This window comes from Syngnathus leptorhynchus, chromosome 21 (assembly GCF_054491065.1).
Source record: "Syngnathus leptorhynchus isolate UIUO chromosome 21, UIUO_Slep, whole genome shotgun sequence".
NCBI classification, from domain to species: domain Eukaryota; kingdom Metazoa; phylum Chordata; class Actinopteri; order Syngnathiformes; family Syngnathidae; genus Syngnathus; species Syngnathus leptorhynchus.
The window spans coordinates 4,051,007-5,140,000 of record NC_141215.1 but is presented as its reverse complement, the minus strand read 5'-3'; the positions used below and the strand labels follow the sequence as shown (position 1 = coordinate 5,140,000).

The following is a 1,088,994-nucleotide window of genomic DNA, read 5'->3' as shown; positions in this document are numbered from 1 at the left end:
AAATCCTTTTGGGTAGTTTGCGCAAAGAAAACTGTGGGTGTTTGGGGAGGAGGGAAAAAAAATGGAGTGAAAACGATGTCACATTAATGATTTAAAGTCGGTAATAGGATGTGCTGTGACGCTGAGCCGCCAGCTAAGCGGAGTTTAAGGCTGCGGCGTTAATGTATTCTTGAGGAGGAGGGATTACGGCGAGTGACGAGAGAAGAGCCAGTTGAGTGCGGCGAAGCGGCCTGGGCCAAAAGGACCCGTCCGTGGCGTTACGATGGGGGAAAAAAAAAACATCACTTTGGAAACTACAACCAAGTCGTACAAAATCCAAGGCAATAATAAAAGGAAGAATGTCAATCGGTTCCACACACCCATAAAAGTTTGAGTGAAAAATTAGGAGCTACTCATGAAGGTTTTTTTCTTTTTTGGAAGCCAATGGAGATTCCGATGTTTCGCTTTCAAAACATTTCGCAAAGTGATTTATTGGTTGTTTAATTCTTAAAAAATAACTAAAATAACTTGTTTTGGTCCTTTGACACTCGTGGCGTAATATGAATCCCTTATCATTTATTTAATTTTACAACAGAGCAAAAAAAAAATTGCCTTATTTTGGATTGAAGTAAACTAGAATAGGCTTCGGGGAAAAAAAACAATTACATACCCTAAGCACGTTAAGTTGCATTTTTTTTCTTTCTCTCTTTTCTTGCTTCATCAGCCATCCTACAACGTGACATGCGCCGGGTCGTTAAAAACGCGACGCATTCATAAACATCTCGTAAAGAAATTAATGATTCCGGGGAAGTAGCTAAGCTGCGAAAACATCCGTCAGTGCTCATCTAAAGAGGGAAGCCGTTAATATTGGGTGAATGATGCATTAAGAGTCCATAAAATGGTCTGCAGTCAGAAAAACACAAGCACTCAAGTCATAAAAATGAAATAACGTGACGCCGCAGTGCGGAATCAAATGTGCCATGTGCTGTTTAACCCTGATTTGGATCAAACTTGAGTTGTGACCCTGAAAATGGCAAGACTTTTTCCAAATGTGACCCAAGCTACACTCAAAATGAAAATCTGTTCCTACAAAAAAAAAATGGTAGAACGTGAGCAAGCACATATTAGGTGTCACCAATTTGAGCGACAGCCTAACGTGACGAGAGCGGCGGCGTGTGAGGGACAAGCGTGGCGCGCGACGTAGCGGTGAGGCCCGCGGGGTGTCTGATCCCGGATGAGGAGCCAAGAAGCTGGCTCGGTATCCCCCCCCCCCCCCATATCCCCGTCTCTGCCGCGTCACTCTCACTGCAATTGGCTGGCCTACTTTTGCCCTGGTCTCCCTGTCCATCAAATTAATTTTTCTGTGAGCCTTCCTCCTTGTTAAATAACATGCAGATATTTTTTTTCTGTTTCATTTTGCAGCAAAAAAAACTCGGTATACAAGCCTATCGTGAGTAGATCCACACAAAAAATACAGCAAGTCTGCGATTTTGGTTTGAAGGAGCCATTTTGGTTCATTTCAGGGATCCCTCAATGAATTCAAACACAGAAGTTGTTTTTACTGATCTGTCAGTCGACATGTCTGCAATGAGCAGACCCACAAAAAAAAAGTCTCAAAAACGCATGCCTAAAAAAAATAAATGAAAGAAATACCACAATGTTGGTTTGAAGCAGGGTTTTTTCAAAGAAAAGTTTCACTTCAGATAAAATTGGAAGTCTATTATGAGTGGACCCACAAAAAAAGCCTCAAGATCTTAAGTTTAAATAGACACTGGGAATCCAAGGTTTTGGTTTGAGGGAGCAATTTGAAGCTTAGTTGGGCCATTTTCCAAAGTTTCTCTTGTCATAAAAGTGAATACGTTGTCTATTATGTGCAGACCCACAAAATAAATCCCACAATTACACTCGGTCAGTCAAGAGTAGACCCACAAAAAAAACCTCGTGAGTGTCTGACAAGCGACACGAGCGTCTTCCGCTAATTTCAAACCGATCCTTCAAAGACGAACTTGAGAGAACTCTTGTCCGATTCCTGGCAAATGTTTACCACCTGTACTAGACAGATGGGCGACACAGAATTGAGGAAGCGTTTGGTTTTCCTCACCGCGCGTAGGCGTGGAGTGAAGTTTGACGACCGGGCCGTGAAAAACAACTACTGATGAAAGTCTTTTGCGGGAAGCGCGTTACAACATTTACCGTTATTGGATATGAAGAGAGGTGACGAGAGTGCAGATGCACTTCACAAGAAGCATTAAGACAGAAACGGTGATGCGAGACGATAAGAGGAAGTGATCTGATGGCTCGTCAGCTGTCGGCGTGTAGGTGGACCTGCGGGCAGAACTTTTCACAGTAAACTTGAAAACATGTTGTTCGCCGCGTGGAGCCCGTGGGCGCTTTAACGTCATCTTCCATGAAATGTATATCAATTTGTTGGCCACGTAGAAACAGGAGAGGGGGTGTGGGGGGGCTGTTATTCTCTGTTCCCATCAACACCCTAATGCACACATGCAAATATTATGCTAATGCTATGTTAATTGGCGGCATAGCTGCAAAGCAGCCCTGCTGTTCAAATGACTGGCGAGAAAATAGGTGGGGTCAGTCGCAAGCTGTAAAAGCGACTCGAAACACAAATAAACAAAACCCTCGGGGATTAGCGGAACAAGGGCCAGTGATAAACGGATGAGCGGTGAGACAGGGAATACAAGGGGCTGCCGGCGAGGTGGAGGGGGGGGGGTGGGCAATCGGCTCAGGGATACGGAACGGCGGAGAGGCAGAGGGACGAGGGAGATGGGAGAGGACGCTCTAAGAGGGATTAAAAGGGGGACATGGGATGACATGAGAAACGGGCCAGAGGTAAAACAAACAGACGAGCATGCGAAGGAGGAAGTCGGTAAATGCAAATGGAGGGCGGGATTAGGAAGGGGCGCAAAAGAGTCAAGATGAAACTCAGAGGCATAAGTATTTCAATTTATATGAGAGCACGAATTAAAAAGTTGCTGTTCAAGTGCTACGAAAGGTCATCAAGGACGCAAACACGAGCGGAAGTACGTACTCGGGAGATCGTCCATCCTATCGGGACGGACTCTCCCGACAGCCCGTGTCGCAAGACATAATTGTTTGGAGTATTGAGAGTTGTGAAACATTACAGTGGGCTCAATAAATAAGGCACCCAGTGGGGGTTTCTTCGGGAGGGGGGAGGGTGCCGGGCCTGGAGCGCTTGTGCTTGTGTGCTGTAACGTGTGAGAGCTCGGTGGGCCCTGGCAGGAGCGTCGCTATTTGGAAGCCGTCAGTGTCCTTCGCATGCCAAGCAGCCACGAGACGCCCCCCCACCCCCTTCTCAAAAACAACCCCCGCTGGAGCTCCGGTAGCTGCCAACTTCTCAGACAGCCCACCGCTGACCCCTCCAGGCCGGGAAACTGTCGTCCGGCCAAGGAAACCGACGAGTCCGCCGGGCCTTTTTTCCTCCACCCCCCCTCCCCGATAAATTTCGGAGATTGTCGCGCCCCCACCCTTCGCTCTGCCCCTGGAAAGACAGAGCGAGGAGGCTTGTAATTTTAATTCCATTGCCTCGGTCGCTTCATTTGGCTCCAAGATTTAAAAGCCCGTTTATTTGTCTCTTAGCTTTGGATGCTTCTTCGCCGCCACAAAGAATTCTCCCGCACGCGGCAAGTACACGGGTGCCAAAAGCCACAGCTGACAGCCATGTGTCCTGACAGTTGACTTTGAATCCCACTTGAGACCAACTTGCTTTGTTTTGCGCATTATTTTCATTTTTCCCAGACGAGAGCGGACAGAAAAAACTTGTCAGCACGCATTTGTAACCACATTTGCACCAGCTGGCTTTGGCTTGCTCCTTCCCCCCGGGCTGGAATTGTTAGCACTTTTGGCAATTGGGACAAATCCAGGACAATCCAGAATTGGACAACATTTTTTCCTCTCCGTGAAATTTCAGATAACACATACTAAAACCTCTTGATTTATGATTTTGTTGGGATTCATTGTCATTTTAAACAGTAGTAAACATTCGAAATAGCGACAGAAGTTAGTATAACAGCTAGCATCTACGCTTAAAGGGACGCTAGGCAATATTTCGCTTAAAATTTGAAAACTTTCATTTTAATAGACATCTTTAAAATGCAGTTTTGAAGTGTAATTGTCAATTTCTCCCAAATGTCGTCCAATTGCGGGATGACCCACGCGCGACGAAGAGGCTACGGGAAATATCATGCTAGCGAGTGGTTTACGGTTGAATTTGTAACAGCTGCTGCACTGTACGGCGAGGGTCAGAAGGATTTCCTGGATGGAAGTGTCCTAATGGCGTTAATGTCAGTCCACAGACGACCCATTAGTGGCTCTTCGGCAACCTCGCCAAGGCCACGCCGTAATGGCCTTGGCTGGCTTCGACCGCTAGTCTGCATGTAGCGGATCTAGCCATGGATTTATTCTGATGTTCTCGGGGATTACATCCTCAGTGATCTCTGTATTACGAGTAGATTTAGGGCCATAACTCCTGAAGATAAGTCAGGGGAGGGGGAGGTGGGCGGTTGGAGTGATTGTTTAAAATGGCACGTTAGCCACGAGTGCAATTTGGGACAATAAAATCCTCCATTTTGGCAGCCGTTTATTGGCACAAAGGTTATTTTTAATGATTCGAAGTGGAAGCTTTCCGATTGTATTATACTATGCAACCGATTCGGTATTGTTTACCCACGCTCCTTTGTTTGTAATTGTTCATAAAAGAGGATTGACTGCAGAATAATGGATGATTAAAGTGAATCAAGCAGGAAATTAAATAGAGGAATACAGCAGAGGCTCTAAGGACTGAGAATTCGGGTCAACTGCTGACTCGACATTTATAAGACTCATCTGAAGTCATTTAAACTCTCCAAAAATTCTCAAAAATTAATGTTTCAAAAGACGTAGGCAGTCAGCCATTTTTTAACTGAAGCAGCCATTTGAGGGCTATTTTGCCAATTTCCAGGAGTCCTTCCAAGAAAATCCAGTCTCCAAAGTCAGTTTCATGTCTTGACATTAAATTTGGTGGTCAGGTCTACCATGAAAAGACCCACACACACAAAAAAAAACACTCAGTAGCCCGTAATTAACAAGATGCAGGAAGTCAGCCATTTTGTTTTCAGGGTTGTTTTGCTACATTCGATGCAAGTTTACAGACTGAATGGATTGCGAGGAGGTCTTCTTATCATTCTTAAATATTACTCACTGTAATATTTTGTGAGGTATATAAACACAGTCGGAATCGAGCGTTATGGAGCGAGACATCGACTCTCCCTGAGCGTAGCTAACCCGCCTCGTGCCGAGCTTGTTTACAAGGCCCCGGAGAGCCCGATTGTGACCGCAAATGAACACAGGCCCATAAACGCCGACGGAGCTTGACGTTGACATAAGAGCGGGCCAGAACACTCCAGTTCTGTAGAATAGCTTGACCTAAAATGATGTTTGGAATTAGTGTGAAGGCGAAGTTGGTAGAGCATAAGACTCCCAACCTCAACGTCGTGGGTTCGAGCCCCACATTGGGCAATCTTGGCCTTTTTCATTTATTCATTTTATTTCTCATCATTTAACATCATAGTTTTCCCAAACTCATTTTTCCCGCTTTTCATTTTAACACATCATTTTACCCATTTATTTTATTCAACATCATTTCTCATCATTAATTTGCCATTTTCATTTTTCCCTTTTTTTCATTTTACGTAAAAAGTACAATAACAATAGTGTGAAGTGTCTTCGCCTTCACATGCAATTTCTTTATCATTATTATTTCAGAATATATCAACAGCAGGTTGTGTCCTTGTTTCTTTGCCAATCAATCAGTCTTGAAATGGAGCTTTGTGCCACTTTTTCTTCACGCCGTGCCAACTGTCACTTAACGGACAGAAGTACGTCGTCGACAAACTGTTCGGTAAATAAACACGGCAGTACAGAAGGACGTTTTTTTTTTTCTCCAAGCTCGCTAATGTGTCAAATGCATACAGACGGCGACAGACGCGGTGTACCTGTGTCACACAAACGCGTTCACACATAGAAAAAATTATTATTCAATTGATGGATTCTTTAAAACCATTCTGTTCTTTTTTTTTTTTCCGGTGCAGTGAAGACAGATTTTTCAAGAAAGCCGACAAACATTGACGTTAGGACCTCGGCTGACGCGGTCATCTTTTATCGCTGGATAAAAATTCATCGGTTTCTTTGTCGGAGGCACAAAAGAAAAGCGTTGAAAGAAGTTTGGAACTTGTGACTGGTGGAGACAAGGACAATGAACAGAGAAAAGAAATCTGACCTCAAAACGCTTCTGCTTTGGTGCGGACGGAAAAAAGAATTACTGAAATAATTTGTTGCTTTCACCATCTTGTGTTGAGAACTATTATATTAGTTTTGTGGTGATTGGTACTAACATGGCTGTTTCCGGAGGGAGGGGCACACAGGAATAAACAAACCTCAGGAGGCAGGAAAAGGAGGAAAGAACGACGGATGAGGCTTGACACTCGCTATGTCCGCAAAATCCTTTCGGGGTCTTTGGGAAAGCGATCGCCCCCCTCTGCCCGTCGCCCCTCGGTCAGGATTCCGGGGAGGTTGGATCGGGACCAGGACCCATCTGTCCTGGTCAAGTTGTCAAGTAGGACCCCGAGGTGGGGGAATGAGCCTGGAGATTTACTTAGATAAACACTCTTGGTTCAAAGTGACACGGGAAGCCACGCTCACTTGGAGCAAATAGATTTGTAAGTGGCAATCTAAAACCAGGCATAAATTTTTCATAAAGGGCTTCTGAAAAAAATTGTTCTTTTTCATAATTGTAGAAATCTACTTTGAATTTTATTACTTTCCAGTTTTTTTTCTCCTATTTTATTTTTCATAATTTTACAAACCTACTTTCATTTTTTCTCTTTTTTACTTTTAAATGCATAATTTTTTCTAAAGACTTATTGTTCATTTGTTTAAATGTACAGTCTTTTAGTAACATAGTGGGAGTGCATGTGGGGGCGCACCATTGTGTGTGTGCATGTGTGTGTAAGCGAAGATGTTGGATGTGTCCCCATTTTTATACATACGTCGCCTGTTTTCTCTCCTCTGCAAATCTCGCGGTGACATTTGGGAGCAATTTTGAAGTGCACCCGCAAAGGTTGTCAAGGGATTAATCTCATCTCACGCTGGGGCGAAAGGAGCAAAAAAAAAATAAAAAAATAGAAAAGAGTAAAAAAAAAAAAAAAAAAGGTTTCCTTCAAGAATTAAGCACAATTTACCCATCAAGACGAGTCTTTCAGGACAGGAGACAAGCATAAATAATATCTCCTCGGTCCAGATTTGCTCATTTACAAGCTTAGCATCTCCAAATGTTATTAAGAGCAATGACGAGGTTAGCAGAAGGCGCTGTAGGGAATGATTTGTTATCCGGGCGAGCAGCAGCCGGGAAAAAGAAAGCACATGTTGGAGCGCTCAGATAGAAACAGAGACATACCTGACACCACTCCCCCCCCTCCCCTTCCCTTCCCATCTCGTCCCACTCCCACAATGTAACTGCGCTCACCTCGCGGGCTGGCAGATCTCGAACTTGGCATGGCCCTCGCAAATGTTCTTTTCCTTCCCGTCTCATTCTCCTTTTTTTTTTTCTCTCTCCGTATTTCTTCCCACTCGAGGCTTCAAACATCAAATGGAACATTTGGGAATCTTGGCATCTCGCTCTGATGTTCAGTTCAAGCGAACAGCGAAAGAATAGTGTTCTTGTCGCTTCCGACCATCGATATCGGCAAAAAAAAAACTGTTTTCCTTAGCAAAAGCAAATGTTTTGATTTATATTCTGAACTGAAATGCATTTGGATACATTTAAATTGAAATATGTAAATGACTTAACTGTCCCAAAAAAAAAAATGAATTCGATAATCAGTATGTAATCGATTAATCGTGACACCAATCTCAGATTTTACACTGTGGGGGAGGTGTGTCATTTTTTTAAATGTAAAAAAAGAAATAATTTGGAGTAGAAAACCACGACTTTCTCGTGTACCTTCCAGCCAGATGGTAGCAAATCAACACGTTTTTAAGAAAAAGTCCCAAACTCGCAAAATAATGTTCCCGTCGCGATATTCACTCAACGTCTCTGAGGAGCTTCCAAAAATGTGTTTGTCACTTCGGTTTTGGTTCTCCCGCCAAATGTTTTGGTCCGATTCAAACTTTTTTTTTTTCTCCCCCCCCCTTCCCATAAATAACAAGGTGCCTCCTGAATTTGGAATGCTGCACCTTTTTTTTCTAAGCTGACAAGGCGCTAACACCCCGCATCTCGACGCCTTTTGTACGTGCGTGTGGGTGTGCGCGCGTATACATGTGTGTATTCTCAGGGAGAATATTTTTGATCTGCGCTGGCTGTTTATCTCGCCGGAACAGGAGTCTCCCGTCACTCCAGCCCCTTTCTGATCCTGACAGATGAGTTCAACCTGCAGCCCGCAGCCACCGAAGAGAGCGAGCGACAGAGAGGGGGGTGATTTCGCTTGGCGTCGGTTTGTGTGCAAGAGAATGAACAGATGGATACGGGGAATCCGAAATAGGGGTGAAAGTCAAGGAAAGAAAGGGAGAGAAGAGTGGAGGAGAAGAGAGAGGGTGCTTAGCCTCACCTGCCAGTCTGTGTTAGCGGGGATGAGCCAGAGTTGCTGCTTCTGGAAGCTTAGTGTCAAAGGTGGGACTGCAGGGCTCTGTCTGACACGCATGTGTGTGTGTAAGAATATGTGTGTGTCTTTGTGCCCAGTAGGGGTCCCCCCCCCCCCCCCACGCCCCGTACTGTTCCTCGCTTTCCGAGATCACCTCCGTCTGTCGCCGTCACTTGAGGGGGATGACTCGCGACTCCTTCATCTCCATCCGACTCATCGGCCGATACATTTGTTTCACCTTTTTAACGATAAGGATGATAAAGTGAAGCTTTTCCTTCTGCATACAAAGTTTGAAAACGGCGGTTTGTTTACATTCTAAAGATTTTGTGGACAATTTGTAAGCTTTTATGAGCGTCGGAGGTTTCGTAAGTACAGTAGCGGAGGAAAGAGGGGTGGGGGGGTTGTGGTTTTTGAACTAGTCTATTGAACCGGAGTAATTGGGAGCACGACCAACACGGCGCGCTGGATGTCAAAACCGATTGCTATTGGCGTTTGGGACCGCCATCCGTTCACCTCTTTCATCAGGGATCCGTTTTCTTTACATGAGCCGCGCTCACCTCTTGAACCGGCCATTCAACGCTCGCTTCGAGTCGGAGGCAAGCTCATTCCATTCGCCGGCGGATATCTTTGCCGTGAGGTCGTTTGGAGAACGTCGCCTAAGCGCTAGCGGTCGCACCTTTAGCCTCACCTCGGCCTGACCCCCGCGATGGAAAAAAAAAAGCAGGTGTCTAAACAAACCGAATGTGACATTTTTATTCCGCACAGTACGCTAAAGAAAAACCTTGACTCAGTCACCTTGTTGTTGTATCCGGCAGCTGTAGCGCAAATGTGGAATAATTTCATTTTCAAACAGCCTAAATTATCTGAAAAGCACCCAGCCAAGGTGTTTGTTGGCGGATATTTGATTAGAGCGCTTGCGTCTTGTTAAGTGGAGGAAAAACACTTCCAGGCCCGCGACCTCTTGGAGAGGGAACGACGCTACCTCGACGGTTAGGCTTTTCATCTCCATTCTGCTATTCACTCGAAAATTGTGTCTTGCCTTTGTTGCGGATGTTTTTTGTTGCGAATGTTTTTCTGCATCTCAAATGGGAGAATGCAAAGAAAAGTTTGCCCGAGACTTATATATATACACACACATATACACACACACATACATATTACAGCGCCTCTGCTGGTGTCAGCAGGTACTGCAACTCAAACCCAAATTTGTCTTCATGAAACAAATGCAGTATAAATCTCATGAAATGTTTTTGGACAAGATTCCGAAAAAAAATGACAAAACTTACCGTGTTACAAAAACGAGGGGGGGGGGGGGGGGGGGGGGGTCTCAAAAGTGAAAGCGGGAGACGGCGATGGAAACCAAGCTGACAGCGAACAGGCTTGACATTTGGCCTCTCGTAATTAGCCGAGTGCCAGATTCCGTCCCGCTAAATCTGCGTTGGGGATCATTATTCTCGACGGTGTTGACTCGGCTCGCTTAAGCCCTTCTCAGTGAGCGACTCTCCCCCCCCCCCCTCCTCATGCCCCAAGACCACCCCTCACTTCTTTCTCTTGTCCGTAAATATTGTGGCCAAAATTACATTACAGTTTTGAGCTTGCCTCCCCCTTAATTGCTTGCCCTCCAAACACAATCTGCTTTGGCAATAAATAAGATGCTATGGGAGTTAACAGCGACAGTGAGTTGGCAGCGAGGGAGACGAGCGCCGGTCTGGAGGGGGGGGGGGGGGGAGGCAAGGAGATAAAGTGTGGAGGAGAGTCGGAGAGGAAGTGATCACATGCAGACAAGCTGGGGAGAAGCGGACAGATGCCACCAGAGCGAGTTTGGAGGGAAGAGATAATTTCAAAAGAATAGGTGCGGAGAATATTTTTTTTGGGGGGGGCTGATAAAATAACATGCAATTGCACATCCACTGCAGTAGGTGGCAGTAGCACTCATTGTCAAGGAGCTGTACAATTTTTCAACCACAAAATACTGGCATTTCAACAAGGGTGTATAGACTTTTTCAAAAACGACTATCAATACATGAAATATGCCATGGTCTGAAATATGAAACCCGAGAGAAAGGAAATTCAAGATTTCATTTTACCTTAATCTGTAGCTGCCTTGAAGACCAACTTTAGAAGCTTGTGCAATGCCTGAAAACCCAAAAAAAGTTAAGTCAAATAGTGACAGGATAGACTAAGTTAGTTAGCTAGGTTTTAATGTAGATTTAGAATCAGGTGGACTATTTCGCACCGAGTTCTAAAAGGCCTGAATATTCATCAGTTGCGTTGCCACTTTCTCTGTTAGCGCCAGGTGCTGCGCATGACGCATGTGAGCCTTCGCACGTCGCTAATGCACACAAAACTCTCACTTTGTGCCCAAACACGATGATTGGAATAATGTAACAGATTGAACACATTTTTAAAAAGGTTAAACAGTCATTGAAAATTGCAATTTATTGCACAAATGCATAAAAAATTATCTTGCGCTCGACTAATGCTCCATACATATAAAAAAAACTAAAATTAATAAAAACAAAATGAAAAATATTTATTTTCTATTAAAAAAAGATATATAGAATAAAAAAATTAAAAAAACTAATGCCCACATCACAGTCAATCATTTGGGATCAAAATACAAATTTCCTCCAAAGCTAAAACCACCCAAGCATGCACTCCCCCCAAAAAATAAAAACGTGCTCCTTCAAGCTCAAAGTGTTGGGGAGACAAAGTTGCGAGCCCATCACAAAGCGTCGGCTAATCTGGGAGATGGTGACAGGGGCTCGCTTGCGCCGTAAGCCTGCCTGCCTACCATTAGACGCTAATCCTCACGGGTGATGATGAGCGAACAGGGGGAGGGAGGGGCGAGGAGGTTGCCTGTAAATATCAATAACAAATAAATGTGGCATGAGACCCTCATCCAGCCTGTTTCACCCCCCACCCCCCTTTATCATCCATAAAGGGGGGCTGGGAGTTAATCTCCCTCGCCGTTATGACAGTCAATTAGCGGAGAAGAATGAAGTTGGGCCGCTTAAAAGTAAACGTGCATGGTTTCATGTTTGAGTGGTGACAAAAGTGTGTGTGTGTTATATGTGTGTCTGTGTGTGTGGAGATGTTCTATAATGACAACTATCTCTCTGTCAGCTCCCCTGGAGAGCAGATGGGACATGAGCCTGCCAATGAGACAAAAAGAAAGAGTGTGTGTGTGCATGTGTGTGTGGATCAGTCATGCATATGCACACACACACACACATAAGTGCGTCTTTTTTGTACGTGCTGCAGCTTCCCGTATTTCCACATTTGGACAATTTGATGAGTGGAGTTGACAGCAGTACATTTTGTATGTGACATGAGTCATAGGAAGCAACGAACGAGGTGTCGTTAAGTGGACATGGTGTTGAATGTGCTCGAGGGAAAACTTTTGCAGAAACGGAAAGTTTGCGGTAAATATTGGCGAGGATTTTGCCTTATTTTTGGTCAACTTTTTGTTTTTCCTCACTTTTTTGGGTTTGACTGTGATCAATAGTGCCAATAATGAATGAACTAAGAGCAACAGATGGATCATTTTTGCCATCGGTGCCAATTTCCTAAAAAGTTTCCGTCTTCACTACGAGACAGATTGGTATTTTTTTTTTCTAAACGATTCCATTCAAAGAGCAGCATTTTATTTTATCTGTCATTTTTTTTTCTGTAATTAAATAATGAAATAAAAAAATACCTAATGAATAACTTTTTCCACGTTGGTCCATTTGTGCTGGGGAAAAAAATCATGTACGTACAAAAAAATTCTTTTAGCTTTGTACAAGGTTCTTTGGAACATTTTCGTACAAATACAGATGACTTCTAGAGGACAAAAAAAAGTGGATGTTTGCTTGTTTGATGTCAAAATCGAATAAACAGCTGCGAGCTTTAACTTGTCCATTGAGGTTAACTTATTTGCTTTTGATATGTCCTTAGCAGGTCTTGGAAAAAAAAAACGTTATCTTCAAACATGCCGAAAATAGGGACGAATAGGTCCGAGTTTGTTTATGTGGATGAAAGCGGGGCATAAAAGATGGCAGCGGAAACCATCTTTATCTAGCGCCTCAGGTCAGAGGTCAGGGGCAAGCATCCAGGTGCCCTGAACCCAAAACGAGGAGGCTAAACTGGGCCGCCGGGTGTCCTCCCGGTACCTTGGATGCCTTTCCCAGCGGCAGGAGGATCCGGAGGCAGGTCCACCCCCCCCCCCCCCCCAAAAAAAAGTCCGCCCAGGGGAGCGGGACAATGTCCAAGTATGCGTGTTCATGTGGTAATGCAATCAACATCACTTCCAAGTGAAAGTTTGGAAGGCTCATAAACCCCGCTGAACTACACGCGAACATACTTGTCAAGATAAGATGCGTCGTCATTTTTTTTTGGGTGGGTTGGACGAGGAAAAAATAAAAAATATCAATCGATTGATGCACTTCCTGTGGGCTTGAATCAAGCGTATGTCAAGGAGAGTTGAAATATTCGCGACCCCCGGAGGCGAAGGAACACGTCGAAGTCGTAAAACGATCGTTTACAAAGCGAGAAAAACATGCATGTGGTGGGCTGGATGATTAGTTTGAACTCGAAGCACACAGAGGCAGAAAAATGAGAACTAAAATGTTCGAATATTGTCATTTTCTCATTGATAATAAAGACGAGCGATGCTAGGTTAGCATTTAGCACCAACGAAACGAAGAGCCTTTAAATTTAACGGGATATTCGGAGAAGATCTATCAAAATATGGAACAACTTTTGCGCTTAAATATGTTTGCATGTCGGCAGAAAGTTGTGAGTCTTATAGGTCACGTTAAGTGCGTTTTTAAAATGAGCTTGTAAAATGTGTCACCAACACGCCACCGGTGTTTTTTTTATGTGCGCGCTAATCACCTGTAGGCTTCTGGTCGAAGGGGCTTGTCAAGTAAGGTTGACTGAGCACATGCACACACACACCAACGCGTGTCGATGCCAAGTCCACGCCAGAGCCAAGACTGTGTGTTTCGAATAAGAAAAACACTGTTTACGCTTTAGGCCGAAAGGAGGGGAACGTCATCGCTGCCTTCCCAACCTCCGTCAACACGTGGAGTCAACATCTGGCGGCCGACAGAATTACTTCGCAAAGTCCTTTTTTTTTTTGTTTGTCACACGGAAGCAGGTTGGGAAAATGACATTTTGGATGGAATTTTTTTTTTGTAAACATTAGCTCGCGGCTAACAAATAATGGGAATCTGCATAGATGGGCTAACGTATTTAGCGTAGTTGGTTGGGGACCTTCTCTGCCTCTTCCTCTGAATGATGTTGCTAATCTCCATGTCGGACTCAGTGCTGCTGCGGTGGCACAACGCGGTACTACACTGGAAAGGCACAACTCTGTTCCAAAATGAAATGTCTTTTCTTGGAAATCGTCCCGCAGGGCTTGGTGGGAGTACAGTTGTGGATAAGGATGCTTAATATCAGATGCTATTTTTTTTTTTTTTTTATCCCCTGAGAACATTCAGATAATAAGGACACGCCCACCCAAAACGCCCTCAATCTGATCAACACATACACACAAGCGTCGATTTATTTTTCCATCATTTATCCCTTGAGTCGCCTGTTTATTTTTTATTTTTTTTGTGTGTGTCCGTATAATTCCTTTATTCTTCACACCCAAATCAAGTGGCTCTGTGCGCGGCAGATAAATAGGAATTCCGAAACTCCAATGGTTCATTTGTCATGGTGTGAATTTCCAAGAGTGGAATCTGGAAATAGCTCGAGTGTTCAAGCGCAGTTGCAGCCTGGGGCTTGGTGGCATGTAGGAGGCTTTGGTGATATTTGCTTTTTGCATATTTTCTACTAGGGGGCTTTTTTTTTGTGGAGGGGGGGGGTTCCACTTTTCCCATTGCAAAACACATAGAATAGATGGTATGTGTGTTTTAAGCTGCTCGTCGTAGGAGGCCCGGCACCGTTATTTTGCTATGACATTACAATTTTAATTGAATTGAATGCAATTTATTCTTAAGAAAACTTTTAATGAAGTGCCATATGGACAGATTGCCGAGTAGTGGCCTCTATGATATTCCCGCGGGGACATTTGCTGCATAATTAAGAATATGAACTGTAATGACACACTGAGATTTCACCGGGGAAAAAAAAAAATCTCTCTAAATAAGCGACGCAGTGGGGAAGCCATTAGGAGCCAGCCACGTAGAGGTTTGGATGGGTTCTCCAGGGACTGTTGGATCCCTGGAGTGGAACCCAGGGAGTGAGGACAAGGAGAGCGATCAATGCCAGGGAAGAAGTGGACGGCCATAAAAATGAGGCTTATTTGGTAGTGGATGATGTTGAGGTCATGGTCAGTTGATTTTGGGTAATTAATAAATCTATTTGACAATAAGCAGTATTTTGGCAAATAGTGAATCATTAAAAAATATTCCCTTGGGAGCTGCATGCTAGCTAAAATACATTGACATGCTAACATTAGCTAGCACGGTTTTACAAACTTTTAAGGAGCCGGATATTTGAAACAACATATTTTGACGTGCATAAATTCTTCATGAATTAAAATATAAAATAAAATAAAAATCGGAATAATTAAAATCCAAAGCTTCCGAAATGCGCGGAAGACGTGCTAACCACTATGCTAGCCATCACAATATTAATTACACATTTTAACGCCATTTGAGAGACTTTAATCGTACATGAAACTGAATTTCCATCATCTCACTTATGTAGAAAATGGCGACCGACATGTCAGGGAAACTAAGCAAAAGAGATGAGAAAAGAAAGGACGGGTCGGTCCGGCTTCATCAAGAGAACAAGAACAAACTCGTTTCCAGAGCAGCAGCAGACTTGAAAACAATTATCAGGCGTCTCCATCACCGGCATGGAAGAGGAGCCTGTTTTGTGGTTGGGGCTCTTTGTTTTTCTCAAGGACATCTTCATTATTTCAGATGAGACCCATTTGAGACCAAATAAAGACTTTCTCTTTCGGCACTGTCACCCTCGCTGCGGCTGTGATGTTGCATCTGAGGGGATGTGAAAACATGTTTGAAAAGGAGTCTGATGAAAGCACTTCTAGGCCACTAATGCATGTTCATCGAGTTCAAACTCGCTTTTATTTACATCTCCCTTTCACATTTGAGTCCAGGTGCTAATATCCGCGTTGTTTCCCCCCCCCCCCCCCCATTCTTTCCTCAAAAGAAAAAACAAAACCCACAGTCAATGACATTCGTCCTCTTTTTGAAAAAAAAAAAAAAGCTCACGTCGGGTCTTTTAAGACACGCCGATCATTTATTTATTTATTTTTTTCTGCAGAAAGTGAGTCATCTAAATGGTCCGAGTCTTGCGTTGTACGGAAAAGTTGTTGGGCTGGGAGGTCAAGCACAAATGGAAAATAAACAGATAGGGGGGCCCGTCTCACCTGCCCGCCCGCGAGCTCGCACAATGAATGACCTCTATGTGTCGATGAATGCAATGCAAACACAAACTTTGCCACGTGCAAACACAACACACTTCAAATGGCCTTTGAGAGCGCCGCATACCACATTTAATTGGGAGTGGGAAGGAGGAGGGGGGAGAGAAAAAAAAAAAAAAAAAAGCAGCATACTGCCACCCTTTAAAGTAAACTCCTCGCAGCCAATCGGACAAGGCCAGGTCTCCGAGGGGGGGGGCACACATGACCTCTTGTTACTTACCCGAAGCTGGAGTGTAAACATGTTTTGTGCGTGGTAAAGTACATTGAAGTTCTTTGACGACCTTGAAAAAGTGTATGTGTGCTTAACGTTCAATTCCATTTTATTTCCTCAGCGCCAATTATCAAGTTATCTCAAGGCACTTTACATAATTACGGAGCAGAGTCTCCTGGCTAACTGAAAGTCTCGCTTTTAGAAATCTCAAACAGATGAGTGATATTAGCGCTTTTAACACTGGCAAAAAAGGAAAAGGTGGACTATTTTTTTGTTGTTGATTTACACATTTCTAAAAGACGACATGAGACAATCATAATGAGCATAAAAAAAAAAACCTGCAAAAAAATGTTGGTTGATTTTCTCTGTTAGGAGGCAAAGTATTCATTCTATAACTGTCAAATAGTATGCCTGTAATTTATATTTTTAGTGTTGTAAAGAAAAATAATGGACATTCCCTCATGGTTTCATAAATTACAGATCCAGTTGTATTTTTTTTTCAATTAATTTTGGAAATATATAAAGTTGAAAAATAAAACATGCAATGACCATTAATGAGAATTAACCACATACAATCCCATGTGGAAATCGTTTTTTTTTTTTCCACAAGATCTTGGAAGACTTGAAGTAATCCAAACATATGTGCTTTTTTTTTTTTTTTTATATATACATGTAGAAGAGGAGAGCAGCTATAGCGTTGGGGACATTATGATCTTTTAGTGTGGCATCATCACTGGAGTAATCTGTACACTTTAATTTACAGTTTGTGTCCACATGGGAAATTTGACGTAAGCTTGTGCGAGTACAAAGGGCACTTGAATTGTATTACATACATGGCATTATTAATTTTGACACTTTGTGGGCAAACGGACAAGTCGATAATGCCGTTTCAGGCTCACTCGTGATATAATCTGGGACATTTGTTATTTAGTTTAATTTTTCAATCCATGATTTAGACTGGAATAAATAAAAAAGTGTCTGAATGCAATCTGGATTTAAATCTTTATAATTGTGAGCATTTATCCATCAAAATCCACAGCTGAAATGTTATAAGAGGATGTGAGTTTTTATTTAACACACACACACAAATACAGGAAAGGGGGGGGGGGGACATCTGTGCTTGAACACTGACCAAAAAAAGAAAAAAAAAAATCCTCAGCGACTTCACTCACAATATAATTTTGTTGGAAGTGTGAGAATTTGTTTCAAGTTGATGGCAACAGCCTCCATTTTGAGTTGACTTTGATATCACTCTGCGAAGAGTGAAATGTGTGGAGAAGTGTTGCGTTCAGGGCCTGCCATCTGTACCGTCTCCAACTGCAAAGTACTTGAGATGCTCTCACAGTTTCACCACCCAAATACAAAGAGACTCTTAAGCGGGTCATTGCTGACATCTATCGGCCGGATGGAGAATGACAGGCACCACCACTAGAAAAATGACTCATTTTTTTGGGCATTAATCTAAAAAAAAATAAAAAATAAAATAAACCTTTCCTTATGTGATCTATTGAGCGTTATTATCTAAATCTGCCAAAAACAAATCAAGCTTCAAAAATTGGGATTCCCTCAGCAGAAAAAAAATAAATAAAATGAAAATAGCATCTCATCTATACCGTTTTTATTTACGCATTCCCGATGTTGATTTCTCCCGGGAAAGCACAACAGCGTGCATGAAGTGAGATTTACTGTGCGGTGAAAACATCTTGGCGTTTACTGACCATAGCATCAGTGACAAATCTGGCTGCTATACATAAATCCCTCTCTGTCTTAAGTCAGAAAAAAAAAAAAAAGCTTCTGACATGCACGCCAGAATGAGATAAAAGCAGGCTGAATGGGTGTAAAAATAAATAAATAAATAAAAACACGGAAAAGGGAGTGAAGGGGGGGGGGGCACTAATGCTTCCATAGAAACTGTCGCTTTAGACAACTCATCTGTCAGCTCGTCTGTTGAGGAATTAGTCCAACTGACTCACTAAGTATGGTGAAAATGCGGGGCGGGGGTGTTGGTGATGGTGGGGGGGGGGTCTTCTTTTATGAGAACTAAATCCACCAAAAACAAGTTCAAATGTATTGCGGTTAAATGACAATTGTACGTGAATATAGCCCGACTCCTACATTACTTTCATTTCATGTGGGTAATTAGGGATACTTTAGGTAATGGCTACTTTTGGGTCGTGAGGGGGGGGGGGGGGTTTGGTTTACGCACGTGCAGCGATCACATCGTGAACGGTGCACCTTGAGAAGATTTTTTGGTAATGCATGAATTGGAAATAAAAATGGCTCTCATTTGCATCCTTGCCTGAGTGCACCTGCAGTGCAGAAATTCCAAATAGGAAGTGGGGGGAAAAAAGGAAATCATGATTAAATTATTTTTCAAAATGGTTAACTTCCAGAATGGGAACTTTTTTTTTTTTTTACCACCTTTGTATTCTGATGAAAGCACAATTGCATTCTCACTAATTGTTGCCTCATAATTGCTGTCTGGGAGTTGACAATAAGCAACAAAGGGCCTCGATGGCGTCCGTCTCCGCCGTTTTCCGAGAATGCCAGTTAAACAATGTTTGGTGAAAATAAGATCGGGTTGTTGTTTTGACGGAAAAAAAACAACAACAATAGCTTCCGTAGGATGAGAGCCATTTGAGCTTCCGGGCCCCAAAGTGAAAAAACAAAACGGGCGACCTGACAACAGCCCAATTTGATCCTGAGGGGAAAACGTTTGAAGCTGACAATCCCTTTTGTGATGATTTGCTTTTTTTTGGGGGGGGGGGGGGGCTCATCCTCCCACTTGCCGCTCTTGCGCTATTGTATCGTGGGCAGCTGCGCGGGCATTGTAGCGCCCGCCGCTAATCTGGAAGGGAAATCTTTCAACTCGACGTGGTTACGAGCAGCTGTCTGCGTTGCGGGAAGCGCCGCTAATCTGCCTCGGTATCTTACAGCCCCCTCGTTTAGCTCTCTGATCCTCTCCCATTATGCTTCCCTTCCTCATCGAGACGCCCTTGGCAAGCTGTGTCGGAATTCTCCTCGGATGAAAAGGCTTGGAAAATGACACTGCGTTGTAATTTGGATTTATAGAAGTCAAAAACAAAAAGTCATAAGCTTATAAAAACTCATGAAAACTAGTTTAACCCTGCTAGGCTGATTTTTGCATTTGAGAAATCTTAATGCAGCTCTGCTTACCTTTTTGGCTTTGACGTCATGGTTGAGCGTATTTCAGACAACGTCATCCAGCAGATCGAAGTTGGCTCCGAAGCTTCGTCCATCCTAAATGATAAACATTTTGATACATTAATCAGAAAGAGAAATATTACTTGAGATTTGCTTTACTGTCCGACCAGACTTTAGCTCTTTTAAATATCTGAAAATAGTGTATTTTTTAATATATATATTTTCCTTAATACACAAGTTAACACATTACGACTTAAGGCAATGAAAATTAGCAGTTAAACATTCTGAATTGGAAAAGCATTAGTCAGAAAAAATACTAATAATAATTTGTGGGCCTTAGTCATTTCATTCTTTACTGTAGTTGCCTCAGCATATTTTTGACATGCAAGAATAGATCTGGATTTATTTATTTTTTTGTAAATGAGAACAAGTCAGTGTGAAGGCATTAATAAATGTCTGTGATATTTGTGCGGATGAGTGGAGGAGGAAGTTAAGTGAATTATAGTCAGCGTGCTGGCAATGCACCCTTATAATTATTTTTTGAATATATAATAATAATAATAATAAAAACATTCGCTTGAAGACAAAAAGTAGGTCTTACATTGTTACTGGAGAACGATAAGACAGTTTTGATTGCTTTTTAATTGGACTCCCAGGATTACATAACGCTATTGCGTTTTCCATGCAAAGTTTTTAGTGTTCCTCTAATTAGCAGTTGCACATTACTACGGAAATGTGAAGACTCACCTTTAAGCAATGGTCTGATGAAGCATGTCTACGGATTCATCGCTCGTTTTTTCATTTTTCCAAAAAACGTTTTGCATGTTTGTTGAGAACTTCAGAGCAGACCACTACATAAATTGTCCGTCATATTGAACTCAAGACGGGACAATTGCATTTAAAAAAAATGTAAAGTCGTGTGGCCGCTCTTAAAAACGTAAATACATGCTTATTTTTGTTTCCCGATTTCGCACGTAAACGTAGGTGCAAGGTGATTATCATGTGGCGCACCTGATGTCCGATTTTGTTTTGATGACTCTGCTGCCACCTTGTGGTGAATTGAGGCGTTGCTCACATTTTCCTACGGAAGACGATAGGTGTCAGCAAAGAGTTGTCAAAAAATAAAAAATAAATGGAAAGAAAGGCACACAGCGGATATGAGCGTAAATACTCTTTTATTTATTTTCTAGGTTTGTTTACAGTATTTAGTCAACCTTTTTGTTTCACTTCTATTCAGTTTTTAATAACCTTTTTTTTAATATGAAAGATTCAAATAAGCAAGATATTACATTTGTTTCCTGTACATTATAAACAATATACTACAATGGCCACAGAACGCATGAGAAAAAAACTTCATGCAACTAAAACCTGCCTTTGAGATGCTGTGTTTTAACCATAGTTCCAAAATTGTGACAGTAACTGTTCCTCTTTTTCCACATTATTTTCACATTTCAAAAAACCTTTGTGCGTGGATTTGTGATTTCACATTATGTCTGCTCTGCCACTGGCATAAATAAAGGATGGACCTTATTTCTCCATCCGGACGAGTAGAAAATAAGAGCACAGTGGCGAACCAACACTTAAGCATCAACTCATTTGTCAACTGTGGAAGATGAACAGTGCAAAATGAACATGTGAAAGGGGGGGGAGGAAAAAAAAAATCCAGTCTTCATCAAATCGATACATTGCGTTTCCATGTTTTAGCGGCTTGGGAAGCCCAAAGTCATTTTTAAAAAGCTGAAATTATTGCTGCAATATGTCAAACGCAGCTCTGGAAAAGAATATAGATTCTCTAGTAGTTTGGAGAATAAAACAAAAATGTGCATTTCAAGCAAATACATCTGTAACTAATATTTTTTTTTTTTTTTCCTAATCTAGTTTTAAGAAGCCTCCCTTTGGTGCCGGTTGTGGCAAAGTAACAACAAGCTCCTCCTTGAACTGCTTTCTATCTGTTGGTCCGTGTGTCAACGTCAGCCATTTTGTCTCGCCGATGATGTCGCGCTTTTCTCGATCGCAGTTTTGGTCTCATCTGAGTGCTCCCATATCAATGAACACGGAATGCAAAACCTGGCCGACTCGTTTTTGACCCTTAGCATACACGAGCGCCGCTACGGCGGATGACTGGATGGCAATTGGGGCACATCAGAAACGATGCTGGCCCGGAAAATAAGGGTTTCAAAACAAAAAGCCGCCAGGCATTTGTTGCGGCATTTTCATCGTAGAAATTTGACATTTTTAGTGATTAGCTCCCCTTCCTTATCTAGCTTCACATTCCGACGGGTTTTCGAATCGCGCGTTAACCCGTTAAGATTGACGCGCCACCCTGGCGCCAGGCACTGAACGCAAAAGTCTTTCCAGCGTGCGCCCATAGAGGGCGCTCTAGGCTCGTTGTAAGAGAGAGGCACTGAGCAGGGCGTGGAGGCCTGGAGGAAGCGCGGAAGGAACGAGAGGGGTCGGGCGAGGGGCGGGGTGTGTGGGGGGCGTGGCTTTTTATTCGGGTAGGCTCAACACGGCTACCTCGGGTTTCATCTTGAAGTACTGGTTGAAGCGCAGCACTGCGTATCTAGAACGGAAAAGGGGGGGTCAACGTCAGTCAGGTGTCATGTTTACGGTAAATAGCGCAAAGCAACTTACTCCAAGAAGTCAAAGTCAATGGTGGAGAATTTGGCTTGAATCAAAGCCCAAAGAGCCCAGAAGAAATGTGATGCCTGCCAGAAATGAAAGCAAAGAAAAAAAGATTAGGGTTGGGCGCTTGCGGCCTTTATCATTCCATCTCTCAATTTCCTTTCGTTTATTCCATCCCGGCACATTTTTTGTTCTTTTGTATCCATTTGGTCGGCCGTTCCTGTCATCGGAAACCGACCCGATGACGACGGCGCCGATTTCCCGAGAATTAGGGTCGCCACGGCGACTGCTGCTAACACCCGAACCGCAAGGGAGTTGAAAGTCACCATAGCAACTGTGACAAACACCTGAAACACAATCCCGGCCGCTCGCCCATCCTCCACGCTTGTCCTCCTTTCAACCTCCACAAGCCCGGCATCTTCTTGCGCCATAAAATTAGCCGTAAAATTGCATTTTTGACTTCACCCGACATGTGACCAAATGCATAAAAAGCAATCGGGCGCTCTTTAATCAGAGCGAAGCAATGGAAGCACTTACCAGGGCGAAGCGGTTGACTTGCACGTAAAGCGTCTCCACTTCTCTGTCTGTCACCTGGTCGCTCAGACCTTTGTGCTCCTTGTAGGCTTCCAGGTATGAGCGTAGCCATTGCAGCTGGAAAGGTCTCGCCGGGTAGTGACTATAATCCACTTCGTTCAAGCCTGCGGATCGACACAAATTTTTTTTCATTTAATTTTGTCAATGAATTTTGGTTTTGTTTTGTTCGACGAGACTCACCGGCAAACTCATTGAAATGATTCCCAATATCGTAGGCTTGGTAATTGTAGCCGGCGTACTCGTAGTCGATGAACTTTACGTTGCCTGCGTGGACAAGCGGTGTTGTTTACACAGAGTTGTGATGAGTCATGCAAAAAGATGATAATGTTGTTGTTTTTTTGTTTGTTTTTTTTGTCCCTTTGATAACTCAGAATGTCAGACTGTCAATTGGTTTCTTACTTGACCCCCCCCCTACCCAAAAAAAAATAAAAAAAAATAATAAAGTCAAGCGTGAGTTTGCATTTTGAGAAGCTTTTCATAAAAGAGCTTGTCGGTTTTAGACGGACAATGTTCTCAAACTGAGTTATCTTGCAAAGTTAAAGAGGAAAAGAGCGGAAAGAGGAGGCTGTTTGCTTTGGACGCATGCAAGTCCGGGACGTCTGCCAAGACTGGTCGGACGGGAATATGACAGGAGGAGGCCCTAAAAGGTGGAGCAGTAAAAAAAAAAAAAGAAAAAAAAAAAGAGAGAATTCGAGACACAAAATCTACTTAGTAGACAAAAAGCCCTCAGGGCCAAGTGCAGTTATATAAGACTGACTCAAAGGCCTCATGCAAATGTCAGCCATTTGTATTTTTGAGTTATTAATCTGCTGCATGCAATGTGAGGAATGGAAGCATTCGGTTATAACCAGCTTGCTCTCAAAATACAAACCCTTGCTTTGACATGTCCAGTTGTAACACAATTCAAATTTACAGGGAGACCAAATGAATGGGACTTTTAAAAATATATATATTTTTTTTTTGCCCTGACATTTTTTTTTTTTCCCCCTCAGCCTTTTTTTTTTTTTTTTTTTTGAGGTGGTGCTGGACTAGAGAGAAAGACACTTTGAGGTGGGTTACCAGGTGGAGAGTGGGTCCTAGCGGGACACAACTGAACACCTCCAGGCAGTGGCTATAGCCCCCCCTGCGCAGCAGATGAAAAGGTTGGGGCAAACATCGTTCACACATGCTCACTCGCTCGCGGACAGAATTTGCCTTGTTGCCTTATTACGCAACATTTATTCGCAAACGCACACCCCCCCCACCCCACCCTACAATGCTCCCGTCTCATTGGTCCGCTGCGATGTCATCTTTTGAGATGCTTTCCTGATATGAAATACTTTAGCATACTTTAGCATTGGCGCCTGAAGTTCGAACACTCTCCACTGTCTCGGCTGTTCCTTCTATGGGAGGGAGGCCCCGCCCCTCGCCGACAAAATGGAAGGTCAATGGCAGTGAATGAAGTTTAACACTTTGAAACGGAAACCACCTCGGATTACACACGCACGCGGGCGGCAAGGGTCAATGAGCAAAACGCACCAGGCGGGAGACGCTTCACTCGGCACGCCTCAAAGCAGCCACTCAGCAAAATTTGCAAGATGCACACTCGTGCGCCAATGACTCACCGGCCTGCTGGTTGTAGATAATGTTCTTGCACAGCAGGTCGTTGTGGCACAGGACCACGGGCGAGCCCAGCACCGATAAGCTCTGCTGCAGCCACACCAGCTCGTCTCGGAGGCAATGCGGACTGGGCACTTCCGTCTTCAACCTGATTGAGACAGAAATGAATGAGTCAGCAGTTTTGTTTCCTTGACAACGTTAGCACCTGAGTAGATAATCAGTGTTTGTTATGGATTCCTCTATGGTACTAACACACACAATCGTTTTGTTATTGCCAGCAGACTTCTCAAACACTAAAGACGCCTTTGGCATGGAGCTAAAAATAGCCGAGCAACAATAGGCGCCATTACTTTTGTAAAGGCGTCCCATTCATACTACTCAAACGTTGGAGCTGAAAACATACTCGATGTTTCCATGGGGGGGGGAAAACAATCATGCTAATGCCTGGCAGCACTTCAATGCTGTTTTACATTATATGTTAGCATTAAGCTAGCAGACAAATGATGGTCTAGCGTGCGACTCGTATGGTTGAGAAGCTAGCGGCCTTACCTCGCATTCTTCTCCGGATCCGTGAAGTACTTTGGGATGAGAGAGAAATATTTGCCCATCTTCAGCCACAAGTCCGACTGGGGCACCCAGCCGTTGTGGGCGTGGATGGCGTGATACTTGGCGAGCTGTCTGGCAATCAGTCTGGAAAAGCAATGAGAGTTCCTAAATGCCAAAAGAACCGGAGCGTGGCTTTTGGTGAAAATATAAAAGCGGAGATACCTGAAGACAGGCTGGCTACGGATGTGCTCCGGCTCCAAAGCGGCGCCTTCGAGGAACTCGTAGCACAAGCCGTTGTTGAAGGTGCAGTAGAGACGCGGGGCGCAGCGGTGGGCGTGTAGCACCCGGAAACTCTTCACCTCATTCTCGCGGTCAATCAAAAGCTCCGTCTTGTTACCGTAGATACGAACCAGCACCACGTCTTGCATGGCGGCGCCCACGTAGCAGCCCAGAAGCTTATTAGTGATGCCATCAGTAAAGAACTGCGAGTAGACAACAGGTATACAATTCTGAACATGTCTGCCTCTTTGCTTTGAGGCCGAGAGCATTTGTTAGAGCTGCTCTGCGTCGGGTGGGGTCAACATACCAGCTCTTGTAATTGTTGCCACTATGAGGCACCGACTGGGAATGACAGGAATTTTATTTTCATGTGGACGTATTTGCTGAGTTTTGCTCTTCAGTAGCTCATTCATGAAGATAGGAAAAAAAGGTTGAGGGCGCGTGACTAGTTCCAATCCTGTCTGTGTTGACATCCCTTACAACCCACCCATCCCAGTCACAACATAACTGCCGTCTGAGGGGCAGTGCAAAAATGCATGACAGCTTCCACCTCTTTAATGGATAACCACCAAGGTTGAACTAGTCAAGGTGGAAAAACATTGTCCATATTTAGTCAGGAATATTATCATGTTAATATAGTAGAAAACACTCAGGCAAATAAAGAGAGCAACGGTTTAAATAATCTATCCAAACTTGACTTTTCCACTTGTACATTGTGTTGTATTTTTACTATTCACTGATTATAATGCTGATTGTGGTCCTGGAAACACAGATAATCCAAATAATTGAAAACAAATTGTGTCTATATATGGCAGCAACATAAGACAGAATATTAATAAATGACATCACACTAGTTAGCAATAGATAAATAATAAGTGTATTCCATCTTGCGACATTTAAAAACCAGAGTTTCTGGTTAAGATGGTGTACCTAATAAAGTGACCGGCTGGAGCTGTCCACCGAAAGCTCGCGAAGGTTTCGATCGTGACTTGGAAGTGACGCAGATGCTTACTTAAAGGCCAAGAAAAATTACCCGTATCTCGACTGTAATAAAACCACTATTACAAAGTAACATTTCGTTATAAATTCATCGGTTGATACATTTTCCGGTATTCTAGATCTACAGTGGCCATTTTTAATAAGGAGGTTGTCGTTTGGAGCCACTCCGCGATCTTGGATGTGCTTCAAAGGGCTTTAAGCTAGCGTCACTGTGTTATAACCATCGAAGGCAGTTTTTTATGAGGAATCAAAAACAAAAAAGATATAAATTGCACCTTTATTTTGACCTCGGAGGGTTTCCAGTTCGGTCTCAGCTCCTTAACCAGTTTCAGTGCGCCGGTTCTGTAGTCACTCTCCTCAACTATCACGTCTATTTTGGGCACGGCTGGAGCCTCTTCGGGAACGTGAATGTAGTTAGCCATACTTTATTTGTATTTTTTAATGTTATTATCGTAACAAGGTAGTAATACGTGCGAGAAGCAAGCAAGGTATGAAGAACTCGTGACAGGTCTGCAGCATATAGAGTCACTGAGTGAAGACCGAATGCGGCAACGCCTCTCCAAATGACCCCGCCCACCACCAGGAAAAGTTCTCCCGGTGCATTATGGTCTAGAAATCTAGAAGCAGCGCTTGATTAACGTAAAGGCGTACACCGTTCTTGAAGACATACGCACTCACACTTGTCATCCATATCATAACGTACGTGATTAAAACCACGTTCACGTCGTTGTCGTGGGAAAATACGCCTATTAAAATGAATACTTAGTATTATATGAGACAAAAAGAACGATAACTGATATATTGAGAGTTACGTAACATTAACCGGCACTCCCAAGTGCCCTTACACAAGCGCATACCGGTTAAAGCGTTAATGCGCTATGCTAATGACGTCACATCCGCGAGCCACTTCGAATGGGGTGAGCTGTGCGTCAAAGTCTGGACGTTTAAAATGTCATCTGCTCTGAGCCAAGTAGGCGGGCGGACAGTGACGGCAAATCCACTTTACGTAAATGGATCGCACTGTCTGCATGGACAGCACTCCCCTTTTGTGCATTGTTCCTTTTCAATGCATAGAGGGCAAATGTTTCAGTGATAAGGCAACGTGTGTTTACATTTGACCTATATATGACGTCACACCTAATCATTGACATTAATACGTGTAATTATTATTTTGTTTCTAGATGCATGTTCCTGAGGAAACCAGGGCTCTGTCTTGACTACTGTTCCCAATGACCCTAAAAAAAAAAAAATGCAGGATGCAAATGACATAACCTCACAGCAACTCTTTTTTTCTGCACAGCCTGAACTAAAATGTGTCAATAAGATGACACAGCATATGTTGGTTGGCCACACATCCTGTTCCCTATCCAGCATAATAAGACCTTGTGGTTCCCCAGGCTGGATAAGAAAAACGTTTACATGTGATTCTTCATCAGAGGAGTCAAATGGCCCTTTGTGACATCATCAATTGAAAATAAACTCAAACCTAATTCCTGTGTGTACGCTATTGTCACACAGATTAGCTTTCTTTGAACACAAACACTGTCGCAATTTAGTGCTAATCTCAACCTTAACCACTGACCTGGAAAACATGTGACGCAAAACACAACAAAATGTGGAAAAATCTGTACGACTCTTGACTTGAATGGCTTAAATACGTCAATGTTTCCACGTGTCTTTTTATTTTTAAAACGAGCACGTCAGGGGATATTTCAAACAGACACATCCCCAAGAGCAACATATCCAGGCTAACAATAATAACCTTGTTTGTTAAAAGGTTTGTTGAGGCACGGGGGGAAGCTGTTTGGATTGAAATGTGATCTACATAGGAACAAAAGTTTTTGTTTTTGTTCACAAAGATAGGTGAGCTGAGTATCAGCTAGTTTTCCGCATCCAAATCAGAATACTACGCAGTGATGTGTCTGGTTAACATTAATGGAAACAAAACAAGGCAAAAGTGGAAATAAATTGAATTTTCCATCTTGACTTCCAATGGAAATTTACTGGAAACGCTCCACCCCTTTGCAAGTCTAATTAAACCAGACTCATTACTCATTAACTTGCAGTAACTCAAATGTCCTTTTCATATACACATTTAGAGTATTTTTATTTTTTTTTTGCCTTACGCTCAATCAAAGTAGTCCTCGATATCAATGTTGGGGTTGAGAAGATCCTCCCCGTACGGCGTGAGATCCATCTGGTTCAAGATGAGGTTCTCAAAGGTCTCCTCTAAGTCGGTTTCACCGATCAACACCGCCCCGACCATCCTGCCGCCTTGCAGAACCACCTGGACCCAAAAAAAGGAGTCGTTCCATTTCCTGACTTAAATTTGCAGTGGCTTCCTGTTCGAGTGCTGTCACCTTGACATACTCCTGGCCTTTTGTGTAGCGCAGTAGCAGCTCATAATCGGATCCCAGGCCTTGTGCGTTAAACTTTCCCAGTAAAACCACCTACAAGTTTGATGAATAACCTGACGGTAAGTACTCAACAAAAAAACAAAAAAAACATGTCACATACCTTGTAGTTAAAGAATTGAGTGATGTGTGAGAAGAGCTCAAAGCAGAAGTCCAGCTCGATAGCTTCGGACAGGACGCGGGCGGCCATGCAGCGGCCGGCGTGCCAGCCCATCTGACGAGCTTGCGTCCACAAGCGCATCTGTGAGGCAAGCGGAACATATCGTAATGGCGTCTGTGTCTGATATTAGACCTTGGCTTACCTGCTGCCACAGCGGGCTGTGCTCCCAGCATGCCGTGCACACGTCTCCGGCGGCGTAGACGTCCGGCTCGGATGTTGCCATGTGGTCGTCCACTCGGAGGCCGCCGTCTTCTGCCAGAGCGAACTTAACAACAATGTATGCATTTACACAAAATACTGGTTGCACTTGCTTCTGTCCTTTAGTGACTTAAAAAGACAACAAACAGAAATGTAATGAGTCTACGTACGTTGTTGCCGTGAAGAAATGGCTCCGTGTTGGGCGTGACGCCCGTGGCGCTCACGATAAAGTCGCAGCCGAATGTCTTGCCGTTGGTCAGCAGGACGTAAACTGGCCAGGTTGCTTCTGGAGTAAGAGGAGAATGTGAGGAAAAGGCAACTAGGACATTCTAACTTTATTTAGCGCCATAATGTTTTTTATAAGAGGGTGTGCACACTTGCGCAACTACATTATCAGTTGTTTATTTTTAAGTTGTACATTTTAGCAGTCACATTAATAATATGTTTTTTTTAAGCTTTATCTTTTTTTTATAACTGCTGACATTTGAACATGGGTGTGTAGACTTTCTATATTCAGTGAAGAACTAGTTCTCACCAGTATCGGGTTTTGGTTTTTGGGATTGGGAGTTGAGCATTTCCTCAGAGGTGAAGATTGTTTCCACCTCACACTGATATTCCACGGAAACCCTGCGGGACGTCTGATCGCAACACGAACGAAAAGGGTCAAGACGTTTTTAAATCCAACATAAATAATCCCTCAAAGTTTTGTTTCCCTCACCCAGTCCACTCCTTTGAGAACCAGTCCTTGGTGCCAGTCTGGACCGAGTGCGCTGCCGGACTCTGTGGGACCAGCGCCACGTCGTGAGTGTCGATCTGGAAGCAACGGCACATGTGAGCGGCGGGATGAGAAAAACATTCATTTTAGAATCCAGACCTGAAGTGAAGGTCTGAAGCTCGCCGGCTTTCGGGTCGTCTGTGGTGTAGCGAGCCCTCTTGCAGGGGGCCGCCCGCTCCGGCTTGTCGGCGCTCAGCGACGGGATGAGGAATTGGGCCGCCCCCGCGTCGAAGAAGGTGTTCCCAATGGCCTTGTCCTTCACGGCCCAGATCACCTCACAGCCCTCCACCTCATACCTACACATTGTGATTGATAACTTCACTTATTTCACTCAAAAGAAATTGCTTTGGCGCCCTCTTGTGGCATAGTCAAGGAACAAGCAACTTACACTAACTCCAAAGCAATCCCTCCATTTCCGACAACAACGATCCTCCTGGCTTGAGTTAACTGCTTTTGAAACTCCTGAAACAGAAGTGAGTGTGTTGAACTAGAAAGTTACACTTTCTGATTCAGATTTTAAACGGTGGTAGCTACCTGGGCACTGTCCGTGTCCCGAATGCCCAGCACGTACGGCCTGTCCTGGGTTAGTAGCTTCGGTCTAGCCCCGCTGCAAATGCAAAGCTTTTCGTAGCTGTAAATGTTTCCATCTGCAGTCTCCACCAACTGCAGATAAAACAAAAAACGATTCAAACACTTCTTGGGTGTGTGAATATTATGATTGTGGGGGTGTAGTGTAACCATGTTCCCACAAGGGGGAGACATTTTATAAGTATCGTGGCTGTAGTTCTACAGAATCGGAAGTTGCTGCATACATTATAGTTGTCCGGACAAAAAAACTAAACAAAAACTAAAGGAACCTTACATGTGATTGTGTGTGCAGTGTTTTAACAGCCGAGTGAATGACGGTCAAGTTGGGGAATTTCTCCTCCAGAACACTGGCTGGTTTCTCCACCACATCAAACTCTTCCAGAACTTTGGCGACCTTTGGAATAATACAGACATGTCACGAGGATGCATTCGAACGAGGTGTGTTCATTTAAGATCAATTGTGGGAGTAAGATTTGACAGTTTTTGCATGTTTCTCTGACCTGTTTATAGTTGGTGACTGTCTTTATCTGGAGGCCTGCGGTAATCAGAGCTACGTCAGCTGACGGTAAACTGGATGACAACTGTCGACACACACACAAAAGTCATGTTTAGAAATTCTCAACACGCTTATCACGGCTATATTGATAATTTGCTGCTAATATTTGACCTGCTCAACACACGTCACCCCCGCGATGCCACCTCCGACGACGACAAATTTGAACGTTTTGCATACTGCCATGGTAAAAACAAGCTAATGTTTAGTAAAACATTATCCGAGCGCTAGAATGCGCTTCAAAATTATATTTCCAGGTCATCCATGGCGATAATACGTAACACCCACACAGGAATTATTGACCAATTGTGTTTTAAAATAGTCCTATGGTAAATCAGAAGAGTTTTTATAAGGCTACACGCGAGCAGCAGGGTGATGATCAATTTACTTTTGTGTTTACATAAACTACGGCAAGCGATAAAGACATTTAAAAAACTACGGCAACCGGTAAAGAGCGATTTATTACGCGAATTGAAGTTTGAATCATAAAAATAATTTTCTAGTGGTATTGATGGTGTTTCAAGTAAAAGGGACTTTGAATATTTCAAAGATGTTGTATTTTTGTGAAAAATATCAATATATTGCCTTTTTTCACATTATTTTATTGATATTTTACCATGTAATGTATATTATTTATTCTTTCCCCATATTTAACATACAAATGATTCCTAAAAATGTAAGAAGACTAACTGTGTGTATTCAAGATGGCATTGCACAGTGTGTTGATATATAAACTCGTCCATTTCTATCTCTAGCCGCACGCTCCTGGATTAAAAAGCATACCTTTGGTTATGTTTCTCATTATTCCGTGTAATTTGAATTTAGATGACAAGTGTACCTGTAAAGTCAGAGACTAATGGGGCCACCAGTGCAAAATTAGACATGACACTTTCATCAGCCTACATAAGCGCAGTGATATAAACAACTCCACACCGAATGGCGGCTGAAGTGCAATGCAATTTGTGTTTTTTTATTTATTTATTATTTTTTGCTTGAAGTCATCAACCGACCTGGATGTTGTTTTTTTCAGAACATTATTATGTCCATTTTAACCAGTCTGAGCTGATCAGAATCGTGCATCATATTTCCTTCCCCTCTTGATGTTCATGATGCTACCCAAAATAAAGCCCGCAGGAAGTAAACACTTGACTCTTAGCAAATACAAACACACTGTGGCGTAACAAACTGGATTAACTGTTCCCCGAAGCAACGTAGCATTTTTTTAAACATTGTTATGCATCCGATATATTTCTCTGTGTCGCCTGCATTGTGTTATGAATGTTATATTTTAACGTCAACCCAGCCCAAATAAACAGATCCATCGAAAATAGTAGACTGTTATACCAACCGGATAAAGCATGTTCGAGATTTGTTGCTATATCTACAGAAATTGTTTGCGGGCTGATATTCTGGAAATAAAAAAAAATTATATATCATTCTCTGGCAAATGTAAGGTTAAAGCAAACCAGGGGAAAAACTACAGCATACAAATTCCATCATTCATTTGGACTGCTTGTTTCTGGTTATGACTAATATTATGAATTTGAAAATACAGCAATGATAAATCCAATACACAAAACTGTTTACAATCACAATATAAACAGCCAACAATATGACATAACTGACTTTCCCTCCTTAAATTAGTTATATAAGTAGTAAAATACAACAATATTTACCACAGATTTTTACCTCGAAATATGTCAGCTTCATAAGTTTCCGCTTTTTTTTATTGTTTGTTTTTATTTTCACATCATGCCACTGTGGAAGAGCACGAAAACAACTGAAGAAAACATTTTTGTACAGTTACCATATACTGGTTATCGAGTACTAGAGAGGAAAGTAGTAGTTAGGAGGCAGAAGTAGCTCCCTCTTGCCATAGGTGGCCGATCCCACGTTGGTCGGCGCGTACACCGTCCCGATGGTGTTACTGGAACGCACCAGAAAGTCCGCTAGTCTTTGGGTGACACAGGTGGCCGTGTTGCACTTTCTCTTTTGGATGACGTGGCTAAAAAAAAAAAAGAAAAGAAGATTGCCTTTCCATATAAAAACACCAAATGGACTTCACTCCGAGAGATAATCCACCTGTTCTTATCCGGGACCTCTCGTGAGGCCATGATCCCGAGGAAGGGGTTGGAGAAGGGGAACGCGGGCCATTCTCGGCCATTAGGCCGAGCACTATCCTCTTCGCCGAATGAGCTGGAACTGGAGTGTCTGAATCACAAATGAGAAATCAGAAAGTTGATGGCCGCCCTCTTGGAAAGACAGTCCCGAGGGGGAGAAGAAAAAGTGGCCACTTTAAAGGCCCCATTTGTACTTCACATCTTTTCAGACCAGCACAATTTGACTCAATTTTCACGACGCGCTGACCTCCGCTTATACGCCTACATTTCGTATGACGTTTACTGCAAAATAGAATATTTGAATTTGTTTCTCTCACCTGTTGCTCGGAGCAGCGGCGATGCACGGCAACAATCCAAACAGAATTAAGACGAGCGCAGGGGCCCTCGGATGATACATGATGATAGGTGACTGATCTGCGGGGAAAAACATTTTTCATGAGGCGTTATTATTTTTATTTTCCATAAAAGTGAAGTCAAAATACTTTTGGAATAATACCAATAAGCAAATATTTGAAAAAGTCAAGAAAATAAATAAATATAAACATTACTCAATATTTATTCACTGCAAAATGTAAAAGAAATATTTTTGTCCTAATATGGGGGACAAGAATATTGAAAATTAATTAAAATTAAAAAATCCCAAATTACGTCTGGCATTAGAATAAATATTAAACAGTGCAGATTTATTCCATAATAACAAAACAGTGTAACAATTTAGTCTAATTAAAATTGTAATTTTTCGCCATTTCTAACAATAACTAATTTTGCAGAAAAATTAAAGTAAAATATTTACTGTCGATCACTTTCCAATTGTATAATTGTTTAAACATACTGTAATAAAATATTCATCAATTATACATACAAAATAACAAATAAATATGAAATTATAACATTTGTAAATTCACAATCTATTTATATATAGTCCTAGACTCTGTTTCAACAAAAAGTAACAAAGCCAATGAACGTACGTACTGTCGTGCGGGTGATGCCAATTACAGCTGAATTTCCTGTGGAGCAGTCCAGAGCTTTGCCACGTCGTCTCCCGACGCGCCGACATTTATACGTGTTGCACTCAAACCACTTGTGACATCACGTCTCCAAATATAGCTGTAAAAAAAAGAAATTCATTCACAATGAATGAGATAGTGGAGGTTGGTGGGGGTGTAAGGCACGACCTTTCACCCTAACCCACACGCCGCAATCCGTCATACCTCACTATCGTCGTCATTGTCATTCGTGTGAGGAATGAAATTGACCCTTCGGTGGGTGAAAAAAAAAAAAAACAACCCTCAGTGGAAGGTTGATGCACCTCCAGATGCTTTCTGAAGTTTTCAGTCCCCTCAACTTTGCCCCTTCCTGCTTCCCTCCGGACTTTGCTTGCTGATGAATAATGAATAGCGTGCTATTACCATCATCAATAATGAAGAACGGCTCATTATTTTATTAGGTCAAGTCACAACAAGCGTAGCGATGAATAACTGATTACAGGGACCTTCAATTATATCGCTATATTATTATCATTATTTTTTTTTACCACTATCACAAATTCAAAACATACAGATTATGATATTTTGAAAAGATTCGCAAACCTATTTTGTTTAGCTTCAAACTAACTCTTAGCTAAAAACTGACCTTGTTCATGTGGGCTGATGTTTTGTTGAAGGTTTGATGTATAAATATGCAAAATTATGCCATTTTCACGGCACATTTTACAGCGTATAATGTATATAATACCCATATCTGTTTTGCATGTAAGATCTTTGGGCACATTAACGAGCTTGTGCAATACAGTCATGGCCACTGAAAGCTCCTATTTAGAGAGAGATTGCGCAACTATGGTCATTGGGTTCAAAACAACACAAGTTGAAACAGTGTTTTGTATCCTTTATGTTGCAAAGATTTGGAATGTTTAGAAACAATATAACAAAGTATTAAAAAAGGGGATGTCATCAAATTTTGGTCTAGTGCAAAAAAAGTCAATATCACAACTGGGACACCAAGACATTTCACAACTCTTGCTTTAATACTATAAAAAATATTTCAATACATAATGCTAAAAACAATACTGTTAGCGAATGGGAGGCTAAAACTTCATTGGTGGGATGTTTTCAAATGAGTTACTTTCACAATAGTTGATTTCTTTGCCGGATGTTCCGCTTCGACCTTTTTGACTACTTTGTGGTCGTCTTCGACGGCCTCGCTGGTGACGCGTTCAATGGCAAAACCATTGTTAGGAACTCCCTGGACCTCCATCGAAGCTTTCGCATTGAGTTGTTTGTTGTAGCGCTCATATTCCTCCTTCTGGAACTGCTTTCGGAGGAGGATTATCACGGCGAATGTGAAGAAAAAAGAAACGCCGCTGATACCCGAAACCAATCCCAGGAACACTACCCTGCAAATAGGACGAGGTTAATGTGACAAATTTATAGACATTTTCCAACTAAAATATTTCATGGATTGCTTATAGTATCTTGTCATGAAGTGTAAGACATTTGTGAATATTTTTTCAATTTCACCCACTCAAAATGTTCAGTGGCATCAGACTTATATATAAATATATATAATATAAAAACGTATATAATATATATATAATTATATATATATATAATTATATTATATAATATAAATTATATAATTATTATTATTAAATATAAATATAAAAATAATATACATAATATAATTCCAACCATAAAAAAAAATTGTATTTATAGTATTTAGGATGTCACCTGTACATATCGGCATTATAAAGGCGACAAGCCCCTCTACCACCGCACTTTTTAACCGACCACTGCAGGCACGTCATATCGATGAATGCCCCAAAATAAATAGGAGCTGGAATTCCACCTGTAGAAAAAAAACACATCATCAATCATTCATTCCAAATCATGAATAAAACCAATTTTATTCTTACCAAGGACCCGAATGATCAAAGTCTGCATACCCAGGGCGAGGGATTTAAGATGCGGCGAGATGCATCTGTAATAGCAATAAAAAATTAGATATCGATGAATATCAACATATCACTATTCAAAAACCCACCTTATAGTGACCATGTAAGCAGGCGTGATTCCCAGGGAGCTGATAAAGGCGCTGAGAACCGACACGGCCATGTAGGAACTGAAACTACGGCTGCAGCTTCTGGCTTGGGGGCACTGCCCCAGTTTCACTGAAGTGCTGCTGCCCGCCGGGAAGGAAGCGGACACGCAAGTACAGTTATGGAACACCTGTAGGAAGATGTTCAATTTGTTTAGAACTTGGGAATCCTGATAAGAAAATGTCAGGTCCTACAGTTTTTTTGCCGTATCCGCTGTAGTCGAGGCATCCAGCCATACATGGCGAAATGTAGGTGATGCCACTGTCTGAGCACACCGGGTCCCAGTGCTCTGCTAAACACGAACAGTTGCTATTGCACTCCGAGAAAAGAGTTTGACCTCCGTGTAACACTCCTGGCGTCCTGTCAGCGGAAATGCACAGATTGTATTAACTTTCTATAGCTTTAGTTTACTATGACGGTTAATTATACAGTACTGGAGGAACAATGATTGTTTTGGGCTAAAGTACAGACCCATTGTATGACACGGTGAGTCCAGCCACAGGAATGTTGTCGCACTTGGTGCCGAATTTGAGAAACATGAGGAGGTAGGCCCCGAGGGACACGGCGAATGAGAACTGAGCCCCCGACACGACGCTGAGCTTGTATCGCTTCATCACCACGCCTCCTAGAAAAATCCCCATGGCAACGGCCGGCAAGGTCAGAACCCCTGCAAATAAAAACAGAATAAAGACCTGGCTAATTTAGGATCAACTCTGTTCTACTCTTCTTCCTTTTTGGATGTTATTTGACTTCCTCATCTGATTGACAATACAGAAGTACTTGGAGCATAATATTAACTTGAGTTCCATTGCTCAGTGTTTTTTTATTTATCTCCCTAGAATCAACGGGCCAATGTTTGACCTTTCCTAGTTAAACAGACATTTGGAGCTGCCATGGTTGCATGTAAAGGTAACAAATCTGTCTACTTGCGCCTATAAAACCAAACTAATTAACATTATATATCTTCAGTGTGCCTAAAACATCTCCATGAAATGTCGTCTTACCTATGAGGAAGTTGGCTCTGGATGCCGATTGTCCAAACTGCTGCTCGATATATTTGGCATTGAAGGTGAACATGCCAATGAGCGAGTTGAATTTAAGCATACTGCCGCAAATGAGCAGGAAGTAGATGGGATTACCCAGCAGGTCCTTCAGCGAGGGAAGGAACCCTAGATTGAGATGATAAAACTGTGACATAAAATAGCGGTGAGAAAAATGAGATTCCATCAAACCTTTGGCGAGTTCTGTTGACTTTGTGAGAGGCTTGTCGTTGGGGGAATCCATTCTTTTCGGAATCTCTTCCTCGAATGCGGGTTTGTCCTCTTCAAGATCGGGCGAGCGGGGGAAGAACCAGAACGGAATGCTGGCGAGGAAGAGGAGGCCGGCGGACACTAGCATGCCCATCCACCAAGCTCCCACCCAACGAGCATCAGTAGGAGAGATGGTTACACTTTCTAAAAGGGATTAAAGATGCCACCTGAATCCACCAATCCCATTGGTATTCACATTTCAGACTCACCTAAATCAACAAACCCAATGTCAACGTATATATTGGCACAGTAGGACCCAAGGAGGTAGCCAAAAACAGGGCCGAGAAGAGCAATCGTCTGGATACAAGCTGCCAAACGAGAAAACCAATAGCATTCATGTTCTGATCCCGTCGTTCAAATCGGGAGATTAAAAAAATCACCTACCGATGTAGAAGGGAGAGTTCTCAGCTTTAGCAAAGTCGTCAATGTACGAGATGCCCAGTGGTGTGACTGGAGTCTCTCCGATTCCCCGTAACGCATTCCCCAAGAACACATAGATCCACATATTGGAACTGGATTCCTTTTCGCAGGCTGCACAGAGGGAGACACAGGAACTCAAAGGAGGTCTTGGCGGAACAACCGAGACTCACTAAACACTCAACCAATTAGTAGAGGACATAATACGGTCATCAGTTTCAAGGACCATGCAGTAGAAGCCATTAGCATAGATGCTAGTTTGACCGGCTCTTGATAGCTCATGTCTCTAAAGGAGTGATTTGATTCGTCAAGGTTAAGTTGACATACTGAAGGTGTCATGGACGTGAGGCCACGGCGTACCTCAAGTCGAAACCTTCGGGAATCACGCCGTGTGTGTGTGTTTGTATGTGAGCATGTCTGCCAGGACATTCCCGGAATTGTTGAAACGTAGCCAGTATTTGGATATTGAGCCAAGGCTTTGACATTCTGAATTAAATATTTCTTAACTCGTCTCCAGTGAGATTTCAAGTGATACTTCTGTTGGAATGTTGCTGTTCCTGCTCAGTGGGACTAAAAGGAAAGTTAATCCCCCAGAGATTGGCACGGTACCCGTACCTTGTGTCGTGTTACGTCCTATTTCGTGGCTCACGTCGTTCTCAGGACGGAGACAGGCGATGGTGCTCGTACTGTCATTCTGGAAAGCGGCGATGACCGTATCGTACTTGTAGCTGGAACGGAATATCTTGGGTTATAATCCAATTTTTTAAATGGGTCAATGAAGTCTTTAATGAGTGTCTACCCCTGGATTTTCTTACGGTCCCATGAAGAAGTGGGTCAGGCCAGTGAGAAGTGCCCCAAGGGCCATAAGAACGGAACCCCCGGCGATGAGCCTGGGACGATGCATCTTGGCGCCATAATGGCTTACCACGGCTAAAAACAACAAGTTGCCTTCCTCCAGGAAAGAAAATTGCATCCAGTTAGGAAACGAGCTGCTGTATTTTAGACCGGGGTAAAATGGTTTTACCCATTTCAAAACTTCCGTCTACGAGGCCAACGTGGGAGCTGGAGAGATCGAAACGTCTTTCGAGCTGCGTGATGGCGCTCTTGACGAAAGTTCCCGCCAGGGTCTTGCAGAAGTAGGCAAAGGATAGCGCTGCGATAAACATCTGGATAGACAACAAATTGACATCATTTAGGATTATGTAACCGTATTTGCAATACAAATCTCACCTTGAGAGTTGAGATACCATGCCGGCGTTTTCCGCGAATGTCCCCGTTGGAAACGTAGAGAGCCTGCTGGCTGGTCATTTTGGTTCTGTCCTCAAATGTTTCCGCCATCTTTAAATCGGGCCTTCACCACTTCAGGTTGCTGTTCTGCATGGAACTCCAACTGGGCTTTCTCTTCGGTAACAAAGAAATGAATCCATGTAAAAGCCTCGTTAACGTTAATTGTCACTTGAAAGTTCTTCAGCCATAAAAATCATCTGACTAATTGTTTCTTCCTAAATTTTTTGAACATTTTCTGACATAATTTCCTCGCTTAGTTGAGTATTTATTTCTATAACTCAGATTAAAACAGTAGTCAAATAGGGCCATTCGCTTTTATATGGTCTCAAATAAAGACCTAGATATTCAAACGATTAATTTTGATAGTGCAAAGCTGTGAAGTGAAAGCTATTGCAGGCATCATCCACATCATCAGTATAAATAAAATATCAGTCGGTAAAGTAGGCAAAAGAGGCCTATAACCTTAAATTATATGTCTCATAATGATTTCATAATACATGAAAAATGGAATCCAGTACCTAGTGCATCCTCAGGCTCATCTCGGGAGACTCTCCCTCCTGTCGAGGCTGCCGGCCATGTCGGGCTTTAAAAAAAAAAGAAAAATTGGACCTGCCGAGCGAGAGTTGCTATCCTGCCGCTTGTGGCGCGAGACAAAAGGCTGTGCGCATTTTTATTCCACAGGCATGCAAGCGCCTCCAGGAGGGCAGAGCAACAAGTAAGGAGAGGTGGAGCAGCCTGATTATTTAGAACTTCAGACCAAACCCTCTGCGCAAAAAAACTATTTATATTTTATTTGAAGATGAGTAACAATTTACACTCTATATCCACTGACGCACATTTAACAACACATTTACATTTTTTTGCTTCGACCTTTCTATCCTGTTTGTTTTCTATGCACACAAAATTGGCCCAAAAAAATCCCAGGATTAGGATTAACAATTTTCACATTCCTAAGAGTTTTTACCCATGAGAATGGACTTTACACTTTAAACCCTTCTAAAATACTCATTATTAATATGATTTATTTTTGGGGCATTTAATAATCATTTAAATGTTTTATTATTTGCTATTTTTTACAGTATTCAAGATTTAAAGATAAAGTGCCTCCACTGCTGGCGAAATGTGGCACTGCAAATGTTCAAAGCACAATTTGTTCTTATCTGCACTCCTGTAAAATATTAACACTGGTTATCATGACCATTCACAAATTATCATAAAATATATTAGAGGCCAAAGCAAACAAAAAGCGCCAACGTTTTGTTTGCACTGAAATAAAAACCAAACCATGTGGGAAAACAATAGTGATTTTTTTTTCTAAGGAAACAATCCATACATACAAAAAATGAAATGATGTCACAATACAAATACACTTGACTCAATCTATATCCTGTAAAGTAATTACAAAAATGCTGAGTGATTCACTCCCAAACGTTCAAGTCTTGACTCACTCGTTTCATAAAGTTGCGTAACAAGTCAGTGCGAAATGACGCACGGTTGTAACGAAATGATATGACACACTTTGGGTGTTTTTTTCCCCTCTTCTCCCATTCCTGTCTGTTACATTTGTCATCTTTTTCTCATACAACAACTCACTTGAAATGATTTTCCACCAAAATGTCACCAGATGGCGCCAAAGCAATCCTGTGATTACGTTGAGTACAAAAACAAGAAGCTTGAAAAAAAGAAGCATTCTTTAAATGGTACTCTCCTTTTCTGTGTCGTCTTTGTTTTGGACTATATTGATTTTAGCATGTCCGTTCACTCTGTTCTCCTCTTGTCCTTTTCCTTTGGCTTGCTCCCTCAAGGACAACTTCTTCTGCCTCTGCACAATTTTCCGGTACAAGCCTACCCACATCATGTTTGACAGGAAGTACAGTCCAGTGATCAACCCCATGAACGTCCACCTGGAATATATTTCATTGTAAAAATGACATCTTCCTTTTAGATTTTGTATCAAAATGTCACAGCACCTGAACGCATCGGCATCATAAAGTCGACATGCGCCGCGGCCCCCGCACTGCTTGGTTCCCCACTTCAAACAAGTCCGGTCAATCAGAGCCCCAAAATATATCGGAGGAGGTATCCCACCTGTAAAAGATTCACAGACCTTGACTTTCCGGTTTATTTACGACACGAGAGCCGACAAAACACGTGACCCCGTACTCACCCAGAGTCCTTACGATCAACGTCTGCATTCCTAAAGCCAGAGCCTTCAAGTCTTGTTGTATGGACCTGAGCAGCACGATGTACCCCGGGGTGCCTCCGCATGCCGATATGAAGGAACCAACCACGGACAGAGCCATGTAGATTTTAAACATCCGGTCGCAGTCGCTTTTCCTGGAACACTGGCCCAACACCGCTGACGTATTTTGGCTCGGCCGGATCATTTGGCTAACACAGGAGCAGTTATGGAACACCTACAGATGCAAGAGGAACCGAGGTGTAAACTGATGTTGGGTGTTGTCATGGCAACCCTTTCTCTCATACCATCTCCTTTCCAGTGCCCGAGGAGGTTTGACACCCAGCCAGGCAGGGTGAGGCATACGTCATCCCGTTGTAGGCGCAGACCGGATCCCACTGCTTCATCGAGCAAGAACAGCCGGCGTTGCATTGTGACAACAATGTCTGCGGCTCGTAGGATAAATCCGGGATTCTGGAGATAATTGATTTTATGACGCCGCTAACAGCAGTTTTGTTGGATGTTGTCACTCGTACATCAGAATACAGTAACCCCCCCGGTTCGAGGTTAAAGTTGGAAGGGGTTATCCCACTATCGACCACTAGATGGCGGCACATTTATTTAGTTTGAGAGAAGTAAGAAACAGTAAGTAGTGTCTTTAAGCGGAGCCAAGTTTTTGTTGAAATTATTGACTGTCATTTGCGAGTTAATAGGTCAAGTTTGGTCCCAAAAAAAAACTCCGGATTTGTTCATAGCTCAAATTGTTGACATAAATGTACAGTCCGTGCAGTCCTTGTCACTCACCCTTCATACGTGACGGTGAGGCCGGCCACTTCGGCGCTCTCGCAACGAAGGAAGACCTGCACGGCCAGCAGACAAAAGGCGGCGATTGACGCCGTTATGGACACCCTGGCCGCCCCGATCACGCCCAGTTTGAAACGCTTCAGAACGAAACCTCCGGTAATGATGCCCAAGGCCACGGCCGGCAAGTTGAATATACCTGAAGAAATGAATTGTAGAGTTTTGAATTCCTTAAGTACTATCTATACATTTCTTCCCACTGACCCAAATAAGCGTAGTAAGCTGTTACCCAACAATGACTTTAACTGAGAAACACAATCAAACTTCCCTTCAATAACATCATTGTTCCCGTTCGCTTGCATCCTGTGTGCATTCTACCTATGACGAAAATGGCCTTGGAGGCCGACTGGCCGTAGATTTGCTCCATGAACTTTGGCTTGAAGGTGATCATGCCCATGAAACCATTGACGGACACCAGGTAGGTTAGGATCATCAAGGAATAAATACTGTTCCTGAAGAGTCTCCTCAAAGATGGAATGAAATCTGAAAACAAGAACATTGAACGACAGTCCATGATACTCAAGAACCGGATTGATCTGCGACAACATGGTCAAGCGAACCGTTTTGTCTCTGCATTGTATCTTCTAGAACATTGAGGTTGTTACATCATTTTGGAATCCCAGAAACCTTTTTCCGCCAGTTTTTGACTTATCTAAGTATCCACGACTGAACTCTGATATAATTTCAGAGGTCATTCAACTTTTGCCCAGATTGCCTGGTATTTAAAGTCCATGGATTCTATCAGTTAATAATTGAACATGCTAATCCTCCAAATATCTCAAATTTCCTCTTTAAAATTGTTGCCTGTCCAATGTTTTTTGTAAGACTGCATGCTACCTTTAGCCATCTCCGTGAACGTCATTTCTTTCTCTTCGTGATCCTGATCCGGGAGGAAATGATCCTGCTCTGCATCTGCGTTGAGTTCTAGACTTTTGCTCTGGTCCTCCTTCCCCTGCTTGGGAAGAGACTTGGGCAGGAACCAGAAGGGGATACTGGAGAGCAAAATAACCGTGGCAGTAGCGATGAAGCCCAACCACCATGCCCCGACCCAGCGGGAGTCCTTGTAGTTGATGGTCACGCTATCTGGGAACGAGAAAGGTTAACTGTTTTTTGAGCCTCTTTATTGAGCATGGCGAAATATGAGGACCGTGATAAGGAGTCACTTGACAGACAAGTAAACCCTCCAAAGTGGGTTAAACGGTACCTAAATTTACGAATCCAATGTCCACGTAGATCTTAGCGAGGAAGGATCCCATCATGTAGCCAAACATGGGGCCCAGAATTCCCGTCGTATGAATGCAGGCTGGCATATCCAAGGAAGTATACATCAGAGTATTGCATTATTTATGTTTTGCCGTAGCAGTGACTTGAAATTCCGAAATATTAGCAACTCATAACGAACCCAAATAGAAAGGTGTGTTCTCTTCTTTAGAAAAGTCATCCAGGTAGGAAACTCCCAGAGGCATGATGGGGGTCTCGCCAATCCCTCGCAGCATGTTCCCAAGGAACACATAAACCCACATGGACGAACCGGCAGCTTTCTCACAATCTAAACAAGATTTAAAACAGGAAGTTATTGATATTGTAAGGGATCGCTCGCCATCTGCTTTACCTGCCCGGGCTGCTAAATCTGGTTCGTCGTCGGTCAAACTACGGTTGGACCAACACGGCGTGATGCTCTCGGTACTGTTGGTATCGATACTGTGAGTCATACTGGTCTCGTATTTATACCTAAAAAAAAAATAGACGGCGTCAGGCTTTTGCATATAAGACTGAAATTTTGAAACAAAAGTGTGTACTGACGGGCCCTGCAGAAAATGAGGAAGACTAATGAGGAAGGAGCCAGAAGCCATGATCAAGCAGCCAATCGCAATCAGTCTGGGACGATGGAGCTTAGCCCCAAAGTAGCTCACGAAGGTGATTACCAATAAGTTTCCTTTAAGAGAAGAAGCGTTGTTAATACGGAAAGGTGGTAGTTTTTCAATTTCAAAAAAGGAATGAGTGGACTAACCCATCTCGAAGCTGCCGTCGATCACCCCGATGAGAGAGCTGGGGATGTCAAAGCGCCTTTCAATCTGGGTGATTGAGCTCTTCATGTAGGCGCCACCAAAAGCTTTGGCGAAGTACGCAAAGGACATAGAGACCAGAAAGAGCTGGAGAACAGTCACGATATTATTCGGTACATAAAAAGACGTAAACTGTGTATTCTTTAAAGCACAAGTGTCAAAGTCAATGCCCAGGGGCCAGATACGGCCCGCCACTTCATTTTAGGTGGCAAATTCATGTCAATTACAAAATTTCAAATTTTCACTTTTAAAAAAAATAGAGATATTGTTTGCAATTTTTATTACCATTCATTTTTTAAAATAATGTTTATTTTCAAATATTTGATTTCAATATTTCATTTTTAAATATCAAAAATCACCTTAAAATCTAATCAGGTTTTTATTTTATTTTATTTTTTTGCAAAAGTGCGCATGAGAAGCAATCAATGAAGCAATCGTGCAAGTTTGATATTTAAACAAGCTTTTGAGTCTGTTTGCACTAACCTTGAGCTTGGAGCAGCGAGCATCACGCGGCTTGGTGGACTCTACACTCATGATGCTGCCGTGTTTTCACGCAACCTGTGTGAAAACATTTTTCTATCACTAAAAAAAAGACTTCATGCTTCTATGGTAAACTATAACTAAGCACCGACATCTTTCAACCGAACATCAAATCAAATCATGTTTTCTAGTGACGATTTTATTTTTGCATAACTAGAAAGCAAAAATCTTACCCTGAGAAGCAGCTGCGCTCCAAAGAGGGATGGAAGGGATGTGACCAAGTCGCCTGCAGACTCGTTCGTTGTACCTGGCAGGACTTTGCGCCTCGACTTGAGCCTTATCTCAAACTATAACATCACCTGTAATCAGTAACCTAAGCACTCTTGCCCGCTTGTTGATCGTGTTGAAAAAAAACAGCCCCTCGATGCGCTCTTTCACACACAAAAAAAAAAAAAACGTGACAGCTCTACCTGGGTAAGGTCCAGCCCAGGAAGACTCGGAGCAAACAAGCGGGGTTTTACACCCCCACTGTGAACTTCACTCACAAGTACACAGCACAACAAACGGCAACAGCGTGAAGCAAAGTTGAGTTTATTTGCAAAGCCCACGTGTGTCTTTTACTTTGCTGTTTTCTCAAACTCAAATGCTTTCCTCTCCTGGAGAAGAGCCGCTTTTGTGAGGCAGGGTGTTTCCCTCCCGTGCCGGATCAAAGTCTTCCTGCCCTATTGATCACTCCTAACAATGGCTTTCTCATACTTAATCCAATCATGCTTACATATAGTGTAGGATCAACTCCAGTCATAAAATGCTGATTGGAGGGATTCTTTTGAATGAATTGGTGAGATACGCCCAGTCGTTGGAAGTCCGAATTCTTCTATTCTTTTAATCGTAAGACAGCCACCTTATTTGATTTTTGGGTCACTTGTGTGATTTTTTTTCCACATTTTATCATGTCCTGTGTAGAGTACACAAACTGAATGTTTTTTAGAAATTTTTACGAATTTTTTTAGGTTTGTAAAAACTAAAAAAATGTTTAGCAGACCCCTTGGCCACCCCATGGAAAAAAAATCCTAGCTCCGCCAGTGAATGTACTTTATGCAAATTATTATTCAGCTTTTTCTTTTTTGCAGTAAGTGGTGCTTGATAAACTTGAGTATTACAGTAACCTATTGGAAACATTAGAGGCAAATCATGTCCAATTGAGTCTTGTTTAATCTTGTCTCATCCTAAACACGACGGCGTCAAAAGGTTACTGTAGTTCCGTTTCCCATTTTAGCCTTGCCACTCCTCGACAGGCCCAATCATGGCCCATTATCAAGCCCGTTCTCCATTTTCGCACTCAGCGGTCCGCACGCTGATTGTCTTGGCTCCAGAGTGCATTTATGTCATTCGGCGGTAGTCGTATAGCCACGCCGCATGTCCGCAGAGATTACTCGGACTGCGTGTCAGGAAGAATCAATATGAGAGCGGGCAGACAATAATGATGATAAGTATGTCGGCTGGGCTTGGGAGCACGAGGGACAGACAGAAAGGCTTTTTGCTGGAATCATGGACGCCATTTAGAGTTACCTAATCAGAAATATTGATGACTAACTGGCTGCGTATGTTTAGTCAGAATATAAATAAATATAAAATTATATTTATATATATAGATATTCTTATGAAATCCTGGTAACAATTTACCACGTCCGCTAGGGGGCAGTACCCTCACACGTCAAAATACCGCCACAATTGGACTAACCCTCTTCTTTAAAGAATGTACATTTGGTTAATGATCAACAAACATGATTAACACTTTGATTTGTGTGATTAAAAACTTGTATTAATGTGTTAAAAAATACTAGGTGAATCCTTAATGAGACTATTTTTAGAGTTTTGCCACCACGTGCTGTTTCTATTTTGGCATCAGACAAAGACTTGGTTCCCCCTCGCCCCACTCTTGGTTGAAAATAAGACGTCACGCCGACGCTATGGTGACGAAGTGCTCTGCTCCGCTCCTCCTGTCTTCTCCGTCTCTCATCAGGACCACAGGGAGGAGATGCGCTCAACTTTGCTGCAGCTCCGTCCGCTCAGTTTACAATCGAAAGTGGAGCGAAGCAAAAGCGTCGCTTAGTCAAGTGTTTGGAGTTGCGCATCCCTGATGTCGCGCAAGCAGGCGGATCATGATTACAACCTGCGGAGTATGAGCAACCTAATGGGTGAGCGCTGGAGGAAGGCGAGCGATGGAGAGCGGAGTCTCATCAAGGCTCCGTCCAACGCCAGCATCAGTAGCCTGCAGGTGGCCGCGTCCTCCTCCGCCAGCGGCGCTCCGGTGGCTTCTTCCTCTTCCGCCGCCTCCACCGGGGACCTGGAGAGAGCTGCGCGCAAGCAGTTCATGCAGGATGTCACGCCGGGCTTCGTCTACGTGCTGTCCGCCTTCTCCGCTCTGGGCGGGTTCTTGTTTGGCTACGACACCGGGGTGATCTCCGGGGCCATGCTGCTCCTCAAGAGGCAGATGGAGCTGAGCGCCTTGTGGCAGGAGGTGCTCATCTCAAGTACTGTGGCCGCGGCCGCCGTCGCCGCCCTCCTCGGCGCCTTCCTCAACGGGCTCTTCGGGCGTCGGGTGTGCATCCTCCTGGCCAGCTTCTTCTTCACCGTCGGCGGCATCGTGCTCAGTACCGCCCCCGGGAAAGAGGTGCTCCTGGCGGGGAGGCTTATCGTTGGACTGGGACTCGGTGAGAACCTGGTTGCACATGAACTGTTTGTCATATAAGTGAAATGTCGCAAAGTTCCAAAAAAGTTGCTCAAATAGATTCCAAATTGACATGTTGATTGTCATGTACAGAGTTAACAAAAAAAACAATCCAAGACATTTTGCAATGAAGAAACTTCAGAATGACATGTATGCAGTGGCGCTCCTAGTTAGGAATACAAGTGGCACCCCATCTTTGCCCCCTGACCCCCCCCCCCAAATCCTTTTAATGTCTCTTGCTTAACAGATTCAGGTAGGAAGTGCAAAGCACCTCCGCCCCATTAAATATAACAACAGATTAAATTTATTGGAAACAAAGCTCTCGTCAAACTTATCTTAGAGTGTCTCCATAAGGGGGCGCTAATTCTGCATACAAACGCTAATGACAAACACCATGGAGCCACTTTCATTCATTGTTTTTTTTTAATTGGTTTAATTGTAAAATGAATAATGAATAAAATGAATACAAATACAGATATACTGCATATCAATATATATTTATTATTTCTTAGAATATTTAATCAAATGTACTGATTGGAATTAAACATCAAATTATAACATTATTACAATCTCCTCACCAAATGACACCAAGCCCTTAGGTCATTTTGCCTGTTCTACTTTTCATCTTCCAGTTGCAGATGCGTTTATTACGCATATCCTGATGGAACAGGAAATACATTCTGCCACCGCAATTAACCGCCGGAGATGCTATTAGGGAAACGTTTTTCATCGCGCGCTATTATTCTGACCCCAGACTGTCAATTGCATTCTCACATTTACATTACAAAACCTAGACGCCAACATCTTAGCATTTCTGAACTGGACTAGCCTCAAAAAAAGGTCAGGCAAAACTGTTTATCCAACCAGGAAATGTCGCACACATCACAAGTCCTGCTCGTCTCGATTTGTTCCCCACTGGTTAGTCATTCCCTGGCCAGTTATTGTTAAAATGACCTTTTCAACGAGCACGTACGGTGTGTTCGCATGTTCCCGTGATTGACAAGAAATTAATCATGTCGCCATCTTGAAAGGAGTCGATTATCTTAACGGTTGATTTGCATACTTCGAATAAATGATAAGGTGTGCAGGTGCTTGTGGAAGAACACAAATTGGGAAAATGAACAAAACTACCGTGACACTAATTGCTAATGGCTTTAATTGCTAAAAATGTATATATATAAAAATATATTATTTTTCCTCTGCATAGATCGATGTATTAGCGCCGTACTGGTGAGCTTTATCAGCCTAGAGATATATTTCATTGAAATTCAGTTTGAGACAAAATTCTTCCCAAATTTGATTAGGACTGGACATAAGATCCTATTTTTATTAAATTAACACTCAAGGGCGGGTTTTCTCCTACGTTGTCGATTTGACGACTTCTTCATTTCCGAGAGTTTTGGCTCGGCGTTATTTTTGTGTGCCTTGTCTTGGAATCCTAATTAGATCCATCCAGCAATTACTTAATAGAATCAAAGCAGAAAATGGACGAATGGTGCTGTTTCACGAAGAGACAGCCTTACTCTCTCTTGTTTACCACCGCTGAAAATGTCAAGTGACTTTTGACCTTTCTGCCGGCGGCAGGGGTATTGGCTTGTACGTGTTTTGCTCTCGGAAAAGAAGCGAAACGGACACCATCATTAGTCAACGTCTGGCTGGTACGGGCGGTCCGCCGCGGAATCTGAACCAAATGAAAAGAAGAGTGCGGCAAAGAAGATAGAATACAAATTCCAGTCCGGTTATTCTTTGACTTAACAAAAACTTTCCGGTTGCTAGCCGACATTGTCCATCCGTTATGGCACACATGGTGTCGGATAAAGTAGCTTAGCCAATTGTTAGCTCAGCCAAGGCACGTCAAAATGTGCTCCTCGAATGTCGCAAATCCTCTTCCCGTTCTTGGATTTGTTCTTTCAAAAAGGCCTGGCTGATTTCCAGAGACGGCGTCGCCATAGCAACAGATAGCCAACTCTCTGCGCTCTTCCCTCTCTTTGTCAGGCATCGCCTCGATGACGGTACCCGTCTACATCGCCGAGGCCTCGCCGCCGCACCTACGCGGTCAACTAGTGACGGTCAACACCCTCTTCATCACCGGCGGCCAGTTTACCGCCAGTCTGGTGGACGGCGCCTTCAGCTACGTGCAACGTGACGGATGGAGGTCAGAACCGCATCCTCTCAAACCGGGGGTGCCCCGATACATGATATGATATCAAATGCCAGAAGATCTCCCTCGGGACTCAAACCTAAATGTCAACGTATCCACGAGGCATAAAATTGCCACATCAGCACATACTTTTATCTGATATGTTGCTGAAATTGTGAAATGTCAGCGTCGATAAAAACCGTCATTTCCTCTTCACGTCTTATACGGATGATTCGAGTCATTCCTGAATTATGAGTCGACATGATTCCTGCAGAAACGCCTTGATGAAAAGTATTTTTGTGTCGAGATTTAGTCGCTCGTGTCAGCACTACTTTTCATTTTCACGACCGCCCACCCCCCCACTCCCCTTTCAATTAGTCTCCCTATCTTATACTTGACTGTCCACCAATTTGGGGGATTTCCAAGAGCACTCTTTGTTGAACTTTGATTGTGTGCTTAAGTGCACGCAGAGAGAATTTCAGAGCAATTTTCCTCTCACGACAATCGTTCAGTGATTCAGCTTTGAGTGTGTGTTGGGTTACGTCTGTTCTGTCTAGACACGGCAAATTGTTACTTTGTAGTTTGGATTTAACATCCAGCGCCCTATTTACGTACCCAGCTCGAGTCTAGCGCCAAATGGAGTCAAACTCTGCGTATGGGTAGAATTTTGTATTTATTTTTTGCTAGGTATTTTCAGTTAGTAACTGCGCCGTTGCGGGAGTGAACACAGTCGACTTGCTCCCGGGCCAATAGATGCTTTTCATTTTTTGGGGGTATTTTAAATTGTTAAATTGAGGTTCCACATCAATGTATTTGTGAATTGGGCTAATTCATAGGTGTCAAACCCGAGGCTCGGGGGCCCAGATACAGCCCGCCACATCATTCTATGCGGCCCGTGAAGACAAATTATTTATCAATTTCATTATTAAAATCACAATTTACACGTGATAAAATAGAGATCATATTTTTGTCGTACTATTGATCTTTTTAAAATATTTGAACAGTTTTACTCGTCTCTGATTTCAAAACTAGTTATATCCGTTTGTCGCGTAGCCTATAATATCCATTATTCTGTACGTTAAATGGCAGGGTCAACGTTAAGGCGATTTCCAGGGTCTAAATTAAGCCTTGACATTTGTCCCCCGGGGTTTAATTTTAATGAGCCACCCGTTGCTCGCCACCAGTTGAAAGCTTCCCGTGGGATTACAATAGAACGATTCTGAAGGCGCTGTTTCCGCTCGGCCAGGTACATGCTGGGTTTATCGGTTCTGCCCGCCGTGCTCCAATTTGTGGGCTTCCTCTTCCTGCCCGAGAGCCCTCGTTGGTTGATCCAGCGCGGACTGACCCAGAAGGCCCGACGGGTCCTCAGCCAGATACGAGGCAACCAGAACATCGACGAGGAGTACGACGGAATCAAGAACAGCATCGAGGAGGAGGAGAAAGACGGCGGAGGAGGTGAGGACTCTTCTGTAATGTTGTCTTCAATTCTGTGGGAATGAGTTCAGTTCAGTTGTATTTAACTTTTTTTTGGGTATGCAATATACTGAATTATTTTGGGCCTACTGCCTTGACATGAATGAATATGATGTGATCAGTAATCCGGCCATTTTAGTTATACTTGGCACACACACACACATACACACTCTGGTTGCTGTGGCCAGTCACCGAGGAGAGGCGAGGGAATCACTTTCATGCCGCATCTAATCAACCTTGACAACTGAGAACACCATGTGTCTGCCAGGAGTGCCATCCAAACATCCTCTTGGGGCCGTGTGGCCTGCAGTGAAGAGGAACCTTCAATACACTCACACACACACACAGACACACACAGAGTGGCAGCAGGCTCATTGTGTACTCAGCTGGTTCTTTTTTATTTCGGCATCCCTCCCGCGGTTCCCGTCGCCATTTTCGGGTGGAGTTCTATACAGTTAACTGTGTTGGAACGGTTCCTGTTTGCTTGTCGCTTGTTTGTGGGTTGTTGTTTTTTTTGTGACGCATTTAGCCATGCTTGTGATTTGCATTATTTTAACAGGAAACTTTGTAGGACTTTTTGTATCGTTTTCATCTCTGTGTTTAGTTTGTGGGCGTCCGCCAAACACCTCGAAGCCATTAAAGAAAAGCAATTACATTGCAAAGTACATCGATTCCAGGGTGGAACTATTTTAGTTCTCTAATTTGCCGCTTTAATTTCCTACTTTATTTTGTGTACTTCCCTCAAAGTGCTTTAGGGGACTTTGAAATGCTTCTCTGCATTTATGAAGTCTATAACACCCTTCACGCTAACCTGGAAATGGTAAAATTTCTTTTTTCTACCATGGAAGAATTTATCCCATCCTGATTCATTAGCGTGGCTCGTGCTGTTAAGATTCAACATTTCACATCACAAAAGCTCACAATTAACCTCTGCCTTCGAGACATTCAGACTAAAATCCTCCTATCTGATTGTCCAAATTGTCTACTTCTGAATAAAGTGAGTGCGGGCATGCATGTTTTCACCATGCCCGTTACCGTGGCAACAACACCCCCTCCCATCTTTTTCATTTTTTCTCACCTCTGATGATTAAAGTGCATGTCGCCCTCTGATCCTTTCCCTCCAACACACAATAATTCCACGTTAGTGCGAAAGCCCCTCAAGTCAAAAATCTGATCATAATAATAATAATATTGTATTATTATTTTATTATTTTTATTATTTTATTATTTTATTATTGTATTATTTTCTAATAATAATAATATTAATAATAATAATAATAATGATGATGATTATTATGAAATGTTTTGAGGATAGCTTGAAATGACGTTGTTGGGTCTTCAACATTTACAAAGAATTTCACAGAGGCAGAGAGTTGTCTTCAATGGCGACAAAAGCTTTTGCAAAAGGACGGTAATCAAACAAGTGTTGCTAAAAAACCAGACCCTTCTACAGGCTGGCCACTTTTTATTGAGTAAATACAATGGGTGGGGTTTACACAAATGTATAGCTTCTCATTGGTTCACAGCAGTCAGTTTTTTTATTTTCAAAGCATATTTTTTTTAAGTAGATTTTTAATGCCGGTGACCAGCCGGCTTAGAATAGAGCTTTAGTTATCAATCCCGAAATCTAATCAAATGTCAATTGATTTCTGTTTCTGGGTATTGAGCAGTGCGTTTGACAAACGTTTGGTAATTCCGGACACGCCTCATCTTTATGCGGTCTGTGAGTTTTACCGTCTCCCTTTGCTGGAGCTTCTATTTCTCTGGGTGACTATTAATAATTCACAGTGTTTGAGCATTTTTATGAAACTCCACAGTGGACCTCAAGCCTGTTTAAATCCACACAGAAATCATAATGAGACCACTGCTGCTCTTGGTTTTCAATAAGGGATGACAAAAACATAGGGACGTCCTGCTGTCGTGAATAAGCACATTCTCGACTGTTGACTTGCTCCAGATGAATCTTTTGTGTGGCTTAGCGCTATTGCTAGCCGCCATCAATTGCCTATTCATTATATTTGGAGAAAGGCATTGATTTTTTTAGATATTAGCAGGTACTTCTGGGTGCTCAGTGTTCATTATCTTATTGTTGAACAAAAATCAATGCGCTCACGACACGTTGAGGCGAGGGAAAAAAATGCTTTAGACTAAATGCGTTCAAAGTAGCTGTGTCACGTTCAAGGCGCCGACATTCAATTCCGGCCCTGTTCGCTCGGTGCTATTGTAAGTCAGTAATTGGACTATTCACTCGCACAAACTGACTTCTTTTCAACTATTCAAAGTGACAAATTGGATGTTTTCCAAACTTATGGGAACCTTCGAAGGTACTTTTCTACAAAAGCAAGTCAAAATGTATTTTTTTTTTGTTTTTTTTTTGCATTGTATTTTGTGTTGGATGTGTCACCCTGAAACTGAATTGTAACAGCGATTCATTAACATACCACTAGAGGAAGCCCTTCTTCTCATTATGACAATTTTTCCGATGCAGAAACAAATGGTAACGATACACGAGACAAGCCAACAGAAAAGTACGATATCGCAATACGACTTCCTTTGTCCTTACCGGTTTAGTCGAGTTCCTCGATGATAAATGACAAGGAGACGGACTTGACAGAATGACCTCTTTTGATCCGCCGCCTCTACAAAGGCAAAGACGATGGAAGGAATGATGCATGATGAAGTCATTGATCAAGATTTCATTCAAGCCACTGCCAAGGTCATCTTGAGGCTTTCAAAATAAAATGCAAATCCCATTTATCTCCCCGCAAGGATCGCAAACGTCTTCCACCAGTGAGCATTTGAAAAGCAGATGTTGCCAATCAGAATTCTTTTGAAATACACCCTCTCACAGACTGGCTCACAGATTGTCGCCATTCTGAATGTGCGCCATCTGCTTTCGTGATTGAAGTCATTTGCCACTATTGTTTGTCATCTATCATTTTAGTTACGGTTGAGTGGTTTTCTCAGCTTTGTTTACGACTCTGTATGGTGCAGATTTAAAAAAAACAACTGATAGTTACAGATTGACATGAGTGATGCACGATAATTTCATGTCTGGTGTGCCTCAGGGGTCATGCATAAGTACCTTGTACTTCACACTTACTGCCTTGCAATGTTGTGAAGGGGCATAATATTTTTTCCCCCCCAAGCTATTCAGAGTCAGCGTAGAAAACAACGACTTTCTCCGAACTCTTCTCTCCTCTGGCACGCTCTCTTAAAGCAGCTCGTGAATAATTGAGCAAGCCTGATCTGGTCGTGATTCCTCCCTATGTGGTTGTCAGGATGACATTCATGGATGAAGGAATATTGAGGCAGCTTGCCTTACATACCTTCTATTTCTGGCCTCTGTTAATTTGAAATTGTAATTGGAATAATGGAATCAAGAATTCCTTCCTAGTTTCTATTCAGCCTGAGTTTTGACCCGCCGCTCTTGAATATGGCCGAGTATGAGGTGACACGGTCCCATTCTGACAAGTTGAGACGAGAAGGGTTGACCAGAGGGAGAAATAATTAGAGGGAAGAGTGACAGGTTGCCTGCTATGGCTTTCGCCTTTGATTCCTGACATGTTCGAGGTCCTCCTGTGCTTTGATTGGTAAGCATCAGCTACCAGTGTACAAAAACATGTCAACATGCTATTAGCACGAGTTGTTCCTGCGTACATCACGACGCTCGAGGCTTTGCTGGCTTGTTTTTTTTTTTCTTTCTTTTTTTACCTCACCACAGCCATCCAGCCGCTTTCAATATCTCATCTGATTGAATTACAGCAGGGTGGAGGAAATGAAGCTGCGTGTGCATTAACTTCAGTTGACGCACGTGCGTCAATGTCGCCCTCGAGCTCACATTTTTGTTCGGGGTTGGGGAAAAAGAAGCACAGTTTGATCGATAAAGTGTATTCGTGGAGCAAATGAAGCTCTTCTTCATGAGATGGTCCTCTGCGAATAGCTGATCACGGGTACATAAATCTTGATATCCCTCGAGGCTAATACGATAACGGTCGGCTTGGCAGGAAATCAAGCGATCATACTCCGCCAGGTTAGCGTCAGAGGAAATGGCCCATGAGCGTACCGATTTCTCAGTCAGAGCGCTTCTTCATATTGTGGCGCGACCTTAATAATAATAATAAAAAAAAACACACACGACAATAACAGACTCATGGGAAATATTTACACGAATTTGGGATAATATTTCTAACACCATTGGGCGACGGCGCTGATTTATGAGTTTAATGTTCCAGTTTAAAAAAAACTTTCAAAGCATTTATGAAACTTGTAAATCTTAATTTGTGTGTGTGTCACCGAGTGAGTCCGGGCTTCCCTTTGGAAAGGCGTGTGATCCAGAGCGAGCCCTCCTACACACAGCTGCTCCCCTTTTTTGACGCCATTGCTGTGCGGATGCATCCGTGTTGGGTTCTTGCAACTTCACCCTCCATAACTCCTCCGCTCGCAATACTTGTCCGGTGGCTCTCCCATCTTATTAAGACTCGGGTTCCCCAGAGGAGAGGGCTTGTCGGCATGCTGTCTGGAGATGAGATTGAGAGGCGGGAGTGGCAATTACCCGCTTGAGATAAGAGCGCAGCTGGGACAAAAATGAGACGAAAAGCAGCTCGGGTAGAGAGCAATCAGCACCATGGACAGTTCAGAAAAAAAGTCGCTTTCTGTTGTGTATTATCTTTGATTAGCTTCATTTGAACAGTGCCTACCTTATTATCCATTTTTTATTTATTTATTTATATTTTCATTTCTATTGAATCGTGCAAATTTGTACGTCTTCATATGGCCCGGTGAGAGCAATCAGCACCATGGACAGTTCAGGAAAAGGCACTGTCTGTTGTTTATTATTATCTTTGATGAGCTTGATTTGTACAATGCTTACCTTAATATCTTTTCTATTTATTTATTTATTTATTTATTTATTTATTTATTTATTTATTTATTCATTTATATTGAATCTTGTAAATTTGTACGTCTCCAGATGGCCCGGTGATCTGGCGCATGCTGACCTATCCTCCCACGCGGCGAGCACTTCTGGTGGGCTGCGGCCTCCAGATGTTCCAGCAGCTCTCTGGAATCAACACGGTCATGTGAGTACATCCACCCCGGCCCACTTTTGGGGTATTTTACTTTTCCAACTTGACTCTGAAGTGTGTTTAAATGTCATTGAGTATATAAGCCCAAACGCATTGAGACAGATGCACATAGTTTAGCGGCGCGCTATTAAATCACAACGCGTTTCATAACGCATCATCCGCCAAGCGGCCAGGAAAAAAACCGAACACTTTTTTTTTTCCATCCGCTGTTTTGTTCTTTAGATCTTCCCATCTGTGTCTGTCTCGCTGCCCCTTCGAGATGAACTATATTACCCGGCTCTGTAAACAATCTGGGGATGTGTGCTGTTGCCTAGCAACCGCCAGAGCAAAGGCGATGGGCTAAGTCCGTGTGTGCACGTCCTTTTCTTTTTTTTTTTAAACGCTTGTGTGGTTCACGCTGCGGATTGTTGTCCACACACACTGCCGTGAGCATGTGTGTGTGTGAGAAAGCTTGCAATATTGAATGTGACTGACGAGCTAGCCGAGGAGAATTTAGGCTGCTGTTAAGAGAAGTGACACATCGCACCTGTCGCAAATGGTGTTTGTGTCCTATCGAATAGCGGTCGATGGACTGTTTGCCTCTATAATTGTACATTTATCTTCATCTCGACCCTCACTGTGAGCAGTAGAGCTCAGGACTTAGCCTCCTCCTTCTTCACTCTCTCTCTCTCTTTCTCTCTCTTTCTCTCTCTCGTATGGATTAGATTGATTAGCCCCACTGTGGTAATCCATTTATATTGATGCGTCATCAAGATGGGGCCAAGGATTGCATTTGGTTTTGTAGCGGGTTTTCAAAAAGGGTTTTATTTTATTTTATGTCATTTTATTTATTTCATTTTATTTTATTTTCCATCCATCCATCCATTTTCTGAACCGCTTTGTCCCCATGGGGGTCGCGGGCGTGCTGGAGCCTATCCCATTATTTTATTTTATTTTATTTTATTTTATATGTAGATAATGTTAGGTAACCCCAAAATAATCCTGTGAATAAATATAATATAAATATATCCTGCGTGATAGTTCACAGTTGAGCTATCACATTTGATAACTGAATTATTCATGCATCTTTCAATTATTCGCCGATTTGTGTCTAGCCATACATACATTTGTATGTATGACCAGTTGCTTTCCAGGCCTCTTGTTATTTTTGAACACTTCTACCATGTGAGATCCTCTGGGTTTCATTAGCGGGACTCAGCTTTGATTCGACTCTCTTTTTGACGCTTTTTTTTTTTTTTAAACGCCAAATTTGAGGGGAGGTATCAACCCAGCGCTTGCTTGGTTCTCCAACTGAGGTCTTCACTTTCTATCAGGTTGACAGCCCATTACATCAAAACAAAAATATATATTTGAAAGCCAGAGTTTCTTATATATAATACACATGTGCAATAAAAGTAATCAATAAAAAAAATAAAAAAATAAAGGAAGTTAATAATCAAGAGACATTTTTGCAGCTTTCCATGTGCAATGTGGTTTCTTCAATCTGGTCTCTGACGTGTGTTATGGACGCAGATGGTCCCTCAGACAAATGTCACGTTGGAAATGTCACAAAATAAGACGACATGACCCGAAACTAAATTCAGGCTGTTTTTTTTTTTTTTTTTATTATTAGCTTTTCTTTTTGTGCAAGCGGTCTAATCACTTCCTCCTCCTCTTCATTCTCCAGTGGAAATTTTTAATGAGGAATGTTATTAAGACTCGGATCACACACACACACACACACACACACACACACACACACACACACACACACACACACACACACACACACACACACACACATTCTCAATACACAGCGAGCAGATGTCATTAATGAAGCAGCTTGTTTCAGATTTGAAGTGCTCACATGTGCATCACGCAAATGCAAATTTTCAGATGTCTTTTTTTTTATTATCATATATAGATATATTTATTATGCATTCTGCATGCATTATAAAAAAAAAAAAAGTAGACCACTTCCCAAGATAATATTCAAGACTCCCTCTTCGGCCCACTATTAAAAAAAAAAAAAAAACACAATTTCCAGCTCATTTATTTTCCATTTTGACACCTCCATCCATTACGGACTACTTTTCCTTTCTTATCTGTCCAAAGGAAAGAATTGATTTGCTTAAAGATACCACATTTGTCGTTTTGTGAAGAAGCAGAGTTTTCAGTGGGGAGAAAATGTGCCGGAGATGTGACTGTATTGCTATAAATGATCTTAACAAGTGTCTTCTCCGTCACACTTTTTTTTTTTTCCTTCTTTCACCTCTCTGTCTCAACATCCTTTCACTCTCATCAGTTTCCTTGCCTGCATGGTCGGGTCTGTTTTTTTTTTTTGTCTGTGTCACAAAACAGGCAAGAAGCTTCCAGCCTCGGGTCACAACCTTAATTTTTTCTCCATTTAGGACTTTTTTTTTTTGTGTGTGTGTGGCTGGCAGGTACTACAGCGCCACCATCCTGCAGATGTCGGGAGTGCGGGATGACCGTCTGGCCATCTGGTTGGCGGGACTCACCACCCTCACCAACTTTCTGTTCACTCTTCTGGGCGTGTGGCTGGTAGAGCGAGTGGGCCGGCGGAAGCTCACCCTGGGCAGCCTCGTAGGTAAGACAAAACCAGTGGCAGCAAAAGTGAGCACACCCCTGAGAGTTTTTTTGTTTTTGCGCAGGCACGTGTCTCGGCTTGTGTCTGCTAGCCGTGGGCTTCCTTCTATCGGCCCAGCACAGTCCCGCGGTCACCTTCCACCCGTTAGACCCCTCCATGGCTAACTCGACCTGCCTCAAGTATCAGTGAGTCCAAAATAGCAATCGGTTCTTCGCAGAGGATAAAGAATCAATGACTCCCGCGTGTTTCAGGCTGTGCGAGCCCTGCATGCTGGACCCCGCCTGCGGCTTCTGCTACCGCGAGAACGGCTCGGCGCTGCTCACCTCCTCCTGCGTGCCGGTCAATAGGGCCTCCACCGAACAGGCGGCGTGGGGCAGGTGAGTCACAGGACGCAGGTGTGTATGCTGTGGATGGCGGAGGATTACCTCAACCTGATGGATATAAAGCTCCTCTCATTATGCTTGCTACCAGGTGTTCTAATTCCAGCCAGATGAGGGAACACACTTACTGGGCCTACAACTACTGCCCCACCTCCTTCTCATGGCTGGTCTTACTTGGATTGATGTTCTACCTGGCTGCTTTCGCCCCGGGTAAGACATAATTGAAATCCACAATTGCTCATTTTTGGAGTTTCATTTGAGATGTTTGTCCACACTCAAGGAATGGGTCCAATGCCGTGGACTATTAATTCTGAGATCTACCCACTGTGGGCGAGGAGCACGGGCAACGCGTGTGCAGCTGGAGTCAACTGGACCTTCAACGTGCTGGTGTCGCTCACCTTCCTCCACTTGGCGCAGTACTTCACTTACTATGGTCAGCCGGATACGATGAATCGATACGTACTTTTCCTAGGACTGTATCTCGATAGCTCGACCGACACAATTCCATTCTGGACTCGAATATTGGCAAATGGTCAAAACATCATTTGTGTCTGGAACGCCGGCTGTCTATGATGATCACGAACGCGGCGTGTTTAATTATATCGGGAAATGTCATTGTTGCTAAACGGCGGGGAAAATTCAGATTGCATCTGCTTCATTAAACTTCCGTCAGTGTGTCGTGCCGTGACATTTTATTCTCTTGGTGTCTTCCCTGCAGGAGCGTTCTTCCTCTACTCCGGCATGGCCTTCCTGGGCTTCATCTTCGTCTACGGTTGCCTGCCCGAGACCAAAGCTCGCCGCCTGGAGGAGATCGAGGCCCTCTTCGAGAACCGCTTGTGCTCGTGCGGCGCGTCCGATTCGGACGAGGGGCGGCAGGTGGAATACATCCGGGTCAAGGGGTCAAACTACCACTTATCGGACAACGACGCATCCGACGTTGATTAGATGTTATGTTTCGGGGATTTGTTTTTTGGTCGGGAGCCTCCTGTTGACCTTGTGAATGTTCTAATCGACGCCAAATTTGGAGACGAATATCAAATATGTCAAGTGAAGACATTCTGTCATTTCTTCCCTCATGGACACTTGAACAAATAATGCACATCAGTTTACAAATCCATATCGAGCATTTCCGTAGCATAGCACACTCGCCACTCGTCTTTTTATTTGGAGTAGCTCCCGGTTTCTATTTTTACGATGACGTAGTGAGAGTGGGCAGCTGAAAACTAGTGGCACTAAACATGCTCACTCCCCCCCCCCCCCTAACTCATTTCTTCTCCTTGATGTTTCATTTGCCTCGAATGGTAAAGCTTTTGGAAGTGCAGTATTTCATCCAGTTGTATACAATCCTTTTTTTTTTTTCATTTTCTGTCTTCCACCACAGCCTTTTGTGCGAACTGATCAAATTGACCCGTAGGTAGAATTTGCTGTCTTCTGTTGTGAGAGTGCACCATTTTTTTTTTATGGTGAACTTGTTGTATTTCAAGTAAAATGTATTGCGCGTGAATGTTCAAGATTGTATTTAAATTAATGTTTGAAAACAAATGCTAAAGATTTAATGCAAATGTACTGTACTTAACAAATGTACAGTACTGGACTAAAAAAAAAATAATAATAGACGTTTAAACTACGGTAACATTATGCACAGTTCGAAGATTTATTTATGTAACTCTTCCTTGTACCACTAGAGGGAGCCAGAGTGCAACGAATTGGCATGGTACTTCAATTTCGAACCGAAAGTTCCGTTTCCAGGTTGTGCAATTGGTGAGCCAATATCGGCTGCACTTTGTGTTGCGTTAGCCTTTTTTAGCAGTTGTCCACACGCTTGTCGTATATCTTGCAGTGTTTCACGTGACTACACTTTTCGAGACGGATAGAGCGATGTATAGTATATTTAATTGTCTGAGTTGTAAAATGTTTTGCTAGAGTTTCTATTCTATTACGAGAGAAAACATATCTTTTGCGTCTGTGCGTCTGAGGCGGAAGAAATAAAGCGGTGAATCGGGAATGCTTTTGGAGTTTTATTTCTCTGTTGCTATGGCGACGGGAGGTTAACACAAAACGTTTAATTAGAACAGCATGCAAAGAACAGGTACGTTTTTGTTTTTTTTTGCCCTTATCTTCATTACTCCTCCTGTCTCCGCTTGAGCAGGAGCAAAATGTCGGCTATTTCCTGGAGTGCTTCCCCCTCCGCCCTCGTGGTGGTGGCCTCCGGCCTTGCTTCATCCGGTGGGGTCTTTTTCCAGGGCCTCTGCTGCATGCCTATTGAGAAGAATGACATATTTAGTGGTAGAGTATTTTAATTTTACTTAATGGTCTGATTTTACCCAACATGTCCTGAAGAGGCATTTGTGAACTCATTCTACAGCTACTTTGACGACTTGTGTTCGGATTTCCTAAAATGTTGGATTTCTTCTTCCTCCACAGGGTCGGCCTCATGTAAGTCTTTGCTTCTCGCTCGAAAGCAGATTCTGTGAAGCCAGGGTGTCCCCTTGTGGCTTCTCGCTGTAGTGACACAACAGACTGCTCTGAGAGCAAACTGCACTGAATGGCAACGTCGAATTTCTCGGAAGTGGACTCGTGGACGGTTTGAGTTTCTCCGTCTCTTTTTTCACCGGGTGCTTTGTTGCATGCACATATCTCCGGGCTTCTTGCTGGCACTCGTCTTTGAGGAAATCCCACAGGATGACGGCATTCTTCACTCTAATGAATAGCAAGAATTTCATTTGAAAATTTGCTGGACCGGGCTCACAATATGTCGGTTATTGCTCGAGCAAACCGTAGCGGGTTGGTGACTGACATCACTGGAGGCTGAACTCAGGTAACCTCTGTTGCAAGAGGAAGTTGGCGAATACCCCCGACCGTTCATTAGGTATTCCGGGCATGCTTGCAGGGAGGGAGAACAAACTTAAGCGCTTTTGCATAATGGATGAAGGGAGGAATGTGTTGAATAGGAGGGTGGTGGACTTACTGAAGTTAAAACTGCAATTGGGAAGCTGTGAAGGAATTAGACATGAGATTCATTACAGTGGTACCTTGACTTTATGCTGATACATCCCTGTGCTAAAAATAGAAAAAAGCGAATTGAATGTGGTCGGATGGTGCGAAGTTCACTGCTGGCACTTTTGAATAAAAAAAAAAAAAAACGTCATTTGGAGCACACGTGTAAATCATGGTACCACTTTAAAGTGAGTAATCTGATCTTGTTATTATGGTTCACCGCTAGGTGGTAGTATTGCTTCGCTTACCTGCGCTCCAATGTCGTTTGGCTGTGGCTCAGGGACAGTTCTGGACAGAACATGTGTTAGATGTAAATATTCACGTTATTGGATTAAAGTACTTACTGTGGGGTTGAAGTTTGGATTGAAGTTTCATCCTTGAGATTTATATTTGTTGTTTCACTCCCAAAATGAAAAGCTAAAGGGTTAAGGAGGATTATTAAGATATCTTTGCAAAACAAAATAATTTGGGGATTTTTACCATCAGTTTGATATTCGTTATTTGTATCACTTTTAAAGACGTCCGTTTCAAATGGCTGCTGGCTCCATGTCGGGTTTAGCGTGAAGTCCAGGGTGGGGGGCTCCATTTGAGACAAATGGCTAAGGAAAGTGTCTTTGGATCTCGGGTGATGAGTGGATGACCTGTAGCCATCAAAAAAAAAAAAAAATCAGTTTCTCTCGCTTCAGATGGGCCTTAAGTGGTCAAATTGTTACTTTGGGGTTCCAAAGAAAGCTCCTGATGGCGTGGCCGGGTTGGAAGACCAGACGATGTCTTCTCCCAGCATTGCGGGCACACAGAACGGCTGAAATGACAATAAATCGTGATTCATATCTCATTTGTGATCTTCTATTGAAGCTACCGTATTCTGATCCAGAGTCGATGTCTCCCAAGGTGTATGAGACCAGCCGGGAAGGGGATGGTTGTGCTCCTCCTGTGGAAATATTCTGCCTGCAGAGACAAATCCAATGTGTCATTCTCTATTTTTTTTTTTAAACTGCTGAAGATACACACCTGAGGACGAGGATGAGAAGGGGTTGAAGGGTTCCTCTATGGAAGACAGGTTTTCGGCTGCTATGTTGTCTGAGAAAGAGCACTCTGCAACTGGTGACGGCTTAAAATAGAAAAAAAAATGTTTTAGGTAAGTTCTTTTACTCAACAATCAATGATATGTCATGTTAATACCACAAGATGGCGCCAAAGCTTACTTCAATATATTCTTCAGCCACAAGATGGAGCCAAAACAGTATTTTTATATTAGCTATGACTGAGCCCAAAAACACTACTAAAAAAATATCCTCTCTGGATTATTTTGGTTTCTTTGTTGTACTATTAGTATGGCAATTTTGGGGCATCTTTAAAATTGTGGTTTTCCTTGAAAATGTGCCTGTTTTTCCCCTTATGTAATAATACGGCTTTGCTACTTACTTGCCGAATCTTGAAGCTTTGTGGGATAATCTGTTTTGTGGGGTAATCTTGAACTCTAAAACAACAACAATAGAGTAGCGGTCAAGGTTTACAGCATGACTGGGCAGTATTTGATTCTGATCATCTGATTACATCATTTTTAGCAGTCTGTTTGGGGATATAAATAATGCAGGGCAAAGGTGTCTAACTTCAGATTGCATATTTACAGTATGTGCTTTACGTATTGTTAACCTTTGCCCGAGTGCTTTGCTGTGGCCTTTGATAAAAACAACTTCATCATCCCATTTTTTTTTTTATACCTGCATTGAGGTTGGCTCTCAACTAAAATCAATTGGGATGGAGAACCGGGGCTCATGGGGAGCACCAAGGGGTTGTTGACATTTCGTTTCTTCCCGCCTCCTTTGGAGCTCAAAACTGATACTGGGGCAGGATCTGAAAGACATCATAGTATAGTAGACCAGTACACAGTACTAAGATGAGTTGATATGTCACAAAAAAATGGATTACTAAATGCCTTTTACCTTTAAGCTCTTTCTTTGTAGCTATCTGATTGACCACAAACAGTGTCACAAGGTCCATACTGGCGATGGAGCTGACTTTAGAGGAAGGTGTAGCAACTTCCAGGTTTTTCAATTTATTTTGCATTCTTCTCTTTTCAAAGAATTCCTAAAAAGGAGAGACAAAATCACATAATGTAAAACTAAGATGAAAATGGGACAGGATGTTAAATTGATTGTCTTACCCGCTGCTTTCTTGTATCATTTTTCATTATAAGCCGGTTCCTGTGTGGAATTTGGACAGGTATGCTTAGCACGACAAGTTATTATAGTTTTAATTAAAGATTAATTAACCTACCTCGACCCGCCTACCCAGTTCATTTTCAAAAAAAAAAAAAAAAAAGTCAGCAAAAAAACAATATCAAAATAACGTCTCTGCTAAGTCAATTTCTACTAACTGTAGTGTACGGGACACTTGCACGAGTTCAGAATCCTTCATAAAAACTTCTGATAATATATGAATGTAACTTGAATGCGTATTTTGCAATATTATGAAATATTAGTTTATATAAACACTATAAAACGGAGACCGACGTATTTTACCGCATCCAATCACAAGAGGCGGAAACCATCACAGGCCACCCAGAGTTGCTTTGTAAAATAAAAGCCTATATACTCATTTTTGCGAATAGTGCTTTATTTCGAAAAGTAAACCCGGAAGTGTAACATTTCGCCTACATGCCGGGGTAAGCTAAAGAGCAGGATGTAGCGGTTCGTCTTTGGACCGTCTTTTTATTTACTTTTTCGCTTCACCGCGGCCGTCGGAGGTCGGTCTCTCTTCTCTCGTCGACGTTGTGAGTAGATTTAAGGTGATGGGCGTTTGGGGGACCGCCATAAAAGCCGACTAACATCTTAAAAATGTCCAACATCCTTAATGCGACGTCCAAAGTGAAATGGGACCGCACGGCTGTAGCCAAGCGAGCCGTATTTCTTGCGGCTGCTGCCTACGGCATCAAAACGCTCTACCCGGTCATCTGTCGGCAGCTCTGCAAAAATCAAGCCGACAGACGAGTTGGAAACGGATCTGCGTGTTCGTTCAAACCCAGTAAAGACGCTGCCTATGCATCAAAGGCGTCCCCTGGGGTCAACGCGGAATTCTTCAAGCAGATCCTGGAACTTGCCAAAATCCTTTTCCCCAAATTGCTGTCCAAGGAGCTCGCTTTGCTTTCCTTGCACTCTGTGGCTTTGATCTCCAGGACCTTCCTGTCCATCTATGTGGCCAGCTTGGACGGCAAGATAGTGAAGACCATTGTGGAGAAGCAACCGAGGAGCTTCATGATCCAGCTCATCAAATGGCTCCTCATCGCTATCCCCGCCACCTTCGTCAACAGCGTCATCCGCTTCTTGGAATGCAAGCTGGCCTTGGCCTTCCGCACCCGCTTGGTGAACCACGCCTACCGGACCTACTTCACGGACCAGACCTACTACAGAGTCAGCAACATGGACGGGAGGCTGGCCAACCCGGACCAGTCCCTCACGGAGGACGTGATGATGTTCTCTCAGTCGGTGGCCCATCTCTACTCCAACCTCACCAAGCCAATCCTAGACGTGATCCTCACCTCCTACACGCTCATCCGGACGGCTCGGTCCCGTGACGCCAATGCCAGCGGGCCCACGCTGCTGGCCGGCTTGGTCGTCTTCGCCACCGCTAAGGTCCTCCGAGCTTGCTCGCCTAAATTCGGGAAGCTGGTGGCCGAGGAGGCGCACCGGAAGGGTTACTTGCGCTACGTGCACTCTCGAATCATCGCCAACGCCGAAGAAATCGCCTTCTATCGGGGACACAGCGTAAGTCCGATAATACGGCCGGCCCTACGGTGATGGAATCAAGTTTGTGATTGATTTCTCCTCGGCGACAGGTGGAGATGCGCCAGCTCCAGAAGTGCTACGGCGCGCTAGCCCAACAGATGAACCTGATCCTCTCCAAGCGCCTGTGGTACATCATGATCGAGCAGTTCCTCATGAAGTACGTGTGGAGCGCCAGCGGCCTCGTCATGGTGGCCGTGCCCATCATCACCGCCACTGGTTACGCCGACAGCGGTGAGGGCAAAGAAATAAATCACGTCGGTCAAGATGTTCACTCCAGTGTCTTCACAGACCTGTTGGATTTTTCTAGAAACAGCTGACGGCCACCCGCATCGGATGGTGAGCGAAAGGACGGAGGCGTTCACCACCGCCCGGAACCTTCTGGCCTCAGGAGCCGACGCCATTGAGCGAATCATGTCCTCCTACAAAGAGGTGACGGACGCTCACCGACCACCAAAATCAACACCTGAAATTGTTATTTATTATTATTTTTGATTGACAGGATTTCCATTACCGAAACCCAACCTCCATGAATTTGAACTTTACGAGCTGCGGGTCAGACTAATATTTATTTGTGGGACAGGTCACAGAGCTGGCGGGCTACACGGCGAGGGTCCACAACATGTTTGTGGTGTTCGAGGACGTCCAAAAGGGCGTCTACAAGCGCTCGTCGCTGACCGCCGCCGGCGGAGAAGACAAGAAAAGCAAACCGGGGATGCACATCGACGGGCCGCTGGAGATTAAAGGTAACACGCTCCATCGCGACGGCCGTGATTTCAACTCTTGACCGTGCCTCTTCTCAATGTCAGGCGAAGTGATCGACGTGGAAAACGGCATCGTGTGCGAAAACGTCCCGATTATAACACCCAACGGGGACGTCGTCGTGTCCAGTCTCAACGTTAAGGTGGGATACCTAATTAGAATTTTTTTAATGGGAAAATTAAAATGTTTTGCTTTCCAGGTGGATGAGGGCATGCATCTCTTGATCACGGGCCCTAACGGCTGCGGTAAAAGCTCCCTCTTCCGCATCCTCAGCGGTTTGTGGCCCGTCTACGGCGGGCGCCTCCACAAACCTTCCCCGCAGCACATGTTCTACATCCCACAGAGGTACACACACACACACAGACACACACTTCCTCTTATCGTCATTGTTTGACCCACCCCAGTGGTGAATCCTTGTGTAATCGAATCCATTGTAACAGGAGCTTTCAAATAAATATTGAACTACTTTGAGCGTAAAGGTTGTCAGCGGCTAAATTGCGTTCGCGCGTTGTGTAAAGCTACCTTCTGTTTGATCTTGTATGTTTTTTTTTTTTCTTTTATGCCCATGGGAAGTGAATAAAAGACAAAGACTTTCCGATAGTGAGAGATTAGTCGTCGTTAACCCACTGCAGCCAGCTTTGAAGGGGGAGAAAAAAATATATATTTTTGGACCAATTAAATATTTGTCTCCAGGCCCTACATGTCTATGGGCTCTCTACGAGACCAGGTGATCTATCCCGATTCGGCGGAGGACATGGCGGCCAGAGGCCTGCGCGATAAAGACCTGGAGGCCATCTTGGATATCGTCAACCTCAACCACATCGTCACCAGGGAAGGAGGTAATTCAAAACCTTGCCCAATCCCCCGAACAAAGAGGCCGATTGTGGCCGCTTAGTGCCGCCGGAGTAATTCCTTGATCGGTTAGGCAACGTTAAGAAGCGCAAAACAAAAAAAAAATGTGTCGGTCGGTCGGTGTCCAGGCTGGGATGCCGAGCTGGATTGGAAGGACGTGCTGTCCGGAGGTGAGAAGCAAAGGATGGGCATGGCTCGCATGTTTTACCATAAGTAAGGACATCCTAAACACACACACACACAGATTTTGTAATGATGACTCGTCAAATAAATGTTACGCGTTTGCGTCAGACCGAAATACGCCCTGCTGGACGAGTGCACCAGCGCCGTCAGCATCGACGTGGAGGGTAAAATTTTCCAGGCGGCCAAAGACGCCGGCATCTCCCTGCTGTCCATCACGCACAGACCCTCGCTCTGGTAAACACTCCGCCGTCTTTCCTTCTGGCACGTCCGTCCATCCGTTTACGTCTCCCTCCTACCCTGGCAGGAAGTACCACACGCACCTGCTGCAGTTCGACGGCGAGGGCGGCTGGCGCTTCGAGCAGCTGGACACGGCCACTCGCCTCTCGCTCACCGAGGAGAAGCAGCGGCTGGAGAGCCAGCTGGCCGGCATCCCCGAGATGCAGCAGCGCCTGCACGAGCTCTGCAAGATCCTGGGAGACGACTCGGTCCTCAGAGCCGACCGCGAGTGACGCACTGGAGCGGCTTTGGGTTTGACCGTCGCCGCTCTTTCGGCCACTCCGTTTTAAACGCGAACAAAGTCGTTTTTAGATCAAAAATAGCCGTAGACCCTTTTGCCACCTTCTAATATTAATGCCAGTTAGTCAAATGTTTATAGAAGGAAGAAAAATGTATTAACACATGCACTTTTTTTCAAAACAAGACAAGGCCATTTTTTTTTTGGGACACTCCTGCCCTCACTTCAAGGTCGTCGCCACAAGGTGGCAGTAAAAGCAATATTTTCTATTCAACCTTGCTTTGGCCTGAGCACAACAAAACAATGACTGTCATTGAATACACCTAAAATAATCATTTTACTTGGGCAAGGATGTCAGATCATGAATTTTAATTAGCTAAAATAGGGAGGAGTCATCGTTTCATTCTTTTTGTTTTATCGGCTCCCCATATGTATGGCTATGCGTTTTTTTTTTTTTTTTAAATGACGCAAATTTTATTGCAATTTTACGGACCCAGGGTTGAATTCCGTTTTTGAGAACCACTGCTTTAGGCAAGAGCACAGCTGAACGTAAGAGTGACATTTCATTTCACAAATTGATCATTTCTTTTTAAACATAGCACTTTACTTGGTTTTTTTTTCAAGTCCGATACATTTGACGACAACAACAATCTGTCATCGGAGCGGAGTCTGACCCCCTGCACGAAGGGGCCTTTTTGGTTTACCTAACAAACACAATGCACGAAAGAGGCCCCCTTCTCCTGCTGAGCGGGCAGCTCATTCGCATGCGTGTCATGTGACCACCAGTTAAAGAATCCAATATTCTTTCTGTGGTGGAAGCTGGTTGTAATGAGGCGTGAAGGGAAATTCCTACTTTTGCACCAAAATGGTTTTTTTTTGTGTGTGTGTAAACCTTATCAACTCAAATGTGACCCCTTGAGAACTAAAGTCACCCCGCCCTTGTTTCAAACTCCAATCTGACCCGGGGCTGCGTTCGAGTTGACTTTTGCTCCAGGAATTTGCATTTCCCAGAAAGCTGCTGGGCCCCCAAAAAAAAAAAAACATGTTAGATATTCCAGATTGCTGGTTATGACGGACAATCAGTCTCATCCTGAATTTAGTTTTTATTTGAGCAAGAATTGTAAACGCTGCTCAGGATTTGGGCCGCTGCTAGTTTAGTTTTTCCCACACAATGTGACTTTTATTGGCGTTTTAATGCCACTGTGAGCTTCTGATGCCACTATGCGACTTTATGAGGGTGTCTTCTTATTCATAATATTTTTAGCGGCTCTATACTCCACTCATTTGATAAAGCTTCACACAAGGTCGTGGGTTGTCGTGGCAACAAGATTCACACGTTCTATGCCAGACTGCCAACAGAGGGCGCGCTTGACACAGTCTGGACGCTGACTGAATCAATTGAGGATAAAGAATGTTTTTAGTACTGCTAATCTAATTAGTAGTGCCTGTAAAATTAACACAAAAGTCTAACTTTATTTAGTCATGCCTCTACTTGTAAGGAGGTGATGTTTTATTGCATGGTCGCTCTTTATCCCTTCAGAAAAAAAGTGGGCACATAAGTCATCCTTTTTTTTTGTAAATTGCAAATTCAATGTATTCTGTTCAAATTACGAATTATTACATTTGTCTGTACTAACCGTGCATGTAGCGTGTTACATAATTTGGGACTGGGCATCCTACTCTTGTGCATGCATTGGAGTTGACGTATTTTCATCTTAAACAAGAGCAAAGATGTATTTTCTTGTTAATAAAACAATTTGCTGAAAAACTTCTCATCTCGCACATTGTATTACATTTTAAGATTGATGTAGATGAGCAAGAAAGTATTCTAAGGCCATGAATTAGTTCTTCAGTGGCGATCCCCGTACAAATGTGCTGTTTGGGTGCAATAGTGTAGTTTGTCCGCAAGACGGCGACATTTCCCTACAAATAACGGTTTATGCAGCTAAGAGCTCGCTCTTTTTTTTTTTTTTAACAGTGCTTTCATTTGGTCAAAATAAAAATACATACGGAAAATTCCTGGTCGACAAGTTGATTGTTTAGATTGATCACACTTTAAAGACATGGAATAATTTTCTTTTGTTATATTTTTTGATGGCCATTGTATCTAAAAAAATACATCATGATGATACGTAATGATTACGTTCATGGTAACACAGTATGACTTACATTTTTTTTTACCTTGTAGACGATAAAGATTAAGGATAAAGGTAGAATGAAAAATTGAATTAAGGGAAACGCCACTGTGGAGCCAACAAAGGAGGAGGAGATTCTGACGTCACAGTGTCGCTCCCCTCACTCCCTGTCCATCCTCCTCCCTCCATCCCTCCCACTCGCACGCCGTCTGGTGGATCTCTTCCACGCTGATCTCGCAGAACCCGGCGAGGACGCATGCAGGTTCAGATGACAATGGAAGACCATCCTTTCCATGATCTTTAAAAACTCTTCAAATATAAGACTTGGATTGATTGATTTTTTGCACAGTAAATGACAAATGGAAGCTCCACGGACACGCGAGGAGGGAGGAGAAGGTGGGGGAAGACGGCGCTCCCTCTTCTTCTAAGAGGATAAAGGGGAAAGGGGGCTATTTTTAACCGGACTCTAGTGGACTCTTCCTCGGGGCACAATGAGCGGCGGGGCGGATGAGAGCTCGGTGCGTGTCGCACTAAGGTAAGGATGCTTCTTGGACCCACCTGCAAAAAAAAAAACACAAAACCAAACAATGCAACAATGCAACCATATACAACAATGCCTGAAATGTAATATTTGCATAAGTTGCACTGATTTCTGCACGCAGACGTGCCTTCGGGCTATAAGGCGTGTTTGCAGGTTGCTTTCAAAACAGTAACAACACAAATCAGCTGGCACTCACACAAGCAAGCCTGCTGTCCGATTGTTACCAATAGTATCAATGAAAGCATTGGCAGCCATGTTGAGGAGTCATGTGACCCTGCTTCATTCAACCTAGTGTACCTAAAGGTGTGATGAGGTCAAGTTTCGGTTTGTAAAAAAAAAAATAATAATAAAATAAACACTCTTGCAAAAAAAGAAATTGTGGTTTAAAAAAATAAGATTAATATTTTAAAAGTCAATTGATTTATGCTGGGACATCAAGTGGCTTCTTTGAACATACAACTAAATATCCATGGTGACCTAATAGTGCCTCTCCCTAGCTTAATAGTTTAGTTAGGTGTGTTGCCAGTCAGCACCTGCTTCAACCTGCAAAGGCCTTCAACGACAACAAAATACAAATTGAGGAAATGTATCGTCGTGCTGGTTACATAACTATGTTTGCTCACCTCCATATGAAAAAGAAGAAATTTAACAATCCGTCCAGAATCCAGTCAAAAAGTTGCCCGTCGCCATTCTTTTAATAATTGATCCTGTGCCGGTGCTGCGTCAAATGTCTTCTTTTGTAACATTCAGAACGTATCTTATTTCTGCAAGAGTAATGCAACGTGGGAAAATGCCATAGACGTGCTAACAAATAATAGCACCGATATATCTATATATAAAGAGCTAGCTTGCTACATATTTTCTATTGTCAATTCCAGGTTAAAGGTTAAGCACCTTTTGCCTGCCTGTGTGTGTGTGTGTGTGTCCCTAATGAATTTTTATGAAGCAACCCAAGCGAACTGAAGCGAAGCAGGCTGCTCACCATCTGCCAGCTGCTGTCACGTGATGGTGCAGATCACAATAATCATCATAATTTACAAAAAAAAAAAAATCTACTTCCTGTCCAATGACCTTTTGATACAAAGACATGTCAAGGATACAGATAACAATGACAATGCTGACTCAGCATAATACTTCCTTCCTTTCATCTTTTGGCAATAATTCACTCAAGTGGGTATTAATAATGAGCAATTTTATTTTTGGGTAATCACCAAATCCTCTTTTTCTCCTCTTTTCATCCTTCCACCTGCCGGTGAAAGAGCCCCTTATATTTGCTTGCTCTTATTACATAACAGCAACATTGTGGTGGACCTACAGGCAAAATGTTTTTTTATGCACCGGTGTGTCTCATCATGTACAAAAGGACACTGAGCCCTGCGGACAGCACTTCAAATAGTGTCGTGTCCTCCACATTTCACAATCTTACGGACAAATTATTATTTTTTTGTCCGTAATTCCGGTGCTGCAAAGTGACGACCTCCAATTGTGTGACTTCACCTCTGCGATTGATCAGCACTTATTTCCAGAAGTATGATGTCATCGTTGTTTCTCTGGTTTACCAGCATCGTCATTTGGAGAGTTTAGGTGGCTTTTTTTTTTGTCCGCCGGGCTTTCATGTGAGGGCGAGAAGTGTCCTGTTTCTGAGGCTGTCATTGTAATCGTAATAATGAGCCTGTGAGCCTTGAAACTTTCATGGATTGTTGGGGGGAGGTAGTCAAAGCCAGTGTGTGTGTGTGTTGAAAAAAAAAATTGTAATTAAAATGTGCAGTTTATTTTTCGAAATCGTTCAGCCCTAATCGAGTGCAGTCAAATTGAGTTCACTCCTCAGGAATTCACAGTGGGAAGTAAAAGTATCCCTTTAATCCTCTCCTCATGAGGCTTTAAGTTTTTTTTTTCTTCCACTTGAGTGAATCTGTCAGATGACTTTTACAGTTTTTTGTTTTTTTCCATTTAGTATGTGACTTGTCTCACAGTGCACGCGAGGGCCAGAGTGAGCGTTAAGGGTGCAGCAGTGTTGGATTTCCGAGGAAAAACATCGGACAAGGAGTCTGTGTGTGTGTCCGAGACGGACGGTTAGCGCTTGAAGGGCAAACCCTCGTTCAGCCTGCAGAGAAAAAAAAAATGTTTTGGGTTGAACCATAATCAAGATATTATTTCCACACACAAATAAAAATTGACCGTATATCTGTGTTAACCTGCCCCCTTGTGGCCTCAACGCAAACAAATATGCACACAAACACATATTGGAATGCCGCCATAATATTCATCATTATTTTCTCATTTGGTGGCTTCAGTTGTGAGAGCCTGAGACTTTTCCCAGCAGGAAATGATGTCATTTATTTAAGAAGGAACAAACTGAGATTCTTAATGAAATCCAGGGCGGTTTCTGTTTACTCTCGTGTGAATAGCGAGTGTACTGTGAGCGTATAGTCTTCTATTCAGGTTTTTGTGGCCTTTGAAAGAAAGAATGAAGTCCAACTGGATGTGACTCGTTGGTTCCTCTCTAACGAGACCACTCTTTTATATACAGTATGTATACATATAAATGTATTTTATATTTCTGTGTTACTAGAAAAACAGTGATTGTAAAAAGTAGGTCAACATCTCATTAGATTTGTCTTCCCCCAACAGGATTCGTCCTCAGCTGGCCCGAGAGAAGATCGAAGGCTGCCACATTTGTACTTACGTGATGCCCGGGGAGCCCCAGGTGGTCCTGGGCAAGGACAAGGCCTTCACGTACGACTTTGTCTTCGACATGGACACCCAGCAGGACGCCATCTACGGCCACTGCACCGAGAGTCTCATCGAGGGTTGCTTCGAGGGTTACAACGCGACCGTATTTGCATATGGACAGGTAGGGGAGGCAAATGAGAAAGTGCCTCAAAAGAATTTTTTGCTTACCCTCTGCTCGCCTTTTATTCTTCCGGAATTCCCGTCTGGTAGTCTTTCACACGCACAAGACAAATGATCCGTGCACACAGGTGACGCACACACTTCTTTCAGGGGATCCAGCAGGGAGTACCCCTCTTGTTACATTCCATTGAAATCACCATGATGACCACCCCATCCTCCCCGTTGTCGTCTTTCCCAGCCACTAACTGACTGCTTTTATTTATTTAAAGGAGAAATATTGTGCGCTTTTTTTTGTAATTTAAAACATGGCATGGATTAAGATTCAAGGGATTTTCATCCTGGTCAAAGCGAGTGCCCTGTCCATGACCACAAGGGGCGGAGTCAGGGCATTGTGGCAAGACAAGTAGGGAGTAAAGCATACCTTTGTTCTCCCCAAAGACCGGTTCGGGGAAGACGTACACCATGGGAACCGGCTTCGACGTCAACATCGGCGAGGACGAGCTGGGTATCATTCCCAGGGCCGTCAATCACCTGTTCCGGGGCATGGAGGAACGGAGGCAGGCTGCCACCGAGCAGGGAAAGCCCGTTCCCGAGTTCAAGATTAACGCTCAGTTTCTGGAGGTACATGGAAAATAAACAGAAAATATCACGGTTTCATTGTGCGATTCCTTCTAGTGTGTGAGTCTCAGCCACCAGGGGGCAGTATAACTGCTGAGTTGACAGCAGCAATATCAAAATTGCAGAGGATAAAGAATATATGCCTGCACCTTGGACCAATGTTTAAATTGATGTTGTAGCTATACAACGAGGAGGTGGTAGACCTGTTTGACGCTACGCGGGACGTGGAGGCCAGGAGGCAGAAGTCGAGCGTGCGCATCCACGAGGACGCCAACGGCGGCATCTACACGGTCGGCGTCACCACGCGCAGCGTCAACTCCGCGGCCGAGGTTGGTGAGACGCAGCATTGGAATTGAAAATTTTAGGTTAATAATGATTGTGAAATATATAGATGATCCAGTGTCTGAAGCTGGGCGCCTTGTCCAGAACCACGGCCAGCACTCAGATGAACGTGCAGAGTTCACGCTCCCACGCCATCTTCACCATCCACCTGTGCCAAGTTCGAATGTGCTCACCCGATAACGTAAGCGCAGAACTTCACTTTGCCGGGTTAGCTCAGCGATTCACGTGAACTTTGACTTCCAGGATAACACGGCTGACAACCGTCAGGCGAGCAACTCGGACATCGACGAGTTCGAGACGCTGTCGGCCAAGTTCCACTTTGTAGACCTGGCCGGTTCCGAGAGGCTCAAAAGAACCGGAGCCACTGGTGACCGGGCCAAAGAAGGCATCTCCATCAACTGTGGACTGGTTAGAAAAAGCGTCTTCAGACAATTGATTAAGAGTAATTGGCAAAATGAGTTTGTGTATTGATTGTGATTTTTTTAAATGTATTTATAAATTATAAAAAAAATTACCCCAAAAAACCCCAAAACATTTTTTTTTATAAATTATAAAAAATGTATTTTTGTCTCATTTTTTATTTGTAGTTTTTTTCTACAATGTGAGCAAAAATGTCCTATCTTTTAATAAATGTTTTCTTCAAATGACTCCATTCTTTTTTTTTTTTTTTTTGCTGCCTCAGCTTGCCCTGGGCAACGTGATCAGCGCACTCGGCGACAGAAGTAAGCGCTCCACTCACGTGCCTTACCGAGACTCCAAACTCACCCGCCTGCTGCAAGATTCACTCGGCGGGAACAGGTTTGCGAGCAACCGCCATTTTCAGAGCTCCGTTTCCACAAAGTCCGATCCATGGTTATCATTTTCACCTCCTTCAGTCAAACGGTGATGATCGCTTGCATCAGCCCGTCCGACCGCGACTTCATGGAGACCTTAAACACTCTGAAATACGCCAACCGGGCACGGAACATCAAAAATAAGGTGATGGTGAACCAGGATCGCGCTAGTCAGCAGATCAGCGCCTTGAGGACGGAGATGGCCCGGCTCCAGATGGAGCTGATGGAGTACAAAACGGTGAGGCACGTCCTGGTTATGGAAGAAATGAGCGGATAGCGTTTACCGTCATCCGTTTCGTTCAGGGTAAGCGAATGATCGGCGAAGATGGCATGGAGGGCATCAACGACTTGGTCCACGAGAACGCCATGCTCCAGACGGACAATAATAATTTGAGGGTGAGGGTGAAGGCCATGCAGGAGACCATCGACGCCCAACGAACCAGACTCACGCAAATCCTCAGTGATGGAGCCAATCAGGCGCTGGCCAAAGCAGGTGAAAATTAGAAAATATAAATCGTCAAACTTAGCCCACTGCATTTCTCCATTTGAAATGAGACTTCCGCTTTAAGGTGAAGGCAACGAGGAAATCGGCAACATGATCCACAACTACATCAAGGAAATCGAGGAGCTCAGGTACACGCCAACCACATGGGCGAATCACAATTTTGCCATGCGAAGAATCACTTCTTCTCCTCGCCGACAGGGCCAAACTTCTGGAGAGCGAGGCCCTCAACGAGAACCTGCGGAAGAGCTTGTCGCGCGCCTCCACTCGCTCGTCGCTGTACGCCGGCCCCGCCTCCTTCTCCCCGGCCCTCGAGAAAGAAGCCAACGACGTCATTGAGATGGCCAAGAAAGACCTGGAGAAGCTCAAGAAGAAGGAGAAGAAGAAGAAAAAGAGGTAGATGTGTGTTACCATAGCAACAGGTCATCTGGCGAGGGAAATAGGTCCATGAGCATCTTACGAGCAAATCATTTGTTTTTCATATCTATATATTTGCAACTGCTTCTCACTTTCTCTTCCTCTCTTGGTCTGTTGCAAACTTCCCTCACTTAAACTTGTCTGCCCCCCCATCCTCATCCCCCCCCCCCCCCCCCCCGAAGACTGAGGCAGTCCCAGCAGGACGATCGCCAACAGGACGTCAGGTTCGCTCCTTCCCATCCAGGGAATCGGGGGGACAAATACCTGAACCTCCTTTCAATTACAGGCTCTGATTTTAAGTTAATAAATTGGAATAAATAAATAAATAATTTCTAATAAATAAATGAATTTAAATATTTCTTTAATAAAGGGTAAATTGAAATAATTTTTTTTTTTTTGCAAAATACATTTATGCAGAATAAATTTATGAAATAAATACATTTGAATACCTTTATGACTATTACAAAGACAGTTTTCAATTTAAAAAAAAGCCAAGTAATTGAAATGAAGGATTTCAGTGGATTTTCCTCTTTTCACTATCAAATGACTGCTAATCTCCGACTTTTCCCACAGGTGGTTTTGCACTCCCGGAAGGGAAATCCTCTGTCTAATCCCTTTTTCATCACTTTTACTATGTGGCAACGCTGTGAAATTAGTGATTGTCACACCGAACGAACATCAACAAAAAGTGATGATATGTGATCCGCTCCTGATTGACTTGCATGTACCCTTCCTTTTGTGTCAAAACAATCAAGCACCAGTTAACTCAAAACTATTCCTCCTCCAGCGTTATTAAAGAAGAAACGCCGGACAATGATCAGGAACGAGGCGGCAATGAAGCAGAAGTGGTACGTTCAAAAATATTTATGTTGTTTCGACTCCAAAGTGTGAGTCCTGCATTTTGGTCGTACGTGACAAGGATGGAAGTGACCACGAGGAAGTCGAGGACGGCGACGAAGACGACTCGGACACAGCCGGGGAGGAGACGTCCGAGGAGTCCGGCCCGGAGGAACTGGATGACAAAGGTAAAAAAAAAAAAAAAAGACAAATAAGACCAAGGCGTGATCTGACGAATTTTGTAGAGGACGTCCAGGCCGACTTGGCCAACATCACGTGCGAGATCGCCATCAAGCAGAAGCTGATCGACGAGCTGGAGAACAGCCAGCGGCGCCTTCATACGCTCAAGCAGCAGTACGAGCACAAGCTGGTCATGCTGCAGAATAAAATTCGAGACACGCAGCAGGAGAGGGACAAAGTGCTACACAACATGGGTGAGAGAAAAAAATTACCAACAGAAATGCACATTCCTAATATATTTGGATACATTTTTTTAAATTCATTTTTGATTGCACCATCCAGGATCAGTGGAGTCCTGCACCGAAGAGAAGGCCAAGAGGATCAAGGCCGAGTACGAGAGGAAGCTGAGCTCCATGAACAAAGAGCTGCAGAAGCTCCAGTCGGCTCAGAAGGAGCACGCGCGTCTCCTCAAGAACCAGTCGCAGTACGAGAAGCAGCTCAGGAAACTGCAGCTGGATGTCACAGAGATGAAGAAGACGAAGGTTTGCTCTTTTTTTGTTGTTGGAATAGTTAATGCAGCAGAAGCTGGTCGAAATATACGTTTGTCCACTAGGTGGCACTAATGCGTCAGATGAAGGAGCAACAGGAGCGTAACAGAGCCACAGAGTGCAAGAGGAACAGGGAGATTGCATCGCTGAAGAAAGACCAACGAAGATCTGAGGTGCCCAATTAGTGAATCATTTAAATGCTAACCCGAGATTGTCATTCAAATCGATGCAATGGCAGACATCATCCTGTAGGGGGAGCTACTTGCATGTGGATTCACATTTTCACGAAATCTCTGAATTGTTCATTTTGCGTGACAGCATCAAGTAAAACAGCTTGAGGCACAGAAGAGACAGCAGGAGTTAATTCTTCGTAGGAAGAACGAAGAGGTAAGAACATTATTTGAGTTTTGCTCGTCATTGGAACTGAGAATTGGAAAGGCTTTTTCTGAACTGCAGGTGACTGCTCTGAGGCGACAGGTGAGGCCGGTGTCGGGCAAGCCGAGCAGGAAAGTCACCTTACCCGAAACCCCGGGAAGGCCATACTCCTCGGGAACGTCCAACGGTGCCAGGTGTGGAAACTCGACTCTATTTTGTTCGCATAACACCTCAAAAATCGGGAAAGAAAAAAACTCTTTGGCTTCAGGAGTTCGCCAATACGGACAGGAAGCAGATACCTGAGCCGGAACGCCAGGGCCAAATGGCAATCATTAGAGCGGCGGGTCAGTGACATCATCATGCAGCGAATGACCATCTCCAACATGGAAACAGATATGAATCGACTCATGAAGGTCAGATATTTCAAACAAATCAATCCAAGTATCCTTGATATTTAAACTCCCGGTACCACTCAAGCAAAGGGAGGAGCTAACCAAGCGTCGGGAGCGAGTGTCCAGGAAGAAAACCAAGATGGCGGCGGAGGCGGCCCCGGACGCCGAGCGTTCGCTGACTCCCTTGAACGAAGAGCTGGAGTCTTTGAGCGCTAACATCGACTACATCAACGACAGCATCGCAGACTGTCAGGCCAACATCATGCAGATGGAGGAGGCCAAGGTGAATACAGCAACATCTCACTATTTGTAAACAAACATACATGCTCGATTGTTTTTGGGTCGTAGGAAGAAGGCGACACCGTGGACGTAACGGCGGTGGTCAGCTCGTGTAATCTATCAGAGGCTCGTTTCCTTTTGGACCATTTCATGACTATGGCCATCAATAAGGTAAAACGGACTTCCTGTTATGTTCGTGGAGCATCAGACCAAAATTGTGTTCCTCGCAGGGCCTGCAAGCGGCTCAGAAGGACTCTCAGCTGAAGGTGATGGAGGGCCGGCTGAAGCAGACGGAGATCAACAGCGCCACGCAGAACCAGCTGCTGTTCCACATGCTGAAGGAGAAAGCCGAGATCAACCCCGAGCTAGACGCACTGCTGGGGAGCGCCCTCCAAGGTTAGCACGCCTTTTGACTTTTAACGAAGCTTCATGAACCAGTTGCTGTGTTTTTGACGCCTCACTGTACACTTGTTTTCTTAAAGCCCTTCATTTAAACCACCAGTGCCATCTAGAGGAATCCAAAAATACAGCAACTGGTTCATGAAGCAAATTTGAAGCTTCACTTTGAGCTGTGACTGTATAATTTCACTCTTTTGCTTTTTATTCGGGTTTCGATTTGATTTCTTTTTGTCTTTTTTTGTGTGTGAACTCAAGAGTTAGGTTACCTGTCACCAGGTGAGTAATAGTGTTTTGAGAACTGGACACTTCAAGATTTCCAATATGCAAATGAGCTGGGAGAAATCTTCAAGTGCAATTAATCGTGACCCTTGTTACAGTATCTTCAACTTCTTAATAGTTGTTTCCCTTTGTGTGACCTTTATCTCCTTTTTTACCCTTCTGTGCTTTGGACCTGCATATTTATTCCACTGTAAGAAATCCAGTAAAGAAATGTTTTTTTTCCGATTTGTAGAGAATGGAGACGAAAGCAGCAGCGATGAGTCCAACCCCAGCCCGGCTGCAGACGGAAGGTAATATCGGGGACATTCAAATAATTGAAATCAAGCTACTGATCGAAGCCTGATATTGTTTCAGCGCACTGCCGTCAGATCTGATGAAGTTTTGCGGCGACTCCCGTCCGAGAAATAAGGTGGCGCACAGCGACATGATTACGCCAAATGTCACTCATATTTTGTTATGTAATAATTGGTGTCAAATTGCCGCAGGCTCGGAGGAGGACCGCCACCCAGATGGAGCTTCTCTACGCCACCACGGGAGATTCGCCCTTCGACTCGCCCATTGGCGACTTCTCGGGTCCTTTGCTTCCTCTCGCCGAGCACGGGGACGGCCTGGCGGATCCGGGCCGCGAATCCCCGTCTTCCATCTCGGCTCGCTCGGCCGGCGTGTAAGCTTTAACACAAAGCTCCTTTCAAACGGGCCCGTCAGATGACTCGACACACTTTTGATTTCCGATAGCTTCCGATCGAGGTCACCGATAAGCAGCGCTGAGAGGCATCAGCTTGAGCGCTCTCCTCTTACCCGCAGGAAAATGCAAGAAACTGCAACGGCTACATCAGAGAATGCTAAAACGCGAGCGTAAGAAGTCGTACTTTGTCACCCCCTTGTGGCTTACATAGGCAATCACAACACTTTATTTGATTTGATTTGATTTATTTGGTTTTATTTTTCAGATTGGATGACTCTTCTGTATTTGACAGCCATAGGTACCCTTCTTTATTTACTTTTGTTTGATATCGTAGTAGTGGAAAAAGTAAAAAATTACATTTTGAAATAATTTCTGCCAACTGGAATTAAATTAAATTAGCCACTGGAAGTAGGCAATTTATTTATTTATTTATTTTATTTAATCAAAGAAATCATAATGTATCTATTTTAAATGGCACATTTTTTTTTGTCTTTCATTCCAGAGGCGTAATCAGCCCCATAGAACCGCCCAAGACCAGCCGGGCAGCCAAACTTCAATGTGTGCACGTTGCCGAGGGACACACCAAACCGGTCCTCAGTGTGGACGTCACCGAAGATCTCCTCTTTACAGGATCCAAAGGTAAATATTATTATTATTTTTTAATTAAAGTACACCATCCTCCCTGATTGCCCATTTTCTCTCAGATCGAACGTGTAAGGTGTGGAATTTGGTGACGGGTCAAGAGATCATGTCATTAGCGGATCATCCTAGCAGCGTCGTCTCAGTCAGGTATCAATCGATGTCATTAAATATGTATTTTATTTCCATTTATTTGAAGGACTACAGTCTGTTTTGATATTGCAGGTACACTTCCAGCCTGGTCTTTACCGTTTCCAATGCGTACATCAAAGTGTGGGATATAAGAGATTGTGCAAAATGTATACGCACGCTTACGTAAGTACACGTTCTGTTATGGCCGTTGTTGTCGAAGATATTCGTCATAATAATAATAATCTCGCTTGCTTTAGGGCTTCGGGTCAAGTTGCGACGGGCGACACCTGTTCTTCAACCCGGAGTTTCTCCATTCCTCCGGGTGAAAGTCAGATCAACCAGATCGGCATCAATCCCGCTGGTTCCTTCTTGTATGCTGCTGCCGGGAATGCGGTGCGCATGTGGGATCTCCGCAAGTAAGTTTAACATGTTTTTTTTTTTTAAAACACAAATCTCTCATTACTGTAAATTTCGCACTATAGTCCAGTGCGGTTTATAGTCTGAAAATTACGGTAAATGAATGAACATCAGTGATTTACCAGTGTAACAATTTTACAAACTTCATAAAATACTATACTACGCCTTTTCCCATAAAAAAAAAGACGGAAATTCATGTCATTGGTGTTAAAAGGGTAAAAGTCAAATATTAAAACGGGTCAAATTTGACTTGAATGGAAACACACTGATGCTAATAGTTGACTTTCATCTGTGATCTAGGTTTGCCTCCACCGGGAAGCTCACCGGCCATTTAGGAACCATCACGTGTCTGACGATCGATAAATTAGGTCACGGACAAGACCTGGTGCTCACCGGCTCGAAGGACCATCACATTAAAGTAGGAGACGCACACAAAACGATGTCACGACGATGTTCGAATTAAGTAAATGACAAATTGATGCTTGCCAGATGTTCGAGGTGACAGAAGGGGCTCAGGGGAGTATCGGATCCTGCCACACGTTGGACCCCGCTCATCAGGAGAGCGTGGAGTCTCTGGTCTTGCACGGGGACTTTCTCTACAGCAGCTCCAAAGACCACTACATCAAAAAATGGGACTTAGCCAGTAGGCGGTTGTTGCAGGTAAGATTGAAACGCCCACCAAATTATTTTGTTAAACAGAGTTGAAAATTCCAAATGGAGTCTCGGGTCTTTCTTCTAGAGGTCAGTCAGTTCCCAGACGGATTGGGTTAGCGCTTTGGGCGTGGTTCCCGGTACTTTGGCGTTGCTCAGCGGATGCAGAGGCGGGCTTCTTCGGCTGTGGCACGTCGACTCACTAGCGCCCCTAGGTGACATTCAAGGGCATGACAGCCCCATTAACGGCCTGGCTACCAACAGCAGTCATCTGTTCACCGCCTCCGAGTAAGTCATGTTACAAACGTCTTTCTGTCTGTCACTTCTAAATACTTTTTGTTTATTTTGCTCGCAGTGATCGCACAGTGAAGATTTGGGAAGCCAAAGGATCTCTCGGGGATGGAGTCCATTGACAGCTATGATTCTGCTTCAGTTCAAATCCTCCCATGCAAGCCTTAACTAGCTTGCATTGATTATTTTATTTTTTTTCTTCTTCCAAATGCTGGATGGTCAACTGTTTGCTTCACCAGGAACAATTTTGGACTTTCTGTGTGCTTCTTTTCTAGTCTTGACTGTGTGAATCCAAGGACCAAAATACTACTGAAGCTGCATTGTCTTATTATTATTATGTAAACGAGTTTTTATATACTTTGTATGGCCGGACACTTTGATGAGAGGTTTCTGTGTCCATCAAGTATCTTTGTTTTTTTTTTATTTACAGCTCACCACCCCGTCTAGTCTTTGCCTTGGTAAGTTGGGCGTTTCTTATCTTCCTGGAAATGTGATATAAATTTAAATATGGGTTGGTACTGGTCAAAAGAAGATATGTCAGTAAAAAAAAAAAAGAGTTATCAGCTGCCTTTTCATTTGCACTTGACTGACTACTGGGTTGTTGTTTTTGTAGCATTTAAGTGTGAATATCATTGTCGCTGTTTTCCTGTTGATTAACTGAGGCTGCAGCGTGAGAATAAATTTCAAATTACTCGACAGTCATTTTTGTTTTTTTGTTTTTTGTAACTGTATTAACGTCTGATAGCCACATGGTAGCAGCAAAATGCAGCGACAAGGCATATCAAAACGAATTCCCAACTTCCATCACAAGATAATAAAAACAGCTTTGGGTCATTTGAGCAATCCAATTATTCACACTCAAGAGAAATAACACATTTATTGTCTCGTATTTGGATGATTCACATTTCTTTATTGTTCATTCATGCCATCACTTAGCGTTCCAGTGATCAAGTTTCAGCAGACCACAGTAAAAAGGGGGTTAAAAAACAAGTACAAATTTAATTTAGCAACTTCGATCAATTTAATCTATGAAGATTTCAATTTGCTATGTTAACCTTTGGAGATGAATATGCAATTTAACACCGTTCGAAGTGTTATGACAGCAAGTATGAAAACAACCCAAAACAAAATAAAAGTGAGAAGGCCGTGAAATGAGAAGACAAATATCCAATTAAATGCCAGTTAAAAAAGATGCAAGCAGCAAGGTTCAGATGGACTGGGTCAATATCCACCCTTTGGCTTCTATCTCCCCACTGAGTGAATCCTGCGGCTAAAAATACTCACGCCGCTGCTGCTTTATGACCAGAACTGATGAGCCGTGATCGTGCGGCTCGCTTAATGCGCTCGCAGCTTGGATCATCACACGTTCCCAAAGATTATCAGAAGGAGGGGTTTCTTTGTTGTTAAAAGGCTTCTTACGTGGAAAATGACACAAAGAAATCACATCCGTGCCTATCAATTTGAGAATGAATGACAATGGGGCTTCTCTTGGGATTTGCCTGAGAGCAAACATCTACTCAATAAAAGAGCAGGTCAATAATAGTCATGTCCGAGGTGGAATCAGACAGTAAGTGAGGGCAGTAGTGGTTGTAAGAACAGCTTTGATATATGCTAGACTATTTGTTTGTAGAAAAAAAAAAATCCATCAAGAAATGGGGGGAAAAAAATCCTGCAAAATGTCCAAAAATAATTATCTGCCCAGGCACTTGAGGATTAAGAATAAAAAATGTTATTAAAAAAACTTGCGGTGGATTTCCGAACGCCTCGTAGTCCGGGCAACCTGCTCTTCAATTCAATTGAAAAGCAATTTCAAGAAGTACAGTAGCTTCTGTTCCATGTTCTTCTTTCAAGCGCCTCAACTTTGGTCTTGTACTAATCATTAGATTACCTCGTGAGATTCTCATGGTGTAATTTGAAACCTGCATTAAAATGAGGCCCCAGCGACCTTCAGTGCACTTTATTGTTAATTGTATTCCATTGCTGTGTAGTTAAAACTGCAGAGTTGTCAGGTTATTACCCGAATATTTCACCACAAATGAGTTTTTGTCAAATTAAACGTGTGCTTACTAAAATATAGGAAGCGCTCACATTCACAGCCGACGCATTCGTTTTCCTGGACATCTTAATGGAAACGTACTTTCCATGTGTAAAAAGAAAAAGTGCTGCATTCTTCAAATGTTCAAGCACATTACAAGTAAATGTACGCGTGCCCCCCGTGGCAAATCACAAGATGAATGGAATTCCTGCTCTGGTCGTGTGTAATAATTGTGCAATTTATTCTCAACTAATGGCTTCATGTATTATGCATGTCCGTGGAAGCAACCGCTGAATTATGATTCAGTGGTTTGATCATTGTTCCGATAGAGTTCAAAAGTTGTCGTCTGCTGGTGTATGTTTACATGCCTTCATTTTATTCGGTATTGGGAATTTGATTAGCCAAAGTAGGAAGAATTAAAAGTTTGACGGGCATTGTTTCTCGTGTAATACATTTGTTGTTTGGTTTTAATTAGTGTGACATAAGTGCTTCCTTCATTAATCTCTTCAGGAAACAAATACATCTTCATAATATCACACTCCTCCTTGTCTTGTCGCATTCATCACACGGTCTTTTTATCCTGTGCCAGCGGGAGGGTATTTTCAGTTCATTAAATCAGATGCACAGCAAAAGTAAACAAAAGCAAAAGTAAACAACGATGGTAATTGGTGTCTTGAAATAAAAAGCAGTAATACTCCTAATATTGGCTTAATAAAAAAATTAGCATGACAAGACAAGTGTGTGCATTCACAGTCATAGAAAATTGTAAAATATTGTGCACTAATTAGGTATTACTGTGTTTATAGTTACAGGATTGCACATTCGGTGTTAGCTGCTATGCTAACGTGTTTCAGGACAACAGTCATATGCATTAGTCCAGTGCATTTTTGTATTTTGTGCACACTTGGAAACACACTTAAAACATCATGTAATGATATATGTAATAAAAAATATATTTTCAATTATATTAAGTGTATGAACCAATAAAAGAAAAGGTGAGTGAGGAGGTAATTGAGCGCGCATTCTTGGCTGCATGCCGACGTTTGCTTCCGCCGCTGCGTCAAATAGTTCCTTCCCCGTTACCGAGGAATGTCATAACGTCAGACAACGTCGACGCACTCTCCACACTTATTAATCGTCACAATAATACTTTATTACTTAAAAAAAAAAATCAAGACAACTTAAGTGTGTAGGAAGTGTTGGAAAGAAGGTGGGCGTGGCGTGACGTCACAACTTCCCAGCCTGGAGCTGTCATCTGTCAGCGGTTCCCTGGTTTTGGTTCACGCCGGGGACGGCTCACATTCCACCGCGTCGCTCATTCGCCGCCGTCCGCTGAGGAGAGAAAAACAGGGCGGACCACAACAGAACAGCAAAGTGGCGTGAGATCTTTTTTTCCCCTTCGATTTTGGGACAGGATGAACAGTTTCTTGAGCATGGCGTCGATCGGCGAGTTCGACCCGCTCAACGCGTCGATACCTGCTACCAAAGTTGAAATCACAGTTTCCTGCCGGTAAGAATCTTTTCATATAAATATCAACAATTTCCGTTCTGTGTTTTTGGTCAGCGCTACGTGGATACCGTCAACTTTCCGTGTGTCATTCAATTTCCTTTAAAGTTGACAACGTATTATGTCACAAACAAGTTTGCAAAACAAACATTCGTGACGTCATCAACAGGACAAGCCAAAGTAAAGTCAAAGACACTGGAGTCTTTGTTGTTGTGACGTTTCCTTGCTGCAGCTGTGCTGTTTGAAATGCAAAAATGTGAGCATGTGTTGGACAGAAGGAACGTGGGCGCGTTTTGTGACATTGAAAAGAAAGAAGGCTGCAAAAGGGGTGGATTTTAACCTCTGTTGTCAACATGTCTTTGGGTGGGGATTTCCTCTGAGGCACGGTGAGGGACCTCAGGGGGGGGGAAAGGGACGTACGCCCAGTGGCTTTGAAGGATGGAAAACAAAAACAAACAGAACAGAATACTCCTTCAATGTCTTTAAAGTTGGTTGCCTTGGATGTGTAATGATGTTTTGGAATCATGGACGCTATTTGATATGTCTCATCTATTTCCAGACGGCTCCCAAATGGAATTCCAATTAAGAATTTTATTCCTATCAAATAAAAGGGCACATTTTACGAGCCTAATCTCTGTAACCTCTTTTACAATTTATATCTGAGAGTTCTGCTGTGGGATGTCGGATGTGACCTAGTAGTTGGTATCTCTGCTTCACAGTCTGCAGATCTGGGATTGAATCCCTTGATCTGCCTCTGCTTTGTTTTTTCACCCAGCTTCCTCTTCTCGACCTGAATTGGAACAAGTACGAGGAAAAATGGATGGATAGTAATAGCCATTGCCTTTCGGAGAAAGATGTTACGTTCCGACAGATTATATGAACGTGTTTTGGCGGAATTTGCTCATGTCCGAGTCACCTGAATTCTCAACCCTCCGGTAGGGTGAGGAGGAGGGGGGGGGGTCGCGTTTGTTTTGGTGGCCATCCACCCACTTCCAACCCGAGGCAGCGCTGAAATGCCTTCGCTCTACAAATGTCGTGCGTTTTATTTTTTTTCTTCTTCACACACCAGCCAGTGTACAAAGTCTCCATGGTTACGCAGGTTTTGAAGTTATTGTGTGCGAGGTGACAATAGGGAGGGAGTGTGAAATCTTATTCAGTATAGAGATATTAATATAACGGGGCTAATAGCGTGACACAAATGATCATATCTGTATTTCACAGAGGCGTCTAATTAGTGCGAAAAATGTGCCACAAGGGATTTTCCCATAGAAAATTCCACCCGTTTTAAGAAAACCTTTTTGTTTCGGACAAAAAGCGACTTGAATCATCTCTTGACTTCCATTTATTGATCACATATTCATAATTAATGGACTGAATGACTGGCCGAGTGTGGAGAGAGTGAGGCCCGCTGCTGGGAATATTGAGCAATCCAACCGAAACGTATTTGGATAATGTTTCTGATTCTAAGGGGATTGTAAATGATGCCGATCGATACCCGAGAAGTAGCATCAGCTCAAATCAATTGACTGTAACCAGCGCTTAGTGTACGGACAAGACAACCAAGTGGTACACTTTAGTTCAGGTTGTTTAGGTGGAATAATAATCTGATTTATATTGTTACAACACAGCGATGTAATCGGCCAATAAATTCAATGAATAAAAAAAAAACATGAGTTGATATTACTTGTGGACATTTTGTGTTCTTCCTGTATTGCTGCTAATTATCTTTGCTAATTTTATATTGGTAGTTCGAGCCGGATGTCACGCCTTCATTAGTTTTTAAAAATAGACTCGGGCGCCGGTTTTATCACTTTAATGAACAGACTAAACGCATTTATATGGCCATGACAAACGGCCGGGGACACAAACTAACCGTTAGCCATGCTAAGCTAAGCGCACAACATCCTGCAATGGCATTTTCTGACTCCCACATCACTCACCGGACCCTGCACTTCTTTTTTAAAGGCATATACATGAAAAAAAAGTACTGTTGGGTAAAAAATTTAAAATTAAAAAAACTAGCATACTCCTCCGCTAAGAACTTGTAGCTCCTGCAATAGCGCAGTGCACAGAAGCTATTCTTCACTCATAAAGTGAAGATTAAATTACTCCGAGGTGGAGTTATTGTCTGCTTCATAGGGCCGAGGGGACTCTGTTGTGGAGAACAGCCTCGAGTACAAATATTCCATCATCGTTTGTAGCTGCACATTTTAAAGCTAACATGGCTTTTAATTAAATGCCTTAGCTATTAGATATGAAAAATCGGGTTCAGTAAAAAAAATATCATTTTTTTTTTATTCTCCCCACTGTTGCATCTTATAAAAAGAGATATATAGGCTGTTCTTTAGTTGGCTTCTTGACAGTTTTCTTTTTTCTTTCACACCGCAGAGGAAATGTTTTTCTGTCAGCCCCCCGATCTCTCTCTGACTTTCGTGCCAGGGGCTTAGCACTGTCAGCAAACTTTGGAGCTGTTGACAATAATAACACGCAGGTTCTCGGATATTCTCTATGGTGCAGAAAAGAAGAAAAAAAAAAGTTGAAAAAGAAAACAAGCCTGTATTGCTGTTGACACAATAAAAGATTTGACGTTTTATTATGTTAGCGATCATTAAAAGGTGGCGTTCGCCCACTTCATTCTATAAGAAGGCATCATATTGACCTTTTGTAGCCCTCCAAGAGCTTCACTAATGGTCATCTTTTTTTAAAAAACAATACCGGAAAAGCGTCACGTTGGGGGTTTCCCGCTGAGAGCTGCGTCGATTGCCAGCTCCACGCACAAAAGGATGCGTGACGACGACGTAACCAAATTTTTCCACGTCTGTATAGAGGGGGTCCTTAGCAGCAGGGAGCTCGCTTGGTTTTGACAGAAAACACAAAAGGCAGCGGCAATCAGTCCGATAGCGCTACAGTGTATCGAAGAAACCTTTCAAGGCGGCCATGAATTGATCTCTTGGATTGGTGCATTGGACATGTGTGTGTGAGAGGTGTGTGTGATGTGCGTCTGTCTCGCAGGCCCGAATAGTGTTGTGTAATCGGGTTTTGCCTTTCAGACCCAAGGCTGTAAAGATTTATGCACCGGGAGGAAATTACAATCGACCCTTTTCCCTCTGTTGCTCTTTTTCCTTTGACTGATTCAGTGTTTGTGTCTCAGTGTCTCAGTCACTCAGTGTGCCTGTGTGTGAATTGCAAAAACTTCTGTGATCATTGCTGAAGTTAATAAATAATGTGATGATGACCTCCGGTAAAAGTATTTCGAACTGGACTTCAGCCTCTATGCCTTTCCCAATATTCAAGAGATATAGCATCACTTTATGTGAAATAATTGAGGTGTATTGACTTGCAGCTGGATGGTTACCATAGCAACAGACTGACAGCCTCGCTGAGGCGCCTTGACCAGTATCGTCGCTTTGAGCTATTTTATCCTTTCCGAAGAACCGTGCTCATTGAAATATATTTCTCATTGAAGAACTTGCGATTTTGAAATCAATGAAGTAGCGCTAGCTAGATATAGCAGACAGGTCATTCCTTTTCAAGTGGCGCATTTCTCCAGGAGAGTGTTTTGCTCTGATCACGAAAAAGGGATTTTCTAGTTCCTTCTCTCGGCCGCCAATTTGACCGTGACCTGAAAAAGTTGGATCTGGGGAGACTGAACTAAATACACTTCCACACATTCAGTATGGAGACCACATGCACACACTTTGTCCACGGTCTAGTGCTTATCCAGTTCGACACTCGTGCTCACCTTGTGAGTATGACTGCAAGCACGTAGTCAATTTTGAATGTCAAACCCCCACCCCCCCAAAAAATGGCTGATGCTCCTCAGCACATTTTTTTGTTTAATTGAAGGACATTTCGATTCATCTACATGTTGATTCACCGGCTCAGTGGCTTAGTGGTACAGTGTCCCCCCTTAGACTGGAAGGTTGTGAGTTCAAACCCCGGTCGAGTCATACCAGCGACAAATTTTGAATTGGTTCCATAACATCCCAAATGTTGATCAAAAGGGGTGCAAGAATTGACCCCTGAGGGACACCATATGTTATTTTAGCAAAATTCCAGTGGTCAAACAATAGCTCTTTTCCCTTCAGAACTATTTTAGGACTGTTCCATTTCGTGCTAGAACAGTTTCACACAAATGTTTGCAATTCGTTTTTCTATGCTGCACTCTGTTTACCATCGTTAGGAATTTTAGTGTGATTAAAACATGCGGGAGGGAGCCTGGAGGACTATTGGGAATAGATCCAGTACGCAGTTAATCATATCCAAACATTTACAAATGGCGTGGCGCACCTTAGTTAGCGACACGTGTTTATCAGCGGGTGCCTTTCCACCATATCAGATCAGGAAAAAGTGATAATGGCATCGTTGTCATCATTAAGTGAGATGAGATCTGTTTGTTTTATCGGCTCTACTAACTCCACAATTAACAGCGAAGGGCAAATGCCAACTTCAAATGCCAATGCTCATAAGATAGGCGCTAATATGCTGCACTGGAACTTTGTCCTGCATTTAATTTCTTTGCCATCATGGTTCTAACCTCTGTTTAAAAATAGTGAGACTTTTTTCTTTCCACGGAGGATTTGCGATTGGAGTGGCTGTACAGTATAACTACCAATATTCGGTGTGTAGTTGCGCCTAGCAACAGAGCAGAAATATTCTTGGAGACGCAGTGCACGAGGGAACCCAACTGGGCATGCTTCGATGTTCGCAACAGGCCATCGAGCACACAGCCACAAGTACCTGTCCCCCCCCCCTCCTCCTCCTCCCATCACACGTGGCGATTTCCACCTCCATCACTTCTTTCGCCTTGCATTTTTTATTGATCCATCCTATTTGATGAGCAACTCAGGCCACGAAAGAAAAAAGGAGGAGAGCATCAGCAGCTTGTATTTTTTTTTTTTCCTCTCCACTTCTCCGAGAGGGCTGCCCTAATTCTTCCTGACAAGGCTCGGGGAGAGCCAAGAGAACATCTCGGCGCACGCACACACGGCAAACTGCACATCCGTCATGTTGGGCGCACATCTGCGCCGGTGGCTTTTACCTTAATTGCCTTTGGCACGCCGCTTTCGGTGCAGTTTAGTCCGACTGGCCTCCATCGACGCTTTGGGGAAACATTAGATATCATACAAAAATGATGATGGGAATTTGTGCAGACTTGGATTTTGCATGTGAAGCATTTTTTTGTGAGCGTGACTCAGCTCCTGTGCGTCTCGATTGTACCACTAATCCAGTGCTTATAACTAACACGTCAACGGGGAGGTAGATGACTTTCCACATTCTCGTTCATGCAAACAAATGAGCTCATGTCTTTTTTTTTTTTTTTTTTGCTAAGTCCATGTACGATTAATCATCATGCCCCTCTTTATTTGGTGACTGTATAAGCGAGTACTTGAAAAGGGCAATGCCATGCATTCATGCAGATTGCAGAATATTTTAACATTTGACATTTAAATATGATTTCTAAATCGGGCTGGTGTTTGTTGACCATGAGCGATAATAAAAATGTGAAAGTTTAAACCCCCACTTTATCACTGCTAATGTTTTTTTTTTTTCCTGATTGTCAACCATAGTAAACAATTTGACAGTGTGAAATGGCAGCACGTTTCAGGTCCCAAAAAAAAAAATCCTAGAACTATTGGAGTCGGGCACCTTTTATCCCTGCAGACCTGTCTGAATCGGATGGCAGCTTTTAGTTTTCTGCCCCCTGCCTTGGGATAAAAAACAGGGAAGGAATGAGAGAGAGAAAGAGAGAGAGAGAGCCAGATGAATCATTCACGTTATCCTCTGAGGTGGAAATCCTGAAAATGTGTATTACACACACACACACACACACACACACACACACACACACACACACACACACACACACACACACACACACACACACACACACACACGCTGACAGGGGGAGCCCAGGAGCCCATTTGGAGTGCCACCACGCCTGATGTGCTTTGAGCAGCAGCCACTCGTACACCGTGGAGCTTTAAATATGCTCTGCAGGGGAGAATGTGGATTTTAACTTGTCCCTAAACTCCCCCTCCAACCCCTTCCGCCCCCGACTTGGCATGGGAAACTGACGCCAAATTCTCCAGCATTCAAGCCACGATTGATACTGACTACCGATTGGCTATTCTACCAACCGGCCAATTGATCAATAACATAATCAGATGAACATTTTTAAAGAAGCGTTATTAAACACTGTAAAGTCATTTCGTTAAATTCCCAGTGGTTGCCTCTAGGGGGCGCTATTTCAGCCTAGGGGTTCAAGTTGCATCCCCTTATAGCAGATGGCATTTGGACCTCGTTAAACTTCTGAAAAAAATAGCCTGGATGGGTCGTGTGAAAGGACCTTTGTAGATAATCTGAAATATCCGTTCCATATAGCTATCATCTTCTCATCAAAGCTTTTTCCGCACCGCACTGATTTAACCTCATTGACAATGGAGCGACCCCACTCTGCAAGATGCTTGAATTTTTTTTTTTTCCTCTCCAGCAAATGAAGTACCATCATCCATCACTCTATCCTCAAATTAGAAATCATCATTTCAGCTCACATACCACATTCATATACCAGCCGGTTAATTTTTTCCGAGCCGTCTGTCTCCTTCCGCTTCTTTGTAATTCCACTTTCTTACTCGTCTATCAATTGCAAATTTCTTTTGTCCGCCAGCAAGTGCAAACAAACGAATATATTTAGCTGGCAAAGTAGTCGGTGAGCTATGGTAACGGCGGCGCACGGTGAGCGGAATACATAAATAGTCCATGTGTGAAAATCCACTCACTGGCGCGAGCCAAGCAGAAACTGAATCATGCATCTGTTTCCATCTCCACAGAAACCTGCTGGACAGAGACACTTTCTCCAAATCGGACCCAAGTAAGACTATTTTTTGTTTTTGTTGCCAAGATGTAAACAAAAGGAAGGACATTTTGATCCACCAACTTATTAGATTCCATAACATCTCAAATGCTGATCAAAAGGGGTGCAAGAATTGACCCCTGAGGGACACCATATGTTATTTTAGCAGATTCCAGTGGTCCTTTCCCTCCTGATTTATGTTTTTTTATCTGTGCTACACTATGTTTACAATCCACTTTTTGTTGCCAAGATGTAAACAAAGGGGAGGGGCGGGGCAAGCGAGTTGTAAACACGGCACAATCATGTCAGCACGTTGGCGGCAACACGGATGACAAGGTGATGACGCTGACTGTTAGGATTAACGGAATGGTGGCAACGTAACGGCCCGTTGGGGAAAAGAGCAACTTGAAACTCCATCCACGATATATATATATTTTCCACCAATATGCAAATATAATACACACGTATCTGAAATCACATCAAAGAGCAAGGGCTATTAGTTATTTTCAAGAAACTCGCATAATACCCCAAAGTGCGTGTGTGATTGCGGCATCGTGTATAAATGTAGACTATTAGGCTTTGATGTTTTCCTAGCGATGGCGACGGGAAGCGTATTGTTATACATCCGTCGCTTGTCAACACGCATTGAATCTTTGATGATGGTTTTAATGTCGCGTGCACCGTTGTGTGTTTTTCAGTCTGCGTCCTCTACACGCAAGGCATGGGCAACAAGGAATGGAGAGAGGTGGGTGTTGAATTTTAGATACAAGGCCACGTGCACTTTTGGAATTACACCAGAGGTATTGTGGGTAAGAAAAACTAATAAAATAATATAAATACGTTTTTGTTTTAATTATTGAATAATATTTCTTAGAAAATGTAATATTCTCACATTTATTTTCTCACAAATGAGAAATATTTTCATACGATTAATTGACCGATACTAGCAATTATAACGATGCCGAAAATCTGCCATTTTTTTGCCGATTCATGCCGATTACATTTTTGCACATTTACAACATTAGTATTTAGTTCAACAACACAACATGCCAGACACGTCCATCCGTCGGCGCACATGTGCCACAATAAGTATTCAAATTCATAAATGGTAATGAGAGGCTAAATCTCTCGGCGCAATCATTTACGGTTATTCACGGGTCTGAGTAGTTCCGTCGCCCGCGCGCATTGTTAATAAGCTACGCTAAATGCCAAACCAGAGCCCGGCTGACCCTCATTGACATGATCTGTCAGCCGCTCGGCATTGATTACTCCAACGCTTGGTATAATAGTCTCACCAGCCACTTTTCCTTCCCGAGTAGAAACTGGAGAAATTATGCTCATGAGTCACCGCCACTCTCGTTAATGGCCTGTTAAAACACTTATCTCGCTATGTTATTTGGGTGAATTAGCTCCATTTGAGGTATCAAGTGTCTTAAGATCTACCCCTTGTTTGTCTTTGGATTTCAGTTTGGGAGAACCGAGGTGATCGACAACACGCTTAATCCGGACTTTGTGCGGAAATTCATTTTGGACTACTTCTTTGAAGAACGGCAGAACCTTCGATTTGACTTGTAAGTAAGCGTTCTCGGTGATGATCCCAGGTCGTTGGCCGCCACTTAAATCGAGTCTCGAGGTGTCACTTATTTCCCTAGGTATCGGTTCAAAGGAACGTACATCGAGATTGTTTTTATTTTTGAGCCGAGCCCACCGGCTATTTGGACTTCTTGGAAAATGAATTTTGCCCGCTTTGCCTGCAGATGCCCCCCCTCGTCCCATCTCCAATTTCATCCCTCATTGAATTAAGGCAGCATTTGGCCGGGTTTATTTTATTAGACACAGACTAATTATATTCTAAGGAGACGTGCCGACGAACCCGCCGGGATTTATAAAGTTATTCCTCGCTCAGAGTTGATTGAAAGTCTTGGCTTTTTGCCTGCTCAATAAGAGTGCTGAAAATATCATCTCAGCCGTCAAGGTAATGACTATCTTCTGCGGCGAATGACAGTTCTTTGTAGCATCCATCTTTTCGATTACGAGCATCGATCCGATAGCTTCTCCGCTGCGGTTTTTTGGCGTCTCGCTCGCCCGTCACACACAATCCCTCCGTTACCTGTAATAGCATTGAAGTGGGGCAGTTGGGAACGATTGTCGGGTTCAAGGTCGATCGATTGGAAGCATTTTCCTCTCCTTCTTGTTTTTGTCCAAACCGGGCAGCAACATGAATTAAAACAGCATGAGGATGTGTCCCAGGGGCGTGTCTCTTTTTGTGTATACATGGATTACCGTAGCGTACATATATCAGCTAACCTCGGCTGTCACACTCTGTTGCTCGAGGCCTCGTGGGGAGACGTTCTTATGTGTGTAAAGTATTCCCACGTACCTCGTGTGTCATGTTTCGGGCTATATGCACAGTGTAGCGAGGGTAACCATAACAACCGTGACCTGAGTATGATGGCTGCGATATCAAAGTAGACAGGGAGAAGCATTCGAATCAGATTCTTATGCATTTAAAAAGATTGTCTGCATATATTTAAATAAATAAAATAAATAAATAAAATATTATTTTATAATAATGACATCTTTATTTAATTCAATTAAGTATTATATTTTACATTTATTTATTTAAGATTTATTTAAGATGGGAAAAAAATGATTCAAGTCTGTGCTTGGTTGGCCAAATTTTAAGTTGTGCCCGACAAAATATTATCCAACAAACGGCAATTCGCTTTGAATGTAGCTGTGAAATGATCTCCGATTATCCCGCAAATGGCCTGTTTGATTGCGCCCAATCCTTTCAAGTAGCCTCTGCACTTTTGCGAGCTATTTCCCAGCAAATTTTTCTCTTGGCAGGTATTGCGCGGGTCGAGGTGTGGATAATACCCGACCATTGCACAGAATATAGACGATACCCAACAATCATACGTGTGACATCCAATTAGTCCGTTTAGTGTCAGTTTAGTGGGGTGATACCGCCAAGTGCATCCCCACCACTTTTGGTGCCATTGCTGGTGACAAGCTGCTTGACCCAGTTATCCGTCTGCAATCTCCCGTCGTGTTGAGCTCTTGTCCCCCCCCCCCCATCATATTGTAATCACGCCCGCTTTCCTCACTACGCAGGTACGACGTGGACTCCAAGAGCGCCAACTTGTCGAAACACGTGAGTACTCTGTTTCTGATCTAATCATGTTTTTTTGGGAGTTTTTTTTGGGTGACAGGCCGCTCTTGCTAATAACGCCCATTAGTTTCAGCCACACAACAGTAATCTACTCATTACACTGAGTGTGTTTATTATGTACTCAAGGAAAATACTCTTTGCACAGCTTTTGGTTCCTATGAAGACTCTTAAGTAAACGAGAAGATATTAGCGGAACAATAAAAGCCCGTGTTAGTGTGATAAATGTGACTTTGCCGACACCAGGGGTGCCAAACAAATTTTTGTCACGGGCCGCATCATCGTCATAGTTTCCTTCGGAGGGGCAACATATTTCAAAAAATAAATGGAAATAAAAATTGCTAGGACTAATTCTTATTTTTTAAAAGTGAACTCAATTTTTACTTTAGTATTGACGCATGAAGTCGACGTACAATTTGTCTTGGCGGGCCACACAAAATGATGTGGCGGGCCGTATCTGGCCCCCCAGGCCTCGAGTTTGACACCTATGAAGTAAACTCGCTAGTTTTCAGCCGACCAGCCGCCATTTTTATATGTATACGTCTACCGTATCTTTTTGGACGCAATCTCAATAATCAATTTGTCCGTCTTCGTGAAAGACAATTTGACGTTGTTATTATCTGGGAAAATGACAATTCTTGCCGCACTGTCTCTCTTTTTTACTAACTGCAACTGCAGTTAAACCTAATTTGCGGTGATAGATCATTGTAATACTTCTCCTAACACGAAGGTAATGATAGAAAATCAAATTCCAAGCCATCATTTCTTCCCCACTGTGGCTTTTCTGTCTCTTTCCTCTATCAATGTCTTTCTGTTTCTCCTTCTCGCCATCTCACTCCTTCAATCTGTCTTCCCCCCCTCGCCATCACATCATCTCGAAATCAATAATCCCGTACAAGAAGAGACAGGCACGACGGCTCGGAGGAGGCGGCGCACTCGCCGGGTAGCCCTCCTTAGATGGCGTGGCTCTCCGAAGGGGAGGGGGGGGGGGAAGCAGAAGCCACGGAGCCAATCCATTAGAAGTGTTTTAACATGGAAGGTGTAGGCTGCAGGCACACCTGGGGAGCCGGGTAAGAACCGCTCTGAAATACGCAAAGCCGACCTCAGGAGCTAAAAATAGATTTGGAAATTGGACTCTTGGTCAGCGAGCGTCTGTTTTTCGTCACATAATATAAACGTGCCTCAGCTCAGTGCCGTTATAGAGGTCAAAGATTAAAATGGGTTGGCAGTGAATGAGACACAATCTTTTTTTTCTGTGTTTTCCACGTCGTCCTCGCCTGCATTTCTGTCTCTTCCAATGCAAAGTCTCATCATGTGCACTGCAAAAATGGAATTTAATTGAGCGGGGCAGCTGTGAGGGCTAGTGGGAGGAAGACTCAATCTTCTTGCCAATATTATCTCCCAATAGGGAACATAAAGGGGCCCACGAAAGCATTTGGGCCCATCTGGCAGCAAGCCCTTTTGGTTTCTTTCGTTGCTTTTTTGGCCCTGAATACTGATTAAATGCGCTTTTTAAAATTGCTTCTTCTTTGTCAGGACTTTCTGGGCCAGGCCTACTGTACGCTAGGCGAAGCCGTCGGATCTTTGGGCAGCCGCTTAGAAAAGCCTCTCGGGTGAGTCCGCCTCAACAATACTTAATATAATAATAATATAAATAATACGAAAATAATTGTATAAATAATAAAATAATTACAGTCAAACTAATTGCTAAAAAAAAAAAAGTGCTGGTCTTGAGATGATTGACATGTCTTAAATTAGATGAAGCAAGTCACACAGGTGGTGAGACTTGATATGCCGTTCATGTTTTTGAATGCCACATTTGATTTGAGGGAAGGATAACCAATAATGTCAAAGTCTATTAATAATTCTGTATGTTTTTCCCGAGTGTGTGTGTGTGTGTGTGTGTGTGTTGGGCCTCGTGCGCACACCTGCTGCTCAACACATCAGGGGGTAATCTCTGACCATTTTAATGAGAGCTAATTTTATTGTTCAATCAATTTCCGGTTGGTTCCGGTGTGCATGAGGTCACAATTGTAACACCGTTGGCAGGTGTCAAAAATTTTCAAACTTAACTTATTGACCGTTCAATGTTAATGTGGTTATTGCGGCTACGTGCAGACGACAGTCGAGTGCCTCGAACGCGACGTTAATAGATCTCGCGAGGGCCCCTTTTTGACTCTTCACGTCTGATCCACTCCAATGTGTCACCCCGACTCATTGTTTGGGCAAATTTGCATGAGAGCACTCGTGTTTTTGCGAGCGCCTCTCGAGACACCGGCCTGGAAAATTAGCATTTTCATCACCGAAAACATTCCCACTCGGTATAACGTCCTTATGCCGTTGTCACAGAGGAGGCAATGACATTATTTTCTATTTTTCACCCAGATCGGGGTTGGGCTACTCACTGCCCCTCAGTCTCTGTAGTCTCTTAAATAAATAAAATATAGCAAAAATAGAATTACCAGCAAGAGCACACATTTGTCTGGTTTGGAAGTCAAGCGAGGTTCTGCAGTATGTGAAGAATTTTTTTGGGGGGGTAAATAAGCACGTTGGTATTCTCTACGCTCCCATTCGCTGATTACAAGATACACGGTAGCATCGTTGTCCTGGCTTGTGCTTGCGCAGCCCAAAACGTAATTACCTGTCTCAAGCTAGCCCCCTGATTGCAAATCCATGTCTCTTGATTAGAGGATTCACTGCTTCTCCCTCCCTCTCGCATGCTCACACTCGGAAAGTATTCTTAGCAGCGCTTTATCGTGTCGCGTCGAAACTAAAATGTGTCGAAAATGTCTTCTTTAACATGACCCGAGTGGAAATATTTGTAATTATTACTTTACTTACTCACTTAGCTAAAGTCGCTCCTTGCTTTTAATTAAATCCGTCTTTAGCGGCACAAACTAAGTTGTTTGATACTCTTGACTTTTCTTTATTAGTTTACTTTTTACTTTCGAGGGATATATTTGCAAAAGGTCAAAATCTGCAATATAGAACAAAAAAAACGATTTGATAGTTTTGCACCTCCCACACACTTTAAACATATTAAAAGACATTTTTCCAAAAGAGGTCCAGTGTGCTTGCTTCAAACGAGTCGTCCCCCATCACATAGATTTTAGCCGACAACAAAAACAAAACAGATGATAGTTGTTGAAACCCGCAGTGAAAGATGGCAAGAATCTCTGGGTGACATGTCGCTGTGGGCACTCAAAGGTGCCACAGTACAAAAGCTTGTCAAAAAAATCACAAAAAACTGTTGACAACAAGCTGCTGTCACCGCTACACGCTTGTCATATCCTGTGCTCTCATCACAAAAAGGCCAGAGGGATTTTATTTACTCAACTGCAGACGGGATGGGGGGGAGGACGACGACACCTTTCGACTGCTTTCGTCCTTGGGTGTGTACTGTTGGGTGTTTTAATGAAGTAGTCAAGTTCTCCTTCAAGGCGATGTTTATTCGAGAGGTGTGTGTGTGTGTGTGTGTGTGTGTGTGTGTGTGTGTGTGTGTGGTAGGCACATTTCCATGTCGTTATTCTCCCTCTGCCTCGCCTTTTCCTGGACAGCGTACCCGCAAACGCCACGCCCTCGCAACAGAGCGCCTTTTGTGACCACACCGAAACGTCGACTATGAATGCGTGTCTGTTTCGAGTAAACTAGTGCATTCACATTTTTCAAGGGACAGTACTTGCTTTCAACCTGCACTTTATATACATATATATATATAACATAACAATATAATATAATTCATATAAAATTGTATTTATTTAATTATTATATATATATATATAATATATATAAGTGTTGACTTTTTATATCAAATATCAATCATCCTCGGTAAAAGTTGGTGTGAGCGTATTCAAGATCTCCTGCAACCTTGATTTTTATTCTTCTTCTTATTTTCAATGGGTGTGTTTGTTTACAGAGGCATTACCGGCAAGAAATGCGGCACGATCATCGTGAACGCCGAGGAGCTGAACAACTGCAGGGTGAGCGGACGGAATGATGATTGAATATGCTCCTTGCTTAATTGAATTAATTTATGCCTTGTCCTTGTTGCGTGTTTACTAGGAGTCCGTCATGATGCAGTTTTGCGGGAATAAGTTGGACAAGAAGGATTTTTTCGGCAAGTCGGACCCCTTCCTGGTCTTCTACAGGAGCAACGAGGACGGCACGTGAGTTGAGGATGAAAATATATTTTTTTAAAGCGGGTTGGAGTTGTGCGATATGTAACCAAAGTGACTTAGCACCCCGCTAATCTTTTATAGCCCTTCTCTCTCTGCAGGTTCACCATTTGCCACAAAACAGAAGTAGTGAAGACCACATTGAACCCAGTGTGGCAGGCTTTTAAAATCCCCGTCCGGGCTCTTTGCAACGGCGATTACGACAGGTACGACCGCATTCTCTCAGCTATAAATGTAATCCAATGCATTGTCGGGAAACACCTTGTTATTTCTTCATTTCTGACAACAAAGAAATTGTTAGTCAGCGGAGCGCAAAAAAAACATATTTGCATGCCAGCGGCATCTATTTGAAAAATCTGCATTGCTTAATTAGGCAAATGTCAAGTTATTAAATGGCATTATTTATTTGATTCAAGCTGATATCAGATGACATTTACAACATGAAAATGCACATCATATTTTCATAATTCTTAACCTCTTGACTCTTTTTGTCCTGGAGTGTAGTTGTTCAAAAAATGTCATCCACAGTGGGACTGCGATTTTGTGGGCTTTTCAAAAAAAAAAAAACACCCTTAATATTATTGAAAATCAGGGCAAGCCGAGCATTTTGCGCCGTGGTGGATGTGAACTTGTTTCACAGCCAATGATGAACTAGAGAGTCGCTGTCCCTGGTGCTGATCTGGGGAGTGGGCTATTTAACAAACTTAAAAAAACAACAACAAAGCATTCACTGAATGTTCGTTTTTACAAACGAAAAGTGTGACATAAAGGGAAATATGTCCATTTTTTTTTTGTACACCTTGTCAGTCGTGAAGGAGTGCACCGCAGCGCTTTAGTACAGTGCAATTGTGGGCACAATAGGATTATTTGCGCGGTGGAGTCAAGCTAGGTCTTATCAATGGGTTACTCGGGAAACCAAAAGTGGACCCACTCCCACTCCTTCCCTCTGTGTCGCGTCTGTGATGTGAGATAAGAACTCATCCAATCTCGGAAACTACTAAGCCGCTTGTGCGGCGCGAGAAACTACTTCAAGCCTTCAAAACCGAGATATGCGCCGTTGTGGGTGTGAACACGGCTGAGATTTAGAAAAATATCTATTTTAAAATAATATCCAGGTTTATGAGGACCCCGCTCCTTGACTTTATTACACCTACTTCCCCGTAATGATGCTCATCCGGCCGCCTACGCCGAGCTCCGAGGACCATTAGATCCGCTTCGGGTTTCGACTCGCTCGCCTATATTGAAAGACGAGGAGGATGAAGAAAGGCTTCGGCTTCTGGTGTTTTCAATTAGATCCAATTTGTTTCGAGGAAGCCGAGTCACGCGGCGGTTACAGTAAAAACAAAGTCTAGCCTCATTAGAGGCACCCTCGGTTTTCGTTTAATAAACGTCCTCACTCTGTCGCTTCTACTCTCTCTTCATCCTTGTTTGTTTTTATTCCTCACCTCGTGAAATATTGAGAGATAACCACAATAATAATATCGGCCTCTGGCAGGATATTCTCTCGACGTACAGTAGATCCTCGTAAGCCGCGGCGGCGGTGCACGGAAATCGATAAATTACGATACGAAGCGAGTATATGACGGCAGATGTTTGGAGATGGAGATAAGCTGCCGAATAGATGCTGCGGCGACGGCGCCGCCAAAAGAAATTAGCATTTTTCCTATCAAATGGAGTCACGCGATACGCGATGATACATGGGTTCTCGTTTTAATGAGGGTCGCTCGCCACGCAGCAAGCAAAAGGATGCCTTTGTTTTGTTTTTTGGCGGGATTTAATGGTGGCGCCTTTTTGCAGCAACGGCAGCGCCTGGAGCACTGCGGAAACGATTTTTATCAGGATCAACAGAAAAAAAATCTCATTTAGATTTGAAGCAAGTGCTCATTATTATTATTATTTTTTTTTTTTTCTTTTACACAGAACAATCAAGGTCGAGGTGTACGACTGGGACAGAGACGGCAGGTAAATTTTGCACCACAGAGGTAATATACGTGTCTTCAAAGTTCATCATGAAGTCAAATGAATATGTGATCACAGATAAGTCTCAGGGGTTGGGACGGGTGATTACATTTCCAGGAGAATTTTCCGCCATTGTGAGCTGTGCGTCTGCACAAATATTGCCCTTATGAGAAAATTAAGTCACGTCATCAATTCCAATGTAATATATTTTATTTATTTATTTAGTATTATTTTTATTATTATTATTATTATTATTAATTTCTTTGCAATTTAATATATAAAGCTTTCAGATATTTTTTTTGTTATAGTAACATTTTCCTGGCTTGTTCACAAATTGAAAGCTTAACAAGGATTTGTATTTTATTATTGAAACTCCTCTTTTCATCACCATCATTTATCTCCTCAGAGAGAGCACAATGACATTTTTTGAAAATTTCAATAGAACTCTTTGTGCTTTACAAATTGTTAGTCAGCCCCGAGTATTACATCGCATGAATTATCCCGCACACGTCTTGTCGGAGTCACTTGTTTTTTTTTTCCCCCCGCAGTCATGACTTTATTGGAGAATTCAGCACCAGCTACAGAGAATTATCCCGAGGGCAGAGCCAATTCAACGTCTACGAGGTGAATGCACGACCATTAGCGATAATGAGCTTTCCGCTAGGGCTGAACACTTAATCGAATTCGAACCGATATTGCCGTGTAGCGGAATGCAATTTTTAAATTGTAAAAAACTCTCTTTGCGTGTTCAAGCCATATTTTCCTCCTCACCTTCACTTGTGACACTCAATGTGAACACATAAATCCTCAACTTTCCACATGTTATTTTCCCCCCAGGCTCTCTCCTCTCTCCTCACTTTGACCATGTCGTTATATTTATAAGAGCGTACAACCTTGGTTGTTGGAATTCAACTTTGTTGTTTCCGCTTGCATGTATATTTTAAAACGGTCAGGTGTGAAGGACGTGAATATTTCTTTTTTTTCAGGTGGTAAATCCAAAGAAGAAAGAGAAAAAGAAAAAATACCTCAACTCTGGAACGGTAAAAAAAAATAAACATTCAAGTTTATTTTTGACACGGATTTAACCTTTCCTCTTTTTTCTCTCAAGGTAACACTGTTGTCGTTCCTCGTGGATATCGAAGTCACCTTCCTGGACTACATTAAGGGCGGGTAAGTGAAGGACCGCGTCTTTATTTGAAACACGCCGCCTGCAAAATGGTTGGGGTTGTATCCCTTTAATGAGCCTCGTCCCGCTTCTCCTCGTCTTCCGGTGGCCGACAGAGCTCGACTAAACGCACATAGCAAAATAGCCTGAAAGACAAACTCGTATTGACTCAGAAGTCACCACGACGATTTTATTTTTGACGTGGATTTCCCAAAGATTTCAAGATGGCCGAATTTTAAGCTGCTTGGTAAGTGATATTTACATATATCTGCATGCAATTGGAATATTACCTACCTAGTCGTTTTTTGCCCTGGCACCTGGGGGGTATGCAAGCATATTTCAGGGGGGGGGGGCAGTGTCCCCGCTGGCCCCCTCTACCTCCCCTAGTGGTTCAGTTGTATTTAACTTGTAAGTGCAATACATTTAATGTACAGCTGTTTGTTTTGCTATGCTAAGTGCAGTGTTAATGTTCAAACTCTGTCTTGTTTTTTGTTTTTTGCTTATAATTACCATTTATTGAACTTTTCTTTTCTCTTGCTTCTCCGGTGATGGTTGTAAATGACAATGAAGGTAGTATGCACGGAAGTTAAATCAGTGTGAACGCTTTTCCACAAACAGGCGCAATGTCCAGGATTCCGAGACTCCAGCAAGTCCTGATCCACTTTGACATTGCCATGGCACCAATGGCAAGTCCAGAAAAGGCGTGAGATGACGAAAGTCCGTCCTTAAAATTGAAAACATGACAGGATGCATTTCTGGGTGAATGCATTTGAATGACTTAGCTATATTTGTATTAGTTATTGGATATTTATTTTTGCATTGTCAATAAAAGACTTCAGTGTGGTCCTCGTCAGTCTTCTGTGCATTTGCCGTCCACGAACACACATAATACAAAATATGCTAAGTACATTTAGTCTGTCGACCCGTTCCAAAACCGCAATGAGCTCTGTCGGCCGCCGGTCAATAACCTCGCCACGGCATGCCATCTGCAGTCGGCCAAATATAATTATGCCTCGCAAATATTCACTTGCGAGCGGTAGCCAGAATGACCCGGGCCAAAGTCAGGCGGACCTCCAACTGAGATCATTTAATATCTTGTTGTTCATCTATCAACCAAATGTGACCATTTATTTTTTTTTTATTGGCTGCAAACCACTGTGGGTGTCTCATTACTTTTGTTCCACCTCAATTGAATCCAATCTCGCCTACTTTATCGTTGATTTCCAACAACGGAGGTCCTCGAAAGAAATCAATACGCTATTGAATCACATGGCAGGGGATGCACAAAGTGAATGTCACTGAGCAACTCGCTGTTCATTTTCCGGCCCTGACCCGGCACGTGCGTACCTCCGACTCCTAATGGAGAAATGTGGTCTCTCTCCACAAACCAGATTTTTTCTTTTTTCCCTCCCTCGCTCTTCGCAAGTACCAGCGCTTGTTGCGACCCAATAAAGTGCCAAGTGGTGTATCACTGCTTGAGACCTAAATGGAGCGTAATGGTCCACTGGCATAATGGAGGCCGACTTGTTCACACAAACATGACCACGCTTGCATACACAAATACTGCAAAATCACTCAAGCCATGTTCTGAAATCCCCAATGTGTGTCTATTTTTAAAATTCCCTTCTATCTCGTCTTAGTGCCGCCTTCCCTCGCCCCCCCCCCCTACTGCTCGCTTCTTCTCTGATTGGCAGCTCTTTACAGTGCTTCAACCCAATCAGCTAATTGCTCATTTGGACCTAATTAGGAGCGTGATCGGCTGGCTGCATTAGCATAAATGACTGATTTGGAAAAGGCTCCGTCTCAATCTGCAGCAGTCGCCGCGTTCATTCTTTTCACGGCGCCCGATAAAGCGTTGGAACCACCCATGGTTCTTCACAAAGAAGCTTCTATTCACCAGGTCTCGGGTGATAATGAACAGTTGTTGGCCATATCTTTCATTCCGAGTTGCGCCTTTGATGGCTGCTCTGTCACTCATGGTGACAGATATTGTCCCCCCCCACCCCAATCCCCCCTCTCTCCCCTTATTTTGCTTTCTGAATTGAAACCGGAATAGAAGCGGGAGGAAAGCGAACATATTGTGAGGAGATGTCATTTGTAAGAAGAGGCAGGCATCCAGAGGGAGAACAAAGATTTGTGGGCGGTGGGGGGTAGAATTACAATTTGAAAAGCTCATGTAAGCCCGTCAAGTCAAATTAGATTTCTCAAACTTCTTAAAGCGTATACGGACACTTGGACATTTGTTATGTTTCCCTCAAAAAATAAAATTAAAGTTGGATCACTAAAAAAAAATAAATAAATAGAATAAACACCTGCCCAATCTGACAAAGAAAGACGGCAATCGCGAGCCGTAATTAAAGTCAACATTGCTCGGCAGCCAAGGTAAATGCTGGCTACTTTTGCTGACTGTTGTTGCCTAGCAACCGTTATGGGGCCTGCCCGTCCAGCGACGCCGCAGGTGTTCTGAGGATGCAAAGGCTTTATTCTTTTCCTTGAGTGAATTGTTGTGTCTTATTATGACAGACCTTTTCTTAAAAAAAAAAAAAAAAAAGACCCTCCGGTCCCCGTCATGACAATTGACGACATTTGCCTCACGACAGCTTCTCAAAGCTCCTCAAGAAGAGTGTGACATTAAGACATTGTCTCCGTAAATCCCTGTCAGAATTTTATTTCTCCCCGGAACGTGTTTTTCCTAATCTTCTGAGTTGCCGCCTCTCGGTTAGTTCTGTATTTTTTTTTAAAAAAAACAAGTTGACAAGATTGATCACTGTCCATCCCTGACGTCCCCCTCCGGACCAATGAGTGTCCAGTCAGCACGACTGATGGCTTGTAGAGCCGCCCGCCACTTCTTCTGGCCCGCTGAGGTGACAAATAGGATGAAGCCGCCGGCTTCTTCCGACCGCGAGATGACATGTGAGCGCTGTGATGGAGTGGCAGTGAACAGAAGAAGAGAATTGGAGAGGGGAGATTTGATGCTTGGTGTAAAAAAAAAAAACATGACAGGCTGACCACATCCAGCCGCTCCACTAATTTCTAAACCATTGGTCCCAGTTTTGCTATTAACCGCTAAAACTGCAGGACCTTCTGTTTGCACTCTCGGCCAAGATAGTTCGATGGAGACTTTTGTTTACATGGTGATAAAAGAGGCCGTTGTTGATTAATGATTCTCCTCCCTGCCCTTGTCTTCCAAGGACGCAGATTAACTTCACAGTGGCCATTGACTTCACAGCTTCTAACGGTGAGTCTTGCCCTGCAGTCGTTTTTTTCCGACTCCTGATCATCATGGGCAAATGAAGCTTCAAATTTGCTTCATGACTATTTTTGACTCCACTAGATGGCACTGTTGGTTTGACCCAAAAAATACAACTGGTTCATGAAGCAAATTTGAAGCTTCAAAATGGCTTGAATTCATTTGAATTGACCTGCTTGTCATGTCCAGGTAACCCAGCCCAGCCCACCTCACTCCACTACATGAGCCCCTACCAGCTGAACGCTTACGCCATGGCCCTGAAAGCGGTCGGAGAGATCATTCAGGACTACGACAGCGACAAGATGTTCCCCGCGCTCGGTTTTGGAGCCAAACTGCCTCCGGACGGACGGATCTCCCACGAATTTGCTTTGGTGAGAACAAATCAAGTCATCAGTCAAGCAAATAAGGACAAACCTTGATCTTTTTTTTTTTTTTTTTTCTACGTAGAACGGGAACCCTCAGAATCCTTACTGTGCAGGAATCGATGGCGTGATGGAAGCTTACTACCAGAGCCTGAAGTCGGTCCAACTTTACGGTCCAACTAACTTTTCCCCCGTGGTTAACCACGTCGCCAGGTACAAATTCCCTCATATTTGCATTCTCAACTTGGAGCAGGACAAATAAGTAAATATTAATTACACAAAATATTGTGTATCCAATCTGAACCCCATAAAAAAAGTGAGGGGTCCTAATTTGAAGTGATTCAGAGGTGCTTTAAATCATCAATCCGCCTTTTTAGTCGAAAGGTCATATGAACACGGGAGAAAAGGAAAAGCCTTATTGAGCTGCCGAATCGACACTCGGCAGATTAACATCCTCCACAGTAGAACGAGGCGAGGTGGGAATCACATGACATTTACTCAGCGGGGAGCCAAGAAGAAAACAAAACAACTGTTTGTTCGAAAACTTGTAAATGTCTCATTGCTGTTTTATTATAAATAATGAGGTGGATATAAAAAAACATCACTTGGAAATTCTGAGTGTATTTTTTTTTTTTTTTTAAACCTCACTTGCAAATCTGAGTGTATTTATTATTATTTTTTAGGTATGCTGCATCTGTGAAGGATGGATCGCAGTACTTTGTCCTGCTCATCATCACCGACGGCGTCATCTCAGACATGGCCCAGACCAAGGAGTCCATAGTCAACGTAAGGGAACTTGCTCAAACTAGAACTGGAATGTTCCCCCCCCCATAAAAATCTCCAAGTGAATGAAACGATGATGCAATGTTGTTTTGCAATGTTGCCAGCCCCCTCAATCCATCTCCTCCATCACTGTCGAGTCGATGTATTCCTGAGGGGAGCCCGTGTGCTTGTGAAATATATGGTGGAACAACAAAAAAATTGAGAACGCATGGCTGAGTCTAGAGGTCGGCTAGCTTGATATGTGACCTTTTACAGAGAAATAAGAAAAAAAAATAACATCATCTCTGTAGGCTGAGGTCAACACGTTTTTTGTCGGTGGACTTCAGGGTCCATTATTATGAATATTATTATTTTTTTTCCTCAGGCTTCCTGTCTGCCCATGTCGATCATCATCGTGGGGGTTGGACCAGCCGAATTTGACGGTAAGAAAAGCCTTTGATTGACAAAGGCTGTGATTATATCTTTTTTTTTTTTTTTCTTTCCATCAGCCATGATTGAATTAGATGGCGACGAGGTCCGAATTTCATCCCGAGGAAGATATGCAGAGAGAGATATCGTTCAGGTACGTGTTTGAGTTTCACCATCGCAGTTCTCATTATCGGCAAACTAATAAGACACGGCGAAGTTGGCATCTGGCGGCCAAAAGGTTTCCAGCACAAATTGGTCTCCTTTATGGTCTTTATAATTGTAGGTGACAGCGGCTCATTAAGTGAATTGAATCGTCTCGTCGCTCCGTCTTCATGTAGGGCGGCCGTAACCGACAACAGAGTTACGCAATGGAGTTATTTACTGTACTTAACGCGACGAGCAAATGCCAAGTGGGCAAATCCAATTATTTTTTTATTATTATTATCATGTCATTTTTATTTGCTTTTTTTTTTGGGTGTTTTATTTATTTATTTATTTATTTATTTATAATGATTGTTACCACCACTGTTGGGTCTTCAACATTCACAAAGAATTTTACAGAGGCAGAGAGTTGTCTTCAATGGCCGCAAAGCTTTTGGGACGGTATTCAAACAACAACAAGTGTTGCTCAAAAACCGTGCCCTTCTACAGGCTGGCCACTTTTTATTGAGTAAATACAATGGGTGGGGTTTACACAAATGTATAGCAACATTCTATAACGGTTGGAAGCTCCCTGGACACAAGGTCAAACTGCCATACAGCGAACATTTTGCATTAAACCCATAGAATCTAATGATAATGTACCACATTTTTCCCAACAACCACTCTCATTTAAAAAAATAAATCTTATTGCCAACTAACACATGACCCAACTCCGGTTCAGCTGGATGGTTTTAAATACTTGATTTATTCTCCTTTCCAGTTCGTCCCATTTCGAGACTACATCGACCGGACGGGGAACCACATCCTCAGCATGGCCCGTCTAGCCAAAGACGTCTTGGCTGAGATTCCAGACCAGTTCCTCTCCTACATGAGGACCCGCGGTATCAAACCGGCGCCCGCCCCGCCTCCCTACACACCTCCGGGACAGCCCATCCAAACCCAAATATGAAGAAAAGTTTGATTTTACGCCCTGCGTTTTTTTCCAAGCCGCTCTATCGCGGTGGTCGTTCTCGTATTCTGGAACAGCTGCATGCCGGGCCGGGAGATTGGACTCGTATGAAGAAATCCTACCTGTTTACTTCCACTGGAATGTTCTCTTTGTATTTTTTAGCCTGGTGGAAAAAAAAAACCAGGATGACGACAAGAAAAGTTACTTTTGAAGGAATCTTACGGAAAGCTCATTTCGGCTGTAAATAACTATAACCTGTTTGTCTTGCTCTCAAACTAACCCACTGTTTACAGTAAGAATTTTTACTGTTCATACTTTTCTATTTTCACTATCAAGCCTGTGATATTCTCTCTTTCTCTGTCCTGACATGCGCGTCAGGTCACAACAGTGCAGGTCCCGGTAGCCCTTGTGTACCGTACCGTGCCGTACCGTACTCTACTGGTGTTTATGAAGCTTGTTTTTTTTTTGCATGAGTGTGGCCTGGACCACGTGCATGCATAGAAGCGGCCCTGCACTACCTCTTCCAACCATGCGTCTGTCTCGAGGTGGGTTGAGTGTGCGACAACGTGATGTCTTCCTCGGACAATCTCCCGCCCCTCTCGATTGTGTTTCCATTCATTTCGACTGATGTGCTAGTTTGAAGTTGCCAATATGTATGAATGTTTTATTTAAACACGACTATACCTCTGAAGTTAATGCCACGGTTGACATATTTGAGTTATTATTCGGAAGATTTAGTCATAATCTGGGAAAATTGCACTAGAAAATCGGCAGCTTTACACTTCTAAACATTATGGCCACAGACAAAATGTTTTGTAAAATTTGCCTATTTTTGAGAAAAGGTTTTAATTGTGCAACAACAAATTCTGATTTTGTTTTAGGATAAAAAAAACAGTGTATTTTTTTCCCCAATAAAAAAATGTAATATATGAATACAAAAAGTTTTTTTTTTTTAATTTAAAAATGTATTAGAATTTATTAATTTCTGAAATACAAGTTTAATCCATACAGTCTGGTATATATACATATTGGTCCTGTTTACCAATGTAAAAAAAAAAAATTATAATCAAAATTAAATTTTTGTTGCTTTTTCATTTTTTATTTTAATCCGTTATTATCTTAATGAATGGAAACACAGTTGTTTTCTGTCTCTTCTCGGCCTTGGCAGTAATGCCCACATGCTCGGGGGTTTGTATAAACGTACGTGCGTCTTTTATGTTACCATATCGTCATAATATCACTTCTCATGTTCAAAACGACAACATCTCCTCTCACGTTGTTTGAGCATAAAGAGCCCAGTGGTCAAAAACGCAAAGAATATACACATCTTGTTAGTTGTCCAAAAAAAAAAATGTCTATTTTTTCCTTCAATGTGAAGCGAGTGAACGATGTCTGAACTATATGGAACGTTGATGATCAAAATGTGATATCCTCCTTCTATATCAATTGAATTTAAAGCTGTGGGACCAATATGACATATCTTGCTAACATTGCCCGTTATTGTTTTGTATTGATTATGGTAGCAAATAGTGTGAACTGCCAAATTGTGACACTTTTCTATTGTAGCAGTGCCAACATGGCCGACACGTGTGTGTGTGTTTGTATTTGGTCGCCCACTGCGTTCCAGGCATAGCTGGACACATCATTAGGACGGCAGGTCAGCATAAAGGAGCTCATTACAGCGCTCGGAAAAATACGATCTGTTTTTGATCCGCTGCCACGGGGGTTCAGAGTTGACTTTATTTTTACTGTCACTTCCAGGAAGGCCACAACATTTTTTTTTTTTTTCTTAACCCGGCCAGCTGCACGACGCCGCCTCGCTCGGCCAGTCGTTTATATTTTGATGGCGAATTGAAATTTGAAATTGACAAAATAAGCTACAAATTCAAAAAAGGTTCACGTTCATCTTTCCTAATTCCATGTTTTGTGAAAAGAATGTACTCGGATACAAAAATTTCCAAGCCTGTTAATTGAAAAGATTTGATATGAGCTCAACTTGTGTGTATGTGCGCGTGTTGCCTTTCTACAAATGATAACGTGAGGTGTTTAACACACTAAAGACTTTTGTTTACTAAAAAGCGATCCAAATAATATATCGTATGCTCATCATATCTTCTGAACAATGTGCACTATGTTTGCATGTACAGTTTTGACAAAGGATGCTCCGGTTCGTTTTTTTGGGGTTTTTTTTCAATACAACTGTGTGTACCGAAATATATGATATGAAAAATAATTGTACAAAAATGGCCTTAACTGATCTTTTCTGGAAATTGTGCGATGCCTTCTCTCGAGAAATGATTTTCGTCAGTGTTCTATTGTGATTTCTTTGCACTTATTTTTGAAGAAGTGGAAATGCATTTTTTTTTTAAACAGTGATTAATAATCGGAGAAAGCATGGCTGAATACTGATTGTCTCATTATATATGATAGATGACTATTTCTGTATTGAACTATGGATTTTTAAATAAATATTCATATGAAAAAGTGCTATTAATCTGTGAATGAGGTCGACGCTGGCTTTGAGAGTCAATTAGAGTGAATGTGACCCCCCACCGGGAGATATAAAGTACCAAAATACTCTGCGTTTATCCGTCGGAGGTTGATTGGGCTGGCAATAACTCGGCAGGCACTTTTGCGATGAGCCATCCTGATTGGCACAAAATTGCAAAGTTAAATAGGTGAGCTCAGCACTACTGTTGAATCTTGTTTAATTCAATTTTCATGACTAACATTTATTTATTTTTACATTTAGGAGAATTGTTGGAGAGGCAGCAGATGGCATCCAAAGATTAAGCAACGCTAGAACCAAACTAGCAAAATCAATCAGACCCGATACCTAAGTGCCGATACCTTTTCCAGGTGTGAATTTAAGCATGCTGACCACGTTACCACCTTAGACTTCCGTCAATGTCACACGTTTACATTCCTGCAATTTTGGCAACATATGGATCGCCTACCGATCATCTCACCTTACATTTATTTCCAGATGGTAAATTCTAGGAGCTTTATTCATCGCCGCATCAAGCGAATGCCTCGACGGGAAATGGAAAAATGTCATCGAGTTGGTGTCACGGCGGGATTTAATCACGTAATCCAATCCGTCACCATCATGCCACTTGCGTATATTAAGACATGTCGTCGGGGCGACTGTCAATTTAGTACCCTGGACTGAATTAGCCATATAGCATGCGATGTAAAAGTGTCATGTAACAGACAGACGGACAAATGTCGGGACAGCTGAAGTCATTCTAATTAATAACTCCCATCTTGTATCAGTGTCACGCTGATGTCAAATATATTCTTGAATAATATCTTAGATACTCAGCCATGTATCGGATATTCGCCGGTGCGATATCAGTTTGATACCGGAAGCTGATATCGTCAAATTGTGCTATTCTTTCGACACTAACTTCTAATTCTGATCTAAAAGCGATAGCTGATATTTAAACAATACGATATCAATGTGTTATCGTTATTATACCGATAAAACTGCACATATTGAAGTCGACATCGACAAAAAAAAAGTGTATTTACACCAAGCTGGAGTGCCTGGGGTTGCCATAAATAGCTTCATTTTCCCAGCATCCCTTGAGGCCAGGGGAGGAGATGGCTCGATTGATGGAGGAGCGCGGAGGATGTGGTGTGTGTGTGTGAGGGGGGGTGCAAAGCAGAGAAAGGTGCTAATATCGCTGTCAATCAAACATCTGACGCGAGAGGGAGAATGCGTTTTTCAGAAGCAACATGCACAAAGACTGAAGAGCTGAAGAGCAAAAGCACTTATCATTAGGTAGGAATTAAAAAATAAACCAGAGACACATTATTGTCCGATGGCTGATAATTGTTTAAACTCTTGACTGGAATGATTATATGGTGATCAGTGTAGACAAAAAGTCGTGTAATTTTTTTTTTTCATAGACCCCAAAAAAAAACAAAAAAAACAAGACATGATGTCTAATGAACACTGTCAAACAGGGGCGCAATTATGTGCGCTTGTCACTTCCTGACACGGCCTGTCGCTTAGCAACGCGCAGCTGAGACGCCCGAAGAGTTGGAATTCGGTTGGAATTTGAACAAAATAAAAAATACAAAAGGAAAGGGTGTCATTTAAATAATGACATCATACTATTATTTATTTCGAGTACGATTCCAAAATCTTTTTCCAACTTTATTTTCCCGACAGGTGACTGAAATGGCCGTAGGCAGCTTTTATAATTACTGTGCCATTAAAGGAAAAATAAATCAAAACACATCATTTAGCCTTTCCACCCGCTGCACTCCCACGTTTTTTTTTTTTATATAAATAGTACATTTTCTTGTCCGCTGTAATTGTTTTCTTCCTTTGAGATGGCACGTTCTGTAACTGGGACCTACGGTAGCTATAGAATGTCCTTAACTTACCTGCGTGCTTCATTAACAACTTTACCTTAATAACCGGAAATTAAAACTTATCAGTGTTGCTAATGTTTCACTGATTGTAACAAATGCATTTTAATACAAGGTCCAATTTGAAGGCCGGTGTTGTGCCAAAGTCTGGCGGGTACCTACTTTGGCATAACACGGTCCGCAGTTTTTAGATTACTTCTTGTAAATTCTTGTACAACAGCACCTCGCTGTGGCTCAGTTTGGTACTGATTATTTGGCACGACACCGTCTCCAGTTTAATTACTTCTTGTAAATTCCTGTGCAACAGCACCCCCAGTGGCTTATTGTGGTACTGATTTATCGTAAAATTAAACCTACATTATATTGTAATTGATCTAATAAATCATATATTTAAAATATTACAATAATACTATTATTTGAATTTTAATCAAATATAAGCGCTTAATAAACAAACACAGATTTTTTAAAATGTATTTCATTCCTTTTATTGATGACAGCAATCATATGTCGTTGGACAGAAAAAGAAAACCGTTCATGAAAAGAATTTGAGAATGAAATAGAAAAAAACAAACACTGAATTTGCAAGAAATACATACTGGGGGAAAAGAGTTCAAAACAACACAGTGGATAGAAAATGTCTCCTTGACTAGTACACATAAAAAAAGCTAATGGGTCTCCATAATGACAATAAAGCCACCAAAAATGAATTACATGATGTCGTGCAATGTCTCATTGCGCCTTCCTCCATTGAGTTCACCACATGAACCTCTGCGTGGCGGCGCTGTCCGGCCACCGGAACGTCTTGGCCACAAAGACGTAAATGGTGACGGCGTTGACGGCCGTGTACAGCAGCAACTCCAACGCTAGCCTGGCCAGGGACGGCAGGGGCATGTGCAGGCGGTACATCAGGTACGGCACGATGAAGTAACGGAACTCCAGGAGCTTCTGCGGGACTGTGGCGGCCAGGAGACACGTCAGGAACGCCAAGCTCCAGAAGAGCGATCGCGCCTTGAGCGAGTCCAGGAAGTGCCAGCCGGCAAAAATGTACACGGGGATCAGGAGGAAGCGCAGCATCTCGTGGCTTCGGAAGAACCTCTTCCACACGTAGAAGGTGAAGTGACGATTGTCAGCCAGCAGGTACTTGTGCACGGCGGTGAACTTCCACACCAGGAGGACGGAGACCACGGTGGCCACGAGGAAGAGGACGGGCTGCTTTTTCATGGCTTGCAAGAAGCGCCGCACGCGGTGACGACACAGCGTGATGGGCAGGGAGAAGAAGAGGGCGAAGGAGAGGAAGTAGAAGAGCTGCGGGAAGTTGAGGCAAGCTTCGTGGTTGGCGCGGTCGCCCACCACCACGCCGCCGTTTTGCCACAGGAAGACGAAGAATCCCGTCGCCACCAGGGCGTAGGGCCACGCCGCCAGCAGCGCCGCCTTCAGGTGCCCGGCTGAAGTGAAAAAATCCACACTGAAAAGCACAACCCGTTTGGCGCCGCTGAGGGAAAACGGGACCTGAAAGGCAGCCGACTTGTCGTCAGACTTTTTGGAATGCGCCGCCCGCCACGCCTCGTCCATATGGGCGGCCACCAGAGTGCCGGCGCAGAAGGCCAACCACACCATGTTGGTCTGGCGGAAGAGGACGGCGCAGGCGCCGAGCAGCGCCGACGCCTTGTGGCAGCCGTGCAGCGTCATGAGATACGTGAAGAGGATAAAGAAGGTGGACCCGGCGTCCGTGTAGTAGAGGAAGTTGAAGAAGTACAACACCGGGAAAGTGGACAGCGACAGGGCCGAGAGGATCCGCCTCGTAGCCGTTCGCGTCTGCAAGAAAAGCTTTTTCTTTTACAGTCAACTCTGAAAAAGATATTCGAGGCTCACCTTCTCCTTCGGGTGCAGCTTGCAAATGAGCCGGTAGAGCAGGTAGAGATTGCCGCAGTTGAAGAGGAGGTTGATGAAGCGCAGCATGGCCGTGGAGCACACCACGTCGCCAGTCATGTCGGCCAGTCGTACCACTGGCTTGATGATGCCCACGGAGAACAGGTAGAGGCCCGGGAGAGTCGTAATCATTGGGTCCCACTGCACCAAAAAAAAAAAAAAAAAAAGGGGGGATGAGAGTTTGCAAGTGTCCATAATTATCAGTTAATTATCTGTACTAGCATCTCTTTCTAATTATTTATTTGCATTGTAGAGAAGAACATGAACACGAATTAGGGATGGGGGGGGAAATCAAGTGGTTTAATTCAGTTGTCTCCGGATTAGCTCCGTTAAGTAATCCGCTAGTTACTATAGCATTTAAGAGGATTAATTACCCTACCTGGTTGAATTTCCCGTGGCAATAGTTTTGAGCTTGGGGCACATGGAAAATCTCGTCCATGTAAGGTTCTCGTTGCTCTCGGGTGATTTTAGAGAAGAGCAGGCAAGACACCAGAAAGTTGGTGCTGCACAATGCGGTGAAGATGTAGCCTTCATATTTATCCATTTTCCAAACGCGATGTAAAACGCAATTGCTACTGGAAACTATCTGTGAAAGATGCGAACTTTTCGTTTTATCCGCATTACTAGAATATGCACGATTGAAAAGCACCTAAAAGTAAGAGGAGATGCCTATTGTTTAGATTGCAGGTAGAAAACGGAAGCGCTTTTGTTGACGACGGCGAGCAGTCCGTTACAAAAATAGGCTCGATGTGGTAACATGTACGAGATATTTGTTGCAAATGTGTTTGGACGTCGTATTAACATGTAACCAAGCTGAAAATACGTTTGTAATTTTATGTCAGGTTTTAGAATTGTGCACAGAATGTAATTTCTATTTTAACAAAATTATTTTTGTAAATTAGAGTTACCCAAATGCGTTCTTCCGGTGTTTCGGTATTTCCCCCCCCCTATGTTTCCCTCATGTGCAATGTCAATTTCTCTTTATTGTGCTCATCATTGGTCTAAAAAAAAACATGCATGTATCTCAGACGCTGGAACTTTACCCCGAGCTCAATGTCACGCAAATTCTTTTTAAAGACGTGCAAAATGCCGCCGAGCTACGGCAAAACGCCATGGATGGGAAAATAAAAGGTGCCCTGATCAAGCCAACTATGGTGAGTTGAAACCTTTGCTGAAATATGTGTCATGCAGCTTTTTAAATGAGATTTTCCCTTTGCATTAGCTGGTGAGTCCTTTCCAAGTTCTGGTGGCTGCAAATAAGGCTGTGCACTTACACAAACATAATCAAATGAAGACAAGAGGCTTGTTTTCAGAGATCATCTTCAACCTGTCACCTACTAATAATGTAAGTTTGCTCTTCATTCATACAAACTGCTTGTTTGGATCCGAGCAAATTATTTCTCTGTACAGATCTCGGAGGCCTTTAAAAGATTTGGCATCTCGGACGGTGATGGCACCGTCCTGGTGGTCTTGGTCCACACCAAAGAAGAATCCCACCTTGTGAGTGACATGGTGACCAAAGTGGATGGAGTGCAGATTCCAGTGGAGGACATATCATCCTTGTCAGACCTTGAACAAATTAAAAAGGTACTGTTGGATAATGGATACATTTGTCCCAATGAATGTTTTTATCTTTCTAATTGTCTTGTTTTTTTTCAGCTGTACAAAATCAACCCAGAGGAGGAGAAGTGTGGAACTCTTCTGGATGCAGTTGTATGCAGAATGGCCACTAAGGATGTAATGTAGCTGACATTTGTCATTGTCAGATGCAAACAAAAAAATGCCATGTTGCAATTTACTGTATTTGTTATAAAATGATTTAAAAAAAGAAATCAAGTACGTGATTTTCTTCCTTGACTGAGTAAATTACACACCTGTCAGGCGATACGCGCTTTGTCCCCCGCCATCTGAAAGAAAGGTTCCGCCATCAGTATGGTTTCAAGCCGGACAGTTATCCGCAAAGGACCACAACAATGGCCGTCGTCCCGAGTGACTGATGAATGTTTAAGGCAATTTCTTTTACATGTTATAAGTTTGTGAGCGGAATTTGTCGAATAAGATGGGTGTTATACGGCACGTCGTTTGTGCCATGTCGGGCGGCGTCGACAGCTCTGTCGCGGCTCTATTGCTAAAGAAAAGAGGTAGGTCGAAGTCACATTGACAGGTCACTTTATTAGGTACACCACTACCATTACCAAACAATACAAACTTGAATGTTTCTCATTCCAGGCTACAATGTGACCGGGGTTTTCATGAAGAACTGGGACTCCCTGGATGAAAGTGGGGTGTGCAGCACAGAGAAGGACTGTGAGGATGCCTACAAAGTGTGCCAGATGCTGGACATTCCCTTCCATCAAGTGTCATATGTTAAGGAATACTGGCATGAGGTTTTTAGGTATATTCGAAACATCAACATCCATGTTATAAGTGCCTTTTCCTGCCTGTCTAATTGTGGTCTTCTGCACCTTTTTTTAGTAATTTATTAAAGGAATATGAGAAAGGAAGAACCCCCAACCCAGATATACTCTGCAATAAGCATATCAAATTCAACCATTTCCACAAGTATGCCATCATAACTCTAGGTATGTTCTAGTCTACAACATGGGTGGGTAACAAAAATATAATAATCTGACCTTTTTGGGTGCTTTTTGGCATGTAGGTGCTAACGCAATGGCAACCGGCCACTACGCTAGGACCTCGCAGGAAGACGAGGAGGTCTTCCAGCAGACCCCCAAAACCGGGCCCCTGGTGCTCTTCAGAAATCGATTTGACGTCCGAAACCGTACGCGTTGCCCGCCCGCCTTCCTTCTTCATTCCCACTTTTTGCACCCTAATTCTCCTCACCGCTCTGCCCCCTTTGCAGCCGTGAGACTGCACAAGGGGGCCGACCTCGTCAAAGACCAGACCTTCTTTCTCAGCCAGATCTCCCAGGATGCCCTACGGCAGACCGTGTTCCCGCTTTCCGGTCTCACCAAGGACTTTGTGAAAAAGATGGCGGCTGAAGCGGGCTTTCACCATGTGCTGAAGAAGAAAGAGGTGACTCAAAATAAGAGCTCGCATAAACCACATTTGTGTTTCATTCATCCCAATTTGTTATTTCAGAGCATGGGCATCTGCTTCATTGGCGAGAGGAACTTTGAAAACTTTATTTTGGAGGTAAGGGAGCATTTCTGATTTCCTAAACTGCTCATGATTTATTTGTCAGTCAATATCTTTTCGCCCTCAGTACCTCAAACCTAAACCTGGCAACTTTGTATCCATCGAGGATGGAACTGTAATGGGCACACACAAGGGCTGGTTCACCTTGACGCTGGGCCAGCGGGCACGGATTGGGGGACAGAGGGATGCCTGGTTTGTGGTGGACAAGGATATCAATACTGGCGATGTGGTGGTGGTAAGGCGGTCAGACTGTTCAAATATCACTCGGTCGATATTCCTTCAAATGCCTTTGGTCTTAGGCGCCGTCGACCAATCACCCGTCTCTTTTCCGCGACATCCTGCGGACCGACCGCTTCCACTGGATCGCCGAGGAACCTCCGCCCCAACTGGTCCGGACTAAGATGATGGAGTGCCATTTCCGCTTCATCCACCAGATGCCGCTAAGTGTGTATATTTATTGATAAAGAATTTCAATTAAAAAAAAAAACTTAGTCAACATCATTTCGATTGCTTTCCAGCTCCCTGCACCGTGACGCTTAACATGGACGGCTCTGTATGGATTTCACTTGCGCAGCCGCTCAGAGCTTTAACGCCTGGACAGGTAAAGAAAAAAAAAGAAATCAATGCAACTTTTCAACTGTTTTCATACAGTTTAGCAACTCCCTCTCTCAGTTCGCAGTGCTCTACAAAGGTGACGAGTGCCTGGGAAGTGGTAAGATTACCCAGTTAGGGCCCAGTGACTTTACCATCCAGCGAAGTCAGCGTTTAACAGCTGCTCGGCTCAGTATAGAAAAGAAGAAGCCAGAACCAGTCAGATGACACGGCCTTGTATTTAAAAAAAATAAAATAAAATACATGAAAATGGCCTCAAAATGTGAAACAAGTTCTCTTGTAAATATAATGCAGATATAAAGCATAAAATGCTATTTTAGAACATGTAACGCAAAAATAAAGCAACTTGTTAAGAAAAGAACTTTTTTTTGCGTTGGTGTGCATCTTTTGTCCATCGCGTAGTGCTGTTTCACAAGCTAAACTCCGAGTTGGACTTAATTGTCGCATGTTTCATATTTAATTAGATGAAATCAAATACTGTGCACGGTAAATGTACATTGCAAAGGTCATATTTCACTTTGAGCCTCATAAGATTGCACATTACAATTTCTGAACAATATCAACCATAGAAAATTAAAAAAAAATTTTTTATTTCAGACATATCTAGACGGTAAGTTTCCTAAAAGAGAAAACAACTCTTTTGCCTTATTTAAAGTGATTAGACTTTTTCCTCAATGCACTTTGAAGAACTTTTTCATTTGTTTCAGTGAAGTTACAAAGGCAGCAAGGTTCTTTTAAAGTGCGTTAAGGAATTGAAAGCCTACCTCAACTTTTTGTCATAACAATACACTTGTGCGCATTGGTCACCCGGTCAGAGACACTTCCTAAATCTCCATGAGAAGAAGGGGCGGAGGGGGGGGGGAGACGCCCCTCTGTAAGCATCCCAGTGGGGAACCCAGCAGGTTTATTCTAATTTGCTCCTCAAGGAAGAGGAGGGTGTGGAAAAAGGGTGAGCTGCGGAGCCATTTTGTACTCATTTCAAACTACGTAAGCCTGGAGTGCGCTCCGTGGATCCACCGGCACGATGGATACGCAGCGTCTTTTTCCACGATGAAACTTCCAACATGAAGGATACGAGTAGAACGCGACGCCGGGAGTGGGAAGACATCCTCGGATGAGATTCACTGCAATTCACTGGGATTTGTTATTTGCCAAGCATGGTGCTGTGGAGCGCGTGGATTTGGGTTTTGGTCCTGCTCAACGCGCCGCCTGTGGCGTGCTTGCAGCTTCACCTCACGGAGTCTTTACTACCCGGGAGCGTTTTGGCAAACCTGTCCGCTGGACCGGGATGGACGCATAAACTTGACAGGGCTATGTCTCCCGAATCCACACGGAGTCTTTTCCAAATAGACAAGCGCAGTGGAATTATTGAACTGTCACGAAGTGTGGAGTGTGCGCGCACGCGTCTCAACCCCGCGCCCGTGCACTTCAGAAGCACCTCATTGACTTCTGGAGATGTGATCCTAACGCATCTGAACGTATTCGTCCACGGACAGGACTGCTTTATTAAATACAGGAGAAAGACATTTCAAAGCAAGCCTGACATCCACATTAAGCACAATTTAAACCTGAAGGAAACTTCCTGCCTTCTTATGGGTGATTTGCTATTCAATGCTGCAGAACTTTTGCCTTCTTTAACAAAAAGAGACTATTTGGACACAATGTGCACGGGACAGCGTTTGGCTGCACTGTTTAGACACGGGGCTTTGTTTCTAGCTGATAACTTGTGTCCCGAGAGCATGAGAGCGCAGCCCGAAGTGGATTTGGAATGTCTCCTGCACACCTCTGGAGGCAGCCGGCTCAGCCTGCTGCTCACATTGCGGTTTGGAAAATTGCCTAGACATGGATCTGTGTCGGAAACCGTTCATGGAAACACTGGGGAGTCCACCCGAAGAGGTAAACGGCAGGTGAACGTGTCCCCGCAATTCCAGCTCCCCAACTACCAAGTGTCCGTGCCTGAAAATGAGCCAGCCGGGACACAGGTCATCACCCTCAAAGCCACCGACCCAGATGACGGCGAGGCAGGTAGGCTGGAGTACAGCATGGAAGCCTTGTTTGACAGAAGGTCCAATGACTTTTTCACAATCGACTCCCAGACGGGCAGCATCACAACCATTCAGGCATTGGACAGAGAAGTCAAAGACACGCATGTCTTTAAAGTGACTGTTAGTGATAATGGCACGCCAAGAAGATACGCCAATTCTTACCTGACCGTCACTGTGAGTGACACCAACGATCACAGCCCCGTGTTTGAGCAGACAGAGTACCGGGTTACTATACGGGAGAATGTAGAAGTGGGCTTTGAAGTGATGACCATCCGGGCTAACGACGAGGATGCCCCCGCCAATGCTAATATGGTCTATAAAATTGTCAACGGCAACGGCGTCAACTCCATCTTCGAGATCGACCCACGGAACGGCCTGGTGAGAATCCGAGAGCGGCCCGACAGGGAGACCAGGGCGTATTACCAGCTGACAGTCGAGGCAGACGACCAGGGCAAAGAACCGTGTCCCCGCCGAGCCACCGCCACCGTCCACATCATTGTCGAGGACGAAAATGACAACTACCCTCAATTCAGTGAAAAGAGGTACGTCGTGCAGATCCAAGAGAACGTGGCCATCAACACCAAAGTCATCCAAGTGGAGGCGACAGACAAAGACCAAGACAACAATGCTAAAGTTCATTACAGCATCATCAGCGGCAATGTTAAAGGTCAGTTCTACATTCATTCCCCAACTGGCGTGATTGACGTTATCAACCCTCTGGACTATGAAATGGTTCGAGAGTATAATCTGAGGATTAAGGCACAGGATGGTGGCAGGCCTCCTCTGATCAACGGCACTGGGATGGTGGTAGTCCAAGTGGTGGACGTGAATGACAATGCCCCCATGTTTGTCAGTACACCTTTCCAAGCGACTGTTTTGGAGAATGTCCCCGTCGGGTACTCCGTCATTCACATTCAAGCGATCGATGGCGATTCGGGGGAGAACGCCCGGCTGGAATATCGTCTGACAGACACCGTTCCTGGTTTTTCGTTCACCATTAACAACAGCACCGGGTGGATTACAGTAGGTGAGGAGCTGGACCGAGAGACCACCGAGTTCTACAGCTTTGGGGTGGAGGCCAGAGATCACGGAGTCCCTGTGATGTCGTCCTCTGCCAGCGTCACCATCACGGTACTTGACGTTAACGACAACGTCCCCACTTTCACGGAGAAAGTCTACTCGCTGAAGATCAACGAGGACGCCATCGTGGGGACAAGCGTGCTCACGGTGACTGCTCTCGATCGGGACGTCAACAGTGTGGTGACTTATCAGATCTCCAGCGGCAACACCAGGAATCGCTTCGCCATCACTAGTCAAAGCGGTGGTGGTCTCATCACTCTCGCCCTCCCCCTGGACTACAAACAGGAGCGCCAGTATGTGTTGACAGTCACAGCCAGTGATGGAACCCGATCGGACTCTGCGCAGGTGTTTATTAACGTGACAGACGCCAACACGCATCGGCCTGTCTTCCAAAGCGCTAACTACCAGGTGATGCTCAATGAGGAGCAACCAGTGGGGTCCACAGTGGTGGTGATTAGCGCGACGGATGAGGACACGGGAGAAAATTCTCGCATCACATACATTATGGAGGACAGCGTCCCTCAATTTAAAATCGACCCGGATACCGGCGCCATCACGACCCAAATGGAGATAGACTATGAGGACCAGGCTTCCTTCACCTTAGCCATCATCGCTAAAGACAATGGCATCCCTCAGAAATCCGACACCACCTATGTGGAGATTATCATCGAGGATGCTAACGATAATGCTCCTCAGTTCCTTCGAGACATGTACCAGGGGAGCGTGTTTGAAGATGCACCTATCTACACCAGCGTCCTCCAGATTTCTGCTTCTGATCGAGACTCCGGTTCCAATGGCAGACTGAGCTATACATTCCAGGGTGGGGATGATGGAGATGGCGATTTCTTCATCGAACAGTACTCCGGTATCATCAGAACTGCTCGCAAGCTGGACCGGGAGAACGTTCCTGTTTACGACCTCAAGGCCTTTGCTGTGGACAGGGGAGTCCCGCCTTTAAAAGCAGCTGTTCCCATACATGTGGTAGTCCAGGATATCAATGACAATGCGCCAGTGTTTGAAAAGGATGAGCTTTTCATTGATGTAGAGGAGAACATTCCCGTCGGGTCCGTTGTAGCTCGGATTACCGCAACAGACCCTGATGATGGCACAAATGCTCAGATAATGTACCAAATAGTGGAAGGCAACTTTCCAGAGATTTTCGAGTTGGACATTTTCAACGGCGACCTCGTCTCCCTCATCGATCTTGATTATGAGACCAGAACAGAGTATGTCATAGTGGTCCAGGCCACCTCGGCTCCGCTCGTGAGCCGGGCCACCGTACACATTCGTCTGATGGACATGAATGACAACCTACCGGTACTGAAGGATTTTGACATCATTTTCAACAACTATATCACCAACAAGTCCAACAGTTTTCCATCAGGAATAATCGGGAGAGTACCGGCTCATGACCCGGACGTGTCGGATAAATTGCGGTATACATTCGAATCCGGGAATGAGCTCAATCTGCTCTTGCTAAATGAGGACACGGGGGATCTGCGTCTCAACAAGGCCCTGGACAACGACAGACCGCTGGAGGCACCCATGATCATCTCTGTCACCGGTAAGACCCCTAAGTCAGAGTTATTTCTGTTGATATTTTGAAACAATGTCAAATGTGTCTGCGGGGTGAGGGTCCGAATCAATTATGCTAACTGATACGGCGGCAGGTTTTTGTTGTCTTGACAGTACGTTCAGGAAGTGTGCTGCAGGCTCTTTGCGTGATCCGGTTCAGCTGCTTTTGTGCCATTTGGGTGAAGCGTGTATTGTGTAGAGGTGGATGGTTGAGGTCGTAAAATGTGCTATTTGGAGGGCTTCCACATAGCTGCTTTGTTGTTGCAGTCGTAATTTCGTGTCAAATCTTTGGTTCTCGCCCTTCGGGGAAACTCGGTGTTGTTTAGCTCCAGAAGCAGACTTTGTGCTTGAAGAGTTAAAGATTAGACAACTGCAAAGTGCAAACATGTGGACATCCCCACTCAACCAACCCCGGTGTTGGCAAGCACACACAAGCAAGTGTAGCAAGTCTCATTAATCAGGCAGTCAGATGGGATCAATCTAATACCCTGATAGAATAAACTAGCCAGTCATCTGCTGACAGCTGCTTGCTCAACCTCCTTTGTCTTGCTTCATGTTAACCCCCCCCCCCCTCCCCTTTTCTTGCTCTCTGCTAAAGTTGGCAAACAGCCCAACCCAGCTAGATCTCCTTCACTCTTGTCATCTATTTCCTCCCAAAGCTGAGCAATGCCAGCATGGGAAACATTCAACCAGGCTTGCATGCTCGGTCTTAGGGGCTTGTTTGGTCAGGATTCAAGAACTGCCTAGAAGAAACTTTAAGGAACTGAGACAATGGTGGTGGTATAATGCACACATCAGGTGGTGGAAGTCTTTCACCTTGTTTGAGCGGTGGTGTTGTTTTGCTAAGTGACTAGCTCCCTGGCTTTGTCTCAAACAAAAGACACACTGTCCTTTTTATTACCCTTAAAGACAACCCATCGAGGGTCCAGGGGTGGGTGAGGGAGGCTGACCTCAATAGTTCCAGACCTTATAGCCCCCTCCCACTTGATTCAAAACCCCCTTGCCCTCCTGTTTGTCAATAACAGCTGACAGCTCTTTGTGTATCCCTGACAACAGTGATGACCTCATGATGGTCCCAAAGGGGGCTCCATTAGTTGTTGCCAGTGCCTTTTAGACCTTTCTGGGTGACTGGTTGAGGGTAAAGGCACAATTTCTATACTAGGAATTAGTTGGAAATTAACTTTTTTTAATTGGACTTATGTTCCTGCTTTTGTTTTGGTGCTCATAAGGCCTGGGAATGTTTCGCCCGAGCACGATTCCTTCCTATCTCTCCTGAGATACACTCTCTTAACACATTGAGCTAGCCACAACACTGCCCCATCTGTACTCGCGAGATAGAGCAAAAGAGTGCCCCGTTAGCCAAGGCTTCTGTGTTCTTTTTGTTAAAGCCCTTATCTCAGCTCGTCGAATTTCACATTCGAGGGGTTCTGGAGGCGATAATAATCTGCCGAGGTCTCCTCACTGTAATGCACCTTGCTTGCTTCTACTCTTGCCGCTCTGTTTTATCTGGGTTTTTAAAGTTATGTATTTTGAATATTTGCATGCACCTGGTGGGAGCTCCTTGCAGTCTGTATAAATTTTGATGTGGTAAACTTAGAAGATTAGCAGTGATTGATGCTTTACTGTCTTCTGATCTTCTTCTCTATGGCCTTGTTGAAAGATGACGTGCTGCTACATGCGCCACCTCCCCCCCCCCCCTCTCCATTCTTTTCCCCCTGTGGGGCTTGACTGCCATGCATCTGGTTTGTCTTTTAATCCTTCTCAAGGAGTTGCATAGCTCGGCTTTTTTTTTTCCCCTGTTCTCAATGGGCACCCCCCTCCCACTACCACAATCCCTACTTTCACTCTCTTCTTTATGTTTGGGATCTACTAAGACGTTAGAGCAACAAATAATTAAAATTCTTTGGGTGGTATCTGAGATTCCCGATATGCTGTGAGGTTTGCCAGTTGTGTAGTGTTCAATTCTTGGCATTTTTGGCACGTATTCAGAAAGATAGTTCCTGTTTTCTTTACTGTCTGGACGTCAAGAGAAATGTTCTGACCCAATACATCCAGACATTGGGGCGTTCCACCTGTGAGATCAAAGTGACCCCGAACTGCTCGGCACACAACCTCTCACCTCCAACCGATGTAGGTCCTGCTAATGAGGGGGCTGACCATAACAGATGTCAAGCCAAACACCTCACAAAAAACTTTGAATTTAATATGTGTGTCCTGAATGAACTGGACATTTTTGAAATTCTGAACCAGCAGAATGTCAAAGATATTCCTGTATTTCTTCACGGACCATTACCGACCCCTCCCTTGGTTTAACCATCCCAATGTTCTTGTTCCTGCCTTTTGACTGCATACTTGTCTGCTCAAACAAGTTCACCAAACTCGACATGCCGGTATCTTAAAGCAATTGTATTTTTCTTTCAAATACACCGAGAGTGAATTGTGTGTTTGCCTTCAGGCTGCAGGTTTGAAGTGTAAATACCAAGTGACCTGGACTGGTCACTCTGAATGCTCAATTACAGGCCAGGATTGAAATTAGAACACCACAAACCGGATGCATCCATTTTCTGTGCAAAGGTCAACTGGTCAGCAGGAAATCTTCGTTTTGGGGCCGACTGGCGGAAAGTGGATGTTCCAGTGAGGTGTTGTCTCGTCATGCTAGCGTGTTTGCTGTGGGGATTTCAAAGAGCGGCGTTGTTTGTTTGCAAACGTAAGGGCCTTAGGCCAAGGGGGAAAAGGTGAAAGGTGGGGAAGGGGGGGGGTATGTTTTCAGAAGGTTCTACCTTCATTGGTCTTAAAGATATCAATACCTTTACTACTTTTGTTGCTCTTTACTTGTCTTTTCTGCTAAAGTACCATAAATGTGTCTGGATCATCTACATCGATTTCCCCACTTAGATCCCAAAAGGTCGTAACCTGAAACATATTTGCTCTCACTCAAACGACACAGTGCTCTTCTTTGTTTTCACTCACCGCTGATAACATTTCAAAAAAAGGGTCTGTAAGCGCTTCACGAGTGTGACATTACAAACGTGGCGTGATGACTCGCTGTAGGAATGTTAAGTAATGGCAAAGGGAGCAGGAGGAGGGCGGGGGCTGACTTTACAGTATGTCAGCAGACTGAATGACAAGTGTGGGAAAAAAATAATCCTCAAATAGTACATGAGGATTTAATTGAATGGTTTTGGAGTTCATGGATCCGTGAACACAATCTTATGGCATTCAAAAGAAACCATCCAAAAAAATGTCCTTAAAGAATCTGCGCTACTGTTTTGACCTTTCAACTCTTGGCAAGCAGACATTGCCCTGAGGTGATGAGATTGTTGTCTCAAAGGGAGGAGTACCCATACAGTTGAAAGACTCTGGACAAGCTCAGTTACTGACCACTGTTTCCATGACAGCTAGTGGAACATTCACTGACTGTTTATTGGTTCTGAATTTCTATTGGCATTGACAGTGAAAGTTTCTGAAGCGTCACCTGGTTTTTCAGACCAGTAATCTGTCAGATTTAATTTTTAAGTGTATACCAGTAATGAAAGATCAAGCTGTGGATGAAAGCTGACACTGTGTAATGACGCCGTCTTTAATTGGAGCTTAAATGCTGATCTTCTCGTTGATCTCGACGGAGAAATGTCGGTGACAGCTGTGCCGCCCGTCAGGCGATATTTGTTTTCCTTCAGCGGGCTCGCCGATGCTATTGCTTTTTGGAACGATTATCCTCCAGAATCTTATTCCAGGCAGCTTTTTGAAACCTCTATCCAACCCTGCAGGCCTCATATTTTATCTTTTCAGAACTGGAGTTTACGTTTAGATATATTAGGTTCCCCTTTGGACGACTTTGAAGTGACGTTTTTATTTCGGCAGCAATGACTCGTGTGTGTACAAGAGATGTTTTTTGAGCCCGGTCGACCTCAGATGGCAGTTGAACGTCTTTGCCTTGCGGTGTCGAGGCCAAGTTTCACACACGGATTCCTTTGCATCTTTTATCTAGCGCACAAAAAAGCACCCAACCCTTCCAAAAATGTCTTCAGTTTCACATCTATCAAAGCAGATAGGGCTTTATCCTCCCGCTTGAGGTTTTTTCTTCTCAAATCTGGACATTGCACAGTGTAAATTAGATTCCCGCAATTCTCCTGACACATTTTGTCAAGGCCCACAAGCAGCCCATACAATGCTTCTCTGTCTCCAGGTGAAATTTGAAAATGAGTTGCCTGCTGCTGTCTGTCATCCCACATCTCTATATCAAGTTAGCGCCTGGTTCCTTAAAGGAAAATAGCTTTCCCCTGACTTCCAGACAGTCATAAGCACTCTGTCACTCATGTTCTTGTCGACTGTCCAAGTCCCTCGCCTGATCATGCGTCAGCTCCGATTCAAGACTGACCATCTGAATCGTATTGGTTCTGTTCTTCGGCATCATCGTAGGAGTCGAGTAAGGCTCCCGAAGTTCCTATCATTAATACATCCCTACTTCCGTTATTGTTCCTGCACACTGATGTCAGCTCGATGTAACACAAGAAGCGAGCTGTTGCGGTTTAGCCTCGAGGCAGTGATCACACACACGATTCTTCGTACGTTATATGCCCATCCATTCCTGCACACGGTAGTCACTCATGTCGTTTTGGGGGGGAGGGAGGGGCGGAGGGGCTGATGCGTTAAAATGCCCTGTTATTACCAAAGGGATGACAGAATCTTTGGGCACATACCTTTGACACTGTGTAACTGATACGCTCTCTCTTGAACTCTTTGTCTTCCTGATCTATCATAGCTTCTACCTCTCCCACTGAATTCTGATTCTCTTCTGCATTTGACTCAAATTAAAGGTCCATGATAGAATACAACGGTGGCCCGATTCTAATTATATATCGTGCTGTAGACTTACGAACAGACGGATCGAGCCACCCACATTGAGGACGCGGCGGCCTGTGTGTATCACCAAGCCTTCCACCACAGGAATGTCAAGAAACCTCCTTATAATTGAAGCGGCTATAAAACGTGGGTGCATGTGCTGTCATGCTCGTATGACGAACAGTTTGGTTGAGCTTTTTTAAAAAGATGTGCCAGTATGAGAATTTCCTTGCGGTGGTAAATATGATTCGGTGAATCGGATGGTCGCCCGGTCGAACGAAGTCAACAAGACGAACATAGCAGCTTTTGGTCCGTGGGGATTCTCAGTCCTCCAGCTCATGGTAATCCGCAAAAGATGAAACAATGCAACTGGACTCTTCTCCGAAATGTTTATTCAGTTCTAAAGTCAGTTCTAGTTGTGGTTATATGGGAACTCCACACCTAACATTAAGAATTGAAGACGCCTTTTGGAATGTCTTCAACGACTCAGAGAGTTCAGCTGCCTCGATTACAACTTTTGTGGAAGTTACCTTTTGGTGGTGTTACATTATGACCCCCGTTTCCAAAGTTGCTTCTCTTCTGAAAAAAGGATTCCGACATGTCATGACACCCCTTTCAATCAATTTTTGAAATGTTTTTTTTTACTTTTTCCTGATGGATGGACTTCACGTGTGAAAAACTATAAACGTGTCTCGTCTTTGGGGCGTGTCTATGCAAGTTGTTGAAGTCGAAAGATTTACCGTTCTTCTGCGCTTTGAAAGGATCAAGCTAGTCTGAGTGAGCTGATGAAGAAAGCTTGAGGTGACACCCGTCTCTTTGAGTAGGGAAGACACCTGGAAAGCATTGCATGCGATGATTGGTTTATTGATGGATTTTGAGGTTTTCCATCTTTTAAGTTCTTGTTAGGTTCTGCCGTGCAAGTGAAAAGTTGTGATGCTACGATGAGCCACGCCATGCGGTGACAGTAATTGCTACCTTCAGTGAGGAACACTGCAGTTTGTCAAGTCTCGGTCCAGGTCCACTCGCACATTAGTTTTGACAAATTCCTGTCACAATGCAAAGGATGGTTTTAGAACAGTTCAGACTCAACATGGCATCCTTAAATTTTATTCTTATGTGCCGGAACGAACATTAGTGTGACACGCTTGAAGCTGTAAATTCAAGAGTGAAGTACGTCATTTTAGCAAATGAATATAAAATGTAAAAATATACAAAAAATATATTGAAAAAAATAGATTTTAACTGAAGTTGTGTATTTGAGTTGCTGTTCCACTACAGGCCTGTAGGTGTCAGTAAAATGTGGTTGAAGATTTTTAGTTTTTGGGTGACCCTGACGGATAAAAACGGCAAGTGACAAGATGGCCACCGCATCTCTAATAAGAGTGTGAATAAGAGAGAAGCAGCCTGTTCATTGAAGAAAAGCAAGGAAAATAAGTAGGGGGGTTCTATTTTTACCCTCACATTCCCTTTCCCCCCCTCTGACTTCAAAGACGTTCCCGGTGAGAGGGAATTATTCCCCTCCACTCAAGCGTGCCGTAGTTCTCTCCTCCACTTCACCTTTTCAACACCCCCCCATCAAAAAGGCACAACGCATTGGGGGTATGACTTCTTGTCATAGCAGATTGGCCGTGAGTTCCATTCCCGCTGTGACATGTGTGTTTACGTCAAAATTCTCGACTCATAAGCACGATTAAATCGATGAATTTTTTTTCCACTTGACCAGCTGCCCCTCTAACTTACTTAATGACTGAATGGATGACTGTCGGAGTCATTGTTTGGGCTCACGCTTGCGCGATTTACCAGCTGGCTCGGTCTTGCCAAACAGCTGACAACATGAGCTAAAATTGTGTCATCTTCCAAATGGTGTTCAACATGCGGTGTGGGTCGTGTCCAACAAATTACATTTTTTTTTAAAATCACTTTTTTTACTTTTTGCCTTTTAGCTTCAGGCCGAACAATTAATCAAATTAAAATCGACCTCTCATAAAAGCAGAATGATTACATAGTATTTATATTTTTGTGAAAAATTAGATGAAATATTTCTGATTTATAATTTCTTCAACTCAAGCTGTTTTTCGAATGACACCATCTCATCCAAACTCTAGCACGGAGCTTATCTAGTGGCAACACATCCCACTTGGACAAACATAGACTGGGATCTTAATCCAGTTCGCCCGACCGGTGACTCATCGTCTCATGCTACACACATTACAAGAGCGACATAGCGGTTTTGCAAGGCAACACGGGCTGGCCTGATCTTGTTCGCCGCCATGAATCACTCCAAGGAGAACGTTCAATATCGACACCCATACCACTAGCATGATTTGGAATCCCTAACTGTTTTTTTTGCCGTCACAATTCAAATTTCAATTGCCCAAACAAAATATTTGACATTTCCCAGCTACCGTCTAACCCTATCCCTAACCCTAACCAAATATTTGACACTTCCCAGCTATCGTCACTCGACTAGGAAGATGGCGGATCATTCAGCAGGTGTCTGCGGGGGTGTCGGAAGGGTCAGCGTCTCCTCAGCTTTGTCCGACCAAAACAAGTTGAGGAGCTGCTCGACTTTCTATTGAAGCACATTTCGACACGAGTCTCGCGGTTTCCCGTGACGACGACCCCCCCCCTTCATCCCGACCATTCCGCCTCCTTCCCAAGCGCTTTGTTGAATGGAGCCAATGGCGTGCCAGTTGGTAACCAGGCACCCTATTTATCAGTAACCAGCACCAACAATAACTGTAACCAGACACCTCCTTGGAGAAAAGGAGAGGAAGGCACAAAGAGCTGGAATGAAGGGTGGAGGTAGAAAACCAAAAACAAAGAAATTCTGATGAAGTTTTAAACATGAATCGCTTATTTGGAGCAAGTGGAGCGAGGAAAAAAAAATCCACCAATCGCCGGGAGACTCGATCTGGTGTCAGTGAAATAGATCCTTGACTCCGATTAGTCCATTCATGGCTGGATGGCTCTTTGCAGTTCAACCTGGGAGGGAAAGTTTGATCATGAGACCCCCCCCCACCACCTCCAAAGCTACTATTTGTAAGCTTATCGAACCAGATCAGGTCCGATTAGTGCATTTGTATAGCGGTGTGAACATATTTATTTGCGTGTCACCGTGGTGATTTAGCTCGGCGGTGCGTGACTAACTACTGATTAGGCGTTGCGGTCTTTGCATTGTTTGTCCGGGTTCTTGGTTATAGTTGAATGGTCAGCCTTCTTTGTGGGCCAGGAAGGAGCGTTTGACTCTTCACCTTGATATAATGTGATGGGGGGGTGGGGGAGCTGACCACACACCTGCACATGCAAAGTGGCTGAGCACAGAGAATTAATTATTGCATTTAATAAAGAAATTAAAATATTATTTTAATCAACTTAAAAGATGAATAAATGTACTTATGAATTTATTGTAAAGTAAAATACTGACACAATTAAAATTACAATATAAAAGACATTTTTACAGGGCATTTTATAGAAAAAAAAATGCAGTTAAAAATCTAAATTTAATTGCACATATATTACTAGAAAAAAAATAACAGCAGAAGGTTAAGAATTAAATATAAATTTGAAAAAGTTATTTAAAATAAAAGCTGTATTATATGAAATACAAAATGTTTTAGTTTAGTGTTTTGGATTTTTTTTTTTTAAATATGGAAGCCTTCATTGATTATCATACTGTTGGTCGTCGGTCTGAGTCAAAACAGTGCCGCCATTCTGCTCACATCGACATTCTAGCCAGGTCGGATCTCCTCCCGAGCGCTTGGCTTTAAAGTGCGGCCGACCGAGAGCGCTTGTCTGAGATTTGCTTGTGAGAGGCCCATTCAGCTGGCACTCGATATCGCAGAACCGGCCGAGGGGCGTCCAATTCAAGCGCCTGTCAAGTGAAAGGTTAAAAGTTTGGCTGGGTACGGCATGAACTCCATGAGACGGCGCTACTTCAGCATGGTTGGGCATTCATTGACATCTCAGTCAACAGTAGAAAGAAATTTAGAGAAGGGACTTGGGTGTTCTTGTTGCCTCCCTGAAGACTCGCAGGTGTTGAAGAGGAAATTGGACAGTAACAGCTGTGTGTGCTGATATATGGGTCACACTTGCAGACATAATTCTTCCAGTCAAATACTCAGACGCAGCCTCGCGCTTGATCTTTATGACCATTTAATTTGACATTCTCACGTCTGAAACGTCCATATTGTGTCTTTCTAGTTCCTGCCTTCGATTGGCTGCAAGCAGCTCCTACTTCAGTTTGTTTTCTTTTAAATGTTACCAATGGAATCCAGCGGAGAAAGTTTGAGGCGTTTAAAACATCCGTAACAGGAAGTTCCTGTTGCTTAGTTTCTGTAAAATAATTAACTGTGCTGTAACAGAGTTCACGTTTCCTGCCTTTAATAATGTCAGGACCTCTCTTGTGGGTTTAACATTTTTTGCCTCGCATCTACTATTGTCTTTCGGGGTGATAAATGTCAACAATAATCGTATGTGTGTGTGCTAATAGTCAAACAACCCTTGTGACCACCAGTGTTGTGTGTGTGGAGGAAGCATGAAATTCAATTGATCAAAATTTACATTTAAAAATATATACATCAATATATATTTGTATGATATAAATAAATATATACACATACATTCATTTGACGTGTTAAACGGGAACATTTAAAGTATGTCACGGATTTTCACCTGTGGTGGTCGGGCGTGGAAAATACCATATCCCAACGGGGTTAATTGTAAAGATTTATGTGTGTCAAAGACAACCATGCAGGGAATGCATTATGTATAGAAAATGGATGCGTGCACACGTGGAGTGTGTTTGTACTTGTCACTCACAGACAGTTGCTACAGAAGTCTGTCCTCATGGCATTCAATGTGTGTGTGGTCACCAATGACATCATATGGAGAGCGCTATACGTCGGGCCGCTCTTATATTTAAATGCTTCAAAAGTGACCTTTATATTTTTCCACCCGTGCGTTCCATGGTTCAGCCCATCCCTTCTGCATGTGTGTGTTATGCTATGTCAGCAGCTGGTGGGCTCTATAAATAACACAGGTGGCCCCCCGGAATGAGAGAAGATCCATCTACTTAATGTTAATTAGCTTCAATGGGTTGTTGCTTGTTTTTGTTTATATCCTTAACCTTTGTAAACTTCAATTACTGTTGTAGGCCAAATAGGAAAAAAAATACTTTTTGACCCTAAGAGTGTCAAGGCGCCTCATCAAACACTGATCATAGCGCCACCTGTTGCCCCGGCATGCACTTATCAGCTTCCAAATACCTTACGGTGTGGACAATTTTTGTTCCCCCACAACAGAGTGTGGACATAACCGCAATCGTCCCCTCATTGCATTGCCTCAACAATCTGATCCATTTCATGCCGCCCCCGCCACCTGTTGTCCATTTTTTGTCACCGAGGCCTTTTGGTAACCCTCCAACATTCAGTAATTGGTATGCGGCCAGATGCACGAGATCAAATTACATGACATAGCTATTACATAGTACATAAAGCTGATGTGGAAAGTATTGTTCTGGAGACGGGAACATCACAAATGTAATGTGATAGATGTAAGAAAATACGCTGACACACCTGGACATGAAAGACACAAGTGCAGTTTTGTGCTGATTGCTTTGTTTTGTATTGTGACACCTTGTGCCTTCAGTCCAGAGATTTTTTTTTCCCCAGCGGGCAATGAGATCTATTTTATTTAGCGTCACGGTTTCTTTCCAGATGGTCTCCACACCATCTCGGCCCTCTGCACTCTCCGCGTCACCATCATCACCGACGATATGTTGACCAATAGCATCACGGTGCGCTTGGAGAACATGTCCCAGGAGCGTTTCCTGTCGCCCCTGCTCGGTCTCTTCGTGGACGGCGTGGCGGCGGTGCTCTCCACCAGGCCCGACGCCGTCTTCGTGTTCAACATCCAGAACGACACGGACGTGCAGGGCTCCATCCTCAACGTCACCTTCTCGGCTATGCAACCCGGCGGAAGCCCCGGCAAGGGGACCTTCTTTCCTTCGGAGGAACTGCAAGAGCAGATTTACCTGAACAGAACTCTGCTCAGGCTCATATCATCTCAGGAGGTAATTTTCCATTTGGATGTTTGTACATATTTGAGAGTCCAGTCAAAAATTTCCGTCCCTTTGTAGGTTTTGCCGTTCGACGACAATATTTGTCTGCGGGAGCCCTGCGAGAACTACATGAAATGCGTGTCGGTGCTCAAGTTCGACAGCTCGCCGCCCTTCATCGCCTCCAACACAGTTTTGTTCCGACCCATCCACCCCATCAACGGGCTACGTTGCCGTTGCCCCGTCGGCTTCACGGGCAACTACTGCGAGACGGAGATCGACCTTTGCTACTCGGGGCCATGCAAGAACAACGGCCGGTGTCGAAGCCGCGAGGGCGGCTACACCTGCGAATGCCGGGAAGACTTCACCGGTGAGAGACTCTTCTGGACTTTTCTGGAATATTTCCCCGTGTTCACCTGATACCCGCCAGTCTCTTCTCCCGTATCTCTCTCTAATAGAGACAGCCTTCATCGACCTGTCCTTCCTTCTCTTCCTCCATCTTATCTGATCTAATTATCCCATTATACCTGTCACTGCCCCCCCTGTCCCCGCTCATACCCCCAAGCATGTTTTGCGTACCAAAAACCAAGTGACGGTTCCTCTTTTGGAGGTCACAGTTCAACACTTGGAACCATCACTGTCCCATAATTGGCTCGATGACAGCGTTCTTCTCGGGTTTCCGCATAACAGGGAAACAGATCCTTATAATTTACCTCATGGAAAATGGGATTATACCGTAGAGAGAAGGGCCATTACCTGGTTCCAGGCTCTTGCAGAAGGTTTGGGGGTCCTGATCTTGTCTGGACTGTGTGACAAAAATGTCTCAGAATGTCTCGGCCCAACTATCTCGTTGCAAAACGACCTTCGACTAATTCTCGTTTCTCTTTTCATAGGCGATCACTGTGAAGTGAACGCCTCGTCGGATAGCTGCGTCCCAGGCGTGTGCAAGAACGGCGGCCAATGTGTCAACAGACTAGCCGGCGGGTTCACGTGCCGGTGTCTGCCCGGCGAGTACGAGAAACCGTACTGTGAGATGACCACGCGCAGTTTCCCCGGACTGTCCTTCGTCACCTTCAGGGGTCTGCGGCAAAGGTTTCATTTTACCGTCTCGCTCATGTGAGTTGCTTGTCGTTTTGATCAAGCTGGTTTCAATGTTTTTCCGTTTATTGTACATTATTAACCATATTGATGGAAACAAAACAAAAATAAGAGACAAGGGGTTGGTTATACTCTGTTGATATCATAATAGAACATTCTTGGTTGTTTTGCTTCCTGTACAAAGGTAGGAAAGTTGGAGCAATAATAATGGGAGTCGATCAGTGGTGTGACGGTGAGAAACAAAAAAAAAAACTTGCGCTGCCCTCAAAACAGGAAAGTCTTTGTGATGGGTTTCCCTTATCAGCGTCTGGTTGCAGCCCTGCCGACTTCCTGGCTCGCTGGCATCTGCCGGCTGACTCCTCTGCCCTCACCTTGCATTCCCAAACGGCTCGCACGTGAACTTTGCTCGTTGGACGTTTTTCTTTTTTATCTTACGGGCACATGTAATGAACAGTAGGGGGAGGGGGCAGCTTTCCTGTCCAAAGCCCATACGCTACACATTTCCTGCTTTCGCTTAATGACTTTTCTTCAAAGAGACATTCCATCATTAAGATGCACAGAGACAAAAGTATTGGGACAGATTACAGTGCTAGTGTTAGTCAGCTAAATTGTAGTTTTTGCGTCGTTCATGCCCCGCCCACCGACATTTTTGTGCTGTGATTTTTATATATATTTTTTAAAGCAAAATAAAAAATGTTGGTGTGGTTTTTATCCAGGTTTGCAACACGAGAACGAAACGCGATGCTCCTCTACAACGGCCGATTCAATGAGAAACACGACTTCATCGCTTTGGAAATCATCGACGAGCAGATTCAACTCACCTTCTCTGGAGGTTAGGCCGCATTTAACCTGATACGATTCAAAATATTGTATATTTTAGGTAACATCCCAATTATGAAATATAATTCCCAAATTCCATTTAAAACGTAGTTTTTTTTTCTTTCTTAATTACAAAAATTTATTGTAACTATGCTCGTTTTGTTTACATGTTTTTGGGGGGGGGTTCAGGATTAAACCTGAGTGAGCCATATTGTGGAATGCCGATATTTAGTTGTTGATTTTACTGTTGACAAATGGCCGCTTGCTTTCTGAAACCACACACACGCGCACACACGAAATAACACTCTTGTCAGGGTTGTGGATTCTTGCCCGGGGCCGCTCCTGCCTTTGACAAACAAAGTAATTTATCAGTCCTTGTGCCTTGCCCCCTGTTTAAGTCAGAGACGCTGACAGCGCAGACAAATACCGCCCATTCCCAACTAGTGATTTGGCGTCAAGTTGGGGCGCCACTATTTCAAATTTTGTTTGCTTCACCTTGTATTGTTTCTATTTCCAGGTGAGACCAAGACCACCGTGTCCCCCTTCATCCCAGGCGGCGTCAGTGATGGTCAATGGCACTCGGTGCAGCTCCATTATTACAACAAGGTACGGAGCTGCCAGTGTGGATCTACTCGTTCAGTTTTCTTCTCACGGGGGTCCTCTTGCCATTTTTTTTTTTTTTTAATCAAGTGCTGTCATGTATCTACTTTGCGGTGTAATAATATATCGGAAGAGCTTCTCCGTCAAGTCAGGTGTTATTTTCCCAACAAATTTCCAGAGCCCGCAGCTATTGTTCAAATAAGTAAGCTTGGAATGAGAGGTAACTCGGAGTTCAATATATGCTACTCACAAAAATAATAATAATAATAATTCTACAAGAAAGCCAACATGGCCACTTTAGAGTGCCTCATTGTTGCGGCGGGGAGTTAATCACATTCGCCAGCGTCTTTGAGTGAATTTTTTTTTTTTTAGCTTCTTTTAACTTTTTTTGACCATGGTTTCACATTTCACCGATGCTTTGTCTCAAGTACGAACACCCGTCGCAAACCAGGGGAGCTTTCACCGGTCATGACAGGCCGGCATTCATCACACGTGACGAATAGCTGGCGAACACGACGATCCCGTGTTAGCTGCGGGGTCACTTTAGTGCTCATTGTCAGGACTTGTGGAATGACAGTCACTTTTACAGCTTTGGAAACAACAAAGTTGCCGCCCCCGTTCGACGTGGCTTTCCTTTTTCCCCTCATCTTCCTCGCTTTGTTATTTTGCTCCTTTTCTTCTTCCAGAGTATATAATCACATGTACCAACGGGTGGATCCGTAACAATGTCACGTAGTGATTTACAAAGCGACCGACGTTCGCCCAGAGGCCGACCATCTTTTTCTTCACGATCAGAAGCAATCGCTTCCTGGAGGGCTTTTTTTTGTAAACGTATACAGCAGAAGGCTCACAATAGTGTTGATGAAAAGATACGCAGAATTTTTATATCGTCTTGCCAAGCCCTAAAGGCGACTTCTGAAGATGATGTAAGCCAGATTCATGTAAGCCAAGCTTTCCCCCCCCCCCCCCCCTACGCAGATAACGCTGACTTTGATCCGATGCTGGGAGCCTTAAAGGCTTTCAAATGGGTTAGGGTTAGGGTTAGGGTTGACCCAAAAACTGATTGGACACACTGTATGAAGAAACTAATTTATACTTAATCATAATTATGGAAATCTCAAAAGCGCTCGCTAGGTTTGAATAGAGGCTTGTTATTGTCCCACGAGTCCCCTCATGTGTTAACGACCCCTATATTGATGCACAAAGCGCCCTCGCACGCACAGAAGGTAATTTAGTGGGTCAGATGATGAGACGGTTAAAGATTGCGCGACCGCCCTCCCCTCCTTTTTCAATTTTTTATTAGAGCCACTCTTCAGAAAACCCCGGGGTGCCTCGACTCAAAAAAACAATAGGTCAAACGTTTAAGGGAGGAGGGGTCGCCGTGGAAACAGACCAGGATTTTGCCATTGTTGTTGCCATCCCAAGCAGTTGGAGAGCTGGAGTGTCCAAATTTTACCCCCCCCCCCCCCCCCAACCCCATTGCTATATACAGTACGCCGACAACATTCCCAGACGGGCTGAGCCGAGTCTTATCACCAACCAAACCAAAAGTTTCTGCTTCTTCTTTTTGCTGGCTTCTCGCTCTCTCACTTGCGTGTGGCTTCAGGCAGGCGTTTAATCATCCGAAACATACTGTACATGTGAAGTGACTTCACAATACGGCGTAACATACTTAAGCTAGCTATAGCCGTATACCGTCGGTATGTGCTTTATTGGTAGTGGCCTCCTTTGCGGTGTTGTCACGTTGAAAAGTTGCCGTTTCCCGGGTAATAAAACAGAGCACAAGGAAAAGAATGATCCTTATTTGGTGGTTTAACTGCATCCCAGTGACGACTTTATAAGCTCCACATAAATACAAGTATGTTAAGAGGAGAGACGATGACATCAAGTTGTGGCTTTGAAGAGAGCTGAGGTAGTTTTGTTTTTTCGAAGGAGGGTCGTCAGAGATAAACACACGTCTATCTAATGTGGTGTCTCTCTCTTGCGCTAGGACGGGGGGAGTCTGGTGGACTCCAGCGGGCTTCTGCGGCTCCCGCTCTATACTGCCTGGCTGGAGCTTACGCAGAAGGAGGTAACCATTGACCTCTTGACCTGGTGCTTTTTTTTCACCCCCCCCCCCCCCTCCTGGTGACTCGCATGTCGTAGAGGATGTTGTAGTTTAGTGGTTTTCTGGTTTGGAAGTTGCTTGTGGACTTTTCTCGGAATGCTGCTTGGCTTTCAAATCGGTGTTTCACCTTGTAGTGACGCTTATCTGTTTTTTGATCATCCCAATGATATTTCCTATCTCTGACAAAAGCGCCATCAAGGATACATTTATGGCAGTCAAACATAAACAGAGATTGGGAATATGGTGTTATCTTACAGTTTACAGTGTCTTAAAACTTTTCAGATAGCCTGTCGCTAGATTAAAAGTCATTGTCGCTTGCCAAAGTAATTCACAATTGGAGTTTAATTAGTTGTAAGTTTTCGTGTTAGCTAGCTAGCTTGCTATCTTTTGAACTTGCCTATCACTGGACACATAGTTTGTAAAATCATACCATGACTTTTATTTAGCCGTTCCAAAGAGGATACGATTACCTCTACCTTTTGTTTTGCACCGTCCGAACATTTCTTTCGCGACTTTGAAAGCTTCCCGCCGACAATGGCCGCCATCCATCTGTTACGCTGATGGGTAGAAGCTCGAGCAAGTAACGTATAGTCTTGAACGTAGGACATTGTAGCCCTTTGTGCGTATGAATTATTCACACTTCTAGGTTTACACAGCCACGGGGCAGGTGAGGTAATGCGGACATGAGCCTGTTGCCGAAGGTCTGACACGCTAACCTGTGTGTCGAGACGACAAATCCTTATCAGGTTGTCTCTGTGTAAAATCTTCCAAGAGCCCACCAAACAATGGCTTTTCCTTCGGTTGCTCCAAATCAAATAAAACTCTTCCTTTATTATCAGACGGGAGCGGGTGGTCGTCTGCTGCACGGCCGGCTCGCTTCCTTCCTCGGACGTAAACACACTCGTTGGCTCAACACACACATTTGTGCAAAGCAATTCCTTCCTTCTATTCGTCTTCACGCATTTTCCCAGCTTCTTAGTCTCTCATTTTGATGCTTCTTTGACAAGCCCGTGGAAGTGTTTTTGCATGAAACCCAATCTGTGTTCTTCCTTTTTTTTTTTTTTATTATTATAAATCCTGGCCTCAGGCGACTTGGCAGGTTCATCATGTTGACAGGAAGCTGATGGTGTCAAAGATGCAGCTGTAGCTGTGGTTTGGCCGCAGTATGTTGTGATATCATTTTGGCGTGTAGCGTCCTCCCCCCCCCCCCTCCCTACCCCTCCCCTACCCAAGCTGGTCTATTGTGGCTCGCCGCGGGGGTTCAAGTGCGTCGTCATAGCTGCGGCAAGCCTATCGCCCCTGGAGATGACACCTTGAAGAGAGAGAATCTTCAACCGCCTGCATTTGGCTGTCGGGTCAATAGTCTCATGGGAGGGAGGGGGGGGGCATTTGATTTGCCCCAGTCCTGCTCATGGTTACGGTGCGCCTGCCCCTCCTTCCTACTGCTTTTGTCATCTTCATCTCATCTGCTTCTCGCTTGACTGAGCTCAAGAGGGATGCTGAGATCCTAATCGCTGACATGACATGTTTCTCTGCAGGTGGCCGCACAACCCTTGTATTTTTTTTTTCTCCTCAACTTCACCACACTTTCCCCTCAATTGTCTGATTTTTGATTGGTTTATTTGCTCCTGGCGGCACAAAGTGTGTCATTTCCTGTTATCTTTGTGGAAAAGTATATGGGAGGGAAAAAAAACACCCTGGGGAGTTGGTAACTTTTGTCTTTCAGGCTCTCATTTCCAGACTTGCCCGCTTTGGCCTTTTCTATATTTGCCTTTTTTTTTTTCTTTCACCCGTCTCTTTTGTTTACAGCCCCGCCTGTATCTCATTACTCTAATCCCATGTATGTAGAGGACTGCTGACTTTTTTTTCTTTTTTAGAGCGCCACTTGTCATATAAACAAAAAATAGCGACTGTATTCTTGCAATTCAGCAAATCCTGCACATTAATTAGTGGAAACATTAAACTCCCAAGACCAGAGTTGTTCATAAACTCATGTTTGATATTTAAAAGAAATAATAATACAAACAAATAGATTGGAAGCCTTGTTTTCTAAGCTGATTCACATTTTTTGCAGATCAACATTAGCCGAGTCCCGCTGGAGGTATTAGCCTAGTTTGTAACTTGTAGGTGTGAGCGAGTAACAATGGGCCTTTTTTTCGGTCAAAGAGAAGAAGGATTGGGCGACAGGTTAAAATGAAGCTGTTGAAGACTTCATGAAATCAATTTTATTTTGAGAAAAAAAAATCCAATTTATTTCAGCCCAACATCGGGCGCCTGGGGATCCCCCACGGACCATCCGGAGAGAAAGTGGCAGTGGTGGCCGTTGACGACTGCGACATCTCCATGGCGATCCGATTCGGGAAACAGATTGGGAACTACTCGTGCGCCGCTCAAGGAACGCAAACCGGACAGAAAAAGTAAATACACAACACACACAAAGACCTGAATGTACTTAAATAAATACTTGATTACTTCCTCACACATGATACATCCTGCCTGAGCCAATCTTGACCTGAGAATGCACCGTTTATGCAAACATCTGAGCATTCAGAGGTTAAAGCTTTCTTTGTTGGTTATTGTATCACATAAAATCTCCGTTAAGCCGTCGGCGTTTGATGTTTAGTAAGCGGCCTATCCGTCTTACTTGACCTACAATGCTCAATCTGACTCTTGCTGCTGTGATGCTAGCAGCTTAGCCTTGTGACAAGTTTAAGACCTTTACCTCACTTGCCTTTTTTTTTTTTCGTGGGAAGAAAACACAACTGGCGGTTTCTCATTTATTTGTTCATTTATTTATTTATTTATTTATTTATTTTTTATTTTATTTTATTTTATTTTTTACAGATCGCTGGACTTGACAGGGCCGCTGTTACTCGGGGGCGTCCCCAATTTACCCGAGGACTTCCCAGTGCGAAATCGGGATTTTGTGGGCTGCATGAGGAACCTGAGCATCGATAACAGGGCCGTAGACATGGCGAGCTACATCGCCAACAACGGCACCACAGCAGGTCGGTCACATTTAACGTGGTGGAATTACATTCGCTTGAAAGCTTTTTAACCTTTGTGGTGATAATTTTTCGATTAGGTTGCCCTGCAAAGAGAAACTTCTGCACACCTGGTGTGTGTATAAACGGAGGGGTGTGTGTCAGCAAGTGGAACACGTACAGCTGTGACTGTCCCACCGGCTACGGCGGAAGGAACTGCGAACAAGGTTCAGAAATGTTTTATCATTTTTGCGATTTTTTGCGATTGCTTATTTTTCTATTACTGCCAACAGTGATGCCGTCACCTCAGTTCTTTGACGGCAAGGCGTTGGTGTCCTGGAGCGAGCCGGACATCACCATCGCGATCCCCTGGTACATGGGCCTCATGTTCCGGACGCGGCAACCGGCCGGGACCTTGATGCAAGCCAACGCCGGCACCTCTTCCACTATCAGCCTCATGGTGGGCGATCCTGAAACCGTAATTCCCGGGTTCCTTTTTGTTTTTTTTTAATCCTTTTTCTTGGGACAGGTGAGCGAGCAACAGGTGAGAATGGAAGTGCTGCTCATGGAACAGATAGTGGCGTCGCTGAGCTTTCCGCAAGTTCGGGTCAACGACGGGGAGTGGCACCACCTACTGGTGGAGCTTAGAAGCGTGAAGGATGGCAAGGCGCTCCGATACGTGGCGGCTGTTTCTTTGGACCACGGAATGTACAAGGTAGCATTTGGGCCGATTCGGTTTTAAATGTGTGTGCGGATTTTAATTGTGCTTTTCCTAAGCAGAAGTCAGTGGTGATCGGGAACGACCTGCCGGGTTTGAAGCTTCAAACTCTTCATGTCGGAGGTTTGCCTGGAGAGGGCAACCACGTCAGGGAAGGATTTGTAGGCTGCATACAGGTGAGTGAACTTGGATTTCTAACTCGACGTTGGATGATAACGCTTTGTTGTATTAGGGCGTCCGCATGGGCGAGACGGCCACCAACGTGGCCAACGTGATCATGTCTCGCGGCTTGAAGATCCGCGTGGAGGAAGGCTGCGACCTGGCCGACCCGTGCGACGCCAACATCTGCCCCGAGAACAGCCACTGCAGCGACGACTGGAGTACGCACACGTGTGTGTGCGACCCAGGTACACCTCTTAGCACCCCCACCAAATCAAAATATCCCGACTTATCTGCGCTTTGTCTTGAAGGCTATTTTGGAAACGAGTGCGTGGACGCCTGTCAGCTCAACCCGTGCGAGCATGTTTCCACCTGCGCTCGCAAGCCCAGTTCCTCTCATGGTTATACTTGCGAGTGTGGTCACAACTACTACGGGCAGTACTGCGAAAACAAGTAAGTCCGTACGCAAGATAGGTCAACCTGATGCGATGGCGTGACAGCAACGATTTCTGTGAAACCAGAGTGGAGAAATCGTGTCCTCAAGGTTGGTGGGGCAGTCCCGTGTGCGGCCCCTGCGGTTGCGACATCAGCCGGGGATTTCATAACGACTGTAACAAGACGACGGGAGAGTGTCGCTGTAAGGTATGATCACCGGGCAGGAAATTATTATTTTTTGATGATTTTTGATGATTTTTATTTCATTATTTTTGATTGTGTGTCAACATTTGCCGCCGCAGGAGAACCACTTCCGACCGGAAGGAGAAGACACCTGCTACCCGTGCGACTGCTTCTCTGTCGGCTCTGAGTTTCGAACTTGCGACCCGCTCACGGGCCAGTGTCCCTGCAAGGGCGGCGTCATCGGCCGCCAGTGCAACCGTTGCGATAACCCCTTTGCCGAAGTCACACCCAACGGATGCGAAGGTATACAACATTCATATTGCCGGCGTAGACGGTTAGGGTTAATGGCCGGTGTCAAAACAAAAACACAAATGGTTTCGCTCACATCTGCCGATCCCGCAGTTGAGCTCGCTTTCTGCCTTTGTCGCCGGCCAGTCAAGCAGAAGAGGCGAGCTTGCCGTTTGGGCTTTCTTGGCAGTGGGTACAATACTGTAGGGCTGAATGGAAGACAGGAGAAGAATGCCACTGGCGCTCAGTGTTTGACCTTAGCGAACGTGCGGGGACTTTGAATTTGGGACATTTTTTGTCCTGGTGTCACATCCTCAGCAAGTACTGACTAGAGTCTTCCTCCCACAGTGGTGTACGAAGGCTGCCCAAAAGCGTTTGACTCCGGCATTTGGTGGCCCAAGACCAAATTTGGACGCCCGGCTGCCATGAACTGTCCCAAAGGTTCTATCGGTGAGTGAGTCGAGTTGCCTTAGGGACAACTGAGGTGAGCGCGTTGGCTGCGTCGCCATGACAACATCTTTGTTGTCACTGCAGAGTCGTTGGACCGTTTTGCTGACTTTGTTCCCTGACATTCAGCCTTGAATGAAAACAAGGACACTTAAAGCTCCTTTTTTTGGCATGGAATTTAATGTGCTTATTAAATCCTTTGTGTTTTAGGCACGGCCATTCGCCACTGTAGCGACGAAAAAGGCTGGTTGTCGCCCGAGCTGTTCAACTGCACTGCCGCTTCTTTCGCTCAGCTCACAAAACTGGTGATTACTTGGCAAAATGTAGAATTAATTACCCGAAGCAATATCCAACTCCACTTACTGTTATTTAAAAAGGGCCTGCTTTTTGTTCAGAATGAAGAGTTACGTCGAAACACCTCCAGGATGGACGGCGAGCGCTCCAAGAGTATCGTGCGCTTGCTCCACGGCGCCACCAACGACGCTAGGAGCTACTATGGAAATGACGTGAAGACGGCCGCCCAGTTGCTGAATCACGTTCTGCGATTCGAGAGCCGCCAGGCGGGATTCGACCTCACAGCCTCCAAGGACGCCGAATTCAATGAGGTAAGGGAGACGATTGTAAAAAAAATAATTACAATTATTTTTTTTGTGTGATGGTTTCCTGTTTTTATAATTGACCCTTAACTAGAATTTGATCCGAGCCGGAAGTGCCATCCTGGACCCGGACACGAAAGCCCACTGGGAGCAAATCCAGAAGACAGACGGCGGCACTGCCCACCTACTTCGGAATTTTGAGGATTATGCAAACACTCTTGCACGGAACGTGAGGAAAACCTACCTAAAACCCTTCACCATTGTCACGGAAAACATGAGTGAGTAATATTACAAATTAATTATTATCTATTTATGTATTTATTTATTTTTGAATTATTTTATTTTCATTTATTTTTTATTTTTATTTTCATTTATTTTTTATTTTTTTTATTTATTTTCATTTTTAATAATATGACATGATGGCCTCATCAACTTCTGTCCACGCTTCCATTTTCTTTCCTTGCAGTATTTTCCGTGGACTACCTGGACGTGTCGGACCCCCAGAAGGCAACATTCCCCCACTTCCATGACATCGATGAAGAATATTCAGAAGAGCTTGAATCCTCTGTTCACTTCCCTCACTTCAATCTACTTGGTCAGCGACACAAAGGTACGAAAAACACTCACCTCGATTAGTCTGTAGTGCTTACGTCGCTTCTTCACCTCGATTAGCGGAACCTACTACCGCGCCGGCAGCCCAGACCGGGACGCCCCTCGTGGAGGGCCACACTTCATATGACAGGAGCCGCCGTCATCTGGAATCTGCTGTCCATCTCCCGGTTGCCGTAGTGATAGTGTACAAATCCCTGGGGAAGCTGCTTCCGGAAAGATTTGACCCGGATCGCAGAAGTCTAAGGTAGACAGAATTGGCATCTTCTCACCGTGTATAGATCAGAATGATTTTGGATTATTTTTTTTTTTTCTCAGAGTCCCGAACCGCCCGGTGATCAACACAGCGATTGTAAGCGCCACGGTCCACAGCGAGGGTCCCCCTCTCCCGATGGTCCTGGACCCTCCCATCACTCTGGAGTACTCGCTTCTGGAGACAGAGGAGAGGACCAAGCCCGTTTGCGTCTTCTGGAACCACTCCATCGCGTGCGTTGGACACAGAAAATCCCACGTTGGTATGTCGTGTTAACACGTGTGTGTGCGTTTAGGATCGGAGGGACGGGTGGTTGGTCCTCCAAAGGTTGCGAGGTGCTTGAGAGGAACAACAGCCACATTAGCTGTCAATGTAACCACATGACCAGCTTTGCCGTGCTCATGGACGTGTCTAAACGAGAGGTAGCGACCGAGGTCACGTTTTCATTTCAATGGAATATTCCGGCGAGCTTTTCTCACGTCTCTCGGCTCTTCTCACAGCACGGCGATGTTCTTCCCCTGAAAATCGTCACCTACGCCACAGTGTCCGTCTCCCTGTTCCTGCTCCTGCTCACCTTGATCCTGCTGTGCCTGCTCCGCCGACTGCGCTCCAACCTGCACGTCATTCACAGGAACCTGGTGGCGGCGCTCTTCTTTTCCGAGCTCGTCTTCCTGCTCGGCATCAATCAGACGGACAATCCGGTGAGAAGAAAAAAATATATTTCTAAAAAGGAGGGTAGAGACGCCCCCCGGCCCCAATGTAGTGATATATATAATATAGATATCATATAAATCATTTTTGAATAAAAACAACGGTCTCAAGTAAAATAATGTCTTGGAACGTTTACAGTAGGCACCGTGCACACACACACACACTGTTGGATCATAAGATGTCGGAATACTTTTGAAGTCTCCACACACACGCACACACACTTCCCTGGAGACATGCCGCGACTGGTACCTGTCTCTTAAAGGAGGCCACGGCGGTAGACCCTGAGGCAAGCATTCTAATTCAACCTGATAAATCTCTCCCATGTGTGGTGGTGGTTTTTTTTTTTTCTCTCAGGTTGGACACTTAGTCTTGGGGAGGCATTAGAGTAGGATTTAAAAGTGCTTTTAGTCCACCCTAATGGAGATAAGACCTCCAGAGGGGATAATGGGTCATTGTTGGCACTTTTCAGATGCGTCCAGAGCTTGACTAAGTGTGTTTGAATTCTTTCTTTTGCAGTTTGTTTGTACAGTCATAGCCATCCTCCTGCACTATTTCTACATGTGCACCTTTGCGTGGATGTTTGTGGAAGGGCTGCACATCTACCGCATGCTGACCGAGTTGCGCAATATCAACCACGGTCACATGAGGTTCTACTACGCCATGGGCTGGGGCATCCCGGCAATCATCACCGGTAAAATTTTGTCTCGAACGAGCAACCGGGAGTCTTCGTGTATTGACATCGTTTTTTTCGTGTTTTAGGTTTGGCTGTCGGCTTGGACCCTCAAGGTTACGGAAACCCTGATTTTTGTTGGCTGTCTGTGCACGACACGCTCATTTGGAGCTTCGCGGGACCCATATTTGTCGTGGTCTTGGTGTGTTTTTGCCCTCAAATAGTCAATGCGGTGGCAAAGCATCAGCACAGAATTGCTTATGTTGGGTTTTTTTTAATCCATAGGTGAACATTGTGATCTTTATTTTGGCTGCCAAGGCTTCCTGTGGTCGCAGGCAGAAGGCGGTTGAAAAGTCAGGCGCTATGTAAGTTCTGATATTTCAATATGGCCTTAAAGTTGCTGATTAAAAATAATGACTTTTTATGCGAATCCTTCTTCAGCCCAGCACTACGCATGGCCTTCCTACTGCTGCTACTCATCAGCGCCACCTGGCTGCTCGGCCTGATGGCAGTCAACAGCGACGTGCTTACCTTCCACTATCTGTTTGCCGGTTTCAGTTGTCTGCAGGTGAGTTCCTGCTGTAACTGTATCCCAAATAGTGTATTATCTCAATATGGTGTTCCGCAGGGTTCAATCTTGAGTCCCCTGCTGTTTTAATTTTCTGTTTTCTGGCTTTGTTGTTTTTCGGGGACCACCTCACTCATTCCCTTCTATTTCCAGGGCATCTTCATTTTCTTCTTCCACATCATCTTCAACAAAGATGTGAGAAAGCATCTCAAGAACATCTTCACAGGGAAGAAAAGCCTCCCGGATGAGACGGGCACCACACGGGCATCCTTGCTCACAGTGAGGGACCGCTCGCATTCTAGACTCTTTTGTTGACGCTTTTTTTTTGCTAACTAGTCACGGTGATTCGCAGCGCTCCCTCAACTGCAACAACACGGACGACGGGCTCATGGCCGTGGGCGAGTCCAACGTTTCACTGGACAGCACGCTCAGGTCAGGAAAGAGCCGCAGCAGCTACCTGGCTTACGCACTCAGGAGGTACAGCACGCCCACTGACCGCATGGCCGCTTCTACTTACGCATGTGTGGCTCACAATCACTAACACACCACAAACTCACTTTTTTGTGCCGATCAGATCAAAGTGAGTCAGGACACTCGTTCAGTAGCTTCGGATTCCTTACTGGGGGGGTTTAACAGGTATTAGATTATGGCTGTGCTCATAAATCTGTCATATGAGCTGACCCCGAGGTTAACGGATGGGCTGGGTGGACGTGGCGTGCCGCCTGGTACCGGAGGCGAGCAAGTGGGGTCGATGTAGGCATAAGATTGGAGCATACCTGCAGAGAAGGGAATTTATGACTGACACACGCATGCATAGTTGTCCGTGGCTGTTGGCTCGCCAGGAACGTATTTGTCCTCCAGCCAGATTCAGGTGGAGAGGATGGAATGCAAAAACTGACATCAATCTTAAGAAAATCCTTTTTCGTCTCTTTTGGGTCCAAGCAGGGAGGAGTCGGGCCAGAAGCCCAGCGTGTCATCCGGAACGGCCAAAGGACACACGGATCTTGATGGACCTCTCTTCCGAAGAAGTGGCTCCAAGGCAGATGGTGAGTGTCACGGGATTGGAAAAGATTCAAGGGGAAAGTTTCATCTGACCGCCCGTCCTTCCTGGCCTCAGACTCCGACTCGGACAGCGAGCTGTCATTGGAGGAGAACAGCTCCTCCTACGCTTCGTCTCACTCGTCGGACAGCGAGGACGACGACATCGACGTCAAGCCCAAGTGGAACAACGAGAGGCAGCCGGTTCATAGCACACCGAAAGGTAGAGGTGTGTTTTCATGCAGGACAAAGTATTTCGGATTATCTTTTAAACAGCCCTATTTAACAAGCAGTATATGTTCTCCTAAATTTTGAAGTGGACTCGGTGTCCAATCACGTGACGCCGTACTGGCCGACGGACGCTACCACGGCCAGCGACAGCGAGGAACCTGGCGCTCCGGAGAGGCTGCGTGTGGAGACCAAGGTGAACGTGGAGCTGCACCCGGAGACCAAGATCAACCACATTGGAGAGCGGGACAGGCTGGAGACGCTTCAAGACCGAGACAAGCAGGCGCCCGTCAAGGAGGTCGTGACGCCGACCGGTCAAGCAAACAGCAACCACCAGCCAGAACAGAGAAAAGGTCTGAGATTTTTTTTTTCTAACCTTGTGTCCTAAGTGAAGAACTAAAAAGGACAACTTTCTGTTTCTGTCAGGGATCCTGAAGAACAAGATCAGCTACCCGCCCCCGCTGACCGACAAGAACATGAAGAACCGTCTCCGGGAGAAGCTAAGCGACTACAACTCGCCCACCATCACCTCGCCGCCACCGAACTACAACATGGCCGCCTCCCCGTCTCCAACGTCAGTCAACATCATGGCGCCGTCGTCCCGCCGGGCCTCGCTGGCCTCCAGCGACGGCGGTCGCCCCGGCAACAACGGCTCACTGGTCAAACCGGCCGTGCCGCCGCGGCCGCAGATCGCCATCAGCTCGTCGCCGGCGGGCGTTTATCGGGACACTAACGGCGGGATGGCCATGCACTTGAAGTCGGGGGCGGTCAACGGCGGCAACGGCACAGACTCAGAGTGAGTAGTGCCCTCTAGTGGTATGCGAAAGAATCACTGCCTAGTTATTTCCCAGCCTTTTCTCAACGCTAAGCTACAATGCTAACGTATTTTCATAACATCCCGCATAACCACTTCCTTCACCCCTTTGCATTCACCCCGCATGTTTTGTTTTCCCTGCACCCCCTGTGCACCCCCCCCCCCACCTTTCCTGAAATCCCCGCATGTTAACAGTGGCAGTAACGAGACTTCGATCTGACCTGTTAGGGACATCCAGACCAGCCCACCATTATGAGAAGAGGAGATGGGACCCAGGGAGACCCGCGTCCATCCGCCATCTTGTGGCCTTTCTCCGGAGATCAGTATTAGCCAGTAGAAGGAAAGAAGGAATGATAAAGGGAACAAAAGAGAAGAAAGAGGATGGAACCTGAGTGCCAAATGCATCAGAGGATTAAAAGGGGGAGAAGAGACTGAAGAAGATGAAGACGTCCCCCCCTTGGAATGTATTGCAAATGTGACTCTTAGGAAACACGTTGGTACATTAGTCCGATAGGATTTCAAGGAAGGCAACTAAACAAGTGCTCCTTTTTGTTTCACTTTTGAACTCAAACGAAAAAGCTCTCAAGTTTGGGGAAACGATGGCGGGAATCCATCTGTATTTCTTTTCTTTATCCGACTCGAACAATCAGGAGATGAACGCCGAGGCCTTCCAAATGGATTTTAAGTTGAAAGAACGAGAGCACTAATGGAAGGATGGAAATGTTGAAGCACTATAAAGCCGTTTCTCACACTTGTCGTGAAGATTTTGCCCGTTCTCAGCGGGATTCTCCAGTTCAAACGCCAGAATCCACCTCGCAGCTAAACTTTGAAGTTATGTTTACCACTCACAAAGGTGCCTTCGTCTTGTTTCCGCCCGTGTTCTGCCTGTGTGATCAATATTGTTAATACGTAATTTTTGTAATGTTTGGACACTGGAAATATTTTGTAACATAATGTATATTTATTTTTTATGGTTCTATGACACTGGAGTTAAACATTGGTCAAATTAAATATGTTGAATTTGTACTTTGAGTGTGTGTGTGTGCCATTCTAGAAATGAAAGAATAATATCAGTGCAGATAAGAACGTTACCTTACAAGGTTATGAAGCTGTTCGACATTATTTGCATTTTTTTTCCACAGCTCAGAGCACTCACTCGAGGCCCGCCGGCTTTCCGAGGTAAGCCCTAAGATATTGTCAAGCATGTTAATGAGTGGAATTTTTCTCAAGAGTTCACGCTGCAGATTAGGGGAGATGCAGTATGGAGTTATCAATGAGGTCTGTAGTATTTATAAATTGGCCTAAAATCCACATTTGACTAGATACTGTTTATGCACGCATGTTGTCTGCTGCCACAAAGCACTGCCAAGCTTATTATGTGAAAGGTTAGAAGGCCGGCTCAAGTTGCAAGCCTATTTGGACGTTTGTTGCCAAGGCGACCGATATCTCCACATAGTTTGGAAAATAATATAAGTGCATCTTATGTTCGTTCTTGGTGCATTTATTTGCTTAATTAGTTTCAGGTATCTTGTCGTATCCGCACTAAATAGAGCGACGCTTTAAAAATTAGAAATACAATGCTGCCATCTCGTGGAAAAACAAAACATTACACTTCACTTTTAAGGCGGGATGCTGCCCTCTCGCGGCCATACGTTCGAACGATCTTATCTCCCGTCCCATTGTGATGTAACATTGATCTAATGAGTATAACAAACCCTGGATTTAATGGGACAAGTTTTGAAAAACATCAGTGATTTTTTTAACGCCAGTTGAGTGCATTTATGACTAATATCAATTTAATTTTTGTTTATTTGACAAATTCATGTGGGGTATCCCTCCCTCCCTCCCTAGGCCCCTTTAAGAGACCCCTCTGACGTCACTTCCGCGGCCCTTCCCTCACTGCCACCAGTGCGAAAGCAACAAGAGGCGAAGGTAGCGTCTCCGCTACAAGCCCCGGGCTAAGGCTAACGGTGCAGTTCTCGCTCCCGGGTGGAGGGACGACACCGCCGTTATTTGTTTGTCTCCATCTTCTAGGACACACAAAAGAAGAGAAGAGGCTCCATTTTGACGTTATCGTGATGTATTGAGTGAAGGGAGCAGCTATTTTTTTTTCTCACTGCAACACTGGCGTGGATTTGGACGTCCTGAGCAGCAGGTGTACTGACGGATAAACGAAGGCCAATCTCAGTGTTCATGAAACTTTGCTACGATTTGCGCGCAGGGTAAGTAAATGTGTGTTTTTTTTTTAAATTCACACTTTATTTGAAAATGCGCACTTAGGGGGGTATTAATCTGTGGCGCGTGCCATGGTGCGTTTAAGGAACCTGTCAAAATGACGGTAAATTTCTGTGTCTTAATGCGCGATTAAAATAAAGTAATTTATAATTGTTGAAATTGTTCACTAAAAATGAAACGTTTACGGGAATAGAATCATACCGACCATAATTTATGCTAGTTTGGCCTTCTGTGGTGGTTCAAAAGCAGCAAAACAATGATCGTCCACCTCCAAGACGCCCTAGTTAATTAATGACATGTATTCAATGTTATATGAAATATTCTTTTTAATGTTTCTTGGAGGGGAGGGTACTGTTTTTGGTAAACAGTATAACTTTTTTTTGGTGTTATAATCCCCCTCCAATAAACTGGGAAAAATATTTTGAAAACTAAATCAGAATCAAAACAAATGAAAAATTGGCAAATTATGAAAAACAGAACAAAATATTTCAAACAAAAAACTGATACAAAATTATTACAAAGAAACAAACAAATATGCAATTGCAATATGAATTCGTACAATTACAGTATCTTAAAATAAATAAATAAAAGTGCAGATAGTTCTAAAGTGTTGTTGTGCTTAATAATATACGTGGGAAGCTCGGATACTTCAAATGACAGGACGCCTCCCTGTCACATTCCGAGAAAATGTACTCCCACTTGACATTGGAAGAAAAACAGATTCACTCTCAATCACTATTATGACCCATACTTCACATTTTGTTGTATATTGCAATATGTATCTGAACACAACTAGGGTTGTCCAGTCTGATAAATTCCACTTGAGAAATTGACCAGCTGTTCACAACCTATTGATCATCGCTGTTTACGTAACCTCGGTGATGTAATCGCAACATTCGAGTTGGCAGAACTAATTCATTTATGAAAACAAAATGTCGTGCTGAGTGACTAAAATAATCCCACGGACCCGGTGTTGCCTTTTCACACTTTGTGGTTGCTCAGCCATGTTGATGTAGCACCCCGGAGGGATTCCATTAGAGGGCCCGCCATTTCTTTAAAAAAAAGTACAATACGCCGTATTCTATTTTTGACACTATAATATAGGGCAGGTTTAGTTCTTGTGTGCCTTTTTATAGCATGTAATCCACGAGCGGCTGTGATTGGCTGCTGCACCGTCTGTGACCTGCAAGGCCACTACAGGAAGAAGATTACACAGCCTGATTTGTGTACTGCACATCATGAATAAAATGGCGACAAGTTATTTCCAAATTGTCCGTTTTCAGATGTCTTCATCAGGAAACAACTGCCCACTGCAGTCACAGCAGCCCCTGTGTGGGTGGGGGACTGTTCATAGAATTCTAAAAACTGAACAGGTTGCTACTATCACATAGGAAAACGCTCGACTAGACTCTGTTTGCTTTCAGGTGCGTCTCGGTTCACTCGGGGCACACGCGTTTTATCGGCAAGTCTCTGCGTTTATATTTCTATTCTGCTCCGAGCCGCTGTATTATATAAGGACATGAAAGTTTGATAAGCGTCACTTCGAGTCATATCAAGAGGCGGTTGCAGCAGAAGAGTGAATGAGCGGGACTATTCTTGTCGTCCATCAGATTGGGACCGAATAATGGACACACTTTTTTTTTTTTTTGCCGTTAGTTAGGTGTTGTTGGAGTGAAAATGAGAATTGTTGAAAATGAGATTTATTTCCTAAAATAACGTAGGCAATTTCAAATAAAGAATTGAGCATTGCTAAATTATTTTTTTTTTCACTGCTTGGAGCTCTTGTTTCATTACTGCCACCTACAGGACTGGAGTGGAACATGCTACGGCTTATCTCTGGTCAAATTTAGTGCCCCAGCTTTTCCTATATTATATATCCTTGTTTCCAATGGACAGGCTGAACTAGTTTGTCAACAGTCAATAGAGTATGATAGCACAACGCAGCCGTTATGTCTGCAATCACTCCCGCCACGGAAATGAGGCCAACTGATGCGATGCGGTCACAGACGTGTCAGGCGGGTTAAAAGGATACGCTTGTCACGGGTTCCGACACACACACAGACACACACACACATCCTGTGCAGGCCGACTTGAAGAAGCTGACTCTGCTCCGTCTTCCCCCAACAGGGTTGCCGTCCGCCATGTTAAGCTAAAGCCCAGGTGCGCGGTGTTGACCATGCTCAAGCGCCTGGACAAGATCCGCTTCCGAGGCCCGAGGACGCGGGACGACTTCCCCGAGCTGGGAGACTCGCCGCCCGCCTCCGACAACGAATGTAGCGACGAGGTGGCGCCCAAGCGCCCGGCCAACGACGAGCCTCCGCGAGACCCCGTAGGTGCTCCTCTAAAACACGACGCTCATTTTTAGATGATCTGTTTTCCAATATCAATGACGGAATCCCGATAATGGCATTTTGAGGTTTTTCTCGCGCCAGTGTGTCAGCCCATCAGGGAGCGCATCATTTACGTCACCATGCCGATGACTCACTCTCAGAAAACCCAGCTCAGCATTGTGCCAAGTCTCGAGAATATTCACCTCGGAGACGGCGAGGCGAGGCGAGGTTCGACCTAACGTAACCCTTCCGCTGAGGCAGAAGCAGCCAATTGATTGAAAAAGGAAATTACAATCGCTATTAATACCCCGCCGCCACAGCAACCTCATTAAATGATGCTTTTTCATCCGTATACATCACGTTCAGGCATGGGGATTTTCTTTTCTTTTTTTTTTTTGCCCCCCTATTTATTTAGCGTCCCTCCCCAAATGCGTGTCGCTGCCTGTCTGGCGCTGGTTTTGGGCGAGGGTAAAGCTTCCGCAGTGCGCGAGTGTGTGTTCCTCTTAAAGGAGCCGAGCGGCGCATCACCCTGCAGTGGTCGTTTGCGCGAGCATCCATCTTTCCCCGCCTTGCACGTTCCCTCATCGCTCGTGTTGCGCGCCTGTTGCTAAAAAAAAACGGGAATCCTCTTCTTTCTCTCCTCCCGGCTGGATCTGAACCAGGAAAGAGGAAACGCTAGTGTGAGTCACGCGCGGCGCGGTGTGCGTCTACTAAAGCCATCCTGAGAGACGTTTTGTAATGGAAGCCTTACATTTGAAGATGGGGATGTATTTTTCAATATTATGTATGGATGTTTTTTTTTTTGTTTGTTTTTTGCACAGGCTGGCTCAGGGTCTCCCATCATGGCAGTGGCCATCCAGGACTTCCAGAGATCCGAATCGGAACGACTGAATGAAGTGAAAGGACACTTGGAAATTGCCTTACTGGAGAAACACTTTCTGCGTAAGTATTCCGCATGGTGACTTAAAAGTAGAACTTTGGCGTCATCACAAACTATGTCGAAGTGAATTGAAGCCTGGCAGCCATTTTGTGACATGTTGACGTGGACCCAGTGTAGCGTCTCACCTTAGAGCATGTCGGTAGCGTTCTATAATGGACCGTCCGTCCTTTCTTCCATTTTCTTCACTTTGTATCTTTTAAGGCAACCAATGTGAAAGCGAGAGAGCACTTCAGGCTATGTCCTCCCCTCTCCTGCCCCTCATAATGCTTCCTACCGGAGCCAAAAGAGTCCGATTTATTGTCAAGATGCACGCTGTGGGCTCGTCTTCCTTCTTCCCCAGCTTCTCTTTTTGCTTGTCATCTTTCTTGCTGACCTTCACAGCTCTTTGGGGTACTCTGTCGCCACCAAGCTTTTGCTTTCAAGGGCTCGATTTTGTGTCTGAGATGTCATAGTTGCCATGATTCACTGCAAAACTTACTTATTAGCTGTTTTGCGCACTGGCGAAGAGAAAAATAGTGCTTCGGTGCCATTTTTTGGCATCTAGGGGCAAAGGAACCAAGCCTTGTCGAATATTTTGAAAAAAAATGTCGCCCTCTTGTGGAAGCAGCAGGCAATTACACACCTGTCTTCGCAAAGTATTAAGCTACTCTGTAGTGATGGCTAAATTATTCCCGAAAGAACAATTTGATGTCCTTTTTCAGAGTCAGAGTTGTAGGCGTTGGCGCTCTCGCTTTCTTTCGCACGTCTTTTGGCTCTCCTTCCCAAAATAATACCGGGACCCACGCTGCATGCTAAAACAAACAACCCCAGTCCGAGGTGTATTGTGTTCTGACCCACACCGGGACACATAAGTTTCCATTCGAAACGGTGTGTGTGTGTGTGTGTGTGTGAACACGGTGACCCATGCCCTCCCTTTGCCATTGCTCGCCATTGGCCGGGGGCTATTTTGAGGGAACTTAATCGGTTAATATGTAACCATGTGGACATGAGATCCCATAAATGTTGCCTACTTCATTTTTTTTGCCCGGAAGGATTTCATTACACTTGGAGGTGTAAGCTGTGACTTTTGTTGACCTTGGGTTAGCATTTACTTCCTGTTTCCTCGCCCACTGACTGTTCCTATTGAATTGTTCTTGGTCGGGTTGGACGCTTGGTGTCATGCCACCCACCCCCACTTTCCTCTTTCCAACCGTTGCGTTCTATTTTTTGATCAAGGTGTCTTCCTGTTTGAGTCCACCCCCCCCCCCCACCCACCCCCCCCCCATGTGCGTGTGGATTGCGGTGCAGGCACCTTGTAAAAACGTCAATGTGACTCGCAACACCGAGATTTGGTCAATTATGCAAGTGAAACGCCGTCTGCAAACAAAGTTGCCGACGCGGCCGCGTGTGCTTGCCGCATATGAATGTGCAGCCGCAGATTTACGGGGCAGTCTAAGATGATTCCCTTTTATGTGAGCTACAAATTGGTTTTTTTTTTTTCTATCGGCTTGGTTTGAGCATTGTTGTTTTCTGAGAGCTGATTGAAAGTGATCGCGTCATTGCGGCGGAGCACGCCAGGCCGCCCGTTCTATACTGACCCGGTCGATCAATGCGCTGTCCCAGCTGCTGTTCCACTTCACGCTGGGATGAAAACACACACACACACACACACACTGCTGCGGTGGAGCATCATAGTGCAACTGAAGGTCAGAGATGAATTGAATTTGTACACTGGTCCACCATTTTCTTTTTTTTTTTTAAAGCTTTGATTAAATGTGCAACAGTGCACAGTCTTCCTCAAATTTACTTGGAAATGTTCCCTCATGCTTTCTGGCAAACAATAAGTCCGGGTCGCCTTTTGTTTTTGTGTTGTTGGTGGAAACAAGTAGACGTGAAGCTCCAAGCTTGCACAACATTACTGGTGTCACGCGGAGGAGTGCAGTCAGCAGCTTGTGGCGACAAAGGCAAAGTGAAACTAAGAGACAAAGTGGAATTTAGGACACTCGGAGAGCGTAAGAAGCCAATGGCAGTCACGAGATAAAATAAAGCCCGATTGCGTCATAGCCGTGGCAAGTTGTGCGCTGAGACTTCCCTCTGTCTCCGTGAACCTTAATGACCCCCCCCAGCATCACCTCATGAAAAGCGCCTTTGTCCATGTTCTTGAATGCCAAAGTTCTCACAGTACTTTCCCCTTTTGAGGCCCAGCCAAACCTTTGCTGGAAACGTGCTCGATGCAAAAGTCTGCTTCGTTATCAGAACAATATTTGGAATGGATTACAAATTCCAGGCCTTCTTACGGGGCAGGCCCCACCTCTTGCAACCTCCAGTACCCCCCCCCCCTCAACTCCTCTAGTTCCTCATTCCCTTTCTGAGAGCGAGCAGAATAAGTCTTCCATCACGTCGATTCAACGAGACGATGGCATTTAAAGACTTTGGGACGTGCTAATCGAAAAGGGCAGCCGTGGCTCTGTTTCAAGATCGACCCAAAGCGGCCTCCCTGCCGAGCAGCTCCGGCGTCCCGACGAGCGGTCGGCTCCAGAGGCGGATGGGGGTGTGCAAGGTGGACGACTTTAGCTTTGATAGCTTCGATCTGCTCTACGCCGGAGCGGTCGATAGGTTGAAGAGCCACAAAAGTAAGTTCGTCGCTTTCATGGTCCAGACACGGTGATTTCTTTTTTAGAAGCAAAACATCTGATGCAAAAATCTGGATTCGGTTCTCAAGCACATCGTCGCAGGTTCGACTTCTGGTTCCCTCACTCCAGTTCGCTAATTTCCTAATAGGTTTACCTAACAACCGCAGCTCTCCTGGCACCGCTAAGCTAGCTACCGCTAAGCTAGCCATCCGCTAAGCCGCTTAGCTCGTTGAACCCTTTGGCGACCTTTCCACTCTAGGCACGCTCATAGATTGGCGTCAACAAAGGAAGTAGCTACCGTGATCAGAATCAGTATCAAATGTTTGAAGTTCATTTTGAAACCCAAAGGCCTTATTATATTAAAAAGGGCACCCGCACGTTGTCCCCTGGGGGGTTTTGCTCTTTTGTTCTGACTTTATTGCCTTCCGTCCTTAAATATTCATGCATCCCTTTAGTGGGCTGACAAAGGACAGAGAGGAAACGCAGCCCGTGTTGTTCTCCTAAGTCCCGACACCCGAGACCACTCGCTGTCGGAGGCCGGTGGGTTGACCTAATGGGACAGAGCTGAAGGTGAAAGACTGAAAGTGGCACGATAAACAAAGCCGGGCTTCTGCGTCACGTGATTTGGAGTAGCAGGAACGTGGCGTCAAATTCCAAAATGAATGTATCGGATTGAAACAGTTTGAAAAGGAAGTTGTCCGCTCCAACTTGAAATTGGGGGTTTGTATAATGAGCTTTTCGGTAATGTCTTCCAGAGGAGGAGTTGAGGAAGCTGCGCGAGGAGACCAATGTGGACTCCCTGCGGCAGGAGTTGGAGAGGGAGCGAAGCAAGCGCCTCGACCTGGAGCAGAAGATGGGCGACGTGCTTAAGTCCAGGTAAAAAGACCGTCAATCAACGGCAGCTAACAATGCTAAAGCTTGCAAATTATTTCTGCTCTACGAGAGATATTTATACCCATTTGGATTGTGATCAGTTTGAGATTGGAGAAGAAAATGTCACGACACAGCCGTTTTTAGCTTTTTAATGTGTTCACCGTTTGAAGAAAAAATCATTTAAATTGTAAAACTAGATAAAGCACAACGAATTAGCCGTGTTTTGCAAATACGACGCCTTGGTGAGGGATACGCAAATGGAATGCATCTAATATTAATGCGAGCCTCTTAACCGGCCAATAAAACTCACCATTGCGCAAAATGAAAGGCCTCTTATGTTGTGGCTAATGCTAATGTTTATCACATACTTAAAAGCCACTTTAGCGCTCGTGGTGCTTATTTATCGGCCACCGCTACATTGCCAGCATTAGCAACCTCCGATTGATGAGCCAAAGTGGTTTGCACAAAATATTTAATCTGCTCCAAATATTCGAATTGTAAGTCTTCAACCAAGATATTGAAAGGAACTTTGATGTTCTCGCCACGGAAACATCAACTCGAATGTCCAAGACAGTTCAGCAGATTTTCCCGTCCTGTTGGGAATTCTCTTGGAGTAAACATCCATCGCGAGCGAGGCGTCGGAGGAGCTTGACGGCTAAAAATAGACCGTTCTGGTCACGCGGGGAAGTTTCCATGTGGGAAGAGAATAGTCTTAGTTAAATTTAGTCACTAACGCCGTCAGCCGACTGAGCTGGCCTAGATACGGCGTATGAAAATTTCCGGAATGTTACGAGCGGGAGCGGCACCTGATGTTACGATTGATTTAAGTTTATTTTTTTTTGTGGATTTAGGAGATGCGAACTGAAAGTGAGATTAAAAAAAATCCACTTCCACATTTCTTTTTTTTCCCCTTGACTTCCCCCAGGCTGGAGGATTCCCCGCCGCAACCTCCTCGAAAACAACAGTCACCATCTAATAATGGAACAGGTAGGCCCCCGAGGGAGGGAGGAGAAATAAATAGCTTTGCAGGGAAAGTCCATCCAAACAGGAAATGACAAGGTGTGTGTGTGTGTGTGTGTGTGTGTGTGTGTGTGTGTGTGTGTGTGTGTGTGTGTGTGTGTGTGTGTGTGTGTGTGTGTGTGTGTGTGTGTGTGTGTGTGTGTGTGTGTGTGTGTGTGTGTGTGTGTGTGTGTGTGTGTGTGTGTGTGTGTGTGTGTGTGTGTGTGTGTGTGTGTGTGTGTGTGTGTGTGTGTGTGTGTGTGTGTGTGTGTGTGTGTGTGTGTGTGTGTGTGTGTGTGTGTGTGTGTGTGTGTGTGTGTGTGTGTGTGTGTGTGTGTGTGTGTGTGTGTGTGTGTGTGTGTGTGTGAGATAGAAAGCGGGAAAGGAAAGGGAGTGTTTGGGAAGTGTGGGTTATTCTTGACATCATTAAGAGAAGGACATGCACAATAGCAAGAATGCCGTTTGTTATTTTTAGCATGTATTGACCTAGCGTGTGCTTCTGTACGTACCACCTTTAAGTGTGAAAAGTTAAATACGACAGAATTATTATTTTTGCGTGGTAGCGGACAAGCAGCAGCAGAAGGAAGTGTGGAGCTCGCGGCTGCAGAAATGGTTGTACGAGCGCTTCGGCGTCTACATCGAAGATTTCCGCTTCCAACCCGAGGAGAGCACCGTGGAGGCCGAGGAACCGCTAAGTGCTAAAAGGTGGGAAGGAAGGGAGCCGCCGAGTAACGAGAAGATGGCTGCTCTTTTGTCCGCTATTGATTTTTGCCTTGTTATTCAAGCAGATTTATGGTCGCTCGGAGGATAAATTGTGTTGTTTGTGCATTCTAAGTTTCCGTGTTTGTCTCCCCCGTCCAGGTTGACAGAAAACATGAGGCGACTCAGTAAGTACTCACAAGAGCGATCTTTGAAAAATATTCTATATGGTCGATTTCAGTTGAATCATATTTATCCTTTCAGAGCGAGGAGCTCGGCCTGTCACCAACTTCTTAAGGAACCTCTCGGCCTTATCCAATTGGCACTCTGTCTACACCTCAGCTATCGCCTTCATTGTGAGCATCACTGGCAATTTATTCTTTTTTTGATTTGCATTACCCTAAAATATGTTTGTCGTATTGTATTGCAGATCTACATGAATGCTGCTTGGCATGGCTGGGCCTTCCCCATGTTCCTCTTCCTGGCCATTTTGCGCTTGTCCTTAAATTACCTCATCGCTAGGTAACGCCTTAGAGAACCGCTGAAGTTTCTCCTCAGCGTTGAGGATAAGTCTGAAAAGGACATTTCGAAGCTAATGTGTTTTTTTTTGTTTTGCTGCAGAGGTTGGAGGATACAGTGGAGCATTGTGCCTGAGGTCTCTGAACCCATGGTAGGTGCTGTTTTTCCCGTGTGTGATGTCACAAGCTAGCACGCTAGCTGCTGTTATTGATATGAGCCTCGTGGTTTGTTTGTGACAAATACATTTCCCCTCTGGCTTGTTGATGTAACATGCTAGCCGCGTTTGTGCCCCCTCAGGATCCCCCAAAGGAAGACCTGACCGTGTCCGAGAAGTTTCAGCTGGTCCTTGACGTTGCTCAAAAAGCACAGGTGCTGCCGCAAACGAAACGATTGCGCAATATCGTGCGTCGTAAATAACGAAAGCTTTATCGAGCAGCTAATTTGCAAAGTGACATATCTGCTGTAACTTTGAAATGCAAGCTGTTGACCTAGTTTTTTTTTTTTTTCTTTTCACAGAACCTTTTTGGTAAGATGGCGGACGTTTTAGAGAAGATCAAAAAGTGAGTTGAACTAGTTGCGCTTTCTACTGAGACTTCCTGCCGAGCCGTCGTGAAAGTCGACATCTGTTATTTCTTTTTTTTTTTTTTTTTTTTTTCTCCCTCCCTGCAGCCTTTTCATGTGGGTGCAGCCAGAGAGCACCCGCAAACTGTACATCTGCCTGTGGGTGGCTTTCATCACCTCCTGCGTGCTGCCGTACAAACTCATGGGCTTCATGATGGGTAAAAAAACCAAGCGGCGCTTTATTCCGACCCGTTCACACTGTCATCGCTATTCTTCTTTTCAGGCCTCTACGCCGGCATCAAGTTCTTCATCATAGACTTCCTGTTCAAGAGCTGCCCCAAGCTGCGCGACAAGTACGACACGCCGTACATCGTGTGGAACAGCCTTCCCACCGACCCCCAGCTCAAGGAAAGGACCAACGCCACCGTGTCTCGAAGGGTAGGCCACGCCCCCTCCCCCCCCCCATCTGAAAGGGCTTAGCCGTGCAAAAGAAATATGCCTAATGCCGTCAACGGGGATTATTCCCACTTCTCATTTCTGTGGCGGCTAATGTAAAAAAAAAAAAGCTGACGTTTGATCAGGTGTGTACCTGTGAAAGGCTTTGTGGTTGCGTCACAATCCGGCTGCGTTGGGTTACATCATTCAGGAGCGTGTTATTATTATATTATGTTAGTTATGAGCACAAAATCAGTCCAAGTATGTGGAAAAAGTGGAATATCAGAATGTTCATTCATTCCTATTGTTACATTTTGCACATCATTCATATTTTTAATCATCTGCCTCTCGCTACTGCCCTCCTGTGGTCGTCTCTGGGTATCACAGGCATGTGTGTTGTGGCCTCAGTCACAGGATGTCCTCTGTCCTTTTTTTTTTTTTTCTCTCTCTCTTTCTCAGCTCTCTGCCACAGAGAAGGTAGGGCCTTTGCTCTGTCTCCCTTTGGTTCCTCTACCGTGTCAATGGGAATTCAATAGTTCCTCCCTTGCTACTTTTAGTTTAGTGTTTATTAGTTGTCCTTTTAGTTTATTTTGTTTTTTTAAAATCATATCGGGAGTTCAGTGCAATATAAAGAAAAGGTCACTCGATATTGTGTGTCCCGAAACTACAATTCGCAAATGACTATTCGACCTTGTTTCTTCCGTATAATAATTCCATAAAAGCTCGTGTATGAAGATGACGGAGATGCTTTTTAAACGACTTGTTGCCCCCTCATAATTCCCCTTTTGTCTTTTTTGTTTGTTTTTTTTGTCGTGTTCAGGTGCAGCCCGTGGCTTCCCGAGGCAGCTTGGCCGCGGTGCCGTGCGGCGTGAGCCGCGAGGAGGATGCCGGCCGCTCCCACAGCACCAAGAAGGGCGCTTTCCATGAGGTCTTCAACCTGTCTGAGTCAGAGCGCCCTCTGCCAGGTGAGAGCCTGCCACTGCGGCTTGGCAGGTTGAGAATATGTGCAGGTTTTTGATTTTTTTTAATGCTTCGGCAGTGTGCGAGAACGGCTGGAGGTGCTGCCTGATAAACCGAGACCGAAAAATGCCCACCGACTACATCAGGAACGGAATGCTGTACGTCACAGAGAAGTAAGTAGAACATGTCTCCAAGGAAATTGTCCCCCCCTCATCAAAGTGCCACACAGAAAAGACCAATTAATGATGCCACCTTCTCTGTGTCCTCCAGTTACTTGTGCTTTGAGAGCTCCAGTTCCAGGTCGGGCTCCTCCAAGAAGAATAAAGTCATCAAACTGGTGGACATTACTGACATACAAAAGGTGACGACTGCTTGGAAAAAAAAAAAAAAAAAAAAAAGATGAAATTAACCTCTTTTTTTGTTTTTGTTTCCTCCAGTACAAGGTGCTTTCTGTCCTACCAGGAAGTGGAATGGGCATCTCAATCGCAACTCCTTCCACTCAGAAGGTACCAAGAAATGACATTAAAATATATGAATAACATAATACATGAACTCATTTCAACGCTTTAGGTTCCAAAATGACCCCAAAGTAAAAAAAACAAAACAAAAAAAAGAGTGGCTTGCGAATGATAGATTTGACTCTTCCGTCTCCTCCAGCCGCTGGTGTTCGGCGCCATGATCCACAGAGATGAGGCCTTCGAGGCCATCTTCACGCAGTACACCAAGGTGATCACCACCAGCAAGCCGCCGGCAGCCGCTGCCGCCGCCTCTGCCGAAATTTAGACGCCGACCGTCGAAGCTGCGACTGCCATCCCACTTCTCCCTGGGCGCATTTTATTTTCTTTTTTTTAATTTAACACAATGCTAGCGAGGGGAGGCTGGTCCTCCCCCGTTCAACTGACTGCGTCCCTCAGTGTCGTTCCTGTCGTATGCGTGTTGCATGTGCGACAAAATTGTTTTTTTTTTTGTTTTAAATCATCTTCCAGTGATGTGAGTCTTCACGATCATGACTGGAGCTTGAAGGAGAAATTCTCAACTGACCATTTTTGGAGCATTTTATCTGATCTCAAGTGTGTACCGTACAAAGCCTTTGTCTTAGTTCACGGTCGGTCGCTTTGCTTTGGTGTTTTTGTGTAAATGTCAAACTACTTTGTCGCTTTTTTTTTTTTTTTTTTTTTTCGGGTCCAGATATGCCTTTTCTTTACCCGTTTGGACTGATGACTGACTGAGCACAACAGAGAACATCTCTCATTTCAGCACAACGTGGTACTAAAATAGGCTCTTATTCCATTGACTGCTATTTTCTCCCTGCACTTTATTATGACAGTCATTCAACTGGACATTTTCAATGAGGTGATTGAACAGCAGAGAAATTGTGCTTTTGTGTAAGAGTAAAGCTGGTCTTTAACTCCTCCGAGGTGTGGAAATGTACTGCCAAACTCAACTTGGCTTCTGTTGAGTGTTTTGAGGTCATTAGTCCCCTCCAGATTCAGACACACACACACACACACACACACAAAAAAAAGCCTTGACATTTGAATATTTATGATGCTAAATCATGGCTAAACCCGAAGGTTCCACATAAAAGGACATTCAAAAATGTCAAGGTTGCACAAATCATTTTGGAAACGAGTAAACTGGATATGACATTGCCACACATGCAATTGACCGGTTTGAACAGTGACATTTTATTTTTTTTATTGTTGTTTTTGTCTTGTTAGCACGATGTGATTGGATGTCGTCTTAAAAGCTTTCTACCAGAAGCCTTTTTGTTGTTGGTTTCATACGAGAAGCACAGAATGTATCATGTTGTTTTCTTTCTTTTTAATTTTTTTTTTTGCCAAATGTTTTATCTGCCATGTTCTGCCTAAGCTCATGTTTACACTGGCTTGTAATTTTATTTTATTTCGTTTTGTTTGCAGTTTGAATTCCTTTCCCGTTTTGGGAGTTTTGACAACTGCTGTAGTTGAATTCTCGTTGGATCACGTGATTTGCTTTTTAACCAATAGGAAACCAGGAGGTAATTACCGCTCGACGCCGTGTTTGTTTGTTTTCTTAGTAGTCGATTCGACATTTTTACGTGATTTTTATTTGAAATATCCTTTTGACTTAATGACTCACTGAAACACTGTGAGCTGTTTTTGAAGTAACAAAAAAAAAAAAAGTCATTTGCGCTCATAATTATTCTAGGCACTTTAGACCGAAACATGCATCGAGAGGCTCCAAAGCCTTTGAGAGACGCCACGCTTGGTGTCAAATGGCCTCAATGTGACTCAAAAGGTAAAATTAAATCTCAGTTCTGTTTTATGGAGCTGAAATGATACTGTCTGGTGTATTATAATGTGCTAGGCTGACGTTCATTAACATGACTACCTTCATTTCCTTGTTTTGGACTCGCTATCGTGGTTTGTTGAATTTGGATACAAATGTACAGTGAAGTCAATTAAAACCGCTGGGTTTTCAAAAACATACGTTTATTGTAACGCATAATGTGATGTACATTTTTTTTAAGTAAACGGATTTAAGGTATGTTTTGTTTCCTGTGTCCTTTTGTGGCTGTCACCGAACATGCTAACAGGTGTGTAAATTGAATTATTATTTACGTCACTCAAGTCTAACACCATTCAGTCTAAATGAATACAAAATGTCTATTTTCTCAATTTTGTTTGAGTTAATACCAGGACTTCTAATTTATTTAGTATGCTAACAAAATAGAAGTAATATTTATTTATTTATTTATTTATTTATTTATTTATTTATTTTTTCACCCTGCAGTACCACATGTTGCCACAGGAGGGCACAAGTTGTCGGTTCAGCCATTCGAAGTCACAGGTCAGTTCCCCACTTGTTTTATACATTATGCTTTTTCTTTACGGAATATATCATTATAATGGTGCCACAAATTAATATAATGAGTGGTTGTGCTGTGAAATGTGTTGATTTTTAGTCCCAGAATGATAACTTAACGGAACTGTCATTTTCTTTCGTACAGTACCACAGCTCGCCACTAAAGTGCACTGCTGTACAAGTCATCATTAGTTCAGCCCAGGTCAGTTGTCCACTTGTTTTGTACATTATTTTTTGACGTTAATTATAATTAGAGTGGTGCTTTCAAACACCAAAATAAAAAACAATTTTCCTATGACTTTCTATGACCTTAAAATTGTATTGGAAAGGCTCCATTGTGTCAAATATTTGCTGCTACTCGACTATTGTTTTCACATTTGTAACTATAAAATGAGTTGTTTGGCGCATAAATGACTGAATATGTAATTGCTCAGAGCTGTGGGAGTCAGTGTATTGCAGTTCTCTTTATTTATTTGCGTTTTGATTATTGGGGGAACTAGCCTTTGCAATCATGAAAAGTCAAACTATTGCTATTCAGATGATAAAATACACTGCATAATTTACAACAAAGTATAAAATAATAAAATAGCTGCAATTAAAAATAACTCAAATATTTCACCTTTCCAGAATAAGTCATTTGACCCCAACCATTAACTGATCATTTTCCTCTCGGCGCTAATATTAGAAACACTAACATTAGCCTGCGAAGATTAACCACGAGGGAGGCAAATTTCTTATCGGGATGACAGGTCGACACCGTCCGGGGATGATAGAAATATGCAATATAGATTAGCCGGGACCAGAATAAACGAGGGGCCACTTGAGCTGCTTAATGTCCCGCGTGTCTCTGTGATGTATCGAACACAAGAAGTTATGTTAATGAGGTCATTAATTAAGCTAATTTGCATTCATTAGAGAATAATTCCAAGTCAGCGTGCTTGTCCTCACATAATGGAACGTATTAATGGGACTTCTACATTGTTACTTATGTCGCCCCCAATGCGACTCGTACATTATTGTCTAAATTTATCTGGGGACCTTTTTCACCATCTTATTAAGTTTGGTGAAATTAGTTGAAAATTAGACTTGACAACTTTACGTTTTGTTTCTGGATGTGAATTTTTTTTAATTGATCTCGTCAGTTGACCATACGCCCCCCCCCCCTCCCCACCAACATATTTGCTGTTTATTTTAAGTTTAATTCAACCCCCCTGTTTTAATGAAGTCATTTACCAAAAGTAGGGCTTTTCTTTGCCATTTCCTCATACCGCCACTGGATGGCAGTGTTGTAACATGTGGGAAAAAATACAAATAATATGAAATGTGTCTCATATCAGTCAGGGAAGGTGTGTTGATTGTCTTTTCTTAACATCGTGTGCCCATCACTCTGGAACAGTGTAAATTGTGGACGTGTCAAACCATTTTTCTTTTCTTTGCCGTTGTTCCACAGCCCAGAAGCAAATGGAACCATTGTTAGCCTTTTCTCTCCACATAGTGGACGTTCTCCTCTCAAATATCAAACACAGGCTTGACTTCTATTGTTGATTCAACTCAAAAGCACTTAAGATTGTGTGCGCTTGACTTCTCGGGAGCGTAGCGCTTCATGACCAGATATACTCTTGCATTAGACATTATGTTAGGGTAAGCCTGATATATAATACCACAATCATTTTTTTTGTTGTAATAAAGACTAATTGTGTTTGTAAAAAAAAAAAAAAAAAGTCCATGCAATATGTATCACATATTAAATCCTAATTGTAACTTTAAGGAGAAAAAAAAAAAGCAACTATGCTATTTATCAAAATCGTTCCGATGTACTCTTTGCAGAGGATAAAGAATATGCGCTAGTGAATATTGTTGTATTTTCTGTTTACATGTACCGCAAGACAAATGCTATTTGTTAGCCCGTTGATGGCGTTTTGCATTGTTTGTTAGCATGAAGCTATAAGTGGGAAGAAGGAAATATCTTGTCTGGAATGTGGCACATCCTACGTATTCATCTCTGTGTGTTTGGAGCTTCGTGTTACCATGGCAACATGTGGCGCGTAGGATAAGTGTAGGGAGGAGGTGCCTGTTGGAAGAGTGAGTGTCGAAGATGAAGATGAAAGGAGGTATAAGGCCGTAATCAGATTGTCTCCTTCGCTCACACTTTGGATCCATCTTCTCCCCTTCGCTGGCCCGCGTCCCGCTCACCCGAACCCACCACCACATAAATCACAATCGGCCCACGAGTCACCTCTTATTGCCGCGCCGCAACACACATCCACAAGGGGAGCCTTCAACCTTGGGCGGGGCTCGGATTCAGGCGTGGGAGGCCGGCGAGCAGCGAGCGGACCTCGGCCTCGCCCCACCTCATTTCCACAGCCGACTTGAGGCGGGCTCCTCCGCTTGTTTGCCCATGCTTTCTCACGGCGCTCTCGGATGAAGATGGATCGGAGGTTAGCGCTGTAATGATTCTGATTTACAGACACCTCGCAGGCACTTTTCTCTGCGCCGACAGGGCTGCGGCCCACGGACGCTGCTTGTTTCGCTCAAAAAGTTCTCAGCAAGTTCTTTGTTCAGCCCCTTTTTTTTTTTTTTTTTTTATTCTTCAAGTCTAGCCGGCGTAAAGTTTTTGGTGGCCGGTGCAGAACCACTGTAGAGCCTCATAATCACAGAATGGCTCATAATTAGCGTGGTCACAGGCTGTTAGCTAACTCGCGCAGCTGCCCTGTTTGGCCTCGCAGCGAGTGAGCGGGCACACGGGCACCTTCCCGTCCCGACGGCCCCTCGCCAAACACGTCGTGCTGCCGTGTCCGCCATTGCGGCGGAACATCTGCCCCCCCCCCCCCTTTTCCGGATTTTCTTTCCATCCTCTGTGAGCGTGTGCCAAGCCACTGATGGCCATATTTGTCTTTGCCTCCCAATGTTGTGGCCCAGGAAGCATTTCTTTCAAATTGAGCAGCATCATCGTACTTTTCGGTTAGCAACAAACAACAAGACGGTGCCCTTGACCTTTTCCGCTTCCGACGCCGCGCTTAGCTGCAAACGATGCTGCAAATTGAGCGTGCGGCAAAAAAAAAAAAAAAGTTCAGAAGAGTGTGTGCGCGTTTACCCGGCAACGCCACCCGCACCTCCCTTGACATTTCGCTAGCGTGTCTGCGACGCCTCGCCTAATGATGCCTCGGCTCTCCCTCGTGTGGCAAAGCTAACAATTAGTGCCACTCCCGTCACCATGTTGGTTTCATACTCGGTTGATCACGTCAGCGGCAGCCGACGCCATGGCAACGTGCTGACGGTCTCGGCATGGTGCTCACATCCGGGCTGGATTATTAAAAAAAAAAAAAAATAGAGTCAGTCAGTGCATCAGATTTTCATACGATCATAAAATAGGAATAAAAGTTCTGCTCCAGGTCGTTGTGTTGTAAATAGATCCAAGTATCTAGCATGCGACATCATCACTCATTAAAAAAAAAAAAAAAACGATTTCTAGAAATCAAATTACTCGGAAAAATAATCTTTTTTTTTTTTTCCTCTTCTTTCAAACCCATTGCGACTAGTCAAATGAGCATTCGGAAAATTGGCTCAATGCAGTCTGACTCATTTTGCGATCTGGCACTGATGAATGATCGGTGAATTTTTGTTAAGAGAGGTCGGTTTCTTGGAAGACTTTCTCCTGGACTTAAAAAGTTTGAGCCCCGTCCCAATCGATTTTAAATTTGCTCTCTAGTCGACTGATGTTGTTTTTAAAGAGACAAGGGCGCTCTCACATCTCAGCTGGGTACATTTCCACCCATCTCAGTCCTTTCTCACATTCCTCTCCCACATAAGATTATTTTAGTATTCATCCATACCTGACAAAAAATATATTATTATATTGTCTCACTCCTTCATCCGTTTCCCCCCCCCCCCTTCTTTTCCGGGCACCCTCAAGCCGATCACCCTTGAACTCCGCGAGCGGCAAATACATATGTGACGATAAGACGGGTCCTCGCACGCTGGCTGCAGGCACGACGTGCCATCCGCCTTGACTTTTAATGACCTGCAAGGCTCCTCCGAGGGCCTTCATCCTATATCCCTGAATGTCACGGAGCTAGTTCTTCGCACCCTGACTAGAACACGGGCTGCTGTGAGGATGGTAATGAAGGAGTGTGACTTGTGCGTGTGTGCGTCAGACGTGTGTATTCTCTCAAAGGTGACGTGTCTTCTAGATTGGCTTGTGTTTTGAGCCCGGATTCTACACCTCCTGGCACCTGGCGTCCCCTTTACCGTGACACCTGTGTCACACTTATTCTTTGTATTTTGGGGTAATAAGATCCAACCACCTTGTGCAGCCTCATTACCGATCTGGTGGAATCTGTCGATTTTCTTTTTAATTACGTTTAAGAACACAGCGAGTGACGTCGGGTGCAGCTTTGAAATCATACGGTCGGAATAGAAACGTATAAAAATGAACGATTAAATGTATATGTCACTATTTTGTCGAATGTGATGTAAGCAGTACGGTGAGACCGATTCATCGGCCGATATTGCCGATTATGTATACGTACGTCCGCCATTGTTTGACCCCCCCCCTCCCCCACCTGTGCGCCATATGCAGTTTCATCTGTGTGCTCGTCAAATATGGTTGAGAGTCGGTCCCGGCGGAAGCACGTAATGATTCCTGTCTGTTAGCTCTGCAGCACCACGACGTCGGCGCCGCGAGCGCCGCTGTTTGCAGAGCCGTCGAGTGTGTTTGCCGTTTAGTAATGGCTTCACGTGGTGCCGATACCTCGGGATTTTCCACACTTGTTCAGCAAAGAGTCAAAAAAAAAAAAAAAAGGACAGGATGCTTCTCCTATGGAGGAAGATGCAATAAGATGTTTGTGTTGGAGGATGTGGAAACACTTTGTGATCCTGAAGGGGGCACTCTTGGACCTATTGGAGAACGGGAAGGCTATTTGTGAAAGTCCTGTGAATTTGTGAGAGATGCCTGCACGTTTCTGACACACGCGCTGTTGCTCCTAGTGGCTTACATGTGGTTGTTTTGTGCTCTCAACCGTGTCCTACTCAGCCCATTTCCACTTTGTGTTGAAGTGGGGCTAAAGTGGTCGACGAACATTTGACTCTGCCATAGAAATGATTTTTTTTTTAAACTTATTCACAAGTCAAGGACGATTGATGTCTGTTATTGCCAATGGTTTGCATCTTGTTTGTAGTCATCCAGATCGTTCTCGTGGCTGTCAGTCAGCACACTCATCCCTCAGTGGCAGCCACTTTCGAAGGTGACCACTTTTGTTTGTCCGAATCCCCCGCTGCGATTTCGCTCCGGAGCACAGCGCGTCACTTCTCAGTCACTCGCAGTCCTTGATGGGAGAACAAGCCTGTGACATCACACCGATGGAAGGCAGCAAAGGACTTGAACAAAATATCCCCCGGGATGGGCCGTGAGGGTGAATAGAGAGCGGCGAGATCGTTTGGGATTTTTCCTGGAGGACAAAGTGCCTCACGCCGAGAGACATTTGAGTCGCACCGAGCTGAGGTGCATTAATATTGGATTGTGTTGCATCCCGCCTCGACACAGGCCAACAGGCAGCCGGGAATCACATCTACCTTGTGTGACCGAATAAAGTTCGAGGTTAACTGGAAGACTTGGAATACTTGAGGCACAGTCTGTCTGATTGTTTGAAAATGTAGACAATTAGTCAATCACTTTTTCCACCACTATAAGTAAGCAATGAGATATTTGTTTGTTTGTTTGGACTCCACTGTTGCTTTGGTTAAAAAAAAAAAAAAGTCAGTCTTTCCCACCCACGCTCCAGTAAGCTATAAGTCATAATCACAATGTTTACTCCTGCTGACCCTTTTATGCAGGCTGAGTTATTCCACATACACTGGATGGTGAGTGAGCTACAGCAGATGCCTTCTGGCTAATGGCGCCATTCAGGGCAAGAATGTTAGTCTGCCCGCGCGTGTGCGCGCTACTCCGGGACGACCACGTTGCGGCCTGCGAGCAACAATAGAGAGTGTAATTACTTCAAGCACCATTAGCAGCGCAATAACTTTGACGCCGCGCAGGAAAACAAAAGTCCCGCGTCGTGCGTGCGTGCGTGCGTGCGTGTGTTTGTCTGGCTGCCCGGGCGGTTTCGTTTTGTTTTCTGATTAACAAGTCATGAGCGGGCTCTCGTATGTTTGCGAACGACGCACTAGCTGAGGTAATGGCTTCTCGCTCACTCTCAGGGTTCGGCGAGCTCGTGGAGAGGTACAAATAAATAATAACTTTGACCTTGGCTACTCGAAGCATCTTGAACCGTTCCGACATGATTGTCCTCTTACAATAACAATAATCCCTGATGATGGAATAGCCTAAAATTGTACTCAGGTAAAAATAATAGTTGCTTTAGAACATTACTCAATATTTCTCAAACCGCAAACATTGCTGCTCATTTTTTTTTGTAGTCATCGTCCTCCCCCTGAGGATTTTGGATTGGCTATTGAGCCAACAAGGAACATAAACCTTCCGAGTTGACCTTTTACTGTCATTTGGAATGTCCTTTGCGGGCATCATTCAAAGTCAATGGCATTCTTGCTTTGATGTAAAACAATAACCTCTGAAGAACGCTATTACGCACCATTAACATATCTCGCCTTGACGTGAGCCAATTCTGAAAATATTTTTCAGTCAGTCATTTGTCATCCAAAATCAATACGGTTCCACAGCAATCATGTCTAATATTAGGACATGTCCATCTTTTCCTCTAACATAGCAAGCACTGATTTTTTATTTATTTTTTTGCTAGGGAATTGCCTACATCCAAAAGACAAATGAATCCAGTTATAATGCAAAAAAAAAAAAGAAATACCACAGGCTCATCTTTATAGTCTGACCTTTAGCATCTACAAGTACATTATAGTGTGTATGAGAGGTTGAAGGGAGGGGAGCAGGGCGTGTGCAAAGAGCGAATAGTGGCTCCTGACCAAGAAGATGTAGCATCATTGATCTAGCGCTCTCACAGGAGGCCCAGTGCAATCAATACAGCTCCTCGTCTTCCTCCATCCTATTTATCTGTCACTGAAATTTACACGTTAGTCCGCTCGGACGCTACATAATGACACATTTAATGAGACTGGCCAGGATGTTTCTTATTTGCTTAGTGTACTACTTTACTCCGTTTTCCTATTTAGCAAGCCTACCTAATGATCTGTCCAGTCAGTGATATATCTCCTACTTTGCACCGGATTGGAGAAACTCGTTTTTAAACAAGATGGGCAACATGAGCAGGAAGAGGAAATAAAAGTCTTAATGCCTTTTTGAGCTACTCAGTTGTTTACTTTGGCAAGCAATTTTTATTTCACATGTTTTGTTACAGTTGACCGACAACAAGGTTTTAGGATTGCCTTTATTTAACCCTTCGGAGTATATTATCTCAATATGGTGTTCCGCAGGGTTCAATTTTGTGCCCCCTGCTGTTTTAAATTTTGTTGCAGCTGTTGGGAAAGCACGATATATAAATAATGATGTGTTGGTTATTTAGTTACTCAATAGGAGTCAGTGGACTTCAAGGTCAAACACTTTATTTCCATCGGGAAAGCAAAAGAACCTTTGATTGGCTCTGGGTCCGAGACGTGAAGATACAACAGTAGCATAAACGCTAACTAAAAATAGTCTTCAAATTTTCCGTAACCTTTCCGCAGAGACATCAAGACCAGCTTGACATCTGAGCAAAAAAGTCTCTAATGACAGCAAAAATGTCTCATTTGGACTCATTTCAGCCGAAACGAGGCAGCGCTTGGCTTTGCTTTTAGCCGCAGTGGAGCCACAGGTTTTTCCTCAACGCTGAGACACACAAACTCCACTTAGCAACCACTTTACCTTATTATCCAAAATACATCATCGGGGCCTTGTTAGTCTATCAGATGGGCTCTTTACAAGAGTTCCTGACTCACATCTGGTCCCGCTTGGATCTCAGATGAAACATTTTTTTCTTCTTTTGTCGTCATCAAAAAAAAAAAAAAAAAAGGAAATTACTTCGTTTTTCAAATTTATCTCCTCTGTTGTTCCGTAAGAGGGAAATAGCCTTCATCTTCGCTTATGGCTCCTTCAGGCTGGAACTGCTAATAATGACCCCGCCAAAGTTCTATCCCGCTTAACTTTCAGTCCACAGATTGGTGTGCTGTTGCTTCCAGAAGCCACAGCGGCGTTTGGTTGCGGTTGTTCTCCTCGATGCCGCGGGCAAACAGTCTGATCAGCTGGCATTGGACACTGCAACAACAACAAACGCACACGTCGTTTAACGATTCCATCTCATGTGGTTTTATCGCCCGTGCGGCGCACCCTCTGACATGACAGATGGGGCGGACACGCTTCGACAATTGTGATCCATACGAGCTAATCAGACTCAAAACAACAGCCCTTTCGAAAAACTCCATTTTCACGCCGGCTAGGTGATAAAATAGACGCACAAACTTCCCCCCTAAATTAAAAGGGAGTACATGTTAAAGACGGGGAGGGTTGTTAAATTAGCATCATTACAGCGCCTCGTAAGTGGAGGACAATAACGTGTGAAACAGAAGTCGCTTCCCTCATTTGACCTTCATATATTCTGAAGTTTCAGCACCTGACTTGGACGGCGACGTAAGGCAGGATCTCGCCGTCACACGTCCAGTGGCTGTAGGCGAAGTTGCGCGAGCAAATTGGACTCTCGTCCGCTGTCTTTTGGGGCCCGCTCAGGTCCTCCAGCGACACTGGCTCATTGTGAAGGGGCTGGAAGCGGAACTTGCGCACCCGGTGGACCTCTACGAACGAGTGGTCGAACTGCGGACAAATTACAAATCCCAGATAAAAAAAAAAAAAAGTTAATTTCACCCCCCCCATTATATTATAACACATCCCCGGTGATTCTTTAATAAAAAGTTTCTCCGACTTTCCTGCTCGTTTACAAAAACAGCAGGAAGGTAAAATGGAGGCGCATTAAAGCAAATCAGCATCAGAGGAGCGAGAAGACGGCGGGGTGAAAAAAAAACAAAAAAAAAACGAGAGAGAACGCATTAAAAAGTCAGTCTCCCTTTTCATCTCAGTCAGCGTCGCCAAAAGGTTCACTCGTGCCCCGCAAACAATTTTCTCCAACTTCACGGGATGCCACTTTTTCTCTATTCTCATCTTCTTTCCTGTCGCCCGCTCTTGTCCGTGCACCTCCCAAAAAAAAAAAAAGTGACAGCCGTTTATTTGAACATCGAACTCACTTTATGACGGCGCTCTCGCTTTGTATTCACGCCGGACGCTCGGCCTAAAAGTCTTTGTGACAAGGCCATGAATACGCTTAGTGGCTTTTCACTTTTTGTTTTTCTCCGCTCGACCGAACATCGCCACTGATACGAATTGAATCGTCGGCCTGTCTCGTTTATTCGAGTAGGAAACACCGAGTTAGAAAATGCCAGAGAATTGTTTTGCAATTGTTCTCGTTTCGTCACGACGACTGAAACAATTTAAAAAAAAAAAAATGGACGTGACGATATTAATTGAACCATATAACGCCTCGCAACCCAAATATTGATTTCACTCTTTGACTTTGTGTTGACTTTAAGCACATTTGACCAAGGCAGCTGCACAGTTGATCCACTTCCTGAGGTAATAATTACTAATCGCCCAAGTTCCACCGCTATCCTGAGAGGGCCTTAGTCTGGTTCTTATGTTCCACATCGCACCCATGCAGCCATTAGCGGCATCTCCACGGGCCCACCGGGTGAAGGTTATTTACGACACGTAGGTGAGGGCACTCGAACTTAAGTGAACCGGCGTTTGCCGAGTCAGCCGCTAGCGCAACGAGTGGGCGGGCGGACCTAAAATGATTGACAGGAGGCTACCTGGTCTTCATTGTTGGTGTGGCGGAGGAGGTGTTTGAAAAAATCCAAGCGGGAGCACTTGCGGACCAGGATGAGGTCGGCGGTGCCGTCGGCCAAGTGGGCGGAGGGCGACAGGCCTTGCGGACTGCGGGGACACGCGCAGCTCATGTTAGCCGCGTTGATGGCGATGAATTTCCCGCGGATTTCCGTCCAGGTGTCAAAGACTAGACAGAAAAACAAAATGGCAGTTTTATTTCAACAGATTTAGAGTAGACTAGAGCAGACTAAAGAAGGAGCCAACGTGGCGGCCATGTTGGGAGGGGCGATACGGATATTAGTTCAGCATCGACGTTAGCGCGCAGGCTCGTATCGAGTTTTACATTTCCGTGGCTGTTTTTTTACTCAAGCGCGATGCTATCGAGTAAATGATTTTGCTGTATCCAACGCAAAAGGCACCTTTCAAACTCAAACCGCCTCCGCTCGGAAGCACTTAAACATCCTTGAAGTCATTGCTGTGTTAGCTTTTGTGTCGCTCTCCTTGATACCTTTTCCATTTCCTGAGAACCTCATGAGTCGTAATCAACTTGACAGTCCGACAAAAGTCAAGTGTGCGACAAGAGCAAGTAACTAAGTAACTAACTGGAAAAGGCTCGTAGAACTGCGTTAAGTATAACTAATTACAGTGTGGAAATGTGCCGTTAAGTCAATTGACACATCTTGACATCATAATAACTCGGTTTTTGTAATTATAAAGTCGTGAAGCTTAGCCTCAGTGACAAGTAATTATTGTTGACGTAGGAGAGACGCAAGTCAGCTCCAGAGTGTGCGGGTATCTTCTTTTAGTGGATTAAACCGAGTCTGTACTATTGACAAGTGTGTATTCCCACTTGGTGTGAACTTCACCGCAAATAAAGAAGTCCAGCAAACGGAAGAGTGAGCTCCATTTCCTCGTTATAAACCTCCATTGACGAGACACTGACGTTCCTCTGAGAATCACCCCCTCCTTTATTATTTTTTTTTCCTTGTTTGTCAGCTTATCAAAACGAGCGGCGGCGAAAACGTGATCGCAGACTTCTAAACGATTCATTAAAGTCACTCCGCCGAAGCGCCTTGCGAGGTGATAACACGCCTCGTGACAACAAGCCCACCGAGGCCTTTGTACAAAACAATTCTAATTAAAGTATAAAAGTAGAAATGAGGAACATAATTTGTGAACGCAAATGAGTTTTTTTTTTTTTTTTTTTTAAATGTGCTTCATTCCGTTCCTCGGTTCGGTTTCCGTAAGTTTTTCATAATGGCGGTTAGATTTCATCTATGATTCCAAAACCTTTTTTTTACCTGCGTCTGACGGCTCGTCATTGCTCGTCTCCTGTAACGAGGTTTGGCGGTGGCAAACGCGGCACCTGCAACACAAGTGTGACCCGCTTTTACATTGTGGTCACATTCAAAGCCTTAACAAGCATTGTGTTCTATTTTGCCTCCATTAAGATTGGACATCAGAGCTCCTGTCCTTCTATGATTGCTGTTTGCTATCAGCTCTTGTATTGTGTTTGGTTTTATTTACCCGGCCCGACACTGCTCCTTGTCCCTGGGGTTGCCCACATTGTCCTCAGCCGGAACGAACGAGACGGTGCCTTCATAATAATTGTGACTCAGAAAGGTCTTTACCCCTGAAATAAAAAAAACAAAACACAAGAGCGCGCCTTGAGAATTGCCGCCGATACCCTTCTGTCGGCTTCTCTCAGAGCTGAAAAGACAATTTGGAGTGGCTAATTGTGCTGCCGTTGCTCTCGTTTGGCTGAAATGATAATAGCGTGAGAGCCCGCATTGTTTGGCATCCCGGGATGCGGTTCACTTATCAGGTTAGCTGCTAAAAAAAAAAAGGATGCCGATTACCGATTTGCGCTTGACCTCGAAAAACCCTGTTTTGGATGGCTGAATATTATCGGATATATAAATATTTTTTGGGGCAGCGGGGCAAGACAGTTCAGATAAGTGAGTTCATTCACAGAGGCCATTGTTGTTTTTGTTACCCGACAGGTCATAGCGAGCCGGGCCCAGCCATCTCTGCCTCTCGCTGTCAGTCTGAATGTCGGCGTAGAATCCGTAGCCCAGCAACGACACGGAATATCTGAGGAACGTGTTGTTGTGGTGCACCGAGCACACGTCCATGGCTTGGGAGTCACCTGTTGACAAAGGTGAGTCTTCACATCCGCGATTGTTATTCAACCGTGACAAAAAAAAAAAGTCGGGAAAAGTCGCACCCACCTACGATGATGTGCAAGGCGGACGTAACGGGATCGTTGGTCCCCACCGTCGCAAAGCAGATGCAATCAGTGGAGCCTGTTCAAATAACAACATAACAGGCGTCCATTTTAATCCCTCAGCGTAACATATCGAAATGACTTTCTTTTTTTTTTTTTCCGACCAGAAACATTCCCAAGCTGTCAAAGTCAAATGTTAAGCGTACACTTAAGACGACTACCCATTCGACAAGCCCATAAAAGTACGTTCGGGGCCATTTATCTTTTCGTATTTAGACGAGCAGCCATATGTTCACATTAAAAGAAAAATACTTAATGTCTTGTCACAGTATGTTCCAAAAAAGCCCCATCGGGTACGATTAAATGTACATATTTTTTATCGTCTTTGACCATTAAAAAGGTTGTAAAAACAATGTGAGCTAAAAAATATGATAGCTTTCATACGTCATACAAAATAGGGTTATAATAGTATGGGAGTTTTTTTTTTCCTTGGGGTGACCGACCCTACTCGAGCCCCCGGTGGGAGCGCCTGCCCTGTTGCCATGGTAATGCGGGAACGCAGCGCGATCGAGTTATTTAGCCGTCATCCGATACAGACGTAGGCCCCTGAACGCGTCAGTTCTCACAAGCGCCTCATGACGCCGGTGTCGACGCGGATTCACCTGCAGGGATGATCCCGATGCGGAGGGAACACGGCGCCAAACGGGCGTCGGGCGGGTTGGGGTCAATGCCGCGCTCCATTTGGGTCCTGGCGACCAACCCGTGTAGGATCTCGCTGAACATCCCGTCTCCGCCCACGCACACCACTCTAAAAACATAAACAGAAGACTTTTTGTATTATAATTGTTTGCAGTGTAAGCTGGAACACGTTTGAATGAAATTATAATTACAATACATTTGCAGTGGGCAGAACATTTTGTGCAGTTTCCTGCTAAATGTTTTATAATAGGCAGATATTTTTCCCATTGACACGTTAAAAGCATCATCTTCTGTCAAGGACTCACCCGTCATATTTCTCCAAATTTGCTTCTGTTTTCAAATGATCTCTGGCATGATTGGCTCGCTCCGTAACTATGGAGACAAATAAATAAAATAGTCATTTCCGATTAGCCCGATGACAAGGAAAAGACAATAACCGGCAGACAAGAAAAAGAACCGCAATTTGAAGTATTTACTAGACCCACGTTGCACAGATTGATGTACGGGACAAAAGTGGAAGCGTGCGGGCAGCAGCAGCAGCAACAACAAGAAAACCTAATTCGGGGGTCGTATATCATCCCTGCCCCCAAAAGGGGTCTCGGAGCCCAGAAAAATAAAACAAAAATTCCAACTGTAAATCTGCGTGGCGCCCTTCTAATAACAACACAAATAAAAGAGTTGCAAGCGGGCTTGCCGGTACTCCAGAGCAAAGCGTATTCACTCCGACGGCCCATCAATAGCGCCGACTACGTGTAGCCGCTGCAAACACTTATTGAATAATAGATGTGTTTGGATACCCGAGCTTATCAGCTATCAGCGCCTCCATTAAGGTGCTGGCATGATTAATGGCCGCCATAAGCCAAATCATATTCTCGCAAGCCTCTTCACGCCGACACGGGCGGCCGGCGAGAGTCATTTTTTATTGAAATGTTTAAGGTACACCTCACGATAGCCGCTCACCAATCACGTCCGTGGCGATGCAGGCTCGGCAAAACAGCGGCGCCACCTTCTGATCGTAAATGTGCTTCCCTTGCCGCTTCCCGCCGAAGGGATTGATGTAGACCAGCAGGCTCTTGGGACGATTGGCTGCGGGGAGAAACGTATGAAGATGAATCTTTTTTGATTTGATTTTTAAACAAATGTGCACTTTGACATCAGCTTGATGAAGTTTTCATTAACAAGAGAACCTTTCAAACGGGCCTGCCGGAGAAATAATGAGGGGTGTACGAAGCAATCGCGAGGCGCTGCATCATTTGGTGATAAAACTTGCAAAAAGCGTCCAGACGGAAAATGCTAAATGGCTTGTTTATGGCCCACGGAATGGCCCGGCTCACGCACGACAAACGGCGATACGACGAGCCCGTCGCGGGAATTGCAAATGAACGCGTCGGGATTGAGGTGCGGTCACGACTCAAACGGAATCCAATCAAGCGAGTAAAACATTCAAAATGTCCTCCACGTTGTGGTTCCTAATGTAATTACGCCGCTGGAAAACGTTCAACGGTAGAGCACTCAAGAGCGGGCGGGCCCCGCCAAGACTTGTCACCTGCAAAACGAATGAACGCACGTTAACAATCAGTCCTTTTAAGAGTAAAGTTTCGTCCAATACGACTGACTATCCATCCAGAAATAAAACGTGTTGACAAAAGCACCCGTCAACATCAGTTACGTACTTTAAAATCATTCTCAATCTCGTTTGTCACAGGAAAGAAAAAGCACTGTCAGCAATAAAATGTCGGTTGGTTCCTGACCAAAAATGCAAAAAAAAAAAAAGGTTTCTGATTTTGTGATGCCACAAACATATTTAATTTTAATATTTATCTTCTACTCAAAAACTGTGCTAATCTCAAAATGTAAAAGAATGCAATGGCGCCATCTATGGGGATCTGCGAATTGTGCAGTTTAGAAAATAAAGCAGGATCTCAATTGCAATGCCGCCATTTATACGCCTGAGCTTTTCTTTCCCAGATTTGCCTCGGGACTTCCCTCGGGGACGTCGACAAAAGAAAGAAATCCATGTTTTCCAAGGATAGTATTAGCCTCCCCGCTTTGCCGAACGGGAAGACTTTGCATTCACATTCGTACTTTGCGTTGACACTTGATCATTGATGGTTTGGATCCAGTGACTGCAAAGTTCCAGGTTGTCGCTGTAAAAAGTGACGTCGTCACATCGCCACTGATGAGCCGTCGTCGCCCTCCTGACGTAGAAAACTGCATCAAAACAAACGATCACAATCAGTGTCATCAACGCGTAGGCGTCGTCATAAATGACATGAGTCATCATGATTTTTTTTTTCCACTCTATATTGTCTCACAGATATGAATCACAATAGTGGATTTTTTTTTTTTTTGGGTTAAAACATTCCCACGCCGACTGTTTCCTCATCGCCAAGGTCAACCTGCCAAAATCTCCCGCGGCAAAACTTTTCCGGAATATTTACAGTCGTCACAGGCTGAAAAATGTGCACGCCGAGCGTTTTTAATGCTCGGCTGACTTGCTGAGCATTTCTTTTATCAGTAGTTTGAGTTGGATAAATGTTTTAAGAGTGGGCGGCAAATCTTTCTTATAGCCCTAAGTGGGAATGTGACGTGCCAAGTTTTTTTGCGAAAAAAATATGATGGCGAGCTTTAATGCATACATTAGCTGAGTCCTTTCTTTTGGGTAGTCGCTCCAATGAGTTACGTTAATCCGATCATCTTGTTTGGCGACGATCTAATGGCTGATTGATATCTTCGACTTCCCCATCTACAAAGTAGCTACTTTAGATTCTTGTTAATGTATTGCCTTTATAACTGCCCAGCCGTTTGCGGGCTTAGCATTAAGAAGATTGAACGTTCGCATTCATTCTTTTTTTTTTTTTTTTCCCCGTGACATTGAAGCAGCGTGGTCTGAAAAGTTTTTCCCAATACCTGTGAACGCGTGCGGATTGAGCTGAAGGTGCTTCGACGTGGCCTTGGTCTGGTCGCCGGTGTCCGTCTTGTGCGCGGCGATAATTTCACACACGTGCACGGCGTGGCTGCGAGCTGCAATAACACGGTTTCATAAACACGACATGAGTTTTCACACCTACGTATTCCCACCTCGCTGGGAAATATTTCACATTTGCCCCTTTGTCTAGTCATCTGCTGCTTGGATTGTGATGGACGGGCGGGCCCAGAGCAAAAGAAATGTACAGGTAGTGGGGAAAAAAAAAAACCCGAGGGATGCCATCAGTTAGGCAGCCCTGGTCATTAAAAGAATTTTTTAAGTAGAGCGCGATCCCGTTCCGCAAGTCCGTGGAGAGCCAGACGGAAGGCTCGCTTGCTGGCGGGTTACATCAAAGAATTTAATAAGGACTAATGTTGAACTTGAAAGGAAGCGAGCGTGGAAATTAAGGGCGGCGTCGCGCTGCCAATTTTTTTGCCAATTCATTATTTTAAGGGAGACTCTGCCAGATGTTCCTAAAAACTCCTGCAAAATGTTGAGAGCAAAAAAAAAAAAAAAAAAAAATCGCTCTTCCGGGACTTGAAAGCTCATTTGCATAGAGTTTTGGGGATAAGTTTTATATTTTTCCCAACTCGGAAGCAGCTTGACTAAGTGATGGGGGAAAAGACGTCACTGGCGTGGAGTTAAAGTGACCTCTTCAACTCTGGCGTATTTATTCCTCCCCAAATTATGAAGTTGATATGGCCAAATGGATGGCGGGCGGGCGGACGCCGCGACATATTATTTCTCTCCGGGGAGTCTGGCCAGGAATGGGATTTCATTTCGTTCTCAAATAAAGATGATGCGGCGTGCGGGCATGAATAAGTTTACGGCCATCGATATTCACACTTTGACAAACAGGCAGAAGAGTGATGGCCTTGAGGGAGACGGCGGCGCGGCGGTAATACGACATTCACTCGGGCAATTTCAACATAATGTCAATGGAATTCCGTCGCCGCGTATGTGATTGCATTACCCTCAATTACGCTTTTCCTCAATTTATACGGCAACGAAATGAAAACCGCACGCATATGCCGACGCCTAATTCGACGCGAGTGGAAATGATAAGCAAACGTAGATGATTAATGGTGGAAAATAATCAGAGTAAACATACAAGATAAGTTAAAGTGAGTGACGTGTTATCTCGCCCGTTGTTATCATGTTTCCGATAGCGCCGATAATGCTTCTCCTCCCTGTCTTAAAGTGACACTCAAGAGGAAAGCGCCAAAGGAGTATTTTCTGCCTAGCGACAAGTGACATCACACTCCATAAGAGCTGATTTTGGGTGAGTAATTTGAATACAGTATATATTTTTTTACACACACTTGGATATGCGCACCACAATAATCCCATCAGCGCACACACACACACACACATCCAGAACACATCCCCTCCACATGCACATTTGCCCAAGTTCGGAGCCGAGCGAAGTCCTCTAAGCTACACTCTAAGCCCCTCGGCCGTACAAGGCCCAGATCCTCTCCGCTCCGCTCTGACATCCTTCCCTTTGTGCTCCGAAAGGATCTTAGTAATGGCGCCGGGCCACAGCGAGTCTCCTATTCACGCCGCGCCGCTCAGTGTGGCGCTTTTGAGCTCAATAGGTCGCCTCGCCGCTCAATGTCAAGTTTTTTGAGGAAGCGGGATGTGTTTGTGTGCCCGTGGAGAGAGATTATGGCAAAAAATAAATTCTTGGTCTCAGACTGAAAAAGTAGGTTGTAAACGGGACTAGCTATCGGTGCGGTATCGATGTAAGCGAGGCGTTGGCGCGTTCCACGTTGGCTCTCACAATGAATGTAATCCACTAATCTGTCTTCATTGGGACCGCACTTGATTTAAATCCTCAGGCTTCTTGTTCCCATCCTGTCACATGAGCCAGATCATTGCAATGTTAGACAACACCAAAAAAAAAAAAAAAAATCCAGTTGTTTGATTCCCTAATAGAAAAAAAAGCATATGACGTAACTCTCCCCGTAAAAAGATACATACGGCAATTTGTCGTGTCGCATTGAATGTCGGCTCCAATGTGATCGAACGGTAATTAAGAAAGACAAAAGTGCTATTTTATAACAGCCAAACAAAGAGGACCTTTATGTTCTGGGAATGGGACTCAGAATACATTTGGGAGTAATTGCGACCGCCGTAAGAGCGCCGTTCGGCATTCTCACAATTGATGTGCTTTAAGCTACACCGCCTGACAAAATTCCTCACATAAACATAAAAAAAAAAAAAAAAAAGAAGGCTTGTCTCGTCACACCTTCCTTCAGCCTGACACACACAAAAAAAAACATATTGATATTCCACTCCACTCCCATGCCCTGTCCGCCCCCCGCTTGTACACAGTGGATGGCTATGTAATCCCTTTTCCGCCACTGCGTGTTGGTACCAGCAACGTGTTGGAGAGCAAGCCGGCGCAAGTTGAAGGAAAAGCCGCCGCTCGCTGTGTCGCTGAAGTCCTTGCCATTTTCCTTTTTTTCACGTATCTGCCTCCAAGCCGCGTGCGTGCGAGCGACAAGATAAGTGATGCGGACATCCATACAAAAAAAAAAAGTGCTAAAATGTGAATGATGAGGATAGCGATGCACCGCCGCCGGAAGGTCTCCACCCTTTTGCGTTGATTCATTGTGTAATTAGCTTTCTTCCTCTGTCTATTGACCCCAGCTGCTGCAGGTAAATAAATACAATCACGGCAATAAAAAAAAAAAAAAAAGGCCCGTAATGCGGTATAAACCGGCGCTTTACCCAATCTCCAGCTGTCTGGCATTCCAAAGACCATATCCCTCTGCGGCCGTCTCTTTACATACGGACAGGGCTGTGCATTGAGCGGCGGTTTTAGATTACAAAAGCGTTAGATCTGCTTGGGTACACTTGGCAGCGGACTGTCAAACAGGCCGCCCGGCTTCGCTCGACCGGCGCTTAGGCAAACAGATGGAGACGAGAGGACAGGCAAGGTGGAAGGTGTAACGGGAGCGCCGTCGGTTGCTCGCTCGCTCGCTCGCGTGCTTAAGCTACAGCTGGTTAGTCGTGGAGAGATTTCCAGATCGACCTGCTCCATCAGTTCCTAAAAAAAAAAAAAACACGGCCTAGCCAAACAATGTGGTTAAACTTGCGCGGCTACAGACAATAAGTCCAATGAAAACTTACTCTACCTGTTGTGGTTGCCAAAACAGGTAATACTGAAGCGAAGTGATTATGCAACTAGAATGCACCGGATCTGTATAAAGCAAATATCTCGACCCCCCCCCCCCCCCCCCCGAGGTAACGTCGCTCACTTCGCATAGTGATTTGAAGCCTCGAGAGTTTTTCAAAGCTCTCCCTACCAGGTGGTAGCTTCCATTCAATATCCTCGGAAGGTTCACGGCATGATACGAACGTTAGCTGTGGATTGTGTGTTAAAATAAAAACTCAGGCTAAACCCCCCCCACCTCCCAAACCCGCCCCTACATTTGATTGACAGCTGCTCTGATTCAAGAAAATCCACTTAAATGTCAACAGCGCCGTTGCGGACCGTAGCCACGACGCGCGAGTGATGTTTACGACTCATAACGAGTCTTCTTGATGTTTACACGCGCTGGATGTTTGGTTGAAGGGGAGGACAAACATGAGAAACAGGCCAAAGTCAGGCTGTCGTGTCAAACGTATGACGCGATTCCCCCGATGATACAATCTGCGAGTAATTGTCCTACTCTGGTTAAACCCGTATCTGCTTTTCCATCCATCAGCCGTGTCATTTGGATGCACGCATTTGGGATATTCAATGTGACAAAAACAACCCCCCCTCATCATTTGCATACCAAACAGGATTACTTCCAAAACGCTGGGCATAAAACTAGTACAGTATCCTGTATCTTGAAAAAAGCAGACAAATGTCCTCGGGGATGTTTTTTACAAATTAGAATAAGACCGCTGCAAAAAAGAAAATCCCATTGGCATTAATGGAAAGTGAATATGTTTCATGCTCACATGACCTTTGTTAGACTCATTGCACTGCTGAATTCTTTATTTCAAATCATGTAGCCAGAACCTTGCTAACATACCCATAAGGTATTTACGCTATATCACACATTTCCAATTTTCCCCTCAAAAAGAAATTAGAGTAGAACTACCCCCATTAAAGACTATTAAGGCGCCATGCCACTACTTTGATCCAATTTGTCTCCAGTTTTGAGTCCCACCTCCAAGTTCCCGGTGACACGCTCCGGTCGCAACGATCACCGGGAGACATTTTGATGTGACCAACTTGGAACATTGGTTCAATAAAAAGAAGTGTTTATGGCGGCATATTATCGGGCGCTTGATACCACTTTGAAGAAGGTCAATGGCCAGGTTTAAAGTGAAGTGTACCAACGATAATTGCCCCGCCGGATACGCTACAATGATCTTGGGCTGGGGAACTCGTTTACATGAGCAAACATTAACCCTTCTGCTAATACTCGTGTTTGCTTTGATGGGGCGTGCCCCAAAAAACAGAAGATTATTAATAACTACGAATAAATTAAGATTCGTATCTAAAAAAAATATTTTAAAAATATGGATAGATAGCTGGATTGATGGAAAAAGTCGACACACCCCTGTTCAAATCACAGGTTTTTGTGATTTGAGAAATAAATACGATACAGAGGTGAAGTCAAAAACAAAACAAGTGAGACAATGTGGTTGCATCAGTGTGCACACCCCGTAAATGTCATAAACTTTTAGTAGAGGTTGTTATAATGGATGATGTCATACAATTACAAATATGCAAAATAAATATAAGTTCCTACGAGGTACATACAGTCAACTTACCCGTTGGGGAAGTGCTGCCAGAACTTCTCCTCCAGTTCTTTTTAATATCCTTCCATGCAAGAAAATCCCGATAAAGAGCCACCTGTACCTGCCCGTACTTGTGGAAAAGGTCTGACAACAACACTATACTGCCATTATCCATTATTCAGTCAACGCTTGCAGCTGCCACCATAACAGGCTGAGCTCTCTCAGTACATGCGGTTTTGTGTGTCTTGTCTCATGCTGTCAGGGGAACTCGTTTGGCTCAAAGATTTTGTACAAGCAAGAGGTGATTCACACCAGGAAGAAAAAAAAAAAAAAGTTTCTACACCTCAGAGTGCAGCTTGTTGAGCCACTATCATATCAGACTCATAAACCAACTCCCTATAATGTGTTGTTAATGCTTGTGTATCCCATTGTGTAGAATAAACCAAACTAAGGAAAGGGACCGAGTGAGTATTCATTGGCTTGAGTTTGACAGCGAAACAAATTCTACACATCAGCACAATAAGCTCTCATGACCCAAGGCAACGAGGCACCCTGCCACTAGGCCCCCCCCCAAACTTATAAAACATTTGTTTTTATATTTTCCCCATGATATGGTAACCTCAGGAGGTGTAATACCATTGCAAAATATAGTCCCGCTTGGAATTTGAGACCCCTGTGGAAAAATAATGTGATAAAGTTGCTTTGGGCTCCTAAAACCTACAACAACAAAAATACTAACCTACTAACTCTGCAAAATAGAAATAAAACAACACTGAGTCCTGTGCTATTACTACGTTTTACTAATGCAACAATACATTAATGATGTTTTGGCCTGTATATTTTGACTCAAAATATTTTTTTTCTGCTAAATTCCTAATGCTGGTGGTCTCCCATTTGATTGTTGACACCACTTTTTGCTTTATCAACAAAGCTCCAATATTGAATAACGACGTCATCCGCTCCTCAAACAGGTCTCACTTCTGATTGGCCGGCGAAGACGCGGCCAATCACAGACGCGCTTACTCGCGACGAGCCAGTATCAACATGGCGGCGCTCTGAGTTTAACAGGAAGCAACCCAGTGTAAATAAAAGCTGAATTTGACGGTTTGCCAGTAGCGACAGTGTCCGGGCGTCTTTGTTTAGGACCGGTCGGACCCGAAGGGGAAAATGTCGGGTGACGGAAACAAAAAGCAGTTCTGGAAAAGGAATGCGGCGAAGGTTCCCGGCAGGTGAGTGAGTGACGTGTTCCCCAACGAATAGCTACATTAGCCTAGCGAGGCTAATTCACGTTCAGTTAACACTTGCTGGGATACAGCCTTAAGGTTTAACTTGTCAAGCTGGCAAATATAACAATCGCGGCTTTCACACTGCTTGCGTGTGCTACACATTCGCCTCGTTGCGGGAATCACACGTTAGAAGCCGGCCGAAGATGCGATGCTAATAGCGGCTATCGCAATCACAGACTTGTCATTTCACAACAGCACAAATCAGATCAGATTTTACAATAACAAGGCTGCACTGGCTTTTATAGTCACGATCTCAGATCAGCATGTGCATGGACGCCCTGACAGTTCATTCGGTGTCTTTCTGTGTCACTTTCCTCAGCATTCAGCATGTGTATGGCGCACAGCATCCCCCTTTTGACCCACTTCTTCACGCTAAGTAAGTGCAACTAGTGTGTGTGTGGGTTAGGTGTGGTGCATTGACTTCTTTCGTCCTACAATTGCTTGGTATTTTGGTATCAGTTGTCTTGGAGGAGGAAGTGGCCTTACCAGAAAATCAAGTTGTGGTTGAGCTGCTTTGTATGACCTAATGAAATCAGGCTTCCAGACTATTTGTTTGTTTTTGTTTCCTGGGTGCACAGTGGCCCCTAAGATGACATTTAAGTGTGCAACAAGAGTTTCTGAGATTTGATTGACTTCCATGTTGAGACGATCATGTGCTCTATACGGCCCCAATAATCATCCTCATGATATGTTTTTTGTCAGTTTGATTAAAGCTGGCCAGAGGCCATCTCCCTCCACGCCGGGCAAACCAAAGAAGGCCACTACGTTCCAGGAGTTTGAGAGCATCACAAGTGACGCCTGGGACGTCGGTGACGACGACGACGAGCTGCTGGCCATGGCCGCGCAGAACCTCAACATCGAGGTCGTCATGGAAACCGCCAATAAGGTAACCCTGGCATTCTCCGATCGCCCGGCGAGCGACACGTCAAACTTTGGCCATCCTCTGCATAGGTGATTGAGAATCACAGCAAGTTGCAGGAGAGACAAAAGCTGGACGACCCCCAGAGGGACGACGACCCGCAGGAGGAGACGGCGTACGACGATGAGGAGGATGAGGAAGACGAGGAGGGAGACTTGACCAGTCCGGAGGTTTCCTTCGCTTTCCCGGGCAGCCTCGACACTGAAGGTCGCCTGGTAAAATCCCACAGCGAAGCTCCCGTCGGATCACCGAAAGGTTAGCGCCTCTTTTTCCCCTGCCTTTTTCTTTTCAGTCCTCTGTGATGCTTTGATTTGCAAGCCAAGAGGCCACAGATCAAGCCAAAATGTGCAAAGTCCTCTTACTTAGATTGGCGTCTTTACAACCCAAGCTGTCAACTGGAGTGATCTTCATATTCTCATTATTATATCATTACGTTTAGTTGTAAGGGAGGGGGGAATTAGGGCTGAAGGGGGGGAGAAGGAAAAAAAAAATCATTGAAACTGGAGTTGAGGTGAGCAGCAGACATGCCATTAGATGATGCAAATGATTTTGGCAGCGCATCGTCAGAGAGAAGTGCCGGAGCAACTTGACGACAGGCCAGAATTGAACTCGTCTGATGTTTGTAGCGTTCTCGGCAGCCGCCGTCTGCGCTCGCGTTTATGGCGTTTCAAATGATTCGGAAGCGGGGAGCTTGTTGTTTGGGGGCGCAATTATCGCTCGGCAGGCATTCGTATAGCAGAACTTTCAAAGTTAAGAGTTGAACCAAAATGTTCTGGGGGTGAAAAATACTGGAAACCTTGTTAAAAAGTGCAATGATACTGAGAAACAAAAATGTGATGTTGGGTGTGGCTGCGCAATAAAATTTGACATTAGATTCACAGATTAATTTAAATCAATTCGTAATGGTTTACTGATATGCTTCTGAATAAAGGCACGGAGGGTCAACAAAGATTTTTCAAAGGTTTGCGATCTACATTGGACTCTGCAGCACTGCAACGTGTTATTAAAACGGTATTAAAAGAAAGTAATTATCAATACAGTACAGATCGTAACATGTACAATCGGGCTGCCGCTTTGCCCGCCTGCCATGTTATGATTAAATAAACAGGCCGCTGCTCTCCGGCGCTACTTCTCATCTCCTTGGAGACGACGCGGCCCCGAGCTGGCACGCGCCGTCGGATCGCACAGAGATACGCATATGTAAGACAAGATATTGTACACCTACATGATGCAAAAATTCGATGTTAGAGATGTAAACCTGAATAAATAAATAAATGGCGGGTGCATCCAGCAGGTGGGCAAACAATACGCCGTGTTTCAAGTTTGTACCCGATGGCGTGGTGGCTTCACACACAATCACGCGCATTGTGGTGGTGGGGGTGAGGGTGGGGGGCAACCGCCAGTAATTATCATCATTTTCACCAGGCGACGCGCTTGGAGCGAAACGACATTAAAAGAAAAATGGTCACATGCATCGTTTTCATAAAGGAGATTTGGATGGCATGCTGCAATGTAGTGCGTAATCTTGCCTTTGGCGCATTTTCCTCCTCTAATGTAAAATGGGTCATTCTTTTGAAAAGAACCTGCCAGCTTGAAATGGCCCCCCCACCCACACACACACACACAAAAGCAACATTTTTATTCATTCATAGCAGACTTGTGTACTATGTATGGATATGATGTAATGTATAAAATGTTCTCTTTCAGATGCAGCAGGTGAGCACGCAGCCCTGTACAGACAGGGCTCTCTGCCACACCGGCCGGTCATCCCGCTCGTGGCGCGCATGGCCGACCAGAACACATCAGGCACTCCGGCCATGACGGAAAGGGAAGCGTCACGTCTGGATAAGTTCAAGCAGTTGTTGGCTGGCCCCAATACAGATCTCGGTAAGAGACGAGTCTAAGTCTCGGTTGTACTCCGCACACAGCTGCTATTTGCTCAGCAACCGTCGGTCTATTGTGAGAACGGCGTACTCGTTGAACTCCTCGCAAAATCTCCGCTCAAAGCCTCTTTCGTCGTCACGCCTCGAGTGGTTTCTGCGCGGCGCCTGGAGAGCACTCGAGAAAAAAGGAGCACGTGAAAGGAATTAGCGCTTAGCAACTAATGAGTCACGCGCTCGCACCCGACATGCAAAGTGTCGGGAATAGTTTGAAGCAGAAACGACATGTTTTAATTAGCTCGGGCGCCTGCCTTTGTTTTGTGAGAATGCTCTTTGTCCTCATTTATCGCAAAGGAAACATTATCAGCGAGCCGACCGTGTTGCGCAAGAGTTCCGCCGGTCCTTCCAAATTGGTCACCCGGGCTGCCTGTCTTCTGAGGCGCGTGCCAAAATGTCAACGCACTTAAGCATTGCGGTGTTCTTCATGCCTCGGACCATTTCATGTTTTGTAAAACTCCGTTGGCGACGGCAGTCTGCTTAGCATGTAAGGTCACGCGTAGGGCGATGACCTGTGCAGAAACGGGCTGATTGATGTCAGGTGGGTTGCGCCTCATTATGCCTAGTAACCCTAACCCCCCCCCCCATGTCCTGAGGCGAGCCTGTCTGCCGTGTGATACGAGCCGTGGAAAGCACCAGGAAACTGGAGGGAGGTGGTGGCTTGTGGGCCGGGGACAACTCGGACCGGCTTTAAGTCGCCGGCGTTTAAGCCACGTGATTTTTGCTCGTATGAGAGTCGGAGCAGCTCTTGCTTGGTGGCATAAATGCAGCTGTTGCCATGGCGACGCTCCTCCTCATCACTCCACTCTCAACTGATCCTAACTTTTCCCTCGTCCTTGTTGTATCAGGTCCTCTCGTTTGTCTTGTCGTTTTTTGCCGCCCTCTCGGCCCCCACGCGCAACCGGTAGCAAAAGTGCCGCGTATCAATTAAAATAAATGCACCCTTTTTTTTTTCTCTCTCTCTCTCTTCATCCTTTGCTCTGTTGGGGGTGCTGCAGCGCTTTGGTTTTCTTTTGCGGCAGCCACTGGCCAAAAGACCTCTCTCTCCTATTTGCATCTGCTCCACGATGTGGTCAGCACGTGCCAAAATGGTGATGTAACTCTGTTTAATGCAGTGCTGATGATGGCGGGCTTTGTGTGTGTGTGTGTGTGTCTGTGTGTCTGTGTGTGTGTGTGTGCGGGCGCGTGGCCTTTTTAGTGGCATCTGGCACGGTAAAAGTGCAGAAGCCCTAACGCGGCGTTCTACTTTGACGCAGCACTTTGATTCCAGGAAAAAAAAAAAAAAAAAGCAGTTAGATTATGTTTCTAAATCATTCAGCCCTTTTTCCTAGTCAAGGCTACGTGTGCCTGGAATGTTAATAATCCAAATAAATAGCCCATATAACCGAGGAAGAGCTTCGTTTGAATAAATAGATCTTTTTTTTTATTTTTATATATCGAATTATGAGCTCATGCTTAATCCACAGTGGCCGCAATCATCATATCTGACGCCTCGCCACGGTTATGATTCAGTGTGCGTTTTTTTCTCGAACTCGTTCAGATTGTGTCATTTGATGAGGCTTTTTCATTGTCAGTCACTCGATGAATGAATCGTGCGAGCCGGCGCTCACGTTTGCACGCCGCTTGTTCATTATCTTCTGATCTCACCGAGGATAATTCATTACGCGCTCTACTCTTCTTCAGCTGCCGCGCACCATGTCACTACATTGCCAAGTGAACGTAACGGAAGCTAAAAGCGAGGCTAACGCACGCACTCAATCGGGTAGGCTGAGCAGGTATAATCGGGATGGATGGAGGGGTGAGGTTTTTTTTTGTTTTTTTTTTACAAGTCTTGTGGGTTTATGAGCCTTCTGCTCCCTGGCGGCAGCGCGTCGTCCTTCCCAGATGAGTTAGGTGGTCCAAGAATGTCGCTGCATTGAAGGTTTATAGGCGGCGCTCTTAAATTTTTTTTTAACACACCGGATGGTAAAGATGTCACTTGTAACAACATTGTTTTTTTGACCTCTCACAATTGGCAACAATGGATGACATTCACCTACTTTTTATTTTCAAGAGGTGCCTTACATCATCGTCAAATTAAATTTGGTTGAGAAATTTCAAGTCAATTCAGCTTGTTTTGGTTTTCCGCCACTAAATTACAGCAACCCCCTTCTAGACAAAAAAATAGTCAATTTTTTTTTGCCCTTCTTATTTAATTCTACTGTAATACAAGACTGAGTTGTTAAAAAAAAAAAAAAGCTTGAGATTTTTATTTATATGGCTTTCTAGGCTTGTTCTTTTTGTTGTTTTTTTTTTAACAGGTGTGTGCAATACTCGCACAAGTGTGCCAAAACCTTGCTTTGCCCCAGTGATCCCGCTCCATCTGAATGATGCCTGAATAGTGCATGGCTCCGGCCCGCCAACCCCCTCACCTCCCGCGCCCGTCAAACTCGCTGCTCAGCCGACGCTGACTGACAGCTCTTCTTACGTCCTTGCTGACGTCCGGTCTTCTAACCGGACGCGTGTTGTGTTTTTCCACCAGTCGCAGGCGTAATGCATATCAGTCAACCCCTTGGCCTTGTAGATTGCTTATGTTACAGATGTTGTTGTTTTTTTTTACGCATTAGTTGACCAACCTTCTGGGGTCTGCCGGCAAGATAAACATCCACCATACGAATCACGCTAATTCCACAATAACGTGACGTTTTTAGCGGACCCACCGGGGAGATTCGGCCTTGACGTCCTCCCCCCACTCGCTGTACTTGGGAATGATTGTCTGCGGGCTAAATTGCCTGTAAAGTCTTCCTCTGCCTTCGTGAGCTGCCCCTTCATTTCTTTCTACAGAGACCGCTTAAAGAGACGCCTTGAAAATTGCAATTAGTGGAGTTTGCACGTTCCGACACAAATTAGAAAAAAAAAAGGGCTGGTAGACTTGGCAAATTTGGTCCGCCGCCACGCATTGTTAACTTTGCTCATCAAACCCGACAAGTACAGCTAGCCTCGCCGCCTCCGGGACAGTTGTAGAAACTTTCTCACCCACGACAACAGATTAATTTTCAAAAATGACATGAAATGTATTCCAGCGGTAGCCGGGGCACGGCCGTCTCATTCATAATGCACAAGAGGCGCCCTCAGAGTTGTCGGAGAGATGAGTTAGCTTGGCGCTAATAAAACGACACGCGCATTTCCACCCCGCGTGTCCTGTACGTCTCTGCCTTCTGGGAAATTGAATTGTGCTCTTCTCAATTTCGGCAGAACAGGCGGCCAGATGCGCGCCGGCATGTCGCGCGTATTTAGAAATTATTTTCCCGACGTGTATAGCGGCTTGCAAATGATCTCGTGTGAGTGCTGCCTGCTCTGTCTCTAATGTAGCATATGAACGTTTATAACCGCATCGTATGGGCTGAGTGATTTGGATTCAGCATTGATCCAAAACCCCCGCCGGAGAGCGGAGGATAGGATTTTTTATTATTTTTTTGCCGCTGTGTTTGCAATCCCCCCCCTGCCATCATCCAAGAGTGCCGTACTCTCGGTGCCATCAGGATGTACCATTAACCGACTCTGCCCTCCTCCTATGGTGAGATTAATGCCAGGTGCGAGAAATATAACATAGTTTAATTAAGCCCGAGTCCACAAGATTCATGGACTCATTTCCTTGTCTGACAGTGCAAATGAAGGTTCAAAGGGTGCACGGTAAGAGAAGGGGACACCCTTGACTAGCTTTTAAAAGAATAATGAATGCAGAGCTGCTTGTAGGATAACGATTCCACCCTTAATGACTTCGGCTCGGGCGAAAACGGTACATAACTTCCCCGCGGCTGTCCCCCTACCACATAAAGGCGCATGTCATTGGCGGCAAACTAATGACGCGTTCAAATAAAAAAAAAAAATGTCGTGAGCGATTCTGCCGTTGAACTGCATTTTTAGCCTCACACCACCAAATTCCTCTCATGGTTGCGATTTCAAACGGCAGACAAACTTGATGCATGTATGCTTTTATTTTTTTTCAAACTTATTCCTTTAACTTTATGATTGACCGCACAATATAAGAGCCCGTTATCTAAAAGAAAACCAAGAAGTAGTAGTAAATCACTAGTGAATCTTTACAGAATTAAAATCTCGTCAGGCAAGGTAAGCGAGAATTATTATTTTTATTTTTTTTTTAGACGGAAGTAGCGCAAACAAATGGCCGCTTCCATCGAGCAAGCAAGCTCTAATGCATTTCACTCAATTTGGCCAATAGATCCAACCTCTTGCTATTTAGCTGATTTCTATTTCCCATCCCGCTATCTGTCTCGGACTTCATTGCGTTTTGCCTTGAAGAACAGGCCGGGCGCAGTCGTTTGGCAGCGCTAATCAATACCGTTCACTCTGCGTAAAGGCCTTATCAATTCCTCGACTCTGCTTTGAATGCAAGTCTTGGAACTATTTACTTTATTTATTAGGTAGGTATCTACCCTTTTTTTTTTTTTTGAAAAGTTTGTCTTGGGGGTCTTCCAAATCTTTATAAAAAGGAACCAGATTTGACTGTTTAATTTAATGAGCCACTAATGATTTTGTGGCTGCTCCATATTGATCAACATTTTTTATTTTTGCAAAAATGACTCGAGGCTGTTATTTAATTTTTTTTTTTTTTTTTTGCTGTTCCGCAGAAGAGCTTCGGAAACTCAGCTGGTCTGGAATCCCGCGACAAGTCCGTCCAATCGCGTGGAAGCTCCTTTCGGTAAGTTTGGATTCATGTTTTGGGCTTATAGATTTATGTAAAAAGAAAGACCAGTGAACCATAAATTGATACGACGGTTGATTTTTCTCCCCCAAAATTGCAGCCTTTGCGATATGAAAATTGCTTTCCGCTACACTGCGATGTCGATTTGAATTCGATTAATTAGCAAAACTTGCGTTTGTTTATCTGTAATCTTGGAAGAAACACAACTATGCAAACAAAAGTGCACACACAGCCGCTTGCGCTAATAAACTTGTACAAATAATAATAAACACATAACAGATGATCACCACACACACCCGCACGCAGGCAGGCACATAAAGTTGCTGTCATCATCTTTCTCCCGACCCTGCTCCCTTTTTTTTTTGATTTATGAAGACCGCTAACAGTTTGAGTTTGCTTTTTTTTTTTTTTTTATAAAAAAAAACTTGAATAGGGAAAATTAATTGCGAGGAACCAATAATTTATTCATGAGACACTCTGTGTGTTTACTCATTAAGCCATTGTTGTGTCGTACGGCTGTGAGTCTGCCGAGAGATGACGGGCTTTTGGAGCACCGTGACTCTCCCATTAATTACCGCACAATAGCTAATGTGCCGCAGAAAAGATGCCATTAAAGGTGTGAGCGCCTGGCTGCGTTGTGTGGCGCTAGCTAGCTGGCGTGACGCTAGCCGACTGGCGGGGGCGGGTGGGGCTAGATCACTGAGGGCGTCCTGCCACAGTATGGCAAACGTCCTCACGTTCGCAAGGGCTTCCCTGTGGAGAAATGAATGTTAGCGAAAGTACGAAGTAGGCTCGGGCACACAAGCAACACAGCAGGCAATGGAATTATGACTTGACCTTTTCGTCTGCAAGTTCTTCCCCATTTGGTCCAAAGCTTTGTCATTATTAGTCAGTACATTAGGGAAAAATGGCCTGAAGCTTTTTTTTTTGTTCTAATGTTGTATTACTCGATTAAAAAGAAGAGACGCATGTTTGCAGTATACACGGTCGTTATTAAACATGCCGTACAGGAATCGCTTTAGGCAACGAGCCACGTGCGATGTCTCAAGATAACGTCGTTGTTTGTGTTCACATGCAGTCTTCAACCGTTTTCTATGGGAATTGATGGATTAAAAATGGATTTATTATAAATGATCAAATGAATCATTTATTTCATAAAATAACGAGTTACAACAATTGGTAGAAGGTATGATGAAATAAATGTTGTCGTTATAAAATATGTATCGAACTTGTCCGTACTATCAATTATATTTTAAAATGGGAAAATACCATTTTTGCTGGTGACTATTTGAAGGTTTATTTGAATTTGAAATGTTTCTCGTCACTGTTCCAACCAGCTAAATATGAGTTTTCTAGCCCACCTGGTGAGGATTTCAATAGAGACCTTGATCTCGGGGCTATGAATTATCACAGGGTTAAATCCAAATCTGGGATTAAAGCTCGGCATCCAAAAAGCACTCGTATCTTCCGGAATGTCATAACACTTGACTGCCTTTTCTGTCCTGTCTGCGCCACCGTCGGATGGCAAGATGGATAGGAGGGATCAAGGCGGTAATCTATTCTCAATCTGTGCACACACACTCGGGCTCGCAGGCCTCGCTGGATGCCATAAACTTGCTAGAGACACCTAATAAAACTTCACTCCGCTGATGTCCCTTCTGCCCTTCCTCTGCTCACCAGCATGCACCGTCTTATTTCCCCCCCCCCCCTACCTTTCCACTAGGCTTTTTTTTTTTTTGTACCTGACAAAGATGAGAAACAAATTTCCCCCCCTCGCCTTGAGAGCCGGGCAATCCCACCACAGCGGCCCGGCGTTTACAGCCGCATCACAGCAAGCGATACGCAGCGCAACGTTGTTATTATTCAGCGTGGAAATGAAAAAAGTAGTCGACGGGAAATATTGCCAAGCGTATTGTTGCTCCACCTCATTTCACTATGCAAGCGAGGGGCTCCACAGGTTGCGCCCCCCCCCTCCCCTCAGGCTATCCAAAACGCGTCGCCTTGAACTTCCCATTATTTCAGAAACAACGCCATCTCATTCCATTTGTTTAAAGAGCGCTCGGCGTCCGAGCCTCAAGTGAAAGGCAAATGGATTTAATGACTTTTCTATTTTGTGAAAGAATGGCGGCCCGTGGCAATATGTACATTTGCTAATGGAGTGTGGCTGCAAAATGTGACTCATTGGGGGGGGTGCAAAAAAAAAAAAAAAAGAAGAAGCTAACCAGCTGTCTGAACTGTGATAAGACGGTGAGTTTATATGATATGTATCATAAAGCAGCGAGACTGATTTTTACAGATAATGACGTTAAACTGCTAGTTTGGTTACGGTCGGTGGAAAACACTTTTATTTTATTCGTCGGAAAACCCCCCTGCTGAATAAATCACTTAATATATATTATTCAGTTGGTCAAATTACGCACGGTATAAAAAGCTCGAGCAGGTTTTATCTCGATTCAGGACTCGAAAACACCAAGCAGTCTTAAATCGTATTTAAATCGTCAAGTATTTGTATGCAAATCTAAATCAGATATGGAATTGGGTATTTGCCCAAGCCGCTGTACCGTATCGGATTGGCTCTACCCGGTCAATTAAATCGTCAATGATATATTCCCACACATGTCCAAATAACACCCCCGCAATGAATTTTACAAAAAGCACCCAGTAGTGGCAAATAAAAGCAGCGGTAAATATCGTCTAAATATGCTACATTATCGGTGCGGAGAGCATTTAATAGGAAAATGATTGTAGATGGCGTCCTGATGTAGTTCTGTTTAAAACAATAGGGGGGGGATTATTTCAATAATCGTGTTTTTTTTCTTGTTTGCTGTGTGTTTGAAAATGCACAAAGTTTCAAGAAATAAATATTGAGGCCTCCAGTCAAGAGACAAGAAAAAATTCACACAAAGTTTTTGCTCAACTTTTACCCTGTCCCTGAGCGGGACCATTTGTTTTCACTCCCTGAGTCAAAAATAATTTGGATGGTGCAAAAGCTTCGTTAAAAAGAAGCCGCTTCATTTGAAAGTCCCCGAATGGATTCCCCAACATGTATTTACAGTTCTCTGCTTTTCAAGTGGAAAATCCATTAGAGAGATGGAAGCTTCGGCACGTAGATGCATTCCGAGGAGGACAACGAAAGCCTGAGATTTTTTTATTTTTTGATGTGGGCGGATAACACACATTCGTGCATTTACACCCTTTCAAGCTAGCAGACCACAACTAAATTCCAATTTAGCCACTTCAATCTAAGCACCGCACCAGTTCTCTGAGTAATGCACTTTACCGTGTGAAATATTTGATGATTTGAAAAGCGGCGGCTTCATCTTAAAACTTAACTACGACGACGCAGGTGCTCGGTCCCATCGAGCCGTAAAGCAGCCGCGCCATCGCCGACCTCCGCTGAGCTTTCCATTAACCTCATACACACACGCGAGCGCCCCGCCGTGACCCCCGACCCCGGCCTTCGTGATTCCCCCTTCACTCCCCTTGCATTTATCTGGCAGTCAACCAATTAGGACCCGGCCCGTTTGCGTGACATATGTGGTCCGGGTCCGCCTTGTTTGTTTAACTGAACAATAAGAGAAAAAAAAAAAAAATGAAGCTAAGAATCATATCAACAATTCAAAGCAGGCTTACGGTGTCTGAAGGCTGCGTAATGACATCATTTGCGGGGTGGAGACGTCCTTCCATCTGTCAAAGTGCTTTAAGAGAGTCATAGATAATTTTAACGGTCAATTTGGAGCTCGTAATTGGTCCGACGTACTGGCATAAACTGTGAGATGGCCTTCATATCCCGCCCGTCTAATTTGTCTGATTTAGTTACCGCTGCAATGTACTTTGTCGTTTATTCATGTGGACACGGGATTATGCTTGAGCTCTTCTGTTGGAAAGATTGAAAATAAATTATTTACAGTCTCAAAGGGCGGCGCGGTCGTGAGTTTGCTGTCTCTTTATACGCGTAAGCGACGACGACTGGAGAGCCCAAAGTAGCGTCGCGTTGTAGTTCATCACATCTTCAGTTTTGTTTGCGCTGTTCATACCTGGGAGACGAGACGGGCACTTTATTGACAGTTGAAAGCAGGTCGGAGCTTTAAAATAAAGACATAAAAGATATACTGTTTTATTATACTGACACACACGTATGAAAGAGAGAACACACCCAAAAAAAAAATGAATGGCAGTTGTAGGAGTTAAAAGAATTTAATGAGTCCCAAGTGGATGCTGCTTGTGTTTGTGCGCTTCGACTTAGCGTAGCCTCCAACTTGCTACTGCCTATTATTATTATTTGGACACTGTCGGAATATAAATAAAAATATTTGAAGTTGTTTTTATCTGTTTTGAAAGCTACGAGTGGGCGGATTAGTGATTTTGTTCAAAGCACTATAAAGAAAAAAAAATAATAATAAAGATATAAATTAATATATAGTATAAAAATGGATTATAAATACCTATATGATATAAATAAATCAAAATCTCAATAAAGAATTCTATAGTTTTGGATTAATAGTGATTTAAGAACACCCAAGAGGCAGTTTGCACTTGAGCAGAAGATGTGACTATACCTATCCAAATATATACCATGTGACTTTCCTCAGGGTTACCTGCCTGCCAACGCTGAAAGGAGAGAGAATGTCCTTCAAAGAAAGAGACAGGAATATTTTGGTTTCATCCAGCAGTACTACGACTCCCGCAATGACGAGCACCATCAGGACACGTACCGACAGGTACGCTTGTATTCATAGATTTCCTCGAAGGGATAAACAGGAGTTACAATTGTGTGTGTGTGTGTGTGAGCAAGTCTTGAGTGTGTGTAGCAGGATCAGCGAAACGGGTTATTTGAGCAAAAGTGCTTTTTCTCCCCCGGTTTGGCCTCCTTCTAAGTGAGGCGATGTGATCCAACTCAGGCACTCATTTGACCAAAACAAACACTGTTCTTTGGCTTTGAAAACAACTCCTTTCTCTTTGTTTATTGTCTAGTTGAATTCGGACCGATAACAAACATCACAGTGGGCTTGTCTATAGGGAAACACCTCGTCGTGTTTCATCCAATTTCGCCCAAGTGTCTCGCCGGCTTGTTTTGGTGATGACTTGGATGGTGTCTCGAAGCATCTGTTTGACTTTGCCAAACTCGTTGAGCACCGCTTTGTGTTTTCCTGAGAAGGAGTGTAACTTTCTGGCACTTAACAACACATGGCAGAATTTTTTTCTTTTAATTCATTTATAGTTTGTCGCCCCCTTTTGCTTCGTCAGCCATTTGGAATTTCTCCATTTTCGTCACAGGAATATCACACCGCTTGAAGATTAGGGTTCATCATTTTTGTCCAGACCTGTTTAATGAGTTGATTTTAATTTTTATTTTAGTTTATTCCTACTCTGAATAGCTGCGAACGTTGAAGAGGAGCGCTAATGGGTGCATGTTTTTGTGTCTAAAATGTTTTTTTCCATGTCAGATCCAAATAGACATTCCTAGGATGAGTCCAGAGTCTTTGGTGCTACAGCCAAAGGTGACAGAGGTAAGGCTGGACAGGACCATGAGTACTTCCATCCTGACTCGGTTGCCTGTAACAAGCCACGACATCCTTCAAAAAGAAAAATCAGGCACAATCTGGACTGTCCCAGTGGGCTTGCCTCCAGCCGCTGACCTGCATCCGTTTTTTTTCCCTTCTGATGATTCTGTCCGCCTGCCATGCCGCTCAGCCGCGAGGGCACACTCTGAAATTAGTGTGCCTTCAATCGCACACTTACTGTCCGTCGCTTGATCCGTGCTAACCTGCCCGTTGCTTCAGTTTGTCTTTTTTTTTTTTTTCTCTCCCTTCTCTCTCTCTCTCTCTGCAGATTCACATTGACATACCGAGAACTAATCCTCTTATTCCTCTCTTTCAACAAGCTTCTGTCCAAGAGGTGAGATCAGCCCCCATTACCCCTAGCACCAACTTTATGACTTACTCATTTGTTTGTTTGATCATTTTGGTGAAACTTTTTTTTTTTTTTTTGGAAGGCTACGACGGGGTTAAATTGACCAATGATCGTATCTAAAACCAAGGCGAAGTCTTTTAAACGTTATATATTGGTCTTGATCAGAACTTCCCCCGCGCAAAAGACTAATTTAAGAACTTGCAGCCACGTGGGGAATAAAAACAAGGCTTGTGTGGCTAATGAGGTAGCCAGGGCGGCGCTCACATCTCGAAACACACACACACACACACACACACACACACACACACACACACACACACACACACACACACACACACACACACCAACACTCATTAAGGCGAATGCACGGGTGTATTTTTTGCATGTACATAAAGCCAAGTTGGAGCGCATTAGTAGTCGCAAATACCTTTTGCCCCTCAGTTGTCAAGCATACGAGTCAAGGCTGGAAAGTATCAAATGATGATCCATATCATACAAGCCCCCCTCCCCTCCCTCTCCTTTTTCGCTTTCAAAATGAAAGCCACAAGCAGTGATTTGAAATACCCTCACTCCCTCCCTCCCTCCCTCCCTCCCTCCCTCCCTCTTTCCCGTATATGCAACAGACTCCAAAGGGCCCTTTTATATGGTTATGCTCGCTGCAGTGCCACCTGAAAATCACCTCTGCTTCATTTCATTCGGTTGTTTGTTTTCTGCGGCACAAAAACCTCCCCGAACCCCCCCTCCGCCTTCCCCTCGCGGGGCTCCGCTGAAATTTAGGCAGTCGACAGTCTGTTCCATTCCAGGCGGGATATCGAAGCGGTTCTGCCGGCATTCCATAAGTGCTTCCTAAGTGTTTGCTTGGTTTTCAAACAGTTCACAGGATACTGAGAGTCAGTCACGGGCTCCCCGTCGAAAAATATTTCCCACCCAGACGAGATTAGGATTTATTCGTCTTCGTTAAGCGGTCAACAATGGAGGGAAAATGGGAAGTCCCGGCTCGCTCGATATTACATGGCTAAACGTAAAGTTAAGAGGAGCTCAGAACATGCAGCGTTCGCCCCACCCCAAATCAGATAAATGGCCAGATTTCAATAAATTCAATAAATTCGGCCTTAGTCCAAACGTAGCCCTGAATACGCTTTGAGGGGTAAAAGTCGGGTTCAAACAAAAGACAACATTAGCTTCCATTTCAAGGCGCTTGTCGCGACGTGTCTTTTAAACACCCCCCCCCTCCCCCAAAGTTGGCTTATTTGCCCGTAACACATCTTGCGTGGGCAGGGGCTGCTGCCTTTTTCACTTGAAGCTCCTCTGTGTGTGAAATATGCATGTCAGCTTTTGAGGCGGCATGAAAAGCAAAGTGCCATTACCCGCTTCTCCCCTTTTTTGCTGGCACCAGCGCCTCCCTGTTTGATGGATGGGGCTTTGATAAACGTGTGGAGGCAGGTAAGGGGAGAGCTACAGCTTACAATCACCCCTGACTGCTTTAACTGTGATTGGACTTATTTAAAAGAGAGAGAGAGAGAGAGAGAGAGAGAAAAAAAAAGAGCCATATCACCATGTCTGTTTTCCCTAACACAATGAGCTATGAGGTTATTTAGAAAGTGACAGCAACATGACATACTCTCCTATATATTAAAAAAAAAAATAAATAAATGCGTGATGGGTCTGATGCGGGAAAGGTGCCGGTGAGATGTATGTGTTCCCCCGTGGAAATCCATTTGTGCGCGAGCAAAACAAAGCCAGCCAGCATCCAGCTCGCCTCTAATTCACCCGAACTGACAGCAAATGCTGGACCACTCAAATAGGGGATGGTGAGCAAAAATAAATAAACAGGAACAGGAACGACCGTGGCCAAACATCAACAAGTATTGCGGTTTAAAAAAACAAAAAACAAAATCTGCTTAGTTTCTCTGTTTTTGTTTTTGGTTTTTTTGCCGGGTTGGTCGAATGTTGTAGCTAATAAATCAAAAGTGTTTTTTCCGCCAGGCTCCCAGCGCAAAGCAATGTTCTTCCTATTTAATTCCATTTCATTTTGCAAGCTTGGCATGCCTCATATTATTCTTATTGCTCACAAGTGCCCCCTTGCATGCCTCACAAATTTACACAGACTGATGGGTTGTTTTTTTTTTCCCTTTACCCCGTTGGCAATGAACAGGCAATTGTTGACGCTCCGCTTTTCGTTTAGATATTCGAGCGGATCCTTTTCATTTGGGCCATCCGCCACCCGGCCAGCGGCTACGTCCAAGGCATCAACGACCTGGTCACGCCCTTTTTTGTGGTCTACGTCTTTGAGTACATCGGTGAGTAGCTCCCTCACGACTTCATTTTCGCTTTTCTTACCAAGGTGTCGGCCGTCTCTTTTTTTTTTTTTTTTTTTTTTTTTTTGCCACCCTCTGCTGCAAGTGGCTCCCCCTGGCACCTTTCACCTTTCCTAGCTGGGAGGACTCAGGGTTCATTTGCTGCTTCATCACCGCAGCTTACACCGGGGCTCTCATGTATTTCTTTCAACGGCTTCAGGGCCAACTCGGAATTCTCCCTCTATCCTATTTTCAAGTGAAATTTCTCCCGTGAAAATAGTTTGTCTGAAATTGGCTTCCCCGAGCAGCTGAGAGATTTAAATCTATTTTTAATTTCAGTCTACAGCGTATTGACTCCTCTCGAAGCAACAAAAAAAAAAAAAAAAATCGAATTACACAAAGGGTTCAGCAACCCTGTTTCAATATTCATAATAAGAGTAAGCTTTTGACACTGATGTTCATTTTTTTATGAAGTCATTTTTATTCTGTAGCCTTAATCTGTTTTCTCTGACTTTCAATCCATTCAAAATAGAAGTCGGGATGCTCTGCGGGGAACCTCGCATGCAAGAGACACATTAGGCCCCCATGTTAAGTGCTGGCTTGCATGCAAGAGGTTGGAGGTTTTGGACTCTCTATTTTGATGCCCCCATCCCACTTGTTAAGACTTTTAGTCGGTCTTATTTTTTCTGCATTTAAGCACTGCGGTATAGAGCACAACAGCTGCGTTACAATCTTTAAATACGGAAGGGAAGTTGCAATAAATGCGCATTTGCATCCAAATTGCAAGAATTAATGGCAAGTATCGGTATTTTGTATCGGCCGTGTTTAAGTATCAAAATGTAAACACTTATTGTATCCGTGCATCCCTAGAGGCAAATATTTTCACATGTCAGCGATGTCGACTTATTGCTCCACACTTTCATCATGAAATCTTTTGGTCTTTGCTTTTTTTTTTCCCCCTTCAACTCTTTCAATCTCTACCTTCCTCCCGTTTGTTCTGCCGGCCTCTGTGGGCGTGAACCGAGACCCGGGCTTCAAAGCATCACGCCGCGTCTCGGTTCCCCGCGTGTGCGCCGTCGTGCGCTGATGAGTCGCGGAACAACACGCACAACTAACAAACCTTGTGTGTGTTGTCAATGTTTGTTGTCGGCATTTTATTTTTTATTTTTTTTGCTTAGGCGTAGATCATATTCATTCAACATCAAGTAAAAAAAAAATTGGCTTCATAGAAGATTAGCTCCACGAACACGAGTCTCATTTTAATTATCAATGAGTATTTTGTTAGAAGAGACCACACGGAACATTTGCTGTTTATCCACCTGGAGTGTGAAGCAATTTAGCTGCTTTGCTTGATTTTAAAAGCATCTCCCGCTCTCATTTCCAATTTGTCAGCCATTTTGTTAGCCTTTTGTCTGTTCCAGCTCTCACGACATTAGTCGACATAATTGTCGGATACTTAGGGTGGCGATGGCTGAGTCAGCCCAACAAACATACATCATACGTCTTTCCCCCTTTGTCCTTTTTTTTTTTTTTTATATCGCAGACCTTGAATAAATTGTCTTTCGAAGTGCAAATATCGCAACAGACACACGCCGGCACACTGTAGCTCCATCTACATCACTTTAATGACACACAAGATAGGAGCGAATTGCTTCCAGGTAATAATAATACTTTGCATGACCTTGTGAGATAGCTGTTCGGTAAAAAGACACAATCTGTCACTTACTCCCTAAAAGTTTTATTTTTGCACCCGACTAAAATGTCTCGTAATTTTGTCCGCCATCCTTTTTCGGTAATCCAACCACACGGTCACTTGTTGCTCTGTTTTTAAGCGACATTGAGTACCAGCTGGGAAAACCGCCGGCTCAGCGCTTTCAAGGCTGGCCGCGCTTGACGTAGCGTCTATGAAGCACAAGTCGCCTGACAACAGGAAAATTCAAGGCCATCGAAATAGCCGAGCACAAGGCCTGATTGACTAATGGGGGAAAAAAAAAAAATAATTGTCAGCCCGCCTAATGCATCTTGAGGACAGAGTTCTCCGAGTGCTCCCTTTGCCCTCAAATTTAAAATCTTTACACCTCACTGAATTGGAACTTATTTTGATGAAAGCGCTAAGACCGAGCCGTCGACTTGGATGATTGTACATTAATTTCATAGCCACCAGATTTTTATAATAGCCTTCTTCGAAGAAACTCTATTGAATGTGAATGAGCTCTTTTTTTTTTTTATTTTTTTATTTTTAAAACATGTCTTTTTTTTATTTATTTTTTTATTTACTATACATTGATTTATTCTTGCCTGGTCTTGATAGTATTCCAATGGCGCCGACCGGCTCCAGGTTACTTGTTCCTTATCTACCTTTACTTCCTCTAATCCCTCCCATCTTTAATGATTCAATGAGATTATTGACTCTGCGAAAAGCATTGTCTTCTCCCAGACAGTTAGCCTCCCCCCCCCATTTGTATTACTCTCACAGCCCGAGCCTTTGCCTCGCCGCAATGTTCTATAGGCTTTAGAATGCAATCACCCTCTTTCTGGAGTTAAGTAATAGGACTGGGACCGGCCGAAATTGAATCAGCCGCTCGGTTCTGACCCTCGAGTCTCTGTCTTCACCCATCAATCGCCGCAATGTCTGTCTTTTCATAACACTTTATACGAGTCGCGTTGTCGATGCCCGCTCTGTCGGCTTCCATTTGCAACTCCTTTCGGTAATAGCTTGAAGTTGTGTATGCCGCGGCAGATTTTCAAAAATCAAGACCAAAAAAAATTGCCATTGGAGTTTATTTCAAACGGCAAGCGGCTTCACAAGAGGATTTATAAATCCGTAACTCGATAGACCGGCTCCTTTGCCGCATTGTAAGCAGATATGATCTCATTCCTTCTGATAAAAAGCAGAGCGCAGTCGAAATAGTTATGTCAAAGAGTGATTTATCGACTGTGAATAATCGTAAGTGGGGGTATTGAATATTTTTAGATCAAGTTAATTACTTGACTATAAAAAGCTTTAAATTGAAACTCGCCGAGACGCTTCGGATCTTTTCACGGCGCTCTTGTTCACCGCTACTCGATTGGGACAGAAAAACATGTTTTTTTGTTTTTTTTTTAATCTTTTGGGATGCGTCGCGCTTGACCTGATGCAATTGGATGCAACTGACATAATCGTGGCAGTTGGGTCGCTTGCGTCATAAATTTTCACCGAGGAGGATTTGCATAGATGTGTTGCCATAAATGGACAATGATGGTGCAGAAAAAAAAAAATATTACACAACAACAACAACAGGCCATCAGACATATCGAATCCAACTGTGCTGAGGCATTTCATCGCCGTTCAGCTTCACTTTTCCGGTCCTCAAACGTGTCCGCTGCTTCGCATAACGTCACCGTATGTCTTTTATTCCCAAACTAAAGCGGCAGATTACACACGGTAATCACTTAATGGACTTCGCCGGCAGGATCTCAAAAAAAAAAAAAAAACTCTTGTCAGCTCCCAAATGTGTCCGCTGTTTTATGGAGTCTGATTTACTTTGCTTAAGATGGAAATGAGCTTCAAAACGGAATTAACTTTGTAACACCAAACATCCACAACCGAAGCAAAATGCTAATTTCTGCCTTTCTGTATATGTTGTTCCAATCTGCCAGTATATTTGAGGGGGGGGGTGGGGGTGGGGGGAGATATTTTCGCCGCTCAATTAACATGACGCACTCGACATTAAACACTTGGAGCGAGCGTCTTCTCCCAAGAAACAATCTCACCCCGGGGTGAGTGGGTCATTATGTACAGATACCGTATTAATATCTGTATTGCATTTCATGTCAAGGACTTACATTATCTCGCGAAGAGCTTTGGCGCCTGCCTGCCATTTTGTTGCATGGGCTTGAGGCATTACCGCACACAAAATGTGATATGCGGTGATTTTATGGCTCAAGAGTTTCTTTATTACTTGTACAAGTTGATACTTGGAATAAGTTTGACAATGTGGACTGAGCTCATATCAAGACCCGCCCGCCCTTGGTTACAGTTGCTAAGTCCAATGTGGACTTAAAATATAGCGTTCTGATTGGCCGGTCTGTACGTCCGATTACTGTTTTAGCTAAAAGGTCAATTGGCAGTGGTTTTTTTTTGGGGAGATGCCGCTCTGCATAAAATTAATCGGCTTATTTCTCTGGAGAGTCGAGATTATCCTCTCAAGTTTGGGAAGACTTTACAAACACACCTCGAGCCCCCCCCCCACCTCTGTATCTTCACGTTATTGTCAGCCTAATCTCATGGCAACCTCCCGCCGCGATTCCCCACATCCCGTCTGTGAGTCAATGCGTCGGTGACGCCGCATCTCGCCAAGTTGACTCGCCTCCTAATGATACGACAGCTTGAACGCCACCTCTGGAAAAAGCCTCGTCTCTCATTAACGATGGCGCCGCGGCACTAATTGTACCGCAGTCGCCTTGCGTAACCCTCGGCTGGCGTGTTTCGCAAGCATCCTACGTGTGTCTCATCTGCAAGTGTTAGACCTCCAGCTTTTGCACTTTGAAGGTGGCAAGGAGAAAGTAACATGTTTAGAATCTTGGCCTTAATAGAAAGTCATTCAATTAATTGGATTAATCCTGAGCCGCCACTGTAAATTATAACTAGTGACTGCACCAATTGCTTTAATCTTATGGATGGGGAGATTCTGTTTAAACAATGGCGCCGCTCCCCGATGGTTTGCTACACGGCTTTGCCGGGGATTAATTTGAAGCTGTTTTAATTGAACAGGATGCTGTTGTTTTATTTTGATTTTTTTTTTTAAACGTGACTTTATGGTGACATCAGGCTAAATTAGGTCTTTTATCATCTTACATCACATTACCTTGTGGCCCGCAGAGGCCAGATGGCCACGCCGGTTGCGAGCGTGCGTGTCGGCGCCGACGCTCCGTCTCCCGAGGTGTGACCCGGCTCCGCGTGCCAGGCTGTGCCAAGTGCTCACAGCTGGCCGCAACCGAGCAGTTGGTCTCGATGGACATGTTGCCTGACCAACCCCCCCCTCTCTCTCTACACACACATGGGCCAGGACAAACAGGAAATGAGCCCTGGGGCTTGGCAGACAACTGAACCTGTGTCCAGTAGAGACAGCAACTAGAAAAGAAGGCTAACAGCTTGGAGACACGGGATAATGTCAAAGACTTGGGTGGGAAATTGGTTATAATGAACAATGTTGTAAGTGGATGTCTTTGGAAGTTGAGCTTTCGAGGATATAAATGACTCTCGCTTGCTATCACGTAATACGGAATCCAAAGTAGTCGAGCTCTTGTATTTTAATAGAACCCGGCTGGAGTCGTGGTATTTTTTTCTTCTTTTCCATCCAAATGTGTCGCTTGTTAGATTATCGAACGACCGGCAATTCTTCCACTTTGCCAGCGGATCAAGTGCGTCGTGACAAGTTAGCTGTTTTGTGTTAAATCCTCAAACGGCGGCGCCGCAAAGCTTCCTTTTGAGCCTCATCAAGCGTGAGGCCGCTTCTGAAGTGGCTGGATGTGAATTGAACTAATGGCATCAGGTTCAACTGCTTCTTCCCCCACCGGGTTTGGTTTTCCACCAGCCGTCGCAGGGGTCACTGTTGCCTCGCGGTCCTCCCGGCAGAATTCTTGGCTTCGGTCTCCGTTGCGGCGAGCTTTGCCCAATTCCCGGGCAACCGCTGGACTCTTGGTAGCCATTCCTTTCTAATCTGCTCCCGTCAAGGTTCACATTTTGGAGCTGAGCCGCCCCCACTGGAAGACACAGCAATGTGTCAAGACTTTGGGGTAGTCGGGGGAGGGGGGGGGTCTTCTGAAATAGCATTGCAGTGTCATTAAATCAAAGAGCTGTGGACGCCATTTTGGAGTCTACATACGGTGCAATTGTTAGTGGCTTTGTAGCCGTGGCCTGCTTCCAGCTCCCTGTCTGTCATTCTGTCAGACTGAGCATGCCCATTACCAACCTAACTACATTCCACCCAGGTTGCCAAGGATACCAACAGAGCTGCCAGACCGCCCCCCCCCCTTTTTTTTTTTTTACCGTCATACACGTTGTACAATTCTCGCAGTCTCGCAAAAATACCGAACCGTTTTTTCCTCCCCAAATCACCTGCCTAAAAATTTTCCCTTCTCTTTTGCCGTCTGGCCTGTGTGCTCCATTCGTGTCCACTCTGGATCACGCTTAATCAGTCCCGTCTCATCTGCTCTCCACTGGCTGTCAGTGGCTCGTCAGAATTCTGTCAAAGCCCCGCGCTGTCCGTCACACACGAGTGGCGTTAATGACGCGGTGCCACCCGCTGTTGTAGTCACCCGTTCCAAGAGGGCTGACTGTGCTTGAAGAATTTCTTCCCTGTGTTATCATTTTACATACACCTTAAAAAACTAATTAATCATTTGCAAAGTCAAACTGAATCAGTCTTGCCTGAATTTTTATTTTTTGTGAGGTCTGCCTCAGAGTGATCTTTTTAAGCACCGTTTCTATTACCAGCCTGTCCGTTCTTGTTTCCGCTCCCCCGTGTTGACGGTGTCGTTTTTTTTTTTTTTTCTCTCAAGACCTTCTCATAATAGTTTATAATGGCGACTCAAGTAAACCTGAATTTCTACGAGCTAACACACCTCCCTCCCTCCTCCTCCTCCATTCACACTCTCTCTCATTTCCCTCCTCCAGAGGAAGAAGTGGAAAACTTTGACGTGTCCAGTCTCCAGGAAGAGGCTCTGAGGAACATTGAAGCTGACAGCTTCTGGTGCATGAGCAAACTGCTGGACGGCATCCAGGTAAGCGTAGCCGTCATTGTGTGTTGAAAAGATAAGGGCTGGGGAACTCTCTTCACACACTTCCATACTTTTGCACCAATTTACTGTACACGCTGAATTTCCAAGTGTCTCCACCTACATGCTGCCCGAGGGGAAGATCTTCTAGTGTGGGCTATTGATACTGCCGACGTAGGCGGGAGCTGCTGAGCTCTTCTTTCTCATTGGCACTGTTTTCTCCTATCCCTGAAAGATATTTTATTTCCTGCTCATTCTAGAATGTGGCTGTAACGTTGATACCCAATGTTTAAACAACTTGACACCTGAAATTGATGATTGACAATTTGAGTTTTAAGAACATCACTCAAGGTGAAGGTTGGGAAAACAAAACAAACAAAAAAAATCTTTTCAAGAACTGGAATTTTACACTCCCACTTCAAAATTACAAATTGTGATATTTCCATAGTCTTTTATCAACGGCGATTGCGCGCACGCGAGCGTTAATTCATTACAGTCAATTTGTCGGCGATTCATTTTGAAAATTAATAGTCACTGTGCCCGTGTGGTTCCGGAGGGAGCCAAGCGGCGAGCCAGCTGAAGTTGCGAGGCGAAGAAGTAAAGAGAGAAGAATGGAGTGCGCTTTTAGTGTGTGCGCCGGACGCTGTCGTCTCGGCGCTTGTGTTTATTTGTGACCTTGGCTCCAAACTAATTACGTACAATGCATCTGGGAAACCGCGTTGCCCCCCCCCCCCCCTCCCCTTTTCTCTGCATCCTCCACCTTCCCTAATGCTTTTTAAACAATCCGGCGGAGGCTGAGTGCTTCGGCAGCGTAATTAGTTGGCGATCCTTTCTCTGACCTCGTCTCCAAGCCGCTCACATTCTCTATTAAACGACGCTGTGTCCTAAAGGTGGCCGTCTCGTGGGGTAGAGAGGAAGGGAGTCTTGTCTGTGTAATTACATTTATTCATTGGCTTTAAAGCGCCTCGTACATCCGCCGAAACTTGTCTCACTGTTTTGTTTCGGGCTAATTGCATCACTGTGCTCTTCGAAAAAAAATGCCTTTGAAAATCCTTGGGGGAATTTTGGTGTATTTTTTATTTTTACCCCCATCTCATCCATAAAACTTTGCATAATTTTGTTGTTGAAAATCACATTTTTTACCTCCTAAAAAGTTGCTTCTGAATTGGCAATATTAGCGGTTTAAGCCGTTTCTAACGCCGCGCACGATGATCCCAAAACAACGTTTGTCAAAGCTTTTTGTTGTTCAAACGGATTAAAGCACATCTCCAATGAGTGTCAGATTGAGTGGCAGACGTACGCATCCCGCACTCGTCTGTCCTGGCCCGACACGGAAGGCCTAGTTAAACAGACAAACAGCGCCGCCAGAGCGTGATCCCGGGGCCGAGCCTATCAACAAGATAAGCACGTAGTACCGCGTAGCCCCTTTCCACGTCAAACTGGCAGCTGACAGTAGCAACGTCGAGTTTCCCCCGCAAACATGTTTGAACTTCCTAATCCTCTCCGCTCACGTTCAAATAGTCTGCTCTTTACGCTAATCCAATAAGAGGACTCTACTTCTTGCCAAGCAGACCCTTGAAGAATCCAAGAATGAGTCAATTAGAGGATAAAATATTTGCAAAATGTGAACAGATCTTATCTAGATTAGTCGACGTCGCCGTTTGATCGAGCTATTTTTAAGTCCACCCGGGTCTAATTACTCTTGGGCTGTGCTAAATTGGACAGAGCTCGCAGACAACTTAACTCATTTAACGTGTTACAATGGTTCCACATCTCCGATCCATTAAAAACGCCGCTGTCGTCGCTGTCCGTCGGTATAAATATTTCAAGGTAATTTGCCAATTACGATCCGTCATTACGAAGTTGCGGCGTGAAATTCACAGGCGGCGGCTAAAAGCGCCTCCGACAGCATACGTGGCCGTTTTGCGTCTCACCTCCGTTTCTTGGGGAGGGAAAGCAAGTCAAAAAGTTCAAAAAGTCCATTACACAGTTAGCACGCCCCAGAGGGTGCTTAGTTTTCAAACCCAGCCGACGAACACCTGTTTTTTATGCTAATTCTAGTGAGCAGTGGCTTTTAAAAGAATTATTCAGCCCATGATTGAACATTGGATTTTTTTGGGGGCGACGGTCACATTGGGATAATAATAAAGGGCACAGCATGGAAATTGCCTTCTACTTTGATATGGAGATCAGACTACAATTAGGCACACTGCGCTCCGTAAAATAAATGCCAGCATCGAGCGACCTGACAAATATGTTACATAAAATGTAGCATGATTAAAGGCGCGTGACGGTTCTCTTTCCCGCTGCTCCTTGTCTGAGCTGCATCCAAGGCCTCATTTGGAGCGCAGGCAAAACCATGTGTGCCCGCTCATTGTCAAGGCAACCATCTGTTTCTGTGGTACCAGCTCGAGACGGGGACTCGGAGAAGGAGCAGGGCTCCGCCGTCTAATGTCGAGCAGAAGGTAGCAAGACCCAAGCAGAGGAGTCCCTGTGACACCTTGCCCACTTTTGCCTGCCTTAAATCTTTCCGTTTATCGTCTGGAACTTGAAAATACCCCCAAAAGAGCTAAAAAACAGAGCTTTGTGGTACCATGATAGTCTTTGACGTCTCGAACGTATGGTGAACTCGCTAGCCAATAAATGGTGCAAAAAGTAATAATAATACAGAAGACCAAGAAGCTACAAAACAATATTATTGGTCCCTCTGGAAGTGATGTGTGGTGCCCAGCCTCGACTCGCCCAATCCCGGCAATGGCGAGCCCATTACAGGTATGAGCGAGCCAATCCACATCTCGGAAACCCGTTCCATCAATCGCTCGCCGAAATCCTTTAATCCCTCTTGGATATTGTCTCCACTCTCGTCTTTTATCTCAACCTGTTTTATATAATCTTCCTTTTCTGTCACAGACATGCATCAGGCGTCTCGCCGATAACTGCCTGCACTGTCCTTTTGCTTTTTTCGACACAACGCGGCGGCATCTATTATCGTAAAGCCTTTATCTTTACCTGTCATCTGTCTCTTTGCCGCTCGCCAACACAAACGCCACGTCCGCTCGCCGCATTGTTGCGCCGCCGCTGTCCAACTCGCTGATAGACATCGGGCGCCACAATGGAAGGCAATCTGAGTCCAGTGTGGGGCCATTGTCGTCTCTAATAGAATGGACTTTAGAGGTGAAGAGGAGCTATTGATTCAGCTGAGAGCCAGTGGAGAGGCTTTTGACACCTTGCACAACTATTGGTTGGTTGGTGGGTGGGCACTTCCGCTTACATGACAGCCCACGATTTGCGGAGAAGTCAAGAGCGTATCGATAAGGAAATATGCGAGATTAGCTTCCTTCATAGTTTGTTTAGTGCCGCCCGTTTTAGAAGACTGTGTGTGAGGTAATCAAGAACTAATGTGAGAAAATGGGAATCTGATACCTGATTGGATTCATTTAAGGAGAATAATTTGAAATAAAGTCCAAATTGAGGAACTCTGTCAAAGAGATAAAGCAGAAATGAATAACTGGGAAATGTACGGCGGTGACTGAAAGCTGGGGAAACAACAAGCAGGTGAAAGCAGGAGAAGAAGGGTAGTTGATTAAAGCCAGCAGCCTCAATAATGCAAATGTAATTATTCTCCAACGCTTGCACCGCAGCGCACCAAATTAACACCGGTGTAGAAGAAGAGGCGACTTGGAAAATAGAGCCGAATTACAAAAGGCAAATGTGATTCAGATTAATAGATGGAGGAGGCTTGGTGAATTAGTAGGTTGACTAAATAGCTCTTGGGAATTTATCTTCTTATTCCAAATCATTTTAGGTCACGAGAACTAAAGAAGCCCTTGTTGTTATGACGACACGGGTCGCCTCCTCGACTCCCCTGACATTAACCTGCAAAGGCGTCAAAGCTGCAGGATTAATCGGCCCAGCATTCGGAAATGTCTTTTTGTCAACAGCACTGACCAGTCTTTGTTAGGGCTGTGATACTAACTCCAAATGTGGACTATAAAAGACATTAAAAAAAATTCAGTATATAATTGAGATCAACACAGCAAGTCATTTGACTTGTAAAAATACATTTCAGGTTAAACTGCAAGTGCTCGTCGACAGACCCCTGCGGAACTCCAAAAGCTTTTTTGATACTTTTCTTATGATAACAAAATCTAATGGGTATTTCTTCCCCTTTCTTACAACCATGCTATTAATTTGCTTCAAGACTCATTCAGGGAAGAATAATTATGATAAAAATTGAAAAACAAAAAATGGGGGGGGGTGCGAAGCCAACCAGTAAACTCAGGGGGATGCGCACACCTTCGTTCTGCTGATCCTGAAGGACAACTTGAGCTGTTTATTACTAAATCACCCCTCCTTCCCTCACCTCATTTTCTCTTTCCATCACTCTCTGCTTGTTGGATGGTTTGCCACATCAGCTGTTCTCCGGCCATACTGAAATGACCCCTCAAGGAAACTTAATCCTGGTTTTGTGTGTGTGTGTATGTGCTTGGAGTCGCCCACAGAATGCTTACAGGCCCTTCTCATGTGCACATCCCGCAAGTTTGACGTATCATTCTTGGCCGCTCTCGTGATCATTGTGACATTATTACAGTGTATCGTAGGTTTATTAGCATTTTCACATGCAGTTATTACACGTGTAATTGACTTTTTTTTTTTTTTTGCAAATGTACACGTTCCGTCTAATGTTCAATTTTTGCCAACCCGCCAGACAATCAGCTCTCCGCTTTGTCTTCAAGGCCATACGCTGATTTTTTAATAGACTTCTCGAGCGATGCACGTGACGCGCAAAACGAGTCCTGGCAAGCACTTCAAGCCTGTAATGGCTGCTGCTTTTTTCCCGTGACAAATGAACCGTCGGAGAAGGTAAAAAAAATAAAAATGGTGCAATTTCTGACCGTTTTGGATCTGCAATAGCTTCCCGACCGCCAGGGAAACAATTTTAGCAGTGGTTTCCAGCAAATTACCGGGAGACATGACAAGTATTTCTATCATGGCATTCCGTTTGATTGAATCGGCACTCTGCCAATAAGCTTACGTTTTCACCTGCATCTGTTGCGTCAAGGTCATGTGACGGACACCTGACCCATGTGACCGCCGCTCTTTCTTCCCAGGACAACTACACGTTTGCACAGCCGGGCATCCAGAGGAAGGTCAAGGCTTTGGAGGAGCTGGTCAGCAGGATTGATGGTTAGTCTCATGCATTGCCATTGAAACGTTCTCAGATTCGATGTGGGGAAATTCTTCCCAGCGAAGGACCATTTGTGTTCTAGGAAGAAAAAAAAAAAAGTACGTATACATCAAGCAGGTCTCATTGGAGCGTGACTTTGTATAATGGCCTTGTTATTGGATAACCTTGTAATGTCCCCCGATGCCGTCACCAGGAAGGGCGAGGTGAGGACTTAACTCAGCCCCCCCCCCCTTGAGTTTTGCACACGGGTGTCCAGGTCACGCTTTTGCTATGCGTGTTAATGAAAACAGATTGTTTGCATTTGGAGCGTGAATGTGGGTTTAAAAGGAAATAAATGAAGACAAAGCAGAACAATGTCCTTGCGACACTTGAGAGCACAGCACCAGCGAAAAGGCTGGAAAAATATGACTCGGCATGTTTCGCTTTGTCTTACTCCATAAGTGCCCTGTCATCACAAGCCGGGGCACGGACATTTTCTACCTCGCTGGTTTGACATTACCGCGCCTAATGAGATCACTGATAGTCTTTATCTTGTGTTACGCGATCGCCTTTCGCTTTGCTGTCGACTGAGCGTCTGTAAATTATATATTTTTTTTCAATAGCTTGTCATCTTTTCCAAATTGATTCCCCAGCACCTATCAGAAAGAAGTTTGCCTTTTGACACAAGCATTGTCAATCCGCGTACACATTGTTAGACCTCAATTTATTTTACTACAGAGCGTGAACATTTTTGACGAGTGAATACAGAAGTAGCAGTTTACTTCCTGGAGTTGATTGCTCTCGATTAAAAGCGACAGGATTATATATTTTTTTTACCTCTCTCTCTCTCACTGCCCGCCCCTCATAATTATTCCACTTGTAACGAGTCGCGCAAACTCCTGTTTGCCTTGTTCGACGCCATCCCGGGCATCCTACCTCCTCCAAAGACAAGCCATTTTGTCGGCACGTGTAAAACGCCTCTCTGATCTCTTTATCTCTCCCTTATCTTCTGTCTGTGTATTTGTCGCAAGCAAGTGCATTAGCACCGAGTTCATTAACATGCAAATTGCCCAAAGGTGAATTTAGTTATGCAAATGAGAGGAAAGGCACACTCACAGCGTGGATTGTTTTCAAAGCCTCCTAGTTGGCTTGAGATAGTATTTTGGAAGATAAGAGTGACACGGGAAAAAAAATAAAAAATCGATACTGCCATCGACGGCTATACACGTTAAAGATCTACTGTAAACTGGGCTACTACTACGCCCCCCCCCTCCCCACAAAAAAAAGTTTGTTTCCACCTTCTTCCATTTTGTCAGCAATCAGCGAAGCAAATAAAGGTCAGACAAGAAAAAGGAAGGAGCGTGTGGTTGCAATTATACTGCGCACCAAGGAGAGTCAAGCCGAAACGCCATCATCAGCACAATGGCGGGAAACACTCGCTCGTCATACGACCTCTGACCGTCCGGCCACGAGCCGTGGGCGCCCCCCCCCCCCCCCCCTTCGCTAGGAAAGAAGACAAGACTCATCAGTCAATCAGCGGCCATGAGCGATGTCATCCTCCACCTTGCTCGGCCCGCAGTAACCAGCCGACCCAGCGTGCTGAGCGCCGTGCCAGCTGGACGGCAGCCCAGAGTTAAAAAGCCATAAGTTTGTGTGTATGTGTGTGTTAGCCTTAATTTTAGCTCCTCGCCCACTGTGATAATTCGTCATGACAAACGGCAATCTAACAACCTGCACTTCCTCCTCAAGTCGCTAATACGAGACGGAGCCAGTTCATTAGCGTCATTTAACTTTGTCCAAAAAGTTATTTGGCACCCGGCCAAGCTCCGCCGTTAATAGGGCGGCCATGTTGTGTGCTCTGGCAGCTACGCTGCAGTTGTTGGGGAAAAAAGCAGTTGTATATTTTAGGATATCCAAATTATATTTGTTGTGGTGTTGCGCTTGTGCTTGTCAGTCAAAACGATGCCCCCCCCCCCCCCAACTGCCTTTTCTCGCAAACTCTGACAGCTCAGTAATTACAGCTCTATTATGAGACGCACACGTGTGTGTGTATGTGTGTGTTGATTGAGTGTCGAGGTTTTGATTGCTGCGAAATCTATCAGCCGCTGAATAAAGAGCGGTATTTTTAATCATTTTTTACATAAAGGCATTTATCGGCATCAAAGAAATGAAACAAATCAGCAAATTCTTTAAAATGTTAATTTTTATTTTGTTATACTTTTTGCCAGCAAGCTCAGCAACCAGCCTGCCCAATGATTTGAGCATTTTTTTTTTCAAACTTCCATTCCTAAACCTCCATCGCACCTTCAGACAGTGCAGCACAATTGGTCATCCATCGCCAGACAGGCTGCGCTGATTCAGCAAAAAAGACAACGCCATGAATACCAAAGCTGCCTTTCGCTCCGCATCAACACTCCGAAGCCGCCATGCCGTAATCAATACCTGTTGTGTGTGTTTGGATTGGATTGCGGGAATGAAGTCATTTTTCTTTTCCTGCACTAATCTCCCCCAAAATCAGCATGTCTTTTTTTCTTCCATCTTGCAGAGTCGGTGCATCATCACATGCAGCATTACGAGGTGGAGTACTTGCAGTTTGCCTTCCGCTGGATGAACAACCTTTTGATGCGGGAGCTACCGCTACGATGCACCATCCGACTGTGGGACACCTACCAGGTCATCACCTTTTCCTTCCAATGGCGTAACACTCGACAGAGGCTAAACTCCTCATCCTGTTCCAAACATGTCTCTCTGCTGCCCTTTTCACATTTCAACCCTTTTTTTCCATTTATTTTTTCCTTCATTGATTTAATAGCAACGCCTACACTTTAGCAAGGTGGTTAACCTCCTTTTTACATCGCCAATTAGGCCTAATGTTTGTTATTGATTCATCGCCCCGGCTCCTTGTGCGGCTAGCGCTCGAGTTCCCCCGCAGAGGTGAAGGAGTGCAAATGATGAGACGGGAAGAGCATTGCAATTAAATACAAATTCACTTTATTGGCTTTCATGTCACCATTTGTTCAATTGGGACCAGTGAGGCTAATTGTTGACAAAAAAAAAAGACGCCTATACCGTTTAATATAGTGGCATTGGAAAGAATGGAATTAATACCTAGTAAGTATTATTAGTATTATCATCAGAATATGTACAATAGAATTGCCTTGACAGTAATTTAGTCAATACGGGCATTTTGTGACTTTCGAGAGCGACGAGTAGGTATAATCAACTTGAAAGAGAAATGTATAGTACGGTAATTGCAGACTACAGAAGCACTTGAAAACGACAACCGGGAGACACGCTGCTGTATCGGAAGCCGGGGAAGAAGAAGGAAAAAAAAACAAAAAAACACAGGGCTCTGAAAGTTGGAAAATAAATGACGGTTGAGTGAGTTGCCCAGCCACACAGTGTACTTGTAATTCAACCCCTAAATATTTGATATTTGACAATACTTGTTTGGATGCGATGCACAAACACACACACATAGTACACCTGTTTTCTGGCAGGCTCTGTCACCTGTAGTCGGGGAATTTGGGCCATTTCCACTCATAAAACTTTCAGCACGACAGCAGCTATCAACCGCTTTTGTCTCTTCAACTCTCAGCTTTGCGCCTGTAAGTGATAAATGTAGCCAGTAAAAAAAAAAAAAAAAAAGTGCCAAACATCTCCAACTGTTAGCAATAGCACCAATGCTAACCTCCAAAACAGTTAGGCGTGCTCTTTTAAAAGTAACTTTCAGTCATATTTGTGATTTAATGACCTTTGTCAGCTTGCAGCCCCGTTTATTTATTTTTTTCTCGTCCGAATGAGCTAAATGCAAAGCGAGGCTGTTGGACAGACACAGACATGTTTTTTGGGGTCACTCCAAATGCCCCCTGATAAATAGGAAGCTCTTGCCCTTTGCCTCTCGGCATCTGTGCGCGTTCCAAGGGAGGCTTTAACCTGAGTGTTGTAATGTGTCCGCTGTGGTCTTCCTTCTGCGGCGTGACCATCTGTTCGGACGAGCTCGCTCGCTCGCTCGCTCCAACGCAAGCCAGCCTTTTTGCTCTTTCTCTGCGTTTCGCTCATATTCTCTTTGTGTTTTGCCATCATCTTCCTATTTACCTAGTTCTGTTCCTGTAAATGATCATTTATTATTCCACCCCCCCCCCCTTTTTTTTTTTTTTTTATGCCGCTAAGAGAAGGGATGGGAGTGACATTAAAAACACACTCAGACACATACACAGGAATCATGTAGCGGAGAAAAAAAAAAAAGTACGCACATTCACTATTCCTTCCCAGCAGGCGGGCGGGCGGGTAGGCAGACAGGGACCAAATTATCCCTGTTGCGTAGAGCATGAAATTAGCAAGTAACACTGTGTGGCAGCATTAGCATGGCTGGTAAAGAGATACTGTGACACTTTTCAGCTTCTGAATCACGCCGACATTTTGTTGGTCGTTGAGTGACCGCTACATGCGTGCGAAAATGTGTCTTTGCTTCTTTTGCCGTAGAAGAGCGACACCCGGGTGTGACGTTACATTCCAGTCATTCCGTCGTTCAAAAAGTGCTTTCCCAGCGTTTTTTTTTTGTCCTTCCCACGTAATTATTGCATCAGCGCTTGATGATCTTACATCACTCGGGTCGGCGGGGAATATCAATGAAGCTTCGTGTCACGCCGCTCGCTTTTTGCCAGATGCCGCGAATCCGGGCGCGAGACGGTTTGAAGCCGCTGTGACATTGCAGAAGTCCCGCATTCCCAGTCGCATCTTTGTTTACTTTGCGTCCCCCCCCTCTCCCCCCTTTCAACCCTCACCCATTTCCTCGCCGCTTTGATCAGCCGGTCGAGCGCGTCTCCGCCAATATGGCGGCCGCGGCGAGGCGTAACAACAGAGGAGATGCGCGCATTTAACTGAGTCACCTTGACTAGCGAGACAAACTTTATTTTCTAGTTCATAATGGCACGGACGTCATTGAAACGACGAGGCGGCAGCGGCGACGCGATAGGACAATAGGGAGGGATAGTGTGTCAGGGAGAGAAATTGATGCGGAACCAGACAAAGAGTGATGGATGATACAAATGCGGCTAACATTTATTACTGTCAACATTAATCTGTCGGGATGGTCGGCCCTGATGTTTTGCCTTTGCATGTATTGCGTTTGGACAATACACACTTATTGGAGTGAAGCGCACTTGATTTTCTTAAAATACCCCAAGATATTCTCAAAGCATTATTTTTATTCATGAAGCTCAAGATGTATTCAAAACGTCCGAATGAATCGATTCATCGGCAATTCAACTGTTTTAATAATTGAGCAAAACCTTTTTGTGTTTAATCAAACGGAGACATTTGCTTGTTTATTTAAATGCATTACTTGCATAGGTCAGCAGGGTATTTAATAATAAAAAAAAAAAAAAAGGATTAGACATGGAAGGGAGAGAAATCAGTGCCTTGCCAAGTACTGGCCTAGCAAGCATCCTACGAAGCTTTAAGACTTTTTTTTTTTTGCAGGGAGCGAGATAAGAGTGAATTTCAGTTTTATAGTCGGTAGAAGTTTACCAGTGCCCTCAGCCGTGAACTCCAAAACCCACACTCGGGAGAAGAAAAGAAAATTAAAACGACAAATCTTTTGGCCCGCTGATAAACATGGTGTGTCACTCATCTGTGTTTGCTCGCTAGGTCAGACCAACAAAGTGTGCAGGAGACGCACTTTAATTCCCCGTTTTTGTGGAAAACAAGAATTCCAGAACGAGTTCAACGCATTTCCACTTTGAATATCAGAAGACGTCCTTAAAGGGGCCACACGCGTTTTGAGAGTGACTCGCATTCAAAGAACCGAGTAATTATCCTTCATGTGATAGGGCTCGGGAGGAAAATGAATAAGAACAAGAAACATCTCATCCTTTGTCTCTCTCTCTCTCTCTCTGCTACTCTAAATCCCCACTGCTTATAATAAAGGGAAAAAAAAGCAAACTGCCAAACATAATGAGAGCTTGAAATAAGAAGGCGTGCAAAAGAAAAGAAGAATTGTGTCACTTGCTTCTTCTGCCTATTTGTGGATTGTGGCAGCAAATGTTCTCGCTAGCTTAATGGTTTAAATGTGTCAAAAATGAAACGGAAGGAAGCATTATTGACTTGCTCGATGTCGTCGAATCAACAGCAATTTTTTCATCTCCTTCCACTTTAGGCTGAACCGGAGGGCTTCTCCCATTTCCATCTCTACGTCTGCGCAGCTTTCCTGGTGAGGTGGCGGAAAGAGATTTTAGAGGAGCGAGACTTTCAGGTAAGAGAGGGACCCCCCCCCCCCCCAAAAAAAAAATATAAAAATATAAATATCAAATTAGTAGCGGAGCTCAATAAGGCGCGAGAGAAATCCACCGGGCTGTAATTGTAGAGTTGTTCATGGTCCGCATCCTTCTCCATTACCGCCATGGTCATTAACTGTAAGGTTCAGAAGTAGGGTGGCGCTAGACAGCTGCCAGAAGGTGACATTGCTGGCCTGCTCGCCGGGAAACACGACTCTTTTAACTGCGCCGGCGAGCTACGACCGCGGCGCTAGCCGTGCGCGCTTCCCGTTCAAAATGGCAAAACGCACCCGGCCAAATGTCATCATGGCATTTGACAACGGCCGTGCTCATTTGTTAACGTCTTCCACTTGATCCGTCACCAAATTCCGCTGGCAAATTGATCCGCCCCAAAAAGAACACCAAGTATTTTCGGGCGCAGATTAATGTCAGCGGGGGAGCGGAAAAAAAGTTCCCGCTCTTCCCTCGGCTTTAGCGGTTTAATTCGCCGAGATTTCTGTTTCTGATCCGGCGAGTGTGCGAGTTCAGACGTGGGCCTAGCAGGTTCTTAAGGGCCTGCTGAGCAACTTCTTATCAACTCGCACAGCCCACTCGTGCCACGACTGCTTTGCTCCCCTCCCCCAGCTCCCGATACTAATTTTGTCCGTCAGAAGCAAACGAGAGGCCGGCACGATAAATCGATTGAGGTGGAAGTTGACACGGAAACACGTTATGCTATTTACGTCTTGAAGCAGGCATTTAATCTTCGCGTATAAAACTCGAAAAGAAAACAGTCGGAAGAATAAAAATTCAAACTGTTTAAAAGCAAAGAGAAAAAGTGCATAATGAATTTCCCTACTTGTCAAAAACAAAGCAGCTAATTCAGTGTTCCGCCTAAGTAGGCTGTCACCGAAAAAGAACACGGCGAGTAAACAGGAAGGGGAGATGACAAAAAAATTAATTCCAATCGACTTCAGACCCAACTTGGTTTTGTGCCTCAGTAGGCCGTCATAGAATTTTAAACAGCAACTTAAATAACGGGAGCGTGGTTTTATGAGCGACAAATAAAAGTCCAAGCTAATGCAAATTTTAAATCCGGAGTTGTTTTTGTTCACCCAAAAAAGCCCGTCTTTCTTCACTGTACACAAACTTTGAGTGCGAGCTAATTGTTTTCAATGACAAATATCGAGCATCTGCGCCGTGTGACGTTGCGCCCGCCCGCCCGCCCGCCGCCGCCGCCCCACTTGGTGCGAGTGAATGATTGATTCACATTAATGCTTTTAATTAACCGACAGGAAGAAAATCATTTAAAATGATAATTTGCCGGCGGTTATCGGGCGTCGTACGCCGCCAAAAGCGTGAAACCTCCTCTGCCGAGTTGGCTGGGACCGGTTAAGCCGCTAAATGAAAATCGGGAGGGCGGGTTTCCTCCCCGAGCAATCCGCCCTCTGGCGTTCCGCGTGGCCGAGCGCGCTAACGGCTAACCGCCGACCTGGGATGCGTGCCCGCTAGCGCATGTGCTCGTCATACCCCCCCTCCTACGAGGCGCACTCAAGAGACCTCGACATGCCCATAAATAATGCCGCACATATTGCAGCGTTTTCTTTCCACTTGTCAGACACGTTAAAAAAAAAACACACGCTAACATCGAGGGAGATGCTGACACATTTTGATGTAGAAACAAAAAAAATTGATTTAAATTTCAAATAAAAATCCAGAGTGCTAAAGGTCTTTGGATGAAAACAGGTCGAGCAAATATGTCAGACGAAAATGTTTGTGTAGTCTTTGAATGACGTGCCGGCTTCCTGCTGGGGTTAAGGTGCCCATGTTAACGAACCAACTGTCCAGGATTTAGGGACTTCATGGAGTCTCGACTTGTTGCCTGGCAACTGCTCCTCGGTGTGTTTTTGTGTGTGAGCGAGCGGGTGTGTGAAGATGGAGCCAACAAGCTACAAAGAACAGGTTTAATTAGCCCGCTTCTCGGGACTTGCTGGGTGGCATTTAATGCGCTGCCGTTCTCCTTCGGGCTGCTCTAGCCCCGAAATATCGGGCACCTGCAGTCATTTAAGCCCCGGAATCTATTTGAGAAAATGAAATTCTAAGTGTCATAACAATCGCACAATAAAAGGCTAAGAAGTATTTTCCAAATGTGCAAAGCATTGCCTCATTAGCCATTGGAAGGACACATCCAGTCGGGGCTTTCACCCACCTGTCTTTTTCGTGACTCGGCCCGGCCATTTTCACGTCGCCACCTCTCCTCGCGTGCCACATGGCCGACTCCTCTTTTCGCGCCCACTGTTTGCCAGAGGGCCCATTTAGTGTAATTATATGAGCTACAGAAAGCTAATGGCCCTGACGGAGCAGTGCCTTTGCCCATTACACCTCAGGATGCCACAAAACACCATTACCAGCGCCGGCTACCTGGAGTGTGCGCACGCGGGTGACAGCCATCGCGCACGTGTGTGTGTGTGTGTGTGTGCAAGGGAGGTCAGGGGGTGGAATGATGCACGTCAGAGAAAACAGTGCACTTCTTACACCAGTTGGTTACAAGTGCACATCTTCCGAATGTGCGTCGAGGCACCTTGAAAGGCTTAAAGCGCCGGTATCCTCACTTCACTTAGCGCCGTTTCATCTCGCTAGCGACATGGCCCTTTTTGGTTTGATTGCTTTATTTGATGTGGCTTCTGAACATGTTGCTTTGGCGGAGGTCTGCGCCGCATGGGGGCGCTCCTTTTAACTGGATTAGTTGATGGCCTTTAAAACAAAACAAAATAAAAACAAATTTACTGTTTTAATTGACTAAATTCCCCCTTTCGATTATAGAAAAAGCAAATCACTATGGCGTTATTCCAAATAATTTTAAAACATTTTTTTATCATTATTTAAAAACATACACTGCTTTCTAAAGGTGCCAAGGCAGGATCATAAAAACTTAGACATTCTGTAAACTTGTTTCTCTTCACCAAAATTTAGACTAAACTTTAAACACTCTTTCTTTAAAAGTTGCACCCCTAAATAAAGCCCGAGATTGAAAAAATCCACAAAATAGCATGACCATCCATCCAGCATAATCAATACAAATAATAAAATGCATGGAACATCATAGCTAAAGCTGCGTATGCACCTCTTGATTAAAAACGCATTATCAACGTAAAATATGAGTTGTGAGGTGTCGGCAAGACCAAAACTGAAAATGCTCCAATGTGTGACAGCGAGGGAGGCGCGATTCAGCTCGCAACACGACAACATAAAAGCAAACGCAACCGTCTCTTCTCTTAAAGTAAGAGCCTCAGCGCCGCCGACTCTATTGGCAATCTGCTTTCCCCTCAATATCAATAGCCATTAAGCACTTTAAGGCTCGCCAAGTGAAGGGGATGGCGAGCTAATTGCCTTTTTTTGTGTGCGCGTGTAACACACCACGTACAGTCGTGTCGGATCAATGTGTTAGTGCTGCGGGACAAATGAATCTCCGTTCTTAAATAGCAGCGGGAAGCCACGCGCGCACATAATGAACACGTTTTATTTCTTTTACTTTGGGCCAAGGGAATATACAAGCTATTAAGAAACACTTCACGGAGGAGGCACCTATTAGATGCGACCACTTTGTTTGCAAACACCTTTTTTTTGGGAATAATATGAAAGCGGTTCACCGGTGACGCCACGCCACCTGCGCGTTTGAGCCCGAGCGCGCTCCTTCCCGAAAGCCGAGACGCGTGCAATTAAAGCCGATAGCCTCGTTGAAAGTGATAGCCGGCAGATGGTAAGCGAGCTGAAATATGGTCCTAATGAAGCTCCTCAGTCACCATCGATGGTGATTACACGCCGGCGATTAATAGACATATGCTAGCACATGCTAAGCTTCGTGCAGTTGCTATAAAAAAAAACAACTTTCCATAAACGCGACATAAATATCCATCAAGTGAACACGTGAGATATTTTTCTTTGAGTGATGAAGCGCACGCAGCGAAGAGCCTTGGGGGAGGCCGAAACATGTTGTTTAGCCCGGGGCTTCCAGAACCACCAGGGCAAAGCGTCCAATATTCAAACATTCAACACAACGTGAGGCACGCACTACTTCTAATGTCTCCCAGATCCACTTTCTTCACTTAGGACTCCGATTAACAACGCTCCAGTCGCCTAGCCCTCAGTCGAAAGCGTACGGCAAGACGTCGGCGGGCCAAAACACTTTCTTCTTTAATTGTAAACGTTATGTACGATTTGCCGCCGTATTGCGCTCGTGCGAGGACGGGGAATTAGCATAAATACTCGCGCGGCGGCGAAAGCGGCGAGCGGATGGTGGCGCTCGGCGGAATACAGATGAGCAAAAGGCTCGGCTGAAAGCCCATCAGGCGCCCTTTCTCTTCTTCCGCTCTTTTCTCCAAAAGCTTCCAGTCGAGACTCTTCAGAGGAAGTGTGTCTTTGTGAACGCTGCCCGGGGGTCGTAGAAGGTCAGCCCCTCAAAAGGTCCAAGTTTTTTTATGTGGCATAAACAAGCAGTCATACATTTTATTTGGGTTGACAGTCATAATGGCCCTCCGAAAGAAGCTATGACTACAATGAGGCAGGCGAAAAAAAAAAGAGTTTGACACCCCTGGTTTAATGAGTTTCTCATTGCTTTTGTCTTCTCACTAAAACGTCGAAAGGCCCGTGATCCGCCGTTCATGTTTACTTAATTATCTCGTCGCTTTTAAACCCCACGCAAACATGTCGCCAAACTTTTCCCTGTCTCCCGCTCACCTTTTAAAGTTAGTCACGATGCGAGAGGTGAAACACAGCAAAGTGCCTGATGGGCGAAAAGGGGAAAAAAAATGAATGGCAACTTAATTAGTGAGAGAAAAGTTGGCTTTTTTATTTATTTATTTTTTTTTTTTTTTAAAGGCACCACTCAGAATATAAATGCCCCCGGTTGCGAAGTCATTAAGGTTGTCTCAGCTCATTAAAAACACAAGGAAGAAAAAAAACAAAACAATCATGGAACAAGTTTGTTTTAATATGGCGAACACAACCATAATACAAAGTGCCTCCTCGTTGTAAACATCCGATACGTGCAGCGGAGCATGAATTTTGGTTGGACATTTTTGTTTATTTATTTTTTTTTTTTTTTTACTCCCACCTGTTTACTTTTGAAATTTCCTATTCAATCCGATTGTGTGACTTTAAGGGTTGTGCTGATTTCTGTTGTTTTAACCTATCAGCGACGTTTACCAATGTTTACTTTTCTTCTTAGCCTAACCTTAAATAAGTGGAATTAGTCGTTCCATTTGCAAAAGTAGAGATGTAAACAGCAAATAATGGGTCATATTCGGCAAGTGTTTTGTGTGTCTGCATGAAAAATGACTTAATTACCACCCCTGGGGAGATAATGTTTCCACTATCAATTCTGTGTGTGCCGTATTGAACAAAAAGGTTTTTAGCATGGGATAAGAAGCCCATTATAAGTCAGTGCAAAAATAATTACACTTTTTATTTTATGTATGCATTAAATCTGTTTTTACAAACAAAATTAATTTGAAAATCAATTTTGGAGGCAATAATGTCTTCCAAAGGGCTTTTATTGCTGATTACATCCCCCCCCCCCCGTAATACAATGTGAAATATTTAAACGATCATTCAGTCGTGTACTGTACATGGCCGCCTCCATCTAAATGCGCTCGCTCTTCTTTCCAAAAGGGCCTAATGATTCTCCTGCAGAACCTTCCCACCATGCACTGGGGCAACGAGGAAGTCAGCGTGCTGCTGGCAGAGGCCTACCGGTTGAAGTTCGCCTTTGCCGACGCACCCAACCACTATAAGAGATGATGGCGCCGCCCTCCAACCTGAAGATTCTTCCGTGGAAGGACCACATTGCCCTAGGGAGATTTGAGAAACTGACTGGATGTAGCACTGAACTTTTTTTTATTTGACTCAAAAATTCGCATTCTACTCATGGGGAGACATTCAGGAGAATTTTTTTTTTTGCTGACCTTTTTTGACTATTGTGTCAAGTCAACAGAAGACGGCGAAAAGGGCAAAGTGTGCAAGGAATCCCCACCCCGTTCCATCCAGACCATTGCGTCCAGAGAGCTTCGCCAATATTGAGAAAAGGTACCGTCAGAAACGAAAATGTTTGACGTGAAACTTTTTTGTAGGGAGAATACTCTTTGGAAAGAAGTTCAAAGTGGACTTAAAACAATGTGCTGTTCTTCTGGAAGGCAAATGCAATTGAAATCCTCATGTCATATCCTTTATTTTGTTTACATTATGATTTTGATACTGATCCATTAGGTACACTTGAGCCTTGTTTGAAAAGGATGGGGGCGGGGCTTATCAACATGTCGCTTTTGTTGCCTTATTCCACACTGCAAACTGAAAGATGAACACTTTGTTGAAACTTGTGGGGGGGGGAAAAAAAAAATCTGACTGTGATTTTTTTTTTTTTTTTACATACTGTAAATGTTCCTCTTTCAGTTCTATGGATTTAGTGTTAATTTAATGCCAGTGTGCTCTCACAAGCTTCCCTGCAGTGAGGAAATGGTTGCAGCCCTCCCTCTTCAGCCTACAACAAATTCACTGAACTTCAAACCATCATTGAAGAATCTCCTGCAATGACATCCCCCATAGTAGGTCTTGCTCCCCTCAGTTGAACAAAAATAAATAAATAAATAAATAAATCCCTTACATTTGCTCACAGAAGGGTTCCCGAACGGACAAAAATGTACAGAAATTTTTGAAATGAAGAAAAGTGTAAATAGAAAATGTAAATAAATCATCTATATGATAACCTGTCATATATATTTATTTATTTTTTTGAAGCATGTCTTTTCTGACAACTTTTCCAGATTAGTGGCAACCACCCAGACATTGTTTTCTCATCAATGTATTTTTCCCGCCAAGCGATGAAGTGCAACGTAACACCCCGAGGTTTGTGCCCATGCGTGTTGATCCTTCCCGCCTCTTGTTAAGCTGAGCGATGTTCGCGCAGGCAACCAATTATGGCGTAGTGGTCGCATGAGTCCTCCAGTCACTTCATGGGAAATTAAAAATACATTAGTAGCAACAATGGTTGCAGGGAACTTCTTGCTATTCATCTGTCCTTCCTTGCCTTAGGGAGCATTACATCATTATACAGCAAAACCTCGCATTAGCCGTGGAACCCTGCCCAAAAACAATTTTGCTCATTTTGAACTGCCTTAGCCCAATTTGTCTACTCAGAAACTAATTGGAAACTGTACATTAAAATTGCACAAAATGTAGGACGCCACTACAAATATTATATTCCTGCGTCCATTTTAAATTTACAAATGAGATGAAAGCAAAAATGTCAATCTCCCAAAGTATTACAACGTTTGAGGAGGAATCATTGACAAATTACTTGCACAATTGGCTAAGGCCAATTGAATCGGATATTGCTCTTACTAAGGAGCTGTATTGAGGCTTTTATTCCTTCTTGCAAAGTAGCTTAGCAGCATGGGGACTGTTAAGCCACTGACATTTCCCCTGCGCTCGGCGAAGCAGGCCTGCCCGCCTTCTCTTCCGAGGCTATTTAAAGAATGCAGTTGGTGTGAACTCAACGCGACAAAAAACAGAACAATTGCCTCCCAGTGAGTACTTGTGACCAACGCTTCGACCCAACGTATGAAGTATCAACATGAATCCACGAAAGCCACTGAAAAAATCGACTTGTGACTGTTGAACTGGCCATGTAAATTGAAGCAGTATGTGTGGAAAAATAGTAGATGTGTGTATGCTACCTTGACGACAACTATTACCTCTGTTCTGCAGCATAATGCATCCTGCCAGCTGGATACAAATTGCATTATTGACCTTTTTTAATGACAGTGAATTACGTGCATATTTTGAATTCTAATAAAAGCTGCAGACTCCTAAAATGTGTCAATATCCTTATGTACATTGTTTACAATTTCAATTAAGATGACCATGGATAGTACGTCACAAACCTTTTTATTCATTTCATTTTTTTACCTCGTGGAGTGTACCTATTGTTTTTTTCCCCTAATGAAGTGGCCTGTCATTAGGTACACTTCATGAACACTTCAATAGGTAAAATAAACGAATAAATAAAATAAATAAGAAAGTGTTCTGGAGGGACACGAGCGGTCTCAGTTGAGCGCTTGAGCCTTACATTTTATATTGTAAGCGGACAGTCAGCGAAGCAATCCCCTCCACGGTAGTCACATGACAGGTCACCCGGTGGCGCTCGTGTGCAAAGCGCCGTTGGACGAGCAAGAGAAGAAGAATATTTGAATAGGCGAAAGTGACGTCACGTCTTCAAGTTAATTGGAGACAGGTGTGCTCAATAGGAGTTATCAAATGCAGGTGCCACCGAGCGGGTGGCGGGTGGTTTGTCAGGTAAGCTAGCAAATGTTTGTCGTTTCTTGCCGTTTCTCGCGACGGACGCCACGTTTGTTTGTTGCAGGGTTTTCCCGCTCAAGGGGAATTGTCAAATGCAGGCGCAACCGACCGTGCGGCGTTTTCTCAGGTAAACGAGCAAATGTTTGTCGTTTCTTGCCGTCTCTCACGACGGACGCCATGTTTTGTTGCAGGATTTTCACACTCGCCACGGTGACGTTAACTGGAGGCCGCAAGGTGAGTTTTCAAATGCGCCCCAAAAATGTGTGGTTTATTGCCTTTTCTCACAAGCCTTTTTCATTTAATTTGTTGCAGGATTGTCGAAATCTCGTGAATCTGCAACGTCACCGCGTTCACCGCGACGCTAGGCCTCGAGGTAAATTGTAGGCCGCAGGCCATCGAGTAAATGTTTGGTGTTTTTTACGATGCCTTTGACTATTTATTGCAGGATTTTCGCTCTCCAGGGAGTGTTTGAGGTTTGGCCACGGCACGCCACAATCCACTTTGCGCCGCGTTGTTGCGCGCTTTGGTCGTTTTTTCGCTACAGTATTCCAAATGTCTTTCGCGGTTTTTGTTTTTTTTAATGCTGGCCAGCATTTTTTTTGTTAGTTTGTTGAAGGTTCGTAAATGGCGCCGCCGATAAGCGCGCGTTTGTCTTACCTTAGAAAATATTAGTTTGACTATCGTCAATCAAACAATTCTGTATTTTATATTATGCGTGTGCCATTTCCGTGTTATGCAAACTGAATGTAACGAATTTAAGTAATGTCCAAATCAGACCAAATCTATTCCAAGATGGCGCCCGCCCGCCCGGGTCCCGTTGTGCAACAAACATTTGCGCGCGTTATTTTCGCCCGTTTTGGACGCCGCAAACGTGGATCATCTGTCCGATGTGAGGTGAGTTGAAGATAACATTTAAATATTAATTATAGTTAGGATAAATTTAAAACTTCAATATAATGCTAATTATATATATACATATTTTTTTCAAATGTAAAACTCTACTTAGTATGTATAATTGTAACAAAATTATCATGCCACTGGCACTCTACTCTATTTTTGTTGCAATAATTTGTTTCTTTTGTAGCGCTAAAAAAAAAAAAAAGGCTGCCCAGCCAGCATCCTTCTATACAAAGCAAACAAGAGGCTCTTGAGGAGGAGTCATTTGAGTGATGTTGAGGACACTGAGGAAGCGTAGTCCTAAATCAGGTGAAAACTCGTTTTTGTAAAGTTTCAGCTTCCCAACACGCAATTAATGGCTGTGTCGGGTTTTAGCTTCCCAGTATACAATTAATGGCTGTGTTTTTGCAGGCTGCAAGAATGGGATGAGGAAATGTATAATTCCTCATCCAAAGGCGCAACGCCCCTATCCCAAGGAGCAACGCCCCTATCCCAAGGAGCAACGCCCCTATCCCAAGGAGCAACGCCCCTATCCCAAGGAGCAACGCCCCTATCCCAAGGAGCAACGCCCCTATCCCAAGGAGCAACGCCCCTATCCCCAGGAGCAACGCCCCTATCCCCAGGAGCAACGCCCCTATCCCCAGGAGCAAGCGCCCCTATCCCCAGGAGCAAGCGCCCCTATCCCCAGGAGCAAGCGCCCCTATCCCCAGGAGCAAGCGCCCCTATCCCCAGGAGCAAGCGCCCCTATCCCCAGGAGCAAGCGCCCCTATCCCAAGGAGCAAGCGCCCCTATCCCCAGGAGCAACCAGCGCACTGCAAAAGTCGACATGTGTGCGGATCATGTGCCCAGGAGGGGACAGTGTGGTTGCCTTTGGTTATGGGTGTTTAAGGTTGCAGCTGTGGCCAGTGTTTGGGGGGGGGGGGTTGATGGTTGGTCTTGGTTAAGAGGTGTGCTGTGGTTGTGGCTTGTCTGGATCCAGCGTTGTCTTGCGCTTGGATTGCCATTGACGGCTCATTTGGTCACGTGGATGGCGAATTTTGCCATCTGACTTGTAACATTTAGTCTTTTTCAAACCTGCCATTGTCTTACTTGCTGCGTTCTCTGTTCTCCCCCTTCGGTGTAGGGCGGCGTCGGAGCGAGCCGGTCCCGGGTGTCCAATTTTGCAATACGACTCGTGACATTTTGTCTTTTTCTAACTTACCACTGTTGTACGTAATCTAACCCTAACCTACCACTGTGGTACTTGATTTCTCTTTTCTCCCTTAGGTGTAGGGCGGCGTTGGAGCGAGCCGCTAACATTGTGTGTCTTTTTCTAACCTATCACTGTCGTACTTCATCTCACCCTAACCTACCACAGTGGTACTCGTGTTCTTTTGTTTTTTCCCCCCTCCCCTCGGTGTAGGGCGGCGTTGGAGCGAGCCGGTCCACGAGGAAGCAGGGGTGGCGGCGGGTGCTCAAGACATAATGACGCAAGCAGTGCACAACTCATTGCATGTTCTGCCTTTTGCGGGCCGGACGGTGAAGGGGTGCGCACGGCCCGGCCAGACTCCCCAAGACTGTCACCAAGAGTAGCTCGCCGCTGTGATCTACAACTCGGGGTGCTCTTTGAGTTTCCTGACATTGTTTCTGTGACTGTCTGCAGTTGGCGACTGGGACCCGATCAGAGGTGGACCACTTCCATCGCGCTGAAGTATCGTGCCTTGACCGAGCTCTGGGCTCTGAGAGAGACCCACTTCCCTGGAGGTGTCAACGCGTAAAATGGAGGTTTCTTTCTTTTTTTTTTTAAATTCACACCAGCGGTGTTCAAACGTCAGTTTGAGGGCACCATACTGAAAGAAATTCTGAAATCTTTGAGACAAATTCATAAAAATTAGGAAATGTTGCCATTTATATTTTGTGCTACTGCGCTAAAGTGGTGTTGTCCATTTTGAAGGTCATTCATGCGATGCGTTGATCAAGCGGCTCCTCGGCTGCCGTTTGGACACCAATGGTGACGTGCGTAAGGCTGCGCGGGTATTGGAAAACTGTCATATGGTGGTATGTTATTGACATGCACTTTAAAAAGGAAAGTTTTTTTTTTGAATGTGGCAAATGAAACAAGCTCCATGTTTTCTTGCCTCTTAACTATTTGTAATGAGTTTAGAAGATGACAAGTCATTGATGCAAGTTAAAGATAAGTGATCTAACGCATCTCGTTGCGATCAAATAGTTCATTTCCGTCCAGGTTTTTGCACGACTTTGCTTAATGCAATGGTTTGGCCCAATACTGCCATAGCACAGATTTTCCAATATGTTGTGCAACCCTGATTGAGTGCAAACGCGCAGCGATAGCAAGCGACTGCGCAAGCGAAAGCAAGCGCGCAAGCAAAAGCGACCGCGCAGCGACGGCAAGCGCAAGCGACCGCGCAGCAACGGCAAGCGACCGCGCAAGCGACGGCAAGCGCAAGCGACGGCAAGCGAAGGCAAGCGCAAGCGAAGGCAAGCGAAGGCAAGCGCAAGCGAAGGCAAGCGCAAGCGACGGCGCAGCGAGACCTTTGTGCTTGTGTCTTGCTAGGTGGAAGAGAAGCTGCACGAAACCAAGAGCCGGCGGACGGAGGCCACCAGACCTGGCTGATGATTGATCTCCCCAAAGGAAGCGGTCGCCATGTGATGAAGAGCAGCCTGATGCGTGACTGGCCAAGGCTGGCCAGAGGTGACGTGTCAATCGAATATACAAGAGTAGCGTACACACTTGGTTGTGAATTTGATTTCCTTATTTGTCTGCCTTTCAGCGGACGGGACGAGCGCCAGCCTGCACCGAGAGGGAACGGGGGGCAGGTAATGAGTAGGTCCGCAGAAGTCAACTGCAACCGCGTGCCACTGAGCACCGTTTGTCTCTTTATTGCAGTCGTTGCCAGGCGGAAGATGAGTCACATCGGCCCGGAGCGGACCCGAACCTTCCTACAGATGCGGCGAGGCCAGGAGGGCAAAGTGCCCAGCCAGCGTTTAGGGGGGAGTATGACTGTTTTTTTGTCCTTTTGCGGTTTCCCTCCCTCCCTCCCTCCCTCCCTCCCTCCCTCCCTCTCTCTCTCTCGCTCTCTTTCTCCCATGCGCCCGGCAGTACCTGCATGGCCTGGTGCAGCCAGGGTGGAACGTTGCTATACCTTGCCCTTTGTGGAATAACAGGGTATAATGTATGCCTGCCTGGTTCCCAGTGTCGTCGACGGTGTCGAGGACGAGGAGATTCTCCGTGACGCCCTCCGTGACGTCACGTTTTCCTTTTTTTTCCCCCCCTCCAGGGGCCAAGCTATCTCTCTCTCCCTCTCCCCCCCTCGCTCTCGCTCTCTTTCTCCCATGCGCCCGGCAGTACCTGCATGGCCTGGTGCAGCCAGGGTGGAACGTTGCTATACCTTGCCCTTTGTGGAATAACAGGGTATAATGTATGCCTGCCTGGTTCCCAGTGTCGTCGACGGTGTCGAGGACGAGGAGACTCTCCGTGACGCCCTCCGTGACGTCACGTTTTCCTTTTTTTTCCCCCCCTCCAGGGGCCAAGCTATCTCTCTCTCTGTTCCCCTCCGTCCCTCCCTCCCTTTTCGTGAGGGGTTAAACCTTTCATAAACCGGATCGCTCCAATGCGGGAGTTCCGTCTGAGACATGTGCCAGTGCCTCTCGTTACCTGATTTAAACTTGCTTGAGTTAAGGTCGGGGGGCGGCTGCTAGTAAAATTTTTCCTCTTGCCGAAACCGCCACAATATGTCTGCCTTTCAGGATTGCCGGGGCAGCGGATCGGACCAGCGCCTGCACAGAGAGGGACTGGACCGCGAGACCAGGAGGTAGGTCATGAGTACGTCCGCAGAAGTGAAGCGACCGCATGCAACCGAGTGCCGTTTTTCTTGTTGCAGTTGTGCGAGGCGGATGATGAGTCCAGATGTCGCATACCGGCCGGGAGGGGACCCGAACCCTCGGCGGACCTTTCGCCAGTGACGAGCGGCCCACACGAGATGGCGGGAGATGTGGCAAGGGCAAAGCGCCCAGCCAGCATTTAGGGAGAGTATGACTTGATTTTCCTTTTACGCTTTTTCTTTCTTTCTTTCCCTCCCTCCACTTTTTCACTGGGTGTGCACACTGTGTCTGCATGATGCCTCTTTCTGGCTCAGCGCTGTCATGTTGCAATATTGTTGTTTTATTGTTTTTGTTGTTTTTTGTTAAATACAGAGTGAATTGTAAAGTTTGTACTGTAATTGAGTGTTGCTCAACCTGTATTGAACTGAATTGAAGTGGCCCATTTTAAACATTGGCAGAGTAAAATGACAAAATACAAAATGGAATTGTATGAGATATCATCAATGATACATCTGTCTCAAATATGTCATGTTAAATATGCAGTGTCAGGCTTTTTATTTTAACTGCGCAAAGAAAAGCTGTATGCATTCTAAATTGAAGACAAAAGCCAAGTCGCCTGACATATTGATGCAAGTGACAGAACTCAAGTGTAAAACCAGACTGCTTAGTAAGCAGCAAAATTCATATTTTGCTAACCTTGCAACGTTGTAAAATGGCCACTGAAATGTGAAATACACTCCATGTTTGCAATCCAAAATGTCGGCAAACACCCTTAGATGCAAATGACCAGTGTAAGCATAAAAACAGTCTCTGTTGTAATCAAAAAGTCATCTTTGGCAAGCTTGCTTTAAAAATGGCCACTGAAATCAGAAATTGTAAGGGTAAAAGCTGTTTTGATTAAGGCTGAGCCCCTTTTTGTTTTTGAATAGTCATGAATTATGGTGGGCATGAGTGTGAATAAAGTCAACTTTGGTGTGGTTTTGTTGGTGTAAATTAACTCAACTTTGGTGTTAGCCTTCACTCACAATGTGCTTTGGTTGATGCTGCATATCTTCAATATGAAAATTATTGCATGTTAAGTTACAAGGCAAGATATCATTTACAGTTTGACTGCAAATATGGTCCTTGTACACCTCAGGATTTGTAATAGAAAATTGAATATGAGTCTGGCATGTAACTACCAGGACATTGGCATTCACTCTAAAGCACAGCTGCTTATCATGACCAGCCTTGGCACATGTAATGGGTGGTAGTACTCAGTTAAAGGCCAAAGCGCAACCTGCTTAGGTGGCACGCAAAAGTGAGGCAGATGTAATTTTGGTACCGCCATCTTTGTCAAATTAACCTTTTCGGACAGGTGAGATAAATCTAAGTGCTGCCACCTAGTGGCGGCACGTTTGCGTCAACGTGTCCGACGCTCCGTTTAACTGCGAAAATATTTCACTTTTAACTTGAAACAACGACACTATTACAAATGATAGGAGCCTTAATTTGACAGCTGGGTTAATGCGACGCATCTTTCGTTGTTTGTTTTGCCCAAAGCAACCTAAACAATACGTACACATAAGCACTGCCGCTATCTCGCCAATGTGCATGTGTGTACAAAGCAATGAAATGAATTTGCATGATGGACTTTTAAAACATGCTATTAACGTGCAAGGTATACTGATGCAAAATGTTTGTATTTTACAATTGAAGATTTCTCAGGATGAGCGTTGCCAGACTCGAACACGAGGCTGCGTATTACCCGTCTACGTGCCGAACCCCTCGGCCATCGGTACCTCTTACACTCAAGTTCCTACGACTCCTCATATCCTCAGCACTGCAAACCTTTGTGCCGGTAAATGACGGGATTTTTATTTTTTTTACCTCATCAAATATGTGTCAAGCATACCAGCTGGTGTTTTAGAACAGTCTCGAATCGTAAAGAAAAAAGAAAAAAAACTTACTAAAGTTTTAAAATCTTATTGCCACATATATTTTCCTGCTACGTTAGCACGTAGCATCTATATTTCGCAGCGCAGGAAGTAACGCAGGGGGCGCAGGAAGTAACGCAAGGAGCGCAGTGAGCAGGGGGGCGCACCGGGCGCAGCGGGCGCAGCGAGCGCAGCGAGCAGGGGGGCGCAGCGGGCGCAGCCAGCGCAGCGAGCAGGGGGAGCAGCGGGCGCAGCGAGCAGGGGGAGCAGCGAGCGCAGCAAGCAGGGGAAGCGAACCCGGGAGCTCCGGTGTTCAAGCGCAGCGACGGAGCCGTTCGCCAAGCGTGGCCAGCTCGGCACTGACCCCGATTTTACTTCGAGTCATTCTTATCCGTATAGTAGTACGTCCCGCGCGCGTAGGGTAAGTACAAAAGAGTGAAGACGGCCACCAACTTTCAGGTCGAAATAGCCCAATGGTTAGTGACACGGTCTCTTACCGTGAACAGACCTGGTTCGATCCCAGGCGCGGCCGAAGATCATGACCTCCTTTTGTTAAGTGTGAATAGTATTTGCATATATAAGTATTTATTTATATGTAAATACAGAAGGTGGCCCCGCCCACAAGTGGGCGGAGCAATGCAGCGGGCCCCGCCCCCGGCACACAGGGAACGCCCCCCAGGCAGTGGGCGGGGCAAATCCAGTAGCCCCGCCCCCAGCACACGGGCCCCGCCCCCTCCCTTCGATCAGGGGGCGGGGCGAGGGGGCGCGTCGCCCCGCCCCCTCCCCTTGGATAGGGGGCGGGGCGAGGGGGCCGCGTAGCCCCGCCCCCCCAGAAGTCTATATAAAGACAGTAGGGGAGGGGGCGGGGTGAAGCCCCGCCCCCTCCCCTACTGTCTCTATATAGTGCAGGGGGCGGGGCGAAGCCCCGCCCCCTGCACTATATAAAGACAATAAAAAGTCTATATAAAGACAGTAGGGGAGGGGGCGGGGCGAAGCCCCGCCCCCTCCCCTACTGTCTCTATATAGTGCAGGGGGCGGGGCGAAGCCCCGCCCCCTGCACTATATAAAGACAATAAAAAGTCTATATAAAGACAGTAGGGGAGGGGGCGGGGCGAAGCCCCGCCCCCTCCCCTACTGTCTCTATATAGGGGAGGGGGCGGGGCGAAGCCCCGCCCCCTCCCCTATATAGAGACAATAAAAAGTCTATATAAAGACAGTAGGGGAGGGGGCGGGGCGAAGCCCCGCCCCCTCCCCTACTGTCTTTATATAGACTTTTATAAAGACTTTTATATAGACTTTTATAAAAGCTTTTATAAAGACAATAATAAAAGTCTATATAAAGACAGTATACTTTTATATAGACTTTTATAAAAGCTTTTATAAAGACAATAATAAAAGTCTATATAAAGACAGTAGGGGAGGGGGCGGGGCTTCGCCCCGCCCCCTCCCCTACTGTCTTTATATAGACTTTTTATTGTCTCTATATAGGGGAGGGGGCGGGGCGAAGCCCCGCCCCCTCCCCTATATAGAGACAGTAGGGGAGGGGGCGGGGCTTCGCCCCGCCCCCTCCCCTACTGTCTTTATATAGACTTTTTATTGTCTTTATATAGTGCAGGGGGCGGGGCTTCGCCCCGCCCCCTGCACTATATAGAGACAGTAGGGGAGGGGGCGGGGCTTCGCCCCGCCCCCTCCCCTACTGTCTTTATATAGACTTTTTATTGTCTTTATATAGTGCAGGGGGCGGGGCTTCGCCCCGCCCCCTGCACTATATAGAGACAGTAGGGGAGGGGGCGGGGCTTCACCCCGCCCCCTCCCCTACTGTCTTTATATAGACTTCTGGGGGGGCGGGGCTACGCGGCCCCCTCGCCCCGCCCCCTATCCAAGGGGAGGGGGCGGGGCGACGCGCCCCCTCGCCCCGCCCCCTGATCGAAGGGAGGGGGCGGGGCCCGTGTGCTGGGGGCGGGGCTACTGGATTTGCCCCGCCCACTGCCTGGGGGGCGTTCCCTGTGTGCCGGGGGCGGGGCCCGCTGCATTGCTCCGCCCACTTGTGGGCGGGGCCACCTTCTGTATTTACATATAAATAAATACTTATATATGCAAATACTATTCACACTTAACAAAAGGAGGTCATGATCTTCGGCCGCGCCTGGGATCGAACCAGGTCTGTTCACGGTAAGAGACCGTGTCACTAACCATTGGGCTATTTCGACCTGAAAGTTGGTGGCCGTCTTCACTCTTTTGTACTTACCCTACGCGCGCGGGTACTACTACTATACGGATAAGAATGACTCGAAGTAAAATCGGGGTCAGTGCCGAGCTGGCCACGCTTGGCGAACGGCTCCGTCGCTGCGCTTGAACACCGGAGCTCCCGGGTTCGCTTCCCCTGCTTGCTGCGCTCGCTGCTCCCCCTGCTCGCTGCGCCCGCTGCTCCCCCTGCTCGCTGCGCTGGCTGCGCCCGCTGCGCCCCCCTGCTCGCTGCGCTCGCTGCGCCCGCTGCGCCCGGTGCGCCCCCCTGCTCACTGCGCTCCTTGCGTTACTTCCTGCGCTGCGAAATATAGATGCTACGTGCTAACGTAGCAGGAAAATATATGTGGCAATAAGATTTTAAAACTTTAGTAAGTTTTTTTTCTTTTTTCTTTACGATTCGAGACTGTTCTAAAACACCAGCTGGTATGCTTGACACATATTTGATGAGGTAAAAAAAATAAAAATCCCGTCATTTACCGGCACAAAGGTTTGCAGTGCTGAGGATATGAGGAGTCGTAGGAACTTGAGTGTAAGAGGTACCGATGGCCGAGGGGTTCGGCACGTAGACGGGTAATACGCAGCCTCGTGTTCGAGTCTGGCAACGCTCATCCTGAGAAATCTTCAATTGTAAAATACAAACATTTTGCATCAGTATACCTTGCACGTTAATAGCATGTTTTAAAAGTCCATCATGCAAATTCATTTCATTGCTTTGTACACACATGCACATTGGCGAGATAGCGGCAGTGCTTATGTGTACGTATTGTTTAGGTTGCTTTGGGCAAAACAAACAACGAAAGATGCGTCGCATTAACCCAGCTGTCAAATTAAGGCTCCTATCATTTGTAATAGTGTCGTTGTTTCAAGTTAAAAGTGAAATATTTTCGCAGTTAAACGGAGCGTCGGACACGTTGACGCAAACGTGCCGCCACTAGGTGGCAGCACTTAGATTTATCTCACCTGTCCGAAAAGGTTAATTTGACAAAGATGGCGGTACCAAAATTACATCTGCCTCACTTTTGCGTGCCACCTAAGCAGGTTGCGCTTTGGCCTTTAACTGAGTACTACCACCCATTACATGTGCCAAGGCTGGTCATGATAAGCAGCTGTGCTTTAGAGTGAATGCCAATGTCCTGGTAGTTACATGCCAGACTCATATTCAATTTTCTATTACAAATCCTGAGGTGTACAAGGACCATATTTGCAGTCAAACTGTAAATGATATCTTGCCTTGTAACTTAACATGCAATAATTTTCATATTGAAGATATGCAGCATCAACCAAAGCACATTGTGAGTGAAGGCTAACACCAAAGTTGAGTTAATTTACACCAACAAAACCACACCAAAGTTGACTTTATTCACACTCATGCCCACCATAATTCATGACTATTCAAAAACAAAAAGGGGCTCAGCCTTAATCAAAACAGCTTTTACCCTTACAATTTCTGATTTCAGTGGCCATTTTTAAAGCAAGCTTGCCAAAGATGACTTTTTGATTACAACAGAGACTGTTTTTATGCTTACACTGGTCATTTGCATCTAAGGGTGTTTGCCGACATTTTGGATTGCAAACATGGAGTGTATTTCACATTTCAGTGGCCATTTTACAACGTTGCAAGGTTAGCAAAATATGAATTTTGCTGCTTACTAAGCAGTCTGGTTTTACACTTGAGTTCTGTCACTTGCATCAATATGTCAGGCGACTTGGCTTTTGTCTTCAATTTAGAATGCATACAGCTTTTCTTTGCGCAGTTAAAATAAAAAGCCTGACACTGCATATTTAACATGACATATTTGAGACAGATGTATCATTGATGATATCTCATACAATTCCATTTTGTATTTTGTCATTTTACTCTGCCAATGTTTAAAATGGGCCACTTCAATTCAGTTCAATACAGGTTGAGCAACACTCAATTACAGTACAAACTTTACAATTCACTCTGTATTTAACAAAAAACAACAAAAACAATAAAACAACAATATTGCAACATGACAGCGCTGAGCCAGAAAGAGGCATCATGCAGACACAGTGTGCACACCCAGTGAAAAAGTGGAGGGAGGGAAAGAAAGAAAGAAAAAGCGTAAAAGGAAAATCAAGTCATACTCTCCCTAAATGCTGGCTGGGCGCTTTGCCCTTGCCACATCTCCCGCCATCTCGTGTGGGCCGCTCGTCACTGGCGAAAGGTCCGCCGAGGGTTCGGGTCCCCTCCCGGCCGGTATGCGACATCTGGACTCATCATCCGCCTCGCACAACTGCAACAAGAAAAACGGCACTCGGTTGCATGCGGTCGCTTCACTTCTGCGGACGTACTCATGACCTACCTCCTGGTCTCGCGGTCCAGTCCCTCTCTGTGCAGGCGCTGGTCCGATCCGCTGCCCCGGCAATCCTGAAAGGCAGACATATTGTGGCGGTTTCGGCAAGAGGAAAAATTTTACTAGCAGCCGCCCCCCGACCTTAACTCAAGCAAGTTTAAATCAGGTAACGAGAGGCACTGGCACATGTCTCAGACGGAACTCCCGCATTGGAGCGATCCGGTTTATGAAAGGTTTAACCCCTCACGAAAAGGGAGGGAGGGACGGAGGGGAACAGAGAGAGAGATAGCTTGGCCCCTGGAGGGGGGGAAAAAAAAGGAAAACGTGACGTCACGGAGGGCGTCACGGAGAGTCTCCTCGTCCTCGACACCGTCGACGACACTGGGAACCAGGCAGGCATACATTATACCCTGTTATTCCACAAAGGGCAAGGTATAGCAACGTTCCACCCTGGCTGCACCAGGCCATGCAGGTACTGCCGGGCGCATGGGAGAAAGAGAGCGAGAGCGAGGGGGGGAGAGGGAGAGAGAGATAGCTTGGCCCCTGGAGGGGGGGAAAAAAAAGGAAAACGTGACGTCACGGAGGGCGTCACGGAGAATCTCCTCGTCCTCGACACCGTCGACGACACTGGGAACCAGGCAGGCATACATTATACCCTGTTATTCCACAAAGGGCAAGGTATAGCAACGTTCCACCCTGGCTGCACCAGGCCATGCAGGTACTGCCGGGCGCATGGGAGAAAGAGAGCGAGAGAGAGAGAGGGAGGGAGGGAGGGAGGGAGGGAGGGAGGGAAACCGCAAAAGGACAAAAAAACAGTCATACTCCCCCCTAAACGCTGGCTGGGCACTTTGCCCTCCTGGCCTCGCCGCATCTGTAGGAAGGTTCGGGTCCGCTCCGGGCCGATGTGACTCATCTTCCGCCTGGCAACGACTGCAATAAAGAGACAAACGGTGCTCAGTGGCACGCGGTTGCAGTTGACTTCTGCGGACCTACTCATTACCTGCCCCCCGTTCCCTCTCGGTGCAGGCTGGCGCTCGTCCCGTCCGCTGAAAGGCAGACAAATAAGGAAATCAAATTCACAACCAAGTGTGTACGCTACTCTTGTATATTCGATTGACACGTCACCTCTGGCCAGCCTTGGCCAGTCACGCATCAGGCTGCTCTTCATCACATGGCGACCGCTTCCTTTGGGGAGATCAATCATCAGCCAGGTCTGGTGGCCTCCGTCCGCCGGCTCTTGGTTTCGTGCAGCTTCTCTTCCACCTAGCAAGACACAAGCACAAAGGTCTCGCTGCGCCGTCGCTTGCGCTTGCCTTCGCTTGCGCTTGCCTTCGCTTGCCTTCGCTTGCGCTTGCCTTCGCTTGCCGTCGCTTGCGCTTGCCGTCGCTTGCGCGGTCGCTTGCCGTTGCTGCGCGGTCGCTTGCGCTTGCCGTCGCTGCGCGGTCGCTTTTGCTTGCGCGCTTGCTTTCGCTTGCGCAGTCGCTTGCTATCGCTGCGCGTTTGCACTCAATCAGGGTTGCACAACATATTGGAAAATCTGTGCTATGGCAGTATTGGGCCAAACCATTGCATTAAGCAAAGTCGTGCAAAAACCTGGACGGAAATGAACTATTTGATCGCAACGAGATGCGTTAGATCACTTATCTTTAACTTGCATCAATGACTTGTCATCTTCTAAACTCATTACAAATAGTTAAGAGGCAAGAAAACATGGAGCTTGTTTCATTTGCCACATTCAAAAAAAAAACTTTCCTTTTTAAAGTGCATGTCAATAACATACCACCATATGACAGTTTTCCAATACCCGCGCAGCCTTACGCACGTCACCATTGGTGTCCAAACGGCAGCCGAGGAGCCGCTTGATCAACGCATCGCATGAATGACCTTCAAAATGGACAACACCACTTTAGCGCAGTAGCACAAAATATAAATGGCAACATTTCCTAATTTTTATGAATTTGTCTCAAAGATTTCAGAATTTCTTTCAGTATGGTGCCCTCAAACTGACGTTTGAACACCGCTGGTGTGAATTTAAAAAAAAAAAGAAAGAAACCTCCATTTTACGCGTTGACACCTCCAGGGAAGTGGGTCTCTCTCAGAGCCCAGAGCTCGGTCAAGGCACGATACTTCAGCGCGATGGAAGTGGTCCACCTCTGATCGGGTCCCAGTCGCCAACTGCAGACAGTCACAGAAACAATGTCAGGAAACTCAAAGAGCACCCCGAGTTGTAGATCACAGCGGCGAGCTACTCTTGGTGACAGTCTTGGGGAGTCTGGCCGGGCCGTGCGCACCCCTTCACCGTCCGGCCCGCAAAAGGCAGAACATGCAATGAGTTGTGCACTGCTTGCGTCATTATGTCTTGAGCACCCGCCGCCACCCCTGCTTCCTCGTGGACCGGCTCGCTCCAACGCCGCCCTACACCGAGGGGAGGGGGGAAAAAACAAAAGAACACGAGTACCACTGTGGTAGGTTAGGGTGAGATGAAGTACGACAGTGATAGGTTAGAAAAAGACACACAATGTTAGCGGCTCGCTCCAACGCCGCCCTACACCTAAGGGAGAAAAGAGAAATCAAGTACCACAGTGGTAGGTTAGGGTTAGATTACGTACAACAGTGGTAAGTTAGAAAAAGACAAAATGTCACGAGTCGTATTGCAAAATTGGACACCCGGGACCGGCTCGCTCCGACGCCGCCCTACACCGAAGGGGGAGAACAGAGAACGCAGCAAGTAAGACAATGGCAGGTTTGAAAAAGACTAAATGTTACAAGTCAGATGGCAAAATTCGCCATCCACGTGACCAAATGAGCCGCCAATGGCAATCCAAGCGCAAGACAACGCTGGATCCAGACAAGCCACAACCACAGCACACCTCTTAACCAAGACCAACCATCAACCCCCCCCCCCAAACACTGGCCACAGCTGCAACCTTAAACACCCATAACCAAAGGCAACCACACTGTCCCCTCCTGGGCACATGATCCGCACACATGTCGACTTTTGCAGTGCGCTGGTTGCTCCTTGGGATAGGGGCGCTTGCTCCTGGGGATAGGGGCGCTTGCTCCTGGGGATAGGGGCGCTTGCTCCTGGGGATAGGGGCGCTTGCTCCTGGGGATAGGGGCGCTTGCTCCTGGGGATAGGGGCGCTTGCTCCTGGGGATAGGGGCGCTTGCTCCTGGGGATAGGGGCGCTTGCTCCTTGGGATAGGGGCGTTGCTCCTTGGGATAGGGGCGTTGCTCCTTGGGATAGGGGCGTTGCTCCTTGGGATAGAGGCGTTGCTCCTTGGGATAGAGGCGTTGCTCCTTGGGATAGGGGCGTTGCTCCTTTGGATGAGGAATTATACATTTCCTCATCCCATTCTTGCAGCCTGCAAAAACACAGCCATTAATTGTATACTGGGAAGCTAAAACCCGACACAGCCATTAATTGCGTGTTGGGAAGCTGAAACTTTACAAAAACGAGTTTTCACCTGATTTAGGACTACGCTTCCTCAGTGTCCTCAACATCACTCACTCAAATGACTCCTCCTCAAGAGCCTCTTGTTTGCTTTGTATAGAAGGATGCTGGCTGGGCAGCCTTTTTTTTTTTTTAGCGCTACAAAAGAAACAAATTATTGCAACAAAAATAGAGTAGAGTGCCAGTGGCATGATAATTTTGTTACAATTATACATACTAAGTAGAGTTTTACATTTGAAAAAAATATGTATATATATAATTAGCATTATATTGAAGTTTTAAATTTATCCTAACTATAATTAATATTTAAATGTTATCATCTTCAACTCACCTCACATCGGACAGATGATCCACGTTTGCGGCGTCCAAAACGGGCGAAAATAACGCGCGCAAATGTTTGTTGCACAACGGGACCCGGGCGGGCGGGCGCCATCTTGGAATAGATTTGGTCTGATTTGGACATTACTTAAATTCGTTACATTCAGTTTGCATAACACGGAAATGGCACACGCATAATATAAAATACAGAATTGTTTGATTGACGATAGTCAAACTAATATTTTCTAAGGTAAGACAAACGCGCGCTTATCGGCGGCGCCATTTACGAACCTTCAACAAACTAACGAAAAAATGCTGGCCAGCATAAAAAAAAACAAAAACCGCGAAAGACATTTGGAATACTGTAGCGAAAAAACGACCAAAGCGCGCAACGACGCGGCGCAAAGTGGATTGTGGCGTGCCGTGGCCAAACCTCAAACACTCCCTGGAGAGCGAAAATCCTGCAATAAATAGTCAAAGGCATGGTAAAAAACACCAAACATTTACTCGATGGCCTGCGGCCTACAATTTACCTCGAGGCCTAGCGTCGCGGTGAACGCGGTGACGTTGCAGATTCACGAGATTTCGACAATCCTGCAACAAATTAAATGAAAAAGGCTTGTGAGAAAAGGCAATAAACCACACATTTTTGGGGCGCATTTGAAAACTCACCTTGCGGCCTCAGTTAACGTCACCGTGGCGAGTGTGAAAATCCTGCAACAAAACATGGCGTCCGTCGTGAGAGACGGCAAGAAACGACAAACATTTGCTCGTTTACCTGAGAAAACGCCGCACGGTCGGTTGCGCCTGCATTTGACAATTCCCCTTGAGCGGGAAAACCCTGCAACAAACAAACGTGGCGTCCGTCGCGAGAAACGGCAAGAAACGACAAACATTTGCTAGCTTACCTGACAAACCGCCCGCCACCCGCTCGGTGGCACCTGCATTTGATAACTCCTATTGAGCACACCTGTCTCCAATTAACTTGAAGACGTGACGTCACTTTCGCCTATTCAAATATTCTTCTTCTCTTGCTCGTCCAACGGCGCTTTGCACACGAGCGCCACCGGGTGACCTGTCATGTGACTACCGTGGAGGGGATTGCTTCGCTGACTGTCCGCTTACAATATAAAATGTAAGGCTCAAGCGCTCAACTGAGACCTCTCGTGTCCCTCCAGAACACTTTCTTATTTATTTGTTTATTTTACCTATTGAAGTGTTCATGAAGTGTAACTAATGACAGGCCACTTCATTAGGGGAAAAAGCAATAGGTATACTCCACGAGGTAAAAAAATGAAATGAACAAATAAGATTTAGAACATGGATGTTTTATTATTTATTTTTACCTCACGGATGTTTTTGAAAAAAAATCAACAGCTGTTATCTAGCATAGAGAGTACACTTTTAACAACAGAAGAAGCTTAATTGTCATTGTACAAAAGAAAAACAACACTTTGGCCACTTCCACAGCCTTCCTGGCACTCCATCCGGTCCTGCTGGTCAAAGCTCAAATTACAACTCCAATATATAAAATTACAAAAAAACTCACATTTAATTCACTAAGTACTCACTAAAGGTTTTTCATTCAATGCCAGTGACTTCATGAATAAATCATAAAAAAAGGCTCGCAAAAGTGCTTTCGTATCACAAAAGGGAGCAACGTGAACTCAAAGTATATTGAAAAATGTCAAAGCACCACAAGGAGGAACCAACTTGTCATATTTAGTGCCGCGAATCACAATATGACCCACTTTGTTTTGAGCTGGCGATCACTGATATCTCATTTTTTTCAGTTTCCTGTAACAGTTGGATTTTTAACTTTTCATAGGGTCCAGCAATAATAATAATAACATATCGGTTTTATATAGCGCTTTTTTAGACACTCAAAGTCGCTAATAATAATAATAATAATAATAATAGCTTGGTTTTGTCAGTCCAGTCGGTTCCCAGACGGAACAGAAGCAGCTTCCACGGAGAGCAAGAGAAAAGGGCTCAAGGGGTCGTCTTGGCAGGCTGCAAGAGAGAAGTGACAAATTAGAGGTTGGCAGCTTCAAAAGGAGCTTCAGCAGGCCGGCCCATGAGAACCCTTTTTTTAATAAGCGCAATCCCCGTCTGAAGTCTCGCGGTGTAATAAAAACGGATAGGGTGCCTACATTTCTAATCTTCTTTCATTTGAGTGTGGATTTGTTGCCGGCTCACGCTGTGCTCGCAGCGCCTCGTCCCATGTATTAAATTCGAAAGGCGGAGTCGGAACAGATGGCCAACGTTTGTCTTTGGCGCTACCAAAAAAAAAAAAAAAGTTTGCGCTCGCATCTGGCTTGAAATTTGACACACATCAGAATAAAAAGCAACAAGTTTAATCATTGTTAAGCATCTGCCTTTAAAATGTCAACGCGTCATCCCGTTTCCGATTCCGTTGTTCAACCGGCTCGTGCTTATTGATTGGCCGTAGCGGTAAAAGGTCACCGGATGGGCGATGCTTGCGAAACTTGGCTAACTGACGGATTACCTTGACGTGTGCATTCTACCAATCTACCCCCCCCCGCATACGCATTCTCTCGATAGCGACGTTAGCACGAGGATGATGTTACGTAATTGTACCCTCAACGACTCAATTTATCCACGCTATCCATCCATTCAAGGTTATGGGCACTTTTAAGCATCATAAATCTCATTAGTGGTGCAACATGTCTGTTTTGAAGCAATTTTCTGCTTCTCATTGCATCCTTTCATGCATAATGTAATGGTTTTACTCTGAGGGGAGAGAGGGAGGGAGGGAGGGGCCGTGTGGGTGGGATCCTCCCGCTAACGGCTCGTTACGCCACGCGTTCCAGTAGCTCATCAGCGAGCAGCCAGTCGGCCATTAAGTGTAATGCCTTATTAAATATTTACTTGGTCCGATGCCACCGCCGCGCAACGTTACAACGACACGTTTGTCATTAAAGGACATCGGCGCCATTACGCATGCACGGCGCCGAACGCGGCGAGCAAAGGTTGCAGAGGCCGTCTGAAAGCACGGCGGTGACGTTCTCGTCCATTCTAACGTCTGCTATGTTGCGTTCGGCATTTGGAGCATCTGTTGGTAGCTCCACGCGTCATAGGCGGGAATAATTCAAATTCTTACATATAATATGGCATTTTCCAGGAACAAAACCTACAAAATGGAGCACTATTATATTTTCTGAAGTCTGGGCTGAGCTGGCACCTTACCTCTATTTTGTGCCATATCACGTGGAGTCTCAATGTCTCAACCTTATCGCCTGAAAATTCCGCTGACATGCATTCAGAGACGATCCGATGACGTGCCTCTGTTGCGTTTTCAGAATTGTGCTTGTGTTTTGGGTTAAACATGTCAACAAATGGCTTAATTATAGTCATTTAGAGCTGCTTGGTGGAAGCACTTGTTGTAGCCGTGGGACTGCGGCGCACACAGCGCGCACGTGCGTGTGTGTGCGCGAGCACACTTTAGCGCAAGAGGGTTTGTTAATGATATTTACGGAGTCAATGAGGCTCGGGAGGAGTGCTACAAAGTGGCTTTCCTAGCACACAATTACACAGCGCAGTGACGTGCTGAAGGGGCGCCGCATGCTTCACGCTACGGGCCTCGTACTACAACGTGAGCGTGACTAGAGCGCACTGAGACTTTCTTGTTGTTTCAATATGTCAGCATGCACACGTGCGCTTTTGGCAGCAAGGTTAAAGAAATCTCGAGATGAATGACACAACCTGGACACGTGACGCGGCCAAAGGGAGGAAGGTTATCTATATCTACACACAGCAGCAAATTCCCTTCCAGCCTTATCAATATCCCGCTCTGCAACCCCCAAAAAATGCTCAAATTGCGACGGAAGCTGCAGGTTGCTTGTCAGAGCTACTGCACACTGTTGTGTTTGTTCATTGTTGACGCCACCAGCCAGCTGGCCTCTCGCTCGCTACAGGAAGGGAACGGGCAAGGATGGCGGGGGAATTAACTAACCCCCCCGCCCCGTTTGCTTTTCCTCTCCAAGTATGGCTGCACCGGAGCACGATTTGTCATCGAGGCTGCGGCGGGCGCGACAGAGCTTTACAGCTGTGAAATGTGGCCAGTAAACAGTATCTTGCGCTGGTGGCCAAAGAGCCCGTCCCGCTGAGGGACTTTGTCGCCTTTGTGACTTTGAGAGAAGCCACGCCGAGGACGCTATTCTCTTCGGCCCAACTGCATTCAGGAAGTTCTTGCACCTAAAGGGCAGGATTGGTGTTTGGCAGCCACGACGGGATATTGTTCCCCCAAACAGGAGAAGCGGCGAGTTTTGTATGGCATCCAAGGATTGAAGGATGGCCTTCCATTTACTCCACTTTATCTATGAAAAACACAAACATGGAAAAAAAAAAAGCCCTTAGAGAGTGTAAACGGCCACCCAACATTTGTCATTTGGCGGAAACAGATTATGTCCAATTATTGAAGATATTTTTGGTCAGTTTAAAGGGTTTGGCCTTTGTCTCCTGACCCTGATCTTCACCCGGGTTGACACTTTTAAAAGATTCATACTGATTGCCAGACCACACTGATTGAATAAAATATAGACTTAAAGCCATAAAAATCCTTTCAGGTCCTCCAGTTGAGGGCGAGGAACCGTAAACAAGTTTACAGGGCAAAGGGGATTGGATACTTGGCATATTTTTTACATAAAGCGTTTTCTAGTAAACATTTTGATGGTTTTACAAGATCATATTGTTGCGTGGAGAAGTGGCAAGAGTGCTTCCAGGGAGCCTCCATACGAGTTGTGCGTGTGCGGTCGGGCCTGCGGGGTCCTCTCCTCTGCACCGCCGGATCGATACTCGGCTTCAGCTTCACCGTCAGGACCGCCGGAGGAGAGTCGGGCTCGATAAACCAAAGATTTTTCTCCCCGACATTCTGAACTTTTGAACGTCCCCAGAGCAGCTTTTATCCACTTTTGAGTTCATGCGGTAAATACACAGATTTCCAACTGAGATTTTTATTTTTTTTTTAGCCAACGCGAAAGGCTAAATGTACTAAAAACATTTTTTGTTTTTGTTTGTTTCTTCTGCTGTGATCATCTCTTAATTAGTGCTCTCGATTTTCTGCAGTGTTCTACATGTTGATACAGTTGGAAGCATGAAATATTGATCTCGTCTATGTTCAGCCAAGTTTTTTTTTTTCCTACAGGTTTGAGTGGTTAAGAGAGTACATAAGCACGCTAACCGAGGATCAATATTTGAATATTTGTTGACAGCGGTGGAGCCATTTTTGAAATCAGGTTCTTCAACGCGATAGATCAAGAAATGTTGCTAGCGGATGCTAATGATCATTTCCTCTCAAGCATCTCGGCGTCTGCGAGAAAAATGGCTTTTCTTGCCGTTTCACAGCTCATCTAGTCGATACATGATTCCGTTTACACGCGGTGACGTGCAAAGCTAATTAATCCCGGCGCGCTCGAGTCTGTTGGCACTGCAAAGTGGAATGTCAAAGACACAAGTGATGGGGCGCTTAAATAAATTCATTTGCCATCATCCGTACGATACGATATCTAACAACAGCGGCGCTTCTCCGAGGCCGGCGGTTCTTCAACCAAGTGCAATTCACACTCGAGAATAAATGCAAATGCCTAGCAACTATCTTTTGATTTGAGCTGCTTTGAGACTCGCCATTCTCATTTCCACCACCCATGAAAGTAGATTTTGAATGAAAAGAGCGTCCATAAAAAAAAAAAAAAAATTGGGGAATTGTCAGCAGAAGCCTTTAACGACACAATCTCGGGGTGCTTGAAAACGAGTTGACGTGTAGCCCGCGATCAGCATCAGTGCTAACTGTGCATGAAAATGAGCCGCGGCCTCTCATTTTGGTCTCTCCTTAATCGAGTATCACACACACACACGCTGCCATGATGGACATTAAACACAGTTTAGAGAAAAGCAGAGGCCCCGGCAAAGAGCCGCTTCATTACCGCTGGCATTTAGCCGCCGTCGCCTTGCACCTTATCCAAGACAAATGCCAGCGTGCGCCACGCCGTGCCTCCCATTATATGATGACATCTGCGGAAAGGTTAATACACTTCTTAAGCACAGTAGATGCTCAGCTGCTCTCCAACACGCCGGCGTCCTCTCTCGCTATCATCGCTAGCTAGCGCACGGCTGACTTTATTAACGCGATAAACGGGACGACCGCGTGGCTGAAAAGGCGGAGAGGGAAAAATCATGGAGTTGATTTGGCAAACTTAAACATGCCTTTTTAAGATGCTGTCCTCGTGATGAACACAAGTCAAAGTGTTCTCATCCTAAGAGGACCTTCAATCTAAAAGCTACATTGGAACATTAGCTAGTTGCGGACTCTGATTTTGCCTGCAAATAAAGTACTCTGTATTCCCCCCCCCCCCGGCTTATTTAGTTGGAAATGAAAATAAAAGGTGACTGCTGAGGCGGAAAATGACACTATGAGAGCCGCAAGTCATACAATTTATGGGTCATTCTAGGATTGCTGGGCAATTGAGGCCTCAACATTTTGGAAAAACAGATCGTTTGTTTTACATTTGGATTCTTACCAACAATTTGATTTGTCATTTCTGCTGAGTCATGTTTCTTTCTCTTCTTCTCGAAGGCTAAAAGGCTGCTAGGAATGCAATTAGAAACTATTTTAGATTTTATGGATATGTAAATTAGTTATTGAGAGAGGGATGAAAGAAACAAAAACGAGGGTGCTCAAACGCTACTTGAACAATATTTAAGGGGACAGAAAAGGTCCAACGTTTCTGGACTGACTCATGCTCATGTTTTTAACATTCATATTTACAAATTATGAGAAGTACTGTAGTCACTAAAAAAAAAAATGCTGATTTTCAAAGTGCATTCCTTTTCTACCAAATCCAAAATTACCAACTGCTGCCGTTTTTAAACCAAGCGAGGAAATGTATAGAACAAAGGGTAAAAAATACGAACAGTGTGGGGGGGGAAAAAAAAAAAAAGCAGCGCGCTCGAAAGTGACAGCCTGCGTGGGTGCTGTGGGAATAAACATCTTTGTGCCACCTTAGAGAGAGCAAAGTGTTGAGCATCACTAGAAATTACACTTACATAACACTTTCATTTCTCACATTTCATAACTTATCAAAAGCAAATTCACGTCGTCTGTCTTTTCCATTTTTACCAAATGAAAACAAGTCGATAAGTCAAAGAATTCCCTTAAAGAATACTTGCTGCTCATTCAAATGTGGCGTCGAACGGAGCTCGCTCGTCCCTACGGGGATCCCCCCCCCCCGATAAGGCAAAGGAGAAACTGCATTGAGAACTAATTAATAGCCTATCGAGCCTCGTGTCTGCAAGACAATGTCACAAGTTGTAAGATCACCCTTTGAGGTATTCCCGGTGGTTTTGCAAAATAATAACGTTATCACAGACCCTTTTTCTCTTTATGGAATAAAATGTCAAATGCAAATTTTTCTACACTGCTCTCCAGAGGCTAGACATTTTTTTTTACTGACTATGGACGGGGATCGAACCCACAGCCTCCAGGTTTGGGAGACCCTACCATTAATCCACACCACCCCCATAAATGCATACAAATATTAAAAGCTCGATCAGTAACAGTAACGAGATGCTAGCACTTTGTACACCTGCTAGCTGGCTGTCACTTGATATTTACTGGAGCAGCATATCACAAGCTTCCCCAGGGATACCTTTAAGCGGAATCTTGCACAGACTGAGATGTACCTTTTTATTTCTTAGATTCAACGTAAATATGTAGCTCGGAGATTAAATGAGGGTTTTATCCACGGACACTTGAAGGTACGGCGGTCTCCGGAGGCGGCCATTGGTTAGCGTCCATCACATCTCTCGATTATTTAATCCCCTAAAGAAGTTATCTGTTCTGATTTAGTTGAGAGATTCTTCTTAATGAAACAGACGGTCCCGAGACAAAACGTGTCTTCTCTTTGTGGCAGCTCATATCAATGGCACCGATGAGTTTGAAGTTTTCCCATTACCCCCTCAGCCCCTTTCATAATCTCCGCTTTGCATTGGAAAGAGCGTCTAATGAAGACGCGGCGAAATAGCGCCCGGGATTTTTTTTTTTTTGCCACCGCGCTCCCCTTAATCAATTTACAGGTCGCGAGGTGGCGGCTCGGCGAGATGATTATTGTTCTAGCGAGGCGGGCGTGCTCGTCTCTCGCTTGTCTAACCTCGCTAACGCCTCCGGAGCGGGCGGCCAGATTGAACGATAAAGTCGTCTCGGCGAACCCGTCCTGATTTAGAGCCCTCGGAGAAATGGATACTTATTTTTCTCTTCGCCCATGTTCACTGGAGTGCGACATCATCAACCGCCTCACTCTTCTCATCGTTTTTTTTTTTTTTGGAAGATTTAACGGCTGCGGGTCCAAAGAGGTCACTCTCTCAATGTCAGTGATCATCAAGCGGCTGCCTCACAAGTTTGGAATTCTATTTGGCCGCCGTAAAATACCGCAGTCGCTTCCGTGCATGAGTCACGGCCTGAGTTGAAAATGGGACTCGAAAAAAAAACTTCTGTTCTCCGAGAAGATATTTGGTACCTATGACCACCACATTCAACCAGAGACGGATTTAAATTCGTGACTATCGCAATGGTCGGGTGAACATGCCTGAAACCTGCAAAGGAGCCCGAGCCGCTTGTAGAAACATCAAAACTTTGCGACGCATCCGTGCACCGACGTCCACAATCCCTTTGGGTCGTCTGCTTCGGTGTGAAGCCGGAGCCGTGTGCATGTGTAATGTGGTGGAAAGAACACAGCTTGGCCCTTCTACGCTGGAGATCCATAGAGGCTTCATAGCAGGCAGAGTTTGGTTCTGGGTCAGGGCATCAGAAGAAATCATCACTTCATCTACAATACCAGAGTATCTGATTTATGTTGATATCAAGTCATGCTTTGTGACCCCTTGACTCTTACTTCGGATTAGCTTTTGTTCATCGCAGATGAAATGCTAGCGATTGACTGAGCGGCTTTTTGTGTTTTGACAAGTGCAAGCCTGGGAAAGACACAAGGCGCACTTTTCTTGTACGTACAAGTCTTTCCATTTCTTTTCTAGTCTATATTTATTGTTCAAATAAGGAGCATTGTGCAGAAGCATGAAGGCACTTTTGAGTTTGCTGTTATCAGCAGACTAAAATGTGTCAGCGTTTGCTTGTCGGGTTGTTGCACAGACAAAACGTCCTCATGTTAGTTTGAAATACGTGTTTAAAACTGCAACGTGTGGGTTGAGAAGGGGGGGGGGGGTGATCATTTTTGTAACACTTACCAGACTGATTGAGATCCCCACTCACCAGGCATAAACAAACAGGGGGGGGGGGGGAATTCTTTTGTTGACGTGTAGAGAGTGCCAAGCAATTACAAACAACATTAAAAATGTAATGAACCCTATTTGCTTCGGGGCCAGGAGCGAAATAGACTGGGAGTGAAGGATGACGGGTGATGAACAGGAGGAGACGCTTTGCTCGGAATGTGTTGCCATACAAATGGGGAGGGCCTGCTCGGAATATTGAATCAAACTTTGGAGAGGGACGGCTGGATGGCGGCTCCGCTCGGTTATCCCGATGGAAGGATGCCAAAATGTGCTAACCTTCATTAGTTATGACAAACGGTGTCCAAGATTGTCGCTTGGTCGAAATGAGCTTTGCTCATTCTCCATATGCAATGGCAGCTTGTTATAGCAGAGCTACTATTAAAGGCCACTGAGGGAAATTGGATTTTTATGACCCCCCCTCTCTCATCAAATGTAATTAAAAGTCGCCTAGCACAGATATGCACCTTCAAGAGGTAGGAGGCTTTTCAAAAAGCCGAGATCGAATTAAAAGGATTTTTGACTTTGAAAAGGTTTATTCTGTGTTGTTTGATTTGTTCAAGTGTGACCGGGGTGCGTTCCTGCTGGGATAACAAAAAAAAAAAAAGAAGCTACGGCTCCCGTAAGCACTTGGCTGCAACTTAACCATTGCCAAGAGTCCGCATTCTACAGCCAGGACTGATGTTCAACACGGTAGATAGTGACGAAAAGAGCATTGTCATCTGGTTACGGTCTTCGTGTGATCTGATAAAGTGAAATTAGCATCGCCTCTGACCACGCGGGGAAAATAAAACGTGCGCAGTCATCTAACAATATAAGTCAACTCGACTCAGCCCAATGACCTCCCGAAAACATCTTAGCAGTTATTAGAAAGACATCATGGCGCTTGGATACTTTAGCTTCTTTGGATACTCCCCCTCAGGGGAAAATGTTTGTCCACCGGAGGCGCCCTGGAGCTCACGTTGGATCGCTCGGAGACTGCCAAAGAGCTTCAAAGGACCTGGCATCTTCTCCTGTTCTATTGTCTCGTCCGCCTCAGCCAGGAAACATCCTGTTTTTGGCGCGCCGTGCCCACGAGACTCGCCAGAGTTTGCATTCACAGCTTGCGGCATCGTTTCCAAAAGCGAGAACGGGCCGATGCCAATCTGCCCGTTTGCCAGTATTAATAAACGCGTCCCAAAAGTTTTTGATCCTCACTGAGAGCAAAATGAACAGCACATCATCGCCCTGCATTTTTTCCCCCCTCTACCTTTTTGGACACACTTCAATGCCGACAAATTGACCTACTTCATTTACACCGATGATTTATTCATTCATTAAGAGAGGACGAAGCGGTAGGAATTTTACAGACGTGCTATTGCTCGCCACAAAATTGGGTACACTTGAATAATCCAATGAGAACTAGAACTGAAACCAATGATGTCATGGTATTAGACACGTTGACATCATTGCATTTTTCTCATGAAATCTTCACCTCAGATGACCTCACCAGGAGGGGAGAAGAAAAGGTAGCAATACACTCAACAAAAGATTGAGTCGGTCCACTCAAACGTTTGTTTTTCCAACCCGCCTCAGCTGGCACTCATTTGTGTTAGCGTTTGAAATATCGCACGTCTTTTGAACAATCAAGTGAAACCGTCTCCCTTGTCACACCTCATTTTGTGCAAATAATTCATCCTTCTGTCTTGGCCCAGCCTGCTTGTGAATTTCCATCGTCCGTCTCTGCTCGCGACGACACTTTTGACACCTCGCTGAAGTCATTTCTTTCGTTCTGACCAAGTCGAGTAAATAAACCCATTTGTAGCACGGGCGATACGTCAGATTGAGTGAAAAATGGAAAATGCAAACATTAAAAAGCTATCATCCTTCCATCAGTCTACTCTGACCTCCAAAAGAGCTTTCGACGGCGGCTGTTTGGTTTTTGACAAGAGCGGCGTGGTGGAATCGTCTCCTCGCATTGTTTGAAAGCCACGCGATCCGGTTTTTTCCCCTTCATTTCTAAGCGTGGCGACGGGCGGAGAGCAGTGTCTCATGAATTACTTGCTTGCTAGGAGAAGGTTATTACAGAGAGATAAACAGAAAGATATAAAAAAAAAAAAAAAAAAAAATCTTCAAGTGATAAAGAAGATCGATGACTCTCCGGCGGGAGCCTGCGCCGATGACTCCATCACCTTTAGGTGTCTCTAAGTTATTTCCCTCTCTCCGTTTCTAATCATACCTTTCTTGCCTTCCCCTCCCCGACTCCCCCACTCGCCTCACCTCTAGCACCGATGTTAATAAACTCAATTGAAGCCCTTGTTGTATCCCCTCAATCATCACCCAACTTAAAATAACACCGGAGGGAACAAAGAGAACGGGGCTAGCGTGTCGTCGTTATTAATTGTCCAATGGATGAATATCCCATTACAGTTGGACTGAGGAATTGAGACGGAGCGGGGGGTTATCTCGTGATTAATGCTAAGTTCGCGCAATGCGTGATTAATTTCCAAGCGCGAGTGGGTGTTTAATCACGGCCACATGCGATATGATCAATTATAGGGTGGAGAAAAAGAGCAGGATGATTAGACTACCTTTCAGCGGACGGAACATATGTCAGCCGAGATTTAGTTGCTTCACTTGTAACTTGAGGTAAAAATGACAAATGGAAACACGGAGGCTCTACTAAATGGTGGGCTAAAAAAAGATGGACTTAATAAAAGGGCTCATTCGCTTTATTCTCAGCTATGGTATCGTAAAAGATAATTTCATGAAAACACTGCCTGCGTTCGAATGTTTGGCTTTTGCTCTGACAGCCGCGTTCCGCCCGTTAGCGACTTAAGCTAGCTGCTGATTGACAGGATCGAGCAAATCCCTGAAGGCCCGATTTCTGAAGCGTCAAGATAGATGCTTCAAAAGTTCAACCGAGAGATTCAAACTAGTTTGTCATCTCATCCAAGGCAACAATGGGCGCAACGACCGCCATGTTAGTAACAATCCCCGGTTCCAGAAAAGCCTTGTTCCTCCTCTCTTCCATCAGATCAACGTAAAATTGTATGACAGAATCAATTACCTCAACTCCACGGCCCTACTTGTGAATTTTAAGGGCGCAGAAGTTGTTCTGTACATGGAGGGAAGCAAAGCCCCCAAACAACAACAACTCAACACGGGAGGATTCTTACATGGCGATGGAGCGACAGCTGCCTTATGGACTGCGCCACAGCAGTCCCACGCCACAAAGCACGGCCATCTGGTAAGTGAGGCAAGAGAAAGCAAATAGGCAAACTTTCCGACTGAGTTTGTGTGTTACGGAGTCCTTGTGCTCACATTGAAACACATTTCACACTCTTTAGTCTCTTGTGTTTCTCGGCTGCTCCTTCTCAAAACTAAATGGATATAAGACAGCAAAAATGGACATATTCTGCGCGCCAAGCAAGACGTTAGGTTCAATAAAGCAGCGCTTTTATATGAATCCACTTCAAAGGCCAGGATTGCCGCTTTTTGCTTGCCGTCCCACATACGCACTCTAAAAAAAAATTCTTTTTGTTGTAACTTTGAACTGAGAATTTTCCACCGACGACTCAAGAATTATTTGAGTTTCAAAGGATGCCAACTCAAAACTTTTGTCAAAAAAAAGAAATATGCTAAACCCTATTTATCAGCGCACTTTATTATTTTGTCCATTATTTTGTGGCTTCTGTTTTTTTAGTTCATTCATCACTCTTCTGTCACGGTGAAGTCAAATCATGAGACCGAAGGGGGGAGGACTCCCGTCATCATTTCTGCCACAAATGGAAATATGGAAATAACCGTTACTGGAGGAAATCTAATTACAATAAGTGAAGACTTGCAAGCCTTGGTAGAGCTTGTTAACCTCCTGTCAAAGACAACCAATCAGCATACTGATGCAATTTTTGCACAATATTTTGCTTCAGGAACCACTGAGTTAAATGTTATTCGAAATGTCCCCCATTACTCTAGGCGGCCACTTTCTGTCATCAACGTGGATATTATTTGAAAGCGGAATTGCGGCAGTCAATCAAAGGGTTAAAGCATCACGTAGCCCGAGGCCTTCTGCCATTGTAATTGAAGCATCAGTTGGTGGAAAGGTCACACATATCTACGCAAAAGGTGATAGTACACTCATAACCGTTGTGCGTCATTTTTCCTGACCTTCTGCTCTGTTATTGCGCATATATGTCCCACATTCAGTGGCAGCCATTACTGGTACCTTTAGAATATAATTACACAATTGAGAATGGAAGGGCAGGGGCTAATGCGAGATGTTGTTCAACCCACAAATACTCATAATAACAAAAGAGAAGGTTGCGCTTCCCTCGAGAGCTCTTACGACATTCGCGCTGACTGTCCTTGAGTAAGGAAAAAAAAAAAGTCCTAAATATGTCCGTGTCGATGGGATCTGCACGACAATGACAGTACTGACAACTTTGTGCGACCCTGCTTTGGAAATTGGCTTCCTGTTAATTTAATGATATATTTATATAATATACATTCATTTAGATGGGTTTGAATCATGTGGGAGGGGTTACAATCTCTCAAAAAATAAATGGCTCGGAAAGATATTACCTGCAATAATGCAGGTGTGGTATTTACGTCTCCAATTCTAAAACTGGACAAGAACGGTATCGCGGTAAATCCCAGAGAGACGCGTCACGTTTCACCTTGTGACACCGGCAAGGTCCCGAAGATAGATGAGCGCGTAATCGTCCGTGTTCAAGCGTTACCCGTGACGCATCGTTGGTGGTCCGCAGCCGATGAATCATTCCCAATTTTCGTAACTTGCCGGAACAGGCAAAACACGCAGTTGTTCCCGAACTAAAAATGTTTTTTTTTCATTATTTATTTAAGCTTTGTGGATGGCAAAACAACAACGTAGCGCTGGTGTTTTCTTCCTAGCAAGGAGATTTCAAGTACACCAGCTGTTGGTGTATACTAATTAAAATCGTCTACGCTCATTAAAAGACGTGTTGCTGCGATCGTTGGCTTTTCAAGTTTAGTTTACTGTAAAACCTCTTACGTATATGGAATACAATTTATGACTACACTTGTTAGTTTATTATCATTGTTGTTATTATTTTTGACGATAAACACCAATCTATTCATCTATTATCGGAACTACCTATGCTCAAATGATTCCCTTGAATGGGTTTTAGTTCACCGTGCATGAAAACAGCACAGAATTATTTGAATGTGTAAATAGTTGTATCTTGTTCCATTTAATAAGCCTGACTTTGCATTCTCCTCAGGACATTTCTTTAGACTCCATGCCTGTAAATGGATGATGTTTTTTTGGCGCGCACACATACACATGCGGAGCCACACAAAGCAGGGTTATTGATTTGTCGAGCGCCGTGGTCGAGCAGACCCGACTGGTCTTGCCCCCTGGGTTAGACACACAATCGGCAGAGGATGTGCTGCTTCTAAACTGTCCCTGGGCACCATTTTAAATCCCCGTAGATGCCTGATATTGATTTGAACTATTTCTCTCACCGCCAGCATCTCCTCCACCTCCATCATGTCATCTTTTGCTTCTTGTTTTTCTTGTTTTTTTTTTCTTTTCCCGTTCCCCATACAGCCTCTGTTGTCTTGAGTCTTGTTCCCAGAGGAAATTCGGAGATAAATAAAAGACAGGCATCTTTAAAATTGCAGCTGCCGAAGATGGAAGGGGAGGGAGGGGGGGTAAAAAAACAAGCTAGCATGACAAGAGTCAAATCTACTTACTGTTGTGGCAGAGGCAGGAAAGCATTGTCATGCAAAAAAAGGTTGCGGGAGCGGCAGAAAAGAAAAATGCCAGTTTGATTTGAATGCATCAGGGCCTGTCACTGCAAAGCAAATAGCCACTTCCGCCAGCCGCTATATCCCTGTCAAAGCATGTTCAATCACGTGTGGAATATAAAGTCACACTGTATATGCGTCGGCGCCAGAGGTCGGTCCAGATATACCGGTAGAGGGAGACCCCCGGGGGCGATAAATACTTCGACTCGGTGCGAACGATTAATCGAAATTCAAATCGGCGTTGTCATCATACTCGCTCACGTGAGGAGCGATGGCGGCAGATCGTGCCCTTTCATTAGCTGGCATGGGAAAGACAAGGCAGCCGTGGCTTACGGGCACAGACAACCTCACCGTGGGGGTGCGCTAATTAGGATGACTTTGGGAGACCAAAATAAAATTAAAAAAAGAGGAGGTAAGGTGAAGAGGACATGGCGGAGATAAAGGGGCAAATGTAGTAATAGCCCAAGTGGCGACACTTTAAGAGGTTTGCAAAAAAAAAAAATATACAGGCGCATTTCCAAAGATAGATGTCCAAGAGGCTAGCTTTTAGCACAATCAGACAGGTCGCCGATGAGAGAGGCTTTCTAAAAATAATCCCCCCGTGTATGAAGCCGACAGGTACTTGGCAGCTGTTAGCTTTGAGGCCGCGAGGTCCAAAATGTCATTCATCACTCATTACTCGCTGTGATTTTAACCGGACGAGAAGGCGGTTGGCGGGAAATGTTGCAGCCGTTTACCGTAACAACGTTGTTTTTGGAGGCTAGTTTGACTTCTCTCGTTAGCTCGCCGCCATAATTTCGTCTATCTATATATAGCCTGCATACGGAAAGATCAAGAAAAAAAATGGCCGCCCACAAAAAAAAAAGAAAAACGCCTTCTGACCTTCTAGTGGGAACCAAAACAATAAAATTCAACAGTAACTCGCTAACAACAAACAGTTGCGTATTGCTTGTTAAGTCTCGATTTATTTGACTGGATTTAATGAGATTGTGTCGTTGGCCCGAGTATGTTTCAATGTTTGTGTGTGTCCGTTAGTGGCTATTAGCTTGTTATTCGGATAAATAGCCGAGCCGGAGTACCATTACCATTCGGGTCGGAGGGGTTTAAGTGACTTTTATGAACAGACTGCTATTGTCGCTTCGAATGAACTAGTCGTCGATCGATAAGTGACGACTGAACATGTAAAAGGGTTCCGACTATGAAAGCCATTTTGCCAAATCACCATTCAGCTCTTTTATGGGTTTCTTTAGTCGGCAGAGGACAGATGCCGTGTAGGCGTGCGACTTTCTCTGCCTAGAAGAGGCTGGCTACTTTGGCTGAGGGCCCCTTTGCGAGATACACACACACACACACACTGCACCGCATCTGGCTGCCTCTCGGCCATGTCAGTGCTCTGGCTGCCTCCTTCGGTAAATAACACCATTCATTATCTGCAAGAAGCCTCGGAAAAGAAGCCCCGTGTGGAATTGAAGAGTGTTTCACCAAACAACACCGGAAGCGGTCCAACATCATTACCCTTGTGTTCACCGGCACAGTCGGTCCAAGTATGACTGCCGTGCCCCCCGTGTACGTCTCTCGGCTTTATAAAATCCGAACCGGTAAAAATCATTGTTGGCAACTGTTGAACTGCAACAGCTTGTGAGTAAAGTGCTTTAAATACAATGAGAATGTAGACCAAAGCGAAGTTCCTTATTGAAATGTTTTAACCCTTTTGAAAAAAATCTTTCGTTACATTGTTTTAATAAATAAAATAGAAATACTTTAGCTAACCCACCGCCGGGTCTAAAAGCGAACAAAGCCAATGCTGGATTTGGGATGTTGGGTCACGATTTGATCCAATGAGACGTAAAAACGACCTAAACGGATGAATTAAAGTTAGTTCTAACAGTTAGTTCTAAAAGACTAATTCTAAACGTTTTGGGTAGATTGTAAACTAAAGTACAAGGTGTTGCAGAACAGGATTTTGTGATGCACAGTTTGTCGTGTTCTCCGAACGCTCCCGCGGCGAAAGTGTCGGCGGCTGCTCCATTTCGGCAGCTCGGTGTCAGCGCGCGTGGCGGCCACCCAGGACCTAGCCTGATTCTTTCACCTCGACGCTTCACACGAGGTTTTGCTTTGGTGAATGATGAGCCATACTCGTCTAGCGGGCTTCTGTCAGACGGCTCTCAAGGTCACTCGTCTTCATTTCAGACCACTTTTTTTTTTTTAAGTCACGCATTTGTATCCTCAACATTTGGCCTCTTACCGAATAGCTGTCATCGTTTCTTACACTTAGGTCACCGAAAATGTATCTTTTTTTTTATTTAGGGGGGGGGGGGGGGGGGGGCAGTTGGGATGAGTTTTTGTCAGAAACCAAGCAGATTTTGTAAAAAAGTTGGACTCGAAAAATTAAAAAATAAATATTTTGGAATCCACAGTGGATTTTACAGGTCAGACTGCTGAAAGGGAAATGTTCTGTGCGTCCTAGTTTATCTTATTTTATTGGACAAAAATGTGTTCTGAATGCAGCCCTTGTCTTGACCTAGTTTTCAACTTCCATAAAGTTCCCAAATAACAAACAACCGCTAACATATTAGACGTTATAGATGCTAACTAATGCATTGCGACGGTTATGTTTATTCAATTTTGGACACACAAAACAATATTTATCTCGACAATGTGACCTTTTCCCTTCTTTTAAAAAGAAACCCCACTATATTCCCCTATTTCCAAACCAAATAGTGACGGTCAGATAAATATTAATGGGATCAAGCTGCATTGGAATTTTCACCGAGGGACCGCTATGAATTTTTCATCCACGGCAAAACTGCAGCCGCGCTTTGGGACCTGTTCAAGGCATCCGAGTGAACTTCATGTCAGGAGCGGGATGATGTTGCGTTTAGACGCTACAACCTGAGCCGTGACATTGTGGGAGGGGATGGCGGACAAATGCACGCTCAGTATTTGAATTGCTTTGCGGCGCTCACTTTTTTTTTTTTTTCCCCCCGGCAACAAGGTGAGAGGTCAGACGGTGAGAAAATGAGATATCAGCCAAGCCGAAGGCCTCCCGTAATATACATTGGCCATATTTGGGTGTGCGTGTTGTTTACGGGGGTCACGATTTATTTGTGTACATCATTTAGCAACACAAAAACGTGCTAAACTTTACAGGATCCTAATAATGCAAACATCAGGCCGTTTTCCTCGCTTTGTGGTGTTTCGGGCGACTCGATTCCCTTCCCAAAGTAGTTTGTGTAATGCGCTTGGCGCACGAAGCAACAGCTCACCAGCACCGGCGGCGACGGCGGCATTTAATACGACGAGCCGCTGTGAACAAATGAGCCCGAACCGAACGCGGCCGCGCCGTTGTGTGAAGCTTTGCCGGCGATCTCCCTGGGAGTCGCGCTAACTTTCCCTAAAGACGCAAACTGAGCGAGAGATCCGATGCGGGGCCTATAAAAACGGCGATTAGAGCCGCTCCTCGGAACAAGCTTCCCGCAGAAACGGCCACGAGACAATCTGTTCCTCCGCTGCAATTATACAACACACATGCTGTTGCTTTGTAATGTTCACTCTGACCCCGTGCTGGGTGAAACGAGGAATTCTTACTGATCTACTCGCGACGACTTCTAAACAAACATCCTACACTTGGCGCGAGAAGCATTGAGGACAAAGCCATAGAACATGTCAACTAAATAATAACAAGGTAATGCAAAATAAAACGTGACAAGTACCCCTAACATATTTTCTCCCGGGGAAAACCCTCCTAAAAAAATGTGTTGAATCATTTGCCTAGTAAAAATTAACTTTTTAATTGGCGACAGTAGTTTTTTTGAGTAAACATTCAAAGTTTGCAAGACTTTTAAAGGACAATCTAAAGCGTCTGTTTTCCGATTCTGCTTTCGATTCTTTGCCATTTGAATGCGTGCCAATTTGTTGGGGTTGAACAACAACATATGTTGATCAAAGTACAAAAACGCAAATTATAAGTTTTCATCAAACAAAAACAAATTGATCATAAGTAAGATGGTGTTCAAAGTGTATTGAAAAACAGCGAGGGGCCATATTGCGTACCTCTAATGAGATCCAGCTTTACATTTTATTTGTATTTTTTTCCTTGAGCCACAATCATCAATTTAAATTGAACCGTCGGAGGCTTCGATACGCTCGCCATATGCTCCGCTGTGCTCGGGAAATTTGCCATAATGTAAATTAATTTGTGAAAGAAAGCTTTGCAAAAATATACCAACAAGTTAGGGAACTTATGTTAAAAGCTTTCGTTTAAATAAATGGAAACCTCCAGAAATATTGAAATTGGGCGGACTCTTTTTTTTTTTTTTTTCCCTTCTCTAGCTATATAGATTTTTTGAGATATTAACTTATTATTCAGTGGGCAATATCTAATCACACCTATCTCCACGTGTCTCCAACTCACCCACTGCTTTCTTGATCAGACTTTTGGCGCCACTCCTCGAATCGCCACAAAGAGTCCATTTACGTCCCGGAACTTTTGCCTTAATGGTTACCACCCGTGGAAGCGAGGTAATCATTGTGCGTGACCAGATTTAGAGACATCTCGGCGAGGGGCGCGTTTATTTTTTAAACGAAGCCCATCTCGCGGCTTTTTTTTAATCAGAGCCACAGCGGATGCTCAATCAAGTCGCATTACTTCTGATGGATTCGCAGAATGGAGAAGCCATTCGCTCAGTCATTTATGCAATCTCACCCACAGACTTTGAAATGAGATGCGAGAGAGGGGCCCTACTTTCTTCGCCGTCGACTTAATTGCAATTATTTAACTGTAAATGTAGCGAGACCGTCAAATGAAAACAACGGGTTGATTTTCGAAAGGACGCATGAAACGTACGGGTCGACCTCCATTTTGAACCAATTGATTATTTCGCCCTTTGAGTCATAATAACCTTCACTTCATCTGTGCGTTGTTATCATAACAATAACCAGAAGGTACTAATACATCTTTCGGGACTACGCTCTTGGGAATGCGTGAGCAAATATCCAGAAATGACTGATGTCTCTAGGGATAGCAAATCAAAGTCATTGTTTTGGAATGTGTGCTAAGCTAACGAGTCGCTTTTGCTAACACGGACGCCCACTTTTTCGCCTGCTGTTGATTCCGAGTCTGCTGTATAGTTTAACGAAAAGGTTACATATAAATGATTGCTTTAGGAGTAGCTTTAGGTTCATAGTTGACATTTTGCAGTTGGGGTTCGCACTGGATCAGAGTCAGTTAATATGTATGCAGTCGCTTTTCACAGTGCTTGAATGCTACTGGCCAACCTTTGCCTGTCAATATCTCTCCCACGACCCTTTTCTCCTCTGGCAGCCCCCAAGACCATATTTCTGCCGTCAGTTCACATCCAGAACGGGAAGGAGCCAGCTGGCTTCCATCTTCGTCGCTAGCCAGAAAGCCATAGGGCTCTCTATCCGCGGGAAACTGAAATTCCAAGCCAGAAGAATCACGTTGGTGTCGCTGTGCCAAATAGCAAAGAGCCATTAAGCTCTTGATGCATGGTGGAGCAACAAAAGAGCATGAAATGGGGGCGACGGGGACCACCATTTTCTGTTTTATTAAGATCATTGAAGGTGAAATGTTTGGTAAAACAAAATAAGATCCAGATTTCTATGCTCAAAAACACACCAAGCTTCCTAGTTGTTCAACTTTCAAATGCATTCACTTGAATAATCGCTTCCTCTGTGAGATAACCAGCCAATAAAATGTCGAGGCGCATGCGGCCGAGTTCCTTCCAGGAATCCGGCTTTGAATGATGTCCTGCGTAGCTTCATGCAGATAAGACGGCAAAGCGCAGCGCTTCATCCCGGCAGTCAAATGGGATCTGCTCGTTTGCTTATTCGCCCTTCCTGCAGGCCGACACTGACCGGAAACATTGTCACCAGGCAACTCTTGTATCTACCTGGCGAGTCCAATTCCATGTCTGCTACGCCTGCCATGATGAGTCCGCCTTCAAAGCAAACCTTTCCTCTGCGTTATGCCGCCGATGATAAAGTTTAAGAAGGCGTTTTCGGATTAACCGGATTGTTTGTTGTTCTCTACTGTCACGCGGCTTCTGGGACTGGCCCGCACAAGACATCCGAGGCCAAAACCGGGAGTGCGTCTTCAAAAAAGCCTCTATAGAAGTAGTCAGAAAATCTCCCAAGGAATTTTTGCTCTTACATAGATCAAACCCGCGTTGCCAAAGGGCCGCTGTGAAAGCTCGGCGTTTGAAAAGCAAGAGAACGGGCAAAATATAAGCAAGGCGAGGCTGAATGGCAATTTCAAAGCATTCTCTGTTGTGCGAATGCTTTTTTGTGCGGGGAGTACCATGGCGATCAATTCAGTACATTTCCGGCTTTTGTTGCCGTTTTGACTTTTTGAAAATGATTATGGGGCAGATTTTTGCCTTAAGGTATCCCGACTGAGCTCTGCTGTGATGGACGTAATTGACGCCCTGACCCTTGAACCCTTTATTCCACAGGCACCAAATACTTGTTCCGCGAATGACCGAGATCTGGAAACTGAGATAAGTCAACTAGTTACTGATGACATCATTGAGTCTGATTTCAGCAATCCGTGAAAACAGAGTTTACACATAGTATGGCTATTACAAAATCCAAAACCACTTTGATGAAAGACTAGTCAATATCACCCGGCTATTGGACTACTATACAATCTCGAATATGAATCTTCCCGGATTCAATTCAGACAACCCAATTTATTACTGTCAACTCCTACTAAAAAAAAAAAAACAAGACACAACACAACAATGTCATTTCCAAGTGCTGACAGTATGACATTGTCTATGCCACTGCCTGCTACCCATTAAGTGGTAAGGAAACGGGGCGCCGTACAAATATAACACTTTGGGAGCGGGTGGAGGCGGGCTTAAAAATGCCACAGTGGATTAATTCACCTGCTGCCAAGGCGGTTTAGATGTGCCACCCCACAGCTGTCCTCACTGGCTTTGATGTGTTAGGCAGATGCATAAAACTTGGAGGGACCACAGGGGAGAACCTGGCAAGAAAGTCCAGATTGGAGGGGCGTGCTTGTGATTGACAGCCCTTTTTTTTTTTTCTTCTTCTCCTTTTTTGCGTTTGATCAGTCATGGAAGAAACAGGATGGGACAAGTGAGCACCTGTGCGCATGTAGCTAGGAGACCGTCCCCATGGAGACCACTCCGCCAAGCAAGTGAATCAGGAGAACCCGGGAAGTAGTGCGTGGACTGTTCCCGCGGGTGCTTGAAATTCAACTGCATTGATCCAATTAATTTATTTTGGGTCTTGCGAGGGGCGGAGTCAGACATCGTGGTGGTCAGAGTGGCACAATGACTCACTAAGGTCTGATGGTAAGCTGGTCGGTGCTTTTAAAAAGGAATAAATCTGTATAGTTGTATTGAATGTGACTAAACCCATAAAAATCCACAAAACGACAGCATGGCCAAGACTGTGTGTAAGTGTTTGACGGAGCATCAGAAGAGATTAAGCCTCGTGATTTGTATTCACCACCCAAACATGTCAGTCGTCAGTAAAACAAAGGCAGCTGCTCCTCGGTGATACTCAATATCAGCCCCGGCTTGTTTGTTGTTTTTAAATTGTGTTTCATGCCAAATGTACTTCTTAATGTGCAAATTTGTTTCCAAGAAAGCAGCGAAAACAAAGATACTAGACGCTCATCTTGCCACCCACACTGCGGCACAAACAGCTTTACTTTGTCACTGCAAATCAGCCTGACAACTCGAAACTCAACTCTTAGTTGGTCTTGGAAGAACGGCAGACAAATAATCGCGACGAGTGGGAAGCGGATACGAGTACAACTCTCGGTTTGCTCCGAGAGCTGATATCTACTACGCCAGCTCAAAAAACCTTTTCTGTGTATTTAGTTTCAAGTACTTGTCCTTCACGTTGCAGCACAATGCAGCGTAATCGGGTCAATCTGCATTATATGATTTTCAAGTATGTATAATAAGCAGAGATTTGACCTGATCTGTCTTTTTTAGCTTTGATGAATTCCGTAGCAGCAAAGTAGCTCGAGATGTACTGCAGCAAGATGGCTGGAGTAAATTTGACACACAAACGGGATTCAACAAAACCGAAAAAGACGATTTCTTTCTGACTCAACTTTTTGATTTCATAACAGCGGGCGTTCATTCACCTTCACCGTAGGCTGAGAAAATCTCAAATCTCTTTGCACCTATAACGCACACCTCCGCGTACTTTTAAAGATTCCATCCAAGGTTACCCTGACCGGTCATTTCTCAAAGGCCTCGGCAATTTCCCACTCACAATCGCTGGAGCGGCGAAATTGTTGTGAGCGATGTGCTGTCTCTAAATAAGCTTTGGCAGAACAGTTCTGACGCTCAGAGCGTTTCGGGTTGGCCAGTAGGCAACAAATGACAGATGACAAGGATGGAATGTGCGCCAATGCGTGTGTGCATGCCTTCAAGCTAGCTAGCGTCATGATCCCAAGTGCCCGTGTTCGACAAACGCAAAGTGATGGGAAATCCCGTTCTTCTTGGAACACGCCAAACTTGGACTCGTCTGACCCGCCCGTGTGTATGCTAAGCGGATCAAGTGTTTTGTGCGACTTTGCGAGCATGTGTGTGTCATCTCTATAATGGCAGCCATCTTTTCTTTCCCCACTGTCCCTCAATATCGTTTCATGCTTGGTTGAAACATATCATTGGGCATCTGGACATTTCTTTTTTCTGGCACTGAATAAACAAGGCCTATGGGAGGAGAAAACAAACCACACTCAACTGGTAACCCAAACTGAGCTAAGCTAGCTATGCCAGTGGATCCGGCAAACCATAAAGACACATTACAGGCTGCAGTGAAATTTGACTGTCAAACAGTCTGACAAAATGGGGATCATTACTTAAGGATGACTGCCTGTGAATAAAAACATTCATTTTGATCATTTAAACACAGTAATGAAGGTATACAAACACGGCTTTGACTGCTTTAGCAAAAGCGCCGCGCGGGAAATGAATCATTTCCTCTCTTGAAGTCTCACAAATGAAAAGGCAAAAATATAAAGTAGGCTGAAAAGCAAATCAGCCCTTTACTACCACCACAGGCTCGTAAATGATGTGTTGCTATCGCTGACTGATTGCTCATTTCCATCGCCGGCGACTTTATGAGGCTTGATGGTTGAACATGTAAAATGCATGAAGGTGGTATAGCCGCACTACAGCGTTGTCTTGATTGGCTAATTAAACAGCCCGTGAATTCTACTGTTAGTTTATGCTCAACTTAATGAGCACCGTGTTGTCATCTTAAAGTACATTCCAACCTCCCGTCATTAGCACAGAATGGTCGATGCCTCTGATATAGCGTTTAGAGGCTAAACTGAAATTCTTCCTACGCTTCAGTTTGTTGGATTCTAAATTCCTATTTAGGAATCACAAAACATGTCAATCATCTATTTTCTGCACGTATCTAATTTTTGTTATTTTTTTACAATGTTTATTGTTATTTTTACTGTTTTCAGCGCACGTGTAGTATCAAGAGAGCATGCACATTGACTGAAATGGTCCAAAGATTTGGGTCGATACTGAATAAAAATGCTCCGATACCACAACACAGATACAAAAACTAAGATTGTGAACTACTGCCTTTAGACCCATTAAACAACATCTACCTTTCTTCGCTGTGGTCTTGAAAAATAGCAAATGAACCGAAATGCGACTTGAGATATTTTTCGGCTTCCTTTGTGTGCTTGCCGTCTGTTATTTATTATTTGCCAAACGCCGGCGACCTACCTCATGACCCTTCGACACGTGACCCCCTGCGTGGCACGTGCGCACACAAACACAGTCTCTTGTGTGTCCAAATCTGCCTTTCAGATGTTGATAAACAAGATACGGGCGGGCAAGCTTTGACCCCCTCTGTGTTAATCCACTCAATACGGCGACGCATACACAAACACGCACAGCGGAGAGTTTATTCGGGTTGCATCCGGCCGATCTGAGGAGCAGCCAAAGAAGGTAAAGCGACTTAAAGTCGACAAGTGTGTCGGGAATATTTCCAAGCGGGGATGATGGAAACCTTTATTTGGATATTCTCACACCCTGTCATTAAGAGAACGGCAATTTCCTAATGACATCATTTGGAATGGTATTCCATTTGCGCATATTTGTTCCGTTTGCATGGTATAATTACAAAACGGCGTGGCAATAGCCAGATGCGATGGTAATCACAAGTCGCGAACGATCATGACTGACTTTGTTGTTTTTGGCAAGTCGTTACAACCCAGATTGCTTTTCCGATGTATGCCAGGCCGTTAATAGTCGACAAGTACTGTGCAGTTGTGTTTTATTTGCGCAATTAGTATCGATGGTGTCGACCTCGGAGAGAAATAAGCAGCCTTGAGTGAGGGAGGGAGGGAGGGAGGAATTTGCTAGCATGTGAAGTGCAAAGGAAATAAAAGTAACTTGTAATTTAACCCAGATGACAAAAGTATTGGGACAAGAAGGTTGAATGGTTTTGATTGTACATCTAATGTGACATTTGTGCTCAGTGATACAATTTAGAGCTTTTTTTTTCGTGCCCTAAAAGTTCCAATTACGGAAGATGTTTCACAAAATGTCATGGAGCACGTAGCGTATTTACATTGGGCAGGCTTTACAACTCATTTGTACAATCCGTGATAGCAGTGTGGGAACCACTTTGGGAACGAAGGCCGAATGACCCCCCCCCCATGAAACCCAAGAGACACTGTCATTTTAAATTGGCTCTCAAGAAAGTGCAATATATTTATTTCTCTAATGAAAATCTTTTCAATGCCGATTGCCCTGAGAGCCCTTGAGGCTCACTTGAGGCTTTAATGTTCTGTGGCACCAATGGAACCCAAACCTTGGCTCTATTTCAGTTGCTTTGTGGTTTTACAAAACATGCAAGTGTTGCTTTAACCTCTCCTCCTTAATATTTATAGGCAGTAAATAAACCAACAATAAAATCAGCCAGCTCCCGGCGCAGTGCCGACCTCCACCAAGGCCTGCGGAACACACTTTAATGGCTTCTCGGCTAATGCTACGCGCCTGGAGCGTGTTTATTGACTACCGGGATGTTTTTTCACGTTTTTATTTTCACGCTGCCAAGAGTAAGCGAAAGCCTCATCGGCTAACTTTGGTTTACTTTACAAACATGGCCCGGGTTCATAATCGGCAGGCGGCGGGATCTCCAAGTATTTTCAACTGGCAAAACTTCAGGTTTGTTCATCTGAGCCCGTGTTATCGTTTGTCACTGCATTTGCATCCGTATGTATGAGTCCCGAGACTTGGATTATCTAAATGGACCCAGGTGGCGCTGGGCTGGAACCAATCAAACAGAGCCTCTGTGATAGGAGTCCACACACACACAAATGCAAACACAACCAAAAAAGAAAAATGTGATTTTTCTTTACTTTGCCACACACGAACGTTTTCAATAAAGGCGCTCATCAAATTGTCACAAAGATGTCTCCAAATGCATTGTAGCCGTCGTCTCAAAGAATCTTTTACCTTGACTTTGCAAATCCTACATTTCAAAGCTGCCTTAATTACAATCCCAAAAAAGTCTTGACAGAAAATGTCTTATTTTTGCTATTTCAATCGCCTTTTGTTTATCGCGGCATCTGTATCAAATCATGCCGTCCAGCTGTTATACCACATGGCCGACGAGGAGGAGAGTCCCGTTTTACCCGTGCACACAGATTAAGGGTGGATACGGCAAAAAAAAGCAGTTGCGCTGCTAAATGTTTCATGCGGCATGAATTTAGAATCCGCGCATCCCCCGAGGAAAGAACAGTTGGAGATTGTGTCGGGTTACATTCCTGGAAAGACACCGGACGGAGTTCATGTTACACGAAGGAACGTGGAGGCAATAGCAGCGCGGCTAATCCTCATCTAAACGCAAAGGCACGCTATTAGCGCAAGTCCACTCATGCGTATCACAAAAAGCTGATGATCTTGGAGTGTAATCCATCTTGAACAGCGGCTTTGCTGGTGTCATCAAACCCATTTCAAAGCATCTGCTTTTCTTTTTGCATTTATTCCGGGGCATCAAAATCTATTTAGCCGTGTTTTCAAGCGCCCTAATTCAAATCAATAACAAATAAATCTCTCCAAATCTCCCCGGGGGGGCTATTTGAGTGAGGAGATGGTGAGGAAGCAACGGGAATTACATTAAATTAAGCCAAAACTGCAACACAGAATTAAACCCAAGTTACAAATTACAGCATCCATTACAATGTTTATTGCCGGGAAAGAATCCACCGGAATGGATTCATTGGCTATCTTGATATATAGACGGAATTTGGCACGGATAACGTCAATGTTGACACAAACCATCCCGGAATTGACCGTTGCTGCAGTGCAGTGCTGATGTAATATTTCCGCAACACCTTCAGTCGTGACACAAATACCGATGTCGACGTCAATCAAGAAGACCACCCAAAAAAAATACTACAGAATGTTCTATTCACGTCATGTCGTTTAGTTGTTGGCTCTGTTCTCCACGCGTCGTATTTTTATGTAGCTGCCAAAGCTGTCAGAAAATCACAACGGCAATGCCAATGAGGGAATCCAGACCAATTGGCCCTGCTGGGCAGTCTTTCAAGGCCACACAGATGCATCCCAAATGAGCCTGAATGGGGCTCGTTGGATTTTTGGGGGGTTTTGTCGGACTACTCAAGCAAAGTGTTCATCAAAAATTAGAGGGCGTGTCATAGAGCCAGGTGGTACTCCACGCTGGGCTACATTTGATTTAAGCAAGTCATGAGAGAAAGCAAGAAATATATCAATGCTATTGATTATAATAGAATTATATTGAATTATAGCAAGACAAAGACTGGCCGGAGTTGCAAACTTGTCGAGCTGAAAGTAAAAAGTATCATTAAAAATAACTAACGAAGCTCGTGTGTGTTTCCCCGGCCTCAAAGTTAAATAGCAAACTTGTCTGTACTTTAACGAGATGGTAAACATGTTTTCTCGACGGTTGCCATGGCCAACGGCCTTTACATTAGAAAGTGCAGCTTTCATTTTATCATCAAATGTGCAAAACAACATTTCCGTGCAGATTACCTTGGAAATAGACAACTTCGTTTTTTTCTTGTAGTCGACGCTAAGGTGATCGTTAAATCAGTCGTTGTTGATTAATCGCCTCTAAAGACAAGCTCGCCTCTCCTCACTGTCCTTCATTACGGTCATGCTTATAAAACCGGCGCTACTTCGCAGTTTACGACTGAAATATCCGATTTTTATGACCGCAAAGCCTACAAAATTTGCTTGTCATCCGCTTTGAGTGGAAAACAAGTCGAGGTAAATCTCAATTTCATGCCCACACGCTCAAACAAACATGGAGACACGACACGGCGTTTCACGTGCTTGAACTTTACCGTCCATTCTAGTTTGATTTGACTCCCGCGACCAGGCACTTTGCAAAGGGCAGGCATAACAATATAGTGACATTTCATTTGACTCATTCATTCCCTGTTTGCGGCTGGCTGGCGCACTACTACCGATAGTGATCCCGACCGAGTAGGCTAGCAGAGAAGCGGCTGACAGAGTGGCTGTCCGCTAGACGCGCCGACTGTGCCCAGCGGCGGATTAATGCGGTTACTATCGAATCCACCGAGTTAGGAATCGATCGCTTCATTCGTGGCATGAATGCGTAAAGGGGCGGGGGTCCCGGTGATGCTTTTGTGCGACTGCTTTTACCTTTTGTGCGGCGTTATCTAGCCAAAGGCGGCCCTTTGTGAACTGTATGTTAACCCGTGTTAATTACATCTGCCGGCTTTGGTGATGTGTTTTCGGCGCCGTTGAATCTACTCTAATTTTATTTGGTCGGAGATTTGTGCATGTGGTTTTGACCACATGCTTCTGTCAATGAGCTCCTGATTGAATCGGGAAATGGCAACGTCGGTGTTGAGAAAGGTTATCAGTTAGCGAAATGTAAAACAAAGAATGTTTTTTTTTTTTGCGAACAAACCCCAAAAATCGGGGCATCTTTTGAATCAACACGGAGCCGTCGGTGATGGACTGGCCCATTTCTCGGCGACTATGTTTGCTTTTAGTCTCGGAGTATTTATCTGTTTGTGAGGCCTCATCTTCCTCCTGGGTACAAATTGCAGATGCCATTTTGTCCTACACCCCTGTCACTCAAGAGCGAGCGTTATCATCGTCGCAAAGGGAGAGTCGGTGAATCTTTCCGCCTCCTTCTCCTTGCATCATTCAAGTCGAGCCAACAGCGACCACTCCTCTCATTTAACAGCCACCACTCAGCATCCGTTTTCATCAAGCCAATTAGCCGTACCTGGAGACACAGCCTCCAGTATCTGATGCAAACATCCAGCTGTGTTTGTATTTCATCTGCCGCTTTCTTGTATTTCCTTTGACATGTTTGTATTTGTGAGGAGAGCTGCTTAGTAAATCTCCCTGGGCAATGCCTTTGTGGAAACCTGCTGTTGGATGCTTCCTGATGAAAGCGGGCTCCTTCAAGAAGGTTTAATCAAGGAAATTTAAGGCTTTGAGCCACTTGATCATTTGTTCTAAGTAGAAACAAAAAAATCTTCCGCTGCTGTATCACGGGAATTCCAAATCTATCGTAGGAAGAAATGCGATGCTAGACGAGCCAAAAGCAGGTCTAAGTTGTGGCGTAGGTGCCGTATGGTGATTTTGAGTGTGATGGGTGTCATCGTATTTTATTCATAAATATGACAACAGCGTGAGACTATTCAAGAGTCTTTTGGAATTTTCAAAAACCGAGCGCCAGCATGTGTGTCGGCTTTTTACGTTCTCACAGCGTCTTGCCGGACTACCCTAAGCAGCCCAGAGGCAACGAAACGAAAAATAACTCATCAAAGTTTTGTCACTGTTACCAATATGGATTTGATAAAGTATACGTAAATTTGATAGCACCGCACCAACCAGCATGCTGGAAGGCGGGGTAAACAAACTATCCCGCCGCTGTGCCAAAAACGCTTTGGAATTCCAGGAACATTTTTGAGAAAACAAGATTAACAGTGGTGTTAATGTTAGCAGCTCAGCCGGGGCTTTAGATAATCATATTTGCGCTAAAAGCAACATCCGCGCACCGCATGATGCTGTCAAGTCCTGAGAATGTTCAGCAGAATCCTCGCCATCTTTTAGAGGCTAAATAGTCGCAACTGTTTGCATTAAATATTGATCAGAAAACTGTTTAACGTACTAGTTCATTGGAGTAGCTCTGTCGATACGCGAGCCGCGACATGCTGCTGTGTGGCCTTGCCGCACAATATCAACGGAATAAAATATGAGCGAGGTCGCGATCGCTGTAGACTTCATCAGCGGAGAAGAAATGCATAAAATGCTTCAACAAAGCGCAGTCGTCATATCTAAGCATTTTTTTTTTTTATATCACGGCCACTGATTGGTAAATATTATGGCTTGGTTGTCATGGTTCCTCTAATAACGTGAAATAAGCACCAGTCTCATGATTTACTAGGGAAGCGTCACCATAAACATGTTTTCTCCTTGAGTCATCAATAGCGGAAAATATTGTCCGATGGGTGGTGTAAATTGATGAATCGTTTAAACGTTCCTACATGGCTTGTAGCGATTTTAGCTCCATGGCTGTACCAGCCGGTTAATTATATGAATGATTAACGGACTCAATTAGCAAATCGATAACAACCTGACAATGGTGCTTTTATATTTTATTCTGGGGTAAGAAAATTTGATTTTTATGAACACAAATATTGCTGCGCCACAGGCAACACAATGCCATCTGTTTAGATTTATAATTGAGCTCAGTATATCAGTCACAAACATGACCTGGTGAAATCAAAACATGAGCAGCGTTTTTTTTTTTTTCCTAATTAATTTGAACTATTGAGATTCTTTATTTTAAAAACATTCGGCTCGGCGTACAGTACCCAAACTACGAGAAACTCCAAACCTGGGTTAAAGACACTAATGTAGACAAAGACAGATGGTTTGAAAGAGAAGTGAAGGAGGCCATCTGTGTCCATGCGACGGACGCATCAGTCATCAGAAGAGGTAGTCGGCGGGCGACATTACTTATCAGTCATTTACGGCGACGACCCGACATGTCATTCCGGACACTTGAACACTTATTCACAGCCCACCTCGTGACTCTAATGACTCCGGCTTGACAGCCAGGTGGACAAACGACCCACGCGTGACCTCGGCGACTCTCAAAGGGGTTAAGCGACGCTCTGGAGGTTAAACGCCACGGACCTGCCTACCACTCGCTAAGATGATGATGAAGGAGGAGGCGACATGGAACATCTTGAGTGCGTGAGTCCATTTCAAAGCGGGTCATAGTTTTGATGATACTTTTCAAATAATGGCTTCACAATCACATAAAAGCGTCGTTACCATGGCGACCGTGCAATTGTATCAGAAGCGGTGAAGAGCTACTAGTTAATGAACCGACGACTTCTATATATCCAGTCTAAAATTGCACGCTGGGAAAATCGGCCGTCTTATCAGACAGCCCCCCTCGCAGCATAAAAATGGGCCAATTTAAAAGTACATCTTTATGGGAATCAGTGATAATGCGCTGCATAAATTCCCAGCCACAGTCATAAGGTCAGCGGCTTACAGTTGTGAGAGGATTGCCGATGCGGCGCCGAACGCGTTGGGAATGTCGATCGATGCCGATGGAAGAAAATCATTTCACGGCGTCAGTGAAATCCCTTCAATTACAAAAACTGCCTTTCATCGGCCTACTCATAGAACAAGTCATCTAGTGCGAGTCCATCTTTGCATGTCTCTCCTTTTTTTTTTTTTTTAAATCACATTTAGCGACTCTATTGTCAGCAATCGTGAATTGGCAAGCAACAGGACACAGCCAGAATGTTGTTTTGAGCTAATCACAGGTATCATTGATCTAATTGCTTGTGCTGCCATTCCAGTTACTTTGGCCCAAGCGATTTAGGACCTCCACAAAAAAAAAAAAACAAGACACTGGCTTGGCTAAATGACACCGCGTTGTAATTAGTGCTATTAATTGTGTCTGCCTTGCAACGGAATGCCAAGATGGCTCCTTTGCTGAGGGCTTATTTCAAAGATAAAAAAAAACAAAAAAACAAGGGTGCTATGCCAATGGCTGTAGTTGTTTTCCACTCAAATCTTTGTAGAGTCGGTTGTCTCTGTGGCTTTGTTTGCGGGTTGGCATTTGTCAACGGAAGGCACCCGCAAAGTTGGCCAGTAAAAGCAATTTGGGGGCGTACGGTGGGACGCGGCAAGGAAAAACGAGATTAGCCGCCTCTTTGCGTGATACGGCTAATCAGGCTCGCTGGCATTTCTCACCCGCCGAATCAAAATAGATCGGTCGGGATTGTTTGGCCGTGCTTTTTTTTTTTTTTTTGCGCTTGGCTGTCAAGCGATTGAAATAAAGTGAGGATTTCCGTTTGATTGGAACTTGGAAGGCCGAGCGTGTCGTTTCAAAAACGCACGTGGGAAAGATGATAGCGATGGTCCATTGCTTTCAAAGATCCCGATTTTTTGGCAAGTCCACTCTACATTTATTATTTATTTATCATTTTTATTCATTTATTTTTGTTATTTATCATTTATTTGTCATTTTTTTACTGTCATTTTTTTTTTTTTTTAAAGAAATAACCTGAGGATACTGACTCACGTCCTGCATTCCTATTCCGATGAATAAAGAAGGTGTTGGTGCGCTTGTGTGACGGACAGCGGAGCAAATTGTAAAAATGTACGCCGTTTGGATACTAGAGATGAACCCTTAGGCACGACTACGTTGGTGTTATAAGTTGAGTCGGCCTACGGGATGCTCGCCTGAACTGATCTTATAAACGACAAGGTGGTTGCATGTGATCTGATATGCACGACGAACCAACCGCCTGAAGAATCGAATCGAGCCCCGCCTCCCCCAAGCCCCCGTCGCCGCATGTGAATCTCACAAAGCTCATTTTCACGTCATTCACGTTTCCTCTACCAACACCGAGTCACATTACCGAGAAACAATGCCCACTGGTTAAGGAGCCGCTTCCTGCTCCACAAATGCTCTATTTATGGGCCTCAGACTGTGCCTGGCAGATTTAAAGCAACAGGAAAACACATACACACACTGCAGCTTTTGATTAGAACGCCGCTCATCTTTGGCTTCCAGGCGCATTTCCCCAAAAGCTCGTACGGACGCGTTGGGGATTTCCACACAAATATATTAATTACCATGCAAATGAGTTGGGGAGTCGTCGACTTAAAGCCTTTGCCATACTTCATTTCAAAGCCCCGCAAAGGCAATTAATGGCGCCTTGTTCAGAAGAAAGAGAATTGCCTGCAAATAATTGTCAAAGGAAAAAGCCGCCCCCCCTCCCCCCCCCAACGGTAGCCATCGTGTCAGTGCAACACGCAGCCCATAATAAGATAATAAAAGTTCTTTCATCAGGTGCGAATGGAGCAACACAAAGTCATTTCCGACATGATTTGCGAGCGCTCGCTATTCATTTACATTTTTTATTTTTTTTTTGGGGTACAATCCATGCAGTTGGACTACCTGCGGTGCTCAGCTGCGACGGATGCCGGAGCGAGTGGCAACCTGCTCCTATTGACTCACGCAGAAAAGCACACCACATCAATCAAACTTGCTCACCGCCGTCAAACCATAAGCGGGAAAGCGACGGGAAAAGAAAGGACGCCTCCGTGTTGAAAAATCCCAGCTAACCTGTCGCTATGGTGATTATCTCATATCGGATATGACTTCATATCTGGCATTGCAGGGGCTGAGAGGCAGGTGACAGGCTGTTATTGCATGTTGGCAGCTCAAACTGAGGAAAAAAGGAACTACGATGTCGAGAAAGAAAGAAAAAAAACAAAAATCGGACACACTGAGTCGTTCCTCTTTAATTCCTAAAATAACTTGCTCAATTGATGTGTCCCGTGGCAGTGTGCCAAATGGCGGAGTGGCAAATACACGCAAAGGCACCTGTTATCCATTTGTAAACGACAGCCTCCAAAACCGGCAGGAGGGGTAGGGGGGACAGGTGGGCCGCTCTGTTCCCACGCGCTTGTTTACCTGGGATCAACATTTAGCCCTGCTGCTGGAAGAAATATTGTCCTCTGGCTCTGCCGTCATTAGTCCAATCATGCCGTGCTAAATTTCCAAAGGATGAAAATGATTTGCAAGAATCAGATGGCATCTGGAATAACAACATGGCTTAATTTGGGTCTACTGATGAGTATTTTGGAAGGTGGGTGAACGAAGACAGCTCTTGCCTCGTGATAACAAAATAAAAATATTTTTTTCAGGAGAAATGCAAGAGCCAAGACAGACTGATTGAACTGTGAGACTAATGCTTGCTCCTCTGCATCTGAAAGTTCTCCTGCTCGGGAAAATATCCCAAAAGCTCTCGTAAATTTTCTTAATCCGCCGAAAGTAAATCAGAGACGCGACTGGTGCCACCGTGGCTTTGTTCGCTTAAATCACTCGAGTCGGCCATGTTCAAAGCGCTCCTTGGTGGACTAGCCGAGCAGAAGAAGAAGATGGTGGCGACGCTCGTGTCTGGCCAGATCAAAGCCGAGCGACGGCGGGAAAGGTCAGGTCTGAAGCTTAGCTCCGCCGTGAGAGACGAAGCTCCGCACCGGCTTTGCTATTTGTAGCACAAAAAGTCTGACGATAGACGAGATGGCACTTTTACAAGGCTTCCATTTTTGGACGTTCTCCTCGTGTCTGTGGTCCTCTTCACTCTCAATTTGCTTCATTAACAACATTCATTGCATACCGCCATCGATCTCATTGAGTTTGAGAAGGACATGACATAAGATGAATCACCGACAGGTTAGAATCCTCCACAAGGATTCATAATCCGAATCGTTTGAATCAAGTGTGTTGGAGGAGGGCAACATCAACTAGGAAAAGTTTAACAACCCTGCTAAAAAAAAAAACAAGATGCAGAGTGGAGTGATTAAAACTGGAATTCAACTGGCAGAGAGGCAGCTCAGAGTCAAAAAAAAAAAAAAAAGCTCCAAATCAAACAATCAAGCGGATGCACAGAACAAACTCGGGTAATCGGGCCCCAGTCCAAATCCCCGGAACAAACAGATTGGTTGGAAATGAAAAAGACAAAAAGCTCCGATAGCGACAATCTGGCAAGGGACAAACGAAGTGACAGGTAAACAAGTCACAAGGTTCTATCAAGGCATGATGGGCGTAATAAATAGAAATGGCTGGCAGGCGCCGACTTGATGAAGTTGTTCCGTTTTAACGAGAAGAGTCCACCAGAGCTGCTTTTCTCCAATGAGTCCTCGCGGAGGATTTGAAAGTAGTCAAACGGAGCAATTACACACAGATTTAGCGGATTACAAGGAAAGGCATATACTGCAATTAACCATTTTATTAGTGTGCTTTTATAGTCTGTTTTAAAAGACGCCCAATTTGGAGCTCATTACGGCGCTGAGGCTAAACGGGATAACTTGAGTATGTCCATTAATTAATCGTTCATTTGGTGGGAATGATACCCAAGTTCAACCGCTGTTTATACAAAAAAGGCGTGTGTCAGACGTTAGGTTGGGTTTCCAAATGGGCGGGGTCGGCTTCGAGCGTGCAATCGTAATTTCCATGACAACTTTCAACATGGGATCTCGTCATCCATTTTTGTTAATAATCGCTGATTAATAATATATTTTTATATTTTTTATTATAATATAATATATATATTATATATTACATTATTTATTTGTATTAATTACACACTAAGAATAGACATTATTTAATATTATTTAATTAAATAGTATTTTTTACTATATATTTTGAGGTTATCCTTCTATTTTTTTATATTAATTATAATCAAAATATCAAATGCATGTCTTGAAAACAGTGGACGAGGCTGTCTCAGGTGTGCCTAATGAAACGACCCGTTCCAGCCCGAATGTGCCCCGTGCACTCGGAGTATACATGCGAAAAAATCAAACGTACAGCACGCAATCTGTCAATAAACAAATCGTCAAAGCGGTTCATATTGTGACGTAGCCGGGGCTAATTACGTGACATCATATTGATTATCTTATGTGAGCATTTCACTTTGGACATCATTGGAGGTGCGCACTTTGCGCCCTAACTCTCTCCCTCCCTCTTCCTCGCTCTCCTCTCTCCTCTCCTCTCCTCTCTCACTCGCTCTCTCTCTCTCTCTCTCTCGCTCATCTCATCCGTTCACCGTCTTCCAGCATGCACGCTGTGATCTACTTTCTGCCCGGCTCCCTCGATGCTTAATCACTGGGTTGCATAGGACCTCGCTGTTATTTTGGAGTGGTGCCTTTTTTTGTGTGTGTGAGTGGGGGAGAGAAAAAAAAAAAGAAGAAAAGAAAAAATCAGCAGGCAGCACAGGTGGAAAGGATCTTTTACGACGCTGCGGTATAGATGATTGAACACTTGGAGCATCCACTCAGCGCAATCAGCCGCCGGCGCGTCCCCCTCGTCGGGAATTGAGATTCCGTGCACTTTTTGGGGGTCGACAACTAAAGGACATCATTTTTTTCCCGACCGGCGTGGAGGATGTAATGTTTCTTTTGCGCACCGGTAATCGGACTACCGCGGGAACAAATCAACCTTTTCCCTCCCGCCTTCTTCAGCCAGACATTTCTATTCTTAAGAGGAAATAACACGGAGAAATGAGCTTCACAAGAGCCCCATTTGGATTGTGAGCTGTTTTTTTTTTTTTGGTCCTCAAGTGCCCCCCCCCAAGTCTTTATCCTCTGCGTGCTCTTTCATGGCATCGCTGACCCGCTCAGCCAGACGCAAAGACGCCAGTCGCTGGCCGAGGATGTCATCAACTTTCTGGGCTTTTGTGCTCCTCACCGCGCTCTTGCTTCTCTACTGCGGTAAGTGCTGGTGCGCGCCGGGTTGGGCCCACACCCATGTGCGTAATGACGGACAGGCGCATGATAACCAGGGGCCCCCATACAACACTAATATATATATTCATGTATGGATTGCTCCAAAACACATTTTTTTTTCTCATGACGAGTGTCTTGTGATTTGATTGCTTCTGCAATGTGGACACCGATGCCACATAAGCAGTGTCATGTAATTCAGCTTGTCTATTGGACACACACACACACACACAGACACACACACACACACACACACAACATGTCCTGGGGGGCTATGCTGCTGTGGCAGACTTGCTGAGGTCAGACAGTCATGTGTCAGTCATTGGGCTATCAGCACCAAACAGCGACTTCCAGAGGATGCATCAAAGAGCAAACTCCTGACGAGCAAGTTCATTCAACCTTATTAGGCAAATGTATTCACACGCATACACACTTGGCCACACAGGGCCTGTGTGCCATTCTGAAGCCCACTTCTTCTGCGACTACATGTGAGTCACGCGTGAAGAAAGATCCAGATGGCATGCGGAGCTCCAGCCCACTGCTTGTGGAAAGGGGGGAGTATACCATTAGCCCCTCAGCTAATGATGAATATAATCATCCTGTCTTGAAGCACATTAAGTATTCATTATCTCCGTTGTCCTTTCATTTTCATGAAAGCAAGTTCAATTGGCTACCTGGAGATATGAGAGATTGGGTGCGGAATTCAAAAGCGCTCGGAATTCTTTTTCCAAACATGCTATAGACGCACAACCATAAGTTGGGAGCATGTGGGTAGTTCTCCAGAAGCGTGGTCCAATTGTATGAGTCATTATTTTCGTTCTTTTACAATCAATCGTCGGATTTTACAATATTGTTGCAAAATATTCTTGGGCTCCCATGTGACACTTCTGGACCACACTTCCGGAGAACCACCCATATCTGCGTCTTGGTCGTCATGGAAACCATTCAAACTGTTCCACGGGGTACAGTTGGACTACAATGGCTTGTGACGCTTCAAAAATTGGTTGAGACGGACTTGAATAGTTTGAAGCCATTTCGCATCAAATATGCAAATAGTGAGGGTATTTCATACACTTGAAGCCTAGGGGGCACTGCACCCTCTTCTTCTGCCAGTCTGAAGCAGCCACGTGTGCTTTTCTCCTTGAAAGATAAGCAGAAGATTGAGTTTGCTTTGCAATCACACCGATGCCGGCTCAATCAATGGAGAGGCCCGGTTTCTAAAAGACTGAGGGTCTGATCTGAAGCGGGAGCCTATTTTGTTTTTTGTTTTTCTCCTACGCCGTCTACGGCCGTGTCGATTGATCCCCTGCTTTGGGTCAATCAATGGTGACGCTTGGTTGTTGCAGTCAGCAAGTCTCGGCGTCCGTCCACTCCCCCTGGCCCTTCCCCCTTGTTCTTTCATAACATCTTTAGCTCGTACTATTTGCTGACCTCAAGCAACGGGAAGGGAAACTTTTGTTTATCACTTGCTGAAATGAAACTGATATTCCTGACTCTTTTTTTCTTTAGCTCCCTAGTGTCCGCGTTTCATCTTCTCTTGGCTTGTTCTTCTTACTTTGGCTCCCAATCAATTCAAGTGGATCTTCTGAAGACACTTTTCTTTTTTTTTTCTTCAACTTTCTTCTCAGTGCCTTTATATTTTTTTTCTGACCTTCCTCAATTTCCTCCTCTACAGACTAGCGCCAGTTTTCCCCGTTGCACTCATTTCCTTTTTGAGGCACTTCCAGCGTGGAAGGTCTGAGCTGACGACGGCATGCTATTGACTGAGGTCTCTGCTCGCTCAGCATTTCCCCATCAGCCTTGATTTTTTTTTTTTTTGCAGTTGGTAGATGTGCAAAGTCAGTGGCATTGTTCAAAGCGTTTATGTTTGTAAAAGTTTACGATTGTAAACGGCGGTGTACGGGGTTGGAGGCTTTTTATAATGGCTCATCGGAGGTTTGGATTTTTTTGAATCGCAAGGTAGGCGGATCAAATGCTTTTGTGGGTCATAAAGCTTCCACGCAGCAAGTTGCCCACGCTGCGCTGAGAACAAATTGAATGGTTACGCAAAGAAAATCATTTTCAGTCATCTAAAAAAAGAAACATAATGTTGCCGTTGCGACGGAGGACCAAAGCGGCTAGCGGGAGCTCTTTCATACCAGCTCGCATTCGTACGGTGCCCGTCACCTCGAATCAACATCCGACTTCTAACGTCCCCACTCTGGCCCTCCAGAGACAAAAAAAAAAAAAAAGACTGAGGAACTTGATGTCTTTTGATTGGAAAGAGAAAAACGCGCGAGCCGCTGGAGGAAAATGAGGGCGTTTAAAGGGGGATGATCCGCAGGAAAGAGGATAGAAAAGAGGCCCGGCGAAGAATAAGAAAGGCGAACCCCTGCTGAGAAGGAAGAGGAGGGCATGGTGAGAAGGGAGCAGGGAGCAAAGCCAGAAAGAAGAGAATCAGTCAGCGAGAGACGAGAGCGAAACACTGGCAAGATAAATGGCAGCTGCTCAACAATTTAACTACTCGAGCTGTAAGAGGCTGTTTGAAACTCTAATCACACAAGAATGCTTCACTAGCCGCTGATTACATTCTTAAAAAAAAAATAAAATAAAATCTGCCTCTAGCTCCCTCCTCTGGAACCTCTCGGCTGTACATTTTTTTTTCCCGCGTATCGCTCTTTATTCATGAGCCTGTCGTCTGCTCGGGCTGTGCGAGCTAATCAGTATGCTAATCTTAGCTGTCGGGTTAGCCGCAGTTTAGCATGCTTTAGGATGCGCTTCCTGGCGCTCGGAAACCCGCGGCGACTGCTGATGCATCGAGCTCCTTATAATGCGGTCTTGTGTGCCACGTTGTGACCGCGGGACACGTTAGCACGTTAGCGTACCTAATGAAGTGTCCCGTGAGTGTGCATGCCTCGGTGATCCAGATTTACTAAGATTAGCTCCATAAATGCATGTTGCATACATATCATATTCTACGCCTACTTCCCGTTTGCTTTGCTATTAAAACGCCAAAGTGCTCCGACGTGTCCTGATAGCAGAAGCTACGACCAAGCGTATACATCCACTTCCGATCGCTGGCTTCCAGACAAAACACTAGCTTTTTGTCTGCGATGTCTGAGAAGCTTCCGCCGGGGCTGATTCACCAGTCGGCGAGGGAAAAGGGAAAAAAAAAAAAAAAACGGGACTAGGCTGACCTCACTTGTAGGTGAACACGTGCACATATTTGAATATGTTATCCTATTTCCAGCGTAGCCCGGAGCCTTCTCCTCTGCAGGGAGGGGGGGCTGAGAGAAGAGCCGCTGTCAGGGAGTAGCAGAGCGGCCCCGCCGATGGCCCGGGGAGGTAAATTCATAAAGAAGTCAACTTGTTATGTCTTCTTGCTGCGAGAAAGGGAAACGCCACATTATGGAACCCCGGGAAATTGGGCCAGAGTGCGTATACATATTTGAAGAGCTTTTTAGACGGCGCTGTTGCAAAATTTAAAGAGTGATGAGGCGGAGGGTCGTATTTGTCGTTATCGCATAATGAAGCATTGCGCGTACGGAAGGCCTCGACTTTTGTAAATCAAGTAAGACATATGACTATTTTGCAACTTGGAGTATGAAATATTAAGTAGGCTTGGGATCTCTATCTGCGTGCTGAGATGAAATGGGCCTGAACACGAACGTTCCGACCGGAAGGCTTGCAGTGATCCTCGGGCCCGGTGTCTGGCGAGGCGCCGGCCCATCCGTCATCCCATCAGCTTTAAAATGTGCCGAGGTCAGCACGCTATGAGGCAATTACATTGCACCAGGACACGCTCATTTATGGCTGACGCCAACAGCTTGCGCCGTTCGGGGAACGTCTTCGGCGCTAAGAACCAGTTGAATTCCAAAGCAACTTTTCAATAATGGACGGCGGTTAAAGTTTGATGAGGAGCATCCAATCTGCAGCAATCTTTTTGTGTTGGTTTATTTTTCATTGGGTCAAATCACATGTTTAGTTGAGTTTTAAAACGTGCCCTTCCAAATTCGGTCATGTTCAAAAACCCTTCTCACCTCACACTCGTCTCTAAGACATGCCCGTGCATTCGTTACCAAATTGCCGCCGTCGCTAATAGCATGCAAATATGCGCTGACATTTACTTTACCAAAGCAAAAGAGTGTTTTTCAAGTCTGCCTACACGAGTGACGACGTGGTTAATTGCAGCCCTAAATGTTGGCGGTCCCGTTAGGAATTAATGTGCTATTGGTGTGACTCTTTAAAAATGCCACAGACTCATATTAATGGAAAACAACATGCAAATGCGACAATATTACGGGATCAATGACACAGGACAATTTGATGTTCGCAAATGGCAACATAATCCAGAAAGCTTTGTCAAAGTGACTTACTTTTTACCTTAAAACTAGTCCTTTAAGTTGAGCTAGGCTTGTGCTTAATTGGGTCAGAATTTAGACAGAAGTCTGGCTCTGTGCTTCCCTCTCAAGAGGATTCAGGAATGCACATTTGTGCATGTTTTGCCTTGGGCCAGTAAGTCCATCCAGAGAGAGATGCTAAAGCTAAGCCCCCCCCCCCCGCCCCGTTTCCCACTGTCACCTCCTCCCACCTCTTTTCCTTTATTACTACAAAAAGCAATTGCTTGGAAGAAAATGCCAGAATGGTGCTTTGAATTCCTGGAGGGGCCCATCACAGAGACACGGCCCACGGAGCTGAGACAGCTAGCATCTGGAGCAAAGACACGGCGGCGTGTGCGGGTCGGGGAGTGGAGGGGGGTGTCGAGCGAATGAGAAGACAACGAGATGAGCAGCCAGAGAAGCGACAGAGAGCCCGTGGAAGCGGCGAAATGGCGAGCGCGAGACAGACGGAGCCAGAGGTCGACAGGGGAGCCGTAGATAGTCGGGGTGAGGGGGGGGGGGGGGGGGGCGGCAGGTGATCCCACATGACAAAAGACAGACAGACGACAACATCGAGATGCTTGGGTAATTGACAGCCGGCCGGGGAATAAAGTCAACTAACGCCAGGAAGCAGACTGCCGACGGTAGCAGCCCGGAGGCTCTCTGAAGCGCAAACAAATATTACATTAGAAGAGACAGAAGCCATTTGTCACAATGGGCGGCCTGAGAGGTAGTTAAGGTGGCGCGCCTAAGCTTGATCTACACTACGGCGCCGACGCCGTGACAATTGTGCTGAAGTCAACTCCGTTCAATCAATTAGCTCTCTCGAGACCCCAAACTTTCACCACTCTCAAACTTGTTATTAGACCTCCAAGGCGTTCTTCGGTCCTACTCGAGGCGGCCGCCCTCCCCTTCCTGACCGCACACCTCAGCATCCGTGCTGACAACCACAATTCAAAGTTAATGTGTCTGCGAGCCAAATCCGCAGGACATTTACGGCCTCGTGACAGCTGCACTCTCGTTGCCCCCGCGTGTCATCAAGTACCGAGTCGGTTTAAGGAGTAAGCGGGAGAGTCGGGACGCCCGCGGGTCGGCCGGTCGGACGCTTGGCTCGGCGCCACGCGCCGCATTACCTCGACCGCTTTTACAATTTGATAAGCCCTGGGTCGACTCGTCGCGAGTCGTCATCGCTCGCCATTGTATCACCTCTGAATGAGTCGGTGATGAGATCACACCAGGGTTGATTTTAATGTGACTCAGAGCACCCGAGTGACTGCCGTTTTTCGCCAGAAAAAAAAGCAATCTCTTCACGAATTGCATCTTAATACTAAGAAATGCTCATTAGTGCCTCGCCGCATTTCATAGCGACTCCAAAATGCGCTCCCGGAGGCTATCATCAGTCCAGAGACGATGTTACACGCCTCGGATTGGATTCTTTTGATTTGGTATCGAGATCACCAGGCTCTATTTTTGTGACTATTTTTCTTGTGAGAACACACCATTTTTGCAGCGGTACTGTGATTTCCAGCTTTTGGCACTAATTGCCACGCGTTTCTGAACCTTTGAACCAACTTGGCTTGACCTGCCATTAGCCAGTTGTGACTCTGTTTGAACCGAGCAAAGGAGGTTTTACCAGTACTCCCCAAAAAAAATGCTTGTTAGTGGTTTTGTTTCTCCTCTGGCTTTCACTCTCTGGATGTGAGAATGATATGGAAATTGCAACCCGCCTGCCCTCATTTATCTCTACCGCCGCCGCTCCAACAGCCGTATTGGGATGCGGAAACAATGAACTGATTTGCGGCCGCTGCTGTAGTCGCGGTATACGGTTAAAGATTTGATTTGAGACCCCGCCTGGCTCGAAGCATTTGCTCCCAATGTGATCTTGCACTTGTTCTATTTAAGTTTCTTTGAGCGGTGCAGGTGGTGAGCGACACCCACATGGGTTTCCCTGCAGGGCTTTTCTGCGCGTGCGATCAGTGAACGTATATAATGGCCGACCTGATTCCTCATGCCAGCAGCTGACTCCTGCTGCCATACATGCTGTATAGTATCCGCCGACGCCATATGTCCAAGAAAGTTATTAGCGGTCATTAGCTATTCCTGGTTTATAATATAAAAGCCGCCCGACACGAGGTGAAATCAAATTAGCAGCTGGATGTCACTTTATAGTATCGTAACATTATTCTACCGAATCGGAGATTGACATAGACGCGAACGAGCCCATTCACTGACGACACGCAGACTCTCCACGCTTCCCTTTTTTTGCCACAGGTGACTATGAAAATCATATGTCATATGATGTCATAAGAAATCACATCTTATATTGTTTTCCTGAAAGAATAATCCGGCCTCTTCTCCACGCTGAAACGTGCCTCGGTTCACGCACTACATCCTGGAGGAGATTTATTTCATATTTCCATCATGCTCTCTCGCTATCTCAGCCTGGCTCGTCTCTTTTGTACACAATATCTCCTGTCTAGCCTCTGCTCGCGCTCCTTCCCTCCCGAGGCTTTGGCACTGATAAACCCTCCCATTGTTACAATGACGACGGAACATGTGAGTTGCGCCTGCTTCTCAAGGCTTGAGGAGCTCATTACGACGTCTCAGCGGGGACCCAATTGGCAACATCGTGCGTGTGGTTGTGACGCACATGGGACGACCTTCTCTCAAATTGCTACCATTGTGAATTGGACTGTTTGGTATCAGCCTCAGTTGCTGTGTGTCACTCATATGAGTCTGGCGACACACACACGCACAGAATATTTTGACATCCATCTTTTGCTACAACTTGTGTCGTACAGTTGTTAAGGGTCAACGGCGTCAGATTTATCGCTCCGTTTTATCCGTATGCTAAAATAGCCCATTAAGCAAATGACATCACGGACTTGAATTAAACGGCCACTCTTAAGACATCAATGTTTTTCCTTTTATGCTTTTAATGTCACTTCAGGCCTGAGTAACTTCCTCCAGGACCTCTTCCAGTGACAAAGTTCATCTTTTCCCCTTAAACGAGCATAATTTGTGCTCGTGTTAACAGCGGAGCCTCCGCGGAAAGCCTCGACCTTTGCGTGAGGGCGGCCGACAGCTTGCCTCCCTCGCAGGTCACTCGGCAACACTTAGCGACTCGCTCTCGATGCTAAGACGTGGTTGCGTAACCTGGCGGGCATGTCAAATTTAGGCACGATTCGAGCAGCAGCCTTTAAAATAAGCCATAGATTTTTTTTTCTTTTCATCAGGGTTAAGCAAAAACCATGGGATGATTCAGGCAGAATTGAATGCTCACTCTATTTTCTCCTACCCCTGAAGCTTCTTTCTTGAATAGAAGCTGTAAAAAGGAGAGCGGAGAAAATAAATAAAATAAAAAACTAGAGTGACATTGCGTGCTTACTGTAAGCCATGGGTGTCAAACTCGTTTATATATCAGACTAGTTAAAAACCGGTCCAAAAAAAATCTTTGATGCACAATTTGTCTCCGCGGGCCACATAAAATGATGTGGCGGGCCGTATCTGGCCCCCGGGCCTTGAGTTTGACACCAGTGATGTAAGGTCTCCATCGTTTGGACGCTACGTTAAGTCAAGAGTTGTCTTCGTTTACAACAATCCCCATTTCCGAGCAATTAACACCACTTTAGCAGAAGCTTTTTATGACGACTACACCTAAACACAACATTAAACCGCAGAGATTATACAAAACCCAGAGCCGGCAGCGTTTAACGGTTGCGTCATAAAAGTACTAAAAAAAAAAACCTATATATATATATCGTAAGTAAAGTCGAGCCTTTAGAATTAGCTGAAGCAAAGCTCACTTGCGCTGCAGCGGCTTACGATGATTGACGGCGACCGCCAAGCCATCGCACGGTCAGGTGGTTCGCCTCTTGTAAGCGTGAGCGAGACGGGTTCCGCCGCTCTGTCGCGCCATTCGGGAACTCTGCTCCCTGTACTAAATAAACACACATAAGTGGCTCCCTCAGGAAACCTCGTGGGCGGTTGGTGTCGGGGGGGCATTTTCGGAGTCGCTCGGAAAGAAAAAGTCCTCCGGAGTGAACTCGGTGGGAGTTAGTTTTGTGAACAGAATCAAAACAAAAAAACTAAGAGGACTCCAGCTACTCAGTTGGTTTGGGAATAAACAGCAGGAGTGCGTTCAAAATCATTTCGGGCCAGCTATTAGAGAAGGCAAGTGCTAGCTAAACAACTTTGTAATCTGCTGAGTAGACAGGTTAGCTTCCATCCAAACAACCACATTTGGGGTAAACTAGATGGGAGGTATATCCAAAATCATCTCTTTATCCCTTTTAGCCGAGCAGAGTTTTGCATTCCGCAGTCGCATCCACAAAGAGCCGCTGAGAGGATCGGCCCGGTCGAATGGTTTTCCGCGGCGAGTGCTGTTTGGGTTTTTAAAGAGCGTGATTGCACTTGTGAGCCTCTCGCTAAAAGGATGCGCCAAGTGAGAGCGGGATCAGGCGGAGCTCATTGGACACTCGGGAGACTTGCGGCGGGGGCTTTGCGAGGCGCGGGTTATCGGAATAGCCGAGTCCCCTTTCATCGTGTCCATCAATCAAAAAAAGGACTGATTTATCTGTTTGGGCACGTCAGCTTGAAAGTGGCTTTCAATCTGACAGGACCAAACCCAACTTTGACCATAAAACAAGCGGGATGTACTTTTATGGGTGGCGCGGAAGGCAAGCGGGTCGGCCTACGCGCCAAATCGATTCATCTTCTAACACATTCATACATCAACGACGTGTCCTGACCGAGTCCAGTCCTAAAAAGTTATTAGAGGAGTCTTAATCAAAATCAAACATAAAAGTGACAGCCAGCGAGTGGGGAAGGTGATAGAATAAAAATGTGATGTGATTATTGAGCTAAGTTTATTAAAGGCCCGGTGACATTGTGTTGTAAACTACAAGCGGGCGGTTGATTTAGGAGGAAATGACGGCGAGAAATATGAAGTTGGATTTAAAAGTCTTGGGTGCGGAGATCATTGTGAAAACCCGTGCGTGTTGGATTCGAAACCGATATCGATCGGATTCCGTCTCACTAAGGTGAATGACGTTTTTGCGCAGCCAAAGAAAAAGAATGAGGTCACTGGGGGTTACACGTATATTTCTGCTCTCCTGCACTTTCTGGATTTGAAGGACGCACTTGAGTGATTCTGGGGTGTGGGGGGGTAGCCGGACCCCTTTTGCAATCATAGAAATGTGATGGATTTCATCACTGAGGCAGAAGGACTCTGCTCTCTGGAGGTCTTTGCGAAGGTGGGATCATTGCGAGGTGTGTTGGCCTACTCTCAACGGCGATGAAGTCGCCGCAATTTTAGGGTGGGGGGGGGTCAGTGAAGCTTTATCTCAATGACCTCAGAGATCCACATTGCTTCCAACGACCAGGCTTAAAAAGTATTCCTGAAGTTAATGTGAAATACCCTAATATATACGTATATAGAGTAAACAATATATATGATATAACTAATGGAGGCATCAATGGCTTCATCCGAGGCGACTTCTACTCGGGTGTTTGATGTAAGAAGAGCAATTTGGCTCTCCGGCTCGTGTGGTTTGATTGGCAGCTACTTGTGAACTATTTAGTTCCTCCACTTGTGGCTTTTGGTGTCCCTCCGTGCATAAGTGATGTTTATTTTATTTTGAAAAACGGGGCAGACTGGGGGAGAAGGTTTGCGTGGTTGGAGCCATTTTTCACGAGGTTTCATGGCAACGGCGACTGCCACGTCCCGTTAAATTACATGGCTTGTTTAGACATATTTCTCCCAAACCGATTACATAAAAAGCCCACGTAGATATTTTTTGTTTTCCGCTTTTGTGATGGATGCCGCTCGAGAGGATCCTGAAGCTTGCCAGAACCAGTTTATCGTAAAATATAAGGGGGGTGGGGGGTGGATGGATATTGTCAAGCACATTAACGTCACATCAACGTCGTTAAAATCCACTTGAAAGTCCCTAAGCGGCACCGATCAATCTTCTTTGTGATCGGCTTGATGAGAGGGAAAGTCTAGTCAAAAAGTTTCTTCCCTTTGAGCAACAGTCACGTCATTCGCGTTACTTTTTTTTGACTGAAGCATAATTTCCCGTAGAGGGAATACGATGGCGTGGTGGTGCGGACGGGGATTTAAAAACCGTCCGAGCCCCGACATGTAAACAGGATCGGCATGAGCTCCACGGCTCTTTTTGAAGTCTCAGCCCTTCCCTGGGAGAAACACACACTCATGCCTGGATACATATTTGCTCACAACACGTGCTTTTCTGGGGTTATCAGTTCCATAATATCTGATGGATTCCCCCGGCTAACACGAGTAGCGACGCGCCAAACATGCTTTTTGCATCTTTACAGGAAAAGCTGATAAAGAGCAAGCAGGAAGCTCCCAGGGTGCACCTGGCTCTGTGATGATAAAGGGGCAGGTCAAGGCTCACAGCAGGATGTCCGGGTTTGGGCCAGGAGAAGAAGGATGAGCTCGAGGGAGAGATTTTTTTAGAAAATACTTCTTAGGCATCATCATCATCATTCCACAACTGTTGCCATTTTTTTTTTTTTTTACGGGCCTTTATCCCGGTGAAAATGTTATCAAAGAGATTTTGTTTGATAGCTACCGAATTGCACCCGTATAAACGAGACAGATGGGCGACACTAAAGCGGGACAAAAATAAATTTGTTCGTGACCAGAGTTTGACGACTCCTCACGGGCCGAGCATCTTCTGAACGTTCGAGGTCCCGTTTCTCACGTTTTGTAGTCAAATTTGACGAATTCTTTGCTTTCTTAAGCACTTCCTGTGGCATTTATGACGCGAGGTTATTTTACATGCTCATTTGGACTAGGCCGTATGCTAATTGATTAGCGCTAATCTGTCCAAATATGCGCAATGCGTTTTCCCTCAAGGCGGCACGGATTATGTCACGCCGCCGGCGCTTCGCCGAGGTTATTAGGACGGCGCGCTTGCGCTAAATGCGCCGCATTACTCATCCGTACGCCCTCGCGACTGATGTTTGGTGTATGGACAGCGAGACGGATGACGCGACGAACGGGAGGAAAGATTTAGAACGGGCTGGGAAGGAGACATAAATAAAGAGGCTGGGTGAAACAATGGAAAAGTGCAAGAGAGTTAAATGGAAAGTTAAAAGCAAAAAGGGTTGTGACACGGGCCAGAAATCAAGGGAGAATCAATGAGCAGGCAGAGGCCAGCAAAAGCTTTCAACCGGCTGCCAATCTTTGAAAGGGACTTCATCAAAATTGCTCTTCCCGCCCGTCTCTTTTTGAATGTGGGCCGCCGCACCGGGCAGAGGTTTGACGTCGCAGCTGCTAATGTTGCGGGTGGTGGTGGTGGTGGTGGGGTCATATTGATTTACTGATGGCAGGCCTCCTTGTTTACAAATGGGAATATGGCGGCTTCAAACTGTGACGGGTCAAGTGTCTGATCAGAGCGACGGCAGAAAATGGAGTTGAGGATAAAAGGGGCTGGATTATGATTGGCTGTTTTTTTTTTTTTTTTAAAAAGAAAAGCCCTATAAAATAAAATAAAATCGGCTTGGTCCCTTTTGGACCCAGTATTGGGTTAGCTATGTCACCCTACGTGGGTTACTTTAAACCCAGCAAGGGAAAAAAAGAGGGGGGAAAAAAAAACCATAGCCAGCAAATATATGTATAGTATTTTTGATGTATTACTTATTTGGAGGTGTTGAAAAAGCTGTGAAAACCGCTTAACACACAAACATGACACGGCGCAGTATGCGCAGCAACATGAAACTCCACAACAAGCTGTCCATGCCGTGCAGACGCGTTGGTCTCCTTGCACTCGATTCGTGCCAATCGGCCAGTCTGGGCCTCACGCAGCCACTGTACCAACACAACTCGGATGGATGCCAGCGGCTTGCGACTTCCGCCCGTCATGTGACACGAGGTGGTTCAGGATACAAGGGGCTGGGGGGGATATAAGGGGAGGGGCAATGGTGGTCAGTCACAAGCAGGGAAGGGTGGATTGGACTGAGACGGCTGCCAGACACCCGACTCGGCTGCACAGATGGCCTCCTTCTTTTGCTCCTGGCCAACTAGTCCTCAAAGTGTTTCCTTTCACTTTCTAAGGCCTAACGACATTTACTATAAGGGTGGCCCTTTCTCGTTACCCATGAGCATCTATTTATGTCCATTTAGTGTGTCCGTATAGAAAATGCTGAGACGTGAGGCTTTCGGAAGGATGGCAATGTGCGGGTAATGAGGGTGTAATGCAAATGGCCTTCTTTAAGAGAAAAGACGGGCTTCGGCTCATTTTCTAAGCTTTTTTTTGCGCTTACTGCGCTTAAATCAGTCAATAAATACAGCTCACGCGGTAAAAAAAGAAAACGGGCGGAAAATTGACGGTGGATAAATATGCAAATGCGCCGTGAAACATCGTCCGTGCCCTCTAAGCATTTTGGGAGGGCTACTTGATATGCACACACGAGAGCGATGGGAGCCTAGCGAGCCTCGTTTGATGGCTGTGCTCTTAAGGAAGCTTTTTATGACGCCGGTTCTTTTTGGCTTCTGTTCAATAACTTGCAAACATACCAAATAAACATGAAGCACTTGGCAGCCAGCAACCCGTAAAACTAATCTCATATCTCCCTTTTTTTTTTTTTGGCTGCCAGGAGATTGTTTGTATGATGGCCCTAAAGAGAGCCAGAGAAAGAGATCAGATTTTTTCAGATAAGTCGCTTCGATGCCATTGTTGATGTTTTTCGGCATAAAAGTAGGAAGATGGTGCCCTCACATCTCTATCGCGGAGGATCATGGAGTCTCAAGCCATATTTTCACTGTATCAAGAGACAAAGCCTGCGTGGAATTAGTGTTTATCCCCTCGTCTTTCGGGGAGATTTTAGAGGCAGCGCAACACCTGGAGAGGCTCGAAAATACACCGCTCTTCAATCTCACCACCTCTAATGTAAATCGATGCCTCGAGATACAACTGACCTGAAGATACGGCCAAAGAATTCAAACAGATTAAAGATATACGAGGTAGCAGGAGAAGCGGACGTTTGACAGCCAAACGATTCTTCAAAAAATAATTCTCAAGCTGGTTATTGCCAAGTCTGTTTAGCTTCATGCTAACAAACGCATCAAAGCTAGCTCGCTAGCTAATCCGTTTATAGGAAACTCAACTCCAGACAAGGATTTAATATCTTGCTCGGCCAAGGCCGTCCAGAGAGACTGACTAAAGACAACCCCATCTGTTCTGTCTCCTAAAGCTTCATGTATAAAGATAAACCGCAGACAGCTTCGGCCGTCAAGTGTAAGCAGAACACAACGCAAGTTTTATTAGGTTTCACGTCACAATTGAATCGTGAGCCCGGGCTGGCGGTAACCCCTCCCAAACGATTCCTCTGGCGAAGGCCACACGTCTCGAGTGAAGAAGTACAAGTGAGCAAAGGGCTGCTGCGAGGATCCAATAATGTGTCCATCAGCGGCCTGTGGTGACAGTGTTAGCGTTTGACGGGCTGCTACAGCATTATAAGAGCGAGCGAGTGAAAGAGAGAGAGAAAATCCTCTCGCCCTTCATGTCACTCCAAGCACTTTCCTCGCCGTCTTGCCGGAGTCCTGCGAGACAATAAATTTGCCTTCCCGCACGTGACCTCCATGATTTCGACTTTCTCTTTACCCTCCCGCTGTCTCTTCCAGGCCAACGTGCCCTCCATCTAATGATCACATTTCTTTACGGCTTTCTCCGTGAATACAAGCGTGGCGGGCGGGGTGACTCAAGGTTGTCGCAACCTCGAGGAAACTGCCCTTTTCTTTTGATTGCGCTCTACCTTTTGCCTTGACTAAGTTGCTATCCGGCTGGCTTTTCCATCTCCATCAAGCTAGCAAACAACTTTGGTCATCTTTCAATACAAGCCCTACAAATAAATTGTAAACAAAGGGGGACAAAAACTGCAATTCGGCATTTATCGTCATTCTTCAATCAGATTACAGAAGAACTTGGTGGAATAATGGTTCAAATCAATACCGAGTTGTTGTTTTCTTACCCCGTCCACATTTTCTCGATTGTTTTTGAACGCTTTGGTTGTGGCAAAGGCTCATGTTATTGCTTCTATCAGCGTGTCACCTTTCTTCCTTCATTTCCATACGCATTTTCCCGCCTCGTATGCAAAAAGTCTCGGTCTCGCCCAGACAGGCCGACGACGGTGGTTTCTTTGCCGTCCTATCGTGGACGGACGGACGGACGGACGAGGGGGGAGGGAGGGGGTTGATTCCGAGCAGGCCAGAAAGTGTGATCCATTTAATTTTGTCAGCGTATTGATTTTTAATTTCCGCCTAACAGATTTAATTTGACACCCTCGTTGCATAAAGTGATCAATAGTGATGAGTCAGGTGTCTTTCGGGTTCACTTGCACGGAAAGCATGAGAGTCTTCAAGGTCAAAACTATGATGGAGTGCCATGAGTGTTATTTTACAAAAATATATCTTTTTTGTTTCCTACAAAATGTTTTTGTGGTGCTCGTGTCCCAAGTGACGTTTTGGTGCAATTTGTGTCAGATTGTACATTCAGATTCATCACTTACTTGTTTTGGCGTTTCAGTGCAGCGTGTCCATTAGGTTCCTTCCGGAAATTACTTGTGTGTCTTTTGATTAGATAGATTTGCACAATCTTCTTAAGGCAAAGTGCTTGTTGGCAAATGGCGCACACTTGTCTCCATACGTCACCGACGTCTGTGGGCGGAGTGAAAAGTTAGAGACGCAATAGAGCGCACTTTTGTGGCAACGTAGCCCTTTGTCGCTAACTAATCACGTCGGCCATTTCATTTCCTGTAATGAGACTTAATAAAATGTCCGCCGTGTTTGCCCATGTGTGTTTACAGACGATAAATAATTCACCATCGGAAGAAGTTTGTTTTTCGAGTCGGCGTGAGTGACATTGATTCCAATTAAACAATACGGCGTGACGTTGCGGGTAGTTTACAAATTAATAAGGCGCGTATTTAATATCGGGAGTGTGATGAAGGGCTGACGCAAGTTTTAAAGCGTCGTTGCCGCTAACGTTTATTTTGCAAATGCCGCAGCATGTGGTCTGTGGAAAAGCGTTGCATTTATAAATGGAAGTGATGAGACATTTTCTGTGAATTTATCTCATGGCGAGGAAGATTAAAGGCTCGGCTAAGCAACACGCAGAGATGTGAGATATGAAGAGGAGTGGCTTGAATGACTCGCACGTTGGTCATTAGCGCTTCGAGGGGATTAGAAAGTTGTCAGGAACGCTTAAGGGACTTCCCAGAACGTACGTAGTGGATTCCATCTTGTCAATCAACTGAGACGTTTGACGTGAGAACTGGAATTATTTTTCACCGCTGATATACTCGCAGGGAAATATATTCTTTATCCTCTGCATTAAAAGTAACCTAATTTTGTGTTCCCATTCAATTCCAATGGCTCCATTTTTTTTGTGGGTTTTCCTTTGAGGAAAAACGTAGCCATCAAATATTGCGAGAGCAAATCTAATCAATGCGCCTTTCTCATGCAAAGGAGTTTACAACTATATATCGGCTTCAAAATCTTTATGTTGTCGTAAAAGAAGTCAAGTTATGGACTCCCGGATGCTGACCGCATATTTTTTTTTTCCCCTCCGCTCGGCATAGTTCCCAAACATATTGCAACAAAGCCGTTGTTGATTTCAAACAACGTTATGCGTGCGGTCTCCCGAGAGCGTCTCTGGGCTTTCTTTGACTAAATCAAATTATAAAATATTCATTCGACGCCATTTGGAAATGTGTTTATTCAGAGTTCACAAATGTTCCTCGCGTTTTTGGGACGCCTCAACTTTTTACCTCTGATTAAATTTGTGTCGTACACCTCGGTGGACATTTGCCTTCCGTTTTGGCTTTTCTCTCTGATTAAGCCCTCTCGCAGATTTATCGGCTATAGGAAATAATGGGAAACACAGCGAATGTCGAGATTTGAGGCCATTACTCATGGCTTTTATTGGCGAGGGCTCGTCCTGGCGCTCGGCCAATGACCTGCAAAAGGACAAAGCGGGGAACGCCTCTTCTCGAACAGCGAGGGGGTGTCAGGAAGAGGAAGAAGCAGCGGGGGACAGTTGCAACTAGGTGAGACGAGCTTTATTAATTCATACGGCAGGGAGGGGAGGGGCGGGGTAGAGGGATTTTCCGAAATTTATCTTTGTGTAGGAAGAAGGATTAGAACAAAATAAAAGATCATATCAAGACCACAGGCAGCAAACACAAGGCCCGGGGGCCAGATATGGTCCGCCACATCAGTTTATGTGGCCCGCAAACACAAATTGTGCATCAACTTCATGTGTCAATACTAAAATTACAAATGGTCTTTTCACCAATATTTACGACCATTCATCTTTTGAAAATATTTGATCGGTTTTTACTCGTCTCTGATTCCGATGATAGTTTGTTGCGTCGCCTATCTTGTATATAGAAGACGCTACTCCGAAGGAAACAATGACTACTAGCGTTAACACACGACTCCCTCAACTAACATGTTTGAATTTCCATCCCAAGCCAGCGCCGACGACAATCTGCACATTGATGAATAACTTAACGGGGTGGGAAGCCTAATTGCCGCTCGGTGTTGGCGAAGGCGGCGTATAAATATTTCCTCTCATTTACACAAACTGCTGGTGTCACTTTGAATTGCTGTGACAATTTTTTTTTTTTTTGAGGGGGGGTGGGGCGTTTTAACAGGTTGGCGCACGTTAAGTGTCAAAACAGGTGCCAAGTCACGTCAACCGTGCGAACGGTTCTCGTCGGCTTGAAACTTTTTGACTCTGTCGATGTACTATATTTAGCCGGTCCGCCGGGGCGTGCGCTGGCATATGCTCGGTCCATATGATCCTGTTTGACATGCACGCCGGAGCAGAATTCCCAGCCCCAAATCCTTGTCCGGGTCAAGTCTCGGGATGCATCACAAGTTAAACACGTGCGGCGCAATGGTGGCGGAACTGGAAAGCGTGCAGTTTGGCACTTGATAGCAGAGACTGTTATCAGCTAATTAGTGCTGGGAGCTGCGAGGGGAGGGGCGAGGGGGGTGGGGGCTCTCGGCTCACTTTTGCGGTGTGGGTGCTGCCATCACTTGTCATCTGCCTCAATTAGAAATGCACACAAGTGGGCACACGAGGAAGCCCCCCTAAAGAGTGTTAGTGTGGAAAAATGGCTGACCTACAAATCTTTTTTTGTGTGCGTGTCATTGTTGCAAATTTGCATTTTCTCTTTTAGCTTCAAACAACATGGCGGGATATAAATAAGAGGAAACAATTGCATTTGTTTTGCACTGCAGGGGCGGGATTATGCAAGCTATTGTTTGGATTCTTTGCTCTATATTGGATCCTCCTTCAGTCACGCTGCTTTCAAGGCATCCTTTTTAAATGCTTTTTTTTTTTTTTAAAGAATTTTTCTCGCCATCATATGATGACATCTGGGGCTAAATATGTCATGCTTTTCAGTTGGCGATAAATCGTTTTGGATCACAAACTGAGCGATGAAAATTCATATTGCCTGTTGCCAAAACACGGAGGCTTCGCCAATGCAGAAATGCAAAAAAAAAAAAAAAATGATGCCATTTCTACATCTGAATTCCTGATTTGAAAACAGTGACTCATTTGTACATTGAACATGTCAACACTAATCCTGGAAATGGTGCAATAATTTGCCCTGAGGGGTAAATAGTGTATTTAAGAGGTGGCTTCATTTGCCCTAAAAAAAAAAAAAAAAAAAATCATCTTGATAATTAATTTAATTTGTGTCCAATTTGTAAGGTACAATAATGAGACCATTTGTGCACTCTAGATAAAAGACAAAGTGTTGGCCTCCACTCTTATCGACTTGCTACTCTAATGGAACTAATTGGTAGCGTTCACAACTAGTCTTAATAATATGCAAAAGTGCAGAAATAACTGAGTGACGACACGACGAGCGAATTGGATGGAAACGCTTTCGACTCTCTCCGTGTTATTTGCTGAATACGTTTAGCCTGAGCTGTCACATAAGCCGGCCAATTGCCCAAGTCTTATCAAGCGTGGCCATTATTGAGGAGATGCATCTGACAGGCATACTTATCGCGCCTAAAGAAGTCGCATTGGACTGGTTGGAGAGGGAAGGGGGGGGGGGGGGGGGTAAGGAGGAGGAGGGAAGAGAAGAGCGCAGGGAGGGAGGGAGATGTACGGCAGCATTGTAAGGAGAGAGAGAGGAGAGAGAGAGAGAGAGAGAGACGTGGAAAAAGAAAGGGGCTGCAAGGGGGGGGAGACTTGGTGGCGAGTGTTTGTCTCTGCCTGAGCGGTGGCGACGGCGGCGGTGGTGGTGGCGACGCGCGCCTGACACGCGTTGGAGAGCGCTGGCCGTGGGCATCTCCTGCGCGCCTCGGAGAACCGCGCGCACGCTCGAAGGACCCTCTGCTGCCGATCTCATCGGAACAGCCTCGGGGGGCGGCAAACAAGTGAAAGACGATGGGCACCGTTTTGGAGTCGCTGTGACGCACTGACGCCAGTGCGCGTTTGTTTGGCTTTCAACACTTGGACTAACGCTTTGGATTGATTTTTTTTTTTTTTTTTGAAATACAAGACTGCTGCATTACAAGGCAGTGTGATTTTCTGAGTTTGGACGCCTCCCCCTCCTTCCCCGCCCCTATCTCCTGCACCGCCACCGGCGTACTCTCCGCCAGCATGCAGCTGCTCCGAGTTGCGTGGGCACTCACCGGAGCGGCGATCTGCTGCTTCCTCATCCTCCTCATCCACTCTCGTCTGCTCAAAGAAGGTAAAGCCACCACCTCGGCGCTTTTTGCGCCATCTCCGCTTCTTCGTCAAGTTGCCACCAAAAGTGTACGTGGGCGTCTGAAAACAACATTCATATGATTAGACGTTCACAAGCTTGATATATATATATATATATTTTTATTTTTTTATTTGAAATCACAGGCGGAATATTGAACACGTCCCAACATGGGCATGAAAAGAAAGCAGCGAGTGCTTTGTTTTAATCCGTCTCAATAGATGGCACTAGAGTCTAGCTTTAGGGGAACATGGAGGTCAAGCCACGCCAATGTTTCCTTCTGTTGTCCGCCCTTCTGATTCTCCAACAAGGTTGAATAGCAATTAAGATCATCACTCGCCCACCCCCTCCTCTTCCTCCAGGCCATCATCGCCGTCATCACGTCCACGCTTGCATGGTTGACACGTTCCTGCAGACAAGCTGCACTTTAGCTCCTTTTTTTATTTTTATTTTTTAAAGCTGATGATGGATTGATGGGATTTGATTGATTTCATTACTTTTATTGCTTCTGTTTCAACGCCGAGTAATCTCTCGGGGTGGGGGTGGGGCGAGTACATCGAAAGCTCCTGCTCCTGAAAGTCAAACGGTCGCCGGACTTGATGAACTTGGCGGAAAATATAAAGCAGTCGATTGTGTCCCCCCCCGTTGATTCTCTCGGAGCATTTTCTTTTTTTTGACGTACAAACTCGTACGAGGCAAAATGGTGGCGTTGAAGATTCTGTGCTGGACCTTTGGACCTCGCAATGTTTTATGACATGCTTGGGGTCAAAAGAGCATCCTGTGGCCACCTCAGAGTACGACAAAGCCGTCCCTCCGGGCTATTGTAATGCGATCAAGCATCCTTCCAGTCAGCAGCAATGTCGACTTGATATTTTTGACCTTTGGCGCTGTCATGTTGCGCGAGAGAAAGATTCCTCTTTTGTTTTTACAAGCTTAACATTGAATAGCTTGGAAGTGTTAGCTTGCGTGCGTGTGAAGAATGCTGCCTTTGTGAATGAACAAGGTCAGAGACAAGGCCTCATACATGGGAGGGCCTTTGGTTGGGGTGGGAATGGAGGAACAGGATTGCCTTGAAATCCACAAAGACAGACTTGTTTTTTAGCCTCATTTTAGCATGTCGCAGTTTGGCCATCTGTATATTTGCTGACACCCTGTTCAACACACACATATTTTTAGACGCCAGACTCTGCTGGCTCCAGATCTGCCATAGAGGGATTTGCAGTAATGCTGTTGAGTCCCCAGCTATGAACCATTTCGGCATGAAATGGGAGCGATCGTGCCATTTTTAAAAAGTACAGCTTTTAAACATTAAAGGTTAATAGGTGCCATCGCTCTTAAATGGCAAATGGTTTAGTCGGCCATCTTATTAAATGGACTCTTAAAACTATTGGGTGATAAGTAACCCAATTTAGTGCTGGGTCCAGAAGGGACCGAGCCAGAACCAAGCACATTGGGTCAAGATTCCGACGTCACGTCTCCGTCAACTACCTCCTTTCGTTTTTGTTTTTTTATATACTACGTGCAAGCCTTTGACACTACTTGACCCAAATCTTCCCGAGGCTGTGAGTAGAACCGCCACACCACACAGTCACTCCTATCTTTTTTTTTTTTTTTGTCACTCCGTATGTGCTAAATCATAACTGACGCGGGTTGCCTGGTGTCAGCCGCAGTGTATGAATACACATCTCTCTGTCGCTTTGGCCCATTACACCTAGCCTTGTGGTTTTTAGGATCAATAACTGCAGGTGTCAGGGCACACTGTGAGCTTTTTTTGCTAGCCGAGCGGGGTGGAGTGGAGGGAAAGGCTTTATGATTGAAGGAGAAATGATGTGTGGCTGAACTCGCATTCAACTTCTCATTGGAGCAGACACCATTTTTTGCCTCGCTTTGAAGTGGGAAGCTGCTTTGGGGGGGCTTTACTAAAACGGAACTGAGAAGTAGTCTGGCGCAGGTTTGCTGCCGATTCTTCTCATTAAACCCGGGCGTCTGGTTTTAACTACGAGGTAAAGAAAAATGATCATACCGATACGGGTCCAGTAATCAAATGAAGGTCTTCGTGTAAGGTTTGGAATTTGCCATCTTACAGTGGGTCAGTGGTGACAAATCCAGATCCAGAAAGACCACAGTTGAGTAGAAGCACCCCGGTGTCTAAAGCCAAAACTTTGGCAGGGTTTTGACTTTCTGGACCTGGATTTGGAACCTCTGAAAGTGCTGGTCCAGTATCTTTTTTTTCAGTGACTCGACCGGTCGATGACTTACCTTCAATGGACGAGGAGGAGAAATATCAAGAGCAGTCAAGAGCAAACTGCGCCATTCCGACCCAAACATGTTTGAGCAGCGTCGGCGGCGTCAGTCATTCTTCCCTTTTTTTTTTACACATCTATTATTCATCTGTAGAAAAAAAAAAAAGGGGATTTTACAGATCTCAGCCTTGAAGCATATTTGCAGGCTCCAGAGACGGAATGATAATGTACTTGTATTTAAAGCCGCAGTAATACTCCGTTGGCATACAGAAGCAACGCAAATCTACCGCCGCGACGACTCGGCCGCTACGTCGGCGTTCCGTGACGCATCTCAATCGGGGCGGTATCATCTGGAATCGATAAGGCCAATTGATTGATGACTTCAAGGCTTTGTTAATGAACGCCATTGGATTCATCGCTCCGAGACCCGCGGCGGCGTTTTCAAGGTAATCAAACCTTGAAATGACTTCTGTGTGTCGTGTGTCTCGGGGCGCTTGTATGAACTATCCGGTCTACTCGCGGCTCGGTATTTCACTTGCCGTATCGATTGCGGGGACAGTAAAAAAAAAAAAAAAAAGTGTGCGCTATTGCACCCTGTTTTCCTAAAGTCGTATCGATTATGTTTTGGCAGCGCGGTGGGACAATAAAAGATGACGGGGTAGGGCGCTAATGAAAAGCTGGCTGTGAGGAACCACTTTGCCGGTTTCGACTCGTCGGTCAGGAAGAAGACATCGACCATCCGGGCTGCGGTCAGTGCAGGCTGTATAGATCGTGAATGCGATACAAAGGGGGAGGGGCGAGCGGTTTCAGAGGTTAGAGACTAGTCGAGTCATTTGTCTATCTGCTTGTCAACAGGCGAGACAAAGAACCTCTCACATCAGCAGTTTCCTCCTCGGTCCATCGTCACATCAGTCCATCACAGTCATCGGGCCAATCCCACTAAAGCCCCGTGTGTGTATTTATTTAGATTGAAGGGCAACAAAATGGACCCTCGGTCGGTTTTATTCACCTTCCAGATTATCGATTCCGCGGCGGCGGAGTGCGTGGCGTCCACGCCTTCCCGGGGAAATGACGGCTGAGAAGTGTGCTTGCCCTTCTTTGCTTTCACTTTGCACATCCCCTGCCGTGCCAAAAGGTAACGATGAGGTCATTCCCCCTCCTGCGCTGGATCAATCGCCGCGTCTCTGTTCATCTCGCTAATCGATAGCTACTTAAGAAGTTTGATCGGCTTTGAATCTGCAGTCGTTTGAATGCATTTAGGAACAATGCGTTCTTTTTTTTTGGGGGGGGGGGGGGCACCCGAGGCCCCTTGCGCCCGGCAACTGTGGCGTCGGTGATAACAAGCTCGGTCATGCTTTATGGATCGTCCGCTTCGGAACATTTTTCCCTATTTCCATCTGACAGAAATCTGGGTTTAATCTGACATTAGCTCGGCGATAGCGGGTGAACTCACCTTGGGCTCAAAAAGGGGGCCGTAATATTAGCGATACGGCGGCGGTGCGCCACAGAGCGAAATGGCGTGTTTCTCTTTAGAAAACTAATGGAAGCTTTATCGATTCCAAAGAGCCCGAGCCGAGTTGCTTTGTCTCGCCTGTCGGATTGTGTCTAAAGCAATTTCATAAAGATCATTATTTTCTTTCTGGGGATAGCTGGCTGCTAAACAAGATCTCCCCAGCTTCGTTCCTGCCTTTTGTTGCCACATTCGGTTGTTGCGCACCAATAGAAAATGAATTAGAACCGAATGGCAAGTAATGAAAATCGCTAAATAGAAAAAGCCACGGCGCGACACATCCCGTTAGCTTGTCGCACCCTTGAATAAATTGCTCGCGAGGTTTTCCAATTGCTATCTCGCCAATGCGAAATGGATTTATCCGAGTGAAAGGGACAAGCTATAAAATGATGGGTCGTAAGGAGAAGGGGGATTCGTTTATTGTCTAACGTCAGCGCGTCGAGTGGCGGCAAAGGTGGTGACATGCCTGTTAGTCACGCGTGGCGCCGTTCATTTGTCCGCACCGCCGCGGCTTATCGTTGACAGAGCGTCAAAATGGAATCAATCACTTGCGAATAACAGCCGGGACGACGACATTATTTTTTTTGTCTCTGACAGAAAGGCCACTATTTTTATCTTTTTTTGTATTTTTGAAGTCTGGGCCTCATTGTTACTTTTTACGACTGATGAATTCAAAACTGTTGCCGTGGCGAGGCCATGAAAAATTCTGCAGATTTTAATAGAACATGCGTGAAAACTGTTGAAAATAAAATTTTCAGAGGGCTATTAGCTCGCATGATATTTTTATAACTTCCTTTAAATCAATTAACCAAACACCGGATATATGTTTATCCGAGGAAAGGGACCACTAAAGGGCCTGTTATTGCTGTTTTGCTCACATTGATGCATTTGTGGCAAAGGATATTTCTCCATTACTCATCACAGCGTTAGTTAACAGCCATGCACCCACAGGACACTTGATTAGGTACGGCTAGAGTGTCTAATCCAATGAGATCCAACGCACATAAGCCTTTTTAATGACAGCAATTACTTTGGGAATGTCGATTGTGTTCCTATTGTGTTCCCCTTACGGTACTGAATACGATTTAAGATGATGAACTTCAATTGCAAAAAGAAAAAAAAAAGAACACTCCAGCCATCCAAATGGAGTAACTATAGCAACTTTTTAGTTAATATTTTACACTTGGTGCTTTTAGCGCTGGGATATACGACAAAGAATGAAAAACAGCTGGGGATCTTGTTTCTTTATCTTCATCACGGTCCATTCCACACAGGGCAGACGGACTTTATTATTGTACCTGCAGGGACTATTTAAAGCAAACTCATGAATACGAAAAGCTTCCGTCTTTTTTTTTTTTGCTGCATTGTGTCGTTACAGTTGTGGGGGTGGCTTTCTCACTTAGAAGTAATGCATGCATTGCGTAGTGTAAAGACAATAATTTATGATGGGCGCATGGCTATAAACAGCTCGGGCCGCTCCGAACTTTTCTCATCATCTGAGACGTAATGCGCTTTTTTGTCCTCTTTGCTATGCATCGATGTGACCTGACTCACTTTTTTCCGCCTTTCTCTTTCAAATCAGCAAACTTCCTTTTGCCCACGCCGCTGCTTCTCCTTCCATATTTCAGCGCTTATTATCAACCGAGAAATTCACAATGAGGCGACAGAGACGATGGTTTTAGATGGGCTGTTTGAAGCACACGCGCTGACAAAAAGTCGCGACGGGAGGGTAAAAAAAAAAAAAATCATTTGATTTTAATAATCACATATATTCAGCAGAGGGAATATGCCGGCGTGGCACATTTGCCTTGCTGAACAGACAAGAAATTATACCTGGTGCGCCGCCACCTAAGCTAGACGCTAATACCACATCCAATGAGTTGAAAGGAAATAAGGCTTGTGGGATTCGGGGGAAAGGGAAATACTTGCTTAGATCAAAATATTGTACAAAGGGCCTTTGGGGTGCCACGATCAAGCAAACATTCGAAGTCCTGGCCTCAAAACACATCAAGTCACAAAACGTATATTGACGCACCTTTAAGCAAGGAGAAAACGTCATCGCAGTCATTTTAGTTGACATTGTGGGTAATTTCGATTTGGTTGAGTGAAAATAAACCTTTATTGTCAACCCTCTGCTTAAAATAAGTACCGTCATTATCTAGAACATGGCACTCAGAAACCATCTTTTCATTGATTGTTCAGCCAGGCGTTTTCTATTTTCCAAGGTTGCGACAGCCAATTTAATTATGTTAAAATGTCAGCGTCGCCAAGCGAGGTGCCAAGTCTGTCCGCGGACTTTTTGTATCATGAAATGCACACAGGTGCAAATAACATGGGCTGTCATTGGGTTGTCACACTTTTGCGGTTATTTAAGTGCTGACATCACAAAGTTGACCGGCAAGCGTGCCGGATGGCTAACGGAGCAGAACCGACTTGCTTTCTGGCTCAGGTAGAAGCACTTTTTTTTTGTCTTTTTTTACGCCTCCCTCATTGATGGACTTTGACTGGTTGCTGAGCTGGCACCTCGTGAGAACATGCATGTGGCGGGGATCCTCAGCGGCTAATGAAATAATTGACACCGAGTGCCTCAAACACACTTCCACAAACGGGTCTTTTATAGATTTACCGTCTCTTTGCACACATGTCTACGCGCACACACCAAGAATACAGATAACAACTGGTGGAGAAGCCCAATGCGCCTTCGGTTGTAGCTTGCAAATGAAGTAACCCGGTGGCAGAGTACGGCCGGTCGGTGACGGCAAATGAGGTGGAAAAAAGAACAGACGGGTAAAATGTCGAGCCAAGAGAAGACAAGGCGCAGTCTGCGCCCGCTCGCTCGCTCTCTCGTGTACGAGGACACGTTGGCCTTTGCTGTTGTATCTAACAAATTGTCCACCGAGCACGGTTGTATTTGAAAGCAAACAAATAGAGTGGCAAGAGATGGGAGACGAGTCGAGGCGAGTCATAGGTTGTTGCAAATTGTTTCCTTCCTGTTGGAGATTGGAGCTGGTCGACAGGGCAACTAAGTGTCAGTTACTTCCCCAAAAAATTGTTTATCAAATATTTTCTAACAACCGCGCTATGAGAGTTCGGCAGGTGCGAAAATGCCACTCAATTGGTACCGGACATTTTTTTTTTTTTCCCCCAGGCTGGAGAACCGTTCAAAATAATGTATGCATTGGCTCACCTTGACTGTTTAATATGTGGTGCTTGTAAAACGGTCCTGTTCCGACGAGGTGAAAGGTCAACTCTTAATGGCACGTCGCTCCCGCCCGCCCGTTTGCATTTTAATCACTCTCCTCGTTAATCCGGAACCTGATTGCGGAGAAGTCACACGGAAAGTCGCAGGTTATATAACGTTTGGCTCGTGATTAGTTGGATTCACATACAAATAAGAAGCGATTTGAATGCACCCCCAAAAAAAAAAAAGTTAGGTCACGTATGGGCTCGGGCGAGCGGCCATGATTGTTTTTTCATTGGGGGCCGCATTGTGGGTAGCGTGCGGAGGTTTGACTCGAGAGCCGCTTGGTATTTTTACCCAACGTCCTTAAAATAGTCCCGCGCGAGTACATGTGTCTTGCCGTGTCGCCCTGTGGAGCTGTGAGAAGACACAGCGTGCGAATATACCCGGTTTTTTTGGGGGTTTTTTCGTGCACACACACACGAGCAGTCAAAAATTAAGCGAAGTTTGGACAAGAAAACTAAAAAGAGCACCTACGATCTTGTTACCTTTGGAAATCCAGCCAGGGACGTTTCCTCCTTTCTTCCTTTCTTCTTCCCCCTAACTGGGCTTCTGCATTGGATCAGACGGCACCTGCATACCAATGGCGCCTCCGCTGGAGAAATTGGGGCTGTGGGAGCAGAAAAAAAAAAGATGAATGCGAGGCCGGGGAGGGACACGTGGACGAGATGGAAGACTGCGGAAGGTGTCCTCCACGCGAGACCGGATCGATACGGCGCTGCTTTCTTTCAGCGTTACGCTCCGTAGAGTCGTTACATGTTTCGGGAAGTCAAACAGAACAGAGCGCCGGCCCGGAGCTTGGTATCCACCCAGCAGAACAGTTCGATTCGAGGTTCCGAGTAAAAACGCGGAGAGTCCGACAGTCCTCGGGGTCCTCACTCGGCTTGTATTGATCGGTAGCAAGAAAACAAAATTAAGCATTTATGAAATGTGATGCTTTATGATTAGGCCCGAATGATTAATTGCACTTGCGAGAATATGGCGAAACCATAAAACACGGTTTTTGAACCGAGTTTTTCATCTCACGAGACCTTGAAGCAAATATTAAAATCGAAGGGTGACTTACTCCTGATATGACAACTCACCCTGCGTGCTCTAAAATAATAATACAACTTTTAAAAAAATAGGAAAATAAATAGATGATAAATAAAAGGAAAAAATGATTGGCCCACACGTGGGCTTGACTGCGTTGGACCAGTTTCTTAAAAGTCGAAGCCATTTCATCTGCATGTGTAAATGATGGCCGAGCGCCGCCTGGTAATAACAGCGGCCGCCTGATGTTGAAGCAAATGAATAATTTATCATTTATGCCGCACCGAAGTGAGCACATCGTCTCCATTAAAGCACATTGACTGTGTGCGCGCTCCAGCTTCTAGCCCCCGCTGGCTTTATTACTAATGCACACACACACACAGTCACAAATGTAGAACTTCCTTTCCGTACTTGACATGCACCATTTTTCCCTTCTGTTTTTTTTTTTTTTTTTATTATTCCTTTCCTCGCGTCCTTATTTCCTTCTCTTTTGTTATGCTAACTGCTATCGTGAGTGCCGCTATCTCCTCTGACTGAGCATCCAGTTTTGGCAAAAGGAGCCGAGAATCCAGGCCGGGATGGATTTCCATGCTGAGTTCTGCCTGCTGTGAACTATTTTTTTTTTTTTTTTGCAGTCAAACGTAACGCGTTTGTGACTGCGACACCATCAGGCCCTTGTCATCCTGCTGGTTGAGCACCTCGCGTACGGTCATGTCGTTTTTCTTGTGAGCGGAATATCTGGCGCTCATTAAATGGCGCAGGTGTGACTCTATAACAAAAAAAATACGAATGTGCAAGTGGGAGGCAAAAACGTGATGTTTGTCACATTTTAATTTCCGTTGACATTTGTAGAGGGGAATGTTGACATCAGCTGCCTGGAACCAAGTTAGCTGAGTTCAGAGCATTCCGCCGTGACTCACGTGCATGACAAATGAACTTTAATTAGCAGCCGTCACATATTATGCAGAGTTCATCTCAACGCGTCACCTTCATATTTGAAGTTAATGCAAACGTGCCACAGAGGGAGCCCTTGCGCCCTTGCTAAGGTTTGTTTTGCAATCATTCAATACCATTGACGGCTATAGATGTCAATTTGTAAGTGGCGATGAATAAGTTAATAACCGCCACGTAATAGAGTCAATTTAATTTACCCGCACAAACCCTCAGGCGTTAAAGAAAAAAAAACGAGTTCCACAAGTTCCCCGCTTGTTTCGTAATAGCGCACGTAATGTACGAGTGGCCACGCGAATGCGCGTCTCTCCGTGTGTGTGCTCCTCCTCATCATCCCAGCAGCCAGGTTATCCCCTCCTTCATCATTATCCGCACACCAGCTCATAAATCTACGCGCTGATAGCGGCGCTCCGGTGTCCTAATGCATATTCATAGCGACGCGGCCTAAATATTCATGAGGCAACGTCTGGCCAAAGCCGCTCCGATTGTGAAATATAAGGCGCACTTTGCCTTTTTATGGCCTTGTTTTCTCGGCGCTTTGTTGCAATACGTGGGGATACGGTTGATGTATTTGCATGTCTCAAGGAGAATTACCGTGAACAAGTTTTTGCCCCCCCCCCTCCCACGGCCTGCTACACGGAGGTACTCTTGGGCCCCAAAATTGTTCAGCAGCTTTTTTTTTTTTCTTTTACCGGTGATGAAAAATGAGGCGAGTAACCACTTTTGAAAGCTTTATTTTGCTGGGATGGCGCACATATATCACGCTTTTTGGCCAACGGATGACAGATTACCAAGCTGATAAGACTTTCCCCCCCCCCCCCCCCCCCAACTAATGAGTCAACTTAATACCTAAATTTCGTTGATTCACTTTGGGAATCAATCCTGATTTCTTGTTGGGTTGAATCCAACTTTTCAAAAGTCGTAAAGAACCAAAGCATATCCAATTTTCTTGAAAGACAACAAGTGAGCCCCCCCCCCCCAACCATCTGTCACGTTCTAAAATCCACGAAGGCTCCTCCGACTGGGGGTAAGCGCACTGTAACCCAATTATACATGCCGGCCATAACCAGCCTTTGGGGAAATGGCTCTATTAATGTCCTCGTTCCCTACTGACATCTAATGTGCTTTGATTTTTCTTCTCTCGCCTCTCGCACAAAGCATATTATAGCGTATAGGCTGGAAATGAGCCTGTTTATACGCCGTCTTTAAGACTTCCAAAGAGATCGTCGTCGCTAATTATGCCTTAAAACGCTCGCTCGAGTGTCCGCGGGCTCTCGTACAACATGCTTACGACATGTTGAAGTTTAATCCCCGTGTAACGTAACTCTTTGCTCGCGTTATATGCAAATCTTTGGAAAAATAGTAACTGCGATAGAATGTTGATGAGACGACTTTAGATGATTAAATAAGGACGTCAAGTTTTGATGGTCACTGTGGCCCGAGGCCTACGTCTCATCACGTCATTGTCCAAAGTCATCGTTTGTAATTACGAGGAAGGGCCGTGTTGCGCGAGTGACAACAACCGCATCGTGTTTGACAGCCTGTCGCTGTGTTTTGACAGCCTCGCACGTGCCGCACTCGGCAGCAGGCGCCTTTCTGCAATTTGACGTCGCTCAAACCAAACGCCACATTGGGTGTTTTAATTCCAGACGTGGCGAAATGGCTCCGCGCGTACTTCTACGTGAATGAAAGGCCCGCTCGACAATGGTTTGACACGAGATGAGCTCGGAGCTTCATTAGTCGTGGGTCTGTCGGCGGCGTTATTGATGATTAGGGAAAAGGAGCTTTTGTTCATGAGAGATCCAATCATCTCGCTCGCTTATTCAACTGGCAAGAGAGGAGCAATCTGGTTGACTTGAATAGCCAAACTTTTTTTTTCTCTCCCTGCTTTCCTATCTCTCTTTTGTCTCTTTGCTTCCCTTCTTCAAAAAGTTCATTTTCCCTTTCCATCTTTGGATTATTAACTCAAAGAAACAGCTAAATCCTGCCCGAAATGCTGTCAAGAGAGGTTTATAAGATGTTTTGTTTTCGAGGACTTTCTGTAATACTGAATATGAGAAAAGTGTGTGGGCCTGGAATGCATCCAGGGGGTTCACCACTTTTAAGTAAAAGCAGGCTTTTGGATCCACGAGATTCCATTGGCTCAGGTTTACCTAAAATTGTCTGTAATCGACACCTTCAGGGCGAAGCGTCCTAAAATTTTAAAGCCTCGCCAAACTACATTGAAAGCTGGTTTTTTTTTTTGCATCCCACTAACACGCGGCAGTAATGACTTTGGCCTTGAATTGATGCTTGGTTACTGGGCTAAGTAATTAGAAAATAAAGTTAATATTCCGTTCATACCCTCGTATTATTGGTAGAATAGCACATACGTGCTCGACGAACATTGTTTTCCCCCTCGTTGGGTTATGTAGCTTACGTGATCCCCACATTTGGAAATAAGGGTCTCTTCTAAAACATTAATGCAGCAATTAGCCTCAGCCCAAGTGTTGGTGCTTAATGAGGCCGCCGTGTTGCGCATCGAAATCTGTTTTCCTCTCATGTATCCAAATTAAAACTGTTTTTTTTTTTCTTTTCCTTTAGCCACCTCATCTCCCAAGCCGGTAAAAAAAAAAAAAAATCCGGTGTGCCTGCCAACTTATTTTTTTGTTTCTAATGGCGCATTCAGTCCTATCTGTTGACTCCTGCCAAGGCTCGCCGCTGCTGACTTGCTCACTTTGTATTTATGGAGGTCAATCATCTAATGGACTGTTTTAAATATGTATAAAAGTGTTAAAGCTGTCCACTTTAATTTACTGCGAAACGCTGAAGACCTCTTTTGGACCATACTCGTAAAGTTCCAGGAGAGGCGCTTACGAGGGCTGTTTTGCGAGTGAGCACAGGGGGTCGCCTCCTATATTTACTGGAAGCCTCGTGAATTATTAAACAGCCAAGGATCGTCGTCCTTTTCTTCTCCGCGCTCGGGTCAGAGGATTTTGCGCTCGTCTTGAAGAGCATGCAACCTTTAAAAAAAAATCTCCCGGTGCAACAAGTTGCACAAATATAACGAGAAAGGCATTCTTTATTGCCGGAGATAACAGTAAGCAAAACATATCGCAGAACCCCGCCGCTTGATTTTATTAAACGCCGTCGTGAGCGTTCCCCTTTGGCTAGTAAAATAAAAAAATAATAAAAAATATCGCACTGGCAAATTGGCACAACCCTCTAAAGAGTTCTCCCGTAATTGCTCTGAGATATGACAATTAGCCGCTTGTGACGCCACAGGTGTAAATCCAGGAAAAATACTAGAATTTGCAATTTCTGGAGAAATTGCGTGTGAAGGCGAGGACACTTCACACTATTGTGGGACTCGAACTCACGACATTCAGGGTGGAAGTCTGATGCTCTACCTACTGAGCTAAACAGTGACTTACTATTGATGTGGTGAAATGATGCTAAATGATGAGAAATAAAATGATTAAAAGAAATGAAAATGGTAAATTGATCATGATAATGATGTTGAATAAAATAAATGATTAAAATGATGTATTAAAATTAAACAAATAAATGAATAAAAAATAACGGTCAATGTGAGATTCGAACCCACACGGGAAAATGGCTCGAACTCACAACATTGAGGGTGGAAGTCTGATGCTCTACCTACTGAGCTAAACAGTGACTGACTGTTGATACGGTGGAATGATGTTAAATGATGAGAAATAAAATGATAAAAAAATAAAAATGGTAAATTATTTATGATCCTGATGATGTTGAATAAAATAAATGATTAAAACGATGTGTTACAATTAAATAAATAAATGAATGAATAAAAAATAACGGCCAATGTGAGATTCGAACCCACCCGGGAAAATGGCTCGTGTTGAATGTGCCATTAAGAATGAATGGGGGATTTTAAGGAACACATTTATTAATTACGCAAAAACGGTAAATGTTATGAACAAAAAAAATGGTAACAAACATGCCGTGAATGTTTGGAACGTGTGAAAGTTGGAATGGGGTGAATCGGTTAAAGCATGTGGGAGTAGTTAGGTGTAAGAAACGTGGGAGGAATAAGTTGTTTAATAAGAAAAATAATAATAAGAAAAATAATAATAATAAAGTAGAATAACAATAGTGTTATATCATACTAATTATATCAAAGTACAAGGACAAAAAAAAGTGGACTGAAAAAGCAAAAAGAAAGATAGGAAGTGTGCGTCTTTATGGCCCAGCTGAGCGGCGGCACAGAGGCCAAGTTAAACGGGGAGGGAGAGATTAAAGGCAACGCCGGGGCGGGCAGCCTCTGTATTCAATCAGCACGCTGGACCACACCTCAGCCTGCATGCTGATGGGGCTGCGGTGAAAGGAGCCATGCACTCGGCCACTCCCATACACCGGCGCCGAGGATACTGAACCGCTACAAAATCTCAGCCTTGTGTCGCAAGAGTGAATATTATTAACTTTCTATGGATGTCAAAGATCCATTTGAATCGGGCTGGTTTGTTTTCTACCGATAATTTGTTTTTGCTCATTTACTGCTGTATTGCGACAGTTTAATACTCTAACTGGATCCCAGAAGGGACAATTAACCTGTGGTTCCATTACTATTTAATAAAGTTGAGCCTCGGCTGTATTTTTGAGTAATTTGTTCTCCCAACTCAAAGTCCCACATTATTTTCAGTTCAAAGTCTTGACATGGCTATGTAAAACTCAGTCGCGACGGCTAGCTAGCAATAACAAGCGATCTGCCCCAGTTAGCAAATGTAAACGGTTAACGGTGAGAGTTTGACAGTTTTCAGAATTTGAATCATCTCAAAATGGTTTGTCATTATTTTTTGTAGAATTTTAACACAAACTTACCTTGGAAAAACCTCTTGCATCAAATAGAGAGTTGATCCGAATACATTTGTACAAAGTGGGTCAGGCTGCGACTATACACTGCAGCCTTACAGAACGAGCCTTCACAGATTCTCCGTGGTTTCAGAACGTGGAATGTTTTCCTGGCTACACAAAGACACACACAAGGACAAAAAATATAATCACACACAAGCGGTCAATGTTAAACAATTACACGATTCAAATTGGTGTGTTTTGCGGCGCCGAGAGGAGGAGAAACAGCTTTGTCGGTTGAAACGTCGCCCCAGTGAGAAAGGGGGCATTTTATTCCCTCTGTCTGTAAGGCCGAGGTCAGCGTAGCTCGACATGACCAGTCACGCTTGTTGTCGTCTCCGCACGGTGGCCTCGAGCTGCGGTTGCATTTTTGAAGAGGTGCACTGCTGCCTCTCAAGTCTCAGCGGCGCTCTGACTGCAGCAAACATAAATCCCGTTCTTATTTTGCGTCGCTGAGCCTAATGTGAGATTTGCCGTTTGTTCCTCTCTGCATTCCTCTCGCGTAGAATTTGAAAGAAGCCGCTGAAGTAGGCCAGCGTGAAATACCGTATTTCCTCAAATAGCGGCCCCCTCCTCGCAATAGACAACCCGTGCCCTAATTAGCCGCCGGGTGTGTCATCCGTTAAGACAAATAGCCTCCCTTTTCCCACGAGGAAAAAAAAAACTGACTAGTTATCTTAATTTCTAGATCATATAGTTCACAAATAATAAACAGTTCTGTTGCTAACCAAAACAGCAGGGCCGGAACAGTTTAAGATTTCCCTTAGTGTCCTGCATTCACCCAAAGGTCTTTAGTATGCAAAATGGCCGCCAGGACGTTGCCCCGCTGCGATGAGCCTCCCTCAAGCGGAGGGAGGCAAGTGCCCTTAATTGCGACGCTAAGTTGGCGCTCATATTTGTACGTGGGGTTACAAAGGGACATTTGTTTCCCCCTTTTTCTCCCTCGCAGTTTTAATAGATGATTGTTCATTGTTTTCGCGCCAGTGTTATTAAGCGGCGTTCATGATTATAAAGCACCGGGGGGGGCGGGGTGTCCCGCGGGAGAAAGCCATTCGGCGTGTGCTTTTACACAAGGTCACACAACAGCGAGAATGAGTCTCATTTATTCCGAGCACAAGTCAATTCAACGGTGAATCAAATGGAGACATGGCGACGATAAGAGAGGAATTAAAACCTTTGTGTTTTTCAGTTGTCGGAGAAACAAGGCGCCGTCTCTCCATAGATTCAAAGGCAATCAAAAAGAAAACGCGCTTGCGAGTGGGACACACGACAGATCTCAGACCAATTGCTTCCCAAATATTGGGCCTTACTCAAACAAAATCAGAAGAGAGATCACAGAAAAGCAATCATGCCGTCATGGAATTGACTAAAAGACGATCAGATTGTTTCTATATCGCAGACACTTGGGGGGGGGGATTTTATCAGCACGAACCAGCAGGTGTTTTTGTTATTTTATTATTTTATGTTTTTATTACCTCTTATTTTCTGTCCTGACTATACACGGTATTGTAAATTATTTTTATTTTTTTTACAGCGAGCCTTTGTACAAAAAAGTGGAGCATTTTTTGGGGGGGAAAGCAGAACAAAACAACAAGAAAAGGCAAGCAATTCTTTAAGTTTGGTTGTGACTGCTGTTGCGTGGCAACGACGGCTTAGCCGGGAGAATTTAGATGAGTCAGAGGAGGGCGAGAGCAAACTCTATCATGCGGCTGTGTTTGACATTCATATGCCGCTTATTTTCCAAGTGCATGTGCTGATGTTGTAGCGCGTCTACTCCTGCGCGCCGGCTGCTAGCCCAAATATTTTTCCTTTGTCCCCTCTTTTGGAGGGAAGTGAAGTAAAAAGATTTTTTGCACAAGGAGTAACTTAAAATAAATGGCGCGCCCCCCTCGTCGTGATTAGACTGCGCTCCTGGTGAGGATTGTCTACAGAACTTTCTCTGACTCACAGCGGCGGTATGAATAATTTCAAGGCCGGTCTTATGATGGCTTCTCAGTCAATCGATCAGCGCCGGAGGGGGAAAAATAAATGTGAGGCAGTGTGACATGAGCTTTCTTTCTTTCCAACAGCAATCAAACACACCGGTCGAGATTTGGTGACGTTATCTTTAACCTTTCATTCTGCCGCCACGTGTGAATTAAAACGTCGGGCCTAGTCTCGGAGTCAGGTTCAAGGCAGTCGACGAAAGTGATGGACAGTCGGTGGCGGCGTCTATACGTTAAATCGGGAGATTGCGGGCGAGGCGCCGAGCTGAAGTGACTGATGAGGCAGTAGAAAGTGCCACCGGGGGTAAATCTTTTTCATTGCTCGGTAATAAAACATCAGGTTGTCATTCAGCTTTACATTAGATTCATCATCCACAGAGCAATTGGTTGGTAATTTAACCAGAAACTTGACAATTTCAAGGCTTCAAAAGATATCAAAACTGTTGCTATTCAAATCAAATAATACAGAGCCGGGAAGCAATTATGGGAGATTGAATGGGGGGGGGGGGGGGGGGGTGGATGAACAAATGGCAAAAAAAAACTAAAAAAAAACTAATGGCATTTTAAAAGACGTCACAGGCGCGGACGTTTTGTTTGCTTTTCATTTAGCGCGAACCGACAGTATAACACGATAAGGATTTAAAAAAAAACTGCTTAGTATGAAAAAAAATAATTCAAACAAAATAGCGTGAATAATAATACGTTATACGGTCTGTGTATATATATATATATATATATATATATATATATATATATATATATATATATATATATATATATATATATATATATTAGGGTAGGACAAAAGCAGTGCTTGCAGGATAAAAAAAAAAAAAAAGGATTTAGAGTGTCGCAGCCAGCCAGACGCTCGCTCCTGGCTCATTTTTTGAGCAGCTGCAGTACGCAGGAGTGATGCAGCATCTTGGCTCGGGCTCGTGGCTCACGTTTACATGCTCGCTCGGCGCTCCTCCCCCAGCACAACAGATGCCAACTACATCGAGCTGTCATGTAATGTTTTTGGGTTAAGTGGAGATTATTTGGGGAAGACATTTTGTGACTGCGCCTTTTTGACAAGAAGATGTCTGTTTACACGTGTCCATATGTTACAAATTAAAATCCACGCACAAGCTGTGGCACCGAGAGGAAAAATAAAGTCATTGACACAAAAATGTGTCTACTTCAATGCACTGGAAGTAGAAAATATTATCATCCAATCAAATTTTTGCCAGGATCTCCCAGGCAGTCAAATTAGAGCGTTTTTTGAAAAATGACCGCCCGACCGTGCGTCCTGAGATGACGTGCCGAGACCTTTGGGCCAAACGGGAGGCGCGGTGAAAACAAATGCTTTGTCGCCGCGCCGGCCATTTGTCAAGACGGCCGGGCGATGACAGAGCAATCGTAATGTGCTGAGGAGTGGGAGGTGAAATAATAAGGCATGGGGGGGGGGGGTCAATAACGTGACGTCGTATTACGCCACGTTGGTTTCACTGGAGGGTGGCCACACATACATTTTAATCAGCCGTTTTGGCCGGCCGAGCTGACAAGCGCTCGACAAACTGAAGCTGATAAGTCTGATGATAAATCGTAGCGGCGCCGCTCGCAGCTTTGGATTCATTTCTGAGAAGGCTCGGTGATGTCGGACGGTTTCTACCGTTCAACGTCTTGTTTCGACGGCGTAACCAAATCCGCTAACCCTAACCCGACTTTGCCCGTTTCAACTCGGCTGTAGTTTAAAGCCTTCTGGGGAATGTTAGTTTTAAAGCGTAAGGAATATATCTGACGACGCACTGTAGCTCACCTAAGTTGAAACAAGCTCTTAAAATCTTTGATTCCTCGCCGCAATTCTCTGCGGCATCGCGCGTGCTACGGGTTGACACCCCAGACGGAGAGAATTTGTTTGATTCATGGGGATAAAATCAAAAGTCATCTCTAAGGGGCCCGCCGTACATATCAATGGAAATTTCCATCATCGGGCCATGTTGATATTGATGGTCGGGCCGGCTTTAGCGATCGCTCACCTTGGCCTTTCAGCACAGCCACCGGTTCCAAATCTTTTTAATAGCTCTTTAATAGCTGTTTTGTTCTTGTTGTTTGTTTTTCAAGTGACAAATCACCTCTCATGAGCTTCAGTGTCTCCGGCCATCCTTAAATCTTTCTACCCAGGGCCACCATCGGCTCCAGATTTCATCATTACTTTGATTTATGACCAAATACGGGTGACACGGACGTGTCACGGCGAGAACTTTTGGGCGGATATGACTAAACACGAGTGTGTTTCTATTACGGCTGGGTGATGTGGCCTTAAAATGAAACCTCACATTTTTCTCCCATCAATCATTTGTTTGGGAATTGGACTTCACTTCGCACACTGACCTTATATTTTTATCTTGCATTCAAAAAAGATTTTCATTCTTCAAGTCACATTGAAATAAAAACGACTTTGTATTACAGCCCGGGAAATGTCGCAACTCTACAAGAGAACGACGTTTTTCAATGTTTCTATTTTTGGAGATTCAGATTTAATGGTGACCAAATGAGGCTGATTTTATTGCCGTCAAATATCAAAACACGCAGATACAGTCATGCCCACACACGAAAATGTTTGTTTTCATTCCCTTATAGAAGCACTCATGGAGGGACAGAGTGCAACGCAGCATTAAGAGGATATTAATTTAGCTTCGCTGACAGCCGGAGCTCTGACAGCGCCGGCGCAAGGCCTCTGCTTGATGAAACGTGGGCGAGTCGGTGGGTAGCGGGAAGTTAAACGTGAAAACGTCGCCAGCCGCGCTGGAGTTTAGATGACAAGTCATTATCCGCCATCAGACTGAGAAGGCAGAGCGCTTGCGACGAGGAAGGCGGAGGAGGAAGTTAAGTAAACAGGAAAGGGGGCGGCGATGAAGGTGGAAGGTAGCGTCTTGATCTCCCAAGACGCGGCGCATTTGATATTGTTGACGTGCATTATTGAACAAAGTGATCTTGTGTTCAGTCTGCATAAGTCTCACGAGTCTTTGTCACGGTCGTCTACGTATTTCGCGCGACGCTACGAACCGTCTGACCATTTGAGAATTCTTTCAATGCCAAAAGAGAACATCAAAACAAACTATTTGCAGGTTATTTAGTAGTTCGGGGTGGATTCTGTTTTTGTGACTTTTCTGCTAATATTTGATTGCTTTTGTGACACCTCGAAATATGACAGCAAAAGACTGAGAAAGGCCAAATCGTGTTTTGACCGATGTACGACTTTGCACCGCACCACTTTTTGAGGTGAACCTACGCCTATTGAAGTGAAAACGCCACACAGTTGAACAATTTATCAGCAGAAAAGGCTTTCAAAGTCTTGAAAAAAAAGAAAATCCTTGAGGTTCTCTAGCTATCTATCTTCCTTATTCTACAGTTCAAACTCTTCCAAGCTGTTAGGGGATGTTTATTTATTCAAAATGTTCACGGGTGGCACCGTAGTTGGCTCTAGGAATTCAGTCGAAAAGCAGGTGAGCACTTTAATCTTGCCATTAAAAGTAGCGAGGGAACCCTAATTCGAGAAACTTTCCGCTTTATGCACAGGCGCCGTGTCACGGTCTCGGGCGCCGTGTGCATGAATCCTGATGGATCCTCATTACCCCAGGTGTGACCCCTCGCGGCTCAGTTCATTAAGCCGAGCGGCCGAGTGTCGGCGACTGGAGTCCAGATTTAATCACAACTTCCGCTCTCTTGCCAATCACAATTAGGTCCCGGTAAGCCTCTCCAGCATGGGGCCTCGGGGCTTCCATACACACACAAAGGTTAATTTGCGAGCAGCGAGGGCCTGGCTACGGAGCCAAAGGTCACCTGATTGAATACATGGAGTGTGTGTGATGGGGGGGGGGGGGGTTGCTCCGGTGCAATTACAAAGTTCATCAGTATTCATGCGGTTCCTTCATGGCTAATAGCTGTATTACCTTCAAAGCGATGCCACTGATTGATTGAAGCTATGGAAAGTCATTTGAGCGGTCCGTATCCTTACTAGCACGACAACGCTACATGCTACCACTTGACGACCGCGTGTTACTCACGCTAGCAGCGAAGTAGCTTAACTTCCGAACAGTCCGGGTGACGTGACAGAAAGTGTCACGGGATCGTCGCAAAAGCAGATTGCTGGATCTTGCCCCCGTGTCCGCTTGTGTGTGTGTCTGACCTCGCTTCCTGCCGTGTATTGTCGTTCGCAGGCCAGCTGGCGGCGGGGACATGTGAAATTGTGACGCTGGACAGGGACAGCAGCCAACCGCGGCGGACCATCGCCAGGCAGACGGCCCGCTGTGCCTGCAAGAAGGGCCAGATCGCGGGAACCACGAGAGCCAGACCCGCCTGCGTGGATGGTAAGGCTAACGCGCTTGTTCCGAGGCGAACGCGAGTACAACGTATTTATCAAACGTGGAAAGTCAGGTTCCACTTGAAAGCAAGAAATGAAAAGAAGCAATTTACATGTCATTCAAGGGCATTGCGGAAGTATCAAGTTTAAATTCTCGAGTTGAGTATTTCTTAGCTCGTGATCTAAAATTGATATAATTCCAAGGCTAATAGCAGTGCAGTCCTCGAAAGAAAGACGTGTCAGTTAAAGGCAATGCAAGAAAAATCACGTCTTTGGATAATACAACTTTGCTTTTTCACCTCCTTTTTCTAAGTTCGAAAGGGCGTTTGACTCATTCCGAGCACATTAAAAGTCGCCGAAATAGAAGTCAAGCAAACATTCATCCCGAGTACAAACCTGTCGAATAAAACGATGACTCCGCTATATATATATTTTTTTTTGTGGCGACGCTTCCCTCAGCAAGATAGCAGCGGTTTGGAATTTCATCTATTTTGACAACTCTTACACCGATGAATCAATGCTTCGTCAACATTCGACTTCCTGGTATTGATCAAAGCGCTTGACCGGAATAGGAAAAACATCAAATGTATGCACGGCGATGCCTACCGCGGACATAAAAGCAAACTTTGTGTGCACGCTGTTTTGCGAGGATGCTTGTAATTTACAATTTCCCGCTCGACGATATTGCCTCCCGTCGAAATAAAAACTTTATTGCGGGTTATATTTCAAAAACCCCAAGCCTTGCTATTATTGCCATGCAAATGTGCAAGTCTTATTTGTTCCCAGTTAGAAAGTGAGAGAGAATCAGCGCCGCCACCGATGACCCGGAATGTCGCAAATAGGAATTCAATCAGTTCTAATCCACCCGAGTCATTGAAGGTCTTCTTTTGCCGACACCTCCCGTCTGTGTCCTTTCGGTCATTCCGGGCTAATCCATAGCCGCCGCGTACAAGCTCTTGCCGTTTCCAGGTCACCGTGTCTTAATGGCGACAAAGACGGTCACGTTGAAAAGGGGATTGAGTTTTCTTTTTGCGTCTGTTTGGAAACCCTCCCTCACTTCGCCCTTGTTTTTGAAGACGACGGCGCCTATCTGTAATTTCCTCCCCTTTATCTCTGTGCTAGCTTGATGACTTTTGAGTAAGAGTCAGAGGGAGAACGCGGCGCTTCTATTCTGCCCTCAACGCTCGCAAAGCAAAATGCGCCGCTCTTATCTGGCAGTCACTTGTCAGCTGCGTGTTTGAGCACCAAAAAAGCGGAATGGTGTCATCCGTTACGCAAGTAAACAAAGAACCCGGGTAATGACGAGGTCATTTGAATCCGAGTTTCGATAAGTGTCGCTCTGTTAGCGATTGCTTGGTGAAATGAATAGCATGCTACGGAGCTGTCGCTAAATCCCACCAGCGCAACTTCGCTTTGTCATCCCTTTCGGGTCAGTGGGAGTCACGTTGCTTTGTGCCACCCGGAAGTACCCCGACGTCTATTGTTCGCCGACAATATGAAAAGATCTATTATTCTCTCGCACGAATGCCGAGATTACAGATTAATTGGACCTTCTGCCATGTAGCGGAAGAACATTTTATTCTTCCCCCTGTCACTGTACGTCACTGACATGGACAAAGCTACATTATTTTTGGAACGCTGCACAGCATCGTCTGCCCAACCGCCGTGTTGAAAGCAAAGCCTCTTCCAAAGTATTTTAACGTTCGGAAGGAACTAAGGAATCTCACGTCATCTATTATTGATACGGTCTTTCGGTTCAAAGACTTATTTTTTGTTTTTTTGCTCCGACGTGTGAATGACTGCATGCTCATTTCCATACAAACGCTAAGATGCATTAAGCGGTATTACAAGTGTGATCCTCGTCTCTGGCATGTTGTCCGCGAATCGGGCGGTGCTAGAAACAACAGCATGCCTCAGAGTGACTCTCTCTGGGCTTTTAGACATTACCAGTGCTGCAATCATACTGCATCAAGCCACTGGCTTGATTTGATCCCGGGGGGGAAGGAGGGGCCAATGGGCACAGGGGTCTGTTGGGGAAACATGTCATGTCAGCTCTAGCAGCCAGTTAGCAAGCTAGCCACTACCACGGAAATGGAACTATACTCCGGAGGGAGCCGGACTAGAAAAAGATGGTTTGCTGGAGAATGTGTAATGCAAAGCACGCAGTCCATTCTATGCTGTTTTATGACTTTTGACCACCCCTTTATTTATTTATTTTAAATCTCCCCTTGCACTATTTTACATTCACGTGCAAGCTGATGGCCGTGGGCTGCGGTCTTGTCGAAGGAGGTGCAAGGGGGCAGGCAGATGGGTACTGCAGCCCTGAGGTAGACCCCTTCTCCTTTTGCAAACGTGACACAAATTACATGGCGCCTATTTATTTGTTTTTATTTATTTTCATTTCTTTTTTATTTATTTGTTATTTTTTATTTCCTTTTTTTTATTTGTTATATTTATCTATCTAATCTCATTCAAGTCGAACAGCCTGCCGCCTCAATATATTGTCTTGTTGGAAAGCTTCCAATTCAGAATTCCAGGTTGCTATTCTATCCAAGCTAGAGGGATGAGATAATCTTTCATTTGCAGAGTGATTGCATTTTCCCCTTTGAAATGCACGCTCGATTGCTTTCTGGTGTTAGCGTGCATGATTTGCTTTAATTCGCGTCTGCTTTTCTTTCCATTCTCATAATTAATCATCGAGCAAAAAAAAAAAAAAAAAACAGCGTTTACCCGCCCCCCCTTCAATTTGCTGCCGATATGTTATAAAATGAACCAATCTCACTCTTATTATATCAGCGTGGGGTTGCTTGTGCGTCTGTGTTTGCGTCTGCCATTTAGCGTTGAAATGAAGAGCTTTGGTGTAGAAGTAGATAATAAAACAAGCATAAAGCAGAGGCGACGTTAGACACCATTTGATTAATTTTCAAAAATAAAACGGGCAGTTTGAAGTTGTAATACCAGTGTTCACCATTAGACTTAAGAACATCTCTTACCCCAAGACTACCTCACTAACAGAGAAGTGGAATTTCAATCTAAAAAGTCAACATTTGCATTTGTCAAACGCTTTTTTTATTACGATTCATACTCTTGAGGTAAATATTATTTTGAAAGCTTATTTGCTTCTTTTATTCGTTTTGAAAACAGATTGGACACGTCGGGAATGTTAAAACGATTCTGGGGGAATAAAAAAAACAATAATTTTTGTACATCTGTTTGTCGGGAATAATTTATTATTGCGTGAGCTTGTAGCAGAGTTTGGAAGCGGCTTTGCGAGAGAATGAGAACAAACCGCACTCCCAAATGAGCATCTCAAATCCCTTTTTCTATTTGTTTGCATTGTGTTAATATGAGTGCAGATCTCTCGCACTCTCTCTCGCTCTCCCAGTAGAGTAGCTGCTATGAAATTAGTTTCTTTGTGGGTTTACACAGACGCAAAGAGAAACACTGAGCTGGTTTGTGTTTTGGATTATGACAAGCATGAAAATGCAACAAAAGGATGCTTGTGCGAAGGCCTTCACACTATTGATATTCTACTTTATTAATATTTTTTTTCTTCTTCTTCTTCTTATTAAACAATTTATTCCTCCCACTTTTTTGACACCTAACTACTCCCACATGCTTTAACCGATTCACCCCATTCCAAATTTCACACGTTCCAAAAATTCACGGCATGTTTGCTACCATTTTTTTTTTGTTCATAACATTTACCGTTTTTGCGTAATTAACAAATTAGTTCCTTAAAATCCCCCATTCATCCTTAATGGCACATTCAACACGAGCCATTTTCCCGAGTGGGTTCGAATCTGACATTGGCCGTTATTCTTTATTCATTCATTTATTCATTTAATTTTAACATATATTTTAATAATTTATTTTATTCAACATCATCATCATAATTAATTTACCATTTTTATTTCATTTAATCATTTTATTTCTCATGATTTAGCATCATTCCACCGCATCAACAGTAAGTCACTGTTTAGCTCAGTAGGTAGAGCATCAGACTTCCACCCTCAACGTCGTGATTTCGAGTCCCACAATAGTGTGAAGTGTCCGCCTTCACACGCAATTTCTCCAGAAATTGCAAATTCTAGTTAAAATTTAAAATAATTTTTTTTTTTTTTTAAATTCTACCTGAAACTGACCTTAACTATATTGAACAACATTTAACGGCCTTTTAAGGAACTTGCATTACTCTGATATCCTCCCCAGCCCGGGCGCTCCGTCTCGGCCGGCATAAATTTACCAGGTGATGAAGTGGACGCAGGTGCTGGGTGACATCACGGGGTTATTGATGCCCCGCGGTGGCTCACATTGCCGCCCGCGTGTCTTTTATTTTCATTAATCCATCTTGAACGAGAACAAAACCGGCTAAATATTCCCGCGGACAATTTGCCGCTCTTTTTGGGCTTCTTGACGGCGCCGTCGTTACCGAAGCCTCCGCGTGCCATCTAAACGAGCGACGCCTCGGTCCTCATTTCATTGCCGATGACGTTTAGTTTTCGAGCTGAGTGCAATTCTTTGTCGGAAACGAAGCCTGTCAAGTAAGGTGATGAGGCCGAAGCGCTCCCTGTTTCCCAGAAGTCGGCTCACTAGCACTTGAGTGTTTGATGGGCCGTGCTCTCCACCTTGCCGGTCTAATTGGAAGTGAACAGTTCCCCTGCTGTGAGCACACATCCGAGGGGCCGCGTCTGTCCGCTCGCCCGGCCGGCTGGCCACGGGCGAAAAACAATTAATTAATAATTACTGCTTGTGCCGGCGCCTCAGGGCCGAAGCGGGAAAGGGCTGGGTGGTGTCAAGATTGGGAAGCAAATCGTTTTTTTTTTGTTTTTTTTAAGTGCGAGTTCACCTTACCTGCTCCCTTCTTTTAAACTAAGACTATTTTTTCCCCCTTCTATGAAGTGACAAAGATTGTAACGATAATACCCGACTCCAACGGCGTACATTGTCGTGGGCTAAAGTAGATAATCTGCGGTTGCCATGGCAATGCCTGACAATATTCTTCTTATCGCAAGGCGGTGTACCTTGAAATTGACACGTCGACACATAGCGGCCCATTTCTGTACCCGCCCCAAAAAACGATCGATTGTCTGAATTGAACAAATGAATAGTGACACGCACGCCGTCGTTACAGATTATGGATTGCGCCAGTGTGAATATGGAAGACGTCAAATCTGTCATGGCGGTTCGATACATGTGGCTCGGCATTGTTGTTGTTTTTTTTTCCAGTGAGCGATGAATGGACAATGTTCTCGCGTGAAACGTTCACAGTCTGGTCGCCAACATTACAAAAAGAAGATAAAATTGTTTGTACAGACGGAGGCCTCATTTTCTTATCATAATTCCACCATTAGCTTGTCATCGGATAGCATCTAAGACTTGACTCAGAGCGCCGTGCACACATCTAAACGTTTCTCCTTCTGGCTGCAATATGCGACAAGACAGCTTGTTCTCCAGTAATTCCATCTTTCGTGTCTTGGCGTGGTCTCGTGACGCAGCGAGAGCGGCGACCCCGCGGGACCGCAAATGGACTTTTATTGCTACTTCTTGACGGAAGGCGAGATAAGGCCGGCCAATGGTTTGTCGAGTTCCCCTCGCCGCAATCGGATTCCACCGCGCCGAGTATAGATGAGAGTAAATATGAGCAAATGTGTTATATGTAAATAACAAATAATAATTTTCAGGCCAATTAGACAATTTCCCGCAATGACCGCGTTGTTTCGTACAAAGGTTGCGGCCCATTGCCTCGTGACGTACCATTAGGCGCACGTCGGCTAATTTTCAGGCTAGCGTGGTTGTTACACACGTGCGCCGTAGACGGGAAGTAATGCGCTTGAAGCTAAATAAAGCGTGCCAGTGATTTTTCTTTATCTCTGTTATTAAAGAAGCAGCAGAGCAACAGCCGCACTGCTGTGCAGGGGCAAAAAAAAAAAAAAAGGAGGCACTCTATTGTGACTGAAATGATAAAATGCATAATTAGGTAGTCAATGTTGTGTTCCGTCTCTTCCCTCTTTGCTTTTACCCGCAAGTTGATGGACGCAACTTTCCGCTTCCCTTCCCATTTTAAGAAATGATGCTGTTCATTACCGCAATGGCGTTTTGTCATCGGGGCGCGCCGAGTTTTTTTTTCTGTTTTTGTCTTTGGTAATTTGCCTTTATTGGTCGGCTTAGCAATTCCGTGTCGGAGCGGCTTGGTTCAATAATGCATGCGTCTGGTTATTGTGCACGTCTGCGAACCCACCTGTAATTGCTGCGCAGCTGGGTGCACTCGGGTGGACGGATGGCGAACAGAACCCTGAGAGAGAGAGACAGAGAAAGAGGGGTCATTAAAAAACATGCTCACATCCTGTTGAGAGAAAATCATCACATGTTCAAAAAGAATCATTTGCCATCGAGGGAAATATGTGCTTTTGCTCTCTTGCTGGAGATTAATCGCCCTCTCGTTTCTTTTGCGTCGCTTAGCATCAAGAGTGCAGCAAAAATGAATCTAAGAATATTTACTCATTTATTTATTTACCTATTCATTATTAGTATTATTTCCTTTATCTTTTTGCATAGTTTTGCATCAAGAGTGCAGCAAAAATTAATTTAAGAATTATTTATCTATTTTATTTATTACTATTTTATTTGTTTCCGTCTTCCTCTATTTGACACAACTGCGATCAGCCTCCACTTCCATCTAATTGCTCTGCAAAAAGGAGCTTGGTGGTCACTGTTGTCTTTGCCCTTGGCTTGGAGCACCACTGGCTCACCTTGACAGCCTTAAAAGGAAAAAAAAAAAAAAAAGCCAGGCCGTCTGTTGTGTGTGTGGCAGGCTTGTAAAAAAAAAAAAAAAAAAAAAAAATGTGCCTGAGCGTTTGTGTTTGCATGCCCCCGTCTCGCCGTTTCTATAGGACAGACATCATTATCCCCACCTTTCTCACCGTCTTGTCCCTGGGAGACTTTTAATCTTCCCATAAAAAATAAACTGAATCAAATCAGATGAATGATATAAAATAAACCCAGTACCCCTCCCTCCTCCCGTGCATCCTGCTGCCGCACTGGGGCAATTTTTATAAGAGCCTGTTATGGAGCCGCACATGGCCAAAATAATATTAGCGTGGTGGCGACAGGCACGTGAAGGCCAGATGAATCCGGGATAAAAATAAAAGGCAAATGAATACAAATGGGGTCTCCTTCACCTAGAGGGGCGAATAAATCACACGTGCTCTAATGCAGTCGGCTCGCTCGCCCGCCCCCCCTCTCTCCCTCTCTTGCCTCTCCATCTCACTTCATCAGATTAACTTTGTGTCCTTCTCTATTAATAATACACTCACAGAGGTGAGCCGGGCTATTTACCGGAGACGCCGGTGTCAACATGTCATGACGGCACGGGCGTTTGAAATTTGGTGCGCGGGTTGGAGGCAACACCGAACGATTCCATCCGCGAATCGTTTTGTTGGAACGGGAGTCGGCGGAATGATGCGAGGGCGCCCAAGGAACATCACGACTGATAGATGTTAAGACGTGCGGGGGTGAAGGTTCACGTCAGGTTGTGTGTGGATTCCTGCAAATCTCTGGCAGGCTAAAGTGAGGCCAGAGGTTTTGTCAGGCAAGGAACAACACAAAGGCGCGGGCACTTTGAAAAGGGGCAAAGGTGGCTGAAACGTGTCGGACAGTTTTCTACTCTCTCCATTTTCTCGTCGGGATTGTCTGTTTGCGTTGTTCCCCGGGGACTTGACAAGTGTTTGGAAATCAAAATAATTCGTGCAGAAGTGAACGTGAAGGTCCTCGGGAGAATTGCGGCAAATAAACACAATGCACATTGGTTTTACAAAAATGTCCTAAGTGTGTGAAGGTAGAGTGAGGACTCGTTTTTGTGATACGCGCATGGAGAGCGCCGGTCCCGCGGGAGACGCCGCCATCTCCCGAGACAGGACAAAGTCAATACGGGCGGTTACACCGAGCCCGCGGGGAGCAGGCCACCAGAGGCCTGACTTATAGCGAGGGAGGAAGGAGACTTTATTCCGTGTGTGTGGATAAAAGCAAGGGAAGGTGAGCTACTGAGTTGCACAATAGGCAATAAGTACAAGCAAATCAGGCACAATAAAAAAAAAAAAAAGATGGACAAATATTTGGATTGAAGGTGGATAAAAGTTTGACTCATCTGCTGTACTTTTTTGTTTCCCTTAATGTGCAGCAATGCGCCTCCTAATCCGATGATGGAAATTTCCAATAAGAAGACCCGTCCGTTGAGACGACGCCTGATAATCCGGTTTGCCGAAAAAAAGACGGACGTAATAATTTGGGATTTCCATTACTTATGTTATAATGCCGCTCTATCCGCATTTTCTAGTCAGACGTTGCTATTTTTAAGAGGTGCATGTTTTTAAAGCGGCATATTTATCTCTAGCCTGAAAGTCTCTTCCTTTTACTAATGGCCCTTGGTCCCTCACGGCTTTGCTTTTGTGTGCCCTAAAATAGCACTTGCCCACTCAAAAACGCTCGAGTTTGGCTGATTCCCTCTGAGTGGCCGCTTATCTGCCATTCATCTACACTGGGAAAAAAAAAAAAAAAAAAAGATCAACTCTACTTGTACCCCCACTTTACCTTTTCAATGGCGTCTGTACGCATTACAAAAACATGGATGATTATCAGATTTTTGGCTCTGACCAGCAGTTGGTGTGCATTAACAACAACAAAAAAATGGAACGGGAAGATAGGCCAGCTCTCCCGTGTGCCGTGTTTGGGGGCTACCTGTAAATTTGTCCGGGGACAGAGCGGCACGAGGTATAATCCACCTGCCAGTGCCGTTCAGCATCAGCGGCCATGTGGCAGAAACATTCGGGCCCTTCTTCCACTTAACTACAAAACAGCATCAGTGCAGAACGGCAGAAAGCGCTCTCCCCCTCCCACTCGACACCCACTCCTTCCTTTCACTACAGATGTGTCAATGAAAAAGCCGGAAAGAACAAGAAAAAGCGCTCGGAAAAACCCACCAGCACTTTGTCGAAGCTGGTAAAAATATCAAACATGTTAAATTAGGAAATGTAACCGCTTATATTTTGCTATAGGGAGGTAATTTAAAAAAAAAATAATAATAATAATAATTGTGAGAGGTGAGCCAAGCGAGGTTGATTAAAAATGCTGGCAAGGAATGGAAAACTGGAGACTTCCTCACCACCCGAGGGAGAACAAAGAATGATTGGTTCATTTGGATTGGGAAAAGTGCATCTCTCCCAAAAGCTGCTTCCTTCCAACGTTAATGACAAATGAGCTATCGATTTTGTTGTTTACAATCCAGGGTTCAGATTGCCCCCCACCCCCTCCCCTTCAGTCCACATGATGGACCTCAGAATAGCTGCCTTGCCAACTGACAACATGTGTTTACCTCAACCTCGCCAACTAAAACTTAAAAACCCGCTTAGACAGCCACGACGGAGAACCGTGGGCGAAGCTTCCGTACCGTGCGTGGCGACCAACGTGGGGTTCTTGTTTTCCTGACCTTTGCTATTGATCTACGCTGATCCTCTGAAATGTCAGCCTCCGCAAGTCGGCTACACCACAAAAGTGCGGTCCACAAGACGCGGGAATATACGAGGGAGACGATGCTAGGTTCAGACGGCTACCAATGACGGGATATTCGTATTACATCGACTTGTTGGGATGATATAGTCGATTCTACCTCGTTCCCCCGCCGACCGAAACAGGCACCGAGCAATTTTAGTTCTGTCCAATGCATCAAAAGCATAAGTGGAAAAGTTTTGGCATCGAGTTTTTGTGTGTTTTTTTTTTTTTTTTTTTTTTTTTTTTTAAAGACCATAAAAATCTATCACGCAGGCAGATCTTGATGGGTTACGCTGCAGTTTTTCTGGCAAAGAGCGCGGAGGAGTTGCGGAGGAGTGCGAAATAGATGGCTTCCTGCTACGAGAAAACACGATGGAGGCAAATGAACAGAGAGGAGGTCACGGTTCGGACGAGGAAAGGTGCTCGGCCCGTCATTACTCTAAATATATAACTCGCCTTCCATAACTCTGGTTTGGTTATCGGTCACGGGAGGTTATGGGACTGACTTGTCCGGGTCCGGATTGGGTTGATTGGGTTCTGCCCTCTGCTATCATTCATTGCTGATAGGAGACAAGTGCAATTCCTTTAGAAATGTCATGTGAAAAGTCAAAGAAAGAAATCAATCGTAGTAATGGAGTACAGGAACAGGTACGGTGCGGAGTGCTGACCCGATAACAAGCACTAAAGATATTTTCAGTAAAAACTGCCATAAGCTGCCTTGGATATAAACACAGATGATTGTGGTCTTATCGTCTTCGGGGACGGTTCGCCGGCAAATTACTATTCACGCCGTATTGCAGTTTCACTTAATTGGAATTTGTTTAGCACAATTTATAAGGGTGGGGAAAAAGGGAATAAACAGATTTATCGGTGGACGGGCCTCAGCCAAGTAAAGGTTATGCATAATTTAAGGCGGATTAGTTTGGATGTAGAGGTGGAGAAGGCTAAGCGGACAATATTAGGGAGGCAAACTCTCGAAAGGCAGAGACACGTGCGAGCAAAATCCTCCGTGAGTACGTCCATCATCGGCGAATCGCCAGGCAAACTAATGACGTTACTTTTGTGTGGCGGCCTGCGGGGGACGGAGAATGATGTTTTCGTTCAAACTTAAGTATGTCAGCGTGTCATTCGCCATCATCTTCAAATGAGTCGCCTTCATTAGCGTCGCACGCATCACGGGATTGTCGTCGCACGATGTGTTTGACGCCAAACAGATTGAGTCTCAATTTTATCTCATTTTATTTTGTTTTATTTTGTTATTTATCGTATGTATTTTTATTTCATTTTACTTAACATATTGATATTCTACTTTATTATTAGTGGCGAAGGCCTTCACACTATTGTTATTCTACTTTCTTTTTCTTCTTATTATTATTAGTGTGAAGGCGAAGGCCTTCACACTATTGTTATTCTACTTTCTTTTTCTTCTTTTTCTTCTTATTATCCTACTTTATTCCTCCCACTTTTTTGACACCTAACTACTCCCACATGCTTTAACCGATTCACCCCATTCCAACTTTCACACGTTCCAAAAATCCACGGCATGTTTGCTACCATTTCTTTTGTTCATAACATTTACCGTTTTTGCGTAATTAACAAATTAGTTCCTTAAAATCCCCATTCATTCTTAATGGCACATTCAACACAAGCCATTTTCCCGAGTGGGTTCGAATCTCACTTGGCCGTTATTTTTTATTCATTCATTTATTCATTTAATTTTAACACATCATTTTAAACATTTATTTTATTCAACATCATCATCATAATTAATTTACCATTTTTATTTCTCATTTAATCATTTTATTTCTCATCATTTAGCATCATTCCACCGCATCAACAGTAAGTCACTGTTTAGCTCAGTAAGTAGAGAATGGCACATTCAACACGAGCCATTTTCCCTAGTGGGTTCGAATCTCACTTGGCCGTTATTTTTCAGACTTCACCCTCAACGTCGTGAGTTCGAAGCCCGTAATAACAATAGTGTGAAGTGTCTTCGCCTTCACACGCAATTTCTCCAGAAATTGCAAATTCTAGTTTATCTTATTGATCGTTTTACTTACAATAACGCACTTTTATTTCCATTATAATTTCCATGGTGGAATATGTAGCGACATGTCCAACGAGGTCGACGTGGCCGTAGATGCGAAAGCGCCATGTCAAGAGTGCAACGCTCGTTGCTGATGCGGCGCCGTCTCTGCAGACGCTGGTGTTAAATGATCTCATTTCCCACATGTGCTTGTTCACGCTGACATTTCCTCCTCTGGCTCACCGAGCCGCCGGGCCTCCGCTTCACGTGTGCGCAAAATGCGCCCGTCAACAAATCAGGGGGGGTTTAGTGTTGTCGTGGAAATGTCAGCGCGCATCTGCAACGGAACGATATCGCCGCTACCTGATGGTCACCGCGCACATACGCACGAGCGGTAAAATAAACACCTGCCTGAAGCAATGTCACGCCACACAAAGCGCCGGTTACCAAACCACAATGGCGTCGCACAAAAAAAAATTGCTAAATAATAAGCCGAAGATCGAACCGTGCGTACCGAGACTTCTCGTTCTCTCACGCTCTTTATTGGTCTTTGGCGTGAAATGATGTTAGCGCCTCCCTTGTTGACTGCGAAGAAGGAAGCGTGAGGAAAGACTTGGCGAGTGTTGCCGACGACTTTGCCTTGTCCTTGCCAGGCGGGGGAAAAAAAAAAACTTCTTGGACGGTATGATAAAGTACCGCTACAGCACAAATCTGCGCCACGGGGAATTATCTGATTTCACTCGATCGGGCTGAAAATGATCTATTTACGACATATTTTTTCCGTTTAGTTTGGCTCGGGCTAATATTTGACTTGAACGAGCAATGCCAGTAAAAAGTTGATTGTGTGACAGAAAACTTTGGAGGAATGGAATCAAAAAAAGTGAGTGAAGTTCGGGAAGACTGAAGAAGTCGATTAGCATCGGTGCTGCCTGCCCAGTCAGAAGAGTCCATGCAAAATATTCCGGATTCTCCATATGGTTTGTTGATGTTTATCACTTGCTCAAGCAGAGCCGAGTAGGAATAAATTGCCAATTTTCAACCAATAAAAGGAGAATGATGGGAGGGAGCAGTCTCTTTTGTGTGCCTCAGCTTGCTTGCTTGCTTGCATGTACCGCTGGGACATTTTACTCTTACAGTAGGACGAGGAGCTCGGGGAGAAAAAAGAAAAAAAAAAACCCTGGCAGATTCATCGTACTTCAGGTAAAATGAAGACACAGTGAATTGGCTGAAAAGGTTATTTGACTCGTCTGAGTTTGAGCAACATGGCGGCGCATTAGTGAGGAGAAGGAAGAGGAGGAGGAGGTGTGCGGGAGTGAATTGATGATGAGTGAGGAGAAGAAAACACACATACACACACAAGGATGCTTATTTGTATGCGCCAGCTCCAATTTACAAGCAGCTCATCGCAGGAGGGGAATGATGAATAATGTTGATTTGATGCTGCTGCTCTGCGCTAACCAATACGAGTGGCAGAAACTGCAACCTTGAAGCAATCATGGCTTCAATAAACGTATACATGCAAATATTGCCTTGTAGTCATTTCGACGGTGTGATTTTTATTTATTTTTTCCCCATGCATAGAAAGGTGTTGCGGAAATGGCGCATTATTTAAATGGACTTGGTAGAAAAGTGCGATTCCCTCAGGAATGCATCATCGCACATGTCCTGTCCTGGCCTAGCCTAGCCTGTCCTGTCTCTCAGTGACACCTTGAGATACAAGTGTAATATATTTTATGACAACGGTGGTAACTCAAAACAGCTTTATCGCGAATCAAGGCGGCGTCCCATACGATTCCAAACAAAGATGTTGCTCACCTGCTTGGGTCACAACCAATCTGTCTCCTTTCTAATTATCAAAACGCTTCATCTTGGAGTGGCGCACCGGCCGCATTCATCACGCGAGATCAGATCTGTCTGCCGCTCTCCCCCCCCCCTTCCTCCCCTTTGCGCAAGGCCCATCATTCACCGCCTTGGCATGGGATGAGACGGAATTTATTAGGCCAAGATGCTGGCTGTTGACACGAGTGTGAGCGACCATTTGGCGGGGAGATAAACGCCCCGACGGAGGCTTTAATAATGTCCTCGACGCTGATGAAACCTTCTTTTAGGCACCGCGGAGCAAATTGCGAAATTGCTAACACCGACTCTGTGCTATTGTAAACGACTACGGTGCATATTTCAACTGTTCACCGCTAGCCACGAAAAGTACATATTTCCAAATCGAAATATTTCACAGCATTTCAGTTCAATATTCACTTTCTCGAATCACTTATCTATTTTGTCATGACACGGGTGCGTAGCTATGGCAACGGCCTGGTGGGGAGAAGAAGAAAAAGAAAAAAAACTGAGTGAGAACACATAAGCGCCCAGCACGACATCGGTGTCGGTTGCCCCCCGCGGCGCTGAATGGATCGATCGCTTTTTTTTTTTTCAAATGATTCAAACTGCTCTTCCGTGTCAGTGTGCCAGAGTGAATCACTCATCACACTTTGTTTTTTTCCCAGCACCTTTAAAGTTGCCAACAGGAGCAATTAAGGCTACTCTGGCTTAATTTCGGATGTGCGGCTATTGCTCGACTTTCTTTGCCATCTCTGCAGGGGGGGGTGTAAATGCGGATCTTCGTTCATGACGTCCAATTTCACTTTCAATTCATCCTTTTCTCCGCTCAAATTTGCCATTAGACGCGGCGGTGCTTTTGTGCACCGCTAAGAAAAGACGTTTGTCAATGTCTATTTAACTTCAAAGTGCTCTCAGGTTTTTTTGAATGTTTTGAAAAAAATGTTTCAAAAAGGCTGATGTGCTTTTTTTTTTTTTTTTTTTGAGGTGTCGTTTGTACGGCGACATTTTGAACTTTGGAAGAATTTCTTTAATTCATATTATGTGCTCCCAAAATAAAAATAAAAAGTCCTATATTTCTCATTTCATCTACCATAGACTACCATACAATTTTTCTTGCACAAAATCACACCCAATTTGGAGCAGGTTATAATTTCCACCATGTGCAGCCGAATTACAGGAATGGCATAATGACGCATAAATTGCGCAATTTGGTGTTATTTGTTGTCTTTCTACTGAATGCATTGAGCTCTCCATCTGTCTGATTGCGGCCATCTTGGCCTCATCTCTCACTGTCAGCCCCTCATTTCATATCTTTCAATTGTGTGCGCGCTTCATTGCTCTTCATCTCGTCCAATCGTCGCACCCCCCCCGCCGACATTTACAGTGGTATGTTTATTTTTGAGTATTTCCCATCCTCTATCTCGCCCTTGCCATCGTTTTTCCATCATGTTCAACCCTTACGCATCCCTCCGCTTTTCTCTCTATGCTAATCTTAGGCTGTCTCGCTCACCCCCACCACCACCGCCACTTTAATCGTTCTCTCTATTTTCTCCACAGCCGCCATTGTTCGGAAAAAGCAGTGGTGCGAGATGGTGCCGTGTTTGGACGACGAGGGCTGCGACCTGTTAGTCAATAAATCCGGCTGGACTTGTACGCAGCCAGGAGGCCGAGTCAAGACAACTACGGTAAGCTCAGGCCGCCCCCATCTTCCAAATAAAATCTCTTCAAATGCTTCCTCTTATTTCCTTTTTTTTTGTAAACACCTAACAATCATTAAGGTTTGAATGCTAAGATTATCCTCATCTCGGTTCATCTTCGAAATTACCCGCTGTGGCAGAAATGTTTGTGATTGAACAATGATCGCGTGAGCGACGACGCAGGACACCTTTCGGGATAATGCCGAGCACTCAATGGTGTGAAGAAAGTGGGAGGCACTTTTCTTGTCAATATATGGAAAAGGTGAAATTCACATGCCGATGGGAAAACATCTTGTTCTTTTTCCACTTCTTTCACACGGAAACACTAGCCGGCTAGTTTATCTACAAACGTGGACGGGCAAAGGCCGAGGCCCGCCGGGGCATCATTAAATCATAATTTAGTCGTCAAGTGACTCACTTGTTTACGCCGCACCGCTGAGACTTAGCTCCGACCGCGACACGGATGTACCTGCTCGCCGTCGGCCGGGGTGACAGCAGCTCGATGTTTCGCCAACAAAGTCGTTTGCTATCCGGCCACATATCTGCGTCCATTTTTTATATTTGACAGAGTCCGCACGCGAGTACGGAAACGCTAGATACGTTTCGGCCTACTTGTACTTTTCATATCCCGCTCGAGGACGTCAGTCATGGGGGGGGATGACAGGTATTTCCCGCTCGGCTCATTGGCCGCTTTAAGCCCGCCGACAGCTCGTCAAACGGCCGGACGGCCGCGCGCACTCGACTGTCCCCAGTTGGCCGTGAATATTTAAGCGGCTTTCGCTGTCAGGGATTTTAGTAGTTGGCAGCGAGCAGTCATGGGTCACCGTTTAAAATTCCTTTCAAAATTTCCGTGTCGGGGACGAAACGGACGACGAGGAAAGTCGGGCGAATGTTTGATTTTTCCCCAAATACCCATTAAAAGAGCATCAAAGCTAAGTTTCAGACGGGAATCATCCACCGCCGTGTTTCTTTCAGACTCTTTGATACAATAACATGCAAAAGCATTTACTTCATTTGAACAAATGCCCTTTTCCCCGAGGCCTTTTCCGACTTTAAGCCCACACTGGCCCCGTATTTGGACGTTGCCGGAGGCTGAATGCGCCTCGTGCACGCTCGGCTGAGCATGTCCGACCTGTCCGTCAGGTGTTTGTGTGAAAACATCAATGCGGACAAGCGGGCTCAACCCTGAGGGGGGTCGTATGACGAAGCCGATCTGACTCAGCCCCCCCCCCCCCCAAGCCCTATAAAGGGCTATTTTGGATAAATGTCAGGAAGCAGTTTGCGTGTCTTGATTGACCAAACATATTCTCCGTCTATTTTAAATAGCTTCCGTGCATTCGTTTCTTCCACGTCAGGCTCCGCCCCCTCCCACCCGTCGCCACCCCTTCATTCATCTTAGTCTCAACCTGCTTTGTGTCGGGCCTCTCAATAAAACCACAATATTGATCGTGGTACAACATGAAGATTGATACGCGCGCGCTTATTATGGACCCTGACAGTGAGGCTTTGAACGAGGTTACTTTCACCTGCAATGACTGACAAAAAGGACAAATATCAAACAGAGGCAATGTTACGGGTCGGAATTTTTTGGGACTAGAATTTAATGTAGCCTTATTTATAGTACGGATTGTTATTTCCTATATTCTAAAGCACTCTCTTTTGGCAAATGCCATCTGAGTCATCATCTTCCGTCCTCGCCTTTGTGAGGCTCTCCCCGGAGAATGCTCGGCATTGTGCCCTCCGCCATTTCAGACTGGCAGATGAAACGACACAAGCCTCCCTATCTCTCTCTCTTTTTGTCTGTCTCGCTTTCTGCTGCATGGGGGGGCGACGCCGGGTGCTCAGTGAGATGGAGGCAGAGTGATTGCGCCATTAGAGGAGAAAAAAGCTAAATCACCGCAGGTGATCCGGCGGATTTTTTTGCGACAGCCTAATAAGACAAACAATTGGGACGAGACAAAAAGCAACGAAGGACTTGCGGTGGCGGCGGAAAAGAAAAAGTATTCGACCTTACTTAAGTTGTTTTCGTACTGGTGAGCATTAGGTGCCGTTTTTTGTCGCTCTAAGTGGCCTCGAAGTAAGCACTTAAATCGTCAACACCGGTACGTTATGGAAATGAGGCGAGTCAATACGGTTGTGACCGCGTCTTTTGTTGGTACAGGTTCATTGTCGGATGTCAACTCAGAAAGTTAGAAAATCATTTCTAAGCTGTCCTTGAAAAGACGGGAGAATCACAGTTGGCCGCTTCAGTGATGGAAATATAAATGAATCCTTCCACTGTTGGAAATGTCCCACGGTAGGAACTCGCAGTGGCAGGTCGAGTCAATACCCAATTTTCCTTCCGCTAAGCATTGTGGAGTGCTGCCGATTCCGCCGCACAGAATCGCCGGCACGTTCCGCAACGGAGAAGCAGCGGCGTGACTGCAATCATGACATTTTCACCTCTCAGGTGAGAGGGACGATCCTCAATACCTCTATGGGCAGAAGATAATTATGCGTCCGCAGTGAAGTACAGGTAGACTCGACCTGGTCCAGGCGAGTATTTGACCCTTCACGTGAAGACCGCGGACTTAAACGGCTGTCTGTCTGCTTTTTGGATATTTACGCAATCGCACGAATTTATCATCTGCATGTTCGTCTCTCCGTGGAACCGATTGAAGACGATCCTGACGGGATCTCCCCACGCTCCCCCTTCAGCATAGGTTCTGGGTTTGTACCAACTTGTGTAATTGATCCCTCTGGGTATTGCGGGCACATCCGAGTTGCGCATTGAACAGAATCACCGCTAAGAAGACAGCTGCTTGGTCGCCCCAGACATGCAGAGAGATGGCAAGACAAAGACCCGGTTCTGTTCCCAGCTTGCTTTTAGAGGGAGCCGAGTCAGCGCAGCTCACCCTCCATTTGGGGGACTTGGGGAAGACATTAGAGTGTTAGCGAGGGGCAAGAGGGAGATGCACCGAGAATAAAAAAGTGCTGTCTCCTCATGTTCTGGAGAGAGGATTGATGGACTAAGTGGGGAGGATTGCTCAAGTCTCCCCCGGCCAGTGAAATAGTGTGAAGAGCAAATGTTTCCAGCTCAAATTGCCAATCATGGCGTGTTTCAGCCATTTCGTTTTGGCAAAAACAGATAATTGATTTCATAAAGTAGGACGTGATTGATGGCTCGGGCTCGAGCCGCAAGCAGCTTGTCTTTATTCCGACGAGCAGACGGCTGCAAATGAACACAAGGCCGATGGACCATTATGTTCATTGTACAGTAGCCTAATTTTTTTTGAAGTTTCACAAAATGCGAGAGTAATTAGAGAAGCTAAAAGAGACTAAACGGGAGCTGTCTGGAAATACAATCGAAATCAAATTGGGCGCTCATAATTTGGAGGTTTAATAAGCGGTCAAGTATTTAAAACAGAATAGGAGACAAAAAAATATCAGTAAGGTATCACAATGAAGACTTTGTCATGTGGTTCCCGTCGAGTTTCACAAGTCAAAGTCAAGATGAGTCAATTATTCAGTAAGTTTTCGCTTGTCTCATCAAGTCCTTAAATTCGTGTGACTCGACTCTCCCGCCGCCGAAGACAAAAGCAAAAGATTACGTTTGAGTTACCACCTGACAATTACACAGCGCACAAGTGAATGCAAAGCAAATCAATCTTTTGAGCTACTTGTTTAATTCCCTCCCTTGGCTCCCTTCTGCGAGCGCAATAACTCCCGTAACTATTTTTCTACTCGGCTCGCGACGCTTTTGAAGGCGCTTAAATGTGACACTTTGATAAGCCGGGCTAATAATACAGCGACGCCGCTCAAGAAAAACAACAGTGTTGATTACGTTACATGTTGTTATTTTATCAACGTGATTTTGTTTTTTTCTCCCTACAGGCTCTATGACGCGACAGGACTCTCCCTCCACATTGTTGCACTGAGGAGAGCATTGACGACCCCCTTGACAGGCAGCCAGACACCACTCACCACCGCCACCTTAACGCCACTATCACAAGTCCGCCCATTTCCCGGAAGCTAACTATCCTGCGCCGCGGTCCTCGCGGAGGCGGAAAGGTACCGAACTCAAGAATGCCAAAAGTAATCCATCCAAAAATCTTGACAACAGGAGGGAGATTCATAACTGAAACAACCTGTATTTTGTTTTTTTGTTGTTGCTGGTTTTGTAATTAGCCCACCAGTTCCCAGCGTGCGCGTTAAGCTAGGCTAAATCCATACGCGCTCCGATACAAGATGGCTCCATCTGCATTTCCAGCTTGTTTCCGCTCTTGCTTGGCACGCCTTAAGCCTGCACTGGCGAGCCCTGACTCCGATGGCATCTGTTATTCGGAATAAAAACGAGGCGCCAGACAAGGGCGGATATTAATGCGCCTTACCGCGACGCTGGAGTAGCCACGCGGACATTTTTAACTTACAATGCAATAAAAAAGATTAGGACAAAGTCGTAAAAATGCCCGTTCGTGTTGAGCTTCAGAAAAGCAGGGTCCTCCACCAGTCAATATTGCTGGCAGTTTTATGATTTGCTTTTAAGAGAAAATCTGATCCTGCTGTTTCTTTCCCAACCAGGCAGCGAGGCCCTCGGTAGGCTTGCAGCTAAAAATAGACATTGAAGGAATCCATGCTCAGATACTTGCACAGCCCATCATAGAGCAGATCTGTTTAGCACCAGTTAAGGAAGACTGAAATGCAATTAGAACGATAGGCCCCATAAAGTATCGGACACTTTGTATCGGATATTGCTCCCAGAGGTCATATTTCGAGAGCGAGCTTTCTAATCATATCGTACAGACATCTGTTTGATGTTCCGAGGAATACCAAAAAAAAAGGTTTGATGGTGACATAACTCTGCAGATAGCAGCACGTGGGTTGAGCGTCTGGTGGCCCGTGCGTTTTGCGTGCACACGCGTGTGAACATTTTTGCTGCTTCGGGCGTGTAATGAGTCATTTCCCACCGCTCATTAACCTGTGGCTTATTGCTAACCGGCTCATGAATATTCATCGGGCCGTCTTCTACGGGGGAGGGAGATGCAACAAGAACGCCACCGTTACAATGACAAATGAGCAATTAGTGATATAGGTTTATTTTTATTTCTTATTTTTTATTATTAATTCTATATTAATTTATTTTTTTAATTTTTTTTATATATATATATTTTAAATGCATTGACTTCTGTCAGTGTGACGCATTTCCTTTCATAAGACCCTTAACACGTTTAGCGCGGGTCGGTGTGCGCTGACATTTCCGAGGGAGTCGGCCAGAGTACACACGCAGAGGAAATGTCAAGTCTCGGCCATATGTTGACGCGAATTTGCTTTCCATCCCAGCTGGAGAGTGACTACATACTATGTATTATAAATCGAGTTGTCTTTAGCGCCAACAGATGTGCCTGCGTTCACCTTCACTCCAGTGCACAATATGCGCTATGGAGAGCAGAATGTATACTTTGCTACACTCGACTGCGCCTCTAAACAGGAAGATGTACCCTACAAATTTGATGTGCACGGAATCCAATGTTTTCCTCTTCCTTGGATGAATATCGACATGTATCGAGTGGAATGCCCTCAAGCCAGTGTGCACAAATTAGACATAAACACGCATGGATTATTTACGTTCCGTTGCAGCCGGCACTCTTGGTGATGCCTTAAAGTTTGTCAGTCGGTTTACGGGCGGGACTTCATCTCTCTCTCATCGTTCGTGCATGCCCGAGAATGGCATCTGGTCGTTGGCCCTCGTAAGATATAAAATAGAGTAATATGGCAGTTTGCTGATAAACCCGAGGTAATTATCACCTAGGGCCGGGGAATTTTATTCATAGGGCAAATTCATCTGATATTCATCTGACGCTGGTTCCTCTTTTAATAGGGGACTCGCATTTCCCCGAGATGAGATTTGTGTGTAGGGGAGATTTATGGGAGGCTGTTTTCCACAATGCCGATGCCGGTTTGTGTATGTGGCGCGAGTAAGAGCAAAAAGGGGAGCATTGTGGGAATATGAGAAAATTACCATGGTCGACCGCTTCGTCTAACTATGTGGTAGTTTACAAAAAAAACAAGACCATTTCATCGCTAGCCATTTGCATTCCATTTCCTTGACTGCAGTTGTAGGATTTCCCAGTAGGACCGCCAGGATCGGCTGCAGTTATCTCGTGGGAGATAGCGACAAAGCAAAATAATGTTGACAATTGCCCCATTAATAATTAGCTGTGTTAATCGTTAAAATTCTTCCCAAAACGTCATGACAAGAAATTCTTTCAGCGTATTATTATTCTGTGCCTGGTCTGCATCCAACACCTTGATTCTCGCATGGCCTGTTCCATTCAAGTTCATTATTATTACATTCAAGCCTCAGTGACATTGCCAAGATCTTGAACGGCGACACTATTATTTTGGCTGTGTGGCGACTGCGAGCGGCCAGATGGTTTGCGGACGCTTCCAGATTTGTCTTTTTGCCCTAAGATTAATTGTTTCTCCGCGAGAGTCACTTTGTTCTTGTACACTAGGTGGAGAATGAATGCGAGTTGTAATGGAAATAACCTTCAACTGAGAAATTCCTATTTGCAAGTCGGACAGTAATTAGTTGTTTTTAGTCGGTCATGGCAGAACTACAAAGACGCACACAAATGTCATCTAGTGCAATAAAAATGATGTTGTTTTGTTGGCCAAGGGAGCTAATCCGAAATGAGATTTAACACCTTAACGTCTGTTTTCTTTTCAAAGTCTGGTTGTGCTCCAAGCAGGACAAAAATACCCCTAAGGAGAAAGCAAGATATACAATAGATCGGACTAAAATATAATACCATAAAATAGGAAACAGCAGGGGCTCCAAAATTGAACCCTGTGGAACACCATACGACAGTGAGGCTGTGGAATTCAGAGCAACCGCTGCCAAATAATATCTAAAGCATTTCCAATGCTCAACCTGGTGCTGCGAACAGGTCAACACGATAATGTGGTCCACCGCATTGAACGCTGCAGTCAGGTCCAACAAAATAAAACGTCTCCAGTGTCATTAGCCGGGGGGGGGGTGTCATTAAAAACTCATAACAGGGCTGACTGTGCTTTGCTATTAAAGCTCCGACTATACTTTGCTTTTGCATGATATAGCAAGGTTTATCTCAAGATTTTGCTGAAAAGTCAAAACACTTTAATCGACTCCTGACTGTGCTAACAAAATCTCGTCTGCTCTGTTCTTCGTCCTTCGTGACAGGTCTCGTAACATCATCAGAGCACCAGAACGGGAGTGTTTGCAGGAACACCCCCCTGTCCCCTCGAGGACATTGGGTAAATGACTCGCAATAAAACACTGTTCCCTGCGAGCGACTCCACGGGCTTTCTGACTTCTCCCACCCGGCGGGTGTCGTTGGGTCAACAAGGTCGTCTGCTCTCCACTTCTGCCTGCTCCGTCCAATTAGCAGCTTTCGCCCTTCGCCGTGGAGGGTGGGACCCCTGCCAAATGTCACGGGTGACTTGCGCCCTATCGGAAGTCCTCAGAATTGCTTTGACTGAAGACGAGAATTCCCCGCATTTCTTCACCTTTCTAGAACATCAGCAGGGCGCAAGGATCATTTAGAGAAGTGAGCGCTCGCTGCTGTGAATAGGCCTTCTGCTGGAGCAGACCTCCCATATTTTTATAGACCAAAGAGCAAAAGAAACAAATGCGCCAGGACTGACGCAGTAGACCCTCGCTGCTTGCGTGCCCACCAAGCAATCCGTGGACACCTCGTGGACTGGCACACAAACACACACACGGATCAAAGGAGTACTTTTGACCATTTCCTGACTGTTTTCTTTCCTCGGACCGAGCCCAACACTGTACTTTGGAACTGGAGATATAGGTACTACATAACGTATAACTGTGTATTGAGAACAAAAAATAAAAAATAAAAATAAATACAAAAAATGCGACGGTCGGAACGCAAGAAGGCGCATCAAAAAAACGCAAATGAAAAGACGGCGTGAAGAAATGTCATTAAATGTATTTTGAAAGTCCCTAAAAGTTATATATTTAACAGTTTTTATATGTTGTACCTTTGTAGAGAAGCTTATTGGACTTGTGGTCACAATGACAATTAGGATGTGCGCAAAATGCTGTTGTTCTCATTACCGCCGGCGCTCGTAGTCTTGGGTTTTTCGGTTCACACCTCACTAGCTGCTTTATTTTCATCTTCATTTCCAAGTCACTGTCCAGCAAAAAAGAAATCCCGAGGACTGACCCTGCCGCCGACTTACATTTTAAGTGTATAGTAGTCAGTGGAAGCCATTGAAGATTGCTAATTTGCTATGATATTGTATCGTACACAATGTGGAATACTGAATCGTTTCCCCTCGATGGCTTTTGATCTCTTAATTTATTTCCGTGCTCACGCCGACACGCGCGACAATCGGGCCTCGACGTCGGCGAGCGGAACGAGAGGGGAGATCGAACGAGGGAGCGGCGGAGATATTGCGGTCATTGACATACAGTACTTTTTTTAATCATGAAATATTTTAAGAATAAATTAAATACATTGAATGAAATGTCCCTTGAAAATGGAGATGGTGTTTGATCCGTGTGCTCTTCGACCGGAGTCCCGCAGGGTAACTGAAGTCATCTGTTTGATTTCAAGCACGTCGGACAAGATCCCAAGACGATCGACGGTGAATGTTAACAAATTACGACAAGAAATCAGTTGCCACAGCAACCGAATCCTACAGGCTTTGTTCTGATTCTAATATTGAGCCCCAGCGTCGGCATAATTGCGACCAAACAAGTTGTCGAAATGAACCGTCATTGCTCATGAGATGCGATTACCACAAATGCTTGTGATTATTTAATTCCTGAACGAAAATTAATAATCTCTTAATTAACCAGGAACTCATATAGCATATGCTTTAATATATTTCTCCACTGTATACATTTGAAGGATGTGGTTATTTTCGGATACGGTATCTGTCTATTTTTTCAGCCGACATTATTATAGCTGAATGCAAATAATGAATATGATTATGACTATTTTTAAGAAGCTCGTGTTATACCTTGAGCTTTTGTTTTTCTGACAGCGTACAGCAAACGTTGGACTACCAAGATGGAAAATGTCAAAGAATCCCCACGGAGGTTAAACCGGTTAATTAAATTGAACGACTTTAAATCAGTCTTATTTTGGCAAGAATTTAATTTAGGATTTTTTTTATGGGCCATCCTGCTGTTTTTTGCTTGCCTTTCCCCCCCCCCCCCACAGATGTAACATTATTGACATATTTGGCACCTAATTCATATTTCACACTAGGAGTCTTTCTTTACAGTATGAATTTGATGAAGTGCTGAAAAAAAGGATCGATAGATAATATGGCCGAGGCAGCTGCTTACTTATGGATGCCCCCCGCCCAGCTGCCAAAAAAAATAGTTACAATAATCTGTCATGGTTACAGCAACAAAGTCATTTGTTTTTTCCTGTCCATTCTTTATTTGTGTTATTTTTTGGCTCAACAGGTGAACGGTTCATTAAGGAGGTTTGTATCAGCATATCTAAAATGAGCAAATTCTTCTTTTGTTTTCACGAACACTATTAAAACATACACGCATAGTTATGCAAAGAATTCAGGAAGTGGAATCGATACGCAAATATGTTTTGCTATTTGATTTGATCTCTCATAGACACAACGGTAGAGACGGAGGAAAAAGACATGCTTGACGGCATATCGATCGGTAATCGAGACGTACGCCAATTCAACCGCAGGCCCTCTCCGTCTCCTCGACGAGGTTGACAGATGGCGACCGGCCTGACACACGAGAGCGCCGAATGAGAAAAAATGACGCGCTTTTCAGCAGCTCCTTTAAAAACTCATTTACATGCTGTCAGCTTCCATTACGGCCGCCGACTGTAGCCAAGGCGCCTGGGCGTAGCGCCGAACCTGAACCTTCGCTAACACTAGCACCACATTCTGGTCTTTGAAGGGCCATAGGTCACTCTCAAAACCAAGCACAGAGTCAAACAACATATGAATGATCACGCATATCCGACCTGAATAACAACCGGGGCGGAGCCACATCGTGGCGAGGGGTTGTTTGAGGCTAAGTGCACGCGTGTGTTCATTAGCTTAACAACAAGCTTCATAGCGGCTCGTCTGCTCCCAGGGGACACCTGCTGTGAGCATCTCACCACATGAGTTTCTATACATTGAGACGGGCTTTTATTAGCGGCGGCGGCGTGTCAAGCTGTGTGATTTACAGTACGGCTAAAAAAACAAACAGTCGTCATATTTCATCAAGGCCATGAGTCCTTTCGTATATCATAGGATCTGGTTATTTGAAAAATTCAAATACGTCCTTAATTAACCAGCTCTTCGCCTTCTGGACAAACTGCTCATTCTATTGAATGAAAGTTTTTCATCTTAATTTGATAGCCCAGGGTTTATCGGTCGGTCAAAATAACAGATATGATCATCTTGACTATTTTCTTTCCAATCTCGGAGTGTACATTTCAATCACTCTGACTTGAGCTGGCTTTCTACTTGAATGCTTTTAGGACTATAATCCCTTTTGGCTAAAATGATAAAGTACGATCCCGGGTGGGCCGCTGTTTTTTTTTTTCCCCACTTCAGCCTTTCCTTGATGCCCTCACCAATTTATTTACACTGTCCCCAAAAGAGCGTCTGAGAAATGATGGACTTGCGCTTACTGAGCCCAGGCACCTTGATAATGGAGTGAGGCTGAAGCGATTAGCGCACTAACAGCCCGTCGGTTCTCTTGAGGGAGGCCGGGCGGCGGGGAGACGGACTCTGAGAACCTCCTAAGAACCTCCGGTTCAAAGCCTGGCTATAGCGAGGAACTCTTAATTGACATCTTGACATCGGGTACCGACAATGTTACATAATTAATACGGTGTGCCTCGTGGTCCATGAAATATAGTCCAATCACAAAGATCAAAGCTGAAAATATCCAAGCGGAGATTTGCGAAGACCTTCGGCGTTAAATGAACCGTGTCATCAATCTTCTCCCCTTATGAGACGCATTTTCCAAAATGGGATCGTATAATTCCGTTACTGGGGAATAAGGAAATATCAGCAAGAATAGAAGAGTCCTTAAGTAACTTCTGCAAAGTTGAACAGAAATATTACATGACAAGTACTGAGGGGCCAACTTTTTCTTTCTTGATACCGAATCCGCAGGATGTAGCTTTTGATAAGCAGAAGCCTTGCGAGAGCCTGCTGAGGCTTAACGCAACCTAGCAAAGCTCAAAGCCCCCTCCTCTCTAAGGATTCTTTTATCTAGCCGCTAGCCGACTGGGGAAAACTACCAAGCGCCAGTCTTGTGCTGGCATGAAACAGAAGCACCACTGGACACTAGTAAACAACAAAGTTGGATGACCCAATCAATGCAACTTTGGAACGGTGACTTGTGTCCTGATCGAATTGCCGATAAAGACTTTGTTAAATGAGTCCATCTCTAAACCATTACACCCAGTAAGTGTCTCCAAAGGGCCTCACATTTCCATACACCCTCTGCTGCCAGCAGCCATGAATTATTGAAAAGGCGACACCGTTCTCGGCCTTCTCGAGTATGAGTGCTGTGTATCTGTCTCATAATGATGAGTGGAAGGGTCACACGGCTCAAGGCTCGGGTCCCCGGCATCCACCCTTAATCCCCCGTAATCCCCGAAACAATGGGTTGCACCACGCAGGAGGGACTGTCGATTTTTATCAGGGCGCTCGGAGGGGATCAACGTGCTTTTGCACAGCAAACACAACAATGAGAGCAGTTTAGCGCCGCGTGATCTTTGAGAAGTACCGTGTTTGAGAGAAATGTGACCCTGTCGGGAAATTGGAAAAAAAAAAAAAATGCTAGAGACGATCAAGTCATTGGTGTTGCCGAGCTAACACGTTTACTCGCTGGCTACCTCAGTTAGTATTTTAATTGGAACGACCACGGCTATTTGCAAACCATCAAGAAGATTCTGAGAAGTTTACTTTACCGGGGACGTCAATTGGAGTCTTTAGGATTACTTGGCACCTGATTACATTAGCCAGCGACTGCTGCCAGGCCTTTTGACCCACTCGAAGACGTTGGGTGAATACGAGAAAGCTTTATTTCAGTTTCGGGACACCTTCCACCCCTGTGCATTATGATAATCTATTCAGCCAGCCTTATTGCTTAAAAATGGCCCATAACACACACACAAGGAATCAGATATATGCACGCACACGCACACAACCCAAGCACCGGTTGGGTTTTATACCGAATAGATGCATAAAAATGTGTCATAACAACGATTATGATTTGGCATTTGGCGGCGACATCAGAGACAGCCATTCCGACGCCTCAGCCGGAGAGTGGATTTAATAGAGCGCGCTCTGATAAAGTCCCGGCTGAGATCACTTGGTGGCCAATAGGTTGCTCCGGCAGCTAATTGGTCAAAAAGTAAAACCTCTCACAGGAATTGGAGGCGGCGTTATCACGGCAAGTCAGCCACGCTATTAATGAGTTGCACCCCCCCTCCACCACCATCACCACCACCCCGTTTTTCTACATTTCCTCTCAGCCTGGGGATGGGGGGACTTACGCCCGGGCATAATTACGACAATGACGGCCGAATGTTTACCTTCGAAGCAAAGTCGGCACCGCTGGAGAGTTCTTACGAGAAGGGAGTAATGACGCATGCACCGGCTGTGTCGGGCCACGGCGACCTTGAATAACGTTCGGGGGTAGGGATCAACGGGTGGTTGTTTCCATGCAGGGCGTTTTCTTAGCGAGGAGAGCGAAAATGTTTATGGATGACAGCGGTAAATATTGCTGCAAAAGATCATCCTCATCTGCAATCTCGCCAGCCCTCCACTTTCTCCTCGTACGTCCTCGTGGCCACCGTGGCGTGACAGGTGACTGACGACGCTAACAATGGCGGGCGCGCCGCCGCCCGTCCCCCCTCCGAGCCGGCGGCATGATGAATTACCCTCATCAGTTTGTTTCGCCAACAGGCCCACGCAGGTCACCACCAAGGCCGGGCGTGACATTTTGTCGCGTACAGTATATGCAAATACCTGCCAATCAATTTAACCCCGCCCCGTCCTTCGGCTGGGCGCCGGCGCCCATTGTGATTAAAATGAATGGATTGCGAGTCGGAATCAAAACCCGCCGGCCTGCCAAAAAAAATCCCCAGGGGGAGGGGGGGTTGGAGGGGGACGGGGGGTCACTGGGACGTAAAATGCTATGTGAAATAAAACCTCCCATTATTCTTTATCACCGGCTCATAACTGCTGAAAGTACGGCGAAATGTGCTGAAAATGAGCAATACAAACAGAGCGACACTTTTAAAAGGGAGGCTGTTAAAAGGCTGCTCCAAAAGCCAATGCTCAAACGGGATATTCTGAGCGGTGTGAATTCCGAGCTCGTCAAGGCCGTTAAGCGTTGGCGCGCCGACGGATGTCGTTCAGAACCGACAAGAGTCGAGGGCGCGAGACGCCGGGCGGGCTTTTGGCTCCGTCTCCATGGCTTCAAAGGTGAAGTCTACACCTGGCGATTAAAGGAGCCGCTTATCATTCGAAGCCACGTCTGATTCTATAAACACACTTTGGTGTCATCTTTAAAAAGAAACAAACACACACACACACTTATTTCTCCCGTTTAAAGCTGAGCACATTCCAGGAGGCCATTTTATCGCTCGGCTTGAGGCAGATGGCCGCCCACCCACTCCGCCGTTCCTGTCAAATCATCGGCGCTGAATGATGAGGGACCGTTGAGCATTTCCAGCTAATTATATGTACCTGCATCCGAGCGAGAACCCGTCTTGTTGCCTTTTGTCATGAATTCCACGTTCATTGTAACCGCCGACGCGGTTAAGCCCGCCATCTGCCGCCATGTTTCGCCCGCGGCGCTGTATTCAACCACCAGACGCTCCTGCCGAACTCGGGCGTAGATGGGAGCGCGGTTAACAAACAAAGACAGACAACAGCGCGCCAATTTATCAAACGTTGAGATATACGAAAATTGTTTGGTGAGTCAGGCGGGGAGTTGCGTCACTACTATACTTGACTAAGTGGCAAAAAAAAAAAAAACATCACTACGCTGATGATCAAACTGAGCATTATAGTATTTTGGCAAATTGTGTTTTGTATTGTATTTTTTTCATTAATGACGTGCTTTTCATTCCAGATGGTGAGACAAGATGCAATTGCATATATGCTGTAGAGGAAATTGCCCTATTAAAAAAAAAGTCCTTTATAATTAATGATGAAACCGCCTCCACTGTGGTCCTGGTGACAAAGTGGAAAAATTAAAATAATAGAATTTTACATCAAAGCTCTGGGAATATTCTGGATGGAAATTGTCATCTTTAAATTGGGGTGGGGGGGGGGGGGTGAAGACTGCGCTATAGCAGACCATACATAATTTATAGCACTGCATTGAGCCATAATCTTTGCTCGGTGCACTAATGAAAGCTGCATTGCTGCATTTTTTACAGCGGGGCCATAATGTGGCAAGAGAGACAAAACGGCATCACGAGGGGGTGCGACGGCGTCTATAGCCGAGCTTGCCTTTCCAAAGCACGGCTTCACTCCAAGCGTCTTGATGTTTATGTGACAGAATCATTTGCATTAGCCTGAGTGGAACATTATTCACCATCTGCCCCCCCCTCCCCAAAAAAAACCTTCCTTCCTATTTCCGTCCCACTACCCATCAATTGCTCGACTCGGGCTCATCGAGTGCAACCGAGTGCAACCGACGCGCATGGTCGCCCGCGCTGGCGGCGCCGCGCCGTTTCGGCACGGGGGTATTAGTGTCGTCGGCCGCGGCGGCGATGGCGCCGGCTCGCCTGACCTCGCTTGAAAAGAATCGGCATTTGACACATATCAATATGTAACGCGTGGATATGTATTCGCAAAAATGTTATCGGTTGCCCTTTCACGCTGCGACTGCTATCAAAGTGCCCTTCCACGGACCGACTCGGTTGAGTTATTCATCCGCCAAATATTTTTTTTCACTCTAACAAAACACGAAGGCGGAATAGATTCGGTGGGCTGCCGCTGGTATCGCGGCAGGTGTGGGCATGGCTCATGAAGAGTCATCATTTAGCGGCAGCAAAATAGAGTGCTTACATTCTATCCGCATGTACTGAAGGTTGTCTGGAGGTGCGACTGTTTGAGAAGGCCTCATTACGATAGGCCAGGCCGTTCAAAGGCTTCCCCCGACACCTCACCACCTGAGGTTCTCCTCTCGGGTGGTTAATGTCAATCGCCTCGCCGTCGACGGGGGCCGACTTCTGAGGCAGGCGGCCTCCTGTCCGTCTCCCGCCACGAGCTCATGCATTATTCCCGGGCTAATTTGAAGAGCCGGAGAAGGAGCGCTTTGAAAAGTGAAGACGGCGGCGTGTAGACAGAACGCCGACTTGAAACGAGGCGAGAGATGACTGACGATTGCGTATGGCGCTGAAGCTGGATGCTTCTTGTCGAAACGCCGCGCGGCTAATCACGACTTCGCCTCCAGCGCAAAAGCTAGTTGGCTTACAAGGAGGACAGGCCCCCTACCACTCCAAAGTGCAAACACACAACGTGGTTGGCGCCGCCGGTACGACGTGAATATGAAACCCGTCGCTCCGAATATGCACATTTATGACTATCAGGAAATCAGACTACAAATCGTGTTTGAGTGACATCATCGTTTCCAGCGCGTTGACACCATAAACCGAGACTCGAACCCCAACCTCAAGGCAGACGTGCTGCCGTCATCCGTCTTTTGTGTTCTAAAAAAAAATCTAACTTTGACAATTAAGTCTAAACCTCGGCTAAGATACAAGAAAATAAATCTTTTGACGGTCACGCTAGGCTTTTAAAATCGCAGCTGCCTCGGTGTTGAGCACCCACGCATCAAATTAACTGTCTAATAAAACTGTGATGGACTGTTAACCACCTGCCATTTGTTAGCTGAGAAAAAAAACAAATCAGTTTGAGACTTTTGGCCATTAGCAGATTTCTTTTAAAACTCCGTTCGTCCGACAAACAACAAAGTCGAGTCTTTCCTTCCTGAAGTATTTTCAGCAGTGCACCTGACCGACCCGATGGCCGCGACCCGCCGCTTGGTCTACCTCTGCGGCACTTGACGGGATACTCGGTCCCTGCAGCAGCTGTGTCCCAATTAGAGAGCCCTGACTTGTGTGCCCCGTATTAGCATTCCATTTAGGCTCCCCCCCCCGCCGGGTCTCGGCAGCCCGCCGCAAACTGTCGCCTGAGGCCTCTCGGCTAAGGCTGCCCGCTCGCCCCGCTAATTGACTCTTGATCCACCTATGGCGCGCAGGTAAGCCCGCACCGCATTAGCGGGAATTGAACATAAAGTGCAAAGTGGAATATCATCTTCACTTCACAGGTCTTTTCCCTTTTACTGGTGCATTAAACCACTCCGGAACCCGGAGTCCGTTTCATCGACACCCGGGGGGGACGTCGCCGAACTTCCCGTTTCATATCGGTTAAAAGACGGCGCTCGTGGGGATCGTCATCAAAAGTTTGAGCGCACTTTCCGAAGAGTGACGTCATGTGTGGGAACTCGAACAGTGAAGTGCTTGCTGGTGACCTTACCTGTGGACGAGAAGACGTTTCTTGATTGGTTTGCATGCTGGCCGTGAGCTTTGTGAAGGGCCAGACAATGGAAGTGAGACCTAGAGAAAAAAAATAAACATTTGAGGATACGTCAAGCACAGTGTTTTGTGCACAAAACAATTGATTATGAAATTATCGAGGAGGAAAAAAAAGTATTTACTAAATGACAACAAAATCCGGTTCCAAGCCTGAAGCTATCACCACGGTTTCCTCACATCCCACCGTGTTGGAACCCAACCCTCCCCAACCTGTGGCTGTCCAAATTTTGTTGCTTCCATGAGAGAACGAGAGAGTCTGACAGGAAATGGATTGCGGTGCTTTCCCGCCCCAGTAAACAGGTTCCCCCGCTTGTGAAGGTATAGATGGGTTTGATATAGGATGCTGTTTAACCCAGAAACGACGCCCCGGCCCACGGGACGGCCCATTCCTCACATTGCACATCCATCATGCGGGGCAATCTGGAAGCAGGGCTCGCTCCCTAAGGGAGGCCCAAGAAAAAAAAAAAAGGAAGAAGGTGTCAGATTTCACCCATGCGTGTAGGTGGAGGTAGCAACTTGCCCCCCCTACACACACATACACACTTAGTGTTCAATTTTGAGCATTTTTTTTTTTTGGTCAGGCTCCATCACGGTGCGACTGCTAAACAGTGGAGAGAAGATCTGTGGCGGGAGCCGAGCCGGGCGCCACACTGGGGAAATCTCGCGTTTAGACTTGAAACACACAATTGTAGATTGTCGCGGGGCGTGCTGGATCGGCGGCGGCTGTGAAGACTCTTCTGTGTTTACCGGCTCATTTTGATGTGCCAGCCCCTTCGTAACGGCTTTTTAGGTGCCACGAGCCCCGCTGGAACTCGATTAAAAAAACAAAAAAAAACGCACAGCGGCGCAGCGTGACAGCTAAACGCTTATCAAGTCTGAAAAGCTTTGAGTGCAGGAGCCCATCTTGAGGATCCTTTTAAGAGTCACCTCTAAATTCACTCTTCGGAATTTGGAGGTATTTTTAGAACAATTACCTACGTGATACATTTGCTAGTCTATCAGAGCCATTGGTGACATTCGAGAGTCCTTTCCACTCCTCGTGTGGTCCTCAGCGGGCGCTTTGCTTGTCATTAAGAGACGTCGTGGCTTTGTCAGGTTGTTAACCTCTCTCCGGTGGGCCGTCATGTTGTCACTGATCGGGCCTCTCGATGTCACGTCACGTGCCAATTTCATTATGTTTCCGCCGAGCTGTAAGCTTAAGTTTTTTTTGGCCCATTTGGACAGGTAGAAGTCGTCTCTGGAGAAGGCGGGATTTAAACGGATGAAATTGTTGAATGCATCTTCCCGCACAAAAGTTAGCAAACAATACGACTCGACCGGTGAGTGATGTTTGTGACTGTATTTGACTTTGCATTGTAACCATGTGCGGCACCTTTTGAGTCAGCTCCTTGACAAGGGCTATATAAATGCTAATGCGGCAATTGTGTTACTACTGCTCTGTCGTGTAGACATCCCAAAAATTTAAAACTTTTGACAAATGATATAGCAAACTATGTGGGTCGGGAATAGAAAGAGGCTCGGAATGGTTCCCTGGGGAGCTCCTATTGTTGCACCAGCAGTTACCTGAATCTTATTATGAAATTCCTCGGACTGATAGTGAATAACTTGAATGCTTATTTGCCGGAACCCGACACAGACAACAGAATCAACCAAATTATAATTGATGTCTTTTGTCGATCCCGAACCGAGCGCCTCCCATCTGATTGGCTGAAAATGAATGTATGCGCTCGACCGTCTCTGCTTAAACCACTAAATCCACCTCTTCCACTCTGCTCATTAGTGAAATGGATTACTAATAGATTATTAATCTTTGAGGAGGAGGGAATATGCAGCGACCCAGCTCGGGACACCTGGAACGCTAACAGTAAATAAGCAGCGACACGGGGAAACAACACAGCCGGAGAACACAAATACGCCGCATGCGTGCACACACATCTTTCAGGCTAAAAATAACTTGACCATTTGATTTATGGTTGGCCCAGTAAATATAACGGATACATCTAATTAGCCGTAATTAATTGTCGTCCCGTCTTTCTTTGGTTTCGGCCTGCGACTGTACGGCCTCTGCTATGTCCTCTCTTCTTATCGCCACCGCTGGCAGATTTCCATCGCAAACAAATGGCAACGCGTACTCGTGACATAACATACATCTTCCCTCCCCCACCCCACCTTTTTTTTTGCTTCCGAGGCTACCGCTAGATTTGCTTTTGTCATCTAATTATTCCTCAGGAGAGGCAATTAGCCACCGCAATGCAACTAAGGCTGCGTGATGTGAAGCATGGAGTACACCAACATACGTGAATATGCAGGTGCGCACACACACACACACACGCTCTGCTGCATGGGAATGTGGGCACACACACACACAATCACTCAGGAGCACAGGTCCAAGGAGAGCACCCTGTTGGATAAAAAGAATCCCTGAAACAAATCAAGGGTTTATATTTAGAGTCACTTTAATCAGATAAATGATTTTACTTTATATGCAGAGGGGCAAAACATTGAGATAAATCTATGTACATATTCTCCATATCAAAGACGTACTTCAAAAGACAAGAAGTGCTGGTGCATGACCATTTGGGGGTTGTGCTTTTGAAATTAATCACTAACGGAAATAAAAGTGTTGTTTTTTTTGTTTCAACTTCCTACAATGGTGACAACATAATAGGCCACCTTTATTCTCTTTTTTTTTTTTGCCTTGTCCTAAAAATGTCACAGTGCTGTCAGTTGACTTGCACTCGGCCTCATGTGAGCTCATCGACTCTCTCGGGTACTTGCCAAGATGTCACTTCTAATCAAAGAGCGTTTATGCCTTCCGATGGGACCGGAACAGATTGGATTTAAAAATTTTTAAAAAAGCGACAAGTTGTCTGTTAAATAATTTTTCATCAATGTTAAAATTTGTTCATCGTTAACATTTATCAGATTTTTTTTTTTTTGTAGGGGATTGAAATGGATTAATGGCATTCCTATTCATTTTGATGGGGAAAGATTATTTGGTTTTTGAAGCATTTATTTTAATGCAAAAAAAAAACCTAGATATGCATGTATGTTTGAAAATGTAGGTAAATATTGAACATTGGGAAAGTACATAACAGAATGTGACTACACCAGCTGATTAATTCCAATGGCGTGTCTCGTCTAAGTTTGGCAAAATACGAGGGAGGTCTACGAGCACTCCATTGCCTCTGATTGCTTCCAAAGGTCCCCTTCTCAACATCATTTGGCATTGGCACGCAAGCCGTGTACACGTCGTCGTGTTGCAAGGGCAACGGAGACAACCCCACCTGCCCTCCCTCGTCCCACCCCTTCTCCATGGTCCACTTAATTTGGCTGAACGCGAAAGGCACTCTCCCTACACAATGTTGATTATGAGGGTGCGGTGTTTAGAGATGCAAGGGAGAGCGGATAAAGAATTTGAATTCCTGGCAGGGACTATCAGTAAAGGTTATGAAGCCGTTGTTGATGCATCCATTTGCTGCGGCTGTATCCAGCGTTGTGACATTTATCAAGTATGTCCAGTTAAATGTCACCCAGAGAGGTAGCGAGCTGTCCTATCCCTAATTAGGACCCTGAAAGTCACGCTGAAAGTCCCCCCTCTCATCTACTCCTCCACTTCGGGACAACATTGATCTCTAAATTCGGTGCCCTCTTGGCTGGGAGTGCATGTTAAGCAAACTTTGGGGTTGAACAATTGATTCTGTGATGGGGATAAAGTGCAGACAAATGGGGAGGGATGTAGGCCATCCGTCACGGACACGGGGCTCATTGTTTGCAGATTGCAAGCTATGGGGGAGTCGGCTCCTGGCCCCAGCGGGCTCCACAAATCACAGGCAGGCAGGCAGGCAGGCTCAGAGGCAGGCCCGGACTGGGAATAGTCGCAAAAGCGGGACGCCCCGGCCCCAGCTGTAGAGAACAAACTGCCGAGCTTGTACAAGCCGCCCCGCCCCCAAACCGCAAGACCCCGTTTCACTGGCCAGACTTTGAAATTGATTTCAGGGTGAGCGTTAGAAAGATAATAAGAAATTGCAGAATACGAGGGCATAAGCTGTCAACACGGCTTTTCTTGTTTTGTTTGGAGTTGCTGTGTTTGCGTTAATTAGTAAATTCACAAGAAGCCATTTTGAATACCACCACATCGTCTTCTGGAGTATAAAGTGAAATATTTGTGAGGCAGCTTGAACAATATTGGGGGGAACGATACAAATGAATCACTCTGGAAATTTACCGTCATATCTTTAGCGCAACTTGTTCAATACTTGAGCGTCTGGCTCTTTCATTATTGACATGTTTTTCATTAGTGAACAGCACCTCGACGTAATGAAATTTCCCACATGGCAGGTTAGACAGTGAAATCTGCACACGCGCCATTTAAATCCACGGTCAAATCTTTACCGCTCGCTAATGAACATCCTGATTATATGCTACTAAACCTCCCGACATCGTCGCCCTTGATGAACCTGGCACCGTGTCACGTTTGAAATCACGTTTGGGTTATATGGAATTGATCTGGCACAGGATTCGGAGGGAAATTTTTTTCGTGAGGAAATTCATCCGCAGTGTGGAAGAACGGTTATATACGGCATTGGATGGAGTTCTTAATGGGGAGGGATGTTGCATTAATGTGAAGTGAGCAAGCCCAGTGGTAAGTATCAGGAGACCTCCTACCTGCAGAGAGACAGAGCCAAAAACAGAGCCGAGGACTCAAGGGGGAGGGCATGTGAAGCCGTGAGATTGATGATGGGTAAAAACGTGTACTTCTACGGTTTATTCCGAGATAATAGTGAATTAGCTCCATCTTGTTTCCTTTGCTGTTTGTTAAGTAGCGACGCGACGCCAAAACGACAACAACTGACATGGGGTGATATTTCAGTCGGCTAGCTTATTCTTAGCATCGTCCGTGTTGTTGACAATGCGAGCTGCCTGTCTGGAGGTCGGCCTGGAATTATGCAAATAATTCTTTGGATTCTCACGCTTTGACGGAGCGGCGTTTGCCAGAGCGCAGAGAATATCAGCCAAGAGCAGGTTTACCTTGCAATAGTAAAAGCGTCGACGAATGAATGATGGTTTTTTTTTGTTGTTGATGGAATCACTGCCATGCCGCTCATGCCATGGAAAACCATTCCTTGGAGCAAATCCAAAGTTATTACACGACGTAACCTTGCCAGAATACATTGAAGTATTTTGACCCTCATTTGGAGGAGCTGGGAATGGAACTGTACTACTTTGTAAATCTCCATGTGGTGCCAAGAAAAACCAAGGACAAACAAGATGAAAGACCTTTTCTGTTCAAATATCCAGCTCGCTAAGAAAGAAACGGAAAGCAAGAAGTGGCCAATTAGCTAAACGGCGACAGATCATTCACTTTTCCTTTACGTTCGGTCTTGATTGGTCTTCGCTCTTTCTCGAAGCTCTCTAATCCTCTCTACCCGCCACGTTCTTTCATTAATTATTAAAAGCTGTCACGTCGAGGCCGGCCTTCGCTCCATCATCCCCGGGAGTTCCTGCCACTTGGCGTGGTTCGCAGGAGCGCCAGCATACCGCACACCATCTATTAAGCACAACCTGCGCTTAATAGATGAGCGGAATATTCATTCAGTCTCGCTGGGTGCTTTTAGACATTAGCATATTGCTAAAGAGCTACATTTGCTATGTATGGTTTGTTGCCCGGGAGCTTGGTTGAGGAGAAGTGTGAGGGGGGTTGGTTGCTGGCCAGAGCCCACTGTCAAATGCAGGCCCTGCAATCATTCATCAGACTTTTTAAAGAGTTCTCCAGATGGGGGATATTAGCAAGTGCATTTAGCGGCGCTAGTTTATAAGTTGCTATTTTTAGCGGTGGGCCAGCGTGGGTCCCGGAGGGGTGCCGAGTCGAGGGATTGGAGGTCTTAAGTGGAGACACGATATGCTCGAGTCAATTAACACGGTTGCCGTGCCGCTGAGCCGCATTCATGCATCATCCTGAGAGGGCGTGGCCTTAAGCCATAAAGAGAAATTGGCGGCGATGCCGAGCTATTACTTTGTTTGGTTCTTGCGATAGCAACTTTACCGAGCAATATTGGACAAGTTCAAACAGTAGTCAGTAGTATTTTCTTTCAGTTATGGCCCGGAGAAAATTCAAAGCCATGCAAACAAGCGACATGAGGATGGCGCGGTTATGACGGCGAAATTGTCGCTTATATTGAGCCCAATTGTCGAGCGACCTCGAAAGGCAACAATCGGCTAGCTTCCAATTAAAAAAGGGAACACGAGTAAGGTTTGCGTCTTACGGCCGCTGTGGCTCCCACAACTGTAGGGATTTATGGCTTTCAATTTCACACCTCTTCCCATTTGATGCCTGCTGTTTCGCTCCACTCCGCCTCTCCGTACGCTCGGTTTCGATTCCTAAATCTGCCGAGAGCGGCGATACACCGACGTGCTCGTATCGTCTTGGTCTAATTGCTTATTCAATGTCATCCCCTGATTTCAAGGATTTTTTTTTTTTTGGTGTCAGCATACATTCACTTTTATTGGTGCGTTTATCGTCTCACTTTCAGGCTTACAGTTTCTTTCTGGAGATCTAATTAAAAAAGGTTTGTCTGTTTTTTAAGGTAATAGACAAGGAAGTCTCCGCTTGAGAGATTTTTGGAACGTCCCCGAGGCAAAAATGTATTTACCATACGGCTGGCTCCGCATGATTTCGCAAAGAGAACACTTTCTTTTGTTTCAGTAGCTGAATCTGGGTCATGGAAATGAATTTCCACCTTCATTATGTCAATGTCAAACTACCACCTGTTTCACCGTGACTCCACCTGCTGTGGTAATAAAGTGCAATAATGTCACACAGATTTTGCGCAAATGCGGACGATAATTACAAATTTCACGCCGCATCTTCTTCTCCTGTCTGAGATCCTTCCTCTGTGGCATCACCGCAACTGACCCCAGGCTGAGGACCGGCGAGGCCCGGGACCATATGGCTCAGTCTCAGAAAGGAGCTAGGGATGGAGGAGTACGCCAGAGGATGCGGGACGCTTTGTTGGCAGACGGCGCCAGACCAAAGCCGAGAGCCGAGAAAGCGATGGAGAAAAATGGCCTCGCTCCTGGAACTTGGAAGAGGGGCGAAGAGAGAGAAGCGGTGGAGAGGTGCCCGATGACTTGTAAATGATGCGCTTTGAAGCCGGAGGCGACAGCGAGGAGCCGCAGGTGTTGCGCGAGTCAAGCGCTAGCTTCTGCGGCCCGGGATTGGAGATTTCAAATTCCGAGGTTGCGATGTGTGCAAAGATAACGAAGGGTTAAGTCTTCGGTGCTTGTCGAGAAGCCTCGGCTTCTTCTGCAGGTAAGAAGGGGATCGACAAAGTCAATACCGACTTGTATTTACAGAGCTCGGAACAAGACGCCTTGGATTTAGAGAGAGGTGAGCAATGCGACAAGAAAGTATAGACACGGAAAGATGAAAAGGTGGGAAATAGCCGAGGGAGGATAAATTAAGTAGAGAAGGAGGCCGGGATGAAAGTGAAGCTGGGTGTCATTCCAGTCTCAAGGGAAGGCTGATGATGAACCCCAGATCAATTCTGTCAGAACTGGGTTCACACCCCCGGGGCCACAGAACTGGGCTGGCCTGGGGAAAGAGTCAAAGTCGGCGGGGAAGAGCAGCGGCGCTGCTATTTTTGTACCGGACTTGAATGGAACGCAGAAAGAGAATCACTTTGTCATCTTTATGCATACGCAGGTGGCGCCTATGCATATTTCTATTTAGTCAATAAAGTGTTGTCGCCACGTGAAGGACACGCCAGATGAGCTGTTGTCATTGTGGGGGGAATGGTCACATGGCCCAGAGAGAGAGTGACACGGGCAAGAAGAGGCGGAGCCAAATGCCCCCGGCATTGTCCCAAGCACCAGGGGGAAATCTCCCAACTCCAAGGTTAATTAAGCACTGGAAATGAGATCAAGAAGCTTTTCCGTTCCGACTCATTAACCAATTACAATGCGTCTTCAAAACAGTCCGGGTCTCATCTCACATTGCGGAATTATCAACAATCCAGTCGCGCCGCAGACCGAGACAACCTCGGATGAGTTGAGTGCCGGCAAGAATTTGCACTTTGTACAGTGGAATGTCGACTTTACGGACTGTGAACCATTGGAGTAGCATCAAGGTAACAGCAAATTGGTTCTAAGGGATGGCCGACCACTTTCCTGTTAAATCAAGGCTCTGTGGTACCGGGATCATTTTTTAACCGGTGCCAGTCCAGCAGTTTTTGAGTAATCCGGCTAATCGAGTGAGTGATGTAGGTGCAAAACACAATGTCCTTGGTGGAGGTGATAATTAATTCTACTCAACAACTGGCAAAGCAGCAGTGGACAAAAAAAAAAAAGAGCCGTCTGTAGAAGCCTTTTGATTCTGTGGTTACTCTTGGGGACGTCAGAAGAAACCAAAGCAGTTTTTGTACGGAGGTCACAAATTCAAAGTTCACACAGCCTCTGATGCGTTTGTATCGTCACAAGATGGTGATGGGCATGATGTGATGGCCATAAATGAATAATGGTTTGCCTTTATGCTTCATTACTCATGATGATGCAAATAATGCGGATGTAGAGGAAGCCTGTTCAAAATTTAATAGCATTTCATTTAATTTTGATGGACAGAAGAAGAAAATTGTTATTTCCTAAATAATAAATGTATCACTGATATTGAAGTAAGTTTGAGGCAGGAAGTGAATCTCAACCTTTATTGAGCCAAAACTTGGACAAATTCCTTTTAAGTAACATCAGTGATCCGGTATGATTTATAGATTCTAAATGTGTGCAAAGAGGAAGACGTGATGTTTTGTGTTGTTATTCAAACTGGGAGGGGGTGGGGGGGGGCGAGCAGAGGAAAAAGGGCAAAAGACGGACTCGATAAATTCGCTGCTGTCTCTCCGGCGCTGCTCTGTACTGCTGTTCATTTGTCTCAATTAGTCAGCATACTTTTAGAATGTACCTGTTCTTCTTGCTCAGCCTCTTTCTTCATTGATTCTTTTTTTTTTTTTTTACAAGTTGAGGAACACAGCTATTTTTTGTATTTTTTGGGGGAGTGTTACACAAAATAAATGCAGCAAGCCACTTAGCTGAATTGTTTTTTTTACACGATCAATCTTACTTTTGAAGGAAAAAAAAATATTTAAATGTATTTAAATTTATTTAACAACCTCTTTAGCATTTTAGGTTGAATTGTAAAAGAGACATAATTGTCCCTTCAGAGAGGCTGAATGTCTCCGAGAGCATTTAAGGGGTGTGACGCAGATTATCCACATTCACATTCCTATTGTCGATCCTCCAGCAGAGACTATTATTGTTTGTGTGTGCCTTTATTGCAATGGCGGTTGTGATATTGGTCATTAATATTCCATGCGGTGTCGCTGGGTATTTTCCTGAGTTTATTAGCCTTTATCTACTGAGTCCACATTTGGACTTTACACTTGTTTAATATTGTATATTGCTTTTCTGTAGATCTACTTTTTAATTACAACTACATTATTATTTTTAGCTCACTAAAATGGCTTCGGATGCAGCGTCGACCTCACCGAGTAAAGCAAATACAATGTTGCTATTACGCTCACCATCAAAAGATCAGTTTCACCCCACAGTTGCGGGATATATCGACGCTAATAAGCAATGCCATCGTTTTTAGCAGCACTTTTGTTAAAAAAGCCTGCATCAAATCCAAGCGAGGCATCAGTGTACTGGCTCATTCTCCGACTTTCTCTCGCGCTCTCATCCTGCTGGTTCTAATCCCTGTTATCTATTTGATTGACCAAACCCTTTAATCAGGAACTATCTGGCAAATGGAAATAACAGTGGCTCGATAATTAGCTGCTAGATAATGGACGGCTTTTCTTCAGCCTCCAACAGCCGTCCTCTCTTCCCCTTATTCGCGGTCATTCTTGGAACAAGTTTGTACTTAATTGACTATTCATAGCGAGCCAGCCGATGCTCGCTTTTGTCAACATTCTGCAATTCTTACGGATGTACAATAATAATAATAACTAGAATTTGCAATTTCTGGAGAAATTGCGTGTGAAGGCGAAGACACTTCACACTATTGTGGGACTCGAACTCACGACGTTGAGGGTGGAAGTCTGATGCTCTACCTACTGAGAAATAAAAATGGTAAATTAATTATGATGATGATGTTGAATAAAATAAATGATTAAAATGATGTATTAAAATTGAATAAATAAATGAATGAATAAAAAATAACGGTCAATGTGAGATTCGAAGCCACTCGGGAAAATGGCTCGAACTCGGGACACGAACTCACGACATTGAGGGTGGAAGTCTGATGCTCTACCTATTGCGTTAAACAGTGACTTACTATTGATGTGGTGGAATGATGCTAAATGATGAGAAATAAAATGATTAAAAGATAAAAATGATAAATTAATTATGATGATGTTGAATAAAATAAATGATTAAAATGATGTGTTCAAATTAAATAAATAAATGAATGAATGAAAAATAACGGCCAATGTGAGATTCGAACCCACTCGGGAAAATGGCTCGTGTTGAATGTGCCATTAAGAATGAATGGGAGACTTTAAGGAACAAATTTGTTAATTACGCAAAAACGGTAAATGTTATGAACAAAAAAAATGGTAGGAAACATGCCGTGAATTTTTGGAACGTGTGAAAGTTAGAATGGGGTGAATCGGTTAAAGCATGTGGGAGTAGTTAGGTGTCAAAAAGTGGGAGGAATAAGTTGTTTAATAATAAGAAAAAAATAAATAAATAAAGTAGAAAAATAATGGTGTGAAGGCCTTTGCCTTCACACTAACAACTGTGCATTAGCGTACGACTACTACGAATGAATACTTGCACCAAGTATGCTAACTATTTTTGGGGGGGGACTGTTACTGTAAAAAGTTTGAGAAGCAACCCAGATTTCCACAGCCCAAGGTCCGTTAACGGGCCAATTGTCTCATCATGAAGCTAAATTGATGCTCTGAGATCTTTCATCAAGACCCCGCAGGATGGGCCATCAGGAAAACAGTATGACATTCTCGTTGCTGGCCCAATTAAAAGGCGAGGCTGTGTGGAAAGCGATGGGATAAATTGCCTCCTAATCAGGCAGGTGGGCTGCGAGGACCCGCCGTGTCAGAAGGCTTCAGATCATTCCATTTATTACCACGTTGATTTAATCAGCACTGCCCACTGATTTGATGAATTGCTCTAATAAGCCGCTTGGCGAAATGTTAATCTTAGGGGTGAGGCGCGGTGTTCAAATAGTCTTGTCGGGATGCAACTAAGATAAATAAAGCTGTGCTTTGAATGTGGACGCAAAAGTGGAGAAGAGGAACTGGATTCATTTTCATTCATACAATTAATTTCGGCTAGTGTGAAAATTTCCTGTTTTGATTGTTTTGGCAAATATGGAATATAAAGGAAAAAAAAACTAAGGGTTTGTGAGAAAAATAAACAGAATAAAAACTAAACTGAATAATCACACAAAGTGAATTTAAAAAACAGGAATAAAAACTCAACTACAAAACTGCCACGTTGCAACTCTGAACGACGCCAATTAATCATAATCAACAGCAAACACGTTGAGTGAGCACTGGTGACATTTCCACTCGAGTGGGGCCCTTCTGTCCAGAAACAGACAGAAGCTCGTTAACTTGCCTCCATCATCCCATTTATGACCGCGGGGTGCCCTTAAAGCGCCACATTCCAACTTTTTTTTAATGCTCCAAACAGTCCCTTTTCATGCCTAATTTACACATGCAGATGATTAATGAAAGAGTAGTTGGGTTTTTTTGCGCTTGTGTGTGTAGTGTGTGCGACGCGAGATGCTCTGGCACTAAAACGCGCCGCAGACTGCAACGGGAAGTCATGCGGAAAGAAGGCACGGTGGATTGTTAAGGGGTCCGTCCCATCTGTCTCCCTGAAGAGCGTCGGCGCCAAACACACGTTTGAATTTGGTTCAAGCTTCAAATTAGTGACGAGCGGCCAAAATTGTTTTTATTTGATCGGGTTTTTTTAAGCGTCGTTAATTGGAGTCGCCGCCATCTATTTGCACGCCCGCTCTGTCCTTTTGATAACGAATCCGTTTCTCTCCTTGTTTGTTCGCGCCAGGACTTGTCTCCATTGGGTCCGCCGTCCTACTTCATCAGAAGCAAGCGGGTCTTTGCGGGGCTTGTTTTGTTTTGTGTCGGGGAAGCCCGACAAATGTTACTTTGTTCCGCTAACTGACACGTGCGGGGAAAACCTCTTGAATAAATCAGTTATTTTGCTAGATGTGTGAAGACATGTGATTTTTTAGCGCTAATGTTGAGCCTCCATGCTAATTCCAACTTCACTGTTTGATTATGAATTAAAACTTACACAAGTGTCAAATTAACATTTAATTTCGTCAAAAGATATGTTAGGTCAATAATTGTTTGGTGTGTCTATGAACTGGAAAAATGGGGCTTCCCATTTCATATTTTAATTGGCCTCCTCATTATTTTACGCAGTCCTTGGCTCAAGCAAGGCATCGCTGCTGGCTTCCTCGCCGTTGCCTAATTTCATCAGCGGCCGGAAAAAAAATAAATAAATGTCATGTGCTAGAAATTGACTTTATTTCCAAATGCCACGAGGAGATAAGTGATGTAAACAGCGATGTCGCACGTATGTTTGCTGGCGACGTCGAGCCCGACTAAATTTTGTTTTTGTTCCTTAAACAGCAAGGACGCAATCGAACGTGTGAATTACTATCGGTGCTCGTTAATAAATATGCACACGCTCATAAAGCGGCACCTCCTCAAATCTTATATATATATAAAATTATATTGTCTATGGTATTCAAATGCAAATTCTTGTCTACGTCGCCAACTAGTGGCCTGGCAGGTATACTACGGTCGTTGCAATTTTGTTTTCTTCAACCTTGAAATGAACATTTAGCCAGATTTATTTTGTAAGCGATTGCTTAAAAAAAAAGCCTGGATGCAAAACAAATGCGAAGGACAGCGGTTTGCCTCTTTTTACAAGCTATTAAACATTGCCTAAATAATTTATCCGTAGAAAATAATGAGGTTGGCTTTAGGCACAAGACACACTACTTGTTTTTATTTCGTTTTCTGCTCCGGTACGGCTCCCTGAACACGTATGAAGCGTTATAGTCTTATTTTGTGAATGCTGAAAAGCATCACAAACTTTTATTTTTATTCGCGTATGTTTAATGCCATTACTTTGCGAGTTATTAAAAAAAAAAAAAAGTGCAATTACTTTGTGTTGCGTTAACTGCAGACTTGTTAAAAGATATTGAAGCAAAGAGAGCTCCAAATGGTGATTTTTTTTTAAATCAGACTTGTCCTGTATCGGTACACATCCCGGACCGGTCACCAAGCCGATCGCTGCCAAGGAAGTCGAGCTAATAAAGATTTTTGTTTGTATTTTTACGACGGGGGAGGAGTCTACCACGCCCCGGAGATCCAACGCGACGCATCCATAAACCCTAACGATACATATTTCAAATTGATTCATTATCGCGATATTATTTTGCTAATTAATGAGCCGAGGCTGAATTATTGAACTGATTAAACAAAACATCAATCACACATCTAACAAGATTGAAGCTTTAATTATATCTTAACATGATTGATGCGACACCGGAGACTGACGAATATTTTTTCGACACTTTTCACGACGGTTTATTTGCTCTGGAGCCACCTGAGGTAACCCGGCGTGACTCGAATGAGCTTTATTAGCAATTTACATACTAATTGAAGCGTTGATTGAAAGTGAGCTTTGAAAAATTGCTTCGTTCCGTAACAGGAAGTAGCCGATCGGCCGTCGTTTCCCCCTAGTGGCCGATTACATACGTTACACATAAGAGCGGCCATAAATATGGCAGCGACTCACTTTTGCCTCGCCTAATTATCAGACAACATATTGGCTCTCATCGGGAAGAGCTAATTTTGTTGCCGGGTCCTTTTGGGAAATTAATTCATTTTACTGATGTGACTCGGTAATTACAGTGACATCGAGGTTAATTGGCAAATCTGTATTGCTTGGGTGCCGTCAAAGAAATCTCTCCAATGGTAGACAACATAGGTAAACACACACAGAATCACGTGTGCACTTTGGTCCGGCGCGAAGATGAATTTAGCTTGTCGATTCAACCGGCGAATAAATACTTTGAAGAACCTTTGACGTGTTTGAGTGACATTACGCGTGTTTTTCTTTGGCAGAGAAAAGCCATAAATTAGAGCAGAAAAGTTTATTACAAAGCGAGGCAAAGTCATCAAGGCCAAACCTCAGAAATCATTATTACAAAATTGAACTCATTTGTTCTCGGAGGACCAAATCAACAAGCGAGTCCTCATTAACGGACCACGGCGAGGGTGCCAAACGCGGTCGTTAAGGAGGAATTGAAAGTTGCGTGCTCTTCCGCAAATATAAGTGCTGATTTGCAGTCCTAGCCTTTTTATCCTCGAATAATTTGAGTGGAATTCTTTTGGCTAATGTCGGCGCATCCTCATCAACGTACACTTTGATGTCTTCTTTAATTTGTTTTTCTTGTCCTCGTTTAGCATGAGCCGCTCGAGCGGATTCCTTCCATACAATATTGCTTTTTTTTCTGTCTTCATTGCACAAATTCCCAATGCTAGAAAAACACATTTATTTATTTTTCCGGCTGCTGTGCGATTTGTCATACTGCATTCCGAAAAAGTGCCGACAGCGTCAAACACAATTAAAGGTAATCAAACAAAGGCTGACAACTTAACAAGCCAGCCCAGGCATTCTGACATCTCGTTGCACTTGAATCACTTTGATTCTGGATGATTTTGTTTGCTCTTCTTCTTTGGACTGGAATGGACAGCAAAGCGCCGGGAAGATATGTCGCGGCCGTTGCTGTATAAACATTTTCGTGGATTTAAAAAAATGTAACGCAAATATGTTGCTAAAGTTATATTTGAATCTACATATCTCACTTTTTAATGCTTTATATCTTTTATTTTGCAATTTCAGGCAGGCTACGAGTACCAAAGTGTTTTCCACTCCAAGTTGATTTGCTATTTATTATCTTGTTAGTCTCTCCCACCTGAGCAATCTTGGTGGCGGCTTTTGGGAAAGTGTTTTTAATTCTCAATTTTGATTGTCATCTGCGAGCGAGCCCTGATTTTGCAATCAACAGAGCAATTAAATTGCCCTAGCGGGGGGTTAATGAAGGAATATTTGAATCAGTTAATATCAAGACTTAATTACAATGTGAATTTTATTTATTTGATGAGTACAAGATAAATGATAGACAACTATAAGGATATCGGTCGAGCTTGGCTCCCACCTTCCCAAATACATCGTTTTTCTTTGTTGCGTCAATACAACACGATTACATAGCTTTGTCCAAATGGGCTTCTGCCAAGCCTAAAAAGAAAAGATTGGCCATTATGATTGTAAAGATGAGGTGACCTCAACTCTTCATTTCTCTTCATTGCATCCAAATTCCCAATGTGCCAAGCTAGCGTTTAGCACTAATAAACTGATTCGCGCGAGGTTTCTGAATGAGTAATTAGTCGTAACCGAGCGACCCGTGTGGATCGTCTCGGCCAATCGGTGAGCGGCTCGAGGCCAGTTGATCCTTGATCGATAATAGGTGTTGATTTGCTCATTAGGACCCAGATGCGAGTTGTAATTAGGCTCACCAGTCACAATTGGCGTTATATTCCGACACGCACACACATGTACGCTCCCCCCCTCGACTCGGCCACCACCAGACAACGCTTGCTTCCCGGATGATCAATGTCTCTGTCATCCCGGGCCGTGTCCGGGGCGTCGGGCAGGGCCGGTGAGCCGCGGCGGCCGGGCTCGGGGCTGACATTAGCGGACGCCGGGTGAGTGATGTCAGGCTCCTACTCCCATGGGAGGAGGGAGAGGGGGGTGCGCAGGGGAAGGAAGCACGGGATACGGCTGAGCCCCAAGCAGTGGGCTCGGGGAAAGGTCACCGCTCAGCCTGGTGTGATTAATAAGACAAGAAGCTGAGCGTCCCCGATGCCATTATCAATATCCGCGGCCACCAGCTGTCCCAACTGCATATGCAGTCGGAATCAGACACGCACACCCAAGGCGGTTTACATGCAACGGGGGAGGGAGGGAGGGAGGGAGGGATAGAGGGGGCGTGATGCGGATGCATGCATAAACAGTTAAGTCTCCCTCGCCTTGGTCTCGTTTGCTTGTTGATGTGAGAGGTCAGCTATCAATTAGATCATATTTATTCACAAGCGGAGCTCCGACTCGAGCCGATCGTGGCTAAATGAGTCACGGCCAAACAAATCCGAGAGGTGAAAGTCTGGGACGGGAAATGTCAGCGCAGCTTCGGTGACAAACATGACATTTAAACAGACATCTGTTTGCCCCCTCCCCGTCACAACTAAAAATATTTATCCTTGCCACTGTTATCCTCATGTAAATCGGGAGAAGATAGATACAAAAAAATATATTTCTCTTGCATTAAGACTGCGAGTCATTTGGCAAAGTTGAACTTGAAGTTTTGTGGAAGTCACATTTTGCATGCAGTCTCCCCACGTTAGCAAAGCGATGAGACGACCTTTTCATTGTGTCCACTCATTGCTTTTCATCTCAAAAATGAGTACCCCGCAAATGAGGGAAAAAATGAAGGGGGGGATTCAGTGAGTTGTTTTCAGCCTTGCCTCAGGCGCCCCAGATGGCAAGGACTTCTCTTCGTTTTGGCCCGCGGAGAATTTGGCAGCCGCGACTCTCCCCACCGTCGGCTACTACCCACGGTGTTAGCCCGACAAAGGTTATCAGGCATGTTCGCGCTTTGCAAAGTCCTTTGTTTCGACGCCTTGACCTTTGTCTAGTTTCGACTGTCCATGAACTCTCTGAAACTGCAAAAAAAAAGAAAAACGCTAGCTAGCGAGCTATCAATCTAGCTAGCTATCAACCCAGCTAGCTCACTATCAATCTCGCTAGCTATCGAAACTACAAAAAGTTATGTCGTATAAATGTATTACACAATTGTGTCTTATTGGGCTGTATTTTGAAGTCAAATCCAAATCAAAGGAGAGAACAACATAGACAAAATCAAAAGCAAATCACAAAAACAACCTGACAAAGCATCAGCGACGTCAATAATGATTTCCGACTCTGTCCTTTTAAACTTAAGTCATAGATCATGTGGAATTTTTTGATGCTCAACGTCGGGAGGAATCAAACGGCGTTACAGCACTGTCGGACCGAAAGTGACGAGCGCTGCCTTTTTTTTCCTAGCCGCCCAATAAAAGCATCAGGAGCGCTCCATCACTGTGAGGGATGCTTTATGTTTCCCTCTGTCATCGGCGACAGTAGCGGGCCTCAGATTTAGAGTGGGCCGCACTACAATGACTTTTATCGATGATGTAAATATTAGTGCTGCTGCTGCTAGACCAAGAGCGAGATTCACAGCTCGAGTGGACACGTGACAACTAATGACGGAGGTTTCAGTGTTTTTTAGCAAAACCTGTCTTTTAAGAGCTTGCCAGTGCCGTGATAAAAATAATACTTGTTGACTCCCACTGCCTATTTGCGACCGCCAAATTTCACTTTAGCTCTGGTCCGGTTTAGTTCGGAAGCTTGTTAAACAGGCCGCTGGGGGAATCCTTCACCTGAGGACAAAGTTAACTGCGCTTTACTGAGGGCTATGTAGATTTCTAATTAGCTAATGAGCTGCAGCATGCAAATTTACCAGTAAATGTCACGTCGGTCCCGCAAGATGCCGTTGCTGGCCAACGGAGACCCAACCTGCTTGTCAAGAATTTAATTCCGCCGGTAAATATGGATGCAGAAATACTCTTTCGGGGGAATGGAAAGTACATTTTGATAAACAAGAATTTCTCATGTGGGCATGTATCCACCAAGCTTCATCAATTCTTTGCCCTGGAGGTCAAGTGTATCCCAAACGGAGGGGTCCCACCCACTCATCGCCTGTTCGACGGTTAGAACGGATGACGGGCGGCCATTTTGAGGCGGCTGTCCGACGACATGGCTCATTGGCACGGAAGATGATGGTTATTGCATGTTGTAGACAAAGAGGAGGAATCCATTGAGCAAAACGGGGAGGAACAAGGGCCAACAGATGGATAATAGCCGTAGAACAGATGTTTTTTCCCTTTTTTACCATCTCCATGAGGCAAGATTTGAATAAAAGAACCGGGGGAAATTCCCTCTGAAACTATAATATTTTTGACATCCCGGCTTATTAGGGAAAAGACATGTTTGGAGATAATGTCGAGTACTTGAATGCTTCGGAATAATGACGACGGCGTAACACTTATGAGAAACATCTCAGCGAGCATACTTTTTTTTTTCCTTTAATGTAAATGTCATCCAGAATTTCCCCTTTGGGAAATTGCAGTCATTGACTGCCTGCGTAAATGTTAAAGCAAAAAATGTACTGTATGTTGGCGGGTATAAATTTAGGACAGCCGACTGTCAGCGCACGGGCAAGCGTCGTATTGATTCCCGGGTAAATCACTTTTATTGACAGGGTATAAAAACGGCGCTCGTATATGTCAAGCGCGCGCCGAGAGGTAACTTATCAAGCGCCGCGGCGGTGATGGACACGACAAGATGTTGCACCCCACGTTCGGCGCCACGGAGGTGGCCGCGGGCACTTTGAGACACACGGGAGACCTCGGCTGTATGTCGTTGTTTTTGAGGAAAACAGAAAGGCCACACCAGCTGAGCGAAAGACTTCAAGTGTCGCATTCAAAGACCTTTTGAAGATATTTTTCTCTTGTTGTTCTAAGCGAATTACTCAAAAGTTTTCCCAATATCCTAATATTTGAGGTGACTCAGTGCAGTTTGATAAAAGTCTATTTGTGTGTTTACATTTTGATCTTGACCTTGCTATAACCCCGCCCCCTTCCCGTGTATTAATTAAGACAAATAGCCAGTGAGGACTTCTGTAAACGTTCCATGAAAGACATTTGAGCAGGTAAGCGATTTACTCTCCATTTCCAAGTTTATTCTGAAATGTAATTGGGGATAATGGGCTGTAATCTATTTAAAGCCTGAGTGCTCTTGTTAAGGGGGGGGGGGGGGGGGGGTTAAAAATGTACGTTTTATGTTCACAGAGCTTGCAAAGAGACCTGACAGGTTTGAAAAGTTTGCGACAAAGGATTCAGAGTGATTTGGCAGAAAAAAGGGGGAGGATTATCATCCGGGCAAGGTGCAGGCTGGGATTAAGACTGACAACAGAGTTCCTTTTGTGAGTCCACATGCTGTTGTAAAAAAGACGGTACAGTGTCCCCCTGATATGTTCTGTACAAACGGGTACGCTTTGTAAATTACGATATTCGGGTTCACTGTACAGTCGCTCGATGCGAGACGGCGATGACCTCAACGTTGACAACAAGGACGCCGGCAATGGATTACTTGTCAATTTGACGGCATAACAGAATCACAGAGTTGGGAGATGAATTACTCGCTAAAGCGAGCGAGACAAGTGGGGTGTGTGTTCATTTAAACCCGATTTATGTATTTAACGGCTTACGGTGCGGCGTACGTGACAGCGTGCCAGCGGCCGCCTTAATGCAGATGCATTACAGCCGAGGCGGCGTACTCGCGAGTGACAGCCAAAGCATAACGCCTGGCAACAATTATTCACGAGTCGGCGCAAGACGCTCATTTGGTTTTGATGATAAACGCTTTGGTTTTTGTTCAGATTGATTCACCCCATCAGCATCCAGCTGACACAGTCTTGGAAAACGGCGGCGGACGGGAGATTGGCGGCGACGTTGATAAGTGCCCGCGGCGTTATCATCATTGTCGTCAACAACGTGGCCGCCTCTCTTGATTTAATCACGGGTCTGTCAATGTGTCGGCACTGTCGGGAAGCTTTGTATTCCGTGTTGATCATTACGTGTTGCAGCTGAGACGCACAATTCCGGATCAATATGTCAAAAGAATGACAGCGGTGGCAAGTAACGAAAAACAAATATTCTGTTACTCGACTTTTTCAGGTACATGTCCTATACTTGAGTATTTGACACAAGTGTGGGGTCAACATATAGGAACACACTGTACTGTAAATCAGCATGACATTGAATTAAGGGGGTATGATGACGCAACATTGGCCAGGGCGTTGCCATTTGTTTACTTCTTTACAGTCTACTTAAATGTGTTGTTAATGAACATTTTGAAGAAGTAAAAGAATGTAGAGTACTATTTTTCCCATTACAAACACGTTACAAAAGAGTTTGATAGGGTCACTGGAATGGATTAAGGGCATTTCTATTCATTTCAATGGGGAGAGATGATTTGGGATACTAGACAAGTACTTTACTTCTTTGATCAAATATCCTTGTAACCTTTTTCAACCACAGCACATAAAGACACAACATTCAAAAAGTGAAATGCAAAGTAAACATTTTTTGTTAGCTTTTTTGGCTAATGATTTTGATTTGGCATATTGAGTTTAAAACATTGTTTTGATAGCATAAAAGGCAAGCCAACACTAGCTAACCTGTCAATGTAGGATGTTGCTCCAATTTAGAGTTTTTTTTGGGATAATTTTATGCATGGTTTTGCTTCCCGCATTTTCCACATGACTTCTTATCTGTTTGATATGCTCCACTCACCTCGGCCCTCCGCCCTCGTCGCGCTCTACCACGGCCCGCCGCTTCGTTCCCGGAGCATGCGACGCCGCCTTGTTATCTGATATCCTCTTCACGCCCCATCTTCTGGAAGCTTCATCAAGTGAGCGAGGACAAGAAAGGCACAAACAAAAACAACATTATTAAACGTAGAAATTCTCTCGGATTCATTCGAGCGTTCAGGCGCCGCGCATCACATCCATTTAGAGGCGGCAAATTGATTCAATTTGCCGTGTTTGCATCACTTAATTCGAGCGGCTGTCGGTGAGCTGTAAAACATGTATTGTCGGGGAGATGCTTTTGTTTTCGATTTTTTTTTTCCCCCTCCCGCCTTACTTTAATCGCAGATATGCCTTCCGATGAATTCTCATTTATTAATCTAGCTTTGCGGTGGGAGGCGACAAACAAAGCTGTAGATTAGATTGTCAACCGGCTCAAGTTGCAATGAATCTGATATGCAAATGGGTTTCCAGAAATTTGGAAAGTACCATTAAATGAGAAGGACTTGGATATGGTAATTAAACTGCCACATCTGGACAATCCGCTTATAATGAAGACAAGTTGTGTTAGCGCATCCGTTCGTTGTGGATGCCAATATGCAATTCCCAGAGTAGCTGTAGGGGGAGCTTGGGAGCAAAAGAACAATGATTCTTGGCTCCCACTTTGAAGACTTTCACAGGGATTCTGTATGAAATAAATCCCCGCGCTTCGACCCCAGAGTGCAGAGCCGTGCGGTCATTAATAACATTAACAATGGCTTTGTTCCGAAAGAATCCATAGTGACCCATGCGCAATACGAGAACCGACACGGCTTAGTTTCAGTCGACCGTTTTGCTTGAACGGCATTATGTTGCTAGCAAAATGTATTTGCTAACTCGATTTGGTTGTCATAGCGGCTGCCAGAAGACTTGATCAGTCGATGGACTTTTGAACCCCACGTACCGCATGCGGCTTATCGGCTGTTTCTCACGTGGTGTTCATCAACAATTAATTCCGCGATAATGAATCAGCTAATGAGAAAGGCCTTAAGGGAATTTGTGCGCATAACCCGTCATTCATAAAAGAGAGAAAAGGTTAGCGCTCAATATGTGTTCCGCGTGTCCTCTATGAAGCATCAAACAAGAAAACTTGTATTAGTATTCACAGCCTGACACAGGCAGTCAGGATGGTCTTGTGTTGTGCGACAACACGACTCCGGCTTTTGAAGACGGGCGCACATTCTGCAGAAGTTTGGGAGGAAATTCTTCACAGCCCTGATAAAAACTTGATGCTAATTTTAGCGCCAGCGACCGATTGAAGACGAGATTCTGGGAGACTGCAAGAACCCGTTTTGCATTCAAGAGTGTAACTGATGTTTCTTTAAGTGGGTCTGTTTCGCTGGTTCTTGGCTCAAAAAGGCATTCTGAGAAATATTGTTTTATCGGCAAGAAATTGTTTCCCCCCTCGGCATTGAGATGCATGCGACGAGTCGAAGAAAAAAAAACGCAAGTGTTCATTATGTTCAAGTGTTTATAGCTGCGATAGAAACGACGGGCTTCATGTGACAAATGTATTTGTATTATTAATTGCCATTTGAATCTCCGCAATGATTGATAGAAACCAAACAAAAAAAACGTGTATTGTGCATGGGAAGAGAAAATAAGATAGTCATTCTATCTCCCCGAGAGTCCAAGCTAGCCCAAATAAACAACTTCATCACAAAGAGCCAAGATGAAAAGAGGACATGTGTCAAATATAAATCATGTTTCCCGCTTTGGATGTGCGATGTGTGGCGTAAAAACGGATTAGGGACCCCTCGGAAGCAATTACCGCCACGAGTCCCACTGTGAAAAACACGTGTCAAAAGATACAAACCCCAAGGGTCACATCCATCCCATCTATTGTTAAAGGCAGCTGTCAGCCAAGTATGAAAGAGAGAAATGTTTCGGATTGCCGCAAAGTCTCTGGCGTTTGTTGGCCGCGAGTATTGGGAGTGACAGGAGACTTCCCTGATTGCCTCAATATTCTAGAAAGGTTATACATTATTTGACACATATAGATTTAGATATTTTTTGTGCTTATTTTATATATACGTGTATGTGTGAAAAAAAAAAAGAGTACACAGCAGCATTCAAGTTAGTGACTATGTAGTCTTTGGAAAAGGTCATTACTAATGCAAGCCGATCCATCAAGACACTGTACTTACAATGCACAACAAGGTAGTTTGTCATTAGACAAGTGCGGATGGCCTCGCAGCACTAATGAAGGCGGAGGGGCGGCTTTTCATTTCACTCTTGGATTCCTCGTCGCCACCTTATGTTGCTGTTTCACACGCCGGACTTTGCGTCAAGGTCGCTTCATATCTCCCAGCGGAACATCCGGAAGTCCAATCTGTGGTTATAGGGGAGCAAAAGACATAAATACGCTTGGCTGACGAGCGACGGTAACCGAGGAGGAAATATTGTTGCGGCTTTTAATGGAGCCGTCAACAATCGCTTTCCCGTAAAAAAGATGGCGTCACGTGGCAGGAGTAGAAGCCTCATTAGCATAGAAAACATTACGGGCGACGACGGACGTCCGGGCCATCAAAAACGATCATCGCATAAATCCCGTGCAGGCCATAATGGGCCTGTCACTCTTCAAGTCTGAAGGGAAAATAATGCCTGCGGCTGATCTTTATCTTCCACGGTGCTTCTGTTGATTACCGCCAAATAGGATTCAGGCGTGTTTAGCTAATAGACACCGCCGATGCACACCGACGGTTATATCTCGGCGCCCGGTTATATTTTCACGAGAGCTGTCCGATTCCATATGTCCCTTTCAATCTCTCGCTCCTTGAAATATAAGCGATGATTTGATGAGCAATTACGAGCGGCGGGCTAGAATTCCAGTATAGAACTGCGGCCGAAAAAGTCATCGGTAGAGAGCTGTGGTGAGACATCATCAGAGTTTAATTTAGAGCGGCTAAATAAAACGCCTTGGGTAGCCAAAACTCTCCTTGAATTAGAGGTCACAATTGATGGCTCACAAATAAATTTTTATTTTTGGGGGTTGCAGCAGGAAGGTGGCAACACGCAGGCAGTTCCCCGACCCCCCGTCTTGTTAATGACATGATTAAGCGCCGCTAAGGTTAAACACATTCAAAGCCCCGCATGGCTAATTGGGACACGAGCGGTGCCGCAGACTGGACTCCATCTCCTCGGTGAAGTCCCCCGAACACACAAGCGCGCCGACGCGTTTAATTTGCAAGTCGCTGCGCATTTGAATTTTAAAAGGGACACCCTGTTGTGGCCATTTAGCCAGAAATAAGCGTTTCCAACTGTGAGTAAAACCTTTTCATTGCTAAGATATCTTCACATAATCTGTAAATAGTCCTCTTGTATTATACTGTTATGTTACATTCAGTGATAAAATCAATTGGAATGGAACGAATTGATCGGTATTACTAAATGGTTACCAAAAAACTCATTTGAGCAAAAAAAAAAAAAAAAAAAAAGGAAAAAAATGCATTTAAATGTCTACTGTGCCAGTAAGATAATTTGTCGGGAAGACAGCAACAGGTGCTTCGAAAAGTCAACCGAAACACTAATGAGTCACCGAGGAGCTTTGGTGATGAACTGGAAATTTGCCACGAGTGACTCGGAGAGCTTTTAAAACTAAGACTCCTTCATTTCTTGTTCTTCACTTCAAGTTCGAGACAGAGACGAATGTACTGGGAGCGTGTAAATGGAGCAGAAAGCATTCAGAGAAGCAAGACAAATCCGGCACGGTTTGGGAACCCACTTTTACCCGGCACTTCGTCGAAATAGCTCCGTCCCTCGCCTCTCTCGGGCCGGCTGAGAGATGGTGATGTTTTCAAAGGTCATTTCAACCATTTGTCTTATCTGGGAGTTTCTTCAGCGAGACGGCGGCGAGCGCCACGGAGAAACTTTGCCTCGGGGCTTCCACTTTGTGCACTTCCAAAATCAAACCGGGCGGAAGAGCGGAAATGAAATCTCCCAGGGACGGCGATATTACTTTCACCGTTTGCTAATTATGACACGTTTAATACGGCGCGGCATCCGTTTCCCTTAACGAGCAAAGCAGTACGTGGAGCGTCGTGTGAATAATAACCGCCGCCCCCCTGGTGGTTGATTTATGTCGTGCGTGCTTTGCTGCCAAGACTTGCCCTTTTCCTTCCCACTTAATAAAAATTAGTGAAAGATTATCGGGGGCCACTGCCGCCGCCAGAGTCCCGCTGACAGGACGACCCAGTCACACTGGAGTATTTACCCGCTATTGCGACAAATGAGCGCTGATTATTACCTAGAGTGGGCCGGCAATATGTATCTTTGTGGCATTGTCATATTTGACAATGTGAATACCGTATTTTGCAGAATCTAAAGCACACTTGCTTAAATTGGCTCAAAAATGGGCAATCTGATCGGCTACGCTTTGTGTACTGAATCGAAGATGGAATTACATGCATCTGTTTGGAAATGAATATGAATAATCGATTGGATTTCAGGACAGGCCAGTCCCTTTCTCCTCCAACTATCTGGTTGAAGCAGGCTACCGTGTCGAGCGTACGCCTTTAATTAACCCGCTGCACTCGGGCCAATGACATTTAGGCGGAGACATGACCTGAATCAGAAAGTGGCTTCCCCTCTGAGCTCCGAATGGCTTACGCTCCTAATTGCTCTACCGACCAAAAGCAAACCGACTGGGGGGGATGAATGTAAAAACATCTCGGGCACAAAAATAGCTTCTTCTTTGATGTGAACGATATATGGCGGTCACAATATTAGTTACACCTCTAGCATTGGCCACATGGCACAATTTTGATCCGACACGAGTGATTTCTGTGTGCCTAATATTGCGGTTGGTGAGCGTTTCATCCAAAGCCGCTCCAAAGCTGGAATTTTCATCCTCTAATTAAATTAATGCAGCAAATGATTCATTTTGATTCCATTCCACGGTCGTGTGGTGTTCTCGAAGCGTGATTTGCACACAGCTCCATACACTGAGTTGGCCCTCATTGATTTTGGCTGCTAGTGCCACCAAGTGGTTGATTCCCAAAGAGTAGCAGAACATTTCTCAAGGCTCAGACCAGGTCTGATTCGGCATTAGGAGGAGAGAAATGTTTCTGTTTTGTTGTTTTGTTTCCCGTTCAGTTGCTTTGGCCTGCTGTCATCAGATCATTTGTATCACGAGAGGCGTCAATTGTTTCAGAATGACTTTTCGGTAAGCTCGGGTGATAGACGTGTTCATTACGGAGTGAACTGAGGAGCATACTTTCGGGCCTCGAGGGATAAAGAAGTGGGCGAGAGTGACGCATGAGACTGCCTGACAGAGCATTTATATGTCAATTAGTTACATACTGAAGATGATCTAACAAAAATCACAACCATAAACAAACTGTAGCAAGACACCCAACATCATTCGGAATTTTTCTTTAGATTGACAATTGGAATCCAGAAAACATACACGATTTGACACATTAATTAGCAAGGTCTTTGCCATGTAACCTGACCTGCTAGCTTTGAGTGAGTAGCCGCGCAGACTTTACGTGGGATTTTTTTTTTTTTTCCCAACTTTCAATTCCCAGACGAGCCCAGCTTGCAGAGGGCTGGCATGAGCTCTTAATATCATCGTCTTGATCATCCGCCTACTGACAGCCAGGGCTGCTTTTCCTTCGCGCTCGCATTACAGAAAACCAGTGAGAAGTGACAGTGTTGTTAAAAAATGCATGAGACAAACATAACGAAAATGTTTGCTGTTGATAGCTATAATGATTACTTTTAGCGGAAATTATATTTAGCGTTAGCGTGTTTTAGAGGATGCACCTTTTGGTTATTATCTTATTGTTAAACCACTAAAAATCACCCGCGACATTAGAGTTCAGGGTTCGAGTTACGCTTTGGTATGGTAGCTCTCAGGGGCCAAAAATGATCAAAGAAAATAAACATGTTAGGCTAATCTAAGGCTGGCACTGGAATAAAACAAGCTGCGCTGCAAAGCTAGCATCTGTTTTCTTCCCTGCAAGCGCCGCAACCTGCATCTTTCCTTCCTTTGTACACAAGTCCATTAAATCCCCAGCCCCCAGGCAACTTGACCCACGACTAACACCCCTCTTGTCTCGTGCTGTTTCTTGTTACCGCCACCGTCTTCGCCCGTCCCAAACGCCCTTCCCGCCGCCCGGCCTTTTATGGGCTTTTTAATACGCCACCTGCCTTCAAATGCCCACCTGGAATGTCATTAGACTTTTAGCAAGCGCCAGCTCCTCTGTGGGTATACCGCTGCGTCATCGTTCGGCGATTCATTTGATTCTCGAGTCTGGGACGCTTCTCGAAAGAATGCGCCATGAAATGATAGAGTTGGACTTAGTTCTTCAGCGCCAAAAAAAAAAAAAGGTATAAATATTCAAATGTCACTGGGCTCATTAGGGATGGCGGCGTCTTCCTTTGGGGTGGGGAAGAGCTGCTTGTGTTTGTTTCTTGTGTAAATTATTTGCATGATGTATTCTAGTGGATGGTGGGGAAAAGGATGGTGGGGTGATAGTGAGGCCTAAGGTGGGCACACACAGATTTATTCCTCGCAACGATCAAAAGGTGCATGCCGTCATCCCATGGGTGTTTAAACCTCAATCCATATTTAATGCTTTGTCTGTTTTCCTGCTAGCACACAAATAATCGATAATGACGACCCTTTGCGGTGACTAAGACATTTCAACGCTCATTTCACATTCCATAGGTCGGTGTTAAAGACAGGATGAGGTTTGTCAGGTCAATGGCCGGTTGACAACGACGTGTACGAGACGGCGACACCTCGATCTTAGCGGGTTCAACGGAGCGAGGCGGCGATGGCGAACGACATGCTTAAACACCCCTCCGAGTTAGATCCGAGAAACCCCATAACTCTCACGGTATCAAATCCAAAATTGAATTTGCTGCTCTGCTACCCGATGCTTGTTGAGATGGAAACGGGGCAAGTGGGGGAAGGAGAGGGGCTGGGCGGCGTGGTGGGGGCTGTTCTTTGAATCTCTTAACCTTTACGGCTTGTTGCGGTATCAAGCCCGGCGGACAAGATCGGACTCTGACACGTTTGTCGAGGGATGACAAATTAGCTGTCCTTCCAGATGCCTGATTGCCTGACCTTTATTCACTAAGTGGTGTTGCTGATGAGGGGTGCTGGGTGACAGCGGTAAATGGTGCCTATATCAATGAAGGTCTGCATGGGGGGGTGCACGTTTTACTAATCATTGAATAATCTTCTGGTACAGCAACTTTCGACAATACTTTGTTTCACGGGATTTGCATAAAATCTGCGGCGTCTGGTTTAGGCTTTAAAAGTAAACAAACCCCTCAACCTTGACATTTGACTATTCCACGATGCAAGCTGCATCGCCACATTAGCTTTGTATTGCATGTTAAGCAGTTCTACACAGAGTAAACTTTATCCAAGTGCATCTTCTGCTAACTAATTGAGTTAGAGGATGCCATCTCCTCAGAGAGCAGGACATTTAAGCACCTCTGCCTCGCAGGGATGGTGCGGAAAGTAAATCACTTTTAATTAGAATAAACCTAAAGATTAGATCTGGCCTCTCTCTCTCTCTCCCGGTCATTTGCATAGCTCCTCTCGATACGATCCCGTGGCCGGCGCTTGATAAGTGGGATTTGGGAGATGTGAGGAATGGCGAGTCAAAACCGCTCAACAGGTGATTTAAAAAGCTTCGGACCCAATCGCTTTCAAGGTACGACTGGACGTGCCGAGTTTTATTCCTTTTTCATCAGAAGACATGTCCGACGGCTTTCGGACTGTTGTCCAAATGTAGAGTGCCGGCTAATCCAATAATCCGGGCATGTTGAGAAAAGCCCTCAAAAGGAAATTCATTTGAAGTTTCAGATGAGAGAACAAGATATTTCTCCTTGCAAGACTAAAACCCACACACGCCACGCAGACACGGTCAAAGGGATCTGCTGGGGATAAGAATCGGTACAAGAGGTGATTTAAGAGACTTTTTAGGATAGCGTACTTGTTGTTGCCAGACCGCCTGAGTGTGATGCTTGTCAGGGCCCAAAGTCCTACACTGACAGTTAAGGTCACAGAAAAAGAATTGCGACCGATTCTGTGATATTAAAATAAAATCCAGCCTGGCAGGATCTATCTAAAATGTTCTCCGGATTGGCACCAAGACTGAATGTCGTCTTGTGCGTAAACCGGCAAGCTAACAAATCACCTCTTCAAAATCCTCTTCAGCGCTCCTGAGAAGACACAACGATAGTAACGACCCCCCCTTGCCTCATTTCATTAGTTACCATTAGTAAAGATCGACAAGTTACTGTCAGGACTGACAGCAAAAATGACAGATGGCAGGTGCAGGGATTCAAGCTGTAACCTTTTGAATATGCGGGAGACCCTCCAACTAGAGGCTGTGGGGGGGAAAGGGGAAGCAACTACGGAGCGGCAACACAAAGGGAGACCCACTCCGAGCCAAACTCAGTGGAGTGCAGTGACTGAGGAAGATGTGAAGGGACGTGTCCCAATCTCATCTCATTCGGAGGTGACAGTCCATCTGTCACCACCTTGGAAGTCTGCAGGGGGATCAATGTCTGCTGAGACGGCCAAAGCCAGAGCTATCTGCATCCCTATTAGTATTCGTCCATGGAGGAGTGGCGACCGTCTCCTACACCAGTGCAACCACAGGTGCCATGTCAATAGATTGATAAGACAAGCTTGACGTGACCCAGGAAATCCCATGATGCCACGAGTGATTGAAAAATTGTAGGTATTAGCTTGGCCCGCCTATAGCCACCTTAGCATAACACATACAAACAAGATGGCCGTATTTAACGGGGGGAGAGTTCGATTTTCTTTCAGTGATGACAATAAAATAAAAATAAATCCGAGTATCAATACTTATTGAGATGTGGGTGTGGCCAGTGGGGTGGCTGGAGAGCAGCACCCGGTACTAGCTCCGCCCCTGCTTGAATCTTTTTTTTTTTTTCCCAATAAATAGAAATCACACTACAAGCAGACTAGGTAACCTTTCCAACAGGTGCAAATAAAAACACACAGACAAAAAAAATGTGTTGTGTGAGATGAGATATATATTGTCAAGTGCGGTGTGCATATGAAAAATGACTCCAACAAGCACTCGCATGCACTCCAAGGATTATGCCCCAGTAAGCACACTAACAATGTGGTCAAGGGCAGGCATAATAATGAATTGATTGTCCTCTGAGAGTGTCATAATGAATGTGAATCAGACTGCGCGCCGCGTTTTGAGCAATCGATACGGCCAGGAATTACCACCACCATCCAAGTGATTGATTATATTCATTCCTATTTAGGCATAATTCCGGCTTCGATCAATTATGAATATCTTTTTTTAGTCTCTTTAGTAGTCATAAAAAAGGGTCCAATGTGAAATAAAGGCCCCCAAAAACAGCCATTAACCCTCCGCTGCTTGTAAATGAGAAGAAGCCAAGTCAAAACAGAAATGAATTGTCAGACATTTGTCAATGGTGCGAAAGTGCGGCACATGCGGCGCCATCCTATGGAGCTGCATTAAGCTTTCATGAAAGTGAAAGTTAATTAGATATGATGACTGAACTCCCGGGATTGTAATTAGCCAAACTGCGTGACTGCTCTCCTGTAATTAAATGTCATTTTCCCTCAGTTCAGTGAGCCTGAAAAAAAAATGGAGAAAAGATGAGGAAGAGAACCGTGAGGACTACGGCCGCGTCGAGACGGCTCGGGAGGACAAGCTGGTGTGAGCGGACTGGATTGTCGGCGGTCTATTTCAACAACTCGCCGTGACATTTAGATAGAGTGTTTGGGCAACGTTAAGTTCATAGCGGAGTGCAAACACTCAAGGTGAAGGTGGGGCGGTGTTTGAGATCGCGCCTGCGGCCGAGCCAGGAAATGTCAGATTACACTCAGGCATATGTGAAGAACCCCAGGAAGAGAGAGGAAACGGGCCGGTCCGACAGAGCTCGACCGGCGGGAGTCAAACTAGTGAGTGACATCAGAGGACGCACTGGGAGGACAACCGGAGCCTGACTTTGGTCGCAACTCGGCAGTAAACTCAGCCGGCGAGTTATAGGAACTCCAAGAGCTTGTGCATCAAGAATATGCGCCTTGAACCGTTTGTTCAGCCGACTGCATCTTGAATGTCGAAGCTTTCCTTGCAATAATGTGACTTTGCCGTACCGTATAGCTGATGAATCTCGCGGGAGACATTGGCCAACGCACCCCACGGTGGGCGTCACTGATAGGAATGTCGTCTATGATATTGGCTCATATAGCACGGCGAGAGAAACGAGCTAATTACCTCTGCCCAATGGACAGAAAAAGATCACTGTGAATCACTTCTTTGCCTGACAAAATGACTGCGGGCTGCCCCGCGGTGGTTTTGGATTAGGGTAACGACGGGCTGGAAAAGCCACCTGTGTCTCTGGCTAATGGCCGCCCAAGCCGTTCCGGAATGATTTCACTTGATTGCATTCGTTATCTTTACGAGAAAGGTTACGATGGACGTTTGAAATGAAATGACGGGTTATGACACGAGAGGCCGGGAGAGTTTTCCGAGTCCTTCAATCTTTTCATTTGTGCTAAAACGACGACGACGGTGGCGGCGGCGGCACCCGTGCTCATCTCGTATTGTTTTTAATCTGGTAGTAGCACATTTACGACTGCATCTGCCGCCTTTATCTCCTCGACGGACAATCAATCAATATTTGGAATTGTATTTCCCAAGTAAAGAAAGTTGGGAAATTGAAAACACTAAAAATAAAGAAAAAATAAAAACATATAGAAGCCCCAGCGGGGAGAAGGAGAGGCACTAAAAAATCCATCATGCGAAAATGATCCCCGGGGGAGCGTTTTATGTTTGCTTTAAATCGGCTGATTTTACGACTGCAGCAGGCTATGTAATGTAATCACAGCAAACTGCCCAAAAGAGCCTCTTCAATTCTCCTTATGTTCGCCCGATCGCTTATCAGCACCGACCTGTAATGGCAAACAAACCGCTATGATTTTTCCGGGCGAATCCTTGTCGACGGCCGCATTTCACCGACTGTCGCCCGGCGCGCTCCAAATTACATCGCCATCGAACGACGGCCGTCCGAGTTGACCTCCGCTCGGAAACCGCCGTCCGTCTTTGTAACGTTACGTCCCGGCGCCACTTATCTGAACAGCCCGAGGGCACTTAAGGTGTCTACCTTTAATTCAACCTGAGCCCTTAATTAGCTCATTAATTAGGGCTGACAGGGGAGGTTAAAGCACCCCCCCTCTGTGATCCCCACACTCTGGTATTAGCCACTGAACAAGAGGCCATAACTCGATTCCCTTTTTGAAGACCGTTAGGTATTTAACAAGGTTTACATCTAATCTGCGGCTTTATCTTTATAGATCTCGGCTAATTTTTCTTTTCTTTTTTTTTTTTAAATTAGGGTCTTAGAGTTGAACCAACAGCATATTTGCCTTGAAAAGAGGCTTAAGGGACATTTGCCAGCGCCAAGTACAAAAGCGGAGCTTGGATGGCCCCGCATTTTGAAACCATCTGTTGAGGATTTCCACTTTTGGCTTTGAACTAAAGGTACGTCTCACCCAGACAAAAAGACGCCCACTGAGGGGACAGAGAGTGCGAAAAAAAAATAAAAAAATCACAATGAAGATTCCTGAAGATGCTATCGAGACAGAGGAGTAATAAAGTGCCGGGCGAGACGAGGCTTATATTGGTCTAGCCGGACAGCCGTCACATGTCCAACCTTGACTGAAGTCGGGATTAGAAAGGGTGGTGGGCGAGCCGGACAGACCGAGGAAGATAGAGCACAGACAGAGGAAATGATAGTGAAGGGGAGCAGGAGAGGGCGAATAAGGCAATGACAGCAAAGGAAGATTGATGGCTGACTCTTCCTGGCTGGCTGATTTTTGCCCATCTTGCCGGTGTAAGATCCACCCCCACCCCGCCTCTGCTCGAGGGTGGGGTGGAGGGGGACGCGTGGTCAAAGATGGAGCGCCAGATAAAAACCACAGAGAAAAGAAATAGAAACAGGGACACGCTGTGTGATAATGGTGATGATTGTAAGAGTAAATGGTGCGGGGGGGTGGGGAAATGTTGAACAAACAGAAATTTCCTGCTAAGATGTTGCGTAAACAAAAAAATGATTAGCGAGGGAAGGAAATGTAAAAACACAAAGTTTTCTTTGACTTAAAACTTACAAATAGTCTATTTAAGGTCATTTTTATTTACTATACATACACAGAAAACGTGTCCAATTTACAGACTGAAGTGAACGTTTCGGCACCAAAAGGCATTAAAGCTGTTAAAAGGCACTTGTTACGTACGAAGCGGTACTAACGACACTGCGGAATGTCTTTCAAAGGCGGCGATTGCATAAGTACGACCTCGGGGGCTATAAGTGTAGCACGACACGTTAGCGAGGCCAATGTACCATGAGCCATGTATGACGGATGATGCGAGAACATGGGTTTTCGCCGTTCTATGACTTTCTTAGGACATCACATCCCGTCCAATTATGTAAAATGTGTCTCTTGAGTGAGTGAACATTCCCTCTAACGGGGAAGTCAAGTAAAAAAAAAAAATTCTTTATATGTTCTCTGTGGACCCATTAGCCTAAATGTACAAGGCCAAAAGCCAAACGTAAAATTCCTCAAAAATAACATTTTTAAATATATTCAATAAATAAAAAGTATTAAATAAATAAAAAAAAAAGACAAATTATTCCCTGGCTACCTGACTTCCGATGATACTGAATAAACAAGACTCCGTTTACAGGTGAAAGAAGGTTCGTGCGACAGAGTGGACAGGAAGCGGCATTACATTTGTGTTACAGGTAAAATACGGTCAGCCTCCGAAAGGAAACAAGTTAATAGCCAGCTAAGGCATGAAGAAGAGATGTGCCCTGGCTATGTCCTTCCTGATAAGTGAGTTTTCTCTCGCCTTCGACCGCCCCCCCCATACTGTAATAAGAGTTGACACCTATTTGTGACATATGACTGTATCTCTGATTGCCTGGGGCGCGATAGCATCCCGACACACGCTCAGCCGCCAATGGAGGCGTGGTGAAAGTGAGAGATGGAGAAATAGAGGGCGTTTGTGGCTCAAACGCATCGGTCGCTACGATATTCTCTATCGGGGCGGGAGATACCGAGGATGGGGGTAATGCTGAGATTGGGGGGGAAACATTTTGGAGCTTATGTGCGTTGTTTGGCATGAGCGGAGAGATGGATGGAGACCGCGGGGAATCCATTTATTCACATCGCTATTCCGTCGTCGCTCCGGGTCCGACAGAGCAGACACGGCTCCGCGGGGCGACTTCCTTCGGACGTGGGATAGCCGGGGTCGGAAACTAATCCCTTCTAAAAGTGCTCGTGTTGACTTACAGGTTGCCATTATATGTCTGCGGCCTCAGGGTGAGGCAAACTTTCCAAAGACAATGAGAGATTACCCTAAAACGTTTTTTTTTGCATGGTATATTTATTCGGCGGTGAGCTTTTAGCACGGCTTTTTACGCGTAAGACAGACTCTCCGATTGCGGCCTTGTCGTGCTTGAGCGCCAAAAGTAACATCTGGAGGCGGAGGAAATGCATTTCGGTCCACCTTGAGTCGCCATTAAGAGCAAGTTAGCGGCCGCCCGCCAGCGCCGCAACCTCGGCGGCGGTTTAAAATGAAAGGTTGCGATAATAAATCTCCAGACTGTTGAAATTGTAGCGCTCCCTATTCGGATTTATCCAAGGACTCTCAATTAAGAGACATTGCCGACACCGCGAGAGCTTTTTGCTCTAATGAAGTACTTCCCATTATTGTCGTGCTGGTAAATTATTCAAGGAAAACTCCTGATGGGAGGGCCGAGTGACGCCGAGGAGGGAGAGAAAATAAAAATGAGCCAAGTCTTCTCATCATTTCCAATTCATCACCTTTCTCCCCATATTGCCCTCCAGATCACAGAGAATATTCACCTAATCAGATTTATGATTTATCCCATTTAAATTCAGTAGACTTTCTCAAGCGCTGCGGGGGTGGTGGGCGGAAGAAGAGCAGGACAGACAGGGAGAAGAAATTTATAATCTAGAGGAAAAAAAAAAAAGATGCGGCGTGCGGGTGACCTCTATTTGAATGAATAATGATTGGCTCTTCATATATTCCGATAGCGTGCCGTTTCTAACGAGCTACAATGATTCTTTGCTAAGGCTAGATTCTCCCGATCTGCATCTCTCAGCTATTAGCGTGAATGTTTTTTTTTTTTTCATTTACCGTTGATAAGCATTCCATCAAAGTCTAGCAATTAGCATACATACGCTCGGACAGCGCCGGATCAGAAATGATTTACTTATTTTTCCTCATGAATACTGAATTAGCGCGCAAATGTCTGAGCCAATGCATCCCGTCCAATCAGCGAAGGAATTTCAATTGACTCGTTTCCACGTCGTCCGATATCTCCCCCTTTTCAAGTGTCTTAACTTGCGCTCGATAGAAATGTGCTCTGGTTCATTTTTGAAGATTTCACCCATTAATCATTATTAGTTCGACCTGACCGGCGTGATTGATACGGTTTAATTAGCTATTAATTGCCGCTTTTGTAATTCATTATGTGCCGCCGGCTTTGTGTTGAGCTGTGGCGGCGCGTGCCTTTTTGCAAAGATCATTTAACTCATTAAAACACTTGAAATGATGCAAAATTTACATTTAAGAGGGGCGGGGTCAGACAATAATTTTCAGAGTAGCAAATAAAACACAGTAGTAGGTTATGGAAGAAAAACACATTTTTCTAAATGGGTACCAGTCATGAAATTGAACACAGAAAGCTTGTTCATATTTTTGGGACGCATCTCCTATTTTGATTTTTGCACTGTGGTTAATTAGCAACATGCTCCTTCATTTAGCATCGATTTCTTCGCTATTGATCCGCTGGTCTCTCAGGTTATGGAAGTGGTTCGCAGGATGGATTGTTATCGATTCATCTGTTCACACGCAAGCACATTGAAAAGGTCCACGCGGCACGACCCGCCAACGACGTAATAGTAGACTTGACCCTCCCGTGTGTTATTTCGGTAAATCTCTTCGCGGCTCGGTGTAACCTCCGACCCGGAGAGAGTGTTATCGGAGATGAATAGCGACCTGAGTGGAATCTTGACTACACAAATGAACTCGTATGGATTCTAAGGAAAGAATCTAAGCATTAAAATGGAAGTTACAAGTTTATAAACACAAAAAATATAATAATAATTCAGCGGAGAAATGAATCCGTGGCTTGTTGCACAGCAGGAAGGCTTTTAGCGCAAACATAGTGCTTGGACACCGGCGCGCATCAAAATACACCTGCTGCTATTACTTAACCACACTTTTGAATCATATGCAGGGAGTCAGGATGTTCTTGGAGGGGGTCTGTACGTAAACAAAAACTATCGCCACTGAATCGTGTCAAATATTTGGTGGACAAAAAGAAGATGTTGACCTGATGGTGTAGCGCCATAGATGAAATGTCATGGAGGGGTTATTAGTGAGCCAGCTGGGGGGAACGTGACTGTCGAATGTAATGGCAAGTCCATTCAACAGCTGTCACAACAGTTTACGGGAGAAGGGATGACCTCATAGCGGGAGCGCTTGAGGAAAAGGCAAATGTACGGCAAAGTCATCAAGTCCGTCGCAAACTGAGAGTGTGGTACCGCTCGGCGAGACTGAAAATTAAATGATAAAAGAGCACTTAGGGTTTGTTATTCGGCTCTCACAAAATAAAATGGGAAAAATAAAGAATAAAAATAAATTTAAAAAATCACTGTTTGGGGGGGAAGGGTTGATGTGTGGGTTACGGAGAAAATATTTTCGGTTAAACTAAAACCAAAGTGGGATTTATCTGCGCCTCTCCTTTGAGTGCAATGTCAAAAGTCAACGACGCTGCCGGTATTTAAAGCACTCGGACAACTTGACGCCATATATTTCAAGCTAATGGCCGTAGCTGTCGCCGTGAGAAATGACAAATAGAAAATGGATCGGGACGGCGCAATCACCGTTATTACGGCAACAATAAAGTGTTTGCATTTTGCGTTTAAATTTTCTGATAAGGCTGTTCAAATTTTGGGCTAGAACAGAAACCCAAACAGCGTGATACAGCATCGGAAATGTACTTTGAGGTTTTTTTTTGCAGGCTCTCAAAATGGCTGGCAGCCAACGCGTTAAAAAGAACAGGAAGTGCACTTCCAGACTGATGCGCTGACATGATGAGCACGACTCCCGATTCAGAACGTGTGACAAATCGGATTCTGAATGCAAAATGACTCGGGAGGAGAGCGAGTGTGGCGTAAGTACGGAGATATTCGGGGGCGTGGCTTAGTGGCGGTTTTCTTATTTCTCTCACAGTGCTCGGCCGGTCCTCTCGCTCCTCCATCTATTTCGCCTTTGGTTTTTTTTTTTTGCTCCTACCTTTCCCCCCCGTAGGCCTCGCGTGACTGCTGTAATGAATTGTACTTAATTGCCGACTGGGAGCGGCGGCCTTAAATATAATTCTCAGGACACTTAACCGAGGTCACCGTGAATGATAAACACACCTTAACAAATGGTTCTTGAGCCGAGAGCAAAGCGGAAAACCATTTCTCTACTTAGAGCGGCAAAAGCACAGATCATGAAAATGATCTGGGCAATTATTAGCGTCGTTATCTTGAATTACAACTTGTGTACTTTGGGGCAGAATAGGCGAGAGAGATGGGCAAACAATGAGACTTGATTTTGGTTTCAAAGCAATAAAGAGGCCTCGCAGTCGTCTCGTAATTTGTCGCTAAGCAGGCTCGATCGTCACCCCGACGTTTTTTTGAGAAACGCCAAAATCGTATTTACAACTACGGTGCGGCGAATAATTTGTTTACCACCGTGGTATGCGCGAGCGAACACAAAACACCAAACACTTTAGATTTAGAAGCCGAGTGACGATAAAGACTTTATTTTTTGGGGGCTTTTCTAAAATGACAGGAATCCAAAAGCAATATACTTCCAGCTCTGTAAACAAAACCATTTGTTCTGCTCGCTGTTAACGGCAAATGGCGCTCCCGCAGATAAACACCATTAGCGGCGCTTCGTTCCCGCGGGTATTACCTCGAGGAAACAAGGCAAAGGAAATCCTTGTGCGTGATGTGTCGAGCGCCGACGCCTTGGCGGTGTGTTATTAATCGCCGCAAGATCATTTGAGCCTCTCCGGAAGCTTAATTTCATTTGTTGAAATCGATTGAACGGCTCGATACATGCTATCGATCAGTAACGGAATGACCTTGTGTACACTGTGACCGAAAGACAGCGAGGAGAATACATCAGCCAAACACTTTTAATATCTGGAGCCGACGTGCAAGACTTGCCCACGCATTACCCAGAGTGCAATTTATCTTTCTGTTCATATTTATGCAACACTTTGGCCACACTGTCATGACAAGCAATCATATTTTATGTTGGTAAAGCAAGTCAATTAGCTCCACCTAGCAACCTTTGGTCCTTCACCACATGAGCAACAATTCCCAGGTAGAGCTCAACTGGGTCTCTTGGCTCACAAACAAACGAGTTTTACAATTGTGAGATGATAAAGTACCGAGCTGAAGTACATGCATGTGTGTGTCTATGTGTGGCAGGTTACCGGATTAATGAGATTTCATTTTGTGAGGCCGCGAGGATGATTAACAGGGCGGGCGATCATTTCAATGTGCTCAATGTGAAATTGTGTCCAAAAAGAAAATATAGTGATGGTGTTGTTTTTGTTCAACATTTCCTTCTGGGAATTAAGAAGGAAATTCAACAGAAAGCTCCATCTAGATTAAGAAGTGACATTTTTCTCCCTACTTGCTTTTCATGCACAAATTCTCTGAAAGGAAGACTGTGGCGTTACCTTGGCCATATATCAAGACCCGACACACACATACAGGTAAGCACATTTGTGTGTTAAGTAGAGGAATGATGGATATATCTCGTTGCCCGCCTTAGCTTATCTGGAGAAGGGCCAGTATGGGTTTCATCAGGAGCTTGATGAAGTTGGAGATACAAGTAAGCCAGGCGAGCTTCGGTGGATGGCAACAGCTGCACAAAACAAGATTGGCTTGTCCGCCCGGCGAAATAAATGGCGGAGATAGTCAACGCAAAGGGAAGAGGAGGGAGGCTGGCTGCTTTCTTCTTTGATAAGGCCGCCATTATATAAAGCTAAGACGGAGCTTAATAGACTTGATGGGAAATATCGCAAACATTCTCAAGTAATTGAAAACAAAAAAGTTCGCCGTTTCGGGGAGTTTAGGATTAGGCCGAGAAATCCGGACGATTCCTAACAAACCAATCGGCGACAATTGCCGCAGTTCAAAATTACACTTGAGGGAAAAGCGCCGGTTCCCTTTTGCATTGTCAGCTCACTGTAGACTGGATTTATGATCTAGCACTGGGTTCATTTTATTTTTCTTTATCCCCTGAGTCTTTGAACCCCCGTGGCGATGGCAGAATTGGGGGACCGGATCCGGTGATTTACGACAGACCTTTACATAGCTCTTGACCAGGTGTGAAACCGAGGTTCCGGGTCCCTCTGCATATTTTTAATGCTTAACGCAACATATTCCGTCATTTTTATACAACTAACCGTGTAACCTTTTTTGTGGGTCTACTCTATATTTATAAGGGCTGTTTATCGTATGATTACTATCCATTATAAGACATTTGCTTGCAAGTAGTAACTGTTCCTGACTGAAAAAAGTACTCCGGCAATCTGAATCTAAGAGGCAAGGCAAGTTCATTCGCGGAAAAAAATGACGGTCTCAGCGCGACTTACACAACATCTCATCTTGTCACGGGGATAGAAAAGACAGGCCTTGGGAATTGGGGGCGGGGGGTGCATCCTCGACCCATAGTGGCTATCACTGTCACTCATGTCTGGCACTTCATCGTATTCTGGTGACATGCGATGATCCCCTGAGTATGCCGAGACGGGTTATTTTTTTTGGGTCGTCAGGCTACTCGTCTATTCCCAAGTGTTTGTTTCCTTCTGATCGTAACTGCACGGCTACAACTAAAGACTTTTATAAGGTCAGATAGACTTTTATAGGTCGGTAGATTATTAACATACAAAAACCCATGTGGCAGTTCCGGCAAGAAGTCTACACGAAGGGCGGTGAGAGCTTTTTTTTTCTCGTCCCGCATTCGTGAAATACAGTCGAGGTATTTTCAGATTGCAAGCGGCGTGTCGCTTTCACAAATTGCAGTAATTTGGCGGTCCTGTGATGTCCACTTCTATTTTCTTCAGAGAGTCAATTTAGCAATCTGGCAGACATTATTTGAAGTAAGAGCACTCTTTGTAGTGTCCTGCGGCTGTTTTCTGTTCTTTCTAATTGAAGTAACTTAACACTGACTGCTAGCTCACAGCTTATGAAATGTATTTTGCGGTAACTGTTGGATATGAAACTGCACTTACTTTGGAAGGTGGAGCCGCCATTGCGCTTTGGCTCCGGGCTCCTTTCCACTTTAATTACTTTTGTTCTTTGCCGTCAGTCTGATGGCTTTCCCCGTCGCTCTGCTATTAGCACATCTGCAAGCCATGTTGGTGGGTTCCGCTTGGTCGATCAAACACACACCGATGCCTCGAGCTGGAGCTCGACAGATCCGCTTGCTGTTTTTTAAACTGCACAATCCTAAACGGGGGGGAAAAAAAAAGAAAATGATATGATCATACGTTCTGGATTGTTCTGTTGCCTAGCAATATGCGTGTCACTGCAACGTTTCGAGCTAACGCAATTGTGTGTGGATCTGATCTGATGGCAACGAGGTCCTACAGCCTAAATGCCAAAGACGAGAAATAAGCGGATTCTAAAGTACTTAACTTTTACCTTAAGCAAAGCCGAACTTTAGCTTTATTGCTTTACTTGAAGCTTTATGGTGAGCCTGAAGGCAACGACTCCCGTGACACATTCCGGGTGTCTATTGAGGTTCAATAGCCTGCCGTAATGAGGGCACCAGAGGGGTTTTAAGTCTGATTTATTTTTCAGCTGGACTGGAAATCTTCCCTGCGCAGGCCGACATGCATTTGAAAGTGGTAAATTGAAAGACAACAGCAAACATGCAGTTGGCTCCATTGTTTTCAGTACACTGAATCGATAGTCAGCGCCATTCGCGTGCCTGATGGTCAAACAAACAAAACAGCATGAAGCCCGATTGATGGTTCCGCTGATATACGCTAATACACATATAAGGAAAGCATTTATCACGCTGCACTGCATTCTCTGTTTTGCCAAAGACATGATTTGAAGATGTGAGGAGCGAAAGGACGATCGGCACGACAAGCCAAAGCTAGCGTCAGCTACGGCCATTGAGCATCCCGAGCAGGTTCTTATCTGAGCTCAGCAAAAGTTGCCATCGATTGGCCCACTGATTGTACGTCCGTCAGCCTACCTGTCCAGACTGCTACCACCGTGACTGCCCCCCCTCCACTTCCCCACCCCCCGACCACCACTCAGCCCAAGGCCTCATCGATCAGCCCGGTTCTGGCTCCTATGCGCAGATCGGTCAACTTGATGCCTTTTGTGTGTGAGTGAAGTGAATCAACTATTGGGCCAATCAAGCAGGAAGTTCAGGGCCGAGAAAGCTGATTCTTGTTCATGATGAAGGATGGCAGGACAATATAAAAGATAAAGCAAGAAAAGTCCTTGAGTCCTTGATTGCCGACTTATTTCGAGATGGCCTATTTTCTAATTGCTCCACGGGGAAAATCAAAGGTGAATATCATTTCTTCCTCTCACCTAAATAATATTTATTCAGTCCATTTGTTATATTATGCGACACTTCGGACCCCAAAGCAGGAAAAGGCTTTCTGTAATAAATCAACAGTCTCCATTACAGAAATGAAAGTAACAAATTACTGTTGATGTATAAACGTCAATACAGTTACACAGTTAAAAACTAAGGCCAAAATTATTATGGCTCATTGAAAGCTGATCTGACTTTCTTGATGATGCTATGTAGATCAAGAGGACTAAGAGCCTTACCCATCAAGGCCAGAAGAGAGCAAATCCTAAAGACTGATGACAAGGTTCTGGGATAAACACCCGAGGCATGATCCAATCCGTTATGCGACTGTCAACATTCCCGTCGTTCTGTTATGATTTTGGACACAGTCGCGACGCGGCATAAATTAACCCACGCTTGTGGCAAATCTATAGATCAGCACCTCTTCAACTTGGCAGAAGGAATTTGGTATGCTATCCGAAGTAAGCTTTTCATGATTATGGTAGAGAACCATCTTGAAAAGCTCCAATAATCAAGAAAGACAATACAACTGGACCCACTCCAAATCCGGATTGCACCGCAGTGTCAAAGTCCAAGTCGTGCCAAAGCCGGCGCATTACCGGCACGCATCGCATTTATGATAGGTGAAGCGATTAACAAGCATTCACAGGCTTCCTCGCTTTCGCTTCCTGTCCTCGATGTTATTAGCCCACGCTTCTTAGATTAAAAAAAAAAAAAGATCTTGGACAGATTAGCCCCCTGGCTTGCATGCCATTATCATTAATCAGTGTGTTATTGACTGTTCTGTCCTTTCTCGTTTCAAGTTCAGGCCTCCCTTAATCCACACGTCCTGCCCAGAAGACACACGCTCGGCCGGGGCGGGGCAGCTCCGACCGCGCCCACCCTCGCAGGCAGGCGATCATCGATCGCCAGCCCCGCCGCTCCGCCAGCTGGACAAACATCAGTACGCGGAGGATATGCATCAAAACCGCCGCACGCTAATTAAAAGTTAACGCTCGTAAAAAATGTAGCGGCGCAATGCAAACAGGAAGGGATTATTGGAAGCATTCTCCACTAACGGCTAATTGTGATGAGGCCAAGGAATGAGGATTTGGCTGTTGATTACAGATTTGTACGCAGGATATTTAATTAAATCCGCACTAATGAATTCTAGTGTGGCTTTCAAGGTGCGTATTCGAATGCCAAAAAATGTCTACTGGTGTGTTAAAAGTCAAGTGTCAAAAGTACGAAGGCAGAACTTTTATTTTAGAGTTCCTGCCAAAATAAGAATATATAATCAGCTTCCAAAGGTTTCTATTTTGGCACTTCGGTCCGATTTGGGTTCTGCCATGCGTGGTCAACCTGACCCCGTACCAGGAATAAAAACATTGGCGTCTCACGAGAGAGCAAGTACTTTCCGAAGATAAGTCGTTGAACTTGCGAGCTTGCTATGCGGTTCAACCTTTCTAGCCAAAACAATATGTAAAAGGCACAGTGGAATTGCGAGGCATTTTACGAGTTCCTCCATCTAGCGGGAATTGATGTAGCCGGGCTTGTTTGCACCGCAGTACAAATCACCCTGTCAGTTCCGGCGTGCCTGTCAGAGCGGCGAGACGTCAACATGGGCAGACGGGGGCGGGGACGGACGGCGAGCGTACTGACATAGCGTGAGTCTGCGGGGATGCGAAGTCGCCTTGAGCTGGGATGCCGAAAAAAACGTGTTGTAATACGCCGTGTGTGCATCTACTCACCGCACTCCCACGGAGCTGCGAGGGAGCTTTAGGGATTGTGTTGGGAACAGATTGCGCCTGTTTGACAACAACCGCCAAATATCGGGCGATTACGCAATTCCGTGTATTTCAGGAATCACCTGATTTGGTTTAAGGTCGGTATGTCAGAATTCCTAAATTACCGTACATGGCAGGGAATGAAACGGCAGAGAACCGACAACTTGATTACCATCAGAAAGGTCCAGGTTTTTTTTCCAAGGCCTGATTACGGCTTACGGTACGATTTTAAATTTACTGATTTGAAAAGACAACTCGATGAAATGCAACGGGCAAGCGCAGCACTTGGCTCGACTCCCCACGCCAAAATGTAAGCACGTGTTCAAGGAGGGAAGAAGGCTGTCAAGCGTGACGGAGCGTTTTTGCGGCGGTATCGCGCAGGATAGCGATCGGAATTGCCGTCTCACCGTCAGGAGAGACGGCTTTGTATCACAAATGTTTTCAACCCCTCGCTTCAAACTTGTCTACCCTGAAATGATTGGAGATGGTGTTTTGACATTTTTGGGCTTTTTCTTTTTACAATGAATGTGGTATGTCCACGCAAAAAAAGGACTTTTTAGCCTGCTAAGGGATATAAGAGGAACATAAGCAGGGCAGTCACAGCTCGGAACTACTTTACATTGTTGGCAACGTTTCAAAACGTTAAATGGACGGCATAAATTGATGGCTGGGACGGGATACATTTGCATGTCTGGTATTAAATCTAATCTTCCCCGCTAACATTCCTTTGGGGGTATGAAACACTTTTGATATATGTCTCCTGGACACATTACGGCGTTGAGTGTCTGTCAGGTAAATATGAGCAAAGCCCGATCGATAATCTCCAGCAAAGAGAAGCTTAAGATCCTCCTAAATTGACTGTCAACGTCGGAATATATATCGTCTCCGTCGCCACCTCTGGGTTTAGACTCGAGCTAGCCGGTTTGATGCTTTTGGTGGGTGGGGTGTTCTCAAGTACTGCAGGCGTATTAGCATCATGTGTGCGGCTTCCCCGGCCGATGGACTGCAACTGTTTACCGTGCGTGCTTTGCTGACACATGCAGCCTGGTCAAATAGACAAAGATAATCCATGCAAATGTAACGAAGGGCGGGGGAGTCTCTCCATCAGAAGCTATTTAGCTGCCTGTGCATCGGGCCGTGTCGTGCGGCGGTGCTCATTGACACTGCTCCCCGGGAAGGGTTGGCACGGCGATACGAGGTTGATTAAAAACCTCAGGGAGTGGTTTGTTTAGCAGCGGGCTATTTGTGTGCTTTTGAGTGTACCCTGAATCCATTTGACAAAACCGTGACGATGTCGGTATGTTGACTTTTCTAAGGGCGGCTTTGTTTCAAATTTACTTTTGGCAGAGTACGAAGGGGAAGGGGATCGAAGCGGTATCCCTGCGACTCGATAGCAGCCCGGCAGGAATTTTCCCGCTACTCCAGACGGGTCACTGTGGGCCTGGTCAGCGGACTACGGTAAATTTCACCCCAAAGACCAATTTGACACTGTTCATTAAATGGGCTATGGCAGCTTTTAAGTGCTTTACAGCACCAAAATCAATCAGCACACATTTGAGGGTTGTTGTAACGAGAGTTAACGATCCCAGTATTCATCCCCGGTTACAGCTACGGTTATTGCTGTAATACCACGAAATGGATGCGTGTTGAAAATCCGCCATTTTTGGGCTAATTTAAAACAGTAAAGTGTCTCCCGCCTCCATCTCTCCATCCCCCCTCGCCCTTCTCGCCTCTCTCATCATCGTCATCAGCGGCACAACCGACTCCAAAGTCTCCTAATTTCTGTCATGCTAATTGGAGCTGACAGACACAGCTAATTACGTGCAGATAATCTGCCGCATCTGACTAATTATAATTCCCATTAGCTGCCGATAATGCTCATTAGATTAACTTTCTCCTGGAGAAATTGGAAATAATAGGCCGGGGCCAAGCAACTTTTTTTTTTTTGTTCTTCGGTAATGACGAAAAGCGGCAGAGCATGTGTTTGATAACAATTTGGCATTCCTGGTGGAAATAAACGCAACACCTGATCCAAACACTACGTGAAGCGAATGGACAACCACGGGAAGCCGAGGATGGGAAGGTGACTTACAAGCATGTTATTCCGAACAAATAATAACCTACGGAAAAACTTTTGAGACGAGTCTACCGCGTTGAAATATAGGTCAAGGATGCAAATTAAAAAATAAATAGAAGGTATTCTACTGGCATTGGATCCCAAAACCAAGGCCTTAAAACTAACAGATGGAATATTGGCTGCTCTTAAGATGAGGGGGTTGTATTTAACCATAAAGTGGCTCGTTTATTCCATAAAGGGTTTAAAAATCGAACTAAATTCTCTCTCTCTCTCTCTCTCACACACTCACACACACACACACACACACACACAAACACACACAAACATACTACTCAACAGTGTTCCTATGACAACTCATCAAATTGCCCATCGGGAGAAGTGCTGACAGCACCTCGGGGGTGTTTAAATGAAAAGCCTGTGATGAGAACTCGACAAGATTAGATGGCAGAGTGGATGTGCTCTACCTTTCACGGCGAGGGGGACAAAAAAAGGAACGCTCAGTTGGATGTATTCATCTTTTTAGCGCCTTCTCTCCCCCCCCGGGGCCGCTCGAAATCCGCAGTGACTACGACTGTATGCGTGTGTCGGCGACGGCGGCTTACCTCCACGTGTGTTCTCTTATTTGAAAGGTCCACCCGGCCAGCGCTTCTGACATTTGATTTAACGTCCACCGTGTTAGTGACTGCTAATCGGAAGCTAAGGCGCTCTTCTGTAAATTACTGGCAAAAAAAAGTCAAGGCTGACGCCATGGCAACAATGTTTTGGGAGAACAGTAGTTCGTAATGCCTGCCTTGACAATTTCATCAAACATAGCTTTTGTGTGTCTTTCAAAGAGCTTTTTTTTTTTCTCTTTTCCGAACCCCCCAAAAAAATGTCAACATTTCTAAACCGAGCGCATAATGGTGCCAAAATCAAGAGCATGTGAAATATTTAAGTGGGCAGATCTATTAATTGCTCCACGTGTGGCCAGATAGATGGGAATGACATTTGGTCGGAGGATCATCAGGCCCATTTAGGCTCTCGGCAAGGCCCTTAACTGCCGAATCGCAGACCTTTAACGACTGTGTATCTCATTGTGTCGGCTGTAACAAGCGACACGGTAACACTTGAAAGTGCAGCTGGCATTTTTATACGGCCGGGTATGAAAATGGGTTTTATGAGAGGCGCCGTGAGATGTCATCATTGGTCATTGCAAAACGGGAGGGGGGGGGGGGCTCCGAAGAGGGTGACTGAGGGAGACTAATGAGTATAATATAATATATTATTATTCGTGTGGAGGCGAAGGCCTTCACACTATTGTTATTCTACTTTATTATTAATGTGAAGGCGACTTTGCATTGGGCAACTTTCTCAATACCACTTTTATCATGATTTTTTTCCCTAACTCATCTTTATCATGATTTTATTAACGGGGCAACTTCATTTTTTATTCATTCATTTATCATCATTTATCATCATTTATCATCTCATCATTTATCATCATTTATCTATTGGATTCCAGCACTTCAATAGTAAGACACTGTTTAGCTCAGTAGGTAGAGCATCAGACTTCCAACCTCAACATCATGGGTTTGAGCCCCGCATTGAGCAACTTTCTCAATGTGCACTTTTATCATGATTTTTTTTCCCTAACTCATGTTTATCATCATTTTATTAACGGGGCAACTTCATCAATGTTTATTCATTCATTTATCATCATTTATCATCATTTATCATTTATCATCATTTATCATCATTTATCTATTGGATTCCAGCGCTTCAATAGTAGGACACTGTTTGGCTCAGTAGGTAGAGCATCAGACCTCCAACCTCAACGTCATGGGTTCGGCCCCGCATTGAGCAACTTTCTCAATATGCGCTTTTATCATGATTTTTTTTCCCTAACTCATCTTTATCATCATTTTATTAACGGGGCAACTTCATCATTGTTTATTCATTCATTTCATTTATCATCATTTATCATCATTTATCTTCATTTATCATTTATCATCATTTATCATCATTTATCATCATTTATCTATTGGATTCCAGTGCATCAATAGTAAGACACTGGCTCAGTAGGTAGAGCATCAGACTTCCAACCTCAACGTCATGGGTTTGAGCCCCGCATTGAGCAACTTTTTCAATATGCGCTTTTATCATGATTTTTTTCCCTAACTCATCTTTATCATAATTTTATTAACGGGGCAACTTCATCATTGTTTATTGATTCATTTAATTTATCATCATTTATCATCATTTATCTTTTGGATTCTAGATCACACGATTTCTCCAGAAATTGCAATTTCTAGTTATTATTATTGTTATTATAATTTTCAAGCAACTTGTGATATCTTCCCTAACAAGCGGCGTGTGGACCAAGACTTTAGCCTCCATTCATCAAAACTAAGTGTACCCGTGACCCCTTCTGCTGCGCACAGACAGACGCCGTCAACACTCAACTCGCACTCCATCATCGAGTCGGCTCTGTCTCCATTTTGTTCTTTCCAAACACGCCCTTCTGTTTGGGCCTTTTCTATTTTCTCCCGTATCCTCAAGTGAAATCCGACAGTAATTGAAGCGCGCCGTCCGGTCGATCCGTCTGCGTTCCGCCGCCCTGTTTGAATTTCTTCTCGCTTTCGACCTCTGACAAATGCCGCGGGATAACGCGGAGGAGAAATAAGAGCTCAACTGTTGGACGACGAGTGAGGTGGAAGGACTACGGTGTTGTATTTGCATGAGCAGACGGAAGGTTAATAACACAAGCCCTGTCCTGACAAAAGGAGGCGTGTGGGGAAGGTAGGAGGGATGGAAAGTGCTGATCCAGCACTTTATGCTCTTGAGAATCCATCAAAGACACGCGGGAGGAGTGTGGAAGTAATTAGAGCTGTGGCTATACGATCGCGTTCGTGTATGGCTCCGCCCACTTTCCTCCTCTTCTACCAAAATGAAAGGTGAAATGGGACAGCGATACCGAGCGCAATCGGGTTTTTTTCCGTCTTTGATATAACTATTGACTCCGATTACTGGCGAGAGTATGCAAATAAAGCAAACAAATCACATCTGGAAGGCAAAGGCAAACAAGATGGACTGTTTTACCCGACGGTGAGGGAAAGGATGAAAGCGTTTGCGGCGGCTACAGACGCGTGACAGGGATGCACGTTTTTGTGGCGTGGGAGCAGGCATCAAACCTCGCTCTCGCTCGCTGTTGCTTTTCCGTGAGGAGACCAAATTACTTTCTGACAATAAAGCGCGTGTGAGCTGAAGTCGCTTGAAAAAAAAAAAGACAAGAATACAAAGACAAACTGTGTTATCGGCATGACACCTTGTCGACGCAAAGCATAGCGCGAGGGCCTTTCTTGTTGTTGTTGTTTTTTGGGGGTTTTTTTAGGCAGAAAAGTGCGATTCACAATGAATTGATTATCAGCAGGCAAGGGACGAATAGCATAATGATGCTCCCTATTTTGGGACTGTTGTGGGGGGGGAGTTTCCCCCACTTGCTATTCCTAGACGTATCCTTGGATCATACCAACCTAGATATGTAAGCAGCGGGAATAGAAAGGAGCCCATTGTTCTGTCAAATCAGTAACAACATAATCATATAGTATGCCATAAACTGTAGTATTTATGGTTTAGTAACTCAGTCACAAAATGGGAGTGAATGAATTGAGGTTTAGGTTCAGCAACAGTTGGATTTTTTTTTTCTGAAACGTCATAAGCTTTTATAGGTCAAACTCAAAAACAAAACAAAACAAAAAAATCTAAAAAATCTGATCTGCTAGAAAGAAAATTTAAATCTATTTTTCTTCTACCAAGCGAAGGTGATAAATTAAGAAGCTATCGAAAGGCTGCCGACTATAAATAGAGGAGATCCATGGCAACCGGAGATTTGTTGTTTTGCTGTCAGACGCCGGCGAGAAGTTAAATAACGGCGAAAGATTGCCGAGGGGCCGAATCAAAGCAAATGACGTGTTTTCTATCACTTTGGGCCCGGGCGGGAAAGCACGCGAAATAGCCTCGCCTCGCCAATCGGCCGTCCTCCCGGGAGCTTCCAAACGGGGATGAGGAGCCGATTGGGAACGAGAGGTTTTACTTTCACGTCGGATCACAGGTGGCGTCTTGAGCGCCTAACTGTTTTCACTTTATTCTTCCCCGCTGCTCCGCCCCTCGCCTGTCTCTTCCCATCTCTTAGCGGCGTACTGCTGTCACGACAAAAATCTACTCTGGTGAAAACACAAACAAACAACAACAACAAAAAAACACAGAAAATACCCTTTTCCTTTTCTTCTTGCACAGGTGGTCCTGATCCAAAGTAGTCGTGAATTACGCGGCAATGAAACGAATATGGAATTCATACTGGGGCCGCCCTTGAGGGTTTGATCCAATTTCCATCAAATTCACCTTGTTGATTTAACTCATTTTCCAGGCAAACAAGCGGCAAAGCAACGGCTGCTTTTTCTGTGCTGACCTTCAACGGACCTTTCCTCTCTCATTCCCAACAACGGTGGCGTCACGTGCCCGGAGCGCAACCAGGGTGATACATACATCAGACTTTAATTGATTTCACTTTTGTGAGATAAAAATCGTCGGGAGCGGTTTTGGCAGAAATGTTTGTAAGCGCTTTCACGGGCGCCGGTCATTACTTTGCGGCCGTGCCGGGTGATACATCAAGTGAGCGCGGGTACGGATGACTGTGCTCAAGGACTTGGAGATAATGTAGCAGGATTGTACACAAAAAGGTAATTCTTAACTTCATTAAACGAATGGGGGGGGGGAATTATCACTTCCTGTCAATTTATCACATGATGATGCGCTAACGACACGAAGACCCCCGTTGATGTTGTTTGTGAGAAATGCTCAGTGCAAAAAGAGAAAAAGATTCCGTTGTCACAGCTCCGAGGTGTCAAACGCAATATTTTTTTATTTATTTGAAATTACAAAGTGAATAATAAAACCGTGGCTGGCAGGGGAATAGCTTTCACAAGTCGATTGTGGCGTTTCTTACCACGCAGCAGCTGCGTCGTTTGGTTTTGCAAATGAAAAGATGTGGCAAAAGTTCAAACTAGCATTCAGCCCCGTACTGAAAAGTTTTAAGAAATATCTATATTTAACATTTTTTTTCTCTCATTGGAGTTTTTAAATGCTTTTAATTTAAATGATTTATTATTATCTATATAAAAAAGGTGCTCTGTAAATAAAATTGCCTTTTGTTTGCTGGGCAGGTGTGTTTGTATTTGAGCAGACGGACGATGATATGAAAAGCAATAAAAGGGGAATCAGGGATTGGAGGGGGGACTAAAATGGAGCAATGCTCATTTTGGAGAACCCCGACACTTCGTGCCAACAGATCCTCAGAATGTTAAGCGGATATAGAAAGACGACAAATTGGTAGCCTTTAAAGAGCGCTTCGTCCGATCATACGACCGTTGCGAGCGGGAACATTTCAACACGTGAAATCAAACGCAAAATTCCGTCTGGCTGTCTCATTAGCGCCGAGTCGCTCGGTCCTTTCGTGTCGCGGCAAGATCCGAGCCGGAACCAATTTTAACGAAACGGCGATGAGACACCGACAAGTCATTCATATTGCACCTTTTGACATTAAGTTAAAAACTCCGGTACTGATACTTGTACCAAAATGTGAATTTCCTTACTGATGCGGTTTCCGAGGACTTTTAAGTAAGAGAAGCCCTGAGGCAGGCCTGCACACACACTATGCAGAGGAAATTGGGGGCGACGTTAATGGGTAAACACGGCAAAGTAAATAAAGTCCGTTAAAAAGCTGGCGTGTCTCATTTGGCCGCTCTCTTTGCCGGAGTTAAGCGGGACACGGGATGGCGGGGACCGCGGGTAATTATTCCCACACTTGGAGGTCAGCCTTGATATCTCCGCTTTGCTCGCTCCGGGAAGACACGAGAGGATGCTAGAAGCGTCTAATTTTAGTCCGGCGCCAAGTTGAAGCTTGCAGGTGCGCAACGTGGCCCTGAATCTGACAAGGGGCTGAGTTATGTTTTGGGTCAAGTTCAGGGCGCTTTGTCGGTGCGAGGCTGCCGGGGGCGAGAGACTTTCGAAAGTTGCAAACTCCGAGTTGGTGGAGGAAGAAGAGGTGTGGAAATATCTCTTGTATGGGATCGCATCAATTGGCGTAGCTAATAAAGTGCTGGGTGATGACACGGTACATAGCTCAAGGTATACCTCGCCTGTTCCGTTATGTGTGTATGCGGCGTCCTCGCACTCACGGACACAAACAAGATATAAAACCATTGTTTCCCCTCTCGGGCGGAATAGGAATCTATCTTGCATTTGCTTCCCTCGCCGCGAGGGAGAGATAAGGCGGGATGCGGCGCTAATGTCAGCCCCTCCACCAGATGAATAACCCGGGACGGCGGCGGGCTCTCGGCTTGTTTTAAAGGATGTTACCGCCGCGGATCTGTGACGGACGAGTCCGATATCATATGAGGTTGTTAAAGGCGGGCGCTTTAGGAATTGACGGCGGGACCGGTGAAGGGGAAACGACGTCTTTACCGTGTGCACGTGAGACATACTGGCATGGGTTGGACTGTCATTAAATCTTTTGATTATTCAGATTTTGGTTGACGAAAGAACAAGATGAAGGACGGAGACGCAAACAAGGCGAAGCAGCATTTGGCTGTTGTGCTGCGGCTGCCCCGAGCTGAGACACACGCCGCGAAACCCGCCTGTACGTTCTCTGAAAAAAGCGAACACGCGATTCAAGTCGCTTCACGTCAAGGCGAGCCGGCTTCTTTGCACAAATCCTCTCCTACACTTCCCCTGGAAAAACACAAGCGGGGGGCCAAGCACAATCATTCAGCGACACAGATCCGCGCATGATCTCGCTACAATGCTGCGAGCCGGGCTCGCGCGGGAGCGGCTCCAGAGAAGAGGTAATTCTGTTTCTATTTGTTCGACAGAGAAAGGGAGGGGAAAAGATAGGAGCCGCCGGCGGGGGCGACGGGAGGAATGGGGAGCGAGGGGGGGTGGGGGGCGTAAATCTAACATAGGGGCCTGTGGCAGAGCCCCCAGGATCAAATCCAATTCTGGCAAGATACACATTAAGCCCCGTCAATCACAACAGTGTCCTTGGGATGCGGCAGAATGGTGATGAGAGCGGAGGATGGCTGGCGGGGAGTCTCTCTTTTTTTTCCGCGAGAGTCGGGATGCGGCCGTGTTTCGGCGTGTTCGAACTCGGCTTAGTGCCACAAACAAGTGCTACGACTTAAATGTAGATTTTCTTTTGGAACATGTCAAGGCAAATCCCGCCCCCACACCAGGCTCACAAAGTCATTAGCTTTATTTGTTTACTTTCCTGACCGCCAATTACCTCTATTAATTATTTTCACATCAAAAAAGGCCACATGTACTCACCCCCCGCCCCTCCCCTACTTATTACCCAAGGAGCAACGCTTACGCAACCATCCGCGGCAAATCTCCAACCCCAAACCATAAGCGCATATTTGTGCAAACAAAATAAGCATTCCGATTGTTTGATAGCTGAAATGAGCCGCTAATCGGCCTAGACCAAGTCGGTTACAGATTAGCAGTAAATAAATGACACCCCAGGGGGCCATCGGCTGTACTCTCGCCCCCCCTTCTGAGATTTCATCAACTGCTTTCATCTCCCCCATTAGTAGGCCAGCTTCTGATCAATGAGCGCTGATCAATGAAAAAAAATTTACCCGGCGACTTGATTGGCATCCGGAATCTCCTTCCACGTGCACCTTTTTAGCTTTTCCCGTTTGGTGTAAAAGACACAATAATCAGGTCGACACGATCTCCGCAGAAGGCGTGCGACTGTGAGGCAGGGGGGGGGGGTAAATTTACATAAATTGCATTTCAATTCTTTTGAAGTTGTTTGTTTTGCTCACCTTGGAAATGCACTATTTCTACTTCTCCTCTGTGGTAAGACGTATGCGCACCCCATAAATATTTATCTACCCAGGGCCTGTGCTATTCTGGCCCAGTGTTTTGAACATAGCCACTGGAGATTGGACCTATCAGGGACTCGCAGTGAGAGAGAGAGAGAGGGAGACAAAAAAATAAAAAAAAATCGAGGAAAGGCGCTGGAAGCGAGCGGCGTAGGATAATATTTTTTGTGCATGTTCCAAAATGGAAAGTGGATGGTTTTGCGTGATGTTTAATGCAGAAGGAGCAGGCCAAGTTTCAGAGTGCGTTTACTTCACGAGTCACCCCACACGCCGCCAACTTTCAGGCACAAACGCGCCTCGGCAGTACTTTTTTTTTTTTTTGCAAGGTTAGAGACTTTAGCTTCCACTTTGAATTAAAAAGTCAAGACATTTTTGCGTGAACAAACAGGCAACGCCGAGAACTGGCAGGAAGTATATTAAAAGGGTTTACTTTTAATGAATAAATAAATCAGCTCTCTCTTTGAACAGTTTCGTTTAGGGTGGGAACAAAATGGCAGCCATTACACGACTTTCCCTCCCTAAAATCCACTCTTAGTGATTAGCAGGTGCAGATTAAAGCATTAAAGATTAGCAGATTAAAATAAAATCTTATTTTATATATTTGTAATTAATTGGCCTGTTTTGTATTTTTTTTCTCCTATAAATCTTTATATCGGTCGGACCATAATAACAATACATAATAAAACAACATAATAAAAATGTGATCCTTACCTTCCCAATAGTGTCCATCCAAACCACTCTTTATCTCTGCGAACATAAAATGATCTGATTATTATTTGATTCTTGTTAGCCTGTCAACAAAATAAATATCATATATGCATGTTAAAATACACACACACAAGATAAACACCAAGAAACAAACAAACAAAAAAAATCAACACAGAGAAAGCCAAATAAATATAATAAATGAAAACAATAATTTGGTGCCCATGTGGATTTTAAGGTGGGAACATACCTGTGTGGGAGCTTTTTTTCCTCTTGGACTCACACACACAGGTGACACTTGGGAGCAGGACGGCAGGCGGACGCAAGGACTGTCCTGTCACACACAGATCCATACGTTAGTTCGTTTGACTTTTTTAAGAAAGGAAAAAGAAGAAAGGGAGGTAGAAAAAAAGCGAGGGATGATAGAAGAAGAAATCGGGGGAGAAGGAAGCTTGGGTAGGAAGGAAATGCATCAAGTGTTTACGTACTTTTACCCCACTTATTTTTGTTTTGTTTTGAGGTGAGCTCTGCAGACTTTCTGGATGTTTTGGGGACCTGGACGTGCAACCAAATGAAGCCAACCTCGACTCCAGCCAAAGTCACTTGATGACCCTGAGAGAGAGAGATTGATATTCACGCTCAACTCTGTTTCCTATTCACTTGACTGTGGTGTTTACCTGCCTCCACAATTAGTCTCAGGTGAAGACAGACAGAAAGGATAGACGTTGCTATGAGTGTGTATGTGGACATGGCTTGATTAGAGGAAGCTGTTTATAAAGATGGGAGATGTCTTTCAAACATCTTCAAGGTGGCTCCCTTATAACTGAAGGGCCATTACTCGCTTGTTTAATCCCCATGATGCTACTTTCCCCTCATCCAAGTGCCTCTGGCTCAAAATAACAAACGCCGGGTTGGCTTGAATTGGAAATAAAATGCGTGTTTCATCATGTTTTAACTCGCATTTGCATCTTGGACGTGACTTGAATGTAAAAAAAAAACAAAGTTTAAAAATGTGAATACGATTTGAGTGTTTAAACAAATGCCAAATTTGACAAGACCGAAAGCACCAACGTTCGAAAAATAGTTTTAGCATACGCGCGTATGTTTTCACTAACGAGTACAGTGGAAATATGAATATAAATAAGTTTTATTTGCATCAATTTAGCAATTTCATCTTACCTGTTTGACGTCATATGAGCTGATTAACAGTCCCAATCAGGTGTGTGCAAAGGAAACCGACGTTGACGTAAAGGTCCTTCAACGGGGACACAGCGCCACCCGATGGCAAGCCTTGGAACTACAGCACTCCCTCCAGGGGTCACTTACTAACCAGGACGTTTTGTAACAATATTTGAAGAAAATACAGATGAAAATGTAAATTCAGCAGATAAAAGGCTCACAAAATGAATTCAACGATTTGAAAAAAAAAATGCATTTTATTTCAGGCGCTTTTCAAGTCGTCTCATTTTAGAAGATTAAACAAAAAAGAAAAAATAACCGACCTAACTAAAATATACAATTAAAATGAGATCAATTATGAAGACTTGGTAAAAGATGTGTTTTGAGTGATACGAATGTGAAGAGAACGTCTGCATTTCTGATATTTCTCTACTTGAGGATATGAAAGCCCCCCCCACAGAGCCTCAGAAGTCCTCATGATTAATAAAGTAGCCTTCCATCATATTTCATGTACTTCTTTTCAAGCTCTGTGGTGCATGAAACACTTGAGCGCATAAGAAGTTGGCCAATTTCAATTCAAACACATATTTCAACAAAATCCATGACGCTGTGTTCATATTTGGATATTTTTTATTTTTTTGCTTTGTGTTGATTTGACTTGATAAAAACAACTAAGGTTAAATACAAAATGAAATTAGCATAACCGATGCTACCCAGAAAAAAAAATCTGTATTCTGACATCTATAAAAAAAAAATAAAAAAAAAGTTAGAAAATCATAATTATGAAAAAAAATAAAAGGCAAGACTCCCTCACTCAAAATGTGCCACTTGGACAATTTCAACATTAATTCCTCAAATATAAAGTCATGAAAATGATTTACAGTAAGTTAGTGCAGGCAGGTATCCTACAACTATAGCAGAATTTTCAAACATCACCAAAAAAAAAAAAATGTTTTTTTTTTTAATTTTTTTTTGGGGCAACAAGTTGCTCACTGAAAACCTACAAAGAAAATCTGGGTAGCAAAGTTTTTGGTTCATTTGTTCACAATATCAGACACATTGTTGTATCCAAACCATATAAATATACTATATAGGAACAAAAATAGACTAAAATTATTCCATACAAAAGGATTAATACCAAATAGAGGCTTGATAATAAAGTTCAATAATTTAAAATGGGGGGAAAAAGGAATACTTTCATACACATAATTCACCCCTCACTCGTTTGAACAATTTGCTCTTTTTTTTTTCCCTCTTCCCCCTCTTTTTCTTGCTCAAAGCAATCGAGTCTCCATACAAAGCAAAATCGGTCAAAGCTGCTAAATAAGTTAGTGTCGAGTTAACTATACATATTTACAGTTTACATACAAAGGCGGGGCCGTATGGAAATTTCCACCAGGATAGTTGCCGCCGTTCGGAAGGAACGAAATCTTGAAATGTGAAGAAGGGAAACGGGTGGAGATATAGGGTGGTCATTCATTCCAGCAGCATGTCGGGAGGAGCGTGTATGAGCGGGCCGGTGGGTAAACATGAGCGTCTCCGAGAGAAGACAGAGGTACGTGAGGAGGTTCCCCGCTTGTGCCCGTCAGTCCACATCGCTGAGGTCGCTGACCGGCTCGTCCCGCACGATGCTCAGGTGATTCATGGCGCGGCTGAAGGCCACCTGCACCGCTTTACGGACGCCGGATGTGCGGCCTTCCATCATTTTGATCTTGTCGATGGTCTTATCCGCGCCCAGGGGAACCATCTTGGATCTAGGAAGCCACTGCCTTTGGAAGACAAGACATTTTTTTTTTTTTTTTTTCTTCGCCTTCATTCTCAAATGACATTTTGTAAGATGGAAGCTCGTGAATGGTCGCTCACCAGCTGCGCTTGGTGTCGAAGAAGAGCACGAGGTAGAGTTTCTCGTCGGCTTTGTACTGCATTTGTTCTCCGATGCGGAGCACGTCCATGGGGGGCATGGGGATGGACACGCCGTTGTGTTGGCAGCCCACGCGCGGCATGTGGGGGTCGATGATCTACGCGGAGGGGAAACAAAATACGTAAACCGAACATTTATTTAGTTCGGCGTCAATGTGCACATGCTTGCAGTCTGGCATGCATAGGTCGAGTCGACGACCAACTGTTAAATTGCGCCCCCTAGAGGGCCAAGCGTTTAGGTGCAAATCAGCTCGATTCATTGCAATTACCGATAGCTTTTAAGAATTGCCCGACCTTTGTGGCGCAGAGGCACATCTTTTTGAAAGAAATTGTGTTACAGATAAAGTTTTGTCAATTTTTCTTTCCAGAGGAAAATATATATCAATATTCAAGTTATGATGTGTGTTATTTGGTCCAAAACACTCACCAAGGCAGGATAGGAGGGGTAGCCACTACATTTGGCCCAAACTAGCTTTAGGGGTTCCAGTGCAACTGTTGCAGCACTAGCGGGCATCCAAATATTGCTGTTGCCAACTTCTACGGAAGCGGGAACACAACACCAAACAGGATACAGGTGGGTTTCAAAAAATAAAACGCACACGCACACACACACGGCAGAGGCACAGCAGGAGCACAGAGACCATCGGGGGCGGGAAATTCACATTACAGTTATTGCACTTCATCAGCCATGTTTTCTGTTCACTTAATGAGCCAAATGTGAGTTTTTCCAATGGGGGGGGGGGGGGGGTCCGGATGTTGCCACGGCGACAGACAGACACCGGTCACTGCCAAGTGCCACAACAAGTTGGCTCTGGAAGCTATTGACAATTCGCAACCTTGTGTCGTCCTACTCTTTTTTTTTTTTGTCAACATGCTTGTATTATTTTTTCACATTACATTAATTCTTTTATTTTGTTATATTTACTATATATTTTTATTTTATATATATCTGCCAAAAATAGCAAAATATCAGGATGGCCTTCCGTAAAAATGATTATCGCCAATAAGAATTGTTTTTTTGTATATCAACACGCAGTAGTAGGCAAATTTACCTGCGGCAATTCGTGCGGCTTTGGCAAAATTGCCATTTTCGATGCAGGCAATTAATTCATTCTTATCATCCACGGTGTTTCTCCGCAACAAGGCCGGTTTGCCTTTCCCGCACTTTGGAAGACTGAGAACGGTGCTGGAGACACAAATAAAAATATTTAGAGGGGATTTTGTAAGATTGCTGACACGGCGAGCGAGTTTGAGTTACCCGGGACCTCCTGGTAGACTGCTGCATGAGGAAATGGACGACTCGGAGGCGCAGCGCCGTCGGGGCTCCGCGGGTCTGCTGGGATGGCCGAGCTCATCCTCGGCCTCCAGGAAACCTCGCGACAGTCCTGAGAGGACGCAAAAATCGGACGCGAGTTGCCAAAGCCATCGCAGGACGTGCGGTCGAGTAGTTTGGATCTTACCCATGTCGAGTCTTTTACCAGGAGACTCGCCGTCCTCTTTGTGCTCGTCCTGGCCGTCGAGGTGCTTCCTCTTTTTGCTGTGGAGTAACGTCTCTAGCCTGGGAATCACCACCGACAGGAAAGATTTGGACGCCAGCTGCGCGTCGCCGCCGTCCAGCTCCTCGTCGCTGTCTTCGTCCTCGTCGTCTCGCCCTCTGCCGTCCTCGTGCGGAGCGGCGGCTTTGGAATTACGAAAGAGTACGGCGCTGCGACGAGCGACGGCGTCCGCCGGCTCGGCCAAAGTGGAAGTGGCCACTACGCTAACGTCGCCGTCGAATAGAGGATCCGGGAGGATGCGGCGGGAGTGGCCGTTGAGGAGCGGCGGGGATGGCGGCGGGTTTGGCGCCTCGCCGTCGTACGTCGCGCCCTCGCCGGGTGTTTTGCCCTCGCGATCCGGGGCGGCGTCGATGGGTTTGAGGGTCGGGGGTTCGGGGTTGGCGTCCGAGTGGATGAGAGGCGGAATGGCGTCGGAGGGCTCGAGTTTAGGCGGGAGAGACTTGTCTGCGGGGGGGGGAACAAAATAGTGACTGCTTGCGTTAAGGGTCCAAAATTATTCTTATTTTTTATTATAATTTGTTTTACTATTATTATTATTATCTGATAGAAATAAATAAATAAATAAATATGCATTTTAAGTACAGCACATGTTCCTAAAATACACTGCATACCCTCGTCGTCCGGGAAATGTCCGTTGAGCTTCCATTTCTCCTCTTTGGGCTGGACGACACTTCCCGCCGATGACGAAGGCGCCACAGAGGCCGAGCCGCTACTGCGGTTTCGGTTCCGGTGGTGGTGAGTGGAGGACTGGACCCGCGCCAGGCTCATGTCGCTGCGCACGTCATTGATGGTCTTTTTGAGCAGCTTGATGCGTTTGCTGCGCGACGGGCTGGACTTCATGGCGCAGGTCAGGTCTAACTTCTCCAGAAGTTGCTGCAGCTGCTTGTCCAGCGGCAAATGGCTGCGATTGGCCGACACCAGTAAGCGATCCACTGAGGGAAGAAAAAGAAATTCTGAGTGTTACCGTGACATCAAATAGACGTGGACCGCTTGTTCGGGCTTTACCGTCCTCCCACGAAAAAGCCGACGTCTTCAATTGGGGGGCCTGGTCCAGATGCATGCCGCTCACCGCGTCAAAGCCGATCTTCTCGGCGTCCCGCCGCGCTTTCCGAATCACCGCCCCGCCCTGATCCCGGAGTCGAACTGCGGCCCGGTAGAAGTAGGTTTCCTTGGAGTTGTACTTCATGCAGTTATCGACAATGAGGTCAAAGTCCTCCTGGAAGCGCTGGAAGTCGCAGTACTTCTGGGCGTCGATGCGCTGGCGCATGGTGGAGAAGTCCATCGGGCGCTTGATGTGGTCCAGGTAATCGGGCACCTCGTCCACGTCCACCGGCTGGGTGAAGATCCTGGCCTGGTCTTTGGACACCAGCTGGTCCAAAACGGCTCTGAGCAGGATGCTGAATGGCGTGAGCTGCATCTCCAGTAGGCTCTCTTGCAACTTTAACTTTTGACAAAGAACCGAGAAACATTGTGATTTTCCACCCCAGTGGCACTTTTTTTCTTTCTCCTCAATTACCTCTTCCCTCTTGAGTTTCTCCCTCTTGCGGATGAGCTCCAGCAGCAAGCGGGCCCTCTCGAGGTCGTGCCGGAGTCGGTGCCATTCCTTCAGCTGCTCCTTCAGCGCCCGCGTATCTTCCTCGGTCTGCTTCTGCAGGAAGAAGAAAAGGCCCATATTTGACAAGGCTTGACCCAAAAGTCCTCCTGACTGATGAACAAACCGGCTGCGCATTTTTCTGGGATTGCGAGCTCGTCTGCAGACGTCGGATCAACGGGAGCCCGTTCCTGGATTGACGTTTGAGGGTCCAGTAATTTAGAACCAGCTCCACGAAGGCTTTCTTTTTCTGGACCGAGACTTGGTTCAGAATGGTTTGCAACCTGGCCATGGACATGAAAAAAAAAAAAAAAGTTAGTGAAACAATAAAGTGAAGTTGATTTGTTGACCTATCTATCTATAGCGTCTGCATTATAAATGATGTACTTTACTGCCGTCTTGTGGACATGAGTGGTATTGCATGTTTTTTTTTTTTCTTACTGTACATGAAATTTGTTGGACACAATGCAGCAAACTAATCATCGATCTCTTGACATTTGCGCAAAAACAAGTTTGGAGTAAAAAAAAAAAAAAATTAACCTGTGAGAAGGAAACGTAGGCATAGCAGGAGGAGACGGCGCCTCACTTTCAACATCAGCTTCCGGTTTCTTGCTCTTCCTCTTATGCTTGCCTTTGCACTGTCCAGCTCCTCTGCTTTTATCCGATTTGGCGCCGAGCCCATTTTTGGCTTTGGCCCGGTCGTATATGGTGAGCTTCCTCCTCACGCAGCCGTTGGGCGTGTGCGCTCCGCAGTAGGCGGTCTTCTTGAGCGAGACGGTGGGCTCGCCCGACTCGGTCAGGTCTTTGACGGGCTCAATTTTCATGAAGAGGCCGGCCTTTTGGGCGCAGCTGACGTGGAAGGCGGTGTAGCAGTTGGCTTTGTGGCACTGGATGCACGCCCCCACGCCCTTTTCTTTGCACAGGTAGCAGGTGAGCTTCCAGCGGGCCGGCGGGATGTGGCGCACGCCGTCGATGGGCTCGATGAAGGTGGCGTTGGAGAAGCCCACTTCGGGGACCCACAGGGCGCACACCACGTGGCCCCAGCGCCCGTCGTCCGTCTTTTTCACCGCGCCGCCCTCGCTGGGGCAGAGGACGCAGCGGGCGGGTTGCGCCGGCGACTGCAGGCAATGGCGGCAAAGCCACTGACCCTCGGGGACGTAGGGGACGCCGTAGCACTCCTGGTGCACGGCCACGTTGCAGGCGTCGCAGAAGAGGATGGCGTTGCTGTTGTGAGCCTCGCCGTCCATGCAGATACAGCAGACCGTGTCCTCGTCCACCGACGCTTGCTTTTCGCTGCCTTTATCCAAGCCCTCCAGGTACAACTCTTTCTCAAAGCGGTCCACCAGGAACTCAAAGACGTTAAAAGACACCTGGCTGGCGCCTTCGCTTCGCCGCTTTTCGTTGACCAAATCCAGCCAGGCGTAATCTTCCTCGTCCATGTCGTACTCCGTTTCCTCGTCCAGCTCCTCCTCTGTCTTCTCTTCGTATTTGTAGTAAGAAGACGGGCGTTTGGGAACCGCGGGCAGGTTGTACTCCACGGTTCGAAATTTGGCCTCCGGAAGTTTTGGACCGGGATTTGCAGCGACGGGATGGCCGCCGCCGCCAGCGCCGCCTCCTTTGTGAGCAGCGATGCCGAGCGCAGCCTTTCTCTTCTCCTGATTGTTTTTTAACCGGACCGACCTCAGCAGAACCTGCTGCTGCGGTTTGTCGGCGTTCTCCTTGTTGTTGGCGCACTCCAGCATCTCCCGCAACATGGGGTCGCCGTCCGAGATCACGTCGAGGCGGTCGAAGACGCTGAGCCGATGGATGCGGCCGTCCAGTTCAAATTCTACCATTCGCTGCGCCTGGGCGTACGTCAGGATCTGTTTGTTGGGCGAGGGCTTGATAGGCGACGAAGGCCTCGGCGGAGCCGAGACTCGGTGGTTCCGGGCTTTCTTCTTCATCTCGCTGCTCCGTGTTTCTGCAGAGAAAAACACATTCAGCCACATGAGCATTCATAAACATTCATTAATAGCAAACAGTGCTGCCATTTTACATGAGAAAAATCTTATAGGAAAACAAAAAATGGATTTTGTGTGAAATCTGTGTCTGTTGAACAAAAAACACATCGGATATACTCACAGGAAGCTGCTCCCATTCATGCAACAAAATCGTGTGTACTGGCTTGGACACATTGAGTGTGTCTTTTATTGCAACACAAAAAGTTTTCTAAGTTAAAGTTGAGTGCGTAAAGAGATCGCACTGCAGCAGGAGGTGGACAACGATGGGCACTGCGCAAGTTTGCACTTGCACGACAAATCTCAATAGTCCAGTAAAAAAAAAGAAAAGAAATTAGATTCCCAAGTAGCAGAGCGGCTAACAATAACATTGACAAGCTAGCAGGCATTAGCACGAAGAGCTAACAAGCCTACTAAAAATGGAGTCAGGGCAAAATAAAAGCCTTTTAGGGTTGCAATGTTTGCACAAATTTGCAAAGTAATGCTGCTGTGAGATGCATTTTGCACGGCAGGGAATAAAGTGAAAGACACATACCTTTGCTTGTCAAACAGTTAGCTCGCCAGCAGCCAGCAATGGCGACACGGCCTGCTAAGTGGCTCTCTTCTGTACGCCGAGTTCTCATCCAATTCGGCGTTTGGATTCATATGCTAATGCAGACATGGATATGCTTGGCGTTTGGTTCCGTCCCGACAATCCCCTCCACGCTAGTTTTAGCTTTTAAAGGGTTATTCATAATCGAGCGAGCGAGCGATCGAGCCGGAGTGAAGAGCTGCAGCAGCCCGGGCGGCTCTTCCACCCCCCAACACAACAATGCATTTTCAGCAGACAACTCCCAGTGCACGCAGCGCTCGACGCGTGACGCTGGAGGTCATGTTGGTAGCGAGTCGTATTTCACACAAAAGCCCCATCTGTCACGCGATCTTTTGACGACGCTACATACACACAAACACACAAAGCTAAACCCAAAAAACAAAGCGTCCAACAGGGGCAGCAAACGCGAGCCACCGCGGTGAGTTTACGTCCCATCGCGTGCTGGGTCATTTGATTGATCGCTTCTCCCTAGCACAAATAGGACATAACTGACACATAAACATTTATTTCCAAACCAACCCAGTCCCTCATTCTTTCAACCACATTTTATTTAAAAAAAAAAACCGAATAAAAATAAACATATTTCACTTTCGCGTCTACCAACGCATTCTTAAGATGGAACCTGGATAGCGAATCCTCTTTAATTGACATTGAACGCAGCACACGTTGAAACGAACGAGCGAGAACCCCCTTTGCAGGTCTTTAAATGACGTCAACGGCGAGCGTGGTCATATCCCACATAAAGATTCACAGTCAAAGTCACGTACAAGTGCTTCTGGGACGAACATCAAAGTGGTGTCGTGTAAATGACTGACCCATACATCACACTCCCCCCCTTTTGCCGTTCCGCTGACATCACGAAAACCTGTTCCTTCCGTCGGACGCTGTGTGGAGCTGCTTCGGCCCAACGTGCAGACAAAAGCAACAAAGTGAATCCCCCCCCTCCGCCCCCGCGCCCGCCCCTGTCCGGATCACTCCAATGTGTCACATTTAACCGTTCGTGGGCCGAAACGGTGTGGCAGCACTTCACGGTAAGTCAGCAATCGGAGGCGAATCAATGCAAAGGGGTTTTAATCCCGTTTGGGAGCTTCGTTGTGGAGATTTGAGCCGGGTTGGGTTCGATTGGGTTCTGTCTCGCCGGGTTGAGCTACTTGGTCCGATGTATGGCCTAGCTGGTGGCTAACTAGAGACTAGAGCAGTCGCAGCGTGGTACCAAATAGTCGAGGTTCGTTTACGAATCCCTCAGAATCCCCAATTGGAGTCAAACGGGAGTCTATTGTGCGTCATAACTCGGTCAGAATCTCGTTAATCGCCCATTTGTTTTGGTGAGTGCATTAGCCTCCACACTGCTAGCCGAGTTAGCATCAGAATAGCCACCATGATGTTTACTGATGGTGTGTCGTTACTACATGTTTATTACTAACGCGTTACATGTTATGAACAGCGCGTCGTTTGCATTTTCTGCACGACAGGGGTTATTATTTAAGATTGGAACCAAAGCTATTAAATTATCATCTAATGCTGTTATCCTTCCGGACTAACACTTGAGTCAAACCCGGAAAAGCTTGTCTAATAGCACTTGCGAAATGTTTTGGTGTTTTTTTTTTTTCCCCTTATGTGACTATTAATATTCACCCACTATTTAGAAACGCAATCAAAATAACAAAAATGTTGCAGCTGCAAAAGCAGATTGACGTTTTATTTGTATCAGGGCAGTGTAGTGACCTTTTGGATATTTTGAGGTTGGATGTTCAAATCTCATCACTTTTCCCCTTGCTTGCTAATGTTTTGTATGGTTGCGTTGACTTATCGCCCCATTTAAAAAAACGGGGTCACCAAAGTAACCAAATGAGTCGGGCCGGCGTTTGAAGTGCTCATTCCGTGTTTATTTTCTTTTTTTTTTTTAGAAAATTCCACAAAGATGGCTGCCACTTGTCATGTTATAATTAAAGGTAATCCACACAGTAGTGAAAAGCATTGCACAATGTGTGTCAAGTCCCTCAACAGTTAAAGGTTGCACAAGAGCACAGGAAGTGCACAAGCGGCTCGCCGACAGCTACTTGAAACTTGTTTCGTGTCAAATCTGATGTCCTTTGGGATTCTCTACAGCCAAAAGTGTCACGAGTCGCCGTGTCAGTTGCGACTGAACGTGTAGACGGACTCATTTGAGCTGCTATTCAAGTGTTATTACCTGTTGTCATATCTGTGAAGAGAATATGGACTCTGACCTTGTTTGACTCTGTCTAGGTTGTGTGCGGCGAGGTGGAACTATTTGGGTCATAAATGGAGAGGGACAAGCTGGCAGCGTGTGACCCGCACAGCCACGTCAAACTAACAACACCTGCCTGAGAACCGCCCAGCCAATGACGAGAAGCGATCCCATCTGACCAGGCCGACCTGACCGCGAGAGAGAAACCTTTGGGCCGCTGCCGCCATGGACAAGGAGGACGACGCGTGCGGCGTGGGCGACGATTCGCTCGACGGCTCCGCGGAAAAGAAACGAGAGGCAAAAGGGACCTGCCTGAAAATCGAGGGTCAGGACGGATACGTCTTTAAATCCTACAGCATGAAGCCGCACGAGACCACGGAGGCAAATTCGTCTTGTTCGTCCAAAACACTGGAGAAAGCCCTTTTCCAATCAAGCCATCTTTCTTCTCAGGGTGATAAACAGTCAGAGTCCGACACGGATCCGGCCTCGCCGTCTCTTTCGAGCAAATGGCTCGGCGTGCACGCGCATGAAAATCCGGAGAATGAAAAATTCGAGCCCGGTCAGCCCATCAAAGAGGAAAGCCGGGACGCAAACGATTTAGAAGACGAAACGCAAGATTTTGAAAGACTGGCATTCGGTAATTCATTCGGCCCTTTTTTGAGTCGCGACGGCGACGACTATAGTAATTTATTAAGCGGCTATACGAGCACCCTCTATGACGTGGCCATGGATGCCGTCACCCAGAGCCTCCTGGCGTCCATGAGGAATCAAAGCAACCCGAGGAAAAAATCTCCCGCCTGGAATCATTTCTGTATCTCGCCCAGGGACAATACCAAAGCAATTTGTTTGTACTGCATGAAAGAATTTAGTCGGGGCAAGAACGAGAAAGACCTCAGCACCAGTTGTTTGATGAGGCACGTCCGAAGGGCTCACCCGACCATGCTTTACCAAGACGGAGCGGACTCGGCCGCACCCAATCTGAATCCCCTCGCCTCCATCCCCCCTTCCCCGAACTCGCCAAAAAACGGAGACTTGAACACGTATCCCGGCTCGAAGAACACGTCGCCGTCCGCATCGTCGCTTGACAACTCCGACCTGTCGTCCAAAGAAGTGCTGTCCAAAGCGAAAGTGAAACCCGAGCCGCTCGTCGACTCCATCTTTAACGCGCTTGAATCTTCACATTCCAGCGAGAATAACCTCGAGGAGATATCGGACGGAGGGCAGGAGCGTCTTCCGAGCAACCCCAAAAACTCCAGTTCCCGTCGGAGATCGGCCGTGTGGAAACACTTCTACCTTTCGCCCGTGGACAATTCCAAAGCCGTCTGCATCCACTGCATGAACGAATTCAGCCGAGGAAAGAACGGGAAAGATCTCGGGACGAGCTGTCTGATTCGTCACATGTGGAGGGCCCACAAAGAGGTGGTCATTGAGGAGAACGGATTGGGCAATCACATTCCTCCGCCCTACTCCAACCCGCCGTCGCTCTTGTCCCGCACGCTATTACACGACCCGCTGGACATCAAAAAGGAATCGCCTTTTCTTCCGTCTTCGCCCGAAACCATTTTAGACGAGTTGCCGCAGACGGCGGTGGAAAGCGGCGATATCAAAGACGAATCGGACGAGGCCATGCTCCTGAGCGAACGGGACTCCTCCCTCAATCTAGCCTTCGGCGCTCACGGGGACGACACGCCCTCGACCTCCTCGCCGTGCGATCTCTCCGACGCTCCCGGCCATAATCAGAATCACGTGGTGTTTGAGCAAAACAAGAAAATCATGAAACGGGTCAAGTCGGAGGTTTGGCAACATTTTATCGTGTCGCCGGTGGACCAGTTGAAAGCGCTTTGCCGCTACTGCCCGTGCGTCATCAGTCGGGGTAAACGGGGGGACTTTGGGACAAGCTGTCTCATGAGGCACCTCATGAGGCGCCACCCGGACGTCCTCCAAAACCAAAAAGTCGCCGACGACAAGGAGCCCGCCTCGCAACCTTTCGACACGGCAGCCAAAGCGAGCGAAAACCCCGGCGTCAGGAAAAAGCCCCAAACCGTTTTCAGTAAGAAGACGTCCAAACTGTGGAACCATTTCTCCATTTCCCCCGCCGATCCCACCAAGGTGGTCTGTTTGCACTGTAGCCGCACTATTAGCAGAGGCAAAAAGACGACAAACCTCGGCACCAGCTGCCTCTTCAGACACATGCAGAGGTTTCACGGACACTTTCTTGAAAGCAACAACGCTATCTCAGGTGAGGCGCCGCCGTCTGCTGGAAATCACGTCAAGCAAGAACCCGCCGCAATGTCCGTTTACAAAAGGGAACAGAACCACGGGAGCTTTGACCAACACCACCCGATTGCCCAAAAAATCACCAAACTTATCGCTGAAATGCTTGCACTGGATCTTCAGCCGTCAGCCATGGTGGAGAACGCCGGACTGAGCAGACTTCTCGAGTACTTCCAGCCTCAGTATTGCCTTCCGCCCTCTTCTTACTTCACCAGCACCGCCATACCGGAGATGTACGGAAAAGTTCGGGACGTCGTGCTGACGCATCTGAAAGAGGCCGAAGGAGGGGTCGTCCACTTCACCACCAGTATCTGGCTCAGTAGCCAGACAAAAGAATATTTGACCCTGACGGCCCACTGGGCCACGTACGAGTCCAGGGTCAGACCCCGGGGCCAGGACTTCCACTGTTCGGCTCTTCTCAGCGTCTCTCAGATAGACTGCGACCAAGATATGCACGACATCCCCAAGCAGCTGGAGTACCTGTGGGATTCCTGGATCACGTCGGCGGGTCTCAAGAGGGGCTTCACCGTCACCGATAACGCCAGCATAAGGAACAATCTGGAAGACCACGGCCACATCACCGTCCAGTGCTTTGCCCATACCATTGACCTCATTGTCAGCGAAGCCATAAAGAGTCAGAGGATGGTCCAGAACCTTCTGAGTATGGCTCGGAAGATCTGCGAACGCATTCACCGCTCGGCCAAGGCGAAGGAGAAGCTGGCCGAGCTTCAGAAGGACCACGGCTTACCCGAGAACCAACTCATTCAGGACATTCCCTCCAAGTGGAGGACTTCCCTCCTCATGCTGGAGCGGCTGGTGGAGCAACAGAAAGCCGTCGACGAGCTGTCGATCGAGTGCAATTTCAGGGAAATCATCAGCTGCGACCAGTGGGAGGTGATGCAGTCCGTCTGCAACGCCCTGAAACCTTTCGAGGTGGCCTACGGGGAAATCCGTAACCGCGCCGCCACTCTGGGACAAGTCATACCGCTCATCCACATCCTGAACAGAAAGATCGAGCTGCTCTTCGACGAGACGGTGGGCATCGACAACATGCTGAGATCTCTCAAAGAGGCCACGGTGAGCAGGATGTCGGCCACGCTCAACGACCCGCGCTTCACCTGGGCCACCATGCTGGACCCTCGATACAAGACGTCATTATTCACCGAAGAAGAGGCAGAGCGATGTAAGCTAGACCTGATCCAGGAGCTGGACCTGTTCTCTTCTACCTCGGCAGAAAGGTCTCCGCTGCTCAACGGGCGGGACGAGGCCCCGGCGTCGGACAAGGACAACATCTGGTCCCTGATGGCCGACTTGAGGCAAAAGGCCAAACACGAGGAAAAAGCAAAGTCCTCGGAGCTGGCCGTACTGGAGTACCTCGAGGAGGACATACTCGATCAAAGCTGTGATCCGCTCGACTACTGGAACCTGAAAAAGTTCCTGTGGCCCGAGCTCGCCAAAGTCGCCGCCCGTTACGTGGGCTGCCCTCCCAGCATCGTGCCGGCCGAAGCGCTGTTCAACACGGCCGGCGTCAATTGCGCCCCCAACCATCCGAGGCCCGCGCTGGAAAACATGGAGGGTCTGCTCTTTCTCAAGGTTAACCTTCCGCTCATTTTTTTTCAATACTGATGAAGCATTAACTTGAAAAAAAGAGAAAAAAAAATATTAAGGACCAAGAAACATAGCTGTGAATTGTGTGATGTACAGTCTCATGAATACACTGATGATTTATTTTTTTTTTGTTCAATGCTGCAGCCAGGGGGGCGGGGTTAATTCTATTATGTGTGTACTACTGTTTGAACACTGAAGAAGTTTTCAATGAAAAGTCTCAGCGAGAGTTGAATCAGGGAGGGAGGGGTTTTCTAGTTGTTAGGGGTTGAGTGTTTGTGTTTTTTGTTTCCTCTGCTCTCTCCTTGTGCCTTATCCAAATCTACTTCAGGTCAAAATGCTGTAAATATCATGTTGCGCAATCCACATTAGGTTTGCTTTTAAATATTCTCGATTTACTGATGCGGAGTTTTCTCGAGGAAAACACGGCCCAAAAAGTAAATGCTGTGACTGAAAGATGTTTTAAGTTAATGTTATTTAATTTTCATTATGAAATTGTGGCTCACGACACTGTCGTTTTGAGGGATTGACTTTTGTCTTTTTTTAAAGATGCTGAATTGTTTTAATGAGACTGTAAAATATTGCTGTTTTTACAGAATTGAGAAGTTTGGAATATACAATTTGTCTCATAAAGCACAATGTCGGTTTATGTTCAGGGGATTAATTTATGGGTTTGAGAAAAATAATGTTCTGTACATTTTTATAAGAATTTATTTACTTGATTTGATAAATGTTGAGCATTGAAACTGGAAACATGCAAATGTTGCAGCCATTTGTAAATAAAGGTTTTCCTTACATCACACGGGTGCATTTGATTTTCTTCTCAGATTGGAAATTAGAACTAGAAAAAAACGTTTTTATGAATACGTATTTGTTAGTTTGACGTCAACCTTGAGGAGATGAGGTGGGAAAGTCGGTCACCTGACTCCTTGATGAGACGGCGGCGATCCTCCGCATCAGCACAGTTTTGTTCGCCAACGTCACGCTGAAAGGCGGGACGCCAAACAAGTGGCGAGCGATGCCGTCGTATCCGCGTATGAACACCAGGGGGCGATGAGTGTCGCGGAGAAGCTCCATCTTGGTGACGTTTGCCTCCATCAAGAGGTGCGTGAACATTTCCACGTCGGGACTTGCTGGATGCAGATCCTCTCGTTTGTCGTATCTGTTGAGGACACTTGTGTGAGGAAAAAAAAAAAAAAAAAAACTAGCAAAGTTTTGTCTTTGTCGAACCTCCAATGCGGGTGCTGCTCCAAGAACCGAGACACTCCGCTTTCAGCAGCAAACGTGTCAATGTGAACAAAGACGTCTGAGGAGATAGCAAAAGTTTGAATCGGCTTTTACATCATTTATGCAGACGGCAAAATAATCCCTACCAGCCGTGGCCGGCAACAGCCTGTGCAGTTCCTGCATGCCTCGCCCTCCTGGGTAGTTGTGATGGGAAACGTAGAGGCAAACACCCGAGTATGCTGCGTTCATCACCAGATGGCCCACCACGACAGCTGATCCCAGTTTATACAGCCACGATTTCTGGTAGTTGCTTAAACTAAAAGAAAAAAAAATTACAATATGGCGGCATTACGCTTCATTTCGACTACATTCTGTTTGTATACAGACATAAAAGAGCAGCCTCGGGCGGCCACCAGAGTGAGCACGGGGAAGGTGTAGATGATGAAGCGCAGCTCTTTGTGCGGCAGAAGCGAATAGACCAGGATGAAGACGACGGCGGGTAGAAGTAGAAGCCTCGTGCGCCGGTCCAGCAGACCCAACGGGACCAGCGGCAGCGTGCAGCCCAGGCCACGGGGTAAAGCCGAGTAGAAATACCAAAGGAAGGGCGAGGTTTAAAAATGAGTCAAGGAGACACCGATTGAGAAATTCAGATCATATTCATCCCGTCCATTTTTTTTTTTTAACTTCACCAAATATATTTGAAAGGATATTCCCCAGTTGGAACTTTTGTTGAGGATAGCGTTGTACCATAAAACCTGGCCTTCTGGCCACAAAGGCTTCCTCCAAAAGAAAGTGTCGATGGCTACAGTAAGAGCTGCAAAACATAACAAATCAAAGTCCATCCTCAAAAAAAGCCAAACTGAATTCACACCACTTACCCAATGATAGCAAACCGGCGGGAACGGCGTAGTAGAAAAGATCCGATAAGCTCAGCTTTCTGCTCCACAGTGACACGAGCAACATGAGACCCAAAAAAATGCAGAGCTCAGAGCGGAACACGATGATGACGAAGGCGGAGAGGCTGATGAAGCTGCCGTGTTTGTGAGCCATCCAAGAGGTGAATGCAACCAGGACTGCCGAGAAAAGGTGAATTATTTCAACAATAATATCCGAATCAGCATATAAACTTACCAATCGGGAGCGCAAACACATTAGGCAGCGTCCTGGTGCTGTAGAACATGAGGTGAAACTGAGAGGCGCACATCAGGCAGAAGAGGAGCGCCACCGTGGAGCCAAATTGTCTCCTCACCTCTCGCTGCATGTGCCACAGCGCGGCCATCACGCATGCTCCCAGGGTGGCTCGGACTGGACGTGAGCAATAAACAACATCTTAATACGCTCTTCGGACTACTTTGTTAAATGCGAGTAATGTACCGATAAGCTGCGTGGAGAATTTTGGAGCGTCCAGCAGAGAAGACAGAAAAACAAGAGGGGAGCAAAGGATGCAGATGAGCAGTGGACCAATGAAGGTTCGTGGAACCACACCAGGGAACTCATGGTGGTCGTACTGAAAGAAATCATCAACAATAAGAAGAAATATTAGTGCTAGGAAACGTTCATATCATCATAGGCTTACCTGGACAACTATTTTCCATACTTATATTCCCACATGTTTCCAAGTTTTTTTATTTACTAACTTTTGTGTACAATTTTAGCCTAGCCTGCTAGCTTCCTCTGCAACAACTGCTGCTTCCTTACCTTATCAAAGTCAAACTTGTGATACAAGAGGTCGTGGGCCGCTTGCAAGTTGAAGCTTTCTTCCACTTTAGTGAATGGACAAATGAATAAGTGTAATAGAGCCACTGATGTTAATAAAAACAACAGTGGGAGCCCTACAACATTCATTTTGTCAGCCATGACAGTTGGTGGGTGTCGTTACTTCCGGTTTAAACCGGACGTGACCTACCAAGTTATTATTGCATCTTAGAAGTATTATTTTACTTTATGTATTATGTTAAATACCTCCATTTGGAATTTATTATTATACGTGAAAAGAAGGTGAGTTACATTATTAAATATCACGTTCGTGAATTTTTCACCAGTGGAACGCGCATTGTCCCGAGCGTGGCGGAAGGTGATTGGCTTTCCGTTTGATTGGCAGGCACAAAGAGCCAATGGCCGCAAGCCACAATTCGATCGAGGGGACTGAAGCGGAACACTGGAAGTCGTGCATCTTTTCCTCAGCCGGCATGTAAATATTACTTTACCGCGCGTTGTATTCAAACGCAATCTCTTATTTATTTTAAAAGGCGATACATTTCTTCGCTTTGTGCAGCGCTCCGAAAGTATCAATAATAACAAGTCAGTTGTGTAGTGGATTTCACTGTGTGTCCTGATGAAACGGTGAAATGCTGCCCATGGGTCCAGATTTGCGACTTCTCGGGCTTTTGTCCTGTTTTCTTTTACTTTTACAATTCACGAACGCAAAGAGGGATTTAAAAAGCTCCTGTGTTACCTGCCAGCAGATTACTGACAACTTCCAAAAGGTAAGCCATCAAGCTATTGCACCGTTCTAATGAATGAAGTCGAAATATAGATTGCATAATATGTATTATTTTTTTATATGGTTGTTTTTGCTTTTAGGGTTATCAGAGAACTGTAAAGCAAAATTTTGGTGGTGGCAACACAGCCTGGGAGGAAAGGACATTGTCCAAATATGAGACAAGGTATGAGCAATAATGCAAAAAAAAAAACACAAATCTGGGATCAAATTTAATTATGGCCACATTATAAGTAATCTTAATCACAGTTTTAGTTTTGTAACAATTTAAATTTTACAGTGAGATCCGACTGATGGAGATAATTGAGGGGCTGTGTGACAGCAGCAGCTTCGAGTGCAACAAGATGCTGGAAGAACACGAGGAATTGTTAGAGACGTGGTGGTTTAAAAGGTGAGTGAACGTGAACTCCAAATGTGACTCAAAACATCTCCTTGATCTTTTTTCTGTTTGTATCTGCTCGCAATAAAGGAAAACCAAGCATCCTGTTTTGCATACATGGTTCTGCATTGACACTCTCAAAGTTTGCTGCCCTAAAGGCACATTTGGACCTGACTGCAACGGTGAGGACATTTCTTGCTATAAAACCACACACAGGTTGCTATAAAAAAAAAATAATAATAAATCCGTGTCAAAGCTTGTGTCGGAGGCTCCGAGAAACCCTGTAACGGGAACGGCCAGTGTGACGGCGACGGAACCCGAGGAGGGGACGGCAAGTGCATATGCGACACGGAGTACAAGGGCGAATTTTGTCTGGACTGCATCGACGGCTACTTCAACCAATTGCGCAATGACACCTTCTCCCTGTGCATAAGTAGGAAATCACCGATTATTTATACTTCACCTTAAAATTCAGCAAACAAACAACCAAGTATCTCCTCTCCATTAGAATGCCACTCCTCCTGCAAGACCTGCAACGGGGCAACCAATCAGGACTGCGACGAGTGCGAGGATGGCTGGGAGGAGGACGAGCAGGAGGCCTGCATTGGTAGGACGACCTCATTTCCAGAACGTTTCCGACTCCTCCGACCACACGCCATGTGATTCCAGATGTGGACGAGTGCTCCAAAGATTCACCTCCATGTCAAGAAAACCAATACTGCGTCAACACGGAAGGCTCTTACTCCTGCAAAGGTAAACATCTCGATTCAATCCGATTGGCCTGGATGGAAGTGAACTCTTTTCTTCGGTCAGGTTGCCATAAAGCGTGCACGGGATGCGCTGGAGCCGGAGCGGGCATGTGTAAGGCGTGCGCTGGTGGATACCAGGACACTGAAAACACCTGCACAGGTTTGTAGTTTCATTGGAGGAAAGAAGCTCTCAAGATTTAAGCTTTGTAAAAAAAAAAAAAAAAAAAAGAATTCTTTTTGAACTAGATATTGACGAGTGTTCCCAAGCCGAGCCGATGTGCACTAAGGAGCACCAGCAGTGCGTCAATAGCAAAGGCAGCTACAAGTGCCTCTGCTCAGCGGGCTATGAGGACCACGAAGGCGAGTGCATCCAAAAGCCACAAGAAGGTTTGTGTCCACTCTTGAATGCTCTTAGAAGTTACTCATCTCTGTCTAAATCTTTGCTATTTGCGTCATCAGTACAAGAAGAGGAAGCAGAATCCGAGAGTCCTCGCACGGAGCTGTGATGAGGAAGATCTTTTTTGGGGGAATATTTGACGCTGGCTCATTTTAAAAACATTAAAAAAAACAGCAACACTTTGAGAACTTCAACAGTAGCCAGTCAGCGTTTTCTACCTATGGACCAAGGAGGAGTCATTGACATTTTATGCTGTTGTTTTTGCACTGCTCAATGTGTCCTGATTTGTCGTCTTGTTTTAAAGTGTTACAAATAAAGACGTGATTGAAATCCATTTTTGTGGTAGTGACCATAAATGTCCACAGGAGGGCAGTCTAACCATAACAACTAAACTTCCTTTGATTTGTCGTCTTGTTTTAAAGTACATAAACGTATTACAAATAAAGACGTGATCCATTTTTGTGGTAGTGACCATAAATGTCCACAGGAGGGCAGTCTAACCATAACTAAACTTCCTTTGATTTGTCGTCTTGTTTTAAAGTACATAAACGTGTTACAAATAAAGACGTGATCCATTTTTGTGGTAGTGATCATAAATGTCCACAGGAGGGCAGTCTAACCATAACTAAACTTCCTTTGATTTGTCGTCTTGTTTTAAAGTACATAAACGTGTTACAAATAAAGACTAGATCGAAATCCATTTTTGTGGTAGTGACCATAAATGTCCACAGGAGGGCAGTCTAACCATAACAACTAAACTTCCTTTGATTTACTTTCTGCATTATATTGCGTTAAGTGGTTTAAAAACTCACAGGGTCAAGCTGAAATGGACACCAGATATTTTCTAAGGTGTTATTGGTGCCTTCTGGACACCTCTTCTTCATCCAGACTATAAATAAACTCAAATCCACACAAAAGTTTTGAGCACTTTTGTCATTTAATGTATCACCTCTAAAGACAAATACACAATTTTTGACAACTTTTGTCCAGTCACAATAAATATAATGTTACAATGTCATGACATACAGTATTTACATTATCTTCAACGCAAACTTGTTTCCAAGGTACATGAGGCCATGATGGCGTCTACTTTTAGGGGAAGGTTCAGTGCATTGTATTTGTAGCTTTCAAGTCACCACAGATGAGTTTCTCTAATTTCAGCTATCACCTGGCTCGCTTTCTGCAGCGCCTGCATTAAAAAAAAAATATATAGACGGTGAAGGAATTTTACATCCAGGACATGAAGACCTGAACGTATTTTTACCTGCAGCATGTCGGCCGCTTCTTTGCGGCGCTGTGCCATGTCCTCCGACTCCGTCAGCAGATCGTTGAGGAGCCCCGACTTGTAGAGCTGGCCCACCAGCTCGCTCTGGAGGCTGTCCTTCACGTGATTGACCAGGAAGTGCATCACCGCCTTGGGCACGCTTGAGGAGCACATCAAATATATTTTCATGTGCCGCACTGTGACAAAAGCGTCTCTCTCTGTCCGCTTACCTGTCTTGGATGTTCTTGCGCACAATCAAGAAGTAGGACTTGATGAGGCGTTCGATGACCTCGCAGTCCCGCTGCTCACGTGACGACAGCTTCCTGGCTACCGGCACGGGCTAAGATTCCAAAGATTATTACTCCTCTTCCTGACAAATTAGGGCGGGAGGACAAGGAGGACGCCTCACCACGTCCAGCAAGTTGACGGCTCCTTTGAGAGGGCTTCCTGGACCCGAGCCTGCGCCTTCCTCTTCTTTCTTGAGCATCCCCCTCCAGGTGCCTGAGCCGTCCTGGTCGCCCTGCGGCCCTGCTGCCAGAGCCTGGTAACAAAAGAACCATCGTCGCAAAGCTTTCTTTACAAGCTTGGAATGCAAACCAAAAGCAGTTGCGGGGGGGAGAATTGGTCAAGACTGGAGGAAACACAAAGTTGTTAGTCCACACAGGGAAAAAAAAAAAAAAAAAAGAACATGACTTGGGGGGAAAATGAGGATCCGGCTACAAGCAAGCCATCCATCGATCCGGGGACGAGGCAAGAAGCTGCCCACCTTGGCGCCGTCCGCGTCTGCTCCGGACGCGGGGGGCTCGCCAGGAACCGCAACCGGGCCTTTGCCAACAGACTGGCACATAAATCAAATGAAAGCAAGAAAGAGATAGAGAGAAAGTAGGGGGCAGGTAATAATTTGGTTCTTTAGCTGAAACTTTTTGTCGGGCTTCACAGGAAAACCTTTGCTTGAATATTCAGGAAGAACTTTACCTTCTCTCGGGGCACTGCAGTGGGAAGTTCTCTCATCCGGTTTCTCCTTTGCTCCTGTGACACGATCGAATTCGAATGAATGAAGTTCTCTTGCGTAACAGATGACAAACAAAATACAACAAACACGCACCTCGATGTTGTTGTTCATGACCCCGCAGGCGTCTGCAAAGTCCGGATGCTTCGTATTGATGTAAGCCAGCTCGATGGCAACCAAGTTGTGGACCTTACGGAATGGCAAAATCATCTCAAATATGCCACGGGACAAAAAAATAATAAAACATTTCAGCGGATGTACCATCTCATTGGTGATGGGCAGCCTTTTCCTCAAGAGGGAAGTGACCACTTCCACGATGGCCTCGTGGAGCTTTGGGAATCTCTGCAGCTCCTGGTGGACAAGTTGGTATTAGCAGAAGCATGAATGCGACCCCGCCCCCTTTATGGACGCCTGTGACGACCTGTGTGCTGTAGTTGCTGCAGTGCTGGATAATCCTCTGCATCTCCTCGTGGACCAACTCCACACAACGCAAACTGGGCTCCTCCAAGCGCTTTACCTGCTTCTTCACCAGGAGCTCGAAGGAGATCTCGGGCACGAACAGAGAGGGGCGGGGGCCCTGACGCGGAGGAGAAAGGTCAGCTTTGAGAAGACACCAAAAAAAAAAAAAGAAGCCGCACTCACGGTGGCGTTCCTTATGGCTGTGAGGATGTCGATGGTGCTGAGGCCTCCCAGGGGATCCACGCATTCCAAAGTTCGGCCGAAAGTCTCGTGGAATATGTAACAGATCCGGGCGCCGCCGCATCTAAAACGGCCATACTCGATGAGATGGACTTCGCACGGGTCACGTTAAGAAATAAATACAAAAAGACACCGACAGCTCTGCCGTCTCGATGTACTTGGCCGTGCCCTCGATGGTGTTGCAGTACTCGGTGGCGAACTTGGTGATGAGCTGCAGCAAGGTGGCGCTTTGGTCCTCCACCGGCTCGCCGTAGCTGCCGAGCAGCGACTGGTACTGGGCGGCCAGCACGTTGATGCGGGTCTTCAGCTCCGGCAGACAGTCGCGGATGTGATGCATCAGGAGTCTGACGAGGCAAACGACGTCAAGCTCCACCGTCTTCATTACCCGGGTCGATAATCTGGATCTGACCTGTTAAGGGTCCTGGCCAGGTATTTGGTCCCGTTGCGATTAGCGAGCGAGGGATATTTCTTCTGCAGGAAGGCGTGTTCGTCACGGATGGCGTCGGCCACGGACTTTTTATTGTTGATGTCCAGCTGGCTCCTGCGCACATCGGATCGTCCACAATGTTCCGTGATTAATATTTAATGCCGAGTGCAAAAGCCTAGCTTTGATTAGAATCGTAGCTCATAAATAAACAACACGTATCGACCCACCTGTTGACCACGCCGATGAGTCCTAGTTTGACAGGAATGACTCGACCCATCAACACGTCCATGGCGTCGGTGCCGGCGTCCATCAGGTCCAGTTTGGTCACCACGGCCAATGTTCTCCTGCCTGCAAGGTGACAAAATAGTTGTTTGACTTCAATGGCCGCTCTAAGGGAAATACTTTTGGACTTTACCGTCCGGGTCCACCTGCCGGGCCACTTTGAGGGCCTCCGACGTGGCCATGTCGGTGTTGGCGGCGCTGACGGCTAATATGATGCAGTTGGGGTTGGAGATGTACTTCAGGATGAGCTCCAGGATCTGGAGCTCGATGTGTACCGGCTGATCTCCCACGGGCACCTGAGAGAAAACGGTATTAAGCCGCGTTGGAGTCGCGAAGGCCGGCGTTACCTTGGTGATGCCGGGCAGGTCCACCAGGGTGAGGTTGACGACGTGGGGAGAAAATATCTTCAGGTGGATGGGCTCATCACTGATGCCCTAAATAAAAACAGATTGATTGCTTCATTCTTAGTCCATGAATGCAGAATTAATCAGAACAGTATATCGATTTTGTTTTTTTGAAGACATCACATACAACTCACCTTATTATTCCCCGACACTCGCTCCGTTTCAGCTTCGATTTCTTGCCTGATTTCATCGAAATCAGTGTAGATCTGATCCCCGAAAGAAAAAAAAAATTAGATCAATTACCATGTATGATTAGGCAAATCTTGATACCTTATTTTTGGTGTGCAGAAACTTCCCCCACTCGTCACCTTCTCTGCCTGTACAACACAAACGCACATTTTAAAATATGACCGCATAGTTTAAGACATCGACAACACAAATATTGTGTGCGGGATGCGAGGCCACGAGAGGCAGGATGGCGACGGGGCTCCACTAAAGCTGGGGGATCAAATCAGGAGGAGGAAGAGGGTGGTTCAAATGTGATTCACATGACTACAATGCACCTTTATGGAGCTTTTTCACACCCCGGAATCTGGAGGTGATTCAACAGCAACAGAGAAAGAAAACTTCATTGTCAGGACACCAAAATGTGTGGTGGAAAAGATTGAGAACACAAATAAAGGAGGGAAAAGGGGGACTTCAAAATCGAGTGAAAAATTGACACCAACCGATGTCGTCGTTTTTGCGGGCATCTCCCGGATCGACGTGAACCAGCTGGAGGATGAGAGGCCGCCGAGTGACGATGCCGGTCCCGCGAGGGAGCAGGTCACGACCCACCAGGCTTTCCAGGACGGAACTCTTGCCGCTGCTCTGGAGATGGAACAAGCACAGATTTATACAGTTGACGTTTGTCGGACCGAGGTGTCACCGGACTCCATCCACCCGTTTTCCTTCTAACATGCCTAATAGGAAAGTAGTAATTGGTATTTTTACGGTGATGATGACGGCTACATCGCTAAAGGCACCTGTCTTTTAGTGGCCGTCATTGGCCAGCAGAGTCTTGGAATGATTCCTAAATTTAGCACTGAATGAAGGTTAACAGTCTTTCTAGTGTGGACGTGAAAGCACATCTAAATATGGGATTGTCTTGTATAATGCACTAAAATGCAAAATAATATGAAGCATTGACTTTTGATTTTTTTGGCAGTTAGCCGCTTACTGTACCTGGGTCCCCACCACAGCTATTTGCGGCAGCTGGATGATATCCGCGCCCACAGTGTTGAACACATCCTGGAGCTTGTTGATGACGGGAATGAGTGCCTCCATGTTTTCGGGTTCGCAAGGAGGGAAACGCCGGCTAATCGGCTATTTTTTGTGATGGAGCCAAAGTCATTCAATGTCTCGGCATCGCCACCATTGCGACAACAGCAGCTGCGCTTGAGAATAGAAGGATATGGGACTTGTAGTTTTTTTATGACATTCAATCGTGGCCCGTGATGAGAAAAGGACTACAAAGGTGGATCTCATACGACAACGCGAGTATACACGATTGGCTGCAACTCTCGCGCATGCGTAAACGTATTGTTATGTTTGATGGATTTATTATTCACAAGTTAATGTAAACCCAATACGCTTACTTTCATGCACGTTTACAATAAATTGATATCCTATATGCTTACTTTTATGCACGTTTAAAATAAATTAAACAAAATCCTGCAGCCAGTCCTTCAGTGTTTTTTTTATTGAGAATTTGAACAGTGTTGCAATCAGGGAATTTCGAAGTCCCTTGTGACGAATCTGCAGTCGCGAAACACAAAAGTGCGCAACTCGCCTTATCATAACAGTCGTAACTCGAGACGGGGTAAGTGGGAGCAACTTGACCTGTAACACCGGAAGTGAAAGCTCCGCTTCTGACAGCCTAGCTTTGACACACGGACATTAATTATTTTTCTTCAAATTAACTAAGTCTACCACCTTTAAGCCTTTAACGTTGCACTATGTTACAGTTCTTGGTGAGTTAAGTCTTTTTTTTTTTAGTTCTTCAACCATTAACGGGAGTCGAAACGATGGCTAATTGTTACACTAAAAGATCAACAGTGTCATGATTATGAACCCGAAGGTTGCTTGATGCTCTTAAAATTAATATGTGATCATCTTTCAGGCAGGATTCACCTTGGGCAACATTGTGGGCATGTACCTCGCTCAGAACTACGACGTAAGTTTATTAGCAAAGCTCCAATTCTTCAGTGTTAACTATATTTGTCTGTATTGCACTGGATTTTGTTTTCAAGGTACCCAACGTAGCCAAAAAAATCGAGGCATTCAAGAAAGACGTGGAGGCTAAGAAGAAGCCCCCCGAGTGACCAATGTGGAAGATGTTTCCATCAAGAATATGCACTGTGCAAATCATCTATTTATTTCACAGCGTTTTGCAACAAGCTTGCCGTTGATATAGTTCATATATACATACGCAGGAATAATGACAGTGTCTGAAACATTTTATCACACTCACAGGACTGTTACATATATTTTTACGAGATGGCTGGACCGTTTCTTGGCTTCTTTTGGGTGGTCTTGGTAGCCTTGGCGGGGGGGAAAAAAGTGTGGTTATTTGGTGAGGTGGAGGTGAGTTCCACAATCAGTTGATCTAAGATTAAAAAACTTTACAATTTTTTGAATGTCTTTTAAAAGCAAGAGAGTGGCCACAAAAACAGCTCACCAGTTCTTTGCATTTGCTGATATGCCAACAAAGGATTTCGATCAGCTCCTCGTTTGTTTATGTCCCGTTGTCATGGTAACGGCACATACTGGACTGACTTGGCCTCTCCCACAAAATTGTACAAGATTCACCAACAAAATGTCACAAAGAACCAAAGATGCAAATAAAAGCCAAGAAAAGTATCTTGCTTGTTTTATTTCAAATATCTTAAGACAAATTCTTTGGCGACTCCCCGATTCAAGAAGCCCTTGGTGGTCGCATTGCGAGCATGCAAATCCATTCATAAAAAGCATGCAGTCACTTTGGGGACAAGGCATCCAATATGGATCCTGGAAATCATAACCTGCCACATCATGCATAGCAAATGATTGTTTTTGTTGTTGTTTTTTTTACAATGGAAAAATGTTACCATGGTGAAATAGCAGCATAAATCTATATAAAAAAAAAAATGCTGTCGGGACCCAAGACGTTTGTAAACAACAATGGATTTTTTTTAGAGGGTTACTGAGTGGACACGAGGTTGACGATCATGTGGATGATGCTGGAGCCGCGGGGGCAGCTGCACAGGTCCATGCTGGGGTTCCGGATTTTGTCCTCCAGCAGGCGGTCCAGCTCCAGGCGCAGCTCCTTTATCAGCTCCGCCACCTGTATTAAGCGCAACCTCATGAAAAAGTGTTTTTTTTTGTTTTGTTTTTTTAAATAAATGAGCTGAGCGCTGACCTGGTGCGAATCGGCAGCGAATCGAATCCATCCGTCGTCCAGGGAGATGACAAACTGGCCCTTGCGCATGTCCACGTTGATCTCACCGCCTCCGAAGAGCACCAAAGCGTACACGGACACCATGCTGCAGTCCCGGATGAAGACCCGACTGGTTTTCACCTTCTCCAAATACACCAGGTAGGGGCTGGCGTACTGGCGGAACTTTAGCGCAGAAGGGGCACACGCTCGAGTCGGCCCGCTCCATCTTTGTCTCGATTCGTGGTGGCACTCACGGAGTAGTTGACGGACGAGGGGTGAACGTGGACGCAGCCGTCGCTCTTGGTCAGGAAGTGCAGCTCGTTGGGGTGCACCTTCACCGCTCCTTTGACGCTCATCTTGTAAACGTCCTGAGGGGCTTTAATCTGGACACCGAACAGCGCAAAGATATTTTCATTTTTACGTCACCTGATTCATTTTTTTTTTTCATTTATGTGAATGATTGCACAAGTACCTGCACCACATTGGGATAGAGGGCAGCACACAACATGGCAGACATGAGGTCCATGTTGTCCGCATTGAGGTTGGCCTAGAAGAGAAAGAATATATTTGAAATTTCATTCGAGTAAATCCAACATGCATGTAGCTAGGATGCGCTAGATACCTCGGGGCCCGTAGCCTCCAGAACACCGTCGGAGCCTTTGGAGCCGAGTCGCTCGATGTCCCTGGACCTCAGCCCCTCTTTGATGAAGCCAATGTCGGAAAGCAGCTCGGCAAACTGCCGCTTGACGCAAGCGATTTCCTGCAGAACCCGCCCGGACAGGAAGTTCTCCTGGCAATAACCGTGGCCAGACGCTTTGGTTGCCTTTTTAGCGCTGCACCAACCCTAGAAGACAAAAAGACAAAAGAAACTAATGATAAAAGCTCAAATCAACTCTGTTTCATCTGTAAATGAACACCTTGTAAGCCTGCAGCAGAGCCAGGTGGTCACTCCTGGCCACGGCAAAAGCCAGTTTTTTCAAGTTGGCCTCCTCCTGCTTGCCCCACGGTGAGACCTTGAAGAGTAAAGCAAAGCGATCAGCACACGTCCCTCCAACGACGCCTTTCCGAACGGGTTCTTACAAAAGGTGATTTAAAGGCGAGACTGGCAGCGATGGTGAGCGCCGGGTCGAGGCAGCGGAAGATGGCGCCAAACAGCATGAGCTTGCCGACGCGCACGTCGACGGGCAGGCGGGCCAGGTGGTAGCCCAGCGGAGTGAGCTTCTCCTCTGCCGTCAGGGCGCCAAGGTCCTGCAGGCGTCGCTCGGCCGCCTCCAAGCTGCCCGTGGCCGGCGTCTCGATGAGGCAACGGAAGACGTCCTCCAGCGGTTGCTCGGCGAACACGTCTAGGATCTTGATGCTGTCGGAAGCAGAAGGGAGCAAAGTGTGATTCTGGCTCGCGGAGAGCAGGACAGATGGATCTACCGGAGGCAGAGCTGCTCCAGGGGAACTCTCTGGATCTGGGGAATCTGTTGCTCGGCCAGATGGTGTCGGAAGCGGTGGCTGGTGAAAAGGTGGAAGCACACCCCGGAGGCCACGCGGCCCGCCCGGCCCTTCCTCTGGAGCGCGTTGGCCCGTGAAACCCACGACTCTTCCAGGCTCTCCATGCTTTTGGACGCGTCGTAGCTGAAAAGGGACACTTATCACGACAAAGGCATCCACCCGAACTCAGCCTTCCACGATCGAGAGTGGCAAAGTCACCTTTTCTCTTTCATCTTGCCGCAGTCGATGACGTACACCACGTCGTCGATGGTGACCGAGGTCTCGGCGATGTTGGTGGAGATGATGATCTTGGTGACGCCCTCGGGCGGGCGGTTGAAGACGGCCTGCTGCTCCTCGTTGGACATTGTGGAGTGGAGCGGGTACACCACGCATCTGTCAGTGCGCCTGTTGCTGAATTTCCTGTTTGACTGCAGCTGCTCAAAAAGCATCTTGATCTCAGCCAGGCCGGGAAGAAACACCAGCACGGCACCTGGAGCCCGCCAGAAGCGTCAAAGTCGTGACTTGACCCCCCGCTTCAGTGATTCTTACCTGGGGGGTAACTGTGCTTTCCATCCACAATCCACTCCAGCAGACTTTCTATCAGGTCCATATTGATCTTGTCCAGGTCCATGGCGCCAATGGTCTTCAGCACAGACGCTTTACAACCTGAACGGGCAGCAAAAACACCAGTCGGGTTTATGACGTCGTCTCCATAGCGACGGCGCCTTTCCCCGAGTTCACCTTTGAATCTAACCGTAAGTTCCTGCAAGCTGAGCTGCTGGTCAGGCACCGAGTCCTTGACAAAGTCCTTTTTAGTGAAAGACATGAAGTTCCACATGTCCCCCTCCAAAGTGTCCACGATGCCCTTTGGCGCTCCCCTTCCACCCTGCCGACTCGCAGCCGAGGAGTTTTGCCTGCTTGAGCGCATGTAAGGGCTCCCGTCCTCCAACACGTAGCTGAAAACACCGATGGAGATGATTACAAGCCACTCGTTCAGACTTCTATCCATCGAGAAGCACTAACCGGGTCAAAGAGATGGCGTCCTCCAGGAAGAACTGAGTCACGGGGAAAGTGTGACCTGGACAGATTTATAAATATTCACTGATAGGAAAATGGCTGCAAAAGATTTTATTTTTTTTACCAGGTATGTGTACAGTAGGACAGCCGTCGAAATATTCCGAGAAGAGGTTGGCATTCAGTGTGGCGCTCATCAGGATAATCTTCAAGTCAGGTCTCTGAAGAATCAGGTCTTTGAGGACCAAAAGGAGGAAGTCACTGCAAAGATAGAAATTGAAGTTTTTTTTTGTTTTGTTTTTTTAACGAGGTGGGACCTTGCCCTAAGTGAGCATCTATTTTTCAGACCTCTCGTCCGTGCGTTCGTGCACCTCATCCACGATGACGTGGGTGACGTCTTGAAGGTCCGCGTCGCTCTGCAATCTTCTCAGCAACACTCCCGTGGTGCAGTAAAGCAGCCTGGTGGCAGACGACTAAACGTAGCAGTGAGAGTGGGGAGATTAAAAAAATTGTTTTTTTTCATTCCTTTTTGCTCATGCAAATGTCAACACACCCTGACACTCTCCAGGCGAATCTGGTAGCCCACGGAGCGCCCGAGATTCTCGACGCGTTCCTGCGCCACCCGCCTGGCCACCGAGGTGGCGGAGATTCGTCGCGGCTGAGTGCAGACGATGTTGGCCACCTTATCGGCCGGACCGGCCAAGGAAGCGTCCAGAATGAACTGGGGGATCTGAGTGGTCTTACCGCACCTTCAGAGAAGACCAACATTCATTGAAGAGTGTCGTTTGACGACACGCGAGGCTGTATTTTGTCCACTGCCTCACCCCGTCATACCGCTGACGACCAACACTTGACAGCTTTCCAGCAGTTCCATAATGTTGTGTCTTTCATTCCAAGCCGGCAGCTTCGTCCTCTGCTCCAGCATTGATCTGAAGCTTTTGGAGGACTATCAAGTGATATAACGCGTCGTTAGCACAGAAACGCAGATGAAGCTTTTTTTTTTTTTTTTTCCTCGTGTCTGCACCTGTTTCTTGGCGAAGTCCCTGCACAGCTTGCCATTCTCTTGCAGTAGATTGGAATTATTGGTCACCCTCTTCCTCAGGTTGACGGAGCTGACGTTCTCGACGAGGACGGCGGAGACCTCGTTGTCTTCTGGCTCATCTGCTTCTCCGGCCCCTTTTGACAAAAATATGAAAGACACGGCGGAATTTAGAAAATGCCCATCCTTAAGATTTTGACTTCTGTGACAGAGCCAAATCTCTCGAATGGCGTACCACAGGGTTGAATTTTAGGTCCCCGGCTGCTTCCATTGTATTTGCTTCTCGGAATAGTGTCCTCACGGTCTACTGGCGGTGTGGTCCTTCTGCTGGGATAGACGCTTTCCACTAAAGCCTTGCTGGTCCCGACTTTCCGCTTTGCCGGGGCAACCGAGATAAGGGGAACCAGAACGGGCGGTGGCTTGCTGTATTTATGATGCACGACCCCCAGCAGCTCCTTCATTGTGGTCTCGTCCTCGCACACGCTGACCAGAGTGTAAACCACAGGTTCATTGTTGTGGGCGGCCATCAGCGCTTCCCCAAATAACCTTTCGGTCACGCTGAGCCTCCCGGCGGCGCCGACCGACTCGTCGTTGGTACTGTAGGCCACGACCGGTGCTTGAGACGGATAGCTGTTCCCTTTGGGAAAACGGATCTCCAGTTCGTAATCCGGAGGAGAATAACTGCTGATCTCGGTCTGAGCTGGCCCGTATTGGTCAGATGAGCCTTTATCGGGAGCTTGGTGCTTGAACTTGCATTTGCTGCCGTACCTACAGGCGTTTCCTTTCAAGTAGAACTGGCAGACATTTTTTGAAGACTTCTCGCTGTAGTTTTTTTCTATCTTGTTTGTGAGGAATGGTGGCTCCAAGGTTACCACCCAAACTGAATTGGTTATGCGCTCCTGGAAACGGTCACCAAAAATGGCAGCCAGCGCCAAGGCTTCCTCCTGCCTCTGGTTCAGGCACTCGTCGATGGGCGTGGCAGAGGGGACCGCGTTGGAAACCGCTTCCTGTCCGTAGCGCTCAGTGTAAACCTCATTAAGAAGTTTCTCCAATGTAATACCGAAATCTCCTCCACAGGACTCCAGTGCCTGCTTGCTGCGTTCACGATCAAAGCCATACCTAGACCCCAAAAAAAAAAAAAAAGGTGAAATTATAGTATGAATCTGCTAGAGCGTAACTAAAATACTATTTGGGAGAGCCACACGATCACCTGCTGAGTTTGCCGATAGCAAACAAGGACACGACAGGTTCGCTTGAGGGACGTTCATTGTCAGACTCGTACTCTTCCGGGCTCGCCGCTCTCTCCACAGGCTCGTCGGTGGTGGTCCAAAACTGGCCTTCCTCACGATGGTCCATCTCATCGTATTCCTCTGCTTCCTCCTCTTTTAAATCATTCAAACCGGTGTCACTGAGGACATAAATAAGAGCAATGTTTTTAAAGTGTTTTTAATGCTCCTCATGTTAAACGCTGGTCTTACGCGGGCTCGTCCAAGTTGCCAGTCCTCAAGTCGCACAGCAGGTCCTTGACGAGTTTTTGGTTCTTGTTGGTCATAAAAATCTTCTGCATAGGCATGCTGCTGGTTTCGGGCATCCTGCTGTCACTCGCCTTGGCGTATGTCCGGTTCTTTGCCAAGGGTTTGGGAGGAGCCCACTGTGTATGGTTGTATTTGTCTCCAGCTCCACCTCCTCGTCCGGGATTGCCATTCCTGATATGGCTGCCGCTATTTTGTGGTTTGTCGTGTCTGGAGGTGAAAATACAGATTTATGACGGAATAGATCAATCTTCTCACTGAAGGTTTATACCTGTTGGATGGGCGCTGGGGTGCAAAACAAAGGGTGAAATCGTCATCATCATCCCAGCGGCCACTTTCTCCTTTTCTACCTCCTCCTCCTCCTCCTCCTCCTCCTCCTCCTCCTCTTCTTCCTCCTCCTCCTCCTCTCCCTCTCGGTTTGTTAAATTTCCCTCCTCCTCTGTTGGGCTTCCCACCTCTTCTTGTACTCATTTTTCTGTCGACAGAACCAGCAACAAAATCAACCATCAGCACACCATAAAATAAATGACAAGGTTTGTGCACTCTGAGGATGTGTGGTGTCAAATTTGAAATGGGAATTATGTGAAACCCGAAAATCAATGCCAAACTCGGTTCTAAACACGTTTCAAAGCAAATACAGTGGAAGCAAAACTAAGTCAAACCTTTTTGTTCCAAAACTTTAAATAAAGAAAGACAAAACTTTTGACGCGCCGCTTAACGAAGCGGTGTATTAATTTACCACGAAGGGCTTGTGCTAAAATGCTTACCGGCCGGCTTCCAATGAAATAAGAGGCTTTCTTGGTTCTTCCTCATTGAGGAAAAGTGGAGGAGATTTTAATTTGAGCTATGCGTTTAAGTGACGTGTTAGAGGGAAATGTCACGATAAAAAATGAACTCTATAAGAACAAAATAAAACAAAACAACACAAAATACCGCATGAGGAAGTTGCTAGGCACTTACCGGTCGTTGATTGGTCAAAATGTGGAGGTCAAAGTTTTCACTTCCGGTAAAGTTTTTTTTTAATAGTTGTCATATAAGATGTGGAAAAAAATTAAAATTACATATGCTGGAGAACCAGAAAGCAAGCCTTTTTATTCCATGATAATTGTGCTATATTTTCTCCTTAGTCATAATTGCACCCCACACACTGCATATTTAAAAAAAAAAAAAGAAAATCAGGCACAGATGCAATTCACTTTAAAAAAAAAAGTTTAATATGGAACTGTCATTTTATTCACTTATATCTCGAATAAAGCCTCTGCTGATCTGTAATTGCACATACCCCCTGAAATACCCACTCAGCTAATATGTCATGGTCATAGCCACAATAATATTACATTTGAAATATTTTACTAGATACATTAAATGTCTAATTTCATAGACTGTACACTTTGGAAGTAGAAAATAAATAACATTTGGCATTTTAAAACAGCATGAAAACGAAGGTGAGAGTGAGAAAGTTAAAAAGCCACTCATATTTGGCACAACTGTAACAAAGTTCAGTATAAGAATGTGCAAGTGTCCAGGAGCTAAAAATGATCAAACCTTTGCGATATAAGATCTGTGGAAACCTGAGATTCTACATGTATATTATTATTTATAGATTTTGACGTAATAAAAACAGAGGGCGGGGGGGGAGTGATCACGCGTATTTGTGAACCGGACTGAACGTCAAGAGAATTGTTTGAAATACAATACGACATTAAACAATACATTGTGACCATTTTGCTTGTGCTCTGTGCGTGTGATTCACTGCCCTGAAGCTTTTATAGTTGGCAGGTCAGGTAGAGAAAAGAACAAATTGTGTCAACAATGTGCTTGTGAAGGTAACAGCAAGCTTTTTTTTTTTAATTATTATTTGTATTCTGCAGTTGTTGAGTGGCTGGCGGGTAACTCATCTCCTGCTGTAAGTCAATTGAGCTGATGTGATTGGGAACATTATGTTGTTAGTCTACAAAATGTCAAAAGTTTTTAGGACACCCTGCTTTTTAAAATCCTCATCCTGCCTCCTAAAAAAAAAAAACACATTTAAAAAAAAAAAGAAAATCACTTCAAATTCCAAAATTGTGTGCGAGATGTACAACTTGACACTACAAAGTTTACCACAGACATATATACAAACAAGTATCAAAGGGGTCAAAGCAGCACCCATGTTTTCAAAAGAGCTAAGAGAGGAAGGAGAAATTGCTTTACGATGTTTGCTCTCATCCCCGTGGTCTTTTTCAAAACCAACGACGTCATAATTTAATTTTAGAGTGGAGACCAAAGCTACCATCGCCGGTGGAAAAAAACTAAACAAAAAAACGCTACCTCAGTTTTTGGCTAGCTCGTCCGTGAGCGTTCAAAGCCGTCGTGTTTTTGCGTCACGGTTCCACCAGGAGGCCTTCCCACTCGATGGGCTGCGAGAACACCTCCCTCTCCAGCCACATTTCGTAGCTGTAGTGGAAGTCGTCAGGCAGGTCCACCCGCTGGCCCAGCACGCTCTGTAGGCAGTTGTCCACCGGGGCAAAGTCGCCGTTGCGGTTCTTGTCGTAGCGCCGGCTGTTGAACTTCTCGATGTTCTCGCGAAGGGCGCACTCCTCCGCCTGGAAGTCCCAAGGCCGCGCGTCGATGTCTGGCAGGGCGGTGACATCATCACTTGGAGCGTCAAATATATTTACCGGTGTTTTTTTGTTTTTGTTTTTTTTTACCATTCCCGTAGGCCCAGTCGTCATTAAGCCTGTGGCGGACCTTCTGGTAGATGGCCGACATGGTCTTCATGTTGCTCTTCCGCCATTGGCGGCCCAAGTACTTGGTCTGGATTTTGAGTAGCTTGAGCACATACAGCTGCATCATGGCCTGCTTGACCTTCAGGGCTCTCTTCAGGATGGGGGCTGACTTGAAGACCACCAACATCTGACAGGGGGTGGGGAGTGTGAGGAGAGGCGCCAAGGCACATATTTTACAGTAGAAAAACAAAGACCATGGTCCGAGAGTGTTTCCACTTTGTCAGCTTGTTGAGGATTCTCAGCAGGTTGATGCAAGAGAACAGATTGCGCCAACAGAACTGGTTGTTGTCTCCAGCTTCCTGAGAACCCAACAAACACCATAACGCAGTAACTTTTTTTTTTTTATGAGCGTAACATAATCAAACTCAAATAGGCGTTTGGACTCACCAGGCTCTCGGCGGTGAGCTCGGGCATTTCGTGGACGGCGCAGTGTGGAAAATCCAAAACACATATGCTGGGCAGAAAACACACAAGGGTAGCACTTGTGATCAAATAAATAAATAAATAAATAAATAAATATTATTTTAAAATAAATAAAAACAAACACATAAATAAATAAACTAATAAATCCAGCCTACCTGTTTTTGGCACTGATATAAGACATGATGTTCTGGTTGAAGAACTTGAGGATGAGTGGTATGCAGTTGGCAAACACCAGATGCTGGGAGACAATCTCAAACTGAAAGAGTCATTTTCAAAATTGTATTTCTTGACTCTAAAAAGGAACACGCCTTCACTTCAACTTTAAAGGTTAGCGCGGGCGTCACCTGGTAGACGTGGTTGAGTTTCAAGTGTTTGAGTAGGAGCAGCAGCAGAGCCGAGATGGCCTTGACGATGATTTCTTTGTGCCGGTTGACGTCAATGCCCAGCTTCATGCTCTGGAGGACTGTGATTCTGCAGGGAATCGTAAAATGTCACTAGATCCAATGTCAATAAGAAAAAAAATATTTGTAAAATTCATTATTTTAATCTAAAATGACCTGGCCTATCCGTCCCAATACTTACGGCATCTCCTCAGGCAGCACGTCGGCGAGGATATTAATAGAATCCGTTTTGGCTTTGGAGGTGGGTGCGGCGGCCAAAAGTAGCTTCAGGAGGGCGATCTAACGCGGGACGCCAAACGTGCTTTCACCATCACGCATTTGGATCACTTTTGATTTCCAAAACTCACCACATATTGGGAGAGGTTTGGAAGCATGCCCAGGTAGAGCATCTCCGCAGGCGTCTCGTCCACCTCCTCCTCGCCCTGCGTGGTGAGAATCGTTTGTAAACCAGCGTCGAGTAAGAGTTGATGAGAAACGCACCAAGCTCAGCGGACACTGTTGTAGCTCCTCCTCGCGCTTCATCTGCACTTCGGCGATGGACACGTATTTGTGCTGCGGGGAAAAGAGAGAAGGTCGAAAATGGTCACTGAAATAACTTGAATTTGATTAATGTAATAATCAAAAACCTGTTTGAGAGTCTTGACACTCTCGTGGATAGGTCGGGGCAAGCCTACGAGGGTCTCGATGTCACTGCAAAAAAATTCGGTCTCGGATCGATTAGGGGCATAGCGATCAATAAACGCTGGTGATTGAATACTGACTTTCCGAGGGTAAAGCCGATGAACTTGTTCCGACTGTTCTCCAGGAAGTGCTCGATGTCCTTCTCCCTGCGGGAGACACTTATGATGAATTATATTGGGTTTGCCTATTCTGGAATAAATTCTTCCATTTTTTTTATTTTATACATTTTTAAAAATGTATTGAAAATAATGTTTTAATTTATATATATAGTATTTTTTGGTTGTATCCATTTTTTATTGAAAATAATGTTTTAATGTTTTGAAATATATATATTTAATGTTTTTTATATTTGTTTTTTTAATGTAATTATCTACAGTAGTCCTGATTAAGGAATCTTGGATCTACACATGGAGAGCATATTGCTAGAGATGAAGCTGAGAAAGGAAAAAAAAAAAAAATCTTCACACATTCAAATTCAGGGTGTGAACGTGTCAGCCAGCTCAATTGTCAACATAGCATTTTCGTTCCAACCAATCTGACATTTTCGATTGATTATGTACCTAACTTTGGGGGCCCAAGGGAGGCCCTTGGGGAAGTTGACCTTCTCCGCGGGAGGCCGGAGAGGAGGCGGAGGAGGCGGAGGTTGGATGATGACATCGCGGTCCAAGGGGTCCACCTCGCCCTCCATGCCGCCGTCGCCGTCCTCGGGGTCCTCTTCCTCGTCGCGGACGTCGTCGTTCTTGAAGGGGTCCCGCTCGTTGTACGTGTCCAGGCTGTCCTGTTTGACTAGTGGCTGAGGGAGGCAGGGGGGGTGGGCGGGGCATAAACAATAACAAGATGCTTTGGTTTACACTCATGCAAATATGCACGCAAGCACAGCCGTCTTTCAGTCTTCATGCTAGCCAAAGCTAAGATAACAGCGTGGGGTGAGACGTTTTTGTTTCTGGGTCAACCGCATTCCATCAAGGAGGTGGCCGGTCGCTTGAATATCTGAAAGCATCAGCTCACCTCTTTGATGACTGCATTTTTTTTTCCATGACCCTTAAGTGTCTACAGTGCATGATTGTGTGGTGGTGATGGTGGGGGGGCGGGGCTACGACTGCTTTCATAGGACGGTGGGCCAAACAAGCTAGCAAGGCAGCCTCGCATCTCAAACTGGCTACTGTGCAGGTAGACGAGAAGGAAGGAGAAGAAGAAGACACGTTGAGGTGGTTTGGATGATATATATAAATAAATAAAAAAAGCAGAATATAGAAAGACAAGGCTCGAGGTAAGTGAGAAGAGCTCTTCTAATATTAATGCCAATTAAAATCATAATTGTATTTGTCAATAATTGCATTTGCTTTATATTTTAATTATATATATGTATGCAGAGAGAGAGAAGGGAAGAACGCAAACAGAGGTGAGGGACAGGAGTGCAACAAAAAAAAAATTTGAAATGCAAAAAGAAAAAAAAAAGAAAAAGGAAAAGAAACTAAAGAGGGAACTTGCGAGTAAAGACCTGCTTCTTGGGAAAGGGACTGTCTCCTTCCAAGCTATCAACAAAGGCACTCTGTGGGGACACAAGTGACACACCATGAGGGCAGTTAGCGGGCGAGTCTCATTTCAGCCCGATTAGCATCGGATCGGTTCGAGAATGGAATGAAAACAAACCCCAAAAAATTAGTCTCTGGTCAGTGTGTATGATGTGTTAATGCTGCCGTGTCAGCCATTTGTCTTTTTCATATCAAACCAGCTCGAGTCAATGACCTTGACACCAATGACTACTTTCCTATCTGGATGAGGCTTGCGGGCGTTTTTTCCGTACCCTGCGACTGCGCCGCCCCCTCTTTTGCTGTTGCTGCTGCTCGATGAGCTCCATGGCGGAGGCGGGCGGCGAGGCGGCTCTCATGGCCCGCACCACCTTGATGCTGTCCTCGGGGAGCGGCGGTAAGTTGAGACGCTGGCGGCCCCGCATCTTCATCTCCTGCAGCTCCTCGAAGCCCCCCAAGGTGAACTGGGAAATGGAGGTGAAGAGGAGGCGTTAGAATTTCTTTTGAATTTCTGAATGAACAATAATTGAATTCAAATGGGACTAACCAGAATGGTCTTCCATAGGAGAAGGAGCACTTTCTTCATGGGGAAATGTGGAGCGTTCATGCTGCAGAACTTGGTCACCATGGAGAACAGAAGCAGAGCAAAAGGTTCGCCGTTGTACAGCGGCGCACCTGAGTGGGAGAAAGACACGATTAATGGTTAGCAAACTCAAGCGTGCTAATCGTTTTTGCCCACCCAGCTCGTTCTTGAAGGCCTCCCTGGTCGCTCGCCACTCCGGGTTGTCGTCGTCCGTTTGAACTCGAACCGTCTCCACCATCAGGTACATGATGCTGAGCAACACTCTGGAGAGAAACACGTAAAATAATGAGTGAATGAGAATGAACGCAAGCGGCCATTTTGCTCACCTGAGCTCTGTGCTATCCGCGAGCGAGATGGCGGGCTTCCTCACAGCGCTGCTGCAGGCTTGGTTGTTACTGCAAAACATTTTCAGCGTCATAATGGACGTTGATATTTTTAATGACGCCGAGGCGTCTCACTCTATCTCCATGCTGAGGAGCTCCAGCAGGGCCGTGAAGATGCCCATGTCGTAGAGGAGGAAGACATTGCGCCTGGACCAGCGGAGCACGTCCGCCTCGGCGTCACATTCGTCGAACACACCTGCGCGGGAAACACGGGTCACACACAAACACGAGTCGCCGAGTCGCCGAGTCGCCGAGTCGCCGTACCCTGAGCGAGGTAGAGGATGGCCCGGGCCACCTTCAGTCTCTTGTCCCTGTCGGTCACCTCCAGCGCGTCCAGTAATCTCATCACGTACGCACGCCGCTCCTCCGCGCTCACATCGATCCATCGTCGGCCTCGGGCTGCGGAAGACGCCGACGAGGTCATTCTCAAGGACACACACACACGTCTGTGAAATATCGACCCCTATGCTCTTTGAACGGTACTACACATGATGATGAGGAGGAGGTCTGAACATCAAGTCCTGACTTCAAACGTCTTAAAAATCCACAGCGCTTTGAAACGCCGAGTTCCATCATCTTAAAGCAAATCGGCTTAACATTTTTTGAAACCACACACACACACACATACCGTGACTTTTGAAGTCTTCCTCAAAGTAGTCTCTGTTCAGGGCAAATTCGGGCTCCTCGGTGTAGCTGTACAACTCTGGCAAGGACAACAATGTGAACGACGAAAGGGAAAACCACAGGGAACACGTTGCGCCCGAGGGCAAACGCGGGCAAACGCTCGTTAGACGCGACGATGTCGAACAAGTTTACGAGTGTGTAAGAACACTTGTCGGTCGGGATCGCAAGTCTGCACAAATATGCTAGAGAAGCAAAACAAAGTCTGCATTTTTTTTAAATTGATAAATCTGCTGTCATTTGTAGATTAAGTAAAAAAAAATTATATTGATAAATAGATTTGTCAAAAATGATACCTGAGAGTTCGACGGTGAGGGTGTCGGTGTCGCCGTATTCAAACTCCAGGTTGGGAGACTCCATGGAGTTCTGCCAAGAAAGTAAATAATAGTGAGAAGAAAACACAAAAGAGCAGCAACGCCTACCGTGCTCACACGCAACAAACTCAGATGTTAAATTGTAAAAATGGTGAGACTAAAATTACTTCTGGAAGTCAAAGAAGAGTGAAGCCAGTGCAGCAGGAAGTAAGCCTCCATCTGCTCGGGGCAATGCAAATGAGTTCCAGTAAAAACAGGTTAAAAGAAAAACGGAACAGGTTAATAGCTATTGAAATGACTTTGTCCTGTGGACCTCAGACAGACAGATGGACAGACCTAGTTATTTTCCAGGGCAATGGAAAGACACTTAACTCCAACAGGGAATTAGGCCCCAATATTAGGGAACCGAATAGGAACTATATTTTTTTATATAAAATTCATATTTTGTTAAATGCGAAAAAAAAAATTATTTATAAAAAATGATCAATTACAATACCTCAATTTAGTTATATTTTTTAAATAAATTATGTTTTTTCAGATACCAATACGTATTCACTCTTTGCTTAGTCTTTTGTTTTCTAAAGTTTCATTAGACAGAAAAAAATGTGAACAAATAATTAAAAGCAATTACAAAAACAATTTAGATGTAATACAAGGTACAAGTAATTGTACCAAAACACACAAGAAGCTATTCATGTGACGTCAATGAAGGATTATCCATTATTCTCCTTTCAAATTAAATTAATCATGTGACCTTTGCAATGTTCAAACTAGGTCAAAATATCACAAAGGTAGAGCACAACACTTTTAATCTTAGAATCATTCCTGACACATGATATGGGTGAATTTACGAATGTAAATATTAGATGGCATCCATGAAGCACGCAGCCACATTTCACCACCTGCAGTCTACACGTCGAGCAACGCTGCAGGGTTATTTTTAGACGTTCACCAAAATAACCTCTCAAGTGTGCATGTCTGCATGCCATGCATGTATGTTTTAGAGAAACAGAGGCGCAGCTGTCCCGGAAAAAAAAAAGAAAAAAAAAGCTCCCCAGCAACAACCACGGGAGAAGGTAAAATGTTGCCGTTTCCGACTTACGCGAACGCCTCTCGCTTTTACCCACCTCGGACTCCTTCTGCTGCTCCTTGAACACATCTTTCCCTTTCGACCTCAACCTGCCGCCGTTGTCGTTAAGGTTATTGAGAAGAGGGACCTCTAAGTCCTCCGTCTGCATCTCGCAGGAAGGTTTTGGAGGACAAACGGGAAGGGGGGGACGAGAGACGACGGTCCCCGGCAAGAGGACAAGTGGGGAGTTTCTCTTTTCTCGTTTTCGCGTCCCCCGCCTCTCTGCTTAAAAACGGGCGTTGGATTTGTCGTCCACGCACGTCTAGCGAGGGCGGGGCTAGACAAATCACTACGGAAAGGAGCACTTGAATAAATTTTAACATCCCAAAAATAGCAATAAAATTCCCCTTGAATACTTTATAGTAAAGCAACAAAGATGATGAGGAGAAACAAGGATGAGTTTTTTTTTTTCTTTACATCTTTATTGGAGATTACAGATTATTGCTTGTCATCTACCGTCATCACTTTGCGTCCTTTATGGACAAGAGAGGTTTGGGAATTTTCAACACTTTTTTTTAATTTTTTTTTTAACAACAATAAATACATGAGATGATTTTCTTTCCGAGGATTTATAAAGGCTGTCCTATAGAATGTGTATATTCTATACATACACGATGCTGGTGTCACCCCTGCCCACCCACCCTCGGGGTCGATGGTCAGTTTGAGGCTGACAAAAACGGAAATTCTCCCACCCTCAAACGCACAGGCTTGGATCCTGAGGCAGATGTTTATGAAGCACGCATACACACGTAGATACACACACACACATTATCATCAGCAGTCTCTCAAGGCCACACACTTGTCAGATCACACAAAGGAGAAGATTCAGTACAGCACAAAAGCACGCATTTTGAATTTGAGCAGAATGAAAAGTAGTTAAGGGACGTTGGTTCCCAAAGAAGAATTTCGGCGTGGAAACAAAATGTTTTAAAAATCAAATTTGGATGCTTTTAGTTCCCAAGCCGACTTTCAGTATAATTTGGTATGTTTGTTGATATAATCACAGTATTCATTCATATATGTACATTTATTACACATAATTAGAATATTTAATTGCTTATCTCAATGACATGATTGAAGACAATGAGAGGGAGAGAAATGTAGAAAATTTGACGTTTCTATACAAATATGTAACTATACAATATGTAATGATCACTTTGAATACATTATGGTCCAAAATAAAGTTGATCTCCGAAATGCCAAACACATGTGAGCATCCGGAAGCCGAGAGGCAGTTTGAGTGACGGCCGGAAAAATCCAATCTGCCTTTTAAAAATGGACTTACTAGTAAATGAGGCGGAACCGACCGTGTGTTAAGAAATACTTAAAAAAAAAAAAAAAAAATCAAATGGATAAGAATGGATCGTCCCCCCTGGAATAAAATAAGAATAAAACAAAGTATAAAAGAATAATTACAAAAATAACAAGGGAGGGGAAAACACAAAATTTCATCTTCATTCCATTTTTTTCTTTTAAATCATTTTTTTTTTCTTATATAGCATATATATTGTCACATTTGTTGAAACGATAAAAAGGCGTGGCGATGGGAGGGGAGGATGGCGACGCGCAGCTAAAAACAAAAAAAGAGGCAAGTCTTCCCGGGGAGCGAGCAGACGGCCGAGAAGAGAAGGAGCCGCCCTCCTTGTTTTTTTTTTTTTTTTGCCGATATTAACAAGTGGGAATAAATTAAACATTTGCCTCCTCAGGCACGGCCCGAGACCCCCCCCCCCCCTCCACCTTGACAGCCTTGTAGGTTCTGTGCGCTTTGGGGAGTGCTGCCGTCTCCTCTTGGCCCCGCCTTCAAACTTCTTTAATACCTTGAGAAAAAAAAAATAATAATTTAGAATTTGGAAAAAGAAACAAAAATTGCTAAATCAGTAGCTACGCTAATTTCGCTACCTATAGTAGTTTGGCTTGAAGGGTCCGTTCTTGTTCAAGCCCAGATACTTGGCCTGCTCGTCGCTCAGCTCGGTGAGGTGGGCGTCGAACGTTGGCAGGTGCAGGCTGGCCACGTACTCATCTAAACACAAGCGGGCGTGAAATGTTTCTCCTCGCATTCTTCGGCTACAAACGCTACGCGCGACCTTACCCATCTTCTTGGGCAGAAGGTAAACATCCTGCTTGTAGCGTCCGTCTGGAGCGTTGTAGAGCTCGATCAGAGCCAGGGCCTGGCCGAGCAAACACAAAAATGAGTCCTCCTAATTGGCCCAAAGAAGCTTGGCAATAGTGCGGCGACGCTACCTGGGTGGTGGCCGTGATGGAGAGCACAAACGTGGGCACGGTGGAACAGCTGAGGTTCAGCAAGCGACCCTGCGAAACAGACGAGAAAAAAAAAAAAACAATAAATACAAATCGGGATTTCTCAAAGCGCACGTGAGCGAGCACCTCGGCCAGCAAGACTATCCTCTTGCCATCGGGCCAGATAACGTGGTCTACTTGCGAGCGCACTCGCTCCCAGGTCAGCTCGGGCGTCCGCAGACTGGCCTGCGAATTGGCGACAAAAAAAAAAAGATGCGGTTACCACGGCAACCAGCGCATAACTCATCTGTCCTTATTCAATCACTCGGCGGCTGCGTTACGAAAGCCGACGGGCTTTTAAGACGATTACTACTATGTCATATTTATTCGAAATTCAAAGACGGGAGCTGGAGTTGGTGACGGACCACGTCGATCTCAGTGTTGGAGTGGCCCATGTTGCAGACGATGCAGCTGTTCTTCATGCGGTCCAAGTTCTCTCGCACCACCACGTTTTTGTTGCCTGATGGGAAAAAAAATTAATCAGACAAGGGAAATGGCGGCCATGAGAGACCGACATGGGTTAATTAAACTCTAATGTTTAATTACTGTGACATAAATAGATGCGGTATATAGTTAAAGGTGACCGTCTAGCTCTTATGAACCAAATTTGTGGAAATTCCATGAAGAGGGAGAAGAAGCCAACGCACCGGTGCAGGTGATGACAATGTCCACTTGTCTGATGACTTCGTTGAGCTTCACCAGCCGGAAGCCGTCCATGCTGTCGTTGGGCAAAAAAAAAAAATAGCCAAGTGTCAAGAGCGGCCTCGGGAAAGTCAACAGACCGGGTCGCGGCCTACCAAGCCTGCAAGGCGCAGATGGGGTCGATCTCCGTCACGTAAACGATGGCGCCCATGGCTTTGAGGGCGGCGCAGCAGCCTTTCCCCACCTGAGGGGTGTTGACGGCAAACATTCAACCACGTGCATCGTCAATGTGGAGGTGTGTGTGTGGGGGGGGGGGCTTACCTCGCCATAGCCACACACCACCACTTGTTTGCCTCCGAACATGACATCGGTCGTCCTCTTCAAACTGCGAACGAGCGGCGGCGGTATTACTGGCTGATTTCATTACGAGTGCATCGGGGCTTCCTACCCGTCAAGGATGGACTCCCTGCAGCAGTAGAGGTTGTCAAACTTCTGCTTGGTCACAGAGTCGTTGACGTTCATGGCGGGGACGCACAGCTTCCCGGCCTTGGACAGCTGGTAAAGCCTGATAACAACAACAAGGCGGTGTGCTGAGCAGTTGCACACTTTCGCCACAAGAGGGAGACATGGCACCAGGACCCGACAGTTACCTGTGCACACCGGTGACGCTCTCCTCCACAATGCCCTTGATCTTTTTGAACATGTTGGGATACTTTTTGTAGATCCAGTGTGTCAGGTCGCCGCCGTCGTCCAAAATCTGAAAACAGTGAATGATTAGTGTCAAGTCTTCATTAAGGTTCATCCAAAAAAATCGAAACGCTGCTACCATGTTGGGCTGCCAGCCTTCCACGTTGACGCAGCGGTCGATGCACCACCAGAAATCGTCCTCGGACTCGCCCTTCCATGCAAAGACGCTGAAACCTGGACACGGTGAGATTTGCCGTGTTGAGAAAGAGGCCAGGAAGCAAGAAAAAGTCTCTCACCTCCTTCTGCCAGAGCGGCTGCCACTTCGTTTTGGGTGGAGTAGATGTTACAGGCCGCCCACCTGCACTGAGCACCCAAAGCTGACAAAGTCTCCATCAGCACCTGGAGGGAACAGTATAAATACATTAAAAATAATAATAATAAAAGATGGTGGCTTTGCAAACTCTACTCACAGCAGTCTGGGCGGTGATGTGGGTGCATCCCACCACCTTGGCGCCGGCGAGGGGTTTCTCACCCTGGGCTCGCTTCCTCAAAGCCATGAGGGCCGGCATCTCTGGAGAGAAGAAAAAAAAAAAAGAGCGGTGCCTGAAGGAATTCATTTAGATAATTGTTTAATCCCTTTAAGACTTCATGGCTAAGCTGAAAACGCACGTGCGTATTTGTGTGTTTAGGCGGCAGAGTTCAACTGAGGCTTCGTTTCCACCGACAGCGATGGAGTGTTTTTTATTTTCTAGAACAATACCACAAACCTTGCTCGGCTATTTCGATCTCCCTGCGTCCGAAGTCAGCTTGCTTGATGTTTTTGATGCAGAAGTCGCCGTTGCCCTTGGAGTTCTTCTGCTGTTTATCCCGAGGCGACGTCTCGTCATCGGAGCTGTCCGTGTATGACGCAGCTGGGGGAAAAAAAGATTGAGCAAGATTGAAAGAATCGAATCGGGCGAGGCGATTCCGGAAGAAATCCGACCAATTTACCTGAGCTGTAGCTGTCTGTGGACGATTGCGAGATGGAGCGCGACAAAGAGCGGCGACCGATCTTGGAGGGCCGTTTGTTGAACTCCTGCTTCTGGTCTGCGAACTGGATCTGTTGGGATTGGTCACAGTCAGAGAGTGGCAAAGGTTCAATACAAAGTTTTGGAGTCATTTGGGGATCTTAAGAGTTAGGACAATACTACCAATGGTTAGCTGTCGTTCCAGAGCGCATGACTCAAGTACAAAATCCTTCGACGGGCCAAGAGCTTTGTCAGCATTGATCGAAAATCTGGTATTAATCCGTTTTATAACGCGCTGCGATTAGACTTTAAGATCAAATTTCACGCTACGACTGAGCCGGTGTCCTAATCAGCCCGCTCGTTAGGGCCAAGTGCGAAGTGGAGCGTTCCGGCGGCTTAGCGTTCGGAGCTGAGACAATTAATTGAAAATAAATTAGCAGTTCTCACGGTGTGAACGCACCTCATGGATTCATTAGCGGCTCTTTGACAGATTGGATAGGAAAAGATTTGGATAGAGAAGGTGGTCTAGCGTGCTAGCTTGTCGCTAAGCGCTAACCGAAGTCATGAGCTCACACCGGCATTGTGGATGTGAAAATGCAAATTAGTTGACAGTGCAAAATTGACCCGTTTAGTGACATAACTGACAGATAAGGCTTCAGGTTTGACCGCTTTTCCCGGCAAAGAGAAACTAAAAAACAGGCGTGAAGCGTGGGAACTTTTCAGAGGTGCCTCGTGTCAACAAATTAATGACGGCTTCCCGCGCCTTCAATCATACAGCTGTGTTGTCTGCGGGTGGTTCCGTCCCATTTTGAGATCCTCGGCGGTAACGTGACTTGCTTCCCACGAGGGGAGAGCTTGGTTCTCCGTGGGTTTCTCGGCCCACAGAGACGAGGAACCTGAGTCTAATCAAACATAGCGGGTCACGGAACGAAGCGGGGGGAGCCTTACGGAAATATAACCTTTGACCGAGCAGCTGGTCCACCGTTGAGTTTCTACTGGCCATTTTCACAAAGATAGCGTAAATTCAAATTCATCCGCCTTGCAGCCGCAGTTACGCAACCCGATGGGCCAAAAAGCTGTGTATTTGCACGACAATACGAGTGAAAAAAGGACATCCGTCCGGTGTCGCGGGAGACTGATCCTCAAGCTCTGCCATCTGTTACTCAACGGTATTACATAAACGGCAGATGATTTGACGATATTTCCTATGCGCTGTCACGCTTTTAACAGCGACGGACGGCACAGAGCGTAACCGAGAATACGGCGCAGGCCTTGAGTTTTTTTTTTTTGGGGGGGGGGGGGGGGGGGGGTGAAATGCAGCGGATGACACAGTTGCCGTTCCCACATGACAATTAAACGGGAAGAATGCACTAAAATAAGACGCAGGCAGACAGCGAAGGGTGGGGGGGGTGGGGGGGGGGTACGTCCTTCTATGCATCGGCTCCCTTGAAACCTGATCAAACGCAATCTCAGCTAGTCCGGGATAAAACGTCCTCGGTTTCAACTTGCATTGGAAATATTCTCGTAAAAGAAATAAATCAAACGTGCTGCCATATAGGATGTCAATGGCGGTAAAAATAATGCGCGCTATAGGTGCCCAGTTGGTTCTGGCATGCATCATCAAGAAGAGTCTGGGATATTTTTTCCCTTGGGTGCTTTCAATCCTGCCATATGGTCAGGTGGTGTACCACAGGGGTCCATGTTGGGGCCTCTATGTTTTTCTATTTCTTCACTCTATGCAGTGATTTTAAAGTGCTCTAGAAATAAAGTTGTTTTGTGAAAAAAAAAATAATAACATTTTCATGAGGCACTATGTTAGCTAGCATGGGCCACGAGCTAGCTTCTCAGGTTCACGATATTTCTGCCTGACGCTCCTCATCGGCGACCACCCTCACCAACAGCCGTAGAAAAGAGGAGGAGGCAGCTAGCGTGAGGTGCCCCGAGGGCAGCTGTGATGTAAGAGCGCTCGCTCGCTGCTACTGATTTATGTGCAGCGACAAGCGCTTGCCTCGTAAACAACGGGGGCGCGTACATGCACGGCTACCGGTGGCCTCGCACGTGCATGGCCGGAAGCTTCATGTCAACTGGGCGTTCGCTAATACAGTACCAGCCAGGAGGAAGTCATCCTCTAGTCATTTCTACCAGGGGTTCTCAAACTGGGTACTCCTAGTGGTCCACACTCTGTACCTCAGGGGTCAAGAAAATAATTATCTTGGATCTGTTAAAAAAAAGTGCATACTTATAGGGAGTGGGAGTCTGTAAAAGAAACTAATTATTCCACCAATGTATCTTCAGGGCAACAAAAAGCTCTGATGTGATTGTGACATCACGAATCTGACATCACTGCATGAATACAGGAATAAAACGGCCTTTTTGAGTTTTTTTATTTTTGTTTGTTATGACGATCAACCTCAGGGGCAATTCACATGCGAACGGCGGTCAAAAGTCACCGCTGCGGATAATCTGTTACTCAGTGTTGAGATGTTTGACTAAGCAGTGGAAACATTGGATGGCGCGGCTTTCACGCTGTTGCGTTATTGAGCTGTAACAAATACGAGCATATGTTTACCCGCGGCCGGCCATCCTGTTACTTTTCGGGCTCCTAATGGCTCAATCGAGCCTTTCAGCGGACTGAAAGGCTAAATGGCTTGGGAATGAAACACGTCAAGGAGTTTTTACTTCATTGGTGGTCGCCATGTAACGACTGCGGGAGAAGCAAAACCCACTGTGGGAAAATTTGTCTGGCTTGAAATGAAGAAATGGAAGGAAAAAAAAACAGAAATGTCTTTTTCGATTGTTCTTTCCCCATTGTCGCACTTACCGTCACGCTACAAATTGTGTCCACTCCACTGGTCACATGGACACGGATTTTAACATCTCTCAGAACACACACACACACACACTCGTTTGTCAGTGATGAAATAGAGAGGGTTGAACATTTCACACTCGCGCACGGGTTCCTGGAAACATGGGTACGCTCCATTTCCTTTGAGACACTTGCAATTGGGCAACACGTGTCAGAGGGAAGGTGGCTACGGATTTTTTTTCTGCTCGACATTTTGAAACGGAGATTCGGTTCTCCGACAAGAACAATCCATCTGTGCAGTGAGAAGGAGACGTGTCAAAGTGTGGCCAACAGTCCATTTGCCAAGTTTGCCTCCAAGGAGGTGGTTGGAAGGGTGCTATTTTTTTTCTTCAAATACATAACCCATCCTTCCGTCCACTCCATTTGCCATGTAGGGCAGCCACAGGTCACACTAAGCCTGTTAGCCGGCAAGCAATACCAGGAACGCCAGCTTAGAGCGTGTGACATAACGTTACATCAAAGCGGGACGATTTAGAATCCTACATTGAATTTGCTGTGTTTTATTTTGTTGTTTTTTTTAGGAGGGGGGGGGGGGGCACCTGGTGAATATCAGAAAAAAAGGGCAATGGAGAATGATTAACCTTAGGTAACAGATGGTTTGTTGCGGAGAACCAAAAAAAAGAAAAATAGTGAAGTGGTCAGATGAGCAGACGCAGGATTCTCAAATGATCTTTTATTATGCAACCACTTGCGGGTCTGATATTTGTCCCAAGCACAACAGGTTACAATAAAACCAACGTCAGGGATGGAAACAGCACACATCTGGGCCCTGCTAACAACACAGCGCTGGCGTTGTAATCCTCTCATGAGGGCGACATGATGGAGATTAAATACGGTTGTCAACTCCTTTCCACTTTCTACTGGACCGGATGACCGCAACACATGGGCCTGCCGTGGTCATATATGTCCAAGGCTGTTTGTTGACGGCGACCTATAAATATACAACCTTCTGCCCTGCCGGATTTGAAATAATATTGCTTCAAAACAATCCCCCGTGGATCGCATCGCATCATCTAAATTACACGGTTAATAATTCCCTTGTAGGGAAATATCACAAATAATCCAGATGTTGCTCTCTGAGAGGGCCATGACCATAATGACAGGTGTCAATCAAAACCACTCATTTTGTTATTCATATTTTAGGATGGCAATAAGTGATCAATACTTACTGTTCAGTATTACAACATTACTAGATACTTTATGATTCTTTGTACTTTGACCTAAATGTATATTTTGTAAAGTGGGTTAGTTGGAAACAAGTCATTGGGTGATTTTATAAGCAGTTTTGTAGATGACACTATTTGAGGCGTTTTTATTCGGTGTTGTTACTTTTTAATGTAAATATTTGAAAATGGCAGCGCATATTAAATTGGCAGCAATTGGACGGCTCACCAAATAATCAGTCAAATGTGAAGAAGTTTAATAATGTTCAGCCTTCGCTGGACTAGTTTCAATGTTATTAAATATTCGAATTATGGCTGGAAGTCACACTGCTGAATCAGCCTGGTTGTTGGTTAGCATTGTTAGCTTAGTCACACGTTACACAGCGTGCGCTCGGAGGAAAAGGCAAAAAGGGAGGAAAAACACAACTCGCCTTTTTCATCCGCGGGGCCTCGGCCACGGTGCCGTCCCGATTGACAAACGCCTCGCCGCCGTTCTGCTGTGGGTCCGGCCGCTTCATAGCCGACGCCTGAGGCATCTTGGTGGGATTCGGGGCGAGCAAGCCCGGGCTGCCTTCCCCGGCTTTGACGGAGGGCTCCGCGCTCGGGGACGTAGCCGTGGAGGAACCGGCCTCGCGCGCGTAGTTCCTGGCGATAAGTCCTTCCGACGTTGGGGTAACCGGAGAGTCGGCGGGTAGTTCTTTGACGACGTCTTTGAGTTCGACCTCTGCCATTTTTGCTGCCACAACCCGCACTGACATCGTTACAGTTTTCACCAAGTCCCTTTTCTATGCAGGAGAAGCGGATGTGAGTGGAGGAGCTCAGCTGCGAAATGCATCATGGTACTTGTAGTTCTTTTGGTGTATTTGGACTACAACAGCCCATGCTCGCTTGCCATCAATGCTTATTACACTGCCGGGGTTGTACTACTTTCTATAATACGTTATAAAAAGACGTGTTAGTGTTTCGTTAAATCGGTAGCCCTGACAACATTTTGAAAAAGCGCAAACTTAAGGTGCATTCTGGGTAATGGTGTCGCTATGAAACTACAAAACAATTTTCACCACATCACGTCTGTGAAAACCAAACGATATGGAAAAATTATCATCGGCGTGTGAAACATGCCATTTCCCACAGTATTTACATTTTTACTGCATTATTTTTTACCAGGTGGTTTGGATTTGAGGCCTCGCAACGAGTCACGTTACAAACCTCACGTTGTGCATCTGCACTGCATCAAACGACAGCAAGGTCAAAAAGACGCATGTGAACAATAGCGACATCTAGTGGTCACAAAGAAAGGTTGAGTGAAAATTGGTTTATTCACAAAAGACCATGGCTTTTTTTGTAATAAAAAACAAAAAGACCATGTATATCAAGACTTTTTTTTAGCAAGTCAAGTCCCAGTTGAAGAATATCAGCATTAATTCCTACAGCTTTGAAAATAATAAAATAAAAACAGACCCACAATGGTAATTGCAGCCAATGTTCATTTGGAGAGCTATTACATTCAGTTAACTTGGACTTCCCAGTGCTTTTTTTTTTTTTTGCATGCCTCATAAAAAAGCAACAACAAAAATGACCTTGGAGCTGAAGTAAATACAAAAAATACGATTTGTGCTCTTAACTGTAAGCTGTCATACATTCAACCAAACCACGACTGAGCCCTTAAACACTACAGACAAATTTGAGGCCAATCTCATCATCAAAACGAGAAGAAATATGTTGCGTCTGAGTGCTAGTTTTCTGCTGTTCACTATTGATGGAAGGTGGGTGGGGTACCAATTTAAGTTGTCAGTCTTCAAAAATCCATAGAATGTTCACACCGGAGAGTCCGAGGTTTACTCGCCTGTGAGAGAATGAAATGCAACTTACTGAATAAAATGTCATTTTGACCTTCTTAAGTGTTTTAAATCAATAAAAATGGCTCACCCCAGCATTCCTGACTCCTTGGTTTTAATGACATAGAGGAACATGAGGATTGTATGGAACAAGTTATTCCTGCCCTGTATCAGAGGGAGGGGGGGGGGGGAACATTAATTTGAGATGCCATTCATTGAATCATGGAACACATAAAATTTCTGCAACCACTTCATTTTGAAAATTGGATTTGGTATTATGTTACGTCACCTTGGGCAGACTGAAGATGTGTCCCTGATAGATGAGCTGATAGTGAGGTGGCGTCGTGCAACTCTGGTGGATGCAGAAGAGGTTCTCCTTGGTCACATCTGTGGATGAGGACAAAAACAGATGTGTGGACGTGTGTTTGCATTTGCGTGTGTGTGTGTGCGTGTGTGTGTGTGTGTGTGTGTGTGTGTGTGTGTGTGTGTGTGTGTGCGCGCACTTACCAGGTTTGTCCGGGATGTGGCTGAAATGCTGCGAGGTGAAGGTCTTTCCGTCGGGATATTTTGGATGAGGAGGCAGTCTGGAGTCCAGGTATGTGCAAAATATGTGCGTGAGGATCTAGAGTGGAGACACTCAAGGTGAGGTGGCGTCATTTGTAGGAAAACCCCAAAAAACGATGTAAACTGTCACAATAATGATACACACCGCACAATCAGTGGGAAGGTCCGTGTCCCACTTGCGGTTCTTCAGATCACCTCCTCGATTCCAGCGAAAGGAGCTCATGCAGCCACTGTGCGCCAGCTCTGACGATAGCAAAACAAGAAAACGTTAGGCGGCGTATATGATGACTCATTTTCCACACACACGTGCAAGGAACCTTTGATGCGATCCACAAGATATTCTTGATTGGGAGTGATGTCGAGGTACTGGACCATGGAGTTCAAAGTAGGGATGGATGAGGCTTTCATCACGGCGGCTTGTTTGAGGCTGCTGATGCTGGCCTCTGGTGGGTGGAAGGAAAGAGGCGGTCAAAAACTAAATGTGTCCTCTGAGCGGAAACATTTGATGATTTACCTCCTATCTGAAGCTCAGGACAGCCCATTCTCCTGAGCTGAGTGTTGACCGAGTCCATTTCCTTCACAAGGGGCACCAAGATGGTGTCGCTGATCCACTGCAAAAAAAAATAAAATCACACACAGAATATTACTTATTTAAAAAACAAAAGGAATTCATATATGACTTACGTTTCGAAGCTTGGCTGTCCAGCCATCGATGCGGTCCACAACGGGGCGGCTGGTTGTGATCCTCGCCCACACCTGCATGGAATTCAAGAAAGGCGTTTTTTTTTTTTTACCTCAGTCACTCCCGCGTACAAATAAATCGAAGACATGTGAGTGACCTCCTCGGCAGCCTGTTTGGAACCTGGGTCTGCTTCATCCTTGTGGGCAGAGGGTGCCTGGGAGCGGCAGGCGGGCTGGTACAAGAACTTCCTCAGACTCTGTGCATAGTCCCCCACGGAGCGATTGTAGTTCCAAAACGACGGACTGTGACTCGGGGAGATGGATTCTGGACTCCCTAATGGGGGCGGGAGGTGAAGACTTAGAAAAGTGATTGTTTAAAAATTGCCTCCCAAAAAAAAAAAAAAAAAACGTCAATTAGTACCAAGCTGACTACGATGACTCTTCTCTTCCTCTGTACGCAAGAATCGTTCGAGGCTTTTCAAATCCTCCATGTAATCCTCCTCACTTCCGGGTGAGTTTAAAACTATGGGTGACGTACGGTACCGAGCCCTCAACACTGAGTTTTCCGTGCTGCTCGGGTAAGCCGGGGAGCCAGGGGACGGACTGTAACTCAATACCTGAAAAGGGGAGACAACAAATTAACATTATTGGTAAAGCTGGTCCAATTTTCGGAATTTTAGTAACGTACTTTCCCAAAGCTCACTGAGGGTGAATAAGGAGCACTACTTGGAGTGGTGGGATTACTCAGAGATGGGCTGTAGCCTGGCACACAGCTCGGAGAAAACTTGGGGCTAGTGGTGGCAGAGCGAGATGGGCTGAAACTCAAAACGCTCTGACCCTGCAAGAGGGATGACTCGGTCGGAGCGGGGCTCTCCTTTTTTTCTTCCTTCTTTGGAGGAGAGGCCTGAATACCTGTGAGAGGATTGAGAGACAACATGAGCCAGTATACTTTAAAAAGTGTCGGTGTATTCAAGACTCACTCGTGTTTTTCAGCCCCAGGAGCAGATGCTGTTGCGGGGTTACGTCGATGGTGGACGGAGCCATGGTGTACTTGAAATATTTCCAGAAATGAAGAAGAGCAGTAAGACTTAAAAGTGTGGCCAGTGCCAGTTCTGCCATGAGAAGAAAACATGTTAAGCTCGTTTTGAGTGGCAAATGTAACATTTACTAGTACAAGAGACTCACCTATGTACCAAATAGGCCAATAGGTGATGTTGTACAATCGGCTTAACAATTCCCCAGACCTAAAAAGTTGAATGATTACTGCATATACCATTCGTGTCCAGGGAGTTTGGGAAAATACCAAAGGTTATCTAAAACTGTGCAGTCATAAACTTACATTTCAGTGTAAATCATGCCAGCCAGGGAAATGTCGAGAAGAGCCCAGGCGAGCACCACCTGACGAGCTTGTTCCTCCCTCCTCATCCTCAGAGCCTTGTCAGTCATGCTGGCTATCTCCTCCTTCGGTGGGCTAAACATCTTCTACAAATTGAGGCCAAAAAAAGGACGAAATAAAAAGTAAAAAAGAAAAAAAAAGGTAATGTTCGCGTACTAGTGCTAGCTAACTCAGCTGCTAACTTAGCTGAAGTTAGCCCGGTGACATAATCAACAATGAATGGGCAAACGTTCAATATAAAGTACTATTCAAATGACGTTACATTACGAAATATAGTTTGCATGATACCGTACAGCATATTAATGCATTTATAGTTTGCTGACATAAAGAACTGCAAATGGCCTCATTTTTCTTTTAAATTCGACCCGGAAGCAGAGTTATCTACTTCCTGGTGTTGGCTCGTGAGTGAACGATTCGTTCAAAGGAACGAATGTTTTCAGTGAACGAGAGTGAACGAATCACTTCTTAAAGTAAGTCGTTCTTTTTTCCTGTTCATATGACCTCAACCAGTAGGTGTCAGTCATGCGTATTGAAGCTGGTGCCACCACGCTGCAAAACAAAACGAAGAAGAAAATGACGTAACTTCCTGTTCACGAACGAGTCGTTAATTGCATTTCCCGTTCCCCAACTGAACGGATCTATGAGTGAACGAGTCAGTGATTTGCATTTCCAGTTCATCGCGAGAACGTATCAGTGAGGTAACAAATCCTTAGTTTCCCGTTCGCGAACGAGTCAATGGGTGAACTACCTTCCCGTGCATCAACGGATAACTTGTCTGGTGTTTTATTCCTTGTTTTTATATTCCCCAAACAAAACATAAAAATCAGACATTTGGTTAACTGCTTTATATGACAATTTGTATACGTGTTTTACGTCGTTATGAGTTGGTGTCTCCAAAATTAACAAATGTTGGCATAACGTTTTGTTTCAACCTTTTATTCAAACACATTCGGTATAATAACACCAACTACAATCCAACAAATGCAAAATTAAAACATCAATGTCGGCATAACGTGTGTCAGCTGGCAATGGCATAGCGGCAATGCTGTCTGTCACTCATTCGTGAATCTTCACGAACGACCAATCAGCAGCGACTGAGAGATGGAGGAGGGACTTTACGAGTCATTGACGTAATTTCCCGTTTACGAACGAGTCCGTGACGCAACTTCCCGTTCAAGCCAAATTTCCCTGACAAAATGGCAGAAAGCTTTATAACTTTACCCGATGTTCGGGAGAGCATGGTTCGAGCCCTACCTACGCGAAGCAGACTTTGAGCTAAGGTTTGCAGTGTAAAGAGTGCTGTTCATGCTTTATGAAGCGGTTCATGTAATGACGCCAAGCTACCGCAAGACGGCAGTGCCCCATTCACTCGTATGTAACCCAGCGTAAAATGAACATGTCCATTTTTCCTTTTCGACCAGACGTCCTCTATGTACAATACACTACCTAATAAAAAAGCCGAATTTTCCCGGCAAAATGGTTTATAACTTTACCCGATATTCGAGAGAGAAATGTTCGAGCCTCACACGAAGCAGACATTAAGTCAAAGTTTGCATAGTGTAAGACTCGAACTCGGTTCTTCCGCGCTTAAGGCAAAATATTAACCCACTACACTATTGAATGCTATACCTTATATTGGTAAACTAGCATTTTTATCTTAAGCAAGTTGACATTTTAAAGTGCACTACCCAATTAAAAAGGCCGAGTTTCGCTGGCAGAATGTTTTTTAACTTTACCCAGTATTCGGGAGAGCATGGTTTGAGCCCTACACGAAGCAGACTTTGAACTAAGGTTTGCATAGTGTAAGACTGCGGTTCATGGTTTATGAAGCGGTTCATGTAATGACACCAAGCTACCGCAAGACGGCAGTGCCCCCATTCACTCGTATGTAACCCAGCGTAAATTGAACATGTCCATTTTTCCTTTTCGACCAGACGTCCTCCATGTACATGCAATACACTACCTAATAAAAAAGCCAAATTCCCCGTCAAAATGGCAGAATGGTTTATAACTTTACCCGGTGACCGGGACAGCATGCTTCGAGCCCTACACGACGCATACTTTGAGCTACAGTTTGCATAGTGTAAGACTGCGGTTCATGATTTATGAGGCGGCTCATGTAATGACGCCAAGCTACCGCAAGATGGCAGTGCCCCCATTCATTCGTATGTAACCCAAAGTAAAATGAACATGCTAAAGTTTGCATAGTGTAAGACTGTGGTTCATGCTTTATGAGGCGGCTCATGTAATGACGCCAAGCTACCACAAGACGGCAGTGCCCCATTCACTCGAATGTAACCCAATGTAAAATGAACATGCTAAAGTTTGCATAGTGTAAGACTGTGGTTCATGCTTTATGAGGCGGCTCATGTAATGACGCCAAGCTACCACAAGACGGCAGTGCCCCCATTCACTCGAATGTAACCCAATGTAAAATGAACATGCTAAAGTTTGCATAGTGTAAGACTGTGGTTCATGCTTTATGAGGCGGCTCATGTAATGACGCCAAGCTACCACAAGACGGCAGTGCCCCCATTCACTCGAATGTAACCCAATGTAAAATGAACATGCTAAAGTTTGCATAGTGTAAGACTGTGGTTCATGCTTTATGAGGCGGCTCATGTAATGACGCCAAGCTACCACAAGACGGCAGTGCCCCCATTCACTCGAATGTAACCCAATGTAAAATGAACATGTCCATTTTTCCTTTTCGACCAGACGTCCTCTATGTACAGTACACTACCTAATAAAAGAGCCGAAATTCCCCGCCAAAATGGCAGAGTTGTTTATAACTTTACCCGGTGCTCGGGAGACCATGGTTCGAGCCCCACCCAAAGCAGACTTTGAGTTAAAGTTTGAAAAGTGTGAGACTCGAACGCGGTTCTCCCGAACATAAGGCAAAAGCTTTATGTATTACACTAATGAGTGTTCTGGACTTCGTATGTGATTTAGTGTTTAGCTATTTCGTCAAACATATACTATAAATACATGACAAAACTCGAAAATTTTCAACGCCAAAATGGCTGAGTGGTTTATGACTTGGGTTGGTGTGCGGCAGCCTCGGGTTCGAGACTTGCCCTTTGCAGCATTTTCAAATTAAATAGCGCGGCATATAAGATTCGAACCCGCCTCTCCTATAGCTAAGATAGCTTCATAGTTTGGGATAATACAGAAAATTCTTTCGCAACTGACCAACGGACAATGGTCGAGGGGATAACACCATTGCCTCCGAGGTATACAGCGCTGGTTCGAGTCCAGGAACCTCCAGCGATTTTTTTTTTTTTTTTTTTAAACCTCTAGTGACGTCATCACAAAAAGACTATAAAAGGCGTCACGAACGCGACGCTCATTCAATCGCTCACCTCTGATAGCAAGCGCCACGCTGCTCTGGTCCACCTGCTGCACTCTTTTTCCATAACAGCGTTTAAAAGTGACAAGGTAGGTGTTCAACTTGAGTTAACCTTTTCGAACTAACTGCTTTTGCTCTCTTTCAGCATCAACTTGCATTTTGGGCGTGCTTCCATCTTGCAAGCTCAAAAGTTTGCAGAAGCTAGCGTTAGCAGTTAACATCTTCGACGAGCACCAAAACGCTGTTATTTGGCGTGCAACCAAACAATTGAAGCATTTAACGGTGGGTAAGTACATTTACAAAACTCAAGCACGCGTCGTGCAGAAAGACTACTAACAATTTTTGCACAAACATTTAGCAACGTCTGGACGACAGCGCCGTTTGGCCTAAGGTAAGTAGACAAATCAGCGTTTGCATAAATCCACCAGAGAATGAAAGAAACGGGTATTTCGATGCATTTGTGTTAATTTTCTACTTTCTGTCTGCAGGTGCGAATCTTCAAAACGAGCCCGACATGGCCGACTCACTTTCTGTGAGTTTTAAAGGTAACTCTTTCAATCGATTGCTTCTAATTGTCTTCTCATTTCTGTCCACAGGCCTGCATCTGGAACAGATTGACTGCAAAAAGATTTTTATTAGCAAGGCATTTTATCAAATTGACTCAAGCAAACATTTGTTCTTTTGTCTGCAGGGTCCAAGATGGCCGACTTGCAGTCCTCACATGGCTTCATGAGACACTTGCAGGTCAAGTCTTGCTCAACCCAATTTGCTTGTTAGGCTGAAAATGCAAAAGCAGAATGGTTGTAACGTTACCGTGTCTTTCAGACCAGCAAGCTGTGGTTGGAGAGACGTCCGGCGCTGCTCTCCATTCCTCACTGGTGAAACGCGCACGTCTAAATGTTTGACACGTGTCAAATGTAAAAGCAGAATGGTTGTAACGTTACCGTGTCTTTCAGACCAACATGCTGTGGTTGGAGAGACGTCCGGGGCTGCTCTCCATTCCTGACTGGTGAAACACGCACACGTGTAAGTGTGTGACACGTGTCAAACATTTGTGCTTGTTCTTCCTCTTTTTGTCCACTAGGTGGTGCCAAAGGACCTAGTTTCTGCAGCATGGGGCTACAAGGTCTTCAACCTGTGACATTATCAACTTCCACGTGGTGACAACTTACTACAAACTTGGCATTGTTTAAAAGCACTGACCTTTTTTATGCCTCCTTCTTCCTGCTTATCACTTTTCAGTAAGGATGCAGTTGGAAAATCTGCCACCTGCTGGACAAAGGAACCAGCCCGGCAAAACCATGCAGAGGTTCCTCAAGGCTGCCTCCATTTTCATAATTGACTCAATTAAAATGTACTTAATGGCTCCCTCGTTTGTGTTGTGTGCAGGTATCTATCCTGGAGAATCTTGACAACATTTCAGGAACTCTGCCTGTGCACCAGCGACCGACCGGCGGCTTCCAGTCTACAGTTAAAATAGAAGCAGTAAACTTAAATGTTCCTTTTTCTTTCCAGGCAGAGGTGGCAAATCCTGGTCCAGAAAGTCAAAAGCTTGCCACAGTTTACTCGTCTACCTAGGTCCATGCTGCCTGAAGAGCCCTCTGCTGGTAAGAGAAGAAAAGCAAATGACATTTTGGCAAGTAGGTTTCAAAATTTGAATGACTTTTTTTTTTTTTTTTTTTTTCCCCTGTGTCCAGTGTGAAGCACCATCAAGTACCTGCTCTTAGCAGAAGCTGACATTGCCACTTTGGTTTCCTTGTGACTTACTCGGCTCTAAGGCAACCTGAGAAGTGAGTCACTTTTAAATGCTCCTCATTGCACAATCCAGTTTTTTTTTTTCTCCAATTTTCTGACCGGCAGCAAGGAACAAGATCAACTCAATCCTCAATCAGCAAGGAACAGCTTCCTGGTCATGCAACTTGCAATACTCCACTTGCGGACTGGTATGTTTCATGCCAAAACATTTTCTGCACAAAACGTTGACTTAGCCTTTTACTTACCAATCTCTTTTTGTCTCAGGTCCAGGCATGGAGTAATACTCGTCTAACTGGCTGACCACTCTTCTCTCTGGCTGACCACTTCACCACTCGTCCCTCTGGCCGGCCTACCACTTCACCACTCGGCAACGAGCAGACTGCCATCCAACTTGTTACTTTGTTGTGATTGAATGTTTACTCTGCAAAAGAAATAAAGCTTCATTACAATTAACAAACTTTCAACTCTTCATTTTCAAACATCATGAAAAATAATTTTCTTTCCAACAAAAAATTTTTTTTCCCCATCCCTAAAAATTTCTGGATTTTTTTTTTTTTTTTTTACGGAATTTTTTTTTTCTGGTAATTTGGGAAAGGGGGTGGGCTCACGGGTGGAATACCGCTTCATGATTGGCTGAGAGCTCTAAAACTGGGCGGAGCAATGAGAATGAAAGGTTGTGGTTGGTTAAAAAGCGGGCGTGGATATGCAAATGAGGTAACATGTGATTGGTTAGGTTACGGGTGGGCGTGGTCTCATTAAAATGGAGCAATTTGATTGGTTGGATGTGTAAATGCTGCATTTTGATTGGCTGTCAGAAAGTGGGCGTGGTTATGCAAATTAGGTGACGAGACGTGATTGGTCAGTTTGAATTCTGGCAGAGGTAGGAGGCGGGCAAAGTGGCACTTAGGTTTTGGAAGGTACTTTTCAGCTTGGAGTTGAGTGTTTGCCTTAAGCCACTGAACAAAGCCAAGTGTTTGACTGCAATTGCATCACTTTGACTCATGTGGAGACAGAGAGAAGCAGTCAAAGACTTGGCTGTTGCAGTGACGCTCACCTCAAGGCTGAAAACTTACTTTAGGTCCATAGTAGTGGACACACTTAGGTTTTGGAAGTGGCCAACTCGAGACTTCAAACAGTACTTTGCCAATGCAGTGACCGACCACCGAGCATGAAAGACTTCAAATGAGCAAACAAAGACTCACATTCCACTTGAACAATTTCATGAATAGAAAAGCACTTTGAAAAAGGCCCTGCCTGCCTGCATGGAAGCAGATGAAGTGCTTGATGTCACTTACTTCTCGTGGCAGTCACTAGGGGGAAGGTGAGCACATGCAAACAGTTCTAACATCTCTCACTGGGACAAAACCGAAGTGCCAGCCAAGTACTGCACAGTACCACCACCACCACCACTCACTTTTCTGAGTTTTTCCATGACACTGACGCAAACCAAGTGAGTTAAATATATGTTTCTGACTAACTTGGTTTGCATCAATGTCATGAAAAAAAACACATTCAGATGAGTGTGATGATGATATTGTGCAGTACCTGGCACTTGGCTTTTGTGAGAGATGTCAGCTGCTTGCATGTGCTCACCTTCTCCCTGGTGTGCCATGACAAAATGACATCGCACATCAGCTCCTCAAGCACATAACACGACCACTAACTAACTAACTAACTAACTAACACAAAGTGGTACACTTTCACTTTTCATGTGTGCCAACTATGATCCAAAATATACTTTTTAAGTCCAAATGCAAATACATTTTTCAAAACTACGTGGAGCCTCCAGTCTTCAAGTTTGGACATGGAAAAACATAGAAAAACAACGTTCTAGTCAAACGCTGATTGATTGACAGCTGAGTGCTACTTGTGGGTGTGCTAGCTAACGCTCCACCTCTTGTTTCCCGAGAGCTAGCGAGTTTCCACTGACCTAACGACTAACAAATATTCCCCTTTCATGTCATTGTTTACATGTACGCATTTACATACATACAGCAAATCGAAAGCTTGGAAAAAAGTTGACATTACTCACTCGAAAGTCCAAACGGTAACAACCTGGAGAGCTAGCTGCTCGCTGAAGCGGAAGTGTACGGTAGCCGCGAAAGCTCAATTTAAAGATACAAACGCGCTTCTTTGGCAAAAGACACTCCCACATCATGCATACGACACTAGATTGAAAATTCAAGAGTTTTTATTCGCCATGTTTGAGCGTGCCAAACAAGGAATTTGACTTGGGTATATCCCAGCCTCTGTTTGGCGATGAAATGAGAGGTAAACATTGGTGTAATGTATAAATTAATATGAGCAGATATGCACTGCAGTCAATGAGGGGGTGAGAGTGACTTTTCAGAGTTATAGCCTCCAACGTCTTCACTCGTGGCCGACTCCAAAAGTCTCTCCCTTCCACTCCCCATGCTATCCTCGGCTTCCTCCTCCTCCTCCTCCTCCTCTTCGTCGTCGTCCTCCTCGTGAACGTGTCGCTCTTTCCGGGACGATCGCTCCGCCTTGGGCCCCTTGCATATCTTGAGGTGACGCGTGAGATGGTACTTGGTGAGGAAGGCTTTGTGGCATTTCTCGCAAACAAAATCCCGGCGACCCTCGTGGGAGTTCATGTGCTTCTTCAGGTGGTTGGGCTTCAGGAAGTGCTTGTTGCATTTGGGGCACTGAATCCGACGCTCGCTGTAAAGTATATAAAAAAAAAAAAAAGCCATGGATGAAATCAAATGAAAAAATAATCGGGTTAGGTTGTTTTGTGAAAAAATGACGGGCGTACTGGGTGTGAGAGAACATGTGCTGATTCAGGTCGTGCTTTCGGATGAACATTCGCTCGCACAGGTCGCACTTGAGTTTCTCGGCGCCCGTGTGGATGAGCATGTGAGAGGCCACGTGGGACTTTTGCGTGAAGGACTTCTCGCAAACTGTGCACCGGTAGTTCTTCTGACCTGTTGGTGGTGGAAGGAAAGTGACGTTAAAAAAAAATAAAATAAAAATCTATTTTCATGATCCTCGGTCGTACCCACCTGTGTGTATTTTGAGGTGCATCCTGAGGTTGCTGGGGTCGCTGAAGGCCTTGCTGCAGTATTCGCACTTGTGCGGTTTCATGCCGACGTGGCCCATGAAGTGCACGTTGAGCTTGGTGGACGTGATGAACGCCCGCGAGCACATGCTGCACTTAAATTTCTTCTCCCGCGGGTGCCTGGGACCTTTGGAGTTGCTGCTGGGATTCTGACTGCCGTTGGGGTTGTCCCCGTTGGTCTGTCCTGCCGCTTGAGGCCACGGTGAGGACGAGGAGCTCGACGTGCCGTTGGCGAGTTTCTCGCCCTGTTGCGGAGGCGCTTGTTGCTGCTCTTGCTGAAGCGGGAGGTCCTGCTGCGGCGGACTGTGAGGAGGCCGGTTGTGGTCAGGGTTGCTCATGTGAGGCTTGAGGTCGGAAAAAGAGGAGCAGTCTTTGCCGCACTGACAGAGATGAGCCTCGGGTAAAGGAGGAACACCTGAGAGATGGACGTACGATATCGTCAGTAAAGGAAGAAGATATGCGAGTCGCTTTCTCTGGATCTCACCCATGAGTCTGCAGTGGTCTCGGCTGTAGTAGAAACGCAGCTCCTCGTCGGGGTGGATCTCCATGGTGGTGCAGAAGAAGAGCTTGCCGTTAGCAGAGTAGGCCACCAGGTTCTGCTCTTCGCGGCTCCTGCAAGTAACGCGGATTCAAATTGAATGGAAAATATCGTTCGAGGGACGTTTTGAGTTCACACGTTCGTACCTTGCCTTGCGCACAAACATCATCCAGTTGCATTCGTTCTCATCTGCCGTCACGATGTAGAACTCCAGCACGTTGTTGTGGTACATCTATCACAATCCGGGGTTTATTCTCGATGATCCCCAGTCAAGGCTACAATGATGAATGCTGACCAACCTTCCAAATCTGAGGCGTGTCCTTTTCGGGCCAATCTGAGAGATCCACGTTGCTACAGTGCTGACCTATCATCGGACCGAAGCAGGTCCTGGCCGGGATGATGTCGCGTGCAAAAACACCTGACGTCAAACGGCAAAAAAGGAGATCAGAACGAAACCCCAGATGGAGTCCGTTGGCTTTTCTTACCGAGCGGCTCGTCGGCCACGGAGATTCGCAAGCAAAGCGGACGCGGGATGGAGAGGCGAGCCCGGCTTTGGATGGGCGTGTCTGGGATGAACGTGACCGGGCCGTGCTCCGGGCAGTCTGAGGTATACGAGCGCTCGCACAGAGTGCACCCTGCGTGACAGAAGCATATCGGTATTCATCTTTTATCCGTTTTTAAATCCATTCCTAATCAACTTACAAATACTGTAAGCAGCAACCAAGCTCTCCTTGTTGGGACTTGAATGATCCAGTTGTAGACTGGAGTTGACCAGCACCAGGTTGTTTTCCGGACCCAGCGATACTTCCGCGGTGATGGGGGAGACGTTCACAGAGTCCAGGCCCATCCCGGAGTGCCCGTGAAGGGACACGGGCCCCAACTGGCCCTGGCCGGACATGGAGCTTGTGAGGACCACGCTAACGACGCTGGAATTCAGTTCTCCGTTGGGGTGGAGCTGGTCCCCGAGTCCTCCTGCTGCTCCTCCGCCAGTATTGCCCACGCGGCCCCCCATGTGATCTGACTCCATCACCACGGGAAGTTCCAGCACAGGGGGTCCATGCAGAGGCATCACCCCGCCGGAAGAGTCCACCCCAGTCAAGGGTTGGCTCCCACCATCAGACACCGGAACCACCCCGACTCCGTCCATGGAGGCCAGCTCCTCTCCCATCCTGTCCGGGGTCATGGGGCTGCTGTCGCGAGACTCCATCGCTAACCCCGTAGAGTCTAAATCGTGGCCGCCAGTCTGGTGGAGATCTCCTTGGCCGCTGACTTGTCTCGAGTCCATGGGCACCAGGCCCTGCTCCAACGGGCCGCCCGCTCCGCTGTACGGGTCGAGACCCGACGGGTTATTGCTGGCAACAGACAGGGTCCCGTCCATGTTAAGGCTGCTTGGATGGATGTACTGAGGTGGTGGACGGTCAGCCAAATAGGACAAAATCCCTAGAGGAACAAAAACATCATTATACATAGAGAAAGTACGTAAATACATTTTTGTGTTTGTGAAGAATGACCTACCTGGTAATATATGTCGGAAGTAGCTGCTTTCCAAGTGGGGGTAAGGAGGAGGTGGCAGGGAATAATTCCTATCCGGGAGGCCACACATGACTCCTCGATCGCCAAGTGGTCCCATTGGAAGCATGAGGGACAGTGCAGAAGGAAGGGAGCCTAAAGAAGGACCCAAGCTGGGGATGGCCACTGGCATGCCTACAACGCAATATGGAATTGAAAAAAAAAAAACTGCAGACATCACAAATTGAAGTTGATGTTATCCTACCTGGGGTGGGGATGGTGTTATGAGGCGGTGAGGTGGCCAGACCCAAGTGGCTGGCACTCACTGAAGGCACACTCAGCTGGTCCATGCCCACTGGACTCAGGTTCATGTCATTCATCCTACAAAATGATCAATTTACTCTCATTTGGAAAAAAAAAAAACTCTCGTCATGGCAAGGCTACAACAGAATATATCATGCTAACAGTGATAGCTTACCTGAAATCAACAGGCTCTTTCCATCAGTGGACTGGACAATGGTAGAGTTACATATTTGAAGGTGTCAAGTATGTGATAAAGACAATTTCCATCTCCATTATGATTGCTTTACTCAGCAAAAGCATTCAGCAACTAGCTACTGTAGTTTGTTTACTACACTGCTAACTGAGCGTTAGCTTAGCTCTCGATGACTATTCTATATCCCCAAAAACGGATTAATGTGTGACAGTTTTAAAAAATGAATAGATAAATGTCGCGAATCGCGATCGAATGATAGCCAATAGCTTAAAAAACTCGGGTAGTTTAAGGAAAAGGTTGTGAAAAAACAATAACAAAGCAGCAGTGCAATACCTTCTGCCTCAAGGGGGCCATAGCAGCACTTTTACGACGCATGCGCAGTGATTAACCAGCGCTTTGGTCAATACGCATGCGCAGTGAAGTAGAGGATACCATTATTTTTGATATATTTTAATTAGGTAATTAATCTATTTCTGGGGGGTGTTAGAGTGAGTAGACGACCTTGTACTCCTTTCCACGTCTCTGGGCGTTTGCAAAGCAGGCCCTGACTTTTAATATACTAACTTATAAATAAATAACCCTAACCTTTTTTTTTTTATATATATAGGATAACTGACCAAAATGATCCCAGTAAAGTTTAGTGATGGTGAGATTTGCCTTGCACTTGCAAGTGACGTGCAAAAGCGTGACTCGTTTGCAAATCTCCTCCCCAAATCACACCCACCGCACAGCGTACCATCAGAAAAATAAAAATAAAAAGCTCCAATATTCTGTAACAAGTTGGCATACAAACTTGACTCCTCATCGAGAGGAGACTTTTGCAGTTTTATCCAATTGTTATTCTAAAGAAACTTGGGATGAGCATGACAAATAGGGTAAGTTATATTAACTTCATGCAAATAACAACATGCTTACAATTCTTGGATACTATTTTTTTATTTATTTTTTGGGATGACCTTACAGCGTTCCAGTTATATTAATTAAATGCAAATAAAATGCCTACAATTATGATCTACTAATTACATATTCTTTCAGGGATGAAAATGTCTTGTAATGAGATGACGGAGCATATTCCATATATTCCACCACTGGCGCTTCATTGCTTCTCGGTGGACATCACGGGTGCGCGCCACCACTTCAGTCTGCCATCCTTCCACCTGGAGCCAGCGTACCTCGAGCGCGTCCACCCCAGCTCCAAGTTCCCATACGGAGGTCTGCATTATTACTCGTGTCCGGGTCCGGTGAGCAGGTGTGAACATTCGCTGGAACCGGCGTTTATTCACAAGAGGAACGAGAGGGAGCGCCACCGGGTGCGCTGCGTCAACGAGGGTTACGCGCGCCTCCGGGAGCGCCTGCCCAAGGAGTTCGACGACAAGAGGCTAAGTAAGGTGGAGACGCTGCGAGCCGCCATTGACTATATCAAACATTTGCAGGGTCTTTTGGACCTGAACGTTGCTGGGATGTGACTGGAAGCTGGACACAAATGGCCAAAATGGACAACACTTTTCTGTATTGGGCCAATTGTAGTTCTCCAACTTTATTCCGAAGATAATGTTCAGTTTTGCGCCAGTATTTGTATTTACCTGATAGCATCATTAAAACTATAAGGATCATATTTCTATCAAAATTGAGCATGAACATATTTGGACTGATTTGAATTGCAGGTGTACCTAATGAAGAGTCTGGCCACTGTATATTACAAGCATGACAGGAAGTCATTTATCAAAGACCTCCAGATCTCTCCCCCCCGCTACGGACCTGCACGGAAGCGACTTAAGATTTGCGCTAAACCCACAAAATTGGAAGCAAAATAAAACCCGATATTGACATTGTACATAGAGGATTTGATCAGACCCGCACGGGGTGCATTTGAGCTGAACCGTGAGGCGTGACACGTCCAAAACAAAGTTTGTGAAGTGGAGCTGGTAAATCGACAAGTGCTGGTACCCGGGCCTTGATGGTTCAGTTGCAGTTTGAAGGCAGAAAGCATGAAGCTCCTTAAATGAAAGCCACCTCCATAATGGATGTTTTTCTTTTGGACGCACACGGGTTGATTTTAATCTGCTTACTTGCAGGAAGTGAGCAAAAAAAAAAGTGCTCACTAGGGCGTGACGGAGAGGTTAGACCTTTATATTCCTGTACAATTTCGTATGATATCACAAAATAGATTCTTCAAAACTGTCCAGTCGTCACATTTTTTATTCAAAAGAAATGCTAAAGACAAAATAACATGGTCAAAATGGTTTTAGACTCACCTCAAGTGGAGTTTTTGTTATGATGTGACCAAGTACAAAAAAAAGAGTGAGAGGAGGGGCTCGAAATTCCCGTAGACTCGCCTGATGACCGTGTTAGATAAATTTTATCGGCAAAACTAAGATCAGCACGGGACCACCGAGCCGGCTCGGCGTGTCGAGGCAGAGAGCCCGCCCGCATGCGCCCAACGCAAATAAGGATGCTACTTAATACGTGTCTGAAATTTGAAAATTTGAACTCAAATAATTGTCCAAATTCCTTCCCTTGACTGTACAATATTTTAATAACTTAAACATATTTTTACAAATGAAGCCAGGGGCACCTGACAGGTTAAACTTCATGAAGTTGTTCAATGAGTGCTTCTTTTTCCATCTCTAACATGGAGATTTGGCGATTCTTGTGACTCACTTCCTGTAAAAAAAAAATAAAAATAGTCAGACAATGTCACCATTTGAAGTCTTTTTTTTTTTTTTTAGTCCTGACCTGTGTGAGTAGGGTGTGTTGCCACCGGAGGGCGCTCTCTGCTGCAGCGCCATCATTGTTGGTGCCGGTGTCAAAGGGCTCAGCCATGACAGAAGCCAGAGATGCGTTCACCTGCTGCATACGTGACCTCAGCTGACAGGAAGTGACCTGTGGAGACATCAGAGGTGGGCGACAAGTCACATGACCCGACCTAAAACTTTGGTACCTTTGCTAGACCTTCTCGAGGGGAGTTGACCCGACTCTTGCCGTCGGCGTCGGCCTGCCGGGCCTTGTTCTTTTCTAGTTGATGGTGGTACCAGAGTCGAGCCTGGTCCAGAATCTCCAGACCACAGTACAGGATGTCTTTTTCCTTTTCTAGATCCTTGAGATGCCTGATCTGTAAATACAGAGCAGTTGGTGCCACATCTGTATTTATATTACGTACATATTCAGGAGTCAAGTTGGATTTTTTTATTTTTTTTGTAGCTCAGTGACAATATGTTTCCACTTGGTTGTTATTCTCAGCCTTAAACAGGAAGCTGACGTTGTCACAGCCAAAAGACAAAATGGAATAATAAAAATAGAAATATGTTATTTAAAAAAAAAATAGGACTTTTTAAATTCTGTTATGACTGAGAAATTTGTTTTTAAATCAATATACCTTTTAAATGTAATGGTTAATATAATGGTTGCAAGACAAATTTAAAGGATTATTTCAAATATTGTTAAGGATATTTTTATTTTTCTTAAAACATCACCAACCTTATATAAACAGCCAGAATCTAAGCAGAAGAACAAAAAGGTGTGGTGGCAAAGTGCTTTTGTTCTTTCTGCATGCGGAGCACACCCCCCTTTTCAGGTATATTGTGTCAGCGCTTAACGGCATTCGTACACGCCTGCATTTGCTTGAGCTGTTTCCGAGGAGTTTGACATTTTTGTCAAATAAAGACTTTTGCTTTGAAAGTCACTTTGGATTCAAAGTTTTCATCCTTGAACACAATGCGGCATACTTTTGTCTCTTGTTGTTTACGTGCGTCATTTACTACGAGATGATAACCGACAAAAAATATTTGGTCAATTTGGACATGTGACTCACCCACAAGTAGAAGCGAAGTGCGTCCAGACTGCTCCTGAGCGGGATGAGGACCACCGTGTAGGAGCAAGAAGCGGCTGGGGGACGGCAGGCCATGGACGGCAATAGCTGCTACAAACTCCTGGCTGATAGAGTACGACAAAAAAAAAAAAAAAGGGATGGGTGGAAACAAAAGAGAAAAAAAGAGAAGCAATAGCAGCAGGCAGGCAGGAACAGACAGCATGGTGCCCCTGGGGCGAGCCCATGAAACATTCCACACGTCCCCACCATCGCCCCCAATCGGACAAAATGCTCACATCAACATGCTGGAGAGGGAATTTAATTTATGGATTAAAAAAGCGCTGTGTATTTTTTGTTATTTTTGCGACGTGTATTTATTTACGAGACTAACAAACTGGCTCAGTGGAAAAGTGCTGTTTTCCAAAGCTGTTGTTATCATATTTCACCAGAGGAGGGTGCTGTAGTTCCAAAGATTAGGCAGTATTTTCAGCGCGTGTATTTACACCTTCAGCGCACCGATTAAAATGAACTATATGAATAAAACGTAAACGATTAAATTAAATCGTCAAATAAAATTCTAGATTAAAAATGCCAGAATAACTTACTTTGTCACAAATAACCATACGATGCGGTCATTTTGCTGTCATATCTGCACTGCTTATCCTGTCGGGCTTCCGTAGCAACTTTCTTAAATGGAATGTTGATTGCTAAGGGGAACATTTGCTAGTTTCAATATACCATATTAAAAAGTATAAATATTTGGTGCCTTGTAGTTTTTCTTTATTTCCATTATTTTTCTAAAAATATTTACGCCACTCAGTGAACTCAGATCTTGACCACTAGATGGCATTGTTTCCTATTCTTAAGATGTTTAATATAAAAATGCAGTTTTTTTTTGGACAACTCTGTCCAACATATGCAAGACTTTATTTGTCTTTTAATAGTAATGGAAGCTGTTTATGAATCAATTCATATTTTTTGATCAAGTAACAATATTCATATTAATGTTACCTACCTAATAGTAGGTATTGTATCAGAGAAATTACTCCTTTTAAAAAATAAAAAAGTTCACAAAATGTAAAACGTGGGTTCAGTATTTTGTGGAAGTGTATGAGTCCCTTTTTGGTGTGCTCTTATCTTCCTCACTTCACTTGTAGATGATGATGATTTTCCACCGTGGGCCCCACTAAAAGAGGAAGCTGACCACATTGCCACACATGAATTTGCACCTGTAAGCTACTCTCATTTTCATTTTAAAATCTGGTTCAATAAATACACACTGGAGTCACCCCCGACATCCTTTTACAGACTCTCCCGGCCAACTAGTCAGCTTTGCGGCGAAGAAAGGGCCCCCTTATTACTTCCTGTCTCACACATGGTTACACGCAAACACACACTTTCCAAAACCGCCGACGTTTTCTAGGAACTGCGACACGAGAAGGCGGGAAAGGAGCCGGGGCACACCCTCGTTCTGAGAGGCCCACTTCAGCTTAGAGGAATCTGGTTCAAATATGTCGTCCCACAGTCAACAAGCTCCTCGCTGAAGCAGCTTTGAACATCTTTTACGGATTTACATTTTAGTCGGGTACTTTTGACCCGCTGGCTGGTGCTTATTCAAAAAGTCTGGAGGTGGATCGCGACATGCCCCCGAATACCAAGGTTTATTAAAAGTTCCAAGGATGCAGAGTCTGTGGAATACTTCACCCCGGAGGTCGGATTTAGACTCTGACGTGAGCACACGCTATCATGCTGGTGCACATGCCAGTGCTACAGTAGACAGCTGGGCCCAGATGTGAACGAGATGTTTGCCAGATGGAGGAGATAAGGGCAAAAACGTATCAGCTTGAAACACAACAACGTTTTCACCTGAACAGACATTTTGCTACAGAAGCTATTTTTACAGTCCCACAAAGTGCTAGTGATGTTTGAAATTGCCCCACAATCATCATCCACTTTGCTATTTTTAAACTTCTGCATTAGGAAGTTCCTCGGAATCGTGCCACCGAAGTCAGAGGCCCCCACCCCCCCCCTCCCTCTCAGACACTTACGCCGGGACGAAAAGAAAGGATCAATTTATGGGGGAGATTGTTTGTAGTGTACCACTTCTCCGTTTTGGTTCTGCAATCGAATAACGAAAAGGATGTGGAAGGCCCCAAACGGCACCAGTGAGGCAACAATTTCCACTCCTTGGTTATTATTCCCTGTATGATTCCCTTTTTAAAATGATATTTTTACATTTTGTCGTCTTCATCGGGGTCAGCTAACTAATCGAAAAGGACACACGTGTGGTCCCCGATAAATCTACTGCAAATCTCTTCCCACTGTGACACTTGAATGGCAAAAAGATGAAGTGCTTTCCTCCCATTCACATTGTCGCACGGGACTGTTTTTCCGAGCGAGCTAATTTATTCAAGGGGTGAGAACTGCAGAAGGACAACAATGGCTTCAAATACTGCATAGTCAAGTGTAGCGCGCTCAGTCCCCTGGATTAGGAAATACGCAAGGGGTGGGAAAGGGGGCCCGAGAAAACAAGGAGAGGATTAGGATCTCAATGTAGCTGACTGTAAATACCAGGTCAGAGTGCCGGTAAACACTTTGTGAGCTCATGCAAACCCAGAGGCCTCATTTTCGAGCCACAGCCTCTCAAATATGACAGAGTATAAAAGGGACCACTTGGGAAACAGATTAGTGGGCTATTAGGGAATTGGGTCAGCATCGCTAACTATTATTCAGCAGCATGAGAGAGCTCCATTGGCACAGGTCTCAGGTTCTGGAAGGGTTGCTTCGTTTTGGGGAAGAAAAAAAAAAAAATCCATCATCAAATGGAGTGGGGGCTTCAAGATTGCTGCTCGCAATAAGCTGTCAAGTGAGCCACCTTGAAATTCAACCATAGCATGACCACGCCCCGTCCTCCCCTTTTTCGTCCCTCAACATTCCATTGGAGTGACATAAGTCGTCCTATAGCCATGCCAGTCACGTGGAAACAGAGGCCACTCGACAAAAAACAGTTTTTGCGCTGGTAAAATAAACGTAAGTGGAGGGCGTCGGCATTTCTAAAAGTTGACTCCGACTTGTAAGCCAACACCTGTGTCACGCTGGATAAGAGGTCAAGTGACACAACGAGGAAAGTCGAGACTTTGGGGAAAGTCTCCATTTTCATTGCAATCAAATGATCCATTAAAGCCTAAAGTCAAGTAAGTCATAGTCAAACATTTTCAAGGACGTTTTGCTAAACATGAGCGACTTTGTGAAGTGTTCCATCCAGCACAATTTACCAATGCATCCCAAAATGTTTATTTTCCTTTGCATACATAAAATACAGCATACAGTAGTGGCTATACATTCTGCAAAAGGAGTGCAAAAAAAAAAGTGTGCTCACGTTGCACTGCAACGTGACTAGAGGAGGTGGGCGCGGCTCCAGAAAACAAAAAAAACGTAATGCAAGGCCAACACGAGAATGTGTGTCACATTTTGCGGGAGCAGGGAAATGGCAACCCCTGCCAAGTTTCTTTGACCTACTTTCCGTGCAGGACTCAATGTAGCACAAGAGGAGGCACAGAGAGCACGGAACAACACGTCCAGAATTGCGCGCGCAAAAATGACCTTTTGGAACATGTCTACAGGGTAAGAAAACTTTTGAGAATACTTTTGTGCATATCATTTACAAATATCTCGAGTTGTAGTTATCAATTTTAACCTTTATTTAAATTTCTTAACTTTTTTTTTTTCCATTTTTGTCATTGTTGCGTTTAATTGCATTACGGTCATTTTAGCGTTGTTGAATCTAAGTCATACAATGTATGTTTTTAGTCCAACCACGTGATTAGATTCTCACGTGGGACGGCCCCCACCATAGCGACAGCCCTCCCCATCACGCCCGAGTCCCAGTCCATAACAAACAAGTGGTAGAGATAAGGGGACGGGAGCAAGCTTTCTCCGCGGATTGTTCAGTCGGACTTTCAACGTGACACTGTTTTCTCCGAGCTTGTCACGAACACATCTTATTCTTCTCGCGCTGTGTATTTTTGGTGCGTTTTTTTAAAAAAAAGAAAAAAAAACCGTCGGAATTTTTGACCGTGTCAAACTTCTATGGTAAGTTTTTAAAGTTTTCTTCCAATTATGTTGCACAAAATCTAGTTTTGTTTGGATGTGGGTGCGTGTTTCACGTTGTTTCGTGCGTTTGGTTGAAACTTTGACAAATTGCGGTTGTTTGTGTGTCGCATCTCATTGACCTACATCCTCTTGGCAAATCAAGTGCGTCATCTACTACTACGAGTACATCCGAATTTAATTTTAGGAGATTTTTTTTCAGCGTGAAATATTTGTTTTCAAATGCTGTCGTTGATATTTCCGCTATTTTGTGCGAAAAAAAAAACGGGACAACTTGGGCCAAGTGCGCACGTACTTGTACTATAATCTGATCTGCATGACGCAAACAACTTTCTCTCCAGGCACAAATTCCAACCGTGCATTTTGGATGTTGGTTTAACAATAGCAAAAAAATCAAGTGATTGGATTTGTTCAATTGTGCGGTGATTTCAAGCAATGCATTTTCAGTTTGACGTGCAACGTGCACTCACTGTACTTTTCTTCTTACTGTACTTTCCGAGTAGCACCAAACTCCACCCCCTTCTTTTTTTCGTCTTGGTTTCCTAACCAAAGACTTTCGGCGACTAAATCAACGCGACAAGGCTTTTTTTTTTTGGTGTGGGCTAAATTATGACTAAGCAGACCAACTGCTGTCGTATGTGTTGTAATTATTTTTTAACATGCAGGCAGACAGACCTAATTAAAACACCCCAGGAGTCATAATCTGAATAATCTGACCCCTCCCTCCCTTTACCCCCTAATTAATCCGAGATGACTACATTAGATGCAAATTTAATTTAGGATTATGCTGCAATTAGTAGTTGTGACAGATGATCTCACAATACAAAGAGTTTTTTGTCTCATTATTATTAGTGCTATATGGAATGTAATGGATCCAATTCTACATTTTCTTTGCCATACTTTAAGCCCCGCCCCCATAGACGGCGTACATAATAAAGTGTCTGGCGACTGTATAGATAACCTTATCTGCTCAAGCGTACGTTTGAAGGCTTCAATTTCTCCTGATAAAAGCTACACAGAGATTGTGTGTCAAATGTCAACTTTTCCAAGTTGTAGGTAAAACGGGAGATCATGACCTCTGAACCCAACAGCAGCACGCTAATTAATTTTGGTCAGAGAGCAGCATTCCTCATGGGTTTACCATATGTGCAACCACTCACCTTTAGTGGAACACCTTTAGCCTACAGACTCCAGAGCAGGTTGCGACGTTATGCTAGTCAACAGATTTATGTGGTGGTCGTGTACCTACCAGTTGCTGTTCACATAAAGTGGTCCAGGTGTACAGGTCTGATGCAACACAACTAATACAGTAGTGCTTCTCAAATTGGGGTCCTCAGATCTGTTGTTTCTGCAAAATAATTAGAAAAAAAAATGATTAAGTTGCATTAGTTTTACTTCCAAATACAACTTGAATAAAAAAGCCTGCAAAGTATAAAAAGGTCACGTCTCAGTCACAAGCACTCACCTTTGACACGCGTTTGTCATCCGACAGGAACATGGCAATGGAAACGCCATCAACGTCAACGACCCAGTCCGAAATCTCACGCCTGGGTGGCGTGGAGGCCCTGAGGCTAAAGATGGGTCCGGTGAGGAGGAACCTCTTCGGTCCTGTGGACCACCAGCAACTGCGCGAAGACTTCGAGCGGCTGCTGTGCATGGGGATCGAGACGGCCAACAAGCGCTGGAACTACGACTTCCTTGAAGACACCCCGGGCACCGGATCCAACGTCCAGTGGGAGGAAGTGCGGTGCCAAGACGTGCCGGGCTTCTACCGCGGCTGTACGTTGAGGCCGGCGGTGCGATCGGGCAAGCCGGTGAGGCGGAGCTCAACTTCGTCGGGCGAGGGCTCCCCTACGTCCAGCAGTTCTTCGGGATCCGGGGACGAGTACCTGGAGGTGACCACCAGGGGGTACTACAGGCTGAAACGGCCAGAAAAACGCAGACAAGCCCCCATCACAGGTAAATCCGAAAATCCAAATCATGTAAAAAAAAAAAAAAAAAAGAATATCAGTCACCAACCTCTGCTTTGTTGTGTCACTCCAGATTTCTTCAAGGTGAAAAGGAGGCGGCTTCTACATTACAAGGGCTCATCCCGACAATAGGACCTCCTTACAAATATCAAATGAACATATGTAGCATATATATATATATTCTATATACTGTTTTCTTCAGCTTCTTCGCTATACTGTGAAATTATATTACGTGCACTCTTACGAACAACAACTCTTACGGTGAGCTCGCCTTCAGAAGTTTTCATTCGATGAGTCACCATTCCTGGCCCCATGTCGTCATTTTAAAAAAAAAAAAAAAATGGCAGCATGCTCATGATTCGCTCCAGGTTAGAGATCAACGGTGGAGACTTGATGTGGGTTCACTAATAATCCAATTATAATGACTATTTATTTATTATTCACGATGCTAGCTCGTCGTCAAAATAAGTTAAAAAAAACAAAGAAATATAACACGCAATGTGGTAAAATAAGATGTTTGTGGATTCGCGTGCCATTGCCCCCAAAATTGTGTGACTATGGCTCCACCGTTGCCACTAGGAAATGTAGATTAAACATCACAACGCTGTGCAAAAAAAGAAAAATCACACACTAACTACGCTTCTAACGTTATATTATTTGCGTAAAGGGGTATTTAACATCATTTATATTTTGGCAGCAGTATAGACAAACCTTATTTAGTTATTATTTCAATGCTTTTCAATAATGTAGCATTTTGGTTGGGGCCTGCCTCACTTTTCTTGGCGGCAGCTGACACCAGTTTGTAAACTTTGGGCAAAAAGTATTGAGACGGTTGAATGCAATGGCGTCTCAAGCATTTTTTATTCATATGGTGTATGATTGATTATATTAAAGGAACCTATAGGGTTAAAATAATGTCTCTGTTCTCAAAACTACACAATTCAGATTTGTGGTTTACAAAGCCATACTAGACTCATTACTACCTCATTTAGTAAAATATATCAAAAGTATAAAAATAAATAAACATTGCAACTCAGGTTGTTTGCATCTGTTGGGTCAGTTAAGAGAAATTGAGAGACTTTTTTTTGTTTTTGCTGTCAGTTTCACATCGGCTAAAAGAGTCAGCGAGGGGCTCGGAGGGGCCCGCGCTGCTTTTGTTGTCACTCACTTGGCCTTTTGAGTTGCTTTGACAGCCAAGTGGGGGAAGGGACGCTAGCATGTCTGAGAAAATGCTTTGGACCCCTCCGGAATCATGTTTTTTTTTTTTTTTAAATATGACAGTATCAAGACAAATCTCTCAAGTCTCTCAGTCTCTCTTTGCTGCACCAACAAAGTCAGTCACTGCAAAAATCATTGTCTTGCTTTGAAAAGGGTATATTTCAGAAAACGATTGTTTGACTTGTATCTACGCGTGTGTGTGACAAATATTGACAAGAAAAAAGTTAACTTATTTGGAGTTTATATTGTGTGTGTATTTAGAGTGATGAATATCCCTTCTATTTGTTGCTATTACTAATTGTGTCATTTCTGAGATCTTTGCACTACTCCAACATTGATGACAGAGAGATATTTTTGTATGGTAATCTTTAAAAATAATGATGAAAAAAATACAATTCTTCTTTGACTCTTAAGCTTTTTCACACTTTCCACACTGAGCGCAATTCTCTCATTGTTGTTCTAATTTATCTGTCACAGCTATATCAGTCTCTTTTTTTTGTATTCTGCATAAATGTATGATAATCATTTTTTTGTAATCACCTATAACAAAGATTGAAAACTACAGAATCGTATATTTGTATGGAGTTGTTGAAAAGATTCTGAATATTGCTGGGCTGTTTGTACACTGCTACCTTTGTCTGTGACTTCTTTACATGTGCTCAAATGAATAAAAACAATTTTCGATTTACGGAGTTGACGCATTGTGAGATTTTTTTTCGGCTTACAGCACCATTTAGTGGTTGGAAAGCGACACTGCAATTTGACCTAGTTTTGGTAACTTATTCACTACGATGAAAAATACTAAATATTGGTTGTTTTAATAGCGTGTAGATCTGTCAACTGTTCCAAACTATGAATACCAAGACGAGTCACATCAATTGCTTATAAATTCACTTTACTTTTCAATTGGATGAAGTGCTTTTTTATCAAGTGCATTTACAAGGACGTTGGCACACCGATAACTCATTGGTGCTTGATAAAGCCACACATTCATCATACAACCCTCATTTGTCCAACACAAAATGCTCTTTCACACATTTGAAATGAAAATATAAATAATGATAAAACATTCCTTGCCTGTTTTGACTTCTACTGCGGTTGTCTCGACGCCCCCCCCCGAGCAAGTCGTCTGGGGCACGATAGGTCGCGACCGCAAACCATTGCGCAGCTCATGCAAATGAGTTTCCGGCCGACTGAAAGTAAACTAGACTTAAATTGAAAGAGCATTAGGGTTAGTATAAGGAAATTGGAATGATTGTGTGTGTGTGTGGGTGAGGGGGGGGCAAACTACGGACCCAACGCCAACAGTCAAAGGACACTTTACCTGATTATAAGAAACTGAAACTGTCTATAGTGCATCATCCATTTCCACATGGGCACCCCGTGAACTGCATTATGTGTCAAAGTAACACCACAGTGCATTCTTTTTTTTTGAAAGAATATACAAACTGGGCTGCTGTCCGTCCAATTGTAAATGTTGCGGGCGAGGCAAAAGAAGAGGCGCGAATGTTCATGTCAGTCTTTTCGAAAGGACGCCATCCTCTGACGCTTGGAGCAGCAAACTCAACCCACAGACCCTGGTTTGTTTGTTTTTTTCTCCAGCTAGGTAGTGAGGAGGAGTTATAAACTGCCTTCAGAGCTGGTGATGGCGGGTTTGCCGCTCTCTCCACATGGCGCTTGCCTCCGTCACGATTAGGGGAGCAATGAAAACAATGCTGCCCCCCGTCTGTAACGTCAACAAAGCTTTTTGATTCCCCCCCCCGAAAAAAAATGTGAGGAATGTAAAATTAGCTCGAGGTTGGTCTTACCATGACGACGAAGAAGTAAAACACAGACACCCAACCCAACTTGCTCTCGATGAGAGACACCAGATACTGGAAAACGAGCTCCGTTAATAAATTGAATTCCATTCGCACGAGAGGGAAATACGCACCTGTCCCCCGGCAGCTCCGATACTTCCTGTGCCATCCACGATACCGGTGACTGTGGCGAGAGCTTCCCGACTGCCCCTGATGGCGTCCTGCCTGCCCAGGTCAGCAGAAATAGCCGAGCTGATCATGTTGGACGGACCGCCGATCAAGAAGCCGGTGATGGCCAGCAGGGCTGCGTTGGTTGTCTTGTCGGCGGACGAGTCTACAAAAATACAAGTTCTTGTATAAATTCTATTTCCTCGCTGGTGTTATGATGCTACGTTGCGTGCGGGGGGGAAAAAAAAAGTGAGGACTCACGGCTGTACCCCACCAGAGAAGCCATGGCGAACAAAAGACTCAAGGCCAAGACCGGGGAGCGCTTTCCCATGAAGTCCGTTATCAGACCTTGAACGGTTCCACCTGACATTATAAAAAAATAAATAAAAAAAATGTAAACAAGGTTTAACTCAACCGTCGTTAACCTATATCGCTCACCTATAATTCCTCCGACGTCATACCACATGGACAGCCGGTCGGCCTCGGCTTCCTTCCAGCCGTAGTTGTTGCTCAAGTAAAAAGGAAGCCAGAAGAAGAAGGAGTAGTTGACCAGCTTCAGGCACGCGTACGCCAGCGAATACTAAAGCGAGCACAAAAAAAAAAAAAAAGGTCACACTCGGGGGGGGGGGGGGGGGGGGGGGGGATTATAAACCAGGACGCGCCAGAAGCTCACCGGCAGAACTCCGGGCAAGCAGAAAGCTTGGAAGAAGCCCACGGCTTTCGGGGACCCTCGGTCACCACGCTGCACTGAGTGGCAGTTTCGGTCGTCCTCCGCCTCTTCCTCCTCGTCGCTCATCAGAGGCCTGTGGGTGTCAGTGTCGACTGGTCCGAGTCCCGCCTGGCAATCCGTACTCAGACCTGACTCGCGCAAATATTTTCCGTTGGCCACGGGAAGCGGAAGAGGACTCGACGGCGTCTTCCTCACCGATTTCACTTGGGGAGGTGAGCAGGCCGAAGAAGAGCACGACGCCTCCGGCAAACTGCACCACCGACGTCACCAGGAAGGCGTACTTGCGAAACACAACACCCTCAGCTCGTCTTTTGTTTTCAAAATACGGCTAACGGGCGTTTTCTTACCTCGTAGCCGTACTTGAGCACACTGGACGCCAGGAAGGCTCCCAGGATGTTGCCCACGGACGCGCATGCGCTCCAAAGACCAAACACGAAGCCACGCCTGAAAAACAAAAAAACGCTTCCTCGTGAGTGACTTTACAAGTCCGGCTGATAAATGATCGTCTTTGTGTCGCACGCACCCAGTCTTGCCGAACCAGTTGGCCATGACGGCGACAATACAAGGCCAGACGGTGGACTGGAGCAACCCGTTCAGCACCCACAGGCTGCAGTAGAGGTAGACGTTGTAGATGTGGAGCCACTCGGTCAAAGTACCGAATGCAAAGTTCTGGCAAAAAATCCGCCGTGAATAAAAGTACACGCCTTGAAAAATATTCACAAAGTGTTTATGTGTCAACTCACAACAGCAGCGGAGCCGCACAGGCCAAAGCAGAGGACGTAGCGCAGGTTCACCCTGTCGCCAATCACGCCACTTAGATACAAACCCTGCGTGGAGAAAATAAAAAAAAATAATAAAAAAATCAAATGAGGTGAGAAGCAGATCTGGATGTTAATCCGCCTCACCACAGCGTAGGAGAAAAGGAAGATGGAGTCCAGCGCTCCCAGGAAGAGTGTCGCCTGCTCTTCATTGGAAAACAGTTGGTTCTTCTCCCATGTCTGAAAGACAAACAAGCATTCAAAAATGAGCCATCAATTAGCATTTTTTTGTTAAACCATCTATAGAAAGAAGCCGTACCTCGCCAGGCGAGAAAGCGGGAGCGCTGCCATTTTGGGGAGAAGGTGTCCACTGGGCGGAGATGCTCACTTTCACATTGCTGAAGGTCTTCCTAGATGCATGCAGGAACACATAGCTGGGGCGGCGACACAAAAAAAGGGATTCATATTATTTGTTTGAGCTGAGCGGCGCGTTTGTTTACTTTTTTTTTTTTTTTTTTATCACACATGAATTGCGGGTAACATGACATTAGAGTCAGCGAGCGTCTAAAAACAGGAAACGGAGCAGGAAACCGACTCAGCATTTCTGATGAGCTTCGCCCCGATTAAACATTAACGCAACTAGCGAACAGTCAACAAAGGAAGACGCAGCAGGTCGATAAAAAAACACTTTCCATTTGAACTTGCGGGACAGGCAAATAAATTCAACATCTGCACCTACTAAGGACACTGAAATTCAATATATATGGTTCACACTATCCTGACAACATGTGGGCGGAGAACTTTTGACCCGCGTAAATATCGTACATAGCTTCACACCTTGTTTCGAAACGACATTCCGGATGTCCAAGCGCAAGCAAGTAACACACAAGACAGTCAATATTCAACACCAAAAGAGGTTTGGGTGGAAAATTCCCCAAATTACCTAAAGAAGGTAAGGAGGAAGGCGACCAGGTGATGATGGGTGTACTGTGACAGGTAGCCACAGCATGAGGGAGGCATCACAGGGGTGACCGCAAGGTGGAGGAGAATTTGGAGGTCGGTTCTGGGGGGGGGGATGAGGATCTTCAGGGTGGGTGCGAAAAAAAGAAAGGGGTTGATCTAAAAGGTCAGGCGGGACAAGCACATCACAGGGGCGAACGAGACAATGCCTGGAAAGAGGGAACTCAATGTTAAGTGTTGCACAAGAAGAAAAGATTTCACTTTCAATTAATTTTTTTATTTTTTATGACTGTGTCCAAGTTTAATTTACTTGTAATATAACGTCAAAACTTGGGAGAGGAAGTGAAAGCAATTGGAAAAAAAATAAAAAACTCACTTGTTCTGCAGGACTTAAATGAATTTAATTATCAGCTACAGATCATTTTTCAAGCAAGGTAGTCTGAACTTTCAACTCAATTTCACTGTGCACAGGAAATGACAGTAGTAAAATATGCTTGCATGTGGCATTTTGTACCTTGAACGCAGCACCACTCTCTTGCCAAATTCGCAATGTTTAATTGACGCTCTTTTCAAGAATGAGGGTTTCTTACACACAATGCCCTTGTTATGGATTTAAAGTTATATAATCGTACCGCCTCGTATGAATATGTTCTCGTTTTGTTGTTGTTGTTGTTGGGACAAATAAGAATTAATACACGTCGATCATGTTATGCCTCATTCACCATTTAATTGTTGCGACAGAGCCTCTATTTACACCACCAGCGTTTTTTCTTGGAAAACAGAAACAACCCGCAAGAAAAGAAAAAAAAAGAAAAACAATTTTGGATAAGAAAGAAACCAACGACGGCTCTTACCTCCCAGCTCGAGTTGCGGTATAAGCTAGCAGCTCGCTCTGGCCATAAACATCTGTTTACAGTGGGTGTAGCGTCATAGTGACGTCACTACGCGGGTTTACGCTTGACTGAGGAGCTACCGCCCTCTGCGGGCCAGGGGTCGAATTACATCACCAAGTCACAATAAATCTCAAAATTCGCACTGCAGAAGTGGTAAAAGTATTCACTCAGTATTCACACTACAATTAAGTCGAAGAACTCGTGCCCAAAAATGTGTAAATCTATAAAAACAAAGAATTTCAGTATAGGATGTTAAAAATATAAGCCTAATTTGTTATGTTTGCAAATACATGCCTATCAACTAATGTAAAAAAAACCAACAACAATATTTGAAATCAAATGGCTGAATGGGAAAAAGCTTATCAAGAATGTCACGTGTGCAACCTCCCCAGAGAAAGAGAGCGAGAGAGAGTTCAGGCTCTGTGTAGAGAGAGTAAATGAGAGACGAAGGATGTCGTGGAGCAAATGAATGGAGCGACATCGAAAAATCCTCTTGGATTGCAACTGTCCACAAATCACAGTGATGGATTCTTTTGATGGAGCATCCACTGCGCTGAGTCGTCTTGTCTTATTAAACCAGCAGGTAAGTCGAAAACCTATCATTGTGAATTGTGTGTGTTTTGCCTTAAAATATTAACAATAGTAAAGTCTACAATAAGGATGGCACCCTAAAAATAGAAAAATGTATCATTCCCATGGTAGTAAAAGAAAAACTGCATATTTAAGTCATTCAGTATAAGATCGGTGGCTGTGATTCGTGTCGGAAAATGCAGAAAAGAAGAACAAAAATGTGTATTTCCGAATTACGAACAATTAACGCCTCAATATGTCAAGCCAGAGCGTTTGGGAAATAAAAGCCACATTTGCTTTGCGGTCGCCAACGAATCCATTCAGGAGCACAACGTTTCTCTAATTAGGGTTTCCCATTTCCTCTGGTTTATTTATTAAAACATAATAGTTTGCTGAAACGGGCCAGGGTCCAACTATGTGTTTATTTTGCAAAGACCGAGGAGAGGAAAACACTCGGGGTTCATAGGCCTCCCAGGCTCCATTTTCCCACCGTTGCTGGATAGCGACGCTCTCAAGTGACTCATTGGGGAGTTCAGGACAACTCTTAGAAGTCTGTTAAGCGTTTTATCGGCAGAATATGGTCAATTTTATTTATAGAGCATGACTGTTCTGTTCAACTTTTGAGTATTTGATTTTCTTGTTTCCTAATGTGTTTAGATCAAATCGGGATAGTCATTGCAGTGAGAGAAGTGCCGAAGGTAACCATGGCTCACCGGAGGCCCCACTTGGACCATCCAAGCGATGGCAACAGTTTTCTGGTGGGCAACAAGCTCCCCGGCACCATCAAGGCCAAGATCTCTCTTTGGGAGGAAAAAGAACCTTCCAAGTCCTCCTCTGCGAACTTGAAGAGTCCAGAGCAGATTGAGCCGGAATATGTCACAAAAGACCAGTTAGACAAATTCCCCAAAACATTCAAACAAAGTAATGAAGATACCAAGGCGGTGTTTAGTCTTTTTAAGAAGCTGGACGCCATGGGTTCCAATCACGGGAAGACCCCGCCGGAGCTTGGGAACTACTTTAGCCCGCCGAACAAGGACAAACAAGCGCAGGGGAAGAGGAAAGACAATTTGTACGCCGAGTCGGGGTCCCCCCCTGTTAACCCCCTCCCCAAACCCAAGCGCACCTTCCAGCACCCCGCTACAAAAGGGCAACGCAACCTCCCTCCACTACCCAAAACTGCCTCGAGACCTTTACCTGGTGCTGACAGGGGACGACAAAACTACCACGACAGGTAAAACCGGTGTGAATTTAGTCTTCTTTTATCCACAAAAATTAACATTTGTTTCAATTTTTTTTTAAACTAAAAGCTGCGGTGTTCCGCAAGGGTCTATTATTGCCCCCTTGGAGTTCTCGGAATACTTCCAGGATATAGAAAATTCACTTCTATTTCTGGTTACCTTACTGAAATGTTTTATTCTGTGATGCGCCAATGTCATAAACCACATTGCAATTGTTCTTTATTAACGTTTAAGTTTCATTTCCACAGGAAAAGACTTGAGCGTGACATTCCGGCTTCACAAGACTTACTGAGTCTGGAGCATCACTATGAAGACATACTTGGTAACTCCACAATAAAACTGAAATGTGACCTATTTTGATTTCAATTTGTCTTCTCCCAGACAAAGAGAACCCATACGAGGATATCGAGTTAGAAAGCCAATGCTCCCAGCAGTCATCTTTACCTTCCTCTCCGGGCGCTGACACAAGCAAGGTTACAATATCTCATCGGATCTTAATCAATAGCGGGGGTCGTCCTGTCGTGGAGCGATGGTTTCCCACTGAGAGTCCTTCTCCCCAGGCATCAAGGCCCGGATTCTTCAGGCAGAATTCCGCCAGGAGTTTTAAGCTGTTGGACCTGCGTCGGGGTAACCAACAGAACAGCGGCGTGGTTTCCCCGTCCCAGCTCAGCCCCCCGTCAACCCCGACTGACACCTCCTCGGACCCCTACAGCCGGACCTACCGCGGGATTCCAACGGTAGGTTTGGTGAAATAATTGAATTAATTCTATTGGAATTTAAAAACTATTTTTCAAGGTGGTGCTGAGGATCAACAATATCTTCGAGGCTCGGATTGGGAAAAAACATCTACGGAGGATTTATCATTATGCTGAAACCAGTTCAGGGAGAGGTAATCACTTTTGGACTGTTCAGTTCTATTGAACTCTAAAAAACCGACAGATTTCTTTTGTCCATTCGGGTTTTGTTCACAGTAACGGACGAAAACAGCGATTCTGAGAGTGAATTTGAAGAGCGAGCTAAAGGTAGGGAACTTCTCTGAAGGGTTTTGCAAGTTTTTCCTTCATGGACTCTTTGGTTCCGACGCAGCCCACCAACAGAGGCTGGTCTCCGTTCAGTCCATACTGAGCCCCCCGAGCCAGAGCAACAATCCCAAAGCCAGAAACTTGGATAAAAATCACCACCGGCAGCTTTTAGAGTACTTCTTGGTTGTGTCGCTACAAAAGGCCAAAACGGGTGGCCATTATGTCCCTGAAGTAACACAGCAGTTCCCCCCAAAGGTCAGAAATGGTTTGATCCATATTTGATTGCAGCCTATAATGACATTTTGATGTTGTTTTGTTGCAGTTGGAACGAAACTTCAAATTCTTGAAGGAGACGGAGAATCAGCTCAAGGTTATTCCCAAATTTTGTTTCCCAGATATGAACGACTGGGAGCCGGCAGACAGCTACCCAAGGTGAGGTCATCAAACATTTTAATTCATCAATTTTGTGAAAAACAGCAAAGACAAAAACCTATGGTGTTCCACAAGGTTCTATCATTGACCCCTTCAAGTTCTCTGAATCCTTAATTTACTATCATTTTCAATGTTTACTTAATGTGTCCCTCACTTACATTAGTGATTTATTCAGAATTCAGAATATAGAACAAAGTGGTCCATACGTGACCCCTAGTTCACCCTTGGATTATACAGTCATTAGCAATGTCTATTTTTAAACTGTGCAGTCATAACATACCAATCACGACTCTATTTGTGTATTTAACACAACTCGTCCTCCCTTAGTGAGATGTTCTCCTTCGTATTGACTGGAGACGATGGGAGCAGAAGGTTCGGATACTGCCGCCGTTTACTGGTAAATAACAATCGTTTGAAAAAAAAATAAATAAAGAAGAGCTGCCAGCGAACAGGAAGCGAGCAAATACCGACCATCACGGCTGAATAAATAACTGTGCCAAAAATGCTGGCATGTCTGTGGGAAAACAGGAAGTGTGTGTCTGGGAAAGTGTGTACGGCATGTGTGCGTTTGCATGCATTGTGTCGAGCACTGAATCGCAACTATTGTGTCTTACTTGGTGAAGATTTGTTTGTGACATATATCTATATCGTTTTTGTTTATCTGTGTGTTGGTTTCAGCCTACTGGTCGAGGAAAACGTCTGCCGGAGGTCTACTGCATCGTCAGCCGTCTTGGCTGTTTTAAGCTGTTCTCAAAGGTCCCCCCCCCCCCCCTTCTATTTGTGTGTTGGATGCGGTGATGTGTGTGACCACTATACCGTAGGTGCTGGATGAGGTGGAAAGGCGAAGAGCTCTGTCTCCCGCTCTGGTGCAGCCGTTCATGAGAGCCATCATGGAGGCCCAGTTTCCAGCTCCGGGCAGGACCATCACAGTCAAGACTTTCCTTCCCGGCTCGGGCACGGAGGTATAATGTGGTCTGTTGACGAAAAGGAGTGACTTTAGATGGATTTTCTTATTTGTAATTTTTACGTCCCTGGTAGGTAATGGAACTGTGTCGACCCTCCGACTCGCATTTGGAGCACGTGGACTTTGAGTGTCTCTTTTCCTGCCTGAGTGTGCGGCTGCTTCTCAGGGTGTTTGCTTCTCTGCTTCTGGAACGCAGGGTCATCTTTACTGCTGATAAACTCAGGTTTGGGCACTTTCTATGGAGAGTATACTAATTCACCACTAGATGGCAGAAGATAGAATTGAACTGTATGTCCAGTACCCTGTCCGAGTGCTGCCATGCGGTAGTGGCGCTTCTCTACCCGTTCGTGTGGCAGCACACCTACATCCCCGTGCTCCCCTCTGCCATGTTGGACATCGTGTGCACCCCCACCCCTTTCATGGTGGGCCTGTTGTCCGGTTCCTTGCCTCAGCTCACAGAGCTCCCCCTTGAAGAGGTCAGCCAAGTTTTCACAAACCAAACAAATCAAATCCCTCAAATGATGCCGATTTGTCACTGCGCAGGTTCTGGTGGTGGATCTGGGGAAAAGTCGATTTCTAAAACAGGTGGGTTCTTGATGAAAAGTTGCATGCAAAGAGCCTGAAGTATTTTTGGCCTCTTTTTAAGATGGATGACGAAGACTCCATCCTGCCTTCAAAGCTTCAGTCCGCTCTGGAGAATGTTTTGGAGAGGAGAAGGGAGCTTGCTGGTGGAGTTGACACCATCAATGGTAAAAAATATTCTTGATGAGAATATTGTATTTAGAGAACATGAAGGGACCAACAGTAGAGCCTTGCGGAACACCACATTTCTTCTGTCTTTATATTATTGTTGGATAATTACTGAGATAGTAGCGACTCACTTTATCTTTTTTTAGACCACCTTAGCACCGTTGTGTCCGAGGCCTTTGTTCGCTTTTTCGTGGAGCTGGTAGGCCACTATCCCCTCTTCTTCTTCAACGAACGGGAGGGCGAGGTCTGCACCACGCCGTCGCTTCCTTGCTCTTTCCAGAGGGAGGCCTTCCGGAAGGCCGTCCCATCCAAGACCACGAGGCGCTTCCTGGAGGTCTTTATGGAGACGCAGATGTTCTGCTGGTTCATCCAGGAGAGGGAGCTTCACGGGCCTAGCCTGAGAGGTAATGATAGTGGGGTTTTTTCTTAATGGGATTTTGCAGTATATAATACAATGAACATAGATTCACTTTTTCAATGTCTCCTCAGGGCTTTTTGAAATGAGGGTGCATGAATATCTCGACACCATCCACGAGAGTGAACACCGCAGGGTTAATAGGTTTCTCAAAGGTTTAGGTGAGGATATTTACTATTTTTAGCTTCAGAGATGTCAATGCTGATGCTGAAGCACGGTTGTATCCGATCCAAGTCTAACGTGATTTTTTTTTTCTTTCCCACAGGAAATAGAATGAAATTTCTGTCTAAGAAATAAAGACCTAGGGAAGACTCAAAGCACTTCCCAAAAAATTAGACTGATAATATCCAGCTGCATCCACTAGGAGGCAGTAGTAAGGTTTTTGTGATTGGGTCCGAGCAGCACAGTTTAATGCCAACACTCACTGGTCCAAACTTTAGGTACACCTGCACCTTTCTGAGGAATGGCAGAAATAGTCCTGGGTCAATTTGACCCGGCTTAACTATCAAAAAGTGTCTGAAATGGGAAAAGTAATCCCAATAAACCTTGTTAATATGTAATTATTTTCTTTCCTGATATTTGTTTCCCGGAATGAGTAAAGACGCTCCTGGGTCAATTTGACCCACATCAAGTTTTCTTATCGAAATATGTCAAATGGGATTGGGGGGGGGGCATATTAAACTCTGTTTCAATGTGAAAATAAAGCCTTCTGATATATTTATTCTCAGCCACAGCAAAACTTTTCCTGAGTCAGAAACGCGGCTTGTTAAAAGGCAACCCAAAAAAAAAAAAAATGATGTGCTCATTCAGCATTCACGTGCCAAATGTACCCGATGACTGATCCACATGCCACACATCCACTAACCACACAACTGCTGTGTTTGTGTGGTAAAAGGCCCCGAGGCCTCGTAGTCACAAAGCGTCGGTGGCCGCAAACACTATTCTTGTCATGTGAGTCATGGGAATAAAACTGGCCACAAAGAGGAAAAGCACATCTTTTGTCGCCGTGAAAGCATAACACAGGTGCGGAGAAAAGAATCTAGTAGCGTATTGTGTCGGCCTGAGAAAGCCTCGGGGGGCCTGCTGTACCTCCGCATCCAACCGTCGCCCTGATGGACATATGTTGATGCATAAACACAAATGGGCTGCAAACTCAATGCACATGCAGATTAAATAGGTTAACGAACCAGGAAAAAAAAAGTCCCAGAGTATCAGAAAATTGTTCTATTTGAGAATACTGTATGTATTTAAGGAATACGAGGGGACCCATAATAGAACCTTGCGGAACACCACATTTTATATCTATAGTAAAATAGAGTAAATCTGTCAGTGGTTAAGAAATCATCATGCTCCATCTGCTCCCCCCAGGTGGGAAAGCGATGACGCCACAGGCCGATTTCGTCAAGAGGGCGCAGAGAGAGAGAGAAAGCGAGAGAGAGAACTGACAGCTGCTGACAGATTGCTCGCTCGGGTTCTGGTGGTGGTGGGGTTGAGGGCACTTGTGGCCAGGTGCCATAACTCAAAACGGTCCCAGACAGCTTTTCCGCTATACACCTGGGCTTCAGCTCAAACCGACGGTCGCGTTATTGCGGAGGTAATTATGGTTTAAATCAATTCCAGTCAGTGAGGGTTGACCCCCCCCCCACCCCGGAGCTTTGCAACTTCTCTGCAGAATATCCTGCTCCACACGTGTGTCACATGTTTTTTGCTCACTGAGCGGGAGAATGCTTATCTTCCTCTCGGGGGTGTTTATACCAGTTTTAGTGTCTCACAAAGTCAATAAAGGGAAATGTAAAAGTCGTCCAGGTCCTGAAGTCGCAAAGCATCACCCTCCCACTGCCACCGTTATGTTTGAGTGAATGTTTTTAATCAAATTGGCTTGCATAGAAAAGAAGTTCTGGACGCTCTTAGAACTGAGAGCAGAGTTCTGTCTGTCTTTTGAGTGTGATAAGAATCAGGAAGGGAGGGGAGGGGGTCAAACTTCGACAGCACTGTATGTAAAGCATCAAGCAAACTTCACAGCTCATTAAAAGTCAACCACCGACTTGACATGACTTCTCTCTAGAGATTTATTGACCTCATTTTCAAGTTTGAGAACCACATTTGAGGCTCCCCCGAGGTGGCCTTGTACTAATTACATGATTTATGGAGTACGGCGCGCTTTAGGGAAGGTGCGGTAACCCGGCGTCACTTGTCATCAGTCACAACGGAAAGTGGGTGTCATTTTCCTTCGTACTTTTTAAAACCTTCCGCCACGCCCATCAATCACACAACCTGAATGGACATTTGGGTCAATTACGCTAATATCCCTTGTGCAATATGAGATTTTGTGTATATTCTTCTCGGTTGCCTTGGAGTATTTTCATCAAATGATAAATTTCTCCTCTAAACTGAGTTTGAATTACTGTAAAAGCGAATGGCACACGCAAGCGGTGTATTTCAAAAACGTCACGCGTGGCTGCTTGTTGTTCTGGCTGCAGGTGCAACGTCCAGCTGCGTGCCTGAGTCATTTCCGATGGCCATCAAAGCCCATTTGGGAATGCTGGCAATTGTAATTCCTACAGAAATTGCCCGTGAATGCTCGAGGATACTTTTGCCCAAAATCAGGAAATGAATGGGAGGACTGAAGTGAAAGCTAATTAAAAAAGATTTAGCAATTCAAATTGTTTTTCTTTACACCCTTAATGACAAAGATCTTATTGGAGTACTTTTGACTATACCAGCAGTAATAGAAAACGTACGATTCTTCTTCATTTGCGCCACTGTCTTACACTGCCCCCTGGTGGCCAAGATGGGCAAGTGAGAAGAAGCAGCACAATGAATGAATACACAAACTATTGAATACTTTATATTTAAGTCAATTTTGTCGTTACTCTATATTTCTAGACGGTATAATATTAAAGACAGCTAATTTTAATGATGCCCTCCTTTCAAAAGTATAAAAAAAAAACTGAGACGGAATTTCCACACAAGGAGGATGATGAGTCCGGCTTGGGCCACACACGTGGATTTCGCAGACCTGATGAGGTTGCGTCACTCCGGACTCCCGACTGTCTCCTCGTGGTCTGCAGCTGCATGTGTATTTCCACGTTGCTATTACACCAGAGGTTCAAAATATTACCCCCCTGCACAAACGGGCAAACAATTCTTATCCCACACTGTTGACAAGTCTCTCCCAGCATCTTAGGAGTGTGTGTGTGTAGCCTCTAGAGTGGACACGCACTCTTGCACTCCAAGTTGTGGGGAGTCTTTGTCAGCCCAGTTCCAGGGTGGTCCGCGCCATTGGTACATAAACTCATCTCTCCCCTTTTTGTGCTTTGTGTGTGTTCTCAAAAGTTCCTTTGAACGCATTTAAATGCTTTCTAGCGTTTGCTTTTAGCATCAGGATCCTAATTTGGATCAATTATATAGGATTCAAAAAAAGCAAGGTGGGTTTCTCCGACACTAGTTTTGTTTCCTCAAGGCCCCCAAAAAAAAAAAGAAATCAGTAATTGAAATTTATTTCTCCTCACTCCCCATGTGAACGATGAATGTCTCAACAAAAACGAGCCTCCAGTAGTTAAATTACGAGCCGGGTAACATTTCATTCCGAGCGAGCGCGGGGTTTATTAAATTCAACGCTCGAGTGCGGGCACGTTTACAAGCCCGGCCCGAAGTTTTCCTCCTTCTTCCTTTTTCTTTGCCGAGCCGCTCGCTGGCCAACGTCAACATGAAGACTGCCGGTCGGTCGACAACAATCTTTTTTTTTTTTCTCTCTCTCTCCACCATCTGCAAAAATTCTGCCTGGAAATGTGATCTAGTCAAGAACAGTCGAGAGTGGCCCTGCTTAAAAACTCATCTGGACGACTAAGTGTGGTGTTTTTAACAAAGCACTCAAGTTGGCGATGCGCCACTTGCAATTTGTCTTTAAGATGTCAACTTTGTCATCCATCATTGTGCGTCATCGTCCGCCTTATCTGCTGGTGGTTGTTTGTTTTAGCGCGGAGCTGTCACAAAGGCAGTCGGATCGCAAACAATTCGATTTGTCGACGTGGCCTCGGTCCAACAAATTAGACTACAGAATGTTAAAATGATTTGTTAGCGGCAGAACGGCACAGACAATTTGAGTTGGATTGTTACGATGATTCAATTGGCGTCAATTATGGGGGTCATAGCGTTTTCTCGCCCCAAAATACCTACCCAAAAACAAAAACATCGAAAAACGGTTAACTCTTTAACGCTTCTGTAAAAACGAGTCAATCAAAAGCCCCAAAATGTTTAGAAGCGAGACCAGTTGGTCCACATCTGGATCGCAATTTTCCATGTTTTTTGGTGCGCTCGTCATTTTCCATCTCAGTCGCCTCACTATGATTTGTGCTCCTCCATATCCGAACCACCGTCGGTCTGGAAAGTTCAACTTTTTCCGATGGAACCGACTGCAGATGGCACCGAGTCCGTTTTTAGTGCCACCGTGCTGTCACGTAACCGCGATCGATGGCGACCCCCCTCCCCCTCCCTTGGTGATTTACACAAAGCCGCGGTTTGGGAAGGGAAGCACATGGCGAATCCATCGGAGAAAATGTGCGTGATTCTGCTAAAGACATTTCCAGATCTGGGCTTGATCGAGAAAACCGGTCCTCGTGCCAAAACTGCTGCATCGGCTATAAATAGACAACATCTGACTGACATCTGCAAAATGTTGCCCTCTTTGGACTATTTGGACATCGTTTCACGAGGAAGCGACATCATGTGCTTTGTGGTTGACTCACGTCGCTCACATGAGGTCACCCGAGCGTGATGACAAATGTGGGAAAGGAGGAAGCGGCCTGCTGTTATCTGTGTGCCGCCCATGTCGCTAACAGCGTCCTCAAATAAAATACATAAAAATGAAATGAATAAATAGATACTCTATTATTTTAAGTCAGGGTTTGGAATACCGCAAAACTAAATGTGAGTATTTAATGGCCGCTCTGAGTATTTACAAAGTCAATGTACCTTAAAGCCATCTAGTTCTGCAGCTGCTTAGGGCAAAATTCCCCCCGTTTGTGGCTATCGGACTGGTCCATGGCCGCTAGCCAACGTGGCCTCATTTGAACCGTCATTATCCCAAAAGGCCGTCTCGATCGACGACGCTCTCTCTCTCTCTCTCTCTCTCGCCCAAAAACCGCAGCAGGTGGCCTGTGTTTGGGTTGTCCGCTAGCTCAGTGTCGCATTACCTTCTCATACACATGATATCAATTTGTGCAGATCCTCACTTGGATCGCTCATCCACTCTTGTCACGTCCAAAGAGTAAAAAGGATGTGTAGCGAGAAAGAATCACGAAGGCTGTTTGATTAAACTGCAATAAGCTACAAAAGTTATACTCGACGAGCATAGCAGAATTCCTGGGAAGTGAGGCAGGCGTCTGTGGAATCCGATTGGACTCTTTAAGAGAGGAAGGGAGGGGGGGGGGGGATTTTCGATTCCGAAAATCATCCATCACTCGGACTCATTGAGAAACGCACGCCGGAGCCGATCCTGTACGATACGCTTGAACAAACACAGACTTTGTCCTCGGCTCCCGGTCGCTCGGCCGAGCTACCTCCAAGTAAACGTCTGGCCTTCCCGTCAACGGGGATTACGAACCGGTGTATCCAGACCTGAGCACTTTGGACTTGAAAGCAGGTACATTTCAGCGGGATCGAATAAATTCAGCCATTTTGTTTTGGCGGCCACAACCAAAATGGCTGACGATTGTTTTGATGTAAACACAATAAAGAAAATAGTACTGATAAAAGAACGATAGCAAAAAAAAAAAAGCCTTTTAATTTTACACCGAGATCATTTCACCAAACACACTTTTTTTTTTTAAATTGTGTAATTTATATTACAAACTGGGTATGCCAGTAAGTATTTTTCAATGAGCGAGGGTAGATTATGTCGTTGCATACCTCGCATGCCAGCCTTTTTTTGGAGCAATCAGCACCTTGGCCTTAAAAACCGAGACATTCCTGGGTGATATACGAAGGATGCCGCCGACGGCTGACATTCTGGACTCCATCCCGGAACAGCACTCCTCATGTGTCTTGTTCCCGTCCAGCTTTGGACTCAACTAGCGCCATACTGACTTTGTAATGACTCAACTATAAGTTCTAATCTGTTTTTTTTTTTTCACAGAAGTGCACACTGGAAACTCTTCAGGTCAAAAGATTTTAAAAAAACGTATATATCAATTTTTTGACAGCCTGATCAAAACCATTTGAGTGATTAAAAACACAAGAGCAAAAGTGGGAAGGGGAGGACTCCTTCAGGTTGAAACCTTAAACCGTTTTGTTCCCAGGCTGCAGAATGTGCTAAACAGAAAAAAAAAAAAAAAAAAAGGGCTGGAACAGGGCTACACTGACAAATATTGTTTTTGGACGGCGGCCAGATTATTGTACTGGTGACTGCGCCAGAGGCAAAAGCTCATCCAAGTGCTCTGGAGTGGGCCTGAGTGTTGTTTTGGACATGAAGGCACAAGAGGATTGGCTCCTCCTTGCAGGCACGATGGGAGAAGCTGCGCAAAGTTACCAACTCGAGATACAATACGGTTGAATTTGTCTGAAATAACAACAACATCTGGACTATTGTTTCTCTTTTTTTGGAGCAATAATCAGTCGCACTTTGGCCATCGCGCCAACTGACTCATCCCGTGGTGTCCATCTGGACCGATATGAATTTCTTGAATTCAAATTCAGTGTGAGGTTAAAAAAAAAAAAAAAAAAAAAAAAGAGATCTCCGAGGTGTGACAGACAGCATTTTTTTTTTTTTTTTTTTTTTATATGACATACGTTGCACATAGAGGTCAGCGAATGCCACATGGTTCTCGGTAGTAAATCAAAGTGACAGAATCCGTCTTGTAGCTCGAGCGCAAGACAAAGAATCAGCCCTGGGGTGTGAAATCGCTAATTTATAGCATAGCTTATCTCCAAATCATCTCAGTCAGGAAAGAACTAAGGCGTCTCTTCTGACGGGGGTCACAAAGCATCGTTTAATCATATGCTTCAGTCTCATGGATAGCAAATTGTTCCGGCACACAAGAGTGTCGATTTTAGTTGGATGATTTGAGCGTTTATATTTGAATCAGATGAACACGCGGTTTATTTTTTTTGCATGAATTTTGCACAAGCCGCATGTGACATTTGCATACGAAAAGGTCAGCGTGGGTGTCGAAAGTATCTCGTTTGAGCTGCGATACAACAACAAGTTTGTCGACTTAAGATGCCAACAGAGTTGTTTTACATTGAAAAGAAATTAATTTACCATTTGTATTTTTTTTGTGGGCACATTTTTTTCCCCCACTTCTAAATCCAAATACTCACATAATAATAATTTATACATTTTGATTTAAGTATAAATATACATATATATTTTTTATTTTATTTAATAGCACAGTTTATAATGAATAAAAAATATAAAAATAATCATTATTAAATTTATAAATAAATTTTTAATTTATAGTCTTCTGCAACCAGCGTGGAATAAAAAAAATGTAATAGCACAATTTATAATTAATAATAAATATAAAAAATGAATTATTATTATTATTAAATTTATAAATAAATTTTAAATTGATGTTCCTCTCCAACCAGCGTGGACTAAAAAAAAAAAAATAGTGAGTCTATATGTCAGCAAGTACGCCGCAAGCAGGCCGCTCACAGCACGGCCTGCTGAGACGATGGCTGAAAGACGCCGTTTGGTTTTCATCTCGGGGGCGATGTGGCAAATTTCATAAGCGGTCCACATTGAGAGTCAGACCGTTGGTGTGTGGTAAGGCAAAGAGGAGGAGGAGGAGAGGGGGAAGAGGAGGGATTCTGTGGTAAAGTGGAGCGTGGAGGAACCCACTGACCTTCACATCCTTCTTCTTCTTCTTTCCCTCCCTCAACGCTGCATGGCTTTCACCACATGTCTATCATACACCCACTTTTAATAATAAGCTTGAGCGTGTGTGTGTGTGTGTGTGTGTGTGTGTGTGTGTGTGTGTGTGTTTGGCCCTGACACACTAATCCGACTATTCCGCCCCCACCGGTCAGAACTATCGAGTCATTGACATGGCGCGGTGATTCCGTATTGCCCTCACTCGGAGTGGCCCTCAATTAACAAAAACAAGTTCTAAGTTGTAATAGCAGTGTTCGCCACTAGATGGCAGAACTCACTAAAAAAAAAACAAAAAAAACTTACCGCCATTTTTGGACTCCCTCGCGTTGAACGTCAGATATTAGTGGCGTACTGATGACTTGAGAGGAGTGGAGACATCTCAACGATGCCACACCTATTCAGAAAAATAGTTTATTTTCATTTTAATTGTATTTCATTATATCAGTATATTTTGATATAAAGAGATATTTTCCTGATGACGAATCAACATTTTATGAGGGGGGTGTGGCGGCTGACTCTGGCCGTGGCAGTTCCAGTTCCTCATTATTCAGACCTCAACAGTGGTTTCACAGCCCCCTGCGTGGTTTTGCCGCTCCGCGCAGCGGTTATCGAGCCGCCTATCCGCGCCGTTGTCGCGGCTCGCCATGCAAAACTGCTAACATGGCGGCGGGCGGGCAGGGCCCGTTCTCACATGTGGCGCATGTGTTCGCATGGCTCATTCGTTTGTTTATGGAAATGACGCGCCGGTTCTTCTGCGTGAATGCTTTGTCAGGCAAATTAATCACAAAAAACGAAAACATCAGTGCATCACAGTGTAAGGGATCGATGCTATTTATATCGAGTTTGTGTACACAATGTGACAATACTAATATTTATTTTTAACAAAAGAAATTATTTAAAAAAATTGCTATCATTTTTTAGTTTTTTTTTAATTTCGTTTGTAATAATTTTTTAAATATAATTTACATTTTCTACAGCCAAGAATTCAGACAATAAAGTGGCAGTTGACTAGCGACGTTTCACATCTGAAGCGAGAGATTACAGGGCCCGGCCGGTGGGGTCAGAGGTCAAACGTGATCACATTGCAGACCTTTGAACCCGCCGACACGACGAAAAAGGGCCCCGTCGCCGACTCCATTGGAGAGCCTATTTATTTGTCGGTGTCTGATGAGAACAAAGGGTAAGGAGGACGTCGAGAGGGGCTCGGCTGTGCTAAGTGAGTCATTGGCGGAATTGTGGAAAAGCGTCTCGTCTGCTTCTCCGTGCGTTTTATGACGCATCATTTCCACTAGGGAAGTCGAAATGAAACGGCGGCAGACGACCACAACGCATCCTGGGTGACATCTGGATTTGTCATCTGCAGTCGAGAGTGACGAAATGACATTTTCTGGCACTCCTTTGCTCTCCTTTTCACTTTCATCCGCACTTTTTGAGATAAAGCTGTCATTCCAACAGATGGGTTGTCTGACCTTTAACCCCTTGGCCCCCCCCCCCCCCCCCTTCATCACATTAATGAGCGCTTATGTTGCGCCGTTAAGTTGAATCTTAAGTGTGCAAAGAGATTTGTGTGTGTCATGTACTCACATACCCGTTTCAAGGAATGTTGAAAAATTCCCATCGATTGCTATCTGGTAACATCACGTCCTCGGGCCGGACAAAAAGGACCTTTAGAATTCCTAAAATATAGAGAACATTTCTTAGCAGTATGAAAACAGAGAAACATTTGAACGGTTTGTCTTTGGGTAAAAAAAAAAAAAAAAAACGTGTGTGTACAACTACAGAAGTTGACACTTGAGTGAAAATTAATTCCAACGACAGACAACTTAATTTTTCACGGCCTGGTAACGAACGTTGCACTTGTCATTGCCCCAGGACATGGGAAATCCTATTTAATATGACAAAAGAAAAAAAAAACTATTACAACACCTTGGAATTGTTCTAAACTACAAAAAAAAAATTCCATCTTGTGTCTCCAATCAGTGTTCCTCCCCTCAAGAACAGCAGTTGGCAGGTTGCCCCGTGTTTTTGTCCCAGACACGCTACGCCTGGCCGGCCACTCGAGGCCAGGCGGGAGTCCCGGGGCCAATAGCGGCCCAGACAGGGCGGTGTCTTCCACGCAAAGCGAGCGGAGGACAGACGGGCGAGCTCACGTGAGGCCCGTTGACTCCTTGCCAGTAAGCAGGAAAAGGAGGGTAGAGTAGCGAGGAGGAAAAGGGAGCAGCGAGGCAGGAAACACACAAGCGGCACACATTATGCTCTTGACATTTCCACTCATCAGCTGCTCGGCACACATGGAAACCTGTGACCAATTATGGACTTTTTGGAGTTTACTGCGAAGGTTTGTCCTGTGATCACATTATGCGACGTAAAACACCTTTTTCTCGAAGGAAGAGAACATTGGAATTGGCACCAAATGTTTTTATGGGGTGTTTGGAGAGCCATCGGCAGGAAATGTGGACGGGGTTTGGGAAAGTTCAATTTTGGATTGGTTTTAAAACAATCTTGGAACATTCTAGAAATGGATCTTTTCAAATTCAAATTCAACAACAGCAATTCAATTGAAACCAATCTACAGCAAATTTAAATTTGTGCTGAACCACAACGGCCGAATTCCTGTGATTTTTTTAAATCCGGGGGTCATGTGACTTTTTGGTGGGTCTTCACATAATGCACATGACCAATTTTTTGTTTTTACGGACTCCTAAAAGAGCAGCTTTAAAGATCTGCCAAAATGGCCTCTTCAAAACAAAATGGCGGTGTTTTTTTAATATGGTCTCATGAGATTTTTTTTGGTGGGTCTACTCATGATGGGTGTGGCTATTTGATTTGATTTTACCCCCCCAACTAAAATATTTGTTATTTATGAAATAAGTCCAGTCAGCACGAATCACCTCAACGTCCATTTTGCCGACAAAACGTCATTTTGCCGAGTTCCACATGGCTGTTCTGTGTCAGGATCTGCGTGCGCTTACTGGGTGGATCAAATACGAAGCGTCTGCACAGCAGCTTGCCCCTGTTTTCCCGGCTCGGCGTTTTTTTGGTGTGCCTCCAACTAAAGCACTGGGCCCGTTCTCAGCCGCTGCCTCCACATCACTCGGCTGTTTGATTTCCCGAGGTCAGAACACGGCCGCAAAGATCCAAACCAACGGGGGGGAGGCCAAAAGTCCCAAATGAGCAAACATGCTTCTTTCTTTCACATTTGGAGGAGACAAATGGATGATGTCATGTCTTGATAAAGCAGATGAGCTGGTTCTTTGTGTTTCTGGCATAACTTCAGTCGCTTTGAAGGGCTCCCAGAAGCAACAAGGTCCAGGCTAGCAGAAACGGATTCCGCTACCCTCGTGTGACCCCGCGGCTCACGCTTCTTTTCTGTGTTTTAATGAAAAGCTCGCAAACTCGTTCACCTTAGCTTTGGATATTATTCAACACCCTCGGCTTGATGTATGGCCTTCCCGATGTTTACCTTTGCAATAAAACTACCGTAATGTACGACGTGAGAGTTTAACGGTTTCATTTAATGTGCGCTGCCAAAACATACCTAGCGTTATTTTCACAGTTGCTCGTTAGCCTTCGGTCACAGAGTTAGGGGACGCTACAGTAAAGGCTCGTTTGTAGCGCACCTGAATGCAAACATAAATTTGATACTGGGGGGAAAAAAAAACAGTCATGAATGCAAAATTATTGATTTTTCTGGAAATGCCCAAGATGGCCGCTTCCGTGTTTTGGTGGGCATGGCTTCCCGAGACTTTTTTTTTTGGTAGGTCCGCTCACATTAGGATGTATTTTGAGGGCCTGAATTTTTAAATGGCCGATATTATTGCTTAGTGAAAGCAAGTTCCAAGATCAATTTTTTTTATTTTGGGGACCAAAAACTTCCAAGCGAACATTTGGACCAAGATGACTTTGTTTTTGACGATGGGAAACGGGGATGACTTCACACCACATGTTCAGCCTGCAAAGAGTACATTAAGTGTTCTTCTGCCTGGAAGCTCCGTCGTCGATTTTTTTTTCATCTCATGATCTAGTGGCAACAGACAAACTCCTCATCTGTAGACCTCATTCACAAGAATTTCTTGTGCCGTTTTACCTGTTGCTTATTTCCAGACACATGACGCATCCCTGGCCACGGCCGGCCGGCGAACGCTACGCTTAGCCGGACGCAGACATAACACACGTCTAATATCTCGCATTTGGAGATTCAATCGATGGTACGGACGGCGAGCGTGTCACACACTCCAGATTGTCACGCTTGGGACAAGGCGTCACACATAATCCTCGGAATCTTATAGAATGTTATCGCAAGTCGGCCCGAGCATATATTTTACCGAGGGCCTCCTTTTTTCTTTTTTTCCGCCTCGGCGGAATTATGCGAACCACCTGTTGCTGATCCCGAGGCATTAATGGACGAGTGGAAGTCGCGTGTGCTGCCTGCCGCTCGGCCTCCCAGATTGCCCCGGGCGCTTCGAATGCAGACGTGTCTTAGCACAACAGTGCAAAAGTAGAAAACAGCTTTTGAAATATTAAACATGAGTGCCACTAATGGATTCATAAAATTTAGGGGATTTGTTGCATTCTGGACAGTAGGAAAAATGAAATTCCAGTTCATTTTGACAGACATGAATGGTCTGATGATCCTTTCCTTTGTGTTGTACGGCCAAATATTATTTTCCCAAACTAATTATAGCCTCGAGCGCAGTGACGGAAAACAAACAAGAGCGTGCAAAAAAAAATGTGTCGAATTTCCTCTTTTTGTTGACGTTGGCTTTGCGCAGCAGGTGCTGGGCCCACACTGGCGGCGGAATCAAAATGTGTGAATCGGGTTCTCATATTTGAGGACTTTGCGTGACGTTCAAAGTGCGTGTCAGCGGCGTTTAAGCGTGATTGACTACATAAGCCCGCTCGCACGCCACGGCTCAACGAAAGGCCTAACGTAGGCGAGGCGTTTATTGCGACTGGCTCCGGCCGTGCCGGGCAAAGATGGCTAACGGCGTGCCGTGGCGCTCGCCCTCTAATCCTCCCTTTTACTCACGTATGTACACAAAACGGGGGGGATGTCACACACGTGTGTGCCGTGACCTCTATCGCCGCGTTTCTTTCTAATTGGCTGCCTTCAGTAGCTATGACAGCGTGTTTGTTTATTATAACACATAGCTGTAAAAAAAAAAAAAAAAAAAGGCCCTCAGACAGAGGTAAACTTAAGTCCTCTATGTGTGTGTGTGTTTTTATGATAATTCTTATTTTTAGCCCAGGAACACAAAGTACGGTTTGTAGTCAAGAAGAGATCCTGCCTCAGGATGTTCTAGAAATATATTTTAAAAAAGTAACAAGGACCTGTGATTGGGATATTAATAACCTAAACCAGGCCATGAAAACATCTGCTGCTCGAATATGACCTCGGGGAAATGATCGAGTGTCCATGTGAGCATTGGAGGTAATAAATAATCAAATTGAGTTAACGATGACATTATGTTATAAATAGACATCATTGTAGTTGTGGTGTACCGCAAGGCTCCATCCTAGAACCATTGTCTTTCTAACAGTAATACATTCTAAAAAATGAAAGTGAAGGATAGGAACCTTGTGTGGGTGATGAAGACTTGCCAGAGATATTTTCTTGAGGGTGTGGCGCATCAGCTGACAAGGGTATGGCTAAAATATAAATCACAAAGAGAAAAAATGTCACCACGCCCTTGCCCACGTCGGAAAATACTTTTGAATTACACTCACCGTGCAGGAGTTTCATGTCTGTCACGTTATTCCTGCCACTTCAATTATTTTCTTTCTCTTTCTGTCTTCATCTTGGAATTCCCCTTGAAAAGGTAATAAAATCATAATTTAGCACATTGAATGACGATGGTGTCATTTATACAAGGACAATAAAGGCTTCTTATCTTATCCTATTATTTTATGATATATATATAGATATATATATATATATTTGTTTTTTCAAGAAGTGTGATGGTCGGCCTGCGAGATGTCACTTCCGCCTTGTGACTGTTTGGCGTGTGTCACCGAAGCAAGAATGTGACGGTTTGCCGACTGGGTGTTGTTCATGTGACAAATGTCACTGTGATCACATTGCAAACACTTCAAATTCAAATACAGTCTACCAGATAAAGCCTTTACAATTGTATATTGGTTAATTGGTTCCATTATTCCATTTTTATGCGGAGTATTTTATAGCGGGACGACTTTAGCCACAGTTAGCTAGCTATCGCGACACGAGAACATACTAGCTATAGCTAGCTATAGCCAGCTAGCTTCAGTGGTAAATACGGGCCGAAGAATTATAACAAATTTGAGTTATTTGCCGCACTATTAAGAGTTTGCTTGAATCGATGCCATTAAGGCTATCTATGTAACTATTTATTCATCTGATCATCGTGAAAATGATCACTTGACATCATGATGCACCTTTCGCCATGTGTTACGCGCACATACAACTGGAAAGAGGAGCGCCCTGTACTTACTTGATTTCTTTTTTTTTTTTTTTAAATACGCCTGACATCGTTTTGTGCTGTGGTCTGAGGTCTCTTGGCTCGCATCTATTTTCCTTCAGAAACTAAAAAGAGGGGGAGGACAAAAAAAAGGAACGCAGAGCGAGCTAAAAATGTCCAATTTCAACCGCAGTTGGCCAAAAATAGCCTCCAAAAGTGTGTTATTATCATTAATGAGTTAAGATTAGAGCCTTTTTTTTGGGGCTGATTTATATTCACTCGTTCCCGTTTTGCTGACTTCGGAACCGGTGTGGGCCACATGTTTTTTTTTTTCTTTGCACGCTTGCGATAATGCGTCACAATGCGTGCCAGACACAAGGTGCATTTTACTGTCGTGCAAACAAACGTGTTAACGTCGTTCGAAACACATTAAAGCACAAGTCATATGGTGTTAAGTGAACACACCTATCTAGACAAACACACCCTCATTATTACACACACATGCTTATTTACAGTATGTGCGGCTCCAATGAAAAGGTCCTGTCTGGAAATGTACTGCGTTGTAGTGACACTGCACCTGTGTCTGCCCATCCGGTTTTTTTTTTTTTCTCTTTTGAGAAGAAACAGTTTTGCCGCCGCTGAATGGCTGGTTGGACCAGTTTGGTCGTTAGTGGCAAAAATCATTTCCTGAGATGTGTTTTGCATATAATGCTTGTTGAGCTCGAAAGAGTCAACGGAATGAAAGTCAACAAGGTTTTGTTTGGTTCCCAAAAAATGTTATTTGTCTTTTCTTTTGTTTGTCTATAATTTCTGGCTACAATTAGATAACAGGACCGTACCAATTTTAGGACGGGGAGGGAACGGTTGCATAATGACTCAAAATCCTCAACTTTTGCAGGAATTTAGAATTTTCTTTTTCCACTACATTAAGTTTCATGGAAATCTCAAGTCATTTTTTTTTTTTTTGGGCATAAATCTAACAAATAAAGATTCGTGAGCAAATGTATGTTGCTTTGTTTGGTAGAGTCAAGTGCAGCCAATATTACAAATGCTGCCACAAGGCCGCCTACTGCTTTTTTTTTTAAGATTTATGTGAAATGTTTTTGGAATGCATTGAGGAGGGCTCGCACGTATCAGCCACATGTGGCGTCTACGTGTGGAAAACATTCCTTTCTTTAAATACGTTTGGCAAGAAGCAAAGTAAATGACATAGATATCAATCAGCTTAGCGTCCTTATTTGCATTGACCTTTAAATTGCTTTCTGTAACTGCAATGGTGTCAGTGTTTTGGATAACAGCTGTCAGATAACACGCGCGAGGTCACCAAATGAGAAACTGGAAATCTGGACTGGGGCCAAAGTCAGTGCCTTGGTTTGACACGGCCTCTTGAGCAGTGTGTGAATTGTTGAGCTCATAATCAACTTGGGAGCTCCCTTGGTGTGCTGTTTCTGTCTGCTGCTGACTTTTTTTTTTTTCAACGATGGGGCAGGTATCATTGCGCCCTATGGAATCCGCCTAGTAACAAGCGACGCAGGGAAAATATTTTGTTTAAAACAAAGTGGTTGGTTAGTGGTTCAAAAATGAAGTTGTTTTTTTTTTACTTATTCGCAACAAGTAACGTGGGAAAAATAAGGTCATCGGAAACTGGATCAACATTTGACTTTAATTGAGGTTCATCTCACTCGGGTTGTACAGTGACAGTGAAACATAATCACAAGCAGGTCATTTGTTCTGGCGTGTGTTTTGGTTTGTGGCGGAGAGATTAGCGTACATTCTAGCGTTTTGAAGGCCATGACCGCGGCGTGAAATCTGTCTGTACGTCTAAAGTGAAACTGTGAAACTGATAACGACGACCCTCCGATTTTATCGCACTAGGGCGCCGTCTGCACAAATGAGATGGTGGCGCACACGCGCGCACAAACACACCACGTTGAAATCCAATTGATCGTTTCCATCGTTCAATGGATGCGAATGGTTTGAATTTACCTTGACGGTGACTGGATGAAATTCAATTCTCTACGCTCCGCCGCGCTTCCTCCTCCATCTGTCATGTGAATTGAAACAAAGTTAATCATCGACTCCGATATTTTATAACACGATAGCGCTTATCACAATAATGAACAGCGATCATAAAATGAAGTCATGCTTTTTGATGCATGTGACGGGCAGTTTCGATGGCCGTATTGGCCCATTTTTGAAGAAAAAAAACAAAACAAAAACAAACACTAGCGTATTTGTGTGAGTGTGTGTGGATGGGGGAAAAAAAAACAAGAAATTAAGCCATCCTCGAAATCAGCCCTCAGGCGTGTTCGGAATATGGCAATCACATGGCTCTTGACATTTAGCTCACACTTTTGTTGACAGATTTGGCAACAATAAATAGTAGGAGTTAACTGACAAAATATACAAACATGTAAAATGGAATAAAAAAAATATAAAATGCAAAAATAATCCTTGGACACTTTGACCTGGTTGTGACCGCATCACTAACGCCGATACGTCCTGTAGCCGGCCGTCTGCCCTCGGGTCAAACATTAGTCACGGGAATTTAAGCGTGCTGACTCGGAGCAGAAGAGGGAGGGGGGGTGTCTAGAGGGATACAACTGTTCAAAGATCAACTAGTTTCAATTTTTTTTTTTTTTGCCGACTTGGTTAATTTGTTGTTGGGGTGACACACCGCCACGTGTATCTAAGCGACGGGTGCAAACATGCATTTGGGGAAAAGTTGTGGCCCGGGGATATTCGTGCGGTTGATTGGCGTTTCCTCGCAAAATCTTTGGCTCTCGAGGCCTAATGAAAAACATAAACTACAATCTTTGCGCTGTAATTTTTAGTCATGATTTTTAATTAATCGCGCCAAAATGATTTCTTCTTCTACTACTGGCCCTACTGCACTACACTGCCTCTTACAGGTCAGTTTTGATACTGCAACCAGTTAAGATGCGAAAGTTTGTAACCTGCTTTTGTATTTGGGTTCCAATCTGTGTTCTAACCTATTGGTGTACTTTCTATTCTATTTGAATAGGGTCAAATATTGTTGGTTCACCGCAAAAAAAAGCATATTCACAAATGGTAACGGCGCAAACGCTCACTTAAGCACATTTGTTTGTTTACATCCTGCACCACAAAAAAAGATCCGGCCAAATGTTCCCTTTTTAGCTCCGCTGTAACGATCGCGTGACCACAAAGCAATAATGATGCAGAAGAAGGGCTTAATTAATACCAGCTTACTCGGGGAAGTTGTATTTCCACACGAAAACACAATTTGAAAGAAATATCCGCACCCTGCCTTCCTCTATGGCAAAGATGGCCAAGAAGTGAGCTCATACTTTTATAGGCCTTCTGGTGAAGATCTATTCATAGCTTTATGGCCCTTGTTGGTTATCTGGAGCAACAATTATTGTATATTAGCTCGGCTAATGTGAAAGGGTTTCCTGACATGGCTGAAAAAAAAAAAAAAGGGAAAATGATGGAGAGGTACAAGCAGTTAATGTGGTGATGTCATAGCCGAAAAGTCACTAGATAAGAATTTTTCAACAATTATTGAGCTATTGCATTTATTTTACATTGAAATCTTTGTGGTATACAAAAAAAAAATGGATACACAGGTTAATTACGTACCTTTTGACTCTTAAGTAGAATTGTTTAGCCTGTCAAACGCTAAGCACTGCCCTAAAGTGACAAAAAAACAACTATTGGTTAGTATATTGTTGTTTTTTGGGGTTGTTGTTTTGGTTTTTATCTATTTATGTCACTTTTGACGGCTAATCAAGTGATGCTAACGGGCTATACTGTCAAAGGTTAAAAAAAAAATATCAAATTTAGGGCGCGGCTTTGAGCTCAGCACCCAAAAGAGCCGAGTGAGATACTACAGGAATAACTCATGCAGACATTTTGACTTACTAACCACTTATACACCAATATGAAAAGTGAAGAGCGAAAGAAACTAATTGTAGCGTACGTGCGTGTTTTATCAAAAGAACAGCCTGTACCGTACCGAAGTCCCGCCTCCGCTTTCTGATTGGCTGTTGTGTAACGTGGTCTGCTCTTCTACTCTGCGCTCTCATTGGCTGCTCGGCACGTCAGTCTTCTTAATCCACCTCCTTCAACTCACATGCCTTCACTGCAGCTTTTGCGAGGACTGTGCAGAGGACTGTGCTAGATTTTTTTTTTTTTTTTTTTTTTTTTCCGAGGGACATTTGTTACTATCGTGCAGTTGTTGCCAAGTGCATGTGTGGTTACACTGTAATGCAAATAAGCTCCCGGAGCATATCAGTAAGCTTTGATTAGTGGTTAGACTGCTTATAAATTGCCTAGAGAAGAATTTTGGCCCTCCTAAATTGACTTTGAAAGGACAAATAATATATTAAAAGCATCACAGGTTAAGTTTTTCAACAGTTTATTCATCTTTGAAAAACAATGATTCAAACATATTTACAAAAAAAAATAAAAAATGTTGCTTTGGAAAAGCCCTATAAACACCCACACGAACAAAACCATAAATAAGTTAGTATAATTTTTCAGTGTTTTTCCAAAAACAAAAAGGCACACAGGTACACTTCAGAGTTAAAACCCTCGCTGAGGCAGTGCAACTTTGTTTTTCTGCCTATTACACAAAAACTTTAGTGCAATTACATGTTCCACATGAATTTCACATATTTGCATAAGTAGCCCAGTGATTTTTTTTTTTCTTTCAAAAAAACATGTTTTTATCTGGACACCACAGTTCAACAAAAAACGGCTGCAGTATAAGCCGGTCAAATACAGACATCGATTTTTTCTTCCTTAGGATTATTGGCAAATACTGTGAAATTTGGTCAAATATTGCTTAGGCAAAAAAGGCACACACTTTGGCAAAACCCTGATTTTATACATATATAATTATGAAATAAAAAGGGGGCATATCAGGAGACCTTGTAAACGTTATCTTTTGTGGCCAGTTAAGATGGAACCTTGCCAGTGTAACAATCTAAAACACTGGCACACATAAAGCCGTAATAAAAAGATTTAAAAGAAAAGAAACAGAAACAAAAGACATTTAAAGTTTCCATACAACCCTGACTTGTTGAAATCTGCATTTACCTCCATAAAGTGGAATACCTGAATAATAATGACACATTAATGACCACTTGTACAAGAAACATCTTTTTAGGGTGGAAATTGCACTGCAACTCCCCCCCCGTGTCAAAATTCACACATGTTAAAAAAAACACAGGTATGAAAAGCAGAATGCTTTTTTATGTGCTACATATTTAAAAAAAAAATACAACAAACAAAAAAAAAACATACATAGGTAGTAAGAACACTAACTAAAGGGAGGGTCAGGGAAGATAATAATCAATTTGCACATGTCTTGCTACATTGTCTGCTGCTTCTGAGGCCATTTAAGAATATCAAATAATATTAATAAGAGCCAAACCTCGATAGTGTACATATTTCAGTGCTTGTGCAGCCTCCATTGCCTTCCTATGGGCTCTGCTGAGGGTTCTTCTCTGCAAAAAGAAGATATGACAAATGTTTTCCAGTCTGATTAAAGAGAGATGATGAGTTCAATGAGATGATGTGGTGCGTTCAATGACACGCTCTGACCTCTCACTGGACCTCTCCTGCTCGACCTCCAGCGCCCGTGGGCGGCTCGTAGTCGTCGTCTTCCCCGGAATGCGACCTCTTCGTTGCGCACTCGCTCGATAGACCTGGCGGGAGAGAAAAGAGTCGTCAGGGAGGAGGAAAGGGAGGATGAGGAAGGATTAGTAGGGTGGGGGTGTCGCTGTGCAGAGTTGCACGTCCTCGACGCCCCCCCCCCCCCTTAAAAAAAAAAAAAAAAAAAAAGAGTTCACCAAAAAGAAGGAAATGCAAAATCCGCAAAAGATGCTTGGGGAAGGCGTGTGGTTGTTTTTTTGTCACCTGCAGCATCCGACAGTCTTTTCTTCGAAGAGTCTCTGTTTTGGCCCCGAGCCGAATCCCGGGAGTCCTCCGCAAGTGGCCCCCGCCTCCTGTGCGGCGGTCGGGAGTAGAACTCGGGAGCCTCCGGTTCCTCCGTCCACTTAAAGTTCCCACCCGGGAGCGGACCTTGGACCGGGTCGAAATTGTAGTGGTCCACGAACCTGCGTGTGTCATCCTCCAGGGTAGCCGTCAAATTGGCATGGACCTCGTCAGGTTTACCGAAGAGGTTCCTGCACACCCGGGGTCGGAGGCGGTCCTGTTGCCGCGCGTCGACCCTCTCCAGCGGCGGACTGGCGTTGGAAAGGCGCACGTCTGACATTTTTCTTGCACATATGACAACAACAAATCTCAAATCCCTTGTTAATATTCCTTGCGATGTCACAACGGCAATGCAACGCGCGTACTCCAGTGCGCCATGCAAAAAAAAACAACAACCAAAAAAAGCTTTTTTTTAAAAATCCACAAAAAAAAGGCACGAAAGGTTTTTATAAAGCACTCCTGTCAAGTTCTGCAAAGCGCACACGCAGAAGTCAGGTCGCAAGAGCCAACATGGCGTTAAGAGTGAACCGTGAGTGAAGAAGGCAAGTTGACATGAAGGACTATTTAAACAGACGAGCGCGCTCATTGGCTTGCGCTCATATTTAGGCCCGCCCACTTAGCGAGACGCTCTTAAAGCAGCACGCTTTAAAACCCGGATTAAATCAACACGATCGTCTCAAGATTCTTTTCCTACCTTGTATTAAAATATTCCCTTTTTTTTTTGACAAATGGCTCCAAAAAAATTCATCTTGGGCCACAAAACCCTCCAATCAGATTGTTTTTAATACAAAGCAAAATCCAAAATACATCACAGCTTTTATCTGTGAATGGATTAAAAAGAGATGAACGAGTGGGCCGGTGATCACAAAACGTCATTTGCGTTTGTTTAAAAAAGGAAACAAGCGACTGGAGTTTTCTAACGACCGAAAAAAAAAAGGACATGACGTCGCGGCATCGCCACTAAATTTCTAATCGGGTTGCTTTGAGGTCACGCCTATGTTGCTGACAGCCACCAGGGGGCGTAAGAGGACAGATTTACTGTGATTTGTATTGTCATCATCAAAGACATTTTATTTTACATATATTTCATGTCAATAAAGAAAACTGATATAGTCCAAAAAATGTAATTGTAGCTACACTGGAATACAATTTAGTTTCTCTTTTGTTTACAGCAGTTTAATAATTGATCTGGAAGTGTAATCTTTTGGACTGTAAAGATTTGCGTTGTACTATCACAAGCATCAGCTGATCTGTGCTGGCCAGCTGACAAAAAAAAAGTACCGGTTGATCCAATTTCAGCAGCTCGTAAACAACTTGATTGAATCGTGGTAAATCCAATCAGTGTAGATAAGAGGCGTCACAAAAAAAAAAAAAAAACTGTTCCTGCAGTATTGAAGGTCAAAAACATCTTGTGACGGCCATACAGGTGATAAAAGTTCCAATGGGAGTTGAAATGTTCTTTTTGTAACAAAAATACATCATTTTGACATCATGATGCTGTTGAAGTGTCCCATGGTATGTTTACATTAAAAAAAAAAAGGACTGTAAAACTATTGCGGCAGCTTCTTGGCCAGCTCGGTCCGGATCTGGCGGGGAAACTGCTGCAGGTTTTTGTTGACACAGCGCAGGCAGAACCTCTTGGTGTAGAACAGACTGCAATCCTGCCAGTTGACAGAATCAATGGTCGCATGTGTTTACAGTCAATGCAGCAGGCAATATCAAATAAGTGTAATAAAAATAAAATAAAAAAACATTTCATTTATTTCACTCATGCAAACTCAGCACATTGCACCACGTGATCACCAAATGGACACTCAAGTGGGATTTAACGACAAATCATTTTAGTGTTGCCTTCAAATCCTTTATGGAGCATTTCAATCAGATTTTAACCAATCTTACCGAACCAACGCATACAGTGACGCCACACAAGCTGCACTTAGAACCCAAAACGAGAAATTTCTCCTTATCTGGACTGAAGGGGTCTTTCGTCACATAACACTCCTCCAGCAACCTGGTAAACGACATGATTAAATCAATAAATTATAGTGGGGGAGTAGCTAACAACGTTAGCATAGATAGCACACACACCGTACGATGCTTCTCGTTCTGCTTCTTTTTTCACTTACACAATGGCTCTGGTGTTTGGTGGTTTCTGTCCGTAGGAAGTATAAGGGCAGGTTAAATCGCACAACTGGCATGTAAATGTTTTTGGACGGTGTTCGCGTGTACTGTCTTCCATTGTTTTGCTAAGTGAAAGGCACAAATGAGCTGCAGAAATGTTGTTAGGTGAAGATTCACCGCCACCTAGCGGACTGGAGAGGAATGTCAATAATAACAGTCATACGTCAACGGTTTTGTGGCACGTTTTAAGCATAATATTGTATTCCTAATTTATCCTGCCATTGAAATTAATCCCAAAACATGCTAAGTGAGTGCAACACACATTTAAACGCATACAATTTAGAACAATATTATTTATATACAGTTTTAAAAATAAGTTTTGTACAGAATCATACAATTATTGTCTCGTTAAAACAAATGATTCACACTGGCACATAGTATTTTGTATTTATGAAAGATTGTACAAGGGGCATGCAAGTTTTAAATGATCGCTTCAAGTGGAATTCAGTGGTTAATTCAAGGGGGTTAGAATTACAGTTAAAAAAAAAAAAAAAAAAAAATGGAAGAAACTCAACTAATGGTTTCTTCGCTGATTTCACAGTGGTCACGCATCAAAAATAAGTTTGAAATATTAAACTTGAGTTTGAGACCTTGGCTGCAACACTATAATAACTCTCAGTACATGTCCCTGTAGATTTCCTGGAGGAGGGGGTGCAGCGAGGTATCCTCCGTGGTCTCGATATCGTGCACCAACTGAGCGTGCTCCGTCACCAGTTCCCGGAGGTCGGCTAATTTCTGCAACAGCCTCGGGAAGAGGAAGGCGTCGTCGGGGTGGTTGGCCTGCAGGTGGAGCCGTAGCGCCTGGACGATGCCTTCCTGGAGTCTCTCCACCAGAGTCGCGTTCACGAGACCCGGCCGGTCTACGAATACAAACGGGGGAGTGAGTATTCGCAACCCTCATCTCCGCCAGGTATCTACTCACCTCCGCAGCAGATGATGGCGGCCACGAAGAGAGCCAGGTCGCTGTCGTCCAACTCCAGGGAATTGAAGCGCGCGGCGAACTGGAACTTGGGCTCCATCATGTCGCCAAAGGGCCGCCGTAGGCTCTTGAGGAACTCGCGGGTGATGAAGCCGCCGCCGCGCGCCACCAGGAGGCCATCTTTGTTCATGCACGAGGCCAGTAGCGTGAAGAGAGCCTCGTAAACACCATACTTGAGGAGAGTCACCTATGGGGGGGGTCCAAAAACGATATTTAATCTTAAGCGTGAAGGATGATTGAAAAGCTCACAAGTACCTGATCATTCAAATCCAGGTTCTGGAAGCTGGGAATAGCTTTGGCGAACTCGGTGAGCTCGGTGACCGTCTCCACGGAGGTGCTCTGGCAGCAATGGAAGAGACGAGCTTCGGCCTCCCTCTGCTGGAGTCGGCCGCACCCCACGGCGGCAACCAGGACCCCCGCCGGGAGCCCGCACTCGGGTTCCGCGTCGTCCCCCTTGGACGCCGCCGCCAGCGTCCTCTCGGCGAGTTGGAACGTCTCCATGTCGTGGATGATGAACGGCTGAAGAAGAACAGGAGGTCAGGAGAGGTGAAGATGACGAGAACCAGCGCGTCCGTCGGCCGCATTTACCGGCTCGCTGCTCTTCCCGGTGAGTATGAGCCGCGCTTTGGCTTTGTTCATGTTGAAGTTCTTCATGTAGGCTCGGTGGATGCGCCCGACGAGCACCCGGTGGTCGAACAGGGCCGGGCTGGCCTCCTTCTTCTTCTCCGCCATTTTGCTCTCCGCCTTCAACTTGATCTTCTCCGCCTGGGGCATGCGGCCGAAGCGGATGGCTGTTGAGCCGAGACATCCATTCAGGCTTCCCGTACGTTAAACGAGCTGGCTAACGAATAGGGCAGGTCTCGGCTTTCTGAAGACGGCGGAGGGGGGGGGGGTGGACGAACCCCGCGACCTCGCGACCCCGCTGTTGATGACAAGCCAGATGTGCACCGGCTATACAGGGGCCCTGTGTTTTGTCAGCGGAACGCTCCAGCCATGTGAAACCCGTTGACCCGGGTGACCTCCTGCTGTGCTTGTGCACATGGGGCCGCATTCAGTGCTAACGCATACTTTGTTACGGTTACCGAGTGGATTTTTGTTTTACTCTCGTTTATCATGATTATTATTTTTTTATTGCTACACTTATTTAACACTCTGCACCTGCGACGGAATTGAAAACCCCAAATCCTCAACCTTACCGTTGTGAGACATGCCCACCGAAAGGCACTTGTGGAAGCGGCAGTACTGGCACTTGTTGCGGTTCTTCTTCTGGATTTTGCAATGGCGTTCGCACTTGTCGTACTCCAGCCCGAGCCGGATCGTTCTCCTGAAGAAACCCTGGCGGGGGACGTGAAAGACGAGTTGTCGTAAACACGAATAAATGACTGGATTAGAATGTGAGAGGGGGGGGGGGGGGAGAACGGAACCTTGTGGCACATTTTCCGCAACACAGGCCGCATTTGGAAAAAAAACCCAAAAACTGGTGGAGAGTGAACGGAGTGAAGTTCCCCTGGTCTATAACGTTAGCATCCTGTACAGCTGCATTTGGTAAATGCCGCGGTGACGCTCATTAGGCTTGCTCAGATGACTGCGCAATCAGTAGGAAGAAGCTCTCTTACTTTGTTACAGATGGCGTGAGCATTTGAGTGACTTAGCCCCCGAGCCGCAGGCCGCGTGTAATTTGAGGCTAACTGGCTCGCTGCCTAGATAGGCTGCGTAGAAAAAAAAAAAAAGTTTGGTGTAAAACAGAAATAAATGTGGCTGGATACTGAGATCTGGGAAAAAAATAATAATAATCTGCTTAATTGTAGCCATTTTAAATCAACGCAAAATGGCAGCGAGGAATAATACCAACACGTTGCTGACGGCCACACGTGGTGGATTTTTTTTCTTTTCCGTGACGGCGCAACCAACGGGACAGCTGTCGAATTTAGGACGTGCGCGGGCTAGCCGATCAAAAAAGGGTGGCCGGCTCACACCTCTCGTACGCGCCGACTACGGAAAAAGCCAACAAGCTCTGCCCGTTTACGCCCCTTGATGACATCCGGCCAATTTTCCACGAGAGGTGCTCGTGCATGAACGTCACTGAGGCTGGCCGGAAGCCAAGGTGGAGAAAGGTGACGAGTCAACTGAGGCCACGGCCTCGCCGACCTGGGCTCGCTGTCTCCGGGACTTTCCGTGAGATAAGTGAACATATCGTGACCTCACCTTGCAGCCCTCACAGGCGTGCACGCCGTAGTGGAACCCCGAGGCTTTGTCTGAACACACCCTGCACTCCAAGCTGAGGGGGCCCAAGACTTCACCGGGCCGCGATACATCCCCGCAGCCCCCCGGTGACGGACTGGAAGCCGGGGTTAAAGTGTCTGTCAAACAAGACAGGTACGTTCGTTGACCTTTTGCACAATTTTTAAAAAAAGGACTGCACGCTAACCTTTCACCACAGTGGACTTTTTTTTTTTTCAGGTTCGCTATTATGCAATAAATCAGGCGTGGGCAAAGTTTGGTTTTCAATGGCCACGTTTCTTTTTTTTTTTTTTTTTTGACAACTCACCCAGTGCAATGGAGCTCTCAGACTCCGAACCAGGATTCTGGTACTCCAGGAAATCAAGGCCCAGAGCCTGGTCTCTGACGGACTGGGATATATCCCCAAGATCGTCCATGAGGTCGGCGCACAGGGGGCTGTCCAAGAGGGAGTCCCCCAATGGGGACGGGGGGCAGTAGAGGTCCCCTGCCATGCCTGGATGCCCACCTCACTCACCAGACTACAAATAAAAATCAGACGTCAGTGAAACCTGATGAGTTTTGTGTTCAAGAAGATGGCCGTTCAAATTGCTGTAAAAAAAAAAAAAGAAACACTAATGTGGTGTAGCTAGCCGTGCCGGAACATCTGTTTGAGCCATTTTCCGACCCCCAACTTCCAGTAATTGACTCCGGCAGATGTTCCGACCTTAATGTAGAGCGGACCTCCATTCCAAATTACAACAACAGGGATGGGAATTGCGAGGCGGTGCCACTTTCTTCTGATTGGACCGTATCAGGCCCCCGAGCCATGAGTTTGACACCGTAACTTTTATACACCTACATCCATCCACTAATACAAAACAACCCACAAAACGAGGAGCTCTAAATCGATCCACTCACTCTTGTTTATTCAGTGCGAGTGCGTTCAGCACGTCTGCGGGACATGTCGCGTCCTGTCGACTAACAAGCAGAACATTGTAAAACCTCCAAACACGTAACTTTGGGGGGGGGGGGGGTAAAAAGCCAGGTGAGTGCGTCACATTAAAGTGGGATGATAATTTCCGGAGCTGGCATTGTGTAAGTTTTTTTTTTTTTTTAACCACTCGAGTAGTAAAACACCCTAAAAAGAGATTGATGTAAACATCTTTGTTTGAGGTCAAAGGTCAAATATCCACAAGTGGTAAAATACAACCCAAAAAAAAAACACGAGATTATTATTATCAAATAATCTCAAAAGAAGGAAGTTTTTGATAAAGTACTTAAGGTGTTATGACATTAGTGTAACCTGATCAGGCATTCATTGTGTTTTACTTCCCAAGCGGACAAAGTTGCTATCTTTAGGTCGCAGGAGAGGAAGCAAGAGCTTTGCAGAATCCATGTCAACAAAAAAACATGTATGCACAACAAACGAGGGGGAACAAAAAAATTGAGACATCGTGTGATCGAGACCCAACTGAGTACACTCTCCTTATTCTTGTTAGTTTTGAAGTTCTGCTGTAAGGGCTGTTTTCATGTCCAAACGCAAAATATATTGGCTTGAACTGCCCACTCATGTCTGACAAGGTCATCAAAGCACTCGAAATAGTTGCGAGAACAAAATGGTCCAAAACTTTCTAAGCCCATCACAAGCGAGGGCGGAAATCCTCTTAGGGGCTCATAATCACACTTGCAAAAAACAAAACGAGTCAATTTGATAATGTTTGTATTACCGCAGAGATTTGGCTGCCGAGCATTTCCAGATGACAAATCCCGGGGGCGCTCGTTTGACTTGCGGCGCGGACGAAGACGGAGACCGAGACGTTTAGATCAGCGGAGCCGCTTCGCGAGCGTCCTACTCCGGCCTGGATTCAGTCAACACCCTTCGCGCTTTCGGAGGAAATGACGTCAAAGGGGACAACTGAAAAGAGCACACCTCTTAACACACCTATAGTTTGGACCAATCACAAGGCAGGGAGCGCTAACACTTCCGGGTTGTAAAATGATTCAACTTCAAATCATCCTAACACAAGATAAAAACGTTTGGATTAAAAAACGTTGAATTTAAATTCAGGAAAATAACGTTTAGCGGGCTTTCATGTTTTAGCGTGTACTATGAATGCTTTAAAAAAAAAAAAAGGTATTCCATGCAGTGTGTTGCGCCCTCTACTGTTAGAGGATGGGAGTTAATGGTGTGATCATGATGTGGAGGATTTAATGGGTAAAGATGATTCATCATCACCAGCTAACCACAATTTCGAGGCGGAACGTTCCAACTACTAGCCAACAATGCACGCTACTTAAATGTCTCTAACTTGTTGACATTCAATATGTCACTTGTGGATTGAATGAGCTCATTCAGGCAATAAATGAGTCAAACTCTTTATTCATCTTCGAACAAAACAATACAGTTGTCATCCATATGACGCAAATAGTGAAATGATTCGGAGTAAAAACTCACCACGGGTGCGCTTGCTTGACGTCAAAGCACCGTTTTGACGCATTTGGAGCATGACGTGCGTCTCCTTGGACGAATTGCTGCCCTCCAGGGAAGGCAGTAGGTTGTATAGTTAGCTCCTGATGGGGGTAAAATCACAACCCTGAAACCACACAACCTACTACCTCACCCTGTACGAACACCGTTGAGTCACCGGCGCAAGGTGGCAAAGTGAAAAAATCAAATAACATTTACATGCTGGTGACGCCGCCGCCGCCGCCTTGACAGTCGCTTCAGGAAAGACAGTAAGTTGTATAGTCATGTGACAGTTTGGGAAGGACCCTAAGACTATACAACCTACTACCTCACCCCAAAGGACCGTTGGTTACTCATCTTCGCCTCCTACGGCTCCACGTCGAAAAAACACGCCGCGTTTTTGGGATCACTTACGCTCGTGCGCTGATCCGGACGTTCCGCCGGGCGGGCTCGGCCCTGAAGGACACAAGGGAGGAGAAGAGTGTCACACTTTCACTTGGCTCTCGCCTTACAACCCGAGAGGGATCGTGTAACTATTGTCGGCGCTCGGAGAAAAAAAAAAAAACGGATAGGGTGTAGTGGGCGCGCCACATCCTACTGGGAGCTCTTTCCCCAAACAAATTAGCAAACAATATTGCATCTCCAAGCATATTTTAGGTCAATGTGAGGCAGCAGTTTGGAAAAGTGACTCAGTGGCCTCATTACTAACCACTTTTTTTTTTTTTTTCTTCCCCCCGCCTCCCCTGTTGACTTCACCCATAAATGCCACAGCGGTACTACTTTATGTCCAGGCCTGTAAAGTACACAGAAGTCCTGACTCAGCATATGTTCACACAGGGCCACAGTTCACATAAAATAAAAACTCTCACTTCAGTTTTTTTTTTTTTTAATCGATGGCACGATTATCAAAGTCTTGCCTCGGTTTGGACGGAGGATCCCAACTAAAACCGCGTGTAATAAAACTAAACGTGACTAATGAGAGGAGAGTAAAATGGCCGCCCTGTTTGAGGAGCTCGCCATAAAGTGCTAAGCGGCGTTAAGATGTCACCGATGTCATTGTTCAAACGAGTTGAGATGAAGCGTTGCGGGCGGCCCGGCTGCAGTTGAGCAAGGCCGCCAACAGGTGTCCTCCCGAGCGCGCGAGGGGATCCCTCCCGTGACAACAAGGCCTTTGTGCAGTTCCGGCCGCCGTGCCTTCGTGCCCTCTAATCTTCATTTGACCTTTGCTTCCCTCCTTTGAGGAGATTATCGCAAGGACGTACCGCTTTGAGGCCGCTCGACGTGCCCTGCCCGTGGAGCTTCCGAAGGGTCGGGTGGAGTTCTCCGGACGGGAGTCTGAAAGAGGAAACCGCATTGGCGCCAGACTCCAGGGATGGGACCACGTGGTGGCGAGCGGCTCATCGCCTTCGGGACGATATTAAATGAGGGGAAGAGAGAAAAAAAAAAAAAAAAAAAGAACTAACCTTGAAGTTGAGGTTTGCCCAAGACGTACACTGCGCCTGCAAATGAAAGAGAACCAACTACAAGTCAGCTACGTGTGGTCGTACTGGGGGGGGGCACACACACACACACACACACACACACACACACACACACACACACACACACACACACACACACACACACAAAGGTGTCCATGATAGCCACACAACGCTGATGTCACACATGTTAGAGTGATCAGAGTTGAAGAAAAAAAAAAAAAAAAAAAAGGAACTGCGACTCACATTAGACTACATTGACCACTTTGTTATCGTTGAGTGCTGGCAACGAGACGAGGACGTTAATAGGCTCTTTCTGATTCATCAGCACACGCTCACTTTGTGGCTTTTGGCTTCAGCAGGAAGTTTTTTTTTTTTTTCCCCCTTCCTTCTTTAAATTGTATCTAATTATACTTGCTAAATATATAATGCAGAAATGACTTGCTAAATCAGGATTCCCTTTTCTGAAAATTGGAACAAAACACGAGAAATGTAAATAAAATTAGATTCGACGATTGGGGGGTGGGAGCAAAATAATAGAATTAGTTGAGCTGACACACACACACACACACACACTTTGTAAATACTGCATAATGACAATAGTTTTGAAAAAAATAAACATATTAAAATACACACTAGAATTTAATCAATTGACCCAAGAAAATTTTAACAACCCCTTAACGGCAAAAGCTACTACAGTTGCAGTGTTAAAAAAAATATGACCACGTTTTATATCATATTATGTACACGCATATGTGCGCGACACACACACACACACACACACACACGCACACACGCACGCATGCACGCCAAACACACACACACACACACACACACACACAATAAATGCAGGGCTTAAAAAATAAATATTTTGAAAATTATGTGTAAAGGTAGCAATTAAAAAAATACAAATACTCATAAATTAAAAATAGTACTACACTTAATGTAAATAATTAAAATGTGATCTATTCAAACTTGAAAACAAACACGACAAACACACACACACACACACACATGTTGAGGATTCCTCACCCGCACTAAGATGAACAAATCTGATCGACAAAGTTGTGTATTTGCCAAAGACGAGAAATAAGTATGACACTCTCTTAATTTGAACTTTGTCCGCTCAGCCTGGCCAAAGTGTGTGTGTGTGTGTGTGTGTGTGTGTGTTTCTAACTTTGCCCCCAATGCACCTGTGTGTGTTTAAGTAAGACAGTGGCCATCTGTATGGGGCCCATTGTGCGTGTGAATGCTGCGAGGAGGAGGCTGTGCCCTGCACTCCTTGGGAGAGGCGTGGGAACCCCATTCATCCGGGGAGCCGGGGCTTCATTGTGGGGCTGCGCACCATCAAATGCGTCTGGCTGACTGGCTGCTGAGAGGAAGTGTGTGCGTGTGTGTGTGTGTGTGTGTGTGTGTGTACGTTTTGCCTCAATTAATATTGATGTGTGAACTTTCGAAATCTTTCATTGATTTATGATGTGACCGCTTTTCCGACTGCACTCTTCCTAAGCGGCTTCACCGTCACCTTTAATTTTACTCGTAAATTCAAGCACGCTGGCATATTGCATTTTCCTCAATGTTTTTTTTTTAATGATTTATATATATTATATATATATATATATATATACATATATATATATAAAAATCATACAAAAGTGCAAGACTGCGTGCGTAACGACGCACCTGATGTATTTGGCGTCCTCCGAGAGGGAGGGGCCGAGACGTTTCGAGTGCAAATGTAACTTTTGGCGTTTCCTGCGGCGTACGGAGTGGCGGACGACGAGCGGGCGGTAGGTGTGACGGCTTTGACGAATCTCTGACGACGCACGCTGCCGCTACTCCTATCTGGTCAACACGGTCCGATCTCCGGCTACTGTGAAGGAATGCCACAATGGCTGCGATTATTAAAAAAAAAAAAAAAAAAAAAAAAAGGATGGCGCATTTAAAAACAAGCCGATATTCCTCTTTTCATTGCTAATATTGCAAATTTCAAAAACGTCTACGCCTGAACCCGTTTTCCGGTGCCGTGACTCGCAAGAAATGTTTCACGAAAACCAGAAGAGGCAAACGAAATGGTGGAACTTATTGCAAATACGAAGAGATTAGCGCGCACGTTGTTTTGAGAGAAAATACAAAACATCTCGGGCCTGCTCGTAGAAGCGTTAGAAAGCTATGTGTGGCCACGTGTCACAGATGACCCCCTTTTTTTTTTTTTTTGAAGTATTCGGCCTTCAGACACATTCCAGCTTTGAATGCAGAAACTCAAATCTAGTGCGTGATCGAATTGGGAGAAATAAATGGAAAAAAAAAAAAAAAAAAGGAGGAAGAAAGGGCGAAAAAGGATGCAGAGACGGAGCGTTGCGGCGGGGCCCGCCTGGAAGCAGGCCCAGCGCCGCACAGCTCGCAGCCTCATCTCTTTTCGGGAAGCACCACGACCGACATTAACTCGGTTCCGTCGTGTCGCCCTCGTGTTTGGCCTCGGGTCGCCTCTCCAAAAGCATCAAGCACACGTTTGCATTTTATAAAGCTACATATGTGCAGGAACACACACACACACACACACAAAGTGACTCACCCAGCAAGGTTTGACGCCGAGAGATCTGCGCCGTTCGTTTGTGGCGTACGGCTGGGCTCGCCACGCACGTCCGCACATCCGCTCTGTGGAGGAGAGGCAGAGAACCAAGTCGGGTTCAGTCACAGAGCTCTACACCAGCGTGCCGGCGGCGAGCGCCCCGTCCGGACTCCCGCAAAAGTCCACTGTGTGCATGTGTGCGCGTGTGTGTGTGTTGCCATCTGTTGGACACTCTGCCACCTTTGTCCGGACCGCCTGCGAGCACTTTTTCCTAATATTTGCAAGCGGGGCTTCCCTCTCGCCGTCTCTCCCCGTCTGCCAGCTTCTAGTCGGCCCCGCCACAATGGGGGAGGCCATGTGGTTTCCCGTGCAAGTCGCGTGTTCCTCCTGTCTGGCAGTTAACGAGGCTTTCAATGAGGAATGTTAGCAAACAGAGCCGCTGCGCGTCGGCCCAATGCTAAGCCCGGCGACCAGTCAGATCGCAGCGCCGGCCCGGGCGCATGAATAATGCAAAGGGAGCGGAGGAGGTGAAGCTCCTCCCCTCTCGCTGCTCCTGCCTGAGCCCGACGCCACCGCCTCACCCCCCCTTGCTCCAAAACTCAAATGCCTTCACGGGAGATTGAGGAGCTCAGCAGCAACTCGTCAAAAATCGACTAAAACAAAGTCGTGCACGAGGACGACGGAGGACGCACGCGCCAACCGGTTCCTGAAACATGCGACTTCCCCCCCCTCTGCCTCGGAATCATCTCGCTCCTTTATGGCTTTCTGTGCCTTTTGTTTAGAATTGGCACCTGTCCCAGGAAAAGAAAAAAAAAAAGCCCGGTCGGCCGCTCCGCCCTCCTGCTCTGCTTTCACTGGAGACTGCCCACGAGCGAGACAGAGGAGGAGAAAAGAGAGAGCGAGACACGCAGACACAAACAGAAAGCCAAGCGAGCGAGAGTGAGGGGAAAGGGAGAGAGGGTGGGGCAGAACACCCCCAAAAAAAAAAAAAAAAAAAAAAAGGAGGGAGAGGTCCAGAGATGGGAGACCAAAGGAGGGCAGATCGAAATATTTGCCAAAACTCCACAAAAGCACGGAACAAACGAAAAAAATCGGTCGAAAAATAGCCAGGTCCCAAAAATGCGTTCCGTGCAGAAGGAAGCCACTTGTTGCTTGGTGGTGCAGGCTCGGGTGCAGGCAGGGGGTTAAAATCCTGGGACTACGAGTAGTGAAATATCCCTCCCTCTTTTTGGCATCGAGGGGAGGGCCCGCCTGTAGAAATAGCAGCAGAGCCCCCCCCACAACCCTCCTCCACCCCCTCGCTCGTTCTCTCAGAGCTGCTGCGTCCGAGTCTACCCTCTCGCATGTGGCTGGGACCCAGGCAGAGAAGAGGAGGAGGGCGGCGGTGGATAGAAAAAGAGGCAAGGAGGGCGGGGGGGGGAGGCTGGGGTGAGGGGGGGAGTCGGGGTTAGGGCTGTGAGTGGAGGAGAAAGGGCTCAGCTGATGATGAAACAAGGACCAGCGGGAGTGGGTACGCACTACGCTTTTCATCACCGCTTCGAGGGACGAGGACGGGGGGGGGGTCGTCCAATAAACCAAACATATTTGTAAGACGCTTTGCGTAACTCCGAGCGAGCAAGTTTGAGAGCTCGCGAGGAGGCTGGCAACACCAAACCACCAACCAGGAAGTGGCAGCCAATCACCATCGCCGGTTTCATCCAAGGTCTTTTCTTTTTTTTTTTTCCCCCCCCCTCTATGCGCCATAAACACGCACCTGGCCGCGACGTCGCATCTGCCCGGATACGGCCGAACGTGCCCGCCCGCTATTACGAAGGAACAAACGGCGGGACGACAAAATGGACTCTGGTTGTGTCCTCCCCCCTCGGCGCCTCCCCCGTTTTGACTATTCTGTCCGTTTTGGTCCTTCCAAAGCGCGGATAACCAACATCCTGGCGAGCGTTACATTCAGGCCGTGCGCTGAGGGTCTTTGTGCCAACGACCCCCCCCCCCTTCTATCGTCTGTCGCCCTTGGTGAACACCTTTGCCGCATCCGCCCGGTCGTCGGCGCCACGTCCACTTCCCACCCAACTTCCACCTCCAAACTTCTTTCAGCGCTCAGAATGCTGTCATGCCCTTTAGCACTCGGCCCCACTGTAACACACACACACACACACACACACACACAAAAACACAACTTCCTCTCTTTCGGACAGCGTTCCCCTCCCCTTCGGTCTCTCCCGCAACTCGGCACCGGCAAAAATTTCCTCTCCTCCATGTTGCACAAAAGAGCGCCGGGGCGGTGGGAGGGGACGGGAGAGAAACACGACGCATCATGTAGCGCCGCTCGTCGCTGCGCTTCATTTCCAACGCTTACAGTAACGAATCAAAAAGCGAGGGAAAGCAAAGCAGACTTTTTTTTTTTTTTTTTAAAGTCGCAGCCTCTCCTTGCAAAAAAAGAAAGAAATTCTGAATTCAGGCCATTCGTATTCTGCCGAGTGGCTGTGCTATCTTCTCCCTCTCGCACACACACACACACTCTCAAACAAACACACACACAGGCAAGCTGTAAACACGGGCGACAAAAAATCCCGTCGAGTCGGGAGGCGAGCAAAGCTTCTTTGTGGGAGACACACTCCCGATGAGGAAAACACAAACGGTCGTTAGTTTGAAACCTGCTGACGTCATCTCTCGCCACGTCGGCTGAACCAATCGCAACCGGCGCCAAAATCCAAATTCAAACAATAGCGTATGAAAAACGCTTTAATCAGCATTTTTTTTTTTTTTTCCCAGAAACGATCACTCCCTCCCCTGATCAAGACGATGTTTCTGTCGGTTGTTTACAGTCTCAGGTGGCAGGAATTCCAAAAACTTGGCGGAGCCTGTTCCTCGGCCGGACGTTCAGCAGAGGATACGGCTCTGCCTTTTTGGCCCGGGCGCAACTTCTGACAGCGCGGGCCTCTCGCCTGCGCAACGCCACCGCCGCTCGATGACGCGGCGATATCAACAGTTTTTTTGCTCGCTGCGTCTCGGGAGTATTTGCAATTTCGGATGTCATCGCCCCACGACCGAAAATACACAAACTTTCAGAATACAGCCAATAAAGTTTCACTGAAGTTTTAATAAAAGATTTTACGATTAGAAAGCTAGCTAACAGTAAACAACTCGGTGATTCGGTTAGAATTGAAGAGATATTTCCGAGGTACGGAAAGTGTCAAATTAGGGCTGCGCAGTTTGACCTTTAAACAAAACGTCAATTTGTTTTTTCTGTCTCTTACATAGGAAAAAAAAGCTAATGACAAGGACATTCTTTTTTTTTTTTCTCTCCTAGGATTTGCTTTATTTTTTGCTTTATTATTACTAAGTTGGCTGTGCTTTTTTTTTTTAAAACTTAAAAATAGGTCATAATTGTAAAGTATAACTGGCACAAAAGCTGTTCTTTTCCAAACGAGCATGTTTGTCTGCAGCTGTGACACGTCGACAAATTCATCGATCGAATCCAATCGCGTCTGAATAAATCGGTCAAACTTTTCCGTTTCTGCTCTCACGCCGCTCGGCGGCGGAGCGGCCCCACGGCCCGCTCAAAAGTCTACAAGGTGGTCCGCCCGAGGGGCCCCTCGGCAGCACGCGCCGCGACAACTTCTCCATTACGAGCGTGACCTCAGGGGTCAGCCTCTGAAGGATTGCGCACAAAGGCCACGACCCCGGGGTCAGAAGCGGAACGCCAGGGGCAGGCCCGAGGGGCCCCGACGCAAAGAGAGAGCGTGCCGCCCGCTTTGAAAGGTAAGCATCGCTAACGCGAGGGCCTAATAAGGATTAAGGGGCCGTCTCCTTTGGAACGTCACTCGGGGGCCTCGTACATCAGTCTCTATTAGCCTCCGTGACCTTTGCCGGCCGTTATCGGGGCCCCGGGTCACGGGCGCACGCGCCGCAGAGCCGTCAAAGCAAACGCCGGCTGTGACCTCTCGCTGATAACGCTGACAAATTGTTTCAGGAGTAGAAAATAAGATACGATAGATTGCCTGGAGGTTGACCTGTTGAGGCAGTTTTCAACTTGTTCATGAGGTTGGCATCGGGCGGCCGAGACAAAAAAGAAAATAAAGGCCGATTGCCTGGGATAAATCAAAAAGGCAGACAAGTCCAAAAAAAAAAAAGATATAAAAGAAAGCACGAGTTTCCCCGCGTTTGATAAAGAGCCAGGCCCGAGTTGAGAGAAAACTTTGATGGAAGCAGCTGAGCTCCCTCCCGCGGAGTCACGAGCACAAAATGGAGGACGCCAAGAGACAACATGGCGGCCTGAGTGACGTTTTCAATTTGAATCAAGGGGAAAATAAAATTCCGTCAAGCCGCTAAGCCTGCAAGGTGCACTTTGGAAATCGTATTTCTGTTATGATGACACGACTGCCTGCAAAGCACAACTGATGCAAATGGAATGATTCTGATCAAAAATTGTGCAATGAAAGAAATCATGGCAGCAAGAAGGATAAAATACAAGTCATCTATAATGTATTGATAAAGGAGCGGAACACAAATAAAGCAAATTTAAAGACACAAAGGTAAAATAAAATTGCCCATTGCAGTATTACGTTATAATACAATCTTAAAGGTCTCATATTGAATTATTTTCTTTAATTAAATATATAATTAAGAAAAAGAATTATAGTTTTGGTTACTCAGGTCACTTCCTGAACTTTAAAAAAAAAAAAAAAATGTTTCCAAGTTACAAAATGTAACTTTCTGAAAACACAAGTTTGGAAAAGAAATCAAGTCATCATTTTAAAAGGCTAAAATGCAAATGAGTGTTTTAAAATTATAATGATAGTGAACTTTGCATTTTGTTGCTGCATAATTTCAAGGAAATGTTTTTAACTTTTGACACAAACCGGGAAATGAATCGACTCAATTCTTTGAAAGATTTCTTGAGCCACTTGACCAAAGTTGAGAGTGGATAAAATTTGAAATACATGTTGGGGAAACATTTATCGATAAAATGTTACACGCTGACTATATACCGACAATTAGTTGTTTTTTCTCCAGTATTATTAAAAGCAAGACATTTGACTTTGCCAACAGCGAAGCCGGCCGGGCGAGGCGAAGCCAGACTGATCTCGCTCCTTTTCTTTGGTCTAATTTCAATGTTGCGTGCAAAGTGCAGTAAAAACAAAACCAAAAAGTCAACAAACACTCACCGTGCATCTTGCCGGAGCGCTGGAGACGTCGGAGGACAAACGTTTTCCCGCACGTGCTCTCCGGGCTGCAAAAAAACAACGAGACGACTCTGAGGCTCAGCGAGACGAGCTTTAAAAGATCAGCTCGGTCCGAATGAGGCAGCGTGCGGGAAAGAGAGGTTCCCGTCTCTCGGGGCTTAAGACGCTGGCGGCCATGTGTCCGTCGGCCTCGACAAAAGCCGGCCTATGCGGGGTGCATATAGATGGAGCCGTCTCCTTTGTGTGCACCGCAGTCCGGCTCCCCGGGCCTGCCGAGCAGCTTGCGGCGGGCGCCTTGAGCGGTGCTCGCTCGCTCACACATGACATGACGCTCTCTCCATATTTTAACAAGAACTTTTGCCATATTAAATATTTTGCCAAACTCTCCATGATAGCGATGCCTTTCAAACTAAAGAAATGTTTCAAAATAGAAACCAGTATCATAGCTTATCAGGCAACAAAGGAAAAAAACAACGACTGTGCGATGTCCCCGGGGACATTTTTATTCCTCAAATGAGCAAGCTGGTACTTTTAACAAGATGTGAAAATATTTGGATGGAACCTTCAGAGCTTAAATATGGGTAATTACACACGCAAAAAAAATAAAATAAAACAATTTGATGACGGCTTGGGAGTTTTCGCCATCTTGAGGTGATGAGAAAAGCAGCCATTTTAAAAGCCATCTCAAAACTAATTCCCATAGGAAATTACTTTTTTTGTGTGTGCGAGATGTAAATCATTCCCGTTTTTATTTTGGATGATGAAACTTCAAGTCAAATATCATATCATATTCCCCGCTGCATGCGCATTTCTGCGGGATGACGTTAGCTGCTTTTTACATTTGGAAAAGATTTATTTCTTTTAATATCAATCGGTACAGACACCATCTTAATGATCCAAAGCAAAAAATGATACGTGATAAATAATTTGAGGGGCACTTGTAGTTTGACCTGAAGGACCTCAACATACAAAAAAAAAAAAAGCTATTGCAAAAAATTAGATGTCTCCGACAGCGGAGAGCACACGAGCCTCCCGGGAGGACTTTCTAGTTCGGGCTCTTCTCCGCAAAATAGCTGATAGGAGCCCGAGGATCTCTTTCCAGCACATCTGGATAACACCTGATCCCAACTGTGGAGGCCAACAAGATCTTTCTCTCCAAAATTGGTCCAAATTTGGGAAGGTGGGAGGGGGGTCAAGTCCGATAAATTTCAAAATGGACACTCGGAGAGGAAGTTCACGCACATTTTCATCCAACGTTGAGAAGAGGAACTTACCGACCGGTTGTCCGACGGGGCTGTTGCTCTCGAGGGCGTTCTCCGGTGGCCCTGCGGCAAACACAGGAAACACAAGTGGACTCAAAAACGGGAAAAGTGAGGCAAACGCCGACGGGTCGTGGAGTTATGAAGCCAGGAGAACGGCGAGTGGCACACAGAACGTGGCTGGCTGCGTGCAAGCCCAACGCACCACGTTCCTGCTGGAACATGTCACGCTGCTGCTTTTCCAAACTTTTTTTTGTTTTTGTATGCAACTTTTTCATATTTGACATAGCGATCAAAACAAGGGCTAGGAAATGAGACGGCACTTTTTTGTATTCCATTTGGAGCAAAATATTTTTTGGGGAATATTTTCTGCTGTACCGTGTGCAGCTCAAGTCTTGGTTGCTACCAATATGCAATAAACACTTTTAAAACTCATCATTGCCAAATATTCCATGACACTGCAATAAAAAGTTTGACTTTCGTCGAGTCATCGTCTCCTTCGATGGACGCGATGCCCATTTACCCTGCGCCCGAGTGAAAGCTGACTTGAATATTTCATCCGGCGCTGGCGCTCAAAGCGGTTTATCTACTATTTATAGCAACAAGGGGGGGGAGACACACGCAGCAATTTGTTTTCCCTGTGCGATCGACGATTGAAGACTCTCGATTGGGCTTACTAAAGCCGCGGGGGCGAGCTTTCCCGAGCAGGTCGGCCCGCATTTGAACTAAACTGGAAGAACCTGCACTGCTTGCCGCCGAGGTGCGTTTCATTTACTTTATGGTCTCTCCTTTCCATCTCCTCACGGGGCTCACTGACTGGCCGCACACTCAACAACGTGGGAGGGATGCGACTGAAAACGGGTGCGGGAAAAGGAGCGAGATGCTCGAAGATGAAGCGAGAGAAGGACAGATCGCAGGCGAGGCAGAAAATCCTGCTCGCTCTCGTTTCCCCCCACGGTGTCTTTTTGTCGTGGGTGGGTGGGGGGGGCAGTATTTTCTCCCTCTCGGTGTCTTTCGCTCTCAAATGATTCTCAGTGGAAAGAAAAGGCCTTTTCCTTGTCCTCGGTTGAACTCCGCATCAGCTTCCTGTTAGAAAGGCAAAGAGGAAACACCCAGAGCAGCAGGCGCATGCGCACACACACACACACACACACAGAGCCAGGCCTTCAACTGGTGGATTCTTTGCTGCCCGAGAAATTAGGTCAAGCACTTAAGAACCCTGCGCGGCGATGAACGCAGATTTCAAACGGCAACTGTGCGTGCAGAAAATTAAAGTTGCATCTATGCCCGTTACTGCATTTAAAGGTATCCGACTGCGCCTTAAAGGCACCGCAAAAGATCTCATTAGGGACAGAACATATTACACGGTGATATCAGCTGCTGAGTGTTTGCCGGGAAAAAAAAGATAAAAAATCCCCCGAACGCCACGTCCTGCCCACTGGCCTGAAATATCCTTAAAGGAACACCACGCCGCATTGCCAAGCACATCCCGATCAGCTCTTGGTTTGAATTAATCTCGCCGTTCCATCAATGACGAGCAAAAAAGGCCTCTTCGACTCGGTGCTGAGTCAATTCAGACTGCCAGTTTACACGGCGCGGGCACGATGGCATTTTTAGAGCTGCGAGTTCCCCTTATAATCAAAACATGCAACGTCGGAGTATTAATACATCACATGTGAGGGTGGGCGTCCCAATTGGGACAGCCCCCCCCCACCCCCCCACACACACACACACACTTGCAGTGAAAAAGCAAGTTGCTGGATCTTTTTCTTGGGAATCCCAGGTGTGTGGAACTATAAGGGTAGATGGGGATCTAAAAAAAAAAATGCACTGTTGACCTTTGCAAAGAACGATGTGTGTGTGACATCAGCCAAAACAAGGTCAACAAGCTATAAAGGGGGAAATTGCACAACTGTGCTTTGATAAATGCTTTGGATTAAAGTCGACAAAACAGTGTTTGATGCCTTTTTATAATCTTTATCCTTTTACAGGATCAGAAGTCGCCCTCCCACTCATCGCTAGGATCAATATTTTTATATTTTTGGGACTGTGTTAGGTTGGGGATGAATTATAGAAGCCTACGAAGGCGTTTTAATCGTTTATATAAAAAAAAAAACACATCCAGCAACAGCTGAGCAAGCCCAGCTCACGTTTCATTGAATTCGTTTTCATCAAAAACTCACAGGGGGGGAAACTACAGTGAAAGATCGGGGGGGCAGAGGGGGGGCACTCCTGGACGATATGTGACCATAGGTGAATCCTGTATCTCGTTTTTAAGCACTTTTTTCCGTTCCCTCCAAAGAGCGGCTCGCCTGTCACGCTCCCCCCGCGCGTAGGTTGCTTGTGAGCGGCTACCCCGGTGGAGCTCGCTTCGAGCGGATAACAAAGGGCAGGGAATCGACGTGTGCCAGTCGGAACTAGGGCAACAAGGCTAATTTCCCCTCGAAAAGCTTCTATTTATGCGATTAATATGTCGAACCGCAAAATGGTTTCGGCCACCTGCGGAAATTTATCAGCACGTCCTGTATTCGACACCAACAAAATAAACAAACCAGGAAGAGCACAAAAAAAAAGAAGTACATACCACGTTCAAGTTCAACGTTAATTCCCGTCTTCACAAAGACGACTTCCAGACGTCGAAGAGAAGGGAGGGGGAAAAAAAACGGCGTCCGTGTTCGGAGACAGCAACCCGGGTTAATGGTGACGCCGCTCTTCGCTCCCTCCTCCCGCGGCAAAAGGCTGCTCGGTTCAGCGGGGACACGGCGCGTCCTATACCCGCCGCTCAAGCAGATGCGTCAAGTTCAGCTGAGGTGAAAAGCAGCTCGTTATACAAGCAAACCCTCCTCGCTCCTCGATCTGTTTTAAGGTCGATCAAGAAAAGGGGACAGAAGAGGAGAGGAGGAGGGGGGGGCATTAAAAAAAAAAAAAGAGTGAAAAGCCACTTGACGTTGTAAAAGCTGCAAAAAGTAGGCTGCTGGGAGATGAATATTGAGGGCTCCCTCACACCCCCCTCCTTTTTCGCCTCATCCGCGAATTGGAAAAAAAAAAAAAGAACTATTTGATATTGCATGGTGCTTAGCTTTGTGCAAAAATAAGATTTGAAAGGGGAAAATAAGCGTACACGTCAAGTGGCGTTTAAAAAATACAATATGGTGAGATTAGAAACGTTTAAGTCGATTCTAGTCCTTGACTTTGATTCACTGCAATTTGTTTGAATAGGGGGGGATCTCCTACGTTTTAATATCGCTATTAAAAGTATTTCATCAGTAAATATGCGTGTGTATGACTTAACGTGGCTTTGAAGACACAAAGGCATTAAATATAAAGAATGTTAATTGCTAGCTACTTAGCCCAGTTTGGCTAATTAGCTTAGATAAGACATCAAAAGTGGATTTCCCCAAGTCTGTAAAACCGAGTTAATTAGCTCCACGTGCTTCATAAAAAGTTGATAAATATTCAAATAAGTTTTGATTTACCTGAACGCACACGCAAAAGAAGTTCAACTTTAAATTTGATGATCAAGACTCACCAAAATGTCGTCTTTCGAGAACATTCATAACCGGTTGATTGTGGGTCCAAATTGAGGCAGTGATAATGATATGGACATGATAAAGTTCCTTTTTTTTCTTTTTCTTTTTTTTGAAAGTGAAGTAGATATTTTTATATATCTTTCAAATCAATTGGACTCATGAGAATTATTTTCCTGAATACATTCAAAAAACAATGTTTCAATATTTGGTAAATATATTTTTTAGCTGCCATAACAATCAGGCATAATATAGGACATCAAAAAGTGGGGAAGCACACGTTTACATATTTTCCAAGGACCCAAATGTAAATAATACATCTATAACAATCATTCAGAAAAACTAAAGGAACTATCCAAGTTTTATAGTGTTAATAATTTCTCAACTAAATTTCTTAAATTTGCTTTCTGTGTATTTTTGTATATCTGTATTTAAAAAAGAAGTGCAAAAAAGAAAATGACTTTGATAGTTGTTTGAGATTTTTCATATTCTTAAACACTTTACTTACCATCTTGAATATTTAAGACAGTAGTTTATTATTTATCATATCTTCTAATAATATTAGTAAATTGGCATACCTATTTTGCCAAATTCTGCTGTGTTGTTCTCATTTTGAAGACGAATGGAAAGTTCCCTCATGGATAAGTGGATGAATAAAGTCTCTATCTCCAGTGCATTTTTCTTTCTATCTATCCATCTAACCTTGACTTGTCTACATGAAGCATGCAGGCTATACTTTAAAGGGATTAAAAGTCGATTAACTTTTATACTGATAAAGCTTCAAGTGCATCAAGACGAAGAATGATATTTTTTTTTTTTACTGGCTTCAAATAACTTGAAGTGTGTGTGTGTGCACAACCAAGCCGGTCCATCGGTTAAAGCGAAAGTCTCCAGTGTACTGTCAAAATTTCCATTAATTCCAAATGAATACCTGAAAATGTGTATTATTACAATATATAATATTGTTATGAACCTGTGTCCTGATTTATTACAAAACAAAGTAGAAACAGTCGGATAGGTTTGTCCACTTTGGCATTCATTTGATTAACCACCTGATTTTATGCATGTATATTTCAGGCATACATTATATTTTTGTTGATATGCTATTTATATATTCGGCACAATATTTTAATGTATGTTAATGTAAAATTACAGAATTGAATCTCATGCTATTAGAAGAACCCACAAGGTTCTATCCATAATAGTTTTGTGTATTTTCAAGGAATGAAATTTATTATTGTCTCCTATTTTAGTGACTTTATCGAGTCGAGTTTTGATCGATCGAGTAATTATCAAGTGATAGGAGGGAATAGTGAGCAAGGTAGGCGAGGCCGCTTTTAGTTGCATGCTAGATGCCCCCCCCCCCTCCAAATAAGTGCTGCAATGCGACACATGCCCCACCTTGCACCACGAAAAGATCCATTTTGTACTCCTGCAGACTGGCTCGACCGAACCGGGACGTGACCACGACTGAAATTTGTTCCTGGAGTTTGTGAAATGCAAGAAAAGTCATGTAAAAATGAGCCTTGTGCTTTTAAGTCATGTGGTGGGAGGGTCAGGGCCAGCAAGGCCTTCTCTGCTGGTCTGAATATAATCAGAAGCACTGACCTACATTTTATCATTCATTCAGCAAAACTGTATTTTTTAATTCCAGGTGGCTTATTGCATTTATTTTTTTATTTTGTCCAATCAAATGTCAGTTTTTAAGTGTTGCCTTGTCAATCCAATTTGCCTTCAGCAGAGCTGGCCGATGTCAATTCATCTAAATTTGCAATCGGACTGTTTCTTGAACCAAACAAATTTCTAATTTGTCCTCATTGAACCGAATGACATCATCATTTTTCTTTCTTCTGATTGGTTGAACAGAGCAAAACATGTCACAACTGGCAAGACCCCGTTTATAAGGATGTGCGCACATCAATACATTTAAAAATCAGCATCTCTGGTGAATGATTGTATTTTATTTACATTTTTTTTTTCCCACGAGCAACCCGTAATAATATGAAAATGCTCAAATATGGACTCGTATGTGTGTGTGCGCTGCCCGAGCAGGTATTATCGCTTTATTATCTGCGGCCCAGTGGTTGTACAGTATGTTGTGGCTTGGTTGCCGCGGGTAACGGGTCAATGATTACCCAGTGAGGCCTGAATTGTCCTCAAGTGCAGGTTAGAACCCTAAATGTTCTGCTACGCTAAATGTTGATACCAATTAGTATCAAGGCGGCGCTTCGGTTGCCACGTGTCGGGTGAATGGATGACACCGGCCGGCGCTTTGCACTTGACCTCAAAGACGAGGGACGGACGGACGAACGTTCTTTTCTTCGCGAGCACCTTCCTGCAACGGGTTGAGAAGAGCACAATGCCTTTCAGTGTGGTTCACACACAATGGCAGGAATGGCCGCGTTTACGCAGGCAAATGGCGTCTGTGAGGTTTCTGTGGTCACCCTTGACCCTTTGACCGCGACTGGCTCGAAAAGTGCTTCGGACGGTTCCAACCGGTCGTGTCTGGATGCTCGGAGACGGTTGGGGAAAACAGAATGGGGAGTATAGTTGTGCCATCTGACGTTGAATTTCTTTTTTTTGTTTTTTTTTAAATGCTGCCTGCCTGTCCTTCCAATGTTAGAGTCACATGACCAAGGGAACTTAACTTGATTGGCTGGACATTCAAAGAATTGAGAAAGATTCCATTGCTTCTCCCTGGTTTCTCCCCGGTTACCTGGATAGGACCTCTGGTGTTATTTTGTAGATTTTTTTTTTTAAATGTTTGTTCTACACATAAATTGAGATGCAGAATTTTTATTTGAAAACCAATTTTTTTTTTAAGTTTGTTTTTGTGCTTCTGAATTTTAATTAGGGCCTTTTATTTTTCGCTTTTTATGTATTTTTGGGGAAATTTTGAATATTCTTCAAGTTATCACACGTGTGAGCGTCAGAGTGTGAGCTGTGGCCAGCAGCAGTTTTGCATGATGTGTTTTATTGTTCAATAAACAGCTAAAAAGTGCATCAGTGCATTTTTCCCCAGATTTCAGCACCTCTGACGAGTATCACGCATTTTGTTTTCATTTCGGTCATGCGTTTTAAAGGCCCAGGTAGGCAAACGCACGGCCTGCCACCACATGCAGTCACAAGCACAAATGACTTGGATGGCATGGCTCTCCTTTCTCCCCCCCCCCTCCCCTCCCCTCCTCTTCTCTGGAGGACCACAAACAGCCATTGTCACTACAGACCGCGAGAACAATTGGGTTCTTATGCTGCGGCCCGTCCCGGCATGGGAGGGTAAACTTCAGCAATGACTGCGCTAAGTAAATTATAGCTCCAACAGCCTGTGCGCTTTGTGAGAGGTCCTACGACTTTAAAAAAAAACAAAAAAACGACAACAACAATTTGGCGCATTTGTCGCATCTTTTTGGAAAAGTCATTTTGGAGGCTGGCTTTTCATCTTATAAAATGATCACGTGACAGCAATGGAGGATGTGCTGGTTCCTCCCCTCCTTTCCCAGTACGGGATGGAGGCTCCTCCTCGCCCATCCGCCCGCCCGTCCGCCCTCCCGCCCCTCTCCTCTTTCGACATGACATCATCGACACATCTGTCGTCCCAACAGGGCACCGAATGAGACGAAGCCTTTTCTTTGGCCTATCGGTAGCCATTCGGCGAGCTCTTTTTTTTTTAGCGCATCGCGTCGAGTCAATAACGTGTGCCTCGTGCGTGCGAGCGGGCAGGAAGCGGCCGTTAAAGTAAATGATCCATGGGGCCTGACCCCGCCGTCCTGACCCGTGTGATTGAAAGAAAACACAATCAGCAAGGTCAGCGCAAACACGACGGGACTGTTTTCTTCCTTGGATGATTTGTTTGTGTTTTGAAACTTTGGCAATTGTTTCCCATGCAAATTACAATTGCGGATAAAAAAAAACAGCCGCGCTGACGTTATAAATGGATGCAATCAAACAAACTCAGCACGTTCAATCAACTCTATAAGATAGAAATTAACTGTCCATGTATGTGACGATGATTTTAAAAATAAAATCCATCTTCCTCACTTGGAAGGCAAAAAAGAGATTTAAATTCAAATAACCGATTGATTGGCTGATTATTTAAAAACTATATATTGAGTAAAAGCAAATTTAGTTTTAATGTGTACCAAAAAATAAATAAATCGTCCGATCGTATGTGGCCGAGTATTGATTATCTTAAGTACCTCAAATATTTGCATGAGTACTTGACAAAAAAAAAAAAGAACTGCTTGCATTCCATGTCAATTTGCTATTTACACACAAATTTTCTCTTTTGTGTATGATGTCATGTCTCTGTTATTCAATCATAATTCAAATAATTATTTATATTCTATAGGAGGATGAAATGGGGTCACAAATGTGTTTGCGTGTAGTTATACAAAAAAAAAAAAAAAAAGAAAAACTGGGATACCCGGGGCTTGCCGGAGCAAAAGGAACCATCTGGACTGTAGGAACCAAAATGGTGGAACTTCTTGCTGGAGCTTTCTGGGCTGCTGTGCAGCTTTGTTTGGTGCACCATGTGAAACGTGGGGGTGAAGAGCCCCCCTGAGGATATCGGCGGTACTTACATTGCTGAAGTGCTTGAGACCTGATGGTGGTATTCGGAGTGGATCAAAGTTGAAAAGAAATTAATATGACCACTTTTTTTAATTAACACCTCGTCTGTTAATTAAAACATGGCCATGGACTGTAAAATTTAAAAAACTAAGAAGATAAATAGTTTTGCTAATTTGAAAATCGGTTTTGCCACATTTTTTAAAACAGAAATAAAAGTTGACAAAATTAATTGTCCATTGTATTGTCCCCCAACGTAACATAAGATAAAAATTAAATTGTTTTGGAACAAACAAGTTGCTTCATTTGTTGCGATAAATGTCAATATTTTACATTTGAACGTCTTTCTTCATTAAATTCTTTAGCTACAAAAAGCAATTTGACATGTTAAAAAAATCAAAATCATGACAGAAAAAAAAAAATCAAAATAAAAACTTGTCAAATCAATTCCTCACTCGTGATATATCGTCCGCTTTTATGTGTCGTTCTTCTCAAAAAGGCTCCATTGTCACATCTCCACATCTGCAACATGTTTGCCACATAAATAAAAGCATTTGCTGCAGCAGCAAAAAAAATCACTTTAGTGGGATTCAAGCAGTGAAGACGCCTCAAAAACAACAGCTTGTTCTTTCTGGATTCAATTTCTGCCTTTTAAAAATCACCATAGCTCACTTTAGCTTCAAGAGAATTCACCACACTTACAAAAGCCAAATTCTGATTGACACCCACCGGACTGACACGATGACCCCGATTCTGCGCCAGGGTTCGACCTGCTTTCCTTAAACACCCGAGATTTGCCTTAAATGAGCTTAAACGCGCTTCACGCTGACACATCCCTGGCGCACGTCCTGCTCAAAGACAAACTTGGCAAAATCAATCGGAACAAGTGTTGCTACTACTTATGTTTGACTGCTAAATGAGCATTAAGTCGCTCTTCATGTCATCTCTGCTTGGCGACATGCTAAATATTTCCACCGCTTTTGACAGCCAATTATGTCCTGATTCCATTTTTTTTTCCCCCTCCGGCAAATAATGCGCATTTCGCTGCTCTCTCGAGAGACCCAAATGACGATGTGTTTGTGTCTCGCATCGTCAAATATTCAACAATTCAACGATCGAGATTATTATTTTTTTTGCTTCAATTCAATACCCATTGTGTTGGTCCTCCTGACCACCAGGGAGCAGCATAATAAAGTTGTCTGCACAAAATTCAGCAGGAATCGGCCATTTCATTTGCCGATTTTTGCCTATATTTTTCTCGACGTATGAACAACTACCGGGAGGAGGTCAAACTAAACGGATTGCGGATTTTAACCAATTCTGGAATGACCATCCAAAGACCCCGTAAAAAGATTTTATGAGCAGGATGATGCTTCCCTTGTCAATCACCATAACCGAGCAGATAATGTCTCATCTGTCAACACCCTTGACGGACATGAACTCATTAAGACTTTATGGCTCCTCTCATCCCTGATTTGATATCCTACTTGGCGCCACACGCGTTCCCAACATAAGGGGAAGTCGAGAAATGTGAAAAGAAACAGATCTTGCCGTGCAACTGCCAAGATTTGAACGCACACTATTAAGAGCTATTTTGGCATTTGGAACATGTGGTTAAGAAGGTCAGTCAGAGTGAAAGTCACAAAGGATTCAAGCACATCTGATTGGACATTTTTCAAAACAGCCAAATGAGCCCCTGACCAATCTTTTCAAAGAATAAACTGTAGTTTTAGTTTTGTTTACATTCTCAATCAATTGGAATTAAAGAGCTCCTTTTCCTCCGGGGGGGGGGGGAATCTCACATCATATTTGGGATTTATTTAAAAAAAAAAAAAAGAAAAAAATCGCCTTGTGGTTGTAAAGATTTGAAAGTACAGTTTGTGGACGGATAAAATATGTACTTTGTCCTCTTGTGAAGGGAACCAATAAAAAAAAAAGATCATCCTTTGTAGCTTCTGAGGAATTGAACGTAACACTCCCTTCTTATTATTTACAAAACAGGGAAAAGTAAGATGGTAATAACTAACTCAATAACTAACCTACACATTTAGTCCTGAAATGTGTATTTACCTGCGTTTGAGGCTGCAGATGTGTTTTCCCACTGTCGCCACACGAGGGCGCAAAAACGCTGACGAACTCAACATCCGGGGCCTGGAGAGAATAAAACGTGACCTCTCAACTCTTTGCTAAAAAAAGGATTAAAAGCAAAGAAGCATGTTAAAAGGGAGGCTCTGGTATGTGCATTAAGGCGACACGTTTGATTTGATTTATTTTTGTCATTTAAGACCGTACCTCTGCTCAATGACATTAATTATTCATTATTATTCATTGCATTTATTATTTGAATGCAATATTTCTCATAGCGTGGTACTGTGGTCGTATGCGAGCTCCCCCTCGTGGTAGACAAAAGAATAACTGCAAAAATGTTCAAACTATTATTTGCGTTTAGTCTTTTAATTTAATGCAAATTATTTATAGTTTTGAATGTTGTCGAATCATCAAATACCACAGAATGATGGCATTTTTACAAGTTTAGTGCTAATTAAATATTTAGAACATTGAATAGTCAATATTAAAGAACCCCCCACCCCCCCTCCATAAAATGTTCCTGAGGGTCCCATCCCACGGAGGCGTGGGCCGGGTCGGTATTGGAAGCTCGCGACAAAGTAGGATGTGCATGCCTTCCCTCGCAAAAGACCCACAGCGCCACTTTTCGGATGCTCACGAAGCGACCCACCCACCCTATCCACACCCGCACCACGCCCACCCACGCACTCTCACAGCCCAGGTGGGAGCGCGCACTTCGGCCTCGGGATGCAGCGGCTCACCCTCGGCGCACCGCCAGTGGAGCTCGGAATCGGGAAAACCTTGAATCCAACGCGTACCTGGACGTGTTAAAGGATTTTTTTTTATTACAAGAAGGAGTGAGGATCAAGTTGCGTTCAATGCGCAACCATGCTCATCATCTCGTCTCGCAGCGCGCTGCTCTCCGTGTATTATCCGCAGATCTTCCTCATCCTCACCAGCGGTAGCTACCTGTACGTTCCCCCACCTTACGCGCTGCTCCTTTTTTTCCCCCCCCGCATGTTAAACACACCTATTCTCGGATAAAATTTCTTTTTTACGCACGGCGAGGACGCAGGTGCTGAACACAAGGAAATAACGCGCACTGCTTTATTTCCACACTGACTTGTTGAGCTTCCTCTTTGGCGAGACAGGATATTTTTAAAAATGGGGGGGGTGGAAATGGGAATTGGAATATTTAGTCAGTCAAATTTCATGTTAGAGCAGAAACAAAAATCACAGATAGACATTTATTTATTGTTTTGCACAGTTCTTAATGAGCTTTTATCAATTAATTAGCAGCGATAATTATGTTCACGATATTGTAGATTTGAGTCGTGTCGAACATTTTGGAATTGAAACTACCTTGTGCGTCAAAGTCTTACAAGATCAAATTTGCATTTGATCAGGATTGGACAAAAGTAGCGATTTGGCATTTTGAATCAAACGACCTTATTTAATGCAGTTCTTCAGGCAAAGCTACGGAATGAAAACTGCATACGGTCTTATGTCTACATACAGGACGCTATCATCCGTGGTCGCTCTGGGCGCCAACATCATCTGCAACAAGATACCGGGCCTAGCGCCCCGTCAACGAGCCCTCTGTCAGAGCCGCCCGGACGCCATCATCGTCATCGGGGAGGGCGCCCAACTGGGCATCGACGAGTGCCAGTACCAGTTCCGCCACGGGCGCTGGAACTGCTCGGCCCTCGGCGAGAGGACGGTCTTCGGACAAGAGCTGAGAGTAGGTCAGTCCATTGGCGTGGTTAAATCTGCTAAGGCCCGGTAGATGCCCGGGTTTGGGCTGCCGTCCACGTTTTTTTTTTTTGCGAGAGCCTTTCTCTAAATTCTATCGCCATGTGAAATGTTTTGTTGCGGTTTTTGGACGGGCGTTTAATCTCGCAGCTCTGGGAGCAATCACTTTTGTTCCACAGAGACAGACATCTGGATCCTTTTCCTTTCTTTTTTGTCAAAAAAGGGAAATGTCTCCTTTCACTGGCCCGAGAATATGCTCTGGACTCCCCACGGAGACTTGTTAAGAACTTCCAGTCCTGTTGAAAAGTAACACTGGACCAAATTTGAAATCAAATAAAAAAAATAAAAAAAGGCTTAAGTGACACAAGTCACAGTTTTACTTCCTCATCTAGCATCTGTAGCATTTCATCTGCTTGACCGCGGCTCTTTTTTTGAACTCATTAAGCGTGGAGAAAAAAAAAAAAAAAAGCCGACTCGAATCACGCTAACCGCTAATTGAAGTCAGGCCTGGCCGGCAGCTGGATGGCAACAATGCGCTGCTGTGCAATCCAAACAAATCTCGACCCCCCCCCTTGTACAATATATGCGGATTGTACAGATTTAGCCTGATGAGAGAAGAATTTGTTATTAGTTATGGAACCCGATGGTTTCACTTTTTGTCAGGTTGGAGGGAAGCCATTAGAATGGCCCCCGTGCGTTAATACCGCGGCCTGTTGAGAGGACGTATTATACTGATTGGCGCGGGCGGATATCCCGTTACATCGACCCACCGTGGTGCCGGTAAATTAATTCCCCCCCCCACCCGTGAAGCATATCGTCAAATATAAGGGTGTTTATTCTCCGGTTCAAACGGTGACCCGAAAAAAAACAAAAAAATGGGCACGTGTCAGTCAAGTTTAGCCACGGAGGGTTTGGACATCGTCGTATCGCTTGCAAAAACAATGTGGACATTTAAGCTGTGTGAGAAATTCCATTCATGAAACATATAAAACATAACAGGAAAGGCTTATCCAGAAATCTTTTGCTCAGCCAGTAGATGTCACTTGTGTTTTCCTCAACTTTGGACAATAAGTCAACCAAAAACTGATGATGACGACTTCAGCCTGCACTTGTGGACGTTAATGAGTTGTTTAAAAAATTGGAGGAGAAGAATTCACCAGGAATGAAAATCCGACAAGTAGTAAGAGTGTCGTAATTGCTTCTTATGGGGGGGCGTCCTTGAAAGGGTCCAATGGTGTAAGAACAACAAGAAATAATTGTGGGGAATTTATGGGGATTCCATCATCGACAAGCCATAATAGCCAGAAATTATCCGAAGAATGTTTCAAAATCACAGCACGTACAAAAATAAAATAAAAAATAAAACTTCCCTCCCAGCGTTTCAAAACCTGACACCAGTCTATAAAGAATATTGGGAGGACTTTGGAAAGGCGTTTTAAGGAAATGCAATTTGTCACTGCCTCTACTAAAAAAAACAAAACAACTCAAGTCAAAATAGATATAAAATAATATATATAAAAATAAAAAAAAAAGACTCAAGTCTCGCAAAAAAGGGAAAAGCAATAACATCCAGAAGCGAGTTCTGGGCTCTGTCTGAGATGACGCAAAGTGGAAAAGTCCGCTGTGGTCAGACGAGTCCATGTTTCAAAAATTGCTTTTTGGAAATCTTGGCTTTTCATGTCCTCATTGACTAAAAAAAAAAAAAAAAGAGTCAGAAGGAGCATCCAGATGCTTCCCCATACAAAGTCAGCATCCGTGATGGTATGACCATATTTCGGTGGCCTACGGCATCACGGGCCCATTAAAAGCTAAGCTACGAGCGGGGGTCCGCTACTGCCAACCGGATGACGTCTTCTAATGGAAGCCACATTCTGCATGTGCTACATGAAAGAACTTCAGTCCTCAACGCTGACAACGTAATACCAGAGGTGGCCGGATTTGATCCGTTTTTCTTGATTTCCTACTAGGTAGTCGAGAAGCGGCCTTCACCTACGCCATCACCGCTGCCGGCGTGGCCCACGCGGTGACGGCGGCGTGTAGCCGAGGTAACCTTAGCCAATGCGGCTGCGACCGCGACAAGCAGGGCTACCACCACCGCGAAGAAGGATGGAAGTGGGGCGGCTGCTCGGCCGACGTCAAATACGGCGTGGAGTTCTCCCGGCGATTCGTGGACGCCCGGGAGATCAAGAAAAACGCACGGCGCCTGATGAACCTGCACAACAACGAAGCGGGGCGGAAGGTACGGAAAAATCGGAATCCATCCGAGTCGGAATTAATTCGGGGGTTATTTGTCAACAGATCCTGGAAGAAAGGATGAAACTAGAATGCAAGTGCCACGGGGTTTCGGGTTCCTGCACCACCAAGACCTGCTGGATCACCTTGCCTAAATTCCGAGAGATCGGTTTCCTGCTCAAGGAACGCTACGGCGCGGCGGTTCAAGTCGAGCCGGTCCAGGCCTCCCGTCTCCGCCAACCTTCTTTCCTACGTCTCAAAGAAGGCCGAGCCTATCAGAAACCCAGCGATACCGATTTGGTGTACCTGGAACGCTCGCCGAATTACTGCGAGGAGGACAAGGTCACGGGGAGCACGGGGACGCGGGGGCGACTCTGCAACGGGACGGCGGCGGCGGGTCACGGCGACGGATGCAACGAGATGTGTTGCGGCCGCGGTTTCGATACGCGTCACTATACCCGAGTCTGGCAGTGCAACTGCAAGTTTCATTGGTGCTGTGTGGTCAAGTGCAACACCTGTCGGGAAAAATCCAAAGTTTCCACCTGCAAGTAAAAAAAAACCCAGAGGGGTGAAAGGTCAGGGTGTCTTCATCAAAGTATTTATTCCAATATTTTGCACATTTTTTTGGGGATGACTTACCATATATGGGCGTTGAGAAACAACGCGTCCTGGAAGAGAACGGGAGATGTTATTAGAAGGTTTTTAAGAAAAAGTCCAAAAATATGGAAAAAGGTGTCGGATACAATAAATAGGAAGGGGGAGGGGGCGAGCAATGGAGTCCATATGGAAGGCTAACAAGCCGTAACTCAACACTGTATATTGTTTGAACACTGAATTGAAAAATAATTTATGTTGCGAAGGTGGAAACAAAAACTCACCTTTTTTTTTTTTTTTTCCTCGACTTGTGCAGTTATGGATGAACTCTTTTTCCCCCGGGTCACCTTTTCAAGCTATGGATTTTCTATTTCCATCCCGACTGTGTTCATTGTTTTGTTGTTTTTAAAAGGGGGTGAGAAAAGTACGCAAGGCAAGGCAAGGCAAGGCAAGCCCGCCAGCGCGGTGCAGCAGTGGACGTTCCCATGAATGGCTCATCACCCCGTCATGTGTTAAATGTTGATGTAACTGAGAAAACAATTTGTAGAGTATATTTTTATATGAGGGCACTTTATGTCATTTACAAAAAGGAAAGGACATTAGCCAAAAAAAAAAACAAAGTGTGTGTGTGTGTCGGGGGGGGTTGCATTTGAGAGCTATAAATTATTTGGGGTTTCTACCGTTGTTGCTAAATTGTAAATAATTGTGTCAGAATAACCCTTTGTCAAGAAAGTAGTGAAAAATTTGGAGTGTTTTTAGAATTGCTTTCCAAAAGCAACTTCCACACGCGGCTCATTCTGATAACATTTGGAGTCTGTTGTTTTTTTTTTTTTTTCTGGTCACATCTGGCCTTTTCGTGGCTTCAATAAAGTCGTTACAAAAAAACGTTACGGGTCGCAAACAAATGTCTTTATTCACTTTTTTTTTTTTTTTTTTGGGGGAACACAAAGCAACGTAAAACGCTGATCTGGGAAACTCCAGAAGTCGCGGCCCTGACTAATATGTCGGGAGGCGACCAGACGGGCGTGGCGGTGCTGAATGACTTTTTTTTTTTTTTTTTCCCGTGGGGGGGGGTGCTCAAAAGCATTGCAGCCGACCGTTGGAGCGCAAGTAAGCGCTGTTTTGTTAGCCGTCTGAAATGGTTGGCGACCGGAACCCCCGTAAGCTCCCCGCACTATGGCGGCGGATTGACGGCAGAGTCTGGCCGATTGTTTCAGCGCATCTTGTCATTAGCAAAAATGGGAGACAGAGCAAACAGGGCGGGGCAGCGCACGCATTGTTGAAGTGTCAGGACTGTTCAGCTTATCGGGTCGGGATTCTGTAAACCCGCTCCCCCTCCCTTCTCTGTTTATCTTTGGACTAGCTTGTTTAGCTCCTACTCTATAAGCGTCTAACTACGTGCAAGATTTTTCTTAAAACCTGCGCTCCAGCGAAGACCTCAAAGGTCCTTCGGGGTGGGTCTGAGCAAAAAGGCGCCGTCTCGCTCCTCCACGCGGAAGCCCAAGTTCTTAAGCGCCGAGTAGTCGGCGTCGCCGCGGCGTTCGAGAGAAGCCAGCAGCTCCTGGTTCTTCGGGTTGCGATCGAAGAGGTTCCGAATGGCTAAAATGGACCACTGGCTGATGACTGGGAGTGTTAAATCAGGAAGAATTTTCATAAAGGTATTGATGGAAATGATATTTTGTCAAGGATACAAGGGTTGTTGCTGTCGATTCTGCAGTTGTCCAGAATGAGCGGGATCCCTTCCAGTTCTCTCACCTGAGGGGGGACAAATTCAGTCGTTTTCTTTTCAGGACCGATACGAAACCATCTGCGTTAAATTTCAATTCTCCTCGGCCACAATTGCAAAACCAATGTTGTTGTCTCTTATAATAAGTCCGAAGGAAAAAAAAAAAAAAAGGGCCGGTGTTTAAAAATTCCGAGCGATTATTTGAAGGCAAGTGATACCTTACACTTGGGGGGGGGGGGGGGGGAAGTGAAAAAGACAAAAAACAAAACCAAAAAAAAGCAGCGGCATAGTTGTGGCTTCGCCTCTCACGACGCCATCATCTGCTTCTTATCATTTATTTGCGTCTATAGGCTCAATTATTGTATTTGCTTGCCGCTGACCTCCACTTGTCACGGCGGTTACTCTCCAAATAGAGTGCCAGAACTAATAGCCTGGTATAAAAAACAAAAAAAAAAAGTTGTCAAAGATGAGAACAAACAGCCCCCGCTCTGCATTTTCCACAGCAGCGACGGAACTTCATCCAATTGGCCGCTTGGCGGGGACATCTTATGCTCCCGTCTCTCCAGACGGGCGAACGGAGTAAAATGTGGTTTACTGGAACTTTGCGTGGTGAAAACAGATACGGGGGTGATTTCTGACCACTGACAGGCCGCAGATCAGCATCCATAAATATGACGGCGAGGCCAAACCAGGGTGTCCATCCCGCAAGCATTCCATCTATCGCTTCCTATTAAACGGGACGGGGGCCTTTATAATCGCCAGCTCCTCCTCAGACCGCCGTGATATTTATCTCCGTGTGCCGAGTGAGATGTTGACTGATAAAAATCACGGCTAGGGCTTTGTAAAAAAAAAAAAAAAAAAAAACAGTCCATCGACTCATTTCCTGTCTGTCGTCGTCCGGCTGAGTTGACGGACGCCTGTTGTAAAATAATAACACGCTAGAGAGCGGGTATGTCGGGAAAATTTCTATCTTGCAAAAAAAGGTACGTTACGAAAAAAATATGCTTTTTCTTTTTCTTTTTTTAGGCTTACCTTGTTCTGATTGTTAACGTGGCTGTAGCACATGTTGGCCACAAGCCTGATGAGGTGCGCCTTGAAGCTGACGACGGGCGACTGGTCACACGGGTCCGTCTGCACGTCGACCAGGGTGTCGAAATTCTGAGCCGGGCTGAAGATGTTCTTACCGTTCTTGCCGATGGTGTGAACCTGCTTCAGCAGCTCTGATGAGAATCAGGAGGGAGACACTTCAATTTTATATTTGATCGAGTGCGGGGGGGGGGCAGGAATGGGACCTGTTTTGCATCACGCCGCCTTTACGAAAAGATTGGGGACGGAATTGTGATTTGATTTACCTACAGTGGTCACCAGGAGGTCCGGATGGTCCTGTAGGAACATGAACTGTCCATGGTGTGACGTCATCTCACACAGCAGGTCGAGTAAACTGATCACTGTTAACGCCTCCTGCAGGACCTGCGGAGAATGACACGATATTGTCACTGTCCACCGCAGTGGATGGGGAAAGGTTTGAGAAGAAGTTAGTGCACCTCGTTGCTGGAGGCGGAGCCAGTGGCCAGGCTCAGCACGGCGCCGCAACCTTTCTGGAAGGAGGAGGCCAGGAAACGGGCCACGCCGGGAGGGATGCCGCAATCCGGCGACTCTCCGCCATTAAGCTGGGCGGAGATCAGCTCTAAGAGGGTCAGCCTGAATAAAAAGGTAGCAGATTAGCTGGCTCCATGTTTTGTCATCTGACAATTTTCCAAATCATCAAAATAAATGACCTTTCACTGGGCAACATTGCAGAATACATGTTTTCAACCAGAGCCGAAGACTTGAGAAAATGCTGAGTTGCGATAAGGACCCTGTTAATCAAGATAATGTGATCAAAAAAAAAAGACTCTCCTGTGACATGGACAAGTGTGGCAATTTTCTCTTACGTCCAGTCCAGCTCGGGCTGGCTTTGGCAGAGATCCACCACCCTGAGAGCCAGCTGGATGTTCTGCTGGGCCAGTTCCTCCACCTTGCTTTCATCCAGGCACGTGTGGAGCACCATGGAAGCGTAGCTCACCGTCTTCTCGTCGTCAACGTTGAGCAGCTGCCTGCTCGCAATGTGGAGAAATTGGGAGAAATTCTCTCCTTGATAGAATTCCTGATCTCTTTTTTTTTTTTTTTTGCATGAACTTACAAGAGCAGATCTGGAAAACTCATCCGCCAAATGTCCTCTTTACACATTTGGTTCCCCACGGACAGATTGCCAAGAAACTGGATCCCACAACGCAGTGCTAAAAGAGATCATTGAAGAAAAATAGGTCACAGTGAATAAAATAATCATTCCAAACTAATTTGCAATATTGAGACGGATTGATAACTCAAAACTTACACTCAAAAATGCCATCGTCGCTCTTTGAATTTGTGTGGAGGAATCTCAGGAGTTGAATGGAAACATGAACAAAACCAAGGTCCCTGAAAGACGAAACATATTGACGTATTGCCGCACATGAATTATGCATGTTGTTACCTGAGGAGGCTTTGGTTGCGAGCACTTTGCACGCAGGAGTTCCTCAGAGCCCGGAAGCACTCGGCGGCGAGTTGAAGCTGCAAGGCGGCGGATTTCAGGTCCCGATCGGCGCCGCTGGGAGCTTGAAGCTCGTCGCTTAGTCGAGATAAGACTTTCAGGATAGTGAGGAAAGCTTCTCTATCCACAGCATCCCTGGAGGTCGAGCAAATCAAATGACACAATTACCTAATAATAAGAATAGATTTCATTTGGAATTAACTCTAGTTTAATTGATCCCGTGAGCAAACAGCGGACTCTTAGGACCTTCAGGTCGTCGAGTGAATTACCGTGAATGAAATGGTGGACCATGAAAGCCATTTTAGACTGTAAATACTGTTTTGCTGACGTCATCAGGCGTGCTGCGCAAAATATAGTCACTCTCAGTTGAATAAGGTCACTTAAGGATCACTTTAAATAAATGTATATATATTCTGACCTGTCTTCCATCTGTACCGGTGTATTCAAAGAATGCTATTACAGTCAAATGGCTTGTTTAGTTGTATTCGTGACAGGTGAGTTAGCTTAGCAAACAAGCTAACATCTGCATAATCGTACTACGAGAAAACGCACGAATTTGTTCCCACCTGTATTGCTGGTCCCGTAAAGCGATCGTAAACCTTTTAAGAGCCTCCAAGTGTTCGGGGCAGTATTTTTCATTCAAAATACGCGCGATAGACACTGAAAGGTCATTTGGATCGGTAGTAGCTGCCATGTTTTCTTGCTTCATGTGTGTTAGGCAGGAGGGGGCGGGTACGGAAGTAGAACTGAAAGCTCATTGGTTGATTCTCAGTAAGGGGCGGAGTCAAAACATGTGCTAGTGTTTTCAAGCCTATTTCACGCAGTTCAATGAAAACAAACAGTCCAAAGTGTGTGAATGAATGGAGCAGATAACATTTATTGTAATCTTTACCCTCTCCTGACTTGACTTCTGCAACGTTTTAATTACACATAATTACTACCCAATCCGACATATGAAATCCATTCACTTGAGTGCAATGTTTAAAGTCTGCAGACCAGATTTTCATTTATCCGAGACAAGTTGTGGGACAGTTGTTGCCACAGGACAAGCATCTGGGATTTCCATGGAGTGTGGTGAAGTTTAGATCACAGGATTTTCCCCCCCGCTATGGTTGCCCCCTATGTTTTGGTTGGCCACGTGGAACACGACGGTGGTGGTCAAAGTCAGATCAGTTGATTATATACGTGGCATAAGTATTCGCCCTGGAGCCATTTTTCATCTTTAACGTGAGTTATTTACAGAACAAAACATTTCCAGTATTGTATATCTGATTATTCATCCCTGCGAGCGGTAATAAGTGGAAATATCCTCACCAAACTGGAAGTTTGTTGAGGAAACTGGCGGTGTGAAGTTACAGGGAAAAATTTTGGGAGACTTGGAAGTTGCAAGATGGCTGATTTCTGCAGGCAGTGGAGAATGCAAAAAAAAAAAAACAGTGACCTACTGACAATTGGTCTTTCATAGTCACAACTAATTGCACTTTGGAGAAATTCACATTTTCAGCACTCATTTTACATCAAAAATGTACAGTTGCTCCATGAAAAATACTTTCAAAACATACAGAGAACATTACAAAACTGATTCAGAACATTCTTGGTGTTGACAGTTATTGTTCACTTATTTCTTCATTTATCTAAATACTTTTATAAATAAAATTCACCTCCATTAAAAAAAAAAGAAATGACCATGAGCGATTGAGCTCAGAACCAGAACTCGGAGATGACGATGTAGATGACGACAATGTTGCGGTGCGAGACGAATCCCGACTTAAAGTAATTCAAAGCCACCCGCAGCTCCACGTCCCGAGGTCCGGCGACTGGCTTCACCTGCCTCACCGCACCTGGAAAAGCCCACATAAAAGTAGTGTTTCGACGCCATCTCAAGAAATGAATTTTGTCTTACCAATGACGTAACCCTGGTAAAAGCGCTTGACGACGTCGTAGGAGAAGTGCTCGTCCGTCTTCAGCATTTCAAAGACGACGTCATCGTCGCCGTTGGCGAAATGAGACGGCAGCGACGTCCGCAGGAAAACAATTTCTGTGAAAGGGAATTTTTTTTTTTTTTTATGGCATTGAGCGGAAGATTCAAACGCCGTCCGTTTCACCTTCGGGCTGTTGGAGGTCCCTGTAGCTGGGTAGAGAGTGGACGGTGTAGGTAACCTTTTGGACAGGTTCTTGCAAGCATTCCTGATTGTTGGGCTGGCAGGTCTTGTGGCAACGCAAGCTGAACGATTCCTCGTTGGGCAATCTGAATCGGGTTGGGGGAGGGACAAAACAAGCGGGAGACACGTGAGCAGAAACCGCAGAGAACCAATCCGTCCTTCGATATTAAAAAGCCGCCGTCTGAGTAATCCGCCTTTCCGAGGGGAACGAGCGTCCTCCGGATGAGTCCAAACCCGACGCTCCATCTCGAGAGTAACACTTACCCGAGTGAGTACAGTGGAGCTTTCAAAACCCAACCGCAGGAAAAAGCACACGGGGGCCGAGAGCCAGCTAGCAGGTGAGAGTCCAAGTCGCTCAGCGACTCCAACGCCAAGACCGTGTGGTCGGCCAGTCCGTGCCAAAAAAAAATCTATACCGATGCGATCCGGTGACATCACAAATCAAATCATACACATCCCAATAAACCTGGCTCCAAAAATAAGAGTCCAAAACAGAGATACTGTAATTATTGTCATGTTGTATGTTCAATGATTAATGCGCTATTTGGACAAGGAGGCCCCCTCCAACCCAAAGATTTAACCATCGCCGCAGTCATGCTATATTTTTTTTTTTCAATCAACCTCTCGCTGGAAAGTTGGAGTATCCCAAAAAGTGTCCGTTCGCGTTTACCCAGCTGAGCGACGCGCTTTTAGTGTTATTGACGGCAAAGCCAGTGTTAATCGCCTGACACCGACCCTCACGGACACCATCCATCATCGGCCGTTCCACCGCTAATTGGGTCGCCGCGCTGATGCTGGACGGGGTCCCGAGGTGCCCAAAAGCGGCGAGCTTATTTTTCCTGCTGGGGGAAAAAAAACAAAAAAAAACGTGCTCTCGGAAACAGGAATGTTGAAGAGAAGAAGCAGGTACTGTGTGTGTGTGTATGGAAAGGTCATTTTCATGTGCTTTTTTGACGGCTTAATTGCAAATACATATTAAAAAAAAAAAAAAAAAGGGCTCACAATGAGAAGCTGCCACACAGATGGGATGGAAAGAAGCCCGTTTTGCCAATAGAGCAGTCAACGGCTAACTAGCGCCCTCTGTCAGGTTAAAAAGTGTACTGCAACTTTTAACACACAAACGCTAATACAAGGTCTGCATTGAATATGTTGCCTGCTATTGTCATTTTTTTTTCCTATTTAAAATTCATGACCCAGATTTTAAAAAAAGCATACAAAAATAAATGAACAGTATGCTCACTCATGTGCTGCCGGCTGGTAGAAGGTTGGACACTGAAAGGTCACGCAGCGGTAACCTCCGTGGATGTTAAAGCAGCTATGCGAATGGTCGCAAGAGTGGCTCCCGCTTTCACACTCGTTGATATCTGAACACACAGCGCAAAAAAGATTCTATACAAATCAGCACGTTTGAGTCAAGGAATTGCTCGTTTACCTTGGCACGCGCGCCCATCCGAGGCCAAGGTGTAGCCCACCGGTGGGCAGGAGCAGCCGAAGCTCCCGGGCGAGTTGGAGCAACGGTAAGCGCACGCTTGGCTGCCGGTGGGCAATGCGCACTCGTCGATATCTGACGGTGAAAACCAGGCGGGATAATTGACATTATTTTTTTTATTTTTTTTCAACCGCATGGGTTCCCTTCACCTTCGCATGTTGTCCTATTGACGTGGCTCAGCTGGTAACCACGATAACAGCGGCACTGGTAGGAACCGTAGACATTGGCGCACTCCTGGCTGCACGGGTTGGACTCGCACTCGTTGATATCTGAACAAAAAAATCCGGTCCGACCCAAAAAATAGGTGAGATAAAAGCCGATATGGACATCGAGAATTTGAAGATCACCTTCGCAGTTGCGCCCATCGAAGGATAGCTTGAAACCGGCGGAGCAGCTACATCGGTAAGACCCTTCTGTGTTTTCACACTTCTGGGCACACAGCTTCCTGGGGTAATGCTTGCATTCGTTGACATCTACAAAATGGAGTGAGGTTTTTGGTTTTTTTTGGGGGGTTGGGAGAAGACGAGAGAGGCACGTTCAGGATGAAATATTATTTGGACCTTCGCAGAGCCTCTTGATGGTGTTGAACACAAAGCCACTTTTGCAGTTGCAGCGGTACGAGCCAATCAGGTTGACGCAGCCGTGACCCCGACACGCATCCGTCTGGCACTCGTTGACATCTAGAGGAGGAACGGCGAAGAAAGATCCAAACTGCAGTATTGAGATTTACAACCACTGGCGGAATTACAGGGTGGGGGACGCGGGAGCACTGCCTCCCCATATGCTGCGAGTCATTTTACGTACGTACCTTCGCAGCGCGTGTCATCCTCGTTGGGGCGATAGCCTCGTGCGCACGCGATGGTCCTTTTGCGACAAAAATAGGAGCCAATCGTGTTGACACACGTTTGGTTAGCTTGGCACACGCTGGAGTGGATCTCGCACTCGTTGATGTCTAAAGAGGAGTACGTGTGTCAAAAGTAGCCCAAATAAAAAGTTTAAGCATACTTTTAGAACCTGTCATTTTTTTTTTTAGCTTGGTCAAAAGTATTACTTTGACGTGTCATGTTAGCTACCAAAGCAGTTGCCGTTAGCATCTTCAAGGTACCCCAAGGGACACTTTTCCTTCGGGTGACATCGGAAGGAACCTTCGGTGTTATTGCATTCGAAATTTGAGCTGCAGTTGTGAATGTTCAAAGCGCACTCGTCAATGTCTGGAAGAAAAAAAAAAAAAGGTTGTCGAGCGGACGGCGTCGCCGCGAATGACGTCGTCGTTTCTTGGTTACCTTTACATCGGTTATCGTCCGTGAGCTCGTAGCCGGCGCCGCAGCCGATTTCCCGTTGGCAGCTGAACGAGCCTTCCGTGTTGATGCACGCTTGGCCGGCGACGCAGTTGTGGGCGCCGAGCAGACACTCGTCAACATCTGCCGACGGAATGGAACGGAATTTAGAAAAAGGTATTCATGATTTGAAAAGGGAACGTCGGGAGTCACCTTCGCAGGTCACGCCGTCGGGTCGCAGGCGATAACCGATAAAACAAGCGCACGTGCCTTCTTCGAGACAACGCTGGGTGCAATTCGTAACTGGAGAGTAGAGAGACAGGATTTATTTATTTTTATTGTTTTTTTTAAGGTTTTATCAAAATGATTAAGGTCAAACCTGAACAGCCGTTTGGTTCCATGAGAGGAACGATGGTCAGATTCACTGAAGGCACCATAGTAGAATCCATTGTAAATGGCTTGGTACAATTCACTAGGGAAAAAAAATAAAAAAAATATGAACACAACTCATCATTTGACATGAATTGTTGCGGTGACAATTTGAACGTGCAAAATTGTTTGGAACATGTCCTTACTTTCAATGATACACAGATAAGAGAAATACCAGACACGGCCTTTTCAAATCATCACAAAACAAATGATTTGTCGTTCTCTATAAAAGTCCACATGGCTCACTTTGGGGGGAGAAAAAAAAAAAAAAGATGTAAGCGTGCGTCACCTGCTGTGGAATTAAATCCCTCCGTCCCGTTATGGGCGCAGCAGTTTTGAGCTATTCGCTTGCAATCCTTCCCCAGCGACGTATAAGTCAAGCCGCAAGTCGGGTCGTGTCTTGACGCCGCCATGCCCAGCATGCAGCAGTCGCAGCACCTCTGAAGACACAAACAATTTGAAACAAAGGTACAAATAAATAGTAAGAAGGAGACGTGTCACCTTGGAGATCTGAACTTCCCAAGTCTTCCCAGTGAAGAAGTGCCTTTCGCAAGCCTGCTGCCAAGTGGCTAGGTTGGCGCCATCTTGGCACAATTTCTGTTCCACCACCGCTAGGCAGCACTGCTCTTGTGCCAACCTGCGACAAAAACACATTTTCTCCACAATAAGATATATATATTTTTTATTTTTTATATAATTGCCGAATTAAAATCTTCACCTGCACGCGTGGAAGTGGGAGATGAAGGGAAGGTTGTCGCAGTCGGGCACCATTCGAGCCCTTTCCTTGCCATCCTGGCAGCAGCCGTGTAAAGCGTGCGGATGAGTAAAGTCGGCGGAATCTAACAAGGATGACATTGGATGTGATTGGCGGGGAGAAATCCAAATGAAAGGAAAGCGTTCTTACCGTGCCCATGAGGAAAGAAGGATATGATAAGAAAGATAGTCCACAGCGCCATCGGGTCACTCGCTGGTTTCTGTTGAGTGTCGACTCCGTTGAGTTGCGCCTGGAAGCATCCGTGCCGTCTCGGTAATTGTAGGAGTGGGGGGGGGAAGGGGAGGGGCTTGGAATTTTCACGTCATCAGCACAGGCGAGGAAAAAAAAAGTGCATCATCACTGAATGAATAAAAAAAAAATAGAAGTTAACTTGCATGTAGAATCATCAATGAAAATGTCAAACTTGAAAAGTAGAAAAGTAAACATAAATATTATTGCATTCATTCGAGGTACATTTGTATCATTTTTTTGAATGAAACTAGTAATTATTTCATCTAAATATTGGCTTGATTTCTCCTACCTTAATTCATGAAATACATTTGAAGTACTCATCTGTCTTCATTTTCGCCAGAGTTTTCAAATTTTTATCTTTTTTGACCCAGAGAAACAAGAACTACTGATTTTTTGCTGCGTTTGTATCACGTTCGCCGCAATCTTATCCCGAGAGGAAGGAATTGCGATGTGTAATAAGAACAAGGACGTTCAGTGAGCGGCTTGCTCGCGTCTCGGAATTATCGGCAGCTGATAACGAGGCAAAAAAAAAAAAAAAACAAGGTTGCAAAAGATAAAACAAGGCTGCTGTTTGTATGATGAGCTCATAGGCGACGATAAAAAAAAGCAGATTAAGACGTTCGGTTTTGTTGTTCATCAAAAGGGATTATTTAAATGGATGCGCTTCCATCTGTACAGAGCATATATCGTCATAATGAATACAATACTGGTAAAAAAAAAAAAAAAAATAATCCCATTGCGGAAGAACAAAGACGTGTGAGGTATAAAACAGAAAAGATGACTCATGCGTGGATGAAGATTTTCGACTAGTTGCTTTAAACCTTCGCGTTGAAGGAAATCAGTCGTTGAGGTTGTTGACAATGATAAAATGTCCACCCTGCGGAATCTCTCAAAGAAATTCCAGTCCGTATTTAAATAACATGCTAGATGGAAAAAAGATGTCATCAGCCTTCTTTTTCCTTCACTTCTTCGCTGGTGCAATCCATTTTGTCCGCTGTCTCTTCCTGCATTTCTTCTTCTGGGACATTTTCCCGTCCGCTTTCCTGGCTTTTCGTGACATCGCAACTCTGCTCGTTCGGAAGCGGGGTGCGTTCCTCGTTGGGGGAGCCGATGGCCGCTTCGGACGCTTTGACTTCTGCTTCGTCCTCTTGTTTGACTTTGTCCTCTGGGAGCGGCTTCGCTCCGTCTTCAGTCGCCGCGTTTGTTCCCGCCTCGCTCATGTCGGTCGCCTGCTCCTTTGTCGGTAGCTCGTCTTCCGCGGCGACCTCCGACGGGGGCGCGCCCTCCTCCGCCGGTGGTGATGGGTTCGCCGCGGAAATGGCGGCTGCCTCCGAGGGGGCCGCGCTTTCCCGCTGCTGTTCGTCCTCGTCGTCGATCTCGTCCTCCAGCGGCGGGATCATGCCGCCTTCCCTTTCGCCGGGGAATATCTTGTCGGGGTAAAGCAGCCTCAGTTGCTCCTCAAAGTAGTCTTCCAAGTACAAGCCGGCGCTGCCCACTTCAGTAGTCGCCTGGAATCACCAAAACATAATCCAGAAAAAAAAAAATAATAATTAGCAATTCTCGTCTCTATCGTAATTGCGATTTGAACCCGTTTACCTTGTAGTACTTGGCACAGTTCATGAAAATGAGCCTCACGTCGGCGACAAACTCCTCGGGAGTAACGTAACGCTTGCCGTCGCTCGTCTTCCCCTCCAGCTTTTTCTTCACGAGAGATAAATCCATCGGCTTGGTGATCACCTCTTTATATTTTTTGGACTCCTGTAGGAGAGAGAAGAAAAAAAAAAGTTGTTCTATTTCCAAAACACTTTTTCAAATGTTCTACTTACGCATGCGTGCTGGAAGTGGGTGCTAAAGTCACTGCAGAAGAGAAGAAGAAGAAGCCGCTCGCATGTCTGCAAACGACAAGGAACAGTGGGGGTGTTAAAGCTGCTGCGGTGTATTTAATAAAATAAAATAAAAATCAATGCACCCTTTGGTCAACAGGTGGCAGTCTTTCTGCCACCTGCGTGTCCTGCTTGTCGCATTCGTATTGCATCTCGGGTGAGACCAGGTCTCGGCAGAAGGAGCAGAACCACTCGCCGCTGAGAGAGAGACAAGTGAGCGTTACACGAGGAGCACAAAAGACATCGAAGAAAAGTCGGCTTGTTACCTTGGCGACTCGTGCAGCAAGGGGATGTGGCAGGCCAGATGGAAAACTTTGGGACACTTGTCGCAGCACAGCAGCTCTCCTCCGTTCTGGCAAACGGCGCACCAGTCCTCGTTGGGGTCGTCCTCCGCCGCGGCGTTCTTCTCCGACGCCGGCTGGGCGCCGGGCTGAGGGCGGGGCTCGGTCGCCTGCTCCGACTCGGATTGGCGTGTGGAGAAAGGGGGGCCGATCTTGAGCTGCAGCGTGGGGCAAGCCCCCGTGCTGCTGTCGGGGAGATTCGACTGCACCTAGGCGAAAAGAAAAAAACTGCGTCTTGGCGGAGAGGAAATATTGGAACGCCTAAAGGGCGGAGTAGCGCTTACAAAACGGACTTCATCCTCGTCCTCCGGTTCGTCCTTGATGACGATAACGGGACCCGGGGACGACCTTCTCCGTCGCTTGGCTGAGGGAGCGGCTGGCGTCTCGGTGCTCGGCTTCCAGGACGGAGGCCTTCAATGTTTTGGAGGTACGTGTCATATTTCTCTAGTCGGAAATGCGGCTCTAACGTGACTCGACGTAGTTTTAACGGAGTCAAAATACAACTCGCGCGCTTGTCGTTGTTGCGACGTTCAACTCGTTTCAGTAGGGGTCACCAGACAGTCAAAATTATTGAACGAGCAGCACAAGGAATTCTTGCGTATGTTTCCAATTGTGTTCTAAATCGAGATGGATATGCTTTTGCAGTCTGAGGACGTTTAGAAAAGAAAACAGGAGCAGCTTGAGCGTTGTCTTACCCTCCGCTTTGTTCCGAAGATGTCGGTTTAATCATGGGCGAGTTGTGCCTTCCTTGAACTTGACAAATAAAAATAAAAAAAGGGGGGGGGGGGCGGTAATTACTTCTCTAGCCCATCACTTGCGGTGTGTTGTATTTATGGGATGAAACGAACCCAGTTTGTCAGTGTTTGCCGATGCTAGGCTTCTCGCCATTGTGATGGAAACGGACGGGCCGGGCCCACCGGCTTCGACCCTCTTCAGATAGGTGAAGTCTCCCAAGTTCCGCTGAAGAAAAAAAAAAAAAACTAAATCAAAACACATTGTGAAGGGAGGGGGGGGGCGTGACAAAAGCAGTGTATGGAATTGATCAGACTGACCTGGTTTGGCGGTCCATGCGAGACCCCTCCAGCGGACATGTGAGCCGGGTAGCGAAAGGTCCCCTGTGCGTTTAAAGGAATATAAGCCTTTATACTTCTAGGAGCCAAATTTAATTTCCACATCTGGTTTGATACCTGTGGAGTTGGGAACCCGGTGTTGGGCAGCATCGAGGAGTTGGGACTCCTCGTGTTGGCGTGTGCGGTCCCGAATCGGCGTCCCATCTGCGCCAAGCTGCTGTGGCCCTGAGATGGCGAGGAGCCCCCCTGGATGGGTCTGGTCGGCGGCGGTGGGCCCGGCGGGCCGTGGGATCCGTGCGGCCCGGGGAGCCGGGCGTTGGGGTACCAGGACCAATGATTGGATGCGGCCTGCCTGTGGGGCTGCTGGGAAATTTTTTCAACCTGAGACAGAGGATTTGTCAAAGCAAAGAGCGAATATATTCATGTCTGGCGTTATCCAATCAGCAGCGGCGAAGCTAAGGGAAGTCTTAACAACCTGCATCTGTAGCTGGGCGAGCGTGCTCTGGCGCTGCTGAGCTAGCGACAGCCCCCCGCTGGCCAGATCTCCTCTGGGACCTGCTTGTTGGTTGGGCATGGAGGGCTGGGCAGAGTTCCTCTCCACCACCAGAGAACCTGGAGAGCAGAAGTCAGTCGTGAAATCAGCAGGGACCCCCCCTGGTCCGTTTCAGAGGATTTACCCAGATCGACGTTTGAGGCCCAGAAACCGGAGCGACACTGGAAGCGGACAGAACTCTGAGGGATGGTGGACGGATTGCATCTGGTGCCCATCAGATAGTGGATCTGGAATAAAATCTGAAGAGATATATATATTTTTTTGATGACTCCCCATATCACGATTATTTGTTTTTTCCCGTTGAGTGTGACGTCATTCACCAATCTCTTGCAGTAGAGGAGCGCCGTGCCGCTGTGGCTGGCTGTGGCCCACTTGGTGAAACTGATCACGTGGTCCAGTTGCCGGCGTAGCAGGTTGACTTCGTCCTGCTGCTTTTTCAGACCCAGCTCGTGATCTTTGGTAAGAGTCTGCGGAAAGAACACGTTGGCGCCAAAGTCGAAAACGTTCCCAAGCTGGTTCGAGAGTCAAACCGACCTCAAGCTGGTTCGCGAGGACTTTCCCCTTTCTGTTGATCTCCATAATTAGATTGCAGATAGCCTTCTTTATTTCGTTGGTGACAGATTTTCGGTTTTCTTCAACTTGCTGCAGTCTAAAAAAAAAAAAAAAGAAATGGATAAAAATCAAACGAGGTTTGTTCCAAATTTAAAACACGACGACGGGAGAACATCAGACATACCCGCTGCTGATACAGTTGGAGACCTCCTCAATGGCCCTTCTTTTTTCTTGCAGCTGCTGCGTCATGTTCTCCAGATACTGTCGGTGGTTCCGGTACGCATCCTCCAAAAACTGATAGCTAGACACAAACCATATTTCAGCAAACTCAATCACTGATGACCATCTCATCGTTTAATTTTTTCACACGGGTAAGACAAGAACAATAAATAAAAAAAGGCTTTTTGATTGATAATATTCATACTTGTGATCTTTGTGTTTGAGCAGCTGACAGTCTCGACAGGTGAGTCGATCGCACGTCTCGCAAAAAAGTTTCAGCGGCTCCTGCTTGTGGATGTCACAAAAAACGGGCTTCTGGGATGAGACAGCTACTGCTTCTGCACGTGGGAAGGGAATGTCCATATATTAAAAAGAATCCTAAATGTCAAATTGCTTTATTGTTGCTACCTGGTGACATTTCCTTCTTTTGTTGTATCGTGTGATCCCTGGTGAACTTCACCCTCTGGTGCGCCTCGATACAGGTCACACACAAGAACTCCACGCACTCCAAACAGTAGCCCGTGGCTTCCGTGTTGTCGTCGCAACTCATACACACCTGCCGGAACAAATAAAGAAAAAACAAGTAAAGCCAGCGTTTGGACTTGAAGTCTCAAGTTCACCCGCCCAACCTGGCTGTTTTTCTCCATGGTGCTGCTCGGCACCTCGGCCGAGTCCTTGACGAAGAAATTGTCCAACATGTCCATTTCCCAGCATTCCTGTCGGCATACCGGGCAACGGATGGTACCCACTGGATGGAAAGATCATGTTATGAATCCTCTGAAATCCTCCAGGATTAATATCGATAGTGTAATGTTGGTGAGGATGTTTGACCCACATTGTTTGTTGTTTTCCACTTGGCCGAGGGGATGGAGGGAGTGGTCCCTTCTGGGTTCGACCCCCCTGAATGGTGCCGGCAGGCATCTCTTGCAGAACGAGTGAAGACAAGGAAGCAATTTGGGCTCTCGGTTGTGAAAACTCAACTTGCAGATGGGGCAGGTGTCCATGAGCCCGAATGCTCCTTGTGGTTTCGGTCTCTCCTCCCCAAGGGGCAAACTCTCTGCCTCGTTCTCCACGATGATGACTATGTCGTCATTGGCAGCAATTTTAACACTTTGATCCATTTCAATAACACGTATTGATTATTCCAACCGGTCAATCGATTGTAGCGTTACGTTGGGAAACAAAGGCCAGCCTACTTTGTGAGATGTTATACTTCGGGACATGGCAAACATATCATATTTATCATATATTGTCGGTATTAATCATATATTAGTCACGAGCTGCACTAATAACAAGCTTATATGAGAAGTATTAAAAACGATTCGGCACTGGGAGGCTAGCATCGTTAGCCACGTAGCTTCCACGTTCATTTGCTATTCAAGTCGTCCAATATAGACAATTACAAGATTTATGAATTAAAATTGTTTTTAACTAAGCCCCCCAGTGAACAACTAAACGTTATAATTCACGTTACATACGTTTTATTGAAGCCGAAATGTCAAAAAAAAGAGAGCCATCGGTTCTCTTTGACCATAACAGCCAGCCAAGCTACCCAGAATGCACCGCGGCGTCTTAAAGTGACAGTGCGCCGCTTAAGATTGCCAACTTTCATACGACACGGCCCCCATCATCCGATTTCACTAAAAAAAACAAAAACAAAAAACATGGATGGTTGGAGTTCAATAATTGTCTACGTAAGCGTGCTGTTCCACCTCCTATGTTTACATTTTCGCTCTTTGAACATGGGTGGGGTTTCCTACTGTGGCCAAAGGGCAGGCAGCACAGCTTGCTGCAAGATTTAAATATCAGATATTGCAGCGTGGAACGTTCCGTGCGCATGTTGCAGAGCTTGGGGAATTTTGATATTTTTTTTTTCCCTCATTTATTAAAAAAAAAATGAATTTGACAGCTGAGAGTCACGCTGTCCCTCTTTGCGACGGGATGAGCATGCCTTTGATAGGACTGGGTACTTACGCAGATCCACGCACGGTAAGGAACATTTGCACCACATCTGGAGATCATTATGAAATAACTGAAAATTATAACGGAGCTTTTTTTTTTTTTTTTTCCCAAAAGACCCCAAAAGACAGCGCATACAATGCTGTAAAAGTTGCTATCGAGACAGGATACAGACACATTGATGGCGCTTTGGTTTATTTCAACGAACATGAAGTGGGACAAGCCATCAGGGACAAAATAGCTGATGGAACTGTAAAAAGAGAAGACATTTTCTACTGTGGAAAGGTTTGCAATACACCAGAACTGCTCACTCACCTATTCGTGAACTGATCATCTGGAAACGGCATATTTTTTTCTGCAGCTCTGGAATACCTTCCATCCGCCAGAACTGGTCCGACCTGCTCTGGAGAGAACTTTGAGGACATTACAACTGGAATATGTCGACTTATACATCATCGAGTTGCCCACGGCGTTTAAGGTAGCGCTTTGACGCAACGCGGGTTGCATAATTAGTTATCGATGAATATTGATGACTTTTCTGCAGCCGGGAGATAACTTCTACCCCAAAGATGAGAACGGGAAGTACATTTATCATGACACAGATCTCTGTGCTACTTGGGAGGTGAGAATCAAACTGCACCCCTTAATTAATAAGTTAAGTATTAACTGTTAACTGTTAGGTAAGGGGACTACTGAGAATTCCGAATATTTGCTTAGAGTCTTTTTTTTTTTTTTTCCATTTTGTTTGCTTGCCTATTAACTATTTTCCCCTCCTGGCAAAATAAAAAAAAAAGGCTTTGGAAGCTTGCAAAGACGCCGGGTTGGCGAAATCTCTCGGCGTGTCCAACTTCAACAAACGACAGCTGGAGTTGATCCTCAACAAACCTGGACTGAAACACAAACCGGTTTCAAATCAGGTACAAATATGTACAGTAAAAAACAAAAAGGCACTTCCTGAACAAGGTAGAAGATTGCGCAACTTTGTCCGGCGTCCTTAAACTCAACAAAGGGAGCATGTTGCTGGACTAATTGTTTTGCTGTTACTAATTCTATCCTGATGATTACATCTTATCAGGTTGAATGCCATCCTTATTACACTCAGCCAAAGTTGCTGGAGTTCTGCAGGCAGAAAGAAATTGTCATCGTAGGATACAGCCCATTGGGGACATCCAGAGATGCATCCTGGTATTGCGGAGCATCTTTCTCAAAAAGCTGTTTTGTTTTAAAAAAAAATAAAAATAAAAATGGCTACGCTTAAGATGCATTTACCAACAGGGTCAACTTAACCTGCCCGCCGTTATTGGAGGACGAGCTTCTCGTGTCGCTGGCTAAAAAGTACAAGAAGACGGCAGCTCAGATTGCTCTCCGATTTAACGTGCAGAGGAGAGTTGTGGTCATCCCAAAGAGCTTCAGCCTGTCTCGAATTAAGGAGAACTTTCAGGTTTGTTTTATGAGTTAAGAAGCGTAACGTGGAATTTGGGGAAGAAAAAAAAAAAATCATCTGGCATTGCGCTATCTGTGTAGATCTTTGACTTCTGCATTTCTGAAGAAGACATGAAGGCTATTGAGGGTTTGAACAAGAATATTCGCTTTGTGGAACTCCTCATGTGAGTAAAACGTGTGTACTCTGACATTGGTATCCTTTGAATTCATCTATACGGAATATTTTTCTGTTATTCAACAGGTGGGCCGATCATCCTGAATATCCATTTCATGATGATTACTAAACAACAATTTTATGAAGTATGTGTCGACTCCTCCGCAATCATATCCCATGTGGTTTGGAGTATTCTGTATAAATCAGGGTGGGGGCAAACTTCCAAAAATATTATCTCAAGGGGGCCAATGATATAAAATATTGTATATTTAAATATGTATTGAAAATTTGACGATTTGAAATATTTTCCTTTCATTTTCGTTAAATATTTTGTTGTAATCTTGCCCAACGGGCTGGTTCAGTCCCACGGACACACCTATGATGATGTGATTTCAAATCTTTTGCAATCAGCTACATTTTTAATGATTGTTTTTGTTGTATCTCATTATTCCTGTGTGTTTTTATACTAACCATCCTTTTTTATGCATTATTATGAATACCAACCATGAAATATCAATCAATAAGCTTCATTTGACCTTTATTACGCTTGTCATGACATGTATGTACAACAAATGTACCTTGCTCGACATAGTAAAGTTTATTCAACAAAAAAAGTATGAAAATAATCATTTTAATCTCGTTTTCTTTTTTGTAGGTTTTGTTTATATTTTGAACAATTTAAACGCGTCAATGAGGACTCCACGCCGCTAGACGGCGCTAGCTCAACTAATGTAGCCCAAACAGGGACAGACGATGTTTAAAAAGTGACATCAGAAAAATAACAGTTCAATTTTTTTTTTACATTTTAACCACGACAAATATCAATTTCGTTGTCACAATATCTAAAATCAACCCTGGCAAATCGAAGTTTTTAGCCAACGTTAGCTGCGCAATGCTTGGTAGCTAAGCTAACTAAATTAGCCCCCTGATGCTAGTTTCCTGTACGCGTCAATGAATGGCGGAGGCAAATGAACGCATCAGTCAACAATGTACACTAGTAACCAATTTGGGAGGTTAGTGATGGATATTTTCAGTAACATCGAAATATCTTCAGTGGCTGAATACTGCTCGGCGTGAGTCCGCTCGGTTGGAAGTGCAGCATCGCGAAGAGATCATGTGTTACACAGGTACACACACCGAGCTAGGTTAGCATTCACAGCTAACGTCGCCATCCTGGATTGTGTTCTTTGAATTGACAAGAAGGTATGTGTTTTTCTATCAAATAATGGATAAAGTCGTCTACTCACCCCGATCGTCTATCTCCTCCGTGAGAGAAGCGTGATGGCGTTTTGGACTGACACTGCCCTCTTTGCCCTGTAGGTGAGGCGACAAAGCGCCGCAAAATCCAAGCTTTTTGCATGAATCCTAGCTGGAATAACGTTCAAAATAGCTCCATTTCATCCCTTATCCGAAACGTCATTGACGTTTTTTACACCAAGGAAGATGATGGAGGAAGTTCCGCGCGAGGAGGAACATTTGGATTTAGTCATGGCCTGGTGAAAACAACTTGGAAATATTTACTATAACACATTTACAAGACTTCTTGAGGGGGAGGAGAAGAAAAAAAAAAAAAAAAAAACATCCAAACATGTCTGCCATCGGCGAGTTTGTGCCCCCTCCGGAATGTCCCGTTTTTGAGCCAAGTTGGGAGGATTTCTCGGACCCCCTTGGATTTATCAACAAGATCCGACCCATCGCTGAGAAAACTGGCATCTGCAAGATCAGACCCCCGGAGGTAAATAAAAAAACAAAAAAACATCCACGTAACAACACGAAAACATCAACTCATATAAGTTGATTTCTAGGTGATTTCATATTTGGGCTTCTTTTCTTTTTGTCAATCTTTTCCATGGGCCTGTATTTAGAAAAACAGGACCACTTCCCATCAGTCCAATTAGAGGTCACACAAGGCTTACTGTTGTGGGCACCACCACTCAAACTCCTTCATTTTATGTTCCATAGCATAATTTTATAAGATCACCGCCCCAAAAACATAATAAAGGCGGAAAAGAGTGAGAAATTCCACTCAAATTTGATGTATTCAGCGAGCTAATTTACGTTAGCTACGTCAACTCGACGTTGGGCCTCAGGTAGCTCAGTCACGCCTCATTTTATTTTTGTCGGTTGTGCAGGCCTAAAAGGCAATATTATAAAGTTAGTTTTTTTCTCTCTCGATGGAATTGTTTTTATACGAACGATAAGTTTTAATCACAAAACAAAACAAACGAAAAAAAAATAAAACCAACGATGAAAAAGTGGGCAGGTCTTGTGATGACCACAACCCAGTCACCATTTCCTCAAACCGTCGGCAAGGGAAAGTGAATGCTAAAATTCGTATTACATCGCGATTACGCTTCTTATTTTACTTTTATGCGTCAACTTATTTCAATTTTTTTTTCTTCTCCTCTTCTACAAGGACTGGCAGCCTCCGTTTGCGTGCGACGTGCGTCACTTCCGGTTCACTCCTCGAGTACAAAGATTGAATGAACTTGAGGTGAGTTTATTATGATAAATAATAAATCAGAAAAATATGTTTCATTTTTATATTTTGGCTTGATAATTCAAATGAACCAACATTTTCCCCCACTAGATGCGCTGTACTTTTTTGGATCGCAATGCGTGAGGAAAATAAAAAGAATGGGAGGGTGCTATTCTTCACTTCCGGTTTTCTCTCATCTGCTTCCAGGCACTCACTCGGGTTAAGCTCAATTTTCTGGATCAAATTGCCAAATTCTGGGAACTGCAGGGATCCAAGATTCGTTTCCCCCACGTGGAGCGGAAGGTCCTGGATCTGTATCAACTCAGCAAGGTAAAACTGACATCTGTTGCATGCTATTTGTACAATATTCAACACCTTTTTTTTTCTGTTCAGGTTGTGTCATCCGAAGGTGGCTTTGTGACGGCGTGTAAAGAGAAGAGGTGGTCCAAAGTGAGCAGCCGAATGGGCTTTCCGCCAGGGAAAGGCACCGGCTCACTCTTGCGGTCCCACTACGAAAGGATCCTTTACCCCTACGAGCTCTTCCAGTCAGGAGCCACTCTAACTGTAAGCCATCATTTATTAATTTCTTCCCCCGGTATTTTGTTTTTTAAGCCGTTTGCACCTTTCCCGTCCCGTTAGGGCATCCAGCAACTGTACGAGGATGGAGACGACGGCGAGGAAGTGGATGAAGGAGTCGGCGAGGAGGCCGCGGAAGAGGACGAGCAAGAGGAAGACGAGGACAAAGACAAAGACGGAGAGGTTGATGCAGCGCAGGTGAAAGAGCGCCCGCTGGCTGAAAGACGCTCAAGGCGACTTAAATCAGAGGCGGGTGTCAAGAAGGATATTTTTTTTATCCTGTTGACTGAATTACGTCAGATAAATTGTTTTGTTTTTGTCTTACCAGAGGGAAAACAAAGAACCCAAAGGCCTCAAACTCTTCGGTGCCAGTCCCAAGATGGTGGACTTAGAAATTGTGTCAGCAGGTAAAAAAAAAAAAACACGGATCAAACCCGGCATTTTTGCTTTCCGTCGTGAAATGCAATCGTCATCTTAAAAGTGTTTCCCTTCGGCGTTTAGACGACGGCTACACCAAAAAACACCGTCACCTCAAAGCTCAAGCCTTCGCCATCAAAATGAGACCACGCAAGGAGACGCTGGAAGTCAACTTTGTGAGTGTGGGACTGCACTTTTTTTTTGTCAACTCCGGTGGCTTTCCTAACGTGGTGATCCGTATCCCCCAGATCGACCTATACTTCTGTCTGATGTGCGGGCGTGGCGACGAGGAGGATCGCCTGCTGCTGTGCGACGGCTGCGACGACAGCTACCACACCTTCTGCCTCATTCCGCCTCTGCACGATGTGCCCAAAGGTGACTGGCGTTGCCCCAAGTGTGTCGCTGAGGTAAACCCAACACGACAATGCTCAATTTCCCCTTCTGTATTATTATTTTTGGTTTCATTCCCCCCCCCCCCCCTCTTATGCTTACGTAGGAGTGCAGTAAGCCCAGAGAGGCGTTTGGCTTTGAGCAGGCGGTGAGGGAATACTCGCTCCAGAGTTTCGGAGAAATGGCCGACCAGTTCAAGTCGGACTACTTCAACATGCCAGTCCATGTATGCAAACAATTAGTCTTCATGACCTTGTGCACATATACTAAAGTTTTTTTTTTCCCCAGATGGTGCCCACCGAGCTTGTGGAGAAAGAATTCTGGCGCCTGGTGAGCAGCATCGAGGAGGACGTCATCGTGGAGTACGGCGCTGACATCAGCTCGAAGGACGTAGGCAGCGGATTCCCCGTCCGAGACGGAAAGAGGAGGCTGCTGGGAGATGAGGAGGTGAGCGAGATCTTTTTTTAAATGGTTACAAATAGTCACGGATCTCGTTCCTGTTAGGAGTACGCCAATTCTGGCTGGAATTTAAACAACATGCCGGTGTTGGAGCAGTCGGTCCTCGCGCACATCAATGTGGACATCTCAGGCATGAAGGTGCCTTGGCTCTACGTCGGCATGTGTTTCTCCTCCTTCTGCTGGCACATCGAGGACCACTGGAGTTACTCCATTAATTTCCTCCATTGGTAAGATTGTTAAAAAAAAAAAAGACGCTCGTCTTCGTCACCTGTCGCAAAAAAAAAAGGTTTTCACCTTTTCGGACATCAGGGGCGAGCCGAAGACCTGGTATGGAGTGCCGGCGTCGGCAGCGGAGCAACTCGAGGCGGTGATGAAGAAGTTAGCTCCGGAATTGTTTCAGTCCCAGCCCGACCTCCTCCATCAGCTGGTCACCATCATGAACCCCAACATCCTCATGGAGCACGGTGTGCCTGTATGTGACCTCCACCACACTTCATCCACTTTTATTTTGGATGACATTAATGACATTATGTTTCCTTTCTAGGTGTACAGGACCAATCAGTGCGCAGGGGAGTTTGTGGTGACCTTTCCGCGAGCTTACCACAGCGGCTTCAATCAGGGCTACAATTTTGCCGAGGCGGTTAACTTCTGCACCGCCGATTGGGTAAGGCGTCCTCCAAGGTTCACTAACGAGTCCCGTGGAAATCCGAATCCGATTTCGTCCTTCGCAGTTACCGATGGGCCGTCAGTGCGTGGCCCATTACCGACGCCTTCATCGCTATTGCGTCTTCTCTCACGATGAGCTGCTGTGCAAGATGGCCGCCGATCCCGAGAGCCTAGACGTGGAGCTGGCCGCCGCCGTCGTCAAGGAGATGGGGGAAATGATGGACGAGGAGACTCAGCTCAGAAAGACAGTGGAAGAAATGGTCGGTGATTTTTGTCAAACATTGTTTACAAAAAAATAACTTGTTGTCCTTTGCCTGTAGGGGGTGCTGTCCTCCGAACAGGAAGTTTTCGAGCTGGTCCCCGACGACGAGCGGCAGTGCCACAAGTGCAAGACCACCTGTTTCCTGTCGGCGCTCACCTGCTCTTGTTCTCCGGATCGACTAGTTTGTCTCCACCATGCGGCAGATCTCTGCGACTGCCCTCTCAGCAACAAGTGCCTCAGGTAAGTTCTTCAAAAACAATTTTTGGGGGGGGGGGCACGACTTAGCTTAAGTACACGTCGTCATGTTCAGATATCGCTACAATCTGGAGGAGTTTCCCGCCATGCTGTACGGCGTGAAGAATCGTGCGCAGTCGTATGACACTTGGGCAAAAAGGATCAACGAGGCCTTGGCTGCAGACCAGAAGAACAAAAAAGGTTTCCACCCATCTCGGTTATTCACAACCACTTTTTATGTGGGGAAATGATCCACTTTCACTACATTTGTACATCTCCCATAGATTTAATTGAGCTCAAGGTTTTGCTGGAGGACGCAGAGGACAGGAAGTACCCGGAGAATTCTCTATTCCGCCGCCTCCGAGAAATGGTGAAAGAGGCCGAGACCTGCTCGTCTGTAGCTCAGATGTTGCTCAGCCGCAAACAGAGACACAGGTAAGGTGACGCCACAAGCAAGATTCACGCGTTGACCACGCGCTAATTAGCTTTTTTTTTTATTTTTATTTTTTTTTCGCCAACCCACAGCAGCCGCCTGCGTTCGGAGAGCAGTCGGAACCGAAGCAAGCTGACTGTGGACGAGCTCAAGGCCTTTGTGGAGCAGCTTTACAAGCTGCCTTGCGTCATCAGCCAGGCCACACAAGTGAAGGTTCGTATCACCAAAAAATATGTTGACCAAAAAAAAAAAAAATGTGGAGTGATTGTTTGCCTGGCACGTGTTTACAGGAGTTACTTGAGAACGTGGAAGAGTTCCACGAGCGGGCCCAGGTCGCGCTGGCCGACGAACTGCCCGATTCCTCTAAGCTGCAGGCCCTTCTGGACATGGGCAGCGGCCTGGATGTGGAGTTACCTGAGCTTCCTCGCCTCAAACAAGAGCTCCAGCAAGCCCGTTGGCTCGATGAGGTTGGCCTTGAAATATCTGACGTAATAGCGGTCCTCAAACTGGGGTTCCCGGGGACATTAAAGGTCTTTCAGCTGTGACGTGGAGATCTTCAAATGACATTTGTGTTCTTTTCAAGGTGCGCGTCACTTTGACGGAGCCTCACCGCGTCACCCTGGAGCTGATGAAGAGGCTCATCGATTCCGGGGTGGGCCTCGCTCCCCATCTCGCCGTGGAGAAGGCGATGGCTGAACTGCAGGAGATCCTCACCGTCTCTGAAAAATGGGAGGACAAGGCCCGTGCTTGCTTGCAGGCCAGGTATTTCTCCACAGATGTGTGCTAAGTGTTGCTTAAAAGTAGCAAGATGAGTCACTCCCGCCTCATTGTCTTGAAACAAAAGACCTCGGCACAGTATGGTGACGTTGGAAAGTATCGTGCTGGAGGCCAGGAACATTCCAGCATACCTACCCAATATTTTAGCTCTACGAGATGCCCTGCAAAAAGCCAAAGACTGGACTGCTAAGGTGGACGCTATTCAGGTACCGAATATATTCCGTTACAAAAACAAAATATTTTCATCTGACTTCACAGTGACGTCGATCTTTTATATCTCCAACACAGAGCGGGAGTAGCTACGCTTACCTGGAGCAGTTGGAGAACCTGCTGGCTCGGGGTCGTTCCATTCCCGTCCGTCTCGATCCGCTGGCCCAGGTGGAGTCGCAAGTTGCCTCGGCGCGAGCCTGGAGGGAGAGGACCGGCCGCACCTTTCTCAAAAAGAACTCGACATACACTCTACTCCAGGTACGATGTCGCATCTCAGGTTAGTGCTGGGAACGGAAAAAAATCAAATAAAAAAAATTGAAGTCGTGATTGTAGTACTTCCTGTGATGATTCATATGGTCTTTTAAGGTTCTCAGTCCTCGCGTGGACATCGGCGTGTACGGCAACAGCAAGAGCAAGCGGAAACGAGTGAGGGAGCTGATGGAGAAAGACCGAGGAGGCTTCGACCCGGACAACTTGAGCGACGTGGACGAGAACCCGGAGGCGTCGCGAGACCCCTCCACCGTGGTCGCTGCCTTCAAAGCCAAAGAGCAGAAAGAGGTGGAAGCCATCCACTCGCTTCGCGCCGCTAACCTGGCCAAGATGGCCATGGCGGATCGAATCGAGGAAGTCAAGTTCTGCCTCTGTCGGAAGACGGCCAGCGGCTTCATGCTGCAGTGCGAGCTGTGCAAGGATTGGTTCCACGGTGTGTGCGTGCCTCTGCCCAAGACGGGAACGCAGAAGAAGCTCGGCGCCGGTTGGCAGAGCAATAGCAAGGACTCCAAATTTCTCTGCCCGCTGTGTCAACGGTCCAGGCGGCCGAGGTTGGAGACCATTTTGTCTCTGCTGGTGTCGCTGCAGAAGCTTCCTGTGAGACTACCAGAAGGCGAGGCCCTCCAGTGTTTAACTGAGAGGGCCATGAGCTGGCAGGTATGGCTTCTCAAAACATTTTTGGGGTCACCCCACACATCTCCTGGACCTTGAACATTTGACATATGTTAACTCATTGTCAACGTTGCTACCAGGACCGGGCACGTCGAGCTCTGGCCACGGAGGAACTTTCGTCGGCTTTGGCAAAGCTGTCCGTTTTGAGCCAGCGCATGGTGGAGCAGGCGGCACGGGAGAAGACGGAGAAGATCATCAACGCCGAGTTACAGAAAGCCGCAGCCAACCCCGACTTGCAGGTAAGACGACGGCCGAAATCCACCATAAGACGACACTTGAGAGAACCTTTATTGTTGTCTTCTAGGGTCACATCCAGACCTTCCAGCAGTCAGGCTTCAGCAGAGCCACGTCGCCTCGCCAGTCCGTGGACTACGACGACGAGGAGACGGACTCAGATGAGGACATCCGGGAGACGTACGGTTACGACATGAAGGTAAAACCCAGACATGAAATCAATCGGAGCTTCAACGCTCGTGCCTTATATATAATTCTTCATGTTGTGTTTTCCAGGACCCAGGTGAGGTGAAACCATACCTCTTCTGCGACGACGAGATCCCGGTTAAATCCGAAGAGGTGGTTAGTCACATGTGGCCGACGGCCACGCCTTCGTTCTGCGCCGAACACGCCTACTCCTCAGCTTCCAAGTCTGTCGTACAAAGTAAGGCGTTAGTGATTCCCAAACGATTGTTTACCATGATGGAAAATAATTTATTTATTTTTTCTTCCAGATGTGGGAACGCCAAGAAAGCAGCCCAGGAAGACTCCTCTGGTACCTCGCAGTCTGGAGCCGCCGGTGTTGGAGCTGTCTCCGCAAGCCAAAGCCCAGCTAGAGGAGCTGATGATGCTGGGTGACCTGCTGGAAGTGTCTCTAGATGAGACCCAGCACATTTGGAGGATCCTGCAGGCCACTCATCCCCCCTTGGAGGAGAGATTCCTACAGGTTATGGAGGTATAGGCACCATTTGCTTATTTTTTAACTGGATAGAATATTTTTGTAACTTCACTTACATTTTTTTTTTTTTTTCACAGCCCGATGACGGTCCGATGGAGAAGTCTTTGAAAATTAAGATCAAGGATTCAGAGAAGAAGAGGAAGAGGAAGCTGGAGCGAGCCGAGCACCACCACCATCACCACCACCATCACCATCACATGTTGATGTCCTCTGCCGGCGGGGCCGGGACGCATGGCGGCGTGCGACCGTCCAAGTCCAAAGAACTAAAAAGGGCCGGCTTGGAGCTCAGCCTCGGGGGTAAAGCCAAGAAGAAGAAGCTGAAACTGGGCTTGGATAAGAACCGGGAGATGAAGCAGCTGGCTAAACGTTTAGCCAAGGAGGAGAAAGAGAGGAAGCGGAAGGAGAAAGCCGCCGCTAAGGCAGAGGCCATCAGAGAAGGGCTGGAGAAGAGGAAGGAGAAGAAGATTCTCGACATTCCCTCCAAGTACGAGTGGTCCGGTGCCGAAGACTCCAACGACGAGAACGCCGTGTGCGCGGCCAAAAACTGTCAAAGACCGTGTAAAGACAAGGTGAAACACACACACACACAAAAAAAAATCACTAGATTACAAATAATTGATAGACACATTGACAGATTACATGTTAACAGATGTCAGCAATATGTTCCACCATGTTTATACTTAACTACGTATTAACTCGATTCACTGTAAAGCTACTAAGGAGCAAGGTTATTATAGTTAACTCAAAATTGAAGGGGAAAAAAAAAATCATTTGGTGTCCCACGCTTGTAGAATTTTCTTTGAGTTAATCTCAAACATGTTCCCGTAATGAACGCCATGGAATTTGATAGTATACGGACAGCTGACGACAGCACTAGAACACCTTAAAGAGAGTTACGGGTAACATATTAACAGGGCGAGTCGTCGCCGACGCTTTTGCGAGACGCCACGAGGCTCGCCACCGAGTTAACAAATGGCCAGTCTGCGACGGCCAATCACAGCCGTGGAATTTGGTAGGCTTGCCGCAGGGGCGGAATTGTATTTGTACTGGTGGTCTGAAAATATTTTGAAATAGGCTCACTCATATCTATTAAAATTCAATCTCGAGGCAACGTAACTTTCTTTTTGGTTTCCAAGGTGGACTGGGTACAATGCGACGGCGGCTGCGACGAATGGTTCCACCAAGTTTGCGTGGGCGTCTCCTGCGAAATGGCCGAGAACGAAGACTACATCTGCGTGGACTGCTCCCTCAAGGCCGTCGGATCCAGGCGGGGAGGGGGCTCGACCCAAACCCCCGAGGAAACCGTGGTGATGCTGGCCGCGCCAGGACTACTGGCGGCCGGCGCCTCTTGGCCCCGCCCCCCCGCCACCGCCGTCCATCTAAACCCGGCGGAGGAGCCTCCTCAGAACAGTTAGCACTACGTCGGGCCTGAAAAATCCAGAATGGCAATAGACCCTTTCCACGTAGAAGGCTATTTCTCGAACTTCCTGCATCATCAACCTCAACACACAAATATTTGTCAGCCTTCTCGGACCCGATCAGAGTTTTAACTCGAGCAACATTTCTCCCACGCTTTCAATAACCAATCAACAAACTCCTCCAGACTTGTCTGGTTAGGTTAAAAACAAAATGGTTGTAATGTAGTGGAATTATTTATAATGTATATAGCTTCCAAAGCAATTAAAATAATGGGTTGTGGCATTTTTGGTTTCTCACCTTTTAATAAACGATTGCTAGTCAAACAACTGATTATTCTGTAGTTTGTTTCGTCTTTTTCAGAAAGGAATGTGCTGGAGGAGGAAGAGGAGGAGGTGGGGGGGGGGGGGCTACTCATAACTTGCCCCCGGGTACATTCTGGCGTAAACTCGCCTCAACCGCTTTTGTCGTCTTGGTCGCAGTGAGTCGCCAGTACTGAGAACTTCTTGAATTATGATCGCTTGTCTTCTGTGTTATTTTCAGCTTCTGTGTCTTTTAGTTGAAAATAATAATAAATCACATTTGTAGTATTTTCTTGCATTTAAAAAAATATCTGATGTCACCAAAAAATTGAATTGTCACTCCAATCGACCAATGAATGAAATTAAAATGGCGATATTTGATATTATGCATTAGTGGCGCAAATGACAAGGTCAAACTTTTCTAGGTGCTTTTCCATCATTTTGAATGTCAAGTTTAAGCCATGCACTTTGACCTCAGGCGGGCGGCCACATGACGGCAAAGAATGGAGGCTGGCCTAAGTTTAGCGTTACAAGCCCCCGCCTCTTCCTCACCCCCCACTTTTGCTCTTGTCTTTAAATTCTAAATCTTGAGCATTTACTCAAGCACACGCGTGAGGCATAAGATGATGGGTAAGCTGGCTCGTTTCTCAACGCTCACCTTTGACTTCGGTGTGATGAATAAAATCCCAATTTCTCATTTTTAGCTGACGCCGCCAAGGTGGCCCTCCGGAATGGCGCCGCCGTCCCCGCACGAGAACCCACCTCGGAGGTGAAGATGGAGGAAAGGGGCCAGTGGAGCAACAAGGTGGAATTCATCTTGTCCGTCGCCGGATCCATCATCGGCCTGGGAAACATGTGGCGCTTTCCGTACCTCTGCTATAAGAACGGAGGAGGTGAGGAATTCGATTCTTAAAAAAAAAAAAACGTCCCCCTCCCAATGTTTTGTTATCACGCTCGGCAAATACAGAACAAAGACTTGCTTGTTTTTGACCCCTGCTGTTTTGTTGAAATGTAAATGAGCTCCTGTCTTCTTCATCCTTTAAAGAGATCATTTTCACCCCCTTTTTTTTTTTTTTTTTGGGAGGGGAGGGGAGGGGGGTGTCTTGAAACTCGCATGCGCTCCCTCTGCTTTGCCTCGGCGGGGTGGCAAGGTCAAAGTTCAGGTTCTAGCCGGGTCACACAGCTGTTGTTGCTCCTCACTCGCAACAGCTGTCCCCGCAGAGAGGTGGAAATGTGAGCGTGCCGCCAAACATCTCAGGCCACCCACCACAAGGGAAAGAAGACCCCTCCAGCTTGACTTTCACCAAGAAAGGAACCCCCCCGAATAACTAAGCGTCTGCTTTCTCCACTTCTCAGGTGCCTTCCTCATCCCGTACCTCATCTTCCTTTTTGCCTGCGGAGTTCCCGTCTTCTTCCTGGAGACGGCCCTCGGACAGTTCACCAGCCAGGGAGGAGTGACGTGCTGGAGAAAAATCAGCCCCTTGTTTGAAGGTACAAACAAGGATAGGAAAAGTCTACACACCCCTGAGATTTTTTTTCTAATACAATTTAAAAAAAAAAAAAAAAAAAAGTCTCATTTATGTACATTTTTTTAATTGTCTTCAGGTCTTGGTTATGGCACACAAGTGATCGTGACCCTGCTGAACTTCTACTACATCATAGTCCTGGCTTGGGGGATGTTCTATCTATCTTTCTCCTTCTCCTGGGATCTACCTTGGTCTTCCTGCAACAACTCATGGAACACAGGTAATAAAAAAAAGATTTAAATTTAGATTCGTGCCCTCAGAATGACCTCATGACTTCTCCAGAAAACTGCGTGGAGTTCCAGAGGAGAAACACCTCCGTCAACCAAACCATCTTCCTCAATGCTACATCTCCGGTCATGGAGTTCTGGGAGTGAGTTCTCAAGTCGTGATGGTCAATCATGTTGCCATGTGACTCCTCTACACTGATTTTTGGTCTGGTCAGGAGACGAGCTCTGAGGATCTCGCCCGGGATCGACCACATGGGCTCGCTTAACTGGGATCTGGTCCTGTGTCTGTTCATCGCCTGGGTCATGTGCTACTTCTGCATCTGGAAGGGGGTGAAATCCACAGGAAAAGTAGGTGGCGACTGAAAAAAAAGATTTACATCTATGGAAACACAACCTTTATGAATATTTAGGTGGTCTACTTCACTGCAACCTTCCCTTATCTGATGCTGATCGTGCTTCTGGTGAGGGGACTCACCCTACCTGGTGCAGGGATTGGGATTCAGTTTTACCTCTACCCTGATTTGGGACGTCTAGGAGACCCTCAGGTACCAAAATGCAACTTCAGACATAGTTTCAAATACAACTGCTTTATGAAGCAATTCTGAAGCTTCATGGAACAATATGACCTTCCCACTGCAAAAAATCCCCAATGAGAGCCTTTTTTAGTGTTGTGCCCCCTGCTGGTGAGGATGCAGCAGATGCAGGTTCCCCATGGTTTTCTGCTGTGGAAGCCCGCTGGGTCCATCTGCGCTGTAAACTGGGACTATAAACAGGAGAGCGAGTTGTCTTCTTGTTTTGCTCCTTTGTTGTGGTTGGGCCCTGTTTTGAAATCGCGGTTTGCTTGGTTTAATAATTATCCGAGTTATTACTTCTGCAATAGTCAATGATTGTCCTCGGATTGTATATCCGGTGCATGCCATGCGCACTTGTATACTTTTTTTTTTCCCCCCCTACTTTTTCATAACTTTCCTATTATTGTTTTTTTTTTTTTTTTTTTTGAAGGTATGGATGGATGCTGGGACCCAAATCTTTTTTTCCTATGCCATTTGCTTAGGCTCTTTGACAGCACTAGGCAGCTATAACAAATACAATAACAACTGCTACAGGTAGGATTGGCTTTTCCCCCTCGTGTATATTAATTCTGCATAAAAAAAAGGGGAAAAACTATAAATAAATTGTCTGTATTGCAGAGATTGCCTGGCGTTGTGCTTTCTGAACAGCGGCACCAGTTTTGTGGCCGGATTTGCCATCTTTTCCATTTTGGGTTTCATGTCTTACGAGCAGAACGTTCCCATCTCGGAAGTGGCGGAATCCGGTGAGACTGGACGCCTGTACGGTTAATTTTTCAAGCGAATGTAATTTCAAATGGAATCTGTTTATCAGGCCCCGGTTTAGCTTTCATTGCTTACCCACGCGCCGTGACCATGATGCCCTTCTCTCCGCTTTGGGCCGCCCTCTTCTTCATCATGATTGTTTTTCTTGGCCTGGACAGTCAGGTGAGGATTATTCCACGCTGCTGTGTCAATCGTGATGATTAAAGCGACACTCTTTTTATTTATTTTGAAAGTTTGTATGCGTGGAAAGCCTGGTGACCGCCATCGTCGACATGTACCCCGCCACTTTCCGCCGGAAAAACCGCCGGGAGCTCTTCCTCCTCCTTGTGGTCTTCCTCTCCTTCCTGGTGGGCCTTATCATGCTCATGGAGGTAAGCGTGGGGATGACGGACACAGCTCGGGGAGCCTCAGAGTGTTGGAGTCCATTTTTCTTTTTCAGGGTGGCATGTACGTCTTCCAGCTCTTTGATTACTACGCCGCTAGTGGCATGTGTCTTCTCTTCATGGGCCTCTTTGAGACTGTCTGCATTGCATGGGTCTACGGTAAGCCACCATCTTTTTTTTTTTTTTTTTTTAAAAGCTATCTCCAAAAAAAAAAAAAAAAATTAAAATGGGGACCCTTCAGGTGCTGATCGCTTTTATGACAACATTGAAGACATGATTGGCTACCGTCCAGGACCTTACATCAAGTACTGCTGGATGTTCTTCACCCCGGCTACGTGTATTGTGAGTTGACTTTTTTTTTTTTTTTTTTTTACAATGAATGACAATCATGCCTAACTTTTCGTTTTCTTGATTGTCTCCCCAGGGTACTTTTGCCTTCTCCCTTATTAAATACACACCCTTAAAATACAACAATGAGTATGTCTATCCGTGGTGGGGCTACGTGATTGGCTGGCTGCTGGCTCTCTCCTCCATGGTCTGCATCCCCCTGTGGATGGCCTATAAGATCAGCACCACTCAGGGAACGTTCAGGGAGGTAATCCTACTTTGGTCCTTGCTTTCATAAATGTTTATAGCGCACTTCGGCATCTCTGGACTTTTTGTGTCTTCCCTATAGCGCATCCGGCTGCTCATCACACCATCTGAGGACTTGCCCAAAACCAAGAGAGAGCAAGAGAGGTTGCTGGCCATTTTTGCCCCTGAGGAAGACACCGGGAGGAATAAAAATAGCTACCATCCTGTGTCGGAGCAAGATTCAAATTTATGAGGCGCCGGTGGAGCTACGCAGGTGGATTTTGGTTCAATTTTAAGAGCTGATTAGAATTAAAGACATATAAATCATTAATAGCTTGCTTGTGGATGCAGCCATCTCTAATTCCAATTACTGTGCATAGCCCCAAAGCCCTGTTTGTATTATAATATTATCTCATCATAAGTGATTTGTATTTCTAAGTATGCAGTTTTATTTTGCAATGTCAACAAGATTTCTGTGCTCACTGTTGTAGAACTAATGTCACTGTAGTTTTTTTCTTTTATACGTTAACAAATTGTCTGTACAAAGAAAATTTGAAGTCTCTTTTTAAATAAAATCCTCGGTGGATGTATCTATTGTCTGCGTTAATAATAATTGTACGCATTAACTGCTATGTTGTCCATATGTATAAAAGGATTTTTGTCATACATGATAATAAAGTGTGGCCCACTCCAGCATTTAAATTGCCCATCCAAATTACCCCGTTATGGCACGAATGATATATTTTTATCGTTTATTTAAAAAAAAAATGCATTTCTATGTACATAAAATAAACATGAAATGACTCGTCGGTGAGTACATTACAACATAAAAAACAATTGTCATCTTTTAAAAAAAAGAACTGACACCACCTAAATATGACGTATGCGCTCCATTTGAAAACATGCCGTTACTCCATTCCGATTGGCTCAAAACACTGACGTCACTCCCTTTCCATGCGCAACTTGCCTCTGAAACGCCTTCACCGGTTTTTTTCTCCCCCATCATGCACCGCGGCATGACTGAGGAAAGATGGCGGAAGGAGGAGCGGCCGATCTGGAAACCCAGAGAGGAGAGGTCGCGGCACTGATGAAAACACAACTAAAAAAGGGCGACACTTGGTAAGAGTCGACTGGGGGCCATTTTTAAAGCGGTGCGTAGGCGCTGCCGGCTTCAGCCGCGCCTGTCGACGTCACCGAGGAGGAGTAAAGTGGCGACTACAGCACCGTGTTGACAGTTAGCTTAGAATTAGCTGTCAGCTTCATGTGTCTCAGCTATCCTGCGTTGAGGCATTCTCGAGTTACGATGCCAGCCCCTTCTAGTTTATTCCGGCGCTTTTTTAATTCATGACATGTCTGTGGGACGCCCCGTTTATTGACTTCGCTATGGTCAAGCTAATTGCTAATTCCGAACCTGTCACTGGGTTCGTCCGTTGACTTGTTAAGGGCGGAGTCGGAAAAAGAAGCACCTGTCAAAATCACAGAGCCAGCTGGCCACACTTTGAGCAACCCGAACTCTACTCGGTTCGACCATCAAAACTCACGTTTTGCCTTTTAAAAGTTAACCGACAATGTAGTTTCCACATCAGTGACTCAAGTCGAATGTGACTTTTTTTTTTGTGTGCAGGTACCTCGTAGACAGTCACTGGTTCAAACAGTGGAAGAAATATGTGGGATTTGATAGTTGGGACAAATATCAAATGGGCGACCAGAACGTCTACCCAGGACCAGTTGACAACGCTGGTCTTCTCCGAGGTAAGACCCTTGTTGACTTACATCCTGACACGTTCTGGCAACTGGCAACAAAAAGCACAGAAGAGCACAAACAGCATTGTTGGACTGTCTCTTTTTTTTTTTTTGCAAGGTTCATGGAATTCTCCGCGGCATACCTTCTTTGTGTTTTGTTGTCATTGTCAGGTCGCTTTGTGTGTGCTGCTCATTGGGCCTTTCTGCGTATTTATCCACTCTCCCCCCCCTCATCTCCTTTCTTTACTTTTAGATAGGGATGTCCTGGCCATCAAGGAGCACCTTATCGATGAGCTGGACTACATCTTGGTTCCCACGGAGGGCTGGAATAAGTTGGTCAGCTGGTACGGGCTAACGGAGGGTCAGGAGCCAATTGCACGTAAGGTATGACTTGACGGGATTGTGTTGCACGTTGTGAGAGCATATCTGATCAAAAAAAAAAAAACAGTTGTCAATATTTTTAGGACTAGTTTTGTTTGTTGTACCAGAGAGGAAAACACAAAGATGTTCTCATTCTACTTTTTAACTTTGCTATTGTCAGATATCACCTGTACGTTTGGCTAGTCATGCTATCATGGCTGCCAATGGTGTTGCCCCCCCCCGCCCTGGTCCTCCCTCCCTCGCTGGTCCATTGACCCTCCCATTTTGCCGTATATGCGCTGGGGCGTATCGGGTGGCCGCGGGGTTTCTATTTTCAGGCAAGGTTCTGGATGAGTGAAAAGCGACATGGAGCGAGCTACGAGGCACAACATGAAGGAGGTTCATCGTGCTTTTTTGTTGATCTCGCACGTGTTCCGTGGCGCCGCCATCCCACTTTCTGTCTTTTAGAGGATGAAGGGGTGTCGGTGTCACACACGAGGACTCCGGTCACGACATCGGTGCTCTTTCTTTTTGCTGGCACCGGGCGCGTGATTGTCCTCGTTTTATTCGAAGCGCAGCGAGGCCCGCTGAGGTCACCGGATAAAAGCTTTTGGAAATTCTTCTCGGCTGTAACTTTTCCCGCTAGCTTTGAGATGCCGCCGGGAGTCTCGGGATTTGCCACGAGCGTGGAGACCCGGGGCGGTGATTCTGAGCTGGCCTGCGTGGCTCTTGTGAGATTCTACCGGACATATATTCAATCGGTTCCTTTGAGAATATGAATTCAAGAGCGAGCGTGCGGGTGTCGTAGTCGTGCGGTGTTGAAATAAATAGGCTCGGAGCCCTCAGCTGTTTCCACAAGGTGCTGCTAATTTGGGCCTTCCACTCTTGACCGCGCTGGTGTCAGACGAGTCGGCGGCTCTGTCAAACTCTGTCACCTAAATGAAACGCTTTAGCGTTAGCCGCTAGTTTTGTCAACGCAAAGGGAGTGACGTTGTCGTGTGTCCTTCCTAGGTGGTGGAGCAGGGTATGTTTGTGAAGCACTACAAGGTGGAGGTCTACCTGACCGAGCTGAAGCTGTGCGAGGACGCCAACATGGACAACGTGATCACCAGGCGCTTTAGCAAAGCCGACACCATCGGTGAGTCGCCCGTTGAAAAGTTGATTTGCTTCGCTGCGCTGAAGATGTTGTGACAGACAGGATATTTCAATGCTTCTCCACTAGATGGCAGAAGCTTGACATGTTTGTTTCTTGTGCCCTGACATTTCCAATGTCCAATTTCAGTGATTGTTGGTAAACATTAAACTGATGCAAAGAGTGGCTGATTTTCTCAGCTCCATTTTTTTTTTATTTATTCAAACAATCTGTGCTTTTTTTTCTCCCCCCTATCGCAGATGTCATCGAGAAGGAGATGCGAAAGCTCTTCAGCATCCCCGATGAGAAGGAAACCAGACTTTGGAACCGCTACATGAGCAACACCTTTGAACCTCTCAACAAGCCCGACAGCACCATCCAAGACGCCGGCCTCTATCAAGGGCAGGTAGTGACGTTTTTTTTGTTTTTCCAGCTTTTGGCCCCGCCCCCTTCTTTACACCTCACCATTTTCTCTTTTATGTCTCTCTTTTAGGTTCTGGTAATCGAGCAGAAGAACGAAGACGGCTCGTGGCCTCGAGGCTCCGACACAGCCAAGTGAGTGCAGTCCCGGCTTCTTTTTTATACCTTGTGGACCCCCCCCAAAAAAAAACGTTTCCCCACAGAAAGTGAAACTAGTTTGAGATTTGAGGTTACACTAAGACATGACAGAATCCAAATTAGATGATCATTTAGCCCTCCTAGCATCTCTCTCATTTGCTCAATTTGTCATTGCCGACACATTCCCACTTTGCTTTTTTATTTTTTTTCTCCACACCTTTTCTGTAGCTCCCCCCACCCCACCTCCTCTCCGCTAACTCATAATCTATTCTTTATCTTTTTTGAAGGTCATCCGGTGCTTCCAATCTCTCCGCTTTGCCAAAGATCTCGCCTTCATCTCTCACAAACAATCATAACAGCAGCTTCAACAGCAGGAAGTAAGACGTAGTAGTAGAAGGGGAGGGGGGGGGGGGGGCACTACTTGTTTGGATGCTCAACAGCCAGAGATGGAGGCCAGTGTCGTTGAGAATTCACTCGCTCTCGCTTTACGCCGTCCAAATTGTCTCTGGCTGTGGAGTCGTAGAGAAAATTGCCAAGGATGCAGTTTCAATCTTTGGGGGTGACAGCGAGGAAAAACCTGATTGATTTCTTTGGAATTGCGTGACAGCAGCGCTCTCCGCCCTCGGGTCATCTTAGTCAGCATTTTTATCCGGCAGTGGATGAGTTCAGGTAAAAGTGGGACTTTGACGCGCTTATAGGCGTCAATGGTAGTGAATGAGCTCGCATCGGGCTCGGGTTCCTTCAATGGATGACAATTGACATCTTTCAAGCTAAAATCAACTCATTAAAAAAAGCAAAAACTGTTTTTACGGTTCATAAATGATATTTTGCCTCCGCAAACGCGTCGGACCGCATGTTGACATTCCACAGCCACGCGTCATCTTTTCTCGGCTGCTGAGTTTGGGAATGTGGCAGAAGCTCCTCCGTAGCGGTTTCATCTAAATTATGCATGCGGCTTCTTTTTTTTTTTGTCTTTTGGCTGGCGACGCACGCTAGCAGTCACTGTCATTTCCAGCTCATTGCCATGCGCACCTTCTCGCGAGGCAAGTGACCTTCACGAGTCCTCCTCCTTCGTCTACTTTCCTCTTCACACGGGGCACAAGTCAGTCATAAAAAAAAAAAAAAGCACTTCTTCCAGATTGCCATAGCTCTCTTTTTAAAAAGGAGGCCCTGCCAAAGTGTGGCTTTGACCCAGGAGGCGTGGACATGACGATGGTGATGTAAGAACATGCATCAACGTACGTTTACAAGCTAGTGAATACTGCAGCCTCAGCTGGATGCAGTCGATTGCCCCCCCCCCCCCCCAAGTCCCGTCTGCCCCTCCTCTGCTCTCTCTTTCTCTGTGCACCTCGAGCTTCGGTACTCTTGAGCATCCTTGCCGCTGCTATAAATATCCGCTGGTAGCAGAGCGGCGGCAGCAGGCAAGCCGGAGGGAGGTGGCGGAGATCGGAGTACGGGACGGCAGATGATCACAGAAAGTACTTTGGAAATCTTTTAGTTGTCGGGAGGTCTCTTCCGGGCTGGATTCAAAGCGGCGTGGAGAGAATGGAGCCGCGTTCGTATGATGGCGGAACCGAACGGCTTTGCGTTTTGTAGAGACATGTGGGCCGGGGGTGGGGCTGAGATGTCATGCTACTGTGTTGCTGGTGGTGCCTGAGGTCTGAAACGGTAGAGCTGGAGAGCGGGCGGGTGGACCACCCTTCCGCCGCCATCACAGCCCTCGACCGCTGGGAGCCCCAAACCGCCAAAGCCGTCCCGCGGAGCTCTCAGAGGTCCGCTGGCTGCAGGCCTTTTTTTTTTTTTTTTTTTTTATTCAGACTTGCGCCAAAAACATCACTCCACCCCGTGTTGTCAATTTTATTTTCTTCGCTCCTCACCTGGTTGGGTGGATAAAAATTTTTTGACTTGTTTATTGCAGCGTGAAGAATTCAACCTTCAGCCTGCCTTCCTACCACAGCTACAGCAACAGCTACGACTACTCTGAGCAGAGTCGGCAAAGCCAGCACGCCGGACTTTGCGGGCTCTCCAACCTCGGCAACACTTGCTTCATGAACTCCGCCGTGCAGGTAAGAGTGACGCCGGCGATCGGAAATGCAAATGAAACCACGTCCCGTCCCCCCCCCCCCCCCCGGCCGTGACATTATCATTGTTCCTCTGCTCGCTCTGGTGTCCCTCTCAGTGTTTAAGTAATATCCCTCCCCTGACGGACTACTTCCTCAAAGACAAGTACACGAGCGAGCTGAACGAGGACAACCCGCTGGGCATGAAGGGAGAAATTGCCAGAGCCTACGCCGAGCTGATAAAGCAACTGTGGTCGTGCAAATACAGCTACGTGACGCCAAGGCCTTTCAAGGTTCATCACGAGCATCTTTTTCTTTTTTTCTCGTTGGCATGAGCTGACCTTGATTTCCCCCCCGAATCTCCTTCCAGACCCAAGTGGGCCGCTTCGCTCCTCAATTCTCAGGCTACCAGCAGCAGGATTCTCACGAGCTGCTGGCTTTTTTCCTGGACGGCCTTCACGAGGACTTGAATCGGATCAGGAAGAAGCCGTACATACAGCTCAAGGATGCTAACGGCCGGCCCGATAAGGTGTGTTGGGGGGGGGGGGGGGGGGGCGCTCGGCACGATCTCAACTCTACAAGTATGAAAACGTTTTCCTCGCTAGGTGGTGGCCGAGGAGGCTTGGGAGAACCATATCAAGAGGAACGACTCCATCATCGTGGACATTTTTCACGGCCTTTTTAAGTCCACCTTGGTGTGTCCTGTGTGCGCGAAGGTCTCTGTGACCTTTGACCCTTTCTGTTACTTGACGCTGCCTCTTCCCATGAAGAAAGAGCGCACCCTGGAGGTGTATCTCGTCCGACTGGATCCTCTGGCCAAGCCCACACAGGTAGCGCAAGTCTTCTACATCCTCTCGGCATGGTCTTTCATTATTATTATTATTTTTTTTTTCCCTTTTCTCAGTACAAACTGACCGTGCCAAAGGTGGGCTACATCTCCGACTTGTGTACCTCACTCTCCGCTTTGTCTGGGGTTCCTGCTGAGAAGGTACGGGCATTCCAATGTCGAAAAAAAAGCTCTTAAGAGCTGTCACATTAAAACGCCGACCCCCTTTTTTTTTTTTTTTTTCTTCCACATCGTGACACAGCCCGGCGTGGCCATTTAATCATTTTAAGCGTCCTTGATCATACACGACTCAGTCGCACGTCGGGCGGCGTTTCGCCCTTTTTGTCATTGCGCCGGAAAAAGCTCTCGGTGGAGCGCAGACCTCTGCCAAGGATGAAGCATCGTCATTTGGCAGCAAATTGCAAACCTAATAGAAATCCACTCTTTTGTTCCCTCGTCATCTTCCAAAGTTATCCAAAAAATGGAATGAAAGTCTTGGATCTGCACCAAAGTGGCTCATGTCCCCCCCCTTTCTTCTGACAGATGATCGTGACGGACATCTACAGCCACCGTTTCCACCGGATCTTTGCCACCAACGACAACCTCAGCAGCATCATGGAGAGAGACGATATCTACGTGTGAGTGGCCCGAGGGTCGAGTAATTGAAAAGCCATCAAGTCTATTGAAATGAAAAACCTCCGTAGGTTTGAGCTCGCCGTGAACCGAGTGGAGGACACGGACCACGTGGTGATTCCGGTGCACCTGAGGGAAAAATATAAACAGTCGGGATACAACCAGACCAGCACGCCGCTCTTCGGCCAGCCTTTCCTCATCGCCGTGCCGAGGACGTTGAACGAAGACAAACTCTACAACATGCTGCTACTTCGCCTTTGGTGGGTTTCGAGTCGGACGAACACTCGTCGCCGCTCCCGTGCCAAACAAAGCCGTCTCGTTTTCTCGCAGCCGCTTTGTGAGATCCACCGTAGCGGAAGACGAAGACGGCCGTGACGAGAGCCAGCCGAGCAAAGCGCACGCTGTCAACGGCAACGCCACCAATGGCGTGTTGGAGGAGGGGTCGCCGAGTGAGTCTATCATAGAAACTTTTTTTTTTTTTTTTTTCTGGCCGCTCCATTTAAAAAAATAAAAAAAAATTATTCATACTTGAGGCGAGATGGAGACGGACGAGCAGGACGACGAGTCCAGTCAGGATCAGGAGCTGCCCTCCGAAAACGACCACAGCCAATCCGAGGACTCCGTGGGCGGGGACAACGAGCTGGAGAACGGCCCGGTCATCCCGCCGAACTCCACCAAAGGCCAGCAGAGCAGCGGGCACGGCAAAAAAAGACTTTTCACATTCCAGCTCAATAACATGGGGAAGGAGGACACCAGGCAGATCCGCTTCGACGAGGGACACTTGAGGCTCAACGGTTGGGAGATTCATTTCGCCGCCGTGTGGGATTTCACAAAATGGACTCATCTGTCCTTCTCTTCCAGACCGATCTTACCTCTCTTTGGATTGGGAACCCGAGATGAAGAAAAAGTACTTTGACGACACGGCGGTGGAGGACTTCGACAAGCACGAGAGCACGGAGTACAAGCCTCAGAAGAAGGCCTACTTTAAATTGAAAGACTGCATCGAATTGTTCACCACCAAGGAGAAGCTAGGAGCCGAGGACCCTTGGTAAGCTCCTCGCTCTCTTCTCGCCGGGCCCCCGATATCCGTCTGACCTTTCCATCCGTGTCTCCAGGTACTGTCCAAACTGCAAGCAGCACCAGCAGGCCACGAAGAAGCTGGACCTGTGGTCTCTACCTCCGGTGCTGGTGGTCCACCTGAAAAGATTCTCCTACAGTCGCTACATGAGGGATAAACTCGACTCGCTTGTCGACTTTCCGCTCAGGTGGTGGATTCATCCATCATCTCACGTGGCGCCATCTTGGACGGTTGATTATTAAAAAAATTTTTTACATGCAGCGATCTGGACATGTCGGAGTTCCTGATCAACCCCAACAGCGGGCCGTGTTGTTACGACCTCATCGCCGTGTCCAACCACTACGGCGGCATGGGCGGAGGCCACTGTGAGTCTTTTTTTTTTTTTTTTTCAAATTCCCGCACTTTTGAACCATTTTTTTGGGTTTTTAACGTGTCGTCGTCTGGTCCAGATACCGCTTACGCCAAGAACACCAACGACGGCAAGTGGTACAACTTTGACGACAGCAGCGTGTCGCCGGTCGGCGAGGATCAAATCGTGGTGAGTATAGCTCATCATCCCCCGTCGAGTGAGTTTTACTAGCGCCACCCGGTGGAGGTTCATCAACAAACTCCACATAGTCCAGTTAAACGATGTCGTCAAGTCCCGTTTAAGCCGAGCACAGTCAAATGGAGTGGAACTTTCCGGGCCCATCTTGTAGGGGAGGGAGGGAGGGTGTCAAACGTTCTATCCTCATGGCTCCAACTGTGCTCATGTGCAGTCCAAAGCGGGCTACGTGCTCTTCTACCAGCGCCGGGATACCGTCAAAGGCACCGGCTACTTCGCTCTCGACCGGGAGAAAGAGGAGGAGGAGGAGGAGGACGGCGAAGAGGAGGATGGGGAGGGCGGTGATGAAGATGAAGAAGAAGAGGGGGAGGAGGAGGAGGAAGAAGAAGTGGAGGACGATGAGGAGAACGAAAGCAGACGGAGCAACTCCGCGGCGCGGGGCGCTGCCTCTCCCGTCGCCGTGAGCGAAGACCCCAACGAGAACCGGCGCGCTAAGAGCGACGGGTCGGAAGACGAGGAAGAAGAGGAGGCGCCCAGTCGAGATGTTACCATGAGCGCCAATTGATGAGCAATGGAGATTGGGATCTTTTCCATCCAAAGCCATATGGACAAACACAGCGTGGTTAGCCGGCGCCATCAGGGCCCACCCCGGGGCTCGCCAGGCGGAGCCAAAGTGGGCGTGACCTTTTTAACGGTACGCTGAGAATTCGGAGCCGTGGCTGAATCACTGTTTGCACACTTTTTTTTTTTTTTTTGTGGCCGTTGCGTTTGGAGGCTACGTCAAAGCAGTTTGAGCCTTTTTTTTTTTTTTTTATATATCTCTGAGAGAAATTTCTGATTTTAGTCTGGTTGCTTTGTACATATTTTTAAACACCCAGGTGTTGTCATTGTGGGCTTGAAGCATTGTGGACTCGCACAATCACCAACCATCCACTTTATTTTATTTAAATTCTTCCATTTGCCGGACACTGCAGTCATTCAGAGATGAATGTGACGTGACTTTTCTCTGAAAACTCCCCCGACAACGTGCACGGGAATCTGCCTTCATCCATTTCTTTTTATTAAATTGCCAAACTTGCTCTTGCTGTGACCTTGTTTTCATGTCCAGCTGTCTCTGGCGCCCTCTGTTGGCCATTTAGCACTCCTTTCACCCAAAGCATATCTTGCATCTTTGACAACCTTGAATCATGACGTGCCATCAATGCGAGAGAGAGGAACTGAAATCGCCTGCTATGCATTTTTTGCAGTGTTAGCGCCATCTTGTGTGTGTGCTCAGCCTTAACTTTTAAATTTCACCCCCCCCCCCCACCACCACCACCTTCTCCTTTTTGCATGGCCCCCTTTAAACACACTTGAATGTCAACATCATTTAAAAAGGTCTTGACCACATGTATTGCCTTTTTCTTTTTCCAATTTTCTTTTTCTTTCCCGGGTTGGTTGAATGTGACAGTGACTGCTTCTCTCGCCTTTGGCTGAATGTGTCCTTCTCCAAGAGGGGTGACATGCTTATTGTGCTCCTGACCTTTTGGGTCAGGTTAAAAGGGAGGGAGGGATGGTGGGGGGGGGGTTCAGCACCTCTGCTGCTTGCCTTGCTTTTCGGACTCCTCCCCCCCCCCCTCCCCTTCCGGAACGAGCGCGAACAAGACTGCTACGATAGATATACTGTACTGTACATAAGAGTTCACTCTGTGAGTGCACATTTGATAAAAGCTTATTTATTTATATGTAAGCATTTAATAAGGAGACATTTCAAACTCTGGCAAGAAATGAAAGATTGGGAACGGAGATGATGAGGTACTCTTGTCAGGGAGGGAATTCCTTTCTTCTTTATTTCAAAATAAAAGGATGGCTCAGTTTGGGACTTTTTTTTTTTTTGTATTAAAAAAAAAAAATATTCCAGGCGTCCTTGCATGTAAAGAGGTTTCCAGGTTTGGCTGCACTTGGGTTTACATTTGAAATGTGCATGTGTATTTATTTATACACAAGTCTTCAATAAAGTTGTATCAAGCTTCTTTACCTGTCCACCTGACTTGCAATGGCAAAAAAAAGCAATTTAGTAATAGTTGGACTAACCCAATGAAAACAACCCATAGAAAAAAAATCATGTCTTCTGTCTTAATGTGACTTTTTGTTGCCCCCCCCCCCCCCCCCAAGTAAAACAAAATATAAATCAGACACACATTTAATAATTATTTATTCATCCCACCTTCTGCAACAGTGTTGCACAATTAAGTAAACATTAAAATGTTTTTTTTTTTTTTGGGACTTCTGGAGGAACCTTATACAAAAGGTACAGTTGACATTCACAAAGCAGGAAAGTCACGAGGCCACTTCAATTTCCACCCGTGGCTGTTTTTGCTAAGAAGTTAGAATCCCCAAGAGAAAAAATAATAATAATAATAAGCACAGCTATTTCATTTTACAAGTACAGCAACTTCGGAGAGGGAAGCAAACCCGACATGAAGACGCCAACCTCGAGGATGTCTCTATCGACCCAACATTGAACCTGAGTTGATGTGCAGAAGTTGGGTGGCACAATGGGGGCGAGAAAAAAAAAAATTACATTCATCTAATGGACAGAAATGAAGTCGAGCGAGGATGAACATTCAACGCGAGCCCCGACGCCATCACGTCAAAGGATCCAAAACTTTCAAGACATCTTCTCGATGACCACAAAACGCATAATAAGAATTCTATGGAATTCTATTTCTCGTGGAATGTACATGAGGGAGAAAAAAAAAAAAAAAATGACACCCCCAAAAAATTCCACATTCTTCCCTCTGCACATCATTTCTAGCATCATGCCGCCATTTCTCCTTTAACCCCCCCAAAATATTTGAAAATGAACGGCGTCAGCACAACTCAAACTAAATGACGCTCAATTTAGCCGTACGACAAGTTACGAGAATACAAATTCAGTCGAGTCGACGCATGCACGGAAACAGCTCATCTTTTGAAGTGACGTCAGTCCAATTAAAGTGCAATTAAGTCCTTTCATGTCCGACCAAGCGGGAACTGTTGATGCTTAAAACCCGCCGTTGATTTAAATGGAATGAATTTTTCAATTTGCATCCATGCAAGTGATGCCAGGAAGTTGTTGTTTTTTTTTCTCGATCTGTTGAAGTAGATTCTCAAAAGCTACATTTTGGCAAAAAAAAACAAAAAACCTTAGGTTGTATTTTACGGGTTATTTGATGAGCACCGAAAAAGCTAAACTAGATGGACACAATAGGGACACCTGCGTCCCAAAACTTTCGTCCAGATTGTGTAGCTGCAGTCTCTTAGGTTCTAATGCCGCTTACGTCATCAAGAGGCAACGGTGAGCCAGTTTTTTGGAGCTCCTGTTTGCACCACGATATTTTTTTGGGGGGGGGTTGGTCACTCCAACAGAAACATGTGCAAAAAAAGATTCGGGGTTGTATCGAGAGTGGGGGGGGGGGGGGGCACTCAGGGCTGACGGTTGCCGTACATCAGCGGGATGATGAAAACGGAGATGTCGTCCCCGGAGCCCAAGCGCTCGTTAGTGATCCTCCAGCCTCGATCCCTTAGCACGCCGCGTGCTCGCATCACCAAATCTTGCGCTGCCATCGTATACCTAACCGTGAGAAATTTTAAATTATATATCAAAATATCATTTCAATAAGTATTTATTAAATTATGAATAAATAAAAAAATAATATATAAAAATGACATTTAAAAATTATTCATTACATTATTAAAGTATGAATTAGATTATTCATTTTAAAATATACATATAAAAAATTTATTTAATTTAAAAAATGTAGGGATTTGGTGCCTACCTATTTATTAATAAATACATAAAAATCATATATAAAAATTACATTAAAAAAGTATTAATTACATTATTAAAGTATGAATTCGATTTTTAATTTAAAAATATATATATAAAATAAATATTTAATTTAAAAAAATGTATTGATTTGGTCCCTACCTGTGAAGGTCATCTGGATCACAGTTGGCAAGGAAGGTGGAAACAGCTTCAGCAACTTCCTGATTGGACAAAACGTCCCAGAGGCCGTCCGTGCCCATCACCAGGACGTCGTCTGCGCCGTGCTCGTACTGCGTGAGGTTGTACACCTTCACCTGCGTGAGCCAAAATAACCCAGTATGTTTCGGAATCAACTTGGACTTGTTTGTCAATAGCGCTCACTTCGGGAAGGCAGGACAGGAAGGGCTTGATGTAGATGTTGGAGTCGTGAACTTTAAGGTCGTGGTCGCCGAGGCCGCGCGTCACGCCGATGGTCGCTAACACCCGAGCCTGGAAAATCAACCAGGTTGTTTTTTTTCTGTCAGAAATCCGACGTCCCAATCCGACCTGACCTTTTTTCCTTCGCCGTAGATGAGCGGAAATTTGAGATCTTCATCCTCAATGGTCTTGTACGCCCTGTTTGAAAGACAAGAGCACATTTATGACTCGTGGCCATCCAATGTAGCAGCCAGTAACGATTCCGCCGACCATCCGTTCATGGTGAAGTCCCGGTAGAGCATCCGTTTCCCGACTTCCTTCCGCTGGACCCTTCGCGGGAACTCCAGGTGTGTGAACTCGTTTCCCAACAGGTGAGGCTGCATGAAACCCTGACGGACAAAACCGTGTCATTTAAATCGTTTTTTTTTTTTTTTTTAAAAAAGCAAAACCAATTCGTACCAGGAATTGTAGCCTCTGTCTTTCGGATTCCGGCGTAAATTCCGTCGACATCGGAACGATCTCGTTGTTCCTGATAATGATGGCCCTGTCGATCGGAGACAAGTTAAACGGGAAACGCTTCGATTAAAATGAAACGCCCACACGGACCTGCTGTCGCCCGCGTTCCCCACGTAAAGCTTCCCCAGCATGTAGACCACGGTGAGAGCCGTGCATCCTCCTGTGATGTTGTAGCCTTGCTTCTCCCTCTCGATTTGTGCATCCTGAGAAGGGATTCCAGTAAACGTCCAAAAGTGAGACCCCCCCGGGATACAAAGGCCTACCATCTCTTTGAAGGCATTCTCCATGGCTCCGATCACCAAGCTCTCATGCTGGATCTTCTTCTCGGCGAAGAAACGCGGCGGTGGCGGCGTGTTGCTGGGTGAGCCCGGCGCCCCGGCCGCACCTCGTAGCGACGCCGCCCTCGTCAGGGAACGCTGATGAGGACCCGGCGTGTTGCCTTGGAGGTAAGGGTTGCCGTCGGGCTCCTCGCCCAGGATGGTCGGCGGCAGGGAAGCCAGGTTATGAAGGATCTCCATGACGGCTTGCAGCTGGCAGGCGATGTGGTGCTGGAGCAAGCGAGAGGCCACGACGGCGGCGCCGGAACCGGCGTGGCCGTCGAATAAAGCCCAGTAGTGGAACACGAGACCCTCGTCCTGGAAAGGTAAAGTAGTCTCTCCATCTCCATGCTAAGAAAAAAAAATATCTGGTACGAATTATACACTAAAGATTCAAATGAATGTAGTCACAAAGCAAAATGGCCGCACCTCCGCATGCTTGCCGTGTTCCAAGTAAAGTCCCGGGCCTTCGCCGTTGGGAAGGGAGTTACGTCTCTTGGCCGTGGGGGTCTTAGTGGGCGTCGAGGGGGGGCAGTAGCTCATGGGCCGTCTCCTCACCACCACCACCTCGCAGCATGCCTGGTCCTCGTTCAAAGCGCTTTTTCCAGCATTAATCACTCTGGATTAAAGAATACATTGAAAAATAATCAAATATATATAACGTATCGGCCCGAATATAAGACGACCTCGATTATAAGACGACTCAAGTTTGAAAAAAAGCCTTTTTGTCTAGACCCCCACCCTTTTTCAGTTTTATTTCAATGAAAATAACCTCGTCTTATATTCGGGGCAATAAAAAATCAGATATGTATCCTTTTATATGAGCAAGATGGCGATGAAAAGTGTGTCCTGCTTGCTTATCAGACATCTCTGGAGGGTGTGTGAGAGAAATTAGCATGACTATTTTTAGAAGGGAGACTGTGGGTTGTTTGGCGCTCGCTCGCTCGCTCGCTCGGCATCATCGCTGACTCACAGATGCATGCGACATTATATAAGGTCAACACATTGTTTCGCCGATATAAGTAGCCATTGTGAACTCCTTCCAATTCATTTTCCCTTGCTGTTCTTCCCCAAGCATGTTATTAATTTTGCTCCAGCTCTCAACTCATCTGCTCGACTCGTGTCGGATCAGCAGACGAGGCCTTGGAATAGAATACAATAGGTTCTTTTTTTTCATTTTCCCCTCTGAGCAAATATAGTTTGAATGAATTTAGGTTATCGATACCCCCCTGCAGAAGTGGAATTTAAATCATGTGTCCCTTATCTGCTAAGGCTTTATTGCGTGTTTTTTTTGGTTTTTTTTTTTCAGTTTAATGCAACATGCACGTAAAATGACGTGCAATGATGGTGAAGGGTTACGCATAGGCGCTCACAACAGGTGCAGCTTAAAGGTCTGCGCACTTTGCGCATGCGCTCCATCTGGATCATTGTTGTGATGCCCCCCCCCCCCAAAAAAAAAATCAAAGGCCGAGACCCGTTTTAGGGGGTGCGCTGGTGACTTACTCGGCATATCCGGTGGCCCACGGTAATCTCCTGGTCTCCTTCAGGATGAGGATGGGCCGGGCGATGTGATCCGCAGAGCATTCAATCTCATCCGTGGAGAGTCCGAGGAACTCCGGCCTCATATAGGGGAATTTAAGCGGCAGGTCCGAACCGGGGCTTCCACCTCCTCCAGAACCACCAGCGGTCATGATTCCACCCATAAAGCCGGCTACGGCTGACTTGACTCGGGTCAGCATGTTGCTGGTGCGCCGCGGTGGTGTGTCGGGCGGCCGGTGCGCGGCGCCGCGGCTCCCTTTCCCCGGATTGCCCCCCAGTTCGGCCGCGCTACTCGACGACGGAACTCGATGGTGATGACGCGAGGTCGTTCAATGCCGCATCGATGGAAGGGGAGGCTCGCACCGGGGACGAATAGCGCCTAGGATGGCTTAGTAGGCAAAGCCGGGCGTGCCTCCATGGAGAGCCGGAGAAAACAGCCCGGGTCGTCGGGAACGCGGAATTATCGGGTCACGTGACGCTTCCGTAAAACCACGCTGCAAGAAATGCACCCTCTGCTTTTATTTACGTCATGTCAATACGCGTTTACGTGTCATGACTAGTTCATTCAAAATACATCACAACCGTGGGACAAAAGTAGATATGCACATGATTAAATCGAATCCAAATGGTGAGTTGGATCGGTAAAAACACTCACAATAGTCACGGCAATCATAATCATAATTTATCGCATTGATTGTAGTTTGATTAGACAGACATTTTATTGTCATTTTCTCATGTCACGTGCAAGGCTTGTGTTGTGGTCGGCATTTTTTGCAGCGTGCAGAGGATGAGCACTCCACGGAAGCTGACAGCAGGATAAATCCAAACCGTAGATGCAACATTGAGATGCAAACGACATCTGAGTGCAGCATGACTGACTATTTCAAAAAAAGCTATGTCGTCAGACTCGACATTAATTTATTAAATAGGCTAGAAAAAGAACATATTGCGCAATACTGCAAATGGAAATACAAAAACAAATGAAAAAAATAGCCAGTAACCTACCCATAATAGTTTTTTTTCTAGCAACCAAAACATATTTATTCTCAAGGTCCGACGAAAGATTTATTGTCATGACGTAATTGGAACGGCATCCTGCAATACATTTCTCATCCTGGCAGAGGGCGCTATTTATCCACACTAAGTTAAAGGAAATGATGTTAGTGATAAATCAAGAGAAGATAAAAATCTCCATGGAGAAGAAATGAATTCCCTGTGATTTCCAGTAAATGGTCTGTGTTCTACTTTGTGTATTTCCTTTTATTGCATTTCCCGAGAACGTTCCCAGTGCTATTTATTGCTTTTTGTTTTACTGTTGCACAAGTCAAACATTTTGTGTGTATGTGTGTGTTTGTGTGTAACACCCTTTTGTTGTAAATACACATTGATCACCTAATTTCCATTCATCCATTGTCTGAACAGCTTCTCCTCACGAGGGTCACGGGCGTGATGGAGCCCATCTCAGATGACTTTGAGCCACCCAATCACATTGCACACATGAAAAAAGCCAACCACACTTACACAAACGGGCAATTTGGAGTACAATCAGCTGAGCTTACATGTTTTTAGAATGTGGGAGGAAGCTCCGCCCCCCATGATATCACCAATTATCACCAATTCCCTGACGCCATCACACCACCAGTGGAAGACACTGACATCACGAGCACATGACTCAAATAAGAGCGGGAGTCAAGACTAGACAAGTCCAAAGATGATCCTGTGGGCTGCTTTACTGATGTGCCATTTTGGGTTCGGAGGTGCTGGACCATACCTGGAAGTGGAAAGGATAAAAACATGCGGCACCAATTGTTCTCAGGTACGTCTGCTTCCTTCTTGATTGTTTTACACCCCCAAAATAATCCAAAGGGGTTTTCATTTTAGATTTATAATTGCTTAGCCACATTTAAAGTTGTATATTTTGACAGATTTTTCTGCTAGCTCAGACTAAACAAATATTTAATTGACTTTCCATGAATGCTTGCCCACCACCCTGATTTTGTTTTACATCATGAAAATACAGCTAAATAAAAACTGGAGTTGAAATCTTTTTTGTAACACTAAATAGAAACTGAAAGTCAATGAAATGATTTATTCAGCATTATATTATTAGGACCCCAGGAAAAGTAGTGCTGGCATTGCCAGAGCTAATGAGATCCTAAATAAAACAAACAAAAGAATATATCATATATTTTTTTTATTACAGAGGTCTCCTTTGACCATTTATCTATGTATAGTCTTATGTATTTATTTATGTATGTATTTATGTATTTCTTTATTTGTGAATTATTTGGTATTTATTTTTATATTCATTTTGAATTGGATTTTAATTTTATTTGTGACTTTTCTCCTCACAGGGCCTTCAATGCAAGACCAAGCCAGCTTGTGAGTAGCGACACAATCCAAAGTGGTCTCCTGTCCGGTTAAACAGGAACGACGTGATGATGGAGGAAGTGACCTGGTGAAAAGTGATTGGTTTTTCTTTTGTTTATTTTACAGATTTTGTTCCTCCTCCTTGCCGGAAGCCTATTGACGGACTTGACGTGACCACCGTTTTCCGCAACCTCAGTTTTTCCACTGTCATGATGTGCGAAGCGAGCCAGAAATGCTCCTTGCGTCTTCGGATCAAAACCACTGCACACCTTGCCAGTACGTCCCGATATTAAAAATACTAGCGGTATCGGTACTTGGTATCTACATTTGTGCTGCCATCTTTTCAACCTCCAGAGTCCATCCAGGGCTTTTCCGTTTGCTCCGAGACACCGGGAACGCCGCAAAAATGCCGAAGCGTCAGCATCTCAAAGGCGTCCAGGCGGAAAATGGCAGGGATGGAGGTACGGTGACCTTTAACCTCAGCACTGTTACCATTTGTTCAAATAATCCGCCTCGTCTTGCTAGGTGGAGGTGGAGAACGACTGCATTGATGTTTCTCCGCGGCAGAAAGTGAGAGTGAGCGTCACCACGTTGCCGAACTACTGTGGGATAACCCAGAGTGGGATTTACGTGGCTCCAGGTACTCGATCCACAGTATTTCAGTCTTATCTGTGAAACCTGTTTCATTTTTTGTGTGTGTCTGTCTGACTCCAGACTGCTCATGGAAGGATCTGAGAAGAAACATCCCAGAATGCATCAGTGAGTACCTGTCAAAATGTCACCTTTTGCGTTTGACCCCTCCGCCCCTCCCCTACCTGAGACTAACTAGCTATACATCAGCTGGTCAGCTCTGGCACGATGTCGACCTGGATCGAAAGGAAGTACGCGTCGGGGTCAGCGAGGCCCTCCAGGGTCACGACTACCACGTGAGACTGTGCCGGAAGGATTTCATCTGCGTCGGCACCGGCGCCAACACTATGGTAAGACCTCGGACTAGAATCGGAATTTTGAACTCCAACTCATCCTTGATCGTATCTGTCTCCCAGATCAAGAAAGAAGAGCCCGACAAGAGCGTGGTTCTGTCTTTCTCCAGACCGTTGCCGTGCCTGTGCATTGAGGTTAAACCTCCGGCGGAGTTTCCACGTGTGCGGTTGAACGCCGATTGATACGTTTCCGATTATCCGCAGGGTTGGCCGGCCGTGATCGACGCCCCCAGAGTGCAGGTCTGCCCTTTCAAAGACGGTGAGTCTTCTGTTGGGTGATGTGAGTTTTTTTTTTTATTTTGTAACCTTGATTGCTCATATTTTCCGTGAATCCTCGCAGGCTTGGAGGAGATGTGGCACGGGATCCGTTTTGACCGGCTGGAGGAGGCGCTGTCATGGGAACCTGCCTGTCGGCTTTCGGCTCGGGTGACGTTGTGCCAGAGGCAGGACAAAGACGGCTGTTCTGATCTGAAGAGCGTCTGGCGTGATATCAGCAGAGAAATGGTAAAAAAAAAAAAAAAAAAAAAAAGTTGATGAGTCATCAATGCTTTGTCATTCATTCATTAGAAATAGTGATGACTCAGGGCTTATTTATTACTATTGAGCTGAGTCACAATGTGGTTAGTATGACTCAGTTTCGATCATTAGATGTAATTCAGTGGCACAATTGTGAAATCCCGCTTACGTCATTTTTGGCGTGTGTGTTTAACCCAAGCATGCGAGTCTGCTGGCATTTAAGTTGTAAACATTCTTAAGGTGGAATTTTGACGTAAATCATTCGTGGCTCAAGTAAAACAAAACGTCATGAAGCTGCTGGAATGCTTTTTTTTGTGTGTGTGCATGGAATGTTGTTTGGCTCACAAGCAATATAAATATTGTTGCTTTTCAGATAACATTTGCAAAAGTGGACCCTCACCCTCAACTGTGCATGAAGGTAACAACTCGAGTTTTATTTTGCGGGGGACATTTTGAACATGACCTAAAATGTAATGGGGGCATTCTTGAATACAATAAATCTAAATGATTAAATAAACAAATACAATAAGTATAAATACAGCAAAAAATCTGAAATGTAAAAATAAAAGGTTTTTAATATATATATTTTTATTTTTTTAGTTCACGGCAGGCAACCAGTCTTGGATCAGATGTCCTTTTGTCAAGAGACTCCAAGGTACTATTTTTAAAAAATAATTTTAAATTCTTTATATTTAATAGGTGTTTGTAAAAATGCCCTTCAAGCAAGTACACATTACAATAAACTAGATTTTGTTGATTTGCGGTAAGACGCTTTATTTTGAAGGACGTTCTCAGGCGATACCACTTCCTGTTTCACGTTCGCCTACATACGTTATGTCGGTTAGAGCGGTACAGCTACCATTGACAATGTAAGTGAAAATAACAAAAAAAAAAAACTAAAAATGAACGATAACATGTGTCTAACCTATAAGACAGTGTAGTATTGCTCCAAATGTTCGTTTACATTCCTTTAGAGATCCATTTTCTTGAGTTAGCTCGATCGCGCTTTAGCATCTTCCCGCTAACTCGTTAGCCAGTACTCGTCAATATGTTACACGTATAATATTTATATTTTCGATACTTATACAAACCTTTCCGCATGTTATTTATACTATTAATGTATTATTTACGTGTTTGAAACAATTATTTAATGTTCTAATAATACAATATGCACTATACTGTTTTGTGGTTTTGGCGCCATTTTGTGGGCTACTTGTGCCAAGACACGATATGGAACTAAGTTGTTGTATTGCTTTGCGTCTCCTACCATGCTTTGCTGCCACCTTGTGGTATTTAAGTACAAAGTAAGCGAGTCGAGGAGCTTCGTGCGGCACGTTAACGTGGTTAAAAATAAAAACTAAGCGACATTTTATTTGCAGTATGGGACGTGACCTTGACGCCGCAAGGGTCAACGCTGACATCACGCATCAACGCCACTTTCTCCATTGACGCGTGTACGCCCTCCCAAGACTCGACCGTGTGTCACGCAACTGGGACCGGCGTGACCGTGCAAGTGGTAGGTCGCAAAGTGCGCCTCGCTCCGTCACGTCCGCAAGTAACCGTGGCGACCGTATTTGTCTTCTTTAGGGGGAGCTTTCATCCGTCAGCTTGAACCTGACAGACGTCCAGACTTGTGTTCGTGTGAGTTGCTCGAATAAAAATACTCGTCGGTTGCTCAAGAGCAGACTTGACTTATGTTTTGTGTTGGCACAGGTGAAGAGGACGGATGTGAATTACGCCGCCACCGTCCTTCACTGCCCCACCCGGCAAGTCAGTAAGGAAACTTTTTTTGCCGCCGCCTCGTGATGGCCATTTGTGTGATTGTCTTCTTTTCTTCACAGGTCAGGGGTCAACTCTCGCCACGCAAGCCCGCTGGGACGTCATCTCACTTGGTTTTGGGCTTGCCACGATCAGCGTGGTGGCCTTGGCGTTTCTTTTGACAATCGCAGGTAAAGTTCAAACCGCGCTGGCGGACTTTATGTGCTGACCGCTGAGTATATTTTCTCTTCTTAGTTGATCGAAGGAAAAAGGAAACAGAAATGAAGTGCGTTGGAAAACACAACAAGTAAGTGGGGGGGGGGCACCACCACCACCACCACCACCACAATCACCTTTTTCCTGTCACTAAGTCCTTTTTTTTGTTGTTTTTTTGGCAGATTCTACATTTCTTAATGATTCTGTGCGAAAATGAATAAAAGACAAGAAAAAGGTCAAACTATTTGCTTTCTTCCATGGATCCAAACAAGCCAGTGAGTCAGCGGCGTGTAAGTAAACACTCTTCATGAACTCTTTAAAATGTCCCAATAATATATCTTATGTCCACTTAGTTCCCGTCAATCTGTTTTGAACTTCTGCTTGTTTCTCACGTGTCTCTCCACTTGTTGATATGTTTGCGACATGAGTTGGATCTTCCCGTTCAAAGTCTGCACGTCAGTCATGCCACGTTTTTGTCATATAAAAAGTAACAAAGATAAATCAGCATGCACAAGTCAATTAAAAAAAGGAAAAATAACCAACAGTGATGTAGTAGCATAAGTTTGCACACCCGTTTATAACTGGGGAAATGGGAGTCAGAACCCACCTGCCTCCTTGTGAATTGTCTCAGAACAGGGGTGTGTAGACTTTTTATATCAAATAAATACTCAGAATACAACTGTACATCAAATAAGAGAATATGCGGCCTGCACACTCGGGATTTACTTAGAAACGTTGTGGTTCCTGCTGCTCTCTGAAACAACAAAAACAAGGTAGGTCTTTTGTAACCTGTATTAAATGTTTCCTTCAAACAATATGTGACACTTCCTTATTAAATGCCATTTATAGTTCCTGTCAGTTTGCATTGAAGGGGAATTACCAGTGTTATTTTGTCAAGTGGGATTTCCATGCATCACACAATGGTCATAGTCCTCTTGAAAAAATCTTGTTCCTATTCAAGGTGACAAAGGAAAAATGAACGTTAATTAAAATTATTTTGTGTGTGGACCAATATGTGCATTTATGATACAATTTATTCATTGAATATACTGATGAATTTTCTGTTTTGTTTAAAATAATCTTTTACTGTTGATGCTATATAATATTCTCCACCAAGGGGCAATCTTGACCAACTATTGGTCTAACTCAGTTGCGCCAACACGGGTGACCTAGTGGAACAATTACAGTGATGAAAGCAGTTTTCTTCTTATTTTAGTCCTATTATGTATTATCAAACACCATATTTGATCTATTTACATATTGATTTCATCAAAGTGGATATTTGTACTTCTAGTGATAGACAGCTTGTATTTGGGCCTTCAAAGGGTGCATCTTTTAGTCCAATAATGTCCGGACATCTGTGTAAATAGTACCTATTGTGCTTTGTATCGCTGTACGCTTATAAAGAGACCCCTTATTCTTGTATTTTGGAATATGCGGCACGAATCCTGTCTCTGATGTTGCTAATGGCTGAAAATGAAGGCTCCTCAGATCCAAATAATGACCCACTCGGCAAAAAAATCAATAAAAAAAGCCAGGTAACGGTGTCCAGAGGTTGTTTTTTTTTTTTTGCGAGGCAATGTAAGAGCGATAGTTGTGTGCAGCTCGGAGCCACTCCGGCATCTCAGGCCTTCAGGTTGGCCTTTTGTGTGCGAGTCCATCAGTTGGTCCATGTAAGCCTTCGCGGGGGGAAAGAATGACAAACACACAAGCCAGAGACAACAGACAGGGATGAGCTAATCCTTGTTGTGGAGAATTCCAGACATTCCGACAGGGTGTTGTTCCCCGGGCGAGTTCATCGGCGAGTGGGGCTCGCGTCCGGGCTTTGCGTTAAACAAACAGGCCTTTTAGAACCGCGCCGAGTGGAAATTTGATGTCAAACACACTGAGGAGGCACTCATAGCCTCAGGTATGCACGGAAAGACGCGCAACTGACAGGAGGAACAGGAGGGGACTAGGTGAAAGGTTCAAGGGTGAAAGACAAAATACAGGGAGCGGTATAACCTTCAATTTGCTTAATACCGTTTCAGTTTGACTTTACACGTGAACTTCCTTGCCTACTTTTAGTAGTTTATAACATTGGTGGACCAGCCAGGTGTTAGCGTCGGTGCTAGCATTACAGTTTAAGCTGCTCCTGTTGCCAGTTATAAATGGACCAGCACATTTTAAATAATCGCCATGGCGACCCTGATGGGTGGACCAGCCATGACACGCCACTCACAGTGTTGACATTAGCATCATAGCTAACATTCTGTTGCACGATGCTTCTGTTTTTTACCCTTGATAACTTTCTTCTGAATCAAGGCTAATGCTATCAATGCTAATGTTACCGTTTATAGTTGTGTGAACATTCCCACACATTCTGTATTTCAAGATATGGAATTGGAGGCCAGGGGGGGAGGAAGTTAATCAAGGTAGGGAGGGCTTTCGAAGAAAAAGTTTAGCGCTCTCGGGTAGGTCCTGTTGACAAGAAACGGAGAAGCTCTCTCACACACTCACAGAGGCCCCTTTGTTCCTTTGTGAGTCATTGTAGAAACGGAGCACAGCTGTAAACAGTCCAAATCAGTCCATTAGGCCCAGAGGTGCCGGAGCGCCTCGGCGTTGTCTGTGTATCCGGAAAGAAAACGGCAAGCTTGAGTCATCAATAAGCAGAACAGTGGGATGAGTGTGTGATATTGGGATAATAGAAGGCCGAGACAGGAGGAGTTTCCGAGTTTCGGGAGGGAGAACCGGCGCGGAGTTGCACGGGCCGATGAGCTCACGCCTCCCCCGGCTGGCAAACGTGGCCTTTTCTGTGGAACTCCCATCTTCACGCTATCCGTCAGCCGTCTCCTTTTTTGCTCTTCAACGCGTACTGTCGGAGGATTACCGTATTTGGATTTTCCACTTGGCGGGTGGGTGGCCGGCCGCCTGTTAGATTTTACTGGCACTCTTTGTAACGGAGACTGGCTAATATCTGCGTCAAGTGGGGTTGACATGACCGACCTCCTCAGCAATGACGACGTGAGGTGGCGTAGCCTAGCAACCATTGTCTGTTACTACGCTTTGTGATTGACATCTCAACTGGCTGTCCATTTCATTAAGCGACTCTGTAAATGTCAGCAAAGCACGACTTAATGCTAATGCTAAATAGCATCTGTGTTGTTGCATCACAATGGCCCGCGAAGAAAGTGTGCTCATATTCTTTATCATCTGCAAAGAATGACTATTAGTGCCGCACTGATTGACAAAGTAAAAAGTAGAAAGTACAGAAATCAATAATTATAAAGAAATAATATAATCTCTCACTTTCTATAAACACACATAATCAACTGTAACCTTTTCCTGCTTTTAAAAATGGCCGCCGTCACTCTCCTCCGTAAATGCCTGAGTCGCCGGGCAATATAATACTCGTGAAGAGCCAAAAAGGACCGCAGCAGCCGGCCCTTTTGTCTGCCCCGTCGACCTTTAACCCTCGCTGACCCCGGCACACGCCGGGCCCGCTGCCGGCACCCTTCCTATCATCCCTGCTTGTGTTTGTTGTCACTTTAAGAGCCACGTGAGTACACGGCCATAATTAACCCCCCCCCACACACACACACATGGTTGGAAGGCAACCTGTGACCCTTGCCGTTTCAGCCGCCGAGGTCAGGACACGTGCCGATCGGCCAGCTGCGACGGTCCCACACTCCTCTGTGTTTGTGTGTGTGTTTGAGACACTGGCAGGTGGAGCCGAGCGGCGTCCACACAACAATAGCAAAAGCACGAGTGGGAATACAAGTGGGAGCCAACTCAGCACAAACATTGTTGCCCAGAGACAATATAACCAAGAGGGATTCCAAAATGTCACTTTTAATGCCCCAAAGTCACTGCAAATACGGTTCGAAAAATGTTTACACACAGCCTCATAGGTAGGGTTGCCCCCCGCCTCCCCTTCCTGTGGACAAACCCAACAAGAAGACATCTTTTAAGATGGCTAAATTTCTTCTGTCTTCGCCAAATGAGTAAATGGCGTAATGCAGAAGCTGTGGTTTGCAGCAGGGGGTGAAAGCCTCACCCCCCCCTCCCACTGGGTGCTAAGCAGAGAGCAATGGGGACGGAAGAGAAGGGGAGGGGCGAGCGCCAGGCCGATAAGCTCCCCACTTGTTGGGCTTTGCTTGGTAATCGCTTATGTGCGTGCGTGCGATAGGTATGTACACAATGTGGAACATCATCCTGTGGCCCATTAATGCCACGCCATTGATGGAGCTTCCCCGTTTGGGGGAGCTGGCGGCGGCGTGGAATTGGGAGGCTAACCGAGGTCACCTTTTAGCCACCATAATGCTGTGCTTGCGTTTTCTGCTCAAATGTTTGCGGATGCACAATGCCCCGGCGAGCCCCCGGGGCGGAGGGTTGAAAGGTCAGAGAGGTCAGGAAGGGAGAAGCATGCAAGCTGTCAGCAAAGATATACTCTGACTTTATCATCACAATACTTTCTCCTTCGGGGAGGACGTCACATACGTGATGCCACCTATTTATTATTAGTGTGAAGGCGAAGGCCTTCACACTATTGTTTTTCTACTTTATTTTAATTTTTTCTTCTTCTTATTAAACAACTTATTCCTCCCACCTAACTACTCCCACATGCTTTAACCGATTCACCCCATTCCAACTTTCACACGTTCCAAAAATTCACGGCATGTTTCCTACCATTTTTTTTGTTCATAACATTTACCGTTTTTGCGTAATTAACAAATTTGTTCCTTAAAATCCCCCATTCATTCTTAATGGCACATTCAACACGAGCCATTTTCCCGAGTGGGTTCGAATCTCACATTGGCCGTTATTTTTTATTCATTCATTTATTTATTTAATTATAACACATCATTTAAATCATTTATTTTATTCAACATCATCATCATAATTAATTTACCATTTTTAACTTTTAATCATTTAATTTCTCATCATTTAGCATCATTCCACCGCATCAATAGTAAGTCACTGTTTAGCTCCGTAGGTAGAGCATCAGACTTCCACCCTCAATGTCGTAAGTTCGAGTCCCGAGTTCGAGCCATTTTCCAGAGTGGGTTCGAATCTCACATTGACCGTTATTTTTTATTCATTGATTTATTTAATTTTAATACATCATTTTAATCATTTATTTTATTCAACATCATCATCATAATTAATTTACCATTTTTATTTCTAATCATTTTATTTCTCATCATTTAGCATCATTCCACCGCATCAATAAGAAGTCACTGGTTAGCTCAGTAGGTAAAGCATCAGGCTTCCACCCTCAACGTCGTGAGTTCGAGTCTTCGTGTCTTCTCCTTCATTTTTATTATTGCTCTTATTTCATTCATATTTAACTGGATCGGAATCCGATCGGCGCGTTTACATAGTAAATTAAACTCAAATTGGATCTGGCAATTTGATCTAGCCAGTTGACAGTGTCTGAACAATAGTAGAAAATGTTGCGAAATGTGCAATCTGGATCAGGGATATGGATTATTTTTTTGACGCTGGAAGAAACAAGGAGGAGGGAAAATGGCGGGAGAAATGGATGTGCAAGGAGGAGAGGTTGTTTGTAGCAGGGAGGGAGGGGGGTCAGGAATCAGAGCAGATGGCAGACAGCGCCACCCCTCCTCCACTCTTTCACCCCCCCTCCCTCCGCTCAGCGGGTTATGGAGTAGGGGGCAATTAACGACAGAACCCCCCACCCCTACCCCCTCCACATGTGTCTGTCACTGAGGACCACTCTATCCTTCTTCCCCCCCTGCTCCTCCATTAGAGACGGTGCAGACAGGTGTAAGGTATCCTGACACCTGTCAATCAAAACGCACGCTGTTTGGCGTGCTGTTAAATATGCCACACGGGCCAGGAGGGCGGGTGCGCACGTGCGTGGAAAGCCACAGGCAGCTTCTACCAATGTTTTTTTTTTTTTTTTTCCTGGAAGGCAGACTTTCCAGGCTTCCCGGCGACCAATAATAAGCCTTCTATCTTCCCCCCTTGGAGCTCGAGCCGTCTTTTCCACCACCCCGTCCTTTGCCTTTTTCCTCCCTCTCGTTCCAGCGGCCGATGATTAGAATAATAGGAGTAAATCGTTTCTGTAAATTGCGTGGGAATGCTGAAAAACTGACGCCGAAGTCCCTTGCTGTAGATTTGATCGAATGATTCATTTGCAGTTTTCCAATATCCAAGATGTGATCTGAATATTTTTAATTTGCGTATTTGAACCGGTTGAGGAATCAATGATTGGGTCAATATGTAAAAAACGTTTCCATAGATTATTTTCAGTAGTTTTTTTTTTTTAAATGGAAAATGGAGAAATCGAATCAAATCTGGATCAGTGCGTATACATTGCGAATGAGGCTTGAATCGGATCTGATACAGATAAGTACCCAACTGCCGACAGTCGATCATGAAGGGGTCAGCTCTTATTTAAATCAGTGCAGTCGGGATCCAATTCAGTTTAATGCATTTACATACCAAGTCAAACATTGGTTTCGACAGAGATGATCATTCAATATCCAAGACGAGCCGAACCGGTTATTTTAAATTGTTAAGAAATATGGAAGGGTCAAGATTAGAGTTTGAAATCCGTCTCAACGAAGCTCTCCAGTCCAGAACGACGTCTCGGCTCCACCACAGTGGCCTAGTGTGGAAAGCCCTTTTCAGACATAAACAAACCATTCTAAATGCTCAGCTGTTCCAGCGGGGGTTCACAAACAAGCAACATAGAGCATAGGCTTCCCTTTTAAGGCCAAAGGGACACAGCAATAGACAGAGAAGCAATATTGGCCAAATGAGGGCGGGACGATCACAAAGAAGCATTCATACGCCGCCATATTTTGCTCGTAAACACTCGGGAGGGTGCTTTGATTTGATCCGAGGTGTTAACTACCCCCCATTATTTGATTTAGTGACACAGATTGAAACGGTTCTCTCGGAATTTGTGTTACGGACAAAAAAAGGATCGGGACATTCTTTTCTGGAAAGACTATCATAGGATCTTTCTGTGCAAACATGGCCGTCGTAATCTCGCATCCAAATGAGGACGTAAATCGTGAAATACGGCGAGCATAAAAAAAGGTGAAACGACCGCGTCCGAATCAATCACGTGAGCTCGTTTCTTCTTGATTTAAGAATACGCCATTGAGAAGGGCGACCGGGTTGAAGTGGGATTTTTTTCAGGGGGGCGAGGGGGGGGGGAACCCCGTCGCTAATCGTCGGCACGTCGGCGCGCGCTCGGAACTCCCCGCACAGTGGCGTTCTGTCAGTGTCGCAGACTGTCTGTCTCCTTGTCGATCCGGCGGTGACTGTAACTAGGTGTAATGGCCGACCTGTGGTTAGTCGCTCTATGGGCCTATTCACGAGCTCTCCGAACACACGCGTACACAAACACACACACGCGTGCGCCCATACTGTTTACAATGGTGAGTTTGGGCTGAGCTGCTAATTGAATCGTATTTCTTTTTCCATCCAAATGAGTAAAGGGCATCCCTATTTTCCGCAGTGTGGGATGCGTGTGTGTGTGTGTGTCAACAGCAGGGCCTACCTTGGCCGGGAGCCAAAAGCATTACTATACAAATCCAAGCGGCGCTCGCCTTCTTGTTATTTAGGGCACGGCGTGACACATATCTTGCGCTAATCTAAACGGCAAGTGCCTCAAAATGGAGTCGGCTCTAAAAAATAAAATAAAAAAATCGCTCGTCATCCGAAATGACGATCGGACGATATTATTTATTTTTAAACGATGGAAAAAAACGATTCACCATCGATTGCTTCGTCGTCCCATCTCTTTTCTTCCGCCTCGTTACTTTTTCTTTCGACCCCCGGGTCACGCCGGGACAAATGCAAATGATCGAGCTCTCCTCCGACGACCCCAACCGTCTCATTAGCCCCCTCCCTCTCCCTCCCCAAGTTTCATTGGGAGTGGATTTAACGAGATAAAAATGGATGAGAAGCTCTTAAAAAGGTTTCTCGAGCCAGGTCACGGTGACTACATCTGTTTTGCAGTTCGGCAAGGGAGCAGACAGTGATTTATTTTTTTAAGAGCTAACAGTCAAATCAAAGCTTTTTTATTTTTTTTAGTTCCGTCCACTTTTTTTTTACTGAGATCACATTTGTATACGTGCGGCTTGGCCTCGTACCTTTCCCCGCTGAAACAAAAGGAGCCATCTGTAGGCTTCAGTCAATCCGGGCCTCCCCGGTACTGATTTGTCCTTCCTAATCCGATTAGCGGCGGGGGCAATTCTCGAGCAGTATGGGCCCGATCAAATAAAGGGAAATACAAACTTGACTCTATTGTTGTATTGTCGCACCGAACGAAGCGCTTTCCGTTGTAGAAAAAGTTTGGCCATGTGATCAGAAAGGTCAAAGGCGGGGGGGGGTGACTTGTGACAGCTGTGTGTGTGTGTGTGTGTGTGTGTGTGTGTGTGTGTGTGTGTGTGTGTGTGTGTGTGTGTGTGGGCACACGTGCAAGCTGCTGTGTTATTGTTTTGGTCTGACGGCGCCCCGTCACCTGATTCTTCTCATGCACGTCTAGATGCTCACATTTCTTCATTTTCTCACACACACACACATCCCGTGGTGTGTCAGCTGCTGACTGCAAGCAGGAGACAAATAGCGAAGATGAGACGTCCATAATAGTGGAATTCATAACAAATAAATCGGGAGGGAAAGCAGGTGCTTGTCCTGGGAAACGGACTGATGTGACGGGGGCTTAAAGAAATATTTACCTCCGAGTAGGCGGAGAGAGCAAAACATGAGCTCAAGTATAGAAGGCAAGACCGAGGCGGCCATGTCTTTTCACGTTTCGCCATCAGAGATTGGAAATTGTAAATGTGATCGTTTATTGTTGTTATGGAGGAAAAAAATGACGGCAATGAGGCAGGGGAGCCAACCCTCATATTTCAGTGGTTTGACTCCTGCTGGTGGAAAGTTTCCCTTTTTTTTTTTTTTGAACAATATGACACCAGAACGCAGCGTTTGCCCTTCTTTTTCGTATTAATGTCACATTCTTGGCTGGAATGTTGCTTTTACTGGACTTTGGTGATATATATATATATATATTTTTTTTTATTCCAGCGTAATTTTTCTTGCCAGTGCTGTTTTGTGATGGTTGGCATGACCAGGGGGCAACCATCCTCCCACGTCAAATTCTTGTTAGTTGAGTGCATATAATTTGGAATTTTTCTTTTGCTATTACTTGGGGAAATTTATTAAGATATTTATATGTATTAAAATATGTTAGAGATGTTCTGACTCTAACTTATTTTTGCAAGAACCACAACGGGAGACAGTATGCCCTGTTTAAACACTTGCAAGTGGAGAGTCATTTGTCGCTGTGCATACAGCGATGATCGAATGAGGTCTGACTCGGGCCTCTTGCAAGAGCCTTTTTATTGAGAGAAACAGGGTGGGGGTGTGAGTGGGCAGGATGGGGGTGAAACCCCTGGCGTCTGATCACATCATAGCAGGGGTTGTTTTACGATGTTGAGTAGACAGAACAACTTTGATTGCGTCTTCTACAGTTGGTCAATCAGTGCAAAGGATCTTAGCACTTTGTTCTACTACTTTAAAACAGGACAAGCTTAGGTTAATGATTACAGATTACATTCCAACATAATAATATGATCAACCTAATCTATTCAACCCTAACAAAATACGTATTGATATATTTAAATAATTTGGATATTAATATTTAATTCAAAAAAAATTCAAGAGACGGTGACCTCAATCTCATCTTTCTAAAGACTCATATTTAAGAAATACATCAATGACAGGTCTTCATCTTTTTCAAAGACACGTCAAATTTGTTTTTTTTTTGACACCCACAAAATAACAGAGTCGAGCGTTTCTTTTTTCAGGCTGCGCACGTCTCACTCGGCACACAAAGTGCCAAGTACAATTGCTGAAAAGGATTTTTAAATAAGCAGAAACCGTAGGGGGAGGCGGGGGGGGTATGGCGTAGGCTGGCAGTCATGCGAGGCGAGTGTGGAACTTGGCGCTGGTTGGAGCGCTCCGATGGCAGGCGGGCAAACCTCCAGTGGGGGTGGGGGGGAGAGTGCTCACGGGTCAATTTTAAAGGCACAGTTATATTTGACACACGACTCGATCGGCTTTGTAATTGCTGCGCTGGACGGACGGACGGGTGGACAGATGGGACGGCCATCAAGCTGGCTGATTGACGGAAGCACAAACGCAAGCACATTCCCTCCCTTCCGGGAAGACTTGATTGATCGCGACGTGTCGAGAGGCGTGCCGCTCGCCTTTGTCTGCTCCTTTTTAACATCCACGTCGGCTAGCTCTCTGCGTTAATCGTCCATTAAAAAGTCTCAAATCTGCACAAAGCGAAATATCAGATCTGTCCCCGTCGCCGCCAGGTGGTTTCATCCATGTAAACGCACACACATGATCCTCTCATACATTATGCAACGGCGCCTCTGTGTTTACACTTGCCATTCACGGAATCGATACATTTATGGAACGCTTCCTCCGTCTCAACCCCCCCCCCCCCTCCTCCTCCTCTGCAAGTTTTAAATGTCACAGTGGATTAAGCAGATGGGCCGCACAAACAAAAACACCCTTCGGTGACCTCTCACCTCTCCGTGTTGCTCGGAGCAAAATGGCGGCAATGTCTTCCCCGAGGTTAGGCATTGACTTGGAATTTCACATGCAGTCGATCTTAATCCACACAAAAAAAAATCCTTCGAATTGACCGTGTTAAGGCACTAGAGGCAGTCTTTTATCTGAAGCCCGACGTTGTACAGATCTAACGGACTTGAAAGAAGTCTGACAGTTCTCACCGTCCTGATTAAAATGCTCGACCCAAAAAGTCCTTAATGCGTAGAACTTGGGAGATTTTTCCGTTGAAGCCCCACAAAAACTCGTCTGGCCGACTTGAAATTTTTCACACGCTCAATCTCAACTCCTTCACTTCGACGTCAAAATCCCGGGCTGGCAGTGAAGGAATTAATTGGTGCTGCATAAACATCGGAATTTGCCACCAGGTGGCGCTAAAATATATATTTTTTTACATCGAGCACAAATGTTGAAATTTCTCACACATTTCTATTTTCATACGTGGTATCGGTTATATCTGGGTTTCACAGCCTCGGCAGAAGGAAGAGCAGCGATGGCCGCTCATCTGGCTGCCTGACTGCGCTAGCTAGCGGTCGCAGGCACACAGATGGATGCGCCAAAAGTGTGCACGCCATCATGCGACCATTCCCACCCGCCGCATGTCCACATCTTTTTTTGGCGAGCCAAGCGCATGTAATTACACTTACATCCAAACGCACACCCGGCCGGACACGCAAGTTGACTCGCACTCGACGGGGGCTGACCGACATAATGCGCCTCAGTCACGCTACGCTACGGCTAACATCGTGCTGAGCTTAGCGCCAGCCCGTATGGATGGATCATGGTCTTAACTGACGGGACTTGGATTTTTAGACAAGGGGGGGGGGGGGATTAAGACGCCCTTATATGGACATAAAACTCAGATCGTGCCACTGAGCTAACAGGGCGACGTTAGCTGTCGTGTCACCGGCTCGCTTGTTGACTTTGAGTCCAGTGGCGGACTGTCAGGGTCAAAGGTTAAAACCTTATCAGAGTCACCTACATTGGCACGCCAAATTGTAACATTTGATCAGACCGGTTTGGGATTACATCCAATCCATGCTAGTGTTAGAATTTTTAGCTAGCTTTTGTCGCTGCCATGCTATGCTAAAGTCTTGGTATCAAGTGACAATCAGTTAGCTTTTTTGCTCTTTTATGCTCTGCTAAATTCATTGTATCATGTGACCTAATATATGCATTTATTCGCGTCTCTCCAAGTGATAAATATCAGTAGTGTGAAATCTAGCGGCCAAGCGTGACAGCGTGTGCGCGTGCAGGTGTGTCTGCCGCGACTCTCGGCGCTGATGTGACATTCTGTCTGCATGCCACGTCGATTTTAGTGTGTGTGTGTGTGTGTATTTTGCACGAGGGACATGTCTTTGCCACTGCAGCAGTGCTGTCTATCGTCTTCCTCCTCCACCCAGCTGCATGCACATATATCCACTCTTGACTTTTTTTTTTTTCCCCAGCTTCCGTCTCCTCAAATGATCTCTCTCTCTCTCTCTCTCTCTCTCTCTCTCTCTCTCTCTCTCTCTCTCTCTCTCTCTCTCTCTCTCTCTCTCTCTCTCGCTAGCTCGCTCTGTATCTGTGTACATTTTGTACTGCTTGTGCCAGACACAAAGCCTTGTCGCTCGTATTAAAATGGAGGCAATAAAAAAAAAAAAGCTCGTCTGTCTGGAAAGTGTTGCTTCTTAAGTGCTTCTTTGACTTTTGGCCATGCTTCTCCTCATTTGACCTCGCCATGTCTGCCGCCATCTTTTTTTTTTTTTTGTAAACCACCTCCCACGTTTGTCTGTCTTAGCGTGTGATCTTCCGCCGGTCATCCAGACTCTCGATGTGTTCGAAGCATTTTGTCTTGGCGTGTGTGTCGCTTCTTTTGGGTTTCAGACAGCACGAACGTGACCGTCGGGAACAGGCAGTTCAGACTCCTGCGCCATCCCTCCCTCCCTTCTCGCATCCTCCATCCTTTCCTCTCACCTTGCCTGCTCCTTTCTGTCTCACCGATGAATAATTCAAGCCGTGTTGCGCTGCAGGTTTCCCCCCCCTTTTTTTTTTTTTTTTGTTGCGCATCATCCCGGAATCAGGTTGTCTCGATAACACATTTCGCTCACGAGGGTGGGAAATTGAGGCTCTTCCGCTCGGCATCGTTTCGCCCTTCTCGTTATCGGAAGGAGTGAGTCACAGCGGAGCGGTCAGTCCACAATGTGACGCCCGCTCGGTGTCCGGGAAGAGCACACGTGGAGCTTTTCCAAGAATTCACAGCAACAACATCACCTGAAGTCATGTGTTTGAGGAGTGGGAGGGGCGGGGAGAGGTGTCATGATTTTCATCATAGTTGGCTTTGCTTTCCTTTTGTGATTGAATTAATTTGAATTAATTACTTTTTCTGACTGAAACAACCTTGGGGAATGATTACGAAAGTGTTCGCAGATTGATATCCTGACGTTGTCCGCCTCTGGAGACTTTAAATCGTTTCAAGTACGTCCCCCACTTGAATGCTGCTAATCATTTGATAGCCCACCTAGCAGAGGCTAATAACTGGCTGGCGGATGGACCAGAGGGAGGTGTGCGGCGCTGTGGGAGTGGTCGGAGTCCTCTTGAGTCACAGATTGGTTGCTTAAACGTGTTATGCTAGTAGCACGCTAAATACGTGAATAGGCAGACAAACTGTGAGAAATGATTCTGTTGCGCAGGATAACAATACATAAAGAAGTATGGCAGGAGGTCGGGATAAATTGAGGAAAAGGCAGAGAGCTTCACAGGAGGGGAGATATTTACACCAGGCTAGCCGCCTGACGTGGCCGTCGTCATGGCGACCAGGCCCGTGGTGTCTGAACCACTCCGGAGGCAAAGAGGAGGGGTTGGGATGATGGGGGGAGTGTGCCGGGCCAGCCAATCGCGGCCGACCACACATGCACACATGTGTCCGCCACTGTGATCTTTTACCTGACAGAGTAGTTGTGCAAATTTGATTTCAAGCTACAAATAGACACAACAAAAGCTGATTGATTTGTTTTCTTGCTTCCATTTTAATGAATGAGCAACCTTTAGACAATAATATAAGCAATATATATATTGCATAATATAATATAAAATAATACATATGAATATATATAATGTATAAAATGATATATATGAACGTAGAAACATTTTTGTTTACTTCCCGCATGTACATAAACGCACGCAAGATTAATAATCATAAGTCGACAGATGACAAATAAACTTCGCCCACCCGTCCGCCTTTGTCTGGTCCCGTCGTCATCTACGTTGTCATTTCAAAGACTTAGCTTGACGTTCAGATGCACGAATGGTCCCTAAAAAGATGGCTTCTCTGAACTCTTTTCCTATTTATAGCTTAAAAGCCCAACTCACTCCCACTCGCAAATTTCTCTCTGTGATCGCACTCCTGATATAGAAACGCTCCCGAGCTTCCGACACGTCATCTTGAATTCTGAAATCAAAGATGATTTGGGTTACGCCTGGATGATTCTCAACAGAAAAATGCAGAGGTGGCAATGCTCATAGTTTTTTACGTTGGAATTGGAGGCTTGTAATTTTTAAGGCTGGCAGAGGACATTGTGTTCTCACCACAAATTAGTCTTCAAGCTAACAACATAAAAAAAAAAAAGAATAATTAAGGCAATGGGCGGGGCAAAGTTGGTTTCTAAGACCTTAAAATGTCAATCAAGATCTGCTCGTTTTTTTTTTTTTTTAAACCACCTCATGTCGAGTCCTTATTCTCAGAGGCTGGTGCACAACCAATGACCTATTCCTGCTGATAAAAAAAATAAATAAAAAAACTAATCCCCATTGTCTAAAAGTTAGCTAGCGAAAGGCTAATCCATTCAACGCGACGTTCATCCAATGAGTGACAGATTAACTCGCCGCACACGCTCGTATTCCTCACTAAAAGCCGAGACTGTTTTTACGACACGTGTAGCGTCAAGTGAGAAAAGAAAAATTAAACTCATAAAACGTGGGAATCAATCGGCGCCAAAAGGTTCACAGTGCAGCCACCAGGGGCTCTCTCGCTCTCTCCCTCCCTTTCTGGTCGATGCAGCAGCCGTGAGGAGGGGCGCGGCTCTGCACCGATCCAGGTCAATGAGTTCCTTCTTGGGGAGGGAAGCTTGCCAGGGATGCACACACACACACCACACACACACCACACACACATCGTCAGTGTGTCACTACATGCAATCGTCTTATTTTTGGCCCTCGTAGCATTTTTAGCTAGCGCCCACACGCGGTAAAAAATTAGCTTATATGGTTGTTGCAAATGCCTCCTGCAAACCTTTGTTACATGACAAGATCCCTTAAGTAGCTGGAATATGTGCAATATGTGTGCGTGAGGTCGTTTTGATTGGATGTGTGTGTGTGTGTGTGTGTGTGTGTGTGTGTGTGTGTGTGTGTGTGTGTGTGTGTGTGTGTGTGTGTGTGTGTGAGAATGGCGGTACGGCTTGTGTTACATGTCTAAAGTGCAGGGCGGAGATCCGCCAGCTGGGCCAGCGCCACGACAGCGCACACGCTCCCCTAGTCGGGGGAAATGAGGTCGGCCTGGCGTTGTGTCAAAATTCTCGCTCTCTCCGCCTCTGCGTAGGATACGACAGCACTCGCGCAGCGGGGGCTCTGCTCCGCTGCACCATTTAAAAAAAAAAAAAAAAAAGACGGGGGCGTCCGGTGCACTCACATCACTCTCGCCTCAAAATGGATATAGTGAGTCTCGTATCGTTTAGTATTATGAGAGGCGATGAAAGGAAAACCGAAATAAATCACCGTCATATCTCCGTATGACGATTAATAAATGACCCGATTTCAAGTGGGTGATTCTATTTAGTTTGAATCAGTGATTTGATTGGGTTCAAATAAGTTATCGGCAACATTAAATCAATCCATATTTGTTGTACAGCTCTTTTTCGGGATGATTCAGAATGACGGTCACCGATTTTCAAATCCGATTTTCCGATTCACATCGGTTTCGGCAACGCGCCGGTCATAATTTAATTCCTTTCACCTTTCAGTGCTTTTAGCGTCATCTGAGCTTCTTTTTCTTTTTTTTTTGTGCTTAGCGAAGTTATTACTGCTGATAAGACAAGCAAGTGAAGCAACTCGTGCCCTTCTAGAACAATCTGGCCTGGCATCAAAAAGGACAAGATGATATTACTGTTTAGGAACTGAACGCTAAGTTAGCCCGCTTGTGATGACTTGGCTGAAAACAACAACAAAAAAATCCTTTTATCCCGCCGTCCAATAACGTCGAGCTCGGCTTTGCAACGCTAACCCTCGACTCCTTTGATCGTCCAAAACAAAGACCTGTGCCGGCCCGTTTTTCCTCAGAGATGGCAAAATAATTCCGGAAGCGACCTGACTCACACCATCCGATCGTCGATATTTATATCCAAACGGGGGCCATTTTCACAGCTGCGCATTACGCACGTTTAATCGGTTCCGCAGCCTTTTGATTCTTGGCTGTGGCTCGCTAACAACAACATTAGGAGCCCCGCAAAGGAAGCCCTAAACTGCACTTTTTACAAACCGGCGTGTATTTAAAGACTTGCAAGTGGTTCCTGTTGCAGGAAGTAGCGTAAACCCAAACAATTTTTTTTTTTAAAATAACTTATTGACTTGGTTGTATTTTTTCACACTCGAGTTTCCCAACGTTATATTCCCATCACGGAACTTGAATGATGGATTATACGACGCTCGCATGTTCACAAACTAGTCAAACATGCTTGCGGTGGGCAAAGCCAACGCTCGCAAGTGGTCCGGTCCGATCGTTTGTCACGGCCCGTGACTGCCGAGCCCACATCTGTGGCAGCGACACCGTTTGAAAAAAAAATCCAGAAGCCTCAAGGCGCAAATTGACCTCCGCCCGCGTTACGACGTCGCTCCGGCTTCCCCTGTAATTTACTTTTGCCGTCGCGCATTCCACCGCCAGACATGAAAGCCTCGGCCGCAGCTGTTCCAAAATGGTGGCGGTGGAGGGGAGGGGCCAATCCCAGATGCTTGCCACATAAGACGACGGTTACTGTACGAGTTGGCCTGAGTCATCTCCCCGAAGGGAGGACTGCCGCAGAGAGGGCGGGCGTGGCTCTGCTCTACTGTATGCCGGCCGGCCGAGCGTTGTGGGAAATCACGGTTTCATCGCTTACGCTGCGTCATGCGTGCTCGGTTATTGATCGCCGTGCTCCGCGCCTGCTTCATGAATGATGCATCAGGGAGATGTCAGTGGAGATTGCTGAGCTGTTTAAACAGCTCCAGCCAGCTTTATATCAAGCGCAATAGACTTTGCCGGTCGAGCCTTGTGATGAAGGCGACGCTTTTACAGTCTAATGCATGGTTTTAACACGTGTCGTGATGTCCGTGCCGTGTCCCTTGTGCATGCACATATGGACTCCTACACGTCTACTGTGTGCATCTAGATCAGGGGTGTCAAACTCGTTATTTTTTTCACGGGCCGCATTGTACTCATAGCTTTGTTATGACTGGCAACTCAAATGTATGAGCACCTCATATTATAGTAAAAGCTACAAAACAAATTGTTGCAATCCAAAAATTCAAAACAATTTGCAATTCTAGGAATGACACGAATTTGATGCACTGTTTGTCTTTGCGGGCCACCTAAAATGATGTGGCGGGCCGTATCTGGCCCCCGGGCCTTGAGTTTGAAACCTGTGGTATAGATTGTGTGTATATACATGTATTTATATAAAAAAATATATATGCAGATATATTTATATATTTTTAATTTATTCATTTCTTTTTTATTTCATTTTTCTATATATATTTTTTTACATTATTTTTTGCTCGTGTAGGTGTACCTAATGTTTTAGCCGGCGAGTGGGAGTGCATCTATATTTGCACGTCTGATCTTTATCGTCTGTCCTTCACTTGGAGGTCACAAAGACAAAGTGCTTCCCCGGTAAAAGTGGCCATAAAAGCACAGTGGTGAAATAGCAGCGACATTTCCGCAAGCAGTCTGGCTAGGGTGAAGCAACGAGTGGTGAAAGTTGACGCTCGCTGTCTGGCTCTTTTCAATCAAGGCACTTTCCAAAGAACCAAATAGAGGAATCGGGAATATTTGTAATGATTGGACACTACAGCGGCGCGGCCTTATTCGCTTTCAAAGCGGCCCCGACAGCGAGGCGCCGTCAGTATTCTCGTTTTCCCATCGGGCAAAGCGAGTGCAAACTAACTTTATATTACGCTCACACACGCCGTGATGTCATCCCAAACACGGCGCCTCATTTGCATTTCCCTTTTTGAAACTGACAGCATCTTTTTAAATGCTCCCCAGTAACGTTTTTTTCTCCCCCCTACACCCGCTTTCCTTTCTTTTCTTCGACACCCTTAACTTTTATCCGCACTTGCCACACACTTCCACAGAGAAGGGAGTTTAGAGAAAGAGGCGTCTGTGTAGCCAAGACAAAAGCTTCTCTCTGTGCAGAATGCTAAGGAGCCCAGTTTCCGGTTGGAGCTCACTGTGTCAGAGGGGAGAGGAAGGGCACACGACGGGCCCAGAATACGATATCCGTGTGCGGATTAAATCTCCGACATTATTGTGTGTTGAGAACCCCCCCCCCCCCCGACCGTTACTACATAGCCTTGAATATTTTAAAGCTACAAACAAAAAAGTTGTCTTTTCTGAGCGTGTGTGTGTGAGGGCATCGGGTTTGTGTCAGCTGGTGTGAACCGGTGCCACCCCACCCCCTTCCCCGTCTTCCCCCGCCAAGACACAAAGAGAATGATGGGCGAGCAGGGAGTGACAGGAGCCGGCTCAGCACGTCCTGCTCCTTGTCCACGCTTACATCTCAATGCTCTGAAAAATAAAACCAGATAAAACAAATTATATTTAAAAATAAAAAACAAAACAAATTATATTTATATAAATATCTTTACTCGTAATATATTTGATTAATTTTAATTATAAATATATTTTATTATATTATATATATCTATATACATATGTATGGCCGTTTTGCATTGGTTGTAAAAGTATTTCATTTGTCCAGGTTCAGTTGTTGTTCAAGCGAGGCTAATTAGTTTGGGATTGGCATCGATTGAGTCGCCCCTCTTTTGCATGCGCGTCGTTCATCCAGCACGTGCTTGGTTTGAAGACGCTTCGGATCAACTGCGCCGACCTGGATCGAACTCAAAACATGGTTCGGCTACCTGAACAACAACGCGGCTTCTCATCTCGTTTTTGATTTCGCTACTTTTGCGGCGACGGCCATTTCCGCACCCGAATCGCCTTTCCCACGCGGTTACGGTTTAAAAGTGCAACTTTCGTCAGCTTTTTACGGAAATACCGTACGAAACGAAACGGGGTCTCTTCTCCTTAGGGATTGCAGCCTATTGACACATTTGTTTTTCACTTGAATTGCATGTGTTGAGGCAAGATAAAGTCAATGCTGATGCAAACGCAGGCCGAGGCGGACGGAAACGGCAACGCTGACGCAATCCGCACTGTTAACCCCCCCCCCCTTCCATCTGCTGAAAAAAAAGGCGGCCGCTCTTTAAACCCGTCACGTGTTTTTGTTTCAAACATCAAGACGTTCATGTGATGCACACAAGGCCCCAGAGACAAATTGAAACCCCTGCTGGCGTATTCCCCATCCGGGTAAAGGATTCATTGCATCCAGCACATCACATCAACCCCCGCTTTCCCCCCCCGGACCTTTACGATTACCACAAAACAACCCCTCCTTTTTTTTTTGCCTTCGCCTTGTAGTTGTGCATTAACTAGCTTAGCAAGGGTCACGGAGATACAGAGATTAAAAAAAAACAAATCCTGACGTTAAACGCCATAAGATGAACCGGTGGGTGCTGATCTTATGCGCTAATAGGAAAACGGGGCAATCTCTGCGTCCAATCAAATAGGATTCCCTGGAATAAAACAGTTTTAAATCAGTAGATCCTTTATAGTGACGGAAAAAAAAATCTATATATATTAAAATATATATTTTTTTATGTATAATAAATGAATGACTTTAGATTGGCGTAAAAAAAAAAAAAACACAAAGTGTAATCTCCCTCTTGTAAAAATCACATCATTAATTAGCCCAAATTAATGGCAAGAGCTCAGAGTCCAAGGCGCCCTGCGCTAATTGTCACTGGCAGGTTCATTAAACGCTTTAGCACAATACAACACGCGTGTGGAAACATTTAGTGGAGAATGCTAATAAAGAGAATTCATTACGAGAAACAATGGCCGGGTTGTAATTAGCCCGCTTCGCAACCTTCGGGTCGTACCGTGTTAACGAACTGCGGGATTACGTATAGACAAACGTATATTCTTTTTAATCATAGCAAATCAGATTCATCGACTCGTTTCTATTCCCCCCCGTTGTCACGCGTGATCCGTTTCATAGTTTTACCTCACTGTTGCAGCTCATGAATAAATAAATCCCCGCTTTTTTTTTTTCCTGCAGGTATTTCTCACTTTTATTGGGCAGGTGTGAATTAATCGCACGGTGTGTTTCAGACATGCTTCATTTGAATGTGTGCAGGGATTCATAAATAAGTAAAAATATCAACTTTAGACGAGGCGTTCCTACGCCAAGTGTCGTATCGGAGTTCAATAAAACAAATATCGTAGTCTGTATGGTCGCAGTCTATCGAGCTGTGACGGACATTTATAGCCCTTATGGGAGACAATATGAGCTCCAATTGGATTTTCCGGCAATATACATGACGACAAAAGCAATGTTATTTCCGCATCTACTGAATGTGAGATTTTTTGATTAGAGCGCTATAAATCTCAAAGCCCCACCCCCCGAAGCACTATACATACATGTAGATGCACACACGGATGTAAACGTGGGCACCTGCGGCGGAAGATTGAAAAGCTATTAAGCCGCTCATTAGAAAGCCAGTCGCAGATGGTGAATGGTCTTTACACCATGCTGGAAAATCCCCCCCCCCGCCAGCCATACGTCGACCCCCCCTCTTCCGCCCCCACCAATCCAGATGACCGCCGCAATAAGCACAGGTGGCCATCTTTTATTGTCATATACGCTTCACATCCTGGAACAAGCCGGCCGGCGTAATAGTCCGGATGTTACGGGGATGAATCGTAAGCGAGTGGGCGGGGCTATTGAGGGATTGCTTGTCTTGGTCACAGCACTGATTTGAAATTTTATGCAGTCTAATCAACCATTTTCAAGTCTTCCTGTTTGTCTTTTCACACCCCTGCTATATTTTAAGACATTGGTGTCAAACCCAAGGCCGGGGGCCAGATACGGCCCGGCACATCATTTTATGCGGCCGGCGAAATTCTAAAATCACTTTTAAAAACGACAGCAATTTTTAGTACCATTCATCTTTTTAAAGTATAGTTTTTACTAGTTTCTTCATCTGGCCGCCATTCCCGATCGCCGCATCTTTCCCTCTCGGTTTCCCAGCTTGTCTCTCCCTCTGACAGCTTCTTTTCTTCCCCCCCCTCCCTCCTCCCGCCTCAACCCGTTCGTATCTGCAGCTGGCCCGAGGGGGAGCGTTATCAGCTTGATGCCGCCTCGCCCCGCGTGTCCCGTCTCCGGGGCGAGCAGCTGTGATAGGGCCTAATTCACTATTGATCCGTATGTCAGCCGGAATATACCTGCTCATGCACACGAGGGCCGACAGGCAGCATGACCGGCGGATGGGAAAAAAATATATATACACATAGACGGTTACGTCTTCACTAGACCGGCGGTGGGAGGAGGTCGATTTTATAACCGGCTCGAGATTCGGCATGTCAGTCTTGCACGTTCATACATATGTATTTTACGTGAACTATAAGAACACTTCATCAGCAAAGAATTTTACCCCTTAAGGTAATATATTGTACGGTATCTTTTACCTAAACTACCGTATTTTCCGGACTATAAGTAGCACTTTAAAACCTAAAATTTTCTCAAAAGCCGACACTTATAGTCCAGTGCGGCTTATATATGGACCAAATTCCTAAATTTAAACTGGTTCGAAGCATTGTGTCATGAAATCAATCATAAGTGGCCCGCTGAAGACTATGGATCATTATTTTGTGATTATAAAGTAATTTGTTGCGTCTGAAGTTGAAATAAAAAAGCTAAAATGGATTTGATTTGGATTAAAAATCTGACATGGTGCATTAATGGTGCGCCTTATAGTCCGGTGCGCCTTGTATAAGGACAACGTTTTAAAATGGGCCATTCATTGAAAGTGCGCCTTATAGTCCAGTGCGCCTTATAGTCCGGAAAATACAGTATTCAAGCCACGCGGCACCTTCAAAATGCCGACGCAGCGATTCATTTAAGCCCAATTCTAATGGATGATTTTATTTAGCATAGGGTGAAAAAGACAACAGCTTCTTCCTCCCACCTCGTAAATCTGATCGTTCATATAAACGTCATAACGCGACAGACGAATCCGATTTGCGTCTCGATGCCGCCGATTGTGCCAGACAGATTGATTCATGTGGCTTCAACGTTTTTTTTTTGTTGTTTTTTTGTTCCGCCTCTTGTGGGTTGAGGGCAATTGTGAAAAGTGCCTTTTTGGCTGTCACCTGAAGGACGCCGACGTGCTCCCGCAAAGCCACGGCTGACTCATCATCATCATGCAAAGTGATGAATACACAATGCGGGCATCCCTCAGCCGCCGCTGAATTAATGACTGGCCGCTAGAAAGCTTTGCGATCAATAAAACGAGAGCAACAGATGCAAAAAAAAAAAACGACACGCTTGCAGGATATCCTGGTCCGTTGACACACACACGTACGTGTTTACCTGAAAGGTGGGGTCGCGTTTACATTTCCACTCGGCACCACAGTGATCGGAAGGCCGCACGTGCACTCCTTTGAGGACTCAAATGTCAAAACTTTATTGACTATAAATTGTTATTCTTTGCGACACTCATGTTTAATTATAATAATTGTAAAAATATGCAGGATTCCCTCTCGTGTGGGCCGAGTGGAAATTCTGAATGATGACCACGATGGGTTACGCAAGCTTATTGACAACCAATCAAATCGAGTTAATCGTGTGTGTGGGCTGAGTGAAGCCAAACTGCTGGCGGAAAAAAAAATAAAAAAAGTTTTCCATTTTCTTTTTGTTCCTCTATTGAGTGACGCTCCCGCATGTGTGTACACGGCTGACTTGAATTCAGGTCGTGTTGTGATATTCCAGTCAGGAGCTCTTGACCTTTCCCCGTTCAGGTGACCCTCACTCCACTTTCCCGTTTTTTTTATCAAGTCCTTGACCGCATCTTTTTCTCCATTTGCCGTCGCGGCTCCGGCGTTATTTACGCGCCCGATAACCTCTGACCTTCATCCCTTTCATGTGCCGCCGTCCCCAAACAGTGAGACATAAAAGGCAAACATAGCACACACATGTTTTTCTTCTTCTTCTGTTATTTGCCGTCTCATGTTTATTCAGGCGCGAGCGGGTCTTTGGCGCCGTGACCTCAACACGCAACCGTCGACAACCGCCGTAAACATCAGTCACTTTACTGTTTTTTAAAGAAGCATAACAGCCATTTTTCCCCAATGTAAACATGCTCATATAATCCCATTATGTGTCGTTACATACACACACACACACACACACACACACACACACACACACACTCGGAGCAGCTTTTTCCAATAACACGTGGAGGCTCTCGTTGTTATGAAGACACAAGCCGCGGCGAACTCGCTGAACCAGAAAAACAATCGGCTCAGACTTCCTGCTGGCTTCCTCTATAGCAGGGTAGCCCCCTTTTGCCACTCTCACTCACACAAACACACACACACACACACACACACACACACACATGCACATAACCACACACAAACAAAAGGCAGGGTCACAAACCAGCGCATCTTCCCGCCATCCTGTTTTTAAGTTTATTTTGGTCACAGGGCGGATAAGAAGGCGGAGCCTCTTAGCGTATTTTAGGAAGGTGGGGGTCTACAAGGAGGAGGAGGGGGGGAGATCCCTAATATCGGCATAATATTAACACGTCCTTCCGTGGAGTGAGGGGATCACGTAAACAAACACACACAGACAAAGACGCATGCTAACGGTCGCGACAAAAATAGGCACCTCTTGTTTTGTCAGGCCTGACCTGTTATTGTTATTTGAAGACACATACTTAGATTTAGAATTATCGGCAGAGGTGTCACATGCTGGAAAATTTCCAATTTCCATTTTGAAATGTCGGGAAAAACTAATAGGCAAGTAGCTTTTTTGGGAAAGGATCGATATTGTTTATGTAGATGTAAATATTTTGTTTACTTTTAGATGTCCCAGTTCCCTTAAACGCATCGCGACGTCTTTCCTAAGCGCTCCAAAACACAAGTTATTCTGATATCTGTCTGATATCGACAAATATTATACGGTTTGTTTGGCAATGATGCATTTTTGTAATATTTACGAGGGCAATTCAAAATGTCCAGCTCATAAAGCAACACAACTCTCCGAACTCAAATTAGCCAAACATTGTTTTGCTACAGCGCGATGAAGCCGGAAAAAAACAAATCCACTTTTAACGATCAGATTTGAAAAAAAGTGTCGCATATAAAGCTCAGCTGTGGGATGCAGGCTGGCCTTTTCCACTCTTAATTTGGAAGATTTTAAGATACAGCGTGGGCCAAATTTGATTGTTAATGCAGTGACTCATCGAGGTAACGTCGGCGAAATGAGAAACGTTTGACATTTAGCTAACCCGTGGGTGAAAAACGTGCTTTTTTTTTTTTCATTTAAATATTATTATTGTCAACAAAAGTGTTTTTTTCAGTTGAGGTCATTCAGGGTGAAGTCAGGACTTTTTTTTGTCATGGACAACAACAGGAAGTCTATGTAGATGAAAGAATTTGCTTGGAAATTATTTCTTCGGGCGGGATCATCAAAGGCGGCAAGCATCAAGGCAAATTCTCTTGTGACACATTTTCTTGGTATGAACATTCTGTTCCTTTTTATTAGAACTGCGGAATTAATAACAAACCATACAAACACCTTTTGCTTCTAATTGGTTGTTAATTTTTCCGTGCGGTGGTTTCTTCAGAATCTAATTAGAAATCAAGCTAGGGCCAGAATGTTTGATAGTTTCTACTTTACAAATATCACAAAATGTTTCAAGCAACCTTCCCTTGTGATGCCATTCTGTTTTTCCCCCCCAGTCTCGATTTCAACACTTGACAAATATGAGCACACACACATGAGAACATATCGTCCCGGAAGCTCTCCGGCATTTTCTGAAGTCAATATTTCCTGCTGCGCTCTGATTTCATTCCTTGCTTTCAGTCGTGCAACTTGAATATGTTTTTTAAATAAAACTGGTCAATGGAGATTGAAAAGAAAAAAACACACCAAAAAACGACTTTTATTTCAAGGAGACTGTTTGAATGGTTCTTCTTTTAACCGCTCGTGCGTCACTTGTGCTTTCATAGACTGATTTGAAGGAAAATCGTGAATGGAATGCGACAGTGAAGTCAAAGTTATACAACACTTGAATTTTTTTTATTTAGGAATCTTTGAAGCTTTTTATTATTATTTTTTTTTTTGCAGCTTATGAAGACTCAAACAATAATCTATTTAAATCGCTTGAAAAGAAGACGAGTCATTGTCCAGAGTTGACTTCTTGTTTCGGCTTCAAACATTCTTGCTCTTCTCGTTCTTCAACGGATGAAAAACCTCGGATGATTAGGATTTTTGAACATGACTAATACTTAGTTCTCACTTTGACAAAAGGAAACAACCAGACTATCAAGCAGGTTTCCACCCCCCCCCCCGTCCATGCTAGGCGTACACGCCGCGTTCCTCACGTTCCTCGCATGCCTCTCGGCGTACACTCGTTGACGTTCCGACGCGAGTCACGGCACGAAGCGCCGACGGAAAGTGTTAATGAGTCCGTGTGAATCGTACCCAAGCAAAGGATCGTTTATACGTGCTGGGAAATGAGAGTTTGAGGCAAATATGGAAAAACACGGCTTCAGGCTAACACTGCCGGTCGAAGGTTATTTTGGCGGCCATGCTCGGCAGCCGCGTGTTAGCTTTACCGGAATACGCGTCTTGTGTAACTGTTGTCCTTCTTTCTGGGACGCAGGTAAACACGCCTACGGCTACGAGCGGGAACTGATAACAGGCCCGGATAATGAACCCGCTTTTTTATTTCTACTCTTCCTTGTGCCGTGAAATATGCCGTTCATTCAAAAGCTATTTTTATACTACTCACGACTTGGAAGAAACGCACGCTGCGAAATGGCTCATTGGCTCGCTAGTGCAGACACACTCAAAGTCCCACTGGGTCGCCATGGTAACCGAAGCCAAAATAAAGCGAGACGGCCTCGGCTGGTACCTCACACACACATAGACGCAAACCCTTCTGGCCTTGGCATCTAGAAACAAGCACAAAATTAGTTGTATTTAGCTAACGCTAACCATCCTTAGCCTACGGCTGGAAAAAGAACCCACAATGACTTAGTCATTGTATATTAATTCATTCCCAGATATTTTTATTTCTTTCAAGCATGACCTCAAATATACTGCAACGTAGTCATGGCTCGATAAGAAAAATAAATAGCACGTGAGTTGGATATGAATAAATGTTGCACACTGCAAATGATGCCAGCTGCTCTTGTGTGTGTTTATAAATAAAGGTGTGTGACTTCAACTGTGTCATTGTTGACAATTTAACAGGAACACGGCGAGCGTTTGACGTGCACTGGGAAGTTTCTCTTTGTTGACTTAATTATTGTTTTCAAACCACGTCGCTCAGCGTCTCGGTACGCTAATTGCCGAGGGTGAGTTTCACCTATTGTGGCCCCGCCCAGTGGTCTTGGTTGACCAATCAGATTTCTGCTTTACTGCACACACCTGTGCCAGGGATAAAAGGTCTTGTTGGACTTTTCGTTCAGTTACAGATTCTGTTTTTGAGGCTGATTTAAAAAAATTTTTTGAATTTATTTGCATTGGGGAAAGCTTTCGGGATGGGCTCAATGTCATTTTCCGAGCTGCGAATGGCAGGAACCGCTAGTGATTTGAAGTAGATGCTTGTGGAAACACACACAACACACACACACTGACTTGCACACATGCTCAAGTGCAGAACAAGTAGCAAGTCTGTCAAGAATGGGCCCCCTGAGAGATCTCACTTGCAGTTTGTGAGTCTTGTGCCTGATCTTTGCACCCTGACACACACACACACACACATACACATGATGCACAAATGCGAGCAATATCCATGACTAGAACATAAGTACAGCCATGAATATTCATGCATATGCCCCAGACATAGTAGAGCAGACATTCCCAGCAAGTGTGTGAGTGTTGTGTGTGTACTACGCAAAGCGACCTTGAAATGATTCGGATTTCACGTTCACGTGTCAGCAGGGCCTATAAAATGACTCCCTGGGTTTTTCTCGTACGCGCACGTGAGTCCCTTCACTTCCTGCCCCGCCTCCGACAATAAACAAGCATATGTCACAAGCGGACTCTGCACCTGCCAACATGTTCAAATGCGGACGTGTGAATTTTATTTTTTTGGTACGCCAGTTTATTGACATTGAGTGGCTGTTGTTGAAAGTTTTATTTAGTTTGCGTTTGAGTGCGAGAGCGATGCCCAATGGGGTCAAGCGGCGTATCGATAAATGTTTGAAAGTGGGCCGATGAGCTCTCGAGCCGGCTGCAACCTGCTGGGAACCGCACCGAGCAGGGTCAATTTCTCTCTAATGGCCTCTCATGCCGCCGCCGCGCTAATGATGAGCGATGATGCGCCGAGGCCGAGAGCGACAAACACCGGGAGGAAATCGCCGATAAACGGCAGCCGGGGCTGAAAAATATTTCCATGAATCTTAACATGAAACCCGTTTATAAATTCAACGCAGGCCTCGACACAATTTGACAAATTAGCCATCGCATTAGACGTTATTGCCCAAAATCATTTTCTGGTTGATGGCGGGCAATCAAATAACACCCCCAAAAAATGGCTGCCTGCCAGGTCAAAATGCTAACTGGAACCAAGTTAAACAATGCCAACTGTGCTTTTTTTTTTTTTTTTTGCTTCATTGATCACTCAGCAGTTACATGTCACTCGCAGCTGAGTCTTGATTTGGCACAGAGGGTTCGGATTAAGGTACCGAGAGTACGTCTGGATTGCTTCTTAGCCCCTTCAAGTGTTTTTGTCGCTTGTCTACTGGACCGGTTCAAGAATAGCCCTTTATGATGTTTCCAGTGTAAACACGGCGCTCGAAAACCTTACACGGAGGCGTCGGCGGACTCCGGGCTAAATATAGGAAGCTCGTGAGTACAAGGTCACCGTTTCAGAAGCACGTTGGAAAGAAAATGCGGTTGTAAAAAAAAAAAAATAGGAAGACTTCCTGGTTAATTACCGATTGGAATGTTTGTGGGCTTTGGTGTTCAAATTCATTTTCAAGGATGTCTGAATAGGACATCCGTTGCACATTTTGAACTTGAGGACGTTCTGGTCCAAAGGTTCACCCCCCCACATTGCCTCCAGCACTTTTTTTTTTTTTTTAAACACGTGCACAAGTGACTTGTACTCCATTTATGTAAAACAAACTTTAACACACTTCTTGTCGTTGAAAGATGCCAAAGATGGAAATCGCATGGAGCGACTTTTTTTTTTTTTTTGCATTAGGAAAATCGCGCAACCGTTTTCCTCCAGCGACGGTGAATAGATTAGACGTAGCAAAATGTTTGGTGACAGTCAAATCCCCGCTAGTATTTATAGTAAGCCAATTTTTTTGATACAACCTTTCGGGAATGTGCTGTCAAATCCAAACATGCCTGAGCGGGTCAATCATCTCGCGTGCGTGTCTCCATTCGGACAACTGGGCAGTTGGACCTTTTGGAAAAGGTCAACGGCTGGCGTGAGGTGGCTAAAGATAACACGCACACCAACACCGAGGGCCAAGACTTCACACTCGCAAAGTGCTGAGTCATCATGAGAATAAAGCTAAGGAAACATTAGCTAAGCCGACATGTGACTCTGAATTCAATGAACAAGGGATGACGACTAGTCAGGTTGTAGTGATGACCGTCTGATTTCACACAAATTCTCGAAAGATTTGCAAAGAACACATCGTGCACGTTGACTTGAGCTCGGTACAGAACATCATGTGAAGCCTTTTTCGATGAAATACCGAACTGTATCGAATCGAAAAAAAGGCTTGATTGTTCTTTTAGGCCGGCCCACGTTCCGTTTGCAGAGGTTTAAATATAAAAGACGCATGTTTGCGGTGTGACACACCTGCGAGTACATAACATTTATTTGTTAAGGGGCTTACGCTAGGTGTGTATCGTCTTAACTGCTGGACAAAGCCTAAGCTCACTCACACACACACCTCTGCGTCATCCCGTGCACGTGTGGCTGCAAGGATTTGATCGCGCGTGGCTTATTTGTAAGCTAGCTCACATGATAGGCGTCGTGCACATTCCAACCATCGTTAGCATTTTCCACAAAGAATGCTGTTGTTGTTTATTTTGTGTGTGTGGAGGGGGAGGGGGGAGCATGTGACCAGGAAGTAAGTCAGACGATATCTCCTTGAGTTCATTTGAGGGCAAATGCTCCTTTGTGGCATCCACATGCCGATGTCCTTCCGGGACCTGTCGTGTTTTTGACTGTTGGTCCCAGGTGTTGTGTGACCTGTCCTGCTCTTTGTCTTCAAATATCCAAGGCAGGGAGGAAATGAGGATACCATCTCGGTTGCATCTTTTGTGTCAGAAATTTCGAACACCGTGTTCCGTGGATGCTCTCGCCTAAAAAAAAAAAGTGAGGGAGGACATGATGAGATGTGAAGTGAGAGGAGGTAGGAAGCTGCAACGAGAGGAAGCGAGAGACGGTGGTGGGCGAGGGAAGGGGGGGGGGGGGGGCAGTCAGAGCTGACAGGGTAGCGTGACATTTTCCTGTGAGGACAAATTGTTCCCAAAAATCAACAAAGAGAGGCAGGGTGACACTGCGGCTCCAACTGCAGACATTTTTTTCGGAGCTCCCCTCCCCTCCTTTTTTTTTCGTCTTCCTCTGCATTCGGTTTGAACCTAATCAAGTCGTTCCTAATTGGCCCGCCGGTGCGGACGCAAACACTCGAATCGGCTATCGCGCTTAAATCCGTCATATGTGTCGGATTTGCGCGCACTAGATTAAACCGGCGCCATCTGTCCCCCCCGGCCGACCGGCATCTCGGTTAATCTGCTATTTTTCATTCGTCGTCACTTTCACGTGACGACGAGGCAGCGGCGAGGCTGTTATCCAATTCCAAACGGTTTACTAACCTCCTTCCCGACTACGCCGCACTGCTCATTCTCATCATCCCCTGCCTCCAGTTTCTCACAGGCCATTTGAGGACACGGCGCACTCCCCCCCTCCCCTCCCTGCTTCAGCATCCTCGGCCTGCATCACAGTCGCTTTCTTTTTGTGTGTGTGCGTGTCTTACATCTGCACGAGGTTTGCCCCGATTCCTCGTGGATGTCACACCCACAGAATGCAGAGAGACAGGAAATAACAGCCTCGTGTGTACGTGTGAAAAAGTGTCCCCCAACTGTAAAAAAAAAAAAAAGGGGGGGGGGGGGGATTTGGAGCAGTAGCAGACACACAACAAGAGGATTCGGAATTCCAGCACATGCGACAAAAGGGAAGCGTATATTTGGATGTAATGGCCGCCGGATGGAATTTGCAGAAAAGACGTCCGGTGGCGGGGCGGAGCCACAAGGAATGCGCACGACATGTTTTCATAGTTCACCGCATCAATGAGTTAATAAGAAGGGCAAGTCGGAAATCACATGCCGCAAACCAGAAAGTCGCTGATTAATAGATAAGACTTTGAGCATTTTATACAACAAAAATAATCAGATTTCTGACTTGAACGATGCCATGTGGAGATGCAACGATTATTCTACAATGAATCGATTATCACATTCATTGATTAAAAGATTTGGATCATCATTTAGGGATGTTTGTTTTAGTGGTTTGAGATTAAGAGGGTTTTTCTTTTTATATATATTTTTTAGCTCGCGCTTGAAAAATATTCCATATATTTTTAAAAATTCAAACTAAAGTGAATCATAAAAAAATGAAGCCTTTGAAAAAAAAACTTTAAAAAAAATGCTGTAAGAACTAGTTAAAACTGGATTTAATTTATTTAAACAAACAAATTATAGGTCACGTCATTTCAACGTAATCCTGCAAACTAACAAACTAAAAAAAGAACTCACTTGAGTTGTAAGGTGAACTCGGGTCACGCGAGTTCACGTTCAGGTTAACTTTGCAGTATTTGCATTTGCAAATCGCCAAATATTAATCAAAGGCAGGTTTTATTTGTACACATGCATTAATTATTCATCCAAAAGGGCCATAGGCCAACTTCCAAACGCTGACAGGAGGGTGAACTGAACCTGTTGTCACCACTTCTTGCTAACTTATTATATATATATTAGATATAAATATATTAACATTTTATTAAGGCTAAAAACCAGCATCAGAATGGATCCTTCAAATGGCTTCATGTAATAAAAAAAGCTGCACGATGATGCCAATTGAGTTTGCAAGGAGAAATCTCTTCGCTTGATTGTCCTTCCGTTCATGTTTATGCATGCAATCAGTCGTTTTTGAGCGCCGAGCGCCATTTGATAGGCGCCTTGAGCGCCATCGCCGCCTCAAACGATGATTGAAACGGAGGCTGCGGCGCCTGATTGACGGAACGGTGTCAGTCAGCATGCCGGCATGCGGGTCAGTGTAAAAAAAGAAAAAAAAAATGCACTGCAGCAACTTGTCTCAAGTGTAATTGCACATCCCGTATTTTAATTCTTCTTCTTTCTTTTTTTTTTTATTCGCTCACTAGCTTGAAATGACGCGCAGTGTGCAATGTGTGCTTGTGGTAGTAAAAAGCTTCAAACGGGCAGACGACTATTTACTATCAGCCTCTCGTTCCCTCTCTCGCTGCTGTTGTTATGCATCCTGCTTGACAGCTTTGGCGGCTCGTCAAGTCCACTCCGCGTACACGCCAATCATAACCCGGCCTAGCAAATAAGCAATTAATCATTAGCGCTGGCAAGCAGCTGACGCAGGGAGGAAGGAGGACAGCGAGGAGGCGGGAGGAGGAGGGATGGGCGAAGGAGTTCATGTGTCCTAATATGAACCCGCCCCGCTTCCAAACACAGCTCCCGGTTCCCTAGTGAATTCCTCCGCGGCGACCGTATAACAAGAGGATTATCTTCTTAATAAGTCAGCGGACAAATTATGGAAATGAGGGGGCGTTAAAAAAAATAAATAAAGTTGACACTAAATAATTGTGCCTGTACTCGCCGTAATGGCGATTGGATGATTAAAATGGCGCCGGCTTGACACACGGGGTCATCGCCGTGTGTAATTCCTACAAGACCGCTCGGCTAAAATTATTTGACAGCCAAGGTCATACAAAGGTAACGCATTAATAGCGTTGCTAAGATTATAGGCTAAGCTTTGCATTAAAAAGTAAGCCCCGAAATAAATTGACAAACTAGCTAGCATGAGGCTAATAGCAACATCGATTTAAAATGAAGACACCGGGCTACTATTTGGTCGCCTAGCAACCTGTACCAAATACGGGCATGATTTCACTCGGAAAGTCAAATCCGCCTTTTGTTTTCACATTTTGTTTTATTGATTTATCCAGACTTGCCGAGCTGTGTTGAATCTAGATATTAGTGGTGCAAACGGCTTTCGGCATCAACCTCTCTCTCGGCCGCACCTGTTTGTTTACACCCAATTGTCGAAATACAAAAGCGACTCGGTAATAGGAATTCCTGTGCGGGGCTGGGCGTTGTTGCATTTTTACCACCTTGAGTCACTCTGGCCAATCTAGGGCCTCTTATCACTTCCTTTTTTCTGTTTGCATGGCGTGGCATTGTTGGCAGCCTTGCTGATAGCAGCGCCCTTCCTTAACTAAGCGACCTCTAATTGGTCGCCTCCACGTGTCCTTGTCCACCCCCCCCCACCCCGCTTGAGGTGCCCCGGGTGGAACTCTGACCCTTGCAGATAATGTCACAGATCTAATTATATGCATCTGTCAGGTAGCCAAGTGGGAAATTGACTTGATGGAGGGTGAGTGATATGGATTGGAAAGGTTTTTAAAATATATATCTATATATCTTGTCATATAGATTCTCTCGGTGGTGCAGGTGCATGCCACAACAAGTTAAACAGGCCACCCAATGTGTTCATGACCCGCCCCCCCCACACACACACACACACACGCATGATTAAGAGAGCGACCCCCACATCACTTGGACGTGATAACTTTTAGTGACAGGCGGCTTGTAACAATAGCACCAGTACTTCCTCCTACCAACTCCCCCCACTGCTGTTGTCATACATGACCAGAACCAAGCATGGAATGAAACTATGAATTCCTTTTTTTTTTTTTTTGTCCAGTTATTTGTCCCTTGTGCGTCATGACAATGGCAGACAGTGTCTTTGCCAATATCAGTTTGTGGCATGCTAAGAATGAAGTGCGGCTGTGATGAATTCTTCAGATAAAGTCCGTGAGGGTGGTGGGGGGGGGGGGGGATTTTTGATCAGTAGGATTTGCAGTGTCTGTTACAAAACAAGTCACAAGAACAACATGAAGCAGATTCTTCAAGCAGTCGATGTTTAGATAATTCTCGGAGGGTGTCGGAGACAAGCAAAATACTTTGTTTTATCTGATCGAATGGGGGGGGGGGTCTGTCAACAAAATGTTGGATTGTGTTTTAATGATTAGCGCTACCAAGGTGACTCCTGAGGCAGTGAAAATAAAACCGTGTTAGCTAAAATGGAAGCAAGCAGGGTTATTCAAAAACTATTTTTACAAAGACATTTTTTGAACTAAAGCTATAATTAAAAACATGAACAAAAAAAGGGTAAGACATTTTAAATACCAATTTGTATTATTTTTTTAAACTCCAAATGATTAAAGAAAAGTGTAATGAAAATTCCAAAAGGATTCCAAGGCTGAGCACCACAATGTTGATCTTGGCGGCTGCTGATTTATCTGAGTTATGCTTGTGTTTTGAAGATGTGACTCGTCTGCCGTGGCGTTAACCTTCAGACGCGGCCGCCCGACGTGTCGACGCTCGTATCTGCACGCTCGCCGCTCAGCAGCTTTCAGCTGGTGTTTGTATCGAAATTATTAAAGCCCGTCCATTACTATTTGTATCTTCAAAAAGTCGGATTCCAATCTCGCTGGCGCCCAAAGTGTCATCCGTCAGATGAACTTGTTTGCTGGGATTTTCCATTTTGATGGCGAACAAACGTTTCAATCAAATCGATTTGAAAGGATAAAAGGAGTTGGGTTTGGTCGACGATGAAAGTTTGCTTTAAGAATTAACATTCAAAAGCAGCTGCAGTCGCATAAAAAAAAAGAAAAGAAAAAAAACTGGCTGCAGCTTCTGTGGTCTCGTTTTTTTTCCCTTCCCCTGAAGCAAAGGGGACATCTGCTTATCCCTGATAAATGCCTGGCATTTGGCGCCACGAGACAAGGGCGAGATAGCGGAGGAGGGAAGGTTTAGACGTGCATCGATCAAGACGGCGAGGAGTGAAAAAGGCGCTGCGGGATTAAAGATTTTTTGGCAGTGGCCATGGCAGGAGGGAGGAAGGGAGAGGACGGTTGGAAACCATGAGGTTGAATCCTGACCTAGATTCCAAGATGCTCAGACATAATAGGCAGTGCCTTACCCCCCACGTGAACCCGCTCACCCCCCGGCCCCTCCCACCCGGTACCCCTGCCCCCAAACTCAGTCAAAACAATAACAAGGGAGGAGAGCGAGCTGCCGGAGGAGTGAGGGTGGGGGCCTCCGTTTGGGGACGCTTCCAAGCCGCAGCATCGGCCCCTCCGCCGGGCCCCTCGTTCTGTCGCTAACGCTCAACATCTGCATGATGCTCTGGCCCACAAAAGTCTTTGGCAAAGAGCTCTGCGGATTTTGAAGGCGAGTCGGACCAACGACTCCAACCGTAGTAGAGCTCGATGAGATAATTTGGGATTTTTAGCGTCTTTCCGAGTCACACTCATTATTTTGACATGAAAACAAGTAATATTGGTTTTAAATGATATACTGCTGGATTGAGCCAGAGTGGGTGTGAAGATGAGCACATAAATCGTTTTTTTTTTTTATGTTTACGACACGCCCCCGGCACGTTGAGTAATTTTGTGACAGAAAGTAGAATAAACTCTAGACCACGTAAGAGCAGGTCTAATTTGCGGCGCAGGTCGTGTGACTCAATCACTACCGGAGCTTTTTTTTTTTTTCTTTATATCCAAAATATATGTTAATTAATATAATTAAGCACGTTCCCAGCGTTCAGAATGGTTATTCAGGCGCAGCTTTTTTTTTTTTTTGCTTCCCAGACTATTTACTCAGACACTCGCCGCCACTATGCAGCAACAACTAAGCGTTGCCGCCCACTTCCTTGACTGTAAGCAAAAGCAGACGACCACATAATGAAGATGAGACCAAAATGTGAGAACGTCTACACTCCCCCTTTCACCCCACCTCGGGCTTTTATAAATATCCTCCGATTGTCTACAATGTGGTTTTAGCATTGCGTCTGAACAGAAGTACAGTATGGTGTTTAAATCTAAACTCAGGCAAACGTAAAAAAAAAAAAAATTTCGGTCAAACTTCTGACATTTGAATCGGACCCAATGTGAGGCTTTTGCTTAATTCAAGTGGTTAAGCGGAGGCAACTTATTCGAGCAGATGCCCCCTTCTCGGCCGGCGTGCCACGGGGCGGATCAGAACCCGGGCTGAGGTCAGCGGGTTGGTTTGGTGTCCAACAGAATTTTGGTGCGGTGACTCAGCCACGGGGAGTTAGCGAGTGCAGGCGTGGGAGGATTGTGGCCGTGGCGTTCTCGGAGGGGTGCGAGAGAACCCGAGACACTGAGCGGCCCATTGGATATGCAATGTGCAATCATTCCAAATAGATGCGTCGGTAATAAGCACTCATGCTAAGGGATCATTCGCAAGCCTCGGACAATATGAGACTCTGTTTTGGACCCGTGGTCACACGAGGACGCAAATGTTAATACCGCCAAGCCAGTAAATGTCTTTTGACGTCTATAATCGTCAACGGCACTGAATGAGTTAAGCCTACGCGTCGAGTAAAGTCAAATAAAATCTAGTCTGCAGGATTTCATCTGGCACACGCCACTTAGAATATCAAACACGGTCAGGATATAGCGAAGCGGAATTAAAAACTCCAAGTGATTGTGAGCGCCTTCTCAACAATCACTCGCTCGTGGTTCTGATCTAAATCTGGCAGAATGGCGCCCGATATAACCCAAAGGCTAAATATAACTTTGTAAGACGCTAATGTCAGGGGCACTCTCTCCCTTTGTTGCTCTCTGGCTTTCCTTTGGGTAAAAAAAAAAAAAAAAAAGTGGAAAGGACTCAAGAGTGACTTCTAATGGCGCTCAATTTATTTATTTTTTTGCCTCAAATAAGCAAAGCCGAGCCAGGCGCAGTATTTAATTAGAAGAAACAAAGAACGGTCCGATTGCTGCCGGTGGTCCGCAAAAGGAAAGAGCTTGGCTGGATCCGTATTAAAACCACATGAGCATGTCCGCTCATAAAAAACAGACACGCTGGTGCTCATTCGATTTCGCGTACAGCCAATAAAAGTGACAACGCGCTGGCAGTCAGCTGACGATATAATTCCAGACGATTCGAAGCCAACCGTTTGACAAAAATAGCGCCGCTAAACGGCAAACGGTGCCAATGTGTCGTGTTTCTTATTCGGAGCGGGCCTTAAGATTCCTCCGTGGAATTAAAACGTCGCCCGATCGGGCTTTATTTCCTGAAAATGGATCGACTTTGATGTATGACATGGTTCGACTCGCTCATTACAGGGCGGGAGTTATTGGCGAAACTGGCGCTGAATAATAGCGGATTGACCGTCTGTGTTTTTTTTTTTTTGGAAAGTGAAGCGTCGGGCAGATCCACATCCGATCCTCGGCGGCAGACGTCAGCGCTTATGAACGTGTTTGAGTTGTGACAATCTGCAGCCTCCGTTTTTGAGAGTGAGCAACAATTAGCAACAGGTGCAGGAAAGTTGAAATCGAAAACCCCGGGGCCGCTCTCGAACCGCGGTCAAGTCTCCTCGCCCCCACCCATCCATTATCTTCCAAGAAAAGGGAGCGTGGAGAAAATAAATGGCCCACCACCACATGAAAGGAGGACCATTTTCTATTTTCCACCCAAATTCCCTGAAAGACAAAATGACTCCTTGAAAATGTCAACGTAAAGCGCGCACGTGCGGCAGAGTGCCTGGAAAGCAAATAGCTAAAAATGATAAATAAAGAAAAAAAGAAAGAAAGAAAAAAAGAAAGAAATAAAATACATACTTACATAAATAAATAAAATAAAAAAATATAATAGAATATATTTAAAAATAAAAATACAATATATAATTGAACAAAGCCTTTGTTTCCGCAAGCGTAAACAATCGGCCGTGCTGTGTACGCGTCGAGATGGCAACGTTTCAAACAAAGACGTGTCACCGTTCCAGAGTTCAGCTTGACCTGTCAATCAGCCACTTTTACAGCCTTTGAAAGTTTACAACAGCATGCCATAACCTTGTAAATCAGTCAGCGTGGGCCGGCGTCTCCCAAATCCAAAAAAGCCCCGCCTCCAATGTCAGAGCAACCTGCACCTGTTGGCGGCGAAACACTCCAAACCAAATATTTGCCCTTTTCTTGACATTTAAGTGTGTTTTACGGCAAAATGGGAGGTGGGGTGGGGCATAACCCAAAAATCGGAGCGGTATAATCAGGTCATGATGTAAATCGTTTGGTGCTTCATCAGTGAAAAGTGGCGCTAAGCCTTCCACCGTCTACCTGGAAGCAGCCATGCGTCCCACCAGTAAGTGATGGATGCTGATTGAAGGTCATTACTTAGCTCCCCCGTTGAACTCCTGACCCAAGAACCCCCCCCCCCACACACACACACGCACACACAAGGCCGAGAGTTTAAACACACACACACACAATAGCCACAGCCCAAAGAGGATTCAATATCATATGGCATAATCGGCCTTTAAGCCTGAACAAGGGGCGGGGGTCCCCACGATAGATGAGCTTAGAGCGCCGCAATCCTATTTTATCAGCTTCCACTCATAACTTTGCCGACTTATAACGAGCTCGGGTCAGTGTCAGGTCAACCCGGTGACGACCCCGGGGGAGTGGGTGTCACGAGTCTATTTACTACCCGTAGGATAACAATCCTCTACTGCGTTCTAATTCGAGGGGAATAGTCATCGTGATTTCCGTTAGCATAAAACAAAAACTAGCCGAGACCACACACTCCACGTAGCGTCCTGGGAACGGCTTTTGGACCAAAAACACAAACCAAGTGGGAGGTTATGGGGAGGTTGAAAATTGGATCACAACTTCTCCTTCATTTCCCTCTAAGCTTCCCTCACGTGAGATAGCAGGGGCTCCTCGGCGGCGGGTTAATCCCACTGCGGACCCCCAAGAGAAGATGGGAATGTGATGGGGGGGGGGGTTAGCCAAACACGGCAGTTGGAGCCATATCAAAGGTATCCTCCCTGAGCTGTTTTATCAAAGCCTCTCTTGTGTTTCAGGAATACCTTTGCTCTATCTTCATCCCCGCTGCTTCTCCTCCCCCCCTTCCTTAATGGACCTTGGGATCATTTCTTTCCCCTAAATAGACAAGCTGGCTTTCCCTTTCCCTTGCATTTAGTCAAACACACTCACCCGCTGCATACTTAGTGGCTATATGGCCAGAGACTCTAACAACATCTCATTTCTCTCCCGTGAGACACACCGCCAGGGCCGGCTTACCTTATAAGGCAGAGGAGAGGTGAAGCCGTGCTTTTTCGTGATGCATCAGCCTAAACAAACCTTCCCCCTATATATGTCACACACATAAAAAAAAGCTCTGCAGGAATAAATCAAAGGTTCTAGTGATGCACTTATGTAACAGAAGAAAAAAAAAAGCAAAGTGTGGGGAGTCCAGTAAAATATAAAATGTCTAGACTTGACCAGCCGGCCGCTATTTTAATGTTTGGTGTGAGTTCCAGAAGAGCGTGTCATCACGGTAGTGAGGAGTGTAAACAAGACAGGGCCGTGTTCTAATTCTCCTTGTATTGCTTTATTATGACTGGTCCAAAAAAAAGTGCAAGACCTACAAATGTATGGCTGTGCTAAGGTCACACTTGAATGTTTGCCCCACTGATGTCATCGTTGAGAGCTGTAAATTTAATTTGGGAATTTTTGAATAACTGGAACCAAAGTACCGTTGGAGACTTGTCGCTCAAGCTAATTTAGGATATTAACGTGCACTGTGAAAACTTGGATTATTATTATTTTTTGGGCTGAGTTACTTTGAAATGTAAATCATGGATGTCTGAAATATTTCAGATTTTTTTTTCTTTTTCGAGAATTATTTCCAACATTTTAACATCTAGCGTGAATCTTCATCAGCAGATTCTTTTTTTATATATATTTTTTATTTCGCAACCTCCCTTAGCCCCCCAGCCCCGAGGAAAAAAAAAATAATCCTAGCGCCGCCAGTGCTCATATAATAAAGCTTTACTTACTCAAGCCTTCCAGACTGCCAACTGTTTGAGTCTAAACAGCATTTTGATGGTCCCGCTCCGCCTCCCTCATACCATAATTTGGCTGTCTCGCTTCATCCTCCTGTTGTGCACACACACACAAGTGAGGAGTTGACCAGACGTGGAGTCACCGGCCCAAAGCGCCACTGGGAAAATAAAAAAAATAAAAAGGAGGGAGGGGGGGGGGGGGGCTCTGCCGCCAGCGCCTGGTCACTTTCTACTGTTGATCTTGGTGGTGGTCATCCAGAGCTAACAGCTGACGGCATAAACGTCAGCCGGCCCCGCCGACATGAGCCAGTGTCGTGGCTCCCGGTCACACACACACACACGAGTTATTTTGACGCATTATTAGCAAAAAGACGTGAGTGCTCCGAACTTGTCCAAATGCTCTTCATAAAGAACCACCGGGGCAAATAACATTACAGGCAGGCTCATAATTGCCCCCCAGGAAATTCAACATGATAGATGGCTGCCTCTCGCTACCATCCATGCTCAATAAATTGAATTGGCCCATAAATGTTTTTATTGGCACTAAACAACCATGTAGAGCTACATAGTAAGCATTATCTTCAGAAAATTGTATCTATAGCTCAGCGCAAAAAAAAAAAAAAACCTCTGACCGCCCAAGCATGCCAGATGATTTTTTTTTTTTTTTACCTATTTTGCATGCTACGACTTCTTGGCCTAGATTTTTCCGCCTGGATACACCAGGGGGGCTTTGATGGGAGTAGAATGATATCAGTGCAGATTTACCTGTGTGGTTAAATGGGATAAAAAAAGGGGGGATGAAGGTGTGGCAGGAAAGCTGATCGGTCAGGCTCGGATTCCCACCAAGTTATGTCGAAACAATTCCGAAACAATTTTGATTAAAAAGTCACATGGGGTCATTTTTAGCGGTATCGCACAATCTTTTTTTGGGGCCAAAATACCATTTTAGTTCCGGTCCATTTGGATTTGATTGGACTCAGCCAAGCACATATCAATTCCCCCTTTGATGTCCGCCAAAAATAGCATTATTTGAGTCGTCCACTCAAGCCGCGTTAGACACAGGGGGTCTTTTATGGAACATAATCAGAGCAACTTGTTGGCACGCCTGGAAAATCGGTCACTCTATCTGCGTTACGGTTCCGCATTCGCCGGGGGAGGACAGACGGAGACATTGTTCGTCTCAAATATCGTTGTGAGATTTCAAAGGCTTTGTAGTTTAGCAATTGAAAGAAACAACCCCGACTCACGTAAGATGGAAATGCGGTATACAAGTAGATACAAGTTGCATGTATAGTAAACACATCAAAGTGCGGGCCTGCTTTAAATCAGGCTCGCTTTATACGAGCATGTGCCTGCACGGCTAAATTTGGCACGAGATCAGAGAGAGGCGAGCGTCATTGTGAAGTTTAGAGGTGTTAATGAGTTTTGTGTGCAAATTGAATACAGCTAACAGAAGGGGAGGGGGGGGGGGGGGGTTGTCTCATCCTATCAGAAAAACATATTTGGACAAGAGTCCTTTTTGAGGAACGCTGAGGAGGTGAAAAGTTCAGGTCCAAAAACACCTGCCTTGATCATTGTGCAAATTCAGCACAAGCTGACCACCAAAAAAAAAACTTGGCCGCAGTTTCCCTTCACTCAACCAATTACAGGTTCCACCTCGGAGATACATAAAATGGCAAATAAACCTCAGGGGGTGGATCGATGCACTCAATCTATATGGGGAAAAAAAAATCCACCATTTGTTTTTTTTTCAACGTTAAAAAGTTGACACAATGTTAATTTAGTGAGTCATCAGCGCTCATGCATATTGCACACGAGTCAATATTGTCATGATTTGGAAAGTTGAGTCACGGCAGTAGCTAATACTGTATGTTTATCCAGTGAAGGCTGACACTCCATAGGGTTATCCCAGGGAATCGAGCGGGACACTCCTTCGACTAACTACCCCCCACACACACACACACACACTGTTACCCTCCGGCTTTGTTTTACTTTATTTATCCTGGGAGGGTCAACTTGAGCACTCCCAGCAAACACAACAACTGCTAAGCCACAGTAACACGATCAAGGAAAATAGCTAACAAGTCAAATTCCCCCCCCAAAAAAATCATCTATTTTGCTCCATAGAATAATTAGAGGCCAAGAAAAGGGAAAGTATGAAAGTTAATTGTGGAATGTTTCCGTTTGCGTGGTGTCATGTAAACATTGTCTGGATCACTCCACGTAACCTTTGCGTCGTCTCGGCTTGTTTGTTGCCACATCACGCGACGGCCGACGGCGTCTTATTGACACTCGACACAACTTGGAGTGGAAACATCGGCAATAAGTCTCGCCAGGTAACAACAAAAAAAAAGGCGTGCTGTAAAATCTACTTTTTAATTAGCTCACCTTTAGCCCCATTCCGCACCTTCCATCATCATCTAGTACATTTTGTGCTTCAGCATATTTGTCCCCCCCCATCCCCCGAGGGTGAATAGTTTTGCGCGTGCTGCAGCAGCACATAGTCGAAGTCATCCAGTGTTCACACCTCGTGATAGCGTAAGAGGTGCGAAAGGGGATTCGAACTTTATATCGGGACATGGATGTCTGCTTTCTATACATAGAGACATCCAGCCATAGAAGGGAACGCACAGCTGTTGCTTTTTTTTGGGAACCTCCAAGCATACGGCGGGACGAGGGGGCGCTGTTGAGCACAAGAACGCAATCCGTCAGCACCGATTTGAAAATTCACACGGATGCCCCCCCCCGATCGATAAATGCGTGAAGACTGTCCGTCGCATAATGGCGCCTTAGAAGAGTCATTGTGACCTCTGCGACCTCTTTATGTTTGCGCCCTGGGGGATAGAGGCTTTTTATTTTGTCATGACTAGCACACATTAGCTTCATTTCAGGTCTTGAAATCAATTAAAAATACATGAAGAGCTTTTAATAATAATAATAATAATACATTTTATTTGTATGGCGCCTTTCACGGCACTCAAGGTCGCCGAACACACATAAAATCGACACAACTACTTTCATTCTACTTTCAGGTGTTGTAATCTCACTTGACCTGCCCCCCCCGTTTCTTTTCATCCAAATGAAATGTATTTACCATGCAAATTTCTTAGTGGAGGCTGGCAAATAAGCAGCTATTCAAAAGCGCCTTCTCTGGGTTTTGTGACGGCGAAGGTTTTTTAGATTAAAAGGGAGACTTTGGAACAGTGTGAGATAGATAATGGGACATCTTGTTTTCAGCAGTTTACAGCTTAGTCATCAGACTCTGGACAGACTGTATGTTCTCAAGACAGCTTGCTAATATATAAGCACTCTAATGGGACTTAATGGGGGGAAAACAAAAATATATATATATACATACAAAAAAAATAATAATACATTTCAGGCAGAGGTTTTGAATCGGGCCCCAGAGTGAGTAATCTCTGGTGAATTCAATATCAATATGGTGTCCAAACGTATTTAAAATATTGCAGGCAGGCCATGACATCGTAAATGACATCATCTCATCAGTCCCGGGACTTCCTCCACCCCCATCATGGTGCTTTCCTTCCTTCCTTCCTTCTGAACTCAAGAGTGGCCTGGTTGGCTTTTATGGAGAGCAGAATGGATGAAGAAATCAAAACCTCCTCCAGGCTCTCTTATTTTCTTTTTTCGACGCGGCATCAAACGACGCGGCGGCGCCGCACAAGCTTTGATGGTGAGGGCGTGAGGGGAGGGGGGCTTCTGGCGAGAGAGCGCTCCCCTGCAATGAGCTCATAAAAAGACACAAAGGTGCCGGGACGAACGGGCGGAGGACACACGTGCGCTTTTTGGACATGCTAAGAACATGTGGCGCTGTTTGCTTTGATGCTCATGTGTGTGTGTGGACCTGAGGCAGTAGTGACGCTTTACTACGAAAACCACGAAGGAACTGGTCTTGATTAAACAGCGTACCTGGAAGGTTCCCAGCTTTGTCCAAAAAGTGTGGACTGGTCAATTTTATTTTTTTTAATCGTTGACATATGCAGATGTTGAGTTTTGTAAGACCTCGCTGACCTTCTCATTTCTCCTCGTCAGCTTGTCGCCCACCCAAAAGGTTTTGTGGACGACCTGGAGCTTGCGTTTAATGATCACGGCGACTTCCTGTTCAAAGTGACATCCAATTTGTGTGTGTGGCGCGTGTAATCAAAATGGAAGTTGAACTTTGCCGTGGCAGCGTGCCATTTATCAGACTTTCACACTTGTGATGTTTTGATTGCATCGGCGAGAACAAAGCCGCAGCTTATGTCCAAAGCGGCGACAGGTCAGCAAAGATTTCTATTACTTTTTCCGCGAAACCTCGTTACGACCGCTTTCATCAATCAGTTGGCACGGCGAGCTTCGCAGCGTGTTGACCCCCCCCCCGTCCGCACACACCGCCGCTGCTAATCCGAGTGCGCTAATACACCGCTGATATTGCTATGTCGCCGGTTATTGGACATGTGAGGCCGCTGAGCAGCTCGGAATGATGAACTTCCGAGTACCAAGTCATCCGGAGCAGTCAGGTTTTTTTTTTTTTTTTCCATTGACCTCTGCTTCCTGAAACTAAACTAATAATACTTAATGAAATAGTCCTTCTTAGTGTGTGTGTGTGTGGGGGGGGAGTGTGTGTGTGTGTGTGTGTAGAGGTTTTTTTTTTTTTTTTTTTTACGAACGTTCCCAATCCACACATGGTGCCATGTGGCAGTATTCCCAGTAGAGTTGTTTGATGATCCGCAACGATCCAATTCGAGGCTACTTCGGACAATTCCTTTTTTATTTTTTTATTTTATTACAAAACAGCCACATTCATCGTTATGGATTTCTGGTCATATAAATTAATATTGTAGAGTGACTGTGGAAAAGCTACACTACGAAAGCACAGTTAATATCAATAATATTAGAAATATGATTTTTTTAAAGAATCATAAATAGAAAAAAATGTCATAAAATACAGTTATTAATAAAATTTAATTATATATTTTGAAGTTATTAGAACAGTCAGTCTTAATAATGGTCCGAATTTTAACCAGAATATTGAAAAAATGTGTTAAAGACATGATTAAATACATTTTAAATCATTCTGTTACCAATTCTGAATTAATTCCCAATGCAAATGTTTTCTTTTTTTTTACAGCGTAAGCTAACCGACTCATTTTGTTGACAAGCCACAAGCTTTGCTTTCATTTCAATCTTTATTTATGTCAACTCAATCTTCTGTGTTGATGGAAAGAGTTACCTCTATTTATCTCCACGTGAAAGACATCATACGCAGAGGTTAGCGCAACACCACTTGTTTCAACGGAAAAGTCAAATGAGAGTCAGTGTTTGGATTGTTGTCACAAGCGGTGGGCGTTTTTTTTTGGGGGGGGGGCCGGGCCTGCAAAATGGAAAATCGGTGTGATAGATGCGAGCGAGCGCCTTTGTTTACCCGCCAACAGCGAAGACAAACATGTCAAGGTGTTTTCCGTGCATGTCGGGGGAAAGTTTGCGATAACCTTACTAGTAGATTCCTAATCAGCTAAGAGGGCGGGGGGGCAGAGTGCCCCGCCCCCTCCCTTTTGGAAAAACTTGGCCCCAGTCAACGTGGTCACACAGCCCTTCTGGTTTTGATGGGTTTGTGTGACTTTCTGTGCGTGTGTGTGTGTAGTGGAGCCGTGCACAAATAGAGACGGGGGGTCCTGTTGACGATCCAATTAAAGAGCAGGAAGGATGGGGGGTGGTGGACGTGTTTGGCCCATCACTCAAATTAAACATGGCAGGCAAGGTAAAAACAATCCGCTTGTTATTGAGTAGTGAAATGAAAATCCAGCTGATCACCGATGACAAAAAAATCAACAAATTGGAGATGAAATTAGTTTCTCATTAGAGAACATTATTGCCGTAAGATACTTTCAACGTACAAAACCGAGGCGGCGAGATGAAACGCGCTTTCGTGACTTGACCTCTCCCTCATTTCTAATTCAATGCGGTGTGCGTCATAGCTATTTGTCGCCCAAACCAGTTCCTCCGCCTTCCGGAAGATCATTTCAACAAAATCATTCTCATTCTTACCTCAAGCGCATTTGTATTTAAATGAGAAAATCTTTTGATGATAAGAGGAGTTGAACACAAATCCCTACAGACCTTGGATCACCATGATAGTCGCTAATATCATTTTTGAAAAAAAAAATTAAATAAAGAATTCCCACTCGGACGTTATTTTAGTATCTGTTACCAGTTCGTAGTGAATATTTGACAGTGCACAAACAAGCGATGAAAGAGTAACAGAGGAAGAAGCGGCGGCTAGCATAAGTGCTACCCAGCTAACATTAGCGCTACCGCATGAATTGAACCGTTGTTGACGTGTGTAAACAAACACGCATTTTAAAAATGACCCGTTTGGTCAAAAACAGGCCTGACGTGAAGAGGAAATTGGGAGAATAGGCAACGGAAAAAGGTTGTGAAAACAGAGAGAACCAGCGGAGGCAATAAAAAAAAAAAAAAAGAAACTGAGACTCGCAGGTGTTTCTTCTCTTTGAAGAGGGGATTCCGTCAAGGAAGAAAATAATTAACACCTCGCCGGTTGCCATGCCAACATGCTACTTCTCATTTGGTTTCTGGGCCGAGCGCATTCCTGGCCGTAATTACCCGCGGTTCAAGGACCCGCAACCCGTGTGCAGCACAATCCCAGGAATGAAGCGGCAAGGGGTGATTAGCATGTGACGCAAGACGCTACGCCACAAATGTAGCGGCGGGCGCGGCCGCTATCACGCTTTGACATCGTGTTCCCTTCAGCGCCTAATTTCCCATGACTTAGCCTGCAAGAAGGAATAATTGACTTTGTTCTTGACATTTCGGATTGATCTGCCGCCGTTGATGTCGACAAGGCTAGCGCACGGGGGAATAATGAGACATTTTGTATATAATTGTTACGTAAGCGCCAAGTCTCGTTTTGATTACGCGGCGAAAAAGAGAGCAATTATGGCGGTAAAATAAGGGGAGGCTTGTGTTTGAAAGTGCTGAGTGCGCGACGCTCATCGACGTGCAATTAGCTAGCCCCTCGTTAAGAGGACGGTTCATCACTAGCCGATGTATTCTCATTAACTCGGACGTGTGCGGACTTTGGCAGGGACAAGACGGAGAAGAGTGGCTTTTCAAAGCGGAAGGTCACCGTGCTAATCAGCATCATTAGCCCGTATCGACCCAAACGAAGTATCACGCAGAGCGGGAACGCAAAGCGACTTTAGCGCGTTAGCTTTCAATTTAGCGTGTAGCACGTGGACAGCGTTTGGAATTGGTGCCGCGGTTAGCACATCTGCCTCACATTTCTGAGGTTTGTGGGTTCGAATCTTGCCTTCCTGGGTGGCGTGAGGGTTTCTCCACGTGCTTATGGGAATTTTCGACAGGCAGTCAGTCCCAGCTTCTTCCCACATTTCAAGAACATGTACGTTAGGCCTGCTTGATCTTATTCATGGTCTACGCCGGTTTATGCTAGGCTAAGCTTACGCGACAAATCCAGGAAACGTCCGCTGAGGTTTACCCGGACGAACTGTCAATCACATAAGCACCTCACGGCCATTAATTACAGCGCTCATGTAAACCAAATTGAGTTAGGAGATAATGTAGCCCCCACTACCGCAACCACCCCCCAGGCGAAGGGGCTCGTCGGCGTGTGACGTTTCCATCGGCGTATCTACACATCGTGCTGCAATTTTTTTGGGGGAAAATAAAGACTGCTGAGCGGGCAACTCGTGTCCGAGCTCAGGCCCCTCGCAGACACACAGTCAGCAGTACGGCCGTCAAAAGCGTCCACCGGGGCGCCGGTCAAAGGGAATGTAAATCGACGAATATCCCCGAAAGAGGACGAAAATAATACATCTGAATATTTATTTTTAAACCCAAAAGATTACAACTGACCACCCCTCCCAGAGTCGATTGGGATTTAAAGCTTTGGTCTCGGTATCCTCTTAAGACGGGGATGGGCGGTTAAATGGATCAAGTCAGTGAAGGGAAGTGGAGCACTTAGCTCAAACTTGTACTGGATGTATGTGGAAATTATGGACCGATGAGGATTAAGCAACGACGAGTTAGGGCGGGTTACATCTCTTGACAGTTTGAGCAATAGACTTACTGAGTGATTACTGACTGGTAAATAACTATCACTTAATAGGGATAAGGGGAAATTCCATTTCGAGGACATTTATGGCAAATGGAAATATTTATGTCCACCTTGAGGGTGATCTATTAGTGAAGAAGAAAAAAAAACGGAAAAATGTATATTTTGGAAAATAGATATTTTGCGTCATTTACCGACAGAGTAAATCATTTGCCAAATGAACGTCAACATTTTGCATGACAAAACTAGGAAGGTGTTTTTAATCAAGTTGACATTTGACTGAAGAATATAGTCGTTAAGGTTAAAAAACAGATTTACTCTTATAAAAAGCAAAAAAAATGGTTTTGCCGAAGGCCGCCGTCGCTCATTCACTCACCGAGGGCATCATTAACCCGCCGGCTGGCGATGACGCAGAAATTAAATAACTCCCCGGCCGAGCCGCCCGACGCACTATTTTAATTTGTCTTTTCGCTCAACCTATTATTATTCGTCCGCTCTATGCAGAAGGCGATAAGCAACGCAAGGACGAGAAATGTCACTTTGCCCTACGCTTGACCCTCACGCCGGCTAAATTTACACGCCGCCGTGCACGAGTACAACTCCGGCTGAGTATCTCGGGGGGGACACAATGGTCGATATTATTTATTTAACACCAAATGCTAACACAAGTTATCTCCATATGTAGTATGTAGCATGTACGCTATTCTCCGGCCAAATCTGCATAGCGGGAAGGTGCAAAGAGAATGTGTTAAAAGCGCTAATGAGCTCTTACGCAATGTGGCCGGCAGATTACCAGACTGACCGGCCTGACGTCGTTGCGTAATGCCGAGACGGGGTCGTAATCCATACGGTGACCTGGCCGCCGCGCACGGCACATGACAAGCGCACAAAATTGCCAAACGAATGATTTTTAATGGCCGCCAATCACAATGAAAGCTTTATTGAGCCCTGTAAGGACATCCTGACTCGTTGTCACGTCGAGAGGACAGTGCACGACAAACGTCCCAGATTGAACCAGCAAAGCCGTGCTGGATGGAATTCAACCCGTCGGCTTACCAAAATGATGTGGTCGCTACTAACCGGCGCGGTGGGGCGCTAAAAATAACCACATGTGACTCCAGGACTCTGATGTGGCCACGTTACCCTCTGGCATGTCTGGTTTTATGTGTCCCCAGTGAAAGCCATCAAATTAGAGATGCAAATGCTGCCGGACCCCACCCCCTTTTGGGGCTGGCTGACACCCGTTACTAAGGCGGCAATTAGAGCAAAGGAAAAGTGGGAGGCATCCCAGGCATGTGCAGATATACGCCCAAAACGAGAGGAGGGCCGGACAGTGACAGCTCATCACAGTGCCGCTAGCCATTTTTCTTCTTCATGGCTTTTCTCTGAGAAGTGACGCGCATAAAAAAAAAAAAAAAAAACTGATGATGATTTCCCATGAGAGCTGTGAACGACTATTTGTATCAAACCTCAGCAAAAAGATGCTTGTCTGCATGGACCACAGGTTGAATGGGGAAGTTCACAATCATGAATACTTCATAAAGTTGACTGATCCTTGTTCAGGGCAAAGATTGGATCAATCTTGGAATAATCCACTCCAACATTTCAGAGCATAGGATTGAGAGATGCATACTGTCTATTAAATGCATTATTTAGTGTGTGAGGATATTTTTAGAGGCCGCTGGAAATGTAATGTTGGGTGCTTGTAAGGTCATTGCTGGTCGATTATGACCTGATGATGTCTTTTCATTTGCTTGTTCAGTTTGAGGAGGCCGGCCGGGAAATGGATTTTAAAATGTAAAATTTACAGTCATGTGATTGCACTACACTGGAATAAAACAACATTGGGTGAATTTTATGGCAACGTACTTTGATTAAAAAATAATTTTAAAAATTCGTTGTGCCGTTGTGAATATTGCTTTCCGACATTTTGCCACCAAGTGGTGAACTAGTAGAATGTATTGACCTCAATTAAAATCGCGTCCATTTTTAAGATCGCGCACTACGGTACCCCAGAAAGGACAAATTTTGCAATTGTTATTGTTAACGTCATTTCGTATTTTCGTAAGTCTCAATGTGCATTGCAATTTTTTCACACCATGAATTGCGATTCGCTATTTTTGTCCTCCTCAGCAGCCCGTCGCAGAAAATGGCAGCCGTACAGGAGGAAGGCGTCCCGGACGGTATGGTTTTATATATTTTTCAAAAATGAACGCCGACGTTATTGAATCAATTTCCACTGAGATTATCTGCGGGTTATAAAAATGACTAAAAATTAAAGAATCAAAACACCATACCGTCGGAAAAACGGCTCGGCTAATTGCTTTGTTATGCTAACTAACACGTGGAAATTATATATTTTAAAATTGCTCCGACTTAAGTGACTATTTAAGTTTTTTTTTTTTTTTACAGTGTAGACTAAAAGTCAAGAGCAGTTGTGACATTTATGACATCTCATCTATCGCGGGTCTCATTACAGCCACTTCGCTTCACCTCAGTCCACCCCCATTTGCACATTGCGGGCTTTCCTGACCGAGTATTATGTTGCATCTCCAAGACTGTTAATAGTTATGAAGTGTGACCTCATGAGAAACTGGGACATAAAAACTTCAACTCAACTGACTTGTATCTGGTGAAAAGTGAGACATTTTGGCTAGAAACTCCACAAGGTCATGAAAACATACTTGGTTTTAGTCCTTGAAGTGAAATTCTAGCTCAGGAAGCAATTTTGGGCCAGTTTGAGTCATTGAAAGAATGCACTCACTTAAATACCTGCAGAAAAACAAGGAGGACCACTTTTTGCTTTTTAAATGATGTTTTAAATGTGTTGAGCTTCAGGGTTAGAATTTACATTTGTACTCTGTTGCCTTTTTCCACTACTAATCAGATAATCATAATTGCTGTCAACACAACCGGGTACAAAGGAGCAGCAGTTTCCCTTTGACCTCCTCCTCCAGTATTGTGTTGTTTTTCCAGAATGTTGACCAAAGTGGGAATGTTAAATAATAAACATGTCATAAAAAACACTGTAAAACATAATAGACAATTTTATTCGACAAAAAATCTGGCGGTAGGTTTCAAGAAGAGATTTATACATGACATTAAGCAATGCATAACTTGTTCTTGTATGAATTTCGCCGATTAATATATGACATGAAATATAGAACATCGAAGCAAGTTACAGCCTGTTTTCATATTTGCAATTTACATAACTTTGCGCCGGCTTGGTCTGTGCCCCGATAACGTTCCGTGGAACTTTTCAAACGCTTCTTGTTTGGTTAGCGGTCAAAAATACACACATACACGCACAGGTTATCAGCGGATAGAGGAGATAAACAGTGGAAAGTTCACAGTGAGCCAAGGTCATGTTGCCATGTGTGACAGTAAACGTGGAAAGTTTGAACTCCACAATTGCACAGGCTAACTTTGCAAACTTCCATCGCTAACCTATTTTGCTCCCAAACTGTCAACAATGTCAAGTGACTTGTATACGTACCGAGTTTTAATGTTGCAAAGGCTGATATGTTTTGGATTTGAAAAATTCAAAAGACAAAATAAACAGATTTGCACACCTTATTGGCGTTAGTTACTGATGTTTATGGACTAGTTTGGGTTGCTAAGTAGACTTTACTATTTATTTGGGTTCCACGCCCTCCTGAACAAAGAACAGTGGTGATATGTTCATGACTAATTTGCTATGCGTTGTCTACAAAATGACTGTTTCTTTTCCAACCAGACTGTCTGTCTTTTGCTGCATAAGTAATGGTGTGTGTGGGGGGGTACAAATAAATAAGGGGGGGGCGTCCAAAATTGCCTCCACGTGCACTCAAATATTCGCTTTATTACAACAACTTTTACCTGATTGGCCAATTCCCAAAAGAAAGTATTTTTATACCACATCTGATTGGTTGCCGCCTCCAAGTCTATAGTGAACGTAGTGCAAATCTACCAGACAGGGATTCTTGCGCGTCTCCTACTATGACAAAATAGTCCCGTGATACAAATGGGACTTTCCAACCATATTTTGGACCAAAAGTGTGTTTTATGACATTTTTTGTTTTTGTCATACGTGTTTTGATATGTATTTTGGGAAACGTGGTGTTTTTTGTTTATCAGCGAGATTTGAACGAAAGAATCAGCGGGTATTGCGGCGGAGGGATACTTAACGTCCCACTGCGCGTCAAAATATTGGCTCGGGGAGAGCGCGTCAAAGCTCAGACAGCGGCAACACTTCAGGATAACAACACACCGCGGAGGACATTTTGACCTACTACACGCGTGTGCGTTTCCAGAAATTTGGGAGTTTACTTTTTTTCTTGTTCTTGTTGTTTCCTCGGAATCTACTATTTGGTTGTTGTTTTTTTGGGGTGCTACCTCGACCCCCCTTCCGACCCGCTTTCATGTCGGTTTTCAGGCACCGGTGTGCGACTTTACGGTCGTGACACGATTTGAACGGGCGCGGTGTGGCCGAGTTGGCGCACTGCTGGGTTGGATATACCCCAAGACGATCCACACTACTATTTAGACGGCGCCCGAACCCCTTAAAGTCTTTCTAGAAGTAGTCGAATCCCTTCTCTCTGGTTGCCTTGGATCACCCACCACCGGCTTTTCATTTTTACCTCCTTTTTTTTTTTTTTTTTATCTAATATGTTGCTGTCAAAGTTTGGTTCTTTTTCGCACATTTGCAACCCTTCGAGCATGGACCACCTCCCCGTGAAAATCCAGCTTCCGCCGGGTAAGTTCACCAGAACGTTGCAACGTCTCGGTCAAAGCCGTTTCAAAGACGGGCAAGGCAGCGGCGAGGGAGGGAGGGAGGGAGGGAGGGAGGGAGAGTTGAAAGAGGTTAACGGCTTTTGTGGATCTACTCGGGGAGCTAATCGCCCTCTTCCCCCCCCACCCCACCCCGAAAACAGTCAAAGTGGAGAAGGAGCCGTTCGAGAAGGTGTACCAGGTGGGCTCCGTGGTGGGGAGCGGCGGCTTCGGAACCGTCTACGCCGGCAGCAGGCTCTCTGACGGGGCACCGGTAAGTCGCGGACGGAGAATTTCTCTCGATGCGACTCTTATGTTTCTAAATGGTTCTCATTTTGATTTTTTTTTTCACTCCAGGTCGCTGTCAAACACGTTGCCAAGGAAAGGGTGACCGAGTGGGGCTCGATTGTAAGTGTTTGTTTTGATGTAACGGCGGGGCGGGCGAGCGGGCAATCCCCGCAGTCATCATCATCATCACGGAGTCCCTCAATTTCTGCTTTTAGAATGGAAGCATGGTCCCGCTCGAGATTCTCCTGCTGAAGAAAGTCAGCTCGTCTTTTCGCGGAGTTATCAAATTGCTGGATTATTACGAGCGCACCGACGGTTGGCTCCTGGTTATGGAGAGGCCGGAGCTCGTCAAGGACCTGTTCGACTTCATCACCGAGAAGGGCGCTTTGGACGAGGACGCGGCGCGGGGCTTTTTTCGACAAGTCCTGGAGGCGGTGCGGCACTGCTACAGCTGCGGCGTAGTGCACAGGGACATCAAGGACGAGAACCTGCTCGTGGATCTTCGCACCGGAGAGCTCAAGCTTATCGACTTTGGCTCCGGGGCGATCCTCAAGGACACCGTGTACACGGACTTTGACGGTAAGCTTCTGCGTTGTTTTGGTGGTGGTGGGGGGGGGGGGGGTCGGGCCCTTGATGCACTCGGTGCTATTTCCAGTCGCGGAGGCGTTTACTAGCTTGTGACGCAGTGATGTTTATGTTTTTTTTTTTAAGTTGGGGGGGGGGGGGGGGGCTTTCCTCTTATTAATCTATTTCTAATTGAATCGTGAGCGCTTGTGACGAAATGCATGACGCATGATTCGCGCGTATCCATACTGTACGGGAACCGAACAGCGCGAGTCCTAGTCGGGGTCGTCCGTCGAGTGCCACGTAAGGCGTTTGTTGTGAAACCCGAGCTGCGTCGTCACATGATGGGATCACGTTTCCTGCTCTGTGCCGATGAGGGAGGAGGAGGGAAAAAAAGAAAGGGGGGGGGTGGTATAGGTTGGCCGGTTTGTTGTGGTTGCACAGGGAGCTTCTCTCTCTCTTTTTGCATGACCTAGAAACACCAACCAATTTTGTGCACCCTCCATACTCATTGCCCCCCCTTCTGTTTGTAGGTACTCGTGTGTACAGCCCACCGGAGTGGATCCGCTTCCACAGATACCACGGCCGCTCCGCCACGGTGTGGTCGCTCGGCGTGCTGCTTTACGACATGGTGTGCGGAGACATCCCCTTCGAGCAGGATGAGGAGATCCTCCGGGGAAGAGTGTACTTCAGGAGGAGGGTGTCAGCTGGTGAGTTGGCAAAGATTGGCTGTGTCGCCCCCTAGCTGCGCTAAGTAGTACTAAATGGGATCCGGAACCAACTGGTGTGAAAAGAATGAATTGCAGCAGTGTTTCCAAGCGTTTATTGAGCCAAGGCACTTGTTTTATTAGGGGCGGGATCTCATGGCACACCAGCCCCGTATTATTTGCAGTTAATGAATCATTGTCCTACAAATAAAGTGAAAGCGGTATTTTTGAGCTCGCTCTCTTGATTCCACAGAGTGCCAGCAGCTGATCAAATGGTGCCTGGCCCTGCGGCCCTCCGACCGGCCCACACTGGAGCAGATCTGCGACCACGCCTGGATGCGGGCCACGGCCGAGGCGCCCGACTCCAATCCCGAGGAGCCGGCCGCCGGCGACATCCGCCTGCGGACCATCGCTACCGATTCGTCGTCGAGCACAACGTCGAGCAAGGGGAGCCTCTGAGGAGAAGTCTGAAGGACTCTAAAAAGACTTGCTGGGGGGGGCAACTCGTTGTTGTTGTTTCTCTTAAAAAGTTGTTTCCTGAAGGGGAACATGTTGCTGTTTGGTTGCAACTGTTTGTTGTTGCTTCTCTTACCCCCAAAATTCCCCTTTTTTTTTTCTTTTCCATTCAGTTGTTTCCTAAAGGGGAACATGTTGGCTGTTTGGTTGGTCTTACCAGCACTATTTATTCCCCTCGTTTGAACTTGTTTTTGTCAGTAGGCTGGTATATGCATCTGGCAAGGCCTTCCTATTCAGATATGGCTGCTCTCATAGAGCTTTGGGGAAAACACTTTTTTTTTTTTTTTTTTTTAAATTCAACGTTTTAATTTTGGAGTGCCTTTTTTTTGTTTGGAACGCTGCTTGTTCTGGGGGCTTTTCATCTCAGCAGTTTTCAACTTTTTTTCCTTTTCGGACTCAAAACCTCAGTGATGGGAGAGCGTCTCCATCACTACAAGCCAAGTAGCCCCCAGCTGAGAGATTGCGAGAGCATCAGAGAGGAGAGAATAGAATACTTGAAACACACACTTATTGCGCGACTGTGTAATCACTCTTGGAAGCTGCTCACTCACTCTATAGCCTGAACAGGTGTTTTTTTGGAAACTGGATCCTGTCTTTTTCTGAATGTCTACAACATGTCAACAGACGCATACACCTCGACCCCGCTCGGCCTTTTTTTTTCTCTCTCCCGCCGTGTTCAGCCATGCCTGTTGCGAGTTCTGTCGCCTCTTGAACGTTTTTTTTGCCTCCCGCCATCTCACCGCTTGACACGTTATGCCCCACCCCTCGGTCCCTCTCAAGGGGTGAAATGCACAATCAATGCAATATTCATAGACTGTGTTGTTGGGTTTTTCTTTCTTTTTTTTTTTTGCAAATATTGTACAGTGTGTTTCCTCCCGCCTCTTTTAGTGTGTATATTTTTTTCACCCCATCCTCCCCGTTTGCATTTAATTTATTTGTCAACAAAACATGTAGACATTCCACATTCTGTGGTTATTTATTTATTTATTGTCTGCTTAAACTCCCTTCCCTTTAAAAAAAGATTTTTTTTTTTGTTGCATATTCTACTTTGCATTTAGTTTGCATTCCTAACTTATTTTTACATATCGACAATTTTTTTTCCTTTTTGTAGATGTGGAGGATGCACTGACAATTGTCGATGTAAAGCAGAATAAAACAAGTTTACTTAAATTTAAAAGGATTTGAATGTTATTTAACTACTTTGGAGGTTGACTCCATCTGTACTTTGAAGTTGAAAACAATTAACGCTTTTCACACAACCGCGCCACATTCGACACCTTCGGGCTCACCGTTGCCACTCGGGGCTCCAAAGGATTTAATATTTGCTTTTTTTTTTTTTATATACCAAATTTTCAATTAAAATCCCACTTTTATGTACAGAAATAACTGGTGTTGTGATTATTTCAAAGTACAAGAATGCAATGCAACTTTTTTTTTTTTTTTTTATTTGACCACAAAGACTAGCATGACCGCGCCAAGACATCACAGCAGTCATTAACCGCACGACAATGTGCCGAAACCACGTTGCAAATAAGAGGCACATGTTCTACCAAGGAGACAGTCACAGCTGGAGTGTGAAATAGGCCTCTCTAGATCTGCTAACCCTTCTGACCTCCACATACCAAGTAGTGCTGTTAAAGCACTGTTCTTATTCATCAAGTTAATTTATTAACTCTGCTTAAGCGACCCTTGCTAATCCTCCCATTCATTGTCTTAACAGCTTTATCCATGTAAATGAGCGCCATCTTGTCTTCATCAAAACCTCACAGATGACAGTGAGGCCTCATTACTCTCACTGTGAAATCCTCATTAAGTGGAGATGGGTGGGCATATGGTCTCCAACCCCCCCACACACACTTTTATCAATGTCCATTCGTGTCTCGAGGAACACAACCATTTATATATTAAACGCTTAATGAAGTATATCATCGGTTTCGTATGATGTCACGTGATAAGTATGCCGACTAGTACGCAAAGCAATTCGGACAAGTCGAAGAGACTTTCGTAGGTGACGACGAGTCGCCAGACACAAGAGGGAGATGCCAGATGGTCTCCAGGGGCCCCGAAGGCCTTCGGCGGGCGCAGATGGGCCGGTGGGTGTCAACCCACACAGGCGGCACAGGCTGCCACGCTAGCTAGCGCCGAGAACAGGAAAAGACGAGACGAGAGATTGCACCGGCGTTGCCAGTGATACTACACTTCACACTAGCTTCTTTGTTTCTCCGTGGATCTAACTGTGAGTGGTTGTGTGTCCATCCGTCTTGACCCCGCTTTGAGGACACGCATGAGTTTGGATTGGCTATGTTGTGCTTCTGTGTGATGTCACAATTAAATCTATACTGACCCTAATGCCATCATACTTTAAAAATATCTATAATTATTGTTGCATTTTATTATCTATTGATTGTGGAACTTCACTCAGCTATGGTTAAATGAGGCAGTATAAATAATTTAATTTGTTTTTCTTATGTCGTTCTAACTTTTAGCGCCGATAAAACCTACTTTATGGATACAATGCCGTCTAATGTTTACAAAAAAAAATGTAACATGCATGCCAAGCCTTTAGGTGGCGATGTCACTTTTAGAAGAAACAGGAAGTGGTTTGCGTAGCAATTTCCTGTTCGCTTAGCCCAAATTTTAATCAACAAAATACACTTTTATCTTGGAGATTGTGGTATGTATTGCGGCTTTACTGGACACTTTCGTAAGACACACATTATTTAAATACATAACAAGTCGAAGTTTGTATTTTATTTTTTGATAACGAGTAGAAGTAGCGTTTGCTAAAAACAAAATGCTACTGTTAGCCACAACGCTAACACGTCACTCGTCATTAATACCGTTTTTCTTTTAACTTAACATAATGTCGTATTTCTTAATTCATTTCAACTCATTAATAGTTTATTTTTGGTCATTTATTCAGATCATTTTGAATGAAACTATCTTCAGCTTCAGTTCGAACATTGCCCCATGTGTTGTTTATAGATGAGTGTGGAGGCCTCCTGCTCGGGGCTTGCCGCCTCACGGTCTGGTCCTGGTGTTCATTAAAAGTTGCGCCAGTGCCAGCAGAGGACTACCTGGCTGCGAAGCTGGAGGCAACCTGCTGCTCACCCTGAAGGAACCCTTTGTTCTGTTGAACACCACGTATTCATGAGCGGTAAGTGTGGGCACACGCAGAGATCAAATGTAAGGCGTTTATAAACCTTCAAACAATGGCAATTTTAACAAACACACAAAGAGCTTACAATAGTTCTCACAGGCAGCCATTATCTGTGCTGTGTGTAAACAATGACTATTACTAGAGATTAGTTGAGGACGTTCTCTGCTCATGATTAAAAAAAGAAAAAAGAAAAACTAGTTCTGAAGCTTGGCATGACAACAGAAAGTCAAAAAGCTTGATCAGTACTAAGTGTAATGTAATGAATAGGCTGAATAAAATATTAATCGTTAAAATCTGAATCAAAGCAATCATTTCGGCCCTCGGGCTTCCAGCGAAGTGACAGAAGTGTTTGCGTGCTGCCAGAGTCCACCTCAATTTTATGGAAATTATTATTAGAATAAAATATCTTGCAGCAAAGTTATGAGACCATGACCGCACACTTAAAAAACAGATTGACAAATTTGACATCATCGTTGCGTAAGGTTCCAATGTAGTCTATAATAGCATTCGATCGATTAGAAATTCTTCAAGCTTTCTGGTCCGACGATGAATGACGATCTGGTCGGTTCACAATGCATGTCGGGATTGAGCCCAGCCGACCGTGACCTCCTAACTAAATAGTGACGACTCATTGCGGTCCCGGTTGAGAGTGCAGAAGGACTTCTTGTCAGTCACGTCTCACCTGTAGATTAAAAATGAATGTGTTTTGTTGTTTTTCCTGATTTCTTGACCAAAGGAAAACAATCAAAGAAACAAAGCATAGCCGGAACATTGCGAGCGAGCCATGCGATCACAGTTTCACCGACCTCAAAGTCTTTGAATTGAAAGAAATGTGAGAATGTTTCGCACCCTGAGGTGTATCAATGCATCAATTGTGTCGGCTCCTCAGCACCGGTTTCACTCGGACACTCCGGTTCAAACTCGATTTAAACAGCCTTTCATTTATGTTTTGAAATCACTTCGTCATTGTATCCCCCTCCCTCCCCCCTCCCCTTCTTGTTTACCTGTGACTCTGTATCCACGGCGATGGCCAAAGTCGTCACGGCGATTATGTTACAACCAGGACATTCAGTTCCCAGACGCGGCGGAAACGTGCTCGTCTGGATCATAATAATAATAATGTGACACTACAAAGGCTCGGCGGCGCAATCATAAAGCGAGAACGTACAGAACCTCCACGACATGCAATTCTGCTGCAAGAATTCCCACAGCAAAAAAAGCGAGCCAGTAAAGTGCATCGATGTAACCTGCGGCCCAGAAAGTCCGACGCGGGCCCAACATAACTAGGTCACGCGCGGCATCATAACGCGGCACGCACACACTCAAGTGCAAACACGGCGGGTCGTGTGCGACGAGGTCGCCGCTCCCGGCCTACTTTGCGCCCGCACGTCGCCGAGATGGAGTCAAAACGCTCGGCTAATTAAGGCAGTTGAGTTATCGTGCTGCCCGTCTTTAATTTAGGAAATCCAAATCAAGCCAGTGACATCACTTGTTGAATTCCCAAGCCTATTTTTTTTTCTTTTTTTTCTTTTTGAATTTCCACTTCGGCGTTAAAACCGAGCCTGCCCGGAGGTCAAAGCGATCAATCAAATGCGCTGGAAGGCTTCCTTCCAGTTGTAATTCTTTTCCCTGGCAAAGCCCGAGCAAATGGCAGCTGTCCAAAACGTGGGTGGCGAGGCGCTCAGGTGGATGGCAAAGGTCCCGAAAAAGGACTTTGTTACTCAACGAGCCGCCGCTCGCTCGCTCGCTTTGTTTTGTTTTAGAAGCAAGGAGGAGGAAGCCATTAGCTCAGTAGCTTAAAAGAATGCACTCAGTGAACGAGCCGAGATTACTTCCGCTCCGGCAACTTTGAGTCGAGCGAGCACGGCAACGCAGGCAGCGACCCCTCCTCCTCCCCCCCCCCCCCCCCCCCTCCTCCGATTAGCAAAGCACGCTCGGCTTCCTGTTTTCAAGCGGGGCTATCTGCCGTCACGGAGCCGTCACGGAGGCTCCGTGTGGCGCATATGGATGCGATTGCCTCACGCATAAGTGCATCAAGCCCATTATTGCGCTCGGCGCGTTTATTCATGTTTGCGTCTCGCCGGATTATCGGCGCTGACGTGGGGCCCGCCGAAGGTTACGACTATCAAGTAACTGTTGTCGTATGTCACGTCGGCGTCGGGACTTTTCCATTGTGTGTAAACAATGCGCTTAATCTTGTCAATTTGTGTTGGCAGATAAGGCGGCCGCCGCCCGGGCGTTACGGCGACCTTTAAAACGAGACGGCCGCCCGTCTCGCGTATTAGCTCGCCTTACGCCGTTGATAAAGTCGTAGGGAAGCTCATTTAGCGCTACGCGCGTACGAACGAGTGACATCATCTTCCGGAAGTGAAAGCCAAGCTGTCACCGAACATACCGATGACATCACGGAGAAGCAACATTGGTGGACAAAAGTATTTGGACACCTGGCCATCTTTTTCCATTCATGGAACGTACGAGCCGTGTCGGGAAACATCAGCAAACGTCCTCTTGTGAATTTACATTGAACTCGAAAATACCCAGACGGTTTGAAGGATTTGTAGCCGGCGGGCTTTTAGGAGGAGGAGGAAAGATGGAGTTCAGTGGTGGGCCAAAGCAGAAAGCGCCGGTCACTTGAAGCTGGAGGCTAAAAAGATACCATCTTGAAGCGTATAGGTCACTCCTATGCAGATTTGATGCCGTCACGCTTGGATGTACAGTATCTCTTTGAACGCAGTCAAGCGTGAAGTATTCTGAGTGAAATCATAAAAAAAAAAAAAAAAAAAACGTGCTGACTGTGATTTAAATTTCAATATGCGAGATGATCCCGGGGTCACCATGGCGACGGAAAAGCTTCTCTCCCCCAAAGTCAGAAACGTCGGACTGACTTTTTACGGGGTTGTTCTTGTGGTGTGTTAGCAAGTCAAAAAATGAAAACGTTCCATGGAAAATAAAACAAGTGGTGTGTTGGTCAAGTGACATTTATTGCTGTGCTGAAATCTTATTTTAAGAACAAAGCCAGTCCAACGCCTCGGGAAGTCATCCTCCATTGATGTTGTTGTGTCCGCCGGCGTCACGTGACGTGACGTTTATGTGGCGTGTTAAATAGCAACGCCTCGCTCCCGTGTATATTTGACACACGTTTGTCCGGGCTCTTGTTGCTAAAAATAGATTTGTAGTGAGCCGTTCATTGGATGTTTAATTATTCAAGAGCTGGAAAAGGCTACGTGTCGCGTTCACTTGCTGCCGTGTGATAACAATGTCTCCTAGATACCCCCCCACCTCCAATCCAAAACATCCCACGTCACCCGAGTAAGCGACGTCACGTTCTTTCCATATTTACCTCCTTAACTTGCCCCCGCTGTGACAAAGCATTTATTGGCTCTAGTTTACGATGTTGTCCGCACACTCAATGCTGTTTGCCTCATCGTATTTGGGAACATGACATTCTGTAAAAAATAATAAATATGTGAGCTTTTCCTATTTTTACGAGGACGAAAAAGCCTCCAGCAGAGGAAATAACATCTGCAGGCTTTATGAATTAAGATATGAATGTAGGTCATCGTTGACAACAAGCATTCTAAAAATAGGAAAATAAGTTTGGACTATTTTATAGACAAACGTAAGGTATATAAAAATATAGGCTACAATATTGTTATGTACTGCCCCCTACTGTTTTGGAGGATGTCCTACTGTGGGTTTTTTTGGCCTCAGTCCAGCATTTTGGTAAGATGAATGTATTCGGATGCTGCTGACACTTAATGGCGACTTCCTGTTAACTAGCGTCGCTGTAAAACAAAAGACAATCTTGGGAAAGGGGGCGGTCAGTACAGCAACGTGCCCGCGTGCATTCAGTCGGCCGAGTTCATTCGGGTCGCTTGTTGGCAGCGTCCATGAAAGCGCAGGCCCAAATGCATGAACCCCTCTGAACCAGCGCACGTAAACAGCGAGGCATGTCGGGAATGCCCACGTGCATTGACAGAAGAGGTTTTGTGCCCCCGGTGGCATTTGTTTGGTTAATCACGCCGGCGTCCATTGTTATTGGCCGGGCTGGGGGCGGGGCCTCCTTCATCCGTTGAAAGAACCTATGAGCATCAGCAACATACTGCGTCGCTTTCATCAGGTGGGGTTAGGCCGTGCTGTAATCTCGCGCAAAAGAAGCACCGTGTATTATTTCCGCTCCACCGATTTGATTTTTTTGGAACTCTCACAACGGCGCAAGCGTCCCTTTGTACCCGTCTAATATCCAAATTTTTTATGTTTAACACAAATGAAGAAAAAAAACGGCCATAGAAATTCCAGGAAATCCCGTAAAAGTGAATCTTTTGTCATTTGTCTCCAGATGTTTCACGGAACTGTGACCATCTGCCAGCATCGGGAGAGACACGTCCAAAACATCTGGCTCTCCAGAAAACATCCAGAGCATGTTCTCACTTGCCCAAATGTGGCGGCATCATCAATCAAGAAATCAAGGTAACAAAAAAAATAAAATCCCCATGACTCATCACGTATGAATTTCCGTTAAGAATGTTTTTGTTTGAATTTAAACCATCTGGAAAGAAGGGATGATATTCTTCCATCGACCAATCTGTCTCGAAGCGAATTATACAGAAGAGCATTTGTTGTCATTTGCATCTGAGCCTTTTTTTTTTTTTTTAATGGCAAAACACCTGGATGGGTGAAATGAGGTGACCGCACAATCCCTTCATTTCCCTCCTCTGTGCAATAGCGCCGACACAACAAGGCCATTGTGTTCATTTCCGTGTGATGTGGCCAGGTGGGGGATTTTGGAGAGACAAAAAAAAAAAAAAACGACAACCCACGCATTGTTTCATCTCAGGACAGGTGTGCGTAAACGTTTTACAAAACACACGCAAATTTGTCAAAACAAGCCCTTTTAAGATCATTCCTAGTTTCCCCATCATCTCCAAGTCGGTCGGGGTGGTTCCCCTTTTGACAAACAGAGTTGCCAGTGTGCAGCCGAGGAGCAAGGTGACGCCAGCGGGCCACACTGACGCCGTTGTTCCGAGGAACCGGTGAGGAGGAGGTGGGGGGGGGGGGGGGCTGCGAGGAGAAGGCCTGGGAATGTGCTGGTGGTGATGGCAGGAATTTAGGGGTGCGTGAAGACCCCCCCCCCCCCCCCCTCTCCCTTTCGAAAGGGAGGCCGCCGTTGAGACGCAAGGATTGGTGCATCTTAGCACGATGTGTCAGCGTGGGGGGTAAAAGTTACATCTGCTCCCAGTTTGGTTTGCAACACCCCTTAGCTTGCAAATACGGGAGGACCACTAACCAGAATTACGACAGAAAGTCCATTCAAGGACAGCACAAAAAAAAAAAAGTGCTGAACACGCAGCAACTCATTTCGCGAGATCAGCTTTTGCAATGGAGTAGCGTTGTCGTGAATTACGACTCGAGAGAGTCGCTTCTCGGGATGCGGAACTGGGCCGGCTTCCATCTGGCTGCGCCCGCAAACCTGTTTCAGAGCCAGGCCGTTGCTAGGATGGAACTGCCGGGACTCAATAGCCCCTTTTTTCGGGGGTGTGCGTCGAGTCGTGTAAAAAAACAAAACAAAAAAACAGCCGATTAAATTGGCCAGCCGATTAATCGGGTCTTAGATCCATTCAATTTTCTCCAAAATCAACAACGCGCTTTCTATTCCGGTCCGGCGTAATGTGTATGGAGTTCGCTTGAAGATGACAAGCGGAGCTCAAGTTGGGAGTTGTTACATAATTCCCGGGCTCTGCTAGCATCCATCTGGGAATACTCTTTTTTTAGGCAACGTGCGTGTAGGCGAGAGAAAGATGGGAAAAAGTCAAGTGAGTGTGTGTGCGTGCAGCCCTCGTACGCTTTCGCCGCACGGAAGCAATTTCGAAATACGTCGGAGTCACCGGATGGTTTGAATGGAGCGACAGCGAAGCCACACATGAGCGTAAGCGCCCACGGGGGCGGCGGGCAGGCTGGTGCGTGGGTTCCTCGCCTCCCGTTCGGCCTCCACGGCGGGCTTCCACTCGGCCGTGCCGTTCGCTGCCATCCGCTAAAGAAGCTCCAGAACGGCGGGAGCCGGGCCAAGCCGGAACCGCGCTGTCGTCTTTGGCCGCGGCGACGCAGCTCCGCTCCAGCGTTATGTAAAAACCGCCACATCAAGCTGTGCGGTCATTCGCTCGCACGCTTCATTTCCATTTCAAGTGACGGACGGACGGGCAGGGGCGGAGGAAGCCAGGGCCGCTTTGTTCGCCGTACGTGTTCCAATAAAACACAAAAAAAGGTGATCTTCGTCCCCATCGCCACTCGAGGGCTTGTTCCGAGCGGGGAGAAAAAAAAGCAGAATGGGAAGTTCACGCTATTGTTTTGTTTTTGTAACTACAGAAAAGGCTCGATGTCTTTCTCTCCATCGTGAGGTGTACCTAATGAAGTGACCGGCGAGTCGTGTAGCCGCTAAATGCTAAATTCCAAACGGGGCACAATGGGTGCCAATGTGGAGTGAGTGGCACGTGATTGGCCAGATATACAGGATGTCCAAAAAGCGCTGAGCGGACAGAGAGGCGCTGCGGCTTATGCGCTGAGCCAGCATCCCTAATCGCCGTTTGTCTGAATGTCAACTCCGGCAACGCACAAAATGTCCGCTCGTATCAGGTTCAACAAAAAAACAAACAAAGGTCGGCCTTGCAATTTGGAGCTATATTAAGCAGACAACTACAACAAGAGAACACCGCAAAATACAACGCGGAGACAAGCGCACGTGTTATTTGCAACCCGCTTATCTGCCCGAGTGCCAGCACGCACGTCTTCATTTACACTCCGCCTTCTATTTTTAATTCTTACCCTCAGTTGCACTCGAACGCACCACAGAGATGACAAGCAACAGGCGTAATTCCCCCCTTTTTCGGATGCAAACACTCCACACCTATAGGGGGCGCTAGTCTGAAGCCGAAATTCATCATCTCAATCCAATCAAACTTGACACGAGTTTATGATTTAATCGAATAAGAGTTCCCCCGGTCGGAAGCGAGAATTGTTGATGTTGAATGATATCCCGTTTTTTAATTGCAAAGTCTTTCTCCAGGCCAAAAGCTCTTGTTATTGTTAATTCAGGTGCAAGTAAACGGCTCGCTCATTGTTTACGACAGTCGATGTTATCGCGGCGACCGACCTGCATAGTCACGAGATGAATCGGCACCCGTGATATTTTGCTTCCCTGTCCAGAAATAAACCGGAAAATCTCAACACGTGTCCTTCCAGCAATACTAATCTCATCCAGAATCCCCTTCAGACCACCTCCTCCGTCCCCGCTCCTCGTCTGTTTACACCCGCCGGTATAAACAAAGCCCGAGCACCATGGCAGCGAGCGAGCGGGCGGCTACGTGGGGAAGCAAAACTGCCGCCGTGCCTGTCAGTGAGGTGGAAAAATGCTTTTGATGTGAAGGGGCCTCGCTCCTGCAGGTGCTAAATGGGGTCAACGATACAGAATAGTGCCTATTCATAAAAAAATAAAAATAAAAAGGTCAGGAAAAAAATGACAGAAATTAGGGGACACATAACTTTAATCATTCCAAAATACAAAAGCCCCAGGTTGGGAATTGTGGACTGTAGAATTCTGCGTGCTTGCCGACTCGCTCAGCTGTGTCTCCAGCTGCAGAGCGAGCCCAAATGAGCTTGACCGCATCACAGGGCGCTAAATTGAAGGAGCGTTCCGACTTCAGAGGCAACGCAGGGCCCGCTGACGTCCCGGTGCAAAAAAAAAAAAAAGCCAGCGCTGCCACATCTGGCTCACGGTTTTGCCTCGGCGTGCCTCGCCTCCTGTGATTATCTCTCCCTCTCCCACCCGTCTTCCAGTAGAACAAAGAGGATTGTTGTTGAAGGACAGCCATGGGAAACAAACTGGAGAATCACTCGGGGTGCCGGGGGAGGAGAGGGCACAGTGTTCCGGTTGGTTCAAGTTAAAAAAAAAAAAAAAAAGTTCCTGAATGGAGATTAAAGGGCTAACAGCGCACTTTGTTTCCCAGCATGCTTCTGGGTTTCCTCAGCAACCCCCCTCCTCCCTTCGTCCGTTTTGGTGTCCTCATCCTCACCCCTTTGAAGCATGTGCTCCGCAGATGAGATTTACTGGAAAACCAGCTCAAAGTCCACGAGGAAAAAAAAAAAAAATCCCGCCCGCTGTCCGTTAATGCACACGACGTGGATTCCGACGGCCGAGACACGGGCCAGTTTAAATAGCCCGGTGGTTCCAGGAGGTCTTACTCCCAATCTTCTCTCAACAATAACAATTGAGTACGGAGAAGAAAACCACCTGATCATAAGTCACAATATTTAGATAGTTGAGTCAAACTCCAACCTCGTGTGAGAATGACATATATCTAAAATCGATTGTAGTCTTGCTGTCCATACAATATATATATTCAGTATCGTACAGAATAAATAAAAGGGGAGGTACTGCCCTCACGGCTCCCCCCCTCTAGCTCCGCCGGTGCTTGTTGCCGCAAATTGGTGTTGACGTCTGTCTGGCTTCCGCTATCAAGATCCGATCTCTTCCCCCATCTGTCATTGTAACATGAGCTAATTTAGCCAACGCGGATTCCGTTATTAGTCACCACGCTGACTCACGGCACCTAAAGCCGTCTCCGCTTTTCTCGTCTTTGTGTCGGATTTTCTTCCAACACGCTCACGCAGGCAGAAATATGCCGCGATGCAACTGGGTCGACATGTTAAGCGTGTGTCACCAAACAACAGATGTTCAAAGGTTTCAGAAGCTCTGATGTGGCCTACTGTCCTTTTGGATCAGTCTTGCAACAAGGGCCATTATTAAGGGGCGCTTTTAGAGCATGAGTTTGGTTACCTGTTGCAACAGCTTTGGACCAGATGGCCCCCCCTTGCTTTTCTCGGGAACGCGCCACATTCCGAGATTCCTTCACTCGGTGAATCCAGAAGAGTCTTGTTAAGACATTCCTTCAGGAATGGTTCAGGTGTCTAGTCCATGACCTGGGCAGAAGCAGGAAATGTACGTTTGCATATAATCTCCTCATTCAATCCCCCAGGCGTGGGCCGGGGGGGTGTCAGAGAGAATGAATGTCCGACATTTCTGCACATGAAGCGTCAGATTTGAAATTGGCGTGAAATGGAGATTAAGGGGGACGAAGAAGGGTTTGGATTACAGCCCAGCACGGGCAGGTCTTGACTGGCTTGCCCCCCCCTGCACTTCGGCGGGCCGTTCAAGTCAAAACAGCTGACATCATTGCACAGGAAGTCTTATTGCAAACGCGGAAACCAAAGTTAGAAAAATATGCTTTGATCTAAAACAAACATACCACTCCATTAGGAACACCTGTAATGGCAGCCAATAAAGTTACCCAACTTTGACTAACACAGATGTATAGAAGTGTTTATTTAGCAATATATTATTATTATTATTATTATTATTATGATTGTGGTGGGAGATTTTCAGAGTAACTTCAGTGATGTATTTACATAGTTTACATGAATAACGGTTGGAAATAAATAATTGGCTCTTTTATTTTTCCTACAGTGAGCTTTTTCCGTGCCAATGCAAAGCAACCAGTGAGTCAATGCTGCACCCTGGTGGACAAGTAATAAAGAAGCAATAGATACAAAGTCACGCAATTTGGATGATCATTGTATCCTGTACTGGTGAGTAAAACATTTTCACTTATCAAGGGGAAATAATGTTTTGTTACTATGCAGCGGTGGGCAAGTCTTGGCCCATTAATGCTTTGATTTGGAAAATGATTTAAATATTTATTATTTTTTTACATCAACAAAAAGAATCCTTTTCACTCCCGAGACTAATTTTGCCGTTATTTCACACCGCTTAATGAAATGTTGACGTTTCATTGTAAAGATTTTAGGGATTCCGACTTATTTGAACGCAACGCAACAATGTGCCGTGTTCTCGCGACATTATGACGCGACACATGCGGAAGTCGCTTTCTCAACCGTGTTTTCCGGCCAGTGCATATGTCTGCACGTTAGTTTAGTTACTAACGAGTGTTTTTTGATGATTTCAACCGAGAGAATTAGGACAAAGCATGTCTTCTGTCACATGAAGCGATAATAATGGAATAAAATCCGAAATTGACCTAAAATTAAGGCGGTAATGTCATTGCATTATTATCGATGTGCTCTGCGTGCAACGCTGCCGTCTTGTGGCCAATTCGAGTAACCACACCCTGGTGTGGAATTAAAAAAAAAAACTACCGTTTGTCAGCTGATTGAGCCACGTCAACTAATGACCAAACAATGTTTTTACACAGTGGGAAAAAGCTATACACCTCTGAAAATTAAACGTTTGGGTTCTAAAATTATGCAGTGTTGGAATAGTTTCATTCGCTTTCTCCTACCACTAGAGGGAGCCCACATACAACTCTTCAATATTGTTTCCCTACAAAGTGGATGTGACGTCCTGCATGTCTCAGAATCACTTTCATTATTAAAAGAAATGTAGCAGACTAATGAAAAGCTTATGTCCTATCTGGTCAAGCACACTTTTTTTGGCACCATTTTAGTTACTTTTAATAGGCTTTGATGATAGTATCCCCATTATGATGAATAATTACCTTTTTTGGCAGATATAAATGGCGGCATTATTCAATTGCGCTTCAGGCTGCATGGAGGCGTGGGCCGGCTCCCAACAATCCTTATTTGGATGATTATTGGCACGTTGGTTTAATCATTGTTCACAACACCGCTTCAATACTGCCAGTCAGGAGCTCGTGGAATTATTGCCAACAGCGCTCCTGATTAGAAATCACCCAAATGGGTTGCTATTGGTTCAGGTTCATAGGCAAGGTAATGTGTATATGCAGTAGTGTGTGTGTGTTGGGGCCTCTCTCCAGCCCCTTGAGGTTGTGTATGGGCTTGTAACAGCAACATTCCTCTTCTCAGCTGCTTCTGAACGCTACATTCCAGAGAGAGAGAGGCGGAAAGATGGGAGGGGAAAAATAGTGTGTGTGTGAGGGAGAAAGTCAAAGCGGGATGATTTGGGAGCCATGTCAGCAGGATGTTGTCATAGCTAACTGTCCTGGGGCCCCTCAGCGCCACTGGCAGGTCAAATACAGTCAAGAGAAGAAGGCGGGCGTTGAACCCAGAAGACCACTTTCTTATAGGATTCCCATGCTAACACGCACGCACACACCATGGCCTGTTGTCTTGCTTTTTGATTTGTTTCCACTCTAGTGTGGAGGGAAGAAATAAACTTGTTGAGACAGTTACGTGTGAATTCAGGGGGTTAGTCACAAAAAATAAATTGTGTTGGGATGATGTCATGCTTCAGAAGGAGATTTTTGTGTGTGTGTGTGTGTGTGTGTGTGAGGATAACAAGTGTATTAGTGTTACTGGCACAGGAGCTCTTCTCACAGTAATTTGTTTTCAGTTTGTAGCTCCCTTTTCAAATTTCCACTACTGTTGCCATAATCCAGAACAGACAAAGGTCATGTTCATTTGTCAAATCAATTTACAAAATAGTTGAGAAAGAAAAGACTGGCTGTTCGCAATGTATTTGTTTCAAGTTATTTCTGGAGTTGTTTTAATCCAGAGTCGACATTTGACCCATTAATCTGCGTTTTAATTCCGGCCTTCACGTAATATCCAGCCACGCATCCCAACATCCTTAGTGGTGGAGATTAAAATCCCGTAATGGCTGCTTGGCTGGATTATTTAAGCGTTTGCTTTTGATTTTAGAACCATGGACGGGATTAACCTGCTCCCTTGTCTATTCTTGATCACATATTGTGGCATCTGGTAGGAGAATTGTGACTGTTACCAAAATACACACTTCCCGAGCGTTTTTAATTAATTAAAAAAAGAAAGAAAACAAACTGAAAAAATAGAGAATCCTATTGCTGTACTGTTATCCAATATGCGTGTAATAAAAAAAAAAAGAAAATTCAAAATGATGACGTACCAAACCGCGTCGAAACGACAGACAGGTGATCTATCCAATCAGAATCATCCTTTACACAGAGAGACATTCGTGTTTGCCAATGACATCTCAACATTTATCCGCTACCGCCAATCACCAGACTGAATTCTCTTGGAAGGGGCGGGTTCTTTTTCTCGTTGGCTAGCCGCGTCCGGATATTCCCCAGTAGCAAGTAACGAGCAAGCAGTGAATGTGGAAATCGAGCTAGACAGGGAGGGGTGGACAGAACCGGATCTTTTTCTCTTTTTAAAGTCTAATTGCTTTCTTGGAGGAAATAAAAATCATCTACAAGGAAGTTTGCATAGCTTGTGGTAATAAACTTCACCGTTGTGACGGAACCCCGGTCGCTGCTGCATTTTCCTCCGACTACTGTCAAGCATTGTGGAAAACAGCAAAGAAGAAAGAAGGCGAGACAACATGGGGCGATAATTAAAAAAAACAGAAGAAGACGAGGAAGGCTTGAGAACCGACGATGACTCCTTGGGAGGATCCGTGAAGCATATTTATTTTTTATTTATTCCCCCCAACCCCCCCACTTCCTTTTGTCTTTTTTTTTTTTGTTGCTTTTTTTTTTTTTTTCCTTTCGCCTCCTCTGCTACTTCAGGGAGGTTGTTTTTAATAGAAAGCGCCCACAAGCATGATGGACCAAGCCGGCATCCTGAGAAAGTTTATCCAGGACGTGAAAGCCATGACGGAGGGGGACGACGACAGGGGAGAGGACAACTTCGGCAGCGACTTTATGGTGGGTGCAAAATGATCGACAGCTAGCTCGTTAGCTCACGTAAAAGCCCTCCGTGCTCTGATCGCACCCCGTGTCCCGGTTCCGCTCTGTCCCGTAGAAGGCAGAGGGACGGCCGCCCTGCCCGCTGTCCCATTCCTCCCATGTCTAGGCTTCACACGTCGGCCTAGCTACAGACACGCCGCCGGCTCTACTTTCGTGCAATTAAGCAACCAAACCTGCATTGACGTCACTTTTTTGGCTAATACACAGTCATTATACTGAATAGCTCATTTATTAGCATAGCTTGTTAGTGCAGTTGTTATGTTCCTGTTATAAGCTAGCTTCTGTTCACCATAGACATAACTCATTCACTATTGAAATACACCCATGAAATACTAATTGATAGGTGTTCCCTATTTCTAAGAACTTTACATTAAGGCAGTTTAACAGTGACTACATATGCTATATTTATGTCTGATTTTTTATTTATTTTTTAGACACGTGCACACATAGACCCTTAGTGATGGATGCTCTGGCTCCAGCTCCTTTGCCCTTGATGGGGGGTAAAATGGGCCTTTCTGCTATAGTCCCCCCCCCCCCCTTATTCATCAACGAGAAATGCTTTGTATTGCACCTTTTAATCGAAGGTTAGTTTGTAGTTCCTAGCAACGGGTTGCAAATGTTTTGAATCTGTTAGTCACCATTTTATATATATATATATATATATATATATATATATTGCATCATATTTTGTATGAAGTATTGAGCACTTGTTTGATCGTGACGTACTGATTGGGATGGAGGCGTTGGGACACCCACACGCACATTACACACAAACACACACCCTCCCGTGAACTTTATGGAAGCTGCTTGCTTGCTGGAGCTTGCAACATTCTTTCTTGCGTTTATTTCATAACATTATATCCCGCCTTTTAAATCGCTGCGTATTTGCCTTTTGGACACACTTTGTTAAACCTCTTTCATAAAATTAGGCCAAACATCAACACACATTCGGTTGTTTTGGAGTTCTGTCCGGTAAATATGCGTTTCAAGTAGACAGAGACTTTAGGAAAGTAGCATTTGTAATGTTGGCTATTGCTAAGTAGCATGTTGTGATGTCACGTCCAAGCGCACCGATACCGAGATCCGATACTTTTTATATATAAAATTTCATACGTCACAATGCTCCAAAATTGTAAATTCTGTTATCAAAATTGATCGCTGAAGATACAATGATGATATTGACCTAACATTCACTCGTCTGGCCCCTCGCATGACCCCCCACAACATTCGTTATAGGCGAGAAAACGTTTGAATTGAAGCCCGCGTGCTAAATATTAATCCGAGGCCTCTGGCTGACTTTGCTCTCATCTGGCAACATTGTGCGCTGTTCTTCTTTAATTATTCATCCGAGAGCAGCTCGTAGTTGGTTAGGCCCAGTGCAAAAAAAAACTTGCACACCCACTTTAACCACCTATTGTTATTTATATATAGAATGTGTTTTATACACATAATGACAGTGCGCTTGCTAGGTCATCCAGTCACAGATTATATGGTTAGCCAAAACTGCGGGAGAATCTGAAAAATTCAGGCAGAGGTTTTTTTTTTTTTTTTTGAATGTCAAACCTATTTTTTTCTGGGCTCATCAGCACGTACTGGCAACGTGTGTGTTTTTCCGCGAGAACATCGGTGACTCATGAGGTGAACGGAAAGCCCGAAGCAGACGCCGAGTTGCCCCTTTACTCTCAACGCTACCAATGCCCACAGAATCAACCAAGAGTGCAAAAGATGCAATCTTGCCTGGAGGGAAACATCAAATCAAAATATATGCGTGCAATTTGCGTTAACGGTGTCCCTCAAGGTGCCGAGTCCCAAATTGGATATAAAAGCCAACATGTATTAAATTGATTTGATTGCTCTCCTTGTGCGATTTAGCATCTATATGAAGACTAAGTATAATGTGTCGGGCAATACTTTTTTTTTTTTTTTTCCGTGAAATACCGACTGAAGTTTTTTTCTTCCCACCCACGGTCTGCGGATGTTTTCAAGATGTTCGAGCCTCTCAGGTTCAAAACCGGAGACTCCCGCAGGCTGCCGAAGGAGTTTTTGTCATCTCGTTAAAACGGAATTTGCCGACGTGCGCGTGACGTGTGGATGTTTCATTAGCTTGCTTTTTGGTTAAGGGTGACACGGCAGGGGGGGTTGTCGCTCCTGCGCTTTAGCCTCACGTTAGTGTAAAAATACCTTCCCGTTTCTTCTGTAAGCCGCCCCCTCGTTGGGCTTAACCCAAAAAACAGGCCTTCTGCCCCGGGAGCTGGCCGAGGCGTATTTCCGCTCGCCGAGGTAGCTCGACAAAAGTTTGCTGACCCAGACCACACACTCGGGTGAAAGTTAGAAACATTGATTGACGCCTCACAAAAGTGTCTGGTCAGTGACAGATGCCTCGACAAAAAAAAAAAAAAAAGGCCACGGCCTACGACCGCAAGGTCAGCAGGTCGGCGTTTTAGATCTCAGCCGGTGAAGCGATGCGACGCGCAAGCGGATGATCGGGATTACGTGCGCCCGGTCCGCATCTGCTTCCTGCGGGCGGAGGGGAACAATAGCGACAAACGGTTTGTTTTGCGTAACAGACGAGCTGCGGGAATTCTATCAAGCGACTTGAAAATGAAGAGTGACAGACACGGAGGGGAAAAAAAAAACAAAAGTAAACACCGGTCGGTGGCTAATTAAAGGAGCGGACGCGACGGTGCTCCACTGACCTAAATTTGCTTTCACGGGATGTGACTCCAAACTTACTCGTCAAGTTCAACCTTGGGCCTCTCAATGCTCTCGCGGTGCATCTTTGCCTGCATGCCAGGTTTTTTTTTTGTTTTGTTTTGTAAGTGCTGACCTATTTTACCGTGGCTCTGAAAGTTGACCGTCAAGAATGAAACGGCTCCTCCTCAGCAGCTCGGCACCCCCACTTCCTGACCACACAAATCCCCTCGCACTATCCATATGCAGGAAGAACACATGCTCTGCCAATCAGCGCTCACGGCTGAACTGCAGAAAGAGAAAAGCGTCTAAATGTTTGAATTATTCAACATGCGGGGCAAGTACGCCCATGCTTATTCAGCCAGGAGACAGAAAGTAGGTTAGCTCGGCGGCAGCATCTCCGAGCAGCTTTACCTTTTTCCTCTTCAGTCAGTTCGCTTAGCTGCTAATGGCTTTTTTCTTTTTTTTTTTAAATCACATAGTTATTATGTCGGCAGCCCTCTGCGCAGTAACGGCCTTGGCATCCGCGAGTTATTTTCGACCCAAGTAATGTGTCTGTGAACGCCGGTGACTCACCCTGACGGGGGTCTGTGGAGGCGGGAAACGCCCTGCCTCTGTGCGTGTGTGTTTCTGTGTGTGTGTGTGTGTGTGTGTGCGCGCGCAGGAAAACGTGCTTCACTTCTCTATGATTGGATGCCGGGAAGGCGCATCTTGTCATTTCAGAGGCCTTCCATTCTTCGTCTCCCATTCAACAAAATGTGTCACGAAATCATGGGTGAATGAACGCAGGACGCCGTTAGCTTTGTTAGCAAGAGCATCTTTTCTTGTTGATCTTTTGTGCCGGGTCGGTTGGCTCAAGCCACGTTCCGACTCCCTCCGCTTGATTCTTCCTTTTCCGCCCTCCAGGCGTCCTCTATTATTTGTCCGGGTACACATGTGCGTGTGCGTTTTATGTAACAGGAAGTACGAGTAATTAGAAGCAGGGCCTGCGCAGACGGTAGCCAGCGCCGTCGTGGATGTGAAGTCGGTGTGTGCCCTGTGACCTCGTTTTACATCATTTTGGAATAAAAGCAATTTGGCTCTTCTTTGTGTGTCGAATTTATTTCCTGTCATGTGACTGTCGCGCTCCTCTTTCAACATGTCTTCCTCAATATGTCAACCACAAGGAGCTTTAAATGAGGAAATATTCATGCTGTTTTGTTTCTTTACAGCGTCTGCGGCGGCTTTCCACCAAGTATCGCACGGAAAAGATTTACCCCACCAACATTGGCGAGCGAGAGGAAAACATCAAGAAGAACCGATACAAGGACATACTGCCATGTAAGTCTCGCCCGGTGATCCTTTTTATGCCTTTTCGAACCACGTCTTTCCTTTTTTCTCCTCAGTTGATCACACCCGGGTGAAGCTGACGTTAAAAACCACCAATCAGGATACAGATTACATCAATGCCAATTTTATCAAGGTGTGAAGATTTAAAAAAAAACTTTTGTGGGAAATCTTCTGATGATTGATCTTTTTTTTTTTTTTTTTTTCTTCTTCTTCGTCTTCCCAGGGCATGGATGGCCCGGAGGCCTACATAGCAACTCAGGGCCCCCTCCCCAACACTGTGATTGACTTCTGGAGGATGAACTGGGAATACAATGTCGCTGTAAGTTGTCGCAAAGACTAAAACCGTCATCACTTGGGCTTCGCTACAATTTCGATTCTCGGTCTGGCTGATCCACCGGATTTTGAAGATATCCACTTTCTTATCAATAATTGAAAAAGGCTGCTAATTGTATAAGTAGCGGATAAATATTTCATATAGCCGAGAGAAATTGCCAGGCAGATGGGACGGAGCAGATGGGTCCCGTGTTTGCGGCGATTAAGCTGAGAAGCTTGCAGATGTGAGCGAGTCCTAATGCGTCCTCTCTTGCGTCCCTGCAGGTTATTGTGATGGCCTGTCGTGAGTTTGAGATGGGAAGGGTGAGCCATTTTTTAACTCTAATGAGACTTCTATCAATTTTTGCTCAGCTTTGTAATTTTTTGAATTCTCTGTGAACATTAAAAAGCAGCATGATTCCTTTTTGGCAAACTCCCCGCTTTTTTCTCTCCTCAGAAAAAATGCGAGCGGTATTTCCCGCTGTTCGGGGAGCCCGTGAGTTTCGGCCCTTTCAGAATCTCCTGCGTGAGTAGATCCATCTGCAGCTGTGCGAGGAGGCGGAGCCTTTCTCGCATTTTCTTCTCATGGACGTCGCTTGAGCTCTCGTCGTCTTGCCTTTCAGGAATCGGAGCAGGCCAGGACGGACTACTCCATCCGCTCTCTGGTGGTGGAGTACGAAAATGTAAGTTTGCGCTCAAACACAAAGCGGAAGGCAATCACCAACCGTCTCGTCTTCTCGGCAGGAAACGCGCAGGATAACGCAGTTCCATTACATCAACTGGCCCGATCACGACGTCCCTTCCTCGTTTGACTCCATCTTGGACATGATCGGACTCATGAGGGAATATCAAGAGAACGACGACGTCCCCATATGTGTGCACTGCAGGTGCGATACAGTTATGAGAGCGAGTACTCGAAAAAGGTGCTCGCCTCATCTCAGCTCATTTGTATGATTATTATTATTATTTTTTCACTGTTCAGTGCCGGCTGCGGGAGGACGGGAGCCATCTGCGCCATCGACTACACGTGGAACCTCCTCAAAGCCGGGGTAGCTGCATATCCAAATACTTTCCGCTTTGTCTTTCACGTCCAAATCAACTTTTTTTTATTTTTATTATTTACATTGTGTGTCCCTTAAGAAAATTCCAGAAGATTTCAACGTTTTCCGCTTGATTCAAGAAATGAGGACGCAGCGACACTCAGCTGTTCAGACAAAGGTTTGTCCGCCATTTCATCTTTTTTTTTTTTTTTTTACTATCTATTCGCAATGACACCTTTTAAATTTCATATCCACCGTATATTTGTGTTAGTACCTCTCGTCTGAATCAAAATATTATGCTTAACACAAAGCGAAGCAGTTTCCAGGAAGCCGGTAATGAAATTTAAAGAGAAAATAAAAAAACAAAAGCCCGGCGTACACTTCCTGCCTCACTCAGGGGGAGTAATGAGGTTAGCGTTCATCTGCCAGTGCTTGTTTCATCCAGCGTCAAAAACTTTTTGCTTTTCATTGATTTGTTGTTGTCTGTCTTTTGCCCCGCCTCCTCCCCAGGAGCAGTACGAGTTGGTCCACAGAGCGATAGCGCAGCTCTTCCAGAAGCAACTGCAGCTACTAGAGAGCCCCACCAACGTGAAGATCCACGACGTCATGGTACGACGCGCACGCACCCCGTGTCAACCCAATGTCGCCTAGTAGCACAATGGAAGCGAAACAAAAACACAAATAATGAGTCACATGGGAGGCAGCGTGTCAGAGTTGGCCTCCAGAAAACTCTCTGAAAGTTGTGGCGCCTCGGAGGACTCTAATCAAAAAGAACTTTTTTTTTTTTGTCCTCGCTGTCCTCTTTCGGCCCACATAACTGCTAACAAGCTACGTGTCGCCACTCGTTCATCTTCCTTCCCGTGGCCCTTGACGTCCGACCCAAGGAGAAAAAAAAAAAGTTCAGACACATGATTAGAAACGGCAACATTCTCCTCGCCCGAAAACAGTCACAATTATTGTTATATAATTATTGTTAGTGATTATAGAAGATTTGGGCGTGAAATGTCATTAGGGCAACAAGTGTGTTATTATCTTGTGCTTAACTGCTTCTCCAAACATTTTTAGCAGCCATTACTGACTCATGCCTTTAGCAGCTGAGTCACGGCTATTGTTTAGCGGCACAAACACCCACAAAGGTGCATTATGCAGCCCACATTTTTTTTTTTTTTTAAAGCAGGATGAAAGCAGTCCCGACAAAGCGAGCCACCAGTCGGATGACGACCGATGGGACACGCCTCCTCCCAAACCACCTCGTATACGCAGGTGAGATGCTTTTTCTGTCCGTGTCTTTTGAAAAAAAAAAAAAAAAAAAACACCACCATAGGGGGGAAAAAAACTCTGCTTCCTGCTGGCGTCTGTATTTTTCGATTATTTTGCAATAGTCTGCAATTTGAATGTAGCTGGCAGGCCTTTTCCAAACACTTGACTTATCATTGCCATAAGTGTATCCCGCCCGGCGCCCCCCCCCCAAAAGCGCGCGCCCGCCTGCTGAGCGAGACTCGCTCGTCTCGGCGTTTCACTCCCCTTCTCAATTTTAATTTCGCCGTATGGCCCCGGCAGGGATTCCGCTCCACTTTCTCCTCGCCGCTCGGTCCTCCTGATTCTCGTTGGCTTTTACGATCCACGCGCAGAAATGGCAACCTCGCCCGTGATGAATGCACGTACCTATAGACAAATATGCTTTAATTACCGCCACCGGGGAAATGAACACGTTAACACCCAAGGACGCTAAAAGATATGCGCATAAAAATGATGTCTAGCTCTTTCTTTCTTCCACCCCCCAGCGCAGAAATCAACCTCTTTTTTTATCTGACCAAAGACGGTTGATGGGAACGCAAACATTTTTCAAAGCGCTCCAACCCAAAGCCACAAACGTGCCGTTAAAAATGCCGCAAAATTACGACACTGTCAACTTATATGGGAATATATATGGAGCCGTTTCCCACAAATTCATCCTTCCGCTGCCTAAATACTCACTGCGTGTTTTAAGCCTCCTAAGACCATCCAAGTAGCTATTTTTATAATGCACACACACACACACACTCTGCGCTTGAACGTCAAGGTCACCGCTAGCGAGTCAGACACACCCCAAAATGGGCTCTATTCAAAAAGCTCATTTGCATACTTAACATGTAAAGCAAATCTTACTCGTGTTTGGTTTTTTTTGCCTCTGTATTATTTGCGTTTGCTCCTTTTTAGCCCCTCGGCATATCATCAAAGTTTCATCTTATCGAAAGGACGAATGTCTGGGATAAACTCTAGCTTTTTTAATAATTCATATCCCCATGGAAACAATCCGCTCCACTGGTGGGAATCATCTCTTTTATTTGCTTCAGACAAGGAAGACAATTTTCAAGTTGTTTGGAGGGAAAATTTCCGAGCAAAGTCTTTTTTTGTTTTTGTTTGTTTATCTGAAAAGAAGTTAGTGTCGCCACTCCAACGAGCAAGTCATGACTGCAATGAAGAGTGCCGAAGCAGGACAGTAAATTAAGATGGCGTGCAATCTGATCTCCCCGCGGAGGAGAGTCGTTAATTCCCCTTAATCAAGTCAAAAGGCATTTGAAATCATTTCCGAGAAGCCCCTGCGCGCTTGCACGGAAACTTGCTCCGTCTCATCGCTTAAAGAAATAATCCATAAAGTGGAATCCAAATTAAATTTGGAGAAAATAACCCACATGCCCTTTTGTCTGCAAAGTTGTCAAAGCAACGAAAATTGTCGTTTCAGCAAACACCTAAATGAATGCGTCGGCTCGGGGGTGACAACCTCAACTTCCTGTCAACGATTTTCACGTGCTGTCAGAAAACACGTAGCTCGCGCGCACAAAAACAATCCGCTCCCGCTTCTTCTGTTGGCTTTCTCGGAAATTTCAAATCGCATTTTGACAGGGCTCGGCGTCTGGTCGAAAAAAAACAACAACTGAATGTTATCTACTATTTGCGCCCTCTAGTGGTAGAAAAATAAAGTCAAATTCTTCTTGTGACTTTAGTGCTCAGGTGGAAGGCGACGTGAAAGAGGAGATCCTGCAGCCCCCCGAGCCTCACCCCGTGCCCCCCATACTGACCCCGTCGCCCCCGTCGGCTTTCCCCACCGTCACCAACGTCCGCCAGGACAACGACCGCTACCATCCCAAGCCCGTCATACACGTCCTGGCCAGCGCGCAACAGAACCTCACTCAGGTAAATGACCAGCTGTTGATTTACTTTGTGCCTACAAGCGGCAAAAATGTCACCCGGCCTTTGCGTCTTTCTTTCCAGAATAAAGGCACAGAGATGGAGAAGAACCTGTCAGAAGCAAGCGTGAAGAAGACGCAGAGCAGTCCATCCGAGCCAAATGACCAAAATCAAAAGCAGCAGATGTCCAATCTGGATCTGAACGAAAACTACAACAACAAACTGTCTGCGGCAACAGCAAAGTCGGAATCGGGCATGAGCGGGACTCCTCCCTTGCCCGTATCCCCGGCGGCCGACTGCGGCGGCGCGCCACGGGTGGAGAGGAAGCTCAGCATCGAGATTAAAAAGGTGCCTTTGCAGGAAGGACCTCGAAGTTTCGACACTTGCGCCTCTATGGGAGCGGCGGGCGGAGCGGGCGGCGCCTCGGTCAACAGCGGGAGCCCGCTGCAGAGGTGCCACGCCTTCAAGGCCCGCTCCGGACAGTCCCTGCTCACGTCCAGCTCCTCGCTGTCCGAGGACTCCGGCACGGAGGGCGGAGCGGGGGGATGCGGAGAGAGCCACGCAGAAGGCGGCGTCCTCGCCAGACCCAACCACCTCCCGGTCACGAGCGACGGCGGGGAGCGGGCGGAGCCGAAGGCCAGTCACGCGGCGTGGACTCATGCCAGCCCCGAAAAACCTTTCCCCAAGACCTCCTCGTCTTCGTCGTCGTCCGATCGCGTGGCCCCGTCCTCCTCCTCTTCTTCGCACCTCTCCTCCTCGTCCTCGTCCTCCTCGTCCACGCCGGTTCGGACTGCGCTGAGCTTCACCAACCCGCTGCACTCGGACAACTCGGACGAAGAGGGCGACGGGGAGATGTCGGCGTGCCGGGAGAGTCATCGCACCAGTATTTCCACGGCGACGGTCACGTCCCTTCACTTTGGAGATCATCAGCCTGTGCGGAAGGTGTCGCCCATGTCCATCGCCGGGCAGAGCTCCTCGACACCCGCCGCAGCCACAGCAAGTACGGCGACCGCCGGTCTGTATTTCACCATCGGGGCCGTTTCACACCGTACTTAGCAAAACCCGCTGATACAAGTTGAGCAAATTGCCCCCCCCCCTTACATACTTTCTGGGTCAGTGTGGGTTAAGAAAGTGTGTGTGGTGGTCGCATGTGGAATGGTGAAGGTTCAATAGCGCATGTGAAACACGTTTTGGATTGCGGTGGTTTTCAAGCGCAACGGAGAATCACGGAGCGTGTTGGACTGGGACACACTCAGGAATGCTTTTGGACACGCGTTGAGTGTTTGCCACTTTTTTTTAAATACGCCGAGGCTGCATGATGTCCATCCACTAAAGCGTTCAGTGACCTCAAAACATCTTCACGCTGGCCTCGAGTAGTTCCCGTATTTAAAGCCACCAGACGCAGATTTATGTCCATGGCATTTCTCAAAAGTGGTCCCGGGAGTGTTGTTTTTCTGCTTGGCTTTTTTTCTGGAGCGTTGTTTCCATAACGCGTCACGATGGGTCGCAAAAGATGGTTGTGCTTTTGGACGGGTGGCGCTCTGCTAATTTCTGCTTTGTGTCAAGCACATGGCTGGTGGCTGCTTGTTTTGCCGCACCGATTGCTCCCCCCCCCAATCAATCCATCCAGATTGACTTTTTTAAATTTTTTTTTTTTTTTTTGTAACCTTGCCTCTTATTTGACCTCTGACCCTTTTAACCCAGACAGCTGGGACAGTGACGACTCCCCTCCCCCCCTCCCAGAGAGGACCCCCGAGTCCTTCATACTGGCCACAGGTGCGTTTGCCTCGCTGGGGGAGGACGCTCACCCAGACGCCTCCTGGATGATGGCAGGAAAAGTACAAATAAGTCATCCCCTACTGTGAGACTCAAGTGAAGTTTATACAGTTGTACAACAGAGGGCGCTCTTGTCCCTCGTGCAAAGGAATGATGTAGGACAGTGAAGGGCAGGCATTGAGTCAGCATGTATAAATTTGTTCCCAAAGAGCTTGCAAGAGTACACATACAAAGTTTGTGTGGATGAGATCAATTTTTTTCTTTTTTTTCTTTTTTTAAATGCCTGTTTTCTCTCTGCCAGACCCTCTGGACGTTAGGACACCCGCCTCAGCTGAATGGAGTGGGTCACACAAAGGTGAGTCCCCTGTAATGGAACACCAAAAATGATTGTTCGACTCGTGGACAAAAAAAAAAAAATGCCTGCAGTACAAAATGAAACATTGACTTTGTGTGTTTACTTTTATGTAGATTTGTCCAAGTGTGTCAAGATAACCTCTGCAGCCGATAGTCAGTCTTCGGCCGCCGCAACAGCCAACAGCATGGCAGACCTGAGTGGGTAAGTCTGCTTTGTTTTTGTTCAGTCGGCGGTTCGATCATTCTTAAGTATCGGGTACACTCGGAGGCCTCCGATACCGATTTGTGATACTTAGGCTACTTTTTCATAATAGTTCAGCCCCGTTTTGGAGCATCTGAGACTCGGTCCTCCTCTCTTGGTTTTCTTAGCGTTGTGGTTGGTCTTCTGTCTCCAGGGTTCGATAACCGCTGCATTGCGCCCAAAGGCCCTCAACAATGCCCCCCCTGGAGTGGACACGACGGACCGCTCTGTCCACAACAATGTCCTCCCTCTGGAGACGGGCCAAGATCTCACCCGGGGTGGTCCCAAAGCGAGCTTCTAAGATGCCACCCTTGCCGGCTGTGCGTTTTTGCGAGTCGGAGTACCCCCCCCCCCCTCCTCCTTCACCCCCCTCCCCGTCCCCCTCTTCTCGAGAGGCTCGTCCGTTTGGCTCTCTGCCGGCGGATGTTTCAAGACGCTGCCGTAGCCGTCTGCTTCTTCCCCGGTTAGTCTGAAGCCTGAATATCTTTGACGTGAGCGCAAATAAGGAGCGCCATCTTTCTCTCTTGAGCTGGAGACGTTTTCCTTTTTGACCAAATGGAAGCCCTTCTTATTCGATGTTCTCCTTGAAAGCAACACTTGACTAGAAGGTGCCCTTCTACTGAATCAGCAACAATCTTCAAAGCGAAGTGAGATCATCTTAACCATGACGCAACCTCCTGGGTCGTCTCCCCGCCTCCCTCCTTCCTCTTCACTCTCTCCCTCACGTTCTGTCTGCTGATGCCTACGTTACCCGAGATGAGCGTAGAAGAAGAAAAACCTCTTGTCATGGTTTGCCTTTTTAGCTGCAGTACTTTGGACGATAGTCCTACCATGTTTTTAAACCCGAGTCCCAGAGTGACGTGCGCTTTGGTCCTAATAAGTTGTTAAGAAAGAACAAAAGTAGCCGTTGAAGTATTGAAGGTCCAAACGACGACGCTTGGAGACTCGGGTTCTCAGTGCTGGGACCATGAGCCGGCCTTAGTCTGTCTCTGGAAGAAGACCGCCAAGCGCAGTCCTCCTCAGCTTTCCAATCATGCGTCGGTATTCTTTTTTTTGCTTGCTTCATTTTCTGCTGCTTTTCTCTTCTTTATCGCCCCCTGGGGGAGGCCACGCAAGTCGACTCTCGTGGCAGTCGACTGACACCAGAACGAGCTCAAATCGGACTCGCGTTGTTTTCTCGCAACTTCTATTACAGGATGTACAATGTTTCTTTTTTTTTGTTTTTTTTCCCCGAAAGATCCAAAACTGTACAGGTGAGTTGAGATCTATTTTATTTCGGATTTTCTTTCCGTTGAAACAGAAGATGTAAGAAAATTCGTCAACTCTAAACAAAAGTGTAAATTATTTCTAGCTGCCTATTTGTTTTTCGGGGTTTTTACTTTTTGCCCAAAAAAAAAAACCGATTTGAATTGGTTGACAGAAAAGCAGCCTGTTGGCCCTTTTCTCATCATAAGATTGTAATAATAATGTTAATGACAGTAATAATAATAATGTGGCTTTTTTTTTTGTAAATTGTTTGAAATGTTATTTTTGTATACGCAGTTGTTTGTCGCTAGGTTTGCTCCACTTGGCTCAATTCCCGCCCGCCTTTCAACGCATTTTATTTCTCTTTCCTTGGCCTCGAGGTTTCGCCGACAAACTGTATGCGCACTGTCCTCGATTTCAGAAACAAGCCCACCTGTGCCTTTTACGAGACAGCCCCCCCCCCCTTCCCCTCGTCACCGCCCGCCACTCATTTGAGTGGCGCTGATATTTGCTGCTGAAGCTCTTGTTGTTTACCCCACCACCACCCTCGTGTAACTCACCCTGTTACCCCCCCTCCTTAAAACCACAAACACACATTGTATGTTGCAGAAATCAATCAGTAAAACAAACATATGAAGACGTGACTCCTTTTTTGTCGGAATGTGCTATTCAAGACTTATCTGCAAAGCTGACGCACGCTTTGGGCCGCGCTATCGCATTTCTGAAGAAATATTAACACAAATAGGTCAACATTGACATGGATACAGAAATAGAACTGCCAAATGGCATTCTGTGGCAAAACTCCAGTAAAGCACTTTTTAATGGAGTTGGATACCTTCCATTTGTTTGGCTCTTGTAAACTGATAATGTCATGACTTGCTAGAAATGTGTGCGTGGGCGTCAAGATGGCGCCGGCCGGCCGGCCGCCATCTGTACACACACACACATAGCAGGCGTTCATTCATTGATGTCATTTTGTAGACGATACCTTCAGTTTTATTCCCAGCATGTTTTTCCACAGTGAACTTTTGACTTTGCTATTAATGGCTTTGTTTACACTTTAATCCAGCCACGATAATCATTTCCTTGTGCTGTCAATCATCGCCTCGCTTCCCGGTTTGGATCTTTTATTCTGATATCATAGCCAATTTTGAATACAGTGAATCAAAGTGTACACAAGGCCCGGACGGTTCACAAGATGTTGCATAATGATGTGTTTTCTGTGTGTGAAAGGGAGATAAAATAATCCTCTTGGGGAAATTGGATCAAAGAGGCCAGCGGATCCCCCTGATGGATGCATTTTTATTTCCAGCCCACAGACAAAAAACACACGCCGTCATCCACTATTTCTCAGATTGGAGCAGTGTAAACTATTGGATTGTGATTAACGGCCCAAATATTGTGTTAAAATTGCTACGCAAATTGCTAGTCAAATGATTTAAAATGGAAGAAAAGTCAAAATACATATTTGCCCACAAGTGTTCTAAATATTATTACATTTGTAGATTAAGAATTCAGTAGATATTTTGGCATTATAGTTCCCCCTACTGTTGACTGGGCTCACATTACGAATGTCATGTGATAAAAATGACTTAATTTCCACTTTAAGATAAAAGCGTGGTCATGGAACAAAGTAATCTCTTATTTCAAGGCATAAACCCGTTTAGTTTAAATTACATCGGCTAGCACTTATTATTATGAATGCACTGGGCAGATTAGATTAACCTGGCAACACAGGAGCGAACATTTGATTGGATGAAAAATCTATTAACTCAGGAAGAAGTGCCGCCGAAGAAATGCGGTAAAATAGTGGCAACATGCGGTTTGGGATAAATTTGTACAATTCTATGGGGGGGGGGAAATACAATTTAGCTGTTACTATTGAGTATACCGTAAAAAAAAATATCGTATTATCTGCTCTGTACAGCGCCCCCTCCGGATCTGTCAATCAAAGCAAGTCAAGCCCCGCCCCCGCCTCTCCGCACGTCTCGCGCCAGTTGAGCGGAGCGAGTAAATACTAGCGAGAGAAGCCTCAAGATGGCGGACTCGCCGAGCTCCGTTCGCTTCAGCAGCGGAGCCACGGCGGCCGCCCCCGTTGGAAACCCGCTCCTTAAGTCCTCGGAGGTTAAAGGCGCCCCCGAAAACCGCCCGCAGTCTTCCCGAGACTTAAACGCGCCGCCGCCCAAGAAGCTCCGAGTCGAGGAGAGGAGCGTCAAACCAAAGAAAGTCGTCCGGGATGGAGGGCTGCTGGGAGGCAACTGTGGCGGCAAGGAGAAACTCCAGCAGCCGACGAAGCAACCGTGTCTCGCGGCGGGTTTATGGAGCCTCAGCCCAGCCAACGCCACTGCCGCTTTGGTCCACACAATCGGCGGAAGCCAAGCGACACTCTCTACCGGGCACAAAATCTTGAAGCAGAGCGATTTCTTCCTCCATAAGGCGACTAAAAGCAAGAAGCCGAGCAAGGATAAACAGCGCGAGAAGGGAGACGCAAAAAAGAAACTATTCGTGACGCCCGCTAACAACGACATTGGCAGATTCGACCACATTTCTCCAATCAAAAGACAAAATGGGGATGTCACGTTGCCACATAAAGGTAAGGCCATGGTGTCTTTGACACTATCTTTCACTCAACAATTCGATTAAGTTGAGTCAACTCTTATTTTCCCAAAGTACTACATTCAGCCACTTCTCTGGCATGTTCCCTCCCCCTTGACGACAATGTGCTCTAGTCTGCCGCCTAATTCGTCCGGACATTCTCGTTTTCGGACGTTTTGAAAGGGCGCCCGTCAAACTGGCTGGACTGGAACACAAGGTTGGTGGTGGTGGGGGGGAAGTTTACGCCACAAAGCCCCCCCCCCCCCCCCTCCCCTCGGCTAATGGCTGCCAGCTCTCGCTCCCCCGTCGCTGAACCTTCACGGTGGTAGCTAACGTATAGATCATTAAATAATCCTGAAAACAAAGCCAATGTGTCATGTGACTATCGGTTTAACACCCCGCAGGGTATTTAACGTCGAATTCTCGATTATCGGAGGAGGTTGTGTATTTAAAGTACACGCCGCTGTCATAACACGATGACAGGCGCCCGCCATTATGGACCAAGTGTTGTTTTGGTGGAGCACCACGCCCCCCTCTGCTCCATTCATGCTCGTTACTTTAGACACGTTTTGTGTCCTAACCTTCAGCAATTATTTCAACAAATGTCTTTTAGACAACGTTGCTATACAGTGGCAAATATATATTTTTAAATGCCTCCGATTTTTCCATCAGCTTGTTAACTTCCTCATGGAAAGTTCCATTTTCATCTCCTACCAGGTCGACAAGCGCTGAATCGAGAATCACGGCTTTGTCCTGATCCATCAAGATATCCTTTTATCTTGTTGCTTCTCAATCTTCTTTTCGTGATCAAAATCTGCAGAGGAGCGTGTAAAACCGAGTGTGGGTATTTCCCCATCGGGCCCATTTGCACCGTTGTCTTTACGCGAAAGGAATTACATCATTAGAGGTGTTTATGTATGCGAGTGTTGCCGCGTGAATGATGTCACCCTTTTCCAGTTGGTTCGTTTAAGAGGTCGAGCTGTGAACAGCCATGGCAGCTGTCCACAGATGCGTCCACAACCGTAGTCAAGATGTCAAAATACGATTATGTATTCACGCGGGCTGTCGGCTTTTACCAGGTGGTCAAATAGTGCCTTTCCAAAATTCTTCTGCGCCATTATTAGCGTAAACTTGTGCCACACAGCCTAGTTTTGCACATTGACCTCTGACCCCTATATATTACCATAAGGTTGTTGTTTTTTTGGTCACCTTTTCCTCCTTAAAGAAAATACACACTCGAGCCATCCGACACCCGCATACAAAGTGGAAGCAAAAGGATCCACTAAAATGTCAAACAGTATATTTTAAAATGGAAGGAGCGTCATGTCGCGATTTAAAAAAAAAACGTCATTGCACCTCTTCTCCCATTGCCCCTTCAAGCCTTCTTTTTAAGCCTCCATGAAAGCATTTTCCACTTTGATGGTGCGAGCGGCGGCCGCAACCCCGCCGTGTTCACTTTCACACTCCGCACGTCCGCGCTCTCCATGAGGGGAAAAAAAACCCATCTTTTCTTCTCAGGGTGGGAAAAAAAATGCTCCACGACGTCACCTTGGAATTGCACGTTACAATCATAAAATATCATAAGCGTATTGCGATATTCCAGGGAACATTGCGTGCTGTGATCATGCATCATAGCAAGTCTCGCTTTAATCTTGCGTACAAGGGATTGAAACATTTATTTATTTATTATAAAATATCACTTCAAGTTTCTTTTCTGTCCCCGCAGAACTCCTGAACAAGGACAAGACTAAAGATCAAGAGCGTGAGGAGAAGAAGAAGCACAAAGTGATGAACGACATCAAGCGGGAGAATGGAGAGGTCAAGCAACCCATTAAAGGTAGATATGGATTTTATTTTTTCTTTTTTTTGCCACCATCAAAAATTTGTAACCGAACGCCGGGCATTTGAAGGTCTCTCATACATTCGTAGCCGGTGGCTGCACATCAAATTAACCGTAGATAATTCTGTCCTTGTGGGGGCTCTTTTTTTTATTTTTATCTCTCATCCAGCCCTCCGCTGGATGAGAAGGAAAAAAAAAAAAAACATTATTAGGCATTAAATGTTGCTTCCGAGGCAACTCGCCAGTCATGTGAGCCAAATAGAAAGCAGGCGTGAATTTGACGCATCCAACGGAGTGTTTATTTTTTCAAGTCCGTTCGGAGCGGAAAGGGGGGAAAACAAAATCTTATCAGTTCTAGTTTACTGCTGAAGCGGGGGCCATCGGCGGCCGAAAGGAAATCAATAAGCAGCAAGCGGCTGCTTTACGAGCGCCGAGGCCATTTGTTAGCGTGTTTGTGTGTGGGAACGCATCAGATGCTGTTTAATATCGTCTAGTGGGTTGCACTTTTTTTTTTTTGTAACATACACACAAACAATAAATGAATCTGTATTTGAATAATAACAATAACATCAATGTTTTGGTTTGATCGGCTATCCCGAAATAAAGCGCAACCACTCACCAGCGTCGATCGTATCGTTTGCTTCCAAATAATTTTCTGTTGGGCCTTGAGGACACTTTCGGGGGGGGGGGGGAAAGTGTGTGGATTTGCAGAAAGGGGAATTGGGGGGAGGGCGCTTGTGTGTGTGTGTGTGTGTGTGTGTGTGTGTGTGTGTGTGTGTGTGTGTGTCGGGGGGGGGACCTAAAGAGCTTTTGGATTAGTAGCTTGTGTGCAAATCCTCGCTCTGTTGCTCTCTTTATTGTTCTCTCACACACACATTGTATTACAGTGTGCGCTCAGGCCGTCTCATTGCCGCCGTTATGTGCCATCAAAAAAAAAAAAAAACGTGCCCAGAGTGCAAACGAGACGGCGCAAGATTGCTGACGCGGCAGCACATATATTCCCGGCTTGCTATCTATTTCTACTACCTGTCCACTTTAGGTGAACAATTGCCACAGACGTCCCCGCCTCCGTGAACAGACCGCACTGGGGGCATAAATAACTAAAAGCCCGCGGCAATTTCGGGAGATGCGGCCCGACTCGTATCAGCCGCTCTCCAGGCTTTCCATTTCACACGATTTGATGACTCGTAAATGCCTCGGTTGAGTTCTGCGGGAGAACGTCCGCCGGTCGGTTGACAAAGTCGATCGCGAGCGAGTCACCGGCCGGACTGCAAAAAAAAGGTCTCACGGTCGGCTGACTCGTTTTCCCCGACAGATGGAGGCGTCCGAGCCGAGCTGGACTCGGAGCTGCTAATCAAAAAAGTCAAGAAGAAAAAGAAGAAGAAACACAAAGAGGGGGAGAAGCACAAGCGCGTGAAGATGTACCACCGCTCGTGCCAAACCGTTTGCGCCGGCTTGCTCCTCTTGCCGTCCCCGCCGCCTCACCTGGACAATTCCTCCACCGCCGCGGCGTCCCCGTTTAAACTGCCGCTGCCCGTTCACCCGCCGCCCAACAACAAGAGCGCCCACCTGCCCTCGCCGTACGTCAACTCATCCCCGCACAAGACCCCGGGACGTCACATCCATCCCGGCCTTTCGGGCCTGGAGTTCGCCCCTTACATCCACATCGAGACGCAGCCCAACGGCGGCGCTCTGGTGGCCCACGCCTACGCCTCGCAGCTGGCCTCGCTCTCGGCGGCCCAGAGGCGGCGATTCGCCCAGGAGTTTGTCACGCTGGCCTTCAGCGAGGACTCGCCGCAGGTATGTGATACAATGTCATTTTTTTAAATGGCAAAGACGACTTTTTTTTTTTTTTTCTTTTTATCTGTGGGTCCTAGGCCGCTCATTACGTCATGGGCATCGTCCACGGAGAAGCCTCCTACCTGCCCGACTTCCTGGACTACTTTTCCACCAAGTACTCATCGGCGCCGGTCAAAATGGAGATCCTGGGAAAGAAGGACATAGAAACCACCACAATGGCTAATTTCTACTCTCAGGTAAAGTCCCCAGCGTTAACTCGGCAGCCGTGTTTATTTTAGAGCATTTGCGGAAGATCAATAAAATGCGCCCGGTGGGCTAATGCGGCGCTTTTACGCTGAGCGCATTCGAGCAACTCTTTTGTCGCCAAGCGCGGCGGAGGGATTATGTAATCAAATGTGCGTTGGGCGACGCGCCGGCTTTTGTTGTGATGCAGTGCTCGAACGGACTTAGTACCATTGAGCCACTTCCGCGACCACAAGCCAGCACATAAAACCGCTCAGAGGTGAGGCGGAGGTTGTTGCACAAACTACATTTATGAGGTCGTTTGAAAAACCTGATCCTTCAGTATCTAGGTCATTGACTATTTTAAGTACAGCGGATACATATTAAAAATTTTTTTTTTTAAAAAGCGGGCTTGAAGCTACTTATCTTGCTGACATTTTACATCATCAGCCAAAATCTTGACGCAAGGCTTGCTTGTCGTCACCGCAGGTGAAGAGAACTTACAGCCACGGCACGTACCGAGCCGGGGCGATGAGGCAGATAAGCCTGGTGGGAGCCGTGGACGAGGAGGCGGGCAACTTCTTCCCGGAATTCCTCGGCATGCTGGAGGAGTCGCCCTTCCTGAAGGTGAGTCCCTTGCCTGCTTAATAAACAAAGCATGCGCAAATGTCACAAGTTGGGCGGCAAACAGACGTGATTTTTTTATTTCCCCAGCGCACACTTCCGTGGGGGACCATGTCCAGCCTGAGCCTGATGAGCCCCGACGAGAGCGACGACGGGCCCATCATGTGGGTGAGGCCGGGAGAGCAGATGATCCCGTTGGCCGACATACCAAAGTCTCCTTTCAAAAGAAAACGGTAAGAAGACCGCCAGAGCAGCTTCCACTTTTTATTGGGTTTTACTACTAGATTTAGTTTCTCTCACAGCTCCACCAACGAGGTGAAGAACCTCCTCCAGTCCCTGCCCAGGACCAGCGAGCCCAGGGAGATGCTCTTTGAAGACAGGACCCGGGCCCACGCCGACCACATCGGCCAGGGTTTCGAGCGCCAGACCACGGCGGCGGTGGGGGTGCTGAAGGCCGTCTGCTACAAAGAAGCGTAAGTAAGTAAGGACGGACGGACGGACGGATGGACGCTGACATCTGCGTTCCTTTGCAGCTTGGACCCTCCTCGCGTAACCAAAGACGTCGTGTGCTTCCACGCCGCCGATTTCCCCTACGTGGTTCAGCGGCTGCAGTTGGATCTTTATGAACCGCCGCTCTCTCAGGTCTCCAAACGTATCTTGACTATGATAGCGTTGAATTTTCAAGGTTCTAATCCCACCATGCCGCCGTCTCGTCTCCTAGTGCGTGCAATGGGTGGACGATGCCAAGCTGAACCAGCTTCGTCGGGAGGGCATCCGCTACGCCCGCATCCGGCTATGTCACGACGACGTCTACTTCATCCCGCGCAACGTGGTCCACCAGTTCAAGACCGTGTCGGCCGTCTGCAGCCTGGCCTGGCACGTCCGCTTACGGCAGTACGAGCAGGGAGGCCAGGGAGAGGAAGTGAAGGAGGAAGAGGAGGAGCTAGACCTGATGGGAAGAACCAAGAGCGAGGAACGGGAGAGGATCAAAGTGGAGGAGGGAGAGGAGGAGTTGGGTCCAGCCAGGAACAGGACGTTGCCAACACTGGAAGATCTTCCGCCTTCTGATTGTCCGCCGCCGATGCGCTCGGTGGACTCGCAAGCGAGGGACAAGCCGGAGGAGTACGAGGTTGCACAGGATGACGCGAGGCCCAAACGTCCACAGTCGCCGCCGAGTCGGGTCACAGCAGAACTGCCCAAAAGGAGCAAACCTTCATCACCTCGCCCTCACCAGCCTGACACGAAAGCCACCAAAAACACTCATCGCAACTCTCATCGTCATCCGCCGAGCGCCGCCACGCCGTCTTCCAGCCCGTCTCCGTTGTCCCCAATGACCTCCTCGCCGCACTCCTCATCTTTACGCCACCCGCTAGCTGCTGCCAGCCCTTCCTCCTCCTCCTCGTCTTCATCGCAGAGCCCCAAGCCCCCGCCAGACTCTCACCGGCACCCTTCCCCGGAATCCGCGTCTTCCCGTCTGGCCCCCTCCCCTCAAAAGGACAAAGACTCGCCGCGCTTCAACCCGGAAGCAGGCGCCGACTGGCGGGCTCCCGCGTCCTCGGACTTCCACGCCCACCTCGGTTGCCACGGCGACGCACGGACTCACACGCCGACAGAAAAGTGGACTCACGGCGTGGACATGATCCCCCGGACGTTCGCGCACGCTCACCACCTGCAGCAATATCCTCCCCCCATGCCGCCTCCCCATCACCTCCCCCAAATGTTCCCCCCTTCCTATTCGCCGCTCCTGCCTCACTCGCACCTCCCCCACAGACCTCCCCCCTTCCTCAGTCAGGTGCCGCCTCCCCACCCAGTTCACATCAGCCCACTGCACCTGCCCCCACCACACCCGGGTGACGCTACCACCCAGACGCAGCACTACTACCCCCAAATGGCCCCCCTCATGTCCCCCCACCACTTCCACCCCAAGCCCTTCTACCCCCCGCATTACCCCACGCACCCCTTCCTCCCCTCCCAGCCTTTCCCCAACCACCCTCCTCCCCCCCATTACCAAGCCATGGCACCGGCCCCGCCTCACCATCCTCCACCTCACACCTTCACCCCGCCTCCCCCGCCACCGCCTTCCTCTTCGGCCTCTCCCCCTCCTCCGCCGCCTCCCCCTCTCCCCCCACTCCCCCCAAACAACGAGGAGGAGGAGGAGCGGGGTTTTTCGACCTAACAATTTGCTTTCCGGATGAAATTGTGTACAGCTTTCCTTTTGCCGGTGTTGTAAAATGATGTAAAAAGGAAAGTGGTACATTGAACACCTTTTGGACGTCCACGATGTACAGCTCGTTTGTACGTGTTTGAAAAGTCCCAGTATGCTTTGAAAAGTGTTACAAACCAGGTAAGCCCAGTTTCATTTTGGAAGGCTGACGTTTTACCGTTCAACCTGCAGCTAATGCTTCCAATTGTGCCCGAGACGTTTTATGAAACAAACAAAAAAAACAAAACGCCACCTTACACAACACTCGCCCGTGTTGTCATACAATGGCCGAGACAATATTATGTAATATGATAACACTTCCTCCCGAGATGTTACTATTTTTAAATCGAGTGTCGCCCACGGTTACAGCCGTGTTGTCTTACCGAAGTGATGTCAACCAATGGCAAGTAGCCCAACAAATAATTATGTCATAATCACGCACTCTCGAAACCGCCGAGCGAAAAGCAACCCGTTTTTCAATATCGCATACATTCACGTCATTTCCGGCGTTCAGCGGGGGGAGATTTTGGGTTCTTCCGAGATTTTTTATACACACACCGCCAAGGTGTTTTTTTTTAAAGCTCATCACGAATGTCGACTTCCAAAAGCGCTTAGTGACGGACATTCTGCTTCCAAAAACTATTTGTCTCTCGTTGTCGCACAGTCGTGGAATGTTTCCTGTTTCTTCCTCCCCACTTGCTAATGTAGCCCACGACATTACCCCCCCCCCCCCCTCCCGAGTGCCTGTCCTCAACTGTAAACTATGGAATGTTCACACACAGATTTGGTTGTGTTGCTTCATCATCCTAAAATTTCCCACTTTGACCCCCCCACCGCCCACACACTGGAAAATTAGACCAAAGCCTTAAAAAAAATGGTCAGCAAGCCGAGTTGTGTTTTCTGCCATTTAGTTTCGCAGCTAGAGTGGCAAATATTTCCAAAATGTAAGCTAGTTCTCATGTTTGTTTTTTTTTTTTTTGGGGACTCGCGGGAGGCTTCACTTGAGAGGTGAAGGACAATATGAAGCTTTTTTTTTCTTTTTTTTTTTTTAAACAGTTCAGGTGTGGTCAGCCAGAAATGGGAAAAACCTGACATGATCTTTCTATTTGTGTTCAAACTCGCAATGACCGTAGAAAGTCTTCAGGGACTATTTATCAAGTGTGTGTTTTTTCTATTTGATTTTAGCCATTTTCTTTTGAACTGTCAGCACTGTAGTGTACATAAGAGGTTTTGTAAAGACAAACGCGTAGAAGGGTTTCTACTTTAAATAAATAAGAGCCAAACTAATAAAAGGCTCACTGGATGAAAATATTGACATTCTCAGAAGAAGTTTCTTTCGGTCAGCATATTCTTTCTATTTCTCGCTGATGAACGTTGACTGCATTATTATTTATTTACATTGGTACAGTGCAAAATAATGCAATTCATCTATGAGACATAATATCATTCATTGTTCATTAAATTCGGGGTCATTACTAAACAGCACGTCACATTTAGTCGGTTAGAGCCGACTTTTGACAATGTGTAACTTCAGCTACTAAATACAGTACTTGACTTTGGACGCAAAATTGAGCTTTAAAATTTGTGCAACATAAACATTCTCAAATCACAAATATTCAACATAATGGCAACAAATAAAAGTAATCATCCAGTGTGTTGTTCAAAGTAGTCTTAATTTTCAGTAGTCTAATTTTTTTTCTATCTTTGTTCCATCATTTGTCAGGCTTCTCTCCTCTCTGGAAAGATATTGAAGCCAAGCTCCACCAGCGCTCCCAGCAGCATGGTCCAAAGTGGGATGCACACCAACGTGAGCTTCACCTCTGCCAACTTCTCCAGCTTAGCGCACAGCGTCAGGCAAAAGGCCAGCTTGAGCAGCATGGCCGCCAGGTACCAAGCGCGCAGACGCAGGTCCGGCGAGCCGTTCCGTGGGTCAAAACCTGGCTTGCAGCGACCGGCCATCTTGATGGTGAGCATGAGGAGCAGGATACCGTCAAAGACCCACACAGGCAGGAAGATGAGGAACCAGTTCCACTGTACCTGAGGTCCACATGAACGATTCCTCATGATTGCATATTTGTTACAAAGTCATTTCTGCAATGATGTCCTACCTTCCCATCCAGTTTCAGTACGAGCATGATGAGGAAGACCAAGGTGAAGACCCAGGTCAGTAAGACCCTCTGCGCCAGGGACATCTTGACTTGGCAAGGCAGGAGACAAACAGGCTAGGATGGAATAACATTTCAACATTGTCACTGTCAAATATTAATACGCAATAACATGACTAAATGCATTGTCGATCATTTTATTATTGTAATCCAGTAAACATTTGTGCACATGTCTAATTTTTCAAATCCACTATGCTAACCTAGCTCTCATAGCGCATTAGCATGGAAGCTAGCCGCAGACGATGTCACTCACTCAGCGTGTTCCTACATCGGTGACCAGCCTCTCCATCTTCCCGTATGGCCTACATCATTACTGTTTGAATGTTTTTTTTTTTTTTTAATTCCAAAATTCAATTGTTTTTCGAAGGTTTTGTATTGACGACCGCTGGAAGATGGGCGAGAGAAAGTAGATCCGCTATCCGGGATTGGCACGCCCACTCTGAATCCCGATTGGTGAGCAAGGTATTGCGTCACGCGATAGCTTCCACCATAGTCCCCGTGCTCGTGACGCAGGGCACTTTTTTTTTCACCTGCAGCGATTAATAATGTCCGCTAGAGGGAGACAACCCACATTTTGTATGGGTATTAAAGCAGTTTAATGATGGTGAGTCGCACTTAGGACGTGTTTTGTTTCTCCACGGACACGCTTAAGACTGCTGAAAATGTGGAGGCGTCTTTGAGTGGGACTTTACGGTCGGGGCGAGTGAAGTCAACTTGTATTTTTGCTATTGCTCGTCACTCAGATTCGGAGGAGCTCAACAAGCCGAACCAGTGAGCAGATGCCGAGCCGCTGAACAACACCGTCTGGGCTGGCTAGCTCCGCACGTAAAGCTTTTCTTTTTAGCCATTGTGAGCGGCGGGAGCAACTTTGACCCGTCAGCGAGGTAAGACGCTGCAGACCCCGCTAGTTGCATGTCTGGGTCAAGAGCGGGGAAGGGGTGGGGGTGGGGGGGTCTTTGTGGCCGCCGGGTAGCATAGCCGTCTGGCTAGTTAGCTCCCGAGCTAGCTTCTCAGTTTGCAGGGAGGGGGGCGCTTGGAAAAGGGATAAAGGAGAAGAAGACGTTGTGTGTGTGTGTTGCTCGTTGAGTTATTATTGTACATCACGCTTTAAAACGGCAAAAAGGAACCATCTGTATCTTTGCACTTGCACTTGAACGTATTTGGTTGACTTAAGAGTTTGCTGTGAAGCTGATTTACTAGATGACCCATGACACGGAGAAAGTTGTCTAAAGGTAAACGCTTAAGGTTGGGTTCTCATACTTGAAAATGTTTTCTTTCCCAAGTTTGTGTAGATTGAGGCTATTTTTTGTTTTACTTAAAGGGATTAAGTTGTCAGGGAAGATTGTTTGTTGGGTGAGGTCAAAAGGTGACGGGATGGCACGGCCTTTATGTAGTCAGTGCTTCCTGAATGCTTCTTCTGTCATCGTGTGGGACATCTAGGTGTGTCAGTGCCTCGCTGACAGATGGAAGGTTAGACTAAAAATACACACACACAAAAAGAATCCCAACTTGTGTGAGATTGGTAGAAGATGTTAGTTGCCATGGATACAATGGCTTGCGATTACGGGTCACTTCTTGCGTTGCATTTGTTTTTGAGTTGTCATCGAGCACCTGCGATGCTCGGCCGAGCGAGCCCGTCGCACCGCTGGGCCGGTTACATCACTTGCTGCATTACTGTTACATCACCCACCCGCTGCCTTGTCTCACAGCTGCAGATGTTCAAAGTGTGAACGTAGAAGGAAGCATCCCTTTTTTTTTGAGTACCGCTGTTGTCCCTATCAGAAAAGCTGAGTCGCTATTGTCCCCAAATATCAAATCATTGATGTGTGATGCTCATTTCTTTTGCAGAGTCACCACCTGGAGCCTGTCAATCCCAGCGTCAAGACTTTCACCATCGCTGGTATGTTAATTCACTTTGCTGACTTGTCCCCTGAAACGCATTAGTCAATATTCAACGACACACTTTGAACGAGGCTGTTTTCTTCCAAGTGTCACTCCTGTCCCAATACTTTTGCTGACCGGAAGTCAATTTCTTTCCCAGCCACAGAGGATACGAGTCCACCCCTGTCCCCATAGCGGGCCGGACGGAAAGTCCCGACCCGTCATTGGGGTGCGCCTGTGTTTATTTGGCTCGCCCACCTTCATTTGGCAGCCCGGCGCTTTTTCCAATGTGGCGCAAGAGATGTAAGCGGCACCCATCATGAAATATAGAGCAGGGAGGGGAGGCAGCTCGGGTTCCACTTAACGAATTAGCCGAGTTAACTCAAACTCATCCAAAGGTGCCAATTAAAGTATCGTTCTCGATTGCACAACCCAATTATGACCCCCATTATGTGTATGAGATGAATTCCGTCTCATGCTCTCTCTCTTCCTCCATGCGTTTCTATGACACTTGACATGGTTTGCAAGTTAGAAGCTCTCAGTCAGTGGAATGTTCCATGTGAGGCTTGTCCCATTTGTATTCTTTTCTTAAATATTTCGTGTTTTTTTGTTGTTGTTTTTTACCACCCCGGGCTCGGGATGACTTTGCTCTTCTTAACGGCCTCCCGGATGTGTGCGCAGCAGTTGTTTATTTTTTTCCTCTCTCTCTCGAATGAATTTCTGTGGAAGTGGCCAGTGTGCTGCAACTTTGTGTTTGGTGTCATGTGACTCGAGTGCATTAAGACGTCTGCTTGTGCTCCCGAAATACACACCCAAAGCCGCAGTGTATTTTGGGACCATTTTCTTTTTAGGATCCTGCCATGTTTTTCCCCCCTTCAGTGCACAATCTGCAATTTTGAGGCCATATTAGGCCAACTGTGAGTTGCAGCCAACCGTTTGTGCTTTCAAGTGCCTTAAACTGGGAGGATTGGAAGTTCAGACACCGTCTTCCTGTCGTTATATCTTTTTCTTCCCGCCTGTTGTGTCAAGATAGACAGTCACTCCCCACCTGGCTTACGCTTGAACCAGCGAGAACGGCGGCCTTGCCACGTGCGCTTTTATCCCGCTTATCTGGCGGCGAGGTGGCATGTCACGGTCATCGTGAGATAGAGGAAGACCTTTTATGAGAAAAGTGACAAGAACAAGGAAGGAGCCTCACGCAGACACTTGCTGACCACATCTTCAAATTTAAACAAGCTGGCTTCCTTCCTGCTTGTTGTAGCATTAGTGGAGCTGGGGGGCGGGGGGGGCATTGCCCCTTTGAGGAATGCTTGGACCCTCCCTTTTTTTTTCATATTTTCCAACAATTTTCTTCAGCATTTCCACCTGTCCCCTCATTTTTTCAACTAATTTTGAGGGTTTGTAATCTTGAGATATCCTCCCAGCCAAGAAAAACATCCTCGATCCGGTTGGCCGTCACATAGCCTTGTGTCGTCTTTCCTGCTTTAGCACAAAGTCCAGCCTTCCTTTTAAATGTATGACATCATCCGCGGCGGGGGGTTCCGCCATTCGGCACCTGTTGAACGCTGACGTTGGCGTCAACACAACAAAAGGGGGGGGGAGTTGGAAGTGACTTGTTGCCCGGCCTTGATCCTCTGGAATTTTCCATCTTTTTATACATAGTAACAAGTAATAAAAACAAGAAGAATGTGCCTGTCAAAAGTGACACGTCTTGTGCACGTAACAAATTGATGTCAACGCCCAAACGGAAAGGGCGGAGCCCAGCGCCGCATTCTATTGCGAGAGTCGTACTCGGTGGTGTGACCGAGTGGCCTCCCAACCGCAAGTCTGCATTCGTACAACCATGTTACAAATATGCGTACACGTGTGCTCGGCGCGCAGGTCCGCCCCTCCCTCCCCCCCGAGTCATTAGTCTGGACACGCCTGCCGCCAAATTGCGTGTGCGCTCGCATTGCTCTGTCTCACTCGCCTTCTTCTCTCTCCTGTGTGATTTGTTGTTGGTTTTTTTTTGTTTTTTTTCCTTCCCCCTCCATTCCAGTCTAAGATGCCCCAGACGGCGAGAGGTGACATGTAAATGGCTTCCAAAGTGAAAGATGCCGTGGTGTGGTACCAGAAAAAGGTGAGAAGCTGCTTTTTATGGCCTGCACTTGTCGTTCCATCGTGAACTTTTGTGTACCGCGGTCGTTGGAAAAAAATTCTTTGATGATTTCATTCTGCAGCTCCTCCGACCCCTGATTGATTCATTATTGACGAGCCTGTGTCCCAATACATTTGCATGATCTCCATTCAAAGCAAAGGACCCGACACGTTCCGAATACAAAACGGGCTAGCAATCCGGCGTCGTGTATCATCTTTTTTTTTTCGTGGTTTCCGATATCCGATCCGCCGCTAGACTAATATTGATACCCACCGACCTTCTCCCCGCTTCCTCGCCTCTCACCTTACGTGTATCTCAGCCGGCTTAGCTTTCGTTATTTTTCCATTCCTCTCTGGCAGACACGGGTTAGCCAACGTGACTCGCGGTGCAATTAAAATGAAACAATTTCCTCGAACAGACATTTTTTTTTGTCTAACTGTATTCAACGGTGGTCGGAGCTTCGGGCAATCCAAATAGCTGAGTCAAGTTGTTGCGTCAAATGGTTGAGTCAAATTGGGCTTCTCCTTTTTCCATACATGCAAAACTGGAGTGAGATGTTTTTCATCTTGCAGGGGAAGTCGAGTCAAACATTTTATTTGCGCCTCCTCTCGTCTAAATGTGCTAAAGTTGCAAAATACAAACTCAGCAGAAAAAGCCACTTTTCTTTTTTTTTTTATCCTTCACGTGCGCGGCCATTTTGCCTTGCCGACGACTGAAATGAAGATGCCCCATTTGCTCTTGCAAAAAGATCACCCATGAGCTCGTAGTTAAGCTAATTTACACGCTAGCGGCGCCTAGTTCGCCGCGAATCGTCAGGATGTTCATCGTAATCCCCCTCCTCCGACTGCGTCGCCATGGCAACCCTCACCAAGTGCCGCAGCGGCACACTTGGCCCAGCCGCGGGAGTCCGTGTGGAAGAAGTAGGTCAAAATAGTTGAACCCTGCCAGGTCTCACGGACAGCTACGGCACTTATTTTGTCGCCACGGCAACGCCACGCCGGGTCTGTCGACTCCACGTGACACGGACAGATGACGCTGCCGATCCTCGTCACTCTTTTGTGTCTGTCTGAATACAATTAATCCGTGTTGTCAAACAAAGTTATTCTTCACGAGTCCGTGCTTGTGTTTGTCTGGTAGATTGGCGCCTACGACCAGCAGATCTGGGAGAAGTCGGTGGAGCAGCGGGAAATCAAGGTGCTCCTCTCTCCGTTTATTTTTGGCCACCGCCCGCCATTCATTTGTTTTCTCACTTTCTTCAAGTTGTCTGCTCCCTCTCACCTCCGTCCTCGTCCAGTGTTTGTCTTTTTTTTTTATTTTTTTAACCCATTTCCTTTCTGCCCCACTTCCTCCTCTCCATCTTCACCCATCCTCCCTGTCAATCGTCCTCATCTTCAGTTTATATCCCGGGTGAGTATTCAGCGGCGGCGGCCGGCGCGGTGCACGTGCGCTCGCTCGCTCGCTCACCCGCGGCGTAGACGTAGCGCCGCTTGTGTTTGGTCCGTCCCCCGAGCGGCCCGGCCTTGTGTTTGGTGTGTTTACCCTTCCACGCTTGCCCACGTGACACCCGAGTTTGATTTTGATCCGATGTTTATCTAAGGAGGACGTTTAGAGTCTCCGAAAGGCTTTTGACACGGCCGAGTGGCCGTTATAAAGATAAGAAGCCGCAAATAGCTCGCAGATAAGAACACGGGTTTGTTTGGAAGGGCAGTGGCAAGATAAATCTCCTGCCAACGAGGAACTATCGATCCTTTGGGTCAGCCTGAAGGAGGAACGAGTCGACAACACGTGACTCAAACATGCACGCGGCGTGTGCTTGATGTCTTTTTAACACGGGTTCGGTGTGGCTTGGTCGACTTAAAAAAAAAAAAAAAAAAAAATGGTAGAAATCAGCTGGCTTCTTGTCGCGTGGCTTCGGTACGCGCACCTCGATCCGACTCACCCAGTAGGAATGCATCTAACGCTTGTAGAAAGTACCGTGTGCCTCCCAAATGGAAACTCTTTTTTTTTTTTTTTTTTTTAATCCACCTCCATTCATGTTTTTTTTTTTTTTGCATCCTCCCCGCAGGGCCTGAGGAACAAGCCAAAGAAAACAGGTCACGTCAAGCCGGACCTCATCGACGTGGACCTGGTTCGAGGTGAGACGAGGCCGACTCTAAGCGCGTGCGTGCTGACGAGCGTCCGTTGTCATTCTTTCATCTTGCGTCCCTCCCCAAGGCTCCGCCTTTGCAAAAGCGAAACCGGAGAGCCCGTGGACCTCGTTGACTCGCAAGGGCATCGTGCGCGTGGTCTTCTTCCCTTTCTTCTACCGATGGTGGATCCAGGTCACCTCCAGAGCCATTTTCCTCTTGCTGCTGGCTCTCTACATCTTGCAAGGTGTGGCTCCTGGCGAGCTTGTTTGAACATTTCAAAACATTCGTAACTCCGCCTCCTCTGCATGTCCACAGCGGCGGCGGCCCTCCTCTACGCCAGCATCCCTCAGCCTCACGGCATCCCCGCCACCGAGGTGTTGGGCGCCATCTGGCTCATGCTGCTGCTGGGCACTGTGCACTGTCAGATCGTCTCCACCCGGACGCCCAAGCCGGCCTCCGGCGGCCTCGGCGGCAAGAGACGCAGGTGAAGAGAAAAAACTTGAATTAGTCATGGAGAGTCTCTTCGTTCAAATTTAGATTATTTTTTTTTTTTTTCAATTGATCATTATTGATCAGGCTCTCCATCACGATTGCAAAGTTTGAAGTGTTTTTGTGTGTTTTTGGAGCATCTGCATTTTCACTTTGGGAACGTCGCCTCGACGTTTCTCCTCTCTCGAGAAGGACGGTCGCACACCTGAAAATGGGCCGTGCAATCGTCGGACTTGGTTCGCAAAGGCTCCCAAGCGGCGGCCACTAAGTCTTTCTGTGCTCTATCCTTCTTTCCCCCGGCTGAAGGAAGTTGAGAAAGGCCTCCCAGATGGAGGTGCATAGGGAAGGCGACGGCTCTAGCACTACCGATAACACGCAGGAGGGGGCGCCGCTCTCCTACTCTGCCAGCGCCACCAAAAGCCTGGGCACTCTCTTCCACGGTTTCTGGCATGATCTGTGTAAAGCTGGGTGTGTATTTCCTTTCTTCCTCTCCGAGTGGCCAAAGTGAGGCATTTTCTTCTCGCTCGTCCGCTTGAATCCATTGAAGAAATCCTAAGCGCACTTCCAATTTCCCCCCAGGTCCAAGAAGTCCAAGCTGTCCATTGACAAGTCGACGGAAACGGACAACGGCTACGTGTCGCTGGACGGCCGCGTGACCAACCGCAGCAGCGAGGAAGGCCTGCAGCGCTGCGAGCTCTTGACCCGCCTGGATGAGGCCTGCTGGGCCGCCCGCGGGCCGCCCCCGCAGGCGCACGTTGCCCGCAGTGCCGCCGGCAAGGTGAGCCGAGGCGCCGCGCGACTCCCCCGCGCGACTCCCCTCAACGTCGCCGGTGTCTCACAGGGCCCCGCGTCGGATGAGGCGTCCAGCGAGGAGGACCCCGAGGCGTCTTACATCGCCCTCCGCAGGGGAGTCGAGAGACTTAAGGTCGACTGTGCGTTGCGAAACCGCAAGAGCACACACTACAAGAAACACTACACCGTGGAGGTCTGTCAAGTACGCCCCCCCCCCTGCCCCTCCCTCCCACCCCGGAGTCTCAATGTTTCTCTTGTGTCAGGATGTCCCAAAGTCGGGCACCAGCTGCAGCTCCAGGTGCTCCAGCCTGAGGACGCCCGACTCGGAGAGCACTCGCCACGAGTCGGAGACGGAGGACCTGCTGTGGGAGGACTTCTTGCACTGCGCCGAGTGCAGGTCGTCCTGCACCTCGGAGACGGGTCAGAGAGTCCGCCAACCCCCCCAAACACTTTTCCGCTTGCGTGCCTAACGTGAGAATCGTCCGCAGACGGAGAAGGAGGAGGCGCGCCGTTGTGTCCTCCCACCAAGAAGGAGTACAGAGACGACCCTTTCCACCAGGTCAGCGGAGGCAACGGCGTCCAGTTGATTGTTGGAAACGAAGCTTTTTGTTTCTCCTCAGGGCCACGCCCCCTGGCTGCATAGCTCCAACCCGGGCCTGGAGAGAGTGAGCGCCATCGTCTGGGAGGGAAACGAGTGCAAGAAAGCCGATATGTCCGTCCTGGAGATCAGTGGGATGATCATGAACAGAGTGAGCGCACCACCAACGCACCTTTTTTTCCATTTTGAATTGAATCTTAACGTCTTTGCGTGTTCCAGGTGAATCTTTACACTCCGGGAATTGGCTACCAGGTGTTTGGGAATCTGGTGTCAGTCACGCTGGGACTCACGCCCTTCGCTTACAGGTTGGCTTGATTGTTTTACGACGAGTCGGCACGATTATTTTTTTTTTTTTCCCTCACATTGTTTATTTTCTGTGTGGTCAGACTCGCTCAGCACGGCGACTTGGAGCGGCTACCCACGCTGTCGGCCAACGAGCTGCTGTCCGTGGCGCTGGGCGGCGGCTCCGGCTCGGAAGCCCTGGTGGTCACCATGGTGACGCTAAGCTTCATGGTGCGGGTGTGCCTCATCTGGCTCTTCTTCTTCTTGCTGAGCGTGGCCGAGAGGACCTACAAGCAGGTGAGGACCATACTGACGATGAATATTTATTGATTGTTGCCAAACCGCAGCGGATGAAATCAATGTGATTTTCAGAGGCTGCTGTTCGCAAAACTATTTGGTCACCTGACTTCAGCCCGAAGAGCCAGGAAATCGGAGGTTCCTCACTTTCGACTGAAGAAGGTCCAGAACATCAAGATGTGGCTGTCACTACGCTCATACCTTAAAGTAAAATAAGTCTTGATTGAGATGGGGAGTTTTTTTGGGTTGAACTCTTGTGAACGATGGCGATTCCGTTGCAGCGTCGAGGCCCCCAGCGCTCCGTGGACGTCATCGTATCTTCCGCCTTCCTGCTGACGCTCTCCGTCGTCTTCATCTGCTGCGCGCAGGTAACGTGCGCGAGCGCGCCCTCGTCACGGCCATTCCACTGACGTCGGTCCTCACGCAGTTGCTGCACGCTCAAGACCCGTTCCTGGAGTGTCACTACAACTGGGAGTTGGTGATCTGGTGCTCCAGCCTCTCGCTCTTCCTGCTCAGGTTCGTCACGCTGGGCTCGGAGACCAGCAAGAAGTACAGCAACACCTCCATTTTGCTGACTGAACAGGTGGATGAAAACACACACACACACACGCACACACTTTGCTTCTTAGTACTGATTGTGTGTGTGTGTGTCTCAGATCAACTTGTATCTCAAGATGGAGAAGAAGCCCAACAAGAAGGAAGAGCTGACGCTGGTCAACAACGTCTTAAAACTGGCAACTAAACTACTCAAGGTGAGTGCGCATGCGTGTGTTGTCACGTGAGCGTGCACGCCGGTAACGTTGCCACTTTTGTCGCCTGGCAGGAGCTGGATAGTCCGTTCCGGCTGTACGGTTTGACCATGAACCCTCTGCTGTACAACATCACGCAGGTGGTCATCCTCTCCGCTGTCTCGGGCGTCATTTCAGACCTGTTAGGATTTAACTTGAAGGTGAGCGTGACAAAAAAAAAGGCGCAAATACAAGAGCGTGTGTTTCCGTACGTCTTAACGTATGTGTGTGTGTGTGTGCAGCTGTGGAAAATCAAGTCGTGACATTGAGATGACTGAAGAAGAAGAAGAAGAGGACGACGTATCATCCGAGTGCTTTGTCCGTCAACAAGCTATTTTACCTGCTCAGTGTTTTCACCTTTTATTTAACTTTACTATTTATGACATCTCACATTGTGCCCTTGAGCTTAAGTTATTTTATTTTCTTGTCCTCAATATTATTTGGTTGCTTCTCAGTGCAGTGCGATACTTCATGGCTGTTTTTTTTGTTGTTGTCGGTTTTTATTTTGTTTTAAAAGACTGCCTACTTTTGATAATAATACAGTTACATTTTTCAACGCAGGTACAAATCCCCATATTGGATGACGTGAACAATCAGATTGGCAATTGGCTGACTCACTAAGATAGAAAGTAGGAAAAAGAAAGAAAACTACAAATATGGAAGATGGTTGCAGTAAGACTACAAATATGGATGGTCGTGTTGAAAAAGAAATGTCAAATCCAAACAAAAAGGGAAAGTAAATGAAGCCAAAAGTGTGAGTAGTTTTCTCACATTTTAAATCCACAAGTTATTAGATTTTATTTGCCCATTTCAATCAAAAATGTCTTCCGCAGTATTTTCTCTTCATATCCCCTCCGAGTCGAGTCAACACACAAAACAAACGGCGACGTAAACGGTAGTTTGGGGCAGGCAATCCGATTGGTCAATTTATGTGCATCAGTATTAGCTCGTCACGTCGAGGCAGCCGGGTTATTGAAAGAAAACAAACGTGCACTTTAAAGCTACAGCGGATCATTTGCATCAGTCTCGTCCAATTTAAATGCTGACAAATGTTGTGTTAGCATGTTGCTCATTCTATATTATTCATAATTGTGTGCGGTAGAAAGAGACCAAAGTGCTTGTATTGATTGTTTGAAAACAGTTTTTTCCTACGCTGGTAAAAGAATGTATTTGCAGCTTTAAATTTTGTCAGGTTGTACATTTGTGTGTGTTTTTTTTTTTCTTTTGTGGTCTCTTTATATTTTCAAGTTTGTTCCTCACACTTGTGGGGAGAAGAAGCATGTTTGAATATGTGTTTTATTTTTTTAAGGAGTAAAGAAGTGTATGTTGAAACATGAAGTTCAGACGGTCCAAAAAATTCACGTTTTTGAGGGGAAATTGGTCTGTCGACATTTTTATAATAAAATCCAAGCGCTGGATGATATAACGCTACTTGGTGTGTTTTTTTTGTGTATTTTCAAGTTGTATTTTCTTATCAAGTACAAAACTTGACCCCAATTTACCTCCATATGAATTATCAAGGCACCTTTCCTGGAGGTAAATAAAAAAATCTTTAACACGGAAGTGACGTTAGCGGAAGTGACGTTAGGCCGAAGCGACATACCGGCTCAGGCGGAAGTGACGTACAGACTGCGTCGACACATGTCGCTAACGCAAACATTCGTTAGCCTCTACTGAAATTGGAAGTTCCTTCAGAAATATATCATTTAATTAGTGTGGCTGTCGAATGTTCGTCTTCCCTTCTTTGTAAAAATGTTATTAAAAGCGGTGGACAACGATGAAACGACAGTGTTTCGAGACGTTGCCGGTAAGGATTGAATGACTGAGGCCAATGGGAGCTAGTCTGCTTAGCTACACTTCAAGAGTTTGTTAGCATGCTTGTTAGCTTAGCAATACGTTTCAAAACAGACAGAAAACATTGGGCTCATACCAAAAAGATGTTTCAGTTTGACTCATGCTATTTTAGCCTAGTTATGTGACTGTTGCATAACAGCAGCTCATTTTTTTGAGTGACACATTGATAGTCATCAGTCAAATTATTGTGCCGGTATAATAGCTGGTTATAGCACACAATTGCAATATACATACATGGTCGTAACTTATATTTTTACCGTCGACATTGTATTTATTAACTACTTCTGTCAATAGTGACCAGGCTTGACTGAGTAGCACAATTTGGGGGTCAATTTAAGTGTGACTAGTATTTGAGTACATATTTGTGAATACCTACATTTGCATCCTTCTGTCAGCCTCCGTGCGGGTTCAGGTGGAGCCAGTTGGCCGTTGGTTCGAAGCCTATGTGAAGAGGAGAAACAGGAACCTGTCCACCTCCTTCCAGGAGTTGGAAGAGGAGGAGGAGTCCTCTGAGGAGTCGGATGATGAGGACTTTCAGTTGCAAGAGCATCCGATGCTCCGAACGCTCGACCCAAAGGACTGGAAGGTGTTTTTTTTGTTTTTTTTTGTTTTTTTTAATAATGCTGGGCAAACGTATGCATAGTGAGAACATGGACTTGACTGTGATTTACTGAGACCAATACATTTGCTTACAACTTGCCTTCTGTTACTCTGTGTTAGAATCAAGATCACTACGCTGTCCTGGGTCTTCCACACTTGAGATACAAAGCTACTCAAAAACAGATCAAATCTGCCCGTACGTATGCTTTCTGCACGGTACTGGTCTCGTCGGTCGTGTTTGTTCCTGGGGTCACATTCTCGCTTGTCTCTCAACAGACAAAGCCATTGTGTTGAAGCACCATCCCGACAAAAGGAAAGCTGCGGGAGAGCAAATTTCAGAAGGCGATAATGACTACTTCACGTGTATAACTAAAGGTGCGTCGTTACTCGATTGTATTGGTTGGGGGTTGCTCTCTTTTGATGTCCTGCCATTGTCGCTTACCAACAGCCATCGAAGCCCTGTCCGACCCCGTGAAGAGGCGAGCCTTCGATAGTGTCGATCCCACATTTGACAACAGCGTGCCTTCCAAGGCAGAGGGCAAAGAAAACTTCTTCCAGGTGTTTCCTGCAGTTTTTGAGAGGAACTCCCGGTGGTCCGCCAAAAAGCACGTGCCCAACCTCGGAACCATGGCGTCTTCCTTTGAGGAAGTGGATAACTTCTACTCCTTTTGGTACGCCGTATCCCATTTCAGCGCTCCGAATATTTTTAACATTCAAGGTCTTAAGTCTTTGATTTGTGTTGTTGCAGGTACAATTTTGATTCGTGGCGGGAATTCTCGTACTTGGATGAGGAGGAGAAGGAAAAGGCCGAGTGGTAGAGCTTTTGAGCACTCAAATCAGATGCTTTGGTCCGAGCGTCTGTGTCTGACTAGCCCTTGGTATTTTCCCCTTGCAGTCGGGATGAGCGGAGATGGATCGAAAAGCAGAATCGAGCCTCCAGAGCTCAGAGGAAGAAGGAGGAGATGATCCGAATACGAACACTAGTTGGTACAGAGACGACAAATGTGAACGTTGCAGTACAGCGCGCACGCCGTGAAGGAATCACTCGAGTAAACCCGCTTCCGTTTATCCCACGCAGATACCGCCTACAGTTGCGATCCCCGGATCAAGAAGTTCAAGGAAGAGGAAAAAGCCCGGAAGGAGTCTGAGAAGAAAGCAAAAGTGGAAGCCAAGAAGAAAGAGCAGGAAGAAAAAGAGAGAGTAAGTCCCGACGGGAAAAGTTTAAGCAACAATAAAATTGCCCGCCCATGACATTTTCGTTTGTTTTCAGGCCCGACAAGCTGAGCTGGAGGCGGCTCGTTTGGCCAAAGAGAAAGAAGACGAAGAAGCCAAGCAGGCGGCCCAGCTGGCCAAGAAAGAAAAGGAGATCCAGAAGAAAGCCATCAAGAAGGAGCGGCAGAAGCTCAGGACAACCTGCAAGGTTGATTCCACACCAAGCGCGATTGTTCGCTGCCCATCCGTGGGCTACGCTAACGGCGCCTTTTCACGTGCCGCAGAACTGGAATTACTTTGCTGCCAATGAGGGCGAAAACGTAAAGATGATGGAGGAGGTGGAGAAGCTCTGCGATAGGCTGGATCTCAGCAGGTGAAAGAAAGCAAGCAGATCACAAGTGTTGAGCAACATGAAACGCAGTTTTCAAGTTTTTCTTCTTGCGTTCACTTCCAGCCTGCAGACCCTCAATGAGTTACTGGCCACTGCTTCAAAGGAGGACAGCAAGGTTGCAGTCGAGAAGCAGGTAAAAAAATAAAATCTCATCGCCATGTCCGTTCTTCTGAGCGCACCTTCCCTCTCAGGTGCAGGAGGTGAACGCACAGCTCCAGAAGGAGCGGGAGGCTGAGGTTCAGGCAATGCAGGCCTCTCGGAGCGCCGAGCACGGCGGCGGCGGCGGGGGGGGAGGGGGCGGCGGCAAAGGCTGGAACGAGGAAGACCTCCAGCTGCTCATCAAGGCCGTCAATCTTTTCCCTGCTGGAACCAATGCCAGGTAATCTGCCAGCGGATAAATGTCGAGTCAAGTCATTACAAGTCATGCTGCATATTATTATTTTTTTTTCTTCTCTTCAAGGTGGGATGTTATTGCCAACTACATGAATTTACACTCAACAAGTGGCATGAAGAGGACAGCCAAAGACGTCATCAACAAAGCCAAGAGTTTACAACGCCTTGGTAAATAAAATAAAAGTCCTTGAATAGCGTTTGCTTGACAGGCAATTAGGGCCAACACAATCCACATCTAACTGTCGCCTCTTCAGATCCATTACAGAAAGACGACATCAACAGAAAAGCCTTTGAGAAATTCAAGAAGGAGCACAATTCTGTGCCGCCCACCGTTGACAACGCTGTGCCATCGGAGAGGTTTGAAGGTGGGTGCTCAACTTTTGAAGTTCAACAATAAAATGATTTTTCTTTTGATTGATTCATTCTTGCTGTCCTTGTGACAATGGAAGCCCCAGGTGGCGATGGAAGCGCCGCTCCCTGGACCACAGAGGAACAGAAGCTTCTAGAGCAGGCCCTCAAGACATATCCTGTCAGTACGCCTGAACGCTGGGACAAGATAGCCGCATCCGTGCCAGGACGGAACAAGAAAGATTGTATGAAGAGGTACAAGGTGAGAGAAAGTGGCCGGCTGCGGTTTTAATGACACCAATTGTGCCACCGTGTTTTGTTGATATTTTTCATTTCTCTGACAGGAATTGGTGGAGATGGTTAAAGCCAAGAAAGCTGCACAAGAGCAAGTCGCAAGCAAGACTAAAAAATGACAACACAAAGAGGACATCGTTATTATTTTTATTATGACCGTAATGTGTTTGTCTTCTTTGTTTTATATGAAATGAATTAAAACAAAAATTGAGAAAAAACTTTTCACTTTCATTTAAGTTTTGACCATGATTTTTCCCTAATAAAATGGCCTGTGATTAGGTACACCTGAAAATGGTGGTGTACCTAATAGAGTGTCCTAATGACGTCACAGATCAACCAGCCAATCAGAAAGTGGGGGTGAGGGCGGGTGTGGCACTTTTCACTTTCATTTAAGTTTCGACCATGATTTGTCCCTAATGAAGTGGCCTGTGATTAGGAACACCTGAAAATCGCGGTGTACCTAATGGAGTGTCCGAATGACGTCCCCAATCAAACAGCCAATCAGAAAGTGGGGGTGAGGGCGGGTGTGGCACTTTTCACTTTCATTTAAGTTTTGACCATGATTTTTCCCTAATGAAGTGGCCTGTGATTAGGAACACCTGAAAATGGCGGTGTACCTAATGGAGTGTCCGAATGACGTCACCAATCAAACAGCCAATCAGAAAGTGGGGGGTTGTTTGGGTGTGGCACTTTTCACTTTCATTTAAATTTTGACCATGATTTTTCCCTAATGAAGTGGCCTGTGATTAGGAACACCTGAAAATGGCGGTGTACCTAATGGAGTGTCCGAATGACGTCACCAATCAAACAGCCAATCAGAAAGTGGGGGGTTGTTTGGGTGTGGCACTTTTCACTTTCATTTAAATTTTGACCATGATTTTTCCCTAATGAAGTGGCCTGTGATTAGGAACACCTGAAAATGGCGGTGTACCTAATGGAGTGTCCGAATGACGTCACCAATCAAACAGCCAATCAGAAAGTGGGGGGTTGTTTGGGTGTGGCACTTTTCACTTTCATTTAAATTTTGACCATGATTTTTCCCTAATGAAGTGGCCTGTGATTAGGAACACCTGAAAATGGCGGTGTACCTAATGGAGTGTCCGAATGACGTCACCAATCAAACAGCCAATCAGAAAGTGGGGGGTTGTTTGGGTGTGGCACTTTTCACTTTCATTTAAATTTTGACCATGATTTTTCCCTAATGAAGTGGCCTGTGATTAGGAACACCTGAAAATGGCGGTGTACCTAATGGAGTGTCCGAATGACGTCACCAATCAAACAGCCAATCAGAAAGTGGGGGGTTGTTTGGGTGTGGCACTTTTCACTTTCATTTAAATTTTGACCATGATTTTTCCCTAATGAAGTGGCCTGTGATTAGGCACACCTGAAAATGGCGGTGTACCTAATGGAGTGTCCGAATGACGTCACAGCTCAAACAGCCAATCAGAAAGTGGGGGGTTGTTTGGGTGTGGCACTTTTCACTTTCATTTAAATTTTGACCATGATTTTTCCCTAATGAAGTGGCCTGTGATTAGGAACACCTGAAAATGGCGGTGTACCTAATGGAGTGTCCGAATGACGTCACCAATCAAACAGCCAATCAGAAAGTGGGGGGTTGTTTGGGTGTGGCACTTTTCACTTTCATTTAAATTTTGACCATGATTTTTCCCTAATGAAGTGGCCTGTGATTAGGAACACCTGAAAATGGCGGTGTACCTAATGGAGTGTCCGAATGACGTCACCAATCAAACAGCCAATCAGAAAGTGGGGGGTTGTTTGGGTGTGGCACTTTTCACTTTCATTTAAATTTTGACCATGATTTTTCCCTAATGAAGTGGCCTGTGATTAGGCACACCTGAAAATGGCGGTGTACCTAATGGAGTGTCCGAATGACGTCACAGCTCAAACAGCCAATCAGAAAGTGGGGGGTTGTTTGGGTGTGGCACTTTTCACTTTCATTTAAATTTTGACCATGATTTTTCCCTAATGAAGTGGCCTGTGATTAGGAACACCTGAAAATGGCGGTGTACCTAATGGAGTGTCCGAATGACGTCACCAATCAAACAGCCAATCAGAAAGTGGGGGGTTGTTTGGGTGTGGCACTTTTCACTTTCATTTAAATTTTGACCATGATTTTTCCCTAATGAAGTGGCCTGTGATTAGGAACACCTGAAAATGGCGGTGTACCTAATGGAGTGTCCGAATGACGTCACCAATCAAACAGCCAATCAGAAAGTGGGGGGTTGTTTGGGTGTGGCACTTTTCACTTTCATTTAAATTTTGACCATGATTTTTCCCTAATGAAGTGGCCTGTGATTAGGCACACCTGAAAATGGCGGTGTACCTAATGGAGTGTCCGAATGACGTCACAGCTCAAACAGCCAATCAGAAAGTGGGGGGTTGTTTGGGTGTGGCACTTTTCACTTTCATTTAAATTTTGACCATGATTTTTCCCTAATGAAGTGGCCTGTGATTAGGAACACCTGAAAATGGCGGTGTACCTAATGGAGTGTCCGAATGACGTCACCAATCAAACAGCCAATCAGAAAGTGGGGGGTTGTTTGGGTGTGGCACTTTTCACTTTCATTTAAATTTTGACCATGATTTTTCCCTAATGAAGTGGCCTGTGATTAGGAACACCTGAAAATGGCGGTGTACCTAATGGAGTGTCCGAATGACGTCACCAATCAAACAGCCAATCAGAAAGTGGGGGGTTGTTTGGGTGTGGCACTTTTCACTTTCATTTAAATTTTGACCATGATTTTTCCCTAATGAAGTGGCCTGTGATTAGGAACACCTGAAAATGGCGGTGTACCTATTGGAGTGTCCGAATGACGTCACCAATCAAACAGCCAATCAGAAAGTGGGGGGTTGTTTGGGTGTGGCACTTTTCACTTTCATTTAAATTTTGACCATGATTTTTCCCTAATGAAGTGGCCTGTGATTAGGCACACCTGAAAATGGCGGTGTACCTAATGGAGTGTCCGAATGACGTCACAGCTCAAACAGCCAATCAGAAAGTGGGGGGTTGTTTGGGTGTGGCACTTTTCACTTTCATTTAAATTTTGACCATGATTTTTCCCTAATGAAGTGGCCTGTGATTAGGAACACCTGAAAATGGCGGTGTACCTAATGGAGTGTCCGAATGACGTCACCAATCAAACAGCCAATCAGAAAGTGGGGGGTTGTTTGGGTGTGGCACTTTTCACTTTCATTTAAATTTTGACCATGATTTTTCCCTAATGAAGTGGCCTGTGATTAGGAACACCTGAAAATGGCGGTGTACCTAATGGAGTGTCCGAATGACGTCACCAATCAAACAGCCAATCAGAAAGTGGGGGGTTGTTTGGGTGTGGCACTTTTCACTTTCATTTAAATTTTGACCATGATTTTTCCCTAATGAAGTGGCCTGTGATTAGGAACACCTGAAAATGGCGGTGTACCTAATGGAGTGTCCGAATGACGTCACCAATCAAACAGCCAATCAGAAAGTGGGGGGTTGTTTGGGTGTGGCACTTTTCACTTTCATTTAAATTTTGACCATGATTTTTCCCTAATGAAGTGGCCTGTGATTAGGAACACCTGAAAATGGCGGTGTACCTAATGGAGTGTCCGAATGACGTCACAGCTCAAACAGCCAATCAGAAAGTGGGGGGTTGTTTGGGTGTGGCACTTTTCACTTTCATTTAAATTTTGACCATGATTTTTCCCTAATGAAGTGGCCTGTGATTAGGAACACCTGAAAATGGCGGTGTACCTAATGGAGTGTCCGAATGACGTCACCAATCAAACAGCCAATCAGAAAGTGGGGGGTTGTTTGGGTGTGGCACTTTTCACTTTCATTTAAATTTTGACCATGATTTTTCCCTAATGAAGTGGCCTGTGATTAGGCACACCTGAAAATGGCGGTGTACCTAATGGAGTGTCCGAATGACGTCACAGCTCAAACAGCCAATCAGAAAGTGGGGGGTTGTTTGGGTGTGGCACTTTTCACTTTCATTTAAATTTTGACCATGATTTTTCCCTAATGAAGTGGCCTGTGATTAGGAACACCTGAAAATGGCGGTGTACCTAATGGAGTGTCCGAATGACGTCACCAATCAAACAGCCAATCAGAAAGTGGGGGGTTGTTTGGGTGTGGCACTTTTCACTTTCATTTAAATTTTGACCATGATTTTTCCCTAATGAAGTGGCCTGTGATTAGGAACACCTGAAAATGGCGGTGTACCTAATGGAGTGTCCGAATGACGTCACCAATCAAACAGCCAATCAGAAAGTGGGGGGTTGTTTGGGTGTGGCACTTTTCACTTTCATTTAAATTTTGACCATGATTTTTCCCTAATGAAGTGGCCTGTGATTAGGAACACCTGAAAATGGCGGTGTACCTAATGGAGTGTCCGAATGACGTCACCAATCAAACAGCCAATCAGAAAGTGGGGGGTTGTTTGGGTGTGGCACTTTTCACTTTCATTTAAATTTTGACCATGATTTTTCCCTAATGAAGTGGCCTGTGATTAGGCACACCTGAAAATGGCGGTGTACCTAATGGAGTGTCCGAATGACGTCACAGCTCAAACAGCCAATCAGAAAGTGGGGGGTTGTTTGGGTGTGGCACTTTTCACTTTCATTTAAATTTTGACCATGATTTTTCCCTAATGAAGTGGCCTGTGATTAGGAACACCTGAAAATGGCGGTGTACCTAATGGAGTGTCCGAATGACGTCACCAATCAAACAGCCAATCAGAAAGTGGGGGGTTGTTTGGGTGTGGCACTTTTCACTTTCATTTAAATTTTGACCATGATTTTTCCCTAATGAAGTGGCCTGTGATTAGGAACACCTGAAAATGGCGGTGTACCTAATGGAGTGTCCGAATGACGTCACCAATCAAACAGCCAATCAGAAAGTGGGGGGTTGTTTGGGTGTGGCACTTTTCACTTTCATTTAAATTTTGACCATGATTTTTCCCTAATGAAGTGGCCTGTGATTAGGAACACCTGAAAATGGCGGTGTACCTAATGGAGTGTCCGAATGACGTCACCAATCAAACAGCCAATCAGAAAGTGGGGGGTTGTTTGGGTGTGGCACTTTTCACTTTCATTTAAATTTTGACCATGATTTTTCCCTAATGAAGTGGCCTGTGATTAGGAACACCTGAAAATGGCGGTGTACCTAATGGAGTGTCCGAATGACGTCACAGCTCAAACAGCCAATCAGAAAGTGGGGGGTTGTTTGGGTGTGGCACTTTTCACTTTCATTTAAATTTTGACCATGATTTTTCCCTAATGAAGTGGCCTGTGATTAGGAACACCTGAAAATGGCGGTGTACCTAATGGAGTGTCCGAATGACGTCACCAATCAAACAGCCAATCAGAAAGTGGGGGGTTGTTTGGGTGTGGCACTTTTCACTTTCATTTAAATTTTGACCATGATTTTTCCCTAATGAAGTGGCCTGTGATTAGGAACACCTGAAAATGGCGGTGTACCTAATGGAGTGTCCGAATGACGTCACCAATCAAACAGCCAATCAGAAAGTGGGGGGTTGTTTGGGTGTGGCACTTTTCACTTTCATTTAAATTTTGACCATGATTTTTCCCTAATGAAGTGGCCTGTGATTAGGAACACCTGAAAATGGCGGTGTACCTAATGGAGTGTCCGAATGACGTCACCAATCAAACAGCCAATCAGAAAGTGGGGGGTTGTTTGGGTGTGGCACTTTTCACTTTCATTTAAATTTTGACCATGATTTTTCCCTAATGAAGTGGCCTGTGATTAGGCACACCTGAAAATGGCGGTGTACCTAATGGAGTGTCCGAATGACGTCACAGCTCAAACAGCCAATCAGAAAGTGGGGGGTTGTTTGGGTGTGGCACTTTTCACTTTCATTTAAATTTTGACCATGATTTTTCCCTAATGAAGTGGCCTGTGATTAGGAACACCTGAAAATGGCGGTGTACCTAATGGAGTGTCCGAATGACGTCACCAATCAAACAGCCAATCAGAAAGTGGGGGGTTGTTTGGGTGTGGCACTTTTCACTTTCATTTAAATTTTGACCATGATTTTTCCCTAATGAAGTGGCCTGTGATTAGGAACACCTGAAAATGGCGGTGTACCTAATGGAGTGTCCGAATGACGTCACCAATCAAACAGCCAATCAGAAAGTGGGGGGTTGTTTGGGTGTGGCACTTTTCACTTTCATTTAAATTTTGACCATGATTTTTCCCTAATGAAGTGGCCTGTGATTAGGAACACCTGAAAATGGCGGTGTACCTAATGGAGTGTCCGAATGACGTCACCAATCAAACAGCCAATCAGAAAGTGGGGGGTTGTTTGGGTGTGGCACTTTTCACTTTCATTTAAATTTTGACCATGATTTTTCCCTAATGAAGTGGCCTGTGATTAGGAACACCTGAAAATGGCGGTGTACCTAATGGAGTGTCCGAATGACGTCACAGCTCAAACAGCCAATCAGAAAGTGGGGGGTTGTTTGGGTGTGGCACTTTTCACTTTCATTTAAATTTTGACCATGATTTTTCCCTAATGAAGTGGCCTGTGATTAGGAACACCTGAAAATGGCGGTGTACCTAATGGAGTGTCCGAATGACGTCACAGCTCAAACAGCCAATCAGAAAGTGGGGGGTTGTTTGGGTGTGGCACTTTTCACTTTCATTTAAATTTTGACCATGATTTTTCCCTAATGAAGTGGCCTGTGATTAGGAACACCTGAAAATGGCGGTGTACCTAATGGAGTGTCCGAATGACGTCACCAATCAAACAGCCAATCAGAAAGTGGGGGGTTGTTTGGGTGTGGCACTTTTCACTTTCATTTAAATTTTGACCATGATTTTTCCCTAATGAAGTGGCCTGTGATTAGGCACACCTGAAAATGGCGGTGTACCTAATGGAGTGTCCGAATGACGTCACAGCTCAAACAGCCAATCAGAAAGTGGGGGGTTGTTTGGGTGTGGCACTTTTCACTTTCATTTAAATTTTGACCATGATTTTTCCCTAATGAAGTGGCCTGTGATTAGGAACACCTGAAAATGGCGGTGTACCTAATGGAGTGTCCGAATGACGTCACCAATCAAACAGCCAATCAGAAAGTGGGGGGTTGTTTGGGTGTGGCACTTTTCACTTTCATTTAAATTTTGACCATGATTTTTCCCTAATGAAGTGGCCTGTGATTAGGAACACCTGAAAATGGCGGTGTACCTAATGGAGTGTCCGAATGACGTCACCAATCAAACAGCCAATCAGAAAGTGGGGGGTTGTTTGGGTGTGGCACTTTTCACTTTCATTTAAATTTTGACCATGATTTTTCCCTAATGAAGTGGCCTGTGATTAGGAACACCTGAAAATGGCGGTGTACCTAATGGAGTGTCCGAATGACGTCACCAATCAAACAGCCAATCAGAAAGTGGGGGGTTGTTTGGGTGTGGCACTTTTCACTTTCATTTAAATTTTGACCATGATTTTTCCCTAATGAAGTGGCCTGTGATTAGGCACACCTGAAAATGGCGGTGTACCTAATGGAGTGTCCGAATGACGTCACAGCTCAAACAGCCAATCAGAAAGTGGGGGGTTGTTTGGGTGTGGCACTTTTCACTTTCATTTAAATTTTGACCATGATTTTTCCCTAATGAAGTGGCCTGTGATTAGGAACACCTGAAAATGGCGGTGTACCTAATGGAGTGTCCGAATGACGTCACCAATCAAACAGCCAATCAGAAAGTGGGGGGTTGTTTGGGTGTGGCACTTTTCACTTTCATTTAAATTTTGACCATGATTTTTCCCTAATGAAGTGGCCTGTGATTAGGAACACCTGAAAATGGCGGTGTACCTAATGGAGTGTCCGAATGACGTCACCAATCAAACAGCCAATCAGAAAGTGGGGGGTTGTTTGGGTGTGGCACTTTTCACTTTCATTTAAATTTTGACCATGATTTTTCCCTAATGAAGTGGCCTGTGATTAGGAACACCTGAAAATGGCGGTGTACCTAATGGAGTGTCCGAATGACGTCACCAATCAAACAGCCAATCAGAAAGTGGGGGGTTGTTTGGGTGTGGCACTTTTCACTTTCATTTAAATTTTGACCATGATTTTTCCCTAATGAAGTGGCCTGTGATTAGGCACACCTGAAAATGGCGGTGTACCTAATGGAGTGTCCGAATGACGTCACAGCTCAAACAGCCAATCAGAAAGTGGGGGGTTGTTTGGGTGTGGCACTTTTCACTTTCATTTAAATTTTGACCATGATTTTTCCCTAATGAAGTGGCCTGTGATTAGGAACACCTGAAAATGGCGGTGTACCTAATGGAGTGTCCGAATGACGTCACCAATCAAACAGCCAATCAGAAAGTGGGGGGTTGTTTGGGTGTGGCACTTTTCACTTTCATTTAAATTTTGACCATGATTTTTCCCTAATGAAGTGGCCTGTGATTAGGAACACCTGAAAATGGCGGTGTACCTAATGGAGTGTCCGAATGACGTCACCAATCAAACAGCCAATCAGAAAGTGGGGGGTTGTTTGGGTGTGGCACTTTTCACTTTCATTTAAATTTTGACCATGATTTTTCCCTAATGAAGTGGCCTGTGATTAGGAACACCTGAAAATGGCGGTGTACCTAATGGAGTGTCCGAATGACGTCACCAATCAAACAGCCAATCAGAAAGTGGGGGGTTGTTTGGGTGTGGCACTTTTCACTTTCATTTAAATTTTGACCATGATTTTTCCCTAATGAAGTGGCCTGTGATTAGGAACACCTGAAAATGGCGGTGTACCTAATGGAGTGTCCGAATGACGTCACAGCTCAAACAGCCAATCAGAAAGTGGGGGGTTGTTTGGGTGTGGCACTTTTCACTTTCATTTAAATTTTGACCATGATTTTTCCCTAATGAAGTGGCCTGTGATTAGGAACACCTGAAAATGGCGGTGTACCTAATGGAGTGTCCGAATGACGTCACCAATCAAACAGCCAATCAGAAAGTGGGGGGTTGTTTGGGTGTGGCACTTTTCACTTTCATTTAAATTTTGACCATGATTTTTCCCTAATGAAGTGGCCTGTGATTAGGAACACCTGAAAATGGCGGTGTACCTAATGGAGTGTCCGAATGACGTCACCAATCAAACAGCCAATCAGAAAGTGGGGGGTTGTTTGGGTGTGGCACTTTTCACTTTCATTTAAATTTTGACCATGATTTTTCCCTAATGAAGTGGCCTGTGATTAGGAACACCTGAAAATGGCGGTGTACCTAATGGAGTGTCCGAATGACGTCACCAATCAAACAGCCAATCAGAAAGTGGGGGGTTGTTTGGGTGTGGCACTTTTCACTTTCATTTAAATTTTGACCATGATTTTTCCCTAATGAAGTGGCCTGTGATTAGGAACACCTGAAAATGGCGGTGTACCTAATGGAGTGTCCGAATGACGTCACAGCTCAAACAGCCAATCAGAAAGTGGGGGGTTGTTTGGGTGTGGCACTTTTCACTTTCATTTAAATTTTGACCATGATTTTTCCCTAATGAAGTGGCCTGTGATTAGGAACACCTGAAAATGGCGGTGTACCTAATGGAGTGTCCGAATGACGTCACCAATCAAACAGCCAATCAGAAAGTGGGGGGTTGTTTGGGTGTGGCACTTTTCACTTTCATTTAAATTTTGACCATGATTTTTCCCTAATGAAGTGGCCTGTGATTAGGAACACCTGAAAATGGCGGTGTACCTAATGGAGTGTCCGAATGACGTCACCAATCAAACAGCCAATCAGAAAGTGGGGGGTTGTTTGGGTGTGGCACTTTTCACTTTCATTTAAATTTTGACCATGATTTTTCCCTAATGAAGTGGCCTGTGATTAGGAACACCTGAAAATGGCGGTGTACCTAATGGAGTGTCCGAATGACGTCACCAATCAAACAGCCAATCAGAAAGTGGGGGGTTGTTTGGGTGTGGCACTTTTCACTTTCATTTAAATTTTGACCATGATTTTTCCCTAATGAAGTGGCCTGTGATTAGGAACACCTGAAAATGGCGGTGTACCTAATGGAGTGTCCGAATGACGTCACAGCTCAAACAGCCAATCAGAAAGTGGGGGGTTGTTTGGGTGTGGCACTTTTCACTTTCATTTAAATTTTGACCATGATTTTTCCCTAATGAAGTGGCCTGTGATTAGGAACACCTGAAAATGGCGGTGTACCTAATGGAGTGTCCGAATGACGTCACAGCTCAAACAGCCAATCAGAAAGTGGGGGGTTGTTTGGGTGTGGCACTTTTCACTTTCATTTAAATTTTGACCATGATTTTTCCCTAATGAAGTGGCCTGTGATTAGGAACACCTGAAAATGGCGGTGTACCTAATGGAGTGTCCGAATGACGTCACCAATCAAACAGCCAATCAGAAAGTGGGGGGTTGTTTGGGTGTGGCACTTTTCACTTTCATTTAAATTTTGACCATGATTTTTCCCTAATGAAGTGGCCTGTGATTAGGCACACCTGAAAATGGCGGTGTACCTAATGGAGTGTCCGAATGACGTCACAGCTCAAACAGCCAATCAGAAAGTGGGGGGTTGTTTGGGTGTGGCACTTTTCACTTTCATTTAAATTTTGACCATGATTTTTCCCTAATGAAGTGGCCTGTGATTAGGAACACCTGAAAATGGCGGTGTACCTAATGGAGTGTCCGAATGACGTCACCAATCAAACAGCCAATCAGAAAGTGGGGGGTTGTTTGGGTGTGGCACTTTTCACTTTCATTTAAATTTTGACCATGATTTTTCCCTAATGAAGTGGCCTGTGATTAGGAACACCTGAAAATGGCGGTGTACCTAATGGAGTGTCCGAATGACGTCACCAATCAAACAGCCAATCAGAAAGTGGGGGGTTGTTTGGGTGTGGCACTTTTCACTTTCATTTAAATTTTGACCATGATTTTTCCCTAATGAAGTGGCCTGTGATTAGGCACACCTGAAAATGGCGGTGTACCTAATGGAGTGTCCGAATGACGTCACAGCTCAAACAGCCAATCAGAAAGTGGGGGGTTGTTTGGGTGTGGCACTTTTCACTTTCATTTAAATTTTGACCATGATTTTTCCCTAATGAAGTGGCCTGTGATTAGGAACACCTGAAAATGGCGGTGTACCTAATGGAGTGTCCGAATGACGTCACCAATCAAACAGCCAATCAGAAAGTGGGGGGTTGTTTGGGTGTGGCACTTTTCACTTTCATTTAAATTTTGACCATGATTTTTCCCTAATGAAGTGGCCTGTGATTAGGAACACCTGAAAATGGCGGTGTACCTAATGGAGTGTCCGAATGACGTCACCAATCAAACAGCCAATCAGAAAGTGGGGGGTTGTTTGGGTGTGGCACTTTTCACTTTCATTTAAATTTTGACCATGATTTTTCCCTAATGAAGTGGCCTGTGATTAGGAACACCTGAAAATGGCGGTGTACCTAATGGAGTGTCCGAATGACGTCACCAATCAAACAGCCAATCAGAAAGTGGGGGGTTGTTTGGGTGTGGCACTTTTCACTTTCATTTAAATTTTGACCATGATTTTTCCCTAATGAAGTGGCCTGTGATTAGGCACACCTGAAAATGGCGGTGTACCTAATGGAGTGTCCGAATGACGTCACAGCTCAAACAGCCAATCAGAAAGTGGGGGGTTGTTTGGGTGTGGCACTTTTCACTTTCATTTAAATTTTGACCATGATTTTTCCCTAATGAAGTGGCCTGTGATTAGGAACACCTGAAAATGGCGGTGTACCTAATGGAGTGTCCGAATGACGTCACCAATCAAACAGCCAATCAGAAAGTGGGGGGTTGTTTGGGTGTGGCACTTTTCACTTTCATTTAAATTTTGACCATGATTTTTCCCTAATGAAGTGGCCTGTGATTAGGAACACCTGAAAATGGCGGTGTACCTAATGGAGTGTCCGAATGACGTCACCAATCAAACAGCCAATCAGAAAGTGGGGGGTTGTTTGGGTGTGGCACTTTTCACTTTCATTTAAATTTTGACCATGATTTTTCCCTAATGAAGTGGCCTGTGATTAGGAACACCTGAAAATGGCGGTGTACCTAATGGAGTGTCCGAATGACGTCACCAATCAAACAGCCAATCAGAAAGTGGGGGGTTGTTTGGGTGTGGCACTTTTCACTTTCATTTAAATTTTGACCATGATTTTTCCCTAATGAAGTGGCCTGTGATTAGGAACACCTGAAAATGGCGGTGTACCTAATGGAGTGTCCGAATGACGTCACAGCTCAAACAGCCAATCAGAAAGTGGGGGGTTGTTTGGGTGTGGCACTTTTCACTTTCATTTAAATTTTGACCATGATTTTTCCCTAATGAAGTGGCCTGTGATTAGGAACACCTGAAAATGGCGGTGTACCTAATGGAGTGTCCGAATGACGTCACCAATCAAACAGCCAATCAGAAAGTGGGGGGTTGTTTGGGTGTGGCACTTTTCACTTTCATTTAAATTTTGACCATGATTTTTCCCTAATGAAGTGGCCTGTGATTAGGAACACCTGAAAATGGCGGTGTACCTAATGGAGTGTCCGAATGACGTCACAGCTCAAACAGCCAATCAGAAAGTGGGGGGTTGTTTGGGTGTGGCACTTTTCATTTTCATTTAAATTTTGACCATGATTTTTCCCTAATGAAGTGGCCTGTGATTAGGAACACCTGAAAATGGCGGTGTACCTAATGGAGTGTCCGAATGACGTCACAGCTCAAACAGCCAATCAGAAAGTGGGGGGTTGTTTGGGTGTGGCACTTTTCACTTTCATTTAAATTTTGACCATGATTTTTCCCTAATGAAGTGGCCTGTGATTAGGAACACCTGAAAATGGCGGTGTACCTAATGGAGTGTCCGAATGACGTCACAGCTCAAACAGCCAATCAGAAAGTGGGGGGTTGTTTGGGTGTGGCACTTTTCACTTTCATTTAAATTTTGACCATGATTTTTCCCTAATGAAGTGGCCTGTGATTAGGAACGCCTGAAAATGGCGGTGTACCTAATAGAGTGTCCAAGTGACGTCACCGATCAACCAGCCAATCAGAAAAATCATTTTTTTCTTTTCGACAAGACGTCCTTTATGTACTATACACTACCTAATAAAAATGCCGAATTCCCCGTCAAAATGGCAGAATGGTGTATAACTTTGCCCGGTGACCGGGAGATCATGGTTCGAGCCCTACACGAAGCAAACTTTGAGCTCCAGTTTGCATAGTGTAAGACTGCGGTTCATGCTTTATGAGGTGGCTCATGTAATGACGCCAAGGTACCGCAAGATGGCAGTGCCCCCATTCACTCCTATGTAACCCAAGGTAAATTGAACATACTAAAGTCTGCATAATGTAAGACTGCGGTTCATGCTTTATGAGGTGGCTCATGTAATGACGCCAAGCTACCGCAGGACGGCAGTGCCCCCATTCACTCCTATGTAACCCAAGGTAAAATGAACATGGTAAAGTTTGCATAATGTAAGATTGCGGTTCATGCTTTATCCCCATAGTAAAATGAATTTGTCGTGTCTTTAAAATGAAAGCTATTATCTGTCCGCCTCAAACTACTAGCCGATGTGCAAATATTCTCAACATGTTTTAGTGACTTCACATCGCGCAGTTTGTGTTGACAACATGGGCACGCACAGATCACCGAATGACGTCATCAAGGTGATCAGTATACTCATTGAAATGACACGTTTTGTCGTTTGGTTAACTAGCAGTTTATAAAGGCAAAATAGAAACACAGAACACCTACTTCAAAACACAATTCAAACACTGAGATATTTTCCATCAGTAACTTTAATGATTGTAACATTTTTGATTCAGTTGAAACAGAAAAATACATTTTCTTCATCACAAACAAAATTGAATTCATCATCCGAGTCAATAGTCCTTTTCATAAGTGGCAAGTGCCACGCAAAGTGAGACATGGTGTCAATGGTCAAGAAAACACGTTTAAAAAGGCACATATTTCCTGTCTGTATTCCAGAAATTAATACAGACATTGTAGTAAATGGTGTGAGGATTCAGTCGATTGCTGGGTTAGCATTTCCACAACGATGAGCAAGCAGGACTGGTAATCGCAGTTAAGTCTCTGGTCGCCTCATCACCGTGAGCAAGCAGGACTGGTAATCGCAGTTCATTCTCGCGTCCTCTCATCGCCATGAGCAAGCAGGACTGGTAATCGCAGTTCAGTCTCTAGTCCCCTCATCGCCCCTTAAAAGAAACAAATCGTGCAGTCATGCAAAACAAAAACAAAGAGCAAAAAGTGGCAAACTATACAAACACCCAAGTTCAAGGGAACATTTACTTTAAGTAATCTAGAATAAAATTCATTGAATTATTACACGGATCAAGCGTTTAACGAAAAACATGCTAAGCAATTTCGCTACTTCCGTAAACGCCCACTGATTACAAACGTCTCCAGTGTTCCCTTACCATATTAGGGAACTATAAAATACATGATCAGGAAAAACACAACGTCAAAGACGACAAAAAGCCAGAAGTCGAACCAGTAGGAGTGTTTCGGCAAAGACACGGTGGATTCTTTGGACTTTGCAGGGTCTTCATCTTGCTGCCGAAGTCCCATGTTTGCCTGGTGGAAAATGTTGCATTCAAATGACGGTGAGAATTCGGAATCGAGTCACAAACGACGGTGGGGATGGACGCATGATCCGCGATCCTAATTTCGACAAGAAAATAATTTGTACTCACATCTATAGATTCACAAGGGAAAATGTTAACATCAATCTATCAAATATACGTAAGTATGTGTGCTTAATATGAAAACAATTATCCCATTTCCGAGGTACTATGAACGCGACTCTTGCCCGAAACCGGAAGTAAACCTTCAGTTGAAGTGTTTATCAGAAACAGCAGAGGGCGCAAATAATTCAAACCAAACTGTTGCCGCTCCAAATGGACCTACGACTGCAATTATTAATCGTTATTAGTAAACCACTGTGCTGCACTACTGCACTGCTACTACAACAGCTACAAAGCTGTATACACTGGATTACAATCTTAAAATCAATTTACTCCTACTGCACATTCCTGCACACTAATACGTATATTAATACTTGTTTCCGTGATAGCGCCATTTACTAGGACGAAATTTAACTTACCCTAAACTATTGTTCTGCACTAATAATAGTATTGAGTCCAACTTGTGTCTTGTGCACGCACTGGTAGTGATCGTGCAGATGTCAAATGTAGTTTTGCCAGAGTTAGGCTTTGCCTGTAGCCACAAGAGGGAGACAAAGTCCAAGTTGAGGGAGACAAATTCAAAGTCGACAATAAATGCAAACTGTAAAATTGGTTAGCTAATCAAATTCCTTTGGATGAAATATGTTTTTTTTTTTTAAGACTGGGAATTTGTTTTGATGACAAACAAGAGCAGTTACAGTGTGAATCAACTGGTGTTTTTCGTGTTACAGGAAGACGAACTGTGTGTTCGTTGTGCGCGTGTAACAGGAACCCATCCCGGTGAGCAGGAAGCAAAAAGTATGACGTCAGTTCGCCGAGTGGCGTCCTGTTCGTGCGTGCGTTTCGCATGAGTGTGTGCGTGCGTGCGCGCCTTTACACAGATGGGAATAATGCGCCACAGGAAGTGCGCCCGATGTCCGTCTGCGCGTCCCGACTTCCTGCTCTGTGGTAAGCAAAGCACAGAGCAGAGCAGAGTCGCGGATCCGCTTTCGCGCACAGCGGCATGGAGCCACAACACAAGACGACACGCAGCCTGCTTTAGACTTTACGCGCATCTGGACGGGCCGAAAGAAGAGGATCAGCCGTGCCGTAAACGAGGGTAGGCGCGGGTTATTCCTAATTCTGTTGTGTCAACACACACACACAAAAAAATACTTCTTTAAAAGTTGTTTTAAGCAAGGTCGAGTCTGGGGTATCAGGTTAAAAATGACATTAGTGCGTAAAAATGGCGCAAAACTATTTTTTTCTCAGTCCTAGACACATTCACAAGTCAATATTTAATATTTTACACAGAGCAAAGGAAAAAAAAAGTGAACAATGCATAACTGGTTTTAAAAGTCCCTTTTAGATTCAGTTTTTTTCTGGACTTTATGGACTAATCGAGTCGCAACAATAAAAACACTTGTATTCAGTATATCTCCAAAACAGCATTGACTCAACAGGAAAAATGAGGCTTTGTGTGTAGGAGGATCTTAATTCTGCATCACATGAGGCCAAGTAAACTTCCTGTGACTCAAAAGCTTTTGGCATTCAACTGGTGAAAAGGAGCAGTTTTATTCCGACAGGACTAAATCAGAAATGTCATTTTGACATGAATCGATAGAGAAATGTATTGCATGGATGTGTGTGTGTGTGTGTGTGTGTGTGTGTGTGTGTGTGTGTGTTTGCTTTCTGGTGACAGGAAGTCCGGCCTTCCTCCGAGGCATGGCTTTAAATCCGGGAAAAACGCCCCTGAATGACAGGAAGTGTTCGTTTTAGGCCCGCACAGAAAGTTGCAGTTCCTCCCTCACTTAAATCAGAACGCAAACAGGAAAAAGCGCAGGACGTTAATTATGATTTATGGCAGCAATACTAAACCACTCGTCGGACTGTGACCGCTTTTGGTTGCTAAGGGTCTTCCCGTCTCTATTGTCAGAAAGTCGAGGCTGCAAATTGGATCGACCTACCGGTAGTTGTAAATGCGTAATTAAGGCTTGTCTTAATTAATTGCGGCCGTAGTCAAGGCAAGTTCAGAAAGCCGGGAGGTGAGTAAACACATAGACCGGCAGGCAAACGAGCCAGTTGAGCAAGGCTTTATCACCAGGGAGGCGAGTACACACATCATTAATAATAATCACAGGATGTGAACATTTACTGTTGCATTTTACTTTCTATGACTGTAAAAAATGCTACTATTTTAATTTAATTGTATTTCCAGTCACTGTACGTCACTGGCTTAGATAGCTGAAGACAGTTGCAATAGTTGTTGTGAATAAAATACTTTTCCAAAGTGCATCAGCTGTGCGTCAGTGCAAGTTCTGTAGCAAATGATGCTGTGTGTTACCAGTGGTTGATCGTCACGGATTGGCGCCGTCATGGAAAGCTCCAGCACACTGTGGCAGTTCCTCTTGCAGCTGCTGCTCGACCAAAGCCACAAACATCTCATCTGCTGGACGTCAGACGACGGCGAGTTCAAGCTGCTCAAGTCGGAGGAGGTGGCCAAGTTGTGGGGCCTGCGAAAGAACAAGAACAACATGAACTACGACAAGTTGAGCCGGGCCCTGCGCTACTACTACGACAAAGTAAGCCTTGTGGGCTTTTTAATTGGGTGGCGTGTGTTGAGTCGCCCGCTAACCCAAGCTTGCTCCTTTTTCAGAATATCATCAAGAAAGTGATTGGCCAGAAGTTTGTGTACAAGTTTGTTTTATTCCCCGACATTCTGAAGATGGACCCGGCTGCCGTGGAGGCCGGCCGGAGGACTGAAGACTGCAGAGGCGTGGCGTTGGAGGTTGAGGACGAAGATAGGAAACACTGCTACCTTCATGCCAGTCACACCCTGGAACGGCCCCGTTACATCAAAACAGAGTCCAGATACGATCGCCACGACGACAGCTCCACAGTCATCCGATTCGTCACCAACCGCGGCCATTCCTCCCTCCCTTCAGTGACTGAAAACTCTCCGGCTCGATCTTCGTCATCACAGAGTCCCGTCCATGCAGTGACTGATGATTGCGAACAAGGCGATGCGCCTTTAAACCTGTCATCGGGTCAGAGGGAGCGAGAGCGCTCCAAATTCAACAAACCCAAAGACCTGGAAATGTCATCCCCATCCCTCCTCGTGACGGGAAATGATCTCGTCTCCATCGCCCTGAAAAGTCCAGCCCTTCCCTCTGGGTCATTGACTCCAGCTTTCCTTACGGCACAGGTACAAAATAGTGTGGAACACATTTTTCAATGCAGGGAGAAGCATGCGCTAGTAGGAAACTCGCAGTCGGGGAGGAAATGGGAGAAGGGAGGGGGGTTATAAGTGATGCCATATGTTCCAGAACGTTTCCTGGCAACCAAGCCGCACTTACACTGTGAAGGGAGGGCATGACATCACAGTGTAGCATGGGCCGCCATATTCCATTTGGGCACGATAAACGGGTTATCAATTTACTAGAGAGCTTATTTTTCGGCAAAATGTCGCAGTTTAAGTATTCGTTTGGAAAACAAGCATCTAAAGAATACTAAAACTGGTATAGTGGTCGGAAAACAGTATTTATCGAAGACACATTCGCGGCTTACCAAACTTGGCGGGGTTCCTTCTTACTTCCTGCTTCGTCTTCTTCGGATGTCATTGTGGGACTCGGAATCAACAGACGTTATTTAATTACGCCCTCTGCTGGTCTTATTAAGTAGTACAAGCCATCGCAGGCAGATTAATGACTACTTGATCTTGATCTTACACGTTTTTGTGCTTTTGTCTTTGTAGACTCCTTCAGGTCTACTGCTCACCCCCAATCCGCTGTTGTCCAACATCCACATGTGGTCTAACTTAAGTCCAGTGGGACCTCTAAGCCCAGGACATCTGCAGAGCCATGCCACCTTCCAGGTAACATACACACCACCACTTTGATTTGGATCAACAAAGATGTTTATCCATCCGCTATTTTTTTCCCCACGCAGTTTCCTACCTTGTTGAATGGAGCCATTCCATTGCCTTGGCACAATGTGGACATTTCTTCTTCTTTGCTGATCTCCTCCCACAAGTCCTGTTAATGGAGACCTGCGCCAATCAGCCTTAAAAAAACAAAACACTGAAACTCTCATTTTATATTTTTGTAGGGGGGGGGGGGGGCGGCGGGAGACAATCAGATGCATTTTGTATATCACAGATAGTTTGAGGAAACTGCAAAGGTCAGCATTTTTTGTTGAACATAGTGAGGAAAAACAGGATTTTTGGGAGATGCAACTGGGTTTATGAACCAGTCAAATGACAATGACACACAGCAGTTGAACTGGCTTTAACTTTTTTTTTTAAACAATGAACATGCTTATTTTCAGGATACTGAAAAGAAATTGATCACATGATAATCAATATTTTGATCTGTTTTATATCTAACGCCTTATATCTGTTGTGCCTTCTATGATTCACTTTGTGAGTTATAATTTAGAAATGCTTATTAAACGATTATTTTATAGGGAATCAAGTGTTTTGTCTTGGCATGAGCTCTACTGAGGAAATTATGCATTATTTAATTTCTGATGACCCCTAGTGGTCAATAATAACATTGTCACTTTTTAAGGCCTTTTAATTGAGTCAGCTGTCAAAGGATTAGGAACGACGCAACCAAGAGAGAACAATCTTAGACTTGTTATATGAAACAGATTCAATTTACTTTGCGATGGTTATGAGAAATAAATAATTCCAGTAGAAAGAGTCGCATACACACCAACTGTTCACAGGCGGCTAGCTCAGTGTGCTTTCACAAACACAGCAGGCCTTGCATGCAGCAGGCAGACACCGTTGTTGTACACACACGCACGCGCACACACGCACGCGCACACACACACTCACACTCACATAAAAGTCAGGACATTCAAACATTTTTTTTGAAAAGTGGTACAACGATAAATAAAGCCGCGGTAGAAATCTCCTGTCATGCGCGTTACTGCGATTCATTTCAAAATATACGGACGCCATCAAAGTTAATAGTAACAGTATTTCACTTTTCTTTTGTGAATACATGTTCATGATGATGACCATTAATACATTGTTTCTTTTTTGTTTTTCTGCTTCTTCAAAGTGAACAAAACACTTACACATCTTTTTGTCTCACGGCTAGAAGACAACATCAGATTTACAACGTATTGGTAGAAAAAATAGTTTCACTTTGCCATGTCAAACGATGGGTCATAATATTTTGCATCTACTTGTGAAAGACGAATACAGTGTGCTTACGGGATTAGGACACCATTAGCTGCAAACAACAAGTCGTAGTAGTCGTTACTGCACATTTCGTGGACTCGGATCAAAATGTAGAACATTTACAGACGCTCGCATCATCTTTTCAATACATTCCCTGGGGTCGTTGTAGCTTTTACACTCTGCTACGGGGAGTGTACCACTTCTAGACAAAATATCTGCTGCCTGATCTAGCGCGGGAAAGCAAAGCACACTTCTGAGTCTGTGGCGAGAATCGAGGAGCTCTTCAGTAAACGCACGTCGACTAGGAATGAGACTTCGACACAAATGTCCATTGAACTACAATATCGGGTCGGGGCGTGGAGAAGCCCCGCTGCTCCACGACCCCACCCCCTCCCCTCCTGTGACTGTATGTTGACGCAAGATTTCACACATCTTAATACTGTTGGGTACACTCAGCCAACGCCTGCCAATATGTCTTAAAAAAAAAAAAGTGCAGGTCGAACACAAAGTTACTGCAGTGAAAGTTAGAGAGGGAATAAAAACAAAATCCTGAAACCACCCGCACTGCTTTTTTCCGAGAAGTATTGGGGCCACACTGAAAAGAAAATAAATACAAGTTGTCATTTTGTTTAAAGTCGCACTCATGTAATATTACAAGAAGAAAGTTGCATTATTCGGATGAGAATAAAGAAGTCGTCGTTCAAGTAGAGTCAGAGAACATTATGAGGAAATATGATAGAATGTTGCAGGGAGTGTTATGAAGAAAAGAGTTTGCACTGTTGCAATGAAGTCACGATGTTTTCAGAAAAAAAAAATAGAAATCCCTGTTTTAAGAGAATGAAACCATAGTAGATATAGAAAAAAATGCTGGAATTTTGCAAGAACAGAGAGAAAGTTGGACCATTAGAATTATAAAGTCAGCGTATTTTGCAAAAAATATACATATATTTTTACAAAAATAGCCTTCATAATAAATGTGTGAGAATGTTCACATTTATTATTTTTTCTTCAAGTTATTGTTAGAATATTGCAACTTTTAGTGTGACCTGACTATTTTTTTTTTTTTTTACCGTTTCAGTGTGGCTCCAAATTTTGATCCCAAATGTTCAAATTTGATCTAACTCAACCAAATAAAATATTAATGTCCTCCCACCGAGAGCCAAATTAAGACTTTGAAATGTGTCATTTCTGACAATAAAACCCAAAAATCGAAACTCTAAACACGTTCATATAAAAACAAACGAAGCGAGTGGTCTCCAAAAACTTGAATCACAGCTTGAACGCCATCCGTGGAATTTTGAAACAAAATTAATCGGGAGCCGAGGCGGGGAAGAAAAAAAAAATACCCAGCACGGAGGCTCGACTTCACACACAAACGAAGACACACGCTCACACAAATAAGGTTTGTGTTAAATACATACAGTAGAACTTTAGCAGCAAACAGCCCCCCCCCCCCCCATCCGGAAATAAATAAACACACCAATTGAACGGTCAAGCTAACTCAAGAGGCGTGTGTGCATATGGATGCGTGTGTGGTGGGTAAACCAGGAAGGGAGGGGCCGTGGGGAGGGGGGGGGGGGGGGTGTCACTGTGTCATGCTGGTCAGATGAGAGGGCGACGAAGTCTAGAAGAGCATGCTCTGCCTCCGGTTGATCTTCCCGTTGCCTGGAGGAAACGAAGGGAGGATTCGGATTAACTGTGAGAGATATTTCCTCCGATAGGTCGGCAAAGCAAATAAGAGTCACCTGACTCCGGGTACGAGGAGTTCCTGTAGCCCGGGTCTCTCTGCAGCTGCACCTCCTTCAATGTGAAGATGGACACACCTGAAACAGAGCGGCTCTCAGTTTCCTTCTGGATGGACTTTGACATTCATGATGAGAACGTTTTTGTTGTTGCGTGTGCGTGCTCACTCTCGTGCAACGTGTGAACTCTCATCCCAAGATGCCTGAAGTAGGAATGTTTCATGGCATCCTCAGCCGAGATCCTCTTCTTGGATTCGTACTGCGAAGCGGACAAAGGCGCTCGTTTTTTGATGCAACTCCATTAAAAGTATGATCGTTCATTTTGAATTTATGATCGTGCGTGTGTGTGTGTGTGTGTGTGTGTGTGTGTGAGAAGTTTCTCACTCTGAGGAAAGCCAGTAACAGCTCGATCCCTTCGCCATCCAGCCTGAAAGGAAGAAAAGAAAGAAAAAGGACAACAAGTTAATGGCTGTCTGCAGCAAAGGCTGATGGGAACGCGCAGACTTGCGGGAGGAAGGAAGCGGACGGCCGCCTTCACAATGTTCCACAGGATTTCCTCTCTTGCTCCACACACACACACACAAACATTCACGTGCCCACATTATTACTCAAGGTCTGTGTTTGCACGCGGTACTGCCACATGTTAAAAACAGAATGTCCGACTTTAACAACATCATGTGGGAGGACTTTAAAGCCGACAAAGAAAAAAAATATTTTCGGTTGATAGAAAGACACAATGGCGTGCGTACCTGGGGGCGTGGTTGATGAAGGGTTGAGGTTTGTATTTGGGGAAGTTGTAAGATTTGAACTCTTCGACGGAGGATATTCCCGGCCAGTTTTCCTCCGTGGGCGTGCCTGAAACGGCACGAGCGCAGACGGTCAGCACTGACGAGCGCGTTCGACTTGAACGGGCGGGTCGTCTGGACTCACCGAGTAACCTGAAGATGAGGTGGAGCTCGTCCTCCACCGCGGAGCCGGGGAAAAGCGGCCGACCGGCGGCCATCTCGTAAAATATACAGCCCACGCCCCTGCGAGGCAACAATCGTCACTGAGATTTGGATGGCGAGGCAAAACGGAGAAAGTGATTTTTTTTTTTTTTTTTACCACATGTCGATCTGCGTTGAATACTCGGAGGAGCCCAGCAGAACGTCGGGAGGTCGGTACCAAAGAGTCACCACTTCATTGGAGTACGTTTTAGTCGGGACCGACTTTGCTCTCGCCAAACCTGCCACGTCGACCAAAAACACGAAAAGAGGGGGGAAAAAAATAAATAGAAAATGAAGATGTATCCGAGTATCGCTTCCACATCTAAAATCTTGGCAGCACTCACCAAAATCAGCCAGCTTGAGCTCTCCCTTCTCGTTGATGAGGAGGTTCTGAGGCTTCAGGTCCCTGTGGAGAACTTTCCTCTTGTGACAATACGACAGCCCGCGCAAAATCTGGAACAAGAAGACCTGCGGCCAAAGACGTTCCGTGCCGTTAGGAAATAATCAACTTAGAAAACTTAGAAAAGAGCAACTTTTGTCAGTGATGCAACAGAAATGATAAAACGGTTTCCCCGACCTTCACGTTGTGCATGCTCATTATGTTTCCGCAGTCATCCATGTACTGCTTCAGATCTTTATCCTGCACAAGACATGGTATATTATATATATATTTTTTTCTGTTTTAAATTCACAGCAAAAAGCCGAGTTCGCTTACCAGGTACTCAAACACCAGCGTGAGGCTCTTGTCGGTGTGAACGATGTCGTGCAGTGTCACAATGTTGGCGTGTTTTAGGTCCTTCAGTAACGACACTACACAAAGGGGGAAAAAAAAAAAAATCATTGCCATGAAACCAAAATTGCAGCAATGAGTTTTCTCTGGTGGGTAAAAATGTGCAAACCTTCTCTGATGGCTGTACATGGCGCCCCCTCCTCGTGCTCCAGGCGGATCTCCTTCAGGGCCACCAGGTTGTCGGTGAGCTTGCTGCGTCCTTTGAAAACGGTGGCGTAGGTTCCCTGCAAAGCAGATGCAGTTGACTTCAGCAGTTCAATCGCCGCTCTGATTTGAATTTGCAGCTTTTCTCACCTCTCCCAGTTTGTCGAGCTTAATGTAGGTCTCCAATTTCCCAAAGCCAATCTCAGACTAACAAAAGAGCACAGAAATAATTACGATGGGGAGTCAAACAGTCAGGCAAACATGTTTTTGTTGAATAACTTAAAAAAAAATGGTGAAAAAATAATCTGACATGTATTGATATTTTAATTTATTATTCCTCTGAATTGAAATGATGTTAAAAGGTTTTTGACACCCACAAGTTGTTAATTTTTTGGTTGACTTATTTGACAATTGTTTATTTGTTTTCAATTTACCTAGCAAAAACATTTTATACATATTTTTGATAGTTTTTTTGTTTCTAGAAAATATTTTTTCATTTATAAAATTATCAGCAATCACCCTATTCGAAAACAATGTGACTGCAAGCGCTCGCTTCTCAAAATTTTACATCTCGGGCTCCCGCTGAGTCGGTTGTCATGGCAACTGGCACAGGCTGCTCCCAGTGCCGTGAGCACTGCGGGGCTATAAAAGTGGCACATGCGTGCGCGCGCACACACACGCGCACACACACGCACGCCGATACGCACCAGCGACGCGCGGCGTGAGCGGCGGCTGAGCGGCTGGTCGAATGAAGGACTGGTGAGCTGCAGCTTCTCCAAGTAGCCGTCAGGAATTCGGATGTCGGCCGGCAGCGACAAGCGCTTATTGAGGTCCTTTAACACAAACCCACGCAGATGTTAATCCCCGCCTAAATAAATATAGTCTGACATTTAATCCCGTCTCGTCCATTACGTGCAATTACCACACAGAGAGAACAGAATGTTATCCGCAAGACAAAAGCAGTCCACCCACGCTCTCCTGGAGACAGGCGTAAAAAATAACTCGCACTCATCTCTTCCTCCCATGCCAGCGAGACAAAACAGATTAGGTCCATCACATGCACATAGATGTGGACAGGGATGATTTGTGTGGAGGACCTGAAAATCTCATGGGACTGCGGCATCACTTTTTTTGTTTGAATGATATCGTATGTTCTGAGAGTAAAATAAGTCGAATCTTGATCAAATGTGGACTTGTGGAGTGAGGTGTGTAAAAATAGAATATCGCATTGGTTGTCAAAGTTGGCCTCGAAGCCAAAATTATATCATTGCGGCTTTGATCAAGGTGCTGTCTGAATTTTTTTTTTTTTTTTATTCCTCAAGATGCTAATCGTATTATGTAATTGTGCTTCCTGTTTGGACACAAAAAGGCTTTTCAAAAAGACTTATATAAAGACGCAGCAACAAAGAGGCTATTATTTCAGCCTAAAATAACAACTGAGGGATTATTTTGATAAATTAGTTCCTCGTTTGCGAACTCATGAGGAAGGGCCGAAATGCATTGCATTAAAAAAAAAAACGCTGAGTCACAAATAGTATGTCCTCGGTACATTGAGCCGATATTAAAGTTGTCTTCAAATTCACATCAGGACAAGGATGTGGGGGAAAAAAATACGCTTTTTTCCCTCCACCCAACATCTTTTTTTTTCCAGCAGGGGGCAGAAATCATCCGAGCTCAGCATCACACACAAACCCACTTCAACATTTTCAGGAATGGGCAATATTTTTACATTATCACGTGTTCTGTAATATTTGTGGCATTTATTTTCCCCCAGAATTAAATTTAAAACAAAAATGGTGCAGGAAGACATTGCACATAGGCGACCACATATTACCTCCATGGAGATTCTCCGGTGGACTCGGTTCCTCAAGCAGACGCCCGTTGGGGACTGGACCTCGTCCGACGACGTCCCCGACGCTTGGTCGCTCTCTCCGTCGGAGCCCATCTTAAGATTCTCGTGCACGATGTCTAAAACAGAACACACACAATATAAATGTGTTAAGCATTAATTAAGTGGATGTCGAGGCAGACAAAGTGGCAGTGTGATTTATTCTTTGCTCATAAAAGTGGGAATCCCTCGACAACCACAATGCACCGGGCTGACTGCCAAGCAGCAATTTTGTGCACTGGTTTCAATAAAAGAGGCGAGATTTCAAGTTGCTCTGCTCAACGACCCAGACAACAAACAGCCCACGTTCGTAATGCCAACGAAGTAAATAGCATTAGCCGCTTAGCATGTTAGCTTCATCTCTCAAAAATAAATCCAAACCTAAGAGTTTAAACACAACCTGAGCGTTTAAACAAGCTCATTATTTTGATACAATGGTCTCCTCTCAGGCCCTTGTAAATCCCGAGGGCCGAGTATAAATAAACACTTTAGCGCATCTTCCAGGGCCGTAAAACGACCACGGCTTGCCAAGCACAGCGTGAGCGAGGGCAATGATGCCCAAAGCAGATGCACAGTCCTAACCCTCCAAAGCTCCCGACTCAACACACACACATACAGTGAGTGAGAGCCCGCAGTTTGTTATCCGCGATCAAGACGGGATTTCTTTCAAATGTGTTCATTTCGCTAATAAATATTACAGAAACAGAATTAGAGAAGGATTAATCCGGGGAAACGACCAAAGTCATTTCTGTTCGTTATGTGATTGTACTTGGAGCCCTGAAGCTGTTAAAGCGCGGTGACTTTGCAGATTATAGGAATAAATGCCGGTCGATTTGGAGCAGCTCAAATGTTGCGATGGTTTGCTTGAAATGTTTGTTGGACAGGTGATATGTCTTTTGTTACGCAATCTGAAAGTATCACCGGGCACGAGGAAAGGAAGCAGGCAGGATGCGCGCAAAAACACATTCGACGCGGCGGCGAGCCTAGCTAAAATTAGCACACAAATTAAACTGTGGGTGTAGCGGCTTCAAAATTACAGCGTGGTTAGATTTCCTGGGGAGAAAAAGAAAAAAAAAAAGTGAAAAAGAAGTCACAGAGTTAATACGTCAACATACAACTAGCGGTGCTAATTAAAAGGTTCTTCCAACACTCAAAAGAAAAAGGCGCAGAGAGATGACGCAAATACAATTCCAGAAATTCACAAGGGCGTGCAAGAAAACCTGACAACAAATTTTGCCCCGAAAAAAACCTTTTATTTCACTTCTCTGTCATTTTGTTACATCCTCAAATATCCTCTCCTTTCACTATCACCCTCCTCCCACTCTCGCATCCTCATTTGCATGTCTCCATCATAGCTCCCTCCGTCCCATATTACCGGCGAACTACTCGGAGCACACATTTACCCTTCTGTCCCTGCAATATAGCGTTGGTATGACCATAGTAGCGCTTTGTCCTACAAAAGTGGCCCGTTTTGGCATCCGCATTCCTCCATCTGGGCCGGGTTCCAGAGCGAGGCCCAGTAGGCCTATCAAGCATACACAAACATAATAGCATCAAGGCGCTTGGTTGCACATTTTTAAAGAGTGATGTTTATCATACCACCGATAGCAAATCCTGTGTGATTTTAAACGGGCGTGAATGACTTCTTGCACGGATCGGTGGAGAGAGACAGGTTGGTTTTTTTTTTTTTCAGGAACTAGAAATTTGAAAAATAGAATCGAAAATTAACAAATACTCCATTTAATTTAATATCTGTTACATTTTTTGGGTGAAATTATATGTATCCAAAGTACTTGTATGGGTGATTGGTATCGGTGACCACTCCAAAATTGTACTCTGAAACATCCCTCGTCAAAACAGAACTTAGCAATCGAGCTTGGTGATGCTTGGTGATTATATAATTTTTTTAGACGGAGTAAACAAAATCTGGCCCAGTCTGTTCTTCAATCTGGCTCGCTGAGCGTTTATATAATCAAGAGTCCTGTAATCTAGTATGTTGACATTTTTTTTCTTTCCAATTTGACACTTTGATAATTTCCTCTTACGAAAGTGTGACTGATTGTTTCCGGGTTGCCCCGCAGAGCGAGATGGCGCGTCATCACCATGAGTCACGTCGCACCTCTCGGGGATTTGACAAGATGCTACACATCGGTTGTGAATCAATTCACAGGAAATTTCGTCATCTTTGGTCACGACTTAGGAAGGAGCAAAGGTGGGAAGGACGAACAGCCATCTCCCATCTGTGACTTTCTGTTAAGAGAATCGGCGTTTGCGTGGCTCACCCAAGCGACTGCCGTTGCGCGGGATGGACATGAACGAGCCCAAGGTGCCGCCGATGACGCTGTGCGGCCGGCGCAGCGGCGGCTTCTTAAAGGAGCCCGTGTACTGGTGCAGGAAGGAGTGCATGCTGTGGGAGGTGGGCGGGCGGCCGTTCCTCATGAAGGGCTCTGAAAGACAACAAGGACACTAGAAGCTTGGCCTTCAAGTGGAGCAGAGTTCATTACCGACACACGGCGGGATTACTCCGGCGGCGTATTTACCGAAGACTTAATGCGTGTCGTTATTTTGGCAAGCTCCCGCCAATCGTATGGCGGCGGCGTGGGTGGTGCCAAATTGAATACCAGGTTACGTCATCTCAGGAACCGAAACAGCCCACGAGCAGTACTGTATATTATTTTGAAGCAGATATGCTCAGCGGCTAAGCTCTCCAGGTGTAGATGCTGTTGCTCAACAGACGGTAAACGAAGTCTTAACTTTGCTAAGCTGACAGAGTCCCGGCTGACCTTCTCGCTGAGAGAGCTGAGTGTGTGTTTATGCAAATGCCCCTGTGTGTGTGTGTGAGACATTACTCTCGTTACATAACATCGCTGAACCGCTTCATCCCCATCGCGACCGAATGTTTTCATTCACTCCGCATCACCGTCAGTGTTTAATAATTTAAAGACCCGTGAGAGCAGGCAAGTTGCTAAAAGCACTTTTATAAAATGTCCGCAGATGGTCATGTACACTGTGTAGAGAGATTTAATTACCGTTCAAGGCATTTGCAAGGTAATAAATTAAAGGGTTTTTTAACTAAAGTGTGTTTTTATTGGAACCGCGGTTTAAAAAAAAAAAAAAAAAGCTTGTTCTATTTATCGTCTGGCGAAGTAGGTGTACATGTAAGTAAAGTGAGTCATAGGACTAAAATGCTAAATTATCATTATTATGTTGATTATGAGAACAACTATAAAAAAGAAAGTATGGATATTGTTGAAAAAAATTAATTGACTTGAGTGCACAGTTACAAACCGTTGTCCTTGGTGCCGCCGTCCTCGATGGTCATCTGCTCGGCCAGCTCGGAGAGCGACTCGTCGATGGTCTGACTCGAGCGGAGCGTTAAGGACAGACGCTTCTTAATCCTCTTCATCTTCTCCATGGCGGGGCGGTGCGCGGCCTGCGACACACACACGGTCAGCATTCATTCCCGAGTGTCGCACCAAAAGCCAAATTTCACGAGCGTTGGCGTTTGGGATTGCAGACAATCCCCGCTCTGCTCTGAGCCGCCCCATGAATGAAGGCTCCTTTTAATCCAATATTAATCCGCTCGACAAACGCGTGAGCGGCACATGCATAAAGCATGAACGAGGCATGAATAAAAGATGAATATCGCAGAATTGAATGAGGCTGTTTTCACTTTTAAACCGGGGGGGTGGAAGGTAGACTAATTGGAGGAGGAGAAAAGCGTGACGTCAAGTCTCGGTCGGGACGAGTGCAGGAAACACCTTGCTCAATCGCCCTCCAGCTGCTCCTTGCTCATTGTGCTGCCGTGTCAACGCCCCGTCAAGCGAGTCCGTGAAAAAAAGAGGGGGTGGGGGGCGTAAGGGAGGAAACAGACGCAGAAATGTCCCGCCTGCCCGTCTTGGCTGACCCTCGACGACAATCAAGCCGACCTTCCTTCCTCCTTCCCGCGAACAGCTCCCACTCATGACACATCCCCCTGGGCGGTGTGTCATCCGTGTCGCCGCACGGCACGAGCGATTAATCATCGCAGGGGTTCGCACAGTCGCCCATTCGTCCAATTATGTACCACCGAGGCACATTCGGCGAAAGGCCTCAATATAGCGCACTGGAGTCGATCCAATTTCAAAAGCCCACCGGGCTATGAAGGGGGCAATTTGGTCATTGTGGGAATAAAGTTTGCATTTATGTTCCGTAGCAACTGTAACTAGGTTGAGCCCTTTTATTTTTTTTTGCTTGGTATTAAAAGTTACAATTTGTTTGGTAGTTTGTCAAATTAAGATCCGAGTCAACCCCAGGAAAGGCTCACAAATGTATTTGACTTTGGCTAAAAATTAATATGATGTCAAAAATTAAATATGGTTAGACAGGGTGTCTTATTTTTTTAAGTAATGCATTCAGTTCACGCTTTTTCAACAGAGATACATTTGCATCAAAAGAGCAAACATTTCAATATTTAAATAAGCAAGTTTTGCTCACCCCCTCCCCATGACAGCACATTTAAAAAATTGAGAGCATTTGCCGCATACAGCATGCTCGTGGGATGAGCCTACTTTTGGAAGAGGAAGTGTGTCATGGCAACCCTGGTGGCTCTGCCATCATGCAGATCTGATGACCCTCACACACACACATTTATGTACACGACACAGTTAAAGGGGATGAAAATTATGTTTTAAAAGAAAAAAAAAAAAAAAAAGGATTGTGAAAGTTTAAAATGTATTCAGTCACGCAGGCAGATAAGTAGTCTTTGTCCCCCATACAGAGGAGTGTAACAAAGCCGGGTTTTATCTCTGCTGCAAAACAAAGACTAGTGACGTGTGTGTGTGTGTGTGTGTGTGTGTGTGTGTGTGTGTGTGTGTGTGTGTGTGTGTGTGTGTGTGTTGCGGCTTGTGCCTGCGATGGCGGTGTATGTGAGGGAATGTAAAATCTGGCATGAAAATCTGTGTACTTCTGCAAAAAAAAAAAAAAAAAGAGGGAATACTGAGCCCCCGACTGCGTCTCTTTCATCATAGGCAAATCCTGAAATTTTGACCCACATTCTCAGAAAAAAAATAAAATCTCACCGAACTACCCCCCCCCCCTTCCCCGAAGCATCCTGGGTAGTCAATGCAGGGGAACACTTCACAGGGGAAGTCATCAAACCTGAAAGACTAATTACAGCACTCGTAATAATTACTCCCCCCCCCGCTTCCCTCCTTCCTTCCACCTCCTTTCGAAGGATATCAGAGAGGAGATGAATGTGTCTTGAAAGTCAGTAGGAGAGTGTGAAAAGGAATTGGTGGAAGAGGGAGGGACGACAACAAGGAAAGGAGACATAATGGCGGGTGGGAATGGAGACAATCCAGCCCTGCCAAAGCAAGACTTGACTTTGGGCCGCTTTAAGAAGCTTGTGAGAAAAATAATGGGCGAGAGCTCCTATTAAGTTGTTACCATGTAATCTTGTGTGAAGCAGCCCATAATTTAACATTCTGAAGCGCCAAAGTAGTTTCAATCAATGGAGCGGAGATAAGCGAACATTCGACCTGTTGTGGAAGTCTGAGAACAAACTAATGCATTAGCGACCGACGAGACGTTTCAAGAAGCTGGAGGAGAAAGAAAGGCATCAGACAAGTACATCCGGCCTTTCTGACAGATGAAAACAAGCAAACGAAGGCCGCGCGCATGGATGGGAGACGGAGAGGCTCTTTGGAATGAGTCAGCCAAAGTAAACCCGAACCAGCATTAATGAATAAATTGAACTTGGAACCTCAAACAACTCTTATAGATTTTCCTCTGGGTTGGTACCATTCAAAATAAATAATAATAATAAAAAAAAAAACAGAAGGCAAGAACAAATCAATAAACGCCGAAAATAAATGGCGCTTTATTCTCATTAATTATCAGAATGTAAAACACTGCAAAGACTTGAAAGTCAAGCAGCCCAATGTAGTCATCTCTAAATTTATTACACTTTGTGGTCAGTCAACAGCCATTTTTTTTCTTTTCTTTAGTGGCCATCAGAAGCGTTTCAAAGGCTTCCAGTGCAGTCACAAGCATGTGTTTGTGTAGCCATGAGGACGCATACAAACAGCGTCGCCACTGCTGCCTGCCGCGGTGGGTGCTCTCAGCTCAAAGACCCTTTTGTTTGCTCCAGAGAAGCTCCAAAAAAAAAAAAAAAGGGAGCTTCAGCATGACTGACCCACAGGGGCTTCGCTGGGTTCTTGTGAGCAAGAAGCATAAAAGGCTGTAATGTTAATATTAATAGATGAAGGGATTACATAATTATAAAGAAATGTATCAATAAAACTACAGGCAGGACTCGTACTGTATGTCCCCTCGTGTGATGCTCCAGCAATTTCTGACAAAGCAGATGCTCTGAATAGGAGGAACAGTGACGAAAGAAGGAATGACGGCGGAAGAGTGGAAGGGTGAATTGAAGGCGACGTGTTATTTATAGATTTGGAAGCCTTGCAAAGTCGACCAGTCCCATACAAATGTCAACACAGCACGCCGCGAGCCGTTATCGCCCCGCAAAAAAGCCTTCGGGGACACAAAACAAGTGCGATTCTCAAATCGGACCGCTAAATAACTTTGGCCACACGTGTGTGTGGCGTCTGAGGTCGTGACAAAGGCGGGACACACTAATCCTCAATTACAAAGGCTGATCCTTCAAATCGGTGTATCAGGACGGTGAGGTTATCAAACCCGAAACACACACGGCGATGGAGGTCAAGCCCTCACATTACAGTAGCTAAAAATAGCTTATTTTTACCCCATTGTGGCTTTTTTTTTTTATCTGCAGTGAACAAACGATGCGGAGCGCTGAGGTGACGCATTAACATTGATGGCCTGTGTCTTTTCACATGCTCCCGCGTGATGTGCACTCGTTTCGCTATTAGGCAGTGGACTGGAAGACGATTACAGCCTGGTAAAAGCCTTGCTTCCCAGTCTGGTATTGACATAGTGCTCAATGCTTTGGAAGAAGTGGGGCGGGGGCTACTATACTGATTCAGTTTACAATCTTGGTTTATTATCACCGACATAGAAAAATCGAAAAATGCCCCCAGCATATTTCAGGGGTGGGGTGGCAGTGCCCCCCGCCCGAGGCCTGCCACTGCACATGCTTCACGGTATTCCATGATGTAACCTGCCACTCCTCTCGACAGTTCCAAATATCTCCACAAACCCTCAAGGGCATTAGGAACAGGTGGTGGATACTCAATGCGTCGTGTTGGGTGATTCGCTACGATGAGCAATTCCCCCGTCATTGGGCTAAGCCAGGTTTTTGTGAAGACCTTGGCGTCTTGTAACATTGTAGCTCGAGCAAAAAAAAAAAAAAAAACATTCATGCAGTTTTTCTTGAACTCCTAAACACCTTATTTTAATTGTACCTCCACCAAGCGCTCGAAGCGAGGGGTCGTTTGTGCCAATTTGTACAAACTGCGCGCGGCTCCATCCCGTATGGAATTCTGCACTCAAACACCTGCCCTGCTTTTATGTGCAAATGGAGGCGGCGCTTTCATTCCATCTGATGTTATTTCATCAGGAATGAGCGACAGCTTGTTTATGCACTGATGTGATTATCAGCCAGTGTCCCTCTCTCCGTTTGGACGGCGCACACATCTGGAAAGTGCGCCATGACAATGCGACTTGCGGCATAAAGTGGAAGATACACACGCGCGCGCGGCTGCTACAAGAGCGAATATCCCTTTCTGACATCCGACCACGCTCATGCGGGCTGACAAGCGCACGCACTCTATCATTACTCTGTGTCACATCAGTCTGATGCGGTATGGCCAGGATTGTCGCGCGCACACACAACACGCAAACAGGAAGACCGATAAAAAGATCGCACAGCACTCCACATTCCTTGCATAGTTCGCATCATTTTTCTGGGTGATTCATGCATCGCCCCACACGAATCGCAATCATTCTCAAGATGGAGAAAGCAACAAGACGAAAAGGAATTATTTTTAAGGTTATGTAAACGAGGGGGGACGAGGGGGGTAGAAAGAGAGAGCCGGAGCCGTTGTCAATGGCAACAGTGTTTTAGAGGCTGATCATAAAGCAAGCACAGTCTGCGCCGCAGCAAAGCATTGTGGGCAATTTAGGAGGCCTTACGTAACACATGACCATAGTTGGGGTGCATTTTTAAACATATAATTATTAGCATTAAGTCTTAACAATGATCGGTTTCAATTTCTAAGGGTTATAAGTGCATTTTGGCTTCCTTGCATATTCCAAGAGCGCCCAAATTGATTTCATAGAAGATTCTGGCTTGTGCAGAGGTGTCAATATGAGTTTGAACTTAATACTTTGGTATGGCTCTCAGAGAACAGGTAAGGTAGCATTCAATCAAAAAAAATATAAATAAAACACTGACTTGTCAACAACTGAAACTTGGTGCCGTCTTTCTGTCAAATATTTCTCGTCCCAGCAAAAGACAAAACACGATTATGTACCCTGCTTCTGTGAGCACGTTGACACTTTGAGGTGAAACTTCTCCAGAGTATTTTCAACCCTGAAAGCGTAATCGTGAGAAAAAAATACTATGTCAACTGCCAGTTCCATACGAGACATTGTGTGTGTGAGCTATAATGCAGATCAATGCAAGCACTCCCACATGACCTAACAATGGTCTGCTAGTGGGACGTCATGGTTAATGACTTTGTCCTCTGGGGGTGTGCTACCCTCAATACCCAACATCAGCCCTACATGTGGATGTGGGTCAGAACACACACTGGTTTAGACGTCAAATTAAGAGGTTACCATTGAAGGACTGTGAAAGCAAATTGGCCTCAAACAGGACTAGTGAGAGAGACATGCATCTATCAGATTAGAAAATTAAATAGGAGCAGGTGCACCTCACGTAACACACAAGAGCATCATAGGTATGCACAAAAAAGGTTGCAAGATTGCTTTACAATTCAGGGATTGGAAATACGACTCAAATTTGTGTTGACAATGTGTAAAAAGGAAAGTCAATTCAATAAGTTAGTTAATAATAAACGTGACGTTTTTACATTTTGTGATAGACGCAGAACCTGGACGGGAACATGAAGGCATTCATAATACACACTTTTATGTCAACAAAGTTAAATATTTGCACAGCACACAGCGAGTTCTGAGGGCAAAACGAAAAGCATTTGTCAAATGTCAAAACAGCGCACGCAATGTGGCATCTCAGTTTGCGCTTGTGTTGACGTTTTAGTTACCACAAACCACTCTGCTGCTTTCGTCTTTTCAGCCGAATTTACCAAAAGGTCATGAACTCTATTATTAGATAGAACGGATGGATTCCGTAAGTGTTTTCTGAAAGAATTTTACCTGTAAACGGTGAATTCCGTGGTTTTAAGCGGACCCTCCGGAGCTGCCAGGCCCGGATGCCCTCCTCCGCTGTATCCGCCCACAAAAGTAGACCGAAAAACACAGCTCCCGCTCGGTTCCGGTCCCAGGCGTTCTTGTAAAGAAATGGAATAACGTCCTCAGAAACTAAAAAGGGCAATGGGGACAAAGGACGACAGACGGAACCCCTCAAAAACGCTGTTTTTTGTGGCGGCGTGAGCCGATTAAAGAGTCGGGAGAGGCAGCTTCAGTTCCACAAGCGACTGAGGGGACGGGAGGGGTGCAATCAAGCTAGCTGCCATCAAGCTGTACTGGATAGCAACGCAGCTTCCTGTTTGTGTAGAAAATAAAAGCCACACTATCCGGTTACCAGGAGAGAAAATAAGTTCGTCATATTCAGTCAAATCTCGGCATTTATTCTAAAAAATAATTATCCAATGCACAAAATATTAAATGAAACAAACGACGCTTTTATTGTTTTAGCTTTAATTGATTGCGATCCACGTTGTCACCATTTATTTACAAATATTGATAGCTGGGCGGTTTCTAGTGACAGGGCGCCCTCTGCTGGTAAAGTTGAAACACGGGTGAAGCGTGCAGACCATTAGAATTCCGTTAAATTAATCAAGTTACGATGCAATTTATACAAATATAGCTGCGTTTAACTGTGCGGTATTTCAAGTTGTTGAACTATAAAGAGGACACGCACACCCAACACAGCAAAAGATGACGTGTGTTGTTGTTCTGCTCTTTGACCTAGTTCACATATTACTGGTGAAGTGACCGGACAACAGCGCCTACAAACCTGCTGCTCAATAATGTCACGGGCTGCCGAAAGGCTCAAATTGCTAATGGGGCATCTCGATCGGTCCCCCGCCGTGGTCGTATCCTTTTTTAATTCTTTGGATCTTTACCGCGGGTAACTTCATCTTCTATATTCGAGAGCTGTGCATCGAGACGAGGACTGCAGAGGTAACACAGGCCGGGGAGTCTCAGCGGAGACAACAAAGGTCGCCTGGATGATTTGCGCATAAGGATATTTCTATCAAAAGACCAATAAATGCTCCCAAGTAACGGTATTTTAAATGAATGATTAAATGTTCCCGACAACTGGAACCGTTATGCACGTAGTTACGACTAGCGTTATAACCTGCTACCTAAACTCTTGATTGCAAAGTGCAATAAATTTATATTCAAGTTTATTGTGATTTGAAACTGCAATATTAGATAAGAACCCGTTGCAATGTCGGAACATAACGGCAGAACTTGTTATTGCTGCGCTGCCTTTGCAAACAGCTAAGTGTCTGCTAAGTTGAGGAGAGCATTCTGGGAAATATGCAAAATGAGCTTCCATTATATGGCGCATCGTAAATAAAAGAGTTAAAGTGTCTCGAGATTTTAGTGGATTTAAATCTGCTATCATCCTTGACTTGAGCTATTCCAGGCAACACCGACGTCGGCTCAAAGCACCGCCCCTCATCCCCACAATCTAAGGTAAGGAAACACTTTTTGATTTATGCACTTATATAATATGATCTAAGTATTTATTGCCCTCTTTGACACATTTCAAACAATGACTGACTTTGACTCTGCATTTTTTTGTTACTTTTAGTTTTATGTGACTCAAAAGTTAGTCAATTAAATTATTTTCTCATTGTATTATCCATCAGATACACACTCGACAATGACCTGCTGAAGCCAGAAGAGCGGCTCTTCTATGAGCAAAATGGATTTTTGGTTGTCAAGAATCTTGTGGCCGATGAGGACATTGACTCGTTCAGGTGACGGCGTGAAACTTCAACATCAGCAATGGAAATGAAGCACGAAATAGAATGAGTTTTACCTGCGTCTTTCTGTCTTCAGGAAGGAGTTTGAGCGCATTTGTCAACGAAAAGTCAACGTTCCCGGTCTGGTGGTCATGAGAGACGTGGCCATCGCCAAGTCCGAGTTTGTTCCCGATCAGAAAGCCGTCACCAAACTCCAAGACTTTCAGGAGGATCCCGAACTTTTCCGGTACTGCACCTTACCGGAGGTACGAAACATTCGTTAATGTTATGCTTGGAGCACTAAGCGAAAATTAAAAACTGACCTTTCTCTTGTCAGATCCTGAAGTATGCGGGCTGCTTCATAGGACCGAACATCATGGCTATGCACACCATGCTCATCAATAAGCCCCCCGATGCAGGTAAGAGGATGGTCCCAAATTCACAACCAAAATGGAGGAGCTTTCGAAATGCTCATCTGTGTTTTCAGGAAAGAAAACGTCTCGCCACCCGATGCATCAGGACCTCCATTACTTCCCATTCCGACCGGCCGACCGCATCGTCTGTGCCTGGACGGCGTTGGAGCGGGTGAATAGGCAGAACGGATGCCTGGTGGTCCTGCCGGGAACGCACATGGGCACGCTCAAGGAGCACGACTACCCAGAGTGGGAGGTCCGAGCGCCGACGTACAATCATCACCTGGCTTGAAAACCTGATGTGAATTTCCTGACTGGCACCGCACTCAGGGTGGAGTGAACAAGATGTACCACGGAGTGCGTGACTACAACCCAGACCATCCCAGGATCCACCTGGAGATGGAGAAGGGCGACACGGTCTTCTTCCACCCGTTGCTGATCCACGGTTCTGGAATGAATCAGACGCAAGGATTCCGTAAGGTATGACATCAAATCCTATCAACGCTTGCAAAAAGTGTGACGATTGCGGGTTTTTTTTTTTTCGTTTCCAGGCTATCTCCTGCCACTACGCCAGTTCCGACTGCCATTACATCGACGTGAAGGGAACATCGCAGGAAAATATCGAGAATGAAGTGAAGGAGCTCGTGTCCAGGATGTACTCCGGGAATGTCAGTCTCACCTTCCAGGTGATTTCAGCATTTGACACCACTTGAAAGCGCAAAGGTAACAAAAGACTTAACTCATTTGTCGCCCCCTACAGGACACTTGGGCTTTCCGAGGCCGCCTGGTACAGGGAGAGCGACGCGGACTTTGAGACAGGCCAACAAAGCCGACTGAGGAAAATTATGTTTGAATAAGCAATCGGCTGCTGTGTTCACTTTACAAAAGATAATTGTGATAATTAGTCATAATTTGTGCACTTATACTTAACATTGACTGACAGTTTTGACAGACGATTTGTGGCATGTTGCTTCTGGGGAAAGAAAAAAAAAAAAACTTGAACTCAATCCTTGTGATTAAACTGCCTTAGAACTGAATTTACAGGGCACTTTAAATGAATGTACATTAGCTGTTTTTAATGTTTTAAGAATAAACTGCTTGAATTGCCATTTGTGTTGTTTAACATTGACTTGAAAGTCCCTCCTCACTTTCTCTCCTCCCACTCTTCCTCCCGCCTCTCATCCGCCCTTCTTACTTTTCTCCACACAAGTTTCGTCGGCAGTCTGTTCCCGCTCTCCAAGATGTCTCGAAGTCCGCTCTTCGCTCTGTCTTGCCTCATCACCCTCCTCATCCTCACTTGTGAGTTCATCCTGTAATTCTGTTTGGGGTGGGGGGGCAAAAAATCAGTCAAGTATTTGGAGTAGCTTGCAAAATATTTAAGGGAAAAAAAAAATTCTTACCTTCTAAGATGTCTTTTGCATGTGTTTACCAATATTAACTCAGCCCAAGCACATATTTTACATTTGAAAATATTTTAATTGTTCTGCCTGGCATCGATAAAAATACATTCCAAGTGAATATCTGTCTTCTTAGTTTCCAGTTTCTGTGAAAGTGCGGACGACCCAAAAGCAGCTGATGTCAAAGGTGATACTCTCTAAATACATCACATAAATATTCACCACTGTGGCTAACCTTCAAGCGTTGAACTCTGACCCCGCCACCACCACCAGAGACGGCGGGACGCGTGTTCATGCCCGAGGCGGACGCTGCCACCTTTTTCAAACGCCGCAGTCGCCGCTCAGTGAGATATTACGAGCGTCTCGGTGAGTCGTACACCGACTACAGATAGAAAAAAAGCTAAATTTGAGTCATGTGCGCCATAAGGGCAAAAACGGCTGCTTAGTCAATCATCACAGGCCTGCAGAAGGTGTCACGGGATATCGTGGCGCAGTGTCCTTTCTCACGCGAAACGCTCGGTCACCGTGTGTTTCCAGCTGAACAGAAGGTGTTTCGGATAAACGCGGAGCGCCGGAGGGAGCACAACGAAGAGAAACGCAACGAATACGAGAACTACGCCGAAGAAGATCGTACTGGTAAAATCTTTTATTTTACAAGAGAAAAATATAAATGTATAATTAACCTAATGTTGTGTTATGTAATAAATTTTGTTAGAAAAAATACATTGAAAAAAGAAATATTAAATCGCAATCACAATATTGATGGGGAAGGAAAAAAAAGAACAATGGCAATTATTTTTCTAAATCATTTGGCGCTACTTCACAATAAGAGCGAAATATTGTTTAAAAATGTACAGGTTTATAAAATGGTAAATACAAAATGAGGTCATGTTATGTTGTTGTCTCCTTTAAACGCACAGAACAAGGCGAACGAAGCAGAGAGAAGCAAGAGCAATATCGCGAGTACAACTATGACGGACGTTACCCTCGCTATCACTGGTTTCACTAAAATCAAGTGATCCATATATTCTAATAAAGCTTAAAATGTCTTTAAAAAAGCAGTTTTCTGCTTTTGTGTATAATTTTTTTTTTTATTGTACATGCTCGACAAATAAAGTCAACATTACGTAAGGCATGTTTGTTTGAACTGCTTTTTCCACGCACATACAAGGATTTATAAAAAGTTACCGTGATTGTGAGCCTGAGGCGTTTGAAAACGACATTTTAGACTCCCAACGCATTTGATTTCCTGAGCGGGGAAAGAATTGGAGCCCGACAAAGACACATTTTTGATGCATTTACCACAGAGCGGTCAGGAATTCAGAGTATTCAAATGGAAGAAGAGACGAGCTGCGCAAGTCATCAGGGTGAAATTATTTTCCGGATCGGAAAAACAGAAGAAGTAAAAGCAAAAAATGCACTCTGTAATTGCTAAAAGCTGATGTTGTCCTGTTTAAAATACCACCTGAGATTTCCGGGCTGGCGTGAGCCCCGACACCTGGAGAAGATTACAAAAATTTGTTTTGCCTTCACGCAGAAGACGAGAATCACATTTCATATTGTGTGGCGAGGGAGACGTGATTCACTGAGCGGCTCTCAAATGACCAAAAATGAAAGATGAATACATTTCTCATAAATGACCAACCTTAGATGTTCTTCCAAGATCTTTTAAAGTACAGAAACATGCCGAGTTTTTGCATGAAGGGATCCTCTCGGGCCCGCTGCAAAATTCTCGCTCTCTATTATCACAAAATCATAGTCAAGTATTTCCTTGTGGTGGAGCAATATTTAGAGGAAACACCCAAAAACGGAAACAATCAACCAAATTCTTTGCATATTTAGAACTTTTTCCTCCGGCAAATGCGAAAATCAGTGGTTTAACTTCTTCCCAAATGTCACATTTGTCCTCATGATCAAAATTAAAATGAGTTCTACTTTTAACTGTTGAGGAACCTTCCGTGTTCTTCCCCTCGCGGCTTGAGAAGCTCTCCGCCGATCTTTGGGCCCGTTTTCTCCTGTGGGAGAAAAAGAAGAAGAAGCAGCGATTTCATCCCGTGCAGACGGAAGGAATGTCTTGGATGCTTTTTTACATCATGACGCGTTTACCTTCAGCATTCCGTCACGTTGCCATTTGAAGAGGCCGCAATTGCTGGAAAAATGCGAGACAAGTGTTGTCGTTCCGATGCAGAAAAGATTCAAGGGATGCAAGGTCGCTTGCTACCTGCAGTGTTTGTGCGGCAGTCTGTCAAGGGCGATGGCTCTCTGGCCGCACGGGCACTTGAAGAAACGTTTGATGGCGTCGTGCCAGCGCAGCGGGTGACTCTCGGCCACGCAGCGATCGGCCGGTTTGAAATATGTGTAGCCGCACTGCGAGGTGAGCAAAGGAGAACTCGTAAAGCGTAAGCGGCGTCGTTCTATTTGTCGGCGGACAGGAAGTGACCTTTTGACAAGAAACAGCCCGACATTTCATCTCCCGGATGCCCTTCATTTTCTCCTCCATCTGTTCCTTCTTCACCAGCACGTCAAAATATCGCTCCTGGAGTTGATACTCAGCCTGCGAGGGGCGGCAAAAATGACCAAATTGAAACGAGACCAAAAAAAAATAAAAAATTGGGGAAGGTGATTCGTACCGCCTGTAGTGCCGCGCCGTGGAGAGATTTGGCGTTGAGGATTTTTTGAAACTCCTCCGACTGAATGTAGTCGCGTTCACCTCGCTGTTTCTTCTCAGCCGGCTCCAAGTCAGAATCGTCGCGCTCGACTGCGTGGATGATATTGAACGCAAAGTGGTTACTGCTTATTCATTCCATAAAAAACGGGTTACGTGTAGTTACCGTCGGGCGAGGTGAGATTTTTCTCCACCCGGGCGCTGATCTCGCCGCTGCTCGTCCTCTTCCTCTTGACAGCGTTGGGGTCTTCCTTCTCCAGCGCCATCCCCTTGGCTCTCAGCTTCTTCAGAGCCGCCAGCTTGGTGGTGGAGAGGCTCAGGGTGGTGGCGGGCGGGGTGGGACGCAGGCTTACGTCGAAGAAGAGGACGTCCTCGCCCTTTGCGAAGCCTCGACCCAGCGTGGGGGTTTGCGGCGTGGCGGGGCTTTGGGCGGTCGCGGGGACGCCTGCTTTGGGGGATGCCAGTAAAGACGACGCGGCCGACTTGGGCACCACGACCGCTCGACGTTGACGATTCAACAGGAACTCCCTTTGCTTCTGTTTCTGCTGCTTGAGAAGGTCTGAAGCCGTGATGGACTGAAGAGGAGCTCCTTGTGCGTCTTTAGGGACTGATAGACAAGACACAAACTCTGAGCCCGTGGTGACATTGGGTCGACATTTATCCGAGTCGCATACCGTGTCCTTGTATCAAATGCTTCTTGAGCTGCAGAGCTCCCGGCGACGGCACCGACATCAAGCTCTTGAATTCGTTGGAACAGTTTGACACCTCACCAGACAACTTCAGGGCTAACAAGATGGAAACAGATTGTCAGCGTGACACTTCACTCCGTCCGTGTCGAAAGGATCCAATGAAATGGCTGGAGTCGCGTTACCGAGCGTTTTCGCATGAAGGATGTGACGAGCGGAACCTTTCACAAAGAGCTTGTCCAAAGTTGTCTGTCCTGATTTTTGGGGTTTGGACGCAGATCTGCGCCGCATATGGATGCGATTAGGAAAATGTTACTTGAGAGCAGACGCCATCGTTGGACTCACAGTGATGCCGACGAGACGCCGCCGTAGTGAAAGCCGTTCTGACAGAGGCGCTCCCTGAGGCTGACGCCCTTCACCTTGCTCGGCGCCTTTCCGGAGAACGACGACTGCAGCTCGGAGCGCTTGGAGCTCATCTTCTTGTACTGGGCCTGGACGTGATATTGGCAGTACTGGCACTCGTACTGAAGGCAGAAAGAAGGATGGATGTCAAAGCTTATTTGAAGAATACAAGAATTGACTCATATTTCAATATTTGGAATTATAAATGACTCATCGAAGTCAAAAGTGTTTTAAATATTCCTATATTATATTGACAGTATTACCAAGTTAACAAGTTGAGAGCAGGGGTCTCCATTTTTCTTCATGGCTTTGCACGTGCCGTAATCTTGAGCTTCGCCCATCAGCAACACCTTCTGCGGGTGATCCACTGTCAAGCTGACCTGCATGTTATAAGATGGAAACTTTTTTTTTTAGAATGTCAATGAACTGCTTAAATCACTCCATGGCAGTAAACAAAGCCAAAGTTAATAAAAATAATATTGGCATTTTAATGTGAGATGTTTGCGCTCACCCCATCATATCCGTCTTTTTGTTTCATGGAGTTGGGGTTGAGGATTCCGATGACGCTGCCCGTTTCGGTCTTCCAGTGTTCCTTATGGACGTTTCCAAACAGCAAAAGCGACACGAACACATCCAGGTTGTGGAGGTCGTTCAACTTCCAGATGCTAAATGTTTTACCCTTTATTGGCAGAGATGTTGTGGCGTAAAAAAAAAAAAAAAAAAAAAAAAACCTTAAAAATCTCACAAGAGTTGTTGGATCGAATACGGGATTCTTACGCTGCTGCTGCTTTGCGGTGTTGCTTTGCTGACCAGCACGCCAAACGTCACCCAGTCGCTGTCCTCCAGCTTCTCGCGTTGCAGGCGCTCCGGCACCTGTGACAGGCGGATGAGGCGGCGGTCGGCCATTTTACGATCCATATCGCTGGATGAAACGCGTGGCTTTCTGAAAAGTAGACAAAAAGGCTGATTAAAAACCATGCAGAGAATTGAATGTACAATTCGAGCTTTCTCAAAAAAGACCTCAGTCGCAATCCGGAGTATTTTTCCATCGCCACATCTTTAGGAAGAGAATCCAGCTTAGGCGGTCCCGCTGAAGAAGAAGTCGGGCAGGGTCTGCTCTGGAAGGTTGTCGACGGACGATGAGGAGTGGCCGCCTTGCTTGTGCTTTCCACAGGCAGGAAGGAGCTTCCCATCTTAATCTCCACCAATGGTGCTCTGGCTTCTGGTATGAACAAATATAATACACTGAGAAATGAGCGGCGCAAATAACTCGGGTGATGAGTTTACCTGGTGAAGTGCTTTGGTGGGTCACTCTGGGTTTGCGTTTGACTGAGTCGGCGTTGCTCAGCTCGGCGATAAAGTCAGAGGACTCCTGGTCTCCTGTTTTTACTGGATCGGGCGACGATGTCACTGATATTTCAGTGGAACGTGAACATAATTATAAGCAAGCGTGACGATGAATTGTATTTGCGCATTTCACTTGTACCTGATTTATTTTTTAGCTTCTGTGTCACAGCCGCTGGCTTTGCTGGGATCCGCTTTTTGGGGGCCTGGCTGGGACGCAAAGGTTTCAGAGTGGGTGAGCTCCCTGATGGTTTCACCGAGGAAGAGGAGCAGGAAGCACTCTGGCTCGCTTCCAGCTGCTTCTGCAATGCCTGCATTTTCTCTTGCATCTGCCTCAACTCCTCTGAACATGATGGAAGGTGGAAAAAAAAATCCATGAAAAAAAAAAATAAACTTGTGGTGTGTTCTGCAAGAAATGACGCAGATACAAACCTTGTAGCTCCTCTTGGGACCTGTTAAGACTCTCGTTGGCTTTGCTATTATTTTCTTTCACCACCTGCTCTTCTTTTTTAATATCATCCACATCTCCAAATAGCTCAGTCAATTCATCCTTCGGCTCCACATCTTGTCCTTCCACATACTCTTCCCCATCGTCATTGTCAAACAGGTCATCCAAGTCATCTGCTTGCTGCTGGTCTTCTTCACAGCCATCATTTTCAGCCATCAGCGCTGTCAAAATGTCCAAATCGTCTTCACCTGGATGAAGAGTAAAAAATGTACCGTTCAACACACTGCTAAGAAATAGACACACAAATCATTCTTATTCACACCAATAGACAATATAGTCTTCAATGAGCCTGACTTGGATTTCTTCTAGAATGTGGAGGGAACTGAGAGGAAAAATGTCAAATAAAATAAAAAGTACTTACAATCCATGATCAAGTAGAGTCAACCTGATTACACCTGCCAAGCTACAGAACAAAGGCGGTTTAAGTGGCAGTATCATTACAAGCACAGTAGACATTTTACATGGGGACATTTTACACATTAACAAACCACCATTACGACAGGGACGTGAATATAATATGATTAGTTACAATATCGTCGGTCCATGAAATTCAACATACTAAGACAATCAACTTACCGCTTAGGTGCCAAATTTTCACCTTGTGTCTTCTATACTATTCAACGGATTGAAAAAGTTGTTTTAGTATATGACTATTATTTTTATAACACGTAAATATATCCGTGTTTTATCGTTTAACAAACCATATTTTGGCTGTTCTTCTTCCCAAAGCGAGGGAGAAACTCTAAACTGGCGCTAAACTGAGGACCCCGCAGTGTCAAATCATTTTTAGGTGGCTCAAATGTGCCTGACTGTGAAAGCTCTCTCGACATTGGATTTACTTCTTAGTCAAGACGAAAATTTTCAAAGATGTACAAAATTAAAACGGATAAGTGAATGGATAGCTGAATGCAGAAGGAGCATAGTTTACAATGTTTTTTATTTTACAGCAGCAGAAGGGCAAATGTTCGGGCAGCAAAGTAGGCGTGCTCTATTGTCGACGTCATAAAGAGAAGAACAAGCGTTTATAAATAGCATAATTAAATAGCAATTAAATAGCAAAAAGCATAATTGTAAATATATGCTGAACATGCAATTGTCAATGGAGATATCTGCATATTCATTTCACCTAAATGTGTTTGAGGGACATAAAGTCATTATATGATATGAATAAAAATAGAATTACCATCAAAGAGCAATACTGTATTTGTCTTCACAGGATGGAGGAAGGCGATGATGACCGGACCTTGAGGACTACAGCAAAGATGGGGACTACATTCACACCAGCTAAGATGAAATCATTTTGAAATGCATGGACATGTGCTCATTTATCACAGAGAAACCAATCCTCTGACCCAATGACATCAATTTATTCAACAGAACATTTTGAAAGAGCAGTGTACAGGTTCAAAAGGTTGTGAGCCTCCTAAAATTAAATATACCTGCTTATATAAAGTATATGTGCCCGATGATAAAGTTTCAAAGAAAAATATTACCCGATCGTACAAAAGCCCCCGAGTAACATATTTATTAAAGTCTCGATACTTGGACATTCCTTGCATATTGATCTGACACACGCAAACAAAAACTGCGAGATGACGTCAAACATGAAAAAGGTATCAACTCTTCCGAATCTTGCATTTGAACAAGCAAGGAGTCACTGACGAATCGTTCTCCTCTCATCACAGGAAAGAGTTTAAGTCCAGAGGAAGACTAAGATTAAAGTGCAATTACGGCTAACACTATCATAAACCAACGAGACGGGGCTAGTTGATGCAGTCCATGATGTGGATCTGCAGAGTGTCCAAATCTGGCAGTCGTTCGTCACACTTTGGACAAACGTGTGCGGGAATATCGCGCTGCTGCTGCCAGTCGGTACCTGCAAGACAAAAAAAAACAAAAACTGCTGAGTGGACAGTTTCTTCCACCCCCAACCACAGACTGTTGCTTGAAAGCATCAAGAGCAGACATGAACAAAAATCATACCTCTTGAAACTAAAGCTTGCCCTCGTGGACTTGGATTTGGCATATGTCTGCTTCGCATTTCACCTAATGTTTGCCTGTGGACACACACACACACAATACGGCAAGAGTGAAGAAACGGAACGTCACACCTTTAGTGCATTCCTCCTCAAACGGAGCAGTGCGTGTGAATAAGGTGTACTTGCGCATCTTCTACACAAGGTGGCAGCAGCGATGTGTATATCTATTTACTTTTTTGTTTATATTAGTAACAACACCGTGTTATGGAGAAGGGGGACTAATTATGATTTAACAACTGCAGAGGTGATAGATTTTCTTCTTCCTATGAGGGTGTAACAAAATAACTGAAGCATATTTGAGATGTGTTTTCAGCAAATGGGACAGTTTTGCTTCTTGCGTAGTGGTCATAAAAAAATAAAAATGTGTTTGCTGCTTTAATTGCCTGCCTGTAGCCACTTTGCATTGGCTGCTACCACCAGTTGCGGTGCTGTTTGTCAATCTTTCTCCATACCGGCTCATCTCCTCCTGCAGATGGATGTTCTGCTTCTTTACATATTCCAGCTGAACAGACAGACGCTCCCTCTCCTCGTGCAGTTTCTCCCTCGCCGCCCGCTCGGCGTAAAAATCAGCGGAGTAGACCTCGGCCTGGGGAGAGAGGGAATCGCCACGTCAAATTGGAAAATTAAGATGTAAAAAAAAAAAAAAAAAAGACTACAAATATGGCTTTCAAGAGCCACAAAATTGAAGTGTGCCCACCTGCGCTTCCAAGACAGAGATAGTCTCCAGCTCCTTCTCCTTCTTGAAGACCTCCTGCTTCAAGCTGTCGATGTGCTCCTGCTTGGTAGCCAGGGCCTTCTCAGCAGCGCTGAGCTGACCTCTAAGCTCGTCCACCACCTCCTTGCCCACCAACCCGGCCTGCGGCACCAATGACTTAATTGATTCAAAGCAAATAGCAAACCGGCAAAAAATGTTTCTGCTCCACACGTTACCTCTCTCTTCTTCTGCTCTTCCTGGAGCTCATTGTAGTCTTCGAACAGTTTAGCGTAGGCGTCCTTCAGCTGGGCCAGGTTGCTCCTGGACCAAAATTAATTCCATTACACGTCATTCAAAGGGACAAATTTGTGATGGGAAAATGAAGCTTCACAGTTGCTTTGTGAAGCGGTTGCTGTATTTTTTGATGCCTCTAGATGGCACTCTGTGTTTGAAGCTTTATTTTCCCATCTGCGAGTACAAGTGTTCACGGACCTCTCCTCCATGGTCTTCTTCTGCACGATTAAGTTCTGCGCCTGAATGCTGTCGAGTTGCACCTTGAGCTTTTCGTTCTGCAATTTAACAGCCTGCATGTTGACCAGTTGGGCCCTCAGAGTGGCCACGTTGTTCTCCATCTCGCGACATCTGCGAGGAGAAACAAGTTGAGGCATGATAGTGCCATCCTATATGCTTGTTTTCCCTCAAAGTAATTGTTAACAAACCGCTCCTGCAGGTTCTTCTTCATGCCTTCCGCTTCATCCTGCTTACTCTGGGCCTGCTGCAACTTTTGAACCAATGACATCATCTGCGATCTTATAAACTCGGATGCCACCTGGAACGCAGACAAATATTTCAGACATTTTTGATAAGTGATGTCCAACCGCTTCCTTGTGAGAATTCGGTAATACGTGACTCACACAGACACATTAAAACGTAAATACCTCGGCCTTCTCCGAATTGTCTCTGGTCTCTTCCGTCAAGCTGGTTTGTGTTGTTATGGTCGCATGTTGACTCCTCTTTTCCTCCATCGTTTTTATTCTGTTAAGAGTGCAACAAGGTTGAGGGAAAGAATTGATGGAATGCATATACGAATGATAAGAAAAACATTTTACATGTCGACGGTTGCCTGCAGTTCGGCCTGCAGCCGCTCGGCTCGTTGGGTCTCGTTCCTGAGGGACTGCAGCAGGTGGCTGACGGTCATCTCCTCGCTGTCCAGATGGGACGCCGTCATGCTCGCGTCGAGATGTTTGTTGCTCTCACTGACGTCTTTCATGCCGACGCCACCTTCGTCCTGAAAAGACACGGTTGTCTTTTGATCAACCACCACTAACGTGCGTCAAGGTAAATTTTTTTTTCTTCCTCACCGACACAGTTATTATCTCGATGAAAGAGTCTTCACAAAAGTTTGGCTTCCACTTCAGCTGCAACTCGGAGTTGAGAGCCACCAGGTCGTTCTTCTCCGCCTGCAGTCGGCTGACCAGAGCGCGCAGGGCGTCCGTTTCGGCGCTGTGACTGGAAGGCGCTACCTGGAAATGACATGTTGAGTGAAAATTAGGATTGCTGATTTTTTGTTCTGCCTAACAAGCGCACTCACTTGTGAGCCATCCAAAGCATTGGGTGACTGCACCACTTTCTTGCTGAGCTCCTGGTTTTGCATAGCCAGGACCTCCATCTGAACCCGGGCCTCCCCGAGCCTCGTCTCCAGGAACACCCGCTCCTGCCGCTGCTTCTCGCGCCACAAGAAGAGCTCCTCAAAACGCTCTTTCATCGACAGGTTGGTCTGACGCAAAGCCTCTGCGGGAAGGGGGAAAAGCACATAAAGCGGACCATTTAACAAAGCTCGATAACGTGACCACTACTTTCACTCACCTTTAAGGTTGCGGTTTTCCTGAATAAGAGTTTTCATCTGGACCAAGGCCTCCTCTGACGTTCCCACCATGCTGGGGGAGCCAGCAGTGTCCCCATTCAGCATGGGCTCGACGGAATCCATGATACTGAGAGAAATAAAAAACAAAACGTTTCTCTTTACAGCGATAATACTGTTTTGAAGGGTTGCAAAAAGGGAGGAAAGTCGGTAAACTACGGGATGAAGTAGCTAACAGAAAATTCCCCTCATTTTGCAAGCCTGGTTTCAAGCGATACTGTCATAGATGAAATAATTATTCTGGTTTGACATGGCATTGTTTAGTCTTAATATTTTGCGGTGTAGTGACAAAAGCCTTGAGTGACTCAGGACTTAAGCATGCTGCACGAGCAAGAAAAACAACGAGGCACTTTCACGTGAAGTCATGTTGTCAGCAGGCCACATGACATCTTAATCATGTCGTGGACCTCCACGCAACACATCGGGTCAGTTGGAATTGGAAAGGTCAAGATAAAAAAAAAAAAGGATGACAAGGGTGGTTCGTCTTCTATTCATCAAATATACAGTCAAGTTGAAAGCCCTCTCCATGAAAACACACTCCAATAGCAGTTTTAAATTTTAAGTCAATTTTGTGTATATTCTGATTTGTCTTGATGCGTTTATGTTTTCAATGTTGCTTAGTTACGTTACTTTCCTCAGTATTTTGTTTTTTACGGGTGCTGTATTGTTTTCGTTGTGGAGACAAGTCCCTACGATATTCCAGCAGAAGAGTAAACTTCACTTTTGGACAAACCAAGCATTACAGTCCATCGACTTTCTCTTTCGATACGTACTAAATGACGAGCCAAGTTTTCTATCGAAATGTATTTAGCAGTGAAGGCAACACATTTCCGAACTGCGTCACAACAAAACAAGTAAAGAAGCTTAAAACTGACCTTCAGTGGAATCCGGAACGCAAGTTTAGATGTTCGTGTTGAAAACAAGATAGCAACACTGATTAAAATAAGTGTTAGATTGTTGATGAACCTTGCAATGTCCGCTTCTGGTTTGGGTGAAATTCAAGTCCAACGTTGAAAACAAAGACAATATAGTTATTGACTTCAAAATAAGATACAAAACTCAACGACCCCTTTCATTGGAGCAGTGAGAATACTGATACCTTTTATTTTGAAGACGTCTTCGTTTGGTTTTCCTGTCATGAGAAACACCCTTAACGGAATCTGTTTCCTTTGAGTGACGTCACAAAGTCGTAGCTCCGAGGCGTCTGTTCTCGGTTTACGTCAATCACTAACGTCGCGCAGTGAAACATTTCGCTCAAATTTTAAGCATATTTTCCAAATTTACCAATACTATGCCTTAATCACAGCGTTATCACGGGTCAGTGATGGACGTTGTACAAATTCTGGTGGTGTCGCTGCTGTAGAAACAAAACACTGTCGTAAACCGAGCGATTATTTTATCTTTAATCTTCTGCAAGGTAAAATATTCAAACAGGTCCCCTTTAAAGTTCTCAAACATTTGGATTTTTAGTTGAATTCGCTGCATATTTTCTCAAGTTTCTCAAATTACAGCCTTTATTCAAGCATGTTGATATTCTATTTAAAATCCACTAGATGGCAGTGTTTCACACGCACAAACGGGTAATGGCGTTAATCTTGTCAAGGATGAAAGAGGAACTGATGACCTGATGTCATGACATGAGTCGACGTTCAAGGTTTAAATGTTCCTTTGTTATTCCAACTTTGCATAATACATAATGGATGGAAGGAAGGAAAGAATAAAGGAATTACAGGTATACGAGAAGGAAGGAAAAAGGGGGTCATTTTGAAACAATTTTTTGTAAGTGCATTCCCAGTTTGTGTAGCAATCTCAATATTTAACTCTGAATTGAAAAGTGAGTTATGCAACAGAGGAATTCCATGTGCACCAACCAGCTCACAAAAAATCACATAAACCCACTTTTTCATGCGTCCCTGAATGCAGCACCGGTGCTCCCTGCAGAGCTCTTAAAAAAAGGGAGGCGTGCGAGAAGGACACTTTGGAATTGGCTCCCAAAGTTTGCAGGAAAGCAGCAGGTTCTTTGCGCTTTACCAATTTATGGAGCGAACTTTTTATATTTGTAAGCGTCCAATTGTAACTCAAGCTGAACATCACTCCGGGCTCCGTGATGACATTCACGGTTATTCTCATTGCACTACTTAGCGTATTTACGCACCGAGACACTTTGACGCACGGCTGCCAGTTGCCGTCCGAGTGGCGGCCACTGAGCGAGGGATGCCGCGCGGAGCTGGCCGAGATTATCGTATACGCGCGGGTTCTGGCCATCCACCGGGAGCCCCTGGGCGGTGGGGTGGACAGCCTCTACAACTCGCTCCCCGTCGGATTCGGTTACGGGTACGAGGGCGCGGAGGAAGGGCTGCTGTACTCCGCGGAGGTGGAGCTGCTATGCGATCAAGCCTGGGGGAGCATGCTGGAGGTCCCGGCGGGGTCTCGGCTTAATTTCACCGGCCTGGGCTACCTCTCCTGTCAATCTCACACAGTGATGGAGAACTACTCTTACTTCTTCTTCCTCAGGTATGCAAATACGTTTAATTCATTGACAAGTGCACCCCCTAGGAATAATATTTGATTCACTCCATATATTGGTGATCTGATGAATAAAGAACTTCTCAATTCAATATTTTTTTCCATTTGTTGATGTGCACGAACAACACTAGGATATTTGGTTGCTATATTATTGGAGAACTCCAGCACCAATGGTGGAGACATAAAACAAACAACAAAGTATCTCACCAGACATGTGCAGCATCCTTTTTGAATGTTCATGATTTCTCCTCTAGGATGGATGAGAACTACAACATCTTGCCCCACGGCGTCAACTTCCAGGACGCCATCTTCCCCGACACGGCCGAGAACCGGCGTACCTTCTCCAGCCTCTTCCAGTTCTCCAACTGCACTCAGGGGAGCCAGCCGTTCCACACTTTCAGCCCTGAGTGGGACACAGTGGAAGACAGCAGGGTAGGGTGTTAATATTTAATGTTGTGGGGGCAAATTGTTAAGGAAAGAAGATACTCAAGGTTTGTTTCCAGCATGAGAATATAGCTAGCAAGCAAAATAACTAGCGTAGTGTAGATTACAATAATGCACTCAAGCAGGCTGGTCAGCTAAACATTTTTGTTCTTCTGCTGACTGCTCATGGGCAGCTCGAGAAAACATGCCATGACAAGTTAAAAAGGAATTGAATTGTTTTACTGGTTGTAAAAGTGTAGGGGGGTTAAGGCCCCCCCAACCCCCCTTGGAACTACGCTCCTGTAAGTTAACTATTTTGTTGCTATAGCAACACTAGCTTCTTCCTTGATTATACAGACATTAACACGGTGGGGAAAAAAAATAAAGATCAAATCGAGGGGGTCCAATTTTTGGTACCGATGGGAATACTAGAGCCCACTGGGGTAGAGAAACGTATTAATATGCGGCAAGCACGTGATTGGCCGCACACGCTGACATGTCAGCCGGTGAGGATTAAAGCAAGAGACTGAGCGGCGGCAGAGGTTAAAGGTCAAATAGCAGAGATGTTCATCTGTGACGGACATAAGGTCACTCACTCACTTACGTGACCCTGAGAACAAAGCAAAAGCGCATCTTTGGTCTGTGTGTGGCTTTGACCTCCAGGCTTATGGATGACAAGCGCTCGCACGTCTTTTAAGGGGGTCGTGCAGGTCAAGGCGAGGCAATACAGGTGTTTAGGAATTTCCCAAGATTTTTTTTTTTCGTCACCTCTTGCCATACAGTTTGGGGAAAAAGTAGAACGCTTTTTCATTCCCGGGTGGACACTTGAAGCTTTCAAGACGTGACTTCCTAAAATTGAGTGTGGGGGTGTTGTTGTTTCAGCCCCGTGGGAAGCAGACACCCCCTGAAGGACACACAAGAGACTTCCTCTCCTTTTCAAAACCCTTCATTAGAGGCTACCATGTAATCTTTCCACTGAAAGATAAGCCATTACCCCCCCACACACCCCATCCTATTATTATATAATGCGAAAGAAATAATTAACATTTGCTGATGAGAGAAATGCTCAAAGCTAGCACAATCTTTTACGGCTCTCGTAAATGGACGTTCATCAGGTAGTCAATACCAAAATAGTAGATTTTGTTCAAATGTTATCATTTACGTACGTGCCTTCGAGAGTTATTTTTACAGACGATGCTTTAACAGCTGGCAGGTAATATGCGGATGTTTTGACAGATGTGTGCATGTTTTAGGTATCCCACAGAGAATCAACTTTCTTGAGAAAGACTTCACAATTGCAAATATATTACAGTCTATTATGATTTGGACTAAAATTGTCACTGGAGGAGAAATAAATTAAAAAAAAAAAACACATCAGGGCGTACAATGGTATTCCTGGTGTGCAGTGATGAAAGAAGAAGAGTAATATACTCCAAGTGCATGCTGGGTAAATCACATCACTTACACAGCTAGACGCTGAGAGGTTTGTCCTCCAGTTTGGGAGGAAAATAAACAAGCAGCCTATTCGTTGACTCTGTGCTCCCCCCCCCCCCCCCCCCCAGCTGCTGTGCTCCTCCATGCAGGCGGCGCTGTTCGACGAGGAAGAGCGAGCCCGCGACCTGCAGGAGCGCCTGGCCGCCGCCGAGCGCAGGAACAAACAACTAAAGGCCCGCGTCCGTAAAGTCAAACGCTCCCTGAGGAACGCCCGTAAGGCCACGCGCAAGGCCGAGCAGGAGGCCCAGGACCTGCTGGTGAGGCTCACGGCGGCCGAGCGCCAAGTCGGCCATCACCTCAACACCATCACGCAGGAAGAACCCCCGCCGGGGCGATACGCCGGCTCGGCCCTACGGCAGAGAACTCGACTCTGATCAAACCTGAAGGTTGGACTATGAGAGACTGCTGGGCGGTCTTTGTGGACAAAAACCATCCCAGTATCTGGATTTCAGTCTCCATTCAAGATTTGAGATTTTCTCCATCCATGTTGGGTGGAAAATCAAGCTACTGGTTCATAACATTTATTCAAAATGCTCAAATGTATGATTCATATCCAATATCACCTATCACAATATATAGAATAAAATCTTGTGTCACTTTAAGCAGCAATCTGATTGGCTGCAAAGTATTGTGATGTTTTCATATTTTGAGCAAAATAAACTAGATGGAATGTTTCAACTTTGGAATCAAATGGCGCTGCCCGATGTTTATTAGGCGTGTTAAGAGAATTGTAGGTCAGGATACGCTGTAAAGTGCGGAGAGGACTATGTCTGCTTCATCAAGTGAATGGAATGTGTGTTGCGAGGAGGTCAAGAACAGCAGGACGGCGCTGAAATATTCCTCTAATTAAGCCTGAATGGAAAGTCTTATTACTCCTTTTGAGATGTAATGCAGGGAAAATACATTACTTCTGTATATCTACTTCCCATAATGACGAGGGAAAGAGGATCATTTTTTTTCCAGGTTTAACCGGCAGACATATAAAAAAAAAAAAAATGGAATATTTACAGGCCTTTGTAAATCATTCATAGATATATCAAGCCATCGGAAGCATCATAATTGTGGATTAGGTTTGGATGATGGTGAAAACATGTGGCGGAAGGTCCAATTTCTTTTTTCTAGTGGCCAAAGAGTAGAAAATCGTCAAAGCAGCATCTGCAAACAATGTGTTTGCCGGCTTCTGATGCAGAATTTCAACGAGAGCCAAGAAAGGTAACAATTGCCTGGAGAGTTTGCAGCATCTGTCTTTTGTCTGCTCAACATCTGTTTTACACCAAATACCTTAGATGCTCTATCCGGCCTTATTGCCACATGCATGGAACCTAAACCCTGCTGGTTGGAGAACAATTAGAACGATATCAAGAAGGAAACAAGTGTGATGAAAAGGAAGATGAAAAAAACAGATGTTTTAGTGATCATTCAGGATTTATTCCAGGAGACAAAGAAGAACAAAAGAGAATCCAGCCTGTGTCGTCATGGTAACTGATATGTGCACATGATTGTCGAAGGCATCCGATATACAAGCCCGGTGGACACGCAAAGTCAGAAGCATCAGGACGCCGCCGGGGTGTCGTTGAGCGACGCTGGCGTGCCGGATGGGCGAGGACCAACACAAAGACGACGGGGAGACACTGGGTCACCATAACAAGCATTGCAGAGAGAATTTCAGTCCTACAAACAATAGTCGAGGCCCTAATTCAGACCCATATTGAGTTAAGCGAAATATTTTCGTTGTTTGTTTTGTTTGAAATATTTTCATACTTTGTTTGATCTGTGGAGGCAATTTTTTAAAATTAAAATGAATATAATTGAGGCCACAAATAATAATAATAAAAAATAATAAATACATATTTTTTATTTTTATTTTATTTGTGGCCAAAATTATATTAATTTTAATTAAAAGAAATTGCCTCAACATATATTATATTATATATATATTTATAATGCATTTGTCTGTAGAACTGAAACTTCATTGTGTGACAAAATGTTGGACATCGGTGCCAGAATCGTTTTTTTTGTTTTTGTTTTTTACACAACACAGATACTGAGACGATACCGTTGTCGATGAGAGCCACTTGAATTCCATAACAGTGTGTTTCAGAGTTGTCACAGCTTTGGATTTCTTCATTTAGAATGGCAAAAAACGCAAGCCTGAGATCAATAAATGTTGTTCACTGACACTGAACTGGTACTGGAACACTAAACATTCGACTCCACTGTCAAATGTCAAAACTCTTAACAAGAACTTTAGTCCCGCCCCTTGCCCCATCCGAACATTCCAAAGACAATACAATCAAAACACGCAATCGCTCATCCACGAACTCAAGCCAGCACATCAAAACATTCGCAAATATCTTGAAAATGATCATTTATATTCACAATTTATATACAGAAGCATTTTAAACATTGCATTCAAAAGAAAAGACATACCAGCCCGGAGGAGTATGATCAAGAAGCTTCTGCCCGCAGTACAGCACATTCATCAAAATCTCTTTTTGTGAAATTACCGATAATAGTCGAGAAATCATTTCTTTCCTATAGAAAAAGCAGACGTGAATTTCTGGGATTTCTTCCTGTATAATATTCCAATTCATATACTTTTCAGGATTTCCTCCCCCCCTCCCCTCCCTGAAAAGAAAAATACGATAACTGAATTTTGAAAATGCATAGCAATCCATCTCCATATGTACAGCATACAGGTTCATCACAAATAATCAGATTCAGCCCTTATGTATAAACTTTTTTTTTTTTCTTCATTAATGACGCTTAGTTTCCTCTGAGAAAATCATGGAGCTCTAAAAAACGGTGTTTATGTTTTTTTTTTAGGGGTAATAAACGACTACTTTGACACATTCACATTTGAATGAAAAAATAAAAAACCGTCAAGACAGTTCACTAAGACAACATGCATCGAAAGATACGCTAAAATAAACGGACAAGACAGAGCCGGTTCAATTTCGGGGTTGTGGGAATATTACAGGTTGTCCTCCATGCAGTGGCTTTAAATAACATGTGCATAAATACTTACAATCATGGCAATCGAGAGCTCACAAAGCATATCAGCGACTCACCGCCATCCAAAAACCACACCCACAAAAGGAGACAAAACACGTCACTGTCACAAATCTCCAGGTGGATCCATGTCCGATCGAAACGGCTGCGGCACTATCGGGAGAGGAAATAAACACACTCCAAAAAAAACAAAAGATGGCAAATAACAACGATCATATCAAATCATATAAAATCTATCAAAGCATCATCGCTTTCCTGTCGAATTCTGCCGAGCCCCGTGTGAATTCACGTCATATATTTCACTCTGGTCTTTGGCTACATATTCACGAACAAGTACGGGAAGCGTGGAACAGCCATTGCGGCGGGAACACTTTGGATTGGCTAATAAGTTCCAATATATTAGAAAATTGCCATTTCAAAATGTTGACTTCACTTTGGTAATTCCACGCTTGCGTAATAAAGGGATAGCATCGAATGACAATCTGATATATTGCGTCGCTCTGCTTTTGCTGCAAACGCAAAGGCCATTATCGCCAGTCAAAAAAAGAAATAAAAAAATTTGCAAAAGTGAAATTCAAGCGGCGGGTTGCCGGCCGGCACGCCGTGCGGCTGCAGTTTTCCCTGAGCACGACTGAACTGGGTGCAGCGAGACGGCGCGCGGCGACATCATGGCTTCGATAGAGGGCGGCGAGGAACAGAGGCCATTTTGAAATTGGGGTGTCGTCACAAAACGATCAAAAACGCGATATGAACATAAGTATTGGGACGCCTCGAAGTAGTGGGAAATGAAATGGATTATTGAGGTATCCCAATACTTTTGTCCATGTAGTGTATACTTCTAAATGAGTCCATTCAAGGGCAACATTCATAAAATCATTTTTAAAGTATAATAAACAAGTACAATACTCAATACAATCTCTTCTCGGTGTCAAATCTGTGTCGGTTATCCGGCCCCTCGCCGCGCAAACTCGATAAAGCGCTAACTCATATTTTCCTCTCGCAACAGTCATAAGTTACTTTTTAAAAGCACTTCTCAAAGCACAATGATGGACGAGCCCCAAAGAAAAAAAAACATCTTAAAGGTGCTATGTGTTGCATTTTGAAAATGAACAAAACACTTTCCGAGAGCGGAGATGAGACACAAAAGCGGGGAAGTGGGGGGGGGGGGAACTCCATTTAGCATGAGGTAGTGGCCACCCATCGTCTTGATCATGATCTTTTGAAATTTGACGAGGATGGCCTTTTGAAAAAAGCACACATACCACCTTTAAGTGAAGATAGAAAAACATGAAAACATTCCAGTTTGAAAGAAAAGAATAAAACGGACATGGAATTCCATTGGTGAAGGGGAGATGAGATTCACATGTGACTCGGCGCCAGGCAGCTCATTTGGGGGGCGTGTTGCTGCGTGCTTACAAACGAAAGGTCCTCTGCTCACCTCGGAGCAGGGCGAGGAACCAGCTGAGGGGGAGGAGGAGGCATTCCTTCATCTCCTCCGTCTCACAGCGCCGTGGCCTCCCAGCTGGTCCCTCGCGTCACCTGGCGTCACTTGGTTTCGGCGAGCACGGGGGCGGGCACCGCCGAAGGGTGCGGTCGACTCAGCTCGGCCCCCGCCGCGGGAGATGCGGCCGCGGAGGCCAGGCTGCAGGGAGTGGCTGGCGTGGCCACACCTTGGGGAGGTGAATTGAATTTAGAAAATAGATTCAAAAGATTTTACATAATGTTCAATACTCACATTCCTTTCGCGGCGTCGCTAAGTTGTCAAAAGATGAAGTCTGGCCGGCGGCGGGCCCGTTGCGGTCCGCCTGACTCGGACCCTGCGCCGGCTTCGGTCTGGCGGGGGGGTTGGAAGCGTCCACGCTGCTTCCCATGCTGCTGCCCAGCTGGAGCCGCCTCATGTGGCGAACCACCACCGTGGCGTTGAACGCTTGCTGGTGCGGGCAGGAGAAAGAGCCCGTGAGCCGTCTCGGTAAACAACCGGCCAAGGAGCTTCATCACCTTACCCTCCATTTGCTCTTGGCAAAGTTTTTTCTAATTTGCCGGCTGACGGATTCGTGGATGTTCTTGCAGAGCGCCGTGTCCCCGGCGATCCTGGCACACGAGCGCATACTTTGTCAGCACTCATGACTCAATCAATACCGTTATTGATTTGATGTCAGCCTGCCTCCGCTGCGTCGCTCACCAGGGATGTCGGAGAGCCTGCTCGCAGGTGAAGCGCTTGGCTGGATCTTTTTCCATTAAGTTGCTAATGAAATCCTTGGCTGGAAAATATCAGGATGGAATCAGTGTGAAGAAGAGAATAAAGATTTAAGAGAGGCTCACCGGAGTCGGATATGTCGTCCCAGTAGGGCGCGTCAAACTCGTAGTCGGCTTTGAGGATTTGTTCAAAGAGCTTGGAGTCGTTCTCGTCGTAAAATGGAGGATAGCCGCACAACCTGTGGATGGGGAAAACTTCATTTCAAATTCATCAACTCATCCGCGAGATTCCACTTGAATCTTTCAGTCTGACGTCAATCAAGTTAAGTAGAGCCTTAATTGCAAGCACAAGATTCTCTCATCATTTTTCTTTTTTTTCTTTCTCCACAGCGCTCCATTTGGAGTGATTTCACAGTTACTTGCACCTTTGCCATCAAGCTGACACGAGATTCGGAGTGTCGAGGACAAACGGCCTCAATCTTCCACCGTAATTAATGCCGAGCCAACAAAACATCATCTGCACCTCATTACTAAAGTTTCCTAAAGACTCATTAAAATGCCGTTCCCCATCGATACACACTCGCGGGAAAATTATTCGAAGGAACCAGGAGGCCTGCTGCGATCCCTCCTCCGATCGGCCTGAAAACTTTTGTTGATCTCCTTTCACGTAATTCCGGGCTCACCTAGAACTCCCAGGTGGTTCGCATGGCTGATTACCTGATGTGATCTTTCCACCTGAGCAGCGCCTAAAAGCTAACAAGGTCGAAATCGCCGGACTAATTGTGCAAACTGCTAGCGGGGAGCCGCTGGTTGGCCACGCTCGTACGCACGCGCAAATTTCCGCGTGTTCTTTGAAGCCCATCTCTCGCACTTTGTCGTCTCGTTAACCTGCCCGTTGACCTTTGAACCCGAGTCAGGTGGAAAATACACAACAATGTGTGTGTGTGTTTCAGCAAAAGACAAAACAAGCAGAACAATATCATTTCCATATAAGGGCATCGTGCAGAGCAGCATCTGGTTGGGATGATGGCGCCTAGCAACAGCATCATCATCCTTCACCTCAATTAATAATCACGTGTGATTGAGAAAATGACTTACAGAATATAGGCGATGACTCCGATGGACCAGCAGTCCACTGCCTTGCTGTACGGCTTCTGGGCAAGAACTTCTGGTGCTGCAACAGACAGATGGAGTGAGTAAGCTTTTGGCACTTCTTAATTGCTGATAAGTCGCTTTTACAGGCACTTTGTGCTTGTTTATGTAGCATTAAAAGCGCGGCTTGAAGGTGATAAAGTAGGAGTGGAGTTTTTTAAATTTATTTGTTTTATGTGAAAGTGCAGCTGTTTTAAAAGGCCGCAGACTAATAGTGAGAAAAGTGATAAAGAAGCTGCGCGGATTCTTTTTTTGTGGAGTTACATGTTACATTCATGGTGGAACAGGAGGAAAGAAATGTGGGTCGAAATACGTTGTGTGCTGAATGAGAAAGTATTTGTTTATAGTTCCACCATGAGTCATTGTGATGTTGTCTGCTGCTTTTGCTCGATTCCAACATGTGAGGTCATCATGTCTGCTTTCTCTATTTTAGTACGCAAGATTAGCACCAGGATTGTGAAGGTTTATGTATTCTTGACAAATTAGCTAGATTGAAATCCTCTAATTATACCAAACTATGTTAAACAAGAGGACTTAGTACGGATCCCTGTGGTGTTCCAGTGAAGAACATTTGAAGCAGACTCTTCTTAACGCTTGAGGGCATTCTAAATTGAGCATTGAGGACCTCATTTGCACAGTGATGAGATGAGATTGTGTTACTGGAAGAAACGAGATCTTCAAAACATTAGCTTGGCAATGAGGCAAATATTTTGCACTTTGCTCTTTATCATTAAGATCTGACTTGGTGGGTTTACGGTTTATTGACTGTTGCATTATAGTTCGAGGCATGTGACTAAGGAAACCTCTGCAGGAGGCCAAAGAAGGCTTGATGGAAACAAGACAAGGAAAAAAAAAAAAAACTGAAGCATGTGTCTGACCATTTAAAGTCAAATGTAATTATTTATTTTTTCTCCAACATGGGATGAAAGCCCACATTCATAAACTATAAAGTTAAATCGAGGGTGAGTAGTCTGTGTACGCAATATTATAAAGTGAAATAAAGTTTTGAAAAACGATGTCTGCTCAAGACTTGACATGTCAACAAGTTGAGCAATGGCTTGTTTGTGCTAATGTGGATGAGTGTGTTGAACATCTGTGTCTTATCACAACAAATGCAAACACACAAAAGACATTATTCATGTCTGAGTTTTAGTCCAAAAACAAAAAGTGCAGCATCAATTTGGAAATCCGTTTCGAAATGAATCCAAATGACCTACCGACATATCCCGGTGTGCCACAAGCAGTTGACATGACATTGCCGCTTCCTTCCATCTTGGAAAGACCAAAGTCGCTGATCATGATTTTGGAACAATCGTGGGGATTAAAATACAACAAGTTCTCCGGCTGTAGCGACAAAAACAAAAAGACACAACAAAAAAGGTGATGAGCCAACTGTTTGTTTGTGTTTTTTTTACAAAGTAAAAATAAATTCACAGATGGATAAGGGTATTAGAGACGCATCTGGTGAGCTTAAGCTTTGTGCGACGACTAATCAGGCAGCACGCACCGCTTTGACCTCACAGAGCATAAGAGCGACTGACATTATTCCAGCGCTGAAAAAAACAAAAACAAAATTACTTTCAGGTCTCGATGCACGATGCCCATGTTGTGTAGGTAGTTGACAGCATCCAGGACTTGGCGGATGAGCGTGCTGGCATCTTTCTCTGTGTAGAAGCCTTTTTCCACGATTCTGTCAAAGAGTTCGCCGCCGGACACCCTGCACAAATCAAGTGAGTGTTATTAATCACATAAAAGTTTGCCGTTCAACTAAACAGGCACTTAGCTCCCCCTGCTGGACGAATCAATATCATAAAGTAAAAAAAATCAAAAGTGTGCAATTTGATGGAAAAGTAGTTAGCATTTACTTTAGCGACATCTTGTGCAGCAACTTCCTCCGCTACTTAGTTCAAAATTTGTCCATTTTTTTTTTTCCACAAGAAAAACATCAGTAGTTTCTCCGCCCTCATCGATTTTCATAGCGGCATGGACTGATTGCCTTCCCCGCGGCGGTGCTGCTTACATAAGGGGGAGCGGGGAACAAAGCAAACGTTGTCACGCCGCATTGATCTGCCGCGCTAGCTGCCGCTCGTTGCGAAGACATTGTTCCCGAGTGAATTTCAAACAATTTAGGCCATCGTGGTGAAATACTGCTTCGACTTCAGACGCGCGGTGTTCAATTGAAATTTGTACAAATTAACTGTAAAGTATTTCGATCAGTGTTTGAAGGAAAACAGTTTTCTCTTCGTCTGACATTGTGACATAAATGTTTTATGCTGCCACAGTCGAGCGCAGCCTGCGGCGCCAAAGGCCAGAACAAATAAAATCTGGAGTAATTCGATTTTATTTATTTATTATTTGCTGCTTGAGCAGAGACGTGTCACTGAAAGATATAAAACGTGTCAGGTCGATCTTTACATTTTGGTCAATTGTTGTGATGTTACCTTTGACCTTCTGAACATTTTCCCCCCCAAAAAAACATCATCGACTCACAGTTGCATAATGAGATAGAGGTGATCCGGACTCTCGTAGATGTCCTCCAGCGCCACGATATTTTCATGCTTAATCCTTTAAAGAACAAAGTGAGAGTTAAATGTGTTATTCCACAGCTGGGTCCTTAAACCGCGATCGTGTTTCTGCCGCTTCGGTAGAAATCATTTTGCCTCACTGACATCATCCCCCCCCCCCTTCTATTTAAGCCTGTCACTTCTCTTTTTTTTTTTTTTCCATGGTTACGAGAAAGGGGAGAAGTCTCTGTACATGCATTATTGTAATACCTCGCACGCGAATGATGGAGTGTGGGCGTGTGGGTTAATCGTGGCTGGCTTTGGTAGCGGCGGTAAATCCCCAACAGCTCGAGCCTTACCCACTCAGGCATTCCCAGGTGAGTATCGAAGAGTCACTATGAGTGCATAAGCGGCGATAAAGTAGAGTGCCGTGATGTGACTCATTCACTCACTCGATAATATACGCGAGTGTATTTAAGGACGGGATGATGGCGGCAAACAGAGCTGGCGGAAGAGACAATTTCATTCATTCTCTTTTAGAGATGTGAATGGAGAATGTGAATGTGATGAGAAATGTGAATGAATCCGATTTGGAGTCGATCAATGTTTTATTGGCCGTGATGATGCGACGACTGGAATATATATTGTGCGTGAAATGGGTTTTGGATTGTGACCCGGGGGGGTGGCTGATGGGAGGGGCTTGTCATGCGAGGAGATGCATAGTTGCCCCAGTAACCACCAATAAGATGGCTAACGCTGCTGTGTGTGTGTTTGTGGAGCTGCTCACTTTGTCAGCACGGCGATCTCGTTCTCAATGCTGCTCTCTTTCCCCTTGAGAGCCTTTTTTGGGATGCACTTCATCGCAAACATCCGACCCGTCAGCTTCTCCTGGGCCAGGACCACTTCGGAAAAGGCGCCTCTGCAAAAGACGGCAGTGTGATTTTCGATTTTGTCGCGTAGGGACGAAAACATTCATTGAAGCTCAATGTCGTAATAGTATACATATTGTTAAATTAATAACAAAAAGGTTTGGTTTTTTTTGTAGAGGCACTAGTGCTGATAAGGTTCATTATTTGAGCACGTGAACTTTGGCGGCTTCAGAAAGTGTCGTCGCGGTTAGCGTCGAGATTGAGAGCCTGCTCTCAAAACTTTATCAACTGGGCCCGAGGAACAAAGTGAGTGGAACGGCTTCTAACGGAGCAAATTAGCATTTTAATTACTGATTGACTGGAGGCATTCTTCCACTGACAATCCATGACACAAACATTGAAGGCAAATAAACTGAAAATGCAAATTCGACCATGTCTTCACGCGTGTTCTGGGAAGTGTGCGGCGTATCACAAAAACAAGTAGTGCTATGAATGACGATGAGCCCATCGTCAGATCATTTGCCTTTAGCGTCACCAATTTGCCGCCGTGCTGAACATCTTCCCATCCTTCAATATTCAACCTGCTCTCTTCCTTCTTTCACAGTAAAAAAAAAAAAAAGAAGATATAGCACAAAGGAGGATTAAAGCATCACAACATCGCGTCTACAATCGCTAACGCAAGCTAGCTAATTTAACACAGTTTATCACCGCTAGTTAGAACATAATTGTAGCACTCCCTCAAGTAATTAAAAGACACGCACAGCTACCAGTGGCACTTTCAATCGCTTTGATGGGCAAACATAATAAACACAAGCCAATAACGGGAAAGGGAGCAAATCTATTGATCAGCCCAGACTGTAACTAAAAAAGCTTCACAAACATTGTGACATTTCATTCATTGTGTCATTTGGGTGTGAAGATACACAAAACAGAAGGTTTCCTGCTCTCTGTGTTTTTCTCACGCCTTTCAGTTGCCTCCTCTCATGTCACCTTCACCTCCTCCTCTCCCTCTTTTGCTTCTCACCTCACGCTCGCCACCGTGACAAGTGATCATGCTGCCGGTTGCCCCTGGTAATGGGCCTAAGAGCGGGAATGTCCGTCACGCACCTGCCCGCACCGATAATGGTTGTTGTGGCTGTCGGTGACGTCAAATGTAGACAAAACATGTGCGTGGGATGTAGCGTTGCGCACTTGTGGCCGCTCGTATGTTTAAGACATGAGCCCACGCGGAAGCGAGCATCTATTATAAAGCCACAAAGGGAACGTACACACAAAGATAATTGTGTATTTAAAAACAACCCTCTGCTAATATACTATGAGAAATTTTAATTCTTCGAAAAAACAATATTACTGCCGTACTGAGAAGGCGGACGAGAGGCTGAGTCTTCAATACAGTCATGTAAATGTTATATATTTGTCTGTAATCATTGGTAAAGATAAGAGCCGATGTCAGCATCCATAGAAATGCTCATGAATATAATTTGCCCTCGAGTGATGCAAACGCTCATTGAATAAAATGTCAAGCTCAGTGAAATGAGGGGAAAAAGGTCAGGAGAGAGATAGAGAGAGAGAGAGAGAGGAAGGACGATCTTAAAATGTAAATGCCGCACAGCCGTAAAGCACGAACTCGGATACTATACACACACATTGTAAGAGCCATAAAATAAGATCAGCCCAACCCTTACATTTGATGTAATAAAAGAACTTAAGGGGAGGGAGGCGGGAGTGATTGATTGGACTAGACGAGCTGCTACAACATCTGGAAAGCCGGCTCATGCACTTCACCACATTTCCTCCTCTACGAACCAGTGTAATTGTGTCGGTTGAGCTCGGCTACCTCCGCCCGGGTGTATGTGTGCTTCTCAAACGAGCTCGCTTGCTCGCGAGGGAGGAAGGAAGGAAGGAACTCAAAAAGAAGGACAAGGTGACAGTGACACGTTTAACACGGAGACTGACGGCCGCCATCAGCGCTTGTCATTTTCAAAAGGATGAAAATCATCATACTCTTATGGAAATGGATGCCGTCGGCTGTATAGTTGAAAATAATTTTAAGAAATAATATAAAAATAGAATAAAATAAATATCAATTATTTATAGATATAATTATTAATTGTACAATTATATAATAATAATTTATAAATAAATATAAATAATAATGTTTATGATGGTGGAGGTTTGACACAATAATAATGAATAAATATGACTTGAAAACTACGCACACAAATGCGCCATGCATCACGCTGGGAGGAATAATGTCATCCCTGTAAATCTGCTCTTGCCATATAAATAATTAGCGGTGTAATCAAAGAGGTGGCAGTTGTCTCTGAATGGGTATGCGGTCACGCCAAGGCCCGATAATGACAGAGGCACTGGCGGAGATAACACGCGAGCGACGTCACTGGCGTGAGCGCACGTGTTCTTTTGATTTGATGCCAATACAATGGCCACCGCAAATCGTTGTCTGCTTTTTGTTCCTTTGTGCCCCCCCCCCCTGCTTCACGTGACATTACGTTAGTCCTTTCATGTAAGTGATGCGGAGGAGCCATCAAAGGACAATTTCTCATCAGTTCTTATGAATCGACCACAATTTAGCAGTTCCAGAACCCTTTCAAGGGTTTGTTGTCGGGGGTCTCACCCGACCCACATGTGGAAAAAAAAAAACAAAAAAAAACGCTTTGCTGAATCACTATGGCAACAAGAGAGATCGGCGTGATGGCTGCAGATTCTAATACAGCTGCAATAGAGGTTAAAAAGAATAAAACACGTACATGCACTCCATTTGTAAAAATATTTACCATGTAGAAGGAAAGAGCGTTAACAGCTCCCTTGTGTGCCTTTTTGGTGCACATTCACACAGCTTAAATAGCACTGTTGCCACGGCAGCAATTAAGAGCCAATTATAGTCTGTATCCTCACTGTGGCTCCGACGAGTGGGGATGAAGATGGCGGAACGCGCCCAAAGAAAATGCCTGCACAAAAACCCCCCAAATCTGCACAATTGGCAGAGAGTCGCTCTCAAAGTGCGTAATCGGCGCCATGGCCCATATGGGGCGGACCAGAAGGGGCTGGACTCTTAGCAGCAAATTCTGCGGCAGATGGAAGGTGCATGCTGGGGTCTGTGGGACGGAATTAAACATTAACGGGGAAAAACAAGAAGCGCGCACGCGTGCAGGCCAAATGGAGGAATCGATGTCGCAAACAAGAAAAGCACAGTCCGGATATATTGAGAGCCAATTACCCCCCCCCCCTCTTCCCTCCCCTTAGAGAAAAAACAACCAATCAGATCATGGCACAGCTCAGCGTTTCATTGATGAAAAAGGGAAAGCGACCGCATGAACGTATGACGGCGCTCAATGTCTGCTTTGTGTGTTCCTTTTCATAAGTACCCAAACGCGGCCATGGATGAATTCGCCATGGCAACAAGGCTGACCGCCGCAGGATATGAGGAGGCTTCGCTTCTGTTTACATTTTTCATCATAAGGCCAATTAAAAATGGAGTACAATGAGGAAGCAATGTCACACTCACCAATGCCATTCAGAGCAGAAACTGTTCAAAGATTGGTCAATGTTGGCACAGGGTTCCCTGGGAGTAATAACACACTGCCGCTTCTGAGTCAATCTTTGCTGACCTTATAAATCTTCACGATTGACAGCCGGGAAATTGGCACGAGTCAAAACATGCGTTTCACAAGTGGGTCGTACTTCAGGGCTAAGCTTTAGCAGAGCACCACGCGTGTTACAATATGACTATATGAGAGTGCTCGGAAATTTCTCAACGTATATATGCGTGTTTGAAAAAGACAAAGCGTGCGGCGGCCAGCCGTGAAATGACTGCGCTTGAATTACAAGAAAAAAAAATAACATGATCATTCATAATCGGTCGGGAAACGCCAGCTAGGGTGTTACCACGGCAACTGCCAATATTTGGACATATATTGCTATGAGTATTGTATTACACAAAGCATTTTTTTTTAAATTTCATTTTGCCGCTTGTAATTTGACTGCTCGGGGCTTCACGGGGAAATTCCGCATTCATATCGGTAGTTGGTTTGTGCTCACGAGAGAGCAAAAGCAGGCATGTCGCAGCATGCCGGCTTACTGATAGCAACTACACAATTACACTCCTTTGGAGCACGGAATAAACTTCTGTACAATAACGGAGAAGGAAAAACCAATCTAAGTTCCTCCTGCGAGCGACAAAATAGGTTGTATCGGCTCCTGTGTACTACAAGCAGTCCCGGGTCCTGATTTCCCTCAAGAACAACAAATAGCATCAAGACCCGGTGGGGTTGCGCAACATCACTGAAACCAAATCTTCCTGTCGCTTTAACATCTCGCTTGCCTCAGCTGCACACAGCACTTGAGTTTCTTCAATCAACATCAAACGTCATGTTTCTTATCTGTGCGCGAGGGAAGATAGATGGACAACCTTTTCGGACTGGGATTTTATTTTTTATTTTTTTTCTCGTTTCCTTAAATGACACAGCAGGAGATCAAGACAAGCTGTGCCAGTTGGAAAGGAAATGGATGGTAATAAAAGGGCCTGATGACTACATGGGTGAAAAATGAATTTATTCAAAAACTTCCTTCCCGAGCTTTTTTGGCTCAAAACACAAAGTGTTCTTAAATGACCTTTTCATGTGTCGCCGGCGCACACGTTCGTCAGCAAGCTTTTAGCTTGAAGGCCATTACGAGCTGGATGTGAGGCTTAAAATAGTGCGACGATCCGATAATGGACTATAGTTTATACTCATTAATACGCCGGACGCACGTGTCAATCTGCAAAGCGAGACCCCCGGCTCTCTGAGTGCAAAATAGTAAACTTACCTTCGCGTTTAGTCTGGAGTGAGCTCTAAGCAAGTGGTAAATGTAATTTATGCAATTTGGAAAATGACACAAAATACACTTTGGTCAAATTTAGAGCAGTTGCGCAATATATGGAGCGAGAACTATAGAGTAAGTGTGGAAGGGAGTTCCAGAAACTGAGGCGGCAGCAGGGAATTAGAGCAGCAATTAAGGGCAGGGTGCTCTGGGTGACACGGCAACATTCCCACAACGCATCAGCGCTATCGCTAACCACACCGGTGCGTCGGCGTCACACATTTTGTCTTTCTGGGGGCCTCTTGGTTTCACTTTCTTTATCATGAGCTGACACTTGGCTGTAATTGTTACTTTTTGTTTTTTTAGGACCGCTGTCCTCCTCTCACGTCTCTTGCTAAGCGGTGCGGGTGAGACACAAAAAAAAAACAAAAAAACAAGAAGCTAAGTATTGAATTATTGAGGAGTGAACGACAGCGGCATGAGGGTAAGGTGACATATTACAAAGAAGGTGATGTCCTGCTATCGTAGGCAAGAGTTTCGGATGCGCCGGCGCTCGAGTTGTTAGTAGAAAACCAAAATGGCCGCTTAGTGAATGGGACAAACAGCTAAACGTTCGATACCACTCGGTACTCGGCCGTGTGACAACCCATGCAAAGGGCAACGCTAACACTTGGCCTATTTGAATTTCCTTCTTCCGTCCGGCTGTACCTTGACACGGAAATGAAAGCATTGAAGCTAGACGACAAATAATTCCACGGCAGAATTCATGGAAGCTGCGGATACGCAGTCATTATGCCAAGGGCAGTGTGACCCGGAGAGGAGAGTCAAGCGTGATGGGCTCGATGGACGACATCACATCCTGTCTGTTTTAATTCACAGGAAATGCCCGTTCAAATGAATCGTCACACACATTTATCATTTCTGCCTCTCATCAAAAATCACTCCTCCGTGACCGCTTGTCGGCCACCCAGTTCTTGCCTTCTGCTAGCGGCACTTTTGCTTAGTTAATGTGTGGCTATTGCAAAACAGGGCTCGGTTCTACTCCGTATCCGGTCAACAGCTGAGGTTAAACCTTACGACACAACCGGCCCAAATGTTTGTCTTCTATTCAGGTTGAAGGCCCTCTAAATCCCGACCTGGTTAATCCCAATCTACATCCGTCCCATGTGTTCGTGAACCCCCCCCCCCACTGCTCCTCCAGGCTGCCATCCAAACCAGTCACAGGAGAGAGAGAGAGGAAAAAAAAAAAAGACCAGCAGACTGCGACTAGCTGTCAGGATTATGGGGAGCCTGGGGGCAGGAAAAAGGAAGAAGAGGAGGCGAGAAACATCCCTCTCAAGACACAAGTGTGTCAATTCAAGCGGGAAAAAAAAAAACGGGCAAGTGCGACGACAAAACTGTCACTTGTGCTGAGAGAGCGCCTTTCTTCAGTCTGTTAAAAGCTTGCTGTTGTCAACAAGAATCCCTCTCTCGGGGAATAGTGAGGAGATCACTTTTGAACAGGAGGTCACAGCCGTGTGCAAAAAAATGGCCCAGATGTTGTGGTCCTGGAAAAACTCCCATTTAGAATCTTAACGCCAATGTTAGCGGCACTGTTAGCTTTGCTTTATGAGCCTTGCTAATAGGAGTCGATACGACTAATAGGTCAGCGAGTAGCAAACTTTGTCGGGGGAACGGAACAACCAATTACATGTTTTGGGTAATAATCTGGAGACGAGTACAAAACAATATTGAACTGTCAAACCGCCGAGAATCATATCTATTGCTCATCCTCCATTAATAATAATAATAACAATAATGATAATAATAATATAAAGTGGTTACAATCATAACAACAATACATTTTGGGACAAACATAGTATTGAGATCCTAGTCATGTAATTCCACTCCTATGATTTGCATAATCTATACTATAAATATTTATGATTGTACTGTTATTACAATGAGATCAACAAGGGGAAAAAAATGAACTGACTTAGAAAAGTGAGAGTAATTAATGAGCCCTGTCAAGCTTCCGCAACGGCAGCCCATTATCCCAAATGAGAATATTTGACGGTCCGGTGCTGATCAAGTCCAAATGATGTTACCGCAAAGTCACTTTGTTTGCACGCTAGGACGGATGGATGCTCAAGGAACGTCAAGGACGGTGGAAGTTGTTTCTACTCACGTCCCGAGGACTTCCTTCAGATCAAACATCTTCTTAATGTCGTCGACCTGCTTCTTCCACGTCTCCCCCCCGCTGGTGTCTCCGTTCTCCCGAGCCATGGCGTTGCTCAAGGTGGGGTGGGGGGGAGGAGGGATGCAAGGGAAGAAAAAAAAGAATTATTGGAAATAACAAAAGGCGAGCCTTGTGAGTTTTGTGAGAGCTGAACCCGGTAGCGAGAGCTTAGCTGCGGCAGGACCATGTGAGTCCTCCAGCAGGTTGCCGTGTACCCTGCTTGTCTCGTCGCCCTCCCCCTTTCCATCGCTCTCTCACCTCCTCCTCTTCTTCCTCCCTCAGCTGTCAAATTTCCCGATGTTTTTCTACTTCCTGTCGCAGCCTTTAAAAATAAAAGCATAAGGTGGGTTTAGAATTTTCAGCCTGACCGGCACAAATTACATTTAGTTGACTAATCAAAAAAATTTTTAGGACTTTTTGCACTTTTTAACTGCCACATAAAAAACACATTTTATGTCTTTTGTATTTTTAGATTTGATGGAAATTTAGAAAATGGAGCATTAGTTTAATGGACTTTATTATGACAATTTCCTGTATTTACCTCGGCTTCTCTGTCAAACTTGACACAAGAAATGCTGTCACCTGGAGATTAATTGAAAAGCTGTCAGTGCCTTTCCAGTTTAAGCAATGCAGCATAATATGACAGCCAACAATACCCCGACCCCCCCCAATTTAGGTCAGTATAGTCCCACCTACATTACTTCATTGCTGTTAGCATACCAGAGGGAGGAGGGCATTTGATCTTCACAGTCGGTTGGGACAGCTGTAGAGGTCATCTCAGGCTGTAGGACGACAACAACTCACACTGGCCTTAATACTTGCATGGACACAGGCAGTGAAGAACGGGAGGGGGGGGGGGGGGGGGGGAAGAGGCGCAGTCCTGGCTGCTCATGAGTATTCTGACTGCAAAGCACTGCAGCCCTTTCTCAGCTGTAGCCAAGGAAAACACGGCTGGCTCCTCACCCCCTCCCCTCCCACTCGCCCTTTGGACTGAGTCAGCAAATTGTGGCCTGCTGGCATTATAAACCTTTATTAACTGTACGATGCTTTTGGAGTCCCATCCTGACTGTATACAAAGATGACCATACAAATAAAATAGAGTAAAAGTACTCACCCTTGAAGACTACTGGAGGTGTTTCATGGTGGTACAGTTGATTTCTGCAATATCTACCATATTGTAGGAATGGGATATATGTATTCAGTATGAAGCAAAGGGTCAAAGCAGGACGCTGCGGGTGTATGTCGGCCCGCATCCCATAATGATGATAAACCTGCAGTATTTTCCACACGCGAGGCCCTTTAACTAGAACTCCCAGCTCGCCAGCTTTTTCTACACTCCTGTAATTGCTATTTCAATTCAGCTGAGGGGGGGCGGAAATGAGGTGGGGTGGGGTGCGCCGGTGGGAGAGTACACACTCCAGCACACGCTACACGACACAAAGTGAAGAGGGCCGCTCGGAGCTCGTTTGGCTCGTGGCGTAATTGGAGCCGTTATGTAAAAGCACAATCAATTCCGAATGTGGTAGTTTGGGGGCATCCACCAGACGTGACAGCTCAGTCGATAAATGACAACAAGTTTAATGGGGGGGTCCGTAGGGCGGCGGTCTACAGAGATGCATGATGGGAAAACCGCACACGCGAAGAAAAATAAAAGGGGAGGAGGGGGGGCGCTGAAGGATGGAGGCAATGAGTTTGTCAGGAATGCTCAGACTAAATTTGTTGGGACGAACGGGAGGGCGGCGGCAAAGAAGCATTAAAGGTGACTGGGTGATCAAGAGCTTTAGTGTTAAATAAAGAAGTTTCCTCAGGGGTTGAGAAAGGCAGTCGGGATTTAAGATAAAAAGGGACTGAGGCTAAACATGATACGTGAGCTATGGTCGCCAACCGTAACAATTTTCTCTTATGTCCAGATTGGATTGCTTCAGGACACCTGAGGGGTGGGGCGGGGTGTCAAGTCACTTCGTGCAAGGAACTTAAAAGTCACTGCGGCGCCTCGTCGTCCTCTTCGTCCTCCTGTTGGCTTTTCTGCTGTTGGTTTAGAGAAAGTCGTTGTTTATTTAAAAAAACAGTGACACATTTTTAACCCTAATATTCTTATTGTTGATTTATAAAAAAAAAAGTGCCAGATGGGATAGGATGTAAAATTATGCGCTGCTCTTCCATGCAGCTTTCTTTGGATGAATCCACTCACCAGCTTGAGGAAGTCGATGAGTTTGTAAGCATCCTCTCCAGTGGACAGGTCCACAAAGTCGCGTGGGATTCGGTAGCTTAGGCAGGGGCTGGGCTGCACCGTCACCTCGCTAGCGGTGTAGCGGAAATCCGGCTTGTCCTGCAACCCACAACGGCGCATTAGAACGAAGACTGGGGTCACGCTGCGAGTGCTCCTTGGCTAACCTGCTGCCGGGCCACTTCCCCGCCGGACGTCAGCTCCTCCCAGCTGAACAGAAGGGAGTCAGTGACCTCCCCGAACGGGTTTAGATCAATGACCCACACTCTCCCCTTGCAAACGGCCACACAATAAAAGAAAGGGAAAAAAAATCGGCATGAATCTCCTGATGTCTTAGCTTGTCACAAATGTGCTCAGGCTTACCTGACTATCTCTGTAGACATCCAACACAACTGTTAAAAAAACAGATACACAAATCAATCAATTTGGTACTCAAATTCCACGAGGATAGTTCTTGAAACAAAATATACTCACAGTCCTCATCCAAGAAGTTGTACTGGATGTGCTGGCTAAAGAAGTGGTGGATAGCATGAACAATGGACTCCTCCTGCTTCAAGATGTGCGGATAATACTGAGTGTAGTCTCTTTGGCTGATTGCTGCATACGACAAATAAAATATGTGCTTCAACATTTTTTTTGGACCATATCCAAAATTAGTCTTTTAGCGCCACCTACTGGAGGCTGTAGTAATTGATCCTCTTTGCCTTTTTGATCCCATTTTATTTTTTGTTTTATGGCTTTGAACAATATTTTGTTTGATATAAAAAGGTACCTTACCTATCAGTTTATTTTCCTTAACAAAGCAGCGGAACTCTCCACCAGGGATCAGCTCGCTCCACTTTCTCAGGGCCAGCTGAAGAGAGGAGCACGGCACATTTATCAGAAAGACAAAAAAAAAAAAAGCACACTACTTCATTTGGAACTTTTTTACTACCTCATAATTGATGACAGGATCAGGCGAATCCTGGTCATTGCAGTGAAGGAATCTGCACACGACAAAGAAAGATTATGCGACACATCTTGATAAGTCTAAAAAAGCTAATGTTTGTGAATATGTGGCTTACGGCTGCGTGAGGTCACGAGTGATGAAGTCGGAGCTTTTAAAGAGGAGAAATATATCGCTTAAGCTCTGACACTGCAGAGAGCTGTTAAGTGCAATCCAATTGGCGTCCTAAAATGAAAAGACAATCTTCAAACTGGCAACAACTAAAATGTGCTTCAACACAATCTTGTTTACCCTTGGCGCACTCCAGTTGAGTTTGGGGAAAACACAACCACCCAGAGCATTTATTGCCTCCAGCACTTTGGCTGTGAATTCTGGGAACTCGGGAGCCTGGTAGAGATATGCACAGGGATCAACTGCGCAATAATCCATCATTAAAATGCGCGCAAGTTATGTTTTAGTTGCTTACTGTGACTGTGGTGGTTGTTTCATCATCTGACCACTACAGGGTAGTAGAGGAATAGAAATGTTACAAGACTCCTCGATCAAACAAGACAAATGCAGATACAAAACACTGCGGGGTGATTTGGCCTTATAATAAAAAGTAAAGTGAAATTAGAGAGGTCAGAAAAGTTACTAAAAACAGCAACCAAATGTCTAAATTAGCAACACAACCATTTCTTGAATTTAATCATAATTCATTTTTAAATGACAGTTTTACTCACTTGAATATCTTCATCAGCATCGGAGTCGTTGTTAATATGCGGCTGCTGTGCAATGTGATCACTTGGGAAATTGCAAAATGCAATCAACATTAGAATAATAATGGTTTTTTTTTGCTTTGGATGTTTAAGTGTGGTGCTTCATACCTCCCAGAAACTACCAGCGTCCCATCGTCCAGTAAATAATCTGTTACATTTTGAGGCAGTGGAAGAATCAGACTGTAAACAATAAAATAATGATTAGGAACATAATTGACAGCATTATGAAAGATAGCACAGCACCACCAGTAAACGTAATTTAGAGATGATGTCTGGAACTATGCTATGGTCAAGAAATAAAGAGGACATACAATAATACTATCTTTACACACATTAAACTCGTTACCTTTTAATTGTATGTTGCTTAAATATCGGATACCAGAGGGAAAATTGACAGTGAGCAACTTGCTCCTTCTTCATGCTGCAACTTCCTGTATCAGAACTGTGTCCGGCAATAAATATCTTCCGAACCCTTCTTGAGTACCCATTACTTACTATCGATATACCGTAGCAAAATATTGTTGCGAGTTATTTCCTATTGTAACAAACCTAAACCTATCACTTTTTCGTGTAGTATAATATGTTTGACAATTGTTGGTATCATAAACTACTGATATTTTGCAATAACATCAGTCGAAGGTTGTGAACTGAACTACGGAAATATTTTAGTGGTACACTCAAAATCAGAGATGTTCTACGAATAAGATGAGCCATAATAGTTTAGGTCACTTCAGGTTGCCGAAGGAGTAACAGACCTGACACAGATGTGAAGTGTGGGTGATAAAACTAAAACAACAATCAGACTAAACCGGATTGCGGAGCATGTGATAGCAGAAAGAATGCAAAAAAGTAATAATAATCTTACTTTTATAGCCACAAAAATCCAACGGTGATGGCGCCAAATAAGGATGTTGCGCAGCATCAGGCAATATCCGAGTACCTGGAAGATAAATAAAAAAATGAAATGCTGAAACCTCTTCCTGCAATTATAAACAAATAAAGCAGCATCTAATACGGATGAACGCTTGCATGGGGAGAAAATGATCAACCCCTCACTAGCAGAGTGGAAGGAAAAAAAGCATTACTTCAACATCGAATCAACTTATTTGACCTGACTAGACCAAAGTTTGAGATTTAGGTGACGTCATGGTACCCGGAAGTACAAACAGCGTGAGCGCTCAATTACGTCGTTGTCTTCTTCGGCTGGGTTGGTGTGGTTTCACGTGAGTCAAGTTTAAACATTTACCAATTCACGACTGTTTAAAGTCCAAAATGGAGGTGGCGTTAACTTATCTTCCAAATTAAAGATTAGACACACCAGTATATGTCCACGCAACAAAGTTATTTTATTTTTAAACCAATTGCTAATTGAGCAGCTCCTTAACACAAACATCCAACGCCTTAATCGAAATGGTGCCTGGAATTGTTCGTATTTCAGAAAATACAATGAACCACAGTGAAGATTCCAAGGAGACGACGGTGCCTCACGTCGTCAAAGAAGAGGTGTGTTTTAGTAACTTCTCAAATGTATAAAAAAAATCGTGAATGAGTTGTCACTTGTGTGGGTCACATCTGCAGATACGTGCATTGGGACGTAAACGCACCAGTTGTTTTGGATAATTTAAGAAATATAAGAGGGTGAAATTGTGTCATTTTGCTGCAGATCTTGGCATCGGGTAGATGGGTGAAGCTGGAGAAGACCACATATGTGGACCCGGCTGGAAACACGAGGTATGATTATCTTCTGCCACGACATAAGAAATCAATCATATTTTTCTAAGTTGTCTTCCTCCATCAGGATCTGGGAGACTGTGAGGAGGACAACTAGGCAAACCAACTCAGACGCAGATGGTAATTTTAGGAGGGGTTCTCAAACCTTTTGAAACCTAGTGGAGAGAACTTATTGAGCGAGATCTAACTCCAGGTGTCGGCATTATCGCGCTGCTGAAGAGGACACTGCACAAGGACTGCGTGGTGATGGTGAAGCAGTTTCGTCCACCGATGGGACACTTCACGTTGGAGTTTCCTGCAGGTGAGGACATTTGCCGTGCTGTTAAATGAAATGTTGACCCAAGTGGTGTATATAAAGAAGTTGAAGATGTTAAAAAATTGTGATTACATCTCAGGCTTGATCGACGAGGGTGAGAGCGCAGCGATGGCCGCGCTGAGGGAGCTGAAAGAAGAAACAGGCTACAAAGGCGAAGTCGTCGGAGTGACGCCGGGTAATGTTTTGTAATCACACGCTTCGGCGAACTACTAATTGTGCAATCTGGAAAGACATTTTGTTGTCGCTTAATGCAGTGACTTGTCTGGATCCTGGTCTGTCCAACTGCACCACACAGATCGTCATGGTCAACATCAACGGAGATGAAATGGAGAATATCAACCCGACACAGCAGCTGGGTGAGGGAGAGAGACATTTTTTGTTGTTGTTTTCTTGTTGTTATCAAACTAATATTCCCTCTTGTGCTTTTCTCTTCAGGTGACGGAGGTAAGTTGAGTCGTATATTTACAAAAATAAAGCTCCAAGTGAATAGTCAATAAACAAACTGGACTTTCTTTCCCACCCACCCCTCAGAATTTGTGGAAGTCATCCTTGTACCCCTTGATGAATTCCAGATGAAAATAGATGGTAAGCGCTTGGCGTCTGGACTCGTGTTTACTAAACTGACTCTGACTGTGTTTCATTCTGCAGAGCTGCTGAAGAAAGAAAAAATCATGGTGGATGCCAAGGTTTACATTTTTGCCATGGGCATGGTGCAGGCATTTTTCACGCCGAAGGAGCTCCCTGTGCTTAAGCAGTGAAACAACATAGGATCAAACTCTGAAGACCATTTTAAATTGCCTAAAGGTGATGATGTGCAACTTTCCAAAGTGACATTCCAAGTCCCTCAAAAGCCTCCAATTGTTTTTTTTTTTGTTTTTTTAATCACACATATCATGCTTGGAAATGTTTACTCTGATTTCAGATAATCACCACATGCATAGGAATTATGATCAACTTCATGTTTCAGGTTTTAATGACATTTTCGTAGTTAAACTTTTATACATTTCTTAACACGTTTTTGTTTATGAATTTAGTATGTTAAATACTTATTGAAAGAACGGTTTGGTTGTGCGTGTCCGTTTTTCCAAATATTAATCACGGTTGCTCGAGTCCCATTCATTTTCTTAATTCCAATGTTTTTAATCATGAATACTGTATGTTTCTGATCTTACAATTGTCAGGTTAACTATTAACATTACAGTACATGTCACTGAGGTTTTATTCTCTCCAAGTCTACTATAGGATACAAAAAGGTACTGTTAAACAATCCATGCTGTGCCATCATCTCAACATTGATGCTGTAGGGACGAGAATTTTGCTGATCAATTAATAAATGTTTACTACCTTTGATCTTGTGTGTATTTTTATACTGAAGTGTATAATCCAAGAGAATGTTCAACTATACATTTTTTTTTGTTTTTCTAGTAAATGTTACAAAAAAATTAATTGTGATGAATTAGTCTGTACCCAAGGTGTTATAATAACAAAATCTCTATTTTCTTAATTCCAATAAAACGTTCCAATGACGTCAAATAAAAAAAAACGGACGATTTAAATTTACTCAACTTGTCAATAGAATGCAGTTACATCTTCCATCCACATGGCGGCAGTAAGTGTCTAAAAGCAAAGGCGAAAGCCACCGCGGCCCTTGTGAATTCGTCACTTCCGTCGAAAACACTCAATTTTGTTTTGGTATTTACCTACGACGTAACAATTTTAACAATCATTTCTTCATGGTCTTTCTGTTATAATTTGTGAGTGCCCGCAAGTGTTTAGTTCTCAGCTTTAAATATTTTTTTGCGCGAAATGTTGAGGGTTTTTAAATCCAGGTACTGTGCAAGTTGAACAAAAAAATACTATGGAAGTGGCTGTAAAAGGTCAGTCCTCTCACCCAAGTCGAATGTCTATGGTTGTGTTTTAAATTTGTTATTTGTTTTGATCTAAGGGAGAGCCAAGAGGAAGCATTTAAATGCAGACGAGCTAGAGAAAAGTGAGGCAGGTCTTGAAGCCCTCACCAACCCCCAAAGTTTAAGCAGAAGCCGGAGTAGCACTTCCAATCTGAACCCAAGAACTACCAAAAGACCAAAATGTGGTGACTACTCTACATTACATTAGAATTTGGCTGTTGATGGCATATCGTGAAGAGGGTTAAGAGGGGAGACATGACTAATATGTTAAATTTACATTTCATGATAGCATCAATCACCTCTAGTGCGGAGACCGACTTCCCCCCATGCACAAATGGACTCCATGGCGAACCAGAAGATGAGGACGATGAGCAATCGTTGCCCTCAGACCTGGAGGAGGAGCCTGAAAACAAGAACATTGACTACTTAGAGGGAATAACCTCCGACATGTTTGAAGATGAGTTTGACTCTTCTGACGAGTTGATGCACGAGGAACTGGAAGTGGAGGCCCTGCCTGATGCCACCTACGGTCTCCTAGGGAGCAGCAAGGAGCTGCTGCAACCTCAGGGTTGTATTGACGACCTCCCGGAGGAGGTTCTCAGGCAGGTCCTCAGCCTCCTTCCTGCTCGAGACCTGTACAGGAGCGCCTTACTCGTGTGCAATCGGTGGCGCGACATGATTGAGGATGAAAAGGTGATGCGCACCACAAAGCCTTTGGCTGGGATGAAAAATCGAGGCACTTTTTTTTTTCTCTTCCTGAAAATAATTGTTCCATATTGCAGTTTATGCCCTTCAAGAAACAGTACTACCGTTTCATGATGAACGAAGAGGTTACAATGGCGGCGGTCACCTGCTCATTGATCGAGGGCCGCGTCATAAAGCCAGCAATGTCACAGCACGGCATCCGCAACCTCGTCATGTAAGTTTTTCAACGTCATCCGGGCCGCTTTCCAAACATTAATCTCTAGGCTCTTTGTCCGAGGGCAGTTTAATGTCGCACCATAAATTCGGCGCGATGGTGAATCCGACGGATGTTTTGGAGCAAGTGAAAAAGCATCGCTTTTTTCCCCATGCCGAGGCCGCCATCAGATTACGCATTCGGAATGTTCCCAAGTGCCAGAATCTGCACGTGGAGGTTCAACTGATACACTCGCACAATTTATATTGTTTCCGCGACTGTCTCCAAATGTTCCCTTTTTGATCCCCGCAGGGCCCCAACCCGTTTGCAGCCATGGCGGTGATCTTACTCCTCAGCGAGAGCGTGGAGGACGTGCAGGCGTTGGTGACCTTACTGAACGACTGCATGTCGTACAGCGTCGTCACCGAGTTCCTCAGTCACATGGCCACGGTGCTGCTGGCTGCCTTGAGGAACAAGGTGAAGATTAGCGAAAGGTGGGACTGGCTAACTTCTAAATGGAAGATAAAGTCAAATGTATTTTCTTAATCCCCTTTTTTGGGTGGTTTCCAGGTTGCATTACAACATCTACTATGTTCTTCACCTGAGGGAGAATGGCCCCTTTTCGGTTAGCTGCTCGGAAGGCCGGTGAGACTATCAGTTTACTCTTGGATATCTTCTTATGCGTTTTGGATTGACAGTTTTTTTTTGTGTGTGTTCCCGCCAGGAGCTCGCGCATGAAGTTGACCTCAGAACAGCTGAACATCCTCAGCCACGATATTCAGAAGGACCACTTGGTGAAAATTGTTGCCTTTGCAGGTACAACGAACCTCCACGCTCAACATTACGAGAATATAAATCGGACTCCCGTCAGGGTCTTGCCAGCTAACGTACCGTTTTTGCGTTGAAGGTACGGGAAAGACGACCACGCTGATCAAGTACGCCGAGCAGCGGTCGCACCTCCGCTTTCTGTATGTGGCCTTCAATAGATCGGTTGCTAGCGAAGCCTCGCAGCGTTTCCCGCTCAACGTGGACTGCAAGACCGTCCACTCGCTGGCCTATAAAGACATCGGGAAATTGTGAGAAGCTCGCACAGCCAAGTGTGCAATTCAGATCTTGAGATCTTTTTTTATTTTTTTATTTTTTATGACGCAGCTACCAAAAGAAGCTCACCTTCAATCTGAACATCTTCTCCATCAACACGGTCCTGCCCGAAGGTCGAGGGGGTTACGCCAAGGCCAAAGTGGTAGCCCAGACCCTCAAAAACTTCATGGCTTCCGTCAACGAGACCATCGAGCGTTGCCACGTGCCTTTCTCGCAAGTGAGTCTTCAAGGCAACAAGACGCTCATCGCTGAAGAAGAAAAAGAGGTGAGGAGCGGCCTGATTTCAATCGTCTTAACCATTTGTAGCATTCAAACATCAAAATGCTGAAATTCATCTTTTTGTCTGTAGTTGTATGTCCGAGATGCAAGAAACATTTGGATGAAAATGAAGGACCCTAATGTGATAGAAGAAAAAGGCTACCACATCACTCACGACGGTAAGACAGCGACTCACATAAGCCTCGTGAACAATTCTAAACTTTTCTTTTCTTCGCCAGGTTATTTAAAGTTATGGCAGCTCCAAAAGCCAAAGGCCAGACTCTCCGACCAATATGACGTCATTTTTATCGACGAAGCCCAGGACTGCACCCCCAGTAAGTTCCTCAGTCTTGAATTTTGGTCGTTGTTGCTTCCCTTCATTTTGGCTTTTATTTTTTCTCCCCCCTTAGCCATCATGGAGGTGCTGCTGATACAGAAATGTGGCAAAATGCTGGTGGGCGATCCCCACCAGCAGATTTACACCTTCAGAGGTGCCATCAACGCTTTGCAGACTGTGCCGCACACGCACATCTACTACCTAACACAGGTAGGTAGTAACAACAACACGAAGAATAACACCGGGATAGATTCCCAATCGAAAATTCTCTTATTGTCCAGAGTTTCCGCTTTGGCGCCGAGATCGCCTACGTAGGGGCCAGCATCCTCACAGTGTGCAAGGATGTCCGCAAAATTCTCGTCGGAGGAAGGCAGAAAGGTAAGACGGCTCAAGTTTAAACAAATAACCTCGCCAGACTCACTTTACGTGATCCGCTTTCCTAGGGGGCGTGTTTGATGAAAAAGCTGCCCAGGCCCAACAGGACATAGTCAATGGGATAAGCCCCAGTCAAGGAAACACGGCCATCTTGTTCAGGTGCAATTTTGGCGTGTTCAGCGAAGCCGTGCGGCTAATCGAGGCCAATAACAAGTGCAGCATCCACTTCATCAGCGTGAGTATTTTGTCTACACACAGATTATTGATTTTTTTTTTTTTATATTGACTAAAGGTACGATGGATATAATACTCTTGCTCTTGTTAAATACATAATTGTGGATGCTCTTTACCTGACAGGGTGTGGACAACATCGGGTTGAGTAAGATTAAGGACATTTGGTACCTAATGGAAGACAAAGATAACCGTAAACGTGAGGCCTCGCGCATATCGTTTTCATTCCGGTTGCACTGGCAAAGGAAATGATTGTCCTTCTTTTTATCAGTGATCAAGGACCACCTGATTGGATCGTTTGCAAAAATCCAACAAAACGCCTTTGAGGCGCTGAAGCTGTACGTCAACAAGACGGAGGACCGTGACCTGGAAGCCAAGCTGACCATTGTGACCAAATACAAAAATCGCATTCCCGATTTGGTGAAGTGCCTGAGGAGACACTCGCAGGACAATGTTAAAGAAGCAGGTGTGCTCTTTTGAGAATTGGAAGAGAAAAACACATGACCAGTCCTCCTCGTTTTTCTGCTTCCTTCCAGACTTCATACTTGGCACAGTCCATAAAGCCAAAGGCCTGGAATTTGATATCGTGATGATCGGCCAGGACTTTATCAACGTTCCCAGCCCCAGACACAACAGCCACCACTTCAACGAATTTGTTTTTAGTGAGTGTTTGCTTCAAAGTTCTTCTAGTTGGAGACTTCAAATTCAAATTGTCCAAACTATAAACTGTAATTCAGGTAACGTCCCCAACGACGAATGGAACCTGCTCTACGTGGCGGTGACTCGCGCTAGAACGACGCTCATCATCACGAGGAGCATTCAGTACATCATCACCCAGACTGGCGTAGGATATGATCACATGATCAAACAATTCTTAACGCACTAAATGCAAAGAAAACATTTGTTTACCTTGTCATCAACAGGAATACTTCTTGAAGTCGGTGATGCCCGCTACGCCGCTGAAAGCGGGCGAGACGCCGCCGTGCCTCGTTTCCGCCTGTCCCAATTGCATCACGCCCGGTTCCGCTTTCATGATGTGCAAAAGACGGATGACATATGTGAGGACACTCAGCAACTGAAATGAAAAATACAAATGGAAGTATGATTTACACGTGCATGTGTCTGCATCTAGACGAGTGGCCCGTCCGGCGAGGGCGCGCTGTGCGAGAGGTGCGTGTGGACACGCGTCGGCCCCATCGCTTATCTCATGACAGACGACGTGCTCTCCATGGCTGAAGTTCCAGAGCGCTTCAACCGGCATTTATTCCACATCATTTTCCACGCGCCGCTGTAGTCGGAACTGACTGGGAATATTTTGTTGTTTTTCTGTAAGAGAAAACTTGGGTTGGGTTGATTTACTGTTGGTTTGTCCGTTGAAAAAATGGGACTGAACGGTTTGATTTGAAATGACTGAAAAGGTTAAAAAACGACAAGTTGTTTGTAAATATGAAAATACAAAACAGTGAAGGCTTTCATACTGAGTTTGATGTTTTGTTGGAATGCTCTTATAATAAAACATTATTTCAATGGACGTTAGCATTTGTTTTTCAGATTGACAATAACACCAAGACGCCACAAGATGGCAGCAACAAATTATGAGCAATAAACTCGAAATACAAACAAGGAGTTTCCTTTAGTGATGTGCATTCCAGTTATTTTAAGTGAACTGAATCTTTAGAATCAGTTAACTCAATAGATTCGTTCAAACGAATTGTTCACCAAATCGTTTGCCACAGTTTCTTATTTATTTATTTACCTCATGTACCTAATCACAGGCCACTTCATTAGGGAAAAAGTGAAAAGTGACACACCCGCCCACACCCCCTCATAATTTAGCAAGGACAACATGTTTGTTTGAATCAAATGACACCAGATTTATAGCTTAAAAAACAAGGACAATGGTTGAAATGAAAAAAGAATCACAATATACAATTTGAGATCATTCATAAACAAAAACTAGCATGACACTTTGATCCAACTAAATGCATGACTTATTTTACAATTTTGCAGATTTGAAATATTCCATGTTGAGTACAAGTCCAAAATATTTTCAGACTACTAGTTGATTAAAGAAACTACAAACTTCTATGACACACTAACCGTGTAGATTGGACACAAATCGGTCACCTTGGACAGGCTCAAAGCTCTGCCAAGAAATCAAACTGAATTAGAAATCTGCACACAGGGTCATGAAATAAAACAATTGGTGTTTTTTTTCTCCCCCACGGGCTTTGTTTTATTGACTGGCTGTACAAACGTTTTGCCAGGCGTCTCCGTGGTTACCTGGGCATTTGAGGCAGTGGGCGGAGAAGGCACGTCGGCGATTTCAGTCTCAGGGCTACACACCGGGTTTTCAAAGGCGTCCTGCGACAGCCACACATACAAACAATTCAAACATGACGAAAAAAACTCTTGAATCTATAGTGTCGTATGCATGATGATGTGGGAGTGTCTTTTGTGCAAGTAGCCAAAGAGGCGCTTTCGTGTGACTTGAATTGAGCTTTCTCGGCTACCGTACACTTCCGCTTCAGCGAGCAGCTAGCTCTCCAGGTTGTTACCATTTGGGCTTTCGAGTGAGTAATGTCAACTTTTTTCCAAGCTTTCGATTTGCTGTATGTATGTAAATGCGTACATGTAAACAATGACATGAAAGGGGAATATTTGTTAGTAGTTAGCTCAATGGAAACTCGCTAGCTCTCGGGAAACAAGAGGTGGAGCGTTAGCTAGCACACCCACAAGTAGCACTCACTCGGCTGTCAATCAATCAGCGTTTGACTTGAACGTTGTTTTTCTATGTTTTTCCATGTCCAAACTTGAAGACTGGAGGCTCCACGTCGGCTGCTGGTCGACTATCTGCATATCTCGAAAGGTACCTCCCCATTTTGTTTGCCTCTTAAATGTAGAAGGTCGTGTCATATATGACTTCAAATATTCCCAAATGTTATCAAGGGACATTTGAATTGGTCATTTCCCAAATGAATAATGGGCCACAGTGAGAAGAAACAAAAGAATTGCTCTACAATGGTTAAAGTTACATGTCAATATAAGAAGTATAGTTTTGAAAAATGTACTTGCATTTGAACTTAAAAAGTATATTTTGGATCATAGTTGGCACACATGAAAAGTGAAAGTGTACCACTTTTTTCTTCTAAAATTATGATTTGAATCTAAAAAAAAGAAAAAAATTGGTGTTAGTTGGTCATGTTATGTGCTTGAGGAGCTGATGTGCGATGTCATTTTGTCATGGCACACCAGGGAGAAGGTGAGCACATGCAAGCAGCTGACATCTCTCGCAAAACCCAAGTGCCAGGTACTGCACAATGTCATCATCACACTCATCTGGATGGGTTTTTTTTTTTTCATGTCATTGATGCAAACCAAGTTAGTCAGAAACATATATTTAACCTACTTGATTTGCGTGTGTCATGGAAAAACTTGTCCAAAAGTGAGTGGTGGTGGTGGTACTGTGCAGTACTTGGCTGGCACTTCGGTTTTGTCCTAGTGAGAGATGTTTGAACTGTTTGCATGTGCTCACCTTCCCCCTAGTGACTGCCACGAGAAGTAAGTGACATCAAGCACTTCATCTGCTTCTATGCAGGCAGGCAGGCAGGCAGGCAGGGCCTTTTTCAAAGTGCTTTTCTATTCATGAAATTGTTCAAGTGGAATGTGAGTCTTTGTTTGCTCATTTGAAGTCTTTCATGCTCGGTGGTCGGTCACTGCATTGGCAAAGTGCTGTTTGAAGTCTCGAGTTGGCCACTTCCAAAACCTAAGTGTCCACTACTATGGACCTAAAGTAAGTTTTCAGCCTTGAGGTGAGCGTCACTGCAACAGAGCCAAGTCTTTGAATGCTTCTCTCTGTCTCCACATGAGTCAAAGTGATGCAATTGCAGTCAAACACTTGGCTTTGTTCAGTGGCTGAAGGCAAACACTCAACTCCAAGCTGAAAAGTACCTTCCAAAACCTAAGTGCCACTTTGCCCGCCTCCTACCTCTGCCCAAATTCAAACTGACCAATCACGTCTCGTCCCATAATTTGCATAACCACGCCCACTTTCTGACAGCCAATCAGAATGCAGCATTTGCAATTTGATAAAATGCCTTGCTAATAAAAATCTTTTTGCAGTCAATCTGTTCCAGATGCAGGCCTGTGGACAGAAATGAGAAGACAATTAGAAGCAATCGATTGAAAGAGTTACCTTTAAAACTCACAGAAAGTGAGTCAGCCATGTCGGGCTCGTTTTGAAGATTCGCACCTGCAGACAGAAAGTAGAAAATTAACACCAGTGCAACGAAATACCCGTTTCAGTCATTCTCTAGTGGATTTATGCAAACGCTGATTTGTCTACTTACCTTCGGCCAAACGGCGCTGTCGTCCAGACGTTGCTAAATGTTTGTGCAAAAATTGTTAGTCTTTCTGCACGACGCGTGCTTGAGTTTTGTAAATGTACTTACCCACCGTTAAATGCTTCAATTGTTTGGTTGCACGCCAAATAATAGCGTTTTGGTGCTCGTCGAAGATGTTAACTGCTAACGCTAGCTTCTGCAAACTTTTTAGCTTGTAGGATGGAAGCATGCCCAAAATGCAAGTTGACGCTGAAAGAGAACAAAAGCAGTTAGTTCGAAAAGGTTAACTCAAGTTGAACACCCACCTTGTCACTTTTAAACGCCGTTGTGGAAGAGTGCAGCAGGTGGACCAGAGCAGCGTGGCGCATGCTATCAGAGTTGAGCGATTGAATGAGCGTCGCGTTCGTGACGCATTTTATAGTCTTTTTGTGATGACGTCATTAGAAGTTTAAAAAAAAAAAAAAAAAAAGTTCAAACACATGCACTCAGTTGGAGGATCCTGGACTCGAACCAGTACTGCAAACTTCGTAGGCAATGGTATTATCCCCTCGACCATTGTCCGTTGGTCAGTTGTGAAATAATTATCTCTCTTATCCCAAACCATAAAGCTATCTTCAGGAAATGTTCAAAGTAACCTTCAATTACAAATATTTAACGTGACCTTTTAAAACCTCCATTGGCCTAATGGTTAGAGCTTTTGCCTTGACTTTGGGAGAGGCGGGTTCGATTCTTATGTGTCGTTCTATTTAATTTGAAAAAGCTGCAAAGGATGAGTCTCGAACCCGAGGCTACTGCACGTCAACCCAAGTCACAAACCATTCAGCCAATTTGGCGTTAGAAATTTAGCTAGTTTTGTTATGCATTTAAAGTATATATTTAACAAACTAGCTAAAAACACTAAATCACATACCAAATTCAGAACACTCACTGGTGTAGTACGTAAAGCTTTTGCCTTATGTTCGGGAGAACCGCGTTCGAGTCTCACACTTTTCAAACTTTAACTCAAAGTCTGCTTCGTGTGGGGCTCGAACCGTACACTCCCGAACACCGGGTAGAGTTATAAACCACTCTGCCATTTCGCCGGAGAATTTCGGCTCTTTTATTAGGGAGTGTACTATACATAGAGTACGTCTAAAATGGACATGTTCATTTTACATTGGGTTACATACGAGTGAATGGGGGCACTGCCGTCTTGCGGTAGCTTGGCGTCATTACATGAGCCACCTCATAAAGCATGAACCGCAGTCTTACATTATGCAAACTTTAGCATGTTCATTTTACCTTGGGTTACATAGGAGTGAATGGGGGCACTGCCATCTTGTGGTAGGTTGTTGTCATTACATGAGCCGCTTGATAAAGCATGAACCGCAGTCTTACACTGCAAACTTTAAGCATGTTCATTTTACATTGGGTTACATACGAGTGAATGGGGGCACTGCCATCTTGCGGTAGCTTGGCGTAATTACATGAGCCACCTCATAAAGCATGAACCGCAGTCTTACACTATGCAAACTGTAGCTCAAAATACGCGTCGTGTAGGGCTCGAAGCATGCTCTCCCGGTCACCGGGTAAAGTTATACACCATTCTGCCATTTTGACGGGGAATTCGGCTTTTTTTATTAGGTAGTGTGTAGTACATAAAGGACGTCTGGTCGAAAAGGAAAAATGGACATGTTCATTTTACGCTGGGTTACGGACAAATGAATGATTGTTCTGATTGGCTGTTTGATCTGTGACGTCACTTACACTCCATAGGTACACCGCCATTTTTAAGTGTACCTAATCACGGGCCATTTTATTAGGGAAAAATCATGGTCAAAACTTAAATGAAAGTGAAAAGTGCCACACCCGACCTCACCCCCACTTTCTGATTGGCTGGTTGATCTGTGACGTCACTCGGACACTCTATTAGGTACACCACCATTTTCAGGTGTTCCCAATGTGCATGCAACCTGTCTCACAAATAAATGGAGTTTGATAACCACGCGACTCGAATCATCTTACATATATGACTTGAGATGAGTGGATTTGTATTTCTTTATTTTTAGTACAAGTGATGGGTGTTTTTTTAATAGTTAACAGATCTGACTCATAAATTGGGAAGTTACGTCATTTTCATCTTCGTTTTGTTTTACGGGGAGGTGGCGCCAACTTCAATGCGCATTACCGATACTTACTGGTTGAAGTCATATGAACGGAAAAAAGAACGAATCACTTATGAAAGTGATTCGTTCACTCACGTTCACTGAAAGGATTCGTTCTTTTGAACGAATCGTTCACTCACGAGCTAACACTAGCCTCCTTGTTGCCGTTGTTAAACTACAGATAATGTTAACAATCTGACACATTGACAGAATACAGCTGCTGTCAAAGCACCACTTCATTTTCCTCACAGGATTAATAAAGGATCTTCTCGAGAAAGGGAATCTGTCCAGACGCGTTGCAGCAATCGTGCTGGTTATGACACATTCCACAGAGACGTTATCATCCATCATCAGATAACATCTGGAGAGGAAAAACTTCTTTTCAGAACTCATACAGAGACATAAATGACAAAATTCCAGATTAATTCAATACATATTTATTATGGTTGTAGTTTGCATGAGTGCAGAACACCAAGTTATAAAAAGTGCACTGACAAAAAAAGTCCATTTGGAAAAATATATGAATATATAAGTATAAGTAAGAAATTGCTACATGGCTACTTATTCAATATTTGAGGGAAAAAAGTAACTGATGAAAGGCTTTTTGAAACAATAGTGGGAATTAACTTTGACTTTTCTGAGATATGACCTATCGTTTGGCTAATTTTGAGTAAAGTCGTGAGAATTTTTTTAAAAGAAGCTTAAAGCTTTTTATTACCACTCCAATTTCATGTTTATATAAAACACAATATTAAAGTGGGCTGTTTGTCCTCATTACAATACACATTTTCAAAATATCGCTTGATTTTATTGGGAAGGCCGGAATGGATTCATGGCGCTTCCATTGATTTCAATGGTGAAAAATGATTTGCGATTGGAACGTTTCCAACGTAATCAGAAACGAAGCAAACCTGTTTCTCGAGGCACAATTGTATGTAAACACCTATTAAATGCATGTTTCCTGTGTTTTATCAACTTTGACAACTTCCAGTAAATGTTTAGCTGGGCGACACTCCTACTTGCTCGGAACGTGACCCGGTTGCTCACCACTGAGTCTTGATGGGCTGCGGGTGTTCAACAGTGTAGAAGCGTGAGGATTTGGTTTCCTTAAGGCAGCCAAGTGGTCCACACTTGGGGGCTTGACTCACATCCATAGCACAACGAAACCAGACAGTCGCAGCTGTCTCCTTTCTTCGGTACTTTCTACTGCCTGTTTATCAAGGCTATGACGTAGCTTCATTCAAAGGAATGCCTTCCGCTGACATCTGCAACGGCTGGCTGGTTCTCGCTCGTCTCCTGACAAAGAAAGAGGGAATAACACGGGTGAAGATTTCGTAGGACAAAATGGCGTTCAAAGTTGCTGAAAACGTTGCTCCCTCAGCTCACATTTGACAAAGGAGGAGGCGGATTCCGATAAGCGCCACGACGGCTACCAAGACGCTAACGACGGCCGCTATTGCGGTGATTGCAGGTCCTGCCGATGAGAAGGACTGATTAGAAAGAGTTTACAACAAAAACCAGTTTTCACAATCTTACATTAAAGAGCAGCTGACAGAGCGCAGTTTCTTCAGCTAGCGAGTGAATGCCAACTTAGAGCAAACTCACCACTCAAGGAGGAGCCGGTTTGCGAAAGAGAATAGTCATTGCCGGTTTCATTGATGAGCGAGTCGGCGGGCTCCGATATGTTTCGGCGTTTCTCCACACTCGTGCTGGCGGCGTCTGTAGTACGGACGCGTCGAGGGATCGTCAGGCACATTTGGCGGCATTTCGAGCCTTTTTGGAATACGACGCTACGAGATTAGCACGCCTCTCACCTGCCTCGGTGTCGTTGGACGCGTGCGCGGCGCTTCCTCTGGGGTCGCCTGGAAACACAATCGAGCCGTGCGTCCTGTAAGATGCAACGTAGGCGAGGCGATTTATTTCAAGACTTACGTTTGCATACGAGGGTGGGAGAGGACCAACGCGAGCTGCCGGGTTTGCATTTGATGAGGTTGGACGTGCCCGCCGTTCTCAGGTAACCTTGGCGGCAGATGTAGCGGAATGTTCTGTTGAGCTGGTGGCAGTCTTGCGGCGGAGGCTGGGTCTGAGGCCAACGAGGGATTCCCGAGCACGGGCATTCGCTTTGGCCTGAAGGCACAGGGCTGACAGTCAATTGTTGAGCTCGGTTGTTAGGCAATTAATAAACACTCAAAGTAACAATGAAGGAAACCGCAACTAAACCAGGAAGATAAAAATATCAAAGAATGCGCAAAAGTTGGTTGTTAACGGGTTGAACTGGATTTTTGACAATGTTAGTCAAGCAAGATTACATAATTCAGAGTTTTGAGTATGGGACACAACATATAAGTGAAACAAAAAAAAAAGTACAAATAATGGAAGCAATATTCCATTGTAAGCAGGGACAGCCCTTTTGTTATTAAGCCAGAAAAACAATTCATCAAGGCACAACAGTCAAACTAATTTCATACAATGATGAACAAAGTATTAGGTTAGGGATCAACACATTTTCAGACCTATTTTTGTCACATAACCCAAATCAGATAGGCAACAACGTATTGATGACCATTGAACTCACCACCGGTTATTTACAATTGCGTTACAACAGAAGATATGACTTTTGATAAGAGCCATATAATTTACATGGGAATAAGATTGAAGTAAAAACAGCGGTTAATATCCATACAAATAATACTTTACAAAGACTTATAGAGAGAGACAGCTAGAAACAAGTGTGAGCGTAGATGGTTTACCGCTGTCGGAGCAGCGCGCTTTGTCCAGGACGCACGCCACCACACAAACTACAAGCCAAAGTCCAAAGCCCAAAGCCATTCGACAGAATTTACGAGCGAGTTTGGCTGCAGAGTACCCATGCTCGTATTAACTTTCACTATTAGTCATCAGCGACAGTGGGGAGCCGCCTATATTCTGACATCAGCTGATTGTGCGGTCGTCCGCCATGTTTGTAGTCCCACGTCCCAAAAATCATTTGCTATAGTTTCCGGTTCAACAAAAACACATGCAAACAAGACAAGCCTTGTATATATAAAAAAAAAAGGGTTAGAAAAATTGCAAAAAGTCGATATAATCAACCGTCGTGGCTCAATCGGGGTCATCCGGCCGCTAGGTGGCGCGACAAGTAAAGAAAAAAAGACGTCACGGAGTGTTGACTGACGCGCTCGGTTTTTTGCTTCCGTCTTGCAAGAACATGCCTTTTTGTTCAATGTGCATCTAAAAGAAATCATTTCATTCAATTAATATCAACTTATCTCCAAAACGGTAGGTTTAACATTCGTTACGAACTGTATTTTGATAGAATTGCTACGTGGTAGGGAAAAGCCACTGTAACGAACTGTATTCAGCTAACATTAGCTATTTCTCGTGGCCTGTTCGGTTTCAAATCACTTAAATGGTGTGGGGAAAAACAAGCCTCATCCTGTTACCGTTCTGTTACAAACCTCACCTGTTCGTTACTGGCGACCATTTCTGTCACCATGCATTGAGAAAGTGCTGTCCAAATCGACTGAAATGGAGCATCTCTCTTAGGTAACAGCAATGTCGCTGTATGATGACCTCGGCGTGGGTGCAAGTGACACCAAAACCGAAGGATGGTCCAAAAACTTCAAGCTGCTGCAGTCCCAGCTGAAGGTGAAGAAGGCAACTTTGACCCAAGCTAAGGTACGGACAAGCACATCTAATGGTGTGGTTGAAACGAAAGCCCAGGTATCACTGGTATATATTTATCAATGTGTCTGGAAAACATTTTCCGTGTGTGTGCAGACCCATCGGGCGAAGCAAACTACTGTTTTGGCTCCTGTCATCGATCTAAAGCGAAGCGGCCCCACCATTGAAGACAGACAAATCCCAGACACTCCTCCAATTGTCGCCGCTGCAGTCAAGGTCCGATCACCTTTGACTTAAATGGTAAAGATCCCCATTAAAGCTACGATAACCATTTCAGGAGACCGCGCCCGCCGGTTTCTCCTCTGGAGATGTGCTGATCCCGCTTGCCGACGAGTACGACCCCATGTTTCCCAACGACTACGAGAAGGTGTTGAAGCGGCACAGGGAAGATAGACAGCGGCAGAGGGAGCAGGAACGCCAGAAGGAGATTGAAGACAGAGAAAAGTAGACTAAAGATAGTCCAAAATCTGTTCACAAGATTTTTTTTGAGGTGATTTCATCACACTTTCATTTATCCCACTAGGAAAAGGAAAGACAGACACGAAGGAGGAGCCCCAAGCGGCTTCTCGAGATTCCCAGCAGCAGAGGAGGACTCTGACGAAGACGAAGATTATGAGAAGGAGCGACGAAAACGAAGTGAGCGCGGGTTTTGCTTGTATTACCTCATGGATACAACTTTGATCAAAAAAAAAAAATCCATAAAATAATCACTAAGATTTTTGTTGAGGAACAAAGTAGACTTACTGTTTGTGTTTGTTTTTTCAGGTATGGGTGGTGCTGCCATTGCTCCGCCTTCATCACTTGTGGACAGAGATGGTGAGTGTGACGTCCCCTGTGGCCTATCAAAAAAAAAAAGAAAATCATAAAGACATCATACTTTAGTGGTCAGTTGCAACAGCTTGACGAGTAAATCTGACCCTGTATTGTAATAGCATTGTTTGTCCAGCAGAGGGAGGCATTGTCAGCATGATATCAATTTTATGACACTTCTTAAATTTATTCAGGGATGGGCAACTGGTGGGATCACACTTTGAGTGGCCCCTTGATTAAATTAAAAAAAAAAAAATGTTAGTTGCAGTGGTGAAAAATGAACCCTCCATCATTTAAATTGTACTTCCCTGATTTATATGAACAAGGTTCTTCGGCATATCCATACGAGGATGAAGGTCGTCCAAGCAGAGGCTCAAAGGCCGCCATCCCTCCGCCCATGTACGAGGACTCGGAGCGGCCGCGTTCCCCGCCCGGACCGACCAGTTCCTTCCTGGCCAACATGGGGTGAGTCAGAGAAATTATTTGACTGCATCGGTACACCACATACACGTTTGTCTCTGTTCCTGCAGGGGTACCGTGGCTCACAAAATCATGCAGAAGTACGGCTTCAAAGAGGGCCAAGGCCTGGGGAAGCACGAGCAGGGGCTGAGCACGGCGCTGTCTGTGGAAAAAACGAGCAAAAGAGGTGGCAAGATTATTATCGGGGACTTGGCGGAAAAACGTAAGAAGGATTTGGATACTGTGATACTCTTGAGTTTGAACATCTTCTAAATGCTTCTACTTTGTGGTGTCGCCCGAGCAGCAGGGGCTCCGGCGCCAGTTGCTCCTGAGACTCCCGGAGGAGGAGGTGGGACCACCCTGTTGCCGTTCTGTTCTTCGTTTTGGGGCTCAAGTCACAGCCGCTTATTTTTTTTTTATTTTATTAATACGATATGTTCAGGTGTAAGGTGATCCGTACATGCACTGCAGCTTTTGTGTAATGTTCTTGGAGAGGGGAGAAAGAAAAAAAAAAAGTATTACAAAACATGACGGGGGGAAAAAACTGATATCACACGAACTCCATAGAAAGTTCTCCAGATGAAATTACAACACGCCCACACTTGAACAATACGATTTGATACAATACAGTTTTATTTTTTTGTTATCAGCCTTTCGCTTGCCCCATGCAGAAGTTGGTAAATGTTTTCTCCATTCTAGTGGATTCCAAGAAGGCTGATGCAAACCCGCTGACAGAGATTCTCAAAAATCCCACCAAGGTGGTCCTACTGAGGGTACGTCTGTCATATTAAACAGTTACAAAATTTCCCTGAAAATCGTTAAAAACTCGTTTGGTGAGCTGTTGGGTTATGCTAACGTTTTGGGCTCCTGTTTTTTAGAACATGGTGGGCCGAGGAGAGGTGGATGAAGACTTGGAGGGCGAGACCAAAGAAGAGTGCGAGAAATACGGCAAAGTCATTAAATGCGTCATCTTCGAGGTGAGCGGCAAAAGGTTGAATAGGGACCGTCGTTGATTCGACCCAGCCTAACTGTGCTCTTTTTTTTTTTTTTCCCCACAGATCGCAGAAGTGCCCGATGACGAAGCGGTCAGAATATTTCTGGAGTTTGAACGAGTGGAGTCGGCCATCAAAGGTTTGTATCGCGTTTCGTCATCTCTGCGACTACTATTGTATAACGTCTCAATTACAGTGGGGTGAAAGTGTGTTGCTTTCTAATTGGGTTGGCCCAGATTGGAAACAAGGTGTGACGGGGCTCCCTGTGGTGTTATATCAGGATGTGGCCCAGCAACCTAGTCCGGTCTCCCAGCGGCACCGTGTAGAATTGGGCTTACATCACAATACGGGCAAAGCAGGACACGCAGGGGGGAAAAAAAAAAAAAAAATGACGCGGGATAAAGATAACTGTTACTGAATTGTCGAAGGAACCTCATTTGTATCGAACCACTTTTTGTCGCCATTCTTTGGGAGTAACTAATAGATTGATTTACCTTGACACGGTTTGACTGTCGCCTTCTGTGTTCCGCAGCTGTGGTGGATCTGAACGGACGTTATTTCGGCGGGCGGGTCGTCAAGGCCTGCTTCTACGATCAAGACAAATTTTGGGTTTTTAACCTGGGCGAGTAGTCACCAGGTCGTCGTCTCCTGTCATGTACATACATCCTGTTTTCTATTTCCCTCATCTGTGTAGTTTCAAATTTTTTTGGGGTCATAGTTTTGAGATGGAAAATACCTTTTGTCTCGAAATAATAAAGGACTATAATTCATCTTTATTTTGTCTTGCACAGTTTAGTTGTTGAGAAGACATTTTTTTTTTTTTAGGAGAACCTACTTTCCCTGCCGCAATTTTGTCTCCAGAGGGCAGAGAATTTTAACTTCGCCCCAAGTCCATTATGGGACAGAGCCTCAGCCTCATTCACAACTTATGTAAGCGCTTCTCTCGGGGGTTTTGTCTGGCAAGACGTCATTCAGGAGCAGATTTCATCATTCAGAAACAAATTAGATGGTGAAATGAGAAGTAACCCGTGAGGGATGTTTCACTCTTTTATTCATTTGCTCTTTCAATGTAAACAAAATGACACATATAATATGTGTAACTACATCCACGATGACTAAGTGCCGCAAGCCTGAGCAGTTGACAAATGACAATCTGCACATTTCACTTTGGAAGCCCAAAGTGTGGGAAAACAACTAAAAATAGAGAAGACCATAATTACATCATAAGAAATGTGCTCACACTTTTACTGTCATATCATAGTTTGAAGATGAGTAACTCCATTGCGCAAGCCTTACAAGCTCACCAAACATTCCTTGACAGATAATTATAACTAAAGCAACTTTACCCATTATTATTACTTACATTCCTACTGATATACTATTAAGTGACTCGTGAGATTTAGCGTAAGCTACCGTTCTTGCGACTTTCGGCTTGTCCCATCATTTAAAATACAGTATTGTTGAGCAACTAGTGGTCTAGTAGTAATGTCTATAATGACCGCAAGGTGGTGCTGTGCCCCACCCCCCCATCCCTCACGACGACGACGTTTGTGTCGTCATCCTAGTCACGTTTCCTCTCCACTAGGCAGGCTTAAATAGCGGATCGACGCCGCAGACCGGCAGATTAGCTCTACTCAACGCTCCAAGCGAACTCGACAGTCATTACCGGATCGTTTTTCTTGCTCAGGCAAAATTTACAACGCTTAATTTTATAGATTTGTTTTGGGGTGTGTTAGAATCGCCGTGCTTCCCACTTATTGTGTGCAGCTTTTCCAAGTCTTCAAGGAATGCCCAGAGAGCTGACCCAGAACAGGATCCAAAAGATCTGGGTTCCTACCAAGGATGATAAACCGGCACCACGTAGAGGTAAAGTACATGATTGAAATTAAGCAGTAGGATTTGATATTACCATGACCTCTTTAATGTGCTTTCAAGCTGCATTGTCGACGCCTCAGCCTCCCCAATTATTATCTTTATGGTTATACAGATGTGATCATTGAAGAAATACATCATATGAATAAGTAACCTCTAGAATTATGGGCTGCTGGTTATGAACGCGGGTGCCGGGTGCACTTGACCTACAACGGCATGCACGGCACGCCTCGACTAGTGCGTGACGAGACACAAGTCGCCATGGTAACCGCATTGCGTCGCAACCCGGAGTGGGATGCTGCAAAAAAAAAAAAAAACTCGGCCTTTCATTGGTCGGTGGGCAACCCGTGTCCATGGCGCGATACTGATGATTTAAACCCACGTTTTGTTTTTTTCTAAGCATAATAATTTTTTTTTTTTTAAAGCAGCTTCCAAAACTCGAACGGTAGTTTACAAAAGTCACAAAGAGTCGGTGTTGCTTATATTTAACCACTCTTCCAAAGCCTCCAGTGGCTATTATGACTCAAGTCTAAATCAGAAGTGTAAATTTCCCCGTTTTTTTTTTTAACATGTTGATATATTTTGAACCCAAGTATGTGCTTCCGACTGCTGTAGTGTCAAACCTAGGCCAGAGCTGCTGGCAGAGTCTGAATGTCAATTACCGGCCTTAATCCCTTCTTCCACATTCATGTGGTTCTTGTTTTCTGGAAACGAGCTTAGTAAATTGGCACTGACGATGTTTATTGCGGTGCGGTAACAGAGCCACTTAAGTTGACTTCAAGTGACGTAAAGAAATGCTTAGTAAGCTGCGGAATATGCCGAAAATTGGGTCATTCGTGTCACGTAAACCCGACGCTCTTTAGGAGTCACGCAACGTTATTGCAGCTGTGTGAATCGGACTGTTGTCCTTACAGCGGGCGGCGTCCCCCACGTCGCCAACCCCCCGACCGTCATCGTGATGGTGGGCCTGCCGGCTCGGGGCAAGACGTACATATCCAGGAAACTCACGCGCTACCTCAACTGGATCGGCATGCCCACCAAAGGTACGCACGTTGGGCGCCGGGCGACAAAGCCGAAGCGTCTTCTCATCACGACGTTTACCGCCTGCAGTCTTCAACGTGGGCGAGTACCGCAGGGAAGCGGTCAAAAACTACAGCTCCTTCGATTTCTTTAAGTCTGATAACGAGTGCGCTGTCAAGATCAGGGAGTAAGTGGATATATATATATAATGTTAGCGATTAAAAAGAAAAAAACTAAAAAAAAAAAAATCCATCTTGGCTTTTCAGACAATGTGCCTTAGCAGCCTTGAGGGACGTCAAGTCCTACTTGCAAGACGAGGGAGGCCAAGTCGCGGTAAGTTTCCCATGATGCATCAGCGGTACCAGAGAACCCAGAAACAAACTAAGACGGCACGTCTACGGCAGGTCTTTGACGCAACGAACACGACGAGGGATAGGCGGAAGCTCATCCTCCAGTTTGGCCTCGAGAATAGCTACAGGGTATGTGGTTACCGTGGCGACCGGATCAATTGGGGGGGGGGGGGGTCTGGTGTCTCTTGGACTTCATTTACCCCTTTTTTCTGTCCAGATTTTTTTCATCGAGTCCGTCTGCGACGACCCGAGCGTCATTGCATCGAATATCATGGTGCGTTACACACTTTCACGATAACGTAACTAACCACAGCTTTTGATAGTGACAAAAGAAAAAAAATCTGACCTTCTTCCAGGAAGTGAAGGTTTCCTGCCCAGATTACAAAGACTGCAACAAGACGGACGCCGTGTTGGATTTCCAAAGGAGGATTGAATGTTACAAAGCCAGCTATCAGCCTCTGGACCCTGATCAGCACGACAGGCAAGAAAGTCATTTTCCCCAAAAAAAAAAGATTGCTTCTCCAATGACATACTTTGTTTTCAGTTCCATTGTTAATCGGGTTTTTTTACCTGCAGGGACCTTTCGTTCATCAAGGTGATAGACGTGGGCCGCCGCTTCCTGGTCAACCGCATCCAGGATCACACCCAGAGCAAAATCGTCTACTACCTGATGAACATCCACGTCCAGCCGCGCACCATCTACCTGTGTCGACACGGAGAGAGCACAGACAACCTGGAGGGGCGGCTCGGGGGCGACGCCGGCCTCTCGTCGAGGGGCAAGCAGGTAGGGGATATTCCGAAGCTCCGGTGCCACGTTTGTACGAATCAGGCGGTGATTTTTCCGGCGCTCTCCATTGTAGTTTTCCAGCGCCTTGGCTGGATTCGTAGAAGAGCAGCAGATGAAGGATCTGAAGGTCTGGACCAGTCAGTTGTGCCGCAGCATCCAGACAGCCGAGCACCTGGGGGTCCCGTACGAGCAGTGGAAGGCCCTCAATGAAATTGACGCAGTGGGTGTCACTCTGGGTTGCAACATTTTTTTTTTTTTTTCCCTCACTGCATAAATATTCAACATTTACTGATGTTTTTTTTTAGGGATTGTGTGAGGAGATGACGTACGATGAGATTAAGGAGAAGTTTCCTGAGGAGTTTGCCTTGAGGGATGAAGATAAATACTACTACCGCTACCCCGCTGGAGAGGTAGGCTTCCACAGAGTTCTGTACAAACACTTTTTTTTTTTTAGCATCATTAGTCAAAATACTCAAAATATTACAACTGTCATTTATGTACAGTTGAAATAAACAAGGTTCCGAAATTGACCCTTGGGGTACTCCTTATGCTTAACCTGAGATGACATTCACTTTTGTTGACTCTAGTCCTACCAGGACCTGGTCCAGAGGGTGGAGCCGGTCATTATGGAGCTGGAGCGTCAGGAGAACGTGCTGGTCATCTGCCACCAGGCTGTCATGCGTTGCCTTCTGGCGTACTTCCTGGATAAAAGCGCAGGTGGGCACAGAAATGACACTCATCAATATGCTTATGTAACAACAAATCACCAATATATATATATTTTTTAATATTTCAGATGAGATGCCATACCTGAAATGTCCCCTTCATACTGTGCTGAAGCTCACCCCTGTGGCCTACGGATGCAAAATCGAGTCCATCTCTTTGAACGTGGAGGCAGTGAATACTCACAGAGACCGACCCGAGGTAAGACCTCCTCACAAGAGTACTGTTTATCTTTACCGTTGGATATTAAGTCGAATTTTGTACAGGAGGTAAGGAGAGGTCCGGGCAGCTTGATCCGGAGAAACAGCGTGACTCCTTTGACCACCCCCGAGACCAACATCAAGAAACCTCGTATCGACGACCTGGATGAAGCTCCTATCCAGGAGCTCCCCCGTTCGGTGGCTTCGTTGGCACTCTGCAGCCCGTCGCACCTCCCGCTAACACTGGCCGGCCAGGTGGGTGCTAGCATAAAGGAACACAAAAATCTGTCGTGGTTCACGCATCGTTTTTTTTTTAACTTCAAATCTTCCTGTGCTGCCTTCTCCTGCTCTGCAACTTGCAGTACTGGCTGGGCAAAGTTTGCCTGTAAGTATTCATACAGCAGCTAAGTGAGACTAAGGGGGGGAGAAAAAAAACAAAAAAAACAAAACAACTTTATTCAGTGTCACATTGCTATGTTTGCTACGCTATTACTTTCAATGGATGGAAATGAAAGCCGCCTTATAGAAGTAAAAGTTCTCATGCTCATCATTGTTGCGCTGAGTCAGACTGACTCATCAGTGTCTGGTTTATTTTGTGTTTAAAAAAAAAAAAGACGAACCGTCCTCCACTACCTGGAAGTGGTCTCGCTCTTCGTCTTTCAACGGTAAACAAACCAGCAGTTAGCGTTGCTGTTTATTTCGAGCTCCCCCTCCTAATGATGCTAGCTATTGAAAATCATTCTCTCGTTTTATGACAAAGTGCGAAGGCACGTGAGGATTATAAGTGTGTCAAAGTTTTTTTGCGCTTTCTAAAAATACCAGCAGGTGACATAACCGGTAGTTTGTAGACATTAGGCTAAATTGTACGTAGACCGCGAAGTGCATACCAAACATTACAAAAGCGGGTGGAGTTGAGTTTTAATGTTAGCTTGGCATATTTTGTGTTTGCAGAACCTGAGAAGACACTCCTGACCCCCCTTGCAGGTCACAATAAAGCGTCGACGCGGCATCCGGCGTCCTTTCACTCAATGTCTTGACACGATGAAAGTTCTTCTACAAAAAGCCTTTTCACATGGAATCATTTTTTTTCCCCCTTTCTCTCACATATTTTAAATCTTCCAAAAAAAGAGGGGAGTGATTTTTTTCCTTTTTTTTCTTATCCAAAGAAGCAAAACATTGTCACTTTTCATGCCTTCCTTCAAGATATTCCTACGGGGGATTTAAAAGTTAAATCAGTCTTGTCGTAGTTCACTGAATTGTATTTATTTTACACTGGAATTTTTTTTAATGTGGGTGTCAAGGCGGAGCCAAATTGTTGAATGGTTTTGCACATTTGGGATGCATTTTGAGATTTTTTGTTTGTTCTTGAATGTGCTTCAACACAAGCCGCTTGATTTTAACGGAGGTCATTCTTGCCGTAGAGTGCCTGTAGCTTGTTGCTTCGTCCGGTTCCGTTTTCCACATTTCATATGGAAATGTGAAATTTCCATTTGAATGATTTCGCCGTGTTGATTTCGCAAACAGGGTAAATGTTATTTTCGTTGCTGTCGTCCGCACACAAATAGAAGCACCTCTATTTTTCTGATAACAAAGCGTGCTGTTAATAATATCTTTGTAAATATGAGTATGTGAAGATGGATTTTGACTTTCTTGGAAGGTTTGAATGAAAATATGTCATTTGATTTTTTTTTTTTTTGTACCAATGTGGCGGAACTTAAAGAGCAAGCGGGGTTTGTGTATAGGAAAGAAACTGCTTCTCACACCGTTTATGTTAGTACAATCTACTTGAAGTGTTTCTCTTTTTTTTTTTGGTTACAATTTTATTATATTCTCTATTTATTTTCTATGTAGTTTTTGGCACACAAAAAGGGAGGAGGGGCCTACTATGCAGGCAAGGGCAGTATGTTGTACTTGATTTTGCATCTGCTGGACCAATAAAACAACTAAAAGTATTTTTGTGTATTTTTTTTTTCTATTGTGAATAACTGACAGTGCCACCTTGTCTTCTGACAACGTGACTGACGCAATTCAGGACGATGTTGCGGGGCAAATGACAGCAGAGTGAATCATAAAAACTTCAAATTCAAGGCTTATTTATGGCCACTGTGCAGAACAATTTGGATTTCCACCCCGCTCCTTACCGATACTTGGTGTTAATGCCAGTTGGATATAAATATAACTTGGCTCTCTGATGAGCTGAGAATGTGCCTGGCCTCCTATTTGGGTCTCTGTCCTACTCACTCAACACCTAAAGAGACCGCTAGTCAACATTTGTGGTGAGTCGTGTTTAGACTGGGCATTTCGGTGTCTATGTGCTCGCCATCAGGTTCTCCCTCTCAAGCGCACACGCTCATACACACGTACACTTTTGGTGACATCACTGCGGCGGTTCATTTCTCGTCACATGACTGCATTTGCTTTGCTGCCAGTATTTCACAAGTACTTTTTTTTTGTACCGCAAATTGGGCAACAACAATTTCCCCCGTCAAATTTCTTTGGAAAGGGAGAGTCCTTTTCTAAAACGTATCTTTGTTTGTCCTTCTCCGGTGTGGGCAGCACACGTTTGTTGGCAGGTATTGCCTGTGGTTGCGAGAGCACAGAGGAGCTGCTGTGTCAGGCCTTTGGACGGTAAAACGTGGAGCCGCTAAGCCGCCCGCTCCGCAAATAGCTGCCTTTAATGCCGCGTTAACGAAGGGGCCGGCGTTCTCAATCTCCCCGAGGGTTGGGGTCATGAAGGTGTCCGCACCTCAATACGTCCTCTACTTACGTTTCGCCCAAAACGACGACGGCATTTTACAAATTCCGGCAGACTGCGACATTGGACATCGCTGCCCTTTATCATGACTCAGCTTCTTTGCTTCTGTTATCTTATTAGCGCTTCCTTATTAGCCGTGCAATTGACCCCGATGTCCCGTCTGTGGACAAGATTACTTCAGGCTCAAACGCACGAGCGTGAATCGACTCTTTTGATCCGTTTCAAACGCATCGCAATGAGTTTCACAATTTCACAACATTATATGGATGAGTGGCACGTGCGAAGGTTATTGGCTCAAGGCCACCGGAGAAAGCGCCGCTTGGGCTCCGAACAAGCTCGACTGGTTTGAGCGACTACGTGATTCATTCTTTTAATCAATCAAATTCAAGAGTAAACAAAAAAATTATATGAACGAAAAGGCATCTTCCTTCCCAAAACAAGAAACTATTATGATTTTTTTTGTTTATTAATTTATTGACTATACCTGTTGTAGTTAAATAACTAAATTAATGATTAAAAAAAAAAATAGAGGTTGTTTCAAATGACTACAAAACTAAAAAGTTCATGTCGCAGTCTATATTGTGTTGTTCTTATGAACAATTCGTTGCGTGTTTGAATATGTCCAGTTTTACCTCGCTTCGCTCTTCGTGCAAATTGCTCGTTCTTTGTACGCTCAGGGTATTGACAGCGAGATTTCCCTGTGAATGGAGAGGATAAGCCTAACATGAATGGAGAGGAGGGGATTAAATATCCCCGATTACACCGGCTTGGAAATAAAAGAGCCTTTTATGGCATTCCACCGGGCAGTTATGCGTCCGACACAAAAGGCACAATACTCGTCTTGATGAGTCACCCTACGGTTTTTGTTGTGTGTCATGTTGACATTCTACTGACCTTGTGTGTTTCTACGTGGCTAATAGGGTTAATGGGATAGGTTTTTGTGGACACGCTAACATCGGGGGGGCAAGGAAATGAGAAGATGAAGGAGGAGAGAGAAAAGTCGAACCCACTTTAACTTCGATCCTAACCTCACCTCGTTCCCAATTCCCGCACCAGGAATAACCAACTTGAGAGATGGACATGCAGGAGGTCACGTACGTTCTAAAATGATGAACAAATGGGCCAATGTTTCAGAGATGTGTTGCTGTGGCACCATGATGACACTTCCTGCAACACAAGAGAGAAACTACTCAGTGTCGTCACACTCATCTCCTTCCTTCTGTGACCATAACAGGTACTCATAAAGTGTTCACGTTGCCTTGCGAATAAAGTGACGTGACAGTTTTGGTGGGACTTTGAACTTTTATCCAAAGTCCCACAAAAAAAAAAAGAAATAGAATCTAGCATCGTCCTTTTTCGGAATCTTCAAAAGAAATACAATCCCAACTAACGGAATTATAAAAACATAATTATACGTTGTTGTTGTTGTTTTTAAATAACATAACATCGTGAAACATTTCTCATTAATGGAAGAGTACTCCTTAAACGTTACGACATTGCTCCGAGGCCAACTTTAACAATGGTTAACAGGACTTGCCTAACAAATCGGAAGTGTCACAACAGAAAGTTGGTTTAGGGAATATGGGGAGTAATAAAGCCATAAAAACAAATGACGGTTTATAGTTTGGACGGGACATTCTGAGTGAGAAAGGGAAAAACACCGGAGTGAATTGAATTTGGCTCCATTGTGGACGCAGTGGCACAAGATTTCCTCAGAGTACCGAAAGTTCACTCATTGTTCTCCCATTGTGAGTCACTCACAATTTTGTAAGTGTGTATACACAAGAGCGGTGTACACAACATTTCCCTTCTACTGACCTCTGCAGAAGGGTCAAATATCAGTCGAGGAAAAAGGCCTTCAATGTACGAACATAAGTTTTGCTCAAAGCTAGACATGTGTCCATGCATTTTTTAAATTTGTTTGCTAAAATTAGTTGCTAGCTTGTGCTAACGCTAACTGTGTGATGCTCATTCGGGCGACGGGGCGAATCAGGTTGGCAGGGGAGCGGGGGGCTTATGTCATAGGTCCAAATCTAGCGCGAGGCCAATTGTGTCACCTGGTTGCTCTGTGTACAAACAGTGGCTCGTTGTTGACACTGCAGGTCGACGACTAATGATCTTACGCAACCTCGAGAACACGCAGTCCCGCTTGCCAGCATCTTAATTGCAAGGCTCAATTCGGATATTCGGCTTGGGTGGGTGAAATTTGGTCTCTTGGTGCTCAACTAGCCAGACGTGAGTCATTGTGATGTTAGCTTTTTGTGAGAAATCTGACGCTACTATGAACCGCCCAAAATTGAGAAAACGACTGTCAGGATGACGATCCGAAACGGCTTCCTGCCGTGGCGCCTTGTTGACACGACTCGGTGATTTGTTGAAGCGGATCGCTCACGTTTTGACACCACAATGCCCCCCCCCCCCCCCCCCCCGCACCAGACTTGACCTCCACTCTTCCCACGCCACCCGCCTCAGAGCAGCAAATAAACTTCACCGATGACATTGCGTTTTGTGATTTTCTGCTAAAAAAAAAAGTAGCTCATGTATAGCAAGCAGTATATTCCCTTTTTTTTTTTTCCGCATCTGTGTGCGAGTTTACAACCGACTCTCTCCAACACCCTTTGCCGTTAGCAAGACCATGCAAACGAGAGCAACAAAACTCTTTTCCTGTCTCTTTAACATGACAAGTTGTTGACTTTTGTCGAAGTGTGACTAAGCAGAGGAGTCAAACATTGACTTTCAACATGTGATCATTCATTTGCAAATGCTCTTAAGCATATGCTAACCGAGTTGACGCGAGGCTCTGTTTATTTTTTTAAAAGCTCATTCACTATGTGACCACCCAATCTGCAAATGATGGACACCGCAGAGGTCAGGAAGTGCGCGTCGGCCGTGACCCGGTGGTTGTCTGCGTGTGAACCTGCAGGAGCATCCCGTCCCGATTAATCCCCTAGTCCGAGCGTCTCGTGGCCAGATGATCGTGCTCCATAATCTACACTAAAAGCCTCCTGTCATATGATCTCATGCGAGTTTTCCATGGAAATAACCCACACGTGGATATTTTCAAAATGACTCACTTTTACTACAACCTCTTCTATTGTGAATGAGTCAGACCACTCGCTTTGCTGCCGCTTGTTCATATGAAGGGAAATTGCGCCCTCTTCTGGACATACAATAAAAAATAAAAAGCCCAATAAATCTAATGATTATTATGCACGTACTGACAAAGTAATTGAAAAGCAATGCTTTTCTTTCGTCAGTAATTTTTTTTTTTATTAAGTGTACATTGTAATGACACTAAGCATGGCAAGTTCTTGAAAATTCAGCACTAATGAATGAGGTTCCATTACAAATATTCTCTCTACCCCAAATTAAGCACACACTTTTATTGAAATATTTATACAACAATAATTAATACCACTTTGAAACAATTCTTGCAATTGCACTGGCGTATAAAAGACACATGCAGTCCCGCAATGAGCCACAAGGTGGCAGGAGGCTTGCACAAAATGACAGTTGATTGCCCTAAGAAATTAAGTTTTTTGAATTGATACGTCAGTATTACAAATAGTGGATTTAAAAAGTGTACACACCCCTGTTCACCATTTCTCATTTAACATGAGTTAATATTTGATTGGTTAATTCACAACAAACATTATTTCAATTGTATAGTCTTACTTCATATATTGAAAAATATTTAAATAGTCATTTCAGTAGGTTAAAAGCCACATTATGGTTGAAAATGTGTCTTTTTTTTTCATGTCACACCATCCTGGCATTCAAACTGGGGTGTGTAGACTTTTTATAACCGCTGTATCTATTTATTTTATATTAGTGCTTGTAAAATGAACGTAATTACAGTATATAATAACAATACCCGACATTTAAAGGACATAAAGTCGTATAAAGTCCCCTTGACGCCAACGAGTTTTAACAGAGCCCTAACAATCATTCGTCAAACATAAACACGTCAAATGCGAATGTCTAGAGCGGATTTTATTTGAAAATGTAAACTTGAAGTTTTCTTCGTCATAAACCTGTCATATGAACAGTAAATCGTTCGCATACGTATGAAAATTTAGTGGACACCACCTTGGGAACCGTACGCCTTTCCCTTGACACGTACAGTAAAAGTCACTATGCACTCCGGGGAATTCGTCTCTTTTAAAATTCCAGACCAAAATAGAGGCAACAAAAATATATACGTCTGACCTTACAGAATCCTTGAAGAGAATTATTGCTTCATTTCAATATCAAGAGTGAAGCTGATTTTCATTCATTCATTCATTCATTCGTTAGGAGGAACACTGTCTCACGGGCTTCTTTTTAATCCACTTGGAAATACTTGAAACTTTTCCAACAAGAAAAAAAAAAAAAGGTTGAATAACTATCTTCCCTCCCATCACATCAGTTACAAGGGAAGGAAGCCATAGGTTATTTTCATGTTTCTCACAGCAGGCCGTTTTTCCATAATTGGGCCTATAAAATGATTACGCAGTAAACAGACAACATCAGGAATAGCAAGCTCACTGAGAAGTCCGACAAAGCGCTCTTCCGACTATACTTGGAAAACCACTTTCAGATTGTGGAGTTTTTTTTTCTGATTGTATTTACAGACGCAAGGGGAGTCTGTCTCGGAGAATGTTAATGTACGGTATGAACACTGGTGGCTCAGACACTAAACCACACATGTAAACTGTGTATGGTGTGTGTGTGTGTGTTAAATCTAGCTCAAATGTTCATTTTATGACTCGAAAAGGCTTGCAATACCAACTACGTCCTTTAGGGGCAATAGTGAGCCACAATACAACACTATAAAAATCTACGTGGAGTTTCTACGTTTACCTGGGAATGGTAATGATAATTGACGTAATTAATGATAAAAAGTCACTCTTTGCAGAGGATAAATAATCTATGCACACAAGTGTTTGTGTTCCAATAGCTCAAGGCACCACTGTGCTTGTAGCTAGCAACCGCCATCGCAGTAATGTACGGATAAATTAAGGATTGATGCAAAATATACTCACGCTATGTTGACTGAGTGTAATCTCTGCGTGCGGTCAGATGAGCGGTGATTAACACTCATCTCTACTTCCTGATGGATTTAATACCGAGCGTAGCGTGACGACAGCATGGCGAGGATGTGACCCGATGTGGGCATAGTGGATGACCCCCATCCCCACTTGTCCATCTACTTTGCGCCTGACATCCAGACAGAGACATTTCATCCAATAATCATCATGATGCTAAATAATCATGAGTCTGGCCAGCTTGGAGGTTTTGGGATTTATGCTTGACACACATAGCGGATGTAACGTGAACAAGCCGGATGGCTAAATCGTCGTTTTCCTTTTGATTACAGCGTGTTATGGCATCATTTCGATCGGATTATGCGATGCGACAAAGCGGGTGGCATGGGGGCTTTTATTGTTGAATTTATATACTGTTTTTTTTTGTAAGATCAAGATAATTGAGAAGTGCTTCTCGGACAAAGCATTGGAGCCATCTTTGTCAAAAAAAATCCTAACTACTGTTGCTGTTTGTCACCACCGCTGATTGGCAGATGAAAAGCCTGCGGCCAAGTGCGTGGCTTGCAAAAATGCTCGTGAAAGCAGCTTCTTTTGTGTCACTTCGATTGCGTAACACTTTTTTTTGCGCCAAAAAATACCAACCGAGCACATCGCCGGTCCCGAAATGGCCTCAAATCAATCGACAAGTTCGGTGTATTTAATTCTTAGATGGGACAACTTACTCAAAAGCTCGACAGTGTTTATTTTTCAGCTCGACTCCGATGATAAATCTTCTCGATGGCGTTCATTCATTCCTTTCCAATGAAGAATATCATTCATTACTAGCATGATTAACGGCTCTGTTGGCATCATAATTGGAGCATTTATCGCGGCGACTGGGAAGTCTTCAAAACACAAAAATGTGCGACTTGTTCAGGATGAATAAAGACGTTACGTTTTCCGAGCCAAACACTGGACTTATTCAGTCAAACATCCGATCGTAGACATAAAAGCAACAGTGCTTAGCTTATAACGCTTAGTAACAAGACAATATGATGCTTTGATATCAGGCTTATACTATTTACAGCCACTCGAGGCTTATTTGTTTCGTATCGGAGGCTCGCCAATATATCCCATGATGTTACGATACAATGCGATAGATAGGACCGAGGTGGGGCACAAAATTCCAGCGTCCCTCGCTGGTTTCTGTCATGTAACGTAATTTTTTTTTTAAATATTTGAGGGGGAAAAAAAACAAACTTGTTATTCAAAACCGGATTACATAAAATGAGACTGGAGGCTTGGAGAACGTGATCGAAACAGCTCCGGAATCCCGAGACCGAGAACAACGATGCATTTGGTATCAACAAACAATCGTGAAACTTATTTTGACAGGACAGAAAAGTAGCAGAGGATTTGTCCGAAAAATGAACTCAATGGGTAAGTCTGTTTTTCCAATGCATTTTGGTAGAGTGACGTCACAATGCCAAAATCTTTTCACGCTGGCTCGGTCGATGACTTAGGGGAATTTTTTCAAATGAACTGTTATTATTGTTTCTCATGTTAAGATATATACAAATATTTTCGCCTTTAGGTTTTTGAGGATTTTAAGTATAGCAATAAATGAGTCGTTGTTGAATGTCCTGCTGGTGAAATTGAGCTAATTATGCTGGCTAGCCTAAAACATTTTGTCACGTTGGACTTTCGGGCTACTGAGTTCATGTCGAAGGAAACGCGTGACATTTAATCGAGTATATTAGGTGCTTTTATTTTCCACGGGCATTCAAGTTGCAACCGGATGGAATGATGTGAAAGGGGCTTAAGGGGGGGGGATGCGAGGAAGAGCAGATGGTTGAGCTGAGAACCGGACAGACAGATGATAGCATGCGCCAGGAAGCAATCAATAAATCCTTACTGCAACGACGACAACTCCAATTAAGACGCAATAAATCTTCCGTTACGTCTCAATAAAGAAATTAAAATATTCGCAACAATGTAGACTTTTTGTCTCAATGTCCGATACAAACTTTGATTGCTACAAGCTAGCAATTTTAGCATCAAGGCTGGTACGTTTGTGATCTGTCATGAGATATGAGAAACTGACATTTTAATGTTGTCGAGCGGTTGCTGCGGTTTGTGTTCATACATGGCGTAGCTTAGCTGACCTAGCTGAACTTTGAGCTTACGACGTGATAAAATCAGAACTCTTAGCGTAGCAGTTATACGTGTTAGTTGATCAACGGTGTCTTTGTTTTCCGAGTCCCTGAAACGAAGCTTTTTGTGTCCCCTTTTGGAAGTATCAATGTTGTGCGTCTGCGAAACATTTTTTGACGTTTGAGAGGCGGGACGGGATGACAGCGGACGGGCGGGGTGAAAGAGTGAGGCTGAGAGAGAGAGAGAGAGAGAGAGGAGCGTGTGAGAGACTTGTCAAAACTTGGCCCTGTCTGCTGCCTCACCAACTTCCTTTCAACATACCACTCTTAGCTAGAACACTGCGTGTGCTTGCGTGCTCGCTCTCAGACTATCGTCGGTGCGGCGCTTTTAAATGAAGGACTTGCTCCCGTTCCCGAACGTACTTGACAGCTTGGATTGACGCCCATTGATGTGAAGCATAGCAGAACGCATTACAGCCCATTAAAGTGCTGAAAAAATGATGGGGGTACTGTACATACAAAATCTTAAAAGTAAACAAAACAAGAACAAGTGTAAAAACTGTAAATTAGCCGCGCGCACGCACAGACACGTAGAAAATCGAGTTTGCGAGCAGCCTTTAAGAGCTCCTCGGGGACCCTTGAGAGTTCTCAGACGTCACTTTGTAAATGATTACGCAGGTTTGTTGTTGCGCATAAATCAATTCCCATCACAACACAATCATTTTTTGTCTATTTATGGTGCGGTATTCATTGTGGCCTTAAAATAATCTATTTAGTGGTTTTGCGCAATGTCGTCCCGTGGCAAAATGATTTAGCACGGCGGGGACGACGAGGACGAGGGACAATTTGAAATAAATAAGAGGAAGACAAAGAACGAATAATGGACATGAGGGGTAACTGGAAGAAAGATCAGGCGGTCTGAGATGCTAATTTGGTAATTGATCCTTGAAGGGTCTACTGCGCTCTCACTTTTTTTTTTTTGGAGTGACAAGTGAACAAAATAGTTGGTGGGAAATGAAAGTGCCAGGTCACAAAAAGCTCACAGGCAGATTATTACAAAGCCGAAATATGAGACCGGGGGTCAATGAGTTGGTGTGGTCCGGCAGGGTCAAAAGAAAGTCTTGGGTCAGTAAGCTTGTGATCACCACCTGGGGAAAGTTTAACGCCTGAACTATTTTAACTTAAGTCGTTCGGCGTTTATTGTAATGACCTCAGTGGTACAGTAAACGTGGTAGTGTATTTTTCTGACATAACTGATGTACAGAAAGTTGCTTGGGAAAAAGTCTGACCGAATCCCATGAGGGGAGGGGGGGGGGGGGGCGTTTTGGGTGAGTGGTTCGGGTTAGTCGAGCGGTTACCGTCTGGTGGTCGCGTATGACGTGAAAGACAGAAATGTTAACTGACAGAACAAGCGGTCTCAAAGGTTAAAGTTGAAAAATATCATCTGGCTTTCAAATCCCTGCAATGACTGACTCACTAAATAATAAGCAGGATGATTCGATTGTTGCCGTTTTCTATCAACCAGACCGGATTTAATTATTTTGGTGCGTTCCTCGGCATTGGGGAATTCGGGTGCTGAAAAATGTTCTCTGTGCAAATAAGGTCTGCTGTCACAGTTTGGTTGTGTCTTTTCAGCAGCGAGGGTCAAAAAAAAAAAAAAAAAAGGGGAAATTCCTTGTGCAAAGAAAATAAACTGGGTAAAAATGTTTTTTTTAAAACAGTGGGCACAACTTGACAGTTAATGAGGTGCAAAGAAAACACTGGAGTGCCATAAAAACATAATAAAAAAATATTAGTCAACTGGTGTATTGTGCTCCTGATGAAATTCCATGTCTAAAAATATGCTTAAGCGTTTTTTTTTTTGTGTGTTTTTTGTTGTGTTAACTTCTCCACTGCAAAAACAAATACATATGAGCCGATGCCAATTTGAGTGAACATCGGTGGCGGTACATCATGTCCGGAAATAATGAAAATCCCCTGTGGGAGCGGGAGATAAATAGCGCAGCTGCTTTGGCCTCCACAAGTAAGATCCACTTCAGGTCTGATCCGAGCGATACAAAGATGTCAATTATGGCTAATTTGAGCGCGCCGCCCCAACTTGCCCAACGTCGAAGTATACATGCCAAGCACGCTATCGTTTCAGAGTTTCCTTCCTCTGGATCGGAGGGAATGTTGGCAAATGTTTGATTTGTTACCAAGGATGACACAATACACTCAAAGGAGCCCAAAAAAAAAAAAGTAATCAACACGCCTTCTCAGCAACAACATAATCTGGGTGTTGCCTCGGACCCTTTAACCCCGCCCCCCTCCTCCTCCTCGTCTTTGTAGAAGACCCTCCAGCGGATGAAACCTTGACTGAGTGAACAAGAGATGGAAAGTCGAGTCAACAATAAAAAGCCGTCGCATTCCTTTCTCCGCCGGGTTCACCTTTTGTGTGCGGATCAACTTACGACAAACATGTCATCTTGAACACATATAATTATTTTTTTTTTTTAAATTAGATATAAAAAAAATTGAGCTGACTCAAGCAAAAGGTTTTAAGTCATCCCCACCCCGCCGCAGATGGCCGCCATCGCTCACCCCGAGGTGACGTTGGTCTTCCTCTTCAAAGGGACGACGTGACAGGCGCTTTTGTGTCGCGCAGTGAAGGTGTCATGTGACCTACGCGCGTTACAAACTTTTCTTTTCCCCGTCCACATTAAAATTGACAATTTGTCTTATCGTTCCGCTACTGAATACGGAGTCGGTATTACTCCTGCAAATCAGATTACGCAACATGCCGGACCGTCAAGTGAATGCATCTGTTGAGGATTACACGCTTCATTCATCCATCAAATACAAAGCGCAATCGTCGCAGACAGAATACGTTTTATAAACTCAACGATGAAACGTTCACGACACACTTTTGCGCCTCTCCCCTCTTTACAGTTGCCTTTACCTTTTTTTTTTGTTGAAAGGCTTTTATTTATTAGAGCACTTACTCTTGTGTTACATTCCTTCGACAATCCGAGAGTTGTTCGTGGACTTATCTGACCGGGCAATCTAACCCAGAAACTCTCTTCCACACACACCTCCTCTCTCTCTCTCTCTCTCTCTCTCTCTCTCTCTCTTTCTCAAACAAACACAGAGAGAAGAAAAAAAAAAACCTCCTTTCTCTTGTATTTGGCAAGTAAACCGAACCTGCGACCTTGAGTTAACCTTCCTTTTCTATCCTCCTTCTATGCCATCCGCTTACCCCACCCCCCCTTCCAAAATCTAAAGTCCTCTCTAGTTTCTCGCAATCATCTTGGTGGTCATGTCTTCTGAAATGTTCTCCTCTTGTTTCAGTTTTAAAAAATCCAACTTGTGTGTGATGGTTTAGTGTGTCGCCGCCAAGCGATGATCCATGAAAGTGGGAATTCGACCCAGACACCAGTAAAAAGCTCGTCTCGATACGTGAAGCCAAAAGCAACCGGTCCGTAAAACAAATGGCGCACAAAAATGGCAGAATGTGAATTATTGTAGCGAAAACAAGGGTGATGGATGCTCTCACCACAATAAATATTTTCCAGACTAAAACAGGAAGCAGTGCCATTATCAAGACAGAGTTATGACATCATCGCTCAACTACTGTAAATTTATTGCAAACGCTACTTGTAGCTACTCGTTGTCATTAACGTAGGGAAAGCCCTTTTTTCCATTTCTCTTCAACCCACCACAGGTACTTTGTCCTTTTTTTTTTTTTGTTAACACAGAACTCACGCTCCACTTTCCATGCTGGAATTTGTAACTAGTAGAAAGTAGGTCAAAGACTAGGAAACACCTTTGCCAGGATTGGCTGCTTTCATGTATTTTTCACGGAAAAAAGCATCTATTTAATTTTGAGCAAATAATTGATGGGAAATATGCATAATGTATGTTGTGTGTGTATAACATGGTTGGATATACGCATCATCCAAACAGAGGCTTGGCTAAGCTCTACTTTTTCCTTTTTCTTTTCATCCGACGCAAACTTTATTGACTCAGGGTAGGTTTGCCGAAGCGCCAATGTTCGCAAAGCAACGCCCTGTTTGGAAACGGTGTAAAGGTCGTGTGGGGACATCACGGAGGGATGCTGAGTCGTGAAAAAGTGACACAGCAAAGTCAATTGCTAAGTCGGGGAAAGTTGCTTGTATATAAAAAAAAAAAAAAAAGCTGGGTGAAATAAAAATTTCAAGGCAATTTCAACTTAAATTGTTGCTTTAATCCCCCCCCAAAAAATTATTATATCCATTTTTTACAGCGTGGTTCTTCATATTATTCTAGAATAAAATGTTATGATAAAAATGCTCTGAAATTCACAAGGACACACCCTGCTCAGCAATAAATAAAAAAAAATGCTTGGATTTTTCCTGACGTCAAAGCACTTTATTCCGAGTTGAAAAATTCAAAAGGCTTTATTAACCTTGCTACACCTTCCCTTCCATCCGCGATTCCTTCCTAATGCTTCTCTCTCTCTCCCAGATAAGAGCGTAGGATAAATAATGCAGTCTTCTGCTCTGATTATCATCGACGCGTTTGCTCTGAAAAATGGAGCGGAGGAAATCAACTCGCCTTCCATCAGCGGCAAAATGAAGTTCGCTAGCCTCTTGTGTACATTGCAAACACGTTCCCTGTTAATTTGCCATTGTCCACCTATTTGTTGACGAATTAATTATCGGAGTCTTGTTAAACAAAGTGCGCTGACGTCAACCATGTGCCCGACGATGACTTCAATAGGAAGCGTGTTTGCTGTTTATTGCTGCCGTTGTTCTCGATGCCCGATGTCAACAAAGATGTCAAAATGTACTTTTTTTTTCTGGTGAGGATTTCAAAATTGAAAAAGCGCAATCCAATTTTGCTCATTCTTCTAACATCACACTTCTCTTCATCTTTTCTGACTCATAGTTTCATCTGTCAGCTGACTTGTTTTTTCTTGCCCCTTAGCCCCCCCCCCACACACACACACAAACCTCCCCCTTTCGCCTTGCTGCTTTCATATTTGATGATTTCACTTTTGGTCCAGGAAAATAATTACTCAGCCCAGCTAGGCGTCATGCGGCGAGCCCGAGGGACTGCGTGAAGAAAAGCATTGCCATTGTGGACATTAAAAATGCAACGCACGCTACAAGGATGACGCTGGCAAAAGGGACGCCGAAACAGGGAGCTCTCGTGATGTATGATGAATGCTTTGTCATGGAAGGAATTTTCCAACAAGAAATATATTTTTCGTCGCATTTAAACGCACTGGATACTTGACGTAACAAACGAGGCTTGATTGAGCCCTTCGAACACTTCTATGTGCCGATTAAGTATCCAAAAAAAAAAAAAAAAAACGGTTTTATTACTGTTATATTATGTGCATTATAAATAAACTTCATTTTTATTATTATTATTATTATTATTATCATTATTATTTAATCTCATCCGTCCGTCAGCAGCAACTTAGCCATCGCTACAAAATACACGATGAGACCGTTCGATTTATTAAGAAAAATGCACGGATTAAAACTGAATTAAAATTCAATATTTCAAATGTATTTTTGCCATGTCTTGACGTGAAACCGGTTCGTGACACCATATTGCGGCTAAATCGATTAATTGACTTCCACTCGAATGTCATCACAGCGTAGTCAACTCCGGAAAATATGTCAATAAAACATAGATGAAAAAAATATTGTTCTCATGTTTACGCAATGTACATTTCCAAACTTCAGGTGCGCAGCGGCTTCATACGCGCGCATAGCAGCTCTTTGCGCCGAGAGCCATCTGTCCTGAATCAGAGTGTGTGTAGATTATGTTGGAAAGGGGTGAGAAAAGGGGGGGAGGAGAGAGGAAGAGAGCGGGAGAGGGAGAATTACGCACACCCTGATCCTCTCCTTCCTTCCTTCCTTCCTTCCAGAAGCAGTGTGGCGGCGGTGGTGCGCAGGCGCTCGGCAGCCCTCCTCAGATAGATAGAAGTTTTTCGCCAGAGGATTCTGTCCAAGAATTAAATCACCTTCATGTCGACTCTGTTGGATACTAACCGGCCGTTGCTATGGTTACCTTTATTACGGTAGGAGGACTAACTTTGGTTACTGATTAAAAAAAATAATAATAATAAAAAATTACAACTGTGGTAGTCTTCAAGTGGCGGAACTGAACTTGGCAAAGGCGGCGTTAAGATCTTTGAAAGGCTGCAGAGTAAATATTGACCTTTTTTTTTTTTTGGGGGTACAACACGTTATATATTTAAAAAGCTGCTCCCGGCCAATACAAAAGCACAGATGAGAGGGAGGAGAGATTTCTCCCCCCCCGTGTCTTTTGTGCAGGTAGAGGGGTTGGGTTTCGAGAAGTTACGCATAAATATTGTGAGCGTCCCCTGGAGCTGTGAGGAAAGGCGTGCGGACGTGTTCGAGGGAGTGGAACGAGCTGATGTGGTCGAGCTTGTATTTTGGGGAGGCGTGAAGCCTTGTCGACTCATATAAACACTTTATACTAAAATTTAAAAAAAGGCTTCTTTTGAGCTTTAACTTTTAGGAAAGTTGGTCAATGTGTAAAGTTCGGAAACGCGACGGCTTGACAGCTTGGCGATGCAGGTGTGAGGGTTTCGTTTTTTTTGTTTTTTTTTTCCCTCCGCGCTGAGAGTCAACTCGAGCGCTTGTCCGCGTGCAGGGGGCTGGAGAACAGCTGTTGCAGCGGCGGATTGGATGCCCTCCGGCCTGTGCCATGCAAGCGAGCAGCAGGGTGAAGGAATTAGGAGACGAGGCATGAGCCAGCGCTACATATGTCCACTTTATAGGCCCCGCGAAAAAGATGCCAAATCGTTTTGGGCGACAGCTGCGTCGATTCGGTTTGTTCAGGAGGGTTTGTTGACAATTTCTTTTTGCCATACTGCTGGAGTTCTCTGCATAGTTAGCAAAAGACAGCCATGTTAAAAAAAATCCCGGGTCGCTTTTCGAGACGATCTCCACAAAGTGTTTACTTTGGAAGGAGTCGTCAAATCTTCCCAAGAGTCTTAACAGTTTGCTTTTGCTTGCAAGAGCAGACACTTAGCTCTGTAAACTAAAAAAAAGCACGTGTCGATAAGGATCTGGATTCAAAATCATGTGGTTAGATGAGTCCAGATTTTACAGTAGCGATCAGGTTGCAACTGTACCGGTTTCACAACAAAAGACGAGAAGGAGAAGAATTTTCCTTCAATGTGTGTTCTTTGTTTCTCTCGGCCTCTTCGCGAGGCTCTCCTGGGAAGACGTCGAGATACTGGAGTGTTGGAATTTCAGTTGTCAGACAAGAGAATACCTTGATGGGCTTCTTTCACACACACAAAAAAAAAAAGACTGACCTTTGAACCCTATCGTCTTCGTGCCAACTAAAAACATCGCCGGCGCTTGGATCGGGTTGAGTCCTTTCATCTTACGCGGTTGTAATTTTCGCAGCCCCGCCGGCCCCGTCATTGTTTATCCTTTTTCGCAGAGTGTTTATACGCGGCGCATTCTTACGGCTTGTACGAGCGAAGAATGCATCGGGCGTTTGATTAAACGCATGCCGCGCGCGCGGCTTTCTCTCGGGCAATCACGCGGCACGATGGGCAAAGAAACGAACGACGCGGGTTATTGCCCGCGGACTCGCGTTTATCTTGATAGAATCCAAATACGTAACTCTGACGGTAAAAAGTGAATCATGAGCAGCGTCTTCGTTGCTCTATTGATCGTGACGGACGGGAAGCGCAGATAGCGATCGAGCGGTTCCGAGGTAGGCTAACGAATTCCCGACACTTCGGTCGGGTGACCGCCGGGTTCCGAGCCGCTAATCTATGCCTCTGTTTGGAATGATTGACTTTATCTCCCTCACTTTTGCTGCCCTAATATTTATGGAGCTCATTTTTCTTTTTACGGCCCCACTTTTCAACATCCCCATTCATCTTTTGTGTTTCCACTTTTCAAACGTGGCCTCTGCGACCTGCTGATAAGAGCGGTGGAATAACGCTGATAAATGGACTCCTGAATTCTACGGCATCCGTTTTCCGTATCGCCTAGCGACCGAATCCTAGTTGACTTTGGAAAGATTGTCAACGAGAGTATACAAGCGTAAACTTGGTGAACAAGTTGGCAGCAGAGTGCTGATCTGTCAAAGTGCCACGGGATACCCGTGGGTGATCTGTGGCAACGTGTTAGTCTGGTTAGTGGCCGCTTTGATATTTGAACTGACAGACGCTCGAATGGCCGCCGGGCACGATTCGCTGCCCAGTGTGTCAACCGCACACAAGCGCACACACACACACCTAATCCTTGCTTGTCCTGCCATTTGGTTTTAACCCGAACCTTAAAATAAAACTAATCCTAACTTTAATCTCTGCAATGAAGTTAAATATTGAATCCTAAATGTGCCGCCGATAAAACTCCTCTCAATGTTGCCGAATACGTGACATTACGATCCAAATGCATTCACGCAGACGAGAAGATCCACCCTAATGTGCATCTGCCCACTCATCTCCGTTTTATTAGTCAGTGGGAGAACAAAGTGAAAGTCCGACTCGTGCGGTCCCGGCGGAGAGTGGGATGAGAGGAATTGGACGGACATGTGCAACTAATCAGAATGATTTCGTCTTATTGTTTACATTGTGTCAGGGGTACATTAAATCATACGCACGACGGTACCGTTTGGTTTCAGCTGTATACTGTACAAACAGAACACGTTTTAAATGTTGAGAGTTCGAAAATATTATTGCTGTACATGAGATTCTTTGATTAGCAGAATGGCAGCTGACTCCTAGCATGCTAATCGCTATCTCGCCTTGAGGCTAATGTTAAGCAGTCATTTCCATTTTATTTAAAGTAAGACAAGTTGTCAGCTACATTCCAGGTTATAAAGTGAAAGTCTTTGCAGAAATGTAGGATTTATGGTGGCCACTTTAACATGTCAAGTCTGTCACTACACGCTTTCAACTTTTTAGATCTCAACGTAGCACATTACGGAACATTTTGATTGATTAGGGCTACACGGAAAAATAAAACATCAAATGAAAAGTATAGCTCATTCGGGGATCATAAGAATATCAACGCCACTGCATCTTGTATCGAGGCGCTTTTCCGAACGGAAACTTGAATATTATCTTCTATTGTTTTCCGTATTTTGAGGTGGATCATGTGCGCTCAGTGCGGCTTGCTACCAACTTTTTTGATTAGGATCGATCAACAATGAACAATTACGATTGTTTTCCACAAATTGGATCATTTTAATGTGATTGTTTGCTTGTACTTAGTAAAATAGATTAAAGCTGTTCCAGGAGTTACTGGGCCTCAGGATGTTCTTCAGATGTGACTGCTAAATATACAGTACCGTGAAAAAGAGTTGGATCTCTCCAGATCCCAGATTTTTTTTTTTCCACATTCGCCACACTCTTGTTTGATTTGAATATCACATAAAAACAGCCCAAGTAATTATGAAATGGAGTTCCTTAATCATTTAATTTATTATTGTAAAAAATTATCCCAGCCTACGTAAAAAAGCAATTTTGAATGACTCGTCACAGAATTGGTAATACAATAAATCCGAATTGGATTCAAGTCTGGATTTTGTCGAGGTCCTCAAGTAACAGAGCTGCCACAGACAAAATTGTTTTTCTATTTGGAAATATTGACAGAATATTTGTGAAAATGTCTGGGCGATCACCCAGACGTTTATTGGCAAATGTGAGCCAAGCCTTTGTATTGTTTTTGTCAGTAGTGGTTTTTGCCTCACTTATGCATTCTATTTTTGCCCGGTGTCGTCCTTATTGCTGAAAGGCCTGAAATTCTCAGGATTCCATTCAGGGTTCTTTTGTGAACTCCTAGATGAGTCGTCATAGCGCTCTTGGCACGATGCGTTGCTTTTTGAGATCTTCTGGCTTACTTCACTTTTGTCTGACTGACAGGACAGTCTTTTTCATTTAGAAACTGGAATTTGTATTTATTACTTGGGTTGTCCAAAATTGGCTTGATCCAAAACGCTCAAGCATGATATGTATATATATGCAAGAGAAAAATGTGAAATCAGTAAGGGGGTAATTTTTTTTCTCTTCACGGCACTAGAATAAAAAAAATAATTGTTAGGAAAAAAGGTGCCCAGTTTCAATGTCAAGTCAAAGTGAAGTACACTTGGTCACCCAACACAAAACTTTAGGCAGTTAATCATCTACTCACTCCCCCCCATAAAAAAAAAAAAAAAAAAAATCTATAGAATTAAATTCCTGCATTTGAATTTATGTTCTTTGTCTCGACAGTGGCGAAGCAGTTGTGCTCCTCGAGTTTGCTGGGCGCTGTGTCCAGATGATTAACAAGTGCAGAGGCTGCAGACTATAAAATACTACCAACACACACACAACTGAGGAAGGTCAAAGCCACTGTAGAGCCTTACCAGTCTATTCTTGTGTAGGTGATTCCATTAGGCTTGACGCTGGATTAACTTGCCCTGATCTCTGAGGGCGATTCGGTTATAATACCGAATCAACTGTACTCTCTGTTTTATACACACACGGCTTGTTTGGAGTCCAACAATTTTTTTCCTGTGAGTGCAAACAGGTCTCGGAGCTCACTGACATTGGAATTACGGGTGCCCGACAACTATTTGTCGGACACCGTGAAAAGGAACATTTCACTGGCTCATAGAAGCAAACTTTTGTTGATCACTAACCACATTGACAACAGCAACTGTTTTTTTTTTTATATAAGAGGGGTGAGGGGGATACAAATCTTGCCAGCTAATTGTGGCGTGATTATAAAATGAGCAGTTGGAGGGCGAGATAAACATTTTCCATGACAAGACTCCAACACCGTGTCATTGGGGAAAAAGTGGCAATGAATCACATTTTGGTATCGTACGATTCATCTCGAAACAAGATGTACTCCACGAGACAAAGAACAAAGGGTATGAAATAATGACGTTTCAAACAACAAGTGTGTAAACAAAGATCTGAAATCCATCAAATCAGCTGTTGCTAGCATAGCCGCTGACAACCTGCGTAATAGCTGGATGACTCACCTGCCTGAAGGTCGGTCGAAATTCCCTATTATCATTGGAATTTTGCCCTTCCCTCTTAACTGAGCTCGACAACCTCCTGTGCTAGGTCGGAGGACGAAACGTAGATCTGTATCAAATTCTGACTTCAAAACATAACTCTTGCGTTGAAGTGACCTGCTGTTCATCGTTCCTGGGCTTAATTTAGTCTGTGCTGTTTATTATTAGGATCATTAGAAGGATTTTAAAAAAACAAAAAAAAATTGGCAAGAAAACAAGCCGCGGATATGACCTCGCGCTTGACATTTTTCTCCACGTTTGACATTTTTTCTCGCCGTACAAACATCTGGAGTCGACTGGGCAGTATTAGTGCTCAGACGTCGCGGGGGTGAAAATCCCCGGGGAGGATTTGCTGCTTTGGCTGGCACACTGTCCCTGTAAAGCTTGGACACTAAGCGCCCGCCCGGTCTGTACTATCAACGGGAAGTGGCCGTGTTCACGTCGTCACTGTGGTGATGGCGATTATTCCTCCGGTGTTGTTTATTTGAACTCTTAAGCTCTATGTTTATATCCGCTGCGTCGTTACGCCACTTCAATAAGCAGTTTATAATTCATAGCCGCGCCTAATGTAATATCAGTGATGGAAAGGCTCCAATAAACACGAGGCTGCCTCCGAGCGCACGCCGTTCCGACCGTGAATGACAAATCTCTTACCTTTATAGCCATACCCACAAGTTCAATTACTTTGGTCTAAATTTCAATTGGAAAAAAAAAAAAAAGTACAAAGGCTCATTAAAATAATCTTACCTTCGTGTCCCGGCAAGGTGCTGCAATGGTTGGACAATTTCATTAGAACCTGCAGAACAAAACCAAACAGTGTTGTTGCATAGAAAAAATATATATATATATTTAATTTAATTTATAAAAAGTTACTCAAGCACTGTTTGCTACAATTTAATGGACACTGCACTGCTCCTTTTGATATTTACACTTTGGCCTCCTGGAGACTGAGTAATGAATACATGGAGATGTTTACTTGTTTTTTGCAGAAGATAAAGAATATATGCCTGTGAGTGTGGTTATATCCGTTATGTGAGTGTTCAAATATTTATAGCTCATCGCCTCAAGACTGACACCTTGTGTTGAGCCCAGCTATGAGTTTTGCCTTGTTTGTCAACATCAAGCTGAACAAGACTTTTCATTAAGTGAATGCTACGCGGTTATTTTGGGATATCGGAAATATATTAATCTCAGTTCGATGCTTAATTTGAGAGTTGTTAAACACTGCTGCATCATTGTGAGGAACGTTTACATTCCGTGTCACGCTGCAACCATGTGACTAATGTATATTTATGGCCTCGCAAACCCGATACTCGGAATATAAAGAAGTGAATTGTTGTACTGTTTGATTGAGCCGCTTTGTCATTAACAGCATGTGTGGGAATTGTCAGCATAAAATATTGCGGTTTCATCAAGCATCCGATCCATTAATCAGAGTCTTACGGGTGCGAAATGCAACTGGGAAATGTATTCCGAAAAGTTTTGCCAAAGAACAAAGAAGAGCTCCACATGAAACAAACTTATTTTGATGTGATTGGTTATTATGTTGACAAAACACTCCGCTTTGGTTCTGATATAAAAGAAAACATCCTTTTCTGCAGCTTGATGAGAATTATTGATAAGATCTTGATGCTGGAATCAAACAATGGGTTGTGTGGTTAACGCTGACACTGGGAAAAAAAAATTCATTAAGCCCTGGCCTGCTTTTATTTTAGTGACAATGAAAGACAGCAGGAGGGAAAACAAACAAACAAACAAATACACGTTTCATCAGGATATTAAACATGAAAATAAAAACGTGTTCCTTTCATATTCTGGAGAAAAATGGCCTTGAAATAATTTCAGTTCCTTACAGCCCTTGTTGACCCCCCCCCCACACAATTTTTTTTAACGATTTTAATCCACTCTGTACAACCCCGACGTGTTATCTGACTTGATCTATTTGACTTTTATTCGCTTGTCGAATCCGCCTCGTTTAGCCTTTGAGGAGACATCTGCACAATTAAACTTTCAATTGTCACCATCGATAAAACGGCCCAGATCATTGGCAAGACACCAGAAGAAGACGGAGCCAGTACTAATTATGAGTATTATATAAAAATTAAAAATTAAATCACATGGAGCATTGCGGCGGTGCTAGACAAAGCCCCCCGAAACTTAGCATTCCAGATTTGCCCGGTTTTATTTTGACCACAAAACCATCTGAATGTCACATGAAAAAACAAATTGTCCTTGAGCAAGTCTCACAGGCGCTTGATGACCTTCTTGTAAACATGTTTCATGCCGTTTATGACTCCATGACACTTTAGGGCAAAGCATTTTTCAGATGATGCCGATGACATGTCGTGATTTGATTTTAAAACGACCAGCGGGCGCTTCACGATCCTTGTAATGCGGGTGGATAGCGTTAAACTGTCGCCATGGTAACTCCGGCTCACCTACTTTCGAGAGCTAGGCAGAAAAACAACTGTTGTTTTAAGCTAGTAACCAAATAAAGTTTTAAAAGGCCGATCATGAGTTGACACTGAACGCAACTTTGCAAAACTCTTGTGAATGCGAGGAATTCTCTTTGGACTCCCCGAGGCTTCAAATGCTTCTTCCTGCCTGAACCTGCCACGGGGAGTAATTTACAGGATGTACAGAATGCATTTAGTCTTCGCAGAAAGCAACATGGAGGAAAAGTTTTGGATAATCACGCTCGGTCGGCTATTCAGTGATCACTCTTGTCGTTTCTTGAACAATGAAATCAGATTAGACCTCATCACTGCTTTTGGCAAGTCATTATTATACTAGAGGAAATTAAAATGGGCATTAAATGTGATATGCGCATGGAAATATAGCAGAACTTGAGGGTGTATGTAATTGTGAAATGAAGATCATGTCCACGTGACGTCAAGAGAATTCCGGGGTTTTGAACAAAACAGCTGTATAGCCTTGAGTCAAGCACTTATCAATGAGGCCAATAGGGGAAGATAAAATAAGACTTGAGGCTAAGCAACGGAAAGGGTCGATTAGGAGGCGGAATGGCGCCTGATCTGTATGCGTGTGTGTTGGGGGGTAGAAAACAGCTTAGTCAATTTGTGGCTCTGAAATAATGGAGGCAGAAAATTGGACATCTTTTTACACGGGTATTTTATTTTTTATTTTTACTATCACTATGTTTTCAAAGTCCTTTTGGAGTAAACGATGTTTCTTTCAAGAGGAAGTGGAGGAGGATTGTACCCTGGGGGGGTTTTACTTCCGGGGGCCTAATTTGCGACGGAAACAAGCACGTGTTGTCGAAATCGCCTCTGACATTGTGTACGTTTGTCAGCTGACGTGAAGTTTCATCCCGGGAAGAATTCAAACAACAAAATGACGACTTGGGTGTCGCTTAAAATCCTCACCTTGGAAAGTAAAAAGGCCGACAAAAGCCGGATTTGGGGCTTTTTGGTATGCAGTGAGTTGCCGAGCCGAGATAAACATCTCGTACATGGAGAACTGAATTCCCTTTCAAACTTGCTCTCTTCCTGTCTGTCTTTGCAGATCTTACAGGTGAATCTAGTGATGTCCATCCTGCTCTACATGATGGTCCTCGTGTACCTCTATGGTATCCAGGCAACCAACATGGACAACAGTCGCCAGGGGCAACAACAACAGCAGCAGCAACAGCAGCAGCAGCAGCTCCCGCCGACAAGTCCGGATCCGTTAAACTCCCTCATCATACAGCTTCTCCAGGCTGACCTGACCGGACGGAAGAACCGGGGGAACCAGAGCCAGCAGGGGAAAAGCAGGGACGCGGAGCACCGGGAATCACTGCCGCCTCCCCTCAGTGCCGACGGCGACGCGGAGCACTGGAGGGAGGAGGCGGGCCGGGGCGGCGAGGGCCAGGTGATGATGTTGAACTCGGAGCTACTGAGGCAGCACAAGCGTTTTAATTCGCCCCGGGTGCTGCTGAGCGACCGGGCGCCGCTGCAACCGCCGCCGCTGTATATGGCGGACGACTTTGTGAGCGGCGGACTGATGGGCCAAACGTCCGTGAACAAGACCCGGAAAAAGCGCTACACGGAGCACAAGAGTTATCGCGGGGAATACTCGGTGTGCGACAGCGAGAGCCAGTGGGTGACTGATAAAACTCAAGCGGTGGACACCAGGGGGACCCCGGTTACAGTTTTGGACAAAATTAAAACCAGCACGGCGCAGGATATTAAACAATACTTTTACGAAACGCGCTGTCGGACCCCTCGACCTTTTAAGGGAGGCTGTCGGGGCATCGACGACAAGAACTGGAACTCCCAGTGTAAGACCACGCAGACTTACGTACGGGCGCTGACGCAGCTTCGCAATTCGGTCGGCTGGAGGTGGATACGCATCGACACGTCCTGCGTTTGCGCACTGTCCAGAAAACGTCACAGGACGTAAACATCCCGGCCTACGTTCCGTTTCCAGCTCTCCGCCACGGGATCATGCAATTTGGTGGCCATCTAAAACGACACCTACTGAAGAAAGACGTGGGTCCGCTTTCATGCTGCAAATCGGCGAGCTGCTTGCAGCGTTGCTGTTTTGGAGGAACTCATCCGAGTCAGGGTGTGAAGGGGAACTGTATATATATAAGTTATTTAAATTATATGAAATGCATGTAGTTTATACATGTTTATCTAAATCTATACGTATGAATATATTTGTGTTATTTATTGAAAGAAGTCTGCTTCCAAAGGAACCAAAAAATATGACGAGGAATGAACGATAATGGACTACAAAGCCGAGCCGGGCTGCTAAGGTGCTTCACATGAGACTTATTATGTGCCTTGACCAGTGTGGCTGCATAGCAAACATGGGACACACACAGCAATTTCCACAAATGTAAAAAAAAAAAAAAAAAAAAAATAGCTGCAAACTATCAGCGACAATTTTCAGATTTGTTTGGGCACACACACAAAAGATTTATAAATTTGGCCAAACCATAACTTCAAACGGAACTCTGTGTAGCCATACACAAACGAAATCCACAATTTGCTGTCAGTGAATGAAGTGATGATAAAAAAAAATATTAAAAAAAAAAAAAAAAAGTTGTATTGTCTACACGGATGCCTCTCGTCACCTAAACTGATATCACGGGCAATATATGTTATTTCCTTTTAATAAAACCTAAAAAAATAAATAACTTCATGTTTTGAAATTATTTATTAATTATTATTTATTCCCAACCAGGTTCCTTTTATTTGGTTTGCAAAATAATAATAAAAGAAAAAAAAAAAAAGAATAAAAACATCACACTAGAAATTTATCGCTTGTGAAAATACATGTCTGGAATCAATTTGGGCTTCGGCGTTGTTTTTCAGAGGGATGTTGTCACTTTTTATTCTGTTCATAATATGATAATTTCCAAATTGGCAAGCGTGGGATCGGAGACGCTGGCGCAGGCCCACAGGCAGAACGTGAAACTGGCCCGACTGCACAAAGTCCAACACAACGGCCAATTTACATCAGATGATACTATACGCTTTGATACGGCGCACAGAAAAAGTGGGCGTGGTGAAACAGAAAAATAAATTCCCACAAAAAGCTGTCTCGGAAAGTCATACGAGGCCATGTCGAATTTTGCCACGTCTAATAAGCGAGGGTCTTACAAAGGGGGAAAAGCTGATTTAAGGAGATGCCCATATACTATGCCGAGGTGGGATTCAATTCCGTAATCTCCTATTCTGAGAGGATTTTATCATTTGCCAGGCTTAAGCGAGGAGATCAGCAACGCCTTCGATGTACTGGTCTGCGTGGATGTTAGCATTTAACAATTAGCATCCGGACGAAATAAAAAGGATGTTGCCTTAAAACTAGAGCTTGACTGATCCAAGTGTCTTTCGTGAATCAGTTTTCACAATGCTAAAAGAATAAATCTGCGACTCATCGCAGAAGCCATTGTTTTGGTCCCTTGGCTCGTGATTCAAAAGTGTTATTATCGTGGTTTTAAAATGTGACATGTCAAAATGATCAATGACTGTTCCCATTCTAATTTTGTACAATTTTGGGGGGGATTTGTACTTTGCCATAAACCATTGAGCATCCTTTCCTTAAACCATGCGGATCAATTACACGCTACGCTAATGTTGCGCTAATTTTCATCTTGGGCTGAGGTGTGACCGAACAAGCTTTTCCAAAGACATTTTCGATGTTCTCCTAACTTGTTAAAACAAACCCGCGGGTAGCCAAATAAGCCTTTTCGTCCAGCTGAAGCAGACCACGGTGCGAGAGTATTAACTTACATCCTTGCGTGCTTGACAAGCGAGAAGAGATTACTAAAGTCTTTCGGCATCGGGTGGCTGCGCTCTGACAGACGTGAGTGCAAAACATTTCTCGCTGAGGTTTTTAAAGTGTTGAGGCGAGAAGAGGTTTGTGTTTCTTGGACCTTGGCCATGTGTTACAAGATGGAAGACTAACAGTAATATTATAATCGGAGGTGTTAAATCAAATCTAATCAGAGCCAACGGCTACGCTTGTCGACATTACGTTTTGCTGCCAAGAACTTTTCAACAGCTTTCGGGTCATTTGGTGTCGCTGAATCTGAAAACGGGGGTTACTTTTGAAACAGCCATTTGGGAGATATTCCATAGTTTGTTGAAAGAAAAGTGATAGAAATAGATACATTTCCACTTCAGTATTGCCATTCAGCTGTTTAGCGGCGGCTCGGCCGCTATCTGTTAGCCGCTAACAAGGCAGTTTTACTAGGCAAAATATATAAGCCATCAAATTCTTGAACGCAGGGACGGTTTATGTTGTTTATGAATTGCCATTTTCTGCTTCTAATCATCACAGAGAGTTTCCATCTGCTGGAGAACACGATCATCTGGTCCATCTCGCATACTTGAGACTTTGTGGATTACCAAGCGCTTTAGAAGGCCGGGAGCCGATGCCTCCCTCGGCATCAGACATTCCGCGCGTCGGCTTTGATGGGAGCCCCTTAAATACCATCTTTTTTAAACTGCTCGGAATAAAAGTCCTAATATGGTCCTCGGGGAGGCCAACCATCAGTGTCTTGCCAAAAATAGGCCGTTCTACATACTTGTCTGGATGTATGCCGGCCTACGGGTCAAATGGAGATCTCGGGTCGAGGATACGAGCGTAAAAGGAGCATATGCGGATTTAAACGTTTTTAGAAGTAGCTATCAAAGCAGAGAGAGAGCATCCGAGCAAAATCTGACCCTATCGAACGGCGAAGTGTCACGGGATTTGCGTTTCGCGGGTCTTCCACATCGCAAATGTTTGATAGTTGAAGGGTGGGGAAAGGGTGGTCGTTATGCGGGCCCACGTTTAATTAGGTGACAAAGGAAGGCCTGTGCAGGCGGCGGAGGGCGAGACCGTCCCGGTGCGAGCACAAACACATCGGGGGATAGCGGGAAAGAGGGGGGGGGGGGCCGGAAACGAGAAGGTGCTTTGCGCACCAGATGACTTGCAGATGTGAAGGCGGCGTGAACATCTGGAGCTCGACGCGCCGTCGACCACCCAGTGAGATGTATGCGTGGACATAGAACAAAATAAAAAAATAAAAATCTTACGGACTGACAAAATTATTCATTTATTGATTTATTTAATTTCCACCAAAAAAACATTTGTTTTTGTAATGTCTACAAGCGGTGCCCTTTGGAATCCAATAACTTTCAGTTTGTTTTTACAAGGATCTTCACTACGCGTTTTAAGTTTACGAGATTTTTCATCCTCTGGTGACATTTCATTTGTCTGAGTCAAAGTTTTTTTTTTTAATGCAGCACAGGGGTGTACGATGGCCTGGTAATCACAGCACAAGCGTTCCCACAACTGTGACATAATATTATTTTAGCCCTTTGCCGAAGTGGTGTCATAACCCACTGACTCGAAATAATACCTCATATGAAGTTTTCTCACAAGTCGGGCAACACAGTTTCGGTCATATTTAAACCTTTCGAAGAATATATTCTTATTTTCAGGGATTTCTAAGCGTCAAATAATCAAGCTAAATCGTGCTTCATTTCGATTGGACGGATATTTGACCGAATTTTGTCAGTAACAGTAAAATAATTTCCATGTTATGTTATGTTATGCAGCGAAAGCGCTTGGAGGTCAGTTGTTTCCTGCGCCAAACAGAAAATGATGAATGATGTCATCGTTTGGGGGGTTTGGGACCCCCAAGGTCACCCCAGTGGTGCTGTTTTTTCGTTGCGGTTGTGTTCGTGTGAGCCCATCACTGCACGCACATTTTTATACTTTATTTATTTTTTGCTTACAATGTGTGCTCCGTCTGGTTTCATTAAAATTCCAATTTTTATTGAACATAGATGAGCCTAGGCGAGAAATGATTTAGAGGCTTTGTAAACACTTTCGGGGGTTACTTGAAAACACTTACCTCGGAAACATATTTTATAAAGAGAGACACATTTTATTGAATCAAAAGTAAGAGGAAGTTAGCACATACCTTCGCAACTATTGGAGCGACGTCGGCGTGTCTCGTCAAAATCTTTTTGTAACATCCTGTATGGAAGAAGAAACATATTAGGAAAAAATATAACAAAACACATAAACATTGTGACAAGGGATCGTGGAAAAAAAGGGTGGCAATCTCGGGAACACACAAATGACCGTACAGACGTAAATGTTTGACTGCCATTATGTCAAATTCAGTTGTATTTGGTTAATCCTACTCTCGTGGCAAGACGGTCAGATGGAGTCAGCGTAACCAATCAGCCGATTAGCTGACTTAGTTCAAACGCCGTGTAACTAATTTCGGCGATGAACTTTCGTGTGATCAGGCTGTTGAATAATCAACTTAATGGAAACAATGGGAGGACAAATCCAGTTAAGGCAGGAATGAATGAGGTTTCCTTGAGTGCTCAAATCCACGAATGAGCGTTTGTGACGTCAGCGTAAATCACGACCACTTAGCAGTTTGCCATTCAGGAAGTCGTGTTGCGTTCCGAGCAATGATGCGACAGATGGACATCCTCATGCGCATGGAATGCACACACACACACACACACTCACCAAACAGCTGTGGGTGCCTTGGGTAGCAGCCACATTCCCCTTAAGAGTGTGTGAGGTCAACAAGAGACGTGGGTTGTTGTTGTCGGTGCGCGCACGCGCACCGTTCACAATCGCGCCTCGCGCGTTTGTGAGTAAAAGTGACAGAAACAGACACAAACAGTAGCAAAAATCTAACAGAGTAATGGGTCCAATTTGAGGTCAGGGTTACACCGTAGCCGCACAGACAATTTTTTACACTTGAAAAGGGAGCCAGGAACTCGACAGTTGCTGCACTATTCATGACTTATTAACTGCCTAATTCTGTCTTTGTTATAAATTGTTCTTAAAATGGCTCCTGACACAAAGACAATACAAAATCAGAATGCTGCCAAGAAGGAAGCTAGTTAAAGCACACATATAATAACATCGCTCACAAGAAAGGCGAGAGAATCAATCAGCAAAGCACAATGGAAATTGTGTAAATCTATTTTTGTTACTGTTTTCCATTTAGATAGCGCCTCTAGTCTTAGGCAGCACTTTTTACTATAGTTTGTGACAAGACTACTCGATCTGAAAAGTCATATTAGTACGAAGGTAGAAGTAGAAAATTGGAACAAGAAATAAGCAGCCCAAAATTTTGGGGGGAAAATTTGTGAAAATTGTGAAATTTGAACTTACGCAAGAGTGTGACATTTAAGGCAAGCATCTGCATGTAAATAACCGGAAAGGTCTTTTTTTTTTTTTTCTTGTCACATCAGTCAACATCACTCAAAGGAGTTCTTTTGCTTACATTAAGAGGCACTTCTTGTTATTCTCCTCCTCGCCTGCCAATTCCATCCCATTTACACGGGGTAATTGTAACATTACCTCCTACAAATGGATTGACACAGTCATCTTTTGTCTCATCTTGACCAAGCTTGTTGCTGTTGTAACTTTTTAAACAAGGTATTGTGTTCTCTCGAGTTCTTTCAAAGCATCACGCACGGAATCACTGATTAATGTTCTGGTGCTTTTGAGAAATGGTATGGGGAAACAACACATTATCTTTCCCTTTTAGTGAGAACTGAAACAGATCTGGAATGACGCTTACCTGACTGATCTGTTTCCAGTTGGTTGAGCTTGAAATTTTCCAGGTTGCCTTCATTGTGTCCTTGAAAAGTGTCAAATCAAGAAAAGGAAAAAAAAAAAAACTTGAAGCATATCACATCACATACTATTTAGTTTACTCTATTGCTGATGATAAATATACAAATATCATAATTAAAATATCTCTGGTTTCACTTTACTGATACATCAAAAGAGAGTGGAAACGAATGATAGCAAAAGCATAAGCAATGGGGCAAAAATATGAATAGTAATTATTCAACTACGAATACAGAAACACACTTGTACATAAATAATTATTAGTATGAGTGTTAATTACATTGACGTATTTTCCTCACTTATGTTAATAGTACGTTCGGGGTTTACAAAATGGCGCCTGTTTACCCGAACAGGATTTCTTACGATACAAATACAAGCGGTGGAATTTCTCAAAAAACTGTCATCTTCACTTGTTTAAAGCGTCATTTTACAAATATTAAAATTTATATTATATAATATATACAAATTAATCATTTGTTTTTCATATACCTGCTGATAAATGTAAGGGAATCATCGTTGACAGCATCACATGAAGACCTTTACGCACACAGGTGTCACCAATCAGACCTGTCAATCAATAAAACAGGAAATGATGTCAGTGGTGCGTTTAGAAAAACTAGGAGATCTTGCAACTCAGTATGATAGCCAGAATTTGGTAGCTTATTCAGAGAAATTTCAATATACACAATATGCCAGAATTTATTCGAGATTTACAAACTCTTAATGCATTATTAAATGGATAATCCGAGATGTAAAAACGTTTTTGTCAAGTTTACACAGGTGAAAGGCTACCTGCACGTATAAACAAGCAAACGTGGAATGGAAAAAAACGGTAAAAGTATGTTAAATAAAATAAAAAAGCATGTCACAATAATCTTTGCATTCAGTCTGCTGAATTCTTGGATTCTATTTTTTAATCCTCATATACAACCAAAGGCATTTTTAGCAGATGCTTGTGACTCATTGTTGCCTCGTGAGGATGACAACGGTATTACATGAGTCATCATTGTGCCTTTAAAAATATGACAAATACAATCAATAAAAGAACAAAAAAAAAGGGAAAAACAATTCTTTACCTTTTTTTTAGGAACGGTTAGCCCCTATATACTTAATACTTATTTTGGACTTCACATTAGAGAAAGGCAGAAGAGATATAGAAAAAAAAAAGAACATAATGAGACAAAGTGTTCAAATGATTTTTTGTAAGACATCCAACAATTATGTATTTCATGTATCTCTATGTAGTCATAAGAATGTACCACAGTCACAATTTGCTTGTTTTAAGTCAATCTAAAATACATAAATAATTTAACAGTCTGCTGCTGGATAGTAAGTGAGCACACAGATGTTGTCATGACAAAAAAAACCAAAAAAAAAAACCAAAAACAAAGAGCATGTACAAGGCCTCTGAAACACAAATGACATTTTGCAGCATGTTATGACAGCAGCTATGACTTAACACTGTAATTAGCAAAAGTAAATGCTCTCAATTACTTCAAAATAGGAAAACAGTTGACTTGAACGTGACGACGATGAAAGTTCAAATGAGTCTGACTGTGCTCAGTTTCAGTGCTGCAACAAATAAGATTGTTTTTTCTAAAACAGGAAGTACATTACATCATATATCACTTTTAGCAAATTGGCATGTATCTCATAGTGTCAAACATGGAGGGTTGCGAATATACCCGAGGAACAATTACTGGCAATGGAAAAACAAAGAATCGAGAAAAAAAAACTTGAGACGTTCAATGTAAACAGAATATGTCATGGAAACAATTTGCATTTTCAGGAAACTCACAAGAGCTTTCGCTAACAATACATACGGTAAGTCTATCGAATCTGATGTTCTGTTTGCTACGAGTTGAAAATAAATATCGACATAGAGCATCATTAAGCACGTGAAGCAGAAATATTACAAAAGTGTACCGAGAAACGATTTCGATCCATTCATTTATCGATCACTGAGGAAAAAAAAGAACATTCTAGTAGGAGTCTGTTTGTTGTCCCTGAAGGTACGATCGACACTTTGGGGCTATTTCAAGCATTTGAGCTTATCAACCCTGAATCCTGAAAAGTACAATTCTATTTTTATTGATGTACCCACTGTGTTCAATTGTGAATCAATCTAAATGTAATTGTGTAATCTACAATCTCTTTCAGAATGTTATTCAGCCTATAACGATATTATTGCTTGTCTACGCAATGAAGCGAGAAGCTCCACTTAAAAAAAAAAAAAAAATGATCAGGTGAACGGCCAGCACAAGCAAGAAGGACAAAACCACATTTGAAGTGAAGCCACTTCTTTCACGCCAGAACATCAAAAAAATGGCATTTACAGGAAGGCATCACCCAAAACATGACGTTCTTGTAGCGATGTCACACAGCTGTGTGTCTGGAATTTTCGTTTCTGGGTGACGGGGGAACCTTCCTGGTGTATAAGCCGAAACTGGCCGCCCTGCACCTCGCCCTGGGCCCTCCGTCGTCATCATCTGGGCCCGGCGCCTGAGTCGGACACTGGGGCAGCGTGTTGTAGCGCCCCGGGAGGGGGAAGCCCTGAGCCGGGTGGAGGACATGGCCGGCCGGAGGGACGGGAGCCTCCTTGGCGAAGAGGCTCTGGATGAGCTGAAATTTGTCCTTCTCCTCTCGTAGGAAGAGATCAACCAGCAGCTTCTTCTCCCGCTTCAGCTGCTCCACGATAGTTTTGGGAATGTCCGGGATCACCCAGGCTACCACCAGGCTGAGGAACATCACCAGGTTCTACAGGAGGCCACCAAAAAAAATAATCTATGCAGCAAACTTGGAAACAAAGTTAAATAAAACTGAACCCTTGTCAACACCTATACTGTAATCGATTTAAAAATAAAAGTTCAAGCGCTGTTTGAACATGTAATACAGTAAATCTTTTACATACCACTAGGGGGAGCCCTTACATTGGTCTGATATTTACTCGGCATGATTCCGCAAGTTATGCACAAATAGGGAAGGTTCTCATTATCAAATCAACTTAACTCACTGAGACATCTTTAATGTTTCCCATCACGGGTGCTTAAAATAAACTGCGAGTGACTCACACACGGGTGTGCTGGATGTGATTAAGTACACCTTAACACTAATGAGATCCAGCACAAGAACATTTTTCCATCGACGGTGTGAACTTCAAAATATCTTACTCGTACCATCTCAGGGAGTTTTGATATTTTTTCTTAAGTGATTTCCTGTAAATCACTCACGATGAGAAGTCGGTCCAGCGTAGCAGCTTGATTCCATTTTCGTGTTGGCATATCTACTCCCCCCCCCCCCTCTGTTTGTTCCCCCCCCCCCCCAAGACATTTCAATGCGTGGGCTCCTACCTGAAAGAGTATGACGAAGGCTAACCTCGCCGCCAGGACGCACCAATACTGTTTGGAGAAGTGATACGCATCTGGAGACCAGGGGGGTTCTCTGTAGTCTTTATACCTGAAGGGGGGGGAGCAACTTTGAAAATATGCTTTTTTTTTTTTTTTTTTTTTCCTGTTTCTTACTAACAAGAATTATCTCATCTACAAAATGAGCGATTTCCTTTCAGCTATCCGGACAAAGAAACAAAGTGTCTAAAGCGTTTGACATGGAGCCTTGAGGCGTCCACTGGCAACACTCGGAGCCTTATCGGAAGCCTTGACGGCCAATTTCACGGCGCCGTGCATCATGCTTGAGACATGTCCTGGCACAAAGACTGGCATTCTTTTGGTATGTTATGTAATAAGGGTCGGATTCAACTGTCAGAATTCGTGCGCCCTTTGGCTCTGGAGCGATTTATATTGGGATTATGAAATAGTGGCATCGTTTGTGATTTTATCTCGTCATCAGTCGAGATAAAAAAAAAAAAAAAAGGGCGTTTTTTTGTGTGTTTTTTACCTGCAGACGGAGACGTCGGCGTGGTCGGAATTGTGCGGCGCCGTGCCGGGTTTAAAGTTGGACACGTTGAAGTAGGAGAGCGTATGGTCGATGAAGCCGTGCATAGTCCCCGACTGGCTGTACATGTACTGGTAGACCAGGCGAGGGATGAAGTCCGACGTGAAGGATATCACAAAGGCCTCCAAGAAGAAGGAGAGTGAAAAGATTGAGGAATCATAAAATTATAGACAATTAGTTCCAGATTTTTTTTTTTTTCCCCAGAATTGTAGAGAAACATTATTCTAAATGTGGGACAAAGAAACAATTGTTTTTTTTTCCGCTCTCACTTTTTAACAAGCGGTCTGATGAGATTTTCTTCTGGTTGGAAGATATTTAAAAAGACGATACTTGATTTCAGTAAGGCCTGTTCCCCCTCGTCACTCGTGACGGGGGAATTCACATCTCAATCGATCAGGTGGCAGCTCCATCGCTCAAGGCTTGAGTGGGATTATGAGTTCTAAATGCAAAACACTTCCAGGCATGAGCAGAACCCGCCTCTTTGTGTTTCTATATGAAACTGTAAATATAGTACTTGGGACATGATGTTGCCACGGTAACAAGAGGGAAGCTTACCAGCATAGCATGAAAAAAAAAAAAGTTAAATAAGACATATTGCTGCCGTTGCCTTTACTTACATTTATTATGACTGAGAATTTTCCCATGCCACTTAGTATGTTGTACCAAATACCTAAAAAAAAGAAAAGAAAATCAGTTAAAGGAGAAATCAATGGAGGTTGCTTTCATTAAAGTGAACTGGAGATATTCTTAATGCGGTACCATGAGTGGTATGTGGGCTCCCTCTAGTGGTACATGAAGGAAATACCAGGCTAATACTAAATCAATTCAACATTTTGGAGTGTCACGTGACATGATTTAAATGGATATGAATTTAACTTGTGAGGTTTTGTAAAGTTGCAAGATCTCGTACACTATGCGTAAATCGATTTTACCGATGTCTTTGGCGCGGGCAGCGACCGGCCGGCGGAGCTCAGTCACAAACTTCTTGGCGTCCAGTCGGATCTCGATTACGTTGTTCAGCAAGGCGAAAAGGGGAGCAAGAGGGAAGGAGGCGACGAACAGCGAGACAAATCCAAACTGGATAACTGTGGGAGAAAAAGATTCATTTTGGTTAGCTTGACCTAAACTTCAGCTTCAACCAATCACAGCTCGTGTGACATTGCCAAGGTGTGCCTTCAAAATTTGCTCACTCATTTCCATGTATTCAGGTGTGAGGCCTTCAAAAGGAGCGAGGGCGTAATCCAAGTTCCACTGTTGGGGAGGTTTCTCGTCTTCCTCCTTCTTCTCGACTCCTTTATCCTTCAGCGTACGCACTAACTTCTTCAACTTCCTGCCAGGATGGAAAAAGGAAAAATATACAAGACATCACCTGTATGTGATTCAAATTAAACGCTTGTATGTACGTACGGAATCCCGATTTCAAAGATGTTATTTTGGATGAGCTGCTTCCCGAGCATGATGATGCTGAGCTGGATGCACAACTCGATCAGGCAACCCCCCGGTGCACACTGAAGGAAACACACGTGGGCACTTTTAAAGGCGAGAACTTTCCATCGGGACGATTGACGTCAAAAGATCTACTCTCACCTCTTCCATTCGATAATCATTAAAGACATACACGTAACTTCCCGGTCGACCCGCAAACCTAAAAAACGCTTGGGAGTTAATGCAATGATGGGTCAATGTGATATTCCGGAAAAAGCAGCAACGTACCGTCCCTTGAAGAAGGCCACGTAAAAAATTGGCGCGTACGCATTCATGAACTTGAGTAAAAAGGCTTTAAGGATGAGACGCTCTTCAAAGTTAGTCTCCGTTTTGGGGATTTCTGCAAAACAGCAAATTAGACTTCATGAGATCTTACAGCTATTTTCATTTTCACCGGGAACCTTACCGAGCTCCGTCAGCCACACCGCCACGGCACCATAAATCTCATCCAGGATGAGAATCACCACCAAGTTAATGATGACCGCCGTGGCCGTCACCGTCACACGCACGTTGGACTTTGTCTCCGGGTCGGGGCTCATGGCCATCAGCGCCGATACTGTGATGCGGTAGATGATGACGCCGAAAACGGCCGAAAAGGTCAGACCGAACTATGGGGAGGGATAGAAAGGAGGTCATCAGGTATGCGTGTAGTTCACACATGGACTGAATCAAAAAAAAATTAGACTCACCATGAAAAGAATGGAGGAAACATTGATGCAATATCCAGGAAGGCGGTCTTTCCAGGTTAACTTCTCGATAGCAACCTAAAGGGAATGATAACATTTAGTACTTTGGGAACGTTTGAAGACATTCTCTGGCTCCCTCTAGCGGACATATTGAATTAATGCAGTTTTTTGCACAAATCGGCGACGGATAATAAAACAGCTATAAAAGGGCTAACTGCCACTACTCATCATGAATTTTAAAGCTGTCATTTTCGGATGAATTTAAAAAAAAAATCGTTTTGTCATTCATCTGATTGCACATTTCATTCGTCCCATGTAATTAATGTGTGAGGAGAGAGATGTCACCATAGTGACGGTCACTAATCTTACCTTCTGGCTTCCTGCCCAGCATGCATCACTCCCACTTAGCTGCCCTCCCGCTGTTTCTCACCATCCCTCGATTTTATTTTATTTTTTATCTGTTTTTTGTCCTTTCCTGTTTGTTTTTTTTAATATTCAATCAGACCCTGCACTGAAATTTTAAACACAATTTATTTGATGTTGATGAAAATGCACCAAATTTGGGTTGGATTAAATTATACATAATTAGATTACAATCTGGCAAAAAAAAAATTGACTCACTGCTGCTTCCTTATAAAAGTCGATTTATGTCACCCTGATCGGCTTTCATGTGTAAAATCGTGTAGGCTGAGCGGAACGCTGATGAAGGAGACGACAGAAACTTTTGGCACGGCGTCTGAATGTTGACAAAGGGCAAAGATAATTTCCCCGGATAGTACCGGCCAGTTGGAACGACATCCGAAACATCTCGGATGAATACTGACACAACTGGGTCATGTTATATAAAGCGGGCGCTCTATTTGCTTTTATTAGTGCGCAGACCTTGAAGACACTGTCGAGTTCGGCTTTGAGCCAGTCAGGCGAGTCAACAGGAGGGATGACGTGGAGACAATCCCAGCTGTTCACGCTCACATGCAAAATTAGCTTATGAAGCCCTAAACTAGAGGAAAAAAAATTCCAGCAGCAATGTGCCAAAACAATCAAATAAAATGACTTCAATTAATATCAATTTAAGACGTAACAAAATCACATATTGAAAAAAATAAACTTCAATAATGGAACGCAGTAAATAAAAAAATGGGCACAAATCAAAATAAACTACCATTAATCTAAATATTTAATTTGTCAATCTGTTCCTCCCTAATGCTAATCCCAAAAAATCAAAACAAAAAAATAACTCCAGGCTATGTTGCCCACAAATGGCATGCTGGCTCCCTCTTGTGGTGCACGTAAGAATAACCGCCTAAGCGCAGTTCAGTTGTATTTATTTGTACTTGCGTACAATTTTGTATTATGTTCACATTTTGATCATATAATTACTCTTAATATTATGACAGAAAATGGATGGATGAATAATTATGATATGGATTATTATTATTATCGATACACTCAATACCTGCGAGCACAGCAGTCAGAAGATGGAACAGGAAGAGAAGAACAGATAGGCCACCGTGTGCAGGAGAGGAAATGAAAGGAAGTGGAAGGAGGGGCAGGGAGGTGGTGGTGGTGGGGGGGGGGGGGTTACCAGTGGTCCTGCAGACAGGGCAGACAGCAGTTTTCTCCTCCATCTGTCCTTCCCTGTCACTGTCCCATCTTCCTGCTTCACAGGCTGCAGAACAGAGGGATACGTCTCACACACACACACAAAAACACACACACACGCACATAAAGACAGACTCACTGACGGCGGGAACACATGGGACATTTTTGGCTCGAGTCGTTTCGGTTTCCAGGACAAGGTGTTGAGCGAAATGTATTCATGTGGATGTGACAGAAGGACGTAACCCGTATGTGGGCCGACGGGGAATGGAGTGACCCGATTCGGAGACAATCTAGATCATTCGCTGATATGATTAAAATAAGCGCAAAGCAGTTGATGCGAAAAGAATTTGGCTTGTGTTGAATCGTAGGTGTACCTAATGAACTGTCCCCATTGAATCGATCACACTACCTGATTCTTTTTTTTCTTCTTCTTCTTCTTCTTGTTGTTTTTCTGCTTCCGTTGCCTCTTCTGGAGGAGGATGGTTTCGTATTTTGGTCTCGGGTGTTCCTGGAAGGGGAAGGAAGGGTTTATCGGGTCATCTGGACGCCGCCTTTGTGCGTTTGTACCTCGTCATCCTCGATGCCAGTCAGATCCCAACTGAAGCTTAAACTGATCTGGCGCCGCTTCCAGTGCTCCAGGAACAACACGGCTAACGAGTGTGGGGGGGGGTGATGTAAATGAATTGTATTTATTTCGGGAGGTCAAATTTGATGAAAGGCTCACCCCACAGCGACATGAAGATAGCGAAGAAGACGGTGGCGGGGTTGTCGAACAAGTGCGAGGCTCTGGCCGTGCCGCAGGCCGTGCTCAGCTGCCAGAAATCGCAGGCTCCGTCGCACAGGGGACACATGGTGAAATTGAAACGCTCGTCACACATCTCCAAGCTGGGGTAGAAACCAGAAGAGTAAGCAAATACACAAACGGACAATTAGCGGCGATCTACTCACCTGGGTATGTTTGTGTCCACCGTGGCTACCCCGTAGCCAAAAACGATAATTCCCACAATGGAAGCTGGCACGAGAAGCTGAGTGTAGACGCCGAGCCAGGCGAAATACAGGCCGATCTTTTCTCCAAAGTATTTCCTGTAAATTTGGTGATGCAAATCATGGAAGAAGATAAACAAACGTCGTAACGATGTCATCTGCTTACCTGACCAAATCAATGGGTTGGTATTTGTAGAACGCCGAGTATCGGGCCCACTCTTCGTGGAGAATCTTGAAAGACAGACAGATTGTTAGATCTTGACGAAGAGCTTTACTCGGAGCCGAGCAACTGCTCAGAGACATTTGGACAGATAATGAAGTGAGTCCGGTACCTGGCGGTCGTTCCTCTCCTCGGGATGTCCCGTGGCGTTGTAATCTCCCTGAGGAATGGAACGCGGCATAAATTAACAGACGGGTCGGTTGCTGCTGAAACGGAGCCAAAACTTACATCGTGAAGAGGGAAGGCAGAGTCGTAGACGCCCTTCGCTATCAAAGTCGTGATACCTGTGGGAGGTAAATAGAGCTGCCGTGTGTTTTGTCGTATGAACAGACGGGTTATTTTGGGTCAGGCAAAAGCGGGGGCGGCCTATTTAGGAGGAGAGGGCGGGGGGTGGGGGGGATGACCTGACCTGCGGACAGACCGATAGGTCCTCTTTCATCAAAGTGACAAGTCGACGATAAAGTGGCTCGGGGAGGACTGCGCCGTGATGAGATGGGCTATTAATGAAGCTCGCAGGCTAAGACGCACTCTTGAGGCTTTACGTGACCCACTTGTCGGGGTGGACGGGAAGCAACAAGAGGGGGGGGGGGTGATTTCTGTGTTTTTAGGCGGCAAAATGTATCTAACAAGATCTGAGGGCAAAGAGGAAATTAGGTTAAGGCGATGAATATTTTTTGGGGGGGTTTCCAGTTTCGCAATATCCTTCGGCGACAACCTTCTGTCGCGAAAAGCACACATGGCGAAATTGCTACTCGACTATCTGGCATTGTCGGCGTAGAAAAGCAAAGTATGGATCCTTACCGATGGTTTGACAGCTTCGTACGCAAACAGTCCTCCTCAAGATTTCGTACACCTAAACACAACACACGCTGGATTTGACATTGAATCCTCAGGAGGATCTTGATGCGGGCTAACACTTACGATGCGCCCCCTGGTGGCGTTGTCAAAGAAGGAGTCTTTCGATGTGATGTTGTACCTGACAACCATCAAGCGTATTTTCAATCTATCTATGCCGACGACATATACTGCAGTACAATTCGATATGCTTCCACTAGATGGCAGCAGTCGCAATTAAAATGATCCAATTATATAACACAATTGTAGAAGTGTGTGGTTTTGGTCTCACAGGTGGAGCTTGTCCCGGGAGAAGCAGTGAGTGAGGAACTTGGTGGGTCCGTGGTCCTGAGGGGGCACTTTGGGCTGGAAAAGCTGCTTGAGCTTCCTCCACACGCTACTGCTTAACGCACTTTCCTCTTTAATGTCGTAGCGCTGTCGGACACATTCGACCATGTGTTACAGAAACACATATTATGGAAACCACCAAGTAGAGAATTGAATGTGTGTATGGAAGTCAACATACCGTCTTGGTTGGGACTTTAATTTTGAGGAACTCCGCCTCCCTGCACAGCACCGGCCAGGGTGCGTGGAGGCGAGTGAAGCTCAGACCATGAGCCTTCACCTAAAAAAATACAAATCATAGTCAACTAGTATTAAATAGTTACCGGTTAAATTCATTCAAATCATCAATTCCCATTGAAATGAATGAGAAGGTTATTAATCCGTTCCCGGTCACTTTATCTGATATGCATCTTGGCCACCAGGCGGCAGAATAATACACAGATGGAGAGAGAAATAAAGAAGACTTTCACCAATAAGTGTCTCAATGAGCTGCAGTTAAAAAAAAAATAATCACAACACAAATAGATGCTACTTGTTAGCTTATCTATCTTGTTGTGCTTTAGCATTAAGGTAGCATTTTATGTTGTGTTGAGAGGAAACTTTAATTGGGTCAGCGACAAAAATTGCTCATTACATCTTCCAAATTGCTGCTTGTGGACACTCCAGATGCTCTTCCGCTTTAAATTTTGACATAGCAGTCCATTATCTGACCTATTTTAAATATCAATCCGGCGTAAGCGATTCCGTCCACGTCCCTAATCACACATTAACTTTAGCCCGACTTAGTAGAGAATTTGCGTTTTCGACACTCCTTGCACGATGCAGCCTGTTCCTGGCACATCATTTGGTCCTTTTGTCCAACATCATCACGTCCTGAAAAACACTGCATGCTAAATAACGTCCCGCTCTGCCGATGATGACTCACCCGTCCCTCGGCGGAATAATGAAGCATTTGCAAGCTCGCAAATAAATAATGCGTTGGGGATGGAGTACGTGACCGATTTGCGAATATCAAAGTGAGCCGCATTGTTTGCGACTCAGGTAACGTTACACTTACTCGGCCCCTCGATGGGCTACCGTGAGAGATAGAAACGATAGAAACCCGATTCCCTTTCTGGAGATCTTTCACTCGCCCACCCTCGTCTGTATGACTGTACCTTGTGTACCTGGCGGGGCGACGCTTGATTGACAGGCCGCCTCATTCAACTGCCACTCTCGCTGCTCTTGTGTTTCATTATCTCCTCTCTTATCAACGACTTCCTCCCCGCTTACCCCCGCTCGATACACGCGCAAAAAAAAAAAAAAAACGATGAACCTAAAATGCACAACTTCATCATCAAAATTGAATACTCAAAGATCATCACGTTCACCTTCTCCTGCCCTCTTTCTCTCCTCCCTCGCTTTGTGTCCAAAAAAGCAGCAGATATAAATACTTTTGAGTCTGGAGAAGGTTAATTAGTAGAGGGATTTCCAATTAGCTCTTTATCTCAGTAGGGGGGGGGAACTAGGACGAAGGTGGGGGGGGGGACGCGTATAGGAGAGGGTGATCATTTGGGCGCTGAGAGAGAGGCGGGAGTCAAGGAAACGTCAACTGTGAAAATTACTGAGGCGCAGTAGGTGTGAGGAGCTCAACACATCATCGAAAGAAAGCGAGATGTTGAATATTTCAAAGTTGCCAACCATCGGGGAAAATCGACCTGAGACTGTTCTCGCTGTTAGCTTCAATGCTAATACAGCTATTCATTTCTGTAAGAAAAGTGAGCACGTGTATCCAAATTGGATCCAGGCTTATCGTGACTGGCGCCCTAGTTTTGGTGAGCACTGCGGGGGTGTTTCCCGTCATGCAGGCTCCTCCCACCATCTGGAATGTTTGGATTCTCTCGCTCATAGTAGCTGCAGTCATCATTTACAGCGCTTAGCCTTGCACGTCATACTACTACTCTACTATTACTATGCACATTGTTCTCTCGTGCCTCCCCCTCATCCGCGCTCTCTTTGGCAATCGGACCGGTTGAGGCAGATGGTTTTTCCCGGCTCGATTTTTTTTTTTTTTTTCCATCATTTTTTTGGGGGGGACTTTTATCACTGTTGGCAAACCGCTCCAATTCTTATAATAATAATAATGACATTAGGATTATTCACCAGCCTTCAAATATCAAATGATTCATGTTTGTGAGCATCAGTGTTGCCATGGTTACCACCAAAAACTGTTACAAGTCACTTTAATAAATACTTTTGGCTAATAAAATGAATCTTTGATGTCTATTTTTAACAGTGATGTTTAATGATTTTTTATTTTATTTTATTATTATTAACAAAACACAGTCATTTTTTTTTTTTTTTAAATAATTTGTTCTATTTATTATCTTCATCAGACTCACCTCTTTGTCTCTTTCGATCTCCAAGCCGGCCTCCAGCAGGTTGGCCTCGAACTCTTGTCTGATCAGATGCATCTCGTGGTCGGCGGGCTCGGCCGCTTCGTTGGCGTCTCCGCTGTCCAGCTCCATGAACACCTCGCCGATGCTCACGGCCTCCCCGCCCACCACGCCGCCCCCGCCTCCTCCTTTGCCGTCCGAGCCCTGAGACGGTGGGAAGTTGCCGTTGGAAACGATGGAGAGTCGGTCGTGGGAAACCGAGGTGCTGGCGGGGGATCGGACGGAGGCGTGTCTTCGTTGGTGGAACACCAGGACGTAATCGACTTTCCGTCGGCCGTCCGAGAAGCGGAGGCCCTCGCCGTTGTCTTGGGGGCTTGACGAAGAACTGACAACCTGCAGAAGAGAAGCCGAAAGACACTCGAGTCAGATACGTCCCAAAAAAATATTCCAATCATTAGTTTGCTAGAATTGACCTCGACAATAAATAGACGGAACGAAATCGTCACTCGAAACAAATCCCGAGTGTGGTTGTTTTGTATCAATTACAGCAGCCGATTTTGCCCCCCCCCAAATGAAAAGCAAAGATTACGTAACCCTTTTGAATGAACTTGAACACGGACGGCTACGAACGCACAAAGTGGCTATTGGCAGGTTCTCAAAAACATTGAAGTGAGATTTTTTTTTCGCGGCAGAGTGGGCAGTCGCGTGGCCTTTGCCACTTGGATTCTTTATTTAGACGGATTGTTTGGAAGGAGACGGAACATTGAGGACACAAGAGGGAAGGCTCGATAGGCCGCGGGGCATGCTGGGAGATTTTCCTGCTGATTTCAGTTTAGCTTTAAAAAAAATGGAGGGCATTTATTATTGATTGATGATTAGCAGGATAATTCAAATTTCCAACCAGCTTCAAAAGTTCCATTGAATAGCTTTGTGAGAAATAAAGGAAAGCGCATATTTGCTGGATTTTTGTCGGCAGGCGGTCAGAAGAATAAAACAAACAACTGTGGCCAACGGGGACACATTGACAGGCGGAGTGAGGACCAGAAAGACAATAAAAAGAGAGCAACACCACAGCACAAAGACTCCCCTGCACAATACAGCCGCTCTAAAGTATGAGTGAGGTATGCACATTCTCTCTCACGCGTGGCCTTTTTTTTTTTTTCCCCCAAACGTCAGTTAGGTGTCCAAAAGAATGGAGGGGGGAGCCTTTTTTTTTTTTTTTTTTTTAGGGATTGTTTAGTACACAGACCCGCGGTGTTTCCCTTGGATACCATCCAAACGCGGTCACGTGTTGGGTCCCCTGCTGGATTAGCGTTCGGAAAAGCGTTACAAATTTTTTCTGCCTACGTGGGTGGAAGGAACACCTCCGCGTATTATGTATTCAAAAGCACAAAAAAGGAAGTAAACAAGAAGAAAAGGGGATTAGCAAAAAAAAAATACTAATTGTGGACAGGGGTGGGAGTGGAGGGACAGGGTTCCCTGACTCAGTAAATTGTCATTCTTTGCAGAGGATAAAGAATATATACCTGCAAGTGTTGTTATATTGTTTGTCTATATTCAAGTCTGCATTGTTTGTGTTCAAATATCCATCCAGAGATGCTATGTGTTAGCCTTTCTAAGGAATTTCCCATGATGTGTTAGCATCAAGCTAGCAGCTTTTAGGAAAAAAAGTGCTTTGGTTGTTTAGAATACTCAAACACCTGGAATTATCTTTGTTCTACTTTTAATTGGACGTGACAGTAAATTAAAGGAGGATAAAGCCGATATTCGAACGAATAAAATGTTGATAGTTGATCAATTGGCAGATTCATGAATAAAAATGAATAAGTTAACGTCTGGGAGAATGTTTTGCTTTCCTTCATGATAATAGCAACAGTTGCTATATTGGTGATTACCGATAATTGATAGTAAAAAGCAGGTTACTAGCACACACAGAACAAGAGCTGATGGCTAAAAGCGTAGGAGCAGATCTAAAACTCAAAAGAGCAAGCTGCTGTACTCACTGGGATCTTGTCATCAGTCTGCATGCTGTGACGCTTCAAACACAATCAGACAAGTTGAGGGAGACCATGAGTAAAAGTTGGCAAAAAGGCAGCCCAATTCATCCCAGCCGCCACCTCCTCCTCCATCCCTCCAAAAAAAACAAAAAAAAACAACACTACAGGTCACGCCACGTAATCCGCCGTGCCGATGCAACAGGTTTCATGGTGCCCAAATCCTACAGGAGCTTTCGGCTCAGATCTAAAAGGAAGCGTGGAGCTGGAGCATGATCCACACACCAGAGCAGGCATCCATCTAGTTTTCGCACTGAGTGTGTGATGAGTGTCTGAGTGTGAGTGTGTGTGTGTGTGTGCGGGCTGCGTGCGCACCGCCGGCGCGTTTGGCACTGTACGCTCGGCACTTTGTTTCGAAAAAAAAAAAAAAAAAGGGGAGGGTGGGAGAAAAAGGCAATCTGTAAAGTGAGTGCACTTAGCAGCCACTTCATTAGGAACACCTGGCTAAGTCAATTCAAGAGCTGCGGTAAGTATAAATGATGTATTTTGGCGCTAGTGCATTGCAGCATACTGAGAATTGTTTTTTCCGATATTTTCGATCTCATCGGGTCGTAGCTAGGGGACACCCTGAACTGCACTCGTACTCACACCTACGGGTAATTTGGAGTGCTCAATGTTTTTTGGGATGTGGGAGGAAACCAGAGTACCCAGAGAAAACCCACACAGGCGGGGGGGAGAACATGCAAGGGGGGGGGGGGGGGGGGAGTCTGAATCGAACCTCTGAACTGGAAATTATCTCTCTGGATTGTTAATGCAGCTCTTGTATTGATTAAAAAAAATAATAATCTGGAATGTATCAAGGAACTATGTCGAGATGAGAGGAGGAATTTCACTTCATCAAGCCATAGCCTCGTCTGAGGTAAAAAAAGTGCTTTGACGCCCTCCGGTCATCACTTAGTTACCTTAAGTAGACTTTGAGCCTCCTCGTTGTCAGGTTCTGCTTCCAGGATACTGTAGGACACGGGGTCCAGGCCCACCCGGGATACATCCCTGCTCAGGTGGTACAAGGTGTCGCTGTGGATGGACGAGGACTCGCTGAGAGCCGTGGCCACCGGCGTGAAGCCTCGTCCGTTCCCCCGTGACTCTGCGACACATTGGGTTGAAAGAAATATATATAAAAATTGAAGATATTGTATTTTCAGCAATGTTCTCATGATGTACAGTTTATTCTGAAAATAATTCCCACTCGGGACCAAAGTGGAGGATCTTGGATGATTCAGCTGTATTGATTTAAATGTACACTATCGTCTCACCAATTGTCCTGGCCAACATTCTTCTCATCCTGGAAAAAGCAAATCAGCGTATTTATGTGCTTCAAATACACACACATAAATTTATCATTTAGCTCAGGTTCATATCTCATTCCAAAAACTTGAATGAGATTTTGAGTCTAGTTATGAAAGCTCTTCTTTGGTTTACATTCGGTGGATCTAAAAAGTCTACACACCCCCTTTTCAAATATGTTTTAGTGAAATAATGAGCTGAAAATAACATTGAAATACTTTCGAGAGGGTAAGGAAACAACTTGAATGACGGGGTTGCAATAGTGTGCACACCCCGCCGTATAAATGTATTTGTCGGCTCTCTAGTATTTCTATTTATGACACGACTCTGTCGCTCAGCCAAAAGCGTTTCTCGAAAAGAGTTGCTCGCTTTCATGTCCATCTAACAGCCTTTCTTTTAATAATAAGGTTACGTACGACGAGTGGTTATTTAGGGAGACAGCCATCTGTAGCCATAGTAACAAACCCGGCATCTTACTGTGCTCTCATTTCAGTACCTTGGACAGCTCACTCTTTAGCGTCGCTTGAGTCGTCTATTCTGTAGTTCAATGTACGGGAAATGCGAATTAGAAGGTCGAGATGACTTTTATTTGTGCGTTCATTTCATGCCAGCAGTCTTGTACGGCTCATTTGGCTTGTGGTAGTCCGCCTGGGGTTATGTTGGAGAAGGAGGTCTCGCAACTGGAGGGTCGCCAGTTTGAAATACCCGAGGACGGACTTAGAGAATATCCCTCGTGCATATGTTTATGATGTCAGATGGGATATTCACGCAAAGCAGCACATGATCCAATGCTTTCACGCAATCGGATTTGACGATTACATAGTTGGAGATGCATTAATCTACCCCCCCCCCATCTGTATATAGCGGTAGCATGTTGGTGGTTGCTAATGTGACACTCACCTGTCCAGGTAGAGGAGGTTGATCGGCGGGAAGTCATCTTCCGTCCACTCCGAGCTCGACGACTCAGTAAATCAGTCGGGCATGTTGTGACCAGCAGGTGAGAGGAAATCCAGCAAACTCAGGCAGTGCAATCCCTTAGATCAGTGGAAGATTAGCTCGGCCGGGATTAGACTCCAACTGGCCTAGTGGGACGGACGGGGGCGTGGGACAACCACCGGGCTGATTGGATATTTGGAATTACAACCATGCAGAAACAAGAAAAGATTATTGGGACCTCTCGTGGGCATTAATTACTTGGCCTTCTGTTGATGTGCACAAACACAGAGGGATTAGTACAAAGGAGAAATTAAACAGAGGTGCACCATGATGCGTGAAACAAATCTAAAAAAATATCCAAAGATGTTAAATGTTGCAAATTCATTCAAATAGCATACATTGGAAAAAGAAGGGGATCGAACATTGAACCTTGAGGGACGCCAATTGCGGAATATTCTTTTTTTTTTTTTTACTTGGGAGTGAAAGCATCTTGTTGTATTGATGATATATTTATCCAAAACTTTATCTCAGCCTAGTTATTCGAGTATCCACTCGCATGCACCCAAACATTCTGTCAGTAAGAGTATCTGATGTGGCGCTGTGACCCATACACACCTCCATGTTCGATATCCAATTACAGCTGGTTTCGATATGTTCAGGGCATTAAATTTTAACTATTAACGGCTATAAGTAGTAATTGACAGTTGTGAAAAAGGTCAAGCTTGGACATCTCCAAGTCATTCATAGAAATAAATACATGTATGGAATTTATTGCTTAGGATGTGTTGGCATTTTATTTATAGTAGTATGAAATCATAGTTGGGGAAAAAAAAAATCTTTTGGCAAACTCTGATGAGAAGCGAGTGGGTGTGTTTTAATTAGATTTGACTGACAGTTCCCACGGCAACATACAGCGGGAAAGCTTGTCGAAAAATATCCCACAAAAACAAGACTAATGCTTATGTCAGAAGCTGATTGAGAAAATAGAATTCTGAAGCCTGTCAAAAAAGGCGACCTACTAAGAAATACAAAAAAAGAATTCATAATGTCAGCCTTAAATATAGCAAAGATATAGTTGCAATTCATAACGACAACACTAGATGGCAGTAACATGTAAAAATAGCTCCAGAAACGCGCTTGAGTTTTTCGTCAAACTCTCCAAATTAGTACGCTGAGGTAATAAAAAATATGACTATACTCGTTATGACAATTATATACATCTGCAATGTAAATCCGCAAATTCAAAGAATCGTACATCTCATTGAACATAAATAGAAGTGCATCACACCCACGGGTTATCACCATATGCATTGAAGTCAAGAATATTGTATGTTCATTTACATCTATGCATGCTAATTAGCTTCTTTTTTTTTTTTTTTTTACATGAATTCAATATTTGTTTTACAAATCACAAGACAAGCACGAACATGGATGATAGTTTGAAATGAATTTGTGGTGCAAAGTCATTAGAAACTGAAGTTGTCGCATTGGCGCGGGCGCGCACACACACACACACACACACACACACACACACACACACACACACACACACACACACACACACACACACACACACACACACACACACACACACACACAAATTCCCTTGCTGAGTGATCTGGTTCACAATTTCCTGGAAAGGAACCAGATAGATTAGAAGACATCATACTACTTTGCTCCCTGAAACTCAGTTGACACCGGCACATTTAGACCATTTCACAAAATGTGCTGTTCCTAATATTGTGAGCATGATATTTGATTTGTAATCATCAATTTGTGCCTTTGCCATGAGGCTTGAAATCACAAATGGTGAAGAACAACAAAGCGCTTTTTTTTTTTTTTTGCATTTCCATTCACAGTCGTGTGCGTTCAGCAAATCGCTTCAGCCTCCACACAAGTCACAAAGGCGTGCTAAAAAGCTTTAAGGAGCCATAAAGAGCTGAGGAGGCTTTTTTTTTTTCTTCCCTATACTGACAAATCCATTTGCAGTTCAAAGCAAGAGTGAGAAGAAAACAAGAAGAAAGGGCGTCAGGCTTGTCCACCTGCACCCACTCATCGCCTGGAACAATAATGTCAATGATTAAGATGGAAAGAGATGGGAGGAATGATGATAGGGAGGAAGAAGAGATGAGAGGGATGCAAGTAGGATGCTCGACAAGCCAGTTTTATGTCACACTGCGCCCTCTTGTGGTCAAAGTTTATACTAATAAAACAATATTGACTATGAAACCACAGACATGAAAAGAACCTCAATACAAAGCACAGAGGAAAGAACTAAAATTGAATAAGGTTTTGATTAACCATTTTTATTGATTTGACTATTTTGACTGCATCTCCCTGAGAGAGCCCATGTAAGGAAATATATTTTTCAAACATATTCGAAAGCATTTTTTGAACCAATCAAACAAATCTAATACTGTACTGGAACAAGTGCTGTGTGTTGTAAACACCACTAGAGGGCAGTAACGCCTAAGAATGGAGTTCAATAGGTAGTTGTTGAACGAGAAAGGCAATTAAGGTTCATGTAAAAAGCTGAAAAACCCAATGAAATTTAAATCGCGTTAAAAAAAAAACCAGCAAGTAGTTTAGCATGTCATCAATATTGTTGTTTTTATCATCGTTATTGTTCGACTGCCCTTTCACACGTCTTGCCTTATTTTTCCTCCTCATGTGGAGCGTTTCTCCACCCCCTGCTTGATCCCCAGCACCAAGTGAACAAACCAGTTTATCTGCACCATCCAGCCTTTCTCCCGGCAAATCTCAATCTGGTCCAGAAGGTGGCGCTGCGCCTCGTCCTCGCTACGGCCGACGGTGAGCGCTTCGCGGATGTACTCGATATCTTCTTTGCTGGTCAGCTGGGGCATGCCTATTAGGAAATTGCATTTCAACTTATTTTAGTACACAGTCAAATCTATACTGCCCTCTAGTGGCCAGATAGCACACAGCACTTATTGAATATAACAGCATTATGCACCTGTCATCAGCATCATGGAGAAGAGGATGATGAGCAGGTTGGTGTGGTGCCGAAGAGCTAGGTAAGCTTTCACGCACACGTCCTGATCCCCAAATGAAAGGAGCGTGAAATAAGTGCACAAATGGGAGAAATTGCTTCTGACGCACCTGGAATTTCTGGAAGTGGGGGCTGCTTTTTTTTCCCGACGTTCCCATGACGTACAGGAAGTCTGGAGTGAGCACAAAGGGAACCCACTCCTTACTGATTCCCATGAAGCTTTTGTAGTTCCCCAAGATGTGACCAAAGTCGATATGGAAGAGATTCCCTTGCCGCAAAAAAAAAAAAAAAAATGAATCTCATGGATATATTGTTTGCTTTGAAAGCCAACGTTGAGCGTGGTTACCAGATTCGGTGATCATGATGTTGTCATTGTGGCGGTCGCCTATGCCCAGGACGTAGGTGGCCACACAATAACCGCCACAGGAATACAAAAACCTCTCCACAGCCTGTTGAAACTGGGGAAAAATAACTTTGCGTGAAATTGTAATTCATAAAAGGCGGCGGGGTCTAAAAGTAGCTTGTGTGACAGGAAACCACCGAAGCTCACGGCCGCTTCCTGTCTGTTGTTTTTTGCGACTTCCTTTGAACAGTGAGAGGCAAACATGAACAATATTTGGCCTTATTAATAAAAAATACAAATAAATCATACCTTGTCTTCGCCCACACACTTGTCCCGCAGCCATTGATGTAGAATTTCATCTTTGAAAGCTCCGGTGCTTCCCACCACGCTCTGCTGGATGTTAGCGATGGTGGTGGCGTCCTTCACGATTTCGATCATACCTGAGAGAAAATTTCGGGATGAAACATGGAATGAAATGAAGGCGGTTATAATGACGGACCTATCCTGTTCCCGGTAGAGATGCAGCCGTAAGGCAGCAGGCACAGGTCCAGAGACTCGGTCTCCCAGATGGACTGCATGATCAGCAGAATCTGGCGGGAAACAAAACACAAAACTTAACACAGACAAAAAAAATAAAAATTGACAAAAGAGGTAAGGGGGGGGGGGGGGGGTGAGACTGTCCACCACCTGCAGGATGAGCATGTCCTGCCTGAGGTCATCCCCGTGCTTGAAGATGATACCAATGGGGTCCTTGGACAAGGTGGTGGGGTCGGCCCTTTCAAACTGTAGCCACAACGGCTTCTTCTTGGACGCCATCACTTTGCACTGCTCGATCTGAAGCCCCAAAAATAATAATAATTCAGTCAGGAATCCCCACGTGAGTATCGTCAGTGCGTCTCTGTTACCAGCAGGCGTCCGGCTCTCAGTCCGGGATCATAGGGGACCCTGAAACCTTGCGGAAGACCGGACGATTGCAGAGTCTCCAGCCTCTGACGCATCTGACCCACCACTGCATAAGGATTCTCTTGGTAAATTTGCAACATTATCAGCCTGATTTTGAAAACCAACCTTGTGTCGTGACGTCATATTTGTCCGGGGACATGGTCTTGATCTCTCGGGTGACTTTCTGCAGAGCCTCGGTCACCTCAACCTGGAATAAAGCAGTGGATGCTGTTAATTAATCGGTGATGTGCTTAAGAAGAATATTTGCGTACCTGTTTGCCGAAATCCTGCAGCATGGCCTCGCCACACCCTCGCAGGTAGGCCTCCAGTAGGACCGCAAACCTCTGCTGGTAATGCTTGGATTGGGCGATTTCGCTGCGTAGGAACCAGAAGAGGAAATGGCCGATACGCTTGCTCTGAAAGGTGAAAATAGACACGATGGCATTGTTTTTTTTTTTACCTGTACATGATATGTGATGCATTTTTCTTCCTGCTTACCCGCAGAGCTCTTTTGAGCAGAAATCTGACAAGGGCGCTGTCATGATAGGGCTCGAACTTGACCGCCTGCACACAAATATACTGCTTATGGAAGACCATAACTGCCAAAATCAAAAAAATCAAATAAAAGTGAAAATAAAAATGAATAGAAAAAAAGTATTAGAAAAATTCAATTTAAAAAAATATATGAAGATCTAAAAAAACCAAAGAAATCATACAAAATCAAAGTGAAAATAAATACAAAAATAAAAAAAAGTTTAAATATTAAGATTAAAAAAGTGGCAAAATAAATGTGGAAATAAAAACAAATATATCTATAATTGAATATTCATTTTTTAAATCATATTTTTCAGTTTTCTTTCAATTTATTTCGGATTGGTCCTGCATACATGCTGTTTAAAAGTCAAATTAAGGAAGCACTTGGCAATAAACAAACCTGAACAAGCTGCAGAAGGTATCGCAGCACGTCATCATCCTCCAGCGTCTCCAACTTCCTCACGGCCATGGAGCGAACTTGAGCGTCAGAGTAGTGGCAGTCCAGCAGCTGCATGGCCAAGCCGACGTCCAAAACGCTGACGTGCATCAAAAGCCGTCGTGAGAAACAAACTGACAAATACTAACGGCGCTTTCTTACCTGCTGTCCCATGCGGTGCAGCGCTCCAACAAGCGGTGCATCGCCAGGACGTCTTCTTGTTTCCCCCACCTGACTGACGACAGCAGCTTTGGATAGGCCCTGACAGGGTTGAAAGAGGGGTGTGTAGACTTTTTCAATCCACTACTGTTTGCGTTCCCCTATCCAAGTACCTGGGGTCACGTATACAGTCGTGTCGGAAATGCCAGAGCAGCTCTTTGTCTTCAGGACTCAACGGATGCAGGGGGTCAGTCGCCACGATGGCGGCAAACTGTTTCTTCAGGTGGTTGGGCATCTCCCTTTGACCTCGCTCGTGTCCGTCGGCGCCGTCCCGACCGGGTTCGCGGCTTTTGGGAAGCACCACGGGGTAGCAGTACTTATCCAGTAAGATGGCGACGGCCATGGAGGAAACCTTATCCGGGTTAGTGGCTGACGTCAGCTTGTCGGCGTTGATGCTGCTGCTGCTGCTCTCCTCGCTCTTCTCGGGCATTTTCCACATGTGTAGGACGAACTCGCCCTGGCGCAGCAGCGAGCGGTGGTCGATCAGTAGCAGGTTGACGTAGTACAAGAGGCGGCTCTTGGTCTTGCCTTGACGGACGACAGCGGGTGAGGATCGCTTCGGGAGGGTTCGGCGGCGGGATTTGAGACGGCCTTACCGTCGTGACTTCCGGATGTGTTGTCCTGGTAGGAAGAACTTTTGGAGGATGGAGGCTGGGGTTGTTTACTGCACACCACCTGGGATGAACATAAGATGGGATTTATGGCGGATGTGACGGACCATATTAAAATGATTAAAATAGATTAAGCCTTACCTGGAGGTTGAGACGAGACCCTTTGGGCAGGTCCTTGATTTTAATGTTAAACTCTAACCAGGAGTTCCATAACACTTCTTCATTGAAGGCTTTGGGAGTCGTCCGCTCCTTAAGTACAAAAATGAGGTTTAAAATTAGTCATGTTTATACATTTATTTTTTAGCTTTCTGTTTCACCCAAAAAAATTTCAGTCCATTTTTTTCCACCTGGGCAAGAAGTTGCTGACTGTGAAAGATGCTGGCCTCAATGTAGACCACAAAGTCGGAAATTTTGGGAAGAGCCGGGATGTCGATTCCCAGCACCTTCACCCGGAATTTCCTGTTACAATCCCACATGGAGACGGTGAACACTCGCTCGTGGTCCTTCTCGTCGATAGTCAGCTGCTCGTGCGTGCCTGGGAAAACACCCAAAATGACAAAAAATAATAAATGGCTGGCCCTCGCAAAAAAAAAAAATATATATATATAGGATTGTGAAGACCTGCGACACCAGTGCAATCGTCCACTTGGGCCCAGTCCTCTTCACGAACCAGATCCAGTTCAGGGTCAGGCGGGGTCTCCAAAGCCAAGTGGATCTCCTCCGCATTCTTCAGACACTGACGGATCCAGTTGAAATTGTGCAGCGGGTTCTCCCCATACAAGTACTCCTCCCTGCTCAAAAACAAACCCGACTAACTCACCCGATCCTGAGTCGATTGGCGACTCGATTTTGAACAAACCTGCCGCACACCCGCAGCACAAAATCCGTTTCGCAGGAGCTGTCGGGGATGCCCAGCAAACCTCTTTTATTTGCCATTTTGGAGAAGAAGCTGGACAAAACCTGCATGGGACGGACAATGAGATGAGACATTGAGAAGCAAATCGAGACGATGAAGCGGAACGCTTTGCAACACCTGTGCTGGTGTGTCGTGGATGGACACTTTGATGGTGTGACTGGCTGAGTGGATGTGGATCACCACCAGGACGTGGCCGTTGGTGACCTGAGAGGACGAAAAGAGCCGCCCAAGAACAGAAATGAATTCGAATTTATTTGTGGCTCTCAGATCTGAGTCCAAAAATTCAACAGACCTTTCCCAAAAGGTGCTCCGGCAACGTCTTGTGTGTCACCCACGGGTCCATGGAGTAAAGCTTCGCGTCGCGTCCCGACAACTCGATGCGTCTCGGCGTCAGCAGCTTCCTGCGGGTAAACTCCAGCTCGTCATCGTGTACGTTGCTAACGTCGGTGACATCGTAGCCGATCAGGTAGTTGAGGAAGCGCTGGTACTGGAGGGTCTGGTCCGAGGGCTGCGGACGAGGGACCAGTTTGATCCGGCCGACGTCCTTCTTCAAAGCTTTGGAAATTTTTTTTAAATAAAACCTTTATGATGTGGTTTAATCAAGGTTAGTAATCAAACAAACCTCTCCAGTAGCGAACGCAGTCCAACGTCTGGAAAACTTGATGTTTGTCGTAGATCTCACACGTGTTGCCTTTCTTCTGGTAGAGCAGTATGCAGTGGTCAGGAGAAAACCTTTGGTAGAATTCCGGACACAGGTTGGATGTCACTGCATTGAGCCAAACCTGAGCCTTCACCTGGGGAGGAGAAAAATTTAAAATCACCTTAAGTTGAGTGGATAATTAAATAGCAATGAGCAACCTGTTCCACTGTCCAGTTTCCCGCAACCTCCAGTTGCAGCGAGTCAGGGTCGTCGCCACCCTGTGTGGGTGTCGGGAGAATGAACTCCACGGCGACGTGATCCATGGAAGCGCAGGAGGACGACGTGATGGCCTTCCTTCGTCTCCGCCGACTGTTGTCCTCTCGCAACACTACTCGCTCTTCCTGGCTCGACTGGATGGGCTGCTCCTCCATCACCTAACTTGAGAAGCGATTAAAATGGGACAATTTTATTTGGAGTGGAATCATTTTTCACATCGCATAAACAATAGTCTGAGTGTCTTAAAGTAACAGGAAACAAAACTATAACATTTTAAAAACTTCCATTGCCATTTTATATGATTATTTAAATAAACAGGATGTAATGACTGGGGGGGTTGTTTTTTCCCCCCAAAAACAGGAAGCTTGTGTGGATAGTAGTCTTGAATGTAACACTACACAAAATGACACGACGTTGACACGTTTGTTTTACCTTGCACATAGTTTGGGCCAATTTGTTAAACTAATATATTACGAAATAATTCATTGAGAAAATATTGAGAAGGGGAAGCGGCACGCAAGAAAGCTATAACGGTACAAGTGGCAGAAAGTCGCGAAGGAATACTCACTTAAAAATGCAAAAGGTGATAACACCCGGAGCAAACAACCCAAGATTCGGCATTAAAATGAGGCGAATAGTGCACATTATAGAACAAAAATAACTGTTGTAAAAGAATCAACAATGTTGCCTCGCTGCCGCTGTAAAGTGGTGATCTGTTAACTTTGCTTGACAAGTTAACAGCATCCAGTGACTCCTTCAAAATAAGAGGCCATTCGGAAACAGAATAACTCTGTTGATTTAATCTTTGCTGCCATCTCGCGGTCGAATTGAGTAACTTCAGTGTTTACTTTTACTTTCTTTTATAACTAAATTGGTTTATTAAAACTCAAACCTATTTATTAATTTCCTACCTAACAATTTTATTGATTGGTTCCAATAACGAAAATGAAAGTTAGAATTACCGCAATCAAATCAATCGTGGTTTAGATACTGATTAATAAACAGTTTTAATTGCTCTGTTCAACGACAATAAAGACGTTCTATTATCGATTTTAATCTTTCATTTTTAATCTTTTATCTCGACTTAAAAATGCAAGGCCGTCTGCAAATAAACAGACCAATGAGGTTGCTGTTAGCTTTTGATTGACAACAGGTTGGACCAATAGGATGGGCGAGGACGATATGTTTATACCAACCTACTTTTCCGTACAAGGCCACTGTTTAGGTGAGTAAAGAAAAAAGTTTAATAAAACTTTTCCGCGTTTTAATTCGTCGAGTTCGACAAATGACCACACCAATGTACTGAGTATGCTTTAAACTTTAAAAATACGAGACAAGATCGAGATGACGAGGCCTGTCCTTTTCATAAATACGAGCTCCGCAGCTCGGTCGCTCTTAAAGCTTCATTGTTGACGTTAGTTGTTTTTGTTGAATCGGCCCTTTTCCCTAAACTCACTCGACGTATTTATTCTATTTATTCACTTTTTCTCAACACAGACATCGTTTTTCATACGAATAGATATAATTCTTAAGACATTTTTCTCGCATTCGTCGACGGAAATCCCAATTTTTAATCGCACTTTTATGTCATGACCGATCAAACTACTTCTTGTGCTTATGTCTCCCAAATATGACTTTTCAATACACATCGTCTGAAGAAATGGTTGTAACAACATTATTACGACTGCTCCTGCATTTGTTTTGTTTTTTTGCCGTCATTCACAGCCTTGAATGAATGGGTCGTTACGCGCATGCGCGGACGCTCTCGAAGTTTATAAACAAGACCCTGTCACATGATAACCATATTGTGCAACAGTTTTGGAGGCGGGTTAAAAAAAAAAAAAAAGGAATAAAAACTAGAAATTGTGGAAAGACATGTTTTGGTCTGTGTGATATTTTGCATTTCTAATTACATACTGTTTCAGTTGACATGATGATGTGGGAAGTGGTGATCCCCAAAGACCTGTCAAGTGGTAACCTCAAACAATTCAAGGAAACCGAGCCCCACTGCGAATGCACAGGTATTCGCCATCTCCGTGGCAACGGTCGGACATCTATTAATCAGCACTCCAACTCCAACTTAATTTATTTCCACTCACAGAAGAGATTGTAGAAGTGGATCAGGACCAATCACGTGACTCCTCACCTGCCCCAAAGAGTGCTATGGAATTAACGGAATATGGTAAATAACACCAATAATGACTTTAAAAGGCACATCATAAAGACACAAACATCCCTCTGCTCTTTCCTCAGCTGATCTTCCAAGCCTGGAGGAGGCTCCAGAGGAGAAAGAGATGACAGCGATTTATCAAATCGAGGCGGGCGCGGGGTGTCGTGGGCGGTCAGGTGACACCCGCTGGCTGACCCAGCTGGCTCACATTGCCACCGGGCCTCAAAGCCCCCTGCTACAGGATTCTCCCCACAGCAGGTACAATCACACACCATTTCATTGAAAGCACATGAGGAAAAGTACTTCACTCATATATTTCGGTTTGTTATTTTCAGTTCCTCTTCCGCCCGAAGTGATTTACATTCGTACGCCCGGCCTCCCCCGACGAGCTCCAGCAGAGGCAGGGTACAGCAAACCCACCATCGATGACGAGAGGGACCCACTTCAGAGGCGCTTTGTTGCTTGATGTTTTGCTTTATGTTTGCACAGACGAGCAGCGAATGCAGCTCGGCCGTGTCCACCAGATCCTCGCTGTCGGATGACGAAGACACGGCCTGGAGCGTCTCCTGGCCTGCCACCGCCTGGCATTGCTTTCTTAAAGGTACACACGCATCTATTGAAATGCAATTTTATTTCAAAAAATTCAAATGATCTGGTACTTTGATTTGTATTTTTTCTGAAGCATGTTTTGTTTGTGCAGGTACTCACCTGCGTTTCCACAGTGGCGCCAGTGTCGATTGGCGCAAAGTTGAGGACCTTCAGTCTGACATTGAGGAACAGTCCAACTTGGCGGTATTATATTTAAAAAAAAAAAAAAAATCTAAGTATGAGCATTTACTTGGCGGACTAAAAAGAAAACAAATCATTTTGCAGAATTACGGCTGTGAGGGTTTGCAGCTTGTGGCACACTCCGAAAACGTCTTGTCTGGTCAGGCCATTTTACAGCTGACCTTTGACCCCGGCGCTTTTGGACACAGCTTGTTAACTGCCCGCTGTGAACTTGACCACCCGTTCTACGTTAAAAACAAAGGTAAGCAAGCAAGGACATACGAGAGAGGATTCGCCCGTAACAACCTGCATTTGTTTTTTGTTTTTTTATTAATCAGGTTGGTCGTCATTCTACCCGAGCTTGACCGTGGTACGCTACGGTATCGCCGGTTACGAAATGGAGCTAGGCGACGTTTGCCTTCCCCCGAGTCACAGAGATGCCGAACATACAGATGACTCGCTTGTCTTTGACACATTTAAAAGGTATTTGAAAATGACGTAACAACGTACACGTATGACCGTGATGATCTTTTTTTTTTTGTGCCTTTTCCGCAGTTATGATTTCACACCACTGGACTCTTCCGCCGTTTACCTGCTCAGCAGCATGGCCAGACGGCGATATGCCTCCCAGTCCAGCGGGGGCGCCATTTCTCCACATCGAGACACATTACAAGGTTTGGCATCTTTGACTCAACTATTAAAAAAGAAGAAATAGTGAGAAAAAAAAAATCTTATTCAAAACCAACAGACGCCGACACGCCCGGTCGCTCCCGCTGTCCTCACCGCAAACCAATCAAAAGCCAAAATGTCCGCCAACCAGGAAGTAGCCAAGTCACACCCAAGTGTAAGCGGCCAATGAACGCATTCATGTTGTTTGCCAAGAAATTCAGGGTGCAGTACACGCAGATGCACCCGGGCAAGGATAACAGGTTAGTATGCGTCGCCGCCACCCCGGTATTGCGCAATAGTGTTCAACGTGTACGTGCGTTTCAGAGCCATCAGCGTGCTTCTCGGCGAGCGCTGGAAGAAAATGCGGACCGAAGAGCGTCGGGTGTTTACTTTACAGGCCAAAGCCCTCGCCGATGAGCAGAAGAGGCTCGACCCGGACTGTTGGAAACGCAAACGCACCGATTATGTGAGGACACACACATATATATATATATCTTCAAAAATGACTTCTTCTTGATAATAATAAATGCTTATTTTTGCCAACAGGTTATTTCCAGCGACAAGTAAAAAAAAAAAGAATGCTACAAGACGACAAGTTTTACCTTCTTTTTATCCATTCTTTTTAGACTTATCCACATTTTAAAAATCAAACCAGAGATGACAACTTTTTGTTCACTTTTCTGGCTTCAAATTGGTGCTTAGGAATAAAAGGAAAATAAATCGGGATGGCTACACTATTATCTTGCAATAAGCTTGAAGCAGGTGCCCCACCAGTTATAAATGCATTTTGTAATGTTTATGTGAATTTATTTTAACTACAACATAAATTGTAAATTTACAATTAGCTTGCTTATTAATGTACTTTATGTAAATATTGTATACACTCGTTATTAAGATGTGCATGCCAACTTCATTTAGATTTCACTAATAATCAGGTCAACAAAACATACATAAAAATGTGTCACCGATATAATGTACTGTATGTGCCATAAGTGAATAATACAAATATATTTTTAGCGTCACACATAAATTACATTTGAAGAAATGTTGCGTTGAGGCATCATAATTAGATTTCGGTCCATTTTAGTTGATTCAGTGTGAAATGTAAGAAGGTGCAGCGTTAAAAAAAATATCGCATTATTTTACACAGTCTATTATTTACGACTTTTATTTATGATGCACTGTATACACTTTATCATGTGTGACTGCGACATTATAATGACAAATATTTTTCATAACTTTTATCTTTGTGGATTATTTACTGCTCTGTTCTGCCATTTGTTGGCAATGCAATATAAAGTTTAAAAAAATAATAAAACATATTAAAGCTTTATTTGTCTTGAATGGGATCGCAACGAGAAGCCTTGGATCATTTGTGTAAAATAATAGACTTGGATTTTTTTTCCCAAAATTCATATTCAAGTCTTTTATTCAATCTTTTGCTATTTACAATACCGCACACATTTGTGGTTGCAGATAAATGTGTTAACTTGCTAGAATTACCGCAACGATAAAAAAGCGTTAACAATGAGTTAAATCTATGATCTGTACGTGGAATTATCAAATAGAATCCACATTGTTATACAATATGTGTAAATGACTAGAAAAATGTCATAGAAAATATACATAGCATAAAAACATACAGTAATTTGGCCTTTTGGTATTTAAGGGATATTTACACAAAAAAAAGGTTTCACTGTTAAAGTAAATTGATCGTGTCTGATCGGGGACAAAATACTGACAAAAATTGTTCAACACTGACGACGGAATGTCTAACTTTTTGATCTTAGACTTAACGAGTGCAAACGAGACAGTAGCCACCTTTAGTAAAAAGACGTGGGTCACGAAGCCATGATTTTGGTTTAGTCAAACAGTCGCGTTAGCAAAAAAAAAAAAAGTGAATTTGGCTTCACAGAATGAAGACTTTTAAGCGTGTAAAAAGTACTCACAGCTTTTGGATGCTTGCAGACGAGCTTTAACACTGATTTGTAATGATGGGCAAATGAAGCTTCAAGATGATTCATGAATCTGTTATTGTGTTTACTTAGACCTCTAGATGGCACTCTCTGTTCATTGACTTACCATTTCTTAAAACCCTCACTTTAAACCAACGCTGCCATCTAGAGGAGCCAAAGAATACAACAACTGGTTCATGAAGCTTCATTTTCCCATCACTACTGATTTGTTCTGTGTGAGTGTGTGTGTCATCTACATGAGTGACTCAAGGCTTTCGGCAATGTTGTTATTCCCCAGCAGTACTGATCCGTTGGTTTCTGAACTCTGGAGGGCTCGTTGGTCCTCCTGGCTGCTCACCAGACTTAGTACGGCCCGGTACAAATACTGATACTGCTCCTGTTGGAAAGGGGAGGAGGGAGGGGGGGGTCTCCTCATTATTGTGGATTATTGCGTGTTTGTCGAAACACTTACGATATCATTAAACACTCCCGGCCTCATGAGGTTGGTCATCCTCGCCACCTGGTAGACGTCGACTTGCCCTTCGTCCTGAAGCTGGTTGGACAATGTGGTGAGGGCACAAAAAAGACCCGAGGTAACACCTCCAAGTCTACCAAAAATAAAATCAAAGCAGTAAATTAGAAACAGGAAATAAAATGAGAAAAGTATAATGTGGTACTCACGGGTCGTGTACAACTGTCGGCCCTGGTGCACGTCTGCTGTGCTCGTTGACTATGTTGATGAATTCAAAGCAATTTCGAATGGGGCTGTCAGGGTTGGGCCAGCAGGGGGCGCTGTACAGACGCACATCTAGAGTGTATTCGTTCTAGAACAGAAAAAAAGGGTTGTATAAATTTGGGTCCAATTAGGAAAAGCACAAAAGTGTTTTTCAAACCTGCGTGGATTCTAACGTGACATCTTGCACAAGGACTTTGTCGTCATTGGACAGACAAACGTAGCTCTCCATTGATTGCGTCACAGTGAATCCCTCAAAGTTCATTATTTGTTCTTCACCAGGTCGATACACACACAGGTCCCGGTCCCCACTCTGCACATAAAGACGTGGATCAACATAAATTTGAAGATGTAAATGTGAATTTTTACAAAATTTCCCCTAACCTGACAATGGGGGTCGGATAGCTGGACCACAACACGTGTGTTGTGCTCCCAGATCATTCTCCAGAAATCCTCCACGGTGCTGCTGAGCGGTGTCTGACTCACAATGAATTCTTTACTGTGGCGATGGCCCTGCGATTCAAAAGATAGCAGCGGGATGGCGTAGCTTGAGAAAAAAAAAATCCGATCCGTGACCGTTGTCTTAACTTGAAAGCCTTTGAAGTTGTTTTACCAGAACGTAGGAGGCGTTGATGTAGCCTGAGGAGTTTCCTTCTGTGGCGGTGAGACAAACTCTTGATCGCTCCACTGCAAAAACAAGACGCATGCACTTCATCGTGACTTCAGAGTATTTCGGGGTTGGTTGATGTGAACGCGAGGCTAACCGGGCATCAACGCTCTGGCTCGGTTCCTCATAGCGTTGCCGTCTCGAAGAGCCGTGCTGTAGTCGGCGTGTTTGGCTTGCCGCTGACTGATCAACTGAAACAACCGTCGTCGTTATGATCCCATCAAAGTGAAATTCAATTTCTACGATATGTACCTTGAATTGCTTGTCCATGCGCGTCCGGCCGGACGCTCCAGGTGTGAGCAGGCCGGAAACGTACGAGTGGAGGTGGTCGCAGGTGACGGAGGTGTGGCGGCTCAATATGGCCTCTACTAAGACGTCGTGGATGAACACGTACTGCTCCTGGAGGCAAGACCGACAATAATATCATAACAAAATGATTTCAGTTTCAATCTTATGATATACATTTAAGACATCAGAGATCTTGCTCAGTTACAAGATGGTGGCAGTCAGTAATTTACAGCAGCACATTTAAGATGAAGAAGCAAAAAACTAAATTCCATCCTATTTGCTTCGGTAATATGTAATTATTTGTTGTTTTTTTTAAATGGATTTTAGGTTAAAAACTAATAATTGGAACAGCATCACATAGCTGCTAATCGTTAGCTTGTCTATGGCGTTTTGCGTTGTTTGTTAGCACTAAGCTAGCAAAGTCCACTTCCTTTTGTTTGAGTAGCTCAAGACAGTACACTACGTTCTGTGTTTGTTTACCTCCGTTTGAACCAGGAAGTTCCTCTGAGTCCGCACATGTTTCAAGAACCCGAGGACATTCACCGTCCCTTGATCCTCGATCTGCTGCAGCATGCTATCTATGACAATATAAGTCCCCGTTCTCCCTACGCCAGCACTGTGACGCAGACACAAAGATCATTCGCCAGTCCAACGATGTAAACATGTAAATACAAATCGGATACCTGCAGTGCACCAAAACGGGTCCCATATCCTGAGTTCTGGCCTGAGATGAAGTTCTGATGAAGGACAGGACTGGCAGAGTGTATTCTGGTACTCCCATGTCTGGCCACTGGGTGTAGTGGTAATGCTGGACTGTGTGTTCGACTTTCTTCTGGGATGCCTGGAGGATCAGAGATGTTGGTGGACTTTGAGGTTGAGAAGGATCAGGAGAGCGTTACCTTATTTGCCGTTTCTCTGACGATCAATGTCCGAAGTGTGTAGTAAGCGAGGGTCTTGCTGTTCTTCAAAGTTACTTGGTATGAACCGTATTCTTCCTGACCATCTTCTGGCCAGTATTGATCGCATTTGGTCTACAAGGAACGAAACGAGTGAGCAGGTGACCGAATCAGAAAATCCCATCACACGCTCTCACCCGTCCTTTCTCCTTCAGGTTGGTGATCATGACGATGATCCCGATGTTCTGCTGCCAGATCATTCTCCAGAAGTCTTCCCTGCCTGCTCGGAGAGGACCCTGAGCTGCGATGTAGGCCCGGGTACGTTCGTAACCCTGCGGACGAAAGCGTTAATGTTTTAAATATGCGCGAAATATGTTTTGAAATACAAAACCCTCACGTCAACAAAGTTTGCGTTGATGTAGTCTTCGCATTTCCCGTCTTTGTCCAAACTGTTAGTCAGCTTCACTCTGCTATGGTCATCTGTGATGGAGGAATATTTTCAGGTGTTACATCATATTTTGGTGAATTTAAATCATGCTGTATGGAATCGTACAGGCCAGAATGTTGATGTATCTGTTTTTGGATTTGTTCTCGGGTTGACTTGAGCTATCGGCGGTGATGCCCATGTCCACCGTGCACGCTTGCACCTCCTACAGGACAACATAAAAAAAACAATTAGTTTGTCATCTTTATTTCCCTTCATTTTCATTTGCTTGGTCCCCCAAACTTGAAAAAGGATGGCGAGCATCTTACCTCGTAGGAATCTTTCACAATCTAATGCAGGGTGGAAGTGAGGATGCGGAAAGCACAACGATGGCGGTGATGAGAGGAGAGTCGAGGGAGGGGGGGAAGGGGGGGGGAGGGGGGTGACACACAGGCAGACAGGGAAGTCAGTGCAGGTCCAGGTACAAAGGGGCTCATATACACACAGAGAGGTTGAGCGCAAAAAACAAAGCCGTTATATAATCCCCACTCTGCAAATTTGAGTGTTTTTCCGTGACTAAGGGGCCCAAAAAAAATGAAAATGTAGCCAATGTCCTTTCTGTGTGTTCCACTGGAGGTTCATGCTAGGAAACAGAGGGGGGACTGATGCCATGCAAGATGCACCCCGTTTGGACACCAATCCAAGAAGACAATATTTTTTCATTTGAACTTGTTATGTAAATCTTTACGCATACTAATAGCTAGCTTAATAGCATGATGTTAGCGGATATGGAAGTGTGTTATTAAAAAGCTATGACGGATGACGGGCTGTCTGATTCTAATTGCCCCCCCACACACACACACACACACACATATTACAACACAAACCTCAAACTCCTTGGAGAAGGTATTGTTGTTGTGGAGCTCCACGACGTTCTTCACAAATTGCTTTACCGTCAACGGCTCGTGACCGTCTGTCACACAACGGAAGGGAATTCCCCGTTTGAAATCATAACAGAGATTTTAGGAGGGTGTGATGGTTACCCGTGGCGAGCAACAGAGGGGTGGACGGGGCCGAGATGACTTTCGGTGACGTGCTGTCGTCGGGGTAGAAGTTAGCCGACTGGAAACAGTTTCTGTCACATGACCAAATAAAAAAAAAGTGTGATGCCGGTTGATGTGATGTCAACTTTGTGTTGTTGTTTTTTTTTACCTCCAATAGACCAGAATGCCCACCAGAAGCAGCAAACACAAAATGGTGAGAGTGGAGACAACAGCCAAAGGAATGATGGTCCTCTTTTCCCGTTCCACACTGCCGACCAATCCCACGTGAGATTCGTGACTGCTGTTGCTTCCCTCTGATATAAAACAAACAAACGTTTGGAACATGAAGCTCAGAGAGGTGGTCTTGAGGTCTTACCATTAAACATGGGCTGGGTGGTATGCATGAGAACCCTGAGGAGAGAGGAGGACGTAAACGATTTGTAGACGGTATCGGCGAGGGTGTTGCTTCCAGTCGTCGTCCTTTCGGAGATCCAAAAGGAGGTACTTGCTTCTGGAGGTTTGTTTACGGGTGAATCGGACTCGGTGGTTCCTTGAAGGATAAAATGTCAATTAGGAGGTTCTATTGTTAAAGCTGACATTTTTTTTAGCTGACCTTGCGATGTAAAAGTAGATCCTAGAGAAGAGGAGGCGGCCATTTTGGATGTGCTGTTGATTGTGTCTTTGTAGAAAACGTCGGTGGTTTGAATGTTCTTCACAGAGGAGTTTGACTTATTTGGATCCGTTGGGTTGAGATTTTGAGTCTGGAACAGAAAGAGATTTTCACAGTTTTTGAAACGTTTGCTGTGAGTAGTTTGGATACTACCTGAAGTGGCAAAGAGGCGTCTTGTGTGATTTGTTGGCGGACGCTAGGTAGCGTACTAGGCGCAGAAACGGGAAAGAGGAAACCCGGTTGCTGGGTTATGCTAGTTACCCAGATTGCGCCGTTGCCGTCCAAGCCGCCGTGGGTAAATATCCGTTGCGTTCGAGTTTTTCGCCCATCTTCAATCTGGTTTTTGCTGACCTCGTCATTTTTAGACTTATAAGGTTTCTTTTTTACGTCCGGGTTGAGTCGTGTTTTTTGTACGGGCGATTCGGGACGAGGAAATTCTGGGGTGGATTGAACGGCGACCTGGTCCGGCGGGTTCTGTGTTGTTTGGGGGTAATGTGTGGGTTGGTTTTGGTAAACTCTAGTCTGCTCTGCTGGGATTTCCTCCACTGGACTGTGATCGACTGGAGTCAAATCCAGAGGATCGGGATTCTCCGGCTTCTGCCATTTGACGTTAGGTGACATCTACGAATGACAATTTCATTTTAACAAATAAAGTTAACGTTTTGTGTTAGACGCTTTCTTACCTCTTTGGTGTTTTTCGAGTCATCGGGAAATGCTTCATTCTCTAGAGAGGGATTATTTAAAGACATAAATATGTTTTTCGGAAATGGAAAAATTCTGGCGTGTTCGTACCGGGATCTTCTAACGGCATGTCCACTATAATTTGGTCGCTCCATCTTCCTCGGAGGCCGTTGGTGCAAACAGCCACCACTTGAACAACGTAGCTACTGTTGCTTAGCAGGCTGGAGATAATGGCTCCCTGAAAAAATCCCAAATTTAAAAATCCAATAATTGACATATACCCACATGTGAGACGTACCACGTCCTGATCCCCGTCAGTTCTGTACTCCTGCTTTCTTTGGTTCGGACCTTGCAGTCGCTCATAGGTGACGGTGTACCAGTCGATAGTCGTGTCATAAACGACACGCGGACGCTCCCACGTCACCACGATGGTCGTTTCGTTCCGAGCGTCAGCTTGGACGTTTTCTGGCGCCGAACTGCAGGCTAGAGTCGGCGCATACATTTATTCCTATCAGATTATTTCAATTTAAAAAGAAGTGGAAAAAATTGTGATGGGGGAGCTACTTTATATTTCAGAAATGTATGCAGATGGAGAGGATAGCCAATCGCTGACCTTGGAGGTCGGTCAGCGCTTTACATCCATCGTGACTTACTAGGCGTGGGTACGTCCTCTACTCCCGTGTACGAGGCAAAGACCTGTCCCATGAACTGCTGTTGTTCTCTGAAGTTATTTTGCAGGTAATCGGTTAGCATCACGTAGCCGGCCTGCTCCACCGTCATCACCTCGCAGAACGCCTCCAACTACATAGAGGGGGGGAGGGGGACAAAAACAAATATGTCTCTTGTTTTGATGCCAAAGTAAACACTACGTGTAAGAGGATTGCGTTAGTGCCAGGCGGATGGACGAGCGCCGTTCTATTTTTAGTCATCGCCCATGTGCCCGTGTCACACCTCGTCACTCTCATTTCAATCATGCAAATGCACGCTAACACATGGCTCGACCCGTCTCGGCGACTCACCTGCGTTTCCGATATTTCCGCCGGGTGTTTGAAGACGACCCACTCGACCGTTTCCGAGCAAGGAGGGGAAGTCAGCGAACCGTTGTAGATGTAATATTTGTCGGTGTTGTTTGGAAGCAAGGATTGCAGGGTCAAGGCTTCCATTGAGCCGCTCTTACCTGCACAACAAAGAGTCAGAATAGGAACTACGCAAAATATTTTGAAGGTGACTCACCAAATCGACTAACAGTGTTGACAGCGTCGATGACGGGATTGAGCTTTTCGTTGTCGTCCAAGCTGATCTGCAGACAAACGCTTCTTCAGTAAATGATTACTTTAGGACTGACCTGAATATGTTGCCTTACCTCAAAGAGCACAGCTAATGCCGCAATCCTTCCACCCTCCCCGATGGCCTCTTCCAGACTTCGGAAAGCATTCGGATCGTAAGCGTAGATTTGCATCTGGGGGAAAAAAAAAAAGTCGTCGAGTTAGCCCGAAGCTAGCTGAGAGTAAATATTTTGTTTTTGAGTACCTCAAGTGGGTATTTCATCCCATTGAGGCTGTGCTCGGATCCATCGGATGTCGCATTGCAGCGCCCCCAGTGGAAGGTGACGGTACTCACGCGGAACCTGGAGCTCAACCCGCCTCCGCTTATATAAAAGTCGCCATCCACATTGATAGCCACTAAAAAAAACACACACACACATTTGCAACAAAGACCAGGACTAATAAATTCCAAGTAGCTTCTCAAGGACATAAAATGCTAACAGGATATGAAATGGAGTTAACTGTACAGCTCATCCATTATTCCTCATCTCCTCATTGCGGCTCTGGATCGCTACCTGCCCTGATATCTAATTTCCTCTTTGGCCTTTAAGAGATGGAGAGATTCATTTGAATGTATAGATAAGCGACTAATGAGATTGCTTCGACGAGATCGGTGTGTTTATTAGGCGAGACATAGGTCGTTATACTCCCGTCGTTCCTATTTTGCTATTTCTCGTCTATACATTCTGCCCTCCGGCTCCTTATTGACTCTTTTCTTATGCTCGGCTTCATCTCTGCCTCTTGACATTGATCTTAGTTTTTTTTTTCCGTCTTCACACGCTGGCTGTGTAGTGTTGTGCCTCTGGCTGCCTTCCCATCAATGAGTCCCTCGCTCTCGATTCGTTTATTTTGGAAATCAGCAACTGAACAATATCATCAAACCTGTTTTGCCGTTGTTGTGGATGGTGGTGGATTCGGCCATGAGTCTGTCCCAACCCTCCAGTCGCAGGTTCTGGTACTGAAGTCGGACTTGGGTGAAGGTTTCGTCGATATCCACGGGTGATTGTCTGGCGCTGTTGCAGGATGGGTACTTCTTACCCCAGTTGCGCTGATTCAAGGCACCTGCACATAGTGTTTAGCATGTGATGTAAATCGGAGCAAGCTAAGCAACACATTTCATATTTCATCCACGTAAAAAAATAAAAAAATCCCACCAGATTTGAAATCTAAAGAACTGCTGTCAGTCAGAGACTAATAGAAGTGTGGGAGGTAAAGTAATATCTCGAGAAGGTTGCATCAGAACCGCAACGGGAGCTCAAGCTAGCATGAATCCACAGTTATCAACGACAACTTTTGGCGAGACCAATCCCCTTCCATGCATTTCAAATGGTCAAGACTGAAAGTATTTCCACCTTCTGGTACTCCTCCTCATCTTTTCTACTCACTCTGCCGTCGTAAGCGAAGAAATGACGATAAAGAGGATGAGGCTCCGCGAAGCATAAAGGGAAGCAATGAGCGGGAAAAACTGTGGCGGAGGACGGCGTGGAGTGCAATCCCTGTGAAATTGAAGCGGCAAGTCTGACGAAAACACACGCAAACCGAAATGACCTTTGAGACACCAGTCTTGTGCTCTATAATTGAGAATTGCTTTCACAGAAATAGATGATGAACCATTGCCATTCAATGCTATTCATGAGCACGTCTATGGAGTTTTACATTGTTATTAGCGTGAAGCTAAGTGGACATTCTTAATGCAAATCTATTATTCTCTTTGAATCATATTTAGCTCAACTAGGAGTCATACTAGAGATACTTTTATGTTATTTATTTGGTTTTCTGAATGCCCAAAGAAGTGTTTTCATGCTTAATGATAGACAATGACATATTGAAATGCAGTTTCTCGCCTTCTGCTTACGCTTTAAGCAATTAAGCTCCGTTGGAAGGCAGACACACACACACAAAGTGCTAATTTCACCCTCTGTGAATAGGTTCTGCCCTGTTGAGCCAGAGTCATTCAAAAATACATGTAAGATTATGAAGTTGAATAATGTAAGGCTTAAGTTTTTCAGAGGGGGGGAGACTGTCTGCTTCTGTTTGCCTCAGCACTAGCAAAAAATAGCCGAAAACGTATCAAATATTAAAAGCCGGATCGTCGCTGTTGAAGCTGGTTAACCCGCCGCTAAAAGTTTGGAATATGAATTATCGAATCACAGGGAGAAAAAAAAGATCACAGGGAGTTTAGCCTCGTTTCACGCTAGCAGGTTTCCTCTTTTGAATCGGCTTTCATTTAAATAACTCGATATCTGGCTTTAGTTCTGATTAAAATAGAATTTGATTATTTGACAGAATTGAATTTTGAAAATTAACATGGAAAATTTTTCTTTTCATGATTCAAATGAATAATACATTCATGAGAGATGTTTGGGAGTAGAAAAAGCTAAGTTGTATTTTTAGCTTGTTAGCAAAAGAGCTTTGTTAGCTCATCCATCGGGCACGTTTTCACCTTGTAGTATTTCTTTGTCTGTTAGCAATTATTTTTTCTCATGTCGATTAATTCAAGTGCCTCTTCACGGGCGAGACATTCACATTGTTTGACATAAAAGGGTGAGCCTAAAGCTGACAAGACGAAAGCGGCACACCCACGCAGATGCAAGATGGCAAGCTATAGCAAGTGTTTCTTCTCCGCTTCGTCTAGACATAAAAACATGTCAAACTCCCAAGACGGCAAAAAAAAAAAAAGAAAGAATAACAAGACACTATCAGGCAGTGGTTGGCTGTATGAATTTTACATTAACAATATGGTTCATTAAGCTAACACTATTAGCTACTAGCTAAACCGCTAGTACCGCTTTGGGTACATGAGTTGTAATGTCAAAATTTCATCTTTAATTTACAGTCTGATTCAAATCTTTTTTTTTCTTCTGTTACTTAAACTTCATGAGGATTTCAGTTTCCTTCATTTTTACGGGTGACTAATATTAAACCGAAGTGAAGCTCTGAAGCCGCAGTCATTCCATTTCATTTTGTATAAATGAAGGTTGCATGAGGAGAGACAAGGAAGTGGCACGTGTACGAGCACACCTCTTCATCATTAACCCGTGTCTGAAACAAAGCTCTAGGAGCAGCCTCACCAGAATATTTAACAACTGGAGCAGAAGAAAGGCCAGCCTCAAGAATTTGGCGAGTGGGCGAGCGGTCGAGAGCTGCGAACATGTGCGTGCAGGAAAACACGGATAGAGAAGGAAGCGAGCCGCCAAAACAGCTCCCGGGCTTTTTCGGTTCAAATATTCAAGGTGGGATCTCCTATGACCAAGACAGGAAAAGCCCTTAGAAATATGACAGAAGGTAACAATGTTGACCTTTGACTTTGAGTGTGTGTGGCTTTAAAAAAATGAAGTCCAAGCCAAGCAGACGGCACAACTTCCTGCCAGTGAATTTCCAACAGTTCTGGCAGCTTGTATTTCGACACAAATTAACAGAGCAAAGTGGAACGCTGCGGGCTCCAGCTGCGAACGCTGGTCCGAGGTCAGTACATCACATCGCATCAATAGTCATACCAGGGAAAAAAAAAAAAAACGGTTTTCACTACGTTAAACAGATCTGACCCAAATTGGCTCGCCGTACTACATCCTGGCAAATAGTTTGTGGGGCACCACGCAAAGGCGGAATGGATAGAAAATTATTTTTGGTGGATTTAAGAAATGAGAAAATGTTTTATACACGCGTGCCATCGCCTTGCTGTGGATAATCTGTGCAAACTTGCATGCAAACAGAACAGATGGGACCCCCCCGGGTGTGGGGGGGGGGGTCCTCCAGGCAGAAGGATCCCAGGGCCACCAGGGACCATCATGATGAAGGAAGTGGAAGTTTGTTCAAAAACTCATGACCATGGCTTCCCGGAAAATCCAATTAACGTGAATCTAAGGAATATTATATTCTTGCACTGGAATTTGCAGCTAAGACTCACAATAACGACCCAGACTAAACTATTGTATGACTTTCAATATGTTTCCCAAAAAACTCCAAGCAATAAACTCTCATCCTTTAAGTTTCTCACACTACTTATCACCGTCATTTACTCTCCTGTGTCCTTTTCCACATATTTCCTTTCATTTAATCGTGAAACTCTCTCCCAACCATTCCCAAAAAAAAAAAAAAAAAAAAAGAAGCTGCCTCACAATGAAGTGCGCTTCTTTCACATGTTAATGTTTTTACTCACGGCTCAGTGAACAGCACAGGGCGAGGGAACAGAGCTGCTCAGAAAGACCCGATTGTGACCAGAACTCACACACACACACACATACACACTCTCTCATGCATATGGCAAGAGTGTCTCCGGTTACAGTGAAGCAACACGAATTGGAAACAGCTCGCCTTTCCCGTGTGATGATGAGCATCAGAGGCGAGGCAGACCAAAGAGTGTGGCGTGATAAACAATTCAAATGATTCAAGTTGGACTTATTTTAAATATACTCGCAAATGGTAGTGGATGATTTTTAAAAAAGCATCAAATCGTTGGAAATCCACGAGAGGTTAATATGTTTAATAGCCCTCCATTAGCCCAGTGATGACCCCTTCGGACCCGAGTGGCCTTTCCCAGTAAGAGGCCATAATCTCCTCTCCGACTATTATTCGTCTGTCTCTTACCACTCTTGTTTCTGGCTAGCTTAAGCGCAGCAGGGGCTCCATGCTGAGTTAGCTGCAGTCATGTGAGCATATGGCCCGAGGCAGATCAAGGCTCTCTTATGGGAGATGTCGACTGATACGGTAATTCCTACAGATCAACAGATCTGAGACTGACATACGCCGGGCTTGTCAGTGTGGGCACGGATCACCCTGAAGTGAAGTACGTGTTCATTTGTCAGGAATATTTCTGGCGGCGCATTTCCAATGTAACAATATGAGACAATATCATTGCGGTTTCTTTTAACATTCATATTTATATGTTAGCATTTAGAATTAGCCAAAGTAATAACACAGATGCTGGTCAGTCACCAGATTAGCTAGCAAGGTTAAATTTTTCCCGTTTCTATTTTACGCTTCATGCAACTCTCGCGTAGCTTGCTGAAGCTAGCATAATAGTGTTAAATTGATCAAATAAATGTGATACAATGAAGCTAGCATAATAGCGGTAAATTGATCAAATAAATGAGATATTCTACACAGTTTAAATATAATAATTTATCATTTTAAAAAATCTAAAAATATACATAATACTTTTTTTGAAATAGATTATATTGTGCCTAATAATATGGCGCGCCTAATAGTCCGGAAAATATTGCAAGTGGCAAATACCTGTGTACGACCAGTCGATATCTTCTTGGAATTTCTTCAAGTTGCGGACCAACGGTTCCACCATCGCCACTGCGGAGAAAACAAATACGACAATTGGTTTCCAAATACATACACATATTTTGAAAAAGTACGCTCGAGCTACATTTTGAATCCAGTCGTCACACACTGTGATGCATCCGCGAAGATACTCGGGGCCATTTAATTATGTCATTGAAGGGAAGAGCATGAGGAAGTAAGCAAATTAGGTGAGTCATGGCATGAAAACAACTGAAGGGGAAGGGAAAAGTCACCATGATGGGAATAACAAAATAAGATTATGATTACAGATGCCCGAATTACGCAGAACATGAATAAATCAAAAACAAGGTGAATAAAACAACATTGTTGTTTTCTTCCTTTTTTTTTTCAACCTCCAAGCACTCAGCAGAGTCAAATTTAGGTCAGAGGCAACTACTGTCATATCCACAACATGAAGTCAGCATAATCCTGTTGTTTACCGCAACGGGCTGAAAAAAGATACCATAAACATTGTGGACTTATAGCACCAAAATCCGGTTTAAAAAAAAAAAAATCATTTCAGCTCTTCTTTTAATATCTAACAATATATGCACATTGCATATAGAGGCATTACATATTATGGCTTTATATTACGATTCCATTAGAGGTTAAAATAAAACAACAGGTAATAATTGGCCTCGATGGTGTGTGTGTGTGTGCAGCAAAGAATACATTACATGAAACGCGGCTGTGGGATGTTAATGAGGCAATTAGCGATGCTATAGGCCTGCGGCGCCGACTTCTTTTCTTCTCCCTTTTATTGTGTCCTCATTCACTTATCTCGCAGTTATTCCGGCTCGACAAAGTCTGAATTTTATGGTTAGAATTTGGAAACGCATCAAAATTAAATAAATAGTCCGGTTGTATCTTTTTACATCATCTCATGTGACATATAAGTCTTTTTTTTAAAATATTAAACTACTAAATAAAAAACACGAAAGGTCCGAGTATTGATCCCTGCGGGACACCACATTTAACAATATTAAGCTTAGAACGGGTGAGATCTTTTTGTTTTTTTTGAATTGTCGGAAAGTCTGATGTGGAATACAATCTACAAACATGCCGAAGACTGAGTAATTCGTATAAAAGCACAAACGAGCCAAATCAGTCCGCTTTCCTCTAATTACAATGTAGTCGAAAATCCGTCTGGATTCCCATGAGCTCAAGCTGCGTGAAGATGCCTCAAGCAGGATTGTTGATCATTTTGGGATCACAGAGCCTGTCTCAGCAGAAATGGAACGAGCAGCGCAGCGCTGGATTAGCCGATTCCCCCGAGCTGATTTAGACCAAAATCCTTCCAATGAAGGGAATTGTCCGTCGGCCTCCTCTATAACCGATCTAGACTTGTCCCATTAAAGAAACCCCAAATACCGAGTCATCCTATTTAGCCTTATTTAAAACGTCGCTGTCATTGACAAAAATAAAATTCGGAATTGGAAAAACAAATCACAGCGAATTGTACCTCAGTGTAGCAGAAATTTAATGAAACGTCTGATGAGTGACGACAATTCTTATCGCTTGAGACTTGTCACAGGTTTCGACCAACTTTTTGAGCAGCCACAAAAGTTACCGATGCGACTTTTTAATGATAACCAAGCACCTGACGCGAGATGAATTCGTTTTTTGCCGTTCATTTACGGCCGACAGCACGACACAGACATTTACTGTTGGTTTCTTCATCGCTCAAGTCCAGCAACAGAAGGAAGCAGTTAATGGGATCAGACTTTATGTTAAGTGGAGGACAGTGGAGCTTTAAACAAACCGTACATTGTTCCGTCAGGCCTGGGGCGGTATTAAAAGCTGCAATTTAAAACCCAAGAAGACAAGCTTATCACTGGGATCTGTGTGTGTGTGTGTGTGTGTGTGTGTGTGTGTGTGTGTGTGTGTGTGTGTGTGTGTGTGTGTGTGTGTGTGTGTGTGTGTGTGTGTGTGTGTGTGTGTGTGTGTGGTGACCGTGAGAGTTTGGGGGCCCTGTTGGACAGCTGTACATGTGTCCATGTCCAAAAAGGGAGTGAAATGTAACACCCCGTTATAAACGGACATATGGGGTACAACATATCTGTCGTTTGACAATATGGCAGTCTCTGGGTTTTTTTTTTAGGTTTGAAATATTCATATATGATTTATGTGTAATTGCTGGTGTAATATGTGGCGCGTTTTTGTAAACACAGAATCATGCCATGTGTTTGTTGCCTTCGAAAGATGAAGAAAAATCAATGTTGCACTCTCTTGGTGCATTGTGAAGTACAGCGGGATTATTAAAAGGCAGTGTGTGTGTGTGTGTGGGGGGGGTTTAAACATGAATAAATACTCAGAAAGCCTGACACCACGCATGATGAAAGCTTAGCTTTTTTTCTCGTAATTATGTCGAGTTGAAGCGCCTTGAGGGTTGCTTTTAAAGTTCAACCCTTTCTTCATGCTGAGGATATACAAAAAAAAAAAAAGCCGCTCTTGAAAAAGACAAACACTGGCGGTGCACAGAAATGTTTAATAAATCCACAGGTGTATGATGTACTTATTTTGATAGCATTATGGGTTTTAATTAGTTAGCTTTGCGGTCATATAGGACAACTACTAGACTAACCCCCCCCCCAAAATAAAATATATATATTTCCAAGTATATTTCAAGGGAGACCGGTGCCCCAGCTACCCCCCCTCTAGCTCCGCCAGTGTCAGTATTGAGATATAGCCCCATCGTAATTAATCAGCGGGTGTGCACAGTTATGCAACCATAGCATTTCAGTTGACCTTTAAAAATATATTGTGCAGGTCACATTAAAATTGGGAAAAAATATTACATGACGTCAATTATAACAACAATGTGGCATTCGAACAGGGGTGTGTAGACTTTTGCTACTTGCTAGTTTCCACTGATTATGTTTATGCGTAACATCGACAAATCTTTGGATTGATGACATTTGCATTTAACAATCAAAACATCAGTTAGTTGAATATCATTATTATGATGAGACTCGGGCACAGTAGGATAATAAAATGCAGAGTCAAATTTCTGTCTCAAAAGCGCAACAAAAAATGCAATTACAAGCTTTCACCTCCGGCTGGTGTTCAGCTCAGGTGTAAAAAGATGAATAAGCATTCCTTCTTGCATTCTACCCTGAAGCTAAGACATATTTTTTTTTATCGGTTGTGAGTGCGAGAGGTGAAACTATTTAATTCGGAACCTGCGGCAAAGAATCAAACCACGCGAGCGGAACGAGTAATATCTGAATTGAAAAAAAACAATTCTAAATGACCTCTGCAAATATGTTAGGATGCTGGGAAACATCTATGTGCATACGGGCGGCGCGTTCTAGTTCACCTCACTAATCTGCCTGCTTGGTCTGAGCAGTGAGATGCACCAATCCCATCTGCTTGGCACAAAGTGGGGAAAATACGCGTGCGTGATTAGTAATCCTGCATCCGTTCGGCGGAGCCGTCCTGCATTCTAATACCGGCATAAAAAATAAATAAATCAGGAAACGACTTGTTACAAACATTGAAAGCATTTTATTTGCCATGTCTTCCAGTGGAAAATATTCAATGATGTTGTCCATCAACGTTTGATTTGAATGAATGGCGTTTCCATGACAACCAAAAAGCCCTCCATGGCGCGTGGAACACCCTGACTTCCTGTCAGCTTCCTGATCCGACTCTCGCCATCGCCATGGAGATGTAACAATCTCCCCTCCTCGCCGTCTTTCAGCCTGGGGTCATCTAAGCCCCCCCTCCTCCTCCTCCTCCTCCTCCTCATTTGTTGCTAGCCCCAAAAACCAAAATAGAGCACAGCTTCCAGAAGCTTAGCCTCGATTTAAAAAAAAAAAAAACTGGATCGCGGCGCTCTATTGCGTTCATTTCTATGATGGTCAGGGTGGAATGCTTTTTGGTTAAGATGTTTACCCCCTTGCTGTTCACTTGTGAAGGGCCACCACCCGGTTGAGGGCACTTGAGAACTCGGAGCAGAGCCAAAGGGGGGAGGGAACTGGAAACGGGCCAGACTGTCATTCTCTGAGCTTCTACTCATGGATTACTATCGGAATGTGAGTATGTTTTAAGGTTGGGGAGGGGCGTTCATCAACTGGCATTTGGTCACACTTGCCAAATGAGCCTCGCTACAAAACGTCACATTTTATTCAATTGATTGGCTTTGGGTCGGACTTCACTTTTTAATAACATTAACAATGACGCCGTCCCGGTTCCCACGGAACCGCGTCAGAACTTGGAAGAAAGAAGTCAAGCTCGACAAATGCCAAATGAATCGGTGTTAGTAAATGAAAACTCAACCTTTGCATCCAATTTGAGTGAACAAATTGCAAAGTGGGAAAGGACAAAAGGAAGGGAAGGCAAAAATATCCCAGCAGAACCGAAATGAATTATTTACTGGAACATCTGTGGTTCCTCTCGATGCAAAAAAAAAAAAAAAAAATCTGAAGCAACTCATGACATCATCTGAAAGCAACACCCTGTCTACTAGTTAATCAATACTTGAATCAATAATCTCCGAGTTAATTTCCACAATCCATCCAGTAATGTAAACGATGTCATGTAAATAAATGACACACATTTCATCCATACAATAATTCATGTCATCGGCACACTCTATATATTATTCATGCTTACACTTAGTGAGTGTGCCAAGTTTTTTTTTTTTTTTTTTAAGGCAATTACAATTACACCATTAGACATCCCATAATGCTGCCGGATACCTCGCTCAGTCCAAAGGAAGCGGGCCAGATGGTATCTCACAAGGACAACATATGATCCGGATTAGCATGCGGTGTACAATGCGGTGGTATGTTCACGTAGACTTGATTAGATATTTGTTTTGATCTCATTTGGATATAATCGGGAGGTACACACACACACACACACACACACACACACACACACACACATACACACATTGGCAGAGCTGCGAAATGATCGATAGCACGCTGGCTGTTTTTGTGAGAGTCCATCACACCCATTGTCACGCACTGGTGAGCCATCAATAGCCCGATGCGATAATTTAGTGTCATCGAGGGTGAGGCGCCAAATTCCAAAAACTGAAAAAAAATCTGCAAATATAAAATATAGAAAAGTGCACGTATAGTGAGAATATTTTTCACTTTATAGGGACTTTCAAAGTTAAATACAACTGAACTGCATTTTGGCTGTGATTCTTTAGCGCACCACTAGAGGAAGTCTGCACCGACTTTCTGTTCATTCACAATAAATGCCTGTCACTCAGATGAATTTGTTAGATCACAAGTGATAAAAAGTTGATTCAGCAACACTGAACAAGACTTTGTCATCCAACATCAGTGACCTCCGAATCCTGACAAATGCCGGACAACGACAAAAATCCCCGAAGGCGACACAGACTATGTTTGGAGCTCAAGGGACAAATAAGGTCACAACAAGCGGATGGGCCGCATTGCACAGATTTGGTGGTATGTGGAATACATCACGGGGTCAAACAAGAAACTGTTTTAGAGCGCTGACTTGGCGTACTGTGAGACAGATGGTTGGACGGCAATGTGGTCATGTAGCTGCAGGGGACAAAGTCTCACTATCTACAACTACAACAAAGAAAATTAGGAGCATTAGAAATAATGTCGATGATTAATATTGAGTTTTGACTGCTTTTACATTGGTGTAGCTAGAGAGGGGGGCTGTGGGGGGCACTGCCTCCCCGAAATATGCCATATAATTAACTATCTATTTTCAGATTTTTTTTTTTTCTTATCAACATTTTTCCACATCCCCTATAGGCAACATATAATAAATCAACATTTTTGGAACAATAACAACAAGAATGAAATGAGAGCAACCTAATTGGACATGAAATTCAATGATTTACATGTATGTTAAGTGAACGCTTGTATTTCCAGACGCAAATGAAAAATAATGAGGAATGGTGCCATGCAAATGTTTCCGCGCTTTGCACGCTAAACACGCTCATGAAAAAAATAGTTGGTGCTCCTCGAAGCGCACGAGTGTAGAATGGAGCACACATATGCACCACAGCAAGCCAAGCAAGATCTTCAACATGTGTCTTCAGACGATTACAAAAACACACCACGCAATGTTTGCCACGTTGGAGATGCTTTGCCATTAAAAAAAAAAAAAAAGTTTCATCCATTTCTACACAAATGCATATTATTATCATTGTAATTATTGACAGGAGCATCCGTAAGAAATATCGGATTTTTTCTTACCCACAAGGCTGAGGAGCAAAAGCCGGGCGAGGACTTGATGGACCCATATGTTCTCCATGGTCCCCCCTCCTCCTCCGCGAGAAAATGACACGCGAATTGGCAGAAAAAATATTGCAAAACGTGTGCGTAAAAGATGCGCTAGTAAGTCATCGTGCCGGTAAACGCGTTGACGCCGTTAATCGACGCTCGGGTTCGGAAGAGCGCCGAATGAATGTGGACGCGCACTTGGCAAACCGCAAACGGGGGATGAAGTGAGCGCCACCCACCCGCCTTAATGAAAATGAATGAGGGGCGTCTTGGTGATCTGACTCTAGGGATTTGGATATATGTGTGTGCGTGCACTTGACATCCAATCAGTGCCTTTCATCTCGGAGTTCTTGTTGCATAAACTGAATTTCTATCATGAAATTATTTGCGGGACATTAAATTGGATACAAAGGCTTTAGAAAAGATTTTTTTTTATCACTGTGTTAATTATGGTGGTTGTAGAATTGCCTCCAGGGGCGCTTCTAGTTAGAAAGGCACTTTATGCAAAGAACCCCCCCGGCACTCCACCCAACATCATTTTTAGCATTTTGCCTCCACAAGGGGGCGCAAGAATGTTATGAAGACAGGAACCGACAATGCTACTAATACTGTCTTGTTTTAACTAGTATTCAACCGCTTGATTTATTTTCTATACTCAAAAAAAAAGTTATAATAGATTAAAAAAAATAATAATTGCAGAATCTAATGTTGCCATGGTTGCAGACGACATCGATTTTCTCGCTAAGTGCTAAAGAAAGAAGTCTGTCTCTTTGGAGGACTTTTCACAAGAGGTTGCGTTCAAGGAACTCGGGATTCAACGGAATCATGGAGACCCCCGTTGATCACAGTATGCCTTGATGAATAATTTGCCCAAAAAGAAAGGTTGGGGTCCATCCAACTGGAGCAGCCCCACTCAGCGGAACACGACAAAACTCTCCCACAGCGGAAATAAAGTGTGTGTTGATGTAAAAGGATTAGGCAAAGGTTGGACAACAACATCGGCCCCAAGGACCCGAGTGAACGGCACCGAGGGTGTGCGCTGGGAAAAAAGAACCAAGGCGGGATCCCGGGTTCACATGCAACAGGCTTTTAAGCCATTGTGTGCGAGAATGCGAGAGACGGCCTTGAGCCCTTGCTACAACAAGCTGCTCTGCTTATTCCGTGTGCATTCATTAGCATAAATTAAGAGAGATAATCCCTCCTTCAATTCCACCAGGAGAGCCTTTGTGTCCCACTTGTAGGTCCAACATTTAGGTCCTAGTGTTTGGAATAACATCCTCTCAAATGCCTCGCGTTTCCGGAATATATTTGTACGTGGGAATGCGTCACTTGTGCTAGCTTATTAGCGACATGGCTACGTACAGAGATAAACATGAGACAGGTTCAAGTCCAATTTTTTTGTTGATAGCAATACATTTTTTGCAGGGTTAATAATAACTAAGGCTAAAACGCTAAGATCTGCCGGTCCTCATGTTACGCTATTGCCGTGTGCACGCGTGTGTGTGTGGTTGCCATGGCATTTAGTCTCGAGTCGGAGTTGACGGTAATATTGACTTCCAAGTGGAGGTCACCGTCATGGCCGCCGCATGCCTGACAGTTAACTGGTCGATGTTTAGCCTTTGCTATGTGTGTGTGTGTGTGTGTGTGTGTGTGTTCATGTGTGTGTGTGTGTGTATGTTAATGGCAAATGTGAGGCCATGCAGACTGTCTGGTATGTACAAATGACTAAAATAATGCCGAGCCGGATGTAATTTGCCGGATGCCTATTTTGTCATTTATCAGCGCCTGGGAGATTAGAAGAAGTTTATCTGTAAGCACTTTATTGATAGTCTCTCTGCTCGTATTAATTAAAAGGAAAAAAAAAAAAAAAATCTTCCTTCAGGGACACTCAGGCTCCATTTAATAATCAATTTGTTCCTTATTTTTTGAAATGTGGGGATCTTTTTCTATTTTTTTTTTTTTTTTCAAAGGGAAGAAAAAAAAGCTGGCGGGGTCGTTGTCATTTAACATTTGCGTCAAGCGACTTCAAAAAGTGCCAAAGATGTCCGCCTACATCTGTGTGTGTGTGCGCGAGCGTTTCACGTGTGTGTCGGTTTGTGATTTGACATTTACTTTCCTGGATCGTGAAAGGTTTCGCTGTAGATCTCAAAGACACACGACTCATCTCGTACTTTTATTGTATTTCTAAACGAGGTTTATGTTGTGATTATCTTGATGTCATAAACTACATAAATCTATTAAAAAAAAAAATTCTTACAGCACCAAAGTGAGGCAACGCAACAAAAATGCATAATTTACGATAAATGCAACACAAACAACGAGATGAAATAAACGAAATGAACCAATTCGAAGGTGAATCAATTGGCCTGAGAGAGAATCTTCCCAAACGAGCACTTTGTGAAGCTAAGCTGGCATTCGGTCAATAAACCTTTGCTGAGGATTTCACTTTCCTCTTCAATGAGCTGCTTTTTAAAAAAAAAAAAAAAAAGAGGTAACACGGCGAGTGTGAATTTGTGTCAGAGCCAAGTGAGAAAAAATTCCTTTTCAAAAACCTGCAAATATTTTTCATTGATTTGAAACGGTTAGGTCAGTAAACATATCCTTGTTATTCGCCATCGGGGAAAAAAACTTGAATGCCGTCACCTCAATCAAACGTGTAACCTTGAGCTCCAGCCGGATTCTAAACATGGTGGAGAGGTGTACCTCAGCTGGAGAATGAAGCGGCCATTTTGAATGGTCAGGGCTCGGTGCGAATGAGGTGCATTTATACATGAAAGCCATTTGCACGATTACTCACTTCATCGGCGCCGGAGCTCATCATAGAATAGATTGAACGTTTTGTGGACGCTGGAGTGGTTCCAAGAGATATTTACCAATCACAATAACAATTGATCCCTCCTCAATGAGCATAATCTGCTTCAACGGCAAATTTCGAAAAGAATTTATCCGAGACGATGACTCTGTCCATTACGTAACAGCGGGATGGAGGCGGGCTGTAGCTTGCTGTATTAAGTAGGTCATGAGATTAAAGGGAATCAAATCTGTCTTGTGGCCTCTTCTGTTTGCTTCCATTTAGCCCAGTGAAGATTTTTAATCGATAATCGGTGCATTAAATTGTTTCCCTTAATTGTACGATTTATTAGGCAATTTTTTTTTTTTGCTCGCTCTCTTCCTGTTTATTTTTTTTAAAAGACACAAGCAACATCATCATCTGTTATGACTATAAATCATATAAATAAAGGCAAATAAATCAATATGAAAGAGTTGATCAACTTCGATTTGAGCTGTGAACTTAACAAACGAGTGGGATTACCAGATATGTGACATGAAGTGTAAATTATTTATTATTTTACTTACTTTTTCTACAAATACTGCGAGCAACACATCCTCTGCAGAGGTTTGCATCTTTTTCATTCCCTCCCCACCTCGGTCCGAATGAGCACACAAACGGAGATGGATTGCTGCTGGGCGCCATGGCAACCTCTGGGGCTTTTCTTCATCGCTGTGGCTGAGAGGAAAAGCAAGGAAGGACAGAGGGGGGGAGAAGGAGAGAGTTAATCAACACGGTGCATTAATTTGGCCTTTACTCTCTGCAAAGCTCTCACACTCACTATTGTGAATCCAAATAACCTGGGAGACAAAAACAGCTTGCATGGGAAAATACTTTGATTTGAATGGGAGAAAACTAAAAAAAAAAAAAAGCTACATTTTGGAGAGAATGACCTACATTTGGATACAGTGTGTAAAAAGTCTACACAAAGTTGTATATTCATTTTAATCACTTTATAATTTATTTATGTTGGAAATATACGGAAAATTAATCGTTTAAATTAAGTTTTTGCTGTACTATAGTTTGAATGTTGCCATCTCAAATCATGGAAAACTGCAAGAGAATGAATTTAATTTTGAAGTCTTTCGGAAAAAGTCTGGCTCCTTTTAACACCCTCTCAATAGGGTTCAATGTAATGTGCTGCCATCTTGCGGATATAACGGAACACTGCAAGAGAATCAATTTAATTTGAAGTCAGCGCCAGCCTTGTGTTTCCTTAGAAGCGGCAGCGATTCGTTGACGAGTTTTTTTTTTTTAAAAAGTGACTGCAAATAATTATAAAAACGTCTAAAATTGTTAGAGGAAAAAAAAAAAACTTCTTAATCGCTCAATGTCTCAAAATCTGCTGACGTCATCAATGCGCGACAGAGACGCACTGTCCTTCACAATGCTAATGCTCCATAACAGCTTCCTCGTTAAATGTACATAGTTGGTGTTTTGATGGGAAAACAGTAGGTTTAAGTTGGACTATATCCCCGAAATTTGATCGAGTGAGTATTCACTTGCGAACAAACGTCCTGTTTTTTTTGCTCATTATGACACAAAATGTACAGTAATGCCTCGAAAGTGCTGCAAGTAGCAATACAAATAACATGTTTACCTTTTTCAATTCCTTCAATGCAGTCATGGCAGCTCCAAACGCAGTGGAACGAAAGGCCTGCTGGGATGCCAGGGATTTATTATGGAAATGTCTGGATGACAACAATGATAAAGCTACATCTTGTCAGAAATTCCAAAGCGAATTTGAATCCAAGTGTCCTGCTCAATGGGTAAATGATCCTCTCATGCAAATCCAATTTCTTCTCATCATCATCATATTGGAGGTGTTCTTACTTACGATGACCATTTTTTGCTTGCAGGTCAAGTATTTCAGTAAAAGGAGAGACTTCTTGAAATACAAAGAGAAGATGAATACAGAGGGGTTCACACCTTCAAATGGCCCCCGGCAGCCTTCGTAACCCTAAAATTTGCTGACTAGTGACTTTTTTGCCGCAATCGAGCCTTGACAACTTTGATCATTTCTACTTGTTGATTTATTTTGAAATATATTTATGTGAACAAAGCAAAGTTGCATTGGGTGTTCCTTTGAGCGCTTGACGTTGTGATCGTGCACACTTGAAACCAAAACGATATGTTTGTTTCATGTATTTTATTCTTGGTCTTCCTAACGTCTGTAAATACATGGAACCAGCTCTTTGTTGTATTTACAAAAATAGTCCGGAAGGCCTCGACAGCGACTCCACTGAGTCTTGAATAACAACTTGAATAAATTACAAATAAAAGAATAAATGCATACTAGCTAGTGATTCTGCCTGTCATTGTTAGAACTCATAAAAGTCACTCATTCCATGACGTAAAGATAAAAAAAAAAACATTTCTTTGTAGAGCACAAACATGATAATCATATTTGTATCTACCACCAGAACATTGATTATCATAAAATACAAATTTGTGCGCTCACCCTTTGTACCTTAATGTTGCATTCAAAAAAATGACTCCTTCACATCTCCAAGGCAACATTCATCCTTTAGCAGCTTAGCATTCAACTGTAAAGCATTTCTTGTTTTTATTTTCTTCTCCTAAAAATTAATGCACTGTATTTCATCCGTCACCATGGCGACTCTAAAAAGTCTTTGCCTTGTTTCCATGGAGCAAATGAGAATTTTCTTTTCTGTGCTTTCTCAAGATTGCATTGACATTTACTAAAAAAAATGTTTTCCCCCAAAATACTGTACAGGAGAAGAAAGTTTATGATGTCATCAAACAGCATTTAAGGATAGAAAATATTTGTGAATTGCCTCCATAAGCAGCATGCCCTTCCCTCTATTTACCTTCTTCCCATAAGTTCATTCAAACAAGGGGAGGGGGGGGGACTATAAACTAGTAGTGACGTTTGCGGCCACCGCCCAGTCCGGGAATTCAGTCAAATTAAAAAGGGGAACCCCCCACGTAGTGATAGCCAACATCACCACGGCAACGCCGATCAGGTTCACCCCGAAACCTGCTTTCACCTGGTAGATAAAAAAAAAAGAAGTAAAATTAATGCTGCATCTACTGCCCTCTAGTGGAGAAAGATTAAATATCATTTGCATAGCAACTTTTCATTTCCCTGGTTACATAAAACAAGCTTTTTGATGCTGCAGGTGCGAGACAGCATGTGATTTTTTCGGGAATGTGTGTGTGTGTGTTTCGTACCATGTCGCTAATCTGCAGGTGTCCGTAGCTGAAGACGATGGCGTTGGGTGGATTCCCCACAGGGAGCATGACCCCGAATGACACGCACATAGTGGAGGGGATTAAAGTGTGCAGTGGGTTGATGCGCAAGGTCTCGGACTGCGGAAATGCGGGGAAATTAAAAATGATTTATATTTGATATTTCATTTTATATATGTTGAAAGCCACGCACCAGTGCGGAGAGGATAGGCAGGAAGACGGTGAGCGTCGCCGGGTTGGAGGCGAACTCGGTGACCGCCGACACCAGCAGGCAAGCCAGTAGGGTGACGGCCCAAGGCGGGAGTCCGCTCATGGGCTCCAGCTGGCGACCGATCCACACCGACAAGCCCGACACCTGCGCGCCGCGACCGGTCGCTGAGATACATTTGCGGTTCTGCTGATTGATCTGCGTTGTACCTTGCAGCCGGCGGCTAACGCGTAGCCTCCGCCCACCAGGATGACGATCTCCCACGGCATGAGCCTCTGAAAGTCCTTCCATGTGATCATGGGAGCCAGTGGGTCTGATGCTACCAAATGGAATAAAGAACTTCATTGAAGTGAGTTGAGGAACTTCCTTTAGACAAAAGTAGTGCTTTGCTGCTATATTGTAGCCTTTTACGACTGAGAAACTAAGATATGGTGATTTTTTTTTTTAGACAAAAGCAGTGCTTTGCCGCCATCATAGTGGCAAGAGAGTGCTAGCGTTACCCTGATTTCTGTAGCTTGAAGAAGATGAGGAGAAAGGTCGCTTTGCCGGAATGAGGAAGAGCAAGAAGCCCAGGAGGACCGACACCGTGGCGTCGGTGCGATAACCTTTCCTAAAAGAGAAAAAGCCGATGTTAGCATTTTAATTGTACGAATAAATAACAACTCTTGGGAGGACTTGCTTCTCAAAAAGCGATGTCCATCCTGGCACAAAACCGGGTTCTCGCGTGAACCACAACAGAGTCATCAGGATGAAGAATACACCAGTGACCACTTCTGGGTAGCTGCACCAAAAAAATAATAATAATTAATAAGGAATTACGATAACGTGCTTTCCCGACGGAATAGAAATCCACCTGATCGGTCCTAGTTTTTCATACTCCTCATGGATTCTCTTCTCGGACATCATCTCCCTTTTGGATTTGCGTTTTTTACTCAGCGAGCACGTTTCCCTGAAGCTGGATGAACACCGATGACATCATCAATCACATGATGCGTGTGCGTGACGCTCGCCCGGCCCGATACTCACTTGCAACCCAGAAAGAGGAAGTGAAGCCACAACCAGGTGAGGACCAACATGATGATGGCGATTGGGAAACTGAAGATGAACCAGGTCCCGAAGTTGATCACCTTAGCATCCGGGTAGCGCCTGTTAATAAGAGCGACATTTTTTTTTTTGGAACGCTGAGCTAAACGCGTACGGCACGAGAAAAAAAAACGTACGTGTTGAACTGCTCGGCGAAGATGAGGTTGGTGGAGGTGCCGGTGATGGTGATGAGTCCGCCGATGGTGGCGGCGTAGGTGATGCTGAGTGTCAGACATTTACAGATCATGTGATCCCGTTTGGTGGGATACTGAGAGTCTCGCCGGGCCTTGACGCGTTTTACGTTCGAGATTTCTACAGCCACCTACAAAAAAAAAAAAAAAAAGAACCCGTGACTTCTTGATTTTTATTTTTTGTTAGCGGCTACTTGCTAACCTGCGGCAAGTGTCCGTTTGGATGTGTGATGCAATCTTGGTTGGCGTTTGGATTTACGCCATTAGGTTCTCCGATCTGGAGCTGAAGAGTCCCGAATAGATTGAGTTTTTGGATTAAAACAAAAACTAGTTGAGTCTTACCTCACTGAGTGTCGCCACTTCCTGTTTATTGCAATTGTTGCTACTGGATAATAAAAAAAAAAAAATTGAAGATTGGAATTTCAATCAAGATGACATGCAAAAAATAATAATAATCAAAAAAAAACAATACCCGTCATGACGGTAAAGCAGCGCCAGTTGGTTCTTATCGGGATTTTCCTCTTTTTCTGAAATGAAATTCAAAATGATAATCCAATAAAAGATACGAAAGAAAGATGATGAGCGGTACCGCTGTCGTCTTCGGCGGCGTCCGGTTCGAGGTTGTCGGCCATGCCGGTACAAATGAGTTGTTGCAGAACGGCTTCGGCGATGGGCATCACCATCGCCGTGGTGGACGTGTTGCTGAGCCACATGGACAGGAAGACAGTGCAACACATGAAGCCTAGGACTAACCTGCACGGATAAAAAAAAAACATTTTAGAGTGCCTCGTTGTCATTTGATTCTTTTTTTTTTTTTACAGTGCTCACATGCCAGGCTTGGCTCCCGCGACCATCACCATGCGCAAGGCGATGCGTTTATGCAGATTCCATTTTTCGATGGACGCGGCCAGACAGATGACTCCCATCAAAAGCAACGTTGTATCTTTCGAGTACTCGGCCGCCACCTTAAAAAGGCCAGAAAAACTCACAGCAGGAAATTGATACATTTGTTCTTTTCTAATCTGTAAACCCATGTCTCGTGACCTTTCACCTAATGCCGGCTGGACTTTGTTCTGCTTGACTGTTTGTCATATTTCATACATGACCACAATCAATTTGGTACTGGAAAAGTTGAAATTGAATCGTCAGCTTTTTTTTTTTTTTGCTATCTAAAGCGATCCGTGATGTCATCACTCTCTAAACACGGGTCAGGTGTTTTTTTTTCCCCCCGGGGTTAAATAAGAAACCCGAAAGCGTACCGACAGACACCAAACGTTACATAAAAGCTCTCCGCTCGCATATTTAACGACTCACAAGAGGCTTACCGTGCGGGTTAAGAGGCGGCTTTGTAAATTGGTCACATGGTCTAATTTTTATGTAATGCCGTGCTCGGGGGGGGAAAAAAGGTAAAGAAAATGAAGACTGAGTAAGAACCACTCAAAACAATCTGATCTGGACTTAGTGAAAATTCGATGACTCAGCGTGGCGTTTCTATGCATTGCTAGGAAGATTTGTATGTTGAAATATGAAAAACATACCTCGCTTGATTTGAGGACCCCAAAGAGTGGGTAGAGGAAAGCCGGGACGAGAGCGGCGGCCCCCAAAGGAACGGCCTCGGAGACCCAGTAGACTGCCGTCACTATTAGCACATATGCGCAACTTGCTTCCTGCAAACAGAAAATCACACATATTCAATGATGCAAGAAAGTTTGAAAAGGTAGGGGGCCCTAACATTGATCCCTGGGGTACTCCAAATTGATTTGAACTGATCAACCTTTGTTTAAAATGACTACACTCACAACAAATATACAAATCATGTCTTTTTTTTTTTTTTAAATAAATCGTTTTCTAGAGCTTTCCGTTTTAGTTCCGAGTTTATTTACTGATGATCGTTTGCGACTGTGTTCAATCAACACGACCCCCGTGACTGATTGAGCACTCACTGATTATTGATTATTGGCTAGTGTTTATCAGAGTAGCCCGGGAGACCTTCAAACACACGTCGCTGATTTCTTTGTTGCGATCGTTTAGCAAGTTAAAGTGCAAAGTTTTCTTCAATTGAGACAATTGATTAGCTCATCAACTCCTTATCAGGAAATGGTCGCAAGTGTCAAAGATCAATTGCTCCACATCAAAATGTACTGCAAATTAATTTTTGCTCCAAGAAATTTAACGAGCAAGTTTGACTGCATGTTTTGTTGCGTACACACAATGTCACATTCCCGAAACAGTTTGAGGTCGCCGGTGTCGTAAGAAGCCGACGGGACGCCGACCTAGCGTGTTGTCGCTGGCGGTACATGGATTATATAACTTCATTACTGAGATTTGTTTTTTTTTTTCTTTGTGTTGATGTTCTGGCAACTCGACTCTGGCTCGGCCTGATCCTGGGCCAACGGCGGACGCTGCCAAACACGCACGGAGAGCAGTGATTGGCCAGCGAAGCACGAAGAATACTTCGGTCTTGATTAGAATAAGACATTTGTAAAAACTAACAAAGCAGACTTGTGTACTTTTAATAATTACCTATGTGACCAGTCAATGCTGCCATCTTGTGGCAGAAGGATTGAAGCTCACTTGTAGTTAAAGTAAAAAAAAAAAAACTTTGTTAGCTTGCTAGCATAAATTGTCATTTTTAAAACATTAAAATGTCAAAAAAAAGACAATTCGACCACTATATTAGTTATGATTTAACCAACAGTCTTTTGTCTGATTTTCCAAGCAAACAACTCGGCACACAATGGATTAGATTTTACGATAATCCGATTGTTCTTGGAGAAATTTTTACATCTCTGAGATTTGCTTCCCCCCCCCCTTTTATTTTTTCATTCGGGTTTCTTTGGGCCTCATCTTCCGCTGATGTCAATGTGATCAACATAACGCGACATCTCCGCACAGATGCAGATGTGGGTGATCAGGATAAGCATTCATCACAACAAAAGGCTCTTTTGATTGCTTGGCACACAACAAAATCCCATCAGTAGAACTGCAGCTATCAAAAAAGGAGCTTCAACAACACTAACCGGATTTGATCTTGGAGGTATTTGGGGATTATTTGCTTTTTCTTGTATTCTTATGTTTTTGTAAAGCTGTTCTACAATATATAAAAGTGTATTGTATTTTACTTTTTTTTTAAATACACTACAAATTTTCTGTTTTTTTTTTTTCTAAATTAAATACAAAATGTAAATACTTTTGAATAGCTACGATTAATTAAAGTTTTTTTTTTAAACAACAGAATTTCTGTTCCAATTCTTTTTTTTTTTTTTTCACATCTCCAGTTCGTTTAACTCACGCTGGTGGGGTGGATGAGTGGAAGTGGCAACAGGGAGAGCGGGATGAAAACCACCACGATCAGATTCCTCGCCCTCCACAGCTTCCTGAGCAGATCCATTCTGGCTGCGGCCTCCAGCCTCATGGGTGAGGCTCTGGACTCAACAGAACCGGCCGTGAACGTCACCAAGCAGCCGAGCTGAGCGGGTGGAAGGCTCCGCTCACTGCACAACCTGGAAAGGCCCACAGTGCTTCCAAAAGTTCTCCTGGCTGTGCGCTTTTACGCATTAGTGGATTTGCACGATCTTCTCCTCTGCTGTGTCAGGTGAGACCCCAGGAGCTGATTTATGGGGGCTGCTTAGGTATGCTAATCAAGCATTGCTTTGTACCCACCTCTGTTGTGGGTCGGCCAATCATACTGGAGGTGTTTGCATAAGGTCGTGGGCGTGCACGCGGGTCCACGTGCACGAGGGATCTTAAAAAAAAAATCGGACCTACACTTAATCAAATCTATAATATTAGAGTGGGGAAAGCATTTATATCATAAATATAGTGGAAGTGTACACAAGAGTGAACAAAAAGTTTCTCTGTAGTAAATGCAGCTATCCGACACCGCCCTCTAGCGGAGGATTTATTGTGTAACGTACATGCATGCAATATCCGACTGAACCGTGAGAGGGCGTAGATTTGCGAAATTTATTGTTAGGATTAACTATGATTTCCACATACAAACACTTGACTAAGGACTAGGTAAAAAGGATTATCCTCTCGGTTTATTATGATGTGGTCAGAATTTTCAGCCTGTGAATAACTTCAGTATTAATTGTAAGCTCAGAGAATAGAAGTTTCCGAGTCCACGTGAAGTTCAACAACAACGTGAAATAAATATCCGTAACTGCAATTTAAATCCACAAGAGGGCGCTATGCACATGTTCCTGTCATTCCAGTGCCACTAACCAGTCAGATATTAAATTCCAGTTATATCTACTCACACTGCCCATTGAGATATCAAGATTTATTTTAGTTTATTTGATTTGATCTGTTTTCCCTCACTTTTGGTTTCATGTGGGATTGAATCAAAGCAAAGCGATCTCACATTGGAATTAAAATTGGAATTATACATCGGCCACATTAGAGGTCATATCCGCTTTATTATTATTATTATGATTTTTTTTTTTACGCGGTAGACACGTTTGTGGGTGTTCCAATGTGTGTGAGCCAAGAGAAGATGAGAGAGACTCAGACGGATTATGAACACACACGAAAAAGAATTGCGTCGGAATGCAAGTGTGTGTGTGTGTGTGTGTGTGTGTTATGTTTTGTATTACATAACAGTGTTTGATGTGCTTCAAGAAGGCTGCGTAAGGGATTAGGGTCATAATAATGATTTGCTCACTTTACGGCCGTCTGCAAACATTTTTAATAAGCTTCAACTCACAGTGTAGTCTTTAATGCAGAACTATCATATTTAGAAAAAGTCTACACCCCCCCAGTTCAACTCTGTTTCAAATCATGTCAAAACATTTCCGAATATAAAGATGATGTACAATTTGTACTACACAACTGTTGTTTTCTGAGTTGCACAAGTGCGCACACCCTCATATAACTATGACCACATTCAAACTCTTGTTCAGTGTTAGTCAGGACACAATGCTTTTGATGAATGAAGTTCAACTCTTCTAGTCGTTTGTGAGTTGACGTATGAAATTCCTCTTTTGAGACCTACCGAGAAGCATCTCAATTTCTTTTCAGCCTTCCTCCCGTGTATGATTGTTTTGCCTCTCTCATGTCATCACTCACCGCCCACCCCCCTTCTTTAGCCTCTTCCTATTTCTGGTCCCACGCGCATCAAAGATTCATGCGTTCTGGTGGACGTTCTGTCTGGAGAGACATCAACAAGAGCGATCACGTTTATAGTACACCTGAGCATCTATAGCTAGAATCCTAATAACACAAATAGTGAAGACAGTATAAAAGGGAATAGCTCATGTAAGAACTCAACGGCTAAAAATTTGAACCTAAAAAAGCAAATAGAAGCCAATTTGGTTCATTTGAAGTTAAAAAGTGATCGCTTGCCTCCATAGCATCATTAGCAGGGGTGCACGTGAAGGGGTCACAGCGGTGGACGCATGCAGCCACCGCATGAGCCAGAGCTCAACCGGCGAGTGGTTGTTACGTAAGAGCTCAGTCGGCCCAGCTGGAGATCAGAGAACAAGTCGGTGAGAGGGAGCCAGAAAGCTCAGCACGAGACAGAAAGGGAGGGAGGGAGGGAGAGTGAAGTAAAGCGCAGGAGAAACAAACGCTGATTCTTTCTCTGGTTTGCAGCCAGCATCATGAAGGAGATTTTTTCAAAGAAGACTTGAAGCAAAAAAAAAAAAAAAAAAAGGATCCTAGATGGGGTCAACACAGGTGACCTTGATGTTGTGAACTTTTCCACCGGTCCGCTCACATCACTTGTCTCCATGGTTCCCAACGTCGGACGCCGCCGCGTCTGCTTGCTGCTGAGCGCTTTGCTATGCGCACTGGCGCCGAGCCGAGGCTCGGAACTAAGTTCGGAGGAGTCGCGGAACGCCACCGCCGACGTGACCTCGCCGCCGGATGAGTGGACCGACACCACGGTTCAGATGCAGCCGGACCTGCAGACGGATGGCCGGGTGACGGAGGTGCAGACCGAGTTGGAGACGCAAACTCCAACTCGTAACTACTCAGGTGGGTCAGTCGCCGTGTAAACTTTTTTTTTTTTTTTTTTACCTGAACTACTTCAAATTGAAATAGTTGTTCCTTTAAACATTGCTGGAAATTTCATTCATGTTTTGAATATTGTCAATTTTACTTCAATTCAGTAATTCTTACTCATACCACTAGAGGGAGCCAATGTACTCATATCACACTTTAATAATAATTCCTTTTATTTCTTGTAAAAAAAATTCCAACTTCATGCCTGGCGTCCAAATACTTGTGAGTGATTAAGGAGAAGCTCCTCAACCTGCAGGGGGTCTCAGATTAAGGTCTAGGGGTGTTTGAATTACTGACTGGGCTTTTGGATCAAGAGTTGAAATGGAGGTGAGGCATTTATCTTTCATGCTCGCCGGACAGCGACACAGCGGTAAACGTCGGCAACGCTGTCTGGTGTCTTCTAAAAACCAAAGCGGTGTGCATGTGTGTGTATGCCGAGGCGTTTAAAGACAGTTGTCCGAAGTGGAGCATGACTTCACCTCCACTAGAGTCCGTTCTCATCCCTCCCTCATCTCTCCATCCATTCCCACATCTGTCTCTTGACTTTTTTTTTCCTGCCTATCAGCTCCAATGCAACCTTCTCTTTTTTTCCCCCCACTTATTCACTCTCTTCCCGCTTTATTCTTTTTTTTTTATTTTTTTATCCCCCCTCCTGCCCGCGGGGCTCACGTGGAAGCAAAATAGCCGTCAGCAGGAGACAAAATGCAAAAGCATCACGTGCCTCACACAAAAATGGACACGGTGAAACAACTGCAATCTTCTTAAAGGTTTAGAGAATAAACACAGTTGCTTGTTTCATAATGGCGACTCTGTTTCTCACAGAGGAGTAGTAAGCACTTTATGCTTTAATAACACACACACACACACAGATGTGATCAGCCGGGTTTACCACAAGCGTGAATTACCACAGCAAAGCCTCATTGAGTGTCCAAAATGTCCTAAATCCTGAAAGTGTCAGCATAAATGTCTTATTCCCACAGGCATTAAAAGCATTTGTGCATATTTGGTTTACTTTTTCTCTCCATTTTATTTGAAGCCCAATGGAATTAGTTTTCGGTAAATTGTCGTGTGCGCAGTGTTAGTGGTCTGAGCCAGGCGAATCTTTGCGTTAACACGGTAACACCTTCGATTAACCTCGGCAGGCAATGTGTGCGTGACATTTAGCGTTAGTGTAAATCTTTCTGTCAGGTCTCAGGAGCTTGCTTAGCAGGCGGTCGGGGTCTTGATCGGGTCAAACTTTAGTGTGATTTTTTTTTTTTTTTTTATCTGTGCCGGTGGAAAAACGTTGAACAAAACTCAAAAGTTGTTGTCGTGACTTCAAAATTAGTTTTCATTGTCAATTCAATTCAATGTCTATTTTGAGTAAAGCAAAGTGTGGAGAGTCTCTGTCCGTGCTCAATCATTGCTCAAAAAGGCCAAATGTTTTTGTGATTTGCCGTTTTATTTATTTTTTCCACTGTCTAATTTAGTCACGTTAGGCGACGTCAATTAGCATCGGCTCGATTTATGCTAACATATTCCGATGAGCTAACGCTAAAAACTTTAAAAAGTATTTTCATATGGTTACATCGCAACCATTAATAGAATCCAAAGAGTGATGGATAAAATCAGGCAAGGTATCCACTTTACGATAATGCTAAGCTGCTTATCCTCCGCTAATAAAGTCATCAGGTAGCCAAACGTCCATGTCAAATGTTTCAATGGCTTCCTTGCCGATTATCCTCAAGCCAATTACCTTTGTCTATCCCAGGCTATTTCGAGCGTCAGCAATCCTCTTAACGGCACGACAACACACGGGAATACCGAACGCACGGACACGCCCTCAATTAGTAGGTTGTAGCTTTGAAGCCAATTACTTCTGTCCATTTGAGTTCAGAGGACACCCCCCGGCGTAATCTGCCGCCATGTGTCTTTGCCAAAAATCCAGAAAACTCTTTAGCGTTTTTGACTTTGTCAGGATGAATTTTTCTTGTCGACTTTTTCCAGTTTGCGACACGAACGAGCTCCTGAAGAAAGTGCAATTTATGATCTCTTGTCTCTTTGTCATGTAACTTTAATGAGTGCTTTATCTGCTGAGATGTTGTTTTTTTTCTCGATGTGTCAGTAATTATATTTTCTGTCTGAATGGCGTCGTAATGAATTTGAGAGCAGTGGTTTTGAAACACGATTCCACGAAACGTCATATTTAATTACGAGGAATAAAAAAACAGGATAGTAGGTTTAGATTTGCAGTAAAAGTTAAATACAACTGAATTGTATTTGTAAAAATCCGTACATTTTAACAGAATTTAATTAAGCGATTAATTTACCTACCACTAGAGGGAGCCCTATACAAATGACACTATTTCTTCGCCCTCAAAAAAATGTTAGATTTCAACTCCTATGTGTACTTGATGGCAGAAATATGAACCCAAAAAGTTTGAGAACTTCTCTTAAACTGACATAGCGAAATTTAAGTTAAGCTAACACAAGCTTCGGTGTTGTTTCCAACTCAAGTCGTCCTTTCCTAACCCTAACTGGAAATTCAGGCATCTTTTTTTGCAGACACAGTTGCGTGTTAAAGCTTTTTCCTCTTTTTCACGCTCTGTTTCCTATCAAACACCTGACACCCACAGGACGAGCTAGCACCGGCAACTAACTCAATCATGCCACGGAGGTTCACATCAGTAGCGATAGAGCACATCAGAAATAGAGATAGTTGGTTTGAGGTCATATCACATTCACCCCCCCCCCCCCAAGAAAAACTAAAAAGACTACTTAGGAAGAAGCGGGTAACACAAAAGTGATGTGAAGCTAGTCCCCTGTTAGGGAAGAATGTCACCTCGTATCTGTGTCAACTTTGACTCTCGGCAGAAAAGCCCGAGCGTTTATTTTTAACTATAAATAAGGGAAAAGTGATATGGCATATCATTAGGCTAAGCTAAAAATCTGTATTTCCGTTTTGAAATGATATAATCTGTTGCAACAAATCTGTTGTTGTAAGAGTGATGCTATCCGTTAGCTAGTTAATGTCTATTAGCATTGAGCTAGCTGACTTTAGGGGTAAAGCCACATATAGTTTTAAATAAAAAAGGTATAATTTTCTTTGTTAAATGTTTAATTTGATGGGAAACTTCAAATGGGAGGAGTTAGAGGCCTGTTTTTAAAAAAAATATATATCTTCAAAATCTGCCAAACTGTTACTTGTTGTGAAGCACAACAAAGCTAGTAAGTCGTTTTAGATTAGTAATGCGCCGTGAGATTTTTTGGGGTTCAATAAAGGTTGGGAAACACAATTTTAAACACGACAGACATCGGGGGTCCGTAAAGCTAATCAAGTGAATTTTTGCTTGTTTGCGAGGGGTTGCCAGGATTTACGTTGAATAGAATACCAGCGCAAAACACAAACATCCCGACAACTCCCACACAAAGGTTTCCCGGCGAGAACACATTCTCAATCTTTTTGGCATTACATTCTTCCTACATGGTCTCCGCTGGCGGGCTAGTAAATGAGTTAGTTTACCCGCAACGGCGTAGCAACAGAGTCTTAAAACACACAGTCACGTAAGACACTCAATAATGGATGCGGCTTTACAGCAGCGTGTGTGAGAAAAAAGCTCAAGGAGGCACACACACTAAAGGTATCGGTACTCGGTATCGGTGTCAATATTTGTACTGGTCTGCAAACATCCCTACTTGTGTTTATTTTTTTTAGAATTGCACCATATTATATTTTTATTATATATATTATATTATTTATTTGTATTATTATTATATTTTCTTGTTTACAAACAGAGTCTGACAGCAGTGAGTCAGCTCGTCCTCGTTGGCATGCTTTGCCGCACGTGCGCCTTCATCTGTGTTTGTGCGAGCGGGAGAAAAAAAAAAAAAAAAAGTAGAGTGGATGTGCCGTCATCCTCACACAGGATGACGGGATCCTCTCTCAGCATTTCTCCCGCTGCAGAAATCCTCCCATCTGTCGTTCTTAATCAGCGGAAAAGCAGCTCACATGTTTCACAGGGTCTTAAACACAAAGTCAGCTCACACATATCCAGAATTAGTCCAGCCGACGTCGTTTGTGAGATGACGCTAATTAGCGTTGGTTCATAAGTTGCGCTTAAAGACACTCCGGGGGTAAACATTTCCATCAGGAGAATGAAATTAGAATAAAGTTGAAAAGGCTACAGAAATCATTTTTTTTATGCAAAGAATCATTTCACTCAACACGAATCAATAACATATCGAGTGACACCACTTTGGCTATGCGTGCAAGGTCCTGGGAGATTCTAACAATAGCGACTGTATCACGAAAACCTCGGAGCGTTATTTGTGTATTGCAGCATAAGGAGGATAAAAATAGAACTTTCCCTCCCTCTGTTGTACAGTATCGCCATGTCTTCCATGGAAGTGCCAGCGCCTGAGTAGAAAACAGACACTACACGGAAAAAGCATGGGGGAGAAAGATTAGAAATTGATTTTTTGTCTGCCCAGGTCTGTCGTGTATGCCCGTCCTGCCTCCACGTCGGGGTTCCTTCTACGTGGAGAGCGGTACCGGGGTTTCGGTTGGTAGCGCGTTGGCCTTCTGGTGCCGCGGCGGCTACCAGTTGGTGGGCAGCGAAAAAATCTACTGCAACGTCCGCAACGGAAAAGCACAGTGGAGCAACTATTTGCCCGTGTGTGAGGGTAAGACGACTCAAAGACGCAAATCTATCAAAGAACACTTTTGGATTCGGATTCCCCCCTGTCCTAGCTATCCCCAGGCCTGAGGACCGAGGGTTGAGAGTGGCGGTGTTAGCGTCGGTGGTGAGCGGCGTTGTCATCCTCGCTATGTCGCTGTCTTTTCTCGTCTGCTGTCTACAAGAACGATCCAGTAAGAAGAAAGCCAAAAAGGAAGTTCGGGCTAGGTGAGTGAAACGTTGGACTACCAATTTTGAAGTCCGGTTGAGGTGATAGTGAGAAGGTATCAAACTTAGGACGAGGATTAGCTAGCATGCTAGCATGTTATTACAAAATGGCGGCAAAGGAACGACACAGGTTTTCTTCACAGACGGAGGGGGAAGCGTTTAACTCGCCGCAACGAGCGATGGCTGGAGAGAGAAGAAGGCGAATGGGAAGCCTTCCCTCCTCCGAAGATCTTCCATCTATCCCAGAGGATGAACCCTCGCCTGGCACCCGACAGCCCACTCTACCTGACCGGGGGTCTCGGCGGATACGAGAACAGAGGATATCAAAGGTAGTCGAGGATTTGATCCGATTGAGTCAAAATATCTTTCGGACAACACCGTAACATGTTTTTGAACGCCTCCATCCAGGAGTCAGGAGAGTCTGCTGAAAGCCGCCCCCCCTGGAGTCTACCGCTCCGACTCCCAGCTCTACCCGCACGTAGTCCTCCAGAGGGTCCTGCCGCCAACCGCCCCCACGGCGCCGTCCGCCCCGTCCGCCCCGCTCTACCTCCACCTCCCCACCACCACCTCTTCCTCCACACCGGCCCAAACGACCGGCCACTCTCAAGCTCACCTCATGGGCCAGTACCCCACCTCGACATACCCGCCCAACCCCAACTCGTCGGCGCCCCCGTTCCATCAGCCCGTCCCGGCGCCCATCTATCCCAATCCCAACCCGAGGCCGCAGCAACCGTGGCAATGAGGTCATCCCGCCTCGTGAATGGAGACCGAACCAAAAATCGAGGGAGGGAAACGCTACACGGCTAACGGCTAATACGAACTCGGCAACCTTCCCTTATAGTGCATGCAAGTCGGACTTCTCCTCCACTTGGTGTCCAACAGGAAGTCAAGAAGGGTTTTGTATGCCAAGCTCAGCCGGTTGGGCGGAACAAGGGGGGTCAAACTTTGCCATCTATATTTTACTTCATGTATGCTAAGAATCCCATAAATATCGTAATAGCAATAAAAACATGACATGCTATAATATTTCTGGCAAGGCGAACTGATTGTTAAGGTCCCTTATCTAATACGATTCATGTGGGAGCCCTAATAATCGTATTAATCGTACATATTTGTTCCTCCATTTTGTTATTATCACGTTGATTCTCAATTTATCATCAAAACGGTTAGACAACAAATAATGTGAATATGTACAAAGTGTAAAAAAATGCACAAATTCGCTTTGAGAGACTGTAAAGGTGCTGCACTGGAAAAATGCACTGAATGGAGAGCAAGACAGGAAATTTCATATTACTACTTTCCTTTTGTTTACATTATGATTTCCTTGTATTATAAACTGAAAAAAAACATACTGTCGCTTTAGTCACTTTAACTGTGAGGCTTTTTATTTTTTCATATTAGCACTAAAGTAGCCAAACGATTAAATTTGCACTTTTTTTGAGAGTGTTCTTGTGGTTCATTTGAACATTTATGCTAATGTGAGTGTGCAATAAAAGCAGATGTTTCTTGAGTGGTACGTTCTTAGTACTCCATTTTTTTTCTTGGCCACGCTAACGTTGGGTATCGCAGACAAAACACGCCGTCGACGCCACGGAAAGAAATTATAATAACAACATTACGTTTTGCATCCGAGGCAATAAAACAACAACACCTGCTCATTTGCTTTCTGTATCTGGTGGGACATTTTAGGAGGCAGACATCAAATATAAACAGGAACACGCTAAAAGGCAATCTTTGCGATTGAACCAGCGTCCACACGATGAACCCACAAAGTAATCTCGATGAAATTGACGCGTATTGTCGAAATAGAGGCTGGACCAATTTTTGGTGGTTCACTTATGTTTACCTGATAGTCGTAGGTGGAACAGGCAACGGCATCATGCTTTGGTTACTTTTCGGCAAGATGAAGTCAAACTCTGCCTCAAAGGTCAGTTAATTGCTTAATGGCTGATTTGGGGTTTGTTTATATTTTAATTTTAGACAAAATCTTTGTTTCCTAGTTCCTTGGTATGAACCTTGTTCTGATGGATTTTCTGTACATCATTTTTGTTCCATTCAACTGTGCTTTTGATCCCTATTCATTTGCGCCAAATACGACAGGTGAGCTATATTGAACATTTTTTGAAAAGCATTGATTAAAAATACCTGATCATCAAGTCCATGTATGCGTACAACTCGGATCGGTGCTAACTGCGCTAACTGTACATGAGCTAATTGCTTTCAGAACTTGTCTACAACTATCCCATCAATTTGACAACAAACATATTCGAGATGTTCGTCTTGATCGGTTGCCCCTTGCTGTTGACCTGCATGTGTATCGAGCGCTACCTGGCTGTGGTCCAACCTGTGCTCTACCTAAAAATACGAAAGTGGGAAAACTACATGGGCATCTCCAGTGTGGTGTGGCTTATCACATATTTGTTCTGCCTGGCTTCGGGTAAGTTATGTTTGACTATCTACTACTAGGCTTAGCTCATCGCCACACACCTTTAGCTCTGTCCTTTAAGCATCACTAATGGTGGGAAACAGCACCCCCTTCTGGTGTGGAGTATTTCCTAGCAGAATTGTTATTCTACGCCATTTCACATTTCTCCATATATATATTTACAAAATTGAGGACATTCAGATTTAGATTTTCTAGTTGTTGTTTTTTTCGCAGGTATTGTCAACGACCTGTCCGTCATGCTAGCACCGGTGTGCATTGTCGTTTCCTGCCTGTTCTTCATCATGTTTGCCAGCCTCATGGGTGTGGTCCTGTCACTTCGTCAACAAAGCCCGGCATGCAAAAGTGGCAACAAAACCATCTCACCCCAAAAGAGCCAAGCGGTGGTGAACGTGCTAACTGTGGTGATCCCCGCTGTGGTTATCTACACGCCCGTTTGCGTCATGGTCCCTAGTCTTTTTTTGACTACCTACGGTCCGGCGGAATTAAACCAAACGGTGTGCTGCGCTTTTCAATTATGTCAGTTGTTTCCGAAGTACGGCGTGCTCATTGGGCCTTTGTTTTACCTCGCCAAGTACAAACAAATCTTTTGTGGGATGGCGAAGAAAATTCTATCATGAGCAGCTTTTGGGTTTAAATTCCGGGAATAATTAAATATGTGGTAGAGATTCAAGAAAGGAAAAACAACACGTGCATTGAAAGTTCCATAAAATCAATAAAGTTTTCCTCATTTAAAAAAAAAAATGTGTCTGGTTTGTTAGCTTTGCTAGCTAAAGTGCGGAACGACTGATTTTGTTTGTTGTATTTGAAAGTTTTGCTTCGAACAAAATGGCATCAAAGGAACTCAATTCCTACAAAAAAAAAAAAACTTTACTTACAAATTGAACTTTAACTCTTTACAGCAGAAACATCAACAACGGTTCGCACGTACAAACAGACAAGACACGCTTTCTTCCGGTAACGGGTTCGAAACCGACATTTTTTTTTTTTTCAAGGTGGTTTTGAAAGCCACATGGTATTGTTGATTCTACACATTCGAAAAACACAAGGCAACACAATCACATTATGGTTTTTTTTTTTCAAGATTCAAGGAGCCAGTGATAACCCGTGAAGTTTGCATGTGCTGGATGGAGGAAGAAAGAAGATTTTACAAAAAAAAAATAAAAAAAAAATATCCCCCTGCTGGTTTCTTTTGAATCCTCTAAAATTGTTTTTAATCTAGCAAAGGAGTTCTGGTAAAATCAAATGGACTTTTCAACGCAGTGGTTTTACGTAACCTCCAAAATACTAAACAATATTGCATATTCTCAGTAGCAAATTTGTTTTCGTTCACAAAAGGCTTTTATGGTATCGGGACATTCAGCAACATACAAATAAAGCGACGCTATTAAATAAGTTGAAAGTAACATCCAGACAATAGAGAAGTTGCTAACGTGCCTTTCAACCTGCACAAAAAGCTCAGTAAACATCGGCATACTAAATACATATTGGGCTTTCAAGTCTTTTCCCGTCCGTACGTTAAGATTTGTTTTTTTTTAAGTTATGGCCCCATTTGAATTGGAAATATTCTTCCAAGAGTCTATAATCATGATTTTTAAAATGAAACGTGTCAACAGAAGTGGAGCTGTTGCGGCAACCAACATTTTTTTGGTGGGAATTGTGGAAATTTCTTGCAGTGAATGTGTGGAAAGAGCAGTAGTAATGTTGTCGGCTGGAAATTAAGGCCTGAGGTATCATGTCCATATTTGCATATCGCAAAGAGTCTTGATTGATTCCAATGTAGAAAAAAAAATACATTTGGTGATGGACTATTAAAAAAAAAAAAAAGTTGTCTAGCAGCACTGCAGGTCCGTTGGATTTTTTTTCCCCTATAGTCAAGCCAAGGCGGGAAGAAAAAAAAAAGTGGTACCCTGTCTTTCGATCCCACCGGAAGACCCGTCCATTTCAAGTGCTGTTTCCTGTTTCACGAGCCTACGTGTCTTTTTTTTTTTTTGTCTCAGAAGGGCCAGTGTAAGTCATCAAAGTCCCCCGACTGCCCCATGTTTACGTCCGTCTCCAGTAAGCTCATGATGACCGCCATGGCCGCTTCATCGTTGCTAAAGCTGCTCAGGCCCGGCACCAGCATGCTGTCCAAGTCCTGCTGGGACAGCTCGCCTGGGACACGTAAAAATACACAGCCACAAGTCGGGCTTAATGTTCCCTGTCTGGACACCAAGGATGATTTTTGCGAGATATCTTAAAAGGTGCTTTATTTCTTAAGCATTTTTCACTGTTTTTAATTTATGTTGGGAGTTGATATATACATTTAAAATAGACATATATTTTATTCTTTTTGTTTTTCTTAAAAATATTGAGAGAAATATTGTTTTTTTTATACTTTTGACATTTCTATATATTTTTTAAATTTGTACATATTTTATAAAATTAATTAGTATTTTTTTAAATATTTTCCATTTTTATTTAATGTTTTTATATATTTAGAAATTTTTTTTCATCATAATTTATTTTTTATTTTTTGTCCAATTGGTTTCATTTGTACAGACAGCATCTGCGAATGATAATTTTTGCCATTGTTCCTATAATATTTTTTGGGTCATTTTTATTCTGATTGCCCTTGTCCTAGATTCCTCATCGCTTTTTCCAGTAGCGAATTTTTTTCCTTCTCGCTACCGGCTGCGGTTCCTCTTCTAATAGGATGACACAGTACCTGCACTTGCCGAAACGCTGGGGACCGTCTCAATCTTCAACTCGGACGAACTTCCTGCATCCTCTTCTCGGCTTGACAGCTGCAAAATAACATTTAAACGGAACATTAGCAATAAGTATGAATTTCTGAGCGTCACGTTAAATCACTCACACTTCCGCTTGCTTGAGGGGATTCTGATACACTCTGGGCTGCACCAAACGGGCTGGACACTCCACTTGATGGGGATGAGTTGGCCCTGATATGTAAAAACAAAATTAACATTCTGCAAATGCTCACACACTTACCGGAAAATGTAATAAATCTAACTTGAGCAGGAATTACCTGTAGGTATCGATGAGTTCGTTGGCAATTTGTGTACCGATACTACCCGCGTAGATCATTTTGCCCACACCACTTGTGAGGCCTGGAATAATGGGTAACTGTTTGGATTCTTCTGCTGGACAAAAAAAAATCATTTGAAAAAAATAGGAGAAAATACAATGTTGTGAACGAGATGATTTTGGTACCTTGAGGAGCTTTGGAGCTGCCTTCTGCCTCATCATCTTTTGCATGACTGGGCCCTCTGCTGGTGAAAAGAAGTAATACAAGCAGTGTAATATGAAAATGTGCGGCAAGTAAAAATGAGACGTGGATACTTACGGGACAACGCGGTTTAACGACACGACGAACTCGACCTCTTTGGTCCATGGGTTTGTAAAACTGAACCACTGACTTTGGAGTGAAACGTAAGGACCGTATTTTGTTTTGAATTTGTAGCACATTGTCTCCAGCTTCTCTTTGCTGTGGAGAACTGTAACGACAAAGGAGAGTGTCAAGAAATGTGCAAAGAGATTACGGAGCAATGTGAGTAAAATAATTTTATATAGGGTGGGGCCTAATAAGTGATGTCACTGCATGTGAGCATCTGGATGTGAGCTGTGGGTGATAGCAGCTCCTTGCAAGTGTTCTAATGTTGTATTTGGGCTTGACTGTTTATCCTGAGCAATAAACAGCCAAAAGTGAATTTTTTAAATTTCCAATATGTGCCTTGGCTCAAAAAAAAAAAAAAAAGGGTGTGAAACTCAAGCTAGCAATTGTAATGCACATGCTAGAGTGGGCTAACTCAATTTTTGCCATTTTGCTTAGTTGAGGATTTATTTTTTGGGTGAGGTATATGACAATGATTTTTCTTTTTTTTACATCAAGTGTGGGCTCAGTATTTAATCGTCTAAAAACCTATCAATAACATTTAATTGTACTACTTACTTTCTGGGTCTTCTATCAATCTCTGAGCCTGGTTTCATGGGCACGGCCATCTTGGAAATGGAAGCTGGCCCAGTGTTGGAACTGATGAATCAGGAAAAGTGCTGAGTGTAAAAAATAGACTGCCTCCTATATGTCCAAACTGGAACTTCAACTAGCATTTAACTTAAAACTAGCTGAAATTGAAGTTAGCCCACTCTTGTTCTCAGTGGTTGGAAAATTTGGGGTTAATTTTGTCAAATGGTTTATGGGAAACCTTTTGCTTGATACTTTTTGAATGCCCAGAATTCAAATGCGAGACACCCTGCTCCATCACCTTGCCTGTGTTTTTCTGCCAGGTGCTGCAAGTCATCCTGGTGGAAGTATTCGTAACAAGACGTGCCCAAAATTTCTTGTGGGAGATAACCAATGACAGTTGTTGCTCTATGTGCAAAAAAAAAAAAAAAGATTGCAATAACCCAGCCATCATGTTGGATTTAATAATAAAAGGCGGGACTCACTGTTGCTCCACAAAAGTGAACTTGCCGTCGATGGCGCAGCGAGTGACGAACTCGGTGGGCTTGACTTTGACGTCTTTGTGGGGCTGGCGGGACACGTGGCCCTGCACCCGGCACATGGTCACCAGGCAGCTGAGGCCCGAGGCGTCCTTCTCGGTGTCGCCGGGCTCGGAATCCAAGTCGCTTCTAGGCCAGCTCCGCATGTATCCCGTGCAGTGGAGGGTACAGTATCGGCTCGAGTCTAGAGACGCACAAGTGTGTCCATTTTAATTACATATACTTTGTATTATTATTTCTTTATTTATTTTAAACTTTTTTTTTCGATTTAATTTCTTATTTCTTATTTTATTTATTTTTTAAACAATTTTTTTCGATTTAATTTAGGAAGACAGCGCATAACTTTAGTAGCTGCAGTTCCAATATTTCCCCGCAGAGGTCGCTGTCTCCTGTTCTCTGTGCACAATTAACCGCCTTCTGCCTCATCTACTTTGCTATAACATTGACCTACTTTTATGTTCCTTCCTCTTTATTCGATCAACATTGTTCGGAAAAGGGAAACATCATTCATGGCGAGCCTCCATTCATATGTCATTGGCTGCTTTCTTTTTTTTTGTTTGGGAACTTTACCTTGACATAGCAAACATGAGTGATTCATTCAGAGAAAGTTCAATGAGGTCCTTCTAATAAAACCAGTTCTGACAATATCGTTCATATTCATCCAAATTATATTTCTTCGCGACGATACACGAGCCCATTTGCAGTATCCATCGCACCAATTTTATAAATGGCGATGACGTATGCTGTGCAGAAATCCAGGGCATGTATAATCGACATTTTCAGAATACATTATTGAGAATAAAATCTATGCCGGGAGACCATTATCTTAACAAACCTTTCTTAATGGAAGCAGTGGGCAGTATGCGCTTGTCCTTGTGTTTTGCCTCCACTCGATTGTGCTTCATACGGCAGAAGAAAGAACGCCTGGCTCCGGTGGATAAGTGAGACGCCGTGACGGGCGTGTCCGCGTGGACCGGGACTCCGGCTGCACCCAAAAAAATAATAATAATTCCATACAGCTGCTGACAGAAGGGGAGTCGGCTCGTCGTCATGACGACCAACTCACTGGCAGCGTCGATGAGGCGTTGGTGAGGGTTCAACTCGGTGGACGACAACTGCTCCTTCACCTTGCTGATGTCTTTAGGGTGGATGAGGTCGAAAAGACTTTGGCCCGTCAGCTCAACCTGAGCATAATATATGAAATATTGGCTGTTTTGATGAAAGAAAAAAATGATCGGAGAGTGGAGACATTTCTATTCATAAAACATACACACACCCTGCTGAAGCTGAGGATCTTGGAGACGGATTGGGAAATAAACAAAATTTTCCCTCGGTCGCAACTCACAACTAACAGGAAACCGTCTGCAACCTGTAACGGGGGCGTATAAAGCGACATTGAGGATTTTTTTTTTTTTTTTTATCGTAGAAAAAAAAAGATGTCACCGAATTGAGGCACGCACCCAAAGCAAAAGGTGTCTGAGGTCGTCATGAGGGATGATGGAAGGCTTGCGGGCGGCAGCGGCGAAGGCGCTGCTCGACCCAGCTGGAACGGAAATGAGAGTCGATTCAAATTCCCCGGAATAGCTTTGCGGCGTCGTACCGTACCTTTAAGGGCTTTTAAGTGCTGCACGGCCTTCCGCAGCACGGTCAGCTTGTCCAGTTTCCTCGGCATGGGCTGACAGGCGGGGATCATGGCGGCTAACTCGTCGATGAGGTTGTTCATTTTGTCTCGCCGCCGCTTCTCAATTTGACGGTGAGGTTGCCTAGAAGTAAGAAATATTGTTACTCTCTCTCTGGTGGCAACTCTGTGCCAAGAAATTGTTGAAGTGAGTTCAGGAGATTCATTGAGACTAACAGTACTATGTCGCCGTCTGGTGGTAGATAAAGGAATTACAGCATTAAAAATTTCAAGAGGGTGGGCATTATTTTAATATGAAATATAATCTGTGGTTAAAAATTACCTGAAGCATTTCATTTTGGCTTGCTGATCATCTTCTGATCTATAAAAGAGAACACACAATAATATTGAAATGGTTTCATCACAATAAGTGTGGACACGAGTCACTCCAGAATTGAATGCTAGAATAAAATCCGCCAATTCTGGAATGACTCACAAATAAATGTGTGTACCTGTCGAGATCTTCATCCATTTCGAAGTCAAGACTCTGGCTGTTAGATCACACGATATTTTAATATATTGACTCGTCTTAGGAATCATTTACAGTTTTTGTGTGCTTGTCTTACTGGACAAGGGCGTTCAACGTGTCCTCCACATCACCCTTGCGCTTCCTTGGCAACTCGCCGGCAGGCGGCAAAGTGTTGGCTTGGCTCGGCCCTTCCTCCTCCGCGTTGCCACCTAGCAAACACACACACACACACATACGCACCAACCTTGAGTCAGCCTCCCACTTCTATTATTAACACAGAGTGGTTTTGAGGTGCAAAATAAAAATGAGGTGGCAAAGAAGCACCAATACAAATAAATTTTATCGGAGTCATAATTAAAGGACCATGAGCAGGATTACATTAATGTTTTTTAAGTTAAAATGCAAATGTATTGAAGCCAAGTACAGTTCAGTTAAATACAACTGAACTGGACTGAGCCAGTGATTCTTTTGTCTGCCACTAGAGGGAGCCCATGTACAACACTGAGAATCACTGCAGTTGACAATTGCTGGTAAAATAGTAATTACTATAAAAAATACTTCTATTTTCTTTACTGACATTACTAGACGTGTTTTTCAAGGCAATACACTGTTTGAAATATTTGTTTACAATATTGATTTGAGCTTTGCACAGTTGTCATGTGTTGCAATAGGCGAGAATTTGCTAGTCTCAATTACGTGTCAATCCAGAAGGCACGTGAAGGTAAATTGGATTTGGGCTATCATTTCACCTAAATCTTATATAAGGTTGTTAGACTGACCTACTTTGCTTGGCCTGACTCACAATTTTTAGAAAAGTCTTCATAAGTGACGGAAGCGTCGACCTTCCCTGACCCACATTTATGTTTATTTTTCCCCCCCCACTTCATTTCGCACCAAGGTGAAGCCCTTTAACCAATATAGCACAGATTATTTTCATTTTCACTATAACTATTGACATAATTTTCATGAATCCCTTCTGGGGAGTTTTTTTTGGGTCATCAGTGACGCAAAACAGGGAACGTGGGAGCTCGCTGGCTCACTCTCTTCCGCCCACGACACACTACACGTTTCCTCGGGCCCTGCTCTGCGTCATCGTTTGCCTCGAACGCGAGCCAAGTGCAAACGTGCCATCGGGACAAACTGCCATTTGCAGCCAATGCGACATGAGAGAGGGGACCCGAATAAACGGAGCAAAGCATGCATGATATGAGTTTAGCTTGTGGATTAGTGCATCTCGCATGAATAACGATGAGGTATTTGGTACTGGAAATCACTGAAACACTTTTGCAAAACTTTTTTTTTTTTCACTCAAGATAAAATGCAACCTAAACATTTTGCTTCCTGGTATCATTAAAAGGGCATTATAATCTAATTTCAACATGTTTTTACTGCCCAGTGCTTCCAGCTGTTATTAACTTTCAGGAAGGGAACCACTGCTGTGTGCGTGTCCTTTTTCTAGATGCAGCCTTAAGCCTCGACACACGCTAAGTACAGTATGTTCTAGGTTATTTCTAGATTACACAATAACTCTGCCAAAGCCTCAATATGTTAAAAATTTCAAAAATTACTTATTATTTTTTTAAATCAGAGGTCACAAAAGTGACTAAGACTTTTGAACACATTAAAACCAGGCCAAAAAAACCTCAGCAAAATATTTCACACATTTTAACGTGTTTAGAGTTTAATTGAACAGAGATAATAAAATACCTTCCCAAAATGTGAGCATTTATTGAGTTCAGACTAAGAAAATAATTACACATTTAATATGGTTTCTCAATTTTGTCGACCTCTGTTGGTGAAAAGGAGGAAGTGCCGCTCCACTGATCTACTGACCCACTTTTTCTCGTGCCCGCACGTGACATATTTAAGCTCCTCATGAACAGTTAAATCAAAGTAAAAACAAATAGATTCGACAAGTATGCACGATAGACGTCAAAAGATTCATCCGAGGCAGATGGATCATATGTAGTCATCTATTAAGGACGTTATGTCGTCATGGTTACAATCACGTGCCGACGTGAGGTATGTCGGACAAGCAAGGCCATCACCCCTCCCTCCCAACTGCATGATGCGTTCTGGGACTGCTGGGAAGTCGGAAAATTCCGTGATGCAAGTTTCAAAGAATCTATTGTTGTCGTTTAAAATGAAGAAAAGCAGAGGTCATAATTTAACACTTTTAATTTGTTCTTTTTATGACGCTAGGGGAAACGAGTGATGCAGTTTACTGAATGTAATGTCAGACGTCCGAGTGCTCTGGAACGCAGCACAAAGACAAGCTTGTAGTACGAAATACTGAATGGGAAATTTGACCGGTTTCCAATTGGCGTTTTTGTTCGTTTTATTTTTAAGTTAAAGTATCTTACGCAGACAGAGTCCAACTAAAATTAACATAATAATTTAAAAAAAAATTGTCGACTATGACGATGATCTAAAGTTCCCTGCTGCCCAAAATAACAATTACATTTATTCCCATTACGTCTTAAATGTTGACACTATCAATTAAAACTATGCCAAAGTGTTTAAAAACTATATCATGAGTGATAAATCACGCCAAGCTGATGTTTCTGTAAATTTATGGATGCCCCTTACCTGCCAAGCGGTCCGCGGTCCCCCCGGAGCCTCCGTCCGACATGGCCAAGCGATGGGAGCCGATGTCCGGGTGAAGGCTTTACGGTGTACCGCGGCGCATGTGGAGGAGCCGAGCGAGAGAGGAAGGAGCCGCGAAAAGCCGGCGACTTGTATAATTGACTTCATTTTTGTCTTCCCCTCCCACTCTTTCTTGCGTGTGTGCGTTTTTTTCTGACAAAGGAGGCGGAGTGGGAGTGGGGTGAGGTCGAGAAGGACAGAAACGTGAGGGACAGGACAGCTGCCTAAACGAGGCGTGCGCCATTTTTTTCCACTTTCATTCATCCCTATTGCGATGACGTCACCGCCGTGCCATTGATTCCACACTTTAGCATCATTTTAATACCAACGCATCAAAAAAAAATCTTCCACAAGTGAACATTCTCTTACTTTTTTTTAAGCGTGCTATAAATGCGATTAAAAAAAAAAGACTTCATGGTTACGAGCTGATGTATTACAGATCATCATTTAATTTAAAGTTGATTTAGTTAACCAAATTATTTGGAGTGACCTGATATGCCACTGCTGTGTTTACGTGCCTGCAGATCTTCGTCGAAAGCAGCCTCGCTGAAGTAAGAGGTCTCACTCTGCCCTTTTCTCCAGTCAAAAAAATCGTGCCTTAATTCATGAGCATATTTTTTTTTATACCTTCATTCATTTTCCTTCCTTATACCATACTAACCTTGTTCTCTTAGTCCTTCAAAAAATTTATTGAAAGAAAGTTTAACCCGACTATTGCTTCATTAGCACACTGGGACAACCCCCTAAAAAATGTGCCCTTTCATTTTGTTTAAAAAAAAAAAAGTCAGAGCGATTAGTCGTCTTTTCATTAGAGGATCTTGGTGGCTCACCTACATCGCGTAATTTGAGACCTTTGTACGAGACTTTACATAAGAGCATCGGCTGCACGTGCCGCTTGTGCACGTGTTGACCTATATATGATATAACTTGTATAACTTTGACTTGTTAACCCATTTAAAGGGAAAGGCGTCTGGAGAAAGTACTACGGCGTCACGTTCGCCAGTGGAAAACACACAAGCACATCATCATCATGTCATTTTTTGGTGTAATGTACCTCATTAGAATGCATGTTGAGCTATTTCGATTTGTGACGTCATTTTATGAGCAGCTCCAACAAAAAGAAATGAAAAAGTGGAAACATGTATTCAAACAATGATTTGCTATTACTCACCATGAAGTTCAGTTCAAAGCTATGACGCACTTGATATTCATTTATGTGCACTAATTATGCTTCTAATAATTAGTTTACCTAATTAGTATAGTGAAAATTATTTTTGTATTAAATTGATTTTGTACTGTAGTGTGTGTGATTCGACTACAATACATGATGAAACATAACTGCCACCAAAATGTTTTGATAACATTTGTTTCCATGTTTTGCATTAAAAAAATTTATTGCTAGTTTATTTCAGCACTTATTTATCCTGAGGTTCTGAAACAAAACAAAAATCCCTTTAAACATGTTAAATGGAATAGTTGTACTTGAATATTTACGCGTTAGTATATTTGTCATCAAAATATACTTGTTAGTATGTATTTGTACTTGCGTATTAAATAAGAAACTCAATGCACTCAATGTTTTTTATTTTTTATTTTGCCATAATCGACATAAAAAGTTACCATGTGAATATACGACTAGCATTTCCCCTGTGACCTTTTTTCACCGAGCTACAAGAGATAGAATACGAACACGTCATCACATATATAAGCGAACAACCACTGTCCTGACTTACATTCTTTTTTTTTTAATATAAGCACCTAAAACAAAATGAGACTAGTTTGGTCCTTTACCCACTACAGTAACAAGGTTTTATTAACATTTGTACTCCTCTAGGTCCTTCTTTTTTTTTTTTTTACTCATCACAATAATTCATCTCACAGTACTGTCCTGTATATCCCCTATCATTTTATTTTATTTATCGTATGCGTTCAAGGAACAACACTGAATAAATGACAAAGAAATTGAACACACTTGCTCTTCAATCACAAATGACACTTTGTGCCCATTATTTTTATTTTTTCTCTCAGTGTACTCACTTTTGTTGCCAGTGTTTCGATAGTAATGGCTGTGTAACGAGTTAATTTGTCTATTTTTTTTTCAGTGTTACTCCATGAAAATAGTCTTTAAGAATCAACTTTGCTTTTATTAGTGACCTAAATAATAAGTAAATTGATTGAAAAGTATTCTAATTATATTCAAAGGGGGTAAAATACAAGGATTAAGATTTGATCCAGAGACATACAAATAATAAATAACGCTAAAATATACACATTGTAATCTATACAAGACTTAAACTACACTAACGACTGCATTATTTCAACAGAATAACGAAGTCCTCAATTTTTTTCTGCAGCAATAGCACCACCGTGTGGTGTAAACGGGAACAACATCGGAGTTTTTTCCCCCCCAAGACTGAATTTTAACACTGGAGGTGTTTGGGATTGTTGATGTGATTCATATTAAGGTAGTTTGAGGTTAAGTGCATCAAGCATGAGCTACATCTGGATTCACGGTCATGTGATGATCTTTGGTAGCTTTTTTTTTTTTCTTTCCATCTTGTACGAGCTGTGCAATTTGAAGCAGAAGTAAATTCAAAGGTTAATATAAATGAAAAGAAAAAGCAGTTTGATGCATATGGAGTGTCAAAATGAAATGAGGATATTTCCACGTCACATACACAAGGCATCTTTTGTCATCTATTGTTTGCTTTGACACACATTATTTTACGAGGATGATTTCTTATCAATGCCATAAAAATTTCCCTCAACCGACAGCTGCATCAACTTTATTGCTTCGTTTTGCCTGTAACACTGACCTAAAATCTATATTCCCTCATTTTTTTCTCCTTATTTTTCTTTTGCAGACAGTTTCATCGACTCCCGACAAGCTTTCCGATGAATTGGGAATAACATTGATACAATATTATTGACCGGTTATATGCAAAAGGCACTTCGAAGAAGGAAGTGATTTGATTGGACCTCGTCTGATTCGAATTCAAAGTCAAGGGGGGGCGGCAATATTGTGGAGATAGATTCAAGTGACACACTTTATATTGGGGCGGTGTCATCCGAATGAGCACCAGGAAGATTCCAGCATGAGTTGTTCCGCTTTTGGGTGATAATAAAGTGAAAATAATGGAATTACACCCCTGGTTCCTTAAAGCTGTTTCTATTTACCCTGTAACACCTAAAGACTTACCCTTACACATTCGGAGGCAACTAAAATCCCAAACTACACACCTAGCATATATCAGATGGATTAGTAGTGTTTTTTTTTTTTGAAACACGTTTCCTGAGATATATTTAACACGAATGAGAAATACCCTATTTCCTCAAATTGTGGCCTTGCAAAGAGAAATGATCCGGGTCATTGGTGTCAATGAGTTAATACTATTTTAATTTATGGATAATGAAAATTAAAGTCTGCCACAAGGTGGCGACAAAGCACCGCTTTTCTATTGCATGGCCATTTTTATTTTTGTAAACAATGAATTTTACATTTGCATTTTTGGGAGTAAATTGAACTAAGCACATCATTATTGATGATTTTTTTTTTTTTTAAAACAATAAATGTACATTACTTGTCATTTTTTACCAATCCTAAATATAGTCGAGTCTATTGAAGCGAAGTCCACGATTTGAGGAAACGCACGATCCCGGATGGACGAGTATAAAACTTCAAATCATGCTGAAACCTTCCACAGCGTACGTTCAGTAGCGAGTACTTTGTTTTGCATACGACCTTGTTACTAGCGACCAGTGTTGAAACTACTAAGCAGTAATTGGCACGCCGGTTCGCGTGCGGCATACAACGCAAACCCACCGGAGGTAACGTGGTAACTTAACTGTTGGCGGCAGAGCAGAGCTTAAGAACTTGGTGGGAGGGGCGAGGGCGGTTTACACGTAGACTGAGGGGCGGTTCGGCCTTCAGCACCGGCGGGGGCCCTTCCGAGAGCCCGACCCTGTTACATCCGTGAATGTCTTTTTTTTTTTTTTTATATATATATACTCCCTGTTCGAGGCTGTCAAGCCTTCCCTGGCTTTATGTATGTCGGGATGGTCCCTCGTTGAGTCAGGCCCTCGAAGCGTTTGTAAGTATAGTTGAGGAACACCCAATCCTTGGACTTAAAGTCTGGTTCTGTGGTGTTGGCTAGGAGTAAAAAAAAGAAGCATTGAGGTCAACACCAGCGGTAGAGTTATTTGAAAATGTAACCAGGAATGTGGAGAAACCTTTCAGACCTGGCTGGAGGATATCCGATTCTGGGAACTCGTCAAAATTGGACGTGTCGTCGATGCTTTTTATTTCGATGGAAATGGCTGCGGGACGCTCTCTGTTGGGAATTGTATTCATATTTAGAAAAAAACAGAACAGAGGGGGGGGGGGGGGTATATTAATGAAAGCAAAAGGTACCTGATGTGCTCCCAGTCCACAGGCTCAAAGAACTGCTGACTTTTAATCTCCTCCACGCTGCCTGCCCCAACTCTGTTTTCAGCATCGGTGCAATACCTGAAAAAAAAAAAAAAAAAATCACATTGCATTTCCTGAATATGAAATTTCAAGACGTCATATACCTCAGGATCATGTCCTTAGCTCTCTCCGAGATGGGGACTTCGGGTGGAAACACAAGAGTCTCCTTCCAGTTCATCACTTTCCTGTAGGTCTCCTGCGGCGTCTCCGAGCAAAATGGCGGATAGCCTGAAGAGAACCTCGTGGTTTTTTTTAAACATGTCTTTTGCCTTGGATGCAAAATAAACACGCTTTACCTATTAGCATCTCATACATGATGACCCCCAGAGACCACCAGTCACACAGCTTGTTGTACCCCGTCTGCATGAAAACTTCGGGGGCAATGTAGTCCGGCGTGCCCACTGTGGAATAAGCCTGAAATTTACAAAGTGACAAGACACGTTAGCATTTTTTTTTTCTTGTCTGAAATGCTCGCTATACTAAATGACCGACAGGGGGCACTACAGCATTAGAAAACATTTACCAGCTGTCTCCGGTTTTTCTTCCAGGTTTCTGCTTTCCGCTTGGAGTTCATGTTTTGGAAGGCTGCAGGAACATGAAAAATACATCAATGAGTTCGTTTTCAAAAAGTCTTCCACCTCAACATGGTATCAAAATAAGAAATGTGATACTAACAAAAGTCACTGGGTGGGTTGTGTGTGAGGTTTCTGTAAAATTCTGTCCGGTGGGCTTTCTTCAGTCCGGTACACAAGCCAAAATCAGATAACTTCACATGCCCCTATGAGAAAAAAAAAAAAAAAGGGGTCACATCGTTGAGTGCAAACTTGTTGAACGACATTGCGTCAGATCTCAGACGTGATATGAGCAGAAACTCACCCGTGAATCGAGCAGCAGATTGTCCGGTTTGATATCTCGGTGGATGAAGCCCAGTTGGTGGATGGAGTCGATGGCCAGGACGGTCTCGGCAATGTAGAACTGCGTGGCCTCTTCGGAAAGGGTGTCCTTCTTCATGAGTAGCGTCATCATGTCGCCTAGCAACCAGTAGGTAATGTTTGATTTCTTGTGCCTTGAAGGTATGAGCGTAAGACGCACCTCCGGGAAGGAATTCCATGATGAGGTAGAGGTTCCTCTTGTCCTGGAAGCTGTAAAACATCTTCACCACCCACGCACCGTCTGCCTCCACCAGAATATCCCTCTCGGCCCGGATGTGAGCAACCTGCGGAAATGGAAAAAAAAAAATTAAATCATAGCTCAGACGGCAGCGGGAGCTGCTCGAAATATTTACCTGCTCTTTCTCCAGCATGTCTGCTTTTCGTAAAATCTTCATGGCGTAAATGTGCCCGGTGTCCTTTTTCTGCACCAAACGTACCTGGACAGAGAAGCGTGATCAACATACTAAACAAAAAAAAAAAGTTTTTTTACAACATACCTCTCCGAAAGCACCACGCCCGATGACCTTAAGCGACTCAAAGTCATCCAAACCCAGTCGCGTCCTCTTTAACCTCAGAAATTCCGTCTCCTTGCGAGCATGTTGTGAACGCCGCATCACTTTCTGCCAACACATTAACAGAAAATATGGATGGTAAATATTATTTCTGATCTAAAATATCTTTTCACATATGTCACACACGCAAGCTGTACCTCCTCATCTGGCAGGCCTTCGTCATCCATGGCCTTCTCCAGCTTCTTCTGCCTAGCAACAGAAAAACAACAATTAAAAAGTGACAAATGGTTAGGCTTGGAAATTGTTTTTAATTTAAGAATAAAGCACACAAAAAAATCATCTCGCCTCATCTCGCGCTCCTCATGCTGGGTGAGCAGCGTGCTGTAGAAGTTCTCCAACATCAGTTTGGCAACGGTCACCCGCTCTCGGGTGTGGTTGCTCATGGAGAGGGCGGCTGCCGTCCCTCCAGTCATGGCCATGCTATCCTGTTGCAAAAACACAGAAAGAAAAGATGTCAAGAATGTAGTAAAGAAGGAAGCGGGGTATACATCATCAAAACCTTTTTTTTGCCAGGATGCCAGTAGAAAAGTATGATTGGTCTTGATTAGATTAGAGATAAAAAAAAATAGCTCTGCGGGGCAGAGATAAGAGGCAGTATTTGGTCTAGTCGTGACCACAACAATCGGCCCAAAACAAGACACTTCCTGATTTGCTTCGAAGGAAAAAAATAAATAATCTGTGACGTTTGAATGGGGAGGTTTGTGTTCAGGAATTAATGGGACGCAGACGTGGATGTTGTGCTGCTTTACCTGACCAAAAAAAAAAAAAAATCCTCTTGGAAATGGTATTTAGTACATTTGGTGTGACGTATCCATGCCATACATAGTACAGACAGAGGCCGACTCATGCACACACACTCCACCCTTAAAAGGACTTTAAAGAGACCTGCCAGGAAACTTTCCATCCCTGAATGAAAGAGTCCAGTCATGACACTGAGGAGAGGAATGGGCTACACTCACATGAGTTAAAAAAACAAAAAAACACGAGTTAGGAAAAAATAAAAAAAAGCAGGATGGAGCAGAAATCCTCATTACCGTCCTACTAAAAAATTTAATTTGCACATACATAAAGTTATCAACTGTAATCTTTTTTAAAAAAATTAAAAGTCTTTATTCAGTATATTTACATTGGTAAAATTTCTGAAGGAAAACACGTCAAGGGGTTGAAAAAAATTGTAAAATAATCAAAATATTTGAATCCACCATATAGCTCACTATTATTTTATTTTCAGACATAAATAAATATTTAAAGAGTTATATCTCATGCTTGCTATATTGCGTTTGCGCCAGACTAACAGGTTCCATTAGCAAACAGAGTAAAAATAGCCAGTGCTTTTTAAAATAACATGGGCTCAACCTACCTCCGTGTCCTGCTCCAGAGTCGATGTTTGGCTGGGCAATAGCCCCACAAGCCAGGAGAAAATAAAATCAATTGATTTAAAGCGTTTTTTTTTCTGCCTAAAATGTAGGCAGACTGAAGGCTCCAGTTATTAAGCTAACTGTCAGCCTTAACGGGAACCTCTACACCACTTTACACAGTAAACACAGCTGATATCAAAAACAAAATATGGCTCATTTCCTCAGCCGCAAAGAGCAGGAAAACATTCAATTATATTTAAAAAAATAAGATTTCTTCATTAGTCATCCTCTGGTGTCTGAGTATGGCGGCTGATCTGTCTTAAAGGTGCAAAATTGGGAAAAGGTAGCTTAGGTTTCCTCGGACCGTCGGACTCATCGGTCGCTGCAGTTACGCAATGGCGTAGCTCTGGAGTGACGTCAAGTCAAGCCAATCAGCGGCAGAGAATATGGAAACGGCCAATTGGGAGGGGAGGATTTTGGAGGATGAAATGCGCTCCAGCCAATAGGAAGCTGGGATCCGTCCCCTTCGTTTGGACGCAGATTCATCACTCGTCTGCGCGAATGAAAGAAGTCACTGTTTCCAATTATTTTATTCTTAACTGTCATTCTTGCATTATTTATCCATTTATTTTTTTTGAAAACATTCAACAATGAATTAAATTACACATTTTTCATTGAAAATATAATTGCATCTTTCTATTTACGAAGCAATTGAGGACAATAAAAGGTCATTTTGGACTTTTAAGTTCTTGACTATAAAATGGTGAAAATGACGTAACGAGGGACTGTTATCCATAAATGGCTTAGGGAGAGTCTATATTTGGGCAAGTTCATTTCTTTTTCATGAAAGAACCATGATGTCAGTATGCCTGGATGAGGCGTGACTTGCTGACACTTTATTTTGGGTGTGGTGCTAAGCACAGTAGGCTTTTTTAAAAGTCTAATGTCAACATTGGCCACCGAGCTGTGACGTGCCTTCTATTTTTAGTTTTTGGGCCAATAAACTCTGTAGCCCCTCAGGCCCAACTTTAATGTGTTGTTATTGAAGGTGCCCCAAACATGATCCTCATCACTCTTCTCCTTTTCCAGCTTGACATTTTCCCAAAGCTATTTATATAAAATCTAAAGAAAATGCATTTGCTTGCATGCAACAAACTCCAGGAACACATTTGGATAAACAACTGTTTAGTCAAACTTTATTTTTCCAAAAATGGCTATATTAGAGCATAGCATCAGTTTGTGGTCATAAATATTTACAAAATCAATATAGAAAATATACAAAAAAATGAACTGCAGCCAGACTATTTTTTTTTTCCAACCCAAGTAAACAAGTCTACCAGTGTGAAGTGATCAAATATGGCTTTTTTGTCACCCGACAGACAGATCCAGCATGGGTTTTGAGGCTCGCGGCTGAGTGTTATAAATAATACGGTAAGTAAGATGTGGAAAAAAAAAACGGCAGGTCAGGATTCAGCAGGCAAAGTCTGGCTGGGGGCTCCATTGCGGGTGCGCAGCTGAGACTGTGCAATGTCCGCCAGGGCACTCTGGATCTTCTCCAGCAGCATGTCGCCCCGGGTGACCACCTCTTTCAGACGGGCCGCGGCTTCGTGGTTCTCCTCCTCCAGTTGCCGCAGACTGGCCGCCTGGTGAATAGTAGCACAATCGTGTCACAATCTCGATTTGTATTAATTATATTATTGTTATCTGTTACGGTGTTGTTGTCACAGTCCCGATGAGGACTGCAAAACCACCGACCTGCAGAGCTGCCGTGGACTCCTCGCTCGGCAAAGAGTCAATTAGCACGTCCACATCTTTAGCTGTCCTGGCAATGAGGGCTGCAAACAGCTGAGCGTATTCTAAATGTAGAATGACATTTGTTCATTGTTTGAGTAAAGCTAACTTATTTAGTATGCATTTAACTATGCAAGGTTATTTATAACTGTCAGTAATGGGAAGTGATGAAGGCCAATATACTATAATTACTTTTTTTTTTTTTTTAAGTACTTTAATATTTTAGTGTTAAATGTCAAATTTTGTCAGTGTACACTGAAAGCATTGAACATCGCTGTGCTTTTTCGAACTTAGTCTGTTATCCAATTGCATATAAATGTAGAACTTAATAAAGGTAATGGAGAACTTTTAGAAATAAAGCACCTTCAGTTTGGTTTGCAGGCTGATCGTTGTTTATCGACGTCTGAATATTACTGAACGAGGCGGGCGGAGCACACTGTTGCAGGACACCGATGGCGTTACAAAACTGATCTGCAAGCTTCAAACACAATCGCATGGGTTATTAAAACACGTTTGCGAATCGGGTATGAATCAAAATTATGCATAAAAGCTTAGGAATAGCATACCGAATTGACAGCATCTTGTAACTGCGTTAGCCTATCCGCCATTTTTGCTATCTTCTTCGTTTCATGGTGAGCAAAATTCGACTCGATAGTGCCACCGTGTGCTTCATCGTTTGTATTAAAACATATGTATAGTTATTTAATTATAATAAATTATATCTGTGGTACTGTAACAAAATACAGAACAATGTTTAATCATTATTTTCCATAATTTGGTGATATTTTGTTATCATGGTTTTGTTTAGTGATTTGTATTTGAAATCACGCGAGATTGTGCGAGACGTGCGTTCTGCCATTAAATTCCGAAGAGTTGACGATACATGATAGTTTTGTCGGTTATAATCCCTGTTAATGATTTTAAGACTCTGTTTTTCAACAACGAACCAACTCTGTAAACCGTGCCACCGCGACGCGACTTTGTTTTTCACGTGATAACTTGTAATAAAACGAGGACGCACCATTTGTGACCTATTTATGTGGACGAGGTTGTAGCTGTAGCTAATGCTAGCTACCAAATATCAACAGGAAGTAGCGACCGGGCTAAAAGCTAATGTCTTGCACTTTGAGCTCTCCAGGTAATATCGATGTTGTTGATTCCACCGAGTTAAGAACTGTAGTGTTGTATTCTACTCGGTCTAGTAATAGATCGCTTCGAATTATATATCAGGCTTCTTAAATTTCTTGGTTCCTAATAGTGTGTTGTATCTTTTCAGACATGAATTGTACTTTGGAGAAAGTCCTGGCCGATGCCAAATCGTTGGTCGAACGACTTCGGAACCATGACAACGCTGCAGAGCTGTTAATTGAACAGACAACATTCTTAAATAAGCGGGTGGATGCCATGCAGCAGGTAGGGTGTTTTGGTGGAAGACATAATGACTGCATTAGGAAGTCTAACCCAATTTTGAGTGACAAATATTTGTTTTCATTTACCAGTATCAAGTCGAGATTGACACACTCAACCAGGTTGCACGTCATCGACCTCGATCCAGTCTGATCCTGGGCATCCAACAGGAAAATCGTCAAATTAGAGCTCTCCAGATGGAAAACAAAGGTTTACATTGAAAAGAGTAAGCCATTTTATGACTTATTTAGTTTTTAAACTAATCCTAGTCTCACTTTCTGTGCAGAGCTACGGACATCATTGGAGGAACACCAGTCGGCGCTGGGGCTCATCATGAACAAATACAAAGAGCAGAGGTCCAGGCTGCTCATGGCCAGGAAGCGAGATGACCCCACCATTGTGACACAACTGAAGGAACAGCACACAACAGTCAGTTCAAACTGAATTAACCCCGCACAAGCCAGACGACTCATAATTGAATTTCCTTCACAGGAGCTGCAAGCACACGCCGACAAAATCAACGAGATGGCCTCTGTGATGAGGAAAGCCATCGAGGTGGATGAGGGGCTGCTATGTCAAGATGAAGAGAGGATTAAACGGCTCGAGGTAAAAGCCAAGGAGCAATTCTCTCTCTAGAAGCAAAATAATAGCATCATCGTGTTTCCGTGCCGTAGCTGGAGAACAAAGGACTGAGAGAACTGCTCGGAATCAGTCGCGAAGCATTCCTGATCCTGAAGAGAGAAGACCCATCAGATACCATGTCACTCTCACCGCCGCCACTGACCAACATTGACGCCAGCTTACAGAAAAGCTAGAGTGATAACTGGACTTCCTTTCTATGGTTCCACCTCTTTGGGATGCACCAGTTTTTCCTCCATGGTTCCACCATCACCCTGACTACCAAATGACTGTGCATGCCTACTGTATCACCCTCCTCCAGAGCTGCAGTTGAACAATCATTTGTCATTTATTTGTTTTTTTTTTAGCTTGGCCAGTGTGGCAAGCAAAGCCTGTGGCACTTGCAATAACTTGAAAGTGTGTGTGAGATTTGAAAAAAAATATTGTGAGCTAAAATAAATATGGTTATCGAACACAGTATTCTCTTGGTTTTTATGGATTAGATTTTTTCCACTGCTCTGGTTGATGGACAATAACACAATTGAAGCGATAATCTCCTTTAATAAATCCGAATAGTGAAAGAAATAAACGTTCTACAGTAAAACCACAGTAATGAATATTTTAACTATTTCAATCAAAATAAAACTTAAATGCAAAATTTTGATGGCGATTTGTGACGTCACGCCGGTTACGTTTTTAATGTCATTGAAAAAGCGCAGGCACGTGGACAATAAAAAATAATTGTTTTAAAAATATTTAGTTGCATTTATTTAGCTGTAGCGTTTTTTAATCCTATTTTGATTATTTTCTTATTAAATGAAAAATAGTGGGGGTTTCGAACCAAAGTATCGCGCGACTTTGTAAATCTCGCACACGGCGCCTTCACAGACCTCCACGAGAATCGTAGACGGGGAGAGCGAGCGAGCGAGCGAGCAGAAGAACACTGAAGTTGTGTCACTCCGAAAAGCATGTCGCTTTTTCGCCCGCGGGGACTTTCACTAGCAAAACAGGCGAGTTCGAGGTTACAAATGACTGACGGGAGCTTTCGTAAAACTTGTTGGAGTCGATAAAGGAGATAAACAATGTCTCGGTGGATCTGCTGGCTGTTAATGTTGTGTTCAATATGTGAAGTTCAAGCTCAGGAAGAAAGTAAGTACATTATAATAACTATGTTGTCCGCTTTTACTTATTCACAAGAAACATAATCTATAAATAAATGAATCAATTAATTTGTTGTAAAGATTTTAAAATGATCTTATTTTATGAATTAAACCTGCTGTTTTTAAAATATGAACAATATCTATCGTGATTGATAATGAACGTTAATGTGACCCCGTACTTTTTAACAGCAGTGTATAAATAATAATAATAAAAAAAATGTAACAGCGTTATAAACAGGTGTTTATAAAGGTTAAAGTCTCCCCTCACCAAACAATCCCTCACACCATTCACGTGCTTCCACTTAAATCAGAAGTAGAACAAAAAAAAAAAAAATAGAGCAAGGAGTCTGACCTGCAAAAATGTCAGACGAGATAAAGCAATTTGTGCAGAAAATGACTTTGCATGCTTTTCCATCATTTTTTTAAATGAAGCAAAAAAACACACAGCTATGTTAAAGCTGCCATACAATAGATACGAAATGACTTGATTGAAATGTGTATGTTGTGACCTCAAATGGGCTCAGTCTCCTTAGGAAAAAAAAAAAAAAAAATCAATGAGCTACGATTCCAAAGAATTAACAGTGTCTGCTACAAACTCATCCTCATTCAACCCCAAAGGAACTTAATGTCATTTTAAGATGTGGACTCAGTCCAATAAAAGGTTTAGCGCAAAGAAAATCCCAAATGAAATTTAACAGTCTCCTTTTTTTTTTTTCACAGCTTTGGTTAATCTGAATAAAGTTTGAGTCGTTCAACCGCATCCAGCGGACAATGTGATTCTCGCGACTGCTCTCTTGTGACAGACCGGGTGGTTTTCCTGCCGGGAGCCTTTCAGAATGTCAGCGTGTCGGGGAACGAAACGCTCCAGGCCGTCGGAACCAGGATCCCCGCCGAGGTGGCCTTTGTCACCGTGCAGTTCCATACGCAACGGCACAACGTCACGCTCTCCTATAGCACCGTGAGACAATTATTATTTTTTTTAGCCCAATAGAATCCAAACGTGTGTTGCGAGAACGAGCACAAAGTGCGCCTTTTTCTCAAACAAAGCTGGTCTTCTTCTGGTCACATGCCGAGAAGGAAGAAAGAACAGCGCTGGCTGTCTTCCAGTGTTGTCCTTTCTTTGCAAACGTCATGTTTCTATTTTTCCGATGAGGATATTTGTCAAAACAACACCTGTCAGATAAATATCACATCAGGCGTGACTCTTACGTCAGCACACAGATGATTAAGAGCGCAGCGGTCACAACAGGGCCAGACCCTCAACCTTCCCAAAATGGTTTGTTTATTTTTTTTTGGGGGGGGGGGGTCAAAGGAAAACAGAAATGGGAGTTTAGAAAAGTGCAAATGAAGCTCAGAAGTTAGAGTGGATTTTAAAAGTAGCAGTTAAGCTCATTTGAAAGAATTGTCATTATTTCATAATCATATGAAATTGAGCTGTGGTAAATACGTTAATCCATGTTTAATTTGAATTTAAAAAAATCAATTTTTTGTGTTATGGTTCAAACGTAACCACTTAAGGGCTATTTTTTTGTCCAAAGCGAATGAGAAAAGAATTTTCTTGTGACTCGTAACCGCTTAGCCACCGCCGTGTCGCATTGGATAAATTCGGCGTAGACCAGATCAAACGAGCATTTTCCGGCTGTTGTTGTGTTGCCAAAACAAGGCCAGCTCTGTACAAAGGCGAGATTGTGAGAGTCGTCGCTGCGGATTGATCGCTTAAATATGCAAATTTGAGATTTGGAGGATTTTAGTGCTGATAGACCTTCGTTTGTGCATTTTTACGATGATTTGGGTTCTTTTTTGTCTTGGATTTTAAATGTAAAAAAAAAAAAAGATGTCTGCCATCTAGTGGCGGAAAGTGATATTACAACTTTGGGAGTTTCCGTTTAGACCCCAGTACTTGGTTTGTCATCAACGGCAGCGGACACGGGCATCCTGTTACCTCTCCTGCCGGGACAGACGTCCTTCATTTTGTTCCTCTTCTCTGCCGACGGAAGCGCGGTCACAGGCACGGGCGTTATTCTGCCATTCTCCAGCACAGGTACGCTATCAACCATGAGGCTCTTAAAAAAAAAAGTCGATTTTGGTTGTGTTGCATAAGATGTGAGGAAGTTGCATTGGCGCTTCCGCAAAAAATCAAGACTGAAGTTCTTTCATCATAAGATGAGGGGAGTCAGTTCATCTTGATTTTATTTGGGGTTTTTCTTTATTTTATTTATTTATTTTATTTATTTTTTATTTATTTTTTATTTTATTTATTTTGTTGTTATTTATTAGCTTGGAATGTGCTTCCTGCTTGACTTGTCACAACCTCCCCCCCCTCCCCCCCTGTTTTAGACCCCATACCCGGAGGTTGTAACTTGGAGTTCAACCTAAACGTGGACCCCAACATCTACCTGCGCTACAACCTCTTTGAGACCACCATCCAATTCGCGCCAGCCAACCTGGGATACGCGAGGTAAGCTAGCAGCCGACAGCTCACACGCGTTTTCCCGTCTGCGGCGGTCTCGTGCTCGGCCGTCTCCTCTTCCGTCGTTTCCGCCCTGAAGTGATTTTGCGGTATTAGCCGCGGTCGGTCAAGAAATGTCAACTGTCACAATTTGTCCACTAGGGGGGGCAATCCTCCATCCTGCGACACATCCACGGGGACAGACACACGCTGGCGGCTGCAATACGACGTTTATCAGTACTTCCTGCCCGAGAACGATTTTTCCGAGCCCAGCCTCTTCCGCGCCGTCCAGGCCGTGGCGGACGTGGACGGCATGATGGAGAGCGGGAAACTTGTACGGGAATCAGGCAACGTCAAAATAATCCTATAAATTCCGCAACGGCGGATTTAAAGACGTCTTTTGGTTCCTCGCAGATTGTAACGCTGTCCTCGACAGAAACGAGCACGGCTATTTTTAGCTCCATCCCCGGCCAGGGCGTGGTTTACTCAGTCACGGTTCGAGACCCCGTCCTCAATACGTCGGCTTCCTACGTCCCGGTCCACACGTACGCTTGCAGCTTCGCTTCCAAGTTGGACAGCTGTCAAACGCTGGGTATGACTTTCAAACTTTTATTTGTTGGAATTTTTGAAGATGGCTGATGTTGTTTTTTTTCAGGAAAGATAACGACCAAAATTTTCTTTACCATCGTCGGCTTCGCGGGGCTGTTCGTCTGCTTTTTTGGGCATCGATTCTTCAAATCTGGTAAGCGCTTTAACTTCACTTTAGATTTCATTTAGAAGACCTGTTTGCCATTCACTTGTTTGTTTTCCATATAGTAAAACGCCACAAGAGGGCGCCAAAGCTCCAAATACTTGAACAATACTGTAATGGCAATATTGTCATGTGGTTTTCCTGCATGTGATGTTGTATTATGTCCAAAATGAACCCATGATTATCCATCCACTTGTCTCCAACGTGACTCTCTCTCTTTTTTTTTTTTTTGTCTCGTCTGGAATATTATGGATTTCATCACAGCTTTGTTTCTTCTTCTCCTCACGACAGAGTTGTTTTGCATGGGCTTCAGCTTTTCCGCCTTCTTCTTCTTCGTGCTCATGACCAGGACCACCGGACTGGATTACGACAGTGAGTCGCTTCCCTCCATTTCCAGCTGCTAAAGCGTTCTAAGCCGTTTTGCTTTTTTGGCAGTCCGGCTGGCCGTGTCGACGGTGATCGGCGTGGTGGGCGGGGTCCTCCTGGTGATGAGCTGGTGGCGCTTCGGCTCGGTCTTGGCCTGCGTGGTGGTTGTCGGACTGATGCTGGGATTCTTGCTCGCCGCCACCGTCCTCTTCACTCCCCTCGGTCAGAACTCATACCGATCGAGTGTTTTTCGGGAACTAATATCCAAACAATAGAGGGCCAAGTACGGATCCTTGCGGAACTCCACTCAGCATGATCTTCTTTCAGGTGACCTCGACGTGTTCAGGCGCTCCGATGCCGTTTTCTGGGTGACCTTCTGCAGCATCATGATCATGGTCCCGCTCTTCTTCATGCGTTGGCCCCGAGAGGTAAGTGTGATGTCATCGATTGGAAAGGTTTCCATCGGCGCCTTCTCTCATCAGGGTAACATCACGACGTGCGGCGTCATCGGCGCCTACGCCGTCATCCTGGCGGTGAACGCTTACATCTACACCAGCCTTTCCTTTATCGCACTCAACATCCTCAAGCGCTTGCTCAACGACAACTTCAGCGCCGCGTTCACCGACGTGCCGTTCCAAACCATCGGTGAGTTCGTCGTAAATGTCAACTTTCGGGCAAATACCGAATTGCGGTTTTCTTTTTGTTCAGACTACATCATGATCACCGTCTGGGTGGTGCTGGGCTTCACCGGCATCGTCCTGCAGCTGTACCGGGAACGGACACGACCTTTCTTCCCGCCCAGCCCGTACCTCATGTGGCTGCAGGAACGCGAACGACGCAAAACTAACGTACTGGACCCGAGCCACCATTTCCCGCCGCTGCCCAACCGCCTCCTGGCCCGAGCGCGCCAGCTCACCAGGCGGATGGAACCGGCCGGAGAGCACACGCCGCTTTTGCTTTAGAAAACCACAGCTGGGTTGCGTTCACGTTGGACGTTCAAGTCGCCAGGAAGCCACGGTGGGTCATTCCGTGTCAAATCAATCAAGAACTTCAAACGGTGGAAGCTTTTTTTTTTTTGCGTTCCGGTCATTTTTTCTTCCACTACACCTCAAATATGGAAGGAAATCTGAGGGGTGAAGCGTTTTTACATAGAATGACCCTCGTCGTTTTGTTTACTATGTACAGATCAAGAACGGATCCAGAAAGAACTGAAGGAAAGCGAACGATAGAATAATAATAATAATGACATTGTAAGTTTTTATACTTTGGTCACTGCACTCGTCTATTTGCACTATAACACAAAATAGCACATTTTGTATCAGCAGTCGTCGATGGTTTTAAAACTCTGGCTTAACCTTTCATTTAAATCAATCGTTTATCGAGATAACTGAGCTCCTGGTTATAATGTCAGTGAATAACAAAAACGGACTCGTTTCTAATCGAATCTTTTTGTCCTGATCAAAAAGGAAAGTTGTTACACTGTTTGATTGTTTAGCCACAATTGTGTCATCATTTTTTTTTACGCAGAATTTTGGTGTGCAAAAACAACACGTGACATTATTCTGTCCATATTTTATTTAATAATTTAGATCAACATCCCAGCCTCATGGTGTATAAAATAAAATAATAGAATGTATAATTTAATACTGTAATAATAATAAATTGTCAAAATGTGTCATTTGTTTTATTTTATTATTTCCTTGGTGGTTTGTTGAGCACAAATTTTGAACCCAATGGCCTAAACACACAAATCAATCGTTTTTATACGTTATAGTTCCTTTTAGGACATCATGCACTCACCTTTATAATTCCATCAGGGTTCCTGGTGCAGTTTCAATCATGCAAGACAAACAAAAGTCTTCTTTAGAAAATAATCCACAGATATTTAAACAAAATAAAAGAATATTTATGTTTAAACTCTCGTTTTTAGATTTGTAATCATTATCTTTTGCATAAGGAAAAAAATCGCACAATGGTTTACACCTGTGTTCATTTACCCGGCATTTGGGATACCCTGCAGTGTTCCACTATTTCCGCAAGATGGCAGCACGTTACATTGAACCCTATTGAGAGGGTGTAAAAAGGACCAGAATTTTTCCGTGAAAATTTGTGTAGTCAGATTTCAAATTAAATTCATTCTCTTGCAATGTTCCATTATTTCCGCAAGATGGCAGCACGTTACATTGAACCCTATTGAGAGGGTGTAAAAAGGACCAGAATATTTTGTCAAAATTTGCGTAGTCAGACTTCAAATTAAATTCATTTTCTTGCAGTGTTCCATTATTTCCGCAAGATGGCAGCACGTTACATTGAACCCTATTGAGAGGGTGTAAAAAGGACCAGAATTTTTCCATCAAAATTTGTGTAGTCAGATTTCAAATTAAATTCATTCTCTTGCAATGTTCCATTATTTCCGCAAGATGGCAGCACATTACATTGAACCCTATTGAGAGGGTGTAAAATTGACCAGAATTTTTCCGTGAAAATGTGTGTTGTCAGACTTCAAATTTAATTAATTCTGGGAGTCGCTGATGGTTTCATTCATCAGAACTGTTTTTTATTAACTTTTTAATCGGAAAGAAAAGAAATATATTTCGTATTTTTGAGTATATTACTGGATAAGGAGAAAACGTGTTAAAATGCACACACCTTTTATTCCAAAGGCGTAAATCAACCATAAGGATTCGAAATACAGTCAAGATGAATTTTCACCAGTTTATTAAAAAACAATCACATAAAACAAACAGTATCTGGGACAAGAGACATGATCAACATTCAGTGTGACGAACAGAGGTTTCTGTAAAGTGCCAAACACAAACTTGGGAAAAGCCTTTTAATAATCTGTAAATACTCTATTTAGGAATATAGACAAACATCACATGGAAAACTAGAATTCAAACACACACATCAACATAGAAAACACAAAAAAACCAATGTTTTGAATGTGCACTGAAAGTGATGGCATGGCCTGATAAAATAAAATTAAAAAGTAGTTTGATCAGTAGTTTATCTGTAACCTTTGCCTCCTTAAAAAGTGTTTGTATACACTGTGCAAATTTCATTTAAAAAATAAAATAAAATCCCCTTCACCCATCTAATACATTCTAATGCCATTCACTCTGATTTGTGATGAAGGCACATGACCGAGGACTTTGATCTTGATGGCGCTAAGGTATCGTTATCCATCACTCTCTGGAGAAATCATATCATTCCAGTTTCGAAACGACACGTTATGACTTTGGTAGCCTTTTCTGCTTTTCGAAGCTCGCTTTGGACAAAGTATCTCGGACCGTTGCGACTGCTGCGTGTGTAAAAATGTAAACATTAGAAGTAACTGTTAAGCAGGTAGTTTTTAAAGAGGAACCGTCGATTATTCCACCACAAAGACGAGACGTAAAAACTGTCGATTTTTTGGGATGAAAAATATGGAATATACTCCCCAAAAAAAAAAAAGGAGGTGTCCAAACTACGGTCCGAGGGCCGCGTAATAAAACTTTTGGACACCCCCTGCTATAAACTAAAATTGCAGTAGACTTGATTCAATAAGGGTTAGTTTGAAAGGAGCAGAAACAAGTGCAGATTTTTTTTTTTCCAAATTCACCAGCCTGCTGGCAAAGCCCTTCCCATCAGGTCTTCTGTCTTCTTCGACAGTTCATTTCGAAATAAGGGTCTTCGCGCTTGCCTCTGTACTGGGGGATCTTCCTGCTGGTGCCGTGCTCCGGTTTCGTGATGGTCTTCTGAGGGGCCGAGACGTGAGTGGACTCGGCTTTGATGGGGTTAGTTAAAGCAGAGGTTTTTTGTCCTGTCTTCTGGGTTGTGGTGGTTTCTTTCTGATTGGCTTTGGTGTTAGTGGTGAGGGCACCGTTGCCGCCAGGGTGTCGCCAAGGGGCGGCGGGGCCTCGTTGGAAGGGGCCGGAATCCTTGGTCGGGGCTGGCACCTTGATTTTGGCTGGGGTGTCTTTGACGGGTTCTGGCGTCTTTGGGGAGGCCGGGCGAGCTTGCAGAACGGGCGTGGCCGCGTTACGTGCTGCCGCCCGGACCCTCCTCGCTGTCTCGAGACGGAGACGTGAGGCGGGGGAGCCGGGTCGGCGCTGTGCGAGGCGGGTACGTTGGCCGGTGCTCGTCGGGGGTCGGGCGTCTTTCGGGGCGGTGGCGGGGCGTGGCACGGCGATGGGACTGGACGGTTTGGGGCATTTGGAAGAAGGCTCGGGGCAGACCGGACTCCTGGGCTGAGAGGCGGGGATGCGAGTGGGAGGTCGCAGCCTCGGTCTGGACGCAGCGTACGGGTCTGCTTGGGGCGTCAAAGCTCTACGCTGGACCTGCGCTGGATTGTGGGACTGCTTAGAGCTGCCCACGGGTGTGGTGGGCAAAGAAGAAGAGGAGGAGGAGGACGAAGAGGAGACTTTGGTGGAGACGGGTAAAGGCAGCTGGGTGGGCTTCCTCGGGGCGGGCAAGGTTAACTGGAGGTTCTTCTTTGGCACCGCGCCAGCCCCTTTCCTGGCCAACGTGGGCGTGGAGGCAGGCGAAGCGGCGTAGGAACGACACGTCTGACCGGCGGCTGGCGGCGAGGTCTTGCAGACCGAGCCCGAGGAGGAGGAGGAGGACGACGAAGACGAGGAGATGAGGTCGTCGACAGCCGCCAAGGGGTCCATCTCGGGAGGCGGCGCCGTATTGCCGTGGTGACCTCCCAAGCCTGGCGGACCCTTTTGAAAGGCCAGGATCTTCTGCTCCAAGGTGGTGAACTGCAGCACGCGCAGCGGGTCGTATTTGGTGAGGAAGCCATGAAGCGTGTCCCAGCCTCCCCCGACGCGCACCATCACATGTTTGCCGTGAAGCATCTGAGGACGTGGAAAGGTTTGGGCGTCAATGTCAACCAATGGTGAAGAGGCTTGGCTCGTGATATAATGGGACTAACGCGGTCATCCGTTGGAAGATAACGAGCTTACCTGAGCCCGCACGGCTTTCCGGCGCTTTTAAAGTGGCGCTAACGTGTAAACGGAACTTCGGGACGTATCATTAAAATATTTATTTGGCTTTTTTTTTTTAATTATTATTATTTTCCAGAGGCGAAACAGCGACAATAAGAGAAAGCAATGTATGCGGGAAAACAAGGCTTACGGGTTTCGGGTAGTTATTCACTCGGGGGAGTATCGAATTTCTGATGGAACAACGAGATCCTTTCTCAATACACACTGTGTCCCTTTGAGAGTTTGGATTACCGATGCGGAGTGCTCTCACCCGAATAAAGATGGTCTTGTCCCCAAGTCGGTAGCGACCTTCTGACAGGTACTCAATGGACACCCTGTTGGAGCAGTTGCAGCAAAGCGGGTCGTCGGCGCCGTGTTCCTGGAAAAAAAAAAATGGGAGGGTTGAATTTGTGGAATTGGTTAAAAAACAAAATATAAATAAACAGTAGATGACTTGAAGTGAGTCGGATAATCCACGTGGATATCTCGATTATTGTCTCCGAGCTGCAAATTTGGAGCTACTTATATTTTGGAATTGATTCCGCTTGACTGACGAGGGTTATTATTAGAATCATAAATTGAGACGGGAAACTAAAATCCACCCAGATGGCACACAATAAAAAAAAAATAAAAAAAAATTCTGTGCGTTTATTTAACGCCACGTGCAGTAAGCGAGTCACATGGTCAGCTACGATGCGTCATGCCCCTTACGGCAGACCGGTCAAGCGGCAGGGCCGACCGGACACCATCTTGTGTCGGATGAATTTAGAGCTCACGTGCGATCATTCGAAAATATTTAAGACTCACCCCTGATTGGTAAAGTCCGCCGTGTTGGCAGCACACGCTGAAGGTCTGGACGGCCGGCGGGGGCTCCTCGGTCAGCAGCAGGGTCTCCTCCAACTCGATCTCCTTCTCCAATTTGACCAGCACGGGAGGTTCCACGCCGTACCTGCCGAACACGGATCTTTTCTCACAATCTGTTATGACAAAAAAAAATAATAAATAAATTGACCTACTTGGAAACGATGCGTCCGATTTGCAGCAGACAAAGGCAGACCTGCCTGGGCTCCTTATGCAGGACTGTAAAAATAAAAAATAAGGGAAAATTTATGATAAAGAAATAACACGAGGCAGCAGCTGTCCTTTCCGCTCTTGTTTCGATAACATCCGGCGGATAGAGCGGGATGACAGAGGTGCAACGCTTGAAAAACGTGACATGGAAGTTAACGATTCCCCGAAGGGAAGATGCTGGGTGAATCATGCAGAAGGGAACACAAATTTAGAGCGGAAAGCCGAAATATACGGATGGTAATAAAAGCGCTCGCAGCCACGCTTGCTTTTTTTTTTTTTTTGCTTGTGTGATTCGATTTGGGGAGATTTAGCACGACGAATGAAGTCATCGGCATTTTCAAATGAAATCCGAAGCAGGCTAAGAAAACAAGCCGCGATTTGGGATTTGAGAATGAAAGAAGCCCTTTTTCGTTTCGTTTCATAACAGATGAAAATCCACAATTATGCAAAAGTGTTTACGGGATTAGAAAAAGTTCGGCGGAGTCAACCCACCGAGCCCCTCGGACTCAAAGAGGTACGTCTCGTCCACGCCGATGCGCCGACACCAGGACAGGAAGTTGGCGGTGTTGTCGCGAGCGAAAAAGGAACCCGGAGACGCGTCATGCTTACACGCAACCTTCTGCGTTGGAAAAAGCTATTGGAATTATAAAAATAAAAAAAGAATTCAGATCATATAGCTCAATATAAAATCATTTTGAACTTGGATTTGATTGCTCACCTTGCCCAGCGCAGACGGGCAACTCTGGGCGATTTTATTCTGAAGGGCGCCGATAAGTTTGCAGAGCTTGACGCCGTTGTTGAGTTCCTCCATGAAGAACTCAGCTCTCACCTCCTCTTCTGTAAAAGTCAATCCATTGAAAAATTGATGATGAATAAAAGTCTGCACTTAATAAAAAGAAATAAAATCTCTCTTCTATGGGACCTGCTACTAAATTCTTATGTGGGACAAAATCCACAATGGGTACAAAGTGACAAAGATTGACCCACTTTTTTTTTTTTTAACCAACACAACAAAAGTAACTTAACCCTGCTGCATCTGACTTCCAGAGCTTCTAGTCATGTTTGAAAAGAAACACAGTAGTCGGGTCATTCCAGTCACGTTTCCAAGCGATACCAAAAAAAATAAAAAATACCACCACCACCACTAGGGGCACGTTTCGATTTCCTCTCTGTGAAATTATAAACGATTAAAACGTACCCAGCATGCCCGTGAGCCAGATGGCGAGATCCTCCTGCATGGGAACCAGGGTGGCTTCGTGCCGAACGGCCAGCCACTGGTCGTACTGGAAGACGTCGGTGAGTCCGGGCCCGCGGCCGTGCCGCTGGGCCAACGGGCTGCGGGGACTCCGCGGGCTCAGGACGGGGGCGTCGAATTTCTCGCCAAACCATACCTAGAATCAGTCCAAAAGAAAAAGGTTTTTTGTCAGGTCCATGCCTAAATTATCAGGGATTTTGAAATGATCTCGAGATATTCTGCAATAGAGAGGAAGACTGGCGCCCGTTTTCACTCCACTGCCTAAATGGGTGTCAAGCGATGCGCCAATCAAGTCAAGTCGAGTCAAGTCAAGTCAAGTTCACTGATCCCCGGCCGGCTCCTCGCTCTCATCTCCATCTCGTCGGTCGCCAGCGTAATATCAAAACCCTTCGATACATTCTTTCATTGTTTACAAGCTCTGGAAATGGCTAACAGATGTTCACGATGATGTTACGCAATTTATGACAAAAGCGGCCGCGCCCCCTCCGCACATCTCGATGTCCATTACGTACCGATATTACATTCCTTTCCATTGCCATGAGTTGAAAACAAGGCAGAGTCTTGTGCGGGTTTTGAAACATTCAAATTGTTTCTGGCAAAAAACAGGAAATCGTGTGGGCAGAGGCGAACAGAGACGGAATTATTTTACAATATTTTCTAGAATATTACTAAAATGGAGGTTGAAGGTTTTCCCACAGACTTATTGATACAATTAGAAGTCCACTGCGGGTAACTGATTAATTTCCTCGAATAAATTTGTTGTCTGATTTTATGAGGTTAAAAAAAATAAAAAATAATAGTCCCTGCAGGCAACACGTGAGCGGCGAGTTAGGCGAACAGCTGGAACAAACGCCTCCGGAATGACCTTTCCACCCGAGCGCGGCACATGCGGAGAAAGATGCACAAATACAAACACCTGATGTTCTGAAGTCAAAACCTGACCTTGCATCCAAAGAGTTGAATCGACCCAGCTGGACAAACGCGAGTTACGTAACAAAATTCCGCTTGGGAGCGCTTGGATGTTTTTTTTTAAATGACTAAGTATGTAAAAAAAAAAAAAAAAAAGTCCAAGTGCACTCGCTTAATTCAAATCTCCATTGCGGGCAGATTAGCGTTCTCCGATTAGCCATTTTCTTAAATCGCCTTTTTTTTTCTCAAAAGGAGGAATGTCTGCCGATAATCCGTCGACTAAATGCAACCTTACAGCAGAGAATTAAATCGGCATGCTGTACATTAGATCCCCCCCCCCTCGTGGAGTTGAGCTGATGCTCTTAACTCGATCCACTTATACCCGCAAGCCTGCTACGATTGTAATAGGGTCAAAGGTAAAGGCGACCCAAAACAATCCGGGAAGATGACGAAGACCGATCGATGTCTTGGTTCGTGTCGTCTATTACATAACTCGCACGTGAGACTTCAACTAGCAGATGCTCGCTTTTAATGATGTGTTCAGGGACACGCACTACTTGGTCCTTTTTTTTTTTTTTCAGCCTGAGCGAATGCGGTTCTGTTTATCGTGCGTGACGCAACCGGAAACTCGGTTGCGGAGTCATTGCAGTCGATTATGGATCGATATCAGCCCCTCGGGATTTCTTGGGTAACGGTTAATCAATATATCTGATTTAGGACTTCTTTATTTTTGGTTGATGCTGTGACTGATAATAAGACAATCATGTAGAATCGCCTGCCACCCAAATCGAAAAAAAATTTAAATAAAAAAATCTCACTGGGGTTGAGTTGGTAGCAAAACACGTCGCAATGCAAAAAAAAAACGTAACTTGACACTTTTGTTGTTTCGGATCTTCACGTGGTTGACATTGCTTACTGGGAGGGGTAGGAGAAAAACTTTGCATTCCGGCCGCCCCTCCCGAAAATGTGCTAAAGACACTCCTCGGGGTCTCCGAGATCGGAACGCCAGACACGCGTGACGAGAACGAGACTGCGTGCCGTGACAGAGGTGGGCTTGGTTGCTGGGTGAGAGACAGATGTCGAGATTTTTTTTTTTTTTTATGTTATCAAAATAACAACTAGGGAGCTGCTGCACATTGTGTTCTGCTAACGTCATGAAAACAAAGCCTGGCTCAAAAAGAAGCAGAATGCTATCAAATCCAAAAAATGTCCATGTCTGATATGAATTAATGCATGAATTTACCTGGATGCCAGTCTGGACAGCCATGACTGTGATCACAGATGATTCACTTCTTCATTCTGTGGAAATATGAGCAAAAAACATTTTTTTTTTTTTTTAGAATTCAACCTTTGGGGAATTAAAAAAAAAAAAAAAAAAAAGCATTCTTTCTGATGCAGTTGTTGATTCACTGCTTGTTGGTATCGGCAGCCTCCGCGAGTACCCCATACCTTTAAATCCGTTTGTATCGGCTCGATATCAACAAAAAAAGCGTGACGAGAAATCCATGACAGTTATGTCATCAAAGTTCTTCAAAATCAAACTCTATCGACAAATTTCCTTCTTTCTGACTGGCAAAATTCATTCACAAATCAAAATAGCCTGAAGGTTAAACATCCTCCCCGATTGGCTTTTGTTAGCGTAACAAAAGGTCCCACTGTCGTTTGGTCATCACGGCTTCCTGGCCTCCATTTACAACCGGCCTTAAGTTTCTTCTTCAAACAATTACCTTTTTGTTACTTTCTAATCCAACGAGAAATCCCGTTCATTTTGATACCTGCCGAGTCAAATTGAGCCAGCGTCGATTGACACGAGCAGAAATCATTCTTTTCATTTCGACGAAATAAAAAGCGACTCTTACGAGGAAATGACGTGGATGGCGCGAATGCTCCTCTCTTGCCCTTTCCCACACAGGATGTGAAGGACTACCCTCGACTCAACTGTGTGTATGTGTGAGAGCGTGTTTGTCAAACGGGGGGGGGGGGGGGGGGGAGCAATCACAGCATGGAGATCCTAATAACATTGATAATTTGGTCAACACAGCTGAGGCAATAGTGCAACCCCCCCCCCCACACACACACACACTGGCCCCTCCACCACACACAGCATCATCCCTCTCCAAATATGACCTGATAGATGTTGTCATGCAGGAACATTTCCAAAAGAGTCCATGAATGACACGCCGGCAATCGGAGATACAATCGGCGTAAGATGACATGAGCTCACTCACCTTAATGGAAGAGGAAAAAAAAAAAAAAAAGACCATGTGACAGAAAGCCTGGACTCTTCTCAGCACATTTCCCTCTCAGCTAAGATGCGTTAGCAAGCCGGTCAGAGTGGAGGCACACGAGTGAGTGGCGACGGAGAGCGAAGGGATGACGAGAAGGAGGGAGGGAGGGAGGGAGGGAGGGGGGGAGTTAGGGATGGATGGGAGCAGGAGGAGGTGCAGAAGGAGGGCTCTGACTGATGAAGTGCCGACGCTTGGCGAAACCAGGACTACCCATGCAACCCCCCCCCAAAGAAAAAATCCTGTCACAACGGGACATTCACAAAGCTTCCATTGTTTCCTTAGCACCCCCTCCCGACCCGACTCCCCCCTGCACCAACTACTTCCACTGATCTCAACCCAGGAACTCCCCAAACAGGCTGAAATGAAATATTGAGATAATCCTGAAAAAAAAAGTTCATTGAGAATTTCAACACTATTCAAGCATTGTGTTGAAATGTCACCCTTGTGCTAAAGAGCGAGAGAGCGGTTGACATTTGGAATTTTCAGAGGGAAGGAACAATCCGTGCCCTGAAAACAACACGGCAAATGTTCGTCACTGTGCAAACGGACTGGCGCGACTTCCCACACATGTCAACAAAAGGGCGAGATGGACGGAGGAGGCAACAAATAAAACTTGTGTTGTGGTAGCGGTGAACTTGGGAGTGGCCCTTAACTCTTCCGCACAAATTCCAAAATGGTTACCAAGGAAGGAAAATAACAGTAATCATCTTCACTCCTCATTTTTTTTTTTTTTCTCCCCTTCCTAACAAGAACGCTTTCTCTGTTCTACTCACGGACAAACTAGCTCTTCGTTCCCTCGCTTCATTTTGTGTGTTGTTCCGAATCCAGGGATTAAAAGCGTAAATGACGCACAAAAACCTCGGGATACAAAGATCGGATTTCGGTCGAGCAACCTGCACTTCTTGTTACGATGGAAATGACGCCTTTGTTTCAGGTCTAATCCTCTCGAGAACCAATGACTGATATTCGAGTCCTGACTCAAAGAACTCCGATGCGCTTTCCAGATGTTTTTTTTTTTTTTTTTATTATTTCTGGTTCATTTTGAGAGTTTCAGAAGTCGGTTAAAAAAGGAAAGGAGCTCATTAGAGAGTCCTCGGGGGTCTGAAATAAACAAGGAGGATGGAGGTGGGAGGGGAGGGGAGGGAGTAGACATCTGTCCGTACGCCTCCCACGCAGGTCCTCTTCTCTAGTCGCGGGCGGGCACTAATCAGTTAAGAGGATCAACGCTATTCCAGACAGCATCCACCTCTACGACGCGACGTCATCACAACACAAACTCAGCACGTGGCGCGTGCACGCAAGCCCGTGCCGTTAAATGAAGGGCGCATTATGTAAGGAGTTAAAAGTAGAACGTTCCAGACCGGTGTCCTTTTTGATTTTTACACAGCGCTGCCCTGGGAATGCCTGGGAGGGATTCCAAAGATGAGTAACAAATAAATCAAGAGTTGGCTCATGTGGAGTTTTTTTTTTTTTTGAACACTCCCAGGAAATGTCATGTTAGCTCTTTGGAAGTTAAATAAAACAAAAAAAAGATGACAAATGTTTTGAACATGAACAGCGTTTTCTCCATGGCCTTATATATACCCGAGCTGACGACGGCTATCTAGATTCTCGTGGACCAATTCAGCATGAGGGATCTGCAGCGGAATACCCTCCTAGAGGACACTGCCAGGACAATCGAAGGCACCTCCGACAGCTCTTCGCTTTGGCCTGGACATCCACTTTTTGATTTCCATATGATGTATTTTATGTGCCCTCTTTGCATCCATTGCAGCCTGGTGATCCTGAAAGGGGGATCCTTCCATCTGTGGTCCCTTCTCAAGGTTTCTCATTTTTCCCCTGGTAGGGGTTTTTGAGTTTTTCCTTGCCCTTTTGGGAGCCCAAGATCAGGGGATGCTTTGAGAATAATTGTCAATTGATTGTCTATGTGAAGCCCTTTGAGACTGCTTGTGATTTAGGGCTATACAAATAAACTTGACTTGACTTGACTTGACTTGACTTGACTTATATAATTATGAGTCACTTTTAAACGAATTAACAATTAAAAAAAGAAAAAGGCTCCAAGCACGCTACGACCTTCCTTCTGCGTGCATTTAGACCTCAATTATGTTTATGAAGTTGGGGGAAAAAAATAAATAAATTGATCAAACGATGAGCACGGGTAACATTTGGAAAAAGCGCACGTGAGATGGTCGGTGGCAAAATGAACCTTTCTGCAACCTTCCCCTGGGTTCCCCCCCTCCCCGAGAGAATACTAACTCCCCACTCGATTCAAGTCCTTCCTGCTGAGCCCATTGTGTCTGGACTTAATTATCCCGTCACAGGAGTGTTTCATTTACAAGCCAGCTTCAATACAGAAGGGGCCCCGGTTGATTTGAAAGGAGGAGGATGGAGTAAATATGTACAAGCGCTACCAAGTGCAGTGGGGAACCTCGAAGGTCAAACCATTCGATGATGTCACTCGGTTGATAAGCCGGGCATTCTTTAAAATGCGAGCGGGCTTATCTGGCAAGGCTCCCAGTCTGAGCCGTTACTGATGACCTTCTTCCCAAAACATGCAACTAATAGCCATTACTTGCGGACTCTCAGCGAATCAATTCCAACTTAGCCGACCACACGGGACAATCTAAAGAAGGCCTTGATGGATGACGGTGAGGGTCGTTACATACGAGTTACAGTCATTTGTGTCGCCGAGGCAAAAAAACGTACGGCGATGTACGATGTCGGGCTCATTGTTAAGACTCCAAGGTAACGGCACGTAGCCTCCAAAAATACACAGAAGTATCCAAGACACGCCAATGTAGGTCTACATATTCGAGGAATTGCTAAATCCTTATTCAAACTCGGTGAAGGTCAGGCCAGCAAATGGCAAAACAGGAATAGAAATCAAAACCCCCCAAACATGTGTCACGTAAATGAAGGGCAATCTGTGATTTCATTATCATCTCCATTGTGGCCATCATTAAGCTTGCTTTTGTCTCATCTGGGCCTCACAAGAATTTTACTGGCTCAAAATCCAAGGCCTGGTGCCAAAGATCAAGCAGATGGTGCCAATAGATAGATGAAGGCTGCCTTTGTACTATGTATTAATTTTTTTTATTTATTATTTATAATGCATTGGCTCACAAAAAATACATAGTTTTAATCATTTGTGAAACAATACTTAATAATGATTTTTGTGGCAAGAAATCATTTCAAATATACATACGTCGAGTCACAGTCACGTGACCAAGTATGCACACTGCAAAGGGCGTATACTGATGAGTGTATTTCTAACTAAACATTAAAATGACCAAAAAAAAAAGAATTCCATGACAAGTTCTTAAGTCTAAATTCAGCAAGTATCAGTTGCTAATACTTTTTAGTCTCCCTCATCCCCAAACATTCACGATCTTATCAGCAAGTGCAGCCTCCCACGTTAGATGGACTAGCGCTGATCCTCTTAACTATTTATTCCCATCTGACAATCAAGGACAAAAAAAAAAGAAATGCGCGTAAGCGTGTTTTCAAACTTTAAGATGTAGTTTTAACACGAGTACTTTCATATACCCCTAAAAGTACATTAAAAGCAGGAATGGGACTTTGCAATTTGGTTGCTACACTAAAGTAGGAGATGGAAGTTTTAATACAATGCAAGTTAAAGAGCGTTTTTTATATATTACAGTGAAATATAATAGATCGTCAATAAATATATTGAATACGGCGTGGCGTGCCTCACCACGAGGCATTTTCAGTGTTGAAAGCTTCTGATCAGTCTGCAAACTTGACTCCAAATTTCATCACGTTTTTCAAACAAAAACAAACACTTACCGGTTGCACAGTGGTGATGAGAGTCTTTCTGGGAATTCTGTCAATTTGCATCAAATCGGGTGACTTTTCCTGGTGGACAACTTGGACGTTGGCAAGGGAGTCATTTTATTTATTTTTTTTGTACGTCAACTTGCGCTGTTGCGCTGGTGCTGTTCGAACCAGCCAATCAGAGCGCGCCTGCCTCTGGAGGTGGGCGGGGTCTGGTTCACCTGCCATCAAAACCATACATAGAACGTTTTAATAGGGGCAAATATAACAGAATTTGATGAGAAATCACAAAAAAATGAATTAGCCCTAAAATATGACTATCACACACAATTTTTGAGAAGTCATTTAACCATAAGAGACATTTAAGTTGGGATGATCAAAAGTAGTTGAATGCAAAATGGTAGTGAATATAAAATAATGGCTTCCCTGCAGTATTGTCCTAAATGATGGCCCACTTTATAATAAACAATAAGGAAAGTGAATACTCTGTTTAGTCTCGTGAGAAAGCTGGAGGAGTATTGAGTGGGCCGCACCCTTCCCATACAGGATAATAAATACTTTGTGAAAGAGTCCAGTCTCACAGTTACCCCCTTTTGATGCTCCAAGTAACTAGATATTTCTTTGTTGTAAAGCATGTCAACTTAGAGCAGTTTTCTAAATATTGTTGGTACACATGCACGTGATGTCCCATTTGCAAAAGCATCCTGCCATGTGAATTATTATAATAAAATGTTTCACCACAACAAACTTAAATTACACTATTTGAGTTTTTTTTATTATTTTTTTTTTTTTTCTGTCTACTCTCCGAGATAAACAAGCAACAAAAACTTATTTGGGTCAAGTATTATTTTTATTAATAAAAAAAACTTTATGAAATACACTCAGGATATACTCAGAATGTATATTCGGATTATTTTTGTTTGAAAAAATGTAGAATGAATACCTCTATACACCGCTGGCTCCAAACATTGTACTGAGGCGACCCCTGGTGGTGGAAGATGGAGTGCATTTCCACACGGATATTGGACTGACATAAAAAGCAATGGATACATTTTCATTGTTTTCATTATTTAAATGCAATCAAAATTATAAAACGCTGCATGACTTTAGCTGCACGAATCTGTCAAGTAAAAAAAAAAAGGGAAAAAAAGAATATTGTAGGAGTGATGCTGAGTTGAACGTGTAAAGTGGTATGTTAAAACATTAATACATTATTATTTTTTGTGGGACATGGTGTATCGGTATTGTACGGTTTTAATCCGGGTTTGGGTTTATTTAACGGAAAGCTAAAAAAAAAAATAGTTGATAGATGCAACTTTCCAGACTGCCACAAGGCGGAGCTAGAATCCACAAAATAACTCCTTTGACTCCTCTGTAGTCTCACTGTGACCCAAAACTTTAAATTGAGGACTCCCTGGGGATGTGTAAGGACGTTACACACAGTTAGCGTCCCACTGAGCTCTTTTGTTTGGTTGCTTGGCCTATACTTTGCCCCTTTTGCGCCATATGCCATTAGTGGCCAGGCTGTCAAATCATATGTGATTCTCTAGTGTGTGACTGCTGCTGCATTAATCACTTTTTTTGGCACTGTTGGGTTTTGCATAACTAAAAGCTATGCATTCTGTGGTTTACTAATAACAAAGCTATCTTTCATCAATCTATGACAGTTATGTTTATTGACAGCAAAAAAAAGGAAATATGCTTTCAATATAGTAGAGTGGAGAAACATGCACAAATATCCAAAATTCTTTGAATGCATAATCATTGAAAAATTCATACTGTGAATGACATCTTTGACATATATAAACTTAGTGTATTACTTACAAGTCACATGGTGAGCTCCAATACAAAACTTCAATTTCCTTGCAGATATTATGTTGTATCTAAAAGTAGGTACAGTAAACATTCATTTCCTGTAAAGGGAGGAATCAAATTGACAAATGATAGACAAACAGTACAGTTCATTTAATGTTAATGATAGATCAATGCAGCCAAATGATGTATACACGTTAGCTATGAACTTGGGTTAACTAGTTGACCTACATCATGCTCTGACTGTCATGTCAACAAAGACCAAGTGACAAAAAAAAAATATGTATGCTTAACTATCAAGTTAATCGAACGTGTCTAACGTTTCAAGTGTTTTATTATCTGATATTGCACAAATTCATCTGCGTGCATGTTACAGTACAATGAGCTAACGTTAGCCTGTATTGCTAATACGTTAGTTGTTTGTTTATAACTAACAAAAACTTTCCATCCTGTTATTATTACGTTAATCCCGACAAAGTCGTTTTAACAAAATGCCAACGTTGATATTAAAAAACGTGAAAAATATCGGATAACTAGCTTGTTTACATGCACTGTAATTACATTAGCGTACATTACTAGCTTGACTATTAACTCTTAACGTGATGTTTACCTCAACAAATAAATAAAAACGTTAGTCTATGATTGTTTTTGAATTAATTGATTATAGTTACCATAATATTGATTTTTGTTTTTTAAATAAGTTGGCAGAGGGGAAAGACGGGGGTAGAAATAGCGTCAAGGCGATGCTACGGAATTGTATTGCTATTAAACTGCGTTTCGAGGCGTTATTAACTATTCCTCCATTACTAACATTAATACACTTGTAGATAACACTAGGTAGCAGCTAATAGGATTATCCCAATATCCTCACAGTGGCTCGGTAGAATCCTCGTCAAGTTAGCTTGGGACGCTAAGCTACCACGCTAACTAGCTAGCGGCGAACTCATGAGCTCCGAATTCGGTTGACGGGCGTGGGTTGTCCAAACGGGCGGCGGCCGAGGTGAACTCCGGTGCGCTCTGCGAAATTAAAAAAAGACATGCAGCCGAAGATGGCCCGCAACTCAAACACATATTTTTCCACCACATGCTTGTCAAATCTTCAAAATGGGGTCTGTTAACGTCCGTCTCCGCCATTTTGTGACAGGTTTTTTTTTTTTCATTGAGTAAAGGGGGTACGCGTAATGGTTGAATGTAACCCTGTCAAGAAGATAACATTTGGCAGTTACACTCAAAAGGGGTCGCGGGGTGAGGGGGGGGGGGCAAGCATCTCCTCCGTGCCATGAAAGTTTTAGGAGAGTCATGAAGGTGCAAAACATAAATTATACTTAATAACGAATTGCTTTTGCAAGAACGAAAATCAGTAGGCGATTTAAATAGCAAAAAACAGAGTTTGAAGAACCAAAACAAAGTAATTGGAATGATGGAATATATTAGTTAATAGGACTAGAACTGCACATTTGACTTGGAAATAATTCTTCAAACAAGGACCAAGCCTAAAAACACGGATGCGTTTTTATAACGCATAACATTACGGTATGGTTTAACCAATGTCATTAACAAGCAATGCACTTTAACTAGTTCTAAAGTTGATAAAGAAAACGAGTGAAATGCTGCATGGTAAGAAGACATGACATAAACAAACCTTTATTATTGGTTGCATGCATTTATTTTTTTGCCACATACTACAAGTATTTTAACATATGTCCCCCAAACTGTTTTAATTAGTCAAATACAACTATTCATTTTAATATTACAGTGTTTATAGAGGTGATGACTTGCAACCTTTTCTATATCTTATCTGCTTTTGTCCTGTGTTATCCTAAATGATGTCTAAGAGTGGAAAAAACTTTATTTCGAATAATGCAATCATAAGATCCTATGTTAGTTAACTGTACTGTATATTTGCAAGGATGATACTTTCTGACATTGTTTATCTGGAGTTTTTCTGTCTTGTCCCAAATAAGGACATCTACGAATAATAATATTATTATTTTTATAGCTCCTGTTCGTGTCATATCCTTTTCCCCGTATGATATTTACGAGTACAATATGTTTTGGGAGGGAGGGTAAAGTTTATGTGTAGTTTTCAAGTCCAAATATTCCCCATCCTAATGTCTTTCCCAATAATAAGATCCCCCGTTAATTAGTGCTATACCCTACCCCCACGGGACATTTACAAGTACCTCCTGACCTGTTTTTATCCGACAATTTGTCCGACGGTTTCTAAAAAAGAAAACAAGTCTATTGTTCCAGCAGCCAGCCAGCCGCTCTGCCTTGGACAGACAGTGGGGGGTGCAGTGCAAGGCTCGACCACAGAGGGCGCTGTACGCACGGCAGGCTGGCCTCCGCGGCCTTCTCATCTTTTTGTCTGAGAACAGGATCCCTCTGCCGCTCTACAGTGTGTGCGATAGCCTCGGAGCCGCGTCCGTACCACACTGTCAAACCACTCCAAACGAATACAACCGCGACCAAAAAGCATTAATCGAACACGTCCCGCTATGGCGCGTCTAATCCGCCGGTAGGTCGCTCGTATTTGGGACTGTTCGTTTTGGAACTTAGTCCGGGTTTGAATCGGGCTCGCTCGCTGGTGTGTGCATCAGTCTTTATTAGCGAGCTGCCGCTCTTCTTGCTACCAGCTATTTCTTTAACTTTTTAAACACTCAGCTTCGCGAATGACTGAGCGCCGGCGGAGTATGGGATCGTTGGTGTCTTAGGAAGCAACCGAAGTGGGCTTTAACCGTTTTTGCATGCAAAAACAATGGCAAATTCGACGGGGAAAAATCTTCCAGATCAACGAAGGAAGGGACAGGCTTTCCTGGACGAGCTGCGGCAATTTCACCAAAGCAGAGGGTGAGATTCGGGGGCGCTTTTATTTACACCAAATGCAACTTTCGCTTCACATCGAATCGCACTCGGACTTGCGCCCAAGTGTTATTGAGAGACATTTATGCTCATTTGTGACGTTATCTCCCCCCTTAGATCGCCGTTCAAGAAGATTCCTGTCGTGGGTGGAAAAGAGCTGGATCTGACCGCTCTCTATTACAGAGTCGTCTCTTTAGGTGGATTTGCTAAGGTGAGTGGGGGAACCCAAAGTGGATATTTTACACCCCGCTCCGTGCGGCTTGTGGACCCGCTCTGCGACTCTCGTGTGGGCAGCTCGGGACGATTGGATCACCCCCCCAACCCCCTCCATACTTCAGCAGACAGCCGTTAGTGGATCGGTGTTGGCCTTGTGCTAGTTTGCCATGTATCTCTATTGCAATGTGCTGCCTTGTGTTGTTGTACGCTTTCCATTGAGTGGCGAGCGCTGCGAGTCAGAGCGCACTCTGGAGCCACTCAAAATTAGCGGGCACGTTTAACATCGATTATCGCCACTTCGGAAAAGCCCAAGGAGGCCGGAACCGTGCTACCGGTTCCCCCCGCTCGGTGCTCCACTAGCCGGGGAAAGCCTTCGTTTTACCCCTCTCTTTCCCTCGCCATTTTCCTCGGCTTCATGGCTGCTCGCAAAATAACAGGCCTCGTAGGCCCGTATAGTAAATACTGTCAACGGCACCGCACCGAACCCCGAATAAACGCCTTAGCGCCAACTAATGCATTCTCCCTCTCCGTTGGCACAGTTTGTCGGGAGTTTAGCGTCGTTTGCGTGTCAAGCTAGCGTGGGAAAAGTCAACTTAGCCTGTTAGCCGTGTTGCTAACTAGCTTCAACTGAAACGTTAAGTCTTCCAACACTTGTACACACATTCATGTGTCAAATGTAAATACAATGCGTCGCATTTGTATACATTTACGGCATTCTACCGCGGGGGGGTATGTTTATTTCGCGTCATTATTTACACGTAGGTTAAATTGTATTTTTTTTACAAGGTTATTGATTTTCAACACGACTTATGGGGAGGGGGGGGAAAACCTGTAGATAGAAAACCAGATGGTTCCAATGTTGTTGCTCTCTCTCCATTTACTTTTATGATATTTTGCGGTGCTTTCCTCTAACCACCTCTTTTTTCTCTTTTGCAGGTGTCTGACAAAAACCAATGGAATGAACTCGGGGAAGAGTTTAATTTTCCAAGGAGTTGCTCCAACGCTGCATTCGCTTTAAAACAGTACTACCTTCGGTGAGTAGCTCTGTGCCTCCCAGGCAGCATGTGGGAAGTGTTTACAATTGTTAGGATGCAATCAACAGGCGTTTTTCTTTTTCTTCTTCTCCCATCCATTTGTTTGGAACCGGTGACTTCACGAAAAGCTTTGGAGGGGGGAAGAAAAAGAATAATGCATGGAGAGTTTTGTGGCCTTTTTGATTATTTCGCTGTTGTTTTGGTTTCAAGCTGCAGCGCTTTTGAGTCAGCTGCCAGTGATGGGGAGCATCTTGAACACCGCGCTCTCGTCATATCTCGTGTTAGTTCCTGTCTTAAGCGTCCGTTTGCTAGAAAATCCATCTTTGCAAGCAGGGAGCATTTTTACGCTGCAAGGTGGCCAAGCTGACAGCTTCCCCCCCCCCCGTCGTTTTGTGGTTGATGCTCTCAGTTCCTTTTAAGCGCCATAGATGTATCCCCATCAGCTTTTATTGCAGAGACAAATGTCTTTTTTTTTTTTTGTCTCGTGTGAAGAGCAGAGCATATAAGTTGGCAGAAAGGCGAATGACAAGACTGTCTGTTGTGCTAGTTGCCAGTGGGAAGCTGATGAACTCGTAGGCTCGGTAAATATGCAGAATTCCACTTTTGTTCCGGCATGGAGTTAAGGCGTTTTTTTTAAACAATAACTAAACTTGGCTGACCACGGGAGCAAAGTCATTTCCCCAAATGATGTCGCTAAAATACTCGGAGGTGCTGGTGAAATAGGGAGCAGCAAACGCAGGCTGACAGCTGAGGGGAGGCGGCATGCAGAATATATCACTCTGTGTGTCACAACAGCCGTTGGAACTAATTTGTTGATTTTTATCAAAGGAAGTTTGCTGCGGTGGATGGATGTCACAGGCAAGCGAGCGCTGCCGCGTTTTTTGCTGACTGCGTGAAATCGCTTATTGGATGAAAGGGGAAATTATATTTTCCTCTTAGCTTTTTTTTTTTTGTTAATGTAATCGGCGCAGGGTGAAGGTTTCCCGTTGTTCTTCTTCCAGGTCGGAGGTTGGCCACGCAAGAAGTTTTTTGTTGTTGTTGTTGATGTTTGCCAGCATCAAGTGTGGAAAGTATTTTCGATCTTAAAAAAAAAAAAAAAAGATGTGAGAAAAGCTGGTGTTTTATCGGACGGGGTCGTTTTGGGTTCATCATCCGAATTAAAGAGCAAGAGACAGAAGAGCGATGTGGGAAGACCCCCCCCCCCTCCCGAATAAAATTTCCCACCAGAGCTGCTTGTTTTAAAGGCCCAATAAAAACCTGATCCAAGCTGCCGCGGAATAAGCGCAAGCCATGATTTTTTAATGATTCTGTTTTTTAAAAATATTACTGTATAACATTGCAAATGCAAACTCTGCTATATGCTTGGTTTTATTTGGACCAATCTGTTCTCTCCCCTGTGATTTTTTTTTTTTTTTTTTTAACCCCGCAGCAGCTGCAGACTAGCTCACCACTCTGAGAACTGATTTGGTTTGATGGCTTTTCCTAAAACCGTTATGGACATATTTCAGTTCACATGTCCTCGGTAATTCTTTTCGCATGATTATTATTTTTTTGGGATGAGATTCAAGCAGGCAAGTTCCCCACCCTCGCGTCTTGATTTTTAGCGAAACCTCCCCGTAATCATCCAGACACACCTTCACGAGAGAATGAGCTCGTGGTGTCTCCCAAATGTAAACTTGACAAGTCAGGTGGCGCGAGCGTAACCTCAGTTTGCTCTCGCCGCCGCTTCCTCGGCAAGAGCCGCCCAGAGGGCAACGAGCGACTTCGAGGAACCGCTCGCTCGCTCTCTCTGTTGGTAGCTTAAACATGTCCATTGTTCGTACTCACGCTTAAGGCCTAGATGGAGTATTTTCTTATGTAATGAAGGAGCTTGTGAGGAATATGGGACAACAATTTTTTTCCCCCCCTCTCTCAGTGTAGAAGCCCTTAAAATGCACCGCATGAATCGATAGTCTTGTAAAAAAATATTTGCATCAGCCTTTGAACCAACTTGCATCAGTTTTTGAAGTCCATCGCCTCAGATTGTAGCTAGACCAGTTCTGGATAAAGACGAGACCCCGTCCGGCGAGAGCGATCCATCACGGACAACCCGAGGGCTTTTAAGACTTTGTATTTTGACCTGCCCGCAGGCGGTGTCAGCCACCACCTCATCTCTTCTTCTCGTCTCCTCGCCGTCCGGAAGATTGACGCATCCGCCTTGAACTCGACAGCGGAGGCTCGGGTTGCCGCGTTTTGTTGCTAGGGCTAAAATCACAAATCATCGGCGGAGAGTTTTTGTTCGGCCGGAGCTTTTAATAAACAATGGCAATAAATTCGATGGCAGAAAGACCGCTGTGGTGGAACAGCCACGCTGTCAAGGAGAAGGTCAGCTTCGGCTCTGTTGTGATTCAGCCTCGTTTCAAAATCTCGACTGTATGGAAGGCATTTTTTAGAAAAGGCATTTGTCAGCGGTTGCTCTTATGTCTGACAACATGCACCAGGTTTGGGCTCGAAAAAAAGAAATACCCCCACCCCCCCTCCTCTGACAACAATCACTGTTCCTTCCTCAGTGCTGCAGAGGAACTGGCATCATTTTTGAAAAAGTCTTTTTCGATTCACGAAGCTGCTCGCTCGCTCCGATGCAGATGTTTGCAGCTGTAAAAAATTTGAGCGGTATTATTGCGCCGGCTCGTGCGCTGACCTTTCCATGTGTTATGCTCCTGTCATACATTATCAGTAGAAGCCGTGGGGGCTGCATTTCCAGCATCACTATTTGAATCCTTGGAGGAATGTTTATTTTTATTTTTTTAGATAGATTACAGCCGTGCCAAATAGTGTCTTTACAGTTGGACTCTTTGCTGTCAATCATCTATGTTTGAAAGCGTTACGCTTGAAGCTCATGCTGGGATTATTGCCAAACACTTTTTTATTTTTATTTTGCATGCCGTCATCCACTTCCAGTAGGGGGCAGTGCACCCAAACACACCAGGGGCAATAGGGCAATCAAACCCAGACTTTGTTTTGGTTATTGGAAATTTTTTTCTGCAAGAATAAAACAAGTAGATGATTTTCACACAAATACCAGTTTAAAGAAAATGTTTACTAGCTGTAGTGTTATGATGCGGATGTGCAACCAGGTGGTGGGAGGATTTGTGTGCCCCCCCCCCCCCCCCCCCCACTGCGCCACTTGAGACGATACCACAAAATCGTTTAAAAGTCTAGATGCACACCTCTCTAACCGAATCTAGGCGATACGATCTTCAGTCTCTCGGCCAAGCTTCCTGTTAGCCTCTTTGAACAGGAGCAGGGTGCGACCCTTCACCCCTAAAGCATTCAAATCAGTGGACTGGTACCGTCAACCTCGGACTCAATGATTTTTTTTTTTTTTCTGTCATCATGAATGCACTAGAAAGAGAAATGGAGCCCTTCTCGCTTAAAAAAAAAAAAAAGGCTCCCACCCATGTATAGTCATTATCTGCTTTTGGCCAGACAGCGGTTGATGACGTTGCATCGAGGAGCCGGGCCCTATCTCTCCCTCCCGCTCGCCTCGTTCCCTCCCTCCCTCCTTCCTCTCCACGAGCGGCAAACGGCGTGTATTTATAGCCGAGCGTGTCACCCGGCAGCCAGCGGACGGGGGATTACCTCCACCGTGATGAACAAGCGAGGGCTTCATTCACTAACAGCCGCTGGCTGGCTGGCTGGCTCGCTCGGTGACTCACGGCCACACGCTCACCGTGGAGGTATTTCGTGCAGCTTGCTATGACCCAAGACGTGTTGCCTTATCGCGGGGGGGAAGGAGTGACTTCATTCCTCGTGTTTGTCAAGTTCCTTGCAAATGTTTGCCACTTGCATTTCTTGCGTGAAATTGCAAAGGGTGTTGAGATTTATTCATTTCTCAAGTGTCTAATTTCAGTACTGTCCGTGTTGACATATTGTTTTAGGAAATGTTGAAGTGATTAAGCCACAGAGTTGTTTGTATTTATTTTTTGTAATCTGATTTCTGACTTTGTGATTTATGTTTACGCCATACTTGTTTGGTAAAATTTTCGGAATATTTAAAAGACTGCAAGTCATAGCTAGTTTGAACAATTAATCATTTTGCTGGCTATGAATATTCCATTTTTTTCAAAATCCTGTCCAGGTTAGGTTTTTATTAGTATAATTTTTTTTTTTTTTAGATTTTTTTTTATTTATTTTTATTTATCTTATTTATTTGTATTTTTTTTTCTCCCTCCCTTAGCCACTCAGGCTCGGAGTGCAACAGGGTGCACTTTTCTCACCACTTTCTTTTTGCACACAGATACTTGGAAAAATATGAGCGGGTCCACCACTTTGGCGAGGACGATGACGAAGCGCAGCCGGGGAACACCAAGACCTTTCTTCCAGTTGGGGCGATTCCCACGTCTTACAACTACCAGCAGCATGTTGTCTCAGGTAAGCCCGACGCCCTCTTAAGAGGGTTTTCCCCTTTACATGCTTAGCAAGCTAAGTCGAGCTTAGCGTCCGTCACTGGGCTAGCGTGGTGTTTTATGCATCAGGTAGCTGGATTAAAAATCTTATTTGTGTGTGAACAAACTTGAAAAAAAGGGTTAATCCTCATGCTGATGTGATTACACTGTCACACTTTTTTTTTTTTTTCGCAACATATTGAAGGTTGCTTATCTAGCACCTTTATTGCAGCATGCCGTTTGCTTCACATTTCACCTCACAGTTCTTTTCGCTGGTTGGGAACCGCACCTGTGAGAAAAGCAAGTGTTTGTGGGAACCTGCTCTTAAAAATAACATTGATAAATCTTTTTTTGTTTTTTTTCTCAGAAACAGGGAAAAAGATGCAACTGAAAAAATAGAACACATATTTCTAACAAACTAACGGCCTTCCATATTTAAATTTCTACACAGAAATGTATTTTTTTTTCTCCAGGTGTTAATGGGTGCTTGAAAAAAAAAAGTCAGTGTGACTGTTGGCCTATTTTTTTTTTTTTTTTTGCCGCCTTTGCGTTAAACCGCGAATGATAGTCACACAAACGGATTTCTATTTTGGTCGCAGCTTTGCGCGAACGTTGTCGTACAGTCCCTCTTTTGTCCCGACCCCGATGCAGGTGTTCAGGGTCGAACGGCAAGTCGCAGGAATTGAATGGAGCGGTTGTAACCGTAAAAGGAACTCAGATGATTTACATTAACAGTTAAAGCCTGCCTGCCTTCCATTCAGCTCCTCTCAATCAAAATAAAAAAAAAAATTTTTTCCCCCCTCCCTCCTCGCTCGCGATTACCATCCCTGGCACGTTTGCTTGAATGTAAATCAAGAAAAAAGGCTTTCTTTGAAGCCGAGGCGGCTAAATAATAACCGCTGATAAAATCTCGCCCTCTGTTGATAATATGTAAATGCACAAAGTCGACTCGATTCCTTTAGATGTCCTCTGTGGCTTAAAGAAAAAAAGGTGGGGGGGCTCGACTGCATTTGCCGACTTGGCTTAGAAGCTTGCTGACCTGTGAACAAGGTTAAAACTTTATTTTTTGTTGTTGTTGAAAGGAGAACATTAAACTTGGATGAGGAAGGTAAATCAGAACTCGACTCTTGTCTCCTCAGACTATCTTCGCCAAAGCTACGGGCTGTCTACTGAATTCATCCCGCCGTGCGACTACAACAAACTGGTGCTGTCTCTCCTCTCGGGCCTGCCCAACGAAGTGGACTTTGCCGTCAACGTTTGCACTCTGCTCTCCAACGAGAGCAAGCACGCCATGCAGCTGGACAAGGACCCCAAATTGGTCACGTTGCTACTGGCCCACACTGGCGTCTTCGACGACTGTACGTCAGCAACTCGGTTTTATGTGTAGAAATCAAAAAAATAATAATTGTGTTCACCTCCTGCTCTCTTTTCGTAGCGCTAGGCAGCTTCTCCGGGGTTTTTGGTACCGACTGGAAGGCGAAAACGTCCCGGGATTTTATCAGGGTAATGATTTGACATGTTTAATAATTAAAAAAAAAAAACAACAACTATATTGATAGGCTAAGGTTTTTTTTTTTCTCCCCTGCTCGCTTTCAGTTTTGGAAAGAGGTGGTGCAGGATGCCGAAGTCAGAGAGCTGATCTGGGACAAGAGCAGTACAGCACAAGGTAAAGAAAAGAAAAAAAAAGACTCACTATTGAATCTTTTTAAAATCTGGTGAAATTCTATTTTGCATGAAAGCGTATTACGTAACCACGGCAACTTGTTTAGATGGTACATCAGTGGCGGAGCGTTGGCAGAGCCTCATCCACCCGCCGCGGAACCTGGGCATCGGCGACATGGAGGCCCAGCGGGTGCTGCAGGTGGCCGTCATCCTGCGAAACCTCTCCTTCGAGGAGGCCAACGTGAAGCTGCTGGCGGCCAACCGAACGTGCCTGCGCTTCCTTTTGCTCTGCGCCCACTGTAACCTCATCTCGCTCCGACAACTCGGGCTGGACACGTTGGGCAACGTAGCCGCCGAGGTGAGTCGATCGGCTCACAAATACTCGGGCGAGCGCGGGCGTCGGTCACATGAGAATGCCGAAAGGCTCGCGCATCCCTAAACTATTATTTCGACACCTTCCCGGAGCCTTAGTGAATGATTTATGTATGTTAATTTACTGCTGTGCCGGGAAATAACTCCTCATCAAAGTGCTATTTCTAGAAAATGTATGCAAAGAGCCCTGGATGCAATCAGTTAGAGCTTTGTCGCCAGGAACTCGAGGGGCACTTTTTGCATCCGCTTTAAAAGCACCGCTGCTTATTTGTTCGAGACGACATAAAGCGTCAATGAATGCTAATGAAAGCAAATGCTACTTTATGGAAAACATTTGTCCGTTTGAACTGTAGCGCCTTGGCCTTTTTTTTTTTTTTCTTGTTGAACTTGACTTTGCTTCTTCATCGGAATGCGCTTTTTTTTTTTTTTTTTGCCTCACAGCTCCAGCTCGACCCAGTTGACTTTCGGATGACCCATTTGATCTTTCACACCATCACCAAATGCTTAATGTCCAGAGACAGGTTCCTCAAAATGAGAGGTGCGCCTTTGCTCTTATATAATCAATCTATTTGTAGCCACAGCGATGTCAACATCTTGTATGGAATGTGATCTCCTTTTTTTTTTTTTTTTTTGTCGTGTAGCCATGGAGATCCTGGGCAACCTGAGCAAAGCGGAGGACAACGGCGTGCTCATCTGTGAGTATGTGGACCAGGACTCGTACAGGGAGGTAATGGTGCTCCTCACCCTGCCTGACCTCATGCTCCTCATGGCCTCGTTGGAGGTGCTCTACCTGTTGGCTCAGCTTGGGGAAATTCCCTGCAGCAAGATTGCCTCTGTGGACCGTAGCATAGGTAAGACAGCGGACGACGGCGAAAAAAATTTGAAATATAACTCGTGTCAATTTTTCTCTCCTCAGACCTGCTGGTGAGGTTAGTTTCTGTGGACCTTCATACGTTCGGACCCGATGCCCTCACGGCGGTGCGGTTAATCGAGCATCAGGCCAATACAGAACAGGCTACCGAAGTTCGACCGCAGCTGGTCGAGCAGGTCGCGGCGGCGGCGCAGGGAGCGCCAGCAACGAGTGAGCGTCCTTCACACACACACCAACCGTGACAGTTCAAATCAAATAAACGTAAAATATGGACTATTTATTTTACTGTTGCTCATTAAAGTCCAGATGCCGGCATGCAAGAAGAATTTCGGTGCGCAATAATTAAAAAGGCAACATTTTTTTTTTTTTTTATGTTGGAGCTTGATGAGATTTGTGATAATCTGATTTCAAAGTCATGCAGATTGAATTCCTTCCAGTTTATCAAGGAGTTGACTGTTGTACTTTTTTGGGGGGATAAATCATTTTTTTGCACCGTTTGCCAAGTTTTCTGGAGACTCATAAAAAGAACAATTTGTATGTAGTCATTAGTTTATGTGACATCTAGTGGACAGATTTGGGAAGACAGATTTTTTTTGCAGTTGAACTGAATCAGCACACCAACTATACATTTCGAGCACAGTCTTTCATAACAGCTAAACATTTGTACCGCTTTGTTTTTCTGCTCTTCAGCCGCACGGGCTCCGGTTCAGTCCGCACAGCCACCACCTGGCATAGTTGAACTCGATGGAGAGAAATTTACATTGCAATGGTGAGTCATCTTCACAACTACTACACTATTTATAAAAATTGTTTTTTTAAGCCCAAAATGTGAGCTCTGTTTTTTTTTTTTTTTTAACAGGCTAAATGCACACTTTGAGACAAACACTGAGGGCTCGGTGTCAAGGTCAGATATGTACTCGGAGTACCTTTCCACGTGCAGCAAAATGGGTCGAAGTAACATCTTGAACTCCGCTGGCTTCCTCAAATGTCTGCGGTCAGTCTTATTTACTGTTTTGCCCTAAGATGAGAAAAAAAAAAGTGAAAATGTTCCACAGAGTATTTACTTTTTACCTTGCCTCGTTACAGGACCGTCTTCCCCAATCACACGATGCGGCGGCAGGACGAGTCCAAAGCCAACGGACCGGTTCACATCCTCCTGGTGGGGATAAGGCGGAGGTCAATACCGCTGCCCGTTCAGTTGTACTACCAGCAGCCTCAACAACAGCAGGCGGCAGGTGGAGCGCCCTCTCCTGCGGTTCGAAGCGAAGCCCCTGCCGACCCCCAGGCGCCACCTCCAGGTAGAACTTTCAAATAATTGAAGTTGGAAATAGTAGGAAAGAAAATGAGTTTATGTTTTGCGTTAGGTACACCTCAGCTAGGCCGGCCGCCAGGCCCGAGCGTAGGTGGCGGGACGCCGTCTGGGAGCGCCAATGCGAAGGAGACCCCCAGTGCAAGCCACCCAGCTGCTCCCCATCATCCGGTGGCCCCGCACGCGCCTCTGCAGTCACCACCAAACACTCAGCAACAACAGCAGCAGCAGCAAGTCCGATCCGGTCCAGTTGTCCAGATTCCGACATCTGCACCGGCTTCCCAGAACCACAGCCCGCAAAACGCCGTGGCTTCACCTGCGCTTCAGCAGCACTCCCCCATGCTCCCCACCGGGACGCCAGTCACGCTTTTTCAACAGGTACCCCAAGGCCACATACTCACGGCTAGGGTGCAAGGCGTCTGCCCCCCAATTTCCCAGCACCCGCCCCTCGCCCCGACGCCACCTCTGCCCACGTCGCAGGGAGCCTCGCCTCACGTAGACCCTCGATGCGGGGGGGCGTCTTCACCCGCAACCACCTCTTCCATCCAAGCGGCGTCAAGTAATCCGGCGGCGCCCGCTTCCACGAGCTCCCGTGTCACATTTCAGAATATCGCCCCCAAACCAGCGCCAAGCCAGTCCACTGGGCCAGCAACCACGATAGCCAACCAGCAGCCTCAGACACAGGCGCAGAGTGTGGTCATAGTCGGTCCCGGTCCGCAACCAAGCCAAGCCTACACCCCGGCCATACACCAAATTGTTCTTGCCAACCCTGCCGGCGCCCAGTCCATTCAAATAGCCGGGCAGTCCGGAGCCCCTTCCAACCCGTGCCCGGCTTCGGCCACCCCCCAAGTCCATCCCAACCAAACAGTCAGCCACGCACTGTCCCTCAAACGACATCAGCAAATGATTCCGCAAGCTCCTCCCTCGCAGCCTACCTCCTCCGAGTCCAGCTTGATCAAACAGCTTCTGCTTCCAAAGCGAGGGCCTTCCACGCCGGGCGGAAAGCTCATCCTCCCCGCGCCGCAGGTGCCCCCTCCCAACAGCACCAGTTCGCAGGTCATCTACCAAACGGCCTACAACCCCCAGGTGCCCCCTCCCCAGCCGCAGCAACTGAACGTGCAGCTGGTTCCCAGTCAGGTCCAGCTCTTGCCTGGCCAGATCATCTCGACGAGTAGTCCGGCCGCCATCATCCAGGCCCCCATGGCGACCGGACAAGTCACTTTTACTGTGGTCCCGAACACTGGCTTTAACACCGTGGCCGCCGTCAGCCACGGCGCCGTGGCCCCGAGCGTCCCGTCGCCGCCGCTCTCGACGGGGACCGCGTCCCAGCAAGCTCCCGCCGTTCCTCCTCCTCCGCCGCCGGCTTCGCTCCGAGGCGACAAGATCATTTGTCAAAAGGAGGAGGAGGCCAAGGACGCCACCGGCTTGCACATCCACGAGCGGAAAATCGAGGTGATGGAGAACTCCTCCATGCCCGACGGAGACTCCTCCGCTAATGGGAAAACCAGTAACGGGGACGTCGGGGTCGGCGCCAAGCTGCTAAACGGTCGCAAGTGCATGGAGTCTAGTCTACCTCCGTACCACTCAGGGAACAGTCAGGGGACGCTAAACGGTCCGGCAGCGGAGAGTTCCCCCGCCAACGGGAAGCAGGCCCTCTCCCCCGGCCCCGACGCCGCCCCGGAGGGCAACTCCGATCCTAAAAGGACGCTGGTCAACGGGGTGTGCGACGTGGACCGGGGCGAAGGAGGCGTCATTAGCAAAAACATTCCAAATCACATTGCTTCCAAGCAGTACTTGGGGAACGGGGACGTGGGCCCCGCCGAGAAGAGCCCCCCTGCTCCCAGTCCTCCCCTCCAGCAGGACACTGCCAAAGCCCAGCAGGCAGAGCGCCTGGCCAATGGACCTCAGGCGATCGGCCCCAGGCCGCCCTCGGAATTAACAAACGGACCTTTCGGGCCCGGCCACGCCGTGCCCGCGCTAAGGCAGCAACTGCTCCCCAATTCCACCCCGCCCCCCGCCACCCAGAGCGCGTCGGCCCCGCCCGCAAACGGCGTGGCCTCGGAAGCCCGGGGCGTCAAGAGGCCGGCCGAGAGCGAGGATCGCGCGGCGGCCGCCGCGTCCTCGGGGATCCCCAACAAAGTGGGAGTGCGGATAATCACCATCAGCGACCCCAACAACGCGGGCAGCAGTTCCACCATGGTGGCCGTGCCGGCGGGAACCGACCCGAGCACCGTAGCCAAAGTAGCAATCGAGAACGCCAGTCAGCAGAGGAACTGCTCACCCACGCAGGCAGCTGGCACAACGGTGAGTCACGTCGCCCGCTATATATTTATTATTTGCGTGGGGTTTTTTTTTTTTTTCCCCCAATCGATCAATCGTCGCTACGACGCGGAGGTTAAGAAGGTGAGGCCAGTTCAGACCATTTGGCTTTCACTGATACAAACCTCCTGACAACAAAAGCTGCTGAGAGAACAACTTAGGCCTCCAGAGAGCGCTTCGGTTACATCTCAGCATACAAAACACTCGGACGGCGTATTTTAAAAAAACAGTAGAGCTCCCAATATAGTTTGACAATCCTCATCTCTTTTATAGCCGACCGTTACCCCGTCCCCGCCCCCCGCGACCCAACCTCCAGACAACAACGCCCCTCCGCCCCCCCAGCAAGCCCCCACGGCGCCGCCCGAGCCAACCAGGAAAGCGGGGCAGAACTTCAAATGTCTTTGGCAATCCTGTAAACGGTAAGTTTGGCCTCTTTTCTACGCGTCGCTTCCAAACTGTTTTTTTATTTTTTTTTATTTTATCGTCTTTTCTACTCCTAGGTGGTTCGAGACTCCATCCCAAGTGTTTTACCACGCCGCGACGCAACACGGCGGAAAGGACGTGTACGCCGGGCAATGTCAGTGGGAAGGATGCGATCCTTTCCCGCGACAGAGACTCTCGTTCATCACGCATCTACAGGTAGCAGCGTTTTATTTGTTAACGTCTCGATCGGAACTTAACGCTCTCGTTCCGTTAACTCGCTTTCAGGATAAGCACTGTTCTCGGGAAGCTTTGCTAGCTGGACTCAAACTGGAGGAACAGCAAGCGCAAAGCCCCAACCCAACTTCTTCCCAGTACGTGACACCGATGTGTCTTTTTTTATTTTTGACGCCCGATGAGAATTATTTTCAGCCCTAATTTGTAAACGTGTGCTTTGAAAGGACGCCGCCGGCGACAGGCAGTACTCCGGCGGCGCGACCGCCAAAAGCAATCGTCAATCATCCCAGCGCAGCTCTCATGGCCCTCCGTCGAGGTTCTCGGAATTTGGTCTTCAGGGACTTCACGGTGAGTTCAAGCGGCTCGAGCGAACCTCGGGGAAAGAACCCACGATTTAAATGTTCTCCTACCCTCGTCAGGACGAGAAGGAGGGACCAGTGACCAAACACATACGACTAACTGCTGCCTTAACGTTAAAGAACATCGCCAAGCACTCGGACTGTGGTCGCATGTAAGTATGGAGGCGGGGAAAAAAAAAATTGAATTTCTTTCTCGGCGAAAATCGGACCATAATTGAAATCCCAACCTTTCAGGCTGGTAAAGAAGCACGAGGCGCACCTCTCCGTGCTGGCACTGAGTAACATGGAGGTTTCCACCACGCTCGCCAAATGCCTTTATGAACTGACACGTTCGCTCCAGGCCTAATTTACGCCAAAAGGACAACCTCGAGAAAACTCCTCCGTCATCCTCACCCGCCCAACCGAGGGCGAGAGGAGGAAAGACGCCGCCGGTGAGCTGTAGCGAGTCTGGGGAGGAAGCGCAAGCGCAGGATCCGGACTGAAGAACCTCTCGGCCTGCTGCCCCGCCCCTCCCTTCCTCCCCCCCCCCCCTCGCAGCTCCTTCAACCTGTGTTTGAAACCCCACCACGTACCCTCGTCCACACACTCAACAAACTGCCACGGGGTCTTCCACCAGCTGCCCATCACAGGGAGCTTTTTCCGACCGCTTCCCCGAGGAACTTTGCCGACAAACCCGACCGCCCCCACCACCCAAAAAAAAAAAAGGAAAAAAAACAAGCACCAAACACGAGCACATTTTGTCGACAATTTTTTTTCGCCCCCACGAACTGACGAGCGAATTCCGACTGATTGAAGACCACCAGTTTTATTTGGAGGGGCGGGGTTTGGAAGGCGTCCCACAGGGATCGGAGGACTCGACAGGCAACTGGCGCAGACTTATTTTGTTTGTTTTTTTTCCTTTGGAACTTGGTAGCTTGGTTTTCTTACTTGAGTCGATATATTTTCACCTATTTATTATTGAAATAAATGACATGACATTACAATTAATGAAAAAAAAAAAAATCTTGTAAATATCTTGTGAATATATATAAAGAAAGATCCTCCCTCATGATGATGCAGCCACTGGAGAACTTGCTCTGTGGTGTTAATAGAAGCATTACTTTGGTAGGATTGAATAAAGTAGTCTGTTTTTTTGTTTTGTTTTTTGTTTTGCTTTTTTTTTTTTTTTTTTTATGATCCCTGGTCACTTGTATCTAATGTGATTCTATACTCAGCAGTGTATGAATGTACTTAAAACCCTGTAAATACTTCTGCAAAGGTACTGATGCTGTAAAGCCTAGGGAGAGGGAGGGGGGGAGAAAAAAAAAAAACAGTTTTTTGTGGAACTGTGACATTTTTGTATTATAATACCTTGTAGAACTCATTTTGCTGGCTGAAAGAGTATGGAATAATATATCATGTCATTTTGTAGAAGAAAAAAAAAATATTGAAGGTATTTTCCCCCTTTCTGTTTCCTCACACCTTACCCTGCAATGCACGCATACACAAACACACACACACACACACACACGAGAAAAAACAAAACATATATCTATCCACTGTAAACGTTTTTGTCATTGTACGGGCACAGTGCGCGTACCCAAATTTTTTTGTATTTGTAAATTGGTTTAAATACATGGAGTTTTTATACAGGTTTTCTTCCTGTGTTCTTTGCTTTACGTGCAGGTATAATATTTTCTTCACTACTTTTTTCTATCTTAATATAGTGTGGAGTTTTATTGTACTATTTTTTCATTCTTAATACCATGCCACATTCCGGCTCACGTCCTCAAGACTGTCCTCTCTACCGTGTGTTGTGTACCATTTATGACTGCCTGTCCTATTAGCATCCGAGCGGGGTGGGGGGGGGACGGCACGACCCAACCATCCTCATTTCTGCCGTGTCTGTAGGATGTGTGACTAAAAATAGACCTAACAGTCTGTTAGAGATTGGCTTTATTTACTTTGGTGACTGTTTATAGTTTTTAAATAAAAACACTGAACATTTTTCATTTTCTTCTGGGTTCTTCCAAGTATTTTACATTATTTGCAAAATGAAAAATGCGACCACAGTGCATCGCAACTACTTTGGAAAATTTGGTTTTATATTTAAAAGATAGATTATTTAACTCCTAACTGTAATGACCAATTCTTACATCTCCATGAATGCAAAGAGCATAATTACAATTTAAAATATTGGATCAAATGAAATATTTGAATCACTAAGATTAATCAATAAAATATACAAAAGCTGATTTAACACTTATATTTATGTGTAAATGAGTTATCAAGTGGAAGGAAAAACAATTTAACATTTCCTCTCATCTATATTTTGTCAAAGGATGACTGTAAGAGTTTTATTTATTTTTGATTTTCTCCATGAATCTTTTCTGTGTCATGCTATTTTTCTCCAGTTGGGGGAGCTCTCTTCGTGAAAAACTTCGGACCGCACCGCGAGACATGTGGCCGAGATTTTGTGAAATCTCTGCTTGCTTTTTAGCCTCAAACAACAAGTAGCAAATTCAACGAGTAGCTTAGCGATTCGTTAGCATTTGTTTGGGGGGGAGAATAAAAACAAATTTGCACCGAGGAAGCGTTTCGGTACGTCAAAACAAGGCACGGAGGCACTTTAGAGGTGAGTAAAGCCACTGTGTCTTTCTTTGCTAATTAGCTTCTCGTGTTAGCTTCTTATAACGACGTAAGCAGCTGTTGTGTTGTTATCCCAAAGCGGCTAGTTAGCTCGAGGAGATAAACTTAAGATAAGATCACAACTAGTCACCTAGCCAACCAATGACCTTCACTGTATTAAGAGCGGCTAATAATAACAACCGCCATTTAGCCTGGAGTTGCTAACTGTGCTAATAGCCATGAAGCTATTTGGTAGCTATTTTTGGTTTCGCTTAGCATTAGCTCACTTGCTAACTAATAAGAATCAAGTATGTGGTCAGTTCCACATTGGCATTGAAATAAAACGGAGCCTCAATTTGGCATGTACCGATCACGTTTTTGTTGTTAAGATGAATTGTAATTTAAGTGTATTAATAGCGGAATAAACGCCAGCTTATTAGTTTTACATTGTTGCCATAGAAGCCTCATTGATGTGATGAAGTTTAGTTATTTGAGTTTATCCTGTGACTCCTTGCTGTATTGTTATCAACTTCAACAAATATGCTTGTGTGCAATGGACTATATCAACTTGAAAACATGGAATTTATTATTGATTTGATTCATAATTTACATGCGAATCTATTTTCGCACCAGTTCATTTCAAAATCAATTGCAGTCATGCCATAATAAATATGAATTGCAAATGGACTGTTCAATTACTCTTTTGTTTCTCCTAGCAGGGATTTGGACAGCCCAGGGCTGGACATGACTGGAACTGAAGGTGGTCAGGGGTCACCCCCTGATGGGAGCGACGGCGAGGAGGCCGAGCGATGTCCTATCTGCTTGGGCGTCCCGGCCGGAGGAGAGGTTGCCATGCCGGACAGCTGCTGTCATGTCTTCTGCCTCGGATGCCTCCTCACTTGGGCAGAGGTAATGTTCAACGTCGCTACGTTACGGTGTGCCTTGTGTTTGCCATTCTCATTTCTTTGGATCATAATTCCCATCAGTTGCAGATGGTCCCTTCTTGTCCAGTGGACAGACGGCCATTCAGGAATGTTTACAGATGGGATGGAAACATGCGCTGTGTGCAGGTCTGTTGACTCCTTCCTTTCATCTTGCAAGATGGCTTACAAAGCTAATATTGGTCATTGGCGTTTGTGTTTTTTTTTTTTTTTTTTTGAAGGTTCCAGTGAGGCGGCAAGTAGTTGAAGCTAAAGCTGAGAGTTGCGTTTGTAGAAATCGTGGACAGTGAGTATTATTTTTAATCTCATTAAGCTAAACAATTTGAGACAATATTGTAAGTTGATCTATTTTTTTTTTTTTTTTTTTTCCAATTCCAGAAGCAAACTCAGAAAAAGATCCAGACAGCAAAGGGCAGAGAAAACAAAAGGACAAAAATGTACGTTGTCAGTCCAGTATTTAAAGATTTTGTTTTTTATAACTATATATATCAATTTAATGTGTAAATTGCTCCGCCAGGTAATGATTATGACACATCTTCAGTAAGCTTGAAAAAGGTAGGTTCTTATGTTTTGTTTTTTTACCCCCTTCTTTGGTACTAAGCTATTAATTGACCCCATTTTTAAACCTACCATCTTCTTTTCCAGGTGAGAGGAGCAGAACACTATGCTTGGCCATCATCTCCCTTTTTTTCATTAGCAACGTCAACACAGGACATGTAAGTCCTGCTTCCATTATCATGACCTACATTCTGTATGTTGTGATAAAGTTCTACACAATAGGACCAGAATATTTTTGACTTTACCATGTAAAGTATTCATGAATTGTGACCTGATCCTTCTCTTGCAGCACAGAGCCTTTGCTAGCGACCGAAGACGTATTGTGTGAAACTCAACAGTGCAAACGCCAGGTACAAGTGTGCCCGTGGTTCTCTCCTGCCGCACCCATTACCGCGAATGGAACATCAAGGTAATGGAATCGAAGCCACACTCGTTTTATTCTTATCGTCCTTTATAGACGTTCAACTCTGGGCTTCAGAAAAGCCTCATCAGAGCTTGTTTACAGCGGATAATACTTTTCTCTTTTTCTGCAGGTTCCTCCCTGCTGATAGCAACCGAAGTCCATTTACATTTGAACTCTGTTCATTTCCTATTACGTCCACGTCATCATTTGGGCCTGTGCATTTGGGTATGGCTGACTTTTAAGAATACTTTTTTTTTTTTTTGCTTTGTATTGGAAAAAGAAATGGTGTTTTTTTGAGATACCAACTCTTAAGTAATTTTTTTTTTTGCTTTTAAAAAATGTCTAGACAATAATATAATGCCCTCAGGCATATATATTTTTTATCTACAAAAAAAAAAGAATACTATGAACTTACTTACAGTATATCTGAATTATACTGCCCCCTAGTGGACAAGATCTGCACACCGGGAGCAGTGCATAATGCAATTTGCCATTGTATCTGAAAGGCAGCATTGTTTTTGGATGATATCTTTTCGTTATTTCACACCGTTTCTATTCTTCCAGTTTTCCAAGGTGTGGTCTGCGCCATTACCTCTCCTAAAGGAGGAGAAAAGCAAGTCGGGAGAGCTTCAAACTCCAACGCGCCCACCCAAAAAGCCGAGTCCATAGCCTCCAGACCACCGGGACGTAACAGCAAAGCCCAGACGGAGCCTTCTGCGTGCGACCCGTCGTCGCCGCCACAGTCCAGTGTGTCCGACTCGGACTCATCTCCCAGCCAGGGCTCCGAGCCCGGAATGACCTCTCAGGTGCCAGCCAAAAGGAAGAGCAAACGGGTAACGAACCGAAAAGCCAGCGGGAAGAGGAAAAGCACAAGACAAAAGCAATCGTCCAGCGAGGACGGCGACGAGGAGGAGGAGAAGGACGAAGCGAAGCCTGAGGTGAACGACTCGGACGCAGAACGAAGTCCCAATGCAGACCACACTGACATCGATTCACTCGACGGGCGACAAGCGGCGGAATCTTTAAGCAGTAACGCGGAGGACAACGCTAGCGACGAAAAAGCACAACCTGATGACAACAGCCGCTTGTCCTGTTCTTTGGACTCGCCTCCAAAAAGCCCCGAGTCTGACCGCTCGGGCAAACCCAGCGCACGAGCGGAGGAACCTTCTGTCACGTCAATTTCAACAGCAGGCCACGAGAAGCTCACCACATGGCTGCCATCTGAACCGGAGAACACTCTGGAGAACCTCACGTCTCCTGACACTGAACGGGACTGTAAAATGGAGACTGATGAAGAAGGCTTGGAAAAAAGCAATGATGACGGGATGGCGCCGGGAGAATCTCACCAAAGTCCCGCCTCCAAGCCTGCCCAACCCCCCGGAGAGAAGCTCGCTGACCAGGGAGCACAAGCATCTGGGGATTCTCAAACATCTGAAATGGAAGCGCCTTTAACAGTTGAGGCAGTAAGTGACGCTCCATCCAAAGATGACGCTCACGTTGTTCCGATGGATTGCAGTTCACCCAAGGGCGAGGCTCTTAGCGGTTCCCTTTCGGAGGACCCACCCGAGGAAAGGTCCAAAGACCAAGCGGAGCGAGACTCCAACCACGAGAGGAAAAACGGAAGAGAGCGACGCTCCCGGTTCCACTCCCCGACCTCCTCCTGGTCACCCAAGCAGGACGCCAGACGAGAGGCATCCAGGCGGGAGCGGGCCGCCAGCCCGCCCTCCGGCCACTCCTCCCGAGCCCGCAGCAGAGAAAGAGAGCGCCAGCGAGATAAGGAGAAGGACTACAGAGGAGAGCGTAGCCGCGAGAGGAAGAGGCGACGATCCCGGAGTCGCTCCAGATCCAAGTCGCGCTCCCCATCCAGAACGAGGCCGCACAGACGCTGGTGCAGTCCCGAGCGGCCGCCATCCAGAGATCAGTCTCCTCGGGGGAGAGAGCGAAGGGGCAGCTGGAGGACGGGCAACGGCGGCGAGGGACGACGCTATCACGGTGGCGCCGCTCGCTCGGAGAACGGCGTCCCTTCAGAAACATCGCCCGAACGCCAAAGCTGGTCGGAGACTCCCGATTGGGTGACGGAAAAAACCCGCGAGGTTGAGAGCAGGAACTGGGATCTCGGCGGCGGCTCCCGCTGGGAAGATCGCGCACCCAGGGGACGCGGCAACCGCGGCAACCGCGGCGTCCACAACCCGCAGCAAGACGACGATAACCGTCGAGCGCCACGGAACAGCTCAGGAATGGGCAACAATTCAGGGAACGACGCCTACAGCCGCTTTAACGAGAATCGCCCGGGCGGCCGCAGGAAGCAGGAGAGCGACGCCGGCGACTCCATGCTGGACCGCTCCGGCTGGTCGTCGGCGTCGAGCTGGGCGGTGCGCCGGACGCTCCCCGCTGACGTTCAGGATTATTATTCCAAGAGGGAAAGAGGAGGAGCTGGAGGATGGAATCGATCTGAAGAGGAGCAGCCTGTAACAGGTAACGCAAAAAAGTGACCACTAGATAGCAGCATAGAATTTCACACAGATGAAATGAAGTCCGACTCTGAACCTTTTTTTTTTTTTTTGTAGATTCCGCAAAGAATGAAGCCGGAGCTCCGACCGCACCGGGCAACACCCAGTCCACCGTGCTGACCGCGATGGCGCCGCCGCCTCCTCCGCCCCCGCATCTGAATGTCCATCATCACTTCCCCGTGCAGGGCGCCCGCGGCCCCCTCCCGGTCAGCTTGCAACCCTCCGTGCCCTACGCCATGACCCCTCCCATCCCCGTCCACCTCCACCCCGCCGCGCCGCTGCTGCAGGCGCCCGCGGTCGGCGCCCAGGGGCTGCCCCCGCCTCCCCCGCCGCCCCCTCCCATGCAACACGGGGGCCAGACGGCGGCGGCTCAGCCCGACGGGCAAACATCCCAGGTAACGTGATTTGATCTCGCCTCCGATCGGCCTAAAATCGAGACAGCCGTATTCTTCCCACCCTAGATGGCGAGCACGATGGGCGCTTTCCGAAAAGCGGGCCCGCTTCCCGCTCCGACCAAAGTTGGCCAGCAAGCCGCCGGCCAGGCGCTCCCGTCGTCGACGACGCAGCCGGCTCAGCATCACAAGGCTCAAGCTGACAGCTCCAAAAAAGAAAAGGTGACTTGACACCTTCGAGGATTATTCTCGGCCGTAGATTTCCGTAACGCCGTTGTGGTTTTTTTTTTTAAGAAACAACAGATCCAAGAGAAAGCTATCAATGAAGTCAGGACGGCCATGAAACCTTATTACCAAAAGAAAGAAATCACAAAGGAGGAGTACAAGGAGATCGTCCGCAAAGCAGTAGAGAAGGTAACGTGCGTTTTTTTCCGGAAGCGACGTTATCATCTCGTTTGATATTTCTCGGTTTCTTTCCCACAGGTATGTCACAGCAAGAGCGGCGAGGTGAACTCCAGCAAGGTGGCCAACCTGGTCAAGGCCTACGTGGACAAATATAAGCACGCGCGCAAAAAATAAATTTGCACCTCACAGGACTCTCAAGTGCAATTTCCCCCCGACTACGACAGAGAGCCATGATTTTTTTTTTTTTTTTTGGGATATCTCTATCTTTTATTGAGCTATATAGATTTTTTTTCTATAGATTTTCATATTTTGTTAGAAAAGAAAAAAAAAAAAGAGACCCGATCAGAAGTTGTCATGCAAGAGCCCTTTATTTTCCATAGACCTGCAGAACTACTGTAAGGGTGGGGGGTGGGGGTTTGAATACAAAAAAAATAATAATGCAATATAATGTCTGCTAGAGAATCTTCTGGATTGTTCATTTGGAATTTCCCTTGATGGAATTCTTCATACTATCAAAAAAAGAAGTCTATATAATTGCAGATTTAAAAACTACTCCCTGATATTATGATTATAACTGCCACTATGATTGGTCGAACACGTGGCAGGATAGCCAATCGTATGTCCCCGAGAAAGGACCAATCAGGTGAAATTAACCCGGCTCGAATGTGTGAGTGAATGTTTCATGCACTAACTGTGCAAAAAGTATCCAGAGAGTAGTGAAATAAAGTAGCTGCTTCCTGATTGGCTGTGACTTTCATTCCATTCATTTGAAGCTTGTGTAATCTTTCTCAAGTCACTTATTCAGAAATGTTTTAAAAAAAATAATGGAAGATCATTTGTAGTGCCCCAAATTAGTTTTGAATTGATGCTGGAATGGTTTAATACCCACTTACCATTTATTGCAATGGGGAACAATCATTTTAAACGGTTTAAACCACTGAAATAAATCCTGCATGTTGACCACCAGGTGGCGACATTATACCAAAAATATTTAGTGGTGGTCTAAAAAGGCTATTTTCATTCTTATAGGAAATATATATGTATGATACTATATATGCACATTTTTAAAGATAGGATTATGGATTTTTATTTGATCAAGTGGGATATTATGAGCTGTTATAAAATTACTGATGCAAAACAAAAACAAAACACCAACCAACAGGCCTCGGTATAGAGTAATTTTGAATTTAATTGGACATTAATTACAGGATATACACGGTGTTTCATTGAAACAAGAATGTAACACTGGTGGGCAAAGCCCTCTTTGCCCCCTGAGGCCCACAGATGGTTGATAGACTCCAACTGGGGGGAGTTGAGGGTAGCGTGGGGTGGTGGTGGGGGGGGGGGGTCAGAAAGGGGCACAAGGCGGCTTTTACTTTCTCAGTGGCCTCGACATGTAACAGAATTTCCACAAAATCAACAGTGGGATATTTTCAGTCAGTTTTGATGGATGAACAGTTGAAGCTTTGTGTCTGCTGGAGAAATTCATGACAAATTTCTCAGCGTGGGTTTTGTTGTTTGACAGCTCCATTGCATCGTTTAAAAAAAAAAAAAAAAGGGAGAGTGCGAGGGACATATATACATACAGTTGAACTCAATAGATATATGTACATATATATACAGATACAATATCATATAAATATAGTAAAATAGTTAAAATTACATTGATTTCACTGTCTTCCATAAATAGATGTCGGACAGCAACGGTTTGTTGTTGAGTAAGTTTCGGAAGCACAGCGCGCTGCCGAGACTTTTTTTTTTTTTTCGTATGTTTGCTTGCCGGCGTCATATTTTTCTTTTGCAAGTTTGACAGTCGTTTTAACGACCACTGTACGTGGTCAAATTCCAAGTATTCCCCAGAAAGAAAAAAATTATCGTTTTGACTTCCTCTCCTAAGACATGTGTGGACTATTCCAACACCAGCAGGTTTTGAAAGAGGATTTTTTTTGTCTTTTTTTTTTTGTCCAGTGAGTTGCTCTGCAGCTCCCAGTGTTGTTATGCTATAAAAAAAGGCAGGTTTTGTTGTCTTTTGCTGTTTTTTTTTTTGTGTGCAAGGAAAGGTCGCAAAGGTCGTCCGTATATGGAAAGAAGTCTGGATTTTCCCGCCAGTGTGCTGGACAATAAGTGCTTTTTAGTACAGTATACAAACACGCTTAACGGGAATTGGGGGGGGGTTGTCTACGTTTGGCAACAAAACAAAAAGTTCCAACGAGTCTGGTTCGCACCGTTTTTGTCAGCAGGACTTGTCGCGTGAGGTCGCAGCCGCACTCGAGCAAAAAAGAAAACCGTACCTGAGTGTCAGCTGCTAATTGTTTTTTGTTTTTTTTTGGTTTGTTTTCAATTCTCCCAATGACCTCAAACTGTATGTTATGATTGCGTTGAGGCATGTTTAAAAAAAAAAACGGAACTACAAAAATAATAACGTTAACAGTAAAAGTTATATGTAGGCCCCTCTGTTTTAAAAAAAAAAAAAAAGCAAGGGGGGGGGGGGACAAAAACAGCAAACTGTACAAATCCGGGTATACATTCTCTTGGAATGGCGTCTGTCTCTGAGTCTTAGCCAAGCATCGAAAGTCTGTTTCAAATTTTGATCTTCGTTAGTTTAGCGACCTCGATTCTTCAGTGTCCGTCCGGGTGCTCCTTGGTGGCGTTGTGAACCCAGTCGAGGATGATGAGGCTCATGCTACCGATCATGACCACAAAACCACACAGCAGGAAAGCGGTGGCCTGAAAAAGAAAAAAAAAAAAAAATCCAGTTGAGCTTGTTTGCACTTGCGTACCGAGGAACAAAGAAGGTCGTTTTGTCAACCTACCCCGATCTTTTGCACGGATCTCATCGACTCGCTCTTGACTAGTTTGATGTAGAAAGCCGAGGGCAAGATGAAGATGAGCATGGCGGCGGCAGATGCACCTGGAAGAATACCGAAATTGAGTACAAATATTTTCGTACCGGTATTATCTATGTGATATACAAACAAAATAACGAAAAATAATCAAATAAGAGTGTGACAATGTGGTTGCATAAGTGTACACACCCGCTTACAATCAATCAGAATCAACCAAACACCACGTTAAAGTCAATTTGAGCTCAAATCTAAAGATCATTAAATTGTATAAAATGGAAAGAAACGCACCGATAAAGCCGAAAATGTCCCGAATGGTCGGCACGAAGATAACCAAGATGTTAGTGCCGGCCAGCAGGACCATGGTTATGATGGTATGGCGGATCCAGCTAAACTTGGACACGCACAGGAACTGGTTGATGGAGGTACGGATCTGCGTGAAGATTAGATGTGTTCATAGGGATTCAAAACTGGGCAATGGGTTTGATTTTTTTTTTTTTTTGAAATGATCCTTACAGGGAAGAGGACCACGGGTACAGTGAGGGTGACGGCGGTGAGGACAGCCAAGCGAACGATCAGCAGGAGCACGTCAAAGTCGAAGAACTTTGAATAGGTGTGCAGCAGCTCGGGCTCCACTTTAGCTGCAAATGAAATCAGGAGAGTTATTACGAACAAACAGAATACTTTGTTTCGAGGTGTGCCGTGCCGTGACATTTTTTTTCTCGTGCAAATATATTTGCCTTGGTGCAATAAAGAACTTCTAGAACATGCTGTGACACCTCAGAATTAGTTCCACAGGTATTTCTTCCAGCCCCACTATCTTGTACAACTAGTTTGAGCGCATAAATGTTATCTTGTGTTAAACGGAATGGAACGCAAATAGTACTGAGGTATATCAGGTGGCCTTTTTCACATTGTTGCATAACTCTGAGAATCTAATTGATTTATTTCATTTGGACTGACGTGGATACTCCGGTTCAACTTTGGATAGTTGATATTTGGGACGTTGACCTTTTGTGCACTGAACCAACTGGCATTAAATTCAGTTGGAAACTTTTCAAAAAGGATATCATGTTCTAAGTTACTTTATCTACTCGTATTTCGGCATTTATTTCGATTTAAAAAAAAAAAAAGATGACAAGCAGCCAGGCAAGTGGCGATTGAAAAGATAACAGCTTAAACTACAAATCCCAGAATGCACCGCGAAGGCTGCCCCGAGTGTGGCGGGTTAGATACGCGGCTCTTCACTTCGGTGAGTAAAAAAAACATTTTTTTAATTCACGAAGCGCGTTTAATTCGGGTTTAGGACGGAATTATGAAAAAATGGAGAGTTAAGACAGTCGTGGTATGTCTTTTTTTAAAATTGAAATGACGTTTTGTCGAAAAACGTCGAGTAGTTAGCTCATTAGCATATTAGCTCATCTGCCGAAATTCACGCGGACGGTATACTTGAAAGAACGATAAATGTATTCATGTGGTCATTAATGAATACCAAATATTGAATACAGACTATTATCTATCTATTATCTATATTAACAAAAAATACAGTTCTTGACGTCTTGGCGTCTTTTTATACTCTACATTCGACCGGCTGTCTAATTAGGGTTTCCCAAAATGAAAAAGTTGACAAACATCATATTAAACTATTAATATCTTAGTTTACTTAATTATCTGTGTCTATAGAGCTGTGTTGCATCAAAGATGATAATTTTTATAACCAAATCAAATCCGAGTTTTTTTTTTAATTTTTATCCATTGAAGAAGTGTGATTACTTTTCCTGTTCAAATCAAATTCTTTCTAGATGATTTAACCTGTTCACAATGTTGTAGCAACTCACTGTTGAAGGTCAGGTATCCAAAGAGGGCTGCCAAGAGGTACATGACGAACATGGCCAGGAAGGACACATTGGCAACTCCTTGCATCTTTTTGTGGGAACGGCTGTGCAGACGGGAGGAAAAAGGGTCAAGTTTAAAACAATATTTGATAACAAGAACAAACCGACCCGTGTAGTCGGATAAGAGAGCAGGTGTGAAGAAGAAACCTACTCTTTGAGCTCCTCATACATGGGCAGGATAGCCGGGTGGCACACGAAGGCGAAGGTCAGGATAGGAACAGCGTAGACAGTCTAAGGAGGACATTAAAGTATCTTAGAAAATTCCGGTCTACAATGTTAAAGTTGCTTGACATGTTTTTTTTTTTTTTGTACCTGAGAGTTGAAGACAAAGTACTTGGGCGTGCAGGCGTCACTGTAGTCCACGGCGGTTGCATTGTTGGGAGACACAGTGGCGTTGAGAAGTTTACCGACTGTCTCGTTCACAGCGTGGTCAAGCTCGAGAAGCGGGCACGGGATCTGGAACTTCTTGATGATCACCTGAAGGAAGAAATCAAATTAGGTATGATTTAAGTGTAAATGTTCGTCATGCTAATTTATACCAGTGATGACAATAAATCATTTTTGTTTTGGAAATTTCCGGCTTGAAGGTGGACGACTCACCACAATGAGGAAGAAGACCATGCAAAGGAGCGACAGGCCGCTGGTGTATCCAAGGTAACCTAATGAGGGGAAGCACATGGTCTATAAAAAATCCAAAAACAACTGGTATGCCCTTTTTTTTTTAAGAATTAATTTGGAAATTGTCCCTACCTAAGTTTCTGAGCAGCGATAGGGGCAGAATAATAAAGAGTGACACAAGCAACACCAGGTAGTCTCCGTTCGTGTACCATTCACTGAAAAAAGAAAAGAAAAAAATATTAGTTACCATTTCTATTCATTACTGCAATATTGAGACTTGTTATTTAGTATTGTATCGCTTACATGCATTTTTTTTTTTGAATCGATTCAACTTCCTGCTTTCTTTAGTGCTTAAAAATGGCTTTACAATAAATTTCCTTCGTATTTATCGACGGATTAGCTGACACGTATACACACACACACACACACACACACACACACACACACACACACACACACACACACACACACACACACACACACACACCCTTGTTTGTCTCCATACGGCAGCAGCTGCAGATGACTAAAAGGACTCTTGGAAAGAGTCCGTTCCGTCTCCCCCTGCCACTTAACCATATGTCACCGTTTTAACCGGGTTTTAAAAAATAAAATAAAAAAGTACTCACCCATTGCTTCCCGTAAAAGCTATAATGACAATGGGCAGCTCGTATTTGACGATGTAGAGGTAGCTTGACATGGCTGAAACGACAAAAGTAAAGATTTTTTATTTTTTTGTTAGTTTAGCCTACATTGAAAGGATTGCTTGACGTATTTAGCGTGCGCAAATATTTGCCACATCTTTGACTCTTCTGTGGAATTGGTACATGCTTGCATAGTGACTCAAGTTATTACTGGAAGTTGCCCCCCCCCTTTTTTTCCAAATCCGTTTCCACGCTCAAGACAGTGATTAGGCCGGAATGCTCACCTCCGATGTTCTGCATGGTAATGGAGCAGGAAGCAGCCAGTTTCCCGGGCATCCCGAAAGCTTTGTAGCCCAACTGCTCGTACACCAACGCACCTTGATAGACAATCGGAAAAGAAGTGGAGTTCAAAACGCGGTCAGGATAAAATGTTTGGATCAGCAACTGCCGACAAACTCACCTCCTTCATGGGCTGTCTTCAGCAACAAATGCACTGAATACAAAGAGAAGATGGCAACAGCCACGAGGAGGATGCTGTAAATAGAAATGGATGTTTAGTATGTTTTGGTAAAAATAACTTGGATATTCTTTTGACTCCAAATGGAGCGAGTGAGTCATATTAGCGAGTCGCGTCGCAAAAGTCTTCCCTTATTGGAATCCTCTTAGGACTCTTCATGTGTCACGGGAGTATTAATAGGATATGGAAATTAATCTGCAAGTCACTTGAGAGGCTTCCCAATGGGATGTGACCATCTTTAGATTGGCTGTAAACCTTCTAGTACATTTCCATGGGACATCGATACAAAATGAATGGCTAGTACTTGTTTTGTAACACTTGAGGCTCCCTCTAGTGGTTTGACAAAGAATAACCTAAGAACAGTTCAGTTGTATTTAACTTTTTAGTACATCAATGGAATTGTTTCCTATAATTAAGCACAGTGTAACAGTGGCTTACAAAACTGACACTCCCAGCTAAAGTTTTTTTTTAACACTTCCCCTTGCTGTTGAATGCAGAAGTGTCTTCAAACCTTGTAGGCCGTAATGGCATTTTTTTTTTAGTTGGTACTATTTATAGTGAGTATAACAAGCACTCTCTACTAAAATACATTTTGCCAACTCATTCGCCGTCGTCCCTCCCAGTTCAAATTTGGCATCTTTTTCAAAGACAGTGAATAAGGAAACGTTTCCAAATTGAAAATTCCCTGTATTTTGCAATCCTATTTGTAGCCTCTGTCGTGTAGTACGCTTTATTCTATTGCATCAGCCACATTTTTTTTTTTAATCCCTGCTGGAGCACGCCCTGGTAGCTAGCTTGCCTTTACTCTCAACCGGATTAGCACGGTTAAAGACGTGGCCACTCCCTAGTCTGTAAATTGACGCCCAAGCGGCATGCGGATTCTATGTTATAGTGAGTCATAAATGTTTGATTAAATAAACTGGTGAGAAAGCACCTGCACTGAGCCGTGACCTTGACGGTTACAAAAACTGTGCTATCAAAAAAAGGAAAAAAAAAAAGAGGAACCCACGCCAACAAGAATTTCCTACTTTTTGATCGCAAATGTTATATACTCACACAAATAGCGCAATGCCAGTGTTGGCCATGGCGTAGGACAGACCCAAGATGCCACTTCCCATTATAGCGTTGCCCAGGTTGAAGACAGACATGCCAAAGGAGGCATTGCCTTGGTGCTGTGGGAAAAAAAAAAAAAGCTCAAAATTAGACAAAATCAAAACATGGATTCTTAAGATTTGAAATGAGTCTTACATATTCGATCTCATACTTCTTCTTGCCAGGGTTTTTGTCCGGGAGGAAGTTTTCACTCTCTGGATCTAAATCCGGATATGGCCTTTAAAGTGCACAAAAAATATATATATATTTAGTTTCATTGACGTTGATAGATGCATATGATTCATTGAATGTGATTGAAAGTGTTCCTCACTCATTCAGTGGGACCTTCCTCGGGCAGTCCGGGTAGGTGTACTCGTTGCTGTTGGTGCTGCTGTTGTCGTCTTCACGAGACAAACGGCTCATCTCGGTTTGTTTCATACTGCGAGTTAAAGAAATGACTCATTTCATTCCCATCATGTGCATCCCGACAGACTCGGGAATAATCAATAACATAGCGCGCCCGTCGGGTCACGTGACTTGTCGGCCGAAGGAGGGGGGGGTAGGAAGAAGAGCGCGGGGGAAGGGGATTGGGGCGGGCGAAGGGGGTGGGGGGGTTGACGCACCGGCAGTGGAAAAATACCAGACCGGCATCCGAGTCCACCCGACATCACCTCAGCCCGTTCAATGACATAAAAAACCGCAGTGTAGATTTTGCGCAAAATGATTTGATTACGTTTCAAAAATAAAAAAAAATAAAAAACAGGGTGTGTCTAACACGTTAAAACACAACTCAAATTACAACGTGGCGACTAAACGTATAAAGTAAATTGGAAAAAAAATAATAATATCTTGTATATTGAGTTTCTAAAGTACACGTATGCACATCCCGCCCATTTTGGCCACAAATTGTGTGGCCAGATCATTTTAATCACATTATGTTTAATGAGCGGCTTCAGTGGAAACAATGGCACGTGTTGTCCATTTATGGGCATGGCCCTCTTTTTTTTTTTTTTCCCCTCCACTCGTTTCCACCCTGATGCAACATCACCTCCTAATTAAACCATTTTTTTTATCCTAACATGTCACATATAATACAAATGAAGTCATGCCTGCAGCGTGTGTCATCTGTCCAACACCGCACCTTCGCTTATTATTTATTCATTTGTTCCAAGGCTGACCAAGTAAAAGATTTAAATGGAAAATTTTCTCTAGCTGTTAAAAAAAGCACGGTATGCCGGCATTCTTACCTTATGAGCAAATGTGGCTGGATGTCTGTAAAATCCTTTCCAAAAAAAAAATCCGCTGGATCTGATCACAATGATCACAGAAAAAGAGCTGTCTGATCCTTGGAAATAAATTAATTAAAAAAATAAAAAAGTGAGACTATAACCAACAAATGTGGATAGACAACACAAAACAAATATTTCAATATTTACGATAGGAAATCACAGTCTGTTAAGTCTCGCGTCAAAAGGCGATCAAAATTACCCCCGAAATATGGTGCGCACAGAAAAAGGACGAGCGCTCTAATGCGAGAGATGGACTCACGCTTTATAAAGCATTGCATCAGCCAGCCAACTGTGGCTGCTCGAGTGGAGGGGGGGTGAGACGAGGAAGAGGGGGGGGGGGGGGGGGAGGAGGGACGGACCGAAGGAGGGAGGGGGAGAGAGGGAGAAGGCATTTTACGCACAGTGACGTCAGACTCTGTATACAAACAGAACACTCTGATCTGTGGACACAGCCCTTTTGGAAAACGGCCGGAATGCTGCAGTGCACACTTACTGGTGTGTTGCAATCACTCTGAGAAAAGTATTTTGTCATTGCTGATGAATGACAATAAAAGTATCCAAAATATTTTTTTAATTTCATTCAAATTCAATTTCCTTATTAAACGAGAATTAGGTCTCCCCCCCCCCCTCCTCCTCCCTTACAGATAGATTACCCCCGAATTAAAGGTAAAAGAGTGACCCCCAAGAGGCCGGGATGCCTGTCAATCCACGTTAAGACCGCCAGATTGGCATTTCAAAGCAGACCACTCGGAAGCAGATTACACACCAACGCTGTCATGTGATCATCCTCATTCACTCATTCTTGAAGCTCAGGTATCTGGAAATCTTCCACTAGTTTATTATTAATGCAAAGAAAACAAACAAAAAAAGGTGGTTAATTATCGACCAGCAGTTCCGGCGACCCGTAGTAAAACTTCAAACAATCATAAAAACGTGATTCAAGTTACCCAATTTACAACTTTAGAGTTCCTTTCTTTTTTTCCTACCGATTTATTTGTCTCAAAACAAACATTTCTTTTCATTTTCCAGGTCTTATTTCTCCACACGATGAACTTTCCAGAACTGAAGAAGCCCCAAGAACGATGTAGAAATGATGACCCAATGACCTCTTCCGTGCAATTTCGCAACGTAGGTTTTTTACTGAAACTACAACCAAACAGGAAACGTTTGTTCCTCTCTCATCGAGTCGTTGTAGTAAAATGTAGTAAATGATCATATTGGTCCAAAACAGCCAAATTCTCTCTTTTTCGAACCCACAAATGCGTAAAATTGCTGCGTAACTGGCTTTTGATTGGGACTTTATCTCACCGTCGACCCAGTACAACTAAATCGGATCTAAAAAAAAAAAAAACTGGAACAGGGTAAAACCGGTTCCTCTCACCTACATATCCCAACTCGCATGTATCGAGATGAATTCACTGATAGTGAAAGTAAAGTGAAAGTCAAAAAAAGTCTTTGCGACTTCCTTTGTCAACAACTCTGCTGTTTTTTTTCTTAGTTTTTGTTTTTTTGCGACTGATCCCTCGCGAGCAATACGGCGAGTGCTGCGTCTGCACGCTCGGGCTAATAATGCTGACATTTTTCTCCCTGGCCAAATTTATAAAGGAACTACCTCATGACAAACATGGCAAAAAAAGAAATGACTTGAAAAATTGATGCAGGCCCATTCTTAAGTGTGGGAAAGAAAAAAAATGTCAGTGAGTGGTTGATTTGGATTGGATGAACCTCAGCAATTGTTTCATAACCGCGCTGACCTAATAAACATTTCCTAGAATATCATCTCTCGCTCCCACAAAGACCCCCCTCCTGCCATCAGCACAGATCACATCAACCCCCACCAACCCGCCACCCAGACTGCAAGGCTTTCTCCTCCGAGCGCAAGCCGAAAGGATTTTCTTGCTCTTCGACCTTAGTCACCCGGCCCCAACTGTGAGCGTTCCTCGGCTGAGGATTTTCATTACAATCTAGACAGCGGAGGGTCTCGTGATCCACCTGGCTTGAGAGGTCCTTGGGTTCGTGAAATAAGGGGAAAGGTTCTCGAGATAAATGAAGACGCCTTAGAACTCGGTGTACCTCGGAAATGGAAAATTCCCAAAATAGACGATGCTAATTTCTGTTTTGCCCTCATGTGTGTGCTCGTTTGTTTTTAGGTTCGACATCAGGCCGCGTGAACACGCCAGCCATTTTTTTCTTCTTCTTTATCCACGAGGGACACAAAGGAAGCTGGTGGGCATCAGACTGTAAAGCAAACAAGTGGCCATAGAGGAAGTAGGTTATCTTTTGGAAACCTTGTCACGCCGCACCCGCTAGCCCTCACGTACGCACACACCAAAAGGCTCGGATGATCCTGATCGGATGTGAATCCCAACGCCGGCTACGTAAACATTCGTTAACTAAACAAGCCCGCGTAACGTAGGTGAGAAAGCCGGCGGGGTTAAACAAAGCATCACAGGATTAGCTGCCGTGTTTTCACCCGTCGCGAGTAAACTAACATGTTGACGTGCGCCGCTAGCTTGAATTTGCGCCGTTTCCCATATTTACGGGAGTTTATCGACTGAAAATAAAACACCGCGCGCTTGTGTCGGTGGGAACGTTTGCACGCTTTCCACCCAAAACGGAATGACAGCAAGAGACGCTTCCACGCTTAAACGCGCGTCGTCCGACCAAATCGTATCTCATCGCGGCGCCCAGCAGACGGCACTGACAATCTCGCCCGGTTTTCTACATGAGTTATTAAATTAGGCTATGTCCAAAAAGTGCCAGAGCATCCCTTGATATGTGGGCATTACCTTAGTAATCCTCTTTGCGGTGGGAAAGTGGTTTAGCGGGCGCATTCTTCATGACAGGAGCACAAACGGGGAAGGGGGGGGGGGCCCCAGCGGGGCGACGGAGGCCGCCCGTCTCGTTCTGCGAAAAACTTTTTACCCGAGATGGCCCTGGAGCCGCCCTGTGAACCTGCTGACTTCCCCCGTTGGCCTCCGCCGTGGCGTTTTTTTTTTTGGTACAGTGGAGCACAGACCGAAAAGGAGGGAGAAAGAATTGGGTCAGAGGTCACACCGTTACAATGGCCCGTTTATTGCTTCCATTGCATTTTTTTGGGGGTGCAAATCTTTTTTTTAACCTTTATATTCCCGCCAAAATGATCCGTTAGTGACCCGTTAGATTTTGGATTACATCCAGGATTTTATGATTTTTTTTTTCCCCCGTTGTAGTATACAGCCATAAACTACACCCAATGTAAGAAACAAAAGTCATAAAACTCCTCCGGCAGCGTCGCATTCAATGAGCGTTATCTTGACAAGCAGCGAATTCAAAAAAAAGTCGAGACGGCGCCGATCAAATGGAAAGAAGTCGTTTCTCCAAACAAAAATAAATAACTTGAGAAAACGCGGTGGCACGAGTGTCCGCATCCCTCTTAGAAGTGGTGAGAAGGTTTTGGAGGCAGTCGGTACGTCGGGGTAGTTAAGTTTACACTGCAGGGGTAATGCTAGGGCATTGGAATTCAACACACACACACACACACACACACACACACACACACACACACACACACACACACACACACACACACACACACACACACAGCATTTAAAGACAGTGAGACTCGTGACTTGTTATTAGCCTGCAGGGATCCTCGTATCTGATGTGGGCACTTCTCGTCCCTTCCCTATACTTATTCTTTTCTGGCGTGTCAGTCACGTCTCTGCAGAAAAAACAAAACAAAACACGGAGGGTAATGCCGAAGCTTCGTTTCTTTCGAGTACCCGTGACATTAGTGTCAATTCAAATTCAACTTTCTTGTATTATATATCTCTTGTAGCTTAGCTGAACATTTCCAGTTAGCTTAGCAACATTTTGCATAATGGTGACAACATAGGGCCCCCCCCCTCAGAAAGGTCACATATTTGTTCTTTACTGATAAGCTTCCACATAACAGGCAAAGTCTTCGGCCGATAGCGTCGCAAAAGAGTTCCTGCCCACATTCGGCGCGTCTCTGCTTGTCTCACGATATCACAACACGCCGATACAGGAAGTGTAGCAACGTGCTTTCACGATGACAGTTTCCTGTGTGAACACAGATGGAGGTGAAAAGGATACAAATAGGATGGTGGGTGGCCGATGGCGGGAAGAGGTGTCACCATCATGACCAGTAGAGCAAATACCAGACGAGACAAAATGTGTACAGAATTTGCCTCGGTGTCAATTTCATAAAAAGTAAAAATAAAAAATCATGATGAAACAAGTCGACCACGCACATCCATATCTTAGAGATAAATGTCATGTGCGTCCCTGATTTTATTTTTTTACGTAACTGAGAAAAGAACAAGATTAGATTGGCCAAAAGGTTTCACAACAAGCAATTGTTACTTCAATGAACACTTCAAAGAATCTTTGAACCGTTTGACGCAACACGATGAGACAAACGGATGAACAATTGCTCAATTCTCCGTTTTTAGCCGCTCTGCTGATATTATCATAATTAGCATTAGCGTTACGGTTTCCAGGCTACATGGAGTCGTCTGCCTCTCTTGAGCCCGCAGACACATTCTAGTTTTTTTGTTTTTTTTGTACGTCGGCCCTCAGCCATTCGACGCACAAGCAAGACGGCACTTTTTGACCGATTGATTTCGAGTGTGCACGCTAACTCGCGCTTCTTACGTACGCGCTTCGGAGACACCGTGGTTCCACTGGATATTATGCAATTTTCAGTACAAGTCTGTCACTGTTATGTAATTTTTTTCCCCCGATACTGGCGCCAAATCTGAAGAGTATTTTTGTAGCAAAAAAAACAATGAAAGCATTCTTGCCACTGGAATTAAATTAAATTATTGCTTGTCTTAACTTCTTTATTTTGACCTCTTTTCAGCTTGGCGTGAATGCCTTGGAAATATACATCCCACCTTCTAAGAACCACATCTGACATTCTATTGAGAACGGCTTGACCCACATAAGGTATTGTGTGCTTTCTAGAAGCTCAAGTATGCGTCAGATAGTGTAGCAGATTGCAACAAGCGTGACGGAGTTCCTCATTTGCATTTATTTCATGACCATCTGGGCTGACAACAAGTCAGAAAGGCTCCAAATCGTAACTACTCGAATAGAATATTAATTTTGTTTGACATCAATACAATTGAGTTGCCCCACAACAAAATGGAGGAAATTTTGTAAACATCCAAGTTCAAGGCTCAAATACAGTTGAAATGATTTACACACCATTTTAATTTGTCCTTAATAAACCTGATGGGCTAACAATATTCCAAGCCAACATTTGATCAATAAAAAGTATAATCCACTTACTGTCCATCTTCCCATAAAATGTTCTTATCGAAGCCCTTTATGATGTAATCCAAGGTAGTGAAACCCCGCCCCCCTTCACAGAGGACAAATTTCAATTACTGGTAGTCTGGATTTAATAATCTATTATCGATTGATTTTTAAATTGCTTTATTGATGTATTTTTTCCTGAATAATTGTCAGGTATAGCGATTTTTATGAATCTGTTGATCTGTGCTGTGTCACTATGACTGCCAGCAACCTTGCAGTTACGCAAGCCTGCAGCACTCAGCATGTTCTGCTTGGCGTCTTTGCTTTCCCAGCTCACCTTCACCCTTGTTTGGAAACATGATGTGAACATCTGACTCGCCACACAGTATATGAACAAGCGTTGCGTTTGAGTGACTCTCAATCCAACCTGGCGGGTTACCGTGGCGACCTGGCTTTTCTGATCGCGATGAACTGGAGTTAAGCCCCAAAGAAATGTGGCGAACATGCTAATCTGTTTCCTGATCCCGATCGTCTCGTTCCTCATTGCAGACGCATCCGATGACCTGACGTTCATATGATTTTCGTTGCAGTGTAAGCATACAAACCAAACCTGCTGACTACTAGCTTGACTCTCCTAATATGCACCCAGACGGGCCCCCCGGGAGAAATTCTGTGGCAAATACCCTTTGAGCTCATGGAATTAGGCATTCTTGTGTATACAGAACTGCAAGTCAGAATGTACAGAAGAAAAGACGAGGCCACGTGCACTATTCTCAGCCCAATCGACTCAGAATCGATCAAATCACCTTGAGGGTGCATCGTGGTTCCAGCAGCTGAGTAAACATAAATTCAAAGTAGCAATTTTATTGCTGTTTACTTGAAAAGCCAGACTGGAACGTAGTATTTCCGTTTAGATTTTATTATGAATTCCATCCCGACCTTTTTTTTTGTTTTTGTTGTACAATAATGTACGTATTTCTTCCCGGTAATATCGAAATAACCCGGGTAAGCCTTTTTAAATGACAGTTTAAATCCCCGCTCTACATTTAGGAAAGTCCAACGATATTGTTTTGGAAAGGAGTCCTGCCACTCATACAACCCACTGATTGCCCAATGGAGGATCCAAGAATAACAAATTAACAAAAACTTTTTGTTGATTCAATTGCGAATGCTTTTCTGGCCATCAAAACGGTGTGTCCCTTCAGGTCGGCAAAGTTACCCGCTCACAGTAAAACGCTGTTTCTCTCACAGTGCCGACATGTTCCCCTTTGGTGTGCGGCTTGGCCGTTCCTCAGAAGCGCCGGCGTGCCCCCCCCCCCCCCCCCTTTCCAATCCGAGGCCTCTGATCTCTGACAGAACCGGAGCAGCTGTCACGTATCTGAGAGGACGTGAGTCACTTTTGGGAACCGAATGGCATTCTGAAGCGACTTCAGGTAGGACCTAGCAAAAAGTCATCTTGAGAAAACGCACACTAGCGTCATGTCCGTTGAGCATCCTATTACGCAACTGTTTATTTCGTTCACCTTTTAAAACAAGGCCTTCACTGAAACACTGATCACACAAATGTCTTAGATACCTCGTATGTTCGCTCATGTCAAGTGTCACATGAAACATACGTAACCTGGTTCTCCAATGACCAGCGAGATATTTGTCACCCTCGTCACGTACGACTCTTTGCAGCCATGCCTTGCCGCGTCATGTGACTCCCTTCACCGTATTAATACACGCAGAGAGATGCCAGCCAACTAAAAGCTTGCACCTTATGTAATCTCTCGCTCTGTCTCACACACACACACACACAAGCACTTGGATATATATTTTTTCTTAACCACAAATCACTTTCCTGCTATGTCATGCTACCGTTCAATGACTTTGACATTTATGGGTGTGCAATCGACACCAAGCTACGCTAACACAACAATGTTTTGTTTTATTTACCTGACTTGCTGTTGTTACACAAATCCTGCTTGTCCTTTCTTGTGATAACTACTCATGATTGATCACATAACCCAATCGGTTATTGTATAGTACTCAGAATTAAATGCGTTCCTGATAGGAGCAATTGTAAATCGCCTCTGGGCTCGTCCTTGAGGCGAGCTCGGATATCTGAATGTAGTAACTAAGCTTAGGAGGCCACTCGTTGACTTGTAGGCCCTTGAGGCAAAAAATGCCAACGGTGGTGACCCCCCCCAAAAAAAATCATCTAAGGTTGTTAAAGAAGCTTTATTGAAAGTCGCTATTTATTCGATTCATTTACGCTATTGGTCAAGAGGACTCAAGGTAAGTTATTTTGAAAATGGACCACTTGAAGACTTCCACCCAAGAAATGAAATACTGCCCGCCTTCAGGTAAGATGATATTGCTTAATTGTCTGTAATTCAACCCAACAAATGTTTATGTACTGATTTAGCAATTTCATTGCTCTGTATTGAAATAAATAAATGACTACCAATCCATGTTTGAAAGATGGTAGGAGAAAAGGAAGAGTGCAGGAAATAAGCCGACTTTTATTCTGTTGTAATGTTGAGCACAAAATGCATATTAATATCTGGAGACTGACGCCGTCTCAATGTTTTGTAAGCAGATTTATGACTCAGCCCTGTGCTGGCATGTGACCCACATTTCCTCCTGAAGACGTTAATGACAAATCTCACCTTTTAGTCTGTCCCGAAATGGACATACGGGATATCAATTGATGTATAAACATGGACATGGGACTGACCCATCAGCTCCATGAAGTCTGTACGGGCTAACATGATAGCGTTCCATTTTCTCTTTCTGTAGTTAGGATGACCTGGAGTGCCCAAATCGCACATCCTAGTAGGTCAAGCTAACCCGCATTTGACCAGCCATTAACCTCACCGAGCAGCTGTCGCACGTGAAGCAGCCAAGAGTTTCAGAATATAGGTCATGTTCATTTAATATCTGCAGCATGATTATTTAAGTGTTGGCATTGCCGCCACTGTGGCAACAGGTGCAGCTTGAGAACATTGTGTGGGCAAAATCGGAGGAGATTTTTGGGAGAGGTTCAGGGGGGTTGGGTTCACCCCCCGGGTGTGCGGAGGGCGTGGCACCTCGCATTGCAGAAGTCATGAACAACGCAAAGCATTGCCTTGAGGGCCTTCTGTCTCGATGATGAAAAGCCACCTTTTGTGCTGCTTTTCAATGCAATGCGCATATTTCTTTTGCAACTTTTGCTAGCTGGGTCATGTAGATGTTTGTAGAGGCCTAGTGTGCGCGTTGGAGTTTCATATGTAGGCTGTAAGCGTGGAGAGACTGTTGTGGTCGTTTATTTACGGTCTCTATCACCCTGTCAAATCACTATTTGTATTTTTTTTTCAGTCTTCCAGTCACTACAAAAATATCGCTAGGGCCTGATGGCTGTGCTTTGTCACACACATAAACGACCTTCTACTAATTTACATGCGTTCTGCGCGCTTGCCCTTGCCAGTTTAGCCCGGGTGTCATCTTGCACCCGGGTAAGTGGTTTCAGTATGTTCTCTGGCCACTGTGACATCTCATTCAAGTCACGTTGCACAAAATTTTGCTCTTCCTCGAGATAAATTAATCTAACGGGAGATGATCTAACTCTTATTTTTCCACCTCCTATTTGGAAACTTTACGAGTTGGTGCTACAAGTCATGGCCGCTTGACACTGATATCCGAAATCCCCGAGAACATTGAATGCTTATGTCAGAAATACGGCAGCGATGGCAAACGGCGTTTACGTAAGCGTTTTATGTAATTGCAACGCCGCCAATGTAAATCTTGCTGGATGAAACGATTGACATCAAAATGCCTTTTTTTTTTTTCTTCACATTTTTATTCCTCATAATGAAACAGCATCACAGATACAAAAACATGCCCTTCGAATGGGTACGGTTACAAATTTGCCGTCAGCGTTGGGCCTTACCGATGGAGGAGCGGTTCTGTTCTTTATTTTGACCAATCCTCAACCATGAGCGGCTAATTGGCTCCAATCATGCAAAAGAGTTGATTTTTAAAGACACTACCAAATGCAAACTAATAATACCTGAGATACTTTTGGCGTAGCAGACGTGACTGCAAGATAAAAACCCAATCGGACTGCAATCGGCGGCATAATTAGGAGAGCGTACCCTTCGGTCTTCAATCAACGATGCTGTTTTGACGTTAAAAGGCCTGTGGAAAGCTTTTCCAAGGTTCAAGTAATACCTTTCCCAAGTGTTTCTATGGCAGCAGTTGATGCACAGTGAGATCAGAGCATTGATTGTCCTGGCGGAGGGAGCCTGGTGGACCTTTTCTTGTTTTTCCCGCCTCAGTATTGCTCACAGGTAGCCTAACCTTGAACCCAGTGTTGGCCAGCAAGAGATAAGAAGCTACAGACTGTGTTTAGTATTTAGTGAAAACCTATTCCGATCATTCCAATGTGACATTCTAACAACAACAAAAATGACATGAACAGGCAATATTTCTACAAATATACAATAAAAGGAAAAAAAAACCCCAACCTACTGTCATACAGCAAGAAAATAAATCTAAATGCATGTTATACATATTTATATTTATATATATATATACTAAAACAAACATTGGATTGCAAAAGATACTCTCAATGACGCTCTTGCAGACAATGAGAGTCAGAGTACAATAAAATAAAGATTATTTACAAAGCATATACAATTGTCCAAAAAGACCTTGTGTAATCCCCCAAAAAAGAAACATGCACATAAACACTATTTCATTTGAAATATCTCTTTGCTTCATGTATTAAGATCCCCAAAGGATCTGTAAATATTGTCCACTTTGGCCGGATGTGAGCACAATTTCACGTTGATGTTCCTCGTAAAGGCACCAGTAAATAAAAGCCAATTAAATTCCGCTAAAGGCACGACTTGAAAAGATTACCCACATTGGTCGGATTAAATAAAAAATGCTGATCAGTTCAATAAAGGCACCGGCCGGCGCATTAGGCCCGATCATTTTGACTTTGAAGAATCCGTCAAATGATTTCAATCAAATACGCTTTAAACAGTATCAAAATGCCTTCCACTGTATTCTCCAAAATCTGACTTTATATGGCACGAGTTGAAAATACTCATCACATAAGTGACGGTAATGATTGACACTATTTTTTGTTTTTTGTGTGTGTACTATATCTCGACAAAACATTTCGATTACTAATTGCTTATAAAAAAATAGCATGCTTTGTTTTCATTGACCAGTCATACATCAAGTGCCCGAAGCAGATTCTCTGTATTATGTACAACATTCAGTAGACAATTATATACATATACTGTTCAAATCACCTCGTAGCCGTTAATACTGGAAGCGTCTCCGATGCTTCGCGTGATGCAGCTTTGATCGTGCAAAGCTAAAACCGGTTGACTAGGGTTATGGTTTTCCTACGTGCGTGCAGACTTTTGCAGAATTTCTCGATTGTTCACATTGAAAAGAGCAGCAAAAGACACCGACCGGTTGCGAGTGTAACGTGTGTTAGTCCGACGCCGCGAAGCGATGCGAAGAAGTGCTCCGGGTTTTTTCGAGAGGGCCGTGGACTCGGACCCCAAGTGCGCGGAAGCGGGATGGCCCGGGGCGGTTGTTTGGAAGGTGACAAATGAGTGTTCGTTCTTCATAACTGCCGCGACGATGCTTTTCGGTGTCTGTTTGCCTTTCGCACTTCCAGAATTTTTTAAAGAACAAAAAATACAGCAAAACTCAATCTGAAAAGTGTCCGGCTATTGTGGTAAATATATGTTTGTGGAGGGACTGAGCTCCAGGGAGGTCAGAAAGATGGGTTGGCTTAGTGCCCCCCGCTGGAACCGGGTGGATTGTGGATCCAGTCGAGAACTATGAGTGTCAGGCTGCCAATCATGAAGACGATTCCCACAACCAAGAAGACGGCGGCCTGGGGAGCGAGACCAGAACAAAAAATACTCAATGCTTATGGAGGAGGGAGGACGCGCCGCGGGATTCTGGCGAAATTTCTGACGAGTCACATTTTGAAATCGGGCCCCGCTTGTACTCGGAAAGAGGATATGTTGAGAAAGCGCTGACGGTGCCATATCGTGGACTCACCCCGATTTTCTGTGGGGAACGAAGAGGGACTGTCTTCACCAGGCGGAGGTAAAAGGCCGCAGGGAGGATAAAGATGAGCATGGTCGCCGCCGAAGAACCTGAACATCAAACGAAGGCGGGAGTTCAGAAAAGTATCACGACCCTTCATATATATGAACTTAGAGTGACCTGAAAAGATTAGCTATATGTTTAATGTGCTGGTGCTTAAGTACCAAGAATATTTTTTAAAAAGCGGTCAGGATTTTCTCACGGGACCGACGAGCTGACACCACCTGACACTTTAAGCTTATACACTTCTTCTTAACTAAAACAACCTCTGACCCGAAGCCATTAATCGGACCTCACATGCGGGATTCCCATGGGTGCTTTTCCTCCTCTTATCTTTTTACGCTCCACTCACCAATGAAGCCGAAGATGTCTCTGATGGTCGGGACGAAGATGACAAGCATGTTGTTGAAGAACAAGATCCCGGCGGCGATTAGCATGTGGCGAGGCCAGCTGAAAGTTCGCCCGCTGAAGAGCAAAGTGGTGATAGAGGAACGGATCTGGACAGGAAAAAAAAAAAAGCAGGATTCTCACATAAGTCGTTTTTTTAGGAGCAATTTTGCTTATGAATGAATTTCTTTTAGGAGGAACTATAAAATAATGGGGAAGTTAAAAATTCTCGAGTATCCTACTGAATCATGTATTCTGATAAACTATAAATTTCAACTATGCGAGGGAGAAAAATTAGAAAGTCATCAGAAAAATAAATAAGTGAATTACAGATACCCGAAACTTCTACTTCGGTATAATGAAGTAGTTAATCTTCTTTCACTTCCTTCACAAAATGTCAAATTATAGAGAAGCGCCGCAGACATGCACACAAACTGGCTATCCAACCAGAAGCATCATTAAAGTTTCTGGGTATATAATTTGAGTTGTATGTCGCGCAGCGTTGTCGCGGTTAACGCACATGCACACACACACACACACACACACCATTCTCACAAAGGCGTTTACATGTGAAGTAATAACCTAAACACTTTAAAGGCCGTTGCAGTGTAAACAAAGAGTATGCATGACATTTAAAAAAAATATTTGATCCTTCGCATTGTATTGATATTGACCTATTGCAAATGGGTTTGTCATATGCTCTCTATGTTTTGTGGGGAAAAAAAAGCACCTGTTGTTTTGACTTTCTATTTATCGGGATTTGGCTTGACAAGATAAGAAAGAGAAAATGAATCGAGCCTCGGTTGTCTTGAGTTATACCATCACTCCCGAGCCTCATTCCCACACTTGGCCTTGACTAAAGTGTGTCAAATGTTATGTGTACATTTAGGCAAAGGAAAAAAAAAAATGTTAAAAGAAACAGCGAGCACACAGATCCTCACTAAGAGGCCCGGTACCGCTCCATCCACAGGCAGCCCGTTCAAGCCTCCAGTGGGTGAAAGGTCGTCTGTATCAGGTGTAGCCCGTAGCCCCCGGTAAGCTAGCTACGCAGGAAGCGGGTTCAAAGAGAACCAAGGCTTGGGGGGCGTCATTTTAAAAAAGGCGAAAGGGATTAGCCGGCACCGTGCAAGGCAACTGTGAGGTTGCATCAGCCAGGCGCTGAGAGAAAGGCGGGGAGGAAAGAGGGAGGCGTGTCACTCCTAGATGACAGTTAATTGTTTATTTTTTACAACTGGCCTTACTTCCTTTCCCTTTTGACTCTTCAGACAAAAAAAAAAAAAGTCATAATTTCTCCAGTCCAAGTGACCTTCATTTTGATGGGCTTTTCTGGGATTGCTACCAAAAAGATGTCAGCGGTGAAGAGTTATCGGAGATACTAACAAATATTTCAACCGAATCCCTCTTAAAAAACTCTACAACCGCCCACCAGCTGTTGCATAACGAGGCTCGGAAAAGTCGAACCGGGACGGGGCATTTCTCTCCGAGGCTCCAAACTATTCGGCACCCAACTGTTACCTGGCGCGAAGCCTTTGGAGTACACCGTGTGATATTTGTACACTTTTGACGCTTGCTATTTACTTCTCAGACAGCACCCCCCCCCCTCTTTCTTCCAAACATACATATACAAACGGTGAGAATGTAGTCAAACTGGTAAAACCGACTGAATGAGCGTAACGAGATTTCGCCGTGGATTATTCTTGAAGTAAATGCAAACCTCTGAAACATTTGTAAACATGCACAGCTTTCATTTCTGCTGAAACATTGCCCAGGAAGTCCCCCCCCCTTTTTTTTTTGTTGTAAAAAATATCTGAAACGTAACAAGTCAAGCACGACAACCCGACTGATGCATTTTCATCTTTTGCTGTCAAAACAAAACCTCAAGCCAAGCGTAAACGTAATGCTCTCTGGGCTTTTTCAAAGATCGCAATTATTTATTTGGCGTACGCTCAAAACAATCACCAGAAATGTTCTTAGGGATCCATTAGTCACCGTAATTAGACTCTCACGTCCAGTCAGTAAATCTGATGCAAACCTGAATGTGTCTTACGTTAGGCAAATTGTGTGTTCGTGATAGCTAGTATGAGCTTAAGAAACTAATTTATTATCCGAAGCCCTAATAGAAGACCTTAAAACCGAGACGCCAAAGCTAGCATGTTTTTAAATAGCTATTTAGCCCATAAAGGTGATTTTGAATTCTTCACAGGGCCTGAGAACTGGGACATGTCTGCCTCCATGTAAAGCCCCTTCATAATGCACTGAATCCCGCCAAATCCCTACGTGATCCGGCCTCCGTTTTCGTATCTAGCGTCACGTGAACGCACACCAAGGTACACACGCTCATTGTGCCGTCTAAACGCGCACGCGCTGGCGTTATTTGCGCTCTCGCGTATATACGACTTGACCGCGGGGGCCGAGGACAGTCGGTCGGGGACAAAGCTAATGTTAATCTCTCGCTGAAGGTCGACAAGCAAAGTAAAGGTCAGGGGGGAGGATTCAAGGAGAGATTCTCAAATGTCAGGTGGAAACTTGGCATAGGGACAACGCCGCTTTCCATCTGATGTCTCACCTGAATCCAAGGTTGACACGGTACACTGACAATTTCCAACCCTAACCCGTTCGTCAATATTAAAAAAGGGGCAAAACAAATAGCTTCCACAAGATGGCCGACTGTCTCGTTGATCTGATCTGACAAAGTTGTCTCAAGAAATCGGGAACGCACTGACTGATAAGATCGAAATAGTCCGAGATCTGAGCTTAGTTCCGTTTTGTGCCACTCGGGTTTCCAATATTTTTGCACCTAGATAAGGCAACAGAAATGTTTGACGTAGCTCAGTATGATGCATCGTTCCCGACTCGCCCTTAGAGCCGTGGTCAAGGTGAGGTTTTTTCCACTGTCCACTCCGATCCAGTAAACTTCCATTGCGAAAAGAAAGGAAGGGTGGGGGGTGAATCGTCTTGCTCCCCCCCACCCTCAGACACATTATCTCCATTTGAATCCACAATGTCATGCAAGGAAAGTGTGTCCGCATGTGAATGTGGCTTTGTCTTTCCGAGGGTGCCGAGTCACAAGGCGAAAATGTAAACAGCCTGATTTATGACTCATTCAGTCCCGATGTAAAACAGTGATGTGTTTTCACAACAATAGCCGCTGCGTAAGCCGCTGTCTCAGTTGATGAGTCAATGACAACAAGGCTGCTGCCGCCACCTAGTGGCCGCGCGCACCTTCTACATTCCGACAACTTCAGAAGTTGCTATGTGACCAAAGCTAAAAGAAGGTCCTGACACTTCCTCTTGGTCAGTAGCCAAATTTATCCTTGTGGTCAGATGAAAACCAAGCTAAATTTAGCCCCTGGCCATGTTTGGGAAGGAACTATGTGAATGAATGTATCCGGGGGGTTTTCTATGGGCATCACCATCAAGAGGATTATTAGTTACTCAACATGGAATCAGATACTCAAGTGCTGGTAGCGTGTTGGTAGGCAATTGTGCCCCCTGTCTGTTTGTTGAGGCATTTTAGCAAGTAGAACATCAATGTCGTCCCAATTATGACACAAAAATCACATAACGAGCTGCATGTCTCAGTGGTATTTTTAGTTTTTTTCTATTTCTGAATCAGGCAAACAGTTGCAAAGTTGCTCCGTGGTACGAGTAGGTACTTACAGGGAAGAGCACAATGGGGACGGTCAGCGTGACGGCAGTGAGGACAGCCAAACGCACCAGCAGTAGCAGAGTGTCGAACTTGTAAACCTTGGTGAAGGTGTGAAGCAACTCCGCCTCCACGTTTTCTGTGTTTTGAAACAAACAGTCACTTGTGAAACACGGAACAGAATATTAAAGAACATTTCCCGCACGCTCTTGTTCGGACACTACATTGAATCCAATGCTAATGCTAAAAATGCTAATGTACTGGTTAAATGTAGTGAAATGACACTGACTTAAGTGAGTGATTGCTAAGCTAGCTTGTCACATCTGAACATAAGAGTACAACAAAGTTCAAATATTAATTAGTCGCCTTCGTTTACAATAGCAAATCAGTTGTCGGGTCGTCTTACCATAAAAAGTGAGGTAGCCGAATAGTGCTGACATCATGTACATGACGAGCATAGCAAGGATGGACAGGTTGGAGACGGTCTGCATCTTCTTCCTGCTGCGACTACGACATTTACGAATTAGTTCTCCGTCGGTTTTGGAAAGGAAATGTGTACACTTACTCTTTCAGCTCACTGTAGATAGGCAGCACCTCGGGGTGGCACACAAAGGCAAAGGCCAGGATGGGCACGGTGTACGCCGTCTGGAGACAAAATTGTAAACATATGGTTGGCTATTTGTCTACTCGAGCTGTTTTTCATTTATATCCTAGTGTAGGTTTTCAATGAAGGCCACAAATCCTACAAAAGACACAACACACCCTGCAAAGCCACCTTGAGCAAACATTCTAGCTTTCACCTTCATAAAAGAAAATCTTATTTAAATAGCACGCCTACCTGTGAGTTGAAGATAAAGTATTTGGGCGTGCACATATCCTCGTCGTCGTGCTGCGGCTCAAAGTGGACACCGGTGGAAGCGTGAGCGATGTGGTTATCCGTGACGGCCGGGGATACGTCCGCCCGGGAGAAGTCCATTTGCGCCGAGCGATTGTGTAACGCATACACGCCCGGCATGTGCGAGGCGTTCGTGCTTAAGTTGGCTGATACGTGGTCCAGGAAGGGAAGCGGGCATGGGAGCTGGGTTTTCTTGTAGATCACCTGGCAGCAATAGTAAAGTCCGGTCACTGATAGATAACCTAGGTGACACTTGTCTTGGATATTTTTAGTAAACTTACGACTCCCAGGAAGAACACCATGCAGGAAAGAGAAAAACCACTGGTGTAGCCCAGATAACCTGCAATGAAAATAAAATGACTTATTTGTAGACGTACACAATCGGACGAGAAAGACAGCATCGATACGGCGGCTATTTTTTCCCCCTCTGCTTTTCCTATAAACAGCTGGAAATTTATTTGAATGTCTATTCTAGGATATGGGTCACAGATGTAGGTCGAATAACCCAAAATAGATGGATCAAAGATGCGAAGGGGCAGTTTGCAAATGGATTTCTTTGGATCAGTCATACCAAGCGATACATATCTAGCTCTACTTTGATTCCATAGCAGGTTTTGTGGGAGCTAAGCCATCTGAATGATGGAGCTGACTTGCTCAAAGTTACATTTGCCAGAGCAGAGTGAGAAAACGGTGTTGGGTTACTTTTGGCTGATTACAGACAGCTGCGTGGACGCCGCACGTATCGTTTACAATCGCACGGCGATAACTAACAGCTTGTAAAAGGATCGACATCACTGGCCAGATTATTAGGAACCCCCGGGATACGTACCCAGATTTTTAAGCAGCGACAAAGGGAAAATAATTCCAATGGACACAAAGATCACCAGGTAGTTTCCGTTCAGGTACCATTCACTGCGAATACATTGTAGGTTAGAATCTGTAGATTTTCCGATCGTGCTCGCAAAATCGTAACGTTCACTCACCCGGTAATTTCTTCTAAACCCAAGAATGCCCGAATCACTTCTGGCAGCTCGTATTTGACAATAAAGAGGTAGCTCGACATGGCTGCAAAAAGACATACGTTGACATTCAGAGAAACATTTGCAAGCGTTTATTTCCCGAATCGTATCTTCTTACCGCCAATGTTTTGCATTATAATCGATCCAAACGCCGCTATTTTTCCAGGCCAACCAAACGCTCTTTCTCCCAGTTTTTCATAGATGAGGGATCCTAGAAAATTATTTATTCATAGTTAACCACTAAAAAAGCATCCTGAAAATGCGATTCATTGTTCTGAGGGTGACCAAAACACCAACCTCCTTCTTTCGCCGTCATTAGAAGCAAATGCACAGAATACAAGGAGAGGATGGCAACAGCGATGAGTAGGAGTCTATGCGCAAGGAACACGAGGAAAAGTGAAGATGCAATATAATATTCCATTAATGACAAGTTGCGTTCATACTCACGTAAACAATACAATGCCAGTGTTGGCCATGGCGTAGGACAAGCCCAAGATCCCACTGCCCATTATGGCGTTGCTTAAGTTAAAGACGGACATTCCGAAGGACGTATGGCCTGGATGCTGCTCGGATTTGAAAAAAAGACAAAGAGATTTATTAATTGAAGTCAATAAAATAGTTTGTTGATCATAACTACTACTGGTGGAACAATGACAATCAATCCTTCGTCTCCTTACATATTCTTCATGGTACTCTTCATATTTCTTCTTCTTCATCATTCCATTCGTCAGGAACTTTTGGCTCTCGCCATCGTCCATGTCATCCAGGAACTGACTGTAAAGGCACAAAGCGCTTTTTTTTTTTACCCAAAAAAATTGCTCGTAGGTTTTGCGTTATCTCCACACGGCCCTCACCTGTTGATGGTGGCCTTTTCTGAATCGATGGTCTCTGTGAAACGGTCCAAACTATCCGTGCTGTCGTCGTCGGCCTCCGTGGCGACTTTCCTCAGCTCCATGCGATCCACAATTCCCGGCATGGTGGTTCACGGCGAGTATTTTTCTGACTTGACAGTTTCAGCGATCACAAGAGAGCGAGGTGCTCCTTTAACCCTTGCTTGAGTGCTTTATCCACAAAACGTGATTCTGAAAACAAAATAGATGTTTTACCAACAAATCCCAAAACTAGGTCAGGGATGCAAGATGTTCTTTGGCCATCAAGGGGCCCCCTTGTCCATGTCAGCCCACAGGGGAGGAGACATTTTCCACTTTAACATCATTATTATGTAACGTAATGTAGCGATTCAGTGTAACACAAATTGCCGCGTCAGAGTCCTCACAAAGAGCTCTTAGACTAGAGCGAGAATGAACCTCTGTAGAGCGAGGTTAAATTGGATCGCCACCAAATTCGACGCTATGATGTCACCCAAGCCCGACTCCCAAGTTTCCCGACTGTCTTCGCCGAATCTGCTGAGCAGAAACGTCTTTGCATCCCAATACACATCGCATGTTTACAGTCAACAGATGACCTGACGTCACGGGATGTGAAAATCAAACCCCATGACCCTCGCCGCCGATTCGATTGAACGCGCTTTTGCTTCGCCTGGCGCGCTTTCGAGCCCACGGCGATTACACGTGTTACCGTTAACAACCGCAACCCCCGTATCCAGAAATCCACCTAATCACCTCTGCCTTGCTTTTTGATGCCTGCTTGTTGACTTTTCAACACCAAAAGAGGGTCAACCTGTCTGACTGGGTTAGCTTCTCTTGGACCTAAAGACCCCCCCCCCCCCCCTCCCTCCTCTACAATCTGATAATTTAATATTTATTCTTGCCTAGCCGTGTCAGACTAATTGACACATAACATTTTAATGCACATTGCTGGGCCACATCTGGAATACACATAAAAACCATGGGCATCTAGCCGCAAGAGAGGCTGCGGAAGATTCATTGGCAAAGCCACATACTGGGAAATGTGTCCAAGAAACATAAGATGTAACAATCCTTGTATCCTGGAAAGTTTCCACTCAAATTTTCAGCCGCTGTATTTTATTTTAAATGCCACCAAGGTCACACACTGACCTAATTTGCAGAGACAGGTTTTATATAACTCGCAAACGTTAATAAAGTCACTCAGCTGCAACCGAGGTCTGCATCGCAACAAAACTTCTCAAATTTAAATGAGTCAAAGCGATTCACTTAACATTAAAAAAAATCTGATGGTAAAAGATAATATCAGGGGATTGTGTCCCGATACCGCCAGATAAATGAAGCGATGTAAAATATTTTAGCTTCATTTCTAGAAGTACTTCATCTGACCCTTATTCTTCTTTCTACACCCAAGCAATGTCTTGCATCAGCCGACAAACTACTTGAGTGCAAAAATCTTTCTGCAGAGAAAGTGCAAAGCAGCTGTGTTTTTGTTTCGCCAGTACTCTGCAGCCATCAACAAATAATGTCCATTAAAAAAGAAAAAAGCTAATCTCTAACATATTCCATAACATAAACATACTCACTCATTCAAAAGATTCCTTGCAAAAAAATATATATATCTTGACCGTTCTCTCTCTCCCTAACCCAAAAATAAATTTCAGTCGTCGGACGGTGACAGAGAAGCGAAGGGTTGAGGAGCTGCGGCTATTTTGTAACTCAGGTGAGAAGGGACGCTTTTAAAAGGGGGGAGGGAGGACTTTGCTCACCCAATCAGGACAGGGCTCTCCTTTTGAGCACGCTCATAAGAATCGACCCCCTCCGCCCCTGCCCGGCCCCTAAACACACACTCTTACAAACTACCTCTTTAGAAAAGAAATATAACATCATTATGATGACTTATTATAAGTATCGGACAGTATCGCATCACTAGTGAGGTCTGTCCCGCTTGGCATCAAGTGATCACGTGACAAGTCACCTGATCTTCCTTTGCCAGCTGCATTGCCAGGCACGAGCCACACAGTAGGCTGTGCCGCCGTTCCGCCAATCAGAGCGCAGCGGCCGCAGCGAATGTCGCTGTGCCCAAGGTCGCGTACATGTCAGGGATGAGGCGTTATCACCTCGTAATGTTCAAACAGGCAGAACATACATGCTCCCCCCTTCGGCGAACTCCCGAGAATCCTCAGTTGTCGCCTTGTCGGTTCAAGAGATCCGACCAGCGCTATATTTTGTAATTGAGTCATTTAGCAACTAGCTAAATTGAAAAAGAGTCCGCGTCGGGGTTACCCCCCCCAAAAAAAGTTGTTTAAGTTACACACGGCGGTAATTTACACCAAAACTCACTCCACCGACATTCCTTAGATAACTTCAACAAATGTTCAGCCAATCACCTGTTACCAGAAAGCTGGGACACTGGAGGAAAGCTGGAGGGGAGGGGCGTGGGACGTACCAGGCGCCATAAAGTATACAGACTGGACAATACCGGCGTTCGGCAAAGGTAGGCGTGAATAATTTACGTCGTCCTCTCCAGTTTTGACGACGGTAATTGAAAATGCTGTGATGTAACTCTGGCAAAAAAGAACACCCTTTGACTTGAAGATCAGTTACCTAGCAACAAGGACAAGCCGCACCATCACCTATGTTGACACACCCCTGTTATGAAACACCATATTGCTATATATATATTCACACACCACCATGGAATTTACCACCATTGATAGGTTCTGTGTAAACAGCACAGGCAGTCTTTCAAGGGTGCGCTTCCTCTTTTTTTTTTTTTTAAGACCCTTAACCAACTGTCCCTGATGGCCTATTAGCCATTTTCACAAGGTGAATGTCGAATCCAAGTCAAAATAATCTTTCAGCCTCTTTACCTTGGCAGTTTCTCGTTCATCAAAAACCCCCAGCTATAATGGAACGATAATCGTATGGAAAATTTCAAAAGTCACTTGGATCTCGGGAATCATTCTTCAGTAGGCTGTTAGAATCCTTGAGAGCTCTATCGAAGACTTGACAGTGCCCGCGGAGCCTCGAAGAATTTCACAAGTCTGAGACGACGTATATTTCTGGCTCCTGTGTTCCGCGAACGTGCTTGCTAAGCCGCCGCTAGTCCTGATGACATAACAGCATGATTATTAGTTACCAAAGACTTGGGGATGCACAAAGGCGCATTTTTTTGTTTCAACACATCTGCTCGAATCAGGCAGCTCCCATTTATGCGTCAGACGAATCCGAATCGCCACGTCCTCAAAAACAAAACTTGTGTGACGCCCACCATCACCTTCCTGACCGTCTCTAGTCTCATTGCGTACCCACGTGGGAGGAATCTATCAACCCCGTGACAACTCCCACTTCATTCCGTACATCAAAACATATCGTCAACGGCGTCACACGACGACAACAACAGCCACCTAAACTTGACCTTTTGTACGGGCACCTCATGTGCCCTAACCTTGTTTGTGACTTCTTCCTCTTATCGCTTTGCATTGATCCGCAAACTTTAGCGTGACGGCAGCGATGTGCTTTTACGGCTTCTTTGCCTTGTGGACTTCGTTGGAAGGGTTAGCGGGTTTAGTGCGGGAAATCCTGACGGTGTCTGGATTATTGATTTAACATCACCGTGCAAAGTGCTCGACCAAAAAATAAAAACAGGATAAGACAATCTTAGAATTTTCTCCAGAGTAGTCATTTTCTTGCTTTGGGTTGTTTACCTTTGTAACTAAACCCTGTTCCTCTTCACAATGGTTCAGTGTTTGCCGGCTTAATGTCATTTGGCAACTGGCAGTTCTCCTTTGTCACCTGTTACGTAACTTATGGTCAAGCTTGTGCATAAGTCATATTGTGTATTATTTATGGCGGCGGGCTGTTTCGCTTTGCTTCGCGAAGCTCAGGAAGCGGTCCAGCTTTCAGTTTTACTTGGCACGCCGAGAGAGTCGAAGAATGACTCAAAATGCTTTTTCAATTCTTTCCGCCGGGGCGCCTTGTACTATAAATGCAAAAAAGCAGAGTGCTGTAAAAGCAAACACAGATTTTATTAAGGACATGGCCTTAAAAGATATTTTATTTAAAGTATGTGAAATTGACAAATAGTCCATGTTATTCTGTCAAAGACAAATAGATCAAGAAGTTTGATTTTTATTTGTCATTGTTGACACTGACGCTTTGGCTAGTTAGCATGTCGCGCTAATGGCCAACGGCACCGCTTGCTATTTGTGTTTACCAATAAGCTAGCGGCGCATCGCTCGCTCTGGCGTCACATTAATTGTGAGTTCCGAGCAGCTGTGTGGGCAAACATCTCGCCGTGTTTACAAGATCTCAAACGACACACTGAGCCCTTGTGGTTGACCTGTGACCTCTGACCACCATGTGGAAAAGAGGAAAACAAATTTGAACCCCCCTTGCTTCCAGCCAACCTCCAAGGCTGCTTGTCACTAAAACGAGAAGAGACAGTCCCTCGGATAGGGTGGCCCACCTTCAATGAACCCTTGCGGGGGAGCCTGGAAACGGAGATGTATGAGTTCGAGGCGCGTCTTGACAAGTTGCGCATTCGTCCCCCGGATGAATCGGCGCCGCGCTGCTAAATTCATTTCTGAGGCGTAGCCGCAACACTCGACAACGACTTGAGCCCAAGCAATGAATTCTTTCCAATGCCAATTTATAGGACGGAGATTTTTTTTCTTGATTTGTTCATATAACAATTTATTACCGCCAAACGTTTTATTGGATTCTGTGGTATTTTATTACATAATATATCATAATAAATATAAATATTTACCGCAGTGAGATAAAAGTCCATTCATGCTCAAACGTCTTTCAGTACTTGACTTTTTTCTATCTTTCTCCAACTGAAATAAAACAAATGTCATTGACGTTCTGTTCCAGATGTTTCATTGAGACAGAACTGTCTTTTAGGTTAATGCTGACAGGAAAAATGTAGTAAAGTAGGCCAGGGGCAAATATTTGCATGGTCACCATGTATTAATAGCAACCACAGTGGCAACGATAGGCTGAACATGCCACTCAAATATGCTCAAGATGTTCCTTACGTTCTCCAAAGTGGATCTAGTCTTTGTGTGGTCAGGGGGTGCGTTGCTTCATACCGGGCTGGCTTAAAACCAGTGTAAACACGCTGTAGATAAGCAACACAATGGAACGCTCGAGAAAATGTAGGACAAAAGTATGCGACCACTTGGAAAATGCATAGAAAGACATTGACTTTAAAAAAAACGTGAAAATCAAAGCTGTTCAAAGTATAAGCATTTTTACCAATGTGGCGATTTAATGAACACGTTAAATAATATGAAAAAATTTGGCCAGTCATTCATAGTTATTTGTAGCATTAAATATGTTTATTTGTAGGAGCAAAACTATGTGCACGGAAAATGTACCCTGAGTCAAATAATCGTTCTTGTAAGTTAAATTAGACTGCTTTAAAAAAAAAAAATTACGGGTTCTACTGTCTCGAGTTGCGCTAATAGCACCAACATCGGACCTCATGATTGCAGTCACAACATTATTAGCTCACGGTGAGCTCTCCTGTTCCATCAAAACCCAATCCACATTTCTCAATCTACTCTCGACAGAAGCGTGTTAAGCCCCACGCCATGTGCCCCACGTAGACAGGCAGGCAGAATCTTTTTGTTTTCTTCTACAATGGGTTGGGTGGTGCGGGGGGGGAGAAAAAAAACAAAAAGGGAAGCTCGGAAGGTAAGGGAAGGGATGTGCAATAAAACAAACTCAACCGCTTGAATGCAAATAGCTTAACCGGTAGTGTTTCAATTCCATAAATTAGTTACCGGAATTATTTTTTTTGCTTTGTTTATGCGCGGCGCCACCCCTTGCAGGAAACGCTACTGTTGCATTCACTTCATCACGCCGTTCAACAAGCACATGTTAAGTGAGCTTTCATCTACCCGTTGGAGACCGTTACAATCTGAAGATTAAAAAAAAAAACAAGTAAGACGATAAGAGCGCTTACCAAGTGTGGAAGAGTGGAAGGCAGTTGGAAGTAGTAGCAAAGAAGCAAGCAAGAGGAGGAGCAGGACTATTGGAAACAAGAGATGGAGACCCTTCCCATTTAACAAGCAAGGAGCCTGAGTGGAAATTTCCATGTGCCATGTGATGACGGCAGCTAGTGAAGCCTCATGTTTCACTGCTGGGTGGGTGGAGGGGAGGGGGGGGTCCCAATTTGACACCCCAACAACACCCCCTCGTCCCCCCTCCCCCAAACCGCGATGAGGAAAGCCTCCCTTGTCTCAAGTATCTTTGAGTGATCTTAATTGTTGTTTTGGATTATCCAGTCCAAACTGTTTAAAGGGAATTAAAAATAGTCCGAGTAGAGGGGTCGTCTTTGTTTACATTCCGTCCGGCCACATTGGAGGGAAAAGGGACATTCCGTAAGGGAAAGCTAAGGAAGGATGACTCACTCAGAAGACTTAGGAACAGAAGGAAATAATCTTCACAATACAAATGAAGACATGGTTGCTTTTAGTTAACAGAACTGGGAATAGAATTTCGGATATTTTTAAAAGACGATTGTCATAACTCACCGCAGGTCCCTTAACTTACGTATAACACGACTAACACGTTTTTCGAGATATAAGCCAGCGCTCGGTCAATTCTTTTCCAGACTTACACGGAAAAATTTGAGGAGTGCTAGGCGGCGAAAATTCACAAGTCGTTTGGTAGATAATAAACAATTCTAAAAAAAACAACAACCTTGAAACTGTTTATTGCCGCTCCCATTTGATGGTGAAATAATAAAACTAGCTTTGATGTTACGGAACAAGTTCAATTTGAAGACAGGCAACAGCATACAAATATTTGGGTGTTTTGAAAAATCACAATTCTTCTTGATAAACATTTTTGAGCTTCAAATTTTACTAAAGAACCAACTGTGAACTTTTAAACTAAAAATAGGCAAGGACGAGCAATTCTCGGGATCCTCGGGAATTTCTGCTGTCTACTTTGGTGGCTGAAATCAGAAATAAATGTTATGTCACGGTCAAAATCGCTCCACGGAAAAGACATCTCACATGAGAGCATCATTTTTTTCAGCTGACACCGATTAAATATGATATGCTCTCCGAATCACTTGAGGTCACCAGAAAGGAAATTACATACAAAAATAAAAACAGAAATATTTGCTGTTATTGCAGTTGTCATTTGTTTTTTTTTAAATTAACGAGCGATGCCAAAAATATTTTTTTTCTGTATGTCACAGCTCTTCATATAAAAAAAAAATGTTCTGAGCAAACACAGACAACACTTGACCCCATGGTACGTAATAGTGACCAACGGTTGTTTGCTTAAACTTGAGAACAGAACATTTCTTTGATTTTTACACCATGTTGAGTAAGCCGGTCAAACAAAAGTCAAACTTATATAACTTCGGACAGCGATCCCTCATACGACTCCATGATCTCTTGAACACACAAATTACTCCCATTAAACAATTACCGGTCTTAGGCATTTCAAAAAAAAAGCTTATTGTGCCGTAATCACCCCGTGCTTTTTTTTTCTTTTCCCCAAAGAACCACATCTGCTGCTGTTTTCGCATTGACTTGACAACACAGGAGGGCCCACTCGTACAAGCAATTGGTGTTTTTCTTCTCTGTTTGACTCACTTAAAATGGAAAGATCACAGACTCCAACAGACTCCTCACCTCTGGCAAATGGCTGTTTGTCCAGATGGGTATTTTTTTATTTTATTTTTCCCCTCACAAAGTCTTCAATCTCCTAAAAATAGCTTTCAAAATAGGCCCAAATTATTAACATTATAACATTTAGTTGCCAGAAAATTAAACGAGTATTCACTTTTATTCGGTATAGAACTCAATTTAAATATTCCAACGTAATCTTGCCGAGGGAGTCACTGAGCAAGCAGGTGGAAGCGTTATCGGGGATATTCCGTGCGCAGGAATGTTGTCGGCCATTAACACGAGAACAAGCGAGATTGGCGTCATTGCTTCTTATCTTGAAAACAGGAAGAATTCTGTGTTGGGTCAATGTATTATCTCTGAAACGTGTGACATTTTCGTTGACATTCCGATTGTGTTGGTTAATGATGTTGAAATGGAAGATTTGGGCTTTTTCAATAGTCTCTTTGGAAGTAGCCAGTCCATGAATGATGCAACAATTTTTTAATTCTTTACTTCTGTTTAATGTTTTTTAAAGCACAATCTTGTATGAAGCCATTTTCTCTCCTCAAAACACTCTTAGAAATAAACGTGTTTTATGAGGAGGCTGGAACGGATTAATGGCATTTCCATTTATTACAATAGGGAAAGATGATTTGAGATACGCACGTCTTAGAAGTGTGTCAAGTTAGCAATGTTAAACTTTTTTAAAAGTACGAAAAAATGTCAAGCGATCCATTTCCTCTCCCGTCAAGCTGAATTCCTCTGTGGCTTTGATTACATGAATAGATCTTCTTCCATTACTGCCAAGCATTATCCGACAGCAGTAAACAAGTCAGATTGATGGTTCACAATGGCGTAGCCTATTAAACAAGACCCCAAAAAAGAAATGCTTTGAGGCACAGGCTGATGAACAACCCAACCCGACAGTTAAGACAAGATGGACGAGTCTGCAACCTCCAGTGAAGTATAACGATACAATAGTATTCTCCAGGTACCGCCACGTTTGGCGGGACGTCTCTCGCTATCGTCGTGTTTTGCCAATATCTATCTTCTGCTTCATTAGCAGCTTTGGATTCATTAGCAGTTCTTTCGGGGCTCATCAAACAGCGATAACCCTCCCCGAAAGCATCCGGGGGTGCCCCTTATGCTAGGCCCTCGACATCATTTGCCAATTCCTTCCACTTCTCCGCTTCAACTATTAATTTCTGAAGCCCCTTACATAACCCCGTTACACAATGTGTTTTTTTGGACCGTTTTGATTCCCCTCCGCGTTAATGGGTCCGGGGGTACCTCGGCGACCGCCCGCCCGACCCAAACAGGCACCCAACGGTCATCCGGTTTAGAAGGACCACCACCGCGGTGCGCACGTGTCCTCTAATTTTGCCGGACATGTGCAGATGGGCGAAAGTTGTTTGTCAGTTATGACGCAGCTTGAGGTCCCCCCCTCCCCTCCCAATCCTCATTGTTGCCAGCTTTGTTATTGTTGACTTGATTTCTTCTTTGAGAAACACAGCAGACACCTTCTGAACCCACAGGATCTCATTTGGATTTGAAAACAACATATTCCTGGATAATGACTTATAAATAAAGTCATAAGGTCACAGCGCCCCAGGTCTGAAATATTAGCCAAACAAGTCGACCAATTTCAAACGCAAAAATAGCCTTCAGCTATTTTTCCCTCTGCGTGCGGCTCACTTGTCATGTGAGCCGTTCGAGTTTGTTGTCTGGTGTTCTTCTGCTTCAGCGGCTAGAAGGACAGCTCGGTTCATCTCTTTTTTTTTTTGTCTCGAGCTGTTTTTGCTGGAATTGCCCGCGATCAGTCTGCAGGTTTTCCCAGCACGCCGCCGCGCCTCAATATGAAAGTGTCCCTTGTCGAGCGTACAAACGGGTGGGGGGATTTGTCAGACAGGAAGTCATGCGCCGGTTGTTTGCCCAAATTGCATTTGGCGCTCTGGAGGCAGACATGCAAGGCGGGTGTTTTGGTCTCCAGCCAAGTCCCTGTACTTTTCCATCCAACAATTGAAGAGGGCCTCTGAAAGGTTCCTAGCTTCTGTGTCTTATCAAAAAAACATTTTTTTTTTTTCCTTCTCAAGCTTTTGTCTGCATAGTTGAGAGGAGGGTCGGGGGCACGACAAGTTCCCCCCACCGGGCAAGAATGTTATTGTTTCCTGAGCTTTCAGATGACACGCTTCCTAACAAGATGTGTGAGGATCCGAATTCTTCCCTCGTGCAACTCGGCCACCTCCGCTTCCCTGTCCACACGGTATTTTCGGCTTTGACCCTTTCACCCTGCCGCTAAGCAGGCGCCGAAAACCTATTCCCACTCTGCACTAAGTGGAATCCAAAGATAAGTAAACGAAATAGTATCGTTTGCCGTGTTACATTCAAAGGGCGTCTTACTTCCCGGGTTTGAACTCCCTAACCTGAGTCACTGAACTCTTGGTCAAGGCGGAATGCACAATAGCACGATAAAAGACGCACACTCGTCACTTTTGGCGTATGTGTCAACATCACTTTCAGGGAAAATCAACACAAAATTACTCACGGCAAAACACTATTTGCGATAGAAAATTAAAAAGCCTGTGCAATTTTAAAGCCAGCAAACGACAGTGCAATACCTGCAATCTCCACACGAGGGCGGTATTTCACCACCTATTAAATCCTTGGTGGGCCTTAATTTTAAAACATTTTTGGTCTGTTCGACAGATAAACTGCTTGAGCTCGTTGATTTCGTCACCCTTTCACCATAACAATGTATGCAAAGATCTTTTTTTTTTCTCTACTACTATATAACTGATCCAAGGGGAACGTCAAAGTTTAATCGGTCAGACATATTAATATATACAGCGGCTGTCAGACGTAATACATTTTTTTAAGTTTTTGTATTTGTAGTGGTGATTCAGTTCAGTATCAAACTGTCAGACAATTTCAAGTATGAGGGCAGTGAAGCTAAAATGGAGTCACTTTGACTCTTTTGGGAGAATCACACAGTATGTACTTTACCAACAGTACTATTCACATTTCCAAATGGTCACCAAAGTGCTGATCCTTAACCTCCCAATGGACAAAACCGCCGTACGCAACCGCCACCGTGCATTATTTATACCGACACAGCATCTCAAAGCAGGTCGCAGAAAGCTTTTGAATAGGGAAGGAATTGCTGCGGGGGTCAAAACGTCGGCGAGCGAAGTGAAAGCATCGGCGTTTGATGTAGACACACACTTATACATGCACTTAAACGCTCCGCAAAGATGCCTCACAGCAGCTCGGTGCACTAAAGGCAACAATCATTCGAAACACGCCGAATGTTACATCATCGTCGCTAACTCTTTGGGTCGGATACAATTTTTTTTTTTCCCCGATAGTGTGTTAGAAGTTTAGACAAACTATAAATAAAACGGGTTGTTGTTTTTCCACCTTCACCGTATAATCAGTGGCTATATTTAAACCAGACAGATACCAAATGATCTACAATTATCCCCCCCCCCAGGTAAGGAAGGACGTGGCTCATCGCAAACACGTTTGATTTTTCTGACGCGTCGTATTCTCAGAATCCATCAAGCTGGCAGCTGCTTCCCCCTCCAGCATTTCAAATAGTTTATTATCGATGTCTCCACTCCTTTAAGTATCAGCAATCTCAGTGAAGGTTCTGCTGGGAAAGATGGACACTCTGGCATTACCCCAGTGGCTTCCCTCTTTGATGGCCGGCGCCATGGAAACATACAGCCATTTGTCTTGTCACGGTGTCCTGGGTTGAAAGCTCATAATTACCAGCGCATTGTGATTAGACCGAAGTCAGTAATAAGGCATCGGCCTCATTTTCACATCGCTCGAAGCTAATGAGACGGATTCATCCTTCTGCAAAGACAATTTTGATTAATTTTTTTTTTTTTTTTCTCTCTCTGCGGGTTTTTGTTTGTGTGCGGCGGACTCGATGGACACAACGGGGGACTAAAAAAAGGAGAACAAGGCTTCAAACTGTGATGAATTGTACAAACGTAAATGCAGTTTATGAAAGACATCAATCTGCCGTTTGACACAAAACAGGAAGCTCGAAAACGCGAGAATATTTCCAACGCTTCGACGCTTATACACTGTCGATACAAGTATTTTTAAAGTGTTCTATCTCCAGTCAGCTAACAAAAAAACATTAGCTTGGCTGTCTTTTTTTGCCCAGAGTCCTATAGATTCTTCTATAACATTGTGTAACCTCCAGTGTAAATAATGAGACTGCGGCGGCACCGCGGGGGGGGGCTACTGGAACGAGGCGTCTTCAAGGGCACACATGTTTAATTGAGATGATGGTATCTTTAATGGGGCAAATCCTCCCTGAAAAGACACCATTAAGGGTAGAACGCAGTTTCCCACTGCAATAGCGAGGCAGGGCTGCTTATCACATTGGGGTCATCAATGCGTGGTTGCATCACTTGGACTGGTTTTAACCAACGACATCATTCGCTGACTCGGAGTGTCTCGGAATCACCATTGGAAGTTGTCTTAGATTCGAATTAAAATCCATCCATTTTGATCAGCTTGTACCCGTCGCCACGATGATTTAACATGCCTGCCTGGAGGTGTTCGGAATCAGCCGAGCTGGACATTAAATGATGTTGTCAGTCAGGCTGTTTCTTTAATCAATCAGATTTCAAACGTCATCGAGCTGGAATGTACATTTCGGGGCTGGAATTTTCGCAACTTTTTTGTGTTTTTTCGATTTTAGCTGTGTATAAAAATGTCCTCTACACATAAAGCCGACGTTTTATAATTATGACGTGATAGTGACATTTAGCGATAGATTAAGTCAGGTAAATCCCCACTGAAGGCTCTCTTACCAAATGCATGGCCGCCATGTCATCAATTATTCATTCTTGAAGTGTGGTATCCGGTTACTATCGAAAAGAATGCCTCAGTTGTGTGTGTGTGTATGCTTTTATGTGTGTTGGATTTCAATTCGACTTTTTTTGTGAACACTCAGACCTACTACACTACTCTATATTGTGCAAAGTGATTTTTTTACGATGGTCAAAAAGTTTCAAAAGCATCAATTGAGCGATCGAGTGCGACCTCGCGTTTGGTTGTGCTAATTGTGGCCGCGCTGTGCAGCTGCAGCTTTTTTTTTTCCTCCACTCCAGTCGCGTGCGTGCGTTGTTGTGCCGCGGTGGCTTCCGTCTCGCCATCGCCTCTCTCCGTCCCCTCCCACTGGCGTCACGCAACTCGACCTGCAGGTGAACAGTTCATTGGCAGCTTCCCTTCTCCTTCCTCCCCATCGCGCACAGCCAGCCGGCTGTCTGCTTTTTTTGAGGCTCGCGCAATGTTAGGACGCGGGATCAAACCCAGCCGGCTTTGAGAACCACGAAGGAGGATTGCACGCGCTTGGAGCGTGGATGCACAAGCTAACGTGGACAAGAAGAGGATGTCTGTTTGAACAGGCAGCAGCTGCGTGGGCGTCAAGGTGAGCAGGCAGTGTCTTTGTATTTATTTATTTTTTTTCCTCCGTCCTTTATTTCCATGAGAAGCCAAGATGCAATAGAGTTGGTCAGTTCCTCCTAACATTAATTTTCTGGATCTGAGAGAGTTGTATTCCAAACGGCTTTTTTTTTTTTTCAAAGCACTTTTAAAACATTTGTGTGCAGTTTAATTGTAAGAGAGGAATGACAAATAATTCTGCTTATATTTTTCAGAATGTACAAATGGAAGCTAATGCTAATTGTATATTTTTGTTTTACTTTTCACCCTTCATTTGGGTGTAGCTAGGGATGCACCGATACTATTTTTATCGGAACAAGTACTTATGTTGTAGTAATCCCCGATACCGAGTACGGATACTCGCTAATGCTCTTGCATTTGCCATGGGAATTCTTTTTGACTTGAATTAAAATGACAAAGTCATTTTCTTATACACAATATATGAAAGTCAAAGTATGCCAATACAAATGTCAATTCCTTTCGTCATCTGTATCAAAATACCAAACAGAAAGAAACACATTGACTTTCATTTACGACGTGTACCTGAACACAGCTGTTGCACGAGCGCTAGTGTAAACACGAATGGCGGCTGAAATAAACAACCAGGCAGCATTCGCTATAATAGGCAAGGCGGCTTTATTTATTTATATAGCAGATTTCAAACACAAGGCAACTCGATGTGCTTTACACAACCAAAAGGGATTGCCTCTCTGGATTGAAAAGACTTCGCTCTGGTCGGCAGTTGATTTCATTTGCATGCAGCGTAACGGCGAAATACCGCTTCACCGTGTTTGCTTTCCGAGTCCTTCGGGCTTTTTATCCCGTGAAAAATATCTCGAACGTACCCACGACCACAAAGCATCCAGTGATCGATTGACTCGTCGCAGAATTATTATTATTATTATTATATATTTTTTTTCAATCTAGTCAACAGCCAGTTTCTCCAAACGATGCCAAATTTGTGTGATTCTTCCTCAGCTCTCCTTCCAACGCATGACGTGTAAACGGCGTGAGACGGCAAGCTGAGACTTAGCCCTGAGGGAAAAGCAGGATGCGTCTCATCGCGTCGCATCTATTGAGCCAGAGCAGCCTCAACCCCGCGGCGGCGGCCTTACTGCTCACTCTGTGTCTCGGCTTCCCCCCTCGGACCCTCACGTGCCCGCCCGGCTGCATTTGCACCAGCGACATTATTTCCTGCAGCGGCTGCAATCTGTCCAAGCTACCCCTCGACCTCCCCGACTACGCCACACGCTTAGACCTAAGCCACAATTCCCTAGCCGCGATTCCCACCGATTGGACAAGGAGGCCGTTGGAGCGGCTCGCCGCTCTGCTCCTCGGCCGCAATGGCATCGGCCAGATTGAAGCGAACGCCTTCGCCGTGACACCTCATCTCTTCCATTTGGACCTCTCATCCAACAATCTATCAGTGCTCAATTCGTCTATCTTTACCGGCCTCACGCAGCTACGAGAGCTGCTGCTGTTCGGTAACCAGATTGCCCGGATCAATCCTAACTCCTTTAGTGGTCTCCGTAGTCTGGTGAAACTCTACCTGTCTGGAAACAGACTGACATCACTTCCCGTCAGTCTTTGGGATGGAGGAGGGCCTCTCAACTTGACCTTTCTCGACGTGTCGTCCAACAGGCTCGACAGTGCGGACGTCGGCACTTTGCTCGCTCTGAGCCGACACGGCGGAATTTATTTGCAGGGAAACCCTCTTAGGTGTGACTGTGCTTTACTGGCTCTTCTCGAGTACTGGACGTGGAAGCAGTATCGCCCCCTGTTGGACTTTCAAGGTGACTACCCATGTAGGGAAAATGTAAGCCCCGAGGTGAATTGTAGCCTGGACGAAGAGGTGTCCGACGAAGCGGGAAGTTACCAAGTGGATCCGGGTAAATGGTTGCGGTTGACATGCCCGGGCTTCGCTTCGCCGGCCGTGAAAGAGCCGGCTGTGTTCTGGGTGACCCCCAAAACGATACTAAATTTATCAGCAGCCGAGCCAAGCGCTCACCTCGCAGTTCTCCCTAATGGCACCTTGGAGATAAGAGGAGCGCTGTCGGAGGATTCCGGCACATACGCATGCGTGGCGGCCCGCGGACGCCGCCACGACCCGGACGCATCTCCCGAGGTCAACGTGGTCGTGGGAAACATGAGCTCCGTCGCCCCCAGCGGCTTGGCCCATCGAGGCGGAGGCGAGCATTTCAATACGGCTTTCACCACCCTGGCTTCCTGCGTGGTCAGCATCATACTAGTGCTCCTCTACCTCTACCTGACGCCGTGTCGGTGCAGGGAAAACAGGGGCGGGGCCCCAGGAGGCTGCGGAGGACGAGCTATCGTCCTCTGTTCGGACCCCAGGGAACTTGAATCGGGGCAGCGGAGGTCCAATGGAAAAAGGGTAGCCTTCCTCGAGCCCCAAATGGAGGACTGTGATAGCACTGGAGCAAAGTCACCAGTTATCAACACGAGTCATGCAACCACTGAGGGAATTCTTAAAAATGGAAGCAGGACAGTGGGGCAAACCCTCACAGACTCAGCCCTCGTGGTATAGCAAAACATGGTCGTTACATCTACGATGAAAAGATGCACTCATCACAGAACGAATATTTGGCTTTGGGGTGAAATTTTACAATGGCTTAGGAGTTGTTTATTTTAAGAGGCGGAAGTAGCATCGACTTTGATCGTTCGGCTTGTGTTTGTGTCTTTAAAAGTTAAATGGTGAGTGACGTGGGTGTCAAATGGGCTAGCTCTTCTCTTGCTAATCGTTAGCATCTGGCCCAGCTGTAGCCATAGTAGCTAGTGTATGAATTGGCTCATTATATGTATATGTAATCAAATTATTCTACTGACTCCAGTCATGATTTTTAGCCTGAGACGCAATTTAGCCGTTTAAGATTCATCCTGAAATGTCACCCAAAAGTCCAATTTGGTTTTTTGGGTCGTGTATCTCCATTTCACCAATATCCTGCTCGTGCTTGGAAAAGATAAAGATACAACAGCAGAAATCACAAAGATGATGGAAAGGCAAGGTGGCGGAACAGTCACACTCCAGTCTGACTGCCTTTCGGTAATTGAAAGACCTGTGGTGCTTTGCAAACAGCAGCACCGAAACCAATTCCAAACTTGTTCTATTATAGATCAAACCATGTCTGCTGTGTCTCGGAGTTATTTCACACCAAGAAAAGAACGACTACCATATCTACTGGAACACATGACTGCTTCAATAAGTTGGGGCAATGTAGCGCTCACCAGTAAGAATGAGATTGAGCGATTCTTTGTGTTGGAAATTTCTCCAAGAGTTCATTCATGCTCATTTTTGTATGTATAGTAATGTAATTGTTTGGTGAGATGTCTTAGTACCAATCCAATGCAGTAAGTTAAGTTGCATTAAAAGAAGTCTCGATGGCTATCAAATGCACATATTAGCATGTTTTATTGTACTCATTAACATTATTGGAACGTTCATATTTGTAAAAAAAAAAAAAAAAGTTAACTAACATAACCATGTTAACTAAGTGCATTATCATTAAAAATCATATTGGTCTATTTTTTTTAAATAACCTAAAGTATTTGAACAGGGGTGTGTAGACTTTTTGGATGTACTATATGTCTCAGAATGAAGGTCAAAAAAATGACTGCTTGGTGTATCCGCTTGCACTTTGTTTCGCTTTCGAATAAAAAAGCGCTTTTACGCCCTCGCTCATCCATAGCCGATTTATCGAGCCAAGGAAACGAAGTGTCGGAAAGATTGACTCTTAGTCCGCGAGAAAAGAAAGGAAGCAGAGTGAAGTGTCATTCCGGACGTAGTGGTGTCACCCAATGAGAAGAAGGTGTGACCTACATTCTCCCATTGTCTGATATTTTTAGCTCTGTGGTGTCGTTTCCAAGGTGCCAGAAAACTTGTATTGCTTCATCACATGTCCTGTCCACACGATATGACATTTTTTTTTTTTTTTAGTTTTGATGTCCCATTTGCAGCACCGAATAATCTGTTCTTTCATGAGTGTGGTACCGCGCATTTTTAAAATAAAAAAAAAAGGTTACGTTTTAGAGGTTGTGTTGCTTTGTGCCTCCCAAAAAGTCATTATTTTAGGCACCATGTGGAAATAAAGTCCGCTTGGGTGATCAAATGAAAAGTAGGGTTACATCAGAAGGATTTAAAACATGGCAAATAACCTCTTAGTGAGTCAGCAAATCACAATTTTCCAAAAATCCTCTTAAGGGCCCATTCATTTGCTAGTGAAAAAGTGAAACCTTAAAACCTTTTTTTTTGTTTAAAAAAAAAAAAAAAAACACTTAACATGATTGTACAGTCCTTTTCAGTGGCCGAAAGGACATACAGAGCCTTTTCCAAACGTGCGATGCTTTCAAAAGTGATGGTGAAATTGGCTGTTGTTGAATGAAGACGCCTCGTTGATGGCTCCCATAGGGACCAAGCTGGAAATAACTCTCCCAGGGACGAGATGTTTTTCCACATCTTAATATGTTGACTTTTAAAGATTGGGTCCCATAATACTCTCACGATTGCGTATGATGCGATGGCGGCGGCAGATGGAGCTCACTTAGCAACAAGCAGCAATTTGGGAGACTGTCAATAACTCTTCTTGAAGCTGTTTATTGCCTCGAACAGATGGACTTTGTCGAACTAAACAAAACAAACAGAATTGAGAATTAATTGAATCATAAATTCGGTATTTTAAACAACCAGGCTTTGGATTAGTTATCCCTACTAGCTTAATGCTAACACACAATATAAAACACCATAGACAGGCTCATGAATAGCATCTGTACACAATCGGTGCAGCAATACATGTAGACAGACATATATAAATATATTGTACCGCCCCCTGGTGGCCACCTAAAGAGTAATGTAAAGTCAAACCAATTATCGCTTTCCATAACTAAAAGTGACCAGCTTTTTTAATTTTGAGGTTGAGTCTATCCATTAGCATCCAAAATGTAGCGTACATTTGCGCAAACGCTGACTCGTAATACTGTAATCCGCAAAGACGAGCATCATTTCCAGAGTTATGACGGGTGTTAAAACTTAAAAGATTCTACCGCGCAACAACATTTTAGCGGAGTCATAACGCGAAAGGCACATGACCACTCCTCTTAAACTTTAATGAACAACCCGCTTTGATCAATATCCACTAGGACACATTAATCTTCTCAGTCCCGACTCTAAAAATGTAATAATTTCCTGACGGGCAATAAGTCAAACGTCGGAGAAAGTTTAATGAAAGTGGAAGTCGTATCGCTAAAATAGCAACGTTAATGTGAACACGTTCCGTGTAATGGTAGCATTTGGCAAATGATGCCTACTGTTTAATTAGAGCTAATATGGTTCATTCACCTTGTTCGGATTCTAGAATAGTCCAAAAGAAGATCATTTGTGTGATTGATTTGATTTTTTTTATGAGGATTAATTTGATTAACAACTGCTAGCAAGGCCCCATGTAGCCCTTTTGCTTATTAAGAAAAGCCTCTTTTGTGTGATTCCTATTATTCTGCACTCTTCAAACCTCCATGAATGAAAGCTTGTCAAACACGCATCAAAAATTAATAGCGTGTCATCGAAACCAATGCACACGCCAGATGCGTGCACGTGTAAATCTCGATGGAGTTTGGAGCATTAAATTATTGGAATCGACATAAAAAAAAATACTCCGACGCTAGTTTGGTATAAATATTGTGACGTTCGTTATTTTCCGCACGGCTCATCTGTCGTCTATCAACAGCGTGAACCTCATCTAGCCGCGTTTCCTCCCGTTTCCGTGGCTTCCTTGGAAACGCCGTCGCTCACCCCGCTCTCTCTGGAACTGAATACGATTATATCCCACGTTTTGGGAAATATTTACAATCGACTCTTTGAATGGCACAACGGGGAAAGAATTACGCTGACACCGCACTTCATTAAAATATGTCACTGAGAATCCAGGGCGGTTTATTATTGCCAGCAGAATTCGGCGGGATAAACACAAGCGACATCGTCTGTGAAATTGCCACAGCAATCGTATTAGGTGGAGGAGGCGAATCCATAATCAATCCTTGATCCACCTTATATGAAATATCCTTCCTAACATTGGCGAGAAGTCTTTTTTTTTTATGCCGCGAATGAGGCCAAGTCGAGACTTTTTCAAGCCTGATGGCTTGTCGGTTATGAAAGGAGATCAAGGACGACAAGTCGTGTCTTTTCATGTTCTCGGACTGGATCGGGACCAAACAATTCCGTGCTGTGTTTATGTAATCAGGACGTCTCAGTGGGGGAAAGCGAAGTCACAGATCGTAACTGCGTGTCGCAAATAGGTTACTTCAAAGCGGGGGGGGGCGAGCGGCCAAATGGAAAATTGGAAATAGCTTGGCCTTATATGGACCAAAGTATTATGTTTCAAAACTTTCGGAGGATTCAGAGCGCTAACAAAAAAAAAAACGGCAAGCAATGAAAAGACGGAATATTTTATGCAAATGAGCAAGCCCTCATTAGGTCATGGTGTTTTTTTTTTTTTTTTAAATCAATAATACATTACAAGCAAAGTTGCAAATAAAAATCCAGTCTGACCTTACTCAGCGCTAAAATAGATTTTGCACATGTTGGCTAATTCTCTCGCTTGAATGGCTCCACCGAGGACTCATAATATGCTTTTAATTGAATTCTAAGTGCGTGTGCAGTGAACGTCCACTTCTAACACTTATTCATAATATCATCCATCGTATTTGCCGATAAGAGAGATTTAAAGAGTCTTTGCATGTCCGTATGAGATTATATTGAATGACAGACGAGAAGGTTTTGCACGTCACATTCAATAAAATCAAAATACTCCAAAGGCTCGTTTAAATCTGCTTTTTTTTTTTTTTCTTCCCACCAAGCCAGTGAGAAGAAAAAAGGCAAAAGTAATATAAAATTGCAAATTTATCAGGTCGTCCGATTGTGCTATTTATAGGTATAGTAGATATAAAAGGTTTACACAACCCTGTTCAATTTCAGGTTTATTTGAAAGGGTGGTTGAACTCAGAATACCTTCCAAAAAAAAAGTTTAAAAAAAAAAGCTCCAGTCTTATTTTTTCCCCTCTCACTCTGACGCACCAAAAAAATTGAAAGGAATCAAATCTTATAAAAATAAACTGCCCAGCCAGCCCGCCGAAATAACTCGCGTTGAAAGCAATCGTCACATCTAATTATATTTACCAGGCGAGGCAGAAGAAGAAGAAAAAACAAAACATGACCTCAGTGACAGAATATAAAAAAAAAAGCGAGAAGCGAACCGTCGTGTTTACTCGGCGACGGCATCAAAATAAAACGGTAATTTATCGTAACGCCTGGCTTTCTAAGAACGTACTGTACCTGTGTTCAAATCATCCCACATGGTTGTTTACAAGCGCTTGTTATCAGGCAGCTGCTGCCATGACATTTCCAAGATTTATTTCCCGCGCACATTAGAAGAGGAAGAAAACTGACCCGAGAAATGTCGGAGTAACGAGAGAGCGGATTAACTGTGTGTGTTGGATGAGAAGGTTGAGTTGCGCCCCGGGGAGTGGATAGAACAAAACCTTTTGTGTTTGATTTAATGAATCGCACAAATGTCTTTATCATCTGCTTGCCTCTATCGCTTCGGATCTTATTTTTTGTAGAGCGCCGATTCGATTGCAAAAGTGAAATACAGAACAAAAGTACAGAGTAATAGTTGTCGATCTTTGCAGAGGATAAAGAATATATGCTTGTGAGTATTCATGTTATCTGTCTACAAGTGTTGCTTCACCGTTGGTGTCATCTGTCATATATCAAAGCATACATTTTTCTAACTATTTTTTTTTTTTTTTTTGTCGAGCACTTACTTCTATTACACTACTGTGTCTAGTTATAATATCTGGTGCATTTGCATTTTATTTTTTAATATATATATATATGGGACCTGTAAAAGGTGAGTGACGGCTTCAGAGTAAACAAGAACGTGTCGTTTTGTATCAAACTGCATAAATTATTCCCAGTGCCCTTGAGATATTGAACTAAAGCATGCTAATTACGTTTTAATGGAAGAGGCTGCCATTACTGCGAATTTAACACTCACCGCATAATTATACGCCCGACTATAAAATCGATGGCGACGGGATTCGGAGTCCGACGGGTCACATGGTTCAACACAGTCGGAGGAAGTAAGAATATTTACCGTCTCCAACTGGCAACTTGAACCGGCCACACCTCACATGCACTCATTTCTCAATCTGCCAAAATGTAGGATATTGCCCAAATGTCAGATATTATCCGTGACAGCCTTATGTAAATCCCACGCGTGTGTCAGGGATAATCCTCTTAGTGGGAGAAGGGGTCGCCTTAATGGGGAACAAAACAGTTTGCCTCCCCCCCCCCCCCCCTGTCCTCTGCTTTTAATAATCAAAATGGAATTTGCATGAAGGCCGGCACACCTTGTGGAGGAGTAATCCTTGCTAGAGGACGACGCCACTGGCGTCCCCCGATATACACGATTTTCAAAGAGAGCAATCGTTGAACGGATGACATCGACACAAACACGATTGTACAAATTGCGTGGTCGGGTTGACACTTTCTGCACATGAAAATATGGACTTGGAATTCTAAATATAGATATTTATTGTGGCAAAACAGTTTTGAATACACTCGTGTGTGTGAAACCTTATGGAAACTAAAATTCTGTTCTCTTCTATTCAGTAGGATGAACATGTGATTGTGTACAAATTTAGTGTAGTTTAGATAAAAAACGTTTACATGTCTTAATTTTATTACTTTTTAGATTTTCTAACTCTAGCGCCCTCTGCTGGGTATAACAGTGTAGTACAGTTTTTTTTTTTTTTTTAAGTTCAAAAGAAAATGCCAATAACGCCACTAATCTCCACTTTACTTCCACTTTACTTAAATTGTTTTGGTTCTATATTTGGAAATGTACCATCTTTAAAATATATATAATTTCTTGATACTTTAGTATGCAGCCATCAGAGGGGAAACGTTTGGACACTGTTATAAGAAAAAGAAAAAAAATAAGTATGCTGATTACGCCAGGATAAAAAACATTGTTGATGCTGTTCATTAAATCACCGCTAGAGGGCTTTGTTCCTGTGGGAGGTTCAGGGTCTCATTTCATATGGGTCACTCCAGTACTCCTCCTTTTCTATTTATATCTTAAATATAATTTGCTGCTTTTGACCGCATACTAATATAACATAAGTCAACTTAAAAAAACTACAGCACCATGATACCAAATTGCAGCTCCCCCCCCAAAAAAAAGTAGTGTATGAATTTCATTCGACAGCAAATTATTTAAAGCCAAACTGTTCAAAGTTTAATCTGAGGTCAAAGTGACATCAAACGTTCCGCTCCATTGTTAACAATGCATCATGACACTTACTGTTACTACTCAGTACACCCGCCCAACCCTGAGGGAACCTGAACAAGGTCCTCGGGATAGTTTACTCATTGTCACTAAGTCTATGTACCCATTCAGTTGAGCTATTTAATATTTGTAATCTATTTCAAATAAGATGTGTTTCGTTCACGACTGAATGCTCGCCATGAATGTGACCGCGCAGCTGTCTCCTCCCAACGAGACGAAGAAAAAAAAAAAGGGGACCTCGTGTGGAGCGAGCAGGAAAACAAACTTCCCGGGAACTTTAATGAGGACATTTGAGTGGCTTCTCCGCTGGGGTTGAACTCCAAACGACACACGCTCGGACAGGAGAGGAGGGGGGTGGGGGGCGGCTTTCAACGTACTGCAACTTTCATCATTAGCGAGGTGAGTCGAAAATATTTGTCACTAAAACTGGACTGTTCAAACTTGGTCTCGTTACAATGTCGAAGTTTAACTCGCCGATCGTTTGTCTAACTCGGCTCAAAGTTCATTGGAGTTTGACCCGCTCGCATTCAAATAGCTGCACGTGAATATAATAGAAGCTCCTTTGAAAATAGTCTTCAAAAATGATGCCGAGTATATCCCGAATTCATTTCCCCCATCTAATCTTTGTCATCGACCCCTCGTCAAGGTTCTCGGCGTTCCATCTCTCGCTCGGCTTGACAAATGGAACTCATCCAGAAGCGCAACTCCACTCGAGGCCTTTCGGATCTGGTGGTCTCCCGCTGGGACTCGATGCCACAAATGTCATCATATGGTCGGTCATTTTATAAATCCTGGTATTTAAACAGGGGTGTGTAGACTTTTTCTGGATGTATGGAGAAAAGGCGAAATTTACCCCCCCCCCCACTGTTTTCTTCTCGACAGATAATAACGTCATCATCGTCCTGGGCGTGTTGACATTTGCCCTACAGCTGTGTTTGGCTCTGGTTGTCATACGGAGATGTCTGAGTCTGGACCAAAAAGTCCGAAAGGCTACAGAGTGTCCACAGACTTTGCAGAAACTTCAGATAGTAGGTAAGGTGTTTTCCGCAACACGACTCTTGTGGAGGTTTTAAAAAAAAAATTCAAGTTTAACATGGATGCATTTGAATTAACCGCAGTTAAAAAAAAATATAATTTTATTCACGCTGTGAATATTATAATGACATTTTGTTGGTTTTTCTTTCCCCACTTTCAAGTTCCCTCGTCGTGCCAGCAAGATGTTTCCAAACAGACTCCTCATCGCTTTGATGACGACTGTTTCTTGACTAACTCGGGAGAAGGATCCGTTCCCACTGGAACAGCCAAAACCTGTCTCTTTGGACCTTACATACACTGGGACCTGGTTCAGAACTGAGAATGTGATTCAGAATTTTTTTTGATTTGTTATTAAAATTGTATATTATCAACAAAACAAAAAAAAAAAGCGACACCAAAGTGCAATTAGCTCACTCACTGTTTGGACCATCCAATGAAATCCATGTCAAAGAAATATATTTGTGTCGGATGCTATTATGCTCTTTTTATCTTTTATTCACTTGGCATTCAATTATATCATGTATGTTTGTGAAAACATTTTAATGTACAATATGATGACGAATTATGCTATTTAGTTTTCAATTGTTCATGGAAATATTTTATCTTTTGTGTATTTGTGCAGTTTTAATCGGAACGCGTGTGTAGTTCCAACAATCGTCGACAGGTGGCGGTAATATAAGACGTATCATCGGGTGTCAACAGTCTTACTAACAAAGAAGAACGATGGAACGAAATAGCATCCAAATTTGTCTACAAATGATTTTATTCCGGTAGTTATTTTCATTGTGTTAATTGATTTTGAGCATTTATTAATGAAAAGTCATACCAGGCTTGCTGTTATCGCAACCGTTTGTTTTTTTGCATTGTTCGAGTGGTTAGCTAACTGGCTATTGGTGGCTATCAGCAACTTTTCATCAAGAAGATGGAGTCGATTATTTTTTCAACTATTTCCCAAGGTTAGTTTGTTGTTAGTGCATGAAGGAATATTATTTTTTTTTGGGGGGGGGGGGGGGGGGGGTGTTAAACTAAAAAGAATGGTGACATTTCCATCAGAGCTACAAGATTAGCTTAAGTTTGGGTTTGGAATAATGGAAGTAGCAATTTCCCAAGGACACCCTTATAATATTTTCAAAAAAATTAAAGGTGTCTACCTCAATATTTATAAATTGTTTTATAGAATTTCAATCAAGCTAAATTTGAAATGCATCCAGAACCTGGTGTAAGGCAATTTACAATGAATTGATGGATCCCAGTTTGACAATCACTGCCTTTATTTTAACCTGTATGTAATGTTGTTTTTTCCCCCCCAGGTAGTCAATTACCTCTGCCTTCTCTTCGTCTACTGGTGCCGCCTCTGCAGCTCCTGTCAGCTTCCATGTGGCAGACCTTAAAGAAACAAGAAGTCACCAACTACTGGGAAGTTGCTGACTTTGTCTCTTTGGCCGTGGAGATTGTCCCGGAGTTGCTCGTGTACAAGCACAGGATGCAACTTAACCTGGGTTTAAGAGCCAGGGTGAGTACAACAAAGACGAGCGAGTGAGAAGTTATTGTGCCAACATTATGCTTTTCTTTGCTCTTAGTATATTCTCGAATTATGCCGAAGCGAACAGCCGTTGGAATGTGATGTCATCTTGTCACTTCTTGACAAGATTAAACAACAAAACACCTCTGCAGAACACGTAAGTGCCTTTTTAATTCCACTTTCTGCCTCGGTCTTATCAGTTGAAACATTGCAGGTGAATGAAGAAGAAGAAGAAGCCATAATGCGCTTCATGGAATCAATTCAGGTTCTGCTCAAGAATCCCGAAGAGCGACAACACTTTTTTATGGTAAGGCGTTACCACTTTCATTTGAATGATGTGATCAAGGGATTCAATTTATGACACTTCTCATCGGAAAGGAGGTTTTCCCAACTTGTTACGGACCCGAGTACGACCAGGATCTAAAGTCCCTGTTTTGGGACTTCCTCTGTCGACTCGCTCAACTGTTACCTGTTCCTGATCTCAAACAGGTAAGCAATATCTTTCTGATGTTTAGATTGGAAATGTATTAAATACATTAGATTGCCACTAGAGGGCGTATGTGTACAATTGACAGTAGCAGTTCATGATTAGCTTTGAACAGTATGATGAATTGCAGAATCAATTCTCGTTGTGTCAATTGCAGACTGTTTGCTGGCTTGATTCTTCAATATCAGTTGAATGCGTGGATCCACTTCGTGAAGTTAATGACTTAAAAGTTTTACTCCAGCACCACAAACACCTCAGACGTTTAAAGCAGCATGGTAATGTATTTTTTTTTAAGCAATGTGTGCGATTATTAGGGAGTTCTTAATTAACTAATGTGCTTTTAAAAAAAAAAAAAAAGTTCCAGCTACAAGCATGGGAGACAAAATCCTTGCCTCCCTTTCTGCCTTCCATCCTGGCGGAACTGCCAAAGCGGAAGATCAGCCGAACCAAGCAGACCCGGAAAGTGACAGTCACGTCCATGTAGCGACAGTAGATGAGGTGACCATTGAGGTCACTGCAGAAGTTGAGGCGGAATTAGAAGAAAATGCTTTGGTCCAGCAAGCAGAAGGGATGACCTCAGATGTGGATGAAGGTAAAGAAAGGGAAGGAAAGGACCTCGCCGGGACGCAGCAGGCAACCGTTCACGAGGACGACTCTGTTTCCGTTCTGCCTCAGAGCGCTTCGGGCCCTCACGACTGTCGGGATTGCGACAAAAAATTCAAGTTTGCCTCGTTGCTCACGGCCCACCGGGTCATCCACACAGGGGAGCGACCCCACCGCTGCTCCGAGTGCGGCCGCTGCTTCTCTTTCCGGCAGGCCCTGAGACGGCATAGAAACACGCACAAAACAGCGCGCAGGCAAACACACGATGAGCTGGAATTCAGGTCAGCGAGGGGCGATGCGGCGGAAATGCCAGAAGTCGTTCCTCTTGTTAATGTCCGCACGAGCCGGCGCAAACGCAAACCCACCATGAAGATCCAAGTCATCAACTTGCAGAAACGCAAGAACAGCAAGACCAAGCAGGACGTCAGCGGGGAGAAGCCAGCAGCCTCCTTCACTTGGTTAGTTACTTCCTACACATCCATCGAAGATGAACGTCACTCCGATTTTTTTTTTTTTTTTCCTCAAACAGTTCCGAGCATTCATATTGGTCACCCTCCGTCTCAGCAAAGGATGTCGAGGAAGGTGAGCGTTTGCTTCGTTTCCTCCTAAAGCATATTTTCCCTTCCAGTTCCAGAACGTGTATGTTTGTGTCCTTCAGAGGAAGAGCAATCGCGGCAGCACAAGGAGCGTGTCGACTCCGGTGACGACAAGACGGCCGCCGACGAGGAGGGTCGCTTCACATGCGGGGACTGCGGCAAGAGCTTCAAGTTCCTGTGCTTGCTTAAATCGCACCAGCGCATCCACACGGGCGAGCAGCCGTTCGTCTGCTCGCAGTGCGGACGACGTTTCTCCTTCAAGCAGTCCCTGCAGAGACACAAGCAGACGCATAAACCCGGGCCCAGGTACGAGCGCGTGCGGGCCCACGCGGACAGCGGCCGCTCGGTGTGCTCCGAGTGCGGCCGCAAGTTTCCTGGGAAGTCGGCGCTGATGAGGCACCTCCGGACGCACGGCGAACGAGTCCAGAGTTCGCTCGGATGCCCTCGGTGCGAGCTGAGCTTCCGTTGCGCCGGCTCCCTCGCCAACCACCTGCGCAGCCACCGGGAGGAGCGATCCTTCCCTTGCAGCTGCGGTAAGAGCTTCGCCTATCGGACGGCGCTCGGCGCCCACCAGCGCATCCACCAGAAAGAGCGTCCGCACGTCTGCGCCCAGTGCGGCAAGGGCTTCCTCTACAAAGGCGGCCTACTCAGCCACATGAAGATCCACTCGGACGAGATGCCCTTCATGTGCTCCTTCTGCGGCAAGTGTTTCAAGAGAGAGCGCAACATGAAGAAGCACGAGCGCTGCCACACCAGGGAGAACGTCTACGCCTGCTCGCAGTGCGACAAGAGCTTCGTGTACAAGGCCACGCTGATCCGCCACGAGCTGACCCACTCGGGCGAGCGGCCGTTCCTCTGCTCCGACTGCGGCAAGGGCTTCTTCTCCCACGGCGAGCTTCTCAAACACGAGCGCTTCCACACGGGCCACAAGCCCTTCCAGTGCCCGCACTGCGGCAAGAAGTTCACCCAGTCCTGCTACCTGACGGTCCACCTGCGCTACCACACGGGAGTGCGGCCCTACTCCTGCGGCCAGTGCGACAAGAGCTTCTTCAGCGCCACCCGACTGAAGAGACACGCGCAGACGCACACGGGAGAGAAGCCCTTTCGCTGCGGGGAGTGCGGCAAAGCCTTCAAGCAGTCCCACAGCCTCAAAATGCATCACCGCACGCACAAGATAACTTGAAGACCAGCTCTCGGTATGAATGAACTCTTTCATAATGGAGCTTTTGTGAAATGACGGGAAATTTGCAATTAAACCTAAAACGGGATTGTGATGACATTTGGATCATTTATTAAGAGGCTAGATTTACATTAGTCTTAAAAAAAAATTGGTGTTGCTTTTATTGTGTAATAATGACCAGAACATTCCTCTAGAAATTATTTTTTTATTTATTTATTGGTGTGATACAAGATTACAGGGCGAAATTTTTTTTTTTTTTTTAATAGACTTGTAACATTTTTCGTGACGGAAGAACAACTTTCAACTTCTTCTTAGCTTAGCATTTGAAAAAGATACTTAGCGTTGCATTTTTTATTTTTTTTAGAGCAACCAAACAGAAAAAGATTTTTTTTTTTTTTACTTGTTTGGCTGACAAACAGGGGGAACAAAAAAAAAAAAAAAAGCCGAAAGCATTTGTGAGTTACACAACGATGTGAAGTGTAATTGGGCAGTGGTCGCTCCCCATAGCTTTGTTACGGATCTTGCTGTCGCACAGAGCGGGCACCAACGAGGACGACAGCACAAAGTAATCGAGCCTCCAGCCCACATTCTTTGACCTGGAATTCATCATGTAGGTCCAGAAGGTGTACGCGTTGGCCTGCTCGGGGTAGAGCTCGCGGAAGCTGTCGACGAAACCGGCCTCCAGCAGCTGGCCGAAGCCTTCGCGCTCCTCTGGGGTAAAGCCGGCGTTTTTCTTGTTCCCCTTGGGGTTCTTCAAGTCGATCTCCTGGTGGGCCACGTTGAGGTCGCCGCACAGCACCAGCGGCTTCTGCATGTCCAGCTCGCTTAAGTAGTTACGGAAATCCTCGTCCCAGGTCTTGCGGTAGTCTAAGCGCACTAGGCCTCGGCCGGAGTTGGGCACGTAGGCCGTCACCAGGTAGAAAGTGGGGAACTCGGCTGTGATCACCCGGCCTTCCTTGTCGTGTTCCTCTTTACCTGAGTGATTGAAGACATCCATCAAAAAAAATCTTTTCTTAAGTCTTCTCAGTCTCACTCACCGATGCCATACGTGACTTTGGTGGGTTCCGTTTTGCACAGCATGGCCACCCCGCTGTAGCCCCCCTTGTCGTCCGACACGCACCAGTACTTGTGAGGGTACTCGGGCATGGACGTGATGTCAGACGGAAGATCTTTTTCTGAACACTTGGTCTCCTGCAGGCACAGAACGTCTGGATTCTCTTCCCGTACCCACTGGAAGGAAACACAAGTCAATAGGAGGGGAGGGGAGGGGGGGGGGGGGGGGGGGGCGCATATGTGGTCTGGATCTTCAGGGCCAACTCACATCCAGACCGTTCTTCTTCACCCAAGCTCTCAGTCCATCCACGTTCCAGGAGGTGATCTTCATGTTGGCCTCCCGGTCGTCTTTACTGGTCATTTTGTCCGGAGGGTCTTCATACATGATGGGGGTTTCTGGTTCTTTGGTTTTCTTTGCTTTCTTTGGGGTACTTTCTGTCAATTGGGCATGATGGCAGCAAGTTTGTGAGGTTCAAATGTGAAGGTCTTTTTTTTTTTTTTTTTATGTGCACGCCGCAACTCACCAGACGCGGCTTCATTGTCGCCTTCTGCTGTGGCCTCCTCTGTCTTCTTTCCTCGCTTCATGCTTGAACTTGCTCGAACGGTTGAAAACACACTTTGCAGACCCGCAACACACACACGCCGTAGCAGGAGCGCCGCTGAGAAAGGGAGGAGATAAAAAAAAAAAAAAAAAAGAATGTTTTTGTCATATTTTCAAACTGGAATGTGCTATCAGTTTAGCCTTAAGATTATATTGTTTGTATTATTTCTGATGTTAACAATGCTTGCAAAACACAAGGTTTGGAAATGGGACTTTATTATTGCCAATAAGTTGCTAGTTCCAATTCTTTGTCAAATATGCACATGCAACAATTGAACTTGCGATTCTAAAATGTATAACCTTCTACGAAGTTGCAGGTGTAACTTATATTTTTGTGCAGCGACTCTACCTTTAAAGCAAAATGAAGAGATAAATGCGTGGAAATAAACGTGCAATATGATTTATTATTAGAATACAACATTCTTGGCTGAATTTAATAGATTAGGAAACACGCTGGTAATATCAACCATTTAAACACATCTTGCACATGAGCATAATTGCTAACACTAGCATTTCATTGTAACAAAGACAACGGCTGGAGGCCTCTTCCAAAGAAGCCGCTGAGATTTTTTTACTTGCGAATTAAACGTCCATCAGCTAGCACTAAACTCAAATGCTGCAAGTTTTAATATTCTCAAAAGTGATCGCAAATAAATGTCGATTTTTACAGCATGCAAATATTCTTACTCGCACTTTAGAAGGATGCAAAGTCCCGGACACGCTACTCACTCCGCACCAGTCACTCCCCCCCCCAACAATGCAAAACGAGACGCGCTGTTAAGAGGAACTACAATTTTGAAGCGGCAAATGCTTGATTATTATTACATTAATTTAAAAAAAAAAAAATCTAAAAACCTTTCAAAAAAATAAAGTGGTAAATGTTTTGTGCTGCAGTATTTGTGAGATAGAAATATAGTTTTTAGACATATTGGACTTTATTGCCATTACCTCACGCATGCGCACACGGACGGAAAGCAAATTTGACCACCGTTAGAACGCCTGATAGAAATTGGATGAACGATTCAATTGTACAAATTTTCAAACACACACAAGAACGGGTCTAAATATCACTATATCTACCAAATAACTGAGAAATGTTTTTGCGGGAAATATTTGACATTTAAATACGTTGATCGAAATTAGCAGTCAGGCGATTCGGACGTCTCAGTATTTTGGGTCCTCGGGACCTCACATGGACGAGTCGAGGAAGTGCTATATATACACACATTTATTTATATTTTATTAAAGCAGCGAATGTGGACTAATGTGAGTTTATAAATAGTCTAATGTAAGTACAATAGTTGCTGGGTATTCACATTAAGTTTAATGGGTGACCAAGTAAACACTGTAGCATTCGTTTGTAGTATTCTAGCAACATGGGTAGCTGTAAAGAATGCTAATATTTGAATACAATCTGGGAAATATCTTGCTGTTTGATGACAAATCAATTGTTATAATTATCTAAGTGCAAAACACCAGTAATGCAACTCATTACTTTGTATTCTTATTACAGACTATTTTCCTTAAAAAAACAAAATTGTTGCTGCAATGACTGTAGTGATTGGATTTGAGGGCAGTGCCAATAAGATTGGCATTGGGATCATCAGGGATGGAGAAGTACTTTCCAACCCTAGACGGACCTACATTACACCTCCTGGAGAAGGCAAGACTATTTGGGGTCACACCATTAAGACGTTTTAAATGACACGTTCTTCTCAACAGGCTTCCAGCCCAGTGACACAGCCAGACATCATCGCTCTGTTATACTGACTGTCTTAAAGGAGGCTCTGGAGGAAGCAGCCATAGAACCTTCTGACATTGACTGTGTGGCGTATACAAAAGGTTGCTCAGTACATTGTGAATAAGTTGACGGTGTATTTATTGGTTTCTCTTCTTATCAGGTCCTGGCATGGGTGCACCCTTAGTCATAGTTGCTGTGGTCGCTCGCACAGTGGCCCAATTGTGGGGCAAACCTCTCGTCGGTGTCAACCACTGCATTGGTCACATCGAGATGGGGCGACTCATCACCAAAGCCGACAACCCCACCGTTCTTTATGTCAGCGGCGGGAACACGCAGGTCGGTGGTAGGATTTCATCTCGCAGCTGTGTGTTTTTTTACAAATCTATCAAATAATGGAACATTTGTGTGTTCGCTTCTGTGAAGGTCATCGCGTACTCTGAGCGGCGGTACAGAATCTTTGGAGAGACCATCGACATCGCGGTTGGGAACTGCTTGGACAGATTTGCCAGAGTTCTCAAGGTTTGTGTTCTTTTCATTTTTGGATGCACAGCTACTATTAACACATGAATTGGTTTTTTTTTTTTTTTTTCAGATTTCAAACGATCCCAGTCCAGGCTACAACATCGAACAGCTAGCCAAGAAGTAAGTGGTAACACACGACCGAGATTATTATATTCAACAAAAAAAAACATTTTTGATAATATCATTTTTTTTCATTTTATTATGAAGAGGCTCTCAATATGTGGAGCTGCCATATACTGTAAAAGGAATGGATGTCTCATTTTCTGGGATATTGTCCTACATTGAGGTGAGTAGTTAATTTATTTTTTAATTCAAGAATAACGCACTTATATGATGCTGTTCTAATCATAGGAAGCCGCGAATAAAATGCTTGGATCCGGTCAGTGTACAGCTGAGGACTTGTGCTTCTCCCTACAGGTTAATTTGACAGACTCGCAATAATTGTCATTCAATATTTTACATGTATTATTGATGTACATTATGTCTGGGGAAAATATCGTTCTGTTCCTTCAGGAGACGGTTTTTGCAATGTTGGTGGAAATTACAGAACGGGCCATGGCTCACTGCGGCTCTCGGGAGGTTCTTATTGTCGGAGGTGTCGGCTGTAAGTAACTTTGAGTTTATATGGAAAAAAAAACCAAAAAAACAAAATATGTTTCAACATTCACAGGTAACCTGCGTCTCCAGGAGATGATGGGGGTTATGTGCAAGGAAAGAGGAGCCAAACTTTTTGCCACGGATGAAAGGTAGACCTACATTGTGCAGAATATAATATCGTACTAAATTGTGACACGTTGTAGATTCTGTATCGACAACGGCGCCATGATCGCTCAGGCCGGCTGGGAAATGTTTCGATCCGGTCAAGTGACCGAGTTGGAGGACTCGTGGATTACACAGAGGTAAAACTTTCAAGCCTGCCTTTTATTTTTAATTCCATATTTCTAACCACCACTTGTGTTGCAGATATAGAACAGATGAAGTGGAGGTAACATGGAGAGATTAATTGGGAAAAAAAAAAAAAAAGCATCACAGCAATTTTGAGGAGAAAAAGTTTGGACTCTGCCCCATCAGATGTAAAGTACCTTGGTACAAAGTGGAATCCTTCCCAACTCTTCTCTCAGGTAGCTTCTGATTATATTGTGCATAAGTTCTATTAGGGAAAGTGCAGCCGGCCGTCGAGTGTGGGGAGGAAGTGGTTGCCTTTTTTTTTTTTTTTTTTCTCTTTTTTAATAGACCACTCACCTCCTGCACACTTGAAGCCTCTTGTCCAGAAAACATGTTTGAACAGACACGATTGTACTCAACTTCATTTAATATTTGTTTTTCTATACAATTAGGGTTCAAATATACATTTGAGTCATTTATTTCCAATAAACAGTCATTAGTCAAGTTCATTCGCTTTTATTAAGCAATACTGTTCACGTACATTCCTCCTCCAGTGTAATTTTTCCAAATTCTTTTTTTCAAAAATCAACATATTGAACACTGAGCTCCCTTATGAATTCTCGAGCAACATTCACCTGATTAGAAAGCGAACAAGAAACAACAAAAGAAAATGGAACAAACGTGGGGGGGGGGGGGCTCTTGGGGGGGGGGGGGGACAGCATTAAGATCCAACAGGGCTAAAGGGGGAATTCTACTGTGCCTTTGAATACACCCCTCTGTAAACCGAAAAAAAAACATGAGTAAAAACTCGAGTAGGTATAAGACGCCTCACATAGAATTGGGGAGGGGGGTGTGGGGGGGAAAAAAAAAAAATTTAAAACACCGTACATGACTTCCTCGCACGGCCATTGCTAATAACAGATTCATCTTTTAACAAAGTGCTTGATTGACCACACGCTTTACATGGGACACAGTTGGTTAAAACAGCAACTTTCCAAAAAAAAAAAAAAAAAGGGGTGGGGAAACGGTCTGATTACTTAAGGCAGACTTTTTTTAATAAGGCGATTAAAAATAATAATAACGTTCATTGCTGTAAGATCTCGAAAAGGAGTTAGTCCAAAGTGTCTCAGTGTGGCTTTGCATGAAGACATCATCCTGAGTGCAGCGTGTGAGAGGGGACTCCAAGAATCGTCCGTCGTTAGGTGTCGTAATGTGCATGAAGGCGTGTGTTGATTTGGTGTGTGTGTGTGTGTGTGTGTGTGTGTGTGTGTGTGTGTGTCGGTCTGGATATGCTTTGGGGTTCCATGCGCTGCTAGGCTGGGTGCTCCTGGAAGTCCTTGTACCACACAACTCTTTTTGGATCTGAGAAGACATAGAATCAACCTCCTTTTAAAATCCAGTTAGCATTTGATAGCATCGCGTTGTGATCGACTCAATGTACCTTTTTTCTGTTGGTTGCAGATTGCATTCCATTCTGCAGAGAAACAAAACAAAAAAGTTACAAAACTAAATACTTGTAACTATTTGATGACAATTAAAATGTGGTCCGTTACCTCTATTGTGGAAGTTCAGAGCCTCCATGAGGTGGCGACAACTGAGTAGCATCTCCCCATTGTGCTCGTCCAGCTCCGAGTGTGTAGCCGAGGCGGTGGAGGTAGTGAAGGGTCCGGGGGTTTCTTCGGGGGGATGGATTACGAGTGGCGGTTCTACTGGCGCTTGCCTGTCTGTAGGTTGAGGTGCGGGGGAGTCGGGGGCGGCGGGATGAGGGTTGGCGCCCTCTGCGACGGGTCTGGTCTCGCTGATGAAACTGAGCCCCCATTGGTTTTGGAGCAGGACGCCGATGGCGGGGCGGTCGTCCTCCAGAATGCCGCTCGCCGTTTTGGCTTTCACCTTGGAGGCGTAGCTGACGGCGGGCTGCAGCTTGGCGGGGCTGTCCTGCACCGGGAAGGCAGGAGGGGGCTTGAGGAGCGACAGACTGTCCTCCACCCACCTCTCCTTCTGGTTCACCTTTTGCGAGCGGTTGAACCCCTTCTGGCTGACCTCTCGGCGAAGGCTGCGACCCTTGTGCAGCTGCAGGCCTTTGCGCTCCTTTTCCTTGCGCAAACCAAAAGCGTGCACGTGGCCCGGTCCCTTCAGATCCGAGTCGGGGGAGAGATGCCGGGACTCTCCTCCTGAGATGCAGCCGCCGCCTCCTCCTCCTCCTCCGCAGTTGCCGGAACCGGGTGACAGGCGGCGATTTCGGATGTGTGGCTCTGGGTTGGTGGTTGCAACGAGGACTGCTGGGTCGCACAAGGGATCGGACTCGCAAACAATATTACTGGCTTCCCATGGAACTGAAAGAACAGTGATACAACCAAAATGTGTCGGATTGGTACAGAGGTGAGCGAGCAGTTGTGAGTCAACAGATCATTATTTGTATGGATCAACCATATTGTTTGATTGCCGTTATTCAGGGGCCACTATTTGCACGGGTGATGTCACCCACTGGCGTTTTTAGAAAGAAAGGAGGGAAAAAAAACGAGAGAACTGACGGTAAAACACTGGCCTGGTTTCAGATTAAGCTCCACAAAACAAATAAAGGCTGGAAGGGGGGCTCAACTGAACGCACACTCCAAGCGAACATTCGAGAAACTCCCAAGTGAAAAAAAAGTAGCAGGTTGAGACGGGCGCCGGGGTTGCTAATCTCCAAAAGAGACGCTGTTAGCGAACCTTCATTAGCAGCGTCACGATATGGAAGAATCACGTAACGAGTCAAAAACCCAACGAATCGATTCCGAAGTTCGACTTTTAATCGGCGAGGATATATCTTTCGAAGAAATGAAAACGTGCGCTAAGCTAGCCGCGCTCGACAAAGTTTCGTAACCCATTCAATGCAAAGCGGGGAGTCGCCAGCCCAGCGAGGCTCTTTGAGGTAGCGGTGCTAGCCATTATCGGCGAGCGCCCTAAAATAAACGCTTCGAATGAGTTCAATCCTTGAAATATATCGACGAGTCACATATACATACCTGTCTTGATATGCATGTCTTTTTCGCCGAAAGCGTCGTTAAGCGCGGACCGTTGAGTTAACTTTTGTTTATAGCGTTGGGATAACGTCGGCTCGCCTGGAAGTCTCGCTCTCTTGCTTGCCTGCCACCACCAGGAAACGACACCACAATGTGGGTGGGACAGGAAGTAAAGCGGGCCCATAAATAAAACGCTCCGGCGGGAAACCCGGAAGCGTGCACACACACAAAAAAAAAAAAACGTACCGAAAGAAAGCACATGGGCAACGACGACGCTGGTCACATGACGTCATGTTTTGACGTCATTAAATCAGAACAGAATATTCAAAGTGTCCAAAAAGTAAACTGCACTCAGTCAATTCAACATATGCAATTTTTTTTTAAACTTTATTTGTGATCATCAAAGCTTAATACTTGCTAAGACATTTCTCTGAATATCTTAAAACCTGAGGACTTTTAAAAGGAGACACCAGAAATCAGTAAAAAAGACAAGTGCTGTAAAAATAGGCCAATATTTCTGATTACTCACCAATGATTTGCATGCAAGAGTTCAAATGGTGTCAAAAATGACAAATTTCATTGAACGGCGACGACAAAATTCAAGTACATAGAATGTAAACAGTGGATATAAAAAAATAGAAAAGCTAAAAGACATTTTTTTTTTTTTTTTACAGTACATTATTTTGTTACTGTTCACCCACACCCGTTGAGTTCTTCAAGTTGCCGCTGCTGTGCTTTCTCTAGCTCATCCAGCCTCTCACGCAGTTGGACCATCTCCTCCTCTTCCTTAACACAGAAGAGAAGATCTTGCCGTGTCCCGCAACGTATCAACAGGTCAACTTACCGGTATGTTTGATCCCGCGTCCGTGACGCCGAATGGGTTCTGCGTAGAGGTGAGGACGGCGGGACCGAAACTGAAGGCGCCTTGGTCGGCTAGGAGGAGGCGACGGAACTCGTTGTGTCTCCGCTGGAGCTCTCGCATCCTTCTGCGGAGCTGAGCGTGCTCCTCGGAGTGAAGTGGACGTCTGGAAACAAAGGCTCTCGGGTTAGTGCTGCGTGATGGGAAATTTCTTTTTTTTTTTTTAACGTGAAGCTGACTTGTTGGCTGCTGCAGCTTCTAATTTCAGCTCCTCCATTTGAGCCTTCAACAGTTGGATCTTATTCTGCAAGCTCTTCTCTTTGTTCTCCGTCTGGGTTCTTCTCTGCGTCACAAAAAGGTAAACTGATCATTGTGTGGATGGTTCTTTTTTTTTTTTTTTTTGGCCTCCAACTTAATTAGGAGTACCTTCTTTTGAGCCACAGCGGCCCTCTTCATTTTATCTTTGAGCTGCGAGTATTTCACATCCAACTTGGCCTCTCTCTCTTGCAGCTTATGTTTCTCCTCCAGCCACTCGATTTGACTCTCCTCCACCCGCCTGCCGCAGGAACAACTCCACATTGCAAGATGGACACTGACAAAAATCGAGGTAGTGTTTTACGTACCGTTCTGCCTCACGTTGGCTCCTCTCAGCTTGGGTTCGAGCATTCCTCAGTTCCTCCCTCACTCCGTCCACTTTGGCTTTTAGGCGCAGATTTGCTTCCATCAACTCGGCTTCAGAGCGCGACAACGTGCCCAGCTCCGCACACAGCTCCTCATTTTTCTGGTAAGGAAAAAAAAAAAAAAATCGAAATAATTTTCATATCTGGCTGATTGAATAATGTGGTTTGTCCTACCTGCTTCAAATTTGACGCCGCTACCGTCTGTCTCTCCAGCTCCTCAAGCTGGATGCTTTGCTGCTTTAATCTGATCCTGAAAGACAATAAAAAAAAGTTTGCATTAGAAAATTGACTTAGGAAAATTACTCCTGGCAAGTCTGACCTCAGGGTCTGCAGTTCTTTGCGAACAGATTCTTCTCCTCTTTGAGCCATGCGGAGTTGTTCCTCCCACTCTTCTTTCTGGGCTTGCTCTTTGGTGTCCTGCAGCGCCCTCTGCTGTTCTAACTCAGCGAGGCGGTGCTCCAACTCCATCCTGAGGGCAATCCAAGCAATACAAAATTTTTTTTTTTTCTCGTATCGCTATTATTTTCTCGTCTTACTTTTCCTCCTGTAAGACAGCCGATTTGTAGATTTCCTCGTCACGAGCCGACTGCACCTTCCTGGCTCCCTCCCTCTCTTTTTCCACAATAATTTCCTTATGTCTCTCCACGGCTTGCTTAAGCACTTCCACGTCTGTCTGGAGGCCTGGAAAAAAAAAACATTAAGACTTTTGTAAAACCTTCATTTTTTAAAAAAAAATGTCTTAATGGATCAGAAAAACGCTTTGACCTTCTAGTTGACCTTTCAGGGCATCTCTCTCCCTTTCCAGTTCGCATTTGGAGCGAGCACATTCCAGTTTGACGTTGGCCACTTCCATTTTGTGGGAATGCGTCAAACTTTCGATCTATGGCGTCACAAAGCACAGGTTGATGCTACTTTTATCACATTCGATATCCAAAATGGCTTACCTGTCCGCTAAGAGCGTTGACTTGCTTCTCGGCTTTGTGCAGTTGTCCGGTGAGCTGAGCGTTCTGTTCGTGGCTCAGCCGGAGTTCGCTCTCCATCCGCTCCAGTCGCGAGCGCAAAGATTGACGCTCCGCCTGGAACGTTCAAAATGACAACTTTCAGTTATGTCTCGCCACGCCAGCGATGGAAGGCGTCAAGAGATCGGACCTCCAGAGATTTCAGAGCAGCCTGAGACTCCGCCAGTTGCCGGTTCTGAACCCGCTGAACGTTCTCCGCCTGCTGCTCCGAGTGGTCCTTCTGAGCTTGCAGCTCGGCCACCTCTGCTCGCAGAGCCTTCGAACGCAAGGTGAGCTGAGTTTTCTCCCTCAGCAGAACCTCCACTTGTCTCCTGTCGTGATGAGAGTCGGCATTCTGGTACTGGGCTATTAGGTTCTCCTTGTCTTTCACCAGGTGAGCAATCTAGCCAGAAAGAAAGACAAAGACTTATCGTCTGGAGCCATTTTCTTCTCAGTTTTTAAATCAACTTCACCTCAGCCTCATAGCGCAGCTTTTGCTCCTCCACGACACGAGCGTGTTCTTCCTTTTGGTGTTCAAACTGTGCGTTGAGCACAGTGTAGCCATAGCGCAGCTTGTTGAACTCTGACCTGTATTTCTCCGCCTCCTACAAACACATCAGTATTATCCAGTGGCTTGATGATGAAGATTGAACACAGACCTCTTCCAATCTGGCAAAGCGTTCTCTGACTGGACCCTCCATCTCTTGTTGCACCTGAGCTCTGAGCAACTCCAAACGCTGAGGAGTCATCACCTGGTACATTTCACACATAAGAGTACATTTTTTAATCGAAATCGTTGAAGAAAAATAAAGCAAAAAAAAAAATTGCGATGAGTGTACCTGCAGTCTGAGATCTTCCATCTCCCTGTTTTTTTCCAGAATTTCTCTTGTGCGCTCAGCCAACTGCAACTGGAGCCTCTCGAGTTGAGCCTGCAGATGCCGTACTTCTTCTTGTACCTGGATAAACTCCTCCTGCAGGCTGAGAAAAAAAGTATTTTTGGGGGGAAAATGTCCGACGTCGATTGAACATATCGATCCGTACCTGGTGTGTTCGGCTTTAAGCATCTCATAGTTGCCTCGATGGAGTTCACACTTGGTCCTCTCGTCGATGAGCATCTTCTGAAGCTCCATCTCGGCCCCGGCAGACAATCCCGGCGTGATTGCGGACGTCTCCGCGCCATGCCCCGGGCTTGCCCCGAGCGGAAAAGACTGCCGGAGGGCCGAGGAGCTCATGTCACCTCTAACGGACGTAAAAAAAAGAACAAAGGTAAGCGAGCGTCTGACTCCACAAGCTCCCTTGTCAATTAGAACAGCTCGAGCCAAACGAGGACCTGCAGTCAAGTCGGTGTGCTATTTGAAAAGTGTCTGCCTTTTTGTTGTCAGTCTCCATGGCAGCTATGTGAAGAGTCAAGCTATTATTTGATACAATCACAGCCTCTTAGCTGTCAAGACAAGGTTGTTAATCAACCTCAAGTGATTAGTTTGCTCCCTTGCTTGGCTGCAGCATTTGTTGTGGAGACCAGGTCTGGGGTAGCTGATTACAAAATCATTCAATTGCAAAATAAAATGATTGTTACCATATGGAAAATATGTTAACACAGGCCAGATAACGATTTCATGGTGCACCAGATCACTCATGCAGATAAGAAAGAGAAAATCTGCACAGGATTAATTGTGCATGTTGTGTTGGTGCAGTGATATAGTTTTGTGTTGATGACGTAACACTGGAAAGTAGAACAAAAAACATTTGCGGTTAGTATTCAAATATCGCGCCATGTCTCCCGCCACTCATATCCAACCAGCCCCCCTTGCACAACGACAAATACCGATGACATTTAATCGGAAATTGGCCAGTTGATATTTAAAGACGACAATGCAGAAGAAACTTGAAATTTCTCGGAATGTAGCCACACCCGAGCTAAGGTTACGAAATCAACAAATAGATTTTGCGCTTATGGATAAAGCTAGCGTGCAAACAAAACGATCCTTTCTTACTTACGGTTCTAATTCTGTGTCGGAATGGGCACATGAACGCTTAGAATTCAAAATTCTCCTCAAAGTTGTCTCATACTCGCTTTGCTAGCTTTTTAGACAACTAACTAGCTCATTTTAAAACTACAAACTAGAGGATGCTGGGAAATGTATTTTTGGTGTGGGGATTTTACTTGGCGTCGAAACAAAATCCAATAGCGCCCTCTTGTGGCTCGTACGCAATGGTACCAATTTGTCCCATATTTGTCAAATTGTCACTTTTAAATGAATAATTTACTCACTTGAATAGGTGCAATTGAAGACCATCATCATAGGGAAGCCTTGTCCTGCTCCTTTTGCTCTACACATCCCAGTTCTTCCATTTGCTGGTGCTGGAGTTTTTCCAAATCATCTACTCTCTGACAAAGTCGTGCTATTTCTCTCTGCTCCTCCTCCTCTTGCTAAACATACAGGTCATCAATATTCCCAAGAATTTGACATGAAAACGGGCAAAGACGTCGGGCAACGTGACCGCTGAGGCGTACTTGCAAATTGGAAAGCATCATCTCAGATCCCAGGAAGAGGGCGGGGCGAGACGGCGAGGTGATTTGAGCCGTGCCCACGCTGAAAGAACCGTTGCTACACATCAGGAGACGTCGGAATTCGTTGTGCCGCTGCTGATAGTCCATCAACCTTCTGGCGGAGGGGTGTTGTCACAATTGCCTTCAAATTAGATGATTGTGGAAAAACATCAGGCACGTTTTTCCTTCTCAGACTCACTTGTTGGCCGAAGCACCGTCTTGTTTCAGTTCATCTATTTGCTCCCTCAGCATTTGGATCGTACTATGCAAGCTCTGCTCTTTTTTCTCCTCCAGGTCTCGCCGCTGCGTAACACAACAAAACGCACGATTGGCTTTAGAACTGAGAGCAAATCAATTTTCACGTGGAAGGAAACACCTTCTTCTCCGCAGACGCTGCTCTCTGCAGTTTATCTTTGAGCTGAGTGTATTTTTCTTCCAGCTTAGCTTCTCGCTCCTTACTGTCCTCCACCAGCCTGGAGGAGGAGCAAGAGGATGGGTAAAAGATTTTTTTTTTACCGGCATGCTCATTCAATTGCACCTTTCTGCCCCACGACGGATGTTCTCCTCCCTCATGAGTTCCAATTTTTCCCTCAGACGATCGTTTGCTTCCATCAGCTCCGCTTCAGATCGTGACAGCGCCCCCAGGTGGGAGTAGAGTTCCTGGTTTTTCTATTGAAGAAGTAAAAACCTTTTAGAAACTCACCACTAGTCTAAATATGATTTTGATTTTTCATCATGATGTCTACTCACCTCTTTTAAGTCAATCACTTCTGCTTTGTGTCTCTCCAGCTCCTCCAGATGAGAACTTTGCTGCTTTAATTTAGCTCTGACAAGATCAAATGTTGGCTTGAAACCAAGAAAAAAAACGAAAAAAAACGGGAAGCAAACCAACCTGAGATTTTGAAGCTCTTTCCGGACAGACTCTTCTCTTTTATGGGCCATCTGAAGATGCTCTTGCCATTCGTCTTTCTGGGTTTGCAAGTTCATCTCCTGCATCGTCTTCTGTTGTTCAAACTCCAACAGACGTTGCTCCAACTCCAACCTAGCACGAAACAAAACAAAAAAAAAGTCAGGAATTAAAAAAAAAAGAATCTGTCAAACCCGCTCGGGGATTCTCACTTTTCTTCCAGCAAGGCAGTCGTCTTGAACATTTCTTCATCACAGACGGACTTCACCTTTCTGACCATCTCCTTTTCCTTGGTGACAAGAAGCTCATTATGTTTCTCCAGCATTTCCTTTAAATCCACCACCTCTGTTTGCAGACCTGAGGAGACGCAATTCAAATCCAAAACACGTACGTTGGCCACTAGCATCTGAAATTAATTTCCTTCCGGGAGCATGAAAAACCAAAAAAGTCCATTTACTTTCCTTCTGGGCTCTCAACGAATCACACTCCCTCTCCACTTCGCCTTTGGATCGGTTGAATTCCAGTTTGGCGTTGTCCAACTCAGTCTTGTGTGACAACTTCAGGCTTTCCATCTGATAGTCAAACAATGTAACAGCGCCCTCTGCTGGTCTAAATATGTAGCTTTTATCTTTTTTTGTTGGCGTTTCGAGTTGCTTGATCTCACCTGGCAGGTGAGTGAGTTCACTTCTCTTTTCATTTTATGCAGTTGTCCGGTCAGCTGGTTATTCTGCTCCAGGCTGAGATGAAGTTCGCTCTCCATGCGTTCCAATCGCATCGACATGCACCGGCGCTCTGACTACAAGCGGCTTCCATTAAAACCAACCGATATCTAACTCACCTTCCGAGATCCTGGTGGTCTTCACCTCCAGCGACTTCAACGTGGCCTGAGATTCCGTGAGTTGTCTATTCTGAGAAAGCTGGATGCATTCCACCTGATGGTCCGAGTTGTCCTTCTTTGCTTGCAGGTCGTCCACCTCCGCCTGCAGAGCTTTCAGCAACATGGCGAGTTGCGTTTTCTCCTTGAGGAGAAACTCCACTTGCTTCCTTTCGTACAACGGATCGACCTTCTTGAACTGCGCCGCCAGATTTTCCTTCTCTTTCTTCAGATGGGCGATCTAACAAAACCAGGTTAAATATTTTTATGATCATCTCAAAATGAGACACTTCCTGAATCCCTCACCTCCACCTCATAGCGCATCTTCTGGCCCTCCAGTACACCGACGTGTTCCTCCTTTTGGTGTTCGAATTGAGAATTGAGCACAGTGAAGGCGTAGCGTAGCTTGTTGAACTCGGAGCGATACTTTTCTGTCTCCTGAAAAAAGAAAATGAGAATTAGATGTCAATGGAAACTTCTGAAAAATTATTTGACAACACCTCTTCTAATTTGTTGAAACGTTGTCGGACCGGAGCTTCTAATTCCTGCTGCACTTGGGTTCTGAGCAACTCCAGACGTTTCGGAGTCATCACCTGCCATTTAGGACCAATTCCAGAATTTTATTTCAGATACAATCATCGATTTAAAAAAAAAAATATGACAATATATTTATGCTTTTCAAATTGTATCTACCTGCAGCCGAAGCTCCTCCATCTCCCTTTTTTGATTGAGAAGTTCTCTTGATCGCTCAGCTAACTGTAACTGGAGCTTATCCTGCTGGCCATGGAGACGTTTGACTTCCCCCTGTATATGCAATAGTTCATCCTGCAAACTAAAAAAAAAATTTGTTTTTAAAATCTTCTCTCGATTTGTGTTAACCGGCGGTTTTGAAATTGTGGTTTTAACAATACTCATAGTCAATCGAAACCTGGAATGTTCTATCTTGAGAACGTTGTAATTTGATTTGTAGGTTTCGCACTTCCCTTGAAGATCAGACCACATGTGATGAAGCTCCATCCCGGTCGCAGGAACCATCGGCAGGTTAGAAGCGTCCATTTTGATATCAAATATAAAGTAATGAGGAAGGAGGTAAGCGTATGCTGTGTTTTGTGTCCATACATCAAAGCTCAAGTTAATAAGGTGACATGGGATCAGAGTTATGATGTCATAAACAGCGGTGCGTTCGGGCACCCTCTGGTAAATTGGAATTCTCAGCTTTCTGCGTAATATGTAAAAAGTGCAATTTGTTGAAAGGTAACAAATAAGTACAAAAATATCATATGGTTAACCGCCGTCAAGTAGTTTTATTGTTGCTTGCGAGTCAGTGAATACTTCAAAATAAAAATGAACCAGAGTTGTGCAATGACTTGCCAATCTCGATTGGTAACTTTATTCCCTCATCAAACAAAAAATGCTGCAATGACCATAAATAAAAATGTAAACACCAAAAGAGGTTTCATGGGAAAAAAAAAATTCTACTGCTGAAACATAACGTGCGCAACAGCAAGTCTCCAAATTTACAGGGAATCATTGTAAACAGATTTACATGATTACAAAACATGATACAAAGTGAAAAAAAAAAAAAAAAACCTGGAATTTATGCATACAAAAAAAGAATTCACTAAAATCAACTCTTGGTACTTGGATGTGATTAATAATAAAAAAAATAAAAATATATTGCTTATTTGTCTATGTTACAAAAAAAATATTTGTGTGAAGCTATGAATTAAGAGTTTTATTAAAAATATTTAAATACATAAATTACCAAAACTACGACCTTCAATTTTATATACAAAATACATTTGATTGCCAGAGTGCAGTCTTATTCGTCGTTCAGTTTCAACTGGAGCTGTAAAAGAGAGACAGACTTTTTTAAAAGAGAAAAAAAAAAAAAAAAAAGTTTGTGTGTGCTTTTGTTTGTTCACCTATCAGCAGCGTCAAAGTCATCCGTAGCGCCGCCGTCCGACTTGGATCCACCTCGCAGTTTAAACGCATCTGAAAAGAACACAAAAGCGGAGTCAGATTCAAATCGACATTATTAACGGCCGCTTTCCCTCCCGACCTTGAATCCAGCGGATCTGCGTGGCCGGGCCGTAGCCTTGCTCGTTCTTGGCGGCGATTCGGAAGACCAGCGCCGGCCGGTTGGCGGCGGAGCAATCCAGATGCGCGTTGACCAGTTGGTTGGAGCCGATAGTACAGAACACCTTGACGCCGCGGTAGATTCGGATGAACGCCAGTTGGCCCGGACCTTCCGAGCTGGACGAGCGGCTTTTCTTCACCGCCATGTACATGGAATATTCCAGAATCCGACCTGATGGAGATGGAGGAGCTTCCCATGTAATGTGGACTAAATCATTAGCCTGTATTGAAACATCAAAAAACACCTCATGTCATTTCATTTTTTTTTTTTTAAGTTGTCACTTTGGTATGACTTTTTTTTTCTCCTCAAATTCATTGCCTTTGTTATCCTGACTGCAGACGGCGCTCCAGGGAAACCGGGTTGGCACGTCTTGAACTCGCTGACTGGGCTGAAATCTCCTTGGCTGAAGCAATTGAGGCCCGCCACTCTGAAACGGTAACTCTGACCCGGCTCCAGTTCTTGCTTCTCTCTGTCCTGATAGTCGTGAGGAGACGGCAGCTTCCTCTGACAATGGAGTAGACCAACAACCATCGGCAGTCTGGTTTATTTTATTTTTTTTTTACCTCTTTTGTGACGGCAGGTCGGCCGCTGAGGGTCGCTTGGTTGTTGTCAGCTGGCAGATAGAAGTGGCGGACCTCAGAGAAGAGAGTTCTGAACACACCAACGTCAAACCACATGGCTTCTTCTGCATTCTGCGAGGGATGATCCATTATCTTCTCAGCTATATTGGTAGAGTCAAAGAGACAATAGTCAATCGATCGTACATTTGGGTTCCGCATTTTTAGGAGCATGAATTTTACCCTGTTGAGATCCTGACGAATTATCTTGGGATGATTTTGTCGGACTGTCGTGCCGCTTCGAACCATCCTAGAAAATGGCGTGTAAATAGAAAGATATTATCCGATGTTGTTTTTTTTGTGCTAGATAGCATGGCATACCCGTGCTGACGTGTTCCCTTCTTCTTCTTCAGTGTTGCCTTCACTTGTACCGTGGGAGGACTGGAAAGCTAAGGTACAATCCACAGAGGAAAATTTCAGAATGAATCTAAAATGCTATTTAAAAGCGAAATACCTCACGAGGAGATTTTTTACTTACCTTTATCTTTGCCGTCTCTGTCTGTTGAAGCTGAGTCCACCTGTTTGACTTGTGGATGGTTCCCCGCTGGACACGTGGGCTGAATCTGAAGGATGTAGCAGTCCGCTCCAGATAGGGGGCGCCACGCCACGTGAAGCATGCTAACGGTGGATTTGATAAGCATCACGGCATCGGCCGGGGCCGGTCGATCTGAAATAGCAAAAATTCAATGACATCAAAAGGTAGGACTTGAATGGGATCTGCTTCTCACCTGTCTCCAGGTACCAAAGATCCTTGCAGCAAACTTGATAGAAGTTCTTATGGTAGCCATCCCTGCCGCTCCAAATGTAGAGCCTGGATCCCACCACGGCGGCGCAGTGGCCGGCTCTAGCTTTGGGCCGCTCGGTGTTGTCATCGTCGCTCTGAGTCTTGCGGCTCTGCAGTTGAGAGCTGATGTCGTCGTAGTCCTGACCCAGGTTCTTCCAGCTCATAGTGTCTACGAGAGAAGCTTTAGCATCTCTTCCGAGAGTAGCTTACTGAGCTAAAGTACTGACCTAAATGAAGCACACTCAGGGAGTTGGTGCAAATCCATTTAATTCCTGCTGCATTGTGCTCCTCCGACTCGGGAACTGGAATCCAGCCGCCGAATACGAACATTCTGCAGGTAAGAACATTCAAATACGTCTTGTAGGCCATTCGTCGGAGGTGAAGAAAAAAAAAAATCTCTTACCTGTTTCCAATCACATTGGCAGAGTGAAGGCTCCTGGGTAGTGGCACGGAACCTCTCGTTTCAAGCGATGACCACGCCATCGTGTCTGAAGAAGAGACAGGGTACCACGTGACACCTACGTAGTACATACATTTAAGTTAGCATGTCAGTGTCCTACTGAGGTCAAGCTGCCAGAGGTCATCTAATCTACAGCCTTGCATCCCTCCGAAGATGAAGAGCTTCGGAGAGCCTAGGCCGGAGTAGGCGACCGCCGTGTGAGACTCCCGTGCTGAAGGACCGCCCCCTTTTGTCTCCAGGATGCTCCAGCATCTCACCCCGGATACAGACTGCAGCTCCAACTCGTAAAGGTCGTCCAAGTATCTGCCATAACGAAGCCCGGCTCACTTTGGAGGTCAGATATTCGGCAATGGCCGTCCTTCAACATACCGTGGGATATTGCCGTTGGGGTCCTCGCTGACATTGGCCAGCCCCCCAAACACGTAGCACTTGCTACCCACAAGAGTGAAACTGTGCCCGATACGCGGGCACGGAGGCAGGCCATTCCTGGGCGCTCGGGGTTTCAGCTTCTTCCAAAGCCATCGACCAGCCTGGGCCATTAAATATACATAAGATTCAATACGATAACATTACGATGACAAGCATTACCTGAAGTTCATAGAGATTATTGGAGTATTTGCCATACTCCACCATGCCGCCAAAGACGAGGATGCGGGTCCCCTCGCAGACTAAGCCGTGGGCAGCACAGCCGGGTGGGATGTCTCCTCTCACCGCAGGCAGAAACCATTGCTTGGAGACTATAAGAAATGTAAGTATTGAGTAACATTGAATGTAACAACACATGCATTTGTGAAAGCTGTTACATTTGTCCTGTTTCATATGACATGTGTAACATGTAAAAAAACAAAAAAAAACTTATTAACAGCTGTTTTACCGGTTCCGCTTAATAATGCACGAATCAAAATTAAATATTAAGTCTAAATAACGCAGACGGGGCTTGAACAAAAAAAAAAAAAAATCAAAAGCCTATTGTTTGAAGTTTGTGACACTTGTCGCAAAGGCTAAAGCTAAAAACATTGCTAGGCTAACGTTAGCATACCAGTGTTGTAAACATGGAGGTCTTCAGCAATGCCTTCGTTTCCACCCCCAAAAATTACGATCAGCTCCCGGATGGCTACTGCCCGGTGTCCGTGTCTGGAGCGAGGAATTACACCTGTGAATGAATGAACTTCTCGCCATCGTGGTTCTTCTGTTGACATTTTCCTCTTTGGAGAGGCTCAACTTTGGCGCTGTTGGTGTTTCAAAGCGGCGGAGGCAACCAACCGGTAGTGTGCCCCGGGAGCTTCGAATTAAAATAGAAATATCAAAAGATGTTTAGAATTTAATAGACTTTTGAATAAAAAACAGCAATGGGAAAAATCGACTCTAGTAAATATTTCATTTGATCTTTGTTAATTGTATTTTTGTTTATTTTCTTAGCGTACACTTCCGGTTCACCAAGAAAGATATCCGGTCACTATGTGCGATGCGTTTTGCGTAGTACGTCATCTATTTCTAAAGGCAATATTATAATAACATACTATATCACATATATAATAGCATGGCCTTGCTACAATATTGACAACATCAATGAGGTATTTATACAATATATGGTAATGGCGTGAGTTGTTAAATAACACCCTAGATAGTGAATTTAAATGACACAAATGAAACAATTTGTTTTATTTTTGACAGCTCCGCCCTCCTCGCAACCCCCCGGTGTGCCCCCTTCACAGCCTCCTCCTTTCCCACAATGCACTGCGGGCATCACCACCAAGATGGCCGATGTCATGGAGGAGTATGAGAAGGAAGCTGGCTGCGTCCCTATTCTCCATCCAGAGGTACATTTTGCACAAGTTGTCGTTTAGGCGCATATACATAAACAGCCTTTTAGCCAAATTTTGGGCATCGGTGTGGATGTTTGCATGTCGTTGTCCCCCCCCCCCCCCCCCCTCCCGCAACAGCCAATGCCCCCTGCATTACCACTAGTGGGGGGGGGGGGGATGTCAGGCTGCTAACGATGCTAAATGCGCTAACGGTACACCCCCCCACCACCACCACCACCACCACCACCACCACATACACACCTTCTGCTGCATTGCTAGTGCACACACATCCAGTAGATGTCCGCAATATTTTCACGCCAAAGTGTTTGTTGTTCTCAATATTTGTTTGGCAATTGCACGGCCGCTATCATGCATTCCAGGCGGTGCGTTTAAGTGTCGTTAGGCGTTCCGAAAAAATGACAATTCTCAGTCGAGCGTCATGTAGCTCGGGAGCTACATTGACAAGGCTAGCTGGTATAAATGTGTAGTGAATATCTATAAGGCTACCATATATCACACAAAAAAGTGTTGCTAACATTGAATTATTAAAATTATTGATTGTTTAGAAGGTGTCGAATAACCTACTTGCACTTAAACACATCATTCCCATGGCAATGAGTGTTCATCAAAGTCTCATTTTGATTTAGCTAGATGCTGCTCATTTCCATTTCTAAAACATATTTTCAAGAAAGAAAAGGCTTAGTCATTGTGTATTTAGTCGACTGGATTCCTAACTGTGGCTTACTAGTCTGTTCTTATAACGTAGCTGCAGTTAATGCCGAACATGTTAGCACACCAATTAGAAATGGTATTCAATGAAATGGTTGCATTGGTTCATCATTCAATCAACCTTGTTTTTTAAGCAAAAAATAAAAATGATAGCGACTGAGGTCTCCTTTTCACAAATGATCTCGCCTAGAACGTGGAGCACAGTTCCCATAATAACAATACTAATAAATGCACCAAAATATCGATATGATGCCACCTGTTAACTAATATTTACAAGATGGCCCCATTATATTTGTTATTTATGGCTAAATAGCTGCATAGAGAGCCATCGAGGCTAATTGCCGGTTATTCCGTGTTACCGTGGAAGCTAATTGAATGTGAGCGCAGATGCTACGTCGCACATGTGACACTTTAGATCTTCCGCTGCAGAATGAGATTAGCTGGCGTTGTCCTCTTTTTCTATTGCCTTGCCCTTGAGGTTGATTAAAAAAAAACATTACAAACACTTAGCTAGGTTCTAGAGTCTTAAATTGCCTTCTTTGTCTGGAATGCACCACAGAAAACCTGAACTTGGTTTCTCTTTAGGAAATCAAACCTCAGAGCCACTTCAACCACGGCTACGGCGAGACCGTCAGCCGCAAGAACCACGTGGACGACTACAGCACATGGGACATCGTTAAAGCCACGCAGTGAGCACCACTAAAAACCTTTGGCTCACATTCAGAATCGATTTCACCGTTCAACCCGACCCTCATTTTCTCTCCTTCTCAGATACGGCATCTTCGAGCGATGCAGGGAGCTGGTGGAGGCCGGATTTGACGTCCGGCAGCCGGACAAAGAAAATGTGACGCTCCTCCACTGGGCTGCCATTAACAACAGGGTAGATTTGGTCAAGTGAGTCTCGCTCTTCTTCTGCTCTCGTTTCCTGTAAGCACATAGGCGCTAACAATACGTGACGGCAGGTACTACATATCAAAGGGGGCCATAGTGGACCAGCTTGGTGGAGACCTCAACTCCACACCACTGCACTGGGCCACCAGGTAGCTTTTGTTTTCTGATGTCTTTGCTTCTGCATTATTAATAGCCTGTCCTCCATCTTGCATTGACCTTTAACCCCCCCAGTCTTTTTCTTTGACTGCAGCAAGGGGAAAAATGTTTTTGCTCCTTATCGTTTCTGTGACTCTTTCTTCTTTTCTGTCAGGCAAGGCCACCTATCCATGGTGGTGCAGCTGATGAAATACGGCGCCGACCCGTCCTTGGTCGACGGCGAGGGTTGCAGTTGCGTCCACTTGGCTGCCCAGTTTGGCCACACTTCCATTGTTGCTTACCTTATCGCCAAGGGGCAGGTCAGATGTGCTGAATACTTTTATTTTTATTCCCAAGACATACTGAATGATTTGGAATGGTTGTTTACTTGCGTGTCGTACCACTCTTGTCCACCCGAGGGAGCCATTGCATTCATTTTCCATTCACATGCCCTCATCCAGTTTGCTTACTCAACATATTTCTCTCTCTTGTTTTTTCGTGCATGACAGGATGTGGACATGATGGACCAGAATGGAATGACTCCCCTCATGTGGGCAGCGTACAGGACGCACAGGTGCGTAAACACGCACGCCATTTTATCAATCGGCCATGCTAAATGTTGCCGACTTTCTGGCTACAGCGTGGACCCGACCCGACTGCTGCTCACCTTCAACGTGTCCGTGAACCTGGGCGACAAGTACCACAAGAACACGGCGCTGCACTGGGCCGTGCTGGCCGGCAACACCACCGTCATTAGCTTGCTGCTGGACGCCAACGCTAACGTCGACGCGCAGAACATCAAGGTACCGCAATCGAGTCTCGTGCAAATCGGCTTTCTCTCTTTCTCACGTTATATTCCGCGTGTTGTTTTGAAGGGCGAAACGCCGCTTGATCTCGCTAAGCAAAGGAAGAACGTCTGGATGATCAATCACCTGCAGGAAGCGCGGCAAGCTAAAGGCTACGACAGCCCGTCCTACTTGAAAAGACTCAAGATGGACAAGGTTGGGGACAGTGACGGTCATATTACGAAAAGACAACAAGAAGATTTATTATTGTTATTCCGCGCTGTAAGTAGATGAGAAAACATTGTCGTTTTGTCGTCTGGCTCCAGGAGGTGAGACAGAAGGTGATGTTGGGAACGCCTTTCCTGGTCATCTGGCTCGTAGGCTTCATCGCCAACCTGGATATCGACTCTTGGATTATCAAGGGACTCATGTACGTGGGCGTCTGGGTGGCCGTGCAGTTCCTCTCCAAGTAAGTCATGGAATCAGAATTCAGTTCAAAAGATTGAACTCTATATCCATCAATGGCAGTGAATGTGTTAAAAGGCCTCACTATACTTTTTTTTTTCTTCCCAGGGTTTTCTTTGACCACTCCATGCACAGCGCTCTCCCTCTGGGAATCTACCTGGCCACCAAGTTTTGGATGTATACAACCTGGTTCTACTGGTTCTGGAATGATATCCTTTACGGAGTCGTTTGGCGTTAGCTCGTTAGCTACTTTTGCTAGATTTATGGCTGGAAAAGTTGAAGCGGAACAGCAGTGAGTGAATCTGTTGTTTTATTTTTTTTTTTCCTGTCCAGAGAAGAATTGTCTTTGTCTTTGGAAGCTGCTAATTGAATCATACGCATCACGGCTTCACTAATAGGGAGAGCGAGTACGGATGTCTTTGCTCGTCCATTGTGTTTCTTAACCTCGCCCGACACATCTCCCCTTCGCCACTGTCCACGTGCCCTTCCTCATTAACACGCTGGCTCTCTTCTACAACTTTGGCAAATCGTGGAAATCAGACCCAGGGATCATCAAAGCCTCCGAGGAGCAGAAGAAAAAGGTAATATCCTCGCATTCCAATTAGGGTTGGGAAGAAAAAGAAAAAAAAAAACGCCACACGCCGTCTTCTTCCTCATTATCGGACTATAAAGCACAGCGAAAGGGGGCCCGGATCCCCATCCCGTGATTGATGAACATGCTAAAAATATCCTACATTGTTGGAGAGCTTCAAAGCTTTTCCCTTCCCTGTGGAGGAACCTCTTCTACCCAAACATGTCCAGATTTTTAATCTTTGTCTAGGATTTTTATTTTATTTTTTAAGTCCAAATCACTCGAGATGTTTACTAATCATTCAGATCTGCTTTCCTCGCTCCTCTAGACTATTGTGGAGCTGGCAGAAACGGGCAGCTTGGATCTCAGCATCTTCTGCAGCACATGCTTGGTAAGCCCGGATCACTTCTTTTTTTTTTTTTTTCTTCTTCATATTTCAGGACGTATATGACTATTGTGTCACTGTCTCCCTATGCAGATACGGAAGCCTATCAGATCCAAACACTGCGCCGTGTGCAACCGCTGCATCGCCAAATTCGACCACCATTGCCCCTGGGTGGGCAACTGCGTAGGTACGTCGTAATTAAATACCTGGATGAAGCTTTTCGAGCGACAAAACAGGCTGGGAGTAGAAAAGGAAGATGACCACCGACGATGAAGAACCGTTTGAGCATGTCACTTTATTTATTTTTTTTCTTAGCTACAGTCACCATTGTTGTTTCACCTGAAACAGTTTCTTCTCCAAACAAAAGCGGGAAGTGACGTTTTTTTTTTGTGTCCGCAGGAAGCGGGAACCACCGCTACTTCATGGGTTACCTTTTCTTCCTGCTGTGCATGATTTGCTGGATGATTTACGGCTGCATCGCTTGTGAGTGACTGAGAAAACTTGAAAAGAACAGGAGGCTTAAAATCGAACCCTGCGGAACACCGCACTACAATGATTTCCCCTAAAATGATACGAGGACGTTTAATAGCATTAGCATCGCAAAGCTAATGCTGTCGTTGTCCGTTGCAGACTGGAGGATCCACTGCGCCACCTCTTACGCCAAAGACGGCTTCTGGCTCTACCTGACTCAGATCGCCGCCTGCTCGCCGTGGATGTTCTGGATGTTCCTCAACAGCCTCTTCCACTTTATGTGGGTGGCTGTGCTCATCATGTGTCAACTCTACCAGGTCCGGACTTCTCACTATATTTTGCATCATCTAGCAGAAATAACAAGTCGCTGACGTTGCAATTTCTCTCCACCAGATCGCCGCTCTAGGAATTACCACCAATGAGAGGATGAACGCTCGGAGGTACAAGCACTTTAAAGTCACGGCCACGTCCATCGAAAGCCCCTTCAAGTAAGTACGAAAGGTTTTGATCTCACACAGCTGCCAGGCCTGTGGTTTGTCACTCCTTGTAATTTTAGAAGCGCTTCAATTATAACCTGCGCCAGAGACGACCAACGATGTGATTTTGACCATGTGACTTGACCCCAAGTACACGTTCATCCACTTTTTAAGCAAACCACGTCATGTCCGCAGCCCCAAAAATTGCATTTTTTTTGAGAATGGGAAATTTTTTCATTCACAATTAAATCACATGAAAATTCATACCTTTTGTTCTTTACAGTCACGGTTGCGTCCGAAACCTCATCGACTTCTTCGAAGTCCGCTGCTGCGGCTTGATCCGGCCCGTGGCGGTGGACTGGACCACGCAGTATACAATAGACTACGACCAGACGTCAGGCTCTGGCTACCAGCTGGTGTAAAAAAAAAAAAAAAAGTGCGAAAACAGAAAGGGGGAGGCGGGAGTCCTCGTTTTCCGGGAGAAATCGACACTCCTTTGGATGACATCGCAAAAACACCGGACGACGGGATTAGCATGCTGTTTAAGGGCAACCCCCCCCCCCCCCCCTCCCTCTCCCCTCTCCATCTTGTCACCACTATTAGAGGGAGACGGACAACAAAACGACAGAAAAATCCCAAATCACCTCTGGTACGAGTAGAGATGCGGTTGCAGTATCCCCTCTTCACTCTATTTATGTTCTTTTATTTACAGATAAGGGAATGTCTTTTTATCAGCGTTTCCGGACCGGCAAATATCGGAACATAAAAGAAAAAAAAAAGTTGCAGGTATTTATTTAAAACGTATTTATCAATGAGATGCTGTCATTTCAGTTTTTTTTTTTTTGTTACAGTAGTTTTTTTTTTATTACTAAGAATATCCCTGTCGCTGTTGGGTAGTATTTATTCTGAATTATAGGAAGTTTCATTCCATGTGTTTGTATCAAAAAGCTGTCAAGTCTTTTTTTTTGTTGTTTGTTTTTGTCTGCCTACAAACTTGCACTGATTTATTTTTTTTTACTGAACAAAAGGGCCTAGCAGCACCTTCCCCCCCCCCCCGGCCCCCTATTGTTTACTTACCCCCCTATGTGAAGCGGAGATTGTAAAGACTGTGTACATAAATAATCTGGAACTCCATTTTTCTTTCTGTAGTTTTTTAAAAAATTCAATTTGAGGGGGGCCCGAAATGACAAGGACATGAAGAAGTGACTGTAGCTTTTAGTGATGTCCAACACTGGTGTCGCACACTTGCATGTATGATGCCCCGCCCCCAAGCCACTGTATATACTCGATGTTATGTATCGGCAAATTGTTTTAATCGCCCTCAAATCCAGTGTCTAGTGACCCCCCCCCCCCTTCCATTGTGTATTATATTCCATACTTGTGGACTGTACTCACCCATTTTTTTTTTTTGTATAATTTTTAAATGTCATGGTTTGTTATACCACTGGATGTACAAAATGTAAAGCAAAGACAATAGACAATTGTTTTTTGTTTTTTTTCTAAAAGCAGAAATGTGATCATGCAAGACGGGCCCTGGTGTTTTTTTCGCCCATCAACACATAGAAAAAATCAAACCCGGTTTCACGAGTTCTTCCGACAGTAAAAGTCATTTATGTTCTGGGGGGGATGTACAGTATATATAAATATATATACGCGCAGAAAAATCTGACGATATCATTTCCAGTGCCTCTCTTTCGGCCCACGTCAATTTAAATCCGCTTCAGATGTAAAACATACGGGCATGGTTGAGTTTTAATGGCTTTAATAATAAAAGACAGGCAAATGTGATTTTTTTTGTGTGTGTGTGGGGGGGAGGGGTCTTTTGTTTTATTTGAGACAGATTCAAAGAAAGACAGAAAAAAAAAAGCGGCGAGGAATGGCGACGATGTCACTCGGCGTGGACCAAGGCGCCGGCTCCTTGGCCGTAGCCGAATCCTTTCGGGCCAAAGTTCTTCGCATAGCAAGCTGTGGAGATAGTAATCAGGTAAGTGTTATCTAACTTAACTTCTGACAAGCAACTCGTGCCTTCTTCCAAAATTTTATTTTTAAGAAATAATTCTCAGGGAAAAGTGGATGGGAATTTACTGTGTGTCCTTTTCGGCCTGCTTTTCTGATCTCACTTTGGTGTCAAACTGCTTGTGAGTGTGAGGAACAACAGTGACAGTCCAAAATATTTTGCTGAAGCTTACTGAGTCAAAGGTCGGACTGTTTGTTGGGTTGACATAGAGATCATGAGAAAAACAAAATCGGGTGCTGCATGTGACTTCATCATTTGATTTATCTATTCTACACAAATTCAATTTCAAGGTTCAGTGACCTTGTGTTGTTTTCTCTCCATGTGTCATGTTTGTTGGCTTATTTTTCTCAAAAGCCAAAATATGCATCAAGAGCTTTAAAAGATTACTGAATTGCGTAATAATAGCAGAACAAGAGTTGAAACGATGTGACTCGTGACGCCTTTCGTGTTGTCGGTAACTAAGAAATAAATGAGCCATGTCTGCTATAATTTAGTATTTTAGTTATGATGTCACCTTTGCAGTAGATCTCTCCTTCGTTTTCCGTTTGGGTGGTGGACTCCAGGCTCTTGCCGCATTTGGCACAGCGGAAGCAATTCTTGTGCCATGTCTGTGGGCACAAAGATGAATTAAGTTCAATTTGGCAACCAGATAAAAAAAAAAAACATTTGACCAATTAGAAAAATAAATAAAAATAATTTAAATGAAACAAAAACATGTAATTTGCTATTCTATTGTTTTAAACAGTCTTTTTTTTGTTTGTATTATCAATGCTGAAATCTGATTGGTTCCCATCCAGGAAGTGAACTGTGTGAACCTCACACCTGTGGGGTAAACACTCCAATCAAATGATTGCAAACAGGGATGAAGTAACAAAACATTTAACCAATTAAAAAAAATAATAATAATTTAAATGAAACTAAAACATGCAATTTGCTATTCTATTATTTTAAACAGTCATTTTCTGTTTGTATTATCAATGCTGAAATCTGATTGGTTCCCATCCAGGAAGTGAACAATACACCTCACACCTGTGGGGTAAACACTCCAATCAAATGATTGCAAACAGGGATGAAGTAACAAGGTGGACTTGTTGTTTGGAGCACCATGTGAATGTTTTTTATTTTATTTGATCATTCCTGGAGCATATTTTTGCAAAAAATGGATGGAATTTTCAAGGTTTTATGCTTTCCCTCATTTGGAATCTTCTCAAGAAAAGCTCGGTGAGTTTGCTTTCTATTCACAACCTGTTTTACTCGTACACGTATTTATACTGTCTTGATAGAACATTTTTGAATGTGACATTTATTGGAACAGAATTGATCAAATGTCCGACACTCACCTTACCCGCGCCCATAATCTTCTCTGCGGCGTACACCGAGTCGCCACAGCGAGCGCATTTTTCCGATCCGGCAAACTTCTGGGCGAATTTGGACGGGTTGGGGTTGGTGGTGGGCTTGTGACCTGGCGACCTATGGAGAGAAGACAATAGACAATGAATGTCATTTTTGCTTCATGGAGGCTCACTGGAGGGTGACGGCCAGTCCTCCTGAATGAACCTCATTGTAGCTGCTTACATAACCAAAAAAAGGCTTTAGGAAAAATACCCAAAGTTTGTTTTGCTTATTTTTCATCATGTTAGTGAAACAAAAGTAAGAAATTGGGATAGCGACGCTTACTGCTCGGGTTTGATTCCCAGTCGCTCCCCTCGGTCCATATTGAGCGTGCCGGCCCCCTGGCCGTAGCCGTAGCCTTTTGGACCGTACTTCTTGCCGTAGCACGAGCTGCAGTAGAGTTTCTGGTCGTGGATGGCCACTGTGGTGCTGTCTAAACCTTTTCTGCACACCACTGACGACACACATATGTTTTTATCATCGATTATTCCATCGAGAAAAAAAAAAAAAAATGAAACCAAAGACACAAAGTCCCCATTGTCTGCAACAATGTGACAAGACGTCTTTGTCAGACGTTCTGAGGTGATATCTTATCCGAGATGGTCGGAACCCCGGCGTGATGTCACCGGGTCACAAAGACCCGGTGTCTCCTTTTGTCTGTAGCTTAGCTCATAGATACTCACTGCAGAAAAAGCAACTCTTGTGGAAGCTCTGGCCGTCGCATTGGACCTCCTCAGCGTGGTACACGGTGCCGTTGCACGCCGTGCACTTGTTACCTCCGCCCCAGTTTGGCATTGTGACTGTGACAAATGAGAAAAATGTACAATTGTTGTTATTTACACTGACAGATTGGAGCAGAATCCTATTTGGAATTGTCACTTGTGTGGTTAGCGTTTGAACTTTTCCTCCGCCGTAAGTGGTAAAAAAAAAAATTGCAAGTTTTAGCTGCATTTTGATCCATTTCACGGAAAATCCCATACTGCTCACGTTTGCGTTTCCGAGTTATTTCCTATACGAATGAGAGCATGGAGTTTCTTTCTGGGTGGAAAAAATCGAATCCTCACAACCTGGGGATGAATTGGAGTTAATACCCTGAGGAATGCCTCTGGGTGTCGCGGCGTACTCTACCGCAGACCCTCGAGAAACATTACATCACAATCGTGCCCTTGATGCCTCGCCATTTGCGTCTGGCTGTAATTACAGACCCTGGGCTGCTTTAGAAATGTGTCCATTTGGGGCCATTTGAAGATCTTGATGTGATGACATGACTTACTATGCGATTATCTGGCCAGATGTTGTTATCTTCCTCACATCTGGATCAACACAATGCCAGGCATAATAGACAACAGAAAGAGTCAAAAGTTGAAACAACTTTTGTCAAATTCATCAATGAATGAGGCATTTAATGGAGTCAAACTATTTGAGTGAATTGAGTTTCAGATTCATGCCACAGTGGTTCGTATCTCAAATTATATTTGCCAACGAAATGAGTAATAATCAATTCCAGCCCATCCAAAAGAATTTATATGTATAAAATCACAACATTGATATTTCGTTTCTTAGCTTGCGTTTTGCATTGGCTTTTAGCAATAATATTTTTATGCATGTTTATGATTTAAAAAAAGTACTGCAAACTAAGGGTTTGTTGCTTTCACACTAATTTCGTTACATTATAACTAACTAGAGAAAACATTTATAAAAAAAAATAAAGGTTACTCACATACCTGTGTACATTCAAGAAGCAAACATGTTTACATCGAAAGTGCGTGCAACATACAGATCGTAAAATACCTTTTGGTCGACTTTATAATAAGCAGGCAGATGTTAAGATGACGAAATTCCAAAGGTCTACGTAGCGTCGACTGTGCTTCGCCGTAATATCTCGATGACGTCGCACAGCGCTCGTTTTTTAGCGATGGCAGAGATGGGCGGGGCTTGGGAGCTCTGAACGTCGCATTCAAGGAGTGTCGGATTTTTTATCGCCCCAATATTATTTGGGTTTTCTCAGAAATAACCTACGGGTAAATGGCATTTAAATCGCATTATGCAGCAGAAATAAATAAAAAAAAAGTCTTAACTAAGGAGGTCATAACTAAAGAGAAACACAAAATAATACAGAAATATTACTTTTATTGAAGTATGTGACAGTCATTTGGGGAAAATCAATAGCCCGCAGCTACAGTCAGATGGTACTAGGTTTCATATTTAAAAAGAACAGTGCAATAAAACATTAAAACAAGGATGTAACAATACGGAAGCATTAATTGATACGATGTACACAAAAAGAACTGAATATGAATGAGAGTGGGTTGTCCTCGCACGTTTTGGTGTGGCGTCCTGAATAGTTTCACAGTGGGTTGGTCAGTCAGTACGTAGCACCGTTAGTTTGGGCAAAGTGGTTGCCGTGGCAACTCCTTGAACAACCGGAAAAGAAAAATGTGCTAGGACAACTGAAAATAATACCTCTACATTAAAAAAAACAACAACAACAACAACCCTTAAAGGCACTTGTCCCACAAATGCATCAAACCATGAGTACCAGTGGGCAAACTTCTCTTTACTGTACTCTTTAGAGTTCTGTAAAATACCCAAATGGTAGAAATCACAAAAATTCAAGTACCTGAATGCATCGTCAAGTTACAGGACACACACAGCCATCCACACAAGCATCGGATGTAAACAGGCTTTTTTTTTCTTCCCATCACTTTACCGTCATGGTAACATCTCAAGTAAAATAAGCCAATAACAGATTCCTTAGAATAACTCGTGTTCCAAATGAAGTGTTCTGTTACAGTCCCTGTAGTTAATATATATATTAGCTAAAAACATAAATAGGAATTATCATGCATGTGTGATTAGGGGAGAAGGTAAGCTGATTTTGGGAGGGGATAATTAAATCATGTAGTGGCAAACACCTACCACAGAGCGGCGCTGTTTCACAGTTTTCCTATTGTTTTTTTCAAAAGCTTAATCAACTTATTAGCGGTCTATGGAAAACGTCAAATGAATTACCGTAATGAGTAATTAACACCCACCTCAAAAAAAGATTTGACGCGGATTCGTCCTGAGCATTAAAAACAACCAATAACCGAATTTGCAAATCCCGTACAATTGATATGTGCCGTTTCAATGTCATTTTATCCCCGGAACTATAAATAGTACAGCTCACTGCCTAACAAGACGACGGGTGACTGATGTCTAGTCTCCTCTGCGCCGAGCCCCGCTTTCGTGCCGCGGGCGCCGCGCTGACACCCTCCATGGTGCCTGGAGTCTGGAAGAAAGATTTGGAGCTGGGCACTGGGCTCTCCTTTGGAGTGTGCGGAGTCTGTGAAAGGAGAGCGGTGGCATTAGCGTCTTGATTTATTGATTTTATTTTAAATACTAAGGTTGACATGTTAAGATCTCCTTACCTGGGGTTGCGGTGCGCTTGTAGCGTTGGCCGCCCCCGAGGGACCCCGCCCGCCCTGTTCCGGCGTGGAAGGCAACGAAAGAGGCGGCGCCTGGTCGTACGACGCGGCCGCTACCATAAAGTGGGTGGGTAGGTTGAAGCCCACCTGAGTGTCGCCGCCCTGCAGGGGGTAGTGGGAGATTGCGCTGGATGGCACCAGCATGTAGGGCAGCGGGAGATGGGCCTGGGCTTGGCCGGAGGGGAGCAGGAAGTTGAGGCTTTTCAAACCTGGCAAATAAATTTTCGTCATCCATTTTGAATTGAAGAGTGAACATACTGAGGTGACGTTACCTGCATTGTTTGGCACGTAGAGGTAGTGTGACGCCCGGGTGCCGGCGACGTTCTCATCCGTTGCTTCTGACGCGCCGCTCTGCGCACTCTGAAGGATAAACGAATCCGCTTTTTAGAATGAACACTTCCAAAATTTTGACGAAACGTCTCACCTCCTCTCCACCCCGTAAGTCAGACGGGCTTTTCTTGAGCGCCACCGCCTCTTCATCGGTTTCCCTCCTTCTCTTCCTCCCTTCGGCCGGTTCTTCCTGGAGCGACCCGACTCCTTCGGGCTGGTTGTACAGCATGACCACGGAGGCCTGGGACAGGCCGGGTAGGTAGGCCAGGCAGGGGCTGGAGGATGATAGCGTAAAGAGCCGCTCCGGGTGAAGGGCGGGGACCAGCAGGGTGGGCGTGGCCGGGTTTCTGCAAACAAACATGCCACGTCAAATCATGACACATTTATTGCGATTAGCTAATGAAGGTGGAACGACGACTCACACATTGTTTCCGAACTGCGGCCGACAGATCGTTTCGCCGGCTCCCATCTTTCTGGAATAATCTAACGGCTGAGCTGTAAGATTGATTGAAGAAAAAAATGCGATGAACTCGCCGTGGTTGATTAAAACCCGGCGCTAATGTTAGCATCGCTCACCGTTTAGGTCCTTGCGCGGGCTGCTTGGTGCCGAGCGGATCTGCCGCTGCGCGGCCGCAGATGTTGGGATGAGGTTAAAAGAGGCGTGGCGTGCCACCTTGGCTTTCCCGACGCCCACAACGATGTCTGCTGTAAAAGATAACCAGAGAAACATCAAAAGCGTGTCATAGCAGCTTGAGGATCAACGAGTAAAGATCCGCACCAGGATTGTTAAAATCCACCGGTCCAAGCCATCGAAAAGCCGGCTTCCTGCCTCGCTCTTCTCGCACGTGCACTTTCTTGATGAGGCCCAGGCTAGTTAGCACGTTAGCAATGTCATAGAGACGTCGTACCTTGGCTGGAAGACACGGATGTTTAGTTGGACGGGAAACCCCCCCGCCCCCCCCCCAAAAAAAAAACCGCACAGCTGTGTCAGAGCTCACTTTTGTACTTGCTGTGACTGGACGAGTCCTGACTCTCTTCGATGAGAACTTTGGCCGCTGCTTCCAGCGTGACCGTTTGCGTCTTGGACACCAGGAAGAGCATAACGAATTTTTGGCTCATGATACGCAGGGATTTGTCTTTCCTTTTCCCAGCCGCTGTGGACGGATACAATCATAATACGAAGAGAAATCTTTTTTTTTTTTTTGGGCAAAAAGCCAAATCAGCTAAGAATATTACTTTTTGGCGCCATCTAGTGGCAGCTAGCTTAGAATGAGGGCAAGTCGTTTTTAGCTTTTTACAATATAAATCGTGCTGTCAATTTGAAGGAACATATGGCCAGCAGGAGGATAAGAACTAATAAATACGGAGGACACTTTGATTCTTACCTTGACCGTTGTCGTCCTCCCCGCCGTCGCCTTCCTGGCTGCGTCCGGCCTCCCGGTTGGCGAGCTCCATGTGGCGGTGGTAGCCCTGCTGGCGGCCTTGACGCTGTAGCTCCTGCAGCGTGGCCTCCAGGCGCAGACGGCCGTGCCACGTGTAGCTGTTCTTAGCCATGCGTCCCACGATCGTGAGGGACTCCAGCACGTTGACGATGTCATAGATGCGCCGCCGCTCCACACCTGAAGATCAGAAAAATAATTGTAAGTGAAGGCACCAGTGTAATTCCCATCGGTTCTTACCTAAACTGGTTGCCACCTCATCCAGGGAGATGGAGATTGGTTTGTCAGGCGGCGGATAATCCGGGTAGAGAGCTAGGAACTTTTGACACAGTAGACCCAAGCTCTTCTCCTTCCTGCTTGGCTTCTTCTCCACGTCGTCATCTTCTTCCAATACTTCAAACTGTAAAAAAAAAACAACAAATCCATTTGATTTCAGGCTTCACCGCTCATGATTCGAACGCCTTTTGAAGCAAACATCTCACCTGATCCTCCGCCGTACCGCCGTCATCTGCGCCGATAGCCGCGCTTTCCGATTCGTTCTCGATGGGCCTAAAGAGCACTTTTCGCATTTCGCGGTTTCGGATGTCGGGACTGGCGGCATTGATCAGCATCTTCAAGTTGGCCGTGGGCGACCAGGGCTCGGCCTCGGCGGGGTGTTTGATCGGGGTGACGTGGCCCCGATCCGGGGTGCCGCATTTCCAGGTCATCACGGGTACGCACGGCTCTGTCGACTTTGTCGGGGTGGATTTCCTCCACGCTGTGAATATATTTTCCTAGAACAGAGACCATTTTTAAATTGTTAGTCGTTTTCTTCCATTTCCTTGTATGGAAGGACTTTTCCAGCACACACTTACCTTCTGTGCAATCTTCCTTGAACTTGTAAGATCTTTAAGTGTAAGACATTCTACTTCCATGTTTTTTTTTTTTTTAAAGGTAAATCTGCAATATAGTGCAAGAATATCAGTAGATGGCAAAAGCATTTAAGTTAGGAAAAAAAAAAAGAGGCAGCTGAATTTGGCGCAAAGCTAACAAGCTACTTGCAAGCTACTCGAAGTGACCTTCCTTATCCAAACTTAAACGACCGCCAATGTCATAAAGTACTTTAAGTTACTCCTATATAAAAGGCAATAACGTAGTAGTAATCAGCATTTGGATCACATATTTAGGTTGTAACATCTTTGGACACGCCTCGTTACTGGTAGCTCAAATGAATGAGTCATGTTACATACTAGTACTAACATAACTTCTCGTGTAATACCGATCGTAAAGTCAAGTAGACAATATATATGTCAATAATTGATAGCGTTTGGAAATTACGTAAGATTGGCGCCGAGTCCAAGCTCAAATCAGGCATCAAAAGTTGGAAAATATTCTCCACCTTGCCGCTGTTTATGCTGCAAAAGTCAAGGGATCCACTTGGTGCTTTTCCCCAAAAAGAAAAAAGGTCGTCGTTGCGTCCTCTCGTCAAACCGCCATCGCAGCTAATTTTCCCTCTTTAAAAGAAGCGGCCAGCCCCAGAGAGAGTCACTACCTGTCCCGCTGGAGGAATTTGGGCACTGTCCCGTGGAGACCCCAGCATCACCCGCTCAAGCTTGCTTTCTGGCGCTCTTCGGCATCTGGCGCCGGCTGGCCAATCAGAGTAGCCCTTGGTGTGACGTCGGGGAATAGAAGCCAATTAGAGAGCCCATACTTGCCTGAGCTCCTCCGCTAGCACCAATGGGTGCGAACCGTCGACCACGCCTCTTGAAAGTTGTGTTGGCGGGGCAACAGGCGCGCTACCTCAAAGATTGCAAAATAACGAAGAGGTCTCACAATATCAATAGAATTATTTTAAGGTTTCGAGAATTAACTGATAAAGATTGATAGTATGTAATATTATTATGACGACCGTCGTGAGGATAAAGGGTTCAGACAATGGATAGATGGATGTTTATTTATTTTTTTAAACCATCTGAGCAAACATTCTGGAAGAGAGACGATCTTTGCTTGACCGTCAAGGAAAGTGGGCTCGGTCGGTGTTGGTGATCAAAACGTCACGCGGCAAAGACCCCGCTCTTGCAAAAACATACTGTTGATACCTTTTTTTTTTTTTTTTGCACAGTGCACTTCTAGACTTTAGTTTCTGCAGTGCAATTATCGACAGATGGAAGAAGGAGGAGATGGGCCTGCTGGGGGCGCGTACAGTGGCGCTAAAAGAGGCAGGGGCTCCCGCCCTGTATGCAAACAGGACTTGCACAGCAACCTCCAATACACAAAATCAGCAGCCAAAAGCGCTTTAAAACAGGTTAGACATGGGAAGGGGGGGCATTACAAACCCCTTGGAAACGTTTGAATATATTATCACCTTACATTGGAAATGATTTCAATATTGGCCACTCATTTACTTGTGTAAATATAAAACCAATGCGATTTGCAATGTGAATTATTGTTTGGCAAGTTGAACAAATCATCTTAAAAGGTCGCAACATAGTGAACATCTTATGCTTCACTTCATCATAAAAATAATTTGCTTATTAAAACCTCGCAAAGACCGACTGTTAAGGATGCTCTTTTTCTCATCAGTAGTGTGTGAATAATAAAAGTAATCAAATATCATTTAGGAGACTATTTTATTCAACAACTTCCTTGCAACACAGCTGATGGCAACTTTTTTTTATTATTATTTTTTTTGGTTTCCAAGGGTGGGGGTGTTTATTGTCTCATGGAGTGTGTGTGATTGCGTGTTCTCACAGAAGCCAGCCGGGCAGGTTGCAACCTGTCAGGGTTGTCAGGGAACTCAACCGACGCCGCTTGCAAACACAAATGACAACCCCCACCATTCTATAAAAACACTTCTTAAAATGTATTTACTTTTTAAAAGTAGTTGAATTTGAAAAAAAAAGTCTACACACCCTTGTTTTTTGGTCATGTGATAAATATATAATAACAAAAAATACTAATAATAAATCTTAACTACAATTAACTGTTCTTTTTTTTGTTTTTTCTATTCCCCTGAAGTTGTTAGGTGCATATTGTCCACTAGAGGGCTCTCTTTACCCGCTTTTGCTGCTTCTCTTCCAACTGCTCAGAGTCAACACCTCATATATTTACTATTTATCCTTCCATGGTTCTTCTTTTTTTTTTTTTTATACAGAGGATTATGAAGTCCGTATATTGTTCCGTGTAGCAGTGGAAAACTGATGGGAAAAAAAAAAAATGGCGACTATGTCCATACGAGTTGGCACAGATAGGCTTCTGTTGACATGATCGATGGCCTCTGACACGAGAGGTTGCGTGCTGTCGTTTGTCTCGCCGCACGCTGATGAACAATCTGAAGGATATACTGCCAACTCTGCTGTGCGGACCCCCTCGCATACAGCATCATCACGGAGGTGGGGGGGGGCCCTTAGAAATGGCACACCTGCGACAGAAGATTGATGAAAAAGGTCACAGGCGTGTGATTTAAATGCTTGCCAATCGAGTTTTCCCTTGGTATAAATAATTGCCAAATGTCCTAATCAGATCCCCTTTGCTAGATCAGCGTAATATTTTACGAACACACGGATAGCAATTCAAGTCCTACATTTGGAACTAGCAATCTGTTTCATCTAAATGTATTCTGCTGTGGGCCAGAGTGATGTAGCTACCGCAGTGCATCATCCTGAGAGGTGTAATATTTTGCCTCGACCCTGCCGTTTGGAGGCGTGGAAACACTCTTAGAAACATTTCTCGGTGTGAAGCAGTCTAATGTAGATAGAGAAAAAAAAAAAATATTTGGATATATGCTTGGTGGATATATGAATGGAAAAGAAGGGGACCTAAGATTGAACCCTGGGGGACACCTTGAGATACTTGATAAGGCTGGAATGTTTCATGGGGCCTAATGTGGTTCTGTTTAGATGTTTTTTTTCCTCTCTCCACAAACGAAACAAAATCTCAAATGTAGCGAGCAAATGGGCAAAGCTGGTAATAGTCCTATTTAGCCATTTGAAATGAAACACACTGATGACCTTCTGTGTTTTATAGCAGAGTGGCGGCGCCATCTGCACACAATAAGCACTGAAGGCCAGGACCCAGTTTTACATAAATAAATAAAACAATGTGCTGCTTGCAAGCTGTAAGAGTTTTTCTATTTGTTTGCATACGTGGGAAATAGCCGAACATCCCAAATTCTGCTTGTCACTCATGATAACCGTTTGGATTGACGGGGAAGTAAGTCGAAGCAAACTTGACTTGCTTTTATTTACCTCTTAGCTCATGTTTAAGGAGCCGAGGGCTTTCAAGTCATACCGCCTCTTCCTTTCGTTTCCTCCCACGCCGTCTCTCTTGGCACTGGCGCAACACACGGCACATCAAGAAGACTTCAAAATGTAAATACTGACACATGCACCCATCTCGGAACCCATGCGTAAGGTCAAAAAAAAATAAACGCCCGGTTTCTTTTGGCACAATTGATCATATTGTTGTGTTCTTTCCAGCTCACAATACAGAGTAATAAAGAACATATATAATAACAGCCAATGGGTATAAACAGTGTAGCTACCCCCCCCCCCCCTGCTGTGCAAATGAGTTGAGAAATGGCGCTACGGGCTGATGATCCATTTCACTGCGGCGGTGGCGGCGGTGGGCCGAATCCAACGAGCTGAGCCTCCTGCAGGCTTTCCGACTCTCCTCCATTACAGATTCATCACACGTAAAAAGCTAAAAGCAGCTGGCTTCCTAGCCCGGGTTCCAAATTGCATGAAATTGTTTTTCTTCTGATATTGTTTGCGTTCTGCTTGTTTGCTGAAATCACATCACATCAGGCTGCTGATGAGAGGACAGAGCGGCGTCATTTCCCGCTCAAAAGAACACTGACGGAGAGCACCAATCATATCCAAACATTATTATACTGTATTATTTTTTTCCCCATGACTCATATTTCCAGATCATTGATTTGTATTCCTGTCTAGGACCAATCTGTCAATTCTTGTTAGGGGAAATTGACTGACATCATTTTGTGCTGTCCATAAGGGGCTGTTGCAATGATGTGCGCTCATCCATTTTTTTTTTTTTTAGTGAGGACTTAGCTGACTCAAGCCACCTTTTAGTAATACTATCATGTGATAAATATAGAATCCATCAATATTATTCAAAATCATCATCTGGAGTAGTTGAGAATGAATATTTATTGAGCAAAAATTCATGGTGTCCAACAAGGTTCAATCTTAGGTCCTCTTCCCCCCCCCCCCCCCCCCCCCATTTATTTTCTATACATCTATTTTTTTCTTTGACACAGGTAAGAACAAAATGAATATGTGTGTTCAGGTGTAGATTGGGGGAAAATCCAATCTTGTCAAAAGGGCTTTGTGTCGATCAAGGTGGTTCCCATGGAGACCACATCCTCTAAAAGAATCCCATTGAATGCACCATTCTGTGTCATAAATGGATATGAAAGCAACACTTCTATTCTTGCCAATGTTGCTGTCGCTATGGTTCATTTAGGAAAACAAAACACTATCAATTTGTAGTGCACTCATTGCAAATTGCTTGTTTTGATTTTGTCTTCTCATCTGCCTGCCATTTGTCACACCAAATATGACATTGCTGTAAAAAAAAAAAATCCAAATTTACAAGCACTTCAACAGAAAATGACTTCTAAAAAAATATTAGAATTTTCAAGTTATTACTATTAAAAAAAATTACAATCTTGTCATTTTTCCAGCTCCTCTCCAGAGTTCAACACTGCCACCGTGTGGCCATAAAGTGTATGTGCATGCCCTGTGATGCTGCGAGCGCTCAGACAGATTCTGGATGTCTTGCAGTGAGGAAGGCTGCATCCTCCCATCCCGGAGCTCCATTTGACGCGACAGCTACCTCGCCGTCCACCCCTCCGACTCTCCGGCAGCACATTTTGAAAGACTTGATGCTCAATCTGACATAAAAAGGATGAAATAAAGAACCGCAGGGAGGAAAAAGACACAAGGTAAGCCTGACTATGTTTCTTCTCATGTTGAATTTGTGAGGTGAAAACATGGATCATAGTCACGTTATGTTTTGACATAAGTGATGCTGAATATCAAATTGTGCTTTAAATGCCCACCGATGAGTTTCATTCAAATATGTTGCGAGTCAAGAGTGGCTGATGCTGCGTGCATCCAACTTTATGGATGCAGATGTTTTCATTTTCGGATGGGATTTTAGTGTCCTCGCAACATTTTCAATAATAGATGCTCCTCATGTGATTCACTATATTGATTCTGTCTGAATGCGGCAATATGGGAAACCGATTTGTTTTGATTTATTTTTATTTTCTATTCATCATTCTGGAATAGATTGATATTTCAGATGATAAGTAATTTAGATGCTACAGGTAAGTGTGGGCAGCACGTTTTTATTTTTTTTATTTTGGGGTATTTGGGAATGTTTTGGCGTCATGATTCGACTTCTGTTTCCCGTTGGCCTCTCTGCGATCAATGGCGGTTGAAGATGGTTCATTCATCTGGAGCGTCTGATTAAATTAACGCCGCAGATGAGGCTTTAAACTGTCTTGGGGGAGAGCGACGACGCGATCGATTTGACAACGGAGCCATTTTTTAAAAGTGGGTTAAAGTCGCTGACTCTAAGTGGCGCTTCCATTTTCAAATGAATATCTCAACATTTGCTTTTTTACTCGCATGCATTATTCTGACTTGAATTTTGGCTAACCCAGAAATCTACTTGTGGATGCCATTCAAAGGAATTGCAACTCAAGTCATTGTAAAAAAAAAAAAAATAATAATAATAATAATGAGCGGGGAATGATTCGTTGCCACGGATGCTTGACACTGATGCCGTGTGAAGTTGCTTTTAGTGGAAGCTGAATGAACTTGTCATGACGCCGAGTTGTTTGCCGATTCCTTTGACAGCCTGACTGTGTGACTGAGTGAGTGGCAGCAGGCAAAGATGAAGACATTTCTGAAATTGTGGACGGCAACAAAACTGAAAAAAAATACAACCCGTGTACCCTTTAAGAAGCCAGTCGGAGTCACATGAGGAGTCTCCATATAAACTTCAAAGGCCTGATTAGCAAATCCAATAACGATGGAATGGGATCCCCCTTCTTAGCCTCGCATGCAAAACAACCTTCCCGTTGTGACTCTCTCGTTTTAATTAAGAACCAGCATCGCCGGTTGGCTTTTTTGTTTTTTTGCCAAGACTCACCCTTACGGGCTTGGTGGAGTTTCAAATAATTTACTTAAACCTCCAGGTCATGGCAAAACACAATTTGTGTCGTAGCTGCAGCGGGCTAGCGTGAAGCTAGCTTAGTCCAGCAGAAAGGGAAAATGGCGGACAGATTGAATGAACTGGTTTTGGTTTATTTGGTAGCCTCAAACCAGAAAAGTTGCTGATGCCGAGTGAAGGCAAAAACATACGTAAGCACGGCATCAATCGCGCTATCAAAGCGGCGCCGGGTTATTGCGAAGGGGCTTTGCTTCGGGCCAAAGGAACGACGCTGGCATAAATCACGAGGTTCCGAGGGGTTAACCGAGTTCATTTGACTTCAGGGAGGCCCGCATGCAGATTTCGACGTGTTGAGTAGAAGATTGCTTTGTTTTCCGTTTGCTAGCTCAACGATGTCGTTTTATTTTTGGCAGCATCGTTGAATTGTATGCTACAGTCGACTGTAACTCGGTAACTATTTCTTTTTTTTCCATTGATGCTTATATAAGGGTTCATCCATGTCATATTCTGATAAAAAAAAAAAAAAAGGGATTTACAAAAAGCTATTGGCTGACAACCAAGGCATCGCTCTACAGAGTGCGGCCTCGCGAGCGTGCTGACTAACTGCTTGAGTCAGCGCCGCGACCGTCAATACTTATGAGCCGGCAAAACAAACATTCGCCGCCGAGCCGTTAATCCTTTTTGCATAATACCAAAATATATCTGAATCCATAATATCAACAAAATGTATTTGAGGGGTATTCCGCTAAGACACTTGAGGATTGTTTACATGACACGATTTGCCCGACGGCGCTTTTGTGATCCCTCACAGCTAAGGCCGCTAGCGTTTTGTCCTCCCAAGGTGAAACCAAGCGTGGATTTTGTGAGCGAGCGGGAAATCGGCCGCCCAAGCTAGGATGGTATATTGTTATTGATTATTACGGTAAGCTGTGCTATTATTAATAATGCCTCGGTGGGACAGAAATGTACCATATGACTAGCGCCACCTTTTTGCTTTTCTGGATTTCCCCGCTTGCAGGTGGGCCGCTTTTGGTATTGATCTCGACGGTCCCATCGGGAAAAACAACAAAAACAGGAGGGAATGAAGAGCGGGTCAAGCCGCTGAGCCGAAACATGCCGTTTTTTTTTTTTGATCGCCGGCCCCAATAGGCCTTGTCAAGGACATGGCGGGTTCGCTGAGCTTTTTATCGAAGGCATCCGAGCAACAACGGGGTGTTTGTGCTCCTTTGATGCATAATGTAATAAAGGTTAGTCGCGGCCTTTCATGCAGAGTTCAATTTTTTATCGATGGCATTTAACTCGGTGGGATGAGGTGTGCTTAATGAGGATCTCACATCATTTGTGACCTTTATATGTAAAATGGAGGTGTCCGATGTAGCTCCTCTCAATCTGATGTCATATTCCCTTGGTGCATTCAGATTATGAATAAATGATTATTATTTTTTTTGCTACTTAAAAGCGAGCCCCCTATGAGTATTGACCAGTTCAATATATAGTTGAGCACCTCCTCAGTTAAGCGCCTCAGTGCTTTAGGAAATGCCTGTAAAGCTTCCTGAGCTAATGTGTAGCGATTTTCCAATGAAAAAGAAAAAGGAGTAATGGTGACATCATTAGCTGCCAAGGCTAAATGACGACATAGTGGCTTTCACAGCTCTGTGACTATTGATTCAAAAATAAATAAATAAATAAAATCTAACAACGGCGCAACATATTAAAGCGAACCTTCGCTCCCAAGGACATTTCCTCGTCCTTTGTGGCTCCCCCCACTTAACACATGACTAATGTCTTACACGGCAGAGGATTGTTTGATGGATTCCTCGACGTGCCCGAGCTGAGATTGAAACCTCCCGGTGTCGTCCGCAGACACCGAAAATCAAATCCCAGCACCGCCTCGCCGTGTATCTGATTCCAGCGGACATTTTTAGACCATCTCTCTTAGACGTAGATCAAATCCCTCTCTAGGAGCAAAGATGGTCAAGTTTCCACTTAAAAAGTGCCAAGGTAACTGAATCAGCCTTAGAGACGAAAAATGGAGACTAAAAATGGCCACCAATCAGCAAAAGCTTTGCTCGAATAAATGTCAGGGTAGAAAATTCGACTTTGGTCCGTCTGATAAGGAAAAGGTCAAATCTAGCTCGGCGGGTCGAGATGATTGAATTTTTTGCTGAATAATGAGAGAAAGTTAAGATGCATGAAAAGTTCGTTGAAGTCTTCGTTTCTGTCCTCGCCCGACGTCAGCCGCGGCGACACGGCGAGCTCATGGAGCGTTGCCGATGATTTACGCCACGCCGCCGTTCCTTTGACCGATGGCCACATTACTGCCAGACGTGTCACGCGGGACAAACGACGACGGTAAACGGATGAGGCTTGGGGTGTTGCAAATGCGGGAGATTGTCTTCCCATGGTTACCAATTGTAATCGTCACAGCTGCTTTGGAAAAAAAATAAAAAACGATTGCCTTCCCGCCACACGATACACTTTTTAATCCCAGAAATTAGATTTAAACACAGCGGGGGGGCCCAAATCGTATTTGTGGGCAGGCACAATTTGTCGATGATGCAGTCAGTGAAGCGTTGAAACCTGGTAGCTCCCCTTGTCACGAAAAGTTTACATCATCAGGACGTCCTCTACCAAGGACACTTCTATGTGTGTGAGAAGCCGCCTTTTGATCACTTAATTAAATTTCCAATTGCTACAGTAGACAAATGTCGGGATGCTGTTCTGCGTCACATTTTTCGGGTTCAAAGTTGAAACCCATTCACTACCAATGACGATTTTAGACGTCCATTTTGAACTGGCGGTGAATGCAGGTTTGCCCAGACTTGTTTCTTCGAAGCCACTTGGGTTGTTCATCTCCAACTCGCCCACGAGGTCACCGCTCGCAAGGTCAGAGGTCATTAATCAGATCCGACTGGGGACCCTCCCGCTGGGCGCAATTCTGGTTTTATCATTGATTATGCGCTCGCGTGTATTTGTAGAGCGTCCGAGTCGACCGAGAGAGCGAAGGCAGATGGAGGAGGATTTAACAGAGTTTTTTTCTATTTAGAATCTCTTTAGCTTTTTTTTTTTTTTAAGCTAAGTGTGACATGATAACAAATGACCCCTGTTGCGCAGGTCTGAAATGATGTCACCCAAAAGGTCAAGGGTAATGCCGGATCCATACGGCTAGCAAATTAAAGTTACACATCATCAACCAGTCCAGTCGATGAATGTTAGCCGTCGCTCGGAAAATCCAATCCATAACACAAACCCTTGAAAATACCAATTACTACTTTCCTATTAGACGTTTTATCACCACTGCACCGAACATTCCCCGTCTTAATCCACGTTTTTATTCTTTGGCTTTTTAACCCGTCGCAGTGTTTTAAATCAGTCGTATTATTGCCTTCGGGGGCTTTTTTTTTTATCACCTCGTTATGTTTTTCCTGTGATTGCCGTCCGTCATTTTTAATAGCGACCGCATTGCGTTACAACTGTTTTTTATTTTTTTTAAGTCTACGTACAGTTTTACCTCAGCTAAGTTTTTTTGGCATCACCGCTCGTTTTTTTTTGAAGATCCAGAGCAGTTGAATTATCCATTCAAATGTTTCCTCATTAAGGAGGAACATAAGAAATAAGGCCAGTCCATCAATTACAGGGGAAACCTGGCCTACTTTGAGCAGCTTAAAATACGCATTCAGTTTTTAACTCATCTCAGCAGAAAGATAATTTAAAAAAAAACAAAAACAGAATCCACGCAAACAAGACACATGACGGATGACTTAGTCGCACATGTGAGAGTTTATGCGGCCAAGCTTCTCCGTGTGGAATAAAGGGGCCACAATAAACAGGCAGTAATAGACACGCTAGACGTGATTAATGGATCTGCAGGCAGCGAGGAAACTTTAAATATCTTGTCTGGGAACAAAGTGTACGACGCACACCGGAGCTCCTACTGTGTGAGGATGAATTGCTGGGAAACAAAAAATTTTGCATGACTGACAATGAAGCCCTGAAAAAAAAAAAAAAATACACCAAATATATATTCATTCCGATTTTACTTGGAGGTACTTGTCTCTATGAGTAATGGAAGGCAGATGTCAGATAAAGGCAAAGAAAGCTCCAAGTGCACCAGTCGGCTACATTTTACAATTCGCTGTTGCTTTTGGAACCCGTCGGGAGAAGTTACTTAATTTTAGTCGACAGGCGTGGAATTGTATACATGAATTTGGGGAGCTTCTATTTGGTAGCCATGCTAACCACTCGGCTCTGGAGATTTGTGGATTGGAACGCCGGGGCTGAGGTTGCGAAAGAATACGTCACACGTTTCGAGTCAATTCACGAGTACGGGACAGCTAGCAAAGATTTGTCGAGAAATTCAACAGCCTGAAAAAGAGTTGATATATAGCTTTTTATAAAAGTGTCATCAGCATAAAAATGCTCATTTGTTGCTAATTAGAAAAAAAAAAAAAAGTTACTGATATAAACAACAAATAGGAAAGGGCTCCGGTACAGAACCCTGCGGAACACCCTTATGGATAGCAATACATATACACAGTCATATTTAATCTCATTTAAAATAAATAATAATAATAAAGTAGCATCCCACTCCTATATTGGAAAAGTCTGCCGTCTGAAAAATGCATGAGCTATCAGCATGGCATAAAAGGAAGTGAACACATGCATTTTGAATACAAATGCTAGAAGAGAAGCACTTAGTAGACCACCCAAGGCTATGAGAGGTGTTCTATAGGACGTGCTGATCATGCTAAACAGCGCGCGCTCGCTGTGATTGTGTGTCCCGTTCCGTGTAAAAAGTAGAGTAAAAAAAAAAATACAAGGTCTGAAATGAAACAAACCACCTTTACATAAGGTGCGGCAATAGCGTTAGCTAGTATGCTAGCTGAAATAACAAACTGGTTTGTCAACATACGTACTTTGTTTACACCGTATGCTGGTGTTGCCAAAAGATAAGAATACGAAGGCTATTGTGAAATTCTCCAAATAAATTTGCTTTTTTTTGTAAAACAGAGGGCAACGTAACAAAATCCCATTCGGCTAAATTGTTTGCGTCTCTTCTTGCCAGCAGTCGTGACCATCTCCGCTATACAAATAGCAACATGCCAACTTGCAAATTTTTTTGTGGAAGCTCCACAAAGCTAAAGATTTTTTCCAATATATTATCGGTCACAGATCTGCCATCCCGCCTTGAGGAACTTCCCGGTACTGCACGACGCAGGCGCCGTCGTCTGCTGGTTTGTCCTGCGGCCTACGGGCAATTATCTGGCTGTGTAATTACGGCATTGGCAGCGACACGGAAAACCACGGATTACGTCGAGACAAAAAGCGACAAACAGCCGCCGTGCAGACATAGACAAAGTTGGACAGGGGTTACATAATTAGCGAATTGCCTCCTGCATAGCTAATGCGCGCGGGTCTGCTTATGCCAGGGATTTCTTTTTTTTTTTTTTTTTCCCGCCGTCAGATATTTATAGGTGGTTTGCTGATTCGGCGCTAAATCAGTGTGAAGTGTCTTTCCAGTGGACTAGAAAATGAGAGCGGTAGAAAATGTCAAAACACTTTGTACTGTTATTTTATGGCTGACATGAATTATATAAAAAAAAAAATAATCAACTTGCAAGTAAGATTTCCTGATATTGGGGTTACTTAAAAACATTTAATTTAATTAATTTATCTATCTGTAGTATTCATGACATCATGTGTTTTTTATGTTGAAGAATAACAACGAGTATTGTCAGGAATATCCAAGGATGCCTCTTGACTGAAAATGCAATTTATTTCCGAGCAATCCAGGTCACGGCCAAGAACAAGAATTTCGCTAGCAAACATTCGGAGCATGAATCGTGAACGATTGATCGAGCCGATTTCCGGCGTACGTCCCTGAGCAAAAGGACGATTTAAGGTTACACATCTAGGCTCCGTTCAAAGTGAATGTGACCAGAGTATCTCTAATTGGAAGAGTGACTCGACTCGGAGCTTTTCAACGAGTCGTTTGAACACCTTATCCTACCGCCAATTATGGCGCCAAAGTTGTACAACGGCCACTTTACGGATAAACTCCAGCTTGTGTTCAGATCCACACAAAAAAAAAAAAGTGAATCACTTTGTGGTCCCGTTCATGTTTGCTTGATCATCAACTCTCAACTTACATCGCTCACATGTCAAGGTGAACGAATCCCAAACAAAGCAAACCAATCGTTTACTCATTCGGGCGTTGATATTGATCTGCGCTCAGATTCAATCGAAATGGATTTGTTAAGTAAACACAGTGGCAAGGTCAATCAAAATACTTTTTGGGAGAACCATCCCCCAAAAAAATTGAACTTCAGAATTGATAAGAGCACAATTAACCGATTAATTGAATCCAATTTATAACAAATTAAAAGCACTTCTTCCATACGGTCCCGATAAACCTTTTGTGGAGCGCTGCAATTGACGCTCACAATTTAATTGGCTCTTTATCAGCCAATTACAGCCGATGCCATTTGTCAGAGAACGCCGGCGCGCACCACTCGCCGTTTGGAGTAATTAAAGCCACCCGATTGATTCTTCCGTTAACCTCTTTTTGCCGTGGCGGTGCGCCGCATTCGGATGTGGACAGGCATACAAACGGCGACTCTGCATCCAATCGGCTTGCCTTTTTTTGGTCCAATTGGAAGCAACGTTAAGGCAGCCACTGGGGAGCCAATTACTATTCCCAACCATTGGCTGGTTTTCATCTATTTTTTATAAGAGGTACGGCATGAAGGGGCTCTCTCGCACCAAAAAAAAAAAAGACCAGAGCGCTACTTGAATCTCTGTCTGGCGGATGACCTCATCATCACCGAAGCACTCGAGTGGAAACGCGATGAAAGATTTGCAAAGTTCGCTTTACGCGGACGTGCAACTTAAGAGCGGTAGTCGAACCTTTTGTCGGAAGATTCTCGTGTCAGCAAAATGCTAATGGTCTCTCCTTGTTAAAGACTCTAAAGTGAACTAGGCAACAAGGCCCACGAGTAGGGTTGAGGTGTTCTTCTTATAACGGGAATGATATGTTGCCGTAGGTGCTCTTTTATTATTTAACCCGTTTTGCCGTTTTCTGCTGTAATGGAATTTTTTTTTTTTTTATGTGGCTGCTCCTCGGAAAAAAATATATTGTGTTTTGAACACTGTACGATTATTCCTGCCAAAGCAGCGTGTTATCAAGCTGTCAAAGCCAATCGCAAATCACGGCATACGAGTAAAATTGATGCGCAGCGCAGACAAGGCCGTATTTTGTCATCAAATGATTAAGAGATTGGAATTCACAGTCAAGTTGTAGGTCGTGTAAAAAACGGGTGTGACTTTTTGTATGAAATCCAACAAAATTCTTAAAGGAACAGGCTCTTGTGTGATTAGAATAAAGTTAGCCTGTTTTCAGAGCTACAAGTAACGATTATTTTAATCACCGATTCATTTGCCGATTACCCCAAAACAAGTCTTTATTTTAAATCGACTGGTTTAGTTTATAACGTGGAAAAAACGTGAAAAACAAAATAGAGCAAAAATTCTGTTTTGTTTTTCCAAAAGTAAAGCCAAATGTTTTATTTAGATTCAACACAGACAATGAGGATAGCTTAATTCATATATATATATAGCATTATTTATTATAATTATCAGTTCCGATACACAAAGAGATTTTGAACGGGTTAGCTGGGGTCATAGTTCAAATGTGCCTTCAGGGCTCAGTGTTGTTGGCGACAGCGCAAACATAATTGATTTGAAAGGATATTTCAGCTATGATGCAAGTGCTAGCTTCATATTGGTGCAAATTGCTAGCACACTTTCCTATCTGTTCAAAGACAGCAAAAAAAAAAAGCAAAAATTTACTACACGCAGAGTTACGAGTCTTCCAAGCATATCATTGGAATGAGAATCCTGGAGAGTTATTACCGTCGGTCGTATACAGCTGACAAAGCTCCGAGACCTCCGATTTACATTTTCTGGCCAGCTCCGCTCCCGCTGGCAATGTTCTCAATTCCACGCCGAGTTGCGCTTGGATTTCCGGAAACAGGGCAACAAATGCAGGCTTTCATGCCAAATTGAATGCCTCCATTTTCGGGGAAAACTATTCCGCTAGCTCTCACACTTCTGTGCAGTGAATTGATAATATTCATGAGGAATAAGAAGTCAAATCACAAGTTAAACTGTTTCTCCCCCCAAAAAAAAATGTCACTTGTGACTCATTAACTGTATTAGTCTAAATTACACACTAACGGAGCTAGCATTTATTAGCATTCTGGATTAGCTTAAATGACACACGAGCACAAACTAAGCGGACAAATGTTGGGAATCGCTGTACCTAATGAAGTGTCCGTTAAAGGGTGTTCCCCACACCACTTTGACTTTAAAATCATTCATGTGGTTGTGTTAAATGCTACCAAATGCCAGTATATCCCGCGAATGTCACAAAATGCTAGCAGCTGACCTTTTTAAAACCCTTTTATGACATTGACTTTAGATTTGTGGTGTTGGAATAATTTCCAAAACTAAAATTGCTAAATCCATGGTGCTTTTTTATTTTCTCGGAGACCACCAAAGTAGGAATAAACAATGCAAACAAAAGAGAAACGCCGGCAGCCGCGCATTCCGACTGATCTAGTCCCTCTCGGCTCGTAGTGGGAACACTGGTACCTCCTTCATCCGCAAGATGAGAGAGAGAACATGCCGCGCTGCTCAATTCACAATCACACCCCCTCCATCGTCAACCCCCTTTTCTCCTGAGACCACCTCTGCATGACGGCATGCCACTATTTTTAAACATGCCGTCATCTTGATCAGACTGGTGCACCCCCAACGTTACCCGGCCCCACCCTGCCACTCTGCAAAACAAGCACCCTCATGAATATAAAAAAAAACAAAGATGGGGGGGGGAGGAGATGTAGTCGGACTAAAGATGACTGGAGCAGGTGGGCGATAATGAGAGCCCCACCTAACTGCAAAAATCCATAACGTGACCTCGTTGCTATTTCGAGGTGTGACTTCACTCGAAGCACTCACATGTGAGAGGGGGGGTCATGTAGAATAAATACGATGATGCCTTGTCAGTATTGTCTACCGCCCACTTTAATATGCAAATGAGGCTGCAATAGATTATTCAATTATTTCATGCAAATAAAATAATGGAAAATAGATGATTCAATTATATATAAAATAATAATGAATAAAATGATAAATAATAGCAATATAAATAATAATTTAAAAAAATCTGATTTAACCCTGCTTTCCTCATCTTAATATCTACTCCTCGAACCCGCAGCCACGTGTTTGAAGTCTGGCTCTTTTTATATAGATTAGCACAGGGGCTAGTAAATTAAATGGCATGGCCATGCATGGCAATTTAATTAGCCGGCTTTAAAATCAAACGTAAATCCGCCCCCTGCGCCGGAATTTAATTTCCACCAAACAAGCCTTTGAGCTGTTGGTTTTGCTTGATAGGCACGCTGACACGCATTCGAAGCCGTCCCGTGTCATGTTGTGTGTGCACCTGCCAGGAATTTGTCATATTTGTTGATGGAAGCGTAACGCGCTGGATCGCGGCTGCCTTTTGTTCTTATTGTTTCAGCTTAAGAAATCTGTCACATGGTTCTGGAATGTTTGGAGTGGTTTTGTGTTTGGCTTTTTATTCAATTATGTTATCACTGGATGTATTCAATAAAGTACAGAGTGATAGATTTCCGTCACCATTCTCACGGGGAGTGTTAATAGAAATTGTCACTCACCTACTGTTGGGACACTCAAACATAGCATCTTAACCCCCCCTCCCCTCTCTGAGGTATTTAAGTGGCGTTGTGAATTATTCATTACATATCTAATTTTCTCCATGCAGCTCTTATCGGCTTGTATTTGTTGTCGTTTCCCTTGCGACACCCACTACAAATATAGAAAAATACCCTTTGTGTTGATTCTATCCAGCAATTCAATCAAATTTTTCCAAAATGTTCAGCATCTGGCAGTCATTTTTCTAGACACATTTCAACTGGGCATATTTATTGAGTTTTATTTATTTATCGAGTTTTGTTTTTTTTCGTTTTGTTTTATTTCTTTTGAATTTTGACTCAATTGGTCTTATTTATTGAGTTTTATTTATTTATTTAGTTTTGTTTTATTTCTTTAATTTTTTTTTCTTTTGAATTTTGACTCCCATAACACTGACAAACTTTTGCACACAACCTTCCTCTCATTACCAGCTAATAGCAAAACGCGACTTTAACGCCAAGTCGCTTTCTCATGTTCCTGTTCATTAACTAAACTGAAGGTGTAATCCGACTCGTAATGTCTTCACTATCCTTCCTCACTGGTATTCCACCACCAATACCAGCATTCCCACCTTCTACGCCAAGGGAGCCAATTTAACTCTCATGCCTATGCATTTATTCATATGATGTCTTACTGGTTTCCTCCCTCTTGCGCATATTGGTGGCACCATGATCTTTGGAGTGGGAGGGGGGGGGGGACGCAAGCCACTGTTGTTGCCGACAGCACGAAGCAATCATGCATTCTATTCTACTGGTCCTAACAGCTTCTAAACGCCGGCCCATCCCCCCATAAAGCTCATAACCTCGCATCGCCTTTGATGCAATTGTTGGCAAAGAATGTAATAAATCATTTCTTTGTGCCGCAGTACAGTGCCACTTAATCACGTTTTCTTCTGCATTGCTCATGAATCTTCGTCCAAAGCGGTATTTTCAAGCAAATTTTCATCCATTCACACAAGCCGACGGGTGGACAAGCTGTCTGCTTTAATTGCGCGCGACGTACCGCGAGGGAACATCTGTAAGGCCACCACTAGCTGTAGGAATGCAGATGGTAAACTTAATTAGTCGGCGGTAATCGTAGACGCCGCGCTATGTCGTCCAGACTTTTGTCTTTCAACTTATCGCCCTGTGTCGACCTTAAAAAGCAAACTTCCAGAAATGGACCTTCTCAATCTAACCCGAACCCGAACGAAACCATCTGGAAAATATGAAATTGCTTCCTGTAAGGATGATTTTTGGTCGGTTGGTTGGTCTTTTTTTTTTAGTACCAGAAGGATTTTAATAATTTCCACTTGTTGACTAGCAGGTTACTAAGTGAATTAGTACTCCGTCGCCCTCAAGACGCTAATTCCTTCAAACGCCCGTGACCCCTGACCCCAAGCGTATGTTCACCGGTGTCGGCGAGATGGATTGGCAGCAAATGAGATGTAACCGCTTGACGGGGCGCCGGAGAGATGGATGAGCGATGATGCAAAATCGTCAACCCCTCCCTCCGCCTATTATCGAGGTGGCTGGCCTTCATCACGTGAGCCGTCTCGACATGATCTGGTTATAAACGAGCTCGCTCATAACGCCGTTCCTCGTGTCCGTCCACAACTCGGAGATGCTCCTCACTAGATGTTGAACAGCCCGGGTGAAGAGTGTTAATGGTGTTTAATTAACACCAGAGGTTAGCCATGTTCCCGTCGCACTCCCGTTCCAGAAACGATGAATGGATAACGGCCGCGGGTGATGCGGCTCGTTCTCTAATAGGGACAACTCCCAAGAGGCCATTCTGGGCGGCCATTATAGTGATGACAAGGACCTTTTGTGTTGTTGACTTGTTGCTGGTATTTGTGCCGTTTTAAATATTTCATCATAAATCTAGTCCACGCTTGTCATTTTTAATCTTCCCTGATTGAAAAATTGGAATAGAATTTGATATGGCAGCCAGGCGGCCCGAAGAACTCTTGAGAGACATTCCGTTTTGATAGCTCCGAGGCTCCCTGGGAGCTCCAAAATATCTTTTTTTTTTCTTAAATATATCTGGAGCACTTGTCAAGTGCAAGTCACCAAACTTGATGAAGGAAAATAATTTTTCAATTTTAGTTTTTTGTTTTCTTACCAAATATTTGGGATTTTTTTTAAATATATTTAAATTTTCCATAAATATTTCATGTTATTTCATTACAAATCTGCTTCTGATGGTGAAATAATACCCCAATATTTTTTTTTATGTTATGTTATATCATATATCGTGAATTTCTTTGGCATGTTTCTATTCGACTGCATTTCCAACGAAGCTACTTTGCTTCCCTGCTCCCCATCGTGCCTGTTCCGCTCTTTGTTCCACTTCACCGGGAGTGCCAGGATGCGCCGGGAGAGCGTTTTGAGGACGGGTCCAATCTCTCCGTTGTCAGCTGCCGTGTTTGATGTTGTCGATCGGAAGAAACGCTTACGCGTTTGTGCGGATGGTGACAGGTGTGTGGGAGTAGTGTGTTGGGAAAAAAAAAAAAAAACACGTTAGAGGTGTGCGCTTGAACCTCCCCCTCCCTCCCTTTCCGTGCAACTCCGGGGACTAGCATGTTCATTATTCTTTCTAAAAGAAGCATTAAAATTTCATCAGTGCAATGCAATCTGTAGCAGGGCGGGGGGTGTGCAAGCCAAGAAAAAAAAAGAGAGAGGGAGAGAGAGAGAGAGAGAGAGGGAGGGAGGGAGGATGCTGCATCCTCCTCTCATTCACCTCCGCCTGCCTTTTTTTTCCCTCGACATCCGTTTCTTTCGCCGCCTCCAATGGGCGAACACGCCGATGCGCAGATTACGACTCGTCTCATGATATGATGCGCCGGCATCCCCCCCCCCCCATGCTCCCACCCTCCGAGCGTCCCACCTCTTTCTACTACTACTACATCAGCAGCAGCGTCACTCGGTCTCCCTCATCCAAGCAAGGGGCGCCGCCGTCTCCTTAGGCAACAGGATGCAAGCGTTTAGCATCCGGAGCAGAAAGGCTAACAAGGTGTGCTTCTCATCTTTTCAGGATTTCGATATGTGATGTCTGGAGAGGTTGGATCAGGTCTGGGGGATTTGGACTTTTTTCCACAGACTGAAAATGTAATGGTAAGTCGTTTGCCTTCAACTTGTTGATTGCTATGAGAGAAAAGAAGAAAATGGTTTTGCTGTGATGTTGACGAGCGACTGACTCATTAGTGCTGCACTTTTCTCACATTGATCGGGGGGGTTGCGGGGATATTAGAGGCTTCCATTGGTGGGTTCCCCCCCCCGCCCCGACTACTATCATAAGCAGCTTTATATGCCCACCAAGGTCTCTCAGGTAGCGCTAATTGTCTCCTAATTGGGCTTTGCCTCAACCGAGGAGGCTCATTTTGGTGGCTGAGCCGCTTAAAGCTGCGGATGAAAGAATTAGCGGGATGATGGCTCAGTGTGAAAGTGGGCTGGAGTGTGTGTGTGTGTGTGTTTGGAATGAAAGAGACTAGAGGAGTCTTTGAATGCGTTATCCACGGGGCCATCTGCGGAAGTCCCGCGTGATGGATGGCGACCAAGGCGGGGTGTGTGTGTGTGTGTGTGTGTGTGTGATGGAGGAAGAAGAGGATGAGGAGGAGAGGCAGTCGGGTGCTTTTACGAGGAGAAAGGGAGAAACTATCTTCACTCGCGTGTGTGTGTGTGTAGCCGTACATCACAGAGTGGCTAATGGAATACGGCCGACTTGAAGGGTCCTCGACACCCTCCTGCATCTCGACAACTCACTCCGCCCTTTAAAAAAAACATTCCGGGTCGAGTGTGTGTGTGCTCTAATTCATTCGGTTGCACAAAGTTGGACCGCCAAATACCGATGATAAATTCGGCAGGAAACTTCGAGGTGAAACTTCAATCCGGCCACGTCGTCAAGTGATTTCAAAGTGTTTCTACAAAAGAGGAGAATTTCAATCCGTCATCCAGGAATTAGTCTTAGCCGTGACATTATTTAGCGTGACAATCTGTTTTACTTAACGAGGCGAGTCGCCGTCCACCTCCACATCCCCGTTGACTTTATAACGCTTTGCAAATTACGATCTTTGTGGATCTATCGGTCATAAAAGAGGTTTTATAAAGCGTGTCGGACTCGGCTCGGCGGGAAGAGACTCCGCGTGAACCTTTGACCCTTTTTTGGACCGGTCGCGTTGATCGTACGCAAAATGGACGCCGCATTCCAGGATGCTGTAAATCAGCCTCCCAAATGTCTTCACGCGTAAGTGAGATTTCACACTCCCGATTTTATCTCCCTTCTGTGTATTTCCCCTTCCATCGTCAACTATAAAAGCGAGAATGCTTCCCTCCCACGCACTTTTCCCATGATCTTCCCCATCCTCCCATCTCCCGGTTTATAATGAGATTTGACGTTAATCCCGACACAATATCACAAGATTACGCGCTTCTGCGCGAGACGGCTTTGAGCGACTTTGGCGGCGTCAAAGCACATTCGTGTAATCTAACGTGTAATTTGCCAGCTTGTATGGAAATGACCGGACGGGTTTTTTTTCAGATGAGCCGGTCCAATCCAATCCCACGTAAAGGGCATTTGGCAAGCAGTGAAATCCCGATTTATTATTGTGTCATGGAAACAACAAACAAGGCGGTGCCAAAAAAAAGACCCAATCCGCCTCGCTCAAACTAATGAGCTCAGCCTTCACCTTTGCGAAAAAGTGATTAGCCGAGTATCTGGATCGGGTTGCCGTGACAACAGGAGAAGCCCGGCTGGCGTTGCTCAATAGCAATTAATGAATGCGTCGAGCTTGATTGATTTGTACGTACACCGGGAGAGAAATGAGGACGGGATATTAACATCTTAACTGGGTTTCATTAATGTGAAAATCCGATTTAATTTAATGATTCGTTTACGGTGCTGTTGTCTCCTTTTATGCATCGGCAGTTAAGCACATTTCTCTACCGTCACCTCGATTCTAACCTTCCTCCCAATTCCAAGGACTGCGGAACTAGAAAAATGTATGACCGGTAAATCCACCCAAATTGAATCGTCGGTATATACTGTCAATCATATTTTGATTAGCTTTAATGTCACTTAAGACGACGGTTTACATTGAAAAGCAGCCGTTAGCGGTTGATTGTATTTTAATGCCACGGCAAGGCGTTTGCCGCGTTTCACCTTTGACCTATCCAGGCGTTAATTTAAACCGCGACCATCCCTGTCGCTATCCCTTCCCCATCCCTGAGGAAATCAGGCCGGATCTATGACCGCCATTTACATCTGGGCAAATGAAAGCGCCGCTGTATAGTTATTGCCTCAGGACTCGTGAATCAAACTTTATTGACCAGTTGGAGAGTTGCGGACACCCGTTGAATACAAAGTGAAAAGGGCACCATTATTTTATTTTTTTAACTGTCTGTGGAAGATTCTAGGTGAGACGAGCAACACTGAGCACCAAAGCAGGGATGAAATTGAAGTCTCTGCTTCTCATAAATATGCTGATCTCAATTCCGGGGTAGGAGCGTTACGGCGATCTTAAACAATAAACGCCGACCATGTATTTGTCAAAGATATGGTGGACATCTCGTCTGATTTTATCAAGCGTCGTCTCGGGAGAAATGTTGCATTTTACGGCAGTGTCGTTATCACCGTGCGTCCCATTTGAGTCGATTAAATTTCACATATGCGGTATTGTCGCCGCGGCGGCTAGCATAAAGCAATATGTTAGCGTGTAATGTAATCATGGGGAAGTAAATGTTTATGTAATCACCAAGCATAACATTAGGTTTGCTCGCTCAACTCCATTGAGGCATTCACGGAAAGCTTTTCCATTACTTCTTCGACAGCGCTAGTTGGCGAAAAGTTTCGCGCTCCTTGTTAGCATGTCCCCGCTTGTTTGAAAAGGTCACGCTGTACCTGCTGTTGCTTGTCAGGGAAAAAGGCAGATGGAGAAGGGCCCCAGCATCCCGTGGCCTAAATTTCACACCATGCTGTTGTCCCGTGACAGGTAGAGCCAGCATCTTCAGGTCTGAGAGTGACAGTCGGTCGGCCGTGTCCTCTAATGGCCTGGCGCTGGTCACGCCGCTTCTCTGTATTGACTCGCCTTGCCGTATGTTGTTATGTTGGACTGCAGTGGAACCGAAATTGATTTCGAACAGAGTCCTCGTGTGTGGAAATAATGTCCGACTGTTTGTCAATTGTTTTTTCTTGGCTTTTGTCATTACTGCAAATCATCCAATGTTTCAATTTGTACAATAGTGCAGGAAACTCTGCGAGCAATTATTGCTCTCAGCAGCAAAAAATATTACATTCATATTTACCACATGTCCTTCATTTTGGGTTAAGATGCTTTGGCCTTGGCTTCACACAAGACATTTTGAATGACATGTCGTTGGAATCGAATTTATCCGAGCCCAGTCACCAATCCTGCGGTTCATTTGGACCCCCGCCACCCCCCCCTCTCCGTACACGTTTACCCAACCTCAAAATGACTCAATCCTCCCTCAGTGGAAAAATAAGTTTGGATCGACGAGACAACAATCAAAATCAATCAGTCAGTTTACAACATCAGTCGCGGAGGCTTCTCCGTTTCTCTATCTAAGCGCCATGGCAACGCCGGCTTTGATATGCAGATAACCTCAAATTTGTACAGTGGTGCTCTGAAGGGAATATTGACTTTTCCGAGAGGCTGGGAACATTTGCATTCATTGTATCAAAGGCTATCATGTCTCTACTCATTTCCCCAGACTCGGAGGGACTCCTTGTCGGAGCCAGAAATGTGGACTACACTGTGAGGACGTCGCTCTGGGACTTGAACGTGACACTGTCCAGCATCCCGAACGAACTTATCACAATGACTTTGTGACCAATCCCGCCCGTCCGTTTGTCCAAAGTTCTCGGTGCATCGTTCGATTGAAGTCTAGCAACATGGATCGCCTGTGTCCGGCGGAAGGCCCGAACCGGACGCGGGCCCTCGTTGGCAGACTGTAGCCCCCCCCACCCCCTCCCGTCTCGATTGTGTTCGGCTTGTGATTTTCAACTTGGGAATTATTACCGACTTGGAACCCAGGGATGGATGTACCGGAAGCTGGCAAGCATGGCAAGACGTCAACGGGTCAAAAGTTGGAAGACCAGAAAAAGGTCAGTACCTCTTTGTTACTATCCGTTGTTGTTTGTATGGTCCGGAAAAAAATGGAGCGAGCTAGTGGGCTAATGGAAGCTAGTTTTGTCTCTCAGTTTACTCTGACCTCCAAGCGGGTCATCGGGATTGGCGTTGAAACCGGCCGCATCGATCCCAGGCGGAGTTCATTCGTTGCCTTTACAATGTGGGGAATTGATGGCGCCGCTTGCAATCTCTGTGGCTTTTATGGACAATTAAGTCAAACAAAAAAAAAAAGGTTCTGGTCCAGCTTTTTATACGGCAGCTGTCAAGTACACATGGCCACATTCGTACAGACATTGACCGGATTGTGCTAATCAAGTGCTTTTGATAAGCCCGAGAAAAATGCGCAGTAATACATCAGCAGCGACATTTGTAGTTCCACCAGGACCTGATTCCGTTTTGCTTGCAGAGAATCGAACATCAAGAGTTTAACCCTTTGAGGATAATTTGATGCATTCTTCGCTTTTTTAAAATGAGATTATAAGTGAGCATACAGTGACATTTGCTACGGGTCACTTGGCTCAGCACAGCTACAATTTTTGGTTTCAATAGGTGGTCGGTGCCAACATGGAAGCTCTCCCGAGTTTTGTCTTGCCTTGGGCTACAAGACGAATGCGTCTGAGTAAAAGCAGATTTTTTTTTTTTTTTTTTTAATAATACATCTGGCGTTGTTTTCGTGGTGGAACTAGGATGTGGTAACTGCTCAACTTGACAGGTCGAGCCCCTCGAAAATCCAAACCTGAATCCATTTTGCATTTTCCCAGAGAAGTTAAGGCGCTCTCTTAATTAATGTGCATTGTCCCTATTCAAATAAATAAATAAATGAATAAATGAATAAATGAATAAATGAATAAATGAATAAATAAATAACAAAAATATACTATATATGTATATAAAATATAATAAATATATTATAAATGAATAAATAAATAAACAAATATCCCTGCAGGGTATGACACTTTGCAGCATCTGTGTGCCAAATTTCCAAAAGTTCCGAATCCCTAAATTGTAAACTGACAGTGCTGAAATGGCTGCCTGATTTGTATTCTGTGTCACAGAATCTAGTTCATCGTGTGTCCCCTTTACGGAATAGCTAATGCTATTTCTCTTTAGGCGATGATTACAACCGGACCGCTCACCTGACCCCCTTGGGGGAAGCATTGCACAATGATTGGCTGTGATTGGCTCGGCAGTTGCTATGTTGCTCAGGAAGTTTTCATTCTCAAATCCCCCCCCCCCCGACCCCCTCCACCCGGCTCACCTTTTGTATTTGGATGTTTTCGGCCACTTCCGCCATCGCTAACCGAGCATCTTCCATGCATTAAGAGCGAGCATTAGGAGTGATTGAACAACCCAGGTGGATTGTAAAAAATAAAATGTCTGGAGCTCCTGCCGGGCGCTGGTTGAATGAATAATTGAATAGTGGACCAGTTTGCAGTCTCTGGATTTAATGCATACCATCATATTGCTGAGCACATGTTGGAACAAAGGAGGACAAGCCTGTTAGTGAGAACACCCAGCATGTGTCGTCTAAATAATTAAGTTGATACCTCCAAAGGCAGATGCCGAGTAGTGGACCGCCACCTATAGATTGAAAAGTCAGCCGACACGTGACGCTCTCGGCCCCTTTTCGGAGTGGCGACAGGCCCCCGTAAGGAGTCCACCGCCGCGAC

The 1,088,994-nt window shown here is 44.7% G+C and overlaps 98 protein-coding genes, 7 long non-coding RNA genes and 1 other non-coding gene across 247 annotated transcripts in view; 49 read left to right on the top strand and 57 right to left on the bottom strand.

Moving 5' to 3' along the window:
- The window catches only part of LOC147040301 (uncharacterized), a 98,503-nt gene extending 78,091 nt beyond the window's left edge, over positions 1–20,412 (bottom strand). Inside the window, exons 1-3 of one of the 2 annotated variants that reach the window (XR_015063100.1) lie at positions 20,201–20,412; positions 19,466–19,549; positions 10,721–10,769 (exon numbers count right to left, since the gene is read on the bottom strand). This is a non-coding gene — a long non-coding RNA (uncharacterized LOC147040301). Of the gene's footprint in view, positions 1–10,720; positions 10,770–15,349; positions 15,629–19,465; positions 19,550–20,200 lie in introns of those variants that run through there. The other variant, XR_015063101.1, reaches the window with a different exon arrangement.
- A 197-nt stretch (positions 20,413–20,609) lies between these two features.
- On the bottom strand, positions 20,610–26,679 carry etnk1 (ethanolamine kinase 1). The gene is made up of 8 exons (XM_085902600.1): positions 26,371–26,679; positions 25,040–25,299; positions 24,821–24,961; positions 24,277–24,419; positions 22,853–22,936; positions 22,616–22,776; positions 22,088–22,161; positions 20,610–22,016 (listed from the first exon to the last, which is right to left on the bottom strand). The coding sequence occupies exons 1-8, from the start codon at positions 26,515–26,517 to the stop codon at positions 21,944–21,946; spliced, it is 1,083 nt and encodes a 360-aa protein (XP_085758726.1). The 5' UTR covers positions 26,518–26,679; the 3' UTR covers positions 20,610–21,943.
- A 1,071-nt stretch (positions 26,680–27,750) lies between these two features.
- pyroxd1 (pyridine nucleotide-disulphide oxidoreductase domain 1) lies at positions 27,751–31,200 on the bottom strand. Its single transcript, XM_085902837.1, has 13 exons — positions 30,898–31,200; positions 30,731–30,811; positions 30,505–30,624; positions 30,177–30,305; positions 30,031–30,104; positions 29,742–29,938; positions 29,586–29,680; positions 29,403–29,505; positions 29,038–29,153; positions 28,812–28,934; positions 28,613–28,750; positions 28,456–28,545; positions 27,751–28,382 (listed from the first exon to the last, which is right to left on the bottom strand). The coding sequence occupies exons 1-13, from the start codon at positions 30,967–30,969 to the stop codon at positions 28,224–28,226; spliced, it is 1,497 nt and encodes a 498-aa protein (XP_085758963.1). The 5' UTR covers positions 30,970–31,200; the 3' UTR covers positions 27,751–28,223.
- A 173-nt stretch (positions 31,201–31,373) lies between these two features.
- Positions 31,374–34,668, bottom strand: iapp (islet amyloid polypeptide). The gene is made up of 6 exons (XM_085902838.1): positions 34,536–34,668; positions 34,115–34,160; positions 33,876–34,010; positions 33,221–33,317; positions 32,866–32,994; positions 31,374–32,788 (listed from the first exon to the last, which is right to left on the bottom strand). The coding sequence occupies exons 3-6, from the start codon at positions 33,958–33,960 to the stop codon at positions 32,611–32,613; spliced, it is 489 nt and encodes a 162-aa protein (XP_085758964.1). The 5' UTR covers positions 33,961–34,010; positions 34,115–34,160; positions 34,536–34,668; the 3' UTR covers positions 31,374–32,610.
- A 235-nt stretch (positions 34,669–34,903) lies between these two features.
- Positions 34,904–39,650, bottom strand: slco1e1 (solute carrier organic anion transporter family, member 1E1). 3 transcript variants are annotated; one of them, XM_085902229.1, is made up of 15 exons: positions 39,530–39,650; positions 38,955–39,125; positions 38,749–38,890; positions 38,540–38,672; positions 38,340–38,452; positions 37,692–37,838; positions 37,517–37,615; positions 37,230–37,451; positions 37,002–37,166; positions 36,469–36,664; positions 36,192–36,357; positions 35,943–36,127; positions 35,815–35,879; positions 35,630–35,747; positions 34,904–35,295 (listed from the first exon to the last, which is right to left on the bottom strand). In XM_085902229.1, the coding sequence occupies exons 2-15, from the start codon at positions 39,060–39,062 to the stop codon at positions 34,995–34,997; spliced, it is 2,160 nt and encodes a 719-aa protein (XP_085758355.1). In that variant the 5' UTR covers positions 39,063–39,125; positions 39,530–39,650; the 3' UTR covers positions 34,904–34,994. The 3 variants fall into 3 exon arrangements, with proteins under 3 accessions (XP_085758355.1, XP_085758354.1, XP_085758356.1); XM_085902228.1 differs by having other exon boundaries at positions 37,002–37,451; XM_085902230.1 differs by lacking the exons at positions 38,955–39,125; positions 39,530–39,650 and having other exon boundaries at positions 37,002–37,451; positions 38,540–38,676; positions 38,749–38,784.
- A 647-nt stretch (positions 39,651–40,297) lies between these two features.
- Positions 40,298–44,978, bottom strand: slco1d1 (solute carrier organic anion transporter family, member 1D1). Of its 2 annotated transcripts, XM_085902713.1 has the most exons (14): positions 44,831–44,970; positions 44,601–44,675; positions 44,063–44,204; positions 43,855–43,987; positions 43,664–43,782; positions 43,454–43,600; positions 43,256–43,354; positions 42,889–43,134; positions 42,370–42,534; positions 41,995–42,190; positions 41,499–41,664; positions 41,179–41,428; positions 40,982–41,099; positions 40,298–40,915 (listed from the first exon to the last, which is right to left on the bottom strand). In XM_085902713.1, the coding sequence occupies exons 2-14, from the start codon at positions 44,649–44,651 to the stop codon at positions 40,705–40,707; spliced, it is 2,043 nt and encodes a 680-aa protein (XP_085758839.1). In that variant the 5' UTR covers positions 44,652–44,675; positions 44,831–44,970; the 3' UTR covers positions 40,298–40,704. The 2 variants fall into 2 exon arrangements, with proteins under 2 accessions (XP_085758839.1, XP_085758838.1); XM_085902712.1 differs by having other exon boundaries at positions 43,454–43,782; positions 44,831–44,978.
- A 1,759-nt stretch (positions 44,979–46,737) lies between these two features.
- slc2a13a (solute carrier family 2 member 13a) lies at positions 46,738–59,940 on the top strand. Of its 2 annotated transcripts, XM_085902438.1 has the most exons (11): positions 46,738–46,881; positions 46,951–47,311; positions 49,324–49,483; positions 50,715–50,923; positions 55,914–56,022; positions 58,452–58,615; positions 58,680–58,800; positions 58,867–58,992; positions 59,087–59,205; positions 59,276–59,428; positions 59,714–59,940. In XM_085902438.1, the coding sequence occupies exons 1-11, from the start codon at positions 46,738–46,740 to the stop codon at positions 59,938–59,940; spliced, it is 1,893 nt and encodes a 630-aa protein (XP_085758564.1). The 2 variants fall into 2 exon arrangements, with proteins under 2 accessions (XP_085758564.1, XP_085758563.1); XM_085902437.1 differs by having other exon boundaries at positions 46,738–47,311.
- Positions 59,941–61,006: 1,066 nt separating this feature from the next.
- Positions 61,007–64,980, bottom strand: redic1 (regulator of DNA class I crossover intermediates 1). Of its 2 annotated transcripts, none has more exons than XM_085902440.1 (15): positions 64,715–64,980; positions 64,160–64,199; positions 63,939–64,083; positions 63,717–63,849; positions 63,418–63,472; positions 63,004–63,103; positions 62,852–62,940; positions 62,706–62,794; positions 62,473–62,633; positions 62,337–62,409; positions 62,241–62,280; positions 61,964–61,988; positions 61,772–61,878; positions 61,320–61,695; positions 61,007–61,254 (listed from the first exon to the last, which is right to left on the bottom strand). In XM_085902440.1, exons 1-15 carry the CDS (start codon positions 64,807–64,809, stop codon positions 61,118–61,120), a joined length of 1,665 nt encoding a protein of 554 aa, XP_085758566.1. In that variant the 5' UTR covers positions 64,810–64,980; the 3' UTR covers positions 61,007–61,117. The 2 variants fall into 2 exon arrangements, with proteins under 2 accessions (XP_085758566.1, XP_085758567.1); XM_085902441.1 differs by having other exon boundaries at positions 61,010–61,254; positions 61,325–61,695.
- Positions 64,191–69,856, top strand: LOC147040293 (ATP-binding cassette sub-family D member 2-like). 2 transcript variants are annotated; one of them, XM_085902436.1, is made up of 10 exons: positions 64,191–65,759; positions 65,831–66,011; positions 66,094–66,209; positions 66,361–66,523; positions 66,587–66,681; positions 66,739–66,884; positions 67,233–67,378; positions 67,520–67,604; positions 67,683–67,808; positions 67,879–69,856. In XM_085902436.1, exons 1-10 carry the CDS (start codon positions 64,833–64,835, stop codon positions 68,081–68,083), a joined length of 2,190 nt encoding a protein of 729 aa, XP_085758562.1. In that variant the 5' UTR covers positions 64,191–64,832; the 3' UTR covers positions 68,084–69,856. The 2 variants fall into 2 exon arrangements, with proteins under 2 accessions (XP_085758562.1, XP_085758561.1); XM_085902435.1 differs by having other exon boundaries at positions 64,193–65,759; positions 66,088–66,209.
- A 559-nt stretch (positions 69,857–70,415) lies between these two features.
- On the top strand, positions 70,416–83,258 carry LOC147040292 (kinesin-like protein KIF21A). Of its 2 annotated transcripts, XM_085902489.1 has the most exons (36): positions 70,416–70,758; positions 73,396–73,618; positions 74,056–74,238; positions 74,415–74,564; positions 74,627–74,758; positions 74,821–74,985; positions 75,260–75,375; positions 75,453–75,648; positions 75,714–75,903; positions 75,980–76,043; positions 76,114–76,308; positions 76,512–76,553; positions 77,117–77,177; positions 77,249–77,354; positions 77,412–77,600; positions 77,689–77,888; positions 77,960–78,067; positions 78,213–78,281; positions 78,351–78,463; positions 78,538–78,682; positions 78,747–78,944; positions 79,010–79,111; positions 79,171–79,336; positions 79,851–79,908; positions 79,973–80,027; positions 80,104–80,282; positions 80,354–80,473; positions 80,569–80,601; positions 80,806–80,942; positions 81,008–81,092; positions 81,168–81,257; positions 81,332–81,490; positions 81,792–81,909; positions 81,981–82,151; positions 82,231–82,430; positions 82,498–83,258. In XM_085902489.1, exons 1-36 carry the CDS (start codon positions 70,715–70,717, stop codon positions 82,553–82,555), a joined length of 4,620 nt encoding a protein of 1,539 aa, XP_085758615.1. In that variant the 5' UTR covers positions 70,416–70,714; the 3' UTR covers positions 82,556–83,258. The 2 variants fall into 2 exon arrangements, with proteins under 2 accessions (XP_085758615.1, XP_085758616.1); XM_085902490.1 differs by lacking the exon at positions 76,512–76,553.
- A 2,378-nt stretch (positions 83,259–85,636) lies between these two features.
- LOC147040291 (copine-8) lies at positions 85,637–111,666 on the top strand. The gene is made up of 20 exons (XM_085902094.1): positions 85,637–85,978; positions 92,809–92,849; positions 93,530–93,576; positions 94,299–94,402; positions 95,949–95,988; positions 97,540–97,616; positions 99,920–99,983; positions 100,066–100,169; positions 100,280–100,384; positions 102,099–102,140; positions 102,686–102,761; positions 103,124–103,177; positions 103,246–103,307; positions 106,494–106,540; positions 106,742–106,923; positions 107,000–107,127; positions 107,598–107,700; positions 108,062–108,119; positions 108,186–108,259; positions 109,028–111,666. Exons 1-20 carry the CDS (start codon positions 85,884–85,886, stop codon positions 109,214–109,216), a joined length of 1,692 nt encoding a protein of 563 aa, XP_085758220.1. The 5' UTR covers positions 85,637–85,883; the 3' UTR covers positions 109,217–111,666.
- A 2,392-nt stretch (positions 111,667–114,058) lies between these two features.
- On the bottom strand, positions 114,059–116,252 carry alg10 (ALG10 alpha-1,2-mannosyltransferase). Its single transcript, XM_085902830.1, has 3 exons — positions 115,908–116,252; positions 115,472–115,669; positions 114,059–115,414 (listed from the first exon to the last, which is right to left on the bottom strand). The coding sequence occupies exons 1-3, from the start codon at positions 116,070–116,072 to the stop codon at positions 114,353–114,355; spliced, it is 1,425 nt and encodes a 474-aa protein (XP_085758956.1). The 5' UTR covers positions 116,073–116,252; the 3' UTR covers positions 114,059–114,352.
- A 48-nt stretch (positions 116,253–116,300) lies between these two features.
- tprkb (Tp53rk binding protein) lies at positions 116,301–117,360 on the top strand. Its single transcript, XM_085902831.1, has 4 exons — positions 116,301–116,682; positions 116,751–116,873; positions 116,939–117,115; positions 117,188–117,360. Exons 1-4 carry the CDS (start codon positions 116,542–116,544, stop codon positions 117,272–117,274), a joined length of 528 nt encoding a protein of 175 aa, XP_085758957.1. The 5' UTR covers positions 116,301–116,541; the 3' UTR covers positions 117,275–117,360.
- Positions 117,361–117,445: 85 nt separating this feature from the next.
- On the top strand, positions 117,446–119,549 carry trmu (tRNA 5-methylaminomethyl-2-thiouridylate methyltransferase). The gene is made up of 10 exons (XM_085902493.1): positions 117,446–117,669; positions 117,758–117,923; positions 118,004–118,110; positions 118,188–118,310; positions 118,392–118,564; positions 118,631–118,684; positions 118,755–118,922; positions 118,987–119,131; positions 119,206–119,288; positions 119,360–119,549. Exons 1-10 carry the CDS (start codon positions 117,588–117,590, stop codon positions 119,504–119,506), a joined length of 1,248 nt encoding a protein of 415 aa, XP_085758619.1. The 5' UTR covers positions 117,446–117,587; the 3' UTR covers positions 119,507–119,549.
- A 696-nt stretch (positions 119,550–120,245) lies between these two features.
- Positions 120,246–151,221, top strand: celsr1a (cadherin EGF LAG seven-pass G-type receptor 1a). 12 transcript variants are annotated; one of them, XM_085902614.1, is made up of 37 exons: positions 120,246–123,988; positions 134,559–134,914; positions 134,981–135,269; positions 135,793–136,015; positions 136,714–136,829; positions 137,334–137,422; positions 139,407–139,487; positions 141,783–141,940; positions 142,368–142,531; positions 142,609–142,734; positions 142,801–142,967; positions 143,037–143,222; positions 143,288–143,401; positions 143,458–143,632; positions 143,696–143,837; positions 143,906–144,026; positions 144,122–144,305; positions 144,639–144,740; positions 144,948–145,042; positions 145,133–145,342; positions 145,428–145,611; positions 145,800–145,943; positions 146,006–146,189; positions 146,261–146,428; positions 146,491–146,617; positions 146,696–146,896; positions 147,423–147,597; positions 147,666–147,778; positions 147,862–147,941; positions 148,018–148,144; positions 148,298–148,423; positions 148,497–148,576; positions 149,090–149,190; positions 149,262–149,411; positions 149,500–149,763; positions 149,837–150,206; positions 150,453–151,221. In XM_085902614.1, exons 1-37 carry the CDS (start codon positions 120,457–120,459, stop codon positions 150,478–150,480), a joined length of 9,252 nt encoding a protein of 3,083 aa, XP_085758740.1. In that variant the 5' UTR covers positions 120,246–120,456; the 3' UTR covers positions 150,481–151,221. The 12 variants fall into 12 exon arrangements, with proteins under 12 accessions (XP_085758740.1, XP_085758738.1, XP_085758737.1 ...); XM_085902612.1 differs by having other exon boundaries at positions 149,087–149,190; XM_085902611.1 differs by having other exon boundaries at positions 148,497–148,621; positions 149,262–149,405.
- An 898-nt stretch (positions 151,222–152,119) lies between these two features.
- gramd4a (GRAM domain containing 4a) lies at positions 152,120–164,899 on the top strand. Its single transcript, XM_085902266.1, has 20 exons — positions 152,120–152,156; positions 152,259–152,446; positions 154,587–154,788; positions 155,611–155,731; positions 159,097–159,217; positions 160,140–160,201; positions 160,777–160,918; positions 161,075–161,100; positions 161,177–161,268; positions 161,343–161,434; positions 161,534–161,582; positions 161,729–161,800; positions 161,948–161,991; positions 162,101–162,210; positions 162,276–162,430; positions 163,248–163,392; positions 163,467–163,560; positions 163,658–163,748; positions 163,825–163,893; positions 164,045–164,899. The coding sequence occupies exons 2-20, from the start codon at positions 152,418–152,420 to the stop codon at positions 164,168–164,170; spliced, it is 1,842 nt and encodes a 613-aa protein (XP_085758392.1). The 5' UTR covers positions 152,120–152,156; positions 152,259–152,417; the 3' UTR covers positions 164,171–164,899.
- Positions 164,230–236,005, top strand: tbc1d22a (TBC1 domain family, member 22a). 10 transcript variants are annotated; one of them, XM_085902275.1, is made up of 26 exons: positions 164,230–165,965; positions 166,163–166,219; positions 166,380–166,436; positions 178,076–178,233; positions 183,168–183,248; positions 188,318–188,374; positions 188,701–188,884; positions 188,950–189,172; positions 190,625–190,804; positions 195,486–195,556; positions 200,152–200,280; positions 201,007–201,069; positions 201,392–201,457; positions 203,658–203,772; positions 210,428–210,534; positions 215,640–215,715; positions 218,241–218,368; positions 221,856–221,951; positions 227,623–228,852; positions 230,369–230,431; positions 230,496–230,538; positions 230,617–231,510; positions 231,613–233,893; positions 233,973–234,018; positions 234,089–235,013; positions 235,083–236,005. In XM_085902275.1, the coding sequence occupies exons 7-19, from the start codon at positions 188,834–188,836 to the stop codon at positions 227,749–227,751; spliced, it is 1,434 nt and encodes a 477-aa protein (XP_085758401.1). In that variant the 5' UTR covers positions 164,230–165,965; positions 166,163–166,219; positions 166,380–166,436; positions 178,076–178,233; positions 183,168–183,248; positions 188,318–188,374; positions 188,701–188,833; the 3' UTR covers positions 227,752–228,852; positions 230,369–230,431; positions 230,496–230,538; positions 230,617–231,510; positions 231,613–233,893; positions 233,973–234,018; positions 234,089–235,013; positions 235,083–236,005. The 10 variants fall into 10 exon arrangements, with proteins under 10 accessions (XP_085758401.1, XP_085758403.1, XP_085758398.1 ...); XM_085902269.1 differs by lacking the exons at positions 164,230–165,965; positions 166,163–166,219; positions 166,380–166,436; positions 178,076–178,233; positions 183,168–183,248 and adding an exon at positions 187,663–187,941 and having other exon boundaries at positions 230,617–230,677; positions 231,389–231,510; XM_085902268.1 differs by lacking the exons at positions 164,230–165,965; positions 166,163–166,219; positions 166,380–166,436; positions 178,076–178,233; positions 183,168–183,248 and adding an exon at positions 187,663–187,941 and having other exon boundaries at positions 230,617–230,677; positions 230,750–231,510.
- cerk (ceramide kinase) lies at positions 173,429–187,552 on the bottom strand. 2 transcript variants are annotated; one of them, XM_085902278.1, is made up of 13 exons: positions 186,746–187,552; positions 181,909–182,022; positions 181,084–181,209; positions 179,959–180,084; positions 179,304–179,370; positions 178,962–179,107; positions 178,304–178,378; positions 178,069–178,239; positions 177,600–177,705; positions 177,374–177,438; positions 176,057–176,259; positions 174,811–175,007; positions 173,429–174,455 (listed from the first exon to the last, which is right to left on the bottom strand). In XM_085902278.1, exons 1-13 carry the CDS (start codon positions 186,885–186,887, stop codon positions 174,347–174,349), a joined length of 1,647 nt encoding a protein of 548 aa, XP_085758404.1. In that variant the 5' UTR covers positions 186,888–187,552; the 3' UTR covers positions 173,429–174,346. The 2 variants fall into 2 exon arrangements, with proteins under 2 accessions (XP_085758404.1, XP_085758405.1); XM_085902279.1 differs by having other exon boundaries at positions 173,487–174,455; positions 178,069–178,221; positions 186,746–187,099.
- Positions 236,006–240,521: 4,516 nt separating the features above from the next.
- On the bottom strand, positions 240,522–244,553 carry LOC147040283 (uncharacterized). Of its 2 annotated transcripts, XR_015063203.1 has the most exons (5): positions 243,754–244,553; positions 242,630–243,679; positions 242,505–242,550; positions 241,514–242,434; positions 240,522–241,444 (listed from the first exon to the last, which is right to left on the bottom strand). It is a non-coding gene; the product is annotated as an uncharacterized LOC147040283 (long non-coding RNA). The 2 variants fall into 2 exon arrangements; XR_015063202.1 differs by having other exon boundaries at positions 242,630–244,447.
- Positions 244,554–245,808: 1,255 nt separating this feature from the next.
- Positions 245,809–246,284, bottom strand: LOC147040282 (uncharacterized). The gene is made up of 4 exons (XR_015063204.1): positions 246,184–246,284; positions 246,054–246,116; positions 245,948–245,989; positions 245,809–245,869 (listed from the first exon to the last, which is right to left on the bottom strand). It is a non-coding gene; the product is annotated as an uncharacterized LOC147040282 (long non-coding RNA).
- A 326-nt stretch (positions 246,285–246,610) lies between these two features.
- Positions 246,611–408,187, bottom strand: LOC147040279 (uncharacterized). 6 transcript variants are annotated; one of them, XM_085902281.1, is made up of 17 exons: positions 408,158–408,187; positions 407,467–407,590; positions 407,229–407,312; positions 406,985–407,020; positions 393,181–393,397; positions 375,954–376,138; positions 373,754–373,862; positions 353,125–353,204; positions 327,722–327,775; positions 315,121–315,264; positions 308,787–308,908; positions 308,245–308,372; positions 303,564–303,695; positions 301,231–301,366; positions 297,078–297,225; positions 248,486–249,615; positions 246,611–247,288 (listed from the first exon to the last, which is right to left on the bottom strand). In XM_085902281.1, exons 6-10 carry the CDS (start codon positions 375,976–375,978, stop codon positions 315,140–315,142), a joined length of 393 nt encoding a protein of 130 aa, XP_085758407.1. In that variant the 5' UTR covers positions 375,979–376,138; positions 393,181–393,397; positions 406,985–407,020; positions 407,229–407,312; positions 407,467–407,590; positions 408,158–408,187; the 3' UTR covers positions 246,611–247,288; positions 248,486–249,615; positions 297,078–297,225; positions 301,231–301,366; positions 303,564–303,695; positions 308,245–308,372; positions 308,787–308,908; positions 315,121–315,139. The 6 variants fall into 6 exon arrangements, 5 of the variants coding, with proteins under 5 accessions (XP_085758407.1, XP_085758406.1, XP_085758408.1 ...); XM_085902280.1 differs by having other exon boundaries at positions 246,611–249,615; XM_085902282.1 differs by lacking the exons at positions 246,611–247,288; positions 248,486–249,615 and adding an exon at positions 253,941–254,083.
- tafa5a (TAFA chemokine like family member 5a) lies at positions 282,057–340,599 on the top strand. Its single transcript, XM_085902286.1, has 4 exons — positions 282,057–282,168; positions 321,338–321,487; positions 336,449–336,576; positions 340,462–340,599. Exons 1-4 carry the CDS (start codon positions 282,057–282,059, stop codon positions 340,468–340,470), a joined length of 399 nt encoding a protein of 132 aa, XP_085758412.1. The 3' UTR covers positions 340,471–340,599.
- trnag-ucc (transfer RNA glycine (anticodon UCC)) lies at positions 313,616–313,688 on the bottom strand. The gene has a single exon. It is a non-coding gene; the product is annotated as a tRNA-Gly (tRNA).
- Positions 408,188–408,774: 587 nt separating the features above from the next.
- brd1a (bromodomain containing 1a) lies at positions 408,775–416,680 on the bottom strand. Its single transcript, XM_085902072.1, has 12 exons — positions 415,757–416,680; positions 413,765–415,184; positions 413,352–413,508; positions 413,150–413,281; positions 412,639–413,077; positions 412,245–412,565; positions 411,538–412,077; positions 411,336–411,462; positions 411,130–411,263; positions 410,505–410,614; positions 410,021–410,175; positions 408,775–409,926 (listed from the first exon to the last, which is right to left on the bottom strand). Exons 1-12 carry the CDS (start codon positions 415,842–415,844, stop codon positions 409,743–409,745), a joined length of 3,807 nt encoding a protein of 1,268 aa, XP_085758198.1. The 5' UTR covers positions 415,845–416,680; the 3' UTR covers positions 408,775–409,742.
- On the top strand, positions 416,549–422,701 carry zbed4 (zinc finger, BED-type containing 4). 2 transcript variants are annotated; one of them, XM_085902073.1, is made up of 3 exons: positions 416,549–416,844; positions 417,721–417,765; positions 418,061–422,701. In XM_085902073.1, exon 3 carries the CDS (start codon positions 418,248–418,250, stop codon positions 421,920–421,922), a length of 3,675 nt encoding a protein of 1,224 aa, XP_085758199.1. In that variant the 5' UTR covers positions 416,549–416,844; positions 417,721–417,765; positions 418,061–418,247; the 3' UTR covers positions 421,923–422,701. The 2 variants fall into 2 exon arrangements, with proteins under 2 accessions (XP_085758199.1, XP_085758201.1); XM_085902075.1 differs by lacking the exon at positions 417,721–417,765.
- On the bottom strand, positions 422,590–424,998 carry alg12 (ALG12 alpha-1,6-mannosyltransferase). Its single transcript, XM_085902076.1, has 9 exons — positions 424,827–424,998; positions 424,503–424,635; positions 424,260–424,433; positions 424,007–424,201; positions 423,840–423,942; positions 423,516–423,740; positions 423,275–423,444; positions 423,132–423,207; positions 422,590–423,063 (listed from the first exon to the last, which is right to left on the bottom strand). The coding sequence occupies exons 1-9, from the start codon at positions 424,983–424,985 to the stop codon at positions 422,787–422,789; spliced, it is 1,512 nt and encodes a 503-aa protein (XP_085758202.1). The 5' UTR covers positions 424,986–424,998; the 3' UTR covers positions 422,590–422,786.
- Positions 424,999–425,250: 252 nt separating this feature from the next.
- Positions 425,251–427,598, top strand: creld2 (CRELD disulfide isomerase 2). The gene is made up of 10 exons (XM_085902071.1): positions 425,251–425,614; positions 425,712–425,794; positions 425,909–426,019; positions 426,098–426,189; positions 426,264–426,440; positions 426,516–426,614; positions 426,677–426,760; positions 426,821–426,916; positions 427,003–427,143; positions 427,216–427,598. Exons 1-10 carry the CDS (start codon positions 425,477–425,479, stop codon positions 427,260–427,262), a joined length of 1,068 nt encoding a protein of 355 aa, XP_085758197.1. The 5' UTR covers positions 425,251–425,476; the 3' UTR covers positions 427,263–427,598.
- Positions 427,599–428,071: 473 nt separating this feature from the next.
- LOC147040274 (dynamin-1-like protein) lies at positions 428,072–432,627 on the bottom strand. Of its 2 annotated transcripts, XM_085902571.1 has the most exons (19): positions 432,403–432,627; positions 431,907–432,048; positions 431,509–431,555; positions 431,373–431,444; positions 431,182–431,268; positions 430,968–431,130; positions 430,780–430,900; positions 430,535–430,666; positions 430,263–430,469; positions 430,069–430,189; positions 429,848–430,003; positions 429,688–429,777; positions 429,523–429,615; positions 429,393–429,446; positions 429,184–429,255; positions 428,827–428,958; positions 428,648–428,757; positions 428,418–428,577; positions 428,072–428,342 (listed from the first exon to the last, which is right to left on the bottom strand). In XM_085902571.1, exons 1-19 carry the CDS (start codon positions 432,502–432,504, stop codon positions 428,286–428,288), a joined length of 2,118 nt encoding a protein of 705 aa, XP_085758697.1. In that variant the 5' UTR covers positions 432,505–432,627; the 3' UTR covers positions 428,072–428,285. The 2 variants fall into 2 exon arrangements, with proteins under 2 accessions (XP_085758697.1, XP_085758696.1); XM_085902570.1 differs by lacking the exon at positions 429,184–429,255.
- A 407-nt stretch (positions 432,628–433,034) lies between these two features.
- Positions 433,035–434,079, top strand: stmp1 (short transmembrane mitochondrial protein 1). The gene is made up of 3 exons (XM_085901736.1): positions 433,035–433,190; positions 433,340–433,393; positions 433,470–434,079. Exons 1-3 carry the CDS (start codon positions 433,176–433,178, stop codon positions 433,539–433,541), a joined length of 141 nt encoding a protein of 46 aa, XP_085757862.1. The 5' UTR covers positions 433,035–433,175; the 3' UTR covers positions 433,542–434,079.
- dhx57 (DEAH (Asp-Glu-Ala-Asp/His) box polypeptide 57) lies at positions 433,538–440,698 on the bottom strand. Of its 4 annotated transcripts, none has more exons than XM_085901728.1 (22): positions 440,660–440,698; positions 439,971–440,174; positions 439,646–439,909; positions 439,378–439,575; positions 438,403–439,286; positions 438,153–438,304; positions 437,953–438,074; positions 437,682–437,877; positions 437,477–437,601; positions 437,256–437,389; positions 437,138–437,192; positions 436,856–437,070; positions 436,664–436,780; positions 436,334–436,604; positions 436,058–436,258; positions 435,716–435,992; positions 435,553–435,648; positions 435,258–435,479; positions 435,108–435,182; positions 434,890–435,018; positions 434,618–434,818; positions 433,538–434,542 (listed from the first exon to the last, which is right to left on the bottom strand). In XM_085901728.1, the coding sequence occupies exons 2-22, from the start codon at positions 440,168–440,170 to the stop codon at positions 434,399–434,401; spliced, it is 4,278 nt and encodes a 1,425-aa protein (XP_085757854.1). In that variant the 5' UTR covers positions 440,171–440,174; positions 440,660–440,698; the 3' UTR covers positions 433,538–434,398. The 4 variants fall into 4 exon arrangements, with proteins under 4 accessions (XP_085757854.1, XP_085757853.1, XP_085757855.1 ...); XM_085901727.1 differs by lacking the exon at positions 440,660–440,698 and adding an exon at positions 440,467–440,649; XM_085901729.1 differs by lacking the exon at positions 440,660–440,698 and adding an exon at positions 440,362–440,423.
- Positions 440,699–440,848: 150 nt separating this feature from the next.
- Positions 440,849–448,824, bottom strand: strip2 (striatin interacting protein 2). Its single transcript, XM_085901732.1, is given in 22 exon segments — positions 440,849–442,313; positions 442,390–442,657; positions 442,659–442,766; positions 442,855–442,921; positions 443,046–443,146; positions 443,235–443,361; positions 443,473–443,570; positions 443,639–443,713; positions 443,772–443,843; positions 443,918–443,981; positions 444,053–444,118; positions 444,533–444,765; positions 445,474–445,524; positions 445,780–445,968; positions 446,052–446,179; positions 446,244–446,350; positions 446,414–446,482; positions 446,546–446,666; positions 446,735–446,869; positions 447,099–447,173; positions 447,448–447,517; positions 448,593–448,824. Coding segments are annotated over 22 exon segments (2,586 nt in total). The 5' UTR covers positions 448,704–448,824; the 3' UTR covers positions 440,849–442,062.
- A 170-nt stretch (positions 448,825–448,994) lies between these two features.
- LOC147040270 (S-adenosylhomocysteine hydrolase-like protein 2) lies at positions 448,995–458,062 on the bottom strand. 3 transcript variants are annotated; one of them, XM_085901733.1, is made up of 17 exons: positions 457,689–458,062; positions 453,212–453,320; positions 452,989–453,132; positions 452,692–452,792; positions 452,518–452,620; positions 452,361–452,455; positions 452,185–452,291; positions 451,983–452,099; positions 451,856–451,919; positions 451,690–451,778; positions 451,540–451,610; positions 451,258–451,352; positions 450,980–451,078; positions 450,836–450,904; positions 450,684–450,762; positions 450,494–450,614; positions 448,995–450,411 (listed from the first exon to the last, which is right to left on the bottom strand). In XM_085901733.1, exons 1-17 carry the CDS (start codon positions 458,013–458,015, stop codon positions 450,405–450,407), a joined length of 1,797 nt encoding a protein of 598 aa, XP_085757859.1. In that variant the 5' UTR covers positions 458,016–458,062; the 3' UTR covers positions 448,995–450,404. The 3 variants fall into 3 exon arrangements, with proteins under 3 accessions (XP_085757859.1, XP_085757861.1, XP_085757860.1); XM_085901735.1 differs by lacking the exon at positions 457,689–458,062 and adding an exon at positions 455,336–456,597; XM_085901734.1 differs by lacking the exon at positions 448,995–450,411 and having other exon boundaries at positions 450,490–450,614.
- A 492-nt stretch (positions 458,063–458,554) lies between these two features.
- tmem209 (transmembrane protein 209) lies at positions 458,555–462,161 on the bottom strand. Its single transcript, XM_085902841.1, has 14 exons — positions 461,680–462,161; positions 461,526–461,584; positions 461,321–461,452; positions 461,029–461,252; positions 460,762–460,957; positions 460,499–460,674; positions 460,344–460,415; positions 460,174–460,270; positions 459,977–460,102; positions 459,805–459,902; positions 459,603–459,717; positions 459,385–459,482; positions 459,187–459,260; positions 458,555–459,103 (listed from the first exon to the last, which is right to left on the bottom strand). Exons 1-14 carry the CDS (start codon positions 461,817–461,819, stop codon positions 459,049–459,051), a joined length of 1,662 nt encoding a protein of 553 aa, XP_085758967.1. The 5' UTR covers positions 461,820–462,161; the 3' UTR covers positions 458,555–459,048.
- A 188-nt stretch (positions 462,162–462,349) lies between these two features.
- Positions 462,350–467,297, top strand: LOC147040268 (uncharacterized). Of its 15 annotated transcripts, none has more exons than XR_015063193.1 (11): positions 462,452–465,367; positions 465,444–465,476; positions 465,574–465,630; positions 465,777–465,829; positions 465,911–465,963; positions 466,042–466,211; positions 466,328–466,394; positions 466,475–466,692; positions 466,783–466,875; positions 466,946–467,028; positions 467,105–467,297. It is a non-coding gene; the product is annotated as an uncharacterized LOC147040268 (long non-coding RNA). The 15 variants fall into 15 exon arrangements; XR_015063200.1 differs by having other exon boundaries at positions 462,453–465,367; positions 466,042–466,094; positions 466,170–466,211; positions 466,328–466,692; XR_015063198.1 differs by having other exon boundaries at positions 462,453–465,367; positions 466,042–466,111; positions 466,170–466,211; positions 466,328–466,692.
- Positions 464,712–468,939, bottom strand: LOC147040267 (uncharacterized). The gene is made up of 5 exons (XR_015063201.1): positions 468,873–468,939; positions 467,086–467,261; positions 466,289–466,689; positions 466,030–466,091; positions 464,712–465,960 (listed from the first exon to the last, which is right to left on the bottom strand). It is a non-coding gene; the product is annotated as an uncharacterized LOC147040267 (long non-coding RNA).
- Positions 468,940–469,013: 74 nt separating this feature from the next.
- Positions 469,014–472,805, bottom strand: prdm4 (PR domain containing 4). 3 transcript variants are annotated; one of them, XM_085902470.1, is made up of 11 exons: positions 472,442–472,805; positions 472,229–472,363; positions 471,970–472,158; positions 471,157–471,894; positions 470,940–471,089; positions 470,754–470,872; positions 470,601–470,686; positions 470,401–470,528; positions 469,861–470,331; positions 469,614–469,782; positions 469,014–469,528 (listed from the first exon to the last, which is right to left on the bottom strand). In XM_085902470.1, exons 2-11 carry the CDS (start codon positions 472,341–472,343, stop codon positions 469,162–469,164), a joined length of 2,532 nt encoding a protein of 843 aa, XP_085758596.1. In that variant the 5' UTR covers positions 472,344–472,363; positions 472,442–472,805; the 3' UTR covers positions 469,014–469,161. The 3 variants fall into 3 exon arrangements, with proteins under 3 accessions (XP_085758596.1, XP_085758595.1, XP_085758597.1); XM_085902469.1 differs by having other exon boundaries at positions 472,229–472,344; XM_085902471.1 differs by having other exon boundaries at positions 469,014–469,519; positions 472,229–472,344.
- A 712-nt stretch (positions 472,806–473,517) lies between these two features.
- Positions 473,518–474,167, top strand: LOC147040265 (achaete-scute homolog 3-like). The gene is given in 2 exon segments (XM_085902880.1): positions 473,518–473,968; positions 474,124–474,167. Coding segments are annotated over 2 exon segments (495 nt in total).
- A 560-nt stretch (positions 474,168–474,727) lies between these two features.
- Positions 474,728–484,287, bottom strand: LOC147040263 (suppressor APC domain-containing protein 1). 4 transcript variants are annotated; one of them, XM_085902015.1, is made up of 6 exons: positions 481,843–484,287; positions 481,627–481,725; positions 476,271–476,392; positions 475,401–475,571; positions 475,196–475,342; positions 474,728–475,123 (listed from the first exon to the last, which is right to left on the bottom strand). In XM_085902015.1, exons 3-6 carry the CDS (start codon positions 476,361–476,363, stop codon positions 475,043–475,045), a joined length of 492 nt encoding a protein of 163 aa, XP_085758141.1. In that variant the 5' UTR covers positions 476,364–476,392; positions 481,627–481,725; positions 481,843–484,287; the 3' UTR covers positions 474,728–475,042. The 4 variants fall into 4 exon arrangements, with proteins under 4 accessions (XP_085758141.1, XP_085758143.1, XP_085758144.1 ...); XM_085902017.1 differs by lacking the exon at positions 481,843–484,287 and having other exon boundaries at positions 481,627–481,807; XM_085902018.1 differs by lacking the exons at positions 481,627–481,725; positions 481,843–484,287 and adding an exon at positions 476,873–478,269.
- On the top strand, positions 479,246–484,253 carry cdkn1d (cyclin-dependent kinase inhibitor 1D). Of its 2 annotated transcripts, none has more exons than XM_085902012.1 (3): positions 479,246–479,461; positions 479,798–479,891; positions 481,870–484,253. In XM_085902012.1, exons 2-3 carry the CDS (start codon positions 479,866–479,868, stop codon positions 482,477–482,479), a joined length of 636 nt encoding a protein of 211 aa, XP_085758138.1. In that variant the 5' UTR covers positions 479,246–479,461; positions 479,798–479,865; the 3' UTR covers positions 482,480–484,253. The 2 variants fall into 2 exon arrangements, with proteins under 2 accessions (XP_085758138.1, XP_085758139.1); XM_085902013.1 differs by lacking the exon at positions 479,246–479,461 and having other exon boundaries at positions 479,713–479,891; positions 481,870–482,336; positions 482,421–484,253.
- A 156-nt stretch (positions 484,288–484,443) lies between the features above and the next one.
- slc37a3 (solute carrier family 37 member 3) lies at positions 484,444–512,540 on the bottom strand. 5 transcript variants are annotated; one of them, XM_085902008.1, is made up of 22 exons: positions 512,485–512,501; positions 512,199–512,249; positions 510,564–510,621; positions 507,868–507,950; positions 507,718–507,789; positions 503,729–503,816; positions 502,444–502,534; positions 493,981–494,246; positions 492,952–493,109; positions 487,964–488,189; positions 487,340–487,454; positions 487,168–487,260; positions 487,006–487,089; positions 486,786–486,931; positions 486,610–486,706; positions 486,458–486,542; positions 486,206–486,390; positions 485,971–486,112; positions 485,794–485,895; positions 485,499–485,698; positions 485,374–485,439; positions 484,444–485,291 (listed from the first exon to the last, which is right to left on the bottom strand). In XM_085902008.1, exons 10-22 carry the CDS (start codon positions 488,038–488,040, stop codon positions 485,199–485,201), a joined length of 1,485 nt encoding a protein of 494 aa, XP_085758134.1. In that variant the 5' UTR covers positions 488,041–488,189; positions 492,952–493,109; positions 493,981–494,246; positions 502,444–502,534; positions 503,729–503,816; positions 507,718–507,789; positions 507,868–507,950; positions 510,564–510,621; positions 512,199–512,249; positions 512,485–512,501; the 3' UTR covers positions 484,444–485,198. The 5 variants fall into 5 exon arrangements, with proteins under 5 accessions (XP_085758134.1, XP_085758133.1, XP_085758135.1 ...); XM_085902007.1 differs by having other exon boundaries at positions 512,199–512,540; XM_085902009.1 differs by having other exon boundaries at positions 487,964–488,103; positions 512,199–512,540.
- LOC147040262 (DENN domain-containing protein 2A-like) lies at positions 489,287–494,924 on the top strand. Its single transcript, XM_085902006.1, has 18 exons — positions 489,287–489,456; positions 490,101–490,674; positions 490,930–491,003; positions 491,063–491,418; positions 491,477–491,570; positions 491,653–491,703; positions 491,768–491,958; positions 492,026–492,135; positions 492,463–492,532; positions 492,814–492,891; positions 492,957–493,097; positions 493,174–493,322; positions 493,398–493,575; positions 493,643–493,684; positions 493,746–493,848; positions 493,996–494,253; positions 494,339–494,425; positions 494,530–494,924. Exons 2-18 carry the CDS (start codon positions 490,148–490,150, stop codon positions 494,559–494,561), a joined length of 2,541 nt encoding a protein of 846 aa, XP_085758132.1. The 5' UTR covers positions 489,287–489,456; positions 490,101–490,147; the 3' UTR covers positions 494,562–494,924.
- A 419-nt stretch (positions 512,541–512,959) lies between the features above and the next one.
- On the bottom strand, positions 512,960–515,261 carry cdkn1ba (cyclin dependent kinase inhibitor 1Ba). Its single transcript, XM_085902929.1, has 3 exons — positions 514,482–515,261; positions 514,167–514,270; positions 512,960–514,069 (listed from the first exon to the last, which is right to left on the bottom strand). Exons 1-2 carry the CDS (start codon positions 514,837–514,839, stop codon positions 514,170–514,172), a joined length of 459 nt encoding a protein of 152 aa, XP_085759055.1. The 5' UTR covers positions 514,840–515,261; the 3' UTR covers positions 512,960–514,069; positions 514,167–514,169.
- A 485-nt stretch (positions 515,262–515,746) lies between these two features.
- Positions 515,747–516,910, bottom strand: cdpf1 (cysteine rich DPF motif domain containing 1). The gene is made up of 3 exons (XM_085901915.1): positions 516,686–516,910; positions 516,459–516,570; positions 515,747–516,220 (listed from the first exon to the last, which is right to left on the bottom strand). The coding sequence occupies exons 1-3, from the start codon at positions 516,796–516,798 to the stop codon at positions 516,110–516,112; spliced, it is 336 nt and encodes a 111-aa protein (XP_085758041.1). The 5' UTR covers positions 516,799–516,910; the 3' UTR covers positions 515,747–516,109.
- A 108-nt stretch (positions 516,911–517,018) lies between these two features.
- On the bottom strand, positions 517,019–536,465 carry LOC147040258 (peroxisome proliferator-activated receptor alpha-like). The gene is made up of 9 exons (XM_085901904.1): positions 532,914–536,465; positions 521,667–531,686; positions 520,268–520,478; positions 519,925–520,079; positions 518,916–519,054; positions 518,308–518,510; positions 517,975–518,238; positions 517,663–517,906; positions 517,019–517,600 (listed from the first exon to the last, which is right to left on the bottom strand). The coding sequence occupies exons 3-9, from the start codon at positions 520,449–520,451 to the stop codon at positions 517,356–517,358; spliced, it is 1,434 nt and encodes a 477-aa protein (XP_085758030.1). The 5' UTR covers positions 520,452–520,478; positions 521,667–531,686; positions 532,914–536,465; the 3' UTR covers positions 517,019–517,355.
- A 6,718-nt stretch (positions 536,466–543,183) lies between these two features.
- Positions 543,184–548,508, top strand: wnt7ba (wingless-type MMTV integration site family, member 7Ba). 2 transcript variants are annotated; one of them, XM_085901906.1, is made up of 4 exons: positions 543,184–543,225; positions 544,577–544,803; positions 546,778–547,049; positions 547,109–548,508. In XM_085901906.1, exons 1-4 carry the CDS (start codon positions 543,206–543,208, stop codon positions 547,592–547,594), a joined length of 1,005 nt encoding a protein of 334 aa, XP_085758032.1. In that variant the 5' UTR covers positions 543,184–543,205; the 3' UTR covers positions 547,595–548,508. The 2 variants fall into 2 exon arrangements, with proteins under 2 accessions (XP_085758032.1, XP_085758031.1); XM_085901905.1 differs by lacking the exon at positions 543,184–543,225 and adding an exon at positions 543,865–544,029.
- atxn10 (ataxin 10) lies at positions 546,562–553,217 on the bottom strand. The gene is made up of 12 exons (XM_085901903.1): positions 552,501–553,217; positions 551,878–552,069; positions 551,740–551,822; positions 551,545–551,641; positions 551,297–551,458; positions 551,141–551,221; positions 550,907–551,063; positions 550,715–550,832; positions 550,395–550,582; positions 549,328–549,391; positions 547,682–549,259; positions 546,562–547,584 (listed from the first exon to the last, which is right to left on the bottom strand). The coding sequence occupies exons 1-11, from the start codon at positions 552,641–552,643 to the stop codon at positions 549,075–549,077; spliced, it is 1,470 nt and encodes a 489-aa protein (XP_085758029.1). The 5' UTR covers positions 552,644–553,217; the 3' UTR covers positions 546,562–547,584; positions 547,682–549,074.
- Positions 553,218–553,376: 159 nt separating this feature from the next.
- LOC147040255 (fibulin-1-like) lies at positions 553,377–558,398 on the bottom strand. The gene is made up of 17 exons (XM_085901896.1): positions 558,196–558,398; positions 558,010–558,130; positions 557,793–557,928; positions 557,581–557,731; positions 557,242–557,334; positions 557,076–557,165; positions 556,869–557,006; positions 556,659–556,796; positions 556,394–556,537; positions 556,146–556,265; positions 555,933–556,058; positions 555,735–555,854; positions 555,529–555,660; positions 555,337–555,460; positions 554,040–554,182; positions 553,838–553,972; positions 553,377–553,775 (listed from the first exon to the last, which is right to left on the bottom strand). The coding sequence occupies exons 1-17, from the start codon at positions 558,245–558,247 to the stop codon at positions 553,636–553,638; spliced, it is 2,103 nt and encodes a 700-aa protein (XP_085758022.1). The 5' UTR covers positions 558,248–558,398; the 3' UTR covers positions 553,377–553,635.
- Positions 558,399–558,903: 505 nt separating this feature from the next.
- Positions 558,904–568,877, bottom strand: trim24 (tripartite motif containing 24). 8 transcript variants are annotated; one of them, XM_085901875.1, is made up of 21 exons: positions 567,719–568,877; positions 565,190–565,764; positions 563,751–563,996; positions 563,545–563,663; positions 563,324–563,471; positions 563,121–563,253; positions 562,881–562,997; positions 562,679–562,793; positions 562,465–562,611; positions 562,269–562,383; positions 562,067–562,203; positions 561,709–561,954; positions 561,574–561,636; positions 561,370–561,481; positions 561,217–561,274; positions 560,806–560,932; positions 560,447–560,730; positions 560,267–560,378; positions 560,124–560,189; positions 559,894–560,055; positions 558,905–559,805 (listed from the first exon to the last, which is right to left on the bottom strand). In XM_085901875.1, the coding sequence occupies exons 2-21, from the start codon at positions 565,251–565,253 to the stop codon at positions 559,242–559,244; spliced, it is 3,135 nt and encodes a 1,044-aa protein (XP_085758001.1). In that variant the 5' UTR covers positions 565,254–565,764; positions 567,719–568,877; the 3' UTR covers positions 558,905–559,241. The 8 variants fall into 8 exon arrangements, with proteins under 8 accessions (XP_085757998.1, XP_085758001.1, XP_085758002.1 ...); XM_085901876.1 differs by having other exon boundaries at positions 558,906–559,805; positions 561,709–561,951; positions 567,719–568,876; XM_085901873.1 differs by having other exon boundaries at positions 558,908–559,805; positions 561,709–561,972; positions 567,719–568,876.
- LOC147040254 (aldo-keto reductase family 1 member D1-like) lies at positions 564,653–567,097 on the top strand. The gene is made up of 9 exons (XM_085901913.1): positions 564,653–564,904; positions 564,992–565,159; positions 565,236–565,352; positions 565,419–565,496; positions 565,669–565,791; positions 565,950–566,059; positions 566,150–566,315; positions 566,399–566,481; positions 566,559–567,097. Exons 1-9 carry the CDS (start codon positions 564,812–564,814, stop codon positions 566,599–566,601), a joined length of 981 nt encoding a protein of 326 aa, XP_085758039.1. The 5' UTR covers positions 564,653–564,811; the 3' UTR covers positions 566,602–567,097.
- Positions 567,188–577,013, top strand: kdm5a (lysine demethylase 5A). 4 transcript variants are annotated; one of them, XM_085901869.1, is made up of 30 exons: positions 567,189–567,674; positions 567,792–568,206; positions 568,888–568,965; positions 569,158–569,280; positions 569,344–569,514; positions 569,590–569,724; positions 569,855–569,933; positions 570,028–570,119; positions 570,192–570,350; positions 570,440–570,559; positions 570,622–570,780; positions 570,838–571,019; positions 571,102–571,264; positions 571,337–571,456; positions 571,524–571,718; positions 571,779–571,960; positions 572,031–572,155; positions 572,239–572,389; positions 572,480–572,600; positions 572,678–572,854; positions 572,971–573,149; positions 573,232–573,370; positions 573,453–573,632; positions 573,741–574,301; positions 574,397–574,555; positions 574,621–574,749; positions 574,827–574,974; positions 575,045–575,265; positions 575,346–575,837; positions 576,405–577,013. In XM_085901869.1, exons 2-30 carry the CDS (start codon positions 568,060–568,062, stop codon positions 576,681–576,683), a joined length of 5,166 nt encoding a protein of 1,721 aa, XP_085757995.1. In that variant the 5' UTR covers positions 567,189–567,674; positions 567,792–568,059; the 3' UTR covers positions 576,684–577,013. The 4 variants fall into 4 exon arrangements, with proteins under 4 accessions (XP_085757992.1, XP_085757995.1, XP_085757994.1 ...); XM_085901868.1 differs by having other exon boundaries at positions 569,590–569,775; XM_085901866.1 differs by having other exon boundaries at positions 567,188–567,674; positions 569,590–569,775; positions 570,028–570,350.
- Positions 577,014–577,131: 118 nt separating this feature from the next.
- LOC147040251 (sodium- and chloride-dependent GABA transporter 2-like) lies at positions 577,132–581,756 on the top strand. Its single transcript, XM_085901897.1, has 14 exons — positions 577,132–577,879; positions 578,343–578,477; positions 578,592–578,732; positions 578,795–578,882; positions 578,955–579,087; positions 579,150–579,284; positions 579,742–579,845; positions 579,930–580,054; positions 580,123–580,235; positions 580,307–580,444; positions 580,513–580,615; positions 580,698–580,798; positions 580,881–581,051; positions 581,133–581,756. Exons 1-14 carry the CDS (start codon positions 577,762–577,764, stop codon positions 581,280–581,282), a joined length of 1,755 nt encoding a protein of 584 aa, XP_085758023.1. The 5' UTR covers positions 577,132–577,761; the 3' UTR covers positions 581,283–581,756.
- A 256-nt stretch (positions 581,757–582,012) lies between these two features.
- Positions 582,013–591,975, top strand: usp15 (ubiquitin specific peptidase 15). 2 transcript variants are annotated; one of them, XM_085901880.1, is made up of 21 exons: positions 582,013–582,148; positions 582,654–582,781; positions 583,026–583,156; positions 584,144–584,270; positions 584,525–584,670; positions 584,758–584,819; positions 585,110–585,199; positions 586,741–586,888; positions 587,002–587,175; positions 587,253–587,411; positions 587,488–587,712; positions 587,787–587,870; positions 588,252–588,346; positions 588,413–588,601; positions 588,672–588,790; positions 588,875–589,135; positions 589,203–589,389; positions 589,457–589,606; positions 589,681–589,784; positions 589,869–589,957; positions 590,178–591,975. In XM_085901880.1, the coding sequence occupies exons 1-21, from the start codon at positions 582,060–582,062 to the stop codon at positions 590,526–590,528; spliced, it is 3,108 nt and encodes a 1,035-aa protein (XP_085758006.1). In that variant the 5' UTR covers positions 582,013–582,059; the 3' UTR covers positions 590,529–591,975. The 2 variants fall into 2 exon arrangements, with proteins under 2 accessions (XP_085758006.1, XP_085758007.1); XM_085901881.1 differs by lacking the exon at positions 585,110–585,199.
- Positions 591,976–592,146: 171 nt separating this feature from the next.
- Positions 592,147–597,038, bottom strand: LOC147040249 (protein phosphatase 1H-like). 2 transcript variants are annotated; one of them, XM_085901899.1, is made up of 10 exons: positions 596,507–597,038; positions 595,433–595,622; positions 594,950–595,321; positions 594,777–594,889; positions 594,630–594,714; positions 594,441–594,559; positions 594,305–594,368; positions 594,135–594,242; positions 593,916–594,067; positions 592,147–593,558 (listed from the first exon to the last, which is right to left on the bottom strand). In XM_085901899.1, the coding sequence occupies exons 1-10, from the start codon at positions 596,740–596,742 to the stop codon at positions 593,411–593,413; spliced, it is 1,587 nt and encodes a 528-aa protein (XP_085758025.1). In that variant the 5' UTR covers positions 596,743–597,038; the 3' UTR covers positions 592,147–593,410. The 2 variants fall into 2 exon arrangements, with proteins under 2 accessions (XP_085758025.1, XP_085758024.1); XM_085901898.1 differs by having other exon boundaries at positions 594,950–595,354; positions 596,507–597,037.
- Positions 597,039–598,151: 1,113 nt separating this feature from the next.
- On the top strand, positions 598,152–644,636 carry il17rel (interleukin 17 receptor E-like). Of its 3 annotated transcripts, none has more exons than XR_015063069.1 (18): positions 598,152–598,358; positions 598,897–598,924; positions 599,039–599,188; positions 599,267–599,373; positions 599,438–599,552; positions 599,627–599,671; positions 599,753–599,892; positions 599,959–600,030; positions 600,100–600,154; positions 600,236–600,399; positions 600,785–600,829; positions 601,012–601,066; positions 601,791–601,927; positions 601,999–602,052; positions 602,125–602,181; positions 602,253–602,360; positions 602,425–602,476; positions 602,568–644,636. XR_015063069.1 is itself a non-coding variant. In XM_085901901.1 (18 exons), exons 1-17 carry the CDS (start codon positions 598,254–598,256, stop codon positions 602,426–602,428), a joined length of 1,437 nt encoding a protein of 478 aa, XP_085758027.1. In that variant the 5' UTR covers positions 598,152–598,253; the 3' UTR covers positions 602,429–602,476; positions 602,568–644,636. The 3 variants fall into 3 exon arrangements, 2 of the variants coding, with proteins under 2 accessions (XP_085758027.1, XP_085758026.1); XM_085901901.1 differs by having other exon boundaries at positions 602,125–602,177; XM_085901900.1 differs by having other exon boundaries at positions 602,125–602,185.
- Positions 602,571–657,598, top strand: LOC147040247 (serine/threonine-protein kinase pim-3-like). Of its 5 annotated transcripts, none has more exons than XM_085901911.1 (7): positions 602,571–602,675; positions 651,734–651,780; positions 654,511–654,620; positions 654,704–654,754; positions 654,850–655,213; positions 655,732–655,908; positions 656,159–657,598. In XM_085901911.1, the coding sequence occupies exons 2-7, from the start codon at positions 651,747–651,749 to the stop codon at positions 656,362–656,364; spliced, it is 942 nt and encodes a 313-aa protein (XP_085758037.1). In that variant the 5' UTR covers positions 602,571–602,675; positions 651,734–651,746; the 3' UTR covers positions 656,365–657,598. The 5 variants fall into 5 exon arrangements, with proteins under 5 accessions (XP_085758037.1, XP_085758035.1, XP_085758036.1 ...); XM_085901909.1 differs by having other exon boundaries at positions 602,572–602,675; positions 651,731–651,780; XM_085901910.1 differs by lacking the exon at positions 602,571–602,675 and adding an exon at positions 646,188–651,661.
- An 830-nt stretch (positions 657,599–658,428) lies between these two features.
- ptpn12 (protein tyrosine phosphatase non-receptor type 12) lies at positions 658,429–683,554 on the top strand. Of its 9 annotated transcripts, none has more exons than XM_085901887.1 (22): positions 658,429–658,657; positions 659,407–659,578; positions 663,921–664,051; positions 669,099–669,220; positions 670,475–672,252; positions 676,197–676,305; positions 676,371–676,447; positions 676,538–676,633; positions 676,912–676,950; positions 677,084–677,152; positions 677,250–677,309; positions 677,371–677,513; positions 677,609–677,675; positions 677,767–677,844; positions 678,177–678,275; positions 678,841–678,929; positions 680,654–680,843; positions 680,922–681,837; positions 682,542–682,613; positions 682,915–682,968; positions 683,082–683,169; positions 683,363–683,554. In XM_085901887.1, the coding sequence occupies exons 5-22, from the start codon at positions 672,148–672,150 to the stop codon at positions 683,370–683,372; spliced, it is 2,361 nt and encodes a 786-aa protein (XP_085758013.1). In that variant the 5' UTR covers positions 658,429–658,657; positions 659,407–659,578; positions 663,921–664,051; positions 669,099–669,220; positions 670,475–672,147; the 3' UTR covers positions 683,373–683,554. The 9 variants fall into 9 exon arrangements, with proteins under 9 accessions (XP_085758013.1, XP_085758014.1, XP_085758017.1 ...); XM_085901888.1 differs by lacking the exon at positions 658,429–658,657 and adding an exon at positions 658,827–659,095 and having other exon boundaries at positions 678,844–678,929; XM_085901886.1 differs by lacking the exon at positions 658,429–658,657 and adding an exon at positions 658,828–659,095 and having other exon boundaries at positions 672,115–672,252.
- A 2,907-nt stretch (positions 683,555–686,461) lies between these two features.
- Positions 686,462–694,773, top strand: LOC147040245 (lysine-specific demethylase RSBN1L-like). The gene is made up of 9 exons (XM_085901871.1): positions 686,462–687,046; positions 688,775–688,885; positions 690,204–690,688; positions 690,766–690,924; positions 691,400–691,537; positions 691,625–691,767; positions 691,837–692,007; positions 692,068–692,176; positions 692,256–694,773. The coding sequence occupies exons 1-9, from the start codon at positions 686,491–686,493 to the stop codon at positions 693,708–693,710; spliced, it is 3,327 nt and encodes a 1,108-aa protein (XP_085757997.1). The 5' UTR covers positions 686,462–686,490; the 3' UTR covers positions 693,711–694,773.
- A 158-nt stretch (positions 694,774–694,931) lies between these two features.
- Positions 694,932–706,726, top strand: LOC147040243 (protein PHTF2). 3 transcript variants are annotated; one of them, XM_085901895.1, is made up of 25 exons: positions 694,932–695,779; positions 695,858–695,900; positions 696,107–696,197; positions 696,270–696,364; positions 696,646–696,786; positions 697,751–697,802; positions 699,822–699,902; positions 701,058–701,114; positions 701,986–702,055; positions 702,135–702,293; positions 702,365–702,533; positions 702,845–703,006; positions 703,118–703,316; positions 703,380–703,523; positions 703,594–703,750; positions 703,819–703,889; positions 703,951–704,079; positions 704,148–704,233; positions 704,315–704,507; positions 704,583–704,714; positions 704,789–704,875; positions 704,935–705,090; positions 705,164–705,259; positions 705,331–705,456; positions 705,538–706,726. In XM_085901895.1, the coding sequence occupies exons 7-25, from the start codon at positions 699,858–699,860 to the stop codon at positions 705,556–705,558; spliced, it is 2,259 nt and encodes a 752-aa protein (XP_085758021.1). In that variant the 5' UTR covers positions 694,932–695,779; positions 695,858–695,900; positions 696,107–696,197; positions 696,270–696,364; positions 696,646–696,786; positions 697,751–697,802; positions 699,822–699,857; the 3' UTR covers positions 705,559–706,726. The 3 variants fall into 3 exon arrangements, with proteins under 3 accessions (XP_085758021.1, XP_085758019.1, XP_085758018.1); XM_085901893.1 differs by having other exon boundaries at positions 703,118–703,523; XM_085901892.1 differs by having other exon boundaries at positions 702,845–703,042; positions 703,118–703,523.
- On the bottom strand, positions 695,112–699,180 carry LOC147040244 (transmembrane protein 60-like). Its single transcript, XM_085901914.1, has 4 exons — positions 697,514–699,180; positions 696,156–697,378; positions 695,846–695,959; positions 695,112–695,774 (listed from the first exon to the last, which is right to left on the bottom strand). Exons 3-4 carry the CDS (start codon positions 695,927–695,929, stop codon positions 695,457–695,459), a joined length of 402 nt encoding a protein of 133 aa, XP_085758040.1. The 5' UTR covers positions 695,930–695,959; positions 696,156–697,378; positions 697,514–699,180; the 3' UTR covers positions 695,112–695,456.
- Positions 706,727–706,901: 175 nt separating the features above from the next.
- Positions 706,902–710,598, top strand: dnajc2 (DnaJ (Hsp40) homolog, subfamily C, member 2). 2 transcript variants are annotated; one of them, XM_085902329.1, is made up of 16 exons: positions 706,902–707,102; positions 707,545–707,735; positions 707,870–707,945; positions 708,026–708,124; positions 708,198–708,420; positions 708,498–708,563; positions 708,645–708,736; positions 708,828–708,949; positions 709,020–709,169; positions 709,246–709,334; positions 709,416–709,485; positions 709,544–709,731; positions 709,813–709,913; positions 710,000–710,110; positions 710,201–710,355; positions 710,438–710,598. In XM_085902329.1, exons 1-16 carry the CDS (start codon positions 707,048–707,050, stop codon positions 710,504–710,506), a joined length of 1,857 nt encoding a protein of 618 aa, XP_085758455.1. In that variant the 5' UTR covers positions 706,902–707,047; the 3' UTR covers positions 710,507–710,598. The 2 variants fall into 2 exon arrangements, with proteins under 2 accessions (XP_085758455.1, XP_085758454.1); XM_085902328.1 differs by having other exon boundaries at positions 706,903–707,102; positions 710,195–710,355.
- Positions 710,599–724,182: 13,584 nt separating this feature from the next.
- On the bottom strand, positions 724,183–728,786 carry LOC147040241 (uncharacterized). Of its 2 annotated transcripts, XR_015063234.1 has the most exons (5): positions 728,653–728,786; positions 727,430–727,598; positions 725,526–725,638; positions 724,840–724,996; positions 724,183–724,617 (listed from the first exon to the last, which is right to left on the bottom strand). It is a non-coding gene; the product is annotated as an uncharacterized LOC147040241 (long non-coding RNA). The 2 variants fall into 2 exon arrangements; XR_015063235.1 differs by lacking the exons at positions 725,526–725,638; positions 727,430–727,598; positions 728,653–728,786 and adding an exon at positions 725,116–725,389.
- Positions 725,952–729,553, top strand: elk3 (ETS transcription factor ELK3). 2 transcript variants are annotated; one of them, XM_085902944.1, is made up of 5 exons: positions 725,952–726,205; positions 727,433–727,667; positions 727,811–728,290; positions 728,840–728,959; positions 729,034–729,553. In XM_085902944.1, the coding sequence occupies exons 2-5, from the start codon at positions 727,461–727,463 to the stop codon at positions 729,124–729,126; spliced, it is 900 nt and encodes a 299-aa protein (XP_085759070.1). In that variant the 5' UTR covers positions 725,952–726,205; positions 727,433–727,460; the 3' UTR covers positions 729,127–729,553. The 2 variants fall into 2 exon arrangements, with proteins under 2 accessions (XP_085759070.1, XP_085759069.1); XM_085902943.1 differs by having other exon boundaries at positions 725,971–726,205; positions 727,742–728,290.
- On the bottom strand, positions 729,199–747,772 carry cdk17 (cyclin dependent kinase 17). Of its 3 annotated transcripts, none has more exons than XM_085902940.1 (20): positions 747,601–747,772; positions 747,237–747,528; positions 746,991–747,169; positions 745,130–745,478; positions 739,115–739,259; positions 738,109–738,273; positions 735,773–735,906; positions 734,646–734,771; positions 734,089–734,145; positions 733,904–734,018; positions 733,720–733,814; positions 733,582–733,644; positions 733,349–733,472; positions 733,123–733,243; positions 732,949–733,046; positions 732,768–732,873; positions 732,403–732,445; positions 732,187–732,277; positions 732,022–732,099; positions 729,199–731,941 (listed from the first exon to the last, which is right to left on the bottom strand). In XM_085902940.1, exons 5-20 carry the CDS (start codon positions 739,239–739,241, stop codon positions 731,901–731,903), a joined length of 1,584 nt encoding a protein of 527 aa, XP_085759066.1. In that variant the 5' UTR covers positions 739,242–739,259; positions 745,130–745,478; positions 746,991–747,169; positions 747,237–747,528; positions 747,601–747,772; the 3' UTR covers positions 729,199–731,900. The 3 variants fall into 3 exon arrangements, with proteins under 3 accessions (XP_085759066.1, XP_085759065.1, XP_085759067.1); XM_085902939.1 differs by having other exon boundaries at positions 747,610–747,772; XM_085902941.1 differs by lacking the exons at positions 746,991–747,169; positions 747,237–747,528; positions 747,601–747,772 and adding an exon at positions 745,953–746,140.
- On the top strand, positions 745,889–748,233 carry phyh (phytanoyl-CoA 2-hydroxylase). The gene is made up of 9 exons (XM_085902942.1): positions 745,889–746,031; positions 746,592–746,641; positions 746,818–746,928; positions 747,011–747,179; positions 747,251–747,332; positions 747,401–747,582; positions 747,657–747,806; positions 747,878–748,012; positions 748,087–748,233. The coding sequence occupies exons 1-9, from the start codon at positions 745,966–745,968 to the stop codon at positions 748,138–748,140; spliced, it is 999 nt and encodes a 332-aa protein (XP_085759068.1). The 5' UTR covers positions 745,889–745,965; the 3' UTR covers positions 748,141–748,233.
- Positions 748,234–748,495: 262 nt separating this feature from the next.
- ucmaa (upper zone of growth plate and cartilage matrix associated a) lies at positions 748,496–749,851 on the top strand. Its single transcript, XM_085902945.1, has 5 exons — positions 748,496–748,625; positions 748,860–748,910; positions 748,997–749,089; positions 749,261–749,359; positions 749,644–749,851. Exons 1-5 carry the CDS (start codon positions 748,568–748,570, stop codon positions 749,730–749,732), a joined length of 390 nt encoding a protein of 129 aa, XP_085759071.1. The 5' UTR covers positions 748,496–748,567; the 3' UTR covers positions 749,733–749,851.
- Positions 748,782–755,244, bottom strand: mcm10 (minichromosome maintenance 10 replication initiation factor). Of its 3 annotated transcripts, none has more exons than XR_015063232.1 (19): positions 754,905–755,244; positions 754,690–754,731; positions 754,253–754,516; positions 753,963–754,163; positions 753,764–753,886; positions 753,497–753,698; positions 753,254–753,419; positions 752,988–753,155; positions 752,740–752,856; positions 752,420–752,598; positions 752,260–752,354; positions 752,063–752,173; positions 751,555–751,995; positions 751,354–751,481; positions 751,164–751,277; positions 750,945–751,090; positions 750,830–750,872; positions 748,959–750,738; positions 748,782–748,869 (listed from the first exon to the last, which is right to left on the bottom strand). XR_015063232.1 is itself a non-coding variant. In XM_085902938.1 (19 exons), exons 3-19 carry the CDS (start codon positions 754,694–754,696, stop codon positions 750,661–750,663), a joined length of 2,583 nt encoding a protein of 860 aa, XP_085759064.1. In that variant the 5' UTR covers positions 754,697–754,731; positions 754,905–754,941; positions 755,030–755,244; the 3' UTR covers positions 748,782–750,660. The 3 variants fall into 3 exon arrangements, 1 of the variants encoding a protein (XP_085759064.1); XR_015063233.1 differs by having other exon boundaries at positions 748,782–749,105; positions 750,369–750,738; XM_085902938.1 differs by having other exon boundaries at positions 748,782–750,738; positions 754,905–754,941; positions 755,030–755,244.
- Positions 755,245–755,676: 432 nt separating this feature from the next.
- optn (optineurin) lies at positions 755,677–759,991 on the bottom strand. The gene is made up of 13 exons (XM_085902840.1): positions 759,858–759,991; positions 758,928–759,052; positions 758,653–758,852; positions 758,423–758,584; positions 758,171–758,349; positions 758,000–758,096; positions 757,781–757,890; positions 757,554–757,703; positions 757,298–757,382; positions 757,065–757,223; positions 756,820–756,953; positions 756,312–756,385; positions 755,677–756,204 (listed from the first exon to the last, which is right to left on the bottom strand). Exons 2-13 carry the CDS (start codon positions 759,046–759,048, stop codon positions 756,092–756,094), a joined length of 1,584 nt encoding a protein of 527 aa, XP_085758966.1. The 5' UTR covers positions 759,049–759,052; positions 759,858–759,991; the 3' UTR covers positions 755,677–756,091.
- A 948-nt stretch (positions 759,992–760,939) lies between these two features.
- ccdc3a (coiled-coil domain containing 3a) lies at positions 760,940–764,083 on the top strand. Its single transcript, XM_085902568.1, has 3 exons — positions 760,940–761,496; positions 761,763–761,940; positions 763,494–764,083. Exons 1-3 carry the CDS (start codon positions 761,090–761,092, stop codon positions 763,797–763,799), a joined length of 891 nt encoding a protein of 296 aa, XP_085758694.1. The 5' UTR covers positions 760,940–761,089; the 3' UTR covers positions 763,800–764,083.
- A 1,697-nt stretch (positions 764,084–765,780) lies between these two features.
- camk1da (calcium/calmodulin-dependent protein kinase 1Da) lies at positions 765,781–781,607 on the bottom strand. 2 transcript variants are annotated; one of them, XM_085901964.1, is made up of 14 exons: positions 780,918–781,607; positions 780,739–780,779; positions 780,456–780,519; positions 780,147–780,251; positions 773,077–773,208; positions 772,276–772,350; positions 771,364–771,502; positions 771,003–771,129; positions 769,732–769,807; positions 768,760–768,872; positions 768,620–768,698; positions 768,441–768,528; positions 768,173–768,368; positions 765,781–768,107 (listed from the first exon to the last, which is right to left on the bottom strand). In XM_085901964.1, exons 4-14 carry the CDS (start codon positions 780,242–780,244, stop codon positions 767,983–767,985), a joined length of 1,248 nt encoding a protein of 415 aa, XP_085758090.1. In that variant the 5' UTR covers positions 780,245–780,251; positions 780,456–780,519; positions 780,739–780,779; positions 780,918–781,607; the 3' UTR covers positions 765,781–767,982. The 2 variants fall into 2 exon arrangements, with proteins under 2 accessions (XP_085758090.1, XP_085758089.1); XM_085901963.1 differs by having other exon boundaries at positions 780,147–780,519; positions 780,918–780,979; positions 781,312–781,607.
- A 148-nt stretch (positions 781,608–781,755) lies between these two features.
- On the bottom strand, positions 781,756–784,600 carry cdc123 (cell division cycle 123 homolog (S. cerevisiae)). Of its 2 annotated transcripts, none has more exons than XM_085901965.1 (13): positions 784,475–784,600; positions 784,237–784,308; positions 784,093–784,153; positions 783,837–783,869; positions 783,662–783,757; positions 783,489–783,595; positions 783,359–783,410; positions 783,202–783,277; positions 782,899–783,021; positions 782,788–782,816; positions 782,592–782,696; positions 782,389–782,526; positions 781,756–782,225 (listed from the first exon to the last, which is right to left on the bottom strand). In XM_085901965.1, the coding sequence occupies exons 1-13, from the start codon at positions 784,546–784,548 to the stop codon at positions 782,178–782,180; spliced, it is 1,014 nt and encodes a 337-aa protein (XP_085758091.1). In that variant the 5' UTR covers positions 784,549–784,600; the 3' UTR covers positions 781,756–782,177. The 2 variants fall into 2 exon arrangements, with proteins under 2 accessions (XP_085758091.1, XP_085758092.1); XM_085901966.1 differs by having other exon boundaries at positions 781,756–782,222.
- A 757-nt stretch (positions 784,601–785,357) lies between these two features.
- Positions 785,358–787,523, top strand: nudt5 (nudix (nucleoside diphosphate linked moiety X)-type motif 5). Its single transcript, XM_085901969.1, is given in 8 exon segments — positions 785,358–785,631; positions 785,792–785,859; positions 785,927–785,979; positions 786,053–786,160; positions 786,255–786,350; positions 786,430–786,531; positions 786,611–786,760; positions 786,824–787,523. Coding segments are annotated over 8 exon segments (780 nt in total). The 5' UTR covers positions 785,358–785,538; the 3' UTR covers positions 786,934–787,523.
- A 288-nt stretch (positions 787,524–787,811) lies between these two features.
- Positions 787,812–792,813, top strand: fbh1 (F-box DNA helicase 1). Of its 3 annotated transcripts, none has more exons than XM_085901959.1 (21): positions 787,812–788,052; positions 788,121–788,264; positions 788,372–788,775; positions 788,865–789,001; positions 789,070–789,217; positions 789,293–789,474; positions 789,551–789,625; positions 789,705–789,796; positions 789,888–790,056; positions 790,133–790,346; positions 790,431–790,518; positions 790,579–790,674; positions 790,750–790,886; positions 790,958–791,054; positions 791,120–791,286; positions 791,409–791,481; positions 791,554–791,748; positions 791,819–791,944; positions 792,020–792,126; positions 792,206–792,340; positions 792,415–792,813. In XM_085901959.1, the coding sequence occupies exons 1-21, from the start codon at positions 788,034–788,036 to the stop codon at positions 792,574–792,576; spliced, it is 2,967 nt and encodes a 988-aa protein (XP_085758085.1). In that variant the 5' UTR covers positions 787,812–788,033; the 3' UTR covers positions 792,577–792,813. The 3 variants fall into 3 exon arrangements, with proteins under 3 accessions (XP_085758085.1, XP_085758086.1, XP_085758084.1); XM_085901960.1 differs by having other exon boundaries at positions 788,121–788,267; positions 789,172–789,217; XM_085901958.1 differs by having other exon boundaries at positions 788,121–788,267.
- On the bottom strand, positions 790,133–796,008 carry LOC147040229 (uncharacterized). The gene is made up of 7 exons (XR_015063072.1): positions 795,931–796,008; positions 795,738–795,874; positions 795,632–795,664; positions 795,491–795,534; positions 793,566–795,426; positions 792,192–792,608; positions 790,133–790,329 (listed from the first exon to the last, which is right to left on the bottom strand). It is a non-coding gene; the product is annotated as an uncharacterized LOC147040229 (long non-coding RNA).
- Positions 796,009–798,196: 2,188 nt separating this feature from the next.
- il15ra (interleukin 15 receptor subunit alpha) lies at positions 798,197–802,067 on the bottom strand. Its single transcript, XM_085901968.1, has 7 exons — positions 801,230–802,067; positions 800,520–800,997; positions 799,702–799,896; positions 799,584–799,631; positions 799,375–799,488; positions 799,156–799,243; positions 798,197–799,065 (listed from the first exon to the last, which is right to left on the bottom strand). Exons 2-7 carry the CDS (start codon positions 800,596–800,598, stop codon positions 798,993–798,995), a joined length of 597 nt encoding a protein of 198 aa, XP_085758094.1. The 5' UTR covers positions 800,599–800,997; positions 801,230–802,067; the 3' UTR covers positions 798,197–798,992.
- rbm17 (RNA binding motif protein 17) lies at positions 800,888–804,481 on the top strand. Its single transcript, XM_085901962.1, has 13 exons — positions 800,888–801,045; positions 801,313–801,444; positions 801,547–801,666; positions 801,728–801,894; positions 801,974–802,086; positions 802,216–802,266; positions 802,587–802,725; positions 802,791–802,942; positions 803,024–803,068; positions 803,419–803,492; positions 803,598–803,696; positions 803,778–803,850; positions 804,244–804,481. The coding sequence occupies exons 2-13, from the start codon at positions 801,322–801,324 to the stop codon at positions 804,339–804,341; spliced, it is 1,254 nt and encodes a 417-aa protein (XP_085758088.1). The 5' UTR covers positions 800,888–801,045; positions 801,313–801,321; the 3' UTR covers positions 804,342–804,481.
- Positions 804,482–805,281: 800 nt separating this feature from the next.
- pfkfb3 (6-phosphofructo-2-kinase/fructose-2,6-biphosphatase 3) lies at positions 805,282–810,469 on the top strand. The gene is made up of 14 exons (XM_085901961.1): positions 805,282–805,577; positions 806,498–806,626; positions 806,694–806,790; positions 806,870–806,936; positions 807,008–807,082; positions 807,171–807,227; positions 807,310–807,434; positions 807,530–807,737; positions 807,814–807,960; positions 808,046–808,150; positions 808,328–808,457; positions 808,537–808,664; positions 808,730–808,918; positions 809,615–810,469. Exons 1-14 carry the CDS (start codon positions 805,499–805,501, stop codon positions 809,633–809,635), a joined length of 1,557 nt encoding a protein of 518 aa, XP_085758087.1. The 5' UTR covers positions 805,282–805,498; the 3' UTR covers positions 809,636–810,469.
- Positions 810,470–824,611: 14,142 nt separating this feature from the next.
- Positions 824,612–834,732, top strand: ntf3 (neurotrophin 3). The gene is made up of 2 exons (XM_085901967.1): positions 824,612–824,629; positions 833,137–834,732. The coding sequence occupies exons 1-2, from the start codon at positions 824,612–824,614 to the stop codon at positions 834,010–834,012; spliced, it is 894 nt and encodes a 297-aa protein (XP_085758093.1). The 3' UTR covers positions 834,013–834,732.
- A 5,491-nt stretch (positions 834,733–840,223) lies between these two features.
- On the bottom strand, positions 840,224–858,604 carry ano2b (anoctamin 2b). Of its 7 annotated transcripts, none has more exons than XM_085901951.1 (27): positions 856,445–858,604; positions 855,163–855,344; positions 852,213–852,599; positions 850,013–850,111; positions 849,779–849,921; positions 849,574–849,628; positions 849,454–849,505; positions 848,881–848,936; positions 848,765–848,812; positions 848,599–848,663; positions 848,397–848,531; positions 848,173–848,333; positions 848,016–848,098; positions 847,858–847,956; positions 847,432–847,515; positions 845,850–845,924; positions 845,567–845,768; positions 845,389–845,500; positions 845,263–845,320; positions 845,083–845,183; positions 844,866–845,005; positions 844,608–844,760; positions 844,293–844,345; positions 843,619–843,797; positions 843,075–843,180; positions 842,074–842,481; positions 840,224–840,291 (listed from the first exon to the last, which is right to left on the bottom strand). In XM_085901951.1, exons 1-26 carry the CDS (start codon positions 856,479–856,481, stop codon positions 842,101–842,103), a joined length of 3,246 nt encoding a protein of 1,081 aa, XP_085758077.1. In that variant the 5' UTR covers positions 856,482–858,604; the 3' UTR covers positions 840,224–840,291; positions 842,074–842,100. The 7 variants fall into 7 exon arrangements, with proteins under 7 accessions (XP_085758077.1, XP_085758082.1, XP_085758083.1 ...); XM_085901956.1 differs by lacking the exon at positions 840,224–840,291 and adding an exon at positions 854,210–854,242 and having other exon boundaries at positions 840,427–842,481; XM_085901957.1 differs by lacking the exons at positions 840,224–840,291; positions 847,432–847,515 and adding an exon at positions 854,210–854,242 and having other exon boundaries at positions 840,427–842,481.
- Positions 858,605–858,755: 151 nt separating this feature from the next.
- On the bottom strand, positions 858,756–865,128 carry pik3cg (phosphatidylinositol-4,5-bisphosphate 3-kinase, catalytic subunit gamma). The gene is made up of 24 exons (XM_085901949.1): positions 864,976–865,128; positions 864,350–864,569; positions 864,114–864,285; positions 863,784–864,046; positions 863,609–863,695; positions 863,435–863,535; positions 863,197–863,366; positions 862,923–863,110; positions 862,717–862,824; positions 862,561–862,639; positions 862,078–862,492; positions 861,908–862,006; positions 861,710–861,845; positions 861,274–861,339; positions 861,048–861,191; positions 860,902–860,983; positions 860,739–860,842; positions 860,521–860,667; positions 860,333–860,423; positions 860,143–860,273; positions 859,837–859,948; positions 859,601–859,758; positions 859,455–859,536; positions 858,756–859,346 (listed from the first exon to the last, which is right to left on the bottom strand). The coding sequence occupies exons 2-24, from the start codon at positions 864,560–864,562 to the stop codon at positions 859,147–859,149; spliced, it is 3,348 nt and encodes a 1,115-aa protein (XP_085758075.1). The 5' UTR covers positions 864,563–864,569; positions 864,976–865,128; the 3' UTR covers positions 858,756–859,146.
- A 445-nt stretch (positions 865,129–865,573) lies between these two features.
- LOC147040222 (HMG box-containing protein 1-like) lies at positions 865,574–869,363 on the top strand. Of its 2 annotated transcripts, XM_085902345.1 has the most exons (13): positions 865,574–865,632; positions 866,333–866,428; positions 866,509–866,589; positions 866,661–866,835; positions 866,913–866,982; positions 867,067–867,178; positions 867,278–867,369; positions 867,451–867,607; positions 867,684–867,828; positions 867,901–868,019; positions 868,094–868,274; positions 868,339–868,480; positions 868,561–869,363. In XM_085902345.1, exons 1-13 carry the CDS (start codon positions 865,575–865,577, stop codon positions 868,579–868,581), a joined length of 1,449 nt encoding a protein of 482 aa, XP_085758471.1. In that variant the 5' UTR covers position 865,574; the 3' UTR covers positions 868,582–869,363. The 2 variants fall into 2 exon arrangements, with proteins under 2 accessions (XP_085758471.1, XP_085758470.1); XM_085902344.1 differs by having other exon boundaries at positions 867,278–867,607.
- A 62-nt stretch (positions 869,364–869,425) lies between these two features.
- ptprz1b (protein tyrosine phosphatase receptor type Z1b) lies at positions 869,426–883,612 on the bottom strand (the record flags this gene model as incomplete). The annotated part of the gene is given in 32 exon segments (XM_085902711.1): positions 869,426–870,366; positions 870,442–870,577; positions 870,651–870,793; positions 870,863–871,015; positions 871,087–871,215; positions 871,316–871,389; positions 871,467–871,560; positions 871,622–871,768; positions 872,138–872,273; positions 872,341–872,498; positions 872,557–872,688; positions 872,751–872,885; positions 872,951–873,033; positions 873,107–873,203; positions 873,307–873,327; positions 873,865–873,950; positions 874,021–874,112; positions 874,190–874,334; positions 874,397–874,570; positions 874,634–874,781; positions 874,844–875,311; positions 875,374–875,414; positions 875,483–875,609; positions 875,670–875,854; positions 876,025–876,172; positions 876,391–876,548; positions 876,605–876,671; positions 876,735–876,830; positions 876,902–877,053; positions 877,579–877,758; positions 881,932–881,965; positions 883,535–883,612. Coding segments are annotated over 32 exon segments (4,161 nt in total), but the record flags the coding sequence as incomplete, so codon positions are not given.
- An 8,732-nt stretch (positions 883,613–892,344) lies between these two features.
- On the top strand, positions 892,345–893,342 carry coa6 (cytochrome c oxidase assembly factor 6). The gene is made up of 3 exons (XM_085902233.1): positions 892,345–892,532; positions 892,666–892,811; positions 892,902–893,342. Exons 2-3 carry the CDS (start codon positions 892,668–892,670, stop codon positions 892,998–893,000), a joined length of 243 nt encoding a protein of 80 aa, XP_085758359.1. The 5' UTR covers positions 892,345–892,532; positions 892,666–892,667; the 3' UTR covers positions 893,001–893,342.
- slc13a4 (solute carrier family 13 member 4) lies at positions 893,188–899,307 on the bottom strand. Its single transcript, XM_085902234.1, has 16 exons — positions 899,030–899,307; positions 897,276–897,404; positions 896,566–896,702; positions 896,327–896,490; positions 896,210–896,264; positions 896,080–896,122; positions 895,940–896,020; positions 895,684–895,868; positions 895,490–895,609; positions 895,317–895,418; positions 895,143–895,244; positions 894,964–895,073; positions 894,673–894,782; positions 894,449–894,610; positions 894,238–894,375; positions 893,188–894,053 (listed from the first exon to the last, which is right to left on the bottom strand). Exons 1-16 carry the CDS (start codon positions 899,150–899,152, stop codon positions 893,916–893,918), a joined length of 1,899 nt encoding a protein of 632 aa, XP_085758360.1. The 5' UTR covers positions 899,153–899,307; the 3' UTR covers positions 893,188–893,915.
- A 2,162-nt stretch (positions 899,308–901,469) lies between these two features.
- Positions 901,470–907,368, top strand: LOC147040218 (uncharacterized). The gene is made up of 5 exons (XM_085902564.1): positions 901,470–901,716; positions 906,214–906,405; positions 906,473–906,626; positions 906,770–906,955; positions 907,035–907,368. The coding sequence occupies exons 1-5, from the start codon at positions 901,470–901,472 to the stop codon at positions 907,366–907,368; spliced, it is 1,113 nt and encodes a 370-aa protein (XP_085758690.1).
- A 1,529-nt stretch (positions 907,369–908,897) lies between these two features.
- Positions 908,898–909,748, top strand: LOC147040217 (uncharacterized). The gene is made up of 2 exons (XM_085902582.1): positions 908,898–909,063; positions 909,286–909,748. The coding sequence occupies exons 1-2, from the start codon at positions 908,898–908,900 to the stop codon at positions 909,687–909,689; spliced, it is 570 nt and encodes a 189-aa protein (XP_085758708.1). The 3' UTR covers positions 909,690–909,748.
- A 169-nt stretch (positions 909,749–909,917) lies between these two features.
- Positions 909,918–919,047, bottom strand: LOC147040216 (basic helix-loop-helix ARNT-like protein 2). 4 transcript variants are annotated; one of them, XM_085902577.1, is made up of 17 exons: positions 918,309–919,047; positions 915,817–915,928; positions 915,703–915,741; positions 915,534–915,572; positions 915,178–915,335; positions 915,033–915,115; positions 914,849–914,941; positions 914,639–914,756; positions 914,408–914,557; positions 913,519–913,756; positions 913,335–913,441; positions 912,416–912,566; positions 912,283–912,341; positions 912,098–912,212; positions 911,927–912,011; positions 911,777–911,855; positions 909,918–911,223 (listed from the first exon to the last, which is right to left on the bottom strand). In XM_085902577.1, exons 1-17 carry the CDS (start codon positions 918,349–918,351, stop codon positions 911,066–911,068), a joined length of 1,827 nt encoding a protein of 608 aa, XP_085758703.1. In that variant the 5' UTR covers positions 918,352–919,047; the 3' UTR covers positions 909,918–911,065. The 4 variants fall into 4 exon arrangements, with proteins under 4 accessions (XP_085758703.1, XP_085758704.1, XP_085758705.1 ...); XM_085902578.1 differs by having other exon boundaries at positions 912,098–912,209; XM_085902579.1 differs by having other exon boundaries at positions 912,283–912,338; positions 918,309–919,046.
- A 1,156-nt stretch (positions 919,048–920,203) lies between these two features.
- LOC147040215 (serine/threonine-protein kinase 38-like) lies at positions 920,204–926,082 on the bottom strand. Its single transcript, XM_085902693.1, has 14 exons — positions 925,698–926,082; positions 924,623–924,762; positions 924,475–924,526; positions 924,263–924,385; positions 924,119–924,202; positions 923,926–924,049; positions 923,710–923,864; positions 923,509–923,611; positions 923,357–923,418; positions 923,130–923,247; positions 922,938–923,061; positions 922,777–922,872; positions 922,605–922,696; positions 920,204–922,515 (listed from the first exon to the last, which is right to left on the bottom strand). The coding sequence occupies exons 2-14, from the start codon at positions 924,754–924,756 to the stop codon at positions 922,391–922,393; spliced, it is 1,392 nt and encodes a 463-aa protein (XP_085758819.1). The 5' UTR covers positions 924,757–924,762; positions 925,698–926,082; the 3' UTR covers positions 920,204–922,390.
- A 1,056-nt stretch (positions 926,083–927,138) lies between these two features.
- med21 (mediator complex subunit 21) lies at positions 927,139–928,442 on the bottom strand. Its single transcript, XM_085902833.1, has 4 exons — positions 928,053–928,442; positions 927,850–927,964; positions 927,451–927,551; positions 927,139–927,338 (listed from the first exon to the last, which is right to left on the bottom strand). Exons 1-4 carry the CDS (start codon positions 928,092–928,094, stop codon positions 927,159–927,161), a joined length of 438 nt encoding a protein of 145 aa, XP_085758959.1. The 5' UTR covers positions 928,095–928,442; the 3' UTR covers positions 927,139–927,158.
- On the top strand, positions 928,327–929,984 carry fgfr1op2 (FGFR1 oncogene partner 2). Its single transcript, XM_085902832.1, has 6 exons — positions 928,327–928,624; positions 928,763–928,899; positions 928,986–929,103; positions 929,180–929,322; positions 929,386–929,499; positions 929,568–929,984. The coding sequence occupies exons 1-6, from the start codon at positions 928,600–928,602 to the stop codon at positions 929,706–929,708; spliced, it is 678 nt and encodes a 225-aa protein (XP_085758958.1). The 5' UTR covers positions 928,327–928,599; the 3' UTR covers positions 929,709–929,984.
- A 460-nt stretch (positions 929,985–930,444) lies between these two features.
- tm7sf3 (transmembrane 7 superfamily member 3) lies at positions 930,445–935,877 on the top strand. Its single transcript, XM_085902417.1, has 12 exons — positions 930,445–930,660; positions 931,475–931,629; positions 932,562–932,712; positions 933,009–933,129; positions 933,283–933,454; positions 933,535–933,712; positions 933,776–933,862; positions 934,163–934,243; positions 934,307–934,459; positions 934,565–934,665; positions 934,720–934,882; positions 934,946–935,877. The coding sequence occupies exons 1-12, from the start codon at positions 930,594–930,596 to the stop codon at positions 935,197–935,199; spliced, it is 1,683 nt and encodes a 560-aa protein (XP_085758543.1). The 5' UTR covers positions 930,445–930,593; the 3' UTR covers positions 935,200–935,877.
- Positions 935,878–936,938: 1,061 nt separating this feature from the next.
- On the bottom strand, positions 936,939–951,482 carry gas2l3 (growth arrest-specific 2 like 3). Of its 2 annotated transcripts, none has more exons than XM_085902668.1 (12): positions 951,009–951,482; positions 950,350–950,438; positions 949,469–949,552; positions 948,538–948,746; positions 943,683–943,738; positions 941,474–941,666; positions 940,994–941,112; positions 940,768–940,909; positions 940,221–940,284; positions 940,012–940,153; positions 939,476–939,583; positions 936,939–939,075 (listed from the first exon to the last, which is right to left on the bottom strand). In XM_085902668.1, exons 5-12 carry the CDS (start codon positions 943,704–943,706, stop codon positions 937,864–937,866), a joined length of 2,004 nt encoding a protein of 667 aa, XP_085758794.1. In that variant the 5' UTR covers positions 943,707–943,738; positions 948,538–948,746; positions 949,469–949,552; positions 950,350–950,438; positions 951,009–951,482; the 3' UTR covers positions 936,939–937,863. The 2 variants fall into 2 exon arrangements, with proteins under 2 accessions (XP_085758794.1, XP_085758795.1); XM_085902669.1 differs by having other exon boundaries at positions 951,209–951,482.
- Positions 951,483–952,632: 1,150 nt separating this feature from the next.
- On the top strand, positions 952,633–968,411 carry arid2 (AT-rich interactive domain 2). Of its 2 annotated transcripts, XM_085902573.1 has the most exons (22): positions 952,633–952,855; positions 953,002–953,187; positions 953,317–953,410; positions 954,352–954,449; positions 958,729–958,862; positions 960,016–960,234; positions 960,312–960,379; positions 960,473–960,542; positions 960,646–960,896; positions 961,352–961,448; positions 961,552–961,761; positions 961,827–961,991; positions 962,472–962,550; positions 962,641–962,775; positions 962,868–963,079; positions 963,146–965,394; positions 965,683–965,828; positions 965,910–966,048; positions 966,118–966,203; positions 966,291–966,414; positions 966,486–966,577; positions 966,660–968,411. In XM_085902573.1, the coding sequence occupies exons 2-22, from the start codon at positions 953,096–953,098 to the stop codon at positions 966,769–966,771; spliced, it is 4,872 nt and encodes a 1,623-aa protein (XP_085758699.1). In that variant the 5' UTR covers positions 952,633–952,855; positions 953,002–953,095; the 3' UTR covers positions 966,772–968,411. The 2 variants fall into 2 exon arrangements, with proteins under 2 accessions (XP_085758699.1, XP_085758698.1); XM_085902572.1 differs by having other exon boundaries at positions 952,633–953,187.
- A 406-nt stretch (positions 968,412–968,817) lies between these two features.
- scaf11 (SR-related CTD-associated factor 11) lies at positions 968,818–974,982 on the top strand. 2 transcript variants are annotated; one of them, XM_085902512.1, is made up of 14 exons: positions 968,818–969,039; positions 969,752–969,941; positions 970,019–970,102; positions 970,195–970,259; positions 970,352–970,410; positions 970,491–970,528; positions 970,619–970,689; positions 970,821–970,940; positions 971,065–971,159; positions 971,499–973,409; positions 973,502–973,839; positions 973,906–974,058; positions 974,131–974,250; positions 974,320–974,982. In XM_085902512.1, the coding sequence occupies exons 2-14, from the start codon at positions 969,777–969,779 to the stop codon at positions 974,413–974,415; spliced, it is 3,315 nt and encodes a 1,104-aa protein (XP_085758638.1). In that variant the 5' UTR covers positions 968,818–969,039; positions 969,752–969,776; the 3' UTR covers positions 974,416–974,982. The 2 variants fall into 2 exon arrangements, with proteins under 2 accessions (XP_085758638.1, XP_085758636.1); XM_085902510.1 differs by having other exon boundaries at positions 969,749–969,941.
- Positions 974,983–975,410: 428 nt separating this feature from the next.
- Positions 975,411–983,382, bottom strand: slc38a2 (solute carrier family 38 member 2). Its single transcript, XM_085902535.1, has 16 exons — positions 983,095–983,382; positions 982,179–982,286; positions 982,004–982,085; positions 981,812–981,927; positions 980,699–980,772; positions 980,523–980,615; positions 980,224–980,296; positions 979,730–979,812; positions 979,580–979,638; positions 979,292–979,456; positions 979,131–979,210; positions 978,923–979,023; positions 977,601–977,725; positions 977,376–977,517; positions 977,055–977,152; positions 975,411–976,968 (listed from the first exon to the last, which is right to left on the bottom strand). Exons 2-16 carry the CDS (start codon positions 982,283–982,285, stop codon positions 976,861–976,863), a joined length of 1,506 nt encoding a protein of 501 aa, XP_085758661.1. The 5' UTR covers position 982,286; positions 983,095–983,382; the 3' UTR covers positions 975,411–976,860.
- On the top strand, positions 978,288–1,017,921 carry LOC147040206 (amphoterin-induced protein 2-like). Of its 2 annotated transcripts, XM_085902537.1 has the most exons (9): positions 978,288–978,336; positions 979,405–979,478; positions 979,567–979,633; positions 984,166–984,264; positions 985,287–985,404; positions 988,004–988,089; positions 989,653–989,834; positions 1,014,236–1,014,411; positions 1,015,404–1,017,921. In XM_085902537.1, the coding sequence occupies exon 9, from the start codon at positions 1,015,477–1,015,479 to the stop codon at positions 1,016,968–1,016,970; it is 1,494 nt and encodes a 497-aa protein (XP_085758663.1). In that variant the 5' UTR covers positions 978,288–978,336; positions 979,405–979,478; positions 979,567–979,633; positions 984,166–984,264; positions 985,287–985,404; positions 988,004–988,089; positions 989,653–989,834; positions 1,014,236–1,014,411; positions 1,015,404–1,015,476; the 3' UTR covers positions 1,016,971–1,017,921. The 2 variants fall into 2 exon arrangements, with proteins under 2 accessions (XP_085758663.1, XP_085758662.1); XM_085902536.1 differs by having other exon boundaries at positions 1,014,236–1,017,921.
- Positions 992,190–1,007,354, bottom strand: slc38a4 (solute carrier family 38 member 4). 3 transcript variants are annotated; one of them, XM_085902533.1, is made up of 16 exons: positions 1,007,297–1,007,354; positions 1,001,308–1,001,535; positions 1,001,131–1,001,227; positions 1,000,901–1,001,016; positions 1,000,751–1,000,824; positions 1,000,572–1,000,664; positions 1,000,418–1,000,499; positions 1,000,264–1,000,346; positions 999,716–999,774; positions 999,378–999,638; positions 999,105–999,184; positions 998,946–999,046; positions 998,554–998,678; positions 994,859–995,003; positions 994,459–994,556; positions 992,190–994,288 (listed from the first exon to the last, which is right to left on the bottom strand). In XM_085902533.1, exons 2-16 carry the CDS (start codon positions 1,001,427–1,001,429, stop codon positions 994,184–994,186), a joined length of 1,641 nt encoding a protein of 546 aa, XP_085758659.1. In that variant the 5' UTR covers positions 1,001,430–1,001,535; positions 1,007,297–1,007,354; the 3' UTR covers positions 992,190–994,183. The 3 variants fall into 3 exon arrangements, with proteins under 3 accessions (XP_085758659.1, XP_085758657.1, XP_085758658.1); XM_085902531.1 differs by lacking the exon at positions 1,007,297–1,007,354 and adding an exon at positions 1,002,906–1,004,910; XM_085902532.1 differs by lacking the exon at positions 1,007,297–1,007,354 and adding an exon at positions 1,004,193–1,004,910.
- LOC147040205 (uncharacterized) lies at positions 1,017,027–1,029,958 on the top strand. 6 transcript variants are annotated; one of them, XM_085902513.1, is made up of 12 exons: positions 1,017,027–1,017,486; positions 1,017,557–1,024,183; positions 1,024,431–1,024,556; positions 1,024,667–1,024,816; positions 1,024,981–1,025,775; positions 1,026,130–1,026,332; positions 1,026,400–1,026,648; positions 1,026,720–1,026,830; positions 1,026,986–1,027,103; positions 1,027,187–1,027,889; positions 1,027,961–1,028,013; positions 1,028,090–1,029,958. In XM_085902513.1, the coding sequence occupies exons 5-12, from the start codon at positions 1,025,742–1,025,744 to the stop codon at positions 1,029,208–1,029,210; spliced, it is 2,592 nt and encodes an 863-aa protein (XP_085758639.1). In that variant the 5' UTR covers positions 1,017,027–1,017,486; positions 1,017,557–1,024,183; positions 1,024,431–1,024,556; positions 1,024,667–1,024,816; positions 1,024,981–1,025,741; the 3' UTR covers positions 1,029,211–1,029,958. The 6 variants fall into 6 exon arrangements, with proteins under 6 accessions (XP_085758639.1, XP_085758642.1, XP_085758644.1 ...); XM_085902516.1 differs by lacking the exon at positions 1,017,027–1,017,486 and having other exon boundaries at positions 1,018,803–1,024,183; positions 1,024,981–1,025,142; positions 1,025,442–1,025,775; XM_085902518.1 differs by lacking the exon at positions 1,017,027–1,017,486 and having other exon boundaries at positions 1,018,803–1,024,183; positions 1,024,981–1,025,589; positions 1,026,400–1,026,498; positions 1,026,556–1,026,648.
- osgep (O-sialoglycoprotein endopeptidase) lies at positions 1,029,093–1,038,045 on the top strand. Of its 5 annotated transcripts, none has more exons than XR_015063142.1 (13): positions 1,030,501–1,032,149; positions 1,032,375–1,032,524; positions 1,032,584–1,032,703; positions 1,032,763–1,032,938; positions 1,033,026–1,033,121; positions 1,033,195–1,033,244; positions 1,033,332–1,033,410; positions 1,033,476–1,033,541; positions 1,033,638–1,033,728; positions 1,033,795–1,033,870; positions 1,033,925–1,034,023; positions 1,034,088–1,034,245; positions 1,037,756–1,038,045. XR_015063142.1 is itself a non-coding variant. In XM_085902541.1 (12 exons), the coding sequence occupies exons 2-12, from the start codon at positions 1,032,410–1,032,412 to the stop codon at positions 1,034,125–1,034,127; spliced, it is 1,008 nt and encodes a 335-aa protein (XP_085758667.1). In that variant the 5' UTR covers positions 1,029,093–1,029,223; positions 1,032,375–1,032,409; the 3' UTR covers positions 1,034,128–1,034,356. The 5 variants fall into 5 exon arrangements, 3 of the variants coding, with proteins under 3 accessions (XP_085758667.1, XP_085758666.1, XP_085758665.1); XR_015063143.1 differs by having other exon boundaries at positions 1,037,808–1,038,044; XM_085902541.1 differs by lacking the exons at positions 1,030,501–1,032,149; positions 1,037,756–1,038,045 and adding an exon at positions 1,029,093–1,029,223 and having other exon boundaries at positions 1,034,088–1,034,356.
- apex1 (APEX nuclease (multifunctional DNA repair enzyme) 1) lies at positions 1,029,399–1,031,699 on the bottom strand. Of its 2 annotated transcripts, none has more exons than XM_085902544.1 (5): positions 1,031,555–1,031,699; positions 1,030,785–1,030,919; positions 1,030,529–1,030,695; positions 1,030,245–1,030,437; positions 1,029,399–1,030,182 (listed from the first exon to the last, which is right to left on the bottom strand). In XM_085902544.1, the coding sequence occupies exons 2-5, from the start codon at positions 1,030,843–1,030,845 to the stop codon at positions 1,029,668–1,029,670; spliced, it is 936 nt and encodes a 311-aa protein (XP_085758670.1). In that variant the 5' UTR covers positions 1,030,846–1,030,919; positions 1,031,555–1,031,699; the 3' UTR covers positions 1,029,399–1,029,667. The 2 variants fall into 2 exon arrangements, with proteins under 2 accessions (XP_085758670.1, XP_085758669.1); XM_085902543.1 differs by having other exon boundaries at positions 1,031,549–1,031,640.
- LOC147040203 (uncharacterized) lies at positions 1,035,233–1,037,233 on the bottom strand. The gene is made up of 4 exons (XM_085902538.1): positions 1,037,015–1,037,233; positions 1,035,563–1,036,342; positions 1,035,451–1,035,483; positions 1,035,233–1,035,371 (listed from the first exon to the last, which is right to left on the bottom strand). The coding sequence occupies exons 1-4, from the start codon at positions 1,037,193–1,037,195 to the stop codon at positions 1,035,322–1,035,324; spliced, it is 1,044 nt and encodes a 347-aa protein (XP_085758664.1). The 5' UTR covers positions 1,037,196–1,037,233; the 3' UTR covers positions 1,035,233–1,035,321.
- Positions 1,037,380–1,041,967, bottom strand: cep83 (centrosomal protein 83). Of its 2 annotated transcripts, none has more exons than XM_085902523.1 (16): positions 1,041,821–1,041,967; positions 1,040,590–1,040,787; positions 1,040,388–1,040,526; positions 1,040,208–1,040,300; positions 1,040,022–1,040,153; positions 1,039,700–1,039,951; positions 1,039,495–1,039,626; positions 1,039,316–1,039,430; positions 1,039,087–1,039,231; positions 1,038,870–1,039,019; positions 1,038,725–1,038,800; positions 1,038,494–1,038,651; positions 1,038,297–1,038,426; positions 1,038,110–1,038,213; positions 1,037,856–1,038,036; positions 1,037,380–1,037,797 (listed from the first exon to the last, which is right to left on the bottom strand). In XM_085902523.1, the coding sequence occupies exons 2-16, from the start codon at positions 1,040,778–1,040,780 to the stop codon at positions 1,037,705–1,037,707; spliced, it is 2,091 nt and encodes a 696-aa protein (XP_085758649.1). In that variant the 5' UTR covers positions 1,040,781–1,040,787; positions 1,041,821–1,041,967; the 3' UTR covers positions 1,037,380–1,037,704. The 2 variants fall into 2 exon arrangements, with proteins under 2 accessions (XP_085758649.1, XP_085758648.1); XM_085902522.1 differs by lacking the exon at positions 1,041,821–1,041,967 and adding an exon at positions 1,041,547–1,041,709.
- Positions 1,041,968–1,041,972: 5 nt separating this feature from the next.
- On the bottom strand, positions 1,041,973–1,044,990 carry LOC147040200 (centrosomal protein of 83 kDa-like). Its single transcript, XM_085902524.1, has 12 exons — positions 1,044,574–1,044,990; positions 1,044,381–1,044,473; positions 1,044,187–1,044,318; positions 1,043,870–1,044,121; positions 1,043,671–1,043,802; positions 1,043,464–1,043,578; positions 1,043,219–1,043,363; positions 1,042,850–1,043,141; positions 1,042,638–1,042,768; positions 1,042,476–1,042,572; positions 1,042,299–1,042,402; positions 1,041,973–1,042,214 (listed from the first exon to the last, which is right to left on the bottom strand). Exons 1-12 carry the CDS (start codon positions 1,044,934–1,044,936, stop codon positions 1,041,980–1,041,982), a joined length of 2,091 nt encoding a protein of 696 aa, XP_085758650.1. The 5' UTR covers positions 1,044,937–1,044,990; the 3' UTR covers positions 1,041,973–1,041,979.
- zdhhc17 (zDHHC palmitoyltransferase 17) lies at positions 1,042,392–1,056,376 on the top strand. 5 transcript variants are annotated; one of them, XM_085902527.1, is made up of 30 exons: positions 1,042,392–1,042,595; positions 1,042,694–1,042,744; positions 1,042,889–1,043,393; positions 1,043,713–1,043,900; positions 1,043,972–1,044,134; positions 1,044,851–1,044,921; positions 1,046,359–1,046,455; positions 1,046,601–1,046,749; positions 1,046,991–1,047,031; positions 1,047,146–1,047,336; positions 1,047,446–1,047,758; positions 1,047,847–1,047,925; positions 1,048,035–1,048,629; positions 1,049,556–1,049,701; positions 1,051,001–1,051,104; positions 1,051,187–1,051,309; positions 1,051,378–1,051,455; positions 1,051,617–1,051,761; positions 1,051,951–1,052,015; positions 1,052,082–1,052,244; positions 1,052,317–1,052,442; positions 1,052,553–1,052,695; positions 1,052,800–1,052,902; positions 1,053,150–1,053,272; positions 1,053,591–1,053,653; positions 1,053,741–1,053,834; positions 1,054,047–1,054,130; positions 1,054,278–1,054,435; positions 1,054,512–1,054,606; positions 1,054,878–1,056,376. In XM_085902527.1, the coding sequence occupies exons 14-30, from the start codon at positions 1,049,639–1,049,641 to the stop codon at positions 1,055,014–1,055,016; spliced, it is 1,869 nt and encodes a 622-aa protein (XP_085758653.1). In that variant the 5' UTR covers positions 1,042,392–1,042,595; positions 1,042,694–1,042,744; positions 1,042,889–1,043,393; positions 1,043,713–1,043,900; positions 1,043,972–1,044,134; positions 1,044,851–1,044,921; positions 1,046,359–1,046,455; positions 1,046,601–1,046,749; positions 1,046,991–1,047,031; positions 1,047,146–1,047,336; positions 1,047,446–1,047,758; positions 1,047,847–1,047,925; positions 1,048,035–1,048,629; positions 1,049,556–1,049,638; the 3' UTR covers positions 1,055,017–1,056,376. The 5 variants fall into 5 exon arrangements, with proteins under 5 accessions (XP_085758653.1, XP_085758652.1, XP_085758654.1 ...); XM_085902526.1 differs by having other exon boundaries at positions 1,042,694–1,042,779; XM_085902528.1 differs by lacking the exons at positions 1,042,392–1,042,595; positions 1,042,694–1,042,744; positions 1,042,889–1,043,393; positions 1,043,713–1,043,900 and having other exon boundaries at positions 1,043,963–1,044,134.
- hcfc2 (host cell factor C2) lies at positions 1,045,174–1,049,991 on the bottom strand. Of its 2 annotated transcripts, XM_085902519.1 has the most exons (16): positions 1,049,948–1,049,991; positions 1,048,921–1,049,163; positions 1,048,470–1,048,618; positions 1,048,251–1,048,411; positions 1,047,982–1,048,184; positions 1,047,825–1,047,909; positions 1,047,649–1,047,752; positions 1,047,366–1,047,590; positions 1,047,116–1,047,304; positions 1,046,959–1,047,026; positions 1,046,821–1,046,887; positions 1,046,584–1,046,741; positions 1,046,339–1,046,524; positions 1,045,943–1,046,240; positions 1,045,806–1,045,875; positions 1,045,174–1,045,729 (listed from the first exon to the last, which is right to left on the bottom strand). In XM_085902519.1, exons 2-16 carry the CDS (start codon positions 1,049,078–1,049,080, stop codon positions 1,045,720–1,045,722), a joined length of 2,133 nt encoding a protein of 710 aa, XP_085758645.1. In that variant the 5' UTR covers positions 1,049,081–1,049,163; positions 1,049,948–1,049,991; the 3' UTR covers positions 1,045,174–1,045,719. The 2 variants fall into 2 exon arrangements, with proteins under 2 accessions (XP_085758645.1, XP_085758646.1); XM_085902520.1 differs by lacking the exon at positions 1,049,948–1,049,991 and having other exon boundaries at positions 1,046,339–1,046,494; positions 1,048,921–1,049,285.
- On the bottom strand, positions 1,056,340–1,059,928 carry csrp2 (cysteine and glycine-rich protein 2). 4 transcript variants are annotated; one of them, XM_085902547.1, is made up of 7 exons: positions 1,059,728–1,059,744; positions 1,059,277–1,059,316; positions 1,058,687–1,058,803; positions 1,058,289–1,058,457; positions 1,057,952–1,058,081; positions 1,057,126–1,057,219; positions 1,056,340–1,056,559 (listed from the first exon to the last, which is right to left on the bottom strand). In XM_085902547.1, exons 3-7 carry the CDS (start codon positions 1,058,796–1,058,798, stop codon positions 1,056,483–1,056,485), a joined length of 582 nt encoding a protein of 193 aa, XP_085758673.1. In that variant the 5' UTR covers positions 1,058,799–1,058,803; positions 1,059,277–1,059,316; positions 1,059,728–1,059,744; the 3' UTR covers positions 1,056,340–1,056,482. The 4 variants fall into 4 exon arrangements, with proteins under 4 accessions (XP_085758673.1, XP_085758674.1, XP_085758671.1 ...); XM_085902548.1 differs by lacking the exons at positions 1,059,277–1,059,316; positions 1,059,728–1,059,744 and adding an exon at positions 1,059,795–1,059,928; XM_085902545.1 differs by lacking the exon at positions 1,059,277–1,059,316 and having other exon boundaries at positions 1,059,728–1,059,769.
- Positions 1,059,929–1,060,124: 196 nt separating this feature from the next.
- On the bottom strand, positions 1,060,125–1,064,784 carry e2f7 (E2F transcription factor 7). Its single transcript, XM_085902525.1, has 13 exons — positions 1,064,618–1,064,784; positions 1,064,094–1,064,178; positions 1,063,722–1,064,012; positions 1,063,480–1,063,639; positions 1,063,186–1,063,419; positions 1,062,799–1,062,954; positions 1,062,579–1,062,713; positions 1,062,377–1,062,505; positions 1,062,223–1,062,295; positions 1,061,895–1,062,147; positions 1,061,743–1,061,830; positions 1,061,414–1,061,679; positions 1,060,125–1,061,328 (listed from the first exon to the last, which is right to left on the bottom strand). The coding sequence occupies exons 2-13, from the start codon at positions 1,064,151–1,064,153 to the stop codon at positions 1,061,176–1,061,178; spliced, it is 1,998 nt and encodes a 665-aa protein (XP_085758651.1). The 5' UTR covers positions 1,064,154–1,064,178; positions 1,064,618–1,064,784; the 3' UTR covers positions 1,060,125–1,061,175.
- Between the last annotated feature and the right edge of the window lie 24,210 nt (positions 1,064,785–1,088,994).

Excerpts from the sequence above, each read along its gene's own strand:
- LOC147040244 (XM_085901914.1), bottom strand. The coding sequence starts at position 695,929 with ATGTCCCTGGCGCAGAGGGTCTTACTGACCTGGGTCTTCACCTTGGTC. Across the intron at positions 695,775-695,845 it reads TACTGAAACTGGATGGGAAG|GTACAGTGGAACTGGTTCCT; the intron begins GTAGGACATCAT and ends TGTGGACCTCAG.
- LOC147040249 (XM_085901898.1), bottom strand. The coding sequence starts at position 596,742 with ATGCTGACCCGAGTCAAGTCAGCCGTAGCCGGCTTTATGGGTGGAATC. Across the intron at positions 594,715-594,776 it reads GGGAACGCGGGCGACAGCAG|GGCCATCATTATCAGGAACA; the intron begins GTCCGTGTGGGC and ends TCCGATCGACAG. Across the intron at positions 594,068-594,134 it reads TCCTGTCCTGCCTTCCCGAA|GTGAAGGTGTACAACCTCAC; the intron begins GTGAGCGCTATT and ends TGGCTCACGCAG.
- optn (XM_085902840.1), bottom strand. The coding sequence starts at position 759,048 with ATGGATTCCGTCGAGCCCATGCTGAATGGGGACACTGCTGGCTCCCCC. Across the intron at positions 758,350-758,422 it reads TCGAGATAATAACTGTGTCG|GACGAAGGTGGCGTCGGCAT; the intron begins GTGAGGAAGAAA and ends GTGTCTTTTCAG. Across the intron at positions 757,383-757,553 it reads AAGAAGACCATGGAGGAGAG|GAGCAACCTGGCCCAGCTGA; the intron begins GTCCGTGAACAC and ends ATTTTGGTCCAG.
- pik3cg (XM_085901949.1), bottom strand. The coding sequence starts at position 864,562 with ATGGAGGAGCAGCCCATCCAGTCGAGCCAGGAAGAGCGAGTAGTGTTG. Across the intron at positions 862,640-862,716 it reads GGTCTCGTCTCAACCTCCAG|GTGGTGTGCAGTAAACAACC; the intron begins GTAAGGCTTAAT and ends TGTTCATCCCAG. Across the intron at positions 861,846-861,907 it reads TGCACCGCATGGGACAGCAG|CGTTTTGGACGTCGGCTTGG; the intron begins GTAAGAAAGCGC and ends GATGCACGTCAG.
- zdhhc17 (XM_085902527.1), top strand. The coding sequence starts at position 1,049,639 with ATGGCCGATGTCATGGAGGAGTATGAGAAGGAAGCTGGCTGCGTCCCT. Across the intron at positions 1,052,245-1,052,316 it reads TCGACGCGCAGAACATCAAG|GGCGAAACGCCGCTTGATCT; the intron begins GTACCGCAATCG and ends GTTGTTTTGAAG. Across the intron at positions 1,052,443-1,052,552 it reads AAAGACTCAAGATGGACAAG|GAGGTGAGACAGAAGGTGAT; the intron begins GTTGGGGACAGT and ends GTCTGGCTCCAG.
- dnajc2 (XM_085902328.1), top strand. The coding sequence starts at position 707,048 with ATGTTATTAAAAGCGGTGGACAACGATGAAACGACAGTGTTTCGAGAC. Across the intron at positions 707,103-707,544 it reads AGTGTTTCGAGACGTTGCCG|CCTCCGTGCGGGTTCAGGTG; the intron begins GTAAGGATTGAA and ends TCCTTCTGTCAG. Across the intron at positions 710,111-710,194 it reads GCCATCGGAGAGGTTTGAAG|CCCCAGGTGGCGATGGAAGC; the intron begins GTGGGTGCTCAA and ends TGACAATGGAAG.
- cdk17 (XM_085902940.1), bottom strand. The coding sequence starts at position 739,241 with ATGGAGAAGATGAAGAGGATTAAGAAGCGTCTGTCCTTAACGCTCCGC. Across the intron at positions 733,473-733,581 it reads TGAGCATGCACAACGTGAAG|GTCTTCTTGTTCCAGATTTT; the intron begins GTCGGGGAAACC and ends CTTTGGCCGCAG. Across the intron at positions 732,278-732,402 it reads TGTTACTGGCTTTCCTCAGA|TACGAATCCAAGAAGAGGAT; the intron begins GTGAGAAACTTC and ends TCCGCTTCGCAG.
- cdkn1d (XM_085902012.1), top strand. The coding sequence starts at position 479,866 with ATGACCTTTTGGAACATGTCTACAGG. Across the intron at positions 479,892-481,869 it reads TTTTGGAACATGTCTACAGG|GAACATGGCAATGGAAACGC; the intron begins GTAAGAAAACTT and ends GTCATCCGACAG.
- coa6 (XM_085902233.1), top strand. The coding sequence starts at position 892,668 with ATGGCAGCTCCAAACGCAGTGGAACGAAAGGCCTGCTGGGATGCCAGG. Across the intron at positions 892,812-892,901 it reads CCAAGTGTCCTGCTCAATGG|GTCAAGTATTTCAGTAAAAG; the intron begins GTAAATGATCCT and ends TTTTGCTTGCAG.
- creld2 (XM_085902071.1), top strand. The coding sequence starts at position 425,477 with ATGCTGCCCATGGGTCCAGATTTGCGACTTCTCGGGCTTTTGTCCTGT. Across the intron at positions 425,615-425,711 it reads TTACTGACAACTTCCAAAAG|GGTTATCAGAGAACTGTAAA; the intron begins GTAAGCCATCAA and ends TTTTGCTTTTAG. Across the intron at positions 426,917-427,002 it reads CACTGAAAACACCTGCACAG|ATATTGACGAGTGTTCCCAA; the intron begins GTTTGTAGTTTC and ends TTTTTGAACTAG.
- LOC147040263 (XM_085902015.1), bottom strand. The coding sequence starts at position 476,363 with ATGGCCTGCCGTCCCCCAGCCGCTTCTTGCTCCTACACGGTGGTCCTC. Across the intron at positions 475,343-475,400 it reads CTCGAGAAGGTCTAGCAAAG|GTCACTTCCTGTCAGCTGAG; the intron begins GTACCAAAGTTT and ends ATGTCTCCACAG. Across the intron at positions 475,124-475,195 it reads AACACACCCTACTCACACAG|GAAGTGAGTCACAAGAATCG; the intron begins GTCAGGACTAAA and ends TTTTTTTTACAG.
- slco1e1 (XM_085902228.1), bottom strand. The coding sequence starts at position 39,062 with ATGGCGGAAACATTTGAGGACAGAACCAAAATGACCAGCCAGCAGGCT. Across the intron at positions 37,616-37,691 it reads GAACTCTCCCTTCTACATCG|CTTGTATCCAGACGATTGCT; the intron begins GTAGGTGATTTT and ends CTCGTTTGGCAG. Across the intron at positions 36,665-37,001 it reads CAGAGCCAACTTCCTCATAG|GGGTTCTGACCTTGCCGGCC; the intron begins GTAAGACGACAT and ends TTTTATTTGCAG.
- tafa5a (XM_085902286.1), top strand. The coding sequence starts at position 282,057 with ATGGCATCGCTGACCCGCTCAGCCAGACGCAAAGACGCCAGTCGCTGG. Across the intron at positions 282,169-321,337 it reads GCTCTTGCTTCTCTACTGCG|GCCAGCTGGCGGCGGGGACA; the intron begins GTAAGTGCTGGT and ends TGTCGTTCGCAG. Across the intron at positions 321,488-336,448 it reads CAGACCCGCCTGCGTGGATG|CCGCCATTGTTCGGAAAAAG; the intron begins GTAAGGCTAACG and ends TTTTCTCCACAG.
- LOC147040245 (XM_085901871.1), top strand. The coding sequence starts at position 686,491 with ATGGCGGACTCGCCGAGCTCCGTTCGCTTCAGCAGCGGAGCCACGGCG. Across the intron at positions 687,047-688,774 it reads TGTCACGTTGCCACATAAAG|AACTCCTGAACAAGGACAAG; the intron begins GTAAGGCCATGG and ends CTGTCCCCGCAG. Across the intron at positions 691,768-691,836 it reads TCTCCTTTCAAAAGAAAACG|CTCCACCAACGAGGTGAAGA; the intron begins GTAAGAAGACCG and ends TTTCTCTCACAG.
- pfkfb3 (XM_085901961.1), top strand. The coding sequence starts at position 805,499 with ATGCCCAGAGAGCTGACCCAGAACAGGATCCAAAAGATCTGGGTTCCT. Across the intron at positions 805,578-806,497 it reads TAAACCGGCACCACGTAGAG|CGGGCGGCGTCCCCCACGTC; the intron begins GTAAAGTACATG and ends TTGTCCTTACAG. Across the intron at positions 806,627-806,693 it reads GATCGGCATGCCCACCAAAG|TCTTCAACGTGGGCGAGTAC; the intron begins GTACGCACGTTG and ends TACCGCCTGCAG.
- fgfr1op2 (XM_085902832.1), top strand. The coding sequence starts at position 928,600 with ATGTCTTGCACTTTGAGCTCTCCAG. Across the intron at positions 929,104-929,179 it reads TCTCCAGATGGAAAACAAAG|AGCTACGGACATCATTGGAG; the intron begins GTTTACATTGAA and ends CTTTCTGTGCAG. Across the intron at positions 929,500-929,567 it reads AGAGGATTAAACGGCTCGAG|CTGGAGAACAAAGGACTGAG; the intron begins GTAAAAGCCAAG and ends TCCGTGCCGTAG.
- apex1 (XM_085902544.1), bottom strand. The coding sequence starts at position 1,030,845 with ATGAAGCGAGGAAAGAAGACAGAGGAGGCCACAGCAGAAGGCGACAAT. Across the intron at positions 1,030,696-1,030,784 it reads CGACAATGAAGCCGCGTCTG|AAAGTACCCCAAAGAAAGCA; the intron begins GTGAGTTGCGGC and ends CCCAATTGACAG. Across the intron at positions 1,030,183-1,030,244 it reads CAAAGTCACGTATGGCATCG|GTAAAGAGGAACACGACAAG; the intron begins GTGAGTGAGACT and ends TCAATCACTCAG.
- elk3 (XM_085902943.1), top strand. The coding sequence starts at position 727,461 with ATGGAAAGCTCCAGCACACTGTGGCAGTTCCTCTTGCAGCTGCTGCTC. Across the intron at positions 727,668-727,741 it reads TGCGCTACTACTACGACAAA|AATATCATCAAGAAAGTGAT; the intron begins GTAAGCCTTGTG and ends CTCCTTTTTCAG. Across the intron at positions 728,291-728,839 it reads CAGCTTTCCTTACGGCACAG|ACTCCTTCAGGTCTACTGCT; the intron begins GTACAAAATAGT and ends TTGTCTTTGTAG.
- LOC147040216 (XM_085902577.1), bottom strand. The coding sequence starts at position 918,351 with ATGTCGGACGGAGGCTCCGGGGGGACCGCGGACCGCTTGGCAG. Across the intron at positions 915,742-915,816 it reads ACGTTGAACGCCCTTGTCCA|CCAGAGTCTTGACTTCGAAA; the intron begins GTAAGACAAGCA and ends GTGATCTAACAG. Across the intron at positions 913,757-914,407 it reads CACTGCTTCCATTAAGAAAG|ACTCGAGCCGATACTGTACC; the intron begins GTTTGTTAAGAT and ends GTGCGTCTCTAG.
- ptpn12 (XM_085901887.1), top strand. The coding sequence starts at position 672,148 with ATGATGGACCAAGCCGGCATCCTGAGAAAGTTTATCCAGGACGTGAAA. Across the intron at positions 678,276-678,840 it reads TGAAGATCCACGACGTCATG|CAGGATGAAAGCAGTCCCGA; the intron begins GTACGACGCGCA and ends TTTTTTTTAAAG. Across the intron at positions 681,838-682,541 it reads ACCCGCCGCAGCCACAGCAA|ACAGCTGGGACAGTGACGAC; the intron begins GTACGGCGACCG and ends CTTTTAACCCAG.
- arid2 (XM_085902573.1), top strand. The coding sequence starts at position 953,096 with ATGGCAAATTCGACGGGGAAAAATCTTCCAGATCAACGAAGGAAGGGA. Across the intron at positions 958,863-960,015 it reads CCAGCAGCATGTTGTCTCAG|ACTATCTTCGCCAAAGCTAC; the intron begins GTAAGCCCGACG and ends TTGTCTCCTCAG. Across the intron at positions 960,235-960,311 it reads CACTGGCGTCTTCGACGACT|CGCTAGGCAGCTTCTCCGGG; the intron begins GTACGTCAGCAA and ends CTCTTTTCGTAG.
- csrp2 (XM_085902545.1), bottom strand. Across the intron at positions 1,058,458-1,058,686 it reads CAAGAGTTGCTTTTTCTGCA|TGGTGTGCAGAAAAGGTTTA; the intron begins GTGAGTATCTAT and ends GTGTGTCGTCAG. Across the intron at positions 1,057,220-1,057,951 it reads AGATTATGGGCGCGGGTAAG|ACATGGCACAAGAATTGCTT; the intron begins GTGAGTGTCGGA and ends TTGTGCCCACAG.
- tbc1d22a (XM_085902271.1), top strand. The coding sequence starts at position 187,880 with ATGTCGGGTGACGGAAACAAAAAGCAGTTCTGGAAAAGGAATGCGGCG. Across the intron at positions 203,773-210,427 it reads CTACGTCTTTGAGTACATCG|AGGAAGAAGTGGAAAACTTT; the intron begins GTGAGTAGCTCC and ends TCCCTCCTCCAG. Across the intron at positions 221,952-227,622 it reads TAGAGGAGCGAGACTTTCAG|GGCCTAATGATTCTCCTGCA; the intron begins GTAAGAGAGGGA and ends TCTTTCCAAAAG.
- slc37a3 (XM_085902007.1), bottom strand. The coding sequence starts at position 488,040 with ATGCCTCCCTCATGCTGTGGCTACCTGTCACAGTACACCCATCATCAC. Across the intron at positions 487,455-487,963 it reads TTCCTCCTTACCTTCTTTAG|CTATGTGTTCCTGCATGCAT; the intron begins GTAATTTGGGGA and ends TCGCCGCCCCAG. Across the intron at positions 486,543-486,609 it reads TGCTCAAGTACGGCTACGAG|TACGCCTTCCTGGTGACGTC; the intron begins GTAAGAAAACGC and ends GTGTTTCGCAAG.
- LOC147040270 (XM_085901733.1), bottom strand. The coding sequence starts at position 458,015 with ATGTCAGTGCGGGTTGTGGCAGCAAAAATGGCAGAGGTCGAACTCAAA. Across the intron at positions 452,621-452,691 it reads ACATCACCGCCCAGACTGCT|GTGCTGATGGAGACTTTGTC; the intron begins GTGAGTAGAGTT and ends TGTTCCCTCCAG. Across the intron at positions 450,905-450,979 it reads GGATAGTCTTGCTGGCCGAG|GGTCGCTTGCTGAACCTCAG; the intron begins GTGCTCGCTCAC and ends TCTGTTTCGCAG.
- dhx57 (XM_085901728.1), bottom strand. The coding sequence starts at position 440,170 with ATGAGTACAAGAAGAGGTGGGAAGCCCAACAGAGGAGGAGGGAAATTT. Across the intron at positions 435,183-435,257 it reads TGGAGGCTACGGGCCCCGAG|GCCAACCTCAATGCGGACAA; the intron begins GTATCTAGCGCA and ends TTTCTCTTCTAG. Across the intron at positions 435,019-435,107 it reads TCTATCCCAATGTGGTGCAG|ATTAAAGCCCCTCAGGACGT; the intron begins GTACTTGTGCAA and ends TTCGGTGTCCAG.
- trmu (XM_085902493.1), top strand. The coding sequence starts at position 117,588 with ATGGGTGTTATACGGCACGTCGTTTGTGCCATGTCGGGCGGCGTCGAC. Across the intron at positions 118,923-118,986 it reads ATACTGGCGATGTGGTGGTG|GCGCCGTCGACCAATCACCC; the intron begins GTAAGGCGGTCA and ends CTTTGGTCTTAG. Across the intron at positions 119,132-119,205 it reads CATCCACCAGATGCCGCTAA|CTCCCTGCACCGTGACGCTT; the intron begins GTGTGTATATTT and ends ATTGCTTTCCAG.
- cdpf1 (XM_085901915.1), bottom strand. The coding sequence starts at position 516,798 with ATGGAAGACAGTACACGCGAACACCGTCCAAAAACATTTACATGCCAG. Across the intron at positions 516,571-516,685 it reads CCAAACACCAGAGCCATTGT|GTTGCTGGAGGAGTGTTATG; the intron begins GTAAGTGAAAAA and ends GTCGTTTACCAG. Across the intron at positions 516,221-516,458 it reads TCACTGTATGCGTTGGTTCG|GATTGCAGTCTGTTCTACAC; the intron begins GTAAGATTGGTT and ends GTCAACTGGCAG.
- LOC147040255 (XM_085901896.1), bottom strand. The coding sequence starts at position 558,247 with ATGGCGCTGTGGACTATCTTTCTTATCATATCCTTCTTTCCTCATGGG. Across the intron at positions 557,732-557,792 it reads GGGAAGTTCAGATCTCCAAG|AGGTGCTGCGACTGCTGCAT; the intron begins GTGACACGTCTC and ends TTGTGTCTTCAG. Across the intron at positions 553,973-554,039 it reads GGACCTCCAACAGCCCGAAG|AAATTGTTTTCCTGCGGACG; the intron begins GTGAAACGGACG and ends TCCCTTTCACAG.
- gas2l3 (XM_085902668.1), bottom strand. The coding sequence starts at position 943,706 with ATGGCTGTCCAGACTGGCATCCAG. Across the intron at positions 940,910-940,993 it reads GCCCGTCTGCGCTGGGCAAG|CTTTTTCCAACGCAGAAGGT; the intron begins GTGAGCAATCAA and ends TAATTCCAATAG. Across the intron at positions 940,285-940,767 it reads CTTTGAGTCCGAGGGGCTCG|TCCTGCATAAGGAGCCCAGG; the intron begins GTGGGTTGACTC and ends TTATTTTTACAG.
- LOC147040205 (XM_085902513.1), top strand. The coding sequence starts at position 1,025,742 with ATGGAGTCGATTATTTTTTCAACTATTTCCCAAG. Across the intron at positions 1,026,333-1,026,399 it reads ACCTGGGTTTAAGAGCCAGG|TATATTCTCGAATTATGCCG; the intron begins GTGAGTACAACA and ends CTTTGCTCTTAG. Across the intron at positions 1,027,890-1,027,960 it reads CCAGCAGCCTCCTTCACTTG|TTCCGAGCATTCATATTGGT; the intron begins GTTAGTTACTTC and ends TTCCTCAAACAG.
- brd1a (XM_085902072.1), bottom strand. The coding sequence starts at position 415,844 with ATGAGAACTCGGCGTACAGAAGAGAGCCACTTAGCAGGCCGTGTCGCC. Across the intron at positions 413,509-413,764 it reads CCTACGTTTCCTTCTCACAG|GTTGCAAACCATTCTGAACC; the intron begins GTTAATTTTTTT and ends GTCCATGGCCAG. Across the intron at positions 410,176-410,504 it reads ACCCCTCCTATCCTGCCTTG|ATCATCGACCCCCACATGCC; the intron begins GTGAGTGTTTTG and ends CCCTCCGCGTAG.
- LOC147040203 (XM_085902538.1), bottom strand. The coding sequence starts at position 1,037,195 with ATGGGCCCGCTTTACTTCCTGTCCCACCCACATTGTGGTGTCGTTTCC. Across the intron at positions 1,035,484-1,035,562 it reads TCTGAACTTCCACAATAGAG|AATGGAATGCAATCTGCAAC; the intron begins GTAACGGACCAC and ends GTTTCTCTGCAG. Across the intron at positions 1,035,372-1,035,450 it reads CTGCAACCAACAGAAAAAAG|ATCCAAAAAGAGTTGTGTGG; the intron begins GTACATTGAGTC and ends ATGTCTTCTCAG.
- atxn10 (XM_085901903.1), bottom strand. The coding sequence starts at position 552,643 with ATGAAGCAAGAAAACATGGCAGCTACTACCGATCCAAATGACCTTTCA. Across the intron at positions 551,823-551,877 it reads CGCAACCAAAGCCTCCTCAG|GGACCTTGGTTTTGTTCATG; the intron begins GTAACAACATGC and ends TTCGTCTTTCAG. Across the intron at positions 549,260-549,327 it reads AATCGACAGCAACAACCCTT|TCATCAGCCAGTGGTCCATT; the intron begins GTATCCTTGACA and ends TAACACTCCCAG.
- tm7sf3 (XM_085902417.1), top strand. The coding sequence starts at position 930,594 with ATGTCTCGGTGGATCTGCTGGCTGTTAATGTTGTGTTCAATATGTGAA. Across the intron at positions 933,455-933,534 it reads TGATGGAGAGCGGGAAACTT|ATTGTAACGCTGTCCTCGAC; the intron begins GTACGGGAATCA and ends GGTTCCTCGCAG. Across the intron at positions 934,244-934,306 it reads CACCGGACTGGATTACGACA|TCCGGCTGGCCGTGTCGACG; the intron begins GTGAGTCGCTTC and ends CTTTTTTGGCAG.
- LOC147040243 (XM_085901892.1), top strand. The coding sequence starts at position 699,858 with ATGGCTTCCAAAGTGAAAGATGCCGTGGTGTGGTACCAGAAAAAG. Across the intron at positions 703,890-703,950 it reads GAGACGACCCTTTCCACCAG|GGCCACGCCCCCTGGCTGCA; the intron begins GTCAGCGGAGGC and ends GTTTCTCCTCAG. Across the intron at positions 704,876-704,934 it reads TCTTCATCTGCTGCGCGCAG|TTGCTGCACGCTCAAGACCC; the intron begins GTAACGTGCGCG and ends GTCCTCACGCAG.
- LOC147040293 (XM_085902435.1), top strand. The coding sequence starts at position 64,833 with ATGTCCAACATCCTTAATGCGACGTCCAAAGTGAAATGGGACCGCACG. Across the intron at positions 65,760-65,830 it reads CCTTCTATCGGGGACACAGC|GTGGAGATGCGCCAGCTCCA; the intron begins GTAAGTCCGATA and ends CCTCGGCGACAG. Across the intron at positions 66,682-66,738 it reads TGTCCAGTCTCAACGTTAAG|GTGGATGAGGGCATGCATCT; the intron begins GTGGGATACCTA and ends TTTGCTTTCCAG.
- LOC147040206 (XM_085902537.1), top strand. The coding sequence starts at position 1,015,477 with ATGCGTCTCATCGCGTCGCATCTATTGAGCCAGAGCAGCCTCAACCCC.
- slc2a13a (XM_085902437.1), top strand. The coding sequence starts at position 46,738 with ATGTCGCGCAAGCAGGCGGATCATGATTACAACCTGCGGAGTATGAGC. Across the intron at positions 50,924-55,913 it reads GGAGAAAGACGGCGGAGGAG|ATGGCCCGGTGATCTGGCGC; the intron begins GTGAGGACTCTT and ends GTACGTCTCCAG. Across the intron at positions 58,993-59,086 it reads GAACAGGCGGCGTGGGGCAG|GTGTTCTAATTCCAGCCAGA; the intron begins GTGAGTCACAGG and ends GCTTGCTACCAG.
- tmem209 (XM_085902841.1), bottom strand. The coding sequence starts at position 461,819 with ATGTTTAGCCCACCGAAGGAGGAGATAGCCAGCATGACTGACAAGGCT. Across the intron at positions 460,958-461,028 it reads CCTCAGTGAGCTTTGGGAAA|GTATTGAGTTACAGTCCGTC; the intron begins GTACGTTACTAA and ends TCCCCTTTTCAG. Across the intron at positions 459,104-459,186 it reads AAGGAGTCAGGAATGCTGGG|GCGAGTAAACCTCGGACTCT; the intron begins GTGAGCCATTTT and ends ATTCTCTCACAG.
- LOC147040217 (XM_085902582.1), top strand. The coding sequence starts at position 908,898 with ATGTTCGTCTTGATCGGTTGCCCCTTGCTGTTGACCTGCATGTGTATC. Across the intron at positions 909,064-909,285 it reads TTTGTTCTGCCTGGCTTCGG|GTATTGTCAACGACCTGTCC; the intron begins GTAAGTTATGTT and ends TTTTTTTCGCAG.
- LOC147040254 (XM_085901913.1), top strand. The coding sequence starts at position 564,812 with ATGAATTTGACAGCTGAGAGTCACGCTGTCCCTCTTTGCGACGGGATG. Across the intron at positions 566,316-566,398 it reads GAATTAAGGAGAACTTTCAG|ATCTTTGACTTCTGCATTTC; the intron begins GTTTGTTTTATG and ends CTATCTGTGTAG. Across the intron at positions 566,482-566,558 it reads CGCTTTGTGGAACTCCTCAT|GTGGGCCGATCATCCTGAAT; the intron begins GTGAGTAAAACG and ends GTTATTCAACAG.
- LOC147040200 (XM_085902524.1), bottom strand. The coding sequence starts at position 1,044,936 with ATGGACGCTTCTAACCTGCCGATGGTTCCTGCGACCGGGATGGAGCTT. Across the intron at positions 1,043,803-1,043,869 it reads CCACGTTGAAGTCGCTGGAG|TCAGAGCGCCGGTGCATGTC; the intron begins GTGAAGACCACC and ends AGCCGCTTGTAG. Across the intron at positions 1,042,769-1,042,849 it reads AAGTGATTGACTTAAAAGAG|AAAAACCAGGAACTCTACTC; the intron begins GTGAGTAGACAT and ends CTTCTTCAATAG.
- camk1da (XM_085901964.1), bottom strand. The coding sequence starts at position 780,244 with ATGGCTCGGGAGAACGGAGACACCAGCGGGGGGGAGACGTGGAAGAAG. Across the intron at positions 768,699-768,759 it reads GGACGACATATCCGACTCCG|CCAAGGATTTCATTAGCAAC; the intron begins GTGAGCCTCTCT and ends GATATTTTCCAG. Across the intron at positions 768,369-768,440 it reads TTGCCAAGAGCAAATGGAGG|CAAGCGTTCAACGCCACGGT; the intron begins GTAAGGTGATGA and ends TGCCCGCACCAG.
- cdkn1ba (XM_085902929.1), bottom strand. The coding sequence starts at position 514,839 with ATGTCAGACGTGCGCCTTTCCAACGCCAGTCCGCCGCTGGAGAGGGTC. Across the intron at positions 514,271-514,481 it reads AAGACTGTCGGATGCTGCAG|GTCTATCGAGCGAGTGCGCA; the intron begins GTGACAAAAAAA and ends CTCTCCCGCCAG.
- LOC147040215 (XM_085902693.1), bottom strand. The coding sequence starts at position 924,756 with ATGGCCATGACTGGAGGGACGGCAGCCGCCCTCTCCATGAGCAACCAC. Across the intron at positions 924,386-924,474 it reads AAGGCCTGCCAGATGAGGAG|AAAGTGATGCGGCGTTCACA; the intron begins GTACAGCTTGCG and ends ATGTGTTGGCAG. Across the intron at positions 923,419-923,508 it reads CAACCCACCCAGTGACTTTT|CCTTCCAAAACATGAACTCC; the intron begins GTTAGTATCACA and ends ATGTTCCTGCAG.
- pyroxd1 (XM_085902837.1), bottom strand. The coding sequence starts at position 30,969 with ATGGCAGTATGCAAAACGTTCAAATTTGTCGTCGTCGGAGGTGGCATC. Across the intron at positions 29,154-29,402 it reads AAAACCAAAACCCGATACTG|AAGCAACCTGGCCAGTTTAC; the intron begins GTGAGAACTAGT and ends CTCTTACTCCAG. Across the intron at positions 28,935-29,037 it reads CATTTCTTCACGGCAACAAC|TTCGCTCTGGCAGAAGACGG; the intron begins GTACGTAGACTC and ends ATTGTTGTTAAG.
- wnt7ba (XM_085901905.1), top strand. The coding sequence starts at position 543,947 with ATGCTCATCATCTCGTCTCGCAGCGCGCTGCTCTCCGTGTATTATCCG. Across the intron at positions 544,804-546,777 it reads CGGACAAGAGCTGAGAGTAG|GTAGTCGAGAAGCGGCCTTC; the intron begins GTCAGTCCATTG and ends ATTTCCTACTAG. Across the intron at positions 547,050-547,108 it reads ACAACGAAGCGGGGCGGAAG|ATCCTGGAAGAAAGGATGAA; the intron begins GTACGGAAAAAT and ends ATTTGTCAACAG.
- e2f7 (XM_085902525.1), bottom strand. The coding sequence starts at position 1,064,153 with ATGGAAGTAGAATGTCTTACACTTAAAGATCTTACAAGTTCAAGGAAG. Across the intron at positions 1,062,955-1,063,185 it reads GGAGGACGACAACGGTCAAG|CGGCTGGGAAAAGGAAAGAC; the intron begins GTAAGAATCAAA and ends ATCCGTCCACAG. Across the intron at positions 1,061,680-1,061,742 it reads CTACGTGCCAAACAATGCAG|GTTTGAAAAGCCTCAACTTC; the intron begins GTAACGTCACCT and ends TTTATTTGCCAG.
- zbed4 (XM_085902075.1), top strand. The coding sequence starts at position 418,248 with ATGGACAAGGAGGACGACGCGTGCGGCGTGGGCGACGATTCGCTCGAC.
- kdm5a (XM_085901866.1), top strand. The coding sequence starts at position 568,060 with ATGTCTGCCATCGGCGAGTTTGTGCCCCCTCCGGAATGTCCCGTTTTT. Across the intron at positions 568,966-569,157 it reads AAAGATTGAATGAACTTGAG|GCACTCACTCGGGTTAAGCT; the intron begins GTGAGTTTATTA and ends ATCTGCTTCCAG. Across the intron at positions 571,961-572,030 it reads CTCAGCAACAAGTGCCTCAG|ATATCGCTACAATCTGGAGG; the intron begins GTAAGTTCTTCA and ends CGTCATGTTCAG.
- phyh (XM_085902942.1), top strand. The coding sequence starts at position 745,966 with ATGTCACGGGCTGCCGAAAGGCTCAAATTGCTAATGGGGCATCTCGAT. Across the intron at positions 746,032-746,591 it reads ATCGGTCCCCCGCCGTGGTC|GCAACACCGACGTCGGCTCA; the intron begins GTATCCTTTTTT and ends GAGCTATTCCAG. Across the intron at positions 748,013-748,086 it reads ATGTCAGTCTCACCTTCCAG|GACACTTGGGCTTTCCGAGG; the intron begins GTGATTTCAGCA and ends CGCCCCCTACAG.
- fbh1 (XM_085901958.1), top strand. Across the intron at positions 789,218-789,292 it reads GCCAGAATCTGCACGTGGAG|GGCCCCAACCCGTTTGCAGC; the intron begins GTTCAACTGATA and ends TGATCCCCGCAG. Across the intron at positions 790,887-790,957 it reads ACATCTACTACCTAACACAG|AGTTTCCGCTTTGGCGCCGA; the intron begins GTAGGTAGTAAC and ends CTTATTGTCCAG.
- osgep (XM_085902541.1), top strand. The coding sequence starts at position 1,032,410 with ATGACTGTAGTGATTGGATTTGAGGGCAGTGCCAATAAGATTGGCATT. Across the intron at positions 1,033,245-1,033,331 it reads ATCGAACAGCTAGCCAAGAA|AGGCTCTCAATATGTGGAGC; the intron begins GTAAGTGGTAAC and ends TTTATTATGAAG. Across the intron at positions 1,033,729-1,033,794 it reads TATTGTCGGAGGTGTCGGCT|GTAACCTGCGTCTCCAGGAG; the intron begins GTAAGTAACTTT and ends CAACATTCACAG.
- cep83 (XM_085902523.1), bottom strand. The coding sequence starts at position 1,040,780 with ATGAGCTCCTCGGCCCTCCGGCAGTCTTTTCCGCTCGGGGCAAGCCCG. Across the intron at positions 1,038,427-1,038,493 it reads AGCCAACGTGAGGCAGAACG|GCGGGTGGAGGAGAGTCAAA; the intron begins GTACGTAAAACA and ends TTCCTGCGGCAG. Across the intron at positions 1,038,214-1,038,296 it reads CCGCTGTGGCTCAAAAGAAG|AGAAGAACCCAGACGGAGAA; the intron begins GTACTCCTAATT and ends TTTGTGACGCAG.
- hcfc2 (XM_085902519.1), bottom strand. The coding sequence starts at position 1,049,080 with ATGTCAACAGAAGAACCACGATGGCGAGAAGTTCATTCATTCACAGGT. Across the intron at positions 1,048,185-1,048,250 it reads CCCAACGGCAATATCCCACG|ATACTTGGACGACCTTTACG; the intron begins GTATGTTGAAGG and ends TCGTTATGGCAG. Across the intron at positions 1,047,753-1,047,824 it reads GCCAATGTGATTGGAAACAG|AATGTTCGTATTCGGCGGCT; the intron begins GTAAGAGATTTT and ends TCTTACCTGCAG.
- LOC147040258 (XM_085901904.1), bottom strand. The coding sequence starts at position 520,451 with ATGGCAGGGGACCTCTACTGCCCCCCGTCCCCATTGGGGGACTCCCTC. Across the intron at positions 519,055-519,924 it reads ACGCCTGTGAGGGCTGCAAG|GGTTTCTTCAGGAGAACGAT; the intron begins GTGAGGTCACGA and ends GTCCCCCGCCAG. Across the intron at positions 518,239-518,307 it reads CCGGGAAGAGCAGCGAGCCG|CCGTTCATCATCCACGACAT; the intron begins GTAAATGCGGCC and ends GTTCTTCTTCAG.
- LOC147040222 (XM_085902344.1), top strand. The coding sequence starts at position 865,575 with ATGGGCGAGGACGATATGTTTATACCAACCTACTTTTCCGTACAAGGC. Across the intron at positions 866,836-866,912 it reads CAGGATTCTCCCCACAGCAG|TTCCTCTTCCGCCCGAAGTG; the intron begins GTACAATCACAC and ends TGTTATTTTCAG. Across the intron at positions 868,481-868,560 it reads AACGCAAACGCACCGATTAT|GTTATTTCCAGCGACAAGTA; the intron begins GTGAGGACACAC and ends TTTTGCCAACAG.
- scaf11 (XM_085902512.1), top strand. The coding sequence starts at position 969,777 with ATGACTGGAACTGAAGGTGGTCAGGGGTCACCCCCTGATGGGAGCGAC. Across the intron at positions 970,260-970,351 it reads GTTTGTAGAAATCGTGGACA|AAGCAAACTCAGAAAAAGAT; the intron begins GTGAGTATTATT and ends TTCCAATTCCAG. Across the intron at positions 974,059-974,130 it reads ACAGCTCCAAAAAAGAAAAG|AAACAACAGATCCAAGAGAA; the intron begins GTGACTTGACAC and ends TTTTTTTTTAAG.
- slc38a2 (XM_085902535.1), bottom strand. The coding sequence starts at position 982,285 with ATGAAACAAACCGAGATGAGCCGTTTGTCTCGTGAAGACGACAACAGC. Across the intron at positions 979,813-980,223 it reads GCTTTTACGGGAAGCAATGG|TGAATGGTACACGAACGGAG; the intron begins GTGAGTACTTTT and ends TTCTTTTTTCAG. Across the intron at positions 979,024-979,130 it reads ATGTATGAGGAGCTCAAAGA|CCGTTCCCACAAAAAGATGC; the intron begins GTAGGTTTCTTC and ends CCGTCTGCACAG.
- usp15 (XM_085901880.1), top strand. The coding sequence starts at position 582,060 with ATGGCGGAAGGAGGAGCGGCCGATCTGGAAACCCAGAGAGGAGAGGTC. Across the intron at positions 583,157-584,143 it reads AGGAGCCAATTGCACGTAAG|GTGGTGGAGCAGGGTATGTT; the intron begins GTATGACTTGAC and ends TGTCCTTCCTAG. Across the intron at positions 584,820-585,109 it reads CGAGGCTCCGACACAGCCAA|GTCATCCGGTGCTTCCAATC; the intron begins GTGAGTGCAGTC and ends TCTTTTTTGAAG.
- stmp1 (XM_085901736.1), top strand. Across the intron at positions 433,394-433,469 it reads ACCTCGCTCAGAACTACGAC|GTACCCAACGTAGCCAAAAA; the intron begins GTAAGTTTATTA and ends TTTGTTTTCAAG.
- il17rel (XM_085901900.1), top strand. The coding sequence starts at position 598,254 with ATGATCCTGTGGGCTGCTTTACTGATGTGCCATTTTGGGTTCGGAGGT. Across the intron at positions 599,374-599,437 it reads GGAAAATGGCAGGGATGGAG|GTGGAGGTGGAGAACGACTG; the intron begins GTACGGTGACCT and ends TCGTCTTGCTAG. Across the intron at positions 600,031-600,099 it reads TGCCGTGCCTGTGCATTGAG|GGTTGGCCGGCCGTGATCGA; the intron begins GTTAAACCTCCG and ends GATTATCCGCAG.
- prdm4 (XM_085902470.1), bottom strand. The coding sequence starts at position 472,343 with ATGAATGACATGAACCTGAGTCCAGTGGGCATGGACCAGCTGAGTGTG. Across the intron at positions 469,783-469,860 it reads GCACCTCAAAATACACACAG|GTCAGAAGAACTACCGGTGC; the intron begins GTGGGTACGACC and ends CACCACCAACAG. Across the intron at positions 469,529-469,613 it reads CACATGTTCTCTCACACCCA|ACTTTACAGCGAGCGTCGGA; the intron begins GTACGCCCGTCA and ends TTTTTTTTATAT.
- LOC147040291 (XM_085902094.1), top strand. The coding sequence starts at position 85,884 with ATGAACAGTTTCTTGAGCATGGCGTCGATCGGCGAGTTCGACCCGCTC. Across the intron at positions 99,984-100,065 it reads AGGAGCTGAACAACTGCAGG|GAGTCCGTCATGATGCAGTT; the intron begins GTGAGCGGACGG and ends CGTGTTTACTAG. Across the intron at positions 103,178-103,245 it reads AATACCTCAACTCTGGAACG|GTAACACTGTTGTCGTTCCT; the intron begins GTAAAAAAAAAT and ends TTTTCTCTCAAG.
- iapp (XM_085902838.1), bottom strand. The coding sequence starts at position 33,960 with ATGTCGGCGCGTCGGGAGACGACGTGGCAAAGCTCTGGACTGCTCCAC. Across the intron at positions 32,995-33,220 it reads GCCGCTGCTCCGAGCAACAG|ACACTCCAGTTCCAGCTCAT; the intron begins GTGAGAGAAACA and ends TTTGTGATTCAG. Across the intron at positions 32,789-32,865 it reads GAGGTCCCGGATAAGAACAG|CCACGTCATCCAAAAGAGAA; the intron begins GTGGATTATCTC and ends TTTTTTTTTTAG.
- LOC147040251 (XM_085901897.1), top strand. The coding sequence starts at position 577,762 with ATGGAGGAAAGGGGCCAGTGGAGCAACAAGGTGGAATTCATCTTGTCC. Across the intron at positions 579,285-579,741 it reads GACGTCTAGGAGACCCTCAG|GTATGGATGGATGCTGGGAC; the intron begins GTACCAAAATGC and ends TTTTTTTTGAAG. Across the intron at positions 581,052-581,132 it reads CTCAGGGAACGTTCAGGGAG|CGCATCCGGCTGCTCATCAC; the intron begins GTAATCCTACTT and ends TCTTCCCTATAG.
- mcm10 (XM_085902938.1), bottom strand. Across the intron at positions 753,156-753,253 it reads CACCGCAAAGCAGCAGCAGC|GGTAAAACATTTAGCATCTG; the intron begins GTAAGAATCCCG and ends CTGCCAATAAAG. Across the intron at positions 752,599-752,739 it reads GCTCTCAACTTGTTAACTTG|TACGAGTGCCAGTACTGCCA; the intron begins GTAATACTGTCA and ends TTCTGCCTTCAG.
- tprkb (XM_085902831.1), top strand. The coding sequence starts at position 116,542 with ATGCATGTATCTCAGACGCTGGAACTTTACCCCGAGCTCAATGTCACG. Across the intron at positions 116,683-116,750 it reads CCCTGATCAAGCCAACTATG|CTGGTGAGTCCTTTCCAAGT; the intron begins GTGAGTTGAAAC and ends CCTTTGCATTAG. Across the intron at positions 117,116-117,187 it reads ACCTTGAACAAATTAAAAAG|CTGTACAAAATCAACCCAGA; the intron begins GTACTGTTGGAT and ends GTTTTTTTTCAG.
- cdc123 (XM_085901965.1), bottom strand. The coding sequence starts at position 784,548 with ATGAAGAAGGAGCAAGTTGCTCACTGTCAATTTTCCCTCTGGTATCCG. Across the intron at positions 783,870-784,092 it reads ATGCTGATGAAGATATTCAA|TGGTCAGATGATGAAACAAC; the intron begins GTGAGTAAAACT and ends ACTACCCTGTAG. Across the intron at positions 782,817-782,898 it reads CAACTTCTTGGATGAGGACT|TTGTGTTGGATGTCTACAGA; the intron begins GTGAGTATATTT and ends TTTTTTTAACAG.
- cerk (XM_085902278.1), bottom strand. The coding sequence starts at position 186,887 with ATGGATAATGGCAGTATAGTGTTGTTGTCAGACCTTTTCCACAAGTAC. Across the intron at positions 178,379-178,961 it reads CATCGGGATCATCCCTGCAG|GCTCCACTGATTGCATCTGC; the intron begins GTGAATCCGCGT and ends TTATTTGAACAG. Across the intron at positions 178,240-178,303 it reads CGCCTTGCACATCATCGTAG|ACTCACCTTTGTCAACAGGT; the intron begins GTGGGTGCGACT and ends GCGGATGTGAAG.
- rbm17 (XM_085901962.1), top strand. The coding sequence starts at position 801,322 with ATGTCGCTGTATGATGACCTCGGCGTGGGTGCAAGTGACACCAAAACC. Across the intron at positions 801,667-801,727 it reads TTGTCGCCGCTGCAGTCAAG|GAGACCGCGCCCGCCGGTTT; the intron begins GTCCGATCACCT and ends TAACCATTTCAG. Across the intron at positions 803,851-804,243 it reads AGTGGAGTCGGCCATCAAAG|CTGTGGTGGATCTGAACGGA; the intron begins GTTTGTATCGCG and ends TGTGTTCCGCAG.
- LOC147040279 (XM_085902280.1), bottom strand. The coding sequence starts at position 375,978 with ATGACAAACTACCTTGTTGTGCATT. Across the intron at positions 353,205-373,753 it reads GACGAGGGCGGAGGGCCGAG|GTCTCACTTCCATTGTCTGG; the intron begins GTGAGTGGAGCA and ends TTTTTTCTCTAG. Across the intron at positions 315,265-327,721 it reads CAGCTGCGCAGCAATTACAG|CCAGGAAAACATTCCACGTT; the intron begins GTGGGTTCGCAG and ends GTCTTTGTGTAG.
- slco1d1 (XM_085902712.1), bottom strand. The coding sequence starts at position 44,651 with ATGAGTGTAGAGTCCACCAAGCCGCGTGATGCTCGCTGCTCCAAGCTC. Across the intron at positions 42,535-42,888 it reads GTTCACGGAGATGGCTAAAG|ATTTCATTCCATCTTTGAGG; the intron begins GTAGCATGCAGT and ends TCTTGTTTTCAG. Across the intron at positions 41,665-41,994 it reads CTCACCGTCACGTATGAAGG|AATCCCGGATTTATCCTACG; the intron begins GTGAGTGACAAG and ends AATTATCTCCAG.
- alg12 (XM_085902076.1), bottom strand. The coding sequence starts at position 424,985 with ATGGCTGACAAAATGAATGTTGTAGGGCTCCCACTGTTGTTTTTATTA. Across the intron at positions 424,636-424,826 it reads ACAAGTTTGACTTTGATAAG|TACGACCACCATGAGTTCCC; the intron begins GTAAGGAAGCAG and ends GATTTCTTTCAG. Across the intron at positions 424,202-424,259 it reads TGTGTTTGCGCTCCCGATTG|TCCTGGTTGCATTCACCTCT; the intron begins GTAAGTTTATAT and ends TTTTCTCGGCAG.
- ano2b (XM_085901956.1), bottom strand. The coding sequence starts at position 856,481 with ATGACTTCCCGCCGATCAACCTCCTCTACCTGGACAG. Across the intron at positions 852,600-854,209 it reads AGACTGATGACAAGATCCCA|GTTGTCAGTTCTTCGTCAAG; the intron begins GTGAGTACAGCA and ends TCTCTTCTGCAG. Across the intron at positions 849,506-849,573 it reads ACGCCACCAGGGGGCGCATC|GTGTACGAAATCTTGAGGAG; the intron begins GTAAGTGTTAGC and ends TGTTGTGTTTAG.
- trim24 (XM_085901872.1), bottom strand. The coding sequence starts at position 564,036 with ATGGATCAAAGTGTTAAAATTGCTGCCAATGACGACATAGTCATCATC. Across the intron at positions 560,731-560,805 it reads ACGAGGATGAAGTCCGTTTT|GTGCAGTCGAATCTCCCCGA; the intron begins GTAAGCGCTACT and ends CTTTTCGCCTAG. Across the intron at positions 559,806-559,893 it reads ACTGTGCCAAGTACTACAAG|GCGACTACTGAAGTGGGCAG; the intron begins GTAAACGGGTTC and ends TGGTGATTCCAG.
- celsr1a (XM_085902606.1), top strand. The coding sequence starts at position 120,457 with ATGGTGCTGTGGAGCGCGTGGATTTGGGTTTTGGTCCTGCTCAACGCG. Across the intron at positions 146,429-146,490 it reads TTCTGGAACCACTCCATCGC|GATCGGAGGGACGGGTGGTT; the intron begins GTGCGTTGGACA and ends GTGTGCGTTTAG. Across the intron at positions 150,207-150,452 it reads GGCAACGGCACAGACTCAGA|GGACATCCAGACCAGCCCAC; the intron begins GTGAGTAGTGCC and ends CTGACCTGTTAG.
- redic1 (XM_085902440.1), bottom strand. The coding sequence starts at position 64,809 with ATGGCGGTCCCCCAAACGCCCATCACCTTAAATCTACTCACAACGTCG. Across the intron at positions 63,473-63,716 it reads GAGAGCCAACCTCAATGCAG|AGTTCAAGATTACCCCACAA; the intron begins GTATAAAAAAAA and ends TTGTTGTTTTAG. Across the intron at positions 62,795-62,851 it reads CGACTCTGGATCAGAATACG|CCGTTCTGTGTGCCCGCAAT; the intron begins GTAGCTTCAATA and ends TTGTCATTTCAG.
- LOC147040247 (XM_085901907.1), top strand. The coding sequence starts at position 651,672 with ATGTGCATTGCAATTTTTTCACACCATGAATTGCGATTCGCTATTTTT. Across the intron at positions 654,755-654,849 it reads TGACCGAGTGGGGCTCGATT|AATGGAAGCATGGTCCCGCT; the intron begins GTAAGTGTTTGT and ends TTCTGCTTTTAG. Across the intron at positions 655,214-655,731 it reads CGTGTACACGGACTTTGACG|GTACTCGTGTGTACAGCCCA; the intron begins GTAAGCTTCTGC and ends TTCTGTTTGTAG.
- etnk1 (XM_085902600.1), bottom strand. The coding sequence starts at position 26,517 with ATGGCTAACTACATTCACGTTCCCGAAGAGGCTCCAGCCGTGCCCAAA. Across the intron at positions 24,420-24,820 it reads GATCCGGAGAAGAATGCGAG|GTTGAAGACGGAAGTGCCCA; the intron begins GTAAGGCCGCTA and ends TGTCTCAATCAG. Across the intron at positions 22,937-24,276 it reads TATCTACAACCAGCAGGCCG|GCAACGTAAAGTTCATCGAC; the intron begins GTGAGTCATTGG and ends TTGTCCACGCAG.
- slc38a4 (XM_085902533.1), bottom strand. The coding sequence starts at position 1,001,429 with ATGCCGGGAATTGTGGATCGCATGGAGCTGAGGAAAGTCGCCACGGAG. Across the intron at positions 999,047-999,104 it reads ATCTACAGTGAGCTGAAAGA|TCGCAGCAGGAAGAAGATGC; the intron begins GTAAGTGTACAC and ends TAAATGTCGTAG. Across the intron at positions 994,289-994,458 it reads GTTCCCCACAGAAAATCGGG|GCCGCCGTCTTCTTGGTTGT; the intron begins GTGAGTCCACGA and ends CTCGCTCCCCAG.
- ucmaa (XM_085902945.1), top strand. The coding sequence starts at position 748,568 with ATGTCTCGAAGTCCGCTCTTCGCTCTGTCTTGCCTCATCACCCTCCTC. Across the intron at positions 748,911-748,996 it reads AAAAGCAGCTGATGTCAAAG|AGACGGCGGGACGCGTGTTC; the intron begins GTGATACTCTCT and ends CACCACCACCAG. Across the intron at positions 749,090-749,260 it reads GAGATATTACGAGCGTCTCG|CTGAACAGAAGGTGTTTCGG; the intron begins GTGAGTCGTACA and ends GTGTGTTTCCAG.
- med21 (XM_085902833.1), bottom strand. The coding sequence starts at position 928,094 with ATGGCGGATAGGCTAACGCAGTTACAAGATGCTGTCAATTCG. Across the intron at positions 927,552-927,849 it reads GCCTGCAAACCAAACTGAAG|AATACGCTCAGCTGTTTGCA; the intron begins GTGCTTTATTTC and ends TTCTACATTTAG. Across the intron at positions 927,339-927,450 it reads AGTCCACGGCAGCTCTGCAG|GCGGCCAGTCTGCGGCAACT; the intron begins GTCGGTGGTTTT and ends ACTATTCACCAG.
- alg10 (XM_085902830.1), bottom strand. The coding sequence starts at position 116,072 with ATGGATAAATATGAAGGCTACATCTTCACCGCATTGTGCAGCACCAAC. Across the intron at positions 115,670-115,907 it reads GCCACGGGAAATTCAACCAG|TGGGACCCAATGATTACGAC; the intron begins GTAGGGTAATTA and ends TTTTTGGTGCAG. Across the intron at positions 115,415-115,471 it reads AGCTGCACCCGAAGGAGAAG|ACGCGAACGGCTACGAGGCG; the intron begins GTGAGCCTCGAA and ends CTTTTCTTGCAG.
- slc13a4 (XM_085902234.1), bottom strand. The coding sequence starts at position 899,152 with ATGAGGCTGGAGGCCGCAGCCAGAATGGATCTGCTCAGGAAGCTGTGG. Across the intron at positions 895,074-895,142 it reads TGGACATCGCTTTTTGAGAA|GAAAGGTTATCGCACCGACG; the intron begins GCAAGTCCTCCC and ends TTTCTCTTTTAG. Across the intron at positions 894,783-894,963 it reads TTCAAGCTACAGAAATCAGG|CATCAGACCCACTGGCTCCC; the intron begins GTAACGCTAGCA and ends TCCATTTGGTAG.
- LOC147040218 (XM_085902564.1), top strand. The coding sequence starts at position 901,470 with ATGGTTCCCAACGTCGGACGCCGCCGCGTCTGCTTGCTGCTGAGCGCT. Across the intron at positions 906,406-906,472 it reads CTATTTGCCCGTGTGTGAGG|CTATCCCCAGGCCTGAGGAC; the intron begins GTAAGACGACTC and ends CCCCTGTCCTAG. Across the intron at positions 906,627-906,769 it reads AAAAAGGAAGTTCGGGCTAG|ACGGAGGGGGAAGCGTTTAA; the intron begins GTGAGTGAAACG and ends TTTTCTTCACAG.
- LOC147040292 (XM_085902489.1), top strand. The coding sequence starts at position 70,715 with ATGAGCGGCGGGGCGGATGAGAGCTCGGTGCGTGTCGCACTAAG. Across the intron at positions 75,904-75,979 it reads TCAGGCGCTGGCCAAAGCAG|GTGAAGGCAACGAGGAAATC; the intron begins GTGAAAATTAGA and ends TTCCGCTTTAAG. Across the intron at positions 78,945-79,009 it reads TGCAGATGGAGGAGGCCAAG|GAAGAAGGCGACACCGTGGA; the intron begins GTGAATACAGCA and ends TTTGGGTCGTAG.
- LOC147040262 (XM_085902006.1), top strand. The coding sequence starts at position 490,148 with ATGGCTCACCGGAGGCCCCACTTGGACCATCCAAGCGATGGCAACAGT. Across the intron at positions 490,675-490,929 it reads CGACAAAACTACCACGACAG|GAAAAGACTTGAGCGTGACA; the intron begins GTAAAACCGGTG and ends TCATTTCCACAG. Across the intron at positions 493,576-493,642 it reads CAGAGCTCCCCCTTGAAGAG|GTTCTGGTGGTGGATCTGGG; the intron begins GTCAGCCAAGTT and ends GTCACTGCGCAG.
- il15ra (XM_085901968.1), bottom strand. The coding sequence starts at position 800,598 with ATGGCTTTGGGCTTTGGACTTTGGCTTGTAGTTTGTGTGGTGGCGTGC. Across the intron at positions 799,632-799,701 it reads TCCCACCCTCGTATGCAAAC|GCGACCCCAGAGGAAGCGCC; the intron begins GTAAGTCTTGAA and ends TTGTGTTTCCAG. Across the intron at positions 799,244-799,374 it reads AACCGGCTCCTCCTTGAGTG|GACCTGCAATCACCGCAATA; the intron begins GTGAGTTTGCTC and ends TCTCATCGGCAG.
- ccdc3a (XM_085902568.1), top strand. The coding sequence starts at position 761,090 with ATGACATTCACGGTTATTCTCATTGCACTACTTAGCGTATTTACGCAC. Across the intron at positions 761,497-761,762 it reads TCTTACTTCTTCTTCCTCAG|GATGGATGAGAACTACAACA; the intron begins GTATGCAAATAC and ends TTTCTCCTCTAG. Across the intron at positions 761,941-763,493 it reads ACACAGTGGAAGACAGCAGG|CTGCTGTGCTCCTCCATGCA; the intron begins GTAGGGTGTTAA and ends CCCCCCCCCCAG.
- gramd4a (XM_085902266.1), top strand. The coding sequence starts at position 152,418 with ATGAAACTTTGCTACGATTTGCGCGCAGG. Across the intron at positions 160,202-160,776 it reads ACCATCTAATAATGGAACAG|CGGACAAGCAGCAGCAGAAG; the intron begins GTAGGCCCCCGA and ends TTTGCGTGGTAG. Across the intron at positions 163,561-163,657 it reads ATGCTGTACGTCACAGAGAA|TTACTTGTGCTTTGAGAGCT; the intron begins GTAAGTAGAACA and ends TGTGTCCTCCAG.
- LOC147040274 (XM_085902571.1), bottom strand. The coding sequence starts at position 432,504 with ATGGAGGCACTCATTCCCGTCATCAACAAGCTCCAGGATGTGTTCAAC. Across the intron at positions 431,131-431,181 it reads ACCTGCCCGGCATCACCAAG|GTGCCCGTGGGAGATCAGCC; the intron begins GTAACGCCGGCC and ends GTTTTCTCTCAG. Across the intron at positions 429,778-429,847 it reads GCAGCAACTACAGCACACAG|GAGCTGCAGAGATTCCCAAA; the intron begins GTCGTCACAGGC and ends CTTGTCCACCAG.